The sequence below is a fragment of the Delphinus delphis genome, chromosome 16, assembly GCF_949987515.2.
Source record: "Delphinus delphis chromosome 16, mDelDel1.2, whole genome shotgun sequence".
Classification (NCBI taxonomy): domain Eukaryota; kingdom Metazoa; phylum Chordata; class Mammalia; order Artiodactyla; family Delphinidae; genus Delphinus; species Delphinus delphis.
This window is the reverse complement of record NC_082698.1, coordinates 23,234,623-24,287,090: the sequence shown is the minus strand read 5'-3', so window position 1 is coordinate 24,287,090 and position 1,052,468 is coordinate 23,234,623. Positions and strand designations below refer to the sequence as shown.

At 42.7% G+C, this 1,052,468-nt stretch overlaps 1 protein-coding gene across 1 annotated transcript; it reads left to right on the top strand.

Annotated features, from left to right (window-relative positions):
- The first annotated feature begins 165,698 nt into the window (after positions 1-165,698).
- SORCS3 (sortilin related VPS10 domain containing receptor 3) lies at positions 165,699-742,093 on the top strand. Its single transcript, XM_060033570.1, has 27 exons — positions 165,699-166,325; positions 339,815-339,882; positions 418,138-418,237; positions 470,267-470,425; positions 527,034-527,107; positions 590,034-590,098; positions 600,888-601,006; positions 631,312-631,401; positions 640,401-640,580; positions 650,129-650,275; positions 651,827-651,929; positions 657,455-657,531; positions 660,466-660,557; positions 671,064-671,171; positions 693,498-693,615; positions 694,622-694,755; positions 705,298-705,411; positions 708,630-708,801; positions 711,147-711,333; positions 716,547-716,680; positions 724,980-725,103; positions 726,731-726,843; positions 730,589-730,720; positions 732,463-732,562; positions 733,546-733,651; positions 739,214-739,374; positions 740,146-742,093. The coding sequence occupies exons 1-27, from the start codon at positions 165,699-165,701 to the stop codon at positions 740,208-740,210; spliced, it is 3,669 nt and encodes a 1,222-aa protein (XP_059889553.1). The 3' UTR covers positions 740,211-742,093.
- The last annotated feature ends 310,375 nt before the right edge of the window (positions 742,094-1,052,468 follow it).

Genomic DNA, 1,052,468 nt, shown 5'->3' with positions numbered 1-1,052,468 from the left:
TGTTAGCATGCTTCAGAGCTTCATTTTATGGATGAATAATATTCAATAGTATGCATATACTACATTTTGTTTACACATTCATCTCTTGGTGGGAACTTGAATTGTTTCCACCTTTTACCTGTTGTGAATAATGCTGCAATGAACATTCATGAACAAGTATATGTTTGTGTCCTTGTTTTCTTTTTTTTTCATCATTATTGGAGTACAATTGCTTTACAATGGTGTGTTAGTTTCTGCTTTATAACAAAGTGAATCAGTTATATATATACATATGTTCCCATATCTCTTCCCCCTTGCGTCTCCCTCCCTCCCACCCTCCCCATCCCACCCCTCTAGGTGGTCACAAAGCACCAAGCTGATCTCCCTGCACTATGCGGCTGCTTCCCACTAGCTATCTATTTTATGTTTGGTAGTGTATATATGTCCATGCCACTCCCTCATTTTGTCACAGCTTACCCTTTCCCCTCCCCATATCCTCAAGTCCATTCTCTAGTAGGTCTGTGTCTTTATTCCCATCTTACCCCTAGGTTCTTCATGACATTATTTTTTCTTAGATTCCATATATATGTGTTAGTATATGGTATTTGTCTTTCTCTTTCTGACTTACTTCACTTTGTATGACAGACTCTAGGTCCATCCACCTCACTACAAATAACTCAATTTCGTTTCTATTTATGGCTGAGTAATATTCCATTGTATATATGTGCCACATCTTCTTTATCCATTCATCCAATGATGGACACTTAGGTTGCGTCCATCTCCTGGCTATTGTGAATAGAGCTGCAATGAACATTTTGGTACATGACTCTTTTTGAATTATGGTTTTCTCAGGGTTTTCATTTTGGATGATCTGTCCATTGGTGAAAGTGGGGTGTTAAAGTCCCCTACTATGAATGTGTTACTGTCGATTTCCCCTTTTATGGCTGTTAGTATTTGCTTTATGTATTGAGGTGCTCCTATGTTGGGTGCATAAATATTTACAATTGTTATATCTTCTTCTTGGATCGATCCCTTGATCATTATGTAGTGTCCTTCTTTGTCTCTTCTTAAAGTCTTTATTTTAAAGTCTGTTTTGTCTGATATGAGAATTGCTACTCCAGCTTTCTTTTGGTTTCCATTTGCATGGAATATCTTTTTCCATCCCCTTACTTTCAGTCTCTATGTGTCTCTAGGTCTGAAGTGGGTCTCTTGTAGACAGCATATATATGGGTCTTGTTTTTGTATCCATTCAGCCAATCTGTGTCTTTTGGTGGGAGCATTTAGTCCATTTACTTTTAAGGTAATTATCGATATGTATGTTCCTATTCCCATTTTCTTAATTGTTTTGGGTTCTTTATTATAGGTCTTTTCCTTCTCTTGTGTTTCTTGCCTAGAGAAGTTCCTTTAGCATTTGTTGTAATGCTGGTTTTGTGGTGCTGAACTCTCTCAGCTTTTGCTTGTCTGTAAAGGTTTTTATTTCTCCATCAAATCTGAATGAGATTCTTGCTGGGTAGAGTAATCTTGGTTGCAGGTTTTTCTCCTTCATCACTTTAAATATGTCCTGCCAGTCCCTTCTGGCTTGCAGAGTTTCTGCTGAAAGGTTAGCCGTTAACCTTATGGGGATTCCCTTGTGTGTTATTTGTTGTTTTTCCCTTGCTGCTTTTAATATGTTTTCTTTGTATTTAATTTTTGACAGTTTGATTAATATGTGTCTTGGCCTATTTCTCCTTGGATTTATCCTGTATGGGACTCTCTGTGCTTCCTGGACTTGATTAACTATTTCCTTTCCCATATTAGGGAAGTTTTCAACTATAATCTCTTCAAATATTTTCTCAGTCCCTTTCTTTTTCTCTTCTTCTTCTGGAACCCCTATAATTCGAATGTTGGTTCGTTTAATGTTGTCCCAGAGGTTTCTGAGACTATCCTCAGTTCTTTTTATTCTTTTTTCTTTATTCTGCTCTGCAGTAGTTATTTCCACTATTTTATCTTCCAGGTCACTTATCCATTCTTCTGCCTCAGTTATTCTGCTATTGATCCCATCTAGAGTATTTTTAATTTCATTTATTGTGTTGTTCATCATTGCTTGTTTCATCTTTAGTTCTTCTAGATCCTTGTTAAATGTTTCTTGCATTTTGTCTATTCTATTTCCAAGATTTTGGATCATCTTTACTATCATTATTCTGAATTCTTTTTCAGGTAGACTGCCTATTTCCTCTTCATTTGTTAGGTCTAGTGGGTTTTTATCTTGCTCCTTCATCTGCTGTGTGTTTTTCTGTCTTCTCATTTTGCTTATCTTACTGTGTTTGGGGTCTCCTTTTTGCAGGCTGCAGGTTCGTAGTTCCCGTTATATTTGGTGTCTGTCCCCAGTGGCTAAGGTTGGTTCAGTGGGTTGTGTAGGCTTCCTGGTAGAGGGGACTAGTGCCTGTGTTCTGGTGGATGAGAATGGATCTTGTCTTTCTGGTGGGCGGGTCCACGTCTGTTGGTGTGTTTTGGGGTGTCTAGGACTTATTATGATTTTAGGCAGCCCTTCTGCTAATGGGTGGGGTTGTGTTCCTGTCTTGCTAGTTGTTTGGCATAGGGTGTCCAGCACTGTAGCTTGCTGGTCGTTGAGTGAAGCTGGCTGCTGGTGTTGAGATGGAGATCTCTGGGAGATTTTCGCCATTTGATATTATGTGGAGCTGGGAGGTGTCTTGTGGACCAGTGTCCTGAAGTTGGCTCTCCCACCTCAGAGGCACATCACTGACTCCTGGCTGCAGCACCAAGAGCCTTTCATCCACAAGGCTCAGAATAAAAAGGAGAAAAAGTAGAAAGAAAGAATTAGTAGAAGTAGAAAGAAAGAAAGGAGGGAGGGAGGGAGGAAGGAAGGAGGGAAGGAAGGAAAAATAGAAAGAAAGAAGATAAAGTAAAATAAAATAAGATAAAATAAAGTTATTAAAATAAAAAATAATTATTAAGAAAAAAATTAAATAAAAACGGATGGATAGAACCCTACGAGTAATGGTGGAAGCAAACCTATACAGACAAAATCTCACACAGAAGCATACACATACTCACAAAAAGAGGAAAAGGGGGAAAAAGTCATAAATCTTGCTCTCGAAGTCCACCTCCTCAATTTGGGATGATTCGTTGTCTATTCAGGTATTCCACAGATGCAGGTACATCAAATTGATTGTGGAGCTTTAATTCGCTGCTACTGAGGCTGCTGGAAGAGATTTCCCTTTCTCTTCTTTGTTCTCACAGCTCCTAGGGGCTCAGCTTTGGATTTGGCCCCGCCTCTGCGTGTAGGTCGCCTGAGGGCGTCTGTTCTTCACTCAGACAGGATGGGGTTAAAGGAGCGGCTGATTCGCGGGCTCTGGCTAACTCAGGCCGCGGGGGGGGGTGGGGGGGGGGGGCGGGGGAGGGAGGGGCACGGAGTGCGGGGCGAGCCTGCGGCGTCAGAGGCGGCGTGACTTTGCACCAGCCTGAGGCGCGCTGTGCGTTTTCCCGGGGAAGTTGTCCCTGGATCACAGGACCCTGGCAGTGGCGGGCTGCACAGGCTCCCGGGAGGGGAGGTGTGGATAGTGACCTGTGCTCGCACACAGGCTTCTCGGTGGCAGCAGCAACAGCCTTAGCGTCTTATGCCCGTCTCTGGGGTCCGCGCTTTTAGCCGCGGCTCACGCCCGTCTCTGGAGCTCCTTTAAGCAGCGCTCTTAATCCCTTCTCCTGGCGCACCAGGAAACAAAGAGAGAAGAAAAAGTCTCTTGCCTCTTCGACAGGTCCAGCCTTTTTTCCGGACTCCCTCCCAGCTAGCCGTGGCGCACTAACCCCTGCAGGCTGTGTTCACGCCGCCAACCCCAGTCCTCTCCTGCGCTCCGACCGACCGAAGCCCGAGCCTCAGCTCCCAGCCCCGCCCGCCCCAGCAGGTGAGCAGACAAGCCTCTCGGCCTGGTGAGTGCCGGTCGGCACCGATCCTCTGTGCGGGAATCTCTCCGCTTTGCCCTCCGCACCCCTGTTGCTGTGCTTTCCTTCGCAGCTCCGAAGCTTTCCCCCTCCGCCTCCTGCAGTCTCCGCCCGTGAAGGGGCTTCCTAGTGAGTGCAAACCTTTCCTCGTTCACAGCTCCCTCCCACTGGTGCAGGTCCCGGCCCTATCCTTTTGTCTCTGTTTATTCTTTTTTCTTTTGCCCTACCCAGGTACGTGGGGACTTTCTTGCCTTTTGGGAGGTCTGAGGTCTTTTGCCAGTATTCAGTATTCAGTGTTGTGTAGGAGTTGTTCCACGTGCAGATGTATTTCTGGTGTATCTGTGGGGAGGAAGGTGATCTCCGCATCTTACTCTTCCGCCATTTTCCCGGAAGCCCCTGCTGCTTTCTTTTCTGTTTTCTGGTATATAATATTTCTGATTATGAGTCTGCAAATATTCTTATCTTTGTTCACCTGAATATAATTTGTGTTTTACTTTACAAAATTTGTCTTTAGAACTGATTTTGGGGATTTTATTATGATACTTTGGTGTGATTTTTTTTTTTTAATGTTTATCCTGCTTGGGAGTCTTTGAGATTTGGGGGTATATAGGCTTATAGTTTCCATAAAATTTGGAAAAAAAATTGACCAGTATTTTTTCAAAATTTTTTGTGTACTCTCTTTCTGGGATTTCTATTACTTTCATGTTGGACAGTTTGATAGTATCTTACAGGCACTGATTTCTCTTAATTTTCAGTCTTTTTTTGTTTTGTGATTCTTTGAAATGGAAACTTTGGATAGTTTCTATTGCTATGTCTTAAAGTTTCACTAATATTTCCTTGTGCAGTGTTTACTCTGTGGTTAACCCCCATTCAGTAAATTTCTTATTTCAGGTATTATATTTTGCACCTTTAAAAGTTTCATTTGGTTGCTTTTGTATCTTCTATCTCTCTCCTCTTTATGTTCATGGATTCTTTACATACATGAGCTGTTTTTGTTTTTACCATAGCTGTTTTGAAATTCCTATCTACTAATTACATCATCTCTGTAATTTATAGCTATCTCTACTGACTGAACTTTCTTCTGGTTTGGGTCACATTTTCCTGCATCTTTAAAAATCTGGTAATTTTCTATTGGATGTTAGATATTGTGAGTATCACACTGTTGAGTGTCTAGGTTTTGTTGTCTTCCTTTAATGAGTGTGCAGGTTTGTTTTGGTAGATAGTTAAATTCCTTGTGAATTACCTTAGAGTCTTATTCAAAAATTTTTAAAAATTTAAGCTGATTTTTAGACTTACAGAAAAGGTGCAAGAACAGTACAAAGAGTTCATTGACAGGCTTCACCCAGATGAACCAACTGCTATCATTTTGCTACATTGGCCTTATTCATTTATCTTTTGTTTTCTGAACCCATTTAAGAGTAAATTGTAGAGATGATGCTTCTTTACTCCTAAATGCTTCAGAGTGTATTTCCTAAAGACAAGGAACCCGGTTACATAACTCTAATAAAATCAACCTCAGAAAATTAGCACTCTATAATAGTATTTTCTAATCAGAGACTTTATTGAGATTTTACACCTTATCCCATTTATGTTCTTTATAGAAAATGAAAATCCAATACCATATCTTACATTCAGTTGTTGTATATCTTTAGACCCTTTACATATGGAATGGATCATGAGTCTTTCTTTGTATTTCATGGCACTGAAGGTTATTTTTTAAACTCAATTTGATTTTTTTCAGTGTTTTCCTGTGGTTACATTTAGATCATACAATTTTGGCAGAAATATCACAGAGATGATGCTGAGTTCTTCTCCCTGCATCATACCAGGAGATAGATGGTCATTCCCCTTCTGATTATAAGTTTAATATTTTGCTTAAGGTGGTATTGCCATGTTTCTCCACTGTAAATTTATTCCCCAGCCCATTGAAACTAATAAATATCTAGTAGGTAAATAATTTGAGACTATGTCAAAATTCTTTCCTCCTTAAACTTTACCCACTAGTTTTAGCACTAATGATGATTCTTTCCTGAATCAACAGCAGCTATTATATTTTGCCAAATGGTGATTTTCTTATTCTGTCATTCCTTCTCCATTTATTAACTGGCTTTTTACTGGAAGAAAGAATGTTTCCTCCCTCCCTCGTCCTCCTATGAGGACGATCCCATAGAGTAGGACAGACCAATGATGCAGGAGAGATCTAATAAAACTTGCTGAAACAGCACATTCTTGAGAAAGTGAGGAGATGAGATCCAGAACTCAAGAAGAGAGGTTGACATTCTATAAAAGTGGGGACACTTCTCACCTCTTAATGGGAGGGAAGTGAAGATAGGCAAAGCTCGAAGTAGATTTCTAAATTTGTTGGTGGGGAGATTATGGCTTCTACATTCTCAGTTATTTATGAAACAAGCCATGAGTTAAAATTAGAAGGCAAGGGGTGAGAAAGGCTGGTAAAAAGGGAGCATACTCACACTAGGTGACTTGCCAGTCCATTACAGTAGAAAGGGAAGGTTCAAGGGAGATGAGAGTGTTTGCAGGGAAACAATAGTAACTGTAGGCCATGAAATCTAAGCCACATAAGGTGGGGAAGGAAGAAAAGAGATGAATAGTGACAAAGTAGCAGAGTCTAAGTTCTGAAGGGCTCAGTGATGTTGGAAAACTGTGGCATTGGTTACTCTAGAGCATATTATCTGGAAGAATAGGAAGCAGAATATTCAAAATCAAGATTTCAAGACCATAAATAATTGGAATAATTAATTGTAAGTGGAATATTGGATGGTGACTTGAGGTGGAAGGGAGAAAACGTTGTGGGAAGTGAGGATCTCAAGGAACAAGAGCCCAGCACATTGTGTGGGCATCCACACAGTTGCTGACATCATGAGAAGCAATGAGAGGAGTAGGTAGGCTTGCAAAAGACACAATGAGGGGCTTCTCTGGTGGCGCAGTGGTTGAGAGTCCGCCTGCCGATGCAGGGGACGCGGGTTCGTGCCCTGGTCCAGGAAGATCCCACATGCTGCGGAGTGGCTGGGCCCGTGAGCCATGTCCGCTGAGAAGAGAAGGTTTTAGAGAAGTGAATTCCAGCTTGTGTTCTGTGGTTTGGATCGGCTGGCAGAGGTGTTTCATTTGGCTTACATGATATTTAAAATTATTTTCTGATTTGGTTGTCAACTTTCAAAAACTGGAAAATTTCAAATACAAATCCAGATTTCATGCTTCACTTGGAAATTTGAGAGCTCTGGCAGCATTGGATCTTCATTGATCTATGACAAAGCCGCATGGTGCCAAGTCATTGCTTGTCCCCTTGGATGAGCTGCTCTCTGGTTCCCCAGAGTCCCACATAGCCTACCTACTGTGACTTTTGACTACTGTAGCTGTTTGAGCCCAACACTCTTGCTGGGAGGGATAAAATTGCTCTCTCTAGCTATTTGAGGGGTTGCTAAGTTAGAAGGGGAGTTGCTGTATTCCAGGTTGTAAGGGATAACCTCCAGCAAATGGAAGGCAGAATGATCTACACATGTTTGCAGTCTGTCAGTCCAACAGGTTGCCTCAAATACCGTGACCTTCTTTACATCTGAAGTGTTAAAGCAAAGTGGGGAAGATCATGTATTGGGCTATCAGAGAATGTGTGCACTAGAGAAAGCTCAGAGCAAACATGTTGGAAGAAGCACTCCCAACTCAAATATTATGAGACTCTGTTTTCCTGAAGAATTCATAAACTTGATGGAATGGTAATTCTACTCAAAGAAGTAATCATACTTTATGACTGATTACACAGAAACACACATGAAAGCTCCAAATTAAGAAAACATGGGAAGCAAAGACTACAGTGCCTGACCTCAAGTATGCAAGCTACTGGGGATGGTGAGAAGTGGACAGAGATGTAGGGAGAAAATTGGGTGATGGGAGAAGGTAACTGGACCACCAGCAGCTTGTGTTTTGTATTAGATGGAGAGCGAGAGGGGTAAGGGCAGTGGGGGAATGATCCAGGGAAAGGAGCAGCGTATGCTTATTACTAGGCAAACGGCATGCCTGGGTTTTGTTTTCGGCTTGAACAGCCTGGGCTTGAAATGAAAGCCAGGTGTAGTATAAATCATTTGTATAATCTCATCTAAACACAGCCTGCGAAAGATGGTGTCTCAGGTTTTTTGTTGTGGGATCATAATGTAGACTGAGGGCAGTGGGGTTTTTAGTTTAGGTGGTTAAATCCTCAAGTGCTAGCTGTCTAGTTTGTTACCATCAGAGATTGTTCCAGCTCTGCCCTGAGTTGCAGGGTCCACTTTGGCCGCCCTCCTGGTGTTACCCATATTTGTGTTGTTACAGACAATTGGGTGGTTTGGTCTAAGGCTGTTTATGATCACAGATGTGAAGATTTGCCTGAGGATGCCTTTGGCCTCTCTGACTCTTTTCATCCATGAGGAGGCCTGGGGAAATCATTCAGAAATTAATTTGGGACATTGTGTTACCAAATCAAGACAGGTAGAGCACACCCGTCCATAAGGTGGGCTATTACCCTAACAGTGATGGAGACATTAATCTCCTTGGCATCAGTGATGTTTGCAACGAGAAAGGAATGCTTGTAGCACCTAATTATTCTCCCTGTATTAATTAACATGTCAAATGGCAGTTTTGTTCACACCTTGTTGATTTTGCTAAGGAAGAAGGAAAAGAACAATTTTGTGCAGTTCTCTGAAGATTTGGAACAGGAGTCTTGGCTCTTGTCCTTACCAGGTTTTAGGATCAAATAAGAAAAGGAGAGAACGATTCCACTTGTGCTTGGTAGCTTAATAGGAAAACAAAGTTAATGGCTTTTATCTTATTTTGGCTCAGATGCCTACCTGAGATATGATTTGAAATGAGTTTCCTATTCTCACCTCCCCTTGTTGAAGACCTGGAGATTTATCAATATCTCACAACAGCAAAGAACACTGCTCAGTACAGTTTGACACCGGCACTGCTTTGTTCTCCAAAGAGCCGTCACACATCTTTTTAACTTCTATAGATTTAGACAGGATTTATCCTTCATAAACCCAAGCGTGTATCCAAAGCCTCTTGTTATTGTTAAGAACAACAACGAAAAGCTGTACTCTCAATAAGCCAGTTTTGTTTTCTGTAAACCTCTAAAGAAAGATTTGTACTTTACTCAGTCTCGGCATTAGAAGAAATAAACCCGGTTTGGCCAGCACCCCTCCCAGAAACAGCATCTGAGAACAGGCCCTGGGGCCCTGTAACTTTCCAAGCACTAATAGGAAGGACTCGGCAAAGTAGGGAGAGTCAATTTGTCACCGCTTCTTCTTTTTTAAAGTAGGCAGCAACTTACGTTTATGTTTGTCTTTCTGGAACATTGGTATGTCATTGCTGTTATTTAGTCAAAGACGTTTTTACTATTTCCTTATGAGATTTATAACCACAGGGTTTATTTCCCTACTGATGTTTAGTGTTACATTTTAGAATTATGCCCACCTGACGCTTCAGGAAATTTCCTCTGAAGAGGTTGTATTTAAGCCAGAAATGGCCAGGTTTGTCCAGAACCCACTGCTCAGCCACTACTTTCTATGCAGTAGAAGGATTCTTGAAGTTAAATTGATTTTACACTTTCGGAGTTAACTGTACCTTCTATTTTCCTTTTTCTCACTTGGCATTCCTTTCCATTGCCTGCATATTAATATAGTTGATGCAGAAAATGTGGTACCCGAGCATTGCACAAGCTTATCACACATGTGATGCCTACAAATGGGCATTGTACCTGCAGACACACTTGGGGCATTGCTGAGAAGGACACATGGGGTCAAGGAAGGAAGTATGGGATGGAGTCCAGATAGACTTGGGTTAAACTCTGGTTCTTCCAGTTACTAGTTTTATTAATTGATTTCCTACCTTCTAAAATGTGTAGGATTGTTGTAAAAGGACTACTTGAAATAATATATATAAATCATAGGAGATGAATAGGAAATGTTAGCTTATTTGTGATTGATAGCTGTTTTTCTTTGGAAATATATCAGATTCAGGGTCCATGTGAATATTATGAAGCTTGGTGTTCAGTCATTTAACAGTTTCCCATCTGAGAAGCATCAACATCCTCTAGAAATTGTATTCCTTATTCGATCGGTAATCCTACCTCCTCTAACTTGAGTCTGGGTATAAAAGTTTAAAATACTTTTGACTGACATATGTGTGTATTTCCATATCTGTGTGACAAAGGACTCCATGAAAAGTACTGTCCTATACCCAGGCACTTTGATCCTCTTTGAAATATTACGGTCTAAGTTTAAGCTATTTCAAAGGTCTAATAATTTCCACTTTTATTCCCAACGTAGAAATAACTCTTTATGCAGCCCCCAGCCCCAGCTGGAACATTTCTGCCGCTGTTCCCGGGAAGGACACATCCCTTTCATACTCAGTGTGGACAGTCACTGATGGTATCAGGAGACCACCCCCTCATGTGGATGATAGACTATGTACTGGCTTTTACTTAGCTGCTAATGAGCAATGGCCCTGTGGCTGGCACAAATGTGGCCAGCCACGACAGGGCTATTGTGAGAAGGCAAAAACGCTTTTATCCTCCAGGGCCTTGGATGCCGCCTTCAGGTTCTGCTAAGAAGAAACTGACTGTTGGGCCAGCATCTCACGAGCAGCCCAAGACTCAGGAAAGACGTGATAGGCTAGCGTGGTTGAGCAGCACTATTATTATTGAAAGACATAGCTATTGTCTTTCAACAGGATGGTCCACCTGTTCTCTCTTTAATAGCAAAGTTGACTTGGGAAACCAGTTTAAGTCCCCAAAATGTTGCTTGGTATGTATAAAATCAGAGTAATGAGATTGAGAGGTTTCTATCATGATTTTTTTCCTTTTTAAAATTACACAAGCAATACATTTTTATTACAGAAAGATTAGAAAACATGATATAAAGAAAAAAAGAGCCACACACACCATTTAGAGATAACCATTGTTAATATTTTGATGCATAACCTTCCATACATTTTGTTTTTTTCGCCGCGTTGGCTCTTCATTGCTGCACACGGGCTTTCTCTAGTTGTGGCGAGAGGGGGCTACTCTTTGTTGCAGTGTTCAGGCTTCTCATTGTGTTGGCTTCTCTTGTTGTGGAGCACGGGCTCTAGGTGCGCGGGCTCTAGAGCACAGGCTCAGTAGTTGTGGCGCACAGGCTTAGTTGCTCAGCGGTATGTGGGATCTTCCTGGACCAGGGCTTGAAACTGTGTCCCCTGCATTGGCAGGCAGATTCTTAACCACCGCACCACCAGGGACGTCCCTTCCATACATTTTTTTGTTTGTTTGTTTGTTTGTTTTTTGCGGTACGCGGGCCTCTCTCTGTTGTGGTCTCTCCCGTTGTGGAGCACAGGCTCCAGATGCGCAGGCTTAGTGGCCACGGCTCACGGGCCCAGCCACTCCACGGCATGTGGGGGTCTTCCCGGACCAGGGCACGAACCCGTGTCCCCTGCATCGGCAGGCGGACTCTCAACCACTGCGCCACCAGGGAAGCCCCATTTTTTTTTTAACATCTTTATTGGAGTATAATTGCTTTACAATGGTGTGTCAGTTTCTGCTTTATAACAAAGTGAATCAGTTATACATATACGTATGTCCCCATATCTCTTCCCTCTTGCGTCTCCCTCCCTCCCACCCTCCCTATCTCACCCCTCTAGGTGGTGACAAAGCACGGAGCTGATCTCCCTGTGCGATGCGGCTGCTTCCCACTAGCTAGCTATTTTACATTTGGTAGTGTATATATGTCCATGCCATTCTCTCACTTTCTCCCAGCTTACCCTTCCCCCTCCCCATATCCTCAAGTCCATTCTCTAGTAGGTCTGCATCTTTATTCCTGTCTTGCCTCTAGGTTCTTCATGACCATTTTAAAAAATTTTTTAGATTCCATATATATGTGTTAGCATACGGTATTTGTTTTTCTCTTTCTGACTTACTTCACTCCGTATGACAGACTCTAGGTCCAGCCCCCTCACTACAAATAACTCAATTTCATTCCTTTTTATGGCTGAGTAATATTCCATTGTATATATGTACCACATCTTCTTTATCCATTCATCTGCTGATGCCTTCCATACATTTTTATGCCTCCTTATTGAGACTTGTAGACTCTGGGGCTTGATGATAATTCATTCTTTTAGAAACTTAAGGTCCTACAAGAGTAATTGTATTCAGATTTTAGTGTGAGTAGGGGCAAGAAGGGGAAGATCCTGTTCCTGTAAAACCAGCTCTTTGGCCAGATACATGGATGGATAGATAGATGCACAGGTGGATGAAAGGGTGGATGTGTTGCGGGAAGGGGGACCCCTCCAGGGCCTGAGAGTGGGCTCTTGATAACACTCAGAAGTGAATTGTCCGAGGAGACACACATACTGACAAAGCAAGAGACTTTATTGGGAAGGGGTGCTCAGGTGGAGAGCAGCAGGGTAAAGGAACCCAGGAGAACCGCTCTTCCACGAGGCTCACAGTCTCAGGTTTTATGGTTATGAGGTTAGTTTCCGGGTTGTCTCTGGTCAATCACCTTGCTTGGCCCGTGTTTGGTCTGACTTGGGGTCTTTCCTGGTGGCACACACATCTCTCAGCCAAGACGGATTCCAGTGAGAAAGATTCTGGGAGGTTGTAGGACATATGGACTGGCATCTCCTTCCTCCTTCTGGCCTCTCCCGAATTCTCCTGGTTAGTTTTCGGTGGCAGCACCACGTTCCTTATCGGAACCTCTTGTTGCGAGACAACTTACGCAAGTGGCTATCATCATGCCTGGCCTAGGCGGGCGGTTTCTGTCAACGTTTCCCTAACAGGTGGGTGGATGGATGGGTGGAAGAAAGGAGAGATGGTTAGATTAATGGATTATTTGGAATGAAGACACCTTAATTTACCCAGTAGAGTGCATTTTGAATTTGGATAACTTTCTTTGGGTGGGCGGGATTTTGTTTGCCAGCATCCTGTCCTTGGGGGAACCCCCTACTCAATGTGCTATGGTTAACTGTTAAAGATGCTGTATGTATGCCCTCTCTCTCTAGATACTATAGCCACATATGACCCAGTCTGAGCAAATCATATTCTTGCAACCCCTTAGATACAGCGATTGGTCCAGGGGTGGGCATGTGATCCAAACTGTGATAATCAGAGTTATTCCTGGAATCTAGGAGAAAACATCTCTTTATACTGAGGTAGCTCAATGGGGAAGATGGACAACAGGGGCAGCCTGATGTCTTCTTGCTGGCCATGTGGCAGAGAGCTTGTCTGAGAGCAGGGACCAGCAGTGCAGAGATAGACAGAGGGAGAGAGGAAGAGGGGGAGAGGTTAAGGGAGAGGGAGAAGGACACAGACACACACACACAGACACACACGCACACACAAAGGTAGGTGAGAACATCCTCTCACCAATGAGTTGACACTGTTTGAGCCCTTGGACCCAGACAACTTTAAAATTCCCAGTTATGTTAGCCAACTAAACTTTTCACTTTGGCGTAAGCTAGTTTAAGCTTGTTTTTGGTCAAATATAACCAAAAGTCATAACTACTTCTCCAGCTCCTCGGGGACAGGGGCCCTGTCTCACCTAGTCTCTAAACACACAGCCTAACTTACTCTCTTCTTTTTTTATGCTGGGGGGGGTAACTTTTCTTCATTTCATTCTGCCTGGAAGAGCTTCCAGCTCTGCATTCACTGTGGTGAAGGGCCTGTATCCTCCTGGGAAAAGAGGAGTGCAGAGCACCCTTTAGGCGACCAACATAAGGTGGAGCCCATGACTCCTCTGACAGCCAATGGGGTCAGACGCGTAGGGCAGGCCCGGTTTTGATTAATATGCCTATAAAATGGAATTCTGGGACTGACCTCCATTCAACTCAAGCAACACAAAGATAATTGACCTTTGGAAACTGCCTTTGGCAGTCTTTTATTATTTTTATAGGAAAGTCCTGCAAACTAATTACATCTCACAATGGGCCTTTTATGGTGCTATTAGTTTAGTGCAGATTTCAGAGAAATTAGTCCCCGGGGAGCCTGAAATTCTAGGGAAAAAGCTCTCCATGGACTTATTTGACTTTTGGATTAGCAGGAAAGATGGATTGGTGGCCTGATATTCTCTATAGTAACTTCTGGCATTTTGAGCCATCTGACGAAGGTACCACGTTCCCATATGGCCCCTGGTGTCCACCTCAAGCAAAAGGAAAAATATAAATTTAAAAAAGGACAAGCTGGCTCTTTTAAGACTTCAGTCTACAAATCAAAGAGGGTTTATTCCTCCCTCAGTCTGAGGTTAAAGAAGAATGGGGTGAGAAAATTGAAACAGCACTTCTGTTTAAAGGTCTGGGTTTTCCCGAATATGAAATTACAGATGTCTGTCTCAGATTCTCGTGTTGGCTTCTGCACCTGTCACCCTGACCATAATTATTTGTAGAGTGACAGTTCTGGGGCCACTGTCACAGGGTCAGGCTGTAGGTCTGGGCTGCAAGAGAGGAGGTATCATCTCAGCAAAATCACCCTGCCCCCAAGCCAGGGATCAAGTGCTTGGCTACCCATGCCCTGCGGAGTAGAGTGGGGGAAGGAGAGAAGCTAGATGGTGACAAGGAGACCAAGGCTTGGCAGGGCGCCCTTCCATTTCCTGATTTCTGGCCCCAGCTCACCCTTAGGACACGGAAGGGGCCGCAGAGCAGGTCCACGCGGGGCAGAGTGCCTGAGTGACTCGTGCACCAGAGCTGCTTCCCCATCAGCCCAATCTTGACCCTTGAAGCCCCCAGCCCTGCCTGTGCTTGTGTCATGTGGTCGCCAGCCAGGCTGCACTGGGAGCTCACAGTGCTCTGTGCCCTTTCTGTCCTGAGGACTTGCACTGTGTCCTTACACTTCTTTTCCTTTCAGTTGCTGTTTGCTCTGGCTCTGACCTTGTTGGTACTTGCTCACACGTCCCGGGCATACCTAGCCAGGGCTTTCTTCTGCAAGCACCTGTGACTGTCTGCTTGGGGGCTTCCTCTAGTTGTAGGAGGAGTGTGCTTAGCCTGAGCAGGTGGGGGGGGGCTGACATGCTTGGAGTTATCTCCCGTGGGACCAACCGTCAACTATTCATGTGAAGGTGCTGATGGGCTAATACTCCAGTCCCCTAACCCCTAGGGTGGGACAGCTCCGAGGTTTGTTCCGCATGGTCTCCAGGAGTTCCCTGTGCAATTTAGCCCCAATTGCCCCCAGTGGTAAACTTCCTATTAACAGGCCCTGTATTCACTTCCTTCCTCTTCTGCCTCAGTTTCCCAGCCCCTACTACTACTTCTGAGTCGCCTCCCAGAGCCTTGTCTCAGAGCCCGCTTGGGGGCTGGCAACCTAAGCCAGATCTCTTTCCTATCTTGGCCCCGAGTCTCTCATTGTGGGTCTGAGATCCGAGGTGGCTTGTCCTGTGCTGTTGTAGGCTCTTCTTGCTCTCTTCCTTACCTTAAACTCATAGGACTTCTCAGGGCATATCTGTTTCGGGATCCTCTGAGCAATGACTTAGACCCTCCCCAGGCCCATGTGGCTGCTATTCCTCTGTTTTGGCCCAGTCCTTGAGTGGAAGAAATGGAGTCTCATTTTGAAGGGAGAAGAAAGCAAGCAAGCAAGGAAGGAAGGAAGGAAGGAGGGAAGGAAGGAGGGAAGGAGGGAGGGAGGGAGAGAAAGCCTCCCTCTTGAGGGAGGGCAGGAGAGGGTAGTGAAAGGACCACGCCTCGGGCACGATACCTACGGATGTGTGTCTAGAGAAGGAGCAGAGCCCCGAGGAGCTGTGCCCACCACCCACGGGGGCTGCCCTGTGTTCTTTGGGTCAGTTTCTGGTCCTTGAACCCGCCAGTGGACCGGCTTTATTAACAAGTGGTGCAGGGCCCCCTCTCTTCCGCCAATTAACTGCTCCCTTTGGAAACAGTGGCGTCTTGCTTACGAAGCAGAAAGCTCTGGCCGCAAGCACTGCTTGTGTGGCGTGGGGCAAGTTGTCTAATCTCTCACCATAGTTCATTGTCCTCGTCTGAAAAACGAGGCTGATCGTGTCCACCTCCTAGGGTAGCTGGGGGCAGTAAATAAGAGAACGTGACAAAGTGCTTAGTGGAATGCGTGGCACACAGTAAGAGCTCAGTATCACTAGCTGTTGTTGTTAACCCGGCATGTACTGCCGGGTTTCATTCATTGTCTTTTGATGTTTTATCTCCCTGAAGGCAGGAGGCACACGGTGGCATCTTTCTCTCTCATGGAGTGTACAGTATTGTATAAAGGAGGTGTGTAAAAGGATACGTGGGTAGGGAGCAGGTAGCTTAACATCCTGGCCGACACTTGCTCTTCTTGACCTTTCAGGCATGGGGCCCCCTGGGGGTCAGGACGCACGTGAAGAGGCAGTTCTAGTTGTGGCTAGGGTTTAGTCTCATCCCTGCATTCCTAGGGATGCAGCCTCGCTATGATGAAGCTGTTTTATTGGTGGCCCTCCTTCGTCATGCTCAAAACCTAAAGACAGTGCAGGGGCTGGTGCCCCAGGAAAGGCCAGGGCAGCAGTGGGGTATTTTGCACTCTGAGGTGCAAAAATGTTGAAGCTGAACGAGTCACTTAAATAACGGCGTTATCTGCTGCTTCCCCTTCAGTGTTCCAGACAGATAAAGACAAAATAGCCGAGGTAGTTGTGGAGATGGAGTGTCGCTGGCAAACGGTCTGAGCCCAAAGACCGTTTCCGGAGACAGATGGAGGGGAGGCTCTGGTAATTTTCTTGAATCATGTTTCAGGTGGCACAGGAGTGCCACCAATTCAGCAGGAGTGCCGCTCGGAGGGTCCAGGGCCACCTGAACTCTGAAAACATGAAAGCCCAGTGAAGCCCATCGGTGACAACGAAAGGAAGCTTCCCCAAATAGCCTGGCATAGGGGTGGACTGGCGAGGGGGCTTGAGGGTCACCCTTGGGGAATTCCACCACACAGCGCTGGGTGCCACGTGCCGATGGGAAATTACTGGTGAATCTGGACTTGGCTTGATTCCAGGGCCTGGGGAAGCGAGTACCGCAGCTCCGGGTGGGATCAGCTGAGCCTGGGAGGCTTCCTTGTTCATAATTTGGTTTGTTCAGGGGTATCAAGGCACTGGCTTCCAGGAACTGGGCGCTGTGGCATTTGAATGTGCTGGCAGTGTCCTTGGGCCCAGTGCCAGCTCCATGGTGGAGGAAGCCATTGGGGGCTTCTCTTCACTCGCTTTCCACCTGCTAATGAAGGAAGTAATGGGCTCTGAAGGTAAAATGACAACAGCTTATGGAACACTTTGCAGCCATTAAAAACCATGTTGTAGAAAACTTTCTAATAACTTGGGGTAAGATTCACGATACATTGCTAAGGGGAAAAAGCAGACTACGAAACAGCATGTAAGTATGCCCCGTGTGTGTTTTAAAAAATTACATATACGCACACACATATGCCAAAAAAATGAATGAAGAGTCAGCTAAAATATGTCATTTACAAGTTTTTTTCACCTTTAAATCTTTCTACAGTTTCCAAATTTTCTACAATGGGTGTGTATTTCTTTTGCAATGAGCAAAAGAGATACTAAAATCATATCTTACGTTCAAGTAGTATTTATAGTTTTCAACGTTTTTTGTATACATGCTTTAGTTTGATCCTCATAACAGTTCTGAAAATTAGGTAGAACAGAGATTTCCATTTTACAGATGAGGAAACTGAGGCCCTGAGTAAATCAGGGACTTGAGTAACATGTTGCCTGGCTTGTAAGTCCCTGAGCTGGGGCTAGAATCCAAGATTTGTGTAGTCTGGTTTTAGTGTTCTTTCCACTGTATATTAGGAGTTTTGGGGATAAGCCAGTGGACAGTATCTGCCACCTCATAATTGAGATCCTAACTCGTGTCACTTACTTAGGACTCCTACTCTGATCCTGCCAGTGAGACCAGGTTCCTGTGTTATGTGCTCTCAGAACCGAGTCCATTCTTTTCTATGCTGTCCAATGCGGTAGTTACTAGTCACCTGCAGCTATTTAAATTTGCATTTAAGATAATAGAAATTAGATAAAATGAAACATTCGGTTCTTCAGTCACATTAGTCACATTCTAAGTGCATGGCAGCCACATGTGCCTGTGCCGTGTCCACCTATATCCATCATCACGGAAAGATCTGGGCGGGCTGTTTCGGATTGCTCATCTCCCTTCATGATGATATGTTGATTTGTTCCGTTATTACTGGATTCATGTCTGGTCCCTGCACAAAATTGTAAAGTTCATGAGGGCAAGCATTGCATCTGACTTGCTTCCCTCCGTATCCCCAATGTCTCATCCAGTCTTGATACACAGAATTTGCTTAGTAAATATCTGGGAAATGCTTTCCGCTGCTTTAGGACAAAGTCCACATGCCTCAGTGTGGCTTCAGGCTGCATAATCAGTCTGGCCCCCTCACCAAGCTCCCTGCAAACACTCTCTTCCTTGTCTCCAGCCACCCAGTTCCCCAGATCCCTTTCAATTCCTTGCATATCACATTTCCTCTTGCCACTGAGCTTCCACAGCGCTGCTCCCTCTGTCTGTAGCACCCTTCCCCTACCTCAGCTTCTCTTGGATGACTTTCTCATCCTTCAAGTCCAAGGGTTAAAGATTAAATGTCTCTTCCTCCAGGCAGCCTTCCCTGGTTCCCTGAGTCTGGTTTAGTGGCTCCTCCTCCATGCTCTCATAGCACCCTGTATTTCCACCCGCCCTTGGCATACTGTAACGTAATGGCCTCTTAATATCTGTATCTCTCCAGCTAGATCATAAGCCCCGTGGGGCAGAGGCTCTGTCTCTTTTACTCATCATCTTGTCCCCATGTGCCTAAATTAGTGCCTGGCAAAAAAAAGTAGTCAATCAGTCAAAAAATGTTTACTGGGAACTCCCTATGTGTCAGGACCATGTCGGGCACTGGGCGTACATTAGTGGACAAGAGAGACAAGGTTCTGACCTTTAGGGACTTCCGCAGTCTTTAGAGCTTTGCAGAATGTTTGTTGAATGAATAAAGGACTAAAGCTGTGTCTGATGAGATTGGTCTGTCTCAGGAGGTGGTGATTTCTCTGACCCTGGAGCTATGGGAGCAAAGTCAGGGAAAATACAGGAGGGGCCTCAGCACTAACTGGACTGCAGTCACTAGGTCAGTAGTTTCCATGACGGCGTACGGGGGAGACTGGGAGAGGCATCTCCCAAGGGATATGTGCTTAAATAACTTGGAGTCTTTTTGAGATTTTACCCTCACCCCCAGAATTACTGCTAGAGTGTTCCTGGCAACAATAGCATTGCTTATTGCACATTAGTACATGTCATTTAGAACACCACCTGTTCTAAAGGCTTTACACATAAACTCATCTCATCTTAAAAACTCTGCAAGGGTAGTACAATTCCCACCCCCATTTCACAGAAGAGGACACAGAAATGTAATGCAACTTGTCCAAGGCCACCCGGCTAATGAATGCTGGAGCCAGGACTGGAACCCAGGCAGTGCGTCTTCTGATATGTGCTCTTAATCACTGAGCTAAAGCCTGAAGAAAAAATCAAGAGCCACTCAGGTGGAGAGTTGGCTCTGAACTCAGAGAGTCCCTTCATCTCTGAGGCTCGTGCTCTTAGCTTACATTGATTGGGAGACCCAATGGCTACCCATGAATCTATTCAAGAATGTTCCAAAGCAGGACACAACCCAGTGCTCCATTTGGTGGCCCAGACTGTGTGAGACCACGTGGGATGGAGGAGCAAGGAGAGGGGTGGGTGCTCTGGGACAGGCAGGGTGAGGGCACATGAGGACCTGATGTAAAGTTGGTCCAGAGCTTGGGGCTGGACACAAAGTGAGTTTCCCTGAATTTTCTAGAAAGGACTTGAGCCTATCCTTGTTAATTCATCATGGAGTTATTGAGCACCTACTGTGTTCCAGGCACTGTGCTGGCTGCCTAGGGTATACTGTGAGCAGAACACACTCAGTCCTTGCTCTTGTGGAATCTGATGAGGTAAATCGACAGCAATCAGTTTATTAAACAAATGAACAAATAACCACAAAGGGAGATAGATGATCTAAAGGAAAGAACGTGTCTCTTTGAGAACATGTAATGGAAGGATTTGGCCCAGGCTGGCTGTGGGTGGGGGAGGAGGCCAGGGGAAGCCTCTCTTCCAGGTACTGTTTAAGCTGAGATATGGGCGATGAGCTGAAGTTACTCGGTTAAAGGGGATGGCCAAAGGGATTCCAGGTAGAGGGTTCAGCACGTGCAAAGGTCCCGTGGTAGGAAAGGGCGCGAGGTTCTTCCAGGGAGTGAAAGAAGGCCAGCATGGCTAGAATGTAGAGCAAAGCAGGAAGGTAGCTCAGGCTGAGCTGGAGAGAGATTAGGGCCAGAACATGCAGGGACTGTATGGATGGTGACCATACACCTCAGTTTGCTGGGGACAGTCCTGGTTTGCTTCTGTTTCTGTAGAAAATTAGGAATAGGGTCTCCCTTTCCTCCCAACACTGCCTTGGTTTGGGTGACAGAGTATACAGTCACCCCCTCAGGCCACATTAAGGATTTCATTCTTATTCTGAAATATGGGAAGTCGCTGAAGTGTTTTCAGCAGATAAGGTCCTCCCCTGACAATATCAGGTTCAAGTTTCCCAGGTGAGAGTATGTGGCTGCAGTGAGAACGGACCAGGGATGGGGGCCAAGTGTGCAGGGCAGAAAGCCAGTTAGGAGGCAACTTCTGTAGTGATGGGGGAAGAGTTGTCTTTTATTACCAATGGTGAGGACTACTCCCTTCAACTTCACCCCCACCCCAAGGAAGTTCCAGAACTCAAGTTTAAAGGAGTTAAACCTTTGGCTGGGAACACTCTGGCGTCTCATCACCAGGTGACCTTGGGTCATGCAGCATCTGAATGGGTGGGAGCCCTAGTGGGATTTCCCGAAAGGCCAAGGACTTCATGCCTGTTCAGGAAAAAGCACACATAGGTCTCCCCAAATGTCACCCATAGGCCAGCAAGCACAAGGCTGAGGGCTGTTCATCAGTCATCCATCCAAGGCACCAGCTGTAGGGATAGTATCCCAGCCAGGGCTTGCTTGAGGGATATTGTTGACAGAGGAGATTCTGGTTGTGGCCACTCATTGTCCTAGAGCCTGCCTTGGATTTCAAGGCACCAGAGGCACCAGAGCTTGAGAGGGATGCTCCAAAACCCAGTCCTCTGTGGTTGCGTTCTCTCACTCTCCATCTCTCACTCTCCATCTCTCTCTCTCTCTCTCTCTCTCTGTCATTTTCTCTGTCTCTCTGGAGCTTCTGCTTTGTTTAAAATCTGTCTTAAAGTACTCTTATTATTCCTCCTGCCAGCCTATTAAAACTGCCTGGGCTTGACTGCTTTTCCAAAGCATCTCAAGTCTTTTCTCTTGGTCGGTGAAATGAAAACACAATTATTCTAGCGGAACATTTTACGTGAGATGCAATCTAAGAAAACGGCTTACAGAACTGAGGGCTCATTTGGAAGCAGCCAGGGCTCAGAGGGGTTAGGAGGGGGAAGGAGAGCTGGCAGACAGAACACATTCTTGGAGGGTGGGGCTGCGGGTGGGGGGAGCCAGGGCTATAAATGCCTCAAGGAGCTGGGCGGCTCCAGAAAAGTCTACATGAGTTGATGACCCTCTTTAGCACTCTCATCCCCCAGGATTTTATTTTTTTTTAGTCCAGAATTATACAGCTGTTTAACAAGGCGCCTCTCTCTCTTCTGCTTTTATTTTCCCCTATCCCTCCTGTTTTTAATGGTTTTTTTTCTCTGCTTCAAGTTTTTACTGCTTTCCCAGCTCTACCAGGAACTCCCCTTTCTCTGACACCCACCCGCGGTGCCTCTTTGGGTTGTGAGTGAACCGTGGCAGCACGAAACAAAGGTGTCTGGCTCACCTCCCTCTAAGTGCTGGGGCTCCAGCAGCTGGGAGTGTTCAGCTCAGCCTGCCTCTAACAGGACACGGAGGGCAGGATTAGCTCTGAACAAGGACTGAGGCCCCAGGGGTCATCATGCTGCTCTTTCCCCTGCCAAACCAGATGCTTGCTGACTCTGTGTGATGCCGAGTTAGTGCCAAAGGGAGCCTCTGCGTCCCTCTCCTCCGGTCTTCCCACGTCACAGGAGGAGAAACAGGAGTCCATGGAGGTGACCTGGGGGAGGAGGAATTTACACACCCCTGGTGCCAGGCTCTCAGCCCAGGGCTCTTTTTCTTTTGAGGGACAGAGTCTGGAGGGCAAAACTGTCCTGGCCTCTTCTCAGGGCACCATTTTAAGGACTTCATGGAACCCCATGGAACCTATGTTCTTTGTCTTCTTACAGAATAAGGGACCGACGGAGGGTCAGGATTTGACTGGGAAAGTAGCTAAGTATGTGGCTCTAGACCAGATGTTGCAGATGCCCATGGGCCAGGCAAGCGATGTAAGTGAAGATAAAGAAAAGGGAAAGGTGAGGACTGTGGCAAACTGAAGACGTCTCATCCCGACTGAAAGAGGCAGCTGCTACCGAGTGCCAGCCCGCTGCTGACACAGGTGAAGGAGGGTCCAGTGTGGCCTGATTTCTGGCTCTTCAAGAGGGACCAGAAACCTGAACTTTTTAAAATAGAAAATCTGGTTTTTAAATATTGTCTGTATTAAAATATGAAACCCTGAATTGGTCAGACAAAAATTCTTGTGTGACCTGAGTTTAGGCTCTTTTTATGCAGACTGAGTATAGCCTCTGCTCTAGCCACATCGACTCATCTGGGATTTGATAGGAGACAGGGCAGTAGAGGCAAAGGACGCTCAGTGCTGAGAGGAACAGCGGCTATTCCCTGGTGCTTCCTTTTCCACCACTCTCCTTGAACAGCTTTCCTGTAAGAGAGAAGAAATTATTCCGGAATGCTGTAGCTTTTCTGTTTTAAGAGTGGAGGGCTAACCTACCCTCATCATGGACCATCCTGGATTATTTCACCAGTTTACCTGATGGTAATTTAGGAAACTAAATGTAGGACATTTTTGGTGGTGGACCAATGACCAGGGGACTTAAAAAATTAAAACTGCCTGACAGATTCTACTCTGTGTGTTTTTGCCCCCAAATCCATCTTTATCTTTTGCTTTATCTCTCTTCCAGCATATGGGTCAGCCTTTAATCATCATTTAATAGTTTTGATTGCTTTCTCTAGGTAGAAGAAGGGTTAGTTTTATTTGCTCATAGTTTCCAAACCACTTTTAATATCTTCCTTGAAAATGAACTAGTTAAACCATTGAGTCACAGTGAGTTTTTGTTACTTTCTATTATTTTCAGGTCTATTTCTTCCTTTTTTAAAAATTTGAAGTCTGATTGATTTACAATGTTGTGATAGTTTCAGGTGTATCCAGGTCTGTTTCTTAACCATTTCAGTGTTGGCTTTGAAAATTAAATTTGTCATTGGAAAAGGAAAAAGAGTGGAGGGCTAACTGTAATGCTGGTGGAACTTTCAATTCTATCCAGACAGCAAGAGATTAGGAAGGATCTTATTGTAAGAACTGATAGGACTCCCAAATCCAACCAAACTTAAAAAGAATATTTATTACTAATTGAGTGCTTACTATATACCAGGCATTATATATTAGCTCATTTAATCCTCACAGTGACCATGTGGTGTAGATATTACCTTTTAAAAATTTTATGGATGAAGAAATTGAGGCTCAAAGAGGTTAAATAACTTACTCAAGGACACCTAGGAGGTGGCTTTCTCTGTCACTGTGCTTTTCTTTCCAGTTATTCTCCAAAAGCACACGCACACATGCACACACTCACTCTATATACAGATACATAAAACTTTTATAAGTTTTGATTCCTAAAGAAAAAGCTACTTTCATATCTTGAACAGTTTTTCGTTCGTGATCATTTTCCTTGGATGAGCTCGTGAACTGTGGTTTATTGGCTTGGCAAATGTGTCAGCGAGTTTGGCCGTAGCTTTATTCTCTTTCCCAGCTCTCAGAGAAGTGCTCAGCCTGGGAGACAACCCAGCCTGTCTTTGTGGCAGCCAGAGAGCTGGCAGCAAAAGGAGCAAACATGGAACAAAACCCTCTCCATTTCCTTTCTTCTTGTTCCCTTTGGGCATAAGCCAGGCTCCCTGCTTCTCTCTCCTGTCCTCTCACCTCCGTGATGAATAGGATAAGCCTGCCACCCCCTTGAGTCCTGTCCCTTCTTCACTCTAAGTCACAAGCTCTGGCACAGGGTGAAATGCATGGTGGGAGCTCCACACCCACCTGCCTGAGTGTTTGATTATAGTCAGTGTATGATATGAAGCTCAGGAGAGAACATCTATCATATTTTCATGAAGGTGGCACATTTTATTTGTTTAGGCAAACTCGATTTATCTTTGAGGTCATATATTTGCTAGGAATGGGAGTCCCCTGGAGTTAAGTAAGGGGAAGAATATTCTAAGGCTATGGGCCTGCTGGAATCCAACTAAAATCTGGACAATTAGGTCACAGGAAAGGTGGGAACCGGGCTACCCCCAGGACAAGAGCAGCAGCAGAATTCCCTGACCTTGCGTTATTGCTTCTTCGTTAGTGTGATTCAGCTAAACTCCACTTCTAATCTGCTCCCATTGGTGGCTGAATCTCAAAGTTTCCGTTTCAAATTCCCGGAAGTGGCAGATAACTTGGGCAAGATGGTCATTACTGATTGAATTAGATGCGGACAGGGTGCCTCCAAATGTTTGGTGCCCCCCATGATTTTACTACAATATTATCATTACAGCTAAGGTTATGTCAGAATGCTTGGAAGGGGGGAAGTCATCCTTTTCAATGCTTGTCCCCAAATGCCTCTGCTCTAAATTTTTTAAATTAAAAAAATTTAATTAAAAATCACAACGTGTACTTGCTAGTGCTGAAGACAAATGACTCCCCCTTCATGGGTCAAAAAATGAACTTGGGAGGAAATCAGAGTGAAGAAAGCCAGGTTTCTAACTTGCCAAGAATAGGAGACATCAGGGTTTAGATCCCAGCTCAGACCTTGGACTGTCCTAATTTCTTTTGGGAAAAACTATGGTAACAACGTAGAATAAGGGATATATTTGCAGCAAATCTCTGAAACTGGAATAGTAACGCCCCTGTCTTGAAGTAGTTAAGAACACCTAGGACAGTGACTGGCACATAATAAGTGTTCAGTAAATGGTGATTGTGATTATCAACTCCTGAAGGCAGGGATCACCATGTACCTAGATCTAAGTGCAAAATAAAGTTGTTAACTAAATAACTGATAACCCAGCATGGCCCAACGAGAGCAGAAAGAGGCTTTCATGGAATGGACTTGGTGAAAGAAGAACAGAGAGACAACCTGAATTGACAGAAAAAAAGTTGGCAAAAAATGACCATTGAACGTTTTCAAAAACACAAGTGAGTATAACAAATTTGTTAATAAAAAGAGAAAATGGAATCATATAAAATTCTCGGTTCAAAACCACAAAATACAAAAAAAAGAGCAGAAGACGAAAATAGGATCAAAGAAAAAGGGCAACAAATAGAAAATAGTAACAAACGTGATAGGTATTAATCCAACTGTATAATAATCACTTTGAATAACAGTAGGTCTAAATGCACCAATTAAAAGGCAGAGATTGTCAGAGTGGATCAAAAAAACAAGGCAAACTGTATATGGTCTATAAGAAACCTACTTTCAATATAAAGACACATGTATATTAAAAATAAATAGATGGAGAAAAATATACCATGCTAACACTAATCTGAAGAAAGCAGGAGTAGTTATTTTAATCTTAGAGCAAATTTCAAACTAAGGAAACTTATCAGGGATAAAGGAAGGCATTACATAATGATAAATAAATCATTTCTCTAAGAAGATACAACACTCCTTAATAATTGCTTCATAACTTAACAACAGAGCATCAAACCACATGAGGCAAAATCTCATAGCACTGCAAAGAGAAATAGATAAATCCTCTATCATAGTTGGAGACTTCAACACTCCTCTATAAGAAGTGGACAGATCTAGCAGGCAGAAAATTAGTAAAGACATAGTTGATGTCAACAGAACTTTCAGTCAACTGGATAGTATATATATACTACTTCATCCAACAATAGCAGAATACAGATTCTTTTCAAACTCATACAGAACATTCACCAAGACAGACCACATTCTGGGCCATAAAACAAAACCTTGACACATTTAAAAGAATAGAAACTATACAATGTCTGCTCTCAGAACACATTGGCGTTAAGCTAGAAATCAATAACAGAAAGAGAAACAGAAAATCCCAAAGTACATGGAGATTAAACAGCACACTTGTAAGTAACACATGGGTCATAGCAGAAGTCTTAAGAGAAACTTAAAAATGTTCGAACCAGATGAAAACAAAAACACAGCCCTAACAAAATTTGTGGAATTCAAGGAGAGAAGTACTTAGAGGGAAACTTATAGAATTGAGTGCATATATGAGAAAAGAAGAAAGAGCAAAATCTATCATCTCTGCGATTCTAGGAAATCTGAATTTCTAGGAAACTGGAAAAAGAAGAGAAAGTTAAATCCAAAGTAAGCAGAAGAAAGAATAAGAATTAGAGTAGAAATCAATGGAATGGAAAACAGGAAGTCAATGCAGAAAATCAGTGAAACCAAAAGCTGGGTCTTTGAAAAGGTCAATAAAATTGATAAGCCTCTAGTTGGGCTAACTCAGAAAAAAAGAGAGAGGGCACAAATTACTAATATCAGAAATGAAAGAGGGAATATCACTACAGATCCCATGGACATTAAAGGGATAACAAAGCAATGAACAATCTATGCCCCCAAATTTGATAACTTACATAAAATGGACCAATTCCAAGATAGGCACCATTTGCCAAAACTCACACCAGAAGAAACAGACAATCTGAATAGGTGCATATCTATTAAAGAGTTTGAACCAGTAATTAATAACCTTCCAAAATAGAAGCACTGGGCTCAGATGGGTTCGCTAGTGAATTCCACTAAGGAAGGAGTTATACCAACTCTCTACAATCTCTGTCGGAGGAGAAGCAGAGGTAATACTTCCCAACCCATTCTGTGAGGCAGGCATTACCCTAATACCAAAACTAGACAAAGACATTACAAGAAAAGAAAACTACAGGCCGTTATTTCTCATGAACATAGATGCAAATATCTTCAACAAAATATTAGCCAATAGAATCCAACAATGTAAAAGAAGAATTATACATTGTGACCAAGTGGATTTATCCCAGGTATGCAAGGCTGGTTCAACATTCAAAAATCAATTAATGCAATCCATCATATCAAAAGACTAAAAAAGATCACATGATCATATCAATAGATGCAGAAAAAGCATTTGGCAAAATACAATATCTATGTCTGATAAAAATTCTCAGTAAACTAGGAATAGAGGGGAACTTTCCTAACTTGATAAAGATTATCTAGAAGAAATGTACAGTTAACATCATACTTAATGGTGAGAAACTTGAAGTGTTCCCACTAACATCAGGTACAAGGCAAAGAATGTCCCTCCTCAACACTCCTTTTCAACATCATACTGGAAATACTAGCTAATATAGTAAGCTAAGAAAAGGAAATGAAAGTTATACAGATTGGGAAGGAAGAAATAAAACTGTCTTTGTTTGCAGACGACATGATTGTCTATGTAGAAAATCTGACCAAAACCTCCTGAAACTAACAAGTGTTTATAGCAAGATCATAGGACATAAAGTTAACATACGAAAGTCAGTTGATTTCCTATATGCCACATTGAACAATTGGAACTTGAAATTAAAAGCACGATGTCATTTACATTAACACCCTGAAAAATGAAATATTTAGGCATAAATCTAATAAAATATGTACAAGATTTATATGAGGGAAACTCTGATGAACAAAATCAAAGAAGAACTAAAGAAATGGAGAACTATTTCACGTTCATGGACAGGAAGTCAATATTGTCAAGATGCCAGTTCTCCCCAACTTGATCTATAAATTCAATGCAATACCAGTCAAAATCCCAGCAAGTTATTTTGTGGATATTGACAAACTGATTTAAAGTTTACATGGAGAGGCAACACAAAATTGAAGAAGAAGAACAAAGTTGGAGAACTGACACTACCTGACTTCAACACTTACTATAATGCTACAAGAATCAAGGCAGTGTGGTATTGGTGAGAGAACAGACAAATAGATCAGTAGAAGAGAATGAAGACCCCAGAAATGGACTCACATATAGTCAATTGATCTTTGACAAAGAAGTAAAGGAAAGGGCTTCCCTGGTGGCGCAGTGGTTAAGAGTCCGCCTGCCGATGTAGGGGACACGGGTTCGTGCCCCGGTCCGGGAAGATCCCACATGCCGCGGAGCGGCTAGTCCCGTGAGCCATGGCCGCTGAGCCTGCGCTCCGCAATGGGAGAGGCCACAACAGTGAGAGGCCCGCATACCGCAAAAAAAAAAAAAAAAAAAAAAAAAAGAAGTAAAGGAAATACAGTGGAGTAAAGATAGTTTTTCAACAAATGGTGTTGAACAACTGGACTCCTGTGGGCAGAAAAATGAATCTGATGCTTACCTTTCAGAAAAATTAACTCAAAATGGATTACAGACCTAAATGTAAAATGCAAAACTATAAACTCCTAGAAGATAAAATAGGAGAAAACTTAGATGACCTTGAGTATGCCTTCTTAGATACAACACCAAGGGCATGATCCATGAAGGAAATAATTGCTAAGCTAAACTTCATTAAAATTAAAAGCTTGTGCTCTGTGAAAGACAACGTCAAGAGAATGAGAATACAAGCCACAGACTGGGAAAAAATATTTGCAAAAGACACATCTGATCAAGGACGTGTATCTAAAACATGCAAAGAACTCTTAAAACTCAACAATACGAAAATAGACTGATTTCAAAATGATCCAAAGACCTTGACACCTCACCAAAGAAGATGTACAGATGGCAAATAAACATACCAAAAGATGTCGCACATTATATGTCATCAGAGAAATACAGAATAAAACAACAAAGAGGGGCTTACCTGGTGACGCAGTGGTTGAGAGTCTGCCTGCTGATGCAGGGGACACGGGTTCGAGCCCTGGATCCCACGTGCCGCGGAGCAACTGGGCCCGTGAGCCACAATTACTGAGCCTGCACGTCTGGAGCCTGTGCTCCGCAACAAGAGAGGCCGCGATGGTGAGGGGCCCGCGCACCGCGATGAAGGGCGGCCCCCGCTTGCCACAGCTAGAGGAGGCCCTCGCACAGAAACGAAGACACAACACAGCCATAAATAAATAAATCAATTAATTTAAAAAAAAAAAGAAATACCACTGCATACCTATTAGCATGGCCCAAACCCACACTGACAATACCAAATGCTGGCAAGGATGTAGAGCAAAAGGGATTCTCACTCACTGACGGTGGGAATGCAAGATGGTACAGCAGCTCTGGATGACAATTTGACGGTTTCTTATAAAAAACTAAACACACTCTTAGCATATTATCTAGCAATTGTTCTCTTTGGTGTTTATCCAAAGGAGTTGAAAACTTACGTCCCCACAGAATTCCACACATGGATGTTTATAGCAGCTTTATTCGTAATTGCCAAAACTTAGAAGCAACCAAGATGACCTTCAGTAGGTGAATGGATAAATAGACTGTGGTGCGTCCATGAACTGTCACGCCGTGAAAGGACATGGACGAAACTGGATGCATATCACTGTGTGAGAGACGCCAGTCTGAAAACGCTACAGACTGTGTGATTCCAGGTGTATGACATTCTGGAAAAGGCAAAACAGTGGAGACTGTAAGAGATCAGTGGCTGCCAGGAGGGACGGGGGTGATGCTTAGGTGGAGCACAGAGACGTTTTAAGGCAGTGAAAATACCCTGTGTGATATCATAATGCTGGAGACTTGTCGTCATACATTTGTCCAAACCCATAGAATGAACCATAGTGTAAACTGTGGACTTTGGGTGATTGTGATGTGTCAATATGGGTTCATCCTTTGTAACAAATGTACCTCTCTAGTGGGAGATGTTGATAATGGGAGGGGCTGTGCGTGTGTGGCTTCAGAGGGTACATGGGGAATCTCTGTACCTTCTCCTCAATTTTGCTGAAAAACTTAAACTGCTCTAAAAAAATTAATGTTTTAATATAAGAAATATTAGTGACACCATCATTGACTAATTCTTAAGAATCTCAGGGATGAGCCATGGGAAATTTGTCTTTTTTTAAAAAAATGCTCTTTGAGTGATTTTAAAATACAGTCAGGGGCTTCCCTGGTGGCGCGGTGGTTGAGGGTCCGCCTGCCGATGCAGGGGACGCGGGTTCGTGCCCCGTTCTGGGAGGATCCCACATGCCGCGGAGCGGCTGGGCCCGTGAGCCATGGCCCCTGAGCCTGCACGTCCGGAGCCTGTGCTCCGCAAAGGGAGAGGCCACAACAGTGAGAGGCCCGCGTACCGCGAAAAAAAAAAAAAATATATATATATATATATATACAGTCAGGGATGAGAACCACACTGGTCTAAAAAATAATCCTGAATTTGCTCTAATTTTCCTTGATTATATTGATTTCCTTGTGTAAATCAATGAACTTCCAGGGGTCTGAGATTTTCCTAAACCTTGAGGTGTTGTAAGAAGCCTACCTAAATAGGGATTCACAAGTTGGTACCTTCTAATTGTCTTACTGGTCAGAAATATGTTGGGGTTTCTAATTTCTGAATGAGAAGGGAAAGTGAGATGAATGGTAGGAAGAGCCCTCACCATGGGCCAGTCTCCTGCTGAGTATCCAGTGTCTGTGACCTCAGTTAATTATCACAATAACCCTTTGAAGTGGGTCCTATTGTGCAGATGGAGATTGTGATAGACAGGAAAACAAGTGGTTAAGTGTGTCTTGAGACACTGGCGGAAGCATCCTAGGAGAGGTCTGGTTGGGGGCCGGCCTCCTGTGGTTCAGACAGAGCCTGGAGGGTGGCGAGGGCATCCAGTGGGTGTTTGCTCAGCGCTCCAGATTCCCATCCAGAATCCCATCCAGGTGTGAGGGGAGCACAATCGGCTAATTAAGCTGAAAGCAGCGTTAAGGAGCCCAGGGAGGAAATCAAGACATCTGTTCCCCTCAGCTCATCAACTGGCTCCTTTGTGTTGCTCCTTTGTAAGAATGGGTCCCCCTCCTCTCAGCTGAAGGCCAGCATGGAGGGCAGGGTGAGGGCAGTTAGCGGGAGCTGCGGTGAGCACCTCTCTTCTCTTCCCTTCCCTCTGTGCTCTCCAGGGCTGAACCTTTTACTTAATATCCACCTCTGGTGGAGCCAGTCCCATTTCTGTCTGGGGACAGCGTGCAGATCCCCAGTCCCCGCCCTTTCTACTTCATTTATTTGTTTAGTTTTATCCTGTAAGGAGAGTTACTTCTACTGCCCCATCCAAGGTGCGGGGTGGGGGGGGGAATAAAGGCTACGATCTGGGTACCGAGGGTGATAATCAAAATGAAATGCTGATGAAACCCCTGCATTTGGCCTCATGTGCTTGGGGAACTCAGGTGCAAGGCACCATTCAGCTCCTCTCAGGGACAATGGGTACAAAAGCCAAAGAAAGTTCAAAATCATTGGTTTCTTCGGTTTGTAGTGAAGTCAGAGATTGGACGCACACAGTCACTAACATTCAGTGTGTTCTCAGCCCCCTTCTGTCACCCGGCTGGGGACAGAGAGAGGAGGCCAGAGGAAAGGTAACTGACATTCACATATTGAACATTTAGCAAAAACCATTCAGTGAACCATCAGTTCTATATGTTCTTATTTGTATTATTGTTGTTAATAAAAGCTAATACTTACAGAGTGCTTGTATATTTCAGGCACTATTCTAAGTACCTTTTAATTCTCACCTATTTAAAAAAATTGAAGTATAGTTGATGTGTAGTATTATATGTTACAGGTGTACAATATAGTGATTCCCAATTTTAAAGGTTATACTCCACTTATAGTTATTATAAAATATTGGCTATATTCCCCGTGCTGTACAATATATCCTTGTAGCTTAGTTTACTCACCCAAGAGTCTGAATTTGCATCAGCTCTCTTACTCCAAACGACGTTTGACTCTTCTATTCCCGGTTGTGTTCCCAGTGCCCAGAGCAGTCGCCTGGCATGATAACTGCCTGTTGGATGGGTGAATTCCACAGCCCCTTATTTTCTACTCCTCATCTTGACTACGGCCTTCAGAGCTGTCCGAGCAGGAAGGCACCTGGTCCTCCAGGGAGCCGTCTATCACCCAGGCCTGCCCCAACACCCCTGTGAGACTCTCCCTACGGGCAGTTTCCAGACCTGAATTTCACTGCCTGCAGTATATCTTTCAATTTGGAAGATACGCAAGGAAATAAGTGAAATAAAGGTATGCCAATGAAATAAAAGCTCACCCAAGCTTTATGAATTTTAATCTTCAGAAATACTCAGAAACCACTATCATTTAATGTTTCCACCAAGGTCCAGAAAGTGTGCAAATATATCTATTAAAACTAAATCAGGGCTTCCCTGGTGACGCAGTGGTTGAGAGTCCGCCTGCCGATGCAGGGGACGCGGATTCGTGCCCCGGTCCGGGAGGATCCCACATGCCGCGGAGCGGCTGGGCCCGTGAGCCATGGCCGCTGAGCCTGCGCATCCGGAGCCTGTGCTCCGCAACGGGAGAGCCCACAACAGTGAGAGGCCTGCGTACCGCAAATAAAAAACCAAAACTAGATCAGTTTTTCACAACCGGTAGGCTTCTGTGATGTCCTGAGTCACTGACACATCCAAAGGAAGATATATTAAAGGAGATGAAAAACATGTTCTTCTTTGTATAACTCAGTGTACATCACACCTGATCCCTAGGGGAAGGGACAGTTTCTGTTTGTTTCAGGGTTTCCTTATGCTCGGTTGGAGGCTGTCTAGATGGTGGTATATTGTGCGCATCCTGCAAAGCCCTGTGGCGTTTGGTATCAGCTGCCTGTCACCACCTCCCACTCCCCTTCCAAAGCCATGGGTGTCTGGGGGAAGCACGAGCACAGTGCCTGCTGCTTGGTAAGGCCTCGAAAACTATCTCTGGAATTCAGCTTGAAGAGGTCAGCAGGTAAAGGGCTCCTTGGAGAGCACCCATGTGCCCTTCTCCTGCCCCTGGACCTGCTGCCCTTTGCTTTTACGTGAGGCCAGCCTCCCCTCTCCGCCCGCACTCTCCCCGGCCCTCTGGAGCCTAGCACTTGCTGCTTATTGAGTCTGTCAGCATTTCCCCCGTGGAGCTCAGACTGACTAATTAGCCTTCGCAGCCTGATTGCCGAAGCCACAGGGCACAACCAGGCCAGCATTTTTTCACATGACATCTGCTGAGGAAAAGCAAGGCCAAGCCCTTAACCCAATCTTGTCAACTCTGCGTGTACAGGCGGGTCTATGTTGTATGGGCGCCTATGGACGTGTGTGTAGGTGAATGTGGGTACATACTCCCATTGGCTTGAGGGATATGGGGTGTGAGTTCTTCTCTTGGAGCCAGTAGATACTTCCCTGGATGGTCAGGGCTGGTTGGAACCCTTGGAAAAACTTAAGCCAACAGTTCTCATCAATATGGAGGATAATTTAGGGTGAAGGTGGCATGGGATAACTGAAACTATTGCCCTCATTTTGATGCAAATTTTATTAAAAACTTTTTTTGCCATCTAACTTGGGCTTTTGGTTTGAAAGAAATCATGGTCAGTCAAAAAAAAAGTCATGATGGACATCAGATGGTTCTTTCTCTCTCTCACATGCATTTAATATACGTTTCCTCAGGCCATTGCAGCATGAGGTTTAAGGCAGGTCATGTCATCAGTAATCTCCTATCTTTCCTAGCTCGCACCCCCTCCTGCTAATGCAGGACCCTGATCCTTGCCAAAAGCCCCCAGCTGTTCCTGGTGTGTGCTGGGGTGTCCCCTGAGAGCTCACAAGCGAGCTTGGTCAGCTGCTGCAGGTTTCTGGTGGGTGCTGCTGCCCCTGGGCCAACTGTGTGTGCGTCTCTGCTGGACGTTGCTGTGTCCACAGGGCACTGCCCCTGCTTGCCACCTCTACCCCATCTCCCATGGGGCACCACAGTCTCCCTGCATGAACACATGCCCTCCCACTGAGGCATGACTAATGCCCTGGGGAACTTAGGAGGTGCTCATGCATGGCGGTCTGGGGTACAGTTGGAGGGAACTGCTGTCTCCTCTCTGTGCACTCCCAAAGCCATCCTGTCGGCAGCTCCTGCCTTGAAGAGTAGTCCGGCATCGGGCTTTTCAATGTTTATTTAAGGTCCTCTCTCCCCAGGGGATCAGGATAGTGTGAGGTTAGAATCTGGGCAATGGGTTCAAACTGACTGGAATTTAAAACCTAACTCTCCCGTTCAGTAGCCGTCTATGCTAGAGAAAGTTCTTTCCTTCTTTGAGCTTCAACACCTTCCTGCGTGAAGTAGTAGTAAAACAGTCCCTGACTCAGGAGTGTTTAAAGGCTCAATGAGCTAATGCACGCAAAACTCCGTGTACGTATTAATGCTCTGTAATGTTAGCCGATATAAATTAGCTAATAGGCCCGAATGATACAGCATAAGGGCCAGGCAAGAACAGGGCCAAGCGACAGATTCTATATTATCAGCAGAATTAGGCCTCATCTCTCACCTTGAGGACTTGATATTGGGTCATTTTTCCTTATATCCCTCTTCGCTTAGGAAGTTCGCTGCCAGGAGGCTTTCTCAGTCTTTATAATGACCTCCTAAATTGAATCACCAATTCTTCAAACATTCCAAAATATGTTGAGTTCCAGTGTTGATACAGCCTAGCTTCAAGACGGGACCATGCTCTCTCCTGCTTCCCGTTCATCTGATTGTATCTGTTTGTCTGTCTATCTATCTATGCACCTAAGCAAATACGTATTTATAAGCTATTTGTTGTATATATATGTATGTAGGGCTGTTTGCTATATATATGTGTGTATATATATACATATATATATACACACATTTGTGTGTGTATTCTAACACACATGTACACACGTACATACACACACACATATAATTGCAGCTACTGAGTGCTTTGACTTTGTAGCTTAAAAATCTCCCCTGTGAACAGTTATGCAGTATACTCTATGAGAAGATGTTGATGAAGGACTTGGTTCCCCAGGCTCAAGAAGATTTATCTGAAGGGGGCATCAGGGAACTTGGAAGATCTAGTCTGAGAACAAATGCATAATCTAGCATCATGGAAGAGAGAGGTTTTCCAGAACAATCTGTGAGAGGCATTGTAAATACACTGATGTTCCCCGAAAGCAGGAGTCTCCAGCAGACCCAGTTTGGTCCCAGCTTTCCTGTCGATGAGCACATTTTTATTCCCTTCCACTCCCCGGTTCCTCTGCCACATGATGGAACTTTCTACCGTTTAAATGACCTGTGATGCTGTTGAAGGAATTAACTGGCTCAGCTTAATAGTGAACCTAGACAGCATAGGACTTTGGTTTTGGGTGTGGGATTTGGGTATCTCCTGGGATTACTGATGTTTTGAAGTCTTCAGCAGACTAGGGTGTATGATGTAAACATGCCCTAGAATCTCTTCCTACATCTTTTTCTCAATCCTTGCCTGAAGCTCAGGTGCTGTCCTACTTGCAGAGGCTGACAGTTCTGACTGAGGTCTGGTCTGAGTCGAGAATGGTCCAGAGAAGTGATTGTGTCTTCTAAAACATGTTTCCATCCTTTTTTCCACCCCAGATTGACACTGTATGGCTGCTTGACACTCTCCCACTCGCATTCTAGATGAGACAGGCCATGGTATGTGCAGTTCCTTTGGTACTACATGCAATTCTCTTCCTTCTCTCCTCCCGAAGGAAGCATATGGGTAGGTGTTCTGAAGGATCCTTGAGAAAATCCTACAAAGGATTCTAAATCCCTGGCAATGGTCATGTGATAGATTTTTCTTTTCTAAAGGGTGCTAATAAAGGATTCTAATAAATTATGACCATTGTTCTTAATCAAGGTAGCCCGAGGCCACTGCATCCTATAAGTTATGTGCCTAAATGCTTTGAAGGAGAAGGGAAAACTTCTGCACATCTCGTGCTTGAGTCTCATGTTTAGGCAAAATTTTACATATGCACACACATGGGCGTGTGCACACATACACACACATCTTCTAATAGATAAAGAAAAAGTAGTCCCTTCGCATTTTTAAAACAAAGCAGAATGCTGTAATCTAATTTCACCATGGGGTTTGCTCTCCTTTAGGGGCCCATAATCTTTTTTTAAAATAGATTTTATTTATTTATTTATTTATTTATGGCTGCATTAGGTCTTCATTGCTGTGCGCGGGCTTTCTCTAGTTGCGGCGAGCAGGGGCTGCTCTTCGTATCGGTGCACGGGCTTCTCACTGCGGTGGCTTCTCTTGTTGCGGAGCACGGGCTCTAGGCGCGCGGGCTTCAGCAGTTGTGGCTCTTGGGCTCTAGAGCGCACGCTCAGTAGTTGTGGTGCACGGGCTTAGTTGCTCCGTGGCATGTGGGATCTTCCCAGACCAGAGCTCGAACCCGTGTCCCCTGCACTGGCGGGCAGATGCCCAAACACTGCGCCACCAGGGAAGCCCTAGGGGCTCATAATCTTTTCCTGGGATCCCCAGATTGAATGTCTACAGGAGTTGGGCAGAGGACTGTGCTAAGATATTAGGGAATGGTGCACATTCCACATCTAAAGGCAGTCAGAGTCGAAACTTAAAATACTGCTGTCCAGGCACGGATGGGTTCTTCTGAGCAGGAACCCACCAGGCTCTTGGAACCCCACCTTGCCCTACTGCCGGGCATCTTGGCCTCTCCTGCCCCTGATCTCTCCTTCCTCTGCCCCCCACCTCCCCAACCCATGCTGGGTGTCTGCAGTGTTCTGGTTCTTTCACCACATTATCTTGTACAGTTAGTTTGTTCAATTTGGCTTTGAGCGCTTCACATGCTGGGGCAGGCAGATGTGAACTTAAATTTGAACGCCACCAATTCCTGGCTATATGGCCTGGCTGTTAAAACTTTCCTGGTGTATAAAACTGGAATCATGCTATCTCGTTCATGAGTTGTTTAAGGACACGATAATATATGGCATTTAGCACAGTGCATGTTCCATGGGTTTAATAAATGCTAGTTATTATTGTTGTTATTGATATTTACCATTCATTCCTTCATCAGACATTGTCCTCTGTGTCTGTGCATCCCTGTTCACTGACCCACAGTCGGAGCACAGCATGTGTTAGCTGAATGAATCAAGTCAAAGGGAACAAATTCCTCCTGAGGTCATGGGATACGGCATGAGTCAGCGCTCATCTACTTGGGTCAAAAGCAGGATCTAGGCTTGGAGTATCCTAGTGGGAGCTGGGATTTGGGGAGCAGACATCAGGCAGGGCTAGCTAGCTGGGGACTGGGCCCATCTGTGTCCTCGGCTTCCTGCTGAGTCCCGCCTTGACTGCTCTCCAGATCGCAGAGGACCCCTCACATCCATGCATGGTCAGGGTCACCTCTGCACACCTCTGTGCCTGCAACGTGGACTGTCACATAACCCTGAGCCTAAGTATTGGAAGACAGAGGCCATGGCCATTTAAATGCCCTGGGCATTTCAATCTCTTGTCTATTCTCATGGAGACCCTGGGTGGATGCATGGGGCCGGCCAGCTCTTGGGTCCTTTGTCATGCCTCTCAAATGCCTGCAGTGACCCCCAGAACCTGCTCAGGCGGCAGTGCCCACCTCTTTCAGAGCAGCCTTGTATTGGCAGCCAGTACCTCTACCTTCAGCCCTCCCTTTTCTTTCTTTCTCTGCTAATGATTTTTGTAGTTAATGAGATTTCCCCCCCTGTTCTCTAATTACATGACTCAGGGGTCAATTTAGTAACCATCCAGCTCCCTGCTTATACACCACTGGGCCCCTCAGCTCTTCCTCCCAAAGTTCTTTCATGACGCTTTTATTTTTCACTGCTGCAGCAAATGAAGTATGTCTTGGAGAAGATGGTTATTTTCCTAATAAGGGTCTCAGTACTTGAAGAGACACTGCTGTCGAATGTGAATAATTAACAAAGACATTGTCGGGATCCTTGGCCTTAAGACCAAGTGTTTGACAGCGCAGTTAATGCTCATCTGAAGTTGTCTAATATTCTGTGGGGCTTTCTCACTGTTAACATGGAAACTAATAGTAACACTGTTAAAATGGAAACTGCAAGGGATAGCCCCTTCTTGTCAGTCATATTGATCACCGAACTCTGCATCTCAATCGATTTATTAAGTCCTTCTTGAACATTCGTTGAACTCAGTATTGTGCTGTTTCCTCTAGGGAAATGGCTAGGGGAGCTTTAAAAGAATAGATACTCGCTCCATCCCAGGATCTCTGGGCATGTAAAGCTATGCAACAGACTCCAATATGCAGCCAGGGTTGAGAACCATGGCTTTGGGGGAAAGGGAGGAGACTGTGTTCCTCGCCTTCTGGAAGTGCAGTAGTGTTCAGAGAGTTTCTGTTGTGTGTTACACAATGCTGGGCACTCTTGCAGCCATTCTCTCACCTTCTTAGTTCTTTACCTGGACTGAGTATCTTAAATTCTAAGCACAGATGCAGATTCTGAGGCTCAGAATCAAAGTTAGACAGCCAGGGGCTGGCAGGACTAGCTCCAAACCTAAATCTCTCTGGCAACAAAACCCACACCTTTTGCATCCTACCAAGCTATTTATGCCAGGACAAGACACAGGGCCATGTATAATTAAATGCCATATCATTTTTTTTTTAATTTTTAAATTTATTTATTTTATTTATTTATTTTTGGCTGTGTTGGGTCTTTGTTGCTGCACGCAGGCTCTCTCTAGTTGCGGCAAGCCGGGGCTACTCTTCATTGTGGTGTGCGTGCTCCTCATTGCTGTGGCTTCTCCTGTTGCGGAGCATGGGCTCTAGGTGTGTGGGCTTCAGTAGTTGTGGCACGTGGGCTCAGTAGTTGTGGCTTGTGGGCTCTAGAGCGCAGGCTCAGTAGTTGTGGCACACAGGCTTAGTTGCTCCACGACATGTGGGATCTTCCCGTACCAGGGATCGAACCTGTGTCCCCGGCACTGGCAGGTGGATTCTTAACCATTGCGCCACCAGGGAAGTCCCAAATGCCACATCCTTGATTTGGGTTCAGTATTCATTTAGAAGAGAGAGGGGGAGATGAGTAGGGTTTGGAGAATTCGGCCATGATTTTGCTGAGGAGGTGAGTTTAAAGTGGGACTTGACAGATCCCTGTGACGCACTTAGAAAGCATAAGCCGATGATGCTTCTTTCGTTCCTGGGCAAAATGAGAGCAATTTCCCAGGTTTAACTTATATTTTCATTATAAACAGGTGTGTGTTGGGGGAGGACGGTGGATGGGGTGGACAACTCACTACCCATTCTGGGCCTCCTGGAATTTTGTGATCCTCTAGGGGTCATCTGCATCCTCAACTTTGCAGGTTTAGAACTTCACCTTTTTGTATTGGCCAAGCATTGAGGTTTGGGGATATGGATTTGCTGTGGCCAAACAGGGCTCTGTTCCCAGGGGCCCGAGACCTGTAGTGGAGTGCTGATGTGGAACTTCACAGCAAAAGGCCTCTCCGGCCTCATGCACCTGCAGGGGACATTGCCTTCTGGGGTGAGTGGGGAGCAGTGCTTGAGAAAGCCCCAATCGTACTTCAGAATATTGCCTGGGGACCCCGGAAGAGGAGCAAAGGGGGTTGGAGATTCACCAGGAATATTGCCTCCTGTTTATCCTGAAGATACTTTTGCTGCATTCAGAAGTGTCTGTTATTAAAATAAGACCAGCAATTCACCTGGGCAGGGATACCTCAAAACATGATTTCTTTTGTCTTTCTGCTCTCCATCCAATACATTATGACAACTTTGTCAAGGTAATTTGTAATTAAACTTGTCTCATTGATTTTTTAAAATCTCCTTAATAGGTTTTTTTTTTAATTGTGGTACAATATACGTAACACAGAACTTACCATTTTAACCATCTTCAAGTGTTCAGTGCCCTCACGTTGCTCAGCAACCATTGCCATCATCCATCTCCAGAACTTCTTCATCTTCCCCAACTGAAACTCTGTCCTCATGAAATGCTAACTGCTGGCCTCCCCCTTCCCCCACCTCTTGCATTTTTGATGGGACTTGAGACACCCTAGGAAATATCTCAAGTGTATATAAATCTGACCTGCGATCGTGTTTAAGTAGAGTCCTAGATCTCCCCTTCACAGATTCTGATTCTGCAGGTCTGGAGTGAGGTCTGGGGGCCTGAGTTTCTGTGATTCTGACGCAGGAGGCCCATGGATCTTACAGTCTGGGAGGATGTTCTCTCAATCCTGGGCCATCCACCAACACTCCCCCAGCCCTAAGAGTCCACCTCCACCTAACACTCCTCCTTGGCTGATGAGTAATGGAGTGATGCTTCCTGGGCAAAGGATCCAGAGGTGTGATTCCTCGAGAAAAATCTGAGCTCCTTGAGTCTGTGCGTGTGGATACAGATGTTCATATTTATACATCTACTCTGTTCAGTCAGTTGTTCTCAGAGTGGGGTCCCTGGGCCAGCAGCATGAGTACCACCTGGGAAACTGCTACAAGTGCAAGTTCTTGGGTCTCATGCCTGACCTACTGAAACTCTGGGATGAGACCCAGAAAGCTGTGTTTGAACAAGTCCTCCAAATGGTTCTGATGCACAGCAATGGGTGAGAACTGCTGCTTTAAATGCATTGTCTAATTTAACCCTCACAAGAGCGCAGAGAGAACCTCCGTCAAAGAGAAGACAAGGAACCTTAGCAAGGGTTAAAGATAAGGGGGTTGACTAGGTCCCCTCAGAAATCCCGATGCCAACTGATATGGGGGCTCTGGGGATCCTGGCGGATAGTACTCTTGCACACTTCTTTGCATTTCTAGCAACCAGCTTCTACACATAGAGAAGGGTCCCCAGGCTTCTGCAAACACAGAGAAGGACAAAAAGGGCAGAGAAGCGTGCAAGGGGGAGGAAAGGGCTTGGTGTCAGGGGGGCTGCCTGTGCAAAAAGCAGCCAGGAAGCCTCTTTGCACACAGCTTCCCTTTGTCCCATATTTAGCCTGCTTGCCCTCCCCAGAGGGGACCCATGGCTTCCTCTGGCAGCGGCAGCTGGCTGTGCTCTGCAGGACGTGGCAGCCGAGGAGCTGCTTGGGAAGTGTCATCACTCGGGGCGGGCATGCTCTGTGTGCAGCGGCATGAGGGGGGCGCAGAAGGCCAGCTGTTGGCTCCGGGACCCACAAAGACTGGCGCTGGCTCCATTTGGTCTCCGCTGCTGCTTCCCGCAACCCCAGGGAACTGCCGTGCTTGCCGCTTGTACGCCAGGTGTTTAGGGCGCCTCTGAACAAGCATAAAATCCTCACTAGCTGTTTTCTTTTTCCTTTAAAGTTTGCTTTGATTAGTGTGAAGTTTGCTAATGGAAAATCAACTTGTCTTTCTGACTCTGGCTCTGGTAGAGAGGCTGCCGGGCATTGGATTATTGTCTTACATTTTCTCCTGATCCAGCCTGACGTGCAGATGAGCATTGGTGAACTCATCCATCAACACTAGGGGCTCCTGCTCTGTGCTGGGCAAGGCTCTAGGTGGTGGGGATACAATATGCAGACAGACCCTGCCCTCATGGAGCTTACCTTTTGGAGGCAGACTTTCTTGTTTATTTGTGATAGATGGTATGAAGATAGTGAAACAGAGAGATTTGGTATCAGGCGTCTATTGCTGCATGATACGCCATCCTAAAACTCCACGGTTTAGAGCAAAAATTATTCAATTTGCTCACAGTTCTACCATCAGGGTTGAACTCGGCAGGGTGGTTCTTTTGCTAACCTTACTGATGGTCCCCGTGTGACTACATTCGTCTGGCAGGTTGGCAGTGTCTGGCATCAGCCAGATCAGATCCCCTCCCTCAACCTGCGTGTGGTCTCAGGGTATCTCCCTCTGCATGTGGCTTCTCCACCTAGGCTTTTAGGAGCAGAGCTGGACTTCTTACACAAGGGCTCCAGCCTTCCACAAGCACAAAAGTGGAAGTTGCCAGGCCTTCTTAAGGCACAGCATCACCTCTGTCACATTCTTCGGCTGAAACAAGTCACGGGACCAGCTTAGATTCAAGGGAATTTGACCGTGTAAGGTACAGATAGCTGGAGGCATGATGGCTTGGGGACCACCATTTAAAGGGCTGTCCCAGAGATGCTAGACTAGACGGTAGGTGGTTAGACGGATCAGGCAGGAGTGGGATGGCAGGTGGGCTGGCAGGGGAAGGCGTCTCTGAAGAAGTGATATTTCGGCTGAGGCCTCCCTGACTGTTCAGGTGAAGAACTGAAGGATGAGCATTCCAGTCAGGGCAGAATGACTTTCTCTACCATAAAAGTGCCCTCCTCATAAAGACGCAGACGTAGAGAATGGACTTGAGGACATGGGGAGGGGGAAGGGTAAGCTGGGACGAAGTGAGAGAATGACATGGACATATATACACTACCAACTGTAAAATCGATAGCTAGTGGGAAGCACCCGCATAGCACAGGGAGATCAGCTCGGTGCTTTGTGACCACCTAGAGGGGGTGGATAGGGAGGGTGGGAGGGAGACGCAACAGGGAAGGGATATGGGGATGTATGTATATGTATAGCTGATTCACTTTGTTATAAAGTAGAAACTAACACACCATTGTAAAGCAATTATACTCCAATAAAGATGTTAAAAAAAAATAAAACCCAGGGATGAAATTCATCCATCCATCCAAAAAAAAAAAGTGCCCACCTCACCTTCTGCTTCCCTGGCTGGAGCTAGATGAAGATCCCCTTTTTGACAGAGGTGGGAGAAACAGAAGGAAGAAACTGGAGGGAGGAAAACGAGGTGCCTCTGGGTCATAGAGCCAGTCATTAATCAGCGGGGAGGGATCAGGAGAACAGAATCGAAGGAACAGCCTGGGGACACCTTCCCAGCCTGTGTCTTAGGCGCCTCTGGAACAGACGCTGAGCCACTGGCCCTCTGCCGGGAATGATTGGAATATGGGGCTTCAGCTCTGAAGTTCTTTGTGTCCTCTTGGTGGCACTAGTGTTGTGGCAGCAGCTGTTGGTTTGCTTCTTGGGAGGGGACACCCATGTAGAAGTTTTGGGAATCGTTTTCAAATGTCAAGTGTCTGAAAACAGCCCTTTGGAGTTTTCGTTTCCTTTCCTTTTTTTAAAAAAATAAATTTATGTATTTATTTTTGGCGGCGTTGGGTCTTCGTTGCGGTGCGCGGGCTTCTCCTTGCGGTGGCTTCTCTTGTTGCGGAGTACAGGCTCTAGGCTCACGGGCTTCAGTAGTTGTGGCAGGCGGGCTCAGTAGTTGTGGCTCGTGGGCTCTAGAGCGCAGGCTCAGTAGTTGTGGTACACGGGCTTAGGTGCTCCGCGGCATGTGGGATCTTCCCAGACCAGGGATCGAATCCATGTCCCCTTCATTGGCAGGCGGATTCTTAACCACTGTGCCGCTAGGGAAGTCCTGCTTCCCTTTCATAATAGTACAGATAGAATCAAGAAGCGTTAAATCAGTTCTTTCTCAGAATGCGGTCCATAGACCAACTGCCCCAGAATCCCTGGTGAGCTTGTTAAAATGCAGATTCTCCGTGCTAGTTTCAGATGGATTGAACAGAATCTGTGGGAGATGGACCCCAGGACTGCACATTTTATAAATACTCCCCAGTGATTCATGTGTTCATAAAAGCACAAGAAGCACTGCCTTCAACCTTCTGTGACTGCAGATGGAGTCTCAAGTGAATTGCTTGGAACTGAAGTATAGAACCATTCTTTGAGGTCCAGCTCAAATGTTACCTCTTCCAAGGAGCCTTCCCGGTTTCCTTGAGATGAACCTGCTCACATGTTTACTGGGTTGCTTAGTGCACGTCTTTAAGGTGGTCTGATGACCCATCCTTTACCCTTGGCAAACTGAGAGCTCCTGGTGGTGGGGACAAGTTTTATTTGGGTTCCTGTCTCTAGTGCTTGGCACAGTGTCTGGCGCAGAGGAGGCAGAGTGAATGCTTATAGTGAATGAATAAATGAATGAAGGAATTCTAAAGAACACCTTGTACAACCCAGTCCTTTTACAAATGAAGACTTGAGTGCCTAAGAGGCAAGGTGACTAACTCAAGGGCTCAAGGCTCTAGCTTGGACTGGTACCCAGGCTTCTGGACTCCTGGTCCAGTGCTCTTTTCTCTCACCCAGGCTGACTTCTTCCTTCAGGTGACAGACATTTCAGCTTCATTTAGAAATTAAATCCTGACCGTTTTCCTGCTCTCCTCCCATCGTCACTGTGCAGTGTGGAAGGAAGTTCACATCCAAAACAGATCCTCCTTTGCTATCCCCACTCAGGCCGAGCTGGGCACAGAGGCAGGACTTTTGTTGGAAGCGCTCTGAGGAGCACCTGGTCCCCAGCTCCGGCAGGAACAGGCTTCCTCTGCTCCCCTCCACCCTCTTTCATTTTTCAGCCTGCAAACCCCATTCAGTGAGTATCCCCTTGGGCTCCTTGGAATGAATGTCAATGGCTGCTGAGGGTGCCTCTCACTTCACTGTGGGCAGCAAAGGGCTCTGAGTGGGATTTGCATATTGCTAATTACAGTTGCTTCCAACTTCGGAGAAAATCATTGATCCATTTATAACTTACAGTAATTTGCAAAGCAATTACCTCTGGCATCTTCTTTCTTGCTAAAAATGTGTTGTGTTTTGTTTTGTTTTTTTATGTTCTTTTTGAAAGAAAAATGATCTGGGCATTATCCATGAAGGACCAGCCTCTCTGTGTGCCTGGAAGAGGTACATATGTAAAATCCTGCACGGCTGGAACATAAGAATCTTTAAATCTTATTTGGTGCCCACACGTAGTAGGTGTGCAATCAGTCTTTGGCTAAAAGAAGAGATTATAGACACCGTGGGGATCTGCTGGATCTGGAACCTTCCTCTCTCCTCTGATGTGCAGTGCAACGGTGGTGGATACAGCCTCTGGAAGCAGGCTGTCCAGGTTGGAATCCTGTATCTTCCCTTTACTGCTTTTGTGACTTTGGGCAGACATACCTTTCTGTACTGGGCATTTCTTATTTGTGAAATGGAGAGGCTAGCAGTACCTCCTTCCCCAGATTTGACCTAAAGATGGAATGAGATGATGTGGGCAGAGTGTCTGGTCTGTGGTAAATTTCAAATGAATGTTACAGATGACCGTTCCTTGGTTCAAGGAGTTGTTTGTTCTGATTCAATAGGTGAATTGCCATTTTTCATCTGGACACCTAACAGACAAAAGAAAAACTCTCTGATGTGGACTGAGGATGTTGGCAGACAGAGGACAGCACAGTTTCCTGCCTGCATGGTGGTCTGGGGGACTGTCATGCGGGAGGCCAGGCTCTGCCAACCTGTTTGAAGGGGTCACAGGAGGAGTGGGAAAACAGGGGTACCAGAGGGTGTTAATCAGGGGAACTGGGGTTTAGCGGAAAGAGTCATAGATTTGGGAGTCAAAAGTCCTGGGTTTGAGTCCTGGGTCTGCACTTACTGTGTGATCTTGGGCAAATCACTCCACATCTCTGAGCCTCAGATGGAAGATGGGGATCCTGGCGCCAATCTTGCAACCAGGGCCAGGACTAGAGTAAGGAGAGTCAGGTACTCACCTCGGGTGCAAAATTCAAGCAAGGAGGCACCAAAACCTCAGTAATCAAGACAGATAATATTTTACTGTAACGTTAAGAAAACCTTAACCAGTGCAAGCCATTCTGCTCACGTAGACGCGGCCCTGAGTGGACAGCAGGGAACACGACCCTCCCTTGGGCTGCCCTGTGTGGAGCTTCTCTTTAGAGAAGTGTTTCTCACAGTGTGGCTTCCACCGGCAGCATCGGCAACACCTGAGAACTTATTGAAATGAAATTTCTTGGGCTGCATCCCAAGACCTACTGAATCAGGAGGTAGAGCCCAGGAAATTGCTAGTGAGACCCACTTCTTGGGGAATGCAGCTTTTTCTCTCCAGGTTAGGACAGTATCCCTGTAGCCTTCTGACACTTTTGGTTTGTAATGAAAGTGTCAACTTTCTAAGGGTTAGCAAGTAACCCCCCTCTTTATCCCTCTGGCCCCCTGGACACCTCCCTCCATTCCCACCCCAGTTAGAATGTAGATTTTTTTTTTTTTGGTAGCCAAGGGGGTAATAATTCAGTATTGATCCACAGCCCTCCCTGCTGTATCCAAGTGGTATATCATAGTTCCCTAAAAGCATACTGGGGTGCAGTAGCAAAGAACAGGCATGACATATAAAAACTTGTAATAAATATTCACTGCACAGGAAAAAAAAAAGAGACATTTATTAATGTGATATAGAAAATTATTTTACAATCTTCTTAATATTATATATGTATTTTTTAATGTCTTTATTGGCGTCTAATTGCTTTACAATGGTGTTAGTTTCTGCTGTATAACTAAGTGAATCAGCTATACATATACATACATCCCCATATCTCCTCCCTCTTGCGTCTCCCTCCCACCCTCCCTATTCCACCCAGAATGTCGATTTTGAATGAGCTGGAAATAGAGCTGTTTCCTTCTAGCTTGGAGCTGCAGCAAGAGAAGGTATCATGCAAAAGAACCATCACTGTTTCTCCAGGCTTAATGCCACGCTCAATTGTCTTTAATTTTCTTGTCAGAGCAGACAGGTTAAATATCATATTTCCTTCACTCTCTGCAGCATTGCCTTCGGAGTCCTGGCTGCTAAGCCTGTGCTGTAGTTAAATAGACTCGACTGCTGCTGTTTTGTTTCTTTTCTTTTAAAAGAACCAAGTAAAGAGTAAACATGTTTCTTTTCTTGCCCATTTAAGTAAATATCTTTCTTTCATTTATAAAATCTCCTTGCTCTGGTGGGTTTGCATACTTACAGGAATCCCATCAACTCTTATTGCATGCATCTTTGGAAGAGGCGTTAGAAAATAATCTCTCTGCCTCTTCCGCTCTGCCTGAACCCTCAGCTAGTCTAGCTAAAAGCCATTTCTGCACAAAAGTGCCATCGTCCTTGGTCGGACGCATAGCTGGGAGAGTGTTTGGTTGTTAACATGTAATTGGTTAATTTGTATTATGCAGGTTCCATTTCTTTCTCTGTTGATAGACAGTTTTGTGCTGCCCCATAGATGGAAATGTTCTACATCTGTGCTGTCCAATACGGCAGCCACTGGCCACAAGGTGAGCACTTGAAATATAGGCCTTGTGCAACCGAAGGACCATTTTAAATTTTATTTAATTTTTATTAATTTAAATGAGAAAAAGCCATATGTGGCTATTGGCCACCATTGTGGACAATGCAGGTCTATGAACAAGATCACTCTTGATTAGAAGGGAATGACCCCTGACCCCCAATGCTGCTCTGCAGAACCCCTGAACACCCGATGAGGGTTTACATGTCTCCACTGGGGGGAGTGGGGAGGGGTGCTTGGCTTCCTGAACTGCTCCAGACCCCTCTTCCACCAAGGGCACCACTGCTCTCAGGTCCTGCACAGGTTCTCCCAGCTCTCAGTGGTCCCTGAGCACATCTGGCCATTGCAGGGGATGGGTAGGTCCCACAGCAGTGGAGAGCCTGAGCCACAGGTGGGGAGCTGTTGGATTGGCAGTTCAAGTCCCCGGGACCACAAGACCCTTGAACTCCTTCCTTAGCCACTGGGGATCTGTAGGTTCCTCCTCTGGAGCACAGGCCCCATTGATTAACTGCACAAAGAGCAATGGACCAAAGATGCTTTGCCTTCCAGGCCTGAGATGCTGACATAACCAGAGAAGCTGGTGTTCAGGAGATAGGGTCCAACCAGGAAAACAGACCCTGTGAGTTTTTACAATGCTGGACGTTTAGTGCAACGTGATGGAAAAGCCTCAAACTAAAAGGGATGATGAGGCAACCCAGAGATTAGCACTACAGGATGTAGTTGTCCCCGCTAGGCTGGGGGGTCAAGGGGAAGAGGTGGTATTACCAGAGCCCAGGAGTGGAGGCAGGGTTATCACCTGGTAGAAACTGGAGCCATGGGGCAGGGGTTTCTGATGGGAGTAGGAGCCAGTTAGGAAAGCATCTGTTGCCATAGACACTTTCTCCCATAGAGAAGGAAGGGAAGATACTCTGGCTTCTCCCTTCCTCCTGCCCTCCAGTCTCCTACTAATGCTTCCCATTGGGCTAACCCAGCAGGAAGCCAGCTGACACAACAGCCTGGGAAAGGATCCTCCAAGGTCTTCTGTTACAGAGGACAGAGCAGGGGAGGGGCAAGGACTGGCCCAGAGTCTATGCAAGTGTGTTTAAAATGTGAGCCTCTGGGGAGGGAGAAGGGTAAGCTGGGACGAAGTGAGAGAGTGGCATGGACTTATATACACCACCAAATGTAAAATAGATAGCTAGTGGGAAGCAGCCACATAGCACAGGGAGATCAGCTGGGTGCTTTGTGACCACCTAGAGGGGTGGGATAGGGAGGGTGGGAGGAAGACGCAAGAGGGAGGAGATATGGGGATATATGTATATGTATAGCTGGTTCACTTTGTTATAAAGCAGAAACTAACACACCATTGTAAAGCAATTATACTCCAATAAAGATGTTAAAAAAAAAAAACTGACAGACACATTACAAAAAAAAATTTTTAAACGTGAGCCTCTACTGTTTCCCCAGCACACAGTTACAGAGGGCAAGAACCATATCCTGTTTCCCCCTGCTTCCTGCCCAGTCTCCCCCTCCCCCAGGGCCCCCTCCCAGCATACCCAGTTCACAGCACACCTAGATGGGGTGTCAGTGGTGTTGATGGAAAAGACCTTTTGGAAAGAATGCTGTAGAGTGGGGTTAAACATTGGTGGTGGTGAGGGTTTGAACTGAATTTTTTTTTAAATTGTAAATTATTTTTTAAATTTAAAAAAATTTACCACAATTAAAAAGAACCCCACATAACATAAAATTTACCATTTTAGCCTTTTTTTTTTTAAGTTCAGAGACATTAAGTTAACCCACATTGTTGTGCAACCAATCTCCAGAACTCTTTTCATCTTGCAAAACCCATTCCTCCTCCCCCAGCTCCTGGCAGCCACCATTCTAAATGCTTTCCGTCCCTATGAGTTTGACTGCTCTAGACACCGCTGAACTGAATTATTTCTGAAGTGACTGCCAACCTGGAGATTCTGTGATTCAATTGTAAAAGTCACTGCGATTTAAAACAAAACAAAAAAGAGCATCTGGGTGGGATTGCCGTGGGTGGATACTTCCCTCAGAAATAGAAGGAAAGAAGTTCAGAAAGGCCTGGTGCTGACGGGGTGGGCTCCTTCTGGGTGGAGTTCTTCTGGTGGGTGTCCCAAGGCTTCATTCCTGTGAGATCTAAGTCTATTAGATTGCTGCCTTTAGCCATTAATAATCCATTAACCAGGATTATTAGATGAAAGAGTACCAAAGGTACCTAGTGAGCCCCTGGTGTTCCAGACATAATTGGATCAGTCCCCGCCCCGAGTCAATTGCCCCAGCCTGTGCTTGAACCCCCTTTTCTGCCTGTTGGTTCAGCAGCATGAGAAGTGGTTCAGCCCCATTCAGTGCGTCCATGACTGAGGGTTAGGACATGCAAGTGAATCTATCGCAGGTCGACCTGGTTTGGATGTATGTAAAATGCTTAGTTTTGTTGTTGTTGTTTGTTTATACAATTTTCATAGCGGCTTTATTTGGAATAGCCAAAAACTCTGTGGTAGGAAGAATTCTAAGATCGTCTCAAGATTCCTGGCCCCTAGGATACAGGTACCTTTTCCCAATTATTCAAACACTAATCTAGCTATGCCTGTGAAGTGGCTTTGCAGATGTTAGTAAGGTCTCAAATCAGTTGAGTTTAAGATAGGGAGATGATCGGGGTGCGTTGACCTAATCACACAAGCCCTTTAAATCCGGATCTAGAAGTCAGAGAGTGGGAAGGTCAGAGATATGAAACGTGAGGTCAGAGATTCAAGCATGAGAAGTTTTCCATGAGTGGCTTAAAGATGGAGGGAGCCACCTGGCAGGGAATGACGTCAGCCTCTAGGAGCTGAGGACAGCCGCTAACTGACAGCCAGCAAGAAAGGATTTGACAGTGGATTGTTTTCCTCAGAGGCACCCAAAAGGAATGCATTCTGGTTGACACCTGCATTTCAACCTATGATTCCCGGAGCAGAATTGCCAGGTGTGCCAGGTGTGGCACACCTGGCAACACTGTGTTTGGACTTCTGACCCGCGGTACTAGAAATGAACAAATGGATCGTGTTTGCAACAGCTCAGGCGGCAGTAATTTGTTGTGCCTAAAACACTTAGTGCTCGATGAAAGTAAAAGGCTTTAGCTCAGGATCTGGCATGAAGTTAAGTTCTCCTTAAATAGAAAAGGCTGTTGTCTATTTTCTAACTGAATCCTTGTATCATCATTATAGGGTAAGCGGTTCAGGTATTAATACAATTAATTATATAATTAATTGTGGGATTAAAAATAATTAAATTTATGAGGAAATTGAGTCCCAGCGAAGATGACTGACAAGCCTAAAGCCCCACAGCTTGTTAGTTCCGAAGGTGGGACTAGAGCCCAGGTCTCTGGAACTCAAGCCTGATGCTCTAATTACATGGCCACATTCCTTTAAAGGTATTTTGAAATTTCAGGAGTACCTGGGAGAAGCAAGGTATGGATATCCCTTCCTGGGCTTCTTCTAGAGGCCAGATGGAGCCAGAAGGAAAGCAGGGGCCTTGGGCTGTCTGGACGGCGAGCCTGGTTATCTTGACTCTCTTCCTTGCTGCGGAAGCCGCCACCAGCTGCAGCTACAGGAGGTTCTGGGCAGGTGTCAGCAGGGGTTGTTGAGAAGGGATTGGGTGCCGCTCCGGCTGTCACCTGCTACCTGTGTTTCTAATTGTAGCCTGACAATCAGTGCGCTCACTGGCGGGAATGGGTGGAGGCGCAAACAGGGGGTCCTGGAGGGAGGTTCTTCAAGACATCCGTTCTCATCTGCTGTATTCAGGGAAATTCCTATACTAGAGGCCAGAACTATCCCTGCTCCAAGTGATTGTGTGGGACCTGAAATCAGCTCCAGGCATTGCTTAAGATCTGGGCCCCGGAGTCTCAGAGATGATGGAACTGGGCCTTTGAGGATTTAAGCTGGGATTATTTGGAGTGAAAAGACAAAAGCAGGGCCCTCTCCCCAGACACCGATCCCTATGTACCCCCCCCTGCAGGTTCTGACACAGGCAGTGCTGCCCCTCGGGGGCTCCGTTTGTGTCTGGGAAGGACCTCCAGCTGGAAAGGACCTCAGAGATCAGTTAGTCCAACCCTCTCCTTGTGTAGGGGGGAAATGAGGGTGCTGTATGGGCTGTGGAGGTGGAGCCCAGCCACCAGATGGCAGAGCCAGGACCAAAACCAAGAGCGTCGTGGCAGATGGAAGACAGGCCACCTGCTGTGGAGAAGCTGCTCTTTGGGAAGCTCTGGGCAGCCCCTCTCTGTCAGTCTGGAGACAGACTTTTAGACGTGCTTGTTTATTTTGACCTACTTGTGGAGAATGTGAAGTCATTTGAACATGGAACCCACAGACCTTGTTGAGAAACAGGTTGAAATGAGTAACACAGATTGGTGGGTAGTTAACACAAGGAGAAGGCACTGGCTTAGGGTAAATTCAGAGTCAGACTGCTCTACCTGGATTAAAGTCTAACTCCACCAGTTACTAACATATGACCTTGACCTATAGTCTTACTGAGCTCCAGTTTCCTCATCTATAAACTGGGGATTATAACAACTATAACTGCCTACTACTTAGAATTGTTCTGGGGATTCAATGAGATCGTTTAACAACACCTGGTGTATTAGGAGCACCGCACTAAGTATTAAGTATTACGAATGACTTATTATTTGTGCAGGTCAGCTAATTGTGAAGTTGCAGTGATCTGCCTCACTTAACTCATTAGAGTCATTTGATTTCTTTGTGGAAAATACATATTATAGTTAAATGCAAAATTGGGCAGCATTCACCATCCCCTCTCACCTCCCAAGCTTTCTGAGGCAGTTAGGTATTTTAAACAATCACCAGGTATTTATTAAGCACCTACTACATGCCTGGCTCTGGGTTACAAATCTATCCATGCAGTAAGAGAACGAGAAGACTTGGTCCTTGCCTTTAAGGAACTTGAACTTGCTGGGGGCACTGCATGGCAGGGTGTGACAGTATCGGAACATGTTCTCTCCTGGGGGGTATATATACTATGGGTTCAGGGGGGGAGGTGGGGTTTGGGACCCAAATATTTCCATTAGCTTTTTAAAAATAAACTTTTAATTTTAGAACACTATTAGATGTACAGAAAAATCTTAAAGATAGTAAGAGCGACTTCCTGAATACCCCACACCCAGTTTGCCCTGTTATTAAAATCTTACATTATTATTGTATGTTTGCCCTATGCAATGACTGATATCTGTACTTGATTATTAACTAAAATCCACACTTTATTCAGGTTCCCTTAGTTTTGGCTTGCTGTCCTTTTTCTGATCCAGGATCCCATCCAAGATACCTCATCACATTTAGCCCTCATGTCCCCGTTGGCACGTCTTGCTTGTGACAGCTTCTCAGACTTGTGTTGTTCTGATGACCTTGACAGTTTTGAGGAAGACTGGTCAGGGGTTTGGTAGAATGTCCTTTGGGGAGAAACTAGTAAAAGATGTCTTTTTCTGATGGGCTGAGGTTGAAATACGAGGTTGAGGGGAAGAGACAGTTTCACCTTCCCCACAGAGTAAACAGAAGCTTGTAGAGGTCAGAGGAGGGAACCGACCAGTGAGGGCTGAGGAATCAGGGATGGGACTTGGGTGGGGCAGATTTAAGGTTTTGGAAGGAAACTCTAGAAGGACTGTCCCGGTGTTTCCTCAAAGACATAGCCTATTTTCCAACATGACGTTAATAACCACATTTTGGGGAATGTGATGGCACTGAATTGCCTCACACTGAACTTGTCATAAGTGTTTGTGTCTCCGGGTGGGCAAGAGAGGAAGTCATAGCTGGGGCTCAATGCAGGCTGCACCAGACCTGGCGTGACCTGTTGGGGGCTCAGGGTACTCTCAGGGGGACAGGCTGCTGAGGGCCTGCTGGGCAGTGGTAATAACTAGGAGGCTGACAGCATCAGCAGAACTGTTTGGGACATGACATCGAGTTGTTTTTGTATTATTAACTTACATAACATAGGCAAGTGAGAAAACTAATCAGTCTGCCCCTTCAGGCTTTGGGTGCAGCCTGGCTGGAATAACTAAGCCCGTGGAGGGGGGAAAAGAATCCAATTTCAGAGTTAGTTTGAAGGGACCAAGGGGCCAGAGAAATCTCCTCAGGATTAGGTCATCTTATCCGTGTATTCATCCATCGAATCCATCCATCCATCCATCTAACCCCTGTGTGTGTGGGCAATGGGCGGGCCACGTCCTCCGTATACACTGAGCCAGTCTTTACCTGGCCAGTCCAGCAGACCGAGTTTTCTCACCCACAGGCCCTTTCTGCCTCTACGATCAGCTGGCTAAACACCTTTTGTTTGAGTTTCCACCCTGTGCCAGTCCCGTGCCAGATCCCAGAGGGGATCAACAATAAGTATAAAGGCAGTGCCTTCCTTAAACCATCCCTGTAATTGAGAAGAGAGCATGTCCGCTCTGAAAACAGTATGTGCAGTCAGTATAGGAAAATATTTGGTGACCAGTCTCTGACACCCATCCTTTTCCAGCAAAGGAGGAAATGGGGGTGGAGTAGGGGTGTTGGGGATATTATTATTTCTGTTGCTATCTGAGAATAAGCAGGGTATTTTAAAGTATAAGACTGTCCCTGACTACAGCTGAGTCTGCTGTGGACTGCACGAAAGCTCTTCTATGATATCTGTCATGGCACAGGTGCCCTGGTTTCATCATCAGGTAAATTGAGGCTTCCCGGGATTATTTTACTGGTTGTTGCATGAGCTCAGACTGTCTCTTGATCTGGCACCACCTGGCCAAATCCCTTGTGAACTAGGGTCTCTAAAGGGTTTCTTGTGGCCCCAGAGTGCTATAGCGGCCCTGCCAAACAATGCCTCCCTGGGCTTTTTCTGGTTCCCATCGCAGGCCCAGTTTGACCCCTTAAGGGAGCTCATGCTTTTGGCGTGTTTGTGGCTTAAAATAATGAGGCAGTTGTTTTAGCAAGAGGAGACAAATAAATCACTACGAGGAGTTTTTCACAGGTCAGCAGGTTTGGGACTCAGATACATTAAGATGGAAAATTGCTTTTGCTCCTGAGAGGGGGGCTAGACGTGGACGGGGCACGAGACCTCGAGCTTCCCTAAATCACATTGTCCCATTTTCCAGAGCCCCTCCTTGGGACAAGTGGGGAGTCAAGGGCTCAGCCCCACGGTCGCTCTTGACCCTGAAGTCTGTCACACATCGACTCTGAGACATCCTGCCACTCTTTACTGCCCACCGCAGGGGCTTCCTCCAGCTCGTCTCCCAGGGTGCCCTACTGGCCTTTCTGCTCTTCCCTCTGCCCCTTCCACACATGTCCCCATCTCTGATTTTGCTTGGGTTGGTTCCCCTCTGCTCTGATGAGTCCCTCCTCAGCTCACCTCCTCCCAGAAGCCCTCAGGGATCTCTTGTCTCTAGGCGTCGACACGCTTGCCTCCATCCCTTACCATGGACCTTCTCCCATTGCTCCTTAGCTGGCTTTGGTAGCTGTCCTGTCCCTCCAATGAGGCTGGACTTCCTTGAGGAGAGGGAATTTGTCTTAATGGCCAAGAGCCATTAGGTCTGGGGTTAGGTAGACCTGCCTGGTGCCTTTATGACAGTTCTTTTCACTTTCTGCCTTGAGCGGGGATCCACTGGGCACAGAGAATGGAATTTGGAGTCTGGATCTGGGCAGCGCTGGGTTCTGTCACTTTCCACTTTGGGGACTTGAAGAGGACGCTTAACCTCTCTGAGGCTCCTTTTCCATCCATGCAATGGGAACAACTTCAGTATTTATCTCATCAGGTAGTGGTGTGGACAGAGACATAATGTGTGTAAAGTACTTAGGACAGCTCCTGGCACAGGGAATGAGGCAGCTTCCTCCTGCACGCCCTCTGGGCTGGCACAGTGCCGCTTAAACTGATTGGTTAAACCAGCTAATATACCCACGGGCCTGTGTGAAGGAATCCCCTCTGCTGGAAGAACTAAAGTCTGGGTCTTCCAAGGCTGTCTCTGGTGAAGATCTCAGCATGGGAATGGGACTGCTGGCCTCACACACCCGCAGCTACCTTTCGACTTCCAAATTCTCCTGGGTGTCTGCACAGGTGACGAAGACTGGATTTCCAAGTAACACCTTTTCAAGTTCTCAGGGATACCAACAAGACAACAGAGAACCGAGTGATGAGGAAGACCAGAGAGTTTGGGGTTCGAGGCCCACGGCACTTGTATGCCACCCACAGCTCTTTCCCTGCTGGGTGGAGGAGAAGCCCAGGCCATCCCGGTCAAAGCCGGGCTTGGCCACGTGGAAGCTGTGTGCGCTCAGGCAGGAGGCTGTGACGCCATAGTCTCTTCACCTGCGCAGTGGGGACAGGATAGCATGTGCCTCAGAGGGCGTGTGGGGCTGCGGTGAGTTCAGGCAGGCTTGGTGCTCGCTTAGCACAGACAGTGCACTCAGTCCTGAATGAGTCCATTGTCATTAACAAATGCGATCTGGTTTCCTCACCTTCAGCTGTGGTTTCCTCCACTGGGACCTCTCAGCTCCTGCTTTCCCTCTTCAAGGAACCCTCCCAAGACATCTCTGCCTCCAGAAGCTGGGAGTGAGGAAATCCAGGCTTCCTACCCTCAGATTGTCACCAAGGGATCCTCCCCGGCAACCCCGGGGGCCACTCACACCTCCCACCCCAGCTCAGGTTAAGCCCTTCCGAATGAATGCCACGTAGTAACCCCATATCCATGCGTTCCTTCAGAGGGAGAGGCTGGGGTAGGGAAGAGGGAGGAAGAAAGAGGGGTGCAAAACCATTCTGTTATAATGTCAACAGCCTCTTCTGCCATCTCGCAGCCCGAGCAACACCCCTTATTGCAGAAATGCATCCGTCTCCAGGCTCTCTGAAAGAATGGAGACACTCAGAACAAGGTGCTGTGTGATGTAGCCATAGGGATGACAGGGCCCATTGACGGAGCATCCTCATGACCACACCCACTTCTGAGTGACACAGTGTTTATCCTCCTTGTGGTGAGTGCTATCATCGTTCCTGTTTTGTAGGTGAGGGAACTGAGGCATGAGGGGACCTGACCCTTAGCAACACTACTCCACTGCTTTACTTTCAGGATGGTTACCTATGCCCTTGTTTTAAAGGAAGGGAAATCATAGTTCAGAGAGTCAAAGACACCTGCCCAAGGGCACACGGTTAATAAGAAACAGAGCTGGGTTAGGTTGCTGGTTGCCTCGTTCTAGCCTACGCTGGTTCTATTTCAGAATCAGAATGGTCTACTCAACTCCCTGAGCCCCCAGGGAGATGGAGTCAGGTCGGTTCGGTAGACTCTGGGCTGGTCCTCCGGAAGGGTCTGCAGGGAGATGGTGATGCTGGTGGCCGAGGCTACTGCAGCTGAAGATGAAGAGGACGAGATGCGGGGCTGGCACTGAGCCCGAGCATCCTGCCAGAGCTGCCGATACTAAGTTGCGTTTTGTCATCTGTTCCCTTTGCCTGATTTAATACAACCTTAAATAATAATGCGGCAGTGGGAAGGGGGAATGAGGGAGAAACAAGCCAGCCAAGATTCTGTGTAACAATCTCATCAAGGCTGGCGTTTTTCCTTTGCTATTTGAGGAGCAGTTTCTCCTCTGATGTAAACATTTTTTTTTTGATGATGATTCCAGGCTGAGCGGCCCCAGGAGCTGCTGCTGGGCACTTTCCTTCAGCTCCCTCGGGTCCTCAGATGGAGGCAGCATGGGGCCTGTAACCATGGCAATTCTCTAATGTTCTTCTTCCATAAACCATAGACATAGGGGGAGTCTTCATTATGGCTTCTTCAAGGAGAAAACAAAGCTTTCCCTGACTGGGGCAGGGCAGGGTGGCAGGGGAGAGGGGAGGAGAGATCTTTGATTTTTTTTTTTTGCCACAGAGATGAATTGCCTCACATTGGTTCAGTCCAATGCATGGTTCCAGCAATTAAAAAAGATACAGCCCCACAGGACAGGAATAAAGACGCAGATGTAGAGAATGGACTTGAGGACACGGGGAGGGGAAAGGGTAAGCTGGGACGAAGTGAGAGAGTGGCATGGACATGTATACACCACCAGGTGTAAAAGAGATAGCTAGTGGGAAGCAGCCGCATAGCACAGGGAGATCAGCTGGGTGCTTTGTGACCACCTAGAGGGGTGGGATAGGGAGGGTGGGAGGGAGGGAGACGCAAGAGGGAGGAGATATGGGGATATATGTATACATATAGCTGATTCACTTTGTTATACAGCAGAAACTAACACAACAATGTAAGGCAGTTCTACTCCAATAAAGATGTTTTAAAAAAATAAAGTTAATCGTCAAAAAAAAAAAAAAAAAAGGTACAGCCCCAGGGCCAGGCTCAAAGGAGGTGCTCCTTAAATATCTGTGGAAAGCTGGAAGGGAAGGAGACAGGGACGGAGTGGTGGGGGGAGGGGAGAGGATGTGGGGAATCATGAGGAATAATGTTGGGAGACAAGATGGGCCCATGTTTTGAAAGGGTTTCAAGTTCTGCTGACCTGTCTAATAGGTTTCTTGGAAGAGCAAGCTGATATACGGGTTGTCCTGCCTGAAGGCTGGCGTGGCGTCTTATCTTGCTTGTATTCCCAGGGCTGAATACCTGGTCTCTGAATTGTCAGCATCAGTATTTGTTGAATAAGTGAAGGAAGGAGTGGATCAAATATTTTTAATGTTTTGGAAGTGGTCATAGTTGTACTGAGAATATAGATTGATGAAAGCTATGAATTCTTACTCCAAAATTGTAGTCATGAAAACACACATTTTATATGTCATTTCAGGGTGCTTACAGACTTACTCATGACCATCCCTAGACTCCACAGTGAGAATTCCTGCTGCATTAACCTCTAGATGATCTTGAGCATTTGTTAGTTCAGATCATCAGCAAGAGAAGGCTACTAGGCAGCCTTGGTTTCCCCAATGTAGCTGAGAACAGATGGGTCTGAAGAGGCAATCTTGCTGCTAATTTCCAAGTTCTGAGAAGATAATCAGAGTTCACCCAAACTCTTTGGAGCCCGGGGGCTTCACAAGACATTCTATTCCAGCTGCCTACAGAGAATTCAGATCTTCTTCCAGGGAAAGTTGCAAAGTGTGGACCTTGACCTGAAGCTTCTCAGCATTTCTGTTGTCCTGGAAGCTTCCGCATTAATGCTGTCCTTGTTTCGTGTGGTTTTGGTGTTGCAAACTGGTTCTGCTGATCTCCCACAATCATAAGCCATGCACCTGCATGCACGTGCAAACATCTCTCATCTGTTCTGAGAGTTTTAGGGACGGCCTGATCTGAAGGCAGGAAACTGTGTCTTCTTCATCTTTGGGTCCCCAGGGCTTAGGAGAGTTTGGGGGTCCTGATACAGGCTTGGATTAGGTGACCTCTCAAATCCTCTTCAGCACTGTCATGCTGGGAACCCAGCCCCCCTGCACCCTTAGTATCCAGTACTACGAAAGCAGTTTACAATATAAAAGAACACAATATTAGGCATCATCTTTGATATTCGATTTCTTGCTCTTGGCTGGAGAGCTAAGGGTCCTTTTCTTTTTTACCCATCAAAATCATTCTTGTACCTAAGATGTTCCCTCTCCTGCAAAGTATTCCTTGACTTTTGCAGACAGGATATGTCACTTCCTCCCCAGGCTCTTTGCTTCATATTCCAATGTTACCACTTTATGGACTTACTTGTTTCTTTTATTGGGTTGTAAATTCCTGGAGGGCGAAGACTGGATGGAATTCAACTTGATATCCCATGGTGCCTTGCATGTAGTGGAAACTCAGCAAATGTGGAGCTTGGTGAATAGCAGATACTTCACTTATTATGGGGGTGGGGTTACCCCTCTTTATAGCCATGCCCCTTGCCTTATCACTTTGCAGTCCCTCTCAGAAAGATGGATTACACGTGTCTGCTTTTCGATGCTGGGTTTGGCCACTGGACTTGCTTTGGCCAATGGGGTGCTAGGGGACATGGTGCCAGCAGAGGCTTGGGATGCGCTGGTACAGTCGACTTGCCTTCTTTTCCTTTGACCATCACTTGACTCACCCCTGACCCTGGGATGAGGATGAGAAACACGTGAAGCAGAGTTGCCCCAGCCAACCTGCTGAGTGAAACGTAAATGCCTATCATTGGGTGCCAGTGGGATTTGGGGGGTGTTCATTCCTTAGCAACAGTTGTTTAATACAACTGTTCATCTAAAATATAGGCTGAAAAACATAGAAGGCCTTGAGGCATTAGTTGTTTTTAAGGGATGACATGGGCGTTTTAGAAAGAATGGAACATTGAGAAATGACTTGAAGTGGTTGGTTATCCCCCAAATGGAAGACTGAATGGAGGTGGAGGAGGTGTAAAAGTTTCCCAGACATCTTCTTCTTTGTACCAAGTCTGCTGCCGTTAAGACCTGAATGATGACAGCTTTTGTGGGAGGAAAAAAGAAATTGAGCTTCTTTGAAGAGCAGCACATTTCCCCCACAGTTACACAAGGTGTTGTTTCCCATAGCTGAGTCTGCATTCTGACGAGTGGAAAAGCATACTTTACGTTGTCTGATCTGGACGATTAGTTTCTCTTCTTTCCGCCTTGCCCAAATTGATATGGGGTAGTATGGGGGCTCTCTCAAAGCATCAAGGTACAGGAGTTGTCGGGTCTGCATGGTTTCCATGGTGATGTTGCTTGCCCACCTGCTAACTGCTCATCTCTCTGGCACACGAGGTGGAGGGGGGCAGAGACTCGTAGTGTTCTCAGGCTCTGGAGTCCAGTAGAGATCCTGACTTGGCCTTCACTTAGCTCTTCCTACCAGGCGTGCCCTGTGTGTCTGCCATGTTCTCCATCTATGCCCCGCCCCAGCCGGCCATCCCAAGCCTTTGCAATGGGATCATTTCACCCCTGCCTCTGTGGGCCCTGCAGAAGGCCAAGTGATTCTTGACTTGGAGTCTACACCACATGTAAACTGAGAAAGGCTGAAGAAGGTAGCACACGGTGGGCTCCCTCAGTTTGGAAAGGATGAGCTCGCATTCTACAGGGCACCCTGCGCAGAGCTCTCCTACCAGAGTCCCAAACACAGACCCACTCTGTGTTTAGCATCACTTTCAAGGTTCATAATATCGTAAAGGCAAACTTGCAGTGGCCTTTGGACTTGGCTTCCTGCCTCTGATCTCCTCCCTCCTAATTCATGCTCACATTGCTGTTGCTTTCCTTATTAAGACAAAGCTCTGATCATGACACCTCCAGCTCAAAAACATTAAGTGGTTCCTCACCGCCTCCCAAATAAAGCCAAAACTCTTCAGCACAGCAACTCATAAGGTTTTCATTCCTGGCCCCAACTTACCCCACCAACTTTGCTTCTTAGTTGATTGCCCTTGCGTCTAGGGTGCTGTCCTCCCTGAGCTGCTGTTGGCCCCTAAACGCACCAGAGGCTTTCACACTGCCGTACTTTTTCTCTGTTTCCCTCACCCAGAGTTCCGTGTCTCAGTGCTGGCTGTAGACATTCTTCTCATCTTTCATGGCTCAACTCAAATACCATCTTTACTGGGAAGACTTCCTTAAGTATCCCTGTGGGAATTAGCATGTTGTTTCTGTGTTACAGCCCATGTCGCTGCATTTATTTTCCTGGCTGTTTTTCTTTCTAGGTTGAAAATCTTGATTTCCTGAGATCTAGGAAAGAATCTTGGTCATCTTTGTTAATATGCTTGGTGTCTTTCTACCACTGGTCCCCCATAAATAGTTATTGCTGTCAAAACCATAGGCAAGAGAAGGTGTGGTCCTTGTCCTGGAGGTACCGACCATCTGGGTGGAGAAACAACATACAGGCACATAAAATGCCGTGAAAAGAATGATGATAAACAAGTCAGCCGTGGCAGAAATGTAAAACGGTAAAACCACAGTGGAAAAACCATATGGTGGCTCCTCAAAAAATTAAACACAGAATTATTGTATGGCCCAGAATCCCACTTCTGGGTATACATCCCAAATAATTGAAAGCAGGGAGTCAAACAGATATTATACACCCATGTTCATAGCAGCGTTATTCACAATAGCCAAAAGGTGGAAGCATCCCAAATGTCCATCTGTGAATGAACACATAAAGAAAATGTGGTTATACATACAATGAAATATGTCTTAAAAAAGGAAATTCTGATACATGCTATAAGATGTATGAACCTTGAAGACATTATGCTAAGTGAAATAAGCTAGTCACAAAAGGACAAACATTGAAGGATTCCACTGATGTGAGGTACCTAGAGTCATCAAACTCGTTGAGGCAGAAAGTAGAATAGTGGTTGCCAGCTCCTAGAGGGAGGAGCTATTGTTAAATGGGTGCAGAGTTTCAGTTAAAATGATGACAAAGTTCTAGAGATGGAGAGTGGCGATGGTTGCACAACCTTGTCAACATACTTAATGCCCCTGAACTATGCACTTAAAACTAGTTAAAATGGTAAATTTTATGTAAGCTATATTTTATCACAATGAAAAAAAAGAAAACAAAAAGAAATTAGCAAGTACAAATAATGGTCTGTATACAAATTGGCTGCCGTCTCAAATGTTTTCAGCTGGGGATGCTGAGGTGGGTTTAAAGGGTGGGAGTTCTGGCAGGAAGGTATGAGCTATTTGGATTCTGCCTAAGGGAGAAGTGGGTGTGGGGTCTTTTGGGGTCATGCCTGCCTTGGTTGGAGGTTCCCTACCTGAGCCCCAGAGGCTGACAACTAAGGACCAGTCAGCTCAAGTCCTCTGTCTTCCAGGTGGGTCTGGCCAGTGTGAAGAGCCAGCAGGTGGGAGGAGGGCAAGAGATGAATGAGGTCAGGGACCCTCCTGCTGGTTTGGCAGTAGCTCAGGTCCTTTACTGCCATCACATCTGAGTATGGGCAGAAAATGGGAAGAAGGGAAGGAAAAGGAAGACTTCCTAGAAGTTTCCCACACACTTCTGCTCCATTTCATGTGGTCAGAACCCACCTGCCTAGGGAGGCCAGGACATGTAGGCTTTATTCCTGAGACAGTGTGTAGGAATCAGTCTCAGGGTTCTGTTTCTAAGGAAGAAAGGGGGATGGATACTGGGAGTCCACTGGCTGGCTCTGCTGTGGAGCTGATCAAAGCCCACTCATGACTGGGATGGACAGAGTCAATGTGCCTTCTTTATTCTCCCACTAGTGGGTGTCTAGGCTTTGTCTATTGGTGGGGTCTTGGCCAACTTGGGTCCCTTCTCCGTGCTGAGTGTAGAGCAGGGACCATGTGCCCAATCTCACAGGGAAAAGTTAAAGAACCAGAGCAGATCCATGTACAAATAACTTAGATCAGGAAGCTAAAAGTCCGGTTTACAAGCTTACTCCTTCTTTCTCTCCTCTTGGTGATGATGGGACATAAGTTGCTATGGTGATGGGAAGATGAGGGAGGGGATTGTGGGTACTGAGGCTGCTTTCACCTACACATAAAACTTTGTAAAAGTTTCCTCCAAGGAGCTGGAGTCGAGATAAGGCAAAGCCTGCCCCTAGGTGCCAGAGGGCTCGAAAATGTTTCCCAGGTTTCTGTCCATCAAACAGATCTTGCAGGAAGCCAATGCTATAAACTGGGGAGTCCAGAAACTTCCCAGGAGGAGGAACGATTCCGTGCAAACCCTAAAGCACTGAAATGAGCTGAAAGAGCTCTCTCCTGCTTCAGAGTTGAGGGTGGGCACGAGGAGACGAGTGGTCTGGACCGCTGCCTGGCAAGACCCTGCCCCGCTGTGTAGATGGCCGACAGCACTCAGCACCGGAGTGCTGGCAGAGAGCCCAGGCTCTGGCATCTCCTGGACTTGAAACCTTCCTCCATCACTTTCTAGTTATATGACCTTGGGATAATTCTTTCGATTTCTGAGCTGCTTCTTCCTCATCTGTGAAAAGTAGATAATACCAGATCCTGAGGGAATGACACGAGGGAATGCACACAACAGGCTTAGCCCAGTGTCGGGCTCATGGTGCGGGTTCTGCATATACCAGCAGTTATTTTAACTGGCATTTCCAGGTGACCAAGTTTCTGGGTACTTCAGTGTGCAGAGAGTTACAGTCTTTTTGGGGGGAATTAAGAAGCACCTGGGAGTGAGGGAGGGGTGCTGTGACCAAGCAGGTAAGGAGCCCTAGAGCATTTGCTCTTGAATTATTCATGGAAATAGGCTTTGGATAATTGGAGGCCATTTTTCATTACCATTATTTTCCAGAGAAATTACTCCATTGCTAAAATCTGAGGCGGGGAAGGATACTCGATTCAGCTTAGATCACTTGCTTAAAAACTGCTTAGATCTTCTGCCCATTTTTGGATTGGGTTGTTTGTTTTTTTGTTATTGAGCTGCTTATAAATTTTGGAGATTAATCCTTTGTCAGTTGCTTCATTTGCAAATATTTTCTCCCATTCTGAGGGTTGTCTTTTCGTCTTGTTTATGGTTTCCTTTGCTGTGCAAAAGCTTTGAAGTTTCATTAGGTCCCATTTGTTTATTTTTGTTTTTATTTCCATTTCTCTAGGTGGTGGGTCAAAAAGGATCTTGCTGTGATTTATGTCATAGAGTGTTCTGCCTATGTTTTCCTCTAAGAGTTTGATAGTTTCTGGCCTTACATTTAGGTCTTTAATCCATTTTGAGCTTATTTTTGTGTATGGTGTTAGGGACTGTTCTAATCTCATACTTTTACATGTACCTGTCCAGTTTTCCCAGCACCACTTATTGAAGAGGCTGTCCTTTCTCCACTGTACATTCCTGCCTCCTTTATCAGAGATAAGGTGACCATATGTGCGTGGGTTTATCTCTGGGCTTTCTATCCTGTTCCATTGATCTATATTTCTGTTTTTGTGCCAGTACCATACTGTCTTGATTACTGTAGCTTTGTAATATAGTCTGAAGTCAGGGAGCCTGATTCCTCCAGTTCCGTTTTTCGTTCTCAAGATTGCTTTGGCTATTTGGGGTCTTTGGGGTCTTTTGTGTTTCCATACAAATTGTGAAATTTTTTTGTCTAATAGACATTTCTCCGAAGAAGATATACAGATTGCCAACAAACACATGAAAGAATGCTCAACATCATTAATCATTAGAGAAATGCAAATCAAAACTACAATGAGATATCATCTCACACTGGTCAGAATGGCCATCATCAAAAAATCTAGAAACAATAAGTGCTGGAGAGGGTGTGGAGAAAAGGGAACACTCTTGCACTGCTGGTGGGAATGTGAATTGGTACAGCCACTATGGAGAACAGTATGGAGGTTCCTTAAAAAACTACAGATAGAACTACCATATGACCCAGCAACCCACTACTGGGCATATACCCTGAGAAAACCATAATTCAAAAAGAGTCATGTACCAAAATGTTCATTGCAGCTCTATTTACAATAGCCCAGAGATGGAGACAACCTAAGTGCCCATCATTGGTTGAATGGATAAAGAAGATGTGGCACATATATACAATGGAATATTACTCAGCCATAAAAAGAAACGAAATTGAGCTATTTGTAATGAGGTGGATGGACCTAGAGTCTGTCATACAGAGTGAAGTAAGTCAGAAAGAGAAAGACAAATACCATATGCTAACACATATATATGGAATCTAAGGGGGAAAAAATGTCATGAAGAACCTAGGGGTAAGACGGCAATAAAGACATAGACCTACTAGAGAATGCACTTGAGGATATGGAGAAGGGGAAGGGTAAGCTGTGGCAAAGTGAGAGAGAGGCATGGACATATATACACTACCAAATGTGAAATAGATAGCTAGCGGGAAGCAGCCTCATAGCACAGGGAGATCAGCTCGGTGCTCTGTGACCACCTGGATGGGTGGGATAGGGAGGGTCGAGGGAGGGAGACGCAAGAGGGAGGAGATATGTGAACATATGTATATGTATAACTGATTCACTTTGTTATAAAGCAGAAACTAACACACCGTTGTAAAGCCATTATACTTCAATAAAGATGTAAAAGAAAAAACAAACAAACAAAACTGCTTAGGGAGGGCCCCAAACCAGCACCTCGTTTGGGGTGGTGTGACTGCAAGGGCAGATAGTCCTGCCTTGTTAATTACTTCCCAAAGTGAAAGGGGAGGGGAGAGAGGGGGGAGGATGAGGGGAGTGGGGAAGGGTCAGCGGGTGCTGAGGAAAGAGGGAGAAGGGCACTTAAAAGGGAGGCAGGGACAATCCTGTGGCTTGACACTCCCGGCAAAGGCCAGTCTGAAGAGGCACACGTACGCACACACTCAAGCACATGCATGCACATACACTCATGCACGCACGCATTTGCCTCGTCTGGGTGTCCTATGAAGCCTTCTTGAATCCCCTACCTCCACCCCCACTGCTCTAGCCCAGCTGACCCAGGTCAAGGCAGATGGATTCGTATCTGGTGGATGAGATGTAAGCAGAGGTGTCACAGGTCAGTATCTGGGAACCTTCCTTAAGACCACTGGCACCTGCCCTTGGTTGTAATTTACTTGCCATCTGGGAGGTTTGCGGTGATTGCGTCTGTCTGTCTAATGAGTTAGAAGCTCTCAGGGAAAGGAATCCTTCTTCTATGTCATGCCCCCTCCCTCCCACCCAGAGTCAAGCACAGGGCTCTGGATGTCATCAGCCTGCAACACTCCACAGGCCGTTGATGGAAGGATGGATGGATGGAAGCAGATACCACCCAGGGACATGTTTTGAACCTGGCTGAGAATTCATCCTGGGGACCATCTGAGTGAAGAGAGCCTAGTGCTGAGGAGAATGGATGGATCAAATGGATCAAGTTTGACAAAGGAAGATAAGCAGGCGGCCCACCCTCATTCCACTGCCAGAAGGAACCCTACGCCCGGGGATCAGCTTCCTTTTCTATGTCAGTTCTCCCCATTCCGCTCTGTGTGATAACTTCATTTCCGGGAAGAAGATGAAGAAAGCTCCATGTACGTAGTAACACTGGTCTTGATGCTGTTCCCAGAGGACAAAGCCTTAGCCCAGCAGGATGGACACGGGGGAGGCACTAACCCCCTTAGGTCCTTTCTGGAGCCCCTGTGCTTGTGGTTCGTCTGGTGTGGGGACAGAGGGGCAGCTCTGACTTGGCCAACTGAGTACCAGCCCTGGCATCTGTGAGCTCCAGACCTTCAGTAAAGCTGCTTATTGGGGGAGGGGCATACCACCCACTCCAGTGATGCTCCCGGGTAGCCCCGAGGAAGCCCTTGACAAGGCTCACCACTGCTGAGGGGCCCACCCCAGATGGCCAGCTAAGATTGCTCATCTGAGCCTACTGGACCACTCCCCAGCAGGGTGGGCAAAGATCCTTAAGGATCCATGCTTTTCCCCTGCACAGAATTTTCCCCTATGATTTCCTTGCTTTCTCTGGCCAGTAATTTCCAGATATGCCTCATTTAGGGACAGAGATAGAGATAGGGATAGAGAGGATAGAGATAGAGATAGGAGATGAGAGATGGAGAGGGAGAGGGAAAAGGAGAGGGAGAGAGGAGATTATGTGAATGTATTTGCTGTGTGGAGTGACTGCAGAAGAGGTCTGGAGAAGGCATGGCGGGGACTGCTGAGAGCAGCTGAGAGAGAACATATGAATTCTGTCATTGTAAGTAAAGACTAAACAGTGGAGAGAATGGGGCTTCGCTGCAGCCACTGGATTAACTGCTTGCAAATTTCAATAATCAGTTTAAAGTTCAGTTTATCACGCGTGCCAAGAAACGTGGCTCTCTAAGATGACCTACGCCTTCGTTGCTGGAAACGGTTGAAAGTCAGGGAGGCGATTCGCAGCCTGAAGATGCTGCCCCGCAGAGAAGAATCATCCACCCCTACGGCAGCAGCCTGTTGGGAAGAGAGATCCTGTCCATTCCTTAAAACCATGAATTTGAGTTGAGATGCCCCAACATAAGGCAGATGCTATTTCTAAGGTGGTGACTGAGACTAACTGGCTCAAGAAGCCACTGCAGTGCCCCACAGCCAGAAGAGTAAAGCTCTAAACCCTTGGCCAGAAGCCTCAGCCTTCCCCCGGGGCCTCTGAACCCATTTACAGCCCCTCCCTAGGTGCTCCCTCTCCCAGACCTGTACTCTACCAGACCTACCACCCTAGCCCCCATCTTCCCGAGCAGACTTTCTGCCTGAAGCCCTCATTCTTTTCCACCTGTCTAAACTATTCCCACTCACCAACTCCAAACAGAATACAGACGCCTCCACTGAAAGGTCCCTGAAGCCCTCCTCCTTCCCCAAGTGGGAAGACATCCCCTTGCTCCTATAGGGCCCATCACATTTTCCTTGTTATAACATGTAGGTGGCTGTAACGTGACTCCTAGCAGGTTGTAAGCTCCAGAGGACAGACAGCTCATCTGGGCTTCTCCATGCATCCTGTGGCTTGTAGTCCAGTTGGCGGAGTACCTTGACCGTGGCTACCACGTCAGATACTATCTGTTCATTCTTGGCTTTCCCATGGCATTCTTTCACCCGCAGTAGCCAACTCACTGTCCCCCAGGGTACCGTGAATTTTCACACCTCTGGGCCATTCATTGATTCACTCATTCATGCCTTCATGCATTCAACATGGTTTTTGAATGCCTACTATATGCCAGACGACTCTACTTCCAAGACTCAGGGGTGAGCACATGACCTGGACCTGACCAGTCAGAGCATTCCATTCTCCTAGCCACAGGAATGGTTACGGATGGGCAAGGGACACAGGTCATACCACTGAAACTCAAATCTAAGACTCCTTTGGGAACTTGCATATATTGTACCTGCTTAATAACGAGTATCAGCCTGGAGCTGCAGGGGGCCACCCACGAATAATGAGAATCAAGTCCCACCAAGGAAAGCAGAGCTGAGAGGCAGAGAGCGAGACATTCCTGGTGACATCCATTGAGCACCTAGATCCAGCCATGCCTGACTCATCCCTGGACTTCAGTTATACGAGTCCATCAGTCCCCTTTTCTGCTGAAGCCAGTTTAAACTTGACTTCTATAACATTCAATCAGCGTTCTCACTAAACTAAAGGTAGAACATAGGCCTTTATGGATATGAAAACCTGTCCTTTGTTTTCCTGGCTGTTCTATACCTGGGTTTAGAACATCTTTGCTTTCTTGCTGCCAAGAAAGTGGGTGGGTGGGTGGTGGGTGATGGTGGAGGGGTTGTTTGCTTGTCTGTTGGTGTCTATGCCTGACCTTCAGGCCCCACTTGGCTTTAGCCTCCTGCTTTGTCTAGAAGTGGGCCTGAGATGGGTCCCCCTCACATCTCCTGGAGTTCATGGGTTAACAGCACACACAGATTGAACGATGGGCTCTGGATGGTGGAAGGGCGCTGGTACAGAGGCCACAGCTCATCCTTGCTCAGCTGGATGAATAACTAGGTAGGTTAGTGGTAGGTCAAATTAGGATTTGAATATGAACAGTTATTTTTGGTATCGGATATCTATGTTTGTCACTATTGCTGTTGTTTTCATACTGAGTCTTACTTTAGCTGCCCTTTCGCTTGTGCCCCTTGAGATCCTGAGGTCCCGTCACTGCCCCAGGAACTAAGAACGCTCCCGCACATTCAATGAAGTCTGCAGCGGGTGTATTTTTACATGGCTTGTTTGCATCTGTTCTCCCCCTGTTCCTCGCCTGATGGACACCGGCCGGGTGAGAGGCCCAGGAGCATGACTTTGCCATGGGAGCTAGCGGACTGCAGCAGCTGGCTCCACAGCGCCCTCTGAATTGTACCTGGCCTGCGCGGGGACGTGGAGATTTCCATCTCTCTTAGTTTGCTGATTCCTCTGTTCAAATGGCCGGCAAGGAGGCGAGCTGGCCTTGTGTACCGCCTCTCCATGCCTAGTGGGTGAGAGACCCAGGCTGCACGTCTGTGCCTGTTATAGCTCCCCGGGTTCAGGCTGGACAGCCTGCCTGAGAGAGGTGTTTCCAGGCTGCGCCCGTCTCTGGCTGGGAGAGGCTTCTTGCAGCATAGGCAGTGTTGGATACAGCCCTGGCTCTCTGCTGGAGCGCCTCAGAGCCCTTTGCCAGTGGCAGAGCCTGGGGAAGCCGTTCAGGGTCCTGGCAGGAAACAGATGGTACATTCATAGAGGGGATTGAAGAGAGCTTAATAAAGGGACTGTTCCCAAGTGTAGGCATGTTTGAGGGGACCAGGGATGCGAAATACCTCGGGATTAGTCACAGTAAGAAACTATTACCACACTGGCCCCCCACCTGAGACGTGAAGCACTTACCACACCCCAGGAAGGTTGCGGAAGGGGTGCCCAGCAGCAGCAGTGGTTTTCCACAGAGGAACACTGCTTTTGCCCGCCTGGGGCTGGGCTGTGAGAGAGCTGGGGGTATGAAGAGCCTGACCTCTCTCTCCTCCCACCCTCTGGTCCCTTGATCCTCCTGTTGGCTGAACCCAACCCAGTAAGGGTATTTTTTTTTTTTTTTTTTTTTTGCGGTACGCGGGCCTCTCACTGTTGTGGCCTCTCCCGCTGCGGAGCACAGGCTCCGGATGCGCAGGCTCAGCGGCCATGGTTCACGGGCCTAGCTGCTCCGCGGCATGTGGGATCTTCCCGGACCGGGGCACGAACCCGTGTCCCCTGCATCGGCAGGCGGACTCTCAACCACTGTGCCACCAGGGAAGCCTGCAGTAAGGGAATCTTATTGATGTCCGTGGATGCCAGCCTCTAGGGACACTAAGATGGGGGTGGAGAGTGGACCTGGAAGGAGAAACAGACAATATCTAGTTCTCAAGTGCTATCTGCTGTTTCAGGTAGGGCTCTCTGGGACAGAAGAAACAGAGGGCCACTCACGGTTACTTCAAGGAGAAGCGAGTGATGGGGCTGGAACCTCAGAGGTGAGCAGGCACGGGGGGTTGTGTTTAAGCTCCCCAGGGAGGCTGTGCGTGGATGCCACATGGGATGGCAGGAGCGACAGATGATCGCCAGGCCCCTTCCCATGCTGAGCTTGGCGGTTAAGCCTCATGGGAAAGAGGTAATGCTGTCTGGGTTAGAGCAAAGGCTGACATAGCTGGACTTTGCATTATTTGTAATGCTTACTGATCCACCCACCCCCAGAGTGAAAAGTAACGCATGCTTGTTTCAACAAGCCAAATGATACGGAGACCACAAAGGAAAAGCCAACTCCTTCCTCCAACCCCACCTCCATCCCCCCAAACAAACATTAACAGTTTGGTGTATATCTTTCCTTCCTTTTCTCTACATTCACTCAAAATGTATTTAAATGTTTATAAAATATTAAAAACTTTTTTTTCTTCAACAATGAGATCACACAATTTGCATAACCCTACAATAATTTTTTTCCACTAACAGTGGAATGGGTATCTTCCTGGGTCAGTCAATATATATGGCTCCAACTCATCCTTTTTAATTGCTTCCTAATATTTCACAGTACCCACATATAAAGATTTTGCTAGAAAAGCACACTTCCCTTTCAATTAGCCAACACAGAGCTCTTGGTGACTTAACAGGTCAAATGGCCATAAAGACTCCCTTTTAGTCTCCTGGTACTTCTGGTCCAGTTAGGGCTGTACGACTTGGGCATGGACAGAAGAACTTGTATTTCAAGATAACCCATAAGTGGCACCTAGGTGACTTAGACTCCGGATGCTTTAGGGCAAGTTGTTGGACTGAGAAGTCCTAGAAAGCCTCATGCAGGGGCAGGAGAGGGGTGATGTGAGCTGGACCCTGAAAGAAGGGGAGAGTTACTATTGCTATTTTAAGCACAGGCAACAACACCTATTAGTGACTGACGGAAGTGTTATGGGGCAGAGGGTCTGCTGGGCCTCTGATGCAGGGAGACAGCCATCATTTATTTGGATGCAAAGAGAGAGGCGCTAATGTCTTTCCAAGTTCTTGAAATCACCTGCTTTTCCCCAAGTAGGTTAATTATCCCTCTTGCCCGTAATTCTCTCACACTCTTGATTTGTGGAACAAACTCTTTTCACTGAAAGCTCCCATGTCAGTTCAAGTCTTGTCTGTGTCCACTTGATCACGAGTTTGAAATCAGGCATGTTTCTGTTAATGAGGTTTGACACGATGCCCATTAGCCAGTGAGCGCCATGGGGCCCCACGGGTCTGTGTCAAATCCCAAGGGCGTCTCAGCTGCAATCAGTTTCCTGCGGAGGACAAAGAGAATCTTCCATCTATGGGTAGTGTGAGAGGGCAGCTCAGAAGAGCAGGCTTCTCTCCTTCTGGTCCCACACCAGGGTCATTTGCCTTTGCACCAGCCTCCCTCAAGTGCTGTTCCCTTATCTTGGCCACCACCTCATTTCTGCCCCTTCACCTGAATCTCTGAAGGCATCTCCTGTGCTTCGAGGTGGCCAAGCATTCTCTCTAGATCCCCAGTTGTACCCGTTTCCCAGGCACCCTGGGAGAGTCTTATCTATACTTTCTCTTAGGTTCCTGACCATCTCATGGGAACATGGCCCCTTAAGGTCCTTGTCTAGGACATCAACATTTTGATTCAGCCTCCATTTATTTCCCAGAGCTCACAACTTGAGGACACAAACTTTCTCTTCACACCCCTGCCCCCAGCTCTGAGCTCCTGGAACACTCTGGAATTCCTCATCTCTTTACCTCTCTGTTGCTGTAACTTTGGACTCTTCCAAGGTTTGGGGTATAGACATTCACCACTCATCTCCAGTGCAAAGCTACACCTTAAAACTCTTCATTCAGAAGATTTGAGGAATCGTTCCAAAGCCCAGTGAGGAATGAAGGAGACACAGAGCTTGCTGCAGTCCCCTTTAAATGGGAAAAACTCCCAGTTATGGACCATATGGGGAAGGCAGATTCTCACCTTGAAAAAGTGGTGCTGGGAATTGGTTTTCCTCCGTGGCACCCTCTGAGCTGCTGAAATATCTCCCCTCATTATTGAGAATGTATATAAAAGCCAGTAAACTTTTATTGCAGGCATATTATAGCTTTACTTTAAAACATTCCCCCCACCCTCCCTGCACTTGGCAGCACTGAGGGGTGGATTTCATATGCAATTTGAGATCCAGCTGCCATCCAGGCCCTCTTTGAGCGGGGAGGGCAGTGGAGGATAACTCTGGGAGCCCCCAAGTCCTCAGATAGCCTCCTCTGCCCCAGGCCCACTCCCCTCAGTGCCCACTTTTGCTGAGCCTTGCCCTGTCCAGGGGACTAATGAAGGTCAAGGGATCACCTGCATGTAAGGGAGAGAGAGGGTCTTCAGGGTGGGAGAGTGGTTCCCAGTCGTTCCCAGTTTGGGTAGCTGCAGAGAGAAGCCTCTGGAGAGAGTTGGAGACAGGCCAGGGTGGCCCGGTTGAAATGGGAAGGGGTTGGAGAGGAGAGGTTCCATTCTCTGGACCTGAGCCTCATAGGAACAAACGCTCAGCTTCCCTAAGAGACTCAGGCTTTGGAGTCCAAGGCAGAAAGAGAGTGGGGGAGGGGAGCATGGGCTCTGATGTTAAATTGTTCTCTATTGTCATCTTGGTGTCCCCACTCGTTAGCAGCACGTCCTTGAGCAAGCGACCTCATTTCTCTGCCTCTGAGACTGCTCATGCTTTAGTAGAAGTAATATTCTATTGGAGGGGCACGGTGGGGATGAAACACAATAACATAGGCAAAACTCCCAGTGCTGGTGCTAGCATAAAGTCAATGCCTAATTGACCTGGAGCATCTCCTTGTATTTATCTAAGCCTGCTTCTGCTGCAATCGTGGTTTCCCCCTGTCATTCAGTTCTCAGTGGTCCACTCTTATTAATTTTTATGGAAATCTGTCTACCAGTTGAAGGACTATGTCTCTGGCAAGGCCAATGCTAAGACTCCTATGCCCATAGTTCTCTATTAATCTTTCATAACCGTTAAACTTTTTTTTTTCCTTTTTTCCTTTCTTGATCTTTTCTACATTCTCTGCTTGTTAGCTAGGACTACCTGAGCTTTCCCAAAAGGGATATCTGGAATAAAGGCCAAAGTTGAGGTTCAGGATAATGAAAGGATGACTCACCCATTTTAAATATCTGTTATATACCACCAAATTGGGTACATATTAGTAAAACATTACCCAGTTCTGCCTAAAATGATTTACAAGTGGCCCTCTAGATCAGAGGTCAGTAAACCACAGCCTATGGGACAAATCCGTCCCATCATCTTTTTTAGTAAATAAAATTTTATTAGAACATGGTCATGCTCATTTGTTTAGAAATTGACTATCAATGCTTTTGCATTACAACAACAGAGTTAAGTCATTGCAACAGAAATTGTATGGCCTGCAAAGCCCAAAATATTTACTGTCTGGCTCTTACAGAAGAATTTTGCTGACCTCTGCTCTAGATCATCTTCTCCTGGTGTGTTCCAAGGTTCCTGCCTCAGCTCCAAGGGGACATTGAGGAATTAACTCCATGCAATCCACTAGGTAAGCTCCCCAGCCTAGCTACTCGTTTACTGGGAAAACATTGCATATATGCTGCATGACACATATGTTGAGTATGCATTTTAGGCAATTTGGGCCTATCCTGACAAATGAATTGTAAGATTCATTTCAAGGTTAAGTCCTATCCCGGAAGACCTGGGAGCTCAAGGAAGACCTGGAAGGCAGTTAGCTCCGCTGTCGTCTGTCCTTGATGCTGATCACAAGCACTGATTGGGTCCAATAAGTAGCATCTTATGTTTATGAGACATTTCATTGTTTTCAAAGGACTCTAAAATGTGTTTTTTCACTTGATTCTACTATCATTTCTGAGAGTTATACTCTTTTTTGTATACATTAAAGATAGGACCTGAAAGTATTTGGGGACTCTTTTTATACACCATGCCTGATCTGTATTTTCACAATTACAGCCTTACTTTCAACCTCTCGTGAAGCCTCATTTCTGCCTTGCCTGAAGATCTTGACAGATGCCTTTGCTGGAAGGACAAGGTCTTTGGCTTTATTCTGGCATTCGTATTGCCCATGCCTACACTTGACTCCTTGAACTCCTGAAGTCTTGGGCCAGGCCTCCACCACCCTCTTTCCCTTCTCTGCCCTCTCCTTTAGAATTTGCTTTCTCATGCCTCCTTCTCAATTTCTTATCATTCACTCAACATTGGCCAACTTGCCCACTAGGTAATACGCTCTCTGGACACTAATTAAAGTCTCCAGGTAATTGGTAAACGTTCGTCTTCTTTTATAATAGGTAGTCCTGAGGTGAAGGATGTTTTAATAAGAAACAGTGTGGTCTTTAAGATCCCGTGGACCTCCAGCTCCTGACTTCCCAGTTTGGAGGATCCTTCAGGGTCTTTGGACTAAGGTAGATATGTCACTTTTTGCTACTTTCACTCTCTGGCCAAAGCCACAGCCTCACTCCCAGGACCGTTGGTTTATTCGCAGTTTGATAGTTGTATGTGACATTCTGCCACATGCAGGTGCCCAGGTGTGGAGCAAGGCAACACAGGATGATATTGCTTCATTTAATAGAAGCAGTTGTACCCTAGTGATGGGGATATAGCTATCTCATAGAGTACCAACAAATAGTTATTCAGCATAATAGATTGGGGTAGGCATGGGGGAAAGACAGGAAAACCAATAATCAGATCCAGTAACCAGAGTCCTCTTTGAGTTATAGAAGTCAGAGGGTCATTAGTGATTACATACTGCAAGCTCTCCATTTTAACCATGAGAGAGTTGAGACTCAGGGAGTAGAAGTAACTTGTCAAAAGTCTCCCTGGCGTAACAGATAGTTGTGCCACTGTTACTGGCGTAACAGATAGTAGAATTCAAGTCTTCCAATTCATCCTGTACTGATAATTTTCTAAGGGTTCAGAGGCAGTGTCTCAGGGGATCCTTCAGGAGAGAAGGGGATCATGGGGCCAATTTAATCTGTTTGATTTATTTTGAAGAGAATATTTTGCTCCCCAAAATTATTTGAAAGGCACTGCAGCAAAACATGTTCACTCGTGGTTGAAGGAGATTGAAAACCCTTAAAAGAAAATGATTGGGATTGACATATAAACACTAACATGCATAAAATAGATAACTAATAAGAACCTGCTGTATAGTACAGGGGACTCCACTTCGCTGTACAGTAGAAACTAACACAACATTGTAAGACAACTATACCCCAATTAAAAAAAAAAAAAAGAAAACTGAAAAGTCATTATACAATTGGCTTCCATTTACTGAGTGTCTGTTGTGTTCCAGGTACTTGACGCTCAGTGGCTCATTTAATCTTAATAATATTCCTAGGAGACAACTGCTGTAATTCTATTTTAAGTGGAAAGACTGAGTACCACACAGTTTAAGAACTTTGTCCAAGGATTCATAGCAAGTAAGTGGAGGAACTGGAATTCAAACGGAGGTCTTTCTGAGTTTTTGAAAAAAATGTTATTGGAGTATAGTTGATTTACAATGTTGTGTTAGTTTCTGCTATACAGCAAAGTAAATCAGTTATACGTGTATCCACTCTTTTTTAGATTCTTTTCCCATATAGGTCATTACATAGTATTGAGAAGAGTTCCCTGTGCTTATACAGTAGTTACTTATCAGTTATCTATCTCATTTTCTGATTTTAAAATGCATTCTGTCTTTCCAGATTAAATTAGATTATCAAATACTTGAAAGTTTATTGAGAATGTACCCTAAGAGCGCGGCAGGTGTAAAGAGTCAAGTGTCAGAGGGCACTGCTTTCTTTGAAACATGAGATCCTAGCTTAGACCAGGCCTGGGTGATGTCCGTGGGATAAACTGGGCATCCAGGGGCCACATTCACAGGTCTAGGGGAGACATGTGTAGTGAGAGGGACCCTGGAAGGTAAGGTGGGCAGGACCCAAAGGCAGAAACTAATTGCTAACTTTTACTGACTGTGTAGTATATACGAAGAACTCACATATGCATTAGCTCTTTTAATCCCAAGAACACCCTTTTGATGTAGGTGTTATTATTATTACTATCTCCGTTTTACTGATAAGGAGCTCTAGATATAGAGAAGTTAAATAACTTGCTTTAGTTATTTAGTTAAATAACGAAAAGTGCCAGAGTCAGGATCCAGACACAGGTAGTATCACCCCAGAGCCTGCACTCTCCTTTTTTGCAGGGTTCACAAAGGCAAGACTGGGAAAGAATAAAGGTATGGAAAATATCCATGACTCTAAGATTCTATTGGAGGTTTTCTCATCATACAACTATGATAATGCTTCATACTACACATCTCTTCACTCTCTACAAAGTACTTCCACATACATTAACTTTGTGGGGTGGGCTGGAGGTAGACTGGCTGGCCAGGGCCTTTGAAGCCTGCTGTATAAGAGGGAACATCTTGACTAAGGAGAACTGACCCTGCAGAGTGACTGTTATCTCTGCTCCATAAAACCTCAGGCAGGGCTCCCACCCCCTCTCTTCAAGCTTTATTCTCTGCTTCTCTCCCTCTGTGGTTCAGCTTTGAACGTTGGGACCACAGAGCCAAGAGGGGTTTTTTCCAGAATAAAGGGACCCCAACTTATTAGCAGCCAAACCAGACCTGGGTGAGGGTTGGGATTCTAGATTAAGTTTTCTAAAGTCATAGTTGGATAATTTGGGGCACCAACCTAGGACCCACTGGGTCAATCTGGGGAGGTGGTGATGGACAGGGGGAGCATGGAGCTGGGCTCTCTGTTATTACAGACCTGGCTTCGGTCCTTTCTTGTTGGTTCAATCATTCAGAAGGGTTGGAGTGGTCCTTCTGAGCCTGGTCCTGTGTGGATGTGTGCAGGAGGTGGGACAGGGGAAAGATCCCATCCCTGGCTTTAAGGAGCTCCCAAGCCTGTTGAGAAGAGAAGGCTCCCACCAGAAACAATTGATCTACATCCGGAGCTATGGGAGGGGAGAAGGCAAGAGACAGAGGGCTCCCAGAGATGAGGGGAATCCTGCCAGAGAGTGACAGGGGCCCTTGCTGCCCATTTAAACTCCACCCATACTGTGTCACTCAACCCTGAGGCGCCCTTCTCTCTGCAGCCTTCTGTGTTTTTGTGCTTACGTGGATCTGTCCTCTTTGTGGGCTCAGCAGCGTTTTTGTTCTCTTATAGTAGTTAGCATTGTTCTTTGCTTGACTTTTGTTCTTTTTGGTATTCTTCATCTGGACTGTGGCAGAGCCACTGTTATTCCTTCCCATCCTCTCTCTACTCCCTAGCAGGAGTTTTCAAAATTCATTGTGAAGCTGAATCCCCGGGGAACTAGTTATAAAATGCAGGCTTGAATCCAGGTAGTCTTGTGTGGAGCCTGAGATTCTGCATTTCTAACCAGTTCCCATCTTGTTAGATGCCGAACCCGATGATCTACGGACCTTGATTTGAGTAGCAGGGTTCTACAGTATTAGACACCGACAAAACCTTTCAAGCGAACTTGCTGATTTCTTGAACTGGTTAATGGGCATGTTACTTCCTTTCTCTGGGTCTCTTTTACCAAAGAGACGAAAGCCAGATAAGGAATTTGTTTTAGGCTTGACAGATGCTAAGGTTTCTGTACCCCCTTTTCCCTCTCCCGCTTCCTTGGCTGGTATTGATAGTTGAAGACGGTATTCTTTCCCACTGAGCTTGGACATGTCCTCTTGAGAAGGGTTTTCTCAATATAGTACCCTAAAGATCCACTTCTGGTCCAACAGAGTTGGGTTGAGGATGAATCCTATCTGCTACCCTGGGTAAGATGTGCCTTAAGGTCTCTTCTAATGGAATGATTTTGGGTGTGTGGGGAAGTTGGGTGCTACACAGAGATTCTCCAAAACCTGGTGCCCACCCTGGGAGATGGAGGCATCGCTGCCTCCAGAACCTCTTGTGCTAGAGAAGCCCCTCAGTCTGGCTCTGGGAAGTGAGAGGAGGGGCAGGAAAATGGAGAACAGGTGATGGATGGGGATGAAGAAGTCAGTGGTTCTCCCCTCCTGCACTGTTGGTGGGAATGTAAATTGCTGCAGCCTCTATGGAAAACAGTATGGAGGTTCCTCAAAAAACTAAAAATAGGGCTTCCCTGGTGGCGCAGTGGTTGAGAGTCCGCCTGCCGATGCAGGGGACACAGGTTCGTGCCCCGGTCTAGGAAGATCCCACATGCAGAGCGGCTGGGCCCGTGAGCCATGGCCACTGAGCCTGTGCGTCTGGAGCCTGTGCTCCGCAACGGGAGAGGCCACAACAGTGAGAGGCCCGCGTACCGCAAAAAAAACCCAAAAAACAAAAAACAAAAAATAGAATTACCATATGATCCAGCAATCCCACTCCTGGGCATATATCCAGACATAACTCTAATTCGAAAAGATACATGCACCCCAATGTTCATAGCAGCTCTATTTGCAATAGCCAAGACATGGAAGCAACCTAAGTGTCCATCAACAGGTGAGTGGATAAAGAAGTTGTGGTATATATACACAGTGGGATATTACTCAGCCGTAAGAAAGAATGAAATAATGCCATTTGCAGCAACTTGGATGGACCTAGAGATTATCATACTAAGTGAAGTAAGCCAGACAGAGAAAGACAAATATATGATTCCACATATAAGTGGAATCTAAAAAAAAAAAATGGTACAAATGAACTTATTTACAAAGCAGAAATAGACTCACGGACATAGAAAACAAATTTATGGTTACCAAAGGGGATGGGGGGAGGGGAGAGAGACAAATTAGGAGTTTGGAATTAACATAGACACAAGTTTGGAATTAATATAGACACACTACTATATATAAAATAGATAACCAACAAGGACCTACTGTATAGCACAGGGAACTATATTCAATATCTTGTAATAACCTATAATGGGAAAGAATCTGAGAAAGAATATATATTGTATATATAACTGAATCACTTTGCTGTATACCTGAAACTAACACAACATTGTAAATTAACTATACTTCAATTTTAAAAGATGGTTATACAGAACAGACTCACAGACTTAGAGAACGAACTTATGGTTACCAGTGGGGGAAGGGTGGGGGGAAGGGATAGTTAGAGAATTTGGGATTGACATGTACACACTGCTATATTTAAAACGGATAACCAACAAGGACCTACTGTATAGCACAGGGAACTCTGCTCAATAATATGTAATGGCCTAGATGGGAAGAGGATTTGAAAAAGAATAGATACATGTATACGTATAACTGAGTCATTCTGCTGCACACCTGAAACTATCACAAGATTGTTAATCAACTCTGCTCCAATATAAAATAAAAAGTCTAAAAAAATAAAAGAAGAAATAAATGGTTATTAAAAAAGTCAGTGGTTCTCAGCCATGACTGCATATTACAATCATTGGAAATCTTTAACAAACGGTGATGCTTGGAGCCACTCCTTGATATTACATTTAATCCATCTGGGATATGACTTGGATATCAATGTTGAAAATCTCCCAGGTGAATCTAATGTGCAGTCAGGGCTGAGAACCACCAATTAAGCCCATATGTTTGTACTTAGCAAGGGGCAAGGGACTGAGCAGTTGGGTTTACCTTCAATCCCGGGCTCAGAGAAAAGCAGAGCCCTGACCTCCCTCCCCCAACTGGCCACTCCAGGGCTGGGATAAGTAAGCTCTTGGAAGCAGCTTCTGTTCAGGGAGCTTTCTGGTTAGAACTGATCTCATCTCTAGAGGCCAAGCCAGAGGTAAAGGATTTGAGGGAAGATAGCGACTCCCAGCCACCTGTTTTTTTGCTTCTCTTCTCAGGAAAATGAGGTGAGGTAAGGTAACGCCTTCTCAATTGTGATACATTTTTGAGGGGATGTTATTGTTATTATTGGCTCTGTTGATCTCGATTGGCTTTTCTCGTTGTCTGAGTTTTGTGGCGGTACCTCTTCTCCTTCCTGGTTGCGGGCTTGGAGGTAGGAGGCAGCCCTACTCATCCTCCTTTTCCCTTGAACCCCACCTTTCAGTGCTGCCCTTCTCTTCTCATTTTCCTCCCTGACATGCATGCCCCATCTCCTGCAGCTCCCAATCCTGTCCGCTCAACTATTTGTTCAAATGAAAGGACTGAATCGAACTGATAACCCACTAAGGTGTAGATGACTGAGCCCTGCTCTCTTGGATTTGAAAAGAGGCTGATTGCTGTCCCGGAATATTTTTAATTTGTGGAATTCCAGGTCGTGAACGAAGATAATTGAAGCATTTTCACAGCTACTGTTGGGGGAGGTTGGTGGAGCTTTTCGGTGGTGGTGGGCAGGTGGTGTTCCTATATTCTTCTGTGTAGATGTCTCCTTCAATGCTGAGAAGCAGGAATTGCTTGAGGACAAGCCAGATACCTGGAAGGGAGCAGTCCATGCCTCTTCCCTCTTTAAAAAAAGACAAAGTTGCAGGGGGGTGGTCTGCTTTAGGCAGTTTCAGCATATTTCTAATTATAGTGCCCATCTGTAACCAAGACTTTGGCCTTCCAAGAAGACTTGATTACTATATTCATAATTCATTGGCAGACAGTCTATTCCCGATTCAATGATTTCTCCAGCCAGGGAGAGAATCTCGATCCTTTAAAAACTGATTTTTCACATTAGAATAGCAAAAGCGATTCGTTTTATTTTTAGCTCAGTTAAGCAAGAGCTCTAATGAAGCTGAAAGGAGGATTTTTTCCCTTCTCTCTTTCTCCTATTCTTTCCCCTGAAGTGCTTTGGGAGGATTCAACCTACAAGTTTGCCCCCTGCTGCCACTGGGTCTTGGTGGGATGCCTCTGGCTGGTTTAGGAAACCTACAGAGTGAGGAGTTTGTGAAGCTGGAGGGTGGTTTTCAGAACTTTGTACTTAGCTGTGTATTTCCCAAGGCCGAGCCTCCTACCTTGACTCTTGTCATGAAGGTGGGGTGGAAGTGTGTGTAGGGTGAGCTTGGCAGCCTTAGTACCTAAACCCCACATTATATCTGGAGCTCTTGGCATGAAAGGCTGAGAATAATATTACTTGGCATTCACCTCCTTTGTTCCACGTTATGGGCTCAACTTACCATTCCCAGTCTAGTCCTCCCACCAGCTCCCCTGCACAGGCCCCCTGTCTGGCCAGAATGACTTACACATGGACACCAAGTAGGACCACACACATCTCTCCCTCCTTTCCTTGACCACCTCCCCTGCCCTTCCCAACATTCTAGAACTCCCTTTCCTCTGAATTCTTGGGGGTCAACTTGTGCCTGTAAGTGTAAATTCCTAGGTGGTGTTGGGCTCCTGCCGTCTTGCACCACAGGTTAACCTGCTCAGGCTTATTACCCATTCAGACGCCTGCAGGGTCCAGGGGATGGCTTAAAACAGGAAAGCTGATTGCAGTGAGAACTGTGGCGACCTGCAGAGCACAGGCCCAGTCTAAAGGATGTAGCCATACTTCAACTACAAAAGACTGCTTTCATGCTGAGCTTCTGGTCTGCTGTTGTCAGATTTTCGATTTTTCAAGAGCAGCGGGAAATTCAGAGTTTAAAACGTAAAAACTTCTCCGAATTTTTCAGTGTTGGAAATTCCATTTTCTTTAATACCTCATGGGGGCCAAACTGCTCCATCTGGGTCCACCATTTTGTTTCCTCAGCTTTAGGCTTTGAGAGCAGAACCCACAGACCCAGCTGAGAGACCCCACATGACAGCATCTTTGAGCCCCTTCTGCCTTGTATTCTGATAGATCAGGCAGAAGAGCTGGTCCTACACGGACCAGGCTCAGAGCGGTCCAGGGGGTTCCCAGTTACCTTGGGGACCTTAGGGCAGAGCCAGCGTTAACTCGTGGCCTCCAGCCCAGAATTCTTTCCATCAGTATTACACAGGATGCATGGTGAAGTTGCCTGAGTGTGTGGTGTCAATTTTTGTTGCATCTTTACTGTCCAAGCTTAATGGAAAATGAGGAAAACACTCTTCCCCTGCAGTGAATTAAATGAGAGAAAAGAATATAAGACTTTATTCCTGTTGGTTTCTGCATCATTTTTGTGGGAAAAATGTTACTGAAATTTAGCGCTGAAGAGGCACCATTGAGGATCTGCTGTGTGTCGGGCATGTGGAAGCCACAGGGCAGAGTGAGCCACCCCAAGACCTAGTTGCCGTCCTTGGCAGGCTTATACCCACGGGGTCCAGACTGGGAGCTCCTGGAGCAGAGACTTGGCCACAGCTTTGCCTGTCTCCCAACCCCCAGCCCTCTGCCCAGCACATCATAGGTACTTCACAAATTCACTTAAAGACATGGCAACCCAAGTGAAAGACAAATAAGGCTTCCAACTAAAATAGTCCAACTGCTTCATCTTGATCTGCGGCTGTTACTTCTCGTATGAATCTGATCTTGGCATGTCATGGCATCGTTTTCTCTTGGTGAACAGCTGCTTATTGTGACAGACTAGTATCTTGAGCTGATACTGAATAATATACCATTATTCCAAGTGATATTCCCTGGAAAACCTGAGGTAGGGCTGGGGGAGGGAGGGCAGGTGATCTAAGGGTAAAAAGCTGTGGTTAATGCATTCCTTCTGAGTCCTTCTCTCCCTTTCCCCTCTTCTTAGTTTATCCTGACTCCAGCCCCTGAGATATTCCCCGGAAAAATGGACCATGGTTGCGTGTCCCCCCTCCTCCCCCCCGTTTCCGGGCCCTGAAAGATTGCCTGCCATTCTCAGGGAGAGGGTATACAAATTAGACCCCAGTGGAGGCCAGCTCCGGGTGTTAGCTGAGCCTCTGACAAAGGGTATGAATCTTGGCCCCCAGGTCCTGGTGAAGGATGGTGGGGCTGACAGGCTACATCAAACACGCCTCTGTTCTGGAGAAGCCATCACTCACCCCCCTGTCCTCTGGCGGCGCATGCTAATGCGGGCCAGCTCATACACCGTCCCTGCCGGAGGCTGGGCGGGGGAGGGGGCTCAGCCTCTTGGCAGATTTTCTAACCAAGGGAGCCCTTGGTGGAATTTCGAAGGAGGCAGCGTCTAGCTCGACCCCCTCCCTAGTTTCTAGCAGTCCCCATTTGTAGGGGCCTTTCTCTTGTCTGTTTCTGCCTCACTCTCCTAGTTCAGCCTTCCCAGGGCATGGACTCCTTTCTCAAAGCGCTAAGGATTGCATGTGTGATTCATTCCTCATATTTACAGGAGATTCTTAACCTAAGGAACAAATGATTGATTGTCCATTTCAGGCTGGGAAATGGTCTTGAGAACCCTTGTGAAAACAGAGGTTCCCTTTTTATCAGTGGGTGGTCCTGTCAGCTGAAGGGGAACTGAGCACAGATGATGGCAAGGATGATGATAAAGATGACACAACGATGATGGCAAATTAACATCTATTAAGTGCTTGCCGTGTTCCAGAACTGTTAAGAGTTTTACAGGTATAAGCTCACTTACTCCTTCCATGAGCTCTGTGGTGGGCACTATTATTATTCAGAAAATGAAGAAACTGGGGCTCAGAGATGTTACAGAGAACTTACCTATATAGCTAAGAAGCATTCCTGGGACATGCTCCAGAAATCCTGACTTTCCATAATAAAAAAATGTGGAGGCTTGGTCTGCTCAGATGCTACTTCCTCTGTGAAGCGTTCGCCAAATGCCCACCCAGTTCCCCAAAGACGCAGAGTTGAAGAGCAGTGACTTAAGACTTGACTTTGAATCCTGTCTTTGACACATAGAAGCTGTGTGATCTAAGGTAAATTATGTAGCTTCTCTGAGATTGCTTCCCATTTTATAAAACGGGTTCGACCTCATCTGGGCGGCTGTGAGGGTCAAGGGGGAGAATGCCCGCCACGCCCTCGACACAGCCCCCGGCACGTGGCACTACCTCTTACAGGCAGCCCACCTCCTCCAGCCCTCACACGTTTTAAGCATATATTTGTCTTCGCCATAAGACTGTGTATCGGGGGGCAAATTCCACGTTGCATTCATCTTTGAAAATACTTCCCTTGGAACTTTAAATACAGTCAGTTGACTTAGATGACTAGAATCGGAATGATAATAGCAACTAACATTTATGAGGCACACTTCATGCTACGCTCAGTTCTCAGTCCTTTCAACCTCCTCGCTGTGTGGGTCCTACTATGATGCTCGTTTTGTAGCTGGGGAACTGTGGCCCAGATAACTCAAATCACTGACTTGGGATCCCATTATTGGCAGGTGGTGGAGTCAGACATGGATCCAGGTGGTCTGAATCCCGAGTCGGAGCTCTTAATCACTAGCCCATGGGACCATCCCCTAGAGATCCTTTTCTCCAATTCCCATTCCTTTTTTTTTTTTTGCGGTACGCGGGCCTCTCACTGCTGTGGCCTCTCCCATTGTGGAGCACAGGCTCCGGATGCGCGCAGGCTCAGCGGCCATGGCTCACGGGCCCAGCCGCTCCGCGGCATGTGGGATCCTCCCGGACCGGGGCACGAACCCGTGTCCCCTGCATCGGCAGGCGGACTCCCAACCACTGCGCCACCAGGGAAGCCCCCCCATTCCTTTTAAAAAAGTTCAAACAAGTAGGAACGAGGCTCCCGGAGGGTATGCTGCTCACGCGGCTAATTTGGTAGCGGGGCTGGAGCTGGAGGGAGCTCTCCCCACTGCCAGCCCAGTGTTCCTCCTCGGAGGTGTGCCCTGTCATATGGTGCTGTGATTAATTGGGAGAGAAGCTGTAGGAGGTTGACATTTTCCCAGCCTCATCTGCGTTTCCTGCCCACACACCAGGCCCTGAATGTCAAAGCCCCCCACGCTGCTTTGCTGGGGGAGAGGAGGAGGGAAACCCACTCGCTACTATTAAGCAATTATAAATACGGGCTGAGCAGATGTGGGACAGCCGCCTTTCCTGACGTGTTGGGCAACAAGATAGTTGGCTACATCTCACTCACGCTGAGAGACATTTAAGGGACTAAATGAAAAACAGCTCCTCTGAACATTCAGGGAAGACGGCTCTGAGTGCCGCTGACTCATCACCTTTCCAGCACAGCTGCCCGAACAGCCTGGTGGAGGGGCAGTGAGAGAAGTGGGGACCCAGGGCTGTGGTCAGTGGCCTCTGAAACACCATGATTATCTCATTATACCTATAAAGATAGGTGGGGTCTGAAAACTTTCCCTGGGTCCTTGGGTCTGTTCCCAAAGCTGATGTGTTCCTCATTCCATTCCCCTATAGCAGTCTGGAACCTCAGAAGTCAAGTTCATGTCAGGTTGGACCCAAATCATTCCTATTTTTCATTTCCACCTGTAAGGATGAGCCCAGGATTTAATTTACTAGAAGAGGAAATAGGGACTGAGGTTGGTCAGTGCTGTGGTCTGATTTTTTCAAAATTCCTGTGTTGAAATCCTAACCCCAGGGTGATGGTATTAAGAGGTGGGGCCTTTAGGAGGTGATTAGGTCATAAGGGCAGAGCCCCAGTGAGTGGGATTAGTGCCCTTATAAGAGAGGCCTGAGAAAGCTCCCCACCCCTTCCACCACGTGAGGTTACATTGGGAAATGGCTGTTTATGGAAGCAGGCTCTCAGCAGACATAGAACCTGACCATGCCAGCACCCTGATGCCAGACTTCCAGCCTCCAGAACTGTGAGAAATACATTTCTGCTGTTTATAAGATACCCAGTCTATGTTAGTTTTGTTACAGCAGCCTGAATGGATTAAGACAGTTGGTGAAAAAGGCCTCCTTGACGTAAGACCTAAAGCTCTTGTTAGAATCTGGCCTTGGTACTTAGAAACAGGAACAGAGGATGGACTCCATGATTCTTTCCTTTTAGATACTTCCATATCCGATTAATTATCTTTTTCTCATTCCTTTAAAATGTCTCTCACATTGATCCTAACCTTTGCTTTCTGCATGTCCGTGGCTGTATACACATCCTGTGGGTGGAAACTAAACTAGGCCACCGGATGAGTCATGGGATGGGGTCCAGGCTCATCAAAGAGAGTTCACTTGCTCTGTGTTGTAAAAGGAGGACTGGAAGTGAGTCACTCCCCATTGCTCTGCAGTGCCTGATGCTCAGGTTTCCAATACTATTTACTGAATGAATGAGATGTAGTAGACGGGCGTTTGTTGGAAGTCCTTTATTTTTTACCACCCTCAATTGACAATGACCTGATTCCAACTTCACAAATACTACGGAAATACTGAGTATGGCTTGATGGTGTGAAAGTTATATGGTATAAGTAGAAAATCACTTGTTTTAGAGTGTGTGTGTGTGTATGTGTGCCTTTTATGACCTTGATACTTTCAAAGAGTATTGTGCTGAGGACACAACTTCATTTCTGTGGAAAAATATCACCTCGGTATTTTTGCCAGAAATGCCTAACCTCAGTCTGATCATGGGAAAACACCAGACAAACCCAAATGGAAAGACGTTCAACAAACTTGCCAATCAACCAGTACTTCTTGAAAAAACCTTGAGCCTCTGCTTTTGTACTCTGTTGGTCCCAAAGTAGGTTTGGGGGGACATGCTTGCTGTGGTAGAAAAATAGGGCACTGAATTAGGGTTTTTAAACATGACCTCATGAGGGAGAGGGGATGCTTCTTGCTGGCATCGACGACAGTCCTGAGCAGCTGGAGCTGTGGCTTCTGACATCAGTTGCCTCACGTCACTCGGAAGCCTCCCAGATGTCTTTCTGTGACAGGGTGATACCTCCTTCTCTGTCTCTCCAAAAGGTTGGACTAAAGACCCAGCAAGCTTATGTAGAGGAGCTTATCAAGTCTCTTAGGATGATACACAGGGAGGGTCTATTATCTCTAAGCTTCACTGGGGAAACAGAGAGGTGAGAAACTGGTAGCTTTAGGCAAGCTAGAACCTTTTGAATTGGTCAACTTTCCACTCTCCCTTATTTAGCTGTAATCTTCCTGGGGAACCAGGAAGGAGAGGAGAGAAGAGGAAATATTCCAGATTTATACCCTTAACATTTTCTAGAGGGAAGTGACCTCTACAAGAGTCCTAAAAGGGGAGATCTCGTAGAATTTTTTATATATGAATATTCTTTTATGATATGTTCTTAAATGATCACCTGTTATGTGCCAGGCAGTATTCTAGGTGCTGGGCATATGTCAATGAACAGAACAGACCAAAATCTCTGCCCTATAGAGGTAACATGCTAGTGGGGGGAGGGGCAGACAGTAAGCAAAATAAGTAAATACAGTTGTCCCTCGATATCCATGGGGATTGGTTCCAGGACCCCAGCAGATAACAAAATCCATGGATGTTCGAGTCCCTTGTATAAAGTGGTGTAGTGTGTGCATATAACCTATGCCATTCTCCAGTATACTTTAAACCACCTCTACTGTAAGATTACTTATAATACCTAATAAAATGTACATAGCTGCTGGCTTATGGAAAATTAAAGTTTTGCTTTTTGGAACTTTCTGGACTTTTTTTTCCCCCAAATACTTTACATCAGTGGTTAGTTGAATCAGCAGATGCAAAACCTGTGGATAGAGAGGGCTGACTGTAAATAAGTAAATATTAGGAGGTGATGAAATGCTACCTGTGAATTGAGAAAAGTCAGAATAATCCTGGATAAAATCCATGTTGGGAGGCAGACGGTCTCTGCTGATAAGGGGGGATGGTTATGAAACAATGAATAGCATATATTAGGGGTGGGAGAATGGTTGTTGCCAAATGTCTCACCTACTTAAGCTTTCTCATTTCAAGTTTCAAATCAGACTCCCACTTTGCGTCATTAGACAATGCATGGAGCAGTTGAAATGTCATGCCTTTGACCTGGGAAGATGCCTCCTAATCATTTTCTCTTGGCCCCCATCATCTGGGGGAGGAGATGAAGGAATAAAAGCACACAGGAGTAATTCACTCTCGGAATACTAATACCAAGATTATAACTGAAAGATGAGTTGCATGCATCATTCGGGAGATATTTGAATAAGCATGAAAGGGACAGTATAAGATACACCCAAGATTGTTAATCTGTTAATACCGGGAACCCGTGTTTGTGAGAGTACAGAGGCTGCAGGGTTGGGGTGTGGGGTAAGCAGGTGGTGGAAATTCTTTGTTTACCTCTGTTGTTGGCTTGTAGCAACTAGGGAGTATTGCTTTGGTTGGAAAAAGAAAATCTGAGGAAACATTTAAACAAACTTAAAAGGATGGATGAAAGTAAGGAAGGTATTATGGAACTTCTAAGTCTCCAAAGTTTATATATAGCTTTTCTTCAGATTATTTATTCATCCAGGTAAATACCATTCATTATCTTCATGTGCCAGGTTGTGCTAAAGATCAAGGGAGTGAGGGCACATAAAGATGAGTGAGACTTGATTTCTACCTTCAGGTAGCTTTGTCTTCTGAATACATTTTAAAAATTTAAGAATTGGTTTATCTGGTTTACTTTTTCTTTTTAATTGAGGTGAAATGCATATAAGATAAAATTAACCATTTTAAAGTGAATAATTCAGTGGAATTTAGCACACTTACAGTGTTGTGCAACCACCGTCTCTTTGTAGTTCTAAAATATTTTCATCACCCCCAAAAGAAAGCAGTTAACCTCCATCTCCCTGTCCCTCCCAGCCCCTGGCAACTGCCAATCTGCCTTCTGTTTCTATGGATTTACTTATCCTGGATATTTCATATAAATGGAATCATACAAGATGTGATATTTTGTCTGGCTTCTTTGGCTTAGCATAATGTTTCCTAGGTTCATCCTTGTTGTCGCAGGTGTCAGTACTTCATTCCTCTATATGGCTCAATAATATTTCATTGTCTACATATGTCACAATTTTTTATGCATTCATCCATTGAAGAACATTTGGGGTTCTACATTTTGTGTGTTGTGAACTAGTGCTGTGATGAACATGTGTGTACATATATTTGTTTCAGTATTTGTTTTCAATTATATTGGATCTATACCAAACATATATATCCAAATTTGTAGTGGAATTGCTTGTTTATATTGTAGCTCTAATTAACTTTTTGAGGAGCCACTAAATTGTTTTGGGTTCCAGCTTTTCCATACCTTCACCAACACTGATTTCCGGGGTTATTTTTTGTTTGTTTGCGGTACGCGGGCCTCTCACTGTTGTGGCCTCTCCCGTTGTTGAGCACAGGCTCCGGACGCGCAGGCTCAGCGGCCATGGCTCAGGGGCCCAGCCGCTCCGCGGCATGTGGGATCCTCCTGGACCGGGGCACAAACCCGTGTCCCCTGCATCAGCAGGCGGACTCTCAACCACTGCGCCACCAGGGAAGCCCTGGTTTTTTTCTTTTAATAACCATCCTAGTGGGTGTGAAGTGGTATCTCATTGTGGTTCGTATTTCCCTAATGACTAATGATGTTGATCATCCTTTCATGTGTTTGTTGCTGCTCATCTGTATATATTCTCTGGAGAAATGTCTATTCAAGTCTTTTGCCCACTTTTTAATTGAGTTGTTTGTCTTTTTGTTATTGAGCTCTTAAGAGTTCTTTATCTATTCTGGATACTAGACAGCTATCAGATACATAATTTGCAAATATTTTTTCCTATTCTGTATATTGTTTTTTCACTTTCTTGGTAATGTACTTTGAGGCACAAAGTTATAAAATTTTGACGAAGTCCAATCTATCTTTTCTTTTGTTGTTCATGCTTTTGTTGTTATATATAGGAATTCGTTTCTAAATCCAAGGTCTTTAAGATTTATCCCTAAATTTTCTTTTAAGAGTTTTAGGTTGTTGATACGTTTTGAGTAATTTCTGTATATGATATGAGACAGGGACCCAACTTCATTCTTTTGCATTTGGATATCTAGTTGTCCCAGCAGCATTTAAAAAATAATTTATTGAGCTATAGTTGATTTTCAATGTTGTGTTAATTTCTGCAGTACAGCAAAGTGATTCATATATATATATATATATATATATACATACACACATATATATATACATATATATATATACACACATATATATACATATATATATATTCTTTTCCATTACAGTTTATCACAGGAGGTTGAATATAGTTCCCTGTGCTACACAGTAGGACCTTGTTTATCCATACTATATATAATAGTTTGCATCTGCTAATCCCAAACTCCTAATCCTTCCCTCCCCCACCCCCCTTCTGCTTGGCAACCACAAATCTGTTCTCTATGTCTTTGAGTCTGTTTTGTAGATATGTTCATTTATGTTGTATTTTAGATTCCACATGTAAGTAATATCACATGGTATTTGTCTTTCTCTTCCTGACTTAGCTTAGTATGATAATCTCTAGATCTATCCATGTTGCTACAAATGGCATCATTTCATTATTTATGGCTGAGTAGTATTCCAATGTGTATGTATGTATATGTGTGTGTGTGTGTATGTGTGTGTGTATATATATATGTGTGTGTGTGTATGTGTGTGTGTATATATATATGTGTGTGTGTGTGTGTGTATATACACCACATCTTTATTCATGTCATGGCTATTGTAAATAGTGCTGCTATGAACATTGAGGTGCATGCATCTTTTTGAATTAGAGTTTTCCTCTTTTCCAGGTATATGTCCAGGAGTGAGATTGCTGGATCATATGATAACTCCATTTTTAGTTTTTTAAGGAACCTCTATACTGTTTTCCCTAGTGGCTGCACCAATTTACATTCCCACCAACAGTGTAGGAGGGTTCCCTTTTCTCCACACCCCCTCCAGCATTTATTATTTGTAGACTTTTTGATGATGGCCATTCTGACCAGTGTGAGGTGATACCTCATTGTAGTTTTGATTTGCATTTCTCTAGTAATTAGCAATGTTGAGCACCTTTTTTATGTGCCTGTTGGTCATCTGTATGTCTTTGGAGAAATGTCTTTTTAGGTCTTCTGCCCATTTTTATGATTGAGTTTTATATATATAAAAAAGTTATATATATATATGTATATATATACACACACAGACACACACACACATATATATAGAGAGAGAAAGAACTGAATGAGCTGTTTGTATATTTTGGAAATTAAGATCTTGTTGGTCTCATCGTTTGCAAATATTTTCTCCCATTTTGTAGGTTGTCCTTTGTTTTGTTTATGGTTTCCTTTGCTGTGCAGAAGCTTATAAGTTTGATTAAGCCCCATTTGTTTCTTTTTGATTTTATTTCTTTTGCCTTGGGAGACTGACCATTGCTACAATTTATGTCAGAGAATGTTTTGCCTATGCTCTCTTCTAGGAGTTCTATGGTGTCATGTCTTATACTTGAGTCTTTAATCCATTTTGAGTTTATCTTTGTGTATGGTATGAGGGTGTGTTCTAACTTCATTGATTTACATGATACTGTCCCCCTTTCCCAGCACCTGTTGGTGAAGAGACTGTCTTTTCTCCATTGGATATTCTTGCCTCCTTTGCTGAAGACTGATTGACTGTAGGTGTGTGGGGTTATTTCTGGGCTCTCTAGTCTGTTCCATTGATCCATATATCTGTTTTTGTGCCCAAAACATGCTGTTTTGATTGTGTATGTTGTTACACTTATGTTTTCCACAGATCTGTTAGGCTCTGTTCATTGTTCTGCATTCTTTTTTCCCTACTCCTCAGACTGGAAAATTTCAATTGACGTATCTTCAAGTTCAATGATTTTTTTTTTCTTTTGTTTGCTAAAATCTATTATTAAAACCCGCTAGTAAGTTTTTGGTTTCAGTTATATTTGCAGTTGCAGAATTTGCTTAGCACCTTTTAATAATATGTCTCTTTATTGATATATTCTATATGTTCATACATAATTCTCCTGATTTCCTTTAGCTCTTTGAACATTTTTAGCACAGTTGATTTAAAGTCTTTGTCTAGTAATTCCAATGTCTGTGCTTCCTCAGGAGCAGTTTCCATTATTTTTATTTATTTATTTTTGTGAATGGGCCATACTTGCTTATTTCTTTTCATGCTTCCTAATTTTTGTGTTGGAAACTGGACCTTTCAGTATTGTAGGAACTCTGTAATCAAATTCATCCTCTTTTTACTGCTTGCTGTAGACTCTAGTTATTGGTTTAGCAATTTTTCTAAACTATTTTTGCAGTCTGTATTTTTTGTTACGTGTGGTCTCTGAAGTTTCTGTTCCTTTTGCTTGCATTCAGCTGGTTGTTTTGAGAAAGATTTCCTTGAATACCAAGAGTCAGAGGGAGGGGAAGGAAGAAAGAGAAGAGAGAGGGAAAGAGAGAGACAGAGAGAGAAGAAAAAGAAAAAACCCCAGAAGGATCAAATTTTAAAATCTCTTCCAATCTTTGGAGATTGGGCTCTATACTGGGGAACTCCTTCAATTCTTAATCAAGTCGTTTAAATATTTTACCTTAGCCTTCAATTCCTGCCTACAGGAAGCTTAGAGATCATCCCGAGGGCAAAGCTTAGGGTCTTCACAGGTCTTTTCTGAGCACACATTCTACCCTGGGCATTTGTGTGGCTTTCTTACATGGGTAAGTGGCCTCTATACATAGGAGCTTTTGACCTGAATTTCTCAAAGAAACTCTCTCCCTAGCATTTCTTCCTGGGCTTTAGGCACTCTAGTATATGCCTCAGGGATCTACAGGGTTTTCATTTACCTTACCATGTTTTTGAGGAATACCCACTGTGTTTTCCACCCTGAGTGGTTCCAAGATAGGCTAAACAAAGACATACACCTTGCCTGAGTCTTCAGGTAGCTCCCAGGTAGGTTGGAACCAACATGGTTACTTGTGAATAAGGCCTATTCTCTTGCCTCAGAACCAGGGGTCAGGGTCCCATAACAGGAATACCGGTTAATGTCTTCAAGACCACTCGCTGCCAAGCTGAAGAGGTCAGGGCAACCAACAGGTCACAAAGCTTTCCTACACTTTTAAAGTCTCCTTTTCTTGATTCAGAGTTGACTTGTTTGCTATAAACTTTGGAGTGTTTTTCAGAGTTCTGACGAGTTGAGTTAGACATCTTTTCTTGATTGTTTGATGTTTCTGTAGAGGGATGGGCTCTTAGAGCTACTTACTCCACCATTTTTGCTTCTTCACAAACTCATTCATAAGTATAAAGCTGGATGAAGTTTTGCATTTTCACAAGACATACACACCTCCAGATCTTTTGGTTTTAAAATATATTTATATCTCATCTCACTTTAAGAATTGCTTGTGGTGACTTATAAAAGTGCATATAGTGCCAAGGAGAGAAAAATAATTTTAAGTGAGGAAAGAGGGCAGAGGGGATAAGAATGAAAGAAGAAAGAAGACAAAACCAGGAGTAATATTATTATCCCCAATATATGGCTTAAAGTCTTACACACTTTAACAGAGGTGGGATAGAAATTTGTCCCAGAGTTCCCTATTTGCAAATGCAAAAAGGGAAATACCATTGCTTATATTTTTTTGTAATGCCTGAAGGTAAAAACAGACCTCAGTAGACATGCAGCTATATTAGGTACTAAGGCTGGAAGAAATTTCTCTTGGAGTTATAATTAAAGAAGACATTGTTGGAATTAATAAGAGATGTGACTTTTAGTATCTCCTGTAGTAAATGAATCCCACATCAGGGATCCCAGGCTTTTCTGTGTGTGCACATCAAGGGATGCCAATGCCACAATGACCCAAGTGAAGAGTAATGACAGCAAGTCTATGAGGGGCCCCAACAGTGCTGATTAAATGAGTGGGGAAGACAGATATGAAAATAAGGGTGGATGAATTAACTGCTCTAAACCTCAGTTACCCTAGCTGTAAAATAAGAAGAATAATAGTAGGTACCCAAGAATGTACCTTAAAAGGAGAAATTATGTGTGCGTCTGGAGTGTAGTAAATGCTTGCTAAATTTAGTGATGATTATTATAGTTCTAAAGACTTGTTTAGAGACTGGTGATGGCCTCTAGTCTGTTGGTTGAGTCACCCCATTTCTTTTCATCTGCCCGTCTATTTCTAAGCCTGGACCAAGCCACCAAGACTTTGAAATGGTTAAAATGTACTCAGAGCATTTTGATCCTATGGGCCTAAGGTGGAGCGACAGTGCATGAGATTTAGGATATTCCTAGTTCCGGAGTCCCCAGTCCTGAGGTGGATCAGTCCCGGAACTCAGTGGAGATAATTTGCACTCCTGCTGGGGAAGAGAAAGAGGTGACTAGGTCTGCCCCACTCCACCCTGCCATCCGAAGACCAGCTTCTTGCAGTGTGCAACCCACCTTGTATAAAAATTAGGGCCATTCTGTTCCTTTTGAAACCCATCTATACTGACTGCTATGGCTAGTAAGAATGCATACAGCTCGTGGTTGCTTTTGAGTGTTGATAAATGCACATGGCATTTGTACTTTTTCTTGGAGGGTGACTACAGTCCAGATGGGTGTGACTGCCATGGCCCTGGCGTGATACAGCCTGAAGGACAGCAAGGTGTCCCCCGACCTCTGGTGGGATAAGCATGCATCTAAAATTACAGCCAAGGCTTCGTTAGTGTCTCAGAAAGAAGCACCTGTTCATAGCTGGTCATGAGCCTTTAATATATTACCCTTAAATCATTGAAAACTGGACTAGCCTGAGCAGCAGTGAGTATGCCATTGGAGCTGGGGGCAATCTTGAGCAGGCCCAGCGAGATGGCCGAGATGATCTAATAGACCTTTCTTTTTTTTTTTTTTTTTTTTAATAGACCTTTCTTCATCTCCAAAAGTCCATCACCCTGCCTCTCTCCTCCTTGTTAAACGAAAGCTCCCCACTCACAGGAAATAAAACTGCTACCTGATATTTATATATCTTTGGAGAGTAGCGTAATTCAGAAACCAGGGAGAATGGTTTAAAACTTTATTGAAAAGGAGACGATTTCCTGCATGAAATAATCTTATTGGAAAAGTTACCTTATTTCTTCTACTGCACTCGGAAAATCTAGATCATTTGTAAAGCAAAGGGCAAAAGACAAATTGATTTTTGTTGGCGTGAGGTTGGTTTTTGTACTTTGATTAGTGGCTTGAAGCTGGTGAGTCATGTGATGGTTCTGGTATTTGGGGGGAGGGTATTCAGACTGAGATCATAGTAACTCTTTTTGACCTTGACTTTGAGCAGGATATTGCGGGAAGTCTTATGTCACCCCCAAGTCTCTAGCTATTTGCAACCCTATGCTATCTTTTTGATTGATCTCTTGCATTAAGCGGGCCTCTCCCCTCCCTTACTGTGCCATTCCTAGACTCTAAAGTTTTGATTGGCTTTACAACATCTACAGGGTAAAGTCCATATTCATTGTTCTAGAGTTCTTTTTCCTCCAAGCTCTGACTTAAGCTGACTTCCAGCCCACTAGCTCTCCTCACTCTCTTGCTTCCATGGTGTGAACCCTCTGCCACCTTCAGCCACTCTAGCTGCTCAGCACACATCTGGGCACATCTTGACCACTTCAGGATTCGTGCTTCTCTTTGCCCTGTGCCCCCTGTTAAGATGTCTACTCCTTTCCCAGGTATCTGTCCAAAGGTGCTCTCAGAAGTGCCCTGCTCCCTTCTTGCCTGCCAGTGGAATGTCTCAGCTCTCCATGAGCTCACTATCCTCTGAGCTTGACATATTTATTGTACCTGCCATCTACTCAGCATAGATCTTGTGCTGAAGCATCTCGTGTTGACGGTGTGTGCATTGACCTTATGGAAACTCAACTCTACCTGCTGAAGAGAGAAAGAGAGAGAGAGGGAGAGACAGAGACAGAGACGGAGAGGGAAAGGGAAGGGGAAAGGGGGGAAGAAAGATTTTACCTGCCCCCCCCATTCATATGTTGAAGCCCTAATCCCCAGCATCTTGGAATGTGACTGTATTTTGAGATAGGGTCTTTAAAGAAGCGATTAAGTTAAAATGAGGCTTTTAGGCTGGGCTCTCATCCAGTCTAACTGGTGTCCTTATAAGAAGAGGAAATTAGGCAGACATCTGCAAGCCAAAGGAGAGACCTCAGGAGAAACCAAACCTGCCAACACCTTGATTTTGGACTTCCAGCCTCCAGAACTTTGAGAAAATAAATTTCTGTTATTTAAATCACTCAATCTGTGTAGCATTTTGTTACAGCAGCCTGAGCAGACTAATACACTCTGCCCTCGAGTGGGTGTGAGGTCAGAGGTGTGGATCTGCCATTCCCTGTTCAGGCTCAGTGTCTGCAGGCTTCCGGGAATGTGGGCATCTCTCCATTCTGGCTGTCAATCCTGTGGTTGAAGATTATCCGCCTGTCTATCTCTCTATCTTTTTATCATCTATGTCTCTAGCTATTTCTTATCTATAATAGTGTCCCTAAACACAGGTAATTACATCATCTGGGGTCCTATCAAAGAATTGGTGACATATTCCAATACTGACTGGGTTGGATTTATTGGAAGATGTCACTCTACTGACTTTTAATGGTTAATAAGGGATTTTTGAGGATAATATTAATTACATGTGATTTTCATCTTTAGTGATGACATAAGATCCCAATTCCCAGCTCTACTCTATGGTTATATAAATGGTACCTTTGTCTGGGTTAGCCCACATCATTGTGGCCCTTTCAATCCATTCTCCAAGGAGTATAGTAATCTTTTCTAAAAATAGGTCTGATTATGTCACCTTACCTTCCCACTTCTCCTCAATAAAACCCTAAAGGCCTCCAATTACTCTGAGAATAAAATCCCAAACTGCCTTTACAAGACCTGCAAGGCCCTTCAGAGTCTGGATCTTGCCGACCTCACCTGGCATGACTCGCCTCATCACGCCCCTGGCTCCAGCACTCTGGTCCATCATATGTCTCCTTGCTTCAGAGCATTGGTGCAAGTTGTTTTCACTGCCTGGAACACTGAGTCATCTCTTCATCAGCATCTCCATTCATTCCTCAGATCTTAATTCAAGTGCCACGTTGTCTGAACTTCTGCTGAAAAACTCACCAGGTTCCATCTCCCTGTTGTAGGAACTTTTTACCAGGTACCTCTTATCACTTACCTCAGAAGCAATTTAACATTTGTCCATGTGATGATTTGGTTCTATCTCCCACTAGAGTAAATTTCATGTGGTCAGGGACCATGCCTATTTTTGTGCCTGGCACACAGTGGACACTTAGTAGGTACTTTATTGAACAAATAAACATTTTTTCCATTCTAAATTAGTTCTTACAAAGCAGAAACCATGTCCTATCCATCTCTGTATCCCTGTTCCCCCGGAAGCTTGCCACATAGAAGCTGTCATTGGCTTCTGTGGTCATTGAGATGTGGTCATCTAGGGAAAGATGAAAGAACCATAAGAGAAGAGGGCTGGAGGAAGATCCTTGGTGGATCCTTGGTTTACATGGAGGGACGAGGGGAGGAAAGCCCTAGAGGCTGATGAAGAACGAGGAGGAAGGTCCTAGAAACTAAGGAAAGAGTTTCAAGAACGACATGGAGCTCATCAACGCTAAGTGCTGCAAAAGATCAAGTGGGATGAGACATAAGAAAGGGCTCTGGGGTGGGTAGTAGGATGGCATGTGGGTGAACCAAGGGAGGCAGAGCTGGACTGGTTACCAGAGATGAACAAGAGAGTGAATGGTGAGAAAATGTAGAAGTGGCTATAGACCATGGATTCTCAGTCTTGGCACCATTGATATTTTGGACTGGGCAATTCTTAGTTGTAGAAGGCTGTCCTAGGTATGGTGGGGTGTTTATCCCTGGCCTCAGCTCATTGGATGCCATTAGCAACCCCCCCCCCCCCACACACACCTCCAGTTGTGACAAACCAAAATGTCTGCAGACACTGCTAAACGTTCCTTGGGGGCAACATTGCCCCTGGTTGAGAACCACCGCTAGACCCTAGCATTCGCCCAACTAGTTGCCCTTGAGATGCTCCCAGAAAAAAAGGTTGCATGGTCAAACACGGGTCGACAATACTGAGTGAAACACGTTCCTCTCCTGCAGGAATGCTCAGAGCCTTACGCCACCAAGATGCACTGTAGCTCTCTTTCACTGTGAAAGACCGGCGTGGAAGAAGCAGCGTTTCCCAGAACACTTTTACAGGACAGCATTACATGGCCCACAGGGAGTGTTCTGGCAAGCATACTTTGGTAGACACTACTGCAGACTGTGTCTGTGGGAAGAAGTGACCTAACGTATCCACTGTCACGCAGGTAGTCAGCACCGGAGGACGGCTGGGGATAACCCCTGCCCACCCCCTCCAGCAGCCCATTCTTTCACGCCTCACTCAGCATAGGCCAATCCTGAGATCGTTTCCCTTTGCTTCAAGTGCCCAGAGTGCCTCGGTTCCCCACAGACAACGTTACATTCAGGTGTCTCCCCGGCTGACCGGAAACATTGCCTCATCAAGCCGGGATGGCACTGAGGAGTGGGCTCCAGTGGAAACCTGTAGGCTCAAAGGACCCAAGCATCTGAGTAGGAAGGCTGCTTCCCTGCAGGGTGCTAATATGGACAGGGCACTGGACGGGGAGCTCTTGGAGTGTTCTGTGCAACAGAGCTGTTCAGTTATTCACCGAACCAACATTTATTGAAAGCCTTCTCTGTGTAGGTTTCTCTAATTCACTGCCTTTCAATTCTCTCTTCTACCAAAGAATGGGACTCGTTTAAGAATCTCAGACTCCTTCCAACAGCACCTTCTGTTTTCTTTTCTTCACTCTGGAGGGGGCAGGAAGAGACCCATCAAGGTAGTGGTGTCTCGGAACGAGCACTTACAATGAAGGGAAGAGTTCTGAACACAAGTTCTGAAAAAGAGGAGGATCTATCCTGGATTTTGTCCTCTTACCTTACAGGTTAGCTTTTTAATGGAGGCTTTCTTGTTTGCTCTTTAGGAATTTCATTATAAATAGTTACTGAGTTTTCTCCGTGTGGCAAGCACTTGTTGAGGACAGAGGGGCAAGTGGTGAGCATGAGGGTTGGGGGTGACGCAAGGGCAAGTCAGGACCTTTTGAATACATGGGCTGTTTCGCAGGCAGCAAGCTCCCAGGGATGAGCCCTTGGAAAGCCAGGGTTAGCTGCTGTAACTTCCCTTCCATTATGGACACAAGTTCCTCTGAAGGCCTCCGCCCTGTGTGGGGCACCCCAGGGTGACCAGCTCAGAGTACCTGCTTGGATCTAGGTGATGCAATCAGGGTGAATGTCACTCTGCTTTCTGTCCCTTTGAGTCAGCACCTCCAGTTTCCTGGCCTGCTGGTCAGAGCTGCCTGCAGGGAGCCCTAAAACATGGCCTTCTCCCCCCTGTTTCCATCAGATGCAGAAGGGCCGGCCTGGCAATGCTCCCATCCATCTGTGACAAGCGATTGGTACCCTGTGCCTGGGGTGGGACTTCTGATCTCAGCGTGGGGCTTATTGATGATCCGATGACTGCTGTTTTCACTGAGAGCCAGTGGAACGTGGTCAGATGACTGTTTGAACGTGGCAAAGGGATGAATCGTGCTATGTTTATTCCATGGTTTCGAAGGCGGCCGTCTAATGTTTAAGAGCACAGAGACGTTAAATGAACAAATGGTCTAGTGGAGAATAGAAGAGATGGATACCACCATGATTTGCTACTTAGTAGACAGACTTTATTTTTTTATGGTTCAGGTGCATAACTTTAAAAGACTCCAAAAGTGTAGGTAAGATTTGGAAAGTCTCAATTGTGCTCCAAATTTGGGAAGTAGTCCCTTAGGCTAATGACATTTTTGTAAGAAGATGGTCTCCTTTTCTTCACCAGATTGTCCCTTAAATTAGTTGAGGCCCAGAGGCCCTAAATAAAAAGCAAGAAATTACAATGCAGCAGATTGAACTGAGGTTCATGTGCTGTGTTTGAAATATGTGACTGGCTGTGGAAAACATGATTTTAAATGACTAGTGGGTCCCTCATGCAGCAACCCCTGAATGCCGGGTTATTTGCATTGAAAGCCCAGTTTCCATCCAGTTAGTCCCATAAAAAGGAGACCTCCCCCTCCCTTCACCGTGACCATGGCTGTCTTTGCAGTCCACCCTAAGCTGGCAGGGCCACACTGGAGCCTGTGCTGATGCCATCACACCTGCTGGAACCTACTCCTAAATTTCTAAGCTGGACAAGGCAGATCTAGTCCCTTGGGGTCCCATCCCCCTCTTGGCCATCAACAAGATTGGTGCCCGGGGAGGGGTGAGAACTGGATCTCTGTACCAGCCCTAGGCTCGGGATCCTCCCTTTCTTCCTGGCCTGGGTCTCAGGGTGCTAGGAAGGTAACATTAAAGCCTGCCGTTGCATCCTGCATCGTTGGTGAGTCTGTGCTCTCTGGGCAAGGGCTGGCTCATTCATTGCAGTGATTCTTAACCCTGGATGCAAGTGGGGAGTTTTGGAAAAATACTGATGCCCAGGCTCTGACCCCTAGAGATTTCAATATAATTGGTCTAGGACGGGGCCCAGGGATTGGGGTGTGTGTGTGTGTGTGTGTGTGTGTGTGTGTGTGTGTGTGTGTGTAAGTGTAAGTACACAAGCTTCTCAGCTTATTCTAATGTCCAGCCAGAGTTAAGAACTATTGGTCTGGAGGAAAAAAGTTATCCATTTTTACGGTTCTAATTAGGCAGATTTTCTTTACTCAGACTAAGGCAATGTGATGGGAAGACAGTGCAAAATTAGCTGTGCAGAGAGAGGGATTTAAAGACTTCAGGCAATCATGACAAAATGAGCCATGCCCTTTCCCACTTTACTCAAAATAAGAGGCATGAAAAAGCTCAGGCTTACAGGGGACAAGAACAGGGTCTTCCGGGGCTCGGGTAGGACTAGAAAGTAAGGAGCTTCAGAGCTGGAGGCTTGTAGATGTTGCACATATTTCCTCAAAATCAAATTCATTTATTCCTTCATTCACTCACTCATTCATGCACTACCTCCTTCTTAAGTACCTGTTTGGTGTCAAACACGTTAACAGGCTCCAGGGGTGCAAAGATGAATATTTTGAAGGTAGGGACTCTAGACGGGCTGGAAACACAGGAGATTAGGGTTACTTTTCTTAATCAGAGATACTTGGCTTTCCACCTGGGCTCCTGTTCCTTTGCAAATGTCAGAACCCAGCATCTGCCCTTGAATTTCCCCAGGACAACAACAACACACGCCCACCTTTCTGCCTCACCACTTGCAATGCCTTGTTACTGACATTTTCTCCAGGACTTTTTTTGTATGACGAGTGGCATATGGGCACCTCTTTGTCAGACACACGTTATCTCAACTACATCCTCCACTCCATCCTGCCTGACTCATTTGGTGATTACAGAGAGCTCATATGAATAGGCAAGTATGCTGGGGCAGGAGAAGCATTTTAGAATGTATCAAGATTGAGTACTGGAATATATAGACATATCTATACACACACACATATATACACACACACCCCAAAAAAGTGCAGGTGATGGATCTCGTGGTAGCTTCACTGCACACTTACTAGGATGGTTGGGCAGGGATTATTACACCTATGTTAGCAAACAGGAATCAGAGACTCAGAGAAGTTGGCTGGAAAGCATTTCGATCCGGATTCCTCCCCCTGTGGATGGTAGATGTATATCTCTAGGATTGGCGCCTGGAAATACTTCCCTCTCCAGCCTCTCCTTTGCAGAGTCCCCAAAGCAGCCTTCTCTACCTTCGAAAGCAGCAGAAAAAAGCCAGCATTCTTCTGGGCACATCTCAGCCGGCTAACTATCCGTGACCACAGGGGGGCACCAAAGAGTTTCCATTACTTCCGCGTGCCTTAACTTTCCTGCGTTTTCTACTGGGTAGCGAATAGGGGCACAATTAGAAAATAGTGTGAACTTAGAAAAAGGGATGTTGTTGGAAGGTAAAGCTTAAGCCCCAGGTAGAACACTGTGACTGGACAGCGGAAGTGATGCCCCTAGTTTTTACTTTGTTTGGAGAGGTGGGCAAACGCTGCTGGGTGGCGTAGGTGATAGAACCACAGTGAGGCGCCCTGGGAATGTTTCAATTTTTCCTTAAGAAGCAAAGGAAGATGGAGAGTAACGTATGTGAAACAGGCATTTGTTCAATCAGTCGTTCACCGAGTGTGCGGTAGGGCGTTAAGTCTGAAAGGTGGGCTGAGGGTTAGCGGGACCACGTGGATCATGGGAAGGAGGCTGCCGTGGGAGTCGCGGGGGACTTTCCAGCCAGGGAGGGAGTGGTGTGCCCTGTTCCACATCCGGCTGCTCTGCAGGAACAGACGCTGGAGCAGAGCGTGGACACATCAGAGTGGCTGTTGCCAATTTCAGAGACACTAGGGTGGGGAAGAAAGAGCATGTGGACTCGGGACCTCTTTTGGAGTCAGGACCAGGAGGACCCACTGGTGGAGAGTCACCATGGTGGGTGAGCGAGGGTCGGGAGTCGGGGATGACACTCGGGTCTGGGTCTGGACCCTGGGTGGGTGGGGGTGAGACCTATTGAGAAGAAGGGCCGTGGGAGGGCTGAGTTGGGCGGGATCAGTGCTGTTTTCCGGCCCTGGGGCGTGTGCAGTGATGCCACTGGGCATTTGTGGAGCTGCGCAGCTGGATTGGCTAGTGAGATGGGAGGGGCACTTGATGAACAGAGTAATTGGCGCCTTCACAAACCAGGGTGGGAGGTAAATGCCCAGATCCAGGTGGGGATTTTCACCAGTAAGGAGAAAGAAGGGGGTGTATGGCTGGACCCTGGGATTCCAGTGAGGGCTGCCACGCCCCCTGATCAGAGGGTTCTGGGTGGTGGTGGTGCAGGGAATGGGGGCCGGGGTGTCGGTAAAGGCAGGACAGACCTGGTCAGAGGGGCTCATTAGGGGTTACATCTCATCATGAGCTGATGATCAGGAGGCTGAGCGAGGGTTTCTTTTTGTTTTTTGTTTTTGCGGTACGCGGGCCTCTCACTGTTGTGGCCTCTCCCGTTGCGGAGCACAGGCTCCGGACGCGCAGGCCCAGCGGCCATGGCTCACGGGCCCAGCCGCTCCGCGGCATGTGGGATCTTCCCGGACCGGGGCACGAACCCCCGTCCCCCGCATCGGCAGGCGGACTCTCAACCACTGCGCCACCAGAGAAACCCATGAGCGAGGAGTTTTATTGAGAGGAGAGGCCTGGCTGGAGAGAGGAGAGGGCTGCCAGACAGAGGTCTAAGCAGGTGGGTGCAGATTGATAGGGGAGTCCCCCAGGGAAGGAAAGTTTAGACAGAGAAAACTAAGGAAACCTTCCTGGGATCTTTTCTATGGGCAGCGTTAGCAAGGTCCTTTCTCTTCTCAGACTGGCCCTTCTGGGGCAGAATAATCTAATGTGTAAGCATTTGATGAGGGGTAAGGAAGCTAAGCTTTGCATCTGCATCTGATTCATTTTGGACGGCCAACAAAACAGCTTCTGATGGATGAGGGATCCTCTTGCGTGGTGGTGAATTCTAGCTCAGGTAGATGCTGAAAGCACTGGACCTGCGTGTGCTTCAAAAGAGCAGGGTGTGAGAACACCTGAGGCCTGAAAGGAGGAAGCCAGAAGTTCTTTCTGGGCCCTGAGATTTGCAGAGTGGCTTCAGAAAACCAAGGTACAGGATTGTTCTGTTCAGGCAGAAAAACCCTAAAAAGAAAATGGGATGGGAGATTATCTGGATATGGGCGTGTTAGGGCATCCTTAAACCAGACCCCACCAGAACCTATCCAGTCAGCAGGTAGGACACGTCCGTGGGCTGCCCGGACTCATCTTGTGTGTCTGGTGTCCTGTCCTTGGTGGATTCTCTGTTGCTCTCCATTCTGCAGAAGTCTGCTGGCCTTCGTTCCTTAATATATGTGGGTAAGAGATAAAATCAAGGTCCCTGTGGGAGGCTGGGCCCTGAATGGCTCTCACTTAATTATCTTGACCATCCACATCGATGGTGCTGGCCCAAAGCTGGCCCTGCCGCAGCAAGGGTGATTCCAATCTGTCCATCTCAGCTCCTTTTCTGGGTTGTTTTTTGTTTTCAATAAATAAATTAATTAATTAATTTTAGGGGTTTTTGTTGCTGCGCACTGGTTCTCTCTAGTTGCGGTGAGTCAGGGCTACTCTTCTTTGCACTGCGCGGGCTTCTTATTGCGGTGGCTTCTCTTGTTGGGCTCTAGGAGTCCGGACTTCAGTAGTTGTGGCTCGCGGGCTCTAGAGCGCAGGCTCAGTACTTGTGGCGCACAGGCTTAGTTGCTCCATGGCATGTGAGATCTTCCCGGACCAGGGATCGAACCCGTGTCTCCTGCATTGGCAGGCGGATTCTTAACCACTGCGCTACCAGGGAAGTCCCTCCTGGGTTGTTATGGGGATACTCCTTGTGTTTTTCCTTTGCCTTATGTTAAATTTGTTGGGAAAACCACAGTCAGAAATTGCACTTTGTTTATCCTGAGAACACTTGGTAGGATGTGAGCAAGGAGCAAAGCCCTGGGAAGTGGGAAGTGGAGTCCAAGGTGCAATTTCGTGCAGGGAGCAGAGACTGGGGTAGGGGCCCCAGAGGAGAAAGGAGAGCCACTGGTAGCTTCTAAAGGGGTGAAAAAACTGGTCCTCTGCAGGCACCTGGGGGGGCTGTCCTCTCCCTCCTTTTATGGTCACCTCGACGCGGGCTGCATCGTGCCCACCTCAGTGGGACAGAGATGGAGAATGAAGAGGGAGCAGAGCATTTTGCACCTGAAGGATGCCCTGGGGACTCTAAGTAGCCATCCTGTAGCCCTGTCCAGATGTCTGCCGCTCCCAAAATAACAGAGTGCACACATCACCACAAAAGACCTTTTTCAGGAGAATGTCTTCTGCGTTAAAGCTGGCTAGGGCCCATTGTGTACCCAGAGAGGAAGCGAGATAGGTAAATAGTTGGGGGAACGAGCGTGTAGGAGAGATGAGCTGTCAGGGCGAGTGAACATTAGGTAGCATGGATTGTGTTTTCTTTCACGAGCCTTCCCCCAGCTCAGTAACAAGATCGCTCCTGGCTCTGGGTTTCCTGGTAAGCTTCTCCCCAGTGCCATTCATATTCATTGAGTTCCTTCCAATCAGTGTCACCTGGGGAAGGAAAGGTGGGCAGAGAGCCCGGTAGCACATTTCCTCTAGGGGGTGGGGGAGGAGGTGGGACTCCTGCCTCAAAGACTCACCATCAGCTGTCCCAACATTAGGCACAAAGCCAAGGGGGGAAGGGAGAGAAGTGTGCCTGTCAGGTGGCCCCCTTTATTTAAAAGACATGAGGAGTTGAGAATGTTTGAGTCCCATCACAACTCTCAGACGGATGGGGGCCATTTCAAACCATTTGTTAATCTTTGTCAGCTAACCTTTTGGAACCTTGCTAACTTTCCTGGCCTGGTTGTTTATTTTTACTGACGTCTAATTCACTACCATAAAGCTCACTCACTGTGCATGTACAATTCAGCGAGTTTTAGTAACTGTAACTGTTACAGTTTTAGTAACTGTAGACTGTTGTACAACCATCCCTGAAATCCCGTTTTAGCACACTGGTTGTTTTGATTATCTTGTTTCTCTGAATGATTAGCTTGCAAGGTTATTGAAGGAGGTTGTAAGGTTTGAGACGAGGGTGCACACAGCCAGTCTTGGGAGGAGAGTAAATGTAAGAAATGGAGGTGGTGGAGTAGCGTGGGCGGGAAGGTTCTTTTGGGAAGGAACAACGTGTGTGCACAGTGAGAAAGCCCTCTGTGGACCTTGTCACGTGAATCATCACATTTGCTTTTAACACAGTATCTCAATGAGGTGGGCAGCCTTCTTATTCCCGTTTTACAGATGGAGAAACTGAAGCTTCTAGAGGGCAAGTCACTTGTATAAGGTTTCACTGCCAGGGAGTGGCTGAGCTGGGATTTGAACCCGTACCTCTCTGCCTGCAGAGTTTGCGTGCTCAAACTCTTACAGTAGGGGGCACTTTGGTCTAGAGCATAGACTGTACCGTCAGATGACTTAAAATGCATCAGACACTGACTGCACACTCAAGACTTCTAATTTTGTGACTCTTAACCAAGTTGCGTCTATTAAAAAGGAAAATGAGCCTCTGCCCCTCGTTGATTCTAATTCTCACCCACCCCCGGGTTCAGTGTCATTTTTGCTTTGGCTCCATCGGGAAAGATAAACACTAACCACTGGACTTTGTTTGCTCCTTTGTTTGCTCTTTGAGGATCCTGCTCTGACCCTCAGACAGGAGAAAGCACCAGATGTCTGGTGCCTTCGCCTGTGCTGAGGAATAAAGGAATCTGAAAATACACTGCCATTTCAAAAAGAGCCTGCCTGCAACAAAGGTAATAGTGTTTGATGATGCCACTGTATTTCCTTCTCCCTTTCAAAAAATCAATCTTGAGATTGTAGGCCTGAAAACCAGGAGCCACTATCTTCTACAGGTATGCCAGGGGTTAGAAACGGAATGCTATACACCACTTACCATGTGAAATATGAGTTATCTGTGCAAGCTTATATGAAAAGAAAAAGAAAGGAAAACCTGACAACACTTCTGTTGAGTTTTGAAATGTAAATGTTTGCTAGTGCTTTGCCAAGACAGCTTCACTTGGGCAGAGAGCTGTGTGTAAAGAAACATTAAAATGCATCATTTGCTCGGGGCTAAAAGTCATCAGCTTGTGATATTAATGCCCTTTAAAAAATAATTTGTCGGCATGAAATCAGAGCGTGCCTTGTGCAAAGGATTGGCTCTTGTCGGTTTCCTCATGGATCTACTAAGCTATAATTGCATTTAGATCTTGCCCAGAATGAAAGAGTTATTCTTTTCCCCTCCACCTCTTTTTTGTTTTTTTTTTTTGCTGGAAGAGAGCTAAGGGGGTTAACTTTGATTTCATTTAGGGCTAGGACCCCTGCCCTACAGGCTGGGCACGTGCTGGTCAGCTACACGGTCGGTCGTGAGATTTTATTGCTGCTGCCTCTCCAACGTAGGCCCACGGGCTCCCAGCAGCGCTCATGGCGGCGAATGTGAGCGTGTCCGCACAGATCGGCTAACTTTATTAAGGCTGCTTTGGTTGCAAGTGACAAAAACCTTCCTCAAACTGGCTGAAGAAGCAGAACAGGACCCAGTGGTGTGGCTCCCAGAGCCCAGGGACTGGAATGAGGTGGAGCTCTATCCCATCTGGAAGCAGGGGCTCGGAGCTGCCAAGACTCTTAACTCTCCTGGGCGTGTCCAGGCTGGGCAGTAGCCGATGACTGCTCCTGGAATGGGGGCTTACACGGTGGTGGGATGGAGGGGGGCGGCAAAGGGGCAGATGAAGAGGTTGATTCCATGGAGCTCTGCCTCGTCTGAAGCAACCCCGCTTCTCCTGTGGTGCATGGTGGAAAATGCCTTTTGAAATAACGATTCTGTCATGAAGAAAGAAATTGAAAATGACTGGACTAGATAACTCCTTGGCCTCCTCACAGATGCTATGGTTTTGAGGAATCCGCCTCCAGGAGATGACCGTGAAAAGTGTACAGTGACAGGATATGCACAGCAGACACCTGGCCTACCTCTCCACTGTGTGGTCATTTATGCAACTACCCTGAATGCCTGTGAGGTGGTGGACTCCTGTGAGGTGCTAGGGAAACACGGATGCGTCACAGAATCGGCCATCGAGGTGCTCCCTGTCTAGCTGTTATTCTGGAAAGCGGAGTGTTCCTAGGGGATGAGGCTTATCACCTAAAGCATCGAGGCTTTTCTGTTTTCTTTCTTTCTTAAATTTTTTTTAATAGGTTCCTTGAAATACATACACACATGCATTTATTTTATTCATTCATTCAACGCATGTTTATTGAGTGCCTACTAGGGGTTCTTCCATCTGGGGACAGAGCAGTGAACAAAACAGAGTCCACACCTGCCCTCATCGAATGTGTGTTCTTGTTGGGGAGGTGGTAGCAATTGCCCTGCTTTCAGTCCAAACGGTTTGCTGCTGCCTCTCCCACTCTTCCCACCAATGCCAGAGGGCCATGGTCATTTCCCTCACAAGGTCAAGTGCGGATCCTCAGTCAGCCAATCAATCCCATAAGAAAATCTGAAAGGCTTAGACTAGTGATTCTCAAAGTGTGCCCTGGGAACTCCCATGGGTTTCTGAGCCCCTTTTAGGGGGTATGTGAGCTCACATGTGTTTTTATAATAACACTGAGGCATTTGTCTTTTTAAATCTCTGTCATGAATGGACAATGGAGTTCTCCACAGTCTACATGACATGCGATATCAAAACAGATTTGGGACTTCCCTGGTGGCACAGTGGTTGAGAGTCCGCCTGCCAATGCAGGGGACACGGGTTCGTGCCCCGGTCCGGGAGGATCCCACATGCTGCGGAGCAACTAAGCCCGTGCGCCACAACTACTGAGCCTGCGCTCTAGAGCCCGTGAGCCACAACTACTGAGCCCACGTGCCACAACTACTGAAGCCTGCGCATCTGGAGCCTGTGCCCCGCAACAAGAGAAGCCACTGCAGTGAGAAGCCAGCGCACCGCAACAAAGAGTAGCCCCAGCTCGCTGCAACTAGAGAAAAGCCCCAACACAGCAACAAAGGCTCAACACAGCCAAAAATAAATAAATCAATAAATAAATTTATAGAAAAAAAAAAGATTGAAGGGAGAAGCAGGTAGATGATTTCAGCTGTCTTCTATGAAGCCGGCCATTAACGAGACCTGCAAACACATGAAACAATGCCATTCATTTCACTGATTTTTTTCTGAAAAATATAATTTTTATAAAACACCTAATTTATATTAACATGTTATGAATTTATCTTAAGGTGTAATGACTTCATTATTATTTTAAAATAAAGTCATATTTTTTTAAATGTCTCACTTTTAATTTCTGATACAGTAAATATCAGTAGATGTAACCAGCATAAACAAAAGCTCTTGAGGGTCCTTAATTTTTAAAGTGTGAAGGGGTCTTGAGAACAAAAAGTCTGACAACTGCTAGTTTATAGAGGCAATGGGTGTTGCACACACACAGTGTATCAATCATGTAGTAGCAATGGAAGTTACTCAAAGGATATTAAGGGGGGAACTGTAGGAAGACTCCAGGATCAGCCTTGGAAAACCAGTGACTCCAGGAAAACTTGGAGGCCTGTTGTTTCCAGAGTCTTGGCCAGACTGGTGAGGACAGAGCCATCTGTGCTGGACACAGGAGGCCACGGGGTTTACCCTGCTGCTGGAAACTGGATGTCCCAGTGCCATCCTGGAGTCCTCGTGGTTCCAGCTCCTGGGTGAGGTCTGGTATGGGTGCATCTCACGGTGGAGCTGGGGTCACCTATGCAAGATCCTGTAGCCCGGAGCTTGGTGGAGTGTGCATGACTGTTTGGGCTCCTGTAGAGGAGGTGATGCGCTCTCTCCAAGAACCCAGTATAGAAAGGAATGGGCAGTCAAAACATGTAACAAATTCCCTTCAACACAGTGTGTTTCCAAGATTCTTTTCCCTTCCAGAGTGTATTCCTGGGGCTCTGGGCGCACTCTTTAAACCTTGAGCACTCAGGGGAGCTGCAGGTCAGGGCAGTCGTGTGTTACCAGTTCTGGTTCCATCTCCCGGGCACTTCTGGTTCCATCTCCCGGGCACTTCTGTCTCTTACCCCTTGGAGGCTTAGGGATTGTTTTGTGGCTGGATGACAAGCCAGGTGAAGAGAATATGGAAAGAGGTGAGGAGAGTCTGTTACACGCCTGTGCCTGCCTTCTTTCCTAGGTGAGGGTGGGGAGGGAACTTAACAGTATAGTGCAGCAATTAGGAGCTGTTTCTAGAAAGAGCAGACTAGGGTCCCAATCTTGGGTCTGTGCTCTGCTTCCCTGGAGATGGCTATTTCTGAACAGGAGCTGGGTGGCCACGTTGGGGAGACCTGAGAAAGGCAGAAGGGAAACAGGCAGCGAGAGAAGAGCTTGCTGGGCCAGGGCTCATACACTTAACAGAGTGGGCGTGTTCTATGCAGCTCCTTCCATGATGCTCTCTCTTGTCTGCTTCTCCCTGACTCAGTGCAACAGGCAGGCTAATCGAGGGGTAGGAAGAATTTGCATGTGGCTTGAGATGCAGTGAGGTGGACGACTCTCTCCCTTTACTGCCGTCTGCCAGAACTTTCTGGGGCCGGTGCTAAATGCTTCTGATGATCTGTGAGCTTGGGATGACCTGCTGGTTAGAGCTGGTGACCACTCTGTTTGGAAGGTAGGCAGGAATGTGCATCCTCCTTTCCTGCTAGGAAAAGGCAATTAGAAGCCACACAAGAAGGTCCCACGGGCACTGGGACTCAGGGACAGGCAGCTCTTAACAGAAGTGGCAAGGCTGTGAGCTACTTGAGGGCGGGCACCTTACATGACTGTTTCTCTGGCATGCAGCAGAGTGCCTCACAGGATGAATGACAGATGGATGAATGGCCACAGCGTACAGGGAGCCCAGTCAGGCTTCCGGCTCCTGCTTCCCCACTCAGCACCCTCTTCCTCACCCAGTGGACTCATGCTAATACCTGGCCCTCCAGTCTGCAGGAAATTGCCTACTCAACCAGGACTCCCACAAAGATGTCCTGCTGAACGTACTTCCTTTTCTTAAGGGGGTTTGAGTTTTTAAAGATGACAGTGAAGAGAGGGCAATGCTTTATCCAGATCAGAATTCTCTAGTGCAATTTTCTCTACCTGTGTCCTCAAGATTTTAACCGGTGTTCTGTAAAACTTTTGATTAAATCTTTTGTCAAGTGAATTTGAAAAACCTTGGATATTTACATCCTTTTCTTGAAGATTTAAAATGCACATCAACACAATAAAAGCTCTGAAAAGTCTTTAAAAGAAGACTTTTTAAAAAACTTAAGAAAAAGTTTACAAACAACCTGTTTAATTGAAAAAAATCGTCTTCTTGAAGTATGGTTTCCATACAATAAAATTCACTCATTTTAAGAGTGTAGTTCAGTGAGTTCTGACGAATGTATATACTTAGTAACCAACAGTACAATCAAGATATAGGACATTTCCATCAACCCCTGAAGGTCTTTTATGACCCTTTATAGTCAGTCTGTTTCCCCAACTCCCAACCCTTGGCAACCAGTGGTCTGTTTTTCTATAACTGTAGTTTTGCCTTTCCTAGAAATGCATATAAATAGAATCGACAGTAAGTAGTCTTTTGTGTCTTTGGTTTCCTCCCCTTAGCATAATGCTTCTTGAGGTTCAATCATGTTGTGTGCGTTGGCAGTTCGTTTGTTGCCAAGTAGTGGTCCGTGGTATGGATGTATCGTTGTTTGTTAATCCGCCCACCAGCTGACGGACATTTGGGTTATTTCCAGTTTTAGGTGGTTAAGAATAAAATCGCTATGGGGATTTGTGTACAAGGGCTTCTGTGGACATAAATTTTTATTTCTCTTGGGTAAACACCTGGGGGCGGAATTGTTTCATTTTATTTGATCAAGGGGTGCTTACCTTGAACATCTGTTAATGAACCTTCTGAAAAACATAGTTTGGGAAAAACAGCTCAAATGTTGGGCCTGTCAACCCCATGTAGGCTGCTGCCCTCAGGTCCACGGGCAAAGCTGAGCTTCCTCAGCCTCGGCCCTTGCTAGACAGACATTCAGAAAGGTGGATGGGGTGATCCTGGGTTTGTCAGGAAGAGCTCAGCTGGAGAGGGGCTCTTGAGCTGGAGTTGGTGAATTGACCTCAGAACTGGGGTGTCTTCTCTCATCTGATAGTAAACTCAGACCCTCACCACCTCTGTCATCTCTGGTCTCCACGCAGTGGGGAAGCAGCGCCTCTGGTCTGGAGCCAGGCTCTGCGTCCCTTCTCATTGGTTCTGAGTAAAGAGTGGAAGGAGCCCGTGTGTCACTGCTGTCGTGAACGCCATAGTTCGCATCAGCAGATGGTGGAGGAGAGAGTCTAATTGAGAACCGCTGTAGCATATCAAACAAAAACCAGCCAAAGGAACCCGCAAGGTAAATGATATCATTATAAAGCAAGTAAAGGAAGCAGCATCTGTGCCTGCGTGGCAGAAACCAGAGCTGGGGGGCTGGGGAGGTAGCGGCTTCCTGAGCTGAGCCCTGGGGGGAAGCATTTCTCACCCAGCAGCGGGGGAGCTGACAGCTCGGCACGTGCTCCCCCTGACCTCACCTGAAGAGAAGAACAGTTTGGCAGGGGCTGGGCCAGGGCTGGATTTTAAATGCTTAATGAGCACCCTGTTGTCAGACAGTCTCGACAGACTCTAGTGATCAAGTTTGCTGATCAGTTAGAGTTGGAAAAGGCACGTTCCTTATCCTGCCTGCTGCCTTCGGGTGCCGTGGGGCATATACCTGGCACCGCCTGGGATAAGCATATCGGGGTTGCCAGCTTCTCTGATGTGGGGACCTGAGGCTGCAGGAGGCACGTGCAGTCAGGACCAAGAATTTAAAGATTCCTTCCCTCCCATTTAGCGCCCCTCAGCTCTCAGGCCATGTTAACACGGAGAACGGGGAAGAGACGGCTGTTTCCTGCAGCCGCATTTCAGGGGCTTTCTGTGGTTTTGTGAAAAGAGCACAAGTTTCTGGAATCAGACAGACCCGGGTTCCCATCCTGGCTCTGTCACTGACCAGCTAAGGCTAGGCCCCTCTCCCGTAACTTAGTCTCCTTGTCTGTAAAATGGTGCCGGGATGGGAGGTATACCGGCTTCGGCGGTGTTCAGAGGAGTTTGTAAGACACCGCGTTTCCTGTAGCGGGCCCGGGGCATAGCAGGTGTATAATAAACAGGAGCTCATAACCCCGAAGTCCTGGACCCACCCCCGTACATTCCCCCAGCAACAGTGTGTACCTGGCCAGGAGGCAGGAGGAGGAGGGCTGAGAGGAGAGTGTTTGGGGAAAAAGACACTGTGGTGAGACCTCTTTACTGGAACACCACACTCAGAATCCTGGAATCCTGGAATCCTAAAACTCCAGGCCCAGAAGTTTCCTCAAAGATCTTTTATTCTACTATCCACTCCACGCTGTAAGTGGTTTTTCAAAGTCCGTGCTGAATGGTCATCTGACCTTTCCTGGACCATCTTCAAGATAGTGCAGTGGGGGCTTTCCTGGTGGCGCAGTGGTTGAGAGTCCGCCTGCCGATGCAGGGGACACGGGTTCGTGCCCCGGTCCGGGAAGATCTTACATGCCGCGGAGCGGCTGGGCCCGTGAGCCATGGCCACTGAGCCTGCGCGTCCGGAGCCTGTGCTCTGCAACGGGAGAGGCCACAGCAGTGAGAGGCCTGTGTACCGCAAAAAAAAAAAAAAAAAAAAAAAAAAAATAGTGCAGTGGGTGAGAGCCGGGTCTCCGTCACTTTCTATCCTCAACCTTGGGCTAGTTCCTTGCCCCCTCCCTGTCTTGGTTTCCTCATCTGTAAAACAGGAAAGATGACAGTACTGACCCAGTGAGACTGTCGTGAGGACAAGGTGGTCTACATAAAGGGCCTAAAGGGGTCCTTGGCAAGAGAAGCCCCTCAATAAACACAACCTTTGAAGACTTCCTTTACTGTTTACGACCTTTTCGGGGATGAGGACTTGCTATGGCCAGTGATACCCACACCCTCCCTGGCACCTCAAGGCAGCTTTTGGTCCAGGAAAGGAAGCTCTCCCTGTCTTCCTGAAATTTCCATTTCAGAGTCTATTTATTCTCCTCCTTTTCAGACTTGCAAAAAAATTTTTTTTCAGCTAGCTATCATCTCTTCTTTGGGTCTTTTCCTTGGTCACAATTGACACTTTTTTTAGAGACTATTATTAAGTCAAACCAAATGAAATTGCTGTTTTGTACCTCAAGAGCTCCTGAACGTCGGAGATTTCACACAGTTACACCCAACATTAAGTTACACAAACAGCACCATCTTCGGACGCCTGGAGCCACAACTGCCACAGTCACTTTGGGCACCTGATTCTGGGGCCCTGTCCCAGATCTGAGGTGGCACCCAGGAATCCGTATTCCTAACAAGGTCTCCACTGACACAGTGGAAAAGATACTGGCCTGGGAAACAGGACACCGAGGTTTGAGGAGCTGTCCTGTGTCTGGCTGGCCACACAACCTTGGGCAAGTCACTTCATGTCTCTTGGTCTCAGCTCTCTTACCTCCATACAGGAGTTTCCAGAAGGTGATCTCTAAGGTCACTTCCAACCCTGAACTTCTCTGGTTTATGAAGTATTTATTGGGTGCCCACTAGGATCTGAAGGTCACAAAAAATATAGTCTAAACCTGCAGGGAATTTACTGTAGTTGGGGAGATCTAATCCAGGGCCATGGGGCAGAGCAATATCATGTGGAAGATGATGCAATATGGTGATGGAGTGAAGGGTTAGCTGTAAATGTAAATTACTGCTACAGAAGCTCAGAGGACGATAGGGCAGGTTTCCTAAGGGAAGGGGGGATTTTGGCAAGGGATTTGAATTCAGAGAAGGAAGGTCACCTTACCTTCATTTCTCTTTGGTATTCCCAGCACACTGGCTCCTAAAATTTCAGCAGCCTTAAGGTACTTCCTTTGTTCATTTACTCATTCATTCATCCATCTATCCATTTATCATGTCCACAGATATATATTGGGTGCTTACATTTAGTGAACAAGATAAAATCAGTCCTGGCCCTTATGGTGCCTAACCATATAATGGAAGAATCAGAGAAGAAATGAACATACAACTCACAATAGGAGATGTGGCGTGAATGAAGATAATTAAAATAGGATGAAACAGTAGTGATTGGTTTCTTGGGTTGGGGATGGGGATCAGAAAAGGTCTCTCTGAGGACATGACATTTAAGCTGAGACCTGAAAGTCGAGAAGGAGCCAGCCAGGATCTTTCAGTGGACAGAGTGCTCTAGGTAGAGGGAACTGCCAATGCAAAGAATCCGACGTGGGGATTAACCAGAACCAAAGAAAGGCAGGTGGTGCGGGAAGGGTGAGGTGAGAGATGGGTGGGAGATACAGATGTCTCTGGTGAAGTAGTCAGGGTCAGAATGTAAAGGGTTTTGTAAACCAGGATAAAGATTTTATGCTTGACTCTAAGTGCAACAGGGAACCATTTGAATGGCTTTAAGCAGAGGAACGTAATTTGACTTATGTTTTTGAGAGATCTCTCCAGCTACAAAGGAAGAATGATTGTACGGAGGCAAGAGTGAAAACAGGATGCCGGGTGAGGTTATAGCAGCAGTCCAGATGAGCGATGGTGATTGTGTAGGCCAGAGCAATAGCTGGGGAGCAGGGCACCTGTGTTTAAATACTCAGGGCAGGGAGGGTAGGGGAGAGATGCCAGGAGGTAGGGGAAGGTCTCAATATTTAAAGCAGTGCTTCTCAAACGTCTTCTTCCTGCCCTCATGGGGAATGTTGTGTACTTACGTCAAGAAAAGGATGTCAGTTCAGCAGTGATTCTCATCTGGGGTTCCCCTGGAAGGGGAATGTTGCTAGTGGAATGTGGGGGACATGCCCTCTTCCACCAACAGGCACAGGATTTTGTGTCCTCATTATTCTATAAATCCTGACTGTGAAGGAGGGTGGCTGCTCAAGTGATGGGCACCATTTATAAAGACAGCCTAGTGTGACTGACTGAGAGCTTGTTCTTGCTGTTTGGACCCCCTAAGGACATTTTGATTCCATGTTTATAAATAAGAAAATTTTGATTGGAATTTAAAAAAACATTAATTTTTGTCAAAATATGACTTTATGGAGCAAAATCCATTAAGTAAATTTAGCGTCTTGATCATCTTTTGCTATCTGATGGCATCTAAGAAATTGTTTGGCTTTCATTTCCATTTTATTGATATTATGAGAAATTCTATTCCATATATATTGTACAATAAATAAATACTTGATTTAGCATTCAGTTTTTTTTTTTTTTTTTTTTTGGACCATTTCAAATTTTGGCTCTCACCATAACAATTTTGTTCTTTTCAGGTCCAGTTTTCTCAGGTTCAATTTTTGCAAAGCTAAATTTTGTCAAGGTGATAAGATTCTTTAGTTGTATTTTAGTTACAATGAAATTTATCATGTGCAGTTTTAGCTCCTGTCAGGTTTAGTTTCTGCTCTGTTTTCTCCCAGTAATAGTCATTATAAACTGAGAAAAGTTGATAGTTGTATTTATATTCTAGCTAGTCTACGAGGACCTTGTAGGTTACTGTCTCGGGTATATCAGCATTGTTCTTGTATGTCGGCAGCCCAGGTGGGCCATGAGTATCTGGGCTCTGGAGACAGGCTGTCTGGTTTCGAGTCCTGGTTTTACCACCTTCAAGTTGGGTGGCCCTGGGCCTCAGTTTCTTCACCTAAAAATGAGAGTGATGGATACTTCCCAGAAGTTCTGCTGTCAGTGTCTGAGTCCCTGAGGTGAGCCACAGCCACCCCCCATCTCTACAGGAGACCCTCCAGCACTAGCAGGTTGTTCTAGCTCTGGCCATTGGAAGCTCTTTCATGTTGGCTCCTGGGTCCAAGATCAGGAACTGGCTGTGCTAACAGGTCCTGTGGTGTCATTGCTTCTAGGCCATCTCTGCCGACAAAGTGAGCTGTGTGGCTAAAAGGGTCTTGGTGCTCTGGCCGGGTGTCTGGCCTGAGCCTCTGATGTGGGAGAGCCAAGTTTAGGACATTGGACCACCAGAGACCTCCTGGCCCCATATAATATCAATTGGTGAGAGCTCTCCCAGAGATCTTCATCTCAACACTAAGGCTCAGCTCCACTAAATGACCAGCAAGCTCCAGTGCTGGACAGCCCATGCCAAACAACTAGTAAGACAGGAGCACAACCCCAACCATTAGAGAGGTGGCCTAAAATCATACTAAGTTTACAGACGCCCCAAAACACATCACCGGATGTGGTCCTGCGCATAAGAAAGACAAGATCCAGCCTCATCCACCAGAACACAGGCACCAGTCCCCTCCACCAGGAAACCTACACAACCCACTGAACCAACCTTGCCCACTGGGGGCAGACGCCAAAAACAATGGGAACTACGAACCTGCAGCCTGCGAAAAGGAGACCCCAAACACAGTAAGTTAAGCAAAATGAGAAGACAAAGAAACACACAGCAGATGAAGGGGCAAGGTAAAAGCCCACCAGACCAAACTAATGAAGAGGAAATAGGCAGTCTACCTGAAAAAGAATTCAGAGCAATGATAGTAAAGATAATCCCAAATCTTGGAAATAGAATGGAGAAAATACAAGAAACGTTTAACAAGGACCTAGAAGAACTAAAGAGCAAACGAACAATGATGAACAACAAAGTAAATGAAATTAAAAATTCTCTAGAAGGAATCAATAGCAGAATAACTGAGTCAGAAGAATGGATAAGTGATCTAGAAGATAAAAGAGTGGAAATAACTACCACAGAGTGGAATAAAGATAAAAGAATGAAAAGAATTGAGGACAGTCTCAGAGACCTCTGGGACAACATTAAATGCCCCAACATTTGAATTATAGGGGTCCCAGAAGAAGAAGAGAAAAAGAAAGGGACTGAGAAAATATTTGAAGAGATTATAGTTGAAAACTTCCCTAATATGGGAAAGGAAATAGTTAATCAAGTCCAGGAAGCACAGAGAGTCCCATACAGGATGTATCCAAGGAGAAACATGCCAAGACACATATTAATCAAAGTATCAAAACTTAAATGCAAAGAAAACATATTGACAGCAGCAAGGGAGGGACTTCCCTGGTTGCGCAGTGGTTAAGAATCAGCCTGCCAATGCAGGGGACACAGGTTCGAGCCCTGGTCCAGGAAGATCCCACATGCTGCGGAGCAACTAAGCCCATGCCACAAAACTACTGAGCCTGCACTCTAGAGCCTGTGAACCACAACTACTGAGCCCGTGCGCCCCAACTACTGAAGCCTGCAGGCCTAGACCCCGTGCTGCACAACAAGAGAAGCCACTGCAATGAGAAGCTCGTGCACAACAGGGAAGAGTAGCCCCCGCTCTCCGCAACTAGAGAAAGCCCACCAGCAACAAAGACCCAACGCAGCCAAAAAGTAAATAAATAAATAAATTTATTTCAAAAAATGCAGGGCTTCCCTGGTGGCGCAGTGGTTGAGAGTCTGCCTGCCGATGCAGGGGACATGGGTTTGTGCCCCGGTCCGGGAAGATCCCACATGCCGCGGAGCGGCTGGGCCCGTGAGCCATGGCCACTGAGCCTGCGCATCCGGAGCCTGTGCTCCACAACGGGAGAGGCCACAACAGTGAGAGGCCCACGTACCGCAAAAAAAAAAAATATATATATATAAAAAAATGCAGCAAGGGAAAAACAACAAATAACATACAAGGGAATCCCCATAAGGTTAACAGTTGATCTTTCAGCAGAAACTCTGCAAGCCAGAAGGGAGTGACAGGACATATTTAAAGTGATGAAAGGGAAAAACCTACAACCAAGATTACACTACTCAGCAAGGATCTCATTCAGATTTGACAGAGACATTAAAACCTTTACAGACAAGCAAAAGCTAAGAGAATTCAGCACCACCAAACAATACACTACTAAAAAACCAAGAGATCACTGAAGAAATCACTGAGGACATCACTGAAGAAATCAAAGAGGAAATCAAAAAATACCTAGAAACAAAGGACAATGAAAACACGATGGCCCAAAACCTATGGGTTGCAGCAAAAGCAGTTCTAAGAGGGTAGTTTATAGCAATAAAATCCTACCTCAAGAAGCAAGAAACATCTCAAATAAACAAGCTAACCTTACACCTAAAGCAATTAGAGAAAGAAGAAAAACAGAACCCAAAGTTAGCAGAAGGAAAGAAATTATAAAGATCAGAGCAGAAATAAATGAAAAAGAAACGAAGGAAACAGTAGCAAAGATCAGTAAAACTAAAAGTGTTTCTTTGAGAAGATAAACAAAATTGATAAACCATTAACCAGACTCATCAAGAAAAAAAGGGAGAAGACTCAAATCAACAGAATTAGAAATGAAAAAGAGGAAGTAACAATTGACACTGCAGAAATACAAAGGATCATGAGAGATTACTACAAGCAGCTATATGCCAATAAAATGGACAACCTGGAAGAAATGGACGAATTCTTAGAAAAGCACAACCTTCCAAAACTGAACCAGGAAGAAATAGAAAACATAAACAGACCAATCACAAGCACTGAAATTGAAACTGTGATTAAAAATCTTCCAACAAACAAAAGCCCAGCGCCAGATGGCTTCACAGGCACATTCTATCAAACATTTAGAGAAAAGCTAACACCTATCCTTCTCAAACACTTCCAAAATATAGCAGAGGGAGGAACACTCCCAAACTCATTCTACAAGGCCACCATCACCTTGATACCAAAACCAGACAAAGATGTCACACACAAAAAGAAAACTACAGGCCGATATCACTGATGAACATAGATGCAAAAATCCTCAACAAAATACTAGCAAACAGAATCCAGTAGCCCATTAAACAGATCATACACCATGTTCAAGTGGGGTTTATCCCAGGAATGCAAGGATTCTTCAATATATGCAAATCAATCAATGTGATACACCATAGTAACAAAATGAAGGAGAAAAACCATATGATCATCTCAATAGATGCAGAAAAAGCTTTTGACAAAATTCAACACCCATTTATGATAAAAACCCTCCAGAAAGTAGGCATAGAGGGAACCTACCTCAACATAATAAAGGCCAAATATGACAAACCCACAGCCAACATCATCCTCAATGGTGAAAAACTGAAACCATTTCCACTAAGATCAGGAACAAGACAAGGTTGCCCACTCTCACCACTCTTATTCAACATAGTTTTGGAAGTTTTAGCCACAGCAGTCAGAGAAGAAAAAGAAATAAAAGGAATCCAAATTGGAAAGGAAGAAGTAAAACTGTCACTGTTTGCAGATTACATGATACTATACATAGAGAATCCTAAAGATGCTACCAGAAAACTCCTAGGACTAATCGATGAATTTGGTAAAGTAGCAGGTTACAAAATTAATGCACAGAAATCTCTTGCATTCCTATACAATAATGATGAAAAATCTGAAAAAGAAATTAAGGAAACACTCCCGTTTACCACCGCAACAAAAAGAATAAAATATCTAGGAATAAACCTACCTAGGGAGACAAAAGACCTGTATGCAGAAAAGTATAAGACACTGATGAAAGAAATTAAAGATGATACAAACAGATGGAGAAATATACCATGTTCTTGGATTGGAAGAATCAACATTGTGAAAATGACTATACTACCCAAAGCAATCTACAGATTCAATGCAATCCCTATCAAACTACGAATGGCATTTTTCACAAAACTAGAACAAAAAAATTCACAATTTGTATGGAAACACAAAAGACCCCGAATAGCCAAAGCAATCTTGAGAAAGAAAAACGGAGCCGGAGGAATCAGGCTCCATGACTTCAGACAATACTACAAAGCTACAGTAATCAAGACAGTATGCTACTGGCACAGAAACAGAAATATAGATCAATGGAACAGATAGAAAGCCCAGAGATAAACCCACGCAGCTATGGTCACCTTATCTTTGATAAAGGAGGCAAGAATATACAATGGAGAAAAGACAGCCTCTTCGATAAGTGGTCCTGGGAAAACTGGACAGTTACATGTAAAAGAATCAAATTAGAGCATTCCCTAACACCATACACAAAAATAAACTCAAAATGGATTAGAGACCTAAATGTGAGACTGGGCAGTATAAAACTCTTAAAGGAAAATATAGGAAGAACACTCTTTGACATAAATCACAGCAAGATCTTTTTTGATCCACCTCCTAAAGTAATGGAAATAAAAACAAAAATAAAGAAATGGGACCTAGTGAAACTTAAAAGCTTTTGCCAACAAACACATGAAAGAATGCTCAACATCACTAACCATCAGAGAAATGCAAATCAAAACTACAGTGAGGTATCACCTCACACCAGTCAGAATGGCCATCATCAAAAAAATCTACAAGCAATAAATGCTGGAGAGGGTGTGGAGAATAGGGAACACTCCTGCACTGTTGGTGGGAATATAAATTGATACAGCCACTATGGAGAACTGTATGGAGGTTCAGTAAAAAACTAAAAATACAACTACCAGACGACCCAGCAATCCCACTACTGGGCATATACCCTGAAAAAAACATAATTAAAAACGAGTCAAGTACCACAATGTTCATTGCAGCACTATTCACAGTAGCCAGGACATGGAAGCAACCTAAGTGTCCATCGACAGATGAATGGATAAAGATGTTGTGGCACATATATATAATGGAATACTACTCAGCCATAAAAGTAAATGAAATTGAGTTATTTGTAGTGAGGTTGGTGGACCTAGAGTCTGTCATACGGAGTGAAGTAAGTCAGAAAGAGAAAAACAAATACCCTATGCTAACACATATATATGGAATCTAAAAAAAAAAAAAAAGGTTCTGAAGAACCTAGGGGCAGGACAGGAATAAAGGCACAGACGTAGAGAATTGACTTGAGGACATGGGGAGGGGGAAGGGGAAGCTGGGACGAAGTGAGAGAGTGGCATGGACATATATACACTAGCAAATGTAAAATATCTAGTCCGAAGCAGTCACATAGCACAGGGAGATCAGCTCGGTGCTTTGTGACCACCTAGAGAGGTAGGATAGGGAGGGTGGGAGGGAGACACAAGAGGTAGGGGATATAGGGATATATGTATAAATATAGCTGATTCACTTTGTTATACAGCAGCAACTAATACAGCAATTTTAAGCAATTATAGTCCAATAAAGATGTTAAAATAAAATACAAAAAAAAAATGAGAATGATGGTGTGAGTGCCCACCATCTGGGTGTTAGCTGCCGTGCGTTTTGCAGCAGTGAATGTGCTGCAAGTACTTGTCACACTGCATCAGTAAATGAGCCTCATTCATTATTCTCATGAAGGCAGGATCTGGCCACCCACCAGGAAAGCCAGAGTGGGTGGGGTTTACGTAGGCTGCCCCATGTCCCTTTTGCATTGTTCTCCTCCATTTTAATGTTGGTTTCCATCTCCCTCAGAAGGCTCTCAGGCTCTCATTCCCACTGACTAAGGTTTCTCTAAACGTGCTCCACAGCCTGCAACAGAGTCAATTGGGAAAGTTGTTAAAATGCAGATCTCTGCTGAGCTAGAAACTTTTGTTTCTGGCCCATGAATCTGCATTTAAACAGTCCCAGGTGTTTCTGATGCACACTGAGGTATGCAAGAGACTTAGACCCCCGTCCCCAGATGTCCTCCAAGGCTGGAGAGTAATCTCCTCTACCTGCCAGGCCAGGTGTCCCACATGCAACATAACCCTGGGCAGCCCTCTGCCTAAGATTTTTAGCAATAGCTTCCAATTAGGAAGCACCCAAGGAAGGCCAGGAGAACCTGACCACCTTTCCAGGGCTCCTATAGTCTGTGTCACCATCTGTGTCAGGCCGACAGTCTTGATCCTACCCATAATTTTAATTGCCGCTGAATAGAAGCAGTTCCATCATTTTTAGCTAAGGTAAATTCCAGCAAAATTACCAGTGAGTGTTCTGGTTTCACATCAACAGAAGTTTACTGACAATGGAAAACAAGTCAATGCACCCACATCCAGGATGAATACATCTGAGGTTCACCCTCTCTGTTTGCATCCAGTCAAAATTCACAGTGCCTACAACACAGGAGTTTCTGGTCCCATGACCTACCAAGGACAATGTGGATTCTTTAGAAGGTAAAGTTTGCAGGCAGGGAGAGAAAATGCTTGACAAGCTGCTGTGTTCTCCTTTGCCTCCATGGAAGGCTGACACTGCTGATCTATTGCTGCCCAGCTCCCATGAACCCAAGGGACAGCCAGAGCTGATACTCTACATGTAATCAGGTGGTCTAAACATCTTCTGCATCAGTTGGTAAATAGCTGCTGCTGGGATAACTCCCTTGGACCTCCCCACACTGACCCAGCAACTGAGGAGTTACCATCCAAACCAGCAGGGGCCCTGGAAGAGCTGATTGGTGGGTTGTTAAATATTTTGAATATCACCCTGGGGAGCAGTTTAAGACTCTTTCTCAGTAGAGTGCCCCAGGCGGTCATTACCAATTGATCCAAGTTGGTAGTTTAGATAAAATTTATCTACCATCCAGGGATTAAGGTCTTATCTCCCCCGAGGGTATTTGGTTTTAAACAGGGTGCTCTGGAAGTTAAAGAACAAGGCTTCCAGGACTGGACCTCTAATGCTGTAGCTGGACTTGGATGGAATTGGGGGCTGAAGGCGTCAAGTCTCCTTCTCTGATCTAGACTGGCTCTGACCCTTGACATTAGAAGGGCGATAGAAATGTGCCTCAAACCCTCAGCCCTGTCAAGGCTTCCAGCAGAGCAGAGGCAGCTTGTCCAGGCCTGCATTCAGCCTTGGCATCCTCCAGTGTAGAAGCTTGGGGTGTTGATGGTTTCTCTGCAACACATTTTTGTTGTGGAGATTAAGGTACCTCTGCTGCCTATGGATGGCAAATGTAGCTTAGCATCTAAACAGTGTGACTTGTGCTCTTAAAAATCCTAAGTAAAAAATAATTCTACTATATTAATATCATTTTCCTTTTCCGTAAGTAGCAAAGTGACGCTGATTTTTTTTTTTTTTTTTTTTTTTTTTTGCGGTACGTAGGCCCCTCACTGTTGTGGCCTCTCCCGTTGCGTAGCACAGGCTCCGGACGCGCAGGCTCAGCGGCCATGGCTCACGGGCCCAGCCGCTCCACGGCATGTGGGATCTTCCTGGACCCGGGCACGAACCCGCATCCCCTGCATCGGCAGGCAGACTCTCAACCACTACGCCACCAGGGAAGCCCAAAGCTATTGCACTCTCTTTACTTTTTTTTTTTTTTTTTGACCCAGATTTTAAAATGAATATGGTCATGTTATCCCCAGTGACAACCTGGGCAAAAGTGGAGCTGCCGTGAAGAAGAGCTCTTTTAGGGAAATGAGCAGAGGGAGGAAGCAAGATGGTGCCTTTGGCATAAACAACCATATATGAATTGGATGGTCCAGAGGGAGAATATGGCTGCCCCCCCACAAGGGCTGCTGGGACTTTTGAAGTGGGATGGGTGGGAATAGTTTCTATCTCCAGGATCTCTTTGTTTGCAATGAAAGACTTAGAGTTCCCACAACTCTCATTTCGTCAGTGAGATGATTGAGGTCCAGAGGGGTTCACTGACTTTTTCAAGATCACACCACTAGCCTAAGACAGATGCAGAAACTATAGAGTTCTGACTGCGCATTCCATTCACTTAGACAACATGGCAAGGTAATGTATCCATTTCTTGATAACCCAGAGGTATCATTAGGAACACTAATTACCACATAACATTGCAAAATAGGGCTGGCTGGGGTGTGTGAGTCTGGTTGCTTCATACTAAGTGGCCTCATTTAGTGCTATTTTGGGGTCTTCCCTTGGTACTTCTTAGGTCTGTCTTCATTATCATCAGTCTCTGATCGTGCCTGCTTCAAGCAAATTATCTAAAATCTATTCCCCCACCCCTCACATTGTGGACTGCAAAAGTAGAATAGCAATTTAATTTTACCATAATAACGCTCCCAGCGTGGCTGGTGGAGATCTCCCCAGCACAGTCACATCTACTCCCTCTTTCTCCTCTGCGTTCTCCAAGCCCTCTGCACCTCTCTCGGGCAATGCATTATTCTAGGAGGAAGGCTCCTAGCATCATGGAAAGAGCAGGGTCCAATCCTGCAACTAACAGTGCAACTGTAGACAAGTTTCTTAGCTTCTCTGAGCCCGGGATACCCCTTGGTCTTTCAGGAAGAATGCCTGCACAGAGTTGTCTTTTAACGAAGTCTAGTTTCCTCCTTTCATTAGAGGCATGTTCCACCTTTGCCTTTTATTATGGTTGGTTATGGGCATGTCTGTCCTCTTTGGTAGGATTCAGGCTCTTAGAGGTTGGTGACTTTGCTTCCTGATTCTGGGTCCCCTTGTGCTAAGCATAGACTTGCTGCAGGCTCTCCATTAATGCTGGTAGAGCGGAGGATATTGCAGGTCAGTAAGTTCTGGCTTGGAGCAGCTGTGAAATGGCTGTGTTCTCTCCTGCAGGTTCAGGGACATAGGCCCTGGGGAGGCCCTTTCCTCTTCTCTGTGTCCCAGGAGGCATAGCTCCTGGAGCTGTGACCTCCACATATGTGGGGAATCTCTGCAAGTTATTGATGCTGAAAACTTGGCCTCTGTGCACTGGTGCTAAATCAAATCTTACAGACAGAGTTTTGAGTGAAGTAGAAAAGAATAGCTTTATTGCTTTGCCAGGCAAAGGGGGACACAGTGGGCTTGTGCCCTCAGAACTCTGTGTCCAACCCGAGAGGATTTGGGGAGGAGTTTTATAACAATGGTTCGAGGGTGGGGTTGCCGACAGGGATCAGGGTGTGTGCAGGGCCTGCACTCCTTTAATCTGGCCTCAGGTGGTCTCCTGAAGAGCTTCTGTGATTCTTGAGGTTATCAAACTGTGACCTTCTAACTGGAATGAGGAATGCTTCATCAAGTAGGTAACACCTTCCATTTGTTGGGGTTTTAGTTCTGCAGAAGAGCTCAAAGATATTGCTATGCGAATCCCTTGAGGGGAACCAGGATTCTGTCCCAAGGCTTCACTATTGTCTCCTGACTGCCCCTCCCTTGTTTCTGCATTCCCTTCCTTCCCTGATTAGCAACTGTTTGAACCTGCCCTTTGGAACACAGGGAAGGTCATGGAGACTGAAGCCTACTTCCTACAATCAAGAAATGGGGGACACAGAAAGGCTTCCATGCCCAGGAGCCCCACAGGGTCCTGCTCGGTTTCATTATGACCTCTCTTTGGAAAGTGGCCTCATTGCAGACAGTCCTTCTCCCAAGAGAGAATCAGATTCAGGGGACCAGCTTCAAAGTCCATGCAAAAACCTCCTTCTTCCCTGGGGGTATAGCCAATGCAGCAAGGAGTCCCCAAGGTGGCACGTCCTCCCCTTGGAAGCCATGACTTTGAGTGGCTCGGAGTGTTTCTTAGCCTTTGGGAAGTCTCTTCATTCCCCTGCAGCAGGTTTAGTTGCCTAATCAAGAGCCCTGCCCATTCTATACACGGCTGGCTGTGTGCATGCAGAGGGGGCTGGTGGAGAGAGAAAGACGAGGGGAGAGAAGCCTCAAAAAGAGAGATGAGAGAGTGAGACCTGGGGTTCCAGAAGGAAGGAGAGATGGACAGAAGCCCAGCTCTGCTCCCCCAACCTGGGTTCCTCAAGATGCCGTTCTTGCCAACAAATCTCCTTTTTCCCTGAGTCATTTCCAGTGGGCTTTCACGCCCCTTCACAAACAGATCCCAACTAATTGTTTCTTTGAATGATCCATGGGGGTCACATGGTAAGTTTCTTGAGAGCAGGAACCACATTTCCATTCTTATCTCCTGCCAATGCACACTACAGGGCAGGTCAAGGAAGAGGTGCTGGAGGGATAGCAGGTGATGTTTAATGACTGAGGAGCCCGGGTGGCACCAGGGGATAGTGTTTGCACTCAGAAATATCAACAGTTGCTGGGACATTTCAGGCATAAAGGCACAGCCTCTGGTCCCCTATGGTGTATGTGTATATTCATGAGTCTGGCCCTCTAAATATACCATAAGCCTTATTTATGGCATGCTTTGCAGTGGTTTGCAAACACAGGAAAATCCATTTGAATCCAGTATTCTCAGATTGCCCTGTTCATTTAGTAATTAGGATATCTTACCCTCGTAGATTACTTGAACCTTACACTTTCTGGGTTTTCAGCCCTCTCTGAACCTCTTCCAGACCACTGCCAGTGAGATGTTTGGGGAAGGTAACAAATGCCTTTGCTGTATCTTTCTACCTAAGTATTTGCAGCAGGTTTTATGGAGCTTGTAAATACGAACTGATTTTCTTTTACATGTGAGTCAGCCTTATCTGGGTCTAAAGTGGACTTTATGAACCTGCATGGATTAGAATAAACACTGAACCCAGCAATCAGTTCTATATTTAGTTCTCAAGTAGCTAGGCTTTTTGTACATGCGTGTGTATGTATGTGTGTGTGTATGGGCACTGCATATTGAGAAGAAAATTAAGTATGTGAAGCTGATTGATCTGAGGATGGGCCTGGGAGAATTCCTGGCCAGGTGGAGGTAGGGCCAACAGCTAAGGGATCTCTTTCTCTCGTGGAAGTCATTGTTTCTTTACCTATAAAATGAGTAGGATGGGTCCCTATAAAACCCCAGGATGTCTGTGCAGATCAAAGAAAGCAGGGGACACACAAGGACCTAGCACAGTGCTAGTGTCCAGTTAGGATTCGGTAAATACTTACTACTTATGGAATCTCAGCGTGGAATGGACTTGAAGGTTCTGGAGGGCAAAGGCATGTGTCTTCTGCCGTGTCCCTGACAGTTCCTAGGAAGCCCTGGGCCAAATAAATAATAATATAATACAGGTTTTTACATTGATTGAAAGTGTCTGCCTGGGTCTTTATTTTATCAAAGTCCTGCCAGAGAAAAGTTCCCACCAAAAATGTTGTCTTGGGGCTTCCCTGGTGGCGCAGTGGTTGAGAGTCCGCCTGCCGATGCAGGGGACGCGGGTTCGTGCCCCAGTCTGGGAAGATCCCACATGCCGTGGAGCGGCTGGGCCCCTGAGCCATGGCCGCTGAGCCTGTGCGTCCAGAGCCTGTGCTCCGCAACGGGAGAGGCCACAACAGTGAGAGACCCGCGTACCGCAAAAAAAAAAAAAAAAAAAAAATGTTGTCCTGGGTCATGATCAGTAATAGAGTAGCAAGGTGGGGGGACAGTAAGGGTGGTGGAGGACAGGGCCTCTCAAGCTGGACTGCTTGGGTTTGTGTCTCAGCTCAGGTACGTTAAGAGCTATGTGACCTTGGGCATGTCATTTAGCCTCTCTGTGCCTCATTCACTTCACCTGCAGGATGGGCATAATAATACTAATGTCTAGCAATAATATATGCACATATATTTTTATAGATGTAAAATGCTTAGTGTGCCTAGCACACAGTGTTTGCTATTAATATCATTATCTTTATTGTTTTTAATAGTGGTTAAAAGAGTGGATTTTGGTGGCAGAAAGACTTGGATTTGAGTCTTAGCACTGCCACTTACCCCCTAGGTGACCTTGGATAATGATTCAACTTTTCTAAGCCTCTATTTCCTCATCTGTTATTGGGGACATCTCTTCTCCTGGGGTTATTAGGAGCATCAAATGAGATCAGATGTGGGAAGCATTTAGCTTTGTGCCTGTCAGAGAGAAAGCACTTAATCAATATTATCTATTTTATTTTCTTGAGAACTACTCGAATTTAATACCATTCATCCAACAAATATTGGTGAAGCCTGTGCGGCCTGTGGGCTTGGTATGGAATGAGGTTTCTTCCTTCTCTAGTGAAGAAGCATGAACATCTTTTCTGTTTTGGATGAATATTTGCTTCTTCTACTGTAGTCAGAACATTGTATATTGCACGAAAAAGTCTGGAGAAGAGACTACGGTGGGGCAACCTGAATTCCAAAGGGGATCTGGCTCTGAGAATTAGCGCTCTCGTGGGGAGACCTCCAGCTACAAAGCAGGTGCACATGTGGGACCTGGGACTGAAGCTGGTGGGGACCTCCAGGGTGACCACCCATCCTAGCCTTTGCCCGCCTTCCTGATGTTATTGGTAACTGTGCCCCCTTTCACTTGGAAACTTCTGGGATAGATATTAAATTATATGATTCCGCCATACCTGACCTACTTACGAAAAACATCCCCATGTAGCTCAAAGGGGTGTGCCTGGAAGTACCGTGAGGCCACATCTGGCCTTTGGGAAGGCAGCCCGCCATCTTGTTGGATCGAGGAGGTTAGGCGGCTTCTCTGGTGTGGTCAGGGAGGCCACAGGAGGGGAGACCATGGAGAGCACATCTCCTTCCCTCTCCTGGAAACGTATGGATGTTTATTTTTTCCCTCTTTTTCCAGGTCAGCACATATTACGGGAACTTTGTCATCTTCCTAGATTCTGAAAGTGAGTGGTCACTTGCCAGAGGGAGCGCAGGGCAGAGAGGACAAATTAAAATGACCACCAAGCAACAAAAACTCATGTAAAATGAACAAGCCACCAGCTCCAAAGAAGAAACTTCTGACCTTAATTTGAATCACGTTCTCTTGGTTGTTTGTTTCTGTGGTTGTCATCGGGGTAGCGGAAAGTGGTTGGTGGAGGAATGCTCCCCTGCCCCTGTGTTGGTACCTCTGTGTTCCAGCTCAGTGATTAGGACAGCCTGGACAGAGGGAGATGGGGCCACGGGAGGAGGCACTGGCCGAATATTTTGGAGCAATGCTCACTAAGACTCTTATTAAAAGATATTACGTATAAATAGCAAGCTAGAGGTCCCCTAAGATTTCTGCAATGTTGATGTGTTACTTTTAGTTGCAGGACAAAAATATATTTTTTGAAGACTAGTAAGACTAAGAATAAAACTTATATAATGATTACAGTATGTCAGGTTTTCTTCAAAGTGCTTCACATGTATTTACTTCTTTCATCCTCACAGAAACCACTGAGTTGGCGATATCATTATCCTCAGTTTCCAGATGTAGACACTGAGGCACAGAAAGGTTAAGTAACTTGCCCAAGGCCATATGTCTGGCCAGTGGCAAAAATTCTACCTGGGCAGTCAGGCTCCAGAACTAAGCTCTTAAGCGAACTCCATTTCACCTCCTGGGCTGAAAGTCAGGCTGAGATCAGGAGACTGAGGCACAGAAAGGTTAAGTAACTTGTTGAAGTCACGCAGCTAGGAAGTGAGAGAACAGGATGCAAGCTCAGCTGTGCCGAGCTGCAGAGTTGCTAACACTTAGCCGTTATTAATGCTTTTTCTTTATCCTCATTGGGTTCCTCAAAGGATTGTTGTGATGATCAAGTGAGACACAGTACGTGGGTGTGTTTAGTTCGTTGTAAAGCACCAAACAAGCTGTCATTCAGACACTACATCTGAGGACTAGGGGAAACAGGGAGAAACTTACCTTGTGTTCAGGGGCGTCTTAGAGGCTGGAAGAGAGACCCTCATATTTGCAGCAAGGGGATCAAGCAGAAGAGACATGAGGTGTGAAGGAAAATCAGGTGGGGTCTTAAAACCAGATGGAGTGGGAGAGGGGAGCGTTCCTCTTCTAGTGCTAGATGATTAAGCCAGGAGACCCAGCCCTCTGTCATCTGTGCGCATGGCTCAGAGAGCCCAGGGATAATAAAGCCACATCATCATCAGGGACAACGACAGCAACTTGCTTTTAGCCAAAGACGTTCTGTCTCCTTCTTCCCACCAAACTTTCCTTTCTTCAGGCTGCTTCCGAGCATCTTCCCAGGTTACTGGCTCTTTGCTGGCACCTCTGCAGAGGGGTCCTAATTGCATCACCATATGGAAATCTTTATCTTGAGCTACGTGGCTCCTCGTAGGTGTAATCTGCCTACAGAAATGCACTTACTGTTGAGCTGGAAAGTGGCACAGAGACTGAAGGCTCCTTCCCTTCCCCCATCCCCCTCCCCAGTTTTCCCAAATCCTGGCGCCTGCTAAAGGCCGGGTTGTTTCCCCGGGGGTGGGGGTGTGCGGGGCACCTATGCCTGTCTCTCTCTTCAAGCTGACTTATCGTACAATCCTTTCATCTGCTCAGAATCTGACTTTACATATGAATCCATAGAACGCCAACACCCAGCCCTCAGAAGAACTGTAACTTTGTTATATTTTATTTTGTCCAATCACCACAGTTTTCTCATTCTTCTCTGCTCAGTGACGTCCTGCCGAAAGAGACTAAATCACAACCTTTGGAAAGACAGCAACGTTAATCACGTGAAAGTGGTTTATTTTTAATCCACCATGCTGCTTCTGTTCCCTAGTTATTTGTGAATATGTATCAAGCCCAAACTTTGAAATTTTGATAATTGGCTTCTTGCAGTTTCATTATTTCTCCTTTTCTTCTGTGTGTGAGAGTTTCCCAAGTATGTATCCAGTAAAGGAATCCTAGACTCACAGATAAGCACAGTAAAATACAGTGCAATACAATAAAGCCCCAGTTATTCATTTGTTTAATGAATGTTATTTGAATGTCTTCACTGTGTCAGGTACTGGATGATGTGCTGGTGAAACAGTAATGAGCAAGGTCAGAGTCTCTGGCCTCACAAACTTGCTGTCTATGGAGCAGAAGTCAATGGAGGAGCAAATAAAGACATTTTACACATCGTGATAGACTCTTGGAGTGAAACAAGTGGAGATATTATGCAAGAAAATCGTGGAAGGAAAAACTAAGGAAGGGAGTGTCCCCTGATTATCCAACCCGAAGACTGCCTTTTGCAGATGAGAAAAGTCAAGGGTAAGTAATTTCTGCCAACTCTATACAGATGGTTCCTGGTAGACCTATAGCTAAAGTAGATGCTGCTTCTTGGATGATATACTATTAGAGATAGTGGTGAAATACACCGTCCTCTTGTGGTGAGTTTTCTGGGAGGATTTGTCTTAGAGATATGTGAGTATATACAGTTAATACATTTCTGGAGAAATGTTAGAAAATATTTTGGTTTTTTTTTTTTTTTGTAGTCAAACATCAAAGTTTATTGCTAATCACAAAATACAGACGTCTCAAGTTAATAATTTTAGTGCTTTTCTATGTATGGGAAGATGCAAGAAGGACTCCTTGACGTTATTCCTTTGATATGCGTCTTAACTATTTTGGGCCAGTATCCTGTCTTTCTCTATCCTGAATTCCCCTCAAGGTGCCTGGTTGGGCAGCTGCAGTGGCTGATGGCTTGATGGAGAGCAACATTCATTGTTTACGAAATGGCAGGCAACAATTCTTTGTCCACAACCATGAAGTTTTACCTCTAGAGATAATCCTAGAGATACTGCATCAGCTAATGGTCGCTTGGTATCGCTTTGTGAAATGTTTTTGGTTTTGTTTCATTTTTTAATGAAGGAAAAGAAGAAAGTAGAGATATTATCTTAAGGAATGTTTTTTTAAAAAATGTATTTATTTATTTATTTATGGCTGTGTTGGGTCTTCGTTTCTGTGCATGGGCTTTCTCTAGTTGTGGCAAGTGGGGGGTCACTCTTCATCGCGGTGCGCAGGCCTCTCACTATCGCGGCCTCTGTTGTTGTGGAGCACAGGCTCCAGATGCGCAGGCTCAGTAATTGTGGCTCACAGGCCCAGTTGCTCCGCGGCATGTGGGATCTTCCCAGACCAGGGTTTGAACCCGTGTCCCCTGCATTGGCAGGCAGATTCTGAACCACTGCGCCACCAGCGAAGCCCTGTCTTAAGGAATCTTAAAGCATGGACTAACCAAGCTTAGTTTGATTGGTTTATTCATAAAAGCTCAGTATCAGTCTCAATTTGCTAATTGTTATTATTTTTTTAGTTATTTCTGAGATACACATTTTACAGTAATAACTAGAATTATGACTTATAACATTATATCCGGTATTCTTTTCTTTTTTTTTTTGGATTTCTAAGTCTGGGATGCTGTGGAGGAATGGATTCTTTTCACCCCTCCCAGGCATGAACTCAGATTTCTTGTAGTGCAGTTCACTCCATGCGTTGAGCAGAGGAGGCCCCTCAGCTCTGAATCCGATATCCTGGAGACTCATGCCAAGAAGGAACTGGGGGGAAAAGCAGGGTCCAACAGAGAAGGGGGAGAGAGATGAAGAAAACAGCAACAAAGGTGGTACCAAGAGAAGCAGCAGAAAACCAGGATGACCGTCTATTGGCAAAGTAGGGAGACGTTCCCCACCCCTTTTCTCAGCTTATGCACTACCAAGGGACTGTAATCTCAGCTCACTAGTAAAGACCACCCCCTGCAGTGCTTGCATCCCCTGTTCCTGCTTATGATGCCCTGTCCATGTGGGAATCCCTGAGGATGGAGCCAACTTTTGTTACCTTTCTTGTTTGGTTTTGCCTTACAGGTAGAGTTCTCTGGCAGCTTATTACAAAGCTTTGAGCTGTCATCCTGAACTTGTCTCTGGTACCGCTCACCCCTCCATCCTACCCTGTATCATTAGAGTACTGGTCATAAAGGGCAATAAGGTCTTCTCTTACTCCAAACCCCTCCATAGTACCCTACTGAATGTTATATGAAGGTCAAGCTAGATGTAACAAGTGTTCCAATTTTTTATTATTCTGTAACAAACTATCACCAAACACAGTAACTTAAAATAACAATTTGTTAAAATTGTGGAGGAAGGAACACTCCCAAACTCATTCTATGAGGCCACCATCACCCTGATACCAAAACCAGACAAGGATACTACAAAAAAAGAAAATTACAGACCAATATCACTGATGAATATAGATACAAAAATCCTCAACAAAATACTAGCAAACAGAATCCAACAACACATCAAAAGGATCATACACCATGATCAAGTCGGATTTATCCCAGGGATGCAAGGATTCTTCAATATATGCAAATCAATCAATGTGATACACCATAGTAACATACTGAAAAACCACATGATCATCTCAATAGATGCAGAAAAAGCTTTCAACAAAATTCAACACCCGTTTATGATAAAAACTCTCCAGAAAGTGGGCATAGAGGGAACCTACCTCAACATAATAAAGGCCATATATGACAAACCCACAGCAAACATCATTCTCAGTGGTGAAAAACTGAAAGCATTTCCTCTAAGATCAGGAAAGACAAGGATGTCCACTCTCACCACTATTATTCAACATAGTTTTGGAAGTCCTAGCCACGGGAATCAGAGAAGAAAAATAAATAAAAGGAATACAAATTGGAAAAGAAGAAGTAACACTGTCACTGTTTGCAGATGACATGATACTATACACAGAGAATCCTAAAGATGCCACCAGAAATCTACTAGAGCTAATAAATGAATTTGGTAAAGTTGCAGGATACAAAATTAATGCACAGAAATCTCTTGCATTCCTGTACACTAATGATGAAAAATCTGAAGAGAAATTAAGGAAACACTCCCATTTACCACTGCAATGAAAAGAATAAAATACCTAGGAATAAACCTACCTAAGGAGACGAAAGACCTGTATGCAGAAAACTATAAGACACTGATGAAAGAAATTGAAGATGATACCAACAGATGGAGAGATATACCATGTTCTTGGATTGGAAGAATCAACATTGTGAAAATGACTATACTACCCAAAGCAATCTACAGATTCAATGCAATCCCTATCAAATTACCAATGGCATTTTTTTTTACAGAACTAGAACAAAAATCTTAAAATTTATATGGAGACACAAAAGACCCCAAATAGCCAAAACAATCTTGAGGGAAAAAAAATGGAGCTGGAGGAATCCGGCTCCCTGACTTCAGACTATATTACAAAGCTACAGTAATCAAGACAATATGGTACTGGCACAAAAACAGAAACATAGATCAATGGAACAAGATAGAAAGCCCAGAGATAAACACACGCACCTATGGTCAACCAATCTATAACAAAGGAGGCAAGGATATACAGTGGAGAAAAGACAGTCTCTTCAATAAGTGGTGCTGGGAAAACTGGACTGCTACATGTAGTAGAATGAAATTAGAACACTCCCTAACACCATACACAAAAATAAACTCAAAATGGATTAGAGACCTAAATGTAAGACCAGAGATTATAAAACTCTTTGAGGAAAGCATAGGAAGAACATTGTTTGACATAAATCACAGCAAGATATTTTTTGATCCACCTCCTAGAGTAATGGAAATAAAAATAAACAAATGGGACCTATTGAAACTTAAAAGCTTTTGCACAGCAAAGGAAACCATAAACAAGACGAAAAGACAGCCCTCAAAATGGGAGAAAATATTTGCAAACGAATCAATGGACAAAGGATTAATCTCCAAAATATATAAATAGCTCATGCAGCTCAATATTAAAAAAACAAACAACTCAATCCAAAAATGGGCAGAAGACCTAAATAGACATTTCTCCAAAGAAGACATACAGATGGCCAAGAAGCACATGAAAAGCTGCTCAACATCACTAATTATTAGAGAAATGCAAATCAAAACTACAATGAGGTATCACCTCACACCAGTTAGAATGGGCATCATCAGAAAATCTACAAACAATAAATGCTGGAGAGGATGTGGAGAAAAGGGAACCCTCTTGCACTGTTGGTGGGAATGTAAATTGATAAGTTGCTATGGAGAACAGTATGGAGGTCCCTTAAAAAACTAAAAATAGAATTACCGTATGACCCAGCAATCCCACTACTGGGCATATACCCTGAGAAAACCGTAATTCAAAAAGACATATGCACCCCAATGTTCATTGCAGCACTATTTACAATAGCCAGGTCATGGAAGCCACCTAAATGCCCATCGACAGATGAATGGATAAAGAAGATGTGGTACATATATACAATGGAATATTACTCAGCCATAAAAAGGAACGAAATTGGGTCATTTGATGAGACGTGGATGAATCTAGAGACTGTCTTACAGAGTGAAGTAAGTCAGAAAGAGAAATATTGTATATTAACGCATATATGTGGAACCTAGAAAAATGGTACAGGTGAACTGGTTTGCAGGGCAGAAATTGAGACACAGATGTAGAGAACAAATGTATGGACACCAAGGGGAGAAAGCGCCAGGGGGGTGGGGGTGGTGGTGTGATGAATTGGGCGATTGGGATTGACATATATACATTGATGTGTATAAAATTGATGACTAATAATAACCTGCTTGGGCTTCCCTGATGGCTTAGTGGTTGAGATTCTGCCTGCCGATGCAGGGGACGCGGGTTCGTGTCCCGGTCCGGGAAGATCCCACTTGCCGCGGAGCGGCTGGGCCCGTGAGCCATGGCCGCTGAGCCTGCGCTTCCGGAGCCTGTGCTCCACAACAGGAGAGGCCACAACAGTGAGAGACCCGCGTACTGCAAAAAAAAAAAAAAAAAAAATTCACAGGGCTGGTGTCTGTGCTGGGATGAGTGGATCAGCTGGGGATGGGTCCGACATCTCTCTCTGTACCTTGCCTCTCACATAGCTAGCTTGGGCTTCCTCACAGCATGGTGGTCATGGTGTAGGCATGCTTCTTGCAAGGCCACTGACTTCCCCAGAAGACAGGAAGTGGAAGCTGCCAGTCTGTTAAGTCCTGGGCCTGGAAACTGTCATAGTGTCACTTCCTCTATGTTCTGTTGATCAAAGCAGTCGCAGAGATTATCCACCTTCAAAGGGAGGGGACATAGACTCCCACGTATCATTGGGGTAAGTGTCAACGTGTTTGTGGTCACCTGTAATCCATCACAAATGTACTGTCCCCTCCATATGAGAACACTTAATATATAAAAGAAAGCAAATGTGTTTTTATTTTTTCCTTTTCAGGCCATAATTACCAGTTTCTTTCATCTTCAGATCATGCACATCCTTCCTAACACTGATATACAGTCCAAATTGTCAGAATGTCCCTAAGACGTGGCACCATTATCCCAGATATGGCTATCCGGGTACAGAGCATGGTGAACTGATCAGTGTCTCTTTTCTAGAAAACATAATTCTATGAATGCAGCCTAAAACTGCATTTGTGTTGTTTTTATCAGCCATGTCACACTTTTGATCTGTATTGAGATAAAATGAAATTTTTATTATAAAAAGTAATTGCAGCAAATGTGCAAAATAGAAACCACACAAAGAAGAAAATAAGTTTACCTGTATTACCACCACTGAGAGTTAATTAACTACGGCTACCTTTTGAATCTTTTTTCTATTAATAATCGTGTTCACCTGTGTGTCTTATAAATTGGTTTTTATCCACTTAAGAAAATGTTACATGCATTTTCCCCATGTCAGGAAATATCCTTCTACATTATCATCCATAGTGATGACATCATATTGTACTGTGTGGTCAAGTGAAACACCTCATCTATTTTGAATGAGATGCAGTTAAGCCAGGTCTTCTCCTTTCTGTACTTGTGTAATTTTTTCTTTTCCTAACCTAAATGTAGGACTTTACATTTTTATTAAAAATCATCTTGTTGCTTTTAAGATAAATTATTATAGTCTGTAATGATCTTTAAAGTCCTGATTCCATCAACCAGTCTCTCCCAGGTTTATATGATTTCAAAATCAATAAGTATCAAAATCACTGATAAATCATTCTAAGTAGGATAGAGCCTTATAGCATTCCCTTGGAAACCACCCTCCAGGTTTCGTTACTCCATTGATCAAACACTCTTTAGCTCTGATCAATTAATCATCTTAGCTGTACTACCCTGTGGCTTGTTTCTCCATTTGAAAATAAGAATTTTCAAAAACAAGAAAAAAGACTGCCAATCACTTTACCATTTGGATACATTATGTCTGTCACATTCCCTTTTTTTTTGCGGTACACGGGCCTCTCACTGTTGTGGCCTCTCCCGTTGCGGAGCACAGGCTCCGGACGCGCAGGCTCAGCGGCCATGGCTCACGGGCCCAGCCGCTCCGCGGCATGTGGGATCTTCCCGGACCGGGGCCCGAACCCGTGTCTCCTGCATCGGCGGGCGGACTCTCAACCACTGCGCCACCAGGGAAGCCCTGTCACATTCCCTTTTATGCTCACCTTATAATTTTATTAATGAAAGGAGATTGGAGTGGTTTGGTTTACCTTATTCTTTTTGAACTCATGCTGTTGTTTTGGAGGAAAAGAAATTAGTCAAATACTATCCAATTCAAATTCCTTATCATTCCTGAATGTATAGGTTGGACTTAAAGGTCTTAATCTTGACATATCCCTCAATTTGGAGATAAAAATTTTTTTTTCAGACTACGTTTTTTGTTCTTGTTTCTCTTTGACATCTACAATTGCTGGGACTAAAAAAAAAAGGGACTAATTAGTTCCTTTAAAGAACATTTAATTTAAAAAATGAAAACATTTTTCTAATGTGTTCAAAAAACAACTGCTTAATTTCCCAAGGATTAAATACAACTCACTGGACTGTAAATAATAAAATACATTAAAAACAATCCAGACTAGTTTTGAATTCCCCACAGTCCTTTAAAGAGTATCCCCTGTGGCGTGGCATTCTCATCTTTAAGTCCTGTAAGTACACTTCAGTGTGGCTCAGTTGGGACAAGCAATTTGGACTCATTCAAGGCAGTGAAGGACTTTCTTCTGTCTCCTCATTTATGTCAGATTTCCAAGTCCTGAGAAAGCATTTGTTCTACACTCTTCATATGATGATTACTTTTCCTGAAATGATGGAGGCAAAATAGAAGTAGAGTAGTTGTGCTTTCTATCTCCTGTTCCCATTATATCATTGGCTTCAAGTAATGAAACCACCTCTTTGCTCTCTCAACTACCTGAGAGCTTGCTCATCTTGAGATCCTCCACAGTGCCCAGCATAACGTCTTACTTGTTATAGGTATATTAGTCAGAACTCTTGGTTACAAGGGATAGAAACCCAATGCAAACTTTCTTAAATCACACACACACACACACACACACACACACACACACACACATATGGGATGTTTTCAGTGAGATCTGAATGTTCTGTGTTCACAGCAATGCTCTATGTTTATGCTCTTGGAATACAGAAATGTTGTTATGGTGGTGCTAAACACAGAGAGGAAGGTCTAGGACATGTTGGGAGTTATGAGCAAAAGAAATATTTAACAAAATGCACAAAGCATAAATTGTAGCCATGTCTAGACACCATGTCGTATCTGAATAATTTTTGTGCCGATAAATGACATCAGAATTTTAAAAACAAAAACAAATTAAATATATATATTTCCACAGCAGATGAACTTCAGATAGCTGTATAAAGAGATGCAAATTATGCCATCAGGACCTGGATTCTCTCTGTCCATTTCTCTTCAGTGCATTTCTCTCTGATTTTACTCAGAGGGAGTCTCCCTCCAAGTGGGAACTCCAGGCTTGCATCTTCACAGCTCTAAGCTGTAAGGAAAAGAAAATTCTTCTTTCTTGATTGCTCAAGTAAAAGTCCCAGGGTGAGCTCTGTTTGACCTTATTGGCTTGGATTAGGTCATGTGCCCATTCGTGAGCCAATCAATCACCTTGCCATGAGCACTGATGCTGATTGGCCTGACCAGTGCTGATTGGTGACTCCCCAGAGTACTTGGGGTATAATCAGCTCCACATAAGGGCAGTGGGAGAGTGAGGTGCTGGCACTTCCTCCAGAGGAAGGCATGAGTATCATTATCAGAAGAGTTAGGGAAGGTTGATGGGTAGGTAAAAATAACACATAATCATGACAAGTTTTTCAATTAGATACTTTTTGAAGTAGCTAATTAGTCTCATTTTTTTTTTTCTGCCAGTGATTGTATATGACAAAGAGAAATAACAACAAAAAACTTAGTCTGAAAAAAAGATTCGTGTTAATCTCCAAGTGGAGGAATATCTCAGGATTAAGACCTTTAGGTCAACCTATACATTCATGAATGATAAAGGATTTGAATTGCATTTTAGTGTTTGACCAATTTTTTTTTTTTAGTATTTGACCATTTTTTTCCCCCAGAATATATGGGTTCATTTTTCATTTTATGACTTTCCTGGAAGCAAATGCAACACTTGCTATCACCTGCCATTTAAACAAAAGATTTCTCACCTTTAGCTAAAAGAAAACTTGTTACAACAGGACTACTATATACATTAGAAAAGATAGGCTCCCTAGCTTGTGGTGGCCTTGGTAGAGAGTTGGGGTCTCAAGGACAATATATTAATGCATTGCTGCCCAGTTCTCTGTGGTTTGATACTACCCTCTATGGTGCAGCCGAGAATAGGAGTATAAAGGCTGGTGCTCTAGTGATGAGGTGATCTGAGACAGCCAGTGTCCAGTTACAGAAACAGAGTACATACTAGGTAGTCCAACAGAAGGAATTTAATATGAAGAATTGATTACGAAGGTGTTGGGAGAGCTGAAGAGTCAAACAGGACCATGAGGCAACACAGAGATTAACAGGGTTAATCAGGAAAGCAGGAAACCTCTACAAACTCTAAGGCATAGGCAATAAATGGAGGACATAATGTGACCAGAGCCAGAGAACTGGAGTTAGAACAACTCAGTAGGATCTGAATCTACAATAGACTGCCTGACATGACCTGGGACCACAGAGGAGATGCCAGTCAAAGCAGAGGGGAAGAAGGGGGAAGAAATACCCTGACCTCTCCCTCTCATCTGCCCACCCATCTCCCAACATTGTCTCTCATTGGCTAAACCAGAAGGCAGCTAGCAAGGAAGTCTGGGAAATGTAGTTTTCAGGGCAAAGGAGAGCAATACATCTGAGACCAAAGGGACAAATGAGTGACACATGACCTGGAGCAAGATAGATGTGAAGATTGAGGCTGTTTTCATGTGGAAAAGTAACAGCTTTATTCTTGATTCACTTCTCTGCCGTAGTAAGAGGATTTGAAGCCTTTCTGCTTAGAGGAAAGGGAAACTCATACTTTCTGATTCTGGACAGGGGACAACCACGGACAAAGAGGACTGAAGAGTAGGAGGAAGTAGGGGTTTTGCAAAGGAAATTGCTAATAGAAAATGAGGTGATTCGCTGGTGTAGACAAAATCTTGGAGAAGCAGTGGGGAAGGTGGAGATTCTCCTTCACACTGGAAATGTAGGGGGAGAAAGAGAAGAGAGTGCTGTCAGTGGCCCCCGGAACAGATGGGTCCTGCTTGCTATTTCCTAGGATTGCTGCCTGCCGTGTGGTGTATCTGGACTGTTGAAACCACAGACTGCCTTCCAGAAGGCTCCTGAGCCCCAGGCATGGCATGAGACCAAAAGAAGACCATTAACAGGGTCATATTTGGAGGGACCAGGAGTTGTTCTCAGTAAACTCGAGGGCAGATCACAGTAGCTGACCCTTCCATCATTCTGTGGAAGAGTTCATTGGTTGGCCCCTCACCTACCTAGGGCTACCCTATGGGAGAGCTGCTCAGTGGTATCACTAGACCCTGCATTCTTTTCCATCCACCATGTGTGGGCATAGTCACCTTGTCCGTAAGCCCAAGAAAATGAGGCTGCAGCTCTGAGTACTTAGTGTGGGTACCAAGTTAGGATAGTGTGAGTTTAGACACTGAGTTCAGATAATGAGGGAGTACTGAATTGTCTAAATCTTTTTGGCTTCTGGGCATCAGATAGCAAGAGTTTAGCCAGTGATAGAATCCTGTATTTCAGTATTTTAACAGCTGGCACAACCAAACTAGTGTGTCCTAACTGAATCTCAGCCCTGCCCATAGTCATTGCTCCTTCAGGAAGCCTTGGGCCATCATGGCCCCCGTAGACACACTTCCAGACCCCGGGCTGCTCTGTAACACAGTTGTGGCAGAGTTCCTTATTGAGATTTCAGTTTGTGCTTTATATTGTAGTTATAACCCCCAACCATAGCTTCCAAGAAACTACCCAAGAACATAAAACAGAGACAAGAATCTGAGTTCGTTTGCCTCAGGAGCTTTTGTGCTGCGAGACTGCAGCAGACTTTTCCTTTGTTTTCAAAAGCTCAGGCTTTCTGAGACCAGTTGTGCCTCACACAATTGGCCCAGGGCTGAAGCCAGTGAAGAGATGTGTCTGTTATGATCTGAGCAGTATCAATACAGAATTTTAAGTCTGTTGTTAAAATTTTTAAATGGAGAGGTTCTATCTACAAACCCAGATTTCAAGCTTTTCCCAGAAAATTGTGTGCCCAGTCAATATTGGCGCTGCATTTTAAGGGCCAGCAATGACCCTGTCCCCTTCAGAAGGCAAGGGTGGTCAGCCACAGTCCCTACCACTCCCTCTTGTCTTCCTCACCCAGACTTGACAGGCAGTTTCCATTTATCATCTTCCACCTGGCAGGTACCACTCATTTGCATCATCTGCTGGACCTCTTAGGTATTTAAGTTTGTGACTCAGACTGGATCAGGGCTTTCTGAGGGGAGAGGCAGAGGCAGGCAGCTGGAGGGGAAGTAGAGTTGAGATTCTTCAAGCTTATGTGACAACTGGCTTTTGTGGGTCCTGTGAGGGGAGGAGACTAACTCCCCACTTTGGGACTGCCGTGAGGTGGCTTGCAGATGCTTGGGAGTTTGAATACTGTGCCCTTGCTCACTATGTTGGGAGACTGCTGGGCTCTGCCTTGAATCTGCCCCCTCAAATGACCAGACTAGCTTAAACCAGGATCACCTAGTTGTAACTGTGAGGATTGAAGACAAGGATTTTCCTTTGAAAGTTTAGGACGTACAAGAACCCTGGGACTTCTGAACAGCACTAAAAGGAAGCCCCATAGGATTACAGAACTGAATATCCTCTGGCGATGTGGGAGAGCGTTCAGAGCAGAGTACTGATTCAGAGACGAGACATCAACCATTCTGTATTAGCTTTGCGGATGTCTGGCTGTACCCTCATGTGTTCCTGTGTTGAGAGCTGTGATGAATCCCATTCTCCTATCTGCAGGGCTGGATTTGTGTGGTTTGCTTCCATGCTCTCATCAAGGAGAGCTTTCTCTTTGTTTTGTCATTGTGTGAAGTTGCATGCCTGAAATGATCTGGTGATGATTTTTCAAAGAGCCCCAAGCACAGAGCTCCGTATTTTTCTTCTTTACAGCAGCTGTTCTAATAGTCTGTCTCCTGTTTCACGGAGTATAAAGGAGATGACGAAGCCACCACATGTTTCTGAGTATCGGCTGACATTCCCGTGGGACACTGTAGTAACGTCCTTAGCGCCCTCCCATATTCTGCTTTCTCCGTTCATCGTGTACACTAGCTTCAGAGTCCTCTTCCCAGCTCCTGGGGCTAATCCGGCTACGCTCACTCTTTCTCAGTCTATTTCTGCGTCCCTGCACCTTCATTTAATGTCTGGTTTCTTTAATGTGGATTTCTAGACTCCTCCTGTGTTGCCAACTTCATCCCTCGATCGTCATGTTCTCCTCCCAACTTCCTGCTGCTCTCCAGGCCTCTTGCTTACCCTGGTCCTTTAGCCTGAGGTGCCTTTTTTTCAACTTTGCTTGTTGAACTCCTGTCAAACTCCTATCTTCAAAGCTCCCCTTAAACGCTGACCCTTTTTTTTTTTTTTTTGCGGTACGCGGGCCTCTCACTGCTGCGGCCTCCCCCGTTGCGGAGCACAGGCCCCGGACGCGCAGGCTCAGCGGCCATGGCTCATGGGCCCAGCCGCTCTGCGGCATGTGGGATCTTCCCAGACCAGGGCACGAACCCATGTCCCGTGCATCGGCAGGCGGACTCTCAACCACTGCGCCACTAGGGAAGCCCAATGCTGCCCCTTTTAAAAGGCATTTCTGGTATTTCCAGAGGCATCACAACATGCTGGATCTCTGTCCTAGCACTGCACCTACTCTACAGTATGCATGACCTCTTCCCCACCTCTCTAATCCAGAGCTCCTTAAGGGTGGAAGACCTATACCCTCCAAGAGAACTTGGACGGAAGGAAACTGAGGTAAATCTTCTGAGAGTTGGGCTTCCCTGGTGGCGCAGTGGTTGAGAATCTGCCTGCTAATGCAGGGGACATGGGTTCGAGCCCTGGTCTGGGAGGATCCCACATGCCGCGGAGCAACTAGGCCCGTGAGCCACAACTACTGAGCCTGCGCATCTGGAGCCTGTGCTCCGCAACAAGAGAGGCCACGATAGTGAGAGGCCCGCGCACCGCAATGAAGAGTGACCCCCGCTTGCCACAACTGGAGAAAGCCCTCGCACAGAAACGAAGACCCAACACAGCAAAAATAAATAAATAAAATTAATTTTGAAAAAAAAAATCTTCTGAGAGTTAAAATTACAAAATCAACTTAACAGGCCAGAAACGTCGTATATAAAGACAACTTAAGTAGTCAGAATGATTCCTGGTACAGAATGTGATTTGATGGAAACTATCTTGAAAACAGCATTCAACAAACTGTGAGCTGGGGGTGGGGGAGATATGTGTGTGGGGGAGAATTCATTGTCTTATTAGATCTTCCTCTGGGTGGTTTGCATCATGATTTGCAGAGTCAGTGTTCTGAGAAGTCCTGTGGTAATGAACCCTTTTTAAATTTGCTGAATCTAGCATTTTTTGAACTTACATGATGATTTTATTTTTCATAGAACATTATGAAATGTAAGTTTTCCATAGAACACTCTTAATATTTTCTGGACTAAAGAAATACCATACCAGTCACAAGGGGAATTGTCTGTACTGAATATGGAAAAAAGAAAATCAGATGGACAAATGCCATCAGTGTCCATCCAAGGGCCTCTTGAAGGAGATGATGTCTTGGCTCAAGGTCTGGGCTGTTGGGTTGTGGCAGCTGGTGGGTCCAGGGAGATGCACACAATGTGCTTCCCCTGACCTGATACCATCAAAATCATTTGAGTCAGACAACTACTTTCCCTTATTCTCACTTCATGCTGGCTAGGCAACCTGATTATACTCTATTTTCCAAAGTAAATTTCTTACATGAAGGAAATAATCTGGTCTGAGGACAGAATGTGTAACCCCCTTGCACTTCTGTGATGATAGTAAATTGGCATTCTGGGCGGCGCATCAGTCCTCTGTGACCTCGGTTAGTGAGAGTCCATCCTCGAGACACTGATTCATTTTCAGTAGAATAAAAGAAAACCACATTTCAGAACCTGCGAGGCTGTGGATGACATCCTAGCAATGTCAAGACCTAGCATTTATGAGGCACCTTTTCAGTTACCTGTTGTAATAAATCACCACTTAGTGGCTTGAAGCAAGGACAATCATTTTATTGTTTCCCACTGTTTCTGTGGATCAGGAATTTGGGAAGATTTAGCGGAACAGTTCTGCCTTGGGCTGTATTTGGACAATGACGGGAGCAATTGGGGGTTGGCTGGCATCTCTCTCTTTTCATGTCAACTCTGGACCTCTCCACGTGTTCTCTCCTTGTGAGCTGCTCAGGGCTTCCTCACAATATGGCATTCCCAGCGCTCCAAAAGCAGGGTTCTCAGTGAACCAGGTGGAAGCTCTATCAACTTATTGAAAAAATTTATTTTATTTTGTTTACTGGAGAATAGTTGATCTGATCTAGCCTCGGAAGTCATGTCACTTCCAACTGCCTGCTGTTTGTTACAAGAGAGTCACAGACTCACCCAGATTCAAAGGGAGAGGAAGCAGACTCGCCCTTTGATGAGAAAATGCCAAAGTTCTACAGAGCATGTGTGCAATGGGAAATAATATTGTGGCTTTCTTTGGAAAAGTATAACCTGCCACAGGACTTACTATATTCAGTAGCATTGCCGTCTCTCTCTCTCTCTCTCTCTCTCTCTCTCTCTCCCCCCCTCCCTCCCTCCCCCCTCCCCCCTCCCCCCCCCCACATACATTTATTCCTCACAGCAAATCCATGAGACAGTTCTTTTAATTCCCCATTTTACAGATGATGAAACTGAGTCTTACAGATGTTAAATAATTTGTCCAGGGACTTGTAGTTGGTTAGCTATAGGGTCGGGTTCCAATGTGCATTCTTTTTTTGTTGTTGTGGTTGGGGGTAGGAGTTTATTAATTTATTTATTTTTGCTGTGTTGGGTCTTCATTTCTGTGCGAGGGCTTTCTCTAGTTGTGGCAAGCGGGGGCCACTCTTCATCGCGGCGCGCGGGCCTCTCACTATCGCGGCCTCTCTTGTTGCGGAGCACAGGCTCCAGATGCGCAGGCTCAGTAGTTGTGGCTCACGGGCCTAGTTGCTCCGTGGCATGTGGGATCCTCCCAGACCAGTGCTCGAACCCGTGTCCCCAGCATCGGCAGGCAGATTCTCAACCACTGCGCCACCAGGCAGGCCCCCAATGTGCATTCTTAAATAGTATCCTCCACCACTCCCTGAGGCACCAAGGTAAACACCACCTGGAGAAGCTTCTGGCAGTCTGTCGGCCAGCCTTCCTAGTGATTCCCACTTTGCTGTGTGTACTAAGTGTGGTGAGAGAATATTTCAGAGCGTTGAGCAGGAAGACATCCCCCTTAAGCCACTACATTCCTTTATTGTGCCCTGAGGGTCTCCTCCCCACGGAAACCTTGTCTACTTCCTACCACCTCTGGTCACCCCTTTATGAAACCAGAAAACAAAGGCCACAGATACTTGTCTGTTAAGTTTCCAAGCTGCTTGTTGACTAGATGAAAATGTCCTAGCGTTAGTGACAACGTTGGTGCTTTGCTTTGATGGCTTCGGATCCCCTTTTACCATTTATGTCCCCCCTTTAGTGTCCTTGAGCTCTTCCTAGTGCCTATGGCTCCTTTTTTTTTTAAAAAAAATATTTATTTATTTATTTTTGGCTGTGTCGGGTCTTAGATGTGCCACACGGGGCATTCGGGATCTTTCATGGCAGCTCTCGAGTTGTGGCACGTGGGCTTAGTTGCCCCGAGGCATGGGGGATTCTAGTTCCCTGACCAGGGATCAAACCTGCATTCCCCGCATTGGAAAGCAGATTCTTAACCACTGGACCACCAGGGAAGTCCCTGTGGCTCCTTTTCAAAGACCTGCCCTTGGGCCCCTGGAGCTCACTCTGCCCAATCACAGGAGAAGAAAGGAGGGCCTGGGAACTTACGTCCCCCCAGGGCGTCCTCAGCCAATGACTGCAGGTTGGGACGATGAAGGCCCAGCCCCCTGTCCTCTGGTCGGGATAACTCCCAGGGGTGACTTAGACTCAAGAGCATCCCTCCAGGATCAGGGGGAATGTACCCTCTGTCGGATTTTTCCTGAACTTGATCCCTTTCTTGGCTTCTTCTCCTTTCTTCTGTTTTTCCCGGTTCTCTGGGAGCATCACCTGTAAAAACCATTCAGAGTCTGCTTCTGGGGAACCTGAGCTAAGACATCTAGGGTGGGAAAGGAGAAGGGGGGGAGCTGGAGAAGCTTCTGCAATAGAAGCCCTGTCTCTTGCCATATCAGAGGGCTACAGGGAAGCTGGGCCAGCCTGGCCTTTCTTATTGTCCTTCAGAGAGCACCCCCCGCCCCCAGCCCAAATGACAGCGGTTGGCTAGTCTGTCAGCCACAGCACACGTTCTGGACTGGAGTCTCTCCTTAGCTCTCCACTTAACCTGCCTTCTCCCACCCCGTTCAATGGGACAAGCCCCCTGGGATGGAGTGTGAAGGATGGTGGTCTAAGGAAAGTTCTCCCTAACACCCTCTCCCTCATACTTGACCAAGGTGATACTTGATTAGAATTCATCCCAAACCTGCCACCAATCCAGTGCAGGGTTGGAACCACATTGAAGTACGAGTTAGAATTATTGAACTCTGCTCCTAGCTCAGCCCCCAACCAGCTCTGTGACCTGCTTTCTCATCTGCAATATAGTCTCTGAGATCCCCCCAGCTCTAAATGTCTGTTCTTCCAATATGACACATTCGATGCCTCCCAAGAGCTTATAATCTTGTTAGGGAGACACGACACAATTAGAGGGCTCTATATGACAGACTGTGGTGCAAAGCTGAAATCAGCCCAATTAAGGAGGAAAATGCCTGGTGCAGAAAACAAGTACAGCGGCTGATGAGAATGGGAGGATTTCTGTGGGACAGAGCGTTCAGGAGAGGGCTGAAGGAACAGTGTGAGAAGGGCCTTGGAGGTTGACTATTACTCGGATGGGGAGTGGGTGGGGGTGGGGGTGGGAGAGCCACCATAGTCTTACGCATGTAATTGTTACCTGGGTGTGAAATGAGGACAGAGGCAAGGGAGGGCAGAGAATGCAATCCTGGTTATCATGTAATTGCTATGCCAACTCTAAGTGATTACAACACACGCACTGCTCCAGTTATAATATCCTAGTTATTTATGGGACTATATTTCTATTCTCCGAGGCTTAACAAACATCACTGGAAATCTGACATTCAGAATTGGCTTTTCCAACCCCCTAAATTTTAATTCAAGTAATTATGTTACTAACAGAAGCTGTAATTTATCTTCTTGTGTTTACAAAGAGGAGAAAGGCAACTTTGGCCAAGCACATTTTCCCTGTATACTATATCTGGTTCGTGCCTTTTGGTGGTGGGGAAGAGGGTGTGTCCTTGGCCTGGGTGGTCTATTGCTCATTGCCGTCTCCTGTCTGCAATGCAGAGGGCCCTGGTCAGGCTGTTTGGAGTAACTGTGCCCCTGAGAACCTCAAAATGGGTTGAGCTGTGTCATTCAGAGGCAGCATCTGAGGTAAAGGACAAATCTATCTTCTAACAAAACCCTTTTGGCACAGGACTGTGTGTGTGTGTGTGTGTGTGTGTGTGTGTGTGTGTGTGTGAGGCATTGTTGGGAGTAAGAAACTCAGTGATTTAGATGAAAACTTTCCATGCAATTAACTTCCTCCAGACTAAAGCAGGTGCTGATGGGAACCACTGGGCAAGTCTGCTTAGTAAATACCCATCCCCAGATGTAGAACAATTCAGTGGAAATAATTATACCAGGTCAATTAAGCAGAACTCAGACTTCCTCCTGTTAGCCTGTTAGAATTTTTGATTTCTATAAGTCAGGTTTGCTCAGGATTTAAACTGCTTTCCCTCTGGGAAAGGGGCCCTCTGGGCAAACATCACTGATTTGTGTGGTGGTTGTGACTGCTAAAGAAGGTGGCCCTCACTTCTCAGGAAAGAGCCCCTGGGCTGGGCCTCATACAGGCCTGGGCTGGAATGCTGGCCCCAGCACCTAGGAGCTCTGTAACCGTAGGCAAGTTGCTTAACTCTCTAAACCTCAGTTTTCTCATTTGAAAAGTGGGGATGGCAAGAGGGCCTATATCCCTGTTCTTTCATGAGGATAAATTGAGAAAATGCTGGTAAAGCTCTGAAAAAAAGGGACTGGATATAATAAATGCCCCATAAGCAGCAGCTACTGTTAATATGATGACAATTGTTATCAACGGAAACAATGGGTATTATTGTAACTGTGCCACCTATAATGATCCAGTGGAAAAGCTCTGTAAAGGGCAGCGTGTGAATGTAAGAGCTAATTATGCTCAACTCCAAACATGCAGAATTTAAAGAAACCAATGTGTGAGTCTATCAAATGGAACAATTAGGGGTGATGTAAGGGCTGGACAAAAGAAGGAATACCAGAATTCAGTGAATTCTAAAAACCCTTGGCTGCACTGACCGACCGTCCATTTGTAGATTACCAATGGCTTGACACAAAGGCTGCGAGGGAGGCTGAGAAACTAAGCTTTGGGGACCACTGTCAGGCTGAAAATAAATCAGAAACAAAATGGCATCACCTTTAAAATGATAAGGCACGTCAGTGAGAAATGCAATCCAACTGATACAAATTCAGGGTTTTTTCTTTTTTTTTTTTTGCACAGTAATAGTATTTATTGAGAGCTTACAATTTGACAGAGGCATTTGTTAGTGCTTATGTGGATCCCTTATTTAATCCTTACCGTAACCTGTAAGGTTGGTTCTATGACTGTGTCAATTTTACAGATACATAACCCTTCAGGGACGCACTTGGTACAGAAAATGAAAGGGCATCTACTTCTCGGAGGCCCCTTTATAGCCTGGGAAAGTGCAGACCCACCGAAAAGTTCACACGTAGGATGAAGGGCTTACTTAAACCCTGGAGAATTTGGATTTGGCTGTATACATACATTCACTGAAGATATACTACTCTGTGCTAGGAACTGAGTTTGATGTTGAACGTATAATGCTGAATAAAACTAGGTATGATCAGCTTCTGGGAAGATGGAGTAGCTGTACTTTTCTTCCTGCTATGTACAACAAAAAACCCTCACATTGTATGTAAAACAAACGTAATAAGACTCTGAAACGTGGAAAGAAGGCAGATCAGGGACCTCTGGACCCAAGGAATGACACAGAGGTGAGATCCCTGGTTCTTCTTCTTGCCTTATGTGTCCCAGACCTGGAGATGAAGAAACCAGCAACCTGGAAATGCCAATAGGCAAAGACAATAAAAAAATCCTCCTCTTTCTAGCCAAGGGCCCAGGAAAGGGGAAGCTTGGCAAGACAGAGAACTTATAGACAATGACAAAAAGTCACTGTCTAAAATGACTACTCTAGCCAAACACCACTGAAAAAACTGGCTTCACTTCCACCCAGACTGCAAAGGCTGACTGAGGAGCGTAGACTTGCACCCTCTTGTGGTTGTAACAAGGTACAACCCTGCTGCAGTTGTGTTAGAGAAGGCCAAGTAGGAAGCTAAAACTTTCATCTGCTCCAGGTGGTAATGGGGCTCCCCCCATCCCTACCTGTATTGTCAGTAGAAGCCACTTCTACCCCTACCCAGCAGGAATAAGGCACCCTTGCCCCTCCCTGCTGGAGTGGTGTCAGAGGAGGACTAGTGGAGACTCAGGACTTTCACCTCTGCCCAGGAGTAATGAAGCCACTTCCCACCTCCACCCTTTTGTGTCAGTGGAGGCCACAGTGAAGCAGTAATGAGTTACAGTCCTACCCCTCCTAGCCAGAGAGGTATCAGTGGAGGTTTGGTGGAGACAGGGAACTCAAAACTTTGCCCAGCCCCACGTCCCCCAGATGTCAATGGAGGCCAGGTAGGGAAGGTAGACTCATGCCCTCACCTGGCAGTAACAAAATAGCACCCCTTCCCCTTCTCCTGCCAGAGCTGTATTAGAAGAAGCCAGTTAAAACAGAGGTTCGAATAAGATTGAGAGTCTCATAACATAATGTTCATGATATCCAGATTTCAATGAAAGAAACTACTTGTCACACTAAGAACCAGGAAATCTCAAAGTGAATGTAAGAAGATAATCAGTAGATGCCAGCACTGAGATGACAGAGAGGTTGAGATTATCTGACAGAGACTGTAAAGCAGTCACTGGAAAAGTACTTCAACAAGCCATTATAAACATGTTCAAAAATACAGAAAGTTTCAGCAAGGAAACAGAAGACGTAATGAAGAAACAAATGGGAATTTTAGAACTGAAAAACATAATAACTGAAAAAACAGAAACAGAACACCTCAAAGGATAAATTCAGCAGCAGAATAGAATGGACTGAGGAAAGAATCATTGAACTTAAAGCTAGAACAATAGAAATTACCCAATCTGAGAGCAGGGAGAAAACAGACTGAAAGAAAAATGAACAAAGTCTCCGGGGCTTGTGAGACTCTAACAAAAGATCTAATATTCATGTCCTGTGACTCACAGAAGGAGAGGAGAAAAAAAGACAGGGGTAGAAAAGTACTCACAGAGATGACGGCTGAAAACTTCTCAAATTTGGCAAAAGAAATACCTCGGTGCTTTGTGACCACCTAGACAGGTGGGATAGGGAGGGTGGGAGGGAGGGAGATGCAAGAGGGAAGAGATATGGGAACATATGTATATTATAACTGATCCACTTTGTTATAAAGCAGAAACTAACACACCATTGTAAAGCAATTATACTCCAATAAAGATGTTAAAAAAAAAAAGAGAAATCCACAGCAAGACACATCACAATCAAATGTCTGAAAATTGAAGACAAAGAAAAATCTTGAAAGCAGCAAGAGAGAAACGACACATTACCTATAGGGGAAAAACAATTTAAATGACAATGGATTTCTCATCAGAAACCATGGAAGTCAGAAAGAAGTGACATGGCATTTTTTTCAAGTGCTGAAAGTGAAGAAATGTCAACCTAGAAACCCATAACCAGTGAAACTATCCTTCAAGAATGAAGGGGAAATGAAGTCATTCTCAGATGAAGAAAAACTAACAGGATTTGTTACCAGGAAGCCTACTCTAAATGAATAACTATAGGAAGTACTCTAATAAGAAAGAAAATGATAAAAGAAGGAACTCTGGAACACCAGGAATGAAGAAAGAACATGGTAGGAAAAAACACTGCTGAAAAAATAGGCTTTCCTTCTCCTCTTGAGTTTTCTAAATTTTCTTTAATGGTTGAAGCAAAAATTATAACACTGCCTGATATGGTTCTAAATGTAAGTATAGAAAATATTTAAGACAATTTTAAGTGGGGAGGGTAAAGAGACATAAAGAGAAATAAGATTTCTATACCTTACTCAAACTGGTAAAATGAAAAGCTAGCCAGCTGTGATAAGTTATGTACATTTAATACCATACCTAGAGCAACCACTAAAAAAGCCATACAGAGATACACTAAAGAATACTATAAATAAAATCAAACTGGAATTTAAAAAATGTTCAAGTAACCCACAGGTAGCAGGAAAAACCAAACAGGTAAATGAAAAACAGAGAGATCAAGCAGAAACAAAAAATAAAATGGCAGGCTTAAATTCTAACATATCACTAATTTCATTAATGTAAATGGTCTAAATATATAAAATAAAAGACAGAGTTTAGCAGAATGGATTAGCAGTCATGAGCCTACTATATGCTATCTACAAGAAACTCACTTCAAATATAACCATTAAAGGATAGAAAAAGATATATCATGAAAATATTAATCAAAAGAACGCAAGACTAGCTGTATTAATGGCAAATAAAGTAGAATTCAGAACAAAGAAAATTACCAGAGACAGGCATTATATAATGACAAAAGGGTCAACCTATCAAGAAGATATTGCAGTCTTAAATGTGTAAGTGTCAAACAACAGAGCTGCAAAATATGTGAAGCAAAACCTGATAGAACTAAAGAGAGAAATCACAATTAGAGTTAGAGACTTCACGACCCCTCTCTTGACAATTGATAGATCAGCTAGATAGAAAATCAGTAAGGACATGTAATAACTCAACAACACCATCAGCCAACAGGATCTAGTAGTTATAGAACACGGTACAATGTACTTTGTTTTCAAAGAACCACAGAATATAGATAAGACAGACAATATCCTGGACTATAAAACAGACCACAACATTTAAAAAAACTTGAAACCATACAGAATAACAGAATGTGTTCTCAGAGCACAATGGAATCACACTAGAAATCAATAACAGAAAAATAATAGGAAATCTCCAGATACTTGAAAACGAAGAACAAATAATCCATGGGTCAAAGAGGAAGTTTCAAGAAAAATTTAAAAATATTGAACTGAATGAAAATAAAACATCACAATTTGTGGGATGCAGTTAAACCTAGTGCTGAGAGGGCAATTTATAGCACTAAATCTATATATTAGAGAAGAGGAAAAGATTCAAGTCAATAATTTAAGCTCCCACCTCAAGAACCTAGAAAAAAGAAGAGCAGGTAAACCCAAAGCAAGCAGAAGGAAGAAAATAATAAAGAAAATAGCAGAAATCAATGAAACTGAAAACAGAAAAAAAAAATAGAGAAAATCGGTGAAACAAAGACTGGTTCCTTTGAAAAGAGCAATAAAATTGACAAACTTCTAGCAAGACTGACAAAGTGAAAAGAAGTTAGCAATATTAGGAATGGGGGATATCACTACTGATTCTGCAGACATCAAAGGATAATAAAGGGATACTACTAACAATTTTACCCATACAAATTTGACAATCTAGACAAAATAGACTGATGTTTTGAAAAACACTAACTACCACAACTTACCCAATATGAAATAGATAATTTTAATAGCTCTATAACTATTACAGAAATTAAATTCATAATTTCAAAAACTCCCCCAAAAGAAATTTCCAAGCACAGACGATTTCACTGGAGAATTCTATCAAGTTTAAAGAAGAATTAAGACCAATTCTACGTATTGTCTTCCAGAAAATAGAAGAAGAGGGAACATTTCCCAGTTCATTTTATTCAGTGAGTATTATCCTGATACCAAAACTAGGGAGTACTGAAAAAAAAGAAAAAAGAAAACCACAGACCAATATCATTCATGATTATAGACACAAAAACCTTTAACAAAATATTAGCAAATACAATTCAGCAATATACAAAATGAATTATATACTATGACCAAGTGGGGTTTATTGCAGGCTTGTAAGATTGGTTTAATATGAGGATATCAATCGATATCAGTAGGTTAAAGAGGAAAAATCAACTGATTGTATCAATGCAGAAAAAGCATTTAACAAAATTTAACACCTATTTGTGATTAAATACTCAGAATAACAGGAATAGAGGAGACCTTTCTCTATTTGATAAAGAGCACTACAAAAAACCAACAGGTAAAATTGTTCTTAATGGTGAAATTCTGAATGCTTTCTCCCTAAGATCAGAAACAAGGCAAGGATGTATACTCTTACCATTTTTATTTAGCACAGTTCTGGAAGTTCATTCCTGTGCAATAAGGCAAGAAAAGAAAATAAAAGACATTATGGACTGGAAAGGAAGAAATAAAACTGTCCGTATTTGCATACAACATGATTATTTACATAGAAAATCCCAAGGTATCTACAAAAATAATCCTGGAATAAGTGAGTTCAGCAAGGACACAGGATTCAAGTAAAGATACAAAAATTAATTGTATTTCTATATGCTAGCAATGAACTTATGGGCACTAAAATGTGAAAATACTGTTGAGGGAGTTCCTTGGAGTCCAGTGGTTAGGACTTGGTGTCTTCACTGCCATGGCCTGGGCTCAGTCCCTGGTCCAGGAACTAAGATCCTACAAGCTGCATGGCACAGCCGTGTATATATATATATATACACACATATATATGTATATACATATATATACACACACACACACACACACACACATATATATATTATACTGTTTATAATAACTCAGAAAAGAAATTTTTAGGTATAAGGCTAACAAAACGTACCAGAATTATATGCTAAGAACTACAAAATGCTGATAAAAGAAATCAAAGGAGATATAAATAACTGAAGAGACAAACTGTGTTCATGGATTGGAAGACTCAACATATTAAAGAAGTCAGTTCTCCCCAAACTGAGAACATTTGTATGTTCAATACAAATTTCTATCAAAATCCCAGCAAGATTTTTTTTATAAATATAGGTAAGATTATTCTAAAATTTATATCAAAAGACAAAAGTTTATATCAAAATAGTTAAAACAATTTTGAAAAGAGGAATAAAGTGGAAGAAATCAGTCTGCCTGATTTCAAGACAATATATAGCTATAATAAGGAAGTCTGTGTGGTACTGGCAGAGGGATAGGCACATTTGATTGATCAATTGAATAGAACTGAGAACTCAGACATAGACCCACACAAATAAGCCCAACTTATTTTTGATGGAGGTACAAAAGTAATTCAGTGGAGGAAAGGTAGCTTTTCAACAAATGATGCTGGAGCAATTGGATATCTATAGCCATAAAAATGAACCTCAACTTGTATCATACCTTATACAAAGATTAAAAATGGATCACGGCACTTATATGAGGAATCTAAAATATGACACAAATGAACTTATCTACAAAACACACACACAGACATAGAGAACAGACTTGTGATTGTCAAGGGGGAGAGGAAGTGGGATAGGGATGGATCAGGAGTTTGGGATTAGCAGATGCAAACTATTATATATAGAATGGATAAACAACAAGGTCCTACTGTATAGCACAGGGAACTATATTCAGTATCCTGGGATAAACCATAATGGAAAAGAATATGTAAAAGAATGTATATATACGTATAACTGAATCACTTTGCTGTACAGCAGAAACCAACACAACATTGTAAATCAACTATACTTGAATAAATACATTTAAAAAATGGATCATGGGTTTAAATGTAAAATGTACGCTATAAAACTTTTAGAAAAAATCATAGGAGAAAATCTTCGGGATCCAAGGCTAGGCAAAAAGTGCTAATGACATCAAAAGTATGATCCATAAAAGAAAACTTGATAAATTCGACTTCTTCACAATTGAAAAATTCTGCTCTGTGAAAGATCTTAAGAGGATGAGAAAACAAGCCATAGATTGGAAGAACATATTTTCAAACTACATATCCAACAAAGACTAGTATCTAGAATACACAAAGAACTCTCAAAACTCAACAGAAAAACAAACCAATCTAATTAGAAAATGGGCCAAAGACATGAAGAGACATTTCACCTGAGTGGATATATAGATGACAAATAGGGCATGAAAAGATGTTCAACAACATTACCATTAGGGAAATGCAAATTAAGGCCACAATGTGATTACCTTGCACCCCCACCAGAATGGCTAAAATAAAAACTAGTGAGAACACTAATTGCTGGAGAAGATTCAGAGAAACTGGATCACTCAGACATTGCTGGTGGGAATGTAAAGCAGTACATGTTGGAAAACAACATTTCCAATGTTGGAAAACAATTTGGCAGTTTGTTAAAAAGACTAAACATGCAACTACCGTAGGACTGAGAAATTGTACTTTGAAGCATTTATCCCAGAGAAAAGAAGACTTACATTCACAGAAAAACCTGTCCGTGAATGTTGACGGCAGCTTGGTCATTATAGCTAAAACCTGGAGAAAACTCAGATGTCCCTCAATAGGTTAAACAAATTATGATACATCCATTCTATAGAATATAACTCAGCAATATAAAATAATAAACTGTTGATACAAATAACAACCTGGATGAATCTCCACAGAATTAGGCTGAGACGAGCCAATCCCAGTTGGAATCCATTCATGTAACATTCTTGAAATGACAAAGCTATAGTAATCAAGAACAGATTAGTGGTTGCCAGGGGTTAAGGAGAGGTTGGGAGACAGGATGGAAGCGGGGGTGGCTGTCAAACAGCAACATGAGGATCCTTGTGGTGACAGAAATATTCTGCAGCTTGACTGTTTCAGTGTCAATATGCTGGTGATGTTGCATTGTGCTTCTGTAAGATGTTACCGCTGGGAGGAACTGGGATCCCTTTGTGTTACTTCTTACAACTGCAAGGGAATCTACAATTACCTCAAAATTAAAAGTATAACTAAAAAATAGGTCTGATCCCTTTGCTGATGGGGTTTACAGTATTCTGGAGGAGAGAGGCATTAATTGAATCTCTATACAAACACAATATAAATTCAACTGTAATAATGCTTTAAAGAAGAGGCGTATAGTCCTGGGAGAACATATGATAGGTAGGGTGGGTGACTACATAATTTATTGCTCAAACTGGGACACTTCCGAGAGTGAACAGCGGTGCTATTAGTAATTAGGCTGGGAGAGTGTCCTGAACTGGGGCCCATGGTCACGCTAATGACAGGGGAGGGGCTCCAGGTCAGGGGAGGCTCCCTGAAGCAGGTGAAGCTAGACCTAGGATCTGGAGGGAGATGGAGAGTGAGTTAGGCAAGCAGGGAAGGGAGGAACAGCACAGGCAAAGATCCTGCGATGGGAGGGAGCCCGGGCCCCGTGGAAGCAGAAGCAGCGCGGCTTCTCCGCTTCTTGCATTGGCGCCTGAACGCCCTGCGTGGATAACAGCAGGAGGCTCCGGTTCCTGCGACCTCAGACGCAGTCTCTCTCAGGCCCGTGCTGGGTTGTAAAACACATGTTTGTTTCGAGGCTATATTTAGCTCCAGCTTTGCTCTCTCTGCCACCCTTGAACAATTTCCTAAGATCCGCCAGCTGCACTGCTCCTGATTCTGACTAGGGGGATGAGTGAAAGGGTCATGACCCCTGAGTATGGGGGCGGGAGGGCCACAGGCGCATCCCATCCATACAGTACCTTCTCTGGCAGCAGCTTAAAGTGGCCTCGGGCCATCCTTGAGGGGTTCCCTCCTTCTCCCGGGTGGGGTGCTTCCTCTGAGCAGCAGCCTCATCTCTCTCTGGCTCTTCTCACCCTGGGAGCCCTTCCCCCTGGGGCTCCACCCAGACTTCTTAACTTGCTTCTCTCCACCCAGACTTCTTAACTTGCTTCTCTTGTATCCAAACTTGCTCTTAGAAAATCTCCCAACCCAACGCTATTCTTAGCTTTGGAGGGTGCGTTTAAGCTCTCTGAGCATCTGTGTGGATCTGACCACCTCCCAGGACTCTGAAAAGATTAAATGAGGAGGGGTTGCATACCATCGTTCGGAGTCCCAGCACTGAGGTCAGCCACTGAGGCCTTTTCCATGAGATTATTTGCTCTCTAATTCTGCAGTCTCACCATGGGGGATAAAAGCTTTGACTCCTCATGAGGGAAATCCAGGCATCATCATCAGGCAGATGGAATATATGTTTTGCGGGGATGGAGGGAGGAATTAGAGAGAAGAGGTAGAGAGGGTCTAAAAGTAATTTATTAAGTGCTTATTATGTGTCAGGCACTATTCAGACATTATCTCATTGGATCCTCAAAAAACGCATTGAGAAAGGAGCTACTGATATCTCATTTCACAGATGGGCGAGCCAAAGCTCAGAGGGGTTGCACACTTTCCCCAAAGTCACACACCTAGTACGGCAGAGCCAGGATCTGAACTCTGCTCTGCTTGGATCCAGAATCATTGTTTGCCCACTGGCCTCTGCCGTCTCCCTGGAAATCATGTCCCATCTCCAGTACCTGAAAGCTTAGCTGTCTGGTCTTTTTCTGTCTTCTCCCCAATGTTCCCACTGCCACCACCCAGGCACCTTTTCTCTCTCTCCTTCTCTAACCCTTCCCTCATCTTCTCTTTGCTTTTCCATTCCCCCCCCGCAGTCCTATTTTCTTCTCTGCTATCTGGGCCTTAACCCACCAATGGTACCCCTGGGGGACAGGTCAGCTCTGCTAGGATCTATCTCATTGTCACTGCTGCCTAGAGTTTCCCATGGTTGTCTATTCCCCTTGTTAAACTTGGTAAGCATCTGGTGGTGTCTTTTTAAATGCAAATATTGTACTCCTGGGAAGGGTGCATTAAGACATCAACAGTGAAGGATGAATTAGATGCTCCCTCTGTATAAACTTTGCTGGGGAAGCACAGAGCTAGGAGTCATGGGAAAAGAAAAGGGAGGCTGGATGCAACAAAGACTCTCTAAGCATGTCCTGGGTTCCAGAAATCAGAACTGGGGGTTGGCTTGGGTCCAGTCTAAAGAGATGAGATCTGTAACTATATCGATGTCAACTACAACAGCAGGTCATGCCTTTCCTTTTGTGTCACCCTGTTAAGTTTGGTGCTTCCTGGCACATTCTCTCCTTTAATCCTCAAACTCAGGGAAGTGGGTTTTCTTTCCTCTGTCATAATCTTGAGACTTGTTAAAATTTCTCAGCTAACCCTGGGAAAACCAAGACTACATTTTAAATCCTCTCATGTCCTCATCTCCACCTTTCCTAGAAAATCCCCTGCTTTTCTACCATAAGATATTCTAATTAAATTGCTTAAATCTCCTTTCTGTCTTCCGTTCTCTCATTCCATTACTCTTTTATGCATTTGACAAGCATTTAGGAAGGATCTGTTAGGTTCATCAGGCACTAGGTTAAGTTTCACATATATTATTCATTTACCTCTGAAAACCATCCTATGGGGATGATGTTAGAATACCTTTTAAAATGGAAAAACTGAATAATGCCTAATTGACCAATGCCCCAGCAATGGCACTCTGAAATCCATCACCATGTTAGTGCCCAGGCCATGCTTTCCACAGGCTGCTCCCAGCCATGACCACGTGTGGCAGGGATACCATGGCAGGCCTGCTTCTGGGAGCTAGAGAACTACTTAGGGAGTGACTTTGGCTCAAGGACTCCCCCCTGTCTTGCCAGACTCTCTCAGAATGCACAGTTATCAAAGATTCGTTCACTCACCTTTCCTTCCTCCTTTCCCTCTTTCCTCCACAAGAGTCAGACATACATCTTGGGCTGATGGCTTTCCCAGCCACCACTCCTGGCTCCCTCTCATTCCCCCTTACAGGGCATTTACCTTCATCCATTTCTTGTAGGTCTAATCCTGCTGTGGCGTGTGCTTCTTGTAAGACCTGGATTAACACACTTGCCTTAACAAAATACACTTCTGGTCTTTGTGGGTGAGGTCAGAACTTGGGCAAGAGGCTGATGTGGAAGCAAGTGTCCTCGTCCTTGTCTTTCTGTCTGAGGATTGTCTTTGAGATCCAGCAGGATGCAGCCTGTTCTGAGCCTGGGGACTTGTGCGCTGACCCAGGAGCATCTGGCAACACTGCCCACTCCTCCTTTGTAAAGCGCTCATTTCCCTTGCTTCCGTGATGCCACACTCTGTGGATTCCCCTCCAACCTCTCAAGCTGCCCTTTCTCAGGCTCATCTGTTTGTTCTCCTGGCTCATCCTCTCACCAAAGTCAAGGGTCTCAGTTGGAAGCTTTCCTTTTCCATGCTGTCTTGAAGAGACCACCTTTTCTTTAAGAAATGCAGCATTGCTTTTAGAGCAATAGGGAGAAGAATAAAACAAAATCCTGTTTTCCTCCAAACCTTATTTTCCAATTGCATTCACCTCATTCGATTTTTTGGCCCTGCTTTTCTTTTGGAGACACGAGTGTGAGGAAAATGTTGACAAAGTTGCTGATGACTTTCAGTAGCTTAATGAGTATGTGCTTTCGTGGAGGTTGTTCATTTTCCACTGTTGACTTTACTTCTTCAAGCCTGAACTTGCTGCTTGTATGCAGGCCTGGAATTCAATGACCACAGTTTTCTCTTCCTTGCTAGGGGGCGCCATTTAAAGACAAGGACGCCCCCAACCAAATCACCAGTCTCTTCTCAAACTGCTAGGCATGTTGTGGGAGCCACATGCCCAGTGAGTACCGCCTACCAGCGTTAGTCCTCATGGTGTGTGCTTGGGTGGGAAGACAGGTGATGCAGCAGAAAGAACACTGGCTTTAGAGCCAGATAGGCCTGAATACAAATATTGTCTAGGACGTGTTATGTGATGCAGGGCAGGAAGACAGTAGAGACCACTGTGCAAGAGTTTAGCTGTAATGTCAGACAGATCTGGATTCAAACCCCCGGTTCTGTCGCTCACAAGCTGTGCAACCCAACCTCTCTGAATCAACGTTTCCTCATCTGTAAAATGGGCGCAAAGTGCTGGCCTCCACAAGACTGGTAAGGAGAGTGAGAACATTTATAGCCAAACTCATATAGCAACTTATTGATACCACACTTCGTTCAACTGCTTTATGTACATTAACTCATTGAACCTTCTCTATCACCCTATCAGTAAGGCTTTACACCATCCCTATTTACAGATGAGGAATAGAAGTGCAGAGAGGTTAAGTAGTTTGTCCGAGATCACACAGTTGGTGGTTGGTATGGTTGGAATGTGAATACAGAAATTTAGTTCCCAAGTCGAACTCTTAATCATTCTGCTGGAATGCCGATGGGTCCTTACCACACATCTGATCCAGAGTTACCGCTCAGTATATGTTGACACTCATCATTATCATCACCACGATCACCTCCTCATCACTGCTTCACTTGTATACATTTCTGCTTCTCAGTGTATTGATTGGAACCAAGAAAACCTATTTTGTCAGAATTAAATGAAGCAGTGGGCATAGAAGACTTAGAGCCTGACGTAAAGAAAGCCCTTGCTAAATGTCAGTTTTCAGGTTGTTCTTTCTTGCCTTCTCTCCTCTGCTTTTCTTCTTTCTCCTCCACTTTTCCTCATCATAAATTCTTTGGTGGCTTTTGGGGCAAGATTCTTAATGTTACTGCCTACACCTGAGACTGCTGGGCAGATGGTCACCTGTGGTAGGGAATAGCATCAATCAAATATTAGAGCTTTTGCTTCTCTAGAAAGTGCACGTATGTTAAAAAGAACAGATGATTAGCAGTTGCAGCGGAAGTAGTATTATTTACATTCACCTGTTTCATCTTTGATTGCGCATTTATTGAGGGTCAGTGCTGTGCCAGAGACTGGGCCAGGTGCTGATACAGCATTCAGCAAATGGACACTTCTTGCTTTCATGAACAGACAGTAGTAGGAAGTCCTGATTTCAGTGGTCTTCTAACTGCTTTTGTCTGCATTTCGGGTTTTGTTTTATAATCATTTGCCTCTGTAGAAATTCAGAGAGTTACAATGTGGACTGTTGTTTTGATGTTAATCAATTCATTAATTTCCTATTTAGTTCTAAAAAGGATATGAAGTGGTTTATCAACAATGCACAGACATAGTGTGACTAAAGAGTATCAAACAAGAAAAACAAACAGTATTTAGTAAAAGGGGAGCAGAGGGTAAAGATCTTCTTCTGAAGACTGTTACAGCAAGTGAATGTGGTACTCAGCTTGACTGTCAAGACGTGAGAAGACACAGCCAGTTTTAAGAAAGTCTTTAAGATAGGATGTCAGCTCCACAGGAGAAATCCAAGTTTTTCCTGGCTCTAAGTTTTATGAGGAATTTGTCTTTAGAGCCTCATACGACTGCTGAACATGTTATAAAATATGAGAAACAGGCGTAATTGGAATGCTTCCCTGTACGTGCCGGCTATGGGTACTGATGGCAAGATACCTATTAGATTATTAACGGATTGGGAGAGTGTGTGTGCACGTGCACACGTGTGTTCGTGACATCAGGGAGAAAAAGTAAAGTTTCCCCAAGCATTATTTCACTGTGATGGTTAAAAAAAATAAAAACTGAAAGAAGCCATATTAAGGCGACATTTTTCTCCAGTTGTTTGTAACAGGCATAGACACCCAGAGGGAAAATGCATTCTCAGTGAGGCCTTCTTTGTTCTCCCCACTGGGACTGGGTGAAGGCTAATCTTAGCTCTCAACCTGCCTTTCCCAGTTGAAGTAGGCATTATGCCAGCAAAGGAAATGGGAGCCCATTCTAACCCTAGCCCTGTCTTTTAAATTCTAAATCAATATTGGACAGCTCCCATCTTAGAGCAGGAAGACAAAGAATTTGGTGATGATGATAATGAAGACGATGACGACCCTGGTGGTGATAATAATGGATACAGTGTCAGGTACTATGGGATAGTGGGGGCAGGATTCTTGGAAGAGCTGGCATTTAAATCAGACCAGAATGGAAATTGTGTCGGAGGACAGATTACAGGCTTAAGAAATACAGTAAGCAAGTTCATGGAGGTGAGAGTGCATGGAATCTTGGACACCATTCTGAGAAGTTTGGAGTTCATGGACGATAGTTGGTAATGAAGAGTTTTGAGGAGGGCAATCCACGACATAATCTTCCTTGTGTTTAAAAGGCTCTTCCTGCCAACAGTGTGGAGCTGTGCTCTCTAAAGCAATAGCCATTAGCCACCTTATTGAGCACTTGAAATGTAGCTAGTCCGAATTGAGATGCGCTGTAAGTGTAAAATACACACTGGATTTTGAAGACTTAGTACAAAAATATGTAAAAATACTTCAATTTTTATGTCGATTACAAGTTGAAATGAAAATATTTTGGATATATTCAGTTCCGTAAAGTATATTATGAACATTGATTTCATTAGTTTCTTTTTACTTTTTAAAATAAGGCTACTCGAATATTTTAAATTACCTACGTGGCTCACATTATATTTCTACTGGACAGCGCAGGTGGACAATGGGGAGGTCGGCTTGGTGAAGCAAAGAACTGAAGATAGGCATCTATAGCAAAGCCCTAGACCAGAGATGATGAGGGTCAGTTGTAAGGCAGTGACGCTGGGAATAGACAGGAGAGGACAGGTAAAAACGCTTTTTAAATAGGACTTGACACTGATTTTCCTGGATGTGGGGATTAAAAGAGGGAGGACTTAAGGTTGCATGTTAAATGTCTAGTCTGCCTAACTGAGGTGTTGGAGGATGGTTTTTAGAACTTGATGCGGATGGCTTTCAACAGGGATATGCAATGGGGAATTCGGATGTGAAGCTCACAAGAGAGGACACAGTGGGGTTGTAGATTCAGGAGTCACCAGCAAGAGGTGATAGTTGAAGAAGCACAGAAACGGGTGAGAACATGGGGTTTACTCATGGAGAGAAGGTAAGATGAGAGCCAGGCACAGAGGACTGCACAGAGGTTGGGGCTCCGAATTTAGGATGTGGAAGAAAGAAGAGAGGCTGGTGAACTTGACTAAGGATGGTCAGGGAGAACCCAGGAGACCCTGATGACATGTAGACCAAGGGAGATCTTTCCAAATGGAACACGTTTACAAATGCAGGAGGCAGAAGCTGTTGGGCCCACTGTCTCAGGGAGCCACTGGCGGTGTTTGTTGGGACAGGCCTTTGATGAGTCACCTGAAGACAGATGTCAGATTGCAGAAAATCAAGACTGAAGATAGCAGGAGGATGTGCTAATGGATGGAAAAAGCTAAGAGGGGGAACTGGTGCAGGAAACTACGTGAAAATGTTGCACCTAGAGTCTTTCATCCATTTTTTCCCCAAACAAATATTTTATAGCCACATATCCATAAGTCCATCTCTAGGATCTGACCTTTCCGTGAGCTCTGTCTGGGTAGGGCTTCCTGCAAGTGGGAGAGAGAGAAGGGAGACCCCAGCCTTGCTCTTGCAGACAACTGCCCTCTGGGGGTCTGCAGGGAGCTTGGACACCATACCTCCACTGTGGGCTTGGGGCTTAGGAGGCCGTACCTTCCCCGGCTGTATGAGCCTCCCGTCCGGGAGCCCTGCCTAAGGGTCCAGACCCAGACCTTATACTCTGGCATCTACCAGCTCTGCTCAGAGCCCAAGCCGAGTGGAGGCTTCGCATCCCTCCCCAAGCCCCGAGCTTCGGCTTGGGCTGCAGCGCCGGGCCTTACCCGGCAGGGGCGCTGGGAACCCGCGGATGGCCGGCTCCCTTCTAGCGTCTGATCCCGCGCCCACCTCAGCCTTCAGCGCTGGAACTTTTCTCCGGGCGAGTGGAAAAGCAAGTTCACGAGGGTGGGGCTCCTGGGAACCGCAGGTGGTCTACCTCCTTGGCAGGCTCAGATTCCCAGGCACCTTCTCTGCTTCCCGCATCCCTCTTGGCCCTCCCCTGGCGCTCGTTTGCCTCTTCTTTGCTCTCCCCTTTCTTTTTGCATCAATATCTCGCCTTCTCTCCACCACTTCATTATCTCCCGGCTGGTCTCCCGCTCCCTTTTCTCTTTCTCTAGCTCCCCCTTTGCCCACCCCCCCCCCCCGCCCCGCCTTAAACCTTCGCTCCACCTTTCTTTTCTTCCCTCTCCTTGCATTTCCCTCCCTCTCCCTCTGCTTTAACCATCTCCCACAAGGGAACTCTTCTGTCTAATCCAGAAGGGGAGGCCTTCACTCTCTCCAAGCTCCCTTCCTCCAACCTCCTGCTTTCTTAGCAGTCCCTACTCCAGCTCCACGCGCCTAGGCCTTTTCAACCCCTAGAAATCCCGGGAGCTCCGCGGTGGCAGCGGCGGCAGCTGCACTACTTGCTTGTCCTCCTTGCCGGGGGGTGGGGGGGGGCTGTAAACTGCATCTCGAGGCTGTCTTTGGGTTTAGCTTCCTCTCTCCAGCTCACCCAAAGTTTTCCTTTTCCTATGGGCACGAACGGTCCCAGCCCAGGCTGAGTTCCACGCACTCTGGCTCCGCTTCTGCAGCAGGGCACAGTGCGAACTGTTCATCAGGCCTGCGTGGCGCTGGGCCGGGGACCTTCAAGTGGCAGCCTGACACTTTGAACGAACTGAGCCCTTTCAGAGATTAATCTAAGGAGATGAGGGAGCAACCTCAAAATCGCAGGCGAAAGATGGGGGCTAGATCCTCCCGGTGGGAGAGACCCCTCTCGGCTACTCTCTTTCCTCAGCTCCGGGGCCGGCGCCTCCTAGTTCTATCCTCTAGCCCCTCGGGAGGCTCCGGGAACAACCCGGTTACGTCCGCTAGCGCTGGGGGACTATGGGTGCGCGGGGCGCCAGGAGGAGCGGGCTGTGCAGAACCGCCTGCCTGGCCTCGGTCTCAATCTTGCTTTTCAGACGACTCGCAGGTTCCTGGAAATGCAAACACAGCCCGTGCCTGATCCATGCTCGCCCACAGCCCGAGCGCACCCCTCCCTGCCTCACATCCCGTCGTTCACACTAACACGCACACATACGCGTGTGCAAACGCGCACGCACAGAGCTGCGCGCCCCCGCACACCCAGGCGCCCTTGGCTCAGCCAAGTACCCCCACCCTGGGCGCCCGCTGGCCCGCCAGCCTCGGGCGCACCCCTCGCCCCCCCTCACGCACGCGCACGCATGCACTCCCCGAGCCCCCGCACCGGGCGGAGGCACGCGGTGGGTGGGGGGGGGTGCGGAAGGGACAGGCCAGGGACCTGGGAGCGGAGTTCCCCAGTCCATCCCGCGCTCGCCTTCCGCCAACTGCGTTCCTGCGCGAAGGCTCCGGGCTCCCCTTTGGCTCCCCAACCCGAAGAGTTGGCGCTGAAAACACTTAACCCTCCTCCTCCTCCCTCGAGGCCCCCCAACCCTCCCTGCGCGCCATCTCCCACCCCCACAAAAGGCCCGGACGGTAACCCCCTAAACGCGGCCAGAAGCGGCTCCTAACTCTTCGCTGGGAGCAGGCTGGAGGCTGGGTTTTAGAGAGACCCTGGATTGGGGTCCGTCGCCAGCCACTCCTCCTGGATTGGGCTTCATTTTCATATTTTAAAAGAGGATTTTCGTATTCCCTTTGAATACTCCTTCTGAAAAAATTTCTGGAGGAGCTCGGTGGGAAAGATTTTGCGGGAATCTTGTTTTAAGAAAAAAAAAAAGCACCGAAGGGGCATTTCTTAATTTTTCTCGGGTTTTGGAATCGCCCCGTGGAGGAGACAGCAAGCCATCAAGAGCCGGGAAGGAAGAGTGGAGAGGACCAGCAAGGCGCACCAGGCCGAGCCACCTCCTTCCCGGCCGCCCCCTCCGCTCTCCCCCGACACACACTCGCTTGCTTGCTTACCGGCGCCTGCACACCCCCCACGCCGACCCGCACCTCGGGCGGGCGCCACACACTCGGCAGCCCGAGCCGCGGCAGCCGCAGCGGGATGGAGGCGGCGCGCACGGAGCGCCCCGCAGGCTGGCCCCGGGCGCCCTTCGCCCGGACCGGGCTCCTGCTCCTGTCGACCTGGGTCCTGGCCGGCGCTGAGATCACTTGGGACGCAACGGGCGGTCCTGGGCGCCTCGCGGCTCTGGCTTCGCGGTCCCCGGCGCTACCTCCTCTCTCGCTGCGGGCAGTGGCAAGCCAGTGGCCGGAGGAGCTGGCGAGTGTACGGAGAGGCGCCGCACTGGGGCGCCGGCCGGGACCAGAGCCACTGCCCCAGCCAGGCGGAGGCAGCGGCAGAAAGAAGCAGGGAGAAGCCGGAGGGCTGTTGCCGGCAGGCGCGCAGTGGGGACGGGGCATCTCGGCTCCTGGCAAGCCTGGCGGTACAAGGAGGAGTCGCCGGGCGCAGTCCCCCAGTGCCCTGGAACGCGGAGACACCCAGGCTACTGTCTTAGCCGATGGTTCCAAAGGAAGCCGGTCTCTGGCCAAGGGTCTCCGGGAGGAGGTGAAGGCACCACGGGCTGGGGGGTCGGCGGCCGAAGAGCTCCGGCTACCCAGCACCTCGTTCGCGCTGACCGGGGACTCGGCCCACAACCAAGCCATGGTGCACTGGTCGGGACACAACAGCAGCGTGAGTACCCACCCGGCGGCGGATCTCTCTGCCGAAAGCGAGGGAAAATGGGGGGGGGGGGGCGGGAACGACGGGCAGATAGTTGCTCTTGGTCTAGGTGGAGGCAGGGGCAGGGGGGCTCCTCGACTTTTAGACAGACTGGTTCATCCCTCTTTCCCCACACCCCCAACAGGTTAGTGGAGTTTGTTGTAAGACAGCCTGTGCTTTTGTTTACCGGAGACCCTAGGATTGGGGCCGCCCGGAGGGGAGAGGAAGAAGAGGTCCTTTACGGGATCAGTGCCCACTTTCTCTGGTACTTGGCTTGGAGAGTCAGTTTTCCTGTCGTGGGTGTGTGTGAATTCTTGGGTGAGGACACATTGATTTGGGGAAAGAACCGCTGGATAGACTGACGGGTTTCTGCGACTGCCCGGGCTTCCCCCCTTTCCCCTCCAATCACGCGAAGGAAAGCCAGGAGGCTGAGGCCACTCGGACTCTGGTACTCCTGTCCCCCGGGCTAGGATGCTGCCTCGGGCTCCAGGCGCACTTTCTCCCAGCCTTAGGGGAGGCTGGGCCTTCAGGCAACACTGATTCCCCCTTCAAAACCCAGGCAGCATACAGCTGATTCACTTTGTTAGTTATACAGGAGAAACTAACACAACACTGTAAAGCAATTATATTCCAATAAAGATGTTAAGAATAAAAAAGAATAAAAAACCCAGGCAGCTGCCCCGAAAAGCTATAGGAGGGGCAGAAAAAAAAGTTTAAAGTGTGAAGTGAAATTCAACACCCGTCCTGCACCCCTCGTTCTCACGCATGCACAAGCACACGTAAGTCGCTGAGCAAAATACTTGCCCCGGCCGCTGAGTCCTGCAACGACAAACTCGCCAAGTGGAGTTGGGTCCCGGTGCTTTCTGTGCACCTCTCCACGCCTCTCTCTCCGCTGCCAGGTTAACCTGGAAGCTGCTGTTCGAGAGGTGGCGCCCTGGAGTCCACGCCGGCGGCTCCGGCGCCCGCGGCCAGGCACCGGGCGCAGAGTACCGTCTGCGTAGCCCGCAGCTCGGGCCGGAGGAGCTCCCCACCCTACCCCCCAGCTGGCAGCCAGCGCGTGCAGTCCAGCCCAGGATCCGCGGGGGATGGCCCTCGGGGAAGAGAGGGGACGGCCTCCGACGATTTACTCCACTCCCCTGCCTTCCTCGGCCCCCACTTCAGCCAGTCCTGCAAAAATCCTTTCCTCATCTCTGGCTCTGAGGATCAGATCAGAGCCCGGCACTGGGCAGAGTCTGGAGGATGACAGATGTCTGTACTGGCAGCTTTGGGGAACTCATTTGATGGGAAAGCACAGCCCCCGCTCCCTTTATATTTCTCTTCATGACTGACATTAAAGATTTCCCTGGGAAATTTTGGCCTTATTTTAACGGGGCCTGGGGGGTGTCACGGGGGTGAGTGGTGAATAACAGGAAAGCCAGAAGTCCGCAGAGAGCAGCACATCAGCAATACCGAGCACAGATTTCCTGGTTCTTACTGACACACAGCACCACGTAGGCAGCCCAGCCTGGGTTGGAAGCATTTGGGCAGTGCAGCTTACCAGCAGCGTCGTGGCTGACTCTACCTGCCTCCAGTGAAGGCCCCCCATAGCTTCGCAGTGGACAGCTCTGGACTTGGGCGGTGGGCAACGTGTGCCTTTGGAGGGATGGGTGATTGAGGACTTACAAGTCCCGGAAGGACTGTGTGTGTGTGTGTGTGTGTGTGGAGAGAGAGAGAGAGAGAGGGAGAGAGAGGTAATTCTCTGACCGCAGGGATTGTGATTCTCAACTTCCTTCTAGTTTGATAGTGAGGAATTGTGTGTATGTGTGTTATTTTGTTCGTGTTCTTACTCCACGAGGAGGATGGACAGGATGTGTGGAAGTAAATGTACCCCTAGGAGAAGGAGGAGGTGATATCTTCACATATCTGTGATTTTAACACTGCCACATTTGGACAATATAAATTCACTCTGTCTAAAGAGTTTTTTTATGTTTTTGCTTTTATTTTAAGGTTCATTTTCGTGTGTTGACAAACTCCCCGAAGATGGGAAGTTAAAGAGTGCTTTCTGCAAGTAGTGATTAAATGTGCATGGCTTTCTCTGCCCATCTTCAAGGCAGTTACACAGCAGAGGAAGTGAGGGGGCCAGTTTCGCCCGATACCCCCCAGGGAGATGGCTCTTCAGTTAAAAGGGGGTGCAGAGGGCCTGAGGAGTGGATCAGTTGGCCTTGGGGTCCTTAGTGACAGTGATACGATTTGGGCAGTTCATTAATAGCTCCTCAGGGATTCATTGGTTGTGCTTACGGCCAGTCTTACTGTCCAAGCAAAGGACAAGGCAGCACAGGTGAGTGCAGGGACCCTGTGGTGTCTACTCTCTCTGGTCCAGAGAGTTACTGCCTCTTTAGCTTTTGGGCTGGACCTGCCTCTTTTGATGATGCTTCACAGGCAATTCCAGCGAGAAGGGCTTCTTTGAGTGTACGTCTGTGCTGCTCTGCGGAAGACAAGGAAACAGGTTAACATGGGCCTGCCTTTGAGAGACTTTAAGGAAACAACCCTGGGGGAGGAGCTAGGAAACCAGTTTCTGCAACATTACCCAGTTGGTTTCTTTCTCCCCTCCTCCTTTCCTGAGGACAGCAAAAGAAGGCGCTGTTAAAATAAAGCCAGGGGGCTTCCCTGGTGGCGCAGTGGTTGAGAGTCCGCCTGCCGATGCAGGGGACACGGGTTCGTGCCCCGGTCCGGGAGGATCCCACATGCCGCCGAGCGGCTGGGCCCGTGAGCCATGGCCGCTGAGCCTGCGCGTCCAGAGCCTGTGCTCCGCAATGGGAGAGGCCACAACAGTGAGAGGTCCGCGTACTGCAAAAGATTAATAAGTAAATAAAAATAAAGCCAGGGTGAGGAGTGATGCAGATGATGTTCCTTCTGGAAGTTCCCTTTATCGTTGGTTTCAAAGTGGTTGGAGATGTCCCCAAGGCAGAGAACATGGGTCCTTGCACCAAGCTCTTTTGACATGAAAAGAGAATTCCATCTTCCCTTCTGACATAAAGGGTGTTAAACATGTCCTTCTCTGGGAAGGCCACCAGTTTAATTGTTAACACATTGTGAGGCTTCCTGCTCTCCCTCCAAGTGCCTCTGGTGGACCTCATTCTTGGCGTGAGGTCCTTTTTGGGGAGAGTTTCCAGTTACCCCGTATAATGGAAAATTGAACTCCACTCTGGCTGTTTGCGTTCAGCCATAAGGAAGTGGACATGCAAGGGAGGCACCTCCACCCCACACTATGTGCCCTGCATGTGCCCAGGGGCTGAGAGTCTCATTCTAGGCTTGAGTCACATATTCACTTTGGTCCCAGGAGTGGGGTGGGATAGCTTGGAGGGCAATGGGGAGGCGCCCAGCAGGCTTGAGCCAGGAGGGGATGGAGTCTGTGTCCCCCTCTGACCTTTCTTGCCCTGCCACGTGTTTCGGGGGAGAGGTGAGTGGGCTTGAGTTTGGAGCCTGTACTCTGCCTTATCCATTGGGCCACCGGGGCTGATTGGAGCCTATATTCTGGAAGAGCAATTTGCCTTTCTCTCTGGTTGTCTCCAGCTGAGATCCTGGTGATTGATGGGCTAGAGAGTGTTTCACAAACACCCAAAGGGAGTCCAGACCCTGTGGTTGACAGGGACACAGAAAAACACATCATTCTGCTCTTCTCCTTCAAAAGAAGAAAGGCGCCTCCTTGCTTGGTCAGTGAGTTGGCAAATGGCTCTGGAGAGTGGAAAGCTGTGAAGACAACAGCCCACTTTCTGGGCCCCCTCGGCATTGTAAGCCTTGATGGGGATCCCCTGTTCTGGTGCTGAGGTGAGAGTGCTGCACCCTCCCATAGATTGATCCCTGATGCCTTTCCTGCAGCTCATTCCCAGAGACAGCGATTTGCAGGCTGCTACCCCTGCAGTGTGTCTGGTTGGAAGGACTTGCCAGATAATACTCAATTCATGTGCCCAACTCTGCACCTTGGTGAAGAGAAACAGGGAGATGCTGATAACCCGGCATCCTTACGCTGCTAGCAGGGGGAACGCACAGACTCTCCCAGGCACGATTTCATACCCTTAACTAATTCAGCTGGACGGTGTTCTAAAATATTTACTCTTAATGTGCAAAATAGTGACAGATTTGATCAGATTAATTGTGTTTCACTCACTGGAGCATCTAATTGTGGCTCCCAAACAGATTTTTCAAATAGCTTTTGGCTGGGTTGTCTAACCTCGTCCCCGCTCTCAGTCCCCGTGTCACGATGTCTTAATGCATTTTGCCTTCTCAGAGGCTTAATAAAGAAGCCTGCCACAAGCTCCATATCAAAAAAACAAACAACCCGATCCAGAAATGGGGAGAAGACCTAAATAGACATTTCTCCAAAGAAGACATACAGACTGCCAACAAACACATGAAAGAATGCTCAGCATCATTAATCATTAGAGAAATGCAAATCAAAGCTACAATGAGGAATCACCTCACACCAGTCAGAATGGCCGTCATCAAAAAATCTACAAACAATAAATGCTAGAGAGGGTGTGGAGAAAAGGGAGCCCTCTTGCACTGTTGGTGGGAATGTAAATTGATACAGCCACTATGGAGAACAGTATGGAGGTTCCTTAAAAAACTAAAAATAAAAAACCATACGACCCAGCAATCCCACTACTGGGTATATACCCAGAGAAAACCATAATTCAAAAAGAGTCATGTACCACAATGTTCATTGCAGCTCTATCTACAGTAGCCAGGACATGGAAGCAACCTAAGTGTCCATCAACAGATGAATGGATAAAGAAGATGTGGCACATGTATACAATGGAATATTAGCCATAAAAAGAAACGAAATTGAGTTATTTGTAGTGAGGTGGATGGACCTAGAGTCTGTCATACAGAGTGAAGTCAGAAAGAGAAAAACAAATACCGTGTGCTACCACATATATATGGAATCTAAAAAAAAAAAAGGTTCTGAAGAACCTAGGGGCAGGACAGGAATAACAACACAGACGTAGAGAATGGACTTGAGCACACAGGGAGGGGGAAGGGACGAAGCTGGAATGAAGTGAGAGAGTGGCATGGACATATATACACTACCAAATGTAAAATAGATAGCTAGTGGGAAGCAGCCACATAGCACAGGGAGATCAGCTCGGTGCTTTGTGACCACCTAGAGGGGTGGGATAGGGAGGGTGGGAGGAGGACGCAAGAGGGAGGAGATATGGGGATATATGTATATGTATAGCTGGTTCACTTTGTTACAAAGCAGAAACTAACACACCCTTGTAAAGCAATTATACTCCAATAAAGATGTTAAAAAAAAAAAAAGCCTGCCACAGAAGCTGTTCTTCAGGGGTTTGCCAAAAAGAATCTGTTTTTAATTAATATCACAAGGGGAGCCACCTCAGTGGAGATGTAGCTGGGAAATGCAGGGGACGTAACAGCAGTAACTGCCCCTGGTCACCGTAGGCCGGGGGTGGTGAGTGGAGGGGCCGCACGCCGGCTGTTTGTCTGCTCTGCCTTTTCTCTGATGGCCCGGTTACAGGGAGTGATTTGCTTCTCAGATCCTGCAGTGATTTCCAAGGTAAGCAGAAGTTGCAAACTCCTTAATTGGGAGGCCCAATTTAATGATGGCAGAAATGCAGCGGTTGGAACTCGCTTTGTAGTTGGCAGAGAAGGAACGCGGGAAGTGGCTTCTCAGATTGTGTTGGATTTAAGGGAAGGGAGTTGTGTGGCAGGAAGGCTGAGGAGGGAGCGGGGGCAGAAGGGAGAACTGCTCTTTCCTCGGCTGTGTAAATCCTCCTGTAACTGGGGACACTTTGGAACCGGGTGATCGTCCTCTAGGGAGCAGAGAGGTGTGATGAAGCTGGATGGCTGAAACAGGAGGGTGTGTCTGGAGCGTTTATCCAAGGCCAGGTACACCAAGGCCTGGGGGCTGGACTTGCCTGTTGATTTCCTGCTTCCTTTGGCCTCTTGGCTGGCTTGAGACACTTCCGTATGAGAAGAAAATGTCAAAGGATGAATTTTCAGCAAGTTTGGGGGAAAAGAGGTCTTGTGAAGTTGGAGGTGGAAAGTGTAGCATGCCAGTGCCTGGTGGGCCACTTTGGGTAAGCAGCAGTGGCACTATGGGATGGATGGCCTTCAGCTAACCACGGTCATCCCCCTCTTGTGGTGGGTTACTGAGAGAAGGGTCTGGATGCTGCTCTTTGTTGGCAGAGAGTGGAGATGAGAGAGCTCTGCTTTACACGCAGTAGAGAAACTCAACTGTGTTTGACCAAGTTGGTGAATGACTGAGTCCCAAGTCTCATTGAGCAGAGGCTATGGAGGGATTGAAAACCCTTGTCCCTTGGGATAGCGAAGATTCCTTTCTCAGGTTGTTCATAACTTGACAGGTCCTACAATCAGGAGCATTTCACCCAGGACGTCTTCGTTCTCGCTTGAGTACCTTTAGCCTCTTGAATTAAACTCCAGAGTCCTTTAGCCTGCCATTCAAGGCTCTTCACTGCGTATGTCCTGGATCTGCTTCTCCAACTCTGCATCTGACTGTTCCCTGATGGGCCCCTTCACTCTAGCCAAGGCAGCCCCTTCGTTGTCCCAGACCCCTTCTTGACTCAAGCCTTTGCTCTTAAGGTCTCCTCCACTGAGGATACCCCTCTTCCTCTATTGAGATGCACCCGTTACTCATGGCTCAGTTTAAGATTCAAACATGCTTCTCTATAGAACCTTTCTTAGAAGCATTTATTTTTCTTTCTCCTAACTGTTTATAGAATTTACAGCCTGTACCACACATTTGATTATGTTTAGTTTGCACTTGGTTATTTTATGAGTGTTTTGAAGGTGAGGGATGAGGGATAAAATGCTTACACCAGCATCTCACCCCCACACCTGCTGTGAGTTCTGCTTTTCTCATGGGTGCCTTGTGACCTGTGGCCCGGTGCTTGGCACGTAGCTCAGTACATACTTGCTGAGCTGACCCTGGGAACTGGACAGTGCCCTAGCTGCCCGGGGAGGATGGCTGACACTGTCTCTTCATAGCACTGAGTTTAAACACCTGGCTTATTATTTTATATACAACTTTTAACATAAGATGTAGCGGCATCTCTACCCCACTTAGTAAGAGGATGGAAATAGGGACGAGTCAACAATCCTGGCTTCTTCCTCATGTGCCTCAGAGATCACATGGACTCACATAAGATATTCAACCATTTGCCAAGTGTTCACTATGTGTGTGGCAGTGTTTTGGGGATTGTGGGGTTGGTAGGGCTGTGATGGAGGGCGAGACAAAGAAGGATAAGACAGCATTTGCCTCAAGGTCCTTCTAATATGCTTTGCGTATAAGGCTGCTCTTCTGTAAGTTAAATAACACATGACAACAAGACAGATATCACGGGGTCATGTGTGGTTAATTGTCAAGTGGTCGTTTCAGGCTGTGAGCTCAGAGGAGAGGGGATCACTGTGGGAGATGCTATAAGCATCTTAGACCGACAGAACGTCAAGGCTGGAAATGCACTTGGGAATTGTTTTCATCACATCATTCAGCATAGAGATGAAGGGCATGAGGCTCAGACAGAAGCATGGTACCCTGTAGTGTGGACTCTCTCCTGGTCTTTCTCTCTGTAGCCATCCCCTATGCACTCCTGGTTTTCTCCTTTCTCCTTGCTTTTACAGACCATTTTCCTTCTAAGAGGACTCATTTTCATTCCAGTGAGGTAGGGTGCTGCCCATTTTATAGGTAGGATAGAGTGAGGCCTAGTATGAGTATTCACAAGGCTAGCCAGAGAGGCTTAGGAATAGGTTCCTCCCTCCTGTTTCCTGACTGTGTCCTATGGCCATCCTGACTACCCACACAGTGGCTGCAGACAGTAAGTACCAGCTGCTTATATGTACAATCTGTGTCTTACTAACTGTTGTTAATGGGGGCCTTTTGTGAGTCACCTTGTTGAGTCAGTGAGTGAACCAAGCCTGGTTGCATCATCAGGAACATTTTCGCTCATTTGTTTTGATCAGTGCAGTTTGGTTTTAATTATTTAAGGAGGGCTTCCCTGGTGGCGCAGTGGTTGAGAGTCCGCCTGCTGATGCAGGGGACACGGGTTCGTGTCCCGGTTCGGGAAGATCCCACATGCCGCGGAGCGGCTGGGCCTGTGAGCCATGGCCGCTGAGCCTGCGTGTCCGGAGCCTGTGCTCTGCAACGGCAGAGGCCACAACAGTGAGAGGCCCGCGTACCGGTAAAAAAAAAAAAAAAAAAAAAAAAAAAAAAAATTTATGGAAATGCTGTTCTTTATAGTATGCTAATAAACATACTATAGTAAATTTCCAAAAAGTAATGGAGTCTGAGAACTTCAGGATTGCACAGATAGTTTTCTGCTATGAACTCCTTGCTGCGGAGCAGAGGAAACCATTCCTACTGGGTTGGGGTGAGAGGACCCGGAGCTAGCCTTTTAGGACTGTTGGTGAGCAAATCTGTGCCCATTGCTACGCAGGGGCCTGGTACTTGGCCTGTGCTGGAAGAGAACCTAGTTTAGGGGAAACGTTGAACATAGTTATATAGGGTCATCAAGGATCTTGTTAGGTTGTAGGTTATTTGCCCTGGGTATGATTGTATGACTTGTGTGAGTTCATACTTGTGGAGGGTTTTCATCATGAATGCCATCCTCTTCAGGATATATTAGGAACAGAGGTAGACTGGGAACAAGAAACAAAGCCATACAGTAAACAGGAGCAAGGATTCTGGGGCTGGATGCCTGGGTTTGAATCCTGCCTCTGTCTCTCTCTCTCTCCTTCTCTCTCTCTCTCTCTCTCTCTCTCTTTTAAGTTTAATTTAGTCTTAAAAAAATTGAAATATAGTTGCTGTACAGTATTATATAGGTTACAGCTATACAATATTGTGATTCACAGTTTTTAAAGGTTATCCTCCATTAATAGTTATTATAAAATATTGGCTACCTTCCCTGTGTTGAACAGTATATCCTTGTAGCTTATTTTATACCTAATAGTTTGTACCTCTTACTCCGCTCTCCCTATATTGCCCCTCCCTACTTCCCTCTCCCCACTGGGAGCCACTAGTTTGTTCTCTGTATCTGTGAGTCTGCTTCTTTTTTGTTATATTTACTAATTTGTTATATATTTTAGATTCCACATATAAGTGATGTCATACACCATTTGTCTTTCTCTGACTTACTTCACCTAGCATAATACCCTCTAAGTCCATCCATGTTGCCTGCAAATGGCAAAATTTCATTCTTCTTTATGGCTGAGTAGTATTTCATTGTGTATGTATATATGTATATATACCACACCTTCTTTATCCACTCATCTGTTGATGGACACTTAGGTTGCTTCCATGTCTTAGCAATTATAAATAATGCTGCTGTGAACATTGGGGTGCATGTATCTTTTCGAGTTAGTGTTTTTGGGTTTTTTTGGATATATACCCAGGAGTGAGATTTCTGGGTCATATGATAGTTCTATTTTTAGTTTTTTGAGGAAGCGCCATATTGTTTTCCACGGTGGCTGCACCAATTTACATTCCCAACAACAGTGTAGTATTTGTTGTCTTTTTCATGACAGCCACTCTGACAGGTGTGAGATGATACCTCATTGTGTTTTTGATTTGCATTTCCCTAATGATTAGTGATGTTGAGCATCTTCTCATGTGCCCATTGGCCATCTGCCTGTCTTCTTTGGAGAAATGTCTATTCAGTTATCCTGCCCATTTTTTTTTTTTTCTGCCCATTTTTAAATTGGGTTGTCTGCCTCTGTCTCTTAATAGCTGTGTGACATTGGGCAAGTTGTCACCCTCTCTTGTCTAGTTTTTCATCTCCAAAAGGGAGTGATAATAATAGTACCTCTCACACTGGGCTATTTTAATGTTTAAATAAGATATTGTACATAGCAAAGTGTTTAAAAGAAATGCCTGACCTGTAGTTAGTCCTCCAGATATTTTAGTTAGTTTAGTTGTTATTCTTATATTAGAAGGGGTTTTCTCTTCATTTGCAGATGGAAACACGGAAGCAGAGGAAGGAGGTACTTGCCCCAAGTTTCCCAATGAGCTGATCGCAAAGCCCTTGGCTACAACCCAGTTCTCAGTGAGATGCTCATTTCAGCCACCTCCCATAGTGCATGTCCTGACTCAGACGAGTCTTTGTGTGTCTGCCTTCTGTGTCATGCTAAGGGAAACAGTGAAAGAGAGAAGTGTGAGTGGCTGGGGACCTGGCTGCTTGAAACTCATACTCAGAATTTGTAATAGAAATGGTTAGAAGCAGGTGCTTAGAGTCAGGTTAACGATTATACTAACAGACAGCTAATAAGTGGAACGTTTTTTCAGGGCTTTTATTGAGTGGAGTTTTGAGAAAGGCATCCAGAAAGATGAAGAGTAGCTTCTCTTGGCTTGGGCACCCATGATTACACCTCACAGCTAATCATGGAAGACTTCTTGAAGGAAGTGAGTGAAATGTGTAGCTTTCATAGAAAATAGGAGAACACAGGGCTGCTGGGACTGGTGGACAAGAAAAGCCTGGAGTGCCAAAGACTCATTTCATCCAAGTCATGGGATGGACCTTGGTGTTCAAGGTTTGTTTCTCCTTTCCATCTCCTACCTCTGCTTTGTGCCTGGCATGAAATGGGGATATCCGCAGCTGGAGCTCTCTGCATAATATCTGCAGCCTCTTTCCCAGAATTATCATATTGGCCAAACCCATGACTATTTTGTAATAATCCACAGCCATCGAGGTACAGGTTTGTACCTGCCTGTACCCTTTTTGCCTGCACCCTGTGCACTTCGAGTGGAACCTGAGATCCCTACACAGACACTAGAGGGAGTGTTGCCCTGGGAAAGAAGTGAAAATAAATAGGATGAAATAATGAAACAAATACTGCATGAGGAATTGTTCCAAGGGAGTGGAGAAGAGCGGTAGTAGCCTGTAGGTTCATTGTGTGAGGGCTGGTCTGGTGACCCATAGATGAACAATTGATTAGCAACCGTGCAGCTGAGTCCTGGGGGACTGATCATTCAGCCCCTTCCCGCAGAAAAAAGGAAATGGATGTTTTGTACAAATACAGCCGTTCTGCTGTCCATTCAACCCATAAATGACTCAACTAAGACTCCAGACGTAAATGCAGCCAGAAGTGATGCTCAGGCTTGGGTCTTCCATCTCTTCTGCACTTTCTGCCTTTGGGCTCCCTCACTTTCTTGCGCATCGTGGTCAGTTAATATGAGCTTATTGAGTTGAATGACATAAGTACTTTCTTAAATACTTAAAACTGCCTGGGTAAAGAATGCGTGTCTTGGGAATGGGGAAGAATCTGGCTGCTTCTTGCTGCCTCCAGGCCTAGCGTCTGCATCTCTGGGACATCACAATGGCCTCTCACCCGTTCCCAGGTCCCGTGTACCTGACTCAGTCATCTCTAAGCCTTTTTGGCATCTATGTGAGGTAAGCAGTTTCTCTTCCAGATGGGTAGAATCAGGTTAAAGAGTACACTGCTGCGTAAGAAATGAACTTTTTCCTTTTAAAATCTGTTCTCAGTGGGAGACGGAGAACAATTACGGAGTTGAACATTTTTTTCAGTTGCTCAAGCTGCCATATCTGAATGTGATTACACGTACTGGGGGAACTCGTTACGGTAAGTTTTGAGGCCATGGTACCGGAGATACAGAGAAGCTTGTTTACCAGGGTGGAGGCAGGTAGAGGAAAGAATCTTTAGAGGCAAAAGAGTTGCTCATATAACTGTGTTGCTTTCAGTGTTATCTGTGCTTGAAAGCAAACTTTTCACTGGAAGATTTCTCAAAACTCAGACATTTTTCTTCTGTTATGGGAAGGCCCCCAAGCAACAGTGATTTCAAACAAGTCTCGGAGCCTTAGTTTCACTGGCTGTAAAATGAGAATAATACTGGGATGCTGTGAATCTTACAGATAATACTCTGAAGGGGTTAGCATAAGTAGGCTATTACACTGGTTAAAAAATGTTAATTCTCATTATTGTCTAGGCATGAGATGGGGTAGGTTGAGTGTCTGTCCTTTTGTAGTGGATATGTTGGTACCCTGCCCACATGCCCTCTGCACTTGCCATCTGTCTGCAATCTGGCCTGACTTCTAACCACCAGCACCAGGGACTGTGTGCCCACTGGGGCTTTCTTTGATTACACAGGTGCAGGCTGGAAGCATTAGGGAATTGATTTCCATCAAGGAGTAGGGAGCAACCACTTGACAATGACTGTTGGAAGCTGGTGGATAAATACCCCAGCTCCCTTGCCCTTTGTGGGGGGGGGTAACTCTGAAGCTTGTTTTCTACACCATCTCCCACAGCCACCAGTGGGATTAAGCCCCAGTTGCCTAAGGTGGTAACTTGCTTGCTTTATTGGCTACCTTCCCATCCCTATCTCCTTTCTCTACCCCACAGTCAGTATCACCTGGGATCACCTACCAACTAAACTACACTTGACCCTTCAACAATGTGGGGTTAGGGACATGGCCCTCCACACAGTCAAAAATCTGTGTATAACTTTACAGTTGGCCCTCCAGTATGTGAAGTTCCATGTCCGGGGATTCAACCAACCAACTTAAAGACAGGCAGAGAGAAAGAATAACTTCTTACTCTTCCTTTGTGTTCTCTTCAGGCCTTCAGTGGGTTGAATGAGGCCCACCCACATTGGGAGGGCAATCTGCTTTACTTAGTATACCAATTCATATGTTAAACTCATCCAGAAACACCTTCACAGACACACTTAGTATAATGTTTGACCAAATTTCTGGACACTCCGTGGCACAGTCAGGTTAACACATAAAATTATCCATCACACCAAATCAGGAATTTCCCTCATCTATAAAAATTCTGCATCAGGCCCTACCATGGTACATACTGGGTATAGAGAGGGAAGTGGAGTCACTGACCCCAGTTGTGAGAGGGTCTTCCTTTTGGGTTGGCACCTTCCAGAAGGAAGGAGCTCAGGTTATATTGAGTGGCATGAATATGGCATTGGGGCTTTGAGGAGGGAACACACACCCAAATTAGTTTTCACTGTCATTTCTCAGAGCTAAAGAGCTCCTGCCCATCCCAGGGCATGTGCTTGGTCTTCACAATACGTCGTCTCCCTCAAATTTGGACCTCTACCTGCTGACGGACAGTCTCTCACCTAAGAATAAGGTGTGATTCTTTTTTTCTTAGACTTTGTCCAGGTTTTGGCAGGAAGCAGCTGAGCTTACAGTTGGTACCTTCCCTTCTGAGATATCCTGAGTGAGGGGCATCACGAGAGGTTGGAAAGAATATTGGCCTGGGAGTTGGGATGTCTAGATGGCCTCCTGGTTTACATTCACTCTCTTCAGCAAGTCACATGTTTCTTAGGTGTAAGAGAAAGAAGACTCTTCCAGGTATAGTAGCTTATTATGTCTGTGAGTAAAAAAAATTTTAATGGGCTCATTAGTAAGGAAAGGGTCTAGAACTATGATTAAAAAATACTGGAGAATGCTTTTTTCAAGCATGTATAAATTTGGTCTTATCCAATGCAGATGTACTTACTTTCATTCATTCATTCATTCATTCAGCAATTTGTTTGCTTAGTGTGATGCTAATTAAGTTCTTTGGATTTTCTGGGGTTCAGTTTCCTTACCTATAAAATGAAAGCGTCACTTATGCAACTCTTGATTCAGGCCCATCTCACCACAAGCTAGATAAGGTATTACGTCAGTCATTTCTTTACGTGTGAAATGGGGACAATTCTATTTGCTCCCCTTATGTCACAGTTAAATAATGAGCTACTGCACCTGTCAGCCTTTTGAAAAGAGTGCTTTTCAAAGCGCTGTGAACGGAGCCATATGAGCAAGGGGCGATATGAACTCACGGTATTAGTTCACATTACTTCTCCTTTATTCCTTGAGTAGCTGGAGGTCCTTCCATGGCAGATTTGAGACCACGTGTTTCTTTTGCCTTCTCCCAGCACAAATGAAACACTATCATTAGCACACAAACCGTGGTGTTAAAAAGCTCGAGATTCTTATTCCAGGCATGATGTACAATTTATTTCAAGTCACATCTGATATAAAAGTCTCAGATGGGAGTGTAATTTGATGTTTAAAAAAAACAACAACGTTTGTTTCAGGACTTGACCTGTATTGATTGCTCTGCCTTAGTCCTTTCAGACAATATGAAGTGTTTGGGGAGCATCTACTATATGCCTAGTGATGCAGGATGTGCAAAAGAGTGCACCATGGCTTCGTTCCTATTGGTGAGGCCTGTGATGCCGACTGGATACCCAAAAAGCTTATAGTCTTGTGTGTGGAAATCACATTATTAGACTAATATTGCAAAGAACAATGTGAGATCATGTAACATACGTGCTGAATTGGAGCATTCTTAGGAAATACATTGAATGTAATCAAGACCACGGTAAATGGAAACTAATAAAATGTATACAATATTATGGTTGTTTTATTATTTACAGAAAAATCCAGTAGCATGATTAGAAATAGATGTAGTCCTCACGACTAAATCCGTGTCACTTGATGAGAAGTGTTCTGAGCTTTGAGGTCAAATCGATTATTTGATGCTCTGACCGTTGCTCAGAATTCTGCCCTGTTAGTTTGGACTATTTTTCTTGGTCTGCTTTTGTTTTTCCTTGAGTTCCTAATTATTTTGTCTTCCTCACAGGAAGACAGACTTCTGTTTTTTTCATCATAGCACTAAGATAGTCCAGCTTCTTGATTGTATTTTTAGTGGATATTCTAATTTGTACTGATTTCCTTCTAGGCCTGCTTCCCTATCGTCATCTTGATATTTCTATTTATTTTACCCCTGGATTAGTGCCTCTGTTTCTGGGATTCCATTCCGCTCTTTTGGGCTGAGTTTCATTTTTCTGTGGTAGATCCTCAAGTATTCTTTTTCAGAGAGTGCAGGGTAATGTCCTGGCTTATTCCTGTGTCCTGACATAAATATTGCTAGGTTCCTTTTAACTCTCAAAAGATCCTGCCTTAGATGGTACATTATACGGTCACCCAGTGCTTGAGTGATACTTTTTATTTTCATTGTTGACATGTCTAAAATTTATTTTGGTCTCACATAGGTTTGGTGGTTCATGTGGACATAGAAATCTAAGGTCAAAAAAATTACCCTTGGGTCTTTGAAGTTCTTAGAGGACTTGCTGGTTTTGCATCACATGCTGTTTTTGGATGTGTGTGTCTTGCCCCTCAGGGGACTGATGAGGGTGGGGAAAGGATATGCCTAGCATGGGACACCGTGGCTTTGTTCCCGTTGGTGAGGCCTAACCCTCTAAGGGAACCTCATTCATTAAAACCAGATTTATTCAAAATCAGCAGTACAGTGTGGGAGATTAAATAAATGCTCTCTGGAGCAATTTGCCATAGACCTTTACCTGAATACCTTTAATATATAACTCAACCAGGTGAGGTAGTCTTGGCTACCTTTTATTTAAAAAATTTAAAATAGCTTTAAAAAATGTCATCGGATATTCAACAGGTATTTGTGGGGTGCCGTCTATGTGCCAGGTGCTGCTGGGCTCAGAGTACACAATGGTGCGCTCTGAAGGAGAGGTTCGTGATACTATCAAAGGTTACACCAGCGACATTAACTTGGAGAGGGCAGAGAGGCAGAGGCAGATGAGCAAGGTCAATTAGGTGAAGAGGAATGGGCAGAGCGTTCAGGGCACACAGCTTCTGTGGCATGAGGGAGCAAGGTTTCGGAAAGGGATAGAAAGAAGGACAGAGTGGCTGGAGCAGAGGGTTTGTGGCTAGGGGCTGGTGAGAGATGAAGCTAGGCAGGCAGGCATGGGTTAGACCAAGCAGGGCCATATGGGCCCCTGGGATGGAGTTTATTCTTTGTCCTATGAGCAAAGGGGTAAGCCTCGGGAAAGTTTAAAGTCGGAGAGTCATATAATTTAATTTGACCAGCCTGTGGTTTGGAGGGAGAAAAGGTTGGGTTCTAGGAGACCAGAGTGTTGCCATGGCTAAAGAGGATGGTGGCTTGGGTGGTGGCGGGGTAGGTGGTGAGGAGGAGCCCACTGAAGAGCTGTTCAGCGGGCGTGCTTGGTTGTGTTGTTGCCTTCTCTGTATAGTCCTTCACTCCCCTTTCTAACTCCCTTATATTGGGCTTTTGTAGTGCCCTCTCTCTCTGGGTGGGGCATTCGTCCCCATCTCCTACCTTGGGTTTGGCCTTGTGACTTGTTTTGCCCAATAGCAGGAGTGCCACTTCTAAGCTTAGTTATCAGAAGGCATTGTGTACCTACATGCTGGCTTGCAGCTCTGTAGTAGCCACGAGAAGAACATGCCCAGGGTAGCCCACTGGTCCTGGGTAGAGAACTAGAGACAAGTTGTATGTAGCCACTCCCAGCGAAGCCCAGCCTAGATCAGCCCAGCCCAGCCCAGCCATGGGCAGCGGAACTGCCCAACCGAGCCCAGCTGTAAGCAGCCAACCCACAGCTGCCCTGTATACTTATGAGAACAAATGATTGTTTTGACAGTAAATGATTGAGATTCGAGTGGTTTGTTCTGCAGCACTTTTGCAGCAAAAGCTGGTACAGCAGATAAAAGCAACAGAAGTTGATAGACTGGATGTAGCAGATTTGTGGGACCATGACTACAGTGTAAAGGGAGGCTCGCTTATATTTCAAGATCATTAACCTCATACATGCTCAGGGCTATACTTAAGTCTGTCTTTGGTGGTTTCCTGCCACTCACCTCTCTTTACAATTCATGGCTTCTTTTCCTGGAGCCGAATGAAGTAGGTCAGATTCATGGTCCAAAGGAATTAATCTTCCACTCTTTTTCCTTCTCCCTTCTCATTCTCTTTCCAACAGCCTGATCAGATTCCAGCAGAGTGTTCGAGCTGAGTGGTCCTCAGATCCTTCCACGAGGGCCTTCAAGCCCTAACACTCAGTGTATTCTTGGTAGAGTTGAAGTCAATTTCTGCTTTAGCGGGGGAGATGGGATTTCACTTAAAGGGGGGAGAAATGTGGGGTAAGGGATTTTCTTGGTCTTGACTGAGTATTTAAAATACATTAGTGCTGATAAAATATTTAGCTTTTAAACAACAAATTTAATATAGGGAATTGTGTTTTATTTATTAATGGCAGTTTCAGGGAGGCTGGTAGGAGTTGTGCGAAAGTGCACTGTTGTGATTTTGCAAAGTATAGTAATTACTGTAATGTTTTGTTGAATTATTAATACCTACTATGCCTGCAGGAACATACTATTCTGCAGTCAGATAGATTTCAAGATTGCCTTTTCCCTCTTCTGGTTTTGTTTTGTGTTTTCTTTTGTGCATACTTATGAATTTTTAAAGAAATGGAGTTAGGAGGCAGAGTTGATAATATTGTGTGAAACACCATTGTCACACCCTATAACTGAACACAGGCAGGCAGTAGAGAAGCACTGTGGTTCCTTGACAGTCCCCTGCCTCCGCCAAGCCTCTTTGTAGTCCAGACTGAGGAATGCCGAAAGAATTGTCTGGGAGAAAAGGACTCATCAGTGGGCCTTTTTCATGAGCTGAGATCAGGAGAGTAAATAGTAGGGAGGTCATGCGTGTGCACACGTGAGTATTATGTGCACACACCTCTAAGCAGAGCTGATTTGACCTGTTGATGGAGTTGGCAGGTTTTCAGGTGTGTGTGTTGAAACAGTACTAGCATCCTTTATTAGATATTTCAACAGCTGTTACTTAGTGTCTGTTATGGCCTCAAAAGAGATTATTGGGGATGATGATGATGATAGCTTAGTGGTCGTATGAACGGGCTCATGCTGCAAGAGGACTCTGAATCCAAGAGCAAGGTACACATGGGGGCATCCCTTTTGGTTGTGACTAAACTGAAACTGGAAGGTCAGCCTCCACATCATCATCTATCAGCTTTATGAAATGGTCCAAATCAGTCAACATCTGAGCTTCACGTTTTCTCATCTGTATATTAGTTGCAAGGATCAAAATGAAATCATATATTTGAAAGGGCATTACAAACTATACATTTCCAGACATGTGTAAGGGAATGCTATCGTTACCAAATCATAGGAAAAGTTGCTCATTCTTGTGCTGTGATTTTGAGGGGCAGCAGAAAGGATTCTGTGCTCAATTTTTTTTGGCGGGGGGGGGGAGCAGAAACTTCACAATTCAAGAGTCATTCCTTCGGGTTAAACATTGTTCTCTCCAGGATCCTCTTAAAATATAAATAATTCAGAGACAGTATTTTTAGAGCTGGAAAGAACACATAATGATCTAACCACATCCTTCTCCAGATTTGAAAAATATGGCCAAGAGAGACTGTGGAATGCTTAAATTCACCAAGATAGTGGAAGGGCCCACACCAACGTCCATCTCTCTGACTTCTAGTCCAGTGCTCTTGTGTAACACCTTGATGTTCTTTAGTTTTCCATTAAGTTCTTAATGCAGTCTAGAGCTTTTTCTCCCAGTAGGGAGCCTTGGGCAGAATGAATAAATTAGATGACTTGTGGAGAGACAGAAGCTGGGGTGCTTTAGGTGGCAGAGTAGTGCTTGGGTAGATGGACCAGACTTCTCAGCTCCACCACTGACCAGCTCTTCCTTGGGCAAGTTACTTTTCTGAAACCCAGCTTTCTCTTTTATAAAACCAGGATTATAATCCTTATTTTGCACAGCTGTTGTGAGGATTTGGGGAATTTGAAATGCCTGGCATGGTGTGTGCTTGAAAATGGGGAATAATTATCAGGTGATAAGAGGTCCTGAAGATTAGCTTGGTCTACCTCCTAGTAGGTCTACTTCCTGAGAGCTGTTTTCCCCACTGCAAAGATGTGAGTTTTAAGGGGAGGAGGAAGCTGCCATTTCCCTTCCCCAGGGTTAGGGGTGGAGGGACTCATGAAACGCTCCAGCAGAGAAGAGCCCTGCACAGTGGGAAAGGATCCCATAATGGCCAGAGGTGTAAGCTAAGACTTACCAATAGCCTTCCCTTTCTCTTTAATCTCAGATCCAGCCCTATTTAAATTTCCCCTGAAGGGGGTGGAGATGGTGAGAAGGTAGGGATGAGCATCTTTAAAGAATAGCAGGTGACTCTGAAACAAACGAAAGCACTAGTGTCCATCTGCTGCATGGCTCTGTCTCATGGGGCTCCACTTCTTCTTTTAAATGACTAAGGTGGTTTCCAGAAAACAGGTTTCAGTTTTCCTAGAGAGAGTTTATCCTGCTTCCAGCAAGTCTATCCTGAATTCCTTGTGAGCTGGGTAAGATCCATTGTTCCTTGTGAATTTTAGCAATTAAAGCAGGGCCACCCATGGGTGAACACTTGGGTAGAGGATGAAATTTCCAGGGTCAGTAGGAGATCTAAAACACCCTGGAGGCTGTGTCAGCTCTCAGCCATGGAGACTGGGCCAGTGTTTGCTAAAGCGAAATAAGAAAAGAAAGGGATGCAGGGAAGAGCATCCTGGCTCTTATCCTCCCCTCTGCCCAGTGTCCTCCACTTTTCTCACTCTTCCTGGTCTGGGAAAACGTTCTGATAGCAGTCCTTTACTTCTTCAGTTCCTTTTCCTGAGGTCCTTGCATTTTATTTGATTTTTTCCAGCTTTATGGAGGTATAATCGACAAATAAAGATGGTACATATTTAAGGTACACAGTGTGATATTTTGATATATGTATACATAGTGAAGTGATTACTACAATCATGCTAATTAACTTCACATAGTTACTGTTTCTATGTGGTGAGAACATTTAAGATCTATTCTACTAGCAAATTTCACGTATACACTGTAGTATTATTAACCATCCTCACCATGCTGTGCATTAGATCTCCAGAATTTACTCTTCCTACATAACCGAAACTTTGTACTCTTTGGCCAATATCTCCCCATTTCTCCCACCTCCTAGCCCCCAGCAACCACCATTCTACCCTCTGCTTCTATGAGTTTGACTTTTTAAGTCAACTCACATATAAGTGAGATTTCACATATAAGTGAGAGCACATGGTCTTTCTTTCTCTGCCTGCCTTATTTTACTTGTCCTGCAGGTTGCAAATGACAGGATTTATTTTTTTTAAGGCTGAATAATTATTTTGTTATATATAAATGCCACATTTTCTTTATCCATTCATCCATTGATAGACTTAAGATTGGTTCTGTGTCTTAGCTATTGCAAATCATGCTGCACTGAACATGGGAGTGCAGATATCTGAGATCCTGGTTTTCTTTCTTTACGATATATACCCAGAAGTGGGATTGCTGGGTCATGTGGTAGTTCTATTTTTATGTTTGTGAGGAGCTTCCATACTATTTTCCGTAATGGTAGTACCATTTTACATTCCCAGCAGTAGTTTGCAAGCCTTCTCTTTTCTTCACATCCTTGCCAACAACCCGTTATTTCTTGTCTTTATATGTCTAATAGGCATTCTAACAGGTGATACCTCATTGTGGGTCTGATTACATTTCCCTGATGATTAGCCATGTTGAACATTTTTTCATGTATCCGTTTGGCCATTTGTATGTCTTCTTTTGAGAAATGCATTTTAAATTTGACCTCCTAATGGTGAATGAAAATCTTCCACCTCTATTGGCAATGGTTTGGAAAAGGCATTTTAGGGATGGGGACCCTGGAAATCATAGCCTGTACTATTCGTCTAACTTTTCCACCTTCAGGGCCGGCATTCGGGGGAGGGAGGCTGGCGCCATTCCGGGCCGGAGATGCTTGTTTTCTGTCTCACCCATACCTGAGCCTCAAAAAATTCCTGTGAGGTGAGAGCAAAGGGCTCTTACTGAAGGATAGTTTCTATCTCTGTGTTGGTCAAATGCGTCTCATAGTGGATTTTCTTTGGTTAAGGAGATGGGGAATGGGGGAGAGCTCTATTTTGTTTTTTCACCTTAAATTTTATCTACTTATTTATTTAAAAATATCTATAACAGAGCATTTGCCCTTTAAAACATTTTTAAGTGGCTTTGGTTACATTCCGTGCTGTTGTGCAACCATCCCCACTGTTCCCAAAGGTTTTTCATTGTCCAAGCAGACATTCTGTAACCATTAAACAGCGCTCTTCCCATTGCCCTGTTCCTCAGACAGCTGAATTCTCTTCTTCAGTATCTGAGCAAGTGTTGAGACTTGCAGTTTGTTGCTCTCTTCTGTTTTTTCCAACCCCTTGCCTAACCGTTTTCTCACCTCTGCTCTCACTGCAGGGGCCCCTGGGGCTGGAAGGAGGAGACGGGCTGGTGAATATTCAGGGCTGAGAGATGGGCTCAGGCAGCTGCTGGCCACCCTCCCTTCTTGCTCTGGGTCTGTTCCCTTCCCACCAGTAGTGCCTCTCGCCCGCGCCTTCCTCTCTACCATGAGCTCTGTGCAGGAGCGGACCTCTCCATCATTAGAGCAACCAGTGGGGTTCTGCTGTAATTAAAGGAAGCCATCGGGAGGAAGCAAAGCAGAGCAAGGGAAAAGGCAACCACCAACAAAACATCTCATTTCCCGCACAAACTCCCTAACAACTGCATCTATTGGCTTTCATGGGAACCTGCTTCCTTTAAACACAGCAAAGGGAAACCCCACAGGATGGTGTGGGAAAGCAGGTTATTAAGTTACCCTCAGACTGCTAGAGTGGAGATTTACTCCTTTTTTTCCCCCTCCATACCCTGCAGAGCAAAACTGATCCAATATTAGAGTCGAAAGAGACCTCAAAGGCCATTTAGTTCAACTTCTCCCCCAGGACTGGGGTTCCCTCCATCACTGGCCCCTCTGACACATTGTTACCTGGTTCCCACCCTCCCCAGCTCCCTAAATTTGAAGACTCTCTACTAGCAGAGAACTGGCCACCGAAGCCTGTTGTCATTTATGGCACTGACTCCGGAAATGTCTAATTAATTCATTTATCCAATTAGCCCCTTGCTCTCTGAAATACTTTTTCTTGGTCGCTGAGCAACTGGGATAGACTTGCAACACATGCATGCTGCTGGTGAACGAACCACCAGTTTTTTCCTTCACCTGGCGCCCCCCGCTGCTCTTGTGTCCTTTTATTTTTCTGATGCACAGTAATGAAGAACATCTCCACCAGCCTCCAGCGTTCTCCTTAATGCATTTCTGAAGGTAATTTTTATGCCAGACATTTGTCATGGACAAGGAGAGTGACAGAATATACAGGTACACAGAGGTGCGTTTGCAAAATAATGGAATTAGCCCCGCTCAGGTAAGACCTGGGGAGAACTTAGCTGGTGCTGGGGGCCTGGCCAAGGTTAGGCTCAGAGGTGTTCGGGAAGTGCGGCGGGGGTGGGGGGGGGCGACTCTCTTCCGGTGACGTGGCAGTAACAGGGGCAGTGGTTCTATTTATCTTTATGGTCTGCCCTTCCTAGGGAATTGTCATTGGTCCCCAGCCTGCAGTGCATGGTGAGCACTAACCAGGAGGGAGGACTTTAAGGGAGAGAGAGAGACAACATCGACCCAGGAGGGCAGCAAAGTGCCTTGAGGAATCATCCTTGAAATATAACACTCTCCTGTTACAGGATGTGGAAATGCCACACGCTGCTTCAATGAGTTAGAATGTTAGAACTGGACTTTGAGCCCAGGCTTCCATCCTTCTCTGTCTTTATAGATGAGAAAATTGGAGCTCTCAGAGGATAAACCATTTGCTCAGTGTCTCACAGCCAGCGTTTAGGGCTCCAGAGTCCCAGGCCTTCTCACTGGATCACACCGCTCCTCTTTGATCTTATAAAGGGAGCTTTGTCCATAAAATTAGTCACTTGAGTCACCAAAACTCAATTTTAAAAATTGACTTTTATTTTGCAACAGTTGAAGTTGGCAGTGAAGATTTGCAGAGTCCAAGGATCTTGGCTTCTTCTTCTTTATTGGCTGTGCTGCATGGCATGTGGGGTCTTAGTTTCCTGACCAGGGATCGAACCCACGCCCCCTGCATTGGAAGTGCGGAGTCTTAACCGCTGGACCGCCAGGGAAGTCCCCCCAAGGATCTTGGCTTCTGTTCCATCATTCACCTTGGCATATGTCTATTGCAGAGGCTGGGGCATGTGCTCCAACCCAGTATACGGTATGTATAAGGAATGATCCCTGCCCTCAAAGAGCCCCCCACTGTAGTGGAGGAGATGGACCCTGAAGTGGGGAGGGACTCCTTCTTGGAAGGAAGCATTCAGAGAGGAGGATCTGGGCCATTGGACCAGAACCTGGATCTTATGGTTGAAGGGGCTGTGAGGGTAGGAAGGGTGTGGGGGACATTCTTGGGCAAGAGAACAGCATGGCCAAGCTCAGGAGGCATGAGAGATTATGTTCGGGGACTGGAGAGTGGCCTGGGAATGGGGCCTTCAGGCCGTTTGACTTTCTCTGAGACAAGGTAGCCGGCTTGGTGCTGCCCATAGTGACATCTGGAAAACATTGCCTCTTGCTCTCCAGAATAATAAGAAAGCACAGTGATATCCTCTATATGCGTGTGTGGATATAGAAAAACATATGTCAAGTTTCCTGGATGGAAGTGACTTCCCTTTGAAGTTGGTTCATAAATAATGATGAAGGCCATAAAAGTACACGCACACTGCACACGTATTTAGTTACTGCTGTGGACCAAACTTGCCAGCTGCCTAGACAAATAAAAACGGACCCTGCAGTGTCTAAAGCACTGGCTCCCAGAGCCTCCTGTGCGACCAAGGGAAACCTTTTATTGAGAAGGACCTGATCCTTGGCGCTCAAAATTGTGTCGGTCACTCAATCTGCAGTTTCGAGGGACGAACAGAGAAGGAACTGGCCTTGACAGTGAGCACCCTGACCAGGCCTTCCCAGTGCAACAGGTGCTTCTGTACTTCCAAGCGTTGCTCATCTGGGTAAAGCTCTCATTTCTCCAACTGTGCAGACAAGGCCGGGCTGACTTTTGCAGAACCTAGAGATGGCAGACAGCACTGTGGGATGCTCCTTAGTGTAAAATCTGAGAAGTTTCTTAACAAGGTGGTTTGAGTTCCTCGAGGAATTAAGCTGGGGGTGGCTGCTTAAGTAACAATGCTGGGCCCACAATCACAGTGGTCTGTCTTTGGAGCAGTCAGACACACATGGCAATCTAAGGCTCTGGTAAGGAAGAGTCCGTGTCTTTTTATTCAATAAATAGTTCGTACATTGGACTTTGGTGGATGAAGCCACTGTCTGCTCGGGTCTTCCTAGACTAGAAGGTGGAGTCGCCCGTGTGGAAGGGATTGGAACTTTCTCTCCCTCAGGTCATCCCTTGCCATCCCTTGGGTGATTTGGTTTCCCATTTTCTGAGATTATCCCACAGGGCTTGTCTCCTACCCCCCGTAATATAAGGAGGCAGGGTGCATCTGGTGCCAGATTTCATTCAACCCTGTAACAATCGCCCCTTTATGACATCACTGCTCATCACCATGGAAACAGTCCCGGAGTCACAGAGACTGGATTGTGGCATCATAGCATCAGGCAGGACAGGGGGAGAGGAGAGAAGAGAATTGAGACTGCCCGGAGGGATGAAATTCCAATAAAATACCATGTGATGGCAGGATGTGGGATTTTTCTATTTGGATTCTTGAATGGAGAGTCTAACCATGGGTTGCCAGAAGAAACCTCATCTAGGATAAAGAGGAAGAGCTGTGGTGGCATGTGGACTCTGGACTCCGAACTTGATTAAATTTAATGAGTCCTCTGCTGTATTTTATAGGTATTGCTCGTTTGATCCTCACAAAATCTCCGTCAACTATTGGATCAGAGAGGTTCAGAAACATGACTCAGATGCCACAGTTGGAAAAGGCAGAGCTGAGACTTAGAGGCAGAAGTTGTAGCCTGTGCTCTCGTGAGGCTTACAGTTGTGTGTGTGTGTGTGCATGTGTGTGTGTTGGAGACAGTTATTAAGTAAATAAAATAGAAATCGTGAAAGCTGTGGTAGATGTAAAGTGAATACATGGTGCTTCGGTGAGGAGGTGTTGGAGTGTGAGTGGAAAGTGACTTACGTTCGTGTATTAACTTTGCGACGTGGCTCTGCATGTAGTAGGTGTGCCCTGAAACACACGAGGCCCTGGGCTCCTAAATGCTCCCACCTGCCTCGGCTCACCTGCTGGGCTGCTTTCCTCTGCCGTGCCCCCATCTTCCTGCACCCGCACTTCTGCATCTGTCTGCTCCCTTCTGAGATCTTCCTGCCAGCCCTCCTCCCTTGATCCTGATTCTTCCTACCAAGTCCCCCCTACCCGCTTCTCTGTCTCTAGACAGTAATCTCAAGAGAGAGAAGACATTCTCCTCTGATGTAAAAAAATCCTTGCTTTGCCCAAGGATCAGGCTCAAACATCTGCTGCAGAAATAAAGCAGCAGTGGCCCTTTTTTGAATAGGAAAAACAAATTGTGGCTAGATTTTGCGCAATGAAAAATATTCTCTTTTAGACTTCTGTTGTTAAACTGTGGCTCATAAATGAATGGACGAGTAACAAATGAACATTAAAAGGAGACACCCCCAAGGAAGTGGCCAGTCATGTTTAGTTCAGCAGCTTCTTTTCTGTTGTGGTTTGCATGGCTCACGCCGATTGTGATTGCAAGTTGTAGTCACGTGATCTGGCCACACATTCTCTTAGTAAAATTGGTCGAAGTCTGTAGGACTAATTAGCTTAGTTCTTCGCAGGGTTCCAAGAGCTGTAGGTGCTTTGCTGTGGACCACTTCTGGGTGCTGCTGTCCTGGTGCCCCACCTGGGAGATGGATGGGTCTAAGGAAGCCCACTTCTCTCCATTTGTGCCACCTTGCTGAGCTGTCAGGAGTGTTTGGTGCCCGAGTCAAGGCCCCTTCATTGTACCCCTGGGACTTAAGAGTAGACAGCTCTCTGTTTGGTCTCCTAAGTTGAGGTTGCCCATCTCGGCTGAGGACCTCATTGGTGGGAGCTCTGCTATGATACTTCTACTGTGACAGGCCTGTGTGTGTGTACGCACGCACGTGCCCAATGTGTACGGTGTTAGTAAGCCATATGAGGTGCATTTACGATCCAAGCTTTTTCTTTCTAGGACCTAGAGTGTGTCAGTCTAGCCGCTAATGTGGCCCTTCTGGACCTGTGCTATTGCTTCTCTCAGAACCATTTATGACTGGCACATACAGACACTGAGTGGCTTTTTTAAAGGTCTTGCATGAAGAGTCATGTAATGAATTATTTTATAGTTAACATCACAGACTTGGGAGCGACATAGACATGGGTTCGGCCTCATCTCAGTTGGGCCTCTTACTAGCTGGATGATCTTGGGCGATTTACTTGTATTCTCTATGTGTAATGTCTTCATTTACAATATTGGCATGAGACTTGGTACCTACTTCATAGTGTTGGGGTTCGGATTCAGTGAGATACATCTCGAACATCTTATTATGATGTCATTCTTGTCAAAGTTAACTCTAATTAAGTGGGCCAAACGTATCTTTATGTTTTCCCCCAATAACTTGTTAAATAAGTACTTTTTGAGCTCAGTGCAAAACTTTGGCTGTAACCCAGATCACATCTATAATAGATCTTCTCAGATTTTGAATTTGAAGGACCAGAATAGTTGGCATTTTTATTGCTCATCATTTGCAGGTGCCATAGGTGAAGGGGGCACAGGAGGTGTGACTCCTGATGTGGAACTGCTTCCTGAGAGCGTTGTCACGGAACAGAGATATTTTCCCAAGTGTTACCCTGACCTCAGTGCTGTGAGAGCAAATGAAACAGGTGTAGCCTTGCCTCCGAGAGCAAACAGTTCTCTTCGCATGGTACTGCCAGAGGGAAAATTCAGCCAGAGGGATGTGTGAGTTGACATGCACACACTGACCGGATGGGAGAGGCTAGCCAGGATTGTCCCTCAAAACTAGCTCTCTGAACTTCAGGAACTCAGTTCATCTTTTTATATCCTCAGATATAGAAAGGGAGAAGATAGGGGCTACTAGAATCTTTTTAACATATTTTATATATATATAAAATATATATTCGAATAGTATCTCAATGAATTTTTTTTACGTGTGATTACTCTGATGTTACCCCACCACCTAAATGAGATGAAGATACAGAACATTTATAGCATCCCAGACAGCTCCTTCATTCTCCCTTCTCATCGATAGCCTCTCCCCCTGGAAGTAATCGATAATTTTGTTTTCTGTCAAGGTATGTCTGTTCTTGACATTCACATAAGTGGAATAATGTGTGGTAGGCAGCCTGTAAGACGGCTTCCAATCATCTCTGCCTCCTGATAATCATGGCTTTGTGTAATATCCTCCCCTTGAGTGTGGACTGGACGCTGAAACCTGCTTCTGATGAATAGGATATGGCAGGATTGATGGGATAGCACTTCCAAGATTAGGTTACTCAAGGCTGTGACTTGCATTTAGCTTGCACTCTCTCTGGCTCTTCTTTGCCCTGATGAAGCCAGCTGCCATGTTGTGAGCTGCCCGCTGGGCAGCAGCCAGTGAAGAACTGAGGCTGTCTGCCCAACAGCCCATATAAGTGAGCCTGGAAGCAGATATTCTCCCAGCTGAGGCTTGACATCACCATAGTCTGACTGAGAGCTTGGTTAGAGTCTTGTGAGCAATGCTGAGCTGGAGGACCCAGCTAAGCTACACCTGGATTCCTGACCCACAGAGCTGAGACAATAAATGTCTGTTATTTTAAGCCACTAGGTTTTGGCATAACCCATTACACAGCAATATATAACTGATATGTATAGTATGTTCTTTTTTTTTCACTTAACTTTATGTCTGTGAAATCTATCCCTATTGACATATATAGCATTATTATTTTTTAAAATTTGCGTGTAGTGTTACAGTGTAGGAATACACCCACATTATTTATCCATTCTAGAATTGATGGACATCTGATTGTTTCCATTTTTTGACTATATGAACATTCTTGTACATTTTTGTTTTTGGTGGATATGTGCACTCATTTCTCTTGAGCATATACCCAAGACCAGAATAACTGGATCATATAACAGACTTTAGTAGATATTACTGAACAACTTCCCAAAGTGGTTATACCAGTTACAGTCCTTCCAGCAATATTTGATTTGCATTTGTTCCACTTTGCTGAGGCCTATGTAGTGGTGTATAGCTCATGTGGTTTTAAAGTTGATGACTGACATGTTGACCAGTTTTATTATGCTTAATGGCCATTTGGATTTCCTCTTCAGTGAAATGCCTGTTCAAATATTTTGTCCATTTTATGTTAAATTGTCTTTTTAAAATGGATTTGTAGGAGTTCTTCATATCCTGGATTTAAGTTCGTTGTCGGATATATTTATTTTAGAATATCTTCTAGTTCGTGGCATGCTTTGGTATTCTGTTAATGGTATGTTTTTTATAAAGGGATGCTCTTAATTTTAATGAAGTACGATTTGTCAGTTTTTTTAAGATTATAAAACCTTTGCCTGTTCCTGTGTCAGGAAGATATTAGCCTATGTTTTCTTTCACAAGTTTTACTGTTTAACTTTCACCTTTAGGCCCATAATCCATCTGGAATTGCTTTTCTTTTTTTTTAATGTGCTGAGTAATGTAAGAAGGGGGTCAAATTCATTTCCTTTTCTCATATAGAACTCCAAGTGACCTAACATCATTTATGGAAAATATATGAGATACAGACTGAGAAAGAGACAGATTTGTTGCAAATCAGGTGTCTTTATTTGTGTATGTCTGTTTGTAAATTCTCTATTTGGTTCTCTTGGCCTCTTTTTCTATCCTAACACCATTGCCACATTGTCTTAATACTGTAACTTTATAGTCCATCTTAGTATTTGGTAATTTAAATTTGTCAATGTTTTGTGTTTTCTTCTTGGCTCTTGGCCCTTTGCATTCCCAAATACATTTTAGAATCAACTTGCCAATTTCCACCCAAGTGGAAAATAAAATCTCTTTTTCCAGCCTGCTAGGATTTTTGGCTAGGATTACCTTATATCAATTGGTCATTTGGGGGAAAATTGACATTATTTGGTTTTCCTTAATTTCTTTCAGCAGTGTTCCACAGTTTTCTGGTACTGGAAATCTTCAGATAGATTTATTCCCAGGAACTTGATGCTTTTTGATGCTATTTTAAGTGGGAATTTAAAAAATTTTCATTTTTTAATTGCTGGTTGGTAGTATTATCTTTAGATTCTTTCAGATTTTCGTTTCATACCATTATATCAACTGTGAATAATGGGAGGGTGTTTTTTTCTTTTATTTACATCCTCTAATTCACTTTCTTGTCTTATTACATGAGTTATAACCTCTGCAAAGTGTTGAATAGAAATGGTGATAGCTTTCTTTTATTTCTGAGTTTAAGGGGAAAGCATTCAATATTTCATGATGAATCACTGTGTTTGCTGTAGGTAGTTATAGATACCTTTTATCAGATTAGGGATAAAAAAATCTCTTTTTCAAGTCTAATTTGATGATTGTCTCTGAGTGTATGTAAAAATAAAAACTAGTATATAGAAGGGAGTAATAATGATGATAACATGAGTAAGAATAAGAGAGACAAGAGAGAAGGACATGAAGGAGGATGATACAAAGGCGAGTACAAGAATTTCTTGGATGCCTCCTATGTTCCAGGCCCTATTAGAACTGAGGGAAGTTATGATCAATAGGTCACATGGCTAATGAAGGCTAGAGACTGGGTGAGAATCCAGGTCTCCTGGGAACCAGGAGGGACAGCAAACAAAAAGGAAGACCTGTAAGGAAGAGAACAGCTATTGCACAGCTTTCCTATGGGCCTGGGGCATTGTGTCTTTCCTGTGTCTCTCCATATCTGATTCTTTTCTTTCTGTCTCTTTCTCAGCCTTGATCTTAATCTTGGACTCCAACTTAATCTCATTCTCTTTCTAGTGGAGAATGGTGGTGTGTACCACCTTTTCTCCTCCATCCAGATCATATGTGGCCCCTTGCTCTGGGCTACCTCTTATTTTAATTCAGCTTTTGAGATGCCCATTACATAATGCCAGTTGACCTGGGTCACTCAGATCACAGTGGCTGGGGCATGAGGTGAAGGGACATGGCTGGTGCCTCCTTGGTGTCTTAGTGTCAGCTCTCTGCAAATAATGGCCACTCAGCAGTCAGTGGTACACACAGAGTAAGAGGGATGAGCAAGCTTCAGGCTGGAGTGAAGGCTGCGGCCACCCTCCTCACTCCAGACAAGTCCATCTTTTGTGGCCACAAGCCAAGCTCATCTCCTGGGGTCCGAGGTCTCTGTCACGGGCCAGACCTAGGGCCGTTTGCACACCGTGCAGCTGCTCTGCTGCCCGAGCACCCTGCAGCTGGCTGGATTCTCCTGTGGGCTTTGCTTTCTCTTTTGCCGAGTCTATCCTGAGGCTATTGTTTGGTTTTCTAGTCCTGACTGAATTAGGATGGTCCCATTTAAGGTGAAAACAAAATAAAACAACCACAAAAAAGCACTGAAGAAGAAACAGAATAAAGAAGGGTTTTTTTACACCTTGAAAGACTAATGCAAACATGTTTTGCAGTGTTTTAATATATTGGAGACGTTCCTCTCCTGTTAGCCAACCTGTCACTGCTTCCCCAGGGACCTGGCATGTTTGTTACATGGCAGGAAAGTTTGTTGAGCAAGAGGCTGAGGTTTGGGCTGAGAAGTTGCCTGCGTAAGGGCTCCTGGGCCATCATCATTACTGAAACATGAAATAACACTGGTCCCCAGGGACGGGCACGATGGGTTGGCACAATGGGTGAATGTGGTGGGAATGAGGCCATTGTCATCATCTTGCTTGGTAAAGGCGACCCCAGGCTACAGCCAGTTTCCTGAGAGCGGCCAGTTGTCGCTGACTCTGACCTTCTGGAGAAAGTGCGGATGATTCCACACCATCTACTCCCTGTTCCTAGAAACAAACCATTCAGTGTGTGCGTGTGTGCGTGTGTGCGTGTGTGCACGTGCGTGCTTAGGGAAGAGGACCACTGAAATTACTGATGCTCCCACCACGGAGATTTTCTACATTTTTCTCTCTTATGCAACATTTTCAAGTAAGAGGGATGGTGCATGACCAGACATTTGTTTAAAGCAATAGGCACTCTCACTTCCGAGGAACATCCTAGGAGCAATAAATAGAATTGATGTCAATGGTAGACACACACGTGCACGATCTTAAAATAGAAAATTGTGAAGATGCCAAAATTGAATCTCTTAACTGAGCGTAGACCCCTTGAGAATAAGTACTTTGAGAATAAGCAAGGAAGGACCTCAGCATTTCACGTCTTCCTACCTTCTACCCTTAGGTGGTAATGTGTGACTGTGGCATGAAGCTTTAGGAATGGTAAGCCTTGTCAAAGAGAGGTGACTCCCCTTATTTGGAGTTGACTGGTTGGGTGGACTAGACCTAGTGCACACGAATGAGTTCCAGATGCAGAGTTCAGAGCTGCCAAAGCAGCTGGTAAATGAGCTCATACGAGTAAAGCTCTTGCATGTACCTGGTGCATAGTAAGTACTCTGTCAGTGTCAGTGTGTGTGATTGTTATTGCTGGGCCTTGTCTACAGTGCTGCCTTCAGGTCTAGGCAACCAAGATAAATGAGAACATCATTTGCTGAGAGACCAGGACGGGGAAGGGCACTGGAATCTTCTTGTAAAATAAACTCTTAAAAATATTAGGTTTGTTTAACCTGGGGAAGAGAAAACTTGAAGGATGGGAGCACTAAATATTTGAAGGGCTTCTGTGCAGAGAAGGGAACAATTGTTCTTTAGAGCCTTAGTGGGTAGAAGTTAGACTGGAGATGAGAAATTGCAAGGAGGCGGCTTTTCTGGCACCATAAGGAGGAACTTTGCCTGGGGGAAGAAGTGCTTAGCAGAGTCTTGGGGCTCTTACTGGGCAGCTGTGGAGGGGTGTGTGGAGGACTTTGGACTATATCTTTAAATTTCCTTCTAAGGCAGAAATTAAATGAGATGAGAGCTGGGTTCTCTTGCTTGTGGAGAGGGAAGGGAAAGCTGCTGGGGTGGCCTATTTGGGCCAACTACAGTTGGTGAGAACCTCACCCATCTTGAAAGAGAAAGGAAGGATCTACCATTTATTTAGTACTTACTGTGGATCAGGAGCATTGCCAGCTGCTTCTTTTTCCTCCCTCCCTCCCTTCCTTCCTTTCTTCCTTTTCCAGATTATGTTCATTATAGGTTATTGTAAGATATTGGGTACAATTCCCTGTGCTATGCGGTAAATGCTTGTCGCTTATCTATTTTATGTATAGTAGCTTGTATCTGTTAATCCCATACCCCTGATTTGTCCCTCCTCCCCCTTCCTCTCCCCTTTGGTAACCATAAGTTCATTTTCTAGGTCTGTTTCTTATATACATCTATTTGTATTATTTTTTAGATTCCACTTATAAATGATATAGCATTCGTCTGTCTTTGTCTTAGTTCACTAAGTATAATATTCTCTAGGTCCGTCCACATTGCTGCAAATGGCAATAGTTCACTTTTTTATGGCTGAGTAATATTCCATTGTGTTTGTGTGTGTATTTATATCACATCTTAATCTAGTCATCTGTTGATGGGCACTTGGGTTACTTTCATGTCTTGGCTATTGTAAATAGCGCTGCTGTGAACATTGGGGTGCATGTATGTTTTTGAATTCGGTTTTTGTTTTCTCCAGATGTATACCCAGGAGTGGAATTTCTGGATCATACGGTAGTTCTGATTTTAGTTTTTTAAGGAATATCCGTACTGTTTCCCATAGCGGCTGCACTCATTTACATTCCCATCGACAGTGTAGGAGGGCGCCCTTCTGCCAGGTGCGTTCTTTACATGACTAACTTGTGTCAGAACACCTTCAGGTGAGTAGTAGAGAAGGAAGCATACTCAGGCAGTAGAGTTACTGGGCCCAGGCTCACATTTTCCTTTCCTATTCATCTCCTGGAATGCTGTGCTGTCAGTTGGATCCTTTCACACCAAGTCCACTTTTTCCTCATCTAAATAAATGACTTATGGGTAGAACAGTCCTGTTTCAAACCCTTCTGGAACTTTCTCTGGGGGCTGGGATGGCCCTCTAAGCACAGGCTTTTGCCTTGTCAGCTAAGACCTCCTTCCCTTTCCTGCAGAGTCCTTCCCAGGGCTCTCGAGCGCAGCGTCCCATTTCTCCCCCTTCCCTTTGTGGAGAGTTCCAGAAAGCCTTCTGGAAAAGGGAAAATAGCCAACTTTCCTGGGACATCCCCACCTCGGATGGATCCCCCCTCTCTTGAGGGAGGAAGCTGGCTCACATGTGGATGTGACACATGCTGCACCCCGTGGGGTGTGAGGTGGATGGACCTAGAGTCTGTCATACAGAGTGAAGTAAGTCAGAAAGAGAAAAACAAATACCGTATGCTAGCACATATATACGGAATCTTAAAAAAAAAAAAGGTTCTGAAGAACCTAGGGGCAGGACAGGAATAAAGATGCAGATGTAGAGAATGGACTTGAGGACACGGGGAGGGGAAGGGTAAGCCGGGACGAAGTGAGAGAGTGACATTGACCTATATACACTACCAGATGTAAAATAGATAGCTAGTGAGAAGCAGCCGCATAGCATAGGGAGATCAGCTCCGTGCTGTGTGACCACCTAGAGGGGTGGGATAGGGAGGGTGGGAGGGAGGGAGGCGCAAGAGGGAGGAGATATGGGAACATATGTATAAGTATGGCTGATTCACTTTGTTATACAGCAGAAACTAACACAACATTGTAAAGCAATTATACTCCAATAAAGATGTTAAAAAAAAAAAAGAACCATGCACAAGTTAAAAAATAAATAAATAAAAATAAAATGAAATAAAATGGGAAACAGAAGTTGGGTCTTTGCAGCACAGGCATGGCGAGAGGCTCCTGAACCAGTGGGTGGATTTTCTCCAACAAACCCCCTTTCTGGAGAGGCGGTTTCTTTTTACAGCCCAAGGAGACAGAAAGCTCACCTCGCCAGAGGGTTCCTACCACCTGGCTCCCTATCCCTTCCCTGTATCTCTGGGGATCCCCCTGACTGCAGGGTGGGGCTGGTGAGGGAGCCCCAGTTCCCAGCCCTCCCACCAAATACCACCAAGCTTGCCTTTTTGCGTCAATTTACTGTAGGTGTTTGAAACCAGAAAGGGATGGGGTTACCAGGTTGAAGAGGCCGTGGCAGGACGAGAAGGGGTCTCTGCTCAGTGGGAGGAACCATTAGGGTTGAATTTGTGTCAGGCCCTTGGATTGAACTCTAGCTCTGTGTGGCTTTTAACAAATGACCAGCTTTCTCTGAGCCTAGTTTTCTCATGCATCGTGTGGGGTTCGGTCAGAGACAAGGCCACATGGCTGGTCCGTCATGGCCCTCACCTTAACGTCTGGTTTACTCTCCGCTGGTTCGCTTGGGAGCTGGGTTCTCTGTTCCCCAACACATCAGCAAAGCTCTTGCCTCAGGGGCCTTTGCACTGACCGTTCTGCTCTCGGGAATGCCCTCTCCCCAGCTAGCTACATGGCTCATTCTCTTGCCTCCTGGTTTTTGCTTAAAAGTACTTCTCAGCGAGGCCTGCCCTTGCCACGCAGTCTAAAATCGTGCACCTCTCCCGTTCACCTTCCTTCCCTGCTCTAGTTTTCCTCCTGGTACCTGTCTTGCATATTATGTTTTACCAATTTATCTTATGTTTCGTCTCCCTCCTCATGAGAATGCAAGCTCCATGAAAACAGATGTGCCTGTTGTTTCCAGCCCCCATGAAGTGCAGTGGAGGAGGCTGGTAGAGGTGGGGGGCGGGGGGCTTAGCGAGGCAAGGTGGCAGAAGCACTTTGTGATCGCCAGCTCGCTGCCCCCCGTTATCTCCTGAGCTGTGAAAAGAAATGGCCTCTGCAGGAAGCAGTTTATTTACTTGGAAAAAATTCTATTTGGTGCCTAATATATATTTGCTGAATGAATGAATCTGAGGCCAGGCCCTGGGGCTGTGTGGCCTGGACTCCTCCACGCAGCAGCTCGGTGAACTTGGGCCCGTTCCTTAGTCTCACTGCCTTAGTCTCACTTTCCTGGAAAAAGGAGCTAACGGTGTAACTACCTTGTAGGGTTGTTGTGAAGAGTCCATGCGAGTCTGCAGAATACCTGAATGTTGTGTGTGTTCAGCAGGCCAGCTGTGATTTTAGAAGTGCTTTCTGGTCTAATATTTTAACTCCAGGCATAGGGACCCCTCCTGCATGGAACTTGGGTCCAGCCCTCAAGAAAGGACGCCTAGGGGGGCTGATACGGTGAATGCATCCTGCCCGCAGGCTGCCCTGGGAAGGAGGGTGAGGGCTCCTGGACAGCTTGCGTGAAGGAAACTTTATTTACGGCATTACGGTTCTTTACCTGCTGCCTCCCGTACCCCTGAGCCCTTACGGAAACCTCTACATGCCTGGAAATTAGGTGCGGCTCTAAGCAGTATTCTTAAAATAGGGGGCACATTGCCGTTGGGGGCACCAGACTGTGTGCGTGGCCAGACTTAGCGTCCCTGCTTCCAGCCCACTGAGTCAATGTCAGTAGTATTCTCCCCCCCACTTCCACATGTCCTCTAAGAGGTGGCACGGCCCCCCGTGGGACCGACTGGAGTTGAGGTGGGGTTGGTTTTGCTTCTCCTCTGGTGGGTTTCTCTGCTGACTTTTCGGCCTCTTTGGGATTGGCCGACACCCTCTCTTGCCTGACCCTTTGCTCCGTATCTCCTGGGGTCAGTGAGGTCCTGCTGCCCTGGGGGAGGGGGAGGAAGTGTCAGGGAGAAGCAAACTCTGGTGGGAAGTGAATGCATGTGGGGTGGAAGGAGGCAAGAGCAAGCAGGGCAGTAGCACAGGACATCTCCTGAGGGACCTTGGGCTCTGAGTTCTCTTGTAGACCCACTTTGTCAGCTTCTCTGTAGTGAATGGAGTCAGGGAGGGGGCACCACTGTTTCTCTGGAAGGAAGGCTCTGAGCGAGGGTCTGATTTCCCTGGAGGTGAGCAGGGGCTCTGTAGGCATGCTCTCCAGGTCTCAGCTTCTTCAGGGGGCAAGGGTAGCAGTAGTGACTCCCTTGGGGTTGGGAGGAGGGCGTGCAGGAGATGGTGAAAGAGCTGCGAACTGCTGCAGACTCAGACTGCGGAGACGCCAGCCTTACCCACCCCCTGCTCCAGGCTCCTGGGTAAATACAGTGACGAATACCCAATCGTCGTGAGCTCTAGAACACCCACACTCAGTAAATGGCAGAGGTGAAAAGCTGTGGTCCCCACAGGGCCATCTGTACACTGGTATAACAGCTTGGAAGGTTCAAGAACCTTGGGAAGGAGCCAGATGAATTCAAAATGCCACCCAGCTCTCCCTTCTCCCGTTTGTTTTCTTGCCTTGCTTCTTGCCTCCTTACCCCTGCCTAGTTATCCTGTTTTCACCCCTTTCTCCTGTCTCCTTGTGTTTAAACCTTTCACTGTACATGATGGAAAAGACCCAGCCTCCCAGCAGGAGCCCCATGTGGTCAGTGGTCTAAGAATCACAAACCAACCCCCTTCAGGTTCTCCATCCGTCCAAACATCCATGCATCTACTTATCCATCCACCCACCCATCCACCCACCCATCCATCCATTCATCCATCCATTCTCCATATAGCCACTCACCCATCCACGTGTCCATCCACCTACCCATTTCTCCATTCATCCATTCTCCATCCATCCTCCACCTTCCCACCTACCCACTCATTCATCCAGCCAGCCCTGCCTAAAATCCTCCCTCCACCAAGATGGTCTCCCCTCCCCAGCTGGACACTAAGCGCCCTCAATGAGAACACGTGACTTAGCCTTTTCAGAAATCATCCAGCCAGTCTGGGCTGGGGAATGAGGTACTACCTGTGACACTTGGAAGGTCTCTGGGTCCCTTACCTCTTCCTGCTGCCTCCAGATAGGGACTGGCTGGGTGAATGGGAAACCCCTTTCCCAATCCCAAATGCTCACCAGTGACTGCGCGTCCTGTAATGGTGAAGACCTTTATTACTTAGTATGAGACAACTGCAAGTTCAAATGTCTGGTAGAAGTCACACCAAACATAAATACACATTAAGGGGTAAATGACTGATGTGAAGTCCTCCCCTGAGGAGCGAGGGCCAGGAGAGGGCCCTGGGATGGAGTGAGCGGGTACCACACGGAAGTAGGACGTGGGAGGAGAAGCGTCTCGGGATTCTGTGGGCCAGTGGTTTCAAACTGAGACGTAATAATTCGAACATAAGAACTCTTTGGCTCACTGATAGCCCCTGATCCACTGTGTGTCTCGAGAGGGTGGTGGGGAGCTTAGGGCACAGGCTCTGAAGTCTGATTCTGGTGGGTCCAGTCTTAGCTCCCACTTCCTAGCTGTGTGCCCTCCGACAAGCTCTAAGCCTCAGCTTCTTCACCTGAAAAATGGAGATGATAATAATACTGATCTCATAGGGTTGTTGTGAGGATGTGATGCAATAAGGCACGTGCTCCTTTTTGCACAGTGCCTGGTACATGACAGCTCAAAAATGTTCGCTATCATCATCATCATCATCTGTAGTTTCAGAGAGGAATTTGGAGCAAAAGCAAGAGGGTTTGCATACCTGAACCGTCAGTCATAGCGTTGCCAGATTTAGCAAATGAAAGTACAAATCAATTTGTTGTTTATCTGAAATTCATATTTAACTACTGTATTTTGTCTGGGAATCTTAACCAATTGAGCCCTTTAGAAGCAGGGTCTGGATCCCCAGGACAGTCCCAGAAATGGTCAGAGAGACCTTGGAAGAAGTGGGGGCCTATGGAGGCTGGGGCAGGAGGGGCAAGGGGAGCTGCCCAGGCAGAGGCTCTGTGTGTGTGTGTGTGTGTGTGTGTGTGTGTGTGTGTGTGTGTAGGGGGGGAGTTGGGGGAGGACTCAGCTGTGGCACAGAAGCTGCCTGCTTGGCGGATGCAGAGGGCGTTGTGAATCAGAGCGCGTAGAGTCAGGCGCCTGCCAGCAGGCCGTGGGCAGGGAGAGTAGCAGTGTGTGTGGAGAGACCACACCGCAGTTCCCAGTGGCAGGAACACAGTGGTGGGGACCGCTTCTGTTTTCTTCTTGAAAGAATCAGCCAGCGGTACCTGGAGCTTTCCCACCCTGGGGCGTGTGTAGGGCAGCCTCAGCTCCCGTCCTCCTGTTTCTGCTTGTCTCTCCTCCTCTCTGTCCTCTTTCCTTCCTCTCTCCTTCCCTCTCCTCTCTTGTTCTCCGTCTCTCTTGAATTCCCCCCCGTACCAGCCTTTTTGAGAGAGCTGGTGTGGGTGGGGTTCTGACGCATCCTTGGGTACCTGCTGTTCCACACCCACGGGCTTCTGCCCCTCCGCGTGCTGACCCCCGCCACCTCCCCGACAAGGCCGGCCCTTGGCAGCAGGGCCCTGGGTCCCCTGCAACGAGGAAATGCACCAGGGCAGGTGCTGTGTGACCCTTGGGAGATGAGCCCCCTCCCCTCCAGGTAGGCAGGCGTGCGGGGAAAGCGAGGACGTGTCATGCAGAGGGGCCGTGCGTTCTGAGCATAGCTGGGAGTGACCTGTTACCCAGTTAACATTCTGTTGCTCCACCCATTTAGGGGACGCAAGTTCTGGTTCCCCTTCTTCCTTCTTCTTGCCTTGGCACACAAGGCCCTTCGTGATTTGAACGCTTTATCTGTTTCTTGCTTCACCTTCCGTCACTCCTTTCCTCCCACCTGAGGCTCCAGGTAAATGGAACTGCCTGTGGTTCAGGAAAACTCTACGTCCCTCACACCTCGAGCCCTTTGTACATTCTGTGTTTCTCCTGCCTTGGCAAAATCCACTCATCCTTCAAGATTCAGCTCAGATACCTCCTCCTCCGAGAAGCCCTCCTGATCAGCCAGCTCCTGGCCAACTTGGCTTTCAGCAACTCTTTCTCTGCTCACTTTGGTTCTGCTCACTCTGTTCTCTGTTACCTTATGAAATTGTGGCTGTTTGTTTGCATATCTGTCTCTTCATCCAGATTGGAAGTTCCTTGAATTATGTCTTTAACCATTCATGCCTCAGGGCCTTTGCATGCGCTGTTGGCTCTTCATGGACACTCCCATCTTCTCACTGTTCATGAGACTGGCCCCATATCATTCTTCATACCTCAGCTTAAATGTCACCTCATCAGAGAGACCTGCCCTAACTCTCCTTTCCCCTAGAGAATTATTTTGTTTCTTATAACATGCTGTTTCCTCTCACAAGGGTTTATTACGACTTGGAATTTAATTTCTTTCTCTTTTGTCAGTCTCCCCCACTGGATGATAACACCTGTAAGGCAAGGGCCTTGGTAGCTGGTTCACCGTTGTACCCGCGCTCCCCAGCCCAGTGCCATTTGTGGATGGGCTGCAGCGAGAGGCATGTGCGGTCAGTGAAGGCCTGGAGAAGAGGGATTCCAGGTCAGGACTCCCTAGATGTGTTGAACAGAGAAGAAGGGATGTGGGGGTGGGGACTGATTCCTCTGCAAACCGTATCTTCCCACCTTGTCTGCGGCTGCATTAGTTAAATTTGGAGCAGATGCCTCCACTGTGTGGCTTCATCGTGTTCTCTCCTTCTGCATGTTTTAGTTTTCAGGTAAGTTTCTTTGGACTTCTTCAGTTTGGTTGCTGTCTGGCCAATGGAAAGGATCTTTGGGAAGTATGTAGGATGTTTGTTGAGGAGTAGCTACAGTGCCTGGCTCAGCTCTGAGTGTTGGCACTTCGAGGAGGGGCTGGAGTATCTTTTATCCTTTGCCTGCAGGTGGGAGATTCCCTTATAAATATATCTACTCCCGGGGAGGCAGTACTCACAAGGGCCTGTTCTTGGTGATGAAGCCCTTCTCTGGACCCTGGGACTCCTTGGGGGCAGGGCATGGGGTGTGGATTTGAGGATCTAGTCCTCGGTAGCCTGATTTCTGCTGCTTTGCTCCCCTGAGGAGGGCAGGCTCAGAAGTCCCATCTCCGGAGCCCCCACTAATAGTGAAGTCTGGCTACTTGGGTGCGGCCTGGGGAGATGATCTGCTCAGGGCCCCATGCTTTTTGGATGAGGAGGGAGATTCACGAGGAAGAAATTCTTTGCCCAAATCACAGGGTTGAGGCAGGATTAGAACCCAGGTCTCGTGTTACCTTGTCTGGGGTGCTTTGCCCTCATCAGAGCTGGACAGATCCTCACGTAACCCAGGATGTTAATTCAGAGCTGTGCGCGTCTGTGCAACAGGAAGCTTTATTTATTCTCACTGTACAGAGATAAGCCTTTTCTTCTTTCATGTCCCTCCTTCTGCCCCTGTTCATCGTCCTGAGAACACTGAGCGAAGGCAAGGTCTTAGGTTCCGGAGTAGTGGGTGGGCAACAGGTGTTTCCCGGTGATCCGCGCTCCAAACAGGTACTGCTGACCCCTGACTGTGCCTCTCAGGGCCAGGCAAGATTATGCTAGGGGTACCCCTCTGTTACCAATGACTCCATGGTTCCTTCACGAAAGAGAGCACCACATGTGTTGCGAGCACTTTGTTTTTCAGATACAGATCTTAAAAGGCTGTTTCTACGCAGTTAATCTTTTGAGGGGTCTGCTGGAAAACTCTCTGCAGACTGCCTTCGTTCAGCTGTGTGACTGCAGCTGGCTTCGACCACTGTGTCCTTTAGGACAGTGTCCAGGGGGATGGGCTTGGCCAGCAGCCTGTGGGCAGCTTATCCTGCAGTGCTGTGCCCTCCTGACGTGCGGTAAAGGATGGAGAAAGAAGGATTCCATGGTAACAAGGCTGGAGAGTCCTAGCTCCACTGTGTCATAGCAACCAAATGGAGGGATTCCATCCGCAGTGACAGGGGGACCCCTGGACCTGTCAGACTAGGCCTGACCCACTGTAGTAGCAGCCAGGCTATGATGGGAGTGGTAGTGGGAGGAGTGAAAATGACCAGAGTGGGAGGGTTGGAAGAAGTTGTTTTGTGTGGGTTTGGAAAACTCAAAAAAATATTATTAAAAGAAACAGAAATAGAGAAGGCTCTGTGGGATCAGTACCAATAAAAGAGAAAAAAAGCAGGACTGGCTTTACATCACATCCTCTAGAAAGTGTTTCCTGATTCATCCCCCTCCCCACTTGGGCCATTTAGTTTTCCTCTTCCTTGTCTGGTCTGGAGCATTTGACCTTGGTTTTGGGACAACACTCACCCATGGTTTTCCTCCTCTCTTGTAACATCTCTATTCCTTTTGCTTAAGACATGGAGTAGATGCTACAGTAACAATAGCTGGCTGCTCTATCCTTCACGAGGTATGTCTGCACTGCGTGGCTTGTGATGTTTCCATTTTTGTGAGTTAAATGGTCTATGGTGTGTGTTGAACTTCTGTTTTATACTTGACCTCCCACTTGGGACAAGTGTCTGACTTCTCACCGTGCGGTGTGGACACATGAAGACATTTCTGAATTGATCCGGACTTGATGTAAGGGCAGGTGATCGGGTACTGGCTTTTGCGGCTGGTGTCTTTTAGCAACCTGTCAATCTTTCTGAGATGGGACCATCTCAACATGGATCTAGAGAAGGAATTGAGCCTTCATCTGCCTCTCTCATCATTTGAGGAAGAGCGGGGGAGTAGAGGACATGGGAGGCCTTGGGGGGAAAGAACAGAGGGAAAGGTGAATGGCAGGGGGGGTACGTCTGTGTCCATAGCAGCAGAGAAAAGAAACCTGGGCATTGGCCTTCAGCCCCAGGTCTGGATTACAGGTGCTTCAGGGGTCAAGGGTAGCTTTTGATGCAAAGTGTCTCTGAGGCCTTAGGGCACACCATGGATGGAGTTTTGTGCGTATACACAGTGAACTCCTGAAAGGTTGGCCCATGGCTAGACTTCTTTATACCTTATGGCACCCATGTTTGGATGCCCCATTTTTTTTGTTTCGTTGTTTTTTGGATGCCCCATATTTGTTGAATGAGTCATCATTCTTGTTCTTGTCAAGCTTACACTTTACCTGAGAAAATAGAACCTCTCTCCATGGATCAGGAAACCCCAGGGACATTAATAGACCACACATTTTCAAGTGTAAAATAAGGATTTGCTGACCACTGAGTAAATATTTGGGACATAAGGAGGCAGGGATTAGGGAAGTTAAAAACAATCATGATGACCAAGTCTGGTGATGTAGGCTGTAAAGAAAAGCATGACTGTATTCTAGGGGCCTTCAAACTGTACGTGAATCAGAATCATCTTGAAATCTGTTTAAATAGGTAGCTTCCCACCTCCACCCTAAAGATTCTGACTGGGTCCTGGAAACCTGCATTTTAAACAAGCTACCAGGGTGATTTAGATGGAGATCACCTGGGGACCACCCACTTAGAAACACTGGTCTACCCCAGGGGTATTCCTCATGCAATGAACCCTCTCCGAGCCACCTAGGCTTCAAGCCTTGCTATTCTTAGAGGATTCACAAATAGTTTTTTTTTTTTTTTTTTTTTTTTTTTTTTTTTTTTGCGGCACGAGGGCCTCTCACTGTTGTGGCCTCTCCCGTTGCGGAGCACAGGCTCCGGACGCGCAGGCTCAGCGGCCATGACTCACGGGCCCAGCCGCTCCGCGGCATGTGGGATCCTCCCGGACCGGGGCACGAACCCATGTCCCCTGCATCGGCAGGCGGACTCCCAACCCCTGCACCACCAGGGAAGCCCCACAAATAGTTTTAACAGCCATAAGGTAGTCTCTGTGGGGCTGGCAGATCCAGGACCCTTGCTTTTTCCATCAGAAGAGAAAACATCAATTCATTCCTGCCTTATCCTTAACTCATGAAGCCAGGAAGCAAAGGCAGGTCGGCTGAGCTCCAGTGCACAGGTGGGAAGTGACTACGCCCTCGCCGAGTGTGTGAGGTTTACGCACAGGCAGTGAGGGTGAGCTTCTGTCATTTCAGCCGGCCACACCGTGAGCTGTGAAACGCAAGAGAGGGTGGAAAATTTTGAGGACTTGCCATTTTGGGGAGGCATCTCTAAAGATAGGAAAGCAGAGTCATTTTAAGCCAACATACTTCCCAGAAAGTTCAGAAAAACCGAACGTATGTCCTGCACTTTGGTTCATTCTGACTTTTCCTGCTACAGTTGGCTATTGGGAGAGTGCTGATGGTTATGGTAACAGACCTGACAGTAATAACCAAGAGCGGACGTTTAGTAAGTGCTCATGCTGTATATTCCCAGCGCTAAGCGCGGAACGTTCACAATCTTGTTGAATCTTCACACTGACCCCCTGAGGCTTGTGTATCCTTGTTCTCCATTTAACAACAGGGGAAACTGAGCCTTTAAGAATAACTAAATCGATTCAGCTGAGAATTGATGCCTTATGCACAGAGGAGCTTCCTTTAGTCACCTTTCTTCTCTCCTCCCTCTTTTTCTTTTCTTCCATGTGCCAAAATGTGCATTCCTCTCTGATCCAATTGATCATATGTGGCTTCTAGTTTTGATAGTTTATTATAGGACCTGGAGAGTAGAAATGGAGTAGAATAAATGGATTTTTAAGCATGCATTTGAAACCAAACCTCTTTCAGCAAGACCCACAGTATAAGTAGGATGAGCAGAGTTTCTGTGCCAGGCACAAGATAGCCAAAGTGACTTACAAAGCAACAGAGCCTTAGTTACCTGTGTGTTTGTTCTCAAAGCCCCTCTCCTGTGTTTGTGACAGATGTCTTCTGCTTGATAGATTCCTTTTACCATCAGATTCAAGAATTCTTTTCTCCCTTTCCTCTTGGTGGGCAAATGGATATGCTTATCAGCCTAAAAGTCCAAATTTGAAGGGTGAGATGTAGACCAGAAACTACCCTTCTCTGAGGCGGATGCCCCACGTGGGTAGGTACTCCGTTTGAGGAGGCAGCGTGGCATTAGGGAAGGAGTTTCGGAGGAAGGAGTCCTGCCTCTCAGCGTACCTTAGGCTAGTGACTTAATTTCTCTGTTGCTGTGCCCTCATTTCTGGAACATGGATTTTATCATCGCACGTGCATTAGGTGCTGTGCTGCATCGTGAAGATCTACCCTTTCGGGATAAGCCTTCATCCCCGCAGCTGCTGGGAGTGTTGGCGGCTGAGTCCTTCCTAGGAATGGCCCTCAGCCTAAGAGAGCTGCCTAGCTCAAGGTCATGCCCACTCCCTGGAGGCAGCCTGTGTCCATGTCAAAGGTGTAACGGCCTGGCTATCTTGATGTAAGGCCGGATAATTCCAGAGCTCCCATGGGTGGGCTGAGGCCTCTGCTGGGGCTGCATCATCCCTCTGCCCTCATGGAGAGGGAGACTTAATTTCCCTCTGCCTGGTCCTACAGCCTTCACTTCCCCATGAGTGTTTACCTTGAGCCTCCCCCCTACTCCCCCACAAAAATCCTCCTGCATGCAAATCTCAGTTTTCAGAGACCTAGGTTCTGCACCTAAGACACCTCTGTCTTGTGATAAGTAAATGAGGTCATTGAAATAAGTGCCTAGTGTAATGCTTGAAAAACAGTAGGTCCTCTGTAAATGTACCTTTTATTTTATTAGCTTTAAAATTTTATAAAATACATAGCTATAAAAGTTCAAGGAACTTTTCTGTGTTTTGGGAAAATACTGACTATGCAGTCATCATCAGAGCTCAATAAATTTCAGTGAAAGTAGGAATGCTTTGGAGCTATGAAGGAAGCCCTCCTGGTGAGTCACGTCAAACTTCGTTATACGAAGTGGTCTGGGACATTCAGATCAGCTTTGTTTAATGGAATTTTATCATTGTGGTTCTTTTTAAAGTTTTACTAGAAATCATATGCTCTCTGCAGGACCTTCCCAAAGATATTTTCACTTTTAGGAAGAGCTTGAACAAATTCAATCTTTTAGTGAGGAATTAACGAGGAAAAGAAGTGTTGTAAACCCAGTAGAGGGAAGAGGGAAGGCGTTATCATTCACACCCGCCCTTTCAGTCTTCCAAATGTGTGCGTGTGTGCACGCACGTGTGTGTCCCTCAGGGTGTATTTGTGGTTTCTTATTTGCTGGAGCGTTAGGGAGCTTAGGTTATGGTACTAAAGGGAAGAGGGTCTGGTACACCATTTAAAAAACTGAGATATAATTGACATATAACGTTACACTGACCCTTGAACAATGAGGGTTTGAACTTTCCCGGGTCCACTTATCTGCAGATACTGTTCAGTACTGCAGTATTACACAGTCTATGATTGGTTGAATCCGAGGATGAAGAGGAACCATTGACAGAGAGGACTGACTGAACCCAGATTAACCCCCTTATTGTTCAAAGGTCAACTGTATATTAGTTTAGGGTGTACAATATAATGATTTGATATTTGTTTATATTGTGAAATGATCACCACAATAAATGTAGTTAATACGCATCACTATACATAGTGATATGTGTTTAGGACATGTCGCCCTCAGCTTTCTTCTATACATGTATAATCATATGCATACAGATATAGTGTATATATGTGTCCACATGCATGTATATATGTGTGTGTGTATATATATATATATATATATAGAATAAGATCCTATTGTACATTCTACTGTGTACTGCCTTTGTTCACTTCTAATTGAATATCTTTGCAGATCCTTACATACAAATCTACTTCATTCTTTTTTTTTTAATAAATTTATTTATTTTTGGCTGCGTTGGGTCTTCACTGCTGCGCATGGGCTTTCTCTAGTTGCACTTAACGGGGGCTACTCTTCATTGCAGTGCACAGGCTTCTCATTGTGGTGGCTTCTCTTGTTGCAGAGCACAGACTTTAGGCGCACAGGCTTCAGTAGTTGTGGCATGTAGGCTCAGTAGTTGTGGCTCGCGGGCTTAGTTGCTCTGTGGCATGTGGGATCTTCCCAGATCAGGGCTTGAACCCGTGACCCCTGTATTGGCAGGGGGATTCTTAACCACTGTGCCGCCAGGGAAGTCCTATTTCATTCTTTTTTGTTTGTGCATAATACTCCATTGAATGGCTGCACTAAAGTTTATTTAAGAAGATATCCGTTAGTGGATATCCATGTTTCCAGATTTTAAATACAGTAAACAGAACTTCAGTGAATATCCTTGTTCAAACACCCGTTATACCATTTAAACACATGACCCTAGACTCACACGGGTTTGAACACACAATAGGGGCTGAGCCATCAGTTGTTGAATCGAATCGAAGGCTAGGTGCAGCTTGATGAGAGATTACAGGAGCACCCCTCTCCTTAGCACACAACCAGGCACTGATTTCTCAGGAGAGATTGACTATCAGATCTAGATTTGGACAAGGAACGAGTCTGGTGCACTGATGTCCTACTTGGTAAAAGTTTGTTTTGGCCAGATTGCCTAGGTCTCGTTGGCCATTTGTTTTAATGTCAGAGAACTTTTCCTGGTGGTGGGCTTTGCCTATGTGCTGACTCCAGGATAAGCCGTGTTTTCTTTCTTCGTAGTTTTGGGATATGGGCTTTGATCTGAGCATGTTTGCAGATGATCACAGGGCTGCTACCCAAGCCAGTTAAAATGTTCACAGGTGTTTCAGGCTTTACACGACAAGGGGGCTATTCAAAGAGAACAGGTGCATCGCCGGGTGTTAAGCCGCCAATATGTGAATAAGCATCAAAAAGGATCCTCTATGAATAGTTAATTTTAAAATGCATCCAGGACACTCTCTGTGACATAGTAGTTGATCTGTAGCCCCATTAGTGCATCTAAGTGAAGGGTCTAGTTAAATGATGCCAGGCAGCATATTCATGATTCTGCCTGTGGTTTAATTCCATCACCCACCATTAAAACTCGGTACACGCGATGCTGCCTGCTGCCTGCCTCCATTGTGCTTTAACGGAGGGCAACTTTTAAAGGGTTCTGTGACTGTTACCTCGAGTTCGGGGGAGGAGGTTTTCACGAGGACCATTAATTGGAGCATCCCATGACCATGCAAGTCCATCATGTAGCACTTCTGTTTTCTCAAGGCACTTCCTCCTTTCCTTCGCACAACACTCTTGTGGAGCAGGGCAGGCATTAGTAGCCCCATTTTAAAGATGAAAATCTGAGGGTCAGAGTTTCCTGGCGTATGCAAAGTCATACTGGACCAGTGATCAGACTGGGATCTAAGACCTAGGTTTCCTGCTTTGTAGGAAATTTCCTTTTAGTCTCTTTCTACAAATAACAACCCACAGGGCATCTCAAAGTTGTGTCCACACAGCCTATGTATGCTTCCATACACCACTTTGAGCACAAAACAAATTCCGTTCGTGCAAGTTCCTGGGTGATAATTTTTAGGGTTTTGTTTTGCTTTTGATAGTCAACAGGCCTTTCACTGTCACTCCCATGGTTCAGCCTATTGCTGGTCATTCTGTTTAGCACAGGTACACATACACACACCTGTGTATCAGCTCTCACAAATTAAATACAAGCCTTTTAGGAAGAAAGAGGAGTGATTTCACTATAAGGGAATCTAATTAGACTCCTCATCGAACAGATGCCTATTGAATGCTTACCCTGTGTGACTCTGGACTGGACAAAGGGAAGGATACCAAGCTGTGCAAAGAATTGTCCCTGCCCTGGGGAACCTGCAGTCTAGTTGCGGCGATGAGAAGACAGTGAAATAACACAGGGAAGCATGTAATCGGTTATCCATGATGAGCCATGAAAGCTTTCCCTTTAGTATGATTTTGGAGAAGGTTGGGTCACTGTGGGATGGAGGGGTCAAGGAAGCAGCATAGGTCCCTGTATTCTCACAACAGAAGGGTCTAGAGGCTAGGTAGCCCTTGGATGAAGGGCATGGGAAAAGGAAGGGTATCCTAGGACCCTATGAACTCTAAGTGTCTGAGGTTCAGTGAGAAAACGTTGGGTCATTGTAAGCAGATGTGATCCATCTTGCTCCTTAGAATCAATTTGCTTCTTGAGTGCCTGAATCACTGGTTCCTGGGACCCCTTTGCATAGAAAAGGCCCAAGGGTATAGGTATAAAAGGATAAAAGCCTGGACCACCAGCTTCTCACAGACTGAATACTTTGGGCTTTAGCTTTGGTCTGATTGCCTGGTCATCATCACTGTGTCATCACCATCATCATTATCACCACTGGACATGTGTGCAGAGCTCCTGAAGGAAGATCATGGTGGTGTACAGGGAAATCTTTCACTCAGGAGCCTCCTCAAGGCTGTAGAACCAATCCTGAATATGGATCAGTATTCTACCAAGTATATGTCAAATAGCAAACAGGTACAAACTCAAGAGAGGAGAGAGTTAACTGAGCTGGGATGTCTAGTACTGTTTCAAAGATGAGATGGGACCTGACTGACCCTTGAAGAGAAGCTAGTATTGAGATCTCTAGATGAGTGAATGGAAGATGAGTGGGTCAAGAGAACTGCCTGTTCAGATTCAAAGAAACAGGAATGTGATAGTCTGGGATGAAGTGGACCAGTTTTTCTGGAAGGCAGGGTGCTTGTGGATATCAGGTGGGAGGAGGAGAAGAGGTCTTTAATATGGGCGTCTTTCACATCAGTTTAAAGGTTTTAAGAATTTGAGTACAAAGTATTAAAAAGTTATAATCAGGAAAAATAGATAACAAAGATGATCAGGAAATTCTTGATTGTCAGAAAATAATAAAAGCTAATAGATTTAAAAAATACACATGATTTTAAAGAATGGATGATTTACTGTTACTCATTAGGGTAATTGCTTCTGGATACAAAGTGAGCTTTATTCTAGAAGTAGTATATTCGGAGATACTTATGAATTATTTTCTCACCCAGTTCTAAGTAAAAGTGTATTAGATACCCATTCAAGAGGCTGTTGAAAAATTGCAAACATAACATGCACAGAACAGAACAGAGTCAAAGCACTGCTTCAGACGCATTAGTGGTTGGGCAGATGTTGAGCTATGATTTCGCGGTGGGATGGTTTGCCCTGAGCCATCTACATTCTATCCCTTGATCACTTTGTGAAGGTAAGTGGGATGGCTTGAGATAGGCATTCACGGTACTGGTCAGGAAGCTTTGGGTGCAAGTGACAGAAAGTAAACTCAAATTAGTTTAAGCCAAAACATTTAACCAAACAAAAAAGGTAACTAAACCTTAACTAAGGGGTCCTGCGTAGATGTGGCCTTCAGTTGTGGCTGGTTCTAGAGGCTCAGTGTGATTGAGTCTGGCTTTTTCTCTCTCCACTTCCAAGTCTGCTTTCCTCCTTGTCAGCTTCGTTTTCCAGGAGGCACTCTCCACGTGGTGGTAAAGATGGAAGCTTAGAACTTGCATTGACTAAAGGAGAGTCAGTCTCTTTTCTCCTTCCCCTCTTTGTCCTCCTCTCCTTTCTTATTTTTGTTTATGAAAAAGTTGCCCCTGCTTGGTTCACGTGTCCACCCCACTTCTGGACCAAGTTATCGGTCAGCTTGAGGAGTCAGACTCTCTGATGGATAGCCTTATCAGAATAAAATAGAGTGAAAGGAACAGTTTCCAAAAGGAAGGGGTGTTGGCCAGACCAGACACACACACACACACACAAACACACACACACACAGAGATGGGGGAGAGAGGGAGAGAGAGGGAGAAGTTCAGATCAAGGTGATACCAGCTAATGCTGGCTGTCTTGAGGTAGGACTCTGTGGTCCTGTGGCCTTAGGAGCTCTCTGTTCCACACTATCAGCCCCATGCCTAGAGTAACAGCAGGGACTTCGTCTTAGCCTGGACTGCAGCAAAGGATGTGACTATCAGAGACAAGGCCCTATTGGATCTCACAGCCAACCACAGCTCAAGCTCTTTAAGGCTGGAGAAAGTGATTTAACTCTTTGACTTTCCATCCCAGTTTCCAGAAAAAGTTATTCATCCTGATAGAAAGCAACAGTTGCTTAGCCTTTGGAGGATGAAGAGGTTGCAGTTCCTCTCTTAGAATTTACCAGAATTTAATCCACAGAGAGTTTTCATCTTGCGTTGCCATACGTGAATAAGGTGGGAGACGAGTTAATAGGTCACTTGCCCTTGAATCCCTGGCTTTTGTTCTACTGTGCCATGTTCTTATCTGCTGAGTTCCACCTCCCTTGAAAACAACCTGGGCTTGGAGAGCATACACGTAACAGTGTTTAGGATTTACCTGCAAAGGTCTTTTAAAAAGCTCACAGTGAATGAATGAAAGGATGCTGCCTTATACATCCTTCCAAGTCCCTGGTTAGGAGGAGGCAGATAAGGGGTAGGAGATGGGTATGATTTTCTCCATTTGGTACTTGTAAGAAAGTAAGACATAGCGAGGGTTAAGAGATTTGCAAGGGAATATCAGTGTCAAAACCTAAAGATAGAAAATGGCACTCTTAATTTGAAATCAGTTTTCCTAACAACTGTCTTCGTCTTTTCTGATTCCAATATGCTATTTCCTTTCAAAAGAGTAGCGTCTTAAACATTCCACTTTCACTGGAGAGTCTATTCAGATCCATTGGTGAGCCCAAAGGATAATAGCCGAGAAATCATTTAATGAGATCTAGACCATTTTACAAGGCATGCTGAGTTCCCATTTATTGTAGCACTACATTCAGTGTGCACTTTTCTTTTAAAATACAGTAAAAAAAAGTTTGTTTTCTATAGCTTTTCCACTGATTGCTAATCCTAAATATAGTATGGTATGAAGGGAGTAGGTGTCTGATTCAGAAGTTCAGGGAAGAGTAGATGTTATTGACAAGAGGCTTCTAAGTATCAGGGTATCAAGTGCTGAGGTAATTGGTTTTGTGGATTTTTTTTGGTATTGGGTATAAAAAAGATCCCTCCAGCTCTTTGAACATCAGTAGTACTTTATTTCATTTCTGCTGCTGCTGTGGATTCTTAGGTTGTCACTTTATGAGTCTACACCAGGAGTTGGCAAACTTTTTCTGTAAAAAGGCAGAGAGTAAAGATTTTTGGTTTTGGAGGCTATAGGGTGAACGACTTGACTTTGCTGTTGTAATGTGAAAGCCGCCATATACAATATTTACATGAATGGGTGGGCCTTTGCTCCAATAAAACTTTATTTGCAAAAGCAGATGAAGGGTCAGGTTTGGCCCCTGGACAGTTGTTTGCAGATACTTCGTGTACACAGTCTTCTGGAGTCAACGTGGACTCCTCTGCCTGGGCAGAGCGGAAACACACTGTGTTTTCACAATGTTTCTGCAGCCTCCATCATGCTCCCTTCCCTTTTCCTGCAGAGCTCTGTTACAGGATTCAGTTTTAAGTGGTGTTTCCATGAACACCACTTTTCCACTGTCTGCCTGTCCATCTTAAGAGCAGTGGACCTTGGACTGGACTTGGGGGCCTGATCTTAGCTCTACAGAAGCAAAGTCTTCCTGTTCTCTTGCTGCCACATGCTGGTTCATGCTGGTACATGGTCTAGTAAAATGGCACTAGACAAATGTTGATGGAGTCCCAAGTGATCCTAAGCAAACTACTTAACCTTAATGAGTCTATCCTCAACTGGAAGAACATCCACCTTGCTCACCCTGCCAGGCTGTTGTGAGGATTACCATTCATCCAGTTTCTCTTTACTGAGCCCCTACTTCTCGCCGTATCTTTTGCTCGGCATTGGGGATGTACTGGTAAACAAAATACTTACCAAGCTTACCTTCAAGTGATCCAGTTCATTAATGTTAAAGGAGAGAAGACTTCATGTTGATTGATTTTACACGCGTTTAGATTTTCCTGACCTTTTAAAACAAAGGTCATCCCAAAGACCAAGGGAAGTTTTGGTCTCTTTATTGAGAAGCAGCTGAACTCTCAAGAAAGCCAATGGAATAGTAGCTTAGATTAAATAAGGGCTGGGGGCCAGGGCAGACAGAGAGTGAAAACAAACTGTTTAAGAGTAGCCTGATGGAGTACTTCCTACCAAAGCTCACTTCTGAAAGAAACTAAAGAGATTTTCAACTCCATCTGGGCTCTGAACCTATACCATTAAAGTCAGCTAGTTGAGGGTAAAAATAAGAGTGTAGGAGGATTCGTTTTGAAACGTTGTCAGCAACAAGCTGGACAAAATAGCAACCACTGTGATTACTAGGAAGTTCGTTGGAGGGTGTAGAGGTGTATCAGATAATCTCATCTACCACCTATTTCAGTGGCATTTGGGTGGTTGGATAAGCATTTCAGTTTAGAAAGAAATAGCACCAACAGGAAGGAAAATAACATGGTTATTTTCCACTCCGGGTCCTTTTGGCTGGTGTGAATTTGTTGTTGATCAGATCTGATAGCCTGTCCCAGTTCACTTTCATTATACTTCCTGAGTAATAACTTTGTGCCCTGCATTGGGTTGGAAGCTAGGGGTAGGGTGGAGATGGTGGTGGGGATACCAAAGCAGAGGCGGACCCAGTTCCAACCTTCTGAGGGTCGGCTTTCTGGAGAGTGTGTATGAAACAGCTTTGTACAGTGTTACGGACCCACTTCTCCATAGAGCAGCATGACAGTAAGTATGTCGAGTGCAGATCCTAGTATGGTGCCTGGCAAACAACAAGTGTGCAAATTATCGTGGAAGGAATCACCTTCACCACCATTTGTTCAGGGTTCCAGCCGTACCAACTCATTTGGAGACCCACAAGTGCACCACGTGCCTTCATAGATGCTGCGCTGTGTGCTCGTAATTTCCCTCTGTTCCTGCTTTGCCTTCCTACCTCTTTCTTCTTCTTCAAGACTATACACATATGTTCCTTCTCCCTGAAGGTTTTTTTCCTTTTCCTCTTTCCTTCCTCCTCACCACAAGCCTGGTTGAGATGCTCCGCCTTCCCCCTCTCCCTCCCCAACTCCTCGTGCGTCTATAACAGCCCATGACTCACTGGATTGTGGCTGTTTGTACCTTACGATGGAGACCAGTTGCCGGTAACTGAAAAATTTGCCTGGCATTTGGGGGAATCACAAAAAATAATGTACATACATATTCTGAATATATTATTTGAACTGAAAACTGAGAGATGTATGTTCATTGACCCATTTTTTGATATAGGTAGGCTCTGTCTTTTCTTTCCATATTCTGCTGATTAGAGCTCTAGATCATCTTTCTCTTTAAAATAATACCTGTAATACATTATTTATAATTTCCAGTTCTGAGTTTTGTTTTTCGTGAAGTAAGAAGACATTGGGAAAGCCATTCAAAGACTGTAGATTCTTCCTCACACCCAGTATTTTATTCTTTTCCTGCTCACACGTAATTAAACTGTATTTTTTTTAGTGATTCATGGTTATCAAATCTTGCAAAACATTCAGGTAAGTATTTATGGAAACATGGATTTTTTGTACTATTTTCTGTTGTTTTACATACTATTTAAGTAATATACTTATAATAACAAGTATGACAACTATACGTAGGTTTGAGAACAAAACACAGTTAGCTCCTGCGAACACATACCTCAGCTGGTGGGAGAAGCAATGCTTGGGTGGAATAACATGTGACTCAGTTGATAGGAGTTGCACGAGATGGGCAGCAGAAGCAATGGAGAACATCAGTTAATCCAGCAGGTTGGTTAAGCAAAACTCTCTTTAGGGAGCGTATACTTGTTTGAGCTGGTCCAGTGTCTAGTCGAGCAGGTGTTGAATAATTTGTTAAATGGATGCATGAATAATTCAGTAAGTGAAGGAGAGAACTTTTGGGAATATGACTTTTTCAGGACCACTGGTATTTGAACTCATAATTGGCCATCTCCTCTATCTGTAGGGGTGCTGGGCCCAAATCAAAAGGCTGGAACTTTCCCTACCATCTGCAAAATAAGACCGTGAAGGCACATCTCCCTCCAGTGAACAGGGCACAGATTTCTGGATGAGCCGCCAGCTGGCTCCCCAAACCCCTGCCCTACCTTCTGACACAGCTGCTGTCTTCTTGCTCATGAGTGAAGTATAAAGTGTTTCCTTCGCTCCCTGGAGACCCTCTCTGCCATTACTTTGCTTCAGCTTCTTCTACTTTCGCTCTGAAACTTGTGAAATGTTCAGGGACTAGAGTTTCTAGAGAGATAGACCACTGAAGGATGCCACTTGTATTAAAATTCTGTACTTGTAAATCCCTTTAATGATTCTGGTTCCACTGCAGCATATGGTATATCAGCTGGTGAAGAGTGTAGCATGTACATCGGGGCCCCATTTCTGGGGTAGTCCCACTTCCCTACAGATAATTTTACCTTACCTGTGTGGAGACACTGACAAGAAACTGACACACATACGTATATGCATTTTATTTTTATATATATGTATGTGTATATATATATCTCTACTGTATATCTCTTACATAAAATGATTATTTTCCCTGAACATGAGACAAATTAGTGTGGGCACATGGAAAATTGCTGTGGATCTAGGGTCAGCTATTGTAAACGAGGAATTATGGAGAGAGAGACTAAAGCTGTGTGTGTGTCTGTATGTGTGCAGTGGTGAAAGTAATGAGTTAATAGAAGGAAGATCTGTCTGAGCCATGGCATACGGACAGGCCACTCAGGGGCTTATCCACAAAAAGGAGCAGTGTGAGGTTGGATCTAAGAAGCAGAAAAATTGCATGATGTAGTGGGTAAGAGCATATATCCTGGTTTTAGATAGCTCTGGGTTCAAGTCCTGGCCCTGGTACTTACTTGCTGTGTGTCTAGGCGATGTACCTTATTGCTTCCTGTTTTAGTGTTTAAAAGAAGAGTGATGGGACTGCCTCACTTAGCTGGTGGGATGATTAGATTTTTGTTTGGAAAGTAATTCACACAGTGCCTGCCACATGGTAAAACACTTAAAAATGTGATATTCTTATAAATATTCATTGTATGTGGGGACAGCACAATTACATTCTGCTATAGGGGTGTTTCTTTGGGCTGTTTGGGATCAGAAGACCTTCACTGAACCAGACTCTCTCTGATTAACACAGGGCGGTACAAAGTGTAGTGCTGGGTACTTTGGGGGTGGGAGGATCAAAGAAGTAGATTTCGAGATTGCCACGATGAAGGTTTGTAGTATAATAGGAGAGAGGGTCCTAATAGTCACAGAGGAGGACAGTCACATTAAAAAAAATGTAAAAATGAGTGTCACTGATGAGCTCCCATCCCGAGCAGGGGTCGAGATGCCTTGGCCAGTTTGTTTCCTCTGCTTTTAATCATTGAGATTCTTAACACTCCAGGGCTGAGAGCTGGTGAGGATGTATCTGCTTCATGTCTATTTCAGAGACCAGAACAGAATGCCTGTTGCCTCCCCTCCCCCTGCCCAGCGCAATCCAAACCTGTTCTGCTTTATCCCTTATATTCGGAAGGATTCACCTATGACAGTCTTGAGGCCTAACGCGGGATACACTCAGGAGGCTGTTCCTTTATTGCTGAGAAGGTTGAGACTTTCTGCCTGAGAGGGGTTGAGATGAATGAGTTTCCACTGTATTTATAGAAACTCCCTGTAATATCTCCCAAGGTATAAATAGAACAATGGAGTGTTGACAAAAGGGCTGGTTTTTCTGTAACTGTGGAAACCCTGCAATTTTTCCTGGAACTATACTCATTGTTTATCTGCATCTAAATTTTAATAAACAGGGCTCTTGCTGCTTATTCATGAATTTTCAAATGGAAATATATTTCCCATTATTATCCCCTTCTTGTGAGTCAGGCCCCATCTTGCAAATTTGCAGCTGAGTACACAGAGAACATTAGCAGCAATTAGATAATTGGTGCCCTGGATAAACCCGCCCGCAGCTGAGAATGAATATGGACCGTGCCAGTGTCACCTGGTGCAGTCTTCCTGATGGCATTGCGTGCCACCATAGCCTTGCACTTAAGGGTAGAAGTTTACCAGCCCACGCCCTGGTCCCCTCCTTCCCAGGAGACTCAAGGTAGCAAAGTAAGGGAGGTTCCCTATTGTCCATGTGAAGCATTGTGCAGTGAAAGTTGTTAGGCTGAAGAATTTAGTAAAAGAGGAGGAGTAAGTCCATTTATCTTTGCTTGACTGGTTGCTAAATTGCTTATGATAACTTGTGTGGTGCATACAGCCAGCAAAAATTCACGCTTGGATTCTGGGCTAGGGAGAAAGGGAGCTTGATTCTGACTTCTGCTTTTCTGTAAATCCCTCCAAACTTGCTAGCTTTGGACTGACCATTTTTTTTTAAAACTCCATCGTCAGTTATTTTGCCTCTGACGTGACTTGGGTTTCCTTTAGTAGCCATGTTTTAATCTCTCTTTCCTTGGGATTATATTTCTCCCGGATGGAATAGGATGCCTTTTCCAGCTCATTCTTTACTCTTGTCCCTCAGGCGATCATGAAGCCCTTTAATTGCTAGTGATTCCACGGAAACAGTAATATTACAAAAGGGAAAGTGGCAAGAGGACTTGCCCATCCCATCGCATCACCACGGTGGAGGCTCATTAGAGTGCAGTGAGCTCACCCCACCCATTGTTCTTCTCTGTCCCATCTTGTCTGGCCTGGCTCCTCACTTTCGCTTTGGATTTGAGAGCAATTCTGTCTAGACCTCCAGTCTCTCACTCTTGTCTCCCTGGCCGCTTTCCTAAGTCACTTCCTTCCTTTTTTTTTCTTTTCTTTTTTTTTTTTTTTGCGGTACGCGGGCCTCTCACTGTTGTGGCCTCTCCCGTTGCGCAGCACAGGCTCCGGACGCGCAGGCACAGCGGCCATGGTTCACGGGCGCAGCCGCTCCGCGGCATGTGGGATCCTCCCGGACCGGGGCACGAACCCGTGTCCCCTGCATCGGCAGGCGAACTCTCAACCACTGCGCCACCAGGGAAGCCTGTTTTTGTTTTTTAATTTTTTTTTTACCTTTGCTGATTCTTCCCTTCCAGCTAGAAGCTAGTTTTCCCAGCACTCTCCTCTTTGTTCTTGCTGCTGCCAACACATCAGATGTATCAACCACCTGAAACTGGGCTGCAGGGGTAGAATTTATTTGCAGACATATTAATTTCCCTGGTGATAAGCAAATTAATTTTGTTGCAACTCTTTAACTTTCTAATTGAATGATGGAATGTCACTGAGTGTGTTTTCCAGATGAAAGGCAGTCAGAGTCTTACCACCCATCAGAAAGAACTGGGTTGGGACCTGGGTTTGCAGGTTCCCTTTGCCCTACAGCCCAGCCCAGCCCAGCCCATCCTCCTGGGCTTGAAAAAAGTCATTTGGCAGAAGGGTGTCAGTTCTTCAATCTGCCCAGCCTGCTGGCGGTCACCTCTGCCAGGGGAGGACCTTTGCTTCATTCATTCACTGATCAAATATTTCTTGAGCACCGCCTATGTATGTGTCAGGCACTGTTCTAGGCTCAATAGAGGACAAAACAGGCACGTCTCCCTGCCTTTCCCTTGGGAAGGAGGCAGATGATAAACTAATGAGCAAATGTCACGTAAAATTCTATGAAGAGAAGCAAAGCAGGATAGCGGATGCAGAATGTTAGGGGAGATGTTTCAGAGGGTGTCTCTTGGGAGGTGATAACTGCGAAAAGCCTGAATGAAGAGAGGAAGAGCATTGAGCCAGAGCAAACAGCAGATCCATGAGGTTTATGCTCATCTTCAGACCAAGTAACGTCACCCACCCCAGTCAGAGCAATGAGTTGACCCGAACTGGATCAGCTGTGGCTGCCCTTTCTTGCGCTCATAGCAGCTTCCTCGAGACCAGCTCCTTTGGAGAATGCCCATGACAGCTGAGTCTCCCTTTCATAAGAAGTCTATGAAGAAGTCAGTGACATCACCACAAAAAGGCAGCATGTGAACCACAAGGACAAGGTGACGGTAACATGGGTTCATACTTTCTGCCTCTATTGGCCAAGAAACAGAATTTATGAGTAGATGGAACACAACAATGCGGGGAGATTAGATGGAGGTTTCCAGGATCATTCCCTGAAAATGTTTATTAATTTCCTATTATGTGCTAGAGGTACGGGCTGAGGCAGGACTGCTTTGAGAATGAGATGTTAACTGGATAGCCTGCATTTTCAAGGCCCTTCAGCAGTAATTACTATTATTATTATTTACTTTTATTAAACAAATATTAGCTATCACTATTGGGCACTTACAATATGCTGGGCACTGTTTAAGCACTTTTCATGGATTAACTGCTTTAAACCTCACAACATGCCTAAAAAATAAGTTCTTTCGTCCACATTTGTTAATTGGGAAAACAGAAGCACAGAGGAATTGCTAAGTTGCCCGGTGTCGTATATCCGCTAAGTATTCTGTCTGGGTTTTGAACCTGGGCAGTCTGTGAGTGAACATGTGTAGCTTACCATGGACCAGGCACCATGGGAAGAGCTAAGTGCCTTTTACCGTCTTCACAGGAGAAACTGAGGCTCAGAGAGTCAAGCTTGTAACTCAAAGTGACATAATTGGGTAGCTGTGCAGAGGCCAGAATTTAACACGGGCCTTTCTCACCTGAAGTCTGTGTTTTTAATGGCTCTGGTAAGCTGCCCCTCACATGGCCATCCATCTCGGGCCGCGCTCACTTTGTAGGGTGCGACGTGACCCAGGCTAGTGTCAGCCTTGGGCAGTTCCTCCTCACAAAGCTGGATCTCCTGCTCACCCTGGCGTTTCTCTGGGAATGGGGATCCAAGGTGAGGACCAGCCCCGGGGATGGTGTGGAGTTGCACTGGAAGGGTTTTTGGAAGCATCGTGGGCTACTGAGCTCAGAGAATCTCTGTCAAGGCTGGGCCTCCACATCTGGCTCTGGGACACTGGACAGTTCAGAGACTGGGGTGTTTGAGCTCAGGTGCTGCCCTGTGAGTTCTGTGCTTAGAGGAGATGTGAAGGGAATCTCTTTTGGCTTTCCCATGCTTCTCGTGGTGGGCCTGTGGTGTGGTTCAGATAGCCACGTGGCCGTTCATGGTTAGCTCTTTGTTCTCCCTGTACTGCATCTCCAACAGCTAAGTTCCCCCTCATTCTTACTCTTGTGGTTCTTCCAATAATAGCAATCATAAAATAGTAGAAACAAACAGATTTTGGAAGTACTTCCCACTTCACGAAGCACTTTTCATATGCATTGTCTCCTTAAAGCCAGATAACAGCCTTGTGAGATACCATTATTTTGCCCCTCTATTAAAGACGAGGAAGTGGAGGTTCAGAGAGGTTACTTGTCCTGCCAGACGTCACACAGCAAGTACTGTGTAACTATGCCAGGATCCAGTCCTAGTCGCTTAACTCTCCCCCACTCTGCCGCACCACTTCTGCAAATGACTTCCTAATTAGTCTGTTTAACGGCCCTCTGTCAAGCTGGCTTTGGTTGCCCTTGCAAAGATAAGCTTGAGCGGAATCAAACGATTTTGCTGCTGAATGAAAACATTCGCACGATGCAGTTTTCTAGGCCATCCTCACATATGGTTCTTTTGGCTCAGTAAGCCACTCCAGGTTTGGGGAGGGCTACAGAGGCTGAGGAGAGATGTGATGTCCTCTTTGTCCCAGGTGAGCCAGGTAGCAATCCCAGGCCTTGGCCAGTGGGTCTAGGGGTGCAGGAAGCGGAGAAAGCTTCTGTGGCGTAGTAGTAAGCATTCCTGTCTCTGAGAAGATGCCCACAGCTGAAGGGTATCTTTGCCCTGCATTTCCCAGCCCAACACTTCGGCAGTATTCTGGTGCCTGAGTAACCTAAAATACCTGAAGGCCCAAACTGGTTCATTCATTCCATGAAAATAAACAAACACCATGTGAGGACAATATAGCAGTTATTAAAACAGCAAAAACCCTGGCCCCATGGAGTTTACTTTTTAGTGGATGATAGTCAACTAGAAAGTAAACAAGTTGTACAGCATGTTAGAAAGGGGTAAGTGCTGTGGAGAGAAAAACAGAGGAAGGGTGTGGGATGTGTGACGGGCGGGTGTCCAGGGAAGTGTTATGTCACCTTTTCTCATCTTAGCCCCCTCCCAGCACTACGCGTCAATTGCATGCAGGGTGCTGGTATCCAGGAAGGAGCCCCAACCTCCTCAGCCTCTGCAGGCTTCCCCAAACCTGAGAAAAAACATGCACTTTCATTCTTTGTCCCTTTCCCTGGGATACTTCTCTCTCTGGTTTTTAGCTTGTGCCTCAAGTTAGCTGTAGGTTTTGGGGGTAGATTTTTTTTTTCATCAAATGGAGGAAAGTCTTCTTGTTTCTGGTTTGCTGAGAGTTTTTATCATGAATGGGTGCTGGATTTTGTGGATTGCCTTTTCTGCGTTGATTGATTGATGTGGTCATGGGATTTTTCTTCTTTAGTCTATTCATGCAATGGCTTATATTGATTGCTTTTATAAAAAATTTATTTTATTTATCTTATTTTTGGCTGCGTTGGGTCTTTGTTGCTGCGTGCGGGCTTTCTCTAGTTGCGGCGAGCGCGGGCTACTCTTCGTTGCGGTGCGCGGGCTTCTCGTTGGCGGTGGCTTCTCTTGTTGTGGAGCTTGGGCTCTAGGCACACGGGCTTCAGTAGTTGAGGCACCTGCGTTCAGTAGTTGTGGCTCACGGGCTTCAGTAGCTGTGGCTTGTGGGCTTCAGTAGTTGTGGCTCACAGGCTCTAGAGCACAGGCTCAGTAGTTGTGGCACACGGGCTTAGTTGCTCCACGGCATGTGGGATCTTCCCGGACCAGGGCACAAACCCGTGTTCCCTGCATTGACAGGTGGATTCTTAACCACTGCACCACCAGGGAAGTCCCTTATACTGATTGATTTTTGAATGTTGAACCATGAGAATTGAACCAAAACAAGAGAAAAGATCAGGGGACCAGGAAGAGCAAACCATAGCCATGTCCGGGCAGTCCTTTGGGAGACAAGAAGTCATCTTCCTTCCTCCCGGGCCTTTGATATTTGGTGACTCTGCAATATTCTGGGCAGCAGAGAGGTTTCCTAATCTCACCTGAGTCCTCTGAGGTTGAGTCTCAGGTCAGTGGTACCAGATTCCCTAGGTCCCCCCTCCATGGTGGACCATTGCCATTTTATTTAGAGGGTCATCCTTAGTGCTTTAGATGTCAGTTGGCCTTGCATTTGCGGTGACTACAGGAAGAGGGAAAGTGCTTGAAGAGTTATCCTGCTATTGGAAGAGGAATCATCATTCGAATCCCCTTCCCCACCAAAAAGGAAGTACGCTCTAGCCTTAAAAGTGGCATCACCCGGTGGAACAAAAGGAAAGATAGGTTCTGTGTCGACCTCGCTCGGGCTCCTCTCTATTCTCCTATCCCTTTCCGTTGCCCAGAGCATCTTTCTCCCTTTCCAGTCTGTCACTGACACTGCCTTGTTGCCTGCTGTCTGTGATCTGGTCCCCTCCACTGGGTGTTGGTGAAGGAGCTCCAGGTGTCTTTCTCTTCCTGCCTTTCAGTTGCTGCCTTTGCTTATGAGCATCTTCTATCTGATGATCAAATACCAGACCCAGGGACAGTGACAATTAGGAGGCCCTTGTGGACACCACCTGCATAATGTGCTTGTGGGATAGTCACGCCATCAGCTGAAAGTGATTTCAGCAGGAAAAAAGGCCAGAGCCGGGCAGTCTGATAAAATTTAAGACTCACAAAGCCTTGGCACATTGAATTTTGTTACCGTGGAAGAAGTTTGGGACGTGCCTCTGAAGTATAATTAGAGTCTGACACATCTGATTGTGCCCTGCCCCTGCCCCAATGACTTCTACTCTAGGAAAGAAATATGGAGCACACCAAGGGAGGAACACTTTATGAATGGACTCCTGCTTTGAGGTGTTGTGTGTGGCAGTTTCTGCAAAGACCGTGACAAAAGGAAACTCAGATGATTTCTGAGAAGGTCACCGTGTTGGACAAAGTAGGCCAGAGGAGCTAGGAGAGGTCCAGTAAAGTGGGGACAGTGTCAGGAATATGCCATCGGGAAACATATGTTTACATGCTCTTAGGAATTGGAAAAGCAGGAGATTCCGGTTTTGTTCCATAAAAATAAAGAAGAAAACTGTCTGCAACAGCACTCTCCAGTAGAAATATAATGTGAGCCACATGTGTAATTTAAAATTTTCTAATAGCCAGGTTAAAAAAGTAAAAAAGAAAAACAGGTGAAATTAATTTTAGTAATTAATTTTACCCAACATATCCAAAATATTATCATTTCAACATATAATCAATATAAAATATTAATGATTTTTGTATTGTTTTTTCCACACTAAATCTTTGAAATCTGGTGTGTTTTTGACACCTGCAGCCCATCTCAGTGCTGACTAGACACATTTCTCGTGATCAGTTATTACACATGGCTAATGGCTACCGTACTTAACAGCTCAGGTATAGAAGAGTATCTTTGTTTAAATCCCTATTCTTTTATTTCTTCATCGTTACAAATATTCCTTGGTTTTGCATGCCCTTTGTACCTGAGCGTCTAGTGTATGTGTGCTCACATGTGGGTTGGGTTAATTTAGGTCTTTAGGTTTTGTCCGTGTAACTGAATGTAAGTAATTAGAGGCTGGACCTACATCCCTTTACTTCCTTATTCCTTGACTCAGGCCCTTTCCACAACGGGGGAGCTTGTGGAGAATGATGGTGGATGCAACACAGGGAAAGACATTATTATGCATCACTGTCTGATCTTAGGCTAAATCGCTTCACCTCTCCGTTTCTCTGTGTCCTTCTCCATTAAGTGGGGACAGTGGGATCATTTATACCTGCCTCCAGCATTGCTGTGAGGATAAAAGACACTGGATGTAAAGGGCAGGGGAAAAGGTAAACACACTACACACAGATAAAACAGGGTGTTTCTATTATTTCAAGATGATTGAAATCAGTTGGGTCCTCTCCCTGTCTCTGCATGAAGGTAACCTTGTTGGCAACAAGGAACCATGGGAATTATACTGAGATTGGAGGAGTGTATTTGTATGTGTGTTGGGGTGAGGGAAACAAATGACACTGGATCTTCATGTTTTAGGGCAGGGGAAGCCACGTCTGACAAAAGATCTCTGTTTCCCCGTCTTGTGTGTAAGACTGTGTCAGAAAGGTAATCAGCCAGCTGCGCTCTCTGCTCAGAGAGGTCTTTAAAGTAATCAAGCCTGGCAATTAAAGCCCACAGAGGCAAATTTACCTCCCTCAGTGTTCAGTGGCCCCCAGTTCCAAGAACTCCTGCACTGGGTTACTGTCCTGTGCTCAGGAGAGCAACTCCCTCTTGGGGACACTCTGAGGAACACATAGTCTGGTCTTCTCCTGAACACTTGTGCCTGGTGTTTCTTCATGACTCTGAAGACACTTGCTGGCAGGAGGTGTTTTACTTTGTTAGACAGTCTGTTCTTGTGGGGAATTAAAACCGTGCTTACTCATCTGAACTCTTGCTTTTGGCAAGTATGTGAGGTGGTGGGTGAGGATGACAGCCTACGTGTGCATTAAGAGTTGTGGAATCTGATGTGAACTTTAGAACTTCAGGAGCAATACGGAGCTTCTCCTCCCTCAACTATTTTGCATGTTTGCATGTAAATGGCAGTAGTGCCATCCTGCCACACACTTCCCCCAAGAGGGACTCTCCCTTGGGCACCTCTCTGGGCTCTCACCTTGATTCCTTCTCTCCTCTAGTTTGCCAGGTAGATTACTGCCCGATTATTATCCCAAAATTGCTCTTCCTCTAAAATCTTCAATAGCTCTGTGTTGCCACTTGGTTAAATTCTTCCCCTCTGGCTAGACTTTGGAGCCATCCGCAGCTTGGTTCCTATTCACATTTCCTCTAGGTGGACTGCCTTCCCTCTGCTGAGCAAGCTTTGCCTGATCCCTTTCTCCTCCAGAGAGCACCGCCCAGTGCGGGTGACCAGTTGTCCCAGTTCACCTGGGGCTCGGGATTCCTGGGATGTGGGACTTTCAGTGCTCAAGCTGGTGAAGTCCTGGGTGAACCAGGATGGGTTGGTCATCCCCCTCCCACACCATCTCCACCTATTGAAATTCCACCCATTTTAAGGTTCTGCTCAATTCCCCGCTGGCCCTCTGAGCTCCAGTACTCATCGTCCACACATTCACGTGGCACCGGCTGTTTATAGTATCTTTTGTCATAGGTGTTTGTGTTCACTATTGTCTCTCCATCGAAAGTGTAAATAATTCAAGGACGAGGGTCATGTCTCATTCTTTTGATCCTTTGGAGCATGGGGCACAGAGCCTTTCACGTGTAGGTGTTTGGATCTTACTTGCTACATGAATGAATGGAGAATGGATTATATCCTTGAAGTGAGAGGTTGTATCATAACTACACTGATTGATTTTTATTAATTTTTATTGATTTCAAAATAAATGTCCATTGTGTTTTTGCAGAAAATGTGGAAAAAATAGAAAAGCACATATATATTGCTTGAAAACCCACTATCAGAAATAACCACCATTAATATCATTTTGTCTATCCCTCCAGTATCTTCCCTCCCCCCTTCCATCTGTCTGTCCAATCATCATCTATGTCTGTTTCTATGTCTTTTTAAAACTAGTTGGATCTTATGTACCTGTTGTTCTGTAAACTATTATTTCGCTTCACAGTATATCATGAATGTTTTTTCATGCAATTAAACATGCTGTTAGCATAATCCTTAGAGCATATGTGTATCCTTATATATCATGTATTTATCCTTATCTATCATCTGTCTGTCTCATTCCGTTTGTGGTTGTACTGGCACTTTTTTCTTTTTTAATTTGTCCCCCGTTTTGGGACATTTGTTTCACAAATTTTGTTCACGTGGCTCTATCTTTTTACCATCCTTAATTATTTCCTTAAGATAAAATTCTTAGGAATAGAATTTCTGAGTCAAAGGCTTCTGGGTGATTTTAAAAGTCAGGGTGCAGCTTTTAGTTTTCATTTTACCTCCGAAAGAGGAAGCAAACTCTAGAGTTTAAACCTTGCTTAGATCTCAACTTTGGCCATGCCCTTGCACTTGTAGTGCTGTTCTAAGACTTGAGCAGTGAAAGGTTGAGGGGACTGAGTTCTGTTACAGGGCTGAGAAAACCTAGGTGAGGCTGAGAATTCACTCTGTTTATGGTGGATCTGGGTTCAGGGAGCCTGTGTATGCCTGAGATGATGATAGGAGGATGGTTGAAGCTAGGAAAGGATTTGGGAACCAGGTTAGAGCAGTACGAGGGGTCAGACTAGGTCAAATCAGGTCAAAGACGCTTGAATTTGGGGATATATTACACTGCACGAGGACCTTCATATGGTGATCAATCCTACCTAAGGCAGGAAGCCTGTTACACCTGTCCTACCAGAAATCAAGGACTGATTTTTGTGGTGGGGCTGTCTTGAGGCCTGTAGTCTCAAAGAACATCTCAATATAAGTCCTGGAAAATCCTAGTATCTGGTTGATCTCTCCTAGCTCCAGCTTGTCTGAGCTTAGCAAGTGACAGCGGATGTCCAGCCTCAATGGGAGGGGAGTCCTGCAGGTCACAAGCTGGGGGTAGATCAGGACTGTTAAGAGTGGACCACCAAGCCCTGGTGACCTGGTTAGAATAGAACTCCATCTGCTTTAAATGAGCTCAACTCTCTCTATCTCGAGAGATCCCATCCCAGGTTAGATGTCAAACTTTGGTGTAATATAGTATTGCTGGTGATGTTTGAGGAAATCATTGCAGAGTGGGAGTGTTCCAGAAGGTTGGAGACAAGCAATTATTCCTATTTTCAAAATAGTCTGTATGAGGTAGTTTAGAAATTCATGTGCTAGTTTAAACTCCTGGGCAAGACTCTAAAATTGAGTATTTAAAAGATGGTTTGTGGGACTTCCCTGGTGGCGCAGTGGTTGGGAGTCCGCCTGTCGATGCAGGGGACGCGGGTTCGTGCCCCGGTCTGGGAAGATCCCACATGCCGCGGAGCGGCTGGGCCCGTGAGCCATGGCAGCTGAGCCTGCGCGTCCGGAGCCTGTGCTCCGCAACGGGAGAGGCCACAACAGTGAGAGGCACGCATACAGAAAAAAAAAAAAAAAAGAATGCAGGAGACACAGATTTGAGCCCTGGTCCAGGAAGATCCCACATGCCGCAGAACAACTAAGCCTGTGAGTCGCAACTACTGAGCCCACGTGCTGCAACTACTGTAGCCCGCACGCCTAGAGCCCGTGCTCCACAAGAAGAGAAGCCACCGTGATGAGAAGCCCACGCACCGCAACAAAGAGTAGGCCCCGCTCGCCGCAACTAGAGAAAGCCTGCACACAGCAACGAAAACCCAATGTAGCCACAAATAAATTTAAAAAAAAAGATGGTTTGTGTAACCTTGGAAAGCAAATAGTAATCACTAGGAATCACCACGTGCTAAGAAAGGAGCAAGGCTTTTTCCGCTAACCGCTTTCCTTCTTTGCAGTAGGCATGGTGTGTCCTGATTTCAGCGAGGCATTGGAAAGCTCCTCAGGGTAACCCTGGGCTCAAGGCAGAGGACTTTGGGCTGGATCAGTTATTCATGGAATGATATGCTCAGAGTACTTTTTTTTTTAATTTTATTTTTTTAATTGAAGTATAGTTGATTTACAGTGTTGTGCTAATTTCTGCTGTACAGCTAAGTGACTCAGTTATACATATATATAATTCTTTACATTACGGTTATATGTGGAGTCTAAAACATGGACCAGTTGAACCTATCTACAAAGCAGAAACAGACTCATAGACAGAGAACAGACTTGTGGTTGCCAAGGGGGAGGGTGAGGGATGGACTGGGAGTTTGGGGTTAGCAGATGCAAACTATTACATTTAGAATAAACAACAAGGTCCTACTGTATAGCTCAAGGAACTATATCCAGTCTCCAGAGTACTTTTTAATGAAGCATTCTTAAGCCAGAGACAGGTTTCTAGAGCCAGGAGGTTCTATTGTTGATCCTGCATTGTTAACATTTCCTTTAATCAATGACAAAGAAAGATGGGAGAGAAAATGGATATGTTGGATAAAAAGGTTCGGATCCAAAATGATTAGTTCAGACTTGGAAAATGAACTTATGAACTTAATTTAACTTAAAATTATGGTTAGTAGGGTCGTATGCTGGGTTTTAACCTTGCATTAAAAAAGTGAAACAACTGCACGAGGGCAGGAGGAGGAGGTTTGACTACTCATATTTCAGAAGATATTGTGTCAAGTTCAGTACGTGTCAAGTTGCATGAATGGGAACTATAGAGCCTGTGATAGAACCAGGCGCTGGTTCTGTCATACCTGGAACGAGGTGACTCATTCTGGGCACAGCACTTTGAGAGAGAGAAAACAAAGGCAAAGAACACGGTGACTTCCCAATCCGCCAGTGACAGGCTATGTGGACCTTGGGGAATGTGTTACTCTCACTGAACCTCAGTTTCCTCGTCAGTAAAATGGAGCAGTAAATAGCTACTCTGTCACGTTTCGTGAGGACTGTATAACTCATGAACATCACTTAGAACTGGTCCTGTTCAGACTTGGTGCTCGGCAAATCTTGGATTTCTTTTTGTTGTGCCTGCTAACTGGAGAGTGAATAAGATTCTAAGAGTTGAAATTCATGTCAGGTGAAGATTTGCAGTCTGGAGAAGAGTAGATTTGGAGGCATGTGAGATGGACCTGTCCTAGCGGCCAGACGTTGTTCTGAGGGCTTTACTTGGATTATCTCTTTTGCTGTCCTGGATAGCCCTGTGAAGGAGGTCCTGTTTTGGTTGGCATTTTACAGATCAGGAAACTCAGGCTCAGGGAAGATGTGTTTAGGCCAAGCCTCCATAGCTAGGAAGAGACAGAGCTGAGCTAGAACCTGACCCTCTGCGTCCCTTCTAGACGGCCGTGTTGCATCTCTTGCATTCTGGAGTACTGACTTTTGGTAGGTTATCAGGGGGAAGTGTTTTGTGGTAAATGGAGAAATCCAGACGGATTGGGTGCCAGGAGAGTCTGAGTCCAAGACCAGCTGATGACGAGCTGGGTCATAACTCTACAGGTCCCCACACCCCTCTGCCTCCCACTTTACTTTACTATGTTTTACTCAGCTGCCCTTCAGGCATTTTGCTGGACAGTCGCTAATATCCCTTCCAGACTGAAAAACGTGGTGAGGCCAGGCTTTCCATTCTCCCCAGTGGATGACCCCAGGGCCAAGGGGCCGAGGTTGAGTTGGACATGGAATGCATTTATCATGATCGGGGTGGCAGGACTGGGTGGGGTTTGAGTGAGAGAATGTGGTCCCAAGGCAGCTGGGAGCTGTCTGGTTATCTGGCGTGTCACACCACTTTGTCCCCCTCATCCCCTTGACTCCTGTTCAGCTGACTGCATGGTGAAGAGGCCTGGAGGGGGCTGGGAAAACACCATCACACTCCATGTATTCACATCTGCCACAGATGGCGTCTCCTCTGGGATGCAGCATAATAAATGGTCCATGGGAGTATCATGGTGACCTTTTCAAAGGGTTTTCTTGGGTCCCAGCTAGAGGCAGAGATGCAAATTGATGTGTCTTCTTAGTCTGCATCTTCATTTACTGAATCATGTTGTTTTGGGGAGAAAGAGCAGGGCTTGGGGTCTAAATCATCTCCTTCTCAGGAGTCACTGCTCAGGATGTTTCCAGAAAAGTCTGCCTAATCCCTGACTCCTCCTCCACCCTGATGTTGGGAGCCTCAGTTTTCCTGTCACCTTTCATCCACGTTCCAGGCTCTGGGACTTGGCTTCCTCTGTGATCTCTTACACCTTTGTATTTTTCCAAGCCTTACCCTGGAGTCTGCCCCCTTCCACAGACCTGCCCAGGTCACTAAGCCCATAAAGACTGGCTGAACTATGAATTACCGAAGGGCAGGGGCACTGATTCCTCTATCTAGAATGTACCTGGCACTCTGAAGATGCTCAGTAGATACTATAAAAAAGAATGAATGAGAACAAATGAAGGGAAAAACACCGGCCAGCACTACTTAGCCCTTCAGAATTTCCTGGTTGTTTCATGTTGCTCATTTATTGATTCTGACCTCAGAAGTCAGAGGCCTGAATTCAAATCGCAGCCCTTCCACTAACTTGGGCGCATTAGTTAAATTCTCTAAAATTGTTTCTTCAACATTGGGGAATATCTCACAGGGTTTTAAGGAGGTTTAAATGAGATTATAAAACATAATACTCTTAAGTAGTTACAACAAGTGCTCAAGAAATCCTAGCTTGCTCTAGTGTATGTACCAGGAGGTCAGGACACCGCCTTATATTACTTCTGCTGATTTGGTGTTTAATTGTCCCTCAGTAAACCCATCTTGAGTGCTTATTGGATAAGGACCCCACCATATAAAAAGAGCAAAAAGGGACTCCACATAGGGGTCTGACACATTTGTAATAAAACAGGGTATTGTTTTCTTTATCAGAATTGTGCTAGCTCAGAGGCTTAATAGCAGCCGTTATGGGTACAAAGAGAGGCACAGAGAAACATGAGGTGAAGCCCATTGTTACATCAGTGTTCTCTGTCGTCTCTGGCCACGATGTTCCTAAACTGCGGCGCTTGTATTTGAAAGGCGAATCACTCCAGGACGACACCGCTTTTAAAGATGATGATAGATGCCTATGAGACAGGAACACACAGAACCGGGCTCCGCTGCAGGAAGTTAAACATGCCAAGTGCCAAGTGCCTCTGCTGGCCTCCAAAGGGAAGCGGGGGTATCAAATTACTAGAAAGATGAACTCCAATCTCAGTCTCCTTAACTTGGATCAACCTCTGCTTTTACATACATGCTGCTGTTGGCCACTGTTTAGAAGCCTTTATCTTGGGCTAAAATGTGCATATTGTAGAGCAGAGATATCTCACCACTTCCCTGAAAATAAATAGCTATGCTCATGGGCAGGACTGGCAAGGAAGGAGGGTCACAGCAGTCCTCTGACATCCAGCAGGGCTGTTTAGCTGGGGAGCTTTGTGTAGGCATTCTGGGTACAGCCTGGTGTATCCAGAATGGAGGCGGGTACAGGGGTAGGGGTGATGGACCCCATGCAGGCGGAGGCTGCAGAGGAGATGGAGAGCCTCCTCCAGGCCCTGTTTCTGGCTCTAGTGTCTGAAGGTTGAGGGCCTGAGCAGCAGACAGTGGAGGAGGGAGCCCCAGAGCCAGAGTAGGGGCAAGTCAGGCTACAATCAGCCTGCAGTAAACAGGCTGATTAATCAGGGATGAATTCAATTTCCCTACAAGAACGGCTGCGACTGTCATGGGCATCTGCAAAAGAATAATAACAACCCTTGAACCTGCAGAATGCTGAATGCTTTATGCTTCTGAAAATGCTCTGGAGTCCATGAGCTCCTCTGATGCTCCCAGGAGGCTTAAGAGGTAGGGAGGGCTGGCACTGCTGTCCCCTCAGCAGAGATGCAGAGGGCTGAGTGGCCTGTATAAGGCCACCCAGCTCGACGCCAAGGAACTGGATCTGATGCCTCCCTAATTTCTGTAACTCGTTCATTCATTCAGCAGATCTCTTGCACATTTTTTGTGTCAGGCATTAATTTAGGTTTAATAAATATGGAGATCTAAGACTTGCCTTCAAATAATCCCAACAGTTTATGCATTTCAATAAAACAGCTTTGCAGTGTTTCCCTGTCAGTTTCTCTTGGGAAGCACCAGATTTGGTGCTTTGCTGTAAGGTTCAAAGGTTTCAATTTTTATTTCCTCAATCCCTGTTTTGTGGTGGGGTAGGAAGAGGGGAGCCCCCGCTCTTCTGAGCGAGTTTGCAAACCTAACCCCATTTACATGGGCCTGCTCTCTCTCTCTCTTTTTTTTTTTAGCATCTCCTCAAAACCAAAGGACTGGTGCTATTATGTTCCCTCGATTATGTCTTTAGATGCATGTCTGTCCCCAGACAGATTATAAGCTTCTTAAGGGTCCTAGTGTCTTGCTTATCTTGGCGACCTGCTCTCATGGCTCTCACCATAATGGTAGGCTCTCAGCATATAATAATTGGATTGAGTTGGAGTAGAGACATTACTGTGTTTAAGTTCACGTCTCTGCGTGTGTTGGTGCACGTGTGAATATCTGTGTGAATATGTATGTGTTGGGTTGGCTTAATCTGAAGTGTGGAAAAAATATTATTTACTTCTGTGGTTTGTTTCTAGGGATGCTAGAAAGATCTCTTCCCTAGAAATATATCTTATTTCCTAGTCCAGCATGCAATGATAATTTTTATCATTAGAAATATAATGGTTTATTGTAAGGATGAGCATCTGTAGTTCTGTACACATAGTACGAATTAGTCAGTGGTCTTTTCTTTGAGCTCTAGGAGCCATTACAGTAGTGAGTGTAGCCTGCAGCCGGTGGAGGTGAAGAGGAGACAGAAGAAGGCAAAGGGCAGAGAAAGCGGAGAAAGCTGAGGCACTGAAGACAAAACTGCTTCTTTGTAATTCAGTTGAGAGCTGGCGTTGGTCTTATCTTACCAAGTAGATTGGCAGAACTTCAGGGGGGCAGAATATGCATTTCTCCCTTAGAAGCAATTATTAAGTAGACAGAACACAGAAGACCCTGTGCCTGCGCACAGTGCCCCAGGAAGATCCATTGCTGAGTGTGTGGGTTGCAGCCTCGGGCAGGCAGTGTCGGCTTTGGTGACCATCACTGTGAGAATGACACTTGAGGGTCCACACGTGGGCAGAAGGGTTCACCTCTGATATCCCTGTCCATCGCCTCTACTGACACTGCTCAGGACCCCTTGACAGGAGAGACCACGTTCTGCAGTGAAAAGTGCGTCTGCAAGGCTTTGGATGGAGCTAGCTGGGTTTAATTCCAGCTCAGGTACTTTTGAGCTTTATGACCTTGACTAGAATGATTTAACCTCTCCAACCACCAGAGATAAAAACAACACTGACCTTGTCCATGTGACGGGAGTGTTAAATGAGATAACACGTATGCAGGGCCTGTTACTAACTTATTATTAATATGCCTGGCGAGTTAGATTTCTCTTTCTTAAAACATTTTTTTATAGTTCATAAAGGAATCTCCCATTTAAGGTAGTCAGTTTAAAAAGTCTTTCCCCAGAAAGTGTAGTGTACAAATTTAAGAGTCGGTGGAGAACATCAGGAAAGAGAAGAGCTCCCAGAGGGGGCTGTCCCCCTGCAGCGCGTCTTTCACGGTGCTCTCCTGCCTGGTGAATGTCGGTGGTGGGCAGGGGGCCCGGCTGCTCCATAGAAGCTGTGCCACTGCATTGTTCTTGGCACTTATGCCAGCTATTCAGGGCTCTCAAAAAATTGGCTTAGGAGATAGTTTGAAAGTTATTACTTGGGATTCAGGAAACTCCAGGTGGCTTTTGAGAGCTGCCCCCGAATGCAGCGGAGATGCATCCTCAGCTGTTCACTTTCGGGGCTTTCATTATTTTTCATGTTTATTTCTGGCTGGAGCCAGAGGTGGGGTATTCATGAGCTCTCACCATCTGATTTTTCTTTTCTTTTCTTTTCTTTTTTTTTACCAATCCCTTTGTTTCTTTGAGAGAGAAGGAAGCTTGCTCCCCAAGCCGCTCTGCCCCACTGTAGGATTCAAGGAAACTGGCCCTTGTAATTGAAAATTACCTGTGAAAAAGACAAAGCCCTTGGCTCCCTTCCTGGCTAAAGCGTCAAGATCAGAGGTGATGGTGGAAATTAATGAAAACTGCAGCGGAGCTTCTGGCCTGTTGGTGGCTCTGCTGAGATGAAAAGGCAGCGATTGAAGTCGGCTTTGGGGATGAGCGTCCCGATAAGGATTTCTGTTTGGGACACAGTTATTACACATGCCACGGACTCCAGCCAGGCCACGGATTTCTTGAAACCAGTTCTGACTTGTTCACTAATAACTCGTTTTCTTTTCTTTCAAAGTGCAACCTCTTTCCCTCTAATCTGGCCACCCCCTCCCCCAAGGAAAAATACAGCCCTCCAAACACGATACAGTAGTAGCTCAAAGTGAAGTCAAATGCATGTCTCTCTCTCTGCTTCTTCCTTTTAGTAGCAGAATGAGGCTTGGTTGAGCTCTTTTTCTCTTTCATCTGGGCTTATCCCCTTGGGCTGGTGTTAAACAGCTGTCATACTTGGGCTGCCCAGGAATCCACTTATGAAACAAACCAGCCAGCCTTCTTAATTGTCCTCCTGTGACAGGACTAAATTTGTCGACCTAATTTTTGAACGCTTGAGTTCCTGGGCCTCGGGCCTCTGAGGGTCATCGCTGAATACGGCCAGTCATTTGCCCTCAGCCAGACCCTCTTGTGAATTGATTGGGTGGAGCTCAGAAAGCCTGGTGGTTGGGGTCTAACTTCAAACATAGAAGGAGGAAAAGGAATAAGGCCATGGGAGTGGCATGAGCTTGTGAAAAGCAAAGCTATTTCTTGTTCGTGTTGTTTTCTTCATAATGTTCCAGTGTCTTCCTGAGAGAAGTAAACACCCAGGTGTAAAGAACGTGCTCTAGGGCTTCCCTGGTGGCGCAGTGGTTGAGAGTCCGCCTGCCGATGCAGGGGACACGGGTTTGTGCCCCAGTCTGGGAAGATCCCACATGCCGCGGAGCGGCTGAGCCTGTGGGCCATGGCCGCTGAGCCTGCGTGTCCGGAGCCTGTGCTCCGCAACGGGAGAGGCCACAGCAGTGAGAGGCCCTCATACCGCAAAAAAAAAAAAAAAAAAAAAAAAAGAACATGCTCTAAGTGGGGCATGCCTGTACCCGGGCTGGCAGGGATATCCTGGCACACATACACGTACACGTACACACGTGTTTGGTTGCATGTGAGGGCTGTGTTCTAGAGAGTGCAGTGCTGCTTTGTTATTCTGTCAAGATTTAGAAATATATTTTAAATTGACATGGATGAATTCAACGTTCATGTTTTTGCATTTTATTGTTGGCATCTCAAAAGAGCTATGACATTATAGTAAGTTTTTATGACCTTGATGATTTTGCGGTTTATTTGATTAAATAGTTGTTCTATTCTCTCTTGAGGAATGAGTCCTTCTGAAGACTGTTTTGTACAACAAAAAGCTGTACTCTTTGCAAGTGAACTTTTTCTTTTTCTTTCAAAACGTTCCCATCTCTGAGTCCTCTCTTTTGACTTTTTCAATTGGAAACTTCCTTCAGGTATTTGTCATCTTTCTTGCTTGGTGTTCAGGCTTTTAATGTGATGACGTTTTCTTTGTTCACAACTCACCCACACATTGATGACATTTGACACTGATCCAGCCCAGACACTCTCCAGAAACAGGTTCATCAGGAACTGTTCTTGAAGCAGCAGTTCATGGACGTAGCCTCTTGTAAATACCTGTTCGTATCTGAGAACTTGGGAATATATGAGGCAGTAGTTTTCTCCCACTTGTTCTTTCTTTCTGGTCAGACTTCACATGTCTTCTTGAGGAGACTGTGCCCAAATTGCAGCATTTGTAGCTTCTTTGTGACAGATCTTCACGGGTTCCACATTTTCACTGTCTCTTGGGACCCCAGGGCAGAAGAGTGGATGCAAAGGCTCTGAGACCGACACATTTGTGTGTGTATAGATGGAAGCCATCAGAGGCATTGAAAAGGGAAATGGCTCTCATGTCACAGTCCAGGAAATTTCCTACTTTCTGCAAATTTGGGTTTATATGGAGTAAAGTCCATGGTTCAGCACTGACAGTAACTTCACTTCTTTCCCTAAGACTCACAACCCAAAACCCAAGGGCTGAAGATAACAGGGGAAGTTTCTTGACACCATTCATATTCCTGTAGAGACTCACAGCCTATTCAGCTGACTCTCCTATTTCTCCCTCCCAATGGTGGTGGCCAGAGCAAAGCGAGGGGAACCCAAGATACACACCACAGAGGTGCGTGTCTCAGAGTTCTGGTGGACTCTGCTGGCCATTCACACATCTGACACTCTGCAAGTCATTAGAAATATGAGGAAGCTATTGGCCATGGCTGGATCCAGACTTGTAAACACACAGAACGTCCACATCCAGTAGTTCATGCTCAGTGCGGGCATAAACACTTTCATTTCAGCCACCAGCTGTCATGGGACCACGTTGACTGGGATCCTTTGTATCTGAGAGATATCAAGACACTGGGGACGAGTGAAAAGACCATCTTGATTTTTCTTCTCCAAAGTCCTGATTCAGGTGAAGCAGAAGCTGTGTTTGCAGAGAGTCAGCAGGGGTTTTCAGACTAGTTCAGGCAAATGGATTGCATTTTTCTGAGTTTTTCTGCCATGGTCACATAGAAGCTTAACATGCCAGGGCAAATTCTTAGGCCTGTTTGTATTACTGGCTTCAACTCTCTGATGACTCTGACCAAATTGCTCAGTTCCAGGTTTTCCTGAATCTGCTTCTTTTGGGAGAACTAAAAGCACTCTGGGCAGATGAAAAGCCTTTTATCAGTCTCCATCACCAAAGAGGCAAGGCACCGTAGACAGGTGCTGTGTCCATACCTCGTGGAGTAGGGCTCTCAAAGTGGTTCCTGCAACAGGGGAAGGACAGTGCTTCCTGGAGTTCAGCCATAGGTGCTCTTCAGTTGAGGCCCTCTCCTCAGGCATCCGATTCTGAAGGCTCCCAGTGCCTCTGGAGGGATTTTGAGTCACTGCTGCCATTTTATTAGAATAGGTGAGATCATACCTTTCCCCCACATTCTGCCACACCCATTTCTCTCCTTTGACTGTATTTCCATTAAAAAGCCAATCAAAATAAGACAGGGAATTCACCCACCTGTACAGGACTCCAGGATTTCGAGATGGTAATTTGTAGGTTCTGTGTTTACCCAACTATCAAAGAACATTTTACTTGGTACCTCCTTTCTGTAGGAAGTATGTGAGGAGATACAGAATGTTTAATGGTGAAGAGGAAAGGCTTGGACCAGAAAATAGCAGTCAGTATTACTTTGTATAAGATGGAAAGTATTTGTTTTAGTATATAGAATTTCTTTCTTAGCATGATCAAAAAATACAGAAGGGTATGTATTTAAAAATTTTGCAACACATACTAACAAAAGCAAATTGGCAATATTTGCATGACATAAAACTGAAAGGGTCAACATTAATTATAACAGATTCCTTCCCAAAATCTGCCTGTAGTATGTAGTCCTAGAAATTTGTGGGACTCTTTCTCGTCACGCATATATCACTGAGTCAAATAATGAAGCCTTCTCGAGTGGAAATTATTGGGATCAGATGGTGATCAAAATACACTGAAGCCAAGGGAGATGGAGTTTCCAGCGTTTGCTGCCTCTCCTTCTCCCTCTGTATTTCATGGAGGAAAAGTGGAGCCTCAGTCACATTATAGGAGGCCTTTTTATATGGCAAGGTCAGCCTCTGGGATTCCAAAAAGAAGGAGGAGGGAGAGTAAGGGCTACCTGGAAGGGAAGAGATGCCCCTTTACCACATAACTTCTTTTCTTTTTCTTAACAAAATTTGGAATTCCCTGAAGGGTACAGTTCTTTGTGCTGAAAGTGTCCTCTTCATAGTCTGTAAGAAGAAACAGTGGGGGCCAGGATGAAAGCAGCCTGTGCCTCAGGGACTGACCTTGTATTGGGGTGCTTGGCAAATAGGGCCAGGAGTACTGTTGGATATAAGGATAGCAAATGGAAGTAGCTGGATATAGCAATCCCACTCCTGGGCATATATCTGGAGAAAACTATAATTTGAAAAGATACATGTAACCCCTATGTTCATAGCAGCACTATTTACAACAGCCAAGACATAGAAACAACCTAAATGTCCATGGACAGAGGAATGGATAAAGCTGATGTGGTACATATATACAGTGGAATATTACTCAGCCATAAAAAAGAGTGAAATAATGCCATTTGCAATAACATGGATGGACCTAGATATTATCATACTAAGTGAAGTAAGTCAGAAAGAGACAGACAAGTACCATACAAATCGTATGTCTAATATATGACACAGATGAACTTATCTATGAAGTATAAACAGACTCACAGACATAGAGAACAGACTTTTGGTTGCCAAGGGGGAAGGAGAGTGGGGGAGGGATGGAGTGGGAGGTTGGGATTAGAAGATGCGAGCTATGTTTTACGTATATACACACACACACACACACATATATTTATATACACACACACATATATATGTATAACTGAATCACTTTGCTGTATACCAGAAACTAACACAACACTGTAAATCAAATATATGTCAGTAAAATAAATTTGAAAAAAAAGAAGTAGCTGGTCATCATTTAACAAATTCATGAAGCCCAGTTGGGCAGGGCAAGAGCACTTTTGGAGCATTTAAAAGATGAGAGTCTGTTGAATGGGGGAAAACAGTGTATTTTGTAGGAATAGAGGAAACAGAAGGGCCACTTGCATTGACAGTCATCCTAGTATCTACTGATTTCATCGTGCATTTCTGGTGTGCAAGCTATGCAGTACCAATGTGATCGCCTTTCTCCTGTGCTCCATTCTGGTGTTCTGTTTTCCTTCCTTATTTTCCAGGGTTCCTTCTTTGATCTTTTTTTTTTTCTGTTTCAAGAGCTTCCTTTAGCCATTCTTTTGGAATAGGTCTGCTGGTAAAAAAATTTTCTTAGTTTTCTTTCATTTCAGAATGTTTTGATTTACCCTTTCATTCCTGAAGGAAATTTTTGTTGGATAGAGAATTTGGGGTTGACAGTATTTTTTTTTTTTTTTTCAGTTCTTAGAAAATATCATGCCACTTCTTCCTGGTGTCACTCACTTCTCATGAGAAATCCACTGTCTTTCAAATTGTTTTTTCCCTTGTCTGTAACGTATTGTTTCTCTCTTGCAGATTGCTAGATCTTTTTCTTTGTCTTTAGGTTTCAGAAGTTTGTGATAAGTCTTGGTATGGGTTTCTTTGGAATTATCCTGTTTAGGATTCGCTAAGTTTTTTGAATCTTTAGGTTTGTGTCTTTTGCCAAATTTGGGAAAATTTTAGTCATTATCATTTTTGTGGTTAAAATATGTTTTCAATTAAAAATTTAAATTATTATAAAGAGAATGTTAATAACCCCCCATATATATACTTTTTTTTTAACATCTTTATTGGAGTATAATTGCTTTACAATGGTGTGTTAGTTTCTGCTTTATAACAAAGTGAATCAGTTACACATATACATATGTTCCCATATCTCTTCCCTCTTGCATCTTCCTCCCTCCCACCCTCCCTATCCCACCCCTCTAGGTGGTCACAGAGCACAGAGCTGATCTCCCTGTGCTATGCGGCTGCTTCCCACTAGCTATCTATTTTACGTTTGGTAGTGTATATATGTCCATGCCACTCTCTCACTTTGTCCCAGCTTACCCTTCTCCCTCCCTGTATCCTCAGGTCCATTCTCTAGTAGGTCTGTGTCTTTATTCCCATCTTGCCCCTAGGTTCTTCATGACTCATGACCTTTTTTTTTTTTTTTAGATTCCATATATATGTGTTGGCATACGGTATTTGTTTTTCTCTTTCTGACTTACTTCACTCTGTATGACAGTCTATAGGTCCATCACCTCACTACAAATAACTCAGTTTTGTTCCTTTTTATGGCTGAGTAATATTCCATTGTATATATGTGCCACATCTTCTTTATCCATTCATCCGATGATGGACACTTAGGTTGTTTCCATCTCCAGGCTAACGTAAATAGAGCTGCAATGAATATTTTGGTACATGACTCTTTTTGAATTATGGTTTTCTCAGGGTATATGCCCAGTAGTGGGATTGCTGGGTCATATGGTAGTTCTATTTGTAGTTTTTTAAGGAACCTCCATACTGTTCTCCATAGTGGCTGTATCAATTTACATTCCCACCAACAGTGCGAGAGGGTTTCCTTTTCTCCACACCCTCTCCAGCATTTATTGTTTGTAGATTTTTTGATGATGACCATTCTGACTGGTGTGAGGTGATATCTCATTGTAGTTTTGATTTGCATTTCTCTAATGATTAATGATGTTGAGCATTCTTTCATGTGAATGTTGGCAACCTGTATATCTTCTTTGGAGAATTGTCTATTTAGGTCGTCTGCCCATTTTTGGATTGGGTTGTTTGTTTTTTTAATATTGAGCTGCATGAGCTGCTTGTAAATTTTGGAGATTAATCCTTTGTCAGTTGCTTCATCTGCAAATATTTTCTCCCATTCTGAGGGTTGTCTTTTCGTCTTGTTTATGGTTTCCTTTGCTGTGCAAAGGCTTTGAAGTTTCATTAGGTCCCATTTGTTTGTTTTTATTTCCATTTCTCTAGGAGGTGGGTCGAAAAGGACCTTGCTGTGATTTATGTCATAGAGTGTTCTGCCTATGTTTTCCTCTAAGAGTTTGATAGTGTCTGGCCTTACATTTAGGTCTTTAATCCATTTGAGTTTATTTTTGTGTATGGTGTTAGGGAGCGTTCTAATTTCATTCTTTTACATGCAGCTATCCAGTTTTCCCAACACCACTTATTGAAGAGGCTGTCTTCTCTCCACTGTATATTCTTGCGTCCTTTATCAAAGATAAGGTGACCATATGTGCGTGGGTTTATCTCTGGGCTTTCTATCCTGTTCCATTAATCTATATTTCTGTTTCTGTGCCAGTACCATACTGTCTTGATTACTGTAGCTTTGTAGTATAGTCTGAAGTCAGGGAGCCTGATTCCTCCAGCTCTGGTTTTCTTTCTCAAGATTGCTTTGGCTATTTGGGGTCTTTTGTGTTTCCATACAAATTGTGAAATTTTTCGTTCTAGTTCTGTGAAAAATGCCATTGGTAGTTTGATAGGGATTGCATTGAATCTGTAGATTGCTTTGGGTAGTAGAGTCATTTTCACAATGTGGATTCTTCCAATCCAAGAACATGGTATATCTCTCCATCTATTTGTATTATCTTTAATTTCTTTCATCAGTGTCTTATAGTTTTCTGCATACAGTTCTTTTGTCTCCTTAGGTAAGTTTATTCCTAGGTATTTTATTCTTTTTGTTGCAGTGGTAAATGGGAGTGTTTTCTTAATGTCACTTTCAGATTTTTCATCATTAGTGTATAGGAATGCCATAGATTTCTGTGCATTAATTTTGTATCCTGCTACTTTACCAGATTCATTGATTAGCTCTAGTAGTTTTCTGGTAGCATCTTTAGGATTCTCTATGTATAGTATTATGTCATCTGCAAACAGTGACAGCTTAACTTCTTCTTTTCCGATTTGAATTCCTTTTATTTCTTTTTCTTCTCTGATTGCTGTGGCTAAAACTTCCAAAACTATGTTGAATAAGAGTGGTGAGAGTGGGCAGCCTTGTCTTGTTCCTGATCTTAGTGGAAATGGTTTCAGTTTTTCACCATTGAGCACGATGTTGGCTGTGGGTTTGTCATATATGGCCTTTACTATGTTGAGGAATGTTCCCTCTATGCCTACTTTCTGGAAGACTTTTATTGTAAATGGGTGTTGAATTTTGTTAAAAGCTTTTTCTGCATCTATTGAGATGATCATATGGTTTTTCTCCTTCAATTTGTTACTATGGTGTATCACATTGATTGATTTGTGTTTATTGAAGAATCCTTGCATTCCTAGGATAAACCCCACTTGATCATGGTGTATGATCCTTTTAATGTGCTGTTGGATTCTGTTTGCTAGTATTTGTTGAGGATTTTTGCATCTATGTTCATCAGTGATATTTGCCTGTAGTTTTCTTTCTTTGTGACATCTTTTTCTGGTTTTTGTATCAGAGTGATGGTGGCCTTGTAGAATGAGTTTGGGAGTGTTCCTCCCTCTGCTATATCTTGGAAGAGTTTGAGAAGGATAGGTGTTAGCTCTTCTCCAAATGTTTGATGGAATTTGCCTTTGAAGCCATCTGGTCCTGGGCTTTTGTTTATTGGAAGATTTTTAATCACAGTTTCAGTTTCAGTGCTTGTGATTGGTCTGTTCATAGTTTCTATTTCTTCCTGGTTCAGTCTTGGAAGGTTGTGCATTTCTAAGAGTTTGTCCATTTTTTCCAGGTTGTCCATTTTATTGGCATAGAGTTGCTTGTAGTAATCTCTCATGATCTTTTGTATTTCTGCAGTGTCAGTTGTTACTTGTCCTTTTTCATTTCGAATTCTATTGATTTGAGTCCTCTCCCTTTTTTTCTTGATAAGTCTGGCTAATGGTTTATCAATTTTGTTTATTTTCTCAAAGAACCACCTTTTAGTTTTACTGATCTTTGCTATCATTTCCTTCATTCCTTTTTCATTTATTTCTGATCTGATCTTTATGATTTCTTTCCTTCTCCTAACCTTGGGGTTTTTTGTTCTTCTTTCTCTAATTGCTTTAGGTGTAAGGTTAGGTTGTTTATTTGAGATGATTCTTGTTTCTTAAGGTAGGATTGTATTGCTATGAACTTCCCTCTTAGAACTGTTTTTGCTGCATCCCATAGGTTTTGGGTCATCGTGTTTTCATTGTCACTTGTTTCTAGGTATGTTTTGATTTCCTCTTTGATTTCTTCACTGATGTCTTGGTTATTAAGTAGTGTGTTGTTTAGCCTCCACCACATATATACTCTTATCCAATCCCACCTTCCTTTGGTAACCAATAGTAGCATTTTGGTGTGTTTCTATTCCCCCCAGCTTTATTGAGGTATATGTAATTGGTATACAATGGACTGCACATAATTAGTTTATACAGTTTGGTGGGTTTGGACATACGTATATACTCAAGGCACACCACGACAATCCAGTAAATAAAGATATTTATCACCTCCAAAGGTTTTCTTGCATCTCTTTGGGGTTTGTTTTGTTTTGTGAGAATACAACATGAGATCTGCTCTCTTACATTTTTAAGTGCAGGGTACTATATTTTTAACTACAGGTACTATGTTGCATAGCAGAACTCTGGAACTTACTCCTCCTGTGGAACTGTAACTTTAAACTCATTAAAATACAGCTCCCCATATATTCTTCCCCCATCCCCTGGTAACCCCCATTCAGTTGTCTACTTCTGTATGTTTGACTGTTTGAGGTGCCTCATGTAAGAGGAATCATGCAATATTTATCCTCTGTGACTGACTTATTTCACTTAGCATAATGTCTTCCAGGTCCATTCTTGTTGTGTTGCAAATGGTGGGACTTCCTTATTTTTAAAGGCCTAATGACATTCCACTACATGTATATACACATTGTCTTTATCCCTTCATCTGCCATTGGATATTTGGGTGATTTCCATATCTTGGCTATTGTGAATAATGCTGTAATGAATATGGGAGTGCAGATACTGGTTTTTGAGATCCTGATTCTAATTCTTTTGGATGTAAACCCAGAAGTGGGATTGCTGAGTCATATGCTAGTTTTATTTTAATTTTTTGAGGAATCTCCATACTGTTTTCCACAGAGGCTGCACCACTTTATTTTATTTATTTTTATTATTATTTTTTTTGCACCACTTTACATTCCTGTTGACAGTGTACAAGTGTTAGAGATATGGGGATATATGTATGTGAATAGCTGATTCACTTTGCTATAAAGCAGAAACTAACACACCATTGTAAAGCAATTATACTCCAATAAAGATGTTAAAAGACAACAACAGGACTTCCCTGGTGGCACAGTGGTTGAGAGTCCACCTGCCGATGCAGGGGACACGGGTTCGTGCCCCGGTCCGGGAAGATCCCACATGCCGCGGAGCGGCTGGGCCCATGAGCCATGGCCGCTGAGCCTGCGCGTCCGGAGCCTGTGCTCCACAACGGGAGAGGCCACAACAGTGAGAGGCCCGCGTACCGCAAAAAAAAAAAAAAAAGAAAACAACAATAACAAAAAAAAAAAACAGTGTACAAGTGTTCCAATCCCTCCATAACCTTGCCAATGCTTGTTTTCTTTCGAGTTTTTAAAAAAAAATTTTGAAATTAAATAATCAGTGTTGGGAATGGAAAAGCCTTTTTCTTCAAATGATCTCTCTACTCAAGGGACTCCTGGTCTGGGGGAGGGGAGGTTAAGCTTAATGCTTGAATGATGTAGTAGGAGGAGGGGTAGCAGATGTGCTGTGAGAGGCATTTACCTTGTGCTGGTGTTCCTTGACCAGATGCATCACCATGGGGGTGGGGGAGGCCAGCAGGAGGTGGATGCCTTATAACTGTGCCCAAGACGTTCTTTTCAATAAGTCTGTGTTACTGAGAGTGGGCTCTCAGGACAGCAGCAGATTGAGTTCTACTTCCCTGGGAGGGGATGAGTTAGTTCTGAGCCATCCCCGTGCTGTCCTAAGCCCCTTTGCACACATGAGCATGCTTTGGTGAGGTAGCGGGCTGGGGCTGGGAGACACAGAAAGTCTGCCTGGTCTGTACAGATGTAGATGTGGAGGCTTGGAAGAGAGGTTAGGAACAGGACAATGAAAAGCATCCTTTATTCAGGCATAAGTTGAAAGGCTAGCGCTCCAAGGAAAGGATTTCAGAATGGGCGTCCCTGAACCTTTGTTCATTCGTGGTGATGATGGTAATCACTCATGATGATAATGATGCCAATGACAATAGTTATAAACTCTGATCACGATGCTTTCAGCATTTCCCATTTCCTCACCTCGTTTGATCCTCACACCACTGTGAGATGGATATTTTCGTCTCCATGTTACAGATGAAGAAGTCGGCTCTTAAGAGCTTGAAGGGCTTGTGCACGGGGGCTGGCAAGAGAGTGATGGGGCAGCTTCCTCAGGCCAGAGTTCTCCCCTTTACCATCATCCCTCTGCGCTCTAAACTCAGACCTCTAAAACAGTCTTATTAAAAAAAAAAACCAAAAGAAAAACTGAAAACAGTCATATCTTTGCCTTGCCTCCCCTATCTCACTCTTGGATCCCTGACATGCTGGGCCTGCTTGGGGGATGTTTACTTATGCCAGTGCGTCCTGTTGAATGAGCTTCCTAGCCTGTAATAGCAAATATTCTATTATAATAGTGATGATCATTATCAGTTATAATAATGCTATTTTTAAAATTAAAACACAAACCATTTGCCGAGAACCGTGAAATATTTGCTTTTTCTTATTAATCCTCACAACAGTCCTATGAGGAGCTTGTTATCTCCACTGCTACAGATGAAGGACCTGAAGGTTAGAGACGCTGAGTGACTTGCCTAAAACAAGGTACTAGCGAATAAGGGGCAAAGCCAGGATATGAAACCAGATCAGATTCCAAGCCCAGGCTTTAACCCCCAAACTCAATTTTCTCTCACACTAATGTGTTCTAATGCTAGGTCTGCAGAACCTGGACTCTGTTTTCTCCCCCGGAATGCATCACGAACATAGAGAAGGGAAAGACCCTCAGAATCATCTCCCTGCAGTGTCCCCCGTGCCTTTTGCCTTCCGTAGGCTGCTGCTTTGGTGTTGCGTGCCTGGGACCATTTTTAAGGCTGTGCTGCTCAAGATCTGAGTGGTGTATTAAAACGGAAGCCTCGTTGTTCACTTCACGGGCGTTAATCAGTGGTAAATTTGAATGGAATTGGTATATGCATATGACATGCACATTAATGCCAAATGTGTTTATCGTAATTAGTGCTATTACAATGAATACCAAAGGAATCAGGGAATGATTAGCTATACTTAGTATTTGTTACGGTTTGTTTAAAAAAGTTAAACATAAAATTAGTTGTGGTTTGCAGAGTGGTGTTTCATCTGCACACTGAAGATGACCGCAAGCCTTTGATTTTTGTGAGTTGGGAGGTTTCAAGGAGGTTTCCCATGCAGAATGTTACAGCAAACTGAGTTAATGGGTCTCTCATCCTCAATTAATGATGTGGTTTTCCTTTTTTAATCATTTGTGTCTCCCAGCTGGTTCCCTATTGTCACACCTATATGGAAGAGTCTACCAACTCAGAGAGATGAAGATGGAGGAGATAGAAGAGTAGACTCTAAAAATCTAAAAGGATCAGTGTATATTTTTACAAGACATGTGCTAAATTAACAAGGGATGGGCTATTCATATTTATTGATCTCTACTGTGTTCTGGTGCCTTCATTTGTGTGATCCCCATTTAATCCTCAAGATGATTCTGTGAGGCAAGTACTAAAGTGAGAAGACCAAGGCTCAGAGAAATTGTTCAAAGTTACCCAACTGCTGGGTGGAGACGCAGGGATTCAACTCTAGGTCTTTGTGGATTCAACTCTAGGTCTTTTTGGATTCAAATCCATGCTTACTCTACTGAGTGGGGCACTTCCCCCTAAGTGGCTGAAGACCTAAACTAGTGAAGCCAGTGCCATGGGTGTGATTTGCAGGGAATGTTGCTCCATGGTCCTGTGGCTCAGCTGCACCCGTCATCTGGCTGGCCACCTCCCAGTGGGGAGAGTTGGTCAGAAAGAAGACAGGAGAAAAGAGAATAACTAGTTTAGGACAAATCCAACTCTGCCAGTGGATCAGCTGCTCAGTGTTTGTCCTGCCATGACTTTTGTTTTCAAAGGATGGGCTTCTGAAGAGGTAATAGGTCATACTGAGGAGTCCATTCATACAACAAACATTTGCTGAGCACTTCTGTATGCTGGGAATTCTTCCCAGCCCTAGTGAGGCAGATGAATAGCACAGTCACATATGAAAGTAGCTTATATTATAGGGGTCTACATAGACACACAGATACTTCCAAAGCACTGTGGGAAGTCTGTGACAGAGACACGAGGTTCCTGGAGAATCAGTGAGGGGTGCTAACCTAACCTGGAGATTGTAAGGGGGCGAGAAACGCTTCCCGTATGTGGAGTGTAGGTTGTTTCTTAAAGACTACTGAATGCCTATTCAGTATAAGTTACTGTGCTATATCCTGTAACCCTGGGACCATGTTCTACAAGGGAGTTGCCACCGGGACTGTTCTCAGCACCTGCTACAGTGCCTGGCATGTAGGAGGCATCAGTAAACGCCTGCTGAATGAATGAACAAGTACACATGGAAAATGTCAGACAACTCCTGTGAGCCAGTTTCCTCTCTCCACCTTTACATTTCCGCACTGAATGTGCCGGCACCTGCAGGGACACAGTCAGCTTACATGATGCCCTGCGGTCCATTGTTAAGAGCACTGGGATTGAAGCCTCGATCTGCCACTTTTTAGCCATGAGACCTTGGGAACGTACTTCCCCTCTCAGTCCCTGAATTCCCTCATCTTTAGTACCTCCGTGTCACAGGGTTGTCGTAGGGGCTAAGTGAGTTTATGCGTGGAAAACGCCTTAGAGCGGTAGTTAGCACGTCGTAAGCACTGAGCCAGTGTTGGCCCTCATTTTTGCCATGTAATTTTGATTAATCTTCTCAGAAAGTATCTCTCTTGGAAAATTCTGGCTTTTCTCTGATTTTATGTGATCTGATTCTAAAGTCTATAATCTCTTACAGATCTTGGTGATACATTTTGCTGACATGATTCCATAATCTCTTTCCTAACAAGCTTTACTGAGTTCCATTCAGTGTGTTCTAGCAAATATAAACTATTAAATCTTGTTTTGGTTGTTTGTATCAGTCAAAAGCATGTGTAGCCGTAGGCAAGGCCAGGCTGATGATGAAACTGGTATTCTTTCTCTTTATTTTCCTCAGTGTATTAGTTCAGTTTTCGTTTTTAAACTAAAGGCAACAGAAACCATCTGGATTTCACTTAGGCAAGAGCATGAAATTCATTGGAAAGATGCTGTAGTATCGTAGGCATTTCAGGGAATGATCAGACTTGAAGAAAGGGTGGAGATTAAGTAAATCCAAGACCTCAGGGGCAGGAGTTTGTAGACCCTCCTTCCATATCTCCACCAAAAGTGTAACTAAATTCCTAACAGATGCTCAGGAGAGAACATCCAGTTTTCCCAGCTGTCCACCAATGGTGATTAGGTGTCCATCATTAAACCAGTCTGCTGTGGCCAAAGGGGCAGAGGGTCACGAAGCAGAAACATGAGTGCAAGGAGGCCACCGCATTATGTGGGCCAGGCAATTCCCAGAAGGGGGACCTGGGTATACAGCGTATCTACTGCAGTTGATTTTTGTGTTGCCTGGAGGGTTGTGAATTTACTTCTTGTTTTCCAACTCTGAGGAGATCACTGCTCAGTCAAGCATGGTTATTTAGCACTTACCATGTACTTCACTCTGTGCGAGGTATGGGAGTGTGAGTGTGTGTGCGCGTGTGTGCACTGTGGTCACAAAGAAGTGTATTTCAGGGACCTTGCCCTTTAGGAGGTTACAGTGCAAGGCCAGAACCAGACAGAGATATGGCTTTATCAATTTGAACATGATTATGACTTCTGTGTCAGCCGTTTTCCTAGTTTCATTTCTCCTGAGTTATTTATATCTACCTCATATTTCATGCTCCTTAAAAATCAGGGAATCTTTCACCCAAGTATTCAATATTAAAAGTGGTTTTTAAATGGGAACATATAAAACACTGTGGGGTTTAGTGAGTTCCTACGTGTGTCAGTAACTGAACAAATACATTATTTCCTCTTTTTCATTGAATCCTCGCTGCCCCCAAAGCAGTAGGCACTAGCATTATCCATATATCACAAGTGAGGGAGATGGAGCCTTGGAGAGAAGAGGTAAGTATCTCAAGATTACACACTTCGTGTGAGCTGAACAAAAGCATTTGAACTCAACTTTGCTAACCCCAAAGCCAGTGCTCTTCAGTACTATGCTATCCTAGCTTTCATTTTAAATAGGATTTAGTACATTATACATTATTTTGCTTATTTTTACATATTTGATGTTGTCTATTTTCTTTCTTTGATTTCCACATGGAAAGGTTTTTCTTTTTTTTAAAACATAACCTCATTGGTATTTCCTGAGCCTGAAATAATTATAGATCCCTTGCAAAGCAATGAGAATGAGCATTGTTCTTTGAAAATCAACAAATGATAAAATTAAATTATTACATGACTATATAACTTTATTTTGCCTTGATCAGCATCAGACAATTTTTAAGCAATACGTTTGAAAAAGTGTTCGAAGTCAAGGTGTGTGTGATATAAACGAGTGCGTGGCGCTGACCTAAAAGAACAGTTTGGAAGGCAAAATTTGAGAATACTTGACGGTTAAACAAAAACAAGGGCAAGAGCGAGATTTTTGTCAATATTAAGGCAAAGATATCGAGGAAGTGATGGATGACAGGGAGAAAGCAGAGCACCTCAGTTTCCACTTTAATTTTGCCTTTGGGGTTAAGGTAAATTGATCTTTGGACTCAACGGTGTAGAATGAACATGTGTCAGTGAACATGGATAAATGAGAAGAGCCAAGTAAGGTGCATGTAGAGACTGATAGAATATATATTGATCTAAATAAATTTAAGTCTTCTGTCACGGAGCAGTTTTATAGTAAGGCTCTGAAAAACATTACCTAGGAGATCACTGTTAAAGACTGACTAATTTCAAGAATGAGATAGACAAATGTCAGATGATGGATGTCACAACTCTGGAGCAGTGAGCTTGAAGATGACCATGGGCAAGATTTTAGAAGGGATATTGAAATAATGAGGAGGAGGTGATGATCACTAGGGCGCTGTGAGGGTTTGATGCGAGCAATCCACGCCAGCATCAATTTTGCTTCTTTTATAAGGGTCACTAATCTATTAGGTGAGAAAAAAATAACACAAGCAGAACAGGTCTCAGCAGCATATCTGAACAACTTTCTTGTGATATTTTTGTAATTAATATGGATTTATGTTTGTATGCAAGGGAAAATGGATTAAAAACTGGTCAAACAACCATTCTCAAAGGATATTGACCATGGTTGTAAGTTAACCTGGAGATCACCCAGTCGCGGGCTGTAAGCTGCTGTCCTTGGCCTCGCCCCCTACTCCGCCTAAGAGAGGCATCATTTCCCTCGGGCTGGGGAAGATATTATGGGAAATTCATCCAATGTGCAAATAATATAAAGACAGGAGAGACTGAATACTGAGACAGAAACAGGATATAAAATAATATTTATAGACCAGAGATCTGGGCCAACTCTAACAGAACAAAATGTAGCAGGGATAAATGTAAAGTTCTACAAATCCCAAAATTAAACTGTACAAAATCAGATGAGGGAGATGTTTCAGAGAATTAGTCGCATGAGTAAAATATTATTAAGTGGCTTGAAAAACAAGCCGCTGTTCACTATGCTCACGGTCCACTGTGAGTCGACTCTGTTATCATAAGCCAAAGAGCCCATGAAACCTTAATCTCTGTCATGGTTGTGTAATCTAGAATGAGAATGGGGGTGATTTCTTTGTATTATGCACATTTAAGTTTGGAATATTGTGTTTGTAATATCTTAGTTTAGAATAATTCTCCTGTTTTGGTGGCTACATAGTAGGACATGGACAAATTGGAGGACATGTAGGAGAAGAAGAACCCTATGACCAGACTTCAAACCATGTCATATAGGGGATGTTTGAAGAAACAGGGGATTATTAATATGGAAAAGAGAAAGAGAAGGCAGAGAAGAGACATGATAGCAGCCTTCAGATGTAGGAAGAGTGTCAAAAAGAAGAAATATTAGGATTGCTTAATATGGTATCCAATCGCAGAACCCATGATAATCTGTGGCAGCCATAGAGAGACAGATGTGGGTTTCAAATAATGAATAAAGTCCTAATAGGAATCCCTGGTAATGACATGAGTTTTCTTCAGAGGTTATGAAATTTCTGTCATGGGAAGTTAACAGTCCTGGGTTGGAAGGCCACATAGGGTGAATCTCAAGAGACGTTCCTGTAGATTACTGGTGTCTTCTGCAACGTGGAGACTCTAAGCATTTGAGTGACAAGGGCTCTCAGCACCCTATAAGACTTATGCTACCATGCAATCAGGGAGACTAGTTAGGAGGAGATTTCTATTCTCCAGGTGAAACAAAACATGGCAACTGAATGGATGTAAAGGTTAAGTAGATGCAGAAGTAGGGTATATCCATTTCTCCAAACCCTTGTAAAGCACAGAGAGTGGATAAGATGTGACTGTAGCTTGCTGTGTGATCTAGGGCAGATCATTAAATGGCTGTGGTCTTTCGCTTCTTCAACTGTGAAATGAGAGGCTAGACTCAGGATCCCTTTCATCTATGATGTCCTGGGGTGAGAACAAGCTACAAGAATCCCATTTTAGGGAAAGTGCATTTACAGCTATTTGGCTTCCCTCTTCAATAGTGTGATATGAGGAGGGATGTGAAGGTGGCTCCTTCCCTAGTATATTCTCTCATATTCTCCTGCAGTGACTTTATATAGAGACTGGAATTTCACCTTTCAGATTTTATTCAATTGAATTAAGTCCTCATCCTCTCTCTTAAAAAATGTAAAAATGCTAATGGAAGGACCAAGGGAGTTAGATTTCTGGTTAGTTTCTTCTAAAAGCTCCAGCTAAACACAGGATTTTAAGAAATTATCAGTGTTTAGGAAAGGAAGATCATGGGGACAGTGTTTGGGTTGCAAAGTTGAGGAAGGTTCAATAGTTGTCAAACTTAGGGGGATGGAGAATCACCACCGAGGGTAAGCCTTGTTTGAAAAAAAGTGGAAGGACCTCCAGGACACATTTAAGTTATTTCAGTTGAGCCGTGGACTGGACCTGCTCTCTGGCTGCATCACACATTCATTTAGCATCCCTGTTCCATTTCTTTGAGAATAAGATCTCAAGGATATGAGGTGTGTTCCATTGTGATTGTTCTTATATCTGCTCGGTGATTGAAATATAACTTTCTTTCACCAGCACTTGATTCCCTTAAATGGAATTAACTACTCTCATCTGAATATTTCATATTAAAAATAAAAGATCATAGCGTGAAATGGGGCAGTATATAATAATGAAGTTACTCTTGGGTTTCTGATAATTACTATGGACTTAAAATAGAGAGGTTATGTATTTTCCATTTATCTTGAATGCCTACAGACAGCTGTTTGTCTTTGGGTATTTAACAAGCTTGGAAAGAATTTGCTGGTGGAATTCAGTGAGGATTTTAAGAAAAAAACAAAAAAGCTTCATGGAAACTGGGAGTTTGGCTCCAAAAATAATGTATTAAACTCTTTGTAGCAATTAACTGCTCAAGCAGGAGTATGTCCACTCTATTGACTGACCTTCTTTTAATTAAATGCTGTACCTGGCTAGGTATCTTATAAGAATCTGGCATTGACTGTAGACAGCCATGGGGAATCTATCCAAATAAGATTTGCTTGGGTCTCCCCTCAAGAAAAGGTTTAGGGCACCGTCTAATATTTTAAATTAAGAATGAGGAATCTATTTGATGGATGGAACCAGGGTCACCTTCACTGTTTGAGAAAGGTTAAATGATATTTACCAGTAAATTTTCTTGCCAAGAAATAGAAAAGTGATCTACATTCATGTAGAGTGATTGGGCTGAGTTATGTCAAGAGAACTTAAGTGCTGAAGTCCCACACACCTTTCTGTTAAGGCTAACTTCTCAGAGATACACTGAATACAGAATGTGTGTAAAAAGCAAGAACAGAAAGAATGCAACTGTTTGCTGATAACAACACTTAGCTTTAATCAAGAACTCATTTTCTAATACTATATGAATGATTAACCTTTATAATAAAAGTATAAGAACGATCGTAATGTGTAACTTTGTTGATGGCTTTTCCCTCTGTGGTTCTAAATGTGGCTTTAAAGATACTAACTTTTATTACTGTATAGTAGACTTTCCAGAGGACTTCCTTGTCCATCTTATTTTCTAGTATGACATTGTCCTTGGGGTTTATGTTGTAGCACCATGGTATGAATGAGGCAACATTACCGTGACATTCTTCAGAGATCAGTGACCTAAAAGTCCAAGGCTGTAGCCATGGAGTTCTGTGCTCTCGTTATGGTAACTCTATTTTCAGAAACCGCAAGTACACTTTATTCTAATTGAGAATTTATGTATATGAAATGATTAAATCATACTTATGGCCTGATACAGAGCTTTAATTTGATAGACCTGATATGATTTAGTGAAATTTGGACTGGGCCAGACCGTCTGGCTCTCTTTGTGGGCAGTGTCTATTTATAAAAATTCTGCTGTGTGCCAGGCCCTTCACGACTAGTTTTGTGAGTGTTATGTGCTTAAAGCCCTACAACAACTTTCTGAAGAAGCTGTTCTTAACCCAGAGGTTAAATAACCTGCCCTAGTTTGCAGTATATAGTAGAGCTGATATTTCCACCCAGACCTGCCTGACTCAAAAGCATGTTACACAGCGTTCCCATTTGTTTACCAGTCTGTCTTATGGGTTGGTTACATCAGAATCATCTGGGGCTCATGTTAAACATCAGATTGTCAGATTCCACCCAAGACCTGCTGAGTCAGAATCTCTCCAGCTGTTGTTAGCCAGCTCTCCAGGTGATTTGGATGTGTGGCCAGGTGGCAGGTTTGGGTCCTTTGTGCATTATTGCCTGCCTTAGACTGTAACCCTGTAGAGGGAAGGACTTCTGCTGCGTACTTACACCTATCAGTATATTTTAGACATAGAGTCCAAAATAGTGGGTGGGGGGACCGTTTCCCCTGGCATTTCTGGTTTTAGGTGCTGTAAAGGGAGAAGTCAAGAGAGACATAGTAAGGTAGATAAGCTTCCCTGGGCTTGGTGGTTGAGATCAGTGTTTGGGCTCATGGCCTTCCTTCCTGTACTAGGACATGGACATTTACCCAGGAAATGATTCCCATCCATACTGCTCGTAGCTTGGGATATTCATAGAGGAATGAAAACTGATCACAGAAATCAGCCTCTGCTGGGGCCCTACCAGGCTAGGTCCTGACCTCCATGCCTGTGTATTGGCATCTTGTCTGTTAACATCAATAAAAATTTATTCCACTCATTAAAGGATGGCAATTTGAACCACAGAATTATACCTCTTTCCTGCCAGCTCATTTACTTATTTTCTCCTTTTCCCCAAGCACTAAAAAAGTCCAGATGGAGTCAGGGCAGGTTGGAGGGGGATGCCAAAGAAAAAATTAAATTAGAAAAGGTACTATTGAAGTAACCTGGCTAATCTTTTTTTTTTTTTTGAGAGTTTAATCACTTGAAAACTGTATTTCTCGTTCTTTTTTCTAAATTCATGCTTTTTCTTTGACTTTTATTTTATTTTTTATACATCAGGTTCTTATTATTTATTTTATACATATTGGTATATGTATGTCAATCCCAATCTCCCAGTTCATCCCATCACCACCAGCACCCCTTCCCCTGCTTCCCCCCTTGGTGTCCATATGCTTGTTCTCTACATCTGTGTCTCTGTTTCTGCCTTGCAAACCAGTTCATCTGTACCATTTTTCTAGATTCCACATATATGCGTTAATATACGATATTTGGAAAACTGTATTTCTAATCATATAAACAAATGACAAAGTATTTAGCAAATTGAATTACCTCAGAATTAAAATATAGTTCCCAGATTGAGAAGGTAAGAAACTGATGAAAAATTGGCAGCATGAATTTTTTTTTAAACATCTTTATTGGAGTATAATTGCTTTACAATGGTGTGTTAGTTTCTGCTTTATAACAAAGTGAATCAGTTATACATGTACACATATCCCCATATGTCTTCCCTCTTGCGTCTCCCTCCCTCCCACCCTCCCTATCCCACCCCTGTAGGTGGACACAAAGCACGGAGCTGATCTCCCTGTGCTATGCGGCTGCTTCCCACTAGCTATCTATTTTACATTTGGTAGTGTATATATGTCCATGCCACTCTCTCACTTTGTCCCAGCTTACCTTTCCCCCTTCCCGTATCCTCAGGTCCATTCTCTAGTAGGTCGGCAGCATGCAATTTAAATGGTAAAGATTCTAAAAATACTTTAGGGAATTTTATCTGGAATAGTAAATATTATTGTTATACAGCTCACACATACAACCTAAGTAAACGAGTTCATTTTAGTACTAGAAGATAACTGGAAATAACATTTCAGAAATCTAGCAACTCAGAAATTCGTGGAATTGCCTTAAAGTAAATATATGTTTCTAAAAGGTTATAATCAAATCAGGCATGTGTCATGGGAAATAACCTGGCTAATCTTAGCAGAGATCTGTGGCTAATGCATTCCAGGTGAACTCATTCTGGTTGACCCAAAATAGTATCATGTCTCTCTGTGTTAGTGTGTAATAGGGAAGAGAGAAGACAGCGAGAGGGTAGATTTATTTGGAATTATTGATAAACAATTGAAACCTGACTAGTTATATGACACATTCATTCATTCATTCATGCATGCATGCATTCTGTAAGGAGATATACTGACCACTTGCTGTGTGTATCTGAGACTTGCCCATATGTGAATTTTCTAGAGGAGAGAACTTGAGACCCATCATTAAGGAATTTAAAATTTAGATCAATAATAAGATTGCATGAGAGTTAAGTTAAGGACATAAGAATTGAACCAGAAATAGTATAAGAGACAAAATAAGTGCTGCAGAAAGGAAGTGGTAAGGTAGTTAAGGAGAGCCTGGATGAACTCTAAAGTTTGGGATTCAACCTGAAGCTTGAGTTTCAGAGATGAGTTAGATTTATAGGAGGAAGTGAGGACATTTGGGGTGGGGCAATGGTGTAGAAGAAGACCTAGTGGCGGAGGTACGCTGCGGGCTTTGGCAGAGAGTCAAGCCCGTCACTTTGTGTTCACGGGGAACATGCTGGTGAGTTGAGAGACCTGTGGAGCTTCATTTAACCATCTAGAATGATACTCCTTTGCCTTTTCTGTCATCACACTTGTCGCATGGAGTCATAATGATCTGTGTTCCTGTCTGTCTTCCCCCTTAGATTGAAAGTCAAGAGCAAGGACTGTGTATTTTTCGACTTTCAAGTATTGTTACGTACACAAAGCTGGCAGATCACGTGCACCCGGTTAGTGTATGTGGGCTGAATGGTGATCTCTCTGCATGCAGGTTAGGGACCAACCCCTCTTCCCTTCCTTGTTGCCTGCTATGTGTAGGATGACAGCCAAAGTGGTTTGCTCTTCTATGAAGTTATTAGGTTGTTATATGGCTCCTCATCTCAGTGTGGTTAGAAGTCGAGGTCACTCTGAGCCCCACAATACTATTATTGGAGTTAGGTCATCAGTGGACCACAAAGGAGAGGGACCAGTGATGGACAGATATCTATTAAGGATCTACTTCTGTGTTTTCTTATGTTAAATACTATGCGGTTGGGCTTCCCTGGTGGCGCAGTGGTTGAGAGTCCTCCTGCCGATGCAGGGGACACGGGTTCATGCCCCGGTCCGGGAGGATCCCACATGCCGCGGAGCGGCTGGGCCCGTGAGCCATGGCCGCTGAGCCTGCGCGTCCGGAGCCTGTGCTCCGCGACGGTGAGAGGCCCGCGTACCGCAAATAAATAAATAAATAAATAAATAAATAAAATACTATGCGGTTATAGAAAAGACTAACATAAAGAATAATATAAGAGCTTTGTCTTTCAGAAACATAACAACATATTAGACAAATGAGATTCCCATACATGAAACTGAAATTAACAAAGGAATGTCTGGACTACAGCCAGAAAACCTGCCTGGGCTTTGTTTTATTTATTTATTTATTTATTTAGATTTATTTATTTCTTTTTAAAAATCGAGATATAGTTGGTGTACAAGGCTTTGGTTTATTTTTATCTATAAAGTTGGACTGGATGATTTCGAAGTACCCTTTGAGCTTGAAATTGATCGAGGGCTCAACATACTCAGCAGGGATAGATCACTGTGAAGGGCAGGTGATGCTTATTCAGCACCTTCTTCATAAACAGGGTTTCCTGGTGGTTAAGGGTGGAGGAAGAGGGAACTTGGGATGTACCAGGTGGGGTGTGACTGGAACAGGAATAAGCAGCCCGGGAGTGGAGAAAGCCAGAGTGAAGAGTTGGAGGCTGGAGTGAGCATACAGAATGGGGGCCCCTGTGAGTCAGAGTGGGCCTCACATGGTACCAGCCCTCTGAGAGTTGGCAGAGTGATCCTTCCAAGACAGATCCCTTAGGAGCTTAAGTACCTCCCTTCCCAAGCTGCTGGCGGTGCATTGGCCGAGTCTGGACGTTCATGTCCTGTGCTGGTGCCTGGGGAAACCTTCCTGACTTTCAGATGTGTGATTTCTGGGACACAGTGCTAAGGCCTTGACCTCCTTACGGTTCCACCTGCTTTCAGGATCGCCCCCCCCCCCCCGAGATAGTCCCTTGTCTTCTCCTAAATCAGGAAGGTCTGTATCCATGTTCAGGATCAACTCTTACCCTCAGACCTCTAACTCACTCCAGCACTAAACTGTTATCCAAGTCAAGGTGTTTTAGCCCAATGACCGCTCACAAAACTTTGTGCCTGCTCTGTCCAGGTGGGTCTGCCAGAGGTCCCCTGACCCAAATGGTTTGTCCCCACATCATGTGGCAGCACAGCCCAATTACAGGTGACCAGGTGAGCAGCGCACTTAGTGTTACGCAGTTAACACCTAACCCTTGGTTTTCTTGGCAAAGCAGAGGTGTTGGCCTTTTGGCCTCTGCTGGTCTGGTCAGCAATTACCCAGTTGTTAAAACTGAATAATCGCCATTAGCTCTTGTCCTGCAAGCATCCCGAGTCCCACTGCAGGCTGCTTCTCATCTCATTTGCAAAGTTCTCCAATGCAGGGCTGGGAATGCTTGTCCTTCAGACACCAGGCAGGTGCAGTGGCAGAGCTGTGGCTCCCGGGGGCCACTTTCTCTGGCTGCATTTGCTCTTGGAGATGGTGCCTCTTTTTTGCCCTTCAGCTCCGGCTCCACTACCCGTGCGTCTGGGTTCCTGGGTGTTTGCAAGGCTGCAGTTTATTGTCAGGGTAATAGGTTTTCTTCTTGCTTTTCCTGAGCTGGCTCTTGCTTTGTGGTGGTGGTTTGAAAGTCAGTTTGGGGGGGGGGCGTGAACTTTCTCTCCCCGTTTCTTTCTCTTGCCTTTTGTTTCTTTTGAGTTCTCAATTCTGAAGAGATGTCTCCTCTTAAACTCTGGCAGTCAAGGGAGACACTTTCATGTGCTGTGGGCAAGGTCTCCCTGCACAGGTGTCCGTGTGATTGCTGCCCTGGTAGTTGTTTTCCTTCCTGCCGCCTTGATGCTGATGGCGGTTGTCTGAAGTACAAAGGGCAAGTTAAGATTACAGGTTGTCCTTCTCTTTGATTGTATTCTTGGCTGTAGCGTCTCAGTCCTTTGCGGGAAGAACTCACATTAGGCTGGGATGTGGACACTGAATTCTTGGCTGCAGAAATAATTGCGTCTTGGACTGGATTGTTTGGGAGCCTGAACACTAAGGAATGGATTTAGACGAAGCCCCAGCAACTGATAGGTCCTGGCTGGGGAGAAAAGCTCTGAGATCTGTGTTTTGAGGCAAAGAAAATTCCGGCTAGACCTGTGTGCATATGTATTCAGAAGTCTAATTAGGCCCTGGGTGTGTTTGCACTGCTCTGTTTCCGTGGGTACGATATTATTCTATTTTAACTACTTCCAGAGGGCAGTGATCTTTAACCTAGATTCATTCCTGGTCTTTTTTTTTTTCGATCGGAGTTAACCACAGTGAGGTTATTGCATCTTATCCTTATCCTTACGGCTTTGGATTCATTCATTTATTTCTTCATTTAGCTATCTGATAAATGTTCATCAAGGGGCTTCCAGGTATAAAGTGTGCCACAGCCTGGAACCAGAGACCGGGACAGCAAGAAGGGTCCAAACTTTCACTTTGCAGGTGAGGAAACTTAGTTTCCATTTCCTCAGCTGTACAGCCTGTGTCCAAGGTCCAGGCTCTGGGATCTCTTGTTTCCTGAGTGCCCTGGGCCTCATCCCTTTAAAATGACAGCTAGGACCTCACGGGGCTTTTGAGCGGTTAAGGTGATCTAGCCGGTACTTGGGGGACTGTGGTTGCTCCATGGGTGCGAATGGGGCTCACATCCCTCTTCCAGACCTTCTTCCAGGATACCTCTCAAAGCCAAGGGCCTGTGGTTTTTGTGCTCCCCGCTTAGTGGCCTGACAAGGCTAATCTGCCTCTACAGGGCCCCCTGGTGGACCCCAGACACGTCTTTACCCTGTGGAAGCAGACCCTGCTAGGGAAGCTGGTTTCTAATCTGAGGTTCTGCCGTGGGTTGAATTGTATCCTAAAATACGTATGTTAAAGCCCAAACCCCCAGCACCTTAGAATGTGACCTTATTTGGAAATAGGGTCATTGCCGATGTGATTAGTTAATGTGAGGTTGTACTGGAGTAGGGTGGGCCCCTGGTCCAGTATGACTGGTGTCTTTATTAAAAGGGAACTTTGGACACAGACAGACATACAGAGAAGACTCTGTGAAGTTAAAGGAGAGATCAGAGTGTTGAAGCCAAGGAACACCAAAGATTGCCAGCAAACCACCAGAAGCAAGGCATGGAACAGACTCTCCCTCACAGCCCTCAGATGGAATCAGTCCTGTCCACACCTTGATCTTGGTCTTCTAGCCTCCAGAACTCTGAGACGATACATTTGTGTTGTTTAAGCCACACAGTCTGTGGGACTTTGTTATGGCAGCCCAAGCTGGCTACTCCAGGCTCCACGTGCAAAGTATTTGTGCGCTTGTTCCATTTTTCAGAGGGAAACTCATCACCTGTGGGGAGATGGCAGCAGAGGGCCTCCGTCTTTCTTACTGCCAGTCCAGCAGTTCAGAGGATTCTTGGGCGATATTTAAATCACTAGCCTGAGATTTTGTGGAGAGGTTATCTTAATAGATATTTTCGGTATGTTACTTAAATGTGTCTTTTTGTCTGGAATACCCTTGGACCTTTCTTGCTCACGTGCTGAGGCCAACTCACATCTTCCCTCCTTTGAGATCTCTTTTTCTCCTCCCAGGCTTGGGGAGGTATTCTCCATTCTCCTTTCTCAAAACTTACCCTGCTGCTGGGCTTCCCTGGTGGCGCAGTGGTTGAGAGTCCGCCTGCTAATGCAGGGGACACGGGTTCGAGTCCCGGTCTGGGAGGATCCCACATGCCGCGGAGCAGCTGGGCCCGTGAGCCACAGCTACTGAGCCTTCGCGTCCGGAGCCTGTGCTCCGCGACAAGAGAGGCCGCGATAGTGAGAGGCCCGCGTACCGCGATGAAGAGTGGCCCCTGCTTGCCACAACTAGAGAAAGCCCTAGCACAGAAACGAAGATGCAACACAGCAAAAATAAATAAATTAATAAATAAAAACTCCTACCCCCAACATCAAAAAAAAAAAAATATATATATATATTTAAAAAACAAAACAAAACTTACCCTGCTGTATTCTAACCATCTGTGCAGCTTTGCTGATTCAGCAGGTGCTCCGTGGAGGGCCTGGTGCCGACCCTGGGCTGCTGGGCTGCTGGCTGACACCGAGGAGGCCCTTAAGCTCACAAAGACACAAAGGATGTTAGTGGGCAGGATCATGTCAGATCATGGAGGGTTCTATGAAGAAAACAAAACACAGTAATGTACCAGAAGGGGGCAGGAGGCAGCTGGAGGTGGGGCGGCCAGGGATGCGATCACTGAGTGAGACCTGCAAGCACAGAAGGAATCAACCATGCAAAGATCCTCGGGAAGAGAGTCCCAGGGGAGGAAAGAGCAAAGTGCAAAGGCCCAGAGGAGGGAATGGTCCTGGTGTGCTCAGGCTGCAGTGGTTGGTAAACAGCTGCTGAGCAGGAGACTCGGGTGGGTTGACAAGGTGAGTAGCAGCGGGGCTACGCAGGCTGCGTCTCCCTGCCAGACTGAGCTCACGGTGGAGAGGATTCTGTACCTTTGTCAACACAGCACCTAGCACGCAGTCAGTGCTCAATATATGTAAGTATGCTGAGGGAATAACCGCAAACACCTGTAGGTACACATGTTAATGAAAAATCACTAAACAATAACACATTTATCTAAGGACTGCTTCTCAGGCAAACCCTACTATCCAGGGTGCCTCAGGAAGGAATAAATACATAAACATGGTTCACAGATGCCAAGGCGAGATGGCTCAAGGTCATACAATTTATGTAGTCCACACTGCCTTTGGCCCTTGTTCAGAGCCTATTAACTCTCTTTTTACATACTATTATAATGATGTTGGTTGTGAAGTTTCCCGATTCCTAGCAAATTTAGAGCAACGAATTATAATTGGGAAGTAAGTGGGGGTGGGGAATCGGCACTAGAGACAAACAGAGCTCGTCAGTGTGAGGCTATTAATTTGGGGTCAAGCAGCCCGAAGTGGGAGAATAAGCCGGGACATCATGTATTAGAGCAGCTAAAAATACAGGCTGTTTACAATGAGAATTCTGACGTACATTTTGCTTCATGTATTTTGTCTAAGAAAACCGGGAAATAGGTACCGTACCGTTCTGGAATTATTTGCATGTGAAATGGTTAAAATTCAAAAACAAATCTAACGCTTCAGGTTAAGCTTCATTTATCTGAAAAATGTACGTCTGTGGAATTCTACCAACTTGAATGGTGCCAAATAAATGAAAGTGCGATTGTTCAGGCCTTTGATCTTCAAAAGCCTTAGTACCAGTGGTAGATGATTTCCTATGACCTCCCAATCAGAGCCAGGAATTATTATTTCTGGTTTTTTCCTCCCTAAGAGCCAGGTAGAAAATGATGAGCAAACAATGACATTATTACAGTGGCACTTTAATGGGTGTTCAGGGAACTAAAAAGTCAGCAGAGGCACTGCATGAAATATTCATGGCTATTTTTCTTTTTCTTGCCTCTTCCTTCTCTAGTCGCAAGAGTGAAAGCATCCAGGACAGAAGTTCTGAGCAGAGGAAGCATGTAGAAATGGCTCCTGTAGGCCTGTCTTTCACCTTCTGGGGGATGGAGGGATAGACAAAACTCTTTCCCTCCAGTTCCAACTTTCTTTTTTCCTCACATGACATCTTGGTTTTCCAGTAAACTAAGATACTGCCGCTTCTTACTGCATCTCCAGGGTCTTGGATGGATATTGACAGTGCCGTCTCCCCTTGGGAATGAGAGCAGGATTTTGAAGATGCAGATTCTCCCCCTAACCGCTTCTGGGAGAAGGTGGATGAGATCAAACAGATTGGTATCGTCCAAGGGAAAAATGGGGTGTGATGGGCTCGTCCAGGTTGCCTGTTAGGCACAGTGACTGTGGACTTGTTACGAAGCCAGGCAGTCTCTGGGAAGTACCGGCAGCGTTGGGTGGTCGTGCTGTGGCCGGCTTTTGCCTTTAGGATCCTTACAGAAAGTTTAGCCACTATATGGCCCTTTCCTGCATGTATGCACTTTTCTATGGGAACCCATCATATGAAATTCTAAACTTCTGAAGTCAAATTTTCAGAGAAACACTCTTCTACAACAAGAATTTTTCTCCTGAGCATGTTCAGTCCCCTCACTGTGCCCAGAGGTACCTTGCGCTGTCCCACCTCCAAACAACAGCTCCTCGTTTTCTCCCAGGCAGATGGCTTTCTTTCTATACAGATCCCATCCATCCCTTATGGCCCATCTCGGAGACCTCACCAGCTCCATGAAGATCTCTGTGTCCACTCCAGCCCAGTGGGATTTCTTCCTCTTCTCCTCTGCTACTTCCTGTCTGAATGTTTATTTGGTACCTGTCACATCCGCCTTCTATTCAGTGGTTTGCTAGTAGAAGTTTAATAACTGGTTCTCTGGGGATGGGCGGGGGTGCACTGATGTGTAGCACTTGCCAATTTTTGTGGTGTAAATACTCTGGCAGTGGCTGATTTCAAGCTTGAGGATTGATGGCCCTGAATGCAGTGTTGGGAAGAGATCCGCACATCTGGCTTTCTCCGCCCGGTCCTGGCAGGTTCTGGCACACCACTGCGTGTGCTGCCCTGGAATTCTTCTTTCATATCTGTCTTACCCCTTGCTCCCCAACTTAGCTCTAAGGCTCAGTGGAGCTAAATTCTGACTTCACATTAGAAACACCTGGGGGATGTACGAAAAATGCTGGTACCCAGCCTCTACCCCAGAGATTCTGATTCAACTGGTCATTGGAGGGAACCAGTCATCAGTATTTTTAAAAGCTTCCCGGGTGACTCAGAAGTACCACCAAGGTGAGAACCACTGGCCTTAGATGCAGGCAGGATATTGTATGTCAGCTCTTCTCCATGTGTGATCCCTGGACTGGCTGTATCAACGTCATCCTGGCACTCATTAGAGATGCTACATTTTGGTCCACACTCCAGACCGACTAGATGAGAAACTTGGGGGGATGAGGGTTAGGCCAGCAATCTGTGGTTTAATAAGCCCTCCAGGTGATTCTGATGCATGTTAAATGTGAGAACAACTGTCTTATGTCTCCTGAATCCTTATTAGACCCATAGACAGTTACAGGCACACAGCTGTACCCAATCAACACTTGTTGATTAAAATCTATCAGGGAGTACATTTTCATGAAGGAAGCTATTTTTTTCCTCTTTGTGAGAGGATTTAGTGCAGAGTACCTTAAAATAGAGTTTCTTCTTGCACACTGAGTCATGTGGTTCACAAATATGCAAGGATCTCAGACTTACTGTTCATTCAGCTATGCAGAAACACACCTATTATATGAAAGAAAGCACAATGACATTCATTCATTTGTTCATTCAACAAACATGTATTGATGGACAGATGCTAGGTGTGAATAATTTGTTATTAGTCCATCTTTCCCTGTGATGGGGGTCAGCATTGGGACAGCACAGGTATGGACTTTTGTGCTTGATCTGTTACTTACAAGCTGGGTCATCTTGTGGCAGATAGAACTTCTCTAGACCTTAATTTTTTCATAGTTATTAATATTTACATAGAGCTTTCTGATTTAACTGATACGGGATATCTGTCAAAAACTTCTAATCATCATCATAAGTTATGATGAAAATAGAGACATTCTCAGTACAATCAGAGCAAAAATAAGGAGAGCTTTCAACATTTCTGTTTTTCAGTAGGTAGTAGAGCAATGTTTCTCACATTTTAATGTGCATATGAATCACTTGAGGATCATGTTAAAATGCAGATTCTGAGAAGTTTGAGATGGAGCCTAAGATTCTGCCTTTTTAGCTAGCTTCCAGGGGAGGCCAGTGATGCTGGTTCCTAGACCATACACTGAGTAGCAAGGCTCTGAGGTTCTGGCTGGTGCAATAAAATAGGAAAAAGGAAGGAGGGGCATGAGAACTGTAAAGGACATTACTTGCAAAAATGATTTCCTACTTGAAAATTTTATGAACCACTAAAACTACTAAGAATTTAATGCTTTACACATTTACGAGGTGCCCACCTGTCTAGTGAGGTAGTTTTGAGGGTAAAATGATGATACTTTGTAAATCATAAAGCATCTAGAAATTTAAGCTAAGAAAGCAATGAATTATTAGTTTCTCAAAGCACAGCTAATTGCACTGCATTGCCTGGCCCACTGTAGTGGGGTCGTCTTTTTTTTTTTTTTTTTTGGTCCAGAATTTTAAACCAGGATTCACCTAGCAGTTTCTAGGAGTGTATTTTTTCACTTGTTTCCTCTGTCCTAGTCAGTTCTGTAAGTAGATTACCCACACTTTAAAGACAGGGGGCTTCTTAAACTCCTTTCGGCAGCATGGTGAATAGAAGGGATGGCAAATAGATTTTATCTAGTGGTCGACTCTGATTGATTGGCAGGGCTTCCTGGCTGAGACTCTTTCCAGGCCTGAAGACACGAGTGCTGTGATTGATTATTTATGTCTGCCTTTGACAGAGGACAGGAAAAGTGGTGGGCTGGTCTTTAGAGCCAGATTGAGTTAGGTTTGAATCTCTACCAAGAATCAGAGACCCTGCCAGAAATTCCTCCCATGAAGCTCTGGGACTCCTTCCTAGGCTCCCTAGCTTCACCTTTACTTTCTTCTAGCCCCGTGGCACCTAGTCTTTTCTCCCTACCTCAGCCACACTTCCTCTGTCCCCTGCAATTTCTCTCTCCATAGATCCGAGCAGAGAGGACAGCAGTCTCCCCAGCTCTACTCTTCCTCATAAACCCCATTCTCTTATGGACCCAACTCCTAATTTTTCTGTGTAAATAGAGAAACACCAATATGAAGAAGTTAAGAGGTTTATGGACCCTTACAAAACTGTATAGTCATGGAGCTAGTCTCTAGTTCCTAAATAGGTCAGAGGAATTTCTGAACCTCTGTCTCCTGATTTGTAAAACTGGGACAATGATTTTGACGTCTCAGGGCTGTTGAGAGATTAACTGATATATAATGTATGTGGGAATACCCACCCCAGTGGCTGGTGCCCAACAGGTATTCAGTCAGTGCTGGTTCCTTCTTCTAGCTGACCCTCCGCACACACTGTGTACTTCTTCTTCTTCTTTTTTTTTTTTTTAAACAACATTGACATAGGGTGGGAGTTGTGACCTGACTTGACATAGAGTCTTGGTGACTTTCATACATGCTGTTGGTTGGGGAGAAAGAAGGATAATTATTTTATTTAACAAAAACTTCCATTCATCTGTCGATGGACATTTAGGTTGCTTCCATGTCCTGGGTATTGTAAGTAGTGCTGCAGTGAACATTGGGGTGCATGTGTTGTCTTTTTGAATTGTGGTTTTCTCAGGGTATGTCATACAGAGTGAAGTAAGCCAGAAGGAGAAAAACAAATATCGTATATTAACGCATATATGTGGAATCTACAAAAATGGTACAGGTGAACCTATTTGCAGGGCAGGAATAGAGATACAGACATAGAGAACGGGAGTGTGGACATGGGGAGTGGGGAATGGGGGGTAGGATGAATTGGGAGATTGGGATTGACATATATACACTACCATGTGTAAAACAGATAGCTAGTGGGAACCTGCTGTGTAGCGCAGGGAGCTCAGCTCGGTGCCCTGTGGTGACCTAGATGGGTGGGATGGGGGTGGTGGTGGGAGGGAGATCCAAGAGGGAGGGGATATATGTATACATATGGCTGATTCACTTTGTTGTACAGCAGAAACTAACACAACATTGGAAAGCAACTATACCCCAATTAAAAAAGAACGTCCATGACTTTTGCTCTGTGCCAGCTGTAATTTGAAGTGCACTATAGATATCAATTCATTTAATTTTCACAATAACATTGTGAATTAAGTACTGTTTCCACTGAGAAATTAAATATGTTGCTCAAGAGCTCCCAGCTAGTGAGTGTCAGAGCTGGGATTCCCACTTAGGGATTATAGCCGTAGAGTCTGTGCTTTCAGTCACCATGCCATGCTGGTTCATCTAGGCCTGGGGTGGGGGACATCCTGGTATCCACAGCCACTAACTTCCCTTTTGAGGCCAGAGATGTTAAAGATTTGCTTTGTTTCCTGGAGAACTCCTTATCTTCTGGAATTTCTGGAATTATCCTGCTGCTTTCAGGAGAAATGACCCAGGAAAAAGTCAAGATGGGAGAGAGGGGAGTGAGACAAAGTCTGGGACAGGAGCCCTATAGCTGTAAAATCAGGCTAGAGAGAACGAAGAGGGTGAGGCTGTGGTCTGACTGCTGTGGCCTCCGTGAGAAGAGCTGAGACTGGGTCAGGACAGTGCTGGTGGGATGGATGCTTTCACTAGATCTGGTCAACATTTGCCTTCGTGACCCAGGGTTGGAGCCACAGCCTGACTCCCACGTGTGGAGCTGTGAGACGAGCTTTGTGGGAAGCGAGGAAAGTGGCATCCTTCCATACCTCTGTCCTAGTACATTGCACTCACAGTGTTTGTTTACCTGTCTGGGTCCCATCTGAGCCGTGTGGGAGGAGCTGGGGCTGTGTCCTCTTGCCCACTCTTGTATGTCAAGCAGTAGCACAGGGCTGGGCACGCAGTTGGTAAATGAACCGTGAATGAATGAACGATTATAGGAAGGGCCCTTCATACAGCTGACTGTTGGAGGAGGCTGTCTTCCTTCATGGTGGTGAGTTGCGCGTTCATTTTAGCTTTCTCTCGCTGTGCTGTAGGGACCATGACGGGACAGGATTTGGGGAGGTCATAGATAGAAGGAAGAGCAGATGCTGCACACGGGGTGCAAGAAGACGTGGGGCCATAGTACCTAAAGAACATAACTCTCTATTGTAACTTGAAGTATTTGCCCGAAAGTGGCTACCTCCTTTCTGTACCCGCCCCAAAGGTGCATCTTGGCTTTGCGTGACATGTTCTCTCGTTATGTCATTTACCGTGACTGCCTGTGCAATTTTTTTTTTTTTTTTTTTGCGGTACATGGGACTCTCACTGTTGTGGCCTCTCCCATTGCGGAGCACAGGCTCCGGACGCACAGGCTCAGCGGCCATGGCTCACGGGCCCAGCCGCTCCGTGGCATGTGGGATCTTCCTGGACTGGGGCACGAACTTGTGTCCCCTGCATCGGCAGGCGGACTCTCAACCACTGCGCCACCAGGGAAGCCCCCCAGTTGATTCTTATGTGCATTAAAGTTTGCGAATCATTTAGTGTAGGTTCTCTTCCTTCTTCTGGGGGAGCTAAGTAGGTACATCCGATTGGAGTTCCGTAGTGAGGAGGTGGAGAACAGGCAGTTTTTGAGAAAATCTGAGAGTGTTATAGTGAAAAGCCCAGCACCCTACTTTTTCTATTGTAAATCTTATTTTATAATGCAAAGAATATTTAAAGAGAAGGTGTGCTTGAGATGGGGCCAGGGGACGTGAGAGGGGGAGGGGGGCTCTTGATACACAGGAAGGAAAAAACAATCTTTCTGCTTGTCTAGTTTTTTGTCTTCTTCCACAGTGTGGTATCCGTGGCCTCCACACGGAGCAGCTACATAATAAGCCATCAGGGCACTTGAAGGTGACGGTGTTCAGTTCTCTCGTGGTGCTTATTAATCATTCAGTGCTTGTTGAGCTTCCGCCGATGGGGAATTTGCTCTTCAGGAGCTTCACAAGTCAGGGGTCAGCCCTGGCTCCCTCCAATCCAATTTTCTATGCGAGAAGCATCTCCTTCTCTGCCTAATTGGAGGCCCTCCTGTTCCTGAGTGACACTGGAGTGACCTGACGTGGAGGCAGAATGCGAGTGCACAGAGCGTGTGAACAAGTGTGTAAGAACCTGGGCACACAGGAGGTGAGGGCCGGGGGCAGCTCGTGGAGTCCTACGGACTGTGCAGACAGAATCACACGGCCTGAGAGAGTGTCTCACCCCGAGAACCCCGCAAAACCTTGACACTGGGCTTCACTTTGCCACCTCCTTGCTGCCGCGTCTCCTCCTTCCCTCCCCTCTATCTTCCAAGCCTCCCACCTCTCCTGATTTTCCTGGGTGACAGGAGAGAGGGTCAAAGAACCGCCACCTTACTTGCACTTAAGGAAGTGGATCTCTCGGGGGTGTGAGAGAAGTTGTGGCTTCACCAGGAATGAGGGTGTCCCTGGCTGCGGGCTCTTTACAACGCCGCCGGGGAGAACATAGACAGTGGGAGCAATGACACCACCCTGGGGCCCTCCACTGCTGCTGGTGCATAGCCAGAGGGAGAGCCGGGGTGAGGCCGGTTCACAGGGCTGGCTCTGAAGGCCGCCCCGGGCACTGTGCCCACAAGGGTGCTGCCGGCTGTTTCTATTTCTGGAAACAGTTTTAGAACGTAAGTGTCCGGTGGGATATTTGGAGTGCTTCTGTGGACATTCCTACCCCTAGGAGTGATGCTAGCCGTGGTCCTTGTGCTGGGGAGTGTGCCCAGGTGTGGTGAGATGCCTGCTGAGGCTGGGTGTAAGATTCAGCATCTGATGGAAGAGGCTGGGAGGCATTACCAGGGTTCCAATCTGATGCCTAAAGGAAGTGCGGGGAGTCTCCAAGACAGCTGGTTGGAGCTAAGGGAAGTCCACCAGGCATTGGTGCCCAGCCTCCAGAAGGTCTGGGAAGTCTGGTCAGAGCCATAGGGGTATTTAGCTGCTGGGGTCTGAGGCAGGGCTGTCAGCAGTGAGCACTGACTTGGAGTCTGATGTCTGCTTCTGTCTGTGTGTGTGACCTAGGATAGGACTTGCCCTTCTGGTGTCTCAGCTCCTTATGTGTAAAATGAAGCGTTTCAGCTTGGTGAGCCCTCGGTCCTGTCTTGATCTTAAGAGTTACAAGCTTTGAGATGGCTCTTCTTTTGGGGCCATTTGGGTTCATGATAATGGTGCTAATAATATCACCAAATGTGTAGTGATAGTTACAAGAGTATTAGCTGCCCAGTAGTGAAACAGGCTGCCTTATGAGGTGATGAGCTCCTTGTCACTAGGAGCATTCAAGCAGCAGTCAAAGAATACTTTCCGGTGATTCCAAGATAATGTCATCAGAATCATCTGATTATTAAAAAAATGATTCCTGGACCCCATTCCCAGAAACTCTAATTTGACAGGCTTGGGATGGGACCTGGGAATTTGTCTGAAAAACAAGTCTGAAGCCATGTGCTTCTAAAGAGGGACCAAGTTAAGTCTGGGAAACCCTGCACACTATACCCTTCATTGGAAGTTCACAGAGCACAGGAACCAGAAAAAGTTTCTGGGGAATCTGATAGAGAAGGATAGAGTTAATTTTGATTAACTTAGTGTTTCCAGAGTGGAGTGTGGGACTCTATTGGATATGGGAGGAGGGGGGGACTCCTCTGATGAGGTTACAGAAGCAGTTCCATGGGTGCTGCCTTCGTGGGGTTTACTGCGTTCGCTGGGAGGACCTGTGACAGCACCGTCCCATGAGCGCCATATGAAATGCACAGTTCTCTAGTAATCCCATCAAGAATAGTTAAAACAGGTGGAATTACTTTTAATAATTTGTTTTACTTAACCTCATATATCCAAAATGCTATTTCAACATGTAATCAACATAAAATTATTGAGATATTTTTCATTCTTTTTTTTTCCTACTAAGCCTTTGAACTCTGGTGCAGATTTTAGGACGGGCCATAGTCCAAGCGTGGCTGGTGGGAACCCTAGTGGTCAGTGCAGATCTATGAGATCTTTGTAACTCCACGTGTGGTCCAGAGGTCAGCAGCATCCGTGGCACCTGGGAGCTTGATAGAAACGCAAAATCTCACACCTGATCTGTGAACTGGAATTTGCATTTAGCACTGTCTCAGGGATTTCCGTGCACCTTAAAGCTTGAGAGAGTGTGTTAGATGACTTCTCTTCCAATTCCAAGATTTCCTGTCCCTCAAATTCTGTGTGGGTGCAGCTACCTGATAAGCACCGCTGATGTGAGAAACGGGGACCCCCGTGTGCAAAAGTGGATGTGGTTTGGCTCAGGGAGTGACCTCTTGGCCCCTGACCCTGTAAAGGGGTCCTGGGATCCCTGGGCAGAGGACGGACACATCACATTATAATGAACTGTTGTAATTTGAATCTTGGGGCTGTCGGAGTGTTTTACAGGGAGACCTAAAGGCAGGGAATGCTTTCCTGAAGCAGCGACGTTTAGGATGAGAATTGAAGGGGCAGGTAGCTAAGCAGTAGAACGCTTACAGTAGAACATAATTACCTAGTACTCTTCAGACTTCACTGGAAGAATGTTGAGGGGAGCTTGATGCTAAATAATAGAAGAGAGACATATAAAAAAGAAAAAATGACAAAGAGCATGAATTCTGAGAACAGCAGTGAAGAAAAGTCAGAGGAGCACGTGGATGTGAGGCTAAGGCATTGCTTGGCCTGTGTTCTCCATACATCAGGCACTACGGGGATACCTAAGATTGTCAGAGTCCCTTATGCGTGTACAGTGCCAAACATCCAGCACTTTCGAGAACTACATGGACTTCCCTGGTGGCGCAGTGGTTAAGAATCCGCCTGCCAACACAGGGGACACGGGTTTGAGCCCTGGTCCGGGAAGATCCCACATGCTGCGGAGCAGCTAAGCCTGTGCGCCACGACTACTGAGCCTGCTCTCTAGAGTCCACAAGCCACAGCTGCAGAAGCCCGTGCGCCTACAGCCCGTGCTCTGCAACAAGAGAAGCCACCGCAGTGAGAAGCCCGCGCACCGCAACAAGGAGTATAAGTGTGAGCCTGGAGAGGCTTCTGGAAGGAGGTGAGGCTGGAGAGGTGGCAGGGGTCAAGTCCCGCCAGGCTACGGAAGCATAGCTTTTCTTCCCAGCATGCCATTCTCCTGCATAGCATTATGTCTGTGTCTGTCCACATTCTCCTAATCAGGCTGTGGGCTCCTTGAAGCAGGGTCTGCTCCTAGAAACCTCCAGTTGCTCCCCAGCAGCAGTGATGTGCTGCCGCTGAGTGACTGAAAGCTGGCGGTTACATTTTGGGGAATTTCGTAAGCTGGTTAATGCGCATGGGTTGTTTGAAGTTGGCCACGATGACAATATTTACGCTATGGAAATTGGTGAATGCTATAAATCAGGGCTCTCATTTTTCCTTTCAGTGAGCCTCTGTTTAAACATTTAGCTGCACACCCCTGCCAGCTGACACAGTGATGGGCATACAGAGCAGGAGGCAGCAGCGGGGAGAATCAGGGACCCAGAATTGGGAGACGACACCAGCTGTGTGTTGCTGGTCAAGTAATTTAGCGTCTCTGAGCTCAGTTTCCTCATTTATCAAATGGGGAGATTGAGACAGATTTGAGAGGATGGCTACGGGAAAGAAGTGTCAAGAGAGCTGCCCAACAGAGTGTCCTCACTTCACGGTAGACACACCAAACCGTGCTGGTTTCCGCTGTTCTCAAGAACTGGAAATATCTATTCTCTGTTCCTTTTGCATTGCTTTTGATGACACTTTAAATTTTTACTTTCTAAAATAGGATATTGTCTGTGGTGTTTAATTTCACAAACCATCTCCAACACTTTTGGAAGAAGGTGGGATATATACCTTCCTGTAAAGTGTAAACTCTTACATCACTGCACCCTTCTGCTACCCCCTCTCCCCACCCTGGCTCTCACTGCTCTCAGTGGGAGATGAGCCTTTGTTTTTGACTAAACAGACTGTCCTAGCCCTTCCCTGTGACAGCAGGACAAGGGCTCTCCTCCTCTCCCCTCCCCCCTCCCCCTCCTCCCCTCCTCCCCCTCCTTCTCCTCCTCCTCCTCCCCCTCCTTCTCCTCCTCCTCCTCTTCCTCTTTCTGAAATTGATGGCTGGATCCTGTAGGCTGTGCTGTTAACCCCCAGGTTTCCGAGGGGGTGGGGCTGAGCAGCAGCTCCTTCTTTCTTTGCAACCTGTACTGATATCACTGTATCCCTGGGAAAACGGAAGACAGTCTTGTCCCTTGAAGGGTGTCTGCTGTGTGTTGATTATTTAAGGATAATATTTCTGGCCATGGAGCTGACGAGGCAGGAAATGGCTTTTGTGGGTGACTAAACGCTGACATGATGTGGCAGCTTCTGTCTGTGGCCATGCATCCTGGTCACCTGACAGCAAAGAGCGAGCTGACCGAGAGCCATCTGCGAGCCTGGGTTCTGAGGGCCGCGGGCAGTGAGGAGTCACACCCAGGACGTTTAGAACTGGGATCCCAGAGCACAGAGGGAACCAGGAGGGACCGTTCTGGATTCTGGTCCTGTCATTGCCACATCTTGATGTGCTTATGACCTTGAGCAAGTCATTTTCCACCTGTGCCTCCGTGTACCTTTTTGTAAAAGGATGGGCTTGAACTAGGTGATTTCCAAGGTCCTGCTCAGCACTGAGATTCTGTGGTTTTATGAACTTCACCAACAAGCAGAGACATTCCTGTTTAGGCTTGTTTTATGTTCTAATTCCTAAGGACGTAGTTCTAATGGACTGTACTCCAGAGACTGTTTATTTCTTGTTAGCTAAGAATAATTTTCACAAGCAGCAGTAAGTTGTGAGGAGCCTGGTCTGCGTGTGGGGTCCATTTTAGAGTGTTCTGGGAATTCAGCTGAACTCAGCAAGCATTTATGGAATGTCCACTCTTGGGATGAAGTATGGTACACTGGAAACTACATAGGAATTTGAATTGGAAACCTGGGTTTCAATCTCTGATTTGCTATTTGTAAGCTGTGGCCTTGGGCATGTACTTAAACTCTTTGAGTCTCAGTTTCTCCACCTGTAAAATGGGGACAGAAAGAGTCCCCTCCTCTTTGAGGAGTGCGTGAGAGAATAGGCCTAGAGCACATAGCATATCATGCTTGAGGCATGGAAATGCCGATGAATGTGGCTCCTTTCCCTGTTAGGCTCCAGGCTTTGATTAGGTGTTAGGAACACAAGGATACATGCAAGTCAAGACACCCCCTGAGCTACAGGCAGACAGACACCCAGTCCGTGATGAGGCATCCATCAGCACTTGAGGTGAAGTATGCAGTGATCAGGGCCACAGAGAAAAGACGTCCAGCTCCTAGAGTCATGAACTAGAAAGCCAGTGGCCAATGTGCTCCTGGTGACAGTCAGGAAATGCAGACACAATGCAGCTGGGACCAGTTCTGTGAAGGCAGAATGACAGACTTCAGCGCTACGTCGGGCTTGGATGTGGCATTTAGACTATCTCCCTCCTGGCAGCACTGTACTTGAGGTCTTCCAAGAGAGAACAGCATCAGTGTTTATGTTTCCAGTGCTGGGCTAGCACCATGGTGGCAGTGGTGTGGTGGGATTCTACAGATGAGAAGAAACAGCCCCTGAAGCCAGGAGTCGCTACTTAGCTGGGAGACAAGGTGTGCTCATTTTTTTTTTTTTTTTTTTGTGGTACGCGGGCCTCTCACTGTTGTGGCCTCTCCCGTTGTGGAGCACAGGCTCCAGATGCGCAGGCTCAGTGGGCATGGTTCACGGGCCCAGCTGCTCCGTGGCATGTGGGATCTTCCCGGACCGGGGCACAAACCCGTGTCCCCTGCATCGGCAGGCGGACTCTCAACCACTGCGCCACCAGGGAAGCCCGGTGTGCTCACTTTAACAGCAAGAAGCTAGAGGCAGAGATGCGTCATGGCTTCTGACCCCGGCAAGTGCATGGTCATGCAGTGCTTTCCCTCCTGGCCATCTTTCTTCCCTTTTCTTTCATGAAGTAAGTAGATATTAAACACTTGCTGGTGTTGTGTGCTAAGGGTCTTGGAGTGACTGAACCTGGTACTTGCCTCTGGAAGATTCTAGTCTGAAGAGGAGGCAGACATATAAGCTACTATGCTCGGCAAAGTATCATAGGTGCTAAGGATGCTGAGACAGAGCATGGGAGCCAGGGTGGGCTGTACGAGGTGACAGTTTGCCTGGATGTGAGGGTCATGGGGTTGCACCAAGGCATAGAAAGACGGGGTTCATGGGAGTCCGAGGTGGTTGGGGGGAGATTTTCTGGAGGAAGTGAGCTCTGTGCTGTTTCCTCAAGTCTTCCTTCAGGCCATAGAGTGCCAGCATTCCCCAAGGTTGGGGAATTCTTCTATTTTGTATTCTTTCTGCTCAGCCTGCTTGAATGTTGCCAGACATGCAAGGGTAGTTGGCGTTGGCATGAAGCCCTCATCTAAAAGTCAATTGCATTGGCCTTTTGAAAATGGGACAAGGTATTTATGCTTAATATTTGGGTATTTTTGTTGTTGGCTCCTTTTTTTGTTTTCATACCTCTTTATTGGAGTATAATTGCTTCACAATGTTGTGTTAGTTTCTGCCGTACAACAAAGTGAATCAGCTCTACGCACACACATATCCCCATATCCCCTCCCTCTTTAGCATCCCTCCCACCCTTCCTATCCCACCCCTCTAGGTGGTCACAAAGCACCGAGCTGATCTCCCTGTGCTATGCGGCAGCTTTTTTTCCCCCCAGGTCACACTCTGCTCGTGAAATAAGATTAATTTGAAATGAAATTAAGTGTGTTCCATGTAGGACACCCTTGCCAAATAATTACATCAAATATAGATTGCAAGGAGGGTTGTCTTTTTATCTTTTCTTAAAGGGCAGTCCAGAATCCAAATGCCTCCGAGAGCCAGCCTGTTCTTGGGTCTCTCTCCAAGATCACTGTCTCAGCTCATCCCTGAGATCCTAGGTCAGGCAAAATTGTAATAATCTTATATCTCAGGACTCAGAGAACTTTTCTGTACTGTCTTCACTGAAGGTATCAGCTTTAATAAAAATAAAAGTACCTGGGCTTATTCAGCAGCAAGGGAAAAAAATAAGTAAAGCCTCACAAAGCCCTGCATATTTCCTCTTTTTATATGGCAATAGAGACAGAGAGGCAGAGAGAAAGAAAAACCTACAAGGAGGGAGAGAAATCTGGTGGTGGGGAGTAGGGACTGTTTCTGGTTCATTGCTCATGCCCAGGTCACAGTGGTGCTGTGGTGCTGCAGATATCTGAGGCTGTGCCCTCCCCCTGGGAGCCAGGGTCAAGTTCCCCTCCAGCCCCGCCTTCTCACAGTTAGGAAAATTGGTTGAACATGGGCCCACCTTTGAAGAATTCAGAACTCAAGGTGACCGAAGAAATATTCTTACTCAACTTGTTCATTTTGCAAATAAGAAACTGAAACCCAGGCTAGGAAATTGGACATGGGGTGTGTGAGTCTGTGGCTGCCCTCAAGGATGGCTGCATGATGAGCGCTGGGCAGGTGGGTGGGACAAGAACCCTACATTCTTGATTCTCAGGTGCTGCACTTCCCACTGCCCCGTCCTCACTTGCTTGAGCTCAGCGAGGGGTGTGAGCTGACCAGAGACCGCAAGTCTCCACAGGCAATGACTTTGCTTTCATGACCATTCTTTCTGCCACCCCCATACTCTCCAGGCTCAGTGGTTTCCAACCAGGGGCAATTTTGCCTCCCAGAGGTCTTCCAGAAATGTCTGGAGACATTTGTCATAACTGGGGAGAGAGTGCTACTGCTGTCTAGTGGGTAGGCTAAGGATGCTGTTACACACCCTGCAACACGCAGGACAAACCCCCAGAACAAAGAATTATCCGGCCCCAAAAGTCAGTCACGCTGCTGTTGAGAAACTCTGCATATCTGATTTTGTGTGTAAGTGTGTGTGTGTGTGTGTGTGTGTGTGTGTGTGTGTGTGTGGCGGGGAGTTGTATCTGAAAGAGATGAGAGCTCATTGTGACTGCAGGGAGGGTACTGATATCATTTTGGGGGTAGATTAGGCTCCTGTTTTACAAATTTGCCCAAGCGTCCACAATTATACATCTAGCTTGTTGAAAGATGTATTTCCAGACCCCACCTCGTATATACTGAGTTGGAATCTCCAGGGGTGGGCCCAGGAATCTGTATTGCTACTCTGCTTCAAAGGTGATTCTGACCGAGAGCCCGCTTTGGTACATAATGGATTAGGTAACAGTGTTGGTTGAACATTTATTATTTGCCTATTCAGATAAATCTGGATCTTAACCTCAGCTCTGCCGTTTGTCAGCTGTGTGACCTTGGACAAGTCATTTATTTATTCTCTGAGCCTGTATTCTCTCATCCTCTGAAGAGAGAGGACCACATCCATCTCAGAGTTTGCAGTGAGCATGCAATGAGATAACCTGCGTCAAAGCTCCTGGTGGACAGTAGGTGTTCAGACCTGTTAGATGAGTTGACTGTGTTAGATAATAAGGAGACCTAACCGTCATCAGCCGCTTACATTCCAAGCACGTGTTAGATACTCTAATAGTATCTTTTCTACTGAGCTTCACAACATCCTTCCTTTATAGCTGGGACACATTCTAGGTACTCTTGAGTATGGCAGGCTGAATAGCAGTTTCCCAAGATGTTCATTTCCGCATCTCTGGAACCTCTTAAAGTTACCCTACATGGTGAAAGGGATTTTTGTTGGTGTAATTAAGTTAAGAATCTTGAGATGGGGAGATTATTCTGGGTTGTAGGGGGAGCCTGATATCATCACAGGGAGGCAAGAGATCAGAGGAAGTAGGAGATAGGACACTGGAAGTCAGAGTCTGGAGTGATTTGAGGAAGGGGTCACGAGTCAAGTAATGGTGCTGGCCTCCGGAAGCTGAAATAGGCAGGGAAGTGGCTTCTCCCCTGGAGCCCCCAGGAGGAACCAGCCCTGTAAGACCCGTGTCAGACTTCTGACTTTCAGGACTATAAGGGAGTACATCTGTGTGGTTTTTAAACCACAAACTTGTGGTCATTTGTTAGAGCAGCCATAGGAAACTTATACACTTGACCATGGTTTCCTATCCAGAAATTCTTAAAAAGAAAACATTTTTATTAAAACAAATTTTTATTGAATTATAGTTGATTTACAATGTTATATTAGTTTCAGGTGTGCAACATAGTGATTCAACATTTTTATAGATTATACTCCATTTAAAGTTACTACAGGTAAGGACTATATTTCTCTGTGCTCTACAATATATCCTTGTTGCTTATTTATTTTATGCACAGTAGTTTGCATCTCTGAATCCCATATCCCTGTCTTGCCCCTCCCCCTTCCCTCTCCCTGCTGGTAACCAGCAGTTTGTTCTCTCTGTGAGTCTGTTTCTTATATACATTCGTTTTATTTTTTTTATTATTTATTTTTTACTTTTTGCGGTACGCGGGCCTCTCACTGTTGTGGCCTCTCCCTTTGCGGAGCACAGGCTCTGGACACGCAGGTTCAGCGGCCATGGCTCACTCGCTCCGCGGCATGTGGCATCCTCCCGGACCGGGGCACAAACCTGTGTCCCCTGCATCGGCAGGCGGACTCTCAAGCACTGCGCCACCAGGGAAGCCCCATTTGTTTTATTTTTTAGATTCCACATGTAAGTGATAACATAGAGTATTTGTCTTTCTTGCCTGACTTATTTCACTAAGCATCCCTGTCTAGGTCCATCCATGCTGTTGCAAATGTAGAAATTGAGTGGTAAAGGGGAGTCAGACATCTGACGTCTAACCAGTTAGAGGAGACACATACACAACCGAAAAAGGTGGGGGGGGGAATTTGCATCAAGGAGCAAATGAAAATATATGAGTGAAACAGTTGAGAATAAGAGGATCCTTCCCATCTGGTACTGTTAATCCAGGGGAACACCCTGGAGGAAGTGGGAAGGTGGCCAGCCCCTGAGGTGTGCGTTTGATGCCTTGTAAAGACATTGTGGCGTCTTGGAAAAAACTTCTCTCTTGCCCAGTGATCCTCTGACCCTTAGATACTGAGCCTTCCATCTGGTCTCCTGCCCTCTCCCTTCCCAGATGGCACAGCGGTTCCTGCTGTTGGCTTAACATGTTTGGAAGCTGCTTCTGTCTCCCCCGTGACTCTGATTAGAGAGGATGACGGGCGAGGTCCGTCTCCATTTCCCGTCTTTGCCACGTGAGTCTCCACTCTCCCCAGCCTCCGCCTGCACTACCCCGCGTCAATTGATGGGCGGTGTTAAGTGCTGACTAACGTGGTTATTAGAAGTATGAATTATTTAAGGAGACGTGCACATCATTAACCTGTTGTTCATGGGGGAAGTCTTGACAGGCACATTAGCCTTAAGCACAGTGCAGTTTTGCCTGTGGTGGGAGGGAGGACGGAGGCAGGGGTGGGGTTGGGGGCTGAGGGGGTGGGCGTGGTGCAAAGGATCAGCTGCGTCAGTATTGGAAAGAGTTGCCCCGAGAAAAGAGGCAGATTAGGAAAAAAGCTGAGCGTCGTTTGATAGAGCGGTATTTTTGGCTCCGGGACACTGTGAATTGGAAATGCAGGAGAATTAGCAAGTCACACCTTCAGAGGCATCTGTGAGCGTTATGTACCAATATGATCACTGTAATTACAATAATAATAAATGTTCTGTCATGGTGTGACCCGTGGAGGTCACCCTGAGGGAAGAGGGAGAAGAGGAAGAGGGATGGAGAGGGAAGTTATTAATAAACCTTAGGCCCAGCCCTCAGAGTCCTCACCCCTTCCCCGCACTGAACCCTTCTCTGCAAAGCCTCCTCGTCCAGACTTTGGTGACATGATGATCCTGCTTGGTCTAGAGGCATGAGCCCTGGGTAGCTGCTCTTCTTTCCAAAGGAGCTGTTTTGTTAGATGAGGAGCCCGCTTCTTGTTCTTGTCCCTCTTTGGATCTGGAGGGGCGTCTGGTCCAAAAGCACATTTTCCTTTCGTGGGTAATGAGGTTTGAAACTGGATCCCTTGGTGTGACGGGAGATGAGAACGATCTCTGCTAGACGGTGCTGCACTAAGGCTCTGAAACGGTTACGTTTAGAGGGAGGCCAGGCCAGTGGCCAGCTGAGATGTCATCAGCCAGGGGTCTCCTGCGGCTTTTGTCAGTCATCCAACGTTTGCTGAGTGTCTGCTGGGTGATCCTTATCTTATGGGGACACAGAAGTGTCAAATACGATCTTAGGAGCTCACTGCCTTCTTAGGGAGAGAATAGTAACACACTATAGAATATAGAATATTCTAGCTATAGACTAGTATTACTATGACTGGTACCAGTGCTGCTAGGAAATATACTGTTCCCTAATATCGAGAGTAATACAATTGTTAGGAGATATATTATGTAGCTCTCTTAGCTATGTATACCACTATTAGTAGCAATAAATGGAGAGCACTGTTGTACCAATCTAGGTGTGTTTTGGACAGAAAATGAGTATCCATGGGGATTACAGAGGGTAGAGAGCTCTATAGGCAGGTGTAGTGGTAATACTGATATCTCACATCTGCAGGATGTTTTATATAGCTCGTACCTATCTTTATATCTCATGTGATCTGCACAACGGTCAAGTGCATCCCAGAGAAGTGAAGTAGCTTGCTTATATCACGCAGCTGGTGAGTGGAAGAGCTAGGGTTCGAACCCCTTGTGACGCTGAGGCCAGGACTTGCTCCACTGCACCACAGCTGCCTGCCCCACAGAATGGTGTGCATTCCTGCGTGGTATGTGCGTCACAGTGCCTTATGCTCCAGAGTCCTTCCACTTCAGTCACCTCCTTTGATCCTCGCAGAGAGGCAGCATATGAGGAGGGCTTGGGTTTATTCCGGGCCTTTCAGAGGCATGAGACTGTTGGATGACATGGCTTTGAGCCACCTGCCAGCCTTTGTGAGAGGAGGGCACCATGACTCCTGGAGAAAACACAAAAGTCATACGCATGTGCGCACACACACACACACACACACACACACACACCCCAAGGGAAAAAAGAAGAAAAACTCACAGAGCAAACAAAACAGTAATGGAAAGCTGCAACCAAGCAGAACCTTTAGCTGCGTCACTGTGCCTCGCTCATTGCCCAACATCAGACGGCCTTTCCTACCTTCCGGAAAGGCAACAGCGAATGACGCGCGGGGTCCATTGGGCGCCCCCTTTAGCTGCGTCACTGTGCCTCGCTCATTGCCCAGTATCAGACGGCCTTTCCTACCTTCCGGAAAGGCAACAGCGAATGACGTGCGGGGTCCATCGGGCGCCCCCGTTTCCTCCTGCTGATTGTCAGGCCCGGTCTGGGCATATAGCTGTGTGGGGTTTTGGCATCCATCAGGGCAGATCTTCTGCCCCTTTTTCCTGGGTTCTCTGGGTCTGTCCCGTTTCTCTGCCATCATTTGTGCAGCAGAGTCTTCTTCAGAAAAAGGAAATGAGATGGAATGAGGATACAGTTACTGAGTTTTGCAGACACAGTGCCAGTTTTGTTTCTACGTGCAGATAGGGTGCGGGTGTATGTGTGCATGTGGACCCACACACGCACTCACAGACATGCCTCCACACTCAGTATCTGGAGCGGGATCTGCCATCCTGTGTGGGGATCATCTGTATTCCCAGTTCCGAGACAGCTTTATTATCTTAAACCTCCCTTATGATATTTCCTGTGACTGACAGTTACTGTCATATTTTTGCCTGATACACACTGAGCCTGGACTTAACTTCGGGATGTGTCACCTCGTCGTTTACCGTCGCTCACCCACGCTGAGCCCCATGCTGTTCATTTCAGCTGGCCTGCTTCCATCAAGAGGAGGCAGAAGCTCGGGAACCAGACAGGATGTGCCGTGGTTGTGGTGGCTGTTTGTCTGGGGCTGGGTCACTTCTCTAGAACAGGCTTCCCTTGAGCATCCTGTCGCTAATGACAGGGAGGACGTCTCAGTGCTAGGGAGAATTTAATAAGAGACTGCAAAGATGTCTAGTTTATCTTTCTCATCAGTGCAGTGACCTTACAAGTGGTCATCAGCCTATTCTTGGATACCTGCAGAGACGGGGAGATCACTCCATTCCAAGGCAGCTCACTCTCTTGCACATTAGCACACGCTCAGCACGCGGGGAGATGGGAGGGGCGCTGAGCTAAGAGCCTGGTGTGAGCCTAGGTTCTCCTCCTGACTCTCTTACCCATAAGCTAGGACCTCAGGCAAGTCTGGTCATCTGTCTGCGTCTGTTTCCTCTGCCTATGAAATGGGGGAACTGGGTTTCAGATGGTGCTCTGAGCAGCTTGGGGTTTCTGGAAGGTTCCTCAGGGGCTGCAAAGAAGGTTGAGGTAGGGGTTAAGTGTTGGCAGGGGCACCAGTCATACTAAAAGAGAATTATTATGATTTTGTGTTTTATGTTTTGGGCTTTGAATACATGACTTTTGTAGATAAGTTTAAAAAACAATAGGAGAAGAGGGTTCAAGGTCCTCTCTAGCTCTAATTTTGTATGATCTTTGAAATCTGTAGCAGTTACCATGAGGTCTATTTAGTAGAATAATGCTACTTTAAATCTATTTTACAGAGAACAATTCTAACGCCTCTTACAAGACAACCTTCCTACTGTCTCCCACCTTTTTAAAGTCCACGAGGGCAGGTTGTGAATATTACATCAGAGGCAGCCCTGACCAGAATAGTGAATTAAGAGAGGTTTGTTTCGATGTCCTCTTTCCTTACTTTCTTTCCTGTGTTACTCTCTTTTCTACTCCAGGTGCCTCTGTGGTTTCCCATTCTCCCCAGACCATCAGACCCAGCCAGCTCTCACTATGGGGAAATTCTCTGATAACCTTACCCTGGTTATAAAGTGTTAGCTGAGGATGTTTTAATAGCTTCCAAAATACTGGGGACTTTTGAAGCCTGAGAATCTAAACCTGTTCTCAAAAAAAAAAAAATGAATGTCTAATGGTTAAGTCTGGGGTTCTGAGATAAATTGCGTCCCAGGAAGTTGTGGTGTGCGCACAGGCTGCTCCCGGCAGCTTCGGCTTCTTCATCCCTTCCTTTGGCTGTGTTTGCCTTAGAGGTGTATTTCCAATTTTGCCTTGCAGAAGTGTTTCTAAAAGTAACTCTCCCGGAGTACTAATCCTAAAGCCTCTGAGAAAAGGGCTCCTCTGCCAAATGCCTTTGGGAGAACGCTGGGTATCATGGTTCCCTCTTAGAGTCTCACAGCGCACCCGGATCTATTTCAGACTCTGAGAAAGCCATCAGGGAGGAGTCCTGGTTTATCTTTGTCGAATCCAGTGTTTCCCAAAGTGTTTGACCAGAGTAGCCTATTTTCCTCTAAGTAATGGCTGTTAACATCCCTCAGAACTGGTGTTCCCCAGCACACACTGCGAGCATTAGTTCTCACTGGGCGTGGTTTTGCTCTCCAGGGGGCTTTTGATAAAATCTGGAGACTTTTGGGGCTGTTAGAACTAGCGGGGAGAGTGCTGCTGGCATCCACTGAATAAATGCCAGGGATGCTCTTACACATCTTAAATTGCACAGGACAGCCACCTGCCATGAAGAATTATCCGGACTCAAATGTCAATAGGGCCGAGGATGAGAAACCATGTTCTAGAGTTAGGCAGGAACCAGGTCTGTTTAAGTGCAGTGCAAAGTCCTGTAAAATCAGGGACTCAGCTGGGCCTTTTATGATGAGGGGTGTTTTCTGGACAATGTGGAAGGACACGCACCAGATGATATTTCCCTAACACTACCGAATGAATCCAGAGCCCAGCGCTCCTTCGTGCCCAGAGAGAGGCAGCGCTCAGCTCCCTCGAGCCCCCCATCCCACTGTGTGGACAGGGATGAAAGGGGCCTTCTCCCTGCAGAGCTTCTGGGATCAGGGCTGACAGGGCGCATCACCTGTTCTCGTCCTCCCTTCCAGAATCAAGTGGTTTAGCACCGTTATAGGATGAGCCTGTTTTCCCAGCTTGCGGATTGCGCTTTATTTATTTTTTTGCATCCTGCTCCAAACCTCTTCTTTTTCTTGGATCGACAGGGCCTGGCTGCTCCTTCTGGAGATGTTGACTTGGTGGAAAAAAATGTGCTTGCTGTCAAGCAAAGAGCATTCCTGGGACTGAGATTCTTTAAGTCCCAGCTATTTATCTGTTTCCGTAAAGCAGAGCAATGACGCTTGTTAGTCAGCAGAACTCACACCTGCAGCCTCCCCCGCCCCCGCCCCCAGCCCCCCGCCCCGCTCCATCCTGTTCCACATCAGGGCAGAAGAGCCTGCCGCAGTTCGCAGCCTTTCTGATTCTCTAAGTCAATGAACAGTGAGCTCTTTGGGGCTGTGGATCCTTTTGAGAATCTGATGGAAGCAAAGGAATTTCTTGCAGAAAATTGCACACAGATGCATATACACACTATTGCATGTGATTCGACGTGGTGCATGGTGGTCTGTGTTTGTGAACTCAGAATTCGACATACCTAATTTTCAGGCTACTCCTTGGAGACAGTGGCTGCTCTTGTGGCTCTGCACTGAGCATCCTCATTGGGGCGTACAAGGGAAGGACCACCTCAGTTCCTTGCCTCAAAGAACTGTTGTTCTTGGGGAATCATAATTTAACAGAGTGAGTTAGTAGCTCATGCATTCATTCATTCATTTATTCAGCACAAGTTTATTTTGTTCCCGGGGAGCAAAATATCAACTACCGGGGAGTCAACGATGAAAAACCACTCTTCTTTCTCTCAGCAGTAGAGGATATAGGAAAGGGCACTAAGGTCTAAGGTCCACCTGCTGGGATTGAAGAAGTGTGTAGGGTCCGGCAGGGTCTGCTAGGTGCCTGGCACTTGATCCTGGACTCAAGTTTGACCCGAGAAGCACTTTAAGAAATCACCCAGAACCTTCCAGGGTCCCAAGGCAGCAGAGTCCATTTCGCCTTTTCAGTGCCCTCTGCAGAGCTGAAGCCACTTGGGTGGCTTCCCATAGTTGTTACAGGCAAAGAACGGAGGACCCAGGGCCCCCACCTTGGGGTTTTAGGAATCGGCTCACCTGTTGTGGTCCACAGCTTCCACAGCACCTATCAATTAACTTGGTAGGGGATAAGGCTGTCTCTTCTGATCACATAGCCTTATTGATGGAGCTCACCGATGTGGGAGTCTCTGTAGAGGGAGAACTTTGCAGAATGATGAACACCTTTGCAGTGAATCATGTTTATGCCAATTACATGTTTTCTTCATTGTTTGGGCTCTGTAATGCATGCAGTAAAACAACTAGCCTCCTTCTTTGGCTAGTCGTTCGGCTAGTCTGGCTAGGACACATACTCTAGGCATCCTGGGAGGAAGACGAGCTGGTCTGTTTGTTTGAGCTGGTGAGTACTTTGAGCTCAGCTACAGTCCGGCCTAGCCATCTGATGCTCTTACAGGGTGGGCAGGTGGGATTTCTTTTTCCAGAAACAATCTGTTCCTGCACAAGGTTGTGATGGTCTCGCCTGAAGAGGGACAGTGAAGTCCATAGCAGTTGGATTCAAAAGAAGAAATCACTTTTCCATAATTGGTACCTTTTCATCCTCCTTTTCAAAATGCCCAGCACCGCTACCACAGCTCTGAATCCGCAGCAAACTGCAGGGTAGGGGAAAAGACTACACAGAAATTACAGTTGTAAGCAGGCAGCTCTCTGCATGTGAGAATGGGGGTTGCAATTACAGATTTATATGGCTCCATTTTCTGCTTTCAGTATAGCTGTCGACATCTCAAACTGAGAAGCCCATCGCTGCGGCCTGGGCAGCCTCCTCCCAGCTCCCGTGTCAAGAGAGATTTATTATTCTTCCAGATTCTACCCATAGCAACTCCCTCCAGATGGCCCTAGGGAGGGAGGATTTTATTTTATTTCATTTTGCTGAGAACCACAGCTCCGCAGAGACTGTGTTCTGTCTCTCAGGCTAGGTTCCTGAATCTGGGTGAAGAAGGCCGGGAAATTGAATTGGGCGGTAGCTGTGTTGAAAGAAAATGAAAATGGAGCCAAAAGACCATTTATTGCTGCATTGTGGGAACAGAAGACTGGAACAATAACCATAATGTCCGTCAGTTGGCAGCTGGTTAATTATGCTCCATCCACAAAATAGAATATTATGCAGCTGTTAAAAGGAGTGAGGAGGATTTACGTACACTGATAAGGACCGATCTCCATGGTATAATTAAAGGAAAAAGCGCAGTGCATTTTATATAGCATGCTTGCATTTGTATAAGAGTGAGAGTGATTTCTAAATAGGTACCTTACGTCTACAGGGCGATTTCTGAGGCGACTCACAAGAAATTTGTAGTAATATTTGCCACTAGGGAAGGACTTGATTGAGAGACAGGGAAGGCAGGAAAGCTGTTTGTAGAAAATCCTTTGGTGCTTCTGGATTTTTCTTTTCCTATATGCTTGTATTACTTTCTCAAAAATCACTTAAGGCTAAAAAAATGATTTTCAAATCTAATAATGTCTAGCAAGGTTTGCTTTCAGAAGGATGAGTGAATTGTGGTTTGAGTGTGACTAACCAAAGCTACCCAGGAATGAAGAGTCTCAAGGAACTCCCATTATTGTGTGGGATTTATCACTTCTAATGATAAGTAAGAACTAGAACCTGTCAGGTGAGGTACGATTTTACCTTCCTTTATGCGGATGCATTGAGTACATTATGGTCCGCATAAATTGCATTTATACCACACTAATTTGTTATGTGCCATTTATTAGAAGCTCAAACATCCCTCCTAATGACATCATTGTTTACACCAGCTGGGCTCACTGCCTCTTCTTTCCTACTATTCTTCCGCAGGGATGGGGTGGATGGTGTGTTTCTTGGGGGCTCTCAGAATTTCTTTCCTGTGAATCAGGGGTCAAAGAAGTAATATAAATGTTTGGAATGGCCAAGTGGGAGGCAGTAAAAGTGGTGAGGCCTTTGGCAACCAGAATGGCATATGCCCCTTTTGGATCAAATTCAGCTTGAAAAAAATCTGCAGGTCATATCTTGTTCAAGACCTGGGAAATTCTGTAGTCCCTTTCCTAAACCCTGCTCTGATGTCTCAGCTTCCTCCTTCAGGCATACCTGGCCCTACGGATTCAATAGAAGCCTCTCTAGTCAGAAAGCAACCTCCAGAGTTTTGGTGTTGAGTCCATAGAGGAAGGTTGACCAGATAGCCGGGAAGCAACCTGACTCTGCCTGTCTGTGAATTCTGCCCCAAGTTATTGAAAAGGCATCTTGTCTCTTGTATTGGACACCAGATTCCTGGAGGGCGAGGACGTATTCATCTTTTTACTCGGGGCAGAGATGAACACATCTTGCCCTGGGCTGTTCTTCAAAAACCTAGATCATGCAGTATGTTACTGGGTTATAGCGTCACAACTGGGAGGCCCTCTTCCGAGGGCGTATTTCTCTGATAGGAAAAGTGAAAACTAGAACAGAATGGCTGAGAAGACGTAATTAACAAATGAAATCATTCTTAGCACAATAAGTATTCAGAATAAGAACCTGGTAAGCATTAAGGGAATAATGGTTGCCCTTTGAAAGTGTAGCTGTAAGTGGAGGTGAGTACTTCAGATTGTCCTGCTCTGAGCCCTCTGCTGCCGCCTCCATGTAAAGAATATCTGGCTGCGTGACTTTTGGGACGATGTTTCCTCTGTCTTCCTCTGGCTAGTAGGAATCTTGGCTGTCCCAGTGGCCAACTTTGTCAGATAATTCAGGACTTTCTCGCTTATGCTGTCTCTTCTTAACGGTTTGGCATGACTCGGGATTCTGTGCCAACGCTGCGATAACTCTCCTCGGGAACTCACCCGCACAGAAGCTTTTTCCCCAGAATAGGAGTGCGAGAGCCCGTCCAGGTTCCATATAACACTGCTTCTCTCTGCTGCAGAAGACCAGTGTGCAGACTGTATCCGGGAACCATACACAGTACTAATAACCATGCAGCAGTTCCTATACATTACCGAAAACAGTGCCGAAAAGACAATGTACGGTGCATAAAGAAGCCCATTAAGTCCGGGTGGACAAAAAGAAAGGAAGGATATTAACAAACGACTTCTCGGTAGGAGCTTGCAGTGGATGGGGAAGTAGGAAATGGTAACAGAAAATAAGCCTATACTGGAAAGAAGTCCAGAGAAAAGGAAAAGAAAAAAGAACAGAGATCCTTTTCAAGATGGAGGGAGAGAAAAAATCTATGGCCTTGAGTTGTAATCTCCAGGTAGACTGATTACCATTGGAAGATCCACCTTGTTCCCTGGTTGGCCCAGCCCTCCCTACCTCTATAGTCTAATGGTTTACCCATTTAGTGGCTTATACGCCACCTCCTACCTGAAGCCTTCCCTGATGTTCCAGATGAAAACAACTTTCCCTCTTAGGACGTAACTCTGTTTCACTACTTGTCTCTCTCTCAGTGCCGACTTTCTACCTTTTATGGTGGTTATTTGTGTCCATGTTTATAGAACGTCTCTGAAGGCAGAGATTATGACTTGGTGATCAACATTTTAGCAAGTATTTTACTGAATGCTTATTATATACCACTCCCAGTGCTAATGGGGGAACACTTACACAAGCGAAATGCAGTCTTAGCACTCAGGCATTTACCTTTAGGAGAATCAAGTATGGTTCTTTGCACAGTGTATGTGCAATCTCTATTGAGTGAATGAGACTCAACCCGCTCTGCCCTGTTTTAAGGATGAGGAAATTGAGGTCCTTGACTACTTGACCTTCATAAGATGACATTCCTAGTTTGCATAAAAATGGAAACTCAGGAGACTCTTTTCTTGCTTGATTTTGTAGTCTACAAACAGCATCATTCTCTTGGCCAGTCATCTCATAGATGAATAAGTAGGGCTGGGAGAGCCTGGAGGTAGCCCTAACCTTCCAAAGTTGGGAATACAACTCAGGGTGCACTGAGAGCTAAAGAAAGAACATGCATGAGCCATTCAAAGCAAGGCCAGTAGAATGGTAGGTATGTCTGAAAAAGGCTAAGAAAGGATTTGGTGAACCAAGGAGGAAGCTGGTGGTGGAGTGAGAAGGCTGAGCCTTGGGGCAGGTGGATCCTCTTTAACTGGTCACTCTGCATATGTCTGTAGACTCCTGGAAGCAATGTGGACTCAGAGCCTTGCAAACAAACCTATGTCTATCCAAACGTAGCTTTAATCCGTCCCTCGTCAGACTCCAGCCTTCCCTTTTCCTGGTAGCTATGCAGGTGAGTTGGCACTAGAAGATACCTCAGGAAGCCATCTGATTCAGCCCCTTGCCTTTATGCCAGGAGGATATTGTCTCCATTTAACAGGTGACTTAAAAGAGGCTCAGAGGAGTTTAGGGGTCAGAACCATTCAGGAGAGATCCCCGCAGTGGCGAGCCACGGTGTACAGAGTGGCCATTGAGTGGCCATTGAGTGGCCATTTTGTCAACGTTCTTTCTGATGAAGGCACCTCGTTCAGTTGAAACTCAGGCTCCTCAGGGACTGACTCTAAAGCCACCCCTTTGGGCTTCAACTTGGAGCATGAGAGTGTTGGTGTCTAAGACCTTGAACTCTGGCTGCTGTGCCTGGGTGACACAGCAAGGCTTAGAGGGGTGCCCGTGCCGCTCTGAGAGGGTCTGGAGCTGAAGCAGCCACAGGCACACAGGCTCCAGAGCATCTCCTGAGTCCCTCTCTTCATTCATAAGCAGATAAGCTCTTCCGTTGATACCTAGTGGATCATCTGGAGTTCTCTGAAACTCTGGGAAAACTGAAGATCTTTCCAAATTGGGAGTCTTTTGGTGGCTGTGGTCACAACAGACGTTTATATTTTCCACACCTCTTTCCATAACAAAGCCAGTAATTAAAATCTTTTGCTGAGACTAGAGTTGTTATATTTCTGTTTGGGAATCAAATCAGAAAGAAGGTGGGGGGAATAGATCGGAGTCATAAGTGTAGAGAGAAGCCTGGACAAGTGTCTACATTTTCTGCAATGAGAAGCTCATGTTTTGGGGGTGGTTCTGGTCTGAGTTAAAAACTCAGGGACCAAGAAAGTCAGAGTTATCCTAAAACATCATGGGCCTATCCTGTTAGGGTTATCTGGGCAATAGAGCTTGGTGGGAAAAAGATGGAGAACGTACGATGGGACCTCCAAGCTCACGCTCCTGGGAGTGCCTGTTTATCCAGTGCAGCTTGACGCTACCTGTAGTCTCATCCTCCTGTGGCATGTGGTTTGTTCCTCTTTTTGACTGCATCCCATTCTGTTTTGCTTCACTAGTTAAGCATGCTAATGACTACCGAAGACCATTTGGGCCTTGAAGGCAATGAGTATTTTATTCCCCTTGGATTGCTCATAGCATTTGTGCTGTTCCTGGTAGTTAGAAGAAATGCAGTGGATGTTTAATGCTGTGGTCTTTGCAACATTTCCTGCTTTGGAAAGTGAACTTCTAAATATTCTTCGTTCCAAGATGGCTACAGTTCTTCTTCACACTTATTACTTCCTTCCAAAGAAGACTATTCAGAAGCAGCCTTCTTCTTTTTTTTCTTGCGGTACGCGGGCCTCTCCTGCTGTGGCCTCTCCCTTTGCGGAGCACAGGCTCCGGACACGCAGGCTCGGTGGCCATGGCTCACGGGCCCAGCCGCTCCGTGGCATGTGGGATCTTCCCGGACCGGGGCACGGTGTCCCCTGCATCGGCAGGCGGACTCTCAACCACTGCGCCACCAGGGAAGCCCTAGAAGCAGCCTTCTTCATGAAACTTTTAATGACTCTGATTTACATGACCCTACCTTCTCTAAACTCCTACATTTCTGTAGGTTGTGCATTATCATATTTTTTCAATTCTTCTACCTTCAGGTAGATCGTGGGCTCCTTGGATCTTCCCCAATAGCTATGTCCCTACTTTGGGACTGAATGGTTTTTGGATCATTGACTTCCCAAGTTTTATCTCTTAATAAGGAGTTTCATTGTGTCAGCATCATGTTGGGGCAAATGAGGAGAGGAGTCCTGGAACTTGTGCTGGACTATATTTATATATAAAATGTATATACATATGTGTATATATGATGTATTTATAAATATATAGAAATGCATATGTGTATATATGTAACATGTATATATATAAACATATGTATTACATAATATATATGTACATCTACTTACATTTTTCTCATTTTAATCCTCACAACAAACTTGTGATAAACATTGTTATTATCTCCATTTTTGAGGAAAAAGAGATTCCTATCACTTTAGAAGTGAGTTACCTTCAATGTCAGATACCATAACCCCATCTCATACGGGTGAATTTTTTTTTACCTACAGTGGCTGAATAGGGAGTTGAACTCTATGTACAATAAACACAGACTCTACAATCAAGGTAATTAAAATAATGAGTCTGCGCTCTCATTCTTGCCCAAGATCACGGAGCCAGTAATCTGTGAACCTGTCATTCAGTCTCAGGTCTGCCTGACTCAAGTGCTTCTGGTCTTTCCTGATTGAAAGGGCACAGTAATGGAGGGCTGTGTTTAGGAATTTGGATTCTACACCACAGGTGACCTTTGAATGCTTGATGAAGAGCTAAGTATGAGCTTTGACAATATATTATATTAGGACATCCTTGTTAGAAGGTTGGGAGGTGGGTGGGAGGCTGTGAGAAGGAAGAGGAATCAGTTAAAGTCCATGGTATTACAGTATTCCAGGTAAAAGATGGTAAGAACCTGGATGGAAATTGTGGGAACACAGAGGATGTGATAACAAGTTATCATTGCAAAGGTAGCGTTAGGATTTAGCAATGATTGAATGAGTTTAGGGAAGAATTAGATCAGTAATATGGCTTTTAGGTTCCTGCTGACACCATTAACTCAGACAGGAATACAGACAGGAACAGGGATTTTCTTTAGCAGAGGGGAGGGAAGGAGGACGTGTATGATTTTGACATATTATGATTGAAGTACCAGTAGTTCAAAAGGTTGGAGTTTTCTAGGAGGCAGTTGGATGTACAGGACTGAAGATCAGGAAGGAGTTCTGGATGCGAGAGGGAATTTTTGGATCCATCGGCAGTTAGGTGGTCATGAAGCTGTAAGAGTGGACTAAATTTCCCAGGAATAGAATGTGGAGAGAGAGGGAGGGTTGAAGGTGGAACTCTGGCAGTGACCAAAATTTAAGGGGTGGAGTGAGGCAGGTCAGTGATGACAAAGCTGAAGAAGATGCCCACAGAGTGTTAGAAATGCAAGGACTGGGCCTTTGTCTCACCTCAGTTTCCAGGCCATAGGAAAGTAATATGCAGCTCCGTCTGAAGACTTCTAAGACCTCCCTATCAGGATCATTCATCCCTGAATTTCTGGAAGTCACGATTCCAGATACTTTGTTCTGTTGTCAGACTTCATACCCATATTTTTGTCAGATTTTGTGTCCAGGTTTTTGGTTTGGGAAACGTTGCACGTGTATTTATTGCTCATCAGCTGTCTGGAGTGAAGCGTGCGGTATTCCCCAGTACGCCAGTTTTCCTGCAAGGGTTGACGGTTGGGACGTTTTCTATCATGAAGCCAAAGGGATAAAAAGCCAAGTGGCTGCTGTAGATGGGAAGATAAATAGTGATAAAGGGAGCTCTGGGGCTCAGAACAGATGCCTGTGGTATGGGGTGGAGAGTCCTTCAGGTGCCCAGAGGAGAAAAAGCTACAGGAATCTAGGGAAAGTTGACCAAAAGAGCCCCCGTCAGAAGGATTTACACAAAAGTTCAAGGAGGGGTGTCAAGGCAGATTGTGTGTGTGTGTGTGTGTGTGTGTGTGTGTGAGAGAGAGAGAGAGAGAGAGAGAGAGGGAGGAGAGGAGAGGGGAGGGGAGGGGAGGGGAGGGGAGAGGAAAGGAGGCTGTTGGGGGCTGGTCATTGATTATTATCCAGCATAGTTGAAGAGGAGAAGATTTGGAAAGTTACTTCAGCAGACAATACATACCTACGTATCTTATTCAGGTTTTGCTGTCAGGACAAGGAGACTGCTGTGGTAACAGGGCCTTGCTGGAGTTGCATTCCCTGGCAAGTGCGCTGTCTTTCTGGATGTCATAGCCCAACACCCACATAAGGCTTAGAGAGGATTAGGACCCTAAGGAAGGCCCTCGATGGACTCAGTGGGGGATATGGAGATGATTGTGACACAGCACAGTGGGCCTGATGTCTGAGAACAGCATTCTCAGGCATATCAGACCTAGTTTCCCCTTTTGTAACAAATATTTTGAAATCCTCACTTTACAGTGCTGAAATGAAAATCAGAGAAAATGTAACCCGCCTACAAACACAATTAAAATCAACATAATGCCCTAACTCTAATATAAAGGAGAAATAATTGGAGTAATTTATAACAAAACAGTGTGTATTTCACTGGATGCTAAGGTGTGACTATGCTGGAAGGTATAATGAAGTCGTCAGATGCTTACTCCTGTATGTAGAATTACCCCGAGTGAGATAGTTACAAAAGCAGACTGACACAGGTGTGTGGTATTGGAAATTCAAACACTGTAAATGGTGCTTCCATTTATTGTGTGATATTTTTTTTAAAATGGTGAATAATTTGATGAAGTTCTTTATAAAACAAAAGGCAATCTTCCTTCAACCTATATGGTAGCTGTATACCTAGAAAATTCAGTCTATTAGTACTGTGCAAAAATATTTTCTGCTTATAGATAAAATGAATTTAGGCTCTAGGCTTGGTTAATGAAAAACAGGTTCTTCCCCAAAAGAATGTCTGGTGGTGGTTTTTCTACCCAGGGATGTGAGATGATTTTCCATGGTACAACACAGATTCCTGCCTCTGTCCACTCAATCCGGGATTGCCTTGTCCCACCAAATTTTCAAAATGCCCCCTAAGGGCCAGTAGCTCTCCTGTTGGAACCATTATTTTAGACTTGGTGAGAGTCAGAAAAGACCAATTCTACTGGGAACTGAATAACTCCAGTTATCCTGTGTTATCAGTGAGGAGCTGTCCGTGGTGCTGCTTAGTCTTTGGTGCAAACTAATTTGATTACTATGGATTTGACTAATTCCAAGTCCTAGCTGCACTGTGACCCCTCTTTGATCATGGCTTCCTGATTCAAGACTCTAGTTATCAACTTTGGTTTTATCTGTAATGAGAATTACGTGCCCAGTAGTCAGGCCAACAGCCAGACCTGGCCCTGCTTTGGACTGGGAACCATCCTGAGCAGTGGTGTGGGTTTTTTTTGTTTTGTTTTTGCGGTACGCGGGCCTCTCACTGTTGTGGCCTCTCCCACTGCGGAGCACAGGCTCCGGACGCGCAGGCTCAGCGGCCACGGCTCACGGGCCCAGCCGCTCCGCCGCACGTGGGATCCTCCCGGACCGGGGCACGAACCTGTGTCCCCTGCATCGGCAGGCGGACTCCCAACCACTGCGCCACCAGGGAAGCCCAGTGGTGTGGTTTCGGCTGAACCTTCTTTGTGGGATCAGAAGGAGGACCAGATCTTCACTTCTAAGATGGTTCATTGAAAAGTCCTTGAAGAGGGATTCCATTAGTTGTCTGCCTTTTACCAGGGTGCAACACAGTTCTTTTCTCAGATTTGGATTTAGTAGGGCCTGCGGTTTCCATAGTTTGTTGTGTATTCCTGAAAAGCCTGACAGTGCTATGCTTTCTGTAGCCAGAGCTCTTAACAGTATTTCCCAAAGTGTGAGACCTGTAAGAGTTCATCTAGTACATGGATGTGGCAGTAAGTAACATTGGTTCATTTGGTGAGATAATTAATCCTTTCTCAGTCTGCTTTTAATCCCTTTAGGATATCAAGAAGAAAATCTCAGTTTGGGGCTAGTGTGTCTTTGACACCTTTCTAACACTTGATAATCTCCTATTTTGACAAAGAAAGGGCAGGCCTCAGGCTCAGAGCCCACAGCAGGGGACTGTATTGACTAGACTTTAATGGCCATGTTTTCTCTGCTTTGTAATTATTTTCATGATTACTCTGCATTTATAGCAGGTGATACTGATTTTCCATTTTGGTAGTAATACCAAGTTTTATTTCAAAGTCAATTAATTTTAGTAAAAAGAAGAGCCAGTCTAAAGAAATACATTTAGCACAGGTGTTACACAGATGTAGCTTGCAAAGAAAGTGGTACCCGTAGAATTGAAGTTTAGGAAATATCGCCATTTTGTATCATTCAAGGGGCAGGTGCCTGGGTGTAAAACAAATTCAGGGGCAGAGGCAGGCCATCCTCTCAGGGTATTGGCTGGTTGTCAGTTCATTAAATTATTGGTTTGTCGCGCAGATCCACTCCAGAATGTTTACTATTCTTGTTGCCGTCTTTGTCGCTGGATAAGGAAGCAGCATGTTAATGCCTCATATAATCGGTGATGGATGGCCCCAGCCTGTCAGTCTCTGACACTTTGAGTGTTCGGTAATTTCATTATCTGCCCATTTCTCTACTCTTTGCAGCCTAGCACTTATGACAAGGTGGCATCCATCCCTCATGACATGGGATGGGCTGAGATTCCCAAGAATCATTCTGCTTTTAGAAGAGGTAAAATTCCTTGAAAGGAGGCATTTCCCATTTTCTCTCTCCCCAGTCTAGAACGAAGCAAGGAGCTGGGCCAAGAATATTTGCTGCTGCAAAAAATAGAAAGAGAAGAATAAATAGCCTAGGGAAGAGGTCTATAAAATGAAACCTTTAGTGACTAATGACAATGATTGAGGTCAATGTTTTCTAACTCAAAATGGAGTTAAAAGTGCTTCCCCCCCCCTTTTTTTTTAAACAATGAATATTGGTGTAGATTGGATGCCCACCAGATAAATAAGATCAAAGGAGCCACATCTGTCATTGGTTTGATGGAACCGAGTGGTTTGCTAAGCCAACCTTGGCCAGTTTTGCTGCTCCGAAAAAGCTCTGAATCAAGCCTTATTTTTTGAAAAGATAGAGAGTCTGTAAATATGTCGCATATCTGCATTATTGGCTGTGATCATTTGACGAATTCCCACGCGCCACGTGCATTTATTTCACCTCGTCTTTATACCAAACCGTAGCCTCAGAGAGGTGAAGCTTCAGAGAGGTTAAAGTTAATTGCCCAGAGTCACACAGCAAGCAAGGTGGGACAAGGATTTGAATTTCATATCTCCAGCTAATGTCTCTGCCTCCAAGGACCATGCATTTTGGACTTAGTTGCCTTTTTCTAGCCTGGGTGGAGCTATGCCCCTCCCCACTTTTAATTGTAAAACTCTCCCAAAAGATAAGAATCACCTTGGGAGATTGCAAAAAAGAAATCATCTGGGGTGTTTTTAAGAAAGAAAACCAAAAAACCCACATACACAGGTAGGTTCCTGGGCCTCAACTCAGATCTGTTGAATCAGCATTTCTGAGGGCCAGGCCTTATCAGCTCTCTGCCAAGCTCAGCTGGTGCTTATACTCATCAGGAAAGTTTGGGGAACAGCACGTAATCTCATGGGGCAATCCCATGGGTGATATTCAAAATAGTTAATAGCCAGGGAAGGACTGGCCTCTGCCCAATCAGAAAGGACCCTCGCTGTGGCTGAAGTGGGATCTTAGAGGTCCTCTCACGCCAAACCTTAGTTACTTAGGTATAGCACGTGAGAAAAGCTGGAAGGTCTAAGCAGCATGTCTGGATGGTGGGACAAATGGGGAGCTTGGAGCAATAGCTTTTTAACTAAGGGACCTGAAAGTATGTAAGTATTTTAACTGGTGTGGCTGTACCAGTTGAGTATCAGCCCTGGTAACCTTCATACAAGAAACTGCAAGCAGATGGTAAGGGTTTCTTTTTCTATAAATTCCATGTTTCTCAAAACCTTGAGCCATCTGCATGTGAATCACAGGGAAGCTCTTTTTAAAAATGCAACTTTGATACCACTACATACCTATGAGAATGACGGAAATCCAAAACACTGACAAGATCAAATGTTGGCAAGGATGTGGAGCAACTGGAACTCTCACTCATTGCTGGTGGGGATGCAAAGTGGTAAAGCCACTTCGGAAAACAGTTTCTTACAAAACTAAACGTACTCTCACCCTACAATCCAGCAATCATGCTTCTTGGTATTCAACCAAATGAGTTCAAAACATATGTCCACACAGAACCCTGCATATGGATGTTTATAGCAGCTTTGTTCGTAATTGCCAAAACTTGGAAGCAACCAAGATGTCCTTTAGGAGGTAAATGGAGAAACAAACTGTGGTACATCCATACAATGGAATATTATTTGGCATTAAGAGGAAATGAACTACCAAGCTATGAAAAGACATAGAGGAAACTAAAATGCATATTACTAAGTGAGAATAACCAGTCTGAAAAGACTATATACTGTATGATTCCAACTATATGGCGGTTTGGAAAAGGCAAAACTAGAGATAATAAAAAGATCAGTAGTTGCCCGGAGTTAAGGAGGAGGGAAGAACAAAAGATTTTTAGGGCAGTGAAAGAATTCTGTATGACACTACAATGGTGGATGCAGGTCATTACACATTTGTCTAAACCTAATGAATGTACAAAACCAAGAGGGACCGTAAACTATGGTCTTTGGGGTTAGACCGAGTTACTCACTGAAAGAACCGGAGCATATAAATTTCCTCCCTCAGTCCTGGTTCCCCTCATGGCTAGGCTAATCATCCCCTTATGCCTCTAGTTTCAAAAAGCACCTTTTCTGGGAAGCATTCCCTGGTTCAGCTGGCCACGACTGATTTCTCCTTCCCCTAATTTTAGAACTTAGTGACTATTTTATTGCCTCTCCCCCCGCCCCACCCCGTTCGTGTCTTTTTCACTTCCTTTAGCATATCAAGGCAGCTTTAATGTAGTGGTGAGGGGCACAGCCAGATGTCCTGGGTTCATATTCCATTTTGGCCACTTGTTGGTGTCACCTTGGGAAGTCACTTAACCTGTCTTCCCAGACTTCCTCATCTGTAACCATGGGGGAATGAAGAGGGCCTGTCTCATACGAAGCTTCAGTTAGAGGCACAGCAAGTTGTGTTATTCTTTTTCCACTCTCCCTACTCCCGTGGAGGGAGACAGTGTAGGGCAGTGGACAAGCTTTGCAACCTGACAGATCTTTGATTTTGACCTTGGAAAAAGTAACCTCTTCAAACCGTAATTTCCTCATTTGTAAAATGAAAGTAAAAATGCCTACCTTTTAATGTAATTCTGAGGGTGAAAATTATCACCCCCGACTCTGTCGGCATGAATCTCCCTTTTGTGCTGTCACGCACGCTGCCGTAAACACGAGTGTGTGAATGAATGAATTATGTATTGTCTTGCAGCACAGAGGGAATCTTTGAGGGTAAGATACAAATCTGTTGTGAACCTAATTTTTACATCTTAGAACTTCCATCTGGTCATGTCTATTTCGAAGCAGAGCCTGAAAGGAGGAACTAAAGCATTGAGGGATTCAGTTAGTTCTAATACCAAAATTGTACATGAATTTACAGATATGTAGACGCTTACAGAGTCCTTGTGGTACGTGGCAAGGGTGAGCTTCAGATCCCCTTAAAAAATTCAGAAGTTTTACCACTTCTGAAGGTCTTAAGTTTAAACACTGTTAAGAATAGAACTTACAGTGATTTTGAAAGATCCTGGCGCCTTTGATGCTAAAATGGGAATGGTGTTCTCTGAGATCTGCTTCCCATTGCCAGCTCACTAAGCAATTGCTCACATTCTCTCTGTCACTTTATTATATTTAAAGACATTTTAAATATTTGGGTGAATCATTCTTCTTGGTAATTAGATGTAGTGATTACTCTTATATTCCAAGGTGTTACCTTTCTTTTATACACCGCAACATCATCATTTTCAGTAATAACCTAGTATTTAAAAATGGTTTCACAAAGATTCTGGATCCCTGAAGCCAAGAGATGGTGAGCCTGTCAGGTGATGGGGACGGAGGACCTAAAATCTCCTTATTCTGCCTCTATTTTAAAATTGAATCATCCAAGATGAGAAAATAGAAAAGAGGAGAAACTGAAAAACAGCCTCAACAGAGAGAAAACTTTACAGGGTTTCTGAACATCTGGTAATAGTTCTTTGAATTGAGCTAGCAGTTTGCAGGCTGAGCTGATAGATCTCCTTGGGATTTAAAGAACTAGATACTAGGCTGTGGTTTCCCCCAGGAAGCAGTGGCTCATCCTGGGAATAGCCCGGAAGAAGCAGTGTCAGGAAGAAGCAGTGTCAGGAAGAAGCAAGCAGGACTGTGAAATCCTAGTTCCAGCTCTGAGGCCCTGAGCAAAAGCAAAGAGAGGAAAGGAACTCTGTGCTGTCATAGTCTGGTCTAAGGATCCTGTTGGGATCTACTGAGCATCTACAGAATCCTTTTCCCTGAAAAATGGAGCATAAACAGAATCTCCTACCATTCAAAGCTGCTGACAACTTCTGAAGGTCAAAGAGGTCACCATCCTGGTGTTAGGGCTGGGAGTCCTGTGCTCAGAGAAGATCTTGGAGGGGCTTAGGAGGCACCAAGCTGAATTTTTCACACTCTTTCTCTTTCCCTCCTGCAGATCTGGTTAGTTAGGTTATAGGCATCTGTTACCATGATATCCAGAGTGCTGAGGCTCAAACAAGAGATTGCTCTCTCCCATGTCCAGGTGTTGGTTGTTGGTCCACGGAGGGAAGGTGACTCTGCTCCACAGGATCATCTAGGGACCCAGGATCCTTCCATCTTGTTGCTCTACTGGCCTCTCAGTTTGTCTTTTCCACGTGGTTGAAGCTAGTTACTGTCATGTCCATATGGTGGTGAGGAAGAGAACAGTCAATTTCTTTTTAAGGAAGTGACTCAGAAATCGCACACATCACTTCCACTCTCGTTCCCTTGGCAAATAAATAAATAAATAAAAATCATAGTCTCATGATCACCTCTAGCTGCAAGGCAAGCAGGGAAATGAAGTTTCTAGCAGGATAAAGGCTAAAATGTGGCAGGAGGGGTTCCAGTTCTAAAAGGAAGAAAGGGGAACGCGTTGGCAGTCTTAGTTACAGATCTCATTCCTTATTCAGGCGATGGCCTTCTAATTCTGCTGTCACATCCCTTAGGGGGCCTCAGATTCCTCTCAGAAGCTACATAAAGGGGAACAGAGAAGCTGTGGGGTTGAACATTCAGGCTCCAAACCTCTCCTCAACTACTTCACCTTGATTTTACTTGTTTTACACAAGTAAAATGCATGTGGATTTTCACATCAATTTCTTTTAAAGGAAGATTTCCTGGGCTAAATTATCTTTGAAAACCTCTGCAGTAAGCACTTTTTATAATCCTCTGCATTACCCATTACCGGCACTGTTCTCCCTCTACCTTAACACCTCTCTCCCTTCCTGGGTGTCTCTGGGTTGCTGTTTGTAAGGAATGCATTTACGTGCCTGTGTGAGTCCCCAGGCTCATTTACTCACTCCAGCTCTTACTGCAGGTGAGCGACCTCATTTTTGCTTCTGGATTTCTTGAAAGGCAGTATTTTTTTCCCGATCCTCTTCTCCTCCAGCTCCACTTTGGAGAGTCCTCTGTCTCCTCCAGGGCTCAAGGTCTCCCTCCTTGACTAAATTTACTGCTGTCACAGAGATCTTCTCTCACTCCCAGCTAAAGCCTGTTTTAAACTCTACAGAAAGAACCATTATGTCATTGTTTACCATCCAACGGTATGATCCAAATCAATGCCAAGCAGCTGCTTTGGGATGTCAGTTCCCAAGGTGGTGGGTATACATCACCCATTTACCTCCAGTTATCTGGTTACCTTGTTAGGGTAAAGGGTTCTGCTATTTTAGTAATGATACCTTGAAATTGCTTAGTGCTTTACAGTTTCCACGGCTTACCCCCTGCCCCCACATGGAGCATCTCATTTGATTCTAAAAAGCACCTGGAAGGTAGGAATTTTCATCATTCTCAGTTTAAAGATGAGGATACAGGTGATGAAAGGTCAAGGGACCTAGCGCAAGACCACACAACTGCCAAGTGGCAGAATCAGGATTTGAACTCAGTTCTTTCAGAATCACCCTTCATGTACATAAACTCTTGGTAATATGGACTGTAGAGAGGATGAAACATGCTGTTGAAAGTTTCTTTCATGATCCTTGCTTCATAAGAAAGGCTCAAAGTAAATGTTAGTTTTCCTTCCTCCAGTTTCATACCTGATACTTTTGTAAGGTCACCTCACTTACGTCATTTTGTACACTCTTATAGCTCCGGAAGTGGGCAGGGTGGGCATGCTTATGTGCATTATACAGATGTCGATACAGAGGTGAAAAGAGAGGAAGTGACTCTACTGTTGTCACATAATTAACAACATAATCTGCAGCTTAGTGTACTCCCTTTCCATGAGCTGCATCACGGAAAGTGGGATAGTAATGCATTTATTTTTAAAGTTGATATTCAATCTTCAGATGTTAACAAAGTCCTGGTAGAGATAGGATAAGATTTGAACAACTGTTATCACTTCCTGAAGCCAGAATAGCAGCCAACTCATATGAACTGGGCAAACTTACTTGGTTTCTATGAGAAATGGACTGACTGGTAGGTGTGAGCTTCTCGTGTCCCTTAGGAAAGGCCTGGCTCTAGACACTCTGAAGTTTCATTCATTCATTTGTGCACTGATTTATTCATACATTCAGATAAGCAGTGTTTAGGTAAGTAGACAAAGAGGGGGAGACAAATGCTGAGTGTCACCCTTAGCTGGTTCTCAGGTGCTGCGTGGAACTGATCCAGTTTTCCGATAAGCCCACCCAATGAGTACCTCCTCTATGTGAGTCACCAGGGGGCTACAAACCTCGGTCCCTGCACTTCAGTTTCTTACCCTTGATTACAAGGAAAAAGACATGTACACACAGACCTAATACAACCAGAACGTGACTTGATCATAGAAGAGATAGAAATAAAATGGTCCTGAGAGCACAGAGGACGATGAGAGTAATTCCAATGAGAAGATCTGGGGAAAGCTTCGTGGAAGAGGAGCCATATCAAGAAGGAACATGAGGACCTACCCTGGTGGCGCAGTGGTTGAGAGTCCACCTGCCAATGCAGAAGACACGGGTTCAAGCCCTGGTCCGGGAAGATCCCACATGCCGCGGAGCAGCTAAGCCCGTGCACCACAACTACTAAGCCTGCGCTCTAGAGCCCGCGAGCCACAACTACTGAGCCCGTGTGCCACAACTGCTGAAGCCCGCGTGCCTAGAGCCCGTGCTCTGCAACAAGAGAAGCCACCGCAATGAGAAACCCGCAGACCGCAGCGAAGCCCCTGCTCGCCGCAACTAGAGAAAGCCTGCGTGCAGCAACGAAGACCCAAAGCAGCCACAAATTAAAAAAAAAAAAAGGAACACGAGCAAAGGCTACGAAGGGGAACATGCAAGGGATAATCAGAAAATCTCAATGTTCCACGTTGTTTCAAAGTATTGGGTTGGCCAAAAAGTTCGTTCGGGTTTTTCCATACTATCTTATGAGAGAGAACCCGAATGAACTTTCTGACCAACCCAATAGTTTTGGCTAGGAGACATTAATACAGAAGGCGAGTTGTGGTCCATTTCAGGAATTTTGACGTGGGGCTAACGAGTCACCCTAGGGAGGTAAGACTTCTCTTGGAGGCAACAGGGAGTAGGGGTGATAGGAGCTGAGCAGGCTCTAAGGCAGAGACCAGTCACAATCACCTCCTTCCGTAGGGTGGAATTGGGGGCAGGGAGTGACAAGGATGGACCTGATACAATGAATGAGCACAGCGCCCCTTCTTCCATCCCCTTCCCTGTTTGCTGGTGCTCCATTCCCATCACTCTCCAACCTTCTCATGGCCTTCATTCTTCGCTCTGCAGCCCAGGGTCCCCCTCTTCACACCCTCTACAGCCTTTTGCACAGACTTCTTTCTCTTCCTCATGGTCCTTCTTCCTTCTCACCATTTATTCTTTTCTTCCTTTTTTCTCTTCTCTCTTTTTCATGAGTAAATTTCAGACCTTTTTAAAAAACCTCTATCTCAGATACCCTGCTTGTCTTGCTACAGATGACCTCAGCCTGTATTATAAAGGGCATGGAATGGGAGCGGTGGTTGGGAAAGATATTGTGAACATTTTTGCCACTTTTTTTTTTTTTTTTTTTTGCGGTACGTGGGCCTCTCACTGTCGTGGCCTCTCCCGTTGTGGAGCACAGGCTCCAGACGCGCAGGCTCAGCGGCCATGGCTCACAGGCCCACCTGCTCCGCGGCATGTGGGATCTTCCCGGACCGGGGCACGAACCCGTGTCCCCTGCATCGGCAGGCGGACTCTCAACCACTGCGCCACCAGGGAAGCCCCATTTTTGCCACTTTTAAACTTCCTGTAAAGTAGGTCGAATTATCCTCAGCTTCCGGATGAGGGAACTGAGGCACAGAGAGGCCAAGTATCCTTCCTAAGCTAGTCATTAGCAGCATCAGGAATCTAAACAAGGTATTTATGACTTAGTCTCATACTAGGTCTTTCTACCATTTTAGACTGTTTCCTCTGAGTTAATTTTCTATGTGCCCAGAGAGTAAGTCTAGGCATAGAGGGGTGGGAAGCTTAGTTACAAGCAAAACGGTAGGATTATGAATAGTAGACTCAAGTAATAGCTGCATGATGCCTCTAAATGTGGCTAATGGTGCTGCAAGCTCTAGAGCCCTCTTCAGTGGCGGTGAAACTGGAGGGATCTTGCTGGTGGCATTGTAAATCAGAGCAGCTGTTTTGGAGAGCAGTATGGTAGGACGTACCCAAAGCTACAACATTGTTCATGGCTTTCGACTAAGTAATAATACCACACCTTGGAATTTATCCTAAGGACTTGTTGGAAAATGAAAAGATGCTAAATGCATAAAAAATCACATTTAAACAAAGGAAGCGTAATAAGGTATGTTCCCTGATAACAATAAGGACCATTATAAAGATTTTAGGGCAAAGTGGGAATAGATTTATGATAGGTTAGGCGTAAATGAAAAAGTAGCTCACATGTTATATGTACTTGATCACAAGTCTCTACAAAGGTGTACATTTCATCCAATCAGTAAAGAACATAAGGATAGAAATAGTAAGAGGCTAGTGTGCTTATGGCTGACTTTTTTTCTTCCCCAAATTGTCTTTGGTGTGCTGTGGTTTTCATAGTGAAAGCATATGGAAGAGAACTAAGGGATTAAGATTTGCTCGGAGCTGTTGAGACCAGTTTAGGTTTCCCTTTCCACGTTGGATGTTGACAAACTCTAGAAAACGCCCTATACTTTGGGGGCTTTTAGGGCAGGTTCCACAGAGCCTATATCCCACACCTTTTATTCTTCTTTTATTCTGAACGCCTCTGGGAAAATCTCCTGTGATGTGCATTCGCAGGCAGCATTTTCAGACACTCTGGACTGTTGCTTTTAAGAAACTACCTCCCGCTAATAATCTTTTCACTAAATTTCCTGGACAAAGTGTATGTGTGTGTGTGTGTGTGTGTGTGTCACTCTGTTTTGTGTTTGGAGACTTCAACCTACCACTGTTTATTCTTTCAGTCTCAGCTGAGGGATAATGTAGAACAGATTCTTTGGGGGGGTTTCTTGGTCCATGGAGAGGCTCTAGGGAATCCATGAATGCCTTACTACTGAGTAGAAAATTTTATGTGAAATACATGTTTCTGTGGAGAAAGTATCTGTCATTTAATAGTTTTCTCTAAGAGCTCTTTGAGCCTTTAAATTTAAGAGAACGGAACTGGAGTCATCATGGCAAGGACACAAAGAGCTGCCTAGTCTGGACAAGGAAGGAGATGGAAGTTTAAGAATCACATATCTGGAGCATCTCTGGTTGCTGGTGGTGCGGAAGCGGCATCTGTCCTCCATGTGCTTTCTCCAACTCTTCTCTCATTTTCTTCTTAAACTGGAGGTTGATTTTTATAGCTGAACTTTCTGACTATGAGGGTGACAGCCCAGAAGTTAAAATCATTCTGTGGCTCCCAACACTTGCTGCTCTCTCAGCTGTAACAGGATGTAACAGAAGGATGTATAGCTATTACTCCATAGAATATGGCGCATGATGAGGTCATCCTCACATGAGAAAAAAAAGCCTTCATAATTTACCTTCAAATCTGGGTTTGAGTGAGTGCTGGGAGGCCTGACTCTGCTATGGTGTGAAATGGATTCCCAGGAAGGGGTATGGCTCAGTTGTCTGACCTTTATGGCGTATTTAAATACATATTACGGTGTTCATGGTAGTAAATAACATAGCTAAGGTTATGCACAGAGGAGAGCTGAGGGAAACATTCTCAGCAAAGCTGTGGGCTGCCCTGGCAGGGAGACAGGCACTTGGCTTTGAACTGGAATTTGGAATCTGGGTGGGAGAGTGACAGCAAATATTTTCCGCATGGGTGCCAGTTACTTTGGCACTGAAAAATCTAAGACACCCAAGGCAGAAGAAGTTGGTTCTGTCGATTCAGGGTATGTTCTGCTTTTGTGAGGTAGTGGAGGATGTGAGAGTGGATGTTCATTTATTTATTTATCCATTCAACAAGCATTTACTTAGCACATACTGTGTGCTGGGCACTATTTTAGGTGATGAGGATGTAAAGATATGGCCTCTGCCTTCAACTAGCTAACAGTAAAGTAAAGATGGGTGTAAATGAATAATGATATGATAATGTGCAATTCAGTAGAAGCATGTATCAAATGCAGAGATAGAATATAAGAGGGACTGATTGGAGGGAGTGACTAACCCTGTACAGGGGGCTCAGGGAGAGCTGCAAAGTATGGAGGTAAAATATGACTTGGTTTTTTTTTTCATTTCAGAAGAATTTATTCTTAAGAAGTGTGTGGAATCTCATGAGATAAATGGGAATTTACATATATTTCACATAAGGTTTTCTTTTTTTATTGGGGTATAGTTGTTTTATAGTGTTGTGTTAGTTTATACTGTACAGCGAAGTGGAGCTCCCTGTGCTATACGATAGGTTCTCATTAGTTATCTGTTTTATACACAGTAGTGTATATGTGTCAATCCCAATCTCCCAATTCATCCCACCTCTCCTTTCCCCCCTTGGTGTCCATACGTTTGTTCTCTACATCTGTGTCTCTATTTCTGCCTTGCAAACAGGTTCATCTGTACCGTTTTTCTAGATTCCACATATATGCGGTAATATATGATATTTGTTTTTCTCTTTCTGACTTACTTCACTCTGTATGACAGTCTCTAGGTCCATCCATGTCTCTACAAATAGCCCCATTTCGTACCTTTTTATGGCTGACAAATATTCCATTGTATATATGTACCACATCTTCTTTATCTATTCGTCTGTCCATGGGCATTTAGGTTGCTTCCATGACCTGGCTATTGTAAATAGTGCCACGGTGAACATTGGAGTGCATGTGTCTCTTTGAGTTATGGTTTTCTCTGGGTATATGTCCAGTAGTAGGATTGCTGGGTCATATGGTAATTCTTTTCAGTTTTTTAAGGAACCTGCATACTGTTCTCCATAGTGGCTGTATCAGTTCACATTCCCACCAACAGTGCAAGAAGGTTCCCTTTTCTCCACACCCTTTCCAGCATTTATCGTTTGTAGATTTTTTGATGATGGACATTCTGACTGGTGTGATGTGATACCTCATTGTAGTTTTGATTTACATTTCTCTAATAATTAGTGATATTGAGCATCTTTTCATTGTCCTTCTTGGCCATCTGTATGTCTTCTCAGAGAAATGTCTATTTAGGTCTTCTGCCCATTTTTTGATTGGGTTGGTTTTTTTTTTTTTATATTGAGCTGCATGAGCTGTTTGTATATTTTGGAGATTAATCCTTTGTCCATTGATTCATTTGCAAACATTTTCTCCCATTCCGAGGGTTGTCTTTTCATCTTGTTTATGGTTTCCTTTGCTGTGCAAAACTTTTAAGTTTCATTAGGTCCCATTTGTTTAGTTTTGTTTTTCTTTCTATTACTGTAGAAGGTGGGTCAAAAAAGATCTTGCTGTGATTTATGTGTGACTTGGGTTTTGAAGGATGAATAGGAGTTCACCTCTAATAGATGGTGGGATAGAACATTCCAGTTGGAGGAAAAAGCATTTGTAAGGCCTGGAGGCAAGAGAGAGAATTAGGCATGGGTGAGGATGGTTTGCTGTTGCCTTCACATAAGCAAAATGGTGGGAACACTCAGTAGATGAAAAGACTGAGGCCCAGCATAAAAGGGCACCACGTGGTGTATTATTAAAGAAAATAAACATTTACTGAACACTTACTTTATACCAGATCTTCTATTAAGCATCTAGATACATTATCTCATTTAATCTACACAGCAACTCTCTGAAGCAGGTACTAGCATTATCTTCATTTTACAGTCAAGGAAACAGAGGCTCAGAGAAGTAAAGTGACTTGTCAAAGGTCATACAGCAGAAATGGATTGATGGTAACTTGGAAAAGTGTTTGTGATAAAGACTGAGAGAAATAAATGGATTTGAGAAGTATTTAGGTGGCAAAATCAACAGAACTTAATGGTGCATTGGATCTAGAAAAATGTGGGGAGGGCAAAGAAGGATTTGAGGATGACTTCTAGATTTTTGTCACATGTAATGGGAAGGATAGTCATGACAATCACAGACTCCTAGAGGTTCTGGGAGAGAGAGTGTCTGAGTTGAGTTTTAACTGTGCTGAGTTTTTATTATCTTTAAGATATACAAATAGAGATTTAAAAGCTGAAATGAAAGTCCATTTGTCGTTCATCTCCCACACTTAGTGGCTTAAGAGAACATTTAACTAGTTTAGGATTCTGTGAGTTGGCAGGTTGGGCTGGCCAGCTGTTCTGGTCTTGGCCAGGCTTCCTCATGCATCTGCTGTCATGCCTGTGTCAGCTGGGTGGCTCTGCTCCTGGGCAGGCGGCTGGCCACGAGTCTCATGCTGCGACAGGTAACCCAGGGTGTTCTCATGGGGGTTAGCCAACGTTCTAGAGGAGCAAGCAGAAACATGCGATGCCTCTGGAGGCCTGGGCCCAGGACTGGAGTGTCTTTCTTCTGCCATGTTCTTGTTGGGCAGGACAAGTCACAAGCCACCCCAGATGCAGAGGCTGGAGCAGCAGACCCTGACTCTTGATGGGAGAAGCTACAAGTTACGACTGGAAATGAACCTGGGTACAGGGAGGTGTGACAGTTGGGACCATTGCTGCAGGCAGTTGGCCACACGTGTGTTCTCCAAGAAAGCAGGGTTCCTTTACAGTTTCAGAGCACATCCTCACTCCTCCACCTTCCAGCTCTCACTCATGTCTTGCCCATCCTGATGTAATAAGGGTTATCCGGTTATCTCTTGTGGGGCTGCTAGTCTGCTGGCTGCTGGGATACAGAAGTGAATAAAGCACTTGCGGTTGAGGAAAGTGGTGGTCCTGTTAGTGGTGAAGGCGAAGTTCCTCTGTGAGTCACAGAGTCTCCCCGGTGTCCTTTATCTGACGTCCTCCTGATGTAACCACTGTTGAAGCCTCAGCCCTCTGGGACAGGGGCTGCTTCCCGTAGGTGTGCAGGAAATGTGTCACCCACCAGTGGGATGGGCTATTTCTGAACACGCTTCAGACAGAAAGCATGTTCTCCTATAAGCAGAGCCATATGCCACATCTTGAATGTTAAAATTTAGCCACCACTGAATCATCTAGAGATGAAATAAAGGTTTGAGTTTTCTAAAGCAGAAATAAAAACCTTTCATCTCTATTTTTATAACTGTCTTCTGATTACAAAAGAAATAGGAGTATCTATCACAAGAAATTTGAAAGTCTGAAAACATATGGAGGAAATAAAAATCGCCTGTTGCACATGGATGATTATATCAACATACATGTACATTAATTTTGTAAAATTAGGTTAATACTTAGTATAAAAATTTTAATTTAACATTGTCATTATGCAGAATATACATATATACATACATATTTTCAAAACATTTGTTCGTATTACGGATACTGTTTTATAGATTGTATTTTACACTTGACACTGTACAATGACGCATTGTATTCAGTATTATAAGGATGTGGAGATACGATTTTATCTTATCATATGGAAGTATCACCATTTAATTAACCATTTCTCTATTGTGGGGTATATATGTTGTTTCGGAGGGCTTGCTACTATAAATAGTGCTGTTATGTCCTTCCTGGTGCCAAAATCACTGTGGGCATATGATTATTTACTCTGGATATAGTCTTAGAAGTGGAAATACTGGGCTGGAGGGTATAAGCAGTGTTTTAAAGGTTTCCAGTAGATACTGAGAAATTGCTTTGCAGAAAAATGCTACAGCAGTTATAATCTCATTCTTTGAATTTTCTTTGACTCAAAACCTACCTGGGTGGCTACTGTGGAAACTTTCCCAGCAAGCATTTGTTCATTGTTTCCATCATTCAGTGATTCACTCATTCATTCAGTAAACATTTATAGAGAGATAAAGTACCCAGGGGGAATAAAAATGTCTAAGGTACTTACACAACTTTACGCATTTGTCAAAACTCATAGAACTGTATACAAAATAAGTTAATTATCCTGTATGTAAATTTAAAAAGTAAATTTATTTATTTTATTTTTTTGTTTTTTTTAACATCTTTATTGGAGTATAATTGCTTTACAATGGTGTGTTAGTTTCTGCTTTATAACAAAGTGAATCAGCTATACATATACATATATCCCCATATCTCTTCCCTCTTGCATCTCCCTCCCTTCCACCCTCCCTATCCCACCCCTCTAGGTGGTCACAAAGCACCGAGCTGATCTCCCTGTGCTATGCAGCTGCTTCCCACTAGCTATCGGTTTTACATTTGGTAGTGTATATACGTCCATGCCACTCTCTCACTTTGTCCCAGCTTACCCTTCCCCCTCCCCGTGTCCTCAAGTCCATTCTCTAGTAGGTCTGTGTCTTAAAAAGTAAATTTAAAAGTGACTAAGGCATGCCCGTAGCTCCAAGTGAACTTAAAATCCAGTGAAAAAGATAAGACATGCACACAATAATTACAACACAAGACAACATATTAAGATACCATATAGGAGGGGAAAATGTGCATTGGTATATTTTGTGCCCTAGGAACTGGGCCAGGTGATTTACACATTCATTCATTTTTTCATTTCCTGGCAATACAAAGATGAAGAGCCAGAATGCCTGTTCTCAGAGAGACCCCAGCAGCACGGGAGTCAGACCTGCAGTTACTACCAACAGGATAATTGTAGTAACAGATGCGTATGTAAGAGGAAAGAGTCTGCCTGGGGGAGTTGAGGTTGGTTTCTGAGAAGAGAGAGATTTTGCTATAAGGCATGAAGGAAAAATAATGCTTTGCCTCATTTACTCCTCACAAGTGCCTGGAAAGGCAGGGGCCTCGTGCTTGGTCTACAGAGGAAGAAACTGAGGCTTACGGGGGTTCAGTAACTGGCCCGAGGTCACCCAGCTCAAAAACGGAGTCACAGCATCCACCTAGATCTGTGCTTGCTGTCCTAGTCGCTGGATCCCTGGAGAGGGACTGCGCGTTAGGCTGAGCCTTATGGAACGGGGAGGAGGGAGACCTGGCGTGACCGAAGCGCAGCATCTCCTGGGAAGAGCCTTGGAAGTAGGGAGTCCGGTGGGAGACCAGAGGTTCATTTGGGGAGCGGTGCAGGGAGGTGATGCGGAGCCGGATATCAGAGGGCCTTGCGTTCTAAACTAAGGGCTCTGGACCTTAGTTGGTTGGTAGAGAAGCCATTGATTTCTTGAGAACAAGGGAGTTGCCCACCGAGAGGTGTGCATCGGGAAGGATTAATCTGGCAGTGACACCTTCAGGGGTTGGGTGAGGGGTAGATGGCGACTCCCAGTTTCCCCTGGAGAGTTGTCCTGCTTCCAGAGATAGCATTTACCTGTTAAAGAAAGGAAACCGGTGCAGATAGCCCAGTGCTCAGTTCCTGACTAGTTAGGCCCATCCATAGTTATTCCAGGATTTTATTTGCTCTAGCAGTTCTTTTACTGATTCAGTCAAAATAGTAGAAAAAGCTCTGGCCTAGATTTTGTTATATTATTTCAGTTAAAATAGCAAATAAACAAAACCTCACTGACTCAAATATTATTTCCTTTCTACTTTCTGTCTCCACTCCCAGCTTGCAATTCCAAAAATAAAAGCTTTGTTTTCTTAAATAATAACAACATCCAATGTTGAAATACTCCAGTGAGTGATGAGGTGGTACTAATACAGTGGGATGGGAAAGACAGGGACCTGAGAGACCCAGCCTCCAGCAAAGTCTGTTCTGGTTGGAACCAGGTTTCTCTCTCTGATGGTCCAGCTGAAGCTCAGGCCAGTGGGAGGTCTGTGGCAGGGGCTGGGTGAGGGGGTAGCAGGGCAACGCTGCAGTGCTCCCTGGGAATCAGCTGGAAAAGGGGAGCAGGCAGAGCCTCTGATAAGCAGAGCAGTATTTGGAGGAAGTGTGAGCCATTTCCGCCTCCATTTCCTTGTTGATGAGGGTGTAATAGGTGGGTGGTGGGTATCTGAATTTTATGTATGTATGTATGTATCTACAGAAAGAAGAGCCCGTCTCTTTCTTTTCTATAGAACCATGGTTTCCTCCAGCTCTAACTCCAAGACACCAATCCTTGGTGTTTAGCTCCAAAATCATCCTTATGATAGTTTTCTTTTTCTGGATCCTGCAAGGCCCCTGCCTGCTTCACCACCTTCCCAACTCCATCTCACATTTATCTGCCACCCTCCAGCCTCACTGACTTTCTTTTGGGTTCCTATTCCAAGGTATTTTCAGCCTCAGGGTCTTCACCACTATTCCCTGTGAGTGCAGTGATTTTCCTTCTTTTCTTCTTCAGATGGCCAGATACTTCTCATGATTCATTCACCATTTAGAAAGAACATTTCTGACCCCTAAGTGTGAAAGATATCCTCTTTGCTATTCTCTGATTCAGAGAACATCTTTACAATTTGTAGTTATATATTCATTTCTTTGACAGGGACAGCGTATTTTATGTACTAATATATATGTATATATATTGTATATACATATGCTATATATCATGTGTGTATATATTGTACATATAATATATATGTACATATTCTTATTGTACACACCTGGCTCAGTGGCTGGAACATAGAAGAGGCTTCATTAATATTTATCAAATGATTGAACCTGAGGCATCCCATTTCTGTGGCCTTATCAGCTAATTTCCAGGGTCAGTTGGGTGTGAGCACACCACACATCCCAGGAGTAGGGAGGCTTTCCTCTCTTCAGGGTTGGGTACATTGGTCCTTTCTATACCCCTTGGTCTCTCTCCATGGGTGGAGCTGATGGCCGTAAATGAGAATATTCCACTGAAGATGCTCTGGGTTGGGAGAAATTTCATTAAAGATGAATAATTCATCTCTGAAGCAAAATTAGTTACCAGGACAACAGCATTTTGATGGGTTTGTTGAGAAGGTATTTTTCTTCTATCATTGTCACGAACATTTTGGAAATTCTAAAAGCTGTTTCTTCTGGCAGGAAAACAGTTGTCTCACTGGTAAGGTACATTTGGGGGAGTCAATTTTTTTTCTTTCTTGGTTTCTATAAGTAGTTTAGGAAAACTCAAGATGTTTTTTTTCCACTCTATTCCAGAGTAACTTTGCAACTTTACCAGGTAGAAATTGGTGTGTGTTCTCTGCCATCTTGATCATGTAACACTCCACTAGAATCTTTCTTGTCTGAATAGCTTCCAAGTTGCTGGTTCCTCACTGCAGTGGGAGTGGTGGTGTTTTGAGTTTTGTGGTGTCTTGGGGAAGTGGATTCTGCTTTCCTTTTATGTCGGAGATGGTATTCGGAAAGTTACCTCTCTCCCTAGCTGCAGTGAGATGGGTCACTTGCCCTTGCTGTATTCCTTCCCTCTCATCTTCCTGCCCTCCTTTCCCATTCTAAGGATATACACTACCCAAAATAACTGAGTGAGACCCTCCTCAAAAACCAGGCTTTTGTGATGACCCAGCCTCAGCTGCCTCTAACTCAAACCCTGTGTTTGAGATCTGTTGGTTCTTGATCATCATGCCTCTGCCCTTGCAGGTATTCTTCCCTTTGCCTGGAATTCTGCCCTCATCCTATTCCTCTGCCAACCCCTCTCTCCATGTCTTCCTCTCCTTAATCATCCTCTAAGACTCAACACAGGTATTACTCCTCCTCCTGGAAGCCTGACCTGACTGTCCCCTTCTGTTCACTGACAGCATCTCCTGCTAAATAACCTCCATCAAAGACACTCTCTTTAGATTACTGTTGTGTGTTCATGTATGTAACTCACTAACTGTGAAACACTCTGGAGGAGGGCAGGATCGGGTCTAATTTATCTATCACTAGGGCATGTACTAGATGCTACTTATTAATTAATGGATATGGAGAACATTTTATTTGCTTCAAGATGTGCCAAAATAAAGCACAGCAAGTTGATTATTTGTACTTGGCTCCTAGTTTTAAGTCTCCCAGCATCACTATAGCCTGTAAATACAGTTGATAATTATGATTCTTCCTTTTCTCTTTCTCTTCATCATCAAATCCTAATTGAGCTCCAGTCCGTGAATGAGAACTTATAAGATACTCTCTGTGGGTACACTTGGAAGAAGAGGGAAGACACAGTCCTTATTCACAAAAAGCTTGCAGTCTGAAAGAGGAGGCAGGACAGACAAACAGTACTCATAGAAGAAGGATATGTGTACCTGATCATTGCTAGTATGTCAGCTAAGCCATAGGGATTCATAATAGCTAACCATAGTAGCAAAGAACAACTGGGAAGTCGGTCACTGGGGATCCTGGAGCATAACATTCTTGGACACACTTAACTATAAATAAATAAAGATTTGAAATTGAGATTCAAAGTAGATTCATCTTGATCCTAATTATTGGTTTAAAAATGTTATTCTGTCTGATTGTCACTTCTGGCCATATATAAAGGAGAATATGTTGGCATTTCCACAATTACATATTAGACACACATTTTTTTAGGTAGGTCTCAGGCTAAGTCAATACATAAAACAAAAATAATTTTTCATTATGCATATACCTTCATAGGATATAATGTCATTAATACCAAACACCAGCTTATCAGTGGATATACATATTTACATATAGCTATAATCACGAACACACTTTTTGGTCTAATTTATAACTTAAGTATGTTTCTACATTTTCCACCTGTATTAAAATAGACCATGTAGTTTCAGTTTTTTTTAAATTAATTAATTTACTTATTTTTGGCTGCATTGGGTCTTTGTTGCTGCGTGCGGGCTTTCTCTAGTTGTGTCGAGCGGGGGCTGCTCTTCGTTGCGGTGCGTGGGCTTCTCATTGTGGTGGCCTCTCCTGTTGTGGAGCACAGGTTGTAGGTGCGCCGGCTTCAGTAGTTGTGGCACAGGGGCTCAGTAGTTGTGGCCCGTGGGCTCTAGAGCGCAGGCTCAGTAGTTGTGACGCACGGGCTTCGTTGCTCTGAGGCATGTGGGATCTTCCTGGACCAGGGCTCGAACCCGTGTCCCCTGCATTGGCAGGCGGATTCCCAACCACTGTGCCACCAGGGAAGTCCTCAGTTTTTAATTTGTAGTAACAATGTGGAATCCATCATAGAATATGCTACTTATTGCTTGCATATGTCTGTGCTATTGGGTATTTAGGTTGGTTGTTTTTTGTTTTCCTGTGACGGAGAGCACTGAGTGTTATGAACATTTCCATACAAGTAGCTTTTTTCTTTTTTCTTTTTGAATGAGTTCCTTGGAATATAAGAGTATATTACCCAAAGCGGAATTAGCAGGTTTATGGGCATAAATAGCTTCGTCATTTGGCAAGAATGCTCTCTGGCAGGCCTGGGCCAGCATACAGTATTCCCAGGAGGATATGAGGAGATCCATTTCTTTAGAATATTCTTACACTTCATAACTTCAAAATTAATTTTCACTAATTCAAATGGTATCCCAGCATTTCAGAAACGAGTTAGTGTGCATTTCTCGAATTCTGCTGAAGATGGTCTGCTGGGCACTTGATGTTCTTCCCTTATACACCACCTGTTGTTTGCTTTCAGGCATCTCTAATTCTCTCTGGTGCCTGTAAGCACGGCTTCTGGTCTTGGACCAACAGTGGTTATCCTTTGCAATACAAGGAAAAACAACGAAGCTTCATTACTTTGCTAGTAGTTTTCCTTGTTCTTGTATTTGCTCTTTCCCTGACAGCATGTTTTCACAGTACAGAAATGACAGCGACCCCAGGTCCACTCAAGTGCAGGGAGTTGGTGAGCTTAGTGGATTCTCAGCTGTGCCCATGGGGCCAGACAGGACCTGGCTTCTGCTCAGGCCACCTTCCAGACCTACCAGAGATTTTTAAACACCACGCTGAGTTGAGGAGAGAGCAGTGGCCTTGAGGTCCTGCGTGGACTTGCATCTTGGCTCTGCGCTGGGTGAGCTGGGGAGGTTTCTTAGCCTCTCTGAGCCTGAGCTTCTTCCGCTGGATGACAGGAAGAACAGCACTGAACTTGGAGGGTTTCTCTGGAATAGCTTCTCTCCTCTGCCTTTTTAGAGAACTGGGGCTTTCTGGAGTTAATTCTAATGCCAGCTAACACTGCCCAACTTCTTTCTGTGTGGTAGATGCTGGGTTCTGGGTTGAGAATTTTCTGCTTTGTTCCACATGGCAGCCCTATGGGGTCCGCATGCCTTTGTGCAGAGGCAGAAAAGGAGGCTCAGGGGACTAAATAACGTGCCCAAGGACATGCTGGACGTGGTGGTGCTGGGACTGGAACCCAGGACTATTTTCTTTCTGTGATTTAGGCTTTGACTACTGTACATTTAGTCTCTGGGATAATTTGTTCTCCGTTAAATAGAATCTATCCCAGGAGCTCGTTAGCCACCTGTGACTTTGCTCCTGCCTTCATTCAGCCAACACCTGTTTGTTGAATGCCTCTTTCGTGCCAGTCCCCGATTTAGGAGCTGGGGTACAGCTATGTCGTGCTGACAGGCTTACCTCCTCCAGACTGGCTGTGGGAGAGCCTAGGACTTAATCCGGAGCACTCCATCCTGCTCAGCATCCAGGGGGGCCTGTGCAGGCATTGGCTGCCTGGTGGAGGTGAGCTCTGCTCGGGAGGGTCCACACTGCAGCACAGGAATGTATGGTCAGCGGTGGCTTGTAGGCCTCCTGTGGCTGCATCCCGCCATACTGGGTATCTGGTGTGACACATCTGTCCCACCCTTGGGTGGGGCCTTATTGGTGCTGCACCTCACGCTGCTCAGAGCTGCATTAATTAGAGGCTGCTGGAGAATTTGAGTGAGGCTCATATGTAAAAAGGGAGCCTCCTGGCTGAACCATAGATCTCAGATGCATAAAGGCCGTTAAGGGGGGAGGTTGATCCTCCTTCTTCTGGGTTTTCTGGGAATAAACGTTGCGAGTCATTACAAGAGGCGGTGTAGCGCCCATCACCTTGGCCCTACTCTGGTATTTCCCATGGCCCCGACCCCCAGTATCTTCTGGAAGGACCGCTCACGTAGTTCTTGATTGTCTTGAGTTACTGGAGTTCAAGAAACAAATCCAATTTCCCCAGAGGCAGTCGTGCCCTCTGGCCTCCTCTGGAGGCTCCCGCGGATAATTCAGGTCTGTGTGGGAACAGAGCGCTTGTAACAGCCTACAGCTCCCAGGCAGTTGCCCAGGGAAGGCCACCTCTGGGCAAGGTCAACCCTAGAGGGCACCCAGCTGTCAGAGCTGCAGGGCAGCCGAGCCTTCAGCCCAGGAACCAAGATTTCACGTTGCTCAGGTTCCAGCGAGCACTTCTGCACCCACCTTTGTGGACCCAGCTCCCTGTCTTCAGGGGCAGTGTATGTCCTTTGCTCCCAAGCCTGGAGGAGGTTTGTTATTTCTGAAAGACTCAGCCCAGTGCGGCCTTGGCCATGGGCATGGCCTGTAAAATGCAGATGGCCAGTCCCAGCTCCCAGAGTTCTCACTCTCAGTGTACAAAGAGTGGGGTCCAGAAGCTGTGTTTTTCTAAGTTCTTCAGGCGAGTCTGATTCACGTGGTCCGTGCGCCACATTTAGAGAGGTCCTTCCGTGTTATATGTTGTACACAGGAGCGTGCGCACACACACACACACGCACACACCCCTGCATCTGCATCTCTCTGTCTCTCCGACCCACCCCCATACATTCTCCCGCTCCCAGCCGCCTACTCACTCACCTGTCTCAGTGGACTCCCTCCCCCATATGCCTACAATGCCTGAGAAGCACATGACACATTTTAGATATTGGACACATGCCAGCTGGTTGAGTGACACCTCTGCTATGATTCTGGGTTAACTTCTCCTTGGAGTGGAGCCACATACTCTCCACTTGGACCCTTCAGTGTCCTGGACAGTGATAGCAGGCGTGTCCCTTCCCTTTCCCCAGTTCACCTCCTACCCACACGGAACCTACTCGCTTGAGTCAAAGTTCCAATTTTAGAAGGAAAACCAGAGCCTGAGCCCTGCCAGGTAGGTGGCCTGGAATAAGAAACTGAGGGTGGGGTGTGATGCAAAGCGTGGGTGTGGACCCGGGTTTCGGGACAGCGGGGAGGCGGACAGGGTCTGTGGAAGGAGTGTCCGGTCCTCGCTCCCAAAGAGCTGAGCTTGCTTGAATGGCTATGGAACCAGACCTGCAGGTTCCTGTGTCTTCCGTGACCTCTGAGCTTGGAATAAAGAGTGGCTTGAGGTTGACTCTGTGGTTCTCTCTTGAGGATTTTGTTGGGTTTGCTTTTAACTTAGCCTTGAGGAGATTCCAGCAGAGGTTCTAGTCCATGCCAAGCTGCCATGGGAACTTCAGTGATGCTGTTACTGCTGAGTTAATTGACACCCTTAATCAGGAAGGAGGTGGAATATAAAACTTTGGGAGGGAGTAGCCAGATTTTTCAGAGGAGAGAACATACCAGGCGCTGCCATTTATGTGTTGTGGGACTTTGCTTAGTTATTTAATCTTTGTGAGACTCTGGTTCATCCCTGTAAGAAATGACAATAATGGCAGTTACATTTCATACGATTGTTGTGAGGATTAAAGGTGTTAATGGATGTGAATGTTGAGTTCTGTTCCTACTACCATTGTTATTAACTGAAATTTATCAATAGACTTCTATTTATCCTATAAATATTTACTTATTAACAGACATTTTAAGCATCTATTAGGTATCAGCTAGGGTTATGTTAGGGTTTAGTTAGCTAGTTATCTTAGTTAGTTTGTTTATTTATAACAGATCAAGAGGCTCAAGACTTGCTTTCAAATATTTCATAGTGTAGAAAGAAGGTAAGATATCAGTATTACAATTCAGTAAAACATTGATGTAATGTTAGGATGCATGGAGGGACGTATAAAGGAAGGAGTAGCAGAGTCTGTCTGGAAGAGCCTTGGTAGGCCTTATGGAGGAGATAAGTTTGATTTGAGGCTTACAAGATGGGAGTAGTATTTCAAGTTTAACAGTTAAGCACATGTATGGGCTGAAACAAAAGATTTATTGGCTGATCTAACGTAAAAGGTTAATAGCTTCATCAGATCAGGCTTGATCCAGCAGCTCAAGTGATATTATCAAGGACTTAGGTTCCCTTAGTATTTCTACTGGCTTGTGCAATGTTGGCTGCATCCTCGGTTCCACTTTGTCTTCCTTCAACAACTTCAGGAGCTCCCTTCAAGAGAGCAAAATGGCTGTAGCCATTCTATAACTCATCTCTATATTCTATATTATTAAAAGAACTGGGTTTGTTATGATGTTTCCTGAGGGAGGAGGAGGTCCTCTTTCCCAGAAGCCCTAGCAAGACTCATGTTGGATTTCTTTGGCTCCAGTTAGGTAACATGTTTTTTTCCTGTAACCAGTCACTGTGCCATAGGGGTGGGATGGGTGATTGGCTTAGGCCACATAGCGCCTACTCCTTAAACTAGAAGGATGGGTCAGTGCATGGTCCATGCCACCTGAAACACATGGCTCATTATGGGAGAACTGCTTCCCCAAAGGGACATTGTTCCCAGGGGGAGAGGGCATGGATTCTGGGAAGCATGGAGAATCTAGCTCTCCCCCATACCAGTAATCTGGGTGAGGAGAAAGCGGGGGACAAGTGAGAACAGAGTATGTTTGAAGAACAACTCTTAGCTGAGAATCTCTAGACCAGCACTGTTTACTAGAACTTTGTGCAATGATGGAGGTGTTCTATAATCTACTCTTTGCAGTATGGTAGCCACTGGCCACCTGTGACTGTCGAGTGCTTGAAATGTGGCTAGCATGACTGAAGAACTGAACGATTAATACTAATTGTACTTAATTTTTATTTTTTAAATTTAAGTAATCCTGCATAGCTAATGGCTGTAGTGGTAATTGGAAAGCACAGGTCTAGACCCTAGACAGGGTTCTGAAAGAGGACTGAGAGAAAGAGGGAGAGAGAGAAATTAAGCCACAATGCCCTGGTTATGTATCATTGGGGGAGAGAATTGAAAAAAGTCACTGAAATCATTTGCTTGTTTCTGCGGTTCATGTGAATAATACAGAAAGTAGAACCCAAAGTGAAGAGCTAGTGACAGGAAATGAGGATAGAGACCTAGAGACTTAGGCTGGGGCCAGGTTGAAAGCCCTTGTGCTTTGCCACTTACTTCAGATTCTACCCTGTAGGCAATAGGGAGTCACTGAGGATTTGGAGGAATTACATGATCATATTTGCGTGTGAGGAAGGCAACCTGGCCCCTTGTGGAAGATGGCCTTGTGCGACTAGAGGCAGGGAGACCAGTAAGGAGGTAGATGCAATAGAGCTCATGAGAAAGGATGAGAATTTGAACTTGGGAAGGAGTGGTAGCCATGCACGGAAGGGTGAGATACGGACATTAGGGGCAGAGTAACAGGGTGGGTGTGCGTGTGGTGTGGGGAGGAATATAGCAGGATACAGTAGGTTGGTTTGGACAGCCGAATGGATGATCGTGCCCTCTTTGAGATGTGGCGTTCCCAAAGGAGGGGGCAGGTCTGAGTGGTTTCTTGATAAACACTCTTTAGGGCAGGTGGTATTTAGTCTACCTGTAGGAAGATGTCTGATAGGTTCTTAATCTCTTCTCTCAAGGAGTTTACAATCATCTGTCTATGGAAATTAGATCTACATAAATTAAGTCATTAGAAAAATAAATCCACGTGCATCAAGACTGTAAGCCTTAAGTGCTGCACGTGCTTTATGAGTGGTGTCCTGGGTACTTTTTCTGCATAACAAACCACCCCAAAATTTAGCAGTGCAAAAGGGAAACATTTTATTATGTTCACGATTCTGTGTGTTGAGGATTTTGGCTGGGCACTATGTATACCGTGTCTGAAACCTCAGCTGGAAAGATTCAGAGCTGAGGCTGACTCAACAGCTGGGGCTGCAAGGCATCTGAAGCTGTCTTCCCTCGTAGCTGGTGACTGATGCTCCCTCTTCAGTGGGTCCTCAATTGGGCTGTGAGCTGACACACTGTGGCCCCTGCATGCGGTCTTCCCTACTGTGGTGCGGTTTGGGCATCCTCACACGTGGCACTGGCACCTTGAGAGCAACCAGCCTAAGAGTGCACAGCTAACCATGGAGGTCACTTGGCACTACTTCCCCTAGGCACTGTTGGTCAATATAGTAACAAAGATACGCCTGCTTTCAAAGGGAGGGACATGAACTCCGTCTACCACTCAATAGGAAGAGTGTCAAGGTCAAATGTAAGATAAGCTTGTAGGATGGGAGATACTGGGAAATAAGTTGGCCATAAATGGAGAGATGAATTTGGACTGGGGTAAGGAGCGATGACTCTCTGCTGGGGATGGGGCTTGAGCTGGTGCTTGAAGGGTGGGTCGGTGGATACTGGCAGGGAGAAAAGGACACATGCATGTTGTTGGGGACAGAGGGGAGGATTTGTGTTTCTTTCGGGCTATCTAGTCAATCTCATTAATGCTGAGGGCAACTAAATAGGCTAAGGAAGAAATCCTACAATGGGATACAGCAATTTGAAGCAAATGGCTTCCTTTTAGGCATCCATTCAACACATTCAACATCAAGTTTAAAGTTCCTTGTGCCCACCCAAGTTGATCAGCCTCGTTAAAATGGAAAGCCATTTCTCTTTATTTTCCCCATGATTTGATTTTCTGCTTTATTCTGGAGTGAGAGGAGCTACTACACCATGGAATTACGAGTCACAAAATTTTTGAGTTAGTGCAGTAAGTACACTAGAAATCACGTTAAATAAAATACTTGCTTACTTGCCTTTCCCCCCTTCCATTAGATTGAGAGTCTCTGGAGAAAAAAAACCATGTGCAACCTTTTCCAGCTTCTCCAGCAGAACCAGGTACATAGTAGATGCTCAGCACAAGATTATTTGGATGAATAAGCTTCATTCAAGGTCAAGGGAAAGCAGTGCTGAACACCTGGGCACTTTTATGCCGTGTTTCTGCTCCTTATTTTGTACTCCTTCTCTTTGTCTCAGAATCCAACCAGCTTCTCTGTGCTCCTTATTCCTCTAGCACAAGAATCTGATCTGTCCCTAATTTCTGTTTCTGTATCTGACAGTCCCTGTCCCAGAACTGAAGCTTTAATGTCCAAGCACACCTTGTCTGTGGTAGGGAGATTGCTTAGACCAGGGTCAACACACGAGGAGGCTGCAGGCTCCCTTTCCCCTTTTCCCTGGCAAGTCTCCCTGACCTGACTCTTTTGCTGAAGCTAAGATATGTGAGGAGCTTATTTTTTACGGAGATATTTTGTGAAAGATAAATTTCTCGGGACCATGGCCATGGATTCTTAGCCAAAGGAAGGACAAGTAGATACGATCAAATGTGTGCTAGTGAATCAATACAAATAAATTATGTGTTCTTTGTTATGATGTCCTAGGCTACACGAGAGAGGGCTCTTAAATCATCCACCATCAGCCACTGGAGGTTCTCGTTTCCGAGGAGTTACGTGGAGACAAAGTCCAGGCTTATGTTATTTTAGGCAATCCAGATAACTTTCTAGTGGTTTGGCTGCTAGAGTAATGCTAGCAACTGCAAAAGACCAGAGGGGAGCAATTCTTCTCTGGGTCTGGCGTGGCCCTGAACATACGCTAAATATTTTCTGCCTCTAATGTCTGGGATTTATGAGTACTCTCTTGCTTGAGTAGATGATCCTTTTACTCTATGATTCAGAACTCTGGGTTTTCTGGTTTTTTTTTTTGCGGTATGCGGGCCTCTCACTGTTGTGGCCTCTCCCGTTACGGAGCACAGACTCCGGACGCGCAGGCTCAGCGGCCATGGCTCACGAGCCCAGCCGCTCCGCGGCACATGGGATCTTCCCAGACTGGGGCACGAACCTGTGTCCCCTGCATCGGCAGGTGGACTCTCAACCACTGCGCCACCAGGGAAGCCCCAGAACTCCGGGTTTTGATCAAGTGCTTGTCCATGAGCTTGAGCTTGAGACTAAAATTGACACCCCCTCCCCACTTCCCACCTCATGAACGGATGGCCCTTCATCTGTTTGGTATTGGGATGCAGCTGCCATGGTCAAATTCTCTGGGCAACCCACAGGTGAGATCCAAGCAAGCAGTGTGCTAAAGGGGCTCAAGAGGTAACTGGAAATGTGAATGAGGCCAGGAAATGTTAATTGAGGGAAGAAGATTCTCAGAAGTTCAGGCAGTTGGGCAGGAAGTAACAAACAGACCCTTCAAGTCCCCTAGGCAAATGGGCAAGAAAAAGATGGGGCAGAAGGAGCAATTTGGCCATGAGCATGTTTCCAACAATGGGAGGATGCATAGATGCAGGGAAGTAACTTGAAAACCCATTCCACCAAGCTGGGGCATGAAATGAGGGTTAGACTGTGGGAACATATGAGATGGTCCTCCTGCGAGTGTTGGAGCTGGATTTCAAGCCCAAGCCTTCGAATTAAAATGAAGCACATTAACTTCCTTGGAAACCTCAGAGGCATCTTTGACTCCATGCTTTTCTGTTACACACTGTTTGCAAATTTTAGCAACAGTTTTCGTAGGGCTCCCACCACCCCCCCCCTTCTTTCTTTCCTTCTCTATGGCCATTATCTTAGTTCAGATCTCTTATCTCTTATGTTGGGACTGTTGTAATATCCTTCTCACCAGACTCCCTGTTTGTCATCTTCACTGATTCACCCTTCATACCCCTGACAGTTTTGTTTCCAAAATGCAGGTGCCAACTGATTATTCACCTGCTCAAGCACAGTAGACATTTCTATGCTATTTACTGAGTAGAGTTGAAACTCTTTAACCTGATGTGCTAGGCAGAATAGTGTCCTCCCAAAAGATGTCCATGTCCTAATTCCTGGAACCTGTGAATATGTTAGATTGCATAGAAAAGGGGAGATAAGATAGTAGATGGAAATAAGGTTGTAATCAGTTGAGTGTAAGATAAAGTGATTATCCTGGGTTACCTGGCTGGGTCCAGTGTTATCAGAAGGATCCTTAAATGGGAAAAAGGGAGGAAGAAGAGTTGGAGTGATGCAGTGTGAGACTCAACCAATCATTGCTGGCTTTGAAGATGGAAGGGGACCAGGAACCAAGGAATGCACGCAGCCTCTAGAAGCTGGAAAAGGCAAGAAACGGATCCTCCCCTAGAGCCTCCAGGAGGAATGTAGGAATACAGCCCTGCCGACACCTTGATTTTAGCCTTTGAAACCCATTTTGGACTTCTGATCTCCAAAGCTGTAAGATAATACATTTGTGTTGTTTCAGGCCACTTTATTTGCAGTAATCCGTTACATCAGCAATAGAAACTTACACACCTAGTAGTTAAAATCATCATTGTCTTACCCCAGCCTGGGTCTCCATCTCCTTCTCCAGGTACCTGAAGCTCTAACCTCTGCAGACCCCAGCCCCACCCCCGCCCCCCGCCCCAGGCCTGGAACGTGACAGGCAATTTCAACCTAATTGTGTCTTCTCATGCTGCATCCTTAGCCTGAAAAGGTCGTTGCCTTCTTCACCTACTAAAGATAAGCCAGTTCAAATAGTACCTCTTACAAAAATTTTCATGGAGAGTAATCCTCTACTTCATCCCTGTTAGGGAATCACTCATTTCTGTCATATGTCAACCTTGCTGGGTTACTGTGAGATTCCCATGAGACACTAGGTGAAACGACTTACAACCTGGCGTAAGTCAGAGCGATTCCAGCTTTCACTGAAGGTAGCCGTATAAATGTGTATCTGTCTGGTTGCACCGAAAGTGTCAGGAACATTGTGTCCTTCGTGCCTCCATCCTCCACAGCAATGAGCATGGTGCATCGACCATAAGAGACACTGTGTAGTCATTTGTAGCGTTGAATAGGAGACAGGTTGTGAGAAATGCCAGATCACGGGATTAGATGATGGGTCATTCACTCCACCCTTGTATACAGGGAATCTGGGACATGCTGGGTACTGTCCCAGGTGCTGAAGATACAGTAGTGAAAAATAGGACAGACGGTTGTGTGGCCCTGAGGCATCTTACAGTCTAGTCGAATCCCTGCTCTTGGTCTCTTGCACTGGTAGCTAGCTCCAATCTGGGGGTATCTGCTTATCCCTCGAAAATGCACTTGGTTCGGCAGCTACGATGGTTGGGCTGAGAGCTCTTTCAGCTCCTGAGACCTAAGAGGGAGTGATGCCCCTTGGCAGGAGTGGCGGAAGGAAGGGGGGTGTGCGTGCCTACAGGCAGGTCCAGTGGAGACGGACCCTGAAATGAAAAGTGGCAAGTGGGTAGGATCGCACACCAGGCAACATGGGCTTGATGAGCCTGTGATCTTCCCGTTGCTGAGGCTGTCAAGGCATGTCCACACAAAGCAAGCACCAGCGCTCAGGGAGTGCTCTAGGCTTTCATCTCTACATCAGTGAGAGGCCTTGTGAGGCTGCTCTGTATTTTCTGAGCTGCCGGTTGTCGTCGCTAAAGAAGTGACGTGCTCCCTCTTGGGACATGGCATTTTCCTACTTGGGTGGGCAAATGACCTGGTTTGCTCAGAGACAAAGCAGGATGGCAGGAACCTAATATATGACGAGGCCTGAGAATGTGCCTGGCACATAAGCCTAATCCTCACAGCAGTGCAGTGAAGGGAACGATACTGGTCTCTTTTTCCAGATAAGGCCACGGAGGCCCCATAGGGTTAGCCACTTGCCGCAGGTTACGCAGAGAGTAAGTGGCAGAGCCTGGATTCTACACCAAGACTGTCTGCGTTAGAGCTTTTGATCTATTACCAAGGAAACAGATAGCTTATATTTGCCTCTCTGTTGATGAGTATCTCTGGAAGCTTCACACTAGTGGCTTTGGAGCCATGGTTTCATCTTTCATCTGCTCACACCTGTTTCTGCCCTTGGCCTCCTCATGAGGGTGGTGCTGGTGGTGGTTGGATGGAAGGAATGATGGACATATAGGAGGGTATGAGCTCAGACTCCTAGTTAATGGTATACGTTGAGCTAATTAACTCTGGTTCTGGTGAGCTCTCATCGTGTAGTACAGACACTGGCAGGGAATTCTGAGCAATTTGACACCCCCTCCCCCCTTACTGGGCTGCATGCTACCTAAATCATTTCCAAGAGATGGCTGTCTCTTTCATTTTCAGTCCCTTAGGGAATGAGAGTGAATGGATTTTTAATTCATTTTTAATGGCTCGTTACACAAAACCAGAACAACCCCCCACCATTCAACAGCCATTTTTCACAAGCTCCTTGTTTCAACAACACTGCATTTTCATTTCCTTGGTCTGCACTTGCCTTGTTCAGCTACCACATTCTGCAAAGTACTTTCTTAACAATGGTCGCATTTTAAATAGAGCTACTAAACCTGTTAAATTCTGTATCTCTGATCCCTTCCTTGGATCATGGGGGAACAGCCGTGCGCGTGTTTGGGTTCTGACTCCTACCTCTCCCTAGCTGCATGGCCTGGACGGTTTGCTCGTCTGGACAATGTGGGTAATGCTATCTACCCTTCACTGTGGTTATGCCCATTACCTATGTAATGCACATAGAGCACCAAGCACAGTGCTGGGCACTTTGTAGGTGCTCAGCATCTATTAGCATCCCCACCTCTGCCCTTTCTATATTCTTCTCTTGTCTAAATTACTTAATCAAGTCGTGCTTTTGTCTATAGGTGTAATGTTTTCTTTAGTCTACGTCCCATCAGATATAGGTATATATCTTTATCCTCTCTAGACGTCCCTAGAGAATACCAACTCTTGAAAACTTAATGCAGTCATACAAGAAGGTTGCGTTCACCATCTTCCCTCCCTGCCCGTGTGTTCCCTTTATCTTACCCTCTTGTGGACATTCTTGAAGTTCTTTCATACCCATTTTGAATTCTTTCTTCCTAATTTACCTAAAAAAAAGATACCCTTGAAAAACTGTATAAGATATTCCAGAAAGAAGAGGGCTGGGAATTTCCATTCCGCACCCATCTCTTATGACCTTACTTATGCCTCTCATCCTTTATGAGGACAACTTGCTCACCCCGGCCCAGACCCATCTTCTCCTTCTTTGAACACCTATAGCAACACTTTCAGTTCATCGAATGTGTCATATCTCTGTTAGTTAATAGGCAGCATGTTAATGAAGAGTGTGATAATACTCTTGGATAATAATGAGAAAAACGAGGTCTGTCCTGAAGGAGCACATCCCCTAATGGTGGAGATGCATAGGCAAAGAGAAAAATTATAGTGTAATCTAGTGAGTAGTATACTTGGATGTATGGGCAGCAAGGTAGGGGAGCATGGATTACGGGGGATCCATTCTGTCTTGGAGGACAGGTAAGACACCAGAGTGTTGATGGTATTTGAGCTGGGCCTTAAAGAATGAGATCCTCAGGTGGAGAGTGGGAGAAGGGCTTTCAGAGGAGAGAAAAGAGCTTGTGTGAAAGTGTGGGAGCGTAGAACAAGGAGAAACGTGGGTATTCTGGTGTGGCTAGAATTTAGATGTTATTTTGGGAAAGTGGCTCTAGAAGAGGGTTAAAATGTCAACTGAGGCCAGGTTGAGAAAGATCTTTTATGCTATGCTGAGGAATTTTTTTTTTTTTTACATCTTTATTGGAGTATAATTGCTTTACAATGGTGTGTTAGTTTCTGCTTTATAACAAAGTGAATCAGTTATACATATACATATGTTCCCATATCTCTTCCCTCTTGCGTCTCCCTCCCTCCCACCCTCCCTATCCCACCCCTCCAGGCGGTCACAAAGCACCGAGCTGATCTCCCTGTTATGCTGAGGAATTTGATCTTAAAGGCGGCCCAAAGCCACTAGAGATTGTTTGGCAGTAGGCAATGGGATTCCGCCTCTGCTTTAGAAAGGTCATTCTGGTGTAAGGATAGAAGAGGGGTGAACGCCAGAAATTAAGTCAGCTAGTTATTTTGAAGGTCTCTGCAGTCATCTAGTAGCTAAATCCAATGGTCCCTTCTTCATCTTTTTTGTCCATGAACTGCCTGCAGCATTTCACACAGCCAATCACTCCTTCCTCCTTGAAATCCATACTCTTCTCGGCTTCCAGAACACATGCTCTCCTGAATTTCCTGTAACCTCACAGATCATTCTGTGTCAGTGAGGGTCCCTGACTCGAGGTATTTCTCAAGAAAAGACGTTGAATGCAGGAACTGATTTACAAGGGTGCCGGCAAGGCTGGAGGAACAAGGAGGAGAAAATATAGTTGCTCAAATTTGGTAACTGCAGAAACTGTTACCCCCTGCCCAGGAGGAGGAAGGGCAGTACAAGAGGCCAAGGGTCTCTCCCACCCAGATTCCTGGGGCTGTGCTGAGCTGCACAAGCCCTTCATTTCACTGAGACCCAGCACCGCTGCGGTTGGTACCACTGGCTCTGTTGCTGCTGTTGTCTTGTCACTCAAAAACAAAGTGTGAGGAGAGGAGCTTTTCCCTTGTCCACATGTCCCCCGAGTGACCCCACCCCAACTGGCAGAATTGGAAGCCAGATGACAGGAGAGTCTTAGAAATACGCTTCTCAGGGTCCTGGTTACCTATGATACTTAGGCAGGAAAGTGGGCCGAGAGTAAACAGCACAGTCTACCCTTTTAGCTACTCTGAGTGTCCATTTCCATCCCCTATTCATAAGTAGCCTCCTCTCTTCCTGTTGGTTCAGTGGTAGCATGTGAAGCTCAGAATAGCTGGGTATTAGTTTCAGCTTCCAGTTCAATGGAACAGGTGTTTTTTCTCCTTAGGAACCAAGATTTATCAACAGAGTCGAAAGTTGTGTGGATGTGAAGAAAATACTCTGTGATGGCTTATTGCGAGGAATAATGAGAGGAGCGCTCCCACTTTTGCCCCTTGATTCCCAGACCTTTGTATTTTGGCCATTTACTAGTCGAATCCACATCCTAGAAGACAGCACCACAACCTCATGCAGTGCTGGCTTCTAGCTAGTTGTGTCATTGAATCTTTGGAAGTCCATTCAATCATTGTATCAGGTCATCTGCTTCTGGCGGATGTAGTTTGTGGGAAGACCAGTGAATTCCATGGACAGGCCCATGACAACACTTCATTTGCTGTGAAATGAGTTTCTTTGTTAGAAGCAATTGTGTGGGATATCATGACGGTGAATAAGGCACTCTGAAATGGAAAGATTTTGATTCTAGCGTATTTACCGCAGGCAAGGAAAGCAAGTCCGAGGAGAAGAAATTGCTTCCTCTATGTGCTGGGAGGGGGACAGTGCAATCAACTTGCCACCAGGTGCCATGTTGAGGCTCAGCACTGATTTCTGAGGTTGGCAGATGGGGAACTGCAGTGACGATGCCCATGTCAGCCTTGGCGAGGGGAAGTCCATGGCAAACATAGGCAAAGCCTCCATCTCTGCCACAGTAGCCACTATACACAGGAGCCCACAGAGCAAGCAGGGGGATCTGGGGAGAAAGGCTTACCAGCCTCAACAGAAGGCCATCGTGTTCATATGCTTATTGAGAGACTCCTCCGTAGTAAGTACCATTTGGTGAGTGTTCGCACAGGACACAGACATTCACTGTGCCAGTTCTGAGAGCTTGAAGCACATACTGGTTTCTTCTCATTCCCCGATCTCTCAGTGCTGAAACGCCCCAGCTTTCGATTCTTCTCTCTCTACTCTATCCACACTCCATCTCCTGGTGACCTAACCTAGTCTCATGTCTTTAAATACCATCTAATCACTGACAACTCCCCAGTTGAGATTTTTTAGCCTAGACTCTCTGCGCTGAACTCCAGACTCATTTATTCAGCTATTTGACTTCTCCGCTTGAATTCTCTTAGGCATCTCAAACTTAATGTCCAAAGCTAAACTTCTCAGCTTTCCTCCCAACCTCCTTCTCCTACAGTCTCCGTCTCATAAAATGGCAACTCTATGCTTCTAATTACTTAGTCCCAAACTCTGAGGGTCATTTTGGACTATTCTCTTTCCTTCACGCCCTATATCCAATTTGTCAGCAAATCTTGACTCTACCTTCAAAATATCTTCAGATCATGTTTCTTCTCCTGTCCGCGGCTGTTGCTCTGGTCTACCCCATACCATGTTTCACCTGGATGATTACAACAGGATCCTAATTCACTTTTGTCTCCTCGATGCCTCTCTCAACACGGTAACCAGAAGCACCCTGTGAAAACTTAAGTCCTCTAGTAAAATCCTCTAGTAGCTTCTCACCTCACTCAGTAAGAGCCAGTCCTTCACAAGTCCCAGCAAGATCTAAGCCTCCCCAAATTTCCTGGACCTCATCTCCTACTACTCTCCCTGTCTCTCCGCTCCATCCTCATTGGGCTCCTTGCTGTTTCTTGACTATGTCAGGCACGTTCCTGCCTCAGGATCTTTGCATTTGCCTTTTTCTCTGCCTGTAATGTTTATGACCCAGATAGCCACATGGCTTCATCCCTTACCTCATTCAGGGTTTTGCTTGAGTGTCAGTTTTTCACAGAGAACTTTCCTGGGCTCCTTCTATACTGCTTCAGCCTGCACAGCCCTGGACCACGCCTGCATACGAGCACTTGCTCTAAGTGCTGATATGTCCATCATCTAACCCACCATCATCTGACTACTATGTCACTTACCTACTTATGTGTTTATCTCCCTTGCCGGAATATAAACTCTATGGGGGCAGAGAAGCTGGTTTGCTGTCTTCACTGCTGAATCCATAGCGCTTGGCCACGAGGAAGCATTCCATACATATTTGCTTAGTGAATGAATGAAAACATTTTGAGGACGATCCAGTGGACTGCAGCACATTTCAGAGGACTTGATGTTTGTCTTGCTAAGTGTGGGATGAGGGTGGACTCAGGGCTCATGCTGAGGTTCTATCTTGAACCACAGAGTTGATGATCTGCCCTTTAAAAAAAACGGGGAACGGGATAACCGGTTTGTGAAATTGCATGCAATGGAACAAGATGACAAAGATGATATTTCTTGTACAATTCCTTGTCCTCTCAGCTAGATTGTAAACTCACGGTGGGCAGGGAGCACGATTTATGTTATTCTGAACTTGGCATATACCTAGCACAGTTCTGGATACCCAGTTGGTGCCCAGACATTGTTAGACTGGGGTCAGTTGGGCTGTGGACTGTAAATATTCAGTTTCTGTTCCCGGGGCGGGGGGGGGGGGTGCCTCATGAAGTGGGAGGAGGGCTCCAGAATTCAGACTCTGCTGAGACTGAAAAATGCACTTTTGTGTACACTCCCCGAGGAGTAGGTTTTAGCATCCTTACTACGTTACCACTGTGAATCACTTTCGGTAAAGAAGGCCACCGTCCATATTCCAATTGGCTGGAAACAAAGAACTGTCAGGTAGGGGCAGGAATGAGGTGGTGAGAGGTGAGGGGGACCCGGAGGGGACATGCATAGAGCCCCATGGATTGAAAGGTACCAAGGTTTCAGGAAGGTTTAATGAACTAAAGTAATTTTCCTTCAGAGTAAAATTTTACAGGCACTAAAGGTTCTCATTTCACTGAATGTGCTCACGGGCGAGAGCATCCCAGTGATTTATGAATTTTCAGATTATGCGTTATCCTTTCAGAGGACAGGAATCCCCCAGGGCTTTCTGCTTTGCTTCTAAAGCGGAAGCTGAGTGCGGGAGCCCAGTGAACATGCCGGGTCTGATTTGCAGCCTGCTGTGTTGCAGCTGGGGTCTAGAATGGGTGGGTATTTTTCAGAAGGAGCTTAGCAACGCTAGGATCTGAATCCCCCTCACCCCATCAGATAAGGATGACTTGCAACCCTTGTCTCCTGAAGGGTAATTATCATACTAATCACTCACATTTGCATAGTACAGCTTCTAAAGCAGGTCAGCTTTCCTTATTTGATTCAAATCAAAAATCCTGTGAGGCTGGCAGGGGAAGGAGAATCATTATCCCCATTTTAGGAAACTGGAACAGATACTGAAAATGTTAGTAAGTTGATCAGGCTCACCCAGTAGCATATGGTGATACTGGGTCTTGAGTGCAGCCCTCTAGTTGCAAGTGCTCCATTCTTTCCATGCTGCCGGGCGAGCCCCATCCAGGAGGCAGACGGCTGGACCCAGTGGGTCCTGTCTTCATGAAATGTAAAATCTTCCTAAAGAAGATTATACATTGAGGGAGAGTATACATTTCATGAAGACAGGAGCCATTTCTCTTTTGATCACTTTATCACCACAGATCCTATGCTGTGTTTGGCATAAGGCAGGAATAGAAGAATGAACGGGAGAGGGGATGTGACAAATAAAGACATTAGTTACTGGCATTGTGTGTGTCTAAAGATCAGGCAGGTAGCTGAGGGCTGGCCTGAGCATCTGGGGGCAGCAGAAGACATTAGATGCCTGGGGACAAGAAGATTGGAGGTAGGTGGTCAGCAAGGGCAGCACCAATGGATTTTGTAAGAGGCCAGCCATGTCCCTTATTGTCACCTAATTATATGAGTCGCTTATTACAATACAGTCCCTTAATATATATATATAATACATATAATATGTGTGTGTATAGATATATATATGAACATACCGTAAGCCTTTTGTTATAATATAGTCATCTAATATACAATATATTGATATTATATATGTAATATATAGTAATATTATATGGTATATGTTTATACATAGTAAGGCTCTTGTTATAATATAGTCCCTCATTATCACCCTCTTCATGCTTATAAAACTTTTTGTCAGTCCATAGTTGACTACAGGCTGGGCTTCCTCTGTCCTTCCTGCACGATTCCATTGTCCTTTGTGCCTTCTTTCTCACCCTGGCACAGCCTGACCGTGTCTCCAAGTGGTTGGTGTCCCCATGTGTTGACACTGCGCTCAACACATGACTGTTCCAGCCCCTAATGGCCCATTCTGCTCTACCTCTGTGCTGTTTCTTGTAACTGAAATGGCACCCTTCTGCCCTTTTTTCTATCTATTTCTGTCCAGCTAAAATATGAAGGAAAGAAAGAAAGACAGGGAGGAAGGGAGGGTTAAAGAGAGAGGCCAGACAGGCAAGGGAGTAAATCTCCATTTCTCTGTCTCCAAATTCTTCATACTTCAAGTTTTGGCTCATGTAATCTTTCCTTCATGAAGACTTTGCCGACCACATTTTCTGGACTTAATTGCTTCCTCCTTTCAACTCTTATCTCACATTATCTGCACCTCTCAGATACACTTATCATCTCATCCCTTCTTTTACTGTCATTCATTTATAATTCATTCAGTGGACCTTATATAGCACCTGCCGTGTGTCAGGTGTTGTGCTAGGCATTGGGGATGCAGAGTTGAATGAGACCTGATTTTTTAGCTCAAAGAGGTCACAATCTAACAGACAAGACAGACATATGGAGAAGTCACGTTAATCCAGTTTGATAAAAGCTATAAGAGGTGTATGAACAAGTGCTCTTCCAGAGAATATGTCTGATGCCAATTTACAGTTATATGTGCCTATACAGAGGAGCTCTTATATATGTGGCTTTACTCTGTGTGTACACCTGTATGTGTAGCTTATATTAAGAGAGAACTGCTATTTACTCATGAATTATTCCAATTTATTTTCATTTCTCCTGCTGTCTAAAATCCCCCTAGGATTTGTAGCCTGTTGGTCAAAGAGAAACTTTTTGACAAAGCTTATTTGACAAACCTGGATCTCCCAACAGTTTGTCTAGTTATTTCCTCATTACACATCTCTGTTTCCTATTTCTTTCTCCAAGAACAAAGAAAACAAAAGTTACCTTCACCCCTGGGCCTTGAGCTCTGTATCTTTCCCCGATTCCCAGCGTTTAGCAGATGTCTTTCTAATTCACATAAGAGGAGCTCAGTAAATGTTTGTGGAATTCATGAGTGAGTGATAAACTCCTTGAGAGCAAGGATGTGCCCACCTCTCGGTTTGCCTGCTCATTGCCTTGCACACAAAAAGCTCACATAAACATTTGCCGAATGCAGGAGCATTGCATCAGAGCGGAACAAGCATGCTGGAGTCTCATAGCCCTGGGTGGGAATGCTGGCTCTGTCTCTTGCTAGTTGTGTGCTTTGGGGAGCAAATTGCTTAAGTCTTAGGACTCACTTTCCTCATCTGTAAAATGCAGATGCTGTATTACATCTGCTCAATCTCAGAAGTGTGTTGTGAGGACTGAGAAGCACCCAGTGTAGTATTTAGCACATAGTAAGGGTTCGATTAATGTTTGGTCCCTGCTTTTCCTTCTTTGAATTTGAGTGCCAACCCTCATCTGGGGGCATCTGCTGGAGAGGAGTCAAGTCAGGCTTTGCTGTGGCTCCCAGGGTAGCTCCTCCATCCTTCCTGCATCCTTCCTGTATCCTTCCTGCATCCTTCCTCCATCCTTCCTGCATCCTTCCTGCATCCTTCCTGCATCCTTCCTGCATCCTTCCTCATCTATCCACTGGTGATTCTTTGGTCACACTCACATTTCTCATTCTCGTCTGAGTCCTTGCCCAGCAGCCCAGGGCTTGTTAGTGGGTTTAGTGCATCTGCTTTCAGTTTTCTGCCCTGGTAATCCCTTCTTCCTGGTGGCCTTTGGAAGGCTCTGAATGGTGAGAGAAGCCAGAGGTTGACAGGCTTTCTTTCAATCTTGGTTTTCTTTGCTAGGCACAGAATATCTTAAGGCTAAAGGTTACATGATCGTGTCTTCATTATTGTCCTTCTTTGCTGGCTCCAGGGGAAAGGTAGCTTCCAGCCCCAATTCTCAGTGTTTGGACCTTTCCTCTGGGGAATGTTGGGGTGATTTTGTGGAGACATCTTCCTTATGCATCTCCTATGGCCTGCTTTCTTTGTAAAGTCCACTCGATTTAAAGGCAAAGATGCTTTTAGAGATCAGGATTCCACCATAGTGGAAGGGTGGTGTCACTGCTGCATGGAGTTGGGAGAGGAATCATGGTGTGGTGGAGTCTTTCTCAAAGCGTGATCCTCTAATAGCTACAGGAAGGTTTCTGGACCCTCCCCAGGATCCACCAAGTCAAACTTGCTGGGAATGGGACCAGGGAATCTGCATGTAGCAGGCTCCCCAGTGACTGTTAGTCTCCAACTTTGCTCATGGAATGGGAAGAACTGTGCCCTGGGCACTTGGTCAAGGCCACACATTGTTGGGACTTGAACTTGAGTCGTCTCCTCTCTCTGTGTCTCAGTTTCCTCATCTGTAAAATGAAGGTAATAGACTAGATTAACACCATCCCCTTCTGAAGACTATGCTTTACTGCTGAAACACCATTATCTTTCATTGACTCAAAAATGATGATTTGATTTGAGAAGATGGAAGGAAGGAGAGTGATCCAGGCCTTGGGTAAGGAGACACAGACACGTGAGAAGTGCTCTGCATTTTTTAGGGGTTTTCCAGACCCAGTTGTTTGTTAGGCAATCAGTTAAGTGACCTCTAACCCCCAACATCTCTTGCTTCTTTCTTTGTGGGCTTTGCACTTTTTTGAGATTGTTTGATGTCCCTGAAGGCTTGATGTTGGGAGACAGTGAAGTCGTCGTAGTTGCTCCTGCAGATTCTAGATGGGTGTTCCGATCTGTTTCTAGAAGAGCATAGCTTTGAGTTTCTTTGTCTAGATTTTGGGATGGTCTGCACATAGGCACCCATGTTTTTACATAGGGACTGTGAAAGAATGACTTCGTCAATGAAAGAAGTAAAATGAAGAGAAGTCTGGTGTGTATGTATGTGTATGTGTTTGTATTAATTTAACAAATAGGAATTATCAGCACATTGCTATTTGGTTGGAGAAGGTTTGGATAAGTCTTGTCTTCATTAGCCCCTGAATTTTACAAGTGAGGAAACTCGCTATTAATGGGAGAGGCATGGATCACTGAGTGACCATGGAGAACAATGCTTTACAAAGGATACACGCTCCTTGCAGTTGTGCTATGCTAATAGGACAGGTAGCTTGGTGCCTTGGTACCTATTCTCCTGTTCTACAAATAGCCACGTCATTGATGTTCTTCTTTGCTTGGCTGTTTCTTGCCAACCTACTACTCCGCATCACAGGACACAATCTGAGAGAAGACGTGAGAATCATCCAGTCATGGCCCTGCAGAGAAGTTGAATGTTGCAAGTCAGCTTTTCCGGGGATTCTCTTTGACCCATAATGGATCATATCCTGGCCTCTAATTTTTTCTTAGTTTACATAAAAGAGGTGGAAATGGTACTGACTGACCTCATGGGGTGCTGGATGAGAATAAATCTCAAAGTGAGTGTTTTGTCGTCGGTTAAATGCCACAAAAACGTTCAATATAATGGCTGATTATTTTTCTTTAATCTTAAATGGTTACCTAGAATGGGAAAGTCCCATCTTGGTAGCAGAAATTCATTATCTCGGAAAGAGTTTAATGGGTGCTGTGCAAATGAACTGGAGGAAGTTAAATTGTGGAAGGCGAAGGAGCTGAGAAAAGTGAAATGAGTTGTGCATTAAATTTAGATAAACACAATTATGTGTAACTGGATTATCATGCGTGCAGGCAGACACTGTATATTAGGCACCTGTGTTTTGATTAAAATCGATTCAGGTGCCTGCGCTTAGCATCCTGGTAGATATGGGGTTGTTCCTAAGCCACGGTCTGGGCGCACGAGGCATAGGCAGGGAAACGTTTGAGGTCCAGGTTCCCAGCTGGAGAAGTTAAAAGGGCCTGGGACCAGCCTGGCCAATGGAAGATCATTTCAGAAAACTGCTAACCCTATTACAGGCTGTCCAGCTCTTTGACACATACAGCTTTCCTTCTGGGTTTCTTAGTTTCAACTGGAGTCACGAAAGTGGTCCTGGAGTCCGGTGGAGTCTAATGACCTGCTTACTCCATGGGTGGGACATGGTAGAAGGCAGGTGGCATCAGAGACTGTTGGGGGCTGGGCTTGCCTGTCATTCAAGCTTTTATGGCTTTGAGGCCCTGTGATGGGAACACAGAATCTCTTTGAACCTCTCTGTAGACACAGAATCAGGCCCAGTTCTTTCTTAGCCTCTTAGGTCTACATCTGTAAGTCAAAGTCATCTGCAGATCAAAAGCAAGCCCATCCTCTGATCTCTGGGTGGCCACACGTGTGAACAGAGCCAGCTGGCCTGTGCCTGACCTTGAAGGAGGACAGATGTGGAGAAACAACTGTCAGTACCCAGTTAATTCCTGTTGACATGTTTTATTTCAAATGCAAAGCATTGTCGGGATTAAAATAAATGCTACCAGTTACGGGGGAGCATTAAATTAATAATTTTTTTCCCCTTGCTTGATCCTATAATACCCCTCAACTCCACAGATAAATTCTAAGCCCTCCACTGGGTGATTTGAGATGAACTGTACATTGTTACGCAAACTAAAGCCGGCTTCCTTTTTCTTCTTCTCCTCTGCCCTCCTCCTCACCCCCTCTCAGGTTATACTTATCCTGACGAAGCTGTATGACTTCAACCTGGGAAGCGTGACAGAGAGCTCACTTTGGAGGTAAGTGGGTTAGAGATTCTTACCTGGCTACTCGGGTTCGGCTCACGTGAGGAATGCCAGCTAAGCAGTTGGAGAGCTTGTTTTGAAAGGAGCAGAAGATGGTCCTCCTCCTGGATGCCCCCTTTAATGCCCTGGGTGGCACTGATGGCCTCCATCTGCAGATTCCTTAGCACTCTGCTATCTCCCGTGGGGTCTGTCACATATTCTCCCTGGCACTGTGGTTGTTTCTGCGTTCCTGCAGCATCTCCTTTGACTGGATAAACACAAATGTGGGTAGAGAGATCAGAGCATGCCTGGGGAAAGTGGAGGCCGTGGATAAGGGAGCGTGCTGTAGGAGGGATGCTCGCCTTGGCATGAGTCTAGGCCCAAGGACTGTTTCTTGTCCTTTGTGCCTGTAAGATGCTATGATTCTTGAGAAGCCCATGAATCTGGGAATAGACACATGTGGGAATCAGGCCCGTGTGATGACGTTTGTGGTCCCAAGCCTTCGTGGGCTTCTTCATCCATAAAATAATATTAAAAAATATATTTTACAACTGTACTGGTGTGAAGACAAATATATTAATACTGTATGTTAAAACTTGTTTTCAGCCTAAAATATTCATTTTTTTTGTTTGTGGCTTTAAAAGAAATGACAGCACTTTTGTGAACCCTAGGCTCTGTGTCCATGTGCCTGCAGGATAAATCAGCCCTGACGGAAGGCTGGGACGGGGAGAAGGATGTGGGTGGATTAAGTCAGAGAGGGCTTTCACGAAGCCGTGAACCCCGCAGTCTCTCTGGCTAGGGGACGCCGCACACTCACTCTTCCGTATACCTCCTCACGTGCAAGTTCACGGTCGCCGCCACGCTGCTGGCAGTCACACAGGGCACCAGCAAGTTTCATCAGCCACTCTGAGTCAGCGCTTCATGCTCTGTGCTTATTACCTCCATGGGCCTCAAGAGGGCTGCGTATCCATTCCATTTGCTCTGCCACTTGTAAACACTGGGGAGAACACTGTCACGAAAGGCCATTCATTTGGCTGTCTTCATCCCAGCGCCAGTCCTGAGGGTCTGCTGGGGTTTTGGAGCAGGAGGGTCTGGGGCGTGAGTATCAGCACGCCTGGCTGCTTCTTCATCTGATCTGTTTGCGGAGAATCAGCCAGAGCCTCTCTCCCAGGGAGGGGAGCAGTCACAGCATCTATTAAATATTTGGGGTTAATTGCTCATATCGATGGAGGCCTGCCTCCATTTGCACAGGATGTCCAAAACCTAATTTTGCTGCTCAGTGAAAACCGGCAGAGGTATAAGGAACCAGGTGCCTTCCGTAGATGAAAGCATGCCTGTTTCCACTCACGTGGGTCTCCTGGGGACTTAGAGCCTCAGAAACCATCCTCTGAGGCCCTGTCACAGGGATGTGGTGGTGAGCCTTTAAGCCTGACTCCAGTGCTGTCTGCTTGGTGCAAATAATGAAACCAGAAAAGCTCACGCTTACAATGGGAAACAGCTGTACCTAGCAGCCCATGTTATAGGAAAGGTTTGCTAGTTTTAAAGGTGGACCAGGCAAAACCATGGGGCCGAAGCCAGGTGCTTAATGCCCGTAAGTGACAGAGTGTGTGCCCCACAGTCATAAGAGCCAGTGTATTCACTAGTGTGTGTCAAGGACAGCAGATGGCCAAGTGGCCCTAAGGGCACCCTGATGTCCCATTGCCGGGTTTCAAATCACAGCTTGTCCACCCAAAGAGCTCTGTGGCTTTGGGCACTTTACCTAACCTCTCTGAATCAGCTTCCCAGGGCTGCCGTAATCAAGGACCACAGGCTGGGTGGCTTCAAACAGCGGAAATGTATTCTCTCCCAGTCTGGAGGCCACAAGTCTGAAATCAAGGCATCTTTAGGGCCACCCTCCTTCTGGGGGCTCTAAGGAGAACCCTTCGTTGCCTCTTCCTGCTTCTGGTGTCTGTCGGTGTTCCTTGGGGCTGCATTACTCCACTCTCTGCCTTTATCATCTTCTCTGTGTCTGTGTCTTCTCCCCTTCTGTCCCTTAGAAGAACACTTGCCATTGGAGTTAGGGCCCAGCCGGATAATCCAAGATGCTCTCATTTCCAGATCCTTACATCTGCAAAGACACTTTTTCGAAGATGGTCCCATTGCAGGTTTTGGGGGTTAGGACATATTTGGAATGGGGGCTGCCATTCAACCTACTTCACTCTCTTAAGTCTCAATTTCCCTGAATGTAAATTGGAGATAGTACAGATCCTACCTTTGCTCCAGACACAGTGTCCTTGCTGTTACTTGAACCAGCCAGCCTCTTCCCCGGAGCCCTTACACTCAGCTCTTTCCTGGGTCTGAGCTCTCTTCTTGCACGGAGCAGGGCACACCCTCACTTCCCTCCTCTCTGCTCACCTCATCAGTGAGGCCTTTGCCTGAGGACTTGGCATTCCATCACTTGGCTGCATTTTCCTCCTTAGTACCTGTCACCCTCTAGCTGCTAAATATTTACTTATTGATTTATTTATATTCTACTTACACCCAGTAGCATCTAAGCTTGTAGTGAGAGATAATTTTTCCATTTTAATTCAGTGCTGTATCCTCAACACCTAGGACGGCATCTGGCACACAGGAGGTACTTGATAAGTGTTTGCTTGATGAATAAATTCATGGATGGGTTGCAAGGATTAAATGAAATAGTAAATGTACAAACATTTAGGACAGTTACCCACATGTGGGAAGTGCTCAGTTAATTATAATAATTAATGACTATTATAACCCTGTGTGTTTGTATAGTTTAGTTTGTAAGGATCCACTAATGCAGGGATCCATGGGCTGGAAATTGTAGGGCACCAAAGGGATGTATTCTGCGCCATCTGGGAATTAGCACAGATCTTTGGGGGGATGGCAGGGGGTAGGGAGGGGAGAAGAGTGATTTATAATGTTGTTCCTTCTGCTGATTGGGGGGAATTGGAATAGCAATGGCTACCTGGTCAAAGACATTCTTTTGTAGAAAAAGTTCTCTGAGCTGGGTGCTGGAATTATGGGCAGGATGCGATTTGGCAAATGGAAAGTGGAAAAATGCCCCTTGCACAGGGCAAAGTCCAGGCAAGGCTGGGCTGCAGGAGATAAGGTGGCCCGGGAAGGAGGCAGGGGAAGCAGCTGGGTGTTGGACCAGGTAGGGAGGGTGGGGGGACTCATCGAGTTCACAGAAGGGGTCAAATCAAAGGCAGTTACTCAGAGCATAGATTATCGATAACAGAGTATGTATGGTGTGACCTTTCAGGGATTTGAGAACAACTGGGGGCTATTATAGGCTTTCCCTCTGGATAAATGTTATGTGGATGTATTTTTGTGTCGTGATTCAGAGGGTTCACAGGTCTGATAAAGCCCAGCTTAGGAACCCCTGCAGAGGGTGTGATTGAGGAAAGGGACTGCTCCTAAACTTTGTGGGAATTATCCAACTTCCTGGGGCCTCACAGGGTGACTTCTTACTTTTTATTGTCTTCCCTACTCATCCCCTAAAGATCTGTGCCCTTGTCCTCTTTTCTATATTGCTAATGATGTCTTTTACAGGTAGAGCCTAGAGCACTATGGTCTTCCTTACTAATACAGTGAGCAGAGAAGAGAAGCTAAATTAAACACACACCCTTTCATTTTTGTGATTCAGTCCAACATGCCTAGCCAAGTTGAAATTGAATTTGCTGATTCTTCTTCAATTTTCTGTACAGCAGAGGCGCCTGGAGCAACAGCTGTCATGACAAGATGATGCTCCCTGCCAGGTTACAGTATGACATAATTATTTGTCTCACTGAATTAAGAATTGAAAAGCCATCTACTTCTAAATAGACAAAAGACTGTTTAAAGGCATTCTATAGTGTAGCAGTAGCGTGTGCCCTTGTGACCCTCTTTCTGGAACTCCTAGGTGCCAGTATACTGGGGGTGGTCAAAATTTTTTCTCTCCACCCACACAAGGATGGTTGCGTAAATTGGTCACCTAGCACAACCGTCTGTTGGCATCCGTTAGTCAAAGGACATTTTACATATAGGATGTCAAGCTTGTAGAATTAATGAGGTTGGGGACTGACTTTTTAAAAAGACCCAGAGCTTCGCTTTCAGGGTGTTTTCAGTCCATAGTGTGTCAAGCCTGGAGGCTGTCCATCTGTCAGGAGTGATACTGGAGACTGACTCTGTTAGATTTTGTAGAAGCCTGACCCCAGGAGGAGAGATGGGTCAAGGTCGGGAGGCTCAGCATCAACCAGTTGCCTCCTATTCAAAGTATTGAAAAGTGAAAGCTCTGGGACTGATGTCCTGGGTTCAAGTCCACACTCCTCCACTGAGCCACTAAGTGACCTTGAGCATGTTTCTTCGCCTCTCTGTGCCTCCATTTCCTTATCTGTACAGTGAGGGTGATACTCGCACCTACCACGTAAAGTTGTGAGTCTTCATTGAAATAAAATATGTAAACTGCCTAGAAAACTACCTGACATGCAGCGCCCATGTGGGAGATGCTCAAGGAGGGTTAGTTGTCATCATATGATCCATGAGTCATTGAGCTGCTTCTCTCTGCTAGTTCCTTTACCTGAGCTGTCTTGTTCTATCTTTTGCAAGAAACTTGAGAGTCGAATATCACTGGCCCCAATTTACAGATGGGAACATTGAGCATTACAGAGGTTAAACAACTTGCCCTGGATCATGGAGCTAACAAGTAGGGGGATCCTACTGACTCCTGAGTCTGTGCTCATTCTACCCTGTGTGCTGTGTCTGATGTTGGGTGAGAGTGGATATATGAACTCCTTCAGAATAAGAGATCTTTTTTTTTTTTTTTTTTAATGGGTAGGAGAATGGGATGACATGGAAAGTGGGAGAGGGAGAAATTCCCAGAGTGGGAAAATTGCTCTAGAGTGGTTGGGCTGGGATTTCGACTTCTAGGTTAAAACATTCCTTCTGCAATTAAGATGGGTGCTCTGTGGAAATCTGTCCACAGAAATAGAAGAGGCACCACAAGAGGCTTCTACCAGCCTCCTGAGGACAGTTGTGCTGATATCTTTAGGAGGGTGGGGTGCAGAACATACCTAGAGTCCTTAGCACGTGGTGCCTGGAAATGATACGTTTCTATTGAGAGAATGTTCCGGAGTCTTCTCCTTTTTGTTTTGTTTTTTGTTTTTAATTAATTTTTATTGGAGTATAGTTGCTTTACAATGTTGTGTTAGTTTCTCCTTTACAGCAAAGTGAATCAGCTATACGTAAACATATATCCTCTCTTTTTTGGATTTCTTCTAGTCCAGCACTGTCTGATTAGAAATATATGGGAGCCACATAATTTTCCAGCAGTCAATAATGTGAAAAGAAACAGTGGAGATTAATTTTATTAATAAATTTTCTTTAACTGGGTTAAATAGAGCTATCATTTCAATAGACAATTAATAAAAATAATTAATGGGCTATTTTGCCTTAGGTTTTTTTTTTGTAGTAAGTCTTTGAAATCCAATGTATTTCACACTTAAGGGCATATCTCAGTTTGGACCAGCCACATTTTGAGTGTTTAATGTTAGTTAAATATGGCTAGTGGATACCATAGTGCCCAGTGGAGGTCTAGTAACCTGTCTCTCACATATTTTCAGTTCATTTGGGGGGGATGGTAACTTTTTTCACCATAGAAATGCGTATCTGTTTTATCAAAGGACAAGAGGGAAAAAATTCCACCGGTTCTGGAAGCCAATTATTTTATAATGTTATGGTACTGGGAATGTGTGCGGTGTCAAAGGCTGACCTGATTCATATTAAAACTCTGATCGTCTAAAAGGAAAGGAGGACTGTGGAAATCTGTCCACAGAAATAGAAGAGGCACCGCAAGAACTTTTAGGTCTTTGAACTGTGATTCTTGGTTAATCTGAAATAATCATGGCTGTTGAGTCAAAGAGACTTAGGGTGAGAAAGGATCACAGCAAACGTTCTCTTTGAGCCCCAGAACCTTATTGTTTCAGAGATAAGGTTGTGAGTTCAGGGAGAGGAAGACACTTTGCCTGAGTTTCCTGGATCAGAAGTTTAAGACATCTATATGTCTTAAACATTAACACTTAGACTGATAAACAAACACATTGCCCTCCCCTAAAAAATTGTTTTTGGGCTTCCCTGGTGGCACAGTGGTTGAGAATCTGCCTGCTAACGCAGGGGACACGGGTTCGAGCCCTGGTCTGGGAGGATCCCACATGCCGGGGAGCAACTAGGCCCGTGAGCCGTAACTACTGAGCCTGCACGTCTGGAGCCTGTGCTCCGCAACAAGAGGCCGCGATAGTGAGAGGCCCGCGCACCGCGATGAAGAGTGGCCCCCGCTTGCCGCAACTAGAGAAAGCCCTTGCACAGAAACGAAGACCCAACGCAGCAAAAATAAATAAATAAATTGATAAACTCCTACCCCCAACATCTTCTTTAAAAAAAAAAAATTGTTTTTAAGGTCTCATTTTCTGGAGGTAGATGAGCTGGCGAGCAATCCTCAGCTTCCATCTGTCCATCTCAAGCACTAGTCTTTAGTAAAGGTCCGTGAGAGGCCAGCTTCTGATCGGGTGCGATGTCTCCACGTGAGCTTTCCCCTGGAATTTCTATTGGATTGGGGTCCTCACAGAGCTAAATGAATTTGCAGTTGTCTTGGTGTAAGAGGAACCAGGAATCCTTTACAGTGGGTGGTACCCCTGCATTGCTACATTACCTCAGTTCCCTCCCCCCACCTTACTCCATTTCACCCACCCGCAGCCTGGCAGTGTGGGAGACAGTCTGCTCTTGGAAAAGCAGCGAGGCTTCTCAGACACTGCTCCTGTATGCCTGGCCTCAGGACCTGCAGCGCAAGGGGTTCCTGGTTAGGAACCCACTTCCTGGTCACATCCTCCTGGATACCTTCCCTGACTCTCCTCCCTGGATTGGTGCCTCTCCTCTGCTTACCACTGCTGTCTCATCCTTACACTGTGTTGTTCATTTGTTCCCAGCCTGGGAGCCTCTCGAGAGCAGGGACCACGTGCTCTTCCTGTTTCTGGATCTACACTGCCCGGCACTCGGGCTGCACTAAATAAAGGCTAAAAGAACTGAACTGAAGTACGAATAGCCCCGAAGCAGTCCCAGCCCCAGCCCCGTCTTGTCCTGTTGCTTTCCATGTATTGAGTTGTCTATCCCCCTGCCACTGGGGAATCCTGTAACTTTTCATCTAGTTTGCAAGCTGTTGTCTGGACCGTTTATTTCCTCCTCTAATTGTTCTGTCAGTGACCTTTCTGGGAAACCTTTGGATTTATTAATTTTTTTGTTTGCCAAGAAAACCCTGATAATAATTGCTAAGACTTCCCAGGAGTTACTAGTTTACAAATTTTAATGACATTCATGATTTATTTATGTGCTTCCCTCCCTCTACAGCTGTTCACCCCAATTCCTTAGTGGAATTCCTGCTGAATCTGAGTGAATTAATGGAAACAAAACTGCAGATTGGAATGACATTTTTTTTTTTCTAGGCTGTTAATTAAAAGCTTTCCATCCTGTTCGCTAGGCTCTTCATATGTGAGGTCCCGAAGGCTGGGCGGGTACAGGCTGTGAAATCCTCCCTCTAGAACTGGGGCCTTTGTCTGTTTGCTTTCAGTGGTAATAAATCTGGTGAAAACTCCTGAATTGGTCACAGAGCATTCAGTTGAACAGATATTAACTGAGCATTCATTATGTAAGCAGTCCTGTGCTCATTGCTGGGTGATGCCAAATAAGTGTGTCATGATTGCTATCCTCGAGGAATGTTTAATTCAGTTGAAAGGTAAGATTAATGCGTATAGGAAACAATGTCAGGCATATGCAAGTATATATATATGTATATGCAAAACACATCGCATTCTGTGATGAGTAGCCCGACTGTAGAAATACTTACATTTTTATTATTATCACACCTCATTCCGTGAGGATGCAGAGCAATTCTAGGAATGAATTAGAGAAATGATCAATTTGTCTCATGTATTTTGTTTTGCTGTTTAATAGAAAACATCTTATTTCTCCATTAGGGTGTGAAACTTTTCAGAGGAAAGACTGTTTCATATGAGAACTAGTAGCTTCCATAATTCTCAGAAACACCTGGTAACAGATGGGATTGAGTATGTGTAGTGGTTGAAGAAGTGGGTCCTGAATTCAGATTGCCTGGATGTGAATCCCAGATCTACTGCTTGCTAACTGTACCACCTTAAGCAGTGTTTTCATTTCTGTAAGCTTTGGTTTACCTATCCATATAGTGGGATGATAGTAAGACCCATCTCGTGGAAGCTTTGTGAGGTTTCAGTGAGATAATGCGTGGAATGCAAAATGCCTACTATCTAGTTAGTACTTAATGTAATAATTATTATTCGTTCGTAGGCTCATATCCTCCTAGCCCAGCAGCTTCTACCAGCCTCCTGAGGACAGTTGTGCTGATATCTTTAGGAGGGTGGGGTGCAGAGCATACCTAGAGTCCTTAGCACGTGGTGCCTGGAAATGATACATTTCTATTGAGAGAATGTTCCGGAGTCTTCTCCTTTTTTTTTTTTTTAATTAAGTTTTATTGGAGTATAGTTGCTTTACAATGTTGTGTTAGTTTCTACTGTACAGCAAAGTGAGTCAGCTATACGTAAACATATATCCTCTCTTTTTTGGATTTCTTTCCCATTTAGGTCACCACAGAGCATTGAGTAGAGTTCCCTGTGCTATACAGTAGCTTCTTATTAGTTATCTATTTTATACATAGTATCAATAGTGTATATATGTCAATCGCAATCTCCCATTTCGTCCCACCCACCCCTTCCTCCTGGTATCCATACGTTTGTTCTCTACGTCTGTGTCTCTGTTTCTGCTTTGCAAGTAAAATGACCTACACCATTTTTCTAGATTCCACGTATATGCGTTAATATACGATATTTGTTTTTCTCTTTCTGACTTACTTCACTCTGTATGACAGTCTCTCGGTTCATCCACGTCTCTACAGATGACTCAATATTATTCCTTTATATGGCTGAGTAATATTCCATTGTATATATGTACCACATCTTTATCCATTCCTCTGTTGATGGACATTTAGGTTGCTTCCATGTCCTGGCTATTGTAAATAGTGCTGCATTGAACATTGGGGTGCACGTGTCTTTTGGAATTATGGTTTTCTCTGGGTATATGCCCAGTAGTGGGATTGCTGGGTCATATGGTAATTCTATTTTTAGTTTTTTAAGGAACCTCCATAGTGTTCTCCATAGTGGCTGTATCAATTTACATTCCTACCCACAGTGCAAGAGAGTTCCCTTTTCTCCATACCCTCTCCAGCATTTATTGTTTGTAGATTCTGTGATGATGGCCATTCTGACCGGTGTGAGGTGATACACGTCATTGTAGTTTTGATTTGCATTTCTCTAATGATTGGTGATGTTGAGCATCCTGTCATGTGTTTGTTGGCCATCTGTTTGTCTTCTCCTTTAGACACTCACCTGTGCTTGGCAAAAGGGAAAGGTTAATATATTTCTTGGTTTTTCTACATCAGCTGCAGCTGCTGCTGATTTTGGGCATAGGATGCCAAGCACAATCTGATTTAAGTTCCCCTAACACAGTGTTGAGTTAACGCATCCATTGCTGGAAATTTTCTTTTTAATGCAAGTATTGGGGGAGGTAAGCCCATTGAAGAGCTTTGTCCTTCCCAAGTAATTAACATGGAAGGCAGGGTGGGGTCATCCATGTTTCTCAGATTTGGTGTAGCCTCAGAATTACTTGCGGATTTTGTTAAAAAATCTAGATTCCTGGCCCCTAACCAAGAGATTCCAATTTGGTAAGGCTGGGTGTTACTCAGGATGTATACTTTTAAAAGCTCTGTGGTTGGTTCTGAGTTTCAGGTAAGATTGGGAGCCACTGAGCTCAGAGGAATCTTGGGTTCTAGGCCCATCTCAGTTGCTAATTAATCGAATTACTCATGCCATCCTTCTGTTTCCTCATAAAGGTTTTCGATGAAGTGATCTCAAATCCCTTTCAACTCCAAGTCCACAGACGCTACCAACCTGGGAAATCAAACGGGGGAACACACACAGGATTTATGGTGCCCAACAGATAACCTTTTATGAGCTAACAGCCCCACTTGTGAGAACGTCCACCCTCCTTAAGGAAAACTAACGTGCTGTTTGTTCACGGATGGATAGTAGCCAATGGGCAGGTGTCAGCCAGTAGTAGTGTCCTAACTCCTTAATTTCAATTCATTAAGCATAAAGAGCAGCATTCAATCTATGAAACCCTTTGCTCCTCCAAAAAATAGAATGAGAAAGGACTTTGCGCTAAATATCGAGACCTCAGACATCTTACTTTGCTGGAGAATAGAGCAACGTGAACACTGGAGAAACATCTGGTTTACAGATTTAATGTTTTCCTATTTATTATGGGAAAGAGGTTTCTTTTTTATGGCCTAGTCTTTTTTCTTCCACCCTGACATGTATAAATCTTGATTTTTGTCCAGTGGCTGAGAGAACACAATCCTTTCGTATGGATTGTGTCTGTTGATTGTTATTTTATATTGTTTTCCCTTCCTTCCAAATGCTGTGCCATTTTATCACAATGACAAACAACCCCACCATTTGGAGAAGGGGTGTGAGATTCTGCCCATCCCCCTCCACATCCTGAGTTCCCTCCCATTTTCTCAGTAGCAGATTCATTAGCCTTCTAATGACGTTAATAAGTAAACAGGATCAGACAGTTCCTTCTAAAATAACATGTATAAATGGATGCATTTCCTGACTCTCTAAGGTAAAGCCTTAATTTATTTCCCTTCCAGATGTCCACATGTGTAAAACTATGATAGGTGGGCCCCTGGACTGTGGTTTGAAGCCAAAAAAAAAAGGGAAAAATTTCAATTCACACAGAACCTATCTATTTCCAAGTTTATAGGACAGTGGATTTTTACATACTCCATTCCTGCTTATATATATATATAATGACTCTAAAGATTAGGTAGTCAAGCTTTCATAGTTACTTTATCATCCTTTGGTGGCCAATTACTTTATTGGACATAGACTGTAAATGTCATTAGGAGGCTTCTGGCAACTTCCCCATGAAGACCACTATCTGGACTTTATTTGGGGAGCCATAAACTGGTAAAAAGGCCTCTTCTTAATGTTACATGTCTGTGACGTTTCTTTTCAGAAATCGCTGAACTTATAAAGGAAATATTTCACAGCTTACTTTTGCTTCCAGATGGTTTGTGCCCAAGTTAAAGCGAAAGTCAAGTATTAAAAGGCAATACATAGAGTTTATCTTTTAAAAGATTTTCCTTTCAGTGGCACGAATGTCTTAAATTGGTATAATATTTGTAGTCATTGCCCACATGAAGTATGGCATGTCTCATATTTCTAGGAGGAATGGGAGGCCGGTGTCATTAAACATTCCATTTTACAGATGGATAAACTGACTTCTTGAGTAGGTTGGTGGTTGGTGATTTCAGATCTGGTGCCCAGATCCAGGTATCCCAGTTCTCATCAGCTTCATGCTCTTGCGCTTACATTAGTAATCAGTCTTTCCTGACCTTTCCAGCTCAGCAACCATTTATATTTCATAAGAGATCTATGGCTAAGGGACTACTTTGGGGACCAGGAATGGATTTCCTTGGGTATTTATCTAAGTGATTTTCAATTGTGGTGGGTCATGAGACTCAACAGGGAAATATAAGAAAAGTGAGTTTCCTGGGCCTTATTCCAAACCTACCGAATCAATTTCTGGGATCAAGATCTAGGAACTTATGGTTTTAAAGAGCTCCCCACTTGATTTTGATATAACCACTGACCTAAGAGACTTCATGGCCATTTTTATTTCTGAAAGGTCCATGAAAACTTATTTGGGGGAGTCTTCCCCTCAGTATAGCACCTGGCCCTCTTACCCATTTTCCCTATGGCTGGCTCAGAATGATAAGCACAGTCATTCATGCAAAAATACATAGTTGCACCCTCGTCTTCATAAATGATAACCATAAACGTTAGGAATTGGAATGAGCTCTGGCACTACTTAATTAGCTTACATTCTGTCAGCATCAGGCTTGGGAATTGGGCAATTAACATTGATTTTAGATAATGGTGCCACAGGAGAATGGTCATAAGGTTCTGGTCTCCATGGAGTTGTGTTGAGATAAACTCTATGAAGTTGAGTTTTTAGCTGGAAAGCTAGGCTTCCTGAAGATCAAAGAGCACAACAAATGGGGAATGGTTTTCAGGTGACTTTGGAAGGCTTTCTGTTCGTAATTTTTGGTTGCTAGCAACAGAAATCATCACTAACTTGGGCACCATATAGGATTCATTGGAAGGATACTGGTATAACTCAACATTTGGAGGAAGAGATAATAAAAAAAAACTTCCCTCTTACTGCTGCTTTTGCTTCATTCCATAAGTTTTGATATGTTTTGTTTTCATTTGTCTTGAGACGTGTTCTAATCTCTCTTTTGCTTTATTCATTGACCCATTGGTTGTTTAAATGTGTATTGTTTAATTTTCATGTATTTGCAAATTTTTCAGCTTTCCTTTTGTTATTGATTTCTTGTTTCATTCCATTGGTGTAGGGTGGAATGTTCTGTGTATGTCTGTTGGGTTCATTTGGTCTATAGTGTAGTTCAAGTACGCTGTTTCATTACTGATTTTGTCTGGATAACCTATCAGTTACTGAAAGTAGGTTTTGGAAATTGTGTCCTATTTTTGCATTGCTGTCTATTTATCCCTTCAGACCTGTTCATGTGGCTTTATATATTTAGGCACTCTGATGTTGAGTGCATATATATTTATAATTTTTATACCTTCCTATTGAATTGACTCTTTTATGTAATTATGTAATGATCTTCTTTTTCTCTTGTGACAGTTTTGACTGATATAAATTTAGCCACCCCTGCTCTGTTTTTGTTATCATTTGCATGGAATACCTTTTTCCATACCTTCACATTCACCTTATATGTGTCCTTAAATCTAAAGTCAATCTCTTGTAGATAGTATATGGTTAGATCTTGTTTCTTTACTTTTAAAAAAAATTTATTCAGCTACTGCATATCTTTTTGTTGGTGAGTTTAATCCATTTAAATTTAAAGTTAACTATTGATAAGTCAAGAGTCACTTTTGCCATTTTGTTAATGGTTTTCTGTCTGTTTTGTAGTTCTTTTGTTCTTCTCTTCCTCTCTTGCTGTCTTCTTTTCTTATTTGATAATTATTTGTAGTGATATACTTTGATTATTTTGTCTTTATCTTTTTGTTTCCATTCTAGGTTTTTTCCTTTGTGGTTACCATGAAGTTTGCATTAAACTTTTTATAGTTCTAACAGCCTATTTTAAGCTGATAACAACTTAACAATCACATACAAACACTCTACACTTTTACTTTCTTCCCCAACACTTTGTCTTTGATGTCAGAATTTACTTGTTTGTATATCATGTAGCCATTACCAAATTTTTGGGTTATAGCTGTGTTTTGGAAAGATGTGTTTAGAGGGGGTGATTTAGTGTGGGAAAAAAATTGTCGGCAGGGAGGATCAGTTCTGAGACTGTTGTGACATTCTTATTGCTTTTTACCTCTACCCTCTATCTATCTATCTATCCATCCATCTATCCATATGTGTCTTTGCTTCTATATTTGTTTACCTACCTTTGTAGAAAGTCCAATGATCTAATGTTATTTAACGGGTCAGGAATGAGGAAGGCAGGAAGCTGAAATTCAAACTTGCCTGAGGGAAACCAGAAACTTCCTTGCTATCCCCCTGAATCTCTGACTGGCTCTCAGGTATATAAACATGAATTCTCTACCACTGAAGTTAAGGTGTGATGACTAGCTCATCAAATCAGACCTGGTGAAGGGCCGTCAGGAACCAGGCATGCGCTACTGGCTTACTGTACTCAGAGGTCAATCTTCAGCATTCTGGAAGCGTGGGACAGAGGACAAAGGAAGTGATCGACTTCCTAAGATTATTCCATTTCATTCCTTGCTGTGGGGATATGGAAGACAGGATTGTAACAATGCAAACTGGAAAGAATTTGGAATTGGAGCAAATTCTGATTTACTCTGATACTATGATACCTTCTGTTGGCATTCCCTTTAAACACACCTGCCTGAATTCTCTAGGACATCAGAATTGAGATGTTGTATAGGATTTTGTCTGGCCAGCAAGGAAGAAACAATAAGCTTCCTAAGCTTCTAAGTTTTTTTCTTTTTTTGCATATTTAAATTTTTATGCAATAATTTCACTAATAAAAAATGAAGCGTACTATAAAAAAGTAGCCACCATCTTAATCCTGTTTAAAACCATTAAGTTTCAATATATATATATGCCTATACGTTTTTTACCTCTACAATTTTACGTAATTGTGACTCTCATGTAAACAATTTTGTTTCTTATTTTCATATAACATTTAAGCATTTTTCTATGTTATTCAAAATACTTTACAAACATAATTTTAATGTTTGCATAATTGTGTATTGTATTGCTGTTCTGTAATTTACTTAATTATATTCATTCCTCTATTTTTAGAGATTCAGGTTGTCTTACCGTTTTTCACTATTTAAAAATGTTGCCATGAATATCTAGATACATAAATCTTTGTTTTTGTCTGAATTTTAGATTATTTTCTTAGGATAGACTTCTAGAGGAGAAAATTTAAGACTCAGCATACTTGTTCAGTTGGTTATGAAAAGGTGCGTTTCTGTAACTCTGATGCTGGGAAAGAAATCTCTGAAATTTAGAGAGAAAAGTTATCACAGTTTCCACTGTGTATATATGTGTGTGGTATATGAATACTGCACACATGCATTTATATGCTTTAGGGTCACTAGTATACCTAAAATTATCGTAAAATTATTGGAATAAGACTTGGGGAATGAGATTCTGGAACATGAGGTATCCCCGGTCTCCAAGAAGAACACACATGTCCCCTGCTGAGTAAGCATACGCAGGCCCGTCTGAACTGATAAAATGTAAACAATAGCAATCACATCTATAATAGTAGCTAACGCCATTGTAAAGCAATTATACTCCAGTAAAGATGTTAAAAAAAATAAGAGTAGCTCACACGTACTGAGCACTAACTGTGTGTCAGGCACTGATTGAAGTGCTTTACCTATGTTTTTACTCAGCCTTATGAAAAATCAGTTAGGTGAAGACTGCTGTCATCCCCATTTTACAGCTGAGGAACCTCAGGGCCAGAGGGTTCAAATGACTTTCCAAAGGCCATGCACTCAGTAGGTAGTACAGCTGGAATTTGGATCCAGACGCTTGGATGCTAGAGCCTGTGCACTTAATCCTACTCTAGACAGTCACTGAGGAAGACCTGACTGAGGCTGGAAGTTGTTATCGGAGTTTCAACCAGTCTAAGATTTATAATGCTCTTCGTGCAAGACTCATGTGGAGGAGGGAGACTACAGGAAATTCCTACTGGATGATACCCATGGCTCCTCCAACCCAGGGCATGATCTGTGATGGAAGCTTCAAGGGTAGGAACATGGGAGGGTCTAGTCTCTTCCTTTCTGTAAAGGTTTGGAATAGGGCTTATCTCCTCCACAATTCTCTTAATGACCCCCGAGGGACTTGTCGAGCAGAAGCTTACCTGTTCTGTGCCTGTCTTACCTGTTACCTGTACCTGCTTGCCTATAGGTTCTTGAGAATCACTGTACAGAGAGGTTAAAAGCACAGACTCTAGTGTATACTGCCTGGGTTTGAATTTCAGCTCTGCCACTTCCCAGCTGTGAGCTATGGGCCCCACTTCATCATTTCTGGAGTAGGAGTGATGACAGTACCTACCTCACTGGGAGGCTGAGAGACGCCCGGAGTTACTGGCGGTAACGTGTTTGGAAGAGTGCTGGCGCACAGCACACGTGCTTTGTGAGTGTTTGCTTCAGTTTCTGGACTGCTCTGCCTCTTGCCCTAATCCCTCAAGGCTCCAGTCCAGTCTCCTGCCTGCCAGGACTTATTCCTATGTTTCCCAGACACAGCCAGCAGATACTTGGGGAGCGCTCCCACATGCTAGATCCCACGGGTGAAGGGGGAGCAAGCAGACCACTGCCTGTTCCTTTCCTGCTTCCCTGCAGTGTGGAGGCTCAGGGACCCAGGACTCTCCACAGTGGGTGAGAGAAAGTGTGGGCTTCACGAGGCAGTGAGAGGGCAGGAGCTCCCCCAGCGGGAGGATCGTGGAGGGCTTTCCTGGGTGTATTCGTTTCCTAGGGCCTCTGTAACAAATACCACAGACTAGGTGGTTGAAACCACAGAACTTTATTGCCTCGCAGTTCTGGAGGCTGGAGGTCTAAGATCAAGGTGCTGGCAGGGTTGGTTCCTGCTGAGGGCTGTGAGGGAGAGTCTGCTCCATGCCCCTCCCCTAGTTTCTGGGATTGGCTGGCAATCTCTGATGCTCCTTGGCGTGTGGAAGCGTCATCCCATCCCTGCCTTCCTGCCCGCAGGGGCTTCTGCCTGTGTATCTGCATCCAAATGTCCCCTTTTTATAAGATTATAAATTGAATTATTTTATTTTATAAATTGGGTTATATTGGATTAGCTCACCCCACTTCACGTATGACCTCATCTTAACTAATTACATCTGCGACAAACTTGTTTCCAAATAAGGCCGCATCCTGAGGACTTGAAGGTGTGAATCTTTGTGGGAGATGCGAGGCAATCCGTACCAGCTGGGAAGTGCCCGTAGCTGGGGCTGAAGGATGAGGCCGAATTAACCGGGAGCTGAGGGGCTGGAGAGGAGAGAGGGGGAAGTATTCCAGGCAGCCCTGTGCAAAGGTCCTGTGGTGGGTGGGAGCTTCCCTTTTCAAGGGGCCAGAGTAAGCCAGTGGGTGAGGGGGAGCGGTCTGTGAGATGTGGGAGACGGCAAGAGGCACGCCTGTGGTGTCTGGTCAGCCCTTCAAAAGACGTTGGGTATTACTTTGGGCACGTGGGACACACCTAAAAGGCTTTAAGCAGGAGCGTGCCATCGTTCAATGGATGCTTTAAAGATCTGTGATCATTGACATTTTGTTTAATTTTTTATTACTGGTTTTGTATTATTGTGAACGGAACATTTTTTTTCTTTGTTGCCTACTTGTAATTCCTTACATGTATTTTTCTTCTCATGCGTTCTGTATGTTTATATGTTGGTGGCTTGTTTTCCTTATCATGTATGCATTTTTTAGTGTAATATATAAACTGAAAGCACTGTTGAATCTGATACCAATATTTCCCCCATTCTGTTTTTTCCTGTTATCATAGTTTGGCTTTTCGTATAGTAGGAGTTTTACATTTTGTAAATAATCAAATCTGCTAATCTTTATTTTTAAAAAACCACATTCCCTCTTAGTTTTATTTCAGATTGAAGAGCTCTCACCTTTTTAATCTATTCTTACAAAGCAGCACATCATCCCTTAGATGGGAAACATGTGCTAAAAATTGTTGGATAAGCTGTGACATTCATTTTGGGGAAACATCTGCTTGTTTTCTGCTCAATTATCTCATCCAGTCCTCCCCCAAAACTTATGAAGTAGATACTATTATGCTTTTCGTATTTGAAGATGGGGAAACTGAGTTTTTTAATAAAATGAGTAATCTGCTAAAGTTCACACAGGTAGATTTGGGCTCTTAACCCAGATGAACAGCTCATGACTTATTCATAATCAAGGAATTTCTCCACTGGAAGCTTCGAGTGGTTTCTTGGGTGGCCTCCACCCTGTCTCTTCAGAGCTTAGTACCCATTTCACAGATGAAAACTAGGAGATTCCCAGCAGAGCAGATGCTTCCATAGATTTTTGTTCTAGCCAGGCCACTGCCTCACTTCCCGACAGCCTTTACTTAGGCCACGTGCCATTCTGGAATTCCCTCTTCTCTCCTCCTAACCGCTTTCAGGACATATGTTGTACTTTCTTCCGGAGACTTTCTTGAGCACCCTAGCCCAGAATTCTCTCTCTTCCTTCTTTTGAGTCTCTTAGAATCTCCTCTTCTACCCACTTACCTGCTACTTGGTTGTACCACGTGTGGCTTCTTGAGATCCCCCACAGCACGTGGCTGTGTGCTCTGAATGTCATATGTGCTGAATAAATGTCTTTTGGGTAGCCAGGTCCACCTGGGTTTCCTTGGTCTTGATACGGGGAGTCTATTGAAAGCCTGGCTGGATCCAGCAGCCTCAGGTCCTGCAGGGACTCCGAGTGCCAGGCAGCCCCCAATGGACACTTAGTACTTGGTGCCCCTTCTGCTCCTGTCACCGGCTTTGCAGTAGCAGTGTTTTCTGCTCTGTAGCCTGTCCTCTGTCACAGTTAGATGGTGTAGGATGGGATAAATGCATATTTTGGAGTGACAGCAATGTGTTGAAAGCCAGCCAGCTGAAAACTGAGAATGCACACGCAGAATGCCACAGTTATCAAAATTCACTGGCCATTTTGAGGCAGTTGCCAGATTGTTTCCTCAGGGTTGACAAAATGAAGATTTCCAAGAGATTGGGGGGTAAGTGGGGGTGGTATGTGCTTGGGGGCAGTTTTCATACTCGTTAGGGTATACTGAATGGCTGCTCTGCGCCAGGAATAGGTACTTTCTCATATTATCTCTAATGTAAACGTGCTGATGGCAAGATGTGTAGAGAAGTGCTGGGTATAGTATGAGCTGAGCAAGACGCTACATGTGTATGGAAATGTTACGTGGAGTTCTGGCTTTGCTATCTTGTTCAGGGATGTCAGAAATTATTACATGTCTATAAAAGATGAAGATTTAAAAAATTAAGATGAAAAAAAATTTTTTTTAAGATTTTCCTCTGCTAGGGATCTGTAGGAGTTGGGGAGAGCTTAGTGTTACTGCACCCACAGCCCCAGAGCCCTAGCGAGCATGGCCTCCCTGGAATCACGGGATGGGTGCAGCCACAGAGGGACCTGTCCAGCCTCGGGCATCTAAGTAAACCTCGTTGATCTTTTCATACAGACTGGCACCAAAGCCAAAGTCAGTCCTTTCAGGGTCCAGCTAAGGATCTCACTGGGTGGTACTATCTTTCTTTCATGGCCCTTTGGTGTGTGCTGTGGTGGACGGCATCAGCCAGTGAGGGCTGGACCAGGGTGCTCCCAACATCTTTGCATCAGAAATATCACTGGACCCGTCAGTTTGCTCCGCACTGTCCACGATTAAAGCATCAGTGACGAGGTGAATGCACCAAGTTCATCTAGACCCATAAGAGCAAATGGTGGAGTGATAGTGCGTGCCGCCCCAAATCACCAAAGGCAATCTGGTGTTCTCTCAGTCTCTTTAGAACAAAGCAAGCTTTTTCCTGCCTGGGGACTTCACATCTTTCTGGAACACTCTCATTCTCCTCCTGCCCCTAGTCACATTTTTCACAAGCCTAGTTCTTCTTTACCTTTTATTTCTTCAGTCTAAGCATCTCTTCTCCAGAGAGGTGTTACCCAGCCATCCTCTCTAAGAGAGGTTTCCAAGGTGGTCCCTCTTTCATTGTCTGATGGCACTAATTATCATACAGCTTAAAGTCATTTCATTTTATGGCTTATGTAAGGGTTAGTTAGTTATTTCACTCCTGTGCCACCTTCCCCACTAAACAGAGATCCACTGAGAGCAGGGGTGTGTTTGTCTTATACAACATTCTTTCTCACCACCAAGCGCTGTGCTTGGCATGCGATAGGAGCCATGCGACGAGAGGGAAGCAGGAAGTGGGCAGCGGGAATCCACAGGCAGAAGCCAGGGCAGGCAGGTAGACATGAGATTCCCAACTCCCTGGAAAGCAGTTCTTGACTGAACCCCTTGTAGAGCTCTTCCTTCGCACATTCTCTCAAGTAGATTGCTGACATTTCAAGTCGGAGAAACGTGTATCATCAAGCCTTCCCTCCAGGTTGTAAGGATGAGGAAAGTGAGATTCAGAGAAGGGAAGTGACTTTCTTCATGTCACTTGGTTGGGGCAAGATACTGGACCAAAACTGAAACCATCACACTTTCAGATGGAAAGCAGGCAGCCCTGAAAGGTCTTGGGAGTCCCGTCCTTAGGGGCTTGTGACTCAACCCTTTGCCTTTGAACCAGAGAAGAAGTGGGAAACTGAAGACATGGAGGTGATCAAATTCCAGGCTCTCACCCAGGAGAAATCTGGCTGAGTCTGAAAAGCCTCTCTCCAAGAGGCCCTTGAAAGAACGCGGCTTTTTTCTTTTCCCTAAATAAAGTGAAGCTGCGAGCTGAACACAATGCACCTGACAGCGAAAGTCGGGCTCTGTTTCAGAACACACCAGGGAGGGAAGGCTCACGCATCTTTCACCTTCCCTGCACAGCCGGGCTTCACACGCACAGGCTGACTGCAGTGCTTCTGTCCTTGGTCACGAGGCTTCATGGGAGGCAGATGTGTAGGGATCAGACAGTAGTTCTCTGTTCATGTCCCACGTTCATCAGCTTGTGGTTGACACCTCATATGCCTTATCCCTGAAATTTGAAAAGGAAGGGAGCAAGGAAGTGCATTTAAGATACAGCCAAAACAGCGAACAGTGCGTTTAAAAAAAGGTCTGAGAGAGAAGAGGGACACAGTTGTGGTAGTCTCTTTTGAGGAAGTGACCTAACGTTTGACTTAATGTTCAAGGTCAGGTACTTGAGGCAGAGAGGTCTGATCAAGAAGAAAAGACACAGGTTAAGTAAGGTAAGGGAGCTGTTAGGTGTTTACGTAACAGAAGTTAGTAAGTCTACGTCACCTCACTGTACAGTAGAAACTAACACAGTATTGTAAAACAACTGTACCCCATTAAAAAAAAACACCTCCAAAAAAACCTATTATGGTGGGAAAGTAACAGGATGGATATTTAAAATATGTAAAAAGATATATATTTCCAAAAAAATTATTTAATTGTGTTGACTACTCTGACTTATTGGATTTATTGATCCAGGAATTCTTTAATCAGAGTTGGGAAGAGTCATGACCGTCAGTAATTGTTATGTTATAACCTTGAGTCCTTGAAGTTAACTCAGTCTAGGTGCTTTGTTAGGCCATGTGAAAGAGTAGTTGTTTGCGGAAAGCTGAATTTGAACACTGGCTGCCTCAGTTATTCTCTGTAAAGTCATGGACAGAGTATGTAACCTCTTTAATCTTCACATTAATGTCCTCATCTGGAAAGTGCAAACAGGGTTTATTTCAGAGTGTTAATGTGAGCATTAATTGAAATAATCTAGAAGTGCCTATGATAAGTGGGTGTTCATTCATTATTTCCATTTTTTTCTGTCAGCAGTTTGGGAAAATGTGGCTCTAATGCTTGTGGAGTTCACATTTTTTGAATATCTCTTTACTAACTCAGGTGCTTCCCCCCCCCCCCCAAGTCTCGTTTGGAGTAGTTCAGTTTTGAACATGCACCCACAAGACTGGTTCTTTCTGTAAAGTTTAATATCAGGAGGAAGAATAAGGGTTTAGGAGGATTTTGTTGGTTGTTTATAGAGTCATTGCATACCATTCTCTTCAGAGGTTTTCACATCCTTGTTTTTTTGGGGTTTTTTTTTGCGGTACGCGGGCCTCTCACTGTTGTGGCCTCTCCCGTTGAGGAGCACAGGCTCCGGACGCGCAGGCTCAGCGGCCATGGCTCACGGGCCCAGCCGCTCTGTGGCATGTGGGATCTTCCCGGACCGGGGCACGAACCCGTGTCCCCTGCATCGGCAGGCGGACTCTCAACCACTGCGCCACCAGGGAAGCCCTAGGTGGCACTTTTCTTAGAATGGTCAGGGGTCACCTCACCTACGAGCAGGGCTGGGACTAGGGTGGGACAGAGGAGGCAGGTGAGCTGCCCTGGGTGCATTATTTAAGGAGGCACCCCTCCTTAGGGCCCTGCATGGGCCTCCTTACATTTCGTGCCTTAGACACTCTGCTTGCCTATCTCCTGCTGGTCCCAGCCCTGCCTAGGAGTTGACCTTTGAGCTGAAACCTAAAACATCATGAGGACGCAAGCCTTCAAAGAGCTGCATGGTCGTCAGCTGAGCACGTGAGTGAAGATCGCTGTTGCCGTGGCTCATTTCAATGTGGTGCAAAGATAGCCGCGTAAATCCTGTAATTGCCAAACCTGACCCATCGATGTTAAAGACCCTTTCTAAGTGGATCGTTTTCCTCCTTTTCCACAGCCATCAAGTGCAGCACTAATGAGGGGTGGTATTCCGTGTTTTTACAACCCGAGCTTCCCCGCGTTCATTAGCACGCAGGGCTCTGGCTCCGTGAGATTCTTAGAAACACGCCCCTCCCATCCTTGCTTCATCTTTTCATATAGGGTTGTTTTTAATTGCTGAGGAGCCTCGTGGCTCAGCCCAGGTGATTCCATCCATTTCTTCCTTTACTCGGGTTTCAGAGTGCTTTAGGGGTTTGTTCTCTGACTGAGGGAAAATGTCTTGGCTGCCTTCTTGGGGAAATGTCTCTTTATAAATAACATGTGCAGCTAGAGACCATTAATTAAAAGCACACCAGTGATATTAACACATCATTGAGAAATGCCACATCGCAAAGTTCCAAAATTATGAGCAAAATTCTAATTCCTGAGCCGTGTCTGATATTCTTACTCTTTCTAATGTGGACTCTGTAGGAGCAGAATCTTATGCTGTTGCAAAGCTGTGTTCTCACGGGACCTCCCCATCTCCCGTGCTTCGTGTAGTTTGCCAGGGATGCTCACTTGTGTCTTTCACTTCAGATATAGGCCCCTTTAATCTAGCTAGTCCGTGGCCATGGCTTCTAGGACAGGCTTTCCCCAGCCAGTCCAGCCATCTTTCCCCCTGGCTCTGATTTCCTGATGGCATCTCTCAGAAGGACCCCTCTAGGCAATGCCACCAGACATCTCTTCCCAGACTCGAAGCAGAACACACCATGTGTCGTGTTTGAATGTGTTAGATTAAATGTTTGAACTCAGGACTAGGAATTTCAGGAAGCGTGATCACTGCACATATTGTGTCGTGCTGACTGCCTTGGTTCTCTTGCTGACCTCATCACTATTAGCTGCAAAACATTCCCCGTTGTTGTACCTTGGTGTCCTCATCTGCAGAATGGGCATAATGATGATGGCAACCACTACATAGAGTTGTTTTCTGGAGTAAAGAGGAAGTTCTTGGAACAGTGCCTGGCATATCACAAGAGCTCTAGTAATGCTTTAGATGGTTGTCATTACTCTTGTTGTTGTTAGTATTTCTGTTATCATTATGGTTGATGCACGGTAGATGCATGTTCTAAGTTGTCGTTACTATTGTTGTTATTATTTCTGTTATCATTATGGTTGACGCACGGTAGATGCAGGTTCTAAGTTGTCGTTACTATTGTTAGTATTTGTTATTATTATGGTTGATGCACAGTAGATGTGTGTTCTAAGTCTCAACAGATCTCAAAGGCTGGTGCACACTTTACCCTATGTTTGTCTTTCAGATAAAACATATGGAAACAAAAGCACTCGATTCAGTTAATATTTATTTTTTCCATACTGATCCTATCATCTGGAACTGTCCTTCTTGGCCAGTCTAAGTCCTTGGGAAAGGGAAGCATCGAGCCCCCTTTAGTAAGAGGCAATGAGTGGGAGCCATGTATTCATTCATTCATCTGTGCACACATTCATTCAACACGTATTTGTTAAGGCCCACCATGTGCCAGCCCCTGATGAAACTGATGGATCATTATTATATTGAATAAATATTTTTGTTCTCATTAAAAACTGTATTTCAAACAAAAGTAATACCTACAACGGCTGACATCTCCTGGCACCTCAGTGTGAGGGAAAGTTTTGAGAGAGACTTTGATGGGGTACTGGGGAACGCATGAGGGTTTAGGTTGCCTTGGTCCTGGGGACAGTAAAGGGTATAGGGCGGCTGGCCAAGAGTGACTGGAGGAGTGGAGGGAGGGAGGGAGGGAGAAACGAGTTCAACGTGAAGGAGAGGCTGGCCGTAGTGAAGATGGCCTCTGCCATGTTGAGAGTGACCCCGTGGGCTTTGCCCAGCTTGATTTACATGAGGCAGGCCCGTCCCACACCCGTCTCCTCTAACCACTGCCCCTCTCACCTCCCCTGGTTGTCTGTCTAGGAAGGGCTCTTGCAATGAGGCATCATTCTGACTCTGTTGCCAGCCTGTCTTCTGAGCATCTTTTTAGTGGGAGGCCGAAGGATTTAAGGCTGTCGGCCCTCAAGGAACCTAGAGACCGACACAAAGCACAGGAGTGAGCAGAGGTCACGGTGGGAGAAACAGCCCTACCTGCGCACGGGGACCCTGTGTAGTCGAGGGGAGGAGCAACTGGAGAAGAAACAGGCCGGTGTTGGCCAGAGGGGCCAGAGGATAAAGCAACAGTCATATCTACTGAGAGATTACTGGGCGCCATGCACTGTTCGAAAATTAATACACTTATTTTACACATAGTATCAATAGTGTGTATAAGTCAATCCCAATCTCCCAATTCATCCCACCCACCTCTTTCCCCCGTGGTATCCATACGTTTGTTCTCTACGTCTGTGACTCTGTTTCTGCTAATGAGAACCTACTGTATAACACAGGGAACTCTACTCAATGCTCTGTGCTGACCTAAATGGGAAGGAAATCCGTAAAAGAGGGGATTTATGTATACACACAGCTGATTCACTTTGCTGTAGAGTAGAAACTAACACAACATTGTAAAGCAACTATACTCCAATAAAAAATTTGAAAAAAAAAAAAGAAAATGACTTGTAGATTAAAATTCTCACACCAATCTGAAGAAGTGACTGCTCTCCTCATCCCCATTTTGAAGATGAAGAAATGAAGGCACAGAGAACTCAGCTCCATTATGGATTTGGCCTTGCAGCAGGGCTAGGATTTAATTAGGCAAAGAGACAGGGGAGAGCTTTCCAGGAAGGGAGGAGGAAAGGCATGCGGTCTACGTAGGGGGTCCCCTTCACTAAATTGGGGGTGCAAGCTGATGTTTAGAGCTGGGACCCATCGGAAGTGCCTCATTAGAGTCCGGCCACTTCAGAGACGTGAGGCCCCTGCTCTTTGACCCTGCTCTGCACGTTGGCTCCGGGCTTCTGGCAATCCGGGTGGACCCTCAAATGCAAATCGCCGGAAAGATGAATGAGAACTGGCAGCTGTATTGAATTATGCAGCCTTCTGCAACGTGTCTGCAACAGACATTTTTCTTACAGAGGGTAATTATTCTTAGCATGCCCATCTGAGTGAGATGATACTTTGGTAATTGGTTTTGAATCCTCGATCCATTTGTATTGGAGCCGTCTTGCTGGGATCCTTTCTATCAGTGTTTGTGAGCTGAGGCCCAGGTGATCCTACCCCTAAGACACAGCTCTGTGATTTCAGCAGTGACTCCCGTGTGACCTCTGACAGGTTGGTTTTCCTTCCTGGACTTCAGCTTCATTGTCTGGAAAATGAGGGGAGTGTGTCTGATGATACTCCTGATTAAGCGTTTTTGAGAATCTCTCTGCATGTTGGGGTCTTTGGCTTGGACAAGAAAATAGAGGACTGGTTCTCAAACTGAGTGCCCATCAGCATCACCTCGCCACGACAGGCCACAATCCTGCTAGATGCCAGCTTTCAGCTCCCATCTTCCGGGGACCCTGTTCCAGTAAGTGTGAAACTGGACCTAGGGATCCTCATACTTCTGCAAATGTCCCAGGGGATTAGTCCGCAAGTCATCGTTTGGGAACCCCTGCAACAGGGGAAGAATAACAGAGGAGATGCAGGTAAAAGCTTCCTGCGTTGACATCTCCTTTTGGGTTTCTGATGAGCTTCCTTTCGTTAGCTCCGTTTCCTTGTGTGGGTCTCATGTGCTCGCCCATATGTGCACGCGCACGCCCATTCCCATGCACCATTACAAACAATATGGGTTGAAAAGTTTGTTTTCTGAAAAGCACAGTATGCTGGAGTCTTGGCAGAAGGAAAATTGTGTTATGTGCTGAAAGCATCATCATTTGCCATGACTGAGAGCTTATGGCTCGAAGGATTGATACTCTGTTTGCAGAATGTGATTACGATCACATGCGCGCACACACAGACACATACTTGAGTATCCTCCCACACGATAAATGTGGTAAGAAAAGAGCAAAGAGAGATCTGAAGAACCCGTGCCCTCTTCAGCAGGGAGCAGGGGATGCCAACGTGTCAGTCATTTTCACAAGAAGGGCTTTTGCTTCCTGTTTTCAAAACTAGAAGAAAATGGAAGCGTAGCGAGGGCTTCTGAGGCAGAAATGCAGTAACGTGGAATGCAGGATGTCTTTGTCCTCTGGACTACTTTCCCTCAGTGATAGAAGACCCCTGGTTTTCTGCTCTTCCTTAGTTGCTGGGCATCTGTTCATTCCTAAGTGAACTTGACAACCTTCATTCACTCCAGAGTGCTCCCCACTGAAATGTGTAGGTTCTGAGCAGTGGGACCCAGTTCTGAGCACAGAGCAGAGGCGGTCAACAGCCCCATGTGACTTTTACCTGACTGTCTTTAGAAGAAGTACTGTTCTGCCTATTTAGAGGGAGAGTGTGCGTGAAAGGGAATTTCCTCCTTTTTTCTTTTTTTATAGCAGAAACATTTGCCTTTTGGAGGTAGGGCCCCAGCGCTCTCCTTTGGATGCAGTAGTCATACAATCACCGTTTGCAGATGCACAGTCTCTCCTTTTTTTTTTTTTTTTTTTTTTTGCGTTACACGGGCCTCTCACTGTTGTGGCCTCTCCCGTTGCGGAGCACAGGCTCCGGACGCGCAGGCTCAGTGGCCATGGCTCGTGGGCCCAGCCGCTCCGCGGCATGTGGGATCTTCCCGGACCGGGGCACGAACCCGCGTCCCCTGCATCGGCAGGCAGACTCTCAACCACTGCGCCACCAGGGAAGCCCAGTCTCTCATTTTTATTATAATTGTGGCATGTCTTTAATTTGCGTGGCTTAATGCACTTAATCCATAATTATAAAATATGCGACTAGCCCTTGGCCTCATCCTGCTCTCCCACCACAGAGGCAGCTTGGTGTTTTTATTACTTTAACTTTATACAAGCTAACAGATTGCCATAAAGGAAAACAGAATTTCTCAACCAGGTCGGCTAATAGCTGTGCTCCGGCAAAGGGCCCAATGGTACGTGTTGAACAATAACCGCCTCTCTCCAGCTCCACTTGCAGCTTCTAATTGAATTTCTATCCCGTGGATATTGCGTTGCAGCTATTCATCTATCTGTTCCACTAAGTCTTCCGATATTAAACAAGTTCTTGCAGGTTATTATTGTAAGACAAATACTGGTAGACAGTTGATTTGCATTAAAAATTCACTGCTGGGCTTCCCTGGTGGCGCAGTGGTTGAGAGTCCACCTGCCGATGCAGGGGACACGGGTTTGTGCCCCGGTCCGGGAAGATCCCACATGCCGTGGAGTGGCTGGGCCCACGAGCCATGGCCACTGGGCCTGCGCGTCCGGAGCCTGTGCTCCGCAATGGGAGGGGCCACAACAGTGAGAGGCCCGTGTAATGCAAAAAAAAAAAAAAAAAAAAAAAAAAAAATTCACTGCCGTGGTGACGTGAACACAGTGATGGGAGTTTGTCCTGAACAAGGCCGTGCAAAGAAATCACATTAATACGGGTGAGAATGCTGTGTGCTTATCTTGTTTGCTTCCTTCACACCCTCCTTCTTTGTTTGAGAGAGGATTTGGTCATGCTGACAAATTCCGATAAATGACAAGATACCAGGCATTTTCATGGAGTCCTTGGTTTGGCCGTAGGTAGTGGCCATGCTGATCTGCCACCGAGAGGCACGTACATTCTGCTGAGTTTCTCTCGACCTCCGTTTCCCTTTGCTCTCTCGTCTCTAGCACACATTGCTGCTTTGGTCAGCGTTGGGAATATCTGCCACTGAGGGCTATTCTGTTATGAGAAACATGTTAAAGGTCTTATTGCCCCCCGGATTGTGTATACTGGTTCGAATATTCGTCACCTATAATTATTGATTTTTGTAGACTGGCTAGTTCACCAAAGTTTTGGGGCATCAAAACTGTGGAGACCTTCTGAAAACTCCCAAGAGGTAGTTTTCTTAATAAATGAAAGCCAACCTTACATGTAATTGGGATGGGTGAAATTATGAGTGGCTACGTCTATGCCAACTCTGAAGGTGTCATAACGGAGGGCAACTACTGTCCTGCCTACTATTCCTTTAGGTTGTAAGCTAACCTCAAGTCTACCTAGCTGTGTTCCTTCCCACGTCCCTGGCTTACAACTGTCCTCCTAATCATGTCCTTTAATAACCTCTGTGGTGATTTCTCCATTCATATCAGAAGATACCTTCAGTACTCTGACTTCATAGTCTGAGCTCTCTTTTTCAACCATGCAGCAGCATTACCAAATCTTGGTCCTCATCACCGTTTGGAACTGCCTTACTTAAAATAATATGAACCCTGAAATTCCCCTCTCTGACCACATTCTCTTCTTTCTCCAATTTCCTCACACTCTTACGTCTGCTGAATCTGAGTTTTTGTTTGAGTACACGATGCCTTCCATTTTCTTGATTCCTCCTTAACCTTAAGCCCTCAAGTCACATGTCTTATCATCCTTAAAAGACTGTCTTCTTCAAAGGCAAGAATCAAGCTTTCTACATACACAGTGCTTTGCTTGGAATAGATGCTCAATGAATGTTTGCCAATAGGTAGATTTTTTTTCAAGTCAAGAGTGTTTGACCAATCAAGAAAATTATACCCTGTCTTCTATTTTGGGATGTGCATTGGGTCACGGGTGCCATCTTGGCAGATAAACCATTATTCGCGCTTTGCTTTCACAATAGTGGTTTACGTGAACACTCAATCTTGAATTTAAGTCCTGGCTCTGCCACTAAATACCCGTGTGACCTTGGGCAAGTTACTCCTCTTATCTTCAACTTCCCCATCTTCAAAATGGGGCATGATGATAGGGTCCACCTTATAAATTAATTGTGATAATTACATTAATAAATGTTTGTAAAGTGTTTAGCATAGTTCCTGAAACTTAGTAAATGCTTTAAAAAGTGATAATTATTATTAATTAGAAGTCATTGACCTGCTAAAGTTTCAAATCAGTGTTTGCCTCCAGTGAACCTCTGAAATTTCAGGTTCAGCTCTGAAGTGTTGAAGACATTTGAGTCTATAAATTGTGGCTGAGACCCAGCTGCTCTAATGCAATACCTAGTTAGTTATTGTCACTGGCCTGCCCATGTCCATGAAAAAATAGATGATCTCATGAGCTCAATGGTGTATATTAGAAATGTTTCTAAATTGTAAAACCTGCATGCCTGTCTGATTAAGTTCCAGGCTGATGGTCAATGCAGAGCTTCACAATGGACATAATGGTGTTTTTGAATCTCTAGACACCATATCACTGATGGGAAAGCTTTAGAATGGCTAAATAGACTCACGTGGCAAAAGGAAACTGGCTGTTTTTCACCTAACACTGCCAAACATAAGCCCACAGGCTCCTCAAGTTTATTTGGGAGTTTTTGAACCATATCTTTTCTTTCTAGTTAGTATTACTCCACGCATCAAGGTCAAATGCCAGTAAGTAGCGAATCATATTTCTCACTTTGGCGTGGTTGTTAAGCCTGACATTTTTTTAAAAAAATTTACTTTTATTTATGTTTTTATAGAGCAGGTTCTTATTAGTTATCCATTTTATACATATTAGTGTATATATGTCAGTCTCAATCTCCCAGTTCATCACACACCCCTGCACCTCACCACTTTCCCCCTTGGTGTCCACATGTTTGTTCTCTACATCTGTGTCTCAACTTCTGCCCTGCAAACCGGTTCATCTGTACCATTTTGCTAGGCTCTGCATATATGCATTAATATACAGTATTTTTTTTTCTCTTTCTGACTACTTCACTTTGTATGACAGTCTCTAGATTCATCCACGTCTCTACAAATGACCCAATTTCGTTCCTTTTTATGGCTGAGTAATATTCCATTGTATATATGTACCACAACTTCTTTATCCATTCATCTGTCGATGGGCATTTAGGTGGCTTCCATGACCTGGCTATTGTAAATAGTGCTTCCATGAATATTAGGGTGCATGTGTCTTTTTGAATTATGGTTTTCTCTGGGTATATGCCCAGTAGTGGGATTGCTGGGTCATATGGTAATTCTATTTTTAGATTTTTAAGGAACCTCCATACTGTTCTCCATAGTGGCTGTATCAATTTACATACCCACCAACAGTGCAAGAGGGTTCCCTTTTCTCCACACCCTCTCCAGCATTTGTTGTTTGTAGATTTTCTGATGATGCCCATTCTAACTGGTGTGAGGTGATACCTCATTGTAGTTTTGATTTGCATTTCTCTAATAATTAGTGATGTTGAGCAGCTTTTCATGTGCTTCTTGGCCATCTGTATGTCTTCTTTGGAGAAATGTCTATTTAGGTCTTCTGCCCATTTTTGAATTGGGTTGTTTGTTTTTTTAATACTGAGCTGCATGAGCTGTTTATATATTTTGGAAATTAATCCTTTGTCCATTGATTCATTTGCAAATATTTTCTCCCATTCTGAGGGTTGTCTTTTCGTCCTGTTTGTTTCCTTTGCTTTGCAAAAGCTTTTAAGTTTCATTAGATCCCATTTGTTTATTTTTGTTTTTATTTCCATTACTCTAGGAGGTAACGATCTTGCATAAAATACCTTGCTGTGATGTATGTCAAAGAGTGTTCTTCCTATATATTACTCAAAGAGTTTCATAGTGTCCGGTCTTACATTTAGGTCTCAAATCCATTTTGAGTTTATTTTTGTGTATGGTGTTAGGGAGTATTCTAATTTCATTCTTTTACATGTAGCTGTCCAGTTTTCCCAGCACCACTTATTGAAGAGACTGTCTTTTCTCCATTGTATATCCTTGCCTCCTTTGTCATAGATTAGTTGACCATAGGTGCGTGGGTTTATCTCTGGGCTTTCCATCCTGTTCCATTGATCTATATTTCTGTTTTTTGTGCCAGTACCATATTGTCTTGATTACTGTAGCTTTATAGTATAGTCTGAAGTCAGGGAGTCTAATTCCTCCAGCTCCGTTTTTTTCCCTCAAGACTGCTTTGGCTATTTGGGGTCTTTGGTGTCTCCATACAAATTTTAAGATTTTTTGTTCTAGTTCTATAGAAAATGCCATTGGTGGTTTGATAGGGATTGCATTGAATCTGTAGATTGCTTTGGGTAGTATCGTCATTTTCACAATATTGATTCTTCCAATCCAAGAACATGGTATATCTCTCCATCTGTTTGTATCATCTTTAATTTCTTTCATCAGTGTCTTATAGTTTTGTGCATACAAGTCTTTTGTCTCCCTAGGTAGGTTTATTCCTAGGTATTTTATTCTTTTTGTTGCATTGGTAAATGGGAGTGTTTCCTTAATTTCTCTTTCAGATTTTTCATCATTAGTGTATAGGAATACAAGAGATTTCTGTGTATTAATTTTATATCTTTCAACTTTATGAAATTCATTGATTCTCTATAGAATCATAGAGAAGACAATAGAGAAATGTCTTTTAGGTCTTCTGCCCATTTTTGGATTGGGTTTTTTTTTTTTTAATATTGAGCTGCATGAGCTGTTTATATATTTTGGAGATTAATCCTGTGTCCGTTGATTTGTTTGCAGATATTTTCTCCCATCTGAGGGTTGTCTTTTCGTCCTGTGTGTAGTTTCCTTTGCTTTGCAAAAGCTTTTAAGTTTCATTAGGTCCCAGTTTTTTATTTTAGTTTTCATTTCAGTTATTGTATTGTTCATCTCTGTTTGTTTGTTCTTTAATTCTTCTAGGTCTTTGTTAAACATTTCTTGCAAATCTCGATCTTTGCCTCCATTCTTTTTCCGGGGCCTGGATCATCTTCACTATCATTATTCTGAATTCTTTTTCTGGAAGGTTACGTATCTCCACTTCATTTAGTTGTTTTTCTGGGGTTTTATCTTGTTCCTTCATCTGGTACATAGCCCTCTGCCTTTTCATCTTGTCTGTCTTTCTGTGAATGTGGCTTTTGTTCCACAGGCTGCAGGATTGTAGCTCTTCTTGCTTCTGCTGTCTGCCCTCTTGTTGGATGAGGCTATCTAAGAAGCTTATACAAATTCCGTGATGGGAGGGACTGGTGGTGGGTGGAGCTGGCTGTTGCTCTGGTGGGCAGAGCTCAGTGAAACTTTAATCCACTTGTCTGCTGATGGGTGAGGCTGGGCTCCCTCCCTGTTGGTTGTTTGGCCTGAGGCTACCCAACACTGGAGCCTACCTGGGCTCTTTGGTGGGGCTAATGGCAGACTCTGGGAGGGCTCACTCCAAAGAGTACTTCCCAGAACTTCTGCTGCCAGTGTCCTTGTCCTCATGGTGAGACACAACACACACACACCCCGCCTTTGGAGATGACCCTCCAACACTAGCAGGTAAGACCTGACATTTCTTAAGAAAAACAGCAAAACCTGCTGACCAAGGGGGACTGGACTTCAACTGCCATAAGTCACTAAGGGCAGGAAGCATTCCAGAAAGGCATTGAATTCTAAGGACTGTAGTCATCTCCTATTGTAACCAGTTTGTCCTGGATAACGTTACCATCAGATGTTAATTACTTGCTTTGATTTTTCTATCTGTTGGAGAGTGGTGCTTGTTTTCATAAGGTTATCCTTTCTCTTTGAGTTTCTGCATTTTCTTGCAGCTAACTAACAAAGCAAGTCAGGTTTCAAAATACTTTATAGTTATGCACCCTTCAAATTCATCTGTAGAGGCATAGAAATTGTATGTCAATTAAACATCTGTTTCTATGAGCACGATACCAGAGGTCCCAAAAGACCTTTAGATCCTTTTACAAAGTAATAATATCTCAGTTTGATATAAAAGAAAGAGCCTGAGTTGGAGGTTAGGAGGCTTGGATAGAGCTTTTCATGGCTCTGATCCTCAGTGACTGTAGAATGAAAAGGATACCTTTTCCACGTGCCACACAACTCTGCATGGTGGTTGAGTGCTGCCCTATAACATGCACACCACACCCTGGTCCAGGTCGAGCTGTTCTAATCATAACATCTACTATTTCTCAGTAACTCCTAGTCCACTCCCCCACTATCCAGCATGCCCTGTAGGTTCCCACGTTATTATTGACCCTAAAATGTCTCTCTCCTCATTCCTTTCTTTGTCTTTTTCACTTTCTGCATCTTTCAATGCCCACCCACACTTCTTTCCAAACCACAGTGATCTATGTGACCTTGGACAATCTTATTGATCCCTCAGAACCTATTTCCTCATCTGTAAAAGGGAAGCAATCTTGTCATACCTTTCATGAGGATTAAGTCAGTAGTCAGTGCACAGGCATTTGACCCATAAAGATGTTCAATATATATAATTTCCCACCACTATTAATTTAGCTTATTGTCATTTATTCCTTCAAGCCTTGTGTGTAGGGACCTGGCCTGGGCACTGGGGATAAATAAGTTAGAAGCCACAGTTTCCAGGGGCTCAGGATCAAATAAAGAAAGGTGTATACAAATAATTTCAAGGCAAGGCCTTCTAAAAGAATGCCACATGAGGGACAGAAAACAGGCCAAGAGTGGAAAGGAAGGCTAATTATACAGGGAGATAGGAAGAAAATCTCCTGGGAAGGAATCAGATACAGGATGTCCTTGCTCTATCGTTACCTACAATTTTCCAGTTTCAAAACGTAATTGTGTCATTCACATTATGACTTTGAGAGTTTTCTATAGCCTCTGTGTTATAAAGTTAGTTTTCTTTAAAGGAGGTCTCTTTGGTAATAACATTTATATTTAAAAAAATGTTTACTTGTGTATGCATATATAATTACCATTTTTCAGAAAGGACTTCAGGTGACTTGACAGTATCTCGTAAAAATTTCTCCCTTCCACTGAACAGGCTCACAGCCTGCCTAGCGGAGTGCAGACTGGGTCCACTCTCTCCCTTGACACAATGTCCTGAATCTGCCCAGCACTCTACAGAGACCCTGGGCAAGGTCAAGGGGTGGAAACATCTAGAAAAGAGTGTTGAAGTCCAGTGACTTTTACCTGCCACCTCTTTCTGGGGATAGTAATGGCTGTGGTGGTAAATCTGGGTGATGCCATGTCACTTGGGGCAGGTGAGAGGTCTACAGCTCAAATCCTTCTCCCCAGGGCCCAAGCCACCCTGGATTCACTTCCTCATACTTTCCTCTCTACTTTTAAATAATTATATATCACCTCCCCAGCCAGGCTGTAAGTTCCTGGAAGGACAGCAAGCCTGCATTCTCTTCTTACATTCTTTGTAGCCCAACTTCATTATTAGATACTTAATGACACGGGTGGCCTAAGTGAACCCATGGCTGAGATAAAATGTGGTGGGAATTGTAAAAGACCTTTGAGACTTACCAACACATGCTGTCATTATCTTTTTCTTATGGCCACCCAGTGCACAAGTATCAGACAGCAAAGTTTATCTTCCTTCCCTGAGCGCTCCTTTTCTCTGCGGGACCTCTCGTCCTCCCCTCCGGCTGCTGTGTGCTCTCTGCCTTCCCTTTCCTCTGTCAGAATCTGCTAGCGGGTATTGAGTTTATCACTGTAGTCTGCCTTTCAGGGATGCATGCCTTTGATGCCTAATTACAGGATTAAAGCCTTTGCTTTGTGTTAAAAGAATTGTCAGAGCAGGTGGGAAAAGCACTTTGGAGTCAGGGGCTTCCTCCTCCCGGGGACGCCTATCCCATTGGTTGTTGCCTCTTCCACCAATGCCTCTAACAGCCTTCCCCCTTCTACCGCCGCCCCCCACCCACTGTGGGGAGAAGGCCTTGCTCCAAAACATTTAAGCACATTCTCCAACCCCTTATGAGAAATCCTGCTTTCCCCCAGCCTGGCCTCCCTGCTTTGCTCTGTAATATTATAGTGCAGATAAGCAGGGAGGTGCCTCTTATTGACGGGGTCATTACTAAGCGGATCTCCCATTACATGCTGTCCATTTTGCAGTGGGAATGTCAGGATGTGAGCCACAGTTGGATTTCGAAACCACGTGTTTGTCACTCTCCATACAGGGGAGAAAGAGATTAGTATTCTAAGATTCCTGACATGGTTCTTTGTATCTGACTTGTTAAGATATATAATCTCTGTAGTCTGAGGGATAATGCCTTGAAGTTGAAACTGTGATTATTTATTTGCTCCAACTTCAGCATCATTTATGCAGCAAAGAATGAAAAAAGAGTTACGCTTCTTAATCACATCAGGAAAACCATTTTTAATGCAGATTTAGAAGGATAGCTGCTAGTTTGCTGGTCCTCCTTGATCATCAAACACACACAAAGGTTTAGCAACTGTGCCGTAGCTGTGTGCAGAGTACAAAAGTGATTTGAATGTGAGTGGGTGCATATAGATTGTAGTTTAATCTGCGGAAATATTTCTACTCATCAGTTACTGTAGCACTGTGGCATGTAAATTGTCCCCTTTTAAACCAAAATGACCTGCCTATTTGTGAACTCCAGCTCTGTGCTTTGCTGGGGGAAAGTGGGAAGAAAAATGTTAAAAATGCAGAGAGCAGTACTTTGTAATCAGAATATTAACATTTTGATTGAATTGATGGTGCATTTAAATGGAAATATTCAGTTGCAAAGACCAAGCTTGGGAGGGAACCTACAACATGCAGACAGAGTCTGAGCCTTTTTGCTTGATTAAAGAGAGTTCTTTTAATAGAAAAAAACTAACAAACTAAAGAACTTCATATTAAGAATGGAAGGGTGGGCAGTGTTCACTTTTTCAGTTGCTTATATTTAAATATAGCTAAGTACACACATTGACAGCTATAAAGGCAGAAGCTTTGCTCTACTGAAGAAGAGTGTAGTAGTTTTATTGTGGTAAAAGTCACATAATATAAAACATACTATTTTAACCATATTTAACTGTACAGTTCAGTGGTACTAAGTACATTCACATTGTTGTGGAGCTCTCACCGTCATCCATCTCCCAAATTTTTCACCTTCCTAAACTGAAACTCTGTCCCCATTAAACACTAAGTCCCTAGTCCCCCTCCCCACCTCCCCAGCCCACCCCCCGACCCCTGGCATCTACCATGTACTTTCTGACTCTATGAATTTGACTGTTCTAGGTACCTCGTATAAGTGGAATCAAACAGTGTTTGTCTGCACCTAATGTATATCGGAATGCATTTTTTAAGGTTAACTTAATATATGTCCTGCAAATAGATTGTACCTTCTTTTTTTCCCCCCCTGTGCTATACAGTAGGGCCTCACCAGCCCCCTCCTTCATACATAGTAGTGTGCATACATCAATCCCAATCTCCCAGTCCATCCCACTCCCCCCGACCCTTGGTGTCCGTATGTTTGTTCTCTATGCCTGTGTCTCTATTTCTGCTTTGCAGGTGGGTTCATCTGTACCATTTTTCTAAATTCAACATGTATGTGTTAATGTACTATACTTGTTTTTCTCTTTCTGACTCCAAAAACCTAGCATAGTAGCATAGCAGAAAGGCCACGGAATGCAGTATGTCCGCAGGCTTGGATACCAGATCCACCTCCATCCCTAACTCACCACATGACCTTGGCCAAGCTCAGGCCAAGTCTGACCTTGGCCAAGTCTGGGCTCAGTTTTTCTCACTGGTAAAATGGGAGCATCATTACTTAGCTTAAGGAATTCATATGGTTTTCAGGTATATTGAATGGGATAAAAGCTCTTTCCATCTTCAGCAGTTAGCAGGCATCTCTGTTTCCCACTGGGAAAAAAGTAAGTTTCCAAATGGGATCTGAAGGCAGAGGTGATGCACAACAGGTGCACAGTGAAATTTGGAAGGTAGATTCCCCTTTAAAAATTGTAGATTCTCGGGCTTCCCTGGTGGCGCAGTGGTTGAGAGTCCACCTGCCGATGCAGGGGACATGGGTTCGTGCCCCGGTCCGGGAAGATCCCACATGTCACGGAGCGGCCGGGCCCGTGAGCCATGGCCGCTGAGCCTGCGCATCCGGAGCCTGTGCTCCGCAATGGGAGAGGTCACAACAGTGAGAGGCCTGCGTACCGCCGGAAAAAAAAAAAAATTGTAGATTCTCCTTTGAAGAGTTTTAGCAGATCACTGTCACTGATCAGTACTCTAGTTTGGAGAGTTGAGGAAAAAGTATGAATTTTCTTTCACAACAAATTGTGCATAGAGATCCACCTGATTCGCTTCCTGCCTCTGCGTATAGCAGAGACTTATTGAGAGATTTATTCTCAATCTGACTGCTTGTGAAATGCCCAGATTTATTATAAATGTGGCTCCCAAGTCACTTTTTTTGGTTTGGCTTTGATGCACGATTGAAAGGGTGACTGCGTCCTTGGTCAAAAGAAACCTCCTGGCTTCAGACACTTTTGGAGCAGAACTTAGTATTTGGAATGAGAAAGGAGAAATGACTATCAGAGCATCAGTTTATGAAGCAAGTATCCTCAGAATGCTAGTTTTGAAGGGAAATCCTGATAGATACCGCCTCACTGTTCGTGGTGGGAGAAGAGCATGGCCTCCTAGAGCTGTAGAATTCTACAGAACCATTTTACAAATCGATACACCGAAGCCTGAAGAGAGAAAGCCCACTGCGAAACGTGTTCATGGGTTTGACCCAACCCACCTATCTAGGGAAGAAACATCCCGATGGCCACTCCCTTGTCTGTAACATATTGATACATTGTGATTTGTGTATTTCCTTGGACAATTTTCGAATTTGGTGCTGCCGAGTCCCATACTATAGCTGCCTGGAATTGCTGCCTATTCCAAACTCCCCATCCACTGCCCCCTCCCAGCCACAGCCTGGGATGAGAGAATCTTTGCAGATAACACAAAGGCTGGTGAACATTTGGACTAGAAAAAGAAAGCAAATTCACCATTTCACTGTCACACAATGTTTCCCCTCTTGCCCGCCCCCCTTCCACTTCAGAGAGAATGCCGCTGATGGACAGTGAAGGGTAGAAGAAAGCATCCTGGTCCCCAGGAGAGCAACATCACAGAATCACGGGGAGGAAGGGCACACATTTTAAGGTTACAGGTTGCTGCACCGTCTGCTTGGTTCATTCTCAGTAGACAAAGTAGGAGCTTCATTTTTCTACTCCAGAGCAGAGCAGTGGGTGTGAGGAAGTTTCCTGGACCTCATTTAAGCTGGTTGCCACAGGGTCTGGGGAGCCCAGGAGTCTCTGCCTTGGGGTGAGCGGGTTTGACAGCAGAAGCAGGGAGGGAGTCTATGGGAAAGAGAGACCTAATTAATCACAGTCTATCAGAGCCCATCGCAGACAGAGTGTCCGAGGTTTTAATGACACCCCTCAGTAATGTTAAAAACCAGCTTGGTATGACTTCACTTTCGTAGAGACACATGATTCATCTGGTTATTGGTGAATGGAGACACGGTGGCTTCTCTCTGTAGACAGTGTCATTAGGTGAGAAGATTAACTGCCTTTGCACAAAGGCTACGAGAAGGCTGTGAGGGGTTCATCGTAAATGAAGGGAAGATAAAGAAAACTCTGAAATATGTACTTTAAAAGGCAAAACCTTAGATTTTACCTCATTTATTAGCATCATAAAAAGCTTGGTGGAGAGGCTGAGCTAAGAAAAATGGTTCTTTGGGTCACGTCTTGCAGGGATGTTGCAGAAAACAGCCGACTGGGGCTGGAATCTATGGGGAATGTCTAATTTCTTACTGGTGATCCTGCTAAGCATTTCAAGGCTCTGAAAGGAGGTGGGCATCTTTGTCTCGGAGCTTCTTAAGTACTAGGGAGCCAGGCTGGGGCAACTCAACTTTTTTTCCTCTGAGGAAGGTGGGAGGTGGGTTTGTGAGCATGGCCCCTGAGACCAATGCTCCACCTTTCCCAAGCTTTCCTGAACTTCTTAAAGAAGGCATGGAGTCTTTCCTTTGGGCAGCCAGTAACTACACCTTCATTTCCTTCTGTGTGTGAACCATGGAGGGGACTAGCCTCTCTACTTTTGTAGATCGAACTGTCCAGTTGGGGATAACGCTAACACCACTGAATGTTAAATGCATAACACCAGGCCCTTACTGTTGACTATCAGCTTGTGTAAAAGTCAGTAGTATGTAAAAAGTCCCTAGAACAAGTTCTGGCACAAGTGAATACCCAATAAAATTCAGTTCTTGTCATGATTCATTTGTGTATAAACGTGAAATCAAGGATTGCAGAATCAAAAATTCAGAGGAGAACAAATGGGTAAATCAGGACAGGTAATAGAGAGGGGTGGGGCCTGTGGTCAACAGGAATATTTGTATTCCCTCTGAAGTTACTCAAGTTCAGATTTTTAAATACTTCTTGGCAGGCCAAATCAGACATGTTCAGGAGGACTTAGCCCACAAGCTTCCAGTTTGCAATTCTACAAGTGTTACAGATCTTTAGAAAAGAGAAGAGGTATTTAGCACAAGTGTGCTTTGATCACTTAATTATTTAATTCATTCCTCAGACGTGGAGGGACTACCACCTGCTGGGTTACCCTGGAGGGGATGAAAAGATAAATAAGATGTAACAAGTGATATAAAGCAATCCAACATCTGGGATCTGTGATATAAAAATCAATATGTTCTATCAGAGACCTTTAAATAAAATACTGTAAAGTTCAGGGAGGAGATAGGACAGTGGACTTTGGATAGCTGGTTAAGGAAGCAGTCAGCAGATTTTGGGGAGCTGTTGAAGGTTTGAGCTGGGTGTGGGCAGATTAGAAATAGAAGTTAGGAAGAATAATCAGGTGATAGTGTATGAGATGTATGTGACAGGTTGGTCGTAGAAAAGAAGGACCAGGTTCTATTGGTATAGACAGGAGGTGACCTTTTTGAGAAGTAGCATGGATACAAAGTCCATCACACTTAATGGACGACTTGGGTGTAAGGAAAATAAGACATTTCCACAAAGAAGTATTGAACTCCTATAGGTAGCAATTTGGGGGAAAAAGAAGGTGCTCATCAGCAAAGCTCTCCAGAACCTGGTTCCATATACCTTTCTAGCTTTTCTTTCTTCCATATCCCTTCATGATGCTTGCTACTAATCATAGTAGACCTGCACTAGTTACTTTGCCCAGAGCATCCCTTGCATTTCCTGTTTGTAGACTGCTTTCTCATTCCATTTCTTCTGCTTCATCAAAGTTGGTAGGAAGTCAGGAAATTGTGGGTGGACGAGTAGGAAATTTCCAAGTCAGTATTTTAACACAGAGTTCCCGAGAATCCACCAAGTGCCAGGAACCATGCCAGGGGCTGGGAATACAGTGAACATGCTAATCTCTCTAAAGCCAGGACGGTGAAAGGAGCCTGAACTGCTGCTCACCCTGCAGGAAGCATCGTCTCCACGTCACCTTATGGATGCTCATAGGCAAAGCCAAGTGCACTGCTGCCTCCTGTCAACAGTGTCTCTTTACTGGATGTTCTGGAACCAAAAACATTACCTTTATCAGGGTCAGGTAAACAAAGACCTCAAGGATAGCAGATTTCAGGTTACCCTGCCAGGGAGACTTAGATTTCTGAGGGCACACACACTTTTGTGTTTCCAGTGCCCAAGAAGCACTTCAAAACTGTTCAATAGACATTCCTTTCTATTCCAGAGACACTGCTGTGTAGGTGGTCCTGGTGGTAATACGGTCTTCAGTACTCTGCAGGACTTTTAAAGTATATCTTAATTCATTTTAATTTTGTTAGAAAAAAAAGTTAACGGTCATTATCTTTTAAAATGCTTGCAGGGTATTAAGGCTTAGAAGAAGAAGGTTCTCCCTCAAATATAAAATGCATAACCAAGAAATTATTTTTTAGTTTGTTTGTTTCTACTTCTCTTCCACTCCCATGTCAGTCTACTTACATGAAGTGTATGACGTAAAGCAGATACTGCATCAGACTAGACAGAACACACCCAGGATGGATATCCCAGCGTCCTGGGCAAGTTCGGAGTGCACCTTAGTGCAAAATAACTTCCATTTTTAGGATTTCTACTTTTCTCTTAATATTGCCAAGAATTTCTCTTAATTCACGTGATCTGAAGTGGAACAGCGAAGGCCGCAATGTCAACAGGATAGTTAGAAAAGAGAAAAAAGAGAAAACAGTTGTATCTAGTCTCGGTGACAGGTGATTTGGTAATGTTCAAAGTAAAGCAAGAACCTCTGAGTCAGAAATGCCATCATAGCCATTCCTCCTGTTTAACAGACTGGCAAACTGAGACTCCAGAAATATTAGGTGGTAATCTCACAGATTCCAAGCTAGATATTGGATTGGCCAAATAGTTTGTTCAGGTTTTTAATGACGTTGCCTTAAAACCCGAATGAACTTTTTGGCCAGCCCAATAGTAGTTGTGTGAGGACGTTTACGTCTCTTGACTCCCTGTTCCGTAGTCTTTAAATACATCTTTATTTTTTTCTAGTAAGAGTTACTTGATCCAGGGCTTTATATAATGGAGTGGGGGTGGAGGCTTTTATTTTGGGGATTCTGATGCATAATGATTGGTCATCCCTGTATGGAGGCAGCAAAATCTATTTGGATCCCCTTATTCACATCAGCGGTCCCAAAATGCTCATCCAAGTGCTACCTCTCTCTTTTCAGTATTCTGAAAATAATTGAATTTGAATATCTTTGTCACAAGGATAAATGATGAATTCATTCCATTTACTTTATGGACTTAATTTTATATATATTTCTGTTTGTTCAGAATAGGCACCTACACAGAATGTGCCCTGATGCCATATAAGTAATAAATTACATGCACTTATGTATATGTATAGCATATATTATATACAATAATGTATAAAGTACACAAAATACTACATATATATATGTGTATGTATGTATGTGTGTGTGTGTGTGTGTGTGTGTGTGTGTATATATATATATATATATATATATATATATATTTTTTTTTTTTTTTTTCCCTAGACATAGATTTGGAATTATAATCTTTCTTTAGGTGAGAGCCCGGGACAGTAACTAGGTATCAGCCGGAAATGGCATGTGAAATAGAACCTGTTTACCTTTGTGCTATATGATTAAATTTATATGTAAAATTCGTAAGATAGTGGAGAAAATATTTCTCTTTAGATTACCTGAATTAAAAATTAAAATGTTTACTCTTTTATCTATAGTGACAGCTTTCAGGCTTGCTTTGATTTTTTTTTTTTTTTTTCCTTCCCAGTTTTCCCCATCATCTTCATAGTCCAACTTTTTGAGTAATCTGGTCGGAATTTCTCATATATGACTTCCTTTTACTTTCCTGTCTGTGAGCTCAGTTGCAGTGCAGGTTGACAGCAGAGTTTTCCGAAAGTAATATTTAGGTGGGAACATGTGGGTAATCCTAGAGATTAAAATTTCTTCATTCAGCAAGTAATTTAATGAATACCTCCCTAAGCATAGTAGGGAAAAGAGTTTATTTTAGAGTGTCTGTTTTATAGGAATTTATGATTTAGTTGGGGAGATAAAAGATTCACGTAAGTGGTAATTATATGAAAATTGAAAACCCTCTATGAACAAATGTCATAGATACTTTTCTGTTTGTAAATGCTAAAGTACTCCAGAATAAGAAGCAATCATTATGGGCTGGAGTGGTTGGGAAAGGGAATTTGGGTGGGAGCAGCTTGAGCTAAGGCTGAAAGGATGAATAGGAAAGAGCTGGGCAGAGAGGAGTCATGGAGAATATTCTAGAAGGAGGTTTGGCATGAGCAAAAGCTTGGGTCAGAAATGAACATGGCTTTGTGGGACGCTTGGACTCATTCCTTCCTGCTGGTGTGGAGAGGGAGTGCAGAGGAATAATCAGAGTCGTAGTTACACAGGGAGGTGGGAAGATACAGATGTTAGAGGGCTTTAAAAGCTCCACTGAGGAGTTGAACTTGCTCCTGTGGGCTTGTGACACAGAATGCAGCTCTTAGACAAGAGTCCAGTGACAGGAAGGACTAGACTTGCCACTCCCGGTCAGGTGACTGGGTGCTTACCCCAGCATCCTCTCTGCCCCAGGATTTCCAAGTGGTGATGTTGATGGCGTGCAGCTCTCATCCATAAAGTTACCCGGATCCCGTCTGAACTGGATTGTTTTCAAATGGTGCCACTTTTGAGAGTCGTGCTTACGTCTTCTGAATCTCTGTTACTTTGTTTTACTCCTGCTTCTGTAGATGTTTGAAGCTTTACTGCATCTGTCATGGTGTACAGTGGCCAGATCTGCAAGGGGTGTGCAGGTACAGATGCTTGCACATTTAGTGCAAGCCAGGTGACCTCTCTCATCTCCTGTACCTTCCCAGCAACACGGGGAGAGGCGAGTCCATGGAGACAGCCTGAGACCAATGAGAGTTCTAGTAAGAGTTTGGGTTTATGGTCTTCTTTTCAAAGGTGGCCTGGAAGCTGTGCTTTCCCCCAGGATCTCTTTTCCTCTTGCTTGCAACATTGAGACATCATAGATTTCTTCTAGAGAGCATTGTAAAACCGTTCCCCTTCCTTTCGCTTTTTAGAGTCTCATACAATTGTAACACTTAACCTCTTTTAAACGATTTTACTCTTTTATTCCCCTGCTACTGAGAATAAAACTGAGAATTAAATGTTGAAATCAGACCCATAAATCCCTAGCTACCACCAGAGCAAAGTGACAGGTAGAATGGTTGGGCCAAGAGACTGATACGCCGGTTGATCCCAAGGGTTGAGCTGAATTGTATTTTCCTGCAGAGCATCAGACCTTGTGGTGTTCAGTGAGAAATGTGAAATGGAAGAGGCCCTTGTTTCCATGTTTCTACAAACACGTGTTCTACACGTACCACCAATGCAAAATAAGGCCACTGTCCATTCTTTCTTTGCTCCAACCACCCCTCCAGCCCTCAGTCTTTTCTCTGTGTTGAGTCAACTTAAATACATGAAACGGTAAAACCTTAGGCATGGTGGAAAATTTGGATATTACCTTCATCTAAGCTCAGAGGTTATATTTAAAATACTAAGTAGTAGGTATCAATCAATCAGAGTAGACTGAGGCAACAGGGCTGGAACAGGGTCACGAAACTCCGTGCTGTACAGATGTTACTCTTTTAGTTTCTGAATTGTGGGAAGAACCTGGGGGAGAAGCAGGGGTGGTTGGGGGATATTTAGGGGCCTTGGGGAAACAGCAATTTACCAAATTCCATTATTTTAACATTATTAATGTTTGAATATTAGCCTTGCTTGTGCTTTATTATGCTCCATGTATTTTGAAATTCCATTAGGAGGTGCATAAACATTAGGATTGTTATGTCTTCTGGACAGATTGACTACTTTTTCATGACGTAATTGTCCTCTTAATCCATGGTAATATTCTTTACTCTGAAACCTACTTTTCCTGATAATAGTATAGCCACTCCAGCTTTCTTTTCACTGGTGCATCTTTTCCCATCATTTTCCCCATCATTTGCTTTTAACCTACTTGTGTCTTTATATTTAGAGTACTGTAGATGCTATATACTTGGATCTTGCTTTTTTTTTAATCCAATCTGACAATCTTTGCCTTTGACCACTTACGTTGAATGTGGTTATTGATGTGTTTGGATTTAAGTCTGTCATCTTACTCTTTGTTTTCTATTGTCCCATTTTTCCTCTTTTTCTTCCTCCTTTGGATTGAATATTTTTTTGTTCCATTTTACCTTCTTTTTTTGGCTTATTAAGATATGACTCCTTAATTGTGTTATTTTAGTTGTTGCTTCTGCATTTATAGCACACATCTTAAAACTTACCACAGACTAGATCCAAAGTGACATTTTGCGACCTCACATACGGTGTAAGAACCTTACACCAGTGCACTTCCATTTCTGCTTCCCAGCCCTTGGGCCACTGTAGCCATGTTCATTTCTACGTATGTTGTAAACCTTACAATACATTGCTATTGCTTTTGCTTTAAACAATCAGTGATCTATTAAAGACATTTAAATAAGAAGAACATATTTATCCATGTAGTTACCATTTCCATACTCTTCACTCCTTTGTGTAGATCCAGATTTCCATGTGGTATCAATTGTTATTTTTCTATGCAGTATTTTTAACATGTTGCTTAACTTTCTTGTCATTTATGTTGTTTCTAACAAAATATCTGCTGACATCCGTATCTTTGTTCCACTCTGTGTGCCGTACCCTTTTTCTCTCTTTCCTTGTGTCTTTATGACTTGTGTTAAGCAATTTGATTATGATGTACTTTGACGTTTTATTCATGACTCTTCGGGTTTTTTGTGCTTCTTGGATGTCGCTTTATAGTTTTCATCAAATTTTGAAAATATTCAGCCATTGTTTCTTCAAATATGTTTTCTCCCCTCCCTCTTCAGAACTCTTAATTACACATGATGTCCTGCAGCACACTGCTGTGCTATTCCTTTTTTCCATTTTTTTCTTGTGTTTCATGTGTACAGTTTCTGTTATTATGGTTTTAATTTCACTCGCCTTTTCTTCTGCAGTGTATGATTTGCCATGAATCCCATTCAGTGTACTTTTTAGCTCAGCCATTATAGTTTTTCTCTCTGAAAGTTTGGCTTGTATCCCCTTTTTATTTTTTTCATGTATATAATTAACACATATGCTTTTCCCTCCAGCTTCTTGAACATACAGAACACAGTTGTATTAACTGTTTTAATGTCCTTGTTTATTAATTCTATCACTTGTATCATTTCTGAGATGGTTTTGAATATGATTTCCAACAGTGGTAATAGTGACATCTTGGATTGGCTAATGTTTTGCTGTGGGGAGATTTCCTGTGTATTGTAGCATAACCCCTGTCCTCCCCCAACGAGATGCCAGTAGCATCTTCAGTCTTGACAATTAGAAATTTCTCCAGTCATTGACTAATGTTCCCAGATTGCCAGATTGGAGAGGGTGGAAAATCACCCGTAGTTAAGAACTAGTAGTTAAATCGGTTAATTTTTCTCCTCATTATGGGCGTGATTTTTCTGCTTCCGTCAATGCCAAATAATTTTTTTTTTTTTTTTTTTTTTTTTTTTTTTTTTTTTTTGCGGTTCGCAGGCCTCTCACCGTTGTAGCCTCTCCTGTTGCGGAGCACAGCCTCCGGGCGCACAGACTCAGCGGCCATGGCTCACGGGCCCAACCGCTCCGCGGCATGTGGGATCTTCCTGGACCGGGGCACGAACCCGTGTCCCCTGCATCGGCAGGCGGACTCTCAACCACTGTGCCACCAGGGAAGCCCCAATGCCAAATAATTTTTCATTTGCTGCCAGATACTAAGATTTTTATCTTCTTGGCTGCTAGATATTTTTAAATTCCTATGAGTATTGTTGAGCCTTGCTCTGGGACACACTTAAGTTACTTGGGAATGTTTGAATTCTTTCACGTGTTAATGTTAAGCTTGATACGGTGGGACTGGAAGAGCATTTTGTTTAGGATTGATGTTGCCCCACTACTGAGGCAGAACTTTTCTGACGTATTCTACCAGATATCCCATGATGTATGAGGGTTGCCACTGTGGCTGATGGGCACAGTGATGCTTATTGACCTTGTGTGAGCTTCTGGGATTGCTCCCTCTAATCCTTTCAGGGGATTCTTTCTCCAGCCTTCGGTAGTTTCTTCACTTGCATGAACTGATTAACACTCAGCTGAAGACCTGAGGGGAACCCTCTGCGTTTCTCTAGAGTTCTCTCTGTTTCTGCAGCTTCTCCAGTACTGTTTCTTGCAAATTCTAGGCACCTTTGCCTGCCCAGATTCCCCATTCCATCACCTCAACTCAGGGAGATCACTGGGCTCTATATAAATATTTTACCCTGCGTGTAGCCTGGAGACTCTCTCCGTGCAGTGATCTGGGGCAATTGTAATGCTTATCTCATTTGTTCCCTATCTCTCAGGGATCCCTGTTTTTTGTTGCCTGTTGTCCAATGACTTGAAATTGAAATGGAAATTGTTTGATATAATTAATTAATTAATTAGTCATTTCATGTGAAAGGTTAGATTCAGTCCTGGTTACTCCATCATGTCCAGAATCAGAAGTACCTATTCCTTATTTTTATACCTGATAAACTGAGGTCCAAAGAGGTGAATGTTTACCTAAGGTTAATTCAACTGGTCTAGAGGCAAAGCTGACATTAGATCCCAGATTCCTTTCTTCCATGTTTGTGCTCTTTTAGTCATTTTACACACTACAACCGTCCCCGCCAAAGGTAATGATTGGCTACTGGATCTTCTAGGACAAGATTTAAATCCCAGACACACAGAAGCTCATGGAATTCCTGCATCTTCTTTGATTCTTATTTGTCAAACATGTGCTTCTGTAGACAGGGTTGTGACCCCCGGAAAGAAGAGGCAGACTGTGTGTCAGCGTGAATATATTGTGCAGATTCTTGATTTAAGTTTTACAACTTTATATTGTTTGATGTTGTAAAAATATGTACTGGGTTGTTGATGTGTCCCTTTAAAAAATTCCCTTTTGATGTTTAAGATATCCATTCAGGTCTCTGTCCATCACTGTTGCTAAGAAAGCTAGACTTTAAGTGTACAAAAAAAGCTTAGTAATAATGCACCAGCTCAGTGCTGTGTTTAGGAAGAGGCATCAGGCTAGTTGGGGTTGGTATTTTGGCTGAAGGTGCAAAATGAGATTGTTTTACCCACAAATTCTTACCAAACCAAGACCAGTAAGAACACCTCCAGCATGACTGACTGTATTCTCTCTGTAAGCGTCTACAGGTTGAAAAATACCTCTCCCATATAGAAGACATAGAAGGCAGGCAAGATATGTTCATTACTTTCTCCCATCTTGTGTCATCCCAGTGTGAAACATGAGGCTGGGCCACAAGTGTATTCCCCTTGCGTGCCTCTCTCTCCCTTGCTCACCATACCCTAGCCTTACTCCCTCTTTAATTCCTTAAGCTGGCCAGCCTCTTTCCTGCCACAGGACCTTTACAAAGCACTGTAGTGCTTTCTATTTCACATTTTGCATATGCTTTTATACTTCAGGTCCAGCGTAAGTGGCATCTCCTCTTAGAATACATCGCCCCCTGCCTGTCTCTCTCCTAGTCCCCCTTTATTCCCTTCAGCATGCTTCAGGATTTCCGGTTTTGAATTTACTTATTATTACACTGGTTCATTGTTTATCTCCTACTTTAGATAGTGAGATTCATGAGAGCTGGGATTTTATTTGCTTTATCACCCCTGCAGTGGTTGATTTGGGCAGTGGGACAACGGTTCACACTTGTTGGATTTGTGTTTATACAACAGCATCATCATGCAGGGCACTCAGTAGGCACTTGTGGAGTAGAATCTCCAAAAGCAATGAGTAAGTTTTCTGGGCATCGCTGTGTACAAAGCATACCCTCATTCTGGGTATAGAGTGACGGATGGCAAGGACCTCTTCCATCTGATCCCCACACCGTCTGCCTTGTCAGCTTTGGCAGTCAGAACATGGTAGCGCACAGTTCACTCCAGTTTGATGTCACTCGTAGTGTGATTCCCTGGCTTTGGAACTCTAGCAGTGATACGTACTGGTTGTTTTCAGTGCCTCTGACGTGTGACAAACCTTTTGTCCCTCTTGTCCGCTTTTATGCCTTGTCCCATTTTGGCCGCCTGGTCTCCTGGTGGGAGACCTTTAACAGGTGCTTCTGTAGATTCTGTTTGTTTGAATTAGGGCTCGTTTCCTTCCAGGTATTCACGACTCCTTGCCGTACCTGCTCTGCCTGTTGAGAGGAAGCTGGCGGTCTCCATGCCAGGATGAACGGCTCTGTGCTTCTCCAGTTATTTCCTCCTCAGGCAAACCCTGTCACACGTACTAATCTGGTCAGCCTTCTTCTCTTCTGAGATGCTCCTTCACCCATTCTGATACGGACCTGGGGTTTTTCTCCTTTGGCAAATGTATGCCTCTCTCCAGCACCTGTTCCCTCCCCCTTTCCTGCAACACTCCTCCCCCACAAATTCATTTCCTTGTTTAGCTATATCTACGCCTCATCAATAAATTACTTCTCCCTCACTCGCCCAGGCCCTGCAGTTTTATTCCCAGACCTTTCTGGGCCTTGCCCTTAATTATTTGGGCTGCTTACCGACTAGGCTACCTCCCTGTTATTTGTCATGAAGCCTGGTGTAATCGCCTTTCTTCTTTCCTCCCTTTGCTTTCTTATCATTGTTTTACACACTTGTAACTGTCAAATCAGTTCAGTTTTATAAGCCCACAGGTCCTCTCGACAGCAGCATCTCTCCCAAGTAGCCACAGAGGAAAAGAGAAAAAGCGTCGTTCTCCTCCATATTCTTCGTTCATCAGCCATTTCATCATCAGGCAATTACTGAGATTCAACTGTGTACTCCCCCCGGCGTTGGGGTGAGCAGTGGTGGTAGAAGGCGCAGACGGGTATTGAACCAGAATTATATTTTGTGGTAAACATGGAACCATGAAGGTTCTTGAGCTGGAAAATGACTGCTTATAGCTATGCCTTAGGAAGGTAGATCTGACACCACTGTGAACCCTGGGCTGAGGAGAAGGATGTCCAGAGGTGGGGCAGCGAGCTAGGGGAGTATTACAGCAGCCCAGGCAGCCCATCATGTTAAACTTGGGTTGTTCAGAAGGACAGAGAGAAGGGTCAATGCAAAAGGGATTTCTGAGGCACAGTTAACATGACTTGATGGTGATTAGAGGTGAGGGACGAGGCGAAATAGTCATGATGATTATAAGATTTCAGACCTGGGAGGGTGGGAGGGTTTGGTTCCGTTACAGAGTGAGGGAATGGAAGAGGAGAGGGGGGAGGAAGTGGGGAGGAGAAACATTGTTATGGGGGAGGGTTGATGAGCTCGGTTTCAGCATCCTGGAAGTGCAGTGCCAATGGCTCGCTGCACAACATTGGGAAATGTGAGACTGGAGCTCACAGGAGAGGCTGGAGCAGGATAAATTTGGGGAGTCATCCAATTAGAAGTGGGAGACATACCAGAGGAGCAGTTGTGTGCATATTAAAAGGTAGCTAATACTGTGGCCAGTGGGTGTGGAACCCTAGTGTGGTGTGGGCCGGCCCTCTGGGCTGTGGACACTCGGTGGATGGAGCCCCATGGACAGAAGTGTCAGGGGCGATTTTCTCGAAGAGGTGGACTTCCCTTTGCCCCATCGTGTCATTTGTATTTTTTTTTCACGCTTTTCAATCCCTTTTCATATCTGGACACTATTTTCATTTGCATTCATTGTCTTTAACTTCAGTGTTTTCCTTCCTTTCTGTTTATCATCAGTCTGAAAATGGAGAGTAGATCACAGAGGAAATAAAAGCAACCAGTGCAAACTGTGAGTGATTGCCTTTCTGTAAAGCACGCTGGGCAGCAGAGATGGAATCAGAAATTCCTGCTTATTTCCCACTAACGCCAAGGAGGAAAATGATTAAACAAAAGTGTTGTAGAGACCTGTGTGCACTTTGCCTTCCTGAGAACCCCCGTGCGCTGTGCATCCTCTTTACTTGTCCAGAAGACTCGTTGCTCCCACGTCTTTTAGCCCTCACTCTCCTTTACAGCTATCTCTCGGTTTCTGTGTCTCTGTCCTGTGCTAGAATAGAGAAATGAGTCCAGCTTCCTCCGTTGGGCTCATCAGCCGCTCTCATTCCCACTACACTGCGTTATGGCTTTGCTGGCAAGGAAAGGGCTCGCTCTGCTCTCTGTATGCATGCCGCCACGTCTATACAAGCTTACGCATGTGTCAGAGGAAGAGTTTGGGAAGCTCTCTCTGCCTGCTAGCTTTGCCAAGACCATTGAATTAAGCAGGCAATTTCCTCTCGCTTTGCCTTTCTGTAAATTTCCCAACCATATGGTATGAGGGGAGTTTTTGGATTATAAATAAACAACTGCTCATAAATCTCAGAGTTTTTGTTTTTCCCTCCAATGGGAATAAATAGAAACCATTGACTTGTAACTTCAGAAAAATGTGTTGGAGAAGAAGATAATGTCTCTCTCTCTTTCTCTGGATATAAATATTCCCCCCCACCATTTCTCCTTATGCAGTATGTCTTTTTTGCTGAGAATCATCTCTCTGGCTGGGTTCCACTGATTTTTTATTGCTGCCATTTTCCAACCTGGATGTAGACTGTTGCTTTAGGCAACATGAGTTTAGCCACATGGGCCTGGCCAGATTGCACTGGCCAGATGGGTTTGGTGCACAATTTCCCCTGCTGGAGTTGTCAGTTCCCCCCGTTTACAGGACACATGCTTCCTCACTGGGCTTGTGGCAAAGAAAGTGAAGCGGTGGATGCTTCCCATTCTTTTTTGGAAGAAGCCCAGCTTGGGCCTCGTGCATGTTGGTCCGTGGGGTAGGCTGCAGCTTGGCCTCCCTTAAAGTGCAGATCTGTTGAAGGCATGAAGATGCCCAACGTTTGGCAGCCCTTTTGTTTCCTTTCCCACTACTAACTCTACTGTGAATCGGATGAGCATGTCAGCCGCCTAGGACAAAGGCCAGGATGGCATCCTGGGACTGGGGTGGTTCAGGCAAGGCACAGCTCAAAGAAGGCATGAGTCATAGTGTGAATGCAGATTTTGGCCTAGGAGGTAAGCTGAGTGTCGGTGCTGCTAGGTCAGCATGGGGTAAGGGAGCTCATAGTGGGGAGGGGGCAGGAAGGCAGGGGCCAAGGGCAGAGGTCAGCAGATGGGGCCCATGGGCCAAATCCAGCCTGCCTCCTGTTTTTGTATAGCCTGTGTGCTAAGCACAGCTTTCACATTTTTCAATGGTTGAAAAACAAATCAAAAGGATACCACGTTTTGAGTGGGGTAGTTCAACTCATGCTTGCCAGCCAGCCTTTGGGAGCACACATCCAGATATCCGCAGTCCATCCTGACTTCTCACGCTCAGTCCAGCCTCTTTATTCTCACGGAGGTGGAAAATAGAGGGCTAAATCTCCCTGGTTAAACATCTGTTCCTTAGCACCATTGAGAAGCTGATTTTAGGATTGGGTTGCGATGGCCTCTCTTTAAGGCATCTGCCAGTTTCTTTGGCTCAGAGAAGTATGACTTGCATTCTGAAGTCAGGCAGACATGATTTCAGACACCCACTGCGCTACTTAGCAGATGTGAACTTGAGCAAGCCGCTTGGTCTCTTTGAGAGTAGTTTCTTCCTCCCTCCCTCCCTCCCTCCCTCCCTCCCTCCCTCCCTCCCCCTCCCTCCCCCTCCCTCCCCTCCCTCCCCCCTCCCCCTCCCTCCCCCTCCCTCCCCCCTCCCTCCCCCCTCCCTCCCCCCTTCCTTCTGTCTCTCTCTCCCTTGCTCCCTCCTTCCCTCCTTCCTTCTTTCCTTCCTTCCTTCAACATTAAGGTCTTTCAGTCTTGGAACTGAAAATGTGTGTCCTTTTGCAAGCCTCTCGCTATTTCCTCCACCACACAGCCCCTGACAACCACTGTTCTACTCTCTGTTTCTGTGAGTTTGAGTCTTTTTAATTTTTTAGATTCCGCATATTAAGCGATACCATGCAATATTTATCTTTCTCTGACTGGTTTATTCATTTAGCATAATACCCTCCAGCTTCATCCATGTTGTCACAATTGGCAGGATTTCTTTCTTATTTAAAGCTAAATATTATTTCACTGTATATGTGTGAATATATGTATAAATGTATATATATATACACACACAACATATACACACATATATATGTATGTATGTCACATTTTCTTTATTCATTCATCCGTTGACAGACACTTAGGTTGTTTCTATACCTTGGCTATTGTGAATTATGCTGCAGTGAACGTGGGAGTACAGATATCTCTTTGAGATCCTCTATTACCTTTGGATATATACCTAGAAGTGGAATTACTGGATATGGTATTTCTAGTTTTAATTTTTATTTATTTATTTATTTTTTGTGGTACGCGGGCCTCTCACTGTTGTGGCCTCTCCCGTTGCGGAGCATAGGCTCCGGATGCGCAGGCTCAGCGGCCATGGCTCACGGGCCCAGCCGCTCTGCGGCATGTGGGATCTTCCTGGACCGGGGCACGAACCCGTGTCCCCTGCATCGGCAGGCGGCCTCTCAACCACTGCGCCACCAGGGAAGCCCTAGTTTTAATTTTTAAAGGAAACTTTGTACTGTTTTCCATAATAGCTGTTCCAGTTTACATTTCAACCAGCAGTGTATGGGGGTTCCCCTTTATCCATATCCTCACCAGCATTTTTTTTATTTCTTATTTTTGTTTAGATAATAGACATCCTAACAGGTGTGAGGTGATATCTCATTGTGGTTCTGATTTGTGTTTCCCTGATGACTGGTGATGCTGAGCACCTTTTCATAAATCTGTTGGCTGTTTGTATGTCTTGTTTGGAAAAATATCTTTTCAGATTCTTTGCCCACTTTTAAGTGGCTCATTTGTTTTTTTGCTATTGCGTTGTATGGGTTCATCATATATTTTGGATATTAACCTCTTATTGAATATGTGGTTTGCATACAGTTTCTTCCATTCCATAGGTTGCCTTTTCATTTGTGAATGTGAAAAAAAAATTGTTTCTTTTTCTATGCAGAAGTTATTTTGGTTGAGGCAGTCCTATTTGTTTATTTTTGCTTTTGTTGCCTTTTCTTTTGGTGTCAAATTAAAAAAAAAAAATCATTGCTAAGACCAGTGTCAAGGAGCTTGCCTCCTATGCTTTCTTCTAGGAATTTTATGGTTTCAGATCTTACATTCAAGCCTTTAATCCATTTTGAGTTGATTTTTGCATATGGTGTAAGATAATGGTCCAGTTTCATTCTTTTGCATGTGGATATCCAATTTCCCCAGCATTATCCTTCTACTGAAGATACTATCCTTTTCCCCATTGTATATTCTTGGTTCCTTTGTCAAAAATTAATTGACCGTATATGCATGTATTTGCTTCTGGACTCTCTTATTATGTTCATTGATATATGTGTCTGTTTTTATGCCAATGCCATACTGTTTTGATTACTATAACTTTGTAATATAGCTTGAAAACAGGACCTGTGATGCCTCCAGCTTTGTTTTTCTTTCTTTTTTCTTTTTGTTAACATCTTTATTGGAGTATAATTGCTTTACAATGGTGTGTTAGTTTCTGCTTTCTAACAAAGTGAATCAGCTATACATATACATATATCCCCATATCTCCTCCCTCTTGCGTCTCCCTCCCATCCTCCCTATCCCACCCTTCTAGGTGGTCACAAAGCACTGAGCTCATCTCCCTGTGCAATGTGGCTGCTTCCCACTAGCTATCTACTTTACATTTGGTAGTGTATATATGTCCATGCCACTCTCTCACTTCGTCCCAGCTTACCCTTCCCCCTCCCCGTTCCCTCAAGTCCATTCTCTATGTCTTTATTCCTGTCATGCCCCTAGGTTCTTCAGAACCACTTTTTTTTTTTAGATGCCATATATTTGTGTTAACATATGGTATTTATTTTTCTCTTTCTGACTTACTTCACTCTGTATGACAGTCTCTATGTCCAACCAACTCACTACAAATAACTCAATTTCGTTTCTTTTCATGGCTGAGTAACATTCCATTGTATATATGTGCTACATCTTCTTTATCCATTCATCTGTTGATGGACACTTAGGTTGCTTCCATGTCCTAGCTATTGTAAATAGAGCTGCAATGAACATTGTGGTACATGACTCTTTTAGAATTATGGTTTTCTCAGGGTATATGCCCAGTAGTGGGATTGCTGGGTCATATGATAGTTCTGTTTTTAGTTTTTTAAGGAACCTCCATACTGTTCTCCATAGTGGCTGTATCAATTCACATTCCCACCAACAGTGCAAGAGGGTTCCCTTTTCTCCACACCCTCTCCAGCGTTTATTGTTTGTAGATTTTTTTGATGATGGCCATTCTGACTGGTGTGAGGTGATACCTCACTGTAGTTTTGATTTTCATTTCTCTAATGATTAGTGATGTTGAGCATCCTTTCATGTGTTTGTTGGCAATCTGTATATCTTCTTTGGAGAAATGTCTGTTTAGGTCTTCTGCCCATTTTTGGATTGGGTTGTTTGTTTTTTTGATATTGAGCTGCATGAGCTGCTTGTAAATTTTGGAGATTAATCCTTTCTTAAGATTGATTTGGCTATTAGGGGTCTTTTGTAGCTCTGTACAAATTTGAGTTTTGTTTTTTCCTGTGTAACCAGTATCAGAAATGCTCTTGGAATTTTGATAGGGATTACACTGAATCTATAGATCACTTTGGGTACTATGGACATTTTAACAATATTAATTCTTCCAATCCGTGAATGTGTTATATCCTTTCACTTACTTGTATCTTCTTTAATGTCTTTTATCAGTGTCTTACAGGTTTCAGTGTAGAGATCTTTCACTTCCTTTTTTTTCCTTTTAAATTTTTTAATTTTAATTTTTGAAAATTTTATTGCCGTATAGTTGATTTACAATGTTATGTTAATTTCTGCTGTACAGCAAAGTGATTCAGTTATACACATATACACATCTTTTTTATATTCTTTTCCATTACAGTTTATCACAGGGTATTGAATATAGTTCCTTGTGCTACATAGTAGGACCTTGTTGTTTGTCCATCTTTTATATACTAGTTTGCATCTGCTAATCCCAAACTCCCAATCCTTTCCCCCCCCACCCTCCCTCCCCCTTGACAACCATCAGTCTGTCCTCTATGTCTGTGAGTCTGTTTCTGTTTTGTAGATAAGTTCATTTGTGTCGTATTTTATTTATTTATTTCCCTAATTCTCTGGCTTACAATTAACCTATAATTTCATGATGAGGAACACATTTTAAACTTAGAAATCCGTAAGTGTGTTTAATCACTCTTCAAATTTTATAGGAATTCTCTATCTTCAAATTACCTATAAACTCCTCAGTATAAATCAAAGTGAGTCCATTTATTATCCTGCTTGATTCACCTGCTTACATCAAAGTTCATACCCATACATTTTCTCCATTTGCAATATCCTTTGCCTTTTTCTACCAGACATCATCATTGTTGTTAAGTGCACAAACTCTGGCACTGTACTACCTGGATTCAACTTCTAGCTTAGCCATTTATTAGTTGTGTGACTTTGGACAATTTGCTTAATGTCTCCATGCTGTAGTTTCCCTCGGTGGAACAGGAATAATAATAATCACTTCAAGGTTGTAAGACATAAGTGAGTCAATGTACACACTGTATTTGGAGTAGTGCCTGACATGTAGCAAGTATGATACATGAGCTAATCATCATTACCTTTCACTTTTTATTCTATTGTCTTTTTTGTGCATGTGTGTGTGGCTTTCATTTTATTTTATTTATTTGTTTTTTATAAGTCATCAGTTTTATACACATCAGTGTATATATGTCAATCCCAATTGCCCAATTCATCACACCCGCCCCCCCACACCATTTCCCCCCGCTTGATGTCCATACGTTTGTTCTCTACATCTGTGTCTCAATTTCTGCCCTGCAAACTGGTTCATCTGTACCATTTTTCTAGTTTCCACATATATGCGTTAATAAACGATATTTGTTTTGCTCTTTCTGACTTACTTCACTCTGTATGACAGTCTCTAGATCCATCCACGTTTCTACAAATGACCCAATTTTGTTCCTTTTTATGGCTGAGTAATATTCCATTGTATATATGCACCACATCTTCTTTATCCATTCGTCTGTCAATGGGCATTTAGGTTGCTTCCATGACTTGGCTATCGTAAATAGTGCTGCAGTGAACATTGGGGCGCATGTGTCTTTTTGAATTATGGTTTTCTCTGGGTATATGCCCAGTAGTGGGATTGCTGGATAACATGGTAATTCAATTTTTAGTTTTTTAAGCAACCTCCATATTGTTCTCCATAGTGGCTGTAACAGTTTACATTCCCACCAACAGTGCAAGAGGATTCCTATTTCTCTGCACCCTCTCCAGCATTTGTTGTTTGTAGATTTTCTGATGATGCCCATTCTAACTGGTGAGAGGTGATAACCTCATTGTAGTTTTGATTTTCATTGCTCTAATAATTAGTGATGATGAGCAGCTTTTCATATGCTTCTTGGCCATCTGTATGTCTTCTTTGGAGAAATGTCTATTTAGGTCTTCTGCGCATTTTTGGATTGGGTTGTTTGTTTTTTAATATTGAGCTGCATGAGCGGTTTATATATTTTGGAGATTAATCCTTTGTCCGTTGATTCGTTTGCAAATATTTTCTCCCATTCTGTGGGTTGTCTTTTCGTCTTGTTTATGGTTTACTTTGCTGTGCAAAAGCTTTTAAGTTTCATTAGATCCCATTTGTTTATTTTTGTTTTTATTTCCATTACTCTAGGAGGTGGATCAAAAAAGATCTTCCTGTGATTTATGTCAAAGGGTGTTCTTCCTATGTTTTCCTCTAAGAGTTTTATAGTGTCCGGTCTTACACTTAGGTCTCGAATCCATTTTGAGTTTATTTTTGTGTATGGTGTTAGGGAGTGTTCTAATTTCTTTCTTTTACATGTAGCTGTCCAGTTTTCCCAGCACCACTTATTGAAGATCCTGCTTTTTCTCCACTGTATATCCTTGCCTCCTTTGTCATAGATTAGTTGACCATAGGTACATGGGTTTATCTTTGGGCTTTCTATATTGTTCCATTGATCTATGTTTCTGTCTTTGTGCCAGTACCATATTGTCTTGATAACTGTAGCTTTGTAGTATAGTCTGAAGCCAGGTAGTCTGATTCCTCCATCTCCGTTTTTTTTCCCTCAAGACTGCTTTGGCTATTTGGGGTCTTTGGTGTCTCCATACAAATTTTAAGATTTTTTGTTCTAGTTCTGTAAAAAGTGCCATTGGTAATTTGATAGGGATTGCATTGAATCTGTAGATTGCTTTGGGTAGTAGAGTCATTTTCACAGTATTGATTCTTCCAATCCAAGATCATGGTATATCTCTCCATCTGTTGTTATCATGTTTAATTTCTTTCATCAGTGTCTTATAGTTTTGTGCATACAAGTCTTTTGTCTCCCTAGGTAGGTTTATTCGTAGGTATTTTATTCTTTTCGTTGCAATGGTAAATGGGAGTGTTTCCTTAATTTCTTTTTCAGATTTTTCATCATTAGTATATAGGAATGCAAGAGATTTCTGTGCATTAATTTTGTATCCTGCTACTTTACCAAATTCATTGATTAGCTCTAGTAGTTTTCTGGTGGCATCTTTAGGATTCTCTGTGTATAGTATCATGTCATCTGCAAACAGTGACAGTTTTACTTCTTTTCCAATTTGTATTCCTTTTATTTCTTTTTCTTCTCTGATTGCCATGGCTAGGACTTCCAAAACTGTGTTGAATAATAGTGGTGAGAGTGGACATCCTTGTCTTGTTCCTGATCTTAGAGGAAATGCTTTCAGTTTTTCACCATTGAGAATGATGTTTGCTGTGGGTTTGTCATACATGGCCTTTATTATGTTGAGGTAGGTACCCTCTATGCCCATATTCTGGAGAGTTTTTATCATAAATGGTGTTGAATTTTGTCAAAAGCTTTTGCTGCACCTATTGAGATGATCATATGGTTTTTATTCTTCAGTTTGTTAGTATGGTGTATCACATTGATTGATTTGCATATATTGAAGAATCCTTGCATCCCTGGGATAAATCCCACTTGATCATGGTGTATGATCCTTTTAATGTGTTGTTGAATTCTGTTTGCTAGTACTTTGTTGAGGATTTTTGCATCTGTATTCATCAGTGATATTGGTCTGTAATTATCTTTTCTTGTAGTATCTTTGTCTGGTTTTGGTATCAGGGTGATGGTGACCTCATAGAATGAATTTGGGAGTCTTCCTTCCTCCACAATTATTTGGAAGAGCTTGAGAAGGATGGTTGTTAGCTCTTCTCTAAATGTTTGATAGAATTCACCTGTGAAGCCATCTGGTCCTGGACTTTTGTTTGTTGGCAGATTTTTTGTTTTTTTTTGTGGTACGCGGGCCTCTCACTGTTGTGGCCTCTCCCGTTGCGGAGCACAGGCTCCGGACGCACAGGCGCAGCGGCCATGGCTCATGGGCCCAGCCGCTCCGCGGCATGTGGGATCTTCCCGGACCGGGGCATGAACCCATGTCCCCTGCATCGGCAGGCGGACTCTCAACCACTGCACCACCAGGGAAGCCCTGTTGGAAGATTTTTAATCACAGTTTCAGTTTCATTACTTGTGATTGGTCTGTTCATATTTCCTATTTCTTCCTCATTCAGTCTTGGAAGGTTATACCTTTCTAAGCATTTGTCCATTTCTTCCAGATTGTCCATTTTATTGGCATAGAGTTGCTTGTAATAGTCTCTTAGCATGCTTTGTATTTCTGCAGTGTCTGTTGTAACTTCTCTTTTTTCATTTCGAATTTTGTTGATTTGAGTCCTCTCCCTCTTTTTCTTGATGAGTCTGGCTAATGTTTTATCTATTTTGTTTATCTTCTTAAAGAACCAGCTTTTAGTTTTATTGATCCTTCCTATTGTTTTCTTTGTTTCTATTTCATTTATTTCTGCTCTGATCTTTATTTCTTTCCTTCTGCTAACTTTGGGTTTTGTTTGTTCTTCTTGCTCTAGTTCCTTTAGGTGTAAGGGTAGATTGTTTATTTGAGATTTTTATTGTTTCTTGAGGTAGGCTTGTATAGCTATAAACTTCCCTCTTAGAACTGCTTTTGCTGCATCCCATAGGTTTTGGATCATCGTGTTTTCATTGTCATTTGTCTCTAGGTATTTTTTGATTTCCTCTTTGATTTCCTCAGTGATCTCTTGGTTATTTAGTCATGTATTGTTTAGCCTCCATGTGTTTGTGTTTTTTATGTTGTTTTCCCTGTAATTGATTTCTAATCTCATAGCATTGTGGTCAGAAAAGATACTTGATATGATTTCAATTTTCTTAAATTTACTGAGGCTTCATTTTTTGACCCAAGATGTGATCTATCCTGGAGAATATTCCATGCGCACTTGAGAAGAAAGTGTAATCTGCTGTGTTTGGATGGAATGTCCTATAAATATCAATTAAATCTAACTGCTCTATTGTGTCATTTAAAGCTTCTGTTTCCTTATTTATTTTAATTTTGGATGATCTGTCCATTGGTGTAAGTGAGGCGTTAAAGTCCCCCACTATTATTGTGTTACTGTCGATTTCCTCTTTTAGAGCTGTTAGCAGTCGCCATATGTATTGAGGTGCTCCTATATTGGGTGCATATATATTTACAAATGTTATATCTTCTTGGATTGATCCCTTGATCATTATGTAGTGTCCTTCCTTGTCTCTTGTAACATTCTTTATTTTAAAGTCTATTTTATCTGATATGAGTATTGCTACTCCAACTTTTTTTGATTTCCATTTGCAGGGAATATCTTTTTCCATCCCCTCACTTTCAGTCTGTATGTGTCCCTAGGTCTGAAGTGGGTCTCTTGTAGACAGCATATAGATGGGTCTTGTTTTTGTATCCATTCAGCAAGCCTGTGTCTTTTGGTTGGAACATTTAATCCATTCACGTTTAAGGTAATTATCGATATGTATGTTCCTATGACCATTTTCTTAATTGTTTTGGGTTTGTTTTTGTAGGTTCTTTTGTTCTCTTGTGTTTCCTACTTAGAGAAGTTCCTTTAGCATTTGTTGTAGAGCTGGTTTGGTGGTGCTGAATTCTCTTAGCTTTTGCTTGTCTGTAAAGCTTTTGATTTCTCTATGGAATCTGAATGAGATCCTTGCTGGGTAGAGTAATCTTGGTTGTAGGTTCCTCTCTTTCATCACTTTAAGTATATCATGCCACTGCCTTTTGGCTTGTAGAGTTTCTGCTGAGAAATCAGCTGTTAACCTTATGGGAGTTCCCTTGTATGTTATTTGTCGTTTTTCCCTTGCTGCTTTCAATAATTTTTCTTTGTCTTTAATTTTTGCCAGTTTGATTACTATGTGTCTCTGTGTGTTTTTCCTTGGGTTTATCCTGTATGGGACTCTCTGCACTTCCTGAACTTGGGTGGCTATTTCCTTTCTCATGATAGGGAAGTTTTCGACTATAATCTCTTCAAATATTTTCTCAGGTCCTTTCTCTCTCTCTTCTCCTTCTGGGATCCCTATAATGCGAATGTTGTTGCATTTAATGTTGTCCCAGAGGTCTCTTAGGCTGTCTTCATTTCTTTTCATTCTTTTTTCTTTATTCTGTTCTGTAGCAGTGAATTCCACCATTCTGTGTTCCAGGTCAGTTATCCGTTCTTCTACCTCAGTTCTTCTGCTATTGATCCTTCTAGTGTAGTTTTCATTTCAGTTATTGTATTGTTCATCTCTATTTGTTTGTTCTTTAATTCTTCTAGGTCTTTGTTAAACATTTCTTACATCTTTTTGATCTTTGCCTCCATCGTTTTTCCGAGGTCCTGGATCATCTTCACTATCATTATTCTGAATTCTTTTTCTGGAAACCTATCTCCACTTCATTTAGTTGTGTTTCTGGGGTTTTACTTTGTTCCTTCATCTGGTGCATAGCCCTCTGCCTTTTCATCTTGTCTATCTTTCTGTGAATGTGTTTTTTGTTCCACAGGCTCCAGGATTGTAGTTGTTCTTGCTTCTGCTGTCTGCCCTCTGGTGGATGAGGCTATCTAAGAGGCTTGTGCAGGTTCCTTGATGGGAGGGACTGGTGGTGGGTCGTGCTGACTGTTGCTCTGGTGGGCAGAGGTCAGTAAAAGTTTAATCTGCTTGACTGTTGATGGGTGGGGCTGTTTGGTCTGAGGCGACCCAACACTGGAGCCTACCTGGGCTCTTTGGTGGGGCTAATGGTGGACTCAGGGAGGGTTCGCGCCAAGGAGTACTTCCCAGAACTTCTGCTGCCAGTGTCCTTGTCCCCACGGTGAGCCACAGCCACCACCCGACTCTGCAGGAGACCCTCCAACACTAGCAGGTAGTTCTGGTTCAGTCTCCCCTGGGGTCACTGCTCCTTCCCCTGGGTCCCCATGCGCACACTACTTTGTGTGTGCCCTCCAAGAGTGGAATCTCTGTTTCCCCCAATCCTGTCAAAGTCCTGCAGTCAAATCCCACTAGTCTTCACAGTGTGATTCTCTAGGAATGCCTTCTCCCGCTGCTGGACCCCCAGGTTGGGAACCTGACTTGGGGCTCAGAACCTTCACTGCAGTGGGTGGACTTATGTGGTATAAGTGTTCTCCAGTCTGTGAGTCACCCACCCAGCAGTTATGGGATTTGATTTTACTGTGATTGCACCCCTCCTACTGTCTCATTGTGACTTCTCCTTTGTCTTTGGATGTGGGGTGTCTTTTTTGGTGAGTTCCAACGTCTTCCTGTCGATGATTGTCCAGCAGCTAGTTGTGATTCTGTTGTTCTCGCAAGAGGGAGTGAGAGCACGTCCTTCTACTCCGCCATCTTGGTTCCTAATCCTCACTTCCTTGATTAAATTTATTCTTAAGTATTTTATTCTTTTTGATACAACTCTGATGGGATTGTTTTCTTAATTTTTCTTTCTAATAGTTCATTGTTGGTATATAGAAACACAACTGATTTTTGTATGGTGATTTTGTATTCTGCAACTTTACTGCTGCTTATTAGTTCTAACAGATTTTTTGTTTTTTGGGTGTTTTTGATGGAGTCTTTAGCGTTTCCTATATATAAGATTATGTCATCTGCAAACAAAGACGGTTTTACTTCTTTTTTTCCCCCAATTTGTATGCCTGTTATCTCTCCTTCTTGCATTATTGCTCTGGCTGGGACTTCAAAGGTTATGTTGAATAAGAGTGGTGAGAGTGGGCATCCTTGTCTTGTTTCTGATCTTAGAGGAAAAGATTTCAACTTTTTACCACTGAGTAATAATTAATAATATCATTAGCTGTGGGCTTGTTATGTGGGCTTGCCTTTGTTATGTAGAGGTGAATTCCTTCTAAACCCAATTTGTTGAGAGTTGTTTTTTTTTAAATGTTTTGTTATGAAAGGATGTTGAAATATCCTGGTTTCTTTATCTGAAATATTGGGATAAAAGTAAAAATATCTGTCTTAATGAAAGTGCCTGACACATGGTTTGTTTGTTCGTTTTCTGATTAACATGGTGTTTTGAGTATTTAGAATAGTGTCAAACAAGTCATAGGCACTGTATAAATAATTTGCAAATGAATAGGTAATCAGCAAAGTATGTTCCTGTTCTTTTGGTGAGTAGAATGTGTCTCAGTTGAGCTCAGAATATTTTTGGAAGCAAGAAGGCATTAGTTGGTCAGTCTTTTATGTATACGACAAAATCCTAACTTCAAAATTCTGAAATCTCACCTCATGTTTGTGGCAGAGACTGAATAGAAACAGGCATACCAGCAAGATATTATGGGTTTGATTCCAGACCACTGCAGTAAAATGAATATGGCAGTAAAATGAGTTATCCACATTTTTTGGTTTCCCAGTGAATGTAAAAGTTATGTTTACACTATACTGTAGTATATTAAGTGTGCAGTAGCATTATGATGAAAAAAACCAAGGTACATACCTTAATTAAAAATACCTTATTGCTAAAAAATGCTATCATCTGAGCCTTCAGCTAGGCAGAATTTTTTTGCATTAGTAACATGAAAGATCACTGATCACAGATCATCGTAACAAATAAAATGATAATGAAGAAGTTTGAAATATTGTGAGAATTACCAAAATGTGGCACAGAAACACGAAGTGAGCAAATGCTGTTGGAAAAATGGTGCCGATAGACTCGCTCGATGCAGGGTTGCCATGACCCTCCAGTTTGTAAAAAACCCAGTATCTGCCAAGCACAAAAAAGCAAAACACAGTAAAATGAGATGTGCCTGTGTTCACGAAGCCTGTTTCATCTTCATCCAGGACAAACAATTAGACTACATTCCTTCACTGACATGTAGTCATAGGACTGAACTCTGGCCCATAGAAGGAGGCTAGGAGTGATGGGTGCCACTTCCATACATGGTAAAAACCATGCTCACTCATTTCTCCTTCCACCAGTTCAATTGAGAATTCCTAAGATTTGGAAGAGAGCAGAACCCTGATACGAGAGGAGCTCAGTTCTTTGAGTCATGGTACGGAACCAGAGCGCCTTCCTGCCCCTCACCTCCCTGCTAGTCCATATTGGACTGTGGTGTGAGAAGTACACTAACATAGTGTTAAGTCACTGACGCGTGGGTGGTGTTTGCTACTGCAGTTAGCTCCTCAGTGCATACAGTCTCTGGAATGCATATCCAGCCCTCCTACTCCTACATTCACTTTGTTCTCCAGCCAGAATGTCTTTTTACTATTCCCAAGATACACTGTATCTTTCCAGCATCTAGCATAGCACCTTTTACACCATAGGCGCTCAATAAACGTCTGCTGATTGATTTCTGGGTCGAAGAATGAAACAGCAGCTTCCTATAAAATGCAAGCATGTTTTATGTTAGACCGATCTGATATTTCAGAGGAAATATACATTTGGGGGTGATTCTCTACTACAGGATTTAGTATACAGCTCTTAAACAGAGAGTTCAGCTTACCTGGAACATTAAATCTAATGTTAAATTTACACACAGCCTTTCAGGGAGGTTCCTACCGTATACAAGGAAAATCCAGCCATATAGAATTCTAGATGTGTTAGAGCAGCTTTGCAGATGGGCTCCATCCAGGAGAGATGGTTCTAGGCCGGGATATATGACCTTGCGGTAAATTTTGGGGGCCCAGAGGTCTTCCCATCCATATTCAAGTGCTTACAATAGAAACAGGCTATCTTTCCTCCACTTTGAGAAAGACTCACCTAGCTTTTCTTTCATGCTCTTGCCCCTCTGATGAATTGTATGACTGGTGTTGAAAATCCGGAGTATGACCACTACTTAACTTTCTGCTGCTTTTACACAAATTAGGTCAGAAAATGGAGGGGAAATGAATTATACTCTCGGTCAGAGGTTGTACAGAGAACTGTACTTGCCCAGTGTTGTTTTCTTTCATCCATCAAGTATGTTGGACATCTTGCCATCTTCTCAATGCTAACCATCACGGTAATAATAGAAGGCATTTGCTGAGTGTTATGTGCTATAAGCCTTAGGTTAACTTGAGGTTAACATTCCCTTTACCCACCCATCAGCTGCTGCAAGAAATGTGATGACTTCCTCCAGAGGTCACCCCTTCCCACATCTGCGATGGCCAATGACTGGCTGATATGGGGCACAAAAGCCTGGCCGTTTGCCTCAGAATGGCTTAAGTCTGTGGTGAGAGCTCTGCACCAGAGTCCCCCTGTGGATCAAGCTTTACCTGGAACCACAACCTTGTTGGTCTGATGCCCCTTCCCTATCTTGCCTTCCTCTCTTCCATTAGGTTTGGCCTAAGAGCACTCCCTCAATCATTCTTCAGCTTCCAAATCCCAGACTCAAGCTCTGATTTTAGACAACTCAGCCTAGGATGTTTTTTCTTTTTTCTCAAGGTCACTTTATACTCTGCTCCAGAGATGTCAGTTCTACTCTTGCTTCCGTCCATGGTAACAGTATTCTCTTAGGCGCTCAGGCTTAGAACCTTGACGTTGTCTTTACCTGTTCCTTCTCTGTCCCTGTCCGGGAAACACAGTGTGCGTCTTCTGTGCTCCTCTTTCATTTCTTACAACACAATATCATCAGGTTAGTGGATGGATTCCTAGTAAGTCTTTCTACCTCCAGAAGGACAGGCTTCACCAACCCATCATATCCATCAGCAACAGATTAGTCTTTCCAGATGGGCTTCTATCATGTCCCTACCCTATTCCAGAACCTTGGGGGCCCCAATTGCTTGTAAGATTAAGTTCAAGCTCTTTAGCAGATATTCAAGACCCTCCACAAAGTCTTATTCTACTTATCTAAACTTACACCCTTTTATGCCTGTGTATAAACATTTCTTTCAGGCTGGGCCCATCTCCTAATTTTCTTCTGAAAATACGTACATGTTTCAGGTTCCAAGCCTTTGAACATGGTCTTTGTATTCCTTTGGGCTCCTAATACTCCACCTTTTCCTCAAAGTTCACCTCTTCAATGAAATCTCCCTTCCTCTCCTCTGAGCTCCTTTAGCGCTAATGAATATCATTATCTTCATCATTTTCATCATCATCATCATCATCATCGCCATCACATTAAGAACCTATATATTGTATGCCTGAAATTGTGATAAATGTTTTATGTGCATTTCCTCATTGAGTTCTTCACTGAGTTCTGAAAACAACCCTGTGAGGTACTTAGTTTAGGTAGTTTTGCCTGTTTTATAGATCAGAAAACCTAAGTTCAAAGAGGTTAAGCGACCTGCCCAAAATCACATAGTAAGGGGTGTGGAGCCAGGTCTTGAAGGCACCATGACACCAAAATGTGTGTACTTAACCACACTGCTATCCTATTGAATTTGGTCTAACTTCTTCCTACTCATTTATCCTTTATTCACTTTTTCATTGAAAATAGTGATTGAGTGCCAGGGACTGGACACTAGGGACTTAGTAGGGCCCTTGTCCTCACAGAGTTTTATCTAATTGTTTTCCTGAGCCCCTTTCCTAATTGCTGTCCCTCTCCCTAAGCTTCTCCCTCCCCACTAATCTCTCCAGGAGAGGACTCTATCGAAATTTCACCTGTGTGCTGTGTCATTTTGCCTGTCATTTCCTGATGGTTCAGGTGCTGTGTTTAAAATGACATGTCCCTTGGCCTTCAGGACTGACTCATGCCATGCTTTTTAGTTATTTAGTGAGAAATGGTCTTGTCTCCCCAAGACCATATGATACTTTCTGAGAGCATCCCCGTAGGTGCCTAGATTCGGTGATCCGTAGGCTGGTAGACCTTTGGGAAGCTGAACACTTATTCCAGAGACATGCCCAAGCCCAGGCAATTCTTTTTCAGGACCTCAGTAGCCCTTGGTGATGACAGATTTGCATCCCTAGAGCATAGATCTGCATTTTGAAAGCAACCAGAAGCCATTTGGAGCTTGGTCAGATGCACAGAAGGTTGGAGATGGCAGGAACTTTTGAGATCACTGATTCCAACCCTCTCATTTTACAAAAGAGGAGAGTAAGCAAACTGTGAAGCATTGTTTTGGGTTGGAAACAAGGAGTGTCTGTAACGATAAGATTCTGGAAGCCCAATAGACCAGAACTTGCGGGCCTCGCTGAATGCTGAAGTTTGAGCCCCTGGGGACAGTCAGCGCTTTGTGTTGCTGCCAGTCCTGGTGTTTGTTGGTGGGCTGGGAGGTACTGCTCCCCACCAGGCTTCTGGCTCTTCTCCGCATCTTGACCTGCGCACTTGAGCACCGCCTTTCCCCGTGGGAGCAGCCTGTGTCAGGAAAGGCACTGAGCTCCAGGGACTCTGAGAGGATGTGAGCCTGAGGAGTGTCTGTGTATGTTGAGGGGGGTGGGCTGTGCGGAGCTGGCTTCTACAGGATCTCGCATGAATTGGCAGTGAATGTCTTTTAGTATAAAGACACCGTCCTTTCTTTCCAGTGATACTTTTGGCCTGGGCTTCTGTAGCCTCTCTGTACCAAAGACCCCAGACCCAGGTGTCTGGGATAAAATATTTTCCCGTTCAGTAGATTGTTCAGGCTATAGGCAGTGCCTGTCATCATTTCATGCAGCCCTTCTCATTTTTCAGAGGGGAAATAAAGGATGGCGGTTAAATGGCTTTAGAAAGAAATGAAAGTGTATCCAAGAACTAAGCTGATTCTTGCACTGTGCTTTATGTAGATTTTCTCGTTGGGTCCTCCCAACAACCCTGCCTGGTAGCAATTATTATGCCTATATTAGAGATGGGAAAACTGAGGCCCAGAAAGCAAAGGCAATGTGCACAGGGTTATATTGCTAGTAGGTGGGAGAGCAGGAATTCTAGCCTAATTTTGACTTCAAATGCTCTCCTTTTTAATACCTGTAATACCTCCTAGTAGGAAATGTCTTCAGAGATTCCCTGAAAGGATGAGTCAGTGAAATCTCTACTATGTGATACTTTGAGAAACAGAGGCTTAGTTACCACTGTTTCCAATAAACAGCTACGAATTGAAGTAGAGCGCACGGGATTTGGAATCCATTGACCTGGGTTCAAGTTCCAGCACTGTCATTTACTTAGTCACTTAACCTTTCTGAGTCTCTATTTCCTCATTTTTCTGACAAAGATAAAATACCTTTGTAAAAGGGTCATCGCGAGAATTAAATGAAATATCTCAAGAGAAAGTGTTTCGTATAAAGCACTACGCAAATGTTAGTTCCTTAAATGCCACAGCGACTTAGGGTGGCAGTCTCCCGAGAAATCAGTTATTGAGCCCCCGTGTGAGCCAAAGGCTTGATCCCCGACCTCAAGAAGCTTATAGTTTTGGCGGGGAGAAGAGGCAATGAAAATCAGAGGGTATAGGCCAAATTGTGCTGCAGTGATATAAAAGTAGTAAAGAATCAGAGAAAGGAAATATCACCGTAGGGCAAGGTAGATGAGAAGGCTTTATGTAGGAGGCTGGATTTGAACTTTATGGGGTCTGGCGAAGAAGACTGTTTGAGGTGAGAGGAGATTTGCAGGAAGTCCATAGCTTTAATTACAACTTGAAAAGATCTCTTTGTAAGTTGCAGTCCTCTGGGACCCGGTTGTTTGACATCGAGCAGCAGTTCTCAAAGTGTGGTCCTGGGAACCCTGGGGAATGCCCACAACCCTATCAGGGGATTAATGAATATATTTTATGATAATAGTAAGTGTTATTTGCCCTTTTTTATTCTCATTCACTCACAAGTGGACAGTAGAGTTTTCTAGAAGCTACATGACGTATGTGATGTCATAACGATTAAATGCAGACGTTGATATGAGAATCCAACTGTCTTCCATTAAGTCGGATATTAAGGAGCTTTGCAAAAAATGTAAAAAAAAAAAAAGCCACACTTTCTCACTAACTTGTTTTTGTTAGGGAAACTGTAGTTGTTTTTCATAAAATTATGGTATTTATGTTTTATTATTGTTATTTTAAAATAAATGAATAAGTATTGTAAAATTTTATCAGATGCAATTTCTAATACAGTACAGACTGATGGATATAACATATGAATTAAATCTCTTAGGATCCACAATAATATTTAAAAGTATCAAGGGGGTCCATTGTTAAAGACATGGTATTCCAGTGTAAAGACACAGTTAGGGTCTCATATTTTTATAATGCGTTGGTGCCAACACACCTATTTTTAGAGATTTTAAAATACTAATGCCCAGTGTTGGCCAGTATGCAATGAAACTGGTGCTCCCAAGTACTGTTAGTGGAAGTGCAGATTGACCAGAATATTTATGTCATGCAGAATATTTTGTAACAATTACCATATTAATGATAATTTTTACCCTTTGAACTAATAATTACATTAACATGGATATACTTTAAGGAAACAAAGACGCATACAAAATTTATGTAGAAGAATACACACTACAGTTATTTACTATAAAAATTTGGCCAGAAACCAACCATCTGACCGAGAAGGCAGTTAAAGTAAATTATGATACATTTATACACTGGGATGCTGTAAGGCTTTTAAAATGATTTTGGAAGAATATTAAACAACCTGGTGAGATGCTTAAAATATTATGTTAAGTGAAAAAGTAGGACACCAAACTGTATGCAGAGAACAACCCCCAATTTTGTAAACATACACATGCACACAGATTAGAGAAAAAAAAAAGTACCAAAATGTTAAGTGGATTTTTCTCTGTATAGCGTGGCTATAATTGATGTCTATGTTGCACATTATACTTTTCTATACTTTATGATATTTCTATCATAAGTTTTCAGTCCTTTTAGTTTTTAAAAAGACCCCAGGGCTTCCCTGGTGGCGCAGAGGTTGAGAATCCGCCTGCCGATGCAGGGGATACGGGTTCGTGCCACGGTCCGGGAAGATCCCACATGCCGCGGAGCGGCTGGGCCCGTGAGCCATGGCTGCTGAGCCTGTGCGTCCGGAGCTTGTGCTCCGCAATGGGAGAGGCCACAACAGTGAGAGGCCCGCGTACCGCAAAAAAAAAAAAAAAAAAAAATTAAATTAAATAAAAAATTAAAATTAAAAAAAGACCCCAGAGTGTGGCATTTATCTTCTCTAAGGCCATGGGCTCCAGTCTACTGAGCCAATCCATGGCACCAGGGCTTCAGATGAGTGCTGCCGCAGGTCTCAGAGGGGCATTTCTCTCAGGGCCAAATGATGGTTTAAGAAATACTCTGTGACTTGAGAACAAACCCAACTTCTAGCTAAGTGCTTCTTCTTCTTAGCCTTTCAAAGGAAAGCTTTAAAAAACTGGGATTGGTTTTCATGCCCTATAGCTCTGGTCTGTTGTCAAGAGCGTTTGGGGTGTAGAATGTGGTGTCCAAGAGCGCAATTGTTTAAGTAATGTTGTGTAGCCGGCATGGTGCAGGGAGCATAGCAATCAACATATAATTCTTTTAGAGGAAGAGGTAAATGAGACTTCAGATTTCTGGGCCCATAAGGAGATGGAGTGGCTGTGGTATAAGAGCTTCAAATGGGAGACCTGCAATTCACTCCTGGGTATCTGAGAGTTTCCAGTTCTTTCTTGGGCTGGGAGGTATCCAGTGTTGGAATACTTTAGTCTTCTTTCTTCCCCGAATGACCAGTAAGATAAACGATAGAACCAGCTCTGCCTGAAGGACATCTGCTTTGTTGTTAGTCTCTCCCAGGAGAACCTTTCCCAAGCAGAAGGGAATCTGAATGTGACTATTTAGTCCCTGGGACACATTTGCTCAGCCTGAGAATTCAAACTGCATGGCATTATGCAGCATGCATTAGGGCCTAAGAGAGATACACAAGGTAGTTCCTTGATCTCAGAGGACTTACTCTGTCTGGAAAAAGAAGCCTCATGCACAAAAAGTTAAATAATGACATAAAACAACAGCAGAAGAGAAGAGATGTACATCCCCAGAGAGCGGGTACGATGCTCCCTGAGAGTGACACAGATGCTGAGCGCTAGGAAACCAGAGGCAGGAAAGATGAGAGGCTTCTTGGAGGAGGATAGAAGCTGGAGAAGCCACTCTCTTTTCTATGGGGCTGGTTGCTCAGGGGAAATAGACTTGCTTTAACTGATAAATTAATTAATGATTTGAGTGCCTACCGCATGCAAGGTATTATGTTTATCCCAGAGAAGAGAAAGATTTACAAATAAATGGGGCACAGAGTTTAGCTTCTCTAGGGTAGCGGGGTGGTCTGGAGGCTCTCCATCAGTTTACATCTCTCCATTAGGCAGCTACGCACTTTATCCTGGGGGTTTCTGGATGTGCACAGATATAATTCTGGCATGTCATAGGGACCCAACTGGCTGCATTTAATTTTGAAGGGAAATGGTAAACATCTACTCCCCAGATAGAGATGCCTTGCTAAAACTGTCCAGAACCTTCTAGTTTGTGCCTCATTATTTTTTTTCCCGAGGAAATCTTACTGAACAAAGTGAAGTCTGTTTTCCCTAGACTTGAATTTGTTAGTATTGGCCACCTGCTGGAGGCTGTCTCTGATTATGCGTGGCAACTCCTCCAACTTCCCATGTACCTTTTGGTAGCTGACTGCTGATCTGGTGGGGATGGGATGGCTTTGGCCTGCCCACTGGTGGTTATGTAACTATAACTCACCTCCTGTTTGCCCAGAGATGCCTGGGACAATTTCTCCTCCAATGATCACATTATTGTTCTACCATGGGGTCTCCCAGCAACTGGCAGTGAAGTGAACTGCGTGGTGTTAGGGCCATTTACGCTTCACAGTAATCCTAGGAAGGAGATATTTATATTTCCACTGAGCAGATATGAAACAGGAGACTTATGTAATTAGCCTAAGGTTACACAGGCTGGAGTTGAAACCAAATCTGATTGACACTGAAACAAATCCTCTTATGGTTATGTTGGGTTGTCTTTTCGAATGCAAATGCTTATCTATAATAGAGCTCCTCTACAGATGTGTTAATTTACTGATCTGCCTCATAACTGCACAGTAACAAATCACTTTATTGTGATTATTTTTAACCGCATGAGTGATACATGGCTATATTTTGGTTTGGAAAGCATTGCAACATTACAAGTAAACTCAAGTTCTTATAGCCAACCCACCTCACCCCGGGCCCCTACTCAGAGGTAACTTCTATTACCATGTATTTGCGTTTTCCTCTAGAAATTTTACAATGCACTGGTGTACACACTTACAAACCTAATGGAAATATATTGTTTTGTCTTGTTTGGGTATACTGTTTGTATCTTTAATGCATTATTATTCAGTAGGCTTTTTCATTGAGTAATGTCTTAGAGACTTTTCTAGGTCAATAATCTTGACATCTACCTGATTCTTTAATGCTGTTGTATAGTGTGTGTGTGTGTGTGTGTGTGTGTGTGTGTGCATGTTGTGTAAAATGCGCTATATTCACGTGAACAAAGGTGCAGTGAATTATGGGATGTCACATCCTCTCAGGGTCTGCTCGTGCTCTCTCCTCTCTCTGGAGGACTTCTTTCCTCCCTTCCCCAGTATGACACAAACAGGCCTCTTGGCTGGTAGGGTTGAGATCTTTTGTCATCTTAAGTCCTCAACATAACAACCCAGCAACCCTATCATCTTAACTGAGATTCTTCAGTGAGAAATGAAGTGTTCACACTTCAATGGGAAGCAAAGACCAAGGATCTGAATGTTTTGGCCCAGCCCACACATGCCAACCTTCCCTCCTAGGTCTGAGCTGGAATGGTGCTGCTGGGGGGTCTACATTTTATTTGATATAAACCATGAATTCTGCATGATCTGGTCTCCAGAGTCAGGTTACCTTCAATTTTCTGCACTTGGACCCCATGATGGCTCTCATTCAGATAGCTGGGGCAGGAGAACATTAACTGCTCTGTGTCCCTGTGTCTCTCTTTGTGAGACGAGGTAATGCGGCTGTGGAGTCAGATGACACGAAGAGGTGACGGAGAGCTGTGTGAGCTTCTGCCTGGGCATCAGCCTGCCTGTGGTTTTTCTGAAGCAGAGGGTGGGGCCGCTGTCCACTTGGAGAGTGAAGCTATTGAAGTCACTCGTTTTTGGCTTGGAGTCTGAAATTAGTTTTCTGTCTGGTTATTTGCGGTCAGGTTGGGCTTCTGCCATTGCAGAGATACAAATTAACGCGGCCTTAGGCGCTGGCCTTAAGACGGGGAGTGGAACAGGCCAGAGGGGAGCGTCAGTGGTTTCTCCATTTGGATCATAAAGACTGGTCTGGGCAGCCCTGGGTCTGGAGCTATGCTGTGGAAACTCCTGCCCTGCCCTTGGAGGGGGCTGTGGTTCACCACACACTGGAGCCCCTTGTTGCCTCTGGTCTTTGATTGTTGACTATTCTTGGTGTAGCTCAGGGGAACACACTCAGGGGGAAAGGCTGGTGGAGGCATTCCAGGGCCTGGCACGTGGAAGCTTGCTTCTTCCTTTTGATTCCCCAGGCAGCTGGGCCATATTGTACTTTCATGGCATCAGTTGGAAACTGGGGCCAAAGATTCCTTAATGATGAATTGGGCGTCCATGTGCCTCACCCCCTAAGCGTAAGGAGTTTATAAATCAAGGAAAAAAACCCAACGTGATTGTCCTTGAGAAAAATACAATCTGGAGTAGTCGTAAAAATGGCAACCACACACATTTATGGCACAGGGGTTTATCAGATGCTAGACTGTGTTTCTCACTGTTCTCTATGGAGTCCTCCCAACAGCGCCGCTATTGTTCAGAGAAGTGAAGAGCTCACAGGGCTAGTTCGTCCAGCACTGGGTATAGTTGTGTTTGCCCTGCTCGCATCTTCCTTTTCTCTACTTAGTGCTCTGCACTTTCAGCAATTCAAAAGAGATTTCATTTGTTGTTTTTCTTTTAAGGAGCTTTTAGTCATTGCTGAAAAGAAAAAAGCACATAAGCGTATTCAGAGAATAAATAGGGAACTCCTAACGCTGTTGATACAAACGCAGAGGAGGGTGTGGGCTGAAGTTGTAGGAAAAGTCTCTAAGATGTAGTTAGTACTAGAGCTGGGAGTCAAAAAGGAGGAAATCTGGACACTTGCCAGCCATAAGCTCACTGGGAGAGTGGAAGTTGGGAGGTAAAGGGGGCAAAGGCCTGAGAAGGCCTGAGTGCCAGGCTTAGGCAGACGCTTTGACCTGATGGCAGCCAGACAGGGAAGCGTGAGTTAGGGTATCAGAGACCTTGGCCAGAGTCTTGGGAAGTTGTCTTAGAGACCAAAGCGGGATGGGAGCCTGGCTGGTGGTAGGGATGGTAGGGGTTGATATTGTAGTCTGCTAGAGCAGCCCTGGCCACCCAATTGTGCACCGCCTGCTTTTGTAAATACGGTTTGATTGTAACACAGCACACCCATTCATTAATGTATCCTGCTTGGCTTTTTTGGAGCTACAAGGGCAGAGTTGAGTAGTTGTGATAGAGATTGGCAAAACCTAAAATATTTACTCTGTGGCCCTTTTACAGAAAGCAATTTGCTTGCCTGAGCTTTGTAGCTCCTCGTAAGTAAGTGTCCCTTACTGGAGAGGGAGGAGGGGTAAGCCCAGTCCCTGGCACATGGTAGATGCCATAGCAGAGAACAGATAGAGATGTGTTAAGAAATGAGCAAAGCAAAAACAAAATTGCTAACAGGAAAAGGAACTATCAGGACTGAGGTGGTTTGCTAATTTAAATAATATCACAGAGAAGGGAGTCCACTGAGAAGATGAAAGACTGATAAGAGAATCAAAGAGTAAAAGACTTGAAATGTCCCAGTTCCTTCCCAGGGGTGAGACTTGGAGAGGGAAGGAGGAGGGGGGCTGAGAGCACAGGTGGCAAACAAGGGGAGGCAGCTGGTGGGACTAGGAGAGCAGTGTGCCTGCCCCGATCCTGCACATCTGGTGGCTGGTGAGAACTGGCAGAGTGCCCTCTGGAGCCCTCTCACCTCTGGCAGGAATGTGGCTTTGGGGATGCAGCGAGGGGGGGTGGTGTTGAGCCCCAGCTCAGCTCTACCAGGAAGCTGACTTGGCTGCGTTGGCTAAAAGTTTTTCTTTTCTGTTCTTTCACTTTTAAAATAGCAAGCCATATGCTTGTTGCCACCATCCGCTCCTGCAGAAGCTCACTAGAGGAGTGAGAGCTTGCTGGGAAGTATAGTGTATTCACAACTCAACCCTGGAAACTGTCGTTGAGAGACTGGCTTTGGGTGACTACCAGGGTTATGGGAAGTTAGGCTGAGGGGGTCCTCCTGCAATGTACTGGCCCACACGGAAGTCTTCTGGAGGCCTATCAGGATGGGACAGGAGCTCTGAATAGTTGAAGGGCTCAGACCAGGAGTGCTGGGAGGCTGAAGAGGATGGACATCTAGTCTACCAGTCATCACCAGGCACCTGGGGAGGAGTGTGAGTGCTTGGCAGCTGGGAGGCCCAGCCCGACAGCACGCGGGTCCTTGGGCAGGCAGTGGAGCCATGGAGCAGGTGACCTGCAGTGATGTGAATGGGAAAACCAGACACGGCACTCCTGAAGCCGGGACTCAGGGCCCCAGCTGCTCTCTGGGTCCAGATGCTCTGGAATTCAGGATTCCAGAGACAGAGATGGCTGGGGCGAGACAGTCAGGAGCTATGGACTCAGGCCCTGGCAATAAAGAAGGGCCCAACTTCTGGAGCTGGGGACGAGGGGAGTGTCTCTTTGAAGGCCTCCTTAGAGAAAAATTTGTTAAATACCAGCAAAGAAGTTATGCATGGGGTATGAGTGGTAATTGCACATCAAGATGTCTCTCTAGAAAAAACTTTTCTTTACAGATGCACAAGAAGCCACATGTACAAATGGCGATGGAAACATTTATCATAGCAGATTTTAAAGGAAAAAGACAAAACTATTTATCAGGGGTTGAAAGGATAAATAGACAGTGGTTTATTGGTAAGCCGCAATGCTCTACAGCAGTTACAGTGAATGAATTATGGCTAGGTGTGTCAACATGGATAAAACCCCCAGACTGAATGTTGGACAAAATACTCATGCTGCAGAATGTGTATCCTGTATGATAACATTTACGTGAATCCAAAAACGCTCCAAACGATGATCAAGCATTTGTGCTCCTAAACAACATATAAATCTAGTAGTGGGTGTATGATTGGGCATCTTGTATTTTTCTGTGTTCTGGAAATAATTCGTAACGAAAGACAAAGAGCAAGAGAGAGGGAGATACAAACATGTGCATGCGCGCGCGCACGCGCACACACACACACACACACACACACACACACACACACACACACGGCAGTGGAATAACCTTCTGGAACTGCAGGAATCTGAGCCCAGAACAGAAGCTGGGAGCCCTGTGGCTGGGCACTTCTCACGTGCTGCCTGCCAGGTTAGCTGTGTGTTCTGAGCCATTCCAAATGGTAACTGGCATAGTGCCCGGCCTATGGCGGGTGCCCATGCATGTGTGTGAAGTCTCCAGTTTTCAGGACATTTCAGCGTTAGGAGCTTAGCGTCAAGATGTCAAGCTTCGGGAAACTAGCTTTAAGTTAGGGGAAATGAGCCTGCTTCCTCTGAGAGACCCCGCCGGCAGATGTCTGGAGTCACAAGGTGGAGGATGGTCTGCCTTCCTGTCAAAGCGACTTCTGCAGGCACAGCTGGCTCTGGCCGTGGTGCTGAGGCCTCTCTGCCAGCTGCCCCTCACCCCAGGTGAAGGGGGCCCACAGAACTCTGTGGTCAATGCGGTGTGTGGCCTCCATGCTGGAAAGGGCAGAGACCAGGCCTCCTTTGGTCCCAGGGCTCAGTGGCTCCTTGAGGTGTCCTCACCGAGTGAGACTTGTTTCTGTTTGCCTGAATGAGCGGCAGCTGCCCGAGGAGCAGAGGAAGCTGAGCCGTGGCGCATCCTGTGTTGGGAAGCCCTTACCCTGTGCAGCCACTTTTGGAAGACAGCAGAGTCAGTGGGACTCGGTTGTGCGGCTTGCAGGAAGAGAGACTGTGCATCCTGCTAAGTACGCTGCCTTTGATGAGGGCTATTTGGACGCGGGGAGGAAGTTCGTTGTGACACCAGTCATGCCGGGAGCCCTGAGAGTTTAGCTCTTATAAGTAAGATGTTTGCTATATATAGCATGAGGAAAAGTTGCTCTTTGGAAACAGCTTAGCGCTGTGCTGGTGGGATAATAAGATTTCAAGTCCAGAAGGGGCCTTATGATTATCTGAGTTAAACCTGTTGTGGTGATGGTAGAATGGGGCTTGACAAAGATTCTCTTCTTGACCAAGCTCTAGTCAGGACCCTCCGAGCTCTTTTTCAGCTAGGCCCTGTCCTCGGATATGTCCTCAAAGAGCCCATTTTTAGCAACAATTCTGCTAAGTGAGTTTAGCCAGGATCCCCCCAACCCCTTGCAGTATCTCATCATACTCAATATCTGATCAAATTCCTCATCCTCCACCATCCCCCAGGGGACGTCTGACCACCCTGACCTGCCTTCAGTGAGAATCCTGTCGGGTCGGCTTAGCAAAGAATTTCCCTACCTTCTTAGTAATGTTCTATCCACTGACTCCCACCCTTCTCTTTGGCTATAAATTCCCACTTTTTCCTTGTTGTATTTGGAGTGGAGTCCAATCTCCCTCCTCTGCTTCAAAACCTGGGGGGTGGAGACAGTTCTTAAAGGTCATCGCAGAGCTTGGCTGCTAGACTTATAAAACTCATCTGTGGGCCAAGGCAGAAGCAGATTAGAGTTAGAAGGTGGGTAAAGGACCAAGGAAAGATAGGGGCAGGTAGTTACTAGGGGGACACAGGGCCGGCGTTGGAAGGCAGGCACCCACGAGGTCACTTCACCGTAGAGAGAGTGAACGGGCCTCTGTGGCCTTCTGAAGCTCCAGTGGGAGAGGTTTCCTGAGTCTGGCCAAGGGAGGCGATGGCAGGAAGGGGGTGAGAACCTGAAGCTCCTGGTGGTCTGAAAAGGGAGGGAGGTGTCTGGGATGGGAGTGGGGAAGCAAAGCGGGAGCAGCAGGGGTTTCGGCTACTTGAATCCATTGTCGGGTACTCGCTCTCCCTCCTGCTCTGTGGAAAGGCGGGATGCAGAGGAAGGAGCCTGTGGCTTGGTTGGCCCGCCTTTGTTCTGAGCCCTGACTCGTGGTCTTGGTACGAGGTCAGAGCCCTGGAAATTAGGCCCCAAGGAGGGGCGGGTGGCCAGCAGGAGCGTTGGGGTGATGAGCTATCGGCAGCAGTCCAGTGTCGCTGGCTCTTCCCCCTGACACACCATCGCTCCCCATGTAAAGCCTCAGACTCTGCCGGCTGCGGCCCGATTTGGCCATTGGACCCCACAGCTCCTGGATACAGTGCTTCCTGCCCTTCTGAGGGGCCCTTGGCTTCAGACTCAGTGGAGGGGCGTGAAGTTGGTTGTACCCAGGGACCTCAGGAGAAGGTCCCTGCAATGCCCCGCGGGGACAGAGGGCTGATTGTGGCAGGTGGCCTGGCTCCCCGGCAGCTCCTGTCACTCGCAGCCGCCCAGAGGGCAGGAAGGTAGGTTCTGAGAAAGGCTGGGAGCAAAGGGCAGCGAGCTTAGGTAGTAGGCAGCTGCATCAGTCTAACTGCTCTTCTAAAATTAATGGGGCCTTTTATCTCTGAAGAACACCTTTAAGCACTCGTGTGATTTGGGAACAAAGATGCAGGTCGGGGGAGAGCTGGGCTCCCCTTGAAACACAGTCCCCCATTTGGTAAAGCAATCTCTCCCTTTCTTTCTTTCTCTCCTACCTGCAGATCAACGGATTACGGCGCCACCTATGAAAAGCTCAATGACAAAGTGGGCTTGAAGACTGTCCTCAGTTACCTCTACGTCAATCCCACCAACAAAAGGAAGGTGAGAGGGGGTGGTCAATGGGTCCTGGGCATTCGCTGCGGAGTGGCAGGCCTTCCAAGGCCTAGGAGTTAAGGAAAAAAACCAGTAGCCGTGGAGTCACTTACAGAATGCCTATTTTATATGCCAAGAACACCACAGACATTGTAATTCTAACAACTGCCTAGTAGCAATAATAATAACAACAACGATAACAATAATAAAACTATATAACCACGTAAGGGGTTCCTCTCAGCCAAGGATGGCGGTGTGTGCTTCACACACCTTAGCTCATTTATCCTCACAGTGAATCTCTGGGGTAGAAATGACTACTGTCCCCATTTTACAGACAAAGAAACTGAAGCTCGGGGAGATTAAGTAACTGTCTAGCCTAATGCCAGACAGTAACAGATAACATGGTGAGCAACAGACCTGGGATTTGAAAATGGGTCTGCTTGACTCCAGAGCCGAGTCCTCCTATAGCCTCCTTTTTGCTGCTCTGTTTTCAGAGAGCTCCTTGTAAAGAGGGAGTCGGTTTCCTCCAAGGGAAGGTTAGGCAGCCCCAGGATTCTTCCACTTGCTCCAGAGCTCCTTCTGAGGCCCAGGGGAGCACACTGGCTCTGCTGGCCTCTTCTTTTCTGTCTTTCCTCTTCACTTAACAGCCAGGACATGGGTGAAATCATATAAGGTCAGACTTTGGTCACTGAGACCTCCTGGGAGGAGGGGGCCTGGGATGATGGATGGTTTTAGAAAATAAATGCTGTGTCCCAAAGGGTTGTCATTTCCCCATTTTTCCATATTGTTATTTGAATTACTGAATGTTAGAGCTGGAAGGGATCATAGATTTCATCGATACAAGCAGTTATTTGTAGTTTTTAAACTGCAGTCTTCTGCCAATGCGATTAAAGCTCTAGAGCTCCCCTCTGGACACACGCCCCCCAAATTTTGCAAACAATTTTTAGGTGTTTAGGAACACCTTGAATCCCCCCTCTGGACCCAAGATGTCCACGGAGTCTTGGTTGAGAATCTTTCATCTATACCAATAGTCTCAATTCCCAGATGAGGAAACTGAAGCCAGAAAAGGCTCCAAAGCCAGGTACGGAATGGAGCCAGTGAGAGCTCAGGACTCCTGATGCTCAGTGTAGGTTTCTTGGCTTCAGCCCAGGCTCTGCTCCTTTTCCTCCCGTATAGTCACAGCCCCGTGCTTGAAAACTCATGGTCTAGTCCTGACCGGGGAGGTTGAGGCAGTTGCTTCGTGGCCTTGAATTGAAGCCACGTCCATGATGGACACATGATAAGACTTGACTGAATCAAGTCAGCCATGATCTATCTCCACTCTTCCTCTGCCTTCTCCCTTCATTAGGAAGGAAGCTGAAGCCCACAGAGGACAGATGTCCCACCCATGTCACTCAGCTGGTCAGCGGCAGGATGGGCAGTTGGTTTTTAACTCCCAGTGACTTGGGGTCAGGTGGAATCATAGGGGGTGTCTGCACTCTGGGAGAAGCAAGAAGGGGGTATTTGACACATGGCAGATGTCCTTTAGCACTGATCTCTGACCTATGTCTGGACCACAGCAGAATTAATCACATCTTCGTGTAGGTGATAGATCAGCTGTCTTCATGAGGATTTTCCCAAGGGGCACGTGAAGGGTCACACCTGTTGGCATCCATTCTGGTAGTCATCTTTCATGTATGTTTCCCATCGGACTCCTACTCATAACATCTCTTTCAGTCTTTTTTCCATTTTTCTCCACTCCTGACTGTTTTATCTCTTCTTAGTATGATCTAGAGGTGCTCAGTAGTGTGGGGGACAAAGGGCAGGGTAAGGCAGATACTCAGGGTTAGAAGGATCATAAAGCCGGGATTTGGAGCCCACTGGTGCAGAAGTGCACCTCCATTTCTCCTTCCCAGAGGTGACGTTCAGACCATGGGCTCTCTGGAGCACTTCCTCACAGGAATTATTGCCCAGTTGACAAAAGTTAGGCTGTTTTGCATGTCTTTTCAGAGAAACACCACCAAGACACAGTTAAATCCCACCTTAAGAGGCACTGCTGCCCAGAAGGTTAAAAGTGCAGACATTTTCTTCCCTCAGATAGGGAACAGACAAAAGATAGACTAATATCATGGATTTGTTTATTTATTTATTTTGGAAATACCAATAGACATTAATTTCATAAGGAGACTGTGTGCTCCTGAAGGACTTTCTGAGTCATCCGAGGAGAGATGAAATTAGATTCTGTTTCATTTGGTGTCTTTGATTGTATTCTGAGCCTTGGGGTGCTGATGGTGCACAAATATTCTACCTTGTGACTTTCTCTTAACTAGAATATTCAAGTTCACTAGACTATGCTTCTCAAGCCGCTCAGGCAAACTGACAGTTAGATGGAAATGAAAACACTCTTATTTGTTTCTTTATTGGTCTGGTACTCTGGGCCATTATGACCTTGTAATGAAACTGTTTTGGTTTTTTTTATGTGTCCTGCTTACATGTCTTGGAGTTTAAAGCTTTGGTCACCTGGATTCTCATCTGAGCTTGAATTAAGCAGGATTCTTTTGGTTCTCAAAGCATTCAAATGATCGGTAGCTGCCCATGTTCATCAACCAGCTCATGGAAGTCGTCTGCAGCAGATTTTTCAGTTCATCTTGTCGAAACACTTGCTTTTCACCTCACGAGTTACTTATGTAACAGGTGGCTACTGCTTTCCTTGGAGGCTATGAGTACATCAGAGTTCTGTCACCCCTAGCCAAACAGTAGAGTGTGCTTGTATTTATATAGTTGTTCCCAAAGCTAACTGTTGATGTCTTAACACTTTTTTGACAACATAAAATCTCCAAATGTAGATAGCTAATAAGCTATTAGGTTGAAAGTAGAAGTGGTTAACGTGTGTACAGTCTCCTACTAGTAATAACCTTAGTTAGCGTTAACTATGCTTAGATTCCTTTTAGAAGCTTTATCTATATAATTTATCTGTATAAATTATCTATATAATTTTATCTATATAATTGCCAGTCGTCCCAGGCACTTTAGAAGGCAGGCAAGATAAGGAAATAGCCTCTATGTAAATCACACCAAGCTTGTTTTACTTATAAATGGTGAGTCTGCAACAATCTTTCCAAGAGGTTGATTTGGGGGACAAATTAGGATACATCTGGCAATGCTGGACTCCCTCAAGGAAGCTGAGATTTAGATTAGTGGTGTCTACTAGTTTTTTTTCCAAATTAGAGTATTGATATGAAGGGCTGGGTGCTACTTGAGTTGAAGTGTTCTAGACCATCCTAAGGTATGGGGCATCGGCGTTATTTTAATGGCGTTGACCAGCCCCACTTGTATTTGATGTGATTCTGCATCCCTTGCTGTTTGCTTTTCTCTGGCCACTGGCCAGTTAGCCCATTGCCTGGGTGATGTCTGCGTCTGGCACTTTGAACACGAAGAGCACTGCATTAGTTCCCCATGTGGATGTGAGGCTCGCCTCTGGAGGAGGGCTCTGCTCACAGCCTCCCCTTCCCTTTGCAGGAGATAAACGTCCCTGGGTTCCTAGAACTCATGACTGTCAGCTGACTCTGTCCCTAGGCCCATGCAGAATGGCATGTGCCGAGGTCAAGCCTGCATTTACCAGCACTGTGCTTTGTACAAACAGGCTGAAGTCTTTGTGCCTCAACAAGGGAGGGGCTTAGCTTAGACACAGGTATCTGTTTAAGAGCAAATCTTTGAGTGGATGGAGAAATGCAGGCCTGTTATGGCCTAATTGCTCTGGCTCGAAAACGGCTGACACCTGCAGATTTGGAAAGAGTGTTTTGGAAATGACAGAGAGCAGACAAAAGTCCTGACTGCCAGGGAATGTGATCAAATGTGATCAAATTACTGCAGGGTAGAGGTGTGTGCGCCTGTGTGGGGATGGAGGAAGGCGGGAGGACCATAAGGGCTGGCGTCAGAAGAGGATAAAGACTTTTTAAAATTGAGCTCCTAATAAGTTCTGGGCACTAGGCTAAGTTCACTTCTATACTCTAAGTTTCACTCTTAATCCCCTGAACCTGGTAGTTTTGTTCCCGTTTGGCAGGTGAAGAAATTGAGGCTCAGGCAGATGAGCCATTTGCTTTCTCTAAAGTAGCTAGACCACCTCTGTCTGACCACCTCTGTCTGAGGTGGTCCATCCACCTCTGTCTGACCACACAGGGCATGCTCTCTACTCTGACCTGCCTCAGCTCGGCTGCCCCTGCCACAGGTAAAAAGACCAGGTGAATGCATTCATGTCTCTATTCATAGTAACTCTGTTGCCTGGGGTTTTCTGCCCATTACTGTTAGAGGATTAGCAGTTTTTTGGAGGAGGAGAGGAGTGTTAGATCCTCCTTTCCTAACTGATTTACCAGGGAGAAGGATAATTACTTCCAGGCTACCCTGCAGAAATACAGTGGGAATTACCAGTCAGATTTCTCCGATGAGCAGGCTGCCTTTGTCAAGCTGTTAAGAGGCATTGTGTGTGTGGTCAGGTGTTGGTTATTCCCGTGTCAGTCTCTCAATACAGCGGCATAACCCTGAGCAATCTTTGACACAATGGAAAACCTCTAAGCAAAACAAAACACAGACTCTTAAGATCTTGGACCCCTGCTTTCCTTCACCATGTCTCCTGAGATCGTTGGAGGGGTCAGGGAAGGTCAGCTCTAAGATAGTACACTTTCAATTCACAGATATTAAAATCTCTTACACTAAAGCAAAGCAAAAAAAGAATGTGGAAAGATAATTTTAGGCTATTAAACTATCTGTTAAGTGTCTAGCTCCGAGCAAAGTATTTTGGATGGGAGTTTCCGGCTTTCAGAAATGTGCAGTCTATTTGGGCAGACGAGATGCACACAGAAAACAACTGCTTGCATAGACCTAGGGACTCAATCGCAAATGCAGACAAGGGCCAGGCAGGTAATGTCCATGAGAGATGTTGGCCAGGTGGGGACTGCAGCAACCGCTCTGTAATCTAAGCTCCAGATAGATGACTGTCGCCCTGCGAGAACAAGGGCTCATTACAGCCACACCATCATTGTCATCAGTTCCTGATTTTCTTAACAGATTTTTCTCTGCGTATTTTCACGTGAAACTTATGTATTTCGAAATGTGTTAGACGGGCTAGGATGTGGAGTTCAGGGTGTGGGGCCTGGCAGGCTGTCCCAAATCTACTTTAATCCTTGTATCCAGTTGGTGTCATGTGCCATGACCTGAGTAGTAAGTAATTCTCCAGGTGAAGAGTTGGTATTTGCAACGTGGTCTTTGGGGCAACAGAATAAGGGTAACACTTAGAAGCTGCTCTTGCTGGGGGCCTGCAGTGGTGCTTTTATGATCCGAGTGAGATAAATTAAGCTGAGCATGGCTCGCAGAGACCTCCCTTTGATTCAGAGGAATCACATAGAAGGTTCTGCAATTCAGAGGGACCTTTTGTGTCAGTTCAGAGTAAGACCATCAGAGTAGGAGAAGGCGGCAGACGTCTTCTTTCTGGTCCTGGTTTTCTGCCCCTGGGTGACGGGGTGTTCTTGAGTAAGCCATCTCCCTTGCAGAGCCTCCGTTTCCCTATTTGTACAGTGGCAAGGGTGGGTCCTCTACTTTTTGAGGCTCCTTCCAGCCTAGATGGTCTGGATGACCACCGTTTGGACTGTGCCTCTCAGAGGGCTACATGGTGATATGTGCGCAACTGTGGACCTTGGGCTCAATGGATAGCCAGGTGGCTAGTCCTTGGAAGGGGTGGTCCCCAAAGCTCCTGGTTTTATGGCCACACATTGGCCAGATAAGCCCTCCCATTCCGGCCAGCTCTTCTGAAGTCCCAGTTCCTTGTTCAGAAGGTGGGCGGTTCCCTGAAAGCTGCTGTCTCTGCTGGTGGAACTCAGAACTGCAGCATCCTCCGTGGCACAATTGAGGGGTTCCCTCAGCATGAGCTGATGCAGCTTCCCAAGAGCCTCACTGTGCTCACCCAGGCGTGCACAGCCCTCCTCCGGCAGGAAAGGGAGCTAGAGATGCTGTCTGCATCTGTTCTGGCAACCCGGGGGTGAGGACACCAAGTGTCACAGTAGCAGGCAAGGGACCAGCTCTGCTGCATCACACTTCTGCCTTTGTGGCCACCTACTTCCTACAGCCTCAACCAGGCACCTCATCTCTGTGGACCCTGCTTTCTTCCTTCAGAAAATGTGCACAATAAGCTATATTTAAAGAGCAAGTAAGAGAAATCCCTCTTAGCGCTAATATTCATTTCTGTTTCCAAGGTAACAAGGGTTTATGAAAATAATAAGAATGACAATGGGGCTTCCCTGGTGGCGAGTGGTTGAGAGTCCGCCTGCCGATGCAGGGGACACGCGTTCGTGCCCCGGTCCGGGAAGATCCCACATGCCGCAGGGCGGCTGGGCCCATGAGCCATGGCCGCTGGGCCTGCGCATCCGGGGCCTGTGCTCCGCAACGGGAGAGGCCACAACAGTGAGAGGCCCGCATACCTCAAAAAAAAAAAAAAAAGAATGACAGTAATAATGGTGAGGAGGGGGAGGGGCAGCAGCTAGCAGTTGTTGAGAATTTTTACTATGTGCCAAAAATTATTCTAAATGCTTTATATGAATTAACTCATTGAATACTTCACCAGCAACTCTATGATGTTGGTGCTATCATTAGTCCATTTGCAGATGATGAAGGTTTGGCACTGAGAGGTCCGTTCGACCTGCTCAAATTTCGTTGCTGATGGTCACTTACCTTGGTCTAACGTGCTCGTGTAACTCACTTTCACTCATATTTAATTCTTAGACTCACCACGTGTTGGGGATAAAAGGGCCCTCAGAGACTGTCTAGGCAGGCCCTCATTTAACAGAAGAGACCACCTGTGGGCTTGCCCGAGGTCATGAAGTCATTTGCAGCAGAGCCAGTGCTGGCACTGGGTCTGCTGACTCCTAGTGCAGTGTTCTCTGTTCAGCCCATGGGCTGTTGACAGCTGGAGCACACAGATCTGGTGGAGAACCCGGGCTGGGGACCGGGGTGGGTGCAGGTAGGGAACAGTTGGGAATATGTACTCCCTGCCCATCTCAGTGAGCGTGTGTTATAAGCTGTAGGCTTCGTGCAAACATCCATAGCTTCTCATCTCTCTGGTCTCAAAGCCTGAGCAGTATTGCAGCTGGAATCCCATTTCAGATGAACCTGGATGAGAAATCAAGGGTCTGGAACCCAAACTGCCTTGAGCACACTGGAAGCACAGGATGGTTGAGTAGCGTGCCCAAGGCAAATGGCTATCAAAGAAGTGAGACTAGGTCCCCTGGGGCAGAGTGTCAGGGAAGGAATCAGGATTTCTGGTTTAGACCTTTCTCTTCATTAGCTGTTGGGCTTTGGAAAAGTCATTTAACTTGTCTGAGCCTCCGTTTCTCAAGCTGTTTACCTATCCCCTCTTTCTGGGACCATAATTAGGATAAAATGAGAAACGTCATATTTTTTTGCAGGAAACCAGCTACAGAAAGGGACCCCTCATATGGAGCTGCCCTCAGGACCACACCCTGGAATCCAGGGACCCTGCAGGCCATCCACAGGGCTGATGGGCCTCCCCTGCTGGGCTCCCTGCTTCTTAGTTTCCTTGAGGAGGATGTAGACCCCAGAACCCTGGGTTTTTAAGAGTCTCACATCCTGCCCTGTCTAGGAGGCGTGCCGCCACCTGCGTTTTTCCAGTCGTCTTCCCTCTCTTTTAAAACCAAACCTGCTGACTGCCTGAGAGAGATTGATTATTCTGCTGATGGAGAGAAATGGTCCCACTCTTGTTAATTCACAACCACCTCGTTTTTCTTGCCTCATAAATTAACAGTTACCGAGAGGCTAGAGCAGTCTTTCGGAAGTTGAGTTTAGGGGGAAATGTGTGAGAGGAAGGAGTGAAAAAAAGGAAAAGAACAGAACTTGGACCAAACTGTCTTCATTTACTGATTCCAAGTTCAAACCTTTTTCTTCTTGGTATGTTCAGAAAAAGAACCAGAAAGGAAACCCCCCGAAAGTGAAAGTATCTGACTTCTTCAGGGCCTGAGAAATCAGAACAAAGGAAAGTTAAGAAGTCGGAAGAGAGGTGGATCAATGAAGGGGCAGACACTGGTTTACAAGTTTCCATTTGCCTTTGCAAGTGTGACCCAGTGATGGAGTGGATGTGAAGTGTGGTTCAATTCAAACTAATCACTTAAAGGAAAGGAATCTAGAGTAATTCTTGGAAATTCACTCTTTAGTCACAAAGTCCCTTTCTCGGCAAATATATGCATGTGGTCCCCTGTATAAATTGCTGCCGTGCTCTAGCCAAGAATTTATTTAAAGGCTCATTAAAATGATCACTAGTTTTTTTTCTTTTGCATTTTATTTGAAAATGGGAAGAATATAAACCTATAGCCTGGCTTCTCTCCAAAGTGCCCTTTGGGGTTTGCATTGAGTATATCATAGTTTTTAAAAATAATGATATGATTTGCAGTAAGATTATCCAGGCACTTAAGAGAAATAATAAGAATTAGCTCTTTACTGTACTTCTTCATGATTTATGTTTGCCTAACCTATTTATTTTAATTTTATTTTTCTTGGTTTGGGGTTTTATATACACACACACCCATGCATCTGTGTGTGTCTAGAAGATGTTCAACAAAGAGCATTGTGCAAACGTTAGAAATAACGGAAAGAGTTAATACTGCACCAGGCTTGAAGAAAGAAGCTGTCCTGTGGCACAATCAGAGCCAGTGAAAGATAGAGGCAAAAATTGGGTAGACTTTGGAAGAAATCTTGCGATTTGGAGAAGGAGGGAATAGAAATGACAAGCTCAATAGGAGAATGAGGGTTTGGAGGTCTTAATAGGCGTATTGTGTTTAGCAGCAGCAAGTCGAGAGAGAGATGGGTGGGGCTATATACTGTAGACCCATCGAGGCTCAGGGATGGAGTTACGACTCAGTGCAGAGGGCATGGGGAGCTGTAGCAGGCTTCTGAGCTAGGGGCTGATAGCGTGAGAGCTGCGTATGAGAAAGGCTGACTGACGAGGCCCCTTGGACCAATGAGGTGCCTGGATCAGGCATCCTGTTCCATCTCTTCTCCCTGCCCTGCCCTCACCAGACCTTCTGGGTGTGTTTTCTGAGCATCACAGGCCAGAGCAATTTTTGCAAAGAGCCTGGGAAGCCAGAGCGATACGTTCTTCCTAATATTCTGACGCACAAGTTATACAGCAGATGGATCTCACTGCCCCTGAAGTAGAGATATTTGTGACAAAAACCACCACCACCAGTGAAAGAAGCAACTATTTTTTTCTTCCTTGGTGAGCTCAACCAAGCAGAGAGATTGCTACTGCCACGCACGCCTCGCCCCCGGCCGGTCCCCGCATTACCAGCCCAAGGTCAGCATGACAGATGTCAGCGCTCAGCACACGCTCTGCTGCTGAGCATGTCCGGGTAATGAGGGGCAAGCATCCTGGGATCCTCGGGCCACCAAATGGCTCGAGGGCAGGATTGGAGCAAGCAAATCCCGGTCCCCGCAGCCATGCAGAGTGAGACACTGACCTCAGTGACAAATGGGGGCCCAGCTTGGTGCTGGCAGCCCCATGCGGAGGGTCCCCAGGGACAGGAGCGGACAGACAGCCCTGTCCCTCTGCAGCCTGAGTCTCCCCCTGAGCAATGGCCGGGCTGTCTTATGATGACCAGACGGAGGAAAGAAATGAACCAGAGAGGATGGAGGTACAAGGAGTGTATGTGAATATCTCTCAGCTGCCAGAGATGGGAAAGAGTGCGGTTCAGTTTAGAAAGTTTCCCGCTGTTCCTGGTTCCTCGGTGGTGCCCAGCGAGGAGTGATGATGAGGAGGGAAGGGCTTCACAGCACACCCCGCGCCTGGCTGTGTGACCTTGGATGTACAGTTTACCTTCTCTAAGCCTTAGCTTTCTCATCTGTAAGTGGGGCTCACAATGGGATTTAAAAAAGCAAATTTAGGGCTTCCCTGGTGGCGCAGTGGTTGAGAGTCCGCCTGCCGATGCAGGGGACACGGGTTCGTGCCCCAGTCCAGGAGGATCCTACATGCTGCGGAGCGGCTGGGCCCGTGAGCCAATGGCCGCTGAGCCTGCGCGTCTGGAGCCTGTGCTCCACAACGGGAGAGGCCACAACAGTGAGAGGCCCACGTACCGCAAAAAAAAAAAAAAAAAGCAAATTTAAGAATAAAATAACATAATGTATATAGAGCGCACAGGGTAGGGGTTCAACAGTGTGACCCCAGTTCCATGGACCTCTCTTTGGCTTCCCTTCTGCTCAGCAATGCCTCCCAGTTCCCAGGTAGCCCATTTCTAATAGCCGACTTTTTCATCCTGGGAAAAGGAATCTACCCCTTCCTCAAACCAGCATTAGGCAAAGTCTGTTCAACTTCCAAAACAACAAAAGAATTGTCCTCTCTCTATCCCTTCCTTTTCTCCCTCTATCCAGCCACCTGCCTTGTGTGCCTTCTCACGGATCCATTGATTGCTTCTATCTCACTTAATGGACAATACATTAAAAGTGATGGTTGCCAGCCCTGGGTAGTATGTGCAGAGCCAGTTTCCTCCCATTATCACCCAAGCCCCATTAGGCACGTAGAATTGCTGGAACAGGGCTTCGCATCCGGGTCTGCCTGGCTCCAGAGCCCCAGGGAGCCCTCCCGCATTGTAACCCCACGAAACGCCCCCTCCATCTGTGCAGATGCACACCTGGATTCATTGCTCCCTCTTGGTGGTGTACAGATGATCTGTCTCGAAAGTGCACGTCTGGGAAGCTCGTTGCTGTTGGGTGGGTGCTCTGCGCCAGGCCCAGGAAGCACACAGGCGCTTCAGGCTTGGACCCTGCACTGGCAGAGGTGGTATTTAAGTGGGAGTTTCATTTGGGGCTGAGAGCTGGGAGAGAAGCAGTTTCCCCAAGACCTCAGAGACTGTAGTTATGACAGCAACTGCTAGACGAGACATCAGGACCGGGGACTAGGTCCAGCACGAGTGTTAGAAAGAAAGAAATTTGTTGAGCACTTACTGTGTGCCATGCTCATGGTTTTACATGAACACTTTCCTTACAAAAATATATAAAGTTAGGGACTTCCCTGGCGGTCCAGTGGTTAATAAGACTTTGCCTTCCAATGCAGGGGGTGTGGGTTCGGTCCCTGGTCAGGGAGTTAAGATCCCACATGCCTCGGGGCCAAAAAACCAAAACATAAAACAAAAGTCATATTGTAACAAATTCAATAAAGGCTTTAAAATATACACATATATAAAGTAAATACTTTTATTATCCCCATGTTATGAGAACGTTAGGGAGACGAGAGAGTGAGAGTGATTGCGGGCACTCATGGGGGGAAGAAAAAGAGAGAGAACGCATCAAAGCAAAAAGACAGAGGTCTCCGAGCTACGGAGATGCCAGGCCAGGCTTCAGACCCAGGTTGCCCAAATTGGAAACATAAGCTTTTAGTATGCTGTCATGTTGGCCTCCCTCGGCTTAGATGGACATGGTGACCTTCTGGAAACCGCTCTTTATATATCTAAAAAAGGAGTGTAGATATGCAGAGGGATGTGTTTCTTTCAGTCCAACAATGCCGTGGTCCTGTGCTGAGAAGTTGTGGAAGATGTTCACTGTGGAGAGGAGAAGTCAGAGGAACACAGGGGTGCCGGGTTTCCTTCAATATCGGACAGACCGTAGACTAGGGACGATGGGGCGGTTTGTTGCCTGTGGAAAAGGCCTGAGCATTCAGTAGTTCTCTGGGGTGAGCACAGCCTCGGCTCTGGCATTCCCACTCTGGAGCCCCCTAGGGTGGGGCTGCCCGGGTCCCCAGGGGTCTCTTTCCACTTGGGCAAGAAGCCACTTTGTGCAAACCCTGGCTCTACCTCTTAGCAGCTGGTAGCTTGGGAACATTATTAACTATTTTTTTTTTTTTTTTTCTGTACACGGGCCTCTCACTGCGGAGCACAGGCTCTGGACGCGCAGGCTCAGCAGCCATGGCTCATGGGCCCAGCTGCTCCGTGGCACGTGGGATCTTCCCCGACCGGGGCACAAACCCGTGTCCCCTGCATTGGCAGGCGGACTCCCAACCACTGCGCCACCAGGGAAGCCCCACTGTTATTTCTAAGCCTCCGTTTCCTCGTCTGTGTAATCAGGATAATGCTAGTACCCATCTCATAGGCTGATAGGAGGATTAAATGAAAAATGCTTGCAAATGGTTGGCCAGTGACTGAGTCCAGGTGTCCGGTTAGTAAATACCATTACTGTTACTCTTATCATTGCCCCGATGTGAGGACAGCCGGTGCCCACAAACGAGGGGTCATCCCATGCTGAAGCTGCCCGTGTGCTCAGCCTGGCTGGGCACCCAGGCCCTCTCTCTGGCATCGAGTGGTTGGTTTGGAGAGGTGTGGCTCTGGTAGGTGACTTGAAGGTTGTCTGGTTCAAGCTTCTCATTAAACTGTTGAAGAAACTGAGTTCCTAGGGGGGGACTCTCACTGACTCAAGGTTGCCCGGCCACTTAATGGCAGAACTATGGTTTTGGACATCAGATTTCTGGCTTCAAGCCCAGCGCTCTTTCTGTGAAGTGGCACAGAAAGACGCTGCACAGTGCAGACAGACCTAGGCAGACGGGTGGCCAAGGACGCTGACAGCTGCGAGCTTTGAGGCTCTTGTTGTCCGTCCAGTAAACCCAGAGTCTCCAGGGCACTGGGACCAGAAGAGGCCAAGTCAATCTTTCAGGCCAGAGTGACTTGGGTGGGGAACTGCCCAAGGGCACACGGCCATGGATAAGGTCCCCAGGGCCATCTTGGACCCAGAGCAGGCAAGGGCAGCAAAATCAGAGGAGAGTCTGAGAAGTGGTTGAATAAAGAGGGAAAAGGTCCAAGTTGGAGAAAGAAGGTGTGCTGAAGTCCAAAGGGTGAGAAAAGGCCCCAAACAGAAAGACCAGCCAGAAGGGAAGATAGCAGGAGGCCAGGCCACGGAGTGCATGGCAGGCCTGGGCACGGGGTTCCTGACTGGGACTGTCAGGTTATGGGCAGCCCGTTTTCATAGGGTACCTTTCCCTAGTTGGGGGATGGTAAGAGGAGAGGCACTTGACTGATTAAGTCAGGCCAGGCCAGACAAGAAGGACAGACACAGGAGAAGAGTAGCAGAGAGATAGGATGCAATTATCCAAAGTGGTCGCTGGCCTGAACCTCCAAACTTTAATCATCCTTGGGGGGATGGTGACAGCAGATATATGCATGGAAGGTTTCCTGACGCCGCTCTGGACCTTTGGAGAGGAGTGAGTTGATGTCAGAGCAGAATCTTCACATGCAGCTTAGCTCTGGAAAGTCGGCTTGGAATAATAAAGTGCTGGCTTCCTGGTCTCAGCCTCCCTGCCTCGATCCCAAATCACAGAGCACCAGCATTTGATAGCTCAGAGGAGACCAGCCTCATAGACGCAAGGTTGTAAAAAGTTATCTCTCAGAGAAGATTTCCTCAACCCTAACAGCTTCGTGACACGGCTGTCCAGAGAGCCTGTCTTGCCGCACAACTGTAAATGCTTAAAAGTACTCCAAGCCATCCTCTCCTCTCGAGCAGCTATAAACATGCTTTCTCTTTAGTCCTCCAGCTGCTTGCATATGAACTCATGCGTGCTGAGTTTACCCTGAAGTTTTGGGGCGGGTACTTGGGGTCTTGGACCATCAGCCTCTGGAAGCGAGGGAGGGAGGGGAAGTGGTGAGGAAGCAGACCCTTACCCCAGCCATCCTCTCAAAAAACGACAGCAGTCAGAATGGGTCATTTATTTTTAGGAATCACCACTTTGATCATGGCACTCCTTACTCGGAAACGTTCACGATCTGCCCAGCGTCCCTGGGAGAAGTCTATATGTGTTTGTGGTTTAGCACGTGGTTCCGAGCTTACCCGTCCAAGCTTCTCTTTGTCTTTCTCAACGGTATCAGTTCTTTGACCTTGGACACATTTTAAATGCATCAAGAGCCACTGGTCTATTTGGAGGAAAGATAAATTCATTTATCTAACGAATATGTTGCAGTGTGTCTTGCGTCCTGGACTTTGGCTTTCACGGAGGCATGTCCAGGAGGGTGATAAATGCTCTGGGTCACAGAGGAAGGAGGTGCTGATTCTACCAGGCAGGGCCAGGAGGGCTCACAGTGAACCTAATATTGAAGCCAAGTCAGTGCATCAGGAGGAGTTTACTGAGGACTCTTTACAGGGGTGGGTTGGGGAGGGTTTCCGGGCAGAGGAAATAACATGTGTGAAGGCTTAGACATGTGAGAGAGTAAGGTATGTTCAGGAAGCCCCAAGAGCTTTGCAGGGCGTGGGGTGAGAGTACACGTGAGGAGGTGGCAGAGGAGGAAAGAGAGGTGGTAAAGGGCCACGTGAGTAAGGGTCTCCTGTTCTGGGCTAGGGTGTTGAGTGTTTTTTTCTTTGTTTGTTTTGTTCTTAGCAGAATATGGAGTGGGGAGTCATTGCACCTTTCTTAGAAAGGTCACTCAGGGAACAGGGTGAAGGATGGTGAGACTGACATCAGAATCCAGTATGACATTGCCTTATTATAAAAATTATTATTATTTTTAAAATGATTTTTTAAAAGATTAGAAGTCACATGAATGCCCAACCATGAGAGGTTTATTAGTCAATTAAAATACATTAGTGTGGTGGAATACTGTGTAGTGATTGAAGATTAGGTTTGTGGATATTAAAAGCTGTTCATCACATATAAGAAAAAACAAAAACCAGGTTATAGAACCGTATATCTGAAATAAAGCAAGCAGAAACCTAGCGGCTGACATGATGCTCTGGGCAAGGGATGAGAGGACATGGACTCCTGCAGTGGTGGAAGGATGGCGACGAGGGGTAGGCTTTGAGAAGGGGTAGAGAGGTGGAATCAGCTCAACTTAGTGCTTGCTTAGATGTTGGGATACAAAAGATTTAAGGGTGGTTTTCGGGATTTCAGTTGAGTGGCTGGGTAAGCGAGTGGAGGTTGGGGGTGTTTGTAAGACATAGATGAACTACAGAGAAAGAACAGATTTGGGGCAAAAGATAATCCGTTTGGTAGGGGCGTGTTGAGTTTGACAGTATCCAGGTATGAAGGCTTTTAGGCAGTTGGATTTATAGGTCTAGATCCTACGAGACAGGCTTATGCTTAAGAGCACATAGAAGTCTTGGCAAACAAAGGTAAATTCCACAATACAGTATGTTTGCGATTCTTGTTGTTGAACCTAGGATTAAGAGCAAATAAACCCTGGTCGACATCAATTCAGAAAATATTTATTAAAAATTTACTCTGTGGTTAGCACAGTGCCAGGCACAGGGGTCATCAAGATGAACAAGACTTGGTCTCTGACCAGGGAAACATATTAGAATAGAGGTATGTGTCAAATGCTTTGGTAACACAGAGAGGGGAGTGATTAAGTTGACCATAAGTGGTTAGTAGGAAGATTTGGAACAGAGGTCACACTTGACTAAACCTTAAAAGATGAGTTAGAGTTTGCAAAGCGGATCGGTGGTTAACACATCGCTGTTGCAGCTGAATTTCGCTTTAGAAATTAAGCATATTCTAGAAAAAGTGGGTATTAATTTGAATGCCAGGAAGCTGAATATTAAATTTATTACAGGCATTCACTATAAAATTCAAGTTCCATTCTAAGAGATTGCTGACACTGAATATGTGTTTTGTAAGCCAGTTTAAGTTCTCTCTGTTTGACTGAAAGCTCATGTCACCTTCACTTACTACGAGGCAAAGCAACATTGACTCTCTGAATATGGACGGTGCCTGTGATATGTTTTCCTCCAGTTCATCCCAGCCAAGTCAAGCTTGGGTTTTGGGTAGACAGCCCTCCACTAAGCTCCAGGCAGATGCCCCAATCCCCATGCCTGCTTCAATAGGAATGGGCGAATCTCTTCTTTCTCACCTCCAGGGGGTGTATTGAAGGTCACTCAGCAAAGCGGCGGCAGAATCCCACTGCTGCACGCACCTTGCCACACCACTGGGCACTTCCAAATGATGCTTCCCACGTGTTTGACCCCTCTCCTTTGGCAGTGCTTGTGTGTACTCTTCCCTTTAATTACAAGGCACAGCAGTGAGGACCGGTTCACATTTGAGCACCAGTAGGGATGGAAGCCAGCCAAGTGGTAGACACTTGACCTGGTGGAGGGTGACTGATGGGCAGAGTTTGGACTCCAGTCTTAACCCTTTGATTTTGCTGCTGCTTAATGTGTTCTCTGTACCTCCAGGGCCTCCTTTTGGTGCTTTGGGAACCCATTTAACCTCAGCTTGCCTCTTTCTCTACTGTTGTTAGTGCCTTAAATTTTTGACTGGGAAATAAATTTGGTGCAGAGACCAAACCTTCTGAAGCTGATATGGCTCTCAGTAGTTGGGAGGTAAGTTTATAATCTGAGACTAGGCTGTGCTTTGACATCTTCCAGTTGAGTGGCCTTTATTGGTCAGGGAGGCATGTTTTTCAGGGAGAAGTGTTATGTGAGATAATTTGCTTTTATGCAGTCCCTACCCCACTCAAAATCTGCTAGCAGGGCTTCCCTGGTGGCGCAGTGGTTGAGAGTCCGCCTGCCGAAGCAGGGGACACGGGTTCGTGCCCCGGTCCGGGAAGATCCCACATGCCGCGGAGCGGCTGCGCCGGTGAGCCATGGCAGCTGAGCCTGCGCGTCCGGAGCCTGTGCTCCGCAACGGGAGAGGCCACAACAGTGAGAGGCCCGTGTACCGAAAAAAAAAAAAAAAAAAAAAAATCTGCTAGCGACTGCCCGTTGCCTTCAGGACTTTAAAGCTACCCCCCTCACCTGCACCAGATGTTTCCTCCTGCCCCATCTAACTTGTACTCTGCTACTCTTGTAGGATTCAGACACTCCACGTTCCCTTTCGCCTGTCCTGGTAGCTCCTGTGCTTGGGCTCATAGTGTCTTCTTGGAATTCTTCTCCCTGTTCTCTTTCTACTTACTTGAATTCTGACCATCTTCAGGGCCCCGTGCGGAGTCATCTCCTGCTAGAGACCTTTACCTGTCAACTCACCCAGTATTTCCTCCCACGTTGACTGGCGTTTTTCACTTTGTGTACCATCTTTTAATGTTTCTGCCTATAGAAATTCGGTTAGATCTTTCAGGGTCTGGACTGAGTTGTCCCATTCTTGTACCCATCACAGTGCCTGGTGCAAGGTCTTGCATGCTCTCAGAGCACAGCATTCTTGTGGCTGCCTTGGAGGGAGACCATAGTGCAGGTGTTGGAGGCATTTCCAGGGTGGCTGGATCCCGGCCATCTGTCGATGCTTCTCAGCCTTTCCCTGGGCACGGCGTGTGGAGGGCTAACTGAGCAAGAGGGCTTTTGCTTCAGGTTTTAGCCCAGCTTCCCGGATCTGCTTTTCGGGTCCAGATGGCACCTGAGCTTGGCTGCCCCATCCTGGACTCTCCTTCTGCATTCAGCCTTCTGCTGGCTTCTCCTGTCACTGCAGCGGGACTAATGGCTTCTAGCTGTGATAGCTTATAATCTTTCCCCAGCATCCTCTGTCAGAATCCAGAGCCTAGCACCGTCTGCTGGGGGGTGGGAGATGAGGAAGGGGAGGGGGACATTTGTGGTGGAGTTGATCACTCCCTCCCTGGTGCTTTCACAGCATTCCGTGTATCTCCTCTCCTAGTATAAATCTCCCTGCAGCTCAGCCATTCACGTCTCTGTCTCCCCTGCTAAACACTGAATCCCTCAGGGCCAGAACCATGCATTATCTGTCCAGGCTTCCTGGTGCCTAACACAGTGGGTGGCACTGGGTTGACATTCATTTCAACTGAGCTGAAATTAATAAGCCATTACTGGTGAAAATAACCCAAGAAAGTGCCCAAAGCAGGTGAACCGTCTGAACTCCATCCATCACGTTCCTGCCGCTACTCTTCCGAACTTCCTTAAGGCTGTCCCATTGGGCCCACATGCTGGATGTATAGAGGACATTTTCTGTCCTCTGGGTGGAAGTACCACTGGGAAAGAGGGAGGTCAAGGCAGGCCAAACTGTTTCTGAAGCTCTATGAAGTGACTACCCTCACCAACACCTACTTAGAAAATTAATTTCCTGGTCGGTTGACACACTGACCCTGTTCCAAAAAGTGCAGAGAGATGCGAGCATAGTTCCACAACACTCGGAGATTAAAAGACCACATTTAAAATTCTTAAATTTGTTTTTATTGAAAATGAAAAAAGAAATCGGGAGCTGGAATCCTTAATTGCTAGACTTATTGATCTATTTCATACCAGTTATTCTTTCTGGCTCTCTCCCCCGTGGGTCATGTAAAAACGCTGGGCTTTACACAACCCAGGGAAGAGTGGGAACATCTTTAACCTCATTTGGTGACGGTCTTCACTACACTTGGCCCTTGACAAGTGTCCTTCTGGTCCATTCAGCCATGGCTCCCTCCGAAGCCATCTCTACTCCCTCTGTTTTGGACGGCGCTGTGCATACTTTCCTGAGGGTTCTCAAGGCTACTGACTTCATTCACAGGCCATATATATATATATATATATATATATATATATATATATATATACAGTCGGTACTCACAGGCTCCCCCGTTTGAGTTTCTGCCACTCCGAATGCTGCTGATCAGGCTAAGAGAGCAACAGCTCTTCTTACTGTTATTGAATAAGACTTTAAGGATTGGGACTTTTCTCTTTTCAACCAGAGCACCAAAACTTAGACAATCTGGCTAACTTTCCTGGACTGGTCTAGGCCTTGGAAAAACAAGCAAAGATGATTTTAGCCTTGGCTTCCAAGTACAAGCCTCTTTCTCTTCTTGGTCAGGCTCTGAAACACAGTAACAAAAAGGCTGTGATGTGATTTCCCCTTTGGGGGAAAAGAGAGTCCAGTGCTTGGAAACCAAGCCCTGGCTGCTTGTCTAGGAAGGTTTATGTGGGGAAATGGGACTTAGCTTTTGTTACAGCCTGATGAATCTGGAGCACTGAGAAAGAAGACACAATGTTATGTCTTAATAGGTTATCCTGCTGTGTTAAATTCTCAATAAATCACCCTGCTGCAAGGACAGGGGTTGTCTTTTCTTTTTTAATGATAAAAACATCTTGTATTCATCAGAGAGGCAATGCTGAGATAGGATGAGAATGAAGGAGATCCAACTATAAAAGATCTGGACTGTGAAGGAGAGTCTGACCAATGTGGAGGGAATCTGACCAGTGGAATGGGTTGGAGCATTTCCTGAGGACTTCTAGGAGTCAGATACTATAGTTTTCTAGAGAAACTGTTGAAATATTCTGGAATACTAGAAAATTTCAGGAGTCCAGTGTCTATTGGAGAAACTGAATCTGTGATGAAAAGTCTTCCCACCAGGAAGTCACCAGGCCCAGAAGGCCTCACCAGTGAATTCTTCCAAATGTTTGGGGAAAAAATAACAGGAATCTTAGAGAAATTCTTCAGAGAATAGAAAAAGGCAGAAGTTTTTCCAGCTCATTATGAGGGCAGCGTAACCTGGATACCAAGACCGGAGAATGACATTAAAAGAAATAAAAATTACAGATTAATTCCCCTCATCAACATAGATGCAAACATCCTTAATAAAGTATTAACTACTTTGAACCAGCAAAATATAAAAAGGATAATATATCATACCCAAGTTGGGCTTATTTCAGGAATGCAATGTGACTTTAATATTAAAAATGAAATGTAATTCGGGGCTTCCCTGGTGGCGCAGTGGTTAAGAATCTGCCTGCTAATGCAGGGGACAGGGGTTCGAGCTCTGGTCTGGGAAGATCCCACATGCCGCGGCGCAACTAGGCCCGGAGCCACAACTACGGAGCCTGCGTGTCTGGAGCCTGTGCTCCGCAACAAGAGAGGCTGTGATAGTGACAGGCCCGTGCACTGCGATGAAGAGTGGCCCCCACTTGCCACAACTAGATAAAGCTCTCGCACAGAAACGAAGACCCAACACAGCAAAAATAAATTAATTAATAAACTACCCCCAACATCTTCTTAAAAAAAAAAAAAGAAATGTAATTCACCACAATTACATAATAAAGGAGAAGATCATATGATAATCTTAGTTGATGCAGAACAAATATTTGATAACACTCAGTACTCATTCATATCAATAACTCTTAGCCAGCTGGAAAAGAGAACTTCCTTAATGTGATGAAATAAATATACAAAGATTAATATCAAGGATACAATGACCACAAGTGTTGCAAAGACCACAAAACCTGGATCTCCTAGCTTGTGAGACATTTCATTTAAAGTCTCAATCTCCTCTTCTTTTGGAGCATGAATAACCATAACTGTAGAACCCAGAATACTTAGCAAACATCCAGTTTTTCCATGAAGGTTAAGTCTTTCATTTAGAAAGTATGAAGAAAGAATGGCACTCACTGGGACACTGAGTGCCCCTAACGGAGCCACTACAGTGGCTGGTGCAAAGGCACACGCAGCAAAGTTGGCCACCTTGCCAGCTCCCGTCGATAGCAGTCCAGCCCACCGCAACCATTCTTCAAGATACGCATGGCCACCTTGGCCTGCTCTCATGGAGCCTTTTCTGGCAAGTCGCAGAAGGCCTTTTTTTCCAAAATGAAACTCCCTCCAATGAAAATGCTGGAACTCATAGCCAATCCCAGACCCATATGAAAGTCATATTTTCCACGGCCCTGGCTCATTTTGTTTGTTACTTTAAAAGTTCCTGTGAATCACATTGATCAAGAACAGAGAAACTGCTGGTGCTGGAGGCAGGCTGATGCAGTCTTCAAATAGTTTGAAAACAGGATATCCATGGACACAGCGGCCAATCGGAATCTGCTTGGAAGTGCAGAGAAGTTCCTCCGCGCTATGTGGGGACAACAGTGGGCACCCAGAAGGACGTTCAACCCCCAAAGCAGCAGCCAATGATATACTTCGCCTCTGGCCGGCCCGCCGCACGCGCGGCCACTGCCTTCGTCGCCGTCCGGTGGGAAGTGCGAGCGTCCGGGGCTGCAGCCGTGCACGCCTCTTCCTCCATGGGGGAGCGCCCAGGGGAACCTGTCCCGGATGACATTCGGCCCCCACCGCCGCCACCAGGACCAAGGGGCACGGCCAATATATATATTTTTAAAACCCACAGCAAACATCACACTTAATTGTGAAATTTTGAATGTTTTTCCCCTAAGATTGAGAATTGAGTAGGATGCCCACTATCACCTCTTTTATTCAGCATTATAATGGAGGTTCTAGCCAGTGGAAAAGACGAGAAAGAAGTCAAATGTATAAGGATTGAAGAGAGGGAAATGATAACGCAATTGTCTATGTGGAAATGTAAACAGACCACTAGAATTAATAAGTGAATATGACAAGGTCACTGGATACAATATGTATGTGCATATATATATATATACACACCATATATCTATATTTTGTATATTTATATAAAATTCTATGTGATGATAAGCAAATAGAAAATAAAAAATATAAAAGCGGTTCTGGGTATAATAGCATCAAATAATATCTGATAAATATGTAGGTAATAAGGTAATGAATAGAGTAGTACACAACAAGCAAGGCCTTGATACAGAAGACTACGAAACATTGCTGAGAGAGATTAAAGAAGGCCTAAATACACTGAAAATAAAACCATGTTTATGTGGCTAATTCTCTGCCAAACTCATCTATTAATTCAAAACAGGCCCAGTAAAAATTCTAGTGTACTTTTTCTGTGGAATTTGACAAGCTGATTCTAAAATTTATAGAAAAATGTGATGGACCAAAAGTATATAAGACAATCTTGAAAAAAATAAAATAAGCTGAAGTAATTACACTACCAGATATCAAGACTTATTTAAAGCTGCAGTAATTAAGACAGTATGGTATTAGCACAAAGATAGAAAAATAGACCAGTGGAATGGAGCCCAGAAGTATATATATATATATATATATATATATATATATATATATATATATATATATATAGTTGCTTGATTTATAACAAAAGTAACATTGAAATGGTGTGATACAGAGGGTGTGCTTTTAAAAAAAATGTAACTTGGTTTACTGAATATCCTATTATTTTTTAAAAGAAGTTTGTTTAACTCCTATCTTACTTCTACACAAAACCATTCCTGAAGAATTACAGATATAAATGTGAAAGTTAAAGTCATGAAGCTCCCCAACAAAAACATAAGAGATTATCTTCATGCTTCTAGATAGGCAAATATTTCTTACTAGGCCACACAAAGTTTTGACCATAAAGGAAAATATTGATAAATTGAACTTTAAGTAACTAAATAACTTCTGTTCAGCAAAAGCATTATAAGAGTAAAAAGATAAGTCGCTTAATAAGAAAAGATGTTTGGGGCTTCCCTGGTGGCGCAGTGGTTGAGAGTCTGCCTGCCGATGCAGGGGACACGGGTTCATGCCCCGGTCCGGGAAGATCCCACATGCCGCAGAGCAGCTAGTCCCGTGAGCCATGGCCGCTGAGCCTGCGCGTCCGGAGCCTGTGCTCCACAATGGGAGAGGCCACAACAGTGAGAGGCCCACGTACTGCAAAAAAAAAAGGAAAAAAGAAAAGATGTTCGTAAGATATATGTTACAGAGGACTCATATCTGGAATATATAAAGAATGCCTATACATCATTAAAACAAACTGATAACTTAATAGAAAAGTGGGCAAAGGACCTGAACTGACATTTCATCAAAGAAGATATCTAAATTTCCAATAAACATATGAAAACTTGATCAACTTTATTAGTCATCAGGAAATGCAGGATGAAACCACTCTGAGATGCCTCATATAGCCAACGTATTAGCTAAAATGAGAAATAGACAATACCAAATGTTGACAAGGACGTAAAGTAACTAGAACTTTTCTACACTGCTGAGAGGGATGGAAACTGTTATAACCACCTTGAAAAACTGGCAACAGCTACTAAACCTGACCATATACGTAGCTTATGACCCATCGATTCTACTCTTAGGTATATATCATACAGAAATGCATGCATATGTGCACCACAGGGCATGTAAAGGAATGTTCATAGCAATAAAAGCCGCCATCTGGAAGCAACTCAAATGTCCATTAATAGAAAATGGGCCAATAAGTTATGGAATATTTATACCATGGAAAACTGTACAGCAAAGAGATTTTGCTGCTGTAAGCAAGCAACAAGATGGATTAATCTCATAGAATGTGGAGCCATACAAGCAAGTGCAGCTCCGTTGATATAACATTTAAAAATGGTCAAAAGAAATGAATGTTAATAGAAGAGAGGATAATGGTTACTTTTGGAAGAGAGTGGACACATGGTGGGTTTCTGAGTGGCTGCTAAATGTTCTTTATGTCAGAGGCACACTCACCTGTGAACTCTGTGTACGTTGGCTTCAGTATATTGTCTACATTAAATTATTTTGTAATGTTAAGGAGGCACCTTGATTTAAGAGGGGATTCATGGCTGCTCTTCAGCAACACACAATTTTTTCAAAAAATTAACCACACATACATACACCCACCCAAAAGAAAAGTGTGTTTGCTCCATGCTGTGCTTTTTCTTCAGGCCAGTGAATCCTCATTCACGTTGGGGAAGCTGAGTAGCTTTGGCGACCCTTTCGGGGGCTATGGGAATAGGCTTTGACTTAGGTGGTTGCTGTTTTGTAGCGGTCTGGTGTGGTTTTTAAGAGCCCCCATGCTGGCTTCAGGCAGACCTGAATTCTAGGCTCTACTACTTATTAGCAGTGTTATTTTGAGTGAGTAGTTTGAGTCCTGAAAGCTTCAGTATCCTTATCTGTGAAATGGGAATAATATTAACGCTTATCCTCTAGGGTGTTGTTATCAAATGAGGTAGCCCATGAAAGTGCTTCGCACAATGGCTGGCATATAGCATGTGCTCAGGAAGTGACAGGTTTGACAGTGGGGACAACAATTTCTTGACATACTGCTGGCTACGGAGGGGGCGGGGGGCTGTGTAAGATGCCCACAGGGGATTGAGAATGAAGAATCACAAACACAGGACTGCCAGGCTGGTTCCTTCTGCTCTCCTGTTCAGTCTCCCATCTCTTCCTTTGGGGCCCCCTCTCTGTGCTCCCCTTCCTCTCCTGTCTCACAGCAGCGCAGTGAATTCTAGCCACATTGCTCCCTGCCTGGGTCACGTTGTCCCTCCCTTTCTGTCTGAATGGTATGTATGGTTGCAGTGGAACCAGTCTGGTTCTATTTTATCAGCAGAAACCAGAATCATTCGGTAAGTGCTTTGTTGTGGTCAGACCATCCCAGGGGGTTTGACTCGGAGAGAGGACACTCAGAACTCTTTGTAAACGCTGGGACCGTCTCCTGCTTGGAGGGAGGTGAGGCTGGCTGCAGGTCGGTAGCCTTACTGGCTCCACTGTTTCTCAGTTTCCCCTGGCAGGGAGCGCGCCCACGTCCTGGAATCACACAGCCCATTATCCTTCCCCCTCTCCTTCTGCGGGAGAACCAGTCGCATGTGGCCCAAGGGAGCAAAGGCGTCAGAGCAGCTTCTCTTTATTTGGAGTTAATAGTTTTATGCCTCCTTGGTGGGATTTCTACATCCTAGAGAAATAGGGGCCCTCACTCCCTCTGAGCTTTCAGCCTGTCCCGCTGGTGTGGGAATAGGGAAGGCAGATGTAGAAGGAACAGGGATTGCGGGGAACGGGAGTCAACACTGAAGCCAAACTCACCTCTGGGGGTGGCAAGGTGGGGTTGTTTGCTGTGCCCGGCATGGGTGATGGAGAGAAGTGATGGCGGCTCATGTTCCAGAAAAAGCCATGGTGTGGTCTATTAAGATTAGCATTGATATCTAGTCTAATCTGCCACCCCCATCCTCACAGCCACATCACTTTTTTTTCTTTTAACATCTTTATTGGAGTATAATTGCTTTACAATGGTGTGTTAGTTTCTGTTTTTATAACAAAGTGGATCAGCTGTACATATAGATATATCCCCATATCCCCTCCCTCATGCGTCTCCCTCCCCCCCTTCCTATCCCACCCCTCTAGGTAGTCACAAAGCACCGAGCTGATCTCCCTGTGCTATGCGGCTGCTTCCCACTAGCTAGCTGTTTTACATTCGGTAGTGTATACATGTCCATGCCACTCTCTCACTTCATCCCAGCTTCCCCTTCCCCCTCCCCGTGTCCTCAAGTCCATTCTCTACGTCTGAGTCTGTATTCCTGTCCTGCCCCTAGGTTCTTCAGAATCTTTTTTTTTTTTAGATTCCATATATATGTGTTAGCATACGGTATTTGCTTTTCTCTTTACATCACTTTTTCTTTTGCTCACATATAGAGAGTTCCCCTGCCCGGAGGGAGAATGTGGTTGACCAAGGAAGGGCTGTTGGAGAGAGGTACACTTTGAAAAATAAAGGTTCTCTGGCAGAGACCAGCAGTAAGGTCCGTGCCTGCTGTAGTTTATACAGATTGGGGAAATTTTTCCCTTCTCTGTGGGTGTTAGAAAGGACTGGTGCCATTTAGAATGGTACTCTACTGGGACTGAGGAAGGCTCAGCAAACGCTGGGATTTAGAGAGAAGAGCTTCATTCTCTCTCCTCTCGAGGGAGGCTCAGCGATTCCAGAAGCCCAAAGGATCTAGAACAGAGGTGCTGCTGTCCTTTTATGGACAGTGAGGCTGACCTGTGCGGTAACACATCAATCCCATCAACTCAGAGAGTTGTCTTCTCCATTTGCTTGCTCACCAAGACCCGTGTCCTGACCCAGCACTGCCTTTTACGGTCTTTAAAGACCTTGGGCATAAGTATTCAAAAAAACAAAACTGCTTTTGTCTGGGCACCAGAGCTATTTTTGTCATTGTAAAAATGAGTGAGAATGTTGAAAGGACTCCTTATAGAGAACTCCCAGCAGGACTGAGAATGGGCTTGGCCTTAAGGAACAAATAACACATAATTAAGCTGCGTGTTTTTCCCAAGTGTACCTTGTCCACCTCTCTGACCAGTTCAGGATACTGACCTCTGCCTGGCCCTGTCTTGAGTGCCTCTGGGTCCTGCTTACCTCCCCAGGGTTTAGCTGTGTTCCCCCTCAGCCTTTTAAGTCCATCCCCAGGGTTCTGCTGTGCTGGTAGAGGTCATAAAGGACAGCCTGCAAAACCCAGAAATCAGGGCTTTACCCAATCAGTGGGTCATTACCAATAAATTGTTACGTGGGTGCCTCACACAAGACAAAGAAATCAACATCAAGGATCTGGGAAGCCAGACTTAGATATCACATGGCATCCAGTTGGGCATGAAAAGTGTAGAGGCTGGGTGGGTATGGAGGTGATTCTAGAGAACTGGGCAAGGGCGGCAGTGTGGAGGTCAGTGGAAAGGAATGAGGAAATTCTCATGAGAGAAGTGGTACAGCTGGGAACAGGGTTGACATATGGATTCATTCACTTCACAGCACCTTCAGGGTGTCAGGCGGGGGTGGGGGTGGGGGTGGGACACAGTAGTTAAAACCCTAAATATAGCCCTGCCCTCATGTTATTGACTTTCCACGTAGATATCTATCAGTGTCTTCCTTTTCTTTGATCCTGACATGCCTCATGGGTCCAAAGGAAGGATCTTTTAATGAAAGAAACCTCGATTGGAAGAACACACAGGAAGTGAATGAAAATCAGATTTGCCTCTTAGGAGTTAACAAATGGGATAGACAACTCCATTATCCTAGCGTTGATTATTCATAGTTGTGTCTCTATGCAAAGTATTTAATTATAGGCCACTCTTCTCCCTGTCCCATTTGCCACCACCCTCATTCCTCCCAGCCACCCACTAAATATCACTTACTTTGTCAAGGAAGGCAAATCCATGCTAACAGTAGCCAAAGCTCATTCAAGCTAATTTGTTGCAGAAAAGACCACCATCCAGGATAGAAAGAAAAAATAAATGCTTTGATTAGTTACCATTTGGGATTATCCACTGTTCCAGGTCTTCTCCATAGTATGAATAACGAAGTTTTAACAGTAAAAGCCAAGTTTTTTTTTTTTTCTTCCATGTTTAAAATATCAATATGTTCCTTGAGCATACATAATCCCTGCCCCACTCCAGAGGCAGAAAATTGAGAGTTGGCTTTATTAAAAATTGCAGTGTTCGCTTTGCCTTTAAATTGCTGTGTTTTCCACAGACACTATGTTTGTGTTTGGGTGTCAGTGGGGAGACACGGATGGTAGAAGGAGCTTTTTTGCTTACATGCCAGAGGAAAAGCAAAATAGTTTGGAAAGTAGTTCAAGCCTGGGAAGTCAGGCTTTTAGTTGGAATTGGCAGTTCAGGAAAATGATAGATGAGCTGAATTATTTTTCCCAGTAAGAAAGTGAAACATTTTAACAGAATAGGCATTCTCTTAGGGGTTCAAAGTATAGAGTATTAAGAAACGAAGTTAAGTATGACTTACACCTTCTACTTCTCAGGAAATGTGATGCTGTCTCTTGGAACTTCTTGCTACCTTCCATTAATATATTCTATTTTCCTTCCACATACATATATAATAAAGAGAACCTTAAAGTAGTCATCTGGCCTGGTCTAGGTTTTGGGTCTTTGTTCATTGCGGCTTTTTGAGTAGAAATAAGTGCATGCTTAAATTCGTGTTCCCTTTAAGAAGACCCACAATATAAATATTTCAAATTGTAAAATCGGTGGGCTTTGAGATCCTGTGTATGGAGGAGGGAGGGGTGGAGCAAAATAGTGAACTTATTGGTCAGTGCCTTGGTGTATTTCACTGTTCATTCACAGATCATTAGCTACTTGGTGGAGAACCTGAAAGAGAGAAACTTTAAACTGCACATTGAACTATCAATTTGAAGTGAAATGGTAATGAGTCAGTGGAGGAATAAGATTCGATTTACATGTTTAATTTGTTTTTTTAATTTTAATTTTATATTGGACTAATAGTTGATTTATAATGTGTTAATTTCAGGCATACAGCAAAGTGATTCAGTTATACATATATCTATTCCTTTTCAAATTCTTTTCCCATTTAGGTTATTACAGAATATTGAGCAGAGTTCCCTGTGCTGTACAGTAGGTCCTTATCGGTTATCTATTTTATATATAGTAGTGTGTATATGTCAATTCCAAACTCCCAATGTATACACAAGTTTAGTTTGTGTGCAGGTTTTATTTAAGCTGCATGAGCCCACCTGTACAGGTGTCAGGTTAAGTCACAGAAAGCATCAATCTAAGATGCAGAGGTTGAAGCCAGGGCAATAAGAGAGAAGGTGAAGGTGGAGCAAATAAAACGTAACAGTAAGCAGAGTAGAGAAACCAGGACTCCTGAGTTTCCCCACCTTTACACCTTTGTGCCCCTCTTTGCAACACTCTTCTGCTCTATTTCCTATCAACCTTCTACCCCATTCAAGGTCATTTTCAAAATGTCACCTTCTGAAATGAAGCCATGTGTGATCACTACCCACAGCCAATGAGATACTGCCTATTGCCTTTTTTGACCACCCCCCAGCCAAAATGCTAATTTTAGCGTAGTATACAATAGTAAGTTTGGGGGTTAGAAATATCAGATTTTTGTTCCTGCAGTGGTACCTCCTACCTGTATGACCTTGTATGCGTCTTTACCTTGCTGGACCTTTCTCTGAAAACTGGTTAATAGAGTGTTAACTCATAGAGTCCTTGTGCAGGTTAAATGAAGGACCCATGAAAAAAAGTCTTAGCATACAGCTTGGCACATAGCAAGAGCAAGGAATATTAGCTATTATGATTGTGATTATGATTTCAAAGCTGTTTTTATAGATCTGGTTTAGTTACAAAAATGTTTTATAAATTGGTTTTGGAGAAAACCTGCTGGAAACTTCCATTTGGAATAGAAGGGCTAGTTTCAATGCTTGGGGAAAAACAATATTTTCCTTCAGCTCAGACTGGAGAAGTGCTGTCTTGGAAGAAAAGGGGGCTTGGGAGGTTTATGTTCTTACTTCAGAACTCCAGAATCAGCATCTCCAGAGCATGTAGCATGGGGTGTGAATGGTCTACCAAGATTTCCAGGTGATTCTTATGTAAAGTTGAAATCCACAGACTTATATGTAAATACTGTTCTCTCAGTGATCTCGTAACTAAAAGGCTGGGGCTTAAATATAAATGATTTCAGCAAAGTGATTGTGTAACAGGAGTATCTGAAGTTGAATGTGTTTTTGAAGAAAGCCTACATTTTCGACCTTGTAGTCTATAGAGGAATAGTTATTCCTATAGAGAGCCCTTTGGGCATCTATAGTGGGCACCAGCAGTATTTCCATTTTCTGGTTATCTTTACTATTTACAGATAATTTCCTTCTTACTCTTCACTAATGCTACTTACTGTATTGCATGTTCCCTATGAAATGTCTCGCGTATAACAGGCCAAGTTCACACTACTTAGGACTGAATGTCCTCTGCAAGATGATAAATTTCTTGACAGTAGAAACCGTATTGCTCAATTCCCAGTCTCAGAGGCACCTTTCACACTGCCTTGCATGGTGTGAGACTCAATTAAATAAATAACTGATCGATCAGTTTTACCTAGCAGTCTACACGTCAGAGCTGGAAGATCAGATGTGGGCAAAGCAAAGCAGACACAATACCCAGATTCATGATTATCTTGACTTCTGGGCAAAGCTGGCTTTTGATGTGATGCCTTATATCGTGAAGCCACATCCCAGGATATTCTTATAATTCAGCCATTCTTCCTTCTGGCTAATCTTGACAATAGGAAGGAAGTTCACAATTGTCCATTGTCGAGGGCCTGACAAACTAGGCTAAATATTTTATGTACGTCATTTCATTTAACTCCCACCCAAACCAGTGAACCAACCCATAGATATTAGTTATTATCTGCTTTTACACCAGGTTCAGAGAGCAGAGCAGGTGAGCCCCACAGTGAGATTTGAAGTCATTTCTGCTTGATTCCGTGTCCAGTGTTCTTCTGCTACGCCAGTGGTTCTCAAGTGTGGTTCCTGAACCATATCATCGGCATCACTTGAGAACTTGTTAGAGATGCAAATTCCCAGACCCACCCCAGAATTCCGGAGTCACACACTGTGGTGGTAGAGGGGGCAGCAATCTACGGTTCCACAAGCCCTTCAGGTGACAGCACTACGTCAGCTGTTTCTCAGAATACTTACTTCCTCTAAGTCCTTGCTAGTCAAGGTGTGGGCTGTAGACCCAGAAGCATTGGCTTACTTTAGGAGTCTGTTAGAAATGCAGAATCTCACACCCCTCACCACACCTGTTAGACCAGAATCTGTATTTTAATAAGGTCTTCGGTGATCCATGAGCATATTCAAGTGTGAAATGCACTGCTCTGAGCTATACCTTTTCTCCCCTTAGTCTTAAATTGGCCTAGTCTAGATGTCCACGATCCTTGGCGTATGCATTAAACCGTGAGGCAGGAACAAAGACTGAAGGTCCTCTCGTGTTTTACCTTGGGACTAAGTTGAGAGCTGTGCTTACTCCATTCTGATCAGATTCAAGTTTCCGTCCCCACATGCTTGCCTCTGTAGCCTAAATGCATACACACAGTGACACCAAATACTTACTTGTTTCCCTTTGACGTCACCTTAAGCTAGGCACGACGACCACGGAGTAGCTCGGGTTGTGTTAACATGTTGTAAACTAGTAGGGATGGCAACTCTCGCCTATTAATGAGGCGAGAGGATGGCTAATTCCTGCTCATTTCTATTCCAGAAACTAAATGTACACCCTGAAAGCAGCAGCTCATTGCTCCACAGTTGATGCTCATTTCTTTCCAACTCTGTAAATAGGTGGTGTTTCGAAAGCCTAAAATGTAGACTCTTTAGGGGGAAAGACACGCACCTTTTAGGAGCTTAGTGTGAAGTTAGCGAAGTTACGAAACGGCTGTTTGGGGACCTCACCTCGGACAGAGTAGTGGGGATTAAAGGCTAGTCAGAGAAGGATCTTAACAAATGTTGTCCTGATTCCCTTGCTATGATTGTTCTGTCCCTGGGGCCACATCCTTCTCTCCTGCAGCCCTTGATTTCCCATCGGGTACAGGGACACTGAGCCGTCGTGTGAAGGCTGCACCTGCATTTCACGCTCCACTTTACTTCACGCGAGTTCTTCAGACTCTCCATGGCCACCTCCTTGATGGAGGGCTATCAGGCACTAGCAGTTTACTTCTGTTCTGCAAGGAGCTGGAGAAAAATAGTTTTTCTTGCTGTAAACACTCTGAAGGTGAGGTGCTGCCCCATGTGCGTACATTAGAATAATCTCGGTGCTCGTCCTAAGGCCGATTCAGGGCTCTGCTCTCTGAGTCAGAAATCCCCAATTCGGTATGTCTGCAGTGGGACCTAGGAAGATGCAGAGTTTAACAGGCATTTCAGAGGATTCAGATGGTCTTATCCAAGGTGCCACTCTTGGCTAACAATTATATCATTGACAACTGTGGGATTTTAAGAAGATCGCTGAATCTCTCACGTGCCCTCAACTGTATATTGAGAGAGTTGTGATGGATGATTCTGCTCTATAATAGCTTTCTCGGAGCTAGTTAACTATTATTTCACACAGACACATCTGTTAACATCTGCAGTGTACCAGATACTGTGCTGAATGCCGGGGAAAAGAAAGAGAAGTCAGATACAGTCACTGTTCTCAGAGATGTCACAGTCTGCTGAGGACACACATGTACGGAGCAATAGATGGCAGTAAGCATACTAGCTGGTATAATAGCAATAGGACGTAGGACCCAAGAGGGTCCAGAGTTGGGAAAGGTGACATGGAGTGAATTCCCGCTGTATTCGGATAGCGCTTTATATTGCGTTCTGTAGGGGTGTCTACAACAAGGGGAGACCAAGAGTCATAGGGAACTCTTGGTCCTATGGGAAGGGCAAGATTGTCCTAAAAACGTCCAGTCTGATGGAAGAGGCAGATCCAGATATGTAACTAACTGAGTTTTCTCTGACTGATAACGGGATTTGGTCTCTACGAAACAAAAAACAAACAAACACAAAAAACTGTCAAGAAAATTCATGCTGCCGAGAGAGAATCTCGAAAGGGACTCTGGGGATTTGTGTTATTTCCAGGAAATACGGTGATCCTATTATTAAAATCTTAGAAGAGACGTGGTTCAGTCCATTGCCTGGAGGTTTGCAGGCTATCCGTCCCATTTTTCATTACCCAATAATAAATAAATATCGTAGTGAAAGTCACCTTTAACGCTTAAATATTGCTAGGGTTTTATGGGACTGAATTGCACGGACTGCCCTGGTGTATGAAAGCCGTGTAGGTGAGGCGGCTTTATAACACACGCTTCGTGAAGCTGTATGAAGCCCCTGTACACGCCGCCCTTTGAGACGAGAGCCTTCAAGCACGGCGCTTGGGCATGAAGGGGCCTCTGCTTGTTCATTAAACCTGTTGGTAATGTTAATTTTTAAGGAATAGGAAGAGGAGGCTTGAGGCAATTAGAATGGGATTTGTTCCTGGGAGGGGTCATCTGCCGGGAACTGTCCCTTCCATCAGCAGGTCATGTGGGTTCTTTATGTAGGTTCTCCAGCCTGAGTTGGAGTCGGACATCACTGGGAAGAAAATAGACCAGTGCCAAGACGCATGAGCCAGTAGGGGGCTGTTAGGTTAGTAGAGCTGTTCAGGCTTCCCTGATGGCAGTGGTCTGTGGGACCTGTTTAGACCAACTGTATAGTTATTAATTTTCATGAAGCAGAGGAGTTGATTAGACTGGTCACTTTACAAGCCAGGTGGGAATCAGTTTTGTGCTTACCAGTATCTTCCGCTTAGTATTGTCATACTGGTTTTTCTTGGCATGGCCGGGGGAGGCTGGAGCCAGCCAGTGCTGGCCATAGCTCTTTTATTTTATTTGTAGTGAGGTGAAATTCACATAACATAAAAGTAACCATTTTAAAGTGAATAATTCAGTGGCATTGAATACATTTACCATATTATACAGCCACCACCTCACTCTAGTTCCGACACATTTCATCACCCCCAAAAACCCTGTAACCATTAAATTGTCACTTCCTGTTCCTCCCTACCCAGACCCTGGAAACCACCGGCTTGCCTATTTCTATGGACTGGCCTGTTCTGGAAGTTTCATATAAATGGACATATGCAATATGTGACCTTTTGTGACCAGCTTCTTTCACTTAGCATAATGTCTTTGAGGTTCATCCATTTGTGGCATATTATCAGTACTTCGTTCCTTTTCATGGCTGTGTAATGTTCCATGTATGTGTCCCAGAATTGGCTTATCCATTCAGCTGCGGATGAATGTTTGGACTGTTTCCACATGTTTTGGCTACATTCTGTGAATAGTGCCGCTGTGAACATGAATGTACATGTATCTGTTTGAGTGTTTGTTTTGGATTTGTTTGAGCATACACCTGTGAGTGGAATTCAGGTGTATTATTTGTACAAGATATTCCTTGCCCCCCACCCTGCCCCTGGGGTTCTCCCCCTGGGGGAATTCTATAACTCACATTAGCGGGAGCAGGCGTGGCCATATGACTTGCTTTGGCCAATGAATGCAGTGAGAGCAGAGGTGACCAGTGCCCCTTGTGATCAGAAGCCTTAGGAACCATTTAGAGGCTCTGCCGTGACTCCTTTCCCACATCCAGTGGTCCTGCGGGGATGCAGCAGTTGCTCCTTCAGGCTGAGTTCACAAAGGCAGGTGGCATAGAGCAAGCAGTTGGTCTTTTGAACTCCCTCTGGAAGACACTCACTCGGACTTTGGGGGTGTGGGGATAAAAAGATGGGGGAACTCTCCCTGCCATGAAAGAGCTTACGGTTTTACTGTAATTTAAGCAGGTAGTCATAGCTCTAAAAAGCACTGCAGAGGGAAAAGGGAGGAATCCACAGAGCTTTCTTAGAGGATGTTGGGTTTGGCCTTAAAGGACAGATAGGGTTTAGGTGTATAGAGTGTAAAAAGAGCTTTCCAGGAAGAAGAATGGGATTAGCAGTGGCTTGGAGGTGGCAAAGTAAGATGTTTGAGGAAGAGTGAATTGGGTGACTCTTTTCAAGAGTTTAGGCGCCCTGAGGACATGGGGTTGGAAAGTTCTGCTGGAACCAGTGAGTGAGAGACTGTGACCTCCAGGCTAATGGGTCTGTTCTCTGTAATCTGACATTGTGTTTCCCAAGCATGCACAATACTGGATGACTGACCCACTGCTCCTTTCCTGTGCTTTAGGGACCAGATACATCCTTCTACAACAGCGGATATCAATCTTTACATGTTTTTTACTTCCCACATCTCAGCTCTGCAATCTGAGTGACTCGCCTCCTGCTTCAAACTGATCCTCTGTGTTTGTCACCATCTTAATTGAGAATAACTGTTCTCAGCCCTGTGGGGAGCAGAAGGGAAAGAAAAGCCCCAACATTTGAGTTTGCCAACGTGCGTCAGAAGTTTCCAAACAATAGTTCTCTTTCTTACTTTCTCCTCTAATTGTGGTGGGGCGGTGTGTTCCTTTTGGATTTCACAGTGGAGCAAAAACTGAAGCTTTGAAGTCAAGGCACTAATAAATGAACTAATAAATGGAGTTGGGATTTGAATCTTGTCTTACCCTGTTTCTCCCATGCCCATCCTAGAATGTGAGCGAATGATTGGCCACATGACCGAATGACTAAATGAAAAATCAAGGGATGTTTGATTCCAAATCTCAACGTGATGGGATTCTGTAAGGGATCTCTCTACCACCACAAACACCGAAAGAAATACTCTGGAGCTGTGGTGAGGGTCGTCAGAGGGTAAGATGGCACGGCTCTGGTGGGAGTGAGGGGAGCCAGTTTCGTGGGGCTCCTGGATGGAGGGGGCTCAGCTAAGAGAATATTCCCATTTATCTCGGGTCCTGAAACAGGAGGGAAAGGGGCAGGACACAACTTTTAAAAGAATGACATAGCTATAGAACATGACAAAAACTAGTTAGAACCAACTATATCCAAGATGGTGGAAGAGTTGATTTCCAGTGGACCTTGGACATCATTATACGCTCATTGTAATACATCAGCATAAGCTAAGTAACTCACCCACCAGCGCCATGACAGTTCCGAGGCTGACCATAAAAGGGCGAAAAGTGGGCAGTGGCCCAATTCCTGGAAATCTCCACCCCCTTCCCCAAAATAATTGGAATAATCATTAGCCTGGGAAATTACCCAGCCCATAAAAACTAACCACCGTATCAGGGCCTTTTGCCTTCTGAGATGGCCCACACTCTGTGGAGTGTGTTTCTCTCTAAATAAATCCACTTCTTACCTATCACTTTTGTCTCTCACTGAATTCTTTCTGCAATGAAACATAAAGAACCCGAGCTTCATTAAGTCCTGAGACCAGGTGTGTGATCTCAATTAAAAGATCGTGGGTTCAAGTGCCAACCTGAGTTCTGGCTGGGTTCGAGTCCTGGCACGTGGGTTCAAGTCCCATCTGAGGTGCACAGTTTCAGTCCCGCTTCTCTGGACAGACTTCTGGGTGCAGGGAAGTCCTTGGGCTGATCCTATTCAAGTACATTGTCAAGGGCGTTTTCTGGCCCTTGGCTGTGGGATTAGAGCTCTTTGAAAACCCTAGCTAGGAAAGTGGGGAAAAGTGAAGAAAGCAAGCTGAAATGTAATTTCCTCTTTAATACAGACTGTCATTTAATCTAATATCATAGAGAATGATTAGATCTTAAAAACCTATAAATTACATTTGACACCTCTCTGGTACGCCTCTGCTCTCCCTCTCGGCACTCACACACCACAACAGTGGGCCGTGGCTGAGAGGAGCTCTCTCCGTGTAGTTTGTTTATTGGCTCTTAATGAGAAGCGATTAATCTAAATCACCATAGGGGTGGATCCTTTGCGAGCTTTGGAATCGGAGATGACAGTGGACCTTTATGACAAATGCACTGCTCCATCCTTAACAACAACACAAAGTTTGTGAGAGTGTGTGTGGTGCTTTTGGGGAGAGAAAACACACAAACACACACAAAATATAAAACTGCAACCTTTGGGCACTTCCATCTCTCTCCCTTTCAGTCTTTCCTCTCCTGCCTCTTCCCACTCTCCCTGACTGTGGCAGCTGGGGCTCCTCATTACGTTGTTACCTGGAAGACCCTCTTCTCCGTTTCTGACAGTTATTGTGGCTTTTTCTCCCCTGCCTGTCTGGGGACCGCCCGGTGCAGGATGATGGATCATTACAGAGAGTACCTCCCCGGCGAAGTTGCCACCTCTCTGTCCCCTCCCATCCTGCATCACCTTGGGAAAGAGAGGAAGCGCCACCAAACAAACCAACCCCCTGAGAACCCAAAAGGAAAAAAAAATACATTCTGCCAGGGGCTCTTTTGTTTGGGGAGAATGGGGTCAAATTTGCAGCTGAAGGGATGGAAACCGAAGGGGGAGAATGGTGGACAAAAGTCTCTCCTGCTCTGTTTGATTCTTTTCTGCTCCTGTGTTTGCACTGACTCTGTTGTTCCCTTGCTATGTCCTCTCACTGTCCTTCACCGTGTCACCAATACAGAGCACAGCAAGGACAGGGCACTCAACTTGGAAGGTCAAGTTCTGAGTTTGAGCCCCAGTTTTCATCCTTGGTGACCAGCTGTGAACTCGGCAAGTCACCAGGTGCAGGCTTGGTATTTCCTTGCCTCTGGAATGGGGTGTGGTAGGCAGATTTATGGCCTCCTGGAAACATCCGAATCCCTGGAATCTGTGAAGGGGGAATTCAGGTTCTAGATGGAATTAAGGCTGTTCATCCTCTGACCTTAAAATATTTGACTCTTATTGTGGCTTTCTCTCCCCTGCCTGTCTGGAAACTGCCTGGCACAGGATGGCGATCATTACAGAGAGCACCTGCCTAGCACAATTGCCAGGGGAGCCCTCTGGATTCTCCAGGTGGGCCATTGTATTCACAAGCATCCTTAAAAGTGCTGTGGACGAAGACTGTTGCCTGCTGCATCAGTAAACAAAGGGTGTGTGGTCATCGAGCCACTGCAGCCAATCCCAGCTGTGTGCCCTGAGGTGATTCAGGCTGGGGAAAAACAGGATACTGGCCCTAGGTAGTTCAGGTGCATATCAAGTGAATGATTTTAATGAACCCAGACTCTTGTATCTTCCCATATATAGAAAAGTGCTAAATTCACTTACTTGAGATGTTTGTTTTTTCTTTTCTTTTCTTTTTTAAATATCTTTATTAGAGTATAATTGCTCTACAATGGTGTGTTAGTTTCTGCTCTACAACAAAGTGAACCAGCTATACATACAAATGTATCCCCATATCTCCTCCCTCTTGCGTCTCCCTCCCACCCTCCCTATCCCACCCCTCTAGGTGGTCACAAAGCACCCGGCTGATCTCCCTGTGCTATGCGGCTGCTTCCCACTAGCTATCTATTTTACATTTGGTAGTGTATATAAGTTCATAACGCTCTCACTTCATCCCAGCTTGCGCTTCCCCCTCCCCGTGTCCTCAAGTTCATTCTGTACGTCTGTGTCTTTATTCCTGTCCCGCCCCTAGGTTCTTCAGAAACATTTTTTTTATTTTTTAGATTCCATATATATGTGTTAGCATACGGTATTTATTTTTCTCTTTCTGGCTTACTTCACTCTGTATGACAGTCTCTAGGTCTATCCACATCTCTACAAATGACCCAGTTTTGTTCCTTTTTACGGCTGAGTAATATTCCATTGTATGTATGTGCCACATCTTCTTTATCCATTCATCTGTCAATGGACACTTAGGTTGCTTCCGTGTCCTGGCTGTTGTAAGTAGAGCTGCAGTGAACATTGTGGTACATGACTCTTTTTGAATTATGGTTTTCTCAGGGTGTATGCCCAGTAGTGGGATTGCTGGGTCATATGATAGTTGTATTTTTAGTTTTTAAGGAACCTCCATACTGTTCTCCAGAGTGGCTCTATCAATTTATATTCCCACCAACAGTGCAAGAGGGTTCCCTTTTCTCCACACCCACTCCAGCGTTTATTGTTTGTAGATTTTTTCATGATGGCCATTCTGACTGGTGTGAGGTGATACCTCACTGTAGTTTTGACTTGCATTTCTCTAATGATTAGTGATCTTGAGCATCCTTTCATGTTGCTTTTTCTTTAACTAACAGTAATCTCTTAATGTTTGGACTGCCTGGTTTTTGTTGCATAAACTCCTATACATCCTGGCTCCTCCCTGACCTTTTCACAGCTGTCCCTCTGAACTGAGAGGCTGCCTCCCAGGCTTAAGTCCTCAGCAAGTCTGTCAAATAAACATAATTCTCAACTTTTAGGTTGTGCTTTTTTTTTAGTCAACAGTTCGTAAGAGGGAAGAAGGGTCAGAGTGATGTGATATGAGAAAGACTAGACTGGCCATGGCTGGCTTTGAAGATGGAAGGGGGCTTGGAGCCAAGGAGCTGGGGGTAGCCTCTAGAAGCTGGCAAAGGCAAGGATTCTCACCTAGAGCCTCCAGAAAAGAATGCCACCCTGCTGACACCTTGACTTCAGCCCAGTGAGACCCATTTGGGCCTCTGAGATCCCAAACTGTAAAATAATAAAATCACGTTATTTTAAGCCATTAAGCTTGTGCTAATTTGTTTCCAGCCACAGGGAACTAATACAGTGGGTAATAATGCCAGCTCTGCCTTCCTCAGGGAGCAGAGTGAGGATGGAGGAGAAAATAGCTGAGGAAGGACTTGGCCAAATATAAAATGCAATGCCACGCGAAGGCCTCAATATTAACTTCAGCTGAGGGTGAAGGGATGCACAGCAGGTGTCTTGAGCTGGGGGTGGAAAGCACAGATCAAGGGTCTGCCCAGCTCCTTGCAGGGTCTGGTTCCTTTTCATTTTCACTCTTTCTGGGAGCTAAATGTCTCTGGTCTGGCCGAATGGGCTCAGTGCCACCATTTCCTTTCCTTAGGACGGTTCCCGCACTGGTGCGGGACTGTGAGGTACCACTGGTTAGGACAGCCTGGCTTTTAGGGGGTCCGTTGGCCCCAGGGGCTGCTGCCTCAGAAAGTTGCCTGACTCCCTGTTGATCACATCCAGCATTTAGCCGTATGTGAGCCCATCCCTGCCCCTCGGAAGTGTGGGCGGTGATGGGGAGTGAGGAGTTGAGCTCTAACTCCAACTCCTGTTCACATGCTCAGCATTCTTACTGAGCCAGGAGATGTTCCCGGAACGGAACGTAGGGACCTTGTTCCCTATGCTAATGAAGCTCTCCACTGCATGGTCTCTTCCAACTAGGCTGGGACACAGGACACTTCCAAGCATATTTACTCCCCTGATTGTTTTCCTTGGGATAACCTATTGCTTGTCTTGCCTCTCCTGACTAGAATAGTTGTTCCCAAATTGCTAATCCCAGTAGGGTCAAGTCCTTGAAAATTGCCTAGCTTGAAGGCTTCTCATATGAAGAATTTAAGATCCAATGGGAAAAATAGGATTAGCAGGTGAACTTATAAAAGTCCTTGTCTCTTTTTTATAATGTTCACTGAATGAAATACTAAAGCTAGCACACTAAATAAATACTGTATCACTGACAATCTGCGATTCTTAAATTAGTCATAATGGGTACAGTGCAGTTAATTTCCGTTTACCATCCCTTGTGCGCTAGAATCTTTTCAGGATCTTCCTCCCCCACAGCTTCAACAAGATGCTTATAAATTAAGTTTCTTTTGTGGTAGGTAATATGCATGCTGTGAGCATTTTTTCTTTCTCTCTTCATATAGTCATTGCCTTTCTGATTTTAGGATTCTGAGCAGCGATTCTTAACTCTGGGCTTCCACTGCGGTCCCACATGTGCACAGTAGGAAGTTGGGTGCTTGAAACAGCAAATAATGTAGATGATCTCGATTCAGCTAGTTTGATATTTCTCACAACCTTTCCCAGTACCCCTGGTTACCAAATCCTACGCCTTCGTCCCATCTAACCTATGTCTCAGCACCCTCCATCCGCTCTCAGGAGTACATGCATCTTTCTTTAGTGCTCCTAAGATGGACAGAGACCAAACAAATAAACCAAAGACCCTCAAGTCAGACCATAACAAAACATTACGAATAATTCAACAAAAGTAATGAAAATGACTTCCAACCCAATCCTATAGATTTCAGGTTTTTTTTAAAAAATTATGAGACTTCTTTTTCCTTCTCTCCCAGGGTTAGACTTGCTTTCTTAAAAAATATTGGAGTTGAACGTCTTGCAGAAAAATAACATGGCCATCAGTTTATTAACTTATCTGTATTAGACTTCGACAAAGAGGAACTAGATTGACAGAGAGACTGCCCTAAGTGATAATTACCACAGGTAGGGCTGGTGATACCTGGACCGCCAGTGGCCAGTGCTTGCTTCACATAAAGGTTTGCTGATTGCTCTTACTGAGATGGAGCCGGCTTCTCTGGACAGGGCCCTGGTAAGCCACAGATCCAATACAGTGAACATTTGGTCAAGCAAACTTTGAAACCCTTGAGCGACTTTCACTCAGCCACACATCAGATATTGATTGAGCATGTGCTTCACTGAGCACAGCAAAGACCAGGGGATGTGGTATCAGTGACACTCTCTGTCTTTAAGACACTTAACATCTAGGTGGCAAAGTGAGATGAATGCAAGTGAAACAAAGTTTAACTAATATGTTAAAATATATAAAGTGTTTATAACTTTTCACATATTTTAAACATGAAGCCATAGTTCAGTGTGATCACGAATTTGCCAATGGAGTTCATGGAAGGTAGAGATCGTTCCCCTGGAGCAGTTGAGAGGCTTCATGGAAGGGAGGGAATTAAAAAGGGCCTGGAAGGAAGGCATGGACCAGGGAAAACGCTAGGCTTTCTAGGCAAGGAGGAACACTAGCAAAGATAGGAATGTTAGAGGAGTGCTTGGCTAGGGTATATGGTTGGGTTGTAGAGATCAAGCCTGAGCACAGTGTGGGGCACACTTATGGAGTGTCTGAGGTGCCAGACTTGGTTTTCATGACCTGCTGAGGGTACTGGAGTTTCTTACGGAGAGGAAATGCCATGATCGTGATCAGAGCTGGGCCAGGGGAGAGCCATCGTGCAGTGCAAGGCAGGCCCGATGGTTTACAGCATGGGTGGGGCGGACAACCAGGATTCCTGCTAGAGAGGAGGTCAAGACTAGTGCTCCCTGGCCTGGGAGGTGCTCTCGTTGCTTTCTCAGTGAGGTACCCTCGGTAGCTACCCCGCCTTCACCCATGCCTGTCCTGCACTCAGAGCAGTGCATGCAGTGTGGACAGATACTTGTCCAGCTTCTCAGCTTTTCCACCGGCAGGCAATGGGCAGCATGATCCTGTTGGGATTCTCGAAAGGGCTAATGGGAAAGTGTGTGTAGGTGTGGTGAGAGAGAGAGAAACATTTCATTTTTATGAGCAGGTAATATCTGCTCATTGCAGAATAGCAGAATAATAGGGAAAAAATAGAAAAGTGTAAGAAAAAAAAATGAAAATGACTCATGATCTTGCTGCACAGGAATGCCTACGGTTAACGTGGAGTGAATTTTTCCTTCCAGTTGTTCATTTGTGCATAAATGTGGGCATGAGATAGAAACAATTTTTAACAAATTTGAAATTATGCCTCATGTGTTTTCAGCCTGCTTTTCATGCACGGCTTCCACATATGATTATTTTTCACGTGTCATAAAACTATTTGAATTCATACTTAATAGCTGCATAATATTCCATTGAATGGATTTAGCCTACTTTATTTAATTATTCTATCAGCTATTTGGTTTGTTTCCAATGTTTTGGTGTTATAAATAACGCTGAGATGAACACACAGGTGCCTAAGTCTTTTATTGGGTCCCTGATGGTTTCCTTGGACAGATTCCTAGAAGAGAAGTTACAGGGTCAAAGGTATGAATATTTATGAATCTTGTTCCATCTTGCTGCATTGCTTTCAGAACAGTCATGCCAATGTATACTTGCATCAACACTGACTGTCTGCATGTTTCACTCCACTGTCTTGGCCATGGTCACCAATGTCCTCCACGTTGCTAGATTCAGTGGTCGGTTCTCCAGAACTCATCTTACTGCACTGTCGGCTGCATTTGACACAGTTGGACACTCTCTTTCCTGATACACTTTCTTTTCTTGGTTTCAAAGTTTTGAGGACGTCACACTCTCTGGGTCTTCCTTCTCCTTCTCACACTTCATTTCTGGTTCTTCCTTATATCTTTGACCCTTAAACAGTGTGCTAGAGCCCAGTTCTCAGACTCCTTTCTATCTATATTTGCTGTCTCTGTGATCTCCAGATTGATGTCTAAATGCTGTTCAAACACTGAAGTCTCCTAACTTCTTATCTGCAGGCCAGCCCACTCTATCCGCTGTCTACTCATCAGCCCCTCTGGATGTCTATTAGGCACCTGAAACCTGGCCTTTTCAAAATCATACTCCTCATTTCCAAAGCCCCCAATCTGCTCCTCCCATAAGCTTTCCTGTCTCATAAACAAGCAATTCTGTTTTCCCACTTGTTCAGGCCAAAAACCTACCTGACCATGTGAGTTATTTCCAAGTTTTGATCATGATAAACAACACTGAAATGAACATACAGGTATAAACCTTTTTATTTTCTAATGAGACCCCTCTCTTTCTCTTACTCCCTACAGCGCATCTTTAAGCAGACCTTTTTGACTTTTCCTTTATCGCCACAGATGGACCACATCTCAGTAACTGAGACGGCACTCCAGCATCAGCCTCTCCCACCTGGATCATTTCAGTGGCCTCTTACTGGTCTCTCTGATTCTTTACCTGCTATCCCCCCCCTCCCACAATGCTCTATTCAGCTGGAGTTAAAGGATCAAAATACAGGCCACAGCCTACATCACCTTGCTGGAAGCCCGCCAATGCTTTCCACATCCCTTGGGATAAAGCCAGGGTGCTCGTATCACCTACTGCCCCCATGCTCAACCCTCTACTTCCTTCGCTCTGTCCTAGCTCAGTGGACTCCTACATCCTTTCTGAAATGTCCCCTTCTCAGTGAGGCCTTTCCTGACCCTGCTACTCAAATTTCAGACCCTCCCCTTCAGTACTTCCTACCTCCTTTCCTGATTTATTTTAATCTAAAGGACTCGTCATCATCTGATAAGCTACACACTTTACCTCTTTGTTTGTGTGTTGTCTGTTCTCTCCTCACTAGGATGCAAGTTCTCTGAGGGCAGGGTTTTTCATTTGGTTTGCTTATTGCTCTTATCTTAGTCTTTATAGTACAGCCTGGCATAAAGTAAGGACTCTGTAAATAATGGTTGAATAAATAGCGTTTATACGTCTGATTAGTTTTCACATTTTCTTAGCAAGTTGTTTTATCTCATCTCATATCTAATATCCCCCCCCCCCCCCCCCCCCCCCCCCCCCCCCGGTACACGGGCCTCTCACTGTTGAGGCCTCTCCTGTTGTGGAGCACAGGCTCCAGATGCGCAGTCTCAGCGGCCATGGCTCACGGGCCCAGCCTCTCCGCGGCATGTGGGATCTTCCCAGACCGGGGCACGAACCCGTGTCCCCTGCATCGGCAGACGGACTCTCAACCACTGGGCCACCAGGGAAGCCCTCATATCTAATTTTATATTTTTCTTTCTGCGTTTTTTTTTAAATTGTGGTAAAATACACATAACTATAGTTTACCACCTTAACCATTTTTAGATGTACGTTTCAGTAGTGTTAAGTACATTCACATTGTTGTGCAGCCAGACTCCAGAGCTCTTTCCATCTGGTGAAACTATGCTCATTAAACAGCAACTCCTCATTCTCCGTTTTCCCCCAGCTTCTGGCAGCCATTTTTCTACTTTCTGTCTTTATGAATTTGACTAGTCTAGGTACTCTAATAGAAATCATACAGTGTTTGTCTTTTGGCTTATTTCACTTAACATAATGTCTTTACGTTTAATCCATGTTGTAGCATGTGTCAGAATTCCTTTCCTTTTTAAGACTGAATAATATTCCATTATATGTATATACCACATTTTGTTTATTCCTCCATCAGTGGACACTTGGGTTGCTTCCACATTTGGGCTATTGTTAATAATGGTGTTTTGAACATGGATGTACAAATATCTCTTTGAGATCCTGCTTTCAATTCTTTACGGCATATATCCAGAAGTGAAAAGGCTTGATCATATGTAATTCCATTTTTTTTGAGGAACTACTATACTGTTTTCCATAGCAGCTGCACCATTTAGAATTCACATCAACAATGCACAAGGGTTCCAATTTCCCTAAATCCTCACCAGATATATATTATATATGTATATTTTTGAAAAATGTCTATTCAAGTCCTTTGATCATTTTTTAATTGAGATGTTTTTTGTTGTTGTTGATTTGGGATTTTTATATATATTTTTTGCTGATTGGCCTCAATGATTGTTGCTTTACTGGTGATGCTTGAGTTAAGTTCTGAAGGACAAGTAGAAATATGCTTAATAAAATGGGTTGGAGTGGAAAGGTGAGGAGTCTAATCTTGGTGAAGAGAATGGCATGTATAAATACTAATGGGTGAAAGGGACTTGCATATAAACATAAATATGAATTGATGTTCTACCTGAAAAATGTATATGTAGTTTACAAATTTTTCCCAAAATAAGATATATGTGTGTGTATACATATATGTGTGTGTGTATACATATATGTGTATATATATATATATATATATATATATATATATATATATATATATATATATATACTTATAAACGCACAAATATTGTAACAAGTTTTCTCAGTAGCAGCACTTTCGACATTTTGGGCTAGATAATTATTTGTTGCCCAGTGCTGTCCTGTGCATTGTAATTATTTAATAGCATCACTGGCCTCTACCCAGTAGATGCCAGTTACTCTCTTTCCTGACCTTAGTTGTGACAATTAAAATGTCTCCAGGGAGGGGGAATAGGTGAAACAGGTGAAGGGGATCAGAGGTACAAAGTTCCAGCTATAAAATAAATGTCATGGGGGATGTAATGTACACATAGAGAATGTAGTCAATAATATTGTAACAACTTTGTTTGGTAACAGGATGGTATCTGGTCTTATTACAGTGATCATGTCAAAATGTATAAAAATACAAATCAACGTGTTGTACACCTGAAAGTAATATAATATTGTATGTTAATTATAACTCAATAGAAAACAATGTTTCCATACATTGCTAAATGTCCCCTGAGGGCAACCCCCTTTCTTGCCAGCTATAACTTCTGATATAAGAGGAGATGTTAGGTAGAGAGATAAATAGATAGATGGGCGGTGGGGAGCGAATACGGGTATATTGTTATATTGTGATTAAGACCCTTATCTGTAACAGGCTTTACTTGTGTGTAAGTCAATATTCAACAACATATTGATTATGTCAGTAGGTTTAGGGGTCAGCCTAAAGAATATCTCTTATATTCTGTGTGAGCTTGTATTGATATTATTGTTATTTCTTACTGAGCACTAGCTGTGCTAAGAGTCTCCCATTAGGACTCAATTATACAGTAAATTATAGCATTTCTGCTTTTCTATTCAGAGGAAATCTACTTATTCCTATTCAAAGACTGTTTTCAAAGCACTGAACTACAATTTGTTTCCTTTGCATTTCTGGGATTCTGGCCGAGTAAGAGACTGAGAAACCTATAGCTTTCACCCCATTTTATAATTGCACACAGGAGAAACAGCGCATGGCAACTGAATAAAGTAACATATTCATTAATTTTACAATTTGGGTATTATAAGACTCACCCAGCAGCGGGAAGGTGGGCATTCTGGAAAGATTTCTGGGGAGAATTTTGACATCTTCAGTACTAAGTTTGACTGGTTTAGACACAAATAAGCTTATAGGCTTTTGAAAATCTAAGTTGCTGAAGCAAAGCCTTGCCTGATTCCTGACTTACATCTGTGTCTTTTGTAATTTGCAACCCGCCATTAAAATTAGGGCCACCATTATTCAAGTTTCCCAGGAATTTCCTACAAAAAGAATTACTGGTCCAAAAAAAGAAAGAAAAAAAAGATATTGTACCATCTGTATGTTGATAAACTCTAAAACTTGTCCATCTCTAATCTGAGATACAGACAGTTCATGTACCATAAATGCCCAAATTCATAGAGACAGGTTGTATGAGGTTCTTACCCCTGAGGCAGTGGTGTGTTTAATTCCTTCGTGGGCCAGAGCCTCCCATTGAAGAGATGAGAGTGGTCATTCAGAGCGCAATGGTATTTAGTGAATTGACGATTACCTACTGATTGGTGTTCATTTTGGCGGTGTTGCTATTTGCTAATAGAGTGTGTTTTTCTTAAAATGTTACTAGGAATGTAAACTAAGTGTAAATTGTAGTTTTGTTCTCCCTCATCCTTTCACATTTTTTAAAAATTGTGGCACTAAAATGTATAACGTGGGAGCTACCCTCTTACCAAACTCTTCCAATTGCGCAGTGCCGTATTGTTAACTGTAAGCACAGAGTTGTACAGCATATCTCTAGAACTTGATCGTCTTGCAGGCCTGAAGCTTTATACACATTGAACAGCATTCCCCCTTTACCCCCACCACCCATCCCTTTGGTTTTTACCTACAAAACTCAGGGAGCCAAGAGGGAGGCAAATAATCCCCAAATCTCCCACCTGCTTGGCATCACTTCTGACTTCAGCTGTGCTCTTATCCTGGGTGATTTATAGATCCAGGTTCATGTTTATTTAGCCATTAAGGCCCTGTGCTAAGCTCTTTAATCATTATCTCATTTAATCCTCATCTCATTTAATCCTCTCAAGAGCATTGTGAGTTAGAGATAATTATTATCTGTTTTTTTCATAGGTGAGATAACTGATTGGAAAAACTGGGTAATAGCCTCACGTTTACACATAGAGTAGCGGACTGAAGATTTGAACTCGAGACACCTTCTCCCACAGCCTATGGCATTGATAACTCTGTTCAACCCGAAATGAAAGACCCCCTTCTCCTCTTCCAGCACGTGCATACACCCACTGCAGATCTTGTGTCAGGACAAGCTAGAAAAAGAATCAAAGCAAACTGAAGCAAAAGCAAAATAAAACAAAACAAAAAATCTCCAGTGGGAACCCTTCCCTGTTCATATTAGCAAAATCACATAAATGCAGAATTCACAGGTGTCTTAACAGGTATTGCCATAAATTTTATATGTATATCCCTGCAATTAAAGATTCAAAGGCAAGGGTGGTAATTTCTTTGGGTCTGTAGGATCAAACTGTCATAACTATGCCAAGAGTCACATTCCTATTTCATAAATTCAGTCCACAGACAGATTGAATGTGAGTAAAATTTTTTTTGTAACAGTCTCATTTTAAACGTTTTAAGGAGAGGTGTATACTTTCCATGTCGGCATTGTTCTTTTTTTTTTTTTTTTTTTGGCGGTATGCAGGCCTCTCACTGTTGTGGTCTCTCCCGTTGCAGAGCACAGGCTCCAGATGCGCAGGCTCAGCAGCCATGGCTCACGGGCCCAGCTGCTCTGCGGCATGCGAGATCCTCTCGGATCAGGGCTCGAACCCGTGTCCCCTGCATCAGCAGGCGGACTCTCAACCACTGTGCCACCAGGGAAGCCCCTCGGCATAGTTCTTACCACTCCTTGTTTTGCTTTATCTGCTTTGCTCACTTAGTTTACCTGCTTTGCCCTCTTAGGCATTTACCTTTGAAATCCCTTCTTCCCAGTAACAATCTTGGTGGACATGGGATGATTTTCTTTGTATATGTAGTTATAGAAGTAGTTACGTAGATTCATACACAATATACATATTTTACCCTGAGGCTTAACTTCTGCTGAGGCTTTGCTTTCTGATTCTATTTATGTTAATATTATGGTTCCCTCTTTTTCTTTTTTTTTCTTTTTTTTTTTTTTAGCGCTACCATTCTATTTCTCCTTTGGTTTCCTATTCGTTAATTCTTCATGTCCTCTTGGCCAAAGGTGGATATGAGTTAGAGGAGGAAAGGGGCTTTCTTAAAACTGCTTTTGGTGTGTGGATTTCTTAGCGTTGCTTAAAAAAGAATAAAGAGCTGCTTCTCTGACATTCCCTTGTCCCTTGGTAAAGCACAAAGTGCTAAGATTTCAAGGTCCAGAAAAGCATTAGTGTTAGTTTGTGTGTGGCAGGAGGTGGTGGCATTGGAGTCCATCAGAGGAGGTAATAGGCAAGTTGCTTTCCTCCTCTGAGCCTCAGTTTCTTTACCTGTAAAATGCAAGTAATGATATGTCACGTAATTTGTTTCAGGTTTTGATAAAATACCCTGTTAAGTGCCCAGCACAGGTTAGGATCCAAAACATGTAGGTTTCTATGTCCCTCCTTCCATTCTTCTCAGACACTAGGATTGAATACAGACACTGCCAGTGGTATCAAAGTATATAAAAGGATATTTTTTAACATCTTTATTGAGGTATAATTGCTTTACATTGTTGTGTTAGTTGCTGCTGTATAACAAAGTGAATCAGCTATACATATACATATATCCCCATATCCCCTCCCTCTTGCGTCTCCCTCCCACCCTCCCTATCCCACCCCTCTAGGTGGTCACAAAGCACCGAGCTGATCTCCCTGTGCTATGTGGCTGCTTCCCACTAGCTATCTACCTTACGTTTGGTAGTGTATATATGTCCATGCCACTCTCTCACTTTGTCACAGCTTACCCTTCCCCCTTCCCATATCCTCAAGTCCATTCTGTAGTAGGTCTGTGTCTTTACTCCTGTCTTACCCCTAGGTTCCTCATGACATTTTTTTTCCCTTAAATTCCATATACATGTGTTAGCATACGGTATTTGTCTTTTACGTCTGCGTCTTTATTCCTGTCCTGCCCCTAGGTTCTTCAGAATCATTTTTTTTTTTTTAGATTCCATATATCTGTGTTAGCATATGGTATTTGTTTTTCTCTTTCTGACTTACTTCACTCTGTACGACAGACTCTAGGTCCATCCACCTCACTACAGATAACTCAATTTTGTTTCTTTTTATGGCTAATATTCCATTGTATACATGTGCCACATCTTTATCCATTCATCTGTGGATGGACACAGGTTGCTTCCACGTCCTGCTATTGTAAATAGCGCTGCAGTGAACATTGTGGTACGTGACTCTTTTTGAATTATGGTTTTCTCAGGGTATATGCAAAAAAAAGGATTTCTGATGAGAATGTCAGAGAAAGGTTGCAATAAAAATGTCCTCTTGCCAACAAAAGCACCCTAAAACCAACACACAATCTCAATAGACCTTAAATATAAGTGTGTTTCTGTACGTGTGCATGCATCTGTGTGCCACAGTGATATATGTGTAAGCGTACGTGTGCAAACACATGTGCCTCATTTGTGTGCGGCTTAGTGTGTTTGTGTATGCAAGTGTGTAGTGTGTGTGCAGGAAGAAACAGGGCTGGACAAAGAGAGTCCATTGCACTAGATATTTGATGGTAACCCTTATTCAGTATATTGTAACTCATGGTATATAAAATAAAAGTTCATTTATGATGTTGGTCTTACCTTCTAATTAAAATCATGGGCATGAAGCTTCTTTATACCTGCATAAAATAAGCAGTTTAATTTCTCTGCACCAGGGGAGAAATGATTTCATTGCCTGTTATGTAGCTCATCGGTACGTGCCAGGAAGCAAGAGAAGGTGGTTATGATAGCTTCATTCTTTCCCTGTATATTTGTCCTTGCAGACTCTGCGAGGAGCATGGGTGCATCCTCTTAGATGTTTTCAAGGGCAGCAGGGGTGCCTTTACCAGTAGTCCCTACCCTTCTCAGTGCCAAGGGAGGAGAAAGTTATTGTCTATGAATAACCCATCTAAGAGCTTTTCCCCTAGATTATTCACACATGAATGGAAAAAAAAAAACTATACTGCACCCATTTCTCAGAAATTTGCTGATAACTAGTAATAACTTATTTCAATGAAGCCAAAGCAAGTATTTGAGAAAAAGAAAGTAGACTTGTCTTGGAAGCTATAAAGGAATAAAAGAGGAAAATCACTGTGAATCTTAGCAGTTAAAGGCATTGAATTTGTTTAAAGCTTACCTCATAATACTAATATATACTATGGGTAAATTTTTAAAATCCTAGTATTCAATAGTTTTATAAGGTATGGAAATTTTTTTTTACTTTACTCGGTACTTTGGACCCCATGGTGCAGACTGTGTGTAGCAGTAGCCCTAATAACTGGTGGCGGTACAGCCCAAGACAGGACAAATTATAAGAGGAAATAAACTCATTCAGTCACTGGGCAAAGATTGGAAATTCAAAGAAGTTGGGTGGAGCTGGGTGATAAAGGTCAAAAGGGCTTTGTTGCTGATGGAACCAAACACATACACAAGGGGCAGATCATACCAGGCTATTTTAAGAATTTTAGAATATAGGGAGATCAGAGATAAGCCACTGAATGGTTGTAGATTATTCTGGCCACTGTGTGCAAAGTGAATTGGAGGGGATACTGGTTGAAGCTGTGAGAATGACTAGGGGTGTCTTACAGGAATCCAATACAGAGATGGTCACATTTTGGACTAAGGCAATCATGATGGGCAGGGAGAGAACAGATCTGATTTTAGAGTTAGTGAGTAGGCAGAACACGCAGAGCTTAGAGACTAATTAATTATAGGAGGTGAATGGAGAAACAGAGTTAGCGATGGTGTTGCGCTTGGCTTCTCACGGGATGGGTGGTTGGTGGAAACACTCACTGAACCAGGAAGCCCTGGGGGGGAAGAGGGCTTGGCTGAGGTACAGCCTGGGGCATGCTGAGTGTGAGGTGTTGTGAGACATCCAAATAGAAGAAGGCACCAGGCAGCTGAGTTTTCAAGTCTGAAACTCAGAGGAGACCTCAGATTGACATTTAATTTACGAGTTGTCTCCAGAAAGGCGGTAATGAAAAAAATAAATAAAAGTGAGGGTGGAAGTGGTCACCGAGGAACAGTGTGTCGAGCGAAAAGAGAAGAAAGTCAAAACTGAGGGTTGAGGAATAGCCATATTATAAGGGTAATCAGGGAAAGTTGAGTATTCAAAAGAGGTAGAAAGGAGAACCAGAGAAGTATGGTGTTACAGAAGCCCCTGGAAGAAAATGCTTCCAGAAGGATGGAATTGTCAGTGGTAACAAAGACTGCTAAGTGTTTAACTAAGGGACAGCTAGGTCTGAGTATCTCAGTGTTTATTGGATTTAAATACTAGAAAATCACTCACACCTTTAGCGAGACCAATGCCACTGAGGTCCTGTGAGTAGAAGTCAAATTGCACTGACTGGAGGGGCTTTTAAATCCTGAGAGGTCGATAGTAACCATAGCTATCACTTGTCAAAAATATACACTATGCCAAGCATTGAAAGCCAGTTCTTGTATTGTCAGACCCAGTTCTTGTTGAGGAAACCAAGGCCTCCAGAGGTGAAGTAGCTTTTCAAGGTGACAGGATGACACAGAAGTGTTGATGCTTGAATGTGCTCTTTCAGCTGCCAAAGCCTTTTCACTACACCACTCTGTCCATTTGGCTTGGGGAGGACAAACTTTCCTGAGCATCAATATTTGTCCCAAAGGCCTCTGGGGATATGTGCTTTGGAAAACATCTAGAGCAAAAGGGTCATGAAACCACTTAAATCAATTACATCGCTAAAACAGTTTAGAAAGAACAAAACAGTGGGATCTCTTTCATAACTAAAGAGTAGTAAGAGCAGTAGCGTGATGAAGAGTGACATGGAGAACTGACTGAGGGGAGATGAGGAAGCAGAGGTGTGACGCTCCTAAGGTCAGGGGACAGAGGACCACGGGAATAAACTTCCAGTACTTACAAGTACAAACATCAAAAATGAAGGTATTTAAAAGAAGGACCTCGGGCTTCCCTGGTGGCGCAGTGGTTGAGAGTCCGCCTGCCGATGCAGGGGACGCAGGTTCCTGCCCCGGTCCGGGAAGATCCCACATGCCGCGGAGCAGCTGGGCCCGTGAGCCATGGCCGCTGAGCCTGCGCGTCCGGAGCCTGTGCTCCGCAATGGGAGAGGCCACAGCAGTGGGAGACCCACGTACCGCAAAAAACATAAATAAATAAAAATAAAAATAAATAAAAGAAGGACCTCAAAAAAAATGAATCCTCATTTGTATGCAGACCTAACCTTGAACAGTATTTTAGCTCAATTCAGCAATGAGGGACTAAATTGGGTTAGAAAAATATCAATATTTCATCTAGAGGCCCAGATGCCCCTTTCTGTGCTGTGCTGTAGAAATACAGATGACTTTATATTTATGCCTTAATTTCTTGTATTTATTCTCTCCTGCTAACTCTGTCTATATTTTCTCCTCTCCCCTCTCTTTAGATCATGCTTCTTAGTGATCCTGAGATGGAGAGCAGTATACTGATCAGCTCAGATGAAGGGGCCACCTATCAGAAATACCGGCTCACCTTCTATATCCAGAGTCTGCTCTTTCACCCCAAGCAAGAGGACTGGGTGCTGGCCTACAGTCTGGATCAAAAGGTGAACAAATACCGGTTTCATTCATGTCCTGTCACTCAGGTACCACCCGGTGAAAAGCACTTGCTTAGTCAATCCAAATGTTGGAGGGGATTCAGTGATATTGTATCCTTCCAACCACGTTGATTGTGTCTGCAGCTGGTTAACTTTCCTTTCTAGTCTTTCATATCAAAATATGCAGGCAGATATATTTCATTTATTGACAATGTTATTTGTCATTTCACAGGCTTGAGATAGTTTTCTCTATGATTTTACTCATTTGACCTTTAAAACAACCTTGTGCTGTAAGTAGGAAATGTGTATCCATAATAATTTTATGGAACTATAGTAAACAAAGGTGCGGAAAAGCTAAGGTGCTTGTTCAAACACAGCTACTAGCTGGAGGAGCCAGGGCTTGGATGCTGCTGTCAGACTCCAAGTCTAGGAATATCCCATCGCACCTTTGAATTGGAATATAACCATTGTTCTCAGTTTAGCAGAGGGAGGGAAGCCTCAAACATGTCCATTTCATTATTTTTTTTTTTTTTTTTTTTTGCGGTACGCGGGCCTCTCACTGTTGTGGCCTCTCCCATTGTGGAGCACAGGCTCCAGACGCGCAGGCCCAGAGGCCATGGCTCACGGGCCCAGCCGCTCCGCGGCATGTGGGATCTTCCCAGACCGGGGCGTGAACCCGTGTCCCCTGCATCGGCAGGCGGACTCTCAACCACTGCGCCACCAGGGAAGCCCCATTTCATTATTTTCTAAAAGTACATCCAAGATAGAGTAGCCCAATAAGTCCTTCCCTTTGAGCTTCAGATCCATACATCCAGCTGTGTACTTGACCTTGTCTCCTGTATATCTCAAAAGCTTCTCGATTCAACATATTCCAAAGATGAACTCTTGACCTTCCCCCAGCATAGTTGGTTCTCTTCCAGTATTCCCTAATTGTACTCATTTAGTTGCAAACCTAGGAGGTATCCTTAATATTTCCTGTAGTATGTGTTCGTACTATCACCTGAACAATATATTTCCCAAATGTAGATCTTTTCATGCCTTTGCTTAAACTCCTTCAGCATTTTCTCATTACTCGCAGAAAAAGAGACCAAAGTCCTCCGTAGTAGGCTCTATTAGCACCTACTTGGTCTGGTCCCTCCTTCTCTCTCCTGACTTACTGTTAGCACTTCCCTTTCAATGGCCATCTTTCAGTCCCCTCCCCGCCCCAGCTGTCCCCCTTGCTCCCTTTCCTGGGCCTGGGATCTTCTTCCCTAAAGTACACCTCCTCACTGTCAGATCTGTGATGTAGCATCACTTCTGCAGGATGTCTTCCCTAAACTCCCTGATAAAGTTAAATCCCCCTTGGTGTTCTTTCTCGTAAGGCTATGCACCCTTCCCTTCAAGGGTACCTGTCACGGTTGAGATTTTCCATTGACTGATGTGAATTTGGCATCATCTGTATTTCTCACTAGATTGCAAGCTCTAGGAAGGCAGGACGGTGTCTGGTTTCACTCACAGTTGTAGCACCAGACCCTAGGACAGTGCCTGCTACTTACTGATCATCAGTATTTGTTAGGCAAATGAATTAGTGGATGAATGCATTGGTGCTATGGTAATGAGCCCTTTATAGCTGATCAACTTATACCTAAGAGACTTAATTCTTCTTTGTATTTCCTGCTTTCTCCAGAACCTTAGTACAGTGTTTGATGCCAAACTATTGTGTAACAATGTTTCAATCAGTGAAAGGAAATGGATAATTATGAACACTATATTGCATAGAGATATCTACAGAATAACCTTGGTTGAAATAGCTTCTTCTCTCTGTTCTCTCTTAAGTCCTGAAACAGTTGCTCTTCAGTATATATTTGAATATATAATTTGTAAATGAGTGTGTGTGCATGTGCGTGTGTGTGTGTGTGTGTGTGTGAGATGTCAGCACCTTTAAACAATAATTTCAACATAACCTTTATATCTCTCATTAATAGAGCCTCATGGTAGGCGCCAGGTGCTAAATGCAATTCCCTAAGGACACCCACATGACATTTGCAGAGCAAAAGCCATTGCAAATAAATTTCTTTCATGACATCAGGTGGATATTGTATGAAAGACTTAGCCAAATGTCAGATAGTCTGTGAGTTTAGATGCTTAGTATAGCTAGGAATTTTGAAGATGCATTGGAAAAAAAAATCATTTGGATGTTAAATGGTATGGTAATTTATTTAGATGAAACTCAGAACCCTTAACCCATGTGTTTACTTATGCAGAGACAATCTAGGTTAGAGGCAACAGACGTCTCATGCCAAGAGGTTAATAAACCAAATGCAATATGCCTTGTGTCTATAGAAGAACTCTTCTTTTTCTCCAACTCCACAGCACTGAGAACATCTACGGCATTGCTTGTGAAGTACGCTTGTGGATATAATGCATTCTAGATACTTTCCGACTCGGTGGTTGCTTTTTCACTTGGTAAAGATATTTGGAAATGTGGCAGTGGGAGCTGCTGGATTTTTCTAATCACACTGCACATTTCCGGATGTATTCTTCCTTAAGTTCTCTTTCTTGTCAGCATCTTTTGTGTGAAGTGGCTGAGTGTTCTTCAGGTCCGTAAAGTCTCTAACCAGCGCCCTGCCACTCTTAAATAAATGGTGTGAGGAGGCCGATGATCCCCTGGCAACATTTGTAGAGATGCCATAAAACATCATCCAGGCATCCAGGCTACAGCAGAGTTTTTCTTTATTTCAGGGTAATTTACTGGTTTAGAGTCAAGGAGAGGGATGCCACGGAGCAGCAGATGAAGATGCAAGGGTGGTTGAGATTGATATACCAGTGTCTTACTTCAGACTGCTGCCTCCTCTGATGTGCATGTATTGAGGCGCTGGTTTCTTCTAGAGAAAATGAAAAGTGCTAGTATTAAGGTAACTGCAGCATCAAAGGGAGATGTTTGTGGCGAGGAGTGAATCAATGTTTCCATTATTGTGCCTTTGATGAAATGCACTAGCCATTTCTTTAGAATTGGTAAGGCTATCTCTTTAGTTGTATGTATTACAAAAGACCTAATTGAATGATATTTTAAAAGGACAATATCCAGTTGCTCTACTTTCCAAATTGCTACCCCAAAGCTGCAGGAGACTTGCTAGGAGTTCTTACTCAGTAAGGGCACTGCTGGAGAATTAAGGAAATACCTTCTGGATGGAACAAAATTGTGTCTAGAAGTTGAGAGCTGCACATGACGTTGTGTTCCTTGAGATGCTGTATGGCAGGTTGTGAATCACCTGGGAAACAGGGCTCGCTTGTACTGGTCAGGGCCTGGTGGGGGGTGAAAGTGATCCAGGCCTTCCAACTTCCAAAGCTATGAAGGGGTATGGAGGTGGGGGCAAATGCACCTTGCACTTGACCCTCTTGAAGGATCATGCCTCTCCAATTCTGCTGTGTCTCGATCTAGCCAAGTCCTTTCTGTGTCCTGCTCAGTGTGACTTGGGCCTTTGACCAAGTCCTTCTATTCTGGCCATCCTGTGAGTCCTGCCACAGGACTATGGCAGCTCCCCTCTGCCTTACAGATTCTCCTGCCATCTTGCATTTTAATATTCACTGACTCAGTTCTTAGTAAAAACAAGAGATTCTTTCTTGGGTACAAGAAGCTTGGAGATGTTTTATAAAAAATCTTTGAGATTAAAAAAAATAGCAGAAATAATAGGTTATGGTTGACCAGTTGGACATAATAAAAGTTACTCCTCTCCTCTCCTCTCTGAACCAAAGCTCTAGAACATCTTAGGAGAGCTGTATATTTACCCATTATTTAAGAAGCAGGATTCTCTTTTGCTCCCATCAGGCTACTTCCTTGCTGGTGACCGAAACAGCTCACATTGTGACGTTCTGGATTAGCTGGATGGTTCAGTAATCTTATTGAAACTGAGAACTTTTGAAAGATTTTGAGATAGGTTTTGAGGACATTGCAGTCCTCTTAAGAGATAGGTGCTGTTCTCATAGCTATAGAAAGCTGGGTGTTTAAACATCCCTCATTTTGACAAAAGACTCAGTATAGTTTTTTTTTTTAAAAATGGGCACATGCTCATATATTTACAGATGCATACATCCTGGACAGGGGGACTTCCACGGAGATGGAGAGTTGAAAACAGCTGTTTTTCTGCCTGAGAGGTGGGATCGCAGAGCTCTCTATTATCATGTATCTTCTTGACAAAATGAAACTTTAACAAATCTAGCTGCTTTAGTCATCAGAGATGAGGATCTCAATGGGATTTCAGACTTATTATTTTTCATATGCTTCTGGGCTAGACTGGTCTAGAATTGCCCATCATTTCAATGTAAAAACCGCTTTCTGAAACACTAGCACACATAATGAAGGGTTGCTGTTTATGGTAGTTGGGAGGGAGGTGGGTATGCAACTGTGGGGTTTTTTGGTTGTTTTTGTTTTATGTCTGGCTACCCGCCAAGTTCAATAGTAGGTAACAGAGTGACAAGCTGGTTAGGAAGCTGATGCAATTTTAGTCAGGTCACTGGCAAAATAGGGTCTGCAGCAGAGGAGATGGCAGTGGTTCCAGGTAGGTTTTCCTGATTGGACCCTACCTGGTGCTGCCACACACGAGCAGGACACTGGTGAATTAGGGTGTATCTGGTGTGTGGAGGGCCTGAAAATTCAAAGGGAAGTTTAACCTTGTACTTCTAGAATGCTGGATACAAACGAAGCTGTTCCTTTCATTTATATTCTCATGTAAACCCTCAGATTAGAAATGTAATTGCACCAGAGCCTCCAGGATTAGCAGGTGATGGTAGCGTTCCTTAGCAGCCATTGACAGGAGCAGGTTTCGTGGCTCCCCACCTGGTGGGGACAAAGCTGATGGGGATTAACTTAGGGATGCTCGTGGTTTTGAAGCTTATTTTCCATGGAGTAAGACTGGAACTGAAGGGTGCCTTTTTTTTTTTTTAAAAGAAAAACATTGCATTTTCATTAGGTCCTCTTCTGTGCCTGTAAAATCATATGTGCATAATTTAAGGGAAAGAAAAATCCATAGGCCTACTCACCTAGGGGGAGCCCACGCTGATCTTACAGATGTCTCATCAATACAATAGAAATGTGTTATCTCCATCACCATAGAAACACCAGTTTCCATGAGGCCACTTTCCTGAAGGTGAAAACAAAAACAGTGGGCCAAGCAAGAATGGCCCTATGTTGTATCAAAAAGGTGGCACAGCCACTGTGTTATTCAGATGTTAGAATTAACCTATTTGAGCTGAGTTCTGAATGACCAAACTGGTTTAATGTACAACATTAACTCGCAGTCAGTGATGGTGGTGCAGTAAGAATCTCCAGGCTTTGCAACATTGCTTGCAAGAAAGCTAGCTCAAAGGAACAGCCTTCAGCAAGATATGGATCTGGTGGCCTTTGTCCTCCTAAGCCTGCTTTTTCTATATCGCGTCCCAGACTTCAGTTCTCTGCCGCTACCTCCTATGTGTTCCTTTTGGTAACCTGCCACGGTTCTGTCAGGGAAAAGAACATTTGCTAAAATAATTAATGGAAGATGCGGCGTATATATGTATTAAGAAGGGTACGCAGGTACCTCTTCCCAACAACACTTTTCCCAAAGCAGTTATGCTCTCAGGGTAGAAATTCAGGCGTGGCAATACTTTGGTGAAAGAGGTGACTACAGCTACAGGTGGGCAAAGGGTCACGCAATGCAGCCTCCTCTGGTTGAACGCAACCATTTTCTCTGTGTTCCTCCACCCCTTCCTATATGGAGTGACCTTGTCTTTACACATGCACTGGTCGTTAGTGCTCACACTGCTGCCCAGGGTCCCTAGCTCTGATCCCTTTGCCTAATTCTGACCCTAGGTTTCCAGTTTTCCAGTTGGAGCTAGGAGTTCTCCTGCTTATTGCTTCCTTTGCAAGCCTCTCTGGACTTAACGACCCAGTCGACCTGACCTCGCCACACCTTCTGTCCTCCCTCCATTCTTTGCCTCCACTGTGACCACTCCCCCTGGTGTGATAGCACCTGGCCTTTTAAAGTCAGGTCAGTCTTTAAACATTTTAAGTCAAAGTGTACTATGCATACAGAAAAGTGCACATATCATGAGCTCAGTGAATTTTCATAAACTGAATACACCTATGGAACCAGCACCCCGATCAAGATACACAGCATGACCCGAATCCCAGAATCCCCCTGGTGCACTTCTTCAGTCATTACCTTCCACCCGCAGTGGGACTGCTCTCAGTTGGGTCATTTTTAATTTCATGCAGATGATTGATGGCTGGCTAAACTGGTGAAGAAATAGACACAAGGTGAATTCTTTGGAAGAAAGGTTGGAAGATATCAAGTGAGATAAATGACAGAGAAGGAGACTTCTAAAAATATTAACATTAGAGAATTAGTCTAAGCCAAAGGCAAGAATTCATTAATGTTCAGTAAGTCTAACTAATCCAGTGAATTCATAAGGAAGCTTTCAAAAGATGCTCATTTAAAATTAATTTTATAGGTTGTATTTTTAAATATGTGTTCCTTTCTGTGCCATAAGGAAAATACCCAGTGTTGGCAAAGTTATGGTGAAACTCATTATTACGAAACTGTATTGATGGTCGTGCAAATGGGTTTTCCTTCCTGGTGAACCTCTTGGCCACATGTATCAGAAGACATACACATATTCATAAATTTGATCCAATGATTCAGTTACTTCACTTCTGAGACTGCACCAACAGCATAATACCAAAAAGATTTAAGCATAATAATGTTTATCAAAGTCACTCATAATGGGAAAATCTGGACAGAAATTTACTAAATGCCCAATATTAAGGGACTTTACTTATTTATTTATTTTTTGCGGTACGTGAGCCTCTCACTGTTGTGGCCTCTCCCATTGCGGAGCACAGGCTCCGGACGCGCAGGCCCAGCGGCCATGGCTCACGGGCCCAGCCGCTCTGCGGCATGTGGGATCTTCCCGGACCGGGGCACGAACCCGTGTCCCCCACATCGTCAGGCGTACTCTCAACCACTGCGCCACCAGGGGAGCCCCAAGGGACTTTAAATCAGGATATATACATTGGCCAGAATATTTTTCAGCCATTAAAATGGTGGTCATGATGACCATGTAGCAACATGGATACATATTAATATCTATTTAATACATGTGTAAGGTCGGATCTTAACAAACGGCACCGCGAAACAGAGGAGAGCTTCAAGTGAGCTTTATTAGGGAGCGCTCCCGGGCGAGGTTCACTGGTCCGACAGAAAGGGGCCAGAGAAGTCGCGCCCGGGGGGAGATTTTATAGGGGAAGAAGGGAAAGGGGTGTGGTGAATCTGGGAGGGTGCAGGGTATTCCTTATTTGGTGGTCTTTTCGGGTATCCTGGGGAACCGTTAGTCCCGCCCCTCGAAAGGCGGGAAGGCTGGGCTGGGTTCAAAGTCCCCAGGTCAGTTCCTGGAACTGGGTGGTCCGGAATGTCTCCAGGGCAGTTTCTGGAACTGGGTGGTCCGGAGAAGTTTGGTCTGATGCAACCTGTGAATCTGATTGTGTTCCCCTGCCTTGGGCCAGTTGGCCTTACAACATGTATATCTCATATTGCATACATTATATGTATATATAAATTCATACATGATTCATATTAAATAAGCGAGTGCTCTTTGAATACAAGTATGTAACAAATAAAATAAGATGGAGGAAGGAGGGAAGCAAAGAGGGAAGGAAGGAGAAAAAGTTTTAGATGGTAGGAAATATTCCCAAACATTACCTGAGTTATCTTAAGATGATGGAATTATGTTTGTTTTTTAATAACATTTGTTTTTTAAATTTTGTATTATTTCATTATAGATTAATTTTATGATTAAAGAATTCTGAGAAGTAATCTACCTTGAACAGCTTATTGAACATAGCTTATGTTCAATTATAAGGCAGTGATCTTAAAAAAGGTTTTAGGTGTGAATAAGGCCAATTTAGGTAAAATCATTTCAAGTCACTATTAAACTACATTTTCAAGAGGCAATGTGGTGTAGAGGAAAATTTCCCTAACTAGGAATATAACAAGTCTGACGTTTCTCTTTTCTTTAGCTTTGCTTTTCACTGTGGTCCCTTGTGAACTGTGAAACTCTAGGAACTATTTTTTTCTCCTAACAGGAAGTATTCTTGTTGGATATAACCTCAATCGTTACTATTTACAACTCAGTGATAGATAGAGGTTTTATTATTTAGAAGAACCCACTAGAGATGGATGTTAAGGAAGCGCTTTATTCTGGTGATTTTTCAGATGAAATTTGTGGCTATATCCTAAAATTGAATTAGCAGTTGGTTATGTGATTTGACAGCTGTAATGGAAACAAATACTCTGGAGCCAAGAGGTGCAGACATACACAATGAATTGGAGTTTGCGCCTAGTGACTCTTACACTCCCCATGTTTCGTTACTCGGTGTTGAACATATAGGCGCTTCTCAGAAATGGAGATATATGTCATTAAGTATCTCCTGTCTATGGGCACTGATGGGTGCTTTCATATACATGGTTACATTGAATCTGCATCGGAATCTGCAAAGTGGGTGTTATAATTTCCGAGTTACAGGTGGGCATATGATTCTTGAAGGCAATATCCACCTGGTCAAGGTCACCCAGAAAGTGAGGGGCCTGGCCTGCTCCTCTAAGCCTGACTGAGACCCCCCACTATGACCACCACACCTCGCTCTGGCTAGTAGATGGACAGACTTTCCACCGCCTCAGGGCAGAATTCCATAGGGGTCACTTTACATTGAACCTTAACCCCAGAGAACACGGTACTCGTGAGATGACAAAATCAGCTGGACGGAGGCCAGACCTTCAGATGAATCTAGTTTCTTCTAGCGCGTCCCTCAGGTCCCTCAGCCAATGGTACTTGCCGAGTTGGAACCTTGAGTAGGAAAGCCATCACGTTGTTTCCTGATGATAGGTCATAGGACTAGGTAATTCTGCCTATGGAAGAAAATAAACAACAAAGCAGTTGTTTTTTTGGGGTTTCATCCAGTTTTGCATACTTTTCCCATCCATTTGTTCCAGTGTTTGGGTTAACATGTAGATTAAACAAGTCTTTGCCATTCAAATAGGTAATACTATAATCTGGGTTTTTTAAGGAAGTTTATGGAGACATCTTTAACATGGTAATGAAGATAGAAGTTGAAATCATTTAACTTCATTTACAAACCATGAATATGTATTATGCTTTAAATGAAAAGAAGGGCTAAAACAGATATAGTGTTTGTTCAATTTGCTAAAGAGAAGACAATTTGTCAAGATTTTTTTCCCCCAAAACTCAAGCAGTGTGCAAATGCAGGAAAATCAGACCCCCATGTTAATTCCGTGGCATGATGAATATTTTTATAATCCTAATTAGTACCAGCCATTTAGTCTAGCAATTTCCCCCAATCTAGCCAATTTGAAATTAAAATAGATGCCTTGATTACAAAACTCATTAGCAAAGAAGCACCCTTCTCACTAACCAGTTCATTTAAAATGCACAAACTGAATGAAGTGTGGAACACTTGTGTTGTCAATTGGCATAAGTGAAGTGAGTCTTAATTGGAAGCATTGTGAAGTATTTGTATCGCTGCATGTTTCACTGCAGTGTAATATATCATTCATTAAATGTAACAAAAGCAACTTTTAAATGGTTTAATTAAGCGAAGTTGGTGTGCTTGGTAATTTTTATAAAGTCGAATGTCACAATTGTTTGCATTTGGAGTACCGATAGGTATGAAAGTCAGGAAGATGAAGTCTGACTCTGCATTTATCACTCCAATTATGTGGAGAATGGCAGGTTTAATGTGAGAGGAGAAAATTAAATTAGAGAGCATTGATTTCTTACTTAAAAGTACCCACATGCGTATTGTCCTTGTGCTTTTGGACATGGAAACTCCAGAAATGCCCGATTTATGGCTGAGAATGAAGGGGAAGGCCTGAGGACTTGGAGTGAAATGAAAGGAGAAAATAACAGTTGGGGATTTTATTTTTGTAATTTCTTTTTTAATTTTCTTTTTTTAATCAAGGGAGGAAGTAGTAGGTGGAGGGAAACTCTATCCAATATTATTTTTGTCTACTCAAAAGAGCAATAGAGATGTGCAGCACTGTAGATTGCTGTTCTGTCTAAGCCGAATGTGGTGGGAGCGGGAGAGGAGGGGGAAACTAACTTTGGACCAGGGAAATATTGGAAACGGGGTGCTACGGAAGTCCTGAACGGGGGCCGGAAAACAGGGAGTTCGGGGCTGGTTTTTCAGTGGAAGAGACTGTAGAATGGGTTGCAGTAGTGACCGGTTTATAGGCATAAAGTGTAAGACAAGCGCAGAAGTTGCTTTCTGTTGGTGCTTATTCTCTGTGCAGTCCAGATGTCAGCTGTTACCTCATATTTATGGACTGTTTCAGCCCCACATCAATGAGGATGCAAAACTCAGCCATGTCACTGATTTCCATGAGAAATCTAATTTTAGCAGACACGGAGGATGTCCTGCCCATATCCATTTGGCATTCCCATTGTAATAGAAATGCTCCCACTGACATCTGATTGCAAGATTCGCATTTCTTTGCTGGCGGGCTTTCTCCAAAGCTTCTAGGGCAGGGGGTCCCCAACCTTTTTGGAACCAGGCACAGGTTTCATGGAAGACAGTTTTTCCACGGGGGGTGGGGTGGGATGGGGGGGATGGTTCAGGCCATAATGTGAGCGACGGGGAGCAATGGGGAGCAGCCCATGAAGCTTCACTCGCTCGATCGCCTGCCGCTCACCACGTGCCGTGCGACCCAGGGTGGGGGGGTCGGGGGCCGTTTGGGACCCCTGCTCTAGAGGCTACTTTACCCATTTCTATAGAAGTACCAGGGAATTAACATGTGGGAGCAGCCCTCAGCCAATGACCAACAAAATCTGGTGTAGCGACACCATGGTTTCCTCACTTCTCATGTAGAACAACTCCCAAGAGTTTTACACTTTTTTCCAGAACTTCCCAATGGGATTAAACTCTAGTTGCCCAGAGAGTTAGCTGGCTTTATAACATACTGTATATTAACTGCCCTCCATTGGCTGTAATTTCTCTACCGCTATACTATCTCCCAAATAAACTACTTAGCTCTTGTCTCAGTGTCTGCTCCTGGGGGAACTTAACCAACTATGCAAGCATTTTGTGACTGGTGGTGGTAGCAGAAGATTTCTGAGGTCAAGGACAGGGGCCACAGCATATAAATTTTCACCTCCTTTGACATTTCTGTGTTTCTAAGTTCCTCCTGGGCTGTGCCACCCTCTAGTTTTCCTCACTGTTATAATCCGAATAAATGCTCCCTCCCCCAAAGATGTCCACCTCTGAATCCTCAGACCTGTGCATACATTTCCCTAAAGGGCAAGAGGGGCTTGGCAGATGTGCTCAAGGTAAGGATCTTGAGATGCGAAGGGTGTCCTGCATTACCAGGTGTGCCCAGTGTACTCACAAGGGCTCTTAGAAGAGGGAGGCAGAAGAGTTTAAAAAGGAGATGTGACAATAGAAGCAGAGGTTGGCAAGATGTTCTTTGCAGATGGGGCCACGGGGCAAGGAATGCAGGAAGCCTCTAGAAGCTGGAAAAGGCAAGGAAATGGGTTCTCCTCCAAAGCCTCCAGAAGAAAGAAAGCCCTGTCGTTACCCAGTCCAAGCTCGCTCTGCTCGCCGCAGGACAGGCCTATAAATCGGAGATGAGGTGTTGAGGCAAGGAAGACGACTTTATTCGGAAAGCTGGCAGGCCGAGAAGATGGGAGACTAATGTCTCTAAATAACCATCTTATCAGGGTTTGGAGTCCAGTTTTCTTTTATAGCACAGAGTCGGGGAGGAGATGAGGAAGTAAAGTAAAAAGGCCATAAGTTTTGCAAATACCCCCTGGAATGGCCAGCCTCAGGGAGATGATGTGTTAATTTCTTCTTTCTTGCAGCCATTCACAGGTGGACAGGGTCCGGATGTTTCCCTGAACAAAGGCACTTTGGTTTAACATTCAGGCAGAGAGGCAGGGTTCCCCAAGGCAGGCCGTTATGTATAGACAATATCCTTTTAGTGAACAAAAGCAACGGGAAGCAAAGATTAAAGTAAAAGAAACAGATCCAACATGTAGTCAGATTTGGCTTTTCCCCGTTACACTGTTGACACCTTGATTTTAACCCCAGGAGACTCATTTGAACTTCTGACTTCCAAAACTATAAAATAATAAACTCCTGTTGCCTTAAGCCACTAAGTTTGTGGTAATTTGTTACAGCAGGGAGAGGAAACTAACACACTCACTGACCTTCCCTTGGCTTCAGTGGGTCTTCTGTCCCACAGCAGACAAAATTCTCTACTTATCTGCACCTACTTCTTGGAAGCCCAGGCATCCACAGATCCAAATACAGGCCATCTAGGTCATAGTTATGACCCCTCTTTACATTGATACGTCAGTCGTGAAATAAGAAGAGTTCCCCCAAAGAGGAATTATGGTGAAAAGAAACACAAACCTGTTCCCCGTCTTGTCACATATTGTATTAATTTGCTAGGTCTGCTGTAAGACTGGGTGGCTTAAACAGCAGAAATGTAAGATCTCACAGTTTTGGAAGCTTGAAGTCTGAGATCAAGGTGTCAGCAGGGTTGGTCTCTTCTGAGGCTTCTCTCCTTGGCTTCTAGATGGCTGTTCTCTTTGTACTTCACAGAGTCTTCCCTCTGTGTGTTTCTGTGTCCTAATTTCCTCTCCTTATATGTAACATATTGCTTTAGGGCCCACCCTAATAACCTCATTTTAACTTAACTCTTTAAAACCTCATCTCCATAAATAGTCACATTCTGAAGCACTGGGGATTAGCATTCCACATATAGATTTGGAGGGGATACAGTTTAGCCGATAACATAAATGGGTGTCCAGGTTGCTAAGTGATGAAAGTCTTACTGCCCTTTGGGTCTGTAATGCCCTGTGTAAGGAGAGGGTAAGAGTCTCCTCCGTGTAGCATGACTGCTTCTGAGGCAAGTGGAATGGAACCAGCCTCCAGGAAGGATGTGCTATGAAGTTGGGTGGGGGGGTTAAGGAAGTGAGGGTGAGGCTTATCCCTGGGATGGAAACCTCATGAGAGTCCCTGAGACTGGTCAGGAAGGTCTCAAGGGCTTTGACCCTGGGTTAAGTTAGGGAATCATGGAGGGCACAAGAGAAAAGATGGAGAACACTGGGGAACAGTTTGAAAGAAATCTCTGCTAGAAACTTATTTTTGAGAATCATGGCTGTTTGCTTGTGTAAGCTAGATTTGGTGTGTTTGATTTTGTTTCTGATGCTTGGTTTTTGTTCTCTCTTTGCATTTGAAAATGTCAGTAGATCTCACAGAAAGAGGTTTGAATGACCTGAAGGTGTTATACATCTTCTTACAGTTCGTCATTGGCTTCCCCATAGCTTGGAAGATAAAGTCAGCTCAGCAGACAGACCATGGCAGTTTGGATGCTGTCTTACTTTCTAGCCCTTTTCCCAAGCCCTTTGTTCACTCATGCAACAGGGAAATGTATCCTCTTGGTTCAGCCCAGAATACCTTGACATAGACACTTCCCTCCGGGAGTCCTTTTCTCCTTCTTTATCTAGTTATCTCTTTATCTTTTACAACTCAGTGCAAATCTGACTTTCTAGAGAAAGCTTTCTCGACTTTTAAGAAAAATCTAGAAAAAAGCTATTTTCACATCAGCGTACTGGAAAACTTTTTATTTTATGGTTTTATATTTTTTAAGTACATGAGGTGTAGAGAGACCAAAATGTATCTCAGTGTTTAGGACATCCAAAGATCTTAAATTGTCCCTGGGCAAGAGATAAGGAAGACCTGAATTAAGATAATAATTTTGGAGTTGAAAAGAAAGGGGAAAAAATTATAGAGGGATTTGAAAATAGAAGCAGACTTGGTGACTGCATAGAAGTCACAGGAAGAAGGGGAGCCTGATAATCCCGACGTGGCAAAGGACAACATTGATCCGATGGTCTGATTGCCTGCAAAGATATCTAAGGCCGTGAGCTGTGCCCATGGCACCTTTCTTTCCTGACGCAGGAGGTGTTTGTTTCTCAAGCACACTGAACGGGAGAGGGGAGGCCCTAGTAGGCATTGCCACCAGGGTGTAACATGGAGGGGACGACGACCTTCTTTTGTGGTTGTTTTTCCCTTCGGCTGCTTTTCTGACATTTTGCCCCATGCCTCCCTTGGCTGCTCTTGAGTGCCAGAGGCAGCAGCCAGCAGTGTCTGTCTGAGAAAGTTCTTGAAACAGGCTTTTTAAAACAGAGACTTCTTGGGCTTCCCTGGTGGCGCAGTGGTTGAGAGTCCGCCTGCCGATGCAGGGGACACGGGTTCGTGCCCCGGTCCGGGGAGATCCCACATGCCGTGGAGCGGCTGTGCCCATGAGCCGTGGCCACTGAGCCTGTGCTCTGCAACGGGAGAGGCCACAACAGTGAGAGGCCCGCGTACCGCCAAAAAAAACAGAATTAGCTTTAAAACGGAGACTTTTTAACTTGAAGCGCTTGGTAGAGATACCAGGGATTGTAATCCAGAAGCTTTATGATAGGTAGCTGGGGAATGAGTGAGGAAGAAAAGATAGATTAACTTTTCTCTATTCAAATATTATTTTACTAATATTGGACTTGAATGTTTCATAATTAAGATTCTGAAAGGTGGCTGAGGAATCTACTCTGTCCTGTGTTTATCTGAGGCATGGATGGTCTCTGGAACCTTCTAGCCCAGAGGCTCCAGCCCCGGAAGGGAGCTTTCAGGTCTGACTAGCAGATCATTACGCTTGATAGAGTCTGTCTACCCTTAGGTTTATACAGTCTCTTTCCCTTTTTGATGCTGAAAAATGCCACTTTACTAATCAGATAAAAAGCTGATATTATTCATTTAATCACCATTACAGGTATCACAACTTAATCATTAAAAATAACTGAAAAGTATGCTGTGACGTTTGTCTTTTTTCTTCCAAGTAACTTACTAACAGATACCAGACAAATTCTAACAAATTCTAACAGAGATTCATGTTTTAGAATCTTGAAAAAAATTTTTCTAAAATGCATATTGACAAAATAAATGGGAAAACGAAGAAAAGCTTAAAGAGCAGAAGCCATCTCTTGTTTTTTAGTGTATTTACTTTCAAGGATCAACAACCTGCTCTTTATCACCCAGACACCAGGTCAAAATACTATATCCAACAAGTACTTATTGAGCGCTTACTGTGTACCAGGACCTAGAGAAGCGGGAATGAAGGATACTGATACTATCTCTGCTGTCATAGAAAGAGAAGCATTGATCAAATGAGTAATTGATGGCAATGGTGATAAGTCTGCAAAGGGTTCTAGGTATTGAATCTTTGCCACAGCAGTTTCATCGCAAGCAGTTTCACTTCATGACTAACTGGCCAGAGGAAAATTTTGCTGTAAAAGATAAAATAATGAAAATAAAAGAGGGGCATTAAAAAGGACACCATGAGACATGAAAAGTAATAACATTTAAAAAAAGATTTCATTGTGAAAAATGAAAATACAAAAAAAAAAATTGAATACATTTAAAATGTGTGTAGATCGATAGTTATCGTCATATTCGGGTATATCTTAGAGAAACCTATGATAATTTGTTTCTCAAAGTCGATCATTAAGGATTCAGGATCTAATGTTGGACATAGATTCTTCACGATATAGAAAAATCTGCTGTAAATCTCTTCAGATTTCCCTGGAAGGAAAACAGAGGAAGGATGCTATTTCTTATAGGTAATGTATATAACTGGTAGAACATATCTGGACTTCATTTAAATGTTCCATCACATGCCCAATTCTTATATTACACCAAATCATCAGAGCCAGGTTCGTGCCAACTACCAAAATTCTATCTACATCATGTTCTATACTATCAAATAGCAAAAAGTTTTTACCATTTTCAAGAAACTTAAACTCATCAGGAATCATGTAATCCTTTCTTTTTGGGGGCGTAGGAGGAGGTTGATTCTTCTTCTTTTGCCTCCAACTTATGTTGTGTGATAAATTTGGTAAAGATGGCATGAGCGCACGAGCTGTTGTATCTAAATCAGACAAAGACTGGATAATTAAAGCTCCCAAAGCCTGGTGTGAAGTACAAGCCGCCTCTTTTATATTTGCCATAGCTTGGTAAACTTTTGGTTTTGACGGGTGGGAGGGTGACTGGGCTTACTGAAAGATTTGCAAACTGCTTTGTTATCATCTTCTAGTATAGTGTGCAGTCTGGCGTTGCACTCTCTTGTCTCATACTTCCAGTAAGTTTCTTATCACCATATTTTCGAATAGAGTTGTTATCATCCACTATTTTCAGACCACCATGTCTACTCATCACGGTATAGACCATTATGAGACCTAAGATTTAAACAGTATAAAAATGGGAGTAGTGTGTCAATGATGAAATGAAGCCAAATTGTCAACCAGTTATTTTATCTTTTATGGCAAAATTGCATTACGGCTAATTAGTTGTACTGTGAAATTGTTTGACCCAAAGGTGTTTATGGTGAAAATGCCAGACCTGACAAAATAAGACTGTAGATTGTTATGAGAGCATATTTTAGGGAGAAGGTCTGACCTAGCTTCAAAAATGTTTTCTGTAGCACTTGAAGAGTTATATCTTGAAGATATATGTATAGAAGAGTTAGGGTATTCTCTTGGCATTAAGTGCTCATAAACATTGTTTAAAATAAAACTAAGGTCACTCTGTGAGTTGCCTGCAGATGTTTATAAACAACTTTATTGAGGTATAGTTGATATTCAATAACTGCACACATTAAAGTGTACTAATTTGATAAGTTTTGATGCTGATGCGCCCATGCATTCATAACTAGGGTCAAGAAAGTCAGTGTATCCATCACCCCCTTGTTCTCCTTTGTAATTCCTTCCTCTCACCCTTCTTCATCCCCTCACAGCATTCACAGTTGGGCATTTGTTCACAGTAACTATAGATTAGTTTACATTCTCTAGAATTTTATATAAAAGGAACTAAACATTATGGACTCTGTTTTTACACAGCTTTTTTCTCTTATCATAATATTTTGAGATCCATCCATGTTGTTGCGTGTATCAATAGTTCATGATTTTTTTCCTGGGGAGTAGTCCAATGTATGGATATACCAAAATTGATTTATCCGTTCACCTATTAATGGGTTAATCTAGGTTTTGGCTGTTACACATAAAGCTGCTATGACCATTCCTGCACAAGTTTTTGTATAGACATATGCTTTTCTGTCTCTTGGACAGATACTTAATAGTGCAATGATTGGCTCATTCGGTGGATGTAGCTTCAGATTTTTGAGAACGTGCCAAACCGTCTTCCAGGGTGGTTGTGCCATTTTACATTTCCAGCAGCAGCAGCGCATGAGAGTTATAGTTGTTCCCCTCCTCATCCACACTTGTCATAATTGGTTTTTAATTAATTAATTAAACTGAAATATAGTTGACATACAATATTCTGTTAGTTTCAGGTATACTACATAATGATTTAATGAGTTGAGGTTTGCATATGTTATGACATGATCACTGTGATAAGTTTAGAAACCACCTGTTCTCATGCAGAGTTATTATATTATTATTGACCATATTCCTTATGCTGTACATTATTACATCCCTGTGACTTATTTATTATATAACCGGAGGTTTGTACCTCTGAATCCCCTTCAATTATTTTGCCCACCTCCAACCCCCCCCTCACCCCCTCCCTTTGGCAACTAATTCATTTGTTGTCTGTATCTATGAGTCTGTTTTCATTTTGTTTGTTTCTTTGTTTTGTTTTTTAGGTTTTACGTATAAGTGGAGAACGTGCAGTGTTTGTCTTTCTCTGACTTATTTCACTTAGCATAATACCTTCTAGATCCATCCATGTTGTTGCAAGTGGCAATATTTCATTTTTTAATGGCTGAGAAATATTCTATTGTATATATGTATGTATGTGTATCACATCTTCATTATCCATTCGTCTGTCAGTGGACACTTAGGTTGCTTACATAGCTTGGCTATTGTACATAATACTGTAATGGACATCACAGTGCATATATCTTTTAAATTGGTGGTTTTGTTTCTTTGGGTAAATACTCAGAAGTGGAATAGCTAGATCATATGACAGTTCTATTTTTAACATTTTAAGAAACCTCCATACTGTTTTCCATAGTGGCTGCATGAATTTACAGTCCCACCAACAGTGTGTGAGGGTTTCCTTTTCTCCACATCCTTGCCAACACGTTTTGTTTGTTGTCTTTTTGATAATAGGCATTCTGACAAGTGAGGTGGCATCTTGTGATTTTGATGTGCAATCCCCTAATGTTTAGTGATGTTGAACATCTTTTCATGTGTCTGTTGGCCATTTGTATGTCTTCTTTGGGGCAGTGCATATTCAGGTCCTCTGCCCGCTTTTAAATCAGTTTGTTTGTTTTGTTTGTTTGTTTGTTTTTATTTTTTTTTGCAGTACGCAGGCCTCTCACTGTTGCGGCCTCTCCCGCTGCGGAGCACAGGCTCCGGACGCGCAAGCTCAGTGGCCATGGCTCATGGGCCCAGCCACTCCGGGGCATGTGGGATCCTCCCGGATCAGGGCATGAACCCGTGTCCCCTGCATCGGCAGACGGACTCTCAACCACTGCGCCACCAGGGAAGCCCTGTTTGTTTTTTTGATGTTGAGTTGTATGAGTTCTTTGTATATTGTGGATATTAACCCCTCATCAGATATATCATTTGCAAATATCTTCTCCCATTCAGTAGGCTGCCTTTTCATTTTGTTGACAGTTTCTTTGCTTTCCAAAAAGTTTTTAGTTTGACGTACTCCCATCTGTTATAGTTATTTTTTAAAATGTTAACCCGTCTAATAGGTGTATAGTGATATTTCATTGTGATTTTAGTTTTCATTCTCTTAGTGACTAAGGATGTTTTGAGCATCTTTTCATATGCTTATTTGCTATCTAGATTATTTATTTGTTGATGTCTCTGAGCAAATATTTTGCCTACTTAAAAATTGGGTTGTTTTTGTCCTATTATTGAGGGTTAAGAGTCCTTCTTAAAAACTGGGTTGTTTTTGTCTTATTATTGAGGGTTAAGAGTCCTTCTATACTCTGGATAAAAGTCCTTTATCAGATATATGTTTCGCAGATATTTTTCTCCCATACCATAGCTTGTCTTCTAATCCTCCTTACAGTGTCTTTCAATGAAGAGACTCTTGTAATTTTGATGAAGGGTAGTTTTTCAGTTATTTATTTTTGGATCATGCTTTTGGTGTCATGCCTAGGAAATCTTTGCCTGTCAAGTTTATAAAGATTTTCTCCTCTGCTCTTTTCTAGATGCTTTATCGTTTTAAGTTTTATATTTAGGCCTTAGGATCTATTCTGAGTTAATTTGCATATGGCGTGAGGTATGAGTCAAAGTTTATTATTATCGCATGTGGATGCCAAATTAGTCCAATGCCACTTATTGAAAAGACCATTATTTCTCCATTGAACTGCCTTTGCACTTTTGTCAAGAATCAATTGTCCATATATATACAGGTATATTTCTGGACTCTATTGCATTTCAACCATTTATTTGTCTATCTTGACACCAGTGTCACATTATCTTGATTATTGTAGCTTTATAATGTCTTGGGAGTAGGTCTCTTGAAGTTGTTCTTACTTATCAAAGTTGTCTTGGTCATTCTAGGTACTTTGCATTTCCATAAAATTGGAAAGTCAACTTGTCAATTTCTACCCTCCAAAAAAGGGTTCTGGAATTTTTATTAAGATTACATAAAGTCTATAGATTAATTTGAGGAGAATTGGCATTTTACAAATATTGAGTCTTCTGATTCATGAACCCATTATTTCTATTTATTTGGACTTTCTTTAACTCAGCAATGTTTTATATAAATATTTTATAGATCTTGAACCTCTTTTGCCAGATTTATCCCTAAGCATTTCATAAATATGATTTTTAAATGGTATTTATAAAATTCAATTTTTGATTCTTTGTTGGTAGTTTATAGTACAGGTAGAAAGAAAAATCAGTAAGGATGTAGAATTGAACAACACAGTCAACTAACTTGATCTAACTGATATTGGTAGAACACTTCACCCAACGAACCAGAATACACATTCTTCTCAAATGCATACAGACGGCTTACCAGGATTGACCATGCTCTGCTCCTTTGTGACTGAGTACACTTATTGTAACTCTTCACCTGTAAAATGGAACTATTTTAACTAGTTTCAGAAGAGTATGAAAATTACCTAGTGTAAGAGAAGATGTTTTGAAGCCATTAGAGGGACTTTGAGAGACAAGAATTAATAATAGAAAAAAATCCTTACTACTAAAATGTCGCTTTAAAATGTCAAGTAAGTACAAACTTCTGCCCTCACATCCCACTAGAGAGGTAAAAGTACTTCAGGATTTTAGTGAAGGAAGATCCAGCCAGGGTGTGTGGAAGATGAAAAACATGGCTTTTTTGGGTGGATGGTTCCTGGAAAAAAATGTCAGATTAGCACACAGAGAAGATACTATAGGCAATGCAAAAAGCCTAAGTAAACTTGTGAAGGTGGAGAAAGGGGAGGTATAGTTAAGTTTAGCAAGTGGTTTAGTTTGGCTGGAGCACAGGGTGCATGATGGAAGGTAGCAAAGAAGTTAGCCTGAGATCAGCCAATGGGGGACCTTTGGGAGTTAGTCTACATAATTTGTGCTTTTTTATGCAAAGATTGGAAATTATTTCTTTTCTTGTTAGCATAGTTCATCTGGAGGTTGGGAACTGTCTGTGTTAAAATAACAAAGGCTATTTGAGTAAGTTATTTCTTTACCATAAACTATTCAAAACCTAAAGATGATCTTTAGTTTTGCCTTTCATCAACTTCCCAATTTGTTTCAGAATTTAGGATGTGAACTTTTCTCTGCAATTCTGTTTCTCTTGGTCTGAGACTTGGGCTTTCCATCGATAATCTTATCCCAATTAAGAAATCCAGTCTTGATCAGGCAGTGACCTGTCTTTATAGTCATAGGGAACAGCCCTTTGTGGATGCTTCCAATCTCTGGGAGAAGGAGAAAGCACATTGGGGATTGAGGATAGGAGAGATGTGTATGTATGCTTTTTGTTTTCTGGGGAGTGTCCCTTAGGGACTGTCTCTACAGTAATTAAAATCTGCGACACACAGTGTAGCATGTGATAATCTTTTCTTCAGTATCTGTTTCACGTGTATGCCTTGGCTCTGTAGCAAGATCCCAGTTTCCTCATGCCGGAGCTTACTTTTCCATTCTGTACACCTTTACTGAGGACTTGAAAGGTTTAAATAACTGTGTACAGTGCTTGTGTGGATATAGTGATGAATCAGACTCAGACCTTCCCTGAGGTAGCTCAGTCTGATGAGAGAGAAAAAGTAATGAACTCTTGTTAATCACATATGTGGACATTGGAACCTTAGAAACTAATGACTTTCTGAGACCACCAGTGAGGAAAGGTCTTTGGAGACTACAGAATTTGGGGGAGGGAGTTAGCTGGACTTTGAAGGATGAGGAAGGTTCGACCAAGAAAAGAAATCCACTGGGGTACTTTTTAGGTGCTTGTTACATACTTGGTGACAGTGGGTTATGGAGAAAGGCTCAGTTAAGGAAACACTTTAGAGCAGGAGTCCCCAGCCCCCACCACAGAACAGTACTCGTCCATGGCATGTTAGAAACCAGGCCACACAGCAGGAGGTGAGCAGCAGGCGAGTGAGCGAAGCTTCATCTGCTGCTCCCCATTGCTCGCATTACCACCTGAACCATCATATAACCACCAACCCCCACCCCCGTCCATGGAAAAATTGTCTTCCATGAAACCAGTCCCTGGTGCCAAAAAGGCTGGGGACTGCAGCTTTAGAGGACAATTCATAGTTAATTAATATGCAGCAGAAAGTTGACCCTCTTGAGGGACATAGCATTAGGCTCTGGAGAGAATTGGACTTGGACTCAAAAGGCCTGGATTTATAATCCCATGCTTCCCTTTTTCCCAGATGTGTGACCTGGAGTGGATGGCTTAACATCTCTGAACTTGCTTCATTTTAGGTAGAGTGAGAATCATGACGGAAGGCTCACCGGTGTGTTGTAAGGATTCTGTGGGTGAAGGATTCTTAGCTGTGCTAAGTCCCTTTTCAGTGTGAGCTCTCTGCTTGGCATAAAGCAGCTTTACCCCGTCAGGCCTCACAGCTGAGCAGATGACACTGATCTTCATATTATTTGGCCTCTGATTGGATGAGCTAACTCCGATCTCCTTCTCCTTCTTGGCAGGTTTTTTTTTTCTGTTTTCTTTTTTTGTGTGTTTTTAAAATTTTCTTCTTTTGCTCCCATGAATTTTAACTTTTCTAGGACTTCAGGGGATATTTTCTCTTGGGTGAAGTTACCTCCCAAGATTCTTTGAGCCTTCAGTCTCCTTAATGTCTACTTGTCCAAACTCAAAATTAGAAAGGCCAGAGGTCTTAGGCCAACTGGGTAATAGTTGGCTAATAAGACCATATATCAGTGAGGACAGTTTCTCAGCAGAAAATCATCAGCCCTTGATTAACATGGAGTAAGCCCAGCCTGTGACTGGGCTCTCTTTCCTCATTAAGTCACAAGCAGGGATTCTCACTCCATTTGCAATGCATCAGGGCCCATGTTCTGCAAACACAGAGTTGAAGACAGCAGTGCTTAGATGATCCAGCTCTTTCTCATGGAAATATACACAGAAGAGAAAAGTGATGACAATGTGGGAACTATGACATTTTTAGCGTTTCAATTGTGCCAGTGTCACTTGGTGGTGTTCCTTTGGATTGCTTATGTGAGTACTCACCCTCTGTTATGAAAATGGAAAAAGGGAAAGAGGAAAAAATACTTATTATCATTTATTTAATTAAATTCTTTTTGTTTTTATTAATACTTCCAGGTATGGAGTTCATTTTATATATTCTCATTGGTAAATATTTTTGTAGTGTGTTTGCTGCTGCCTTTTTTTATATAACATCTTTATTGGAATATAATTGCTTTACAATGGTGTGTTAGTTTCTGCTGTGTAACAAAGTGAATCAGCTATATGTATACATATATCCCCATATCCCCTCCCTCTTGCGTCTCCCTCCCACCCTCCCAAGCCCACCCTTCTAGGTGGTCACAAAGCACCGAGCTGATCTTCCTGTGCTATGTGACTGCTTCCCAATAGCTAGCTATTTTACATTTCGTAGTGTATATATGTCCATGCCACTCTCTCACTTTGTCCCAGCTTACCCTTCCCACTCCTCATGTCCTCAAGTCCATTCTCTATGTCTGCGTCTTTAACCTTATCTCTTTACGTTTTATCTTCTTAGGCTATTCTTACAGAATCCGTGTGCTGGATGGGTCTTTAGTCCAACTCCCAAATCCTTTGTATATTAGCTCTGACAGCAACCACACAGTTTCTGTCTATATACTTCCAGTTTCAGGGAGCTCATTTCCTCAAACAGTCAATTCTGGTTTTGGAGAATTCTAACTATTAGCTAAGGCCATATCACAGTAAAATGAAATCTACCCTCTTTAGTCTTCTATCTATTGGAAATAGTTTCTCTTTTGGCACCACCTCATTCAGACATTCTTTTCTGAAGCCTACAAGTCCTCTCTCTCTCCGTATGAAAACCCTTCAAATAGGTGGCATAGCTTTAGTAGCTTTGGTACGCTTGTCCCCTCCGGGGTGAACATCTCTTGCTCCAGGAGATAACTTCTGAAAACCCTGAACTACAGCCCTGTTATATATAGGGGAGGCAGGAGGGCTCATGCTCCAGTGGTCCAACTCTTGGCCTTTAAAGCACACACGCAAAGTTTAGAAGGATGCTTTATACTCCTAAGCTTTGGGTTCAAGTCATGGACGCAGCCCATTAGAGTCCACACGTGGAGCTGGAGATTCCTCAGTGGCTCCCTTCTCTATACTGCTAGCTCCTTCTCTCATACTTTTTTAAAATTTTTAACCACATGGCTACTCTGTTGTGGTAGGCAGATAGATCGCCTTTCCCTTGAACTGCCTGTCTCTAGCTTGGCCCTTGGTTCTCCATTATTGCCTTGGATTCTTTTATTCCTTTTTTTGCAATGGTGTATGAATCAATATGGTGGTAGCACAAAGGACTGTCTTCCTAAAGCTCAGTACTGGTCATGGGCTCCTCTGCTAAATGAATGAATGAAAAAATATAAGAAAACCAAAAATCAGTGTCCCACACAGAGACAAGGGCAGAATTTTGGAACCATTATTTAAGGTATAGAAGAAAAGAGAGTGGGAAATAGGAACTGTTGAATAACCAATATATACTAAGCCTTATGCTGTTTTACTTATGCTAATTTTAATATTCTAGGTTCTTTCTGACTCATTTATCAATTTCATTTGTTTCAAATATCACAGTGGTGTGTGTATGTGTTGGGGGGGTTATATATGTGTTTTAAGTATTAGCTCATCTTCACATGGAGTTCTCTGTTCTGCATTCTTATAGGGTTCCCTGTATTGTAAAATGTCCCCTGTAGGTAGTTTTGCATTTGCTTCTGTTTGAGCCCTAGGAGTATCAGTGGTTGTGTCATATATATATATATATACACACACACACACATACATACACACACACACACACACACACGTCATGCAGATCATGTGAATTCAAACTCCAGATCCATAGCAGTAGCTAGCCTGGGATTTTGTTTTCTTTTGGTGGCTATTCCCACTGCACCCTAATCCAAGACTCTGATCAGAAGGCAATTTGTTGTTGCTGGCGCAGACACCGGCTAACATATTTCAAGGCTCTGTGTCATGTCTGATAGCACTGCAAATTTTCTATATGGGCTCTTTCCAGCTATTTACCTTGTAGGGCATAAAAACTTCTCTTTTCCTTGGATAGATCTTAGAATCCACCCCTCAGTTCCCAGAGCCTATATTTAGTTCACAAAACACCGTGGATCATGATTGAGTCAGCCCCTGATTACCACTTTGGTATTGAGTTTTCAGTTTGATTTTGACATGCTGGAATTTCCTTCCAAGGTGGGAAACTATTTAAGATTCTGAGTTTTATTTTATTTAACATGTCAAAACATTTGTCAGGAGATGGAGTACCGTCTAGTTGCAGCCTATTTCTCCTATATAATCTTCAAACTAACCTTATGAAGTAGGTATCATTACCTTGATCTTATGAATAACGATATCAAGGTTCAGGATGGTTAGGTAAGTTTTCAGAGGTTGCACAGCCAGTAAGTGGAAGAAGAGAGATAAACAGCCACCAGCCAAGGAGACAAAGGAAGAATGTTCCCGAAACAGGAAGAAGACCATAAATGAGCAACACCATAGGAAGAAGAGAGGTTCAAGGTTTCACTGAGAATCAAATGCTGTTAGAGAGGTAAGGGCTGAGAAAACCATTAGGTTTGGCAATTTTCTGAAAAGAACAGATTGTGTCTACGTGATTCTTTGAAATGTGCCTGGAGGGCAGGACTGTGTAGTCTTGTCCTCTTCCTTCAGCACCACTTGTGAAGAGGCACTTAAGTGCCTTTTTATGGTGATGGTAATTATCCAAAAACTTCCTTGAAATTGCACTTCCCATTTGAAAAGTTTATGCAAAAATATGGGATCAGGTCCAGCTTTATGCTCACGTTTGAATACACTTTTTCTTTGAAAAGTTGCCTGTAGAAACGCCCTCGGGGAAAAACATTGAAAGGAAGGATGGGTTAGTGACAGGCCAATTAGAGGAGGCAGTTGCGGTAACTCCAGCCGTGCAGGGAGAAGCAGAACATTGTTTCCTGAACAAGTACAACACATTGGGCATTGCACTAAGCTCTTCATACTCAGTGTCTCTTTCAACCCTTTGGGGAAGGGCCCTGTTGTTCCCATTTTAAAGATCGGGCAACTAAAGTTTTAGAGTATTGATGTGGCCCAACGTACTGGAGCTAGAAATGACAGAACTGGGATTCAAACAGAGGCTGGTCAGACTCCATACCGAGGCATCTTAATTTTTCAGGTCCCAGAGTGGGATGTGTTTTAAGTGGTTTTTGAAACTTCCCTGGGCACGTGGGGGGATGTGTCCGCCAGAATCAAAATGAGAGATCAGTGCATTCCAAATTCTCCTCCAGACACTCAGCTGTATGCCCAGGTGGGAACCAGTTGACAGGATTCAGGATCTTTACGGCCTCTGAGTTTGGCCCACTTGTCTTTCCTTAAGAGCAGACAAGAGCTGAAAGTCTGCAGGCTGAGGAAGGGGTGTCTGCATTATGACAGAGGAGGGGAGACCAGGAGACCAGCCCTGCTTCACATGGAGCTGTTTTCTACCTAGACGAGGTGGCAGTTCATTTATTTATTCATCCATTTTACAGACATTATGAGTTCATCTTAGCTGTATAACCCTAGTTAGAGGACAGGCTTGTGAAGACACTAGTGTCAGAAAGATGGGAATAAGGGTTTGTATCCTAGAGAGTGACTGGAGTGCCTACCATACGTAGGTCAGGTATTGAGCTAGGGTATAAAGACTCCAAAATGAATAAGGGAGTGAAGAGGTGAGCTGTCCGATACAGTAGCCGCTAGTCACGTGGGGCTATAAATTAAATTAATTACAAATAAATAAGATAAAACCCCCATTCCCCAGCTGCCCTAGCCACATTTCACATGCTCAGTAGCTACATGCAGCTGGTATCATCGCATTGGTTAGTATGCCTGTAGCCCACTTCCACCATCATGGAACGTTCTACCGGACAGCATCAGTGAAAGGGTATGTTGGCGCTGGAATCAGAAAGCCTGGGCTGGAACCTGGCTCTGTCCTTTAGCAGCTGTGAGTCTGTGTGTTCTCTTGAGCACGTTTAAAAAATATCTCTCTGCCTTTCTTCCTTTATCTACAAAATATGGAATATAATGAACAAGAAAATAGGGAACATCTTACAGGGTGCTCACTATGTTTTAGGCACCATGGTAACTGCTTTATTTGATTATGACTGAATCTTACAATCACCCTAGGAGATAAATGCTATTATCATCCCCATTTCATAGATGTAGAAGCAGGGACAGAAAAGTCCTGCAGCCCTTTCATGGAGCTGGATGTGAACCCAGGATCAGGAATCTTGCTCGCAGTCTTTATTATAATTCCTAACAAGGGCATCAATCTCATAGTGATGTTGGGGGATTTAGTCATTTACTCCACAAAGATCTTAGCATCTGCCTGGCATAGAGTGAAAACTGACAAAATGTTAGTTATTATTCTGGCCTTCAAGGAAGTTAGAAAAAGTCGAATTTTTATTCTCTTTAAGAATCTGGGAGAGGTGGGTACCTTGTTTCCCTTGTGAGTGGAAAATAGCAAAATATAGCAGGAAAAGGACTTAGTGGAGAAAGGAGCTCTTACCCCTTGCTTTTCCCCACCGTGGCCACATCGCTCCCCTTCTCTGCTTTAGTTTCCTCACCTACAACCTGTGGAGGTTGGACGAGAATGTCCTTGGACTGTTTGCTTCTCCAAATTCTCTGATTCTGTGATAAATGGGGCCTAATTTGCATTGCACGAGTGCAAGTCGTGTATAAATATTAGCTTATGCAACTGGTTAATCACTTAATGTCAGATAAGTGTGCAGAGCGAGGTGTTAATATGTTTACAGAAACTGTACAAACCACTTGTCACTAATTTTGCTTACCTGGCATCCTAGCACGAGTGTGTGGAGACAGGAGCGCAGGGTGGGCGCCAGTCCCCCCTCACTGATTCTTCTGACCAGGCTTTGATTGATGCTGTGGCCTCCCTCCCGAGCACTTGGGAGCTGGGGTTTGGAAAACGTTTCTGCAAACAGTGCAGCCCTCAGAACAGGGGGCGCACTAGGGGTTATCTCTGTCTTCAGACAGCCTGAGCTCCTCCTGGACACTTCATTTCTCATCCAGTCACAGAAAAGACAGGAATTACCACTTGTTTACGCCTGGATGTCAAACCCTCTTCTTTCTTTCTTTCTTTTTTTTTTTTCCATCTCTTTAAGTTTTACCACAGGAAATCCAGGACAATTTCAGGGCAGTTATGGGAAATTTCTCAGGTGTGATAAAGATTCTCTGGGTTTTTGTTCCGTTGATTTTTATGAGACTGTGGATGGCTGTAAAATCAGAGCGGGCACCGTGCAGCGGGCTGCCTGACAGCCTGGGCTGTGCAGGAAGATGGGAGGGGCTGGCGCCAGAGCGGGATGGTGCCGAGAGGGGATGCAATTTGATCTTGTACCGGGCAGCATCCAGGCCCGGAGGAGAGGGTTGGCCTTAGCTAGAATTCCATGCGAACTGAGTGAAGGGACTCTTTTCAGAGGGGTGTGCAGGGTTGAGGGGAGCAGCACAGCATGACAAGGCCCTGAGACCCAGCAGTATTAGGAAGCTGCAGTCGGAGGATGTTAAACCCCTGAGCCTGAAGGAGCAAGCACACCATGATTCCCGGAGTGAAGCTGAAGTGGTCCAGGGGCAGCGTCCACCAGCTGAAGTCGCAGGAGAGGGAGCCCCTGCTGCACATGTGGAGCCAGGCAGGCAGGAAGGGAGTTGGAAAGACAAATCCTGACCTCTCCATTTTCTCCCCTGCTTTTTAACCAGTTGGTTAATTAATATTTATTAGGAATTACTTTCTATACAGGCCTGTGTTGGGTATTATGAGAGATACAAAGAAATATGTGATATAATTTCTGTTCTCCAGAGTCTTGGTCATCTATCGGAGGTGAAACACACACACACACACACACACACACACACACCAGTAATTAACAGTACTAGGCAATGCCAGTAGTATTAATAGTTGTGTTCCAGACACTGTATCAAAATTTTACATTGGGAATTTCATTTAATTTTTATAACACTGTTAGAAAAGTACCATTGTTATACCTACCCCTTACACCCCTCTGAAGAAAGAAAGAAACAGATATGAGACAATGGAGGCCTAGAGAGTATCAGTAACTTTTCCGAGGTGAGCGTCTGAATGGGAGTTTGTGAGGATGGGGGCAGTGAGTGAAGTAGCAGAAGCTGGATTCAAAACCACCTGCCTGACTCTCAGTGCCATGATTGCAGACCATGTTTGCTGAGCCCCCAGAGTCAGGGCATAAGATCTGTTCATGACATGAACAATTGTCAGCATGATTGTTCATTGCTTGTCTATTTATAGAAGGGCTTACTAGGTACCAGGCAGGGTTTTTAGTGCTGGATATAAAATGCTGAGCTACCCCAGGCACAGGCCTTGCACTCAAAGAGCTCAGGAGGTAGAAGGACATAAATTTGAAATCAAGTTAACAGGTGAAGATCCGGGCAAATGGAGATCTCCTTCCAGGGAAGAAATCTCTTTGGGCTGGGATGATTGGCTATGTCACTGAGAAGAAGAAACTTAAGGTTGGCCTAAAAGATGGGAAAAAGAAATGGTGTTGCTGGAGAGGAATGGGGAAGAAAGAACAGAAAAATCGCTGGCGAAGAATGATTCTGGTTACGCGGTTAGGTTTCTGTTTGGCAAATTCTCACTCAGCTCAAGTACCTCTGACAAGCCTTTTTCATCTCTACTAGGCAGTCTCAGGTTCCTTCCTGTTTTTGCACAGACACATCTTCATCTTAGCATCTACCACTTTGTATTATAACCACCCTTTTTTTGTACAGACTGTGAGTAAAGTGGAGAAGACAACTTGTCTTTTCTTTTGTGACTCCCTAGTGCCCAGCACGTGCTAAATACCGAATAGTCAGTTCTTGAACAAAGGTCTGCATTTCCCTGATGTCTAGTAGAAATTCCCCATGAAGGGATATTTTTTTTTCCCATCATCAGTCCTGTTCAAGGAAATATATTCTAACCTGACTAAACTTGAAGGCTGTAATATCATTATGGGTGCATCTGTCCCTCTGATGTGGCTTTGAACTGTCCTTCGGTATCTGAATTATGGTCTTTGTTGCATTTGAGTCATCAGAGGAGGCTGGTGGTGAGCACTTCATAGCCAGCGTGTTGTTAGAGGATGCTGTCCATCTTACTGAAAGTTACTGACAGAGCAATGGTGAGTAGTCTTGAGAAGGTAGGATTGAGTCAAGTTTGGCTGCATAGTTTTTTCTTCTTCTTTTTTTCCCTTGAACTCTAAGGGGAAGTATGAACATAGACACATGCTGTTTTATATTCTCATGTCTAACACATATTTATTGAGCCCCTGCTGTATACCAGATATTGTGCTAAGTGCTTCAGTGTGCTTTCTGTTGCACAATTTTCTGGTGAGTTGGTAATTATTATTATTTTTTTAATTTGGAAATTGAAGAATTAAAAACAGGTCATAGAGAAGTATGTGGTTTGCCTCTATACTGAGAACTACTGAAGACCAGAGCCAAAATGAGAAATTGATTTTATTAAGGGAATCTGGAAAAGAAAGCAGAGCTTTAATTGTGGAAGGACAAATTCAAGAAGCAGAGGAACATAAATATAAATGTCTGTTAAGGCTTGTAATGCTACTAGCAGTAAACAAGAAATGCCGAGGCACATCCAAAGATGTGTTATTTAGGGTCTCTGCCCTCAAGAAGCTCACAGTAAAGGTGGAGAGAAAAAGTATTCTGGAGGTACAGTATTTGCTCAGAAGAAGAACAGAAAGATAGACCTTCTTCCTTGTGAAAATGGAAGTGGGATGATATATCAGCATGGAAATGTATAGATGTATGTTGAAAAAGACCTGGCAGAGATCATGAGGAAATGAAAACAGTTGATCTGTTGGGGTTATTAACCAATAATTGATTTTTAACAATCTGATATGTTAGGATGACATTTTTTTCTCAGTATGTTTGAGAAAAAAACAGGAGTGATACTGAAGGAAATGCTACCTTTTTTTCATGGTGTTACAGGGCCCTCGCTAGGAAGAAAATGAACCAACCTCCCCAGTGATCATGAAATAAAACCCCTTCTTTGGTTTCCCATTTCTCAGCTTATGAAAGCATATTTAAGAGACTATTGGAATTTAAGAATTAAAGGGATGTTGAAATATCCCCTCTGTTGACAGATGAAGAGACTAAAACCCAGGGAGGTTCCAGGATTTGTTCTAACGTCGGTCATAACTCATGGCAGAATCAGACCAGAGACCTTATTGCCAGCTCTGTGGTGGTGGAAAGAGCGCTGGCCTTGGAGTCAGACGTATGGGTCTGGCACATCTCTGCTGTTTTCTGTGCGACTTGGGTACCTCATTTGTCCTTTACCTTTGTAGTTCCTAAGTCAGTATGGGAAGTAATAACACTGCACAAGCCACTTAGGAGGAGTTCTCTGTAAGCCATAAAGTAACATGAAATGGCAGAGAGTGTTAATAATTCTACTTCCCTATACTATCTTCTGAAGGTGGTGGAAAGTTTCTAGCATCTACCCTTCCTTTGCCTGGTTCTGTGTTTCTTCTAGAGGTGAAAGATGCAATCTGGGTGAGACAGCAAGACAAGCCAAACAAGGTTTTTGGAAAAAAACATTGTTTTTTCATATGAGACCTCTGTAAATTTGTTGAGGGCATCTCATCACACTGGGCCGCTAACCCTGAAGATTATCTGCCTCTTAGAAGCTCAAAAGATCAGGGAACTATAGCTTTAAGCTGTACTCTAGCTAATGTGTGAGTTTCCACTGCATTGCCCCAGCTACTCTTGCATTCAATAAGCATGAGGAACTGCACTGTAATACCAACCGATGCACCCAGACACACACTTTAATTAAAGGGATACATCACACAATAAAGTGCATTTAAATGAAAAATCTTTCTATTGGAAGTACACTTTCTATTTTTTTCTTTCTGTGATACTTTTCTGATGTTTAAACACTTCTAAGAGAACAACAAGGGCAGGCTAGGGTCAGGGTGAGTCTCCAGGGAGATGCTGGGGGTTATGGCTGCCTTGGCCTAGACAGAGTGTTGGCTAAAGCTTTTGTGGTGACAAGTGGCACAAAAAACATCTCGGGTGGCCACACAGGTACGGAGATAGATGAGCAGAACTGGTACATGCATGAGATGCTGTTAGAGGATTTCTTCATTTCAGGAGGAGGAGTGGTAGCTGGACAAAGGGGGAAGGGCAAGTGAGAGAAAATAAACCTACTTTAAAGTTGACACTGTACATTTTGGACATCTGGCCTGATGACTCTACCACAGTCTGATTGCTGTTGTTCTTTGGATCCCTCCGTTCCAGTTTCCTTTCATCTTTCCATCAATATTCATGGCACACTGACTATGTCCCAGGCAGTGCTCTAGGCACCTGGGTCCATTAAGGAATAAGCAGACAAACAAAAACCAGGCAAAAATTTCTCCCATCATGAAACTTGCCATGTGTGTCAAATTAAAAATAAAGCGTTATGGGGCTTCCCTGGTGGCGCGGTGGTTGAGAGTCCGCCTGCCAATGCAAGGGACGCAGGTTCATGCCCCAGTCCGGGAAGATCCCACATGCCGCGGAGCGGCTGGGCCCGTGAGCCATGGCTGCTGGGCCTGTGCGTCCGGAGCCTGTGCTCTGCAACGGGGGAGGCCACAGCAGTGAGAGGCCTGCGTATCACAAAAAAAATATATATATATAAAATTTAAAAAAATGAAGTGTTATAACATTTATTATTGTAGTTGGTTTATTTAGTTGGTCAACTCTTGATATACAGTTGACCCTTGAACAACGTGGGGGTTAATCCATCTATAGTTTATAGTCAGCCCTCTGTATCCTTGGTTCCTCTGTATCCATGGATTCAACCAACCACTGACCATGGAGCCCTGTCATATTTACTATTGAAAAATATCTGCGTGTAAGTGGATCTGGGCATCTCAAACCTGCATTGTTCAAGGGCCAATTGTAGTTGGCTAACTACTGTCAGAGTTGGTCTAATAATAACATATGTTGTTAATTATTGTCCTAAGTCCTGTAAGGAAAATAACACAAGAAAGGATAGGGAGATCCAGGATGGGAGAGTTACAACTTAGAGATGTCAGGAGAGGTCTCATCAAGACAGTGATATTTGAGAGACGCAAAGTTCCAGAGCAGACGCTCCAGCCAGTACTGTGGGTCTCCAGCATACCATTAATATCTAGAATGTGATCTCTTGAATGTGGGCAGGACTTTAACAGCACAGAAGGGTGGAGCCACATTACACCCATTCTTGAGTTTCCCAAAACTTTTGCCTCCCTAGGCCTAGGTTCTCCCCTGTTCATTTGAGTTCACTGTGATGTTTGGTTCTAGTGACTGAATTTAGAAAAGGATGTGGAGAAACTGGAGTAGGTTGAGAAAAACATCTGTGTTCAAAGTGAAGGAAAACCATGCTTAAGGGGAAGTCTGAATGAACTTTTGGACATTGGATGGTTTGGTGAGAGCTTGCCAATGTTTTCCCAGTGAATATCTTTTCAGTCTAAAGTTAAATATTGAATGGTTGACAGTGGTAAAGGTTCTGATGAGAAAGTGTGAAATATGTGGAGGTGGACTTGGGTAAATAGATTTGATAGATTCATAAATCTAGATGGAAAGGAGGTGAGGTGGTCCCTCCCCTCCCATTAAGATGGTAACCTGATAAACTTCAAGTCACTCCCTCTAATAGACCCAAGAGACATTTTAGTCTGCGCTTACACTCTTTCCCTCTGGTCTTGGAGCGTGTCAGTGCCAGCAGTTCAGTCATCCTTTCCTCCCTTTATACTCACACATCTAAAAGGTTGGCTTTCAAGGTCTACCAGTCAAGTTTAATTAAATGAGCCTGTTGGATCTTACTGTCTCAAGAGCAAAAAACTAGACTCGTGGACACTATACAAATGTATGTCGAGGCACTCTCATGAGTTTTTGACTTCAAAGCATCCAGAGAGCTATGGCAGATGGTTAAAATCTTGGAGTTTGGGGTCAGACAGGCCTGAGGTCAAGTTCTACCTTTACCCTTGGTCACATCACTACTAAATGACACTCTGTAAGGAGATTGTAAAGCACCTGCTTCATAATGTGAAGATTCAATGAGATAAACTGAATCCAGCAGTGTATGCAAAAGGGAATATGTTATGATAAAGTTTCATTTATTTCTAGGATGCAAGGTCATTAAATGTTAAAAAAATGTAAAAACGAAATTCACTATGTTAAAGGTTTAAGGAGAAAAACGACATTAACATCTCAATTGATTCATGAAAATTCTTGAATAGAATTCAACACCTGTTCGTGATTTACAAAGCAAAAACAAGAAACAAAATGAACAAATAAACAAAACTCCTTAGCAAATGAGTGGAAGATGAGTGCTTCCTCCACATGATAAGGATTATCAATGAGCAATACAATGGATATTATTTTAAATTGTTAAATATTAAAAACATTTCTTTCAAAATCAAGAGTAAGACAAAGATACCTACTACTATAGCTTTGAGTCAGTGTTGCACTGGGAATCTTAACCATCATAATAAGATAAGAAAAAGAAAAAAAGAGTTATCCTCTGTTGATATGATTCTCTACATATAAGACTCAAAAGAAACTACAGACAATTTATTAAACTTAATAAAGCTTAGCAATATCAAATGGATTTTTATTCCTCAGCAATGATCAGTTCAGAAAAATAATTAAAAACATAATTTACATTACGTAATGTGTTTTACTTTCCAACAGGAATAAAGTTGTGCAAGACCTTTATGGAGAAAACTTCAAAACTTTCTTTAAAAAATTTTTTTAATTTAATTTTATTCTTTTTTTTATATAGCAGGTCCTTATTAGTTATCAATTTTATACACATCAGTGTATACATGTCAATCCCAATCATCCAATTCATCACCCCCCACCCCCACCCCCCCGAAACTTCAAAACTTTAAAAAAATACATTAAAGGAAACCAAACTAAATGGAAAAATACACCATGCATACTTACTAGAAGCCTCAGTAGAGTAAAAATGTCAATTCTCTGCAGTTGCTTTGTTTTAATACAATTTGATCAAAATAACAATAGATGCTTGTAGGAACTTATCAAGTTGATTTTCTAATACGTGAAAGACAGGAAAGGCCCAAGAATAAGCCAGATTCACCTGAAGGGGAATAAAGTGTGTGTTGTTGGGCTGGAGTGGAGCAGATATCGAAAATTATAGTTTTATTCTGTACCCCTGTTCAGTTTGTACACATGCACACACACACACACACACACACACGTACATACATACACAAACATGGGCACATTGACAAGTTGGTAGAGAATAGAGAGCTCAGAAAAGAGTCATACAAAACATATGGCAAATTAATAATACCAGAGTTGGTGTAACAGAACAGGGGGCATAGAATGAACTATTCTGGGATAATTGCCTATGCAGAGGAAAGAAATATATTTGGGTCTGAACTTCTTAACATACACAAAAATAAAATGCCAGATGAATTTAAGAATTAAATGTGAAAGAAAATATTAACCTTTAAGAAGAACATTCTAGAAGCTATATTTTACACCTTATGATAAGAAAGAGTTTCTTAATTAAGACCCCAAAAATGCTAACCATAAAATGAATACATTCAACTTATATTAATTAAAGTTCATAATAATGAGGAATAGTTTTTCATTAAAGATACCAAAAATGTAAAAATATAAGCCACAAACTTGGAGCAGATATTGACAATACAAGGATAAGGATCTATTTTACATAAAGAAATATTACAAATTTGTAAGTAAACCAGAGGCAAATTAACAAAATACTTGCCAGAATACATGACAAGGCATAACATTGAAGGGGACACACTAGTGGGAAATAAGCATGAAAAGAATGTTCGGCGTCATTAGTAATTGGTGCAATGCTAATTAGTATGACAATCAGATACCATTTAATACCCACAAGACTGGCAATAGTAAGGCGCCTAGTCATTTCAAGTATGAGGATGGTTGAGGTTCAGTGGGAATCCTAGTACATCCCCATAGCAGTTTACCTTTGAACAACCACTTTGGAAAACAGGCTGGCAGTACCTTTGACACCAACTAAATGCAAATCCTGCAATTGAACAATCAACTCCTGGTGTAAACCCTGGGGAAGTGCTTGCCAGGAGACACATGCATGAATATATGAACATAATTTCCTGTTATAGGATAAAAGCTGGAAGTAACTCAAGTATCCATTGGTAGGCAAATGGACAACTAAACTGTGTTATACTGACACAATGGAATATTATTCAGCCATGAAAATTAACAAACTAAAACTGCATTGAACAACATGCATGGGTGGATCTTGGAAAAATATCCTGGCGGGAAAAAAATCCCATCAAAATAGGCTTCATACAGTATGACTCCATTTTTAAATTTCAGAAAGAAATACTGCCTAACAATATTGTGTTTAGAGTTACATACTTATGGGATAGAATTATTTTGAAAATCAAGGGGACAATAAAACTCCAGTTCTGGTGAGTGTTACCTTTGGGGTTCAGGGAGGGCACACAGATAGTTCAATGCAATAGATGAGGTCTACTTTTAAAATTTTGGTGGTAGGATCACAGGTATTTGTGTTGTTGTGCTTCATAACTTACATTTATTTTATATGTTACATATTATAAATGTTACATATTTTATAAGAAGAAATATTACAGGATTTTTTAAAAAACTAAAACATAGCACTGAAGAAACTGTAAAGCTAAATCAGCTTAGCACCATGTCTGTAGTCTAATTGCTGAAAAACAAAAAATAGCTGTATTATTTTAACTATTTTTGCAAATAGTCATACTTTTTTTGTGCTCCCTCATATATATTATTATCATAAAAGATGGAAGCTGCTGAGGGCTCTATCATGTTGTCTGGAAGGTGGACCCCGACCGCAGGCAGTGGTGTTCCTGTCTGCCACTCCAATTTCATGCTGTCCCTGGCAAAAGTTGCTTTTCCTCTCCCCTCAGTGTGTCTGTGGGGAATGGATAGATGGCCTGCTCAAAGCTCACAAAATAAATGTTATTTTGTGTTGCAGGGGAAAAAACATTTCCCAAAACAACACATACACTATTAATAGTCTTGAAAACTGTCTCGGGGAGAGATGTGTTTGAACTGATTTGACTCTTGGAATCAGGAGAGTGGTGTTCTCATTTGGAGGACAATATTTTTAACAATGACTTTGATGCCGTGCTAGAAACTCCGTTACATCTCATTTAAAGATGAAGTGTTGCTTCTCTTGTGCGAGTGATATTTTTTCTGCCACTTCTGGGTAATTATCAAGGTTATTTGTTGTCATGAAGGGAATTCTTTGGAGAGAGCTATCTGCTCTTCTGCTAGTCTCTGCATGAAATGGTTGTACCTTTGGGGTGTGGGTAGCTAGAGGCAGGGTCCAGGGGGGCGCCTCAAAGGCAGTCATGGTGGCAGTGGCAGAAAGGCCCTCCCTTGGGTGAGCATAGTAAGAAGGTAGTTTCCTGCTTCTGACGGGTATCAGGCAGATAAAGAGTCTTTGCAGATTCAGGGGTGGGAAAGAGAATAAATTAACCAGAAAGGCTGGTTGGATCGAGCAGGCAAGAGGTTCCTAGTAGTGCAGTTTACTGGTTAAAGCATCAACTTTCACATGGCACAGTCCAGTCTGAGAAAACTGGAGGAAGCAGTCATGGGCTTTACGGCTTTTATTGTTATTATTACTGTTGCTCTTGAGAACAGAACTACAGAGATAGTAAATGTGAGACGTTCTAGCACATAGAATGTTGCTCAGTAAATGCTCCATTTGAAAAAACCCACAGTCCTTAATTTCGCTTGTCTCACAAGGATGCCTCCTTCTCTGTTAGGCTCCGCTGTTCATCTCCTTAAACTTTGTTCACTCTTCTGTTGAGTTTGGCATGTAGCTGTTTCCTACACGAAATCATGAGGTCCCTGATTAGCAGGTGCTGCACTGAGATCACTTTTTATACTCCCTGCAGTGCCCTACAAAATGCCATCAGCCAAAGCACGGTAAACCAGCCTCCAAGAAGTATTCCCTGGCTAACATAGCCTACGGAACACAAGCCTGCCTCTGGACTTTGTTTCTGTATGATTCGGTGTTACCCATGGTTATATGTTGTGTATAGTAAGGGGTGTTTTGGTTGGAGGTTAGGAAAATCCCTTCTCAAACTGGTGTAAGCAAAAGGGAATTGTAGGCCATTAGGTGTGACATTCAAGAGAAGACCTGACTTCGAGCGTGATCGAGTCTAAGAGCTCACAACATGCTGGCAGTGCTCTCTTTTCCTACGTCTTTCAGCTCTTCTTTTTTTCTCTGACTTACCTTTGTTCTCGAGAAGGAAACTTTCCCCTCAGCGTGGCAAGATGGCTGCTAGCAACTGCACGCCCCTGTCCTAATCTCTCATGACCCTGGTGGAAAGAGGGCTCCTTTAACAGAAAGTCTTTGGGTGGGCTCCAATTGCTTCTGACTGTGCTACACGCCCACCCCCTAAACTAATCACCAAGGCCACTGCAATTGGCTTAGGTCTAGATCACATGCTGACCCTGATGTCAAGGTAAGAGTGGGGAATAGTCGCACCAAATCTCATGAACTAGTTGGAGGATGAGTGGTCGCAGGGAATTTCAGGGTTACTGAAAAACGTGCAAATAAGCAAAGAGAAGGACAGCAACAGACACATGTTTTATGTTGACTTATGTAGAACACAGATTTGGCAGTTTTCTCAACTACATTTTAAGATTGTTACATGTAAGGCTGTATTTTCCTCTCTTATCTGTTCTAATTTTAAAGCAGAATATACAGTTATTATATTTTTTTTTTAAGAAGATGTTGGGGGTAGGAGTTTATTAATTAATTTATTTATTTTTGCTGTGTTAGGTCTTCGTTTCTGTGCGAGGGCTTTCTCTAGTTGTGGCAAGCAGGGGCCGCTCTTCATCGCGGTGCGCGGGCCTCTCACTATCGCAGCCTCTCTTGTTGCGGAGCACAGGCTCCAGACGCGCAGGCTCAGTAGTTGTGGCTCATGGGCCTAGTTGCTCCGCGGCATGTGGGATCCTCCCAGACCAGGGCTCGAACCCGTGTCCCCTGCATTAGCAGGCAGATTCTCAACCACTGTGCCACCAGGGAAGCCCCTACAGTTATTATCTAATACAGACTCAACACGGTTGAGTTGAATTGCTTCCCCTGGTAGAGTGTAGAAGAAGCCATAGCTCTTCATACAGATTCTCCCTTGACTAATTGTAGTTCCATACTCTAAACTCAGTTTCTCTCTATCTTAAACTTATGTTCATGAGGGCACTGAGGAACTATTAAAATCTTCCACCTCATCTGCTAAACACCAACCTAATTTTTTCTTGTCTTTGCTAGTTCTACCAATGACCCATCCATTCTTCTTGTCACTTAAGCTTGGGACTTCCCCTCTTCCCGTCACCCTTGCTGAAATCATTGTATCCTGCTGTTCTGTCATTGTCTTCCCTTCCTTCCCAGTTCCACTGTTACCATCTCAGTTTTTGTCTTTATTTTACAACACCTGTAGTGGCTTCCTAATTCTTCAGATGTCCCTCTGTGTCTCTGACTTCTAAGCTTCCTGTGCACTGACACCAAGTTAAAATTCCTACAGAATGACATATTTGATCATTCTTCAGAAATCATCTCTACCCATTTTACAGATAATAAAACTGAAGAGAGATTAAGATAACTGTTGAGTGTCATGAAGTCAGTGTGTGATATTCTACAGGAAGTGGTATGTCATTCCCACATGAAAGAATAATCAGTTGTTCTCCATTGCTCATACTTCTAGTTAGTATTTGTGTCTTCCGTTCTAGACTGTACCTGCCATTTCTACTTTTCCTCTTCATATCCTTCATGTTCTAGACACATGTGGGTTGTGTTCATCTCTGTAAACATTTGTTGTTCTGCCACTTTCCCCGCCTTCTCTTACCTCTTCAACCCACATGCTAATGTACTTCCGTGATCAGATGCCACTTTTCCAAGTGCTTCCTTTAGTCATCTAACAAAAAGTGGCCACACTCCTTCTGAAGCTTGGCATTCCTTCTTCCTTTCATCTAATACTAAGGGTAGCTATTTATCAGGTGTGTACTTTGTGCCATATCCTGTGTCAAGCACTTATTCTACCTTGCTCAACGATGCCCAGTCCTGTATTGTATATAATAACCATGCTGGAATTAATCTGTCTTATCAACTTTGTTACTTTTGCATCACCCAGAACAATATCCAGCATGTAGAAGACCATCAATAGGCATTGTTGAATGGGTGAAAGAGCAAATAAATGAAGGAATGCAATTATTTCTAAATTAAAGATCAACTTGATGCAGGAGCCCATTATCCCTGACGAAAGTGACAGATGATCTTTCTGTTCTATATCAGAAGGGGACTGGTTACCATAGAAATGTATTTCTTTCTCTTTCTCTTCCCTGAATTTTGCAGAAGCACCAGCAACTTATATTTGAATGTCAAGGCCTAAGAGCTCTAATACTTTATGACTTTACTTACCTCAAGTGACCTAACCAGAGCCCAAACCTGCTCCCTTGGAAAATCCAGTGTTTTGTTTCAAACACCTTGTATCCATGGTCTTGCTGCTACATCAGGAAGCTTCTTGGATCTGCTATTGTCATCCATGGGGTTGCCCATACTTACCTGTCATTGGATGTCTGGGATATGGGATTTACTCTTTATGGAATGAGAATCTTTTAAGTCAAGGGCCTCATAAATATTGACCATATAAGACAGTGTCTTCCAAATGAAGTTGCCCAAACTTTATGGCTCTCCCTTGCTGTCAGGGGGAAGTTCAAGTTTTTAAACACAGAATTCAACCTTTACACAGTTTGTATCTTAGGCGTATCACCCTCTGAGTCTCTCTGCATACCCTATACCCCAGGTTTATCTCAGATGCACATTAAGTATGGGCAGACCATAAAAATAACTATAGTAAATTGGTGTGGACATGCCCTGCCTAAAGCTATTCAAACTCATTAAAAAGCTATTTTAACAAAAAATAAATAAATAAAGCAGAGTAACTCCCCCTTTTCCCCCCCAAACCCCACACACAAAGTAACAAAAGCTGGACTTGGATTACAAGGTTGAGACTCCTGTACCAAAAAAGGGGAGGCACCTGATTGTCACCATTGCCCTCTTCCTCCTTATGCTGTCCTGTTACTGCACTCTTGCTTACGTATGACTTTCTGCCCTTCCTGAAGAGCTACCAGCTCACATATCAGCCACTCAGAAAGCACCTCCCTTGTCTGAGCTCCTATGACACTCATCCTCTGTACCTCCATTGCCCCAGCATATAATGTCTAACATTGGAGTTAATTATTGCAAGCAACGCACTCCCCCAGGAGATCATATGCGACTAGTGTGCAGGGCATGTGTCCAAGACATTCACATGTCCAAAGTGCGTTGCACAAAGCCTTGCCGTTGCTACATTCTCAGATAACACCCATTGGCTGGTGCTCGATCCATTAACATGTGTGTACACTAAAGTAGAATTAACCAACCAATTGAATGAATATCTGTCTGTGCTGTTTCACGGAGCTCAAGCACTCTTTTATTTTTCCACCTGAACTCTGACACATTCTCATTTTAGTAATGAATAATTGTAATAATATTCCCTGAGATGGGATAATTTCAGTTGACTCACTTGACATATCTATAAACACGCACTGGATAATATAAAATATGTCTTTGTGGGGCTTCCCTGGTGGCGCAGTGGTTGAGAGTCTGCCTGCCGATGCAGGGGACACGGGTTCGTGCCCCAGTCCGGGAAGATCCCACATGCCACGAAGTGGCTGGGCCCGTGAGACATGGCCGCTGAGCCTGCACGTCCGGAGCCTGTGCTCCTCAACGGGAGAGGCCACAACAGTGAGAGGCCCGCGTGCCGCAAAAAAAAAAAAAAAAAAAAAAAGTCTCTGTGGATTTGCCCTTAACAATATTAGAAAGCACCAGGCTTTTGTTTGATTAGTTTTTCATGGTGTCCCTGATCTGCTTTAAAGCTTACAGTTAAGAGAAGAGAAAGTTGGGAGCCATTTTAACATTTCCAAGCTACTAGTCCCAGCTCTGTGTTTACAGGCTGCTAGTTCCAACAAACAAACAGACAGACAAATGAAAAACAATTCCTCCAGGAAAAGACCTGGACGAAGCTTATGCTAAGTGAAAGAAGACAATTTGTATAAGTTATGTCATGTGTGATTCCAACTATATGAAATTCTGGAAAAGGCAAAACTATGGAGACAGTAAAAAGATCAGTGGTTTCCAGGAACTAGTGAGAAAGGAACGATGGATAGGTGGAGCACAAAGGATTTCTAAGGGCAGTGAAACTGTTGTGTGTCGATGGTGGGTGCATATCCTTCCTTCTACATTTGTCAAGACTCACAGAATGTACACAAAGAGTAAAAACAGTGGACTTCAGTTGATAATAATGTACCAATATAAGCTTATTGAGTCTAGCAAATGTACCAGCTACCGCAAAATGTTAATAATAGTGGGGAAGAGAGAGGCTATCTGGGAATTCTGTACCTGTACTTTCCACCAATTTTTCTGTAACATAAAACTGCTCCAAAAAACAAAGTCTATTAATTATAAAACTCTTAATTTAAGTAATTAAGACACTAAAACATATTCCAGTTGTCAAGAGATGACCTCTTAGATATTTTACGCAGAGTACCATTTTGGACATCCTGGGAGGTTGGAGAAAGGCCATTGCAAGGATGACTGTGGTGAAGTGGATGGCAAGTAGAATGGACAAGCCAAAATGACAGTTAATTCCCTTGAGAACTTTCTCTAAACATAGAGCTTTAAAAACAATTTCTAAGGTGCCATAAAGATCATTAAGTCTGTAGTAAAAAGACTTTAGATGAGACAGGATTTAAAAAAAAAAAAAAGATTAGAGCGTCTGTGGGAAGGTAGACCAAGAGTGACCTTGTATTTAATTTGCTCGTTGTTTTACCAACCAGTGACACTTATCAAAGTCCTTTCCCCCCTGCCCCCATCCCAGGCTCACTCCTGGTAAGAAAAGCACTGGGATAAGCTGTTTCCACAAACTCTCCTGTTGGGTGAAATACTATTTTGGAGTTCTCACCAATTTCAAATTGACAGAATGAAAGTGAAACCAAAGCCAGTAGATAAATGGGTCTAGTTGTTTTTATTTCAGTTACTGGTTTAATTTTTTTATTATTATTACTGTGAGTAAACAAGGACTAGAAATAGAAGCACATATGCAGATTTATTATTTTAATCTCCTGATTCCTGTCTGCTGGCTGCTACTCCTGAAATTGCTTGGCCCCTATCAGTGGCTGCCTGTAAGCTCGCAGCCAGAAGAAAGAGCAGAGAGTTCCCAGTGTTGGTTGGAGAGAGGAGATTGGTGGTGGGGCCACTTTTCTGACTGAGGAAAACAGCCCCCGATCTTCCCGTCATTGGCACTGATGGATTGAGTCTTTGTTTTTGGTGCTGCAGCCTTTTTTGTGTGTGTGCGCTTGGGGCTGTCGGCAGAAAGCTGTTTGAGTTGGAGGCTGTGTACCGTGCCATGTTGGCAATTCTGTATTTTCAGCATTTCATCAATGCGGAGAGTAAGGGAAATCATAATTGAGGCTGCCTTTCTATAAATCATGCCACAGAGAGTGAGCACATCCAAAGGATGGGTCCAAGAGGAACTTTTGGCCCTTGCCTGGGGACAGTGGCGGTAGGGGTGTTGGAAAATCAGTCTGAAGCATCTCTGTAGCTGCTGGGCAAAGCAGTGAGGAAGAAATCGAAAATAAATTCTAAGTTTCCTGGCCAAATTATGAATGCTGGACAGGGATAGGCCTGGGAGGGTTGGGGACAAATAGCAAGAAATGAGCAAACCATAAAATCTAGTTGGAAATGGGGGGAGGAGCTCACAGGCAGAGTGATTTCCATGCACTTGCCTGGGCAGACAAGGAGCTGGGAAGTCTCCACTTCAAGGAGAAGCCAGCCTCCCTTTCCCCTAATTATTTTGTCTTGTGTAGTTTGACTTTGTCATGGGGACGTTGCTGGAGTTTAGTGTTCTTGGTGCAATAATGTTAAGTCAAAAAGAAAACAAAATGGCAGAAGGGGGCATCTGTATGTGTGGTTATTGAGCACATAGGCCATGGAATCAGACAGCCTGATTTAAATCTGATCTTTGCACTTACTCTGTGTTTTCAGACAAGTAACTCAGTCCTCTCCAAAGCTCAGTTTTCCATTCTGTAAGATGACGATAACCAGATTTCCTCTCAGGGTGGTTGTAGGATTTAAAGGCGAAGATGCAAACCACTTAATCTAGTACCTGACGTATGATAAGTCCTCGTTAGACATTAGTTATTATTATTATCATGTACTTGCGGGCTCCTGGTGTTGGAGAAATAGGTAAAAAGGGTGTGTAACCAAGCTAGGAGGCATTCAGGATAAAATTCCTCTGTTGGGACCTCTTAACCGAGTCTAAAGACCAGTACCTAAGGGCAGCGGTCGGCAAAGTTTCTGTAAAGGACTGAATGGTATTGTAGGCTTTGCTAGCCCTATGATCTCTGTTGCAACACTCAACTCTAAACGAATGAGTATGGCTAGGTTCCAGTCAAACTTTCTTTATGAGAAGAGGTGGATCATAGTCTGCCAACCTCTGTTTTAGACCAGTAGTATTCAACCCTGTCTGCACATTAGAGTTACCTGGAGACCTTTAAAAATACCTATGCCCAAATAGTCTATTCCTAAAGATTCTGATTTAAGTTTTCTAAGATGGGGCCCAGGTATCACTATTGTTTCAAACTTTTAGGTAACTGTGATGCAGGGTTGAGAACCACTGACTTGGGTCACTAAAGCCGAGAACAGAAGAACATCAGAGAAGTTGCTGTCTTCCTGGCTTCACCCCAGCTCCCTCCTCACCCCATTTTAGAACCCAGGGATCAGCATTTTCTGTGCGCTTTGGGCAAGGGTTGGCTAGGCTGTGGTAAGTCCCCTTTGCTTAATGCACAGACCATATGACTTTTGGATCTAGAGGGAAGTCTAATTATCTGTGTAATAAATGCATTGTACTTTCAGGGAACACAGTCCAGCTGTTACTGTGCGTTTTAGCTGAGGCTATGCTGTTTGCTATGTAATCGTGTTCCAGCATTGGCAGTTGGACAGAATCTTTTTGAGTGGAAGCAGTCTGCCTATCTTCTTTTCCCAGGTTCTGGTTTCTGGGATGGAGCTAGGAGCGGGTTTCCCAGGAGCAAAAAGCTGTCTGACTTAAGGGCAAGTCACTCTTCTCTACTGGGCCTTAGAGTGTCTGTGACACCCCCATCTCTAAGGAGCTCCAAATGTTCAGCTGGGCATCCTCTACCTGTGATGAAGGTAGAGATTGACTGAAGACAGGGTGATGAGCTTAGTTATAAATGTCCAAGCTTCCATAAGAATGATCTAGAACAGAGTTTCTCCATGTGTCGTTCCTCTGCATTTACATTAGAATCATCTGATATCTTGTCAAAATGCATATTTCTGGGCTCCACTCTTGACCCTCCAAATCAGAATTTCTAGAGGAGGGCCTGAAATATACATTTTTAACAAGACATCTGAATAACTTTGACGTTTGAGAGCCACTCTTGTGGAGAAAGCCCTTCATCATACTTAGATAAGAAGACTGAGATTGAAGAACTTAAAAGTCTTCCTCAGAACAGCTCAGCTAGGCCAGTGGTAGAGCCAAGACTTGTATCTAGGGTCTGTGTAGCAGCTAGCTAATGCTGTGTAACCAACTCTCCCTAAACTTAGAAGCTTACAACAATAAACCTGAATTATTGCTCACAACTCTGTGGATTAGTTGGGTGATTTTTCTGGTCTGGGCTAGATTCATTCATGTGTCTGTGGTCAGCTGTGGCTGGGTTGGCAACTGTGTTGATTTTGTCTGGGCTCGCCTTTCTAGTTAGAGCTCAGCTGGCTGTATGATGGTCTGAGATGGCTGTATGCTGGGTTCTCTTCCATGTGGTCTTTCATCCTCCAGCAGGCTAGCCAAGGTTTGTTCACCCTGGGTGACAGCATTCTGAAAGATTGGAAGTGTCCAAGGCTTCTGAGGGACTACACTCAGAACTGGGATTCTTCTACTGCATTCTGATGCCCAAACAAGGGGTGAAGAAATAAATTCTAGCTCTTGAAGGGAGGAGCTGAAAATCCTTTTGCAAAGGTCTTAGATACAGGGAGGCTGAATGAATCCATCAAAGCTGCCACACAGAGTCCTGGCCTTTCCAACGACATTTGAGTGCCTTTGAAAAAAATTCTTCTGCCAGCTTTTACCAATGTTTAGGGAGCATGATTAGTGAATATTCTCGTGGGTTCTCTTCCTAGGATTATTGCTCTTGGATTAAGAATCAAAGATCATGTATCTAAAGGTACCTAAGAACTCATTGGCTTAAACCCTATCTGACGCTTTAATTTCCTGATGGTATCACCTTAATCAAAGTGCTCATCCAATTTCTACTTAAGCACACCCAGTAACTCCCTGGAGAACTTGTTGCCATGCAAGGAAGCTTCTTCCAGCCTTGGGGAGTTCTTTCCATTAGAATATTATTTCTTATGTCAAGACAACATTTACTTCTGTCTAGATCACCTTTTGGTCCTGCTCTGCCCTTTGATGCAGCAGGAGAAAGTCTCATTGTCCTTCCACAGAACAACTTTTTCCCATGTTTGAAAACAGTTATAAACCCCTTTGCTCCTTGTTCAGTTTTCTGTGCCACAGCCTCAAGTTTTGACAACCTTTCTGGGATATTATAGTTTGAGCTCCCTTACAGTTCAGGTTGTTTCCTTGATAGCACTCATTTTTCAATGGCAGCAGGTATTTTGGAATGAACACTGGTTTGGGAATCAGATGTCTTGGAGTTTGCTTTGGGATCTAGAGCAAGTCCTCAGTGTTCTTCTCCAAGAAGTGTGGACAGAAATAACCATCAAAAAGTGTTTATTTTGAGTCCGTTAAACCATATACAGAAATACCTGTCAGGGGCAGATCCTCCATAAATGTAAGTTTCTTTTTGTCTTTATTTTTATTTTTCTGAAAGAATAGACTTTGAAATATACATTATTTTTTCCCCTTTAATGTCTTGAGTTTGAATGAATTTTTAGAGTTTCTGGTCACGTATTAATGCTAAAATCATGAGCATGTTTAAATAGTCCACCTGGGGATATATTTCAAATGGTGTTTCATGCGGTAGGTCTAGTAAAGTCTTCATTTCTTCCAAATTAAAGGCAGATATTATTGTTTTGATACTTAAAGATAGTAATTTACATTAAATAAATGACCTAAAACTAAAAAAAAATTAAGTTCTTTCCATCTCTTTTAGATTCATGTTTTGGGGGACAGAAAAACAAATTTGAACTTGGAAAAGAGTTAAAGACAAATTGAATGCAGTGAAAAGCCAGTAAAGTAGGTGATAAAGTGGATATTAATAGTAGGAGGTGATGTGAAACCAAAACCATGAAGGAGAGAGAACACAGGTATAGGGGGAGAGGTGTGGGTCAGAACAAAGTCAGCTTGTGGAGGAATACCAACATTTGTGTTCAAAGGGTACTGCTTAAAATGAGATGCTTCTGAATCATAATGAATAAAAATGAATAGAATCTGATTGCAAAGGAAAATGGCCAAGAGAATAGGACTGTGGAGACAAAACAATGGATTTTGGTAAATACTATGTGAATTGTTTGTAAGATTGTCTCATGTGTCTGTTAGCTCAGAAAATACTCTTCAGCGTGAAAGAGGATAAAATGAATTGTGAAAATGATTTGTAAATAAAAGTGCTGAAGAGATTCAAGGCACGGTGTTATTCATGTATGGTATACCCAAATGAGCCATTATTCCTGTGAGGTTATATTAACTTGTTTTCCTTTTAGAATCAAGCAATTAACAAAAAACGACAATACAGCACAATTACAAGAGCATTGAGGTGGGAATCCAGACGCTGGGTTTGAATTCTAGCTCCACAATTAACTAGCTGTGTGATACTAGGCAAGTCACTTAGGTTCTCTGAGCCTTAGATTCCCCATGTGTAAAAAGAATTTTCCAGATTACCTCTAAGGACACTCTTAGCTATAAAAGTTTATGATTCTCTGATTCTGTGTTGTCGAGCAGCTCAGTGGAAATTTCTTTGAAGGGGTCAAGATTTCACATGGGATTCTCTCACCCAGGGGCCCCTAATCTATCTGAAGAGATTACCTGAAGTTTTGATGCATAAGTGAATTAAGTGACCAGATTAATGGTTGGATGAATTAAATAAAAGCAATTTGAGAGCTTATAAGAGAAACCTGTTACTGGAGTCTGGTTGGACACTTGGTGTTAATTACGAGAAAAGAGATACTATTCATAGGATACTCTTCCTTTCTCTCCAGCTTCTTTTATGAATTTGCTTTTAAAAGTAGTCCTTTAGTTTTCCTTTTATAATCTTGTCTCTTTTGACCAAGTGTGGCTTCATGGACAGGAGACAATTTGAACTAATATTGAAAGAAGGGTAGAATTTAGACAAGTTTGGGAAGGGAAGGGAGGCCTTTCAGGTGGAAGGAATAGAACTTTGAAAGGCTTGAAATGGAATAATCATGTATTCATTCAGGACATATTTATTGAGCATCTATTCTTCCAGACCTGGCACTGTGTTAAACACCTGGGACTATTAAAGTGGCAATTCCTACTATCTAGAAAGGAGGACAGACGTCAGTCATATAATTACACAAATATATAATTTCATATTTTGGTGAATATTATGAAATAAGAGGATAGAGAGCCATGAGAGCAGATGGCAGGTGGACCTCGTGCTGTCTGGGGCAGGAGGTGACCAAAGAGCTTCTCTTCGGAAGGGCTATTTCTGTTGAGACCTGACGCAGGAGCAGCAGTTGGGTACATGCATGGAAAGAGGGAGAAGGTGCAGAGTGGAGGAAGGGCATTTTAGGCAGATGGGACAGCATGTGCAAAAGCCCTTGGACTTGAGAGTCCATGGCATGTTTGAGAAGCTAAAGAAGCCTAGTGTGGCTGCAACTTGGAAAATAAGGCGGATGGAGAGAATCCTGGAGGAAAAGGCAGGTGGGGAATGAGCACGGTGTCCCCCCTTTGACAGAGTGTAGACACTAACATCCTTATGAGCCAGTTTCTGTGTGCCCGATTGGAAGAAGGCATCTTTACTGTGGGGTGGGCACTGGGGCATCTGGGCGCAAGCATCGTCTATGCTTTGTGTGCTCAGATGGGCCTTTAGAGTCACCAGCACCTCTAGCAAGGAGTAGAACACTGACTTGGGAAACAAAAGGTTTTGCTTATTCAGATGTACATATGACCTCTGAATTGGAGGTCCAGTCGGGTGGATAAGCCTGAGGAATCCTACAGAAGCCATGACAAAAATAAGGCTTGCTATGTTAGCAAACAGGGTCTAATGGAATTGCTTTCTGGCAAGTATGGTATCACCAGAACTACATGTTTTCCTCTCCCTTGGTCATAAAATTAAATGAAAACCCTGCCCAAGGGTGTCTCCTCATATCAAGTCCAGGATTCCAGTTGTCGTAGGCACCAAGAAATGATCACAAACCCCGCTTGTAGTCACCCTACACAGTTGAGACAGTGAAATGAGTTACCCCATCAGTAGCATCTGGTCCCTAACTATGCATCAGCCATTTTTGGTATCACTCCCCCCTCTTCAAATTGGGACTCAAAAATGCACCTCTTGGGGACAGTGGTGTAAAGAGAGTGTGATCGATATAGAGTGTCTTTCTGGAGCGTCCATTTCACTTGAAGATTGGTGAAGAAATTTATTTTTTTATTCTAAGCACAGATATAGAGTAGACTATAAAACATACATGGAATTTTCTGGTGAAAATTAGAGACTTGAAAATGTTTGCCCTTATGTCAGACTGCTTAAGGTCAAACCTCCAGATTCCTGGTGGGATGCTTTATTCCCTTTGGCTGTTAGAGATGTTTTGATGAAAAACTTTGAGAAGCATTGAGTCTTAAACTGTTATAGGATATCCTGTGCTTTTCTCACCGGCTTCTTAGAGTAATGAATTTTATGAACTTGCTTTTAAAAGTAGTCATTCATTTTTGTTGTTGTAATCTTGCCTCTTTTAGGTTTCAAGGGAGGATGTTTTGAAACTTGATAAACAAGCGTGTATCTAAGCGCTTACCCCTCTCTACTTTCATAGCCTTCACTCTCTCGGTGCATCTTTTTTTTTTTTTTTGCGGTACGCGGGCCTCTCACTGTTGTGGCCTCTCCCGTTGCGGAGCACAGGCTCTGGCCGCACAGGCTCAGCAGCCATGGCTCACGGGCATGTGGGATCTTCCCGGACTGCGGCACGAACCCGTGTGCCCTGCATCGGCAGGCGGACTCTCAATCACTGCGCCACCAGGGAAGCCCATCACGGTGCATCTTTAAGTCTTCATTTTATCCTCGCACCTAGGCTCTTGCACAGCTGTTTTCCCCTGTTCCTCTTGAATCCTTTACATGCCCTTATTCAGACCCCTTTCCATCTCTGCTCTTTCTCCTTTGAGATGTTAGACCAGTGTACACTGATCCATGGCCAGATGAGTTGTACTTTTGTAGGAGGATGAGATAATGTTTGTTTCTCCAACATCTTTTCTAATGTCTAGAAATCTTCGCCTTTGTTAGCTGCAGTGTTCTGGGGGGAACTTACCCTTCAGGCCAGCTCCTCTTCATCCATTCTGACTCAGTCCCTGGCCTAGTGCCAAGCCCAGCAGACCTGACCACTCCTTCCTTTGAATCCTCCTAGCCCTCCTCTGCCTCTGTTGACAGGGGCTTCCTTGTGTCATGTTGCACTTACCTGTTGACACATCCATCTTCTCATCTAGAGATCAGGGAACCTTGTGTTCTTCACCTTTGTATCATCATACCTGGTAGTAAGCTTAGCACAGGCTAGTGCTCAATTGACATTAAATAGATTGAGTGAAATGGTTTGACTGAATTGATTACAGGAAGTATTTACAGTAATTTGGAGATTCTTTTATTCACTTGGTGGCATCCAATGTCAAAGAGTCAAGAAGCCCAATATAAGGGGCTGCATCTTATAATTCAGACTTTTAGAGATGGAATGGGAGGGACTTCAAGGTAAGGCTGCCAGACAAAATATAGGGCATGTAATTAAATCTGAATTTCAGGTAAATAACAACGTTTTAAAAATATAGGCATATCGGGCTTCCCTGGTGGCGCGGTGGTTGGGAGTCCGCCTGCCGATGGAGGGGACACGGGTTCATGCCCCGGTGCGGGAGGATCCCACATGCCGCGGAGCGGCTGGGCCCGTGAGCCATGGCCGCTGAGGCTGCGCATCCGGAGCCTGTGCTCCGCAATGGGAGAGGCCACAACAGTGAGAGGCCCGTGTACTGCAAAAAAAAAAAAAAAAAAAAAATATATATACATATATATGTATATATATATATGTATATATATATATAGGCATATCCCTACTGTTACACAGGATGCACTTACACAAAAAAAATGGTTTATTTTTTATCTGAAAATACAAATTCCCGTTCTGTATTTTTATTTGCTAAATCTGGCAGTCTTACTTCAAGGTCAAATAGTCCCACTGTCTCCTGCAGGCAGTTGTAGGTGTATGCTAGGATTCAGATCGCCAATTGGTGGTCCTCAGGCAGCACTTGGCCATCTGGATTAAGACACATCTTATTTGCCCTGCAGTATGTTTTGAATTTTTCAAGTTTTGCCAAAATTGAAAAAGATGGAGATTTCCCATAAAAAATCCGAATTTTCAGGTTCTCTTCAAGGTTCTAAAGCCTGACCACACTGGCTCAGCACTCCTGTCCAGCTAGGGAACAGCTAAGCCCATTTTTTGATGGAGAGTGAGCTCTCTGGACTCCCTGCTTCTCCCCAGCATTGTGGGGAAATTTCATCTGCCAAACATTATCAGGCTTGTATGGTGTTTTTCTTAGAGTTAAGAGGAAAGTGAAACATTTTTTGAACTCATGTCTCTATTAAAAGCAGGAAAATAAAAGGTAGCCTTTTATCAAGTGTTTCAAGAAAAATGGGAAAAATCCTCTTGGATAAGCAAAGAAATTTCCTTAGTGCATTACGTGCCAGCAAAATGAGCCTGTCTAAAGAATACAAGTAGTGGTACTGCTTTCCTTATCCCTCCCTCACTTATTCACACAGTGAACTTTAGGGCATTTGAGTTCTCGATCTCCGCTAGAATGTACAGTCCCTGACAGCAGAGACTTTTTGTCTTTTTGGTTTACTGATGTATCCTAAACCCACAGAACAGTGCTTGGTTCTTAATAGACATTTGATCAATATTTGTTAAATGAAGGAATGGATGATGAGAGACCATCTGAGAGAGAGAAAATCTTCGTGGCTAGAAATCTTCAAGAAGGGAAGGAAAATGTTGCCATCTCCAATAGGATGGCATAACTAGGTGACTGTCTATGTCTTTTTATAAATATCTTTATGGTGTAGATGCCTTATAACTCCTAAGGGCAAAGAAAAATGGTTACTGAGGACAGAAGTTCTTGTCTACATCTCCAGAGCTTAGAGGGACCTTGGATGCAGTTGTTTCCCCTTGTTATCAAGAAAGGAGTTCTTTGGAGAACATCTGAGGAAGCAACCAGAGGCACAGGTTAGAAAGGACTCTTTGTTGCCATGTGACCTGGTTTCTCTTCTGCCTACCACTAATATTGCCACAACACAGGGGATTCTTCCTGCAACCTTGCAGAAGCCAGCCAAGCCCTCCCACTTGCTCTGTGGCTACCAAGGAAAAAGGTGCAGAGACCTTATTTTGAGCAGAAACCAGTCTCATTTTTTTTTGAAGACCAAGATCGTCATGGCCATAGTTCAGTGGAATGCTACCTAAACTCCATGGGTTTTGAGCAAAAAATCAGGACAGTTACACACTAAGTTTGAATTTGCCTACAGGGGAGAGCTTTTATATAAATGTATTCCGAACCGTCCTTCCCTGTACATGGGAGATCTGCTGGCTCTAGGGAATCTGGCTGGAATACCAAAAGCTGCTATAAAATGTATAGTTTGTTGCCCCTTCTGATTATGTCTGGTTGCTGCCATATGGTCTTTATGAATTCACAGTTATTCTTAGAAAATATCCTTAGGGGTGTGGTAAAAAGGCACAGGACAGAGAAATATAGGCAAATGAGAGTTTGGTTTTCAACCACAGATTCAACAGTCTGGCCCTAAATAATACTTCTGGCCTTACAACTAAATGCCTAGGAGTGGAGACAAGAAAACAACAGAAAAATGTAGCCAGATCTGTCACTATTACTCCTGGTAGCAAGAGTAAGATGCCTGTATTAGTTTCCTAGGGCTGCTATAACGAAGTGTCACAAACTGGATGACTTGGAACAAGAGAATTCCATTGTCCCGCCATTCTGGAGGCTAGAAGTCTATAATGAAGGTGTTAGCGGGACCATGCTCCCTCTAAAACCTATAGGGGCGGCTTCGATTCTTCTTAGCTTTTGGTGATTTGCCAGAAGTCTTTGGCATCCCTTGGCTTGTAGATACATCACTAAAATTCTTTGTCTTCACATGGCCTTCTCTCTGGGTGTCTTCTCATTGTCTCCCCTCTGTGTCTGTCTGTGTGTCCAAATTTCTCCTTATGACAATATCAGTCATATTGGATTAAGGCCCATCCTGACCTTATTTTAACTTGATCATCTTCAAAGACCTTATTTCCAAATAAGGTCACATTCTGAGATACTGGGGGTTAGGACTTAGCCAGATCTTTTTTTGGGGGGTGGGGCATAATTCAACCCATAACCTCCTAATGCAGTCGTATTATTCTTTGAACTTAAGCTTTCCAGATACAACTTCTTGTTCTTCCTGTGGAATATTACATTGATTAAATTGCCTCTTTAGTTTTTCAGCTATCAGATGCTTTTCCCTGGCAGGCTGATACAATTAAGGAACGAATAACTGAATCAATAAGGAAAAGAACGTGCTCTTTCATATTTTCCAGCTGTTCCGATGATTCATTTAGGGCGCTGCGTGTGCATGTCACTGCTGAGTGCGTGCTTGTTAAGAGAGATGAGACCATGACATATAGTGGAAGAAGGGAGAGAAGGGGGTCTGGATTGTTCTTTGGTAAAAGTCCAAGAATGACATCCTTGAAGGGAGGGGACATCGTAAGGCAGTATATGGAGGAGAACACCATCTCATGTGTAACTTTGTGTAAACAAGAAACGTTTTAAACATGTTTATTGTTTGGAAAATACATTTTATTTTAATGTTGCATGAAACACTTTGGGTTGAAGCCATGCAGGACTATATAAACACTGCGTGAGCTAATACATTTTCTGTCCAAGGAAGGATTCATTCACCGCTATCCATGATAATAACCTCTGTGAAATACCATTTTATGGAAAGTCCCATGTTGCTTTGTCTAATTCCAGTTCCCCGGTGGAAAAATTGCAAGTTTAATTCTTGGTCTTTTAAAGGATAGATAAATATAACATGTACATTATAAAAAGAAAATTATTGTTACATAAATTTAAATAGAATAAACCATAGGCTACTATTACTATTGAAGTATAATATATATCTATTGTAAAGAAATCTAAAAATAATGGGAAGCTTTAAAAAGTATATAAATTACCCATCATTCCACAATTCAGAGATAACCACTACTAATGTTTTGACATATTCTCTTCTAATATATTTCAAGTTATGCAATACTTTAAATAAAATTAGCATCGATATGTGCATGGTTTGTAACATATTTTTAAATAAATAATATATAATGAACATTTTCATACCATTAAACAATCTTCTAGCACTTTCTGTTGAGTGATTTCCTATGTGCTTTGTTTCTATTTCAGTGTCAGAGCTTTCATTTTTTAAATTACTAAAGTAATACATGTTCACAATAATTTTTTAAAAATCCCAAAAACTGAAAGAAGAAAATGTCCATTGCCCACAATCTTACCATTGCAGAGATAAACAGTATTAATATTATGACATATAATGCATGGCAGTGTAATTGTCTGGATTTCTATCTTTTACTATCCACGGTATTTTTAACCTTTGTAATCTGGGCACTTAGTTCAGTGCTTAAAGCATAGTAGTTGTTTGATGTACTTTTAGTGAATGAATGAATGGATGGATGGATAGATGGAGAGGCTGCAAAGATTCAGCTTGTGGGAGAATACAATTCATTTCAGACTCAGCAACTTACTGTAGATTGAGAGACAAGATAGCTAACCCAAGGCCCTTAATGAATAGGAGCCTACTCTTTCTGTTCATCTGAACCAGCCTCCAGGCAGAGAATTCAATTTGATTTTTCTCTCATCAGTCAAACTGAAAAGCTGAAAAAGCAAAACCAGAGACAGGGAGGCAGGAAGTGGAACAGGCTTGGATGCATAGATCGGCACTGAGCTCTAGTTGTTTCTGTTGGGAAGAGCATGGGATGAGAGGAGCTGTGCTTCTCCCAGCAGTGCACGCGAGCAGGAGCTGTGGTGGGTGGCGTTCTGCCACGACAAGCAGCCTCCATGATGGAGGGTCTGATGATTTCCCTGGCGGATTCAGGGGTCGGTGTGACCCTCAAGGTTTTTGCCTGACCTGTTGCTAGAGTTTGCAGCAGAGGAAGACACAGTCTTCCTCTCCTGGTTTTATTTGAAGGAATTTGGGGTTCTGTTTGCTCAGATTGGAAGCAGGGCCGACAGAGAGTCTGATTGATATCTCTGGGTTATAGATGGCACCAACCAAAGTCTCTCCTATATTTAATTGAGAAACATCTGTCTTAAGTCTCAGCATATGCCATGGGAAAGAAAGTGATCTATTTCTTAAAACCCTGCATGGAATACTCAGTTCTTGCAATAAATTATGTGGATAAATTCTTCCCATATGGGATGGTCTGGTCCTCACAAACCCTCTCCTTCCTCCCAAGCCCCTCTCCAATATAAATGTACATACAGAGAGATATAAAAACACCTGCAAATAGATAGATGGATGGATGAATAGGGAGACAGACAGACAGACAGCCTCCACCTGCTTTTGGCCAGCAACTGTTATCACATCCCTCCTTTCTCTTAGAAGCGCCCCCAGAGCCAAGCTCAAGACCTTAGCCATATTAACACCTTTCTCCACATTGTCTCTTCCACCCAGGAAAATCTCAATCCACCTTCTCTCTGGTCCACACCACCTATTTCCAAAGGCCTAGCTCAAAATATATTTCTTCAGGAAGCCTCATTGTTCCATTTTTACCCCAGTTTATCTTTCCCATCTCTCACCTCCTGGAGCCTTAGCCTTTGCCCCATTTTCCCGTTTGATGTGGTGGACCTGTATGTATATTTGAGGGTCAGAGTAGTTTTGCCTATTTTTCCCATGTGCAGAGTTGGACACACATAGTAGTTGGTACTTACTCATGGAGTAAGAGCCTGGTCTGAATAAATACTGTGAGAGTTGGTGGAGTTGATGCGTTGTAGTATAAACCTGGCGTCTGCTAGATCAGCATAGACATCCTGGTTTTCCATACGGCTGCTATAGTCACTTTGTAGAACTGAGCATTGATGTCTTCATCTATAAAGTAGAAATGCTAATATATCTCTTTAACTACCTTTTAGATTATTTTGAGTTATATGTATGTGTGTGTGTGTGTGTGTGTGTGTGTGTGTGTGTGTATATATACACGACCGCACACAAACATATCTGTTATTTACTGGACAAAAAAGAGACTTTAAAAAACGTAGTTCACTCATGGTGCCAATGTTCAGTAATATTTCCTGAATGAAACTGATGTATTGGATGTATATTGAATTAGAAGACCCCATGATAAGCATAGCACAGTCATATTCATGTATTTGGATAGAATGGATGCCTACTTGAGTGCATTAGGCGCTCTGATGGATTGGAATGTTCATCTCCAGAAGGGTGACACGTGTATTTCAGTTAAACAGTGTCCCTTGATACTTATGCTCTCCTCACTTCCTTGTTTTGCAGCTCTACAGCTCCATGGACTTCGGGAGACGGTGGCAACTCATGCATGAACGCATCACACCCAACAGGTTTTACTGGTAAGCCCCGTCCTCAGTCTCACCACCCTCTTGGATAAGGAATTATCAGACAACATAGCACTCGGGACAATTCCTGGACACCTTCAGCACTTGAGGTCATGTGCGTCCTAGCCCTTTGCTGCTCAGAGTTTGGTTCACAGACCAGCAGCATCCGCATCACCTGGGAACTTGTTAGAAGCGCACAATCTCAGGCCCCACTAAGACTTCCTGAGAAAGACTCTGCGTGTAGCATAATCCCTGGTGATTTATGGGCTGGAGAGCTCCATGAGAAGGTCATGATGGGGTGCTCTTAGCTGTGTACTAGTCTCCCTTCTTTTTGGAAAATAGTAGATATTTCATGAACCTATTCTAAAAGCAGTATTCCGAAAACATAGTCTGAATAACATTAGTTCCACACAGTGGTTCTCCTTCCAAAGGCATTTCTGTGGTCACATAATTTTAGGTAACGGTTATCTAACTCTGCCCTCCTGGAGACTCAGGATTCACGTTAGGATATTGAAGACTCTGGAGAAGCCCAGAGGGAGGGAAGCTGCCAAACACAAAGTTACTGATTCCCAAACTCATTTCACTCCAGAATCCCTTTCTCACGTCACACCTGAATCCTTCAGAGCCACTTCTGTGGAGCACATTTTGAAAAACTTTTTAAAGAGTGAATATGTGTTTAAGATGAAGAATTAGCCCTTCCTCCAATCAGAAAATGTCATTCTTTTTTAATTGAAAAATACTTCATTAACTATATATTATGTTGTAAATTTTAGTTGGTATTATCAGGGAGAACAGATTTACTCTTGTACAAGGTGCAGGTGTTGTTATTAATTGGTATTTTTTAAATACATGCGTACTGTTGTTACCTCGGTTGTAGCAAAGTAAACTTGGTTTGGTATAATTTTTCCTTTTACTCTTCCTTGCTCTATGAAATGCTTCTTAGTTGTACCTCGCTTTCATTTCGGCAGAAGTGATGGCCAGATATATGTAGGGAGCATACACCAGAGTGTATAATATGCTTAAGTATGTGCTTAATTAAAAGCAGAAAAAAATTAACAGTATTTGAAAGTAGTACCTCTTCCATGTCTCATTTTAAATACCTTAGTCAGTCCCTTAAGAAGTCACGAGATGGCCATTTATGCCTTCCACAAGGTGGGGGTGGTGTGTGTGTGGGTGGTGGTCATGTAGGTATATGTATCCCTGTATGTCTATACAACCATACCAACATCTTTGGAAGCAGCGTTTTCACCCAGTCCCCTCTGCACCTATAGAACTTTGTCCAGAATTAAAATGATGATTGCGGAAGCACACTGTGAAAATCAACCGTGTCGTATTATACACAAAGTACCGGGAGAAAAAAGGGAATTGGGATCACTGCTTTTGACTCAATACCTTGGCTATGCCCAGTTATTTTCCCCTTTTCAGACCAACTATTATTTGGTCTGTAACTAGTATTACAATGATTATTTGGTCGTATTTAGAATTGTATTAAGATTTTTTTTCAATAGACTAAGGCGGAAAAAGGAAGTATTTGTTTTTCTGATGTTCTAGCTATATAACTACTGCCTTTTTGCTTTTTGCCGGTTTCTCAGTGCGCCAACACTCAGAAGTCCCTCAAAAAGAAAAAAGTAGCCCTCTGCTATTTCTGGAACAAACTCTTGAGCTGGTAAGGCAGTTAGCCGACTAGGAAGTCACGTTGACGGAGAAGGAAAGTACAGTAGACTGGATAAGACTTGTCATTGTTTCTGAAGGAAATTAAGTTAAGTGGATGAAGGGCAGCATTTTCCTTTGTTTTGCAAAGAGCAAGGAGAGAATGTTCCAGTTGCTGTCTGCCTTCCCCCTTCCTTTGTGTAGCAGAAAGGATAAATCCCCAGGTCCTGGCAATTGCATTTCACCTCTTCTCCACGCTGTGCTTCTTTCGTATATGCCCCCATGGGGAAATATAAAAGTTAGTGCCTGTGCTGGCTAGCCAAGTGGTAGCTGAAAATTCCATTTTTGTATTATCACTTCTCCATTTCTGATGTATAATTGCTGTGATCATTCTTTTAGGTGCCATAGGAGTTGCAGAGGAAGAGCTCCTTTTACACAGACCTTTTTTTAATTTTCCCCAATGACAGCATTCATGGCTGTTGAAAGCGCTTATGTTGGAGAGACATGGCTTGTATGGGTTGGGAGTGGAAATATCGACAGGGCACCTCCTTGAGGAAAGACAAAGTGTGCATTTCTCAGGGTGTAGGGCACAGCTTTGGTTGAGAGAGCGCCTCTCCAAGCTCTGGTTTCCGCATCTGTGCAATGGGAACAATATTCTTCTTGTCAGTTTCATATGCTTCTTGAAAGGACCAGATATAATCCTTTCGGAACTGGACTCTTGGCAATTTCGTTTCACCATTTCAGATTTTTAATTTGTAAGTTATGTTTTAAATACTATGTTTACCAGTAGTTCTGAAGACTGTGACGCATAAGTGATTTGTCATTTTTCTGGGATGCAAATTTGAATCCCATTCCCAGTGAGACTGTTTACCTGTGGACATCTGATAACAATCGAATGGGTCTAATTTACTGCCAAGAATCCACATCTCAACCTAACTTTATTGTCCTCACTCTTTCTGGAGTCATAATTCTTCTGACATGGTAAAAACAAAACAAATCAACTACCCAAAGCCCTACAGCTGCTTCTTTGGGAGGGTTGCTGCAGGGTGAAGTGGTATTAGGGACGGTGGGGACGCACTGGGGACAGGGCAGTCATGCCAAAAACAAGACATTGAAATAAAAGACTCTTATCTTGCGATATGTAGACAAACAGAGTGAACATGCTAACCAGACAAAATATTGTCCAAATATTGTTACCTATAATTTGGAGATTTTCAAATGTCTAGGGATAGATCCTTCACGAATGCTAGGTTTCTTCTCCCCTGTTGCCCTCAGTTGGCGGAAAGTAGCAACCTAGAAGGGACTTGGGGGGAAGAACACTGTGATTCAGAAAAGATTTCTGCCAAGTGTGCTGGAGAAGAATCGACCATCTCCAGTGATGATCAATGTAATGGCTGTGAAAATGCATTGGGAATCATAAGGGGCTGTCATGATCCATTTCCTCCTTAGTGCCCCACAGTGCCTGTGGGTTAGACAGGGCATGGGGCATAATATTCATTAGCATCAGTCATGAAAGCTTCATCTAGAGGTACAGTTTTCTTTATGAATTCCAGATGTTCTAATGCCGTCAAGAGAGGTCACCTAGGAATCTTACACCATGGAGTGACTGGGCCATCAAACTCATGCCCTGAGAATCAGACTGACGTGAACACTCCTTTATATGCGACCTTTTCACTCATTTGATACCTGGTTAACAGGCAGATTACGCTCGCATTCATCACCCCAACTGTTGTAGCAATTTTAGTTTGCACGGAGAGTACAGGAGTGGCTAAGTAGCCTAACGTAATCTTTCTCTAGTCTCTGCTTGGGCAGAGCAATTGTAGGGGAAAAGTGGGGATTTTTGGTTTTGGTTTTTGTTTTAATATCCTACTGAGCTACAAATGAATAGTATTTCCACCCTTCCATTGGAAGATACTTAACAGGCAGGCCCATTCTGCTGTGGGAAGATTGTTTTCGCTGCACATCCAATATGAATTCTTGTGACGGTTCACAGCTTTGCCTCTGCAGCCCCTCACCCTCCCTAGGTGTTCACCCTCTTCTGGCCTCTTTTTCATTGAGAGAACAGGCATCCTAGGCCTTGCTGAGTTCTCTGTGTAACTGGACTGGCCTCTAAGTGCCTCTGATCCCTGATCATTTGGTCGTACCTTATCTTGAAGGAGAGATAGAATGTGTCCTATGTCTCTTCCTTACTAACTTCCCCTTAATTGTTCTCTCTCCTGAAAGATCAGGGTCCATTTCTTCTTCCTTGCTGTCACTGCAGGAGAGTGTTCTGGTAAAGTAATACACACTAAGGTGCCAGGAACTTAAACTCTTACCTCTTTTCTGGAGTATTTGGGTTGCAGAATAGACTGGTTTTTAGATTTTAAAAACCTTATAAGAATCAACAGATGTAGAACAAGTTGTAGATAGCCCACTTTAGGGGGCTCATGGAGAGAGTCCCTTGTGGACAGCTCTTCTGAGCTGTTGTGATGCCTGGATGCAGGCTGGAGTGGCTGGTGTGTAGGGACAGTCGGGATGGGCTCTATTGTCCTTTGACTAAGGTCGGCTTACTCACTGTAGATTTCTAGCGATGGCTCTGCCAGCAGCTTCTTTTCTCTTCTTTTAGAAAGGTCATGAGGGAGGGTAGGGAGAATGGAAAAGCAAAACGTGTCCTCCCTGGTGTGTATACATAGGAGATCCTAGGAAAATATCTTCTAAAGGAGAAAGGAAGGATATGGACTAAAAAACCCTTTCATTGCAATATTTCCTTTCCAATCTTTCATCGTTCTTGTTTTTCCCAGTCTCTTTCTGTGTGCCTATGCTCTTTAATGTGTAGCCTAAACATATTGCCTGTGAATTTGTATAATCTCCCTTCTCCCCTCTTCATATGCTATTGTAACAATTTTTATGTTATTATAAAATCTTTATAGCCATCATTTTAATTGTCTATGCAACTCTTCGTTATGTAAAGATACATACTGTATTACTCTATTTTTATTGGACATTGGAAATGTTCATATTTTTCACTATCATAAATAACAGTTTGGTTAATATTTTATGAATATTTCCTTAATATCTAGGATTGTTTTCTCGGACCAGTGTCCTGGGTAGCCCAAATAAAAATTTATGTTTTCCCCAGTCTCAACGGAGTGTCGCGTTCAAGTGGTGTGACCCAAATTCAACACTGAAAGCATTTTAGAGCAATGTAGGTTTTTACTAAACATTTTCTTGAAGGGAGTTGCCAAGAAGCATTATATCACCCACCACACAGTGAGTCTTTCTAAAACTATCCTTTGCCCATATCTGTCTCTCCAAGATCTTGATCGTCATGGTAGTTACCTTGTCAACTTTTCCTTCTCTTTCCATGGGTTCTAAAACTATTCTCAGTCACAGAGATTTATTGTCCACAGAACATCCCCTTCCAGAGCACCCCTCTATCCCCACACACCTTCCTCCCCAAGTATCATAAGCTTTTCTTATATAGAATGACCTACCCTCTCCCCTCTACCTCACCATCTATCACTCTCACCCTACCCCCCAGGAAATCAATCTTTGTTTGCTGTATATCCCTTAGAACATGTAGGAGGGGGAATTGGTGATTGTTAGTGTTTAATGACTTTGTTCTAATTACCACTGAAAGGAGAATAATAACCTCAGAATATGTTCATTTGAGTATCTTTGACACCTGTCATTAAAGATATCAATTTGGTGCTATTGTATATTCACACCTGTGCAAGTATGAGTATTTATAGTTAATACTTACTTCATTCTTGTGGCAGGCAGCTTCCGAAATGGCCCCCAATGACCTCTGTCTTCTGGAGACCATGCCACTGTATAGTCCCCTCCCTTTGAGTTTGGGCTGCATTTAGCGACTAGCTTCTAGTGACTAGAATGTGGCACAGGTGATAAGATGTCACTTCGGAGATTTGGCTACCAAGGGACAATGGTTTTTGTCTTAGGTGCAGTCTTGTAATTGCTTTGTGAGCTGCCCAGTGGAGAGGCCCGTGTGACAAGAAACTGAGGGAGGTTAGAGTCAGTAGTCAGTGGGGAACTAAGGGCCTCAGGCCAACAGCTTGGTTCCAATGAGGAACAACCGAATCCTGCCAACAATCATGTGAGTGAGCTTGGAGGCAGGTCCTTCTCTAGTCAAGCCTTCAGGTGAGTCTGCAGCCCTGGCCAGCACATCTATTGAAGGCTTGTGAGAGACCCTGAGACACAGGCACCCAGTTGAGTCATGCCCAGATTCCTGACACATAGGAACAGTGAGATGATAAATATTTGCTGTTTTTAGCTGCTAAGTTTTTTATTTTTATTTATTTATTTATTTTTTTGCTGTATGCGGGCCTCTCACTGTTGTGGCCTCCCCCACTGTGGAGCACAGGCTCCGGACGCGCAGGCTCAGCGGCCATGGCTCACGGGCCCAGCCGCTCCGCGGCATGTGGGATCCTCCCGGACTGGGGCACGAACCCGTGTCCCCTGCATCGGCAGGCGGACTCTCAACCACTGCGCCACCAGGGAAGCCCAACTGCTAAGTTTTTTAGTGAGGTTTTCTGAACTTGTTTCATTCTATTCTATTCTGTTTTACATTTTGATGGGCAGGATTTTGCTTTGTGAGAATAATGTTTATTGCCTGTGTGTGTGTGTGTGTGTGTGTGTGTGTGTGTGTGTGTGTGTGCGCATGAGCCAAGTGTGCACATTCCTGTTCAGAGAAGTGCTCATTTCCCTTACAAAAATCCCAAATATCTGAGTCCTAGACTTACCCAGCTCAGCCTAGTAGCAGCTGTGAGGGTGGACCAATAGGGCAGAGAAGCAGGAAGCGAAAATGGTGCATGATTACCTTGAGATAATGTGGCTGGGTGAACCCTCTTACACCTTTACTTCAGTTTAAACTCTATAGGTCTCACCTGTTCTGGAATGGGTTCTGTTTTGCTTCAAGGATGGGCTCCCAAACTGTGGCTCCAGAAGAACTACATGGCGAGTCACCCTTTGGCTATTAATACATTATCCATGACAAAGACAGAGTTAAGGAACAGGCAGAGTGATTTGAGGTTGCTTCCTGGAAAGTCAAGGTCTTTTCAAACAAAGTTAACATTATTGGGTGAATTTTTGAAGCTGCATCTGCGATTTTGCAAACACAGTCACTTGCAATCTCAAATAATGGGATTTAGGCATCGACCTCGTGGAAGGAATCAGGTTTAGAGGCCCTTTGCGAACCAGGGTATGCCACAAATAATATTTGATTCAACTTTCCCTTACATTTTTTAAATGGTGTAGCAATTTAAAAATACATTCAAAATAATACATGCAGGGTCAGGAGGGGAGATGTGAAAGCTCAGCTTGCAAGCGGAAATCAGTTCTCCTTTGCTGAGGGGGCCACCCATATGCTGCATGTCTGGTTGCATATCATGGCCTTGGAAGAGCTGCCTTAATGCCGAAAGCAAATGCAGTGTTCGAAAGCTACACGTGGTCGTCAATCCAGTGCGCTGAGGAAAACAGAACACTCACCTCTTTGGTTGAAGTCAAGACCTGTTGGACTCACGTGGTGATCATGCTTAGCATAGATGAGTTCTACAAAGGAGGGGACATAAGGGGACATAAGTAGCTGTAGACTTAAGTGAATTCTTTACTGTGAAGGGAAGGCATCATATTTGACCCTGCCTTGGGAAATCTGAAAAGATTTCTGTGTGTCAAAAAGAATTCAGAGATAGCCACATCCACTCACCTAATTCAGTGTAAGAAAAATTCCAAGATACAAATAGAAACACCATTTCTTCTTTCCCCAGCTTTTTGGCTGGTTTCTCTGGAGTTAGAGACACATGGTTTCCAGATGCTTATTCCACTCTGATGATTCTGTGAAGGACATGAGAAGTAGTCCTTCAGCTCAGAGACAGACAAATCTCACTAATAAACTTCCAGAGGGGAGCAAATTTGATTTTTCTCAGTGGGTGAGATTTCAGAGGTTATTGTCCTTTGAGGAGGGGTCAGGAGAGGCCCACGTGGAGTAAAGCACTTTGACTGCTCTAGTCTTCCTGAAACTCAGATTGCCTAAATGGCAATGGCTTGTTCCCTACATAAAGAAGTGGGGACATTGAATACATTGATAGTAGTGAGCTGGGCTTAGTAGCCTTGACTAGGGAATCTGAGAATTGGAGGGTCAGGGAGAGGCCTAGAGAGAGAAGAAAGAGAAGGATATTGAGCTGAGCAGCCCAAGGAGAAAGCATCCAGCCGAAGGCTCAGAGGCTGTTTAACACATAGATTGGATACAGGGTTGCAGGCATGCGGAATCACCCTTTTTCTTGTTGAGGAAATCTAAGGGTGCTCTGCTCCATTTTGGGTTAGGGGTGTATATTAATCTGCTTAGGCTGCCATTACAAACTGCCACAGACTGGGTGGCATCAACAGTAGAAGTGTATTTTTTCCCACTTCCGGAGGCTGGAAGTACGAGTTCAGGCTGCCAGCATGGTTGGTTTCTGGAGAGGACTCTCTTCTTGGCTTGTAGATGGCCACCTTTTTGCTGTGTCCTCACATGGTGGAGAGGAAAGGCTAGCTCTCTGGTGTTTCCTCTTATAAGGTTGCTAATGTGATCATGGGGACTCCACCGTGATGACTATCTAAACCTAATTACTCCCCAAAGGTCTCATCTCCAGATACCATTGCCTTGGGGGTTAAAGCTTCAACATATGAATGGTGGGGGGTGGGGGGTGCGGACAGGGGGCGGACAGGCACAATTCAGTCCATAGCAGGGTGTAAAGCAGGGAAGACCTTAAGAAGAAATGCAAACTTGCCAGAGAACTTCTCACCAAGAAGAGTCCTGGAGCAGAAGTGTCTGAGGCTTGTAGGAAAAGATGGAGAGGCAATGCTAAAACTACAAAAATAATTTTTAAAAGACACAAACACAATTTAACTACTTTTTTTCTGGTTGTAGAGTCAATACAAGCTTATTGTATACGTTCAAGGAAAGGCAGGAAAATAAAAAGAAAATAATTCCTTCTAATTTCACTGCCCAGAAAACACCACTTAAAAAATCAAGTACTTCTTCATAGACTTTTTCCTCTATTATAATATAGTATAATTTTCAATATATTTAAGTTTTTATTACAATTGAGATCATGCTGTTTATAAAATTTTGTATCTTTTTAAAACATACTTGAATATCTTCCTGTACCATTCTCTACACTCTCTAAACATAATTTAAAACTTGCATTACTTACATTGTATCTTAATGGGTGGCTATATAATAATTTAATCACTCTACTATTATTTTATATTGATCTTGCTTCTGCACTTTTACTGTTAAGGAAGGCAGTGGAATGTTGTTTTGAAAACCTTTAAGTAATTATCTTTTCAAGGTCTGATTATTATAATTTTTAAGGATAGACTACCAAAACAATATGTATATATATAAATATTAGCATGCCAAATTGTTCTCTGGAAAGTTTATACCAATTTGCACTCCAACTAGTGAAATACCATTTCACTGCACCTCATAAAAATTTAATTTAAAAAAGTAATCTAGTTTAATATGCAAAAATGGATTTTCCTTGTTTTAATTTGCATTTCTTATCAGACTGGTGAGCTTAGACATATATTTATTAGCCATTGTATTTCTTTTTATGTGACCATCTGTTTTTGCTTCTTCTTTATTATGGGCATTTTTATATGGTCTCATTTTGTTTCAATATTGTCTCCAGTTTGTTCTTTGGATTTTAATTGCCTTATGATATCAAACATACTTTTTACTTAAAAAAAATGATCAAATCTTTTTATTTTTCCTGTTATAATGTCTTCTATTACTTTATGTTTAAATCGTGCCCTCAACCTGTGGTCATGTAAATATTAGCTGAAGTTTTCTGATTTGTAATGCTTCTTTACTAAATAGTATATATAATATGTATATATTATATATTAAATTATATATATTAAAGACTGTGCATTCTCCTATATTATGCTTCAGAAATCTCATATTGATACTTGTCTATTTCCTCTTGTGACTATAATTTAATCATTTTTATAATTTAATAATTTTATCCACACTGATTGATATTTTTAGGTTTTATAGGATTTTTATTTTTTTAAGTAATTAAAATCCAATGAACATCTTCCCACCTAATTCTGTGCCCATATTTCTGACTGTTTCCTCTGATGGTTTCCTGCAGGAGAAACTCTGGTCGGAAGTTAGGGACCGTTGATGTTGGTAGCGTTTGTCAGCAGCCTTTATTCTGCTGGATTGGTCAGTCCTCTGTGCCCTGAGCCAGACCAGACTGTGTTTAATTATTGTTTATAACACAACATAGTGCCTGGCTGGGCAAGTCTCCTCTCCTGCAAAACATAACAAAACAAAAAAACAAAAATAGAACCTTTTCTTCTTTTTCCAAATATTCTTGACTTATCTTACTCATTTGTTCATCCAGATAAATTTTTTTTTTTTGCGGTATGCGGGCCTCTTACTGTTGTGGCCTCTCCCGTTGCGGAGCACAGGCTCCGGACGCACAGGCTCAGTGGCCATGGCTCACGGGCGCAGCCGCTCCGCGGCACGTGGGATCTTCCCGGACCGGGGCACGAACCCGTGTCCCCTGCATCGGCAGGCGGACTCTCCACCACTGCGCCACCAGGGAAACCCCATCCAGATAAATTTGAAATAACTTCGTCATTTTTCAAAATTTCCCTCGTTCCCCCTCCCTATAAAGCAACTATTTAGATTCTTGATTAGAATTGCAGCAAAGCTGTAAATTCATTTGGCAAGAACTGAATAGTTTCAATATCCAGTTTTCATTTTTGGCCATATGGTTTGTCTCTCCTTTTTCACTATTTCTTTGTTCCTCAGTAAAAGTTGTATCGTTTTCTTTATACCAGTCTTACACATTTCTAGTTAATATTATTTCTAGGAATTGTTACTTTTGGTGCTATTGTAAGTAAAGATATTTTATACATAACATCTTTCTTCAGATTGGCATGACCGAATTGGATAGCCATGAGGCGTATTTGTAATTTGCCTACATGCACATATAGTTGGTGCCCTAAGATTCTTTTGTTTTTCTTTTAAATGTTGAGTTTTTAAAATAAATTTATTTATTTATTTATTTAGGCTGCGCTGGGTCTTAGTTGCGGCATACGGGATCTTTAGTTGCAGCGTGTGGACTCTTAGTTGCGGCATGCAAACTCTTATTTGCGGCATGCCCAGACCAGGGATCGAAGCCTGGCCCCCTTGCATTGGGAGTGCAGAGTCTTACCCACTGGACAACCATGGAAATTCTGGTGCCTTAAGATTCTTTACATTATAAAGAAAATACATGTTTTAAGAAATTTGAAATGACCAGGAGAGTGTGATATGGCTAGAGATTCATTCCTGTCGGAGGGTGGGGGGTTGAGGATTTAAATAGGAGAAGAGCTTTGCCCTTAATAGCTTTATGACATTGGGCAATTGTACTTAATCAGCTGGTGTCCTTTCTGACTGATGGGGCATCCGTATACCCTGCCATTGCCTCCTGGCTGAATGTCAGTCCTCTAGCCTGGCAAGTAGTAAGTGCTTAATAAATATTAGATATAAAATTAATAGTAAAACAGTTTATAATATGAGGGGATAATTGGAAGAAATGACCATCCTCGTTAATTTGGAGGCAGATAACACTTAGCATCTCTTTGAAAGTGAGCAAGGTCTGCATATCCTTGTTTTCCCTCTACATTCAAATCACATTTATTACCTAATAGTCAGTGTTTGTATTTCTGATCTGTTTTTCCAGGTATCAGCATAGTCTTATTATTATACGTGTTAAAGGTATTTTTAGAGAAAAATATTTCTAGCTTGATGTTAATAAAATTCATAAAACCATAAACTAAAGACTGTGTTGAATCAGAGCCTGTGTGCTTTTACAGACGTGATGCAAATGTTGAGACGAATCCACGCAGGTTGCCAAGGGAGTGTGGCCAGAAACGGCAAGCCCCAAAAGAATAGTAGAAGAAATGTCATGATTGCTCAGAAGCTGAAGGGCCCAGGTTAGCCTGGGATGCCAAGTGAAGGCTTCTTGGAGACGGGATTGAAGAACCTTGAAGAGTGGGTTGACTTGGCAAGTAAGAAAGGGAGACAGGTTTTCCTGGGAAGGGAAGCTGATTAGAGCAAAGCCGAAGTCATAGCATGTTTGGAGAGCAGTCAGTAGATCTACTAGAATAGGGTTTTCAGCCTCAGCATTCTTGACATTTTGGTCTGGATAATTATCGTCTGCATTGTAAGAGGTTTAGCTGGATTCCTGGCCTCTATTCCATAAATGCTCACAGTACTCCTCTAGTTGTGAAGAACAGAAATGTGTCTAATATTCAGATACTGTCAAATGTTCTCTGAGAGGCACCCCCCTCCCCCCATCGAGAATCGCTGTGTTAGGAAAATAGGATTTGCGTTGAGGGGCAATGAGAAATGATGCTAGAGATACAGACTAGATTCGGACTGTGAAGGGCTTCAAATACCAGGTGAATGGTTTAGACATGTCTCTCTGGGTAATGGAGGGCATTCATATTTGTGCAGGGGAATGACATGATCTTCATGTTTTATGAAGATTTATTAACATTAGGCACTTTCCTTGAGATGCTTAAGTGCATTGTGTGCAGCTCTGTCAATAGATAAGCTACTGATTGTCCTCAAGACAGATGCGAATCTTCTAAAGTACCTTGATCTCAAGTTTCATTCTCCAATGAATAATTACGGAATTGTGGACTTTAAAAAATATATGCCTAGTGTATATTTTTAAATAATACATTCCTGTTTATACTTTAATTGATACATTACATATTTTTATTGAACTAATGATTTAATCATTTTAACACACACTTTATACTTTCTTGTCCTCTTCTAATTTTTGTACACATAAAAGTAATTTTTCACCAAATTATAGTTGTAATATGTCCCTGCATTTATATCTTTTGTTTTTTCACTTTTAACCAACCTAAGTAATTTTCTGTATATGGGCCTAGTATTTATAATGATCATTTTCAAGTGGCAGAATATTCCACTGAATTGATAAACTCTCTTTTATAGTAGAGAATTATGGAAAAGTTAGAGTGGAAAGGACCCTGAAAGATGATCTGGTCTAGTGATTTCTCCACTAGTGCTCTCAGAAGTTCTGTGGGGCTTCTGATAAATTGCCCCAGGGACTACCGGGTACACAGAGAAGCCTTAGGGGTGCTAAGTGATCAGGTCCTTGGCCCCATCATTTTTGCTTCAGCCAGAACTACTCAGCTTCTTAATGTTTTATATATCAGGCTTACGCATAAGATTTCTTTTGAAGATAGAAGACCATTCGTTAAAGAAACAAACAAAAATGTTTATAAAATCATTGATCTAGACTGGTCTTTTCATTTTACACGAGCTGCATACTGGTATAAGAGTCTTCAAGTTATCCTTCCTTAGTGCTTGCACCACCCTGAAGTGTCCAGTTCCATAGTGTAGATGCTTACTGAATGGCTAAAATCTTGCGGAAGAACCTAAACTATTGTGCTAATGAGGACACTACCCGATGACCCTCGACTCTGTCAAGGGGCTCACCATGTTTTGGTGAGAAGATAAATGTCCACACTCACGTGGAAATGATTTTGACAAGTTAAGTGATAATTTATAGAGCCAGGTGTGAGAGAGGGTGAAAGTCTATGGTGACTGGATTGGAGGAAATTAACACTTTCATTTACTGGTGGCAAATGGCACTGAGCTCAGGTGTTGTGACTACACCCTAGCTTGTTTTGTTCTCACAGGGATGTTTAAAACAGAAAATACCGTTAGGCAGTTAGGCTTTTTCATCTGTCAGCAAATTGCTTTTCAAAGGCAGCAGTTTTCCTTCCATGTACATGTTTGTTTGTATCTGAATCTAGCAGTTGACGTGTGTATTACTACCTTGATCTCCTTTACAAATACAATGACGGAAAAAACTGTCTTTCGAGAATCCTCAAATTCTCCCAAGTCAGGACTCATCCCCCTCTTTAGGCCTCTTACTCAAATCTGCTCTATGGAAAGACAGCCTGAATGATGGATTAGGGCCATGCCCCGCCCCTTTTCCATCTCCCCACTGGCCAGCTGTGTCATATTCAGACATTCTCCAACCTTTTCCCTTAATGGTGTTGAAGAGAATCTGTCAAGTAATTCAGGCAGAACCATGCACAGTAGAGGCAGAGAGAGAGCCCTGGGGTGGGGGTGTGGGGGTCCCTGCTCTGCCCACTGAGCATTTCAGAAGGATACGAGGAGATTGAAGCGTTGCAGAGGTTGGACCCTGGAACCCGTCTGATCTATAAAAGGCACCAAAGTGTGCAGTAATTGCCAAGGAGCTGGGCCAGAAGCACTGGAGGGTTTCAAATGGGATGGCCATGCACTTGTCCGAGTGGTGCTGGGAATGAGAGGTCCAGGAACCTGCGTCATACATTTCTAAGCCCCGCCCCCCATTTAACAAGTGTCGCTTAAAGAAGTGACAGTGAAATAGGACAAATAGAGCTGGGTTTTAGGACTATTTTCTACTTCCGTGGAAGAAGAGATTTGAAACATGAGTGACATGATAGGGGGAGTGATGCTATGTCTCCTTTCGTTCTTTCTTTTCTTTGTTTTTCTTTTTTATTATTTTAATGTGAGATTTGTTAGGATTTTCCAGAGCAAAGAGAAACTCAGCACGTTAGGAAGAGAAAATCCCTGACCTGCGAGGTGTAGTGAAAAGAGCCTGAGAAGGAGTCAGGGCTTTCAGGTGCTAATTGTGTTTCTGCCACTGGAATAGCAGTCAGGCCTTGGGGCACTCATAGGATTCCCGTGGCTTTCTGCATCTTCGTCTGTAGAATTTAAAGAGCTGACTAGAAGTTCTTGAAGGTTTGGTCCAATGCTTTCATCCCAGGAGTCAATGATCCACTTGTAGCCTGAGTGTTGATCTCCAACATTAAGTGGTGGCAGAAGAGAAAATCCTGTCCACTCCCCTGATAGAGAGAATTTTGTGTCTCAGATGATGGACAAGGGAAAACCTGCGGTGGATTGACCTAAGGTGCTCGTTAAAAACGCAGATTCTTGGGCCCCAGACTGAAACTCTTGATCTGAATCCGCAGACCCTGGCCTCAGGAATCTATTTCAGCGCTCTCTCAGTAATTTCTTTGCCCAGTAGGTTTTAGAAACCAGAGGAGGTGGCTAGGAAGTGGTTTTGAAAACCAGGGGGGCAAGTGAGCGGGGTCCTAGGTGTCGTGCTTTGAGTCGTACCGACGGGGGCCCCTTACCAAAACCCCTCTCCTTTCTCCACAGTACTTGACATCCACCGTGAAAGAGCAGTTCCAACCAGTGAAGACATTGCCACCTCCAGGCATCTTTTAAAAATGCATACACTCCATGCTAAATGAGATAATACATTTAAGTGTGCTTTGAAAGCTGGAAGGCATTATTAAAATGCTTTGTAACTGTAAAGTGCTGTATAGATGGTAGTCATTATTAAAATAATACCTCTAGTTTTTATTAACCCTATGGCATAAATGAGGTTATGGATTTTATCTATGTCCATTTAGATGTACTTACTAAGGATTTCTATTCAAGAGACTGTTTGGAGTCCCTACTCTGTGAATAGTGTATTCATACAAAGGGACATAAAGGACAGTAAGTGTGGGTTATTGTTCCAATGCTTAATTATCTCTTAAGTAATAAAATTGTACTTCCAAACCCATTGCCGTGGAACTTTGCGGTGCCTTTGGACTGTGTGTGGCAGGTATTTTCTCAGCCTGGCTGTGGGCTCATCCATTTGACTTGTGTTGACAAAGTTTAGCAGATGTGACACAGCAGAAACTTTTAAAGTGCCTGCCTGGTTGGGGTGTGCGTCTTTTCCCTCTGCCATCCCATGGTAGCTGTGACCCCCTCATTCCAGGCTCCATAATGAGGAACATGAGGCACACATACACCTGTACCTCTGCACAGCCCAGCTCTGCCCCAATTCCTAGCTTGGAGCAGAGTGTTCCATGGAGCCCAGTCTAGACAAGCTAATTCCCTAGCTGGCCCTGGATGTATGAGCATAAATAACTGTTGTTGTAAGCCATTGCATTTTAGCATGGGTTATTATGCAGCAAAAGCTAGTGATACAGCAGGGCAAAGAAAATTGTGACACATGGACTAGTGTCTGATACAAAGGACAGTGGTGAATTGCCACAAGAGATGGCGGGGCCAGGGGAGGTGACATCAGTAAAGCCTTCATGGAGGAGGTGGCATTTGAGAGGAGCCTTGACAGATGGATTCAGTTTCCATAGGCAGACCGCTGTTTGTGCTCATGGGCCTTCTGGTGTGACGTAATGGTGGCATATCAGGCAGAGGAAGGAGCAGGAGAAGAGCCTCAAAGTAGGAGAACATGCGGTGTGTTTAGAAAATGTTAATAGTTCAATCTATCGGGAAGTTCAAGTTCTACGCTCATGAGAGAAGAGATGCCGGTAAGGCTGGAAAAGAAGATTAAAACGATAACTTAGAGGCTTTAAATGCCAGGTTGAAGATTTTGCAGTTAATACACTTGAAAGGCTCTGCTCAGTGATAGGCATACTTGGGACCAGCCATTAGGAAGGTCATTCTTGCAGTGAGATGAAGGGCAAATCATAGAAGGAAGAACTGGGGTCCAGGTGGCCCATTAAAAGGCTATTACTGGGGACAGCAAATATTGGAAAGAGTAGATGGACCTTCAGGAACTTCTAGAAAATGTGCTTCACAGTTGAAAAAGAAAAAGAACATCTTGAAGAATAGAAGATAAATCTAAATCCTTCTTCCATTCTAGAATGTTGTTTCCTGTCTTTATAATATCTAAAAACTCAAGTTCTACTTGGAACTAAATCAACAAGTTATAGTGACCACAGATTCAAAGACTTTACTAATAAATTTTTTAGTGAGTGTTTAAATGCAGCATGACATTAACACACTTAATGGAAAACCATACTCTGGACTTAGATGTAATTTCCCCCAGTGTAAAAAGACACTAAAGCAATATTCCCTGTGCATTTTTGTATTTATTTGCTTGTTTTTTCGGGGGATGGGTGGGTGTTGTAGGCAGTGCCCCCTTGGTAAGTAGACTTTGAGACAGGAAATTGTGTGTAGCGGGTTTACTGGAGCTCAGGAGTAACAGCCCTGTGAGGGGTGAGGCGGGCAGAGTTGGCCAGGGAAGGAGTCGGCTGTGAGGCATTTGCAGTGACTGATCCCATGAGAGCTGTGTAGCTGGGATGGCCCTTCAGAGATGTCCAGCCTTGAGCCAAGGGACTGAGCCTTCCTACCTCCACGCTGACTGTCCTTAAGTTGTGGGCTACCCCTGGGGAAGGGTGTGAACTTGGCGAGGTGCTATCACCGGCTGTGGGAAATTCCGGAGAGGGACTCAGCTGGGAGTCATCAGCTATTCACACTTCCAACACTGGGAGTGAGTGCCTGGAAGAGAGTGGGGTCTGGATAGCCCACCACTGTATCCACTACAGTGGGGCCAGAGAGGTTTGCTCCCAATCCTGTGCTTGTTCCTAAGAGGGAAATGAATTTTGATAATAATCACAGTAAATAACAAGGCAATCATCGACAACGTTGTAAGATAAGTAACGATGATAATCATCAATTATCATCTATTGAGGGCTCAGGCTGGGCCAAGTAATGTGCTTTGTCCCTGGCACCTGTTATTGCAATTGTCTTTTAACAAGCATGCAAGCAGAACAACGCAGTGGCCCAGGGTCGAGGGGGTTGGCTGCAGACTGCCTAGGTTGGAATCATGGTTGTGCTGCGTATTAGCCGTGTGTTCTTGGGCACGCGGGGCCTCAGTTTCTTCATTTGTAAAATGGGATTAGCACCAAGTCTGTCCCATAATGTTTGGGCGAGTGTTATGAATGAGGAGAGAGTGGGGCTGATATTTCTGTGTTGAAAGCCCACACTGTCAAGTTTAATTTTTTGGTGTTTGTGGGAGGAGAGGCCAGAGAAGGGTGCCACAGCAGGGGTCCTGCTCAGCAAGAGGGTGTTGGGTGTTTTGGCAGTGGGAGGGTCAGGGCTAAAAGTACAGCGAAGGAGGGCAGTGCGGTGGGTAGGAGGCTGCAGGAGAGAGTCGGCTCACAGGTTCTACAAGCCTTTCTCACAAAAACCCTGCCGCAAAAAGAGCAAAACCTAGGGAGTCAACACTTTACTCTTTTGTTCTGAACCTCATCCTTGGTGGTTTGCCTGAGGGAGCTCCACTGCTAACTTTCCCCCAGGCCATGGAATGCGTCTATTTAGATGCTTTCATTCAGCCCCACTATGGTGCCAGGCTCCATCAGATACTTTTTGATGGAGGTAAAGGTCTTTTAGGCTCAGAAATCTACCCTGGTTATAGAAAGAGGCTTGTCACTCCAGGTGTGACTGCTGAGACCAGAGAGAAGCCGCAGCAGCAGGGAGGTGACCATGGAGAAACTTACTGTTGTATGTCGTTAATCACTAATTGCTGAATGATTTTATTATACGGCAGCCATAAAATATCACTTGAGGTTTTACAGCCAGTTCTTGCTTTAAGAAAACAGTTTCTTATGTCAAAATGACTGTTAAATTAAGTGATTCCGTATTAAATATCCTACGGACTCCAGATGATTGATGGGGCTGTATAATGAATAAGAACCTTCTGGCTGCTCAGAGGAAATAAGCAGCCGTGTCTGGAGCAGCCATTGACCTTGGGAACCCAGGAGAGACATTACTGGCTTCTAAGAGACACCTGGACAATTAAAGTGGGAAGGGAGTCTTGAGAAAATAGACTCAGCTTACGGACAAGGAAACTGAGGCCCAGAGAGGTCAAGAGACTCACTGGGAATCATGGTGTAGACAGTGACGCAGCACTGCACATATCATGCCGCTGTTACCCTTAATTATATATCGTTCCCATTATTCCCAGCTGTCCTTACTATCCCCACTTTATAAATGACAAACCGAGTCTTGGAAAACTCTTTCATACATTACCTCAAGTACACAAGTACAGCCACTTCTGAGATAAGTTGTGATGTCTTCCAATGACACCTATTTGCCTTTTGCCCTGGGTTTGCTTTTACGTATTCTGGGTGATGGTAGATCCAGTAAAATCACCTAAGACTAGATTGTTTTGGCCTTGCCGGGTATTTGCATTGACGCATTCACAATTTCAGACTGGAAGTACTCTGGGGACGGTGACTATATACCAGCCACAGTTGCTTCCTTCAGAGATCAGCTGGGAGACCTGATCTGAGGTGTCAGATGCCTGAGTGTTCACCTGTGTGATCCACGTAATTGTGCCACGGGAAACTGGAGGGTGGGGTGGGTCTCACAGGTGGTGGCACTTGAGCTACGGCGGCAAGGTGAGAGCTAGCAAAGCCAAAAGAAGGAGAACGTTTCAGCCAGGGCCGCAGCAGGAGCAAGAGGGTCCGAGACAGAAATAAGTGTGATGTTTTGGAGGTGCTGAGGAAGTCGGGGCTTCTGATGTACACTGGGTACACCTTGGCCAGGTAGGATGGGATCTGACTGTGAAGGGCTTAAAATCCAGGCAGAGGAGTTGAAACTCCTGGAGCTCATGTTGTCTTAATGTTTATCTTTGCTGATTTTTATCAACCGATCATTTGCACTTCTCTCTTCCCCCATCTATATTGTAAACTTTTTCTAGGCAGAGATCCTGCCGGACGGTTTATCTCTATATACATTGCCTCATACAGTGTTATATACGGAAATAATTACAGAGAAGAAAGAAGGAAGAAAGGAAATTAGGAGGCAAGAAGGGAGATCAGGAAGAAGGGAGAAGGCGAGAACAGACCTGCCTGCCGTATTGATAAAAGGCCCCTTGAAATAAGCCTGAAGAAGTTGCTAGGCAGAGGAGCTAAGCTGCCCTGGAGAAAACTTAGCCAGGCTCAGCTCTGCGGCAGTCCTGGTGTCCTCATGGTGGCAGCACTGGGCATCCTGCTAGCTCCCGTAGTGCCTGCAGGTGGCCCCAGAGTGCTACCCTAGCATTACTTCTCCACTCATTATTTAATCCTTTCAACAAAATTAATTCTTTCATTATTTGCTCGGAGCCAGGCACCGTGCTAGGCACCAGGCTATGGTGGTAGACCAAACAGACATGGTCTTTGTCCCCTTAGTCCTTATAGCCCAGCAGGGAAAACAGATGGTAGTGAAATAATCAGGTAAAGATGTAATTGCTAACTGTGGTAAAAGCAACGAAGGATGAGTAAATATTGCGATGTGAGGGTAAAACCGAGGGGCCCGGCTTAGTCTGGGAGTCTGGAAGGCCTGCCTTCATAGTGTATATGTAACAGGGAGCCTGACCTTGTCAGATGCACAAATATACTTAAAATCAAACTATGTAGGGTGCAGGTATTGAGGAGTCTTTGTGCACGGGTCCATCTTTCTTAATCTCAGTGTGAATGAATATGAGGAGATTCAGTAGTTGTGGCTAGCATCAGGAATCCTAGTCTTAATCTAACTCTCCTGCTAAGAAATTATGTGTTTGTGGTTAATTGCCTTGTCCCCTTACACTTCAACTTCCTTACCTGAATGAAGAATGAGAAGTTTGTACCAGCATCATAGCTACTCAAAGTATAGTCCAGGGACCAGTGCTGGTCCAAAAACTGCGACTGATTTGTGATAAGTATAAATAAGTACATCCACCGAGAATCTTTAGAAACTTCTGTAGCACTGTGACATTCTATGATTTTTTTTTTTTTTCGGTAAGCGGGCCTCTAGCTGTTGTGGCCTCTCCCGTTGCGGAGCACAGGCTCCGGACGCGCAGGCTCAGCGGCCATGGCTCATGGGCCCAGCCGCTCCGCGGCATGCGGGATCTTCCCGGACTGGGGCACGAATCCGTGTCCCCTGCATCGGCAGGCGGACTCTCAACCACTGCGCCACCAGGGAAGCCCATTTTATGATATTTTTATTGCATTTACAAAAATGTCAGTCTGTAATAGTTTGGGAAAATATATTCATTCCCAGTTGGTTTGAAAACCAACTGTAACACAGTGACCTCTGAGAACCCTTCCGGCACCAAGAGCCTTTGATTCTAATTGGATGGGGTAGAAACTTTTAGATCAGTGTTATAAAATACCCAAGGTGAGTTCTAGAGCCTGGATCTGAGTGATTATGAATGAGGAGATGTTATTGTAGAAAGAACTGTTCTTCATCCTGGATCTCTGAGACATTAGCCAGATCAACTCCAATGCCAAAGAACACAGAAGACATGATATCATTGGAGTTGGGAAGTTGGTAGTCTAAGAGGACAGTCACAACATGTTCTTTTCTGGCAACATACCTGATCTCCAGGCCAAAACTGAAGACACCAGACCTCGCTCAGAGTATCTTCATAAAAGCGGTTAGAAGTAAAAATAAAGAAAAAAATCCAATTAATTCAAATGACCATATATATATATATATATATGTTTATTCTTTCTTAATCCATTTCACTCTCATCAAATTCCTCAAAAGCTACTTTGATTTATAAATGGAATTTAGGAAGTGAGTAGTGTGAAGTATAAACAATTTAAACTTTGAAAACTAGCTCCCATGAAGCAGAGAAAAAGTACTTAAAGGATTTCTATTTCCCAAGACCCTAGAAACACAATGAGTTACAGTGTTTAACCACTGTTATGGATGGTCCCCTGGGTAAACATTGTGCTTTATAAAAAGCTAATACCCAGAAAAGATTTTTAAAAATTAATATTCATTCAGGGGCTCATCTGGTGGAAAAATACATGGCTGACATTTTGTCACCATGTTGCACAAAAGACCTGCATTAATACTAAGAAGCAGCTTCTCCCTCCTTCCTGTCCCCACTGAAATCTTTCCCTGTGAACATCCATTCCTCGGCTGTCTCTTCTCCAGTGTTCGGGCTTAGAGGATCTATTCTAGATTTGTGATCTTGCTAGGAAACAGTGGACTTGAGGAGATGGAGATAGATGAGAGAAAGCTCTGGGTTTAGAGGTTGAAAGAGCTGGTTTTGGAAGAGTTGGAGATAAATCAAGGACAGACTGGGGCTGCCATCTCACTGGCCGCAAAATGCTGCTTTTTCCTTGTCAGGAGCAGAGCTGGTGTGGGGTTGTGGATTTACGACATCACATTTGGATCCTTACAACTAGAGATGTAATTAGCTTTGACATCATTGTCTGCCATTCATTTGGTAGGCACCACGGCATGTCACTCCATATATTTTTTTTTAACATCTTTATTGGAGTATAATTGCTTTACAATGGTGTGTTAGTTTCTGCTTTATAACAGTGTGAATCAGCTATACATATACATATGTCCCCATATCTCCTCCCTCTTGCATCTCCCTCCCACCCTCCCTATCCCACCCCTCTAGGTGGTCACAAAGCACAGAGCCGATCTCCCTGTGCTATGTGGCTGCTTCCCACTAGCTATCTATTTTACATTCGGTAGTGTATATATGTCCATGCCACTCTCTCACTTCGTCCCAGCTTACCCTTCCCCGACCCCGTGTCCTCAAGTCCATTCTCTATTTCTGTGTCTTTATTCCTGACCTGCCCCTAGGTTCTTCAGAACGATTTTTTTCCCTTTTTTTTTAGATTCCGTATATATGTGTTAGCATATGGTATTCATTTTTCTCTTTCTGACTTACTTCACTCTGTATGACAGACTCTAAATCCATCCACCTCACTACAAAGAACTCAATTTCATTTCATTTTATGGCTGAGTAATATTCCATTGTGTGTATGTGCCACGTCTTCTTTATCCGTTCATCTGCCGATGGACACTTGGGTTGCTTCCATGTCCTGGCTATTGTAAATAGAGCTTCAGTGAACATTTTGGTACATGACTATTTTCGAATTATGGTTTTCTCAGGGTATATGCCCAGTAGTGGGATTGCTGGGTCATATGGTAGTTCTATTTTTAGTTTTTTAAGGAACCTCCATACTGTTCTCCATAGTGACTGTATCAATTTACATTCCCACCAACAGTGCAAGAGGGTTCCCTTTTCTCCACACCCTCTCCAGCATTTATTGTTTGTAGATTTTTTGATGATGGCCATTCTGACTGGTCTGAGGTGATTCCTCATTGTAGTTTTGATTTGCATTTCTCTAATGATTAGTGATGTTGAACATCCTTTCATGGGTTTGTTGGCAATCTGTATATCTTCTTTGGAGAAATGTCTGTTTAGGTCTTCTGCCCATTTTTGGATTGCATTGTTTGTTTCTTTGATATTGAGCTGCATGAGCTGCTTGTAAATTTTGGAGATTAATCCTTTGTCAGTTGCTTCATTTGCAAATATTTTCTCCCATTCTGAGAGTTGTCTTTTCGTCTTGTTTATGTTTTCCTTTGCTGTGCAAAAGCTTTTAAGTTTCATTAGGTCCCATTTGTTTATTTTTGTTTTTATTTCCATTTCTCTAGGAGGTGAGTCAAAAAGGATCTTGCTGTGATTTATGTCATAGAGTGTTCTGCCTATGTTTTCCTCTAAGAGTTTGATAGTGTCTGGCCTTACATTTAGGTCTTTATCCGTTTTGAGTTTATTTTTCTGTATGGTGTTAGTGAGTGATCTAATTTCATTCTTTTACATGTAGCTGTGCACTTTTCCCAGCACCACTTATTGAAGAGGCTATCTTTTCTCCATTGTATATTCTTGCCTCCTTTATCAAAAATAAGGTGACCATATGTGCATGGGTTTATCTCGGGGCTTTCTAACCTGTTCCATTGATCTGTATTTCTGTTTTTGTGCCAGTACCATACTGTCTTGATTACTGTAGCTTTGTAGTATAGTCTGAAGTCAGGGAGCCTGATTCCTCCAGCTCCATTTTTCTTTCTCAAGATTGCTTTGGCTATTCAGGGTCTTTTGTGTTTCCATACAAATTGTGAAATGTTTTGTTCTAGTTCTGTGAAAAATGCCAGTGGTAGTTTGATAGGGATTGCATTGAATCTGTAGATTGCTTTGGGTAGTATAGTCATTTTCACAGTGTTGATTCTTCCAATCCAAGAACGTGGTATATCTCTCCATCTGTTTGTATCATCATTAATTTCCTTCATCAGTGTCTTATAGTTTTCTGCATACAGGTCTTTTGTCTCCTTAGGTAGGTTTATTCCTAGATATTTTATTCTTTTTGTTGCAATAGTAAATGGGAGTGTTTTCTTAATTTCACTTTCAGATTTTTCATCATTAGTGTATAGGCATGCAAGAGACTTCTGTGCATTAATTTTGTATCCTGCTGCTTTACCAAATTCATTGATTAGCTCTCGTAGTTTTCTGGTGGCATCTTTAGGATTCTGTATGTGTAGTATGATGTCAAATTCAAACAGTGACAACTTTACTTCTTCTTTTCCAATTTGGATTCCTTTTATTTCTTTTTCTTCTCCGATTGCCATGGCTAGAACTTCCAAAACTGTTTTGGATAATAGTAGTGAGAGTGGACAACATTGTCTTGTTCCTGATCTTAGAGGAAATGGTTTCAGTTTTTCACCATTGAGAACGATGTTGGCTGTGGGTTTGTCATATATGGCCTTTTTTATGTTGAGATTAGTTCCCTCTGTGCCTACTTTCTGGAAGGTTTTTGTCATAAATGACTGTTAAATTTTGTCAGAAGCCTTTTCTGCATTCCTGGGATAAACCCCACTTGATTGTGGTGTATGATCCTTTTAATGTACTGTTGGATTCTGTTTGCTAGTATTTTGTTGAGGATTTTTGCATCTATGTTCGTCAGTGATATTGGCCTGTAGTTTTCTTACTTTGTGATATCTTTGTATGGTGTTGGTATCAGGGTGATGGTGGCCTTGTAGAATGAGTTTGGGAGTGTTCCTCCCTCAGCTATATTTTGGAAGAGTTTGAGAAGGATAGATTTTAGCTCTTCTCTAAATGTTTGATAGAATTCGCCTGTGAAGCCATCTGGTCCTGGGCTTTTGTTTGTTGGAAGATTTTTAATCACAGTTTCAATTTCAGTGCTTGTGATTGATTTTTAATCACAGTTTCAATTTCAGTGCTTATGATTGGTCTGTTTAGATTTTCTATTTCTTCCTGGTTCAGTCTTGGAAGGTTGTGCTTTTCTAAGAATTTGTCCATTTCTTCCAGGTTGTCCATTTTATTGGTATATACTTGCTTATAATAATCTCTCATGATCCTTTGTATTTCTGCAGTGTCAGTTGTTACTTCTCCTTTTTCATTTCTAATTCTCTTGATTTGGTCATTCTTGAACAAATGGAATCATAATAGCTCAACACCAGCCACGACCTGCATCCTTCCACTCCTTTTATTTTATTAGCCAAACAGCCCTTGCTTTTGCCACAGCGTGTTCTAATTGGCTGTCCTCCTCTTCCTGATGTGGGTTTGTCTAAACCTTTACCACACCTTCACCACTCACCTTAGCCTCCCTCCCTTCCCTGTACCTTACTTTGAGCAATCATTGAGCCTTCTGTCTCACCAGAAACTAGAGGCTACAACATATAAACGCATCCTACTTTCCTTTGCCCCTCTCCCGGCAATGTTTTCTCTTCTTTATTTCTCTGCTGTGTTGAAGAGTAGCAGTACCTTCTTAGTGAACTAAATTTCAGTTGCACCTTTAATCCTGTCTCTTCCAGCTTTTTAGGAGTTTGTGTCATCAGTTACTATCTGGGTGCACTATCTTCAAACTTTACTTTGAAGTCCCTTGCACCTAAAGACATCATTAATTCTTCTCCCTCCTGAAAAAAAAAAAGGAAAAAGAAACAAAACTGTTCTTCTTTCCACTCAAGTGATTTCTCTATTTGTCTCCTTTCTTCATTGCCATATTTTATGAAATTATGTGTAATGAATGTGCTTCCTCACCTTCAATCCACCTCTAAACCCACTCAATCTCGTCTCTGCCTCACTACTCCTTGGACCATGATCCTCAGGGAACTCTTAATGTCGAATCTCTTTTCATTCCTCTTTCTACCTGATTCAGCAGTATTTGCACTGGTGTCTGCTTCCTTCCAGAGTTTCTGTCCTTCCTTGGCCCCTGTGATTTTCTTCTGTTTTTCTTTCTATCTCCCTGACCATTCCATTTTTGCATTTTCTTTGCCTCTTCTTGATTTGGGAACCCCATAAATGTCAGTGTTTCCAGGATGTTCTCATCATTTTCTTGTTTGCTTTTAAAAAGATTCATTTTCCCAGAAAAACATACCCGTTATCATCATGACAGTTCCTGTGAAGATCACCAAATCCTTCCCCTACTCTACTCTTTCCAAAATTTCACACTTCCCACACTCCATGCCCCACTAGACATCTCTACCTTGATAATGCTCAGATACTGCTGGATAACTCTACTGGGATATTTCTCATAGACCTCAAAGCCAAACTCTCCATGACAAAACATATTGCATTCCTCCTTCCCCCAAATTGGTTAAATTATTCCTCTTGAGTTCTCAGATGATCTCATTGAACAATTTCACCATCCATCTACTTGTCCAACCTGGAAATCTCAAATCACCCTGGACTCCCTTCTTTCATTCTCTTAACCATCCCCACCTGGTTGATTCCCTTGCCAGTTTATGACACCTGCAAGATATTTTTTCAACTGCATCTTTCTCATCCCTACTGACTTTTAAAAAAAATCATATCCTCATCATCTTTTGCCTGGATCAGCTTCCCTTCTGTCCTCTCTCCCTTCAGTTTTGCTACCCTTAAATTGATCCTTTATGTCACCTTGTAAGTTTCCTAAAATGCAGACTAAATGATGTTATCCTTTGGTTAAAAACTGCTGTTGAAGTCAAGAGAGACCTATAAAAGAATTTTAAATAAAAGTGTAATGACACTGGTGAGTCATGATTACATGTGAAGTGTATCACAAAAATTTTGTGGCCAATAATAAAGATTGATGTTGATGAGTTATCGCTCCTCCATTTTTTTTTGTTTTGTTTTTGGTAAATTTGAGGCAATTCAAGGTCATCAGTAAAATTATGTCATTCTTACATACTTGCATTCCTAAATCAACAAAAATCAACTGAGTGACAGCTAATGTGTCTCCATCCTTTTTTCTCTTACTGCCCATAGTAATCTGCCTTTTTGGACAAACCATAAAGAGATGCCATGAATACAAATCATTGCTGGGCAGGATTTCACTGAAGAGTATTAGAGACATTTTAAAAATTGTGGTATGCACACCTGGTTGTGTCTTAAGTGAACAGCATCACCATAGATTTTTCAGGGAATCAAGACTGAGAAAAACTAGCCTAGAGATCTTTTAAACTGAAGTATAGTTGATTTACAAAGTTGTGTTGGTTTCAGTTGTACAGCAAAGTGATTCAGTAATGCATACATACATATCTTTTTTTAAGATTCTTTTCCCTTATAGGTTATTACAAAATATTGAGTAGAGTTCCCTGTGCTATAGAGTAAATCCTTGTTGATTATCTGTTTTATATATAGTATTGTATGTATGTTAATCCCAAACTCCTAATTTATCCCCCTCTTTCCCCTCTGGTAGCCATAAGTTTGTTTTCTCTGTCTGTGGGTCTAATTCTGTTTTGTATATAAGTTCATTCGTATCATTTTTTTTTAAGATTCCACATGTAAGTAATATCGTATATTTGTCTTTGTCTGGCTTCCTTCACTTAGTATGATCATCTCTAAGTCCATCCATGTTGCTGCAAATGGCACTATTCCATTCTTTTTTATGACTGAGTAATATTCCATTGTATAAATATACCACATCTTCTTTATCCATTCATCTGTCGATGGACATGTCTTGGCTAGCCTAGAGATTAAATCCCAAACCCTTTAGCGTGGCATAGACTGCCTTCTCACACCAAATACCTGAAACATCTTTCCAAACTCACACTCACCTACTGATCCTCAGTTCCCCACCCACACTCTACACCATCACCCCTCTGCATACATGCCATGAGATCGTTTACCTTTGACTCTTCAATCATGCGTTCCCTTTGCCAGGACAATGGAAACAGAGCATTGCAGTTCCAGGCAAACTACTTAATAATCTTCTAAAGTTCTGCTCAAAAGTTACCTTACTTTTTTTTTTTTTACATCTTTATTGGAGTATAATTGCTTTATAATGTTGTTAGTTTCTGCTGCATAACAAAGTGAGTCAGCTATATGTATACATATATCCCCATATCCCCTCCCTCTTGCGTCTCCCTCCCATCCTCCCTATCCCACCCCTCTAGGTGGTCACAAAGCACCAAGCTGATCTCCCTGTGCTATGCAGCTGCTTCCCACTAGCTATCTGTTTTACATTTGGTAGTGTATATATGTCAATGCTACTCTCTTACTTCATCCCAGCTTCCCCTTCCTCTTCCCCGTGTCCTCAAGTCCATTCTCTATGTCTGTGTCTTTATTCCTGTCCTGCCCCTAGGTTCATCAGAACCATTTTTTTCTAGATTCCATATATGTGTGTTATCATATGGTATTTATTTTTCTCTTTTTTTTGTATTTTACTTTTTTTTAATACAGCAGGTTCTTATTAGTTATCTATTTTATACATATTAGTGTATATATGTCAACCCCAATCTCCCAGTTCATCCCACTACTACCCCCCACCAAAACATTCCCCCCTTGGTGTCCATACATTCGTTCTCTACATCTGTGTCTCTATTTCTGCATTGCAAACCAGTTCATCTGTACCATTTTTCTAGATTCCACATATATGCATTAATATATATTTCCTTTTCTCTTTCTGACTTACTTCACTCTGGATGACAGTCTCTAGCTCCATCCCTGTCTGTACAAATGACCCAATTTCATTCCTTTTTATGGCTGAGGAATATTTCATTGTATATGTGTGCCACATCTTTATCCATTCATCAGTCGATGGACACTTAGGTTGCTTCCATGTCCTGGCTATTGTAAACTGTGCTGCAGTGAACATTGTGGTACATGTCGCTTTTTGAATTATCGTCTTCTCAGGGTATATGCCCAGTAGTGGGATTGCTGGGTCATATGATAGTTCTATTTTTAGTTTTTTAAGGAACCTCCATACTGTTCTCCATAGTGGCTGTATCAATTTACATTCCCACAAACAGTGCAAGAGGGTTCCCTTTTCTCCACACCCTCTCCAGCATTTACTGTTTGTAGACTTCCGGATGATGCCCATTCTAAATGGTGTGAGGTGATACCTCATTGTAGTTTTGATTTGCGTTTCTCTAATAATTAGTGATGTTGAGGAGCTTGTCATGTGCCTCTTGGGCATCTGTATTTCTTCTTTGGAGAAATGTCTGTTTAGGTCTTCTGCCCATTTTTGGATTGGGTTGTTTGTTTTTCAATATTGAGCTACATAAGCTGTTTATATATTTTGGAGATTAATGCTTTGTCCATTGATTTGTTTGCCAATATTTTCTCCCATTCTGAGGGTTGTCTTTTCATCTTATTTATATTTTTCGTTGCTGTGCAAAAGCTTTTAAGTTTCATTAGGTCCCATTTGTTTATTTTTATTTCCATTACTCTGGGAAGTGGGTCAAAAAAGGTTTTGCTGTATTTATGTCAAAGAGTGTTCTTCCTATGTTTTCCTCTAAGAGTTTTATAGTGTCTGGTCTTACATTTATGTCTTTAATCCATTTTGAGTTAATTTTTGTGTATGGTGTTAGGAAGTGTTCTAATTTCATTCTTTTACATGTAGTGGTCCAGTTTTCCCAGCACTACTTATTGAAGAGACTGTCATTTCTCCATTGTATATCCTTGCCTCCTTCATCATAGATTAGGTGACCACAGGTGCAAGGGTTTATCTCTGGGCTTTCTCTCCTGTTCCATTGTTCTATATTTCTGTTTTTGTGCCAGTACCATACTGTCTTGATTACTGTAGCTTTGTAGTATAGTCTGAAGTCAAGGACTCTGATTCCTCCAGCTCTGTTTTTTTCCCTTGAGATTGCTTTGGCTCTTTGGGGTCTTTTTTGTCTCCATATACATCTTAAGATTTTTTGTTCTAGTTATATAGAAAATGCCATCAGTAATTTGATAGGGATTGCATTGAAGCTGTAGATTGCTTTGGGTAGTATAGTCATTTACACAATATTGATTCTTCCAATCCAAGAACATGCTATATCTCTCCATCTGTTTGTATTGTCTTTAATTTCTTCCATCGGTGTCTTATAGTTTTCTGAGTACAGGTCTTGGACCTCCTTAGGTAGATTTATTCCTAGGTATTTTATTCTTTCTGTTGCAATGGTGAATGGAATTGTTTCCTTAATTTCTCTTTCTGATCCTTCATTGTTGGTGTATAGGAATGTAAGAGTTTTCTGTGCGTTAATTTTGTATCCTGCAACTTTACCAAATTTTGATTAGCTCTAGTAGTTTTCTGCTGGCATCTTTAAGATTATTTGTGTCATCATGTATGTATCATGCACATACAGGTTCATGTACACATGTGTATCATGTGTGCATACATATGTGTCATGTACATACATGTACACACATCATCTATGTATCTTGTCATCTGCAAACAGTGGCAGTTTTACTTCCTTTCCAATCTGTGTTCCTTTTATTTCTTTTTCTTCTCTGATTGCTGTGGCTAGGACTTCCAAAACTATGTTGAATAATAATGGCAAGAGTGGATATCCTTGTCTTGTTCCTGATCTTAGAGGAAATGGTTTCAGTTTTTTACCATTTAGAACGATGCTGGCTGTGGGTTCGTCATATATGGCCTTTATCCTGTTGAGATAAGTTCCCACTATGCCCACTTTCTGGAGAGTTTATGTCATGAATGGGTGTTGAATTTTGTCCAAAGCTTTTTCTGCATCTATTGTGATGATCATATGGTTTTTATTCTTCAATTTGTTAATATGGTGTATCACATTGTTTAATTTGCACATATTGAAGAATCCTTGCAGCCCTGGGATAAATCCCACTTGATCATGGTGTATGATCCTTTTAATATGTTGTTGGATTCTGTTTGCTAGTATTTTGTTGAGGATTTTTGTATCTATATTCATCAGTGATATTGGTCTCTAGTTTTCTTTTTTTGTAGTATCTCTGTCTAGTTTTGGTATCAGTGTGATGGTGGCCTCGTAGAATGTGTTTGGGAGTGTTCCTTCCTCTGCAGTTTTTTGGAAGAGTTTGAGAAGGATGGGTGTTAGCTCTTCTCTAAATGTTTGATAGAATTCACCTGTGAAGCCATCTGGTCCTGGACTTTTGTTTGTTGCAAGATTTTTAATCACAGTTTCAATTTCATTACTTGTGATTAGTCTGTTCATATTTTCTGTTTCTTCCTGGTTCAGTCTTGGAAGGTTATACCTTTGTAAGAATTTTTCCATTTCTTCCAGGTTGTCCATTTGATTGGCATAGATTTGCTTATAGTAGTCTCTTATGATGCTTTGTATTTCTGTGGTGTCCATTGTAACTTCTCCTTTTTCATTTCTAATTTTATTGATTTGAGTTCTTTCCCTCTTTTTCTTGATGAGTCTGGCTAAAGGTTTATTAATTTTGTTTATCTTCTCAAAGAACCAGCTTTTAGGTTTGTTGATTTTTGCTATTGTTTTCTTTGTTTCTATTTCATTTATTTCTGATCTGATCTTTATGATTTCTTTCCTTCTGCTAACTTTGGGTTTTGTTTGTTCTTCTGCTGGTTCCTTTAGGTGTAAGATTAGATTGTTTATTTGAGATTGTTCTTGTTTCTTGAGGTAGGTGTGTATTGCTATAAACTTCCCTCTTAGAACTGCTTTTGCTGCACCCCACAGGTTTTGGATCGTCGTGTTTTTGTTGTCAATTGTGTCTAGGTATTTTTTGATTTCCTCTTTCATTTCTTCAGTGATCTCTTGGTTATTTAATAATGTATTGTTTAGCCTCCATGTATTTGTGTTTTTTACATTTTTTCCCTGTAATTTAATCTCACAGCATTGTGGTTGGAAAAGATGCTTGATAGGACTTCAGTTTTCTTCAGTTTTCTGAGACTTGATTTGTGACCCAAGATGTGATCTATCCTGGAGAATGTTCCATGCGCACTTGAGAAGTTTAATCTGTTGTTTTCAGATGGAATGTCCTGTGAATATCAGTGAAATCTATCTGGTCTTTTGTGTCATTTAAAGCTTGTGTTTCCTTATTAATTTTCTGTATGGATGATCTGTCCATTGGTATAAGTGAGGTGTTAAACTCCCCCACTATTACTGTGTTACTGTTGATTTCCTCTTTTATAGCTGTTAGCATTTGTCTTATGTATTGAGGTGCTGCTATGTTGGGTTCATATATATTTATAATTGTTATATCTTCTTCTTGGGTTGATCCGTTGATCATTATGTAGTGTCCTTCCTTGTCTCTTGTAACATTCTTCATTTTAAAGTCTGTTTTATCTGAAATGAGTATTGTTACTCCAACTTCCTTTTGATTTCCATTTGCAGGGAATATCTTTTTCCATCCCCTCACTTTCAGTCTGTATGTGTCCCTACATCTGAAGTGGGTCTCTTGTAGACAGCATATATATGGATCTTGTATTTTTATCCATTCATCGAGCCTGAGTCTTTTGGCTGGAGCATTTAATCCATTCACATTTAAGGTAATTATTGATATGTATGTTCCTATTACCATTTTCTTAATTTTTCTGTGTTTCTGTTTGTAGGTCATTTTCTTATCTTGTGTTTCCCACTTAGAGAAGTTCCTTTAGCATTTGTTGTAGAGCTGGTTTGGTGGTGCTGAATTCTCTTAGCTTTTGCTGCTCTGTAAAGCTTTTGATTTCTCCATCAAATCTGAATTAGATCCTTGCCAGATAGAGTAGTCTTGGTTGTAGATTCTTCCCTTTCATGACTTTAAATATATCGTACCACTCCCTTCTGGCTTGTAGTTTCTGTGGAGAAATCAGCTGTTAACCTTATGGGAGTTCCCTTGTATGTTATTTGTCCTTTTTCCCTTGTTGCTTTTAATAATTTTTCTTTGTCTTTAGTTTTTGTCGATGTGATGACTGTGTGTCACAGCATGTTTCTCCTTGGGCTTATCCTGCCTGGGACTCTCTGTGCTTCCTGCACTTGAGTGACTATTTCCTTTCCCATTTTAGGGAAGTCCTCAGCTATAATCTCTTCAAATATTTTCTCAGGTCCTTTCTCTCCCTTTTCCCCTTCTGGGACCCCTGTAATGTGAATGTTGTTGCATTTAATGTTGTCCCAGAGGTCTCTTAGGCTGTGTTCATTTCTTGTCATTCTTTTTTCTTTATTCTCTTCCATGGCAGTGAATTCTACCATTCTGTCTTTGAGGTCACTTATCCGTTCTTCTGCCTTGGTTATTCTGCTATTGATTCCTTGTAGTGTGTTTTTCATTTCAGTTATTGTATTGCTCATCTCTGTTTGTTTGCTCTTTAATTCTTCTAGTTGTTTGTTCTTTGATTCTTCTAGGTCTTTGTTAAACATTTCTTGCATCTTCTCCATCTTTGCCTCCATTCTTTTTCCAAGGTCCTGGATCATCTTCACTATCATTATTCTGAATTCGTTTTCTGGAAGGTTCCCTATCTCCACTTCACGTAATTGTTTTCCTGTGGTTTTATCTTGTTCCTTCATCTGGTACATAGCCGTCTGCCTTTTCATTTTGTCTGTCTTTCTGTGTATGTGGTTTTTGTTCTACAGGCTGCAGGATTGTAGTTCTTCTTGCTTCTGCTGTCTGCCCTCTGGTGGATGAGGCTATCTAAGAGGCTTGTTCAAGCTTCCTGATGGGAGGGACTGGTGGTGGGTAGAGCTGAGTGTTGCTCTGTTGGGCAGAACTCAGTAAAATTTTAATCCACTTGTCTGTTGATTGGTGGGGCTGAGTTCTCTCCCTGTTGTTTGTTTGGCCTAAGCAACCCAGCACAGGAGCATACAGGCTCTTTGGTGGGGATAATGGCAGACTCTGGAAGGGCTCATGCCAAGGAATATTTCCCAGAACTTCTGCTGCCAGTGTCCTTGTCCCCATGGTGACCCACAGCCACCCCCTGCCTCTGCAGGAGACCCTCCAACTCTAGCAGGTACGTCTGGCTCTGTCTCCTATGGGGTCACTGCTCCTTCCCCCTGGGTCCTGATGCACATGCTACTTTGTATATGCCCTCCAAGAGTGGAGTCTCTGTTTCCCCCAGTCCTATCAAAGTCCTGCAATCAAATCCCACTAACCTTCAAAGTCTGATTCTCTGGGAATTCCTCCGCCCATTTCCACACTCCCAGGTTGGGAAGCCTGAGGTGGGGCTCAGAACCTTCATTGTAGTGGGTGGACTTCTGTGGTATAATTGTTCTCCAGTTTGTGAGTCACCCACCCAGTGGTCATGGGATTTGGTTTTATTGTGATAGCACCCCTCCTACCATCTCACTGTGGCTTCTCATTTGTCTTTGGATGTGGTGTATCTTTTCTGGTGAGTTCCAGTGTCTTCCTGTCGATGATTGTTCAGCAGTTAGTTGTGATTCCTGTGCTTTCACAAGAGGGAGTGAGTTCACGTCCTTCTACTTGGCCATCTTCTCAAGTTACCTTACTTTTGGAACTGCCTGAACTCTCTCTTACATTTTCAGAGATGTTAAGAACATGTTTCCTGAAACAGACATCTCGGCTCCTTCATTAGAAGCTCTAATATTTGGGGCCAGTTTTCTAAGCCTCAGTTTCTTCATCAGCCTAATGATGATAATCATGCTGTTCTCTCCCTTATAGAGTTGCTGTGGAGATGTGTTAGGTAATTAACCGTGCCCGGAGTGGAGTGGGGGGATCTTCTGCAGCCCTTTCACAGGTTCGGGTCAGTTAATATCTGCACTGATTCAGACAGTACATGGTAATGCCACGCTCAGCTGGGGTCAACTTCATTTTGCATCTCTACAGAGCACCTAAACTGCGAGTAAATTAATTTTCAGCATGTTAGTTGCTGTCTCCAGGTAATTCTCCATGATACTTCTCAGCAGGGAGGCTCTGAAATGCCATCCCTCTTTTAATTAATACTTTGTTCTGTGCTGCACTCATCAGCAGATGGATTTATCCTTGCACAGTTGGACTTGACAGAGGTCAACCATCATCTCTCTGCACGTGTCCTTGTGTGCTCCCGACAAGCTGGCTTCTTTCCTTTCCTTCTTTCCCAGCCGTCCTCATCCCATCCTACCTCCTAGTCTAGCCGGATCCTTAGCTCACTCTCTGAAAGTTATTGTGCTATCAGGCTGGGGTTTTGAGACTTGGAAGAACTCCATTTTCTGTTTAGATTTCATTTCTGACCAGAGTCATCAAGCCATCACAGTATCAAAGATGCCACATTTACTCCTTCCAGACAATGGAGGACATAGGAATTAGGCCCTTCCCAACCTTTTCTCTGCTTCTTAGATTCATTCCTGGGTTCAGTTCCATTTAAAAATTTCTTGATTTTGTTCATATGGTGTATCACATTGATTCATTTGCGTATATTGAAGAATCCTTGCATTCCTGGGATAAATCTCAACTGATCATGGTGTATGATCCTTTCAATTTGCTGTTGGATTCTGTTTGCTAGTATTTTGTTGAGGATTTTTGCATCTATGTTCATCAGTGATATTCGCCTGTAGTTTTCTTTTTTCGTGACTTCTTTGTCTGGTTTTGGTATCAGGGTGATGGTGGCCTCGTAGAATGAGTTTGGGAGTGTTCCTCCCTCTACTATATTTTGGAAGAGTTTGAGAAGGATAGATGTTAGCTCTTCTATAAATGTTTGGTAGAATTCACATGGTAATCTCAATAGATGCAGAAAAAGCTTTCAACAAGTGCAACACCCATCTATGATAAAACCTCTCCAGAAAGTAGGCATAGAGGGAACCTACCTCAACATAATAAAGGCCATATATGACAGACCCACAGCCAGCATCGTTCTCAATGGTGAAAAACTGAAACCATTTCCTCTAAGATCAGGAACAAGACAGGTTTGCCCACTTTCACCACTATTATTCAACATAGTTTTGGAAGTTTAGCCATGGCAATCAGAGAAAAAAAAGAAATAAAAAGAATCCAAATCAGAAAAGAAGAAGTAAAGCTGTCACTGTTTACAGATTACATGATACTATACATGGAGAATCCTAAAAATGCCACCAGAAAACTACTAGGGCTAATCAATGAATTTGGAAAAGTAGCAGGATACAAAATTAATGCACAGAAGTCTCTTTCATTCCTATACACTAATGACAAAAAATCTGAAAGAGAAATTAAGGAAACGCTTCCATTTACCATAGCAACAAAAAGAATAAAATACCTCGGAATAAACCTACCTAAGGAGACAAATGACCTGTATGCAGAAAACTATAAGACACTGATGAAAGAAATTAAAGATGATACAAACAGATGGAGAGGTACACCATGTTCTTGGATGGGAAGCATCAACATTGTGAAAATGACTATGCTACACAAAGCAATCTACAGATTCAGTGCAATCCCTATCAAACTACCAATTGCATTATTCACAGAACTAGAACAAAACATTTTACAATTTTTATGGAAACACAAGAGACCCCAATTAGCCAAAGCAACCTTGAGAAAGAAAAACGGAGCTGGAGGAATCAGGCTCCCTGACTTCGGACTATACTACAAAGCTATAGTAATCAAGACAGTATGGTACTGGCACAAAAACAGAAATATAGAACAGTGGAACAGGATAGAAAGCCCCGAGGTAAACCCATGCACATATGGTCACCTTATCTTTGATAAAGGAGGCAAGAATATACAATGGAGAAAAGATAACCTCTTCAATAAGTGGTGCTGGGAAAACTGGACAGCTACATGTAAAAGAATGAAATTAGAACCCTTCCTAACACCATACACAGAAATAAACTCCAAATGGATTAAAGACATAAATGTAAGGCCAGACACTATCAAACTCTTAGAGGCAAACATTGGCAGAACACTCTATGACATAAATCACAGCAAGATCCTTTTTGACCCACCTCCTAGATTAATGGAAATTAAAACAAAAATAAACAAGTGGGACCTAATGAAACTTAAAAGCTTTTGCACAGCAAAGGAAACCATAAACAAGACGAAAAGACAACCCTCAGAATGGGAGAAAATATTTGCAAACGAAGCAACTGACAAAGGATTAATCTCCAAAATATATAAGCAGCTCATGCAATTCAATATTAAAAAAAACAAACAACCCAATCCAAAAATGGGCAGAAGACCTAAATAGACGTTTCTCCAAAGAAGATATACAGATTGCCAACAAACACATGAAAGAATGCTCAACATCATTAATCATTAGAGAAATGCAAATCAAAACCACAGTGAGGTATCGCCTCACACCAGTCAGAATGGCCATCATCAAAAAATCTACAAACAGTAAATGGTGGAGAGGGTGTGGAGAAAAGGGAACCCTCTTGCACTGTTGGTGGGAATGTAAATTGAAACAGCCACTATGGAGAACAGTATGCAGTTTCCTTAAAAACCTAAGAATAAAACTACCATACCACCCAGCAATCCCACTACTGGGCATATACCCTGAGAAAAGCATAATTCCAAAAGAGTCATGTATCACATTGTTCATTGCAGCTTTATTTACAATAGCCAGGACATGGAAGCAACCTATGTGTCCACTGACAGATGAATGGATAAAGAAGATGTGTCACATATATACAATGGAATATTACTCAGCCATGAAAAGAAATGAAATTGAGTTACTTGTAGTGAGGTGGATAGACCTAGAGTCTGTCGTACAGAGTGAAGTAAGTCAGAAAGAGAAAAATGAATACCGTATGCTAACACATATATATGGAATCTAAAAAAAAAAAGTGGTCGTGAACAACCTAGGGGCAGGACGGGAATAAAGATGCAGACCTACTAGAGAATGGACTTGAGGACACAGGGAGGGGCAAGGGCATTCTGGGACAAAGGGAGAGAGGGGCATGGACACATATACATTACCAAATATAAAATAGATAGCTAGTTGGAAGCAGCTGCGTAGCACAGGGAGATCAGCTCTGTGCTTTGTGACCACCTAGAGGGGTGGGATAGGAAGGGTGGGAGGGAGACGAAAGAGGGAGGGGATATGGGGATATATGTATTTGTATAGCTGATTCACTTTGTTATACAGCAGAAACTAACACACCATTATAAAGCAATTATACTCCAATAAAGACGTTAACAAAAAATACATAACTAATAAGAACCTGCTGTATAGCACTGGGAGCTCTACTCAGTAGTCTGTAATGGCCTATATGGGAAAAGAACCTAAAAAAAGTGTGGATATTTGTATATGTATAACTGATTCACTTTGCTGTACACCTGAAACTAACACAACAGTGTAAATCAACTATTCTTCAATAAAAATTTTAAAAAAAGAAAATAAATTAAAATTTAGACTTTGATTGATCTTAAAAAAAGAGAAAAGGACTTAATGTGACAACACTACCTTGACTTAATTGTTTCTATGACTATTTTCCTTGACTAGTTGTGGAGGGCAGACCACTGTATTATTAAGCTTTGTATATCCCTCACTCTCCTTACTATTCTCAATGGTGCCTTGTTCGTTGACTTTAGTAGGTGTTTGATGAACATTTGTTGAATTAAAATGAATTCCCACTCTCAAAAAAAAAAATTCTTGAAAATGTAACTGGGATCAATAGTATGAACATTTATTACTATCATCATCGTCTTTGCCTTTCATGTCATTAACAGACCTCTTTCACAGAAGAGGAAACTGAGGTGGGGAGTGATTAAGTAAGCAGCCCAAGTTCACACAATTCCTAAGTGGCAGCGCCAGAATCCAACCCAGGCTTTCTCCAAAGCTGAGATTTTGTCTACAGTTTTATACCACCTCTCTGTTTCAGATGGGTGTCTCCTTCAAGACTATTTTTAGATTCAGCATGAAGGAGACTTCTGAATCAAATAGACTTGAATCAGAAATACCTGACATCTTCACAGAAAGGGAGAAATCCCAGGACCTTTGTCCAAGAGCCGCTTCCCAGCCTGTGATCAAGGAGCTTCACATCATCTCTTTCAATGGAACCACTGTCCGCAGCCCTTTGGAGAACCCTACAGGGGAGGGAGGCAGCCCATATTTTCCACAAACCACAAGACCCTCCCTTGATAGTTAAACAGGATGATCTTGGCAAAGCTGACAAGATGTTTCCATGTTTGTTAAACAAGAACCTTTTGTTTAGCTCGGGAGCATCTGTTGAAGAAACAAGATATCTGATGTGCCATTTGCTCATTGGAAATTAACAAACCCTTTAAAAATGGCAATTGGAGTTATATGAGGCAGAATTCATTCTCAGCAAGTGCACAAATTGAGACTTCCTTCTGGGGCTTTCTGGAATCCCCCCAGAGCTAGTTGTGCAGAAAAAGTTCAGTTTAATTCTGCCATAATTAAGGAGAATATGCAGACGTGATGGGGGAAGCGAGGCAAGTGTCCTGTTAAGGAAATGAAGGGTCCTGGAGGATGCATTCTCCAGAACAATTGGTATGAGCTAGTCCCCTTGTGTTTCCATTCAGAGAATGTATGGCCCCCGGATGGGAGGCATTTTCTTCTTCTTCCATGCTGTTTCCAGGAATCATTTGGTAAGATTGTCATCAGCCAGCATTGTTCCTGTATGTGGCTTCCTGTGGGGAGGGAGTGGAGGAGAGGAGGTTTTAACTTATTACAGGAATAAAGGAGATAGGGAAAATAATAAAAGAAATGCAAAGGCTGCCACTTCTCTTAGGGATGCAGCAGCTGCTAGCACACTGGCTAAAATGAAGTCTGAGTATAGTCCTGTATTTCCTGTGAAATACGAGTGCTTCATAGTGTTGGTCCTTTTTTTTTTTTGCGGTACGCAGGCCTCTCACTGCTGTGGCCTCTCCCGTTGCGGAGCACAGGCTCCGGACGCGCAGGCTCAGCGGCCATGGCTCACGGGCGCAGCCGCTCCGCGGCACGTGGGATCCTCCCGGACCGGGGCAGGAACCCGTGTCCCCTGCATCGGCAGGCGGACCCTCAACCACTGCGCCACCAGGGAAACCCGTGTTGGTCCCTTTTGACTTCATCCTTGAATGAGTACCGTGTGCTGGCACCAGGTGGCCCAGGAAGAATGGAGAGTGAATGATAGCTAGCATTTATCAAGTGCGGGTACCACGCTACGCACGTTACTGGCATTATTTAGTTATATGCCCACAAACCTCTACTGTTGCTCCCATTTACAGATGAGGAAGCCAAGGCTTTGAAAGAGGTAGAAATGGGCTTTAGACTCACACAGCCTGAGAACCCATTGACTTGATCATGATATCGCATTGTCTCAGATAGTCTTTGAAGATGCAAGGTCCCTGGGATGCTCGATACCAAGACTGAGAAGGGCAGGCTCTGAGCTCAGGAGCCCTACACTGGGCTGAAGGATAAGTGTATCCAGCAAGATCTTCCTGAGATTCCTGGGAAGTGCTGGCTGGCCTGAGTTTGATATGCTTTTCTTGCTGGGTTGCAATTCAAATTCTTTATTTAGAGGGGATTTGCGGATGGGAGGGGCGATTGAGCCAGGCAAGTCCTCAGGCTTTATGTAAGTGAGTCCCTGTGGGCTCTAGTTAGAAGCTAAGGAATTAGCTGACTCTGGGCCCAGAGCAACTTGCTGCCTCATCTCCTCACATTAGCCCTCTTAGCAATTGATCTTGTAAACTTTCTTAATCAGAGAAATTAAAGATGAAAAAGGGCCTTTTAAGTGGTGTTGCTCTAGCCCTGGACCAGGCGGAATGGCTCCCAGGAGAGGATTTCAGAGCATCTGGTTCAGTTTAATTGTGATCGTCCCAGAGGGCATGACTACTTGCTGTTCCCCTGGGCAGCCCTTCTCCGGGCCGGCAGATGCAGGTGTGAGCAACGTCTTGGAAGATGCTGCTGCCCTGTGCCCGGGCTGTGCGTCCCCATCTTGCTCTCAGTTTTCCACGGCCTGGCAGTCTTCACATTTTGCCTCTGGAATGTGTTCAGGTTTAGGAGGACTCCTCCTCTGGGGGTAGATGAAACAGCTCTACGTGTAGATGAAATCTGGTGATTGTACATGTTTCTCCTCTTAGCCAGGAGGTGTGCCTCCAGCAGTGTCTCTGCAGGTAAAAGAGGGCTGTGGGGACTCAGGACAGTAGTGGGGGGCAAAGACTGATGATCCATGGGGAAGACCAGAAACACTAATGGGGCGCATGTTAAGTGTTCCTAAGCCTAGGAGTGTCCTACTGCTACCTGCTTTAATTCTCACAACACTCAGAAGTAAGTATTGTTGTTATTCCCTTCTCAGAGAAGGAGATTCTGGGGCTCAGAGGGGTCAGATGAGTGTCAAGGTCACTTAGCTTGGTGGTGGGGCTGGGATCCGAGAGACCAGGGTCTCTCTGACTGCACAGTGGCCTTGCACCACTGCCTCCTAGTGAAATGTACTGAACAAGATAGAAGTCGGGGAGAGGAAGAGGCAGGAAGGGACCAGTGCTGACTGTGAATTGAAATGGCCGATTCTCAGATCAACCAGGTTTAGTTTCCTAAACTGGGAAGCCTGGGTATGTGGCATGAGCTCTCATGCCAGGTCTCAGGTGCAGGGATCTTGGGATGTTTGCAAATCTGTGAGCGCTTAGGCCATGCTCACTTTCAGGCCTAGGAAAGGGGGTATTTCATTCATGTATCCTCTGCTTAGAGAATGAGGCTGCTGGGCAGAAGGTGTTCAGTGATTGGTCTGTGCATAGTCAGGGGAACTGGTTAACATTCAGTGACTCTGCCGCCCCTCCCAAGATATCCTTGCTTGTTACTGAAGGAGATCTTTTCATTCGTTCATCGGTTACTTTTCGTTGGCTGCTGTTGGCTGAGGGCCTGGGCATAGACATGAGCTGCTGGTGGTTGATTTTGAGCCCAGAATATTATCCAGGAAGGGCAGGCCTAAGTGGAGGACTGTCTTGGGTCCTGGCGCAGGTGTAGGGTGAGAAGCATGAGGCCACTGAATGTAGGAAACGGAGAGAGAAGTACAGAAAGGGGAGCTGGGATCAGGGATGGGCGTGGGGGTGATCATCAGAGAAAAATTACCTGTGCCACAGTTTGTCCCCAAGTTGTCCCTAAAAGATTTGTTTGAAGGAACAGGAGACCATACACTTTTATTTTCCTCTCCTCCATGCCTTGTGTTTTTAGGGTTAGTTTGTGCGGTGTCACTCTGTGGGGCGAATGAAGTAAAGGGCAGCTCTGTCAAGGTTAAGTTACGGAATCATTTCAATCTTCTCTCTTCTCCTTTGCCACCTGAGGAACCTTGGGCAAGCCACTTAAATTCTCAGGACCACCATTTCTGCATTTTCAATTTGTGGGCAATACTTCGTAGGTTTCTTCTTAGGATTAAATGACATAAAGAAATAAGGTGCCTGGCACATTGTAACTGGTGAACATGCGCTGGTCATTTTCTTGCCTCCCTCCCTGTTTCTCCAGGGGAGAAAGGAGGCCTCCATGGTGCATCATAGAACGTGCCGAGTCCAACTGACCTGGGTTTGAATCCGAGAGCTGCCATTGATTAGCTGTGAAGTCTTAGACAAGCCACGTCCCTAGCTCCTCTGAGCCTGTAGTCCCTGGCTAGTGAAATGCAGACAACGATTAGGAGTTTTGATCATTGGTTCAACTACATGATTAAGTGCTCGCTTTGTGCTAGGAAGTGGATTCACCATGGTGGGCAAGGCAGGCAAGGCCCCCTCCCTCCAAGAAACTTACAGTCTAGAGGGGAGGCAGGCATTATTCAAATAGCCACACCAATTACTATGAGGCTTAGATAGGATCACACACACAATGCATTATATCCCAGGGGCCGAACGATAGCACACATGTACTCGTTATTGGTACATTTTCATCGGGGATGCTGTGGTTACCTCCTTCTTTATGAGGGTCCCACGTGATTGCAGCCTGTTTCCTCATGTGTATAAATGAGGAATCCATAAAGCAGATACCCATGGACCCATTTATACACATGGACCCATAAAGCAGATACCCTCTTTTCTAACTACTCCTTTCAACCCCAGTTAGGTCTGGGACAGCTGTGAGTAAGGTTTTCCTATGAAGTGGGCTGTCTTTGTAGACTCTGGGCAGGTATCTCCACGCTACTGTAGTGTACCAGAATGTGTGCCCCTAGCAGTCCTGAGGCAAAGACTAAGAAATTCTGTTTTCATTTTCTTCGGAGCTAAGATACAATTAAAAATGTTACCACAGTAATTGGCAACATCCATTAACTTGATGAGAATTGCCGGGCAGCACGCCCCCTTCTGCACATTTTTGGTCTATAAGTATACCTGGTTCCTTTCTCTTTCTTCTCTAGAACGTCTACAAAACGTCCTCCCAAGCTGTCTCCCTAATGCCCTTTGTCTTTTTAAATTAACTCTCTGAATTCCTCCAGCACTTCCAATCGGTACCCCATAATCTTGCATCTGATTACACACGGCCTCGTGGCCGATGTGCAGGGCGGCCGGGAGAGCCCACAGCACTGAGAGCTCTGGGCTTGGAGTCAGCAGAACCTACGGCGAGCACCAGGTCCACTTGGTGACCTTCAGCGACTTTGGCTTGGAGTTTGGTCATCTGTAGAATGGGAACAATGATGTCTGCCTCCCAGGACTAAGGCAGTGAGGTTAGAGGCTGATGAGGGGAAGCAGCTTGTAAACCGGAGAGTGTGAGCCCTCCAGCTCGTTGGTCCCAGCAGTGACTTTGTCTGCTCCCTGCTTGATCTTCTAGTCCCCATGGAGGTGCAGGGCAGGCAGGTTCTGGCGGCACGAGGCTGTTCAGAAAAGCCCTCTCCAGCTGGGTGTGGGCCCTGCCGGTGGTGAGCGACACCTCAGGGACCTCCCCAGTAGGAGGTCCCTCTGCCTTCGGATGCACTTAGTTGATTAGAAAGGCACCCCGCTCCGCCTCAGAGAAGGGGGCAGAGCAGGATGGAGCAGGAAGGGCCCTGACCATCAGGGGCATAAGAGCTGCCAGTGCAAAGAGGCAGCTCACGTGTCTCCATCTTTGTAGCTGTGGAGTCACCCAGTGCCAGAGAGCAGCAGTAGAGAGGATCCCGGTGCTTCCGCCTCACAGCCCTGGCAACCCCTGCAATTTGCAGAGAGAGGAACTGTGCCCAGAGGCCTCAAGTGGCCTATTCAAAGCCACAGTGCTGGTCAGTGAACAGACTTGTGACCAGAATTGAAGTCTTCGCCCCAGCCCTGTGCTCTTTCTCTTACACTCCAATGCAGATTTTCCTTAGACACTTTCTACACGGTCAGTAGGTATTCAAATGAGTGTACGTGTGTGTGCACATCTGTGCATGTGTCTGCCTGTGCAAGCTCCGTAAGATGCCTGGAACCCAATGGGCACGTTCTCTAAATGTGTGCTTGTGCCATTTCATTTCATCCTCATCAAGACCAAATGGGGAAGTTTCGGCTGTTATAAGAGACTTCGAGGTTTAGAGAGGCTACGTAACTTGCCCGAGGTCACACAGCTAATAGGTGTAAAGCCAGAATTAGAATCTAGGACTGAACGTTGGTTCCAACCCCAATAAGCATGAACTGTGTCATCCTGAGCTCCAACTTGGGAAATGTGGGGCAGTGAGACTTTTCTTCCTTCCTAATTGTTTTTCTTTAACTGGTCTCTATACCTCTATTAACTTATTTCTCTCTCAAATTATGTTCTACGCCACTTTTCAACCCCTTCACTGCCTCTGACTCCTGACCCTCATTTACTGCTGGGCTCCATGCTGGACACACAGGAAGCGGTTGGGAAGTGCTTGCCTTGGGTGCCAAAGGGCTGCACTGGTGGGCCAGCAGGAACAATCTGTGCCTCATCTAGGTACCCCTCCTGTCTACTCACTTAAAGACCCACCGCTTTGCAGGCTGTCACAGCCCTCTGTGCAGAATACTCCATTCTGAAAGCATGCGCCACAGTTTCTTATAAACATCTGCCTCCCTCCGTTTCCTGTATCAGTCTGAGCTGCTGGAGGGAGCTGAAACCTCATCTTACTCCTTTTGGCATCTTCTCTCCCATATCATCTTTTTGTACCAGACTCCTAGCCGGTGCTCAGTGTGTGAATAAGTTGAATGAACTGTTTAGTTACTGTGGTCATCTGCCCAGAAGAGACCTGCAGCGCGATCCTGGGGATGACAGAAAGATGCTCCTTCTGCATCCAAGTGTTCATGAAAATTCTTGCCAAACACCTGTCTCGTCTCTTCTTACATGGCAGAGTTGGGTGGTTTGGGACAGGTCAGTGGGTATTCCCTTTGTTCTGAGTTTGCATTTCACCCCTCCTGAGTGGCCATGGGTATTGGCTCAGGCCCTCAGTGAATGAGGTAGTGAGAGTCTCTCCACGAAGCGCCGCCACTGGGGGGGGGTCACGCGTGTTCCAACCCGTGATCATTTAAGCACATCCCGTAGACCAAAAGTAAATAAATAAAGGTAAAGCAACATTTTTAAAAGTATAGATTCTTGTAAGTAAACAGTTTATAAAGGTTGTTTTAATATAAATTAAATTCTAAAGAAATAAAGTGAATATACCTTCGGAAAGAGAAGCATTTGTCCCATGGTATAACCAACATGTAGGGAATGTTGCAGATTTTAGTTTGCGGGAACCAGTCCATAATTCCTGGCATAGCAGCTTGTCACTGCCTTCAGACTCTTTCTTGTTCTGTCTCCAAAGTGGTCTCTCATGACTGCTGTTCAGTACTCTCCTCCACAGCGTGCCTGTTTGCACCACCGTGCCGTGGGCCACAGCATCTCTCTCTCCTTCCTGACTTTCTAATCCCACACCTTCTTCTAGCCTGGTCCTTGTTTTCCCATCTCTGTGAAACCCCATCTGCTCCGCTGCAACTTTCCAACAACACCGCACGTTCTTTGAAGTTCCCTTTACGTGTTACCTTATAAATACCTATTAAAGGTACTCTCAGGAGATAGGTAGTAGGGTCTGAGAATGGACGTTCCAAAATCTAATGGCTGGGAACAAGGGCATTGCCGGTTCTCTGCAACCACTCTACAAATGTGGCAATGTACTTGGTCTGTTTAATAGGATTATTAGATCTTCTGTGAGTAACCTTTTTTAAGGTGTGTCATGTGATATGGTCTTGTTCACTAGAACTATGCTAAGCTATAGCCCACATGTATACAGCAAACAAACGGGCCATGTGGTAGGCTGGCTGGCAGTCCCCTAAGCGGTGACACGTAGTGGGTACTCAGTAAGTCCTTGCCGAGGGATTACTGGCTGTGTTCCTGGCAGACCAGTTATTCAGCTGTATTTAGGTAAAGCCTCGTGGATTGTCACTACATTAGCACAATCAGAAAACCCCAGTGACCAGAGCTCAGCCTCAGATTGCTACTGCCAGCATGTTGTGTGGTGTTGGCTACGGTTCACTGAGATTCTTCAGTTGAGTTCAGACTCCTCAGCAGTGTCAAGTGACCTCTTGATGGGTGTATGCCTTGTCTTGAAAATAGTTCATGTGACCGCTGAATTTCATTCTAGCCATCTAGGATTTAGAAAGATATGATATTAAATTAGACCATGTAGTTCCTCCCTTCTCCCCTTCCTCCCTCCTTCCTTTCTTCCTTCAGTACTGCTTCCCTGATAGGAAATGCTATACTTATGATCCTGTATAAACCTATGTCTCTTTATATATCTTAAAGTTCCATGAAAAATACTTAGTAGACCACACGAGATGCTCTCTTATATCTTGTATTCCATTCCATATTGTTTTATAAAAAAATAATTGGGGTTGTGATCCACTAGATGTATTTTATGACCCACTAGTGGGTCATAGAACATAGTTGGAGAAACACGGGTATAGTAGTCAGTAGCCCTTTTAATTTGCTGGGAGAACCAGAGTGCTGAAGGGATAGTAGCTAATCCGAGTGGCAGGAAATGGCCCTGCACGTGCTGAGCAACTTGCAGGGGGCATGTTGGTAGTGATTCTGTGGTACGAGAAACAGTAACTAACTTAAGCTAGAGTATTGAGAGAGAGAAACAATGATTAGAATCCCTGAAAAGGAATGCATTTAGATCTCACCAAGGACCCTATTCCAGAATCTCACAGAGTGCTTTCTTTCTATCTGCCATCTCTGTTTCTCTCTTCTTTCTGGCAGAGCAGGTAAAGGTGTCCAAGGCAAGTTGCTCCGTGTCTCATGCTGTAGTCTCTCAAAGCAATCCGAAAGCCCCGGAAACAAATATCTTTGACCCAGCTTGGCTTGTGGGTCTAGCCCTGGTCTGATCAGCTTTAGACAAGGGACAGAGCCGTATGGTACTGACACGGACGTGGGGGTCTGCACGTAGAAATCTGTGGATCGGGAGGGGCCAGCAGTTGACAGAGGCGGGGATTACTGTGATTTAGGAGGAGAGCTCCCAAAATGCCCACTAGAGGAGCCGTGTTCATTTTTTTTTTAACATCTTTATTGGAGTATAATTGCTTTACAATGGTGTGTTAGTTGCTGCTGTATAACAAAGTGAATCAGCTATGCATTTACATATATCCCCATATCTCTTCCCTCTTGCGTCTCCCTTCCACCCTCACTCTCCCACCCCTACTACTGGGCATATACCCTGAGAAAATCATAATTCAAAAAGAGTCATGTACCCCAGTGCTCATTGCAGCTCTATTTACAATAGCCAGGACACGGAAGCCATGTTCATTCGAGCTGGACAAGATCCCTGAGTTTTCACTGCCCTAGCATTTTCACAGGATGATCGTGCATTTGTCAAGAAAATCACAGATGACTGTATTTGGCAGATCTAATATTGCTTTGAGGATAAATGGTGAAAATAACAGCATAATAATGGAAAATGAAGGCTTTATTTACTTAATTGCCTAGAGATTAATTGAATGAATGAAGTCTGTTTCACCATCTTATAGAGCTATTTTCAACATTTATCTTAAACATATTGCTGGGGTTGTTACTGCTCTCATTTGTGTATTCATCTATTCAACAGATATTTAATAATACAGAGCAAGGCACAGTTCTAGACACTAGTGGAAAACTAATTTAATCACATCTAGAACCTGTCTTTAAAGACACTACAATAAAGAAGGAGAAAACTATTCAGGTACACAGATAATTGATGGTGGAGTAAAACAAACATGTTTGAATCCAGGCTCCATCTCTCTCACTCTGTACCAATGATTAGGCAACTTGACATCTCAAAATCTTCATTTCCTCATCGGAAAAAAAAATTATGCTACCAATTTCAAAAGTTTAAGGATTAAGTGAGATAACATATTAAATTAATAATAAAAGGGGAATTCCTGGGTGGTCCAATGGTTAGGACTCCACGCTGCTACTGCAGGGGGCTCAGGTTCAATCCCTGGTTGGGGAACTAAGATGCCACGTGGCACAGCCAAAAAAAAAGATAATAAAATTGTTGGTACATTAGATGCTCAGTAAATATTTGTTACACTTAAAAAGTATTAGTTGCATATAATGTGAGCGCTATAATAGTAAGCATTATGTAGAGTTAAGTGTTGATATAAGCCTCTCTCTGTTAGAAATGTTTATATGCATTTAGTTCATTTAGTTCTCCTAAAAACAATGAGAAGGGTGCTATTATCATCTCCCCAGTGTGCAGATTAGAAAAATGCAGCAAGGAGAGGTTGAGTTAATTGCCTGTGATCCCACGGTGAGTAACTGACGCAGCTGAGACTAACTCAGAGCGTCTGATTCCAGAGTTCACGTTCTTAGCTACCCGACTGATACATAAAAAGGAAAGGCTTTTCAGCTTGATTCGTGAAGGTTGCTTTCCGAGCTCTAATGAGTGGTTCTCAACTCTGACTGCACATCCTTATCACCCAGGAGCATCTAAAAGCTATTGATTCCTGGATTATACTCCAGGCTAGTGGTTCTCAGAGTGTGATTCCTGACCGTTATCATCATACCATTTACGCGTTTGCTAAGAATGCAAATTCTTGAGCCCCACCCCAGACCCCCCAAATCCAAAACTCTGAGAGTAGAGCCCAGCATCTGTGTTTTAACAAAAAGATTCTGATGCAAATAAAATGTGAGCGGGGGGCTTCCCTGGTGGCACAGTGGTTGAGGGGTGCAGGGGACACGGGTTCGTGCCCCGGTCCGGGAGGATCCCACATGCCACGGAGCGGCTGGGCCCATGAGCCATGGCCACTGAGCCTGCGCGTCCAGAGCCTGTGCTCCGCAACGGGAGAGGCCACAACAGTGAGAGGCCCGCGTACCACCAAAAAAAAAAAAAAAAAAAAAAAAAAATGTGAGGGGATTATTGCTCCAGAGCAATGAAATCAGAATTTATGGAATTGGGATCTGTGAATTGGCATTCAGTATTTTTAGAAAGGTCCCCATGGGATTATAATGTCCAGCCAGGGTCAGGAAGCTTTCATGGAAAGTGGTATTGAGCTGGGCCATAAGCAGGGAATATGCAGACTGGGACAGAAGGAGTCTTCCAGGTGGAGGGGCAGTTTGAGCCAAGACATCAAGGGGGAGAATGTTTGTGGTGTGAATTGGAGAAACATGTTGAGATAAAATTATTTTGAAATTTAACAGTCTAGCGAATCGGTTTGTCAAGCAATTGTCCTTTGACTTCAACAGTGTTTTACCCTCATTACCTCTCTCATGCGTACCCCAATGTCCAGTTTTCTTATTTCTGGGGAAGGTTTTGCTCTGGGATTCACATCCACAAGGAGAGAAAAGCACACAGCAGTTTAGCCCCACCACTTCCTCATGGCAGGCACGTGTGCTATGAAGAGGCTGGCCTGAAGTTCAGAACTGGCTTCTAGACACAAGCTAGCTGTGTGTCTTTGGACAGTTGTGTGAAGCTCAGTTTTCTGATCTACTAAGTGAAGGGGTAGAAAGAGATCACGGTGTTTCACAGTTGCCGCGTCCAGCTCTCTTGGGCGCTGTTGTGTCTGAGTGAGCCGTTCCCGGTTTCTGATAAGTTCCTGTTTGACCTGTTACACGTGATAGGACTTGGAGACCATGTTTGAACAGAGGGTTTGGTTGCTGGAAAATAAGTTTGAAAGCTGCTTGACCTTTTCCAGGTACGTCCGTCATAACATCTGTGAGCGCGCTGTTCCAAGAGCCAATTTCAGTTTCTTCCTTGGAGGCTTGGCCATGGCTCCTTCTGTCCTTGTGTTTCCTGCGTCCTTGGTCCTTGCTCAGAACTCAGGAAGGCTCTCAGTTTTGGAGAATAATCGCTCTCCTTCCTCTCAGACTTTCACATGATTCTTGTGTGCTGGTGCCGAGCTTGGTAATTGTTATGAAATGAAATATCCCCAGGAGGAAACCACTTCACACACTATTCAGGTCTGCATAGATTCCCCCCCCCCCGCCCTTTTCTCACCAGTTGAGCAATCTGCATGATAAAAATGATCTGGAACATAGACCGGAAAGTGAGATCTCTTTTGAGCAGCAGTCCCTAACCGTTTTTGGCACCAGGGACCGGTTTCGTGGAAGACAATTTTTCCACGGATGGGGGCGGTGTGGGCATAGTTCAGGCACAGGCTGTGGACCAGTATTGGTCCGAGGCCCAGGGGTTGTGGACCCCTGCTTTTGAGCATAAAAAAAGTTTTCTTGGAGACCCAGACGTGAGCTGAAGGCTTACTCAGGGCTTTAGGAAGTTTGTATGCCTGAATGAAAGTGTTGTAATCATTCATTTGACACGTATTTATTGATGGTCTGTTATTCACTGTGAAAGAAATGTTGGTATAAGAACCAGCAAGAGGACCAGTGAGATGGCAACATACAAAGATCTCAGCCCAGTGTTGTTGGCTTTGAAGATGGAAAAATGAGGCCATGAGCCAGAGTGCTGGTGGTGTCTAGAAGCTGAAAAAGACAGGGGAATGGATTCTCCCCTGGGACCTCTAGAAAGCAACCCAGTCCTGTTGACACCTCACCTTTAGCCCAGTGAGACTGATTTTGCACTTCTGACTTCCAGAACCATAATAATAAACTGAAAATAATTAAAATTAAAAGATGATAAATCAAAAAAAAGAAAAAAAAAAGACCAGCAAAAGCTGGTGAGGTCAAGGATTGTGTCCCCTACGCAAAAAAAAAAAAAAAGCACTTGCAATCCAGTGTAATGATTTATCCACTGGAGAGGAGAGAATGGGGCCTTACAGGAGCCCTGATCAAGGGTGGGTTCCCAGGATTTGTGAGATAAACCAGTCTGGAGAGTGAGAAAGGTGCCTGAACTGAGCTCCTTGGTAGCAGAACTTTTCTTATCCAGTGCATAGAACAATGCTGTGACTATATTAGGCACTTAACAAATGTAGGAGGAAGTTACAGGGGAGGGAAGAAGGCAGGCAGGAAAGCAGACTAGTTCATACTGTCCCTCAAATGAAAAATAATAATAGCTAAAAGGCAAAAAATGTTTTCTGTGTGTCAGGCACTGTTCTAAGTATTTACTGCTTAGCTCGTTTGACCCCCCTGACTCTATGAAGCAGGTATTATTATAGTCCCATTTTACAGATGTGGAAACTAAAAGTCCTTATTGGCGTATGTGGGCAAATGTGATGGGGAGTTTGCACAACGTTTGATCCTAGTTCTCCACTGGAAAAGATTCGTTGTTTTCCAATCATGGGTGTTAGGTTTCAGAAGAAACTTGTGGTAGAAGAATTCACTACTGAGGAATTTAAAAATACTCATACAGCCTTTCATAGATTCATATCTGTTATTGACACTTTAACTCTGTTTCGTTCTATTAAATTTTGTTTTATAGTCACTTAATTAAAACCAGGAATACAACATTACCAAAGAAAGGCACTATCCATGATTTGTTTTCATTTTGCATTAGTAATAACATATACTGATACAATTTCTTTTTACCATCTGATACTTTCTAGAAACTTTCAGGGAGGTTCCTTTCCTGTGATTTCAGTGGGATGCTTGCAAATTCATTTTTCCTTTGTTGCAAACATTAAGCACAGGGAGCTTGATCTGTGCCACGGCTGTTCTGCACTAGATATTGTTTCTCATCCTCTGGTCCACCCTGGCCCCATTTTGGTCCTGGAAATGTGAAGGAACTTGGCTGCTAGAGATGGAAGAGGTGTCAGGGGCGCTTACTAACCTGCTTGGCATATCTGAGCAGACATGCCTCTCATCCCCTCCCATAGACTCATGACAGTTTCACAGTCCCTCTTATACATGTCTCGGCTCGTTCCATCCTCAGAGACCTAAAAGGGAGTCAAGTCCAAGTCCCCAGTTTTCCTTTCCTCAACTGTATTTGTCTTTCTTAAGGTTCTCTGCAAAAATTTCCATCTGCTACTCTTCTACCATCAGCCCGACATCCTTTTTCTATTCCCAACATTTTCTTCTTATTATCACCAGTATGAGTGACTCCCAGTTCATGTAAAATAGAACCAAAATTTTCTGAGATGTAGAATATGTATACACGACACCTTTATATTTCCTACAATGCTGATGGAGTTACATGTATGGGGAGAGCAGGCAATGGGGCACCATGGCTATGATCCTCAACTCTGGGAGAAATGACTGGGTTCAAAGCCTGTCTCTCCTCGCAACAGCTGGAAGAGTCAGCTTACAGGGGAGGTTAAGCTCCTGACTCAAGACCACCTGTCTGGTTCAAGCCCTGGTTTTGCTGCTTCCTACCTGTGGACTTTCTCGGCCAAGTTACTTAAGCTTTCAATGCCTAGTTGGGCCCTTTTAAAATATGGAAAAAGAATGATTTCAGACTCATAGGATTGATATGTGGATTAAATGAGATCAGCATTTCCATTTAAAATAGTGCCTGACATAAAGTACTCTCAATATCTGTGAATTATTATCGTGTGACTTGAGGTATGTAACTTAATCTTTCTTATTATCCCCATTTTACTGAAGATGAAAATTAGATGAATGGTACCTTGAGGACTAATTAAGATAATGAATTAAAACACCAAACATAATAACTGGCATGTGAATGGTCCCAGTATCCATTGACACTTATCATTATTACCACCTGCGCTTTTCCAAACATTTCCACAAGTTTACGCCCTGCAGCTTCGCCCCCACAAGAACAACAAACAAATCGCTAAATATCTGCATATTTATTGTATTTCTTCGCTTGCTGTATCTGTGTGCACGCTCCATTCATTAGGTTTTTAGAAGTGGGGACATCGTGGGGCTTTAAGATTAGGGACCTGACTGCTTCCACCTGGCAAGTGTCAGATAGTTTTCTGGTGAGATGGTGTGGTCTAGAATAGTTGGAGCTCGTGGGCATCTCAGCAGCGTTAGGGCTATAGGTGAGGACGTGAGATCTCCGCCTGCTTATATTTGCTGCCTTGTTAGCAGGGAAGCCACAGAGTTCAGGTATCAGCTAAGTGTGTCCAGGTAAGGCAGTGGTTCTCAACCGGGGGCAGTTTTGCCCCCAGGGGATAGTAGGCAACGTCTGGAGATGGTTTTGGTTGTCAGAACTGCAGGGATGCTACTGCATCCAGTAGAGCCCAGGGCTGCTGCTGAATATCCCATAGTGCATAGGGCAGCCCCCACAATAAAGCATTATCTGGTCCAAAATGTCAACAGTGCCCTTGCTGAGAAACTCTAGGCTAATGCCAGCAGTACTGCAGAAAGTGGGCAGTGGCATTCCTCTGTGAGCTAGACAAGGGCACGGGTATTCTCCTTACCCTCAGCACCCAACATCTTTTGCTCCACCTCTGGCCAGCTGAGCAACTTAATCTCTTTCCCTCTGGATCCAGGGACAGAGCAGCTTTGAAGTACAAATCTCTTATCCTTATCATTTAGTCTGAAGGTATGCCTAGTCCTGAGTTGTGTGTGGTAGAAAACATTGGAGAAAAATAATTAAAGTCTCTGTCCTTAGGAAGCTCACTGTCTGATGGGTTGTATATTAATAAGACCCATTCTTTTTGCAGTTGATGGTCTAAGCAGATAAATATTGCAGACACACTCACAAAGGTGCGTTATGGGCTTATGTGGATAAACGGGCTGCAAAGTTGGAGCGGGACTAAGAAACAAGTTGTATTAATCAAGGCTCTCCAGAGAAACAGAACCAATAGGATAAACAACCAATACACTTACAACTATTCTGTACCCATTTAACCATTCTGTTTTACATTTTCAGTACAGCATTCAATAAATTAAATGAGGTATTAAACACTTCATTATAAGATGGGCTTTGTGTTAGATGATTTTGACCACCTGTAGGCTAATGGAAGTGTTCTGAGCACATTTAAGGTAGGCTAGGCTAAGCTGTGATATTCAGTAGCTTAGGTGTATTAAATGCATTTCAATTTGATATTTGCAACTTTCCATGGGTCCATCAGAACATAAACCCATCGTGAGTTGAGGAAGATCTCTACTGTTGAATTCAGTTTGCTAAATCATTTGTTGAGGAGCTTTGCATCATCTGTAATTTTCTTGTAGTATCCTTTACTGGCTTTGGTATTAGGGTAACGCTGGCCTTGTAAAATGGGTTTGGAAGTATTTCTTCCTCTTCTAACTTTTTGGAAGAGTTTGTGAAAGACTGGTATTAGTTCTTCTTTAAATGATTGTTAAAAGTCACTAGTGAAGCCATCTGGCCCTGAACTTTTCTTTGTTGGGAGGTTTTTGATTATCAATTCAATCTTCTTACTAGCAACTGGTCTGTTCAGATTTTCTGTTTCTTCATGATTCAGTCTTGGTAGATTGTATGTTTCTAGGAATTTATCCATTTTTTCTGTGTTGTCCAATATGTTGTCTTATAACCGTTCATAGTAGTCTCTTATAAGCCTTTGCATTTTTGTGGTGTCAGTTATAATGTCTCTTCTTTCATTTATAATTTTATTTATTTGAGTCTTTCTTTTTCTTGGTAAATCTAGCTAAAGATTAGTCTATTTTGGTTAACTTAAACACAGCTCTTAGTTTCACTGATCTTTTCTATTGTCTTTTTAGCCTCAGTTTCTTTCCTTTCTGCTCTGATCTTTGTTATTAACTTCCTTCTAATAATTTTAGGGTGAGTTTAGTCTTTTTTTGTTAGTTTCTCTAGGTGTAAAGTTAGATTGTTTATTTTGAGGTCTTCTTTCTCTTAATGTAGGCATTTATTGCCATGCATTTCCATCTTAGACTGTCTCTGATGCACCCTGTAATATTTGCTATGTTGTGCTTCCATTTTCATTTGTCTCAAGATATTTTTTGGTTCCTCTTTTGATTTCTTCCTTGATTTATTGGCCGTTTAGGAGCATGTTGTTTCATCTCCATATATGCGTGAATTTCCTCTTTTCTTCTTGTAATTACTTTCTAGTTTCATACCGTTATGGTTGGAAAAAGATGCTTGATATGATCTCATCGTTTTACATTTATTCAGACTTTTTTGAGTCCTAACATATGATCTATCCTGTGGAATGTTCCATGTGCACTTGAGAAGAATGTGATTTTGCTGCTGTTGGATACAATGTTCTATATACAGTAGTTCCCCCTTTTCCATGGGGGATGCATTTTAAGACTCCCGGTAGATGCCTGAAACCATGGATAGTACCGAACCCCCTCTATAATATGTTTTGCTCCTATGCATACATACCTATGATAAAGTTTAATTTATAAATTATACACAGTAAGAGATTAACAACAATAACTGATAATAAAACAGAACAATTGTAACAAATACTGTAATAAAAGTTGTGTGAATGTGGTTTCTTTCTCTCAAAAGATCTTATGGTACAAATGTAATGCCTTTCCCATCTTAACTAAGCATTTACCATGCGCTGTAGCCATCACTTCTGCAGTTTGAAGTGCAGCAGCAAAACCAGCATGAATTTCTTTTTTCCTTCCTCAAAGTTTCATAAATAGAAGCTTCATTCTTCCTGTAGATCTTAGGAACCTCAGCATATCATTTTTTTTCTTTCCTTTATTAAATTGAAACCTTTCACCTTTTCACTTAAAGGAAGAATTTTATGGCTTTTCTTTGGCATATTTGAATCGCCAACATCACTACTCTTGCACTTTAGGGCCATTATTAACTAACAAAAGGGTTATTTGAACACAAGTACTGTGATGCCTTGACAATCACTTTGGTAACCAAGACAGCTACTAAGTGAGTAATGGGCGAGGTGTGCTGGACAAAGGGATGATTCACTTCCAAGGTGGGATGGAGCGAGTGCAGTGTTTCATCATGCTATTCATACAGCATGCAATTTAAAACTTACAAATTGTTTATTTCTGGAGTTTTTCATTTAATATTTTTGGAGCACATTGACCTCCAGTTACTCAAATCACAGAAAATGAAAGGATAAGAGGATAAGAGGGGGGGGACTACTGTATGTCTATTAGGTCCGTATGGTCTAAAGTGTAGCTTAAATCCAATGTTTCCTTCTTGACTTTCTGTCTGAACAATCCATCCACTGGTAAAAGTGGGGTATTGAAGTCCCCTGACATTATTGTATTGCTATTTCTTCCTTCAGATCTTTTAATACTTGCTTTATATATTTAGGTTCTCCTGTATTGGCATAAATATTTCAAATAATATATCCTCTTGATGAATTGCCCCCTTTCTTATTATATAATGACCTTCTTTGTCTCTTACAGTTTTTGGCTTAAAGTCTATTTCATCTGATATAAGAATAGCTTCTTCTGCTTTTCTTTCCATGTGCCTGCAATATATTTTTCAATTTCTTCACTTTCAATCTGTGTGTTTTTTTTAATGCTGAAGTGAGTCTTTTGGAGGTACATATAGTTGGGTCTTGTTTTCTTTATTCATTCAGCTATCCTTTGTCTTTTGTTTGGGGAATTTAGTCTTTTGACATTTGAAGTAATTATTGATGGTCAGACTTACCATTACCATTTTGTTAAATGTTCTCTTGCTCTGTAATTCCGTTTTTCCTTGCTTCAGCTCTTGCTCTTTTCCTCTGTGATTTGATGATTTTCTGTAGTGGAAAGTTTGGATTCCTTTTTCTTTTGCGTACCTACTGTATGCTTTTGGTTGGTGGTTAATGTGAGGCTTAGATAAAACTTCTTCTATTTATAACAGTCTGTGCTAACAGCTTCAAACACATGCAAAAGCACCCCCCCTTTTGCATTTTATGTTTTGATGTCACAATTTGCATCATTTACATTGTGTGTTCATTAACAAATTAATGTTGTTATAACTTTAATATTTTTGTCTTTTAACCTTCGTAGTAGACTTATCAATGATTTACCCACCACCATTAGAATAACAGCATATTCCGAAAGTAACTGTATTTTTACCTTTACCAGTGAATTTCATGCTTTCGTATATTTTTCTATTATTAATTAGTGTTATTTAATTTCAGCTGGAAAAACTCCGTTTAACATTTCTTGTAAAGCTGATCTAGTGGTAATGACCTCCTAGAGTGTTTATTTGTCTAGAAAACTCTTTATCTTTCTATCAATTCTGAAAGACAGCTTTGCTGGGTAGAATATTCTTGGTTGGCAGGTTTTTTTCTTTGTTTTTTTCCTTCAGTACTTTTAATATATCATCCCACTCCCCTCTGGCCTGCTAAGTTTTTGCTGAAGAGTATGCTGATAGTCTTATGGGAGTTCCCTTGTATGTAACAAATTGTTTTTCTCTTTCTGTTCTTGTGATTCTCTCTTCGTATTTAGCTTTTGGTCATATACATTAATTATACTGTTTGGTCATATACATTAATTACAATGTATCTGTGTAGAGTCCTCTTCAGATTCATCTTATCTGGAACTTTCTATGTTTCCTGGTTCTGCCTGTCTGTTACGTTCCCCCAGTTAGGGAAGTTTTCAGCCATTATTTCCTCAATTAAGTTTTCTATCCCTTTCTCTTTTCTCCTTCTTGGACCCCTGTAATGAGAACATTAGTCTACTTGATGTTGTCCCATAAGTCCCTTAAGCGATCTTCACTCTTTTTTTTCTTTTTTCATTTTTGCACCTCTAGTTGTATGAATTCCACTTCCCTGTCTTAGACTTCACTGATTCTTTCTTTCAACTCATCTATCTTTTGTTGACCCCCTGTATTGAATTTTCAGTTCAATTATTTTCTTCTTCAGTTCTGTGATTTCCGTTTGGTACTTTTTCATAGTTCTGTCTCTTTGTTGAAATTCTCTCTGTCTTCATGCATTGCTCTCCTGACCCTGGTAGGCATCTTTGTGACAGTTGCTTTGAACACCCTACCAGATAAATAGCTTACCTCCATTTTATTAAGATATGTTTCTAGACATTTATCTTGTCCTTTTGTTTGTAACATATTTGTCTGTTCCTTCATTTTTCTTGAGTCTGTGTTGGTCTCTGAGCATTAGATAGATCAGCACAAGATGCGTCTCCCAGTCTTGACAGAGTGATCTCCTGTAGGAGCTGAACCTCATTGATCAGCTTGACCGAGCTCATAGTTGTCTCTCAAACTTTTGTGATTGTCCAAGCCTCCTTCTTTGTCCTTAGTGGCTCCCAGTAGTTAAGGGTGTGCCAAGACCTATCAGTGATCGGGGGGAGCAGTGCAGTCAGCAGCTAGATGCAGGCTGATGAGAAGCTGGACCCTCAGGCAGCAGCTAAGAAAGTATGTAATTAAGCCCCTTCCAGGGAGAAACAAGGCAATGGCATTTTTGCCTGCTCCCTCTGTGCTTCCTGTTGGTATATAGCTGCAGGGGTGGGTGTGCTCCTGTGCCCATAATAACTGTTTGTTTGTTGCAGTCCTTGTGCCTCTCGAATGTAAGGCCCATTGGTTATTAGAGCCAGGTGTTTCAGGGGCTCATCCTTCATGAAGTTGTCACAAGAGCTGGGGTGCCAGATATGTATACAGCCTCTTTTCAGGGAGACACTGGTGACTTGGTTTTATTATTGGAGTGGCCTGGAAGGAGAAGATGGGAGGAGTGTCTGCAACCTTCATCAGTCTTTGAGGAGGACCACAGCCCTGAGGTGCCTGCTAAGTTAGAAGCCCCAGGTGGCAGTGGCAGCTTTTTTTTTTTTTTTTGCGGTACGCGGGCCTCTCACTGCTGTGGCCTCTCCCGTTGCGGAGCACAGGCTCCGGACGCGCAGGCTCAGCGGCCTTGGCTCACGGGCCCAGCTGCTCCGCGGCATGTGGGATCTTCCCAGACTGGGGCACGAACCTGTGTCCCCTGCATCGGCAGGCGGACTCTCAACCACTGCGCCACCACGGAAGCCCCAGCTTTTAAAGTATCCACATAAAAACCTTTATCAGGGAAAGATGGGGAGCTGGGCGTTTTTTTGTCTGCTCCTTCTGTGCTGAACCTCAGGGAGCTAGATTGTTAAGAACTGCTTCTTTGTTTGTTACAGTTCCATGGGACTCATGAATGGCAGCTCCACTGGCTGTCAAAGCCAGGAAATCTGGGGACCCATCGCATAGGTGGCGGCCCTAAAAGCTGGGGTGCAGTCATGTATGAGCTCCTTCCAGGGAGATACTGGCAACTTGGGGAGGACCGGAGGCAGAAGGCGGGAGGGGTATTTGTTGGCTTTCTCTGTCTCTGGGGAGATTCACATGCAGTCTCTAGAAGCCTGCTAAATTAGAAGACGGGCCCTCAGGCAGCAGCTGTTATAGTATTCAGATAACACTTGCAGGGAAAGACGGGGAGATGGGTGATTCTGCCTGCTCCCTCTGCACTCAGCCCTGGGGCAACAGCTGCATCAGTGCTCGTGCACCCGTTAAGAATTGCGTCTTTGTTTGCTATCGTCTTGGGGACACAAGCCCCGCTGGCTTTTAGAGTCAGGTGTTTCGGGGTCCGTCCCTCTGTTGCAACCCTTAAAATTTGGAATGCTAGATGGGGGCTCCAAACCCTTTGCTCCTCAGGGATAACATGAGAGTTGATGGTTCACTTCCAACTGTGTGGTCGTGTGCCAGGGGTGGGGTTTATGGTGAGAGTGTGTCTTAGCCTTTTCTACCCTTAGCCTTTTCGATGTGGGTATTTTCTCATTCATCTGATGTGTAGAAGTTACTCAACTAGTTTCTGGATCTCTTTCAGAGGGAATTTACATCCACGTGTACATTTGGTGTATCCATGGGAGGAAGGGAGCTCAGGGGTCTCCTGTGTTGCCATTTTGGCCTACCCTGTCCGTTTCTTTCTGAATCTCTGTCTGTCTGTCTCTCTCTTTCCTGTGTGTCTATCTCATCTCTGTCTTGCCCACTATCTTCCTATCACCCTTTGTAGCCCCGTCTCTCTGTTAAACTACCTGTCCCAATGTCAACTCTCTTTTCTTTTTCTATGTGTAGCTACATTGCTCCTTTAGACCGATTCTTCCTATCAGGGAACATTTCTCCCAAGAGTTCTGACTTGATGATCAGAGAGGAAAGGCAGTTTTTTCCTGCCAGCTCAGTTAGAGAAATCCTGAGGAAGTCCTCTAAACTGTCCTGGCATGTTCTGACCACCACAGCCAAGATGTCTCATGATCATGCTGGATCATGTGCCATCCTGGGGCATCAGAGGGATGGGCTCCTGTGATTGACCACCCTGGACAAAGCACATGGCGTGAGTTGGGTAGAACAGTCCTGCAAAGGATGGAAGGGTTGTAGGGGTGCTAAGGCAACCATGACCAGAGGTGTCGGCTCTCAGGAGCCAAGACCGACTCCAGAGAAACAAACACACAACTTAATAACAATACAAGTGCTGGAGGATGTTCAGTCTTGATTCTGAATTCTCTAGCAGTTCAAAGGTGGGAGAGCTAGAGTAATCAAGGAAGACTTCCAGGAGGACCTGATTCTTGGTTTTAACCTTAAAACGTGTGTAAGATTTAGATAGGTGGAAAGGAGTGAGCAATCCTGGATGAAGGAGCAGTTTCTGTGCTTGTTTTATTGGTGGTGTTTGCCTTGTTTCAAGCTCCTAAGAGGCAAGGACTTTTCTTTTGTTAAAGAACATGGTGCTTGATGCCCGTAGTTAGACTGTCATTATGGTTCCAGTTCTGACCATCCTACCCTGCCATTGACCTTGGGGGAGGATAGAAGAATAATACCTGAGAGGCCCCTAGTTCTAAGAATACCAACTTGCTTATAAAGAAGCAGGGAGGCTGTGGAACAGAGGTGTCCATATAGTCCCTTCTGTGTGTCTGACCTCAAGTGAGTTTCACATCGGAATTTTGTCATTGTCATGGGCAGATTGGATTGTTCATTAATTCAGTAAATATATCAGTAGCACCTAATATATACTAGGCACTTAGGTGCCAAGGATTCAAAGATAAATAGACAGAATCCTACTTCTTTGAAGTTTATATCCAAGTACAGAATTCACGGAAGTGCAATTACATGCGACGTGATTGAGTCATGCAAAGCAGTGGTTCTAAGACTTGGCTGTGCATGGAAATAACCTGGGAGCTCTCAAGATTATGGATGCCAGGGCTTCCCTGGTGGCGCAGTGGTTAAGAATCCGCCTGCCAATGCAGGGGAACACGGGCTCGAGCCCTGGTCCAGGAAAATCCCACATGCCACAGAACAACTAAGCCCGTGCACCACAACTACTGATCCTGCACTCCACAGCCCGCGAGCCACAACTCCTGAAGCCTGCGCGCCTAGAGTCCATGCTCCGCAACAAGAGAAGCCCGTGCACCGCAACGAAGAGTAGCTCCCACTCGCCACAACTAGAGAAAGCCCATGCACAGCAACAAAGACCCAATGCAGCCAAAATAATAAATAAATAAAATAAATTTAAATTTTAAAAAAATGCGGGGCTTCCCTGTTGGTGCAGTGGTTGAGAGTCCACCTGCAGATGCAGGGGACACGGGTTCGTTCCCCGGTCCGGGAGGATCCCACATGCTGCGGAGCGGCTGGGCCCGTGAGCCATGGCCGCTGAGCCTGCGCGTCCGGAGCCTGTGCTCCGCAACGGGTGAGGCCACAGCAGTGAGAGGCCCACGTACCACAAAAACAAAAAATAACAAACAAAACAACAACAAAAAAAATGCGGATGCCTTGAGCTTATCCCAAAGGTTTTGATTTCATTGGTTTGGGGAGGGGCCCAGGCACCTGGATGTTTCACAGCTCACCCGGTGGCTCTCGTGAGCAGCCAAGTTTGAGAACCACCAAGGTTAGGTGGAAGCAGATAAAGGTTCTTCAGTGAGATGAGGGATGGATAGGCTGCTGGAGGGATGAGACCCACTGAGCATTGAAGGAAAGGGGAGAGGTAGCTGGAGAAGGAAAGGGGCAGGGAGAGAGTTGCATCTAAAGGACATTGCAAGCAGAGGGAGAAGAGCCAAGAAGGCTGGGAGCTGCTCTCGATGGACAAGTCTCAGTCAGTCAGTCTCTCTAGTTCTGGCCTAAGTCCCCGTGTCGTCTTAGGTACATATCCATTTCTCTGTGCCACACTTTCCCTTTCAGTCAAATATAACTAATGGTACCTGTTCTCCTTACCTTAGGCATCAGATGAGGTGAGGAAAAATGAAAAGATAGTGTATCAGTGATCACTGGGAAAAAATACAGCGTTAGAGTAAAACTTCTTTTATTCAGTATTTTTTGGGGAAAGAAGTATTTTACGTAAATGAACTTTTAAAGCAACTGAAATTTAGCCATTCAAGACAATAATCATTAACAAATAAAAATCATTTCATTTTTCCTAACATAGGTCATTTGCAACCCTATTTTCTTAGAGTAAACTGATATCATTAGCCTCCTGCTTCCTGTTCTCTGCATTCAGCCCCTCAGCAGAGATGTCTGATACTGAACCGTGCTATACAGCTATGGCCCCAGCATCAGAAGAAGTGTAGTAGATTTATGATGTAGAAGATTGGGTTTTGAGTTCTTCGGTCTGTTTTTCATAAGTTTTCAATTTGTCTTGCTATCTGGGTACCTTGATTCTCGTTGTTTTAAATTCTCCTTTTTCTTTCTAACTTGCTGCCTCTTCCCTATTGAGGACTGTAAAACCAGAAAGCCAATCTTAGAATGAAATTTAAAAGTAAAACGACTGTGAGTCCAAGCTTGCTGGAGAGGGTGGATTATGTGATGTCTTTAGTGCGTGAATGTTTTAGTGTCTGTGCTGCCTTTTTTAGCTGACTTTCTGGGACTTACTCTGGCCTGGATATCTCATGCAGGAGGTAGCTGACTAGGCTTTATGTGTGGGAGGTTGGAGGCCCACAGGAATTAGTTCGTCAGGATTCTCAGCCTTCCTTTTTCTGACCATTGACCATCAACCTTTAAAGTTTCCCACTCCTATCACCAGAATTGTGTCCCTGTTAGACCAGATTTTGAATGTTTGTCACCATTTATTGTTCACAAGGCAGAGGTAAGGAAGGGCAGATAGGTCCAAACTCAGGAGGGTAGGAGTGTCTGGAAGCAGATAGCCAGAACGGAGGCTAAACCACCTTCCCCAGGGGCAGAACGTGGGAGTAGCACACCCCAAGTGGGAGGGCAGAGGGGAAGGAAGTGGTGGAAATAACCGGGTGTGACAAGACTGGGGAAGTGGAAGGTATGAGGTGGGGAAGGGTTGAGGACAGAGGTTTCGACCAGCTTTACTATGGAGTACATTACTCTGTGCTCCTTTATGTTTTTTGGAGAGTTACTGACTCCGTGACACTGCTCCAAGACACATGAGTTGTGACCATTATAGGTGACAGCTGCTAGAGAGAGCCACCCTGCAGGGGCTGCAAGTCGCCATATTCTGTGGGTCCCCACAGTGCAAGACAGGCCATCTTGAGAAAGTGGCTTTCTGAGTAATAACCCTGAATGGTTCCCCACTTTGTTGTCTGCCATCCTCACGGTCACTGAGCTTCTGACTCTCCTTTCCTTCCCCAGGTCGGTGTCCGGATTGGATAAAGAGGCGGACTTGGTGCACATGGAAGTGCGGACAGCTGATGGATGTGAGTACTGAGGCCGCCAGGCTGGACCCCAGGGAGATCTGCCTGCAGGTCTCCCTCCTCCCCCAATTTGCATTTTAATGGCTAGGGAAGATGAAAAGCCCTGAGCTCCCTTACTGCCGTATGCATTTTATTTCCTAGAGTGGGGGAGAGGCCTCCAGTCCCAAGGGAGATATTTCATTGAAATAAACCCTTAGGAATGAATTTTCTGGGGATGGGAGTTAATGCGACCAATTTTGAGGCTCCTGTTAGTAATTTCCTGGCATCTTCAGTGTAATTCACATAGGGATGGCCGTAGCTCATCGTGGTATTTTGCATTCACATGGTGAATAAGATGATGCTAGCTTTAAAAAAATAAACTTTATATAGTCAAGATTACCAAACAAAAGTAACTGGACACACTATTTCCAGAATTGTTTGTTCATTCATTCAGCAAATATTTAGGGATGGCCTACCGTGTGTCAGGCAAGATTCTTAGCCCTGGAGATCCAGGGGTGAGCCAGACCTCTACTGTCCCCGCACATCAGCCATGGAATCCGGGACTCCAACCATTGACCCCTTTGTACATCATACACCTGTCTACATCTTGAACAGAATTTGACGGATAAAGTATCATTTTGCACCAACTTAAGTATCTATAGGGCTCTTCCCTGTCCCAGAAAGATAAAATCAACTTAAATATGTGAAAATAGATGATAAATATGAAATCTGAAAAATATATGGAAATATAATTAGCATATACTAGATCACAAATAGAGCCAAATAATCCATGGAAATAATAGCGACCTAGGGGTGCAGCAGATCAAAGCACAGGACTGTGAGCTGAGGTCCTGGGTCCTGCCACGCACTAGCCATGAGACCATGAGACCCCCTAACCTCTCTGTGCTCTGGCTTCCTACTATCTGAGGATGCTCATCCTTGCCCTGCCTGCCTCGTAGGGTTATGGGTTGAATGTACAAACAGAAGGAGATTCTTTGTGACCTGGATGCAGGTATCGGATGTGCTTGTGCTTTGTCCATGGGAAGTCTACTGCTTTTGAGGCCAAACTCAGATGTATGCTAGAAACATGCACTTTGGGGAATATATTTTATTTGCTTTATTTTTATTTTTAAAAGAGTTAGAAGGCAAATGACACTTGTTACTATATACCTGGTACTCTTCTGAGTTCCTTCCTTCCTTCCTTCCTTCCTCCCTCCTTCTTTCTTCCTTTCTTCCTTCCTTCCTTCCTTCCTTCCTGCCTTCCTTTCTTTCTCTCTTTCTCTCTTTCTCTCTTTCTTTCTTTCTCCGATGCAGCCAGGGATGAGGGATGACCCACACTATTTTTACATTTTCTTTTTTTAACAGAAGAGTTATATTTTAGGGAGGTAATGCCACATATTCAAATTCACTGATCGTAAGCGTGGTGAAGCCTAAATTCGAAATTACTCTTAGTGCTGAGAAAAAAAACATGGAAAATTAGAGGACTAGTGGGATGGAGGGAGGGGTTTGAAGGAGCATAGCAGGAAAGCCAGAGGGGAGCAGACAGCAGCTCTCAGAAGATGACCCACAGACAAGTTTTCAGGACAACCCCTGCCTTGGCTTTGCTTGTCATGTCAACATTGTTAAGCTGTATATGTGATCTGTGGTGGTTGTAATATTTTAGAGTTGGAGGAAACTTTATATGCCTGTCTGACCTCCTACCTAGTGTAGGAATCCCTTCCCCCAGAATCTCTTATAGTGTGTCCTCAGGTTTCATGAGCTCAGGCTTAAGACATATCCTTTTCTACTGCTGGACAGCTCCTTTTTTTTTTTTTTAAGGTAATTTCTTACATAAAGCTCAAACTTACTTTCTGAAAGTTCAAGAATTCTGGTCCACATTGGGATAAGGCCTGTGGTACAGAACTGCTGTGAAATTTTATGAGATTAAAAATGCAAAACACATAGAAAAGTTCCTGGCCTATTGTCAAGAATTGAAAAAAGCAGACAGAAATATAACAGGGATAAATGTCATATGCCACACTTAGGTTAAAGTATAGTATATATTAATTCTGTGTCATTTTTTAGGTTTGTTTTTTTTGTTTTGTTTTGTTTTTTGTGGTACGCGGGCCTCTCACTGCTGTGGCCTCTCTCGTTACGGAGCACAGGCTCCGGATGCGCAGGCTCAGCGGCCATGGCTCACGGGCCCAGCCGCTCCACGGCACGTGGGATCTTCCCAGACCGGGGCACGATCTCGTGTCCCCTGCATGGCAGGTGGACTCTCAACCACTGCGCCACTACAGAAGCCCTGGAGAGCTTTTTAAAACACACCTTCCGTATTTCTGACAAGCTCCCAGCTGATGCTGCTGGCTAGTAGACCCCGCTTTGATCAGCACTGCACTGCACGAAGCTGTGGAGGGTGTGTGGGTGAATAGGACACAATCAGCATTGAGTAGCAGAGGCAGAGAAGTACACAGATTATTACTGCAATATAATGTGCCAAAGGCCATGGGGACTCTGTTTTGTCTCATGAAGAAAGTGCTATCTGTGCGAACCAAAAGGCAGGGTAGCCCAGTCGCTGAGGAGCGACTGAAGGCTGCACTGAAGAGCCCATGGTTAAGTTTCATCTTGGGAGATGAGTTGGATTTTCCCAAGGGGATGGTAGAAAAGGAGAGTGAGAAATTTATGCTAGACTTGTACTGTCCAATATGGTAGCCATTCAGTTACACGTGGTTATTGAACACTTGAGACGTGATGTCCAAATTGATGTGTGCCGTACGTGTGGAATACACACCAGATTTCAAAGACTTAATATGACTAAAATGATGGAAAATAGCCCCTTAGTAATTTTTATATTAGTTACATGATGAAATCATAATATTTGGGGTTAAATCAAATATGTTAAATGTACACTTTTCTGTTTACCTTTTAAGTATGGCTACTGGGAAATTTAAAAGGTCATTAGTAGCTCCCATTGTGTATCCATTGCACAGGACTGCCCCAGACTGAGGGGCTGCAGGTGCAGCAGCACGGAGTGTGGCTCTTCAGTGCGTGGTGTGGCATTGACAGTCCTGTCTCTAAACCTGGCTCCCACACTCTGGAGCAAACCCAACATAAACAAGTCCCTTTTCTTGTTTCGGTGTAAGAATCTCCACTCTTCCCCAGTCCTGGTCCTCCCCTTTGGGAGTCAGACTTCTTTAAACTAAAGCCATTGAATTATCTCTTGCCTTGGCATGGTTTAAACAGGGCAGAGCCAACCAATTTGGTTAATAAAAGTGTGAAACTTGTTTCTGCCATGAGATTCAGGATTCAAATGGCCTTTTCTCCCATTTTCTTCTGGAAATCATCTCTCTCTGAATGTCTCAATGTCCCCTGTGAATATTCATATTTATATTCATATTCATGTTCTCTCTCCCTCTCTCTCTCTCTCTCTCTCTCTCTCTCTCTCTCTCTTTCACTCAGTTACTCAGTCACACACACACACCTTCTCCATCAAAGAGACCATTGAGTGTCAATAGAAAGAGTATTAACTTGGTGCCCTAAGAGTTAAGTTGGAGAATTAACTCTGTCAATTAGAGCCTGTTTGACCTGGACAATTTTTTTTCAAACTTTCTGTGAATCTTCTAGTGCTTCACATGTTTGAATACACAAATATAAGAGGTATTTTTATAATTTTTTCCATCAGTTGGATAACAAAGATCCTATTGTAGAGTAAAATGTACAATGAGGCAGATTTCAGTTCAATGAACAAAGGAGGAACAATGAAGAGGACCGCAAAATGGTGCAGACTGCTTTGTTAAGTAGTGGATTCCTGTTTATTGGAAATTTTCAGGCACAAGCTATATGGGGGCCTTGTAGGACCCTGTAATAAGTGAAACTCGACATGAGCTCTAAGTTTTTAGACATCTAGACTTGAAATTTCTAGAATCAAAACCACAGCACATAGACTACCATTCCTTGTCCTGGTACTATTATCAACTCTTTTCATCAATTACTGCCCTTTCTCACTAAGCCAAGATAAAGCCCAGGACATCTTAACAGAGCATTCCAGGCAGTCATTAGTAATCAAATGGGCAAAACTATTAGCCCTGAAGTCTAAACTGTAGGTTCTAGATACATAGAATAATGGCTCTTAAAAAACTTTCGGTTACTGACAGTTTACTGACTAGTAAACTGTGTAACTCAGAGATCCAGCAGTATTCTAAGAACTCAGAGGCCAAGAAGAGGATGAGGGGGAGCTAAACCAACAGGATTGCAAGCCTTCTGTTCATTTAGACAAGGCACACTAAAATCTACTTGATATATTGAGAATATAGGATGGTTTTTGATAAAGGATCTCAGAATTTTAAAAAAGGGTTGGAATGGATTAGAAATTTTCAAACCGTATCACTCTCCAAAAAGCACCAAAATGTGTAACAATTTGCCCAAGGTTACATAGACAGTCAGTGACAGGGACTGAACCAGAGTGTAGATTCTGGTCTGATTCTCAGCCTGATTTTCCTTCCATGGTTCAAGTACGTAACGATTAGGATCACTGGTTCTGGTGTCAAGTCGCCTGGGTTCAAATCCCAGAACCCTGGGGAGTATCAGGAATCCTAAGGTATTCAGGATTGCTGTGGTTTCTAAATGTCTATAACTCTGCCAGGTTCCCCTTCTTTTCTAGAAGGAAAAGGCACTAGAATTCTCCTGTGAGCAAATCCATAAGCACAATAGGAAGGAATAGTCGCTACCTTTTCTTGCTTTGCTGATTTTTATTACCTACCTTGTCTCAGGTCCTGTGTTAGGCATTTGGAACAATGTCAGTATCCTTTGTTTTGCCCTGTGCCTACAAATAGTTTAGCCTCACTCCCCAGTCAAGGAAAAGGAGGCTTTTGGAAGCTAAATAACTTTTCAGAGTTTCTTGGAATCTGCTGGATTTCACTTATTTGCATTTGACAGTCAATGTTGTTATTTAAAATAAATAGCTCCTGGGTATTTCTCTAAGAAAAGACCTGAAGAGCTGAATTTGCTTTTTGTTCACAATTTTAATTCACTTTTTCAATTTTGACAATATTACCCAAAGGGATGGAAGTTGAGCGAATCATGGAAAGTTTTTTTTCTCTGAGATGGCAAAGAGGCATGACATTTAGGATAGTTTGAATATTAAATAATCTTAAAGGCAAAACATAATTGCAGGTCAGAATATAGCACAAATGTATCGGCTTTTAATGTAATTCATTTCAGCTTAACTTGCATTTGCTGAAGCTTTATAAAGGCAGTGCGAGGAGAGAAACAAAGATGACTAAGACTTTATCCAGGTTTCTAAGGAGGTGATCCTTTTGGAAAGGTTTGACAGAGTGAGAAATGCTGGGCTTCACGGTGAAACTCATTGATATAGATGCATGAGAAGCTTGCCTTACAAAACTGCTGGTGGAAAAGCAACCTCTTAGGAAGATAAGACTAAGGATGTTGGGTTATCTGCTTGGTTCTCTTTCCACATTCCTCAGTTCTCTGATCCAGCACAGATCCCAAGGCATCCCGTCTCTATCACTGGCCTGGGATTCTTCTGAGGGCAAGAACCAGTCTTATGTTCTCTGCTTTCTGGAACCTCAGGGAGTGTCTGATGCATGCAGCTTCTCTATACACCTTGACCCAATACAGAAGAAATTAATCAGTCAGTCTAAGGTCACCCTTTCTCACCAAATGAGACCCTTGGTCCGCCATCTGTAAGATGAGGGGGCATGAGGCTGGACACAGTGGTGCAATGGTACCACCTTCCCTAAAGTCTTGCTAGCAGTACAGCTAGTTGAAATAGGGCCTGGTCCTGATAAACTTATGGAGCAGATCTCTCTATTCACAGGGAACAAAGCTTTTGACTTTTAGTTTTTGTAAGTGACCGCACCAGCTCTCAGAAATACATTAGAAAGACATTTGATATTTAGAAATATACTGGGCTTCCCAGGTGGCGCAGTGGTTGAGAGTCCGCCTGCCGATGCAGGGGACACGGGTTCGTGCCCCGGTCCGGGAAGATCCCACATGCCGCGAAGCGGCTGGGCCCGTGAGCCATGGCCGCTGAGCCTGCGCGTCCGGAGCCTGTGCTCCTCAACGGGAGAGGCCACAACAGTGAGAGGCCCACGTACCGCAAAAAAAAAAAAAAAAAAAAAAAAAGAAATATATTAATTATGAGGATGATGTGACTTAACCATTTGGGGAATCCCTGTCTTGTTTTCCCATTAGGGTGTCCTAATGAGGTCTTCATTCAGTTTGGTCTTTCTGGTTTTCCGTTTGAGCATGTTTTGAAGGAAAGGATGGGAAATAGCAGTTCTAGAGTAAAGATTAATCCATGTCCACCCATTATCGTGTAATTATATAGTGCCTTCAGCGGGCTTTCCCTGCCTAAACGTCCACGTGCAGTTTTCACTCCCTTTTTTAGAAATTCCCTTCTCCCACAGAACACTTCTCTATCCATGCTAAACACAAGCACTGTCTCCTCCTTCAAGTCCTCCTTAATTATTCCAGCTCAGATGTGCTTTTTCTTGTCTGAACACCTATAGCATTTAGAGAAAGTAGACAGTGAGGTCAGTCCAGAATATGACTTTACTAGTAGGACCTGTGCTATCATGATCTTTTGATTCTCCACAATAAAACAGAACATTACTTGTTAATTGTACGTAAGAAGGATGCTGAGTGTCAAATCTCCTTCCTTCTCTCTTCATGATAAAAAAGAACTAGCATTTATTGATCCTTTAAAATGTATTCAACAATGTACTAACCTTTTTCATACATCATCTCATTTAATCCTGACGGCAGTCCTGAGAGGCAAACACTTACTTTGTTTGTACCTCACAGATGAAAAGTGGAACTGCTGCTCAGCCCAGGGCAATCAGCAAGTTCAGGATTTGAACTCAGCACTTTCTACCTTCAGAGGCCTTTCTCTCACACACCACAATATGCTTCAGAAACCTGGACCGCTTTGCTTCCTTTTTATCAGGCATCTTGTGTTATTAAGACAAACATACACACAAACAAACAAGGACACAGTTGTTAGAAGCCTATTTGGGGATTTCATGTTACATGATAAATATCTGCTTTCAGTTTCATCATGGAATCCTTATGACTGTATTCACTTGGAGATAATGTCCAAAGTCCAAATTTAAGACCTTTTGCAAGTTGGAGGCTTGAGCGAAGTGGTGATTCCTGCTCACCTTTGACACCCCCAGTCCCCTGTGACACCCTCGGTCACTTCCACCTGGTAGCCTGGCCTGACAGGTACCTCTCCCCAGACCCCCATTTGGGGTTCTCACCAGGCAGTGGGTATCTCTGTGTTTAGAAAATTAAAAGCGTTGAGACTTCTGATATATGAGTCCGGCTAAAGACTGCAAGGCCCCTGAATTTTAAGTGGATTTCCCAAACGCGTTTTAGTGCTGCTTTTCTGTTAAAGTGGACCTTTTGTTCCATGCTGGGCAGTGGCGAGCAGCAGGGGAGCCAAGAAGGAGGATGAGTTGACCCAGTAGCTCATCTACCAGGGGCCACAGTTTAGGTAGGTTTCGGTTTTGTATGGGGTGGCCTCTAATACGCTTGATTCTTTTTTCAAAGTGTCCAAGTATGGGAGTAAATAGTAAATAGACAGGGGAGAAATGAGCCCATGGGCGGGGGGGGATAAGCAGATGTCCTCCTGGGCACACCTTTGATTACCAGTACAAGGGGCTTTCCAAGACACTCTCTGGCGAGAAAGAAGCAGGTTGTCAAGTCAACCCTTGTGGTTTCTTTACATGTCTTCACCGCAGCGTTTCACTGGGTTTTAGTGCTTTATGCTAGGAGCAAATTACTCAGGCTGGGTGGGACCAACACTATGCCTGGTGCTCCAAAGCGCAGCCTGGGCTTCTTGCCTTCCCTTGGCCTCTCAGCCAGAAGTGGAAAGCCAGGCCATTCTCGGCTTTCTCTGTGGACAGAGACAAAGAGGAAGGGGTCCGCAGGCGGTACTCACAGAATGGGGAGCAAGATGGTCTTGCTAACAGGTCAGGGAATGTGGGGACAGGGCACAGTCTATTCTCTGGAGAGGTAAGCGGGGACCAGATTACGGAGTCGAGGTACAAAATGAATGGCTCCTGGTGGACTGTAGGCTTGTTTTGTTTGGCCTAATACAGTTTGGCCTGCACCATATTTTAAATTTAAATTAGCTGTCAAATTATAAACATTAGGAAATGTCACATTAAAAAAACTGGGACACTTAGCTTTATGTAGAAACTCCGAACATCTTATTCCTGCATCTCAGTGATGACTGATGCTGAGAAGCAGCTCCCTGTGAAGATGCAAGTGTTGGCCATTTTCCTGTAGTCCCAGGTGTTGCTCAGTGATCCCTGACACTGAGACCATGCGCCCACTGCCATTCATCATCTCACTCCAGCTCAGTTTCCTCTTATACATTATTTGCCTGGCGCCTGAGACATTTGACTTCATTAGGCTAGTTGTAAAAGGCGTTCTGTTTTACAGAAGAATATTTGGGCTTTGTCCCCGGGCACTCAGAACTGTGGGTGATTTTGAAGCCGAGAAGGCTCAGCTGAGGTTAGGTTTGAGAGATGATGCTGGTTCCTTGCCTCGGGTCCACCCAGCTTCCAGTCCATCCTGCACCTGAGCACCAGTTGTGAAATGGACGCAGCAGGCAACACAGATGGGAAGGCCTTTTCCAGGCAGGTGGCAGGGGTCGTGGAGAGAAGAGAGATGCTGGAAGCACTTCAGAGGCAGACTTTTCAAGGCTGGGAACCAGCTGGATTGCATGGCATGTGGAGGAAAGAAAAGTGAAGAGGCTTGAGCTACTGGGCAGATGATGAAACTGCTGATGGAGAGAATGAGATCAGTGTTTGACGTGTCTGGATGAAGGGCACCAAAGCAAATTGGCTTTGCCCAGATACAGACATTTGAAAAGCAGGGCTATAGCACATAATGAATTCATTTCCTACCAAAACATGTTTCTTTGTTAAATTAGCATTTTGTTTATTAATAAATGTGTGTAATAGCTAGCTATAAATTTTATGAGTGAACCCCTTCCTAGACAGCAGGGCCTTTCACAATAGAAAATCTGTCTCATTCACTGCCATACTCCTGGTGCTTAAATAATACCCAATACATTATATGCACACAAGAAATTCTTTCTGGATCAATCAATCAATAAATTAATTAAAGGTCAATAATTAGGGAAAATTTAAAGTACCCTTGTTTTACACTCAGTTGTTATAAATTTTTGTTTACTTAAACTTTTGCCCTTATTTATTTCTGCCGCTTACCACCCCTTCCATTGTAGCCTCCGAAACGTACTCATACCTGTTCACGTATTTAAGTGGGCAAGCGCATTAGATGTATGTAGTAATGCATGTCATTTTAGATGATAACAAAGACTTCTCTGCTTTTAATCCTAAAATGACCTCTATTTTTCACTTTGACCCATTTATTATTTTTAAACACCATTAAATAAACAATAGACATTTTTAAAGCAAGTGTATACAGAGGTTTCTTTATAGAGATTCACTTGTGGTTTTTCCTTGGGGAACAAATAACTGAATGGACCGTCTTCCTCGGGTGACCCTGTCGTCATGATCAGAATGCTTGGACTCGAGGATTTCTCATTCAGCTACAGCTGCTGCCGTAATTTTGGGGGGTTGGTTGAGGAAGCTTCAGCTGCTGAGATCTTTAGAAAATTTTACAAGTAATTATACAGGTTTTACTTATGATAAGTAAGTACATTCTTATTGTAAACAAAAGAAAGACATATATAATATAAAAAGCAAAGTCCCACTTCTACTCTCGTTAAGTCCATTCCTTTCCCCCAAAGTAGTCATAGCTAATCTATATAGATGTCCTTTAAAACTTTTCTCCTATGCAGTTATGGCACAAACCTGTATTTATAAAGACATTGTTCTTTTTTGTTTTTGTTTTTTTCATAAATTGGATTATGCCATACATGTTGCTAAATAATTTTTTAAAAGGTCACAGAACAATGCACCTTGGGGACATCAGCACACGATGCATATGTATCTACCTAATTCTTCTGTTCACAACATGGTGCTTTGTTATATGTGTATGTTTGTTTATTTAAATGTTCTTTAATTCATGGACATTTAGCCAGCTTCTGGTTTTTCACTGCTATGAATAATGCCACAGTGAACATTTTTGCCCTTGCCTCTTTGTGAAAATATATGAGTATTTCTCTAGAAAACGTCCCTTGAATTAGAGTTGCTGGTAAAAAGATATGTACGTTTAAAATTCTGATAGATACTTCAAATTTGTTCCTTCAAAAATCTGTACCAGGCATAAAGACACAGACGTAGAGAATGGACTTGAGGACACGGGGAGGGGGAAGGGTAAGCTGAGATGAAGTGAGAGAGTGACATTGACACTACCAGATGTGAAATAGATAGCTAGTGGGAAGCAGCCGCACAGCACAGGGAGATCAGCTCAGTGCTTTGTGATCATCTAGAGGAGTGGGATAGGGAGGGTGGGAGGGAGTCGCAAGAGGGAGGGGACATAGGGATATATGAGCTGATTCACTTTGTTATATAGCAGAAGCTAACACAACATTGTAAAGCAATTATACTCCAATAAAGATGTTAAAAAAATAAAATAAATCTGTACCAATTTACTCTTTGGCTTGTAGGATATAAGATTAACTCTTTCCTCACTCCCTTTCCTGAACTAGATATTCCTTTTCTTAAAAAAATTATTACAAATTCTTTGGACAAGAAAATGCAGTCTCATGGTTGTTTTACATTGCATCACCGATCCCCAGGAAGTAGGGCTTTGTGGGCTGAGAGGTTGGATGACCATTGCCCCTTGTGTCTAAGTGTCTGCCATCCCATTTCAGATGCTCACTACCTCACCTGCAGGATCCAGGAATGTGCTGAGACTACTCGGAGCGGGCCTTTTGCCCGCTCCATTGACATCAGTTCCCTGGTCGTCCAGGATGAATATATCTTCATTCAGGTGAGTCCAGATGTGCAGTCAATGGTAGAGGGAGGATGCGTGGGGGAAGCCAACTGCTGGCTGGGAGGATGAGGGTGGCTCTCCAGAGGCTGTGAAGATGCGGAGCTGGGGTGCTGTCCCTCCTGTGCTTTCGGTACACGGTCCGCTGGGGAGATCCCAGACTTCTGGTGACAGATGAAGGTGTTATGGGTCCTTATTGTTTACGGGGAACTTTAGTGGCCCACTGAATCCTTCTGTTGAATTGTCCTTTTATTATACCAAAGGGGTCTTGAAATGACCAGGACTTAGGCTGGAGTTTGAGATTACTTAGAATCAAATCTCATTAGAGATGAGTAATTAGAGATAAGTAATTTATCAAAGCCACATTCTATTTCTGTCCAAAGTGACTTATCTCATGTGGGAATGAGAATCTCCAAGAAATTAAGCATCTCTAGGATCTTCTTTCTGTGAAAATTGAGGTCTCACTAAATCTTCCCCTCCCTTTCCAGTGCTGACCACCCCCTCAAATGTCCAAGCCCCAAATCCTTCACTCCAAGAGCTCTGTGACTCCTAGAGAAACTGGGGGACTAATATTTTTAGGCAGGCAATGGAAGCCTCGTTTTAGATTTTGAGTTTCACTGAAAGGAGGTGCAAGATAGATCAAAAATGAGGGAAAACAAAAGAAGATGCTCCGTCGAGTGATGGACTTTGTGTGTGTGTGTGTGTGTGTGTGTGTGTGTGTGTGTGTGTGTGTGTTACTGAGCTAAATCATACTTGCATTTGAGGGCAACCTTGATCCCCTGTCCTCTGCCTTTCCACCCTTCTATGGTCTGTTGTTTTCCAGACTGCTTCCTATAGGAACCTTGAACTTCAGAATCTCCCTGAGTTTGCTCAGAGCTGAAAACACCAAAGGGCTTTCTCGGCCTCACTCCTGGTCTTTTAGTCCAGATCAGCCCCATCTCCCCTATAAGACCTTCTCTGAACTTCCAGTCTGGGTACGACTCTTCCTCTGAATCTTTGGAGCTCTTACTACCTGCTGTTCCTCTAGCACATAGGCTATTAGGAATTGTTATTTAAGTCTTAATGGATTTTTCTCCTTCTTTCCAAACTGCGTTTTATACTCTCTGAGAAGAGGGACAATATTTTATACACACATTTTACCCTGAACCTTGGCCTTTGCAAATCAAGGGTGCTCGATGTCTACTTGTTTTATTGATTGACTATGCATGTAGCGGTCACTATTTTTTACAAATCAGCTGCATGAATTTTTTTTTTATTATTATTGGAGTATAATTGCTTTACAATATTGTGTTAATTTCTGCTGTAGAACAAAGTGAATCAGCCATATGTATTCATATATGAAGCCTCATAGATTTTTGAGCTCTACTATGATATAGGAAAAGTAGCCAGCCAGGCAAAAACGAGCTTGAAAGAGGGAGTGAAAGAGAGATCTTTGTGCTTATATAATCACTGTTTCTCAGCCAGAATTTCAGGAATTTTTTTCTAAATCTTGACAGGTCATTGGTACTGCCATTTTCTTATTCATAAGTATTTATTGAACACATGCAATGGAAAATATACAGTACTAGGCACTACACTTGGTGTTGCCCAGCTTTCTGCCTTTGACCTTCTAATCTTTGCCCCGCCCCCTCACCCTCTGGGAGATCTCATGATTTTGAGCATCTTCTCCATGTTCTGATGACTCTCAAGTCAACGTGCTATGACCTCTATCATGTACAGTAGACCTACATATCTAACAGCCATCTCAGTATCTTCACTTAGATATTCCACAGGTTATATGTAATTGACATGTCCCCCTTGAACTTGACACATTGGTGGCACTGCCCTCTACCAGGTCATTCAAGGTAGAAACCTGGAAGCCAGTCTATGTCATCAAATTAAATGAATCCACAGCCTCTGCTAATATCACCTTATTTCTCAAGTGTTTCCTTTCATTCCATTCCCATTGTTATGGCCCCAGTTTAAGGCTTTATTGTTGCTTTCTCTCTATTTAATGTTTTTAAGGTAGAAGCACAGGGATGACTTATGAATTTACCAATCTGATTGCCCTTTTCTTAATGCTAATCCTGCATAAAATGATGAACATAGCAGAACTGTTTCTGGGCAACATGACTTAGAATTTAAAATGTTCAATTTTCTTGTTTCCTTTTTCTTTGTATTGCATAAAGTTTTCCGTAACTGCAGGCAGAAATCCAGAATTTTTTTCTAACTGTTCTGAAATACTCCTTTTTAAAAGAATTATTATGCTGGAAACCAATAGAAGTTTTTCTCTTTAATCCGCATCAAATTTTATTTTGTTTGAAAGAGATATGCATTGCCATTATTCAGTGAAGTTTTATTGATCCCCTACTACATTGCAGCCCCCTGTTTTAGGTGCTAGGGTTAAGATATTGAACACAACAAAACTCTTGCTTTTGTGGCATCTACATGCTAGTGGGAGACAGGAAAATATGTAGTGATATGTATACATCCATACATACACAGATATGAAAGGTTGTGAGGGGTAGTGGTCAATGACCTGTAGTCTGGAGCCTGACGGCCAGCATTTATTCCAACCTTGGTTTGCCACACTTAGCTGCATGACCTTGACCTAGGCCTCATTTGACTCATCTATAAAAAGAGGATAATTATAGTACCTACTTCATGGGTTGCTAGGAGGATTACATTTGTAATCCTGTAAAGCACCAAAACAATGTTCTGTAAATGTTGCTTTGTATCTTTTTATCTATCTTCTACTATCATCTGTTTATCTGTCTACAAAGTATAGCAGGTGATGGCAGTGCTATGGATAAAAATAAACGAGGGGCCTTGAATGTTGGGTGCCTGTGGTTATTGCTATTTAGGATGACCTGGGAAAGCCTTGTTGGGTGATGACCAGGGAGAGAGTGACAGAAGTTCGTAGTCAGAGGGCAACGTGGAGCTAGGTCTGTTGTTCCCTGCACTTCCTTGTGCCCCTTATGCAGATGTGGGGTAGGCAGCTAGAAATTTGAGGCTGGGTTTAGAAGCAGGAATGGTGGGAAGGTAGGGGCTGGAGATATAAATGGGAAGGGTGTCCGCATATTGATATTTTTGAACTGCAGCATTGAAGTCACCGAGGGAGTAAGTGTAGCTAGAGAAGAGAAACCATCTAAAGACTGAGCCACAGGACTCTCCAATATATAGAGTTCAGGGAGATGAGGGAGGTAGTAAATGACCCTTGGAGAATATAGAGATTACATCAGGAAGGCACAGGGTGGTAGATCCTACAGGACCTTGAAGACTGTTTTAAGGATTGTTTTTTACTATGAAAGAGATGGGAAGCAGTTGAATAGCAATGCTCCAAAAAATGCAAAAGGCCAATACTCTTGAGAAAAACATTAAATTTCATTAATCATCAAATAAACACAGATTAAATGCTGTTATTTGCAACTATCAATTGGCTACAATAGAAATAAAATAAAGGATGTCAGTGGGTTGCAGGTAAATAACTACACATACTGCAGGTGCAAATATAAGTTGGTTGCCCATCAATATTGAATCAGAGTCTTTTCATTCTCATGGGTGAGTTTGAGGATTGACTGACTGATGTGACAAATATATCTTAGTTCTGACAGTGTATGCTTAGTTTTTAGTTTTAATTGCTTCTTTTTAAGGAAAAAAATCATTATGTGGTCCGTTTTCCTTGCTTTCCTGCATATGTATTTGTTTGAGGATTTTGAATATTTGTTCTAACCAAGCTTTAATATAACTTTATACAACATAGCACATCTTCTACTTTTGTATAATCTATTGATTTCCTCTCGTGACCAATTTTAAAATTAGTGCATGTCCATGCCTTTCTATTTCTTCCCCTCTCTCTTTAATTCCTCTACCACACAGTTTTGGTTGGTTATGTTATCTCTTAGTGTTTGCTTTCCTATAATTCTGTTAGTTTAAATATTTTATTAAGCACTGCTGAAGACAGGTAGAAAAAAACCAGCATGTGTGTTTATGACCTCCTTCGTTCTCCCTTCTATCCAACCCCAGTTTTGTTAATTAAATCATTTGGAGCATTTATATTCTGCTTGAACCATCATTCCTGCATTTATTTTGATTTTAGTTTTAGGTAAATTTATCCAGTGGTCCTTTTACTATAGTTTTCCCATTTGTTTCTTGGTTGTCTGAAATTTGTCCTTTAGTAATGTCTTCAAGAAAGGTGAATTCCGGAATGTTGAAAATATGTTTGTTTATCCCCTTTATGCTTTAATATCATCTTTTTTTTTTTTTTTTTTTTTTTGCGGTACGTGGGCCTCTCACTGTTGTGGCCTCTCCCGTTGCAGAGCGCAGGCTCTGGACGCGCAGGGTCAGCGGCCATGGCTCACGGGCCTAGCCGCTCCGCGGCATGTGGGATCTTCCCGGACCAGGGCACGAACCCGTGTCCCCTGCATCGGCAGGCGGACTCTCAACCACTGTGCCACCAGGGAAGCCCTAATATCATCTTTTAAGGTATAAAAGATGTCATTTTCTTTCCATAAAAACTTTGCTCCCTTAACTTATTGAATGTTACTGTGTCTGGCTAGTCTCATATTTTCCCTTTTAGGTGTCTTGATATTTTCTCGCCCTTGATACATAAAGTCCTTTAAATATATATATATATATATATATATATATATATATTCACACACACGCATATATTTGAATACTATTTACTTTATTAGTGTATGTTTTGTGGTTGTTAATACTATGTTGATTCTTTTCCATGGAATATGTCTCATTCAATTGATTCAATTTCTTCTTCCTTTTTAATTTCTCAAAAGTTTCTGTGATTTATATTATGAAATATGTATTTTGTTTATTATATACGTTAGTTTTATTGTTTTGGCTCTCTTCCTTCAAGACACTTAGGATGTGTACAACAGGCAAGAAAGACAAAAGGGAGACATCTTTTTTTTCTTCTAGTATGTTTAACTCCCTGAGCAAAATGAAATTTATAAAAACAGTTTTACTCATACTGTCCTTGAATGAGTATGTAGCCGTGTCCAGGCTCCTCTTTGCCTTTTTTGCTGCTGTTGTTTTTAACTTTTTTCATGAGCTTTCCCAGCTTATATTTTATCTCTTTTTGTTGTCTCAACATATCTCCCCTGAGCTCTTGTATTTCTGCTTGACCTCTTCTTTTATAGAGGTGATGGCATCATGTGGGTTATTTTTATTTGTAGCAGTGTGGTCACAATTTTTATTTAGTTCATGGAAACATTTTTTGTTCTATGTCTGCTCTTTGTTTTTCCTGTTCCTTTCTCTCTTTTATTTTGTTGTATTATTTTGTAACTCTTGTGCTGTTTTCTTCTCTCTTTACGTTTTTCATCATTACTTATTTTTTAATGACATGAGCTCGTCTGGCTGAACTATTTGAGGAGGTTCATCTTGGGGATCAGGGCTCTGATCAAGACTCTCTTTCAGCTTAACAAGAGTCCCCCTTTGTTCTCAGTGAGGTTCCATATAACTAAAGATTATTAGTCTGTTAGTGGGTTCTTCTTATAAGGTAAAACTGCCTGAGCGGTTCTCTAGCAGCCATGCCTCTCCAGCTTCTCCTTGTCACCAGTGAATTCTGGAAACACTCCCACTGCCAATTCCTGAGCCACATTCCCTTGGTTCCAAATAATAGGTTGTTAGTTTTGCTCCTTAGGAAATATCCTCTTTAGAGAACTCTGTATCTCTAGCTTGATCTAAGATTTGTAGCTGTAGGCATTTTTGCTCTGGTGCCTGTCTGTACCCTGTTTGTCCTTCACTGCCTTTGGCTTCCTTTCCACATTTAGTGTTTCAGGGTTATCTTTTCCTTAAGTATAGAATTTGCATTTTTCTTTCGTGTTTTTCTTGTTGCTCCAGGATGATTTATGAAAGGAAAAGGGGGGAAGCACCATTATTACTTGGCTATTTAAAACCATTTATAAACCCTTATCATGTATTTTCTGAAATGTTGCAGTAACTTGCTAACTAATTTTCTTGCTCCCAGATCAGCACACCTCCAATCTGTTCACAACACTACTTCCAAAGTAATCTATTTAAAATAGAAGTCAATATCCTTGCCTTCAGTGGCTTTTCATCACCTATAGGTTAAAATCCAATTTCCTTAACATTGCCTACAAGCTCTTCTACTATCTGGATCCTACCTACTGCATCAGCCTCATGTGAATTCCTTTCCCACCACTGTTCCCCATATACCTTCCTTTTTATATTTTACCCTTCAATAAAGATAAACTATTTTAGTCTTGATGCATACACCATGTCGTTTTTGCACCATGTCATTTCTTGCCTAATATGCCTTTCTTGTATTCTCTTTTCTGGCTTGGAATGTCCCTTTATCAAATAAACTCATCCTTTAAGATTCAACTTAGACAATGCCGCCTGTAGGAAGTCTTCCCTGACATCCTCAGTCAATCGGGATTAGACCAAACTCCTTTGCTGATTACTTATCCATGTGTATTATGCTTCACGAGCCAGGTCTGTAAACTTTAAGGGGACAGGACTATGTCTTATTCATCATAGTTTTTCCTGCACTTAGCATAATGACTGGAACTCAATAAAAGTTTGCTGAACTGAACTGAACTGAGAAGATAAGATGCGTCCTTATTCTCAGGGAGTGTAGTTAGTTACTTTTTTAAAGCAAGGGAGTCTTGTTTCTCCAACTAACAATATAAGACAATTTAGGGTAATTGGCAATTGCTCACTGTATAAGAAATTACCATATGTAGAATGTCTCTGTATTGTTATAGAACTGCTGTCCAGGAATTATCCATTATATTATTCAATGTCCTTTTTATATTCATTCATTTAAATGTATTCAAATACATTCAGCCCAGTGGGGAACACAGACAACAAAGCAATTACAATGGAGTGTGATGAGAGCTGTATTTGTGGAAAACATGCATTGCTCTTGGATTGAGGAGGAAGGGCTCTTCACCTTGCCCTGGGAGGAGGGTCAGTACAAGTTTCCTGGCAGCAGGACTGTGAGTACCAGTTAGACAAGTGAAGGACAAAGGAAACTGCAGGCAGACGGGAAGACATAGGTAAAGTGAGGGAAGTGAGAGACCATGTTATTGGGTTGGCCAAAAAGTTCGTTCAGGTTTTCTGTTATGGAAAAGCCCAAAGGAACTTTTTGGCCAACCCAATATATCACAACCTCTATCTAAGGACAGCTGTAATTATGGGAGGGAGCGAAGTGGCTGGAAAGTAAATTAGAAAATTGTCCTGAAGAGGTAAACCTTGTCTATTTCCTTTAACTGAATACTGATAATTTTGTGTCTCCCTCTTTGCAGTTGCTAAAAAGCTCACAACTGATTTTTTGGGTCAATTTTAGCAGTTTCCCTGCATTAAGCTTTATGCTATTCTTCTTCCTTTCTCCTATACCACTGGCCATTTTTTATGACTTGGCACCTTTCTTATATTTTTGCTTGATAATTGCCTTTTTTTTTTTTGCGGTACGCGGGCCTCTCACTGCTGTGGCCTCTCCGTTGCGGAGCACAGGCTCAGCGGCCATGGCTCACGGGCCCAGCCGCTCCGCGGCATGTGGGATCTTCCCGGGCCGGGTCATGAACCCGCGTCCCCTGCATCGGCAGGCGGACTCTCAACCACTGCGCCACCGAGGAAGCCCGTTAATTGCCTTTTTTTAAAAAAAAATTATTGGATGCCATCTCAAATACATTTCTGCAATCAGTGTGGGTCTTTATTTTATTTTTTTGGAGAGTATGAGTTTTGAAAATTGAAGTGGGGATCAGTAAAGGCTTTATGGAAAAGGTAAGATTTGCACTGCAGTGATGAATATCTACCTCTGAAGCAAGCAAAGAGCAAGGATTTTTCATTCTGTTCATTGAAATAAAGCTTCTTCAGAAGACTTTTGTGGGCTTCCCTGGTGGCGCAGTGGTTGAGAGTCCGCCTGCCAATGCAGGGGACGCGGGTTTGTGCCCCGGTCCGGGAAGATCCCACATGCCGCAAAGTGGCTGGGCCCGTGAGCTGTGGCCGCTGAGCCTGCGCATCCGGAGCCTGTGCTCCGCAACGGGAGAGTCCACAACAGTGAGAGGCCCGTGTACCGCAAAAAAAAAAAAAAAAAAAAAGACTTTTGTAAGAGCAGAAAACCCTCAGACCAACAGTAGCTTTCCTCCATTGTTTAAACCCACAGATTTGTATCTGAGCAAGATATTAGGGCATCAGTGTAGGTTGTTTTCTTCCTACCCTGGCTAGAAGTCTGCCAAAGAACGGTTTTGGGAAAAGCTATAGCGCACCTGGGCTTGGGTCCAGCCCAGCCTTTGTGGGTGACATCCCTGTGGAGAATTGGACACCGAGGATTATGCTGCCACTGAAAGTCTTGCCATTTTTCCATAGTTTGACTTTTAAAGGGGAGACTTGCAAAAGCAGATTATTCACTTCTATGCCTACAATTTGAATAGCTAAATAACAGCAGGATGGGCATAAGGGGCTTTGCTGTGTTTGGTTTTTCATAATTTTAAGGGATTTACCACTTAAATTTTCTAACTTTTAAAAGTATTGATATCTTATATTTTGTTTTAGTGCTACCGGAGATAGAACTCTAAGGGAGAAAAAACCTTGCAGAAAAGGAGACCAGTCTATCCCCTCACTCTTTCCTACCCTTTTGTGCCCAATGTTTCTCTTGGTGGCTCTTACATTGGCTCTTAGGGAACTTGTCTCAGATGCTAACAAAAATGGAAGAGAATGGGGGTTCAGGACCCTTAGCCCTCCTTAAAAGTATAATTCTGCTTTTGTTTGCTCTGTATATCAGCGTCCTTAATACTTTTATTTGACAAAAGGAATCTGCTGCTAAGAAAGGTTTGAAAACCACTGACATTTTTATAGCACTGCTGACTGCATAGGTCAAAGTCAGGCTTTTGTGTGTGTGTACAACTGAACCACTAGGAATTCGGGTGACATCCAGGCTTATATCCTCTCTCTGCATATTTATAAATGAGGTGCATGTATTTAAGGCGTAATGATTTACCCACAGTGAGTCATTCTGTACACACGTGTATGCATTTGAGAGTGCAGCTTAAATAACCAAAAACCTAGCTAAGCTCTTCATAATGCGCTTCCCAGGATATTAATTTTGCATAAAATATTCACCCTCTCCCATTTGTTCCTCTAAAGGAAAGCTTCCCAGGCGCAGTCATAATTTCCTTTTTCTGGGCGTGATGTTATTATTTTTTACCCTGTATCTTGTGTGGTAGGAGGGCCCATAGACGTATTCATGCAGCTCCTATAATTTAGATCCCGAAGGTTCTGCCTCCCCTTTTATTTTTTCATTGACAAAGAGGTAAAGGTAGCCATCTTGGTGGTTTTGCTTAGGGAACCTAGTGTTTGATCTCCTGCTCTTGGGGGTGCTGAGCTGGAGATGTACAGAAAACTGTGAAATGTGTTAATCTGTCAATGCCTTTCCTGTGCAGGAGGCCCAGGTCCTGGGGTTTTGGAGTAAAATCAAAAGGAGCTAATTCTTCCCCAAAGAGCCCTTGTTTTAATGGGAAAGTGTCTGCCTGAAATGCCTCCATTCCACGTGGATAAAAGAGAAATCGGCTTTCCTCTGTAGGGGCAGAGGGAGAGAGAGATAAGTTGGTTTCTGTGTCGTGAGCCAAGATGGTTGGAAATCTTGTCTTTTCTCCTTATGGAGTAGCTTTTCTAGTGATTATTCTGGAGAATAGGTAGTTCAGCCGTGGTTAGCAGTAAAATCCCTTCAGTGATATGATTCATACCCTGGCTATGAGGGAGTGTGTTGAAGAAATAGGAGCAGAGCCCTAATAAGTTATCACAAGGGATTTGTATGTCTTTCCTGAGCTACGTGAAGCCCGGTCCTTTCCTCTCTTCTGGCACAGAAGGTGGCCTTTAATGTGGTATGGGTTCAGTTTCACTGCATGCAATTGAATTTAAAAAAAAAAAAAAAGCAAGTATGATACTGACCTATCTTCAGATATCTAAAGTATAAGAGAAGAAACAGATCCATAATTAAGATCCAAATAAAGTACTCCGGAGGGATGGACAAAGCAGAAAATTTGAAGGAGGGAAGAGGCCATCCCAGCCCTGCCAGCTCCTTCTTCATATCCACCAGGAGACCAGTAACAGTGCAGGACCATCTGCTATGTAAAGCCCCTTTTGACCCCTGGTGAGGTTGTGTAGAGAAGCCCCCTCTATAGCAAGGAAATCTGAGGGTGGAGGAATGCCATACATAAGAGTGGTTCTCAGATGATTCCAGTAGTACAGTGAAACCAGTGGGTAGTTTAGATACAAGTTGCTGTTCGTTTTTAGGAGTTGTGTGTATAAACATAGAAAAATAGCACCATTGTACTATTTTTGTGCGTTGGGAGATGTTCTAGAAGTATTAGCAATTAGCAAGTACAAGTAACCAATTAACAGATATTTGTTGAGCCGCTAGAAATACTCCAGGTGCAATGGAGCATGTTAGAGATGGAGGACGTTGTCCCTGCTCTGTAGCAGTTTATGATTCGAGTAGCTAGTGGTCTGATGTGGGGAAAAGAACCCTGAACTCAGAGACCTGGGTTGTAATTAGGAATCTGCCACCTGCTAGCCAGGGAACACTGGGCAATTCACTTGCATTCTTAATTTCCTGATCTTTGTAGAATGGAATCATGCTACTTGCTCTGCCTAAATTGGAAGGTTGTTGTGAGGATCAAGGGAGATACTACTAATGGCTTTGGAACGCTTTGAAACTACTAATGGCTTTGGAATGCTTTGAAAATTAGGAGCCCTGTAAAATGCAAGAATCAGAGACTAGTCCACGTGCAAAACTCAGCCTCACTGTATTTTGTGTATGCACCTTCTCTTTGAAGGGTTTTTATAAGCCTATCCCATAAAAGCTTACTAAATCTTTCCCCCAAATTCATTCTTTAATTATTCATGGCTTCCAGTCATTTATCGACATATGTGCATAATAAAATCGTCCCACATGTCTTCCATAGTGTTGGTTATCAAAGAAACCAACTTTTAATGATACACATATCTGTGTATAGATAACTGTAGATATCTTTCAAGACTCTTGAGTGCCTTCTTGTAGCATCTTGGTCCCCAGAGCCCTGGGTTTTGATACTTTAAGAGCCCGTTTTACGCACCTACATGAGAGGTAGAAGAGCCTCGATGATGTGGCTACTGTATCCCTAATAAATTGTTATCTTTCTGAAAGAAAAAGGCCCTGAGGCAGAAATTGAGTGTAATTATTAGAAGAAAAGCTATTTGGCAATATTTTAAATGATGTTAATTTGGCCTTAATGGGAGAGATTTTGAATGTTAAATAGCAATTTCCTCATTAGGGGCACATTTACAACACAGGAGTTTAAAGAAAAATGAAAGAGTTTCAGAGATGATCTTCAAAAGAAATCCAATAAAAACATCTTCAGGTGAATATCCTTGAAGCGCTTTCAAAATCTTGAGTGTTTTTAACAGGCAGCACTAATGGAAGGTCTTTATTTATTTATCTTTAATGTTTATCAGAGTATAGTTCATTTATAAGTTGTGTTAGTTTCAGGTGTACAGCAAAGTGAATCAGTTATACATATACATATATCCACTCCTTTTTAGATTCTTTTCCCATATAGGCCATTACAGAGTACTGAGAAGAGTTCCCTTTGCTGTACAGCAGGTTCTTATTAGTTATGTATTTTATATATAGTAGTGTGTATATGTCAATCCTAGTCTCCCAAGTTATCCCTCTCCCTGCTTATCCCCTGGTAACCATAGATTTGTTTTCTACATTCGTGGCTCTACTTCTGTTTTGTAAATAAGTTCATTTGTACCCTTGTTTTTAGATTCCACATATAAGCAATATCATAGGATATTTGTCTTTCTGTGTCTGACTTCACTCAGTATGATGATCTCTAGGTGTATCCATGTTACTGCAAATGGCATTATTTTGTCCTTTGTTACGGCTGAGTAATATTCCATTGTATATATGTACCACATCTTCTTTATCCATTCCTCTGTCGATGGACATTTAGGTTGCTTCCATGTCCTAGCTATTGTAAATAAACACTAATTATTAGAGAAATACAAATCAAAACTACAATGAGGTATCACCTCACACTGGTCAGAATGGCCATCATCAAAAATGTACAAACGATAAATGCTGGAGAGGGTGTGGCTAAAAGGGAACCCTCCTACACTGTTGGTGGGACTATAAATTGGTATAGCCACTATGGAGAATGGTATGGAGGTTCCTTAAAAAACTAAAAATAGAGCTACCATATGATCTGGCAATCCCACTGCTGGGCATATATCTGGAGAAAACCATAATTCGAAAAGATACATGCACCCCAGTATTCGTGGGAGGTATTTAAATAGCATGTAGCTGGGCTGTGTCTCTACACCTATAATGATAGTAGTGGCTTGATGTAAAAGTTGTTAGTATTTGAAATACTTCCATGAATAAACACAAAACAGTGATCTGATCATGAAGTAATAATATTTAGTTGACCTTTGTGTTGAACATCTGTGTCCCATTTCCCATGCTTCTGGACTTGGGGAGGCTCACGATAGACCCCTCAGTCATTCCGGTGCGGATGCATACCTTGAATTTCAAGGCTGTTGAGATCCTCTGGGACAATTTGAGCAACAGGAGTCATGGGCCGGTGGATAAGGACTCCTCTCTTCCTGAGTCAGGAGGGCCTTCTGAGCCTTATCATCTCCATAGGGTCCCCAGTAGAACTGAGCCCCAGTTGCTTATAATAATGACCAGTTCAGTAATGCACCTTGGGATGGCTTTCCCTTCCTCCTTGTTTCCTGCTTCCTAGTTCCACCACTCCTGTTCCCTAGAAACATTTCTCAAAAATAAACAAACAAAATCCAAACAACCCCCCCGAAAAAATAAACTACCTGCACAAAAGCCCTTGTCTCAGGCTTTCATTCTGGGGGGAACCCAACTCAAGACAAATTGGAAAGACTCTCTCTTTGAGTCCCTGCTGTGCATACAGGATTGTAGATAGGGTGGACTCTACAAGACAGAAAGAATCACTCGCATCCCTGGATAAAATTCCTCAATCCAAACACCCATTCCCAGGCCTTCTAACTTTTCAGGGACCTGGCTTATTGCTTATCCTTCTGTCCCCTCTGCCTTAAGCTTATTCATCCCTCTTTCCGACTTTCCATCAGTGTTTAAATATTTTAAAATATCTACCGTCCTTAAATTAAAACAAAACAACAAAACTTTCTTTGAACTCCATACTCCTCTCTAGAAATGACCCATCTTTCATTCACGACCAAATTTCTTGAGAGCACTCTACCTTCATTATCCCATTTTCTCGTTTCCTTCTCTCTTTAACCCACTTGAGACTGACTTCTGCCTCTGCTACTTCCTTGAAATTACCTTTGCCAAGTTCATCAAAGACATCTTTGAATGGTATCTCGACAACACCACTCAGTAATGATACTCATGGACTCGTCTGCAGCTTTGGAATCTCCTGACTGCTCCTTCCTCCTTGAAGCAGCCTCTCTCCTTCGCTCCTTTGATAATGAGCAGTCCAGCTCCTCTCCCTACCTCTTCAGTCTCTTCTTCTTCCTCTTCTACGGAGGTACCTCTTCCTCTGCCCACCTTTTAAGTATTTTCTCTGAGAATTTAAAATATTCTCTCAGAGCCCTCACTGGATTCCTTTTCTCTGCTCACGTCCTGCCCTCTCTCTGATCAATCCCTCCTGTCTGTTCCTACAGCAGAACATCAATTACAAACCAGATGCTGATGATTCCCCAGTGTCTCCTGCTGAGACAGAGTGACTCCTGGGAGGGGCTCTGTATTTACAGGATGTCCATCAATCCTTTCAGCATAGCGATCTCTTCACTCTATTCAAAACTTTGCTGTGTCTATCTCTAATAAATGATTCCTGTTTGCTTCTTCCCAAGAGATCTGCTGAGGCTCCATGGAAGTTATAATGCTTGTTGCTTCCTAGGCCAAAATAGCAAGGAGTGTTTCCCCTTAGTCTCAGAGAATTGTTCTGTAATTAGCTACGTATTGGAACCTAAGTATTTGCCTTTCTGGTAGTACATGGATGGGTATGTCTGGTTTAGGGGTGTCAGTTTTGTTTTTTTCTCATTTTGTGTATCACCTCTGAGTAATTGGTAATAGCTGCATAGAAGACTGTGTTATCATGGTTCAGTAGGAAAGGCTGCTTTTGTTAATTAAGTGTCTCCATGGGCATGGTGGGCAGTAGCGGCATGTCTCCTGTGCAGTGCATCTTACAGGAAGAGTGGCACTCGTAGTGTTTCGTTATCCAGGGGCCTCATATTGTTAGATGCAGCTTGGGCGTTCTGGTCTAGAAGGTGGTTATGCTTTCCAGGGACCACAAACGTTTCTGTATTCAGCTCAAAGGCATGAGATCAGCCACACAACTTGCAAATCTCTTCCGCTGTTTGGAAATCTGCAAGTTCCTATTTCCAAAGCAGTGATTCTTCAGAATGTTCTTTCCACCTAGCCACCCCACCAATCTTTACCCACCCATCAGCCAATTGGAAGAATTGTTGTCTTTGTCGGAAAAGGACCTCACGTTTATTTAGTGTCAAATTTATATCTGGCATGTGTGCATCTTACTTTTTTTTTATTCTACTTTATCTTCATAGGATCTCAGTGTGGTACATAACATCATCTTTATTTTTCAAAGGGGGAAGCTGAATTTCAGGACCTTTTAGAGAATCACCCTTTGTTGTATAGCTCAGTAAATGTCAGCATGAGGAGGATCTGACCTCAGGGCTGCCTGGGTTCATAAAGGATGACGAAAGAAGACAGTGACCCATTTCTCATTCATTTCCCCAAGCTGAAGACGCTCACATTAGCACTGAATAGCTGGTGTTCCCAGAGCTTCTCCAGATGACTGTAAAAGTGAGAAGGGCAGATGCTCTCCCTGTCTTGGTAGATATTCGGGGCAAGAAAGCCTCACCGCACTCCTTGCTCAGTGAGCTGTTTGTCAGGATCTGTTTCAGTTTTGTTTCAGATCAGAAGCTTTTGCTCAGTCATTAACCAAAGAAAGGCTTAATGGAATTCAGTACAATGTAATCCTGCCCGCACCTCTGAGAGCTGTCCCTCGGATACACTAAGAGGATTATTCAAACACTCATCACTAAGGCCAAGGGGGGTGAGTGGCAGCATGGCTGATCATCATTCCCATCCCCAGCTCCGCTCTTCTCGAGTCTTCTGCACTTGCCTTACAGCTCTCTGTGCTCGATCCAATTTCCATGATGTGTTTCGGGGCATGGCATCTCCTGTGTCCCATTCCAGGATGCAGAAGAGCCGTTGCGTCATGACCCGATCAGGTCTCCCTGTTCTCATTCTCTTCCAAGTTCCAGCAAGTCCCCAACACCCACTCTGCTAAGCGCAGCTCCCAGGAGGATCCCTTTTCTGGGGCCTCCTATTAAAGATAATTGTATTGTAAAAACAACAGTGCTGATAATGAAGGCAGTTGGGCTGTTGACTGAGAAGCAGACTATTAAGTCCAGTTCTCTCCCCATTACCATTCTAACTAGAATATACATTTCAGAGGTTCAGCTTTTAAAAATTTGAATTGTTCTTCCTTTAACTGCATCACTAGCTAATGGGGTAAACAGACATTTTGGATTTCTGCAAGAAGCTTTTGAAACTAGCATTCTGAAAGCCCTCGTGGTCAGCCAGAATAAGGTCTTCTTGGAGATTAATAGTGGCAGAGCCATGGCTAATCAATCAAGTTGATTTCATTGAACACCTACTATATACCCTGGGCTGTCTGAGACAGAATTGTTGATTGGTTGATTCATTCATTCATTCATTCAACAATCATTTATTGAGCACTTAATATGCTCCTATTACTGTTCTTAATGACAGGGATATAATGGTAGACAATACTGACAAAGTGTCTGTCCTCATTTTTTGTTCAGTTTAGATGTAGAGGTAGGACTGGAAGGCCTGACAAGTCTCCATGAGTGACACTCAAAGCACCTAAGATATGCAAGGCTTCTTTCCAGAGCGAGGGAGACCCATGAGGCATGATATGATCAGAACATTTCCTGGAGAAGGCAGGGCTCAAGCCAGTTCCCAAAGAAGGGAATTAACTTGAGGAGTCCAACTTCAGGACTAGCCAGTGCTCCAAAGAAGAGAGACCTTTAATGGCAGGAGACAGTGTCCATGGAATGGGGTAGGCAGGTGGGGGAGGGGTGGCAAGTATTCCTACGTTGAAGCCTGGTATCACTGTAACTCACTCTGTGACCTTGGGCAATTAACTTTCCTCCCTGGAGCTCAGTTTTCTTATCACAAAAGGAAAGGATGGCATCCAAGTACAGCTTTCAAACTTTTTGTTGTTGTTACTGCTCTTAACAGTGGGAACCACTTTTCAGACAGCATTGTTCAGGGAATTCCAATATGTAAAACAGATGCAGGTGGAATGGATCTAGTTTAAGAAGGGTGAGGGACTGTATCAGCTCCCCCACCCACCCAGCCTCCTCTTCACCTTTTTTTTTTTTTTTTTTTGCGGTACGCGGGCCTCTCACTGCTGTGGCCTCTCCCGTTGCGGAGCACAGGCTCCGGAGGCGCAGGCTCAGCGGCCATAGCTCACGGGCCCAGCCGCTCCGCGGCATGTGGGATCCTCCCGGACCGGGGCACAAACCCGCGTCCCCTGCATCATCGGCAGGTGGACTCTCAAGCACTGCGCCACCAGGGAAGCCCATCCTCTTCACCTATTTATGGACACTCTCAAAGCATTGCTGTGGAATTCTAGAATAGAATCCAGTTTGGAAGGCAGTGGGCTGTATGACTCCAGAAATTCCCTTCTCATGCTAAAATTCCATAAGTCTGCTCACTCTATGGGGCAGTCCATTGAGTCAGACATGTAGAGGGGACTGTTATTTGGAAGTATTTCTCCAATGTCAGAATTAAAAAAAAAAAAGATATTTGGGATGTAGCTAATTGCTCAAGAGAGTTGCTGAATCATTCTTCCCTTATTTCCTTTCACATCCATTTACTGAGGGCTCAATATGGAGATAATGCAATAGATCAAAAATTAAAAAGCAAAATCTAAAAGTTCCTGCCATGGGAGGGTTTATAGTCTAGTGAGAGAGAGAGAGAGAGAAAGAGAGAGAGAGAGAGAGAGATAATACATAAGCTAAGCAATAAAGAAGAAAAATGATTGCATACTGTGAGAAATCTATGCAGAAATAAGCATAACTGAAAGAGCCAATAATAGCAAGGAGGGGACTTCATTCATTCATTGATTCCATCAGTACCTCAAATTTTTCTAGAGTTACTACTATTCACAAAGCGTAGGGCCCCACTTTGGAGATTTTATAGTGAACCCAAGACAGACCCAGTCCTCTTCTCATGGGAGTTTATGATTTAGATGGATTCTCATCTCTGATAGTCATTGGGAGGCAAAAATAAAACAATATAAAAGCATAAATTAAGATAAAATTGTGTGCGTGTGCGTGTGTGCGTGTGCGTGTGCGTGTGTGTATAATATACCCAGATTTTGCTTTTGAGCCTGGGACACGTGAAGTATTTTCATGACAGGCAGATTCACGCACCCTCTTCCTAAACTGGGAGTCAGAAGGTCTGAACAGAAATCAATTCCTGCAATTTGTTTTTAACTTCTTTCTCCTTAGCCGGGATTGATTTTTGTCTTTGTGATCAATGGCAAAGAGAATAGCTCCATGGCCCGAGCAGCTGTTCAAGTGCTTGGTCTGGTTAGCCCCACTTCCGACAAACAGAACTTTAGAAGCTGATTATGAAAGGAATAGGATGAAGATGCTTAAGGGATGGGCCTGATTACCACTGCCTTCCTGGTGAACAAATGCCTGCAGGTGTGGGATAAGGCAGAGGGACACCCTGCCGTCCCCAGTGGGTAGAATAGAGCATGGTGACGCTGGGAAGGAGGAAAGCATTGGGATTCGCTTCCTGTTTACCAACCTGACTCTCTCTTTCCCTGACTCCCTTCCCTTTAAGCTCTTTCTTTTTCTTCCTCCTCCTATTTCATCCTTCCTACATTCGGAACTGCAAGCAAAACATCTGTTGCAAAAAAAAAAAAAAAAAGAAAGAAATTGATTGGTTCTTCTCTCTCTCTGTTTCTTGGACTTTAAAATTGTCTGATTCTTTAATCGCCGTTCTCTCCTCCTCCTCCCTTGTTTCCTTCTAATCCAGCTTGTGTGTAATGGGAGCGTGAAATTAGACACTTCCCCTGTCTCCCTCTAGCCTTGGAACTTCTCCAGGCCGGGCAAGATCGCTTCCACTTTCTCCTCTGAAAAATGTTTTCAGAAGGAATGCACACCTTGTGATAGCGTGTGGTGGTGATTCCACTGAATGCAATTAGGGTGGGGAGGGGGCCATACCCAAGGCCTTCTGTCTTGTTCTCCAGAATAAATGCTTGCCGTTTTACTGCCTGCCCCAGGCGGCGACTGCTTCCGGATTGCAGTATGGAGAAATCATCCAAGGGCTCTTAATACGATTGTGTTAATTATTTCAGGGCGCTGTGTAACTGCTTCTTAGGTGTTCTTTGTGTATGTGGGAGGGAAGGCGTAGAAGTAGTGGCTTTCTTACTTCCTCTGAAATATCTGATATGAGTCCTTATGAAGTGGATTGAACATACCTCTTCCATGTAAGAAACAGAAGTTTCTCGGCATTTTCTTGGTTAAAGAGTTGTCCTCAGTCTTCCTCCACAATTTTCACCGCCTAGCTAATCTTCTGTCTTATTGAATAATCTGTAGTTCTTGGAGAATCAATTATACATAAAGAATCAGCTGACATTTGTTGAGTGGCTAGTATGAGCTAGGCATATTATTAATGCATTTAATTGTTATGACAGCCTATGAGGTAAGTCCAACTCTTACCACCATTTCACAGAAGACGCACAGAGCGGTGAAGTCATTTTCCAAAGATCACACAGCCAGAGCAGAAGTTTGCCCTAGGCAGCCTGACACCAGAGCCTTCTTTCTCAATCTCTGCTCTTGTTCTGCTCTTTAAACGAGAAAGCGTCATGACTTAAACTTTCTTGTTTGCCTGAGTCAAACTGGGTCAAGAACTGTGTAAGGGGCAGTGAGTGGAAAGCTTAGCACAGAGTAAGTGCTTACAACATGTTTGTGGAGTCATTGAATGACCACGAAAGAAACTGGCCGCACAGAATCTTCGGAGATAGGATTTAAAGAAGACATTCATGCTGAGGAGACTAGGACCCAGCAACTGAAGGGATGAGGAACACAGGGGTGTGACATTTTTGAGTCCCTACTTTGTGTCAGGTGCACGCTGGGCCTTATGATATGAGGGTGCTTATCTGTTTTTAGATGAAACTGAGGTGCAAGAGCAGTTAAGTGCTTTTCCTACAGAGTCGTAATTGCCAGTAGGGGTGGGGGTGGGAGTTGGGATCCATGTCTGGGTTTCTGTTCTTTTCAGATTTTCACAACAAAGAACTAAGTCAGTAAGCCCAAAAGGTACAGAAAGATAAAATCCCTCATAACCCAGCTGTAACTCTTGGATGTTTTCTTGAAGCAACACTACGTTCCTGATGTGAACCACCTCTGCAGAGATAAACAAATAAAATTTTAATAAGATTATTGAGCAGTATAGTATTGCTTTCTTATTGCAAATGTCAAGTGAAAATGAAGCAGAGTGTCTATGTCAGATACTGAATGGCAAAGACTCTTAATAAAACCTACTACACACGCCCACTGTTTCTTGCCCTTCCCCCAAAGTGCCTCTTCTGGAAGCAAGCAACCCCCAGTGATCCACACACTTGGGTCTCCCATCCTGCTACCTTTCCATCTCTGCTGGTGATCTTTTTCTTCTTTCAAGCTCCATCCCCACCTTTTCTCTCCACGTGTCCCTTTGGTGTGTAGGATAGTTCAGCGGTGACCTGGTTTCTCTAGTCTTCTATCCTCAAATCCATCATCCCATTCGGCAAAGAGGATGTCCTTCAGTATGAGAATCCCCTCTCCTCCTAAGGCAGTGGGAGTGTAAATAACACCTGTTTATTCACTACTTATTACCAGGTGTGTGTGCAGTTATGTGAGTGTGTGTGTGGAGTTAGGCACACATGAGCTGAAATCCCAGTCCAACCCTTTGCCAGCTGTGTCACTCTGCCATCTCTGTGTCTCAGTCGCCTCATCTATAAAATGAGGTAGGATGAGTGTGGACTTCACAGTGCCAAGCACTGATTCTGTTGTAGTCTAGAAAGATCATAAGTTGTGTCAACTATTGTGGTTCTGGGCTGGGGCGTTTCTCTGTTTTATATTTCTTATCCTTTGCCCTGCGCAGGGCACCATAGCACTGGCATTCATCTTGTATTGTCATTTGTACACCTTACATGTTTGGCTTGTTTTTACAAGGAAATGGTGAACTCCATGAGGTCACAGCCCCATGACTCCCATGATACCTGACACGGCCTGGACACAAAAGTGCTGACTAAGTATTTGCTGATTGATTGAGAAATGTAACACATAGTCGAATTGGGGCCAGTATCCCTAATGAGATGTCGAAACGTGATTAATGTTCAAGGGATGATGTGAATTCGGCCAGACCTTTAACTAATATGTGGATTCGGCAGTGGGTGGGGAAGAACATCTTGTAATGTGCTTCTTTGTTTCCCACAGGAAAAGCATGACCTGGTTTTCCATGCTGTGGTGTTGCCAACCACTCAAAGGAGTATTTGATGTAAACTCACGACCCACTTGTAAAAATCCATGCAATTATCTCCACTTTGTGTTTTTCTGATCTTGACTTGGTGAACACAGACCGAAGCAGCCTGGCAATTTGAAAAGAGCCTTGGGCTTCAAGTCAGAAGTTCTGAGGTTGGCTTTGAGCCTTACCTTTTAGTAGCAAGGTGACATAATGTGGCCTGTCTGGGCCTCCGGCCCCTGAATTCTAGCATGGGGATATCATTAGACCTCCTTTGCGCTCCAACCAAATGAGATTCAGTCCAATAATGAGAACTGATGGCATGAAGTAGAATACAAATATGAGTTATGACATGGGTGCCGGATACTAAGAGATGGTTAACTGGGAACAGGACACATTGTCTGCCCTCGAAGATAATACAGTACAAGAGACGTAAGATGTTCCCTCTTCCAGTAATTCAGGACAGCAGCTGATAAGTGCAACGAGAGAGCTACAGGCAAAGAGCCCTGAGAATCAGAGGATGAAAAGCTGAATTCCAGCTGGGAAATTGGGATGGGGGAGGACTCTTTAAGGAGGTAGCTTTTGATGTAAGCCGGTGTGAAATTCCTTAATGCTGGGATTTGTGTCAGGGTGAATCCCTCCAGGTAACTGGTCTTAAACTAGCTATTCGTTGGAAAGGCTCTGCAGTAGACACTTTAGATTTTTTCAGGGTTGCAGAGTGTAGTGGACATTGTCAAAATTTAAAGACCCAAGTTCAAATCCAGGCTCTGCTACTTTGGAGCTGAGTGACCTTATGCATGTAAATTAACTCATCAGTAAAGTGGGGCTGCATAGTATCTCTCCTCCAAGGTCATTGTGCATGAGGGCAGACAGTGCATAAAAAGTGGTGAGCACAGAGTTTGACTCTCCAACAGTGACGCTTCTGCTGGTGGAGGACAGGACAGGCATGACACAGAGAGTACAATGGGGAAGCCCCAAGAAGTAGCAGAGTAGCAGTTGGCATTTTACAAATATTCATGGCTCTCTTGGGGAGGTGACAGTGTTTTCTGAGAAACAGCTTGACAGATGGTTTAAATCCTTGCACTGCTGTCCCAAAATGAGGCATGCAAATCCCATGTTGGCAAAGTTTTCCTGTTATATCTAGCAGCCCAGGTATCTCCAAGTCTGTCTGGAAGTCCCAAAGAAGCATCCCTGCTTCTCTAGAAAATTAGTGGCTTTGTTTTCCTTTCCCTTTTAGGATCTTTAAAATATCTTGCACATATCCATAAAATTAGTCATTCTCAAAGCAGCTACGTGCACCTACCATTCATCCCATGTGGCTGAAGACACATCTGATCTATAGCTCTGCCCATCCATTACTTGTTTTCTTCTCATATTCTGTATTGCCTCTAACCTTTCAGTCTGTAGATAGCTATAGCCCTACAGACTATCTATAGCTACTGGCCCATTGGCAAATGTCAACGCCCCAAACAATCAATAGAGTGGGCATATGTGGATCACCAGCTCGATTTCTGGACTATAAAAACCATAGACTGAGTGGTTTATAAAAGCAGAAGCTTATTTCTCACAGGTTTGGAGGCTGGCAAGTCCAAGATTAAGGAAGATTTGGTATCTGGTAAGGGTCCACTTCCTGGTTCATAGACGGCTATCTTGTTGCCATGTCCTTACATGTTAGAAGAAGAGAGAGCTCTCTGGGGTCTCTTTTATAAGAACACTAGTCTCTCCCCAAATCCCCACCTCCAAATACCATCATATTGGGGATCACGTTTCAACTACGAATTTTGGGGGGGACACAAACGTTCATTCTACAGCAATTTGTCAGTGAGAATACTTCTAAAATCTTTGGGTTCCTGGGTACATATACAGGTCGATCATAACGCCCTACTCATTGTATTTGTAAAGAAATTTATAGTTAACATGAAAGCATTTTATTATCTTATTTACTTTTCTGTAAAAGAAGGATAATTATTATTTGTTCCGTTTTCATAGAAAAATAACCTTGGAACTCCAAGAGACTAGTCACCATGCCTAAAATTGCATGTCTGGTACATGATCAAGCTGAAACTAGAATCACAGATGTTACAGATACTGGGATCTTCTACCTTTCTTCCTTCTTCTCCTTCCCACTCTTTAGTTTTTGTTTTCTGAAATTCTGGGATGTTATAGAAAAGACAGAGCCTGGCTTGGGAAGATTTCAGCCAATTAATTGACCTCATAATGTCTACCTGTATAAAGGAAAAAGGCTATGTGATATCTCAAAGAGAAAAACTTACATAAGTGTAGGAAGGCTATATAAGCTTGACTCCTTGCAATATCTTTTCTAGCCCTTTCTCAGTTCGTCTTTTACAAAACCATATTAAACTCACAGTGCACAAGAAACAGGGACATTTGTGAAAGAGGAAGCAGGGGAGGTGTTTTGATAGGAAGTTTTAACATTTGTCTTTAAGGTTTCCATGGGTAGTGTTTCCTTTTTCTGTGAAGCTCTGGCATCCTGATCTAGAACTCAACATAGACTGTCTCTGTTTTAGCTTTTTATCTGTTATTATATTAACTGGGAGTATTCGAACGCTTCCAAATTTTATACTCCAGGATGACAGTTCAAATCCATATCAGTTCTTTTTTTATTGTTGCACTTATTTTCTTTGCCTTTTTATCCCCCAACAAAACTAGCAGAGTTTTGAACTTCCATTTTGAACTTCCATTTTGCAGGGTCAAGTGGGCATCCCAAGAACTTCTTCCCTTCGTTTTAAATTGTAAAAGCTAAAACATGAAGATAAGACTTGCAGCTGCTTAATGGTCAGATCTCTGGCACAAAACACGTTGACTTTGTGGTCTCCATAGGTGGTCTTCTCTACAAAGTCATCCTTGCTGAGGGCAACAAGAAGAATTTCAGTGTTCTATCCCTGGTCGATTCTGACCAGGTAGCCCATGTGGCAACACTGACACTTTCTGAACAGCCTCCAGTTTACATATAAACTGTTGCCACGGTCAGTCACCCTAAGTCCTCTAAGATATTAGACTGATACAGGCATCTGTGCCTCTAGTTCAGCAGAGACAGGTAATATGCATTGAGTACTTAGGATGTGTCAGGTATGGGGCTAAAACTCTTTACATGCCATGGTAGATTCATTCCTCATGATAACGTGCCTTAATGTCTCCATTTTCCAGAAAAAAAAATTGGGAAGGCTAAATTACCTGTTCAAGGTCACCAAACCAGCAAATGGCAGAAGCAGGGTTCAAACACAAGTCTGGGATCCCAGCCAATGTGCTAGAATGCTTAAAAACCAGAAGAGTCTTCTTTGAAAATAGTAATTGGAAACTTATCAAGCCCAGCTCCTTTATTATATTTGAAAAAACAGCCTCAGAGAGTCAGGCCTACTGGTTCTTCTTGTTTGTGTGGTCTAGATCTAGACATGGTCTTGGTCCCATGCGTTTCTAACTCATCACCTTTTCTCTACCTTACTAGCATTCCCCATAGGCAGTGAAGGCCCCAAGAAGTCTCTTGGCAGGACTGGTGAAAGTGGAAGTTGATTTGTCAGTATTTTTTGGCCAATAGTGCGCTGGCAACCTCAGTGCATGTCTTCCCTCCAACACCGGCCCTATAAGCACACGCGCGCGCGTGCGCACACACACACACATCCCTCATACAAAGAGGGAGAGAGCAGTATTGGCTTCACATCAACTATCTTATCCCAAATCTATTCTTGGTAAAGCTATTTTGGGGCTATGTTAGGGGCCCGATAAAAAATTTTATGGGCAAATCTGTTTCAAAGAGGTTCAGCCTCAGCAGAGTGTTGTGGTAGGCATTAGATCCACTCTTTCTAGAAACAGGCAGATAAAACTGCATATTGCATTAATATCTCAGAGCCTCTAGGACATAAAACGAGCAAACACCAGTTTGACAAACACTAAATTCAGCATGAAACAGTCTAGCAGAGGAGACGGCTTGCTGATAGGTGTCTCGTTCTAAATGCTGAACACGGGTTTGATTCAGACACATAGTGTAGGGTCGTAGCAGAGCGCTTTCAGAAAATGAGCTCAAGATGACAGAGACGACAGAACCTGCCGTGTAGAAGCCATCCTGACACTTAAAGCTGCATCCTAATGAGACCCATGGCTATTTACTGACTCCTATGGCCCGGTAGTCAGAAGCCTGTTTCTTTGTTCTTAAAGAAGAAATATGATCTTTAAAGGAATTATTAGGTGGAGAGGAAGAGAAAGGCCTAACAACATCAAGACTTATTTTAAATAATCTGAATAGAATTAATGAGCAAAGAAATTGGAAAAGTTAACTGTGCATCATAACACTCCGCTGTTCCCTCTCATTTTTTAAGGAGGAGGAAACAGTGCAAGGGCTGCGTGAGAAATAACTAACGTATGCCTATAAAGATGGTCATTTCTCTTGGCTTGGACAGATTCTTCACATCGTACTGGACCCAGCAAGGTCTTCTAGCTGGAAAAGCTTCTAAATGTCACTTCCTGTGAGGGCAGCAGCTCTCGTGTGAGCTGAATTTAGCTGTGGCCTCTCCCATTGCTGAGCGCAGGCTCCGGACGTGCAGGCTCAGCGGCCATGGCTCACGGGCCCAGCCGCTCCGCGGCATGTGGGTTCTTCCTGGACCGGGGCACGATCCTGTGTCCCCTGTATCGGCAGGCGGACTCTCAACCACTGCGCCACCAGGGAAGCCCCTATTCACCAGTTTCAACAGCAGCACTATTCACTCCTGTGTAACAATAGAGCATTGATTTCTCAGGGCTGGGAAATTGACATGAACCCTACCAGAGAAAGATCTGCCTTGTTGGTGGGCATCTTATCGAGGAAATTGAGAACTGAATGACCTGGGATCCATTCCCTTCCATAGAGAGGTTTGGAAACCTCACATAGTCTGAGGGACCAGCATAAACTTTGCAGTCGGATAAACTTGGGTTCAGATTCCAGCTCCACCAGTTACTTGCTGTGTGTCTTTGAGTATGTTGTATGAGTTCCCTATGCCTCAATTTCTCCTCTGACCATAAAGCAGAAAGCTGGTACGTACAGAAGAATAGTGCTTGGTGTTTCATAAATGCTCAGAAAATATGATATTATTGATACTTTTACCTTGTAGGGTACTAATAATAGTTTTAACAATAATAACAGTAATAATTATTGTGGATATTGAATAGTATTGTGGATCTAAAGCACTCATCACATGATAGATATTCGAAAATATTAGTTTCTGCTTCTCTTCTCAAATGACCTGCGCCCACTTATGAATTCTAGAGACACTAGAAGTTCTCTTCTATCTATGGAAGAAGCAGGCTCAATATGACTCAAGGCCCTCTGGTTCCATTTTGGGGGGCAAATTTCTCTCTCTCCTGCAGGGCAAGTCATCATCTAGAAGCAAGGAGAAGTGACAAAAATATAGGAGATGTCAGTTTAGACTTGGTTACGGCAGGCGTGGGAACAAGTCAGCGGAGACAGATGTGTTTAACGGCCAATGTATTTGTCCAAAGGAATCATTTTCACTGGCCAGGAGCCCAATTAAACCTGTAAAATGGAAATCCAGAAAATCAGCTTAACGAGCCAGTCATTAGTAAGGAAGAGGCCCAGCTAATGCTGTGTTTAGCATGACTGATGGTCCCAGAGCAAATAATTGGATGACATCCATCAAATGTAAAATAAAAGGTGTCACTGAAAGGGAAAGTAGTAATAATCTCTGGGATTTACAGTGCCAGCAAATTTGCTTGTAAGGAAGAGAAAAGTTCATCAAAATAGATTAATAGGCGCTAAACTTTATTCCTTCCTTGTGTGATTGCCAGAGAACCACACAAATAATAGCGGAGAGGCAGCAAAGGCACTAGGCTGGTATCATTCCAGCACTGGGAGGACTCTGCTCCTAAGGGGGAATATGCTAGAACTTCTATTTGGAGATAAGTCCCTGTGACCAGCAGGGACTGGGCAGGGATGGAGTTCTTCTCCGCAGCCACCGTGTAGCCACTAAACAATGGAGAAAATCGAACTCAGAGGCTCTCTGTTTAAGCGAATGAACCACAATTCATTGTTCAGTCAGTAAGTATTGACTTCCTGCCCTATGCCTGCCGCTTTGGAGATGTGCTCATTCCTAGTTAAATTTTTAAGCATAGGCTGGAGTTGTACAGTGGCTGGGACAATGAAAGGTTGTATGATGTTGGGCAAATTAGTGACCTCTCTCAGCCTCAATGTCCTGACCTGGGGAGCATGTATATATATACACATATATCTCCTCTACATGTCAGGAATATATATATGTATATATATAAGTGCAAATGAAGTATGGTTTATAAACTGCTTACTGTAGCATCTTCCACGTAATATGTTTTCTCACTGCATGGTGATTACTATTCCTGTTGTTTTTATTACCTCACTTCTCTTCTAAGAAGACATCATTTTTAAGATGCAGTGTCAACGTCATGGCTGATTCTCTGGGAATATGAGGAAACACAAACATATACACACAAGTCAATTACAGAGATTTAAAAAAATTTTCTTAAAGATGTTGGAATTAAGGAAATGTTACAATTGTTGACATGAGTAAGAGGAATAGAGGATTTGTCTCAGTCACAGGAGGAGGAGAACAGGTTTAGAGCCAATCTTTACTAGGTTGATATTTGTCTTATCTTGGGCAAGTCATTCCATATCTTATAGACTCTGCAGGGTTGTCAGTGGGATTAAACTAGATAATTTATGGAAGGGAGGTTCTGGAGCGTGGTAGATGAACCCGATTGATGACGGTTTTATCATTTTTTTTATCATCATGCATCCACTGATTGCCTGCCGTGAGACCAGCATTACTTAGTAATCAAGAAGTTACACCCTTATAATAGGACATGGAGGGACCATTATAGGTATATGTGCACCACAAGAGTAAATGTCGAAAGTGCTATAGAAATGGAAATAACAAAATTCAGGAGATGAGAGGAGGGAGAAGGTATAATGAATCGGTGGCATCCACAACCCTTCCATGAACTCCGGGGCCTTACACTGAGGTTTCTGCAGTACAGAGAGTGGACGGCCAGGACAGAGGCGGAGCTGCAGGAGCCAGCTTGATGTCGCTGGGGGAGGCTATGGCATCAGAGGTACTGGGGAACCTCTGGGCTCCTTGGCCTTCGTGCAGCCCTTTAATATTTTAGATTATCCCATGGTAGTTCTGAAGTGTAATTCCATCTTCATGCTTTATTTAAGCAGAAACCCTCCCAGGTTGTGTGTGTGAGCTTCTGTGTGTGTGTGTGTGTGTGTGTGTGTGTGTGTGTGTGTGTGTGTGTGTGTGAGAGAGAGAGAGAGAGAGAGAGAATGAATCTGTGCTTGCACAGGGCCATACAGGCATGGCTGGGCTGAGTTCCAGAGTCAGGTCAGCGGGACCCTATCAAGGGGACCACTCTGTTCTCCTTTGGCCCTTGGTAAGTTAGAAACCCCAGGGGGCCCTGCCTTGCTCTGTGGTGCTGATAAGAAGCCTGGTGGTGCTGTCATCTTGTTCCCTGTGGAGGTGACTGGGTCTTCGGGGGAAATGCTGCTTTTAATTGCTGACCTCTGGCCAGCATTAGTCACGGGATTCTGACCCTGGTCTAATTCACTAAGGGTGAGGTTGGTGAACTTCAGGATGTGCTGTGGAGAGCTGATTGTCAAGCACATGATGGGAGACCAGAGGATATATTTGGGGGCTTAAAAACTTTATCACTGGGTAAAAGGTCTTCTTGGGTGGGGATGATGCAAATGATTTAGAACTATGTCAGAGGTGGTGGTCATACAACATGGAGAAGGTTCTAAATGCCACTGAATTGTACACTTTAAAATGGTTAATTTGATGTTGTATGAATTTCACCTTAATTTTAAAAAGACTTTATTATCACTGTAGACACAAAATTCGGGGAAGTGGCTACATCTCAGAGGGAGGCAGGGGTCAGGACAGGCGAGGAGCACAGCGGCATAGAGGTGTATGTCAGTTGGCACTGAAGTTCTTGTTCTGTGCTGCTCCAAGTGTGGTCCCCAGACCAGCAGCATCAGCATCATCTAGAACTTATTAGAAAAGACAATTCTTGGACCTCATCCCAGACTGATTGAATCAGAGGCTCTGTGGGGGGGGCCCAGCAGTCTGAGTTTTAACGAGCTTTCTGGGCGATTCTGATGCATGCTGAAGTTTAAAAACTACTGATCTAGTTCTTGGGTTTGCATTACGTTTATATGTGTTGGTTTTATAATTAGAAATAAAACCAAATTAAAGAAGCGAATAAATAGGATCATGCCAGGACTCATGGTGACTGTGCTTAGAACCAAGGGTTATATTTTAATCTGATTCTATGTAGTTGAGATGTATTTAAAAAAGAAAAACAAAAGACTTCTCAGCAACTCATTGGTCTTAATCTGTCAACACCCCACCTGTAAGCCAACACGGAGCAATATGGCTTCAGAACAGATGTCTTATTAAAAAAAAAAGTCTTGGAATACAAGATAAGAATGATTCTAATTAGAAAATAGAGATGTAAGGATAGCAGTGACCATCCGGGGGAAACCAGTCTCTCCTCTTGGTTCAAAGCCTAAGACTTTGCACCAAGGTTTTTCCAAGGCTCTGCCTTCACACTGACTCGAACATCTGTTCTACCTGGCAGCTTGTGGGGCCTGCTTTGTGGGCTTGCAATCTGCGCAGGTCAAGAGAGAGCCACGGGAAATGCCATCTCTTAGAGTGAGGAGCGATGGGTGGCTTTCAGTAGAGAAGTTATACGCCCCCTGCTCCCAGCAGCCGCTGTGGGCGGGCACTAGGGTTGGACCAGGGTCAGGGGACTGGCCTATCTTCAGCAGGAGCCTGGGCTTCCAGTGATTGCTTCCTCAGCACAGCAGCCTGGTTGCTACTGTCCTCCTGTTATTTTCTCTGAGCAGCCTATGTTGTCTTCTCCTGTGAATATTAATTTCCCCTGAGTTAGGATAATTGGGCCAAGAGCTGCCACCTGCAGAGCTATGCCATGTTGGCGAGACTTTCCAGCAAGCCCAGGCCAGGGGACCCTTTCTTGGAGTGGTTTCCAGGTTCCTCTAAGAATCCATCTGTTGCCAAGTGAGGTTTCAGATGTTGACTCCCCCTGCCATGAGCTAGTAGGACTGAGACTCAGACATAAGATTTCTGACTTTCAAATCCAGAGTTCTTTCTCTGACTTTTGATGCCTTTAATGAACTAACACATGGAAAGAATCAGTAAATATCTGCTCAATGCGTGGATTTGTAAATAGGAAGGAAAATAATTGTGCTCAGCGAGGTAGTGAAATTAATTTCAAAGTAATAAGGCTTTGAGCAATAGTAATTGTTCAGATGCAAAACAAATTTTCTTTGACAATCATGTCATCATTGCAGTGGATGAAAAGCTGTTGAAAAAAAAGAATATATAGATCATGGGTACAGCAGACATAGTAGCTTCTCTGTTTTCAGTTGAAAATATTTATTAAGTGTGTATGTATTCAGAACACCGTGACAGAGTACAGAGCCCCTGCTCTCACAGACATTGCCAGCCGCAGGGGAAGACTGTCGGAATTACTCACTTATTGTCTAAGTGCTGTGCTATAGGAGCAACTCAGGGCACTGTGGGGTTGGAGGACCAAAGCCAACAGGGAGTATATTCCCTAAAAGGTTGTTACAAACCTACTGTGGCTGTTGATAGAGAGGCTACTGCTTTCCACCTTGTGCCGTGATCCGTAGCTCCATCTGACCTTTTGTGTTTTCCCCACGATACAGGTAACAACTGGTGGAAGAGCCAGCTACTACGTGTCTTACCGAAGAGAAGCCTTCACTCAGATAAAGCTGCCCAAGTACTCGCTGCCCAAGGTACGCACCACCTGCTCCCCTGGGTCCTGCCAGATAAAGGGGTGGGGAGAGGCTGCCTTGTTGGGCTGCAGAAGGTTTGACCCCTGCCTGGGAGACAGCTGGCATTCAGCCGCACTTAACCACTGTGGGGTTTAGCCTCTGCTAATGTCGCTGAATCTGGGTTCTGTGTTCCCCTCTCAGCAGGGTAAACAGGCAAGAGCTTTGATTTCCTATGATTCAAACATCCGATATAATCTCGGGTCATTTCCCAGGACTGGTAGTGAAAGGAACACTAGCTTTGCAATCTCTTCTGAGGGCCCCTCCCTTTCACAAGGGCCTTATTGACAAGTAGAGGGCCAGGCTTAGAATGGTCCAGGCAGAAACCATAGGTAGGTAGGTAGGTAGGTAGGTAGGTAGATGATAGATAGATAGATAGATAGATAGATGTGGACAGGTTAGTCTCATGGCTTTCTTGCTTTTCTCTACCCTTCAATGCTAAATATAAACGCACTGCCTGTGTTTCCACTCCCTTCTGCCACTATGAGTAATTAAAAAGGAATAGTATACTATAAAATTAATACCAAATCGTGGCATTTTAACTCCTGTATTGGAAAATCATAAAACTTACTCTGTGGACCTCATCCCCTGTGAACAATGGCTTCTGGGAGGAGACAGATCTTAGAACCTCGGGATGAATGTGGGAGGGCTTTAGTTGCATCACCTATTAAGGCTGCAAAGAAGCAAAGTCTCAGGTTGGACGTGTATCAAATGTAATGGTACAAAGACTTGGATCTCTAAGTTGGTGCTAGGAAACGTATCCTGAAAGGCGAAATGAGTACAGAGGTAGTAGGGATTATGGGATAAGAAGGTGGATAACCACCTACCCCTGGTTGCTTTTATACTTTCACCTATTCATATAAGCATGCACATGCCCATTCATTCATTTGTTCCTTCATTTATTCACCCATCGATCTATTCTTTCTTCCATTTAAGTTTTTACTCTGTGCCAGGCACTGAACTAAGCTCTGTGGTTAGAGTGGTAAATAAGATACACACGTTCCCTGCCGTAATGGAGCTTGTATTCTCGTAGAGAAGAGACACTGAACAAGCAACTGTGGGTGTAGGGAGTATTATAGGTACAGAAGCTCAAGGGCCATTGTGACATGATAGTTGGAGCTCACCAAATATGGGTAGAGAAGACGAGTTTCCTAAAGAAAGTGATGCTTAAGATGATTCAAGACAGATAAGGAGTTAACCCTGCAAGCAAGTGTTCGGGAAGCTGGTAGAAAATACATATATACTGGCCCGATTTTGAGAGAGAGTATGGTTCATTTAACAAACTGGAAAACTATATTGAGAGACTGGGTTGCACAGAGAGAGGTGGAGAGGCTGGTGAAATTCACAGGGACCATGGGAAGTAGCCTCAGGGGCCATGGGCATTAATTTCTCATTTTCTCTAATGTCCCTGTGATTGGCTTTCTAGGCCCATTGTATAGGACTCCGCTTGCAGGGTGTACCCATCAGATATTCTAAACCCAAGCAGGAAAGAGGTATCCCTGCTTGCGGAAGATGAGGAAGTTCGTGACCATGTTCTTTCTAAAGGAGAATGACCCTTAGCGGCAACCTGGTGATTTCCATGTATTGGCCCAGGAAAAGAGTTTCAGGAACTTTCCAAACCACATTTCTCCATGTAGGGCTTATTTTGCCTCTTGTCTGTATGCCTGTTTTATGTATTTTTAAACTTCTCAGAAAAGCAAACAGTTTGCTCCCCTGGGCAGTGTGGCTGCAGGTGGGGATACATGAAGCCTGGCGTCAGTCACAACCCTAGAGCCCTCCATCACTGATTAGCATCCCCATGGCAGTTAACTGTGGTAGACTACCATCCGTGCAGCCCCTTCGACGAACTTTATCCGGAGCAGCTTCTCATTAACATGAGGGCTGGCGTGAAGATAGCTGGATGGTTATCGATCCCCTTTATTCGTCGGCCTTGGCCGGGTTTTCATAGCCTGGGCCGTGAGGAACGGAGTGGGTGGAGGGAGATGGGTGATTTCCATCGTTTAGAAACGGAAATGGCTTTTTTTTTTTTTTTTTTTTTTGCGGTACGCGGGCCTCTCACTGTTGTGGCCTCTCCCGTTGCGGAGCACAGGCTCCGGACGCACAGGCTCAGAGGCCATGGCTCATGGGCCCAGCCGCTCCACGGCATGTGGGTTCTTCCCAGACCGGGGCACGAACCCGTGTCCCCTGCATCGGCAGGCGGACTCTCAACCACTGTGCCACCAGGGAAGCCCCGGAAATGGCTTTTAAGCAAGTTGTTGCTGTTCCACGTTGTGCTGCAGTTGCTGCTGGGCATCTTGCTTAGAAACAGAAACATGGCAGATCTGCCCATCATCATGGCCCTCCCACCTCTACTCCCAGCTGACTGTGCAGAATACACTCTCCTGGGGCACTCCATGGCTTCAGAGTGTTTTGCAGGGAAGGAGATGAAGGCCATTAATAAAGAGTGACATTATTAAGAGCAGCAGCCTTGTGCTGAGTCCTCAATAACCCAGCCCCTGGGCACTGGGTTGGCGCTGAGTCTCAGGCCGATGGCCGTGTAGAGCACGCACCTGCGGAGGGCTTGGAGAGAGATGACAGAAGCCATGGCAGCCTCGGGGAAAAGGAGACGGAGCTCAAGAGCAGAAACCCAGGGCTTTCATTCCAGCTCTGCCTGCTGCTCATCTGTGAGCCCAGGTCTTCTCATCTGTAGAATGGGCATCATAATACCATTCCATCTGGCAAAGTGGTAAGGATGCAGCAAATGGCTCATTGTTGGTAAAGTGTAAAGTGCTGGGCAAGTCTAAGCAGTGATTGTGTTCCAGGGGAAATACTACTGACGCTCTTAGCCTGTTGGGCGAGTTCCTCGTGGGGTGGGGTCGTGTCCCAGGCCGCTCTTGCTCTGCCTCACTGGACCCCTCTGAGTCTCCAAGACCTCCTCTTGCCTCTTAGATTCTGGACTTGTTCTTAACTTGCTACTCTGTCATTTCTGCAAGAGAAAAAATTGTTTCGTGTTGGTTTGTTTCTGTACGGAGCTCAGTTTGGCGGTAACAACGCTGAGCTTGACTTGAGCCCCAAGCTCCTGGAAACAGCAACATTTAAGAAATCCCCCCACGCCTTTGTGTTCCTGGATATGGCTTACTGCAAAGAACTCGCCTTCTCTTAAATGTGCCCCGTATTTACCTCTGGCAAGACCAGATTCCTGTTCTTTGTCTCATAAATGATTCACTGAACTGTTTTTCCCCACTGACCAATCTGGACAAAGTGCCTGCTAATTTGACTGGACCAGACTTAAGTCTGGCTTTTCTCCTTAAGAGAATCGCTTGACCCTAAGGAAAACAATTTCCTGTTTAACTACTCCTTCCCCCACTCCCCGCAGTTCATTCTAGCTTGCTTTACTTCTCCCAATACGAGTAATTCTTTTCTGCCTTCACTCTGAGGTGCTTGCAAATACTTTGATCAGAGTGTTCCCCCTATTCCAATAGTCTTTTCCAATCAACTCTCTCCTTACCTGAGTCTGGGTTTGTTTTTGACAGTAGAATACAGTTAATCCCACTTTGAATAATGAAAGAGAACAGGGGGAAATATGTTTTAGATAATTTATTATAATGATAATGACAGTAATGTTAACCTTTCCTTAATTTCCTTAGGAAAATTGTCCTTAATTTTTACATTTCCCCGAATACTGATTTATCCTTCCTTGCTGTGTCATGGCCTCTCTTCTTAAAGAGCTATCTGTAGTTTTAACCTGTTTTCTGATTTTCTATTCACTCTTGAACCTACTGCTAGTTGCCCTCAGCTCTCCCACATCCATCTCTCCACTGTCCCGTTAAAAATCTGCTAGCTGGGGGCTTCCCTGGTGGCGCAGTGGTTGAGAGTCCGCCTGCCGATGCAGGGGACGCGGGTTCGTGCCCCGGTCTGGGAAGATCCCACATGCCGCGGAGCGGCTGGGCCCGTGAGTCATGGCTGCTGAGCCTGCGCATCCGGAATCTGTGCTCCGCAACGGGAGAGGCCACAACAGTGAGAGGCCCACGTACAACAACAACAACAACAACAAAAATCTGCTAGCCGTTGTAACCAGTGGCTACCTGCATGCCAAATCCAATTAGACGTCTCTACGTGTTTATCTTTGGGTTTTTTTTTTTTTTAAACTCTCTGGAGTATCTGACACTGTTGGGGAAAAAAAATCCACCCGTGATACTCTTCGCTTTGGCAGTGTTTTACTCCTGGTTTCCTTTTCTGGATCCCCTTCCCTTGCCATCCCTGAAGTGGGGATGTTCCTAAATTCCCGTTGCATTCTTCATGGTTCCTGAGCGACCTCATCCCTTCTCTTCACACTGATGACTCCTATATCCACAGCCCCAGCAGATATCTCTCCATTAAACTCTGAACTATATCGTTAACTGCCTATTTGAGGTACGTTCCCTTAAAGAACCCGATTAACAACTGAGCTCAGAGTCTCTACCTTTTGGCCCTTATATCTCCTCCTTTTATTTACTTACTCCATTTATTTACTTACTTCATTTATTTACTCAGTAAACTCTGGTTGGATGTCTACCATGTGCTAGATACTCTGGTAAGCACTTCATTTATTTACTCAGTAAACTATTGTTGGATGTCTACCATGTGCTAGATACTCTGGTAAGCACTAAAAAAACAACAGTAAACTATTGTTGGATGTCTACCATGTGCTAGATACTCTGGTAAGCACTACAAATAAGAGAGACATAGTGTCTGCCATCTGAGAACTCATTATAGTCTAATGAGAGAGGCAGATATCACACAAATAATTATAGAAGTGATCGTTAATTTTGATTGTAATGAATACTCTAAATAAAAAGCAGAAAATTTTGTTATTCAGGTATCTGAGATATTCAAGATGTGTCCTTCTCCCTTCTGTAGATTCTGCCTCCTTAATATCTCACAAGTTCATTTCGTAGAGTTCTCATAGAGAATCTACTTCTTCAGTTCAGGCCCTTGTGTATTACTGCCTAGCTGGTTGCGATGACCTTTTAAGCCTTCTCCCTTCCTTCTAGCATTGCCCCATTGAAATCCACTCTTCACAATGCTTCCACATTGAATATTATCATGTAATGAACTTGATCATCTTCAACAAAGTCTATGTGTTAATGAACCAACTCTAATCCTCCCTTTCTCCTGCTTCAAATCTTGTGTCAGCTTTGTACTTCCTTCAGGGTAGAACTTCGGTGTGCCGTACAGAACCCCTTATGATGTGGCCACTGTCTATCCTCACCTCCCTCAGAGGAATATTGCCTTCAGGTTATTCCAAGTTCCATACATTCCCTTGAATACTCCACCTGTCTCTCACCTGTAAGCCTTTGTTCACCGTTTTCAGTACGTCTATTGTAGTCCTTAGTCAAGTTCACGAAAGGCCACCTGAGTCTGTGATGTCTCCACCACCAGATGGGCATATTCTTGAGGTCAGGTTCCACGTTTTGTTCCTGTCTGTATTTATATATGGTGTTTGGCACATCGCAAATGCTTAATAACATAGGTGTTTCTGTAATGAATGAAGTTACATTAGGCCCGAATTATAAGAAAATGTTTCAATAACACGGAAGTATTTTTACTATTGTTCACCTAGGAAGTCATAGGTTTAGATTTTCAAAAAGCAACCATGATTCTCCCTAGTGACTCTATTGGGAGGATGTAGGGGCAGTGTTGTTTATAATTGTTTCAATAAGGAAGTGACACATGCTTTGGAGTTAAATTAGGGTAGCAAGATGAAAGAAATAAGCTTTATTGTCATTCAGATTCCTATAGGACCATTTTTAACTAATGATGCTTTTCTTTGTTCTGGAAGACTTAATATTCTCATTATTGGTTGACCCCTATTCAACTCTAAGACCTATTAGGAGACAGGGCACATAGTTCAGAGTTTTTCAAAAAGTGATTCCCTAGATTGCATGCACTAGAATCATCTGGAGGGCTTGCTCAGGTGGCAGAATCTAAGACTCCACAACCAGACATAATGAATCAGAATCTCAGGCATTGGGACCCATGAGTCTGCATGCTGTTAGGATCGCCAGGTCATTTTGATACACACCGAGTATACCCCCACTGGTAAGGAGTTTAACCTCTTTATTCAGATAGTCTTAGGTTCAAATCTTAGTAATATAATTTATTAGCTAAGTGACTTTGATAAATTAAGGATTTCTCAAGTGGACATCCCGTAATTCTATATACTAGAGAGTAGTCTCTCATCCTGGAGCCTGGAATACCTGCTCACCAGGTAACATAGTCCCAGTGCAGGTCTAAACTAAGATGCACTCACAGCAAATCTGGCTGCCTCTGATGCTGACCATGCCCCAGTGTTTGAAGTTGTTTTTTCCCCCCTCACTTCTTTTACATTAGTTTAGTCTAAAATAACTTAGCTCATTCATTTTTATGACCAAAACATCTGGGGAAAGCCAGGCATTTCTGTTGCATTTTTAACAGGTAAAGTGAATTAAATCCATATTTCCTGCAGCTGCTATTTCCCCTCCTACTGGGTTCTTGGGCTTTCATTCCACCCCACACAGCATGACTTCCTCACATGTTTTTTTTTTTTTTTTTGCGGTACGCGGGCCTCTCACCGCTGTGGCCTCTCCCGTTGCGGAGCACAGACTCCGGACGCGCAGGCTCAGCGGCCATGGCTCATGGGCCCAGCCGCTCCACAGCATGTGGGATCCTCCCGTACCGGGGCACGAACCCATGTCCCCTGCATCAGCAGGCGGACTCTCAACCACTGCGCCACCAGGGAAGCCCCATCACATGGTTTTTAAGAGTAAGCCTTATTTCCATTTTCAGGCACCTCAGCAGGAACCTGTAATTCTACAAGGTGTGAAAGCACAAATGAGCAAATGAGGTCTCAGTCAAGGTGACCTAGGGAGTCCAAGGCTAGAGGCTGAGATCTGACAGAGAATCTCCAATGAAAGATCCAGAGCTCACTTTCTCACTTTTGCCCCCTCCCAGCTGTCCAGATGAGTTTGCTTCTTTGTACAATTGGCATGGAGGAGCTCTGCGTGGTTCTGACATTAGAGACATTGCTGCCTCCTTTTTTGGCGAAACCATTTCTGGGAAGGGTTGTCAAATAAGGTGAAGGCTAGATCCACCCTAGTTATTTACTTACTGTCACTCCACTTGCCTGTGTCCCTATTACCAGTGCTTTTGGCCACAGTGACAAGGGTGCCTCTCTTTTTGCTTTCCTGGGACGATATTATTCTTTGGCATATACACCTGTATAGTTATACATGTTTAAAATTGCTTTTATTCAGTCCGATATCTATCCAGGCTAACATTTCTTCCTGACAGTGTAAGATCCTTAGGTAATGACTTGAGTTTGTGGTAATCTTTGTACAGTGCCTAGCCACATATGCAAACTGGCTTTTAAAACCGATTTTGAATTCTGAACTATTAGATTTAATTTTAGAAATGACCCAGTCCAGGAATACAAACTAAAGTGACTTCAGGGACCAAGAAGTTAACAGTAATATATAAGGGCAGATCATAGATATGTAGGGCTAAGACTCCAATGAGTGCTGACTCTACCTAAAATACTACATTTTCAGGTATTTGATAGAGGTTATGGTCAAACCAAACAATTGTGATTCATATTCATTTCATGGGTCATTGGTTTGCAACTTCTGATTTAGGGGCTGTATATACAAATAGTTAGAAGCTAACAATTAGGTGAGAGTCATATCACAGAGGTTCAAAACATGGTTCGGCTACTTAACGAGTTACGTAACCTGAAGCAAGTTGGTAAACCTCTGCGTGCCTTAGTTGACTCCTCTGTAAAACAGGAATAATCATACTGCCTCCATTGTAGAATTATTGGATTTTTTAAATTGAAATAATACATTTAGATGACTTACAATGTGCCCAGATGTTAGCTATTTTTATTGGTAGCCCAACCTCTTCACTCTTTCAGTGAGAAAATGGAAGCTCAGGGAAACTGACACATCCAATATCATACAGCTGATTTGTAGCAGAGCTTATATTATGACCCAGAACACTAAATTCTAGAGTGAGTATCCTTACCTGTATATCTGTGGTTTTCAAACATTACTGTATTAGCAGCAGAACCCCCCTCACCTTTTACTCCTAAAATATTACACAGAACTCCAGGACATAACAGATCTCAGTAGTGCTGCTCTGTTTCCAGCAGAGTTGGAAGCCCAGAGCCCCACCCATCGGCTATGCCTCTGTGCCGCCTTTCTTGCCATCCCCATCTGAAGATTCCAAAAAAAGGCATGAAAACCGTTACCCTAAAAAGTTTGAAATCATAAATGAAGATCTAATGAAGGGATAGGACCTGTCATTTTTGCACGTGTGGGTTTCCTCTTGCAAGGTTGTATGTCTCCGTTAGCAAAGACCAACTTTCAGTTATAAAAATAAAAAATGAAAGTGGGGGCTTCCCTGTTGGTGCGGTGGTTGAGAATCTGCCTGTTAATGCAGGGGACACGGGTTTGAGCCCTGGTCTGGGAGGATCTCACATGCCGCAGAGCAACCAGGCCTGTGAGCCACAACTACTGAGCCTGTGCGTCTGGAGCCTGTGCTCTGCAACGAGAGAGGCCGCGACAGTGAGAGGCCTGTGCACCGCGATGAAGAGTGGCCCCCACTTGCCACAACTAGAGAAAGCCCTCGCACAGAAACGAAGACCCAACACAGCAAAAATAAATTAATTAATTAATAAACTCCTACCCCTAACATCTAAATAAATAAGTGAAAGTGGATAAATCCCTTGAAGCCATGGAAAATCATACCCACCAAAGCCCCTTACACCCATCTTCCTGTCACTTAGCAAGTAACAGAAATCATGAAGCTCATAATTTATAGCCTTGGCCTGACACAGAATTGTTTAACATTGCCTATAACTCAAGCTTTTTCTCAACCGTTTCGTAAGTCATGGTGATTACTCTGGGTCTCAATGGGCAAGGAGATATGAAGATCTGCTGCCTTACAGGCCTTCCATCTTCTTATAGGACATGCACATCATTAGTACCAATGAGAACCAAGTGTTCGCAGCTGTCCAGGAATGGAACCAGAATGACACGTACAACCTCTACATCTCAGACACACGTGGGATCTACTTCACCCTGGCCATGGAGAACATCAAGAGCAGCAGAGGTCTGATGGGAAACATCATTATTGAATTGTATGAGGTATGTAGCCAAGATTTCATGAATTTTGACAGTATGAACACAAGCATTGGAGTCAGATAGTCCTGAATTCAGATCTCAGCTGTACACTTAGCAGTTGTAACTTTGGGAAAGGGACTTACCTTCTCAATTCCCTCACCTGTAAAATGGGGATAAAATATTGATCTAATGAGATTGTTGTGAGAATGAGGGATAATGTTTGTAAAGCATCTAGTGTGGTGGTTGACTTAATAAGCCTTCAACAAATGGGAGCTAAAGTCAATGTCTTACGTGTATGAGCAGAATTACAGCCCAGAAATGAAGGTACTTGACTTCAGTGATCTCTTAAGTACTTTTTTCAAGTCTGTGCTTCTTTTTATGAGATCTGGGTGGAGGGATTAGTGCTATTTATATACCTTAAATTATTTGGAAAATCATGTTTTGTGAACAACTTTATAGGAGAGGAAAGCAAATATCACTGGTAGGAGTGAGGGTTTCCCTGAAATGCTGCCAGATGCCAACACCTGTGCATAGAGAAGAACTGGCTGTGATTTACATCTTTTTTTTTTTTTTTTTGGCCGTACGCGGGCCTCTCACTGTCGTGGCCTCTCCCGTTGCGGAGCACAGGTTCCGGACGCGCAGGCTCAGCGGCCATGGCTCACGGGACCAGCCGCTCCGCGGCATGTGGGATCTTCCCAGACCGGGGCACGAACCCGCATCCCCTGCATCGGCAGGCGGACTCTCAACCACTGCGCCACCAGGGAAGCCCACATCTTTTTTTTAATATGATCACCTTTATTGAGTTTCCACTTATATTGAATTTTTTTAGTGTGACCACCAGTTAAAGAATAATTTATCTAGGAAACCAAGTGATTCCATTTAGGGACTAGATTTAAAAAAAAAAGAAACTAATTGTTTCAGTGACCCTAATGATACACTGCTTGTTTATACCTCTAGTGTGTGAGCTTTCGCAGTGAAAGAACTTGAGTGACCACTTCAACTAGATGGATTGATTTGAGCAAAGGAGGCGTGTCTCATTATCCAACATTTACTAGTGACTTGTGGTCAGACCCCACAGGCTGCGCTGGTGGAGGTCATTCATTCACAGCAGGACAGCCTGTTGTGGGCGGTAGCCTCAGATGGTATGGCTGAGCTACTCCATCATGAGTTTTCCTCTTCGAGGGGCGGGAGTGCCTGTCAGAGCAGAGAGATCAACACATGGCCTTCTGCTTGACAGTGGTCTCTTCTGAGCAGTGCATGTCAGAGTGCCCGCATCCCTACTCTGGTATCTAAGTTGGCTGCTCAGTTACTAAGAGTGGTGGAAACATATAAGATTCCAGTTATTTTATTAGGTAGAAGTCATGGAGTGAATGCAGGTACATTAAAAAGAAGGAGAGAAGTGAATGTCAGGGTGGAAATACCCTGATTTTCTAGGACGTAGACAAGTGCTGAAATAATTCCCTTAGCAACAAGGTCCCAGCTTCGGAAATGACCTAGATTTCTTCCTAAAGTTGTAAAGACTAGTAGAGATGACTAGGAGTGTAAATGGCTTTGGGAAGCTTACATTTTCATGCCTCTAATCACACCAGGAGGCAGAAATATACCTTTGTTATTGGGCAGTAGATCACAGCTGTGGGAAGGTTTGTATGAATGTTCCCAGGAGTGAGGCCATTCCTGTTTGCACAAGTAAGCCTGTAGAGGTAAGAGGATTATTCATGCTCCTGTGGTCAGAGCCCAGTAGGAGAGGTGGACATTGCTGCAGATGACCTTTCAGCTGAGAAATTCCTGTTTCTCTGACTCTATTGATATGGTGGGTGAGTTTGCCACTGTGCAGTTCCTTTCCTAAAACAGGGTGCCTGAAACTCCTTGGTCATTTAGAACAGTGAGACATTCTGATCTGAAGTGACACATGAATCAAAATGAAGAATGTGCCAAGATACATATAATTTTTTTTTGTCTTTCTGAAGTCAGTCTTTTTTGGGGAAAAAAATACATGGTGTCATCGCACCTACAGAGAAGCAAGATACACTAGGCAAGGCAACTTCCCTAAAACCAATTCTGTTGACCTTGTTCTCCATTCATTTTTATCAAGGTTGATCCTGCCCCTGCATTGTGTTCCAGACTATGAGGAAAGCAGGAAAGACAAGGGTTCTTACCCTCAGGGAGCTTGCAGTCTAGTTTGTTGGGCTTTGAAGGGGTCAGTAAACAAAGTTCCTCTTTTACCTGCCGAAGAATGAAACCATTTGAGACAGAAACAAAGGGTGAGACAAAAGGAGATCAAATGTCAGCTTTATTGCTTTGAAAAGCATGTAGGAGGAAATGGTCTTGCTAATACTGCTCCCCAGAATTGAACTCATCCATCCAGTCACAGGCAGAAGTAGTGAATCAAAAGCTCTCCCATGGGACATGGGGAGAGGGAAGGGTAAGCTGGGACAAAATAAGAGAGTGGCATGGACATATATACACTACCAAATGTAAAATCGATAGCTAGTGGGAAGCGGCTGCATAGCACAGGGAGATCAGCTCGGTGCTTTGTGACCACCTAGCGGGGTGGGATAGGGAGGGTGAGAGGGAGATGCATGAGGGAGGGGATATGGGGATATATGTATATGTACAGCTGACCCACTTCGTTATAAAAACAGAAACTAACACACCATTGTAAAGCAATTATACTCCAATAAAGATGTTTAAAAAAAAAATAAAAAGCTCTCCCATGGAAGCCTGTCTCTGTAACACCACAGCATTGTGGTGCAGAGGATGTGATCTTTGCAGGCAGATCCCCAAAATAGTTGAGTTCGGGATGTGCTGTAAAAGACCAGTTCTTTTTCTCAATGTTACCAATCCGGTTATCAGTACTTTTGCCCTGGGGAGGAAGAGGTGAAGAAGTGGAAGGCATTCCAAATGTCAAGAATGGCATAAGCCCAGAGTCGGACAGGCAGTGTAGATCTGTAAGTCCGTGAGCTAGCCAGTCTAATTGCGTAGAATAGATGGTTGTCAGGGACAAGAACGAGTGCTGCATAAGTAGTTGGGGTTCAGATTCTAGAAGGCATTTAATACCAAGGGAATAAATTATATCCTGACACTATCTAGACCATGACCATATTGAAGGTTTTTAGAGGGTGATGCTGCTTTGCACCTGGGTGTACATTCTGTGATTTGGAGATTAAGCCCAATCTAATTGGTCTCTAGGGGTCATTAGACTTTAACCTTCTTCACTGGAGATTCTCACAGAAACTGAGATTGTGTACCATATGGCCAGTTAGCAAAGAGACTATAATTTTTGTGGACTCTGAATGCCCTTGAGTAATACAGCCGGAAGAAACAGTGAGCTTTCGTGTTCCATTCAGCTAAAGTAACACACTTTCATGAAATGTATTTTGCCTGATGAGGCTGGTACGTGAGATGCAAAATCTCCTGGAAAGACGTAAGTGACTCTAGTAGGGTAGTGATCACAGTCTGACTTGTATTAGGGGTGCGATTCCTGCATGTTCACTAAGAGGAAGATTAATTCTAACTTGATGAATTTGGGGAGACTTGCCGATGAGTAGGTTTAAATGATGACCTGCTAGAGCATGGGAGAAAGGCATGCCTAGTAAAGTCCAGCATAAGAAGAGAACCAGAGTCTGATGAGTAGAGGTCCATTTTCCTAGAATGTCGAATGACCCTGGAGAATAGTGGGGGTAAAGGCTATGAAGATGCTAGTAAAGAGCTTGACTGAAGAGTCGGGCGTTTATTCTCTGGGCTGGTATTTCTCTCTGTTTTCCCTTACATCTAGCAAATGATAATTGTATGCGCGAGGTAGTGCCTATGCCAAGTTAATGTAAAGCTTTATATTACAATGTGACAGGGTGTTACCTCTGTTTGCCCTTGTCTGAAATGTCTGAGATGCCTTTAGTTAACACAGATGTGAGGTGGCTTGAGCTGACCACAGCTGATTAAAGCTACTACTGTGTCATTCTGTCTTCCACGTGGACCTCTCAAGCCTCTTCTTGACATTGGAAAGGGGACAAAGAAAGTGAGAATTTATTTGAGAAGTACACCTTGTAGGTCTTGGCACTGAGAGACCTTGCAGACCAAGGGGATCAACCCCACCCAACTCCCTAAAATCTAAGGCAAGGCATTGTTCATTTCCTGGTCTGTTGGAGCAGTTTCCTGCTGAAGAGGGAGTCTCTTGTGCTCTGTCCAATCCCTTCATCAGAGTGCAGTCTTGTCATGGCTGTAATTACATAATCAGGGGAGAAAATAATTCTTGAAGGCCAAATAATGATCTCTTCTTTAAGGTAACAGAGCCATTCCATCAAAACAAGGCTGGTGTTGACAATGAATACAGTTCATTATGTGTGTTCACCATTATTCTTATGACACTCTTTTCATACAGAGCTCTGTTGTGGTTTTTTCACATCTCTAACTATAAACTGCATTTCTTCCTAGGTGTTCTCCACTGGTAAATCAGGTAACAAATGTTCTTTGCAACACTTTCAGTCATATTGTAGAAACATTCTCTGAGCTGCTGCGTTTTCTTCAATATTTTCCTGGATTAAGCATCCAACTTGTAACTCTGTATGATACTAACAACAGCATACCAGGTAATGCCTTAAACTGACATTGTCGAGTAAATATATAACAAGCTACATGCGCATTTTAAAATCAAGAGAAAAAAGTAAAAAGAAACAGGTGAAATTAATTGTAATATTATACTTTATTTAACCAAAATATCCAAAATACTGTCATTTAAGTATATGCTCAGTATGAAAAATTACTAATGAGATATTTTATAATTTTTGTCATACTGAGTCTACAGTATCCTGGGTATATTTTACACTTCTCAAGCATCTCAATTCATATGCTAAATTTTCACCAGAAATACTTGATCAGCATTTATATTTCATAAAATTTACAGTAGAAAAGGTAGATTGACATATCCAAGTTATTCCAAGCATACTTAAAAGTTGGCCAATAACTGGATCAGGTATCAGTTTTTTTAAAATTTCAGTTTAAATTGGTTAAAACTAAATAAAATTAAAAGTCAGTTTCTTAGTCCCACTGACCCCATTTCAAGTTCTCAGTAGCCCTATGTGGCTAGTGGCTATGGTATTGGACAGCACAACCCTTAATGATATATATACTCTTTCTTATTTATCTATTACAGTAACTCCTTGTGGGAGATACCATTCCCTATTGTGCCTATGAGAGTACAGAGGTGCAGAGAGTTTGGTAACTCGGCTCAGATCACACAGCTAGTAAAGGGTGATGCTGTGTTTGAACCAACCCATGTCAATTTGACCAAAAAGCCCAGGCTCTTCCTATTATACATTTTTTTCACATTCATTTTTTTTATTGAGGTGTAATTTATGTACGGTAAAATTTACCCTTTTTGGTTCTATGAGTTTTGACAGAGGTATGTGCATCTACCACCATAATCGAGATATAGAACATTGAACATATAAGGTATTGTCTCACGACATTCCCTCTTATGGCCTTTTTTTTTTTTTTTTGTGGTACGCGGGCCTCTCACTATTGTGGCCTCTCCCCTTGTGGAGCACAGGCTCCGGACGCGCAGGCTCAGCGGCCATGGCTCACGGGCCCAGCCGCTCCGCGGCATGTGGGATCTTCCCAGACCGGGGCACGAGCCCATGTCCCCTGCATCGGCAGGCGGACTCTCAACCACTGCGCCACCAGGGAAGCCCCTATGGCCTTTTTGTAGTCATCTTCCTCCCACCAAAAGTCACTGGCAAACCAATCTGATTTCGCTCTGTCCCTCCAGTTTTATTTTTTTCTACATTTTCATATGAATGCAAAAAAGGGAGTCTTTTGAGTCTAGCTTCTTTCACATAGTACATTGAGATTCACACATGTTGTTGAATATCAAGAGATGTTCCTTTGAGTAATACTGCATTGCCTGGGTGTATCCTCGTTTGTTTATTCATTCACCAGTTGAAGGTCATTCAAGGTGTTTCCAGTTCTGTGTGATCATGAATAAAATTTCTATAAACATTTATGTGAACGTAAGTGTTTCTTTCTCGTGGGTAAATACATAGGAGTGAATTGCTAGATTGAATCTCAGCGTATGTTTATAAAAAGCCAGCAAACCATTTCTTAAGTGGCAGCATCATTTTGTATCCCCACCAGAGATGTATGCGAGTTCTAGTTGCTTCACGTCTTTAACAACAGTTGGTATTATCAGTTGTGTGTGTGTGTGTGAGTGTGTGTGTGCACACACGTGTGTTTAGACATTCTTTTAGGGTCCTATTGGCACCTCATTAGTTTCGTTTAAATTTCCTAATGACTAATTATCATGAGCTCACTATACTTGGATGCATACAATGAAACTCTGAGCCATCCTTAGTGTTCTGGCCTCTTTGCTCATCTTATTGATGTTTTATTGCTTTCCGTGTCTCTAGTGCCTGCCCTCCACCCACTGCTTTATCATGACCTTACATTACCCTTCTTTGGACAGATGGACGGCTACTTATAGACCCCGTGGGGACATTTTCCCCAACTGACCTTCATCGGCCCCTCACAACAGGTCCAACTCTAGGGACAGCCCAAGGCAAACCATGGTAATTGCTTTTCTCAGCAGAGCCCTGGCTTCCTTGTCCTGAGGGCATGGGGGTGAGCGACAGATGATTATGCCACCTGGACTCAGTGCTCTGCCAAGGGGCTGCTGTCAGTGTCCCTTTGCACCTCAAATTGATTCCCAGAGGGAAAGTGGGCCATGCAGGCCTGGGACCTTGTACTACCCTCTTCTCTGGGGACCACCTTACAAGCTGGTACCTTTCTCCTTGAACTCTTGGGGCTAAGAGCAGCAGCTGTGCTGCTGATTTCAAACCACAGTGGGAAGAAGCATGTTTTTAAGTTGATCAGATTCCAAATACCTCCTTGGATGGAGAAGAGTTAGAATGTGTGTTTCATTCCCCGGTTCCTTTACGTTGCATGTAGTGAAGGTAAGTAGTGTTTCATGGAACTTCTGTGTCAGATATGTGTGTAGCTGTGTGTGTACACATACATGCATATATGGGTATGAGTCTACTGGGCGCCAACAGAAATGTATTTCATACTTGGATTGCAATCGAAAAGTTTGAAAGCTATTGGCCTAAGATACAGAAAACAAAGTGCCCTCCAAGCTTATAGTCCATTTACACAAGAGATGAAGCCAAGAAGCAATTCAGCAATAATGTAAGGGCTTTGAACAATCCACATACAAGTGGGAAGTGTTTTATCTTTTTCTTTCCCCCAGACAGGCAGACAGGACTGAGATTGCTCTGGCATTAGGTGCAACTGCAGGAGAAACACCTTCAGAGGTGCAGATGGGTTCCTTCAGAATCTCTCCTTCTATATATTTTCAGTCTCCATTCTCCTGATTTTGCTCTCAGACTATGTGAGGCACACAGAAAATAGCCGTCTGAGTGGTGGAGTTCTTAGTGGGAATATGGTCATATAATATTGGCATATTATATTTTCCAAACACGCTCATCCAGAGAACACGAGAAGCAGCTAAGTGGCTAGTAATTCACGCTAGAATGTATTGAGCTAGGAGGCAGGGGATGATGGTGACAGACAGAAGTCTGATTCTGACCTGTATATGTTCTAGAAATTCGATATCAAGGCCCTGGGTACATGTTGGGGGCAGGGGGCTGGCTTAGGGGGAAGAGTTCTATGGAATCATTATCTGGTGCTCCATCAGAAAAGACACCAGCTCTGTGTCTAAAGAGAATAGCAAAGGGCCCCCATCAGGCAGAAGGTTCTAAGGAAACACAGATTCCATTTTCTGTGAGGAATTATTGGTAATTGGTTGGAGAGAAACAACTTTGCAGTTGGTTTTAAAGACCGAGGTGATCTGAGGGCCTCACAGCCCTTGACTGAGTGTGTAAGGTGCCGGCCTTCATGAAATGGCACTGACTTTAAGCAGCAGGGAGGGTACCTCCAGGGAAGGGCATAACTCTGACAACGCTGCCCCTCTCCCCACCTTGGCTTCTGTCCTTACCCACCCTCTGTTCACATTAGGAAGCTAATCAGTTCCATCACTGGCCTTTTGTCAAATTCCCCTGGTGGTGTCCTTCCCAGATAACACTGTTCTCCTCCTGACATCCTCTGTCCATTTTTGTAGTTCTTTGTTGTTTTGTATTTGGGTTGGCATTCTCTATTCTCTTTCAAGGCCAGTCAGGTTACTTAAAAAAAAAGAAAAGCACTTCTCATTTCATCAGGTAAATTATGTCATTAAAAGAACTCACTTCTGTGAAATTCCTTCCTTTTGTTCCCACTGGCATCCTCTCAGAACTGCAGTAAACCTCAATTCATGATGACCCTCAAATAATGGGGATAAGTACAGTTAAAATTTTGAGATATCTGAGTGTAATCCAGAAAACCTGCCATTCTACCTCTTATTTATATATATTTAAACAATTTGAATTACGTTTCCTTTGGAAAATCCTGGCACTTGAACCAGAAGTCAAAGGAATGTTTCCTTGACATAGATTGCTGTCATTCTAAATATCTCTTCTGATTGCCCAGATGTAGGCATAGAAGAAATAAAAGTGAGTCAGATCTGTACTTACTCTCGAACGCTTCTGGATCATAAATGTCCTCATTCTCTGGCTACTTGTTTTGTGGCGATACTCTTCTTCCTTCAGAACATCAAGGGCGTGCAAATCCCAATACATCGGAACTCTCGTGGGCTCTCCATTATCTGTTGTATCCTTTGCCAGCTGACTGAGAACAGAAAGGAAGGGAAGGGCTCTTTCAAAATGACCATTGGCTGAGACCCAAGATAATGTGGGAATTATCCAAAGTCACCCAGTGAGCTGGTGGCACAGCCAGTGACAGGGGCCAGGTCGCCAAGCTGGGTCACCTGCCCCCAAATATCCACCTCACTCTTAATCAGGACACCTGGACTTCTCCCATTACAGATTATACCTTGATGCCTTGAAAACCTGTCGACGAGCCCCTCCTGAGCAAAATCCCATGTTCTCTGTTTTTATTTATTTATTTTAAATTTTTATTGAAGTATAGTTGATTTACAATGTTTTAAGTGTACAGCGAAGTGATTCAGTTATACATATATATGTATGTCTATATACATATATATAATCTTTTTCAGATTCTTTTCCATTATAGGTTATTACAAGATACTGAATATAGTTCCCTGTGCTCCACAGCAGGTCTTTGTTGTTTATCTATTTTATATATGGTAGCCTGTATCTGTTAATCCCAAATGTTCTCTAGAAGGAGTAACTCCTTCAGTTGTTATCAACCACTCCCACCCCAGAGGGAATGTTGATAGTTAATTAAGGATAAAGCCCTCTGAACAAAGTGCAGAGACCTGTAGGGTAGGGCAAAGCAGATGAATAATAGGGAAGTGGGACATCTGGTTTGTGGGGATGGAGGGAGCAGAGATGAACTTAAACTTCTTTTGGAGACCACGTGGCACGTGACATTTCTCACCATGTTCCTCCTCTTTTCCTCTGTCGTACCTCCACACGCTGTGGAAAATGCTGGGGCTTCTCCCAGGGCCTCTCCAAAACTATAGGCATTTTGGCCCAACATTGTTCTCCATCTCTCGCCCTTTTTCCTAGGTAGCAGGTATCAAAGGGATATTCCTGGCAAACAAGAAGGTGGATGACCAAGTGAAGACCTACATCACTTACAACAAGGGCAGGGATTGGCGCCTCCTGCAAGCTCCAGACGTGGACCTGAGAGGAAGCCCAGTACACTGCCTGCTGGTCAGTCCCCCGGTCTCATGTGAGACCACAGGGCAGGCTGGTTACCTGGGGATGCTCCAGCGGGGGCTTTCTTCCATCAAGGAGGGCTTAGGATCTTTTCTGGTGCTGAGCAGGGATGGCCTACAGGTCCCAGGGCATTGACCTGTGGACTCAGACTGCCATGTCACTTGGATGGAAAGTTCAGTTGAATTCCACAAACCTTTACTGAGAATATACTATGTGCTCCAACTCCTAGGAAGATAAAGAAACATCTTTATCTTTCTTATCTAAAGAAAGAGCCTGTGCCCAAGGGTCCCAGACAGAGCTCAGTAGTGGTAAATACCTATTAGCTGATGCTGGTATGATATGATAAGTGCTTGATGGTGGGAAAGGTAAGCAAAATTTGCCTTGGAAGCCCAAGGAATGTCAGGCTGGTATGTCCACATGGGACAGAGTTAATCTCTCAGCATTCCCAGGGTTCCAGCTGTATGGAATATTGGGGTAGGCACCATGGAGGTGCAACTCCATGTGAGGAGGGAAGACAGATAATTAACAGTGAAATTCACAACTCTCAGTGCCCTCACAAAGAGGACCTATTTGAGAAAATTTTCTAAGGTCCCAGAAATGGTTATGTTTCCCCTTCGCAAAAAAAGTTGCCTTTTGCAACTTACTGAACATTCTAGACGTTATGTGAAAAACTGGGAATATAGTGGTAAATAGGATTAACGGGGCCTTTCCCCTTTTGTAGTTTTCAGTCCAGCTCCATGCTTCTGATTTGGGGTACTAGGAAGGTCAGAGACAGGTGCCTGCCTGTATGCAAGAACTGGTCACAGCAAGAATTTTCTTTCCCCAAACCTTACCCATGGATTCATCTTATTACCTAATTTTCTCCTTTCCCCGATTTCACAATTCGTTTATTTTTATTTATTATATGGTGTCTATAAATCCCTAATCCTTTTCAAGAAACTCAAAAAGGGATAAATAAGTAACTGAATAAAGAACACAAACTTATGCGTTTCAAATAATGGCTTCAAACATTTTAAGTAAAATTCAAAGTAAAATTATAAACAGGAACCAAATACATAAAGCAGAAACAGGGACCATCTGGTTGAAGAAGAGGGTAGAGGGCCTGAGACTGTCTCACTTACTTCCCCACTTTGCTGCTCCCAGTGGCCCGTTAGGACTCCAAGAAGCAGAGCATGATGGCCAAGGCCAGTGATGGGAGAAGATCAGTGTCATCCTGTGGGAAGGAATGGTCTGGGAGGCTTCATAAGGCTGACCATGAACTGGACCTTGATGGATGGGGTAGGGGTGAGGAAGAGAGGGGAAGCCTACAATTGTGACAGGAACAGGGACGGGATGGGGCCTATGAATGGTGCTCAGGGCAGCTTCTGATGTGAACATATCAGCTGCTCAGGGAGAGATGACTTGTGCCCCAAACTAAGTGAGTGGCTCACATCCAATCCTTGCTGTTTCTGGAAGCTGAACACCTGGGAGCCCCATATCTGGTGGGGCAGGGGTGCATGTCAGGAGCTTCCTGGAATGAAGCCACTTTCTCCTCCTCTATTTTAGCCCTTCTGCTCCCTACATCTACACTTGCAGATCTCTGAAAATCCATATTCCTCAGGGAGAATCTCCAGCAAGGAGACGGCTCCAGGGCTCGTGGTGGCCACAGGTAAGGAAGACATTCCCTGGGCTTCTTCCTCACTGAGGGCTTCTGGAATATGTTACGACCTCTGTGGAATCATTTGAGCATCAGATAAAAGCTATGGGCACTCTTCCCAGAAAACAGGCAAGCTCTGTGGGACTCCAAGGCCAATCTAATCACCCAGTAAAAGAGCTCCAGACACTTGCAACTTTTGGTAAATGCAACATCTCACATGGTCACAGGGCAGTACCCTGTGCTTAGCAAGAGGCCAGGGTTCCTCTCCAAGTAAACTGATAGATCAGAAAGGTTGTTTGTAATAGGGAATTCTCACTTTAAGAAAACGTGATACATGAACTTCCTAGCTCACCAAGTATGAGTTGGGGTAGTTTTCTTTTTGCACAGAGGATTCTTTACAAAGGGTTTCACCCCAGGGCTGTTTTTAATCAGGAGGTCTCTGGTGCATGTAAAGGTTTGTTTACACATGAGTAACCCGCTTGGCTGACAGCCTGGGGGAAAGGGCAGAAAAACTCCAATTTGTATTGTTGGAAGCACTGTCCACTGAACGTCTATCAGAAATGAAGATAAAACAACTCGGAGATGAACATGGAAGTCGCTGGGGGAAAGTGCTCTGCTTAGCATGCATTTGATTTCCACACACCTTTGCAGGAATACGTTGATGGCATAAAGCAAGGCAGGCCTCTAATCTTCGAAGTTAGAGCTCTGCTATGAGGCAGCTCTTTTTCTAATGAAGGCAGATAAATTCACAGCAACTTGCTGAGATGGTTTAGTCTGTTTTCTCTCATCGACCTGAAGCTCCAGCCGCTGGCGTTACTGCTCTCGTAGACGTGACTTTCTTCTCCAAGCCTCCAGCTGTATGAACTTTTTAGCACCACCAGTGACCATCCACTCGAATCAGGTTGGCAGCTGGCATAGCCTTCTGACACCTCAGACTACTCCCCTCCGCCCGGTAGGAACTGGAGCCACCCTATTTAACGCCACTGGCTTCAGGGAGCCCAGGACAGTGAGAGGTGAGGGCAGGCTCTATTGGTGTTCTCCTGGCTGGGGGGAGTGAACCCCACACACCATCATCCATGCTGATTGGACCTCCCAGCTCTGGGACTGCTGTGCTCTCTGCCTCTCCTCAAGGCCTATAGGAGACTCTGGACTGGAGTGGAAGGAACACTGAAAAACAGTAATCAATTATAAATAAATCAATTTATAAATCAATTATAAAATATAAATGCTAACTGTATAGCCAGGCATGGTTCTGTGTGAACCATGAACGTTGGTTGAATCTGAACGTTGGTGTTTTCATTGCCAAAGTGGGAATAATAATACCAACATAACGGAATTGGAGTATTAATGAAGCAGTGGGTTTCAAGTGTTCAGAACAGTGCCTAGGACATATCGAATACTCAACACATGTCACCTATTACCATTGTTAATGTTATAGAAATTTAGAACTGCTCTTCCTACACCAGGAGAATATGGTTTGCACATCTCCATCAAGAGAATCCATAAATAATATGCGTTCACTCTGCATCCACGGAATGAATGAACGCACTCAGGACCCCTGCAGTCCTGCTTGCCAAGCTGACCTCTGACACTTACGAGCCTTATGCATTTGGCTTAGTTCCTTAACCTCAGAGCTTCATTTTCCTCATCTGCAAATGAAGTTGTTTTTTGTTTTTTTTGTTCGCTACCTTGTGAGTGTGTTGTAAGAATTAGAGAGAATTAGAGATGGAAGATCCCGCTGAGGGCTCAGAGCGTAGTCAGGTAGGTTAGTTGTGGTTGTTACTACCTGAGGCCATCACGTGCCTCGAAATTACTCTAGTGCTAAGTCTTTGTAAGCTGACAGACACATAGACATTAAGGATTGGATTCGGAAACTTTTCTGTCCATATACATGAGAATCTACTAATTCCTTTTCTCTCCCTTTGTCACTCTTGTAACTTTGTATGGTGCTTTGCATTGAGAGGACCATAACACAGCCGACGAGATCCTGATGAAAAGCCAGTGCTAGGTCCGTGGCACATGCCTTCTCATTCCCAGCTTCTCCTTACCCTGCTTGCCAGCTCGCCCTGGAAGGCTGTTCGCTATCGGGAGAATAATTATGAAGTTATCCTAGGATGGCTTCATTGGCCTGAATGGAGCCTGTCTCTCCAGGATCCTTTTCCACATCCATGCATTTCACCTGCCTTCAGGTGTCAGTGATCCTGGCCTCTCTCCTCTCCGCTCCTCACTGCGTCCTCCCACCTCTCACTGAGATGAGGGCTCCCGGAAGCTGTGGGGATGACAGGGCATCCCCTGTCCTGTCCCTGTTTGAGGCTCCTGTTGAGGCCACATCTCACGAGGCAGATGGAATTCCAGTCTGGAGAGTCTGCCAATTGCTTTTAGCCATGAGAAGCACTAGGGTCGGGCTTCCCTGGTGGCGCAGTGGTTGAGAGTCCGCCTGCTGATGCAGGGGACACGGGTTCGTGCCCCGGTCCGGGAAGATCCCACATGCCGCGGAGCGGCTGGCCCCGTGAGCCATGGCCGCTGAGCCTGCGCGTCCGGAGCCTGTGCTCTGCAGCGGGAGAGGCCACAGCAGTGAGAGGCCCGTGTACCGCAAAAAAAAAAAAAAAGAAGCGCTAGGGTTCTTACTATCCTTATCACTGTGGTTTCAAGCTAGTCGTCGAGGCCTCACATCCTCCCAGGGCCTTAAGGTGTGCAAAGCACTTTCCTAGCCTTGATCGCACAACGGCCCTATGATGTGGAAAAGGCGATTACTCTTGTCCTCGATTTACAGCTGAAGGATGGAGGGCAGGGGGCAGGTGTTGTGCACTCACTCACACTCCCTCTGGCTCCAAGTCTAGTCTGTCCAGTAGCCATTCAGCCAGACGCAGCCCTGAGCCTCTTCACATGCCCGCTCCACAGCTACCCCAGGCTCCCTGCCGTGCTTCCTGTACATTCTGAATGCTCGTACCCTTGTGTTGTCCCCTCCATGGAGGTGCTTTCCTTTCCTGCAGTGGCTTGCGCACTGTCTGCTTCCCCCTGCACTTAATCACCCTCAGTGGGCATCAGTGGTGGTGAGAGAAGCATCTCTAACCCCAGAGGATGTTAAAAGTTTCTCTCTCTCTCTTTCTCTGTCTCTCTCTCTCTCTTGGTCTCTCTCTCTCAGTCTGTCTCTCTCTTTCTTTCTTTCCTTTACACGTGTCTAACTAAGGAGCAGAGAAAGGTAGCCCTGGGAGGACATAGGGCTTAAAAGTGTGTTGTTTACACATGCCCAAGAGGGCAGCGGCACCTCTGTGATTTCCAAGCTAAGGTGTTGCTGAGAGGAGCTCCCCGTTTTCCATCCCTCTCCCCATTTCTCCCTCCTATCACATCACTTCAGCGGGGACCAGCTACCTCTCCCTCCAATCTGGCTAGAGGCCACCTTGGGAAGCCCCCCTCCAGTTCTGCTTTAGCCAGTGAGGCACATTATTCAGATCTTTCTTCTCTGACGCCATAACCCTGACTCTCCCTATCAGAGATTTCCTCCCCACAGGTCCACTTAGGGACTGAACATGTTCAAAGATCGAATCATCCTGGACCCCTCTCCTCTGTCCTTTCCTCTGGGAACTGACTTTCTAGTTCCTGCGATCAGCGGCATTTGTTTCAGGGGTCCTTTCAATTGACCCAAGATACTCCCAAAACAGTCTTCACTGGGAGCCTTGGATTCTCACCACCACCACACCTCCAAAATCAATCTGGGTCAAGCTTTGAAAGAGAGGCTTAAGATGTAGGCAGAACCGGCTCCTGAAGAGGGCAAGAGGTGATGAGACAGAGCCTAAGAAGCCATGACAGGGCTGGCAGATTCCAGCTCTAGGGGGACTTTATACCCGCTTCCCCCTCTCTCTACCACCCTTGGTAGACGTGACTAATAGATCACCGAACTCTATTCTGTTGAAACCAAATATGGCTTCAGGATCCTTCTTAGCACAATGTCCCAGGCAGCCGTCATTAAAAGACTCAAGTTGACATTTTCTGCCCCGTCCCTCTTTTCTTTCTTCATCTGTGGCTTCTAAAACCTGGATCTGAAGAGTGGAATTCCAAATTCCAGACACATCTGAGAGCCGCTCACCGTGCCTGTCCCCACCCCACTGATACTGACTGCCTGAGCCCTGAGCCCCAGGGGTATTTTTGGAAGCCTGAGCGTCAAAACAAGTTGGCTAGCGGTGTGCTCCCTGATGCCGATGGGAGCTTGACAAGCTGTAGCCCGCCTTGAAATTCTCATCTTGAAGCATTAAATGTCAGCAGCTCCATTAACATTTTCATTATTGCATTTTTATTGTGCTCTTATTTAGGCTACTGATGTGAAGGGAGCTAACATTCCCTTCATGCTATTTTTAAAGAAAACATATCAGCCTCAGTGGTAAATTCTTACATGTTTAGGGTACTTTTCCTGCTTCTCAAGACCCCCCCCAAATGCACATCAACATCAGAACATGATTCATTCACTTTTTTACTCATTCATTTGTTGCACAGTTACTTATCGAGCAACTCACTTCTAAGTTTGGGGCACTGTTCTGGGCTCAGGGGCTGTGTGGGCAAACTTGGGCAATACAGATAGACTAGGAGATCTTAACCACTTTCTTTTTTTTTTTGCGGTATGCGGGCCTCTCACTGTCATGGCCTCTCCCGTTGCGGAGCACAGGCTCCGGACGTGCAGGCTTAGCGGCCATGGCTCACGGGCCCAGCCGCTCCGCGGCATGTGGGATCTTCCCGGACCGGGGCACGAACCCATGTGCCCCGCATCGGCAGGCAGACTCTCAACCACTGCGCCACCAGGGAAGCCCGACCACTTTCTTGTTTTTAATAAACATAACCACAAGGTGATGAAGTATTAATACAAGGAGAAGAAAAAGAAGGGGAGAGAAAGAAACGGTGTGAAGGGATAAAGTGTAGTCAGGCTGGGCCTAAACCAGGTGACTTCTCCTGCCATGCTGGATGGCCATGGTCTGCTGAATATTGTCATATTCTTTTGGGCACTGGATAATTTTCGTTACATAGTCTATACTAATGGATTACTCAACTGTCTATACTAATGGATTACTCAACTGCCTGGCACTCAAGAAACATATTGGAAGTTTACTTGGAAACACACACACACACACACACACACTCACACACTCACACACCAGTTTTTCACAGGCTAAAGTTATACATGAGGAGGAAGTTGTTCCTAGAGGCAGCATGATAGTTGACTCTTCTCTTTGCCACCATCAAGATTAATTTTCAAGAGATTAATGGTATGAATGAGTAGTTCAAGAGGTCCGAGCTTATCCATATTTGGTCTTTGAGTGTTACCATTTAAAGATGCATCCCTGTCATATTATTTATTTATTCATTTTTTTTCCCGTGTTAGGTTATCTTCCTGCTGGGTTTTTGATATGGCATCAAAGACAGACTGTACGAATCTATTCTAAAAATAACTTGGAAAATCTTTACTCTCTGCTACCCCTTCACCCAAGCCCAAGCGCACGTCATCTGTAAACCGCCTGACAATTTCAAATGATCTGCTTCTGTTTCAGGCAACATTGGCGCAGAGCTCTCATATACTGATATCAACGTGTTCATCTCTTCCGATGGGGGCAACACGTGGAGACAGGTAACTGGGAGATTCGGGGGCAGGGAGGAGCCATTTAGGGCAAGTTCTGCCAACATCTTTCTTATAGATTCTCAGGCTTGTTATGACTTTTTGGGTGCAAAAAAACTGAAGCAGCTCTTCTATTTGGTCAATGTAGCTGGCAGATTAGATGGGCAATGGGAAGAGCTGGGCAGGGCATAAGAAAAACTGGGATTTTCCCAATTTGTTCATTCTTTCATTCAGCAACATGTATGGGACAGACCAGATGCGAATTACCGTGCCGGTGTGAGTAGATGCAGCCAATAAAACAGTTTCTATCGTTAATGTGCCACGGGGTCTTGGCAAGTAGGTGTCTTTACGTTTCTGGGTCTGTTTCTTTATCTACAAGAGGAAGGCGGTGGAATGCTAAGACCAGCAAAGCCGTGGAAGTCTGTGATGGCTTCAGTATTACGTAGGCCCATGTTTTATTAAGTATGAGACAGCTTAATAGTTACATGACCACATGAAAAATTAATTCAGTTTTACAAACTTTTTCTTGCAGCACTGTCCAATAGAGCTTTGAACAGTGATGGAAATGTTCTGCATCTATACCGTCCCATGTGGCTAGTGAACACTTGCAGCGTGGCTAGTGTGACAGAGGAACCGAATGTTTTATTTTAATCAATTTAAATTTAAATTGTCTCATGTGGCTACTATATTGGACAACACAGATTTATACAATGTCAACTGGGTGTCAGGTATAGACCTGAGGAGGCAGTTGAATACTTTGCAGTCCCTTTCCTCGTGGAGCTCAGAATTAAGCAGAGGAGACAGGTTCATAAATAACTAACTGTAGTTTAGAGCGGTTGCGTTATTTTAGTGGCATTATTTGCTTGCGGAGAAGAAGGAGGAATTGATTCTCCTTGGGGGAACTGGGAAAGCCTTCACAAGAAGAGGTGACATTTTACTAAGTCTTAAAGGTGAGAAGGTTTCTATCTGAGGAAGACGAAGAGCACTAAACGTCTTCGTGATGAAGGTGAAGCCACCATCTGAAATCTACTTGCACAAGCTTCTGTTTGGGTCCCTTAGTGAAGATTATCATCTCCATCACCAACATTATCATTGCCACCCCCATTGCCACCACTGTCACTACTACCACCCTCAAAAAATAAATTACCCAGGACCTACTAGACACAAGTCCTATATTAACTACTGTAAGACCTGCAACAAAGAATAAGTTAAGATTCCTGCCCACAAGGGGATCAGGTAGATGAGGAACAGACACATAAAATAAGAACATACCTTAAAAATATAAGATACTCTCTTACAAGTGCCGAATGGGGTAGCAACTGGAATGTAAACTCTTCTGGTCTAGCAGCTCCCAACAGACAAACCATTGTCCCTCCAACACAAGAAATAGCTCACCTGGCCAGGTGGCCACGGTTACATTCTTTCCTTATGTTGTCACCAGTTTGGTTTTCTTTTCTCTTTTCCCAAACAACTTAGGATTCCAGCTTCCACTACATTGCTGGACAGGGCAAGAGTTAGCCGTGGCCAGAATGATACAACAGAGAGGAAAGTGTGAAGAAAATAACTTCTCTCTCCTCCTCAGTGCCAAGAATCTTCTTGTAGTCCTTACCCTCAGACTTCAGTCCAGTGTTTCTGTTACGTGGCTTTGAGCTCTGGAGAGAAAAGCTAGCATTACGGACTCAGAGTCTGTGTTTATATCTGACATATAAATGAATATCCCTTAAGTCTTTCGTGCATTAAGGCTCACCATTAGTGTGGGCATTTAAAGGCAAATATGAGAAATAAAACCAATTGAAAGGTTTAGGCCTGAGAGTCCATTTACTTTCCTCTGTGGTGTTCCCTAGGACATGTTTATAGGAGACACCACTCCTATTCTCTCCCTTTTAAGTCTACTTATACTCTCTTACCCCTTCTAGTACTTCTCACTTAACCCACCACCCCAACCTCTCCATCCAGGCTGTAAGAGCCACCATTAGTGGTTAAGAGCTAGAGGAAGTCTCCAGTTCCACTTTCATCTAGATGATCTAGAGGAGAGAACTGGTTCTCCGGTGGAGAAATATTCTTTCTGTCTTCGGTTGGAGACTTAAAAGTCATAAACTGTAGAAGTGTTGCTATATGTGGGGTTAGGTCTAAACTAAGGCTCTGAGACTTGCATCATGGTAGGTGCCTAGTAAATGCCTGTGTAGATGGATGGATGGATCACTGAATGAGTGAATGAGTGAGTGGATGGGTGAATAGGTAATGGACAAATAAACCAAAGAATCGGTAACTCTGGGTCCGAGGAAGCATGGTGTCCTCGTGAGCATTTAGGGTGAGGATGCCCTAGCACTAAACTTAAGTCTTCCTCCAACTTGCATGGGAACTTAGGAGGTGGTGGCGAAGTCTGAGAAGTCAGTCATCACGTCGATCATAATGTCTCCAGGTCTAAAAGGAATTGTCCTTTAAGTTCATAGATAATTTATAAACATTATAAATGTTTATAAGACACCATTTATAAATTAGCAAACATCTCATTTGAAAAGATGAGAAAGACACAGGCCATTTATAAATTAGCAAACGTCTCATTTGAAAAGATGAGAAAGAGAAAGCTGAGTAGCCAGTTACTCAGATGAAAAGAGGGGAAGTTTCTGAAGTCATATTTTCCATTGAGTTATCTAGTTGAGCATGCGTCTTGTTGCCTGAACCTCTGGTGGCACACTGGCTCACAGTACTGGGGAAAGAGCCCTGGAAATGCCACTTGAGTAGCCAAGGGACAATTGTTTGTTCTCTACAAGCCCATTTCCTCATCTATTAAATGGGGATGACATTACTTGCCAAACTTCCTGATAGGGTTGTTGGCAGGGGCGGAATCTAGATGAAACAATATATGTGAAAAACTTTGAAAACTGTCAAGCACTATGCAAATGTAAGGCGTTGCTATGATTGTTATTGTTGTTGTTGTTCCAGATCTTTGATGAAGAGTACAATGTCTGGTTCCTAGACTGGGGTGGCGTCCTCGTGGCCATGAAACACACACCTCTGCCAGTCAGGCATTTGTGGTAAGGACAGCTCCCTACCCTATTAATGAGCAACGTTTTAGTGGAAAAGGTTGGGACAAGTTATTCTGCATGATTTTCTACCCATTGTACCCATTTCTTCATCCATTTCTTTATCCATCCATCCATTTGATGTACATTACATCATCCAACTCTTTGGTAACAGTAGCAGACCAGATGATTTAGATGGGGAAGTATAATGAATACAGTGGGGTGGTAGGAATGGGTGCTCAGATGAGCCAGAAATGATCAGGAAGGGCCTTCAAGTTCAAGCAGTCAAGATTAACAGTCCAAAATACAGGAGCTGGACATTGCTGTAAGAAGAGGGTTAGGTGCATGTAGCAATACTAAGTTCAGTTCTAGACCAGTTGAAGTTGAGATATCTAGGAACATTCAAGCAGAGATGAAGATCAGTTGTCAGATACATTCATCTGAAGGTCAGGAGAGAGGTCTGGGATGACACTTTAGATTTGGAGTCGCTAGCCGTTAGGTGGTAGTTAAAGCCATGTCCGTAGGCTGCACGCCTCATGAAAGTGGGCACAAAAAGGAGAAAACAGGGACTCCTGTGGAATACTGTTGAATACCAGCATGCAGAGCAGAGGAAGAAATTATAGGAGAGGCTAAGGAGAAATAGCCAAAAAAGATAAAAACACAGGAGAAATGTTTTCATGGATGCTGAAGGAAGGGGTGATCAATAGCACCAAATTCTATAATCAGAATAGATTTTACGGAGTGAAAAACAATCTAGAATTAAGCAATGTAAGAGGTCACTGGTGATCTTTGTCAGGGTAGATTCACAAGAGAGGTGGGGTTGAAAGGTAGAGTGCAGTATATGAATGAGTAGATGAATGAATGACAAAGAATGAAGTAAAGTAGAGACAATGTAGATGATTCTTCCCAAGAAAGTAGATTATGGAATGCAGTTGAGTGTATGTATGTAAGACCCTCCAGGGAAGACAAAAGAGTTGAGTGAGAATATATGGTGATGATGATGATTATAACGATGATGATGATGTTTTTGTTTTTGGCAGAGGATGGATAAGTATCGTGTATGTTTATATCCTGAAGGGAAAGAATTTCAGCCTTCAAATTCAGCAGAATGAACATTTGAAAGAGTGAATGTTTGGTAGTAGAGGGAATGCTATCTAGAATACAGTTGTTGGGATTCACCATGGGCTGGAAGATGGATGCTGGCATAACTCGCAGGCCCTTGATTTTGGGAGACTAACCCTTTCAGAGTAAGAGTTTTACTTAGAAGCATCAGTTTGTAATCAGGAAAAGAAAAAATCAGCTTAGGATCCCCAGGTACCAAATTCAAGCTTCAGCCACCTTGGCAAGGATTTAAAGTTTCTCTTAGTTTGGCCAATTATTAAGTTAAAGCCGTTTGTAGAAAAAAAACAAAAACAAAACACACACACACACACAAACAGTGCCCTGCCAACTCAAGCATGAGCTTGAAGAAGTTCCTAATGTAATTGTTTATCATCCTTTTACTACTGCTTTTGTAATTTTTGGGTAGTATCAGAAGAGTGGAATGACTTGATAGTAATGATAGTCAGCATTTACTCAGGGATTATTAAATTCCAGACACTGTTCTAGGCCCTTTCCATGAATTACCTAAGTTCCTTCTTGAAACCACCCTATGCATTTTCCTGTGGGTACTCTTTTTATCGTAGCATTAAATGCAGACATGCTAAATACTTTGCTCAGAGCTACACAGCTAGTACCTTGCAGCACCAAGTTGGGTTTCTATCATGGATGCTCGTCTCTTTTACCTGCCAATTTTCCAGATACTTTAATGAGTACACAGAGGCTTATCACATGGTCTCTGTCCGCTGGGAGATCATAGTCAAGATAAGAAACTTAGACAGTCCAAGCAGTGTCTACGAAAGGATGCTGACTGTGTGCATTGCTGGAATCCTGAGGCTGGATAGAGCCCCCCACCCCCACCCCGCCGGTGTGTGAGGGGGTCTTTGTGCAGCAGGTGATGTGAGGGCTGATCCTTGATAAAAGGATTCCAGGACTAGGAGAAGTGATGGGAGGAAAGCCAAGGGAAGGGAAAACTCTGACCAAGCCTGGAATTCAGGAGATGTAGGGAGTACTCAGAAGACTGTATGTGGTTGGAATCAAGCATGTGAGTAAGTAATGGTGGGTAGGCCTCAGAAGAACTTAAACACCAGTTTAAGGGCTTCAGGTTGAATCTGTAGATAATTCCTTTTTTTTTTTTTTTTTTACATCTTTATTGGAGTATAATTGCTTTACAATGGTGTGTTAGTTTCTGCCTTATAACAAAGTGCATCAGTTATACATATACATATGTTCCCATATCTCTTCCCTCTTGTGTCTCCCTCCCTCCCACCCTCCCTTTATGTAGGTAATTCCTTCTACTACCGAGACCTCTCTCTCTGTGGTGAGAAGAGTTCTCTCTATTGAGGACTGAGTAGGACTTACACACTCAGGGAGGGCAGCTTGACTCTTAAGACAAGTTTGTTGTTTTTTAACCAAGAAAAGTAACATTCCCTAGTCATTATCATTGTGTTCTAAGCACCTCTATCTAAATCTCAATGACATAATTGATAAATTCCCTGCAGACAGATACAGCTGGCAGATTTCCTCCCCTTAAGTCCTGGGAGAAGAGGGTGGCAATCCCATCTTACCCTTGACTGTCACCCTCCTGCTCTCTCTCCTTCATGTGGTAGGGACTTAGCGCTCACTTCATGGTTGAATTTTAGAGACTTTTACACAAAAGTTGCCTTGTCCTAAAGAAAACAGGAGTTTGCTATTGTTGTTATTTCTTTTTGGTGACAGGAGAGGAGAGTACATTTGGCATGGAGCAGAGGAATAGAGAAAGTTTTGGCTTTGGCGAATCTTAGCATCCTTACATCTTGAATATTCAGTCTGTTCTGCAGTGGTTTCTCTCCAGAGGCCTGATCACTTCTAGAAGGAGTACTTGTCTAGTCTGGATGGAAACCATCCAAGTTGGGAAAATCAGTATTCACTCAGGGATATGGAAGTAGGATCAAATCCTGCCTTTCAAAGCATTAATACAAAGTTTGAGTTTCCCCTTATTCCATGAAATATCTCTTTTGTTGGTAAAAAATATTTATTGAGCTCAGAAGAATAGCTGCCTCCCATTGAATTTCCTCTTATAATAGTCATGCTAATACTACCCTCCATTTGTTCACCTACTTCAGTTTACAAAGGATTCGGATGATTTTTCAAACTAAGCTTTGGAAATAGAATTTTCTCCATTTAAAGGATGTTGATGCTGTCATTTCTCATAAATGCTACAAATGCTTCCCTGAACTTAGATACCACCCATGACTTCTGCTTACTTGCCTGTCTCTGAATGCCCTTCTCCGCAATAGTCCCTGTGACGTTACGTGCCAGCTACTGAGTGTGTGTGCTAGCAAACTACAGTGGCACTTAACTCATTCAGGAATTCTTATTTTTTTTAATTTTATTATTTTTTAAACATCTTTATTGGAGTATAATTGCTTTACATTGTTGTGTTAGTTGCTGCTGTATAACAGAGTGGATCAGCTATACGTATACATATATCCCCATATCCCCTCCGTCTTGCATCTCCCTCCCACCCTCCCTATCCCACCCCTCTAGGTGGTCACACAGCACCGAGCTGATCTCCCTGTGCATTTTGTGCTCATCTTTCGAGGCTAAGTAAGTGTTCTGTAGGGGCCTGACCTTATCATGATCATCAATGTTTCCTTATAAACTTCTTGACTAATTTTGTCTCTGGCTGGCTTATGAATTGCAAGCTTGTGAAACTCAAATGCAGTTTCTTCATCACCGGTAGCTTCTAATTAAGTTACAACCCTCAGGGTAAACACAGAGCTCATTTGAAGTGGAAGAAAGGTTAAGTGATCAGTTCATTGTTCTTGTCTGTAGTAGGTCTCAGACTCACCGACGTTATTTTGGCAGCATATACAAATGTATATATGTTTGCATAGGAAAAAGATACTGGCCTACCCACTCTCCCACAAGGGTATAGTGGCTCTCGAATTTAAATAATAGCTACATCGCCTTTCAGAGAAAATGAGAATCATAATTGAAAAGCTGGGGAAACGTTAGCTAGGCTAACAAGGCATGCTGTTTCCTATAAATTGAAGTGATAGGTAGCTAGATATGCATGAAGACAAAACAGCATACAAATGAACCCATCCATCTGTGACCGGGTACATTTAGATGCATTGAGATTAGAACCTAAGTGCTATTTCAGGGAAGCCCTCCATCCAGTACTACCAGTATTACCTTTGTACCTTAGAAGCATTAGAGTGAAATGAACAATGGCGCCCCATGGAATGCAGTGTTGTAATGAAAACTCACAATAGACAGAGCTACTCACGGGAGGGTGAACTGGGGTCCTACTGTTTGCTTAGCCCTGACAAGCTGTCAGTGTCTCCTTTCAAAGGGAGGTTCTTGGAAACTAAAACCAACATCACCTGGCCGTTCTTGTTCCTTTGCTCTTCTGTAAATGGTGGTGAACACTGGCATTCTGTTCATAGAAACATTCACATGAAAACAATAGTTCCAGCCAATATGTGCCTCTGAGAGGCAAAAGTGCATGTGCTACTCTGAAGGACTTCTGTGTGGCTACAAAGCCATCACCTCATGCGGTTGGGATAATAAAAAATAGAGCAGTGCACCCACCAAAAGGACGAACATTGATCCTCATTGGCCATTATAACTCTATTTCTGTGCTAGAGTGTTCCGGGGAGGACTCTGATTGTTCTTGGAAGATTCTATTCCTTTTAGTGGCGCTTACCTCAATATTATCAAGTCATCAATTCATGGAGTAAGGAAGGGTCTTCGGGGGCAAGTAGTCTAGTTTCACACATACTACAGCAGATACCTCTGTGACACCTAAGAGTGACACCCCACTTCACCAGGACGGCACAGAGCTGACCAATTTGAGTGAGTTTCCACCCTGTATGTTGGCTTTAGTTGTTAGGAAGATTGTTTTGTGCGGAGCAATAACGAATCTACTCGTAATTTCTGTCCATCAGTCCTTGTTCTGCTGCCCAGACCTATGCAGAGTAAGTCAGCTCCAGAAATGCATGCGATTTTTAGAGTCCTGCACCTATAAAGGACCTCAAGAGATGGCTGTGTCTAGGCTTTCTAAGTTCTGGGAAATGATCAGATACACAGTTCAAGACAGATTGCATGCATTTGTTCATTTATTTCTCACATATTCATTGAGCCTATACTATTTATCCAGCACTAGTAGAGGGGCTGGGATATACCAAAGGACAAGACAAAGTACTTGGGAGCTTACACTCTTGTTCAAATATTTGACTTTCCTTTTTAGAACAATTATGAGAATAGAAATCTTTTTTTACCTTATTCTATCTGTATTGTTTGATTGATATTTTCATGCATCTATCCACATTCTCTCTGATTTCATTCGCACATGTTACCCCTTTTCAGTAGGCAGCAATAGCTCCAGATCGTTGAACTGTTTTGTGTGTTGAACTATTTGGAAGCTTTCTTACTAAAAAAGTTAAAAGGTGATGGTAAATGATTCAGCTCTTATTCTTCTTTCCCCTAAGCTATCTTCAGATCGTATAACCTGTTTCTAGAACAACTTGTTTCTTACTTTTAATCGCATTGATTGTCAGTTTTCTACAATGATTGAAACTGAACATAGTATTGACGACCTGGTGGAAGGATAATTTCTTTTATTATTCATGCTCCCTGTCTGTGAACACACGCTAGACTCACGATGCCTTTGATTATCACAGTAGGGACACTGCTGGAATATATTTACCTTGTGATTAACAATCACCTCAGCTTTGTTTTGTTTTTTTTTTCAGCTTGAGCTTCTCATTAGTTACTCTTTTTCCTTTCTCTGCTGTGGGGCTCTTTGTTTTTTCATTTTAATGAAGCATTCTGCTTTAAGTTGGTCCTCTCCTATACGTGACTGCCAAATCTACGTCCCTGGCTTTGATCTGCCTCCAGAAATCCAGATCCATCCATCCGAAGGTCCTCTTGACAGTGTTACAACACGGAAATCCAAAAAGCATCTCAACCTTGACGTGGACCAAACAGAAACAAACAAATAAACAAAAAGCTTTGCTTCTCCTGTTCTTTACATTTCCCTTTCCCAGTTGCTTAACCCCCCAAAACCATGTTGTCTGTGACTTCTCTCTTTTGTTCAAGCAAAATCCTATTGACTTCATCTGGAAAAATAGCCTAGAAATCTTATTGACTTTACGTGTAAAAATATCCTCAACCTTTCGTCCCTTTCTGTGTCCACTATTAAAACCATTATCCAAGCCCCTTCTCTTACTTGGTCTCTTATAATTGCTATGCGTCCCCCACCGATTCATCTCCTTGCATCAACTTTGGGGCCTGACAATCCATTCACCACAAAGAAACCATCTTGTAAAGGTTAAATCAAATCATCTCTCTCCCATTTCAGCTGGGGACAAGGTCCTTTGTAATCTGGCCCAGCCTTACTTTCTTGACTCCATTTCCTCCTATTAATCCCTTTCCCACTAATCTACAACCACCAACCATCTTTCTGTCCTTCCCATACAGCAACTTCATTTCACACCAGGTTTGCCCTCCAGAATGGCTCTCACCTTGATCTTTGCATAGCAAATTCCTTACTATCATTCAGATCTCAGTTTAAATGTCACCTCCTCAGAGAGGAGAACTTTCTTAAATTTTCAATACAAAGTAGCTTCACTCACTCTCTATCATATCCCTCTATTTGAACTGTCTTCGTGACACTTATTTTTAACATTTTTTTGTACCCATTTATCTCCATATTGTTTGTCTCCTCAGACTAGAATGTAAGTTCCACTGAAGCTAGGGCCTTCCCTTTCTTGTTCATTGCTATATCCCCAGAACAGTGGCCACTGCCAACCAGGCACATGGTAGATGTCAATAAATATTTGCTAGGTGAATTCTATTTTCTTTTCGTTCTATAGTCCTGTCTTGTTACTATTTAGAAGTCAATTGTAACTTTACCCCTGTCTCCCTGAGTACTGGCAGTCTTATCAATTTCAATTTCACCTGTCGGCCTAATAAGGGCTTCCCTATTCCTTTGTCTTGGCCATTAATAAGCTATTGAATAGAGGAGGAGAAGGTGGGTCCCGTGGGGTTACCATTCAATACAGTTACTTCAGAACATCTAAAAACTCCTAGTCATCTGAAAGAATAGCTCTCACAAATGACAGACCCAAGTTTCTGATACTCAAGAGATTAAATTTTATAATGTATTTTTTTGGAGTTTCTTTGGGAGTTTTGGTTTTAATAATTATCTCAGCATGAAATATTCGGGTGTTAGAAATTACTGTTCTCAGAAAGTCACCTGAATAGCACGAACCTGGGCTTCCTAGTGGTACGTTGACTGTAGATTATAGTCACAGCATTCATTCCTCACCCTGGCTCTGGAGAACTGTCCCCTGGCCTATGCTAATTTTATGTCATCCTTAGACTTTGGTTATTGTATATGCTAGCCTTTCCTCCTGGATGTTGGCATTTCCTAGTGTTTTTGCTGATCCCATTCTTCCATCTAATCCATGCTTTTGCTCCTTCCATATGGATTCAGTTCATACAGCATGCTTTTATCTTCCACACCCTATCTCTCCACCTTGGGCTCAGTGTTTCTTTGGAGCTTACGTCTTAGAACTCAGAGCTCAGAAGGCTGTGATGGCCCCTCTGTTTCTGTTACTTTGTGGTGTCTTATCTTCATGTATAAAGTAAAGATGACTGTCCTCTGCCCTGTTAATGGCAGTGGTGTGAAGGCTCCTCCTTCCCTGGGATGTGGTGGCACTCAACTGCAAGTTTTTCTGCTAATGTTAATCACTGACCTTCATCAGTAAGGAAACTCTGAGAATGAGATAAGGATGGAGGTCTTCAACCACTTTGGCTTCTTCCTATCAAGACAATAATCAATCCAAAGTCATCAAAATAAACAAACCAAAAACTAAACAAATATCTTTTTGTACCCTCTGGACTTATCAGACAGACTTAACTAGTTAGTGGCCATGACATACTTTGAAATACCTACAATTATTTTAGGAACCAGGAGGGTACATAGCATGAAAGGTAAGTCCATTCCCAGTTATGCTCTTGTTTCCACCTTTGAATGAGGAACCCATTTCCAAGAGAAGCAGTTCAGATCTGCCTGACTTCCTCTGGTTCAGCTTCAGTGATTATTTAGCCTTCAGCCTATTGAAAAAAAAAAAAAAAAAAGGCTGAAATGGCCAAGTCCTTAAAAGTCAAGACAATATTGACTTGTCTATACATTAGATCATCGGACTATACATTAGATCTCCAAGAACTCATTCATCTTGCATAACTGAAACTTTGTACCCTTTGACCAACATCTCCTCATTTCTTCCTCCTGCCCACCCTCCACTCCCACCCCCTCAGAAACCAGCTTCATGTGGCCAATGTTTCACTATATCCCTATCTATCTATCTATCTATATCAAAGCATCAAGTTATACACTTTAAATATATACAGTTTTTGTATGTCAACGATATCTCAGTAAAGTTGTTCATAAAAAGTCAAGACAGATACTGATAATTTAGGAACTCATAAAAACTTTTATAACCTCTGCCTGCTTTTTGTTTGTAGAAGTAGACCTCAGTATACCAGAAATACAAAACTTCTTATTGCATGAGACTAGTTTTTCTAGCTGGGTAAAGAGATTGACTTTGTAATTTTTTTTTTTTTACAGTATGCGGGCCTCTCACTGCTGTGGCCTCTCTCCTTGCGGCGGCCATGGCTCACAGGCCCAGCCGCTCCGCGGCATGTGGGATCTTCCCAGACCGGGGCACGAACCCGCGTCCCCTGCATCGGCAGGCAGACTCTCAACCACTGCGCCACCAGGGAAGCCCTGACTTTCTAATTTTTAAGATCGGTTTATTTGGGAAGAGAGGATAAGATAGAGAGACAAGTAATATCCAGAGAATGGACTGAGTAGGTTGACTAGTAATGGGGACAGGGATTCACATCCAATTCATGGATGCTAGTGTAAGTAATGCTCGAAAAATTATTGGATGGATTAAAAGAGTTTCCTTAATCACTTCTTATTTTTTTATTCATATATTCATTTAACATTATATAGTACCATGTGCCAGTGTTTCTGCTAATTTTAGGAATGCAAAAGTGAACAGTATGGTCTTTGACCTCAAAAAGATCACAGTTCAGTGGGAGAGTCAGACATATCTTTTGAAACTATGTATGTAATATCAGGTAAGAAGCATTGTAATAAAGATATGTAGGTGATATGGGGGGGGTCAGACAATGCACAAGACATATGTGACCCCTGAATTCCCAAGATTTTAATGTTGAATGGAGGGATTCAAGATGAGTTAAGAAGTCATCACTTAGCACTATGATAGGTGAAGGCCTGGGTGTTGTAGGAAAATAGAGTTTCTACAGTTGAACTCAGTATCCTGTGTTGTGGAGTCAGAGAAAAATTAAGAATTAACCAGGCCAAAAGAATCACAGGGCTTCCCTGGTGGCGCAGTGGTTGAGAGTCCGCCTGCCGATGCAGGGGACATGGGTTCGTGCCCCAGTCCGGGAAGATCCCACATGCTGCGGAGCGTCTGGGCCCGTGAGCCATGGCCACTGAGCCTGCGCATCTGGAGCCTGTGCTCCGCAACGGGAGAGGCCACAACAGTGAGAGGCCCACATACCGCAAAAAAAAAAAAAAAAAAAAAAGAATCACAGAAAATGAAGCAAATAAAGCTGCCTTGGGGAAGGAGGAGTGTTGGGAAAAGCGTCTCAGAGGAGATGGTCTTTGGGCTTTGTCCTCCGGTTAAATCAAGGGGCGGTAGGGAACTCGATAATATCAAGAAAAGGAAGGAAGCAACTGCTCAAGATTGCTCAAATCCTCTCCACTAGCGGCATCCCTTTAAAGAGTTTCAGATGCTGTGTCCACAAAGGGCCAGACCTTCCTCTTACTGTTGGTCGAAAGATGGAACAGTGTTGCCCAGAACATCAGGCACTCAATAATCGTCCCTAAAAGCCCCTTAAAGTGGCATCGGGAAAGGAAAATGATACTTCATCCATTCTGAACAAATAGGAAATGGCTGTTTTTAAGGTTTGATCTGAAAGACACACACCTCCCCTCCCATAGGGTAAACCCCACACTACTGAATTTATCTGTGTCAGAGACTCCAGAGGCTGAATTGATTGTGCTGTAAATTGAACCTCGGGTTCCATTCTGAGTACTTGAAAAATGACACTCCAGCCACTAAGCCCTCCCGCCTGGGTGGTTTTTTTCCTTCAATTCTGAGATGTTGAACGATTTCTGCAGCTCTTGGTGCTGTCTGTACCTGGGCCAGGAAATGCAGTTTTGATCAAATCTCCTGATAATATAGGGAGATGTTGAAGATTAATAACTATTGATAATCCAAACTGCCAGAAAGGGAGATACAGAGGAGAATTTAATCACCTGAAAACTGGTTGCAAAATAGTGTGGTTTTATTTTCAGCTCTCTCTTCCATCTACTTGTTTCCAACCCAGGGTGAGTTTTGACGAGGGCCACTCCTGGAACAAGTACGGTTTCACTTCGGTTCCTCTTTTTGTGGATGGAGCTCTGGTGGAGGCAGGCATGGAGACCCAAATTATGACGTGAGTACTTCTTTGTCTGTGGTCAAAAGGAGCCTGGAGACCTGGGTTCTATTTCCATGGAGGCCATGGACTTTCTCCAGGGAGGCTTACACGAAAGCATTTCAGTCTCTGGACCAAAGTTGCCTCATCTGTAAGATGGACATATTTATGCAACACCCACCAATTCAAGAGGCTACTGACAGGATTAGAGAAGCTGGGCTTCCAACTGAAAAGTTAAGGTTTCTCATAAAATTAAAGTATTGTAACAAATTTCCGTTTATCCAAAACCCAAGCAAACAGAAAGCTTAAGTCTTTCGATGTGTTTTCTCTCTTTCCAAAACAGTCTAGTAAGGAACAAGGGATGGGGACAGAGGGAACAAAACAGCCAACTTACTGAATACAGGGAATGTCTTAAGGGAATCTCCTAGAGTCTGTGATATACACACACACACAGAGTTGCTGTTGTCCCATTTCAGATTAATTTGCTATGAAAATTTTTCTACACTCCTTTACGATGAGAATAGATGGTAGAGATAGAGGTCTTAAAGCTGTAAAGAGCTCCAAAGTACTTTCTGAATATTAAAGAAGATAATAATAATTTGATGTTTTCTAAAATTATATCAGTTTAATTCTTAAAAAGTTGATTATGCGTGTTTGTGTGCACTACTGTAGGTAGGGGGGTGAGGAGGAATAGTTGTGGGAACCCTTCACCAGCAATACGAAGCCCCACCGCTCTCCACCTCCCCTACTCCCAAGAGACTGGAATATCTTACACTTTAATTATTTGCTGGACAGAGTGAAGGGAGTCTGCTGGGCAAGATTAAGGGGAATGTGCTATACTGTGGACTTGTCACAGAAAGGCTTATAGAATGCTCCTGGGCTAGTTTGGGGGAACGCTGTCATCTTCTTACTCTAGGGGACACTGCTCTTCTCTTAACCTTTGCGTTCATTAATTTCTTTATAGTTTGAATCAATCTTTTTCTGATAGGAGACTGATGAGCTTTGCGGAGGAGGCAAATACAAGGGCAAATGGCTAATTCCTATGCTTTACTTTTTTTCCCAGAGTGATCAGCTGAAAAAGCTTTTATAACTGCAGCTCCGCAGTTTTGATCAAATGTTGTAATCTAGCCCCAGACCACTTTTGCCATGCTCCTTCCCTCCACTTCCATCCTCATAACCAGAGGGCTGACCAGCCACTCCTCTGAGCTTTCAGAATGACAGAAAGAACCCAGCCATGATGGAAAATGGTGCACAAATTGGAGAAAACAAACAGAACAAATGGACAAAAGTCCAGTCCTAGGAAATTCAGCAGAAGCTCTACACAGGGGTCCCATGTCTATAGGATATGTCTGTAAAAAGAGTCTATAGGATTCCCAGTGTCCTCATTATTTAAAGAATGTTCATAACAGAAAATTTGGGTGGCTTCACAAAATGTCTTTAAAATTAGTTGGAACAAGTGCAACGAAGAGTGATTTTTAAATTATCTTCAGTTCTTTCTGAATTTTCCAAATTGCCTGTACAACCTTCTCTCTAACTTCAAGGGTGTGAACTGTGTCTTTTAAAGACTTAACGCTCATTTTTGAGCATGATCCATGTGTTAGGCACGTAGGCTCTATTGTTGGAAATGTAAAGACATGATGTCAAACCCTATGAGGCGCTGCTACAGTCTTCCCAAGGGGGATATTGTATTCGGAACTTCTCTGGGCAGTTCTGTTGTACAGTGTAAACAAGGGTTTCTGGTAGAATTTGTTCCTCAGGAAGTACAGCTTTAATTTGAGTTTTTTCAGCAATTTCTTTTTGTTCTCCTAAAATATCCTCCAAAACAGAATTGTTTCACCATCTAAATTTCTAGTTAAATGGACTCTGTTGTTGCTGTCAAGTCACTTTATTAATTAAGACTTAACACTATTGTATGCAAGTTTAGCTGTTTGAGCCATGGACGGTATTTAAGATATAGTATGTTAGTAATGCTTAGAGTCTAAAGCCTCATCGTGTGGTAGAGACACAGCAACAGTATGTTGTATAAATACAAATTCTGGATGTTCAAAAGCAGTATCACAACATAAACTTTATTTCTAAAATACAAATGATTTGATAAATATGTAGATATATTCATAGTGAATATATATGTAAGTATTTGTGTGTATAGACATATGTCCGGGTATATATGTACACATAGATATACATGTATACATGGAGAGATTTAGACAACAGAGGTACAATGAGAGAGAAATCCCAAGGACCTAGGGTCCCAGCAAGACCTTCGAAACCTTATATTATAAAACCTTAGATTATTATAAGACCTTATATTATTAAACAAAACTAGTGGTACCCATGTGCCAGTTACTATTCTAGATGAGCAAATCAAGAAGAAACCCCTGTCCTCGTGGACTGCATACATTAAATAAATGTGACATACAAATGACTCTGTCATGTTACCCAGAATACTCTGCCCAGGGATTGAAATATTTTCTTAGGAATTCTAGGAAGCGTACCCCAGAATACTAGGAATACTGCCATCGTTTTTCATAAGGATCTCTGACCATGAGCTGACTTTTCCAAATGATTTCCCATCCTTCGCTTAATCACTGGATATAAAAAGAAAACCTTCCTCCATTCTGGGACTTCCTCCAATACGGCCACTAGGAAGTTTCAGGTATTGAGTTCTAAGCTCTGTAAGGTGAAGGTTCACACGTTCAAGAAGGTTGTGCAGTCTACCTGAATGGATCAAGCCAAATGTGGCCGCTCGTCACAATCAAATCTGACATGGCCCTAGGAGGTTGGGCAGCGAAGATACCTATGGTCCTAAAGTCAGGTCTTCCTTGTTGTTTTAGCAAAGAGACGTACTGGTCCTCCTTTTATTCTGTGTTCTCCTTACCTCATACTGTGATTTATCCCGCGTTCTCTTGTACGAGGCCTCTCTGAACTCATTGCATGCTTCTCTTGGGCATTACTTTGAACGATAGTGCATGTACACCAATCTCTGCATGACCTGGCGTTCCCCAGCAAATTTAAAGCAACAGTTTAGATTCTGTATTCATCTAATCGTAAGTGGTAATAGCTATATATTTTTTCTCAGCTTTGGATGGGGTTTAGCTGGTCACATGGGTATGAGGGAGATTGACCTCAGGGCTAAACCATTTACTGAAAAGATGAGCTACTGCTTCTGTTTTTCTTTCCTCCCCAATAAGACTCCAAGGAGTGTGGCAGAGTTTTTGTCTCCCTTCTCCCTTGCTTATCAAGATTCTTTAAATGCGAGTAAGTAGAACAGGAACTAGAATAGTGCATAATTTTCTTATATGGGATTTGAGGCAGACAGGTATTTGTCCTTCATGGAATTAAGATGAGTTTGGAAGCAATCATCCAACCAAGTATAAACAATTCAAGCTCCCTATTTTTAACTTTTTATTAATTCAGAGTTTCTCTAGGATGAAAATGGTCCAGGGCTCCTTAGACAGCCAGAAGTGTAGGCCCTGGAATGACTGCCGAGAGGCAATTTCTGGCTCTGTCTTAGGTTTAAAAAGGACGTTAAAACCAAGTGGCCCACTAAGGATGACCACTGCTTTTCTCGCATGGAATAGCAATGACAAAGACTAAAGCAGGAGTTCAAATAATTTTATATACGCTTTAGGAACTTCGAGGACAGGAGGTCCATTTGGGGACAAGATTGCTTAACCTTGCCATTTAGCCAGAAACTTATTTATGATGCAGGCTATTTGATTTCTGTATCCTGCCTCTTTCTGTTAACCCTGACTCTGTAGTTCAACTGAAGTCAGAGAGAAAGAAGGGCTATAGCTCATTCACATTAAGGTTTATTGCCTCGTTACCTTCATTTGGAGGATATAATATGTATAAGTTTGTGATGGTTAACATTATGGGTCAGCTTGACTGGGTCATGGCGTGCCTAGATACTTGGTCAAACGTTATTCTGGATGCTTCTGTGAAGGTGTTTTTGGACAAGATTAGCATTTAAATCAGTAGACCCAATATAGCAGATTGTTCTCCCTAATGTGGGTGGAACTCATCCAATCAGTTGAAGGCCTGGTTAGAACTAAAAGGCTAACTCTTCCCTGAGCAAGAGAGAATGCTTCTTGCCTGGCTGCATTTGAATTGGGACATGGATTTTTCTTGCCTTTGACTCCAACTGAAACTTCCACTTTTCCTGGGTCTCAAGCTTGGAACTATACCATTGGCCCTCCTGCATCACCAGCTTGCTGACTCACCCTGCAGGTCTTGGGACATGTCAGCCCCCATAATTGTGTGAGCCAATTCCATATAGTCAGTCTCTCTCTCTCTTTGTCTCTATCTCCTATTCATTCTGTTTCTCTAGAGAGCCCTGACTACTACACATTCATTCAGAAACATTTCATGAGCTTCTGATATGTTTTAGACCCTCTTCAGGAATATCAAAGAGGTAAATACAATTACATCTATCTTTAAGGAGCTCTCAGTCTGGTGTGTTGGGGGGTGCGTGGAACGAGATACACAATCATCAAGAATCCCTAGTTATATAACCAGGATACAAGTAGAGGGAAGTGAAAACTTCACATGTATGAAATGTGACAACTGAGTCAGTCTGGAAGTTTCAATAGCAGTTCACCAATGGACAACCAATTAATAGGTAATAGAATGTAAGCTCAAAGAAAGCACACATTTTAAACAGTTTTGTTGAACACTATAACCTCAGGGCCTAAAAGAGGGTTGGCATGTAGTCGGAAATCACTTCTCATTGGTTGAAAGAATGAATGACTTCAAAGCAAAGGAAAGAACCATGAGAGAGCATGACTGGGGTTAAGGGGTTGAGCCTATGAAGGGTCTTAGGTTATGTTTAGGAATTTGACTTACATCCACAGTGAGGTTCTTGAAATTGGAAATATGGAAACACCACTCCTCTTCTCAAAATGCATGGAGGGCTTTCCACTGACTTTAGGATGAAGTCCAAACTCATCGAATGGTCTATAAATATCTACACTGGGTCCATGTCTGGGACCTCAGTTCTGGCCCCCATGCTCTGACCACCCTTCTCTGATCTACTGGTGCCTTTCTGCCCCAGGGTCTTTGTCTGTGTATCCATCTGGAATGTGCTTGCCCTCCCCACTTGAACAACCAAGCTTCTAATTAAGTATCTTTCAAGTGTCAGCCTAAGTATCAGTTTTCTGGCACACCCTCCTTTAGCCCACCAGACCAGGTTGGGGCCCCACTCTCTATATAGCCTTAGCCCTATGTATTTTTTCCTTCACAACACTTTAGGCAATAAATATTAATGAAAATGGCCGTTGGTTCAGTAGGTTCCCCTCCCCCTTCATCTAACCTTAAGACGCAGACACACGTGTTTGCATATAAACAACACACACATGAACACACACACACACACTGACTTTAAGTTCCCATGAGGGAGGATCTTTGTGTATTTTGTTTTTTGACTGCCATGTGCATCAGTTTTGTGCTAGCACTGAGGATTTAACCATATATATGTATTCAGTGATTGAATGAAGAAATGAATGCATGAACACATGACTCTTACGGTACCCAATAATCTTACCGCCATTGTGAGTATAGTGACTTCTCTGGCCCATGGCTCTAGCATTTTAGGGAGTTGCTTATAGATCCCCAGGGATGCTGAAGTGCTCTGATCAGGATCCAATCGTTGCAAGTTACGGGAGCCTGGAGTTGGGTAGGAATCAGAGCAGCCTGTGTCTGTGTGCAGACGTGTGTATAGGGGATGATGAAGCAGGGGTGGAATGGCAGTGGGTGCAGAAGGGCAGCTAGAGAATGAGGACTGTCCTGGGAATGATTTCTTATTTCTTCCGCCTTCTGCAGAATCTCTCCAGTGTGCAGTTCTCCTGGAGGCCAAAGCTCAGGAGCATGGAAACTTCTAACGCCGTGGCTTTGTAGGGGAATCTGTGTGGGAGGGACAGTTCCCAGCTTGCAGGCATGGGATTTGCTTGCTTTTATTCCTCTGTTTTCCACTGTCTTTTCAAATGTTATTATTTCAGCATCTCCCTGGTAACCTTGACAGGAACCATCTAGTCTAGTCTAATTCACAGTGAAATGTGACCGTTCTTATTACTTAAGGCTGAGAACAGGGCTGGATGATTGACAAGCCGGAGGGCCTATTGCTGTCTCAGGCAGTGGCTCTCCAGCTGACGAGGTGCCTGTGGCTGTTAGAGCCCTTGGGACTCTTTGGTCCACTATTGGCCCCCAAATTAGCACTTTAAGGAGAGCTCTTTTTTGCTTGGCTCAGATGTGGCATCAGATGGAAAAACACTGCTTTCCTACAGCTTCAAAGCCACATTTGAAATTCTTTCTTGATATGAAGTGTTTTAACCAATTGGTTGTGATTTAGCTGATCTTTCACGGGGGGCCAGGGAGAACCTGGCAACCTCCCAGGGGGGAAACAAATCCCCAAAGGGAGGGGTGCAGCTTCCCTGGAAGAGAATAGATAAATTCTTACCAGGAGTGGGCAGCAGCCAACCTGTGTCTGTCCCATACCTTCCTTTGTGTCAGGTATCTTGCTGAGCTGTCTCTCAAACTTGATTTCACTGACATTTTGCGATAACCCCATCAGGTAGATCAGATTATTGTCCTTGGGCAGAGGAGAACACTGAGGCTCAGAGAAATTAAGTGCTCAGCTCACACACTCAGTAAGAGGAAAACGGAGAGCAAGGAATGTGAGTTGCAAACCTTAGGCTCAGAGCTGAAATTTGAAGAAAGATACTAGAATTCTCCAAGGTTTGTTCAATAAAGGACTGTGGCGTTTGGGGCAAGAGAGGCGGGGATGTTATTCACTAAGTATTGATGGGTACCTGCTGTGCTACCAGACACGAAGTCACAGCAGACCCATTCAAACACAATCCCTCTGAAAAAATATGACCAACACATGAAAGAACTACAAAACAAGTAAATGGTAAGGGGGTAGGACAAATTGTAGTTGCCAGTGGATATCAAAGAAGAGATTAAAAATAGAGTAGCTAGGTAGGGCTTTGTGTCTGTGCAGAGAGGGAAGAGCAAAGGTATTCTAGGTGGGGGAACAGTGTGAGCAAACATGGAACGGTAGGAATGTGAACTTGCCTGGCCTGTACAGGGGAGAGTGAGAGATGAGAAGGGCCAGAGATGCTCTCAGCAAATTGTCTAGGGCCAACTGCCTCGCTGAGTCCCTGTATAAATCCGATTCTAATTGGCATAAATCTCTGATCCATTGTTCCGCCAGCAGAGCTAATAGCCAAAGGGAAGGGGGAGAGATCACATTTTGCCTAGAAAATGATACAAACCCCAAAGCTGCGGAGGTTTGAAAAAAGTGAAGACCTTCTTTCTACTTCAGAGACCGTCACCTCATGCTTAGCAGTGGACATGCTCTCAAATATAGCCTTGGAGCAACACGGAGACCTAGCCCTGAGCTTAAATACATTGTTTAGCCTCTAGTAACTACATCCGATAAAGTCATTGGAAATGAAGCAGTGCTGCTTCCATGGACCTGTTTTTCAATTCTCTGTTGTTTGCCAGAAGAGTCTGATTTTACTTTGCCCAAAGTAAGTATCAGCAAATCCAGTGAAACTCCCCAATCATCGCCTCTCAGGCTGGCTGCTGGATTCACGTCCTTCAGGTTGTCACCAGACTTGCCATCCATTCAGAGGCCCACTGAGTTGGGGCCAAGGAACACAAAAGCAGAATGCATGCCTACATAGGGGGCTTGGGTGATATTGGGAGGTACTGGCAGCTGGCAGTAGGCTGGGAAGAAAAGGCTTATTTTGACCCATGGATTGCTGTGTGGGATGGGGTGATGGCTGAGAACATAGGTCTTGGAGGTCCACACTCCAGGGACAGTGCTCAGACTGCCACTTAGTATCCCTGTGACCTTAGAGGTCTTACCTTCCCTCTGAGCTTGGGGTTCCTCGTGTGACTGTGAGAATTAAGTGAAATAACCTCCACTGAGTGACATTGGAGATGTTTGCAGCCTCCAGAGTCTAATGATCAAGAAACGGGCCACCTTCAGGGAAGAATTTTGGCCAACTAGAGCAGGGGTCAGCAGACTGTCTCTGTAAAGAGTTTTAGACTTTGCTGGCTGCAGGGTCTTTGCTGCAGCTACGTGTCCCTCCTGATCTAGTGTGAAAGCAGCCATAGACAGCATGTAATGAGTGGACATCAGTGCGTTCCAATAAAACTTCACTTATGGACACTGAAATGTGAATTTTCACATGGTATAAAATATGTTCCTTCATTCACTTCCCCCCAACCATTTAAAATGTAAAAACCATCGTTAGCTTGTAGGCCATCCAAAACAGGCCTTGGGCCAGATTTGTCCCACTGGCTATAGTTTGTTGACTCTGAACAAGAGGGTACATGGAGTTTAATCTTTTGTGGCTGTGTTATAAATACCATTTGAATTGTTGACACAATTTCTACAAACTTAGAAACTCTCCACAAACTACTATCCATACTACTTACCCATATCCATAAACTACTTCAGTTGTACTGTCTTATGGATGTCCTTGGTATCCGCTGCGGATTGGTTCCAGGAAACGCCCTGCTCCCCTGTGGGTACCAAAATTCACGGATGCTCAAGTCATTTATATAAAATTGCATAGTATTTGTATATAAACTTTGAACATCCTTCCCCATACTTTAAATCATCTCTAGATGACTTATAATACTTAACAGTGTAAAGGCTATGGAAATAGTGGCCAGTGTGTGCCAAATTCAATTTTGCTTTTTGGAACTTTCTGGATTTTTTTTTTAATGTTTTTGTTCCATGGTTGATTGAATTTGTGGATGTGGAACTGGCAGATATGGAGTGCTGACTATGTTGAATAGACAAATCATGTGAAATAGTTAGGAAGTTTCCTCATGTCTTATTTTAACCCTACAGACAAGTCACACCTCTTCAGGAAGCCCTCCACAATTCCTCCAGCTCTTACTTATTTTCTTTCATTAAATTCCTATCTTAAGCTTCAGTGTTTGGATCACAGATATATTTAGTTTGGCCTTCACTTTTCTTAATGGAGCTAAAATTTGCAGGCAGAAACATCTTGCAGCACTGAGCCCAAACGCCCATAGTCCTACAGGGCGCTGGAGCTGCACACAGTTTCCATCGCGTGTGCTATTTCTTCCCCTACCTCTCATCTGATGTGCATGACTTCTCCAGCTGCGTCAGCTTACTCATTGTTCATTTAAGTTGCACTCCTGGCTCCTGTAAGATTCTGAATTTCTGATTCACAGTGTAGATTCTACATCCATAATTTCATACCTATGTTGTTTTCTTACAGTTCTTTTTGAAAGTTTTAAAAATACAGTCAAGTACAAAAATCGTATTATGAGCACCCGCGTGCCAACAAACTGGAGTTAATAAATATTAACACGTCATCGTTTGGGTTTCAGATTTTTAAAATAAATAGCAGGGCATCCCAGGTAGAGTTGGCTTTCTTGGTATTGCCCATTTTCAGAACCTTTCCCCTCACTCCCTACACAGATCAACCACTGATGTGACTTTGATGTATATCCTTCTAGTATGTCTGTCGATACTTTTAATACATGTTTAATTATCCATAGAAATATATGTGGTATTGCTTCGTGTATTTTTAAATGTGTAATTATCTGAATGCCGTCATTCCTCTACATGCTTCTGTCACTCAGTATTATCTGTCTTGGGACAAATCCATCTGATCCAGACACACAATGCTGTGGCGTTATGTCGTGACATGAATATGCACAATTTATTTCTCCATTCTCCTGTCAGTGGACATCTAGCCTGTTTCCAGTTTTGCACTATTACAAACAGTATTGTCCTGTCTTTGTATATGCCTCCAAACGCATACACAGAAGTTCTCAGAGCTGCATACCTAAGAATGGAATTGCTGGATCATGGTGAAATGGCATTGTCACCTTTATTTTTGCACTGTGTTCTAACTGTTTTACATATTGGTCATTTCTGCAGTTGAGGTGTTTTTTAGTCTGAAAGATTCATGAGGTTGGCAACTGTCTTATTTGTCATCCTCCGCAGCCCTGAACATGGAGGCCTGTGCATAATTGGGGCTCAGCAGATACATCGAGAGTGAATAATACTATTGGCCTGAACTGAAAACTATTTAAAAGAAGGGGCTGAATTTTATCTTTTTCCTGATTCTTTTTATCTCTTGGTTCAGGATTTGACACAAAGTAGGAGACTGAGAAATATAACGACAGAGGAAAACTAGGCGCCTCTCCTTCCCCCGCTCTTTTACAGTTCTTTTGACTCCCAGATATTTCCTCCTCGCTCAGATCCCATCTTGAACATCCATCTTCTCCCTCTTGTTTCCATCTCTTAGGTTCTCCTTCATCACCCAACTCCTGCCTCATCTTTCACAGGTTCACAGACCACACTCCCATTGTTGTGTACTTTAAACTTTCAAACCCGTTGAAGGAGCTTATTAAGTTTTGAGAAAAGAGTCAAAGTTGTTTGGACACTGAATGATTTCTTTCAGTGCATTTAAAAATCAGCTTTCTTTCTTTTGCCTCTTCAGGTCCAATGCCTTTTAGTCTCTTTTTCAGTCTTGCCTTCTTCTCTCCTGGTACTTATTTTCAAACCTTTTAATCCCTGCCTCTTTTCACCGTCTCACCCAACATCATATCGTGTAACTAACACAGGCTCTGTGTGCAGGACTCCTGGCTGTTGATTCCCTGCCTATTTCTATTAAGGTCTAGTTCATGTCTCACTTTCACTCAATGCAATTCCCCTGCAGCCGCTGACCTCCTTTACTACTAATCCCTTCTATACCCTAATGGGAAAACGGTCAGGTGGCGTGGATGCACACCGAAAGCCAAGGACGTGGCCTGAATTTCTGGAGACCAGCTACTGCTGGCCTCGAAGCCTGGCCTTTCCAGGACACCGCTCTTTCTGCTTTGATATGAAATCGCTCCTCAGCAGCTTCCTCCTTGGATGCGGAGAGGAAGGGCCTATGGAGGCAAAGGAGGCGTAAGGGAGCCTAGGCCTTTCAGAGAGAGCCGAACTCGTTGGAACACTTGCAGGAGGACTCAGGAATCCACATGTGTCAAGTTGCTGTTACAAGAACATTGATCATTTGTTTATTCAACAATATGTATGGAGTGCCCCCTACAAGTTAGGCATTGTTCTGAGAGCTCCGGGAGCTGGGCTGAGACATAAACAGGATAGCCGAGGTCTCTGCTGATGGGAAGTTGCTGTGTTCTGCAGCCTCTTCTGTTCCCTACAGAAGAAAGGTCAGTTTTGTATGAGGTTTATTTCAGCTCTAATATTTATGGAATATTTTTCCATAATCCAATTGAGTTTTAATGGTGGTGGTGGTGGTGGTAGTGTGTGTGTGTGTGTGTGTGTGTGTGTGTGAGAGAGAGAGAGAGAGAGAGAGAAAGAGACAGACAGACAGACAGACAGGGCGAGAAAGATTTCAGGGTTACCTGTAACTTCCAAAAACTTAACCTCTGGCTGTGGATTCTGATTACTGCTTATCTCTTAGTCTGAGAAAGAAGAACACCGTCAGTGAGTGGAAGGGAATATCACAAAATATTAAAAGTGTTTACCTCCAGTGGGGTTTTTATTTTCTCAACTATAAATATTTATAGTTTTCAGTTTTTATTTATTTAATTTTGTTTTGCGGTACGCGGGCCTCTCACTGTTGTGGCCTCTCCCGTTGTGGAGCACAGGCTCCGGACGCGCAGGCTCAGCGGCCATGGCTCACGGGCCCAGCCGCTCCGCGGCATGTGGGATCTTCCCGGACCGGGGCACGAACCCGTGTCCCCTGCATCGGCAGGCGGACTCTCAACCGCTGTGCCACCAGGGAAGCCCTAGTTTTCAGTTTTTTATGAGAATGCATTCTTTTTATATCATTTATAAAAATTTACTCATGAAATAAAAAGCAGCTTCCAGATAACAAAAGAGTAGAGGCTGCATTTAGGTACGTGTAGATGATTGTGTGGGTCACACTTGCTCTACCTTTGAGGTCATGACCTAGAGGAAGGGAGAGTCATAACTACCCACCATCACTCCCCAGTGCTGACTAATGCTTTGAGTAAATTAATACTAAATCATTTCAAATAAGCAGGCTACTAGAACCCAATCAAAGACAAGAATGGAAAAAGACAAATCCCACTCATAAAATAAAAATTCAGGAAATTGCTAGATAGTGGCTTCTGATGAAGCAGTGCTCTAAATAATCTTTTCAAGGTCATCTGGTTAATTTATGCTGCGTTTGTAAGTTATTGCGTATTTTTAAAATTAATGAAAGATTTAATTATAGCAGGGTTACCTGTGACCTTTTGTGAAATGACTTTATCATAAATCTGCAGGTATTTCAGAACTGTTTTTCAGGTTTCTAATAATTTGTTCCTAAATTAATGACATCCAGCCAGTGAAAGGAGTTGAGGCGGAGTAAAAGGATTGAGTTGGGATTTGCGGTTTCCTAGCAATGGCTAATTCTGAGTCCTGGACGGAGGTGGCAGAGAAGATGGTGTGTGACTCACCAGAACCCACAGCTGGTTTAATTGTTTACTTAGAAGAATGAGAAATAAATCCAATGTGTCGATAGGGGAAATTGCAAGTAGCCAGTCTGGGTCATTGCAGAGCCTTTGATTTGGGGCACGTTTATCTACATGTCAATGTGGAGGCAACACCTGGACCAATGGGAGACTCCCTCTTCCCTGGTACCCAGAGGGATGTCCCCCTCATTTGTGAACTGAAGGTCTGTGCCTGCCCTCCAGCCTGCTGGCCATCCATGAAGTCCAATTTCGATTCCGTCACCATAGTATCTCTGACCTTCACCCACCTTAGGGCCTTGATGAGAGCAGCTAAGCTGTCTCTGGAGGGGAGCTCATTTCCCTAGAACCCAGAATACATCATTGTCTGTGTCATCCTGATGACTCATTCTGCCCATTAGACTGTGCAGAGGAATGACAGATCTCAGCACATCAAAGAAAATCCTCTCTTAGAAGAACCTAGTAGCACACTTTTATAGTTCTAGAGTTGCAGGCTAGAGCTTGGAAAACCCAGAGCTCTCTTTAGACACAGGAGCCTTAAGGAAAAGCCAGCAAAATGTGAAAGTGGGTCTTGTCTGAAGCCTCCCCTGGTTAACCATAGCCCTGGATGTGATCACGTTCTTCCAGCAATTGCTCGTGGTACTATTGTCACATGTGGCGCACCATGGCTCAACCTGCAAGCTGCAAAGGTATCCCCATGAAAAGCAGTCAGTGTTGGTGAAAAAATTGGGGTTCAGGTGACTTGGGTTCTAGTCCTTTGTGTTCTTGAGCAGACCACTACTTTACCTGGGGCTTGATTTCCCCAGCTAGCAGGTGAAGGGGTTGGGCCAAAGGTTTAGCCCTAAGGACCCTTAGTCTTGAGTACTAAGACTTAATAGTTCTGTTTGCTCTTTTCCACGGCCCAGGAACTCCCAACTAGAGGCCAAGCCAATGAAGATTGTCGTAGTTCAGGTTCAAGTACCTCATTCTCCACATAGTAAGTGCTTTAGACCTTGAGACAAATTGGGCCATAGTTGGAGCTCTCTAGGTAACAGCTTCTCTGCCTATTTCTCTTTTCTTACTTCCTCCAGCTGTGCTTTCAGTTTTATATATTTCATCGTGTTTTCTGCCTTCTATGCAAGCAGCCTAAGGGCCCCCCACCCCCCGTCCTGTGCCCATACCTCTGTGCCACACTGTGCAGTCAAATGATGGCTAATGAGTCACAAAATGCTCAAGTGGGGATATGAGAGCCTTGTTGAAAGCGGTGCTGAGAACTGTGTTAGAACATTAGCAGCAGCCGCCTGAATTGGACTCCTGGCTCCAAGAACTGTTCACTGCGTAACCTTTCACTGCGCTAAGGGTGACACTCAAAACATAGGGAAAAAATGCTACAAAAATTCAGAGGAAAGAGATCATTTTTTCTTCCGAAGAAGGAAAGGAGTGGAGAAGGAAGAAAGATCACAGAGCATGTAGTAGAAACGTTAGCATTTAAATTAAAACCCAAAAGAATTATCCATCAAGAAGATAGAAAAATCTCAAAACCTGCAGAGTGCCATGATTGCATAATACAAAAACCTACGAAAACTCAAGGAGAAATGGAAGATTGGAAACGTTATAGGGAATAGTTTAATAAACTTCACATAGAAACCAACAGACCAGGCAGTCCAAAAGTTAGTGTGGTTTTGGATATGAATGACACTATTGCAAGCTTGATTTAAGAGAATATATATGCAGCCCTCCACACAACAAATAGAGAATATGTTTTCTGAAAAAACATTTAATACATTTTTTAAATTGACTACATACTGGGTCCCATACAAAGGCTGGACTAATTCCAAAGAGCTGATACCATTGAGATGATATTCTCTCTGTTCAATCAAAATTTTAAAATGATAAGAAAAATAAATTTAAAAAACCCCACCTCATCTGCTTAGTTTTGGTTTTTAAAAGAGAAATCAAAATGGTCACTACAAAATATTTAGATTTGAAACGATTTCCTTCTCCTTTCCCCCTCTCCAAGCATTACTGCATAGTATTTGACTTCAGACTTGCAGAATGGGTAGGAGTTGGACAAGATCAGATGTTGGGAAAGGCAGCCCCGGCAGAGGAGGCCTCCCATGAATGTCAATTTGAAGCCTAGCTCAATCTTGACTTTGAACACGGCCCTAGGGCCTCGGTTTCCTCATCTGAAAAGGCTACACCTAAGATTCTCAGGCCTTGTGTGGAGGATTCGGGATAATAATAGCCGGGGAACATTCAGCAGAGTCTCTGGTACCTGATAAGCATGCTATCAGTGGTGGCCATTATTAGTATCAGGGCATAGGAGTGGCATAAAAGTGGAGTTGGTGAAGGTGAGAGATTTTGTAGAAGTGTAAGAAAAGGATTGAGTGTCAGCCTAGAGGTTAAGAGAGAAGACATACTGAGGGCTGAGTCTCTGCTAATGCAGAGGTTTCTAGCCTGATGTCTGAGAATTCAGTTGAGGCAGTAACAGAAAGAGGAAAGTCAGGAAGAAACTGGCAGAGTCAGCTGTGGCCTTGTTCTCTTTCTTAAGGTTTTCTTCAGGCAGGCAGAGATGGGAGAGGTGGGGGTTACAGGAGCTCAAGGTGCTGGTGCTGGAGTGACTGAGGAGGATAAGGGAAGGGGGAGGGCCTGGGGCAGCTTGAGGACAACACAGTATTATCCTAGTGGAGTTCCACCAGATGTTCTCTCAAAGGTCAGTCTGCAGTGACATCCTGCAAATCTAACTCCCCACTCACTACTGGTTATATCTTTTGCATATTTCCAGTGGTTTCCTAGTGATGAATTCTTGTTCTTTTCCTCGCGGAAAGATTGTGGTCAACCACTGTCTCCTTGAAACTTCTTTCAGCTTTTATAACTGTATATAAAAGTTGGTGTATTTGGAGGTCAAAAAAAGAACCAGGTTACTATGCAGGGGAGAATCAGGTAACCCAGAGTTGCTCTCCTGTAAAGACGAAAACATCTGTACGTAGCCTGCTCCTCTAATTACATTTAGTGTGGCATTGTTTCCACCTAAATTATAGCAATTATATATGAAGATCCCCTTTGAAATCATTTAATTAATGAGTAGCTATCCCTCTGTGTGGATGGAATTCTAAGGAAGTCTTTTATTTTTGTAAACCACCTCCCTCCCTCAAATTAATCACTTCCCTACCCACAAGGTTTACTCAGGTCTGGATGGTGGATTAGAGAGGGTGTGTTATTTAGGGTCCCAGCGAATCACAGTTGTTTGTGGGAATCCTAGCACAGACCATGATGACAAGGGGTAGAGACACTGCTGCTCTTTCTCCTGGATTGTTTTAGTCCTCCTAAACCTCAAAGGACACACAACTCAGCCATGTTCTTTGGCCCAGAGATAAGGGTAGATAGAGCTATTACCCCAATTTTGGAAGAAGTGGATGGTTTTGATAGATTAATTCTACCCATTAATCAACCCAGAACTATTTATTGAGCATCTGTTATATGAAAGAAGTGCCCGTGGAGACAAAGATGAATGACTCTAATTGATAAATCCTTTGTGTATGGGGTCACCAGGAGACAGATAGCTTGTCTACCTGGAGGTAGACATAGGGATTGAAAGAACATAAACTCTTGGAAATCGTCTTTAAGGAGCCATGTTCCACCTAGACTATTTTTGCATCCCATTCTTTCAGTATGCGTGTCACTGCTTAAAAACTATCTTCTGTGGGCTTCCCTGGTGGCGCAGTGGTTGAGAGCCCGCCTGCCGATGCAGGGGACACGGGTTTGTGCCCCGGTCCGGGAGGATCCCACATGCCGCGGAGCGGCTGGGCCCGTGAGCCGTGGCCGCTGAGCCTGCGCGTCCGGAACCTGTGCTCCACAATGGGAGAGCCCACAACAGTGAGAGGCCCACGTACCACAAAAAAAAAAAAAAAAAATTATCTTCTGTGAGGAAGCTGAAAGCTTGAGAGATGAAGTGATTTGCTCAAGGTCACCTAGCTAATTTAGTGGCAGACAAGGATTAGGAAAAGACAGGTCTTCTAGTTCCTTGCCTACTACTTTTGCCACCGTGCCCAGACCACCTGTATGTTCAAAGTTAAACAGTCACACAAGAGGACACTTTGTGACCAGAGTCACATTAGCAGTGCAGACAGATAGCAACAGAGGAGTTTAATAGAAAGAGAGAGATGGTCTCAGGTTTGTAAAGCCCAATAAGAAGGTGAATCTGGTGTGGAGCCAAAAACTCTCATGAAAAAAAAAATCCAGGTGACAAGGGAAAAAGAAAAAGAAAAACAGAAGAAGTAATAAATTTTAATAGATTTTTCCTGAAAATCCATATTGTGAAAAATGGCTCTGAGAATTCATTAATTTTGTTCTGTGGTGGGGAGTAACTTTTTCAGGGGAACTAAAGGGTAGGCTACCTGTTTCCAGACAGTCATGTGTATTTATGTATAAGCCTTTCTGCAAGGCTCTATAGGAGGTGACACACACACACACACACACACACACACACACACACACACACACGACAAAGCCCGTGCATTCTAGGTTAGTATTTACCTTGCAAAAGGAATTTTGAGCCAACCCCATCGAAACCTCTTGATGAGCAGGGCCTTGGGTATGAGTCTGTGGGGGTCCCAGCAATGAGAATGATGGCGATGGTAATGAATATTTATTGTCAATTGGGAGTTTTCAAGATTTTCACATACATTATCTTGGGGTTTTGATTATGTTGATGAAAATATGCTTTGAGTTAAGAAGGGGGACTGGGAATACATTTCTGAAGAAGGAGGTCAAAATAGTTTATCTTGGTAATTGCAAGGAAGTGGGACTGTGGATGACAGTGAATTTGAACACGCTAGAAATTAGCTTTTTTGCCAAAGACTTGAAAATGAAGCCACCCTCTCAAATTGCCTTGTTCCATTGGTACCCAATAATCAGCCATTCTTTGTCAAGCAACTATAGTTGAAAAGCTTTATGTGGTCCAAAGAAGGATAAGAACATTCCCAGCCTTACAAAGCTTTCTAATTGGTTGCTACAAATTTGACCAAAAATATAAGAAAATTAAATTCTGGATAAGTGGTCTAGAGCAGTGTTTCTTAACAGGTGGTCCTGGAGCCAACAACATCAACATCACCTGGGGAGTTATTAGATATGCAATGATCAGGCACCCAACACTACTAATTAGAAGGCCTGGGTGTGGGACAATCTATATTTAACAAGCTCTCTAGTTGATTCTGATGCAGACAGTGGAGATCCTCTAGTCTAGAGATAACGGGACCATTTGAGTTTCTGAGGAACGAGAGCTCAGTATTATTGGAACAGTCACAGAAGACTTTCTAAAAGAAGTAGTACCTGTTTGGGGAATTACATTATCCTTTTGGAGATGTTCCACATCTTTGGTTCCTCCACCCTAGCCATCTCTTGAGTTTTTGTATTCAATTCGTTTATGAATCACTTTGTTTCCCAAAAAGTTACCACAAGTGGGACGAATATGCTGCCCCTGCTTTACTGGTGATAAGCTTAGAGGAACATTTCCAGGAGATGAGAGGCTTGTATCTGGGAAGTTGATTTCTTGTATTATTATTTAGAAACAGTCTAGGTTTTCTCTTGCTCCAATCCGGGACCAGGTGGATCTAGTCAGTGTTTATCACCTCAAAGTGACGGATGTGGTTTCTAATCCCTCTGACTTCCTCTGCAGGGTTCTCACTTCTACAGATCCTGTTGTGAATTTTAACATCTGTTCTAAGGGTAGTTATGAAAAGGGATGAGAAATGCTTGAAATTAAGTTAGTCCTTATTGTATCTCCGACTTAGTTTGCTGTGTTTCTGTCATTTCTTCTTCTTCCATGAGCTCCAATCAGAAGAGCAGTGAATGAATCCAGTACTGAACAGAATTAGGGAAGCCAGATCTTTGCAAAAGAGAGACCCTGCATCAGAGTCACTTATGCCCTATAGGAGGGGGCCCACCACGAGCTGAGAGTGGATGGAGAGACGGGAGTACATCAATGTCTGAAAGTTACTAAGGGGTTTTACCCTACTAATTTTAGTTGGGATCCAGTGAGAAAATGAACAGAGCTCATAATCCTAACATTAAATGTTTAAAAATTTCATCTGGCCCAGGAAAATGACCCCGTGGGAAAGCATACTAGCCAACTCCTGAGTGGAAATATCAGTGTATCAATTTACAGTTTGGGGAAGGACCTGGAAAACATGGTGTAAGGAAATTTGGGTTAGAAGCTAAAGAAATACTGGTGAAAGGAATGCACCTGCAGAAACTGTAGAAGAGAAGAATCTAAGTTAGTCCACAAGTTCTGAATGAGCCTCTATTTTATGTTCAGTTCTGAAATGAGCCCTTAGATCAGAAGCAGAAATCCCTAAAAGCCGGGAAGGCCAATGACATGGACATCCTTAGAGGCTCGGGGTCAGTTAGGCCACACATACTTGGGTGATGCCAGCATCCTGTTTAACATCAGCCCTGGGAAACGGTTAAGCCTGAGCTTGACGTTCTCTGCTTACTAACTCCTGAGCCGTTCCTTTCCTGTGTGGGCAACTTTTCTATTAGAAAGATCTCTCACATTTTGTAAACTTTTACACTTTTATTTTTTGTTATTTTTTAATACTCATGAGATCTCCCTAGAGTGCCCATTTATTGATCTTCCCTCCACTGCCCCTTCCTAAGTCATCCCCAGGTTAACCAGCCATAGTTTTATACCACTCCTTGCTTGGATTGGTAGATGAAAAGTGGTCTCAAATCATATCGCCATTTGTATTATTTCTTGTGCCTCCTGTAACAAATTACCACAAACTGGGTGGCTGAAAAAACAGAACTTTATTCTCTCATAGTTCTAGAGGCCAGAGTCCAAGGTCAAGGTGGCAGCAAGACCGCGCTCCCGCTAGTGCACTAAAGGAGAATTCGTTCCATGCTTGTTCCGTCTTCTGATGGCCCCAGGTGTTCCTTGGCTTGTATCTGCATAACTCATCTTTGCCTCTGTCTTCACATAGCCTTCTCCTCTCTGTATGTCTCTCTTCTTTGTATCTATTATAAGGATACTTTTCATTGGACTTAGGGCCAGGATGATTTTATCTTCAGATCCTTAACTCACAACTGCAAAGACCTTTTTCCAAATAAGGTCACATTCACAGGTTACAGGGAATAGAACATGGTCATGTCTCTTTGGAGAGCCACTATTTCATCCAGTACATCGTCTGAGTCCCTCTCTTTTTCAGTGGTCCTTAAACTTTGGGAACTGTGAACCCTTTTGAAAATCTGATAAAAAGAGATGTAATGTCTCCATAGATAAATACACACAGGCCAGTAAAAACATATTTTATTGCAAATTTCAGGAGATTCAAACTCCACTACCACCACCAAAGCCCCTACATGTACTACTCACGTGTATCCTTCTTGAATGGTGACATCCAACACTAAGTACAATTCTCCTTTGTTATGTAGTTAATGTAAAACAGACCAGGATATTTCCTCTTTTGTTCTAGAGAATATACAAAATTCTGCATTCATTAATGCATTCTAAGATTACCTTAAGTATTTCTGGTCTCTCTGAAGTGTTTACTTATATTAATTACATTGTATACAAAAATCTTAAGCTGCATCATCATCATTATTATTATGTATCCTGAGCTGCACCAAGCCCCATTTCTTTTATCCAGTACTTATGTAGTTGCCAGGGAGGGACCTGATATTTTTCCCTGTTATGTCATATATTATTAAACTCAGCCTGTCTCTTCAGTTTGTCAAGACCTTTTTGGGTCCTGATTCTGCCATCAAGCATATTGACTGTTCTTCCAGCTTTGTGTCATCAGAAAATGCCATTTCCAATGATGACCATTATTTTCATGTCGTCAAGTCATTAATAAAAATGATGAACGAGAAAGAGCAGACAGCAGAACCTTGCAGCTGACTACTCACCCCCTCCCTCCTGGTTGATTTTAATGCCTTAATTAGGTACTGTTCAGCCACATAATTTTACTAGCACCTGGCTCATGTTTTTTCATCTTTTCTTCAAGACTGCTACAGCAGACCATCAGATGCCTTGTTGATATCTGGGTAAATCATGTGCCTCATATTTTCTTCTTCTGTATGCCTAGTAATCCTTTCATAGAAAGGAATGGGATTCATCTGACATGATGTATTTTGTGATCTATAGAATAACTGTAAACTGTTTGGAGTAGGTAGAGTGTTTTGTTTTTTGTTTAGCATCACTCATATCCTGCTACCCAGAGTACTCCAATCAGGGAAGACTTTCTAGAGGAGGTAGCATTCGAATGTGGGAGGATTTGGATAGGCTGGATAGAGAGGGAAGAAGACATTTATCAAGGTTTCTCCCACTGTTTATTTTTTCTTGATGAGCTTTTAACCTTATTCTCCTCTCTTAAATAGAAACTTTTTATGAGATAACTGTTTTGTTAAAGATTAAAAGTTGACTGACTCATGACCTTTCCGTGAACTGAATCAGAACTAAATGGGAGAAATGCCTTAGCGTACACCTGGCATGGATGTATTGGATTTGGAGACCAATGAATATAGCAAGAATGCAATAGAATAGAGAGAACGTCAGGGCAGGTATCCCACGCAGTACTGGCCACACAGTCCAGGGTATTCTAGCCTCTTGGTTCCTACTACTCAGGGCTGAGGTAAGATTCATGCAAAGATCATACGATTTTACTAAAGGAGAGACCCACAGTCACTCCCTCAAAGTCTGTTTAGTCTTTTTTTTTTTTCAGTCAAAGCTCTAAAAAGCTTTATTTAACGAGTAAATGATAGGACATTAAAAATCATTTCCTAAGGTGTATTTTAAGTTGTGTGATCTACAAAACAATTCTTTCTCCATTTCACAATTTTAATTAGCTCCACCCCTCCCAAAGCATCCTCATCTTTCAGATAGAAGAAGGAAATGTCCCTTGAGGAGAGTCAGTCTCTTAGGTGTCACTATGAGGATATTTGAACTTGGGAAGAGGAGAATCCAGGGCTGTGAGCATGATTAATTCTTGCTGGAATGGAAGCTGTCCGATTCCTTGAAAGACTTCGGTGGGTTTTGGCTCCCGGCATGACGGGTCTCCCCTTTACATCACTCTGATAGATGCCTTGCATTGTAATTACGAGACATGCCACCTGAGTGGAGTATGGAAGATCAGTCTTTTTTTCTGTTTTTCTAGAAATGATTGATCATTCATGTTTATAGGGCTATCAACTGCTGGACTTTGAAAAGGTCAGTATTGATTAAGTCGCGCCGAAAGTGTGCTTCTTTGCTATACATAAATATGAGTTCCTCTTATGAGACGACTGATTTTTCAGGGCAGGGGGAAAGAGGGGGGTATTCACATGAACTAAGCAATGAGAATTTCAACTAAAACACACTTAGATTCAGTCGGAATTGGCAAGGTCATACTTTAGATTAGCTAATCCACACCCACCCTTCCCAACATACACATGTACAATTTACTTTACAGATGAGAAAACTCTTGAGTCCCTGCCTGTGGACCTCAGTAGCTATAACAGTAGTGCTTGCTTTGAGAAGAAGACTAGATGTGAAAATACAAGGAGCAGGTCTACCTGTGGAGAGGATTGTAGATGATTGGGGAAGATTTTTCCTTCACCATACCTTTCTATATTTGAAAGCCTTCCTGTAAAGCACATATATTACTTTTGCAAAAAAAAAAAAAAAAAAGTTGGTTTTACACCCACAGTGAATACCTTGTCAATTGGCTGTAGTTGTGTGGTCCGTGGACTTCCCCTCAATAGCCTTCACAGACCTGGCTTTAGAGGAATCGTTAAAGTCCAGGCTGCAGTTCAGCCCTGTCTCCCTCCAGTCTTGCTGCACTAGACTAGGCGCTGTGACTGACTATGGGGCTTTATCTGCTTGCCTTTCTCATTTGTCCCCTGAACACTTAGGGTTTTTGGCCACTTCAGCCTCCACTCGGAATGGCAGTTGGTGAAGGTGGACTACAGATCTATCTTCAGCCGGCGCTGCAGCAGAGAGGATTATGAGACCTGGCGCCTGCTCAATCAGGTACAGTGCCGGGCGGGGGTCCTGTCTCCTAGGAAGAGGGGCCACTGCAAGCCCTGTTCGGTCCTATCGGACCTTCCTGTTTGCAGAAGGAAAGTCGTGGGCCATCTGGGGATAATGGTGGGTTTCGGGGGAGGGTTTGGAACCCACACACCCAGGTCTAGCAGGGGCAGGTGATATTTTGGGACCCTTTTGCACCCTGGAATCCTGATCTACTCGTTGAAATCACCGAGCAGCCTGGGGAAGTGGTGATAATGGTAACCTGGGATTTTAGTGCTGCCCATGCGGAAGTAAGCCCAGAAGACTAGGAGACCCCACCAAAGATGTGATCATCTCACCTTTTACTGGGAAGCATGAGAGCATTTCTCAGACCAGCCTGAAGTCAGTACCCAGGAGCGTGTGGACAGGACCACAGAGAAGGGGTGAGAGGTGGAGGTGAGGGGCTCTAGCAAGGCAGATATTTAGCGCTATGCAACATAGGCAGACTTCTTTTTTCTTCAGAACTATTGGGTCCTTATAATTTGTACCAACAAATTATTATCCTCCTCTTTGTGCCCTTGACTAGGAATAAGGACTTGCACACAGTAGTTTATCATAGAGAGGGAACTTATTGGGTCCACTTCAATTTTACTCTGAAGATGATGTGAAAAATATGCCAGAAGTGGGTTCTTTTCCGCTGGAATTTCTGCTGACGCCATTCGGGCAATTGCCGGGTGGTCTGTGAGGATGACCTGGAGTGTTTGCATTCTCTGTGGAGGTGGAGAAGAAACAAGACGAAGTAGCCATCACTGGCTAGGTTGGGTGGAGGGGCAGTGATAGGCCAGCCTCCCATAGTGTTCCTCTTGCGGGGTAGAAAAAGACCAGCCTTTTAATCTTGGAAACTCCTGAATGGTTCCTGGGAGGGGGATTTCTGCATAGAGTGACGAAAAGAGAATGAAGAGGCTAACGCTGGTTTATTTCACCATCTCTGTGTTTTTCTGCCTCTCTCACTATGGACTTCCTTCCTAAGGGGGAGCCTTGCATCATGGGAGAAAGGAAAATATTCAAGAAACGCAAGCCAGGAGCTCAGTGTGCCCTGGGCCAAGACTCCTCAGGGACGGTGGTCTCAGAACCCTGTGTCTGTGCCGACTGGGACTTTGAATGGTGAGTCCCTGGGCATCTCATTGCCAATTCCAGCTAGACATTTACTGGTTGGGGGGATGAGGGTGAAGATGAAGCTGGGGAGGATGGCATGCCTAAGAGATAGGTGTGTCTGCTGGCCTATGGGCCTGGCTGCCCCAGTTCCTGGCCAGATGGGATGTCTGCATCCCTGGAAGGAGGACAGGAGGAGGCGATTTCACAGGGAAGATCACTGTTCTATCAGAGAAGCATGTCCAAGGGGACTTCTTCCCATCTTCAGTTAGCATCTGTCCTGGAAAGTCCCACAGAGGTGGGGCTGGGCACAGAGAGCTCAGAGAGCTGCCACCTTGGGCAGTTACCTCCAGAAACGTTAGCTAGAATTGTACTCTTCCAAATGAGCTCTCTTATCATCATTTCTTCTTTTCTCCCTCTAATGACAACCACAAAGAATGACTTTGACTCTCACCTATTAGCTAATGACTCACAAATTTCCAAATATTTACCTCCATGTCTGGCCTGTCTCTCCTCTTGGATGGGGACATTTGTGTCCATCTATTTACTCAGCATCCATCTTCCCTTGAATTGCTAATAGGGATTTCAAACTTGGTGTGGCCAAGCAGAATTCTTCCTGAACACCCACTAGTGGAAGCAGGTTTTCAACTTTTCTTAAACCACCACCCCCCATCCTGGACCAGTTTTTCCAAATTCAATAAAACACACTGATATCCACTCAGTTGCTTAAGTCAAAATCCCAGGAGAGCTTGATTTTTCCCTTTACCCTCAGGTCCAGACCATCCACAAGTCCTTGAAAGTCCCTATTTCCAAAACACATTCTAACTCAAAGCACCTCTACCCATGACCACTGCAATCTGGATCACTCCAACAGTTTACTAACTCACTCTCTGCTTCCACTCTGGTCACCCTGAAATCTATCCAAAATTATATTTTAAAAACCCAAGTCAGATCTTATCACTCCTATACTTGAAGCACTCCAATGGCTTCCCCTCTTCCTTAAAATACAATCTAATCTTCTTTCTTTGCTCCACTGTAGATGACTGACCCATTGCCATTGTTCCTTAACTTCTTACTGTTCTCCCCTCATTCACCATTTTGCAGCCACACTACTATCTCCTACACTTTGATTAACCCAGACTCATTCCTAGCAAAGGAAACAGCAGGTGCAAGGATCTCTTCCACATGTCAGCATGGCTGGCAACTTTGCATCACTCACGCCTCAGCAAAAATAGCAGCTCCTCAGAAATGCCTTCTGAGACCATCTAATCTCACCTACACCCTGGCACTCTCTGGCACATCAGCCTGTTTAATTGTCATCTTAGTATTAATCACAAATAGAGAGATTGTGTTTTTTGATTTCTTTATTATTGCCCATCTTTCCCCAGTAGAATGGAAGTGTGTGAGTGCAGGAATTTTAGACATTCCTTATTGTTGCATCCTCCATGCCTAGCCCAAAGTAAGCATTAAACTGTCATACGATGTTTCTGAATGTTGTTTCTTTTTTTTTTTTTTTTTTTTTTGTTTTTTGCGGTACGCGGGCCTCTCACTGCTGTGGTCTCTCCCACTGCATCAGCAGGCAGACTCTCAACCACTGCGCCACCAGGGAAGCCCTGAATGTTGTTTCTTTTAGGAGAGTCAAAAACCTTCCCAAACCTGGGAATGGGTGATCCCATCAGTGATCGCAGAGTCATCCCAGGCTGATTCCAGTTGGATGAATTCTTCCTCTGTGTCACAGTCAAAAACTGAAGTTCATTTGAGATATTTTCATCACCCATTCCAGGTTAAAAGACAAAGCTAAGGGCTCAGGTGTCAGCCTATAGACATGGAAGGGGCAGGACAATGACAGAGCTGCATTAGGGCTTATCTGGTGTCTAATAACAGAAATAAGTCCAAATGGGTACAGAGCAGCTGCCTTGCCCAGAAGCCTCACCCCCTCCATCCTCATTTCATCCAGCCTGTTTCTTGATTTGTTCTGTTAGCCATCTTCCATTTCCCACTTCCTACTAGGACTGTAACTGGTAACAGCAAGCCCGCTTGTTTACCATGACTGCCCCTTACCTGCTCTTCATCCCTGAACTCATGCCTTGAAAAGCTGGACTTTAGCAAGAATCGTCCAAATGGGATGTGCTAAATGGAATTGAATTTAAATGACAGGGTCGTATCTGTAGCATGTTTGACCCTTTGGAAACAAAGGATATTTTCACAATGGGGAAGAATAATTTTTAATTATTAACCACAATCCAGAAAAATAGTCATAGCAGTGATACAGTAGGCCACTCAGAATTATGGTACATGGCATATTGATGTCAACCTGAATGTGCAGAATCTGAGTATCAGGCTTCCTTGTGTCCTTCTGCAGACTGACTCCATAGAGGTGCATCGTCTTGGCATATGTCGTGCTACATTTTCTCCTGTGTCTCTCTGAACTGTACTAGACCCTCACCCATTGTTGGGAAGCCTTACAATTGAGAAAGAGTAGGAATCATAATGTAAATATTTTTTTCTTCAGCAGTTACATTAACATTTACTAGTCTGGGAAAAAAAACCCAGCTCTGATATTCAGTTTTTGACCTTGGGAAATTTACTTAATCTCTATGACTTCACCTCCTAGGCTATTAAATACAAATATATAACATGTATCTCATTGGGTCCTAGGGAGGAATAAATGAATTCACATACATCGTTAATGTGAATAAGGAATTTATCCTAATGGTATACACGGCTTTTGATGCTGCAGTTGTTGTTAATCTTGAGCCCCAGGGTTAAGTGGTCCCCATGGTATTGTTAGCAAGTAAATCAGAGCTTATACATCCAGATAAGCACTGTCTTCAAAGTTGAACCTTTGGGTATTATCCATTTATTTCAATGGCGATGGCTTTGCTTAAACTATTTCTGAACCTCTTTGGAAAACTGCTGTCAGAATGCATCTATAAGTAAAGAAGTGGAGGGAGAAGCCCTTGCAAAGTATTCTATGGTTCTCACACTTGCATTGGTAGAGGTGCCACCTGGACCCAACACCCTGTAATGTCAGTATCATTACTATGACATTTTAGTGAGAAGAAAATTAGCATCTGGAATGTAAGTTACTTGACCGAAATCACATTAGCAGTGAGAGAAAGAGGTGAGGATGAAATGTAAGTCTAGCTAAATTCCACATTCTCTTCTCTATATCATGCCATTTCTCAAGAAATCAAACAAATCTTTGTTATTTTAGATACACTTTATTTTTCAGAAGAAATAGTTTGCTTATTCTAAAATGATCTCATCCTCAAATGATCTAAGTTAACTGCTGGTGATGAGGTTTAATATAGAATGTTCCATTAACTCTAAACCAATGCCAAATAAAGTAGTTTTGGCCATTGGTACTGGGAATGTCATAGGTGTATGGTGTACAAGAGGACTTTATAGAATTTTGAGGGGAGATATATAAGACAATATAGCCAATCATACCTCATATTAAAAAGAAGATAGAACCACTTGTGTCTGAGTTACGACTAACAAACACACAGGACTTGAAGCTGGGTTAGTAGTCATAATCTGAGAACAAAGGCAAAAAAATCGTGTGACCTAAAAGTATTTTTGCACTACTTCTGAGTATGGCAGAGAGAGTTTGATTCTGAAATTCCTGAGATTTTTTGTTGTTGTTATGGTGGTTTTCATGGACAATGGGACTGAGTGTTTAAAATTTTTTTCTTTGTTTTATTTTTAAGTCAACTTCAATAAGCATAGGTATCAGTTAAAAATACAGTTTTTCCCTCAAATATAGTTTGTCTGTTTGTTTGTCTTTAATGCTCATGCTGAAAAATCCGTGTATGGCAACAGTTTCATAGCCCTGTCTCCTTCTCGATGTTCCTTCCTACCAGGAAATGTTAGCTAAGGAACCTGAAGACCCCAGCTTGGTTAGTATAAGCGATAACCATTCATATTCCACCTAGTTGTTTCCCTAAGCCAAATCAGGTCATGTGCATTGGATTGGTCCAGGCAACTTTTAAGTCGCAGAGACAGCAGGGAGTAGAGACTGGGGAGGATGGATTAAATGCATTGATTCTGGTGGAAAAGTTAAGGAGTGCAGCCTGGGTTCACAGAGGAATTTTCTGCCCGTATCGTTCTGCTTAAGAAGGAAGGCTTTATAGATTCTCAGATGCCTTTACTTGTAGAAAACCATTGAATTTCGCAACTTTCACCCTTCCATCCAGAACGGGTGTCAGTAACAAGTATGAATTTTACATAAATATTGATGTTTCTACTTAAAGGCCTCATAAATCCCCCAGCCTTATGTTTACTGTACAGAACCTCTCTGTAGCAACCTCCATCATGGCACTGGTGCGGGGCTAGGAGCAAATCCTCCGTGAGAAGTAAGTGTGTCAGAAACTACTGAGTAGTCAGAAAAGGGAGCTGCTCTGAAGTCCTATGAGGGCTCCTAGGAAGTACTTGCCCCCTGGGAGGTCCAAATGCATTTGTTCAGTGAGAAACCAAGTTGGACCGGAGATTATGCCAAATTGTTCTCTTTCCTACTCCTTCATCCAACCACTCACACAGCAATAATTTTGCTGAGCACCTACTAGGTGCCAGGTTTTTTAGATGGATTAACTTAATCTTCCCAACCAGCTCTTGGAAGGAGAGTCTGTTATCATAGGCATTTTATAAATGAAGAAATCGAGACAAGAGAGGTTAAGTGTAACTCATTCAAAATAATAATATGCTACTCCAGAGTTTCAAGTCTCAGTATGTGTTTGTTTTTTTTTTTTTTGCCCACACCTCGCAGCTTGTAGGATCTTAGTTCCCCAACCAGGGATTGAACTCAGGCCCGTGGCAGTGAAAGCGTGGAGTCCTAACTACTGGACCACCAGGGAATTCCCAAAGTCTCAGTACGTCTTAGTGTTTACCTTCCATGTCCAGTATGGCTCCAGACCCACAGAGCGAGTTTAGCAAGTAGCAGTGTAGAACGACGAGGGGAAGAGATTTGGGGTGCCGTAGTACATAAATTCAGGCACGTCTGAAATCTAGTCAACCTTTAGTATTCTGCATGTAGGGCTCAATCAAGCATATTTTTTCTATAGACTAGGCATTGTAGAAAAATCGAAGATGTATTAGCCAGAGGTATCAGATGCAAAGGAGGGATGACAGGAAATAATACAGTATAATTGGGTGCTGAATTTCATATCCAGACCCATGCTGTACAGTATAGTAGCCACAAGCCACACGTGGTTATTTGCATTAAAGTTAAATACAATGAGCCCATCGACAGACGAATGGATAAAGAAGATGTGGTACATATACACAATGGAATATTCCTCAGCCATAAAAAGGAACGAAATTGGGTCATTTGTAGAGACATGGATGCAGCTAGAGACTGTCATACAGAGTGAAGCAAGTCAGAAAGAGAAAAACAAATATCGTATGTTAGCGTATATATGTGGAACCTAGAAAAATGGTACAGATGAACCGGTTTGCAGGGCAGAAATTGAGACACAGATGTAGAGAACAAACGTACGGACACCAAGGGGGGAAAGCGGTGGGGGGGTGATGAATTGGGCGATTGGGATTGACATGTATACACTGATGTGTATAAAATGGATGACTCATAAGGACCTGCTGTATAAAAAATAAAATTCAATTCAAAAATTAAAAAAAAATTAAATACAATGAAACATTCATTTCTTCAGTTCCACTAGCCACATTTTGGGTGCTCAAAAGTCACATGTGGCAAGTGGCTACCATATTGGATAGCATAGATGTAAAACATTTCCATTATCACAGAAAGTTCTGTGGGACAGCACTCCTCCTACCTGCAAGTGCTAGGAATGGTCAGAGCAAAGAGATCACTGAGGACTGGAGTAATGATGGAAGGCTTCCTGCAGGAAGTGGTGATGGGGCTGTATAGACTTGCTGCTGAATAAGTATGAGGAAAATGGGCAGCACATCCAAGAAAGCAGATATGTGAAGGTTGTTGATGAATAGAGGGGTATGGCCAGATGGGTAGCATGGGGTTAGATTAGGAGAGACACTTGAGTGATGATTGTTTGATTTTTCAAACAATTTCTGAAATGGTTTGGATATAATTATCTTTCTATCTCTATAGCTCCATTTAGGCTGTGCCTTAGCAAATGATGATGACGTTAATTATTAGTCCATTGTTTTTGTTGTGGTTTTTGTTGTGGTTGCTTCTCTTTTCTGAGTGTTCATGCTGTGGCTGCCAAGAACCTCTGTCTGATCCTAAACCCAGCGTGCTCTACTGTCGCCTAAAATGAGACAGAGACACCTGTGGAACACTCATCCTAGAGCCTCAGCTCCCAAATGGGGAAATGGAGGAACTGGGGGTCAATGAGGCTATGATGGGGTAGTGCATAGTCAGAGAGTAGGATACCCCCTACCACTGGGCCAGCAGAGACCATGACTTCTTGGATGACTCCAAGAGGCTCAGAATGACATTAGGTCTTCCCTGCTGATTAAATGGGTGTTTCATGGGCTTGTACTAATGCTGAACCAGCCATCAGGAGTCTCAATTATCACCTTTGGTTAACATCATCAGGTGTGTACAATCTTTAACAAGTCTTTTCTCCTCTTTTTCTTCTCCTTCCCAATCTGTCAACTGAGGGGATTGAACCCAAGGAATACAGGTGTCCCTTCCTATTCTGACATGCAGAAGCTTTTTGATTTCTGAACCTTTTCTTGTCTATTCCTTCTTTGGATTGTCTGAGGCTTCTCCCTGGATGGGACTTGGAGGACACATAGGTCCCTATGTGTCCTAAATGGATAAGTTTTCCCATAAGCGTTTAGAAGTTCTAAACCCTTTTATAGTCAAGAAAACCACAGAGGTGGCTTATTTCTTAAAGGAAACTATCTGTGTGTTTGCAGAAGCTGTGGTAGCTTACTTCCCAGAGGCAAATCAAACTTTCTGGTACATTTTCTCCAAATGTCACAATTCAACAGAAAACCACCTTTCCTCAAGAAGCTGGAGCAACAGCTGGGACTGCTTACTTGCTGACATTGTAAAAACTCCAGAGCTGGGGGGGAGCTTGGGCAGGATGAGAGATTTTAATATACATTTAGAGAAGTTAATGAAGAAGTTCACAACTTGGGGGCAGTCATTAATGTTATTAAATATTAAATATTAATGAGGTGCTTTTTCTCTTTGGGGCAAAGCAGGATGGCTGATGCACCTTTTTTTTTTTGGTGCGTGGGCCTCTCACTATTGTGGCCTCTCCCGTTGTGGAGCACAGGCGCCGGACACGCAGGCTCAGCAGCCATGGCTCACGGGCCCAGCCGCTCCGCGGCATGTGGGATCTTCCCGGACTGGGGCACGTACCCGTGTCCCCTGCATCGGCAGGCGGACTCTCAACCACTGCGTCACCAGGGAAGCCCCTGATGCACCTTTTTAAATTACTACATCACTAACAGGTAGCAGAGTTGAACAGAACTGCTAAAGATGTTTACATTTAGCAAGGAGAAATAAGACATTTCTCTCCTTCCCAGAGCTGCTTAGGAGAACACCCTTCCTTCAGAGATTACTAATATTTCTTAAGATTCACAGGACATTCAGTAGATTTACCTCATAAAGGAAGCAGGGAATTTTCTAGAAGTAGTGCAGACACACCACAGCCCAAAACTTTCTGCAGATAAACAATGCTTAGAAATCAGATATTCAGTGCTGTACTGGAAAATGTTTAACCACCGGCTCTCTGGAAACAAATAAATAAGCCCTGATTAGTAGTGTTTGCTGATTGCTATAAATATTCCCACCATATCTGATTTCAGGTTACCAACATGGCATCGCTGAATGCAGAATTAGGAAGCACAACATGTATCTATGTATTTACTGTATAGAAACATAGACATAAATGACTTCAAGAGCATAAATAATAAAATGATATACAATGACATTTTATATATAATATTTATTGCATATAATAATGCAGCAAAATAATGAGGAATTTCTGTGTTTTTGGTATTTATTATCCTTTGAATATAATTTATTTAATTGAAATTTTGTATAACTTAATTTTCGATAATAGTTGTGTTTAACAACCATTAACTAACTTGCAAAATTCCTGGAATTTTAAGTTGGCTCTCATGGGCGGTTACCAGCTGGCACAACATTGAGTCCATGTGAACTCTCAGGCTGGAAGATCTCCAATCATTGATCAGGGGAGGCATGGCAATAGATTACCTTGACAGACATGTCCCTTTCTCCTTTTCTTCCAGTTTCATTTAAACTCGCCGTATCAAAGCTGGTCTTGACCTCCACCTTTCCGTGTAGCGATTTGCAATGACTCAAGCTCACAGTCACTCCACAGGCATCTGTTGAGCACCTGGGATTCTCTCTGTGGTCCACACTGGGAAGTCAACCATGGGCTCACAGTCTCCCTGCAGAAATAGACCAGATGCCATGGGATAATCTGTGCAATCATTTAAAAATGTAATTAGAGTATCATTCGCCCAGTAAATATTTATTCAGCACCTTCAGTGTCCTATTCTAGACTCTTACATTGCCGAACAAAACCAACAGAAGGGTTTGCTCTTTTGTAGCCTTGATGTTTCTAAAATGCTAGGACCACAAAGGTTTGGTCCAGGGAAGCAAGAATGGCTTCATCAGACCTAGATATTGAAGAAGGATACATAGGAAACCACCTGAAACAGAAAAAGGTAGAGTGCTTCAAAAGCCCTGGGCAGGACTTCCCTGGTGGTGCAGTGGTTAAGAATCCACCTGCCAATGCAGGGGATACGGGTTTGAGCCCTGGACCGGGAAGATCCCACATGCTGCAGAGCAACTGAGCCCGTGCACCACAACGACTGAGCCTGTGCTCTAGAGCCCGCGAGCCACAACTACTGAGCCCGTGTGCCACAACTACTGAGCCCGCGTGCCACAACTACTGAAGCCCGCGTGCCTAAAGCCTGTGCTCCACAACAAGAGAAGCCACCGCAATGAGAAGCCTGCACACCGCAGCGAAGTGTAGCCCCCGCTCGCCACAACTAGAGAAAGCCCACACACAGCAACGAAGACCCAACGCAGCCAAAATAAATAAATTTATATTTAAAAACACACACACACACAAAAGCCCCAGGCATCACACAGACAAAGACAAAGAGGGTTAAATGTTGGCCTGAGTTCGGTTTGGAGGAAGGTGGTGACAAGGTAGGGTGGGGTCAAACCGAGAAGATAATTTATATAATCTCATCAGTCAATTGGTACTTCTTAACTGTACTGCTTCATCCTGTATCACACTGTGTTCTGCTTGATACGCTATTACTCTGTTTTGTTGGATTTGAGGCCTGTTGTCTTCCTCTCTCCAAAAGACTGAAAACCCCTTGAGAATAAGGATTATGGCCTTCACAGGACAAGGCACATACTGAGTAATAAATGTGGAATTAAACTTTTCTTTCTGTCTCCCTTTCATTGCTATCCTAGTTACCCACATAGACAATTTGCATCTATTTTCATTGGACTTTAATTAAATCTTGGCTCAAAGAATAGGAGAGCAGAAAACGAAAGGAGGGGTGGGTCTGGAGAGAGCGATTTTCCTGTTGTTTTATGTTTTATTAACACTCAGTGGATCAGTATTCAAATGTCCAGATTGTTCTGCCCTGTCTGTGGGTTTCAGGACATCTTTGGTTGCTTGACTTGGAGGCATGACTCCTCCCCCAAATTTAAGCCACCTTCAATGACCTGGGGTTGGTTACAAGAGTTACAAAATGCCTACTTTGTTGCTCTTTTTCTACCCTGGAATTTATGTTTCTGGGAGCTTTATAAAAGTCCAAGAAGTAAGGCAACACCATTTACATTTCAGATGGGAGAGCGCCTCTCCTACAATGGTCGATGACTTCCTCACTCTGGAATGTGGAGGAAAGGAGCAGAAAATCATACCAGACTTTGTTTCTTCATTTTACTGTGGCTAGGCTTTTACAAAAACATGGAGAAGAGCTACAGTATAGTTTTTGTGGGGTTTTGTGTGTGTGTGTGTGTGTGTGTGTGTGTGTGTGTTGTTTTTTCCTAAAGGAAACAAGGGACCTATGTTATAAATAGTTGGGGAAAGTTTGAATGACTGTGTATATGTGAATGCAAAGGTGTATATTTGTTTGAGAGAGAATTTCAGAAAAAATGAAAATAAGATCAATGAATTCCATTTTGGAATAAAATGTGGAATCTGAACACAGAAATAAATCTTGACCGTTAAAGTCATCTTCTTGGTTGTCATCTACTTATTTCAGTAAATCCACTGTGATCCAAAATATACTTTCAAGCTTACAGCATCCCGCACACCCACCCCAAGCCAGTGTACCTGCCACATCATGTACATCCGTACTTGTTTAAGCCTGGACCCTCCATCTGACAATCTATTATGTCTTCTATACACTGAACTCCGAACGACTTTGGGATTATTTCCAAATCTGAAAATCTATTTTCGAAGTATGAATATTTGTCCCGACTGGGAATATTTAAAGAATGTGTTGCAGCTTTGGGGATGGTTAAAGGGATGTGTTTGTGTGTGCCTGTGGGTATTTTCACATTTGTGCATCTATACCAGTATGCAATATTTATTTTCTCGACAGTGACTATGGCTATGAGAGACATGGAGAAAGCCAGTGTGTCCCAGCTTTCTGGTACAATCCAGCATCCCCGTCAAAGGACTGCAGCCTTGGTCAAAGCTACCTTAACAGCACTGGGTAAGTAAAATACCTGAAGGAGCTCCAATCACTGTTTCCCTGTTTCCCTAAGTTGGGATCAAAGGAGGACTCCTACTGAAGCAAGGTGGAGTGTAGATAGAGTTTGTTTGTAACAGGTGGCTTCTGAGGAAAGCTGAAGGGTTCTTTAGCTGGAGCTAGCTTTTTTGGAGCATCAAAAGAGATTTCTAGAGGGGTGGGATAGGGAGGGTGAGAGGGAGACGCAAGAGGGAGGACATATGGGGATATATGTACACATATAGCTGATTCACTTTGTTATACAGCAGAAACTAACACACCATTGTAAAGCAATTATACTCCAATAAAGGTGTTAAAAAAAAAAGAGAGATTTCTGATTACCCAGATTTCAGTACCTTTTGCTATTTGCCTCTGAAATACCATAGCTATTATTTGATCAGACCTTCTCTTTTGGAAGGCGATGCCACCTTATTTTCCAGACCCCAATGGAAATAGATGAACACTAGTGGTGTGCAGATACTACAGTGCTTTCTAGTGATAGATGAACTGAAGCTCTCGTAGACCGATGACGAAAATTTAGAATGAAAAGTCAAAAGTCCCATCCTAGGAACTCCTGGATTAAGAAGATCAAGGCACACTCTCTATACTTGTCAAGTTATGTATGTTTCTCTCTTTGTTCACTTATTACTTACTCACTCAGATGCTTGAAAAAATTTTCCTTGGAGATCTGTTGTCTTCCCCTTTCCTTTGCCACTCCTATGACCTAGAACAGATTTGGAAAGTGGATTGGTGGTCTGAGACAGTGCTTTTTAAAATTTAATGTGCTGTGAATCACCTGGGGATCTTGTTAAAATAATAGCTTCTGATTTAGGAGATCTAGAGTGGCATTGAGATTCTTCATTTCGACAAGCTCCCATGCGATGTCAGCATTGCTGGGCATTAATCTTTGAGTAGCAAGGGACTAAAGTGTTCTGGAATTCAGTCTCAGCTCTTCCAATGGATCTTCTAACATCTCACACAAGTTACTCACCAGCTCAGTACTTTTACCTTACTTGGTTGTAAAATGGTGGTAGGAGTACTATCTACCCAACTGATGTCTACAGAGGAAGAAAAAACATGATGGAAGAGGTATATTGAGTGGTCTGAGATACTGTGAGAAACATACATTTTTTAGCCAAAAATTTGGTTCTTAGGGAGCTATTCCTGGGATCTGAGCTGATGTTTGAGCACTGCTGATGTCATCTTATTGTACGTGAATGGTCTTAGGGATTTAAGCCACTCAAACTACAGATCCAGCAGCATGAAACTTAAAGACATGTGGTGTCAGAGACTAAAGTGCTACGAAGTTTGAGGAAGAGGAATACAATGGGCACAGAAGATGAGCTACGCCACCAAATTCCCAGCCAGAACATACCTGGACATAAGCTGGAAGATAATTGCATTAGGGCTTCTCATATGATCCTGTGACATGTGTAGGTAAGACCCAAGTTTAAGCAAGTTAGGTGCACCAAAACCCCAAGTAGCCATCAAATAAATCAAGAAGATGAAAGGGAAAAACTATTCATTTTTTTCAAAAGATTCACAACAAGTGAATCTCCAGGTTGCTTAAATGTTGGCTTCTAGTACAAATTGTCGACCAGCTGGCCAGTTGAGACTGAAGAGTTGGGTGATATCAAGTGTGCATTAGGACATGATACCCACCAAAATATCTATCATAGGTAAAACTCAGTATCTTCTAAATGACTAAAGCTCAGCAAGAAGGTATAGGTTAGAAAAGTTTGATTATATAGACCAGTGCCGACCAAAAGAACTATAATACGAGCCACACGTGTAATTTAACATTCTAAAATAGCCACGCTGAAAACGTTTTTTTAAAAAAGTGAAATTAACTTTGGTAATATATTTTATTTAGCTCAGTATGTCCAAAATATTATCATTTCAACACACACCACTAACCAAGTTCTCAGTAACCACAGGTGGAAAGTGGCTAGCTTATTGGACAGAGGAGCTCTAGAACCATTATGAATTCAGTTGACAATTAAAAATGATATATTGATATATCTATAAGAGGATATATTATAATTGCTTATGAGGCAATAACTACATATAACATTTGCTTGACACCCTCCTGAGATCTCTGGATGGAGATGTGGAGCTGGTAATTCAGCAGTACGTGAGGGGCAGGGGGAGAGGAAATATCAGGGATAGTGCAAGACTGGTATCACTTATCAGGAATTTGCTTTCACCTGCTCTCAAGGCCACCAGAAAAAGGCAACATGGATGGACCGGTTGATTACTCCTGACACACAGGGTGAAAGATGTGATGTGATGATGGCGATGATGGTGGTGGTGGTGTAGGTGTCTGTGGCGCATTTATTTTATGTGGTTTTACCAGAGTATTGATTTTATGCAGCCTTACAGACAGTGATGTGCCTGGAAATAAAGTCTGTCGTGCAGGTCAGGGCTGTGGGCAAGCTCTCGGTTTCACGTGCTGGGGTCAGTGGTCAAGCGAGATGTCATGTCATCACTGTGCGCAAAGATGCCTTTAACCTAGAAGGTCACAGTGTTTACGGGGAAGTTTTCCCATGCAAGCTTCTTCTTTGAGGCAGTTTTACCACAGCAGGATCAAATAGGAGTTTCAAACTGGTGCTTCTAGTCTGGCATTGGTGATGAGTGAGAAATGAAATATTAACAAGGAGAGAAAATGTGCTGTAAAAGAGCCCAGTGGCTCCACAGTAAAGGCTATTAGGTATTAGGGAATGGGATGATGTCCTGGGGGTAGAGGGAAGACCAGAAGAGGGTTCCTGAGTAGTCATAGTTAGAAGGCTGATCTTCTAGCTGCTTTCTGGCCTCAGGGAGGTAGGCACAAGTCTCTCCATCACAGAGAGAAGCACCTGCTTTCCTTGCTTTCCTAGTCCAGTGGGTCTGTATCCTCCTGTATCATGTGTGAGTCAGACATTGATTTTTCTTGCCTGGTTTAGACACTGATGCGATCTGCGTTTCACCAGTAGGATCGATAATAATGTTTAAGGAGCTGCTCTTTCTGAGATGGAGGGATAGCAGTTTCTCAGCGTTTGCTTAGCATCCTAAATGGCTGTTGTCTTTGGGACTCAGCCTATAGATGCAGCTGTGCGGAATCTCTGTCTCGCTCTTGTTCTCCTGCACGCTCTGCCGTACGTGCGCATGCGAGGGTGCACACACTGGCACAAACCCCACCACTGACGATGGTCAATACCTCTCAGGTACCGGCGGATCGTGTCCAACAACTGCACAGACGGACTGAGGGAGAAGTACACCGCCAAGGCCCAGATATGCCCCGGAAAAGCCCCTCACGGCCTCCACGTGGTGACGACCGATGGGCGCCTGGTGGCAGAGCAGGGGCACAATGCGACCTTCATCATCCTCATGGAGGAGGTAGGGGAGACCCTCCTGCGTCTGTGAGGTCAGAACTCACAGGCAGGTCATTGCCCACTTCCAGATGGGAAGAGAAGATCACGTTTTCCCACCAGTCCTTGTAACAAAGTCAATGGTGAGAAGTGAAGACTCCTGGGAGAAGATGGAAGGGGTGAAAGAGGTCTTGGGATATTTAGGGACCCTGTTCCCTTCATTCCACAATACAGAAGTGGGGCCCCCTCGTCTCTGGGCAGGTGCAAATTTGAATATATTCTTTGAGGTATCCCTTTAGGGTCTGCATCTTTGGAGGAATGTTTATTATCATTAGATTGTATACTGTAAACTTTGCCGGAAGAAGGAAATTCACATTTTTTCCTTTTTTTTTTTTTTTTAAACCCTTAATCCCACAGATTAGAAAAGCCCACAAGGTTTTCAAAGGGTCTTGAAAGTATGAGTGTGAAGGTGGGGGGAAGTGATTCTAACCCTTTAAACTTATTTTTATAAAGAATGTCATATGAGTTGATTTTCCATCAGCTACCTGCTCCATTAGTTCACCTTTTAGGTCTTCTGCGATCTCGGCAGTAAAATCAGACTGCGTTCGTTCATTCCAGGGTAGAAATAGCTCTGCTGTATGCTTCTTGCTTCCTATATGAGTTGTTTCATCTGTTTCCAAACCAGGGAATTTTTCAGGCACTCCTTTCTGAGGTGCTGGGGCAAGAAAGCTTGCCTGATTTACAAAGCCATCTAAATTTAAATGCAAATTACTGTGTGCTCTTGAGAGTTTGGAAGGAGACCAAAGCAGGCCAGGAGTTTTTCCCCTAACTCTGAATACTTTAGAGACCTTTAAAGTCTGGCCCACACTGGACAGGACGGTGAGGGTTCCTTATCCCGGGCTGACAGATTCTTTAGGCTTCATCCACACTGGGTGCTTTAATTAAAGAAATTTAATATTCAGAGGAGGTCATTATCACATTCCCACTAGGGAGTTTCCAGGACCAGCTCTATAAAAAACTTCTCTTGAATAGATGTGAAGAGCCATGATCTTATCCATTTGAATTGCCTTCAGTTCATTTCCCTTTAATTTATATTCATAAACTCAAGGGTAGTTGACATCGTGTGAGGGGCAAGGTAGCGCCTATTAATATTTTGATACCAACCAACTCATCTCTGGGTTGCCACGGGGGAAGAGACAGAATGCACAGAATGTGATGAATGCACGTTCACTGGGCAGATAGTTCTAAAATGATGTATTTCTCTTTTTATTCCATCAACCATCTTTGTCAATAAGTAGAGAGACCCAACTCTTCTTTTTCATCCAGGATCCTTATCTTATGGTCAGGTTCAATTTAATTTATCCAGAGTGTTGGCCCAATACAGGGGGGAGAAGGACAAGAAAGGATGGGGTTCAATATCAGCCCTTAATCAGCTAAGGATCAACTTGGGATGGTAAGATGCACGCAACTGAACCACTGACATCACCTCCACAGGCAGCACCCGGGGGCTCTTAGCGTCTCAAGAGGCAGGAATATCTGTGAGCTGAGATGGTCAAAAAAGGCTTTAGGGAAGAGGGAGCTTAGGCAGGTTTAGGGAAACCCAAGGTCAACAGAGCACAGGTCTAGTTTCAGCTGGTATGCAGTATTCATCTGTAGAATGGAAATAATCATCCTATCTCACAGAGTTACTTTAAAGATGGTATTATATAATATGTGATTAGCATAATGCTTGGAACCTAATAATAAATTCTAAAAAATGGGACAATTATAGTTATAGCATTGAGAGTATTGAGGTGGTTGAGAGTATTGACACCAGGCTGCCTGGGTTCAAAACTTGGCTCTTCCAGTAGTGGCTGCAAAGACTTTGATCTAATTACTTAATTTATTTTTGTCCCCATTTTAGAAATGGGCCCAGTAATACTCTCTACATTATAGAGTTGTGAGGGGATTAATTGCTTAGAACTGGAAGGAAACTTTATCAGTATTAGCTGTTACTACTACTACGATGATGAGGAGGACGACAATAATGATGATGACACAGGAGAGAAATTATTGAACAATGTGTATGAGGGAGCCAGGGAAGCCCTTGGCTTCCCCAGTTCATAGCTTCACAGAGGCTCTACCTTATCCATAATTGGCGGTGTCAACCAAATCAGGCTGCCCCAAGCTTGGGCATACAGGGGCAATAGGTCCATAGTACCTGTCCATAGTGCCCAGTAGAGAGAGTCTGACGATTGTGTCGAGGGTGTTTCAGCCCTCTGGGAGAGATTAGGGCCTCAGAGGATGATGCTGAAGGCCCAGGACCAAGCATCAAATAGGAAGCAGGCTGGACCATGTGAATGGGCCCAGGCCAACTGCTATTCCACCTTGCAGGGTGATCTCCAAAGGACAAACATCCAACTGGACTTTGGGGATGGGATTGCAGTGTCCTATGCTAACTTCAGTCCCATCGAGGACGGCATCAAGCACGTGTACAAGAGTGCGGGGATCTTCCAGGTGACGGCCCATGCGGAGAACAACCTGGGCTCAGACACAGCTGTCCTCTTCCTGCACGTGGTTTGTAAGTAGCGTGAGCCATCGCCTCTCTTACTTTCTTCCCAGTTGACAACTCCCTTTGTTCAGACTTCCCGGGATTCCAAGCTGAGCAAGATTTGGTGTGACTACTACCCCTAATGATGACCTCAATCAAAAGATTGAGATGTGGGCTTCCCTGGTGGCGCAGTGGTTGAGAGTCCGCCTGCCGATGCAGGGGACACGGGTTCGTGTCCCGGTCCGGGAAGATCCCACATACCGCGGAGCGGCTGGGCCCGTGAGCCATGGCCGCTGAGCCTGCGTGTCCGGAGCCTGTGCTCCGCAAGGGGAGAAGCCACAACAGTGAGAGGCCCGCGTACCGCAAAAAAAAAAAGGTCCCTGGCAAACAGTGACCTAGCTGGTCTCCTAGCATTCTGGTCACAATAGCAGCATAAGGACCAGCAGTGATGAGGGAAGTGCATGGAGAAAGACCTGGATTATACGTGTTATATCCTTAAAGACGCCACACTACATGACTGTGAGATAAATGATTTCTTCTCTGGGTCTTCTGAACTTCAGTTTCAAAATGCCTTAATTCTAACTGGCACCTTGCTTCACAGGGATCTTGTAACAATAAATAGGAAACACAGATAACACACCCAATCATTTACTAATTTATTCAATGAATATTTGTTGAGTTCTTAATATATGCAAGGCTTCTGCTAGGCACTGGGAGGCGACAATACAGAGATGGCCCTGCCCTTGCAGAGTTTACATTCTGGTGAGGGTGGGAAGGTACTGTGAGAAACGGCCCACCAATAGCCCCAGGGGTGATAACCACACCACACCGACAATAATAATTCTGTGTCAGAAGCAACAGGTCAGAAACCCAGGTGGGGGGTGTGCAAGGTGTTTATGAGCCATGTTTAGAGCAAGGGAGACCTGTGTTTGGATTCTGATCACATCCGTTTGTGAAATGTCTACTGTCAGTCAACTTTCTTAGTCTTTACAGACCCCTGTTTCCTCACTTTTAATACTTAGATTATAGCAAGGCCATGAGAATCAAATTGGATTATGTGTGTGTGTCAGGGGTCCCCAAGACATACCCTCCCAGGTTCAGTTATTTGCTGGAAGGACTCATAAGATTCAGCATATAGTCATACTTCAGACTATAATTTATTACACTGAAAGGAGACACGTCGAGATCAGCAGAGGGAAAAGGCCAGGGGGACAGAGTCTGGAGGAAACTAGGTGCAAACTTCCAAGAGTCCTCTCCCCATGGAGTCACATAAAACATGCATAATTCCTCCAGCAATGAGTTGTAGCAACACATATGAAGGGCTATTTACCAGAGAAGTTCACCGGGGACTCAGTGCCTGTGGCTTTTACTGGGGACTGGTCAAGTAGCCATCCTCTGCCTAGGGTATACCAAAATTCCAGACTCCCCGAGGAAAGCATTTTTTCAAAATAAACCCTATCATTGGTTAAAAAAAAAAAAAAAAAATAGGCGGAGTGAACCAATCTCATCAGCTCACTGTTGACTGGAAACACTCCCAGAGCCAAGTTCCCAGATTCCAGCAAAGGGCCAGTCTTGCCCACAGGTCTTTCTAAAGATGATGATCTCAGGTCAACATCAGTGTTGTTCTGCACAGTGTGCAAAATGCCACTTAGCACCCAGCCTGGCACATGCTGAGTGTTACCTGCTCTAGTAACTACTAAGTACTTCCCATTCACTTTCTACCTGACACTTCTGCCGCCTTTAAAAATGAAGACAAAGAAAAAACATTTTCTTTCCTCTATTCCAACGACCTGCCCCACCCATGTTCCTAATTCTGCCAAGAGTGGGCCTTGCCTGCCAGGCACAGTGACCAATGTATTTCAGTGGCAAAAAAAAAACACAAGAGCAGGGAACAGGTTTCTACTGTGGGTTACGTGCGTGAAGAAGGAAACGTCCCTTGAAACTTTTTTCGCGCTCATAATTTCCTCCAAATCAATCATGGCTGCATTTACCAGACAGTTATTGTAGTGGAAACTGCTCTTGGCCTCATCTTGGGCCATTAGCTAACAAAGGTAGTTGTTAGCCACCCATGATAACCAATCTCGCACAGATTATTAGAGTTTTATCAGAAAGAGCTCTCTTTGACGGTGCGGATTTTAGGAGTTTGCTGTGTTCCCTCCTGAATCCCTCAGCTCTCCTCTCCCCGATCCATGGTTTACCTGTAGATTGAAGTCTGGAGCTTCCGGCTCAGGTTCTTTGCCCTGAAAAGCTGTTTGATGTTGTTGCTTGAGATTCTATTTACCCAAATGTACTTGTCCTGAAGCTGGCGTATGTGTGGCCATGCTTGATGGTGTTCTAATTCGTGGAAGCCCCACCCCTTTTGTGTTTGGCATGAGTTTAGGGAGAAGGAGGTCTCATTTTATATTTTGGGGTATCAAAGTACCCAACAAGGTAAGCCCTGGTTGAGCTGAAGCCTCTGAGTGACCTAAAGCTGAGAAGCCTGTCTAGGGCCATGAGTCATAGCGACATCACTGAACTGTGGAAAAGCCCAGGGTTCCCATGAGCTGGCCAGGGGAATGGGCTCCATGCGTTTTGAGGGAGAGAGATAAGACAGCAGCGTTATCTAAAAATCAGTACAAATGAGCTTATTTACAGAACAGAAACAGACTCACAGACATAGAAAATAGACTTACGGTTACCGAAGGGGAAGAGGGTGAGGGATAAATTAGGAGCATGGGATTAACAGATACACGCTACTGCATGTAAAACAAATAAGCAGCAAGGATTTATTGTGTAGCACGGGGAACTATATTCAATATCTTGTAATAACCTATAATAGAAAAGACTTGAAGAAAAGAATATTTATAGGGCTTCCCTGGTGGCGCGGTGGTTGAGAGTCCGCCTGCCGATGCAGGGGACACGGGTTCGTGCCCCGGTCCGGGAAGATCCCACGTGCCGTTGAGCGGCTGGGCCCGTGAGCCATGGCCGCTGAGCCTGTGCGTCCGGAGCCTGTGCTCCGCAGCGGGAGAGGCCACAGCAGTGAGAGGCCCGTGTACCGCAAAAAGAAAAAAAAAAAAAAAGAATATTTATATATATGTATATGTGTATAACCGAATCACTTTGCTGTACACCTGGAACTAGCACAATATTGTAAATCAACTGTACCTCAATTAAAAAACAAAAAGAAGCATTGACTTTGAGCATAAAAGGGGCCCTTTTCCCAGCAGGAGAAGAATGAGGGATGTGAATCTGGGCACGAAGAACAACTCTGAGGTGTTAAAATAAGACCCAGATTCATGACCAGGCCAGGGTCCCCTTCCCATTGCCTTATTCTCTTCCACAATGATCAGTAACACACAAACAACAAAGAGAGATAAACCAGAAAAACTCCTAAGAATGAGTAAATATAGCAATGAAAAGTAGGTGATATTTTCTCACGCGTGTGTGTGTGTGTATGTGTGTGTGTGTGTTTATTCTCACCAACAGTCAAACCATACAAAAATAATTAAACAGATTTACTCATTGAAAATAATTAAACCTTCAGCCAAATGTGTATCTGAAGTGACAGGTTTGAAATTATTTGTTGAAAGAAACCTTGAGGAACCGTATGTCTGGGGTCAGGTGAGAGAGCAGTAGGCAAGGAATATTTTCACACTGTAGATACACAGATTCACTTGTTGATTGTTCAGGAAAATATCATCTGGGAGGTGGCAAGCCAGTCTGGCTGATCTCCTCACCCGAACATCAGTCCCTGTCCAAACACCTTTTATCCCAATATAAATTTACTTACGACATAGGAGGTACCCGGTGAGACTCAGAACGCTCACTCTCTCAAGAGGGACTTCTACACAGTGATACACAGTAACAGTGATGATGTGGTGGGAGTGGTAGTGGTGGTGGTGGAAACAGTGTCAGCACACAATTAATTATATGATACCTTTAACATCCACACATCACTTTCATATGTTCTTATTACTGTAAGGAAGGCAGGGCACAGCATAACAGTCTGTGTAGACTCAAGGTTCTGTAAGATAGAGGAAAAGGTCATACATCTAAAATTAAACAGGAGCAGAAGTGAAAAGTATCCATCTGTTTTCTTCCCTTTAAACTGAGCTGTCTCCAAAATAACCCAAGACATCAATAGTGAAGGCTGGGTGGCCTGGAAAATGTCCCACCCATGAGAAGAACTCAAGGCGCCCAGGCTAAAGAGCTGGCATGCCACAGCTGTGACCTTTAGTCACTTTAGCTCATCGACACCATCATGGTGGAAACCAGGGAAATGTGCTCTGACTTAGTGTGGACAGATAATTAGAAGATTTTCATTGGATTTGGCTAAGTAGGAAGGATATAAGGAAGGGAAGAAAGGCAGGAAAGGAAGTAGGTAGGAAAAAAAGAAAACAAAAAGGAAAAAGAAAGGGGTAAGGGTGGGGGAGAAAATCCCACAGAGTTAAAAAATAACCGACCTAACCCACAAAGGCAATGCTGATACACTAACGTTTTCCAACAGCGTTTTCCTCTTCTCACGTTATTTTGGAAATGAATTAAATTAAAATCCTCACTTAGTATGCACAGGGTGGGTTCCAATCCATTCTGTTACTTGCTAGTTTAGAACCTGAGACTGCTTACATCAGTTTTCTGAGGAAGAAAAAAAATACAAGCTTGGTCGCCTTTAAGCAAGCAGCTTTTTAAATTATTTGGGAACCTGACACTTATTTCTCCTTCAATTTAGGGAGATGGGCTCTTTCCTTTCTATAAAACAGCCTTGCGAGCCTCTGAACGATACCCACTGAGTGTTGCAGATGACAGGCACAATGGCCGATTGTTGAACAAGATGGGGCCAATTAACAATTGAGGATAATGGCGGAGCCCTCCCTACAATGCACTGACCCCCAATCACAATACAGGCTACTCGGCAGAAACGCAAGAGACCACGCTTTATCTTCCTATTTATTGACTAGGTGTCCAGTAAACTAGCTTTGTCCTTGGACTGGAGGTTCATAAGCATTCGAGGTTGGGCTCATCGGATGGAAATTAAATTCAGATGGCACTGAAAAAAATCTGAATCCCGATTTGAGTTCCCTATTATACGTGGTACTTCATTTCAAGTACACACACACACACACACACACACACACACACACTTCTCAACATCTGTGAGTTTGCAATCCTTGTTTTATTATAGGTTACGATTAAGAATCTGGGAGTGTGATTGTTTGTTTATTCCAGGAATAGAAACACTGACATTGTTCTCCTTGTTCCCTTAGGTCCCGTGGAGCACGTTCATCTCCGAGTTCCATTTGTTGCCATAAGAAACAAGGAGGTCAACATCAGTGCCGTTGTGTGGCCCAGCCAGCTGGGGACCCTGACCTATTTCTGGTGGTTCGGCAATAGTACAAAGGTTTGGCCCTTTCTGACTGGTGTGTGCTTAGGTCTATACTGAATGTTCCCGTGTTCTAACTTCTGTGTTGATGTTGGGTGGGGGGGGTGCAGAGGGGGGATGTGGGCAGTAGGGGGTACTTAAATGAAGCTATGAATCCACGTAATTGAATATGACATACCCTCCTACAGCAAGTTCGTTGTTACAATAGGGAAAGTTCAAATAATCCTAAGGAAGGAAGGGTACTTGGGGAATCTGTACAAACCTGGTTGTTCTTGCCCCTCTAACCAATATTTCTAATATTGATGTTGTTCCATTTTGTTCTAATCCCGGCCTTTCTACTCACCTGCTGCCTAATATCAAGGAAGTCATTTAGCATCTCTGAAATTAAGCGACACCATCTGTGAAACACGAATTAGATATCTAAATGCAGGGCAGCGAAAGTCGAATGGGATAATAATGTACGTAAAGCATCTTTAGCAAGACCTGCTAGGTGTTCTGTTAGGGCCAGGTACTGACGTTCTTCCTCTTAGGCATGGTACTGATGTTGCCAAGTCTCAAAGAAAGGGACTTCAGGGCCAAACTCTGGACTTTGCAGATACTCCCTACTCCTGGCAACTGGTGATGACGAAGCTTTTTCAAGGATAACCACACTCGTACGACAGAAGCTGAGAGCAGTGTGGCTGAGGGTTCCTCAGCTTAAGGGCTGCATGGTTTTCGCTCTTCCTGTTTTTGTCTTTGCATTTTCTGTAGTCATTCTTGATGTGATTGGTACTGCTCATCTTAGACCTTTACTTTAAAAAAAAATTTATGAAAGATATATCAGACTCAGAAATGCTGGATATCTAAAGAAAGGGGAAATAAATATTCAGTTGCTGGTGTAGTAATTCCTTTTAAAAAGGAATGGAACAGTGCCAGTTTTGTTTGTTTGTTATGAGATGACCGAAGAGAACTTCAGCTTTTGCATGGTGAGAGTGGGAGATGATTCATCCCTGCTCTTATTTTAAATTAAAAAAAACATTTTATTGAAGTATAGTTGGTTTACAATGTTGTAAATTCTGCTCTTTTCCAGGGTGGTAGCGTGATGTGGTTGAGAGAATACGGACCTTGGGGTCAGAGAGACAAGGGTTGGGTTTCTAGCGCTGCTACATGTTTATTATGTGAGCTTAATCAAGTGATCTGACCTAAAATTTAATTCACTCAACAGCAAACTGGAGGGAATAATGCCTGCATCATCTCGATTTCTGTGAAAACTAAGTAAGATACTGTGTATCTCCCTGGCACAGACTAGTTTACTCACTACATGGATGCTTTCTATTTCGGTGTAAAAACTGACTGTTAGGATGGTTTGATAAAAGACTGAATTAGATTTATGGACCCAAGGGACAGTTTCCTGTTTGCATCATTTGTGCTGTATACTTTCAAGTTCTTAGTATAGACTATGATGCTTTTGCATTTCTGGTGTTATTATTCACCAAGACAATAGGTAGGAGGTTAGTTAATGAGATTCCCCATTTAGTATATTAGAGAAGTGAAGCTCCCTGTGTGAGATGAGCATCCTAGGGTCAAACAGCTGTTTAGCTGTCGAGCCAGACCTAAACCCAGGTCTCCTAATTCCCATCTACCATGTACCCCCCAGCCCCAGGATGCTTTCTCTGCATCACCCTGTTTGGAGATCACAGACCCTAAAATTCTGCTTTAAAACACCAGCAGACATACATGGTGGAAAAAAAAGAGAAAATCTTCTAGGAGGAGAACATCAGAGAAGGATTTTAAGTTCATTTCACCTCTGAGGATGTGAGGTTTGGGCTGTCCAGCCAGGGAGTTCTTTTCTGTTAGTGTTTGTTCACCTGTTGATCTTTACTGGGAGACAACTGTGTGTAGGGAGGGCAGTTCTTGGCCATCATGAACCCAATGAACTCAACAGACCACAAGGAACCAAAGATAGTGTTTCTCTATAGCACCATTTTTTTCTTTGGGTGTTTATTCTAAGGCCTGAAATACCAGACAGTGTCTAATAAATATTCGATCAACAGAGAAGTGGACAAAGTGTTTGGAGAGCCTAGTTTCTATTTCTCTAACAATTATCTGTTAGTCTGAAAGAATCACCTGATCTGAAGCTCAGTGTTGTTTTCTCTAAATCAAGGATACTAATATCTAATCCATGATCATCATTGAGTTATTATTTGAAGTATCTTTCTGTCATCTATCTATCTATCTAATCTGTATTATGAGAGGGAAATTTTAAAATTGCAGAATGGCATTATGGTTTTATTTTTTTAATTGAGGATGACCTGAAGTACTTCTTAGGTTAGGAATTTCCATCTATAACCTTGAGCATAACGTGCTGTACAAATACCCAAGATCTCAAAGGTCTTACTAGTTGGTTTTTTCTTCCCAAAAAGCCAAGAGAATGATAGTACATTAGAGGCATTGGAACAGAGTGGTTTTGAAATGAGACAAACCTGGGTTGGGGTCCAGACTCAGATTCTCCTTGCTGCATGCCTTTTGTCAAATCAGGTAATTTCTCTGTGCCTTAGTTTTGTTCATTGTGATGTCAGAATAAGACTGGTAGCTACTACACTCTAATATTGCTCTGAGGATTAAGTAAAGAAGGACATTTAAGTGCTTAGAACACATCCAGTCACTGTCGTGCTCATCCTTTGCATCAATGGCATCTACATCTCAGTGGCAAATCTGACATGGTTCTAGAGATTTCTCTCCCACCTTCAAGCATGGTTATTCCATCCGTTTAAAAGAGTTACATCTTCAGTGCTTTTGCAAGCACCATGACAGAAACACATCAGTGTGGCCACAGTGCCCAGAAATTGATGTAGTGAGCATTGTATTTTCCTGGCAAATGAATGAGTGTCTTTGTGTGTCTTGGTGAGTGCTCTGAGTGTCGAGCTATGTGGTTACCTGTGATGAACAAACCGATCTGTAAAAGGAGCTAATACTAATTTTGAGCATTTCTTTCTAGCATTGGCCTTGCACTAGGCTCTTCATATATATTATTTAATCATCAGAACATCACTGATGAAGGAGAAATGATCCCCTGTGTATGCGTTTGTGTGTGTCTGTTTCTATGTTGTGACCAGGTGAATTGGACTGGACAGGTTGCCCAGGTGGTTGAATTAAATCAACCTCCCAATAAGAATCAGTTGACTCCCCACAAACCTTTATAGCCAACCCTCTGCTTGGTGCCCTTAGGAACAGAAGAGCACTTACAATCTTGTCTCTATCTTCAAGGAGATTACAATCCTGATGAGAAGGCAAGATGAACACACACACACAATGATCGGTGAGCAAGTGTGATGATGTACGAATAAAGAGAAGAGAGCAAGCATTCCTGAAATCCAACCATAGGCCCATATACCTACAGGTCTATCAGCGGGAGATGCTAAATTGTATCAGTAGCTCCGTGGATCTTTCTCGAGTACCTGCATTTTGTGCTAAACCTTATGAGGAACACAAAGCAGTATAAATTCCATTTGTTGCCCTTAAGAAACGATCTATTCAAGAAGATGAGGTTAACATCCCAAAATAGATACTGTAAGGAATGGTAATAGGAATGTAACATTACTGGCCCAGCCAGGCAGCCTAGGGGGGGATGGATGCCGGGCTTCTTGGTCTTGGAGCAAGTTGTGTATGAAGTTGGTCCTAAGCTGGCATTGAAGGAGTGGTAGAGTTGAGGCCAGAGAGGAGGGGAAGGGATGTGTGCCCACTGGTCAGGCTTTGGGCCTATTTGTGTTCTCTGTAGACAGACACTATGAAAGAGGGATTCATTTGGGGAGAAATTGCATAAAAAACTAAAACTGGGGAGGATAGATGACAAATGGCTTTGAATGACATAACCGGATGTGTTTTAGTTTGTCATAGAAACTTAGATTTAGGATAGGCTAGTGGAAGATAGAACCAGATTCATGGACAGTGATATTTTCAACAATGAGATACTTTTGAAGAGTTTTTACAGGTGTGTGTGTGTGTGTGTGTGTGTGTGTGTGTGTGTGTGTGTGTGTGTGTGTGTGTGTGTGTGTGTGTGTGTGTGTGTGTGTGTCTGTGTCTTTGAGGGAATTTTTTTTCCCCAAAACTATAAATTTTCAAAATACTCCCATAGTCATGACACATATTTAGGTACTATTTACTTTATTTATTTTTGGTCTTTTTATGTATTTTAGACTTTTCTCTCATGTAGTTCTCATCATAGCATATCCACAATTATGTATCTTGCCTTCTCCACTTCATAAAGTAAAGCACTTTCCACATATGTAATCTTCTGAAGGTTTTAAGTGAGCCAAGTGTAGTGATTACATAGTCTGTCCAGTTTAGGAATGGAAGGTTTTATCAAGGTGTACATTTAAATTGTGGGGATTTTATAATATTCGATATTAACTTGACTTGCTATGTATTGGGAATCTGGTGTAGGCTGCATCCAGACATTTCCCTGAAGCTCCCTGATCCATTAGTCACGTGGGAATCTCCTAACTAGTTACTCAGAGCTTCATTGATGGCTTCCTGGGCTTCGTGGATACTACATGACCTGTTGCACATGAGGGATCCTCTGTGGGCAGGGATGCAGCCTGCAGCCTAGGCAGGACGTGAGCCTTGCTGTGGGCTGGCCCTGCAGCTTGGACAAAACACGGAGAAGTCAATCGACCGCCTGTTGGATCTGTGGGGCTCTAACAGGCCAATTTGCTGGGATTAACAGAGTTCTGGCTTAATAAATGTGTCTGCTTGCCTAGTAGAGTTAGTAAATGAACCTTAAAACACTTGATTTAATTTAGTGTTGTGCACTAGACATGGGTGGCCAGTGAAGAACTCAAGAATCCCGTGGAGTGTTCCAGCTTTACAAGGAAGGTGAAATCAGCCATGATGTCACAACAGCTGATGAAAAACAAAAGCAATTTGGAAAACAGAATTAGCTTCTGCTATTTCCCTAGGGTAGAAGCCTGGGGCCTGTTACCTGGGGGCCAAGTGTTCACATTCAACACAGTTTGTTTGCTGTGGCTCAGAGCCCCGACTGGCTGGTGGGATGGCGTGCTCCCTCCCACCTCAGATGGCATTCCCTTGTCCTGCAGACGTGCATCCTTGTTTGGTTCCTGGATCTTCTAGGAAAGCAGCCAGATAGAGAGGAGACCAAATCTGCTGGGACAGGAGGAATTCCACTCCTCTCAGAAAGAGATATCATTGTCTGGGAGAGCACCATCACCCAAGCCTAAGATAAGACGAGTGTGCAGAGAAAGGGGAGCAGGGGCCATGTAGACCCCTGAAAGCTGAAGAAGATGACGTGATAGTCGTGCAGATTCCCTGAAGAGACAACCATTAGTGGAGAAAAGTATCCTGGGGCTGAGAGCTGGGAAGAGATTAGAGATAGCTGACGGCAGTAACCAAAATGGAAGGACAATGTGATACAGTTACGGGCAGAGCAATTCATGGGATCAAACAAACAAACAAAAAGAAAAACATCACATCAGTTATTGCTTTTTTGTTTTGTTTCTCTCCCAACATTTTATTATTAAAAACTTCAAACACAAACTAAAGTTGAAGTGAACATTCACATACCCACCCTCTGTATTCTATCATTAACATCTACTGTGCTTGTTTTATCATGTCTGTTTATCTGTCCATCCCTCTGTTCAGCCATCAACCGATCTTAAATTTTGATTTATTTCAGGCACTTACATGCCTTGTCCTAAATGCTTTAGGTGGCAAATCATTAGCTAGAGTCCTTTATTTGTTTATACTTTTTCCCCCGGGGGGTATGAAATGTATCAACAGTGAAATGTACAGATCTGAAGTGTGTAGCTCCTGAGTTCTAACAAAGGCAAATACCTGTAACCCAAACTCCTATCAAGATATATAGTATTAGCATCACTCCCAAAAGTTCTCTTATGCCCCTGGTCAATTCCCACCCCAACCCCCAGAACCAGTCCCTATTTTTTTCGTCATGAATTAGATTTGCCTTTTCTAGAACTTCTTTTAATGTAATCATACCGTGTTAATTCTTTCATATAAGGCTGCTTTCATTTCTTATGGTTGGGGACTTATCCATACTGTTGTATATATCAATATTTGTTCTTTTCTGTTCATTATATGCATATACTATGACTTGTTTATTCATTTTCCTATTGATAAATTCTCCTAGGTTCTTTTCAGTTTTTGGCTAGTATGAATGTACTGCTATAAACATGTTCTTTTCTTTGTGGATATTTTCTTTTATCTTGACTAAATCCCCAGGACTTCAATTGCTAAGTCATAAATATAAAATGTTACAACTACTTTGGAAAAAATTATCACAATTTCTTGTAAAACTGAACTTTTTCCTACATCGTTGCACCATTGTACATCCCACCAAAAATGGATGAGAGTTCCAGTGGCTCCACATCCTCAATAATATTTGATATCATTATTTTTAAAGAAAATTTAGCCATTGTGTTTGGTATATCGAGGTATCTCATTTTCCTTCCAAAGAATATGACCTAGGTACTGAAGCAGTTGAAGGTATTCTGACAGGTAAGTCATAATGAGTTGACTAGTAGGAACTAGAAAATTTGCCAAAAGCCATTCATCAGTCCTATGTGTTCTGATTCCAGAATGAGTCCTCACAACTTCTAACCCAAACCTTTAATTTAAAAGATAAAGACCTAAGGCACACAGTGGGGACAAATTTTGCCCAAGGTAATTCATTAAAATAGTAACAGAGCCAGAGTATCAAGTCTCTGTTCTTGTTACACTAAAGGTGGTAACTCAGGGCACACATTCTTCCTTTATTCCATGTCAGTGGCTGACATTGCCATGCGGAGCCCAACTTAACTTCAGCTTCCTTCTCAACACAGGACACTGAACAGCCACTTTTGGCCCATGGGAGTTGATTTTCATCACAGAACCTACTTGTACCTCATTTGTTGTTTAATTAATAAGGCCACACCCTTGTGCATATCATCACAGAGCCATAAGTACGGAGAAGCATGCTTGGGCTCTGGGGTTTACCCTTAGTTAAGATAAAGAGTGTAACTCTTTCAGTACTCACTTCTTTCTTTCATTTAGCAAGCAGAGAAGAAAGGGTGTCAGAAAGCTTAGGGCAATATCTCTAATCCTGTCCAACTCCAGCCATCAGCCTGGTCATAAAATAGAGCAATAGAATATTAAAGCCAAGGAATCAAATGATTGTTTCAGAGGCCCAGTTGAAAATTCTGAGCTAAAGAGGAATTTCAGTTTTGCAGGAGGGACGCTGTCTGAAAGCTGCCTGTCTGAGCCTCTGCAGGGTCCAGGTGCACGGGTGTGCTGTGTGAACACTGGTGGCCGATACCCACATTTTAAAAGGGAAACTCTACACATCCCCAACTGGCTACATCATTACTCTATCCTATTGTCGTCCTAACACACAGAGAGGAGAGGGGTCTGCTCATCTGCACTTGTGACATCTCTTCACGAGCTGCCTTAGAGAAGCCTCCTACTAATATGTCTTACCTTGCAAACACCAGATAACTCGAGAGGGCACTGGCTTCAAGATAATCACTGAATAATGACTCTTCAGTCGCAGAATCTGCATTCTCTTCTCTCCAGTAAGCACCTGCTTCTATCAAGATCCTAATTCCCAAGAAAAAAAATATGCTTATTCTCTTTCTTTATCCTTGACAAGTCCCTGTCTGTCATGATCAAGGAAAGAAAACAGAAAGGGAAAAAAAGCTTAAAAAGTGAGCACAGATATGCATGTTTATATGTTTTCCAACTTATTTAAATTGTTAGAAATGCCTTGCAATGGAAAACATAGATATGACCAAACAAAATGTCAATAATATCACCATACATCCAAGTTATATACGGATTCTGCTAGATGTAAGACAATTTGCCAAGGGTGGTTGATACAGAAATAAATAAGATGTGGTCGCTTCTCTGAAAAAATCTTACAGCCCGATGGAATACAGGATGAAAATAGAAGTGACACGGAATATTAGAGGAAAAGAGAAAAGTGATCTCCTATGCCCAGAGTCACTGGGAATAGATTACAAAAGATGCTTCTACTTTGCCCCAGGAGAAGGAGTAGAATGACGTGCAAAATCCAGGGTGCCCAGTCTTATCTTCATCTCTCAGAATTAACATTTTACAGTGCATTTCAAGTATATTAATGCCCTTCCTGGATACTGGATATACAATCACAGTTTCAGAAAGCTGTGCATTTTTTTTTCCTTTTTCAAGTTAGGATCCTTGGGGATATGCAAATGCTATGCAGATTGGTGACAGTCTGAGATTTACAGGAAAGGAGGGAGTCTGATATCCCATAAAGGACTAAATAAGTGTTCCTGCTTCTCTCTTTTAGCCCCTCATCACCTTGGACAGCAGCATTTCCTTCACATTCCTAGCAGAGGGAACCAATACCATCACTGTCCAGGTGGCTGCTGGGAATGCCCTCATCCAGGACACAAAAGATATCGCAGTTCACGGTAAGCCCCGTGATGCCCCTTCCTGCCCAGCCAATCCCCTCCATACACCATCGCAGCAATCGCTGACTGCTTTGGAAATGCCCCAGGGCATAGGAAAATTAGGTAGGTCCACAAAAGGTATCCAAACCTACTTCTTACCTTGTTCTTGAATAGATACGGAGGTTGTTAGAGAAGCAGATCACGGACAGGCATTTCTTGTCTTCTGTGATGTGTCTGCATCAAAACCTGATGGTCTCATTAGACAGAGATGTATCATAAGTTGAAGGAATGCTGAGCTGGAAAGACTGTCATAGAAGCATCTAGATCTGATGACCTGCCAAGGTATCTCTCACACACATGTGGCATCCATTCTTTGTTAGGATGGGGACCAGTGATTTCAAAAGCTGGAGGAGACATGGTCCCTGCTCTTGAAGAACTCACAGCTTAGGTACTGGGATGAACTACACATAACTGCTATGTTTTCTTTGTTGTTTGAGATTCTGATCTTTGGCTGCAAAGGCTGAGACTAAGGCTGAGAATAGAAAGACACAGCAAGGCGGGAAAGTAGTAAATAGGGCCACCGTTCTGTTCTCAGTCCTGGTGAACCACTCTTAATTATTAAATTTCTTTTAAATCAAATTGTGCTTCTACCACCATCCCACAAACCTCCCACATACCCTAAAAACAGCCACTATACCAGGGTTTTCCAGAAAGTTGTACTGAGTGAGGCATGTGATCCTCTGACTCAGTCTGTATTTCTTCCACCTCACCCCGGGTGAGTGCCTTTTCCTACAACTCTGCAAACTCGAGGCTCAGCCTCTCTCATCGGGCACCTGGAAGACTTTAAGTAAACATTTTTATCGGAATGTAACTGGGAGTTTGGGGTTATTAGATGCAAACTACTACATTTAGAATGGATAAACAACAGGGTCCTACTGTATAACGCAGGGAACTATATCCAACCTCCTAGGATAAACCATAATGGAAAAGAATATTAAAAAGTATGTATACAACTGAGTCATTTTGCTGTACAGCAGAAATTAACACAACACTGTACATCAAGTATACTTCAATTTAAAAAATTCTTTTTAAATACAGAGAAGTGCACAGATCATAAGTGTTTTAGCTTCATGAATTATCACAAAGTGGACACACCTGTGTACCTACCAATCCGATTGAGAAACTGAATGTTACCCACACCCTAGATACAGGGTTTTGACCTGTTTTCTAAGCCCCTGAGGCAGTTTTTCTAGCAGGGTCCATGGAACTAAGGGAAGGATAAGAAAGCCTTCATTCTAATCTAGCTCATTTATTAATGCTTTATTGTTGCCACTGCGTGATACCACCTGCAGCAGCAAAAGTCCCCTTCTTCTGGAGTTTCACAATTTTCTTGCATTTCAGATAATGTTCATTTACAAGAAGAAGTCCTTAAGATTTTAAAAACAAACAAAAATGGTAGGAGCACAAATTTACTTCCAGTCACCAAATGCCACTTTTTTTTAGAAGCCAAGAGACAGGCTGAAAGGAAGGAATTTGAGATGAGGCCACATGAAAGACTGTGCCCTTTGCCTAAAGCACAGTGATCATGGAGTCCCCTTGCCTATCACACCCTCTCTCAGCCTCACTCACACACGCTCTCTCCTTGCAGAATACTTTCAGTCCCAACTCTTATCATTCTCTCCTAATCTGGATTACCACAATCCTGACATTCCGGAGTGGAGGCAAGATATTGCCAATGTGATCAAGCGGGCTCTGGTGAAAGTAAGTTGGCTTTTTCTTTGCTTAAATGTTTATGAATAAAGAACAAGATGCTGTGGTCCAGAATACATTTTCATGGATGCAAACCACCGTTCCGCAGTTAAGTAAAGATTATTTCTCTGTAAAAAGAGAGAGAGAAAAGAAGTATGGGGGAAGTGAAGGATGGGAAGTAAAGATGGAGAGATTAGGTGGAGAGAGACAGAGACAGAGAATCAATCCGGTGTTCAAGGATGGGAAATTGACCCCATCTTAATCCTAAAGTTTTCTAAGGTAGCAAATTGACCCCTTTCATGAAATGATGGCTGGGACACTCATTGAGTCTTTACTAATATCATTCATTTAGTTGGCTGTTTGCCCACCAAGGTTTGGGATTTTTTTGCTTGTTTGTTTGCTTTTGTTGTTGTTTTTTAACCACTCAGACTTCAAGACTCCCACTGACCATATGTGGCCATCAGAAGGCTTCAGGTCAGGAAACAGAGCATGGTAGCAGACTCTGGGGTTATAGAATTTGCCCAAGGTCATATTTTCCTTAAGACAACGTTGAAAGTTGAAAGGGTTTTGTTAACCCTTTGCTCACACCTAGGCACTGGACTATAATAGCGAATAAAACATGGTCAATTCAAATGTAGAGATAAGTCTAATATGCAGCTAGTTCTATGGTAGAGGCATGGCCAGCATTTCAAAAGAGCACAGAGAAAAGTGCAGTTCACTCTGTCCAGGAAAGTTCAGGCTTCGCACACGTTTGTGGTTCAGTAAATACTTGTGAACTGTTAGAATAGTCTTTGGAGGGGATACTTGAACTCTGTTTTAAAGGACAAATAGTAGTTAACAGAGAGAGGATGATGTCTTTCAGGTAGAATGAACAGCGTGTGCAAAGCCAGGCTCCGTGGAAAGCACAGCATATCTGGGACATGACAGTTTAGTGTAGCCAATCTATAGGTTATGAGGGCAGGTGTGAATGATGTTGAGCAGGGATGGATTGGTCAGTTTGTAAAGGGTCTGAGGAGCCAAAAGGGGTTTGACATATATCCCGTAGGCTCTGGAAAGTGTTCTTTCTTTATTATATTGGATTGGCCAAAAAGTTCGTTTGGGTTTTTCCGTCAGATGTTACAGGAAAACCCGAACGAACTTTGTGGCCAACCCAATATAGGTAAAAATTTCTGGCAATAGATTTATGTTTCAGACACCCATTCTGGTGGCAATACAGAGGATGGGCTCCAGAGGTGGGAAAGTGAATAGTGTAGGGGGAGATTTCACAAAAGATGACCAGTTAAAAGGGTACTGTGATCCTGAAGAGGGACGATTCAAAGGCTACTTAGGCAGTTGAGCAGTAGACTTGGTGACTAATAAAATACAGTGTGGATGAGAGGGAGGGAGAAACTTTCTGATTTTAAGAGTAGGAAGGAGAGGGTTTTCCTTGCCATTGATCAAGATGGTGACTGTGTAGGAGAAACATGCTTGGGGAACAGTAATCATTTGGTCTTTTATATGAATTTGGAGCACGTGAGAAACAACTGGACAAAGATAAGCAAGAGAGTTGAGGATATGGATTGGGGATCGAGTGAGGTTTCCGTGGGAGGTAGCAATGTGGGAACTGAGGCTGTGGAGCTCTTTAGATCCCCCCACCCCACCCTGAGAGGGAGAGGGGCCAGGGCAGAGATGGATGCTAACGCTTCCCAAGGCAGAAGAGAAAGATCCAGGGAAGGACACGGAGAAGGAGCTGCCAGGAAGGAAGAAGCACCAATAAAAGAGAATGATATGAGAGCGTTCCTGTGGGGAGTTGTCCACAAGAAGAACTTCACCTCACATCTTTTTATAAAGAGATTGTTCCTAGAGAGGGATGAGAATGAAATTGGTCTTGTATACCTTCGACTGTGAAACATCCAGGATTGTGTGGGATTTTGTACGACTGGAGTTAGGTCCCTCCGAGGTCCCTAACCAAGTGATGCACCCCGAGACCACTCTTCCCTGGGACACAGGGTCACACCAGCCACAACACTCATGGGCTCATCCCCTTCTCTCAACTGGGTGATTGTCTGACCTCAGTCTGGTCTCTGAGACTTACTTCCCCTGGCTGGTTAGGACAAGGCCATCTTGCCTCCCAGGAGGAAACTGAGGCATCTGGCAAAGCCTCTTCAGGCTGCACGGGGATGTCTCCCCACTTTGGAGGGCTTTTCGGGCTTCTGACTGCCGCTTGCTAGTTCTCTGCAGGTTGGCACTCTCTCTTTCCTGCATCACATTCCTAAGCGTTAACTCTGATCTCTAGTTCCAAATTAGAATCAGAGCTGAGCTAATGGGAGACAACCCCTCCAGTTCTATTCAGTCGAGTGTCTATTCTTTGCTCCAGGTCAGGCATCATTTGGAACAATGAGGTAGCCACAGAGTTCGTCCCCCGCCCCCCTGGAATGTCTGGACAAACATATAATAAGAAGTTATCAGAGAAAAGAATGTAGCAGACAGACATACTCATATGTTACCGTGGACATGATCTAAGTTCCTTTCATGGTAATCTGGAGGTGCTGGGGACGAGAGACGGACACGGAACAGGTCACTGCAGGCAAGGTAGTCAGGGTAGACTTCTTGGAGGAGGCAGGTGTTTCAGCCAAGTCAAAAACTATATATATCGTATTTGGATTGACAGAAGAAGTTTTGTTCTGGATATAAAGACCTTCCAGAGACACATAGGAAAGAACAGGCCTACTCTTTATTTACATGGGAGAACTCAAGAGTTTTGTTTTCTTAAGGAATTTGCCTTCAGACGGAAGCTTACGTTTAGTTTTTATCCGAAAACAATATAATCCTTTTCCTAAACACTCAGGAATAGAAAAATTCATTCAGTACTTCAACATCTTAACAGAACTTTTAGTGCTTTGTTTTATTTTTTATGTATATTTTTTATTTTTATAGAGTTGTAACCAAAGAAATGTGAGGTAATAGATCAGAATACAGCTGTCATGAGGTGTTTTTCCACGTTGCCTCACTGTACTAACTATCATCTTAATGGTAGTATAACCATTATTTACTTAACTTTTTTGAATATTTGAGTCTTCCCCATTTATCTGACATAAATAATGTTCTGAGTGTTTCTTCCTCCATATGGCTTTTCCTATAGTTTGGATCATTTCTTTAGGACAAACACTCCAAGTTACAGTTACTGAATGAAGGGTCTGAATATTTTTATGACCTTCCAGGAAGTCTTTTGAAAACCAAATTGGCAATATGTATCAATTTTTAGTGCTGCCAGCAACAGTTGAGGAAACCTCCTAATTGAAGCCTCGCCAGTATTAGCTACTGTAACTTAACAAAAAATCCTGCTTTAGTAAGTGAAAACAAGAGCTTTGCTCTTTTTTTTTAATTTGCGTTTTCCCATGTTTGTTTATACCTTCTTATTCTTCATTTGCAGCCAGTCTGTTCATGTTTTCACCAGAAGCTCTAGTCCTCTTAGTGCAGAAAAATGGAAAATATGGGAGGAGCTTTTGCCAATATTGCCAGCAAACAGTATTTTGAAGATCATTTGTAGTAGTATTTTAGTTTCAGTACAAATGTATCTAAGAGCAGAGGAGGAAGTAAAACTAATAATTCTCTACCTAGCAGTTCGAGGGGAAAACAGAAAAGAAGCCTGGATATATATTGGAAACTGTGCCTTAAATGCTGCATTTAAAAAACTTTATAGTCCATATCCTTGTTACTGACTTGGGGAAGGCTGGCTCCTCCAGGACCCCATTCTTTGGTCTAAACATCTTTGCAGGTAACCAGCATCCCAGAAGAGCAGATCCTAGTTGCCGTGTTCCCTGGCCTCCCCACTTCCGCAGAGCTCTTCATCCTTCCCCCCAAGAACTTGACAGAGAGGAGGAAAGGCAATGAAGGCGACCTGGAACAAGTAAGTGAAAGAAAACTAACTTGGTAGGAGACTTGCCTCCACCTCATAATCTAAGGGGACACAAAGTATTTCCAGCCAAAAAGTGAGATGAGCCCTTTCCTATGGGTCCATCAGACCGTCACTCTTTGTCTAGCACCCAGGGCTTTGGAGAGCAATCAGCCTTACCTAGAATAAACACAAATGCATAAACACTGGAGCATTCAGCTACACAGGCAAGAAGAGTACCCCTGAAGTCATTCATTCCGACAGTTGCCATTCCTGCAACTTGCTCATGTCTCCCACCCAATGACTTGCTCTGGGGAAAAGAGATGAAGAGAGGAATTTGAGTTTCCCTATCTATTTCTGGGAAAATGTGCTTCCTGTCTTTAAAGATCCTAGTCAATAGAAGTTCTGCTTCTAGGAAGAAAACGAACTGGTTGTAAACATGTGTCTTTGGAAAGAGGTGGATTGCCTCATCTTGCTTTGACTAAGGAAGCAGCGTTCCCAAAAGGGATCGTGAATTACTGTCCTTATCAAATGCCATAGAGTTTTTGTGATCTGCGTACTAGCCTAGAAATGAAGTCAGTGGTGGTCCCATGGTTCTCCTTCTCTTCCTGCCCTTGCTGGGGTCTTAACTGGCCGTGCTTTGCTTTACCCTTCCATGCTCCTGTGATGCTAAGTTAGAAGTAGAAATAAGTGAGAAGGAGGCTGCTGAAAATCAGCGCGAATCAAACACGTTTGCTCCCATACGAGTTAATCGTTGTACAGATGTCTTCCGCATCCCTCTGCTACTCACCTGGCCGTCACCCCATCCCCACATCCATCCACAGTCCTCTGCGAGCTGCACAGGTGCCATCGTGGTCAGTTTCTCTGGAAAATGAAGCGGATCCTTTCATTGAAGGGCTGCATATTGAGATTGGCCAGATATAAATTCAGCTTCTCAATGCGTTCATCGCTTTTACAAGACCTCTTTACTCTGAAATAGGAAGTGGCATGTGCGAACTATATTTGGAAGCCACGATATCCATCCATTTAGATAAATAGGTAATTACGGTGATGAATAGCAGCTGTGATATTAAGGCGCGTACAGCGAGATAAGAGTTAGGGACAACAGCCTCAGTCTGCCTCAGCTTCCACGTGGGAATTACACAGTGATTAAATCAATGTTACGCGTTCTGAGACTTGCTGGGGAAAAGTAAAGAGGAAGAATTATCCCTAGAAAGGAGACAGCTTCTCCTTTAATGTTTGCCTCCCATTGTCTCTAAAAGGGAAACAGCAGAGGAGTGGGCTGGGGTGTATGTACCTGCTTTAATCCTGGCAGGGGCTTCGCTACCCTGTGAATATTGCTTGTTCAGATTAAAGAACTAACGGTTGGTCGGTTGACTTTCTTTCATTGGGACCCACAACAGGTCTCTCTATGGAAAGTTATACAGGCTTAAAAGGCACTGAACTGGGAGTTGAATGGAACCGCTATGTCTGTTGTCAACTCGAATTCACTAGGTGACTGTGGACACGCCTCTCTCTGTTTCACTCTCCTCTCCAGTATAAGCAAATAATAACCAGCTGTGTCCTTGGCTTCACAGGGCTCTAGGGGCTGGGAGAGCCAAATGGATAAAAATGTTCCAAAATCCTGTCCTCTGAGTGAACGTGGTCATTTTTTGCCTATTGACCCTGGTTTCTTATTCCATGAGGGAGCACCGTCACATGACATTTCTTCCCATGCAGCCTCTCTCTCTCTCTCTCTCCCTTTTTTTCCTCCCCAGATTGTAGAGACGCTGTTTAACGCTCTAAACCAAAATTTAGTCCAGTTTGAGCTGAAGCCAGGGATTCAAGTCATTGTGTATGTCACACAGCTGACTTTAGGTGAGTGCCTGTTGGGATTCGTGGTGGTGGTGGTTGTGGGGGGGCGGGGGGGGATGAGTATGGTGCTCTGATATCCTGGAGAGAAAAGGGAGGAGATAGTTACCAAACACTTTTCCGTAAATGCCTGTAAATGGCTTTGTGTAGTGATGGCAAAGAAAGATTAATCACATCTTTCTTGAGACTTCCTGTTAAGGTGGCGAGAAGACTTTCTTAGAAGCGGCTTTGCTATTGAATTCCTGGATGATCTTGGGGAAAAACCTACAATTTCTTTGGGCTTTGGACTTTATTATGTTTTTTATCTATAACAGTTGGGGTTATATGAGGTAGTCCTCAGGCTCTCTTCATTTCTAGGATTCTCTGATTCAGTGAATCTTGGTTGGAAGACTAGCTCAAATAACTTTAAAACTCTCTTTGATTTATAATGTGTAACTCTAAGTAGAAAAAGTGACCAGCTTTAGGTGGTTGATTTGTGAAAGGATTAAAAATGGCATGTCCCATTGGGCATCCACCTCTGGCTCTCTGGGAAAACCTATGTGCTAAACGTTTCTAATTAATAGAAACTTTTCAGATGAGGAGACTCCAAATGTACCCATCCAGCAGTGTTTTACCACAACAGTATAGAGGAAGAGATTGAAACACTCCATCAGTGTTTAATCCGGAGTTCCCAATGGGCCACCTATAATCATGTTGACAGGCAACTGGGCTGTCTAAGAGACAGAACATTCAAGCCCTATTCCTACTCGCCTTAGCTGTGTACAGTTTACACAAGGAGCAGCAAGTTTCCCCAGGCAGAGCAGATCCCTAAGAAGCTGTAGATCAGGGGTACCATTCTCATCATTGAAGCCAAGCTTCCTCTGCCCAGATAGCATGCAGGACAATTGGAGGCTGGATATAAGGATGGAGACCAGCTGGCTTCCGTTCTCCAACAGATACTCCCTCCAGCTAATAGCTTCCAAGTGAGCAAGTCTGTTCTTTCTTCCTAGCTCCACTGGTGGACTCCAGTGCTGGGCACAGCAGCTCAGCCATGCTTATGCTCTTGTCAGTGGTGTTTGTCGGCCTGGCTGTGTTTTTGATCTACAAATTTAAAAGGTATGTGCTACCATCACTCAGTTTCAATCGTGGGGCTAGATTCATGGGAGCTGATTCCTCCTGTAACCGACATTCCTAAACTCATCCTAAACAGGTGATTTTAACTGTCCCTGAAGCTCTGCTTGGCATTGGCGAAGAACAGGAATGGTTTAGGGTCAGGGAATAAAGGACCTTAAGAATCTGAACGCTCCCCAGTTTATAATTATGTTGAGTTAGGAAAATGAGGAGTAGCCTATGAAATCAGTTAATTCTCTTCAAGAGAAGTTTGAGGGGTTTTCAAACCTCACCTAAGTTTCTAAAGTAAGGTCTCAAATATTTAAGAGATCTTTTTCTACAGCTTACCACCCATTCAGGGTGGTTAAGTGGAGAAACTGCAGCTGAAATCTGGTTATGCATATATGCATACACATATTTTCTTATCTTGTATTGCTGATATCCAACATCTGTTTAAATTTGCATGCCAAAATATACAATTTTATACTCCTCCCTATTTGTCCTGTTTCTAGAGGGAAATTGATCAGGAAAACCAAACCCCACAGGTATTCAAAAGTTATTTTTGCAGGCCAGAGGTGGGGTGATGTAATAGGATACTTATTAAAGACAAGAAATTGAAATCAATAATTCTGTACCATTATTTGAATAAGGTAATACATCTACCAAGAGATATGCTGGTTAAGAGTACGAACTCGAAAATCAGACCCAATTTTAACTTTCAACATTTGCAGCCTTAGGCAATTGAATTTGCCTCTCTAAGCCCTCATTTCCTAATGTGTAAAATGGAAAAACAATAATACTTTGTAGGTTTGCTATATGTTTTCAAGGTAGTAATATCTATATCTAGTACATAATAAAAAATCACAAAAGCTAAGCTGCTATAAATAATATGCCTCCCAAAGGCTTCTCCTCTGTTACAAATTGGCACATAGTAGGGCTCAGACGTATCAGTGGCATAGAAATGTGCTTCATAGGAAGCCCGGGTAAAGTAAAAATATCATTAATTATTGTCAGATGAGTTTTGAAAGTATAACTTGGTCCTGGGAGTTTTTCTAGACGCTGAAGGTAATGCTTTTAGATTTTGGAAGAGATCAGTGGTAAAGGTGCTTCACTCTACCTCCCCCGCCCCCAGCCCCCATCAGCTCTCCTCTAGTGGATTTCTCAGGCTTAAAAACACCAGTTTTACTCAATAGACATCTCAGCATTAGCCAAAACAGCAGGAATTCTTAAACACTCTCCACTAGAAGGACAGAGTGGGGTTTACCTTTCTGTTCAATTTATAGACCAGTTATGTGAGTTCACATCCTCTTGGATCAAGATGGGTCAACCCACCTGCCATGTTCCCTTTGAAGAAGGGGAAAAGCCTTCATATCCAATGAGTGAGCAAAGATTCAGTATAGGAACAGTCTGGTCAAAGCAACACCCATTTATGGGTGTACTTCAGTTACACACAAAGCACACTTTTGTTCATTCAAGGATTTGGTTGTGGGGAAGCCTGCTGGTTGCTGGGACTTGAAGATCAATTAACCCAAATGTATCACCTTCCGGCTCCTAGACCTGCATGCTCGCTGAGGACCAGGGCCAATAGAAGTCCTGCAAAGAGGTATTCGTGTCAGGTGTCTCCAAATTAAGACAAGATCTGCCCTGTGACTTAGAAAGTTTTCTGCTGTCTTGTAAATGTTGCTAAACTCCATAGACAGTCAACTTACTCATGTCGCCATCTCTTAATGTGCAGACTTTAATACTTGAATCTATGCCAGTTAATGGCATCTCTGAATTATTCTACCTCTGTTGTCCCCAGATATCAGCCGACCCTTTGTATGTCCCTGGCAGGGAATCAGGATACAGGAAACAAATACTAGTCAAACTGGATAAACGGTTTGAGTCAATTAAGAGTAACCAATCATCAGTTACCTTTTCTTTTCTAGCCACCTTTTCTGGAAGTTTCCCTCCCAGTGCCCAAGCCCTTTGGCTGAGGTCCTTTTGGATCTCCCTTTGTTTCTTTGGTCTCCTTTCCCTCCTCACCACCTGGAACTCCAGTGATGGCTATGTGGAGGGTGCATAGCTTGCTGACAAGTAAAGGTCGGGTTCTTATCCATGATTCCTAGAGTCTCCTCTGCTTCTTTCATTTCTGTCCAATAGAACTTTCTGCGAAGATGAAAACACTCCATAATCTATACTGTCCAATACAGTAGCCACTGGTATGGTGGAAACACTGAATTTTTAATTTTATTTAACTTCAATTAATTCAAATTTAAATAGCTACAGCTGACTAGTAAACACTGATGGCACAGGCTAGGGAGGGGGTAATTCTGTTTCTGTTTCCAGATCACCGGCCATGCTGTTTTCAAACCCCAAAACTTTCTCTCTGCCATCTCCAGCATTAATTCATTAAGCCATTAATTTATTCAGCAAACATTTATTGAGCACCTGCTGCGTGCCAGGCACTGAAAACAATCTCAGTGTCCCAAGTAGTCACTTAATAGAGGAAGAACAGAATTATTTAAAGGAATCTTGGGGATCACGGGAACTCTATTCTCCTTCCTCTGTTAAGTGACCACATTTGATCCTATTCTTGGATAGTGACTTCTATTTTGTGATGTCTTAGTCAATATAATTAAAAATCATTTTGAGATGGCTTTTATTTTCTGAAAACTCTTCCTAACAAGACCTTCTTTCTATACTGTAGGTTTGTTTTTTCTTATTATCCAAGAAAAGTTTTGAAATTTTATATTTCTTCCAGCCTTTTTTCAGTAAGGCTTTCATCACAGTGCAAAGCCTACTTTGCTTTTTCTAAATTCCTCCCACGGACTTCTAATACTTAATCATAGTTGGAACAAACAAATAAAAACTGAAATTTAGGGCTTCCATGGTGGCGCAGTGGTTGAGAGTCCGCCTGCCGGTGCAGGGGACACGGGTTCGTGTCCCGGTCCGGGAAGATCCCACATGCCGCGGAGCGGCTGGGCCCGTGAGCCATGACCGCTGAGCCTGCGCGTCCGGAGCCTGTGCTCCACAACGGGAGAGGCCACAACAGTGAGAGGCCCGCATACCGCAAAAGCAAAACAAAACAAAACAAAACAAAAAAACCTGAAATTTATATAGTTGACTTGGATTGATCCATCTTACTCCTCTTATTAAAACTTACATGAATGTATAGCCCAAGACGTGCCTCTAAATCTCATTTCCCACCTTTCTTATCTACAAAAGCGGGGTTTAGTCTTGACTTATTGTCTCAACGGTCCTACAAGTGGATGTGTTAAGAAATAAAAAGCAATTTGAAAAAAATTTTAAATGCTGCAAGTTGTAACATAAAATTCATTCCCTTCCAACCATCTATTAAAAATATTGAAAAAAAATGCCCGTTTTCAGAGATTAAAATAAAGTGAACAGTCTTTATAAGGGCAAATGGATCCAAATCCTCACAGGTATCAATCATTAAAAAAGCAGAAAAGGGGAGGCAATGACCTCTGGCTACAGCTCTGAAGTACCCAGACTTGTGTGATCAGGAATGGTTTGACTGCCTCCAGCACCTAATAAATATTACAGTTGATCCCAACGTTCATGAGTAATATGTACTTTTATGATTAGAAGAAATCTAAGTCGTTAGGCTGCCTTTCTCTTTAGATAAGAAGAAATTAAGGGCCAGCATGAAATTTTAATTACACACATTTAGAGGAGCCTGTGGTTTGCTGCCTCACATAGAATCTCTTCACTTAAGGTTCTTGTAAATTATAGTAAGCAGGTTTAGACCAGTAGGAGTCAGGAGGACACCTCCCTTAATGTGTGGAAAGCAGCCATTAAAAACACGAAAACTGGACATAAATGAAAAGTAGAAACTGTCCATGTTTTAAACATATTTTGGGATCTTTCCTTCCAAATTAGCTATGGAAGACCTTATTAAATGCCTCACATTCTACCTCATTGTGGGGTTGGAGTAGGGAAGGGAATGTAGATGCTTGAAAATACCACTGGTTGGCACTAGGGCAACAGAGGGATTCTGCACAGAACGTTCTGGTTTGGGGTAGGTGTCAGATGTCTCAAGTTTTAATAACATCTATGCCGGTAATCAGCTTCATGAAATGTCTGGACTTCAGACCCATTTCCCCATCATTTAATGAGGTAAGAGAGGGCTCTTCTACCTGTAAAATTCTAAGATAAAAGTGTGGTTTTTTTGTTTGAGAACATAATATATGAAAATAGAAAGAGCATAGGCTTTGAGGTCATTTATTCATTTATTTGACTAATACTGAACGTAAACCACATGCCAAGCACTGTGCTAAGTTAAGTGTAGAGCAGTGAAAATGGAAAAGGTAGACCTTGCAGACACGGGGCTTTTTGTGGGAGAGAAAGACAGAAAACAAGTCCACACACATAGCCTATTCCATCACCCTAAACCAACACCCTATTCGTTTCTTTCATAGACCCATCCCATAATTACATATTTATGATGGGAGAGAGTGGGTGGTCAGGAGAGATTGGGTGGAGATTGGGTGGTCAAGAGAGGCCTCTCAGAAGTGACATGTAAGCCAAATTCTGAAGGACACCGTCACGAGGAGAGTAGAAGGAGGTGTGTTACAGAGGGAACAGTTGATTCACCCCTCGTCCCCAAGGTGGGGACAAGTCTGATGTATCAGAATCTTGAAACTCAAAAGTTTGGGTTTCAGACCAGCAGCATCAGTACCACCTGGGAACTAGGCAGAAATGAAGAATTTCAACCCATCCAGTTCAGGCCCATAGAGTAACAAATGCATTTTAACAAGAACCTGGTGAGGCATAAGCATATTGAAGCTTGAGAAGCGCAGGATCAGAAGAAGTCAAAGGAGGCTACAGAAGCTGGAACACAGTGGGTCAGGAGATGATGGAGATGGGTCAGGAGATGAATACTCCAAGCAGATTTCAGTTTGAACCTACCTGCTCCTCCTACCTCAAGTCTGTATGCCTTGTTTCCAAACCTCCTACCTTTGTGTCTTTGAAGGAAGTTATTTAGCTTCTCTTAATCCTTGCCTTAATCCTCTCCACAATCCTAAAAGAAAGCTATTGAACAGATGAGGAAACTGACTATGGAAGTATTTAAGATACTTGGCCCATGGATGGTGTTCTAAAAATGGTAGCAATGGCTATAAGTCTTTTATTTCATGGCTATTCATAAAGAAAACCAATGTGAATTGACAAAACTGATACAAACTTAGAAAAAGCTGTCTTCACTATGATACAGCCTCATGAGTCTCAAAGTCCAGCCCCTTTGTAAACGTAATAACTGGTAAATGTTTTAAGGGTTTTAGTGCACACTTGGTCGATAGCATTGCCCTTCTGTTTACACCTGCTGGTTTTGTGCCTCAGAAGAAGGTGCATGTCTCCGGGAGTTCTGTGGCTTACATCTCCCCTGGGCATCTGGGTCTCTCCTTGTGTTCACTGGCCTCATGGGGACAGTATCTGGGTGGCCAGCCCCTTTCCCTGACACTGGTCCTGTAAATAGCTTCTTCCTCCACCTTAACACCCAGGATTTCCCAGTTGCCCCAGTCGGGCATGCCCCGTGATCGTAATCTGATTTTGCTCTGTCCCATGTAGGAAAATCCCCTGGATTAACATCTATGCTCAAGTCCAGCACGACAAGGAGCAGGAGATGATTGGGTCAGTGAGCCAAAGTGAAAACGCCCCCAAAATCACACTCAGTGACTTCACCGAGCCCGAGGAGCTGCTGGACAAAGAGCTGGACACCCGGGTCATAGGTATGTGTGCTGGTGTCACCAGGCTCCTGAATCCTCTGTTCTCCAGACCCTGAGTCAGCCAGCCCATGTGGCCTGTCCTTCAGGCAGAACTAGTCTGGAGGATGGGGGAGAAACCAGTTGGCTACAGCGACATAATCATGCTTTAAAGTGTCCGCCACCTCTGACCACCTGAAATTGGCAGAACTTTCTTCTCTTAGAAGTAGATCAAGATCAAAAGTGCTGGAGTCTGAGTGGGACAGGGATGAGGCCAACTATTACTGTTGGACTTTCTCTTTATTTTTTCTATAAAGCAAAAGCATTATACATCCCAATAATTACGTGAATAGGAACTCTGCCATCAGATAGCCCTGGATTCATTTTCTTGCTCTACCAGTCTTCTAGCTCTGGGACCTCTCTGTGCCTCATATTCCTCATCTGTGAAATGGGAATGATAGCATCTGCCTTCTAAGATTGTTGTGATCATGAAATGACATATATCATTAGCACAGTGTCTGCTACATAATACGTGTTCAATACCTGTTGGCTGTTAGTATTGTGATCAGCAGAGTATAAGATGGCAAGGTATTGCCCCTACCTTGTGTGCTGGGGTGGGAGATGGCAAACGTTAAACATAGGTAAGATAAGCCAGTGAACTGGTATGATAGACTACCCAGGTGCCCTATTGCATAAGCACACGTTAAGGTGGCTTGGTATTTAGCAATAAAGAAAGCACAGACCCACGCCCTTGTGACAGGTACATCCTTACCTCCCTCTGTCTTCTCTCCCCTGCAGGAGGCATTGCCACCATTGCAAACAGCGAAAGCACAAAGGAGATCCCCAACTGCACTAGCGTTTAATACCAACAAGCCACGTGGTCAACCATCTTTCTGACTTTTTATTTCTGATGGTTCCTATTACACTTATTATGGAAAAATGAAAATGTCTTTTTTACCTTTTGTTTACCAAGGGCCCCTTCATAAATAGCAGGCAGACGCTTCGCTTTGGGAGGCGAAGGCATTCGTAACTGATTAAAATGAGACACGAAGAATAAATGACTGTATTTGTGCTAAGGGCAAAGGATGCATCTTCCCATGGCTTTCTTGCTTCATTCTGCCATTGATAGCGCGAGGAATCTTGTTTTCCTTGCGGTCTTTCTTTCTTTTTATTTTTTAAGTTGGGTTGGCTTTCCACTAACCTCCCATCCTCCCCCCACCCGACACAAGCCCAAATCACCAGTACCCGCCTCCTCCCTCCCAGCACGCACCTAAAACGTAAACCATTTCCCAGTTAGGTCTGCAGGAGGAAGGTTGGTGGGGAGTGAGCGTAGCTGCAGGAAGCGTGCACACCTGTCGGAAGAGGCCCTGCCCCGTGCATGTCCATTGCAAGCTGCAGATGGCTTATTGTATATAGTTACAATGTAAGTAGCTCTTTATTTCCTGAGAAATAATTTAATGTTTAGTAAAAAAGAAAAAAGAAAGATGCGTCTGTTGGCTTATGCACTCACCTTCAGAGCTGACCCACCCCCAGGCCTGCTTGACGCTGGGTTCTGGATGCTCTCCAGTTGTCTGTCACACTTAACTCTTGCATCTCTGTGTCCCTGCCATCGCTGGTTTCTATTTCTGTATATAAAGGGGGGAGGGGGAAGGGCTTCTTTGAAACGCCTAGCAAAGGAAGGACGAGAGAGACATCATAGAACCTGGGTGTTTTTTTTGTCCCATCAGTGATGTGAAAGAAGTTGCCAGAGGAAGCCCACTACAGACTTCTAACTGAAACCCATATGGGGAAACAAGGCTTCCCCTCCAAAAGGATGAGGTTGAGGATAGCTATCGGCCTGAGGTTTTCTCTAAGGAAGCCAGGCAGTGGATCTAAAAAGATGACGTTCTGTTTTCCGGTTGGATTCCATGGAATTGAATAATGCTTATGGGGAATTCTCTGGCTCTTCTTACCCCAGAAAAGTCCCTTGGGCACTAGGTTAAGCCCAGTGAGTGCCTCAGCCTGGGAGAAGTTAGAGGTGGGAGGGAGTTGGCCTTCGTGGGATCCTGTGACCCTGCAGGCCCCAGAGGGGTGTAACCTCTAACGATCTTAGTCAAAGTTGATTCTCGCAGAGCTGTGCCGCTTGCTCGTCAGATGTACACAAGTACAGAACTTCCTTAAAGTCAGATGTCTACCTTCAGTTCCCTGAAGGCAGTTCTAGCATCTGGGGCAAGTGACTTTCAAAGCCAGTGTTCTCTTTTCCTGCACCCCAGCCCGTTCACACGGTTCATGTGTCAGTTCTTTTTAGGAGGGTCACTTTAAGCCATGCTGTAAGCATTGTTTTCTTTTCAGGATCAGCCTGAGCGTACTTGTTTTATAAAAATGATACACTGTATATATATATATATATATATATGGGAGAAAAGGCTGAATTTTTTACCTGTTCATTTTTGTGGGATATTGTTCACATCCTTCTCTGTGAGACCCTGAGAGAATGTGACCTTGAGAAATCGGACTGGCTACATCATAGATCAGAATTAGGAATATTTCTAAAGATCTTGCTTTTTCGTTTCAAGGGTTAAATGGGGCAGACAATTGCAATACTTGTACTAAACACTGGAATACAAATGCATGAGTCATATCTATATATACAGTATATGTACATATACTGTTCTTGGTTTTATCGTTCCATTTGAATATTTCTACTGTAAAAAAAAAAAACAGACAGTGGTTTTGAAATTGTTGAAAATAAATGTATTTTTGTACATCAAAGCTATATACCTGGCTGGGAGTTCTCTCTCTGGGCAGTTGTCTTGATCTGTTGTATTATTTGACTATGGCTGCAATAATGCTCCGTGGGAGAAAAAAAAAAAACGACTAGCTTATGACAACATATACTGATGTTTTGCTTGTGAGTCTTCAGGTTGGCTGTGATTTGGATGAGCTCCGTTGGGACTGACCAGGCTCTCCTGGGCTAGGAGTTTGGATGCAGGCTTCAGTTGTTTGAAGTCTGTTCCATGAGTTGTCATCATTCTGAGACCAGCAGCTACCCAGGGCATGTTATTTTCATGGTGGATTACAGAATTCCAGGTGAGGCCAGCAGCATACTCTATCCTCCAAGGTGTGGCTCAAGATGGCCCCTCTATTTACTGTCACTGACGTTCCATTAACTAAAGAAAACCATATGGCCATGTTCAACATCAGTGAGCTAGGGAAATAGACTCCGGGGCAAAGCATTACTAAATTACATGGCAAAAGGTGTGGATATATAATTCCGATCTACGGAGGGTAAGAAGAATTGAGAACAATAGTTCAACCTCTTCTACCTACTCAGCTTCTGTGACCCCCATGGGGAACTTACATTAGATGGCCCATTTGAATCAGTATCCAAGTTTCCCATCTCAAATGAGCAGAAGTCTTGGTGACCCCAAGGCCTTTGAGTTCGACACAAGCTCCCAGTGAGTGGTAGAGGTGGGACTCCAGCTCAGGTCTTAAAGATTTCAACAGGAGAAATGAAAAGAGGAGAGGAAACCAACATGACATATATCCTTTTTTTAAACCTTTTTTATGCTGTTTGAAGCATCAAACCAGCAACAAATCTCTTTCCTACACCAAGTAAGGAATTTGGAAGGAGGTGTAACTGGCGGTCTTGTACATTAGCTAATAACGGAATGTGAACTAAGTGCCTAGAATGAGGGCTGCAAGTTAGAGTTTTAATAATTTATTGTTCAAAAGATGTGATAAATTTCCATGGATCCCACAAACCCAAGAAACCAGAAGTTTTGGTCAATAATTTGCTCCCATATTTTGGATACTGACTGACTACTCTGGAATCATATTTTCTGAACTCAGTTGAAGATATAGGATTAAACAAAGGTGGTTTTCTTTCAATTTGTGAATGTATTTAAAAATTGTGTATTGTTCTTGATATAACTTTTCTTGAGTTATACTCACCTTTTAAAACGATTCACATTATGTAAGTACCTTCCTCAAAGATTGAGAATGTCACATGGTACCTCTAAAAGAAGCAGTGAGTTTTGGGGTCGAACTCCAGTGGTTTATAACATAAAGTGCCTAGACATCTTTAAGGGATTTTTAATGGTTTTGAACTTCCCCAATACTGTGAAGTGTCTAGTAGTCCTATCCCAAGTCAAAGGAGAATTCGTTTTTGCTTTCCATGAGATCTGAGTTCTTCCCATGTTAATTTTATGTCCCGGTTGATAAAATTGCTCCACCAGAGTAAAGAGGAAGAAAGTGAAATAAAGTGGTAAAACAGTGTGAATCAGTTGGTTCATTTGGGCAAAGTCATGCTATGCATATAGCCTCTGTATCCACCACCAGCATAGGCCTGTCAGATTTCTCAGTAGAAGGCAGGCAAAAGCAGACGGCAGAGGGTGTGATTGGCTTTGTAGCTAGTTCTCTGCAGGGTCTCTCACCAGTGTTGAGGACAGTCTGCATCAGAACTGTCTTCTCTAAGGCAGTTCTAGACCGGAGAAGTAAGCTTGCAGAAGTATTCTGGGGCTAGAGCCCAGCTATCAGCATCATAAGCAGATTCTCTGAGGACTCTCATGTGTACTAAAGTACAAGAATAACTGCTCTATCTGCCACTAAAATAGTTCAGGGAGAGTTACAGGTAAAAGTCACCTCCCCTGGCTCCTGTTACCGTGATACAAGGCACGTTAATCTACAGAAGTGAGAACAGCTTCCAGATTTGCTCATTTCCTCCTGGGCAACAGCTGCAACTGTGGGAGAGTCGCCCGATTGAGTTACCTAAAACAAATCACAGTATGAGTCAGGGTGGTGACGGATTGTGCCTTGGAACAAGTATTAAGCCAGGAATTAGGAGATCTCTGACTTTTAGCAAGTCGTTCTAGACCACAGTTTCCTTATTTGTGAAAGGAAAACGCTTTATGGCCTGCCTTACCGGCTAGTTCTGATTTCCAGAGACGTGAAAAGCATACTGCCAATTCCAAAATTATAGAGAGATGACTAGTACTTAGGAGTACTTGAGAGAACCCTCTTCTGTAGAGGGATAAACTGAGACTCAGAGAGGAAAGTGATTTCCCTAAGGCTACACAGCAAATTAGTGCAGAGCTGAAGATAGAATCCATGTCCTCTTTACTGTAGGGCGGTATTCTTTCTACCACGCACCTCCCCAGCAAATGCAAAACTGATTGGACTGCCCATCACTGAGAGTCAGTCGAGAGCCTGATGGATATGACAACGTGGCCCCCGTATTTACAATGTCCAGGACGCTTTAGAAGCTAACTTCCCGAGTGGGCTCATCATTCAGTGGCTCACGACCCTCCACATGCCATTGCCCTGCTGATGCACTGGTCTAGTTGCCCATGACCTGATGCCCACACTTCCCTCACTGGACCGAAATAAGGCTGCTCAACAGACAGCTGCCAGACCCCAGCTTCACACACCGCGCTGCTCTCCTTTCAAAGCATTTGGCCTTGTTCAGAGGGAAGAAGGCCAGAGAGCAAACATAAGCAATGGGAACGCCTCACCCTGACTCACACCCCAGATCCTGCCAAATTCTCTCGTCTGGTCCAGTGGTACTGCCAGAGGGGCCATGTAGTCCAACGATTACCTCCCAAAGTGCTACTGCCTCTCGCTGTCCCTTAAACTTAGTTTAATGACTGCTAACTTTACAGTAGCAGAGTTAAATTGCTCTTTGCCTCTGTGTTTTCAGGCTGTATATCATTATGAGATACAGGTTCATTCAGAGAGGAACCAGTGGGACATCGTATATGAAAAACAAAAGAGAGCCTCTGCTAGTGTTCAATTTACTTGGAGACTCAGATTCTCAATAAAACTCGAGTGCACTGCTTTTTTAATTATCTGAGGCCCAGAGGGGTAAAATGACATCATCAGGGTCCAGTTTCCCATCTATAAATTGAATATAATGACATCAACCTCACAGTGTTGGAACCAAGATCAAATACAGTAACTTGGATAAACCCAAAATAACTAGACCTTGACAAATAATGAATTGAATCTCAGAAGCTCTAGTATTGTGCTAGATCCTTTTCCTCCGTCCTTCCTGGCCTCAAGTTCTAAAAAGAATTCAGAATTACTTGACATTACGTCTCCCCCATCTGGAAGAGATTTTTGGTTAAAATCCACTGTTTACACCTTGTTCCCAAAAGTCACTGCTTACTTTATTGCTTTTTGTTGTTGTTGTTAATATAACTGATCTAATTTTCCTTGGGTCGTGTGGAGGGGGCAAGAAATGGACACTTGTAATCAGGGCTACCAGAAACGCCTCATAAAATTAAAGACTGGAGGCTCTCAGGTCCTGAACCATGCTCAGCCTTGCTGAACGTGGCGATGCCCTGCAGAGAGCCACGCTACTGGACAGAAGCAGTTCGGCCTTGCTTGTTTATGGTTTTGGCTCCTTTATAACATAACTTGCTTCTTATATACACTCTCTTCTCATACAAAGTTTTTGTGATGTACATTTCCAGGTCCTGGGGTTCCTCAAAGCCTCTCTGAGGGTCACTGACTTGAGTTCCTTTATCTTCATACATTGAAAGATAATCAGATAAAACAATTATTTGTAAAAATATACCTTTTATGTAGATGGACGTACCAAGGAGATGGTTTCTTGCCTTCAACTCTGGTCACAGCTCAAGGAGAGCTCTTTCAGAGAGTGAGCACAAGACACATACTTTACAAAATGTCAGCAAAGACAGAAGAAGATAGATCATGACAGGCACACATGCCATCTGTCATTATGGCTTAGTCTCCGGAGAACAGAGCTGTTTGCAGCCATTGGAAATTAACTAGATAAAGTGGGGCCTTCAGTGGTTTGCTTCTGAGAAAGTATGTGGTCTGTTCCCTGAAGAACAGAGACTTCTTCTGCTGAGGTGTCTGTGCCGAAGCATCCCAGGTGCTAAAGGCTGCCGGGCCCCAGGGGTTTCTCCCCACAAGAAGGCCCTACTTCTCCTTCCTGGAGCCTGTCCCAGAAGCTTCTAACTACAAGGCAGGCTCTTTTGTTGCTTATTCTCCCTTGCAAAGGGGTATCGCTGCCCATGTTCAGGAACTGGCTGCAGTTAGAAATGTGTCCAAGCGTGGTAGAGGGGAAGAAAAAGGAGGTCATGCAGAAGCAACAGAGACGAAACAGAATTGCTTTTCTTGTCACTAATCTGTCTTTCTCAGTTTCTAGGTAGAATCAGCTGGGAAGCACATAATTGTTTCCATAAACAACATACCTGGTCCTTGGAAAGCCAGGATGGTTTTCTTTTGCTGACCTTCCAAAATCTTATGGTTCAATTAGAGAATTGCTAGGATTCTTCCATTGGCAGCTGGGACATTCTGAGGGTGGTGTGTCAAGGGGAAGAAGAGGGGAGAGATGAGGCTAGAGAAATACAGTTAATCTTTGTCAATTACAGAGCTCTCCTTGACACATTCTTATTTCAACCTGTCAATTTCAGATTCTCCTCTGTGAGGGGAAGATACAGATGCTCCCCAGATTTCTAATCTATTTATAATGGTAACAAGACAACTCTAGCCAGTATGTGCTCATCGTGAGCTAATCATCCTCTGCTATGCCTTGTGCCTCCTAATTAGTGGCACGTTGGTTGCCTACTGATCAAGTTGGAGCCTCATCCAGGCGATAGGGAGGGCAGGTAGCAGGAGGAAAAGCTCCGAGTCCAGTCGAGCTCAGATCTTGGCAGGATTTCTAACAACAGGTGGGCTTCACAACTTGACTTGAAATGTATCCCTTTTAAAGAGGCAGCCGCTGCTTCCATGGGTGCTAACAGGAACATGGCAGGTCTCCAAACATGGGTCTCCTTTCTGTCTAGGAGCTTTCCATAGCAAGATGCTGTCCTTCCAAAACCTCTTGGCTCAATGATATAGATGCAGCAAGTGACATCAAGTAGAAGAAAAACAAGTAGGCACCTGTAGCTGAGAATGGGGCAAGATCCTTTTCATTCATTTAAGAAATATTTACTGAAAACCTGCTCTCTGCCAGGCTCTTTTCTAGACAGTAGGACTATATCAATGATCAAAACAAAATTTAGTGTAACCACATCTTTTTTTAATCCAAACTGGGACACGGTCGGGGGTAAATGGAGCACTATTAATAATTACTCTGGGAAAACAAGCATGACACAGGACTGTGTGAAGCAAACCAGGAGGTAGGGTCACCTTAACATAAAATTCAGAGGGAACGTAAAATCAGAGATGTGTCCATGTTACATTTGCCTTTGAATTGTTTTTTCCTTTTCAATCCCCTACCCATAGATGGAAATCCAATTCTCTGAGCCTAAAAATTCTTTACGGCTATCGCCTACCAGCTTTGGAGGATTTGAAGGCCTCTCACTGGGGTGGTGAACTCGTTCATAGTCAGAGGTCAGTGAGCATAGCTTTGGATGGTTTTTAAAAAGATATTTAAAATATTATATCAATTAGGATTTTGGTTGCAGAAAACAGACACTGATCTTGGCTGATTCCAGCAAAATGGAATTTACAAGAAGGCTATCGGGAGCCCACAGAATCAACTCAAGTTTGGAGACCATAACTTGGAAAGAAGCAGGAGCTAAGACAGATCTAGAAGGATCAAGAAGCACAGGAGTGTTTTCTGGGCAGATAGCATCTTACCAGGGGACTCTTCTCGAATGAAAGAATGTCAGTCATTTCTTCTATCCTCATGTTACTGAAGATGCAAAATTCCAGATAAATTTCCTAACTGGTAAAGTTTAGGGCACATGCTCACGGCATGGTACAGTGAGTATTATGGGCTGAATCCTGTCCCCTCAAAATTCATGTGTTGAAGCCCTAACCTCTAGTACCTCAGAATGTCATTGTATTAGGAAATAGGGCCTTTAAAGGGGGGTGTTTAGGGTGGGTGCTAATCCAATCTGACTGATATCCTTATAAGAAGAAAGTAGGGCACAGACACCCACAGAGGAAAGACCACGTGAAGTCATAAGGAGAAGATGGTCATCTAGAAGCCAAGGAGAGAATCCTCAGAAGAAACCAACCCTGCCGACACTTTGATCTCTGACTTCTAGCCTCCAGGATGGTGACAGAATACATTTCTGTTGTTTAAGCCACCCAGTCTGTGGTCCTTGTTATAACAGCCTTAGAAAGCTAAACGGTGAGCGTAACTATCTGGGGGGATAAGCCTGTATTTCTCTGGCTTTTCAGATGGGGGTAGAGGCATTTGGACTTACTGTTCCACTTAGATTACGTACACTCGGAGAAAAATGATCCCTCCACCACCACCACAGGAAATAAGTGGTTGGCTATGAAGCCACAATGGATTCTGGACAGAGAATGAATGTCCACTTCAATAACCTTTCAAAGAAGTTTTGAAATCACTATTCTTTCAATCTTTATTGAGCACGAACTAAGAAACTAAGTGCCTGGTAGTATGTTAGGTGGTTGGAATTTCAGATATGAATATACGACCCCTCTCCTGGCCTGGTAGAACATTCTGCAAGTACTCAATTTTCTATCACACTTTTTTGGGGGACAGAGTGCTTTGATAATTTAGAGACAGTTAACAGAGAGCTGTATAGGGATGATCCTTCCACCCAGAGGAAGGATGGTGGTAAAATTTAAGGAAGAATTTGCAAAGGAAATGGCATTTACACTGGGCATTAAAAATGTTGCAATTTGCTCACACTTTTTTTTCATCTAGCATCCTTCCTTTCCCTTCTTTCTCGGGCAAAGTGATAGAGCTCTAAACGTTGAGGCAGTGGCAGAACTGGAGGATGAATGGGAATGGGGGAACGGTGGGAAATGGGCTAGAAAGACAACTATGAAATAACAAAAAAAATCAGAGATTTAGAGTTAGAAAAATGTTGACCTTATTTGCACAGGGTAGTTTGTATTTTCTGTATGACTCCAAATGTTTATGATGAGCTTGTGTTCATTTCATAATTGAAAAGAATAAAGAAGAAAGTAAAGGTCACATCAAATGTTTATAATGGTTTTCCAGATCTAGTGGATTTCAGGGTATTTCATTAGAGTCCTTTTTAATAAACCTTAAAAAAAAACCGTAAGAGATTGTTCTGCAATACTGATTATTAAGCATAGTTAAAATAAGAACATTCATAGGTCAAAGATGGACAATAATTTCAAGAGACTTGTAGCAGAATATCTGCTAGAGAATGGTTTATTGGTCTTTATAAATGGAAAAAGAAACTAATTACTTAGGTCTTTCACAATGAGTGTTAAAGATACAGGAAATCATTACTCAAGGTTCTTGGCAAAAGAAATTGCTCTTACCTTGCTCTCTACTACTCTTTTGTTTTATTCCTTTCGCAAAAGCAGATAAACTTTTTTGTCGAGCACTTTTGCTGGCAACATCCCATCTGTAAGTAATTTGCCATTGTTAACGTTGGAACTGAGCAACACCAATTAAGGTTTTAAGTGGTCATCAAACACGGTGAGAGATTCTGCGTGAACTGTCAGGTGAAGAACTCAGCTTGAGGAAGGCATTGCCTGGTGCTGGAAAACATTTTAAACAGAAGGGAAACTTGGACCAAATTTCTCCCCTGAGCTTTAGCACCCACCTGACCCTCTGATACAAAAGGTGACGGCTAGAGCTTCAGAATTGGAACTACAGAAGTCACGGACCTGGATGCGACCACCCACGTGAGACGTCAAACAGGAGGTGAGCACGTTCAAACTAGCCCCACCAGCTTTGGAAGGTAGGCTGCTCTTTAAACAATTTTTCATTTATAGTATTTTTTATGAGTGTTTATCAACGTATCATGCAACTTTCCTTCATTCAAGTGAAGGCTGTCCCACTCTGAGCTCTCAGAATTCAGGGATCACGTCCCCGGACTCAGCTAGGGCATTGCCTCCACGTCTGGGGGCAGAATCATGATGTTATCAGAAGGATTTAGCCTTTGCAGGGCTTACGTCTTGGTTCAGTTCCAGCTTCTGCATTTACCCCCTGTGTGGTCTCGGGTGAGTCTCTCATCTCCCCAAGCCTCAATTTCCTCCTTTGTCTTATGAAGAAAATAAGATAGAAAGCATGGAGCTTATGATAGGTTCGGCATAAATGAGCATTCCCTCTGCCCCCCACCCTTCTTCTGTGCTTTCCTAGGACACCTGTATGACAGGGCACAGAACTCCTTGCTAAAGAAGAGGCAGCACAGGAAGGCTCAGACCCCCCAAGAAGTGTTCCTCGGCCCCCTCGGCCATGGGGGCTCTACTCCAGCCCGTTCATCCACCCAGAGCTGCCTCCCCTCCCTTGTGTAGGAAACAATGAAAAACAATTAGAAAAGACAGCCACTAAACCAATCCCCGGCCCGTGAAAGTTTACACCTTTTCTTTTGTCGAGTCGCAGAAAAGAGCCAAGGTATCAATAATTTTGTAGAGGCAAACTGAGAGCTGGGACAGTGAAGGAGACTAGTGGCCTGACCGGTGACGTTGCTGGTGGGCTGTTGGAGGATGAATGCTGCATTGCTAAACGCAGCCATGCCTGCCAGTTGAACAGCTCCTTTGCTTTATAACAAATCCGAGACCAAGCAAGGTCCTTCCGGGAGCCTATCATTAACTTTGCTGTTATGGTTATTATCAACAATGTGCCAATTTTCCTGCATCTTTTAAAATCTTTCAATTATGGCATGCTAAGTTTTTTTTCCCTCTCCTTCTTTCTCCTGGCCTCTCCCCTACCCCCCCCCCCCCCAACCTTCTTCCCCAAATGCCAAGGTTTCTTTTCTTTCCTCCTCCCAAATTGTTCTCCTTAGAAAAGAATGGCCGTGACAGGGCTGAGAACTCGGCAGGATTTGGCATCTCTGACTGAGGAGAAAGAAATATTTGTATATTATTCAGCGTCCTCCAAGTTATTCATCAGAAGTTTCATTTTTCACTAAAGTCTTTTCCTTATCTTAAAGCCATTGACATGAATATATATCATGAAGTTAAAAAGACTGAGTTACACTTCACTGGCTCCTGCTAAGATTCATGGAAGCTCAAAGCCCCAGCTAGTCCCTGGAGTACCAAGCCACTGCGTTTCACGTCTGCTTTCTTTTTCTTACTCAGCAAACACACTTACAGGGTTTGTCCCTTCACTGTGATATGCGAATGATTGAATATACACTCGGTGTTACTTGATAAAACATCTTTGCCGAAAAGGAGAACAGCTCTGTCATTTGAGCGTATTTCCCGAGGGCCTTGAGATGTGCTTGAGCCGGGTTTAATGGGATGTTTTTGAGCCGGGATGCTGCCTGATGGGCCAAAGGCAGAATCTTCTGTGCAGGGTTGCTGGCCCCGGGAGACTACGGAAGTGCCCACGTTTCGCTGCAGGTTAGAATGCTGGTTGGTAGGCTTGTTCCCTGATGGCTGAGGTGCCTGGGCAGGGAGCAGCCTGGTGGTTCATCTCTCCAGCCACACCGCTGTTACTAAGGGTGTTCCCAAGGAATAGCACCTAACAGGCTGTATTCGTCTCCCAGGGCTGCTCTAACACATTATCATAAACCAGGTGGCTCTGAACAGTAGAAACGTATTCCCTCGCAGTTCTAGGGCCAGAAGTCCAAAATCAGGGTGTGGCAGGGTTTTAGCTCTTTCTGGAAGCCCTGAAGTAGAATCCATCCCGTCTCTCTCTCCTAGATTCTGGTGGCAGCCGGCAATTCTTGGCGTTCCTTGCCTTGTATCTGCCTCACTCCCATCCCTCCCTCCATCTTCACATGGCTTCTCTGTGTATTCTCCCTTCTCTCTTATAAGGACACTTGTCGTTGGATTTAGGGCCCATCCGATTAATCCAGGATGATCTCATCCAAAGATCCTTAATTATATCTGCAAAGATCCCTTTTCCAACTAAGAATCCCATCACGTTCACAGGTTCTGTGTGGATATATCTTTTGGAGGGTCATCATTTCAACTCACTCTAAGGCCCATTCCTAAAAAAAAAGGTATAAACAAAGGTGCAGGTAGAAGGATAGACGTGGGGATAAGCAGAGTATCTGTACAGGAGCTCTCAGCATCCAGTGCCAGCCCCCATGATGCATTTCTTTCCCCAACTCTTTCTTCCCCATCAAACCTTACCAGGCCAGGGACCCTTTGGCTCTCTAGTATGAATCTGGGCTGTCTGCTTTGGGTTTGTTCTTCTGGTCTGCATGCTATGAATTCTATTATTATCATGTGTCTTAAGTTAGCCAAGTGGTCTATCATTGACCAGAAATTTCCCATTATACCCCTGTCCCTACTTCTCTTCGAAGAAGAAAAGTGATCTGATTGTTCAGATTTTAGGACACAGATTGAGCTTCCTTGGTTGGTCGTTGGCATCACTATGCTGCTATGGTGTGGCCGTCCCTCAGCAAAAAAAAAGGGAGTTTTCTTTTGTATGCATTCTTGCAGTTGTCTGTGTTTGCATGAAATAGACCGAGCCATTATATCCTGTGAGTTCACTGCAGCTGGCAGGACAGGGGAAGGCTGGTGTAGAGGCTTCGTAAATATCTAGGCTGGGCCACATGTATCACTCAGGTTTCTCAAAATATTCTGCCTTTAGGGTTTGTGGCCCAGGTCTTAGGAACAAGAAGGTAGCAACTTGTTTCTTTTTGTCTTTTCCCATGAGGCTCTTGGGAACCTCTCGGGGAGGAGTGTTTGAGACAAGAGTGGGACTTTTTTTTTTTTTTTTTTTTTTTGCGGTACACGGGTCTCTCACTGTTGTGGCCTCTCCCGTTGCGGAGCACAGGCTCCAGACACGCAGGCTCAGCGGCCACAGGCTCCGGACGCGCAGGCTCAGCGGCCATGGCTCACAGGCCCAGCCGCTCCGCGGCATGTGGGATCTTCCCGGACCGGGGCACGAACCCGTGTCCCCTGCATCGGCAGGGGGACTCTCAACCACTGCACCACCCTGGGCAGCCCATAAGTGGGACATTTTTTAATACATTGTCCTCTTCTAAACCATCTTAATCTTATAAAATCCTACCGTTACTTCATAGGAACTGCATCTTGAGTTTAAAGGGCTTTATTCCTCTTCATCTGGTGGAGGAAAGCAATTTCATGCAACTCTCTACCGTGTAGGACCAGTTATTCGGGAGTTAACACAACCAGAAACAACCAAATTGAGAAGATAGAGAAGGGTGTGGTGCGGGTATGTGGAGAGAAGACCCCGTGGGGGATGGGAGAGAGGAAGGACAAGCTGCAGTGACTGAGCTGTCTCTTCCCAACACATACCTACAGCTGAACAGCGTTTCTACAAATCGAGCCCCTTTACAGAATGGTCCACCTGCCATACCCCAGATGCACCCAGGACCGTTCTAGTCTCTGGACTACCTGCGTCTGAGAAGCTCTCGGACTCTGTCCATCTAAATCCTAACCATGGAATAGACCCAGCACAGGTGCGGCTCCCTCAGCAAGCCTTCCTGGTGAGTCCAGCTCAACACTCCTCCCCTTTCCCTGCGTCCCACGTGTTTGCTATATGACTTATAACCTTGCTATCACCATTTTCCTTTTCTCCGCTTTTACCGTGAGAGGGGCAAGAGACAGAGAGATGTAGCATAAAGGACGCAGAGCTGGAAGTCAGATGTCCTAGATTCCAGTTCTAGCTCTTCTCATATTATCCGGTTGACTTTGGCTGGTGATTCAGTCTCTCTGGGCACATTTCCTCCTCTATAAAATAGGAGTCGGTGCTGAAGAGAAATGATGTCTGCCCTGCCTGTCTTATCAGGCCATTATATGTATCAAACGAGAAGCTCCATCCTGTAATGAATTTAATATACTGGCTCAGAGCTGCTACAACAATAAGCTGAGTATGAAAGCAATTTCCTGGCTTCTCCCTACGCCTGTATATGCACTTCGTTGCCTGCAGCAGGTCGCCCAGCGCCAGCCTCTGTGAGTGCGGGCTGCTAATGTCTCACAGCTGCTCCTTCCCCAGAGGGGTCCCCATCTCTCCTGGCAGTAACACCCCAGTCCCACTCCTGGATGGGGCAAGTCTGTGGTATAATTTATGCTTCAGAACCCCCTGCAGATCAAGTCAAAACTAAACTCAACAAGGCCACATCCTTGCTCGACTTTTCCTCCCTTTCCACCCTTCTTCCTGCTTTCCCTTAGTGCACACTCTTAATAAATTGCATGTTTCAAATCCCTGTCTCCGGCTCTGCTTCTAGAAAACCCAACCCAAGACACCATCCCATGGTGGTCAGATCACAGAACAAGACATCCCCGTCCCTGTGTTCAAAGGGTGCTTACAGATATAAGACAGCTACACCTTCCTCTATATAAGATCAAGGAGCAGAAAAATCAGATCCCATGAATAGCTGAGTGTCCCAGCCCAGTCTGCAGCTGTGAGCCAGAGCAGAGGATTTCTGGGAGATGGGAGGGCAATGGGGGTTGCTTGTAGCCAATGAGATATACAGCAGGGTGGAACCTCCAACCCTAAGGCTGGAGTACTATGGGCTGTTGCCACCACGGGCCTTAGATAGTGGCCCTCCCTCTACCAGGAATTTTCTTCTGTAGCTTCTGAGCCCTCAATCTCAAGAATGATTATCATCCACACAAGCTGAGCTTTCTTGAAAGTGATTGTTTAGTGGGAACATCTGGTGTGTGACTAGAACGCTTATATATTTTTTCTCTTCCCTCCCTCCAGTTGACACTAAGTGAGTACTTTGAAAGGTGGCCCTGCTTCTCCCCCAAGGACTAGAGAACTGCTTCCTTATTTTACTCTGGGTTTTCATCACTGCACAAACTGTTTTTTGAGAGCCCTTGCCTGGTGAGAGGAGGTATGACCCACAACTTGGGATATTTTCTTGCTAATTAAAAGTTTCCAATATTCTCTATTTGCCAAAGAAAACACTGCCATCTTACCTTGTTCAATTATTGCTAATTAAGTAGAACCAACTCACCGTTCCCGACAATAATTGTTATAAGACCTGTGGATTTCTATATTTTTGCTTCAATAGGTCTGAATATATATTCACACATACATACACACACAAACATTTTTATATGTGCGCATGGAAGATATCATCTGGGACCCTAACGTTATAAAGAGGTTGAGTATCTACTCGTACATTATGTTTATTTAATGAAATCCAGCCTTTTCTAGGTTTTTCTTTGCAGCTGTCCTCCCCAAAGCCCATAACTACTGTGAGTGTGATTGGCGAATGCATAACTTACACTATTGATTGCCTTGCTCTTGCCGGCGGTCTGGGTTAATTTGGGTAGGAGTCTTCTGCATGAACTCTCCCTGTAATGATGAAGACCACAGAAATAGACCTGGGTCTTATCTGTCACCTCTGGCTGGTGACTTTGGCAAGTGAATTCACATCACTAAGCCTTAGTTCTTTCCATCTCAAAGTGCAAATAATAATAATAGTAGGTGCTTCATGGTACTATTTGAGGATTATATGAGATCATTCTTGCATCCCACTTAGCTCCCATTTATCAAATGCTAATCTGGGTGCCTCCGGTCTGTGCGTTATTCCTGTGACTTGGTCTCGGGCTCTCGATGAAGGAAAATATGTTTGCATTTTATAGGAATTAACCAAGCCAGATCAATGTATCCCTCTTGGTAAAACTCAGAGGTCGTGGACAGACAATGGCTCTGTGGCAGATAGAAACCAATCAGTCTGTCAAGTGGGCTAAAATGTGTGCACTGTCTGAAGTGATGAACCAGTGATTATAAACACAGATAAACTGCAAGTGCTCTGTGGTCGGACATGGGAGTCCGAGCTGTCCTTGGTTTGCTGATGGAAAATCAAGCTGTCCTTCAGTTATTGCAGAAATGCTCTACCCCCAAACTGCGTGACTTTAGCTGCTGTTTCTAATTCTCCTTTTCTCCCTTTTGCAGTGAACCCTTAACACAGGGTTTTCTTTTCTCTTTCCCACTCTGAGAACTATTTGAGGACGGTGAAGATAGATGTTAGTTTCTATGTCTGCTATGGAGTGGGTGTTTGATAAATGTTTGTTGAGGACATCAAGTTGCAATCATGAAGAGATAGTGTCTTGGATAAAATCCACGTGTACGTTCATTAGGGCTCTTCCGTTGTCATGAACTGAGGTCTTGAGTGTATTATCTTTGGATTGACTTTGTTCTTGGTTTCTGACTTTTTTGTTCTAAGATCCAGTTCTTATGAGGCCCGGTGGTAACCTTACTCTGTCTCTCAGGAAACATATGGTCTTTCATCTCTGATTTCCTCTGCCTATGCTTAGTCGTCTCTATTTTTACTTGCTTTTCCAGCCCATGCTCCTTCAACTGCAAGGATTCAAGCTAAGGGTCCTAGAGGGAAGTTTCAGGTAGAGGGAATCTGATTACTGTAGCTTGTCTTTCTGAGCCAGCAAGGCACTGTCTCTGTACAGATTTTTTTTTTTTTTTTTTTTTTTTTTTTTGCGGTACGCAGGTCTCTCACCGCTGCCTCCTCTCCCGTTGCGGAGCACAGGCTCCGGATGTGCACGCTCGGCGGCCATGGCTCACGGGCCCAGCCGCTTCGCGGCATGTGGGATCCTCCCGGACCGGGGCACGAACCCGCGCCCCCTGCATTGGCCGGCGGACTCCCAACCACTGTGCCACCAGGGAAGCCTCTCTCTGCAGATTTTGAGTGGTTGTCCAGCTCCAGCCCCGTCCAGCTGAGACCTGGCTAGTAGAATATCGTGGTACAGAGCTGACCATCCCTCCCGGTGTACATGTAGATGAGGCAGCTCCTCTGAGATGGCGATGGGAGGGCTACTGCCAAACAGACAATGTGAGTGTCATTCTCTTCTTCCTCCCCGGCCCCAAGCCTGCTGCATCTTTTATGAGTTAAAAATGAGCAGAGAAATGATTCCCTCTTGGAGCATATGTTCATGGGTAAGAGCAAGGCACTCCCTAAGCATGAAATTTAGATTACCTTCCAAGCAGAGAGCTAGGAAGAATTCAACATGCGGGAAATGAAATTAGCCATCTGTAGAAAAACCTACCCTAAATGATAAACAGTTGAACTTGCAGGTTCAATGATTTGAGCCTCATCAGTCTCGGGAGAGTATGCTTGCTTAGCAGAGCTAAGGCTGTTGCTTTCTTCATCCTCCATGTAAAGAAGGAATGTGCTAACAGAGAGAACTTTCTGCACGAAGAAAAGAAAATGAGGGTCCAAGAGGTGAGTCTTGGAAAAAGAATATCCAGCTCTCCCCTTCCCAGAAGGGAGGGGCTTCCCATCACCAGTCATGAGCTCTCTGGTATATCATCCTTGTTATTTGCACTTCCATCCCCATCTACTTTGTACTTTTATGCATGTAATAACTTCATTCCCCATTACTCTTTGAAAGTGCTTTGCCCAAGGGTATCAATGATTCACCTCACCCCAGCCACCAAAATTCCTGGACACTTTCTTAACTTTAGACTATAATTTAAAAAGATTAACATAGCAAAGTGAAACACTTCCTTCTGGAAGTGTCATATTACACTTTCCCTGGTGAAGCTCCTTCCTGATACTTCAAACCTGATGCATTCAAATCTCTTTGGGGCCTTTTTGTGTTTTCTTTGCTTCTCCCCTAACCATTCCTTGTTGTTGTTGTTGTTGTGTGTGTGTTTTAAGCTCTTTTCTCAATCTTCTGCTTGTATCACTTTCCCCTAGGCTAGTGTATTTATCCCAAGACTTTTACTACCACCTGTATTCGAATAACCCTCAAACTTCACTACAGGCTCTAGAATCCAAAGAAGTCACAGTCTCCCTCTGGTCTATGTATCCAGTCTTTTGCTCCTCTACTCAATGATGTGCCAGTAAATCTTTTTTTTTTTTTAATAATATTTGAGGAAGTTCTTGAATTTGTAGGTGGCTGATGTAGTTATAAGATTTCTTCCAATTCTTTTTTTTTTTTTTAAGAAGATGTTGGGGGTAGGAGTTTATTAATTGATTTATTTATTTTTGGCTGTGTTGGGTCTTCGTTTCTGTGCGAGGGCTTTCTCTAGTTGTGCTGAGCGGGGGCCACTCTTCATCGCGGTGCGCGGGCCTCTCACTGTCGCGGCCTCTCTTGTTGCGGAGCACAGGCTCCAGATGCTCAGGCTCAGTAGTTGTGGCTCACGGGCCTAGTTGCTCTGCGGCATGTGGGATCCTCCCAGACCAGGGCTCGAACCCGTGTCCCCTGCATTAGCAAGCAGATTCTCAACCACTGCGCCACCAGGGAAGCCCAATGCCAGTAAATCTTTAACAACCAGCTCTGATGGAGAGAGGAAGAGGCGCTCTGATTTGAAGTTTGCCAATTTCCATGACATAAATATACCAATCGTGGCTGATTTTTAGCTACTGACTTGACATCAACCAGCTCACAAAATAACTGAAAATTCAACAGTTGACTCTCAATTGTTAGACACCTGAAACTCCGCCTACTCAAAGCTGAATGGCCCAGGGCCTGTGTAACTGTTTTCCTCGCAGCTAGCAATCTGACTCGTCAGGACTGACACTGTAATCACCGTGACAGCAGGGACTCTGCTGCTCACATGTACTGTCTCATCCCCTCCGTCTAGGACCACACCGGCACCTCGCATAAAATAGATAGTTGTGGAATGGACGAGTCATTATAGTCAATGTTCCTCTCTGTTTTCTGGCCCTACTTAGCCTTTTAAATAATGAATTAGAATTCTTATCCATACATCAGGTTCCTGTGCATTTAGAAAACTAGTTTCTGATGAAGGAGAAAATCGAGTTCTGAACCTAAAAGCCAAGAACCTAAAACTGGACCATGGGAATCCTCCAAGGGCCTGTGTGGCCAGATGTCACCTTCCTGTTATAATGCTCCAGTAAGTGTTCTAGAGAAAAAATGTGAACGTGTTCGCAGAAGTGCTATAAATAAGGAAACGTCACCATATTAAAACCACTTGCAACAGGCTGAGTAAGCGACGGAGACGCCTGATAGAGTGGAAGGTGCATGGGTTTGAGATATTTCTAAATTTGTGTTGAAATTATGAAGCGGATAGCTTGGATGAATTCCTTAACCTTTGTTTTGCCAACTGTAAAATGCTTACTGTAATATCTAACTTGCATTGTGAGGGAGGAAATCATGTCTGTAACACAGATAGACGGTGCATAAGAGTGGTTCAAAAATGACAGTTTCTAATTTTAATGACATAAAGAAATCATTGTTCTGGTTTCTGGCGGTTCTAGATTTTAGTCTTGATACCTACCAATCATACCCGAGTGACCTATACAAAGCAGTTACCCATTAACCATTTATTGCATAAATGAATGAGTAAATAACAGGAAGACGAGGAACTGAGAGGTTAAGTGACTTAGCCTCCTCAAGATGCAGTGAGATGCTTTTTCTGGAGAATAAGGATCATGAGGAGGATGTCTTGAGGCAAACAGGAATGATGTCACATGAGGACCCTTATCTGAGGTACCTGCTGAGCTGGCTGCCAGTGACAGAGAAGAGATGAAGTCCTGTTGTGTTTTCCCAGCTGACACTGATCCTGTGTTAGTGGAGGAGGGGTCAAAGTCTCTGCAGCTGTCTGCTGCCTGCACCAGGCCTGAAGCATACTGCAGGAGGGATGGAGGTCGGTCTGCTTGCTCTTCTGTGGTGCTTCTATCAGGAGGGGCAGATACTCCGTGGCACTGGCAGTGCCTAGGTTTCCGCTCAGCAATCAGCTATGCCTTCATGAGAGCCCTGAGCTGGGAAACTAGCCCTGCCAGGCAGAAACAGCAGATACAAAGGCCTCTAAGTAGGCTCTGGCATAAAAAATTCAAAAGACGTGATTAGAGCAATTTTCTTTCTTTCCCAGATGTGATAGAGTCCTCTTGCTACTCTGGGCTGGCTTGAAAATTCCTCAGGGAATTTCCTTTATCTTTTAAACCAAGGGATTCCCTGAGATGTGGCTCTAGCTAATTCTATCAGCCACCACTAACAAACTCAAAGGCAATGCTTGATAACAGCAGGGGCCCAGATATAGTCTTCTAGAAGCCTAAGGACTGAGTCCTGTACTTGAGAAATCCCCATGGCTTTGCAGCGCCCAGTGCTGGTGAGCTGATTAAGGCTCAGTGGCTCAGGACAAGGTGGGTAGAGGGAATCGGCCACAGCACAACAGTTCTTTAGGAGGCTAATTTCCCTCAAATTATCCACACAGGCAGAGAAGAAGAGGTGCCCCTTTCCCCACCTGCTTCTCAGAGGTACCCCAACTTGGATCACTCTGTGACAAACTCCTGATTATCTCAGTGTCCTTCTGACTTTTATCATATTCTGAGAATTCAGACTGCTGGACCACAGCCAGGCCTCTCTGGCTGCAAGGTGTGCTTTGTGGCCCATATGATTGTTTAAACTGCTTTATGGAGACATAATTGAAGTACAATAATTGCAAATGTTTGAAGTGTACAATTTTGATAAAGTCTGACATATGTATATACCTGTGAAGCCATAATCACAATTAATAAATATTTCCATCAGCCTGAAGTTCCTCACGCAGCTTTATCATCCTTCTCTTCCTCCATCCCCACGTCCAGGCAACTGCTGACCTGCTTCTGTCACTATAGATTTGTTAGCATGTCATAGAATTTCATGTAAATACAATCTTACATGACGTACTCCTTTTTTTTTTTTTTCTGGCTTTCTTCACTTAGCATCACCCTTTTGAGACTAAACCATTTTGCTGTATGTATCAGTAGTCCATTACTTTTTAATTGCAGAGTCATATTCCACTGTATAGATATACCGTAATTTCAAAATTCAAATCTGTTCACCTGTCAATGGGCATTCAGGTTTTCTTCCCTAGTTTTGACTGTTATCAATAAATCTGCCATGTATATTTGCATACAAGTTTTTGTACGGCCATATGATTTCAGTTGTCTTTGATAAATATCTGAGAATGGAATAGCAGGATCACATGGTAGATGTCTGTTTACCTTTTTAAGAAACTACCAAGCCATTTTCCAAAGTGTACTTTTTTACTTTCCTACAAGTAATGTATACCTATTCCACTTGTATCATGATCTCCAACTCTTGGTATGGCTAGTCTTTTAAATTGTAGCCATTCTAATGGGTAAACGTGTTTAATATGAATCTTAATGAGTCATGATGTTGAACATGTTTTCATGGTTTTACTGGGCATTTACGTATTCTCTTTCATGAACCCTCTGTAAAATAGTCTGTTCAAATTTTAAATTGGGTTGCTTGTTTTCTTATTATGTAATTGCAGGAGTTCTTTATGTATTCTTGATACAAGTCCTTTGTTTAATGTATGCGCTGCAAATATTTTCTCCCTGTCTGTGGCTTGCCTTTTCATTTTCTTAATGGTGTCTGTGTTAATTTTCTATTTCTGTGTAACAAATGGCCATAAATAGAATGACTTAAAACATCACCCATTTATTATCTCACAGATCTGTAGGTTGTAAGTCTGGCACTGTGTGGCTGGATTCTCCTCTGAGGGTCTTTCAACATCAAAGTGTTGACAGGGCTGTGTAGCTCTCCAGAAGCTCTAGGGAAGAATCTGCTTCTAAGTTCACTAAGGTTGTCAGAATTCAGTTTCTTGTGGTTGTAGGACTGAGGTCCCTGTTTCCTTGACACATGGCCCCAGCCATCTTCTGGCCAGCAACACTAAATCATTCTCGCTCTTCAAATTTCTCTGATTTTCCCTCTGCCTTGCTCTTCAGCTTTTAACGGCTCATGGGACTACACTTTGTCTATGCAGAAATTCAGGGTAATCTGCCTGTTTTAAGATCTGTTGATTGTTAACCTAATTTAGGAACTGGAAAGTTCCCTCTGTCATGTGAGTTAGTGTATTCACAATCATCCTGAGGATTTAGGATTGGGATTTTTTTGTTGGAGGTTGGGACATAATTCTCTCTGGCATAGTGTCTTACAAAGAGCAAAGGATATTAATTTTGATGAAGTCCAATCCGCTAAAATTGTTTTGTTTGTTCTTTTATATGCTTAGAAATCTTTGCCTACTTCTAGGTTGCAAAGATTTTCCCTTATGTTTTCTTCTAGAAGCTTTTTATAGATTTAGGTTTTGCATTTAGGTCTATGACTCATTTCAAGTTAATTTTTGCACCTGGTAAAATATAACCGTCAGTTTCCTCTCCTCCCCCAATGGATATGCAGTTGATTTGGCACCGCTTTTTGAAAATACTCCCCTTTCCCACTTGAATTGAATTGGATTATTTGTTTACTATTGAGTTGTGATAGTTAGTTACGTGTATCAGTACTTGATACAGATGTGCTTTTTCAAACATTTTTTGCCCAGTTTGTGGCTTGTCTTTTAACCTTCTTCATAGTGACTTTCAAAGAGCTTTAATTTTAATTTTTATGATGTATAATATACCCATTTTTTTCTCTTACGACTTATGCTCTTTGTGTCTTAGCTTAGAAATCTTTTGTCTAACACAAAGTAACAAACATTGTCCCCTATGTTATTGTGAAAAGTTTTATATTTAAAATTAATTCACTTTGAGTTAAATTTTATATTTGTGTGAGCTGTGGACTCAGTTTCTTTTCTTTCTTATTTTTTTTTAATATGGATATCAAATTGTTCCAAAGTCATTTCTAAATTGAATTGTCTTAGCTCCTTTGTCAAAAATCAATTGAGCATACATGTATGTGTCTGTTTCTGGACTCTTATGTGTTCTTTTAATCTATATCTTGATTACTATAGCTTTATAATAATCTTGAAACTAGATAGTGTGAAACTTCCAACTTTGTCCCTCTTTATGAAAATTGTTTGGCCTATTTTAGTTCCGTTGCTTTTCCGTATAGATTTTAGCATGTTCACTTCTACGTGATTGGAATTGCTTTGAATCTATTTATCAATTATGGAAGAATTAACATCTTAACAAAATTAACCTTCCAATCCATTATTGTGGTATATCTTTGTTTTTTAGGGTATGCTTTGATTTGTTTCAATAATGTTTTGTGGTTTTTAGAATAAAAACGTTGTACACATTTGACATATTTACACCTAAGTACTTCATAGTTTTTATGCTTTTGTAAATAGTACTGGTTTTCATTGCAATTCCCAGTTGTTCTTTGCCTGTGTAACCGTATATGTACCTTTTGTGTAGATTCTTTGGATCCCTCTCTGAGCATAGCTCCCTCTCCATCTCTGACACCCCATGCTGTAGATTTCAGTCATCTCACCTTCTCCAAATTCTGATCTCTGCTTCTGCAACTCAGAAGGACTGCCACGACCTGCTTTGACTCCAACTCTCTGTACATAGTCAGGAAATTATCCCCAGGGGAAGGCTGGACAATTTGCACCTCACCGTTTTAGTTTCCCTGCGATCAGGAATCCCAAACTTATACAGTCCATTATCCAGTGCTGAAAAATGTTGCTAATATATTTTGTCTAGCCTTTCAGTATTTATGGCTGGAGAGCTAGCTGATACCAGTTACTCCATCATGGCTAGAAGTAGATGTTCCTCCCATAGTTTATTTAACCAGTTACTATGAATGAATATATATGTTGTTTCCTACCTTAACTTTACCGATAATGCTGCAATGAAGGTCTTATTAGTATGTCATGTTGCACACATGTGAGTTTGTCCGTGAGATACATACTTAAGAGTGGAATTGTTGAGAATTAGCCCTTGAAATTTTTTTACTAGATATTGACAAATCGCTGTTTGCATTTATAATTCCATAAGCATCCTAAGTGCAATCCCATTTCATAGCTCCCCACAGAAGTTTGTGGATCTTTGCTTAATGGGACAAACAGATAGTTCATGGAAAAGGAAATGCAAATGGTTCTCCAACATTTGAAAGATGATCTGTCTCACTCACACATTCACATACTCTAAAGATACCGTTTCTCACTTATATAAAATTAGTAATATCCTGTGAAGCTTTCTTCTAAAAGAGAGTCTTCATATAGATGCAGAAAGAATGAGCCAAAAAAAAAAAAAATGGAAGCAAAGTCTCGGCAGACTGGGGGAACGGCAGTTCCATTTTCCCCTGCCACTTGCTGCTGAGTTATCTGAGAGGAGCACTAACCATAGCCAGAGCATCCCTCAAACCTCCGTAGGTTGCTGCCAAACCTTGGCTACCCACTCATTACCGTTGTCCCTTACTGTATTCCAAGAACTGACTTGTGTCACTGGCGTTGCCAAGCACAAATGGTGGATTGCCTGAAGGCTTCCACCAACACAAAGTCTGCAGAGCAAAAACAGAACCAAGTCCCGGGCCAAAATCTCAGCACACTTCTTAATTACCCCATTAAATCTTCTGCAGGGCTGTGGTGAACTCGCTCTGTTCCTGGCAGCCAGCTGCTAGGAGGGAGGAAACCTGTTGGGGATTTAGAAATTCTGTCTTATTTTGGATGAGGGAATTTGGATTCTTTCCATCTACTGGTTTTCAAGGTCCCTTTGTGCATTTAGACATGTTAAGCTTAGTAGAATACAATGAAGTTTAAACTCATGATTTGCAAGGTAGATGGTCCTTAAATTATATCCTAAACATAGATATGCATCACGGAATATCTCTATTTAGATTAGAAATAGTTTTTATAACAATATAGCTTTTCTTCTTTCAGCCCTTAGTGAAAGATCTCTTATTTCATAGAAACTCAGGAGCCAAGACTAGACAATCTATTGATAGATTTGGGAGGTTGGTGGTTAAGTACACACAGGCTCTAGAGTCATCGTGCCTACATTTGAATCCCAGCTCTATCCCTAATGGATATATAAGCCTGGATAATTATGTAACCTTCTCTGCCCCAGTTTCTTTATGTATAAACTATGGATAATAATATATATCTTATATTATTGGGCTTAAAATGCTTGATTCATGTTGAATATTAATAATAACTTACTTGAAATTATTATCATTATTTTTGGGATTATTAGTTATGCTTTGATAACCGTGAGTGGAAGCACCATGGAGAATGGCTCCAAGAACAGAGGGAGAACAGCTGCTTATAGATTAGTTAGTAAGTTAGCCAGACATTTTGAATGGCAACTATATCCTCGGCATATTGCTAGTCTATGATCCTCAGCTTTGTGTGGTCAGTGGTCTATTTAGAATACAATGGATAATATATGTGAAGATCCAATGAAAGGAGAATATCACAGAAATGTCACTTACTATTGTTGTTATTAATACTTAACATTTCAAGAATTGCATTCTTAAAACTATCAACAAACAGGCCAAGATTAGGTTTATAATGAAGTCAGACTATTATTACTTTGCTTTACTTGGACTGTTGCAGTAGACTCATAATTGCCTTTGGAAGGAATTAAAAGAGCAAGGCTTAACTCATATTACCCACAGGGTCCTACTCCAGTCCATCTGCTACCCTGGCTGACAGATCAGTCCTCTAAAAGTTCACACCTCATCTTGTCAACCCACGTTAAAACTTAGCAGTGACTATCTGACTACATTTAAACTTCTTAGCATATTTTCTTCGTCCTGCTGTATTCTTACACATCACGCTCACCTACACTTTTCTCATGTTAAACCAAACTACTCACTATTCCCCTGGTAAGGCCTGTGTCAAGTGCCAGGATTCTTACTTCAGATGAAGTTATTTTGCTCCTATCTAAAACCTCACGGCTCCTTGTCTGTGTCTTTCTTTTGCTGCACATGACATTTGAAAGATAAATGTCACCATACATTTATTTCCCTGCCTCACTCTATACACACACATATACACGTACATGGAAATGCATACATGTAATACGATTGTCCAAAGATGTTATAGCCTAATGGTCAAGGCCTTGTTTTTGGAGTTAGTTCTGGGCTTCCGATCTGTTTCTGTCACTTACTAGTCATGTCACCTTTAATGAGTGAAAGAATGACTATGATTGATTTCTGATCACACATGCTCCAGACGGTGAAGTTCTTTGAGTTCAAGGGAAAGAGCAAAATGTGGACTGAAAGAGTGGGAGAAGTCTTTTTAGAGCAGTTGGGAGAACTGAGTTGACTCCTCAAGACTGAGAAGGATAAGCAGAATTAGACAAAAGGGCAAGAATAATGCAGACAATGCGTTTTGCTTATGAAGAGAAAACCCAGGGGACTGGAATGGTCTTGCACCTTTGGCTGTGATGTGGCCAAAGGAAGCAAACAATACATTCTTCAATCATACGAGACTCCCATACTCCACACTTAAGTAGGCACAGCAGCAGCTGTTTGTTCCAACTTAGATGTTTCTCAGTGAGAATGGGGATCTTAACTTGAGAACGTCTTTGCTCTCTTGCAAAAACATTTCCACCGTAGTGAAGTCAGAAACCTTGAACCTCATCAAGGATTTTTAGGTTACAAGTCAAATCTTAACGGGGAGAAAGAATTTGGAGTGAAGTAGATAGAGTCCTGGACTGAGTGGCCCATTACTCATTACCTGGAGACTTTTCAGCAAATCACCTCCCTCTCTCTCTATTTCAAGTTTCTCAGCAGCAAAATAGAAAGCGTAATATCTGACCTATTTCCACTGTAAGGTTGTGTGTGTGTGTGTGTGTGTGTGTGTGTGTGTGGTTTTATTTTTAGTAGTCTATGTGTAAATACACTTGAAACAATTAAAACTATTTGCAAGTTTATTTGACGTGACGGTTTGGGGGAGTGGTACTGCATTCTTTAGAGAGCAGAAACAGGAAGTATTGTGGTTAGCACCTCTTACAGATGCTGATGCTGAGGAAATACCTGCTTTGGCTATGTTTCCAGAGGTCTTTTAGGCCATTGTTGAAGCCAAGAGGTTGATACCGAGTCTATCTTTATGTCTGAATGTCTGGGTGTTTAATTGTAGAGGTGTCCTTGGGGAAAACGCAGATCTCTTTGAAACTGCCATGGGTAAGAGCACCATTAATAAAGTGGTCAGTGTGGTAGATTAAAGATGCTCGTACTTCGTTTACATTCTTCTCATTAAGAGGTGGACTTATTTTCCCTTCCCCTGAATCTGGCTTGGCCTCTGACAGCTTTGACCAAGAAAGTAAAATTTAAAGTGATACTGTGCCTTTTCTAGGTCCAGCCTTTAAGAGAACTGGCAACTTCTGTCTCAGGCTTGTCAAGTCCCAGGTCTTCATGAGATAGTTGGACTCCCTGCTGGAGAGACCAATGACGAGGCCAGAGACTAAATGGAGAGGGACTCAGCTGAGCCCAACCTTGTCAGAGTTAGAGAACTCTGACCAAGTACTGAGCATGTAAACAGAGCTATCTTAGACTTCCAGAGCAGTCCAACCACCAGGTGACCCTAGTCAGCGTCACATGGGGCAGAAGAATTTCCCAGTTGAGCTATTACCAAAGTCCTGATCAACGAAATCATAAGATATAATAAAGTGATGGTTGTTCAAGCCACTAAATTCGGGGATCGTTTGTTTTTGATGCAGCATATTTTCATGAGCAAGGTGCATGCCAAGAAAGTCATATGGAAAAAGATGGACAAAATAGATTGATACTTTTGCAGTGTCTGCAGTTAGTAATGTGGGACATCAATGAAAAGTTCGTTAATGCAGTTTTAAGTGAGAAGTTTGCCTCGTTAGTACTACAGATCATTTACAGTGATGAAAAGAGGTAACATATTGTATAATTCAATCAATGCCAGTTTCTGACAATAATTTTCTTACTAAATTTATACCAGATATATCATAGTATAAGGACCATATCATGCCCAGATTCCACTTTGAGGTGAAGGCAGGTGCAGAACTCTTTAAGAATGCTTAATAATGAACGTCTACCATCTTAGCTCTAACTTGCACCTCGGAAGCTGTACACATCTTAATTAAGCCTCAGAATGCCTCTGTGATGCAGAAAAGGAATAACCAGGAATCATTTTACCCACCACTGAAACGTAGTCACCTCTTGGGTTGAACACAGCAGCTGTAAGGGAATCCTGAACTATCATTCTGGGCAGCCATGCTAAGGAGGATAACACATCTGATTGAAATTGCAAAGGAAATTTGAGCAGACAGGATGCAATTACCTGAATTGGAGCCCAGCCAGCTCACCCGGGCTAAGTGGCAAATGGCTGGAGCTGAAGAGCATGCCTTTTGCATATTTCACAGATTACTGGGGCCGTTCAGGTTCAGCACCCTGTATGGACAATCATCAGAGGCTGTGTAAGCCTATGATCCTGAACCTGCGTTACAGCTCCCCGAAACACATTTCTTTCTAGGGCGAGATGGCCATTCTGTTAAATCTGTTGGGGAACAGAGGTTCATATGGGCCCCAAACATAAACATGGACAGCCAAGGTGAAGCAGTTGGTTGTTACACCTTTAAATTGCTCATCCTAACACAGTTCAAGGCACATATTTTAAGCATCTGAAAAATAGCAAAGTGGTTTCTATACTGTTACACTTACAAATATCTGATGACTATTTTAATAAGCATAAGTATACAAGATAAACAACATTTGAGTTTAAATTCAAGGGGCACTGAGGCTCACGTTTTCCTTTAAAAATTCAAAGAAAGACTAAAGATAAAGGAACTAAACCTTCCTGTGTGTTATAACCAGCATCTCTATTTCCTTATAGGAAAAACAGGGTTTTAGATGATACACATTCTAATAACCTGCTCAGCCTAAAATTCTATAAGTCTGTGAGTCTGAAGAGCAATTGCTGGCTTTACTCTTTATTTTTTCTTTTTTATTTATTGTTTATATTGGAGTTTATTTGATTTACAATGTTGTGTTAGTTTCAGGTGTATAACAAAGTTATTTAGTTATATATCTATCTATTCTTTTTCAGATTCTTTTCCCATATAGGTTATTACAGAGTATTAAGCAGAGTTCCCTGTGCTATACAGTAGGTCCTTGTTGATTATCTATTTTATGTATAGTAGTATGTAAATGTCAATCCCAACCTCCTAATTTAACCCTCCTCTCCCATTTCCCCCGGTAGCCATATGTTTGTTTTCTAAGTCTGTGTCAGTTTCTGTTTTGTAAATAAGTTCATTGTATCATTATTTTAGATTCCACATATAAGTGATATCATATGATATTGGTCTTTCTCTGTCTGACTTACTTCACTTAGTATGATAATCTCTAGGTCCATCCATGTTGCTGCTGATGGCATTATTTCATTCTTCTTTATGGCTGAGTAACATGCCATTGTATATATGTACCACATCTTCTTTATCCATTCATCTGTCAATGGACATTTAGGTTGTTTCCATGTCTTGGCTACTGTAAATAGCACTGCAGTGAACATTGGGGTGCACGTATCTTTTCCAAGTATGGTTTTCTCTAGATATATGCCCAGGAGTGGGATTGCTGGATCATATGGTAGCTCTATTTTTAGTTTTTTAAGGAATCTCCATACTGTTCTCCATAGTGGCTGGCTTTACTCTTAAGTGAAACAGCACATTTTCTGAAAGCACGTTTAATTAAACAAGGTCACTGATTAAACAACATTAGTGAATTGAAATAAATTTACCTAAAGAAAATACACTATTCAAAAAAAGTTTTTAAGCCAGGCAATTACAGGACCCCTATGCCAACATCCAAGAACTTAGGTTATAGAATTCCGTACTCGACTTCCCTATGTAATGTGCTTAATACTCTCTAATGAAAGGCCCCCTACCAAGTGCTTAGAGGAAGTGAGATGAGAAAATAAACAAGAGGCTGGAATTAAAGGATCATCCTACTTAGTAAAGGTAAATCATATGTACAAAAATGTGCAATAAAATGATCTTTGAACTTTTCTCCCTCTTCCCATAAAAGATATGCAGAATCAAAAATGTTCCACTATATCTATTCAACTTTCTCACACAAAGTCTGAATGCACTAAAGAACTTTTTTACTCCAAGTGTGGTCCACAGACCTGCAGTACTGGTATCGCATGGAAAATTCAGAATCCCAGGTCCCACCCCAGACCTATGGAATCAGAATCTGGATTTTAACATGATCCCCAAGCAATTCATAAGCACATTAAAGTTTGGGATGCTCCGCTTTAGTGTATTACATTTTTGAAGAGTCCTGCACCCATATACATCATTTGACCTTGTTTAACTCAGTCCTTGTTTTCGCGTATCATCAAGGACCTAGACCTATATATACGACGGTAGTTTACCCCTCACCACTTTCAATTGAGATTTTCAACAATTCTGTACTGTTCATTTGCCTCAAGTATATATTGAAATAATTATTTTATCGTTGATTCCTCAGGGTCTTATATTTAAGGAAAAATTAAAACTATAAGTAGTAGCTTTGAAAACTAAGGACTTAATAAACTAAAGACCGGGCTTCCCTGGTGGCGCAGTGGTTGAGAATCTGCCTGCCAATGCAGGGGACACGGGTTCGTGCCCCGGTCCGGGAAGCTCCCACATGCCGCGGAGCGGCTGGGCCCGTGAGCCATGGCCGCTGAGCCTGCGCATCCGGAGCCTGTGCTCTGCAACGGGAGAGGCCACAACAGTGAGAGGCCTGCGTACCGCAAAAAAAACCCAAAAAAATTTAAAAAAATAAAGACCCTTTTTGCTCTGCTTTCAATTTTTCAACCACAGCAATTATTTCTCTTATGCTAAAGGATTTACATGTTTGTGATACATCACCACATTATGTAGGCCTATTGTGAGCCATAATTTTACATAAACTTATTCCATTTAGATTAATAATATCCATTTATAGCTCAGTTTATAAAACACTCTCTACTCGAGAGTAATAAAATTGCATTTTGTTAACAAAACGCCTGTAATTTAGTTTTGTTACTGAGTCATATTAGCATCATTATTCAAAATTAGTGAGGCTTTACCACATATGTCATGACGTTAGCCAGAATGGTGTGAATAATACCAGCACTGATTCTGAGATGTGGAATTTGTTTAGAGGTGGCACTTTCTAGGAGTGCACAAAGCGTGCCTCTGTAAGCCCAGAGGACCCAGTAAGCTCTCTCGGAGCCTCTGGGTCCAGAGTACGGAGTAAACCTGATTTAGACTCTTCTTTGGGTTGGGCCTTTGCATCAACTTTCACTTGAAGAAAGGGTTCTACAGTGAAGACGTTTGACACACATTCATTCTTGTCCAGTTTCTCACCCACCAAGAGTACGCCTTGGAGAGGAGAGATGGTGAATCACGCAACATGTGCTGCCGTAACCCCCAGGGCTTTATTTCTTTATTTTTAATTTACGTTTTATGTTACACTGGAGTATAGTTGATTTACAATGTTGCTTTAGTTTCAGGTGTGCAGCACAGTGATTCAGTTATACACATACACACATATCCACTCTTTTTCAAATTCTTTTAGAGTGCAGACGATTCTTAGCCCCCGTGTCCCTTCTCTGGGCTGCCTGAAGCCTCACAGCCACCGAAGAGAGCGGACCTCAAGGGCACTCAGCTCACTCTTTGCCACGCCCCTGAGCATCAGGACATGGTAGATGTCCAGCTTGACCTGGTTACTACCTCCTCCTAAGAAATTTCTGGGGTTAATCCAATCATGCCTTATATCCCTATCCTCCTAGGCCCTCACAACACCTAAACTATTCACTGACGGGACTCCCATCTTCATACTCCTTTTTATTGTGACTAGTTACTTCTGATTTCTCATAGAACTTTCCATTGTGCCTCTGGACTTACGATGAGCTGTAAGCTACCCTATACCATGCCCTCCCTCCACACTTTTCCTTCCCCTTCCAGCCCTAACAGAAATCTGGATATTCCTTTACAAATGGTCCCCTTTAGAGAGAGCAGCATGGGAGGCATTGCTGTTACCCCAAGAACCTCAGAGCATGAAGACAGCCACTTCTAAACCACTTCATTAGTCCTCCTTCAAAACCACTGCTTCTGCGAAACGCACGCCATCAGATGTTGCGGCACATCGTGCTGCGTTCACCTTGCTCCTTCGTTCGCTGATAACTTCTTCGTGCCTGCCTCGTTGTCTTCTCTTTCGTCTCCATTCCTGAAGCTGAGCTTAATGATGTCAGTGTAGCTTTAGAGGATTTCCTCTTGGCTCCTTGACCTCCAGTAGCTTACCTCCCTCATCCCACACCTGCTCTCCAGGGAACCTTTTAAACTAAGTCGTATCACATCACTCTCATGTTTAAAACCCTCCAATGACATTTTGTTGCATTTAGAGTAAAAGGAAATTCTTACAACCTTGTAATGGAAAGGCTTATAGACTGATAAGTCCCTCTTCAATCTGGCTTCTGCTTAACTCTCTCCCCTCCTTCCCATGCAACCCGTGAATCTCAACCACACTGGCCTTCTTTCTTTTTTTTCTGCGACGTCAAGCTTATTTCTGCCTGTAGGACCCGAAAAGTTATGACCTCAAGTCTTCGCAGACCTGGCCCCTCTGGCCAATATCTCAGTTTAAATGTCACCTCCTCAGTGCCCCCTGCCTTTATGCTTGATCTAAAAGAGCAGCCCAGTCACTCTCTATCACATCGTCCTGTTTTAACTTTCTACATAGTTAATATTACTGTTTATTTGCAGGGTTATTTGTTTGTCTTTCCTCATTAGAATGTCAGTGTCATGTTGTGTCTTCTTTGTCTTACCACTAATACCCATCACCCAGGGTAAGGCCCAGCACATAGTAGTTGCTCAATGAACATTCATTGAAAAAACTTAATAAATGGTAGGTTTCTCCAGCAGTATCACAACAAAGCCAGAGTATGTCAATCCTTGTCCTGTATTTTTTCAGATCTGTTCAATCCAGTGAGCATTTTCTCTTAGTTGCCGTACAGGCAATATCTGCTTTGAATCATTAACTTCAGAATTAAACTTATTCCAGCACCTGGGATAAAATAACACCCTCCTTAAAAGATTAATAAAATTTAAAGACTTTTCTGATGAGATCAGTGGTGATATTAATGAATGTCATTTGTTTGATAGTTTTCATGAAACGTATCAATATTTAGAATATGTGCATAACCCAGTGATCCAGTCTTTTCCATTCAAAGGTATGAAAGGAGCCGCCAAAATGCAAGATAGACTAGTTGATTATAATAAAGTAGTAAAAGTTCACTAATATAGCATCAGGTTCCACATTGTAAGTAGTTTTTAATAAACTACCACTTTTCTAGTTCTGGTGTAGCATCAGAGAAGAACATCCACAATTATCCAAAAAGCTATTAAAATAATTCTTCCTTTTCTAAATACACATCAGTATGAGGCCATTTTTTTCTTATGTTTCAACCTGACAACATATCACAGCAGAAAAAAATGCAGAAGCGGATATGAGAATCTAGCTGTCTTCTGTTTAGCCAAACATTAAAGTGATTTGCAAAACTGTAGAAATGTCACTCTTCTTAACTGCTTTTTGTTGTTTTTGGAAACATAATAAAAGACAAAGGAAGGAAAAAACAAAACAAAACAAAAAAAGCAAGTGTTGTTTGGTATCCTGGAAATGTCTGCTGCCACCCAGCCTGTGTTGCCATCTTTGGCTGAGGTCCTAAATGTCGTCAGTGATGCAGACTTCTCAGGGGAGGGGGTGGCTCCTACATTTCCAAACAGTCAGAGGTACTAGGAGATGGAAATAGCTTTCCTGAGAGGTAGTGTGTTTGCTGTCACTGAAGGTGTCCAGGGGTTGACGGGATGCCTTGGACCCGTGCTTCTCAAATATTAGTGACCATAAGAATCAACGGGGGGTCATCTTAAAATGCAGATTCTGATTCAGTAGGTCTGAGCTGGGGCCTGAGATTCTGAATTTCTAACAAGTCCCCAGATGCTGCTGCTGCTTCTAGTGGGTGGAACACACCTGAGGGCTTTCAAGTAATTAGGAAAGATGAAGCTAGAACAGGGTTCCCAGTTTTGTTTGGTTCCAAGAATCACCTGGTATTCTTATTAATCCAGCTTTCTAGGTTCCTCCCCTGGAGACTGTGACTTAGTCGATCTCACTGAAAGTCCAGAAACTGTGTGTTTAAAAAGGAAATTCTTATGATCAGGCCAATTTGGAAAACACTAACTAGATGATCTTCATGATCTTTCCACAATGTAATTTCTCTATTTCCCACAGGGCTAGCTATTGATTTTATATCTACTTTTTTTTGTTGTTAGTTTTTGCCTTTTTCTTTCGCCTTTTTTTTTTTTTTTTTTTTAGTCTCAGAGTCAAAAAATAAGATTTCTACTAGAAGGAATCACCCCCTTGTTTTTTGGGTTTTTTTTTGCGGTACGCGGGCCTCTCACTGTTGTGGCCTCTCCCGTTGCGGAGCACAGGCTCCGGACGCGCAGGCTCAGTGGCCATGGCTCACGGGCCCAGCCGCTCCGCGGCATGTGGGATCTTCCCGGACCGGGGCACGATCCTGTGTCCCTTGTATCGGCAGGCGGACTCTCAACCACTGCGCCACCAGGGTAGCCCCACCTTGTGTTTTTAATAACCAAGAATAAGCACCCAACATGTGAACCCACTCTTATCATTTGGTGGTTAAGTGCTTTTGCTAAGTGATATAATTTTATTTCTATAACAACTCTGTGAGTTTCATATTATTTCCCTCATTGTGTGGATTAAAAAATTGAAGTTGATAGAAGGCAAGTGACTCACTCAAGGTCACACAGATGCAGGCAGTTGTGGGGTCAGGATTTGACTCTCACCTCAGTCTGAAGCCGGGTCACTCAGACACCAGACACCTTATCACCCGAGGTGCCACCTCCTCCCGCGTGAGTCACAGCCCTGCACAACCTTCACATCCTCTGCTCTTCTCTTCTTGACTTAATGTCTCCATTTACCTCGGCTCTACGTCTCCTGCTCAGGACTTTCTGCTCTTACCTTTGCCTCTGCTCTCCCCAGGTCTTCCAGCCCTGAATGAACACAGCCCTGCTTCTGACCACTGGGGTCAGAGTCGCTCTTTCTAATCTCTCTCTCTGGCCTTTATGAACAACCACCTTTACCTGGGGCTGGACAGAAAGCCAAACTGTGATGCAGTGAGGTTCCTGATGACAGGCTCCTCAGAACAGCAGTAAAATGCATTCCCTGAGCTAGTCTTCAACCAGAACCAGGTTTTCTGCAGAGTCATGTGGTGGGCTTGGTGGGTGGGGAAATTCGCCCTTATAGGTGGTTCATAGTGACTTTTGCTGATCTTCTTTTCTGGGTCTCAGTGATCATTGGTATAAATTCCATGGAGTTCATTTGTTTATTTATTTAACACAGATGCCTTGAGCACCTACAATGTGCCAGGCACCATGCTGGTAGCTGGAGGTACAATACTGTGCAAAAGCAGACAAGGACACTGTGCTCGCGAGGTGATGATCCAATGAGAGTCAGATTTTAAGCAAATCATCACAATAATGAAGCTATAATTACATGCCAGTATCAGAGCCATGAAAAAAAGGAATCCAGCTCTTTGAGAGTTATGTAACGGTGGAAACTGAATTGATTTAGAGAGTCAGAAAGTAATATCAATAATAGGTAAACATATGCACCTGGTGCTTTACTCCGCGCACCACACTGTACTAAACGTTTTTTAATTGAAATTTATTATTAATATTTTTATACAATTTGTAAAGGTTACTTTCCATTTACAGTTATTCTAAAATACTGACTATATTCCCCATGTTGTATAATACATCCTTGGGCAGCCTATCTTACACCCAATAGTTTGTACCTCCCACTAAACGCTGAACATGAGTGATCTCAGGCTATCCTAAAAACAGCTGTACAAGGAAGTTACCTCATATTATAGGTGAGCAAACCGAGGCTCAAGAAGTCAATACCTAATACCAGAACGTGCTTCCACCCACCGCTAAGGCTCCCTGCTGGCTACTCACTCCATCTGGTCCGTAGCAGAGACAAATCCTGTAATTAAGGATTTCGTGCAGAACAGACCGCTCCGTCCTGCTCCCATTTGAGGTCCTCTGCCAGGGTTCCTAAGTGCTGGTTCACATTGAGACTAAAGGTAAAAATAAGGCTAAGGTGTGTCTGGCCTGAGGTTGTGTGCAGTGGTTGCTACCTGGGAATTCAGAGGCCAGTAAGATTGGATCAGTAGGTGCAGAGGAGCTGGGAGAGGCAACGGGAGATGGTCTCTAAATCAGTAAGGGGTAAGCCTTGAGGAAATTTAAATGCAAATTAAAAATGTTTAACACCTAGGTGGTCAAATCCAAAAATAGAAGCACTAGGCTGAACCAAATCACCCCACTGCAGTGTGTGGGGCCTGCTTTGCCCTTGTTCATTCTGAATGATAACAGGAAGATTAAATGTTGAGTCCACTTAATAGTAGGTACACTTTGTATCTTCCTAATTCTTTAGCAAGTTTTCATTCATGAAAGGCAGAGCTTTTCGTTTGTACGAAACACTGAGGTTTTTCTCAATGGGTTTACTTGGGGTCAAATCTGATCCCCCAAGTCTTGTGATATTGTAATGATCAAAGCAATGGATCAAAGTTCCCAAACTCACATAGCCAATCAGTAACTTAGCTAGGATTTCTACAGGCTTTCTGAGTTTTAATCCTGTGTACTTCCTACTAAATAAAATGCCATAATTTACTTTAAATGAATGAGACGATTTTATTACCCAGACTAGCTTATACTGTAGACTTGCTTGAAAATACAATAATTGTATATAAAATTTTAGGTGATAGAATGTCAACAGAACATATAACAGAATTATATGCCATTATGTAGATTTGAATATATGTCAGGGCAAGTTGTGTTCACTGATGTAAACAGCTGCTATCCATTGATACTGAAATATCAGAATAGCCAATTTTCCTGTCATAGTCTATCAGTAGTGTAAAATAGTGTCATACAGAGTATTACCTTAAACTTGAATACGTATGACCATGTGCTTCTATCCCATAATGGTACCATGTCTTAAAAAAAATAAACACAGTTCATGCAACAAAATTAATCATAAATTCAACTTTTTAACTTAGATTTCTAGAAAATTATGCAGGTGAATTATAGCCCCATTAATATCGCTAAAACTCCCCATGTCACTCTTTCTTCTACTGAATCACCCTCCAAAATACACAGCCCTTCTGCCTTTTCACTTAATTTTTCACTGCAAATATTCCAAGGATTGATCTGGCACCTCAGAGCTCTCTTCATATGGTAAAATTAGAAAAATGAAGACCAAGCAGACCAAACTACCTAATTCAAGACAGGAAAAAGGCTGGGATCATTACAGATTATATTTGATTTTTTTTTTTTTTTTTTTTTTTTTTTTTGCCCATCACAAGTATAATTCAAGGCTCACTGAGCTTATGTTGGGCATTGAAAGCTGATAGTGCACAGCTCTGCCTGACAGACTTCATTGATTCAGTGTGTTGCACAAAGCTCTGGATGAGAACTGGGGAGAGCAAAGGAAACCCACTTAAATTCAGGTTCAGAAACATCTACAAATTATGACAATGAAGATCCTTCTCAAAATTTTGTAGAATTTGAGGCATCTTTCTTTTTCCTTCATCTTTTTTTTTTTTAACAAATTTATTTATTTTTGGCTGCGTTGGGTCTTTGTTGCTGCGCGCGGGCTTTCTCTAGTTGCGGCGAGCGGGGGCCACTCTTCGTTTCGGTGTGCAGGCCTCTAATTGCTGTGGCTTCTCTTGTTGCGGAGCACGGGCTCTAGGCGTGTGGGCTCAGTAGTTGTGGCTCTCGGGCTCTAGAGCACAGGCTCAGCAGCTATGGTGCACAGGCCTAGTTGCTCTGCGGCTTGTGGGATCTTCCCGGACCAGGGCTCAAACCCATGTCCCCTGCATTGGCAGGTGGATTCTTAACCACTGTGCCACCAGGGAAGCCCTTTCCTTCATTCTTTACTCATTAATTCCCCAAGAATGGATTGCACATTACAGTAGCCTACGTTCCTTACAAGATGCTACAGTGGGTGTCTTGAGTAACTGTGTCTACTCCTTGATGTCACTGGCCCCAGTCGGTAGAGGGTCTGAGATCCTCTGTATTTCCCACCTGGTCTTCTGGTGGCCCCTTCACTAGTCCACGCTCACTAGATTGACATGTGCTTTGAGAAGCAGTCTCTTGCAGGAATTCAGTGCTTTACGAATTACAAGTAGTTAGATCATGTTTTCTGTTTTGTTTTTAAGCTGTCTCTTAGTTTTTGTTTCTGTCCTTGTGACCACTTTTTGATTTATTAGCATATGCTTATCAGAATTCCCAGAGGCAAATGCAGATTACTGCTTAGAAATGCAACTGTTTAAATTCCAAAGGATGCAATTACGCACCAGGCAAGAACCTAAGCACAGGGCTCTTATCTGGTCCGAAGCCTGTAAATCTCTGTAAATCATCTAATGTGACTGACCATACTGGTTTGCCTTGGACTGGGCAGGGCAGGATGGGACTGGGGAGGAGGTTTGTTGCAGGTTGAGGGACTTGCTGTGATAAAACCAGGACAATCCCAGGCAAACTGGTATGATTAGGCAAAGTATAATTGGCCGAGCTTATCACGAAGGGCCTGAAGTTAAATTTGCCCCTGCATAGTCTTCAGTTTTCTGGGGAGAGGAGGCTCCTTTTTAAAAATATCCTGGCTCTGCTTCCTCTTCTGGCATAGTCACTGCAGACCAGAGGGGATCAGCTCTTTAAACTCTTGGGCCTGTATTAGGGAGGTCTCTGCTCTTTGCTTATTGGTCCTGTGAAATTTACCATGTAGATTATTATTTACGCAGAGAAACCCATAAGAAAAAAACGCAGGGCAGCTCCTGCACCAACTCGTCCAGGCAACCACAGTCCCCTCTGTGAATGCAGACCAGTGCAGGGACTTTGCTGGAAGTCTCAGGGAGAGGTGAGCTCAGCAGATCATAAGGCACATTTTGTTCACCTTTTTGGACTTGGGATTGGGTCTGTGCCCTCTCTTCTGTAGACACGTTGCAGATGTAAATCTCTAGCAACTAGACAGAAGAGCTGAGTTTTAGTCTTGACGCTTTCACTCTATATAACTTGGAGCAAGTCACTTCACTGTGGGGGCCTCTGTATCCTCATTTGCCAAAGGAAATTGCTGAAGTAGGTCATTCTCGGTTCACGTCAACTCTGGATCTATAGATGAGCTTATCATGGGATCAGGAGCAATCTCAGTATTTTACATGTTTTAATTCACAGGATCCTTGCAGCTGCTCTCAGGGGTAGGTACTGTTATCGTACCCATACAACAGACGTGTATTTGTTTTTAGATTCACTTTCTATTATTCCCTGTCCTACTGGAGTACTTGAGAGGCCAACTTCTGTGAATGCTCTTCCTTCTTTCTGGCTTCCGTTTCCGTTTTGCCAACAGAGATCAGGAAATTGTACGAAAGGGCGAGAGTGAGGTTGCCGTATTTATTCTCCAGCTCCCTCGTTGTGGGGTCCCTTTTGGATGGATGTGTCTCTTGACTGAAACCTACATCTTCTGCCAGCCAGCCCTTCCCACACAGCTCTCCTCTCTCTGTGGACTCCTCCTTCTTCCTCTTCAGTCTTGGGGAGGGAGCAGATCCTGGCATTGTTAATTGCTGGAAATACCAAGTCTTTCTTTGTGGTTCCCAGGAAATTTCCCACACCTTTGTGAAAAAAACCATTATTAAACTCTCAGATTCCCCAGTCTTTATCCTAAGTGGTTGAAGTAGGGTTCAAAATCCAGGGATGGATTTCAGAGCCCATGCTGGTAACTCCTATGTTATGTTACCCTATAATTTCAGTGATTACCTGATCTGGAACTAGGTTTAACTCATCCCTTAGTCTATAAGACTGCTCTGACAGACGTTATAAAAAATAATTTTAACACTTGTGGGGATTGTATTAGACCCCAGCAATATATACATCTTGTACCATTAAACAATTCATACAGAAAGTGAAAAGTATTGGGCTTTGGAATCAGACAAACCTACATTCCAACCCCAGACCCACCTACTGGAGGGGAGATCTCGGTAAGTTACTTAATGTGATTAAACTTTTCTGCATCAAAACATATGCAGAGTTTAAATCCTCAACAAAATACTAGCAAACAGAATCCAATAGCACATTAAAAGGATCATACACCATGTTCAAGTGGGGTTTATCCCAGGAATTCAAGAATTCTTCAATATATGCAAATCAATCAACGTGATACACCATATTAACAAATTGAAGGAAAAAACCATGTGATCATCTCAATAGATGCAGAGAAAGCTTTCGACAAAATTCAACACCCATTTATGATAAAAACCCCCCAGAAAGTAGGCATAGAGAGAACTTTCCTCAAGATAATAAAGGCCGTATATGACAAACCCACAGCCAACAATATCCTCAATGGTGAAATACTGAAACCATTTCCACTAAGATCAGGAACAAGACAAGGTTGCCCACTCTCACCACTATTATTCAACATAGTTTTGGAAGTTTTAGTCACAGCAACGAGAGAAGAAAAAGAAATAAAAGGAATCCAAATCGGAAAAGAAGAAGTAAAGACGTCACTGTTTGCAGATGACATGACACTATACATAAAGAATCCTAAAGATGCTACCAGAAAACTACTAGAGCTAATCAATGAATTTGGTAAAGTAGCAGGATACAAAATTAATGCGCAGAAGTCTCTGGCATTCCTATACACTACTGATGAAAAATCTGAAAGTGAAATTAGGAAAATACTCCCATTTACCATTGTAACAAAAAGAATAAAATATCTAGGAATAAACCTACCTAAGGAGACAAAAGACCTGTATGCAGAAAACTATAAGAAACTGATGAAAGAAATTAAAGATGATACAAAGAGATGGAGAGATATACCATGTTCTTGGATTGGAAGAATCAACATTGTGAAAATGACTCTACTAACCAAAGCAATCTACAGATTCAATGCAACCCTAACAAACTACCACTGACATTTTTCACAGAACTAGAACAAAAAGTTTCACAATTTGTATGGAAACACAAAAGACCCCGAATAGCCAAAGCAATCTTGAGAAAGAAAAATGGAGCTGGAGGAATCAGGCTCCCTGACTTCAGACTCTACTACAAAGCTACAGTAATCAAGAAAGTATGGTACTGGCACAGAAACAGAAATATAGATCAATGGAACAGGATAGAAAGCCCAGAGATGAACCCATGAACATATGGTCACCTTATCTTTGATAAAGGAGGAAAGAATATACAGTGGAGAAGAGATATCCTCTTCAATAAGTAGTGCTGGGAAAACTGGACAGATACATGTAAAAGAATGAGATTAGAACATTCCCTAACACCATACACAAAAATAAACTCAAAATGGATTAAAGACCTAAATGTAAGGCCAGACACTATCAAACTCTTAGAGGAAAACATAGGCAGAACACTCTATGACATAAATCACAGCAAGATCCTTTTTGACCCCCCTCCCAGAGAAATGGAAATAAAAACAAAAATAAACAAATGGGACCTAATGAAACTTAAAAGCTTTTGCACAGCAAAGGGAACCATAAACAAGATGAAAAGACAACCCTCAGAATGGGAGAAAATATTTGCAAATGAAGCAAGTGACAAAGGATTAATCTCCAAAATTTACAAGCAGCTCATGCAGCTCAATATCAAAAGAACAAACAACACAATCCAAAAATAGGCAGAAGACTTAAATAGACATTTCTCCAAAGAAGATATACAGATTGCCAACAAACACATGAAAGAATGCTCAACATCATTAATCATTAGAGAAATGCAAATCAAAACTACAATGAGATATCATCTCACACCAGTCAGAATGGCCATCATCAAAAAATTTAGAAACAATAAATGCTGCAGAGGGTGTGGAGAAAAGGGAACCCTCTTGCACTGTTGGTGGGAATGTAAATTGATACAGCCACTATGGGGAACAGTATGGAGGTTCTTTAAAAAACTAAAAATAGAACTACCATACGACCCAGCAATCCTACTACTGGGCATATACCCTGATAAAACCATAATTCAAAAAGAGTCATGTACCACAGTGTTCATTGCAGCTCTATTTACAATAGCCAGGACATGGAAGCAGCCTAAGTGTCCATCATCGGATGAATGGATAAAGAAGATGTGGCACATATATACAATGGAATATTACTCAGTCGTAACAAGAAATGAAATTGAGTTATTTGTAGTGAGGTGGATGGACCTAGAATCTGTCATACAGGGTGAAGTAAGTCAGAAAGAGGAAAACAAATACTGCTAACACATATATATGGAATCTAAAAAAAAAAAAATTGTCATGAAGAACCTAGTGGCAAGACGGGCATAAACACACAGAATACTAGAGAATGAACTTGAGGATACCGGGAGGGGGAAGGGTAAGTTGGGACAAAGTGAGAGAGCGGCATGGACATATATACACTACCGAATGTAAAATAGCTAGCTAGTGGGAAGCAGCCGCATAGCACAGGGAGATCAGCTCGGTGCTTTGTGACCACCTAGAGGGGTGGGATAGGGAGGGTGGGAGGGAGGGAGACGCAAGCGGGAAGAGATATGGGGACATATGTATATGTATAACTGATTCACTTTGTTATAAAGCAGAAACTAACATACCATTGTAAAGCAGTTATACTCCAATAAAGATGTTAAAAAAATATGCAGAGTTTAAACTCCTTTTTTTTAAATAATTTTTTTTTAATTTATTTATTTTTGGCTTCATTGGGTCTTCGTTGCTGTGCGTGGGCTTTCTGTAGTTGCGGTGAGCAGGGGCTACTCTTTGTTGTGGTGCACACTTCTCATTGTGGTGGCTTCTCTTGTTGCAGAGCATGGGCTCTAGTTGCTCAGGCTTCAGTAGTTGTGGCTCATGGGCTCTAGAGTGCAGTCTTAGTAGTTGTGGCTCATGGGTTTAGTTGCTCCACAGCATGTGGGATCTTCCCAGAGCAGGGCTCGAACCCTCGTCCCCTGTATTGGCAGGTGGATTCTTAACCACTGTGCCACTAGGGATGCCCTAAAATCCTTTCTTAAATGAAAATATTACAATGTTAAAGCACCTAGTTCAACACCTTGAACAGAGTAGGGGCTCAGCAGGTGTTCATTGCTCTTCTTTTCTCCTAAGATTTTTCTTGAATTTCTTCGTAGGCCATCATTGTGCCCCATTTGAGTTTTCACTACTATTCTCATTGGGTTTCTGCATTTTCCCATCTGAAAGCAAAGACTGAGACATTTACTATGTCTCTCAAACTGATTGCTGAATAAATACATAAGTGAATTTTTGGACAAGGTTTCTGACCAGGATCTAGATCTCAAAGTTTCCTAGGTGTTCTTCAATTCCAGAAGGGACTTTTTTCAAACGAAGTTCACTGATATGCTCCCCAGCTTATTCGACGCACCCTTCTGGATATCCCCACTACTATCATAGCTAGAGGGAGAAACTAAAGTACTATATTCTTTCATACACAAAATAGTCATGTGAAATACAAATTTATTTGCCTGCTAATAAATGTTTCTACAAACCACTCTTTCATACCCAAACTGAGGCTAAGGGTTGATAATAAAGAATGAGACAGACAGATAGAGGAATTTCAAGTCACATCACCTGGGGTGGCTGCCGTTTTCCTCTCAATCCTCTTGCCTGGGCAAGGCCTATAGGAAGTTACAGTTCTGTGCATAATTTTCTCATCTCATATTTTGGTGATGCTGATGATAAACGCTTCAAAATCCTTGGCCTTTCCCCAACTGTTGTCATAAATGGGGGTTGTACATCTTGTCTTGCACTTAAACAGATTAAATTACTGATATTTCAAGAACCAGAATAGCTTACTCCTGATTTACTTTGCTCATAAATTCCCCACATTTGGGGTGTTACAAAGGCAAACTGAATTAAAGAAGATATAAAGTGGAAAAACAAAACCAAACAAAAAGTAACCTGTGGGTGAATCAGGGCATCACTCTTCTCTTTATGGTGACTGTGGGATTTATAGGCAATAAAAGTATAAGGAAAATCTCTCCCCATTTACTTACAGTATAATAATGTGTGAGCTGAATTACCCTCTCTGAGTATCAGTTTCCCTCTTTATAAAATGGTCTACAGCATTGTCCCCAACTCCCATTTGCAGAGTGTATGATTCTTCAAGATGCTGCCCTGAGGGAATTGTTAGAGTACCATTAAATAAGCACAATGCAGCCCCCCCCCACCCCCCCACCAGCTGGCTCTGAAGATGAAAAGAGCCTCAATAGGAAAGTCCCTTGAAAAACGTTAAACATTTAAAATAACCACCCTTGTGAGGAGAGTTATGTGGCTCTGTGATTAGAGGCTGGAGGTAAGAAATCAGACCCCCTACAAACATGAAACTGCTCTCTGCAAGGGAAAACCACTGGTTGTTACCATCGCTGTGATACCCTCTCTGAAGGCACTCCCTGAGGATGGATATTTCAAGAAACCTCTCCTTGCTCTTTTTTTTTTTTGCGGTACGCGGGCCTCTCACTGGTGTGGCCTCTCCCGTTGCGGAGCACAGGGTCCGGACGCGCAGGCTCAGCAGCCATGGCTCACGGGCAGGCTCAGCGGCCATGGCTCACGGGCCGAGCCGCTCCGCGGCATGTGGGATCTTCCCGGACCGGGGAATGAACCCGTGTCCCCTGCATCGGCAGGCGGACTCTCAACCACTGCGCCACCAGGGGAGCCCTCTCCTTGCTCTTTTTATGCTCCCTCTCTCCCCCTTCTCCATGTCTAAGGATCTCATACTCCAGTATCTAATGAGGAAGTAATGTTGCAAGCTGGTGGCATCAGGCCTGTAAAAGGTCCACTAAGGATGTGTTTCCAAACCCTTTACGACCTTAGCGAGTGGTGTGTAATTGTTGCTATAAAGTAAGGCGTGGCAGTAACCTTGGAAATTTGAAATCAGTACAGGAAATTGAAAAGTAAATTCCTCTTAATAAGGCAGAGCACAGCAAGATGCCAGAGAAGCAAGAAATTAACTTGTGCAGAAGCTGTTGCTTAGGCAAGAGAGATCTCCACTGCCAGGAGCCATCACGGAAGGCTCTGGATACTTTTCCCACCGACAGTCCCCTGCCCCGTTTCAGAGGTGGCCTTATGACATTCTGGATGAAGACTTTTGAAAGCAAAATGATTCCTCTGGCTTAAGTAGCAGAGGCAGCGAGCTGGGGTGGCGAGGGGTGACGCAGGGGAGATAAAGGCTTTGAGAAGCAGAGTCTAGTCTAGGGCTTTCCTCTCTGACTTGGTCTTTGATGTTGAGGACTCAGCTCATATCCCACCAGCCTCAATATCCCCGGGACTAAGTCCACCATCAGCATGCATGGCGACTTTTCTTTCCCCAGCACCTGGGGAGAAAGATAATGTCTGTTGTGTTAAACGTGCGAAGTCCACAAGAAAGAAAACATGTAAAGCTTGGGCAGAGCGGCAGGACATCAATACAAATTACAATATCAGTACCATACACTATCAGTATGGTAGCACTGCTGTTTGAAGCACTTTGCATCATGTTAGTCATTAATGATTTTTTTTTTTTCCATTAACAACTGAGTGCAGACAACCCGTCTAGGCAAAAGAAGGTGAAAACACCACTCAAGCGGAGTGATATTGCCCTGAAAGCACATGGTTGTGAGGTCCTGCTGGATGCATTTGCTGAAGAATTTGATGTGGTGAAAGACCCAGCCCCAGGGAAGGTTGATATTAGCTGGAGTTTGTTGTAGCCATTGCTTTTCAGGGACTGTCACATCCTTGATTATTCTACTGACTTGTGATTACTCATATTATCACTTCCCATCCAGACCGCTGTGTCTTCCGCGCAATACCTTACTAAAGTCTGCCAGTTTCTCCTGTTGAGCCAACACCTCTCTTTTCCTAGCCCTGATGTCCCTTGCCCTCCTACCCTAACCCGTTGGTTTTCTCCTGTTCTACACTGTCTTAGAAGCAACAGAAGGTTGGCTCTTAGTATAGGCTCTGGAGTCTGACGGGATATGGCTGAGTCTCAGTTCTGTTTTGTATAAGCAAGTTACTTCATTTCCTCCAGCCTCAGTCTTCTCATCTTTAAAATGCAAGAAGGATTGCTAGCAATATTAAATGAGTCCACGTATAGAAAGCATTTAACAGAGTGGCTGGTTTAAAATCAAAGCAATACACTTTTACCTATAATTGTTTTTGTTCCCGAGTACCTATTTGTACTGACTTCTGAATTGCTTTTGGAAGTTCTACCTAAAAATGTTCACCTACCCTACTTTCTGTCTCTCCTGATTTATCCAACAAGCCCTTGACTCAGACTAAAGTTACTGAAACTTTCTAGACCTCTGTTTTCTCATCTGTAAAATGGAGACTAATAACAGTTATTCTGTCATGGTTTTTGCCCAGTGGTCTCATCAATAACCCCCACCACAAGCCCCAACCTGACCTCATGCCACCTCTTCCAGGAGATTCCAAATACTACAGACAGCTTGTCAATTTCCCTGAATCTTATCCACCCTAGAGTAAACAACCTAGTTTTATTTATTCATTTAAGTTGTAACTGCTCCTCATATGAAATTATTTCCAAGCTTTTACCATCCTGGCTTCTCTCTTTTAAATGATCTGATTGGTTCATTTGTGACCTCACTATAAGGTGACAAAAGCATGTGGAATAACTTTTTCCATAAGCGGTCAGCTCAGATAAAGCAATGATGTCTCTTATCTCCTTTGTTTTTTACATTTTTTCCCAAATTCTACACATCTCAGAGTGAAGCCCAGATCTCATTAAGGTTTTTACATGTCACCTTCTACTGTTGCCTCATCTTGAGTTTCCTTTCCACAAAATTCCTTACATCAAAATACTGAGTGTCATCTCCCCAATTCTGTTTGTATACAGTTGATATCCCTAACTCAAAAGGCAAGGCTTCACTTACATTTGCATTACATTTCACCTTATTAGATGCAGACCTTCGTTTCAGTTGGTGGGAATTTTTGTGAATACTGATTATGTCAATCAACATATTAACGCCTCCTCTCAGCAGCTTTCATCCGCAAATATGATGAACCCTCCCTTTTCATATGTTCACCTAGATCCAGTGACAAAATATTTTAGACAGGGCCAAGCTATTACAAACCTTCTTCCTGTTTGTGAACCACCAAAGAATCCTCTTTGGGTCTATTTCTTCAACCAATGATTAGTCTACCTAATTGTTCTTACATCTTGCCACCATCTCTCCATCCTGGGCCCAATTACTAGTGCATGACACAACTTGTGACTATTCCCATTGATTCTCACCACACCCACCATGTTTTGCTAAGGCAATAAGTCATCCGTAGTTATTATAAACTTGAGCACTGGCGTCAGACAGACTTGTGTGGAATTCATCACCCACTACTCACTAGCTGTATGACCATGGGCAGGTTACATAAGCATTCTTTCCAAAAGTCACAAAGGAGAAAACTGAAGTGGGATGGGAATACCTATTTGATAGGGCTCATATGGTATCTGTGTAGATAGTATATGTGAAAGCATATCAAGTGCTAATAAGAAACCACTTGACACAGTAAGGACTCTAAACGTTAGCTCTTTTTACGTCTATAAACATTACAACTCCACTAAAGAGGATAAAAGGAAAAATGAGATTAACCTGGCCAGATCTTTGCTGATTTCTACCACATGTTTGTGACCTTATTTTAATGTCTATGTTCCTTTCCTTAACAACCCTGGTCTCTGTAATCACACATGGAATGTTGTGATTATTTATTTACAATTATCTCCCTCATTGAATGAGAAGCTCCATGAGGACACCACCCATGTCCACTTGTGCTCAGCCCTGCAACTCCAAGTACCCTGTACAGTGTCAGGCAGGTGTTCAATGCATATCTCTTAGATGAATGATCACAATGCAATTTGTACTAATGATGATTGAGGTAAAGAGACAAAAAGGTCAGCAAAAGTCATTATTAACCACCTATGAGAGCTAATTTCCCCACCCGCCAAGCCCACCCCATGGCTCTGTGCAGAAGAGCTGGTTCTGGTTGAAGACTAGCTCAGGGAATACATTTTACTGCTGTTCTGAGGAGCCTGTCATCAGGAACCTCACTGCATCACAACTTGGCTTTCTGTCCAGACCCAGATGAAGGTGGTTGTTCATAAAGGCCAGAGAGAGATTAGAAAGAGTGACTCTGACCCCAGTGCTGGTCAGAAGCAGGGCTGTGTTCATGCAGGGCTGGAAGACCTGGGGAGAGCAGAGGCAAAGGTAAGAGCAGAAAGTCCTGAGCAGGAGACGTAAAGCCGAGGTAAATGGAGACATTAAGTCAAGAAGAGCAGAGGATGTGAACAGGGTGCAGGCGATATGCCTAACAGGCACACCGCGGGAGACGGCATCATGTGTGATCAGGTGTCTGGTGTCTAAGTGACCAGGGTTTGAAGTGAGATGACAGTGAAATCCTGGCCCCACAACTTCCTGCATTTGTGACCTTGAGCAAGTCACTTGGCTTCTATCAACGTCAACTTTTTAATCCACACGAGGGAAATAATATAAACCTCACAGAGTTGTTATATAAATAAAATTATATCACTGAATGAAATCACTTAACCATCAAATGGTGAAAGTGGGTTCACATTTTGGGTGCTGATTCTTGGTTGTTAAAAATAAAAGGGGGGTGATCCTTCTAGTAGAAATTCGAATGTCCCTGGGATGAAACAGCACACCAAGAGAAAGCTGGAGATAGGTATCCACTGAAAACCTAGTCAATAGCTACCCCTGTGAGAAATACAGAGCAGCAGCATTAGGGAAAGTCACTATTGAAAACCACCTTAAAGATCATTTACTTAGTATTTCCCCCAATTCACTGATTACAACAATCATGAGGTTAAAACAAAAAGTCCAGACTGCTAGTAAAGAACAGCTAAGGCATCATCCCCAGGGCAGAAGCCTAGGTATTGAGATTAACAAGAGTACCAGGTGATTCTTATGATTAGATGAAATTGGTAAATCCTGCATAGGTAGTTCAACCTTTGATAATTATTTGAATTTCTTTAAGCTTTCACTGCTCAAAGCGTGGTCCTTAAGCCAGAGCCTCAATATCACCTGGGAGGGTATAGAATCTTGTAGAACCTCAGATCCCACCCAGACCTACTGCATAGAAATCTGCAGTTTAACAAGCCTGCAGGTGAGTCGTATATGTGTTAAATTGTGGCAGCGCCGGCCTGAGACATCTTCACCTCCTCTTGGAAACAGTCAGTAGCAGAGAAGTCTCTTCACCAGGAAACCTTTTTCTACCGCTTGGCACTTCTGACTGTTTAAAATGTAGGAGCCACAGCCTTCCTTACAGAGTCAACATCGTTGAGAGTATTTTGGGATCTGAGCCACCTTTGCATCACAGACCGATAAGAGCTGACAGTCCCAGATGCCAAATAAAGGTAGGTCGTAACTCTCTTCTACAATATTAATCCTCAAAATCTAAAGATGTTTGTGTTTCCGGTTTTGGGGAGATTTAAAAAAATATGGTAGGGGCTTCCCTGGTGGCGCAGTGGTTGAGAGTCCGCCTGCTGATTCAGGGGACACGGGTTCGTGCCCCGGTCCGGGAAGATCCCACATGCCGCAGAGTGGCTGGGCCTGTGAGCCGTGGCCACTGGGCCTGCGCGTCCGGAGCCTGTGCTCCACAACAGGAGAGGCCACAACAGTGAGAGGCCCGCGTACCGCAAAAAAAAAAAAAAAAAAAATGGTTAAAACATATGCAAATTCACCATCTTAATCAATTTTAAGTGTACAGTTGAGTAGCGTTAACTATATGCACATTGTCGTGCAACAGATCTCTAGAACTTTTTCATCTTGCAAAACTGAAAGCAAAACGCATTGAACAGGGCTTCCCTGGTGGCCTAGTTGTTGAGAGTCCGCCTGCCGATGCAGGGACACCGGCTCGTGCCCTGTGCCGGGAAGATCCCACATTCCGCGGAGCGGCTAGGCCCGTGAGCCATGGCCGCTGAGCCTGCGCGTCCGGAGCCTGTGCTCCGCAACGGGAGAGGCCACAGCAGGGAGAGGCCCGCGTACCGCAAAAAAAACAAACCATTGAACAGCAGCTCCCCATTCCCCCCCTCCCCCAGTCCTTTGCTGTCTTTGGAGACATAAGCTGCCCTGTTGTGAGAGGGTCTATGAAAGGTCACCTGACAATGAATTGCAGGTAGCTTCCAAAGGAATGCAGCCCAGCTGACACCTTGATTGCAGTCTTAGGAGACCCTATGTTGTATATTGGGTGTCATTTTAAGATACTAATTTTGTGGGAATTCCCTGGCGGTCTGGTGGTTGGGACTTGGCGCTTTCACTGCCAAGGGCCTGGGTTCAGTCCCCGGTTGCGGAACTAAGATCCTGTAAGCCGTGCCTTGCAGCCAAAAAAAAATACTAAGTTTGTTATGCAACCACAGAAATCAAATACATCTGTGGAGTATTTGATTTCTGGAGCAGTACTTAGAAACTGCCAGAATGTCCCATTGTCTAACTTTTTATCTAATAATTTTATTATCTTGTTCCCTTTACATGAATGTTGAAAAAATTATTCTACATTCTTCTTGTTTTTGTTTTAGTTGATTTACGGTATTATGTTAGCTTCAGATGTGCGGCGAAGTGATTCAGTTATAAGTATATTTTTTTCAGAATATTTTCCATTATAGGTTTTATAAGATATTGACTATAGTTTCCTGTGCTGTATAGTAGGTCCTTGTTTATCGTATATACAGTAATTGGTTAATCCTAGACTTGTCATTTATCCCTCCCCCTCCCTTTCCCCTATGGTAACCATATTTGTTTTCTATGTCTGTGAGTCTGTTTCTGTTTTGAATATAGATTTAATTGTATTATTTTTTAGATTCTACATGTAAATAACATAAAATATTTGTCTTTCTGTGAGTTACTTCACTAATTATAATATTCCCTAGGTTCATTCATATTGCTGCAAATGGCAATATTTCATTCATTTTTAAGGTTGAGTAATATTTCATAGTGTGTATGTGTGTGTTTGTGTATCACATCTTCTTAAGACAATTGTCTGTTGATGGGTACTTGGGTTGTTTCCATGTCTTGGCTATTGTAAATAGTGCTGCTATGAATATTGGGGTGCTTCTATCTTTTCGAATTAGAGTTTTCATCTTTTTCAAATATATGCCCAGGAGTGGGATTACTGGATCATATTGGTAGCTCTATTTTTGGTTTTTTAATAAAACCTCCATACTCTTTTCCATAGTGGCCACACCAACTTACATTCCCACCAACAGTATATGAGGGTTTCCTTTTCTTCACAGCCTCGCCAGCATTTTTATTTGTAGACTTTTTGGTGACAGCCATTCTGATCAGTGTGAGGTGATACCTCATTGTATTATGTTTTGGGTTTTTTTGCGGTACGCGGGCCTCTCACTGTTGCGGCCTCTCCCGTTGCGGAGCGCAGGCTCAGCGGCCATGGCTCACGGGCCCAGCCACTCCGCGGCATGTGGGATCTTCCCAGACCAGGGCACGAACCTGTGTCCCCTGCATCGGCAGGTGGACTCTCAACCACTGCGCCACCAGGGAAGCCCCTCATTGTGGTTTTGATTTGCATTTCTTTCATAATTGGAGATGTTGAGCATCTTTTCATGTGCCTGTTGGCCATCTGTTTGTCTTTGGAGAAATGTCTATCTAGGTCTTCTGCCCATTTTTTGTTTGGGTTGTTTGTTTTCTCAATATTGAGTCATATGAGCTGTTTGTGTATTTTTGATATTAACCCCTTGTCAGTTGCATCCCTTGAAAACATTTTCTACCATTCTGTAGGTTGTCTTTTCATTTTGTTGATGATTTCCTTTGCTGTGCAAAAGCTTATAAGTTTGATTAGATCCTTTTTTTTTTTTTTTTTTGCCGTATGTGGGCCTCTCACTGTTGTGGCCTCTCCCGTTGCAGAGCACAGGCTCCGGACGCGCAGGCTCAGCAGTCATGGCTCACGGGTCTAGCAGCTCCATGGCATGTGGGATATTCCCAGACCGGGGCACGAACCCATGTCCCCTACATTGGCAGGCGGACTCTCAACCACTACGCCACCAGAAAAGCCCGATTAGGTCCATTTTTAAATTTTTGCCTTATTTCTATTTCCTTGGGAGACTGACCTAAGAAAATATTGGTGTGATTTATGTCAGAGAATGTTTTGCCTATGTTCCCTTCTAGGAGTTTTATGGTGTCATGTCTTATATTTAAGTCTTTAAGCCATTTTGAATTTATTTTTGTGTATGGTGTGAGGGAGTGTTTCCCAATACGACTTGCTGAAGAGACTGCCTTTTCTCTATTGCATATTCTTGACTTCTTTGTTGAATATTAACTGACCATAGGTGTGTGGGCTTATTTCTGGGCTCTCTGTTCTGTTTCACTGGTCTGTTTTTGTTCCAATACCACACTGTTTTGATTACTGTAGCTTTGGAGTATAGTGTGAAGTCTTGGAGGGTTATACTTCCAATTTTATTCTTTTTCCTCAGGTTTGCTTTGGCAGTTCTGGGTCTTCTGTGGTTCCATACAAATTTTAAGATTATTTGTTCTTGTTCTGTGAAAAATGTCATGGGTATTTTGATAAGAAATCAGCTGATAGCCTAATGGGGTTTCCCTTGTAACTGACTCTTTTGCTGCCTTTAGAACCTTCTCTTTAAATTTTGTCATTTTAATTTTGACATGTCTTGATGTGGAACTATCTGGGTTCATCTTGTTTGGGACCCTCTTTGCTTCCTGTACCTGGATATCTTTTCTTTCTTTGTTGTTTAAATTTTTTTAACGTATGTATATTTTAATTAATTAATTAATTAATTTATGTTTGCATTGGGTCGTTGTTGCTGTGTGCGGGCTTTCTCTAGTTGCGGCGAGCAAGAGCTACTCTTTGTTGCAGTGTGTGGGCTTCTCATTGTGGTGGCTTTTCTTGTTGTGGAGCATGGGCTCTAGGCACGCAGGCTTCAGTAGTTGTGGCACACGGGCTCTAGAGTGCAGGCTCAGTAGTTGTGGTGCATGGGCTTAGTTGCTCCACGGCATGTGGTATCCTCCCGGACCAGGGCTCGAGCCCACGTCCCCTGCATTGGCAGGCGGATTCTTTACCACTGCACCACCAGGGAAGCCCTTTGGTGGGAATTTTTAGGACTTCAAGCCCAGGAGGCAGCATCTCAAGTAACCGTGAGAGAACTGCTCCAAGGAGGTGAGGGGGAAGCTAGGATATATAGGGGTTTTGTAACAAAGGGTAGGTAGTCAGAACATCAACAGATTACTGTTAATTACAGAAAACTAGATTGGTTATCTGTTTCTTTCTTTAGGTTTTCAGCCATAATTTTATTCAATATATTTTTGATCCCCTTTCTTCTCTTCTCTTTCTGGAACGCCTATTATATGTAGGTTGACACACTTTATATTATCCCATGTATCTTGTATATTGCTTTCTTTTTTTTTTTTTTCATTTACCTGTCTACTGTTCAGCTCACTTATTTGTTCCTCTGTGTCATTTAGCCTGCTATCTATTGTTACTAGATTGGTTTTCATCTTGGCAATTGAATTGTCTAATTTTGATTGGTTCATCTTTATAGTTTCTATTTCTCTGTTACAGTGATCTGCATTTCTATTGATAATCTTTCTCAATTCCTTTAGCATTTTTATTACCTCCTCTTTGAACTCGGGATCTTGTAGACTGGTGGGCTCTGTTTCATTATTTGTTCTTTCAGGGGATTTCTCTAGTTCTTTTCATTGGGAGTAGTTCCTTTTTTTTAAACGTAACTTTCTCTGTCTCTATGAATTTAGAAGAAACAGTTATCTACTGTGGTCTTGAAGGGGTGTTTTTATGTGGGAGCATCCCTGTGTAGACTGTGTGTGTGTCCAGTATTTTTGGTGCAAGGGCCGTTTTTGGTATGGATGCCTGCCGTATCTTTCCTGTGTGCTGGCCGTTATCCCTTTGATAGAGGGTGTAATTGGTATTGTAGTGTTTAGTGCCTCTGCTGAATGTGTGGGGGGCTTCCTCTTTACTCTGTGGTTGTCACTGCTCTGTGGCGGGTGGGGTCTGCTCCCAGTTGTTGGAGTCGAAGCCCTGAGGGTCGGGTTCAATCAGGCTTCATTGCCTTTGAGCGCGTGCCCTGCTGCAAAGGAGGCGATTGCTGAAGCTAGTGAGGCCCTTGCCATCACAGTGAACCTGTGTACCGCCTGTGTAGGTGTCTGCAGTTCCACCTAGAAGCAGCCCAAGATTGCTTCCCTTTCTCTGTTGTGTTCATCCCAAATCTAGCACTAAGCTGTGGTGTGGCTTTGTGGTGCTCTCACTGGGAAAGGAATTGCTGAGTACTGCCTGGGACCCGTCTGCCCAAGATGCAGCACTATGCTGCTGTTGCGCATTCTTGTGGTGCCGCCTGTTGTGCACGTTGACAGTGTCTCCCCCAGCTGGACCCACTGCCACCCGCCTGCATGAACTGACGATGGGCTCCGGATCACACCCCAGGCCCTCCGGGTTGTCTCTGAGGAGCTAGACTCAGCCCTCTCCCAGGGCCTGTCTGCTCGTGATTCAGTGCTTAGCCACTCCGGGTTCTGGTGGTGCCGCCTGCCTGGTGTGTGCACTGATGGCATCTGTCCAGCTCAACCCGCTGCCCCTGTGTGTGTGCTGACAGTGGTCTCCACGGTTCTGCCTGGATCACACCCCAGGTGTCCCTGTCTCTCTCTGTGCAGCTAGACCAAATCTTTTCCCTGATCGCATGCCAGGCTGTGGTGAGGAGTGAGTCGGGCTGGAGCATTTGCCCCTTAGGACTGGGAAGTGTGGTGAAGAGGCAGCGGCCAGTGCATGGCTCTTTCTATCCCGATTCTTAGCGAGCCAGCATGTGGGCACTCCTTGCAAAGAGTCTAGGCTTCTCCAGATCTTCCGTTGGTCTCAGCAGATTTCCCAGCAAGCAAGGGGGCTTATCTCCTCTGTGCAGGATCCCCGGACTGGGATGCCCAGATTGTGAGTCGATCCGTCCCCTCCCCAAGGTGAGGGTCCACATGTGTGGACCTTCTGTTTCTTACAGATCCCTCCCAAGGGTGCCAGACCTGACCTGATGCCTTCTTTTCCATCCGACCTGATTATCTGAAGATCTTTCTTGCACCTTTGGCTGCATAAGAGATCTGCCAGATTCCAGTTAGTTTTCTGTGAGAATTGCTCCACGTGTAGATGTATTTTTGATGTGTTTGTGGGGGGAGGTGAGCTCCACGCCCTGCTACTCCACCATCTTGATCCCCCTCTCCTAGTTCTACATTCTTAACTGCCGATATTCCGAGTGCAGAATTGGGAGAAGTGTCACCCCCAGTGATAGTAACTGGCTGTTTCCTTTTATTGTTACTACGGGTTTTTATCTACTAAATATATTGCATATAATTACAGTCATTCTTTTTGTTTCACATAGCTTTTGAAGCATCATATCAGTCACTTAATTTAGATGATATGTTTATTTAAAAAAAACAGAAATTGTCCACTTAATTTGTAATTGAAGTCATAGTTCTTGTACTAATTTCTCTTCCTAGAAGAGAATAATGTACATTTTCTATTATTTAGGAACTCCAAGACTCTGGGCTCCATTTGACCTGCTAACTTCCTCTAAATGCAGGCAGACTTTTAGCAGATTTAGATATGAATCTAGCTATTTTGCATTTGTTAATGCAATTCTTAGTGTTGTACTTTGAGGAAGGTGAATAACTGTGATCAGATCACCTAGAGCAAATCTATAGGTCAGGATTTCTTTAAACAAGTGTTTCTCACAGCATAAACACTCCTACCTAGTTTCACAGAGCATAACTTCACTTTAAAACACACAGTAAGAAGTGGAGGATTGATTCCTATAGCACTAAACTTTGCATTGTTTTCCTTTTATAAAGGAGCCCCATTCGGAGCCTTAGTTCTGCCCTGTGTGGGTGCATGTTTTCTGGAGGTCTTCCTTAGACTCCTTGAAACACTGCCCTCCTTAAATTTACCCTCCTCTGCTCTTTCTAGCCCTTGTGTATTCTGCCCAAGGGAGTTCTCCATGCTGGAAAAGGGAGAAACTGGAAAACAAAACTCAGCATTTGCAAGTAGACTAGAAAACTTCACGAATCATTAACGGTCAAAATGCAGTAGGCAGTTTTGCACCAAACACAATTACTGTGTGTCTTGGGAAGCAAGCCTATCCTATTGTTAAACTAAGAAAATACTCACTTGTAGTTTCCGTGACAGTAGAAAGTAAACACTCTACGAGCTCAGAAGAGAGATGTTTCCAAAGAGATCTGAGAAATGCTCATAGAAGAGAGGAAAAAAATATATACACTATCTTCGCAAAATGTAAAGTCATTGAGAAAATGGAAAAGGAGATTCTTGTGATGTTTAAGGGATTTGTACTTTTTTTTTTGTTAAGTGAAAAGAGGCTTGGAGACCCAAAGAGCTCAGTAATGCCCCTACTGTTGATTAATGTGTCTAAGAAAGAATAGAAATGGTAGAAATAGTAGTAGAAATTGTCCTGGGCTGCGATCTAGGAAATCTTAGTTCGATCCTTGGGTTCCTATCTCTAGTTTAGTATTCCTCTCTTTATAGAACAGTATTATCTTTTCTTCCACTGTTCATTTTCATAAGCCCACATAGAAATTATTTTGCTAGATCTGTCAAAATAGTAAAACAAACAGAATTTACTGTGGAATAATAGAGCATTTGAAATAGAAAAGGTCTAATAAATCCATGAGTCAAATACGTGGTCCCTATTGGTATTTAATTTTTAAAAAATGGGTGAAGCAACTGGGTTTATTTTACAGTGGTCACTTAAATTATATTATTTCATTGCCTACATATATATACATATGGAAGAGTGTTCTTTATTTCCACAGTCATGCTATATCTAACTTTTCTTGAAATATATGGTCACTCAGACCTTCTTTGATGTTCTATCTTTGAATAGAGTCCTGGGAAAAGAGCCAAAATACCTTGCCTGGTATTAAATGACCTTGGTGTGCAACCTCAGAATCCAGGAGACGATTGAGGTTCAAGATAAACATACACTAAGCAAATGTGTGATAAACCTAGAACATAGAAAAGTAAAGGAAGCAGCAGCCTCTCCTCAGCTCAGCAAAATGTGGTGTAAAATTAGACATCTCTTGAAATTTTAAGATAAAGCCAGAAATCCAAATACTGATATAAAAAGGCCGTATTTTTTAAATGTTGACAATTAATTTCACTTTTTAAAGACACTGGGGAGGCCAATATTGCACAAGCTGGATCCTATCCAAGGGCAATTAACTAGAAATCTGATTTAATTTGCAGGTCATTGTCCCATTTCTGAAACGGAAATGTCCTCAACGAGTTAACTATAAAACCTAGAGCAAAACTTACTTCCCCAAACTCTCTCTGCAGGAAAGCGTTAAACACAAATGCCAGCTCAAAAGAAACAGTGTGAAACGCGTCCCCCCTGGACTCTGAATCTTGCTGGATGGTTTGTTCTTCCACTTTATTTTTGTTTGGAGAGATAATCTGGTAGATCGTGGAGCACAGGTTTTGTTCAGTTTTTAAACTTTAATGTTGGTTAAAAAATAATAATGCAGGGCTTCCCTGGTGGCGCAGTGGTTGAGAGTCCGCCTGCCGATGCGGGGGACGGGGGTTCGTGCCCCGGTCCGGGAAGATCCCACATGCCGCGGAGCGGCTGGGCCCGTGAGCCATGACCGCTGGGCCTGCGCGTCCGGAGCCTGTGCTCCGCAACGGGAGAGGCCGCAGCGGTGAGAGGCCCGCATACCGCAAAAAAAAAAAAAAAAATAATAATAATAATAATAATGCATCTTTAAGGCATGTGTTACGGTGGTAAGCATTTAAAGTCTCATACATCCACCATGACGGGGATTCCCAAGTCAATAAAAATGGATAGCAACACTGAAATGTGCATATCCCCTTTGGAAGGGTGATCTAAGAAAGAACAGCCCTCTCTCGAAATCCTTCTTTCTCTTTTGCCTTAGGTCAGAATTCCTCATTTTTCTAGGTAGAAGCAATCTTGAATGTTCATAAGAGAGCTTCCAGCCATCTTAAACGCTCCCCAATCTATGGAGTTTTCATGATAAAACATAGTAGGTGAGGCTTCTCAAATATAGTCCATAGGAAAGACTGATAGTCATTCATTGTGTTTTCCCTTATCCTTTTCATCTGGCCCGAAGGACACTTACATCGACATTTCTGCCTCTTTCCAACATACTGATCTGTGTATAATTCATGGTTTACTTCCATTCAGAGCTTGGCTTAAGTTAAAATTAATAGTATATGAACATACACAATATGATTTACATATAATTTTTTGTATATTTCATATATAAACATATGAAATATTTAATATATACTTATATTTTTGCTCTGGTTTTCCTGTATATAGTGCATGTCAGTGTGTCTTTCCAAATGTTTCTCAAGTACCAACGTGAACTGTGGTGATTGTGGGGTACCTTGAGGAAGGGATATTCCTTTATGGCTTATTGACCGTCATACATGGTTCTGTACAAACTTAGAATCTTCCTGATAGGAAAAGTGATTAGAAAATGTGATAGAAGAAAATGTAATTGTTCCAGGCAACTTTTGAGGTATCTGTGCAACTTATAGAAACCATCTTCTTTGGAAAACAGTTCCCCCACATCCTGAGCCCACCACATCCTGAGCCCACCCCATCTACCAACAGGGATGAGCAGGGGCAGCCATAGACATGGGCCGTAAGTGGAAATTTAACCAAGTGGAAATAGAATTTCTCGCTTTGGAATTTTGAAGTGTGTTTGCTTCAACAGCAGTTGTATGTATCTGGGAGCTGTGTGGCATTATTCTCCACCATGGTCATGGAGAAGCAGACACACAGAGAGAAGCAGAGAGCAGAGTTCTGAATGTGAAGCTGAGAGGCCTCGCCAGCTTCGTTTATGAAATCTCTTTGACTCCTTGTTTTAGTCTTTTGCTAAGGCCGGCAATATGCCTTGCCCTTGGGCTTTGTGAGATAGTCATTTGATCTTAAACATCTAAGTACAGAAATATATTTATTTGCTTAAACTTCCTTGAAATCACTTCTTTGTTTGCAACCAAAAATACATTAGGCCGCAATTACATATTATGTTTTATTTTTTAGGCCATGAAGACTATAGAATATCATTGTAGGGGTTCATAACAGAATTTGAAAAGTCTTCAGGACCTTGCCTTTTCAAAAAAGATACGTTTGTCAAAATGAAGTGAAAATAATCTGGGAAAGAACATGATACAAATTTAACATTTATATAGCAATGGGTGACTTAAAAAAAAAAAACTCTCCCTAAGTTTCCATTCTAACCCTAAGTGTTCAAAATAGTTATTCCCATTATATAGAGGAGAACATTATGGCTCAAGGATGTCACATGAAACCCACTGCATGGTAGCTGCCCCTATGTAGGGTCTAATACAGAGAAAAGGTCAACATACATTAAGCAAATGCACAGCAAGCCCTCTGTATAATTATGTACTTTATTGCTTTTTCTTGGGTGGGGCTGTCGGAGGTAAGATGATGATACTCAATGGTTTTATTGGCAGGAAGCCAGGCGGATGCAAGTAATATACAAAGCGGCAAAGAAAGATTTTTTTTTAATCCTGTAATGTATATCTATTTGTAAATCAATAATCAAATAGTAAATAGTAATAAAATGGAAAATGTAGAAACTCATTTTTTAAATTACTTGGTACAAGGTGTTGTGTGCAAAAAACAACTTCTATCGTCACAAAAGATAGCAAAACATACAAGGCGTCATAGGTTAAGCCCTGGAGTTGGAGACAGAAGTAAAACGTTGCCCTACTTCAGACACACATGTCCTTCAGTGTACACAGGTAGAAGTATAAATTCAGGTCTGCCTAAACGAAACTTTTCAAAATAGTGGAAGCCTGTCCGTTGCATATGCTTAGATCTCTCCTTATGCAGAGTTGGCCAGTGAATGTTTGCATTTGCTGGGAAATCAAATGTTCACTTAACTTCTTTATTGTAAGGAACAAAGTAACATTTGTGTGCATGTGAATGAGGATGGGCCTTTTCTGGCAATGTGGCTTTGGCTCTGAGAATCCATGTAAGCTTTGTGGAAGTTTCCTTTCTGATGCACGGACTCCATGTGCTTCCACCAGCCATACATTCACTTATCTGAAAATGAGAAAAGAATATGGAAAGTTCCTGGTTAGGTTTGAACAGTGTAGAGCATAACATGGGTATTTGAGAATTCAGTGAGAGTGGGTGTAATCCAAACGTAACAGGAAAAACAGAAACAAAGAAAAACAACAACAATTTTTTTAAAAAGCCCAAAACACAAGAAGGAATGAGTGAGGGAATATTACATAATCTACGTTGTCTTCCAAGTAGTAGACATCAACTAAGAGTCCAGGAGTTTGAATTAATGATCTCTGCCCACCCTCCCCACCCCGCCCCAAAAAACCCAAACAACAAAAACCCAAAAACGTAACTAAGAACTCAGTGTGTGTGTGTGTGTGTGTGTGTGTGTATGTATGTGTGTGTGTGTTCTTTGAAGCATGACTAACCTATAAATTGCAGAGGCTTTGATTGTGGGAGATGCATGGTAAGGCTTAGGAATAATGCCCAAGGATCCCATCAGGTTGACTGGATACGGCTTAGAAAGGGAATGAGGTAGAGGATGATAGAAAAGGCAGAGTGAGAAAAACTCCATTTCCTGGGCAAACATAGATTCTCTGACATGGTGGAGAGTCTGAATTGGAAACTATGTTCTTTGAAGACATTTTTTCTAAAACCAAACCCTCTACATATTTGAAGTTGAGAGATTAATGGACTCTAGAAAATAAAGTTAAGTGGGATTTTTAAAAAGTGTAATATATAGGAGTCCTATTGGATGTAATGATAGAGATTGACAATACGACATCTCTTGCTCAGAATTAATCTCTTCCCCATAGTCTTTTGTGGTACTTTGCACTTATGTTATGAAACTCATCATAATCTGTAGTATATTATAGACAAAAGGAGAACTGTTATTTGTTTGAGAGATGATGATATGCCCTGAACTTTCTTATATTGTCTCATTTTAAGTTACTCATAAAACAGGATATCTGGGATATTAGACTTAAAATTCCTATTTTACAGAGAAAGCAATTGAGGTGTGAGTGGTTAAAAAATGTCTTAACTAGTAAGTTTCACTGCCAAAACTTAAACTCAGTTTTCTCCGTTCCCGTTGTTCTTCATGGTTCTGCATATGCATGAGCATCTAGAGGGAGACAACTCATATATTCTTCAGCTTAAATAACCTACTGTGCTAAGGAGATGCTCAATACGTCTTGGGAAATTGACTCTAGTGAACACATGGCAACTAGATGTGTCATTTTTCAAGCTGAAGACTCAAGTAATAACCTTTAGAAGCTTTATTCAAATTGCAATCCAGCAATGAACTTCAAATTAGGATCAGCTCACTTTTTGGGGGATAGAAAAAATTCTGAAAGTTCACAAGAGGAATAATTATTCAGAACTTCTCAACATTTAAATCAAGAATGAACTTGCCTTACAGATAAGTAGAAGAGGCATTATCTGTTTCCCACTTATTTTGATGAGTTTGGAAATGTTTATCTGTCTCAAATTCCCTTCGTCTATGATCCTAACACCAATGGAATGCCTAACATTTCCACTGTTGGAGCTAATGTCTTATGCAAAATTATAGTCATCCCAAGACTTCAATTAAACTGCTCATCTGCACTAGGAATAAATAAAACATAAACCTCCATTTTATGGTAACACACACACACAAATCAAAAGATTAATTTACCCTAAAGAAGATCCGAGGATCATGGGAATTCACATGCAGATTTGGAGGGGAGAGGAGTGAAAGGGTTAGACAAGAAAGAGAAACTTACCAAGTTCACAGTGTTGCCCAAGGCAACCTTCTGAATTAGAAGCACATTTACCATGTCTGAATGATGTAACTAAGTAGAATCTAAATCAGTGTGACTTTAATATAAATGGTGTTCTGTGCCTCCTATGTAATACTATCAGAGTGCTAGGCCAGGCAAGTCTCCAGGGCCAGAAGACCTATTGGGTTCCTGAGTCGTCTTTGAGCTGTGGTTCCATTGGGAAATAAAGCTTTGGAGGTTAATAAAGACTGGGACACTGAATGTTTCAGCGTTCAGCAAGTCTTCTTAGCAACCAATGTCCTAGCAAAAGTCATAAGCAAAGAAAAATTGTGAAAGCTGTGGGAGAGAAAAAAGGAAGAGACAAGAATTTCCCTGAATTTGAGACATAACCTAATTAGGTACAGACTGAGAGAGAGAGAGAGAGAATGAGAGGTACGAAAAATATTGGGACAGTGCCTTAAAATTACAAAATTATTTTATGTTTCTTCATTGGACCTTCATAGGAACTTCAAGAGAAAAATATTGTTATGGCAGAAAACTAGACCCAGAGAAGTTAAGTTGACCCAAGACAAACAGCTAGAACGTGGCAGCTTGAAACACACTTTCCCCTCCTGGGTCCACATCTCATGTTTTCTGGTGGCTTACGCTTTCTGCTGCATAGGAATGAAGAATATAGAACATTCTGTAATGTAGGTGCTACGTTCTGTCATGTGGGATATGACACATGAACTAACGTAGTCAAGACTGTCTTCCAGGGGAAAGTGAGATTTGAGTTGACCTGTGTGGGAATTGGGGGGCGAATGGTTGAGAGTGGGGTTTTGAACTAGATTGCCTGAGTTGAACTTCACCACTGCCACTTTTCAGCCATGTGAACTTGGCAAATTAATTACCTTCTTTGTACCTCAGATTTCTGATCTGCAAATCTTGGATGACTTTTTTGTATCATAAATGGGTTAAGATTTGTTAAGTGTCTAGAATAGTTCTCGACAATTGTACACCCTCAACAAATGATAGCATCGTTGTTAATCTCTAAAGGGAGAGTCAACTCCTGTATGAAAGTGTTTGTTTATGCACCCACCCAAGTTGTTTAGTATTTATTGAGAGTCCCTGGAAAGGCTAGACGAGTATCCTTGACCTTTATGGGAGCTAGCAACTTATATCTGTGACCTCATTTTATTTGAGAATCTTAGAATGCTTTACCTACAGAGAGGAGCTTATCGATGTAGGAGCCAGAAGAAAGATAAAGAAAATGAAAGAAAGACTGGAAGGTGGCAGGAGGAATGGGAAACACTGAATGGAGAAGTGAGGAGACACACACACACACACACACACACACACACACACACACACACAACACAATGTAGAGCAAGATGGGAGGAATGAGGGAGGTATATAGGGGAAGAAGAGGATGAGAGATAGAGGTTAACATAAAGGTGAGGGCAGAGAACGTGAGCTCCAGGATTCAGATTCCTAACACTTACTCTTTGCCAAGCAAAGAGAAGCAGAGTTTACTAAGGAGGAGGAAATAGCATGAGCAAGGTCAGAGAGAAGATCACAGCAAGGGGCAGGCACTTTTCTAGGTGCTTTATTTATTTAACACAACAATACCATAGAGTGTATATTATTCTCACAGTTTGGAAACTGAGGCACAGGATAATTTGACAACTTGCCTAAGGTCAAAGAGCTAATACGTGGAAGTCAAGGACTCAAACCCAGGCGGTCTTGTTCCAGAAGCTGCACTCCCCATTGCTGGATTGCCACTGTCAAAGGGTCACTAGGACATGGTAGCTCCTAATCAGACTACGTAATGTAGTGTGGGTTAAGTGTTGCAAGTTTAGATTTGCTTTTCTAACGACACCACTCCCCATCCCTGCCGTTCCACCCTATCTAGGAAGGCAGAGCGTGGGTGCACAATGTCATAATGGGTAAGCCAAGTTTAGTTTCTTCGGCAGTCTGAGAGAAGACACACCCACCACAAGTATAGAACCATGGAGCGCCGGTGCTAAAATGTACTCCGATAATATATAGTCCAACTTCTTTTTAACACAGAAACCAAGATCCAAAAAGGTAAAGGGACTTATTCAAAATTAGGTGGCAAGTTAATGATACAAATTTGGTGAGAGCCTATGTTTTCTGACCAAGACATTTCCCCACAGGGCAGAGTCAGATATCCTAGGTACATCCTAAGTTTCACTGTTAAAGAAAAAAGAACCATATGATTCAGCAATTTCACTTCTGGGTGTATATTCCAAAGAATTGAAAGCAAGGTCTCAAAGAGATACTTGTTATACCCATCATTTATTTATTTATGTGTGTGTGTCTGCATTGGGTCTTTGTTGCTGCGCACAGGCTTTCTCTAGTTGCGACGAGTGGGGGCTACTCTTCGTTGCGGTGTGCGGGCTTCTCATTGCAGTGGCTTCTCTTGTTGTGGAGAACGGGCTTTTGGTGCGTGGGGTTCAGTAGTTGCAGTGCACAGGCTCAGTAGTTGTGGTGCATGGGCTTAGCTGCTCTGAGACATGTGGGATCTTCCCAGACCAGGGCTCCAAACCGTGTCTCCTGCATTGACAAGGTGGACTCCCAACCACTCTGCCACCAGGGAAGTCCCTGTTATACCTATTTTTATAGCAGCATTATTTGCAATAGCGAAGAGGTAAAAGCAGTGCAAGTATCCATGGTTGGGTGATGGAAAAACAAAATATGGTGTGTACATACGATGGAAGGAAATTCTGACATGTGCTACGACATGGGTATTGAGGGTATTGTGCTAAGTGAAAGGAGTTGGTCACAAAAGAACAAATATTGCAGGATTCCAATTATATGAGGTACTTAGAGTCGTCAAGTTCATAGAGACAGAAAGTAGAATTGAATTGTGGTTGCCAGGGACTTGAGTGAGGTGGTAATGGGGAGTTATTGTTTAATAGGTAGAGTTTAAGTTCTGCAAGATGAAAAGGGTTCAGGGGATGGTGATGATGGTAGCACAACAATTTAGATATACTTAATGCCACTGAACTGTGCATTTAAAAAGGGTTAGGGTGGTAAATTTTATGTTATATATATTTTGCCACAATTTAAAAAAATATGGCCAGACTAGGAACTCCAAAAAGGTTAAGGCACTTTAAAAAGTTAATACATTTCAAGAGTCAAACCAAAGCCAACTACAAGAATTCCAGCTTTGTCCTGATATGTTACCTTGATTGCATTCAATTGCATCAGAGAAACAAAGGCTGTATGTTGAAAGAACTATGGAAAGTCATTCAACATCTGTAGACTACATATGCCTTTGGTCATTCCTACCATAAAAGGTAAAATGTTACCTTTTAACAAATATCTACAGGCTTTTGAAGGTATTTTTTCCTCTAACTGGAAGCCACCCCTTCTCTTCTGAAATGTGCTCTTGGGAAAACATACAAACAAACATAGAAGACCATATTGTCTGTTCCAAACTCCTATCTATCCCTCAAAACCCTACTTAAAGCCTTCTAAATCTTTCTGAGAAACCAGAAACCTTCATTATTACTTGCCTCAGATCAGGACAATCTCACCCTGCCCTGTGCCTCCATTAATGCTCTTATCTCAGTAAATTTCAACTTATTATTGATACGTTTTCTTCAATAATTACACTGTGAGCTCTTTTGAAGTAGATACTGGCCTTTGTCTCTAAATCTCTAATATTTAAAAAACTATACCTCATAGGATTAGTTGTAGCAAATTAACTGAGTGGATAAATGAAGGAAAATAAATTCCGAGACTGGGCATTGCATGTCGCCTTAGTGTCTGGCACTCACAGCCCTTAAAATGCTCTTGTCCTTTGAATCAATGCATTGGTGTCAGTTGAAATTATCTGTGACATCTAATAAACCCAGCATCCTGCCCTGTGCTCACTCAGTGCTGCCTTCAAATATGTAAAAATGTCGTGAAAGATCGCTTGCCCTTCTGGAAGAGGATGATTAAGTGTGTAATTAAAAATTGCTGCAATTTTCTCTGATGCAACAGTATTTTGTTGTTTCTCTTCCCGTAGCATATAAATGGAGCTGAACACAAAATGGATTGGTTCCCAGTTGCTGGTACCCCCTGCTCTCCTTTCCTATGCTGGAGGGAACAGAGACCTTGACTTCTCTCTCTCCACTTTTGGAAAGAACCATTCAGTTATTGGTTTGCAGGATCTCTGCTCAAATACAGCCTTATTCTGTACATGTGTCATGAGATGTGAGGTTTCTAGACAAGCATTATGCTATTTGCAAGCCACAGAGAGATGGGCAAGCTTTGTAATGGGCAAGGTAGAAAAAGCACAGCTTTTCTTTCCAGGTAGCCCTAATTGTTTGCAACATAGGTGTTTTTATAATTTGAAACTGGTAAATCAAATGTTGGGAATCCCAAGCATATAAAAATATAATAAAGGAGGAATTATTTAGATATAGACGTTGTTGTTGTCACATTCCTTCTATTACCACCTATGTTTTCCTTTTCAATTCAAGGTTTTTATCTACCAGATTCCTTTAAAGAAGAGAATATTTATTTTTCACTCTTGGAATGCTATAATCTGGGTAATAAAGAGGCAGAGATGTGGAAAACAAGGGGTAGGATAAAGAAATCATTATAATGAAAAAGTAATATCAGAATCAGTTAGAGAGGTTTTGTCTTCAACCATAGGATTCTGCCAGTGAGTGGTTCATTCATTGTCAGGATGGGGTTTCCCTCCCTCCTTCCTTCTGATGCTGAAAGCTCGGCCTCTGTGCACCAGTGCTGAACTGAATCTCAGAGACAGAGTTTTGGGTGAAGTAGAAAAGAATAGCTTTATTGCTTTGCCAGGAAAAGGGGATACACTGGGCTTCTGCCCCCAAAAGCTGTATGTCCCAACCCCGGAGGATTTGGTGAGGAGTTTTATAGCAATAGTTCAGGGGTGGGATTGCTGACAATATTATGGTGTGTGCAGGGCCTGCACCCCTCTCTTCTGGTCTCAGGTAATCTTCTTGATGAGCTTCCCTGGTTCCTTTAATCTGTTCTCAGGTGGTCTTCTCTGGTATGAAGAATGCTGACAACTTCCATTTGTTGGGTTTAATTCTATAAAGAGCTTAAAGACATTGTTATGTGTATCCCTTGAGGTGGAACCAGGACCCTGTCCAAAGGCTGCACTATTGTTTCTTGACTGCTTGACCCTGCATCCCCTCCCTTCCCTGATTAGCAACTGTTTGAATCTGCCCTTTGGAGCTCAGGGGAGGTCATGGAGGCTGGAGTCTGTTCCCTACAAGAAAGGTGGGACACGGAAAGGCTTCTGTGCCCAGGAGCACCACAGGGTCCTGCTCAGTTTCATTTCCTCCCTCCCTTCCTTCCTTCTTCTTTCCTTCCTTCCTTCCTTCCTTCCTTCCTTCTCTCTCTCTCTCTCTCTCCCTTCCTTCCTTCCTTCCTTCCTTCCTCCCTCCCTCCCTTCCTCCCTCCCTCCCTCCCTCCCTCCCTCTCTCTCTCCCCCTCTCTTTCTTTCCTTCCTTCCTTCCTTCCTTCCTTCCTTTCTCTCTCTCTCTTCTTTCCTTCCCCTTTATGCCTCCCTCCCTCCCTCCCTTCCTTCCTTCCTTCCTTTCCCTTTCTTCTTTTCCTTTTCTTTCTTTCTTTCTTTTCTCTCTCTCTTTTTTAAAATTAAAAAAAAATTTAGGTATAGCTAAGGTATGGGCTATCCTAGTAGCCTATACTTCAGTTCATCTCGTGTTGTTTGTATAAGAAACTAAATGAAGTACATAAAATGGTAGAAAAATACAGTCGAAATTAGACCTTAAGACTAACTTCTAACTCCAAATCTTGTGATATTTTGTATGCATATAATCCCTTAGGGCCTCACTTTCCTTGCCCATCAACTGTTGAATAACATGTTTGTCACACACATGAGTTTTGGTGATAGTCTTGATCTGAGAACACAGATACTAAGGAAGCTATGCTGAGGTGGCTGTGACAGAGGAAGGGGCATGACTTGCAGGTGGGACCTCAGGAGGCCCTTCACAGGGAGGCCAGCAGGGAAATTGGGCTTCCCCAGCTGGATCAGCTGAACAGAGGTGGAGAGGAGATAGGAGATGGGAGAGCACATTTCAAGGGCTGGAAGAGTAACTTCGGATACCATTGAAAATAGGCAACCTAGGAGTATGTTTGAGAATAAGTTAGTTTAAAATAAGAAAATGATTCTATACATATTTGCATGCCAGTTTTTCTTCTCATCTATTAAAAAAAATAACTCACTGTAGCTAAAATGAAAGAAATCACGCAGCTCTGTTATTAGTTCAACATATAAGGAGGAAAGGACGAAAAAGAGTATCATCTGGAAGCTCTGTCTTTAGTACAACATATGAGGAGGAAAGAATGAATGCAGTTAAATTGTCAAGAGAGCCCTCCCTGCATTTGGCCTTTCAGTACATCCCTCCCAGCCCTGCCTCTCTCTGCAGCATTGATTGGGTATAGTTAACCTTTATCTACCTCTTGTTTACGTTTCTCTTAGAGCCAAACATCAAAAGGAAGCTTTTAGAAAGGACAGCGGCAACCAACAAAGAGACATTGGGAAAAGGTCAATATCTCAGAGATGAGGTGGGCTGTTCTCAGCCAGGCCTGGGGAAAAACGCTCGGGCTAGGAGAGCAAGGTCAGGGCTCAGCAGCCAGCAGCCCTAGTGCCGGCCTTTTGGGAAGAAGTACCACGGCAGTACTTATCAGTAATTATCAGGCAGTAATTATCAGGGCCTCCTCTGTCAGGGCAGCTGTCAAAAGCAAACGCCCAGCCTAAAGAAGAGGGAAAAGCAGAGAGGGTTCATTGTCTTGAATGGGTGTGAAGGCGGTGAGGGCCCTGGATGGGGACTCAGGATGGGGGGAGGGACAGCAGGTGAGCCATGCCTACCACCGCCTGGCCCTTCACCTCTGCCCACTTCGTCCCACCCCTGCTCTGTTCTGCAATGCTGGAGTGCAAGTTTTCATTTCGAATGGGAGGAAACTGAGGCCATGGGAGGTTAGGTGACTCGTGCAGGTCCCGCGGCAGCAATGCTACACTTGGGTTTCTCAGTTTTGAGAACCCACATCTGCACCTGAGAAACATAGAAAACACCTCCCATTCTGCATAATCTGGTCTGTGCAATGTCTCCCCAGAAACCATGAACATTTGGCAGAACTGTTCTTCTTTCGTGTATTAAAAAATACAGTATTGGGCTTCCCTGGTGGTGCAGTGGTTGAGAGTCCGCCTGCCGATGCAGAGGACACGGGTTCGTGCCCCGGTCCGGGAAGATCCCACATGCCGCGGAGCGGCTGGGCCCGTGAGCCATGGCCGCTGAGCCTGCGCGTCCGGAGCCTGTGCTCCACAACGGGAGAGGCCACAACAGTGAGAGGCCCGTGTACCGCAAAAAAAAAAAAAAAAAAAAAAAGGAAGAGTATATTTTTCTTGAAATCAGACCCCAAACAAACAAATAATCAACCAAATACAGAAAATACAAAAAGCCCACTTACGTCTGAATTAGGGTTACTGAGTTCTTGTGCTAGGTCCACCAGAAGATTCTGTGTGACCAAGCCACTCTGATCCTCATTTTCTTATCTATATAATGGAAGTGATAGCTTTGCCCTGCTTACCACATTAATTTGTTGTAATCAAATTTATATATATATATATATATATTTGTTTGTTTTTTTTGCGTTACACGGACCTCTCACTTTTGTGGCCTCTCCCGTTGCGGAGCACAGGCTCCGGACGTGCAGGCCCAGTGGCCATGGCTCGTGGGCCCAGCCACTCGACGGCATGTGGGATCTTCCTGGACCGGGGCACGAACCCGTGTCCCTTGCATCGGCAGGTGGACTCTCAACCACTGTGCCACCAGGGAAGCCCGTAATCAAATATATTTTTTTAAAAAGCATTTAAAATGCTCTGTCTCCACAAGATGCGTGACCTTGGGCAAATCATTTTACTGACTATAAAAATAAAACTACACTAGAAGATTTTAAAATTATCTTTTCCCTATTCAACATTATTGGGGGCAAAAACATCCCTTTGTTACATGGCCTTTGCTGAGATGTTTGCTGACATGGGACCATGCCTTTGTGTCCTGAGCCTCCCTGTAGGGCTGGTAGCACACAGCCAGACTTGTCTATCCAGGGGCTAATCTGGTCAGGTAAAGACAGCTTCTTTACCTGCACATAAGTACAGGAGAATCCCATGTCCACGCTTTTCCAGGAAAGTCTAGATTTCAATTGTCCTACGCTTATGTCACATAAATCTGCTACTTGTCTGATGATGTGGTCTGATTCTGAGTCTGGCTATATTTATATTCCTGGTTGTAGTGATGGCACTGTCTGGTAGCTCCCCGGGTCATGGGAGGGCCATGTGTTTGGTTGAAGAAAGAAATGACCAGGAAGAGCTCTTCCTCTGGCCCTCATCTTATATGGACAAATGTCCAAATACGTCTCATAGGTATATATTTCAAGTTGGCAGGGGTGTGCTACAGCTTGGTAACAGGTTTCTTCTTTTTTTAATTTTATTAAAAAAAATTTTTATTGGAGTATAGTTGCTTTACAATGATGTGTTAGCTTCTGCTGTACAGCACAGTGAATCAACTATACATATACATATATCCCCTCCTTTTTGCATGTCCTCCCCATTTAGGTCATCACAGAGTGTTGAGTGGAGTTCCCTGTGCTATACAGTAGGTCCTCATTAGTAAACTATTTTATACACAGTAGTGTATATATGTTAATCCCAATCTACCAATTTATCCCACCCCTACTTTCCCCTCTGGGTGTCCATACGTTTGCTCCCTATGCCTGTGTCTCTGTTTCTGTCCTGCAAATAGGTTCATCTGTACCATTCTTCTAGATTCCACATAGATGCATTGATATACAATATTTGTTTTTCTCTTTCTGACTTCACTCTGTATGACAGTCTCTAGGTGCATCCACGTCTCTGCAAATGGCACAATTTCGTTCCTTCTTCTGGCTGAGTAGTTAACAGTTTTCTTCTTGATCAAAGAAGGAAGAGAAGAGACTGCTTAGAGACTTCTTATGGGTGTTCTGGCTTCTAAATGTTAAACTTAAATGTCTTGGGGATAGTTGGGTAGGTGATGGTTACGACTGCTTCATAATATAGAAAGATACAGCTTATAAATGCTGAGCCCTGAAAAGCCACCTTCACACACCTATCCTTTGGTTAAGGCACTGATTAAAATGCAAATATCTCTAAATGGGAAAATATAATAAACTGTGCTGGTCATTAGCAATTTAGTGCTAATGTGGCTGTGAAACTGCTTTTTCCTTTCCTTACCTAAACAGCCAGCTGCCATTAGCTTTCTATTAGGAATAAGACATATATCAGGTCTGATGACTATGGGAAAGGGAAAGTGAGAGACCAGAAATTCAGCCCTGTCTGAGAAGCTCTGTCATGAGCATATTGATAGAGTATCCTGGGGCAACAATAGAAGGAAGGACATTAATGTTTTTATTCAGATTGTATCAGTGCCGAGAAATGTACTGGTCCCTCTCCATTCCATCTATACCTTCAATATGTATTTTTGAGTGCTTGTTACTTGCTATGTTGGTCCCTGAGAGTCCAGTCTAAAAAGTATAAATTTCCCTGCTGCTATAGACGTAATGGCTTTCCCCTGAAATTCATATGTTAAAGCCCTAACCGACAATGTGGTGGTATTTGAAGGTGGAGAGTTTGGGAGGTAATTAGGGTTAGATTAGGTCATGAGGATGGAGCCTCCACAGTGGGATTAGTGTCCTTATCAGGAGACCAAGGGACTAGAGCTTTTTCTGTCTGCCAGGAAATGTCCATCTGCAAACTAGGAAGTGGGCACCAGACACTGGATCCGCTGGTGCCTTGATCTTGGGTTCTCCAGCCTCCAGAACTGAGAAATAAATGTTTTGCTGTTTAAGCCACCCAGTTGTGTGCTGGTCTCAGCCTGTTGATTACCAGTATGGCTGGTCCAGCCCTTGTGGTTCTTATTGTGATTGCAAGTGCCCTCAGCAGTAACCATCAGGAAACTGGGCTGGGGAAAAAAGTTTACTACTTAACAAATCCTGGAATTTATAATGCACGTCTGGGAGCACACATCAAGGTAACAGGTGGAGAAAGAGAGTATGAGGGCCTGAGGTTCTGCTTTTATTAGGATTGAGGGTGGGGTGCCTAGGGTTTCACAGGCTCACTCTTTTTGGTGTGTTTGAAACCTAAGAGCAAGACTTTAAAGCTTGGGAAGAGAAAAACAAGTGGCCCAAGTAGTCAATTATTGAGATCAATCAAGATCTCTAAAACAAAGGAGTCTGGGGTGCCCAAGAAGGGGTTGGGGGGCTCTTTATCTAGTGGAGACTGGCAATGTGTTTTTTCAGATAGACTTCTTTGACGTGGATGCCTCTTTGAAGTGGATGTCTCAGCAATCAAAGCTTAAGTCAGGTACTTGCACTGCCAACAGAAAAGCCAGCTATACCAGCCTATGGTATTTTTGTTATAGAAGCCTGTGCCCTCAGGGAGCTGAGTGTCATGGTTGTGATCATAAGTACGCAACAACTGTGATAAAAACCGGAAAGAGTTCTCATTGGGGTAGAGGGTTCCATGAAGGGCCATGGGATGGGTACCTCGCCATTGCAGCTGTAGGGAAGTTGCAGAGTCATAATGCATTATTTTAGTTAACCTTTACACTAGTTCTATATGGTAAAATTTTAACCTCAGTTTCACGGTTTTACAAATGAGGAAATCCAGGCGCAGGTAGCATGCATAGTTATAACAGCAAAAACAGAGTCATCATTCTTTAATTACCAGACCCACGCCAGGTGTCAGTGAGACGCCTAAAATTACAAAGGCAATAAGGTAGAAAGTCTAGATTTGAATTAATGGTGTACCTGACTCTAAATGCTAAATGAATACTTGATCCCCTCAGTCTCTACTTTGAAGAGGAGAGTGAAAGGGAATAGGCAGGGGGAGGAGGCTGAACCAGAGAGCAGAGGGGTCATCTAAGGTCATCATCATTCTTTAGCCCTAACGATAGTCTTAACGAAAAATACGGACAAAGGGGACTCATCACCGGTCAACTTTTGTGCGGTGTCTTTTAAACAAAGAGCACGGCAAGACCACATTTTCAAAATGTCACAGATTCCCTCCCCACCCTCCCTCTGGCAAGAGCTTTGCTATTTTCCTTCATCTGCAAAGCCAATTGCCTGATTGGAGCTGGTTCCCCTGCTCCTTCATCTTCTCAGCTAAAGAGGCCAGGGGAACTGCCCTTTTAAAGTCCTTGAGACAAGGATTGGAAGGAGATATAAAATTTTTATCCTTTGCACAGAAGACATGGATTCAATAAAGGGTTTGAGAGTGTTTACCTGCCCCATGGACCAACCCAAGCCAGACACAGGAAGCTCTACATTAAAGAGGTTTTGCTGAGACTTTTTCCCAGACTTCTTAGCGATAGAATTTCTCTCTGGGCTGTTGAGAATCAAGTCTCAGGAGGACAAAGAACACAGAGTTATTCTAAGAGGATTTGTGGATCTTAAGAGAAGAAAACCTGACCTCCCTCCTCTCTGGACTCAGAGGAGGCCCTATCCTTGTAGATTGCTGTTGATGAAGGAAGTGGAACCATTAAGTCAGTTCCTGCTGACAGAGGCAGGATGGCTATACTACTGGTCTTTATGTGACTTAACTGGCTGGTTTCTGCCGTGTGCTTGCTCCCCAAAGCCAGCAGTTTTCCAAGGGTGGAATTTTATAAATCACAAATAAATAAACGCAACACTCTCACCCAGGAGGCTGAACAAGTGGAGTTGTAGTTTTAGGGAGGTGACACAAGTGACTGCAGGTTTGCAGAGCTCTGTCCCACCCTCATCGTTATAGGCGTAGATCGTGCTCAAGGCAGGTGTATTGGGGAAGCTCAGCTCTCATTCCCCCTGCACCCCTGCCTCACTGCTGCTCCATCTTCCTGTATGGCTCAGCATTGAAGACTGTAAAGAGTCAAGAAACAGGGCCATGAGGCTCATTTGGGTCTTTCTTGAGCCTGACAAAATAACCTTGGTTGCGGACCCATCTAATAATCATTTTAAATCATGGGAGGCAGGTCTGAGGACTGCAAAAGCAGTTACATATCAGGGTTGAGGCATCTCATTAAATTATGGGAAGCAGCCTTCTGCTGCCCTGGGCTGCCTGACATACTTAGGCAGAATGTCACTCTCAGCCTGGCACTTTCATCAAAGGTACCAAAACAGACAACATCAAATACAATACAGGAGTCTACAAAAAGGGATCAGTGTATAAGGTCTTGAGGCAAATGGCTGGAAAGATATTGTTCTCTTTGATTTTTTTGGTACCATCCTTCCCTCTTAATTCCCAAATCCAAAATCCAATTAACAGAGGGGCAGAGCCATCTGTTGGGTGGAAACCATGAAGAGTAAATAGCAAGGACTAAGGGATACACAGTCACTTTATGAAGTCATCTAGAGGTGGGGCCGTGTCCGCTTGAGATAAGAGAAAAAAATGCAAAGATTGTCAATTTGGTAAAAGAGAAAGGGATTGACTGTTGAGAAGATAAACCCTGAAAGAAGTCTGGCTGCCTCTGGTTTCTCCTGATTGAACAAAAGCATCTTGCTAGTGGGGTTAGTACTGGATTCCTCTCCTAGTGAAGAATTAGAAAATAAGAAGCTTCTGGGACTGAGTCAGTGTTTGCAAAAATCACGAATACAAACACAATCAAATTCATAATGCATTGAATATATATAGCCCTTTTATTTTGGGGAGCTATAGAAAGTCACAGAGGGTATCTCTTTAATCCTTCCTCTCTCTTTTGTAAGATGAGGTGATTAGCAGAAACGGAGCAAAGAACTGACGTTCAAGCCAGTGGTAGTGTCTGTCCCCACCTTCATGGCAGAAACAACTAGAAAAGAGGCTCTTCTGGGTTTTACACTTTTGCCCAACATAGGAAACTCTTGTATTCATACCTCGAAATAAATGCATTTGCAGACATCTTTCTCCTGTCCTATCATATTTTCATCAAACTGTAGCAAATGGAATAAACATATTGCTTTATAAACTGTAAAATTCTAACATTTCAGGAATAGATTATTAAATATATGCAGTGTTTCTACAATAACCAAGGAAAATATCCCATAAGTGCATCTTGCCATAGGAAAATGGCAAATACACACCTGTCAAAGCTTTGGGGCTTTCCTCCCACCACCCCCTAAAAGAATAATTTTAAACAACTGTTTAAAGAATTTGAAGTGGTATATCCTGAGAGTTAAGTTACACAGAAATAGGATTACTTGACCCAAGGGAAAGAAAGACAGGAGAAACTTTATACTGTAGATCTTATGTGGAGAAAGATTTTACAGAATTAATAGCGATCAGGAATCCTTTATCCTTACTGAGCAAGGGACAAGGGATCAGAAAATAGACTTTTCCATGGCTGTGCAAAATATTCAAATGGCAGTGAGCTTATGGTTATTAATATTAAGATTGTCCATTTCTTTCCATCACCATCATGGCACCCTGAGGTTCAAACTACCACCATTGGTCTCCTGGATTGCATTAACCTGATAAATGGCTACTAGGCTTCCACTCTTTTCCTTTTCCATTCTCTGAATAGCAGTTGGAGTTGTCCTTTGAAAACACAATTCTGATCATTTTATTTCTTTCTTAAAATCCTTTAAGTGTTCAATTATTTTCAGGGCTTGGGCTAACATGTTGAGTGACAAATGGCCTTCAAGGTCTGACCTACGCCAGCATCCTCTCCATCCAAACATAGCACTTTTCTCCATGCTTCTTCTCTGTGCTCTAGTCATATTGGAAGTGTTTCAGTTCCTTAAGTATATCATGTACCTTCCTTTTTCAACTGCTTTGCATATGCTGTTCCTTCTTCATGTAATACTCTTTTAGTTTTCAACTGACCCACTGCTACTCGCCCTTCATACTCCAGATAGATTTGATATCCCTATCATATGCTCCCATGATATCCTTCCATGATACCCTTCCTTTAACTTATCTAACATTTATCATACTTGTAATTACCTGTCCAGTGAAATAGAAGCTCCTTGAGGACATATTTGTCTTATTTGCCCCTTTATCACCTTAGAATCTGGTTGGTGTCATGTCTCATAATATGATTCTAATAATTATTTACTGAATCAAGATGTGAATCGAGTTGATGCTCAATATTTGTGAAATAAGTGAATGGATTAGAGAGTGGGATTAGCAGAGAATCACAAAAAATCAGGTCAGTTGGATGTCCTCCAAATATACGAACTTGAGGTTGTTCTATCCAGTTCTCAGTCATTTATTTCTAACCCAAATTCTGTACATGGGATTCAAAGTAGACTGGTTAATGTCTATAATTCATAATTGACAAATAAATATGTAGTAAATGTACATTAATTTCAAATTTGCTAGTTCAGCTTTTAAGATGATCCCAGCCCTTTCACCATTTGTAAAAGGAAAGTTTCCTGGAGGGTTTCATTAATCGGGCCCTTTAATATACTGCCGCTGGGAGTTTGGATTGGTACCATCTCCTTGAAAAGTAGGTTGGGAATATCAATAGCATTAAAGAAGTGGGACCTGATAAGCTTATTCTGAGGAAGCTCTCCTAGTAAATATTTTAATCAAAAACGTAGATAAAGATTTTCACATTATCGTGTTCAGTGCAACCATTTTTACAATGACTGAGAAGTTGAAACCCCTGAAACGTCAAACAATAGTAGAGGCTGTTTTAGTAAATTATGGCACATCCACATTGTGACTGTCAATAAAACAATGTGTTTAAATAATTTTCAAAGCTGGGGAGAGCTTATGATACAAATATTAGGTGAAATAAGAAGAATGCAGCATTATACATCAGAAAGACTTTGATGTTGCAAAAATTATACAATCATAGAAAATATTTGGAAAGAAATATACCAAAATGCTTATATTTGTTGGGGAGAGTTCATGGGTAGCTTTGACTTCTTGCTTTCAGATTTTTCAGTCTCCACTTTGTCAACTTCCACGCCAGCCATTCCCTGACAACAAAATTTTAACAAATGAATACTATGTGCCTGGCACCGGTGGAAAACCACATGTGTTCATTCACCTTATCCTGACCACACTCAGCCTGACACATACTAAATGCTCAAAACATGAGTATTGATCAACATGTTAGAGTATGTATCATTACTGTCCCTCCTTTGAAAAAATGAGAAAACTGAGGCAGAGTTTAGGTTAACGATATACAGCAAACAAGTGATGAACTTGGGCTTCATATCCAAGCAGCCCTGTCCAAGAGCCCACACTTTGAAAAATGTGGTGGTCAAAGAAGTTACACAGAGGTTACCAGATTGGGCCATATGTGAGTATCATTTGGAGAGCTTGTTACTACTGCAGATGTTGGGGTCTGCCACAGAACTTCTGATGAATGGGTCTAGAATGGATTGTGATAATCTGTATATTAACTAGTCCCTTCAAGTGGTTGGGAATCAGGCAATCTGTAGGACTGACATCTGAAACCAAGAGCACTGGGTTGGGACTCGGACAGATGCAGGTTTGAGCCCTGGACAGTTACTGTGTGATGGGGCAGATTGCATAAATTTTCTAACTTGGGATTTCTCACCTGTAAAATGGTGATAATAATAAACTCTCCTAGAGAAAGTATGAGGATTCAATGAAAACATTATATTGCTTACTCAGCACAGTGCCTCGCAAGTAGTAGTTAATAAATGAATTATCATAGAAACAGATGCCCCATTTATTTAAATTATTTATGGTTAAAACAAAAATATTTATTGTTAGTGATAAATTTTTTTATTGAGGTATAGTTAATGTACAATATTATGTAAGTTAAAGGTATACAACATAGTGATTCACAATTTTTAAAGCTTATACTCCATTTATAGTTATTATAAATATTGGCTATATTCCCTAGGTTATATAATATATCCTTGTAGCTTATTTATTTTATACATAATAATTTGGACCTCTTAATCCCCTACCCCTATCCTGCCCCTCCCCACTTCCCTCTCCCCACTGGTAACCACTAGTTTGTTCTCTATATCTGTGAATCTGTTTCTTTTTTGTTATATTCATTAGTTTGTTTTATTTTTTAGATTCCACATATAAGTGATATCATACAGTATTTGTCTTTCTGTGACTTATTCCACTTAGCATAATATCCTTCAAGTCCCTCCATGCTGTTGCAAATTTCATTCCCTTTTATGGCTGAGTAATATTCTGTTGTGTATGTTGATGGACATTTAGGTTGCCTTCATATCCTGGCAACTGTAAACAATGACACCATGAACATTGGGATGCATATATTTTTTCAAATTAGTGTTTTTGTTTTTCAAATATATACCCAGGTGTGGAATTGCTTGATCATATGGAAATTCTATTCTTAGTTTTTTGAGAATCCTCCATGCTGCCTTCCATGGTGGCTATACCAATCTACATTCCCACCAACAGTATATACAAGTTTTCTTTTCTTCACATCCTCACTAACACCTGATGATTAACGATATCTATGATCTTTTCATGTGTCTGTCAGCCATGCACCTGTTCCCCCTGGAAAAATGTCCATCCAGGTCCTCTGCCCATTCCTTAATCAGGCTGTCTTTTTGCCGTTTAATTGTATGAGCTGTCTACTTATATATTTTGGATAGTAGCCCCTTCTCAGTCATATCATTTGCAAATATTTTCTCCCATTCAGTAGGTTGTCTTTTCATTTTGTCCCTGGTTTCCTTTGCTGTGCAAAAGCTTTTAAGTTTAATTAGGTCCCATTTGTTTATTTTTGCTTTTGTTTCCTTTGCTTTAAGAGATAGATCCAAAATAATATTGCTATGATTTATGACTAAGAGTGTTCCACTTATGTTTTCTTCTAGGAATTTTATGGTTTCTGGTCTTACATTTAGGTCTTTAATCCATTTTGAATTTATTTTTGTATATGGTGTTAGAGAATGTTTAACATTCTTTTACATGTAGTTGTCCAGTTTTCCCAGCACCACTTATTGAAGAGACTGTCTTTTCTCCATTGTGTATTCTCTCCTTCTTTGTGGTAGATTAATTGACCATAAGTGTGTGCTTTTATTTCTGGGCTCTCTATTCTGTTCCATTGATCTGTGTCTGTTTTTGTGCCAGTACCATACTGTTTTGATTACTGTAGCTTTGTAATATAGTCTGAAGCCAGGGCGCATCATTCCTCTAGCTCTGTTCTTTCTTAAATTTGCTTTGTCTATTTGAAGTCTTTTGTTTTTCCATACCAATTTTAAAATTATTTGTTCTAGTTCTGTGAAAAATGCCCTTGGTATTTTGACAGGGATTGCATTGAATCTGTAGATTGCCTTAGGTAGTATGGTCATTTTAACAATATTAACTCTTGCAATCCATGAACATGGTATATCTTTCCATCTGTTTGTGTCATCTTCAATTTTTTTCATCAGCGTCTTATAATTTTCCAAGTACAGGTCTTTTACCTCCTTAGGTAGGTTTATTATTAATCAATACTAATTAACATTATTAGTAATAAAATATTGTTCATTTACTATAGACATACCTCATTTTATTGCTCTTCACTTAATTGCACTTCTCAGCTACTGCATTTTTTTATGAAGTGAAAGTTGTGGCAGCCCTATGTCTAGCATATCTGTCCCAGTCATTTTTCCAATACCATTTGCTCACTTCATGTCTCTGTGTCACATTTTGGTAGTTGTCATGATATTTCAAACTTGTTCGTTATTATTATATTTGTTATGGTGATCTGTGATCAGTGATCTTTGATGTTACTATTTTAATTGTTTTGGCATTTTTTAGAAATAATTTTTTATTAAAGTATGTATTCTCTTTAGACAAAAAGCTATTGCACACTTAAAAGACTACAGTATGGTGTAAACATAACTTTTATATGTACTGGGAAGCCAAACAATTTATGTGACTTGCTTTATTGCAATATTTGCTTTACCATGGTGGTCTAGAACAGACCCCACAATCTCTGAGGTCTGCCTATATGTTAATTTATCATTATTGTCACTATGATTAGTGTTATTTTTACCATTGTGAAAGCCAGATATTGGCTCCAAATTGTAGAGCAGGATTCCTATAACAGTGACCTGACCTAGCTTGGCTCCCAGGGAGCACCCCAGAAAACTCGGGCTGCAGCAAAAATAACAGAGAAGGCTACCACTTGTTTACTTACAGCCCACGTAGCAGGCAGCCAGCACAGCCTCAGCATTATCAATATGGGTTTTGAAATCACCCAAGGCCAATAGCCCAAATTAACAGCCTCGGGGTGGCTCCAGAGCAATTGAGAAAGAAAATCCATAATGTCACTAAAGATGCCAGCAGCTGTTCAGGGAGAGAGGTCTATATTAATTAAGAGCTGTGAACACTAAAACGTGGTGCATTCAGGAGAAAGAGAAAGAGGTATAATTAACCAAACCCAAGAATCCCACAAGGCAATCCAGGTTAGGAGGCAAAGGGAGCCGCTGCTGGAGAGACTGGGCTGGAAGCAGCCCTGCCACACATGGCATCACCTCCAGGGAGTCAGCCGTGTTCTACTACCAGTCCTGCATCCCGTTACTCACAGCAGCCTCTAGGGTAAGCCTGGCCTTTTAGCATCAGCTCTAAACTTTAGGGAGGTTCAGCTTCGGGATGTGCGTAAAACTCTTTGGTCATTTCTTTCTGCAACAAAATCATTCAGCTCCAGTGGCCTCCTTTCTCGCGGTCCCTCCTGGGTACTTTGCAAGGCAGGGGACTCAGTGTGAAAGGAGATGGGCTGAGGATGTTAAAGCAATGGTTCTTATCCTTCAGCAGCCTCTCTCAGATGCTTTGCACATAAGGGGGTTGGTGCCTAAGAACACTTCCCAACTCAGGTGAGAAAAGAACATGTACTTAGGAGAAGCTGTGGTGTCCAGAGCACACGATGATTAATGCATTTACACTGAAGGAGTGTGGTTTGAAACCAGGGGTCTTGGATTTGAGATCCACTTTGTCATTTCCTACTTGAATTAATTTAGGTAAGTCACTCGACCTTGCTGCATTTCTCATTTGTAAAATGAGATGAATACCACCTACTTTGCAGAGATAATGTAAGATTCCTTAAGCTAATGTATATTACACATATTATTCACATTTTAATTATATTTTCTTTCTAAGTACATTTAGTGACGTGGCTTTAAATACTATCAGTACTCTAAAGACAAGACATTTTTATTTCTTGCCAGGACCTCTCTTCTAAACCACAGACTATAAATAACCTTGTCTACTCAACACCTCCTTTTTGATATCTGATAGGCATCTCAAAGTTAACACGTCCAAAACTGAGCTCTCACATTCCATTCCCCGTCGCTGATGGCTCAGGCCAGAAATCTTGGATGATCTTTTCTTCTACTTTTCACAGCCAGTCCGTTGGCAAATCCTATTGGTTCTGTCTTCAAAATACATCTAGAGCTGACGCCTTTTTATCACCTCCATCACCACCAGTCTGGGCCATGACACCTTCATTTCTCATGCAGATCATCACCATCACTTCTTAACCGGAAACCCTGTTTCTGCCTGGTAACACCTCCCAGCTTGGGAAAGTCTCTTCCCAGCATAGCAGCCAGGAGGAGCCTGTTAAAATGGCAGATCATGTGACCACCCTGTTCAAAACCTTCAGGTCGTTTCCCATATGCAAGTAAAGGCAAAGTCCTTGCTTTGCCCTACAAAGCATCAGGTGATCTCCCTGCTTCCCCTGCCATCACTTCTCTGGCGTCATCCTCTTCTCCCATCTGTTCACTCTGCCTCCTTTATCTTCCTTGCATATGATAAGCAAACTTCAGCCTCAGGGCTTTTGCACTTGCTGAAATACTTCCTGGAATGTTCTTTCCTCGGTTAAGTATGTAGGTTTGCCCTTCACTACTTTCAAATTTCTGCCCAAATATATCAGAGAGATAGCCTTTTCCCGACCCCCTGTTAAAATAGCACCTGGCCTGGCTCTCCTGCATTTCTTTTTGCACTTACCTGCTTGCTTTTCTCCATGGCGTTTATCACTGTTAGACATATATTTTATTATCATATCACCTCCCAACTAGAATATGAGGTCCATGAAAGAGTTACGTTTTCTTCCCCACTGTGATCCTGTTTTGTTCCCCACTGTAATCTCCAACACCCAGAACAGGCTCTAGCTGATAATATATAAAGCAAAATCAATGAATGGAGGAATGAATGATTCTTACCAGTTGAGTTGTTTTATCCACGAAGTCTTTTGGGAAGTTATTACAAATCCAGAAGCACTAAGGATATATATATTGTGTGTTTGTTTTATATGTTTGCTTGTTTTATGTTTATTCTTGCTTGTTTACCTAGTCACATGGAGGGAGGTCAAGATGAGGGCAGAGAAGTACAAGGCTCCTTGTCAGTGTACTGGGGTGGGGAGCCTTAGCACAGCTCTTGAAAGGAAAGTCGTATCACGCTCATCCAGAGTAAGGAGGAAAACCAGCAATTTTTTGGCCAGGGCCGTGCCTGGAGAGGACTGGGGAACCCGCCTGTATCACTCACCAGGGGACTTGCTCTGGACCCAGAGGACTCTCTGAGCAGTGCCACACTCAGATGCCCTCATTCTGCCAAAGGTGACCTGGGAAGAGGGACTCCGCCTCATACCCCGGCAAACTGTGCACACAGACTTCATTTCTGCAAGTGAAGCTGTGTTATCTCCAGCAAATTACCTCTTTAGGACTTGAACATTTAGCTGTCAAGTGAAGGTAACAATAAATTATAATAAAGTTAGTCTTAGATGGAGATAACGCATGTAAAGGGCCTAGATTTAGGTCAGTCACATAATACATGCTCAATGTGTTTATTATTTATCTGATCATTTCCATTAAAAAGAACCCCCAATTCCTTGACATCTGAATTGGCTCCCAGAATTTCCTTGTGAGACATAATTTAGATTTATGACTCAATCAAATGCCCTCTTTTTGAAATTCTGACCTATAAAAAAGATGATAGAGTTACAATTCTAAATTATCTCACAAGAAAAATTTGAAATATATATATGCAAATATATACACATAAATATACTACACACACACGCGCACACACACACACACACATCTCTCTGCCTTCTCAAGATCTCCACTAGTTGCCTCAATAGAACCCTAAATAAATATATCCAAAACTACATCCTGTCTAAAAAGGGAGCTGTACATGGTGATTAAGATCCTGAGCTCTGGTCCTGTGATCCAGGGACAACTTCCCCGGGAGAACGGACGGCGCGCCTCAGGCAGGTGTAACGTCCCTCTGGCCTCTGCTGCCGCAGGCTCGCCCCGCATGCGCACCCCTCCCTTCCCCCCGGCCTGAGTGAGCCAGAGCCCCCGAGTCAGCTGCTCCTTTAACCCCGTCCTGTCTGAGCGAAGAACAGACGCCCTCAGGCGACCTACACGCAGAGGCGGGGCCAAATCCAAAGCTGAGCCCCTGTGAGCCGTGAGAACAAAGAGAAAGGGAAACCTCTCCCAGCAGCCTCAGGAGCAGCGGATTAAAGCTCCACAATCAACTTGATGTACCCTGCATCTGTGGAATAGCTGAATAGACAACGAGTCATCCCAAATTGAGGAAGTGGACCTTGAGAGCAAGATTTATAACTTTTTCCCCTTTTCCTCTTTCTGTGAGTGTACATGTGTATGCTTCTGTGTGAGATTTTGTCTGTATAGCTTTGCTTTCACCATTTGTCTTAGGGTTCTATCTGTCCGTTTTTTTGTTTTTTTTCTTTAAAAAAAATTTTTTTTCTTAATAATTATTTTTTACTTTAATAATTTTATTTTAATTTATCCTCTTTCTTTCTTTCTTCCTTTCTTTCTACTTTTTCTCCCTTTTATTCTGAGCCGTGTGGATGAAAGGCTCTTGGTGCTGCAGCCAGGAGTTAGTGCTGTGCCTCTGAGGTGGGAAAGCCAACTTCAGGACACTGGTACACAAGAGACCTCCCAGCTCCACATAATATCAAATGGCGAAAATCTCCCAGAGATCTCCATCTCAACACCAGCACACAGCTTCACTCAATGACCAACAAGCTACAGTGCTGGACACCCTATGCCAAACAGCTAGCTGACAGGAACACAACCCCACCCATTAGCAGAGAGGCTGCCTAAAATCATAATAAGTCCACAGACACCCCAAAACACACCACCAGACGTGGACCTGCTCACCAGAAAGACAAGATCCAGCCTCATCCAACAGAATACAGGCACTAGTCCCCTCCACCAGGAAGTCTACACAACCCACTGAACCAACTTTAGCCCCTGGGGACAGACACCAAAAACAACGGGAACTACTACGAAACCGGCAGCCTGCAAAAAGGAGACCACAAACACAGTAAGATAAGCAAAATGAGATGTCAGAAAAAAACACAGAAGATAAAGGAGCAAGATAAAAACCCACCAGACCGGGATTCCCTGGTGGCGCAGTGGTTGGGAGTCCGCCTGCTGATGCAGGGGACGCAGGTTTGTGCCCTGGTCCGGGAGGATCCCGCATGCCACCAACATTCGAATTATAGGGGTCCCAGAGGAAGAAGAGAAAAGAAGGGGACTGAAAAAATATTTGAAGAGATTATAGTTGAAAACTTCCCTAACATGGGAAAGGAAATATTTAATCAAGTCCAGGAAGCACAGAGAGTCCCATACAGGATAAATCCAAGAAGAAATACACCAAGACACATATGAATCAAACTGTCAAAAATTAAATACAAAGAAAGCATATTAAAAGCAGCAAGGGAAAAACACAAATAACACACAAGGGAATCCCCATAAGGTTAACAGCTAACCTTTCAGCAGAAACTCTGCAAGCCAGAAGGGACTGGCAGGACATATTTAAAGTGATGAAGGAGAAAAACCTACAACCATGATTATTCTACCCAGCAAGGTTCTCATTCAGATTTGATGGAGAAATTAAAAACCTTACAGACAAGCAAAAGCTCAGAGAGTTCAGCACCACCAAACGAGCTTTACAATAAATGCTAAAGGAACTTCTCTAGGCAGGAAACACAATAGAAGGAAAAGACCTACAATAACAAACAAAAAACAATTAAGAAAATGGGAATAGGAACATACATATCGATAATTACCTGAAATGTAAATGGATTAAATGCTCCCACCAAATGACACAGACTGGCTGAATGGATACAAAAAGAAGACCAATATATATGCTGTCTACAAGAGACCCACTTCAGACCTAGAGACACAAAGAGACTGAAAGTAAGGGGATGGAAAAAGATATTCCATGCAAATGGAAACCAAAATAAAGATGGAGTAGCAATTCTCATATCAGACAAAATAGACTTTAAAATAAAGACTATTAGAAGACACAAAGAAGGACACTACAGAATGATCAAGGGCTCAGTCCAAGAAGAAGATATAACAATTGCTAATATTTATGCACCCAACATAGGAGCACCTCAGTACATAAGGCAAATACTAACAGCCGTAAAAGGGAAAATTGACAGTAACACATTCATACTAGGGAACTTTAACATGCCACTTTCACCAATGGACAGATCATCCAAAATTAAAATAAATAAGGAAACACAAGCTTTAAATGATACATTAAACAAGATGGACTTAATTGATATTCATAGGACATTCCACCCAAAAACAACAGAATACACATTTTTCTCAAGTGCTCATGGAACATTCTCCAGGATAGATCATATCTTCGGTCACAAATCAAGCCTTGGTAAATTTAAGAAAATTGAAATTGTATCAAGTATTTTTTCCAACCACAATGCTATGAGAGTAGATATCATTTATAGGAAAAGATCTGTAAAAAATACAAACACACGGAGGCTAAACAATACACTACTTAATAACGAAGTGATCACTGAAGAAATCAAAGAGGAAATCAAAAAATACCTAGAAACAAATGAGAATGGAGACACAACGACCCAAAACCTATGGGATGCAGCAAAAGCAGTTCTAAGAGGGAAGTTTATAGCAATACAATCCTACCTTAAGAAACAGGAAACATCTCGAATAAACAACCTAACCTTGCACCTAAAGCAATTAGAGAAAGAACAAAAAAACCCCAAAGTTAGCAAAAAGAAAGAAATCATAAAGATCAGATCAGAAATAAATGAAAAAGTAATGAAGGAAATGATAGCAAAGATCAATAAAACTAAAAGCTGGTTCTTTGAGAAGATAAACAAAATTGATAAACCATTAGCCAGACTCATCAAGAGAAAAAGGAAGAAGACTCAAATCAATAGAATTAGAAATGAAAAAGGAGAAGTAACAACTGACACTGCAGAAATACAAAAGATCATGAGAGATTACTACAAGCAACTCTATGCCAATAAAATGGACAACCTGGAAGAAATGGACAAATTCTTAGAAATGCACAACCTGCCAAAACTGAATCAGGAAGAAATAGAAAATATGAACAGACCAATCACAAGCACTGAAATTGAAACTGCGATTAAAAATCTTCCAACAAACAAAAGCCCAGGCCCAGATGGCTTCACAGGCGAATTCTATCAAAGATTTAGAGAAGAGCTAACACCTATCCCTCTCAAACTCTTCCAGAATATAGCAGAGGGAGGAACACTCCCAAACTCATTCTACAAGGCCACCATCACCCTGATACCCAAACCAGACAAGGATGTCACAAAGAAAGAAAACTACAGGCCAATATCACTGATGAACATAGATGCAAAAATCCTCAACAAAATACTAGCAAACAGAATCCAACAGCACATTAATAGGATCATACACCATGATCAAGTGGGGTTTATTCCAGGAATGCAAGGATTTTTCAATATATGCAAATCAATCAACGTGATACACCATATTAACAAATTGAAGGAGAAAAACCATATGATCATCTCAATAGGTGCAGAGAAAGCTTTTGAAAAAATTCAACACCCATTTATGATAAAAACCCTAAAGAAAGTAGGCATAGAGGGAATTTTTCTCAACATAATAAAGGCCATATATGACAAACCCACAGCCAACATTGTCCTCAGTGGTGAAAAACTGAAACCATTTCCACTAAGATCAGGAACAAGACAAGGTTGCCCACTCTCACCACTCTTATTCAACATAGTTTTGGAAGTTTTAGCCACAGCAATCAGAGAAGAAAAGGAAATAAAAGGAATCCAAATCGGAAAGAAGAAGTAAAGCTGTCGCTGCTTTGCAGATGACATGATACTATACATAGAGAATCCTAAAGATGCTACCAGAAAACTACTAGAGCTAATCAATGAATTTAGTAAAGTAGCAGGATACAAAATTAATGCGCAGAAATCTCTGGCATTCCTATACAATAATGATGAAAAATCTGAAAGTGAAATCAAGAAAACACTCCCATTTACCACTGCAACAAAAAGAATAAAATATCTAGGAATAGACCTACCTAAGGAGTCAAAAGACCTGTATGCAGAAAATTATAAGATACTGATGAAAGAAATTAAAGATGATACAAACAGATGGAGAGATATACCATGTCTTGGATTGGAAGAATCAACATTGTGAAAATGACTATACTACCCAGAGCAATCTACAGATTCGATGCAATCCCTATCAAACTACCGCTGGCATTTTTCACAGAAGTAGAACAAAAAATGTCACAATTTGTATGGAAACACAAAAGACCCCGAATAGCCAAAGCAATCTTGAGAAAGAAAAATGGAGCTGGAGGAATCAGGCTCCCTGACTTCAGACTATACTACAAAGCTACAGTAATCAAGACAGTATGGTACTGCCACAAAAACAGAAATATAGATCAATGGAATAGGATAAAAAGCTCAGAAATAAACTTGCACACATTTGGTCACCTTATCTTTGACAAAGGAGTCAGGAATGTACAGTGGAGAAAGGACAGCCTCTTCAATAAGTGGTGCTGGGAAAACTGGACAGGTACATGTAAAAGAATGAAATTAGAACACTCCCTAACACCATTCACAAAAATAAGCTCAAAATGGATTAAAGACCTAAAGGTAAGGCCAGACACCATCAAACTCTTAGAGGAAAACATAGGCAGAACACTCTGTGACATAAATCACAGCAAGATCCTTTTTGACCCACCTCCTAGAGAAATGGAAATAAAAACAAAAATAAACAAATGGGACCTAATGAAACTTCAAAGCTTTTGCACAGCAAAGGAAACCATGAACAAGATCAAAAGACAACCCTCAGAATGGGAGAAAATATTTGCAAATGAAGCAACTGACAAAGGATTAATCTCCAAAATTTATAAGCAGCTCATACAGCTCAATAACAAATAAACAAACAACCCAATCCAGAAATGGGCAGAAGACCTAAATAGACATTTCTCCAAAGAAGATGTATAGATTGCCAACGAACACATGAAAGAATGCTCAACATCATTAATCATTAGAGAAATGCAAATCAAGACTAGAATGAGATATCATCTCACACCGGTCAGAATGGCCATTATCAAAAAATCTAGAAACAATAAATGCTGCAGAGGGTGTGGAGAAAAGGGAACACTCTTGCACTGCTGGTGGGATTGTGAATTGGTACAGCCACTATGGAGAACAGTATGGAGGGTCCTTAAAAAACTAAAAATAGAACTACCATATGACCCAGCAATCCCACTACTGAGCATATACCCTGAGAAAACCATAATTCAAAAAGAGTCGTGTACCAAAATGTTAATTGCAGCTCTATTTACAATAGCCAGGACATGGAAGCTACCTAAGTGTCCATCATCGGATGAATGGATAAAGAAGTTGTGGCACATATATACAATGGAATAATACTCAGCCATAAAAAAGAATGAAACGGAGTTATTTATAGTGTGGTGGATGGACCTAGAGTCTGTCATACAGAGCGAAGTTAGTCAGAAAGAGAAAGACAAATACCGTATGCTAATACATATATGTGGAATCAAAAAAAATGTCATGAAGAACTTAGGGGTAAGATGGGAATAAAGACACAGACCTACTAGAGAATGGACTTGAGGATATGGGGAGGGGGAAGGGTAAGCTGTGACAAAGTGAGAGAGTGGCAGGGTCATATATACACTGCCAAACGTGAAATAGATAGGTAGTGGGAAGCAGCCGCATAGCACGGGGAGATCAGCTCGGTGCCTCGTGACCACCTGGATGGGTGGGATAGGGAGGGTGGGAGGGAGGGAGACGCAAGAGGGAGGAGATATGGGAACATATGTATATGTATAACTGATTCACTTTGTTATACAGCAGAAACTAACATACCATTGTAAAGCAATTATACTGCAATAAAGATGTAAAAAAAGAACAAAAAACAAACAACAATAACAACAAAGAGATCCTGAGCTCTGAGAGCTTAAACAGCTTGCCCTGTGTCACATGGCTGGCCACACAGAATTTAATTTCCATATCTGGAAAATGGGGTAACAGTAATGGGCGAGACTGGCTACCTAATTTGTGTAACTTAGTGCAGAATGAAGTTCAAAGACCATTGTTCAAAGAGCAGGATAAAGCCATTAACGGTACTAAGATATAAAGCTTTCTTCTGCAGTCTGTCTCTTAAATTGTCATGGCATTGTTTTGTGTGTTTTTGTTTTTTGGTTTTGCTGTTTCCTGTCATGCTCCCTCAGGGGTGGAAATCCTCATGCAGACTCCACAGGTGGCCTAGGGTCCCACCCTGTGAGGGCAGGTGGCAGCAGGTCAGTCAGCTGCCAGACGAAGGCAACATGTCCCAGTCAATCTCCTGTTTCTGGGCCTGCCGACCCAGCCCCGGGCCAGTGGTGACCTCCAAGAGTTTTCATTCTCTGTGCTAGGATGTGCTTGGTGCCTGGACTGGGGCAGGTGAAGGGCTCATCCCTGAAAAGTCACCCGCGAAACACCCCGTGGTGCTGCCAGCCCTGGACAGCGGGCAGGGATGGCCAACACGTGTCTGAGCTCCATCCTATACTCTTGTGGAGGGGAGGGCCCTGCTGCGGGCACAGGATGATGGTGGAGAGCAGGCCTTCTCAGGCCGACATGACTCCATCATTCCCCGGGGGAAAGAGTGGCTGTGGTCATGGGGCAGGGATGGAGGGGGGAGGTCTGGTAGGACCCAGGGTGCCAGGGTACTGGGAGCAGACAGCTGAGAAACCATCTGAGAGGGGCAGAGAGGGCAAAGGAGGCAGGACTAAGCCCCGGGCAGTCTCCATTGTTCCAGCCACATCTTCAATCATGCAATGATCAAGTTATTAGGAATTTCAAAACAGACAACACAGAGCCTTAAAACCCCAGTGCAGGGCTCTTCCGCGTGCCAGGCACTTGCTGACTGAGCTGGTCCTTTGCAACATGCCCACAAAACCAGCCCTGAATCCCAGCCACATAGAGTGAGGCAAAGTGAGTTCGCATACGTCAAGCGCAATGCCTGCCACATAGAGTGTTCTCAGTACAAACCAGTCGCTGAGGTTATCTTCCGATGGCCCCTGTTCCTGCTCTGCTACCTGTGACCTGTGCTCGTAAGACAACATCCAGTCATGTTGTTCCTTCATTTGAAATGCTGAAGTTGCTTCTCTTTGCTCTGATAAGAAAGTTCAAATTCTTCATGTGGTCTGTGAATCCCTGGCACAGTCTTCCTAAGACAGCCCCGACCCCCTCACCTCAGGCCCTTTCCTCCCCCTTCACTGTCCTCTAAGCATGCTACTCTTCATTCTGAGGGTCAGGCTTTTTCCCCCTTAGGCTCTTGGCCACAAGGGAAGGGAGGAGTTCCAGGCAGAGGGAACAGCCTGTGTGAAGCCTTACTCATTTTTAGGTTTGAAAATATCACTTCCTCAGGGAGGTTTGCTTTGAGCTTTCTGGCTAGCTAAAACAACCCCGCCCCATGATGTGCTCTCATAATACCCTGCATTTTTTCTTTATAGAACTTCTAACACTTCTAAGTAGAATAAACTATCAAAAGATTATTTATTGAATGTGTCTCTTTCTAACTGAACTGCGAGCATCTTGCAGGCAAGTTCCATAATTCTCTTGTTCACTGCTACATTCCAGTGCCTAGTTGAGGACCAGACATGTGGTAGATTCTCTGTAAATATTTGCTGAAGTACTTAACATCTAGTGCTTAACTAAGATGGCCTGAGGTTATTATTTGGTAAAGAATGCTCTTTATATAGGTGAATCCTGGTTAGGTTTTAGAAGGCGGATAATCTTAGGTTTCTTTTGATTCTTGCTTGCTCTCCTGGACCTTCTGGATATCACCTCTTTTGGTCTAAAAACCTTGTCTTCAGCTATTTCCCAGTACCCTTTCCTGCTGTTCCCCTGTATTATCTTTCCTCAGCAAAAGATATGTGCATATTTCTTCTCCACAGTCTTTGATTCTCAACTTCTTCCCCCTGTCATTTGTGCAGTCCCTGACCCCTCCTTATATATTCAGTTGTTACTGTCTTTACATCAACATTTTCTATAATTTTCCTGTAAGCTGTCTCATATTATTTCAAGGTGGGAAGGGTACTGTGATGCAGCTTGCAGAAGAATCTCTGCAGAAGGAAATGGTCTCATAAATAAATATACTGTTTTTTAAATAACCTTGTCATAGCAATGATGAATTAACTTGTGAGTTTCAGCTGTCTGTATTACACAGTTTGATAATCACAGAACAGGTGCAGAAAGCAGGGCCCAGGGTACATAGCCACTGAGTTTCAGGAGTATTTTTTTTTGCGGTACGCGGGGCTCTCACTGTTGTAGCCTCTCCCATTGCGGAGCACTGGCTCCGGACGCGCAGGCTCAGCGGCCATGGCTCACGGGCCTAGCCGCTCTGCGGCATGTGGGATCCTCCCGGACTGGGGCACGAACCCATGTCCCCTGCATCGGCAGGCAGACTCTCAACCACTGTGCCACCAGGGAAGCCCTCAGGAGTATTTTCAGATGGTCCAGGATATATTTGTCATTGTCTACATCCTAATAAGACTGTGCTTCTTTTTCAACTCTCATTTTATCACTGCCTATAATAAAGGGGTGGATTAATTTCATCTGTAAACACAGATATGATAGTTTTATCCTGTGGCTATGAATGGTGCTTTAAAGAGTCAATATGATAAACCAGTGTAGTAATTTACCATAATTACAGCCATGAAATATTACTTAGAATTAGTCATGGCAGTAATACATGGCTCAGGAAGTTCTAGTGAAATCTGTGAAGTGAGAGAGAACAACAGGGAGGAAACAAGGTATGAGGACAGGCAAAGTTTGTAGCCAGTAATCCAGACAGTTGGGGAAAATAAATGCAAGCTGGAGGACTCCGGGAAAGATCTGTCCTGGGAGGAGATGCCCTTGTTTTCTCTGGAAAGCCCGCCAAGTTTAGGAGACTTGCCACAGTTTAATTAAAGTCTGCAGCTGGTGTGAAAGCAAAGGAGAAAAGAAATTAGGGCAGTGCAAAAACTAATGAAAGTCTCATTTTAAACTTTTCTCTCTATTATGAAAGAAATGTGACTCGTCAGCTGTGGCCCCATTCACCGTGACAAAGCCCTCAGGGAAGGAACGTTCTGGACAACAAAGAGAAAAGACCTGTAGTCAGGTCTCTTTGGACTTGATTGCCACTGCCTTTTTCAGTAAAAACTCATCAAAATCCTTGTTTGTTTTTTAAAAAACAAATTGGTAAAAGAGAGCAGTACAGATTGAACAGCTTTTAACGACAGGAACTTTGAAATGAAGAACTGACCTTTGCAATCAGAGCTGGATTCACATTCAGACTTTATCAACTGTATTAGTCAGAGTCTTCAGAGAAACAGTACCAATAGGATACATCCTATTATGGGAGCTTATGAGTCCAAAACCCATATGGTAAGCCAGCAGGCTGGAAATTCAGGGAAGAGGTGACCTAGTCTTGAGTCCAAATTCCACAGGGCAGGCCAGGCAAGCTGGAAACTCAAGCAGGTTTTTTCTTTTCCCCTTAAATTGCCTTATTTTTTAAAATTTTCATTTCATATTGGAGTATAGTTGATTTACAATGTTGTGTTAGTTTCAGGTGTACAGCAAAGTGATTCAGCTATACATATACATCTATCCATTCTTTTTCAAATTCTTTTCCCATTTTGGTGATTACAGAATATTGAACAGGGTTCCCTGTGCTATATAGTAGGTCCTTGTTGGTTATCTGTTTTAAATATAATAGTGTGTATATGTCAACCCCAAACTTATAGTTACCAAAGGGGAAAGGTGGGGGAGAGAGATACATTGGGAGTTTGCGATTGACATCAAGCAGAGTTTCTATGTTACTGTCTTGTGGCTGAAACCCTTCTCCTTTAGGAAACCTCCGTCTTTGCCTTAGCCTTCAACTGATTGGATAAGGCCCAGCCACATGACGGAGAGTAAACTGCTTCATTGAAAACCTACTGATGTGGATGGTAATACCTCCACAGCAACAACAGCTAGACTGACGTTATACCAAACAAGTGGGCACCATGACCTAGCCAAGCTGACACATGAAATTGACTATCAAACCAACTAATGTTAAGAATAATATGTTAGTTAATGTTTCTGTAACACTTCCTTTTGGCCAGGCACAATGAACTCATTTAATTCTCACAACAACCCTATGATCTGGGTAATATTATTATTCTCATCTTATGGATGAGATAACTAAGATAAAGGGAAAGTTAAATAACTTCCCAAGTTCACAGATGATAAGAGGCAGAGCTGGGATTTGAACCCACGGAACCTAACTCCAGAATTTGGGTTCTTAGTCACCACAATATGTTGAATTTTGGCGATTGAATGAACTTCCCTGACCTTTGTTCCTTTATGGGAAAACACATATAATAGCAGATAATGTGTGGTTTTAGGGGAAGATTAAATTAGAAAATGCATGTGAAGATCTAACCATAATACATAATAGATAGTAGGTTCTCAATAAGACTTAGCTCTCTTCCCTGACTTTAAAATTAATTGCTTTTATATTGTGTCTTAAGTTTAGAAATCCCTTCATTCTAGAGAGCCTCACTAAAACATTGAGGTCTTAATTTTTGTAATTATTTACTTACTATTAATTTCTCTGGGTAATCCCCAAGTTTCATTTGGGCTAGAACCTGTGTTACCCCATGCGGACCTTCAGCACTAAACTCAACCCTTGGCATATTGTAAGGTCTTCAATTCATGCACTAAATCAGTAAACAGATTTAGAAATTAATGCCTTTTATTGTCAGTTGATAGACAAGAAACTGAGGCACAAAGTGGTTAAATGACTTGCTCAAGGTATATGCAATTTATAGACTGGTATATCCAGGTCTCCAGAATTTCATTGTTTTTGTTTATTTGTTTGTTTCCTTCCAAAAGGCAGTGTTGGATGTAAGCAGAGGCATAGGCAATCTTAAGGTTCATCACCTCCCTGCCCAGTTGGAGTGTGAGAAACTTTCAGTAACCTCCATGCCTGCTTTGGGTCACGATCAGTATCTGAGAGTTGTTGACTCCAAGAGCCCTCATTTGGAGTGGGCTTCTTCTCATCAGGCAGATGAACAGCTTTAGAACTCAGTAATTAAGGGGTCAGTGATTCACGCAAAGCGTTCCACATTTTTTTTTTTTTTTGCGGCCTCTAATAAGTTTATTGTGTCTTCGAGACACTACAATGTAGACTCCTCTCCCAGAGAAGAGTCTTTCAGAGACAAGGGACCATTATCCAGATGAGTTGTTCATTTGTCATTTTCATAGGCAGCTGGATTCTTCCTCTTGGATTTCTCAAACTCCTGTGTTCCCCATGTGTAGACAAAATAAAACACTACAAGTGGTGGCACGACGCGAAGGATGCATGCCTGAGTGCGGTGCAGCATGTTGGGCACGCCCTTGCTGAAGCAGTGCGGGAAGGCGCGCTGCTCCAAGGGCGACAAGCTGTAGGTGATCACAGGCCGCACCCGCATCAGATACCCAAACTCGCGGCCCATGGTCGCTGCGGCGCCGAGGTCACCTCTCCCTCTGCAGCGCAGAATCCACCGGCCTCCCATTCCACATTTAGACACAGATAACAGGCACTTCAAAAAAGAGAGAAAAAACCCTCACCTTTAACCAACTTTTATTCCTCTTGCTCTCTCACTTTCCTGGAAACTGATGAGAAGTACCTCTGTAATTTAAGCCTAATGACAAAGTGCAAAATCATTACCTACTTTTATTGAATTGTCTTCTGCTTTATGGACTAATTGAAGGAATGACGCACTGCTACACAAACCCATGTGCTCATCCCCATTCAGCCCAGCTTTCTCCTGCCTAGGATTCACTGTCTTTGCTGTAGGAGACTGTTTGTGGACTTGAAACACAACCACGGGACCAGTTCTGCCTTGGCCATTTATACTGAGTAGCCTCAAGTAAATGACTGAACCTCTCTCTGCCTCGCTTTCCTGACATAGAAAATGTGGGTGATAATTTCTACCCTAACTTCTTCATGGATAAGTGAGATTTCAATTAGGTAATTTATTTAAGAGTCCTTTGAATAAAATAATAAAACATATAAATAAAAAACAAAGTGTATAGACATAAGCTATTATTATTGTCACCAAGGGTGTTTTGAAAGGAAAATGCATCCTACTCAGTATTTGTTTCTTTTACACTATAACTTCAAAGTCAAGATTTTAAGTAGGGGTAAATAGATGACCAACTCACATTCTTCCAGGCGTTACCACCTTCTCATCATTCTGAATTTCCTCAGAACGCCAATGTTCCAGTCACCCGGTGTTTCCTGATCTCCTATAGAGTCTTGGTTCCTATTATTTATACTTTCTTTTCAACACCTCAAGTCAAAACTTTATTGTTTTTCAAGAGATCTTCCTGTTTCCAGTCTGTCCTACACTGATCTTCATAATGGCTTTCCACTGCCTGGAGAAAATTCCAAATCCCTTAGAACTCTGCAATTTGGAACTGTCAAGACATCACTGCTTTATGTTTCCAGGTTCCATAAGGAACCCCCCTGCCCCGCCCCATCCACAAATTTGCTCGTTTTATTCCTTTGGAACTTCAGTGAGGCTTTTTAGAGTCCTTCACAAAATCCTTCCTTCCTTAGCCTACAAGCCATTCAGTACACTGGGGTCTTACACGTGTTATGAAAACTCTAGGATTATCATTTCTCTCCCTCTCCTGAAAACTTCTGTCAGACCACACTGTCCTTAGACCAATATCCCTGAGAGGATTGTTAAGGTCCTTTATAACATTCTTAGCTTATGCACTTCACCCCACACTTCTTCCCCAAACAAATCATTTCTTATCAAACTTCAACACCCCTTTGTTTCCTGATACTGCTCCCTGACCAATCTCTTTTCCTGGTTCAATTTCTCTTCCTGCCCCTTCTCGGCTTATCAGATTCTCAGCAGTCTTTATAAAAACAACTCATGTAAAAATCTGCTCACAAACCTTGCTCTGTTGCTGCATGTTTTCCTTCACTGACCTCCAAGAATACAGAGGAGGTAGGATGGTGTAGGAGAGGCAATAAGGTATTCTAGAAATAGAATTGCATTTGGGGTAACACAGAGCTGTGGTTGGAATCCCAGTTTGGCTTTTAATATTGGTGAGTCCTTGGGAAAATTTCATAACGCCTTGAGCTTCCTTTTCCTTATCTGTAAAATAGAAATATTAATTATAACCTTACTTTGATGGTAGTGATAGAATGAGGCAATTTATATAAAACATCTGCCACATAATAATAATGAAAGTGGTAGCTACTTTCATTATGAGTACTGCCTCTGTCGCCCATTTGGCATCTACCATATGCCACCTTGTGTTATTGTTCAGCTACTTTATGAGTTTATATGTCTCCTCTAAATATGGTTTTCATAAACGTGCTGTGTATTACACTTATTTTGAATGTCCCAGAGTGGTAAGCCCAGTGATGGTATCCCCACATTTATTAGAAACCTAAGAAGCCCATCTCTTGAAAACTTCATTTCAATCGTATGTCTTGCAAGTTTAAGTACAACGCTTATAAAGTGTCAGTAAGTAGAAGTCCTTTAGGGTTAGTTTGGCATGTTCATTGAGCATCACTTTATAGTCCTATCCTGTTGTCTGTATGTCACCAGTTGAAACTTAGGAAGGGACTCAGACCAACTCTGAGAGTGATGATAGATTATTGAGTCCCCTCACCTCAACCACACTGAAGCAGTTTATAATTTACATATGTACTCAGCACATTGAGTGATTCATAATCACTCTGAAGTCTGAGAGCCCTTGATATAGGGGAAGCTGAGCAGCTTTGAGCCACACTATACCTCTCTGAACCATAATTTATTTTTTAAGTATAAATTATCATAGTTATTTCTCATAGAGCTTGTATAAAAAAGAAGCTCTTAACCCATTGTCTGGTATGTGGTAGTTGTCTAAAAGCCATAGCTGTTATTATCCTTGTTAGATTGGAGGCTGTGATGATCGTGACCCAAGGAAGATGACTCAAAGACTTTACCAGCTAGATCCTTCTCAAAGACTAGTCTTGGACCAGAACCATGGGTGTCCTCTGAGAGCTTATTAGAAATGCAGAGTCTTAGGCTCTGTGACTTAACAACTGAATTTAAATCTGCGTTTTGACAAGAGATCCAATGTTACTGGAAGGCGCATTGAAGTTTGGGAAGCAGTGGTCTAGATCAGATTCTGAATCAGTAGGTCTAGGAAGGGACCCAGCCCTCGGCATTTCTGACAAGCTCCCAGCGCTAGTACCAGTGCTATTCACCACATACGACGCTATGAGTTACCAGGTTGGATCACTGATCCCAAACGTGGCTACACACTAGAACCAACTTGGGAGGGGGCTTCAGAAATACAGATGATTAGTTTTCACTCTCAGAGGTTTCATTGGAATGGGATGCAGCCTCAGCCTCCAAACTTGTAAAATGAACTAGTTTATTCTAATATACAGAGAAGTTTGAGAACTGCTGCTGTGGATTAATTTGGTTGGAAACTTTTTTTTCATGCATTAATCAGAAGCAGCATTTCAGCCAAGATATTGCATAAATCCAAAAATTTTAAAAATCCTGAGATTTTACTAGGAATATTTCTGACAGGAAAAAAAGTAAACATACATATGTACAAACACAAAGACATATTGATCAATTTAAATCCTTTTAACTCCTGTCTTGATTCTTGCATGACAATAACAAAACAAAGTTGAAAGCCTGTGAGAGATTGTTCCAAGGTATAGTTAGGGTGGGGCTTGAGTCGAAGGATTTTGGAAGGAAGCATCACAGAACACTTGAAACATTAGGGAATTTGTTCACTGAGTTTCTGCCAGATTTTCACTTGTCAGTACATCAGAATTAAGGTTGAGCCAGATAAATGGTTAACAACGTCAAATTTGATTGTTTCAATATGTTCTAAATCATGGCTGCCAGGGTGAATCTTGCTGGCTTTTGCATCTTCCTCCCTAAACCTCAAAAGAATGATAGATGGACATATTCTTTTTAAAGCGTAAATGATACCTTTATTTAGAAACAAGTGATACTTTAGTGGGTGGGCTTGTGTGAAAATATTCCACCTACTGGTAAGACCCGTGAAAAATCACATCGGGAGTTTCGTCTTTAAAAAAGATGGTAGCATCTCATCAGGGTAGATGTTTGTCCAATTTTAAGCAGAAGCGATATATTTTAAAGAAATTTGTTAGATCATACATCATTACTCTAAAAAATTCAGTGGTTGACAATACTCCAGATACGCCCCTCGTGTTCAAAAACAAACCAACCCTGAAGTTAAAAGTAAATCCCTAAATTTTGGTTATTCACATTAACTAATAATATACCAAAAGGCAACTTGGAATATACCTAGTATGTTTTCACTTTTTAATAACTTCACTGATGCTCGACTTTACAGGGAAAAGAAATTGCCAAATAAGTTGTACCCATTCATTCAAAAATATTCATTGAATGTCTACTACATGCTGGACATTTTTTAAAGACCTTAAAATAACACTCTCTTCTATGCACTTAAACTTCCTCATGCAAAATGATTTCATTATGGGTAAAAGGTGATGTTAATAATGATGAAGATTTGTTGAGACCTGAAATGTGCCAGGCACTGTGCTTGGTCCTTTATGGCCATCATCTCTTCAGTGGTCATGGCAACCGTGTGGGGATGGAACTAATATTATCCAAGCCTTAGGATGAGACAACTAAGGGAGATTCAGGGACTAGAAAAATAGTAATCATGATGGACGAAGCAAGTATATCTTAATTGGTGGTGTTAACTGGACCATGGTGTTCAAGCTGAAGGACTCCTCGTCCAAGTCATACTCTTATTTATTGTAAAATAAAAGTGACTCTTGTTCACATGGAGAATTGTCTCTACTCAGTCTAGAAAGAACTCCATAGTATCAATGCCCTCCAGCTAGAGCCCATCCTGAACACAATGGTAGTTGAAAAAAGTCTTGTTTATTACTCGTTGCTGTGAGCAAAAACATACATGGGACCAGTGGGGTTTCTCAGTAAGACAGTGTTATAAAGAACCTATTAAAGAATTTGGGCTTTGGTTGGGTAACAATAAATGAATGCCTATTGTTTATTAATATAATACAGTAACAACAACAAAAAAACTTCCCAATCAAAAACATCGTGGTCTTTGGACATCTGTTTGAGCAATAAAATGTATTGACTCCAAGAGCTTTGTGGAGCTTGTATCACCAGAATGCCAAGTTGGCTTTGAACGCTGACCAGAGTGAATGACCCACTAGTGTTTTCCACATTTAGTACAATGCAATTATCATGCAGTATTACAAGCATGAGGCTGGATTTCTCAGGCTTCTGGGCATGGCTGAGTGTTGATGGTGGTGTGCCGGAAAATGAGAAACAGAATGAAAAATCCTCATCCCCTTAGCAAATATTCGTCCTGTTCTAATCTGCCACGGTACCTCTGGATTTCTCTGATATTGATAGTCCTCTTTATACAAGTGAATTCTGAAAGCTGTCTCATTAATGCAGTGAATGGATAGTGGTGTTTAACCGATGCCATCTTCCTGGTCTCTCTTATCAACGTGTAATAATCCATCATGGAGGTCAATTTTATTCCTAGGCATTTCTCACGGCAGAACGTTTCTTCTAGAAACCAAAGCTTCCCTTCCACTTCCCTTTATCATCACTCTTTCCCTCTTTTACAGAGGAGTTACTCCTGCTCTGTCTCTCTTCCTCTCTCCCTCTCTCTGAATTAATGCCCTCTGGGCTCATCTTTATGCTGCTTATGACGTGTTTGACAATCACTGATGCCTCCCTCGGCTTCAGCTCATGGGTTAAGCAATGGAAGCCTGAGCTTTCCTGACAGATTAGAAGGTGCTTTGTAACAAGGGGAAAATCAAATCAAATGCTTGTCATAGGGCATTCCAAGCTATGTTAGAAGGCAGAAAGGGCATGAGAGAAAAGGAGTAGCTGGGAGAAAGTGAAAATGCAGTCTAATATATGAGAAGAAAACTCCTGAAGAACGGTATCAATTGGTGAAACAATAGAGACACTGCTCTATTGCGTAGCAAGAAAGCTACGCAGATTTAGAAAGTACGAGATAGAGAAGTGGTTAACAAATGACAGTATCACCAATCAAAGGAATTTATGCAGCCATTAAAAATGGTGACTATGAAAAAAGTATAATAGTATGAAAAAATGCTTATTAGGTTATGATAAGTGGGAGAGTGATATAAAATTACAAAAGCAGTGTGACTACAACTAGGTAAAACTTCTGCATAGAGAAAAGGATGAATCTATACCAACGAAGTCAGTCTAGCATAGTTAACTGGTAGAAATTCATATATATTTCCTTTTTAAAATGTTCTATAGTTTCCACTGTCCTTTAAAGTACCTGCCACCCTAATCCTTTTGGGGGAAAAAAGCCATGTCTATTTTCATGCACCAGCCCTTAACACTTCCACACAGGGGGTATCTCACATCTGTTTCCTTGTATTTTTTTGGCTGAAGCAAGTGACACAGTCAAACCTGAATTCAAGGTGTCAGGAAAGTAAAATCTTCCTGCAAAAAGAGGAACTAGATCATGGTAAGTGGTAATACAGTCTACCAGGAAGTTAAATGGAAGTTTGGAATCCTTACTGGGGCTTGATTTGTGAAACTACACATATATACATACACACACGCATATGTACAGTGAGTTAGTGTGTGTGTGTGTGTGTGTATCCAAGTATGGAAATAATTCACATTCCCATGGCCCAGTGAACAATTTTGGTGCTATGTATTTTTTTCTTTTTGTATATCCATATTTTAAACATTTTCTGTAGTGAAGTTTTATTGTTGTTTCAAGTCTTTAAAAACATCGATTTTGTTGTTGTTGCAAAACAACTGGTTAAATAGTTGAACCCAAAGTCTGAGCTTAGATTCAGTCATCCCCATAACTGAAACTGATGGACAATGCGGTTGCTGGGATACGGCCACCCAGATGAATCAGCTCAGCTCCTCACATGGTCGGCCATCTTTGAAATAGACACCTTTCCCACACAGGGCAAGAGGTACTTGCACGAGCTTGGTATGAACCAGATCTCTCAGCACAGTTTAAGCCGTGTGCTCTGGGGGGCTGCTACTACTGGTTGCTCAAGTTTTCACACTCTCATAACACACCTGAACAACCGGACAAGTGTAGCAAGGAGGAGTAAATAGGACAACTGCAAAGTGCTCTCTGGAGAGAAATGCTCACGTAAATGGAAAGCGGCCATCATATTACTCACTCATAGCAATCTCTAGATTGCCGTCTCAAGGTCCTTCCTGAGTCATGCTAAGTGGAATGAATTTTGGAAAGGCAGTTTACATTAACTACCTTTTACTTATCTGTCGATGACAAACTGGACTCCTGACAAATCTTCTCCCCTGCAATGCACTGTATGCTAATAGCCAGCTAGGCTTAGAGCGCTCTAGTAAAGAAGGTACGTTTATGACTGGAACTCAATTCTGGCTCATTTTCATCATGATACTTTATGATGATGCAGCTGGAGAAAAAAGGTCTGCGGCAGGTAGGGAACGTATAGGACGTACCAGAGGTGCAGTATGTTTTTACCAGGCTACCTTGTATTTGTGTAACATATGCACAGCATACAATGCAAAACAATTGAAACTGCTGAGACGCAAAATGAGGCAAAAGGAAACTAAGTAAAAATGTCAGATGGAGCCACTATAAGGTTGCTCTACCACATGCATGCCTTCTTCACATCTGCTGAGCCAGGCTTTGGGCTGGAGCTGTTTGGGCATCAATGGGAAAAGGAAAACAAAACCATTTCATACAACATAGTGAATAAAGTATTAAAACAAAAACAAAAGTGTTTAGGAATCAAGTTATTTCTAGTAAAGAAACACCAAGAATTATCCCTCATGGGTTATTTTAGACATCAAGTTCATGGGATGGTTACGAATGTGAGCCCAGGAGCCAAGCTGCCTGGGTTTGAAACCAGCCTGACATTTCCTCACTGTGTTGTCTTGGGCGAGACTCTTCAAACCCCTTCAGGCTCTTCTCATCACTAATTTGTAACAACAGCGCTATAGCCTCATAGGATTGTTTTGAGGATTATGTTGACTAGTCCATGAAAGGAGTTCAGCATTATGCTTGTTCATAATAGTAGCTAAAACTTAGTTTATTTTTTATTTTTATTTTTTTGCGGTACACGGGCCTCTCACTGTTGTGGCCTCTCCCGTTGTGGAGCACAGGCTCCGGACGCGCAGGCTCAGTGGCCATGGCTCACAGACCCAGCCGCTCCGCGGCATGTGGGATCCTCCCGGACTGGGGCACGAACCCGTGTCCCCTGCATCGGCAGGCGGACTCTCAACCACCGCGCCACCAGGGAGGCCCTAGTGAGTTTATTTTTAACGTAAGCAAAATTTTTCACAATTTTCACTAATCAAAATAACATGATTCAAAGTGCATTGATATAAAGTGATAGTGTTGAAAAGGCTTTCGGTTCAGTAACTGCAGTTCTATAAAGTAGCAGGAGGCTGGGCAACACAACAGGATTGGGTAAGAAGTTTTGGAGGTATAACCTAGGAGCATCTATGGGAACAGCTGGAGCAACATTTCCCTGAGTATACTACATTGGGTTTTGTGTCAAAGTGGTTCCTTACCAAACAGATTGGGAAAATTCTAGGTTAATAAATTGAGGCGTTTTTCTCTACTTCACAAATTCTCAGATATTTTTGTACACCCTTTTGTATTCTGAATCAATGGACGGTAATATACATAATAATTTGCCAAACTTGATCAAAGAATTCTTTCTTCACTGGACATCTTGTAGATTTATGTCCCAAAAGACACACTTAGGAAACGCTGATTGAAGGAGGTGACAGATTTGCACTTCCTCCAGGCAATTGGTCATAAATATTGTTTCTATCAACTGAGATTTTGAGTTTGAATTTAGGGTTTGGGCACAGCTGCAGTCTGACTCCAGTTAAACATCTCATTTCTCAGCCTAGTTGGAAGAAGTGATTGACATTTTCCTGTAAATATTGAAGAAACCGAGGAAGATGTGTCATTGACTAATCTATATCATTTTAAACCAACAAACTGGTCTGGGTTAGATTTGTAAATCACTTTCTTTTCCCCCTGTGTTCTCTGGGATTTTGGTGGAATCTTATGGAACTATGAGATACCATTACCGCACAAATGTTCCATGTTAATGATATACATCTATATAAGTTTATGCCATGAATACACGCACACATATGCTAATTGTAAAAAAATCCCAAATTTTGAAGTATACAAAAGAAAAAAAGGTAAAAAAGTAAATTTTCCTTTTAATTAGGCCTTATATTTTTGCTGTCCATTCCTTTAACTGAATGAGTATATAAACAGGTAGTTTAGAAAAAAAAATAACAGAATTGTATGGTATATATCTTTCTATACTTAGCTTTTGTACCTTAAAATATTTCCTGTGGATCTTTCTTTGTCTTTGTCTGTCTTTTTTTTTTTTTTTTTTTTGTGGTACACTGGCCTCTCACTGTTGTGGCCTCTCCCGTTGAGGAGCACAGGCTCCGGACACGCAGGCTCAGCGGCCATGGCTCACGGGCCCAGCCGCTCCGCGGCACATGGGATCCTCCCGGACAGGGGCACAAATCCACGTCCCCTGCATCGGCAGGCGGACCCTCAACCACTGCGCCACCAGGGAAGCCCTCTGTCTGTCTTTTGATCATGGAAAAAAGAGGACCCGTGGAACTATAAAGCATGATTTCATAAAGAGAAGTTTGCATGGGGAGGTATGAATTGAATAAAATTCTGGGTTGAGGACTTTTGAGATTTTTATAGGAAATGGGAGTCACCAATAATTCCTAAGCTGTCACAAAGCGTCAAGCAGCAGAGTTTTAGCCCAGTTCTGGCAGTGAGAGGTGTGATGAAATAGCGTTTTTTATGATGCCTGTTCATCCTTTTATGCATTGAGGATCGTCATTTTTAAAATAAGTAAACACAGTTATATAAATTGTGAAATGACGGCCGTCAAAGTCACACTTAAGTTTTTGTCTGTTTCTTGTTTGGGAGAATGCTCTCTGTTTTCAAAAACATTGGAAGGTTACAAACTTCCATGTTCTCTGAAAGTTAGCTAACATGTCAGTCTTTTCTACTAGACAGAGTTCAGCCTGGGGTTTCTTCTGGGAAGCGTCTTCCCTCTTCCTGGACCGATGAGTCCCCTGAGATGTCCAGGATGTTTACAGATACCTTCTGAGTTCATGCTTTGAGGCCATAATACACTTAGAGTTTGCCTGGTTATTTCACCTGGTCCAAACATCAGGAGGTTTCATCCTCCCCAATGCTGTTTGTGGCCAATCACATTTTCGGCTTCTTCAGCACCTCTCCGTAACTCACGGCCTGCCATCCTTGATGAGCATCAACAAAGGCAGTGCCGTGCGTGCCGCTTGTCATGTCTGAAGAGGTGCATGATACCCTGTGGTTACCGCCAACTGGGGTAAGGGATGACTTTCTTGCACAAGAGCTAATTGATGTCAAATCACATCACCTCGCATTGTGGAGACAGGCACACATCAGAGTGACCCAGGCTTGTCCCCGTCTCTGCCCCGCCAGGGCCCAGCTGGTATTTCAGAGTTGCCACAATTTAGCATTGAGCCCCCCCCAACCCCCAAGCTTCAGAACCAAAACAAATTTTGCTTTAAATTGCCTTAATCTTCAGGTCAAACAGATTTCAGGGACTCAAACAACTGAGCCCATATAATTACCGCAGATGCCTTCCTCTTTTCGGTAGCCGACTCTAGGAGGAAGAGGGCTGAATGTCGAACTTAGAACGAAGGTTAATTAAGGTAGGAGAACAGCTTTGCTCCCACGGAGTGCTTTTCCACTGGCATTTTTTGTTAGGTGCCTTGATCCGTGTGCACTCAAGCTACTCGTGTCTTAAACTTACAAGAAAAGAGGATAAATGAGTCACTTTGAAAGCAACCTCTTCATTTCAGAGATTCCCTTACAGAGCTCTGTGAAATTTCTACTTAGAACTCTTTGAAAATGTGATTTCTTATTGAAAGGAATGACGAAGAATAGAGACAGTGATCTCCAAGAGACAAATAAGTTCCATTCACATTCTGGGAGCCCCATCCCAGGAGCCTTTCTTCCAGGACCACTTTCTCCAGCTCTCTAGGCTCCTTCTCAGGCTGCATGTCTAAATTCCAAAGCACTCCTCACCATCTCCACCCTGTCTAGTGCCCCTGTCTTATCCTCTGGGGCAGAGGATGTGTCCCAATATTTATTTTCTTTATTAATTGTTCTCATTGCGTGTGATCTGTTTCCTCCACTAGGATGCAAGCTCCCTAAGGGGACAGGGAATTTGCCTGTATTGTTCACCACTGATTGATCAGGGCCGAGCCTGTGGTGGGTGCTCAATTAATATTTAAGTGAAGTGGAAGAAAGGGGTAGAGGAAGGAAGGACAGGAGGGTGAAAACGAGGGTGAGAGGAAGGAAGGACAGAAAGAAAGAAGATGGGGAGGAAGAGAGGAGGTAGGAAGGAAGAGAAATTCACGTTTGCACTTTTGCTTTAGTGCCTGGTGTGTAAGTCAAGATTTTTCAGAGAAACGGAACCGGTGGGATATATCCGTACATAGAAATATATGAGATTTATTGTAAGAATTGGCTCACTTGATTATAGAGGCCAAGAAGTCCCACACTCTGTCGTGTGTGAATTGGAGAATCAGAAAAAAAACAGTAGTATAATTCAGTCCAAGTCCAAAGACCTGAGACCAGGAGAGCTGGTAGTATAAGTCCCAGTCCGAACCTGAAGGTCCAAGAACGAGGAGTGCCCAAGTCTGAGGGCCGAAGAAAGATGGATGTCCCAGTCCAAGCAACAAGAGCAAATGCGTCCTTCCTCTGCCTTGTTATTCTCTTCAGTCCCTCAGTGAATTGGACGACGCCCACCACCCAGTTCATTGACGGATGCTGGTGACGTGCATCTTCTTTCCTCAGTCTACTGATCCATACGCTAATCTCTTCCTGAAACACCCTCGCAGACACACCCAGAAAAAATGTTTCACCACCTCCCTGGGCATCCCTTAGTCCAGGAGAAGTTGACACATGAAATTAGCCATCCTAGCTGATGTTAATGGCAGCTCAGGACCACCTCTCCTTGTGATGCGGGCAGGCGTCTCTGCTGTCATTGGCCTGGAGGCCCTGCCTTAATCTGGTTTTGGATGATGAGATGAGCTGCAGCTGTTCATGCTGTTCGGCTTCTGAGTGGAAAATGGCCAAGCTTCCTTTTTATTGCTCGTGCGTTTGTCGTAAGTTTTATATAACAGAAAAAAAAAAAAGTCAGCTGTGGGACTCAGGGATGAGGCATCCAACAAGGAAGGTCGTGGCAGCTAGTCCTGTGTGTGTTGAGGGGTGGAGGAGGGGACAGAAGAAAAGCAGGCCAGCTCCTCCCGCGCAGCTGATTCTAACTTTTGTTCTAATTTCACCACTGACACCCAGCTTGCCACATGGCTTCCTGTGTCAGGTTGGCTGCCAGCTTTAAACACCAGCTTAATTAATTTAGTTGGAGATTTACAAGAAGAAAAATGAAAGAGAACTAAGCCAAGTGCTTAACTTTAATTCAAAACGAATAACCTGATTTCTTTTTTTTTTTTTTTTTGTGGTACGCGGGCCTCTCACTGTTGTGGCCTCTCCCGTTGCGGAGCACAGGCTCCGGACGCGCAGGCTCAGCGGCCATAGCTCACGGGCCCAGCCGCTCCGTGGCATGTGGGATCTTCCCGGACCGGGGCACAAACCCGTGTCCCCTGCATCGGCAGGCGGACTCTCAACCACTGCGCCACCAGGGAAGCCCTGCCTGATTTCTTTTAAGGAAGAGCTCCTTCAGCTTCGCAGAAGTATTGGCAGCTTTTTTTTTTAAAGATACATCTTAATCCGTGGTTATTTCCACGTGACTTGTAGACGCTGCAGTTCGTTCAGCATGAGCCTAAAAAGCTTGCATGAGAACCTTTTGTTTTGTTTTTTAACTGTTCTGACAAAATATTGTTTTAGGGCTGATGCCGCACATTAGGAATTCTGTGTTTGAGATGCTGGATGCATTCAGATTAGAACCCATCGTGGCAACCCAGAGGTTTGGTCCGAAAGGTACAGACCCAGTTTTCTCCGAGATGCTCTGGAGATACTTTGCTCTTTGTGGCACATAAGACTCACTTGAGAAACTTGTTAAACTCTAGATTGCTGGGTCCCACTCCAGGGATTCTGATCTAGTATGTAAGGAAGGAAGCCCAGGAATTTTTACTTTTCAATATGCCAGATCATCATGGTATGATGTATTTTAGAAACACTGCTCTGGGGGATTAAAAGAAAACAATATAATATAAATCTTGTGTGTATAAATGTAATAAGTGTATTCCTGAAACTGCCTTCTAAACAGCCCCCAAACAGGCAACTTCTTCTCAACAAGTGGACCTTGTCCTTCTTCTACTTAAGACTCTTCAGTGGCTCCCTGAATCTTTCAAGGTCCCTTTCAAATGTCTTTGCTTAGCATTTGCTCTTCATGCTTTGTAAAAAGAGTTTATTAAACATGTAGATTACTGGGCCTCACTGAATCCGGTTTCCTGGATCTGGACAGAAATCTCTTCCTTTGTAAATTCCCTAGGTGATTTTGATGTATATCAAAATTCGAGACCTTCTATTTGAGATTTTCTCTGGCCTGTTTCCCACCACTGATTGCATGCATTTTCTGCACAAACATCCTAACCTGCTTAAGATGTCTCTAATACCTCAGACTGTTTCAAGTCTTCCAGGAAGTCCCACCATATCTCCCAAGCAGGTAATTCTTCATGTTGCTCACAAACTTAGCCGAGGCCCCATATCCTCCAGGAAACCCTGTGTTCCCTCCCCAGTCTGAAACCCATGCATCTCTTCTGTGTTCTCATAGCATCCTCTAAATACCTCCAGCTAGAACTTCTCCTGCTGGATCGACATTGTCAGTTTATTCAGAATTCCTTGAGATCTGGGAGCATATATCATTTACATGTATCTATAATCAACACAGAGCTTGTATGCATATGCAAGTGTTTAGGTTAACGGCTGTGGAATGAATGAACTAGAACTATAAGGCAGAACAGTAGACAAATAGCTGTACATAGAAAGATGTGGTTTTACATTATAAAATCTCAAAGTATATTTGACTGGAGAAGTTTTTATTATAGGATGGAATGGATTGGAGATCATTGCTTGAAGGGGGTGAACACTGAGCTTGGCCTTGACCAAAGAATATGGTGAGAAGAAAGGAACCAGTTGACATAATCAATGGGAGGCAGTTTGAGGAACCTAGCATGTGGATACCTCGAGAAGAGCTAAGTATAAATGAAGTAGCAAGGTCAGAATCTGGTCCAGAGAGTCAGAAGTCTAGAGGAAGACTTTATTTAGACCATGGGCGCTGAGGATGCTGGTTTGCCTTAGGGGGCTTAGTTTTCACTCTGAGAATGTCATCTGAAGATTAGCCTTATCTGTGCAGCCTTAGCTCACATGGTACTTTCCGTGAACTGTGTGATTCCTGGGCAGAAATCAGTGACAATGATCTATTATCTTATAAATCTTTCCTTTTCTTCTTGCTTACCTTGAGGTAACTCAGCTCCATGATATACAACCTGTTTTTATCTGTAGAATATCAAGGAACGATGTCAGAATATGAGGATTTCAGTTTGTTTATTATGTAAAGAAAGCCAATATCTTGATCTTGAAGATTGAGAGAGGGATTGAGAGAGAGAGAAGTGCAGGAGAGGCAGGGATTAAAAACAATGAGAGAAAGAAAAGTTTAACAAACTCTTGGCATTATTTATTTCAAGCATGTTTATTTCTTAAAGAAAATTAGAAGTTCATGTCTTTCACTTTTCTGGGAGAAACCCAAAACTTTGAGATGAGAAGTTTTGAGAAAGAAAGAAGCGTTTTCAAAGAAAGCAAAGAGAAATGTATATTAAAGGTGGTCAAGTGAATTAACAAGTGAATCCATAATCTAAAGGTGGATTGTTTCACATTTTTCTAATTTCTTTTGTAAATCAATGGTGCCGTTCTGTATCTTTGACTGTGAGCCAACTTAAACTGCATGGTTTCTCCTGCCAGCGCCTCAAGTTTGCTTCTGTCATGTCTGCAGGAACTTTTTTGTCAGGATCTCTCAACCAAACCTCTCCATCAGACCCAGGATTAAAATCAGACCACTTAACAGATCACACCATTTTAGGTGGCACTGATTTTTTTGGACTTAACCTTACTTTTAGCTTAGGTCTTAGTTTTAGATTAGGTCTAGTGAAACTGAGATTTTTGAGGGTCATAATATTGAATTTCATAATCATCAGAAGATTAAGGAAAAAATGAGATATCAACTACCTTCAGAAAATAATCCTTGAAATTCTGTAATGCTGGAAGACCAGCTGGTTTGTAGAGTAGACTTACAATAAATAATGGATCAATATTCCTCCCCCAGCCTTCTATATCTTGATTCTAATCTGTCATTCCTCTCTTCATCCAGATCAGAAAACTTGAAATCAATTTAGGTATTCTATCAACCCATCCAGTTTGTCACTCAGTTTTATCCCTTTGAGCTCCTCCAAAGCTCTTCAGTTCAGGTCCCCTCCCTACTGCTGCTCCTCCCTTTAGACTTTCACTGAGGTCAGTGCAGATGCCTTTTGACAATTCTCCATGCCCTCCATTCCCCTATCTCCACATTCATTCTTCCTACTGTTCCTAGACTTATATTTATTAATATATAAATATGATTATGTTATAGTTTTTAATGTTTTCCTACAACAGGCCATTTTTATGGTCTTAAATTTTAGTCTTGAGGATCTAGCCTTTGTACCTACCCATCTTCAAGTTTCTCTGTCCTCCCTCTCATGCACCTTCCTCTTTGTCACCAGAACTACTTACAGATTGTAGACTGCAGCAGGCTCTCTTGTCTAACGTTGTCCTCATGCTTGTACAGTTATTTGCAACATGCACATCAGTCTTCTTCATTTGCCAACCCCTAAGCATCCTGCAAGATTTAGCTCCTCCAGGAATCCTTTAGGTAACACTCCTCTGATTGGCCTTCATCTGTGCTCCAAGAACACCCTGAGCTTAATGCTATTCTGTAATTATCACAACAAACTAGAATTGTCTTGTGTCTGCTTCCTTCACTAGCTACAAGTTCCTTATAGGCATGTCTTTCACCTCTGTGTGCCCAATGTCTAATATAATGACTTGTCCATTTGTGTAGTGTGTTGCCTAGAATAGAACCCTTTCTTTCAGAAATCACATAGGTATCATTTTATATGATTCTGGTGTGTCTGATCTAGGGCCCTTTAAATTTAGTGCTGGACATAAGCCCAGGTCAGGATAATCAGTAGCCTCCCCAAGACTGTTATGAGAGAGCTTTGGGGGAGATGTTCTCCTCTTTTAGAGTCCAAAGCTCTAAGGACATCCAAGCTGAACATCTGATGGCTATCTACTCCTTCTGAATGGAGAAAATCATCTTGAAGAAGACACTGAGGCCAATACTCCAAAAGAAATGGAACCTACAATCACAGGAGTTACGAGAGAGAGAAAGAGAGGGAGAGAGAGAGAGAGGGAAGGCCATTTGACCTTTTTCTTCAATACCCTGTATGCAGCCACAGATGAGATTATTCCATACCTCTATATTTCTCATTTATATAAGCAAATAAACACTTCAAATACTGTAATTAGAAAACAAAATAAATGAGGAGATCTATTAATACTTATAAAATGGATGAATTTAAAAAGACATCTTTCATAAGGTGAAGTGGGGGGAAAGACAGGGAGGGTTAAGAAGGATTAGGGCATCAGAAGGCATATGGCAGTCAGGATAGAATCCATATCCTAGAAGAGCTTCTAATACAGAAAGAAAGACGCACACACAGAAGGGAAGGACATGTATAAATCAGTGGCTTATGGACTAAGGATTTGTAGTTGAAGAAACCTAGAGCAACCTGAGTGGCATGAAGTTCGGGGCATAGACACGCTGCTTACAGACTGACAAGTCAACGATTCTTCTGAAAGGGGGAAAATTAGGATTTAACATCATAAAATGCATTTAGTTAATTTATGTCATAATTCTATTTCTAGCATGTACCAAATTTAGGGTTAAATTTGTAGCATCTCTGTAGAAGTGTATCCTGACAGATATATATTCAGAGTTACACTTTCGGTCAAAGAACAAAGTGATGCAAACCACCAGGAACGGGTTCAGAATACAGCGAGCCTGACTGGGTCCCATTTGTCATGGTGAGTGAACAGTGGTAAAAGAGGCACAGACATTACACTCCGAAGCGAACTTCAGCTTCTGACCCTTTGTGACCACAAACAGCCAAAGGAAGGGCACAGCCAGAACGAAGGGGCCAGCGTCAGCCGTGGGAACTGTGTCCTCTCTCTGCCCTCCACATGGCAATTCTGGGAATTCATATCCATTTCCTGACTCTGTCAGCTTATAATTTGCACACACAGAGGATAGGAAAACCCTTTTCCGCCTTTAATAAGGCTATTTATGGGTAATGAAAATGAGTTGATTCTAGCAGATACTTACTTTGCATGAGGAAGTCAGTTTCTATCTTAAGACTAGGATACGAAATGTGCTTACAAATCACATGCGGGTACTAATTCTAACCGTGATTCATCTGGTTAAGGAGCTAGTTACAAGACTAGCAGAATACATATCTTTTCCACTAAGAACTAACCTTGCAAGGAGAGGGTATCTGTGGGGAACAACAACCAAAAAAAAGGGTAGTTCCACAGGTAAATAGCCAGTTAATTCACTTTTGAAAGTCATAACATCTTCCATCATCAGTTCTAAAAACATAGTAAGGAATATAAACATTCATTTATTAAAAAGAAAAGCAGTAAATATATTTTTCTAACACACGATCAGTTGAGGAAGAAGAGAGTCCTGAAACAACATAAAATTTTGAAATTTGTCAAAGTTTTAAGTGACAGAGGTAAGATAGTATCACACGTGTGATACTTGCCTAATATTGCTCATTTCCTGGGGGAGAAAAGCCAGCAAAGAACAGCAACCACTACTCCAACCAATAAAGTAAAAATAAATAAAATTTTGGCACACAAAGTGAACAAGTATTGTGAACATTTATTTTTAAACATATTTTAACTTTTCCCTGAATTTAAAATCTGTAAATAGTTATTATTTTCATACTTTTAAAGGAGAAAAACAAAATGTTTTCCCATTTTCTAAAATGTTCTATAGTGTACACAGTCATGAAGATAAAGTTCTTTTCTCATGGGGCAGTCATCTCATCTTTTAGAATTTTTAGGATCTTAGGACTAAAGACTCATTTTATTATTAGCATCCATGGGTGTAAATGGTTTCACACAATTGGCCATCACCCAAAGGACAGGATTTTGAGAATTGCAATGTTGATATTTGGCTTGTAAAGGGAAGGCAGTGGTGGTGGTATCATGTGATGGTGAAAGCCCCCTACCATTTTCCAAGCAGCACCAATCCAGCTCTTTTCAAATTCTTTCTCTAGTGATGTACAAACCATATTAATCTGCAATTAGTTCTTCATAAAAACAGCTTTATTTTGCAGAAGTTTGGAGAGCTCCATGTCATCCTCCTTCAGGGAAATCAGGTTTAGAAATTTACTCTGAAGCTTAGATGAAAAATTCTTGGAGATTTTACCTTAGGACGTACCAGTGCTTGGAAGGCCGAGTCTGTCTTGGCAATGCCTTGCTTTTAGTAAAGCTTCATTTCTTCCAGAAAGTGACTGTGCTCTGAATGAGACATTAGACAAAATATTTTTATAATATCACAGTATGCATATTATTCCTCATGCATTGGTGCCTTCCTAACTGCCACCAAAGTAACTCAAGTTCGGAACCCCACCCATCTGATCTTATTATCTGTTACTCCTCCATATGAAGATTTCTTTCTGTTCACTGTCTCATTAAAATGTGGACGTCACCTCCAACCCCCTATCATTTCCAAGCCATGGAGATCTCCCTTGTTTTCTGAAGGGCTGAGTATGTGTTAGACAAATGCTAAAACAATCAGGAAACATTTAAAGGCTCTGTGTGTATAGTATACGTGTATGGAATGTGTGTGTGTAGAGGGTTGCTTCAATTCTCTCTGCCGTTTAAGTTACTGCAACCTTTGAGTGACACCTAGAAGTATAGCAGAGAACACTTGCCAAGAGTTAGAGCTGAATTACATTACTTTGTGGGTATAGTTATGAGGCACAGGATAATCATTAGAAATCACTGCAGTGTGTAATTTTTTATGTGTGTACCGTAACTATACCTTGTTTAACACTGCAGCTAGTTCGTATTGTGCCTTTGTTCCATTTGTATATGTATTTTGCTCTGTAGGAAACCTGGAGGACAAAACGTTACCACTAATTTGCTAACATTACTGTGATTTATGTTGCAATACATAAAATGAGAGCAGTCTTCAAAGTGTTGGGAAAAGGCATCATTTGTACAACAGGTGTTTTAATAACAGGAGGTGCTCTAGTGTAAATGACCAGAACCATAACCTGAAGGCAACGCCGTATCTCTGATGTGGATAGAGCCTCTCCCTCACCACATAAATGGCCACTTACTGTATCTGAGACTTCTTCTCAATTCATGGTTACTTCAACCCAATGAGTGACTGTGTGGCTGGGTTACCTTCAAAAGTTCCTAATTGTCATTTTAAGATGTTGTTTTCTGTATGAATAATCATAATAAATACGCCTTAATAATTAATTTTAAGCCATTTAACATAAAATGATGTCATCAAAACTAAATTAAATGTCTAGCCCCAGATCTTAAGAGAGCTTATTACCCCCCAAATGCAAAATCCCCTATCAATTAGAACTCTTTGCAGCAATAAATGTAATAATAGTTGCACCAACCCACTTACATTTCTCTCCTATCATCCTGAATGTGTCTCTCATCTTGGCACTGTAGGAAATCTTTGTGTTGGCAGGATGTTAGTGAAGCGTGTTGTAGTTAACACTAATTAATTCATGTTGGTCTCTTCACAATCTAATGAAACAAAATTAAACCTGTATTTTGTTCATCTGGTTCATAGTTTCCAAATGAGACACCTAATGTAGACTTTGTAAAGGGCATATAAACTCTGCATAGTTAGTCTCTTTGGGTTTCTTGAAGCTTTCCAAAGGGAAAACCCTGAATACCATGCCAATAATAGTGATAATGATTATATAACAAAAATGGAATGAATTATCATAGAGTGACTGAAGATTTTTCAGTACCAATTTCTAGCTGTGAATTTATAACTAGGCAGCAGTTTCTCCTTAGAATTGATATTTAAGGAATGAAATTAAAGCACTAAAATTGTTCGAGGCTTCCTTCCTTATATAATATAGGAAGGCTTAGATCTATACTGCCAAAATCATTTTGAAAGTGGAATAATTATTCAGGTAATTTAAAAATTTTGACTTTTATTAGAATTTACAAAATTAGTATCCATTTGGAAATCATGAAGGTGAAATTTTTCATTTTTATTTGCTTGATTTTTCATTGTTATTTGGTTAAGGAAGAACTTCCTTGAAAATAGCAAAAATTAATTTGGCTATAATCTCAGAGATTTACATACACATTAGATCCTGCAAAATATAGTCAAAAGACAGCTTAAAGAAGATTTTTTTTTCCTGGTTTATTTTCACCAAGCATAATTGTATATATACTTTGGAAACTACTCTGTAATATTTGCCAAGTCACTTTCTGGCTATGTTTTCCTAAATTTTTTCTTTAAAAATGAGCTTGTTGATCCATGTGATCTCTCAAGACTAAAATTCAAAATTATATGATTCAAAATGCAGCCAAATGATAAGCAGCCAAAATTTTATTCAGAGGAAAATTCATAGTCCTATACATTTAGTACTTGTTACTAGAAAGTATAAAAATTGCTACTAAAAAATGTATAAAAATTGTTACTAAAACGTATAAAATAATGTTTATTTACATCAGTAAATAATGTTTACTGATATAAATCTTTTGACCCTATAGACAGAAACCCCTTTAGATAAGGAGACTAGGCTGCTTTCTTGTCTAAACCAGAGGCCCAAGCACAATGCCCAGACAGTGAATCAAGAAGAAAGAAAGATAAAGTGGACTAGCATCTGAGGTGATGGGAAATAGACAGACTCAAGCAAATATTGCAGATTTTGAGGGCTTGTCCCTGGACAACTGCCAAAAATTTTTATCTAAGATAGTTTCTGTCATCAGAAGGCTTTACAATGCAATGGAAGTAGTGTATAAACATTGATTGTTTTCTAGGAATGAAGATGTGTAAGATTCCTATTGTGTAAAGTTCAGAACATTACTTGGGTATTCCCTATCACCTCCAGCCCAGCACAATCCTCTCTATTCTCTTTAATGAGTCTGCTGTCTTGTTCTGTGTAATGACATTACTCCCCTCCCATGACTAAAGTAGGAAATCAAAAGTTATTTTTACTTCCTCTCTTTCTCTAGTCTCTTACATCCCATCACTAACCAAGAGCTTTTGTTTGTACAGAAACTTTTTTTCAAATCATTTTTATGACAACTTCTACCCTATTTTTGCCTCAAATCTTTCCTGTTATATAGGAGGTCAGTATTGGTATTGTTATTTAATTGCTGATAAAAAAACAAGACTGTCAAATGTGAAGTGATTTGTATGATATCACATTTGATAGTATCAGTTAAGAAGTTTGGATCCAAGCTGCAAAATCCCTGTGTGTGGCCTGAACAGGTTTTTATGCCTCTCATTACTCGCATCTGCTAACCTACAATTCCTAGTTTGCCCAGGTCTCTATTGAGAACTTCAGGCATAGGGCCATAAGTAATTCAAAACAAAAATAAAACTAAACCATAAAATAAGATGAAAGGCCAATGTAGACCTAAGCTTCTCCAGGACAATTTTGATGCTTAAAAATATTAAATATCATATTGTTTCCATCTTTTCCTCATTTATTTTGTATTCCTGTTTTACTGGTACTCTGAGTACGGGTTAATCTTCCTATCAATTAACCTATTAATCATACCAATACATTTGCATACTGTTCCTTTGGACTTGAAGAAAGAGTTATATATATTATATATATAATGCATATGTAAATATGTAATTATTTTATATATTCTATGTCTGTGTGTGTGTGTATAAGAAGTGTCCACACATGTGAACTCCTCTGTTACCTTCTGTCTCTTTCTCTCTGAGTCTCTCTCTCCCCCCCTTCTCACATGCAAACACAAAAGCAGCATGCAATTTACCCAGTATGTTTTATTAAATTCTCAGAGGGCATTTTCAAAGCCACAGAATTCCTTTATCATCATCTGTCATATATGTTAAGAAAGAGTCTTAAATTCCTAGAGAAAGAAGCCTTAGGCAACTGGATTTTCCTAAATGGAAAAGCTCCCTTGGAGGCTGGTCCAATTCAGTATTTGTACCATACTCTAAAGGCTTTAATTTTAACTTAAAGATAGAAAATGTTTGGAGATTCCAGTCTCAGTTGCTTCATCAAGTAGTTGCTGTTAATGTCCAGAAGGAAGGTTATAACTCATTTCCAAATTCCAGCAGCTCTTCACTGAATGCCTTGGGTGTCCAGCACTGCACTGAGCACATTAATAGATGGTAAGACAGGCAAGGGCTCTTTTATTCACTCAATGAGTTACAGTACAGTCATGGAAACCAGGTTTCATCAAAATGAAAACAGTAGAAAGCAGTGAGAGATTAAAAATGGTAATCAAATGCCAAATTTTAATTATTTTGACTATTTTAGTAATATGAATTTAGAGAAAGAAGAGGCTAAGGATTATAGTTAGTAATCAAGGAAGCTCTCCAGAAGGACTTTTGCAAAGGCAGCCATGCTCACTCTTGTTCCTGCACAGTATATTGCCATTGCAATCAACCAGACATGTTTAACTATCTATCTGTGCAAGTTACTGTGCACACCTGATCATTATAGAGTCAGTATTACCTAGCCCCATAAAGCAAACACCGAAAGAAAAGGATACTCTCAAGCCATCAAATAAGAACCTGGGGGCTTCCCTGGTGGCGCAGTGGTTGAGAGTCCACCTGCCGATGCAGGGGACATGGGTTAGTGCCCCGGTCTGGGAAGATCCCACATGTCGCGGAGCGGCTGGGCCCCTGAGCATGGCCGCTGAGCCTGCGCGTCCGGAGCCTGTGCTCTGCAACGGGAGAAGCCACAACAGTGAGAGGCCCACGTACCACAAAAAAAAAAAAAAAAAAAAAAAAAAGAAAGAAAGAACCTGGAAAAATATGGCCTGTAGGCCAAGTGATGTTCCTTGAACCCTCAGCCTAGATGGTTTTCACGACCCATATAAAGGTCCTCATGTATGACCAACAGGTGTGCCTGCTTCCCTGATAGAGAACCAGCTTTTCAGCCACTGCTCAGTTTTCCATTTATTCTCTGAAGCAGAAGTTCGGAAGATCAGGCTGGCTACACCTCATAGAGTAAAGTCAGTCTCTCCCTACGTCTCTGGCAGCCTGATGAACTAAGTAGATGCTGGAATAGGAGTCTGGGAAACCCACTATACCAAGAAACTAAGTCAATATTCTATTTTCCCAGTGGCACTGACTTTACGTATCTATGGGACTCATTTCAGTCATGGAAATAGGAAGTGAATCTTCAAATAGAGGTAAAGTTATTTCACGGAACCAAAGTAAAAGAGAGTAGAGGATTGCGGTGCTGGCCAAATCTTCCAGGACCTGGATTCCTAGCTGCCAAGTACTTCTGGTTTTTACTGTGTTGTTAATCTAACTAGATGGACAGTTCATCACCTGAGAGCTTATTAGAAATACAGAAGCTTAGATCCCACCTTACCTCTACTGAAACAGAATCTGTGCTTAACGGTATCCTCAAGGGATTGGTATGCATGCTAAGTTTTCAGCAGCCCTGCCATAGTGAACATCTAAACCGATGCCTTCATCAGCTTACTATCTATGAGGAATATGAACAAGAAAATGAGTTATAAGGCTAGTCATAACAATGGTAGGCATTTCTTGAGCAATGATTAATTATCGGACATTTTCCTAAGGGTTCAATTTGTGCTCGTTGTGTTACCTTGTTTAGCCCTTATTTTGAACTAATGCTATAGTACTATTAACCTCATTTTACAGGTAAACAAACTGAGGTGCAGCAGTTTTATTTTAGCCAAAGTCGCAGTTAATTGTAAATGATGACGTTGAGATTAAAACTGAGGATTCTTGGGTACCACGGCCACCCCCGTAACTACTACATTCTACTGATAGTTTCTAAGAGAACAAAGTCAGGCATCTGACTGAAGAAACAAATAACTCAGGTTTTCCAGAGAGGTAATGAGTAAGCTGAGAAACAAGAATGAGGAAAAATTAGCCAAAGCCGTGGTGTCCATTTACCAGAAACCGGGCCTTCCTTTTGTTGACCAGTCCCATAGTGTGTCCTTAGCTACTCAAATGTCATTTCTCTTGCATCTTCTCTTTGATCCTCTCGGCTCGCTCTACATTTGTGAATAGGACTGTGCTTCTCTGGACCTCTCCCTCTTTTCTTCTGTCTCCTCAAGGATGCTTGTTTCCACCATTAGGATAATGATTTAAATCGCTTAAACAGGTGCAGTCTTTATCTGCGAGGTTTCAATCTTACCCTGGCAATTTTTTTTTTTTTTTACTACAAGGAAACTAGCACATATATTTTACAATAGCTACTAAATATCTCAGTTTAGTCAGTCCTCCCTAGCCCCCCTTTTATACTCCATTTTTATTGGAGTATAATTGCTTTACATTGTTGTGTTAGTATCTGCTATATAACAAAGTGAATCAGCTATACGTATACATATATCCCCATATCCCCTCCCTCTTGCATCTCCCTCCTACCCTCCCTATCCCACCCCTCTAGGTGGTCACAGAGCACCAAGCTGGTCTCCCTGTGCTATGTGGTTGCCTCCACAAGGTAGCTATTTTACATTTGGTAGTGTATATATGTCAATGCCACTCACTCACTTCATCCCAGCTTACCCTTCCCCCTCCCCATATCCTCAAGTTCATTCTCTACGTCTACGTCTTTATTTTTGTCCTGCCCCTAGGTTCTTCAGAACCTTTTTTTTTCTTTTCTTTTAGATTCCATATAAATATGTTAGCATACGGTATTTGTTTTTCTCTTTCTAACTTACTTCACTCTGTATGACAGACTCTAGGTCCATCCACCTCACTACACATAACTCAATCTCATTTCTTTTTATGACTGAGTAATATTCCATTGTATATATGTGCCACATCTTCTTTAACAATTCATCTTTCAATTGACACTTAGCTTGGTTCCAGGTCCTGGCTATTGTAAATAGTGCTGCAATGAACATTATGGTATGTGACTCTTTTTGAATTATGGTTTTATCAGGGTATATGCCCAGTAGTAGGATTGCTGGGTTGTATGGTGGTTCTATTTTTAGTTTTACAAGGAAACTCCATACTGTTCTCCGTAGTGGCTGTATCAATTTACATTCCCACCAACAGTGCAAGAGGGTTCCCTTTTCTCCACACCCTCTCCAGCATTTATTGTATGTAGATTTTTTTTAAGATGGCCATTGTGACTGATGTGAGGTGATACCTCATTGTAGTTTTGATTTGCATTGCTCTAATGATTAGTGATGTTGAGCATCCTTTCATGTGTTTCTTGGCAATCTGTGTATCTTCTTTGGAGAAATGTCTATTTAGGTCTTCTGACCATTTTTGGATTGGGTTGTTTGTTTTTTTGATATTGAGCTGCATGAGCTGCTTGTAAATTTTGGAGATTAATCTTTTGTCAGTTGCTTCATTTGCAAATATTTTCTCCCATTCTGAGGGCTGCCTTTTTGTCTTATTTATGGTTTCCTTTGCTGTGCAAAAGCTTTTAAGTTTCATTAGGTCCCATTTGTTTATTTTTGTTTTCATTTCCATTTCTCTAGCAGGTGGGTCAAAAAAGATCTTGCTGTGATTTATGTCATAGAGTGTTCTGCCTAGGTTTTCCTCTAAGAGTTTTATGGTATCTGGCCTTACATTTAGGTCTTTAATCCATTTGGAGTTTATTTTTGTGTATGGTGCTAGGGAGTGTTCTAATTTCATTCTTTTAAATGTAGCTGTCCAGTTTTACCAGCACCACTTATTGAAGAGGCTGTCTTTCTCCATTGTATATTCTTGCCTCCTTTATCAAAGATAAGGTGCCCATATGTGCATGGGTTTATCTCTGGGCTTTCTATCCTGTTCCATTGATCTATCTTTCTGTTTTTGTGCCAGTACCACATTGCCTTCATTACTGTAGCTTTGTAGTAGAGTCTGAAGTCAGGGAGCCTGATTTCTCCAGCTCCTTTTTTGTTTCTCAAGATTGCTTTGGCTATTCGGGGTCTTTTGTGTTTCCATACAAATTGTGAAATGTTTTGTTCTAGTTCTGTGAAAAATGCCAGTGGTAGTTTGATAGGGATTGCATTAAATCTGTAGATTGCTTTGGGTAGTAGAGTTATTTTCACAATGTTGATTCTTCCAATCCAAGAACATGGTATTTCTCTCCATCTCTTTGTATCATCTTTAATTTCTTTCATCAGTGTCTTATAGTTTTCTGCATACAGGTCTTTTGTCTCCTTAGGTAGGTTTATTCCTAGATACTTTATTCTTTTTGTTGCAGTGGTAAATGGGAGTCTTTCCTTAATTTCTCTTTCAGATTTTTCATCATTAGTGTATAGGAATGCCAGAGATTTCTGTGCATTAATTTTGTATCCTGCTACTTTACCAAATTCATTGATTAGCTCTAGTAGTTTTCTGGTGGCATCTTTAGGATTCTTTATGTATAGTAACATGTCATCTGCAAACAGTGACAGCTTTACTTCTTCTTTTCCGATTTGGATTCCTTTAATTTCTTCTTCCTCTCTGATGGCTATGGCTAAAACTTCCAAATCTATGTTAAATAATAGTAGTGAGAGTGGGCAACCTTGTCTTCTTCCTGATCTTAGTGGAAACGGTTTCAGTTTTTCACCATTGAGAACAATGTTAGCTTTGGGTTTGTCATATATGGCCTTCATTATGTTGAGGTAACTTCCCTCTATGCCTACTTTCTGGAGAGTTTTTATCATAGATTGGTGTAGAATTTTGTCTAAAGCTTTTTCTGCATCTGTTTAGATTATCACGGTTTTTCTCCTTCATTTTGTTAATATGGTGTATCATGTTGATTGATTTACGTATATTGAAGAATTCTTGCATTCCTGGGATAAACCCCACTTGATCACAGTGTATGATCCTTTTAATGTGCTGTTGGATTCTGTTTGCTAGTATTTTGTTAAGGATTTTTGCATCTATGTTCATCAGTGATATTGGCCTGTAGTTTTCTTTTTTTTGTGACGTCTTTGTCTGGTTTTAGTATCATGGTGATGGTGGCCTCGTAGAATGAGTTTGGGTGTGTTCCTCCCTCTGCTATATTTTGGAAGAGTTTGAGGAGGATGGGTGTTAGCTCTTCTCCGGATGTTTGATAGAATTTGCCTGTGGAGCCATCTGCTGCTGGACTTTTGTTTGTTGGAAGATTTTTAATCACAGTTTCAATTTCAGTGCTTGTGATTGGTCTGTTTATATCTTCTATTTCTTCCTGGTTCAGTCTTGGAAGATTGTGCTTTTCTAAGAATTTGTCCATTTCTTCCAGGTTGTCCATTTTATTGGCATAGAGTTGCTTGTAGTAATCTCTCATGATCCTTTGTATTTCTGCAGTGTCAGTTGTTACTTCTCCTTTTTCACTTCCAATTCTGTTTAGTCTTCTCCCTTTTTTCCTTGAAGAGTCTGGCTAATGGATTATCAATTTTGTTTATCTTCTCAAATAACCAGCTTTTAGTTTTATTGATCTTTGCTATCATTTTCTTCATTTCTTTTTCATTTATTTCTGGTCTGATCTTTATGATTTCTTTCCTTCTGCTAACTTTGGGGTTTTTGTTGTTGTTCTTCCTTCTCTGATTGTTTTAGGTGTAAGGTTAGATTGTTTGTTTGAGATTTTTCTTGTTTCTTGAGGTAAGATAGTATTGCTATAAACTTCCCTCTTAGAACTGCTTTTGCTGTATCCCATAGTTTTAGGGTTGTCATGTTTTCATTTTCAATTGTTTCTAGGTATTTTTTGATTTCCTCTTTGATTTCTTCAGTGATCTCTTGGTTATTTAGTAGCATATTGTCTAGTCTCCACGTGTTTGTAGTTTTTGACAGGTTTTTTCCTGTAATTGATATGTAGTCTCACAGTGTTGTTGTCAGAAAAAATACTTGATAAGGTTTCAGTTTTCTTATATTTACCAAGGCTTGATTTGTGATCCATGATATGATCTATCCTGGAGAATGTTCCATGAACACTTGAGAAGAAAGTGTATTCTGTTGTTTTTGGATGGAATGTCCTATAAATATCAATTAAGTCCATCTTGTTTAATGTGTCATTTAAAGCTTGTGTTTCCTTATTTATTTTCATTTTGGTTGACCTGTCCATTGGTGAAAGTGGGGTGTTAACGTTACCTAATATTATTGTCTTACTGTTGATTTCCCCTTTTATGGCTGTTAGCACCTGCCTTATGTACTGAAGTGCTCCTATGTTGGGTGCATAAATATTTACAATTGTTATATCTTCTTCTTGGATTGATCCCTTGATCATTCTGTAGTGTCCTTCTTTGTCTCTTGTAATAGTCTTTATTTTAAAGTCTATTTGGTCAGATATGAGAATTGCTACTGCAACTTTCTTTTGATTTCCATTTGCATAGTCTGTCTTTTTCCATCCCCTCACTTTTGGTCTGTATGTGTCCCTAGGTCTGATGTGGTTCTCTTGTAGACAGCATTTATATGGGTCTTGTTTTTGTATCCATTCAGCCAGTCTATGTCTTCTGGTTGGAGCATTTAATCCATTTACATTTAAGGTAATTATCCATATGTGTGTCCCTACTACCATCTTCTTAATTGCTTTGGGTTTGTTATTGTAGGTCTTTTCTTCTCTGTGTTTCCTGCCTAGAGAAGTTCCTTTAGCATTTGCTCTAGAGCTGGTTTGGTGGTGCTGAATTCTCTGAGCTTTTGCTTGTCTGTAAAGGTTTTAATTTCTCTGTTGAATCTTAATGAGATCCTTGCTGGTTAGAGTAATCTTGGTTGTAGCTTTTTCCCTTTCATCACTTTAAATATGTCCTGCCACTCCCTTTTGTCCTGCAGAGTTTCTGCTGAAAAACCAGCTGTTAACCTTATCGGGATTCCCTTGTATGTTATTTGTTGCTTTTCCCTTGCTGCTTTTAATATTTTTTCTTTGTATTTAATTTTTGATAGTTTGATTAATATGTGTCTTGGAGTGTTTCTCCTTTGATTTATCCTGTAAGGGACTCTCTATACTTCCTGGACTTGACTGTTTCCTTTCCCATATTAGGGAAGTTTTCAACTATAATCTCTTCAAATATTTTCTCAGTCCCTTTCTTTTTCTCTTCTTCTTCTGGGACCCCTATAATTTGAATGTTGTTGCATTTAATGTTGTCTCAGATGTCTCTGACACAGTCCTCAATTCTTTTCATTCTTTTTTCTTTATTCTGCTCTGCAGTAGTTATTTCCGTTCTTTTATCTTCCAGGTCACTTATCCGTTCTTCTGCCTCAGTTATTCTGCTATTGATTCCTTGTAGAGAATTTTTAATTTCATTTATTGTGTTGTTCATTGTTTGTTTGCTCTTTAGTTCTTCTAGGTCCTTGTTCAACATTTTTTGTATTTTCTCGATTCTATTTCCAAGATTTTGGATCATCTTTACTATCATTACTCTGAATTCTTTTTCAGGTAGACTGCCTATTTCCTTTTCATTTGTTTCGTCTAGTGGGTTTTTACCTTGCTCCTTCATCTGCTATGTGTTTCTCCGTCTTCTCATTTTGCTTAACTTACTGTGTTTGGGCTCTCCTTTTCTCAGGCTGCAAGTTTGTAGCTTGCATTATTTTTCTTGTCTGCCCTCAGTGGGTAAGGTTGGTTCAGTGGGTTGTGTAGGCTTTCTGGTGGAGGGGATGGTTGCCTGTGTTCTGGTGGATGAGGCTGGATCTTGTTTTTCTGGTGGGCAGGACCGAGTCCAGTGGTGTGTTTTTGGGTGTCTTTGAACTTATTATGATTTTAGGCAGCCTCTCTGCTATTGGGTGGGGTTGTGTTCCTGTCTTGCTAGTTTTTCGGTATGAGGTGTCCAGCACTGGAACTTGCTGGTTATTGAGTGGAGCTGGGTGTTAGCATTGAGACAGAGATCTCTGGGAGATCTCTTGCTGATTGATATCATGTGGGGCTGGGAGGTCTCTGGTGGTCCAATGTCCTGAACTCAGCTCTCCTGTCTCTGAGGCTCAGTCCTGACACCCAGCTGGAGCACAAGGACCCTGTCAGCCACACGGCTGCTAGTGTTGGAGGGTCTCCTCTAGAGGCGGGGAGTGGTTGTGGATTCAACAGAATCCTTTCCTTTAATGGTGTCTGTCTATAGATTACTATTTTACTTTCCCTTGAATATGTTGAAATCTGCTTTTACCAAATGTTGAAACATAGATCTGTCTCCTTCTTTAGTTTCTTTCTTGGCTTTTTAAGGTACTTTCTCAAAATATCATACCTACCTCTGAATCACCAGCTTGTTCTTTCTTGTTCAGCAAAATTATGAGGGAAGTGGCAGCTAACTCATTTATGTAACAGATAATTTATTCACCAAATACACCCATTTCATCCTGGCATTATGCAACTGGTAAGAGATGAAGCTAGGTGTTATGACTGATGTATAGGTTAAAATATATATATTTAGTAATTATTAGCATATAGGTGGTAATTAAATATAAATTTTGTACAATTACAGAAAAAGATGCCTAAGGAAACACAACAGCAGAAAAACTGAAAGCTCAGAAATATGCATTTTCTATACCAGTTGTTGATTCTTCCAGTTTTAGTATATGTGCTGCCGAAGTGAGCCCCAGTTGTTCATTCTTAATCACAGAGATCAGAATTGGAAGAAATATCTTTTCCAATTTTCTTCTTTGAACAAGCAATGTGGGCTTGTGCCTCTTGCTTTTTATTTTGTTTTGTTTTTTTAAAACTTTAAAAATATTTGTATGTTTCTTTCTCTACTTTATCATGGGTACTTCCAGGACAAAGTCTTGTGATTTATTGTAATTTCGACAATTTTCAGTATGGTCCAGTACCTATAATAGGCACCCATAAAATAGTTGATGGTTGATTAAATAGGTCAATTCCATATTGTATGCCAAGATTCCTAGAAAATCTGGAACACTCTTCTTAACCAAATTTGTCTTTACCATATCTTACGCCTATATGGACTATGTGGGTGGATCTTTCCTTGTATTTTTTTAAACCAGACTCTAAAAGTGAGTTATCTGCATAAATACCTTCCAATGCCTCTACCTCTAAGGTAAATGATACTTGTGGGAGTAGTTGAATATTATTACTGGAGGTAAATAAATACATTAGAAGGATCTTATGTGAAGAATCTGAACAGGTTACAACTTTCCTTGATTATTGGTGGGAAATCCAGAATGAGAATATCATAGTTGTAATAGTCCGGTAACCAATAAATGGGAGACACTTAGAAAAGATAGACTAAAAGATTCCAAGTGAAGCAGAGAATTTAAAACAATAAATGAATTTTTAACAAATAAGCAAGCTAAAAAGCCAAAAACTATGTCTTTTTTCTTAGACTAACACCCTATTGTACATTTACAAAAAAAAAAAAAGTCTGGAGCACAGTACCCTAAAGCATTTAGTTTTACATGTAGTCAAGTAGCGCTAATTAATGTCCTTTGGTATCTTCAGATGTAGTGGAATTGTTTTAATATCTTCAGTGTTATATAAATAGAAGAGCATTTAGTTTGATTCAATGCCCTGAAAATAAGCGGTAAAAATATATTTAAATGAGGTGGCCTTGAGCTAGCCCTCTCAAAGGAGCTGTGCTATTTACAGTTTCATCTCTCTTCACTTTTATTATTAATAATATTTTCTGCTTATGTCTTTTTTCTAAGCTCCTTAAAATATTCTTAAAAATAATATTTTTAATAAAAAGTATTAAATTTCTAGCTTCCAACATCCTTGCAAGGTACTATTATATTTATCTTATATGCGCTAACCTGAAGCTGCTGGAAATGAAGGGAACAAACATCACAATACCTCAGTGTGGCGCGGAGAAGAACCAGATGTAAGAGCCTGGTGTCCTTATCACTGCTGCAGGATTTGACACCACCTTGTTCAGGCTCATTCAGAACAGAGAAACTCCAGACAAAGGTTTAAGCCCAAACTAGGCATGGAAGAATGTTTGGGTAGCTGCACAGGCTGACTCTGAACCGATTGGGAAAATAATTCCTGACATGATACCATAATTCTTGTGTTTACAAGGAAGGTCTTCAGAGATAACAGAAGAGTTCTGAGGCAAGCAGAAGTCTTGGGTTACTGGATTATTTTATCAAATGGTTAAGAGTAGCTGTGAGCCTCTGAGAATAAGAATGCATAGATTCATAGAGTTCTGATGCTGTCATCAGAAATCAATAGGATTGTGAGATGTCTTGGAATGAGGCATTTTTTCCTGATCCATGTGTTTGAGGCAGACAAACTCAGGGAATCGGGATCTTTGGCAGCCAGTACATTTATGGCTGCCTCAGTTAGTGCTGTCTCCATTGTGTCTATTGGCTTGGACAGTTAGAAAAATCAGGACACTCAATTATATAGCATATCCAAAATAAATGCCACCTATTCTGGAGCTTAATTTTATGTACCTTGATTCTTTTGTTCCATAATCCTCCTTGCATAAAAGAACCTATTTACATGCCCCAAATTTGTTTGGAATTGTCTTGAGTTCTCAGTTGACTTGAGTACTCAGCGGTATTTAATCATTTCACATGTTCTCACTTGCCTTTATTGATAGAGTGCTGCTGTCAGTGTTCATGCTCATGATGAACTTCCTTGACTTCTTGTTAATCATAAATAATAGGAAGGTGAAATAGCCTTCTACCAGCTGCACCAGTATTTCCATTTGGTAAGGGTCTTGGGGTGACCTTAGGTACTCTTTTAACTGCTAAATAAAAGAAAGCCTTCACTTTAGGCTGTTGATCATCTTCTTGAAGTCATCAACTGCTGTTCCATCTATCTGAAACATTTTCTCACTATTTTCTCTTAAGCTAAAAAATTCCTGCTTATCTTTTAGAACTGAGTTCTAAAGCTTCCTCTAGGAACTCCTTTTCGATACTCTCTAGAATAAGTAGCATGCTTCTTTCATCCATATCTAGCCCCTATCATGGTTTACTGTTACTGATAATTTAATTGATTTATTTCTCTTCTAGCCTTTAAGCTCCTGAAGGCAGTCATATATCTCCATTATCATCCCCTAGGTCTCTGGTACCTAGTTCCTATCCCTTGGTATATATTCAGCAAAAACTTATTCAAAAAATGAATGGGTGGTCGGATGCGTGGATGAATACTCGTTGACCCAAGATACTTTCACTCAGCAGACAGTATGAACAAAAGTAAAAATAATACCTTGGTTGTACATTAATTAATGTACATTAATTAGCTTGCTAACTCTGTGACTTTCTGGATACTGGGAACTTCTGAAGGGTTGGACTTGCTTGTCTTGGATATTTATCTTGGACTCAACTTTCTGGATCTACCAGATTTTATTGGTTAGTGGAAATCTCAGTTATGATTATTCTTGGATTTTCTTGATTAGCCTGGTCCTATTATCTGTATATCTTAATGGAATAATAAGTGCATTTTTTCCCCAAACCTCAGACATCCTCTCTGTTCTGCTTTCAAAAATCAAAATATCTGTAGCTTTCACTTTTTTCTGTAGTGTTTTTCCAGCATGTATTTACCAATTATCTATAATATTCTAGTCAAAATATTAAGAATATATGGTCCAGACCCCAGTGAAAATTATGTAATGACCAAGATAAAGCAAACATAGACAATATAACTACTAATAAGTTATTTTTAAGTTCTTTTTTTTAAAAACATCTCATTTTAAAAGTTGTGTATAATACCATTCTGAAGCTTCTTGACTTAGCATGATCCAAGCTAGAAGGAAAGAGAAATCCTTTATTTCCACAAAGCTAAGAAATAAGTAAATGATTTTAATGCAGTGTGTAGAATTCTAGATTTTGTAGTATAAAATAATAACCTAAGTTGAACCAACCACTTGATCAATATTATTTAAACTAATTCAGGGGTTGTATGCTTTTTTTCTTTTTTTTATGAAGTCTCTGGAACTTATTTAAAGTTTTTAGTACAGATTTGGGTGAGAAATTTTTCTCCCCAAGTATAAGCTTTGACTCAATCCAGCCATCTATCTATCTTCATGCCCTTTTCTCTGTCCTCACACGTTCCACAGAAGTTTGTTGGGAGCAAATATTTGTTAGGCACAAATCATAAATTTATTTATTTATTTATTTTTGCGGTACGCGGGCCTCTCACTGTTGTGGCCTCTCCTGTTGCGGAGCACAGGCTCCGGACACACAGGTTCAGCGGCCATGGCTCATGGGCCCAGCTGCTCCGTGGCACGTGGGATCTTCCCGGATCGGGGCACGAACCCGTGTCCCCTGCATCGGCAGGCGGACTCTCAACCACTGCGCCACCAGGGAAGCCCCATACTCCTAATTTATCCCCCGTGATCATTTTTACTAGAGTTTTACTGTGTTGAGCCCAAGCTGACAAAACACCCTGAAGATAATCAGATACATGAAAATGAAAATTTAAAATGTGAATTGTATCATTTCAGATAATAACCAGTGATATATACATGGGTGCATAAACAGGTACATAAACAAGCTTTAGCTCAATACGGGTGTTAAGAATTCCAAGTCAAGATACTCTCTTTACCGATTTGGAAACTAATATCCTGAGAGACCACAAGCTTTGCTACAGATAACACTGTGTCTTTTGCTGCTTTCCTTGTAATAATCATGATAATGATGATGATAATAATAAGAAGAAGAAACATTTTAAGTATATTCTAGATGCCAGACATTGTAAAAAGCACATTACATATGTTATCTCAAATTTTCCTGACTACTCTATAATGTAATAGTTTTAAAAGAAGGTAGTAGAGGTAGAGAGAGGTTATGTCACCCGTCTATATGGGGATTTGTATTCAGATGAAAGAAAGTCTTAGAAGGTTATTTTAATACCATTTACACCATGCTGTTACTGTTCCATTATTAGAGGGAGAAAGCAGTATCAGAAAAATAAGCATAGGCATCTATCAAAGGCATAGAAGCAACTGCAAAGCACTTTACAACTTAAGGATATTGGTATTGCATATACTCCTCCTTTAGGTGTGGGAAGTAAGTTGTCATTCAATCCTCATAAAACTCCAAAACACTTAGTGTACACAACCACTTTGCCCAGTGCCAGGTATTTTGTGGGATCTCAAAAAATGTCAGCTCTCTTCCTCTATCTTCCTTATGCCAGGTCTATAAATTTAATTTTCTTTCCATTTCAACACTTTGTACTCAGTTCAAATCTTTAATGAATGCTTTCTTGGGACAAAACTTGTACTTGGCCTTAGGGATAAATGAGAAATTGTTAACACATATGAATAAACTTGTTTACTGTTTCAGTATTTCTGTCCGTATATTAGGAGCCATAAAACGTTATAACAAATGCCTGGAGTTCTAAGCAAAATATGCCAAAAAGACAGAATGGGTATAAAGTTTCAGTTATGCAAATGAGTAAGTTCTAGAGACCTGCTGCTCAACGCAATGCCTGTAGTTAATGTATTGAATACTTAAACCTTTGTTAAAAGGGCAGAGCTCATGTTAAGTGTTCTTACAACAACCAAACTAAACCAAACCAAAGAACTACAAGAAAACAAAACAAAACAAAAAACCCAAAGAACTACGAGAAAACTTTTGAGGTGATGGATATGTTCGTTAGTTTGATTTGGAGATGGTTTCATGCATGTTTGTCTATGTTCAAAGTCATCAAATTGTATATATTAATTATGTGCAGCTTTTTTTTGGTATATCATTGTACCTCAATAGTTGTTTTAAAAAAATAAATTTTCTCATTTCATCTGAATTGTCAAACTTATTGGCAAAATATTCTTCATATAATCTTATTTTCCTTTAAATAGCTATAAGATGGGTAGTGATGTTGTATCTTCTATTCTTGATTCTAACTCATGTTTTCTCATTTTTGTTGACCAGTGTAGCTACAGGGTATCAATTTTATTCATCCTTAAAAAAAAAAAAAACTTGGCTTTTTAATTTTATCTGGTATTTGTCTCCCTTTCAGCTCATTGATTTCTGCTCTAAAATGTATTTGCTTTCATTTATTTAGGTTTATCTTTGTTCTCCTTCCTTAAGGTCAAAGTTTGGATCGTTGAGTGTAGTTCTTTCCTATTTTCTGATAAAATCATTAAAAGTATATTTTTTCTCTAAGAACTGTTTTCAAATGCATCTCACAAATTTTGATATGTTGTGTTTTTATTACTCAATTCAAAGTGTTTTCCAATTTTCTTTTTTATTTCTTCTTTCATTGATGAATCATTTATAATTGTGTCGCTCTGTTGCAGTATTGGAGATATTCCAGAGTTCTTTCTGTTATTGTTTTCTAATTTCATTTCACTGGGATTAAACAATGTCCAGTATACAGGTTCAGTTCTTTGAAAAAATTTAAGACTTGTTTTATGGCTCCTTTGTTTCTTTTTACATGGTCTTTATTGGTGAATATTTCATGTGTATGCAAAAAGTATGTTTATTCTTTAGCAGTTAGGTGTAGTGATCTATGAATGTCAGTTAGTTCATTTTAGTTGATAGTTTTGTTCAAAACTTCAATATTCTCATTGAGTTATTGTTCTATCAATTACAAGGGAAAATATATTACAGATCTATTTATAATTATAAATTTGTCTGTTTCTCTCACTGGTTTTCCAACTTTTACTTTTCGTATTTTAAGCTCTGTTACTTGGTGCATATACATTTAGATTGGTTATGCCTTCTTGAGCAATGGACACTTCTATATTTATGAAATATCCATTTTATCTCTGGTAATGCTTCTTGTCTTGAAATATACGCAATTTCTTATACTTAGTACTGTCATGGTTTCTCTTCCTCTTTCATTCACTTTCAACTGCTGTCATATTGAAAATACTGCTTTCCGCTTTTTTGTTCAGTCTGAGAATTTTACCTATGTAGCTGGTTTTTCCTCTGGTCTGATAATCTGCTTTTTATATGAATCTATTTGCATTTAACATAATTATTGATATAATTGTGTTTAAATTTACCATTTTGCTATTAATTTTCTATTTATCCTGTATATATGTGTTCTAAGTATATCTCTTTTTGCTATCAGTCCAGCTCTCAACTTGCATTGCCATAGGCTGATAATTTATAAACAGTTTTAAAAGTAGTTGAATTTGAAGGAGGTTTGTTTACAGTTTGGGTAAGACTAATTTCATCTCTGGCTTCAAATACTTTGAATGTGTTTCAGACTTCTCCCTCTCGTAGAGCCTTCTAGACCTCAAAACTGTGAGCCTTCAAGTATGGTAGATTTAAAAACTGTAAAACTCCTAGAGTCTTAGACTTCTCGAACTTGAGTCTTTATGAAACTGTGAGACTTCTAGATTTGGATACCATGAATTTGCAAAGTTTAGAGGTCATGAGACCATAAGACTGATTCCTGGAACCTTTAATATTGCAATACCATGGAATGTGAGACTGCCAAACCATGAGATTCTGAGTCTGTGAAATTGTGAGAGTGTAAATCTGCAAGACAGCAAGACTTTGAGATTATGAGAATTTGCAGCTCTGGAGGTAAGGGTCAGAGCCCTACTTCTACTTTTTAGTCTTGCCTTCACATTTGCTTACCCACCCACCAAAAGAACAAAACAAACAAACAAAAAAATTCCCTTGTATGTTAATTACTCGGCAGAGTGAATTCTTTCGTGTGTTTGATTAAAATTCTACAGGTTAATACATGTGTTCATCAACAGTTCAGTTGGGTACAGACTTTCCTTTCCCCTGCACCTCCACAACATTAGTAACTCACCCCAAGCATGAAAATGTCCTTTGTCTTGCTCACCTGGGAAGAGTTTATCATTCCAGATTTCAGTGTTTTAGATTCTTTTTGCCCTCTGATCTTCAATGGCTCTAAAGAAAGGTGCTATTTTTTTTTCCTGTTGATTTCTTGACAGTTTGGTGAGAGTAAATGTCTTTAATCTTCTACTTCCTAATCAGAAGTTGAACTTTCGTTGAGTTCTTAATTTCAGTTATTATGCTTTTTAGCTTCCATTTCATTTGGTTTTATAGTTGCCAGTTATCTGCATAAATGCTCTCCGTTTTTCCATTTAAATTCTTGAGCAGTAATTTTAAAATTAAAAAATCACAGTTATTTTAAAGTAAGTGTTTGACAGCTCCAGTATCTGGATCCCCTCTGGTTCTATACTATTGTCTGCTTTTTCACTTGCTCTTGGTCAATCATGTTTTTTACACACTTGTTATAGCAGTTATTGGGCTATAATTTCTCAGCCTCAAGTCCACCGTTCTGTATTCTGCTCTGAGGAGGGAATCTGCAGAAAACATTGCTGATTTGCCCACTGACTTCCCATTAGGCTCTGCCTATACAGGACCCTAGAGGGAGATAGTAAGACTGGAGGGAGAAGAAGGGACTTTTTCCTGCAGATTTGCTTCCTGTTTCTATCAGTATCATCATACCTAAATTTCTTCACCTCAGAGCAGGTGTTTGTTTAAGTAGCAGCAATTAGTTCCAGTTTCTAATTCTTCAGACAAACAAAGAACCGGCCTTAACATTACTGCTCAGAGACTCCAGCTCTGGCCAGGCATCATTACCTCCTAAGAAGTCTGGTCTTGGTCCCATAAGAATCCTCCTCCAAGCTCAGAGAGGATACTAGCCAAGAAGCAACCCCCCTCTTAATGTCTTGGTTTTTATTTTTGAGGGACCTCTCTTCTAAGATTTGTTGAAATATTTCTAACTTCTTTCTCCTGTTCAGTTGTAAATGAGATGGTTGTTTCCATATTTGCTACCTTTGTGACATTTTGATATCCTCCCTTCTGCCTTCCAGTTCTTCAATTTCCATTGAAAAACTCTTTATTTTAAATTATTTCTACTGAAATGCATTGTATGGTTTCTGCTTCCTGAGTGAACTCTTACTGATATTCTTTGTTGTTGTTTTTTTAATGGATACTAGATATTTTGCATTGCATAGCTTAGGGATAAAAGACCAAGGAGGACTTTTGCTAGAGGAACTACTTTAATCGGGATTTGAGCTGATTCAAAGCTGAACTTCACTCCTATAGCAGTGGGTCTATATCTGGTTCACACTTAAGTTTACAAGGCAGCTTTTCAAGTTCCCAATTAAAGTCTCATTTGTAAGTAAGAGCCCCTCATTTTTGATGGCTCCTGGACTCCAATTTTGCCCCCAGACCTGTGAGACTGCCAATCATTTTAGCTTTTACTTTATGCTCAGATCTTTAGCTGCTGCCTTTTAAATCATCAAATGCCTCAGAGAAAAGTAGTACTGAATGTTGGACTCACCATTCTGGGCTTCCCTGCTTTCAGAAAAGTTGACGCTAAACTTTTGACTTCTTGATAGCTCCCCTATAACTCCAAAAAGTTAAAAAAAATTGTCCAAGCTATATATATTTTTCTCATTGGGAAGTTTAGACTAAAACAAGCTGACATTCCTCTCCGCTTTCTAATGCCAAAGGAAAATTTCAGCAGTCCTTCTACTTTCTTTCAACTGCCCTGGACCTTCTGTAATAACATAATTTTTCTAATAGTGCTATAAGGTGAAATTTAGAGATTGATCCCCTAACCCTGCCATGATTTCCTGATGTTTCATTTTAAATTATGTTCTCTTTAGAGAAAGCAATAAAAAAAATCCACCTAGATATCAACTGTAATTTGAACTGAAATGCTAGAATATAGGTTAAGAATTCAAATTGTCTTTATTTTTGGACTAGGGGAGATATCAGGCAGTGATACGAGGGGCCAAAATCTTTTTTGTTTTTACATATAGTATAGTAAATTATCTATTTCAGGGATTTATAATCATCACCACAACTTCAAATTATAAATCCAAAAGTGACTTTGAAATTAAGAAGTCTGCATTTATCTATACAATGTGACAACCTAAGTTACTTTTTAAAATGATGTTTGAAGAAAATGTTCAAATTATACCAGCTTAAAATTGAAACATAGGGGCTTCCCTGGTGGCGCAGTGGCTGAGAGTCCGCCTGCCGACGCAGGGGACACAGGTTCGTGCCCTGGTCCGGGAAGATCCCACATGCCGCGGAGCGGCTGGGCCCGTGAGCCATGGCCACGGAGCCCGCGCGTCCGGAGCCTGTGCTCCGCAATGGGAGAGGCCACAACAGTGAGAGGCCCGCGTACCAAAAAAAACAAAAAAAAACCCAAAAAAACAAAAAAAAATTGAAACATATTTTGGGTAAAGTGTAGGAAATGTAATATACTATAAAATCTCAAATATGTTTTAAAATTATAGAACAGACTAATTGACTCTGAATAAAGAAGAGTGTATAAAATTTTATCTTTAATATTGTTGTACTTGTCTACAGTTTCCCAATGCCTATAATAAACATATATAATTGTGATAATCAAAAAATAGTTTTAAAAGAGAATAAAAGAGTACTAGAAAGTGGAATGGGTGATTGCCGGGGATTGGAGGATGGGGAAACAGGAGATGTTATTCAATGGATATGAAGTTTCAGTCATGCAAGATGAAAAGTTCTAGAGATCTGCTGTACAACATTTGTGTTTATAGTTAACAATAGTATACTGTACATTTAACAATTGGTTAAGAGGGTAGATCGCATACTAAGTGTTTCCTTACCACAATAATGCAAAATGAAAAGCACTATGTAAAGACACATGTATATAGACAAACACAACAACTTTTCCAATTTTTTTTCTTTTTTAATGTCATCGTAAAAGTGTTTTTTCCATAATCATTTGAGACATTTGCAATAAATTTATTTATTTATTTATTTATTTTGCGGTACGCGGGCCTCTCACTGTTGTGGCCTCTCCCATTGTGGAGCACAGGCTCCAGACGTGCAGGCTCAGCGGCCATGGCTCACGGGCCCAGCTGCTCCGCGGCATGTGGGATCCTCCCGGACCGGGGCACGAACCCGTGTCCCCTGCATCGGCAGGCAGACTCTCAACCACTGCGCCACCAGGGAAGCCCAGTAAATTTATTTTTAATGTGGAAAAAGAAAAGAGAAAGTAAGAGAATGAGGCCCTCTTCATAGTGTTAACTAACCATCTATTTAGCTTATCTGATTTTCATCAGCCTCATTAATAATTATAATATCCTCTCTGCATCCACACATCTTACAGCTGTCTCCGCCCCAGTTTCTTCACACTGATCTCTGAGACTATGTAAAGCCCATTTGCATTAAGTAGATTCAGTCTTCTGTGTGTCCCCTTGAGGCAGCAAGGAAAGCCAGTTGTAAAGGTAATATTTGTTGGCAAAAGTAGGGAGCCCATAATTCACTGGGGTGAGAGTGTAGAACACTGCGGCCATTCTGGAGAGCATCATGGCAGTACTTCATGAAATTAAATGTACAGATACCCCATGACACAACAATCCATGTTTTATACAGATTCATATGGAGATATGAATCAGTATATTTAGAGTTGGAAGCAATCCATTATTTAAAGAAAGGACAATCGTAGTGTGGTGAATGCAAACTGTGGAATATTCTGTGGCAAGTAGAAGCAAAAAATCATATACACACAGTCATGCATACACAATAAAGATGAATTATCTTAAAAACAGGGCTGAGAGTGAAAAACTAATAAATAGAAATAATTCTATTATATGATAAACATTAAAAATACATATAAAATGAAAAATATAGAAATTAAGTATATAAATATAAAAATAAAATATTTTTAAATAAAAATAAAGTTTAAAAATATCCCCTAAATGCATGCATTTTACAAAGTTATATACAAATGTATAGATATATTTAAAACCCATTAAAATAGTGGCCTGTAGCTGGGAGAAAAATGCTATTTAGAATGAGGACACATGGGGAAAAAAACAAGTGAAAAATGGAGGATCCAAAGATGGGAGTGTTCTGGCATAAAGAATATGAGTAGCTTTTCATTTGTCCTGTTTATTTATTTATTTATTGCGGTACGCAGGCCTCTCACTGTTGTGGCCTCTCCCGTTGCGGAGCACAGGCTCCGGACACTCAGGCTCAGCGGCCATGGCTCACGGGCCCAGCCGCTCCGCGGCACGTGGGATCTTCCCGGACTGGGGCACGAACCCGTGTCTCCTGCATCGGTAGGCGGACTCTCAACCACTGCGCCACCAGGGAAGCCCTCATTTGTCCTGTTTAAAAAGAAAAAGAAAATAGAAAACTCTTTCAAATGAACAAACCAAAGAAAAAATAAATTAAGGGAATTTGGTCACATCACATTTCTCATTAGGCTGAAGGCAAGCTAATTTTTTTTCATGATTTTGTCACCTCATCTCATATTTGGTTCCAGAGTTTGGTTGTCTTAACTGAAACATCTTCCTGCTATTTTGAGTATTTTAGGTAGAGATATGGGGCTTAAATTATAGTTTAATTTTTTTTAGGTGCCTAGTTCCTCTCAATCATTATGAGCAATAGCTTCTTTTCCAAATTGCCCTTGGATATGATTTTGAAACAGTTTTTCCAAGCAACAGTCTAAGTCACTGAGCACAATGTCCAATAGTGTGGAAGTTTGATGGTAATTTTCCTTGGCCTCTCATTTTCATGACACAGCTGGCACAGAGCAAATACAAGCTGAGACCAGACCCATTCTCCAGTATTTGTTAAGCTATAGCCAAACCAAGCCTGTTCTCTCTGATTATCACTGCAGTGCCAGGACTACAGCCCAGAGTTTTTTGGTGTTGTAGGTTTTTTTATTGTTCAAATGTGCACAGCCAAGAGAGTAATGAGGACTGAAATCCAGCCTGCACCCTGCTAACCTGGCTGAGTGCACACAGGCTACATCCTCCCAGAGTGGAAATCCTTTCTCCGGTCCTTGGAAGGAGCCATATGAGCAGCATCTGTCTTAGTGCTTCCTGTCACCGCATCTCTTTGCACCCTGTTCCTTCCCATCATTTTTTAGTGCATACCTGCCCCCTACTTGGGGAAAGGAAAGAGCATCTAATATACTTTTCTTCCCCATGGAGAAGGTGAGAGAGGGCTCCAAAGTGAGAGAGGGCTCCAAACTCTACGAACGAGTAGAATGTCTACATGAGAACACGCTGGTATCTCACTCCCATACTGGTAGATTGTTCAGTTGTAGACTCTGAAGACAGTGGAAAGGAATAGAAATGAGTTTTAAATTTTTGGTAGAGCCTGACACTTTCTCCCTGGAGTTGGGGAGAATTCCCAAAGAGACGAGGGATTGCTTCTCATCTGGAGATGTTTGAAGGTAGAGTCACCCAGAGCAATAGAGCAAGTTGGCATTATTGGATAGTGTGCTTAGTATGAAGCGGATGGGGACTCACACCCAGCTTAATTCTCATGGAAAAGAGTTAAATAAAGGTTAATTAACTTAAACCATCACAGTTCAGTTCTAAGGCAGAGAGAGCACATCCTACCCAAACTCAAAGCACATAGGTGCTACACAATGATGTGGGAGGAATTGATTCCCAAAGGAGAACCTGGGTGATGTCAGCAAGTGGATCTGGGTAGGAATGAATGCCAGGGAGAGTGCCAGAGTCCTACACCTGTAGGGTTTGGAACGACATCTCTGAGGCCCCTCGTGCCCTCAAGGGAAGTGAAAAAATCTGGAATAGAGCAAAGGCAGGGAATGTGAGGCTTACTTGGCTTCCAAGGCAGGGGCAACTGACCTAGAAAGAGGAGTGGGTGTGTCTAAATCTCAGAGCTAAAACAAGATACAGCTGTTCCTCTCTGCACCCTCAGGATTGGAGGAGCCAGAGTGAAATGCAACTTCTGCCTCAAGGAAACCACTCGCATGTTTGCAGATACCACCGCATTGGTGGATATTACATCAGCAACAAATGGAATTAGCTGAGTCATGGTAAGACCATGGATACCTTCCTACCACTGACACCCTTCCTTCTTTCCTGCTCCTTCCTGTCCCCTCCCCATGCATGGAGGGGCTGGACACAGAGGTGGGAGGAGAGAGGAGTATTCCAGAACCAGACCAGCTAACCCCTATCCTTCTAAAGTGTTGGAATGTGAGGGTCCAAGATCAAACCTCATGTTCCACTCATAGTGAGGCCCATTGCAGGGGAGGGAGGAATTGCCATTGAATTGTGTTTGAGACAGAAGTCTTAAATCCTTCTTGCCTGAGTGATTTTTCTAATAATCTAAAGTGATTGTAAAGCTATGGTATCTGCCTAACATATTGTTAAGGGATCAAAAAGAGTGGTTTGACAGACTGTGGTTAAACACAGGGAATAAAAGAAGAGTAATTAAACCATTTTATTTTTACACTTAAAGTTCAAAATGTTCATTAAAATGGGAAATATCCAGTATCAGGTAAACCTACAAATACTTCCCCTTGAGCCTTAAGAAAAGATATAGACAAATGGAGGTGATGTAAATTTAAAGGCTCTGTATTACATTGGAGTGTTGTTCTGGCCTTTAAAAGCTTTCCCATCAGCTGTTTCCCTGGAGAAGGCCCTTTATAGGATTGATGTTAGGAGAGCGTGGGCCACTTTTCAATCCATCTGCCATTTGTTTATCCAACAAAGATTTTTCATCACTCTCTGTGTGGGCCCTGGCTCTGCATGTTGAAGTGAGGAGGAAGAGATTCAGTGTAGGAGAAGAAGCCTCTCATATGGAAAGATTCGAGTCCAAAGATTCAAAACTGAACCAAAGCCAACACTCAGTCAGTGATCAACAAACAAGTTCCAAATGGCATGAGCAGATCATGCCACTCTTTTATTAAAGCTGTCAATAGGACAGCTTTAATTAACTTTTATTAAATTTAATTAATTAACTTTTATTAAATTTAATTAATTAAATTTTATTAAATTTAATTAATTTTATTAAAGCTTTTAGAATAAATGCAAGTTACCTCCACTCCACCCATGGTGTAATGATCTCGCATGATCTGGCCCTTGTAGGCAGTCATCTAATTAGGCTACTGTCTTTCTCTCTCCTGTGCTCCTTCTACAGTGTTCTCATGGTACTTCTTAGGAAATGTTTGATTCTTTCTGCTTTAGAGCTTTGTCCTTGAAGTTCACTCTCCCCCAAACACTCTTTGCTGGCCTCCCCAGATGATCAGTTCAGCTCAACTTTTACGTAGAGTGATCAACTCATTCTCGTTTGCCTGGGACTGTACCAGTTTTAGCACTCAGTATCCCCTCTCCCTAGAAACACCTTAGTCCTGAGTAAACCTGCGTGATTGGTCACCCTACATTCAGGTCTGTCAGACTTAATGTCACTTTCCCAGAGAGATGTTCCCTCAGCACCTTATTTAAAATAGCTTCTAAATAAATAAATGCAAATTTGATTTCATCATAATGAAAAATATCTCCAAGAAAAATTCATATAATCAAAGCAAAAAAACAGATGACGTAGTGAAAAAAAACAAACATTGGCAACTTTTGTCATAGATAAGAGTTAATATTTAAAGAACTTCTAAAAAGACAAAAGGAAAAGTTTACCCCATAGGATGATGAGCTAAAGAAATAAAGAGTTCATAGGAAAAAACAAACTGAAAATAACTCCTAATCACAGGAAACTGTGCTCAACCTCACTTACATAAAGGAAATGCAAATTAAACTTCAGTGTGATGCAATTTCTCATCTATTGCCAGAATACTCTATTTTTTTTTTTTTTTGGTACGCGGGCCTCTCCCTGCATCGGCAGGCGGACTCTCAACCACTGCACCACCAGGAAAGCCCAGAATACTCTATTTTTGAGGTTATGCTGATGATGATGCAAAATGGTACAATACTTATTATGGTCAGAAATTTGACAATATCTAGCAATATAACATATCTATTTCCTCTTTGACCTGTTGATGCCACTTTTAGGAATCTATTCCTAAGACAGATGGATAAAAATATAAATCCTAATTATTAAAGAATTATTAGTAATAGCAAAAGTTTAGATACAGAGTTGGAGATGGTGATTAAATTGTTAATCCAAGAGTTTTTGAAAGTGAATAATTCCTGAAGCAGTTTTCAATTAAAACAGCCGCCATTGTTTAGGTTAGGCTACCAAATGTTACGGCAAAAACTAAACTGAGGCTTAGATAGGAAAGTGGAAACGTATTGGTATGTAATCTTTTGCCTGCTACCAGCTGGAAGGAGGAAAACAGGATCTATTTCAAAGCACAAGGAATCTTTTAATTTCCCCCGACTGGAGCAAGTCCGTTTAATGTACGATAAAATGAGAAATAGAGGTTTCAAGCCCAACTCTTCCTCTATTTCTCCCTCATACATGCAGAATTAAATATAATGTTCAAGCTAAATGAATCCATCTCTAGAGCAGGGGAATTATTGGAATATTAAAACTGGAAGGGACCTTCAATATTATGAAGTGTTTTATGTCTAATTTTATAAAACCATTAATCATATAGAAGAGAAAATGGAAGCCCAGAGAAGTCAAATACTTTTTATAAGATCACACAGCTGGGGTTGTTGCAGCTAGATGGATTTAGATTGGATCAACTGTCAGGGGGCTTTTTTTTTTTTTTTTTTTTTTTTTGCGGTACGCGGGCCTCTCACTGTTGTGGCCTCTCCTGTTGCAGAGCACAGGCTCCGGACGTGCAGGCTCAGTGGCCATGGTTCCCGGGCCCAGCTGCTCTGTGGCATGTGGGATCTTCCCGGACCGGGGCACGAACCCGTGTCCCCTGCATCGGCAGGCAGACTCTCAACCACTGTGCCACCAGGGAAGCCCTGTCAGTGAGCATTTTAACTACCACTTCTATCTAATATTAGGAGAAAGCCGAGACACAAAAATGGAGCAAAATGAGAAAGTGGGTGTAGGTAGAACATGAAAGATCACCAAAGATGAGCCTGCTGGCCTCATCGATTTATTTCAGACTACTTCTTGCCTGGATTCCCATTCTCCATCCCATTTCAAATCTCAAGTTTATATGAGAACTAATGTACATTTACAACCCTCTTAATCCCCAACTATAGACTGTATCTTCCATGTTCTCGATCTATGTATAGCAGCCTCTAGGCTCTGCTCATTTTTGTTCAATGACTGGCACATTTGGAGGTAGAGTAGACATTCATTTGTGACCTTTCCAGCTCATATTTCCACCCACCTCCATTTTCAGTACCACTCAGATTTTCCTCTGAGGAATGATCTCCCCACATCATTGTTTAGCACTTATGTGGTTTGCGTTTGGGTAGGATTTATGCTATGCTGACTTCAGAACTGGACTCTGATTGTTCTAATGCAATCAACAATAGTTTCTTTGCCCTGGTGATTGGTAAAAAATGGACATCAACACTAGTTGAAACTAATCAGTACATGGTATTGCCTTAGTCATAGCGCTTGGGTATGGAAAGTGCATTTAAATTACATTGACCCATCAGAACTAAGTCCAGGACTTGTGTTTGTAACTTTCTCTCTACACTGTTTTTTCTTTCCTCTTTTCCTGTGGCTATCTTTCTCTCCCAGAAGCTGTTAATAGTTACGCTGTGACATAGTGTGAGCCATTCTTAAGACAAAAAAAAGTTACAAAAAGAGAGTGAAGAGATAGAAAAAAATCAGTTAATATTTCTGAACTACTGTATCAAACCAACCAACCAACCAACCATCATACCTACCTATCTATGTTTGAACTTACTATGTACATAAACTGATAAATTCTGTTATTGTTCAAGTCCATTTGAATTCAAGTTTCAGTTACGTGAAACTAAAAGCATTGAAACTGATAATGGAAGCAATATGATTTAGGGGCAGGAATTCCCATCAGACCCAGATGCTGCTCTAGCAACTGACTGTGTGACCTTGGGGTAATCATTATGCCTTCCTATAATACATTCTCCTTTGCTGTACATTTGTAATGGCGTATTTCCCTTGCCTGACCTTATGTGGCATCATGAGCACCACATGAAATATTGATTTTGCGTGGGAAACCTGAAAACCCTTTGCAATTGAATTGTAGGTGATATTATTACCATTAGAAGATCTCACACCATCAACATGCTTATTATAGAACATTACTTCTTTTTTCTGCATTGCTGGAGACAGGAATAATTTATCAAGATTTGCACTTCTACAAAGCACTTGACGAAAACAAGAGTGGAAGTTTCTAAAGCAAAGCAGATTTCATTAGGCTGCTTAATATGAGTATTTATAGCCAAATTGTTTCCCAGTTGACTCTGCAATCCTCAGCTGTGATTCATAATTCTTGGTGAATAATTGCAATTATCATCTGTTTAATGAGACAACTGTTCCCTCTCTCCCCCATCTTTATTTTCCTTTTCGTAAAACCTTGCATTCAGTGCTGTGTATGTCATAGAAAGTCAGTCCATTAGGAAGCTGAATCCCTGCCAGATACCCAGAATACCAGGCCTAGAGGCAGAAGAAAAGTTCCAAGTGCGAACCAGGAGGATGCATATAAACGAATCTATAAATGTTGTTTCTTCTTTCAGATACATGCACAAACAAAAATTTTTATGACTGAACTAGGTTCAGGGGTGTCTGCATTTATTCATGCAGTGGATTGAATATTTGTGTCCCACTACCCCCACCAAATTCATGATGAAGCCCTAATGCCAATGTGATGGGTTTTGGAGGTGAGGCCTTTAGGAGGTAATTAGATCGTGAGGGGGAGCCTACACGAGTGGGATTAGTACCCTGATAAGAAGAGGTCAGAAAGCTAGTTAGCTCTCTTTCCACCATGTGAGGATGCAGTAAGTCAGCTATTTGCTACCCGGAAGAGAGCCTTTACAACCTGATCACGATGGTACCATGATTTTGGACTCCAGCCTCCAGAACCATCAGAAATAAAGTTAGGTTATTTATGAGCCACCAAGTCTATGGTACTTTGTTACAGCAGCCCAAACGAAGACATTGCACGTGTTACATACATATAAAGCACCTTCGAAGAAAACTCTAAGTAATGCAAGAAAATAGGCTCAACTCGCTCTGTTATCAGGAGAAGTTGTGTTTACCTGGACTTTCTTAGCAGCAGTCCCTATAATCCAGACCCAGGTTCCCACGGTGATTGCGTGAGTTAGGAACCATATATCAGTCTGTGCTGATGGTCCCCATATCTGATAACTGATTTGTCTTCAGGCAGCATACACTCATTCATAGAGCTTGGGAAGTGTGATGTACGGAGACTCAGGTTCCAGTTTGGATCCTAACTTTGCCCAATGTTGAAGAGCAAGCAGGTGTTAAGCATTTCACCTCTCCAAGGGACAATTTCTTCAAATTTAAATTGCAGTAATTCAACCGTCCTCTCTGTAGGTTGTTTGGAGGATTAAATGAAATGAGTGCCATAAAGCACTTTGCCCACCCCCCGCCCATAGAAGCCACTTATGTTGCCAGTGAACATCATGTATCGTCTCACTGCACGTCCCTTCAGCGCCTTATATTTCCAAAGAGGAGACGAAATATCTGTTTCTCAGCCTCTTTTCCTGACCCAGGAAGGAGCAGGGTAGGTATTGGAGACATCACTTTATGGTCACTCTTTCATAGCTCCCTTCTCCTTCCCTGGGAAGGTGAGTTGTCACCCAATAAACCAGTAGGTTCTTTAAACGTTAAGCACCTACTTGTCTCTTTCTTGCAGTCTCCTAGTCTTGTGCCTGAAGCCCAAGGAGCTTGACAATAGGCAGACCCAGTATTTTCCTTCAGCATTTCGGTCTACAACTGAGGGTTAAGTCTGATTGGCTCCACTCTGCAAGTCTGGCTTTTTTGAATCTAGGAGGAAGGGATAAGAAGCCTCTTTTAGCCTCAGCACAAAGCCACACTTTCCAAAACCAATATTACTTTTATTAAAATTGGTATTTTAATTCCTATTTCACTCAGTTCCATGTGTATATACTCTGTTAACCTGAACCCTGGAAAGGAATAGGGATAAGAGTCTCTGAACTTCTTTGAACTTCTCCTTGAACTCTCAAAAAACTTTGAGGTGTGGTAAAAATTAGAGGTCATGTATATAAGCACCTAGTCTATAACAGGTTCTGAATAAATGGTCTCTTATTATTCAATCATGAGCCAATGAGCAGCCACTGTTTTTGTTTTTTTTTATTTTATTTTATTATTATTTTTTTTTTTTACTGTTTTTAGATACATGGCCAAGAAAAGGAGCTGGTAGAGCTGATCCACGTTTCACTTCAGGGACTGATCAAACCTCATAACTCATTCAGCTAAGATGATTCAGTACCATTATCATACACACACCTTAAACAAGGTGATTATGGGTTTGTTTGTTTGTTGTTTTGTTTTGTTTTGTCATCTAACAGAAGAATGTCCAAGGCCAGAGAAATAATCTACCAAGGAAACTGGCCGACCACCTTGAAATAGCTAGTGATGTGTCCCTTTACTTTGGCTATTGACGGAATAGAGACATACAGTCATAGACGACAGAGCTGGATTTTCAGCCTCCTTGGCACATTTTGTAAGTTGTATTTATTCTTTAGCACCATAGAATTGCTTGAGCTTTACAGTACCCATGGACTTTAGGAAGAGCAGCTACCACAAGCTCCATTTCATAGATAAGGAAACTGAGGCTCAGACAAGAAAAATGATTGGGTCAACCTCCAAGAGCTGGAATCTTCACTCCTTTTCTGTTAGCTCTACACTATGCTGTTTTCTTGGAAAAAATCACATTCATGTGGTTATGCCTAGAATAGCCAGAAATGATTCTGGTTAATAAAATGAAACTATATTAGTGGCATATGGGATAAAATGGCAAGCACACACACACACACACACACACACACACTCACACACACACACACACACCCCCACACAAAACCCATATTTCTTTTGTGAGCAAGAGAATGATTGTGGATTTTGATTGTGAGAAATATTTAAAATAGCATTTATAGGGAAATTGCTATGTAGCAAATATATTCACATTTTTTTGATATTGTCACCTCAATACATTCATACTGCTCTGTAAAAAAGGAATCCATTACAATTTCTTTACACTGGGTCACAAAGAGGTAAAAGAAGTTGTCCTATGTCCAGTCATAGGGCTGGTCACTGGCAGAGTGCAGATTTTAACCTGAACTGCCCATCTCAAGAGCCTTCATTCTCAATACATCACAATACTGCTCTATTTTTAGGACACCATTTTAAGATGTTAAAAATAACATTTCATTTTTTCTGAAAAAAATTGTCATACGTAATCATCATCATGTTTTTTTGTCATTTTCCCCTATATCTTCTATAACCACACCACCCAGAAAGAGAGAGCAGCAGTTCTCCATTTGGGCTGTAGACAACGCTAACATATTGCTCTCAGTATCCACTTAAGAGAAGAAAGAGCCTTTACTTAAGCAGCACACATCTCTGTCCGTACAGATGATAATGATTAAGCAGCTTTGGAATATGAGGTCACCAAAAATGTGCATGGAACATACACAGACTCACCTATATGAGCCTAGTAATGAAGGAGCCAGGGCAAACATTAAGAGAAAATTCAAACTGTGAGCAACTTTGCCTACTAGTGTACTCAACACTCATCATTCACTTATGGCCCAGATTGCATATGATTTTGTGAATGTGAATCGACTCTGTGTCCATTCCCATGGAATTTTGGTAGAGTGACGATCCCTCTACCTTATCTATTATTCCAATATTTTAAAAGAAACATTTTATTCATACAAACTAGCATAAAATTTAACTACTGTACTTGTTCTCAAACAGTTTCAATTCCAATGTCAGAGGAAAAACCCAGCACTGTTTGAGTTCTGAAAACTTTTTTATTTGAAATAATTATAGATTCACAGGAAGTTGAAAAATAGTAAGAAAGCCCCCACCTATCCTTCACCCAGTTCCTCCCCATGGTTACATCTTAGCTAATTATAGCACAATATCCAAACCATGAAAGTGACATTGGTATAATGCAAGTGTCGTTTTATCACGTGCAGTCTTGTGTAACCACCACTGCAATAAAGTTACAGAGGTATTCCATGGCCACAGTGACCTCCCTCACTCTGCTCCTTTATAATCAGGTTTTATAGTTGGGTTGCCCTAACCCCTGGCAACCACTAATCTTTTTTCCACATCTGTAATTTTGTCATTTTGAGAATGGTAAGTAGATGTATTCATATAGTACGTGACCTTTGAGATTGACTTTTTTGTCTCAATAGTGCCTTTACAATCCATATAAGTTTTTGCATGTATGAAGTGTTCATTCTTTTTTTATTGATGAGTAATATTACATGCTAACTTTAATCATGTAGTGCTACATACTACATGAGCCACAGGTTAACCATTCACCTAAGGGATTTTTTTGGTTATTTTCAGTTTTACTCTGTTATAAATAAAAGTTCTATGAACAGTAGTGTACAGGTTTTTGTACAGAAATAAGTTTTCATCTCTCTAGGACAAATGCCCAGGAGTGTGATTGCTGGGTTATCTTGTAAGTGTATATTTAGTTTAGTTTAGCTAGTTTTATTAGTCTTATTATTATTTAGAAACTGCCGAAATATTTTCTAGAATGGGGGTACCATAAATTCTCGCCAACAGTTTATAAGAGGTTAAATTTCTCCTCCTTAGCATCAGCATTTGTATTGTCACTATGTTTTATATGTTTTGTTTCTTTTATATGTGTTGTTCTAAAATGTATGTAGCAATATTTCAACATATTCTTACTTGCATCTGCCTAATAGTGACATTGAATAATTTTTCATGTACCTATTTGCCTCCATATATCGTCTTCATATTTTTTGCCCCATTTCTAATTGAACTATTTGTATTTTTATGTTGAATTTTGAGAGTTCATTATATATTTTAGGCATAAATCCATTGTCAGAGATGTGGTTTGCAAATATTTTTTCCAAGTCTGTAACTTGTCTTTTCATTCTCTTAACATGGTTTTTATAAGAACAAAAGTTTTAACTTTTGATGAAGTACAAATTAGCTTTTTTTGCTTTTATACATAGGGGTTTCGGTGCTTTGTCTAAGAACTCTAGCAAATCCTAATTCCCAAAGATTTTCTCCTATGTGATCTTCTAAAAGTTGTATAATTCTACATCCTACATTTAAATCTATGATCCACTTTGAGTTAATCTTTGTGTAAAGTGTAAGGTTTAAGTTAGGATTTATTATTATTATTACTATTAGCATATCATTGAATTTCCAATTGCTTTAGTACCTTTTGCCAAAAGACTATCATTCTTTCAATGAATTGTTTTGCAACTTTGTCGAAGATCAGGTGACCATACCTGTGTGGCACTATTTGTTAGTTCTCTATTCTATCTATTGATGTCTGTGTGTCTGTTCACCAATTCTTCAGTCTTGATTACTGTAGCTATATAAGAAGTCCTGAAATTGGGTAGAGTGAGTCCTCCCACTTTATTTACATTTTTCTCCAGAATTGTTTTAGCTGTTGTAGCACCTTTGTCTTTCCAAAAATATTTTAGAATGATCTTATGTCCATAAAAATATCGCTTATATTTTTATGGGAATTGCATTAAACCTGCATATCAATTTGGGGAGAATTTAACATCTTTTCTAGGTTGAGTCTTCCAATCCATAAATATAATGTCTCTCCATAAATATAATATGTCTTTCCAAGCTATCTTTGGTAGCTTTCATCAATATTTTTTAGTTTTCACCATGTAAGTACTATACATGTTTTATTAGATTTATACCCAAGTAGTTCATATTTTGAGTGATTATAAATGGTAATATGTTTTAAATTACAGTTTTCACATGTTCATTATTAGTACATAGAAATAAATGATTTTTGTATGTTGAGTTCATATCCTGTGAACTTATTTAGTTTTATTTTTGTAGATTTCTGGGAAATCTATGCCACTTTCATATTACAAGAGTGCTGCTTGGCCCACCTAGTCTTATGATTTGGTTGGTCTGAAAGAATGCAGTTCATAATGGGCAGCTGTGGCCATATCATCATTTGATGTCTCGTGTTCAAAAGCTCAATGTCTGTCAGGGTCTAGTAGCATGCCTTGTGCATTTTGAACCGCGTGTAGCTCTCTGCTGCAGATGGATGTGTTGACAACCGCGAAGGCTATGCTGCGATGCACCAGGTCAATGGCCGCATTCCACACGCAGGTGGCAATGGTCAATCTCAGCTGGATTCTTCCCCATCCTATGATCCCTGTTATTTTGGGGGCCATAGTGGTGAATTAAATGAAGGTATGCCAGGGACTGACTTCCTCCTTTATGTATTGGAGGGTGGCACTGTATGTGTCATTTCACCTCTTGAAACTGTGCATAATGATTAGACAAATCCACTTCACCAGCTTCACTAATAAGGTTGTTTGAAGATTTGCATGTCCTCCAAGTAGCCCGTAGTCTAAACAATAAGATGTTTGCCTGAGTTGTTTTCTAGGAACTTGGAGTCAGCTGCGTCTGGTTCAAGCTAAGCTGGTTAATACTGAAGAGGACCACTGACCCTTCAACTGGGCATGTGCCGGTGTCCTCTGGGTGACCTTTTGAATGTGCAGAGCCCTGTAGCTTAGTTAGGCCTGCGCAGAACAATTACCACAGCTTTTCCCAATCACCTTTCCCCATGCCGCCCCCGTTCCCCACGCTTCAGCCCGCCCTGCTGCTTTGTTCGTTAGCGCATAAATACTCCAAGCCACTTTCCTTCCGGGAAGCAGATTTGAGGTTGTTCTCCCCTCTCTACGCTTGGCTGCCTTGCCAATAAACCTTTTTTTTTGCTGCGAACCTCAGCGTCTCAGCGTCTCGGCTTGTTGTGCATACGGTAAGATGAACCTGGTTTGGTAACGCTATTGTTTTTTAATTATTATCTTTTTTTGGTGGGTGAGTGGGTGGCGACGTATCTCCAAAGTATCCATTTACTCTACCCCCAATACAGTAGTTCTTACCCTAAGTCTAGAAACCAATGTCAGGATTCTGACAACTACAAGCATGTCCATTCCAAAAATACTTTTAGAGACCAAGAAAAACCAAGTTTGTGTGTGGACACAGGGGATCCATTGCGAATCAGGCCTGGGCCAGAACTTCATTTATTACCTGCGTCCCATATGCTCCCACTCTGACTGGAGGTCATAGGTATCAATGTCAGTTCAGATCATGTGTCTAAAAATCCATATGTCTAATACTCATGATCCTGAATATTTCTCTTTATCTGTGTTCACCTAAGTGACCAAAAAGGTCTCTGAGAAATTATTACTGAATTAACTTGTAGCACTATTTCAGAGACCTTTAAAAAGATCCTATATCTTCTTCATTCTGTGGGTTCTGCGTATGAAAAATGGCTCGGGGCTGGACACTGGTTAAGGGGTCATATTATTTTATTGGTGTGTCCATCCTCAACCTTAAGTTCATCCATTCTTGATTTCATTGGATTGTATAAATTAAGCAGTATCCTCATTGGATGGCCATCTATGTTGCCTCTAGGGATACCATGTTCTCTAATCATCTCCATAGCTCTTTGTAGGTTGGGCCTCTGTGCCACTGATATTGGTGATTACTGAGATCATTGTACCCACTTGATTTAGATGGTAAGGCACTGCTACCTAGCCTCTGTTATTTGGGGGCTTTGTCATGTTCTACTGCAGTCAGGGTGCCCGGTTCTATAACAGAATCATACCAGCTGCTCTGCCACCAGTGAGATTCTCAGTGATGCTGGCACCCCTCTCATCAGCACATTCCTTATGACTTTGGTAAAGAGTGCATCTGCTGAACTTTCCTACAGAATATCATCTGCTGGTGTAGTATACAGTTGGCCCTCTGTATCCACAGGTTCCACACCTGCAGAGTCAGCCAACCACAGATCAAAAATAGTCGGAAAAAAAAAATTCCAGAAAGTTGCAAAAAGCAAAACTTAAATTTGACACACGCTTGAAATGATTTACATAGCATTTACATTGTATTAACAATTATTTACATATTATTTACATCCTATTAGGTATTATAAGTAACATAGAGATGGTTTAAAATATAGGGGAGGATGTGCTTAGGTTATATGCAAATGCTATGCCATTTTATATAAGGGGCTTTTGGTATCTGCAGGGGTCCTAGAACCAATCCCCCACGGATACCCAGGGATGACTGCATTCAACCTAGAATGGCCACTTCTCTGAGACTTTTGCTGTCATCTACCATCAGTGATGGATTATAAAGCACCTTGTCTAAATAAAGCCTCTCCTTATTCTTCAAGGAAAGTGAGTCTACTGTCTTTTAACAAAAGACAGAGAACTGCTTCAGAAGACCCTGCAGATTGAGGGTAATCCTGGAGTCAAAGGCTCTGAACTTCATCTCCTGTTGCTATTAGAGTGTTGATATTGGTATCAGAGACTTTATAGGATTGAGAATTCAGCCTTCTCTGAAGCTCTATTACTCTTAATTTCTTGACTTGTTTTTGATCATGCAGGAAAACATTGTCTTTAAATGTTATAATGTTAGCTGTAGAGTTTTTGGAGATGTATTCTATCAAGTTGAGATAGGTCCTTTTAATTCCTAGTTTTCTGAGAAGTTTTATCAGAATGAATGTTGGAGTTTGCCAGATATTTCTTTCTGAATCTATTGAGCTGACCCTATGGCATTTCTTCTTTATCTTGGTGATAAAGGTGAATTGTATATTAAACCAAACTTGCCTTCCCAGGATAGCCTCCTGCTTAGTCATGGTGTATTATAATTTTTATATATTGTTGGAATTGATTTGCTAGATTTTAAAAGAGAATTGAGTCTAAGTTCATGAGGGGCATTTGTATACAGCTTTCTTATATCTTTGTAATATCAGGATAATTCTGGTCTCATTAAATGAGTTGGAAAGTGTTTTAAACTCTAATTTGGAGAATAATTTATCTAGATTGCCATTATTTCTCCTTAAATATTTGTTACAATTCAAGAGTGACACCATCTGTGCCCAACGTTTTCATTGTGGAAAGGTTTTTAACTATTAATTCAATTTATTTACTAGATATAGGGCTATTAGTTTATTTCTTCTTGACTGAGTTTTGGTAGTTTATATCTTTCAGTGAATTTGTCCATTTCATCTAAGTTGGTCATTTTATTCTCATAGGTTATTTATAATATTGTTTTATTATCCTTTCAATGTCCTAAGACTCTTTAGTAATATCCCTCCCCTTTCATTTTTATGTTGATATTGATAATTTGTATTGTCAGTCTTTTTTTTTTTTTTTAATTCTTCATCAGTCTGGATCTAAGTTTATCCATTGTATTGATCTTTCTCAAAGACATGCTTTCGGTTTCTTTCATTTGTCTGTTTTTCTGTTTTCATTTATTTCCGCTCTTACCTTTAATTTATCTTTGTGTTCCTTTGGGATTAATTTTCTCTAATTTCTTAAAGTGGAAGATTAGCTCATTGCTTTGCAGTCCTACTTTATACAATAGGCAATTAGTGTTATAAAATTTTCTCTAATTACTGCTTTACTTGCATCTCACAAATTTTGATATGTTGTGTTTTCAATTTCATTTAGTTCGAAATAACATCGATTTTAATTTCCTTTTTGACTCAATGGATATATAGCGATATTTGATTTAGTTTCCATATTTGATGGATTTTTAAGACAGTATTGTTATTGATTTCTAATTTATTTCCATTACAGTCAGAATATACTTTTCTCATTTATGTCTGGTTATGATGAATGATTTTTCAATTGAATCCTGGACGTTTTGGAGTTTATGTTAGGAGATTCTAAATCCTGTTTAAATCTTCTGTTTTAGCAAGAAGCAATCCCATTTAGCTTTAGCAGGTATGCTGTCCCACTTTTGTGATCTATTGTTTCAATGACAATTTGGTTTTGAAACCTTGCAATGCTATCATGGTCTGCTTTGTTCACCTGGTGCCACTGGGGCTTCTGCTCCATCCCAGCTGATGCTGCCTGCAGAGGCAAAGTGCACTTCCCTGTGCCTAGGTGCTGCCAGGTGAGGAATAGGAGGTGCCTCACCTATGGTTCAATGACTGCTTTCTTGGGTCAGTCCTCCAGGCTGCCTAGTGCTGATGAGATTTGCACTGGATCTCTGCTGGTGTCAACTGCTGGGACAGAAGGTGCTTACTTGAGTCTCTTTCTTTTGGAGGTGGGAATGTCAGAAGATGTTGGTCCTGGGTCATATTCTGTTCTTAGGTGGATGGCAAGGAGATGTCAGTCTTCTGTCTCCTTCTGACACAACGTGTAAGGGTGGGAAACACTGGGCGTCTGCTGTTTCAAGTGCAAGTGGAGCAGGCCTACCTACTCCCACTTTAGCAGGAATTTGGGGGATGGAGTTCCTTTCTGGCAAGTTCTTGCTCTGCTGGTGCAGGTGGAGTGGGCTACTTGAAGTGGCTGGGCAGAGCAGGATCTGGGACAGGGAAAAATGAGTCTATGTCATTTTCTCTGAGACCAGATGTCTAGGTTTCGTTTACTTTTTTATTTATTATAAAATGAACAATGCATTGTCACAATTTTTGCTTTAGACCTTTAATGATATTGTGTAAAAATAAGAGAGAAATGATATAGTTACAAATTTACCATTTCTGGTGCTCTATCACTTTTCTTTTGCCTTAAGGAGTTCGTTTAATATTTCTTGTAGTAAAATCTATTAAATTCTTTAAGCTTTTGCATGTCTGAAAATGGATTCACCTTGGTATAGAACTCTTAGAATTCCAGGTTCAGAGGTTTTTTGGTTTCTATTCCTGCAGAACTTTAAAATTGTTCTCTACTGTCTTCTGGCTTGCGTTGTTTCCAATGAGAAGTCTTATCATTTGCATCTTTGTTCTTTAGTACATATGTGTCATTTTTCTCTGGATCTGATTAAGATTATCTCTTCATTACTGGTTTAAAGCAAATAGATTATGATGTTCCCTGGTATAGTTCCCTGGTGTAGTTTTCTTCGTGTTTCTTTTGCTTGGAGTTCCTTAAACTTCTTGATTCTGTGAGTTTATATTTTCTATCACTTTTGGGAAAACTTTGGAATTAAATTTTCTTTTCTAATCATTTTCCGGTCTCCCTCTTGGATGTCAATTATACATTTTGGGGTGCTTGAAATTGCCCCACACTTTATTGATGTCCTGTCCATTTTTTTTTGTTTTTTTTTATGTGCGGTACGCGGGCCTCTCACTCTTGTGGCCTCTCCCGTTGCAGAGCACAGGCTCCTGACGTGCAGGCTCAGTGGCCATGGCTCACGGGCCCAGCCGCTCCGCGGCATGTGGGATCTTCCCAGACTGGGGCACAAACCCGTGTCCCCTGCATTGGCAGGCGGATTCTCAACCACTGCGCCACCAGGGAAGCCCTGTCCTGTCCATTTTTAAGTGTCTTTTTATTCTGTGTGGTTTATTTTGGATAGTTCCTATTGCTATGTATTCAAGTTCATTCATCTTTTCTTCTTCCGTGCTTCTCTTCTTTGCTTTTCACTTATTCCAATGTACTTGTCATTTCTGACATTGTATTTTCATCTGAAGAAGTTCAGTTTGGACATTTTGTTTTATATTCATGTACGTCCTTAACATGTTCACATAGTCCTTTACCTTCTTTTATATACAGTATATAGTTATGTAACTATTTTAATGTGCTTCTGCATTAATTTTATCCTATGTGTTATTTCTAGGTCAGTTTTGATTGGTATATTTTTCTCCTGTTTATGGCTTGTATTCTCCTGTGTCTTTTCATGCCTGGTAATTTTTTATGGATGGTATCATGAATTTTACATTGTTGGGTCCTGGCTATTTTTGCACTTATTCAGATATTTTTGAGGTTTATTCTGGAATGTAGTCAAGCTATTTGGAGAATGACTTATGAGGTTTGCTTTTAAGCTTTTTATAGTGGCATCACAGCAACCTATAGTCTTGAACGAATTATATCTTCATAGGGAGGGAGTATTCTTCTGAGTATTCTACGTAATGCCCAATGTGTTTTGAGAATTTGATAGTATCGCTGGTTGGAACACAAATTATTCCTCTCCCTTTGTGAGTGCTGTAGATTTCTTTGCCTGCTTTTTACTGAATGTACTTTCCCAAGCCTTGAGCAGTTGCTTCATATACATGCTCTGACTGGTACTCACCTGAAGACTTGAAAGTGGGAGGTGGGGGATCTGTATATCTCAGAATGCGGTTCTCTCTCGCTCTCTGCATTTCTCTCCTCCATGGTACTCTTTCTTATGATTAATCTTACTGTATTGGCCTCCTTGGAAAAGCAACATCAGTGCTGAACTCAAGGAGATCAACAGTCTTCACTGAGGTTCCTCTTTCCTGCACCTCAGCCTCGAAACACTCTCTAGGTGTAAGCTGAGGGGCAACTATAGGCCTTACCTCATTTGCTGTTCCTCTCCTGGGGATCCTGCACTGCCTGTTTTCCAATACTTGAAAACCTTTGTCTAATTTGTTTTTTCCAGTTTTTATTATCTGGCTAAGGCAATTGGATAAATCCAGTTCCAGTTAACCTTATCTTGGCTAGAAACTAGAATTACAATTTATTCTTTTGAATACCTTGAATATTTCTTTGGCTGATGTCTAGTTATTTTGTATCTCTTGTTTTATTGTGAATAAGAACTCTTTTTTTCCATTATGCTCCCTGATTTGTTATTACTGGCATAAAGGAAAGACTATTCATTTTCATGTGTTACCTTTATATCTGGGTAGCTTACCAAAGTAAACTTTCATTATTCACAGAATTTCTCAAGTGATCCTCTTAGATTTTCCAGGGTGATAGTTGATATTACTTGCAGAATACACATATTGTTACTTAATTTCCAAAAATATTATCTCACCTTTTGTTTCATCGACAAGATTGTTATTGTTGAATAATAATAGTTTTGGGCAATTAAAATATTGTCCTTGATTTTGAAGTCCAATGATTTTAACATTTCACTGTTAAATGTGATGTTTGCTCTAGATTTAAGGAAGAAATTATTAAGTTCATAGTGGTTTTTTCTGTTCCTAGTTTACTAAAAATGGGTGAATTTCATCAAAAAAGATTTAATATTGTTTGGATTGTCTTGTGTTCCCTCTCCTTTAATCATTAGTGCTGTGAATTGTACTAATAGATTTGCTGATGGTAAAGCTATATTTACTTTCCTAGTAAAAAATCCTTATTAATCGTAATATGTCGCTTCTTTAAAGTACAGTTGGGCTCAATTTCATATTAGTTATCTAGAGTATTTGCGTATGTATTTATATGTCATGTTGGTTTCTAACCACACTTCTCAAACTGAAACCCCAGGACACACGTATTCTGTAGATTTCGTCTCATCGTAAGATACTTCCATATTGTGTTCTATTTTGATGATCTTCTAAAATTACACACATCTAAGCATAATCTTGAAAATGTGGGTCACCACTCTACAACTGAGGACTTCTATCAGGTCCAATGTCCTACTGTGCCTTTGTGCTTAAGACGGCATTCTCACCAAGGTTAGATCAGAAAATGACAAGGTGTACAGACAACAAGGGATAGAAAAAAGTGAGAATTGGGTCATTCTTAAAGAACACATTAATATGGGCATACCAAGCCCAGAAGCATTTAATCACGGCAGTTAATAATGTCTTAAAGTTGCATGTATATACATTGTGTGGCTCAGAAGTCCCCAGCACTTCCTATACAGCCTTGGGCCTAACTCTAGATTAAGTAAATCAGAATCCATAAAGTTGGGGCTTGGACATCCGTAACTTTAAAAAAAATCTTTACAAACGTTTCTAAAGTGCAGCCAGAAATGAGAAGCACAGACGTAGACTTTGCCTCAGTATATTAATTTGTAAAAATAAATGATGCTATAAATAAGTAATGAAGATTTTATCCACTCCTATTCCAGCAATAAAAGTAAAATAGCCATTTAATTCCTGCTTTCAAAGTACCACAATGCTCATTTATTTTCAAGTGAATTGGCATATCTGCAGAAAAGTTGTATGGTACCTGATTAAAATTGGTGTTTGAAGAGTGCAAGATTGCTCATTAGCAGGGCTTTTGAAAAATTGAGTTCTGATGATTTGTAACTAAACCTTGTCAACCAAACCTTGAACTTACTCGTAATTCTTTTAAAAAATATGTATATGACCAGGCATCCTCATTATCGGTTTTATTAAGCTTAGACACTTAAAAATAGAAAAATAGGCCTTTCCTCTATCAAATCCTTTACCACTTATTTCACTTAATGTGATGGTTGACATGGGGTGGCTAGAAATATATTCTATATTCTATCATTTTTTATAAGTATGCATCTAATTTGTGTGCATTTGTTTTAGGGTTCAAAGTACAGCTATAACTAATGTGGAATTTTAACCTACTTTTAGCTTGTACATATACAAGTAATAGGTAAATCAAAACATGGGTCTGCAAGACTTACTTTTCTTAAAAGAGATTCATATGTTACTATGTTCATATGTTTGTTTTCAGGCTTATTTTTGACTGAAATGCTTTATGAATTTTACTCAGTTACTATTGATATAATTTTAAATAATACAAAAATCAGGTCATCCTTATGGTGGGTGTTGCAGATCTCTAGTAAAACAAACTGGGCCTAGTTCCTTTTGATGGAGCGTGCTAAAATTATAACTATCTCTGTGATATCTCTACATATATCCATTCAGGTTTCTACTATTGCAATATATTCTCTAGATTTTCTAGACTATAAAGTATCATTCAGTATTTACTTATAATTTTTCAAATAGCTTATGTATCTGCAGTCATATTTTCTTTATTATTTATAATGTTATTATTTCATGTTCCCTTTCCCTTTTTTCTCTCTCAAACCATTTTTGGGGGTTGGATCAGATGTCCCAGTTTTATTTTGAAATATATAATCCATATCACTAATTTTTGCTTTATTTTTAAATGATTTTTGTCTTTTAATGAACATTTTTGTAGGTACATGTTCTACTATACATGTCTACTGAACAAACATAAAATGGTATTTATTTTCTATTGTTCTAAGCTAAGCTCTCTTATGATTAGATTTGTAGTGTCACTGACTTAATTTTATGAGATTTACAATAGTTACCCTGATATCTGTATTTAAAGGAGAGGGAGGATGAAGGGGGCGGACACAGATGGAGATATAACATTATTACTGTTCAGGATTGCCTGGTTCAGAGATGTGGAAAGATAACCCACAGGAACATACAGCAATGTAAAACTGGAATAAAGCATTAGGAATAATAATGTGCTTATTCTATATTTGTTCAAGGGGGTCTTCTTAAATGCCAGATAAGTCTAAACCCCTTGGTGGAAAGTTGTATCAAAATGCCTTTAGACCAGTCTCCACGATGCTAAGAGATTTATAAATAGGAATTAATTTTTTATTTGCCGAATACACCACAATTGGAAGATTAGAATGATAAGAGTTTTGGAATACAGAAACGGAAAGTCAGATTGAAAAAAAATCACTGTAAGTTTCATAATTATAAAACATTTTGGAAATAATAGGTGTTATAGGTATATATATTTATACATATTTAAAGGAAATACCAGGGTTCAATATAATTTGAAAACCAAAATATCCATCTGTGTTTTTCTTCAACAAGTTAATTATTATGAAACGATTTACAAATCCTATGTGCCACATGAATACTAAGTGATTAAACTCAAAAGTGGAAGTAGAAATATTGTATTTATGGGGTTATATAACTTAGAATATTTATATGGCTGGAGAAGAAGAAATCAAAAGTGGCAAAATGATAATCAGTAGGAAGTTTCTAAATATTCCTTTGATCTGAAAACAGTAGAAAGTTTGGGTGCTGTATTTTTTAAAAATCATTTTGTTTGTTGGCTTCAAGTATCCTGGGAATTTAAGTAACATTTTTGTGCCCCCAGTGGTCCCACAAGAGAAACTGAAAAGCACAAATATATGATTACTCCTGAGGAGGCAAAAACTGATCCGGCTTATAATTATCTTCACAAATACTTGCACCTGCAAGTAATTCTCTACTAAATACTAAACTAGCATTGTTAATTGGATTGTTAATCACCGAGGGAGCAGAGGTCAGACTACCAGCAGGGTCATCCGTGTTTTTAATTGTTTCCCAGAGAGAAACCAGCAAGGATTCCTAGGAGTCCCTAACCTTAGTTTGAATAAATTGATCAGATTGGGTCCCTTTAGGCTAGGAAAGCCAACTCCTAAAATTATGCCTTGCATAAAATAGGCACATGGTGTATATTTACTAATGGATGAGTTCATCGATGCAGACAGTAGGAGAAGTCTAAGAGGATAGCCATTGAAAGGGCAGCAGAGAATACAAGGCAGAAATTTTACTCTCTACGTGTATCCCACAATTGAAGTTTGCTTAGAAAATAAGTTGAGATTTGACTTTAGAGTTATTTTCCACAAGAGTAAGCCAAAAATCCTGAGAGTCTGTGTCCAATTTTCCAACAACCTCTGTGTGCTTAAACTTATGTTTTTTAAAAATCATAGCAGAGCTTCATGGACCCTTCGTATGGTTCCTCCTCTTACAGATGAAGAAACTGTGGCCCAGAACTGGTAATTGGCCTAGGTCACATAGATGCTGGATCTAGCTGTGCTGTTCTTTCCACTGCACCTAGAAATACACTCTAGGTTGGAGTTTTCATATAGAGAAGATCAGTGACCCAATCTCAGCCTAAAATGTTAACGATTTTTATACAAGAAAAGCATAAACATTCAAGGCATAAAATGACCTTAAAATTGCCCAGTTAACCCTTCCCTTCCTTATTGCACAGATGAGGAAACCAAGGACTGGAGAAGAGTAGCAATTTCCTCATGGATATACAAGAACTTATGTGGATAATGATGCAATCATCAATGAAAAGTGAAATTATGATCCATTTAAACTCTTAACTAAGGCAGGGACATTTTATACATTTTAAATTATTGTTCCCATGGGTCAGCTATAGATTTAAAGGTTTTTACTTTTCTATTATGTAAAGACTTAATTATTCAGATCATGCTACCCTAAGAGACATGCAACAAATAATAGATTGCTGACCTATTCACTGAGGAAATAACTAAACGCATAAAATTGTTTCTCAACAGGTCTACAGCTTAAAATTGCCAGTAAGATAGCCTTAAAGAGCTGAATTTCCCATTTTTTATCAAAAGCATTAAACAGTGTATGCTTCAGACACATTTCTTCTTCTCTAGATATCAACAAGTTTTTCCTGAAACCTTTCAAATAACAATAGCAAAATTAGCTCATTGTACAATTTTGTCCATTTTTTCTGCAGCTTTATGTCAGTCTCCAGGAATCACTCTTTGACTCAGAGTCATCAACATCCATATTTTTTTCTCCACAATATCTTCTTTGTGCCATTAAATGTATTAATCAACAGTGCTCCATGATTGTCTTCCAGATTTTTCTGTGCTGCTAATACCTAATCAGTAAACTCTGGCACCGGTGCATTACTAGAAAGTGACAATGGAAGGTTTTTAGACAATAACCGTTTGTTGGAAAGCCAACAACAATATATTCCTTCCCAAAAGATCCTTAAACAGCTTGTTGACTGAAATGTCAAGGGGTCTAGTCACGTCATAAGGAATTACAACCAAGTTTGTCCGTGCCCAGGCAATGACAGCCACCACTCTGTGACCTTCCATAGCTTATAGAAAATATAAGATTTCACCCTGAATTTTTAAGATGTTCAAATTTGAAACAGGAACAAATGACCTTCTCTGAATTGAGGAAACACTGCATTATCTCAGACATCAAGCCATCCCCCTTCTATTCTCTATTAAGGAGAAAAATAAATACAATGAGAACAAAACACTCTCCTTTCCACCCCCCACCCCTTATACCCCTGGCTCTTGCTGACTCTGACATGTGCCCCCTGCATTTATTTCCCCCAATTCAGGGACGAGTTCTTTGTGTGATATTAAAGTGGCCCTACATTAGACTTTTCATTTGAATCCAATTTGATGAGCTGCATCAAGACTTTTACTCCAAATTTGCAGTCATCTCAAGGTCAGCGCAGTTCCTAAAGAAGCCCCCTCTCCTGTTAACAGTGTAAATTTCCGCCAACAGTGTAAAGTTCCGCCATCCGCAGTTCACCAGAGCTGAGGTCCTAAGCAAGTCTAGTGAAATTGGCGTGATGTTTTAAACTTGCATGCTCACCAGGCAATATCCTCCCCATCCCCTTACCCCCGGAAAATTACAGAATGGTCCTTCAAACCCAAGGTTACTCTTTGCAGTAATCCAAATGCATTCTCATTTAGCCCTTGGAATGGCAGTTCTAGAATCCCGCAGACTCTTGCAGATAAGCTGTTGATTGGCTACAGCAGGTTCCCTGAGCTGCGGTTGGCACAGGGTAAGTGGTGAGAGGACAGATATTTACTGGCTGTGTGCACACTGTCTGTGCTTTGCACATGGGACATAGGCAGACAAGATATGTATGTCCTGTTCTAACTATATGTATTCCAAAAAGTGTCTCTCCTCTCTGCCTTCCTGGTTCATTCATTTGGAAACTTTTCTGGCATTCTGCAGACTCTATTTTACTCTTTTCATTTCCAGAATATGGGGGACGTGATTAGACAACATGATTCTGTGTAAATAGTAGGTACTTCGTACATATTTTTTTCCATTGAATCATTGAGTAATATACTGATAAATTATTCCATCATCCTTCAATCAGTGGAACATGACTGTTGAATCTTCACTAGTTAAAGTGGCTTTCCAGGAAATCGATCCTAAGCACAACACTCATATACATTTAGAATAAAAAACAAATGAACACGGGTGAAGGAGCCTGGGACTTAAAAAGGGACATGCTTTTGGGGGAATGAATTTTATTCATCCTCATGGATGTTTTTGTTCTCTGTCCCATAGAAATGCTTACAGCTTTGGCAAACTGGCCACAATTCCTCCCTGTGTGGCTACCGTGCCGTTTTGAAGGTCTGTACAACTTTAATTCCCAAATTTATTCCTCCCTGTGGCTTGCTCTTTTGAAAAGTACCATGCACCTCCCCGACCACTGTTCTTCCATGACCCTCCTACGTACACTACAGACTTACCTGCATGTCTCAGTTCTCCACTTTGACTCTTTAATCATTTTCAGATAGAGGTCTCTTCTCTACTCACCATCTCCAACCCCCTAGCAATACGCAAAGTGCTTCAGATTGAAAAGGTTTAGAAGGCACCTTCCTGTCCTCAAATAACTGAAAAGATAGAGAGTTAAGTATAAAACGTATCATAAAGCACAACAGTAAGCAAGTTTATGCCAAGTTGTAATTTCTCAGTTGGCACTACTGAGCTCTAGGTATTACCAAGAGATGTTCTATTTTAAAAAGTTTAATGGTTAAATGTATTTTGGAAATACTACATTATTATATTTCACTTTTTCACATTCATGGTGTACATTAGTGTATTAAAAGACCTAAGAAACTTTCTTATAATACCTAATTAACTTGTGTTAATGTTGCCACAGGTTATCTGACTTCAGGGTCTTTTTATACGTATAACAATTGGTAATATTTGAGAGAACAGTCCTATAAGAGAGCTTTCCAGAAATACTGTGTGCCATGTATATCTTGTACTTTTCCCAGAGTGATCAAAACCTAGGGTGCCTCTTTTTCATAATAGGTTGCCCCCTTCTGTTTCCTTGCTGCAAACTACCTTTCCAGGCTCATCTCGAACTCCACCCTTCTCTTCTTCTGTGCTGCAATTCACTCTCATCCCTGCACATCTCCATCTTGTCTATCCTGCTCCGGGACTCAGGAGGCTCATCTCCACAGAGGATCCCAGCTGAGCTTCCCACTGTGTTTGGCCAATGGGAGACAGCAGAGAAATATCAGAGTCAGAGTACTGGAGGCTGGGGTCATTATTCCCTGAGCCGTCTGTCTTTGCCAGGCTGTGCTGGCAATGGGATCATTTCTCTATGAAAGGCCAAAACTCCTGTCAGCTGGCCTTCCTCTACAGCTATACATTTCTCTAGGTTTTGTTCGCCTTGCCTCTTCCTGTCTTAACTGCTTCCTACTATTGCTGCCACGGCGTGTTCCACAATTTCATGTAACCCTTCCAAATACATTGCAAAAGTCCCCATTAGACTCTCTTTAGTCATTCTTTTTAGCCTGTTAAAAGAAACAATAGGCCCCAAATGAAGACACTTGTGCTGAGCTCCACATCAGCAAACCAATACTTAATACCTAACCTAATTGCAAATTTCAACTTCTACCAGGAATGTAGTCTTACCCAGTCAGTGTGGAATTTCCTGGTCAGCAGTATGGAGGTAACCTACCTGACACACCCCTTCCACTCCCCAAAGAAAGATGAAGTAATCTCCTTATTCCTTGTCTCTACCCCCTTCTGTCTATAAAAGCCTTTGATTTTGCATAACTCCTCAGAGATCGTTTCAGTTTGCTGGATTGGATCCTGCCCGATTCTTGATATCGTTGAATAAAGTCAATTAAATCTTAAGTTTCCTTGGTTGAATTTTGCTTTTGAACAAGCCTATCATTTGTTTCCTGCTAGGACCATGCCTGTTGACTCCATACCTTACCATCCCAGTGACCACACAAATTTTCGCTTCTTTCTTCATGCTGGTCTCTGAGGCTGGAATGCCATTTCATTTCTTTTCTAACCATAGACATCCTCATAATCATTCCAGGCCCATTCTGACTGCTGCTTTTTCCTTTCAATTTTTCCTGCTTTTTTTTTTTAACATCTTTATTGGAGTATAATTGCTTTACAATGGTGTGTTAGTTTTTGCTTTATAACAAAGTGAATCAGTTATACATATACATATGTCCCCATATCTCTTCCCTCTTGCATCTCCCTCCCTCCCACCCTCCCTATCCCACCCTCTAGGTGGTTACAAAGAACCAACCTGATCTCCCTGTGCTATGCAGCTCCTTCCCACTAGCTATCTACCTTATATTTGGTAGTGTATATATGTCCATGCCTCTCTCTCGCTTTGTCACAACTTACCCTTCCCCCTCCCCATATCCTCAATCCATTCTCTAGTAGGTCTGTGTCTTTATTCCTGTCTTACCCCTAGGTTCTTCATGATATTTTTTTTCCTTAAATTCCATATATATGTGTTAGCATACGGTATTTGTCTTTCTCTTTCTGACTTCACTCTGTGTGACAGACTCTAGGTCTATCCACCTCATTACAAATAACTCAATTTCGTTTCTTTTTATGGCTGAGTAATATTCCATTGTATATATGTGCCACATCTTCTTTATCCATTCATCTGTTGATGGACACTTAGGTTGTTTCCATCTCCAGGCTATTGTAAATAGAGCTGCAATGAACATTTTGGTACATGACTCTTTTTGAATTATGGTTTTCTCAGGGTATATGCTCAGTAGTGGGATTGCTGGGTCATATGGTAGTTCTATTTGTAGTTTTTTAAGGAACCTCCATACTGTTCTCCAGAGTGGCTGTACCAATTTACATTCCCACCAACAGTGCAAGAATGTTCCCTTTTCTCCATACCCTCTCCAGCATTTATTGTTTCTGGATTTTTTGATGATGGCCATTCTGACTGGTGTGAGATGATATCTCATTGTAGTTTTGATTTGCATTTCTCTAATGATTAATGATGTTCAGCATTCTTTCATGTGTTTGTTGGCAGACTGTATATCTTTGGAGAAATGTCTATTTAGGTCTTCTGTCCAAGTTAGATTGGGTTGTTTGTTTTTTTGTTATTGAGTTGCATGAGCTGCTTATAAATTTTGGAGATTAATCCTTTGTCAGTTGCTTCATTTGCAAATATTTTCTCCCATTCTGAGGGTTGTCTTTTGGTCTTGTTTATGGTTCCCTTTGCTGTGCAAAAGCTTTGAAGTTTCATTAGGTCCCATTTGTTTATTTTTGTTTTTATTTCCATTTCTCTAGGAGGTGGGTCGCAAAGTGTCTTGCTGTGATTTATGTCATAGAGTGTTCTGCCTATGTTTTCCTCTAAGAGTTTGATAGTTTCTGGCCTTACATTTAGGTCTTTAATCCATTTTGAGCTTATTTTTGTGTATGGTGTTAAGGAGTGATCTAATCTCATACTTTTACATGTACATGTCCAGTTTTCCCATCACCACTTATTGAAGAGGCTGTCCATTCTCCACTGTACATTCCTGCCTCCTTTATCAAAGATAAGGTGACCATATGTGTGTGGGTTTATCTCTGGGCTTTCTATCCTGTTCCATTGATCTATCTTTCTGTTTTTGTGCCAGTACCATACTGTCTTGATTACTGTAGCTTTGTAGTATAGTCTGAAGTCAGGGAGCCTGATTCCTCCAGCTCCTTTTTTCGTTCTCAAGATTGCTTTGGCTATTCGGGCTCTTTTGTGTTTCCATACAAATTGTGACATTTTTTGTTCTAGTTCTGTGAAAAATGCCAGTGGTAGTTTGATAGGGATTGCATTGAATCTATAGATTGCTTTGGGTAGTAGAGTCATTTTCATAATGTTGTTTCTTCCAATCCAAGAACATGGTATATCTCTCCATATATTTGTATCATCTTTAATTTCTTTCATCAGTGTCTTATAATTTTCTGCATACAGGTCTTTTGTCTCCTTAGGTAGGTTTATTCCTAGATATTTTATTCTTTTTGTTGCAATGGTAAATGGGAGTGTTTTCTTGATTTCACTTTCAGATTTTTCGTCATTAGCTTATAGGAATGCCAGAGATTTCTGTGCATTAATTTTGTATCCTGCTACTTTACCAAATTCATTGATTAGCTCTAGGAGTTTTCTGGTAGCATCTTTAGGATTCTCTATGTATATAGTATCATGTCATCTGCAAACAGTGACAGCTTTACTTCTTCTTTTCCAATTTGGATTCCTTTTATTTCCTTTTCTTCTCTGATTGCTGTGGCTAAAACTTCCAAAACTATGTTGAATAAGAGTGGTGAGAGTGGGCAACCTTGTCTTTTTCCTGATCTTAGTGGAAATGGTTTCAGTTTTTCACCATTGAGGATGATGTGGCTGTGGGTTTGTCATGTATGGCCTTTATTATGTTGAGGAAAGTTCCCTCTATGCCTACTTTCTGCAGGGTTTTTATCATAAATGGGTGTTGAATTTTGTTGAAAGCTTTCTCTGCATCTATTGAGATGATCATATGGTTTTTCTCCTTCAATTTGTTAATATGGTGTATCACGTTGATTGATTTGCGTATATTGAAGAATCCTTGCATTCCTGGAATTAACCCCACTTGATCATGATGTATGATCCGTTTAATGTGCTGTTGGATTCTGTTTGCTAGTATTTTGTTTAGGATTTTTGCATCTATGTTCATCAGTGATATTGGCCTGTAGTTTTCTTTCTTTGTGACATCCTTGTCTGGTTTTGGTATCAGGGTGATGGTGGCCTTGTAGAATGAGTTTGGGGAGTGTTCCTCCCTCTGCTATATTCTGGAAGAGTTTGAGAGGGATAGGTGTTAGCTCTTCTCTGAATGTTTGATAGAATTCGCCTGTGAAGCCATCTGGGCCTGCGCTTTTGTTTGTTGGAAGATTTTTAATCACAGTTTCAATTTCAGTGCTTGTGATTTGTCTGTTCATATTTTCTATTTCTTCCTGATTCAGTCTTGGCAGGTTGTACATTTCTAAGAATTTGTCCATTTCTTCCAGGTTGTCCATTTTATTGGCATAGAGTTGCTTGTAGTAATCTCTCATGATCTTTTGTATTTCTGCAGTGTCAGTTGTTACTTCTCCTTTTTCATTTCTAATTGTATTATTTTGAGTCTTCTCCTTTTTTTTCTTGATGAGTCTGGCTAATGGTTTATCAATTTGGTTTATCTTCTCAAAGAACCAGCTTTTAGTTTTATTGATCTTTGCTATCGTTTCCTTCATTTCTTTTTCATTTATTTCTGATCTGATTTTTATGATTTCTTTCCTTTTGCTAACTTTGGGGTTTTTTTGTTCTTCTTTCTGTAATTGCTTTAGGTGTAAGGTTAGGTTGTTTATTTGAGACGTTTCCTGTTTCTTAAGGTACGATTGTATTGCTATAAACTTCCCTCTTAGAAGTGCTTTTGATGCATCCCACAGGTTTTGGGTCGTCGTGTCTCCATTGTCATTTGTTTCTAGGTATTTTTTTATTCTTTGATTTCTTCAGTGATCACTTCGTTATTAAGTAGTGTACTGTTTAGCTTCCATGTGTTTGTACTTTTTACAGATGTTTTCCTGTAATTGACATCTAGTCTCATAGCGTTGTGGTCAGAAAAGATACTTGATACAATTTCAATTTTCTTAAATTTACCAAGGCTTGATTTGTGACCCAAGATATGATCTATCCTGGAGAATGTTCCATGAGCACTTCAGAAGAATGTGTATTCTGTTGTTTTTGGATGGAATGTCCTATAAATATCAATTAAGTCCATCTTGTTTCATGTATCATTTAGAGCTTGTGTTTCGTTATTTATTTTCATTTTGGATGATCTGTCCATTGGGTTGTTAAAGTCCCCTAGTATGAATGGGTTACTGTCAATTTCCCCTTTTATGGCTGTTAGTATTTGCCTTATGTATTGAGGTGCTCCTACATTGGGTGCATAAATATTTACAATTGTTATATCTTTTTCTTAGATTGATCCCTTGATCATTATGTAGTGTCCTTCTTTGTCTCTTTGAATAGTTTTTATTTTAAAGTCTATTTTGTCTGATATGAGTACTGCTACTCCAGCTTTCTTTTGGTTTCCATTTGCACGAAATATCTTTTTCCACCCCCGTACTTTCAGTCTGTATGTGTCTCTAGGTTTGAAGTGGGTCTCTTTTAGACAGCAAATACATGGGTCTTGTTTTTGTATCCATTCAGCCAATCTGTGTCTTTTGGTGGGAACATTTAGTCCATTTACATTTAAGGTAATTATCAATATGTATGTTCCTATTTCCATTTTCTTAATTGTTTTGGGTTTGTTATTGTAGGTCTTTTCCTTCTCTTGTGTTTCTTGTCTAGCGAAGTTCCTTTAGCATTTGTTGTAAAGGAACTCTCTGAGTTTTTGCTTGTCTGTAAAGGTTTCAATTTCTCCATCAAATCTGAATGAGATCCTTGCTGGGTAGAGTAATCTTGGTTGCAGGTTTTTCTCCTTCATCACTTAAAATATGTCCTGCCAGTCCCTTCTGGCTTGCAGAGTTTCTACTGAAAGATCAGCTGTTAACCTTATGGGGATTCCCTTGTGTGTTATTTGTTGTTTTTCCCTTCCTGCTTTTACTATGTTTTCTTTGTATTTAATTTTTGACAGTTTGATTAATATGTGTTTTGGAGCGTTTCTCCTTGGATTTATCCTGTGTGGGACTCTCTGTGCTTCCTGGACTTGATTAACTATTTCCTTTCCCATATTAGGGAAGTTTTCAACTATAATCTCTTCAAATATTTTCTCAGTCCCTTTCTTTTTCTCTTCTTCTTCTGGAACCCCTATAATTCGAATGTTCGTGCATTTAATGTTGTCCCAGAGGTCTCTGAGACTGTCCTCAGTTCTTTTCATTCTTTTTTCTTTATTCTGCTCTGTAGGAGTTATTTCCACTATTTTATCTTCCAGGTCACTTATCCGTTCTTCTGCCTCAGTTATTCTGCTATTGATCCCATCTAGAGTATTTTTAATGTCATTTATTGTGTTGTTCATCGTTGTTTGTTTCATCTTTAGTTCTTCTAGATCCTTGTTAAATGTTTCTTGCATTTTGTCTATTCTATTTCCAAGATTCTGGATCATCTTTACTATCATTATTCTGAATTCTTTTTCAGGTAGACTGCCTATTTGCTCTTCATATGTTAGGTCTGGTGGGTTTTTATCTTGCTCCTTCATCTGCTGTGTGTTTTTCTGTCTTCTCATTTTGCTTATCTTACTGTGTTTGGGCTCTCCTTTTTGCAGGCTGCAGGTTTGTTGTTCCCGTTGTTTTTGGTGTCTGTCCCCAGTAGTAAGTTTGGTTCACTGGGTTATGTAGGCTTCCTGGTGGAGGGGACTAGTGCCTGTGTTCTGGTGGATGAGGCTGGATCTTGTCTTTCTGGTGGGCAGGTCCACATCTGGTGGTGTGTTTTGGGGTGTCTGTGGACTTTTTATGATTTTAGGCAGCCTTTCTGCTAATGGGTGGGGTTGTGTTCCTGTCTTGCTAGTTGTTTGGCATCGGATATCCAGCACTGTAGGCTGCTGGTCGTTGAGTGAAGCTGGGTGCTGGTGTTGAGATGGAGATCTCTGGGAGATTTTCCCTGTTTGATATTATGTGGAGCTGGGAGGTGTCTTGTGGACCAGTGTCCTGAAGTTGGCTCTCCCACCTCAGAGGCACAGCACTGACCCCTGGCTGCAGCACCAAGAGCCTTTCATCCACTTGGCTCAGAATAAAAGGGAGATAAAGTAGAAAGAAAGAATTAGTAGAAGTAGAAAGAAAGAAAGAAAGGAGGGAGGGAGGAAGGAAGGAAGGAAGAAAGGAAGGAGGCAAGGAAAAAAAGAAAGAAAGAAGATAAACTGAAATAAAATAATGTAAGATAAAATATAATAAAGTTATTAAAATAAAAAGTAATTTTTAAGAGAAAAAAAGAAAAAAATTAAAAAACAAAAATGGATGGATAGAACCCTAGGACAAATGGTGGAAGCAAAGCTATACAGAGAAAATCTCACACAGAAGCATAAAAAGAGGGAAAGGGGAAAAAATCATAAATCTTGCTCTCAAAGTCCACCTCCTCAATTTGGGATGATTAGTTGTCTAAAGGAGGGAAGGAGGGAAAGAAAGAAAGAAAGAAAAAAGGTAAAATAAAATAAAGTTATCAAACCAAAATATTATTATTAAGAAAAAAAATTAAAAAAAAACAAGAATAAAAAAAAAAACGGACAGATAGAACCTAGGACAAATGGTGGCAGCAAAGCTATACAGACAAAATCTCACACAGAAGCATACACATACACACTCACAAAAAGAGGAAAAGGGGAAAAAGTCATAAATCTTGCTCTCAAGGTCCACTTCCTCAATTTGGGATGACTCGTTGTCTATTCAGGTATTCCACAGTTGCAGGTACATCAAGTTGATTGTGGAGCCTTAATCCGCTGCTCCTGAGGCTGCTGGGAGAGGTTTCCCTTTCTCTTCTTTGTTCTCACAGCTCCCGGGGCTCAGCTTTGCATTTGGCCCCGCCTCTGCGTGTACGTCACTGGAGGGCGTCTGTTCTTCGCTCAGACAGGACAGGGTTAAAGGAGCTGCTGATTCGGGGCCTCTGGCTCACTCAGTCTTGGGGGAGGGAGGGGCATGGAGTGCGGGGCGGGCCTGTGGAGGCAGAGGCCGGCGCGCCGTGCGTTCTTCCTCCGGTGGACTGGATCCTGCGACCGCGGCAGTGGCGGGCTGCACAGGCTCCCCAGGAGGGGAGGTGTGGATAGTGAGCTGTGCTCGCACACAGGCTTCTTGGTGGCGGCAGCAGCAGCCTTAGCGTCTTATGCCCGTCTCTGGGGTCTGCGCTTTTAGCCGCGGCTCGCGCCCATCTCTGGAGCTCCTGTAAGCAGCGCTCTTAATCCCCTCTCCTCCGCACCAGGAAACAAAGAGGGAAGAAAAAGTCTCTTGCCTCTTCGGCAGGTCCAGACTTTTCCCCGGACTCCCTCCCGGCTAGCCGTGGCGCACTAACCCCTGCAGGCTGTGTTCACGCCGCCAACCCCAGTCCTCTCCCTGTGCTCCAACCGAAGCCCAAGCCTCAGCTCCCAGCCCCCGCCCGCCCCGTCAGGTGAGCAGACAAGCCTCTCGGCCTGGTGAGTGCCGGTCGGCACCGATCCTCTGTGCGGGAATCTCTTCGCTTTGCCTCCCTCACCCCTGTTGCTGTGCTCTCCTCGGCGGCTCCGAAGCTTTCCCCCTCTGCCTCCCGCAGTCTCCGCCCGTGAAGGGGCTTCCTAGTGAGTGCAAACCTTTCCTCGTTCACAGCTCCCTCCCACTGGTGCAGGTCCCGGCCCTATCCTTTTGTCTCTGTTTATTCTTTTTTCTTTTGCCCTACCCAGGTACGTGGGGACTTTCTTGCCTTTTGGGAGGTCTGAGGTCTTCTGCCAGCGTTCAGTAGGTGTTCTGTAGGAGTTGTTCCCCGTGTACATGTATTTCTGGTGTATCTGTGGGGAGGAAGGTGATCTCCGTGTCTTACTCTTCCACCATCTTCCCCAGCAATTTTTTCCTGCTTTTGAAAATCAGAACTACTCCTTGTTCCAGGTTCCCACTTAGACTAAGCAGATTGTTCCCGTACTGTGTCCCACTGGCTGCCTCCTCAGCATTTCTATATGGCTTTGTTGAATTGAATTGGAGGGGAGACACTGCATAGAGCTGATAGAAGGAAATAAAAGGTTAGGTCTAATTCTTAGGTTTTCACAGCTTTCTCTACTCCCAACCATGTGGGTTCACTTTCTTCGTAAAGTGATGACAACAGAAGTAAAAAGCCAAATTGCCCCTTAAGCACTTGAGAGAAGCAAATGTGACTCCTGTCGACAACAGTTATTATAGCAAGATGACTGCATGTCAGCAAGAGATGAGTCTCTGAAGCTATCAACATCCCACTGTATAAATACAGTGTACTTTGGAGAGCCATTCCTCCATCATTCCCTAGTGGTCATTTTCAGTCCAGATTATGATGTTGGGTATATTCTGCTCCTTTCTTCTCCGTCTAGGTTATAGGTCATGACATAGGATAGGACTAGCCAGCTAGGTTAATCACAGTGGGCACAGTGATGGTTCAGGAATGGTCATTTGACTCAAATGGGACTATAAGAATCCTATCCAACGTCAGTGAACACTGAACTCCAAGCTGTAAAAGCCACTTTCTGTTATAAAGGCATAAGAATTTGTTTTTCCTCTGGATAAAGCTAATTAGCTAACATAGATGGTCACCTCAATTACCAGGAAAATTCAGGGTGAACTGTGTGACAGATGGTGCTATCAAGTCCTCTGACCTGAGGATTAGTTACTGTTTACCTTGAAAACATGTATGTAATGGGTTGTATCTACTGCTTGACTTTATAAAAGGGGCAGCTTTCTTTCTGTCTTTGTGATCTCTTAGTAGGTTGCCTGTGATGTGTATCACTCTGGTTTAATACCCATTCAGTAATAAAACTGTATTCTTTCTCTACTAAAAAAAAAAAAAAAAAGAAACCTATCCAAGACATTGCCAAAACTATTGGGAGAAACATTCTCCTGCTCCAGGATTTGTAAACTATAAGGCTGATATTCTTCACTTTAGTTAGGAGAGGATAGGTTTATGTCATGATAACAAAAATCCCCCAAATCACTGGATAAACATATCAAAGATTTATTTCTGTATTTATCTTGCACACCAAGTCCACTGTAGTTGCAAGCAGCTCTCCATGTGTTGACTCAAGTATCCAGTTGGATTAAACATTCCATCTAGGAGCGGCACCATCCAGGACTTATGGCCTCTTTTGTCAATGTTGCAGGTAGAACAACGCTGGGAAGGTTTGAACATGAGCTTCCATTGGGTCAGCCTGGTAGTGATACATATCACCTCCTCTTTCAGCACACCGTCCAGAAATAGTGACAGAACCTGCCTGGCTGGAAGAAGAATGTCGGTGAGTCTTACCACCTCTGCCAGCGCTTCTGACTTTTTGTAACCATCCCATATCTATGTAGAGACAGAGAGACAAGGAAGCCAAGCATCACCTAGTGAAGTCCAGAGTTGTAGATTAAAATTTCTGGTGAAAACAGTTGAAGCTGGGACCCAGCTAGGTTGAAGTCTGGTCATACTCTGGCTCTCACACAGCATCCAAATAGGCAAAAGCCATGCTTATGTATTTGTGTGTGTGCATTTGTGTCCTATACACACTAAGCATAGAACATTGACATGTACCCTATGGCAGAAAAGCCATGAAAAAAAGGAAAAGAAAAGAATGAGAAACACAGTTTAAAAAATTGTCATGGAATTCATGCTGCTGCTGTAGAAACTTATCTACTTGTAGCTTTCTGTTCTCTGCCACGTGGGTGAATGAACAAGGCAGGCAACAGGAAAAGTAGACCTTTATAGTTAATTAGAAACTAGGAAAGCAAAGCCAGACTTACCCTTTACTTAAACTTACAAATCTTCTAGGGAGACAATTTGGCTGTGGTTCATTGAGATGCACGATAAGCCGTCAAAAGGAATTTTATCAATAAGCTGCTTTCTAGCTTTGAAACCAACTTATAGAGTGAGTCTATGTAGAGTCAATTGTGAAAGGAGTTTCTAGTCTGTAAACTCTAATGATAACAACGATTGGCATTTACTGAGTACCTACTATATTCCAGGCACTGTGCTTTACTTAAATCATATCTGTAAACATTTATAATAACCCAATGAGTTTGATAATGTTATTATACAAATCAGAATATGGAGGCATAAAGAGGTTATATAATTTGTAGAAGACTGATGAGAAATTCTGACTTTGCTAATAAAAATTAAGAATTTATAAGTAAAACTAAATTATACCTAAGTATTTATATTTCAGAAGTCTCATTTAATGTTTATCATGTGTTGTGCAGGGCACCTGAAAAGATACTTTTGAAAAAGACTATGCTTGAGTTTTTAAATGAGGAGTTCTAATTTTTTGAAATAAGAAAGGCAATGAGTGGAAACTGCTCATTTCTTCCCCAGATCCAACCTAGTGCTGAAGTCTCGTAATATATCCTAATAGCGAGCAAAATACCAAAATAGGAAATAAGTAATTCTGCCTGCTGAACCCTGCAAACCTAAGAGACAATGCTAAGGCGTCACCAGTATTAAGCTCACACGGATAGAATTTCCTTGGCCTGAGGTTAAACATAAGGTCTTTTGTGTTTAATAGCCTGACTTTGAAATCTGGCCTGCCCATCGATTAGCTACAAGATCTTTGGCAAATTAGTTAACAATTTAAACCTCAGTTTTCTCACCTGTAAGATAGAAATGATAATAATACTAGTAGTATCTCTCCTTTGGGCTTATCATAATAATGAGATAAAAATGATCTATGTGAAAAGACTTATCAACCCGCCTGGTATACTGTAGGAGTTTACAAAATATGGATTATTCTCGTCATGCGTGTCATCACCATCATTGTCATCATCAGAATTGTCATTATTAGCCATAACCTCTTTTTCAGTTAAGCACACTGACGTAACTAACTTGGGTCAATGATCATCTTTTTGATGATGATCTTTAACCTCTGGACGTTGCCTGAATTTGAATTCATTTTGTTGTCGGCTTTGCGTTATGTGTTGCTTTTTTTCCTTCGATTTTATAATTAGGGACTGAAAAAACAGTGATTCAAAGTTAAGACACTTACGCTGATAGGATGTAATTGCAATTGAACAGGTAGGAGTTAGTGCTTTTTGAGATGCCAGGACAGGATGATTGGAACATGTGGTTCAGAGTTTGGACAGTGCTGTTGTGTTGAGTAAAGCAACAAAAAATACAAAAAATGTGAGGGGCAAAAGTTTGTGTTATTTTCTGTAAACAGAAAGGCATTTAATATTGTTTACAGGTATGCTTGAAATTTCAACTTTATTCAACTGCAAATGTACTTACTTGTTTGGAGTAAAGAAGTCGGTAGGCAATTAAACACAGGAAGGAAACAAAAAGTAAAACATGGGCATGATAAAGGAGACCAAACAGCAGTGAATTTCCAGGCATAAAACTCACCTAGATACCAATAAGTTATTTCTCTGGAGATATTCTGTGCTGAGAAGTTGTAACAGCATCCTTCCCTTCATCTATTCGTGAGGTCAAATTAGGTTTCTTCTACCATTTCCCTTTCTTCCTTCCCTCTTTCCCTCCATCACTGAGCAGGAACCAATGACAGTGCTGGGGACACATATATGAATATGAATGATACAGGTCCTCTTTGCCTGTTCGTCATGAATAATCATATAGTGAAGAACACAAAGTCGGCAATTACAATTTCGATGAACCTCTCATGGGACAAGGCAGTGAGCACATAGGAGAGTTACCATATCCAAACTTGGATGTATGGGTTAGGTTTTCTAGAGGAAGCAACTTCTGCGCCAAAACTTACAGAATGAGAAATTAGTTATGTTGTGTGTGAAAGTGAGGAAAAGGAGATTTTTAAAGAAGAGCACATAGTGTGTATGGAAACAGGAGATCCTAGATGTATGCTGGGGTCTTGACATCATCGTTATGGCGAGAGCATGGAGGTTGGTTGGAGATAGATCAAGGTTAGAGAGGTAGGGCAAGCATTGATAGGTCTTAAGTGTTGCTGTCACGATCACACTTAAATTCTAGGAAGATCACCTTAGTTATAGTATGGAAAATGCATTTGGAGGATGCGGAGCAAGTTTAGCAATAGCAGGAAATAAAGAAACTTTTGTAGTAATTCAAGTAAGTGATATGGTGGCCCAAACAAGGACAATAGTAATAGGGAAAAGAAATGTGTCTGGAGTCAAGAAATGATAAGACTGTAAAATCAATGGAACTTAAGTGTTTTTTTGGTGGGGGGAGGGGTCATTTTTGATTAAGAAGAATAAGACTTTAAGGATGCAGTCCAGATTACCGGCTTGAGGAAACGGGTGGACCTATTCATGGAGACCAGGAACCCTGGAGGAGGCGTACATTCATGAAGAAAAAAGTAGAACTTTGAGGATCTCTCATAAGGATGAGATAGAGGAGGTCACAAAAGAGACTGAGAAGGAACCGCCAAAGAGGCAGGAGCTAAAGCAGAAGAACGTATTGTCACAGCTTCCAGGAAAGAGGGTATTTGAGGAAAGAGGATTCTGTGTGGGTGCGCACATTGGGAGTGAGGGTTATAAGACATTTGCTTGTTGAGGAGCAAACAGAAGATGAGCGAGCAGAGTGAATGAGTACAGATGTCCCTTTTCTCTCTAAGTGGTATGTAACAAACAAGAGGCGCCTACCGCAGGGCTGTAGTCAGAGTCGGGGGTCTGTTCTTGCCAACGCGACTCAGTTAGGGAGAGAAACTAAACACTCTTGGAAGGAAAGGTAAATGGGGATTGTGCAAACCTAGGATCAAAGTTCCTATTATTAATAACGAATACCTATGTACCCAATGAGTGAGAGAGAGAGAAAGAGGAAGGGAGGAGGGAGAACAAGGCAAGACTGAGAAGCACAGTTATGAATTTCCATGAAAATATTCTTCTCAGCCACGTGGCTGACCGCTCTGCTGACACAGTGGCATGTTTTTCCCAGTGGGAAAATAATGTCACCTGATCTGTGGCTTCAGGAGCTCAGCATCAGGATTGGCTGAAACCACTTGGACGGTTAAGGAAAGCCAGACAAAGATGCTCCAGAGAAGTCTGTTCTTGTTCCAAAAGCATACAATTGACTAATAATAACAATAGAAATAATAATACTCCTATTCCTATTAATAAATTTTAATGATAATATTTATTAAGGGCATTACTGTAGTCAGACCCTGTGCTAAGGGTTTTAATACATTTTGCATTAGTACTTAATGCTTACCACTGCGCAACAAAGTAGTTATTATTATTAGCCTAGTTTTAGAGATGAGAGGATGAGAAACTGAGATATTAGCGAACTTGCCTGAGCCCACACGCCTGTTATGCAGTAAAATGAGGACTTGAATCCAGTCCATTCTGCCTTTTCACTTTGACATACTGGTGGGAGAAACTTGATTATTATAATGGGAGGGGGGAAGAGGAGGGTGGGGCAAAATGGGAGATTAGGACGGACATATATGTGTGGACTACCATGTGTGAAATAGATAGCTAGCGAACCTTCTATAAAGCATAGGAAGCTCAACTCAGTGCTCTGTGATGACCTAGATGGGTGGGATGGGGGTGGTGGTGGGAGGGAGGTCCAAGAGGGAGGGGATATATTTATACATATAGTTGATGCACTTCATTGTACAGCAGAAGCTAACACAACATTGTAAAGCAATTATACTCCAATAATAAAAAAAGAGCACTATGAGACAACTCAAACTTATATAACAAGTATTATGCTAAATGCTTTATTGTCATCATTGCTTTTATTTATTTATTATTTTTTTATTTTTTTTGTCTTGGTGAGGGCCATCTTTCTTTTTTTTTTTAACATTTTTATTAGAGTATACTTGCTTTACAATGGTGTGTCAGTTTCTGCTGTATAACAAAGTGAATCAGTTATACATATACATATGTCCTCATATCTCTTCCCTCTTGCATCTCCCTCCCTCCCACCCTCCCTATCCCACCCCTTAGGTGGTCACAGAGCACCCAGCTGATCTCCCTGTGCTATGCGGCTGCTTCCCACTAGCTATCTATTTTACGTTTGGTAGTGTATATATGTCCATGCCACTCTCTCACTTTGTCCCAGCTTACCCTTCCCCCTCCCCATATCCTCAAGTGCATTCTCTAGTAGGTCTGCATCTTTATTCCCGTCTTGCCCCTAGGTTCTTCTGACCATTTTCTTTTTTTTTTTTTTAGATTCCACATATATGTATTAGCATACGGTATTTGTTTTTCTCTTTCTGACTTACTTCACTCTGTATGACAGTCTCGAGGTCCACCCACCTCACTACAAATAACTCCGTTTCATTCCTTTTTATGGCTGAGTAATATTCCATTGTATATATGTGCCACATCTTCTTTATCCATTCATCTGTTGATGGACACTTAGGTTGCTTCCATGTCCTGGCTATTGTGAATAGAGCTGCAGTGAACATTGTGGTACATGACTCTTTCTGAATTATGGTCTTCTCAGGGTATATGCCCAGTAGTGGGATTGCTGGGTTGTATGGTAGTTCTCTTTTTAGTATTTTAAGGAACCTCCATACTGTTCTCCATAGTGGCTGTATCAATTTACATTCCCACCAACAGTGCAAGCGGGTTCCCTTTTCTCCACACCCTCTCCAGCATTTATTGTTTGTAGTTTTTTTTATGATGGCCATTCTGACTGGTGTGAGATGATATCTCATTGTAGTTTTGATTTGCATTTCTCTAATGATTAATGACGTTGAGCATTCTTTCATGTGTTTGTTGGCAGTCTGTATATCTTCTTTGGCATCATGGCTTTTAATCCCCACAGCCACTGCATGAGGCAGACACTATTGTGTGCCTTTTATAAAACTAGACTCAGGTCAGGAAACTGTCTAATGTTATCAAGTTACTGCATTGCAGAGCTAGGACTTTATCCAAGTTGTTTTACCTTCGATCCTGTGCACTGAAAGATCTCCCTGTTGCTTATTACCCTGGGATACCTAGGAGTCAAGGATGCGTGGGTCCTGAATTGGACAGAGGCAGAGTGAGTAGTAATAAAAAGTGGATTTTGCCTCCATTTTCTTCTCTGGAAGGTGACACACATTTGGTGCATTGTTTACCTGCTTAAAAGAAAGTGTGGCCACGACTCATCTGAAAACCTACACTGTACTAGGCATATTGCTATACGAGTCAGAGAACTCCTGGTGGAAGTGGGGCCATTATACTTTTAGAAAATGATTCAGAACAATTTTCCAGCTGAGGATGTTGTGGAATAAACTTAGCATCCAGACAAGAGGCTGCCAAATGGTGTCTGGCTCAGGGTTTGATCTTAGAAAGTGAATGTCTGTCTGGATTGGCAGTTGGGACCAAGGAAAGGCTTGAGACATCCTTTCAAGATTATTTTCCTTCACTGAGTTTTGAAGAAGGGCACCACTCTCTTGATCCTGGATCAGGATGTGTTTCCATCATGAAAAACGTATCTGTCTAGTCCTTACCACTAAAGAAGAAGAAAGGGAAGCTAAAATTCCTCTAAAATCCCTACAGCTTGCTGAGAGCTACTAGAGCCAGGGATGAAATGCTTTTTATCTCAAAGCTGAAGCCAGGGGAGAGAAAGCTAAAAAAAAAAAAAAAAAAATCACCTTACAATTTATACCAAATAATAAATGTGCAGGGGATTCTGTTAGGGATGCATATTAGAAATTTCATTGCCTTTTTATCTGGGAGTTCTAGGGATATAGCCGATAGATATTTGGTGGGTTTTTTCCTCCATAAAATGATAGCAGTGGCTTCCTGTACCCACTTCTGCTATATCTGCCACCTCCACACCATTCACAGGAGGCAAAAACATAGGCATTCAACGTGAATTTAGGCTGACACACACACACACACACCAGGTAAAAGTGGAAAAATATAAGCAAAAATAACTTTAAGGACATTTTTGTCACACTTTCTCTTCACTTATTTTCTATAATTCGAATAAAATTTATTAAGCATATTCTTTTCATCAGGCACTCACCAGGTGCTACGGGTGATAAAATGATGAATAAGTAATGGCACTTAAACTCAAGGAGTTCATAATTTATTGAGGCTGACTGTGGAGTATACACTTTACCATAGTACAGAGTAGACTGTGCTAGTTTTTATTGTAATAAAAATACAAACAACATGCTTACGGGGGCACAGAGGAGGAATAAATATAATTTGAATGGATTAGCTGGTTGCATTAAGCATTTTGACCCCACGTTTCTAACCACTTATTAGTTGTGCAACTTCGAATAAGTCTTTGACTACTCTAAACCTTGATTTCCTTGTAAATTGGAGATAAGAGAATGGTTTTCTGGAAGATGATCTGAGGAACAAGCACTCAGTTAATATTAGGTGTTCGCTTATGAAGTGGGGCTGGGGAAGGTATTTCAGGGTGGTGACATTTTAGTTGACCTTTGAAAAAGGGTAGTGTTTTTAATAGGGAGGCAGGTGTGGGAAAGATTTCCCAGCTGAGGGTACAGCATGAGGAGAATGCCAGTTGTGATCAGCTGCAGGTGAACTCAAAGTCGGTACCGTCTCTTATTTCCCCTGCCCTGTCTGGCATTTCTCACTATTAGGATCACCCCTTTGGATTTGTGCAAAGAAACTACTTCCAATGACCAGAATCAAAACTGACATCTAATGTCTAAATGTGTGGGAGGTCTAACAGGCACTTTTTTTCTTATTGTTGTTTCTTTAAACTTTATTTTATTTTTTTCTAATTTTTATTGGAGTATAAGGTTTTTCTGTTGTTGTTTTGCTTTGTTTTGTTTTTGGTAGAGCCACGAGGCATGTGGGATCTTAGTTCCCCGACCAGGGATAGAACCCAGGCCCCCTGCAGTGGAAGCGTGGAGTCTTATTTACTGGACCACAAGGGAAGTCCCCTGGAGCAGCAGTCCCCAACATTTTTGGCACCAGGGACCGGTTTCACGGAAGACAGTTATTCCATGGACAGCAGGGGAGGGGAGGGGGATGCTTCAGGCGGTAATGTGAGCGATGGCGAGCAGCAGATGAAGCTTTGCTCGCTGGCCTGCTGCTCACCTCCTGTTGTGAGGCCCGGTTCCCAACAGGCTGCAGACTGGTAGTGGTCCACGGCCCACGTCTTGGGGACCCCCACCCTGGAGTATAGTTGATATATAACTTTGTGTTAGTTTCAGGTGTACAGCAAAGTGAATCAGTTATACATATACCCACTGTTTTTTAGATTCTTTTCCCATATAGGCTCTTACAGAGTATTGAGTAGAGTTCCCTGTGCTATACAGTAGGTCCTTATTAGTTATCTATTCTATATATAGTAGTGTGTATATGTCAATCCCAATCTCCCAATTTTTCCCTCCCCTCCCTTACCCCCTGGTAGCCATAAGTTTGTTTTCTACATTTTTAACTCTATTTCTGTTGTGTAGATAAGTTCATTTGTACCTATGTTTTTAGATTCCACATGTAAGCAATATCATATGATATTTGTATTTCCTGTCTGACTTACTTCACTCAGTATGACAATCTCTAGGTTCATCCATGTTGCTGCAAATGGCATTATTTTGTTCTTTTTTATGGCTGAGTAATATTCCATCGTATATATGTACCACATCTTCTTTATCCATTCCTCTGTTAATGGACATTTAGGTTGCTTCCATGTCTTGGCTATAGTAAATAGTGCTGCAATGAACACTGGGGTGCATGTATCTTTTTGAATTATTGTTTTCTCTGGATATATGCACAGGAGTGGGATTGCTGGATCATATGGTAGCTCTTCTTTTAGTTTTATAAGGAACCTCCATACTGTTCTCCATTTTCTCCATACCCTCTCCAGCATTTATTGTTTGTAGATTTTCTGACTGGTGTGAGGTGATACCTCATTGTAGTTTGGATTTGCATTTCTCTAATAATTAGTGATGTAAGCATCTTTTCTTGTGCTTTTTAGCCATCTGTATGTCTTCTTTGCAGAAATGTCTATTTGATCTTCCACCCATTTTTTGATTGGGTTGTTTAGTTTTTTGATATTGCGTTGCATGAGGTCTTTGTATGTTTTGGAGATTAATCCCTTGTCGGTTGCTTTGTTTGCAAATATTTTCTCCCATTCTGAGGGTTATCTTTTCATTTTGTTTATGGTTTCCCTTGCTGTACAAAAGGTTTTAAGTTTCATTAGGTCCCATTTGTTTATTTTTGGTTTTGCTGTCATTACTCTAGGAGGTGGGTCAGAAAAGATCTTGCTGTGATTTATGTCAAAGAGTGTTCTATCTATGTTTTCCTCTGAGAGTTTTATAGTATCCAGCCTTACATTTAGGTCTTTAGTCCATTTTCAGTTTATTTTTGTGTATGGTGTTAGGGAGTGTTCTAATTTCATTTCTTTACATGTAGTTGTTCAGTTTTCCCAGCACCACTTACTGAAGAGACTCTCTTCTCTCCATTGTATATCCTTGCCTCCTTTGTCATAGATTAGGTGACCATAGGTGCGTGGGTTTATCTCTGGGCTTTCTATCCTGATCCATTAATCTATATTTCTGTTTTTGTGCCAGTACCATACTGCTTGATGACTGTAGCTTCACAGTATAATCTGAAGTCAGGAAGCCTGATTCCTCCAGCTCTATTCTTCTTTCTCAAGATTGCTTTGGCTATTTGTGGTCTTCTGTCTTTCCATACAAATTGTAAAATTTTTTGTTCTAATTCTGTGAAAAAGGCCATTGGTAATTTAGGGATTTCATTGAATCTGTAGATTGCTTTGGGTAGTATAGTCATTTTCACAATATTGATTCTTCTAATCCAAGAACATGGTATATCTCTCCATCTGTTTATGTCATCTTTGATTTCTTTCATCAGTATATTATAGTTTTCTGAGTATAGGTCTTTTGCTTCCATAGGTAGGTTTATTCCTAGGTATTTTATTCTTTTTGATGAGATGGTGAATGGGATTGTTTCCTTGATTTCACCTTTGAATTCATTACTAGCCATTAACTGAATCATTTTATCAATCTAACTAACTAGAGTCTTAGGGAGGCGAGTTTGAGGCCAAGTGGAAGCTTCAGGACAGATGAGTTTGGTTGGAGTTCAACTGGTGAGAAAGCACAGGGGTGTGGGCAGTGCCCAGAGGGGCCCCTGGGCAGTATAAGGCCACTACAAACCTGGTGGACTTGGTAGAAGGGCCAGCAGTAAGTGACCTACCTTCACATTGTCCTAAAGGCGGCCTCTGACCATGTTTATCAGTCTCATCTAGGTGGAAGTGGAGAGCAACGAGGAGGGTGGGTTGGGGAGAGTTGGTGCTGAAGGCCACGTCGTTGGTTGCTTCCCACTCAGGGCTAATCCCACCTTAGCCACAACCATAAGTAACTCTCATTGACTTTGAGTTGAATTTCTCTTAATCTGATGTTGAAAATCATCCCCAAGGTGACTAATAACCATGTTTTCATCTCATTGTCTACTATTTCATAACAAGAGCTTTCCAATCCAGCTGTGGTTATCTAATTGTGCCCTTTGGCTTAGCTTGGAAAGTAGAATCCCTGTCCTCATTCACTGACAAGCTGAATCATCCTTACTTTCCTCCAGGGCTGTGCTTCACGAAGACTCTTTCTTCCCCTTGTCACCCCATGTCTTGACATCTGAGCTCAATGTCCCTGTCACTTGCTGGGTTTGAGGATACAGTGCCTAATGGAGGATATTACTTTTCCTCCATATTACTTATTTTTCCATTCAATGGCTAATACAATTATGACTATACCATGGGGGTGGTATCCATGAAGTTTTGAAAATTAAAGGAGAAAGGACACACACATAAAATGTTGAAAAACATTCTCTCAAGACATTGAAAATTGGTTGCCAGTAATAAATATTGTTCCTTCAGACTGTAAGCACACAGGGTGTGTCTACACAGAATTTGGTTTTTTCTCATAACACAGAACAATGTTCTACTCATTTAAACAAGGCCAGAGCGATGAGAACCATTTTACTTTTCTGTTAAACTTGTCCTTATTTGCTGCTTATCTTTATATTGTAAGAAAAGGGTATAAATGTGAGCTTTGAAAATACCTTGAAATTTAAGAAATAAACTCTCCCCCACATCCTTAACAGTGAACCCCTGGTGGCCCTGTTTTGTCTTATGTGACCCCTTTCCTTTGGCTGTGATTAATTGCCCATGAGAGGCTGGGAGCACCTTATGCCAATGTTGGCCAATCAAATTCTCTCCTCCAGAAATTTGGAGGTCCAGAGAATCTAGTAGAGCTCTTTGCTGGAACTGAGGTAATGACAGCTCAATGATCACACACTGGATCAGTGCAAATGAGGCTGCAGAGGTGGTGAGATAACTGACCCAGAAAGAGGAAAAGAAGATCATGTAAGAGAACCTATGAATCCATAAAGGGAAGCTTTCAAAGTTCCTGAGAGCTTCCTAGTCCTTTGTGACTCACAGATTAACGTCTCGCTTTTAAGTTCCATGGAACTTGATTTTAACTTGATTCTTTATTTCAATAATTACTTACTGAGCATCTGCTGTGTCCTAGGTACTATTCTAGACACTGTGGATGCAGCTGTGAAACAAATTAATGAAAATCCCTGCCCTTCTGAAGTTTATATTGCAAATGTGGGAAATACAAAATAAACAAGGTAAAAGGTTAAAATCTACAGGATGGTAGATAATGATAAATCCTAAGAGAAAATTAAGTGTGGTAGGAAGTGTCATGGGTGGAGGTTCAATTTTGGTTAGGTGGCTAGTTAAGGCCTCAGTGAGAAGGTGATATTTGAGTGACGTGAAGGGAATGAGCTTCAAGCTAGGACAAGTTCAGGAGCCCCCCTTCAAGGATGGGATGGAGTAAAGGAGGAAGTAGGGTGAATAGGTGATGAGATCAGAGAGATGGATGGTATGCTAGATGATGTACAAGTTTATAATCATAATAAACTCTCCTATTTTAATCTGAAAGTATTAGAAAGGGATTGGATCGTTTTGAGCAAAGGAATGACATGAACTGTTTAAGTTTTAACAGGGTTGCTTGTTCTAAAGAAGCCAGTATTTTCCATTTCTTTGATTAGGTTAACATGGGCTTGTGCTTTCTACTTAGAGTACATCAAAAATTCCTAACTGAGACACCCTTTATATGGTTTTGAACCAAAATCAAATCACTGGTAAAGAGAGCTTGCCTCCGTATCTTTGACAAACTTTTTCTTTTTTTAATTGGTGTGTTGCAGGGTGGTTTGTCTTGTGCCCCTGACTGTACTCAGCAGCACAGACTTTCGGTTCTGGGATTTGAAAGAGATTGAGGAGCAAATGGGAAATACCATATCTGTAGTCACCCTCAAAGTCCACTGGGCTCATAGGAAAAGATTATGTAGGAAGGAAATACATTTAAAGATCTGCAAACCTTTTGGCAGAGCAAAACTCCAACATGTAGCCATAAAATTGCATTATAGAGCACCAGGTAAGTCACAAGAAAAACATACAGTTGACCCTTGAACAACATGGGGATTAGGGGTGTCTACCCTCTGCCCAGTCAGAAATCTAGGTGTAACTTCACAGTTGGTCTTTGGTGTCCGAGGTTCCTCCATAACCTCAGTTCTGCATCCCTGGATTCAGCCAGTTGCCGACTGTGTAGTTCTGTGACACACATTTTTTGAAAAAAATCCACGGATAAATGGACCTGTGCAGTTCAAACCCATGTTGTTCAAGGGTCAACTGTATATCTTGCTAGGGAAAGATCACAATTTACTTATGGAAACTCATACCTTCAATTATCTATTAAAAACAAATTCCAGAGTCAAATTTAAATATCTCTGCGGAGTAATAACTCATTTTAGGTTGGATAAGATTTTAAACTGGGTAAATCTTTAATATCATAAATTTGGAATATTGCGAAGGGATTAACTGCGAGAACAAAATATTCTGTCTTTTCTTAACAAATTCCTTTGAAGCACCAATGCATGAACACAAATAACTTATCCATACAACTCTAACTCATTGACTTTGGGATTAGAAGGCTGAAATAACCTCCCTATAAAAAGATATGATAGCTTTTTTGAAATTATGAATAATTAGTAAAGTGTGACATGCATGTTAAATTGGAAGTGGTTTAGGGAGCATCAGATGATTTTGCTTTACAGACAGAAAACCAAGGGAATATTGCAGGAAGGTAGCTGGGGAGAAGAGAGGCTGTGACTCTAGTTGCTTTATTATTTTACCCGATTTGATGCCTGCTTCTTTTCTTCTCACCTGGGACCCTCCTCTGTGATGTGTGCAATTTTAAAGAAAACTGAAGGGTAAAATGAATCAAACGAGGCTTTTGCTCCTAGTACCCCGATCTCCTCCAACTGAGAAGTCACAAAGGGAACTTAGTCTTATTAAAGGGCAGTGGGTCAGACCACAGAATCCACAAAGCTGCTCTTAAGGCTCAGTGTTCTTGCTGGGTATCATTACCATTGAAACCAAATAACTGTGCAGCATATCTGTTGCCAGAAAAAGGTAGTAAATTGGTTTGCTGGGATGTGGAAAGCTTAAAGCATCCAAATAGAGACAGTGCTATTGTCAGAAGCAGGTCTCTTTGCCCTTTTTATCATCTTCACCTTCTACTTTGTTTAATCTTTTCTTCCCATGAGTTTTACTACCCCAAACTGAGCCAGCATATGGGATGTTTAAAATTTATACCATTTCTTTAAAGCCATGCTCAGGTAGTGACCTGGCTCTAGAGCATAGTTTCTCAACCATGGCACAATTGATATTTTGGGCAGCATTATTTGCTGTCAGGGCTGTTCTGCACGTGTAGGGTGGTTAATAGCAACCCTGAGCTCTACGCAGTAGATACCGGGAGCATCCCTGAGCTGTGATAACCAAACGTGTCTCCAGATATTGCTAAATGTCTCCAGGTAGGGGAAAACCACCCAGGGTAAAGAACTTTGGAGGTTGAAACTGGTGGAACCAACAATGCCCTCTGCAAGACAGCTCAAGCTAGCCACTGCTTCAGAGCTTTTCTTCAGCAACAGAAGAGGAAACATAAAATAACTTGCCCAATATCCCAGGCTGAGAGAAACTCAATTAGTGTAGAAAGTTGAAATTGACATGATGGGTATATCTGCTTGGGAAGCATGTGGTTTAGAAGTTAAGACCTGAAGTGCCAGACTCTCAGTCCTTAGTATGGAGTGGGGGGGCCTTGACCTAAAGGTCTCCAGTCTGGTTTGTCTGTTCCTCTGATTCATTGGGTGACTTGCAACAGTGTCTCAGAGTCGTCCGTGTCAGTGTCTGTAAGATGCCTAATGCCATGTAATGATGCAAGACCATATCCATAAAAGGGTAAGTGCTGGGAATGGGAGTCTTATATCACAGTAAGGTGTCACAGACGTATTCACGGCTATAGCCACCTGCCCAAACACCTCAACTTGTCAGCAGAATTCCAAGGATAGTGACGTAGGGAAGAAGAATCTATTCAACTTTACTACTAATAAAACTATCAGTAAATAATTATTGAACACTTATAATGCACCAGACTCTCCTGTACACTTCACTTGTATTAACTCATTTTATCCAAATATCAATACTAGCAGCGTTTATTATTTAAAAATAGTATCTGAAATGTATTAGAAAATTGTTTTTTCCCATTTCACTGATGAGGAAACAGACACAGAAAGATTAAATAACTTTAGTAATGTCACACTGATATCAAGTTGTAGTCAGGACACAAACCGGTCACTTTGGCTGTTAACTACTACAGTGTAAATGTTAAATGAGCAAACATGCATTGTACACTTTCTACATGCCAGGTGGTCTGCTAAGTGTTCAAAGATGAATCAAAGATGAATGTCATGTTTTCTGCTACCAAGTCGATCACAATCTAGTGTGGATTCAGTTATATAAATAAATCATTCCCTGCAACAAAGATTAGCATGATGCTTTTAGCGTAGCAGCAGTTGCAAACTAACAGAGGAACAAAGGAGGGATGATGAGCTTAGCCCTGAGGGGAGCAAGGAGACTTCATAGGGTCAGTGGAGCCAGAGCAAGGCTTTAGAGGATAAATAAGAATTCACCCAAAGGACCTGATGTGTGAAAGCCCCTTGGGAAGAGGGAAACAGCATGAGTGGTTATCATCAGTCTGTCTGCTTTTGAGCCCTAAGTGCCTGTTGTAAACTAGCCCATTCTTCAAAGTTCAACTCATCTGCTATCTCCTTCATATGAGGGCTTTTAGAATACACTTATGCTTATTCCTGTTCTAGATTCTGATTTTCATTTATAACCTTCTGTCTTGTGTTAACTGAATTCATATCATTCTCCCTGACTCCAAGCTCCCTGAGGGAAATGAATCTGTTTTTATTCTTTGCTGTGTAGTCATGTATGCTAGACGGTGCTTTATGCGCAAATCAGATGGTGAGATGAATAAAACATGTCTGGACATAATGTAGATGTCATGTCAAACAATTCAGTGAATGTATCCTATTTAAAAGAAAAAGGAAAGATATTCTTTAGGTTAAGTCAAAGATTCATTGGAGTATATAGTTTGATGTCGGGGGCCAATGATCCACTGCAAGGTAACTAAAAGAAAGAATAAGTAAACCCTAAATCAAGTCAGCTTCTAATCCTGGTAGGTCTGGGTCTTGGCTTTGCCCAATGCAATGAGTAGTTCTCAAACTTGAGTGTGTGTTAGTGTGTCCTAAGAATTTGTTTTTGTTTTTCTTAAGAATTTGTTAAAGTGTAGATTTCTACAGGTTCTAATGCAGAACTTTGGAATAGGGTACAGGAATAAGCACCCTCATACTGGAAGATTTTTTTGGAACAAGTTTTAAAAAATTGGTTGAGTTGTAGAAGTAGGCAAAAGATTTAGACTTACAGAAAGAACCATGAATTTAAGGGCACTGTGTTGGCCAGCTGAACCTCAATCAATCAACCAATCCCTCATTATCTTGTTACAGATTCCTAAAATTCCAAGAAGAGCCAATTCTTAGGTTCAGACTCTGCCCTATATGTTATATGAGAAACTCTGACATGGGCTCCAGGCATTTTGGAAAGGCTTCTGAAATGCTGATAATGGGCAGTTTTTGCTGAGAATTACAAAATGTAGACATCCTCGGTGATGAACACCAATGTTCAATTTTAAGTCGTTGTTAACACCTGAGGGCAAATTCATTCGTTAATTAACAGCCTGGTGAAGCTGGTTTCCTATGGGAATGAAAAACAGAAAAAAGGAAATTTTAATGGGAGAACTTAAGGTGGACAATCTGGTAATGCCTAGGGTACACTGGTCATCGGCAGAGGCGTAAGAATTTGTTAAAATGTAGATTTCTACAGAAAGGAAAGTCCAGGTAAGGAGGTGTTTAAATGAGAGAAAGAGGAAGTAAGGAAAAAGGGTGAAGATATCAGAGGTTAACAGTGGGGCTAGGTCACTGTCTGACCTGAGACCCTCAGGTTCCTTCTTGGAGGAAAGTAATATGATTGAGAAATGCATTGGAGGCTGATGCAGCTAATGGGGGAATTTGGGAAACAGAATCATCTGGGCCCCGAGATTTCCCAGCTTTGGGCAAAAAGTTAAAATTCTTCCGTGATGGTTTTCAGGTCTTCACGAATGGGGTGAATGTGAGTGGGGCCACTAATTTCACTATGGTTGAGAGAGGAAAAAAAAAAAAAAAGCTGATATCTGAGAGGGAGGTAGTGTTGAAGGAAGGGCATGAGCTATTGGGTTGGCCAAAAAGTTCATTCGGGTTTTTCGTAACATCGTATGGACAAACCCGATCGCACTTTTTGGCAGCCCAATATTTTCAAGTGAGGAAGGCGTGTCTGAAGGCAGAGGCACTGGGGAGGTAATTACAGCTGTGGCTGAAACTACAAAACTGGCTGGTTCTTAACTGTTATTTGTGGCTAATCACTTTCGAATAACAAATGAACAGCACAGTAAATGTTAGCAGGATAATTTTCTGTTAATCAAGAATAACGCGTGAGTAGACTAATTCCATCTCCAAACATCTGTAATTTTAATGGTGTTGCCTGTTGCTGCTTCAGATTGATTACTTGGTGATTTAGAGGGAGCGAGAAGGTAGGAAGACTCAAAATAAAAGGCAGGTTAAGGTTATTATTATTTCCTGCTGCATTTATGCCGGATATCGCCTCTCCCACGTGAATCCTTATAGAAGATGAACACTGCCTTTCCAAAAATGATCTTAACCCAGAGACATGATGCCCAAATTTAAGTCTGTGTGTATGTGTGTGTGTGTGTGTGTGTGTGTGTGTGTAAGAGAGAGAGAGAAAAGAGAGAGGGAGAAGGAGAGGGAGGGAGGAAGGAAGGAAGGTGTTCTAATTGCAAACTGAAGCAAGAAAATCTAAATGCATAAAATCTGGAATAAATCTAAGTGTTTTCTCAACTTCATTCACTGTGAAACTTTAGGCAATTTGCTAAAGTCCATTGACATTTCATTTATACACTTGAGGTAAAGAAATATACGGAGTTTGGTTATTTCACGTTCCATTAGACCGACCAAGAGATTAGGTGTAGCCCCAGCCCTTCCAGGAGTGTATAATCTAATGGGAAAATCAGCCATATATGAAACAAACGCAATGGGTAAGAATACGTATGATTAGTCTGCAATAGAGTGGGGAGAAATTTCTTTCATGTTGGAGTAGTCCAAGGAAAGAGGGGCTAGAAATGTTCCATGGTGTATGTGGGCCTGCTGGATATAATTTGAAGGCCAGGTGTGGGTGAATATTGTATTTGCCCCTCCAGATTCACTCTTCTTCCTCTGCTTCTCTACTGCAAGGGGCTGATCTGTTTAGATCACATTAATGAGCTCCTTTACCTTCCAGCCTTCTATGGCCTTTGTCCAATGAGGAACTCCACAAGGAGATCAGAGGGAAGGAGTGTGAATTTGGGTACTTGTGTTCCCTCTCCTTTTAAAATCGCACTTGGTAGCTTTCTTCCCAGAGATCCTAGCTTCTTTTACAGACTTCCTCTTCCTTTTACAGACTTCCTCCTTCCTTTTACAGACAGGAAGTCTCTCTCCTGTTGGCTTTCAGGACCACTTCCTCCCTTCTCCCTTTTCACCTAGAAATGTTGACAGAGGTGGGGCAGATTATTACTGCCTCCTGTGATCTCCCTAAACGTTGCCCACATATTTGTAAATAGTCTCTTTAGTCAATTCTCCCTGAATTATTCCATTGTGAGAGTGTCATCTCTTTCCTTCTGAGTTACTAGCTAAGACACACAGACTGAGAGATGGGGAGGTGGACATATCAGGCAGTAGGAATAACTGTGAAGACACTTTTAATTACAGCCAGTTTACCTAGTAGAGGGTCTAGCTCATTCCTATGCAGAAAGTCAGTAGCTAACTTGAAGGCAAATAAAATGTAAAGATCACCTAATATGTGGTCACAAAGATGTTACAGGTGCACAATTTTGCTAGATTTGAACCTATGTCCACTCTTTCTTTTCAAAACAAGAAGATCAGAGATGAGATATCCATACCCAGAGCTTTTGGCTTGTAAACAGATGAAGGCTGCAAGAGGGTTAGAAGAGACCATGAGACCTCCCCCCAAAAGGGCCATGTATGTGAAAAATTTCTGTTCACCTATAAACAGTCCCACTTGAGCCTGAGGTGTAGGATATCAGACCACCTCTCCCTGCAACCCTAGAGGATATGAGAATCAAGCAGAAGTTTCCATAGATGAAAGTCATTCCATGGCTCTCCTTTCAGCGATGCCCATTTGGGGATGAAAGCAAAGGAAATATTCTGAGGTTCTGATGATTTATTTACTTATTTGTTTATTTATTCCTGTGTTTATGCATTCATTTATATATCAAGGAACCCAATCTAAATGAAGTTGCATGTGACAATGATACCTATTCCCTCAAAGGTCAGGAGGGTGATAAGGATGTGTGTAGAGTAGACAAGTCCATTGTTTTCCTCCAGCAGTTCTAATCAGTTCTTTAGCTTGATGGACAGAAGCAGGGTGATAACTCCCTGTCATATTTCTCAATAGAAGCCGGGAAACCTTGACAAACTGACGAATGGAAAAGGACAGCCCTTGTGGGATGCTAAGCAATAGGAAAATGTGTAAAACTAATGGCAGGCAGGAAAACCAGCAAGGCCAGGTTCAGCAGCCCCGTCATCCTCTAAGCTAACTCATAGAAGATAGTATTTTGAGTCAGGCAGATTCCTCACATGGAAGGGATTATTTTTTTTCTACTGTAAAATCTTTTTCCCAAGTGTTTTAAGATCTTTGACATCTTGATCCAAGTGTTGGACCTGCATCTGAATAAAATACATCCAGATTAGAATCCCAGCTTTAAAATGTCCTTCCTGTGTGTCCTCCCTGTGTGTTTCATTTCCTCTCTTAATTAATTTTCCTCACCTGAAAAATGGGACAATAAAACAACCTTTCAGGAAAATGTTAAGGACTAAGTGTGGTCAGGTTTATAAAATACTGAGCAAGCCACCGATGAGGAAGAATAGAGGCAACTGCTGGTGTTGCTGTTTGAAACAGGTGCACGTGACCTAACCCACAACAACAGTAGCAAGAAAGGAGACGAACATGGGACACAGATATGAAAGCTTCCAGAGAAGTTCAGCCTCCTCCCACTGGGGACTTCTCTTCAAGCACTGCTCCTTCAGGCTCTGGGCACCTATTTCTGGTGATCAAGAGCTTTTCACCCATTCACTCACTGATTGAATTTTTCAGCAGCTCTCGGTGTGAAATTGTTCTTGGAGCTTACAGAGATAGAATGGTAGGAAGAGAAGAGTGTAAGTTTTAGAGTCAATCACAGACTGACATGAATGTCAGTTACACTGTTCACTAGCTGAGTGGCCACAGCAAACCCCATAAATACTTTTATTTTTTCCCCAAGTGTAAAATGGCAACTTCTAAGGGCACGTGAATGAGATAAAATTTCAAAATTTTAAGTACAGCTGTTCACACATAATGGGTACTTAATATTATGGGTTATTTTTCTTCCCTTTCTTCTGTTGAGGCAAAAGCTGCCTTCTTGTACCTCAATCATTTGTCCTCCATCCAGCTTGGGATTCATATGGATTAAGTTGGGTTCCTCTTTCATGATCAGACAGTCATTCTCTTTTATTTCTCTCTTATTAATGGTTAATAGCTCTTGAGTTCTATTCCATTCCTGTAGGACATGATTGTGAAAGTGCTAAGGGAAAGAGATGCAGTGTTTGTGTATGATTAGGGAATATAGCCTTACTTTATATAATATTCAACTATCAAGGTTTGGGAGGCAAAAAACCTTCCAAAGAGTGCACTTTTAGCAATACAGCTCTGTGACTTGTATTCCCAGACCAGCAGATATCACATTAAGATGGAATACATTTCTAATTCTTTCAGGAAATCTTTCTTCTGTAACTAAAGCTCCTTGGAGCACAGGCTCTAAAAGACAACACACTGGGTTATTATTATCTGCCTCACAAACAGTGCAGGCTAATTTTAGTGACCCATTTTTTCTGTTTTCATCTTTCATTTGTATACTTGGCTTTGAATAAACATTACAGCCTTATTTATGAGTGTCCTTGCTAAGTGCTTCTCTTGGTGATGCATTGTCAAGCATTCAACATAAACCACAGAGATAGAGTCATTTATCCTTGTTAGCCAGGCAAACAGAAGGAAGTTGTTTTTACCCACTATCCTGGGCGTGCAAGAGCCTATACCTAAATCTAAGGCAACACAGAGAGGAGAGTCCCCAGCTGATGAACTAAGAAGTTATGGGGAGAAATAATTTAAAAACCTGTATGATGGCTCTTAATAGCAAGGTTGAGAAGAAAGTTTTGGCTGCTAAGATGCTAATATTCACTGGGTGCCTACAGTGTGCCACAATCTGTAATTAGACAATTCCTGTGTATCATATTCTATAACATATAGATCTGTAATGTGCTGTTCAGTTGAAAGATAGGTGTTATTACCCTTGTTTTGTAGATGAGTAGGCGGAGATTCAGAACGAAGAACTTTGTCTAAGGACAGGAAATTTATGGCAGAGTTGGGATTTAACCCAGATTTGCGTGAAACAAAGTCCATCTTTGCTACATTCACTGCCTCTGCAGTGCCAGGCAGACAGCATTGGGTATAGGTGAAGACATCTTCTGTGTCTGTGGGAAGGACTTTCTAAAGTCAGAAAAGACCTAGTTTGTGGGCTTTGAGAGAACTTTATCCAAACAAGGGGGAAGGTATCTCCTGCTAGCTCACTGGGAGATTATGGGAAGAAATAGAAGCTGCCTAGGTGTACCGCTGGAACCACGACAAGAACAAAGAATGGGAGGAGAAATAATATGTTAGGGATGAGTAGAGGACGGAAAGGGAGGATGGAGGATGAGAGTGAGAGAGGAAGATGATATTGAGGGGAACTGGCTGGGGCGGGGATATCCTTTTTTATTTTTCCCAGTGCTTCTGTGCCTTGTCCTCTTGTCCTAGAATGATATGAATGATGATTTTTTTAAGCAATCATATGTGATTTATTTTTTAAAATTTTATATTGGAGTATAGTTGATTAACAATGTTGTGATAGTTTCAGGTGTATAGCTAAGTGATTCAGTTTTTTATATATATATATATATATATATGCATATATATATATATATATATATATATATACACGTATCTATTCTTTTTCAAATACTTTCCCATTTAGGTTGTTACATAATATTGAGCAGAGTTCCCTGTGCTATACAGTAGGTTCTTGTTGGTTATCTATTTTAAATACAGTGGTGTGTATATATCAATCCCAAACTCCCTGACTGTTCCTTGCCCCCCGCCCCCGCTTCCCCGCTGGTAACCTTGAGTTATCTTTGCAAAACAAAAAGTGTCCACAGTGCCTCTGATCATTTGAAGTATTTTAAAGATCAACTGTAATGTAGGCCACATCTATTAAGAAGGAAGGAAGAGAGGGAGGGAGAGAGAAAGATCCAACAGAACACTAAAAGATTGCCATGTATCAGAATAATATCTTATTAGCTGAGCTACCTTGTCAGGGCAAGCAGAGACCATACATACAGCCCTAGTCCCTGTGTCATGACAAAATCAGGCTTTGTTGAATACCTATGGGAATTAGAGTCATAGGTCTCTGTTTCTTCTCTCTTGTGACTTTGGGGCCATTTGTTACCCACTGTCTATTGTTCATGTCTGTATTCAGCACCTCATCATGTCTGAATAGAAAGGAAAAATCCAATTCTGTCTGATCACAATACATCGCCAGCAAAATTGAATATAACTTTAACCTTCAAAGAAAAGTAGTCAATAAATCTATGCAGAACTCCTGGTTAAAAAAATAGCTTCTGGTTGTTACTTTTTCCTTCTTAAACAAGTACAATTTGATGTCCATAATGACACTAATTCTAACGTATTTCATTTCTTAATTCTGTCTGTGATTAGTCATCCCGGGAAATAATCACTAGGCAAGTAGCTTGGGATTAGGTTTTTCATTAGGATATTAATGCATGTTGTGAACTCTGAGAGGCTAATGCTTCCATCTCCAGGTAACCCGCTTCAGTCGTTCAGCTCTTTTTGTGGTCCCGCAAGTCTGGTCACTGGTGTTCGTGTTGTCACTGACACACTGATCTGCAGCACTATTTCACTTATACTTGGCATTTGGATAGCTAGTTTGAGACTGACACTGCCTCGTTAGTAATTTTCCTATTCAGACATATTCTATAGCAACTGCCACTTAACACTGCAGTGACTTTTCCCCCCCTTTTTTTCCTCATGTTCAGACTCCATTATACTTGCTATAAATTGGCAGGGATAAGGGTCAATTCCTGTTTTTTTCTGCCATTGGTGATTTCCCCTCATTCTTAATTCATTTGAATCATTGTCATTCATTACATGGTTGCAGAAAGAATTTAATTAAAGTTTGGGGTATCTGTGTTTGTGCATACGCTATTGACAGATCAAATTTATATATCTGTCTTGGTTCGGGAAGATCCCTATTCTATGTGTTTGTACAGTGAAGTAATATTAAAGTTACTTCAATTTTCATTCTGGGGCTAAAACTAAACCACTTTGACTTGATTAACCCACCACATACTGGCTTATTTACTGTATACTCTTGAGCAATTTAGTAATATTCGAGAGACTCTTCCAAAAAGCTATTGCTATTGTTATTTTTCTGGATTATTGGGAAGTGCATGAGTCAGGATTAGTAATACTAGCTGCTTCAATAACAAGTAAACTTGAAAATTTCATGGCTTAAGCAAATTAGAGTTAATTAATTCTGGCTCCCATAAAGTCCAATGAGAATGTTCTAGATTGGGCAGTTTCCTTGGCAGCCTTGTAAAGCAGGGACTGTGGGATCTGGGATCCTTTCATCTACTCTAGGAATTCTGGGCTCCCCTATATCCTGGACTTCTTCCCTGGATCCCTTCACCTGTCTAGCCAAATTGGAGGAGGGAAGGGGAGGAGAGAAGAGAGCAGAGGAATTCTGTAAGAGAGAGAGAGATTCTGTAAGAGATTTTAGAGGCCATTATTGGAGGAATCATGTCATTATACTGACATTTCTTAACCCACACCTGAGTCACATTGCCTTACCTTCTGTAAGGCAACTTGCAAAGGTAGTTTATCCACATGCCCAAGAGGAAATGAAAAGGTATGGATGGTACAGAGCAGTGTCTCACCTACGCTTTTCCCATGCATGGAACATATTTTGCACCACCCAAAGGAGACACCCCAGAGTTCTGTCTAGACACTGCATCCAGGATCTCTGGGTAACGAGCTACTTTCTCCATCTCACTAGACGTGGCTCTTCTTGGTCTAATACCTATGACTTAAAGACACAAGCTATTTCCTCCCTCTCCACACACTTAATATACAATGGTAGAGCAGGGGCAGGCTAACCACGGTGATGCTGCCATTTGGAAAATTAGGGAAGGAAAGCACAGAGAATTCACTGATTCACTTTGCTGTCTTCTCCCTGTGTCTTCACATGGTCTTCCTTCTGTACCAGTCTGTGACAAAATGTCCTCTTCCTATAAGAACACCCGGCATATTGGATTAGGACTCACCCTAAGGACCTTAGTTTAACTTGATTACCTCTGTATATACCCTATATCAAATAAGGTCACATTCTGAGGTAGTAGAAGTTAGGATGCCAACAAATGAATTTAGGGAGACACAATTCAGCCCATAGCACTGTACATGATCTTTCGATTATAGTTATTTCCTTATGCCAACATCCCCATTGAAAGTTCTAAATTTAATTTCACATCTGCCGTATTTTGTTGTTTCCTCAAACTTATGCTTTCCTCTCTCAAGATAATGACAGAGGCTGCCTAAAATCATAATGAGGCCACAGACACCCCAAAACACACCACCAGACGTGAACCTGCCCACTAGAGAGACAAGATCCAGCCTCATCCACCACAACAGAGGCACTAGTCCCCTCCACCTACACAACCCACTGAACCAACCTTAGCCTACACAACCCACTGAACCAACCTTAGCCACTGGAGACAGACATCAAAAACAGCGGGAACTACGAACCTGCAGTCTGCAAAAAGGAGACCCCAAACACAGTAAGATAAGCAAAATGAGAAGACAGAAAAACACACAGCAGATGAAGGAGCAAGATAAAAATGCACCAGACCTAACAAATGAAGAGGAAATAGCCAGTCTACCTGAAAAAGAATTCAGAATAATGATAGTAAGGATGATCCGAAATCTTGGAAATAGAATGGACAAAATGCAAGAATCGGTTAACAAGGACCTAGAAGAACTAAAGATGAAACAAACAACGATGAACAACACAATAAATGACATTAAAAATACTCTAGATGGGATCAATAGCAGAATAACTGAGGCAGAAGAACGGATAAGTGACCTGGAAGATAAAATAGTGGAAATAACTACTGCAGAGCAGAATAAAGAAAAAAGAATGAAAAGAACTGAGGACAGTCTCAGAGACCTCTGGGACAACATTAAATGCACCAACATTCGAATTATAGGGGTTCCAGAAGAAGAAGAGAAAAAGAAAGGGACTGAGAAAATATTTGAAGAGATTATAGTTGAAAACTTCCCTAATATGGGAAAGGAAATAGTTAATCAAGTCCAGGAAGCACAGAGAGTCCCATACAGGATAAATCCAAGGAGAAATACGCCAAGACACATATTAATCAAACTGTCAAAAATTAAATACAAAGAAAGCATATTAAAAACAGCAAGGGAAAAACAACAAATAACACATAAGGGAATCCCCATAAGGTTAACAGCTGATCTCTCAGCAGAAACCCTACAAGCCAGAAGGGAGTGGCAGGACATACTGAAAGTGATGAAGGAGAAAAACCTGCAGCCAAGACTACTCTACCCAGCAAGGATCTCATTCAGATTTGATGGAGAGATTAAAACCTTTACAGACAAGCAAAAGCTGAGAGAGTTCAGCACCACCAAACCAGCTTTACAATAAATGCTAAAGGATCTTCTCTAGGCAAGAAACACAACAGAAGGAAAAGACCTATAATAACGAACCCAAAACAATTTAGAAAATGGGAATAGGAACATACATATCGATAATTACCTTAAATGTAAATGGACTAAATGCTCCCACCAAAAGACACAGATTAGCTGAATGGATACAAAAACAAGACCCTTATATATGCTGTCTACAAGAGACCCACTTCAGACCTAGAGACACATACAGACTGAAAGTAAGGGGATGGAAAAAGATATTCCATGCAAATGGAAACCAAAAGAAAGCTGGAGTAGCAATTCTCATATCAGACAAAATAGACTTTAAAATAAGGACTATTAAAAGAGACAAAGAAGGACACTACATAATGATCAAGGGATCGATCCAAGAAGAAGATATAACAATTGTAAATATTTATGCACCCAACATAGGAGCACCTCAATACATAAGGCAAATACTAACAGCCATAAAAGGGGAAATCGACAGTAACACATTCATAGTAGGGGACTTTAACACCCCACTTTCACCCATGGACAGATCATCCAAAATGAAAATAAATAAGGAAACACAAGCTTTAAATGATACATTAAACAAGATGGACTTAATTGATATTTATAGGACACTCCATCCAAAAACAACAGAATACACATTTTTCTCAAGTGCCCATGGAACATTCTCCAGGATAGATCATATCTTAGGCCACAAATCAAGCCTTGGTAAATTTAAGAAAATTGAAATTGTATCAAGTATCTTTTCTGACCACAACGCCATGAGACTAGATATCAATTACAGGAAAAGATCTGTAAAAAATACAAACACATGGAGGCTAAACAATACACTACTTAATAATGAAGTGATCACTGAAGAAATCAAAAAATACCTAGAAACAAATGACAATGGAGACACAACGACCCAAAACCTGTGGGATGCAGGAAAAGCAGTTCTAAGGGGGAAGTTTATAGCAGTACAAGCCCACCTTAAGAAGCAGGAAACATCTCGAATAAACAACCTAACCTTGCACCTCAAGCAATTAGAGAAAGAAGAACAAAAAAACTCCAAAGCTAGCAGAAGGAAAGAAATCATAAAAATCAGATCAGAAATAAATGAAAAAGAAATGAAGGAAACAATAGCAAAGATCAATAAAACTAAAAGCTGGTTCTTTGAGAAGATAAACAAAATAGATAAACCACTAGCCAGACTCATCAAGATAATGACAGCTGTCAGTCTTGAATGAGAAGCCACATTTGATAATTTAATTTGATAGTTGTCTTTAGACATTTTACTCATCTAAGTTTTGTTAGGTCACTGACCCTTAAAACCTTTTTAAAATTCCATGTTTTGTTGTTTGTGTCAAGAAGCAAATGGCTTTTCTAGAAATAAGGCCCTACCTTTCTGACTTTCTCTGTTCCCTTTCATTGCTACTTGAAAACTAGCCAGGTTTTTCCTGAGTTCACCTCTTTCTTGCAATGCCTTGTCAAAGCAGCCAGCAGTATCCCACATACACTAACAGTTTGATGCTTCTAATTCTTGCCAGTGAAGCTGCTGGCTCAGAAGGCGTGTGGTTGGCTGTCTACGCTATCGTGGGTGAGGGTATACCAAATACGTTGCCCCCGAATGACATGAGTTCCCATCTGTTGAGCCTCTATTATCAGTCTCATTACCACCTATCACCAGACTTTTAAGGCAAATACTGCATCTTTAAATCTTATATTACAGCAGCACCCTTTTCCTAGTTAACGATTGCTGTATAAGGCAGGTTAAATAATACTAGCTTCTGCAGTAACAGCAATGAAATCTGAGTCCCTTAGCATTGTTTAACTTTATGGATTCCTCATGAAAATTTATCAGTTAATATAGTCACCGTCAGCCTGCCTGAGTGGCTTTCCTCCACGGAATCCAGGCTCTCTTCATCCACTGGTTCTCATAAGCCAAAAAAACCCTCCTCTGCATCCTCTCCCTCCTGCTAACCAATGAGAAAAGAATGAGAGTGAGAGTGTACATGCAAAGGAGCATGGGAGAGTTTTCAAGGGTAAGCTCTGAAAATGGCATGCATTACTCCTGCCCACATGTTTTTGACCATAACTTAGTCCCATGATCCGATCTAACTTCAGGGGTGCTGGAAAATACACTTCTCTTAAAAGGAATGATTTGGTGAACACATAATTCGAAGACACCGGAGGATTAAATAAAATAACACGTGTAGAACCCTTGGCAGAGTGTCTGATACACATAGGAGGCATTCAGTAAATCTTGGTTACCAGTAGAGAAGGCATTTTATGTACTGACTGGTCTCAATAAGCTCCTGAAGAATGTCTATTACATATCCACATGGTTTAATCAAATATATCATTAGAAGTAGGATGACATTTTCACTTACTGAAATTCTGACAGCTCATAAATCCTGCAATTCAGGACCCACTGTGAAGAGCAAAAACAGTGAGATGCATTCTTTTTCTGTGTGCATACAGACTTGCATGCAATCGCTTGCATATGCACATACGCTAAGAGACCAGGTAAGAAATTACTCTAATTTTCTTTCCTTGTACTGTAATGAGCCTTTTTAGACACAATTTTTAGTTAACTGTGTGATGCTGCTTTCCACTTAGCCTAGAGTAGGGTAGACGTGCTACCCATGAATCTCTCTTTATTGTCCTCAGAATGAGGACCACTTAGGGTACAGAGATGAAAGCATTTCCTCTTTTTCCCCTGTTCTGGAACATTTGTGAGGAGTATAGACTATCACGGCAAACACCTCCCTCTGCCTGGGTTTTGGGAGGACACACTCTCTTGGAGTCTACTTGACCTACAGTAGGCTGTGTCCACATGCTCCTGTGGGCTTCTTGTGTGGTGAATGCATGTATGAGAAAGAATTTTATATTTGGAACAAAATGCTATCTGATCTTTACAGGATTATGTAGAGAGCAGAGGGCCAACCAGAAGCAATAATAATGTTAATGAAACCAATGGCTAAGGAGAAATTTCTGGTGAATGTCAATCATGAGGGAAAATGTCAGAAAAAGGTGTTATGTTCCCTTATAGAAGAAGCCTCAGGTGGCATTGGCATTTGCAACAGCTGGCAAAGGGCAGATTTTCCTGTAATAATGTTCCATTCAAATCAGATCCAATATAGGCATACAAGGTATCCTAAAATGTGTGATTGAGTTCCCTACTGATTTCCAAACTGAAGAGTCTAAGCTAAGTAAACTTCAAGCCTGCAGCCATTTGTGCTAAATCCTAGGAAAGAAAGAGATGCCAAAGTCAGCTGTGTGTGTCAAGAGCTTCTTCCTCTTGTGAATACAAGCGCATACTTCTTCTGCTTTCTTAGAAGCAAGGCATTTGATTCTCCTTCTTTTGTTTTCATCTGATTCACTTCATCTCCTTCAAGACAAGTATTAGTAATCTAAGGACTATTTCAGTAATTTTAGCAGTGAAGACTATAGTTGGCATGAAGGCAGTGCCCTGAGAAGCACAGAGGGGCCGTCCAATATTCAGAAACTTGACTGCACGCTAAAAATGCTCTGATTCGTTTTTTTCCATGTAATTGACCATGATGAATACTGTTTGAGAGCAGTAAAACTCAGGGCATCAGAAAAGGAGTCAAACTAAAGAAAGAGAAAAAGTTATAACCAGGATCAGAAGGTCATTACCCCACAAGTCAAAACACCAATCCGTTAGGGGTCAAAAGAACTAAAGCAAAGAAAAGAGCAGAAGATAATTAAAATGGGAACATTTTAAAAGACATCAGGTGTGGATTAAGGTTGAGTCAAGCTTCATCTTAAGGCTCCACGGATCAGGTCGGTGGGAGCAAATGGGTCTCAAGGCCATCACGTAAGGGACTGGAGAAAACCTGTTCAGCTTCCACTTAGGTCATGGGAAGCAGAATGGGTCGTGGTGAATTGCCTCAAGAAAAGAAGAACTTGTTAGTTATGTTTAAAGCAGTGATTCTAGACTGAAAAATTGACCCTATCTTTGTTTAATGTAGGGATTCTCAATCATAGCACTATTAACATTTCAGGTCAGATAACTCTGTGTTGTAGGGGCCTGTCCTTCCATTGCATACCTGACTTCTGTCCATCATATGCCAATAGGACCTCCCCAATTGCAACAACCAAAAACATCTCCAGACATTGCTAAGTGCCCCTTGAGGAACAAAATTGCCCCTGTCTGAGAAACACTAGTTTAAAGGAATTTTATTCTCCCAAAATGGGAATGGTTGGACAACTCCTTCCATTTTTCTCAATGCTTTCATGAATTCTTTTTTGGCCAAACAGGTTTACTTTATTCAGTTTGCTGCCACAAGCCACCATGAACTTATTGATAATTTTCTTCTCCATTTTCTAATGCCATTTTCATGATTTTTTTTTCAAAATTATCCCACATTCTTTCTCGCAGTTATCATTTAAGATTATAATTTCCTTGTAGCCATATTCCTCCTATAGCTTTTCTTGTTTTTTTTGGTTACAACTTACTAGCCTTTTAGTCCTTCTCTACACAGTGGCAGCCAAATCAATATTATGTTTGATGGGACCTTTCAGCTGTGTCTGGTCCAACGCAGAAACTGTAACACATCTTCGTAGAAACACAGGTCATCTGAGAGTGATCAGTTCCCACTTACAGATTCTTCTCTGACTGAACTGAAAGTACATGAGCAGTCTTCTGAGGAATGTGGTACCACGTTCTATGTTTCTAGCCCCACGTGCTTTGTCTTGACTCAGGTCGGCCTTACGCATCATCTTGAAGTTCTAATTGCACATGTTGCCTTATCTGTGTGTATTTTGTCCTGGAACCATCTCTCCACATAGTCTCAACCTTTCCCTACACAGGGTTACATCAGCCCACATTCAGACCTGCTCTTGGTAAAGTCTTCCAAGTATTATAGTTTTTCTTTCTTTATTTAGAATTTTACCAGTATTTTCATTAGCACTGTTACTTATTCTTATAGTTCTCTGGTTACAAAGTTACATAGGTTATGAGTGAACCACCTGACTCCAAATTTCTGCTGTTGGTGCTTGATCCTGCAGAATGTGAGGAATTCTTTTCAGAAATGTACTTACCACTTTGTAACAGAAACATCTGAACCCCGCCGGAGAAGACCTAAAAAGTGATTTAATCTAACTCTCATTTTCCACCCATTTTGTAAATAACAAAACTGAGACCCATTGATTATAACAGTGGCACAACTTGTTTCCTGCTTTACTCTGTAGCCGCAGAACTCCTAGCAGCATTTCGTGCTCCATTACAGTGTATTCCCTTAGCTTAGATTTGCGGCTATAACTATCTTTTTTTTTTTAATGTCGGGTTATTACCTCGTAAAAGAGTTCTGATACATCAGTGGTTTTTATTGAAAGCCACCTCCAATCTGTTTTGGAAATAGGCAAGGTATAAATAGTAAATAAATAATTAACCTAGGAGCAGAGAGGTTTTTACACCCTGTTGGCAGCAGAGCTGACCCTGGAACTTCACTTCCAGAACTTCATTTCCAAGTCCCAGACCAGTCCACTCTCCCTAACATCCTGTCTCCCCATGCATTTGTGGGTCTCCCACTTTATATCATTGTGGCCTTGCAGACTCAATAAATAATCACCAAGGCATTGCCAGGTTTACTCCCAAATGTTTCACTTACATGACCAGTTAGGCCAAAGTTTAAAATCAGAGATATCTGTGTTGCCATCTTACGGTAAACATCATTAGCTAACCAATTAACCTAAGGTAACCATCTTAGGTTAATTTTGTCAAAAGTATGCGTTATACATGGTGATTCACAATCTTTTCAGCTCTGGTTAGAAAGACATATTGTTTATTCTTTGAAAATTCATTATAAAAGTGAAACTTTTAAGCTGGGTTTTATTAGCACCAAACTCTAATCTGCCCAAGAAAAAGTACCTCTTATAGATTAGTCCACAGTTTCTCCCCACCAACTCTTTCCCCATTAATGTTCATTATTTTATACTCTGTGGAAAAATATTTAACAAACAAAATGAAGAAGGATTCAAAAACAGCATTAAAAAAAAAATCCGGAACAACAGTAAAGGTCCAAGAAAATAAATTCAACGAGGAACAAATATTGCAGCTTGCCCGGAACCAAGTTAAATATGAAAAAAAAAAAAAATAGGAGGAAAGGGATTAAAAAAAAGGATGGGTGTAGATCAGAGTTTGTAAACATGATAGCTTCAGGCAGAATGTGGGCTGTAGTTTAGCTTTGTTTGGTAGGCATAGAACTGGCCCACAAAGACTTTATAAATTTGAATGATTTGCCAATATTATGTAACCAGATTTCACATAATCATCTAAATTTTTGGCTGCTCTTAAAATGTCTGAGAAAATGTGCACAAAAGACCTGAGTTTCAGCATGGCAACCACTGGCTGGAACTGAACACCTGGGGGTGCCTTCCTGAAAAAGCCCATGATCCACTTCTTGCCTGATTGCTGGTGGCTAACTGCCATCCTAGTAATGGTGTTGTTTTGGATCCCATAGGTACTTACACGCATGTATCAGGTAATGGGAACTTCTTGGCTTCATTAGAGACGTGCTTTCCCAGTGTCTTACTTTTTTTCACCTAAACAATATGTCAAGTGTTAACCTGTAATTATACCTGGAAGTCCAACTTTCAAAGATTAAACCCAAAGTTTCAAGAATTACTCTAGTTCATAAAGCCTTTCAAACTTTACCTGCTATTCCCATACATCTTGTTACCTTCCTTTGATAAATCTCTTACTGGCCCTAAACTGAAGCACAGAGCACCACACAGCACAGGCAGAGCTATAAATTTTTACTCAAGTGATGGGTGTCATTTGAACCTGTCCTGACATCGATGCTGCCAGCTCCAATTCCACATCATGGCTTCATTTCTTGAAACAATGGACAAAATTTGAGCTGGTCTGACAGAGTTACCATTAAAAGGGGGAAAACAAGCTATTGAGAATAACTTTAACAAAGAATGGAAGATAAATTGCTTTTAAAAAAAAAAACAAGGGGGCTTCCCTGGTGGCGCAGTGGTTGAGAGTCCGCCTGCTGATGCAGGGGACACGGGTTCGTGCCCCGGTCCGGGAAGATCCCACATGCCGCGGAGCGGCTGGGCCCGTGAGCCATGGCCGCTGAACCTGCGCGTCCGGAGCCTGTGCTCCACAACGGGAGAGGCCACAACAGTGAGAGGCCCGCGTACCGCAAAAAAAAAAAAAAAAAAAGAAGAAGAAACTATACCTGTTGAATAGCAACCCACCATTTTCCCCTCCCCCAAATCCCTGGCAACCACCGTTCCACTCTATCTCTGTGAGTTTGACTAGTTTAGATATCTCATATAAGTGGAATCATGTGTATGTGTCCTTCTTTGACTGACTTATTTCAGTTAGTGTGTTGTCCTCCAGGTTCATCCATGTTGTCACGTGTTGCAGAATTTCCTTCTTTGTCAAGGCTGATAATATTCCATTGTGTGCATATATGATATTTGCTTTATCCATTCACCTGTTGATGGACACTGAGGATGTTTCCATATCTTGGCTGTTGTGACTAACACTGAAGTAAACATGGAAGTGCACATATCTCATCAGTTCTTTTGGTTATATGCCCAGGACTGGGATTGCTCGATCATATGGTAGTTCTATTTTTAATATCTTGAGAAACCTTCATACTGTTTTCATAGAGGCTGTACCGTTTTACATTTCCACCGAAAATGTACAAGGATTCTAATTTCTCCACATCCTCTCCAACACCTGTTATCTTTCAGTATTTTGATAATGACTTTTTTATGGTTGGTTCATTCAAATAAGACTGTACACACTGCGCTTGGTTAATGGTCATTATATAGTTTGCTCTGTAACGGTCCCTCCCCTCTTTTCTTTTTCCCGTGCAAATTTTACATTAAAGGACCTGAATTCTATATAATTTCCTGTAGAAAATCTTATAGAGTTTCCTACAGTCTTGATTTGACTGAGGACATTCCTCTGGAATTATAGAACAAGTGTGTCTATCTCTGTATTTTCTATAAATTATTAATTAGATCTAGAGCCTTGATAAAACTAAGGTCTGATTTCGTTTTTGGGGGTTTGTGTAAAGTATAGCATAGGTCATGCTGGCTACTGCCTATTGCACCACATCAGTAAAAACAACGAAGTTTGACTAGATAAAGGAGGTGAGTGGCATCTAGGGGTAAAAGCAATATTATACGCAAAGGTCCCGTGGCAAGAAGGAAACTGGTCCATCAAAGAGTTTTTTTTTTACATTGTTATTAGAGTATAATTGCTTTACAATGGTGTGTCAATTTCTGCTTTATAACAAAGTGAATCAGTTATACAGATACATATGTCCCCATATATCTTCCCTCTTGCATCTCCCTCCCTACCACCCTCCCTAACCCACTCCTCTAGGTGGTTACAAAGCACCGAGCTGATCTCCCTGTGCTATGCGGCTGCTTCCCACTAGCTATCTATTTTACGTTTGGTAGTGTATATATGTCCATGCCACTCTCTCACTTTGTCACAGCTTCCCCTTCCCCTTCCCCGTATCCTCAAGTCCCTTCGCTAGTAGGTCTGCATCTTTATTCCCATCTTGCCCCTAGGTTCTTCTGCCCATTTTCTTTTCTTTTCTTTTTTAGATTCCATATATATGTGTTAGCATACGGTATTTGTTTTTCTCTTTCTGACTTACTTCACTCTGTATGACAGTCTCTAGGTCCACCCACCTCACTACAAATAACTCCGTTTCATTCCTTTTTATGGCTGAGTAATATTCCATTGTATATATGTGCCACATCTTTATCCATTCATCTGTTGATGGACACTTAGGTTGCTTCCATGTCCTGTATTGTAAATAGAGCTGCGATGAACATTTTGGTACATGACTCTTTTTGAATTATGGTTTTCTCAGGGTATATGCCCAGTAGTGGGATTGCTGGGTCGTATGGTAGTTCTATTTTTAGTTTTTTAAGGAACCTCCATACTGTTCTCCCTAGTGGCTGTATCAATTTACATTCCCACCAACAGTGCAAGAAGGTTCCCTTTTCTCCCCACCCTCTCCAGCATTTATTGTTTCTAGATTTTCTGATGATGGCCATTCTGACCAGTGTGAGATGATATCTCATTGTAGTTTTGATTTGCATTTCTCTAATGATTAATGATGTTGAGAATTCTTTCATGCGTTTGTTGGCAATCTGTATATCTTCTTTGGAGAAATGTCTATTTAGGTTCTCTGCCCATTTTTGGACTGGGTTGTTTGTTTCTTTGATATTGAGTTGCATGAGTTGCTTGTATGTTTTGGAGATTAATCCTTTGTCAGTTGCTTCATTTGCAAATATTTTCTCCCATTCTGAGGGTTGTCTTTTCATCTTGTTTATGGTTTCCTTTGCTGTGCAAAAGCTTTTAAGTTTCATTAGGTCCCACCTGTTTATTTTTGTTTTTATTTCCATTTCTCTAGGAGGTGGGTCGCAAAGTATCTTGCTGTGATTTATGTCATAGCGTGTTCTGCCTACGTTTTCCGCTAAGAGTTTGATGGTGTCTGGCCTTACATTTAGGTCTTTAATCCATTTGGAGTTTATTTTTGTGTGTGGTGCTAGGGAGTATTCTAATTTCATTCTTTTACATGTAGCTGTCCAGTTTTCCCAGCACCACTTATTGAAGAGGCTGTCTTTTCTCCACTGTATATTCTTGCCTCCTTTATCAAAGATAAGGTGACCATATGTGTGTGGGTTTATCTCTGGGCTTTCTGTCCAGTTCCATTGATCTATATGTCTGTTTTTGTGCCAGTACCATACTGTCCTGATTACTGTAACTTTGTAGTATAGTCTGAAGTCAGGGAGCCTGATTCCTCCAGCTCCGTTTTTCTTTCTCAAGATTGCTTTGGCTATTCGGGGTCTTTTGTGTTTCCATACAAATTGTGAAATGCTTTGCTCTAGTTCTGTGAAAAATGCCAGTGGTAGTTTGATAGGGATTGCATTGTACATTGCTTTGGGTAGTAGAGTCATTTTCACAATGTTGATTCTTCTAATCCAGGAACATGGTATATCTCTCCATCTATTTGTATCACCTTTAATTTCTTTCATCAGTGTCTTATAATTTTCTGCATACAGGTCTTTTGTCTCCCTAGGTAGGTTTATTCCTAGATATTTTATTCTTTTATTGCAATGCTAAATGGGAGGGTTTTCTTAATTTCACTTTCAGATTTTTCATCATTAGTGTATAGAAATGCAAGAGATTTCTGTGCATTAATTTTGTATCCTGCTACTTTATCAAATTCATTGATTAGCTCTAGGAGTTTTCTGGTAGCATCTTTAAGATTCTCTTTTTATAGTATCATGTCATCTGCAAACAGTGACAGCTTTACTTCTTCTTTTCCAATTTGGATTCCTTTTATTTCTTTTTCTTCTCTGATTGCTGTGGCTAAAACTTCCAAAACTATGTTGAATAATAGTGGTGAGACTGGGCAGAATTGTCTTGTTCCTGATCTTAGTGGAAATGGTTTCAGTTTTTCACCATTGAGGACAATGTTGGCTGTGGGTTTGTCATATATGGCCTTTATTATGTTGAGGAAAGTTCCCTCCGTGCCTACTTTCTGGAGGGTTTTTTTAATCATAAATGGGTGTTGAATTTTGTCAAAAGCTTTCTCTGCATCTATTGAGATGATCATATTGTTTTTCTCCTTCAATTTGTTAATATGGTGTATCACGTTGATTGATTTGCGTATATTGAAGAATTCTTGCATTCCTGGCATAAATCCCACTAGATCATAGTGTATGATCCTTTTAATGTGCTGTTGGATTCTGTTTGCTAGTAATTTGTTGAGGATTTTTGCATCTGTGTTCATCAGTGATATTGGCCTGTAGTTTCTTTTCTTTGTGACATCTTTGGTTTTGGTATCAGAGTGATGGTGGACTCGTAGAATGAGTTTGGGAGTGTTCCTCTCTCTGCTATATTTTGTAAGACTTTGAGAAGGATAGATGTTAGCTCTTCTCTGAATGTTTGATACAATTTGCCTGTGAAGCCATCTGGTCCTGGACTTTTGTTTGTTGGCAGATTTTTAATCACAGTTTCAATTTCAGTGCTTGTGATTGGTCTGTTCATATTTTCTATTTCTTCCTGGTTCAGTCTCAGAACGTTGTGCATTTCTAAGAATTTGTTCATTTCTTCCAGGTTGTCCATTTTATTACATGTATTTGCTTGTAGGAATCTTTCATGATCCTTTGTATTTCTGTGGTGTCAGTTGTTTCTTCTCCTTTTTCATTTCTAATTCTATTGATTTGAGTCTTCTCCCTTTTTTTCTTGATGAGTCTGGCTAATGGTTTATCAATTTTGTTTATCTTCTCAAAGAACCAGGTTTTAGCTTTATTGATCTTTGCTATTGTCTCCTTCATTTCTTTTTCATTTATTTCTGATCTGATCTTTATGATTTCTTTCCTTCTGCTAACATTGGGGTTTTTTGTTCTTCTTTCTCTAATTGATTTAGGTGTAAGGTTAGGTTCTTTATTTGAGATGTTTCTTGTTTCTTAAGGTAGGCTTGTATAGCTATTACCTTCCCTCTTAGAATTGCTTTTGCTACATCCCATAGGTTTTGGGTCATTGTGTTTTCATTGTCATTTGTTTCTAGGTATTTTTTGATTTTCTTTTTGATTTCTTCAGTGATCTCTTGGTTATTAAGTAGTGTATTGTTTAGCCTCCATGTGTTTGTATTTCTTACAGACTTTTTCCTGTAATTGATATCTAGTCTTATAGTGTTGTGGTCGGAAAAGATACTTGATATTATTTCAATTTTCTTAAATTTACCAAGGCTTTATTTGTGACCTAAGATATGATCTATCCTGGAGAATGTTCCATGAGCACTTGAGAAGAATGTGTATTCTGTTGTTTTTGGTTGGAATGTCCTACAAATGTCAATTAAGTCCATCTTGTTTAATGTATCATTTAAAGCTTGTGTTTCCTTATTTATTTTCATTTTGGTTGACCTGTCCATTGGTGAAAGTGGGGTGATAAAGTTCTCTACTATGATTGTGTTACTGTCAATTTTCCCTTTTATGGCTGTTAGTATTTGCCTTATGTATTGAGGTGCTCCTATGTTGGGTACATAAATGTTTACAATGGTTATATCTTCTTCTTGGATTGACCCCTTGATCATTCTGTAGTGTCCTTCTTTGTCTCTTGTAGTAGTCTTTGTTTTAAAGTCTATTTTGTCTGATATGAGAATTGCTACTCCAGCTTTCTTTTGATTTCCATTTGCATGGAATATCTTTTTCCATTCCCTCACTTTCATTCTGTATGTGTCCCTAGGTCTGATGTGGGTCTCTTGTAGACAGCATATATATGGGTCTTATTTTTGTATCCATTCAGCTAGTCTATGTCTTTTGGTTGGAGCATTTAATCCATTTACATTTAAGGTAATTATCTATATGTATGTTCCTATTACCATTTTCTTAATTGTTTTGGGTTTATTATTGTAAGTCTTTTCCTTCTCTTGTGTTTCCTGCCTAGAGAAGTTCCTTTAACATTTGTTGTAGAGCTGGTTTGGTGGTGCTGAATTCTCTTACCTTTTGCTTGTCTGTAAAGCTTTTAATTTTTACATCAAATGTGAATGAGATCCTTGCTGGGTAGAGTATTCTTGGTTGTAGGTTTTTCCCTTTCATCACTTTAAATATGTCCTGCCACTCCCTTCTGGCTTGCAGAGTTTGTGCTGAAAGATCAGCTCTCAACCTTATGGGGATTCCCTTATTTGTTACTTGTATTTTTTCACTTGCTTGTTTTAATATTTGTTTTTCATATTTAGTTTTTGATAGTTTGATTAATATGTGTCTTGGTGTGTTTCTCTTTGGATTTATCCTGTAATGGACTCTATGCTTCCTGGACTTGATTAACTATTTCCTTTCCCGTATTAGGGAAGTTTTCAACTATAATCTCTTCAAATATTTTCTCAGTCCCTTTCTTTTTCTCTTCTTCTTCTGGGACCCCTATAATTCGAATGTTGGTGCATTTAATGTTGTCCCAGAGGTCTCTGAGACTGTCCTCTATTCTTTTCATTTTTTTGCTTTATTCTGCTCTGCAGTAGTTATTTCCACTATTTTATCTTCCAGGTCACTCATCGTTCTTCTGCCTCAGTTATTCTGCTATTGATCCCTTCTAGAGAATTTTTAATTTCATTTATTGCGTTGTTCATCTCTGTTTGTTTGCTCTTTAGTTCTTCTAGGTCCTTGTTAAACGTTTCTTGTATTTTCTCCATTCTATTTCCAAGATTTTGGATCATCTTTACTCTCATTACTCTGAATTCTTTTTCAGGTAGACTGCCTATTTCCTCTTCATTTGTTAGGTCTGGTGGGTTTCTGCCTTGCTCCTTCATCTGCTGTGTGTTTCTCTGTCTTCTCGTTTTGCTTATCTTACTGTGTTTGGGGTCTCCTTTTCGCAGGCTGCAGGTTCGTAATTTCCGTTGTTTTTGGTGTCTGTCCCCAGTGGGTAAGGTTGGTACAGTGGGTTATGTAGGCTTCCTGGTGGAGGGGACTAGTGCCTATGTTCTGGTGGATGAGGCTGGATCTTGTCTTTCTGGTGGGTAGGTCCACATCTGGTGGTGTGTTTTGGGGTGTCTGTGGCCTTATTATGATTTTAGGCAGCCTCTGTGCTAATGCATGGGGTTGTGTTCCTTTCTTGCTAGTTGTTTGCATAGGGTGTCCTGCACTGTAGGTTGCTGGTCGTTGACTGGAGCTGGCTCTTGGTGTTGAGATGGAGATCTCTGGGAGATTTTCGCCGTTTGATATTACACTGGGCTGGGAGGTCTCTTGTGGACCAGTGTCCTGAACTTGGCTCTCCCACCTCAGTGGCACATCCCTGACACCTGGCTGGAGCACAAAGAGCCTGTCCTCCACATGGCTCAGAATATAAGGGAGAAAAAATAGAAAGAAAGAAGAAGATAAAACAAAATAAAATAAAGTAAAGTAAAATAAAATAATTAAAATAAAATGTAATTATTAAGAAAAATAAAATTTTAACTAAAAAAAAAATGGACAGACAGAACTAGGACAAATGGTAAAAGCAAAGCTATACAGACAAAATCACACACAGAAGCATACACATACACACTCACGAAAAGAGAAAAAGGGAGAAAAAAAAATATATATCATTGCTCCCAACGTCCACCTCCTCAATTTGGGATGATTCGTTGTCTATTCAGGTATTCCACAGATGCAGGTACATCAAGTTGATTGTGGAGATTTAATCCACTGCTCCTGAGGCTGCTGGGAGAGATTTCCCTTTCTCTTCTTTGTTCGCACAGCTCCCGGGGTTCCGCTTTGGATTTGGACCCACCTCTGCGTGTAGGTCGCCTAAGGGCATCTGTTCTTCGCTCAGACAGGACAGGGTTAAAGGAGCTGCTGATTCGGGGGCTCTGGCTGACTCTCATCAAAGAGATTTGAATAGTGCATAAGGAGATTGTTGAGTGAATTAAGGATATACTGGCATAATAATAATAGAACATGTAGAGCCATGCTAAAACTTAAAAAAAAAAAAAAGATTCCTAATAGTAAAGAGAAGCCATGTAGGATTTTATTAAGCATAACCTGTTGTGATGAAAACAATCAGAGAAGTCATATAAAGAAGCACCAGGGGGGGGAGAAAAGGTATAACTGAAGCCACCTAAATGGATAGCAGCTAAGGGATTCATTTGACATCAGACAAGTGGTCACATAGGAATTGTGTGGAAACCTGTCTGTTAGTTGGGGAAATCTGCTTTGGACAAATGTAACTCATAACCAATAATGAATTAAGGTAGAAAAGATGGTATTACTACTCAGATAGGAGAGGGCTCATTACAAGAAATATCAATGAGGCTAATTTGAATCTAGTGAGCGAAATTGTGTTTCTGGGTCCTGAGCCCTCCTAAACTTTCTCTAGTGCTTCCCAACACAGAACATTATCTTTGTAGATTACGATGGAGTAAGCACAGGAGGCTGCAACCGCGTAAAGATCTACTCCAGGGAGCTCAAGCTTCCTGGGCCCTCCTGGAGGCTGCAGGGGATCAACATTTTAGCACATCTTTGAATATTTGTGGCACCCCACTTGGGAAGCTAAGCTCAGCAGGATCAGACTAGATAGACAAGGGGAGATAGTAATTTAGTTACTGTCTAATAACTAGATAGTTCTGTGGTTCTCAACCTGTCCATGAGAGGCTTTTTGCAAGGATGCTCTGGGATGCAAGGATGCAAAAGCTCCTTTTGCAAGGATGCTCTGCAGTAGTGAGGCTGGATTCAGTTCTCCAATTTCCATATAAGCAGCATTCCTACTGTCTACTTTGTATGTTGTGTCTCAATATACAAATGCTGGATTTTATGTGAAAAAATTATTTAAAAATATATTTGAAAGCCACTAATCTTACAGAAGAAGCTTAGGTCTGGGATGCGGGAGGTTTGGCTGCTTCTCTGAATTTGCCATAAAGAACTGGGGATGCTGAGTAAGTCACTCCCTTGGGATTTCAGTGTCTCCATCTGTCCCACTAGGATTGCATATCTGCCCTGCATATCTAACAGGGTTGTTGTGAGAACCCAGAAGTGTGGCAGTTTGAAAGTGTTTTGTACAATACAAATGCAAGTCTTTTTTCCCCTCTTTTAAGTTATAAACATTACTTACAACACAGTGGCTTGAAAATCTCTTAGATATCCCTGGAGAGAGAGAGAATGCTATTAGGGGCGAAGCTGACATTAGACATTAAAAAAATAGTAATGGAAACAACTTACTTTGCAAGTTTGGTACATTGTAACAACTAAATACACACTTCTGAGGAAATCTGTGTGTTAGGCTGAAAATTTATCTCCAGGGATCTAAGGACAAGGTAAGACTCTTTCACCAAGATGGTGTGGCATGTTTGCTTCTAGCTAGGATAGAGACATCAGTGAAGAGCTCTGGGTTCCTGACTCTTGACAGTGTTTAAGAGCTGATTTCTAGAATTGCTTTTACCTGTAAAGCCCAGGCAAAGGGACACTTGGAGCCTCGCTTGCTATAGGCCATTGGGAATCTGATCATTTCAATACTGTATCATGTAACAGAAGCTTTGTGGGCTCCCTGAATGTTTCAGCTGAATGTTTTTCTCACTGGATAGAACCCAAAGCCCTACCCCCAAAAGTCATGCCCCACATCAGAAGTTCTCAAGGTATTCCAGAATTCACTAGAAATACCTAATCAGGGACTTCCTGGTGGTGCAGTGGTTAAGAATCTGCCTGCCAATGCAGGGGACATGGGTTCGAGCCCTGGTCCAGGAAGATCCCACATGCCGTGGAGCAACTAAGCCCGTGCGCCACAACTACTGAGCCTGTGCTCTAGAGCCCATGAACCACAACTACTGAAGCCCACATGCCTAGAGCCCATGCTCCGCAACAAGAGAAGCCACCGCAATGAGAAGCCCGCGCACCGCAACGAAGAGTAGCCCCTGCTCGCCGCAACTAGAGAAAGCCTGTGTGCAGCAATGAAGACCCAACGCAGCCATAAATAAATGAATAAGTAAATAAATAAGTAAATAAATAAATAAAATATAAATAAATAAATTAAAAAAAAAGAAATACCTAATCATCTTATATCCCACAACTTAGCCCATGAGCAGTCCGTCTTAAGTAGAGTGGAAAGAGCAAGTTATTTAGGTATCCCATTACTGAGATAAAAATCCTCTCATTATCACACAATAACTATGAGCTTGGCTAGCTATTTGCCTCCCTCTGTATTCTCACGTGTAAAATAGTTAGAAATAATAATACTATTATATTATTGGGTTGGCCAAAAGGTTCGTTCGGGTTTTTCCATGTCACGGAAAAACCCAAACTAACCTTTAGGCCAACCCAATATTATGAAAGAGATAAAAATCATCATCATCATCACCGATCTAAAAGAGTTATTGATAAGATAAGTGCTTTTAATTATAAGGGGTCGTACAATGTTCCACACCAAGGCTGTTCCCAGTTCATATTGCCCTGGAAGGTGCTGGAATACAATCTAAGAACGTGTGCTGTTCTTTTGTTTAGTTGTTCCTCATAAAATGCTTTTTTATGTGAGTGTGTGTGATTACACCTTGACTGTCTCATTTGGAGGAAAGAAATTGACATGCCAGGATGAGTAGATAAGGGAGATGGAAAATACATAATAAAGGAACAGCTGGACATGCATTTTACAGTTTATGGGAAAATGAGCACCAGGAATGCCTTTTGTTCTTTTTAAATCAAGGAATACCTTGGAGGGGACCTTCGTTTTTCTTCTGTCTAGCACCCTAACTTTCTTTAGGGAGTTTATTCAGCCCCACTCCAATCATGTGGCTTCTGGGGCTTCCAAATAGTGTTCTCAGAGTCACTGGTGCTTGTGGGAACCAGCCCTGGCCTAGCAAAGACCACACTCAGATCCCAGTGGTTGGTGCAGGGCGGGCACATGCTTCAAGTTAGCAATCAGTATTTCCCCCAGTAGATTTTGTTAGAGGCTTAAGGAAAGGCACTGCATCTTTAGGGTTATATTACTGGGAATATACAAATAGGGGACTGAACAAAGTAATCTTCCCCACAGGTAGAGGGACTTGAAGCAAACACACAGAAAGAAGAGGGGTGAAGATCAAACCGGAGTCTGGATACCAGTTGTGCCAAAACCCAGATCTTCCCTTATATTTCCTGGTTACAAAAAATAATACATTAACTCTTCTCCCCTTTCAAGTTGAGCCTTTCTCTTACAACCAAAAGAGTCTTGAGTAATCAGTTTCTTCTAGATAAATATCAATATTGTATGCCAATACATACGCTTTTACAATTCTTACACATTGATACTTTTCAATATCTTGTATATACATATTGATTTTATTTGTTTGTTTGTTTTTGTTTTTGCCGTACGTTGCGGAGCACAAACTCCGGACGCACAGGCTCAGCGGCCATGGCTCACGGGCCCAACTGCTCCACGGCATGTGGGATCCTCCCGGACCAGGGCACGAACCCGCGTCCCCTGCATCGGCAGGCGGACTCTCAACCACTGCGCCACCAGGGAAGCCCCATACATATTGATTTTGACTCCAAACATCAGATATGACTTGGGGAGGGTAGGGGAGAGTGAGGGCAGTTGACAAGAAAGCACACAACTGAAAAAGAGGGTCGTTATAAATTAAAAACTCACTTGCAGTTAATACCTGGTGAGAACGTTATTCCAGCCTCTATCCAGAAAATAAAGACCTTATGCTTAAAATACCTGTGCTAATCATAAAATAGAGGTTTAGCAATCTGATTTGGAAGCTTTGTTTCCTAAGAGGATCTTACTGTATTTTGAAATCAAGCAGTAAATACAAGGATGGTATGATTCTTCCTTCCCCAAATAGCTGAAGGTCTTTATCATTTTCTAAATACGTTTCAGGTATGGTCTCAGAGATTCTATTTGCAGTCCTCATAATTAATTCCCATAAATTTCGATAGGAAGGGATTCCTTAAATGGCATTAAATAGTTTATAACAAATTCCAGGATGATTAGGGAATTATTTTGGATGATACAGAGATAGGAAGAATAACTAGGGGGTAGTGGGGTTCTAGGGGAACCCCACTGGCCCCCAGGCTGCTGCTTGGAGCCTGTGATGCTCTGGATCAGGTGACTAGAACCTTCTCTACAGCTGCCCTAAGAACAGGTGCCTATGCCCCTCAGCCTCCCAAGGAGAAACCATCTCCTCTGTCTGGCTGCTGATGCCCACTTCTTGCTTATTCCTTCCTAACCTGACACAAATATACCCACGTGGCAGAATGTAAGCTGCATCTGGAGACTTAATTGCAAAGGAGTCTCGGAAATAAAGCTTTTGATTTTCCAGCTGTACGGTATAGGAAGGCTGCTAGAAAACATGTAGAATAGGTGTCGAGTATACCAATCTTCAGTGTCCTTTGCATATTTCATCTGATTTTTGCCACGTATCAACCTTGTGAGGTAGGTATTTTGATTCCTATCTTAGAGATGAGAAGGCTAAGGCTCTGTGATGGTGGTACTGGTATGAGAAATGCTCTTATCCATAACTTGTGTTTCTTCTACCTTGCCCCGCTACTTTTCCTGATTATTTCTGGAGCTTAAGTACATGTTCTATTAATATTTCTTTCCACTACCATTTCAACATAGACCAGAATAATTGTCAAAATTGTCACATTTAAAAAACCACTTATCATCCACATTAGCTACTGTTCAGAGATTAACGTTTTAAGAATGGAAACAACTGGATGAGATCTGCCTCAGCTCTGTTATTTGGGGATTTTCTTAAATGTTATATTTTAGGACTATATGCCACACAAAAAAATTCTTCACGGTTGTACTTTGACTGAACCCAGTTTGACATTTTCAGCAGGTCTATTGTCAAAATAGTTAATACCAACCATAGTCTTCAAGAATGCAGTGATGATATACACACAGTTAACGTCCTTACAGAATGTCTTGTAATCGTGTACCATGACTTGGTGCTGGGAAAAGAGCCACTTTTTAAAAGATAAGTGGAAGGCACATAAGACAAAGAAAAGGAACTGATTTACATTACTGAGAACCAGTTTCTTATGCATTTACCATTTAAATAACGCACCCACAGATGAAATTATCAATGCACGATCACAGAACTCTCTAAGAAATTGGGAGAATTACTGGAAGAGTTGGTACAAAGCAGCATTTCACCCGGATTCAGCCTTTGCACCAAATCCCTTGGGTTTAAAACTGCCGCATGGAAAGTGGGGGAGGGAAACAGTAAAACAAACATCAAACAAAAAATCCTGGGATTAATGAACTGGAATCTATGTGTCCAAAGTCAAAGTTTATCTAGCCTTAAAAATAAAGCTGGCCGCATCTGTGATCTTAATTTGAATTTTTAGTCCCTAAAAATGGAAGATTACTAAAATTTAAGTGGAAGAGTTGTGTAGAGAACTCCACTTTAGCCTGAATCTATTAAAACACTCTCTGCTGGTAGGGATCAGAAGGAAGGAGGAAAGATTATTGTTTTAAAAATCTGTCAGTTTCTGTTCTAAATGTCAGCACACCAGTCAGGACTTTGGCAAGATAACCTGTCATCATAAAAATAGTAAATTTAGGGCTCTGCATAGTATAAAATATTTATGACAGGTATATACACCAGATAAAATGGGGGAAGTTAGGAAGGGATTGGATGCAAGCTCTGCTAATTTAGTGATAGTTGTTTAATTGTCCTGAGTGAGTGTTGATAAACCATGATTTGTAGTGAGTTAGGAGTTTTATATTTCATGATTAATCTACTGGTCCTCTTCCTCTTGGCTGTAAACTCAACCACTGACCATTCTTCACACCAGCGAACCCCCATAAGCCAGTTTGCTGTTGAGCCAATATCAAGTTCTTTTGGTGGTGATGGTTAAACTCCAATGCTGAATGGATATCTGTTGAATAAATGAATGAATGATGACATGAAGTAACCACTAAGGAGGGCTTCAGTATCCCTTACTACCGCTTCTATTTGGAGATGTTGTGGTCCTTTTAACTTTGTGATCCACATGTCTAGGGCAGAAGATGTATATGTTTGATTCTGGAAACAATATTACTTTGAGGCATCCATTTTGATGGCTAAAGGCAGGTGTCTTAACGTTCCCCAGCTGTAGCCTGCAGCAAACGCCACCATGAGAAGGTTGATGGGGACAGTGCTGTGGAAGTACATTATGAATCTTATGCTCTGGGTGTCCACCAACCACCATCTCCATCCCAACACACACACACACACACACACACATACCCCATACATGCCACACACCATCCTACCATTTCCTTTGTGGCTTGGCACTTACACAGCAGCTGGTGTGCTGTAAATAGACGTGCAGCTACAGGGCTGGCATACCAACGGACCCAGAGGTGAGACATCTGGTAACACAGATGCAGCATGGTAGGGAGACACAAACTGCCCAAAAAGCGCTCCTCTCCCAAGATCTGTGCCAAGGATCTGACCAGTGCCTGTTTGGGCACCATGCTTTCCAAACAGATGGGAATAGATTTGAGCCAATACGAATATATGGTGAAAAGTCGTCCGCTCCCCTGTGATTTGGAGGGGTGCCAGAAAAGTGAAAGCAGTCTTTTTCTTTTAAAAGTCAGCTCTTCACTGTCACCTGGGCTGCACACATTCATCAAGCACTGTCAAGCAGTTTTTGCCCAAGTTTCACCACAGCAGAGTGAGCCTTTAAATAAATGCCTTACCTTGTTCATGGAGATGACAAGAGGATTCATTAGGAAGTGTTAGCAATGCTCCTGCAAGATCAGTGGATGAGAGAAAACTCACAGAGTGCGTTATTAATAATGGAACGAGGTCACACTCCATAAAAGTCCTGTAACCCATTTCCAGTATAGAGAAGGCATTTTGTAAAAAGGCCCACTTTTTATTGAAGTATTTAAGAAGCATAATGCAATGTAATTTGTGTTCTTAACCAGAAAAAAAAGTACATACAGGAGAAATGTTGGAGAAAAAACAATGAATCCATTCACCTTATTACTTCTTTGTGGTTTAGAAGAAGGGCCATTTTTTCCCTAAAAGGATAAGCTTATTTATTCATGGTTCTAATACTTTTAATCCTTTGCATCCACTCAATTAACTATTATAATACAAAGAACTAAAACTAACTGCAAGGGACATTTGAATCTTCACATATGCAGAAATAAGGTGTTAGATGTCTTGGCGTAAAGTAACAGCCCTGAATAAATATAATTCTCTTATTCTCAGGTACATTTGGCTCCAGAAAGAGGCTAACAAATTTATTTCCAAAGTGGAGGTCTCTAGGGGGCTTTTGTTCAATAGGAACAACCTCAAGACAAACAGCAATGAACTTAGATAATAGGAACTTGAAATTGGGGTAATTTCTTCTGCCAGAAAATCTCTTTACTTCTATTTCTAACTTCCTAAATCTCAACTTTCTATCAATGCTCCTTGAATTTCATCTTCCTCCATGAGACGAACCAAATCTTCTTAACCTAAAAGCTGTCTTGCACCTTACACCTGTGACCTTATCTTTTACCGTGTTTTCAGTTTTTATCAGTGCATTTTATTTAGGGTATGTATTCTTTGTTTTACCAACGTGATCATAAGTTCACATACGGCAGCGTCAGTGTTTCATCCCCCACAGCCTCAATTACATTCTGTTAATATAGCATGTCCTTCAATAAATACCTGCTGATGCTTAAAAAAACAATAGTAAGAGATGACATAAATAAAGCACCCTTAATGTGCCAGCCATTGTTCTAACTGCTTTCATGCATTGTCTCATTCTAGTCATCACAACACTCTACAAGATGGGCGCTGCTGTCTTCTCATTTGTACAAATAAGGACAGTGAGTCTCAAACATGTTCGCCCTAGTTGCCTAAAAATGTACAGTTAGGAATGTGCAGGGCCTGGACTTGAATTCAATTCTGGCTGATTCCAATGACCCAGTATGTTATATCGTTTCTTAAATTCTTCCATTCCTTGGAAAAATCCCAGTCCCCTCACAGTGCATCATTTAATGTTCAGTTAGAAAACTTTTTAGTACCTATTATCTTACAGATAAAGTCCAGTTCCTTAAATTAAGTAAGAAATACAAACAGGTCAGGATTCACTCTACTAATTGGCCAGTGAATACAAGCTGGACACAGCAGGTCTAAGAGAGAGAAGAAAGCCTGCTTTTCTAATACACAGAGCCTCACTCATGCATTAAAGCCACCCCTGATGATGTCTCTCTCCAAGGCTTTTCAGTTGCCTCTGCTCCCAACCGGCAATGCTGTGGGTGCTAATTTGATATCGCCCACAGAGTGTAAAGTAATCATATAATTGATAATAGGCCCTCTAGGAGCTCTTCTGCGATTAAGAGATCATTTGAATACAACCGTCTCCGTGGTCCAAAAGCAGTAAATAATGTGCAGCCAAATGGCTTTGACATTCAGATTCCAGGCATTCTAATGCATGGGATATTTCAGTTCACTCTGATAGCCTGAACTGGAGACTGGCTTTCTTGATTGACTCTCTATTAATGGTGAATTGCTCAGTTCGTTAACAGGATAACTGCTGCAGAAAGGGAAATAAAATCATAATGGCATATGTTTGCAAGAAGTGACTTCTCTATAGTAAAGATTTATAACCTTATACATTCCTCCATTCAATAAACATTTATTCAGCACCATCCCCGTACCAGGTATTGTTTTAGGAGCTGCAGGTACTGAGATGAACAATACAAAATCTCTGACCACTGGAGTTACATTCTAGTAAGCAAGACACAAAATGTATGTATCTAACTACCTTATCATCTAACTTCAGCTAGTGGTAATTGCTGTAAAGACGGAGTACAATAAGAGCACAGAGAGGAGGAAGGAAGTGATAGATGGTCAGGAAAGGACTGACATATGGAACTGACATGAGCAGGTAACTGAATGTTGCAAAGGAGCAAAGGATGAAAATCTGGGAGAAGAGCATCCAGGCAGAGGGAACGTCAAACATAAAGATCCTGAAGTGGGAACAAAATTGATCTGTTTGAAGAGTACTAAACAGTCACGCTGGCCACTGTAAAATGAGTGAGGAGAAAGTTCTAGATGAGGAGATTGGGAAGGTAGGCAGGGGCCAGACCATACAGAGCCTTGGAGGCCACCTTTAAATTTGAATGTGAAGCCGTTGGGAGATTTCCAGCAAAGGAACGGCATGGTCAGATTTACATGTAGAAAGATCACAGTGACTGCTACGTAGATAATACTGTATAGGATGCAAAAAAGATGGGAGATCAATTAAGAGCTATTTCAGGAGATGACAGTTTTTTTTGGACTAAGGTTTATGGAGGGAGACAGTTGAGAGTGTTCAGATTCAGGGTATATCCTTGAAGCTACAGCTGTCAGGATTGGGGGTTAAATGGATTGTGGTATTTGAGAATAAAAGAGGAATTCTATATTCAAGGGTTAAAAAAGAGACTTAAAATGCTAAAATACCAAAAGTAAGCTTCACAAACTGTATTTTCTTCTTAGCCACATTTTCATAGTTTAATGGACTATTCCCAGTGGGAATTCCTCAGAATAGAACAAAAAACTCTTACTCTTTTGAAGCTCAAGAACTAGTGTTGTGACAAGTTCTGCTGTTAAGTTTCTCCTGCTGACCCAGAACAGACTGCCCTAACTCTCTGCACCTCAGTTTCCTTTTATTTGAAAAGCGCAAGTGAGAAGCAAGAATTGGAAAACATCTAAAGTTCCTTCTGGCTACATTCTTTAAGCAAATGGTTAAGCTTCATAAGTTGTAAGGTTTAATTTTAAGGTAAATAAGCAGTCCATAACGAGATGTACTTTCTAAAACAGAAAATAATCATCGTTATAGTTTTCTCCCTAAAGTTAGAGTAGATCCTGGAAGTTGATATGGTTTTTGGCAAATACAATCTGAAGAATAACAAGCTCTACCTCTCAGATCACAGTCTGTGGGTCTTTGAATCCTCCTGGATGCCCATACTTGAATTTGGAATCCTTGCGGTGAAAATATTTCCCTTGGACGTTCACCCAGGATAAGTACTAAATCCGGAACTACTTTTCCTTCCCTCCTCTCCTTCCTCCATAAGAACATATTGTTTGGTTAGAAAGATATCTCGGCACTAAAAATAATTGTCAAACCATATAGCTTCCGGTTAGTATCCTTATGGTCAATGCCTTATCATATATTTGAAAATTCTTTACTTTCTGAATCAAGAATATGAAAATGAGAATAAGAGCAAATATTCTAGATGAAAGAATCTCTTAAAAGTTAGAATGCCTCAAATCTAAAATACATTTTAGAGAGGAAATGTTAACATTCTCTAATTGGTCTTAGCCTGAATCCTTCAGAAAGCAGAGCCTGAGCCCAAGGTTTATATGCCACTATTTTATTAAGAAAGAAAATCAGAGCGAGGCAGAAGTGAGAAAAAAGGAGAGGAAGGCGGGCAGAAGGGCAGGCTAATTCAAGGCTCTTTGTTGAGCTGGTGCCACTGAAAATGACTATTTGGTCTTGTAGAACTATCTACTGATAATCTGCATAAACTTCATCTCAGGTAGTTTATCTGGGGGAAGTGTTTATCCATCAGCACCCGTATCCTGTTGGTCAAAATTCATTCCATAAGGTGTTAACTCCCTCACATTCCTGACTTGCACAAACAAGGGGACCAAGGGAAGTCCTGCAGTGCCCATTCCTCCATGTCAGTGGGGAAGTCCTGGGGGAGGAGGCATAGACAGGGTTACCCAGTTGAGATGCCGTTGTGTTTGGCAGGCATCCAGGTGGACAGAACCGTGCAGAGTTGGTCTCCATAGCAGTGGCTGGAGGCAGTGAGTGTCTGAAGTGATGCATAAAAGGCGTCTGATTCAACATATCCCTCCACTAACTGTCCAAATGCAAGAAAAAGGGAGGAATGTCTCATTAGCAAAATATGTAAGAATGACTTAGAGGACTCAGCCTACAGTAAAACTGATGGGAGTTAACTGTTGTGTGTCTACCGAGCGAAACAAAATAAAACAAGGCAAAACAAGCAATTCCCTGTTGGGCAGCATTAACAAGAGTAGAGGGTCTGGAAGTCTGTAGAAGCTAATACCGTTTTACTCTGTGCTGGCCCTGTTCCACTTAAAGCAGAATAGGATCAAAGAAGAGTGCCTATAAGAGCCAGGCAAGTTATATACATTGTGCTAGAGAAAGAGTCACAGATAAAGGAATCGGAAAATTGTTACTTGAGGAGTGAAAAGGAAAGAAACTGTGCTATTTATTCTATATCCTAATAGTTGAAGCAGTTCAAATGGAAGACCACTGAGCTTATTCTGTGAGGTACAACCTGTAGAAATAAAAACAACTGGTTACAGCCATTGGAAACCACTTTTTAAAATAATTAATTAATTAATTTTAATTTTTGGCGGTCCTGGGTCCTCGTTGCTGCATGCGGGCCCTCTCCAGCTGTGGCGAGCGGGGGCCACTCTTCGCCGCGGTGTGTGGGCTTCTCATTGTGGTGGCCTCTCCTGTTGCGGGGCACGGGCTCCAGGCGCGCGGGCCTCAGTAGTTGTGCCTCACGGGCTCAGCAGCCGTGGCCCACGGGCTCCAGAGCGCAGGCTCAGTTGTAGCCCACGGGCTAACTTGCTCCACGGCATGTGGGATCTTCCCGGACCAGGGCTCCAACCCACGTCCCCTGCATCGGCAGGTGGATGCTTAACCACTGCGCCACCAGGGAAGCCCAGGAGACAACTTTTAAGTAGTAAAAGCTGTTCACATATCGAATGTGTGCCTTGGAGTGAGGTGGAATAATACCACAGGTGTTAGTGTACCTTAGGGGGTGGAGAAAGAGAACCAGCGGTTTCCGACTCATAGGATATGTGTTTGAACACAGACCCTCGCATTTCTAGCTAGGTGATAACTGACAAGTTGCCTGACATCTCTGAGTCTGTTTCCTCAATAGAATAATGGTAATATTCTCAGGGCTAATACAAGAATTATAAGATATAGGCTGGGGGAAATGGGGAGAAGTTGTTTAAAGCGTACGAATGTTGAACTGAATAAGAGGAATAAGTTCTGAGGATCTAATGTACAGCAGGGTGGTTATACCTAATAATACTGTTTGTGTACTTGAAAGTTACTAAAAAATTAGAAAAGTATTCTCATAAAAAATGGGAACTATGTGAAGTGGTGAATGTATTAATTGATTTAACTGAAAGAATCATTTCACAGTGTATACGTATAGCAGATCATTATGTCGTATACTTTATTTTTATTTTTTTACCTTTTTTTGGAGTATAGTTGATTTACAATGTTGTGTTAACTTCAGGTGTACAGCAACGTAAATCAGTTATACTTATACCTATAGCCACTCTTTTTTAGTTTCTTTTCCCATGTAGGTCATTACTGAGTAGAGTTCCCTGTGCTATACAGTAGGCCCTTATTAGTTATCTATTTTATATATAGTAGTGTGTATATGTCAATCCCAGTCTCCCAACTTATCCCTCCCCCTTTTCTCCCCTGGTTGTATATTTTAAATATATTATAATTTTATTTGTCAATATACCTCAACAAAGCTGGAAAGAAGATAAGAATGTTGCTCAGTAAAGTAAAAAAAAAAAATACAGGATATAATATGTGGCTGCACATAAATCTCTGGGAGTACTGAACAGGAATACTGGTGTCCATATTCACTTTCATTACTGAGCGCTAGGAAGTATATTAAAAGAAAAGAACGGAGGGAGAGTTTCTTAGGTTAGAACGATGAGCTTTAGCATCCCACACATGGCTGATGCTCCCAGGTCCATAAACAGCATGGGCTCGACCAAGAAAAGCCTGTGTCCCCCAGAGCCAACACTCATTTAATGGCAAGAAATGCAATATTCTTAAATGGGGCTCATTTGAATGGAAAACAAGAAGCTCAAATTGTAATGAGCCTCCAAGGCATTTTATAAAGCTCTCATTAGAAAATAACACAGCCAACAGACTCTATGGGTACCTAATCTAAGAACAAATAACATGAATGAGATGCTAAACATTCAAAGCCTGTACCATTTGCTTAAAAGCATAAATTCAATTGGTCAGATGCCAAATTAAATGTAAGAGAGACTAACAAAATATTACCATAGTAGAAAACATTATTAGAAATTAAGCAAATGAATAAACATTCCCCCCTCTGGTGAATATTTGTAGCAATTATTGAAAAATTTTGCAAGCATGTGGTATTTTAACAAACCTTAGTATTGTATGATGTGCAATTGTAAGTGAGGAAGCTCTGGGGTGTTTTGCTCTGAGAACTGGATGGTGCTCTGGCCTTGCTCCTAATGAGAGGCAGATAAATAATATACAACATCAATTTGGCACACAGATGGTGCTAATGAATGAGCAGCCTAGACAGCCAGCTCTTCTCGGTTGGGACAGGTGACTGCATGTGTAGCAAGTTTCTGGATACTAATGGGAGATTAGGCTGTCCAACAACTTCATGAGGTGCAGATGCTTTATAGGAGACATCACTGCAACTGGCCCTTTTGAGAAAAGTCAGTGTTTGTTTTTAATGTCATTAAAATCAGCTTGGAATCAAAAAAGTTTTCAAATACACTGAAATCTCCTACTTTTGTTTGACATCGTTTAAGAACTAACTCTTACATTTATCCAAACACCATTCGTCATCTGTTCAGCCAGCCAACCAGCCAGCCAGCCATTCACTGGTCATTTAAAGCATGGTCCTTGGAGTTTTGCTGCCTGGTTTCCGAATCTTGAGCCTCAACTGAGGCTTAATGATATAACCATGGGCAAGTTATTTAACCTTCCTAAGCTCCTTTAGTTTCTTCATGTGTAAAATGGATCCCTCATAGATTTCCCACGTTCATTAGAGTTTAAAACTCCTAGCACAGGGTCAGGAACAAAGTAAGTGCCCGGTTTGTGTGAGCAGTAATCATTTTTATTTCATTCAAATTTGAGTCATGTGCCTGTTAACCACTTGTATTCAAAAGCTATACCCAACAATCCTTCAGCTGTTATGCTCCCTTCCTTAGTTACTTTCCACATTAAAGATAAGAGAGGAAATCACCCACGCATTGAATATTGCTCATCTCCAGAAAGCAAGGCGGTTACCTACATCTCCTTTTGCTGGGCTGCTTCTTACGAGTAAAATAGGAAGGCTTGTATTCTTAACTTTCCCCAGAATTCAAGCTATTCTACCTTGGATGGGGCAATCAGGGCCGGCCAGGACATGGCGTGGGATGTACATAAACAGCTTTGGCACTTTTCATCCCTAATGATCATCAGTTTGAAGGCAGTACGTGGCCCTTTGTTCACAGACTATCCTGAAAATAACCCTGCCGTTACCTAAGGGACCTGAAAAATAGGGTAACGTTCCTGGGCCACCAGCATTCACTCAGGGGACATGTTTACAAGACGCAGCTCACAGTTTGAATCAGATTTTATTTTCTTCACTCAAATAAGCCCTTACACCACCTCCCTCACCTCTATGACACGTACATACACTGTCTCTCTTCTCTGAGATGTACTATCCCAAGTGAACTGAACCTAGTATCATACTAATTTAATTAATAAAAATAAAACACTATTAGCATGAAGTAATTAGGGAGATAATTAAGGGCGTTGAAACTTGAGTTTACAAGCGAGTTTTAGGGGAAATCAAATTGTTTTTAACCCAATACCTTAGGCAAATGCAACATTACCTTACCAAGGGAAGGTTCTTGAGCGCAGCTTCTGTAAAGAGATTAAGATGGATTTGTTATAAGCATATTAAGTCTATGTAAATGAATGCTGATAAAACATTTGAAAAGTATATTTGCCTAAAAAGCTTCAAATTTGTCCCCAAGATCTTATTTAGATTGTTCTTTTCAGACATTTTTTGAAGACTAGAGCACAGATAAAACCTCTGTTAAGAGTTTTGAAAAAGTATAGTAAATGACTCAATATAACTGAGACATTTCTTGCCATTATTCTACCAAAATACAAAATAAAGTTACCTAAGAAGAGAAAATGTGGGAAAAGGACCATAAGTAAAGAATAAAGTCACTTACTAAGTCCCAGTCAAAAGTTTTATATTGAGAAATACATCTTTTTTTTTTTTTTTTTTTTTTGCGGTACGCGGGCCTCTCACTGTTGCGGCCTCTCCCGTTGCAGAGCACAGGCTCCAGACGCGTAGGCTCCGCGGCATGTGCGATCCTCCCGGACCGGGGCACGAACCCGTGTCCCCTGCATCGGCAGGCGGACTCTCGACCACTGTGCCACCAGGGAAGCCCGAGAAATACATTTTTGAATGTACAGTTTAAGCCTAGCAAGACTAGCCTCCCCAAATAAGGGAGGAGGAGAGGAGGAAAGGAGAGGCAGAGGAGAGATAGGGAAAAAGGGAAAGAGAAGAGAGAGAGAAAGAGAGAGAGAATAACAGCAACCTTTGAATTATTCAGCATCGAAACCTAAGAATCTTGTAGTTAGGGATGAATGAGACAGTGAGGTAAGTTATATTCACTCATACAACATATATATATTTAGTGTTTATTATATTCTCAGTACTCTTGTAAATGTGAGAAATAAAACAATAAAACCCTAAGTGACAAAGGCAATTACACTTTGATGTAGAATTATGCTTTATTTGGGGTAGGTAGACAATGCAAAAATATTTAACATGCTATGAAACGAATGAAACAAGGTGACATGTCCGTATGGAACTGGATTGGCCTCAGAAATGCTGTCAGAAGGCAGACATTTGAACTGGAGCTAAGTCACAAGCAGGGGTTAGATATGGAGACAGCAGGAAGCGCAGTTACGAGGAGCTCAGGCAGGAAGAGATGAGTAGAAGGAAAGTGAGTGAGATAAGTGTGGGGAGGCCGGCAGGAATCAGGTCATTTAGGGCTTTATGAGACGTTGAATTTTATTTAAATAAGAGGAGGAATAATTGGAGGTTTTTAAATCTCCCATTTTCTCATTTACCTTATTTTCAATTGTTCATGTAATATTTATTTTTTAATGATCATGTATTAGGCCAAATGTAGGCCTCAGTAGGTACCAAATAACATAAATTGTACAGGCCACATTCTCTTCTCACAGTGATGTAAAAATAGCAATTAATAAAAACAGAAAAAAAGATCTATTACCTGGAAATTAAAAAAAAAAACACCTCTCTTATGAAACCATTAGACCGTGATGGTGTCAAAACTATAATGTCAGACTATTTAGAGAATAATGAAAATTAAAATACACCTTCATTTCTAGCTGTGAGCCAGACTTGGTATCTTGAACTTCTCTCCTATTGTAAACAACTAAAACTCCTGCATAAAATTTGTGGTAGAAACTGGCTAGATATTTACCAGCTACTTCCTTTCTCTGATTACACAGCTGAACTATGTTTCCCAAGCCTTCTTGCATCTAAGTGAGATGCTCTGTGTGGTTCTTGCCCCTGGAATGTGAATTGAAGTGATGCCTCATACCCAGTCCAAGTTAGTTTAGGACTCTCCAAATTCTCCTCCCACCCACCCCCTCCAAACACGTATCTGTTAATCTGAGGTAGATCCAGATGCCTATGAAGGCACATGTTGAAGATGGAAGAGCCATAGCCTAGAAGGAACCTGGATCTCTGAACAACTGAGTGGAGCAGAATCTACTTAACTATTGACCTGCAGTAGGCTGACATAAGTGAGAAATTAAACTTCTGTTGGGCTCAGCTATGGAGAACTTGGGGTTGCTTATTTCAGCACCTGCTACTACTTATGCTGTATTAACAGAAATTGAGATCTCTATGTAGGACGTTGGCTTAATGATTGTTCAACAGGAAAGGAACTAATATGAGAGGCTATAAAGGTGGAGTCCATGTACTACAGTGGCGAAACATTTGGTAAAACTGAGGCTTGGCACCTGGGAAGTAGATACATATGCTCACTGAACTGGAAGCTCCAGAGGAAGGGGGTTGAAATTAATCAAATCTTTAGTGTATGTTGGCCACTATTGTTTCCTTTTGGCAAAGTATCCTAAGACAGACATTAACTCAGGAAATAAATGGCTGATTTGCAAGGAAAATATAGAAAGTGCAGAAATTTGGGACCTTTAGATTTTGAAAAGAACCTACTGTTTATAAACCACAGAGGTCAGGAAATAATATTGAGAGAATCTTTGTATAACAGATACTTGTTAAGTCCCAGTCTTGCTGCACATATCAAATTAAGGGTACGGCCTGAGAATGTCAGCTGCTCGGTATCATTGTAGCCACCACTGAGAGACGCAAGGGGATGAGGAAGCAAAGAAAGACAGCTTATCTGTGAATTTAAGATAGAACTTTGGATTTACTTGTTGGTACAAGAAATTGACTGGAAAGACATAGACCAGAAGCCAACTAAATGCTGGAGGGATTTAATTGCCAAAAAATCAATCAGCCCAGACTAAAAATTATTTGACTGATCAAGAGTTAAAACAAGCTTTAGACCACCATATCTTCATGAGCAAGGAGACATTATAAAGCTGTACAGTCTCAAAGGGAGACCTGCTCTCCCAAAGTCACATCAATATGGTCATGAAAAATAATCAGGGAACAGCTACGTGACAGTGAAGCCATAAAGAAAATATTGGCAGAGGTACCCCTCCCAGAGAAGAGAACCAGAGCTTAAAGGAGAAGTTTCTCCCATTTCTCGGCCTTCAGGATATCTTCCAAGCAGGATTTTGGAATTACTAGCCAAGTGATTTTTTGTTCGTTTGTTTGTCTTATACTCTTACCTTTTTCAGAAAGAAGCATCTTCTGTGGTTATGTTGACTACGTACCACACTGCATTTTGAGTGTAGAGGGAGCAGCTGAGTTATATTTTTAGTTTGTTGGTCACTAGAAAGTGGGAAGCCATGGATGGACTTGATGGTATTGACTTTACATCTCTGGGAGATCTTGAACCTTAAATTGGACGCAGTGACGGGATGGGGCATTGGTAGGTGTGCTAGGAGGAAGATGGCCATAAATTCTTTGCTATTCCTGGCATTGAGAGGTAGATTTATCCAATCTCCCCTCAATTTTGGCTGACGTAAGGATGTTCTTGACCAATAGAATCTGGCAGAAGTGATGTCCTTAGACCTCTGAGGCCAGGCTATAGGCAGCCTTATAGATTCTACTGAGACCCCTTGGTATACTCACACCTAGAGCTCTGAGCTTCCTTACAAGCCCAGCTACCCTGAGACCACCACGCTACGAGAAGCCTAAGCCTCCTGCAGAGACCACATTGAGAGGCTCTGAGACTACATGGAAACGGAGAGGGATCAGGCTGCACCCAGACTTCCAGAGATCACGCCAAGGCATCGGGCACATCAATGAAGTTCCCTGACCCAGCCGTCAGATGACCTGAGTGGTCCCAGGAGGAGCCACCAGGAGCATAAAACTGCCTGTGAGCCCTTTCTGAATTTCTGACTCACAAAATTGTGAGATGTAAAAAATTGATCACTGAAAAAAGTAATTAATCACTACTGATCAAACATCAGTAATTAAAAAAGAAACTAGTAAAACCCTGATGTGTTGAAAAAGACATATTTCTAAATAATAAGTCAATAAAGAAATAATAATATGAATCAGATAACTTAGACTTGAATACTAACAAAAATTCTCTACCTACGGAATACATGAGTTGAAACTATAGCAGTTCTCAGAGGGAAATTTATAGGCTTAAACACTTAAATCTATACTTTGAAAGAGAAGATAGGTTTAAATTAATAAGCCAAGCACTAAGCTTATAAAGTTAGAAAAAGAATAAAATGAACTAAAAGAAAGTACATGAAAAGAAGTAATAATAATAACAGAAATTGTTAGAAAAACACTTAGAGAAGATCAAAAAAAGACAAATGTTTGTCAAATTGTTGGTTTTGTCTCTTCAAGAGACTGATCTGCAAGACTGAGCAATGAGAAAATAAAATAGGGCACAAAGATGATAGTAGAAGTGACAAAATAGACATACCTGAAGAAAATTGAATGGAATAAAATGTCAGATGGTTTTGAAAACAATTTTACTCCAGTAAATTTGAAAACAGAAAATCAGGAAATTACTAGAAAAGTATATCTTCCTTAACAAAGCTGACTCAAGAAGTAATTAAAAATAAAAGCATCTTGCTGGTAGGAATATAAATTGGAATACTTTAGAAAGCAATTTTTTTAAGAAAGATATTATCTAGAAGGATGAGGGTGACCACACGTCCCGTTTTCTTTAGGACAGTTGCAGTTTATAACCATTGCCTAAGCCTAATCAACACTAGTGCTCCTTTCTGCTGCAAAGAGATTCCAGTGTTCAAGTTTGGATGCCTTTCCTACAGCCTAGCAATTCTACCCTCAGGTGTTTATCCTAAAAATAATTCTGTACTGGTAAAAAGGAAACATGTACAAGGATATTTTATACAACATCATATATAGGAGAGAAAAAGAAAGAAGAACACTGGTGCCAACTGGACTCTTCATCTGAAATATTTTCTATGGAATATGATGGAAAACCATGCAGCAGAGAGAAAGAGTGATCTACCACTCCATGAATCAGTATGCTTGAGCTTAAGGAAAATAATATTGTGAGGGGGGAAAAAAGAAACTCATTACAGAATATATCAAGATGATTTCATTCATATAATGCCACTGAGGGCTACACACATATGTAGTTAAGAAATTCTTTAGGGAATATAACAAGGACATAATACAAATTTCAAGACAGCAGTTATCCCTGGAGTATTGGGCTAGAGAGAGTTTTGGAATCAGAGAGAGGGCACCCAAAGTGCCAATTAATTTTCTGTTTCTTAAACTCTTATTATCCTTTGTATCTTACATGTGAAACTTACCTATAGAAATTGACTCATTAAAATAAAAAAAAATAATAGTAATAACAGTTACATTTATTATTTACTCTGAGCCAGGAATTATTCTAAGAGCTTTACAGCTCCCAAGCACAAGAGCTTTTATTCTCACCACAACTCTGTGAAGGAACAATTGTTATTTCTTTTTAGAAATTAAAAAAAAAAAAAACAAAACCTGATTCATGCACAGAGATGTTACTCAAAATACAGGCTAAACCACTCATAAATGACAACGTCAGAGTGTTTTAACCACTATGCTCTACCGCTTCACTCTAGAGCTCAGCTCTAATTTTACAGTTTTTCTGCAATATCTATATGTAACGCTTACATAACAAACAAACGTCATAAAACAGTCTTCAGCCTAGCTTCTGCTGGAATCCTTACAGAGCTTGAATTAATTTAGGCTGTTAAAAACGTTTTAGGGTATGCCTGGAAGAACTTTGAAGCACATTAACCACTTACAGTGCAATGCTATTCACATTGAGCTTCAATTTTAAAAGCATGTTGCCATAAGCCCTCATAAATGCCTAGTAAAGTAGGTTTATATCATCGTTTGCATTTTATGAGTAAGGGACCAGGTCATATGACTGTCCCTGATTCACACAGAAAGGAGTCCTCATCATGGATATAGACATTTTATCTACTTCTGAGTCATAGTTAGTCACATAATATGTGTCACACGGATCCAGAATAGTCTTTTATTTCAATAATGATTCTAAGGTGTGGTCTATGGAAAATGCTCAACCTGAAGATTTCACTCTACTTCAAGGGACTGGTTATAAATCAATGGTGCTCAGAGAAAATTTAAAGGAAAATTAAAGTATTAGACTGTGTCTGGTGGCTAGGAGGAGGTAGGTTCTCAAGGCAAATATGTTTTTATTAAAATGACGATTCTATGTACATTTATTCCTTCCCATAGGCTGAACTTGGTTTAGGTGATGGCTCAGTGTGGCTACCTCTTGGCAAAAATGTGAAGTTTGCAAAGTTCATCTTCAAAATCTGTTCCCTTCCTTTTAATTTATTTTATTGCTCTTGATTCCAATTCCACACTCTCAAGCACCTGGATCCTGTTCCTGCTTCATTCTTTTCTTAACTGACTAACAGATCTCTAGATCGATAACTGGTGAACCTGTATTCAGGAAAGGAAGTTAGTGTGAAAATCATTAGACCAGTTTGGGTGCCAGTTCTTCCACTCACTCACTTAGAAGCCTGAACGTTTTATCCATCTTCTCGGAACCTCAGTCTCTCTCTCTGTTTTGTAGAGGGATGAACTAACAAGTTCAATAGAAGGGATGCCTTCAAAATCTAACAGTTTTGTTTCTATAGCTAAAATGTGTGATTAGAAAAGTACCTTAGCTATTACTCTGCCCAGAAATATTTACAGGTATAAAGAATATACTTTAAATCTCATTGGCTTATTCAGTCTCTTGTTATCTCTTACAAATGACTCTAATTTTCCTTATTTTAGCCATCCTCTCCTCCAATCTATTCTACTTGCCATTGCTAAAATGTGCTTACTGACTATCTATCCTGCTTCCTTCATGGGTTACTTCACCTCATCAACTTGTTGAACTTGTGATGAGCAACAGAAGTATATTTGATATAAACTGACCAATTCAGAAATGGATACAGCTTGTCTGTAATACCAAGAATTTCCCGATCCTGTGTAATAGATTCATTTGCATTTTTAAAACAAATCCAAATGGTATTTCTTATTCATTTGTAATGCACCAACCCCTTCAAAACTCTTCTAGTCCTTCCCCTAAGGTGGAGTTAACTGGACTACACACTGCTCTCGCCTTGGTTAATGTTTTTGTTCTGTCTTGTTTTCCCCATTACAGTAATAACACGAGCAGAAAGTACTGTTGCTAAAGCAATAAGCATGTGAGCCCTGGGATGGTTACCTCCTCTGGACCCCTTGCTCCATTTGCTTAAACATTGAGCTCATTTCACTCTTAAGGTCATAGGAATGTAAATATTTTACAGTTTTCCCTTTCTTCTTTTTGACAAGGTCTTTCTGATATAACATGTTCCTCTAAATTTACATGTATCTAAAGCTAAAGTATTTCTCTCCACCAGCACCGTGGAATTCTCTTCTTTGTAATACAGCCCAGGTTGAATACACGAAGTCACTCATTATCTTTTAATGGCTTCTTGTTGCCCTTAGAACCAAAACCCAGACCTTCGTAAGCTGGCATTAAAAGCCCTTTACAATCTGGCTCCGGTTTAGCTTTCAGCCTCATCCTCTCTCCTTCCTGCCTTACTTCCTGTCACCCAAGGTCCTGAATTCTACTGAATAATGAAAACTAGTCACCTCTTATCACTCTCATAAGGGATAATCATATGAATAGTATTGATCTTTCAGAATTTTTTTGTAATGATTAAGTAGTTTAATCATGTAAGGGCCTAGAACATTTTAGACCACTTGTAAATGATTTATCAATAATACTAGCTGTTATTTGCTATTACTGTTATTTATATTTGTGTCTCTGCTCATGCAGTTTCTGTAGAATGGAATTTCTTCCACTATCCTCTCTACTTGTTAAAATATGCTTATTCTTCAAAGGTTAGCTCAAATGCTACAAATCTGGAAAGTCTGTTATAATCAGGGTTAGAATTAATTGTTCCCTTTCTTGCATTGTCAAAAAGCTTTAGTTTTACTTCTGTTTTAGCTCAGAGTTATTTATTTCTGTCTCCACCATTCGATTGTAAGGTTAATGAGGGCAGGGAGGAAGGACCATTTGTTATTCATCTTCATGATCCCCAGAGTGCCTGTGACTGATTATTCATCCAGAAAATGCTTCTTAAAGTGAACTTGGAAATTGAAGATGAAAATTCTTCAGGCCACTAAGGAGATAAATTATAATCATAGAACAATGGGCATTTTTAAAATATTTTGGAGCAGCGGTGGGAATGATCACCTATCCAAGGTCAGCTATGCATATTTGCTCCTTTCAGAATAGCTACACAAAACTAAAGAGAGTGGAGATAAACAGAGATTTATTAATAATTATATCTATATATGTATATTTTTGTATAGCTTATTTTTAACTGAGCAATGATTTTATCCAAAATACAGTGCCATTGCTAGGAATTGTGTAAATATTAAGATGATATGCGTTGACAATCAAAGATACTATATACTGGGCTTCCCTGGTGGCGCAGTGGTTGAGAGTCCGCCTGCTGATGCAGGGGACACGGGTTCGTGCCCCGGTCCAGGAGGATCCCACATGCTGCAGAGCGGCTGGGCCCGTGAGCCATGGCCACAGAGCCTGCACGTCTGGAGCCTGTGCTCCGCAACGGGAGAGGCACAACAGTGAGAGGCCCACGTACTGCAAAAAAAAAAAAAAAAAAAGATACTATATACTAAAGAGAGGACAGACATGTGCAAACTTACTATAACAGGAGGCAAAAGGTGAAAGTTCTAATAATAATGATAATAATTGTTAACGTTGATTGAATGATTAAAGTAATTGTTTCTAGGACTTTATATAAACTCATAAACCTTCACTTCACCCCTCTGAATTGGTAGGTAGTATTGTTATCCCTGTTTTACAGATGAAAGAGTAGGTGATGATAAATATGAAGGGCAAGAAAACCTTCCCACTCAGTTGTGGGCTGCTTTGTAATAGTGACTTCCTTCCAAAGAACAGGGTATGGAAAGAGGAAAAAAGTGACTACAGGTGGAGAAACCTAAAAAACACCTACTTCAGCCAGGTGATCAAGGTTAACATTGAGTGATGTCATGTTGATGGTACCCTTGATATGATGTGATTAAATGATACTTGTTGTCTTCCTCCCTAGAACCTATAACTCGAGTCTGACTCTAATAAAAACATCAGAAAAATTTTGTTAGAGGAGAATCTGGCAGTGTTTCTTACTCATACTGTTCAAAACTATCAAGATCATCAAAAATAAAATCACAGTGTCGTGGTAACAGTCAAAAGGAACTTGAGAAAACATGGCAATGAAATACAATTGGTATCCTGGATGGGATCCTAGAACAGAAAAATTAGGAACATTAGGACATCAGGACAAAGGAAATCTGAACAAATGATGGACCTAAGTTAATAATGTATCAATATTGGTTCATTAATTTTGTTCATAAATATACCTCTGGTGGATTTAATTAGGCCCACGAAAGGATATGTTGAAATCCTAACCCCAGGTGCCCTTGTTTGGAAATAGTGTCTTTGCAGATGTAATCAAGTTAAGAAGAGTCATATTGGATAAGGGTAGGCCCTAAATACAATGTCTAGTGTCCTTATAAGAAGACCATGGGAGACGCAGGCACACACAGAGGGAAGATGACATGTGAAGATGGAGGCAGAAAAATTGGAGTGATGTAGTTATAAGCAAACAAATTCCAAGGATCGACAGCAATTGACAGAAGCTAGGAAGACATAAGGATTTCTTCTCGGCAGCCTTCAGAGGGAACGTGACACTGCCTATGCCTTAATTTCAGATTTCAACCCTCCAGAACTGTGAGAGAATAAATTTCTGTTGTTTTAAGCCACTGATTTTGTAGAAATGTGTTTCAGCAGCCCTAGGAACCTAATATACTAGCATACTAATAAAAGATCTTAATAATTGAGGAAACTTCTGTGTGGTCGGGGGTAATACGGGAGTTGTCTATACTAGCTGCTCAATTATTCTGTACATCTAAAACTGTTCTAAAACATGAAGTCCAGATATTAAAAAATGAGCAAGTAAACAAAAAGCAATGAGCTATCACTTCAATTAAAAAGGGTGACTATAGTAAAAAATAATAAGTAATAACAAGTGTTAGCAAGGATGTGGAGAAATTGTATCTCTCACATACTGCTGATGAGAATGTAAAGTGATGCAACTGTCTTGGAAAATAGTCCAGCTGTTGCTCAAGAGGTTAAATAGGTAGAACTATATGACCCAGCCTTTCCATTCCCAGGTATACAACCAAGAAAATGGAAAACATATGTCCACACAAACACTTGCACATGAATGTTCATAGTGGCACTATTCAGCCAAAAATGGTAACAACACAGATGTCCAACTGATGAATGGATAAACAAAGTGCAGTAGACCCATACGTAGAATACTATTTGACAATAAAACAAAGCAAAGTACTGATAATTCTATAATATAAGTGGAACTTAAAAACATCATACTGAGTGAAAGAAGGCAGTAACAAGGGAATATACATAAAATAATTTCATTTATATGAAATTTTCAGAAAAGGCAAATCCACAAAGACAGAAAGTATATGGGTAGTTGCCAGGGGCTGGGGGAGAGGTAGGAGGAAATGGAGAGGGGCTGCTAACGGATACCGAGGAGGGGAAGGTGGGGGGGGGTGACAAAAATATTCTACAATTTTTTGTGGTGATGGTTGTACAGCCATCGATATACTAGAAAAAACACTGACTTGTACACTTTAAATGGGTAAATTGTATGTGCATTTTATATATATATATATATTTTTTTTTTTTTTTTTTTTTTTTTGCGGTACGCGGGCCTCTCACTGTCGTGGCCTCTCCCGCTGCGGAGCACAGGCTCCGGACGCGCAGGCTCAGCGGCCATGGCTCACGGGCCCAGCCACTCCGCGGCATGTGGGATCTTCCCGGACCGGGGCATGAATCTGCGTTCCCTGCATCGGCAGGCGGACTCTCAACCACTGTGCCACCAGGGAAGCCCGTGCATTATATTTTGATAGTTAGTTTTTAAAAGTGCATCAGAGATAGCACATTGAACTTGTCCAAGGCCCCACAGCTATTACATGGCAGAGCCAAGATTGCAACCAAAGCAGTCTCACACTAAGGGTGTCCAGCCTTAGCCATTCTATGTATTGCGTCTTTCATAGAAGTTTCAACAATATTATATAAAAGCACCTAGGGAGAGTTGATCCTAAGACGAAGGGAGAAACCCTCCCAATGGTGATTTTCCTAGGTTTCCTGACTCGGAATAGCTCCTGGTAACAGACAACAGCATTTTCAGAGGGGAAATGTCATTGAAGTCCTGATTACACTCACAACCTCCTGTAGAGAAGGAAGCTTCTTTTTGGCCTTTGCAATTCTGAGAAGGGTTATATTTAGGGGAGCAAAAGGAAACTCATTCCAAGCAATACGGATAAACACATTCCTAGTACTCACTTAAGTTATTTAGATGCATGACAAAGCATCATTTAAAACCAACTTAAAATGAGCTCTAATGAGGCAATATTGCCTTTCATTTCACATCCTGCCACACATTTGCTTTTCTTTCATGAGAGGTGCTGCATGTCAAGCAAATTTCAGGGTTTTTTACCCCAATTGCTGCAAATTTATGCATATATGAAGGTATTTTGAAGGTGTGTTCTGTATTACCATGATTTTTTTTTTTTTTAATAATAGAGGTCTGACCCCCTTGATCAAGCTGCACTGTCAAAGTAGTCTCCCTTAGGCCTGTGTACTAGATGGAGGGTCAAGGTTGTACATTCTTCTGATTCATAATGACAAGCTAACTGTCCAGCCACCGAGCCTGGGGCAAACCCCAAAGGCAATCGAATCCAGAGGAAGACAGAATCTTCAGGGCATATTTAGTGGAATGAGTGGATGTGGAAGAAGAGACCTGAGGTGTTGAGACAGACAGGGTCCGAGCCAGGTAGGGCCTGTGTCTCCACAGGCCATGGAGAGCCTCTAAAGGGTTTTCAGTGTGGGAAAAACATGTGATATTTGAAAGTTATTTCTGATTTTGTTATGGAGTTCTGACTTGAGGGGATAAGTGAAGAGACAGTGTAACCTAAAGGGATAAGTACATAGGCTGGTACTTATCATCACTTCATTTGTTGTACAGTTGTATAGACTGTTGATTACAAAGGCCTGAGTTCTAACCTTGACTCTGCCTCTGACAAGTTATGTGAATTTAAACTTTTTTTAGTAAATCACCAAGGCTTAATTTTCATAGCTGTAAAAAATGGATAAAATGAAACCCCCTTCTCAGGGCTTGAATGAAAGTAAAATAAGATCAGGTATATATAAAGGTATATATTTATTCCTTATTATTATATATTTTAATAAATGAGAGAATTAGTCAATGTTGAGTATTCTTGTTGGTTCCTAATAAGTTAGGTGCTTGATGATGGGGAGTCCTGTGATTTTTTTTTTCTTTAATAAATTTATTTTATTTATTTATTTTTGGCTGCATTGGGTCTTTGTTGCTGTGCGCAGTTTTCCTCTAGTTGTGGTGCACGGGCCTTTCACTGCGGTGGCTTCTCTTGTTGCGAGCACAGGCTCTAGGCACGTGGGCTTCAGTAGCTGTGGCTCGCGGGCTCTAGAGCGCAGGCTCAGTAGTTGTGGCACACGGGCTTAGTTGCTCTGCGGCATGTGGGATCTTCCCGGACCAGGGCTAGAACCTGTGTCCCCTGCATTGGCAGGCGGATTCTTAACCACTGCGCCACCAGGGAAGCCAGGAATCCAGTGATTTATAGACCCAGGAAATGATAGAATTGAATTCATCTTGGTGGTCTTCATGATATTACTGAAGAATTTGTCAGGTGCTAACAGTGTTGTAGAAATGCAGTTCTTTATGTGGTTATCAGGATGAACTGGAAAATCCAGGAATACCCAGGAATCTCAGAAATTCCTAGAATACCAGGAGATTACACTGAGAAGGGTGTTTCAATTCACTCATCAATCAGCTAGGCCTTGGCATCTTATTTGGTCTTCCTTTGGACAAATTTTCATGAGCTCCTATTTGGTCCTGGGCACTAGTGACAGGTGATGAGTAAACAGACAATGTCCAGCCAAGATTAACTAGGAGAGAAAGTAGGATGCTGGTTAGTGAGGGGAGTCTGAACCAAGACTCTGATGGAAGAAATTATGCGACATGATCAGGAATAGTGAACAGGAGTGCCTGGCTGGTAAAGACAGACGCTCCCAGAAAAATGAACAATGACCCAAAATGTCAACTTTGGACTTCATTTTATGTATAACATAGGACATTGAGAAATATTAGAGAAATCAAATTTCTAATGGAAGAACTACTTTATTTTTTGCAAAAATATTCAGGATTGGAAGAGGCGATAAGTAGAGCTGGGGAGTTAGGTAGTTATTACAATATTTCAGGAGTGACACTCTGGGGACCTAAACTGTTGTGATAGGAATAAAAGGAAGAATCTGTGAAACTGAATACAAAGGAAATGCTTATTTATTATGAGAAGCAAAGGAGATGGCAGGATGATGGAAAAGTTACCTGGTATTATTAGTGATAAATTATTTTGTAAACTATCAAGAGTTAGGCAAATGTATGAAATGATACACATTCTTTCATTGTTTTCAATGATAAAAGACACACATGTGCAAGACAAAATGATGTAGACACAATTTATCTTTCTTAGGAAATGAGGACCGCTCACAGAGGTCAATCGATTTGTCCAAGGTTATACCACAAGGTGGCAGTTAGAACTTGAACTTGCATCAGTTCCTCTTACATTAGCACAGGTCTCTATACACAAGTGTGCTTACTCAAGGTCAGGTGTGTAACAACCCCAGCCTTGGTGTCACTGTGCGTCACTGAATTTGCCTTGGTTGCCAGAGGGCTCCCTCTGAGCACATCTCCTGCGTGTGTCTTCTTTTGCTGAACACCTGATTATCGTCCGAAACATCTCTTTGGGATGTTAAAAGGTCCCATTTGCAAAGCTCTTGAAGATTTTGACTTACTATGGCATGGGCACCTCCAAAATTTGGAAACATAGAACATGTTTGCTATCCCTATGCACTGAACACTGGATCTCATTTAGGAGTACTAGTTGCTGTAACCTCCCCATAAGACTCCCTGTTTCTTGGGATATATGTGTATTTGACAAAATAAGCTCCTTGAAGGTATACATCTCTGTCTGTTCTATTCAGTGACGTATCAAGCGCTAGAATGGCAACTGACATGTAGTACGTGCTCAGTAAATGTTTATTTAATGAATGAATCCCTTTCTTCTGGATAACAAAGATGAAAATGTTTGACTTAAAATATTTAGGGAATGAGGTGCTTAAAAATCTGTTTTTTTTGTTTGTTTTTTTACCCCCAAGAGGCCAACTAAGACTTCTTCATCACTAGATCTCTCTGAATCTTTACAACCAGAGAATCATTGCAAGATTATCCCAAGCATGGTCCTTGGGCAATGACTTTATTTGCTGCTTGATTCTCTGCGAGATTATAGGCAGAAATGGTGAACCTAGAGTTAATATAAGCAGAAAGACTCTAGGGCTACTTGCAAATGAGGGGAACTGTATTCTCTCCCATACCAGTCTATTGTCATTATTAGCCTGAACGATTTCTGGGGAAGGGCAGCATGGTATGATGAAAAGAACATGAGCCTGGGTCCAGGCAACAAAGCCTTTGGACCCCAGCCAACTCCTTATGAGCTGTGTGACCTAGGAAAAATTACTGCACATCCCCGAGTCTATTTGCAGCATTCTAATCCACAAAGTTGGAAATAGACTATCTACATTAGCTCGTTGCTGTTGTGAAAATTAAAGATACAGCATAAAGACCTTGACACAAAGCAGATATCTAGTAAATGTTGTTTTTTTAAAAATTTTTTTACATATGTTAATTCTTTCTCTTTGCTGCTGTATCTGTGAAGATAAAGATGAAAGGTTATCTGGGAGGAAGAATCATGTGTCAACATCTTGTGGTCATAGGGAACCCAGGAGAGCAAATGTCTGGGGGTAAAAAACAGTCTTCTGGTGTCTCTTTGGGTCTGTTGAATGAGTCCTGTGTGGGGGACTTTGAGGCTGCCTCCATTTGTTCATTAAAGCCCAATGGTGTGTGGAATTCAAGGCAGGGGTGAACAGTCAGAAATTCACCTTTAAAAATAAGATTTGCTGTGATTCCCTCCAGGGACTGTGGCCTAGGGAATAAGTTGCCTGTTCTTGGGGCTGCCTGCTGTGTGGGAGAGTGACTGTCAGTGACATTCAGCTTGTCAAATACATTTCTTAGCCATCAGTATTCAGTCCTGAGGGAGCCACCGCTGGGAGTATCAGAGCGGAGAGGAGATAAATAGACCCTGCTGGTTTTCTAGCAACACGGCTCTCACAGGCCCAGCAGGAAGCACCTCCCTTCCTGGCATTCACAGGTACTGTTCTGTGCTTCTTACTGCATCCTCAACTCCCTCTGTTTTAAAATCCATTGGATTTATCTAAAGCTTAATTAATGCCAGCTTTGTGGCCAGTGCTGGCATATACACAGCTGTTTGCCTTTACAGCCATCCAGTGAAGAGGGGATAGATGAGCAGTTTGAATTTAAAGATAAGACTGAGGTTCAGAGAAGTTAAATTACTTTCCCATAACCACCCAGAGAGTTTTGCAAAACAGGATCCAAACCTATAGTGATCTACAGTGCTTTGGGTGAAAATCATCTGCAAGGAGGTGCGATCTGAGTTTGGGGGTCCGAGACCTCTTCATCCGACATGTCCTCAGGTTCACTCTGGTGCTAAGCACATTCACTCTTCCTGCTTCTATTGGTCTCTATAAAAAGCCTCTCGAGGCTTCCCTGGTGGTGCAGTGGTTGAGAGTCCTCCTGCCGATGCAGGGGACACAGGTTCGTGCCCTGGTCCGGGAAGATCCCACGTGCCATGCAGCAGCTGGGCCCGTGAGCCATGGCCGCTGAGCCTGCGCGTCCAGAGCCTGTGCTCCGCAACGGGAGAGGCCACAACAGTGAGAGGCCCGCGTACCGCAAAAAAAAAAAAAAAAAAAAGAAAGAAAAAGCCTCTCTGACCAAATATTTTCTGCCCACTTCTCACTAAATAGATAGGTCTTATTTTAGTTTGATTTTGAAAGATAAAAACGGGACCAAGAAATGTGAAATGGACAAGTGTAACTTGGCTCCCATCTGCCCACACCCATGACAAAGAGAACCAGAGCCTGGTAGCATTCAACGTTGTTCATACATACTGACTCCTCAGAGCCTCGCAGGAGGCCCAGGAGGTAGGTATTATTATCTCAAACTTACGGATCAAAAAAAGAAACGAGAGATGATGCGCCTTCTCAAGATTGTATAGCTGATAAGCAGCAGGACCAGGGTTTGAAGCCAGGGAGACTGATTCTAGGGGTTTTCCTAACAATGCACCAGACGGACTGTATTTCCATACTATCTTTATAGCAACGTTAGAAGGAGAAAGGCACATAAAGAAACAATAGCCTTGTTTTTCACTTTGTAAGAGAAGACAGTGAGAAAGATGTAAGTAGGAGGAAAATACCCTCAGAAGCCCATTTAGACAATGGAGCGCCTGCCAAGGAACAGTTATTGAGGCAACATTGCTGGACATAATTTTAAAATAGATTAGCAAAGCATATTAAGGGAAAAGACAGAGAAACGGGCCTGAAAAAGCTGCCAGGAGTCATGCTGATTATGTCTGGAGGCTTCCATTTTAAAGGTTTAAGATACATTGAATGGTGTACCCCATCTCTGGTATTGACTAGATGCCAGGGGAAGAAAAAAATGCAGTGATCAAAATCATAGCGTGCACTAGAGATACCAAATAAAAGCATTCATATGCCAGAGTGTCTCCTTGAAGGGCACGTCCTTCTCTGCCATGGGCCCAGAGGTCACTGGATCATTACTGAGACGATGAACTTGTGTGGGTGAAAGCAGCTCCAGGGTAACCAGTGTTTCTGTTACTGAATCACGTTTACTCTCGTCTGCATTTGGTTCAGGAAGCATAAAGTCTGTGGTTGGGAAGGAAGGTCACATTCCTTTATTTACTTACATATTGAAAGGATAAATACATTCATAAGAGTTTGAGATAAGCTTTTGTGCTTTCAGACAGCAACATGCGTACAAAGAACTTGGCGGAATTTGTTAAAATGCAGATTCCCAGTCCTCCTATCCAAACAGTTTAATTCTGAGGGTCTAGAAGGAGGCTTAGGGATCTCCACTTAATAAACCTGCTTAAGGCAGTTCTGTTGCAAGGAGTCTTCACATCTCATTTTGAGGAGACCAGTTAGTGGTTCTTAACAAGAGACGTGCGCTAGAGTTGCCTGTGGGTCTTTACAAAACCGTGCCTGCCTGCAGGGTCATACCCGCTGTGTTCAGAATTCTGGAGGGAGGCCAGTTGTCACAGGCTGGGTTCCCCAGGAAGCGGACTCTGAGACATAGATGACCTCTGAAAAGAAAGAGATTGGGCAGAGAAAGAAGATAAACTGCAAAGCAGTCTCAGTGGAGGCCTCAGCTAATCTAAGGGATTGTTGAGGTGCTAAGATGACACCCCAAAGGTATACTTATTTGGGGTGAGGGAGCTGGGACTTTACCCCCGCTTTGCATGGTTATTGGATACTGGCTGCCCTGGGGAGGGAAGGAGACCTTAATCATTAGCCTTGGCAATGCCCATAGGGGTCTCAGAGTGGAGAGCCATCTGCCAGCATCCCGAGGGCAGATGTGGCCAGTGCATCATTGCATCCCCCATGCTGAGTGTGAATTTGGTTTCCTTAGGTTTTCTGTTAGTCCCATGGGTGATTCTTATGCATTCCAGGTTGAGAACCAGGAATGCAGACATGTCACTGGTTATGAAGAGAAAGAAAGGATACTTGAGTGTTTTCCCTATGGGGTCAGCTGTACTGCTACCTCCCAGAGAATTCCCACTCATCCTACAGAGCTCAGGTTGAGTGTCATCTGCTCTTTTGAAGACTTTTTGACCCCTTCAGGCAGAGTTAATCACTCAGCTCTCAGAGCTATCACTTACCTTGTATAAACTTCCATTATTATATATCTTTCCTCCCTGTTAGTCTGCTTATTTTACACGTCATATTCATTTTTATCTCCCAGCATCTAACAGGGTCTATGCATAGTGGATGGTGTATGAATGAATGAATGATTTGCTTATCAGTGATTGAAGGGTTAAGAGAGGAAGCAATGAGCAAATAACACTCTTAATATTTATCCCTTGCTATCTCAAGAATAGATTTTGGGTAGGATTAATAATATTTCCACCTTGATGTGGCAATTCTGATATCACGGTACCTCTCAGCCTACTTGGGAACGAGGGACTATTGGGAAACATTTTTTTTGACCAACCTCTAGAGTGAATTTCACATAAAAGATATTTTAAAAGTGGTTCAAACTCCAGTGTGGTCCTGCATACCTTCTTTGTCTCTCTAGGACTCATGCTAGCCTTGTCACCTTCTTGCCTATTAGAGGAGCATGTGTCAGATGAATGGGGTGACATGATGAGCTAACAGGCTGGTGGCAGATTTCACAAAGCCCCTGTTTAATGATTTTTAGAAGACTAAGACTTTCCTCCCCTTCCCCAGTAATCCAAATTCCCTCGATATATATCCAGAATATCTAGGATGTATATTACCGAGGGCAGCCACACATACAAAGCCTAGTGACTTCCCAGCCAGGCAGCCCGTGGCTTGATTAGGTTGCAGCCTGTGCTCTCACTCCAGTCACTTGCATGAACAGCCCTGGAGTGGAACCACCAGTGGTCAGCCACAGTAACAGGTCACCGAGGCCTAGGAGGAGAAGGGGAACACAGTGAGTTTCACAAGTTCCTTATCCATCCTGAGAAATGCCTGGGGACTCCAGTTGTTTGAGAGCCTGGTACCATTACAGGCTCCTGACAATTTATTTTAGATTTGTCCCGAGGGAGAGAGTATCAGAATTTCCTACTGATGGCTTGTATAGTTGAATGCTGCTGCTACTTGTTCAAGGGGAAAAGAAGAGCTTAGAAATATGATAGGAACTTTGGCTTCCCCTCAGTGCCTCTAAAGCCAGAAGTTTTCTAGTGTTTTCTGTTATGCAAAATCTACAGTGCTTGAAACCATCAGGAGGTGGTGCAGGGTAGGTAGAAGGGCATTCAACCTGTACCCCCCGCCCCACCTGACTTCACCGTAAATGATTGCTTCACTTCAAGATGGCATTTTGGTACAGATGATATTCTGAGAAGAAACCTTACCCTTTCGGAAGTCCTGTGGATGCCTTATAAGTACATCTGTAAGAAACCCTATAGTTTATGAACATAGGTGATGATGAAGACAATAAAGGTAAATGTTGTCAGACGTTAAGTAACATAGCTCAAGTAGGTGTGCTACGGAGTACTTCAGGAACAAAAGATAAATGTTTCCTAAACGCCTCCTAGATGCCAGGCCCCACACACCTATCACCTCACCTTTCTCTGCAGTAGAGTCTGTGCTTTAGGAATGAGGAAACTGAGGCTCAGAGAATGAAGTCAGTTCCCCACTGTTGCAGCTTTAGTAAGGAAAGATTTCAGGTTCCTGCTGATCCGTGTCATCTCTGATGTTTCCAGGTAGAGTTGAGAGGGGCAGAAGCTGGAGAATGAAGAGGGGGAAGAGTAGGGCGGAAGAGGGTGGCAGTTGTAAAAGGGGCTAATACGTTATATTCTGGAACAGTGTCATGGGAATCACCGGGGAGCTTTACTCAAATGGGGACTCTTTCAGTTCCTGTCGATGCATAAGACACCCGCTCCACAGCTTAATAGCTTAAACAAAAACAAGCCATTATTTTTTAATGAGTCTGTGAGCTGGCGGGCAGTTCTGTCTCAAGTGGGTTTGGCAGAAGTCCTGGGATGTCTCATAGGTCCAAAACAGCCTCACTCACTTTGTACTCTCTGCCAGCAGCAAGTTCAGCTGGGGCTTTCAGCTGGGGGTGGGGGGGGGTCTCAGTTCTCCCTGTGAGAATCTACAAGTAGCCACTGGGCTTCTTTACAGTTGGCAGGTGGGTTTCAAGAAGGAGCATTCCCAGATGACTAGCCCCAGCAGATAAGCACTTCTCAAGCTTTTGCTTCCTTCACACGAATGCCTCACTAGCCAAAGCCAATCAAATGGACTAGCCCAGAGTCAGGGCAGAGACCTCTGCAAGGGCAAGGAGACTGCCTACCACAGAGGGGTTCCCTTACCCTGCTATAGACTCTTTGCTTGAAAATCTAAACAGGTTGTATGCAGGTGTCTGTATTTTTAATAAGCTTCCTAAAGTATCTCCACAGTAGATCTTCCTAACTTTCCTTGTCTATGACCTACTTCCTTTAAAACCTGCTTTATGCTGAAAATCTTGGTTAATTCATTAATTTGCAAGGCAATAGGCTTATTGATTGTGAGAGAAAGAGGTTCATTGATCTGGAGAGAAAACAATAATATCAACAACCACAAAAATTCCACTAGAAAAGTAATCTGTAGTCACCAGTGACCTCCATGTCACTATGAAATGAACGTTTTTCAATCCGCATCTTTCTTGATTCTTCACCAGCACTCAGTATTGTTGATCGTGCCGTCCTTATTAAGATACCCTCTTCCCTTGCCTTTTGTGATGTATCACACACACCTCTTCTTTTCTTCCCTTCTGTCTGCTACTTCTAGTCTCTTTTTGGTTCATTTTCTTCTTTCTAACCTCTAAATGTTGACATTTTCCAAGGCTTGGTTCCAAGTGCTTTATTTTTCCCTCATTCTCTACTCTAGGCAATGTCACAGCCACCAAATACTTCCATCATCAACTATCACCTATATGCACATGACTCCCAAGTTTACGGGACTAATCTGGATCTTTACGCTGAGCTGCAGACTTATACCTCCAACTATTTTTTCTACATCTCTCCTAGAATGTCTCAAAGGAATTCAAATGAAAAATGTCCAGATTTGAACTCAATCCTCCCCTCTATCTAATGCCATTCTGTCTCCTTCTATTGTTTATTATGTTAGTAAAGTGTACAATCATCTAGGTCATTCTGCAGTGAGAGTCTGAAGAGTAAATTCCGTCACTTTTCTCTCCATCAACCACACATACACCTCATTCAATCCACCACCACTCGTTTTCATCTCCCCTCTAATATATCAGCCTCTCTCCAGCATCTCCTACTGCCGCATCCTCAGCCAGACTGCCATCATTTCTCAACCAGAAAACGAATTTTAAAAAAGCTTTCTAAGTGGTCCCCCAGAATCATCTCATTCCTTTTCTCTCCACCTTTATGACCCACCATTCTTTATCCATGTGTTCATCCGAATAATGTTTAAAAGAAACCTAATTATGTCATTTCATTTAAAGCGTTCATTATCTACCTGATGATTTTAGAATAAAAAGCAAAATCTTACCATGATTCATAAGATCTTGAATGACCAGTTCCTGCTTCCTTTCCAGCCCCTTTTGCCGATCTCCCTTTTGTTCTCTGTAGTTCCCATGCCCTGGCCTTCTTTTCATTCCTCTAATATACAGTCATCTGCCAACTGGGGACTTTGAATGCCTCCTCAACCCCATTTTCTTGCTAATTCTTCAGATCTCCGTTCACACATTCCCTCTTAGGGAAGTGAGTCCTCACCATACCCACCAGGCTACATCAGGACTTCTTATTACACTCACGGTCCCATGAGCTTCTGATTCTTAGAATTAACCACAGTTCACGATAACACATCTGTTTGTGTGTTTACTATGTAAGTGTCTGTCTTCTCCACCAGGCAGTACGATTCATGAGGGCAAGAAGTGCATTTGTTTATCTCATTATATTTAGTGCCTGTCATATAAATAAAATACTACAACATATTTTTGAATGAGTGAGTAAATGGGGGAAGGAAGGGAGGAAAATGCTTGCCCAAGATGGCCACCTTTAATGTTAATTGACTATTTTGGTTGGGGGGTTGGTTCAAGCTTGTCTTTTTATGTTGGATCCCTTTTTGTCATATTACTCTCATCTTCTATGGTAGACTACTATTGGCCAGGACTGCTTCATTTTGTGCCATGACCATTCTGCTCTGTGGTTAGCCTGCCTCAACACCAGCATCTAGAACTGCCCATCCCAGAATGAACCCCTCTTCTTCCAGGCATGTTTTAGGCTAATGCTAAGTACTAGTTTTCAGAGTCTGTGCTGCTAGAAGTAACCTGGCTCTGGTGAGCAGAGTCTCAAGATTCCATAATACTTTCCTAAGTTGGCTCCATGAGGTACAAAAAAAAAGAAACAAAGCTTGTCTGCCAATGTTAAGTAAGATGAAACCCACCTAAAAGTGGATTGAATGATAGCAGGAGGACATGGGAGCTTGCTGCTAAATGAGACAATTTTATGCAAGTTAACTGGCAATATTAATATTAGGATATATCCCATGCACATTGTTTGAAATCTGCAAGGTACATACTTCCTGTTTTCAAACAGCGTTTGTCCTTGAGAAATATAAGTTTGTGTGGTTTCTCCACTTATTTGAATTGAATTTCTGACAAAACAACCCACAGTGCAACCAGTCAGACCAAGCTGCTTTGACACTCTGGGACGTCTGAAGCATACTGAGGGCAATTGATCAGACAACATTACTGTCCGTTCACCTTCAACTAATCCCTTCTGCCTTGACATACTCTGGGGAGGCCCACTCAGAGACTTGGCTGCTGCCATTTGTGAGGATTGAGTTCGTATAGGCGCCTAATCATTGCTGCACTTTGCACTTTTAATGGATATTTTCGTCTTGGTATTCTCCTTTCCTCCCGTTGGCACACCCCCGCATTGATTTGTGTATAGACTAGCTTTATACTTTGATGAATCGGAAAAACAGTGCTCAGCAGTTTTGCATTGGGGAAATTATCTGTATTTTATTAAGGATGAAAATGGGTATTTAAAGGTGAGAGCTCTTAGAATGTTTTTCACAGGGCCCTAGCAGGCATGGCTAGTTCATTTGATAACTTAAACCTTAACCTGTCTCCAGCAAGGCCTCTTGTTTGGTGAGTTCCACTAACCTCTGGATAATTATACCATCTGCAAAGGAAGATAGATATTTTGTAGATATTTTGGCAATTCATAGACTAGGAATAAGGTGTTTTTTTTTTCCCCTTCCTGAGTTTGACAATAGAAAAATGACCTTAAACATGTCAAATTTAACATACACCAAACTAAGATGATTGGTGATTTTTTTAAAATGTATACTCATCCATCCATTAATTTATGTTCTACCCAAAAACATTGGGAAACTCACAAATAAGTGGAAATTAAACACTTCTAATTAACTTACCGATCATAGAAGGAATCAAAACAGAAATCATAAAATACTTTTAGATGAATGAAAGTGAAGATTCAGCATAATAAAACGTGTGAGATATAGCTAAGAACTAAGAACTAGGCAGTTCTTAGAGGGAAATTTATAGTTGGAAATGCCTATAATAAGAAAGAAGAAAGATCTCAAATAAGTAACCTAACCTCAAGTAACCTAACCTCTACATTAAGACACTGGGAAAAAAGGTAAAACTACAACTAAAGATGGCAAAAGAAAAGAAATAAAGATCAGAGTGAAAATTAATGAAATAGAGAATAGAAAAAAAAATAGAGAAAATAAATGAAATCCAAAGGTGGTTCTTTGAAAAGATCAACAAAATTGACAAAATTTTAGTTAGATTTCCCCCACTTCCCCCAAAAAAGAAAACTCTAATAACTAGAATCAGAAAGAAAAGAGAGAACATTAGTACCAACCTAATAGAAATTAAAAATGGCTATAAAGGGAGTATTATGCACAATTGTAAGGCAACAAACTATATAACTCAGATAAAATGAACAAATCCTACAAAGACACAGCTAAAACTGACTTGGGAAAAGACTGTCTAAACAGGTCTACAACAAATAAAGAGATTGGATTTTTTAAAATTAATGTAAATGTAGGCTTAGGCCTAGATAGCTTGACTGCTAGATTCTATCAAATTTTCAAGGAAGAATTAATACCAATTCTTCACAAACTCTTCCAAAAAATAGTAGGGGAGGAAACACTTCCCAAATCATTTTTATAAGGCCAGTATTACCCTGATAGCGAAACCAGACAAAAATATCACAAGAAAAGAAAATTACATAATTAAACCCTACCCGACAAGATGATGTGGAATATATAATGATGCCTCTATTGGGAAGTGAGTACTCTAGACATTCAGCTCCATAGGTTAGGAAAAACAGAAGGGGCATGTTTACAAACAAGATCATAAGCACAATAAAAAATTTCCCAAGGAAAGTCAATTTATTTTGTTGTCTCTTCTCCTGAAAGAAAAATATTGTCTCCAGTTCAAAATGGGTTTTTATAATTCAAGGAGCTCTAGGGTTTCCTTGTTACATTTTATAATTTGAGATTTGATTAAATCTGAATATTTCTACTATTAGATATTCTAATCCTCCAGCCACTGAATAATCTACCTGTATCTTTCTTTCTGTTCCAGTAGAGAAAGTGTCTCTCCCTCTACACTCCAATATAGCAATCCTGCCTACATACACACTTATTATTTGACCTCTCGGTGGTGTGTCTGTGTGTCTGTGTGAAAGATATCCTATGAATGATATACAGTATATATGTAGTAGTAGTATATAAAGTAAAAAACCTGTTCCTCTTTGAAAAATTCTTTTGTTGGCTCTAACACTACACTTCATGAGGAAGACAGGAGTCCTCCTCTAACCCTTAGTCACTCTTTCTAATGCCAGCATGCCAAAGGCTTTGGTGCCAAATAAATCCGTCCAAAAATGCTGCTGAGGCTGCAGCGCCAGTACTGTTAACATTGGGCTAAGATCAATAATCCATGGACATTTAGAGAGAGATTCTTTTAGCATTTTCTTTTCTCTGCTGTCTTTTTTTCTTTACCCTAGGCAAATGTCCCCAGTGGCTAGATAACAGGACAATTTATATGAAAAGTAGTATGCTGAACTCAGCATCACCTGGTGTTATTAACACAAGATAGTAGCTACAGATCACTTGCCCTAGGAGGCTTTCCTGCCAGAAATTTCCTTGGACCTCATGTAAACAGACTTCTGGTGACCGTGACCCATTCATGCCCAGCTATACCCAAATCCCAGGACCATCCCTGATTAATCTCAAGAAGGACTCTTGTTAATTACCTTAAATTATTTACTTGAAAGGGAACAGGGCATGCTTAATAAACTTTTGTTTTTCTAGTTAGGATATCATTTTAATTGATTCAGTCACTTTGAAGTTCAGGTGTCATTTGCCAGTTTGCCAGGGAGTCTCTTTCTGCCAGTGGGCCAAAACTACATACACAAAAGGACTAACGGGACACGTATGATCTCACTGGAGCTGAGCAAAGAATTGCTCTAAAACCCAACCTAGCTATTCTACCTCAGGTATGTGCCACTTTGCATGTTTGGCAATGCTGCAAAATGACAGTAAGAATATCTCTGTGGGATTAACGTTTTTCTCCTGCCTCCATCCGAACCAAGTAGTCCACTGTAGATCTCCTCTCTTACTCTGACAGCAAATTCCAGCCGTACTCATTCAGCTGAGAATTTAAAAAATCTCCCTTTCATTTATTAGTGTCACTCCCTCTGCATTCTTCTTATCACGCTCTGGACCTGCCTGTCTGGGCATCTGGCATTTCTTGATCCTTCCTATCTTAGCTAACCTACTGAAGTATGTTGACCAACTGCCTGTTTTTTTTTTTTGTTTCTTGATTAACATTCATTTGCTTCATTGAATTCAATACCTCTGACCCTTGATAATGGATAAAAATCCTCCCACTGTGCTAGAACTGCCCAGCCCTGGCTTCCTGTATCCCAGTGTGGCAGGACATCTTTTCTCCTTGTATAGGCTTGGTTCCAAACAATTGACAAAGAGATTTGATGAACTTCTGACTTGGTACAGAAAAATCAGCACAAAAGAGTTAGATTCTGTTTTATGTAATTGCTCATGAGTAAAATACAGTGCATGTTTTTCCCTTTAAAAAAGGCAGCTAAACTCTAATAAGTCTGATTATTTGGCCTGAATATATGAAGATGAAGGCAATAGTTGGAAATTCCTATATGATGGTATATAAAATAGATGAAACATTAAATAAGGTGTGATATATAGCAACTGTAATCAAGTGTATTTACTGTTGATAATTTTAATTAAGGAAGTTGTTAATGGGGTTGTGTATATTCAGGAAGGATTTCATGGCTTTATTTTTAGAAGCACAGACTCTCAAATTTACAAGTCATACGAATTAAATGAATCCAATGATCTACAGGTAATTGAAAGCCATCCTTCCAGTGCTAGAGAATAATTTTAATTGCAAATGTTATTAAACAGTCCTTGTGAATTTATTTATGTGAATAAAGTTCCCATAATAGTGCTAGTATTTGTTGTTTCGGTGTGCATTATACAGTCATTAAAGGTCTGCAGAAATTAAAGTACCTTTCTCTTTCATTTATTTCCTGAAATGTTTACTTCAGATTAGTTCCCCGAAAGCTTACAATGTGGGTTGGTTAAGTTTTTGTCTCAATACCACCAACATTTACTTATGTGAGGGTCTAAGTTCTTCAATAGATGGGAATCCGAGATTTTAAAGAAAAATGAATTACGCAAGTTCAACATAGCCCCTACATATAATAGAGAGTGGAGGAACTCTGGTTTTCAGGTCCATCCATGCCCATCTGCTCCTACCAGGGAACAGGATACAATCTTTAACCTGAATGATGCAGGTAACATTTTGACTGGCAGAATTTGAGAAGAATCTGTACTCAGCTGTCTTTGAAATCATTTGTTCATTTTCAAGGAGGTCAGAGAAGATGTGAACAGAGATTGAAATGCTGAGCTGCATAAATCAGCTGTTTATTCTTTCATTCATTTAATATATACATATTACATGACTGTATAAATCTTGCTTTTCATTTTCTGTATGATGCTTTGACATCTTAGGGCCTTGGCTGACTGGGAAGGGACAGCCTCTGCCAGGGCTAGCTAATTCCTAGAGATAGCAAACTAGTCCCTTTGTAACATAACCTTCATATGCAAACCAACCAGTCCAATGTTCATATCCCTCAATCACCTTCTTTATTGAATGTCTACATGTGAAGCCAACACTCCTCTGGCCTAACCAGGCCAGGACTAGGTACCAGACAACTCGAGGCAGCCCACACACCCCAGAGCCTGCTGAAATTATTCAAACTAGCCAATCCTATCCTTTTTACCTTGCTTTACCCATTTCTTTTTCTTTTTTTTTAAATTTAATTTTATTTTTTTATACAGCAGGTTCTTATCAGTTATCTATTTTATATATACTAGTGTATATATATCAATCCCAATCTCCCAGTTCATCCCACCACCCCGCCCCGCCTTTGCACCTTCATGTCCATACATTTGTTCTCTACATCTGAGTCTCTGTTTCTGCCTTGCAAACAGGTTCGTCTATACCATTTTTCTAGATTCCACATATATGCATTCATATATGATATTTTTCTCTTTCTGACTTACTTCACTCTGTGTGACAGTCTCTTGGTGCATCCACATCTCTAAAAATGACCCAATATCGTTCCTTTTTATGGCTGAGTAATATTCCATTGTATATATGTACCACATCTTCTTTATCCATTCGTCTGTCAATGCGCGTTTAGGTTGCTTCCATGACCTGGCTATTGTATATAGTGCTGCAATGAACATTGGGGGGCATGTGCCTTTTGGAATTAAGGTTTTCTTGGGTATATGCCCAGAAGTGGTATTGCTGGGTCATATGGTAATTCTATTTTTAGTTGTTAAGGAACCTCCATACTGTTCTTCATAGTGGCTATATCAGTTTACTTTCCTACCAACAGTGCAAGAAGGTTCCCTTTTCTCCTCACCCTCTGCAGCATTTGTTGGTTGTAGATTTTCTGATGATACCTGTTGTAACTGGTATGAGGTGATACCTCATTGTAGTATTGATTTGCATTTCTCTAATAATTAGTGATGTTGAGCAGCTTTTCATGTGCCTCTTGGCCATCTGTATGTCTTCTTTGGAGAAATGTCTATTTAGGTCTTCTGACCATTTTTGGATTGGGTTTTTTATTTTTTTAATATTGAGCTGCATGTGCTGTTTATATATTTTGGAGATTAATCCTTTGTCCATTGATTCGTTTGCAAATATTTTCTCCCATTTTGAGGGTTGTCTTTTCGTCTCATTTATAGTTTCCTTTACTGTGCAGGAGCTTTTAACTTTCATTAGGCCCCATTAGTTTATTTTTGTTTTTATTTCCATTACTCTAGGAGGTGGGTCAGAAAAGATCTTGCTGTGATTTATGTCAAAGAGTGTTCTTCCTGTGCTTTCCTCTAAGAGTTTTATAGTGTCTGGTCTTACATTCAGGTCTTTAATCCATTTTGAGTTTATTTTTGTGTATGGTGTTAGGGAGTGTTCTAATTTCATTCTTTTACATGTAGCTGTCCAGTTCTCCCAGCCACCACTTATTGAAGAGACTGTCTTTTCTCCATTGTATATCCTTGCCTCCTTTGTCATAGATTAGTTGACCATAGGTGTGTGGGTTTTTCTCTGGGATTTCTATCTTGTTCCATTGATCTATATTTCTGTTTTTGTGCCAGTACCATATTGTCTTGATTACTGTAGCTTTGTAGTATAGTCTGAAGTCAGGGAGTCTGATTCCTCCAGCTCCGTTTCTTTCCCTCAAGATTGCTTTGGCTATTTGGGGTCTTTTGTGTCTCCATATAAATTTTAAGATTTTTTTGTTCTACTTCTGTAAAAGAATGCCATTGGTAATTTGCTAGGGATTGCACTGAATTTGTAGATTGCTTTGGGTATTATAGTCATTTTCACAATATTGATTCTTCAATCCAAGAACATGGGATATCTCCATCTGTTTCTGTCATCTTTGATTTCTTTCATCAGGGTCTTATAGTTTTCTGAGTACAGGTCTTTTACCTCCTTAACTAAGTTTATTCCTAGGTATTTTATTCCTTTTGTTGCAGTGTTGAATGGGATTGTTTCCTTAATTTCTCTTTCTGATCTTTCGTTGTTAGTGTATAGGAATGCAAGAGATTTCTGTGCATTAATTTTATATCCTACAACTTTACCAGATTCATTGATTAGCTCTAGGAGTTTTCTGGTGGCATCTTCAGGATCATCTGTGTATAGTATCATGTCATCTGCAAACAGTGACAATTTTACTTCTTCATTTCCAATTTCTATTCCTTTTATTTTTTTATTTTCTGGTTGCCGTGGCTAGGACTTCCCAAACTATGTTGAATAAGAGTGGTGAGAGTGGACATCCTTGTCTTGTTCCTGATCTTATAGAGGAAATGCTTTCAGTTTTTGACCATTGAGAATGATGTTTGTGTGGGTTTGTCATATATGGCCTTTATTATGTTGAGGTAGGTTCCCTCTCTGCCTACTTTCTGGAGAGTTTTTATCATAAATGGGTGTTGAATTTTTGTCAAAACCTTTTTCTGCATCTATTGAGATGACCATATGGGTTTTTTTTTTTTTTTTTTTTTTTTTTTTTGTGGTACATGGACTTCTCACTGTTGTGGTCTCTCCTGTTGTGGAGCACAGGCTCCAGACGTGCAGGCTAAGTGGCCATGGCTCACGGGCCCAGCCACTCCACAGCATGTGGGATCTTCCCAGACCGGGTAACAAACCTGTGTCCCCTGCATCGGCAGGCAGACTCTCAACCACTGTGCCACCAGGGAAGCCTGATCATATGGTTTTTATCCTTCCCTTTGTTAATATGGTGTATCACATTGATTGATTTGTGTATATATTGGAGGATCCTTGCATCCCTGGGATCATGCTGTGTGATCCTTTTAATGTATTGTTAGATTCTGTTTGCTAGTATTTTGTAGAGGATTCTTGCATCTATATTCATCAGTGATATTGGTCTATAATTCTCTTTTATTGTAGTACCTTTGTCTGGTTTTGGCATCAGGGTGATGGTAGCCTCATAGAATGAGTTTGGGAGTTTTCCTTCCTCTGCAGTTTTTTGGAAGAGTTTGAGAAGGATGGATGTTAGCTCTTCACTAAATGTTTGATAGAATTCATCTGTGAAGCCATCTGGTCTTGGACTTTTGTTTGTTGGAAGATTGTTAATCACAGTTTCAATTTCAGCAGTTGTGACTGGTCTGTTTATGTTCTCTATTTCTTCCTGGTTCAGTCTCGGAAGGTTGTGCTTTTCTAAGAATTTGTCCATTTCTTCCAGGTTGTCCATTTGATTGGCATAGAGTTGCTTGTTGTAGTCTTTTATGATGCTTTGTATTTCTGTGGTGTTCATTGTAACTTCTTCTTTTTCATTTCTAATTTTATCAATTTGAGTCAACTCCCTCTTGTTCCTGATGAGTCTGGCTAAAGATTTATCAATTTTGTTTATATTCTCAAAGAACCAGCTTTGAGTTTTATTGATCTTCGCTATTATTTTCCTTGTTTCTGTTTCATTTATTTCTGCTACGGTCTTTATGACTTCTTTCCTTCTACTAACTTTGGGTTTTGTTTGTTCTTTTTTCTCTAGTTCCTTTAGGTGTAAGGTTAGATTGTTTATGTGAGATTTTTCTTGTTTCTTGAGGTAGGATTGTATTGCTATAAATTTCCCTCTTAGAACTGCTTTTGGTGCATCTCATAGGTTTTGGATCGTCTTGTTTTCATTGTCATTTGTCTCTAGGTATATTTTGATTTCCTCTTTGATTTCTTCAGTGATTGCTTGGTTATTTAGTAATGTATTGTTTAGCCTCCTTGTGTTTGTGTTTTTTACATTTTTTTCCCTGTAATTGATTTCTAATCTCATAGCATTGTGGTCAGAAAAGATGCTGGATATGATTTCAGTTTTCTTAAATTCATTGAGGCTTGATTTGTGACCCAAGATGTGATCTATCCTGGAGAATGTTCCATGTGCACTTGAGAAGAACGTGTAATCTGCTGTTTTTGGATGGAATGTCCTATAAATATCAGTGAAATCTATCTGGTCTATTGTGTCATTTAAAGCTTGTGTTTCCTTATTAATTTTCTGTGTGGATGATCTGTCCATTGGTGTAAGTGAGGTGTTAAACTCCCCCACTATTATTGTGTTACTGTCGATTTCCTCTTTTATAGCTGTTAGCAGTTGCCTTATGTATTGATGTGCTCCTATGTTGGGTGCATATATATTTATAATTGTTATATCTTCTTCTTGGATTGATCCCTTCATCATTATGTAGTGTCCTTCCTAGTCTCTTGTAACATTTATTTTAAAGTCCATTTTTTCAGATATGAGAATTGCTACTCCAGCTTTCTTTTGATTTCCATTTGCATGGAATATCTTTTTCCATCCCCTCACTTTCATTCTGTATGTGTCCCTAGGTCTGAAGTGGGTCTCTTGTAGACAGCATATATATGTGTCTTGTTTTTGTATCCATTCAGCGAGACTGTCTTTTCGTTGGAGCATTTAATCCATTGACTTTTAAGGTAATTATCGATACGCATGTTCCTATTACCATTTTCTTAATTTTTCTTGGTTTGTTTTGGTTGGTCCTTTTCTTCTCTTTTGTTTCCCACTTAGAGAAGTTCCTTTAGCATTTGTTGTAGAGCTGGTTTGCTCGTGCTGAATTCTCTTAGCTTTTGCTTGTCTGTAAAGCTTTTGATTTCTCCATCGAATCTGAATGAGATCCTTGCCGGGTAGAGTAATCTTGGTTGTAGGTTCTTCCCTTTCACCACTTTAAATATATCCTGCCACTCCCTTCTGACTTGTAGAGTGTCTGCTGAGAAATCAGCTGTTAACCTTATGGGAGTTCCCTTATATGTTATTTGTGGTTTTTCCCTTGTTGCTTTCCATAATTTTTCTTTTTAATTTTTGCCAATTTGATTACTATGTGTCTCGGCATGTTTCTCTATGGGTTTATCCTGCCTGGGACTCTCTGTGCTTCCTGGACTTGGGTGCTGTGCTTCCTATCCCATGTTAGGGAACTTTTCGACTATAATCTCTTCACATATTTTCTCAGGTCCTTTCTCTCTCTCTTCTCTTTCTGGGACCCCTATAATGTGAATGTTGTTGTGTCTAATGTTGTCCCAGAGGTCTCTTAGGCTGTCTTCATTTCTTTTCATTCTTTTTTCTTTATTCTGTTCCTCGGCAGTGAATTCCACCATTCTGTCTTCCAGGTCATTTATCCGTTCTTCTGCCATAGTTATTCTGCTATTGTTTCCTTGTAGCGTACTTTTCATTTCAGTTATTGTATTGTTCATCTCTGTTTGTTTGTTCTTTAATTCTTCTAGGTGTTTGTTAAACATTTCTTGCATCTCCTCGATCTTTGCCTTCATTCCTTTTCCAAGGTCCTAGATCATCTTCATTATCATTATTCTGAATTCTTTTTCTGGAAGGTTGCCTATCTCCACTTCATTTAGTTGTGTTTCTGGGGTTTTATCTCGTTCCTTCATCTGGTACATAGCCCTCTGCCTTTTCATTTTGTCTATCTTTCTGTGAATGTGGTTTTTGTTCCACAGGCTGCAGGACTGTAGTTCTTCTTACTCCTGCGGTCTGCCCTCTGGTGGATGAGGCTATCTAAGACCTTGTGCAAGCTTCCTGATGGGAGGGACTGGTGGTGGGTAATGCTGAGTGTTGCTCTGGTGGGCAGAGCTCAGAAAAACTTTAATCTGCTTGTCTGCTGATGGGTGAGGCTGAGTTCCCTCCCTGTTGGTTATTTTGCCTGAGGCAACCCAGTACTGGAGGCCACAGGCTGTTTGGTGAGACTAATGATGGACTCTGGGAGGGCTCATGCCAAGGAGCACTTCCCAGAACTTCCCTGCCAGTGTCCCCATCCCCATGGCAAGCCATAGCCACCGCCTGCCTCTGTAGGAGACCCTCCAACACTAGCAGGTAGGTCTGGTTCAGTCTCCCATGGGGTCACTGCTCCCTCCCCTGAGTCCTGATGTGCGCAGTAGTTTGTGTGTGCCCTCCAAGAGGGGAGTACCTGCTTCTCCCAGTCCTGTCAAAGTCCTGCAGTCAAATCCTGCTAGGCTTCCAAGTCTGATTCTCTGGGAATTCCTCCTCCCATTGCTGGAACCCCAGGTTGGGAAGCGTAATGTGGGGCTCAGAACCTTCACTCCAGTTTGTGGGCTTCTGTAGTATAATTGTTCTCCAGTTTGTGAGTCACCCTCCCAGTGATTATGGGATTTGATATTATTGTGATTGCACCCCTCCCACCATCTCACTGTGGCTTCTCCTGTCTTTGGATGTGGGATATCTTTTCTGGTGAGTTCCAGTGTCTTCCTGTCGATGATTTTTCAGCAGTTAGTTGTGGTTCTGTTGCTCTCCAGTTTACCCATTTCTTGCCTTAAAAACCATAGTAATTTTTTTTTCTTTGCCCAAACTTTCCTATAATGCCTTCTGCCTCCTCACCAACCCTGGTGCCACCCTGTGTGGCCCTGCATGACATAGCATGTTCAGTCCTCTTAGGACCTGTGAGTAACAAATCATCTTTTCAACAACAGTTAGAATTCAAAGAGTTTTCTTCTTCCCACATTGGAGGGTTTATAGTAGTTAAAAAAAATATGCACTCATGCATATATGCAGGTTTCCTTTGGAAATTTTGTGGTAAGAGTTGCATAATAAAAACATCCAAATTATAAATATCCCTTGTCTCAAAGAAAGCAGAAGACCTTTCTGCTCCTATCGATAATGTAACACAGTCTTCTCACCCCTACCAAAAAATTTTTGTATGCAAACTTACGGTGTAGTAACTCACTAAAAATCAATGATCCAGAATTACAATGGCATATGTTTTTAAAAGCTTTATTTATCTCTCCTCATTAGAAATACCTTTACAGAAAGCAGTAATACTGATGGTGTGAATTAATAACTGTGTTTTGGAGTTTTATTGCTGTTCTTGTTTTATTTGTGGGTCACTGGTTTCCTGGGCCTGTTTTGGGTACAGGGCTATTTATGTAGCCACTGGATTATTATCTGTCTTCAAAAGTGACAGCAAAACTCTAGGGCTTCAGGGAGCAGTGGAAAGACTGTTTGCGTAGAGGAAATGTAATTTTTTTCTTTTTTTTTTAGGAGAACAGATATCCAGACAGTATGAAAATCAGGGGCAAGAAGTAACAAGGACAAAATGATAGAAAAGTACAAAATAGAGGGGATCAAACATAATTTTTTTTTTTTTTGGTGGTACGCGGGCCTCTCACTGTTGTGGCCTCTCCTGTTGTGGAGCACAGGCTCCGGACGCGCAGGCTCAGCGGCCATGGCTCACGGGCCCAGCCGCTCCGCGGCATGTGGGATCTTCCCGGACCAGGGCACGAACCCGTGTCCCCTGCATCGGCAGGTGGACTCTCAAGCACTGCGCCACCAGGGAAGCCCCAAACATAATTTTTTAAGTAGAACTGTGAGACACAAGCAAGTATCAGATTACTTCATTCACATCACTTCTTAAGTTCTCAAGGGACAAAGAGGATATTCAATAACATACACTCAGAAAGGCCATATGACAGCCAGGAAGGAAAAGGAAATTGAGACCTAGATGGATAAGGACTGGAATCCCTATGCCAGCACTTTGTTACTCCACAGCTCTATAAGCACGTTATTTCCTTCTATTTTGTCATGCCTAAAATGGAGACTGTAATACCTGCTGCAATGGGTAGTTATTAGAATTAAATGAGAATTAAATAAACATGAAGGATCTTGGGCAATAATAGGGATGCAAGAGGGCTTCCCTGGTGGCGCAGTGGTTGAGAGTCCGCCTGCCGATGCAGGGGACATGGGTTCGTGCCCCGGTCCGGGAAGATCCCACATGCCGCGAAGCGGCTGGGCCCGTGAGCCATGGCCGCTGAGCCTGCGCGTCCGGAGCCTGTGCTCCGCAACGGGAGAGGCCACAACAGTGACAGGCCCGCGTACCGCAAAAAAAAAATAATAATAAAAACAAAAAAAAACCCATAGGGATGCAAAACGCCCCTTTTCTAAATACGACACTTGGTCTAATATGTTTGGACCAGTCACTGCACTACACAGAATTCCCACTTTTATAAAATTGTGGTATTGTCTCTAAGCCAATTAAATGAATAGAGGTCTGGCAGTGACTTTTCAGGAGGGTCTCCATTTTAAGAAGATTTTCTTAGTTGTAAACTTGAGCTTAAAAATAAATAATGCGTATGAAGGAAGCTGCGGGACAGATCCTTCTAGAAGGCAAAAATTGTGTGTTATATTTAAGCTTGTGGTGCTTTGAATATTGAAGAGTTTTTGGTTAAGTCATGGGAAGACTGTCCTAAGATAAAAAAAATCAGAAAAGTGACTGAAATAGTCTTAAGATTCTACATTTGAATTCTGGGTTCTGAAATACATGAAGAATGGCTTTCTCTTCCTTTGGTTCTGCTATAATCATCCGTGTAATGGTCTGGCCATCAATTCAGATGCTGCTGTGCTTAGAAGCTCTTTCTTTGTGAGAAAACAGCCCTCTGGTATATGCATAAAAGCTCTGGAGGATAATTTTGTGAGCCCATTTGATTTTCTCGAAGATGGATCACTTGAAATTTTATCTAGCACAAGATTTATCTTAGCTGCCAGAAACCACGATGCTTCATCACAGTCCTGACTTGCAACTTATTTGAAGGCGGACTAAAATTTCCAAATGTGGGATCACCCAAATAAGACCCTGACATTACAGATCAAACTCAATGGTGTGTGCGTGTGTATGTGTGTGTGTGTAGGTATACTTTAACTTACTTGCAAGTGTATATCCTGAAAACCTCACCAGTCTGGTGTTGTGAAAATGTGTAATCTTTGGAAATACAAATTACCAAGAAATTTTTTCACTAAAGTTCTTTTTAATGATGAGGAGAGTCATGTATTGAGTGGAGTAAAGAAAATGACAGGGAATCAGTCAAAGCTTAGAAATAAAACATGTTCAGCCCCTTACCTTTACTTTCAAAATGTGAGAAAGCAAAATCTCTCGGGCTTTCTGAGTTTGTTTTAGATTACATTTCTTCCGGTTGGAGAAAGATGTCAAATAGCGAATGTAGTAGTTAAAATATCAAGTAACTGGTTTCTACGGCCTGAGTCAATGTAATACTTCTGACCTGGTTCGTATAAAATTCTAGTTCTTGCATCAATGGCTACAAAATATATACACTGACAACTTTCAAAATTCTGGCTCTAGGGCTTCCCTGATGGCGCAGTGGTTGAAGGTCCGCCTGCCGATGCAGGGGACGCGGGTTCGTGCCCCGGTCCGGGAGGATCCCACGTGCCGCTGAGCGGCTGGGCCCGTGAGCCATGGCCGCTGAGCCTGTGCGTCCGGAGCCTGTGCTCCGCAATGGGAGGCCACAACAGTGAGAGGCCCGCGTACCGCAAAAAAAAAAAAAAAAAAAAAAAAAAAATTCTGGCTCTAATGCAAAGGCTGTCTTTTTTCCTCAGAAAGAAGGGTGAAGGGCTTCCCTGGCGGCACAGTGATTGAGAGTCCGCCTGCCAATGCCGGGGACACGGGTTCATGCCCCGTCCGGGAAGATCCCACATGCCGCGGAGCGGCTGGGCCCGTGAGCCATGGCCGCTGAGCCTGCGCGTCCGGAGCCTGTGCTCCGCAACCGGAGAGGCCACAGCAGTGAGAGGCCCGCGTACCGCAAAAAAAAAAAAAAAAAAAAAAAAAAAGGTTGAAGACAAAGGAATTGTCACTGAGAACCAACTAAACCCCCAGGTTCCCCAATGTTTAAAAGATGAACCTAACATCTTGCTTAATGCATTCTCAAGAATGTGTCTGATTTATGGAGCTTAATGTGCACTTAAGTTACATCTGATTTACAAAGCTTTCTTGATTAAAAGGGAGTCTTTTCTTAGTCCATTATGATAGGTTTGTAAAACTCAGATTAACCCCTAAATGCAGGCTTTCTAGGGAAAAAGTGTACTCCGTGGCACTTAAGAGCCCAGTGTCACACAAAACTCATCTCCTGTCCTGTCCCTCATCAGCTGTGTGGTCTTGGACAGGTCCTTACATCCTCTAAACCTCAATTTCTTACTTGTAATATGGGGATAACAGTTATAACTACCTAATATAGGAAGAGTGTGAGGATTAAATGAAATATTTTTGCTGAAAACCTTAGCAGAGGTCCTAAAACATATTGTGGGTTCAATAAATGACAGATGTGTTTTACCTCTTACTAATCCAATAATATTTAATATGCCCACAGATAGCAGCCACAGGATCCATTTAAGGAAAAAGACAGCCTTCCCACCTCAATTTTCTATGCCCCAGATTATCCCCAACTCTTCGATTTCTCTCCTTCTCTCTCTTATCTTTTCTCTCTTACCTCTTCTCTTTTTTTTTTTTTCTGGTACACGGGCCTCTCACTGTTGGGGCCTCTCCCGTTGGGGAGCACAGGCTCTGGACGCACAGGCTCAGCGGCCATGGCTCACGGGCCCAGCCGCTCCGCGGCATGTGGGATCTTCCTGGATCGGGGCACAAACCCGTGTCCCCTGCATCAGCAGGCGGACTCTCAACCACTGCACCACCAGGGAAGCCCCACCTCTTCTCTTTTCTTAACTCTCTCCTTGTTCTCTTCTTTCTCATCCCTAATTATTTTCCTTTGTTTATAACAGCTACCATCTGCTGAGGGTCAAATGCTTTACATGTGTGATTTCTATCCCTTAGAAACAATGCAAATGTAGGTATTTTTATTATTATACTATTGTTATTACTACTAATTTTCAAATGAAGAAATTAGGTTAAACCTTTCACAAACCTAGCCATTTGCATGCTACAGCCAGGATGTGAACACCAGCTGATCTAACTCAAAAGCTAGTTCAATTTTTATTATTGCACGTATATTGGTTAGTTATTTCTGCATAACAAAATACCCTCAAACAAAATAGCTTTAAAAAGCCCCCATTTAAGTGGCTCATGATTCTGCAGTTCAGTGCTTCAAGCATGGCTCAGTGGGCTGGTTCTTCTGGTTTAGGCTGGGCTCCTTCAGGCATCTGCTCTCAGCTATGTGTCAACAAGGCAGCTCTGCTGGTCTGAGAAGGCCACTCTCATATGTTTTCAGGTTGGCTTGATGTAGGCTGCTCTGAGATAGTCTTAACTGAAACCACCGGGCTCTCCTCCATGCCATCTCTCCTATGTCCATAGAATAGCCTTGACATGTTTGTGTTGCCATGGCAGGGTTCTGGTAGAGTGCAGAGTTTAGACCATAAGACCTGTTAAGGTCTGGGTTCATAACTGGCTCCCTATCTTTGTCTGCCTCATTCTGTTGATCAAAGTAAGTCACAAATCCCAAATTCAAGAATTGGGGAAACAGTCTCCAACTCCTGAGGAAAGGAAACATGAAGTTCGTATTGTAGAGGAAATGAGTACAAGGAGGGATGGAAAACTGAGGATGTTTTTGCAGTTTCCACACTTGGTATTCTGGCACCTTTGGTTTCTTCCCCACACTTTGAGTGCCTAGTTTATTTTCATTTCCCTTAAATTCTGGAAAGCATGACAGAGTAGCAAAGTGCTTAGTCACCCATTAATTAAAAAAAAATCTTGCCCTTCTCAGGGCAAGGGATGGCAGTTGGCTCTCAGGAGAGCAGAAAACTAATGGTTAATGGTTAAAAATAAAAATCTCTGGTTAAGAATGAGTACAACTGAGTATCTGTAATAGTCGCATTGCAAAAACAAAACAACAACAGCAACTAAACCACCAGAATTATATCCCTGCCATCTATCTTTATTTTGCTAACTGACTCTGTTGACATCCCCAGGAAAGCCATGCGTGAGGTAGCAACGGAAAAAAAAATCCACAAAGTAATTTGCAAACACACATTTCTATTTTTTTAATGGCCTGAAGAGGAATACAGTTTGGACTGCATAGCCCTATGGCAACAGAGTGCAAAGCCGTAGCAGGTATCCACTTCCAAATTAATCTTTGCCTAGAGCCCCATCTAATTTATTTTTAAGTATATTTCACCAGGATGCCCAAAGTCAAAATGTTATTTACAGCGTGAGGCTAGCAAGAGAACACATGGCATCAATTTCTGCAGAAAGGAGCCCAGAAATCCATTCTCATGAAGGCAGGAAAATATAGCCCCCTTATTTATTTATTTGCAGCCCTCTTTCTCCTGGAAAAGGGCTTAAGATAGTTTACACAATTGGCTGCAAGTTAAGCCACATGTGTTTGGAAATGAGAAATCAATTCTTCTGTAACAGTTTTGCTTTGATCAAGCAGCATCTGTATGTTTAGGGAGAAGAAGGGGAAAGATTCAGCAGATATTGATTCCAAAGTCATTATCACCCATGTTCGGTGATAATAAACCAGCTTTCTGTTTCTACTCAACATTTGTTTGCATTAACTGGCGAGTACAAGCATACAAAACCTAGCAGTTGTCTCTATAGAGAATCTTAACCTGGACTGTCAAATCTAGATCTTCTAAGAACCCATTTACCTCTCTCTGAATTTTACACATACAGACACACCTAACCAAGGAAATTCTCTTCATCATTGTCAAGTGGTTAGAGTTACATACCAAAGGAACTTCAGTCTTGTCAGAGGCAAGTCTCTGAAGATGCAAAAAGCTGACTCCAAACACCAGTCTGTAAATTCTTCATTTTCACCAGCTATTCAATAAATGTTTATTAAATCCCAGTAGAAACCTGATGGAAGTTTCATTGCACACAAAGAGGTGCATATGACAAGTATTAAATTTTCTTGCTAGGAAATTTGAGTGTAGAGAGAGAGTTGAGTATAATTTTTTTTTATAGACTTCATTCTCACCTACAAGAAAGAACCAGTTATTAATGTGAGTTTAATAAATGCTTGTTGAACACCAGAATGCACCAGACACAGTCTTAGCTGCTAGTGATCGTACCAAAATGTAAAATTAGATACTGTTCCTGAACTCAAAAAGTTTTCAGAGTGCCTTAGGAGATATGGCAACATGAGGTACAGTGGTGGTGGTAGATATCATTAGAGAAGCAGAATCCAACCACAGCTGAGCTCAGAAGAGGAAACATTTGCTTCTGATTAGGAAGAACCAAGAAAGACTTCCTGGAAGAGGAGGTATTTGAGCTAGTCCTCTTCTGGACATGTTTAATATCAGTATTGCTTACAGTTGTTGGTTGTTATAGCTCTTTATATTTCATATTGTGGTGCATTATTACCTACCCAAAGCTATCCTACTGTGTAAAATATGGGTACTGTTACTGTCTCTTTTTACTTTGGAATTTCCCTTAACTAGCCATTCTTGCTGTGTTTCTTCTCTTTATAAAGAAGGTCTCAGCAGAATCATGCTCAAGTTTTGCCAGTCTTAAAACCAAGGTGGTGGTAATGGAGGCAGCTAAAATAAAATGTCTCTACCTTTATTCTCCTTCATTCAATTGCAGACTTGTTTTGGATTGGCCAAAAAGTTTGTTTGGGCTTTTGTAAGCTGGGCCAGAAAAACCTGAATGAACTTTTTGGCCAACCCAATACTCATTTTTTTCAAATCTCTAGATAGAGCTCTCCAGTCTATACATTCTTATTGTATAAAGCGCTGTTTTGGGTGTTTTTGTTTGTTTATTGGTTGGTTGATTACTGTAGTTAGTTTTTCTGAGGAACATACCAATATATCAGCCTTTGATTCCCAAGTGAAATAAGAGAACTATAAAATACAATAGCCAGGACATGGAAGCAACCTAAATGCCCATCGACAGACAAATGGATAAAGAAGATGTGGTACATATAGACAAATGGATAAAGAAGATGTGGTACATATATACAATGGAATATTACTCAGCCATAAAAAGAAACAACATTGAGTTATTTCTAGTGAAGTGGATGGCCCTAGAGTCTATCATACAGAGTGAAGTAAGTCAGAAAGAGAAAAACAAATACCGTATGCTAACACATATATATGGAATCTAAAAAAAAAAGGTTCTGATGAACCTAGGGGCAGGACAGGAATAAAGACGCAGACATAGAGAATGGACTTGAGGACACGGGGAGGGAGGGGGAAGCTGGGGAGAAGTGAGAGAATAGCATAGACATATATACACTACCAAATGTAAAATAGATAGCTAGTGGGAAGCAGCCGCATAGCACAGGGAGATCATCACCTCGGTGCTTTGTGACCGCCTAGAGGGATGAGATAGGGAGGGTGGGAGGGAGAAACTAGAGAGAGGGGATATGGGGATATATGTATGCATATGGCTGATTCACTTTGATGTACAACAGAAACTAACACAGTATTTTAAAGCAATTATACTCCAATAAAGATGTATTAAAAAAAATAGCATATAGCCATGTCCCCACAATACTTCTGTCCCTATGAAGGTAATATAAATGATTCAACACTCAAATACTTTGTGGGACCCAGTAGTCGCACAGAAGCCTCCAGTATTGACTAGAAGCAAAACCCCTCGTATTGACCACAACCACCAATCAAGCCACATTATTTCAAACTAACAGAAAGTGTTCTCTTTGGCACTTTTGACAGAGGGCTAAAAGCAGGGTGAGTTGTCCCTATATTGCTGGGGTGTAGCCCAGAAAAGGAAATCCTTCCAAATTTTGGTATATGGTAAAGGAGAGTTTTAGTAAACTATCATTTCATTTCATAATTTTTCAATTCACCTGCACTGGGTGCTGGTTATGTGGAAGTTGCTATACTGAAAAATGAAGTAGACAAGCAAGAAGGAGTAAATATGAAACCTGCCTTTGAAGAATTCACAGCCTTGGTGGCTGTAATAAACATGTACAAGTGATTGTGTTACACGCTAATGATGAAGACGAATGGAAGTTAACAGATCATAAAGAAGAGAGTTCCCGATTCTGCCCGGGAGGGATGATCAGAGAAGCAGTGGTGATTGATTTCCTTGAGATGAAAATAGGAGTTTCATCGTGAAAGGCAGAGAAACCAATATATGAAAAAAGAGGGATGCAAGAATTTAGCATATCCATGGAAGGGTAAGTAGTACACTATTACCAGTACACAGGGCAGAAGCAGAACATGTTATTAAAAAACATAAAGTTAGAGACTGGGACCAAAATTTGAAATGGGTTATTAAATGTTAGTTTAAAAACATAGAAATGGAATTAAATACCTGAGGAGAGCATGTTGAGTGATAAGTAGGTGGTGATGGAGCTTCATGGATACCCACATTGAAACAGGAGCTAACAGATGGAGAGAACCTTAGGAGGTAAGATGAGAACTACAACAGGTAATGCCATGAAATTCAAGGATGGAGAGAACTTGATGAAGCAAGTTGTTGTCAGTGGGACCAAATATGACAGAGAGAGCAAGAGTATGTGGATTAAAAATATAACCTGGATTCAGTAGCTTAAAGTCATTAAGTATAGTTTGGGTGGGCTGTGAAGGCAGATACCAGATTCAAGTGGGTTAGCTAGCAGAACAAGTACTCCCCTCCATACATATTGCGGGGAAGTAAGCTTCCTCCCTTGTATGGCTCTGCCATCGTCCCTAGGATCTAGCCACATGATCCTCTGAATTCAGGCGGGGGCAGTGGAAGAGAGAATATAGGACCAAACGGGAAGTTTTATAGGAGCAAGGCCTGAAATCGCGGACATCACATCACTTACATTCCAACAGCCAGAGCCCAGCTGCATGGCCTCGCCTACTTGCAAGGACCACTGGAAAATGTAACCTAGCTGTGCACACAGGAGAAGGAAGAAGTAGGAATAGCTAGCACTATAGTGGTAATCATTTTGTAGTCTATAAATTTATCAAATCAACACAGTATACACCTTAAACTCATACAATGTTATATGTCAATTATATTTCAATGAAACTGAGGAAAACTAGATAATAAAAAGAGCCATAGGAATAGTGAACACACATCAGTCTCTGTTACAGCTGTTTTTCCTTATCCTTTTATAAATATATAGGAACAAAATATCAAAAATAATTTCTAAGCAAAAGAGACATTTACAAGAGGATTTTCAATTTTTGCATGTTGCTTCTTCCTTATTGCAGCTTATTGCTTGGTAGAGACACAAAAATCTTTCTTCTTAAGAAGAACAGAAACAGCCAGGTTTTTTTCAAAGTCCCATTTGCTTTTGGGTTTGAGGGAAAATCTTTCCGTGTAGCTGTCAGGAGTCTCAGGCCCCACACGTGGTACGATATTTGGATAAGGTTAAAAGTAGAGAGAAATGGAAAGTGAAATCACTAATGAGGATTACTAAGGGACGTTCTGGCCAGGGGGAAAAAAAAACCCAGACAAAACCCAAACATTTCCGAATACTGTGGTATTAGCAGACATCAGCTGGAAATCTCATTTGAGTCAGAGTGAGCACCTGACAGAGTCAGTGGTGGAGAAAGCAGTGAGTATAACTGCCCCTCTAGATATAATTACGGCCAAGAAGGAAGAATGTATTGGTGCTCTGGAGGACATGAGAACCCTGGGAGAAAGTGACCACTCCAGGGAGGATTTTATAATAGGCAACAGAAAGACGTAGACCAGATTTCAAAAAACTCATAGAAAAGAAGGATTTTTTAACTAGTGGCTCTGAAAGGATGTGGCTCGAAAGGGATAGAACATTAAAAGCTGAAAATTTGGGCTTCCCTGGTGGCGCAGTGGTTGAGAGTCCGCCTGCTGATGCAGGGGACATGGGTTCGTGCCCCGGTCTGGGAGGATCCTACATGCCGCGGAGCGGCTGGGCCCGTGAGCCATGGCCGCTGAGCCTGCGCGTCCAGAGCCTGTGCTCCGCAACGGGAGAGGCCACAACAGTGAGAGGCCCGCGTACCGAAAAAAAAAAAAAAAAAAAGCTGAAAATCTGACCATACAAGCCATCACAAGTATTCCAGAAGGACAAGGAAAGGGGAAATCGACTAAGGAAACCACTGTCACATCTTGGGGTGCTCACAGTGAGCTCTATAAAAGATGGGAGGCATGTGAGGTGGAAGAAAGGGCCAAACCTAAACAAAGGGCTAAATCTACTGAGACTTTTGCAACAGGTGGGGCGACTAACTGTTTGCAACTAAGCGAAAGCAAAGAAGAGACAGCACAGCTGTTTGGGGCAGATAGCGATACATTTACTGTAATATAGAAGAGACAAACTTGCAAGTTCCTCTTTTCCCAGTCTTTGGCAAATATTTTTGTCCCCAGTGGAAAAGATAGTACAGCCTTGTTTCTCATTACCAACAACAAAACAAAACAAAAATCAAAATGCCCAAACATCCAATGTAGAAGGGGAAATAATTTTTTTCAGCAACAGTCAAATGAACTTGTATCTCTTAGACCCAAGCAAAGTTAATTCAAGGGTCTGGAGAAAAATGAACTGAGTTGTTCATGGTGAAACCATCAGTGATCTTTGAGGGGGTTTAGAGACTGGAAGAGAAGCCCCACAATTTAAAATAGAAAAACAAAAACATGTTCATTGTTAAAGGAGAACAGTAGATTGTAGGGGAGAAATACTCGCCAGTCAGTTTGCTAACAGCCTGCCACTAAATTGTTTAACTTATAAACAGATGTTTATATGCACCTGAAAAAGGAAGTCACACTCATTTCAATATAGCATGTTTATTCAGGATACTCTGCGCCAAACTATCTTCATTTCAGTTAAGCTGTACTGATAAGTATTACAGTTGTATTAACCATACAGAAGTCTAATACGCAAGCAGAATTTTTAGGGCAGTTTCCATACTTGTGGAAAATGTGCTCTCTTTTCTAATTTTTAGAAATTTGTCATTTGTCATCAATTTGTCATTCAAACAAGGCATGGATATGTTCGTTTGTTTGCTTGTTTTTGCGGTATGCAGGCCTCTCACTGTTGTGGCCTCTCCCGTTGCGGAGCACAGACTCCGGACGCGCAGGCTCAGCGGCCATGGCTCACGGGCCCAGCCGCTGCGTGGCATGTGGGATCTTCCCGGACCAGGGCACGAACCCGTGTCCCCTGTATCGGCAGGCGGACTCTCAACCACTGCGCCACCAGGGAAGCCCATGGATATGTTTTTGTTGAGAAAAATTAACATTACAAATAAGGCCAGAGACCGCTTAGACTACGTCAAACAATTCTGTTCTCTGTTCCTTCCTAAAGATGACAACCATTATGACTTCCGTGCATTCTTCCAGACCTTTTCCTATTTCTTTACAGATGTACACGCATACCCACCCATGCAGTATGCATATATCCAAGTGGAGAAAATATTAATATTTTGAGTATATCTCCATGACACCAAACATTATATTTCCTCAACTACTCTGAATATTTTATTCAAAAATACTAACAAGCATTTCTCAAGCCATATAAAGATCTATCTATCTGTCTATTTTATTGAGGTCTTCAGAATATTCCATCATATAAAATACCACAATTTATTTAGTCAGAATATTTTAAAGTCTACTTTCTACTTTTTGTGTGTGAATCAAGGACTAGATAGTTTTCTTCAGGCAGACTAGCCTCAAATAGCCCAGTGTTTATGCTTGTACGGTGGCGTCCCGTCTTTCCTTTGGGAGCTATTGAATTACTTTACAATACACTTGCTAGGTTCCTATTCTTAGGAGTTTTCTCTCTTTATTAGATTGATTGTCTTCGGTTTTGAATGTAACTCTGTCTCTTTCTCATAATCTGACATGAATATTATGAGGAGCGCTCAGACAAAATTTAGGAATGTAGAGTTCCTTGATTCCATGAAGTCTAGGGTGGCCAGGATTGCCCAGTCTAGGATTCCCACATTCAAAAATTTAGAATAGCTGGTGTTTGGTGTTTCCATATGCCAGGAAATACTGGAGATATGATAATACTCTGGAGACTGCCTTTCATTCATTTGTGCAAGCATTCCTTCATTTAACTGATGGCATTGACAGAGTATGTTGTGCCAGATGCCATTGTAACCAATGGGAATGCAGTCATGCAGAGACAGAAGTGTGTTTTTATGGCGTTTACCTGTCAGGTTGAAGGTTACTGAAAATCAACAAGTAAACTGGGAACAACAGTGAACAGTAATTTGAGATAGTAATAATGCTTTGAAGAAAATAAAATAGGTAAATTTGTTAGAATGACTGTGAGGAAGGAAAGCAAGTGTTCAAATAATAACAATAATAATAGTGATAATAATAGAGTTTACTATTAATAGAGCAAAGATACTGCTCTAAGAGAATTACATTTTAAATCATTTAATCCCCAAAAAAGCTCAGTGAAGGAGGTAGCCCTTTTTGCCCTTCTCTTGTAGAGGAGGAAACAGAAGCCCAGAGACATTAAGTTGCTTTTTAAGATCCCACAGCTTGTAAGAGGCAGAGATGGGATGGTAGGAACAGTTCCTTGATGAGGTGACATTTGAGCTGAGACCAGAATGCAGAGAAGAAGCCACCCATGGAAACCCCAGGAAATATCAAGGTCCCGTTTCCTACAGTGAGCATGCTTAACCTATTTGTGAAACAGAAAGGCCAGTGTGAGAGGTTTCTGGTACCTTTTTATCAAAACGTATTCCACTGAAGCAACTTTGGGACATTTCTTCTTGCGTGAAGTTCTGCTGGAAAATGTTCTGGTCTTCTCCATGGTGGCTTGAAACTGTGCAGGACCACAGGTAGCAGAGAAAGATAGGTCCTGGGAGCAATTGCGTTTTGTTTTGAAGATTCAGATATTAGACTAGAGCACCAGGAAAATTCTGAGTATCCAGACTTCAGCAAAGCATGATATCCTCAAAGAACAGCTAAGGAAGTTAGGCCACCTTTAGGTGGTTTCATTATTATTCCTTGAATGTGTCTGATTAATAGTTCAATAACAAAAAGTAAGTTAGTCTTTAAGAACATGCCTCCAAGCTCTATCCTTGCACATGGCATAGTCAACTTTTAATAATTCCTTTAACAAAGACATAGAAATGTATTTATTAAATTTATAGGTGGTATAAAGCTGTTGTTAAGTGCAAACAGGATGACAGCAACAGAGTTAATATGGATTTAATAGACTATAATTGGAGTCATACTTACAAGATATAGTCTAACAGTGAAAATTGTGAAGTTGTGTGTTTATATACATATACATATATGTGTGTGCTTTGCATTATGTATGTGTGTGTGTGCATGTGTGTCTCTGTGTGTGTATACTTATAAATGCACACTCAGAGAATGGAGGAGTGTATCAAGTCTAATGCACTGTTAGGAAGGTTATGTGTCAATTCCCTCAGTGGTACTGGATCTGCCATAGTTCATTTTGAGAGACTTTGGTCAACAGGAGAAGGACTGAAAAGGATCACAGTGAAAATGAGGGTTCTAGAAATTAGATCATAGATGGATAACATAAAGAAATGGGGAGGAATCTCCAGCCTCTCTCCCCTCCTAGAAATCACAGGGGTGGGACTGGAAGTTCCAAACCTCTAATCATGTGGTTGATTTTCCTGACAACCAGCCCCCATCCTTAGGTGCTTTCCAAAAGTCATCTCTTTAACATAATGCAAGACACCTTTATCACTCTCAGCATTTAGGAAATTCCAAGGGCTTTAGGAGCTTTGTGCCAGAAATGGGGACAAAAACCAAATATAAATTTCTTATTATAAATCACAGTATCACAGATAGTATGCAGTGAATATCTCGACTGGGTCTGTAGTTAGGCCACATGACTGCAGTAGACCTTGCCCTTACTGTATGCGAAATCAGAAGGATAGGTGGTAGGGAAAGAAGAAAAAAGATGTGAGAGAGTCCGCCTGGCAATACAGGGGACACGGGTTCGTGCCCTGGTCCAGGAAGATCCCACATGTGGCGGAGCGGCTGGGCCCGTGAGCCATGGCCGCTGAGCCTGCGCGTCCGGAGCCTGTGCTCCACACCTGCAGAGGCCACAGCAGGGAGAGGCCTGCATACGGCAAAAAAAAAAAAAAAAAAGATGTGAGAGAGAGAACACAGGAGTGAGAGAGAAAAGACCCACTAGGGCATGAGAAGAGAAAGAAAATAAACAGCAACCATGTAAGTAAAAGTCACCAAGACGGTCCAAGAGATGGTAGGAACAAACAAGGCTCTATATGGTGGTGCTGCATTTCAGAGGGAATCATAACCTTATCAGTAACAATTGCAAGTATCCTGGGCAGCTGTCTCGATGCATTAGGCAGCCAACTGGAAGAGTGAAAAAGCAGGTTTCCTTCTCCTTTAAAGAATCACCACCAACTCCTGAAGGTTTGTGTCTTAAGGGTCTCAGATCCATTTAGCTGAGGTATTTTATTAAAAAAAAACAAAAAAAAACCCAAAACTCATCAAATCATGTGTGGCCCAGGATGGATTAGTCTGATCTGTTTTTATGCATTATAATTACCTACCCGTTTTGTGCATTACTTGTTCTCCTTAATCATAAAATCCGGGAACCAAGCAGGCAAATAGATTTAACTTCTCTGTGTCCTAGATTAGTCCTTAGAGGACTCAGCTGTTCCTTACAATCAAGCTTCACCAAACTGTGTTTATCTGTGATGCTTAGAAGAAAAAAACAACAGCTCTATTTAGAGGCTGGGAGATTATGAAAATCTTTGCAAATTCACGGAAGAATGGGAGGAAGAGGGAAGAAAATGTAATTCCCAAAAAAGGTCAGTTCATTTCTCTCCTGTGTCTTCCTGCTGCATGTGTATTGAAAGCTCTTGAGTTGAAAAGCCATGGCTCCTGAGCTTGTTCACTGCCTCTCTTTTTCATCTGTTTAAGATAATCATGTAATAGAGAGAGAAATACATTGAATGTTGTTCTTTCTGGCATTTTCCCAAATTACAGTTACGATCTCTTTACATTCCCATCACATCCTTCTGTATAGAGCATTATCAGGGGAACTTGTTAAAAGATAGGCATTCCTGGGTCCTCCTTAGACCTACAAAAGCAGAATATCATGGGAATATGGCCTGAGAATATGTATTTTAAAATTTAGTAGAAGATTTTAATGTACATAGGTATGTGACAATTAATAATTGTTTAGACAATGTTCCAAGCTTCTGATAAAGGGATTGGAATAATCGGAAACAGCAATGTGGACTGGAGATGGAGGACTTCTAGTTTGGGTTGGTTATAGCTGCTGAGAGCTCTGGAAGGAATTCCCAGTTTTTGGTATCCTTGGTATATTAATTGATTGCAATTCGGTGGGCAGTGGAGAGAGGAGGGTAGAAATTGTTTCAGCCTTAATAGGGTACCTTAGTATACTTAATGCTTTGCTTGGTTGCCAATTGTACCTACACTTGTTGGAAAAGTTTGCACTAAAGCCACCCCAAAGGTGACCTGGGAAAAGCTTACGGGACCTCTAGTCATGCTATTCGGGGAAGAAGAAAAATGTTGGTTTTTCTGGGCAGGGAATTGAGTACCATTCCACAGTACTGAAAATAAGAAAGAATTATGACACAGGTAGTAAAGCATGATGGATGGTTTGGGGAAGGCTAGTTGGCATTTTTACTTACCCTTTCCCATAACAGACCAGCAAGAGGGCAGTCATTCCATTGGGGAAATCAAAGAGCAGCACATTTAAAACAAATGAAAGGAAACTTCACAACCTGTAATGAACTCCAGACACTGTGGCCGCAGATTGCCAAGGAAGATTACCAAAGCAATTAAATGTTTGTGTGTGAATAATGATAGCGTTTTACAACCTAAATAGGTAGAAAAATAAATCCTGTACCTTCAGCTAAAGTTGGCTTCTTTTTCTTTAAGAGTTATCTATCTTTCCACTTGGGGGGGAAAAAAGCTGATCTCCAACTGTATCCAAAAAGTGCTGTTTCTTACTTAAACAGATGATAGGGTGCTATTGCCCAGAGTCATTAAATCTGTGAGAAGAATGGGGCTGTGATGGGGTCTCCAAGACCAGAAAACCCAGCGTGGAGGCCGGTTGGAAAGAACTCTTGGACTCAGCATATTGTTGTACTCATGACTAAGATTTATTATAGCAGTACAGAAGTCAGGATATATAGCCGTATCGTAAGGGGAAAAGACACAGGTAGAGTCTGCGGGAATCCACGTGCAGGTTCCTTATGCTCTAGTCCTCCCATGAAGGGTCACAAAAGCACATTCTTTCCCAACAGTGTACATGCAGTAACATGTATGTGATGTTTGTGCCCAGAAAAGCCCATTAGAAAATGAGCACCCAAGGTTTTTACTGGGGCTGGTCACGTAAGCACCATCTGCTTAGCATGTACCAAAATTCCAGACTCCTTGAAATAAAACAAGTATTCGTCACAAACCATATTGTTTCCCAAAACAGTCTGGCACAGTGATCCCCTCTTCTCAGTTAGCTTTTGACTGGGAACATTCCAAGAACTGAGTTCTCAAATCCAGCCAAGGGCCAACATTTCAAGCAAGCCCTTCTAAGTATAGCAGTCTCAGACCTCCTACATTAACTCTTTTTCACAGGGGCAGATGACGAAGCTGTGGTGACACTGGGGTTAAAAGAACTTTCAGATCTAAAATAAAGCAATGGCAATTACTATAGATTTCATGCCATGGCAAAATGAATCACTGAACGATCCAAGAGAGCAAATCGTTTTATTGTTTTAAGGCATGGATGTACCCATGGTCATCCATTTTTGTAAAACTTTGTTTTCTTATCTTGACCATTATCAATTGGCCTATTCATTTCCCTCCATAAAACATTTGTAGTCTGAATCCAAGATTAATTACACTAAAAAAATTGGAGCAATTTAGAAACTCCGGAAACCTGGGGGCTAATATTGAGTTGGCCAAAAAGCTCATTCAGGTTTTTTCATAACATCTTACAGAAAAACCCAAACAAACTTTTTGGCCAACCTAATATTTGTCCACTTATTTGTTGCTTCCTTATTTTAAAACTAATATGCAAGGTGACCTTTAACATTGCTTGTTATATACTACCATAAGTACAGACATACAAATGCTTCATAAATTTCCACTTTCTAAAAGTATCCCAACTCTTCAGGTCTTAGTATTTAAGTAGACTATTTGCTGTACATCAAGATTGGAAGTTCCCCAGGGGAACTGGGGAATTGGGGATAGAGGTGATAACGCATTACCTCTAAATATAATTCGAAAGGTGACATTACACATTGAGGAATAAAAGCTCATTAAATACCTTAAAAATAACTACGTCTCAATATAAACAATTACCTGTAGTTACAAATATATTTATCTGAATGAAATCGGGAGTACCACTTGGAATGCCTTAGTACCTCGCGTCATGACTTAAACATAGTTTAAGCTCTTTGGTGACTGGTATATTTGACATCAATGCGTGATTTGAAAAAACAATTGTTTCCATTTTTCACATTTCCAATTCTAGTTCAAGATCTGGATGCCTCAAGCCTGTACTACTCCAAAAACCAACTTTATAATCTGCCCTACCTCTAACATCTACCCATCCAAAATATATCTTGCCAAATGCATCTTCCCAAACATTCTGCTAATGTTATTCCTTGCCCCAGAATCTTTGATTTCTTTCAGCTTGAGAATAAATCTTTAAAGCCACCACCATCACTAATTTGGTCCAAATTTGGCTAATTTAAGAATGAATCAATTATATATGACAGTCATGTTGGAATTGTAGATAGAGTTTGTTCTGTTGTGCCTCCAAGAGAGATAGAAACAAAACGACTACCCTCCTCACATCTCCCCCCATTAAAATTTTACACATCCTCGGTACAGAGACTGTTGAGGTTTTCCATAGTGAATGCCTGTGTTCTCCCACTTCGATGGTTAATTGTATGCATCAGTGTGACTGGGCTAAGAGATACCCGGATAACTGGTAAAACCTTATTTCTGGCTGTGTCTGTGAGGGTGTTTCTGGGAGAGATTAGCATTTGATTTCAGCAGACTGAGTAAAGAGATCTCTCCTTACCAACATCGGCAGCATTGTCTATTCTGTTTTTAAAGTCCCGAATAGAACAGAAAGGTGAAGGAAGGGCCACTTCCTTCTCTTTCTTCTTGAGCTGGGCATATTTTCCCTGCCCTTGAACATCAGAGCTTCTGGTTCTTGAGCCTTTGAACTCTGGGGCTTACATCAGCAGCCCCCTGGCTCTCAAACCTTTGGACTTGGACTGAATTTTACCACTAGCTTCCCTGGTTCGCCTGTTTGGAACTGCAGACTGTGGGACTTCTTGGCCTTGACAACCTCATGAACCAATTCCTGTTGGAATTCCAAATCTCCTCTTCTCTCCCTCTCTCTCTTTCTCTATCTCTCTGTCTATCCATCCATCCTAGTAGTTCTGATTCTTTGGAGAATGCTAACTAACACACCCACCAAAGTTTTCTGCATTGCTTTGATGAAGGATGGTATTTGTAGGGTCTTCTAGGGAATGTTGCAAAGTGTTTCTCTCTTCTCAGGTAATCCGTTCTAATATTCCCACCTCCCTATGTTTTCTGACCTCTTCATACTCTGCCAGGACTGTTGCAGCCTCTCCACCTTATCTATTGTACAAGCCCTCACCCCAACAGTGCATTAGGATTGGTTCCAGATGTCGTTGCTGTGACATTAAATCTTTTTTTTTTTTTTTTTTTTTTTTGCGGCATGCGGGCCTCTCACCACTGTGGCCTCTCCTGTTGCGGAGCACAGGCTCTGGATGCGCAGGCTCAGCGGCCATGGCTCACGGGCCCAGCCGCTCCACGGCATGTGGGATCTCCCCGGACTGGGACACGAACCCGTGTCCCCTGCATCGGCAGGCGGACTCCCAACCACTGTGCCAACAGGGAAGCCCTGTGACATTAAATCTTGAATAATGGGAGAGTGTTGCCCTGTAATACTCTTCCCTCTTCACCCTCATGATCCACTCCCACACCTGTCCCTCTGGTTCCTTCTTGTGTACATCAGCCCAATCCTTCAGTTATTTTGGGGAGCAAGCTATTTCCATTCCAAGTAGGGATTTTAATTTCCTGTTCAGATTATGTTAAAACCTGTCCATATTTATTGGTCTGAAGACCTTGAGTAACAGCAGAGCAGAATAAGCATCATCTTGAAAGTAAGATGCTTCAAGTGTAATCTTTTGCAAGCCTTCTAGGCAAGGTAAGACCATTTTTCTCTGGCAAGGAAATAAAGGCTGCTTCTGCCAGTCCCCTGTTTTCAGAGCAATCTGGGATTCAAGATTCTCAGGCTTGTCCCCCAGATGTCCTCAATTCAGATCTCAGGTACTCTGCCCTCCTGTAAGAGCTCTTCCTTTATTATGAGACCTGTTAACTTTGTATGTTTAGTCTCCTTTGCAGATCTGATACCTTTACAATTAAATCCTGGCCATGAATTTTAGCCCAGTCTGTCCTCTTGCTGTAGGAGATAAGGGTCACTTTAAATACCATCATGGTATTTAAGCCTTTTGGCTTTCATTGCTTGTCATTTTTTTAATTTAAGATTTCCAAAGCAAGGGCTTTGGAATAAAGTCAGTGCTCTCCACAATGCTTACAATTATTCGCGTCCTCGCAATGTTTATATACCTAAATTACTGTGGAAGTTGGTACGTCACCTTCCACCGGTATAGCACCCCAGTCCATCACAGATGAGAGTCAGTCATTTGGTTGCTCTGGCTCACCAGGAGTAATCATACTCAAATATCAACACTAATGTTGTCTTTGTTGCTATTTAACACTAGGGGATCCCTTTCCAGAATCCCAGGATTAAACAGAATATAACTTGCAAGGTATGGAAAAATACAGGAGATATTTTGCATAATCTTGAATCATTGAATGTTTTCTGCAAGTGACAGTATTTCCTTTTTTTGCATAGTAGATGCTCCAGAAAAGTTTTATATTAAATCAGCATGGTCTTCGGCTCTCTTATTTGCTGTCCACTTCGAGTTTCAAGGGAAAGCAAACTCAATGATTGTAAATGAAAAGCAACTTGCAGAATAAATATAAATAAAATATGCGTGAATCCCCATTTCAGAGAATAGAAATAAAACTCCTCTCTCCCCTATCAGTTTTAATGTAAATCTGTTTTCCATAGATGTTCATTTTACAGTCAGATAAGATTTGCAGAAACAAACCTGAGATAGATGTATTTGGAGGGAAACAATTTTACCCTTTCTCCATTATTCCACCCTTGTTCATGAAACTGGAACTCTGCCTCTATAGGAAATACTGAAAATCTTTTTTTTTTTTCCCTTTTCAATGACTCATCTCTGCCCAGGAGAGAAGGAATGACTTGTGTGGTGGGCAACATAGGGAGAAGAGATCTGAGCAATGGTAGCATATCCTTCTTGCTTCTCTCTTTGAGGTGGTCGGAATAGAGGCTGGGCTGGTTGGGAAGCTAGGGCAATTTCCCAGCTTCTGCGCCAGTGATCACCTGTATAGAACAACTAACTCTCAACTTGAGTTGGTCCCAATATTTAGATTACAATGTGCCAAAGCAAATTGAGATTCCATATTTTAGTCAATGCAGTTTTATTTATAAACTATATTTATAGAAGAGGAAAGTGCCTTTCATGATACTCCCAATTTTGAGACTAAGCAGTCTTTTTCTACATCTGTTTGAGTTAATGAGAGTTGGATAATGAGGTTATAGAAATTTATTTATTACCAAAGTTTTGGTTAGTAAAATCAACTTCTAAAGATGAGCGTAGATTAATAACCTAAATGAATGTATAGTTTACCGCATAAACATTGTAAGAGAGGTTTTATGAAATGTTTTAATCTTAAGTTTATAAATCAATGGTATGATTCTGGGTGTCTTTGTCTATTCAAACAAATCAAGATCTTTGTGTTTCTTAGTCAATAGAGAGAAATATAACTTATGCTTATAAAATATAAAGTAAATATAAATTTATCTGAAACAGGTATGTAAATATCTCAACCTTTCCTTAATTGATCTAACAATATAAAGTACCAGCTGGGGATTTGCTTCCCTAAGCACCTGAGTTAACAGTCTGCCATTCTTTCCTGGCTTCAATAACAGCTTCTAAGCCAAGAACTGAATCACTGATTGCACCTAGATATTTCTATCCAGAGATAAATTTTAAAATATTGAGCTCATAAATTTCTGCTTTTACAGGGGCAGGCTGATTTTATTTGCCATTTTAAATAGCATTTTCCAATCCAGGTTTTCTAGCAATAAAGACTATTTCTTAAATGGTAAAATTTCTTAAGGAATGGGGGTACGATTGGCAACTCAGAGAAACCTCTCTTAATATGTTCCTCATAATAATGACCAGGGCCTCTTCTGTTAGAAAATTATCTCATCATAAGTAGTTCTGGTTATTGAGATAGCATAGTTGTGTAGGACTTTGAGAGAATTTCAGTATTTTGTGACATTTTAAAACATATGAATTTATCTCTGCCATTTTCTCTTTTTTGTTTTCCCCCACTATGCCTTTTGGAGAGGGAACAAGGTTCTGATTTGTAATGCTGTGTCTATTGATTACTTTTTTTCCCCTGGGGATTAGAAAATCTAGTAAAACAGAACTGAAGTGTTGTGGATAGGTGTCACTAGGTGTAGTTTAGGTGGCAAACTTTTTGCAGTTATAAACTTAGGTCTGTAAAATAAAAATTAGACATCTATGTACTCTTTATGTACCTATAAGATTGTAAACTGAAGTTTTCCTCTTACAAGCAGGCTGGTATCTCAAAGGCATCAATGCATTTGTTGGTAAGTTCAAGGAGACTAAGAACTGGAGGATGTGGCCAAGATAACAGAGTAGGAAGACCCTGAGCTCACCTCCTCTCATTGGCAGAACAAAATTATAACAATTTTCAGAGCAACTGTCTATGAAAATGACCTAAGACTAGCAGAAAATATTTTTCACAACAAAAGGCATAAAGAAGGAACCACAAGGAGACCGGTAGGAGGGGTGGAGACACAGAGTAATCAAGACACTTGGATAGGTGACTCACAAGGGAGAGGATAATCGCAATTGCAGAAGTTATCCCAAAGGAGCAAGGGTCTGAGCACCTCATTGGGTTCCTGAACCTAAGGTCCTGCACTGGGAAAATGAGTCCCCAGAATGCCTGGCTTTGAGAACCAGTGGGACTTGCATGAGGGGGAGCCAGAAGGCTGTAGAAAACAGCTCTCAAGGGACATACACAAAACCCCAAATGCTCCAAGTCCCAATGTAGAGGCAGTAATTTGAAAGAGGCCTGAGTCAGAGCCATTCGCTGATCTTGAAGAGCCTCCTAGAGAGGCAGGAGGCAATTGGGACTCCCCCAGGGACACAGATGCTAGTGACAGCCATTTGTGGGAGCTCATTCTACCACAAGGGCACTCTTTTGGAAACCTCTCTTTAGCATATTAGTGCTGAGGGCTTACTCATCCACCAGTGGGCCAGCACCAACCCTGGGCACCCCTGGACTGTGCAGCCAGTCATGTCAGGACTGGGCCTTGCTCACCAGAGGGTCAACAGCCACCATATGAGGTAGGGCCTGGCAGCCAACTGGAGTGGGGGCCAGCCCTACCTGCCAGTATGACCACACTAGTCAGCCCTGCCACAACAGAAGGGCCCATACAACCCACTGAGGGAGCACCTCTAGAGCATATAGCTTTGGTGACCAGAGTGGAGTACACTGCTGAGTTCCATAGCATATCTCCACATAAGGCCAGTTCTCTAAGATCAGGAAATATAAATGACCTATCTAATACATAGAAATAAACACAGAGAATTAGGCAAAATGAGGAGACAGAGGAATATGTTCCAAATGAAGGAATGAGACAAAACCCCAGAAGAAGAACTAAGTCAAGTGGAGATAAGCAATATACACGATAAAGAATTCAAGGTCGTGGTTATAAAGATGATAAATGAACTTGGGAGCAGAATAGATTAACACTGTGAGAAGTTTAATGAAGAGTTAGAAAATATAAAGAAGTACCAAACAGAGTTGAATAATACAGTAACTGAAAAAACAAAACAAAACAAAACACTAGAAGGAATCAACGGCAGATTGGATGATACAGAGGAATGGATCAGTGAACTGGAAGACAGAGTAGTGGAAATCATCCAAGCTGAAATAATTTTTTTTTTAATTAAGAAAAATGAAAATAGTTTAAGAGGTAGTTGGAAAGGAAGGAATGCTTCCAAACTAATTCTATGAGGCAAACATTACCGATACCAAAACCAAACCAAGACACCATAAAAAAAGAAAATTAGAGGCCAATACCACTGATGAACATGGATGCCAGAATTCCCAACAAAATATTAGCAAAGCAAATTTAACAGTACATTAAAAGGATTATACAAATCCCATGATGAAGTGGGATTTATCCCAGAAATGCAAGTATGGGTCAATATCCATAAATTAGTCAATGTAATACACCACATTAACAAATTGAAAAGTAAAAATCATGACAATTTCAATAGATGTAGAAAAAGCTTTTGACAAAATTCAACATCTGTTTGTGATAAAAATTCTCAACAAAGTGGGAATAAAAGAAACATTCCTCAACATATAGTAAAGGTTATGACAAACCAACAGTTAACATCATTCTCAACAGTACAAAGCTGAAAAAATTTCCACTAAGATCAGGAAAAAAGACAAGGATGCCCACTCTTACCACTTTTATTTAACATAGTATTGGAAGTCCTAATCACAGCAATCAGATAATAAAAAGAAATAAAAGGCATCCAAATTGAAAAAGAAGTAAAATTGTCACTGTCTGCAGATAACATGGTACTGTATATAGAAAATCCTAAAGATGCCACAAAAATCTACTAAAACTAATAAATTCAGTAAAGTTGCAGACACAAAATTAATATACAGAAATCTCTTATGTTTTTATACACTAACAAAACTATAAGAAAGAGAATTAAAAAAAATCCTATTTTCAACTGCATCAGAAAAATAAAAGACCTAGTAATAAATCTAACCAAGGAATAAAAGAACTGTACTTGGAAAATTATAAGACGTGGAAAGAAATTGAAGACAACACAAACAAATGATAAGATATTCTGTGTTCGTGGATAGGAAGAATTAATATTGTTAAAATGACCATACTCTGCAAGGCAACCTACAGATTCAATGCAATCCCTATCGAAATACCAATGATATTTTCCACAAAACTAGAACAAATAGTTCTAAGAATTGTATGGAACCATGAAAGACCAACAATAGCCAAAACAGCCTTGAGAAAGAACAAAGCTGGAGGTATCATGCTCTCTGATTTCAAAACATACTGCAAAGCTATAGTCATCAAAACAGTATGGTACTAGCATAAAAACAGACACATAGATCAATAGAGGTCAATAGAGAGCCCAGAAATAAACCCACACTTATATGGTCAATTAATCTATGACAAAGTCTTTTTGGGAAAACCTCTTCAATAAATGGTGTTGGGAAAACTGGACAGCTACATACAAAAGAATCATACTGAACTACTTCCTCACACCATGTACAAAAATAAACTCAAAATGGATTAAAGACTTAAATGCAAGACCTAAGACCATAAAACTCCTACAAGAAAACATAGGCAGTAAACTCTTTGACATTGGTCTTGGCAGTATCTTTTTGTATCTGTCCCCTAAGGCAAGGGCTCCAAAAGCAAAAATAAACAAATAGAACTACATCAAACTAAAAAGCTTTTTCACAGAGAAGGAAACCATCAACAAAATGAAAAGGCAACATACTCAATGGGAGAAAATATTTTCAAATGATATATCCAATACAGGGTTAATACCCAAAATATACAAAGAACTCATACAGCTCAATGTCAAGACACCAAACAACCTGATTAAAAAGTGGGCAGAGGACCTAAAGAGACATTTTTCCAGAGAAGACAGACCAACAGATATATGAAAAGATATTCAACATCGCTAATCATTAGGGAAATACTAATCAAAACCACAATGAGATATCAACTCACACCTGTCAGAATGGCTATTATCAAAAAGACAACAAATAACAAATGTTGGTAGAATGTAGAAAAAGAGAACACTCATGCAATGTTGATAGAAATGTAAATTGTTATAGCCACTATGCAAGACAGTATGATTTCCTTTAAAAATTAAAAATATAACTACCATACAATGCAGCAATTCCACTTCTGAGTATTTACTTGAAAAAAACCAAAACCACTAATTTGAAAAGATATATATACAATGCTACTGTTCATTGTAGCATTATTTGTAATAGCCAAGATATGGAAGCAACCTAAGTGTCCATAAACAGATGAATGGATAAAGAAGATGCGGTATATATATATACACAATGGAATATTATTCAGCCATAAAAATAATTGATTCTTGCCATTTATGACAGCATGGATGGACCTAGAGGGCATAACGCTAAATGAAATAAGTCAGAGAAAGATGAATACTGTATGATTTTACTTATGTGTGGAATCTAAAACAAAACAAAACAAGCAAGCAGAACAAAACAGAAACAGACTCATAAATACAAAGAACAAGCTGGTGGTTACCAGAAGAAAAGGGGGTGAGAGCATGAGTGAAATAGGTGAAGGGGATTAAAAGGTACAAATTTCCAGCTATAAAATTAATGTCACTTGGAAGTAATATATAGCATAAGGAATATACTCAATAATATTGTAATAACTTTGTATGGTGACAGATGGTAATTAGACTTACTGTGGTGATCATTTTGTAATGTATAAAAATATCAAATCACTATGCTGTACACTTGATACTAATATAACATTGTAAGTCAATTACACTTCAGTTTAAAAATACTAAATAAATAGACAAATAGGTACATCAATAAATAAATAAATGGAGGCTAAGAATTGTTTAGGCTGTTAATACCTAAATGTATTTTCTTCTTTATTGAGGCATAATGTGTTTATATCATAAAAAGTACAGATCTTGGGGCTTCCCTGGTGGCGCAGTGGTTGAAAGTCTGCCTGCCGATGCAGGGGACACAGGTTCGTGCCCCGGTCCGGGAAGATCCCACATGCCGCGGAGCGGCTGGGCCTGTGAGCCGTGGCCGCTGAGCCTGCGTGTCCGGAGCCTGTGCTCCGCAACGGGAGAGGCCACAACAGTGAGAGGCCTGCATACTGCAAAAAAAAAAAAAAAAAAAAAAAAAAAAGTACAGATCTTAAGGGCACAGTTTTTTTTAAAATTTAATTTATTTTTTTATGCAGCAGGTTCTTATTAGTTATCTATTTTATACATATTGGTGTATATATGTCAATTGTACAGTTTGATAACTTCTGACAAATTTATACATCCTTGTTACTGCCACCCAAATCAAAATATAGCAAATTTCCACCAAACCAGAAAGTTCCCTGATGCTGTTTTCCATTGAACAGCTACCCCCACCACTTCTATGACAACTACTGTTCTGATATCTATCATAATTACTTGTTTTGCATGTTCTTCATCTTCATCTAGATGGATTCTTAGGGTGTGTACTTTTTTTGTGCTTGGCTTCTTTTGCTCAATAAACTGGCCTTTTAGGTTGGTGCATGTTGTTGCAAGAATTATTATTCATCTTTATTGCTGAATTGTAACCAATTGTGTGAGTACATCTCAATTTGTTTATCTGTTATCCCATTTATGGGCATTTGGTTTGTTTGCAGATTTTGGTTATTTTCAAAAAACTTTTTTGGAACATTCTTGTGCAAGTTTTTTTCTGGACATACGTAGGAGTAAAATGGCTGAGTCACAGGGTAGGTATGTTTATTTGTATAAAAAACAGCCTGATTGTTTTAAACCAAAGTGTTTATATCATTTTACACTCTCAGTAACAATATATGAGGGTTCTAGTTGAGCCACATTTTTTCCCGTGTTTGATATTGATTGTCAGTTTAATTTTAGCCATTCTAGGAAGAAGTATGTAGTAGTATCTCCTTACCGTTTTAAATAGTGTTTCCCTGGTGACTAGTGATGTTGAGCATCTTTTTAATGTGCTCATCGGTCATTTGTGTATTTTTCTTTTGTTAAGTGTTTGTTCAAATATTTTCCCATTTTAAAAGAATTGGTGGTTTGTATTGAGTGGTACTAGTCTTTATCTATTTTGGATACATGTGCTTTGTCAGATATGTGTGTTGTTAATATATTTTTTTCCCCAGCCTGTGGCTTGCCTTTTTTCTTTTCTTAATGGTGTCTTTTGATCAGCATATGTTAATTAAAAAACAAAGCCTAAATGCAACTTATAATTTGCCATACTTTTCTATTGTTGAATAATTTGAATAGAATAATTTTTCAAAATACACCAGTTTTAAATGTTCTAAAATTGTGTTCAATAAATTAATCTCTTTTTTAAAGATCTTTTCAAGTATCATAAAAGACTCCTTAGTAGCCACCATACTTATAGACTTTGAGAAAGAGTGTGTAACAGAGATAGAAACACACACATGCAGACTTTGTGAGTTTCTGGGTGTGTCCAAATTGAGGACCTAGGATGATTGTGTTACTAACAGTGAAGTGAAACTCAGGAGGCAATGTTGGATTGAGAGGGGCTGTCTTGGTTCTAGGCCCTGTGGCCAAAGTTTGACAATGGAAGGTCTTTTCCAAGGCTGGTGTCAGGACGCACGTGCTCTGGGCCTGGTAATATTGGGTGCTTGCTTTCAGTATTTTGGCAGAGAAATACAAGCAGAGTTAAATTTGGCAGAGAAAAACAAGCAGAGTTAAATTTTTCATGAAGCTATGAAGCTTAATCATCAAAGTTCTTGACTGGCATGGACCCCTTCCAAGACCCTCGGAAGGGTCCTGGCCACATAGTTACATGATGATATACTTCTTTTATAAAATTTGCAAAAATAAGGTATTTGAACCATAATAGGTTAAGACCACTATCTTCTTCCACTCGGATTCCCTTCTCTCATATTCACTTTCTTCTCTCATCAGTTGGTTTTGGAATGTCCGTGAGACTTTGGGTTAGGGTTAGGCTAACCTAGTTAAGCTGGGAAAGTTGAGATGAAGGTACACTTAGTTTTGGTTTAGTGGGATACATCTATGAGGCTTGCAGTCACCTGTGTTTAATTATTTCTTTGCTGGTCATTCTAGTGTAGGAATGGCTTCTAGGAATAGCCCTACCGTCCATTGTATCAATACCTCTGGTGTTGTGAGATGACAGTGGATAGCCAGGGGTCATATAGTAATATAAGAGCGTTTTTGATATTTGACCCTGGAAGCACATATATAGTAGAAGAGAATCAAGATTTGAAATATACAGACCAGAAACTAGCCTGTGGAACATTCTTTTGAACTTTATATATATTAAAGTACAAGTGATAGATTCATCTTTCACTGACAATCAAATGTTCTTACTTATGAGACATATACGCAAAAAATGTAGACAATATGCAATTATAAACATGCCTTACCTATTATTTTTATTGGAGTCACATGAAATAAAAATCAAAATTTTGTGTCTGTTAGGACGCAAATAGTATAAAAGCTAAGTATATTTGTTCGTGTATATTCACAAGTGTTATGTACCCCAACATATGAGATCTTGACTAAGTGTATCTGATATATCTTGTCCTCAAGGGAATTCTGGTAGTTTAGGCAGAATTGCACATGACATCACTAGCAACAAAGGAAAAATGTGATAAAAACCACATATACCTTCACAAAACTTCCACATATATTCAGCAGTAAGTTAACGTATGTAGCATAAGGATCATTTGGTTATGCAATTATATGGCTCAACACTATGTAATGACAATTTTGAATGCATTTGCATTGCTTTTTGTGCGCCTTATTTTCAGATTAAAAAAAATTTCAGAATAATTAAATGAATGAATAGGCTCTTGAACTGTTCGATAATCCAGTTAATGAAGAAGAGTAGATCATAAAAATACGTCGGAAAAAGGCTTACTTTTCTTGCTAATTTTAAACAATTACTAACATAGATAAAGATAAGATAAAATTTATAATATATTATGACAACCAGGATGTCCTTGACAAACTGATTAGAGAATGATCATTTTAAAGATTATTTGCTTAGTCACTCATAAGAAAATTCGAAGTGACCTGAAATCTCATAGGTCATGTATGAAAGAAGCTTGATAGTAATCCTATAAATGGGCATGAATTTTGAATCTGAAAACACCTTTTTTAATCTATCAATAACAGTAGAAGAGTATTTTGACCAACCATGATAAAGCAAAGATTAAATTATCTCTCTATTCTTCCTAGAGAAATGATATAAAACCACGACCATATGAGAAGAGGTATTAAAAAATGCAGCCAAAGTAGAGAAAAATTATTATACACGCATCAGACAGTTGATTGATGAAAATATTAACAACTTCTAGGAATACGCCCAGTTAAATATCAACTTTGAAAAAATTGGTTGATATTATTCTGACTTATTGTCTAAATAATCACATTTGTATTGAATATAGTTGAAATTTTGTATTCTTTCGTTTAAGGAGGGATCCCCGAATTGTTTGTTTTCAGACTCCTAAAAATTTAATATAGGGTATGCCAGTGTATTCCTCTTTAACAGACATCCTGGGAAAATCTCACACAAAGAGAGGCAGAGTACCAGTCATGTGGGCTGAATGCCTGACAGCTTCTTGTAAAACTGATCATGGACACACTCAATCCTGAATCAAGTACAAAGCTCTGATCAAATTCTTCGTTCCATATGCCTGTGCCTCGTGTGTCATCTCAATTTTTAAAATTTCTTTACTTTCATTTGTTTATATATTTTTAGACTTTTAGTATAAGCTCTTTCAATACTCTCACTGCTTTTGCACTTATAAGACATGATGGTGTTAATAAGATTCATTTCAAAAAGGACCTAAAACTAAGCATAAACTCAGCAAACACCTCATAAATTAACAATAAATTGACTGAGAATAAAATGATTGCATGACATCCACTGCCTCCCAGTAATCACAGCCAATGAGGACACCCTTTAAGCAAAACATGAACTAATTTTTAATAAAAGTTAAAAAATATAAGGAACTTTTCTTTATTTAGATTATGTAAAAATGAAGCATCTGTACATAAAATGCACTCAACAAGATGTAAAAAACCACTGCAGTGTCTGTTTAGGTTATCTGAACCTCTGTTTACCTCCATCATTGACTATGTTAATTTTTTTCCTGTAATAAATACATACCAGAGAATATCTGGAAGGGTGTGAAGGAAATTACTTTGGATAAATGGGGATCAGTATAATTTGATATCATAGAGGAAACATTAGCTCATAGAACATAATATAAACCATACATGTATATGTGACCTTTCCTCGTTTCTCCTTTTAAAATAAGATTCCCAGATTCTTTTCAAAAACATTTTAGAGAGTTAAACATTCAGTTGACTTTCATTCTTTTAGAACTTTGTGCAGACAAATCTAGTGACAGCTCTTCTCCTAACTCCTGAGATTGACAACCCTCTTCAGGTAGTAGGTAGTTGTAGGGAGGGTGGGGTGTAGGAAGGAGGGAGAGAGATGTTATTTTCAAATTTGCGTCATGAGTGGACTCAGATTTGACCATAGTGAGTGTTAAGGGATAAGGATACAGGAAATGCCTGAAATGGAGAAAGGGGTTTGAAAGAGAGTCAAAGCCAAACTTTACTTAATTTGTCTCCAATTTTACCAAAGGACTTTTCTTGGACTCTACTTCCCCAAGCCTTTTTTGCTTGCTTAGTCACATCATCCAAGTCTCAGAACTTTTCCCTACCACCTCCTGCTGAAGTAGCTCTCCTCTAGGTACCCTCTGTTCTTTTACTATATTTTACTTAGAAATCTTCTCCCTCTCTAAAAATCTTTTTTTTATTATTATTGAAGTATAGTTGATTTACAATATTGTGTTAGTTTCAGGTGTGCAGCAAAGTGATTCAGGTATATATTTTTTCAATTATATTCCATTATAGATTATTGCAAGACATTGAATATAATTCCCTGGCTATACATTGAATTCTGTTGCTTATCTATTTTACATATAGTAGTTTGTATCTGTTAATCCCATACTCTTAATTTGTCCTTCCCTCCCTTTCCCCTTTGGTAATCATAAGCTTGTTTTCTATTTAATATATAGATTCATTTGCATTATTTTTTAGATTCCACATATAAGTTATATCATATGGTATTTGTCTTTCTCTGACTTACTTCACTAAATATTAATATAATATTCTTTAGGTCCATCCATGTTGCTGCAGATGGCAATATCTCATTCCTTTTTTATGGCCCAGTAATATTCTGGGGTGTGTGTGTGTGTGTGTGTGTGTGTGTGTGTGTGTGTGTTTATATCAATCACATTTTCTTAAGCCAGTCATCTGTTGATGGGCACTTGGGTTGTTTCCATGTCTTGGCTATTGTAATAAAAATCTTTTAAAAATGTGTTTATTGTCTGTCTCCCTCACTAAAACAGAAACTATATGAGGACCAGTTTTTTTCCATTGTTACTATGCTGAGTCCTAGAATAGTGCCCAGAACATAATAGATGGGTTTGAAGTATTTTAAGTTCTCACAAATTCTTAGCTTAACAACTTGTTTTAGGCATATAGATATGCTAAAGATTCAATATATATGTTAAATGTTGCAATTAAAAAACATTATCTTTTGTTGTAGACAGAGGCCAAAGAATGCTAAAAAGTATGAAGTCAATATTTTACATACAGAAACATTCTATACTCCTTTAACATAAATGCATATTTAATCACTGTCCTAGTTCAAAGCCAGTGTGTTCTTTCTGGCATTACTAATTATCAGGGAAATAATAATCAAAACTACAATATCACCTCACATCTCTTAGAGTGGCTATTATCAAAAAGACAAGAGACAACAAGCGTTGGCGAGAATGTAGAGAAAAAGGAACCCTTATTGCACTGTTGGTAGGAATGTCGATTGGTAGAGCCACTAGGAAAAGCAGTATGGAGGTTCCTCAAAAAATTAAAAATAAACTACCATATGATCCAGGAGTTCCACTTCTAAGTACATATCTGAATGAAATAAAATCACTATCTTGAAAAGATGTCCTCGTGACCCTGTTCATGCAGTATTATTCACAATAGCCAAGGCATGGGAGCAATTGAAGTGTCTGTCGATAGGTGAATGAATTATTAAAATGTGAGATATATATATATATATATATATATGTCTCACATGATATTTATCTTTATATATATCTTTATATTTATATATATATGTATGTATCACGTGATATATATATAATCATCTGCAACAATAGGATGAGCCCTGAAGGCATTATACTAAGTGAAATAAGTCAGGCAGAGAAAGACAAATACTGTGTGATCTTCCAAAGCCAAAGTCATAGAAATAGAGAGTAGTATGGTGATTGCCAGGGGCTGAGGGTGGTGAAAATAGGGAGATGTTGGTCACAGGGTACAAACTTCCAGTTATAAGGCAAATAACTTCTGGGAATCTAATGTACAGTATGGTGACTATAGCTACCAATGCCATATTAGATACTTGAAAGTTGCTAAGGAAGTAGATCTTAAATGCTCTCATCATACAGACACACACACACAAATGGTAATTATTTGAGGTGATGGAGATTTTAACTAACTTCATTGTGGTAATAATTTTGCAAGATATATGTCTATAAAATCACCTGTTTGTAACCTGAAAACAGAACAGTGTTATATGGCAATTCCATCTCAATAAAGCTGGAAAAGAAAGGATATAGTGGCTACATATTAAACCCATATATTTATGGGTTTTAATAATAAGATTTTGTGCTATTTTATAATATAAACAACTTTAAATATCTTTGTTCTATGTTTTTTTTGAAGAGAGAATTTAGTCTCATGCTTCTGGGGCAAGAACTACGTGTAGCAGCCCTCCACATGGTACTCCCTTGTCCTTAATCCCATGTTATGGTATCAATTTAATTAAAATCAATTAATAGGGCTTCCCTGGTGGCGCAGTGGTTGAGAGTCCGCCTGCCGATGCGGGGGACGCGGGTTCATGCCCCGGTCCGGGAGGATCCCACATGCCGCGGAGCGGCTGGGCCCGTGAGCCATGGCCACTGAGCCTGCGCGTCTGGAGCCTGTGCTCCGCAACGGGAGAGGCCACAACAGTGAGACGCCCGTGTACCGAAAAAAAAAAAAAAAAAAAAAATCAATATTTTGCCATAATGCTGATATACTTTCTTTTCCTACATAATCACAGTTGTATCCTGTAAAATGATTAATATTAATATGGGAAATTAAACAAAACACAAATGAAGTGGGGAAAAGAGGAAAGCAGATGAAATAAGCTCTGAGAACACAGTGTTTCCTCAGCTACTAGAATGACTTTTCTTCTACCTGGAGGAAAATACAAAGAGAAATTCTAGGCAGTCACTGGGGAGCCGCCTGACATGGCAGAAAGTGAACTGGAGTAGGTACTCAGAGGTTCTAATAGTCCCAGGTATAACATTAAGTAGCTGTGAGATTTTTAGCAAGTTTTTTTGGCATCTGGCCTTCAATCTCTTCTTTGTAATATTTCTTTCCAACTCTGACTTTTTGTATAGACCTAAAACCTACAAGTTATATTTGATTGCTTTATTTTTTCCTCATGTCCTACATCCAACCCAGGATTTCCCATTGGCTTTATTTCCAACATATATCCTGAATACACCTGCTTTTCACCAACTCCTCTGCTATCAACTTAGTCCAAGCCATGACTCTCTCTCTCAGACTTCAAACATAGTGTCATGAATGGTTTTCCTGCTTCAAATCCACTCTTATCTATAGCTTATTATCCACATAGCAGCTACTATACTTAAAAAAAAAAGCAAAACTCTCCAATGTATTGCAATTACAATTGGAATAAAACCCATGTTCTTTATCTTGCATTCAAGGCCTTTTATGCCTTGGCTTCTACCTCCCTCCCTCTCTTTCTGCCTTACCATTTCCTTTACTGACAATAGCAGATCCACACAGGCCATTTTTCTAACCTCCAAACGCATTGAGAATGTCTTATCTCAAGTCCTTTGTTGTTCCATCTGCCTAGAACGCTCTCCCCCAGGACTTCAGCTTTTTATCATGTCAATCTTACCACCAGGTCCCTTTGTCAGACAGATTTTCCCTGATCACGAAATCTTATGCTGCCACTGCCTCACTTCCCATTATACTCTGACCCATAATCTCATTTGATGTCCCTCATAGCACTCATCAGTATCAGAAATGTTTAATAATCTATGTGTATATAGGTTTATTTTATTCTCCTCCACAAAACCAGAAACTCATTGAGGGCAGGAAATTTGTTTTCCACTACTATTATTCCCAGTGTCCAGAATAATGATTTTCACATGACAGGTGCTCAGTAAAACTCTTCATGAATAAATAAATAGTAAATGAATCAATAACAAAGACTGGTAACAAAACATTGCTTAGCAAGAGATGAAGCTAGATTTTTCTGCATCACTCTAACACTCAGAGACTTTTCGATTCTCTAGCAAAATATAACATTATCTTGACATGATAGTCAAGATTCTTTCATAAGATAATTAATCCAAAACTCATCACTGAAATATATCTTTTGAATTTTTTCCCAACATTACAGTTTAGATCTTCTTTGTCTCTGTACCATTGCAAGGGTAAAATAGTAAAATTCTAAGTACAATAAGTATCTACAACTAGTCACCTAGATTTTGGGGGGGAGGGCGGATCACTCACTTTTCTCATACTGTTTGCCCTTTTCTGCAGCATTCAGTGCAATTCTCTCCATTTGTGCTCTTCAGTGACTCTCAGTCCCCTTCTACCTTAAATTTGTTTTAAGGTGGTGGCTATTAAAAGAAGATAGAATTTGTTAGCAAGGTTAGGACACCCCAATAATTGATCTACTTTTACTTGAAAACTGAGTCCCTTTTTGTACACAATGAAAAGGGTGAGAACTAGATACAGATGACGGAACAAGGAGAAGGTGACCTAGAGAGAAATGGACTGTGATTCTAGATTTAACAGCTTTCAGACAGGAGACTAGAATAAGCTTTAAGACCCAGGACAAGACAAATCTCTTTAGATTTCAATCTTTTGAACTAACTCTAACTTGGGTCTCTGAACAATATGTGCTGGTCTTTCTAGGGCAAGGCTGTGCTTGGTTATAGTAGCTGTGCCTATATTTACAAAGACTGTGAGGATTATTTCCGTATTGAGCATCTGCTGGCTTAAGATAAAGTAACTTACACTTCATTCTGCACTAATGTTCTCCTTATTCTATTTATTCCCAGAAAAGGGGACTAATTCCAATATGAAAGGTGGATTCTAAAGGGGCCATAGTGTCTTACTCAAAGAACTGTGGGTTCCTTACACGGTTTGAAAAAAATAACAATTTATGCTTATGGACAAATTATTTCAGAAATGGTCCTTCGCTAGAGACAGATACTTGAATTCTGTTAGAACAGAGTCCATCAAAGACAAATTTCAGTAAGCTTCCATGTTATAAGTACCCTTTCTCTCATAACAGCTAAATATAGAGCTTTTTCATAAAGCCGTTAAGGTTTATTGAGTAAATAATGCCTGCTTTACCATGGTTTGAACTACATATTCACTTGACAAATAGGAGGAGGCATGGAGGGGCTGAATAACTGCATTTTGTTAACACCCTTCAAAGACATCATTCTTCCAGGAAAAAAATGCCTTGAGACAAATGATTCCTTAATATTTAAGTGCTTATCATAAATATTTAAATGTAATGATATTTTGCAAACAAAAACTTTAAGTTAAATAAACTTTAAAATAAATTGAGTGTGCACAGAATGGGTAGGGATGGGTGGCTTGAACATGCCACTTGTTTATTTTTTATATTATTTTTCTTTATTAAAATATTGATAACAGTTTTCTAAAACATATGTCCCCTATGCAGTTAAAGCTAGACTAGACAAAGAATATTTTCCACCTCAATTAAAATTGAGAAGGAGTTGATGAACTAAAGAATTCAGAAAGGTGCTAAATGTTGATTTAAATGTGGCATCCTTAAATATCTCATACTGGAAACTTACACTTGGAATTATGGAGCTCGCTGATATAATTCGTGTTATAGTTGTAGCTAAAACTAATTTTCTTGTGCTATTTGGGTGGAAAGTTTAGCTCTCAGCATCTGCTGTAAACTGCACAGCCCTTAGAATGACACAATTTCATCTGGTTTCGCAAGTTCCAGTTTATACCTAAGTGATTTTGCTGTGCATAATCTGAAAATATAAGCATATGAATTCGTAGGCACAGTTGAGAAACATTGGGATAGGGTAGCAAGCATATGCACAAAAACAAAAACAATTAGGGCCACCTCACCGTGCCCAAGTGTGGCATGCATGAGCACAGGCTGCACAAATTTATTAGCAGTAACACGTCTCCACAGACACTTTGCAAGTCAGATTTCTTGACTGTTTTTTAAACCATGATTCTGTTGCTGGTAATCTTGGGCAACTAGTCAACTATAACAATTTCATTAATTAAAGTTCCATGTATACAATATTTCTAACTCCAGAACTGATAATGAGAAGCATACCTTATCACAAAACATTGGTTTAAGAATTCTAACGATGGTCATGATTTATTAATGCACTTATCTACGTCTGCTAGAGGGAGCTTCCTGCATGCCTCAGTGGGAATCTCCTTGATTTTTTTAATGTGAGCTGAGGAGAAAATAGGCATGTAAGTTATTGCTATCTTGTATGCGATCCTTATAATGTCTTAGGGAAGCTATGGTTTTGCCATCCACAGGTGAATTTGGCCTTTCCATATAACTTAATTAGTGACCAAAGCAAACATTTCTGATGTGATTTAGTTGGGATAAAGCCTTATATTTTATATGTACAACAGTCATGACAAATTTATGTGAAGACATTTTTATAGTGCTATCGCTGGTGTAGGGATTCTGCCTTTATTTATACATCTCCCAATTGCATGCACAGTGAGCAAGGGCTGTGACCCAGCGCTGTGCCAAGACCAATTACATTCCCAAATTCACTTGGCTTTCTCTTCTTTTGTTTTTTCACTGTAGTAAAAAAGAAATAAAAGGGCACACACCATAGGGATTTTTTATAAGTAGCTTCATTAGGTGATGTGGTGATGAGATCGTTGCATTTTACAACATTTGAACACAGAAAAAAAAAAAGAATGCATTCTCTATTTTTCCCACAAATAAGGATACAAAATTCCATAGTAATTTTTGGTATTTCTATGTAGGAAACAATATACTGTACCAGAAACCTCCTTGGAACTATTGGGAATATATAAAACAAAATTTAACAAGACACCTGGACATTTTAATCCAGGAAAAATAGATGTTCTCTCAACTAATAACAATTCAGGAACTGGTTCCTGAGTTCCATTTACAAATCAGACTGTCTAATTATTTTAAGAATGACCTGAAGGGAATTCCCTGGTGGTCCAGTGGTTAGTACTCTGTGCTTCCATGGCAGGGAGCATGGATTTGATCCCTGGTTGGAGAACTAGGATCCCACATGCTGTGTGGCATGGCCAAAAAAGAAAAGACCTGAAAATTCTGAGTAGTGTGAAAGATTGATCACAAGAAAAAATGTTTATTCTTAACATATGATTCAGTTCTCATTGAGGCACCTGGAACTTCCATTTCTAAAATGAATACTAGATAATTAACTGTTTTAGAAGCATATATCTTGAAAATGTTTCACCTTGTCACTTTGAAAATCCAAAAACTGAAGGTAATGGTTTTCAAAAAAACATGAGAACTTTACCATATATTTTTGTGGTTGCTATTACAGTATACCACTCAGATCTCCTTTCAGGACTGAAGGATTTGCAGACTCAGCCTTCTGCTGCCAGGTTCTTACAGAGATTGCCTGTGCTTAAGGAGCTGTCTTACCCAAGATCATGCCCCATTACTGAGGTAGCCCACAATCAATGATTGCATAACATGGGAGTATAAAAGTGTACTCCCCTTGTCCCACTCTGAATAACTCTGAAAGATAAGCCTTAGAACTCATTTCAGGATCTGAGAGAGTCTCCTTTAAGACTTAATTGCAGCTTGACTTTACCCTTGGACCAATGCAAAACACCCAAAGAGCATATAAAAATGGGAAGAAGTTCTACTAAAATAATAATTACATAAAGATTAAATGGTGGATTAGGAAGATCCTGAGTTCACCCCCTCCCACACACTACCAATATTACAACTACTTTCAGAGCAACTATCTCTGAGAACAACCTGAAGACTAGCAGAAAAGGTTTTCCACAACTAAAGATAAAAAGAAGGAGCCACAATGAAATGAGTAGGAGGGTCAGAGACGTGGTCTAGTCAGGTCCCAATCCCCAGCACAGCAATCCACAGGTGGGAAAATTCACACCCACAAAAGTCCTCCCTGAGGAGAGAGGAGTCTGATTGCCACATTGAACTCACCAGCCTGAGTGTCCTGTACCAAGAAGATGAGTTCCCAAAATGTCTAGCTTTGAAAACCACTAGGACTTACATTTGGTAGAGTCAGAGGGCTGTAAGAAACTGAGACCCTACTCTTCAAGGATGCATGCAAAAAGGGTCACTTGCTCTAATTCCCAGCAGTAGTTTGAAAGGTACTAGGGTCAGGTCAACGTGCTTATTTTAGAGATCCTCCAAGAGTCAGCTCTCCAGGACTGAGACAATGGCAGTAGCTATTTTTGTGATCTCATTCTACTGTGCTAACACCAGTACTGGCAGGTCCCATTTTGGAATCCTCCCTCTAACCTATTAGTGCCAGGGGCATGCCCCACCCAACTGCATGCTCTCAGCCTTCTCACATCACCAGGCTAGCCATGCCGGGGGCCTGCTCTCACCAGCACACCCACAGCAATTGCAGGAGGCATGACCTCACAGCCAGCCAGATTGGAAACCAGCCCTGAATACAAGAGCATCCACAGCAGTCAGCCTTGCCACAACAGAAAGTTACGTGCATTCTACATAGAAAACACCCCTGAACCATCTGGCTCTGCTGTCCAGAGGGGAGTGTGCTGCTTGGCCCCAAAGAAATTCTCCTTCATAAGGCCACTTCTCCAAGATTTGGAGATGTAATGGACCTATCTAATACAAAGAAGTAAGCACAGAGAATTAGGCAAAATGAAGATACAGAGAAATATATTCCAAAGAAAAGAATAAGACAAAAACCTTGGGTACAGACAGAAGATAAGACACAGGGAGGAGGCGATGTGACCAGAAAGGCAGAGATTGGAGTAGTACAACCACAGCTTGAGGAATTTTGACAGAGACTGGAAGCTGAAAAAGACTAGCCAGAAGAACATAGAAAGATCTAAAAATACAGTGTTGAGAGGACAGAGAGCAGAAGCAAGAAGGACTACAATCCTGCGGCCTGTAGAACAAAAACCACATTCACAGAATGATAGACAAGATGAAAAGGCAGAGGGCTATGTACCAGATAAAGGAATGAGATAAACCCCCAGAAAAACAACTAAATGAAGTGGATATAGGCAACCTTCCAGAAAAAGAATTCAGAATAATGATAGTGAAGATGCTTCAGGACCTCAGAAAACGAATGGAGGCAAAGATCGAGAAGATGCAGGAAATGTTTAACAAAGACCTAGAAGAATTAAAGAACAAACAAACAGAGATGAACAATACAATAACTGAAATGAAAACTACACTAAAAGGAATCAATAGCAGAATAACTGATGCAGAAGAACGGATAACTGACCTGGAAGACAGAATGGTGGAATTCACTGCTGTGGAACAGAACAAAGAGAAAAGAATGAAAAGAATTGAAGACAGCCTAAGAGACCTCTGGGACAACATTAAATGCAACAACATTCGCATTACAGGGGTCCCAGAAGGAGAAGAGAAAGAGCAAGGACCCGAGAAAATATTTGAAGAGATTAGATTATAGTTGAAAACTTCCCTAACATGGGAAAGGAAATAGCCACCCAAGTCCAAGAAGCACAGCGAGTCCCATACAGGATAAACCCAAGGATAAACATGCCGAGACACATAGTAATCAAACGGACAAATATTAAAGACAAAGAAAAATTATTGAAAGCAGCAAGGGAAAAACGACAAATAACATAAAGGGAACTCCCATAAGGTTAACAGCTGATTTTTCAGCAGAAACTCTACAAGCCAGAATGAAGTGGCATGATATACTTAAAGTGATGAAAGGGAAGAACCTACAATCAAGATTACTCTAGCTGGCAAGGATCTCATTCAGATTCAATGGAGAAATCAAAAGCTTTACAGACAAGCAAAAGCTAAGAGAATTCAGCAGCACCAAACCAGCTCTACGACAAATGCTAAAGGAACTTCTCTAAGTGGGAAACACAAGAGAAGAAAAGGACCAACCAAAACAAACCCAAAACAATTAAGAAAATGGTAATAGGAGCATACATATCGATGATTACCTTAAATGTGAATGGATTAAATGCTCCAACCAAAAGACACAGTCTCGCTGAATGGATACAAAAACAAGACCCATATATATGCTGTCTACAAGAGACCCACTTCAGACCTAGGGACACATACAGACTGAAAGTGAGGGGATGGAAAAAGATATACCATGCAAATGGAAATCAAAAGAAAGCTGGAGTAGCAATACTCATAACAGATAAAATAGACTTTAAAATAAAGACTGTTGCAAGAGACACAGAAGGACACTGCATAATGATGAAGGGAACAATCTAAGAAGAAGATATAACAAATTATAAATATATATGCACCCAACATAGGAGCACCTCAATACATAAGGCAACTACTAACAGCTATAAAAGAGGGAATTGACAGTAACACAATAATAGAGGGGGAATTTAACACGTTACATAAACCAATGGACAGACCATCCAAACAGAAGATTAATAAGGAAACACAAGCTTTAAATGACACAGTAGACCAGATAGATTTCATGGATATTTATAGGGCATTCCATCCAAAAACAGCAGATTACACTTTCTTCTCAAGTGCACACAGAACATTCTCCATGAGTTAAGCCCAGAGTTAAACCCATGCACCTATGGTCAACTAATCTATGACAAAGGAGCCAAGGATATACAATGGACAACAAATAGTCTCTTCAGTAAGTGGTGCTGGGAAAACTGGAGAGCTACATGTAAAAGAATGAATTTAGAACACTGCCTAGCACCATACACAAAAATAAACTCAAAATGGATTAAAGACCTAAATGTAAGACCAGACACTATAAACTCTTAGAGGAAAACGTAGGAAGAACACTCTTTGACATAAATCACAGCAAGATCTTTTTTGACCCACCTTCCAGAGTAATGGAAATAAAAACAAAAATAAACAAATGGGACCTAATGAAACTTGAAAGCTTTTGCACAGCAAAGGAAACTGTAAACAAGACGAAAAGACAACCCTCAAAATGGGAGAACATATTTGCAAACGAATCAATGGACAAAGGATTAATCTCCAAAATATATAAACAGCTCATGCAGCTCAGTATTAAAAAAAAACAGACAACCCAATCCAAAAATGGTCAGAAGACCTAAATAGACATTTCTCCAAAGAAGACATACAGTTGGCCAAGAGGCAAATGGAAATCTGCTGAACATCACTAATTATTGGAGAAAAGCAAATCAAAACTACAGTGAGGTATCACCTCACACTGGTTAGAATGGGCATCATCAGCAAATCTGCAAACAACAAATCCTAGAGAGGGTGTGGAGAAAAGGGAACCCTCTTTCACTGTTGGTGGGAATGTAAACTGATACAGCCACTATGGAGGACAGTATGGAGATTCCTTAAAAAACTAAATTTTTAGTTTTTTTAGAATTACCATATGACCCATCAATCCCACTACTGGGCATATACCCAGAGAAAACCATAATTCAAAAAGACACATGCTCTGCAATGTTCATTGCAGCACTATTTTCAACAGCCAGGTCATGGAAACACCCTAAATGCCCATCGACAGACAAATGGATAAAGAAAATGTGCTACATATATACAATGGAATATTACTCAGCCTTAAAAAGGAATGAAATTGGTTCATTTGTAGAGATGTGGATGGACCTAGAGACTGTCATACAGAGTGAAGTCAGAAAGAGAAAAACAAATATCATATATTAATGCATATATGTAGAATCTAGAAAATTGGCACAGATGAACTGGCTTGCAAGGCAGAAATAGAGACACAGATATAGAGAACTAATGTATGGATAGCAAGGGGGGAAAGCGGGGTTGTGGTGGGATGAATTGAGAGATTGGGGTTGACATATATACACTAATACATATAAAATAGATAAGTAGTAATATCCTGCTGTATTAAATTAAATTAAAAAATAATAGTGAGGGCCCAAATAAACAAAATCAGAAATGAAAGATAAGCTGTAACTGACACCTTAGAAATACAAAGGACCCTAAGAGATAACTAAGTAAAATTATGTGCTAGCAAATTGGACAACCTAGGAAAAATTGAATAAATTCCTAGAAACATACCATTTTCCAACACTGAATCAGGAAGAAATACAATATCTGAACAAACCAATGACTAGTAGTGAAATTGAGATAGTAATCAAAACACTTGCTACAAACAATTCCAGGGTCAGACAGCTTCACAGGTGAATTCTACCAAACATTTAAAAGAGTTAACCTGTCCTTCTTAAACTATCCTAGAAAAACTGAAGAGGAAGAATCACTTCCAAATTCATTCTATGTAGCTAGCATTACCCTGATACCAAATCAGACAAAGACACTACAAATACAGAATATCATGGGCTAATCTCCCTGATAGATTCAAAATCCTCACCAAATATTAGCAAGCTAAATTCAACAATACATTAAAAGAATCATACACCATGATCAAGCAGAATTTATTCCACGAATGCAAGGATGATTCAATATCTACAAATCAATGAATATGATATACAGCATTAACAAATTAAAAGATAAAAATCATATGAACTTCTTAATAAATGCAGAAAAAGCATTTGACAAAATCCTACACATTGGGATTAAAACCTCTCAACAAAATGGGTATAATGGGAACATACATCAACATACTAAAGTCCATATACAACAAACCCACAGCCAATATCATACTTAACAAAGAAAAGCTGAAAGTTTTTCCTCTAAGATCAGAAACAAGACAGAATGCCCACTCTCACCATATTTATTGAACATAGTATTGGAAGTCCTAGTTGCAGCAATCAGGCAAGAAAAAGAAATAAAAAGCATTAAAATTGGAAAGGAAGAAATAAAACGGTCACTATTTGCAGATGATATTATATATAGAAAATCCTAAAGTCGCCACCAAAAAATTGTTAGAAATAATAACTGAATTTAGTAAAGTTGCAGGTTACAAAGTTAATATACAGAAAACTGTTTCATTTCTATACACTAATAACCATCAGAAATATAAATTAAGAAAACAATCCCATTTAAAATTGCATCAATAATAATAAAATACCTAGGAATAAATTTAAACAAGGAAGTGAAAGACCTGTACTATGAAAACTATAAAAATGATGAAAGAAATTGAAGGCAACACAAATAAATGGAAATGTATACGGTGTTCGTGGATTGAATGAATTAATATTGTTAAAATTTCCACTCTAGGCAAGGCACTGTACAGATTCAATGCAATGCCTGTCAACATATGAATAGTATTTTTCACAGCACTGGAACAAATAATCCTAAAATTTGTATGAAACCACAAAAGACCCCATATAGCCAAGCAATTTTGAGGGGAAAAAAAGAATTTCAAACTATACTACAAAGCTAAGTAATCAAAACATTATGATGTGAAAACAGACTCATAGATCAATGGAAAAGAATAGAAATGCAGAAATAAACCCATGCTTACATGGTCAGTTAATCTATGACAAAGGAGGTGAGAATATACAATGGGGAAAGACAGACCCTTTAATAAATGACGTTGGAAAAACTGGACAGCTGCATGCAAAACAATGAGACTTGGCCACCTTCTTATACCATATACAAAAATAAATTCAAAATTGATTAAAAACTTAAATGCAAGACCTGAAACTATGAAACTCCTAGAAGAGAACATGGGCAATAAATTCCTTGACATCAGTCTTTGCAATATCATTTTATCTGTCTTCTCAGGCAAGGGCAACAGAAGTGGAAATAGACAAATGAAATTACATCAAATAAACAAACATTTGCACATAGAAAGAAGCCATCAACAGCAGTAAAAAGGGCAACCCACTCAATGGGATAAGATATTTGCAAATAATATATCCAATAAGGGGTTAATTTCCAAAATATTCAAAGAACTCATATAACTTAATATCTGGAAAAAACAAGCAATTCAATTAAAATATGGAAAGAGGGCTTAAATAGAAAATTTTCCAAAGATACACAGATGACCAACAGGCACATGAAAAGATGCTCAATATCACTAGTTATCGGGGAAATGCAAATCAAAACCAAAATGAGAAATCACCTCATACCTGTCAAATGACTGTTACCAAAAACAATATAAATAAGAAGTATTGGAAAGGATGTGGAGAAAAGAGAACACTCATGCACTTTAGGTGGGAACGTAAATTGGTACAGCCACTATCGAAAACAGTATGAAATTTCCTTAAAAGGTCAAAATATAGGGCTTCCCTGGTGGCGCAGTGGTTGAGAGTTTGCCTGCCGATGCAGGGGACACAGGTTCGTGTCCCAGTCCGAGAAGATCCCACATGCCGCGGAGTGGCTGGGCCCGTGAGCCATGGCCATTGAGCCTGCGCGTCTGTAGCCTGTGCTCCGCAACAGGAGAGGCCACAACAGTGAGAGGCCCGTGTACCAAAAAAAAAAAAAAAGTCAAAATATAGATACCATACAATGCAGAAGTTCCACTTCTGGTTATTTACCTGAAAAAAACAAAAACAGTAATTTGAAAAAGATGTATATATAAATATCCCTATGTTCATTGCAGCATTATTTACAATAGCTAAGATATGGAAGCAACCTAAGTGTCCATCAATACATGAATGGATAAAGAAGGTGTGATATTATATACAATGGAATATTACTCAGCCATAAAAAATAATAAAACCTTGCCATTTGCAACAGTATGGATGGATCTAGAGGGTATTATGCTAAACAAAGTAAGTCAGAGGAATACAAATAAGGTATGATTTTACTTATATGTGGAATCTGGAAAAAAGTGAACAAACAAAACAAAATAGAAACAGACTTATAGATAAGAGAACAAACTGGTGGCTGCTGGAGGGGAATGGTGTGTGGGAATGGACAAAATAGGTGAAGGTGATTAAGAAGTACACACTTCCAGTCATACAATAAATGTCATAGGATGTAATATACAGCATAGGGAATATAGTCAGCAATATTCTAGTAACTTTGTATGGTGACAGATGGTTACCAGACTTATCATGGAGAGCATTTCATAATGTACAATATATAAATGTCAAACCAATACGTTGTACTCCTAAAAGCAATATTGTGTGTCAACTATACTTCAATAAACAAAAACAGTGGCCGTTATTTTTTGGTGAAAGGATGATAGGTGATGAAATTTGTTCTTTGTCTTTTTTATTATGTTTTTATTTTTTTCTATAGTAAGTACATATTATTTTACACAGAAAAAAAAGGAAAATCCTAATGATAGATGAGTTGTTTCAGAGAGTGTATATGAATATTAGTTTGCCAACAGTGAATCTTTGTAAACACAATTATTTAAGAGGAAAATGAAAAATGGCTCAATAAGAGACAGAACACTAGAAAAATAATTTTAAGAATCTGTTTTCGTGGAACCCAAGAGTTGTGAAGGTTTTAAGGAAGGCATTTCCATAGTCAAGAACAGTTCCAATGAAGTAGTTAGGGACAAAAGATAATCATGCGTCAATGCATAGCAATTTAAGATATAAGGAAGCAGGAGTATGTTCCCAAGCTGTTTGATTATAAAGTGAAGAATAAATAAGGGGTGGAGCTAAAGTGAGGAAGAAGTTAAGAAAGCCATGTTATTAGATTGATTTGAACTTTTTGTAGGCTAGTATAGTCAGAACAACATATTAACAGTATAATGGTGGGAAAATGATGGTAACTGATGGAAAAAGATCTGGAGAAATTAAAATAGGATTAGATTAAATTTAACAGAAATTATATTCCTCTTGATTTAGAAGAGGAATGCCATGTTTTCTGTGACTGAATGATGGTCTGAATAAAAATAAATTTAAATGTAGGTGATGTGGTAAATTGAGGAAGTCCATTCCTGGTTGTCTCAACTATCTTCTTAATTTTATAAAAGAAATTATCTGGTGAGAGTGAGAGGACCAGGCCTGCAGTAGGAACTTGAGAAGAGTGGTACAGTTTTAAATAGTTGCTGAATTGAGTGGCAGAGGAAGCTGCTAATTGAAACAATTATGGAGCTGTGTCAGATTCCTGGCTGGTGTGATTGCCATGAATTATTCAGGGCAGCAGTCTGAAGAGTTGTAGAGTTGTGTTTGTTTATTTATTTTTTTAAATTTTTGCTGTACACATAAGGAGCCTGTATAGGGCTACACTGAATGCAAATTACATGTGTGGGTGGAGAGGTGGGTATATGTCAAAAAAACAGGAGAGCAAAGGAGGAAGATCTGGAGTACATATGGATCTCACTTTGAATGTGATAAAAATAATGATTCTCATGGAGTCTGATGGACCTGAAAACATCGATACATAAAGGAGCTTATGGGGACTTCCCTTGTGGTGCAGTGGTTAAGAATCCGCCTGCCAATTCAGGGGACATAGGTTCGAGCCCTCGTCCGAGAAGAACCCACATGCCGTGGAGCAGCTAAGCCTGTGTGCCACAAATACTGAGGCTGCACTCCAGAGCCTGAGAGTCATAACTACTGAGCCCACACGCCACAGCTACTGAAGCCCACACGCCTAGAGCCCGTGCTCTGCAATAAGGGAAGCCACCATAATAAGAAGCCCACGCACCGCAACGAAGAGTAGCCTCCACTGGCCACAACTAGAGAAAGCCCACATGCAGCAACCAAGACCCAACGCAGCCATAAATAAATAAAAGATAGACAGACAGACAGATAGATAGATAGGAGCTTATGGTCTCTAAGACATCCAAGAGAGTTTCAATGAGAGTGAGGCCCTGAGAGAGATGGGACAGTTAGAGGCTGTGATTATAAGATGACCTTAGAATTTCTGAGGTGTCACAGTCCTCAGTGATGATAGGTTCTAGGGTGTTGGCACAGGTGTAGAAGAGAGATTAAGGTGAGAAGATCAAGGGACTATGAGGTCAGATGCTTTAACAACAGAGTCATTTCAGATTGGAAGACATCTGGTAAAGCTGGGGAAGACTTTATGATGAATAGAAATTGTAGAATACTTACCCTGATCTTTAGGATGTGATGTGCCGAAGGGCTCCCTCCCTCTGTCACTCTGAAGGAGTGCACCTGTGCCACCAGTGGGGAGACAGGTCTCAAATTGAAGCAAGGAGGTTGGGGGTTGTGGTCATTTTGTGGTCTATGTAACATTTAGAAACTTGCTACTAAACTGGAAATGAAGTGGGCCAGGCAAAAAGTTGGTTCTGCTCCATTATTCTACAGGGATTCTAGATAGAAACCAGTCTTATAGAGCCCTGTGTGAAACAATTAGAAAGAGCAGATACCAAAACTGAAAGGGAGCATTTCTAGACTACTTGAACACAGATGACCTAGGAATATTTCTTTATATCAAATATACATTAGAGCTGTAGTCCCCAAAGAAATGCATATGTATATTCATCAAAATACATATACTAAAATAAATATATTAGCACTGCTAGTATTGGTCAAAAACTGGAAACTATCCAAAGGTCTACCTAGAGAAAAATGGATATATGAATCATAATATGAACATGCACTGGGATACCATACAGTGAAAAGGATAAATATTCTATATTACGAATAAGCTGAGTGAATCTCATATACTTAATATTGAATGAAAGCAGCCGGAAACAAAAGAATTTATTTGAATAAATAAACAAAAGAATTTATTTGAATAAATAAATATAACACTATTTGAATAAATTTCAAAAAACAGGAAAAACTAATCAATGATATTCAGTCAGTATTTTTTTTTAAATTTTTGATGAAGGTTGTGACAAGAAGGAAGTGCAAAGAAGGTTTCTGATATCTTGTGATGTTGTATTTCTTAATCTAGGTACTAGCTATATCGGTTTGAAAATTAATATAAGCTCTTCATTTAGGAATTGTAGACTTTTCTGAATAAATATTATATAGGAAAATGAAAATTTTGCTCTAAGCTATAATAGATTAGCTTGTAGCAGAGCAACTGTTCTGCCAAAATCAACTATAAAGTCTGGATAAAGTTTTTAAAAATATGCCTAAAGGTATGAAGGCATCAGAGAACTAGCAAAGAGTCCAAGGTTTGAAGGACCGAGTTCTCCAAGAGAAGTAGAACCAAGAGGCTGAGAAATCAAGATGAAGGGAGCAGTTAAAATGCTGGAAAGCTCATCAGAGCTTTCAATAATTTCAGCTGGGAAAATAAAATTGAAGCCTAGGGCTTCATATAGTCAGGACTTGGGGGTTATTATCACAGAGAGAAAGGAAGTACATTGAGGCAAGCCTGAGATCTGGTGCCACTTTTTCCTTGGATGTCTTTCCTTAGGGGCAATGAATGCAAGCAAAAAGCATCAGCTAAGAGATAGAACAACTTGGCAGGGATTATGGCAGCCTTGAAAAAAAATATATATATATATAATATATAAAATAATATGTTGAGATCTCTCTCTCTCTCTCTCTCTCTCTCTCTCCTCCCCGTCTCTCTCTCTCTCTCTCTCTCTCTCTCTCTCTCTATATATATATATATATATATATATATATAGAGAGAGAGAGAGAGAGAGAGAGAGAGAGAGAGAGACACGACACGGAGACAGAGAGAAAGAGAGACCAGCCCTAACAGAACTTAAAGCCAGATCTAAATCAGCTCAATCCCAGACAAGATTATGCTGATCCATCATTTTTCTGTCAGTCAACCATAAGCAAAACTAAATCATCTATGGAGGAAGATAATATCATCCATGATGGTAAATTATTTTTATAACTTTTTATACACAGTATTCTCTAATTAATTTACCAGCTATAGCATGAGACAAGACTAAATGACTGCAAATCAGGTAAAGTGCCCTCAATATAGAGATCGAGAGATGATCTAGATACAGGATTTCTCAGACATGGATTTAAAATATCTATAATTTATGCATTCTAGAAAATATATGATAGAGTGGGGGGATTTAAGCAGAGAAAATATTTATAAAAAAAGAATCAAATAAAAATTTTAGAACTAAAAGACATAATGATTGAAATGAATTTATACATGTGTTTAATATCAGTTTAGACGTAACTGAAGAGAATATCAAAGAACTAGATGAGAGATTGGTAGATAATACCCAATTTGAAGCATGGAAAGAGAGAGAGAGAGAAGATAAAATATAGAGAAGTATGGGAGACAAGTGGGACATGGTGAAAAGGTGTAGAAGGAGCCCTAGGAGGAAAGGAGAAATAGAATGGGAAAAGATCCAATATTTGAAGACATATTGGCTAAGATTTTTACAAATTGATTAAAAGAGAGCAAGGCACATAGTCAAGTTATGCTATACATATCAAGAATGATAAATAAAAAGAAAGTCATGCCTAGGGAAATCAGTGACACTATTGCACCTGAAGACAAATGGGAAAAGAATACTGAAGTGGCCAGAGAAAAAAGACACATTAGCTTTAAGGAACAGTCGAAGGACTGACAGTTGATTTAGCTTTCAATAAAAATAACAGAAAATATGATGATGATGAGAAAATGGCAGTTTTAAAGTGCTTAAAGAAAATAATAACTTACCTCTAGTTCTTTACCCAGTGAAAATATTCTTCAGAAAATAGAGGTTGGGGAGGGAAGGATTGGAAGTTTGGGATTAACAGATGCAAACTAGTATATATAGAATGGATAAACAACAAGGTCCTACTGTATAGTGCAGGAAACTATATTCAATATCCTTGTGATAAACCATAATGGAAAAGATTATGAAAAAGAATATATATGTATTGCTGAGTTACTTTGCTGTACAGTAGAAATTAACACAACATTGTAAATCAACTATACTTCAATAAAATTTAAAAAAGAAAATAGGGTAACATAAAATCATTTATATATATATATATAAAATAAGAGAACTACACTATTATATTTCAAGACTTACTAAAAAGCTGTAGTTGAAATACTGACATTGGTTTAAGGATAAACAAATAAACCAATGGAACACAATAAAGAATATAGAAATAGATCATATCCATGCAATCAGTAGATTTATAACAAAGGTGTTGATAGAAAGCATTTGGAAAGGATAGCCTTTTAAATAAATGGAGCTGGGTCAATAGGATACCATTATAGAAAAAAATTATTTCTTGACCTTACCTCACACAATACACAAAAATCAATTCCAACTAGATTGTAAAACAATAGAACTTCTAGAAGGTAATAAAAGTGAATATTTTCAAGACCTGGTCTAGGCTAAGATTATTTGAATGTGGAACAAAAGGCACTAATCAGAGAAGGATAATAAATTGGATATATTTAAAAGAAAACAATTTCTATTCATTCAAAGACACCATTAAGAGAGTGAAAAAGCAAGCCATAAAGTAGTAGGTATTTGTAATACAAATATCCAAAAAGAGATTGTAACCAAAACATACAAAGAAAACTAACTGATGAATAAGAAATCCAATAGAAAAAGAAAAAAGACTCGAGTAGGCATTTCACAAAACACAATATCCAAATCTCTCTCTCTCTCTCTCAATCTCTCTCTCCTACATACATGTATATCTTTATATCACTCATCACAAGAAAATGCAAGTAATAAATAAATAAATAATTATTTATATAAATAAATGTATATTGATTTATACACCACATACCAACCAAAAGTGCTAAAATTTAAAAGGACTGCTTTTGACTGAAAAAAAATGCACAACCTGAAAGTGGCAAGTTATGTTTTATTCAGGGACCTCACTGAGAACTATAGCTAGGGAGATAGCCCATTAGATAACTCCGAGGAACTGTTTCAAAGAGATAAGTGAGGAGCCAGGATATACAGATGTTTTTGCTGAGAAACAACATGCAGTTGAACATCAAAAGATGACTGCTAATCACAAAAAAACAGACATCTCAAGTTAGTGACTTTAGTGTTTTCTCTACATATGGGAAAATGCAAGAGTCTGGGCTCAATGAAATTATTCCTTTGATGTGCATCTTGACTATCTAGGGCCAGTGTCCTGTTTTTCTTCATCCTGAATTCCCCTCAGGGTGCACCATTGGCAGCAGCTACAGTGGCTGATGGCTTGATGGGGGGCAAAATTTGTTGTTTACCGGGATGGTGGGCAACATTCTTTGTTTACTGAAGTGGCAGGCAACATTTTTTTGTCCACACCGTCGATGCTCAATGGCAAGATTTTGTAAGGATGGGAGCACCTTACAGAACTCACACTGCTGTGTGGACGTGGGTATTAATGGCACTGTCCCTTTGAAAAAACATCTGGTGGCATTTACCAAAGTGAACACATCCTTTGTCTAGGTTAGACTCACCTGAAGGCAGACTTTAAGATACCAATTCTATTGCAAGAAGTTTATTTAACAGTAAATATCTGTAGAAGCATGGAGAAGTATTACAAGGTAGGGAAGGAAGCCAAAGAAGAGTGTGTGTGTTATCAGGCAAATATCAGAGCCGGCAATGGGAGCTTACTCTTACCAGGAAACTGTGGGAGACAGTGTAGAAAGTGCATCCGTATCAGATTTAGTCATTGTTTAATGAGGTGTTAATCCTGAGGTGTTAATCCTGACTTCTAACCGGCTGTGTGTATATGTGGGTGTGTGTTTAGGTAGCAGAGTGTTGAATGAGCTCCAATGGCCAGAGAAAGCCCTCATGAAAAGGAGAAAAATAGAAGCAAGTGGTTATGGGTAAATACCAAGACCTTCTGCTCTATCCTATAACCCAGATGATCAATTTTTTAGATATATATCTAAAAAAATGCAAACGTATGGAACCAAAAGTCATGTACAAGTATGTTTATAGCAGCAGTATTTTAGCAGCCCCAAACTGTGAAAAGCCTAAATGTCCATAATAGTAGCATAGATAAACTGTATTATTTTATAGTAGAATATAAACAAGGAGAATGAACCACTGCCTTATACAACAAGGTGGATGAAACTTACAAACATCACATTGAGGGGAAAATATCAGGCAAAGAAGAATACACACTGTCCAGCTCCATATACATATATATGAGTTTGAGCTCCTCAAACTCAGGCAAAACTCATTTGTGATGTTAGAGGTCAGGATAGCAGTAGTTACCTTAAAAAAGGCGGTCTGTGTAATGAATGGTCAGGGACACCAGAACACCATTCCACAGTGTGTGGCATGTTCTATTTCTTGATGAGGGGTGGAGATTATAGGAATGTCCCCTCTGTGAAAATTTATTGAGTCATACACTTTTGATTTGTGGTCTTTCTGGATGTATGTTACCCTCCAATAAAGAGTTTACCTTAACAAATATAAAGCATGAACTAAGAACTAATGGCAACATTGATTTCACTTTCTTCAGAAGGAGAGATTCTGGTTTTTGTCAGAAAGTTAATGCTGCACATTAATTCCATTTTTCAGCAATTCTGTTGGAGGGTACTAGAGGATTCAGCCCCTCTGTGATTAGATGACAATACTCTGGAGAAATGACTAGGACAATGCCAAATGTTAAATCTTCATTATCATATGTTCTCTTTTACAAGTTCCTAGCTTCAGGTCTATTTTTATATTTCCTTTAACTGTTCCGTGGTTCTGAGCAACTGGCTGGTTTTTGTGAAATCCATCTCATTATGAGACTGAAAGAAAATGTCTTTGTTTCTTCTGATCAGTTCAGTTTTTAGGAATCCTTTGTGTAACTAACCCCGCCACCACTCCCCATATACCCTTTTAAAACATATTAAACCTTTCTCCAAATACTGATCTTAGCCAGCTATGGCTGCACTTCGGTACCTTTTTACAGAAACATGATATATGTTTTGTCCACTATCTTGTAAAAGGATATGTCCTTCATTAGCTTCCTTAGAGCAACAGTAGACAGGATAAGCAGACTTATCTGGGTTCAAATATAAATGGAGATGGAGCTTAAGTATTTTTAGAAATGTAGTCAAAGCCAATAGGAGCAGCTTTAGAAATGCAAATGACAATTGCATTGCCAGGAGGCAGATGTTGTAAGGAAAAAAGGATGGGTATGTAGCATGTTACCCTGCCAGAGGTGGCATTTGTGATTTTTCGCTTTTCTGAGAGAGGGTTAGTAGAAAATCTTTTTAGGACTAGCAAAAGTAACCTTTCATCACACTCTCCAACACTTTGAGTTTATAAAGAGTTTCATAATAGTTATATATATAACTGTCAGTCATCCTATGGTCAAGTATAGATTTCCACATTCTTTCCGCAACAGAATACAATAAGGATTAGCAAGAGGTATAAAAAGGGAGCAAAGTAAGATCAAGCCACAGAGAAATTACTGTAGCTTTATGGTTTGTATTCCAGTATGAACTAATGATTGACATTGTTAAACATAAAATCATCTTGTCTGTTCTAAATGCTGGGAATTGAGATAAAAGAGAGAAAATTACTTTTATTGGAGAGACGTGGAGCGAATGTAGGGAGAGGTAGGGACAAGTTTGGCTTTAGGGAGCGACTGTTCATGGAGACTGGTTGGATTTTCCTACC

Excerpts from the sequence above, each read along its gene's own strand:
- SORCS3 (XM_060033570.1), top strand. The coding sequence starts at position 165,699 with ATGGAGGCGGCGCGCACGGAGCGCCCCGCAGGCTGGCCCCGGGCGCCC. Across the intron at positions 527,108-590,033 it reads ACACCCAACAGGTTTTACTG|GTCGGTGTCCGGATTGGATA; the intron begins GTAAGCCCCGTC and ends TTCCTTCCCCAG. Across the intron at positions 657,532-660,465 it reads GGGGCAACACGTGGAGACAG|ATCTTTGATGAAGAGTACAA; the intron begins GTAACTGGGAGA and ends TTGTTGTTCCAG.